The sequence below is a fragment of the Balaenoptera ricei genome, chromosome 15 (assembly GCF_028023285.1).
Source record: "Balaenoptera ricei isolate mBalRic1 chromosome 15, mBalRic1.hap2, whole genome shotgun sequence".
NCBI classification, from domain to species: Eukaryota; Metazoa; Chordata; class Mammalia; order Artiodactyla; family Balaenopteridae; genus Balaenoptera; species Balaenoptera ricei.
This window is the reverse complement of record NC_082653.1, coordinates 47,942,853-48,970,124: the sequence shown is the minus strand read 5'-3', so window position 1 is coordinate 48,970,124 and position 1,027,272 is coordinate 47,942,853. Positions and strand designations below refer to the sequence as shown.

Sequence of the window (1,027,272 nt, the reverse complement as noted above, 5' to 3'; positions counted from 1 at the left end):
CGCGAATCCCACTTCAGAGGGACTCAGACACATCGGAGTGTGAGCAGCGGCGTGTGGTCAACTTGCTGAAAGGTCCGAAAAAGATAAGGGAAGACAAGGAGAAAAAACCAGAACTCTGAAGATCTGAAGGACGTGGAGGAGACGCTGGGTTAGAAACAAAACTGGGAGCCATGGGTGTAAATGTCATTAACACGGACGCTGGCTTGATAAATGAAACAACGCAATTCAACAGGGGGTGATGATGTTGAGAGCATTGGAGCAGAAGTCCTGAGCCTACTTATGTGTGGCGGGAGCTTTTACTTATTTTCATCAGAGTTCCACGACCCCCCGCAGACACCGAAGTTCGCAGGTGCTCAAGTCCTTTATGTAAAATGATGTGGGACACTCGGCCCTCTGTATCGGCAGTCTGGTGTCCGCGGATATGGAGGGCTGACTGTATTTTAAAAATCTTCCCTCCCTCACAGTATGCAGGAAAGATGGTAGATGTCTACTTTTGTAGCATTGGATGGAAGGAGGCTTTTGCATCATCCTGAAGGTCACTTTCGACTCCTAGCCACAGAGAAGCAGCGTGTACGCACTAAAGACCGGCTGGCGAGGGTCAGATCTAACCACAAGGCAAGGTTATGAAGGAAAAAATGAAAGCTCAGGAAGAAACCCCATGACATCCACAGCTGCCTCAAAGAGGTCCTTAATGTCTCCCTTCCCCCAGCTCCCTTCACTCTCCTTCTGAAGATCATTTCCAACTCTTGCTGTGGGACAAATGGCTAAAATTAGATTTTGGGTGCAGTTCTGCTTGCAGAGTGTAGAACTCCCAGTCTTCATGTCCCTCCCAACATCTCCAACTCCTCCTTTCTGCTTATTTATAAAGCTTGCTGTTTATTGTCCATTAAAACATCGCTCGAATGAGGATGGGAGAGAATCGTACCATGTATGGCTTTCCTGAGAGGTCTTGGCAGACCACAGGCCTGGGACTTTAAACAGAGCACTGCCTGATGACCCTGGCTAGCGGGGGCTGTTTAATCTTGCCTTTCGTGGTTTACTTTAGAGGAGACCAAGCTCTTCTGGCGACCCGAAACGTAGACCAAATAAAGGCGCCTTCCAGGGCTGGACACTCCACAGTATCACTGCACCTCGGCGGTCCTCGCGAAGGCATCTTCTCTGCCGGGTGGCATCCTGAGTGGAGTTGGTTGCCGACTGGCAGAGAGAACGGAGAAGCCGTGCTGAGGTCACGTGGAGGGTCAGCAGTGCAGCCGGGACTCCATCCATCCCAGGTCTGTTGAGACCAGGACACCACTGCCCAGAGGCCTTGTCTCCCCAGTGGGCAGAGCTGCACTCACTCTCAAGGCCACACTGTGTGAGAAACTGCTGAAGATCCAGAACAAATCGTCCTGGAGAAGACGGAGAGTGATGAGGCCTGAACGCGTGGCAGTGGCCAGCTCACCTGCCCCCGAGGGGCCTATCCCTGCTCAGCCTCCTTCTGCCTGTGCCCCTCCTCATGCCCCCTCCCTGAGTCCAGGCTGCCCACCTGCTGACGGTTGTTTGGACCTCCCCGGCTCTCCCCCTCCCCCTGGCCAGCCCCACCTCGTCCTGAGCGTCTCAGCTCCTCTGGAAGGTGGGCCAAGCCCACCTCCCTGCTGCGGAGGGGCTGTTAGCTGCAGCCCCTCCAACAGACGCCCCAGTACACTGCCAGCTCCATGGCGGAGCCTCTAACCCACCGCCCCTCGGGCAAGAGTCAGAACCAGAAAAGTTATTTCAAGGCCCCCTACAAGAATGGAATATATTATCAAAAATGAGTTTAACAAATCTGAAATACCATCACTAGAAGATATTTTGCTAATGAGAATTTAAGGTTCTGTTTACCAGAACCTCTAAAAATTTAACACACTAAAAACTCTATATCCCAGGAGAGAACCAAAACATGAATGGCAGCGGCCGGAGACCTACTCCCTTCAAAACTGATTTTCCATCTTCGTCTCTGATACCATCAATGGGAGGCTCTACCTTTGATATTTAGTCCATGTCTTCTGAGATGAGGTGGTTTAACTCTATTTTTTAAAAGACCTAAATCAGCAATGACTTGCAAATTAAGAATTCCGGAAGTGCCTGGCTGAAAAAGGGCAGAAATCTGACAAATCAGAAAGCTCCCCTCTCTGGTTTTGGAGTTACACGTGATTTGTTCTCTGAGCTCCATCCCCCATGTGTTCACTTGGCGCATGGCTGTAGGGTTAAAGGAGAGAGTACGCCAGGCAGGTCCCTGAGATGACTCAGCCCCACGTGATGGAAGCTGCTTTCTTGCAGTGGTTGCATCCCTTCTTTGGCTCACACCAGGCCCGCAGACGACTAAAACCCCACGTGTATCCCATGTAATCACTGTCTGGCCAGTGAAAGATCCCCAGTGAAGAACTTAATTGTATTCCTGTTGGGTGCAGGCCTCTTGGGCCCCAGTGTCATCCCGGCTATTCCTCCAGCTTTGCGTCATCTTCAGATGAGTTCTCTGTCTTTATCCAGGTCTCAGCTAAATGCGCTGCATAGCGCGGAGTTGGCACCCTGTTCGAGATCTTCTTACAGATCAGTAGATGCATCAGTTATGTTCTCACTCACCCCACACTCCTCCTCATGTCGCCGCTCTTGCCGAAATCAAACTACACTATTTTCACAGTATTTTGGTGATTAATCCAATGATCCTGTCAAAAAATATTAGTACAGCACAGCCTGTTACTTGTGAACTCATGCTGGCTTCCGACGATCGCTGTGTTCTTTTCCACAGGCTCACAAATGATCTATTTCATCATCGGTTCTAGAATATTTTCAGGAGTATACATCTAGCTGGCCCGATGTGTCTGGAATCCATCTTTTTGAAACTGGGATTTTGGACATGTTTGGTTTTCTGTTCCCGCTCTTCTTTTCAGAATCTTTTTCAAAGTTATCAGTGGTAAGTCTGTTCCTTAATTGCATATTTAACTTGTTTCAGAATTTTGAAACTTCATTCAGAGAACCTAGTCTGTGTCTCACCTACCGCAGGGCCCCATATCCCCTTTTCCGATGTTTATTTTGCCTTTTTTGAGTTTGAAACAAATAACTAACTTAAAGTGAGCACTTAGCCATGACCAAAGCTATTCTAAGCCCTTCGTGCGTCACCCCTTGTAATCACCAGAGCCCTTTATTTTCCCATTTTACAGATGAGCAGACTGAGGCTTGGAGAGGCGAGGTAGCTGGCCAGAGCTGTGAAGGGTATAGATCTCACCCCATTTACAGTAAAAAGCGAGCAGTAGTGGAAGCTGGCATCAGCCTCTGCTGGCCCCCGAACCCCATCCCCAGGTGACCCGCCGGGCCTGGTGACGCCTCCCAGACAGACCCCCTCCCTGCCCTCTCCGCTCTGTCCACCCTGCTCTTCCCGGAGGCTGACTGCTGTTGGGTTTGGACAAAGGAGGTGTCTGTGGGTGGTCCAAGGACCCGGTGACGAGGGCAGGTGTGAGTCCCCCTCGTTGTGGCTCTGGGTGCTTCTCCCCCCACCCCGGCCCGCTCCTCCTAATCTCCGCAGCCTAATGGTGACCAGCAGTGGGAGGCATGAAGTCATGAGGACCGTGGCCCGCTCCCAGTTAATTTCCTTGGAAAATTTTGGGGCTTTTTCTCCTATGTTGTTCTTTCTGTGTCACATCCGTTGTGTCACAGCTTTCTCTGGCCCCCTGCCCCCCTTTACCTTAAAGTCCCGGGTGGAGGTCCCGTGGTCCTGGCCGTGCAGTCCTAATGTTGCAGGCGGGAGCCCAGGGCCGCCTTCCTCTCCCAAAGAGTACCTTCAGCTAAAGGAAGAGATGGCAATGCCAAGTCTCTTGGTGTCCCCAAGCCTCTTGGTTTCTACCCAGAGCGTCAGAACTTTAGAACTGCCCTGTCCTGTACAGTGACCACCTGGCCACAGGTCCCGAATTAATTCAAATACAAATCCAGGCCCTCGTTCAGCAGCCACATTTCAGTAGCCACGTGTGCCCGGTGGCAGCTGTATCGGCAGGGCCCTTAGAGAACATTTCCATCATTGCAGGAAGTTCTAAGGACAGCACTGATCTACAGATGCGTTCCAGGCTTCCTTCACAGGAAGGAACCCTGGGCCTCAGGAGCAGGCAGGGCAAGCGGAGGCTGGTCGGCCTGTGTCTCGGCGGGCTCGCTCCCCCAGCTCAGGGGTGCCAGCCTTAGGAGGACAGCAGCCACTAAGCAAGCTCGTCACCTCCACAGCCACATCGTCCCCTCTGCTCCTTTAGCAGATGACTGTCCTCCTGGGGCCATCACAGCCATTGTTCCCTCTGCTGCCTCCGTTCTATGTGTCTATGTGCGCACCGCTGTGTGTGCAATGACGTTGGGGCCCCGGGTTTGAGCTCACCGAGGCCTGGAGGAGACGCCTGCCTGTTGAGCATCACACAGTGGCACCTGCACCTTCTCTTTCTCTTACTTCTATTGCTTACAACTCTGGTTCCCTTCTCCTCCACCATCTCATGTAGGTACCATCTTTTTTTTTTTTTTTTTTTTTTTTTTGTGGTAAGAATGCTTACTTCTACTCTTAGAAAATTTCACATACATGATACAAAATTATTAACTATAGTCACCACCCTGTACGTTAGATCCCCAGAACTTACTCATCTCATAACTGAAGGCTTGTACACTTCTTAAAAAATTGTATGTTTCAGGTGTCCAGCATTACAATTCGACATCTGCATACACTGCGAAGTGGTCACCACTTCAAGTCTAGTGACCGCCCATCACCATCCAGTTGCCCCTTCACCCATTTCACCCACCTGCCAACCTTCTTCCCCTCTAGTAACCACTGATCTGATCTCTGTACCTGTGAGTTTGTTTTTGTTTTATTTTGATTGTTTTGTTTTTTTAGATTCCACATATTGTGAAATCATGTATCAATAGTATGTGCTTTCTCTGTCTCACTTACTTCACTTAGCATAATACCTTCAGGGTCCATCCACGTTGTTGCAAATGACAGGATTTCATTCTCTTTTATGGCCGAGTAGTGTTCCATTTTGTGTGTGTGTGTGTGTGTGTGTGTGTGTGTACCACATTATGTATATATATCACATCTTCTTTTATTTATTTATTTATTTTAACATCTTTATAAGAGTGTAATTGCTTTACAATGTTGTGTTAGTTTCTGCTCTATAACAAAGTGAATCAGCTATATGTATACATATATCCCCATATCCCCTCCCTCTCGCGTCTCCCTCCCACCCTCCCTATCCCACCCCTCTAGGTCATCACAGAGCACAGAGCTGATCTCCCTGTGCTATACAGCTGCTTCCCACTAGCTAGCTATTTGACATTTGGTAGTGTATATATGTCATTGCTACTCTCTCACTTCATCCCAGCTTACCCTTCCCCCTCCCTGTGTCCTCAAGTCCATTCTGTATGTCTGTGTCTTTATTATTCCTGTCCTGCCCCTAGGTTCATGAGAACCACTTTTTTTAGATTCCATATATATGTGTTAGCATACGGTATTTGTTTTCTCTTTCTGACTTACTTCACTCTGTATGACAGACTCTAGGTCCATCTATCTCACTACAAATAACTCAATTTCATTTCTTTATATATATATATCTCTCACATCTTCTTTATTCATTCATCCTTTGGTGGACACTTTGGTTGTTTCCGTATGTTGGCTATTATATATAATACTGCAGTGAACGTAGTGGGTGCATGCATCTTTTCTAATTAGAGTTTTTGTGTTCTTTGGGTAAATACTCAGAAATGGAATAGCTGGATCCTATGGTAGTTCTATTCTTAATTTTTTGAGGAATCTCCATACTGTTTTCCATAGTAGCTGCATCAGTTTACGGTCTCACCAACTATAGGGTTCCCTTTTCTCTACATCTTCTCCAACATTTGTTACTTCTTGTCTTTTCAATGATAACCATTCTGCCAGGTGTGAGTTGAAGGCTTGTAACCTTTGACCAAAGTCTTCCCATCTTCCATGCCCCCCAGCCTCTGGTAACCATCGTTCTACTTTGTGTTTCTAGGAGTTTGACTTTTTTTTTGATTCCACATCTAAGATCATACAGTGTTTGTCTTTCTCTGTCTGACTTATTTCACTCAGCATAATGCCCTCAGGTTCATTCCATGTTGTTGCAGATGACAGGATTTCCTTCTTTCTCTTGGCTGAATAATATTTCATTGTGTATATTGTCCACATCTTCTTTATCCATTCATCCATCTCTAGACACTAATGTTGTTTCCGTATCTTGGCTATTGTGAATAAGGCTGCAATGAATGTGGGAGTGCTAGTATCTCTCTGAGATACTGATTTTGTTTCCTTCAGATATATACCCAGAAGTGGGATTGCTGGATCATGTGGTAGCTCTATTTTTAATTTTTTGAGAAACCACCATACTGTTCTCCATAGTGGCTGCACCAATTTACATTCCCATCAACAGTGTACAAGGGTTCCCATTTCTCCATACCTTCCCAAACACTTGATATCTCTTTCTTTTTAAGAATAGTTATCCTAACAGGTATGAGGTGAAATCTCGTGGTTCTAATTTGCAGTTCCTTGAAGATTAGTGATGTTGGGCACTTTTTCATGTATCTGTTGGCCATTTGTATATCTTCCTTGGAAAAATGTCTATTCAGGTCGTTTGCCCATTATTTAATCAGGTTACTTATTTATTGTTTGCTATTGAGTTGTATAGGTTCCTTACATATTTTGACTATTAATTCCCTATCAGATATATGGTTTGCAAATATTTCCTTTCATTACATGGGTTTCCCTTTCATTTTGTTGGTTGTTTCCTTTGCTGTGCAGAAACTTCCTAGTTTTAGTCCCTCTTGTTTATTTGGGTTTTTTGCCTGTGCTTTTGGTGTCATATCCAAGAAATCACTGCAAAGAACAATACCATGGAGTTTCTTACCTATATTTTCATCTAGGAATTTTATGGTATCAGCTTTTATATTTAAGTCTTTAATCCATTTTGAGTTAATTTTTGTGAGTGGTGTAAAATAGGGGTCCAATTTCTTTTTTCTACATGTGGTTATCCAGTTTTCCCAGCACCATCTGTTGAAGAGACTATCTTTTCCCCATTAAGTATTCTTGGCTCCCATGTCAAATATTAGTTGAACATATTTTATAAGCATATACATAAATTAGGTTTATTTCGGGTTCTCAATTCTCTTCCATTGGTCTATGTGTCTGTTTTTATGCTAGTATCATACCATTCTGATTACTTTATAATATAGTTTGAAATCGGGAAGTAAGATGCTTCCAGCTTTGTTCTTTCTCAAGATTGCTATGACTGTTTGGGGTCTTTTGTGGTTCCATATGAATTTTAGGATTGTTTTTTTCTATTTCTGTGAGAAATGCCAATGGAATTTTGCACTGAATGTGTAGATGGCTTTGGGTAGTTGGACATTTTAAGAATATTAATTCTTCCAATCCATTAACATGGGATATTTATACGATTATTTGCATCCCTCTTAATTTCTTCCCTCAGTCTCATATAGTTTTCAATGTATAGTCCTTTTACCTACCTTGGTTAAATTTATTCCTAAGTATTTTATTGTTTTGATGCCATTATAAATGGGATTGTTTTCTTAATTTTTCTTTCCAATAGTTTGTTGTGTGTAGAAAGACAACTGATTTTTGTATATTGACTTTTTATTCTGCAACTTTACTGAATTTCTTTATTAGTTCTAACAGTTTTTTGGTGGAGTCTGTAGGGTTTTGCTGGTATATAATTGTTGATCATAGTCTCTTATGATCCTTTGTACTTCTGTGGTATACAAAAGTATTAAAGTCTCCTCTTTCATTTCTGGTTTTGTTTGAGTCTTCTTTCTTTTTTCTTTTGTCTAGCTAAAGGTTTGTCAGTTTTATCTTTTCAAAACACCAGCTCTGAGTTTTATTGATATTTTCTGTTGATTTTCTCATCTTTATTTCATTTATTTCTGCTCTGATCTTTGTTATTTCCTTCCTTCTGCTAACTTTGGACTTATTTTTCCCCCTATTTCCTTGAGGTATAAAGTTGCATTGTTTATTTGAGGTCCTTCTTTTTTCTTAAGTAGGTATTTATCTCTGTGAACTTCCCTCTTAGAACTGCTTTTGCTGCATCCCATAAGTTTTGGCATGCTGTGTTTCACTTTCTTTTGTTTTGAGATTTAAAACATTTTCCTTTTGGTTTCTTCTTTGAAAGAATCAGTTTTTTAGAAGTGTGTTGTTTCATTTCCACATATTTGTGAATTTTCTAGTTTTCCTCCTGTTATTTATTACTGGTTTCATATCATTATGGTTGGAAAATATCCTTGATATGATTTCAGTCTTCTTAAATTTGTTAAGACTTGTTTTATGACCTAACATATGATCTATCCTGGAGAGTGTTTTTGTGTGCTTGGGAAGAATGTGTAGCCTGCTGCTGTTGGATGGAACGTTCTGTGTATGTCTGTTAGGTTCATTACTATCTAAAGTGTAGTTTAAGTCCAGTGTTTCCATATTGATTTTCTGTCTGGATGATCTGTCATTGTTGAAGGTGGGAGTATCGAAGACCCCTATCTTACTGTGTTGTCTATTTCTCCCTTTGATCAATTAGTATTTTCTTAATATATTTAGGTCCTCCAGTGTTGGGTGCATATATATTTACAATTGTTATAGCCTCTGGATAATAAATTGACTGCAAGAAAGTGAGCATCACAAGAAAGCTAGTCACATGAATTTTTGGTTTCCCAGTGCATATGAAAGTTATGTTTATACTATACTGTAGTGTATTAAGTGTGTAATATCATTATGTCTAAAAAAGTACATTCCTTAACTAAAAAATACTTTATTGCTAAAAAAATGCTAACTGTCATCTGAGTCTTCAGCAAGTTGTAATCTTTTTGCTCATGGAGGGTCCTGCCTTGATGCTGATGGCTGCTGACTGATCAGGGTGGTGGTTGCTGAAGGCTGGGGTGCTGTAGCAATTTTCTTAAAATAAGACAACAATGAAGTTTGCTGCATCAATTGACCCTTTTGCGAACAATTTCTCTGTAGCATGCAATGCTATTTGATAGCACTTTAACCACAGTAGAACTTCTTTCAGAATTGGAGTCAATCCTCTCAAACCCTGCAGCTGCTTTATCAACTAAGTTCATGTCATATTTTAAATCCTTCATTGTCATTTCAAATATCTTCACCGCATCTTCACCAGGAGTAGACTTCATCTCAAGAAACTACTTTCTTTGCTCATCCATAAGAAGCAACTCCTCATTTGTGCAAGTTTTATCCTGAGATTGCAAAAATTCAGTCCCATCTTCAGGCTCCACTTTTAATTCTAGTTCTCCTGTTCTCAGATGTTCTATAACATCTGAAGTTATTTCCTCCACTGAAGTCTTGAACCCCTCAGTCATCCATGATGGTTGGAATCAGCTTCTTCCACACTCCTGTTAATGTTGATATTTTGACCTCTTCCCATGAATCATGACTTTCGTAATGGATCTTGAGTGGTGAATCCTTTCCAGAAGGTTTTCAATTTACTTTGGCCAGATCCATCAGAGGAATCACTATCTATGCCAGCGAAAGCCTTATGGAATGTCTTTCTTTCTTTTTCTTTTTTTTGTGGAATGTATTTCTTAAATAATAACACTTGAAAGTAGAAATGACTCCTTCATCCATGGGCTACAGATGGTGTTAGCATATATAGTGTTAGCAGGCATGAAAACAACATGCATCTCATTGTGCATCTCCATTAGAGCTCTTGGGTAACCAGGTGCATTGTCAATGAGCAGTAATATTTTGAAAGGAATCTTTTTTTCTGTGCAGAGGATCTCAACAATGAGCTTAAAATATTCAGTAAACTTCTCCTCTCTAGATACTAAAGTCCTGGAAGGCATCTTCTAATATAAGGCTGTTTCATCTCATTGAAAGTCTGTTTAGTGTAACCACCTTCATTAATGATCTCAGCTAGATCTTCTGGAGAACTTGCTGCAGCTTCTACCTCAGCACTTGATGCTTCAGCTTGCAGTTTTATGTCATGGAGACAGTGTCTTTCCTTAAATCTCATGAACCAACCTCTGCCAGCCTCAAACGTTTCTTTGTTTCTTCTGCAGCTTCCTCACCTCACCCAGCCATCATAGAATGAAGAGAGTTAGGGCTTTGCTCTGGATGAGGTTTTGGCTTAAGGGAATGTTGTGGCTGGTTTGATCTTCTATCCAGACCACAAAACTTTCTACTCATCAGCAACAAGGCTGTTTCTTCTTGTTTGTGGGCTCTCTGCTTCCTGGGGCCTTTAGCAGATGCCCAGTTGGCCCTGCAGCTTTGCCTCCGCCCTGTTCGCTGCCCCCTGTCCACCTTCACTGTCACACTGGTCCATGTTGCTCCCACCTGGACGACCATGACCACTTTTGACAGGCCTCCTGCTTTCCCTGCCCACCCTTCCAGTCTGTTGTCTATGCACTGAATGATGTGAAACAAGCCACTTCCCAACTTAAAACCTTCCTTGGCTTCAGCTCCAGCCTCCTTTTCGAGGTCTGTAAAGTTCCCAGTGCCTTGTGTCCACCTGGCTTTCTGCCCCCCGCCCCCCGCTCCCCCTCCATTCATCCCCTCTGATCTCACCTCCAGCATCACCAGTGTGTTCTAGTTAGTCCAGGTCTTTCCTGGTCTTAGCACTGAAAGTCTGACATCCCAGGAAATTGGGATGGTTGATTACCCTACATCAACTCCCTGTGCTCTCAGACCTCGCCTCCCACTCCTCCCCTTTGTTCTTTGTGCTATTAACGTCTTTGACCTTTGTTTTCCACATCTGAGCCAAGCTCCCTCCTACCTCAGGGCCTTTGCACATGCTGTTTCCCTGCTGGAATTCTACTCTGTCTCTGGCTGGGTTCTCTAAAGCTTCAGGCCCCTGCTCAGTTGTAATAGTTCCAAGAGGCCTTTGTGAGCACCCAGTGTTCAGGAGGATCCCTGTGCCTCCCACCGGTGCTCTAAGAGAACTCTGTTCTTTTCCTTGTGGCGCTTAGTGAAGCTGGACAGTCCACTCCCTGGTGTGTGGCCTGGTTGCTGTCAGGCTCTTCCACTGAACTGCAGGCTCCTCAAGGGCGGGTCCATCTGTCTTGTTCACCGGGAAGCCTCAGCCCTGGGCGAGGGCCATGACTCTGTGGAATAAATGAGTAAATGTACGTGGAGATGGTCACCTGCTCGGGAAGTCAGTTTCCATCTTAACTAGTATTTTTAGTCTTCTCACAGAGAAACAGGTGATTTTCTATTGCTTGAACTATTTTTAAAAAAAATGAAAGTTTCTTATCATGATCCTCATTCCGTTAGGATTTCCCCAGATCTGCGGATGATTCGTGTAGATGTTTCTATCAATATTTGCTCCATCGACCTTCCAGTTAACTCTTAGTTTCCTATTAGGAGGGGAGGAGGATAATAGTGTATCTTAGTGACAAAAGGATCCAACCAGATCTTTGCTCTGTCATGTGGGGAGCACGAAGATGACCAGTTTCCAAGGTTGCGTGCCAGGTGCCTGGGTCGAGTGCCGTGTTTACCCCCTGCCGTGGGCTCAGACAGCCTCCTGGCAGGTGCCGGCACCCCAGATGCAGGTGGCTCTGGAAGAACACCGGTTTGAACTGCATGGGTCCACTTCCACAGGGATGTCTTTCAATAGTAAATACTATATATATATGAAATAGTAAATACGATCTGTGGTTGCAGAATCTGTGAATGCAGAACCACGGATACGGAGGGCTGACTGTAGTTACACACGGATATTCGACTGCACAGAGGTCGACACCCCTAACCCCTGGTTGTTCAAGGGTCACCTGTACATCACTCAGAGTGAACGTACACTCAGTGGTTTTCCATGTGAGGCTTCAGGGCTGCCCTTTTTAAAAATTAAACAGACAAGTCTGTCTTCTCAGCCTCTGCTTCCTGTGGACCAGGGCAATGTTCCCTGCAGCCCCGGAGCAGCACAGACTAGAATCAGGCAGTGGAGAGGTTCTCACATCCACCTGCTGGTCACGGTCACTTGTTGACTTGGTTATAAAAACAGATTCCGGTGAGGGCAGTTCAGCACCTGAGCTGGCATGTGGTGTGTTTCTGACTTGGGAACTGCTTTTCTAACCAAGTGGTTCTCAAAGTGGGGTCGCCAGACTAGCAGAATCAGCACCCCCTGGGAACTTGCTGGAAGTGCAGATTCTCAGGCTCCACCCCTGACCTGCTGAATTGGACACCGAGGGTGTGGCCTGGCAGCCTGTGTTGTAACCAGCCTCCAGCTGGTGCTGTTACAGCTAAGCGTTGAGCACCACTGCCCTCACCTGTGCAGGTAGGAGGCCCGAGAGGCACGCACCACGGTAACAAGCATCACATCTCCGGGTCTACCGGAGGCTCTTGGCTTTAGCTTTCTAGAACAGTCACCTGGGGAGTTTTTAACAATCCCAGTGCCCAAGCTGTGTCCCAAGCCCATGACATTCCCCAGGCGACTCCAGTGAGCAGCGAGGCTGAGAACCAGTGGGGTGGTAGACCTTGCGGTGCACTTTCCTCTTACAAAGCTCCTTAACCACACCCTCCTTCCCTTAAACTATAAAGATAATGCACGGGGGATAGTATCTTACGTTTAAAAATGCTTTTGCAGACATGACCCCTGAGCTGGAACAACCTTGTGCTATAGCCAGAGACGGATCAAGAAGGAAACTGACTTGCTCGAGATCAAAGAAATAGAGACTGGGCCATGGCTTGAGCCCAAGGCTTTGTTTATTCATTCGTTCAGCTGTCTATGTCAGCTACTGTACTAGTTTCCAGGCACATGAAGATGATGCAACCGAGCCCTGATCCCAGGGTGCCCTGTCTGCTGAGAAGACGGGCAGACAGATAGACAGGTGTGCAGAGCAGAGTGGCGAGTGCTTCAGTCCAGGGTCTGGAGGAGGCTGAGCAAGCTTTCCAGAGCTTTCGGGAGAAGTGACCTCTGAGGGGCATCTGCCGGGCAGCTTGCTTGGTGGTCGGGGATGTGCAGGGGCTGCTCAGGCATCAGCGGACAGCTCATACAGAGGTGCATCTGGAGCACGAACCTGCAGAAACACGGAGCACCCTGGGAACCTCAGGGAGATTTACTCTCTGGACAGAAGGCGTCATCCAAGACCTTGCAAATCTTTCCCATCTGAGTCTTCCTGTGATCCATGAGCAGGTTATTCAACAAAATCGGGGCAGGATCTTGAAGGCAATACCAGTCCAGGTTCTGGACCATTTTTTGGTGGGTTTCAGAGGAAATGGGCTTTGGTCTCAGGGTCTTGCCTCTGTCATCTGGGCCAACCACAGAGGAGGCTTTGCCTTCCTTGTGGCATAATGAGGGGGTGCCCTCCTGGGGGGCTCAGGGCAGGAGGTGACAAAAGCCGATGGTGTCCCAGAGCTCAGCATTTGTAGAACGTGGGGCAGAGGAGCTGTAAGCATCTGGGCAGAAGCCCCAGGTCTGGCTTCCCACGTCGTGGAAGTTCTTAGCGGTCGTGCCTTGGTCGGTCAGGCCATTGGACCTCGGAGCCTCTTCTTGTCTGTGTGGTGGCCGTACCTCCCGCATGGCATTGCTGTGGGGCTCAGGGCGATGGTGCCCAGGACTCCGTGCAGCAGGACGGCAGCTGCTCGGCCAGGGCTGTGTCTGCAGCGAGGGGAGAAGGGGCTGGGAGTGGGGGACGGGAACTGGGCTCCGATCTGGAGCAGGAGGCCACGAGAGGCCTGCCGGGGGCTTCAGCTTCCGGGTCTCCTTCTGGCACACGTGGATGCAACTACTGCTGCTGGAGGAAAACATAAATACCACGTGGACAACTGACAGCAAAGAATGTTCTCCTGGCATTTCTCAGTACTTCCTGCAGATGGGGCGCTTCTAAGTAAGGGCAGGGAAAGAGGAGGCCCTCCCTGCCCGGGGATGGTGGGTGAGTCCCAGAGAAGGACAGACCAAGCTGTGCTTCGGTTGAGAGCAAGGTCTCAGGCATAATTACAATCCTCCCAACCCCAGAAGGCTTTGGCTCTGAACAGAGAAGGATCGTTTCCCCTCACACATGATATTCCGGACGCCCCTCCCCAAGATGATGATAACCCCTTTCAGTAAACTCACCTCTCAGAAAAGCAGTCTATATTAACAAAAAATAAACTGTTTTGGCATTTCGGGGCCAGTGATATGAAGACACTAGAAATATGGAGAAAGATCCCTGGGTTTCCAGGAATGTGGGATTATGACCTATCATAATAAAGGGTTTAAAGGATTACATTTTAAACCTTTTCTATGGAAATAATTTCAAACTTACAGAAATGTTGTAAGAATAGTGCAAAAAAAATACCCTTATATCCTTTATCCTGATTTGCCTATTGCTGACATTTTGGGCCATTTGCATTATCATTCCTCCCTGCCCCCTTTGTATATGTGCAAGTCCAGGTGTCACGTGTGCTTCTGATGGACGGGCTGTAGAGCAGAGGTCCCAATCACCACCCCCTTGGGTTCGATTCACTTGCTAGAGTGGCTCACAGAACTCAGAGAAATATTTAACTTACTGCATTACCAGTTTATTATGAAAGGATGTAACTCAGGAACAGCCAGGTGGAAGGGATGCACAGGGCAAGGGGTGGGGAAAGGCTCAGAGCTTCCGTGCTCTCTCCGAGCTCGCCACTCTCCCCAAGCCTCCATGAGGCTCTCCAGACCCTGTCCTTTTGGGGTTTATGGAGGCTTCATTACTTAGGCTCAGTTGATTAAGTCACTGGCCACTGGCGATTGGTTCAACCTCCAGCCCCTCTCCCCTCCCCAAGATCCTTAAGTGAGGTCCAAAAGTCACCTCACTAACATAATAAAGAGACCTTTGTTGCTCTTATCACTTAAGAAATTCCAACGGTTTTAGGAGCTCTGTGCTGAAGACCAAATATATACTTCTTATTATAAACCACAGTATGACACCCGGTAATGTCCTTTGTTGCTGCACTTTCACTTGGGATTCAGTCTAGGATCAGGCTGCCTTTCTGTAGCTTCTTTTTCCTCCAGACTAGCCCAGGAGCAGATCACTTCCCCGCTGTGGGCCGTAGTTTCCTCATCTGTAAGATGCTGGGGCCCGAGTAGCTGACATCCGAGTTCTGTGATATCTGATGGCCTTTAGATATCTAATTGAAGTCCTGCTTTCTAGAGGGTTGGGAGTAGCTTTGTATTTGAGGGAGCTTACGTCTCACTTCCCTCTCTAAAACTGAACTGCTGGCATTGGAAGCAAATCTAAAGACTCTGTCCTGGTCTCTAAGAGATCTCAAAGGTTAATGGTTTAAAGTAATAATAGTAACAATGCATTTGTTGATTATAGCATATGGATAAGTGACATGAATGACACAATGTCACCAGGCATGGGAGGGAGGATTTGGGAATCCTCTGTTATAAGGTACCCGCACTACATGTGAAGTGGTGTAGTGTTAATTGAAGGTGGACCTAGATTAGTTTCAAATGTATATTTTAAACTCTAGAGCAACTACTACATGTTTTCTATAAGAAGCCCATTTAAATATAAAGACTCTGATAGGTTAAAAGTAAAGGGATGGAATAAGATAAACCATGCTAACACTAACAGAAGAAAGCTGGAGTGGCTGTGTTAATTTCTTCAGAATGAGGAAAGTTATTATGGGTGAAGAAGGGTGCTACTTAGTGGTAAGTGGGTCATTTCCCCAAGAAGACATTACAATGTATGCGCCTGACAGCAGATGGTCAAAATATGTGAGGCAGAAATGATAGACCTAAAATCAGAAATAGACAGACCACCATTAGAGATGGAGGCTTCAGCATCCCCCTGTCAGAAACTGACAGGTCAGGCCAGCAGAAAATCAGTGAGGATGGAGTTGCCCTGAACAGCACTATCAATCAACTTCATCTAATTGACGTTCACAGAATACTCCATCCACCACCAGCAGAATCCACATTCTTCTCAAGCTCGCATAGGACATTCATCAAGACAGACCACATTCTGGGTCATGAAACACATCTTAAATCTAAAAGACCAGCAATTGTACAAAGTTCTCAGACCACAATGAATTAAACTAGGAATCAATAACAAAAAAAAAAAAAAAAAATGTAGAAACTCCCCAAATATTTGAAGATTAAACAACATACTTCTAAATAATTCGTGGGTCAAGGAAGAAGTCTTGACAGAAATTTAAAAATATTTTGAACTAAATGAAACTAAATGAAAATGAACATACAGCTTATTAAAATTTGTGGGAGGAAGCATAAATGCATATATATTAGAACAGAAGAAGGAGTTAAAATTAATAACCTAAGCTTTCATCTCAGGAAACTAAAGAAGGAAGAGTAACTTAAATTTAAGGCAAGTAGAACAAGAGAAATTAAAAATACACTCAGTCTGTCCCCCAACCCTGAAAAGAAAGATGTGAGAAAGAAGTAGCTCCACTGCTTGGAGAAATAATTGTGATAGTAATCGTAATAATGACATTAACGATGGTGGTGGTAACGATGATGGTGATGATGGGTGATACTTCCATAGTGCTGTTTAGGTACCAGCACTGCTCTAAGCAGATCTCATGTGCTCACACATTTAAAACTTACAGTAACCCTCTGGGGAAAATACTAGTAGAACCCCCGTTTTACGGGTAAGAAACTGAGGCACAGAGCCATTATGTCACTTGTCCAAGGACACACGGCTACTCAGGAGAGGAGCTAGTCTTTGAATGAGGCCATCTGGCTCCAGAAGAGGCAGAACCACTCGGTTCCTGTTCTGTGTCCTGTCCAGAAGAACAATGACTGGTCTTCTAGAACAATGTAGGTAGATTAGGAAGATGTAAAGGGTAGAAGGTGGGGCCAAAGATGCCATCACAGGCTGTGCAAGAAAGGCAGTTGCTCTTATGACCCTAGGGAAGTTGTTACTAATGTTTGAGAAATCAAACAGGATAGGAGAGCTGCCAGGAGGTTTGTGGCAGGTAAGTTCTCAGCAGAAATTTGCTGGGGGAGTGCTACATGCTGTATTCCAGAGAGGACATTTATCAACAAAGGAGATGAAGTCAAGCTCATCAAGAGGGCAAATTTGTACCTGAAAGGAGAGCCTTGAGTGATGCCAGAACCTGGAGCCCACTTTCAATACAATACAGTTAAACAAGTTTATTTGGGTGAAATAGAACTTGCAAAATACAGGCCAGGCAGGATCTAGGTGAAGAGGAGTTTCTGCGACAGTGAACTTGGGGTTTAGCAAACCACAAGCTACAGATGAGTTGCAAGTATGATGTAACTGCCAAACATCTGGTTCTGCCAAACACCCAGCCTCACTGAAAGGGATCTTGTGTTTGTGCTAGCAGCTCTCAAGCTGGACCCCGCATCAGAGTGAAAGGACTGAAACACCTGAGTCCTGCCCCCAGAGATGCTGACTCAGTGAGTCTGGGTTGAGATGAGGGACCGAGAATGCTTAGAAGCTCTCGCAGTGGGATTGAGAACTACCAGTCTCACAGGCAGCTGCCCTAGAAGTGAAGTCAAGGCGGTTCTGAACATCAAAGTGGAGAGAGTATGAGGAACTGGGCCATCCAGGGTCAGCCTCGTTCACAGTAGGGAGCTGAGGCCAATCTCTGTCCAAAGATGCCTCCCAAAGCTGTTACTTCACTTTAGTCTTGGTTCTTCAAAGGACCCTTAACCTTGGTCAACTCCATATGCCAGAGGAGCCTTCCTCAGTTCTGGGCTTTCCCAGCTTTCATTAGAGATGCCGTGGGGATGACAGTGATGGTTAGAAAAGTGTCTCGGAGGCAGCTGACACACAGCAGGTCCTCCTCCCCAGAGATGCTGGGTCTCTTCCTGCCTCTCCTTTGCTTGCTGCCCAGGTGTGAGGCGTGTACTGTAGCCATGCAGCCTTCCCGGGTGGTGTGGTACCTAGCCTCTATGATGGCCCCTGAAGACTGTCACCTCCTGGTATTCAGGCCCTTGTGTAGTCCTTCTTTCACTGACCTGTGTGATCAGTAGAACAAAGCAAAACTAATGATGTAGGACTTCAGGGGTAGGTCAGAAAAGCATTGCACTTCAACCTTGTTTTCTAGGGGAAGCCAAGCATCATGGTATGAGGACACTCAAACATGCAGTGCCCATGCTTGATCCCCGCAAGGAAAGGACCCAGCTATAGCACCAACCTGCCACTTGTGAATGAACCACCTTGGAAACGGATCCTCTTGCCCAGTGGAGCCTTCAGATGATGCAGAATCAGCGAACACCTTGCTGAACTGTCACCACACCGCACACCTCCGACCTTCTCATCACATGAGAAAAACAAACCACTGATCTAAACTCTAACCCGTGGCCTGGCTGCCTGTGTTTTGTAAATAAAGTTTTATTGGAACGCAGCCGCATTCATTTGTTTGTGTGTTGTCTGTGGCTGCTTCCACTCCACAGTGGCAGAGATGAGTATTTGTGACGGAGACTGTGTGGCCCGCAGCCTAAAATATTTACTATCTTATCTGGCCCTTGGAGAGAAAGTTTGCCAAGCCTTTATCTGAGCCATTGCTTTTTTGAAAAAAATTTACTGAAGTATAGTTGATTTATAATGTGGTATTAATTTCTACTGTGCAGCAAAGTGATTCAGTTTATGTATATATACTTTTTCATACTCTTTTCCATTATGGTTTATCACAGGATATTGAATATAGTTCCCTGTGCTGTACAGTAGGACCTTGTTGTTTATCCATCCATATATAATAGTTTGCATCTGCTAATCCCAAACTCCCACTCCATCCCTCCCCCACCCTCAGCAATCACAAGTCCGTTCTCTCTGTGAGTCTCTTTCTGTTTTGTAGATAAGTTCACTTGTATCATTTTTTTTTTTTTTTTTAGTTTCCACATATAAGTGACATCATATGGTATTTGTCTTTCTCTTTCTGACTTACTTTTCTTAGTATGATCATCTCTAGGTCCATCCATGTTGCTGCAAATGGCACTATTTCATTCATTTTTATTAAGCCATTGCTTTCTCCTCCTTACTTGCAGCTGAACACAATACCTAAGTGACGAGTGGTCCAATCCACAGGGCATTTGCTCTTGAAAAACCAGGTGACTCAGTGATGGGGAAGCTCGTGGAGAATCTTGTCAGAAAGACCACCTGGCTTTCTAAACTCTGCACTGACCGAAGATTTTGTTCATCTACAGCATTAGTGAGGAAACAGAGTGCATCTTAGCTGCTTCAAGAGACTTTAATGAAAGGACTTCTTACAGAGGTGAGGGAGGGTCAGGAGAGCAAACACAGGACATTGAGGCAGCCAGAGGCCCTTGCCTCCTGCAGGCCTGTGGGGAGAAGGGAGGAAGTGCTGCCGGAGCCCGCTGGTGCCCTGAACCCCACCGATGCATTAGGATCAATGAATAATTATGGTTCGAGCTACCTAAGAATGCAGATCCAGTTTGAACGAGCTGTGTCAGGGCAAAATTGGGTGCTGGAGCAACTACCCAGAGGAGGTAGCCTCTGGAATCTCTCTTGCTGCAAGTCTACCGTCCTAGGAATTGTGCAGAGTAGCTTGTGGCCTCATCTCTCTGCACCATTACTGCCTCTTTACTTGATTTCGCATAAATAAACTGACTTTTTTCCATCTAATCGCAAATGCCCAAACCATGTTTTAGTTGTCATTTTTAACAGACTTTAAAACCACGAGTACTATCTATAATGAAAAGAGAAAACGGACTTTTTGTAGCATTTTTCACCCCCAGGGAAGCCCAGAATGTTCAAACTCTCTCCAAAGTACAAAGGTGTCTCTTCTCTAGAGATTTCCCAATTTTATGTTTATTGGGTCAGAGCAAAAGAGCCCTTGAAAAACGGAACCAGACAGGGTCTTCTCCCACTGCCCTCCGCCCCCAAGAGTCTTTGGCTCAGAGCCCAGCACTCCAGGTGGTCTCACCTGGTGATTTGCACACACGGATGTGCTGACTGTTACTTTGGGTGTATTGATGGTCTTACGTGCCAGAGCAGGACTGCCACATTCCTTCTTTTGCTGAGACCCAGGTCCAGCCCCTGCCACGGTTCAGATGTTTCAAAAGAGGGGCCACAGATGCCTTCCCCCGGGCGGCTCCCGAGGACTCTGCCTGCGGTGCAAACAGCTTCAGCGTAACCGCCCTGCTGTACATGGGCTTGCTTGCTGTTCCAGTTACTATTGCTATTTACAAATTACCCAAGAACTTAGCTGCTTAAGACAACCATCTTATTATGCTTAACAGATTCAGTGGGTCAGGAAGTTGGGCAGGGCATGCCAGGGATAACTTGTCTCTGCTCCTTGATTTCTAACACCTTCCCTGGGAAGACTTCAGTACTGGGGCAGGGGTGACTCCACACTTGGGAACTGGAATCGTCCCAAGGCTCCTTCGCTCTCATGTGTAGTGCCTGAAGCGGGAAGACTTGAAGACTGAGAGAGCTGACACTCACCCTCTGCTTCCCCACGTGGTTGGGCTTCCTCAGAACATGGCAGCTTCCACATGTTGACCTTCCTATGGGCCAGCTCAGGCTCCAAGTTCTGGTGTCCAGTGCACAAGGTGAAGCTGCATGCCTTTTTTGAGCCAGCCTTGGAAGTCACACAGCATCATTTCTGACATTGTCTATTGCTCCAAGCAGTCATAAGCCCACCCAGATTCAAAGGAAGGGAAAACAGTCTCCACTCTCCCCGAAGGGAGCATCAAATAATTTTAGGGTCATGTTTTAAAACTGCCATACTTGCAAATGGGGGAGCAGTTTCCTGCGCCTGGTAGAAAGTGACAGAAACTTAAACATAGCATTTTCTCATCTGGAGGTTGGAGGAGCCCACCCAAATAGATGCACACGGGGCAGGCTGAGTGGATTCTGTTGTCTGCAACTAAGAACCCTGCCCCAGTAGCTGCCCCACTAGCTCCCCCAGTGCTGTAGTGTAAATGTTGAACAGCAGACTCTTTGTCCCCCACTGAAAGCAAAACAAAGCGAAAAGCCCTGTATCATTTCGTGCCTCCATCAGCCTCCATCAGCAGTGTATGAGAATTCCAACTGCTTTGTCTTCTTCCCGACACCTGGTTTTGTCAGCACTTTATTGACGTTGGTAAAAGAAGGAATATAATTTTAAAAAATGATCCAATATCATAATGTGACTTTGGATGGGGACAAGACATTAACACACAAACACACACACACATTTTTATAAAGCTTGAAATGCAGTTTTAAAAAAAAAAAGCATGTTTCTTAGGTCTTTTGTGTCCAGCTCATTTTTTTAAAAAAATTTTATTGGGGTATAGTTGACTTACAATGTTGTGTTAGTTTCAGGTGTACAGCAAAGTGAATCATTTATACATATACATACATCCACTCTTTTTTAGATTCTTTTCCCATATAGGCCATTACAGAGTATTGAATAGAGTTCCCTGTGCTATACAGTAGGTCCTTATTAGTTATCTATTTTATATATAGTAGTGTGTATATGTCACTCCCAACCTCCCAATTCATCCCTCCCCAGCGCCTCATGTTTTTGACCTATATGGTCACAGATGAAGAATTTAGGGAAGTCTTCAAGATATTGTTTGATTTAAACTAGAAAATCTCTCCAAATCTGTGGACATAGCTTCCGTAATTGTTCCTGTCTTCTCCTTGAAGAAGGGCTGTCTTATCCTGTCCAGGACAGTTTCCTTCACATCCCGGATTGTCCTACGAATGTGGGAGGAGACTATGAGTAAAGCAGCTCAGGTATGAAAGTTCAAGCCCACGACCAGTCTGGAATTCAGTCGTCATTTTCATGTTGAATCAGGAAGCACATTCAGAGAAGACAGGCATATGGTTAGCAGCTAATTAACGGCCTTGGTGGAATTCTTATCAGTTCAGGAGACGGTGCTAATTTGAAACCATTGCCAGCTCCGTCTGTTAATGAGCTGTGCTCCTTCCCTCCACGCTGCCCCCCAGTGTTCTCCCTGACTCCCAGAGTCTGTTGCAGAACTGGATGAGGATTCCCAGCTGCTGGGGCTGGCGTCTGACCTCAGCTGCCCGGCTTCAGCTTTTCATCCACAAGGAATTTTCTTGTTTCACCATCCAAGGCAACATTCTCAGCACATGATCCCTGATGCCCAGAGAAATCCTTGGTTATTGGTGTCAGAGTCTTTTACAAAGGGACTAGGACCCAGTGTTGTGTTGTGTTTGCTGGTGTGTGTGTGTGTGTGTGGCAGGGACGGGGGAAATAGAAGGCAAGGTGGGTGACGAAGGAGGCAGAGGGGTGGTGAGGTCACTCATTCCAAAGGATCAAATAAATTACTTCCGGGTAGTCCATCATGTCAACATTTCCTGTTGCCTTTTCTTCCCTCCTTGGTGCTGACAACCAGACCCTTTGGGATGTGGTGACTGGAGGACAGGCACGCGCTGAACCGCTCAGGGCCAAGCAGCCCATACTCTGCCTCTTTAAAAGTAGACATAGGAATTGCATTCATTATCTTGTGCTTCACCTTTGAGGCTTCCAGAAAAAGGAATTTTACTGTCAGGCCTCAGTGGAGGGAGTCCGTTCCCCTAACAGTAAGGAAAAGACTAAAACAGCACACAATGGGGCCTGTAAAGTGTGTCCTTCTTGTAAAATGTCAGATCCAGCCTGTCATCTGGTTTTAACTAACTTGCCCAACTACAGGCACAGCTATACTCACTCCTGAATTCCACGATGGCTGTTTATTCCTGTGTTTTCGCATCATTTGTGTTTGTGATTCTGAGGTGACAGATTTGATTCCCCTTGATTCTCCTCCCCACTCAGTGTTTGACCCAGAGTATCAGTTAGCTTTTGCTGTGTAACAAGCCACCTCAAAACTTAGTGGCTTAGAATAACACATGTTATTTTTAATTGACTTTATTTTTTAGAGCAGTTTTGGGTTCATAGCAATATTGAGTAGAAAGTGCAGAGAGTTCCCATATACTCCTGCTCCTACACCTGCATAGCACCCCCCACCATCAATACTCCCCACCAAGATGGTACATTTGTTAAAATCAGTGAACCTGCATTGAGACATCATTGTCACCCAAAGTCTAGAGTTTACATTAAGGTTCACTCTTGGTGTTGCACATCCAATGGGTTTTGACAAATTGATGACATGTATCCACTATTATAGTATCATACAGAACAGTTTCACTGCCCTAAAACCCTCTGTGCTCCAGCTGTTCAGTCCCCCCTACGCCCGAACCCTGACAACTACTGATCTTTTTCACTGTCTCCATTGTTTTGCCTTTTCTAGAATGTCATATAGCTGGAATTATAAAGTACGTGGCCTTTTCAGATTGGCTTCTTTCACTTAGTAATATGCATTTAAGATTCCTCCGTGTCTTTTCATGGCTTGACAGACCATTTCTTTTTAGAGCTGAGTAATATTCCATTGTCTGGATGTACCACAGTCTATTTTTTAACCTACTGAAGGACATCTTGGTTGCTACAAGTTTTGGCAATCATGAATAAAGCTGCTATAAATATCCAAGTGCAGGTTTTTGTGTGGACGTAGTTTTCAGCTCATTTGAGTAAATACCAACAATAGCTGGAGCATACGGTAAGAGTATGTTTGGTTTTGTGAGAAACTGCCAAACCGTCTTCCAAAGTAGCTGTATCGTTTCACGTTCTCACCAGCGATGAATGAGAGTGCCTACCTGTTGCTCCACATCCTTGCTAGCACTCGGTGTTGTCAGTGTTCTGGATTTTGGCTATTCCAATAGGTGTGGAGTGGTAACACATATTTTTCATTTCTCACGGTTCTGTGGGTTGTCTAGGCGGCTCTTCTCACATGGGCTGCTCAGCTGGGGCTGGGTGGTCTAGGCATCTCACGTGTATTTCTGGGGCCTTGGCCACAATGACTGGGGCCTCAATCCATGCAGTCTCCTATCCTCGGGCAGGCTAGCCCAGGCTTCCTCACATGGTGGTGGAACGGTTCTAGTAACAAGAGGGCATGCCCAATCGTGTGGCACTTTTCAAGCTCCTGTTTGTCTTACAGTGGCTACATCCCACTGTCTAAAGCAAGTCACTTGGCCAGACTCAGACTGCAGGGATGGAGAGATGGACTTCACTTCTTGATGGGAGGAGCTGAAAACTACTGTGACCCCATTTCCTCCATCTATGGCAATTGGTGCCTGGGACATCTAACTCAGCAATGGGATAACCTCTGACACTACATTCGAAACCTCTAAATCTCCATCTCAGGAGTCACCCAGAGAAGCAGTTTCTTGTTAATACAGGGAAATATTACAGGAAGGAGATTAGATAATCTCATTTTTCTTTTCTAATCACCCAGTTGGTTTTGTTCCAAAGGGGTGGGCATCATTTCCTCGGATCCATTAGGAACTCACAGCCTCTGGTCTTAATGCTCCGTAAAAGAAGAGCAATACATTAATTCTTGTCTTCATTTCTTAACTACTGAGAAAAATGTTGTTGAGTTTAGGGGGTGATAATAAATCATGCGTCTTCCCCTTCCATCTTTGGAATCAGTTGAGAAATTGATGCAAGCAACGGGAATTGGAGGTCAAAGTAGCACCTCTGTTGCTGGCAGCCCTGGACCAGAGAATGTGGTTTGGGTGACAGCCAGACAGGGCTTCCTGCTTCTTCCCCTCCGAACTTGGGTTGCCCATGAGCAGTGGTACCTGGGTCTGCAGAGCAGGTCCACTGGTTTGGCCAAGCAAAAGAATTGTTGCCTCTCACGTTTCAGGTCACGGCAGTCAAGACAGAGGGATCAGAGCAGCGCTTGGGATCCTGGGGAAAATGGGCCACCCAGGATCTGTGTGGCTCTGGCTCCTGCTCGCCAGTCAGCCTTGGCCCTGCTGTTCCCACAGGTAGGAGTGGGGAGGGAGAGGGTGGAAGATTAGGTGGACACGTTCGTCCAATACTTTCTGTTCTGATTTTCGGGCAATTTTTCTGTGTGCATAAATATTTAAAACCTCTCATTGAAGCATAATATACCTATAGAGAAGAGCACACATCATAAATGTATGGCTCAGTACATTTTCCCAAATTAAAGACACTCATGTAAACACCCAGATCAAGAATTAGAAAATTACCAGCCCTCTGGAAGCTGTATGAACTCCTTTTCGGTGGGGGATGGGGGGTGGGGTGGGGGGGGAGTCTGGCTTCTTTTGTTCAAAATTATGATTGTGAGTTTCACTATGTTGTGTATAGATGTAGATTGTTAATTCCCATTGCTGTTTAGTATCCTACTTTGTGGATACCCTGTAATTTATTTATCCATTCTTCTGTTGATGGGCATATGGGTGGTTGCCAGATTTGGCAACACATTGTAATATGTGTCTTTTTTGAAAACAAAATGCAGGTATTTCTGGTTGCTATATCCCTAGAAATATCGTCTGGGGCCCAGCAATTCCACCTGTACAGATATATCCAACAAAAATACCTAACCATTTTAGATACTGAAACCTCTTTTCCAGAGTGGAACCGTTTGGCGCTCCCGCTGGTGGCATTATGAGAGTTCCAGCTGCCACCTCCTTGCCTCCTAATACTTTGGAAAAGTCCAAAGTTCCTGTTCTATAAATGAGGGTGAAATACCAAGAGAGGGAGAAAATGAATTCCCCTATAATTGAAAAGGGAAAAAAATTTTTTTAAATAATTTTAAAAAAATTAAAAATGCACCAACCCTTCTTATTTTTTAGTTCCTTTCAGAATAAGTTGCAGACAATTAACAGATGGGGTCTTTTTAGGGGCAACACCACCCTGCAAGCAGAAGAGTGACTTATAATCTAACTTTAGAAATGCGAGATGCTCTCAAAGTCTCACCCAGCTCTTTGGAGGAAGGGTTTTGAGGACAAAAGTTCCCCGCACAGAAATTGTGATAAAGCACCAATTAGTGGCTGCAGCAACGAAGTGGGAGCGTTTAACCTTTCAGGCATGCCAACAACATGCTCCTTAATTTGAAAACAGGGCACAGAGTGTTAACAAGTGAAGAAGAGTGATTGTTCATCACTCAATTTGATGCATCTCCTTTGCAGCAGAGGCGAGAGAAGGAAGCCTCTCTGCTCCATTTATTGTGGCTTTCGTCTGACTTCTCAGAGGAAGGACCAGATGCTCTAATGAGGGGTACCAGACACTGAAAATATCTGGAGATCAGGAGAGAACATGCTGACAGCTTTCCCTTCGAGAAGCCTACCTCCCCTCCGAGCTCCTCGGGGCACTTTATATGCATTACCTGGCAGCAAGGTTTATTATCTCTTTTTGCAAACAGTAGAAAAGTGGTGCAGGGAGGCTAAAAAGGCTCATTGGAGGCTACAGGGTAGCCAAATGTTCAGCTCAAAATAGAAACCGAGAGCCCTGGGAAATTCAGACAGCCTGAGAGGGTCCTTTAATCTCTGGACCCTTCTGTGTCTTTTTAGACAATAAGCCTTTCCTTGAAAGAGTTCTTTCTCCCTAACGACAGGACTGCCAGCTCTCCTCCAGGATGTTGTAAAAGGGTGACATTTAACAGTGGAAACTGGAAACTCTAATTGACTTCTCCTATAGCAGGAAAACAAGTGCCCTGTATTCCTTCTCTTGGCCCAATGTTTGTAATTGTCCCCTTGGGGTTCTATGTTGAGGGAAGCTGAAGAGGCAAAATAGAACAGTTCACTTGAACTGGTGTAGTTAGACACTCGAGATTTGTTTTTCCTGCACAGTGGAAGACGTGGAGAGGCCATTGAAGCAGACAGAGACACTAGACCCTGGCACCGAAGCAGCCCCAGAATCCCTTGCAGTGATAAATAAAGAGCTGGAGGTGAATCCTCCATTTCCAGATCTGGGTGAATGGGGGGCGCTGGGATTATTTGGATTGGTTGTGTTACTTGCTTTGGCTAATGGAATTTTAGCAGAAATGTGAGCAAAGTCTTGGCATGTACTTGTGCAGGAGGTCTTGCCTTCTTGTGTTGTGGTCTTCCTCATGAGAAGAACCTGCCCCCAGGAGCCTGCTGGTCAAGAAGAGTGAGAGACACTCAGGGCCTGGAGCCTAGCCCAATGGAGCACCCGCCCCTACATTGGCCAATCCCTAGTCTCTCTGCAACCATGTAAGCAAGAAATAATTGCTTATTGCTGTGAGCCTCTGAGCTTTGTGGTGTTTGTTATGCAGCACATTATGTTATAGCTGACTGATACAGGGCTGATGAATGGAGAATAGGTAGAGAGAGATTCTTCGTGTGCTGTGGACAAAATTTGCCAGTGTTCAGCTTGGACTCATCACATAACAAGCACCTGCTAACTGTGAGAGGAACTGAAATCAACAGGGTGATTGTATTTCATATATTTAAAAAAGAATAGCATGAACCACACTATGTGTTCTGAATGTCTGGCCTGCCTGTGGATATCTTCTTTTTACAGAATTTCTTTTTTGAGCAGTTTTGAAAATTTTTATTTATTTATTTATTTTTGGTTTTGGCTGTGTTGGGTCTTCGTTTCTGTGCGAGGGCTTTCTCTAGTTGCGGCAAGCGGGGGCCACTCTTCATCGCGGTGCACGGGCCTCTCACTATCGCGGCGGAGCACAGGCTGCAGACGCGCAGGCTCAGTAGTTGTGGCTCATGGGCCTAGTTGCTCCGCGGCATGTGGGATCTTCCCAGACCAGGGCTCAAACCCGTGTCCCCTGCATTGGCTGGCAGATTCTCAACCACTGCGCCACCAGGGAAGCCCTGGATATCTTCTTTTTAATTGACAGTAACTTTTATGAATCCTTTTCTAACAATTTTTTTCCCATCTCTTCACTGGTCAGTATGTTAGCATCTATCTGCACTTCAATACTGGGCTGAATCATGAACACTCATATACCCACCACCTAGATTCTACAATTAACATTTTGCTGTATTTGTTTTGTTACATGTCTATCTATCCATCCATCAATCCATCTTATTTTTTAATGCATTTCAAAACAATTTGCAGGTATCAGTACACTTTACTCTGTAGAGAATTTTGACAGATGTATATACCTCTCATCCCTGAAAGGCTCTTCATGCCCCTTCCTAGTTAATCTCATCCTCACGCCTCAGAGGAAAGACTATTTTGATTTTTTTCCATTATAGATTAGTTTTGCCAGTTTTAGAACTTCATATAAATGGAATTATATACTATGTAGCCTTTTGGCATAACATTTTTTTTGAGGATTTTTGCATCTATATTCATCAGTGATATTGGCCCGTAATTTTCTTTTTTTGTAGTATCTTTGTCTGGTTTTGGTATCAGGGTGATGGTGGCCTTGTAGAATGAGTTTCGGAGTGTTCCTTCCTCTGCAATTTTTGGGAAGAGTTTGAGAAGGATGGGTGTTAGCTCTTCTCTAAATGTTTGATAGAATTCACCTGTGAAGCCATCTGGTCCTGGACTTTTGTTTGTTGGAAGATTTTTAATCACAGTTTCAATTTCATTACTTGTGATTGGTCTGTTCATATTTTCTATTTCTTCCTGGTTCAGTCTTGGAAGGTTATACCTTTCTAAGAATTTGTCCATTTCTTCCAGGTTGTCCATTTTATTGGCATACAGTTGCTTGTAGTAATCTCTTAGGATGCTTTGTATTTCTGTGGTGTCTGTTGTAACTTCTCCTTTTTCATTTCTAATTTTATTGATTTGAGCCCTCTCCCTCTTTTTCTTGATGAGTCTGGCTCGTGGTTTATCAATTTTGTTTATCTTCTCAAAGAACCAGCTTTAGGTCTATTGATCTTTACTACTGTTTTCTTTGTTTCTATTTCATTTATTTCTGCTCTGATCTTTATGATTTCTTTCCTTCTGCTAACTTTGGGTTTTGTTTGTTCTTCTTTCTCTAGTTCCTTTAGGTGTAAGGTTAGATTGTTTATTTGAGATGTTTGTTGTTTCTTGAGGTAGGATTGTATTGCTATAAACTTCCCTCTTAGAACTGCTTTTGCTGCAAGCCATAGATTTTGGGTCGTCGTGTTTTCATTGGCATTTGTTTCTAGGTAGTTTTTGATTTCCTCTTTGATTTCTTCAGTGATCTCTTGGTTATTTAGTAACATATTGTTTAGCCTCCATGTGTTTGTGTTTTTTGTGTTTTTTTCCCTGTAATTTATTTCTAATCTCATAGCGTTGTGGTCGGAAAAGAAGCTTGATATGATTTCAGTTTTCTTAAATTTACCGAGGCTTGATTTGTGACCCAAGATGTGATCTATCCTGGAGAACGTTCCATGTGCACTTGAGAAGAAAGTGTAATCTGCTGTTTTCGGATGGAATGTCCTATAAACATCAATTAAATCTACCTGGTCTATTGTGTCATTTAAAGCTTGTGTTTCCTTATTAATTTTCTGTCTGGATGATCTGTCCATTGGTGTAAGTGAGGTGTTAAAGTCCCCCACTATTATTGTGTTACTGTCAATTTCCTCTTTTATAGCTGTTAGCATTTGCCTTAGTATTGAGGTGCTCCTATGTTGGGTGCATATATACATATACATATTTTAATTAATTAATTAGTTAATTAATTTTGGGCTGTGTTGGGTCTTCATTGCTGTGTGCGGGCTTTCTCTAGTTGCGGCGAGCAGGGGCTACTCTTTTTTGCGGTGCACAGGCTTCTCATTGCGGTGGCTTCTCTTGTTGCAGAGCATGGGCTCTAGGCACGTGGTCTTCATTAGTTGTGGCTCACAGGTTCAGTAGTTGTGGCTCACAGGCTTCAGTAGTTGTGGCACATGGGCTTAGTTGCTCTGCGGCATGTGGGATGTTCCTGGACCAGGGCTTGAACCCATGTCCCCTGCATTGGCAGGCGGATTCTTAACCACTGCACCACCAGGGAAGCCCCATATATATTTATAACTGTTATATCTTCTGGGATTGATCCCTTGATCATTATATAGAGTCCTTCCTTGTCTCTTGTAACATTTTTTATTTTAAAGTCTATTTTATCTGATATGAGTATTGCTACTTTAGCTTTCTTTTGATTTCCATTTGCATGGAATATCTTTTTCCATCCCCTCACTTTCAGTCTGTATGTGTCCCTAGGTCTGAAGTGGGTCTCTTGTAGACAGCATATATATGGGTCTTGTTTTTGTATCCATTCAGCGAGCCTGTGTCTTTTGGTTGGAGCATATGACCCATTCACATTTAAGGCAATTATCAATACGTATGTTCCTATTACCATTTTCTTAATTGTTTTGGGTTTGTTTTTGTAGGTCCGTTTCTTCTCTTGTGTTTCCCACTTAGAGAAGTTCCTTTAGCATTTGTTGTAGAGCTGGTTTGGTGGTGCTGAATTCTCTTAGCTTTTGCTTGTCTGTAAAGCTTTTGATTTCTCCATCGAATCTGAATGAGATCCTTGCCAGGTAGAGGAATCTTGGTTGTAGGTTCTTCCCTTTCATCATTTTAAGTATATTGTGCCACTCCCTTCTGGCTTGTAGAGTTTCTGCTGAGAAATCAGTTGTTAATCTTATGGGAGTTCCCTTGTATGTTATTTGTCATTTTTCCCTTGATGCTTTTAATAATTTTTCTTTGTCTTTAATTTTTGTCAATTTGGTTACTATGTGTCTTGGCATGTTTCTTCTTGGGTTTATCCTGCCTGAGACTCCCTGCACTTCCTGGACTTGGGGGGCTATTTCCTTTCCCATGCTAGGGAAGTTTTCGACTATAATCTCTTCAAATATTTTCTCGGGTCCTTTCTCTCTCTCTTCTCCTTCTGGGACCCCTATAGTGCAAATGTTGGTGCATTTAACGTTGTCCCAGAGGTCTCTTAGGCTGTCTTCATCTCTTTTCATTCTTTTTTCTTTATTCTGTTCTGCGGCAGTGAATTCCACCATTCTGTCTTCCAGGTCACTAATCCGTTCTTCTGCCTCAGTTATTCTGCTATTGATTCCTTCTAGTGTATTTTTCATTTCAGTTATTGTATTGTTCATCTATGTTTGTTGGTTCTTTAATTCTCCTAGGTGTTTGTTCTTTAATTCTTCTAGGTCTTTGTTAGACATTTCTTGCATCTTCTCAATCTTTGCCTCAATTCTTTTTCCCAAGGTCCTAGATCATCTTCACTATCATTATTCTGAATTCTTTTTCTGGACGGTTGCCTATCTCCACTTCATTTAGTTGTTTTTCTGGGGGTTTATCTTGTTCCTTCATCTGGTACATAGTCCTCTGCCTTTTCATTTTGTCTATCTTTCTGTGAATGTGGTTTTTGTTCCACAGGCTGCAGGATTGTAGTTCTTCTTGCTTCTGCTGTCTGCCCTCTGGTGGATGAGGCTATGTAAGGGGTTTGTGCAAGCTTCCTGATGGGAGGGACTGGCATAACATCTTTGATATTCATTCCTGTTGTGTGTATCAGTAAAGGTCCTCATTTAAAAAAAAATATATACATATATTTATTTATTTATTTAGGCTGCTCTGGGTCTTAGTTGAGCATGCAAGATCTTCGTTGCCACATGTGGGATCTTTAGTTGTGGCCTGAGGGCTCTTAGTTGCAGCATATGGACTTCTTAGCTGCTGCATGTGGGCTTCTTAGTTGCGGCATGTGGACTCTTAGTTGCAGCACGTGAACTCTTAGTTGCGGCATGCATGCAGGATCTGGTTCCCTGACCAGGGATCGAACCTGGACCCTTGCATTGGGAGTGTGGAGTCTTACCCACTGGACCACCAGGGAAGTCCCAGGTCCTCATTTGTTTTTTAAAAATATTTACTTATTTTAGTTTTTGGCTGTGTCATGTCTTAGTTGTGGCACGTGGGATCTTCGTTGCGGTGCATGGGCTTCTCTCTAGTTGTGGTGTGGACTCCAGAGTGTATGTGCTCAGTAGTTGCAGCATGCAGGCTTAGTTGCCCCATGGCATGTGGGATCTTATTTCCCTGACAAGGGATCAAACCCACGTCCCTTGCATTGGAAGTCGGATTCCTAACCATTGGACCACCAGGGATGTCCCAATCAGGTCCTCATTTTTAAGTGAATAATTGCAAGATCTTTGCAGACTCTCTTTACATTTGGGCTTCTGTTACGTGTATACAGTTATGGTAACCACTGTTAAATACTTGTACGAAACATCCTTCCAAAACAGGCATCACTCTTGCTTGTCTGTCAGAGATCTTGTTCTTTGGTTTTCACCCCCACCCCCCTCCCAGCTTAGCGTTGATAAATCTTTCAAAACTGCCGAGAGAATTTACGAAGATTTGTCCCATAGGCACAGTGTTTTTGACTTACTGAGTTCAGGAAAACTTAGGGGCTGACCCAGCTCTTACAATTAATTGCATCTGACTTTTTTCCAGGGGGTCGTCAGCAGTTTATCCTTCACAGGTCTCACATCGAGTCCAAACAGCGCATTAGTGGGAGTTGTCTTTTTACTTTGCTCTGCTCTGGTGGGGTGACCACAATCCATAACAGTGAGTGGGAAGAAAGGAAAGAAAATAAGAATAAAGCGGCATTTCCTCCACAATAACTAAATGCCAGTGCTCAGCTTATTGGACCACTTTACCCCTTAGGCTTAGCTTGAGATTTTAACTAGGCTGTTTCTAAAAATCAAAGCACACTGCGTGGTTCCGGCTTTGCTCCTGGACAAATTAGCGCAGCTGGAACTACATTTCCCAGAATTCCCCTCCCCGCAGACTTCTGGGGTTAGCGTGGGTGCTGACCTCTTGGGAGCCTTGGGAGACAAAAGTGATGCACCATGCGTGTCTTTCTACTGGAAAAAGGTGGGCGCGGGCGCTCAGGTGCCGTTGAGCTCGAAGGAGAATCCCGGGTCCAGCTGGCTCGCGTGGTGAGCGAGGACTTCCTCTGCCGCTGACCACTTCCCCAGTGTCTGGGACGGGCTGCCGCCGTGAGGCCCTCATACTCGGCCCCGGTGTAGCCAGCTCCCTACCCAACGTGGGGAAGGTCACATCCCTCTAACAGGTCCATAATCTGTGCCATTCTTACCCCTGCCCCTCGGTGGTCTCCTGAGTGGAGACACCCTCCTCAGAGGATGCGCAGTGTTCACTCTTGGTTCTTCCTTTTCCTTCCCGACACGCCGATTGGGTTCCACGCTCCTCCACGCAACCAGGAGGTTAGGGAAAGCTGACTGAGTCCCGCCTCAAAGGTGACTTGGTGAACCTGTCCACTGGAAAAAAAATGCACAACCTAAAAGCTGAGGATTATGTTTTATCTGGTGGACAAAACTGAGGACTTAAGCCTGGAAGACAGCCTCTCAGATGGCTCTGGGGACTGTTCTGAAGAGGTGAGGGAGGAGCCAGGATATATAGGAGTTTTGCAACAATAAAAAAAAAAACCCAAAAAACCAGGTAGTGGAACATCAAAAGGTTACTGTTCATTAAAGAAAACCTGACACCTCAAGTTAAGGAATTTAGCTACTTTCCTTTGTATGGGAGGATCCTGAGATCATTCCTTTGATATGCACCTCAGCTCTCTAGGGTGGTTATCCTGCTTTTCTCCATCCTGAATCCCTTCAGGGTGCACTGTCAGGGGTGGCTGTAGTGGCTGAGGGCTTGATGGCCACGACATCCTTGGTTTACTGATCTGGCAGGTGACATTTTCCAGCCACAGACCTAAGCTGATCCTGGTAAGGGTAAGGAACACCGTCCTAGCCAGTGAGATGGGGGCAAAGTCGCCGAAGGACTTGGGGAGAATAGGCCCTTCCGGTAAAGAGAGAAGTGTCGGAGAAAATGGCTCTTTTTGTTGTTCTACTGAATGTTGCCCCAAAGTGTTGCCACCACAAAGGTCACTGGCCTTAGAAGAATGTGCAGCAGGATGATGGAAGGAAGGACCCTGGGTCCTTGAAGACTCATTGAGCTGCTCAAGGAACCAACCCTGGGGTAGCCAACGCCTCCCGCTTGCCTGGGACTTGCCGGATTTAGCACTAAAGGTCCTGTGTCCTGGGAAACCCCGGTCCTGAGCCTGCCTGGTGGTCTGTCCCTCTAGCCCCACCTTAGGACTTCTTTAATGGGAGATAATTCCCTTTACTGTTGAAGCCCGTTGAGTTGTGGCTGTTTTTGGTGCTTTTAGCTGAAAGCATTCTAGATGGTGTAGGACAGTAAAAGAACATGCCTTTTGTTTCTGACAGTGGTTATAAAAGAGGTATTCTGAAAAATGTTTTGAATAATGTCAACATCACTGGAAAAGTGCACTGCTTTTCGTAGAAACTTTGTGTTTTTGTTTGTTCAAAATCAGTTTTATTAATTTATAGGCAGGCATAACTTATACATTTTATCTAATTAAAAAAAAGTTACCACTTGGGCATACACATGGCATATGGAAAGATAAGTATAACTGTTTTATTTTAAGTATTTGCCTGACTTTGGGCCTTTAGCCGTTTCTTAAAATAAGAAGCCCTTACATTGGCCAGTGATGCCTTTTGGGAGTGTAAGAAAGGGGTGATCTCTGTTCTATATATTTAAAAGTCTAAGTTACTGGGACTTTAAAAATATATTTGTGTGTGAGTTTGGTGTAGTTCAGTGACTTTTTTTCCAGAAAGAAAGGCTTCCAGGGCTTGGCACTGTCTTCCTGTGGGTGTAGTTTATTAATATCATTATCGATCTTTGCCCTTTCCTCTGTCTACACCTGTCTTGGCTTGGGCTGCTATAATAAAAATACCATGGACTGGATAGCTTATAAACAACAGAAATTTACTTCTCACAGTTTTGGAGGCTGGAAGTCCCAGATCAGGGTGCCAGCCTCTTGGGAGAGCCCCATTACATGTTGCAGGCTGTGGATGTCTCATTGTATCCTCATGTTAGAGAGCAGAGAGGGGAAGCAAGGTCTCCTGTGACTTATTAGGGCACTAATCACACTCATGAGGGCCCCACCCTCATGACCTCATCCAATCCTAATTACCTCCCACTTCCTAGGACCATCACATGGTGGGGTTAGGGTTTCAGCATGTGAATTTGGGGATTGTACAAACATTCAACCCATAACATTCTGCCCCTGATCCCCCGAAATTCATGTTCTTTTTGCATGTAAAATACATTCATTCCGTTCCCCGACCCCTCCAAATCTTAACTTGTTCCAGCATCAACTCTAAAGTCTAAAGTCGAAATTTCATCTAAATATCATCTAAATCAGACATGAGTGATGCTCAAGATATGGTTCATTCTGAGGCAGAATCCCTCACCAGCTGTGAACCTGTCAAGCCAAACAAGTTATGTGTTTCCAAAATACAACAGTGAGACCGGCATAGGATAGACACTTTCATTGCAAAAGCGAGAAATAGGGGGAAGAAGGAAGGGGGTATGGGTCCCAAGCAAATCCAAAACCTGGCAAGGCAAGCTATGGGATCTTAAGGCTGGAGTACAATGCTCTCTTTGGCTCCACGCTCTGCCCTTCAGGTTGACTGGGTAATAGTCCCAGATCCGCTAGAGCAGAGGTGCTGTCTCCATAGCTCTCAGAGGCAGGGGTCTCACCCCCAGGGCTGTGCTAGATGATCCCACCCCCAATACTTCAGGCAGATGCCATCTGGCCTGTTGAAAACAAGGCATTCACCCCCTTTTTGAAACCAAGGAGGCAGCCTTGGTCTCTGAATTGCCTTTAGGATCATCCTTCCCTTGCTTTTCTTAGCCAAATCTTTAAGCTCTGCTTCCTTTTTGCTTAACAATTCTGTCTTGAAGTCGTTTCTGCCTTCTCACATTTTGCTACAGCCAGTCAGGAGGAACCAAGCCTCACCTTCCACACTGTGCTTAGAGATCACGTCAGCTAAATATCCAGTTTCATTACTGGCAAGTTCTACCTTCCATAGAACACTAGAACATGGCCACAGTTCAGCCAAGTTCTTTGCCATTTTATAACAAGGATAGTCCTTCCTCTGGTTTCCAATAATGTGTTCCTCATTTCTGTCTGAGACCTCATTAGAATGGCCTTTACCGCCCTAATTTCCACCAACATTCTGTTCACGATTATTTAGGTAGTCTCAAAGAAAGTTGAGGCTTTCTCCACAGCTCTGAACCCATCCTAAATTGCTGGTCCATTAACTCATGAGCTCAATAAATGCTTGTTGTTTTAAGCCGTTGAGTTTGGGGGTGGTTCTGCAGCGTTATCACAGCAATTGATAACTAAGACAACTCTTATCCATCAGGGACAGCTGAATGGGCTGTCGGAAGGAGTTACATATGTTGACTTTACAGGCAGTCATACCTTATACACTTTCACTCAGAAGTTACCCAATAATCACCCACTTAGGCATGCTTATGTCCTATTTAAAGATAAATATTACTGGACCATTTTAAGTACGTATGTGCGTCTTTAGGCCTTTAGGCTTGTCCAAAAATGGGGTGCCCACCTGAACCAGATCCCACCAATGGGAGCTGGTCTCTGTTCCATATGTGTAACAGTCTCAAGTGAGTTATTGGGGGTTTTGGGGAGGGATTTTCGTATGAGTTTGGTGTAATTCAGTGGTTAAAGATGGGGCAGCATCCCCTAGATGACCATGTAACTTCTTTACAATGGTTAGGATGATGCTGGGGTTGCTTCCCAGGATGCTGATGGGTAATCACATGTGAATACCTAAATTTAAATTAATTAGAGCTAAGTAAACTTAACTCAGCTCCTCAGTCGTACTAGCCATATGTGGGTCTCAACAGCTACCGCTTTGAACAACCCAGACCCTGAACATTTTCATTATCTCAGAAAATTCTGTTGGGCGGTGCTGGTCTCAATGCTTGTGTTCAACTTTCTTATTTACAGAATCTTTTTGGTCTAAACTTCTAGTTTCTACTGACTATTTGATTCTGACAGCCTCTCACTCCGTACCCTCTGGGAAAAATGAGTTATTATTGTCTAGGTTATCTTATAAAACTCAAGCTAGTCTGTTTTGACACCTGAAATGTTAAATATTCTCTTTGTTACAGGCCACAAAGCTAAGCATTAAAGTGGAGTCTTTATTTGTTTATGTATACTGACAGAGGGAGCACCCCTTCTGCCAGGCAGAGTGAGGCTTGCGAGGGAGAGAGGGCAGCGGAGAGAACCAGTTTGAGTTTTAAAAACCCTAACGGCACTTCCCTGGTGGCACAGTGGTTAAGAATCCGCCTGCCAATGCAGGGGACACGGGTTCGAGCCCTGGTCTGGGAAGATTCCACATGCCGCGGAGCAACTAAGCCCGTGCACCACAACTACTGAGCCTGCGAGCCACAGCTACTGAGCCCACGTGCCACAACTACTGAAGCCCGTGCGCTTAGAAGCCCATGCACCGCAACAAAGAGTAGAGGCCCGCGGGCAGCAACGAAGACCCAATGCAGCCAAAAATAAATAAATAAATAAACAAACAAACAAATACATAAATAAATTTATTAAATAAAAAAAATAAAGAGTTGAAAAGACAGAGCTCATGTCACCAAAGAAGCTTCTGGGGCCAGTTTCCCTTATTCCCAACATGGGGTCCAGACCTCTCTGGGCTGGGCTTGTGGGACCTTGTGGTTTGGGGGGTGGTGGTGCGGATCTGCCTCACAATGACCTGTGTGAGCCCTCACCCCATGTCACATTTTAGCATCTGTTTGGCCAATAAGACTGTGGCACACGAACCAGTCTCATTCCCCACTTAGCCTTGCCTTTGATGTCACAATATGAACTTGTGGATATTAATCTGGCTACAGCTGCTCACAAACCAGTTGGCAAGGTCAAGAGGACCAACACAGTAAGATGTGGAAGAGGATCGACCATCAACTCAAGATCAAAGCAGGGGATGGGCCTCAGGCAGGCCAGTTCAAGGAACTGGGTCCAGCTTGGGAAGTCACCGTGCCACACCCTCTAGCGCTGTCAGAATTCCAGAGCTTCCCCGTGTTTGAGGACATCAGTCATCACATCAAAGAAGTGGGGGCCCAGCTGGTAAAGAAAGTCAATGCCATCTTTCAGCTGGACATCACCAAGGATGGGAAGACCATTCTGCAGTGGACCATTGATCTGAAGAATGGCTCTGGGAACACGTATCCAGGACCCGCCAGGCTCCCAGCGGACACTGTCTTCACAATCCCGGAGCCTGTCTTTATGGAGCTGGTTTTGGGCAAAATGAACCCTCAGAAGGCTTTCCTCGCTGGCAAGTTCAAAGTGAGCGGCAAAGTTCTGCTTGGCCAGAAGCTGGAGAGGGTTTTCAGAGACTGGGCTAAGTACTGAGCCTGCAAAAATACCTAGGAAATGACCAGCACTTCCCTCCGATTATAATGTTGAGCGGAAATCACGCTTAAGCTGAAGATTAAAACAAAAAGTATCCAATATTTTTACTCAGATTCTTCCTATTCAAGTTTAATTAATTTTCCGGCTGATGTGTAAATTTGGAGCGAGGGTCCTAGAGCAGTAAAGAGTGTTGGAGTGTATCACCTAACATCTTTGTCTTTTTCTTTCCTTAGATTCATTCATGTCATAATATGCTAGGGTGAAAGCCCCAGGTAGAGAAATGGGTGGTTTTGAAGGTTGGATTTAAATGCTCCAGTGATTGAGTTCCTGGGACTTTTGTTTTGTTTTGAGTCTGGTGCTTTGGGAAAGAAGTGATAACCATCAGTGTGCAGGTCTGCATTCCAGTCGGTAGCTTGGTTCTTCGAGGAGACCTTAACACGGGTGGCAGCGTTCTAGGAGGGTGGGCTCCAGAGCTGTGTGGATGGAGTGAGGCCGTCGAGAGGATGCACTCTTGGCGTAGTGTGACTTCTGATGGATTTAATTCCTGGAGAGTCAAAGGGCTTGAACGATGTTCTAGGCTATTTTTTTTTTTAAATTCACGTTCTTTTTAATTAATTAATTTATTTATTTATGACTGTGTTGAGTCTTCGTTTCTGTGCGAGGGCTCTCTCTAGTTGCGGCAAGTGGGGACCACTCCTCATCGCGGTGCGCGGGCCTCTCACCATCACGGCCTCTCTTGTTGCGGAGCACAGGCTCCAGACGCGCAGGCTCAGTAATTGTGGCTCACGGGCCCAGTTGCTCCGTGGCATGTGGGATCTTCCCAGACCAGGGCTCGAACCCGTGTCCCCTGCATTGGCAGGCAGATTCTCAACCACTGCGCCACCAGGGAAGCCCGCTATTTGTGTTTAAACCAGAACATGCATCAGATTGCCTGGAAGCCCAGATTGCTGGGCCCCCCTCAGAGTTTCAACTCTGTAGGTCTGGACTGGGGAGATGTGCATCCCCAGGTGATGCTGGTGGGACCAGCCTTGCAGAATCCCTGCTGCCGTTCACGCATAGCTCTCGGTATTGATCGTAACTATTCTACTCTAGACCCACAAGATGCTGCCATCATATAAAGATCTCCTGCAGGCAGATTACACAGCCCGCTTGTGGGCCATCTCTGGAGTGTCAGGAGCTTGTGCTCAGAGCATTTTACAAAATCAGAGGTCATGCTGGGAGACTTTCCCAGCTGGGAACCCTCTCCATACACTGGGAGGATTGGAATGAAGTGGCTGCAGCCTGATGTGGCCTCCTTGTGAGTGTGTGGGTCATTTGTTCCCATGTGACCAGTGTGTACCTTATCTTGTAGGTTAAATACACACAGTGTGGACCCTCTGAAACCTGCATGGGAGCTCCATGAAAATGGCCATGCTCAAACACATGCCTACCAAACGATCCAGCTATTCCATTCCTAGGCATTTTCCCAAGTACAAAGATTTGTACGTGAATGTTCACAGCAGCTGTATTTGTGATTGTCCCAAACTGTAAATAAACCAAATGTCCATCAATGGATGGACAAATCATGGTCTGTCGTATCCTGGAATAGTACTCAGCAATGAAAAGGGATGAGTTTTTGAAGTGGGCACAAGTACACAATGGATGTCAGAACTGTGCCGAATGAACGAAGCCAGAGAAAACCACGTATGTACCATATGATTCTATTTATATAACATAGTAGAAAATGCCAGCTGTAGTGGCAGAAAGATCAGTGGTTGCCAGGAGACAGGGATGGATGGGGAGTGGGTAGGGTTGGGGGGGTATTATAAATGGCTATGAGGAAACCTGGGGGTGATGGATATATGTCCTGATTGTGGTGATGTTTTCACAGGTGTATATGTAGGTCAAACATCAAATTGTGCGCTTTATATACACACAGGCAGCTTATTATGTATCAGTATAACTCAATAACACTGTTTTAAAAGCCTCCTGCCTTCCATTCAAAATGAAGTTGTTATAAAGAGAATTCAAGACTTAATGCTTCTCTGGGTATGAGTCCTCTGGCCTCATCTTGTGTCTGTCTTCCGCTTTCACTGAGATGCCCCCGCACAGGCTCCCTAAGTTCTCCACGTCAGAACGAGGCAGAGCGAGTGCTCACTGCTGACAAAATCTCATTCTCTCAGAGGGACGCGAAGAGACCATGTGTTGAGTTGACGCTCAGCCCTGTGGTCAGGAGTCGCTGACGGTTTGGGAGTGGGACGCGGAGCGCCCCCTAGTTTCTTGGCTCACCTGGGTCACTCGGCAGGTGAGGAGGTGAGCAGTGTAATGCTGCCACCAGCGCCCCTGCCCAGGGCCATGGTGGGCACCTCAGAGGCTTCAGGTGACATCAGATACCGTTGATATCCACGCTTACCTTGCCTGGTCCAGGCCCCGCTGTTCAAGCGGTATTACGAGTGTCAGGCATGGCTGGGCAGGCGTTTGGGGGCTGCTTTTAGGGACATGGCTCGCCCGAGCCTGTTCCCTGAGTGGTCCTGCTCGTACCTCTGGGGATTGGCCCTAAGATGGGGTTGCTTGGAGATGGGGAGGGGGTGGGGAGGGGAGTTAGGATGGGAGGGGTTACAGAGGGTCGTCCCCGGACTGGCATCTGACCACAGGCTGGAAGGGAGCTGTGACCCATCATCACTTGGGACAGAAACATGACTCGAACCAGTTAGGTCCCTTCCTCAGGAATTCGGAGCTGGAGAGCTGAGAGATTGAGCTACAGGCGGGCCGTGGGGACGGAACCCGAAAGGCTGGGATGTAGGAGGGGCGGCTGCTGTGGTAGGAGCTGGACAGGAGGGCCGAGCCTTGAATGAGGAGGGGGCTGGTTTCCTAGTGAGGGGAGGAGAGTCCAGGCCTCGGGAAACACAGAGCAAACCCCTGTGCAGTCAAAAGAGCAAAATCACGTGATGCCAGGAAGCCACGTGGAGCAGCTAGACGGACTCAGATTTTGGAATCAGAAGCGTAGTTTGGAGCCAGTCACCACCTCACATCCACGTAATCACAGGGGATTAATGAACCACTCTGGCCTCAGTGGCCTCATCTGGAAATGGGCCCGTAGCCCTGAAAACGTCAGGTTGTTGGGGGGCTTGGAGTGGGTCCCCCGCACGGTCACTGGGAGAGGTGGGTCTTCCACGTGTGTGGATTCCTTTTCTTTTCTGGGTGAGGGGAGGGGGGTCCCTATCGCCTCCTGAAAAGGCCCACGCTCAGGGCCCTTCTGCCTTTTCTCTTACACAGAAGGTCACATCTGGTTCAAGACACACGTCTCTGTGTTTCTTGTTCTGCACAAGGTTGGCCAGCACAGTGTTTTTAAAGTTTGAATGAGAATATTTTATACAAAAATTGGATTTCTGGATTCTCTTGAGGAGCTGGGTTATTTGGTCACACTGGGCCCTATTCCTGCCAAGCTTGGTGGCCGGGGGCCGGGGTGGGCCCTCCAGCCGGGCCAGGCCCCGCCCTGCGCTCTGCCTCCTTGCCCCCCAGGCTGTATTGGCGGCCCCCCTGCCATCGAGACTACGCTGTTGTTTTCTCCAGCGGGGCCTGCCTTGCCGGGGTGCCGTGGGTACCTGCCTGCGTGACCCCAGCTCCCGTGGTATGGGCCTCACTCTCACCCTGACGGATCGACCCTGTGTTAGTGCCTAGTGCCCTCCTACAAATCACCACCAGCTCTGCAGCTGCGAACAGCACCGCTGAGGCTCTCGCAGTGTCCGCAGGGGGGCACTGGCTTCTCTGCTTCCGTCTCATCTCGCAGGCCTGAGATCAAGGTGTTGGTGAGGCTGGGCGCTCATCTGGGGCCTGGGGGAAGGATCTGATCCAGCTCCTCTGGGTTGTGGCCTCATTCAATTCCTCATGGTTGTCAGCCAGGGATGCTCTCTCAGCTCCTGAAAGCCACCCACGTTCCTGGTCACAGGGCCCCTCCATCTGCAAAGCCAGCAGTGGCACGAAGGGTCCGTCTCAGGCTTCAAATCTCTCTGAACTCTTCTGCCTCTGGGTTAAAGGATGTGGGTGATTTCACTGGGCCACCCAGGTAATCCAGGATAATCTTCTCTCTTAATGTCAACTGATCAGTAACCTTAATTACACCTGCGGAGTTCCTTTTGCCACGTAAGGTAATGCTATGTGGACCGAACAATGACGCCCCCCTTCCACCCAAATTCACACGAGCGCTCCCTTTCTCCACCATGTGAGGACACGGCGGGAAGGCGCCACCTGCAAACCGGGAGGAGAGCCCTCAGCAGAACCTGACCCTGTGGCACCTGACTTCAGACTTCCAGCCTCCAGAACTGGAGAAATAAATGCCTGTTGTTTAGGACACCCTGTCTACAGGGTTTTGTTGCAGCAGCGCCCGTGAGACAGGCGGTGTGTTCATGGGTATGAGGTATCATCATATCCACAGTTTGGGGGATTGGGGTGTAGCATCTTCCTGGGGGCAGAATTCTGCCTGTCTCCCCCTTGAACCTACTATCTAAGTTCTACCCACCCTTTGGATCCTCCTCCAGGAAGATGCCCTGATCCAGCTGTCATCTTCCCACCGTTCTTATGTCCCCCCTTTTTTCCAGCCCTGGGTTCTGGCTATGGGTGGGCATTATCCTGTCTGGGTCAACCAGACATCTTGGTGGCCCAGGGTAGTCTCATTTCACACCGCTGTCCTTATTTGATGTTCAGTTGGTGGCACCCCCTTGGTCACAGGGCTCGACTGCACACCCCCCAGTGCCGGTATGCCCCTGGGGGAGGGGATCAATCAGGGCCTCGCCTGCTTTCATTTTATCTCACTCTCTTAATGCCTGACACCCACTGTACATGCCAAAATTGCTTGTTGAATGAATAAACAAACTCACTAAAAATTTTTCAAAAAACACATGGAAAAAATTCCAAATGGTACAAAGGAGCACACAGAAAATTCAATTCTCATACTTCTCCTGACCCCCTTTTCCTGCTTTTGTACTCAAAGGCCCCTGCAGTTACCAGCTTCTTGTGTGTTCTTCCAGATGTGCACACACCCCACCTCTCACCTTTTTGTTTCTACGGGAATGGCAGCTGGTCTCAGATGTTCCTTTCCATCGTGCATTTTAACTTATTCCAAAAGGTAACACATAGATCTCTTCTTCAAAGAATGACCACCTGAAGGGTCAAAGTTTAGACCTGACTTACCCAACTGAAACTCTTTTCATAGTCGCCTGTGTCCTTTAGGGAGAATCTCACTATGGACTGCTTTACAAGTGAAGGATGCGAAATGGACTCCTCTACCTTGGAGGGGGATTTACTTCCCTTCACTGTGTGAGCAGTCCTGCAACCCTCAGGAGCCGTGGGCCAGGCTGGGGGATGCCTGTACCTGTGGCTTCTCCTGATCTTTCTGTCTTCTGGGCTCCGTCTGCCCGAGGCCTCACAGGAGTGCCTGGTGTGATGGGCTCCAGGGGGAGGATGTGAAGACCCTGCCAGGCACCGGGCCCTCCCTCTGGGTCCACAGTCCTGATCAGTTGACGTCAGTAACCAGTCCCTCTGGGACCACACACGGGTTGTCTGAGCTCTCAGAGGGAGCCCTGGCTCTAAAGCAGGAATCACCAGGTAGAGCTACAGAATCAGGTACTTCTGCAGCCGGCAGACGTGGGAGCAGGAGAGAGTGAGGGACTCTGGTGGGTCCCAGGTTCACTAACAGGCATCCCAGTTTCCCGCATAGCCAAGAGTATTGCATTTATTTGCCTGAGCACGAAAGGAGACAGAAAATCTATTCTGATGAAGTATTTTTTAAATCACTTTTTGGTTAGAGGCAAGGAATCTTTCTCCTGGGAGAATGCCCCCACCCCAATTTTATGTGGATGTTAAGGAAACCCACACTCGTGAGTTTTTCCGTTTTTCAGCGCCAGGTGATGACCGTGGACGGCTGGTGTGGAAGTGAGGGGCTCTTTCCAGGAACAGCCCTGAGGTGTGGGGTCGGCTCGGATGCTGAACATCTTCAGAAGCTGACTCTTCATCACCTATTTGTAGCCTGCTCTCCAGCTTTCCGGGGACTTGCCGCTCTCTGATTGGGCGGGTAGTGCACGGAAAGGCCTGCAGGCTGTCAGAACTCAGTACAACCTCTTATTGAAATCTTACCATTTCAGGGGTGGAATGACTCATTCATGGCACCAACATTTATGGTGCATCTTCCCCGAGTGGGCTCTGCGCTCAGCGTTGAGATGCAGTGGAAGATACACTCTCTCCCAACTCAAGGAGATGACACCACCTTGGAAGGGGATGAGCGAAAAACACGCCAAGGCCAGTCTGGTGGAAGGAGTTAGGGCAGGCCCTGGGCTAGAAGAGCTTCCCCGGGACGCCACCTCCTTCAGCACAGAGAAGGCTTGGCTGCGCCTGGGGCTGGGAGGGGACGGAGCAAATGGTTCGTGGCCTGTGGAGGTTTCTCTGGGGTGCCCAGGCCGGGATGGAGACCAGATGGAGATTCCGGAGTAGTGGGGGCCACACTGCCTCGCAGCTGATTTCTCCACCCGTCAAATGGGAACCGGGCAGCCTCAGCTCCCACGGGTGGAGCCGTCCACACGAGATCCAGGACAGCACCAGCAACGAGGCGAGCTTTCCGTTCTGGAGAGCCTGAGTTAGGGCAGGTTTGGGGTTTCAGCACTGAGCCGCCAGGTTGCATTTGTTCACTGACTGATCCGTTCATCTAATGACCTTACAGCTTCTCTGTCATGTGCTGGGCACTCACGGTATTAAGTGGGTGTGAACCATTATTCACGAGGCCGGGGTTGGCCCTGGGTGGTCAGGACCAGTGCGTTTCTCCTTCACCACGCGCGTCATCCAACCTTCTGGGAGTCGCCGCTGGTTCCAGGTGCTGGAGGACAGTGGCCAGCTAGCCCAGGGGACTCCTCTCCCGGAGATTTTATTCTCGGATGCGGGCGGTGGGGAGACAAACAATAAACAGTAAGTGACCAGACAAGACCTCAGAAAGTGAGTATGATGAAAAGAGAAGCACAGGGGGACTGTGCCGAGGGGACGGGGTGGCCCGGGGCGCCTCTCTGAGCAGGGCTGCCTGAGTCTGCCGCTTAGGGAGCAGACCCCGAACAAAGAGTCACGTGGGCGGTGGTCCCGGGAAACACCAGTCGGGGTGTGGGGATGTGAGACCAGGCAGGAGCTGCAGGGTTTGCATCTGAGCAGGTCACCACTGTGGGTGTCCAGGCCTCAGTCCCACGGGGCGTCCAGGGAGATGCTGGGGACGCAGCTCGAGCCTCTCACCCAGGACAGGGCGCTGTGGGCTTCTCAACCTGCCCCTTCGGTCTCTGGTGGGGGGCTGCTCCTGGGACGGGGGCACTGACTCCCAGGCAAAGCGGGCTCCAGGCACCCGAGGAAGCCCTCAGGCAGCTGCGGTCGGCTGGAGAAGACAGGGGACAGTGATAGCGGGACCCAGAGAGGGACCCCGGCAGGTGCTGACTCCCAGGTACCCCAGCACTGGGGGCTCTGATTCGTGCGGGCAGCAGGACATGTGGGTGCGAGCCTGGACTCTGGGGCCAGGGTGCCTGGGGCTGGGTCTCGTTCTGGCCACTTCCTAGTTGTGGGACCTCGGGTACATTGCTGTTATTTACTTATTTTAAAATATACCTGTTACAGGAGAAGTCTGCAAGCCCCAAGTGTGCAGCTCTCACAAACTTTCCCGAATGGAACAAACCCTTGCAACCAGCACCTGGCTTGAGAAACAGGACACGACAGCACCCCGGGACCCCCCGCATGCCCCTCCTGCTCCTCCCTCCTCGAGGGTGCCCACTGTTCTGACTTCTGACGTCATGGTGGTGCCTGCTTTTGTATTTTAGGTAAATGGCTTCTTCCCCCCAGCATCTTCCTCTTCCTTCTGTGTCTGAGCCCCAGGCACATTTGTGGGACGTTATGGTTCATGCACTTTACTGCTGAGCGGTGTCTGTGGTATTCGGATTGTTTCCGGTTGCGGGCAATTTCCACCAGGGCTGCTGTGAACCTCCTTGTGCGTCTGTGTGATCGGAGGTCCCTCTCCATCTCACACATTAGCCTGTGTTAGCGTCTCATCCAAGTTTGCAGTGACAACCACCACGTGGCGTCTTGCACCCAGCAGGCGCTTCATGAGTGTTGGCAGAGCCTGAGTCGGGAGGCAGGGCAAGTCCAGGGTGGAGAAGCAGCCCGTGTTGGGGTCAGGCGTCTGGCTCGCTTGGTGTTTGATCTGCTCCATATGCTGGGACCCCACCTGCTGGACCCCAGAAGGAAGCTCTGTCGGCAGGAAGGAGTCGAGCCGGTGCTCACCTGCCACACAGGGTCCCCACAGCAGATGCCGGAGACGCTCTTCTCCTTTACTTTGGGGAAAAAATTTCTTCCAGACCTGCGACTTGGATAATCACAAGAAACATCTGTGACCTCCTAAAAATATCTGCTTCGTGCCATTTTGTGGAGCACAATGTTTACATAGCCCCGCAGTGTAATTAAATGGGTGTTCAGTTAACTCTCAAGAACAGCTGGAGGCTCCCCAAGCCCACGATGGGATCTGCAGGCGCCTGTGAAGTGGGCTGCGCAGGGGACCCTGGCTTTCGGTGGGGCTGGGGCCTGGAGGGGCTATAGCGATGCGGGCCGGGGAGGAACCGGGCAAGAGACGGTGATGCAGGGATGCTGGCCCCCTGGGCCGTTGTATGGTGCTTAGTTCCATGTTTCCATCTGGCAACCCCTGGAACGTTTCCTACTGAGGAGAGGTTTTCCCTGAAAGAACGAATCAGAAAGTGCCTCATCCCTAAGTGGCTTTTTTGGCTGTTTTGTAGCCTGAGGAGACTAAGGGCGGTTAATGGTAGATTTTTTTCTGGAACCGTTCATGCTTGTTTGCAGGGAACTACATATATTAATCAAGGTTTTAGCCAGGAAGGACTGGAGCTGCATGCTCTCTCTTTCTTTTCACCAATAAAGAGCACGGCTGAAGAAATATTTTGATGAAGGATTCCCCTCGCTTTTCAGCTGAGCAAGTTTATTTGAGTCCCCAGAAGTTTGCAAAGCAGGATCAGAGCCTTAGGGTAGCGATCTCAGAACTCCTCTGGAGACCGTGAGTCCGAAACGCGAGCTGGTTGGGGGTGCGATTCTAGGGGACTTCGAAGGAGAAGTCCGGAGTTAGGAAGAAGTCCAGGGACAGGCCCTCTCCCTTGACTACCCCTTCCTTTGGAATGCTGCTCTTCACGTGAGGAAAAGGGACAGCCCGTTGTAAGCACGTATTCATTCACCAGCGATAATTGCTGAGCACCTACTACGTACTGTACCACTTGGCCCTTCACCCAGTATGAAGGATGCAATGGTGAGCAGAACGGACATCTCTGGTCCTCAGGGAACTCCTGGTGTGGTGACTGGCTGCATACTGTGGTGAGGGCTCCGAAGGAGAAGCTGGATGTGGTGAGGGCGGCTTCACGAGGAGCGAGATCAGGGGCCTGAATGGGAGGTAACTTGAGGTGGGGCAGAGAAGAGACCACTCCAGGCAGAAGGAACAGCACATGCAAATGTCCTGTGGCTGGCAGTGCAGGATAAGCTCCAGGAACAGAAGACCAGGCCAGTGGGGCTGGAGCACAGCAGTCAGTGATGGACCGTGGCAGGAAGCTGGATGGCAAAGAAGCAGCCTGGGCAGAAGGAGGCAACCGGAGCATGGCCCTCAGGCTGGGGCCAGGACTTTGCTGTCATCCTCATATGGTCTGAGGCTGGGACATGCCTGCTAAGATCTGGATGCCATGCTGGCTGGCCTTATCTTTTTCTGGAAGAGAAGATTGGGTTGGGGGATGACCCTTTCCAACTGGGTCCAAAGACTGGAAAGCTGGGATTTCCAGAAAGATTTAATCTTTTCCCCTATCTTAAGATCTGTGACTCCAGACTCCTCCAAGCTCTGATGGTGACCCTCACGATGGAGGTGGCTCTATGACATCACTGGAGGGACAGTGACCAAAGGACCTAAACCCAAGACTCTGCTCCAGGAAACGGACTTCGTGTAAGTGTCTGTCCAGGCCACGGCCTAATGGGTCCCTAATAGACTTAAGAAGAGAAACAGCCGAGGGAAGAAGGAAAGCCACCCCCTTGTGTTCCCAGTGGCACCATCTTCCGAGTCTGCAGGAATCTCAAGGCCATGAATATGTAGCAAGGTGGCGGTGGGCAGTGGGCAGGCTGGCCCCGTGGGGCAGTGGGAAGTGGGTGGCAGGGTCAGAGGATGCTGGTGGCATCTTGGTTGTACAGCCAACCAGCTCTGTGACACCATCTTTTCCTCTTCAATAGGCTTCTTTGTCTTCAACCCCACAATGGCAGGCATGACCCCAGCCAATCCCCACTTCCCTTGGATATTTATAATTCTAAAATAAACTCGGTATTTGGAAGGTAACTGGGAAAGGGGAAGTCAGGTCAGTGATTATAGTAAGAGGTGGCATTTAGGGCACATTGGTCTACGTGCCAGTTACTACATTGCGTGCCTCACACGTATCACCTCGTTCCTTGTCACCTCTGCTGGGAGAGGTCCTGGAACGATTCCCACTACTTCGGGAGGGTGAAGACCCGGCAAGGTCCAGGCCTCAGAAAGGTGATGGTGCTCCGCCGCCACTTCCAACGCATGTGACTAAAAACAAACAATGTGCACAACTGTAAATCAAGTGCAAGATACACCGACCAAGTTCTGGGTCTATCTCCATGATGACTAGTTGGATGTCTTTGAAATAGTATTATGTATACTTTTGGTGACTTTTACGTGAATTTGAATGATGTGATTCTGAAATAGTTTAATATAAAAATAATAACAAAGTCTCACTTTAGGACCCAAATGTAAAATGAATACCAAGAACTTAAAGGTGGGCAGGAATTGTGCAGTTTCAAAGCCCTCAAGATAGAACGGTTTGTAAGCTGTGTTTAAGCTACTGTCCATGCCAGGGGGCTGCTCTCAGCTGCTAAAAGGAAAACCCACCATCCTTTGTGAACACTGTGGAAAGCTTGGTCTTGACCTACATAAGCTGGGATTTACAGAAGATCTTCAGGAAAGCATATTTTGGAAAACAAAAAGCCCGAGTGCCTTTGCATTGCATTGAGTGCCTTTGAACTGCAAGTGGCCATGGGGGGGACCCGCTCTGCCTAGTGGGTCATAGGGGTGGGGGTGGAGTGAGAGACCAGGTGACTTGCACCAGGGCACAAGGTCGGGGTGGAGCTGGGATTTGAAAACAGGGCTGTGTGTCCTTGACCTCCTCCCACAGAATGGTGTAAAAAAAAAAAATCTAAGAGCTAAACAGGACTTTGGAATTCACCAGATCCAGGGTTTGCCTTTCAGAGTTGAGTAAAAGCAAATCCAGAGAAGAACTGAAGGACGCAGGGCCGTGGTTGCCGTGATTCCCTGGGCTTCACCAGCTTTCCAGGGGAACTCCTGAAGGTGGACCTGAGCTCTGTTTCAAGCTGGTTTCCAGCCTCACTGTGTGACCACCAGGAGGTCACTTGCCCTCTCTGGCTCCAGTCTCTCTTCTCCCAGGGAATCAGATGAGTTGGATTAAGTGTCCTTTCACATTCCTTCAAGATGGAAAGTTCTCTAACTCTGATTCCACCCTCGTCTCATTGAGCTAGTTCCCACGTGTCTTTGGAGGGAATTGGGGTGCTGGAAGGGGGCAGGCCCGGCGGGATGGGGTGGTGTAAGTGAACCAGGAATGCAGAAGCAGTCATTTTTCTAAGGAAAGTTTATTTCATAAAGAACAAATAAATTTTTCTTTCCTTTCTTTTCTCTTTTTAAAAAGAAATAGCCAGTATCAGAGCTCAAAGCAACTGACTAGGCATCCCATTAGTCATAAGGCTTTCTCACATCTCCAAATATTCTTTCTGAAGGTGGTCCAGTGTCTTTTTTTTTTTTTTTCAATTTTTTTTTGGCCATGCTGCGCAGCTTACAGGATCTTAGTTCTCTGACCAGGAATCAAACCCATGCCCCCCTGCAGTGGAAGCACAGAGTACTAACCACTGGACTGCCAGGGAAGTCCCTCCAGTGCCTTTTTTGCGTGGCAGCATACCATTTACTTACAGCCACAAAAACTGCATCACACGTGACCTCAGCGCTCTGTGGCTTGACGTGGTGCGGTTCGTTCTCACAGACCCGCAGGCTGGCCATGGGGCCGATAGTCCAGGCGGACTTGGTTCTGTTCCTTCTGTCTTTCCTCCCCTCTTCCTCCTCCTCAGACCAGCGGGCTGGTCCAGCCGGGCACGCTTTCCCCGTGGCAGTGGCACAGAGAGCAGACCTGACCAATCCTGTGTGCACATCCCTGGGCTAACATCCCACTGGCCACAGCGAGTCTCAGGGCCAAACCCAGGCCAGAAGTGGGGAAGTGTGTTTCCTGCAGTCAGAGGTGGGGGGAGAGAGTGGCATGTTGGGACAATAATTATCGTCACTGTCCGTGATTACGATGGACAGCCTGCGGTGGCTTTGAAACACGCCTACAAATTCTTCGATGCTCCTCCCACGAAGGGGTGGAATCTAGGTCCGCCTGCTTTGAACGCGGGCGGCCCCTGTGACCGCCTCAATGAATAGAATGTGGCAGAAGTGACCAGCGTGGCTTCCTAGGCTTCTGCCAGGGCCTTGTGCCTGCTCAGCCTCGTGGGAGAAGTCCTGCCACCCTGTGGGAGACCCCACATGGGGAGACCAGGGAGCAGTGCTCAGGGGTCCCCAGATTCCCAGGGAGGAGTCCTTGGAGAGGAGCACAAACACTGCATCTCTCTGAGCAAGAACTGCCCGGCCGAGCCCCGCTAGCCCCCAGACTCTGGGCACAACAAATGATTGTTTCAAGCCATTTTTTTGGGGGGGGGGGGCTGCTGATTATGCAGTATTAGATAAGTAGGAAATCAAGGTTGCACTTGCTAACAAGGAATGGAACTCAGGGGTGAACAGCAGCTCCATCACTGTGCCCAACTGTGACCTTGGATAAGCCCTGTGACCCCTCTGTGCCTCAGCTTCTCCATCTGTAAAATGGTCGTGTTCCTGGCCTCAGAAGGTTGCTGTCACATTATATCAAACAGGTAGCACAGACCTGGGTCATAGCAGGTGTTCTGTCAATGTTGATGGAATAAATAAACCCTTGCTGGTAAATCTGGCTCCTAGGGTGTGGAGGAAGGGGGCCAAGACTGGCTGGGAGACACAGGGGCCACGGCGTGGGCAAACGTAGTGACTGCAGCATGGCCGTGGGTTCCCTGAGGCTGTGAAGTGCGGCTGTCAGCGGTTGCTGAGTGCGCTGTGTGTGCCTCCGATCTTCCCCTAAAAAGGAGTTTCTTGTACACGTTTTGGCTCTTTCCTCCTCTTAGCTGCACCGTAATTCAGCTTACAAATATTTCGACATTTATTTATCCGTTCTACTGTTGGAGGGTAGTTTCCAGATTTGCTTCCCCTCCACCGATCTCCCCAGCATGCTAGAATTGAGGGCAATAAGGATGTTTCTTTTGTAAATTCAAATCCATCCCCCTCCAGCTGCCCACACTGCCCATGTGTCCTCACTGGCTACTCCAGCCTCTCCTGTACTGGGCCAGGTTTCAAGGGGTGGTGGGTAAGAACCCACTTCCCCTCCTCCCCCAGCCTTCCCTTCCAACTGAAGCACAGTCTTGGAGGCTCTTTCTTTTCCCACTGTTAACATACAAGTACCCGGGAGGCATGTCTCTTGAGCCTTCAAAGTCGTCTGTGCCCAGAGAGAAGAAAGCCAGAAGACTTTTCCTAAGAACCTGTCTGGACCAGGGATCCAGGAATACTTGGTATCTGAGGGAAGTGGTTTTCTGTTTAAGGAGGAAGGGAGAGGGAAGTGCCAAAAAACGAGGGTGGGGACTTTGACCACAGACTCTCTGCGGTTCAAGGTTCTGCCTGACTTTGGCCCCGTTTGGGGCACTGTGATGGAGTGAGAGCTTGGATCTGGATTTGTTAAAGCCCAGGAAACAGTGCTTTCTTCAACCCAACCTAATCCTAAAGGGCACCTTTTTATGATGTCTCACTAAGGAATGGAAAACATCACAATTAAAACCGTGGCATCCTGCTTTCTTACTATTTAGAATTTATTTATTTTATTTTATTTTATTTTATTTTATTTTTTTGGCTGCACCGCACGGCTTGTGGGATCTTAGTTACCAACCAGGGATTGAACCCGGGGCCAAGCAGTGAAAGCATCGAGTCCTAACCATTGGACCACCAGGGAATTCCCTTAGAATTTATCTTTAACTTATTGAAAGAACATTTTCAGACTCAATTACGTGAAGATTTGATCATATATTACTCTTGGGTGAACATAAACAAATACAAGCAAAACAAATTGGTTAATGTATTGTAAATTTCTTAACATTCAATGTCTGATTTTTCGGATTCACTTTTGACTCCAAATTGTTGATTCCTGTGGTCCCCTCTCCCCCCTGACAATAGCATCCCAGTGCCCTCAAGAGCCTTGTTGATGTAGCAATTCTTAGTACCATCCACACAAGAACTGAAAGCCATTGGTTTGGGGCTCTCCAGCTGGCTTTGCAATCAGGGAAAGCTGGCCTGCTTCCAGTCTCCGCTTTGGGAGGGCTGCAGACCACAAATTTCCCCTTCGTCTCGCGCCCACCCCAGCCGGGTGCTCTGCTATTGCCGTGCAAGTTTTGATGCTGGTGCTTTTGACGTTCAAACATGTACAGGCCACAGCGACTATATGACTGCTGGTTGTCAGGAAGTGGTCGTCAGGAACCTTTGATAATAAGCCGCATCTCACCCTCAGAGCTGTTAAGATGGGAAAACAAGTGTGTCTCAGATTCGAGGCAATGCCACAGCCCCCCAGCTGCTTTGCAGGTTGGCTTTGCCCTCCGCCAGAACCGTGACTTTCCAGAATGCTACTGCCTGGTCACGGATTGTGACCTGTGTCTGAACGCTCGGTTTTACTTCATCTTTCTGGAAATAACTGCATGTAAACTGGTGACATGACTCCACTCCCCACACCCCACCCAAGTCAACCTAGGAACACAGCTCAGTGATCTTTCTGGAGCAGAATGAAAAAGTCATATCAGACTGTAGACCCGGGAGATCTGTGGGTGTGTTCACCATCTAGCCAGCATCAGAGCAGCCCCGGGGGGGTCTGTGCGGCCTCCCCCTTCCAGTCCTAGCCCCCTCACGCGGGGTGACCCCCGGGGTCTGGACTGACAGGTGTCCAGCCCGTGAGAGAAGATGGAGCAAAGGCCTAATTTTCTGCTTGACTGTCCGGGTTTGCCCAGGGCTATGCTTTAGCATTGGTGGATGGATGCTCTGTTCTGCACTGCTCCTCCGTTAAAGCACAGCCTGGAGACCCCTATAAAAAAGTCTGTGTGTGTTTTGGACAGGGTTCATTCAGAAAAAGGCTAAGACGATTCCCCAGGCGAACTTTCCTGTTTATTTTTATTGACTTGGGAGCCTGGAAATTCAGTGCTCATCTCGCTGGCTTCAGAGTTTGCCCAGGGAAGGGTCTAGAGGCTTATTTTCCTTTATAGAGTTTTTGTTGTGGATGACTCAGCCACATCCCAGCCACAGACTGAGGGCTCTGCCTCTTCCCCATATAGGTTTTGGGCAAATTTACTTTCTTAGTAAATTTCCTGGAGACGTGTAGGGAGAGATCCACTTTCATTGAGGAGATGCTCTGAGTTTTGGAGACGAAAACAAATGCTTCAAGTCTGAATGAAAGAGAAATAGTTTACTAGAGATGAAGGGAAGGCTTTTCCCGAAGCTCTGGGGAGAGGGAAGAGGGGGGAGGTGGCAGAGGCCTGGGGGGGTTGGCAGGAGACCCCCCTGTGGGAGTCTGAATCATTGACCTCAATTCTTCCCCCAGCCATAGGATGATGAGCCCACACCCTTGCCATGGCCTCACAGATGGGGGGGCTAACCGCTCCCCCCCCCCCGACCCCTGACTTTAGGTCTGCCCACTTAACTTGATCTGGTCATTGTGGTGTTAGCAGATATGCCCTGGGTTGAGGCTGGAAATGCTCTAGGACAGCTCCTTGAGTGGCACAGATCACCCAGCTGACATCCAATCTCAATGAGAAAGGATACAAGCCGGGCACCAAAAATGTGGGTGTGTTAGTCAGGGTACTCCATGGATATATATATATATATATATATATCCAGTCCCCACTTTGGGAGGGCTGCTGACCACAAATTTCCCCTTCCTCTCTACATATATATATATATATATGTATTATCTATCTATCTATCTATCTATCTACCTACCTATCTCTCTATCTGTCATCTATTTATCTATCATCTATCAAGATTTATTTTAAGGAATTGGCTCACACGATTATGGAGGTTGGCAAGTCCTAAATCTGCAGGGTGGGCCATCAGGCTGGAGACTCAGGCACGAGCAGATGTTCCAGTTCAAGTCCAAGAGCAGCCTGCTGGCAAAATTCCCTCTTGCTCGGTGGGGAGTCAGTCTTTCCTTGCATTCGGGCCTTCACCTGACTGGATGAGGCCCACCCACATAATGGACAGCAATCTGCTTTACTCAAAGCCCACCAATTTATTTTTTTTTATTTTTTTATTTTTTTAAAGTATTTGTTTATTTATTTATTTATGGCTGTGTTGGGTCTTCATTCTGTGCGAGGGCTTTCTCTAGTTGTGGCAAGTGGGGGCCACTCTTCATCGCGGTGCGCGGGCCTTTCGCTATGGCGGCCTCTCTTGTTGCGAGGCACAGGCTCCAGATGCGCAGGCTCAGTAATTGTGGCTCACGGGCCCAGCCGCTCCGCGGCACGTGGGATCTTCCCAGACCAGGGCTCGAACCCGTGTCCCCTGCATTGGCAGGCAGATTCTCAACCACTGCACCACCAGGGAAGCCCCAAAGCCCACCAATTTAAATGTTAATCTCATCCAAAAAAACTCTCATAGAAACATCCAGAATAATATCTGACCGTATAGCTGGGCCCAGCCAAGTTGACATACAAAATTAACCGTCACAGTGGGCTTTAATCTTTCTCTGGCCCTGAGAATAAGAAACCCTTTTGCTCCCATCGGCAGGTTGTAAGTTACCAGTAAGAGGGCTAGCATCTAACCAGAGTGCTTTCCTTCACCTCTCATCTTACCCCAGTGGAAGTGATGGGGGCCATTGCGGAAGAAATTTCGGATTGGACCTACTGAATTCACCAAGCTTTGTCAAAATATAGTTGCTAACATTCTTTGAAAAATGTTTTACTGCATTATAGCATACATCCACAACGTGCACAAATCAGAACAGCTTGATGAATTTCACAAAGCGGACCAACACAAGATCAAAATCTAGACCGTGATGAGTACCCCAGAAACTGGAAGGTCACTATGCCCTTCCTAAGGGTCACCACAACCTCCCTTTCTAAGATCACAGATTAGTTTTGCCAATTTTGTACTCACAGCAGGTATATTTCCCAAAGATGGCATTACTAATCTACCCCTACTCTTCTGAAAACGTGGTGCTGATGTCCCTCCATTGAGAGGTGGGGTCTCTGTTCCTTCCCTGGGAAAGTGCATGGGCCTGTGACTGTGGCAGAAGTGACACCATGTGGCTTCTGGGGCTAAGTTACAAAAGGCTACACAAGCAGGCTTGGAACGAGTATCAGACCTTCTCAGTGTCTCTGTGTCTGAATCTGTCAAATTGTCAGGATGGTCATTTTCCCGAAAAGTAGCAGGAGGACGCATCCTTTACTCCTTGACACTGCAGGGTCCCAGAGCCTTTGAGGTGCTCCTAGCGGGAACTGCACCCTTGCCGACGAGGTCTTGGGTATTTGGGCTGGGACAACCCCCTCAGGGCTAACCATGTCCAGGGAAGCTGCTGAGAGGTCGGAGATGAGGACAAAGCAGGCAGCAGAACCAGGAAGGAAGAGGGAGAGAAAGATGGAGAAAACAGTAGACCAGGGAGGGAAGAAGACGCGAAGGAGGAGAGAGCCACGTGCGACAGAGATTGGCCGGGGCCTCAGTGGGCTGCTCCCATGTGCCCACATAGCACAGAACAATGAACTTGAAGGGGTCACGTGAGCCTCAGGTTCCTCATCTATAAAGTGGGATCATCTTCATCACCATCTACCTCCTCACGTTATCATGAGGGTCCATTGACATGACGGCTATCAGGTCCTTATCTTAGTGTCAGGGCTGGGCCGGGCAGTGGGTAGGAATCCATGTTTAATTAATGCAGTGAATGTCAAGCTCTACACAGATAGGAATCTGGATAGTAAATCACAAATCTTCCTCTGACAAACAAACAACAAATATTTTTCTCTGGAAAATATTCTGGCCAATGTTTTCATACGGTTACATATAAATGATCATTTTAAAAAATAGGCTATTACCAGGAAAATGTAATTGAAGCAGATGTGCTGACATAGAAGACACTTTGGAATCCTCCATCACCCCTGGGTACTGCTGGGGCCACCGTTTGCCACGGGCAGTAGAGTCTGTTGGTCAGAAGCTTATGCTCTGCCCTGAGTTCCAATCCAGGCTCTGCTGTTTATCAGCCGTGCAACCTTGGCCGAGTCCCTGGACCCCCCTGAGCCTCTGCTTCTCATCTGTAAAACGCACATAACGAGAGTGTCCATGACATAGAGTTAGGTTGTAAAAGCTAAATGTGGTTAGTAGGTAAACCCTTAAACAGGTGTGGGTACCAGCACTCAGTACTTACCAGCTGTCCTACTTGCAGTGGAGGGTAGGTCAGGGCAGATCCCAAAGGAAGCTTGGTCAGTAAATGCTGAAACCCATTTATTCCAGATCAGACCCAAGGGGATGGAATGCAGACTCTGACTCCTTCCTGCCCACGATGCCAGCCCTCACTGTTGATGCCTTGCGTCAGGATGGACGGGGGACATGCGCCCGCCTTGGGAGGTGGTCATGAGCACCTCGTGTGGGTGGCAGCCCCGGTGCCGGCCTTGGTGGACAGAAGCCAGCACCCCTCCCAGAAGGTCCGCATCAGGCAGGAGAGGAATGTGTGCTGGTTTCCCAAGGGCGGTGGCACCCCAGCCTTATCTCTCCTGCCAAGGGACCACACGTTTCCTCTGAAGGGTGGCCGCTCGCTCCTGGGGTCCCCCCAGCCCACTCCACCCAACACACCCTGAGTGACCTCCAGGTGGCAAGAAGGTGGGAAAGAGGCTCTTGCCGTGAAAGGACCTGGGTGTCTGCAGATGGTTGGGACTCAGGAGCCACCCTGAGTCAGGCTCCACGTCCCTGGGCATCTCCCGGCCAAGGTGGCGGGAGCTGGTGGGACTGGTCAGCTGCATACGCTGCCTGAGGGACATGTGCAGAGGCCGTGCCCCTCTGCTGTCCAGCATGAGCACCATCTCCTGTCTGGGAGGTGCTCCACCTTGTTTGTCTTGCTGGAGCACAGGACCTAACCCCCAAGTGCTGGGTGCTAGCGCTCCCACACTCCTTTGCAGCCTGGGTGCGGGCCGTGCCTTAGACCCTGCCCGTGCACATCATCCCCTCCATGTTCAGACCTCGGCCTGGGAGCTGGTGCTGGACGGAAGCAGAGCTGGACAGAGTCCACTCCGGAAGGGTGGTGGCAGCAGTGGTGGGACCCATTCCATTCCCTGAGGCCACAGGGCCATCATCAGATGGTCCACCATGGTGGTGTCACTGTCGGGTGGCAGTCAGCAGCAGTGACGCTGTGCTGTTCATGCCTGCCACCCTCGAACCATCCTCTCCGTCCTGACAGGTGTCCTGAGAGGTTGACCACTGTGGGCCGCACCACTGGACTCTCTTGCCTTCAGGTTTCCAGTTGGGTCTGGTCCCTGGGTGGTACCAGAAGGAACAACAGAAGTTGAGGTGTTTCTTACCTCCCCACTGCCTGCTGGGGCCCAAGTGTCTGGAAGGGACTGTGTCTTCCGTGGTGACAGCTCCAGACCAGGGTCCCTCCTCCGAGGCTCCTGCCCTCACTGGGCTCAGATGGTCAGGACTCCCTGCCATCTCAAGGCTCTGGGTGTTTCAACGTGCTTGCCTTTATTCCCTTAATCTTTCCCACTTTGATAAATTCCTATCTTGGACTTAAAAGACAGTCTCTGTTCCCCGTTTTTGCTGAACCCTTAAGACACTTCTCTGCCCAGACTTGGGTCTTGCAAAGTTCTTGTGTCTGCCGTTGATGGTGCTGAGATTGAAATGCTGTCCCATAGGCATCACGATGAAAGGGTGCCTTGAATTTAAGCCCACGTGGAGGGGACAGTCCTGGGGTGTTCTTTGACCAAAACTGTTCTATTAAAGCTATCTTGAGTCCATGTTCATAGGTCTGGACTGCGTGATGAGTAGGCAAAGGGTCCTGTGGCAACTGTGGGAGGCTGGCAAGACTGCAAAAGGGTCACAGCCCTCCCTCGTAGTGTGACTTCACAGATCCTCCCACCCAGAGGGGGCTAGTCCTGTAGCCTTGAATCTGGACTTGGACCTGCTTCAGCCAGTCTGATGACACGGAGGAGACGGGGGCCTGGGCCTGTGCGAGAGGCCGTGCCCACTCCTGCTTGCTTTCTGCAGGCCCCGGCCCCCGCCGTGTGCGTCGGCCAGAGCTCACTGCCTAGGGAGGAGAGGCCCACCGCAACCGAGCCGCTGCCCCAGTTGAGGCCTGTGCGTGCGAGGGCCCGGGGTAGACCAGCCAAGCCCTGTGCACCTGGCTGCAGACATGCGAGGGCACCCGGCCCAGATCAGAACCACCCCGCTGAGCCCAACCTAAATTTCTGACCCACAGAATTGGGAGCTAAGTAAGTTGTTACTGTTTCAGAGAAATTTGTTGCAGAGCTGTCGCTGATTGGTTGGTACACTGACCTTGGGTGGCCCGGCAATACCTTCCAAGGGCGTGGAGGATGGGTGTGGACATGGGTCACATCAGGCTGTTCACAAGCCCCCATCACGCACCTCGGTTCTCATTATGGGGGGTGGGAATCGAAGAGAGACTCCCTTGTTATGGAGCTCAGTGAGAGGAAGACAACGGTAGCAGAGCCGTTGCTTCTGCCCTCAGTGTCTGGCTCTGAGCTGAGAGCCAGAACTAGCAGCGTAGCTGGTCTCAGTGTCTCGCAACACCACTTCCTCTGTCCTAACTCCTCTGTTGCTTTTCCTGTGGAAGCAGCTGCCTCCACGCTTCTGGTGCGTCCGTGTTTCAAAGCTCGTGCTGTTCCCAGAAGGCAGCCGGCAGAAGCACGGACTCCCAGGTCTTGACTGTTCAGCCGGCTGCAGAGCCATCCAGGAAGCAGAGGGAACCTGCCTCTGTGTTGCTCTAAATGGGCAATTAGCAAACACAATATGATACAATTGCCCCAGATTGGAAGAATTAACGCAAGGATGTGAGATGGACGGGAACGAAAGCCGTCATCGGGAAGAAAGCCGGCCAAGAATGGAGGGAAATGAGGATCCTGGGCGGCACCGGAGCCCAGGGTCAGCTGTGCTCTCCACACACTGCCCTCCCCCAGGCCTCCCTGCTGCTGGGCGAGCTCACAGGGCCATCCGTCCCCCTGTGCTCCCGGGGGGACCCGGGCCCAGATGTTTCTGGAGGAAAGGACGGTGCAGACCCAGGCTGGCTTCCTGCTGGCCACCCCTCCTCTCCCAGACGACCCGGCTGCTCTTGGAATCCACATCCTGTGTCCACAGGGTGTCCTCAGTGTGAATTCAAGGGCACCGGCTTGACTGAGGCTGGTGTGCCCGTGTTGTGCTGAGGACTGGTGAACCGGCAAACTTTGTTTATTCCTCCGGATTTCATGACGATTATACATTTATTTCAATCTTTCCCGATTGCCTGTAAGTTCCCTGAACCTACAGGGGTCTCTTCTGTTTACAGAGGGATCCCCAGTAACTGGTACAGTGTGGGGCACTTACTGGGTCATATGTATATACAATATGCATTGTAAGTCAACTACATACGTCAATCTGAAAAAACAAGCAACCTTGTTTTTAACATCAACCCTGAGAGGGAGGGAGAGGGGAGACTGAGGCCACCAGCAACTGTGGTGACCACAGAGTGGGAGGGGCTGGAGGCAGGCAGCGAGCAGTTTTCTTTGCTTGGGGGGGTTTCTGTACTTGGGGGGGGTCCCGAACTCAATGACTTTTCAAAGTTAGAACCAGACTCCTCAAGAGACAGGCACTCATGTGCTAATAGTAATCTGAGGTGAGGCTGGCTCCCCCGGAGGTCTGTCTGATCTGCATTGCGGTGACCATGTGATTACGCTCAAGTGACCCAAATGCGGGATCACAAAGACACCGGGCTCTGCGATGGACTCGAACTGCTCTCCAGAAAGGCTGACTCAGTGTCTGGTCTTCTGAGTATGTGTGAGGGACGTTTACTCTGCTCTTCTCAGCACAAGGAATCCTTAGGAAGTGATGGGTGGAGAAGGATGTGTCATGTTGGGTCTCATTCATTGATGACCAGACCAAGACGATATGCTCATTTCAATATTTGTATTTCTTCTTTTGTAAAATTTTTTAATTTATTTGTCCTTTCTTTCTTTTGGGGTTTTAAAAATTGATTTTGGGGGGAAACCCTAGGTCAATTTTTATTTCAAAATGTCTGCAAAGCTTTAATCCTCCATTATACAAATTATTTTTTATAATTCAGACATTATTCAATATGTCCTGTAGAAAAATTTTGATTTTTGAAGGCTCAATATGTTAGCTATTGAATATTAATTTATTTTAAAATTAATTTTATTTATTTATTTATTTATTTTGGCCATGAGGCATGTGGGATCTTAGTTCCCCAACCAGGGATGGAACCCGTGCCACCTGCATTGGAAGTTCAGAGTCTTATCCACTGGACCACCAGGGAAGTCCCTTGAATATTATTTTTATACTGCAGGCTGAACCTAAATGACAGTTCCAGTTAACAGCAAACTCCTATTAGTTGGGTTATCTTTAAGTGTTAAAGCCATCAACCAACTGTCTCTCCTCTGTGTTGCACATCTCTTTTTTTCTGGATTGAATTTGACTTTTAGCTTTGTATATGGGTTGCTTTTGTCATTCAGAAAGCTTAAATTTGATGTAATCAGATTTGTCTTTTCTTTCATGGTTTCTTCTTTTAGTGCACAGAGAAAACTTCTCTACCCAAGATCATGTGGATCTCTATTAATTCTATCCTAGCTTTCTCTCTTACATCTAACTCTTGAAGGCAGCTGGAGTTTACTTGAGAGTCTGTTGTAAGGCAGGAACATACCTCTGTTTTTAGGAAATGGCATTTAGATACTTCAGTGGGGTCCTAGTTCCATACTTCCTGGGCAGGCATCAGGGAAAAGTTGCCTTCCAGCACTTTGGCATCTTGAGAGGTGAATCAAGTTAAACTCTGTGCTGCCTTGAGCCTGGGCGTCCTCTGGCGGGGTCGGGGCGGGGGGCGGGCAGGGAAATAGCCTGCTGTTAATTGACAGCATGTTGCTGTTCCAGACCACCCACCAGACCCAGAGCTCAGAGAACAGCTCTAGGCAGGATGACCACACATCTATCATCCACCCAGGACACTTTTGAGAATGAAAGGGAGCACGTTAATAACTATGCAAGGCCTACAGGCATAAGCTGGGATTTTCCCAGGCAAAACAAAGTGTTTTGTTCCCCTACCTACAGGGGACCGACTATCTCTCCTCTAAGGACTGAGGACAGGTGTCTCCTCCGTGTGGTGACAGGGGCATCTGGGCAGCTTACATTACTGACACCCAGCTTCTAGGTGAGCACAAGTTGACTGGCCAGACCCTTTGACAAATAAATATGTCTCTTTTCAGGGAGGAAGCAGGAGGAGGAGAGAATTGAAGAAAAATCGACGTATGTCCATTAGGATGCACGTTATTCCTGGGAGAAAGGAGGCTTGGGGTCACGTCCCCTTTGGAAGGGATGCTGGTCAGGGTTAGTCACATAGGAGATCAGTGGGCAATTGATGAACCAGTTTGCACACCCAGGGGTCCTTGCTAGCACTGAGTACAGTAATGAATTTCCCAGGATAAGAATGGCCTCGTTTTTCAGGCAAGAGGTGGTCTGATCGGTTTTCTGAAATAAGCGATAGGCGTGAAGATTTCCCTGCCTTCCGTTTCTCTCTTTTCAGCACCAGAGCACCTCGTGCAGAGGCAGGATTGGGCATTGCAGGAAATTCGACCCATACTCTACGCAGGCTCCTGCAGGCTCCAGCGGGCGATGCTGATGCTTGGGGTTTTTTCCTGCAGAATCGTTGTGTGTGTGTGTGTGTGTGTGTGTGTGTGTGTGTGTCATTGTGCCCCTGCTGCTTCATTTTATTGATAGAAGGAGGGGTTGGCAATGGCTTAGAACCATGATAGGGTGTAAATGAAAACAGAAGCTTGCCCTGGGAACAGGCTCCTGTTTGAAAGTCAATTGCTTCATCGAAGGTGGTTAAAAAGCACGCTCTGATGGAATCAGAAGAAGTAGGATGAGGTTTATTGTGTCAGTTGAGTAGGCGGGGGCAGTGGATATAGACGTTAGCTTTGCTTCCCCAAGACACACTATTCAGGGTTTACTTATTTCTCGACAGGGTGTGATTGAAAAGGGAGGCTCACATATATAGATGATGGCTCTGCAAACAGCAAAGGGTCGTATTGGTTTCCTATGGCTGCTAACAAACCACCAGAACATCAACGGCTTGAACAAGACGAATTTATTCTCCCGTAGTCCTGGAAGTCAGAGGTCTGAGATTGGCTTCCCTGGGCTAAAGCCAGTTCCCTCTGGAGCCTCTGAAGGAGAGTTGGTCTCCTTGCCCTTGTCCAGGGGCCGCCTGTATTCCTGGGCTTGCGGCCCCTCCTCTGTCTTCAGAGGGCATCTCTGCTTCCAATATGACAGCACCGTCTCCGACCCTCCTGCCTCCTTCTGATAAGGACGGTGACGATCACATCCAGATCCACCCACGTAGTCCAATCTCCTCATCTCAAGGTCTCTAGCTTAATCATACCTGCTAAGTCGATTTGCCGTGTAAGGTCACATTCCTGGGTTCCAGGGATTAGGATGTGACATATTGGGGGTCATTATTCATCCCAGCACAGGGTCTCTTGATCAGCCTTTTGGGCAATAAATTCTGCATTCAGTCAAGGCCAATGGCTCCAAGCAGACTGTTTCTCCCAGGACAATGGTGATGCCTTTGAATTTGACAGTGTTTTTCCTAATTTATGAGGGAAAACTGGAGGCAGCAAGGCTCCAAGACAAGGTTGCTTGGCAGCTCCTTAGAGGCTGAGAGCTTTAAATGCCAATGGACATATTGATGGAGGTGGACGCCGTGCACACAAGCCAGGCGGTACGATGTTCAGAAGAACGTTTACCCAAAACAGGCTCCCAGATGTCAGAGAAGTTACAGACCATGGAGAGAGCAGTAGAAAACAGGGCTCAGTGTCCTAGGCGGTATCCCAAGGGAAGCAGCTGATGGCGGCCCTCAGAGCTGCTGGGACTCGCTGGTGCTCCCGGAACACAGCCAGTGGGGTTTTCAGATCCCACTGGCTGGTTCCCTCTCCCAGCTTTAGAGCACCAGTTTCTTCTTGTATTCTGCCACTTGCTCCCCTGCCTGCAAATGTGTGGGAGGTTTTGTGTCCATCACGTCAGAGGGGACTTCACTGCTGTCTTTGCTTAGTCTCCAGCCAGTAGACTGGGTCCTCCTACCCCACGGATGCTTTTAGGTGCATAGAAACAGGCTTAGGGAACAGCCAAGGAAGACCTGGAGGACCTGCTGTTTCAGGGTGGGACAAAGAAAGCCCAGACAGTGCCCAGACAAATGAAAATAGGAAATGTGTAACCACTGTGGAAAATAGTACAGAGGTTCCTTAAAAAAATTAAAAATAGAACCACCATAGGATCCAGCAATGTCACTTCTAGGTGTACATCTGAAAGGAATGAAATCATTACCTTGAAAAGATATCTGCACCCCCCATGTTCATAGCAACTTTATTTACAATAGCCGAGACATGGAAACAACCTAAGTGTCCCTCAACAGATGAATGGATAAAGAAAATGTGGTATGTACATTCAATGGGATACTATTCAGCCATAAAAAGGAATGAAATTATGACACAACGCACGCTACAACATGGATGAACCTTGAAGACATTACGCTGAGTGAAATAAGTCAGATAGAGAAAGACACATACTGTATGATCTCACTTACGTGTGGAATCTAAAACAAAAACAAAGACAAAGTGAACTCACAAATACAGAGAACAGGTAATCAGTTGCCAGAGGCGGGGGGTGAGATGTATGGGAAATAGGTGAAAGTGGCCAAAAGGCACACACTTTCAGTTGTAAAATAAATAAGTCCTGAGGATGTAACGTACAGCATGGTGATGATCATTAATTATACTGTGTTGCATATTTGAAAGCTGCTAAGCCAGTAGATCTAAGAAGTTCTCAACACAAGAAAAAACATTCTGTAACTACTGTAATTATAAATAATAAAAACAGAGCTTATTTTCTTCTAGTGAAAAAAAATTCTGTAACTATGTAGGATGATGGATGTTAAATGTTCAGTAGACTTACTGTGGTGTTTATTTTGCAATATATACATAGATCAAATAATTATGTTGTACACCTGAAACTTATACAGTGTTATATGTCAGTTATACCTCAATTTTATTTTTTGGCTGCTCCATGGGGCTTGCAGGATCTTAGTTCTCCGACCAGGGACTGAACCCAGGCCCAAGGCAGTGAAAGCACCGAGTCCTAACCACTGGACCTCCAGGGAATTCCCATACCTCAATTTTTAAAAAAGGAAATGTGGTTTGGGCAGCAAGTAAAACCCCAAGACCTTGAAAATCAAGGCTCCCTTTGGGGCATAAAAGAAGAAAATCCTCAGAAAACTGACAAAGGATGGCTGAGATGTTGTTCTCCTGGTGTTCCATGCCCCCACCAGAATCTCACACCCCGCCCCGCCACGACCCTTTTGACCATGCAGGTGGCCATGATTCAACATACAGCATCAGGAAAACGTTACTTTCTAAGCAGGCTGTGTGAGAGAATGAAAGTCTAGGCGCTCCGGATTCTGGTCTGAGTCGCCCTTATTAAGACTCCAGACTTTCATGGACTATCTGTAAAATGAGGGCTTTATCTAAACCAGTGGTTTTCAATATTTTGGGGTGTCAGGACCTTCTTCAGGAATCCCACACCAGTAGTTGTACTTTTTAGTTGAAAGACAATATAAAACCGTGGCGTCCTACTTGTGTTCCACCAAAAGTAAACATTCCGAACAAGGACTTGAGTGCCAGGAGTTGGTCTGCAAGGTGATTCCGCAGAAGCCCAGATGAGGGGGTGGGGAAAATGAGACTGGAAAGAGAGAGAGAGAAGCCAGTAAAGCCTGTGAGAATGAGCAGGGTCACTCTGTGGGCAGTAGGGGCTCATCCTCTGGGGCCCCCTGAAGTGCTTCTCAAAGGGCAATCCCTGAACCAGTGCGTGGGCATCGGCTGGAAGCCCGTTAGAAATAAACATCCTCAAGTACCCGCCCCAGACCTACTGACCGGAAGCCCTGGTGGTGGGACTCAGCAATCCACGTTATTCAAGCCTCCTAGGTGATTCTGCTGCACCCTGATGTCTGAGAACCACTGGTAGAGGACATGCCACAGAACCGACCCATTGAGAGGTGGAGGGGTGGGGAAGCTGGGGTGATCACTCAGCAACTCTGTTCCTTACTAGCTGAGGTTGCTTGGTGACCTGGACCCCCTGGCATCTACACTGCCCTGAGCACAGTCTGAGCAAGGTCCCCTGGTGCTGGGGAAAGCTCTCAGGCAGGGAAGCTCAAGGACACGGGTGCTTCAGGTGGGATGTTGCCAGGGTACAGGAACTGCCCACCGCAGCTGCAGGAAGACTCAAGAGCTTAGCTGAGGGTCGCTGGGCGGGATCGCAAGAGAGTCTGCTACACATACTGAGAATTCCGTGGCGTCTATACATATTTACACATAAAGGTGCATATAGTGTGTGCATACATATATCACTAGATTTATGGTTAGGGTTTAGTTAGAGGTGGAGGGGATACTTACACTCCTTGCTTATTTAAATCAGTATAGAGCTTGCATGTCCGTGGATTTACTGGTTACATGGTGTGTAATAATGTAATTTTGCCCTGTCACCCCTGTTGTAACTTGCGTGGAGAGACATAAATTTTTTTCTTTTTTCTGTGTAAAATGGTTCAAGAAAAAGTCATCAGCTAGTGTTGGCCATGTAGGTGGAGAGAAGAAAGTTCTCAGCTGGATAAGAGACATAAGAAAAATGATAGGCAGTGGTGTCATCTGTGCAGTATTTGGGGTGTTGGGATCACAGAGATGTTGGACGGTACCTCTTCCACATGTCTCTGTCTGCAGGACTCTGCCCTTTGTGGTTTCCAGGTTCTCCCTACATGGCATAGGGAAGGAGGCTGGCATGAATTAGGCAGCGTCCCAGCTCAGAGAGCTGGCGTACAAGGCACGGCTCTCATCCAAATAGAACTGGGGTACCACACGGGAAACTGAGGCAAAGCCCAGTCGTCTGGTCCAAGCCACGTGGTAAGGATTAGGTGAAGGTTGATGGACATCGAGACATGGAGGGGGGCTCCCCGTTGGACGTTTCCCGGCTTATAATTCCACAACAAATTGCTCCACCCCCCCGGCTGCGGGGGTGGTGTGGTGTCTCACAAGGCTGACCCATTGTGTTCTCCAAGAAGCAGATGCTGACTCAGAGTCAGCAGTGCAGAAGGCTCCTGGGGCAGTAACGCCGAGGAAGGAAAAGGAGGAAACGGAATTGGGTCAGGGGCGTTGTCAGACCCAGATGCAGACCTGGCAACGTCTGGCCCAGCCCAGCTGACCGTTCGAGGCGTGTTGGATAGAAATGTCTAGGCCCTTCTTTGCATCCCTGCCTTGCTCCATCCTTGGCTGGACGTGAGCTCGGCTTAACCCCGAGGAGGTAAAGCTGGAGGCTGTCAGCAGGACCAGCGACATAATTTGCAGGGCCCAGGGCAAGATGAAAATGGGGGCCCCTGCTCCAAAAATACTAAGAAAGTCAAGATGGTGACAGCAGAGCATTTAGCTAAGGATGGGCCAGAGCCACTGTGTGGGTCAGCTGGCCGAGAAGCCAGCCCTGGCTGTAGCCGACCACGCTGCTCGCACCTGCACGCGTGTCCTGTCTTGAAGGGGATCTGAGCAGGGCAGCCCCACAATCTGCTGCAGGTCAAGACGTTCTGTGAAGTCATAGGAAGTAGCTCACTCTGTCCCCGGCTCTAAAATACATGCCCTTGTTCAGGACTAACTCGGGAATGGGTGCCTCTGACAGAACAAGGCTAGAGAAGAAGCTGATGTTGTTCGCAAAATAAGTGATGTTTTCTCAATTTATGGAGGAAGGAACTGAGAGAAGTAAGTTTCGATGACTTGCCAGGAGAAACGAGGCCATCATTTGCTTTGGCTGCAACACAGATCCCGCCCCCCACCCCAAGTCAGAGAATCCTCGTGACTGGTCCTCCGAGACCACAGAACAACGTTGAGTTAAGGCTTTATGGACCACGTGTTGGCTCTCCCTCTGTGTGAGGGGAGAATAACATCCTCTCCAGAGAATGGAAAATGACCTTTATTGGTCCTTTCCAGCAAAGGCCCTGAGTTGGTGGTATGACACTTACATCTAATTTTTGGAAAGAAGGAGGGAAATTTCCAGAAAGCTGTTAAGATTACGGCTGCCCTGGCTTCACTTTTTCCCTATTTTATTGAGATACAGTTGACATATAACGTGTTAGTTTAAGGTGTTTATGATGATTTGACATATGTATATATTGCAAAACGATTACCACATTAAGTTTGGTTAACATCCATCAACTCACAGAGTTATAATGTTTTTCTTATGATGAGAACTTTTGAGATTTACTTTCCTGGCAAATTTCAAATATGCAATACAGTATTGTTAACTATAGTCACCATGCTGTACATTACATTTCCAGGACTTATTTATCTTATAACTGGAAGTTTATGTCTTTTGACAGTCTTCACCCATTTCACCCACCCTCCCACCCCCACCTTGGGCAACCATCAACCTGTTGTCTGTTTCTATGAGCTTGGTTTTTTTAGATTCCTCATAAAAGTGAAATCATATAGGATTTGTCTTCCTCTTTCTGATTTGTTTCACTTAGTGTAATGCCTTCAGAGTCAATCCATGTTGCAAATGTCAGGATTTCCTTCTTTTTGTGGCTGAATAATATTCCTTTCTAAAAATATAAACTACATTTTCTTTATCCCTTCATCTGTCAGTGGACACTTAGGTTGCTTCCATGTCTCGGCTGTTGTAAATATGGCTGCAATGAACATGTGAGTGCCAATATCTCTTCAAGATGGTGACTTCATTTTCTTTGGATACACCCAGAAATGGGATAGCAGGATTATATGATACTTCTATTTTTAATTTTTAAAGGAACCTCCATACTGTTTTCCATAGTGGCTGCACCAATTTACATTCCCACCAACAGTGCACAAGGATTCCCTTTTCTCCATATCCTCACCAACACGTTATGTCTTGTCTTTTTTTATTTTTTAAAAAATATTTATTTATTTATTTGGTTACACCAGGTCTTAGTTGCAGCAGGCGGGCTCCTTAGTTGCAGCATGCGAACTCTCAGTTGCAGCATGCATGTGGGATCTAGTTCCCTGACTAGGGGTCACACCCAGGCCCCCTGCATTGGGAGCACAGAATCTTATCCACTGCGCCACCAAGGGAGTCCTGTCTTGTCTTTTCGATGATGGCCATTCTCACAGGTGCAAGGTGAGAGACTCACTGTGGTTTTGATCTGCATTTCCCTGAGGACTGCCCTGGCTCGATTTTTATTTTCACCTGTGTGTGTATGTTGATCATTCACACAGGTGCATGTCAGGGTGAATACTATTATTCTTGAAAAGGACATAAGTCAGGGAGAGTGGGGTTGGGTCCATGCTAAAGAAACTAGGAAATTTTCTTATAAATTGATGTTGGAGGCTGTAGTGGGTTCTGTGATGCTCTGTTCAGACCCGCCTTATGAAGCCTAACCTCCCAGCTCCTAGGAGCGCTGCTGGCAGACAGCCCTCAGCCGTCAGCCCACTGGGGGATTGGCTGGTTCAAGGTCAGACCTTCCAAGGTCAGCCGGCCTCCAGGGATTGGTCAATGTGGGGTGTGAAGGCCCGGCCCCCAGCCCCTCAGGAATTAGCTCTGATGGCCACTGGAGCCCCAGAGCCGCCCCACCCAGGGGGCCGGCTGAGGCCTTTGTTGAGACTGCATTGCAGCTCAGCTCTTCCCTCTTCCCAATCCTGCTTCTTCCCTCGCCTCCCCTCCCCTCCCACAAACACTGATCCCACGAGCCCTCCCTAAAGGCCTCCTGCAAGCTAATCTTCATTCCAGAGTCTGCTTTCTAGGAAACCCAACCTGGAATGGTGACATGACCCATGACCCCATGACCCCACGAGCTGGGCGGGTGCTCCGCTGTGTCCCGACACATGGGTTTGTCCTGGACTCAAAGTCTTCTGCTCAGCAGCCCTTTCTTAGTGGAAGTTCCAGGAAGCATCTGAGGTCTGAACGCTGATGTCTTTCTTAAGTCTTCACGGAGGTGCCAGTCACACTTCCCAGGGACGTCTCTGCTCTGCAGCTAGGGTAGGACTTCTGTTTTCTTTTAAATTGAGGTATGACTTGCATGCAATAAAACGCACAGATTTTAAATGCACAGTTCAATGAATTTTGACTACTGTTTATGCGTGTGTAACAACACCCCCGTCACGATAGAAAACGTCTCCTTCCCCCCCCCCCCCCATTTTCTTGTGCCACATGCCCTCTGCCCCTTCTCACCTCCCTCCTCTGGTGGGGCCCCAGCACGCACTCCCCCTTTTCCCATCCATGCCTTCACCTCCCCTCCAGAGGCAACCCCTCTCCTGCCTTCTCTCAGCATGCCTTTGCATGGCCCCTTATACAGGCTCACACGGATGGAATCATATGGCATGTACTGTCCTGTATCTGGTTTCTTTCACTTAGCGTAATGATTTTCAGATCCATTCAATGTCCCACCAGTTCAGCTGGAGCTGCTGTGTATGTAAAAACACCATAGACTGTGTGCTTAAACAGCAAAAATTTACTTCTCATAGTTCTGGAAGCTGAAAACCTGAGATCAGGGTACAACATGGTCAGGTTCTGGAAAGAGGCCTCTTCCTGACTTGTAGATGGATGTTGTCTTCCTGTGTCCTCACATGGCAGAGAGAGACAGAAAGACAGACAGGCAGACACACACACACACACACACACACACACACACACACACACACACACAGAGCAATCTCTTTTACTTCTCTTCTAACAAGGGCACTAATCCCATCATGAGGGCTCCATCCTCATGACTTAATTACCTGCCAAATGTCCTGTCTCCAAATACCATCACGTTGGGGATTAGGATTTCAACATGTCAATTTTCAGGGGACACAATTATTCAGCCCCCAGTGTCCAAGTTGTTGCATATGATACTGGTTCCATCTTTTTATTGCTGAGGAGAATTCCATTGTTGGGATGGACTGCAGTTTATTCACTTTCCTGTTGATAGACATTTGGGTTGTTTCTAGCTTTTACCTATTATAAATATTCATGTACAAGTGTTTTCATTTCTTTTGGTTAACGAGGGGTGGGATTGGTTATAGGTAAATATACATTTAACGTTATAAGACGCGGCCGAACAGTTTTCCAAAGTGGTTCCATTTATTTTCCCTTCCCAGGGTGAGAGATTGGTTCTTTGATTGTCTCTTGATTCACAGACTCAGTCAACATTAGAACAGGTGGTGATCTTGGAGTTTCTCATGCTTTCTACCAAGTACCTCTAATGCTAGAAGAGAAGAAAATTATACTTTGGGAATGGAGAGAATGTGGCTTGAAGCAGCCAACTGAGCACCAGTGGGTCTCGTGATTTACCCTAAAGGTTCCCTGTTCCCCCTACCCCACCTTCCCTATCCCCACGGCTAGATGCTCTGAGGTGAACCTCTGGGGAATTTGAGCCTGTTTCTCCAGAAGCATGCATCTAGTCACCACCTTCGTTTTACAGATTCAGGTGCAGGGAGTCCAGTAGCTTCTCTAAGGTGACACAGCTGCCTAATGAAACAGCCCATTGCTAGAACCCAATTTTCTTAACCAACAGCCAAGAAAGATGAAGTTGTACAGAACTGGGGCCCCTGGTCACTTTTCCTTATTTCTCAAGTAGGGGCAGGGAGAGGTCTGGCTAAACGCCTTCTCCTTTGCAGAGGGGGATTTTGCAATGTTTTAGGCTCCCAGCTTGCTCCCCGCTGGTGAGACCGTGGCCGCCAGTTCCTCTGAAAGGAGAAAGGGGCTTGAGTTTTCCAGACAAATAAAATCCCACCTTTTGCTTTAAGCAGCCTCAGGATGCACGCACACAGAATATTCACATGGATGAAACTGTTAATATACCAAAGGGGACGCCAGCAAGTGGCAATAGTGATTAGAAACGCAAATATCAAACTGCGGGAAACTGCCCAGAAATAGCAGCCTCCTCCAACCCCCTGATGGGGAGAGGGATGTGTAAGGAGGGAAGATAACAGTGATGCCGGAGAATCTGGCTCTGTGCTGCTTCTGCAGGCATAGGAGTGCCTCTTCTTCCTGTTTTATGCAAGAGGTGAGCAGGGAGCTAGCCAGACCCAATCTAGGGGCGAATTCACATCGTAGCAGGTGCACCCAGAGGACCCTGCCGTGGAGGAGCTCTGAGCTGGCCTTGGGTATCCACCCCAGACATCAGTCCTCTGCAGACCCACTGTGCAGAGGGGTGAGTACCATGCCAAGGTGGTTTTGTCTCCAGGCATCTCTCAAAGGTGGAAAGAGACAGAAGACGTGAGTTCTATTCGTGAATCTGCCACAAACTGTGTAATTTTGGGCAAGACTTTTTGCATCTCACTGGAAGTGTTTCCTCATCTGTAAGAGAGAGGGTTATTTATTGACTCATTCATTTGTTCTATCCTGAACTCAGAAAAGCTATTAAGCATTTACTATGTATTGATACCTGGTCCAGTGATAGGCTCTGGAGATACGAGATGCATAGGTCAGGGCTGCGAAGCCCAGGAGCTTGTGCAGACGGCATTATTGCCCTGGTTCTTTATCCTGCTCTGTATCTAATCCTCCCTTTTGGAGTTTGATTTGGTAGCCCCTCTCGCTAAAGAGGTGGGGAAAGATTCTATTTCCCCAGTCCTTGACTTGCTTGGGATCACAGAATGTGGTGGAAATCACACGGTACCACTTCTGAGCAAGCCTTGGCAGGTTTCCTTCCTGCCCTCTGTAATTGCCATGAAAAGTGCATGTCCCCTGGTTCCAGGAGGAGGATGGGAGACCCATGGAGCAGAACCAAGCTGGCTGCAGCTCACCCAGATCAGCTGACCCCCAGTTAGCTCAGACACAGAAGCAAGCCAAGCCAAGATCAGCAGAGCCTCCAGTCCAGACCAGCTTTTCCTAGCTGACCCATTTGGTACGCAGCATTATTGTGGCCATAGTTGGCAGCACAGAGCTCTCAGGCAAGCAGACATTTCAACACAATGGGACGAATACTCGGGAGACAGAGAATGGTGAGGAGGTGGGGTGGGCTATATAAGTACAGAGAAAGGCATTTAGCCCAGCGTGGGACTCAGAGAAGGGTCAGGGAGGAGATGAAGCCTTTGCTAAGCCATGGAGGATGAGTAGAACACGTATGGAGTGGAGGGAAGGGGGGCTGGACTAGACAGAGGATCGAACACTGGTTGCTTGAAGTTTGAATACAAGTCACAGTTAATTTTATTTGACCTGCATAACATTTTGGAATTTTTCAATTAGTTGCCAACATTTAAAAATGGGAAGATTTCTTATTACACTTCAGATTTCACTTTTTCTAAAAAAAATTGGAAAATCTGACATGGGTTTGCTTCCTCGCTTGGCAGAAACATCTTGGAGGTGAGTAGTGGATGCCTCTTTAGAAAGGATGTGTCCTCTCTGTTCACCGTGGTCCCTGGTCATCCCACTTCACTCACTCTGAGGCTTCCTATTTCTGCAGACGCCTGAGTCTTCACGTCCTGAACTAGGTAATCTTCCTGGTCACTGAGGGTTCAATTCACTTATTCCCTTAACTCTGTCCAGTGGAGGTTGTCTCATCTATTGTGCTTTTCCCCACAGCTATATTTTCTCTTTCCAAGATTTTGAATCAGTCTTTTTAATATGCATCTGTTCTTTTTCGTATCATTTTTTTAAATTAAAATTTTAATTTTGAGGTAATTGTAGATTCACATGCAGTCGTAAGAAAGTACACACAGAGATCCTGTGTGCCCTTTATCCAGCTTCCCTCAGTGAGAACACCTTGCAAAACTATGGTCCAATGTTACAATCAGGGTACTGACATCAGTGGAACACACCCACCCATCTGATTTAGAGTCCCTCAGTTTTCTTGTCCTCATTTGTATGTGTGTTTAGTTCTGTGCAATTTTATCACACACGTAGGCTTGTGAATCCACCAGCCCACTTATGATACAGAGCATTTCAAGCACCACAAAGATCCCTTGTGTTGCCCTTTTATAGCAATTCCCATTTCCCTCCCATTGCTCCCCGATGCCCCCCTCCCCCAATCACTAACTCCTGGCAAATATTAGTCTGTTTTCCATTTTTATAATGGAATTATACAATATGTAACCTTTGGGACTGACTTTTTTCACTCAGTATAATTTCCTGGAGATTCATCCAAGTTGGTTTATGAATAATTTATTCTTCTTTATTGTAAGCACAATCCATGGTGTGGATGTACCACAGTTTGTGCACCTGTGGAAGGACACCTGGGCTATTTCTAGCTTTTGGCTATTATGAATAAAGCTGCTATGAACATTCATGCATAGCATGAATGTCTCTGGGATAAATGCCTGAGAGTACACTTTCTGGATCTTATGGTAATTGTGTGTTTAGTTTTTGGTTTGTTTGCTTGTTTGTTTTTGTTTTTGACATCTTTATTGGAGTATAATTGCTTCACAATGGTGTGTTAGTTTCTGCTGTATAACAAAGTGAATCAGCTATACACATACATATATCCCCATATCTCCTCCCTCTTGCGTCTCTCTCCCACCCTCCCTATCCCACTCCTTTAGGTGGACACAAAGCACTGAGCTGATCTCCCTGTGCTATGCGGCTTTTTCCCACTAGCTATCTATTTTACGTTTGGTAGTGTATATATGTCCGTGCCGCTCTCTCACTTTGTCACAGCTTACCCTTCCCCCTCCCCATGTCCTCAAGTCCATTCTCTACATCTGCATCTTTATTCTTGTCCTGCCCATAAGTTCTTCAGAACCTTTTTTTTTTTTTTTGGATTCCATATATATGTGTTAGCATACGGTATTTGTTTTTCTCTTTCTGACTTACTTCACTCTGTATGACAGTCTCTAGGTCCATCCACGTCTCTACAAATGACACAATTTTGTTTCTTTTTATGGTTGAGAAATACTCCATGGTACATATGTGCCACATCTTCTTTATTCATTCATCTATCGATGGACACTTAGGTTGCTTCCATGTCCTAGCTATTGCAAATAGAGCTGCAATGAACATTGTGGTACATGACTCTTTTTGAATTATGGTTTTCTCAGGGTATATGCCCAGTAGTGGGATTCTTGGGTCATATGGTAGTTCTACTTTTAGTTTTTTAAGGAACCTCCATACTGTTCTCCATACTGGCTGTATCAAGTTACATTCCTTGATTTCTGTGCATTACCAACAGTGCAAGGGAGTTCCTTTTCTCCACACCCTCTCCAGCATTTATTGTTTGTAGATTTTTTGATGATGGCCATTCTGACCGGTGTGAGGTGGTACCTCATTGTAGCTTTGATTTGCATTTCTCTAATGATTAGTGATGTTGAGCATCCTTTCATGTGTTTGTTGGCAATCTGTATATCTTCTTTGGAGAAATGTCTATTTAGGTCTTCTGCCCATTTTTGGATTGGGTTGTTTGTTTTTTTGATATTGAGCTGCATGAGCTGCTTGTATATTTTGGAGATTAATCCTTTGTCAGTTGCTTCATTTGCAAATATTTTCTCCCATTCTGAGGGTTGTCTTTTCATCTTGTTTATGGTTTCCTTTGTTGTGCAAATGCTTGTAAGTTTCATTAGGTCCCATTTGTTTATTTTTGTTTTTATTTCCATTTCTCTAGGAGGTGGGTCAAAAAGGATCTTGCTGTGATTTATGTCATAGAATGTTCTGCCTATGTTTTCCTTTAAGAGTTTTATAGTGTCTGGCTTTACATTTAGGTCTTTAATCCATTTTGAGTTTATTTTTATGTATGGTGTTAGGGAGTGTTCTAATTTCATACTTTTACATGTAGTTGTCCAGTTTTCCCAGCACCACTTATTGAAGATGCTTTCTTTTCTCCATTGTATATTCTTGCCTCCTTTATCAAAGATTAGGTGACCATAGGTGCATGGGTTTATCTCTGGGCTTTCTATCCTGTTCCATTGATCTATATTTGTTTTTGTGCCAGTACCATACTGTCTTGATTAGTGTAGCTTTGCAGTATAGTCTGAAGTCAGGGAGCCTGATTCCTCCAGCTCCGTTTTTCGTTCTCAAGATTGCTTTGGCTATTCGGGGTCTTTTGTGTTTCCATACAAACTGGGAAATTTTTTGTTCTAGTTCTGTGAAAAATGCCATTTGTAGTTTGATAGGGATTGCATTGAATCTGTAGATTGCTTTGGGTAGCATAGTCATTTTCACAATGTTGATTCTTCCAATCCAAGAATATGGAATATCTCTCCATCTGTTTGTATCATCTTTAATTTTTTTCATCAGTGTCTTATAGTTTTCTGCATACAGGTCTTTTGTCTCCTTAGGTAGGTTTATTCCTAGGTATTTTATTCTTTTTGTTGCAATGGTAAATGGGAGTGTTTCTTTAATTTCTCTTTCAGATTTTTCATCATTAGTGTATAGGAATGCAAGAGATTTCTGTGCATTAATTTTGTATCCTGCTACTTTACCAAATTCATTGATTAGCTCTAGTAGTTTTCTGGTAGCATCTTAGGGCTTCTCTATGTATAGTATCATGTCATTTGCAAACAGGGACAGCTTTACTTCTTCTTTTCTGACTTGGATTCCTTTTATTTCTTTTTCTTCTCTAATTGCTGTGGCTAAAACTTCCAAAACTATGTTGAATAATAGTGGTGAGAGTGGGCAACCTTGTACTGTTCCTGAACTTAGTGGAAATGGTTTCAGTTTTTCACCATTGAGAACGATGTTGGCTGTGGGTTTGTCATATATGGCCTTTATTATGTTGAGGTAAGTTCCCTCTATGCCTACTTTCTGGAGGGTTTTTATCATAAATGGGTATTGAATTTTGTCAAAAGCTTTTTCTGCATCTATTGAAATGATCATACTGCCCCAATGTGCGTTTTTCTCCAAGCCAGAATGTTAAGGCTGTGGGGACTAAGAGGCAATCTGCCCCACATGGCCTTGGACCTCTTCCAATCTGGCCTTGGTCGGACTATCTGGGTAACCAGGGACCAGCCAGCATGGCGGACAAGTGAGAGAAGCCCTTTAAGGGTTTTGCAAGCAGTAACATTTCTCAGCCTTTAGCCAGTTATGACCCTTCATGATTTTGACCTAATGGCTCGACTTTGGAATCTTCTGTCTATAAGAGTGCAGCTCTGCTGCACAAAGTAATTTCACATTTCATCCAATCCCTCCCACGATCTTATGAGGCGGGGACTTAGAAAGTGGAAAACCAGACTCAGGGGATGGTGAATAGCTCAACACCATTCATTGCCGAGCGGGCATTGCGCCCAAATCAAGGTCCTATGACTACAATTTGTTCCTCAACTCCTTGTGTCTCCTTGTGTTTGCACTGTTTTGAGGAAGTTGCAGTGAGCATTCTGCGTTTACCTTTTGGGGGACCTGTGCTCTCTGGTCTAGCAGTGGAGTGGATTGTCAGGGCTGAGGACAGATGTACAGTCTGCCCTAATTATCTGTAGATTCTGTACTGAGAATTTGCCTATTTGCTAAAATGATTTGTAGCCCTGGAAGTCAATACTCACTCACATTTGCAGTCATTTGCCGACATGTGTGGAGCAGTGGAAAATTTGAGTTGCCCTCCCAGCTGAGGGCAAACGAGGCAATGCCCTGCCTTCTTGTTTCAGCTCTCAGACTGTAAACAACTGGCCTTTTCACTGTATATTTAGTGCCACACTTTGTGCATTTTGTGCTTTTTGTTGGTGATTTCAATATTTAAAACGGCCCCAAGCCTAAGGCTGAAGTGCTGTCTGTCTTCCTAAGCTCAAGAGGCTGTGCTGTGCCTCGTGGAGAAATCACATGTGTTAAATGAGCTTGGTTGGGGCATGAGTGATCGTGCCGTGGACTGTGAGTTCAATGCTAAGGAGTCAACTGCATGTATAAAACAGGTGTCTTGAGACAGAAACACACATAAAACAAGGTTATGTGTTGATCGGCTGGCAGCAATGTAGTGACCAGAGGCTTGTGGGAACCTAAGCCTGTATTTCCCCCAGGAGCAGGGATGCAGCAGTCACGACGTCAGTGACTTCAACTTCAGTAAATCCTGCCCGACATTTTGTTAAAGTGATTGTACCACCAGGGGAGCTTTGAAAACTCCCCTTGGTCAGGCTACACCCAGGCCAACTAAATTAGCACCTGTGGCAGAGGGACCCAGGGTCAATGGGGAGATCAGCTCGGTGCTTTGTGACCAGCTAGAAGGGTGGGATAGGGAGGGTGGGAGGGAGGGAGACGCAAGAGGGAAGAGAAATGGGTATATATGTATGTGTATAACTGATTCACCTTGTTATAAAGCAGAAACTAACACACCACTGTAAAGCAATTATACTCCAATAAAAATGTTAAGAAAAAAAAAAAAAAGGGCTTCCCTGGTGGCGCAGTGGTTGAGAATCTGCCTGCCAATGCAGGGGACACGGGTTCGAGCCCTGGTCTGGGAAGATCCCACATGCTGTGGAGCAACTGGGCCTGTGAGCCACAATTACTGAGCCTGCACGTCTGGAGCCTGTGCTCCGCAACAAGAGAGGCCGCAATAGTGAGAGGCCCACGCACCGCGATGAAGAGTGGGCCCCGCTTGCCACAAGTAGAGAAAGCCCTTGCACGGAAACGAAGACCCAACACAGCCAAAAATAAATAAATAAATAAAATTAAAAATGGTCCACATCAAAAAAATCTTTAAAAAAAAAAAAAAAAGCCAGTGTCTACCGTCACTGAGAAAAACACAGGAGAGGAGACAGGACAATCACAAGCTCCTGTAATCACAATAAATAGTTGTTGATTTCACCTGAATGTGTTCTTTTGTGTTCTTTTTATTCAGTATTTTACTCTCTTTGTCTTTATGTATGGTCTCCGCATATAAAGACGTACAGTCAATGGGAAACAACAGTTGCTCACCTGGAACGTAAATGACAAGAACTACCCCCATAGCAAGCTGCCACTCTCACTCGATCACGGCCCTGGGCGTGAGGATAAAGAGCAAACAACCGCTTGGTCAACAGAAATAACGAAGGACCTACGGGGCTCCCCTGCATCTCTCCGTACCTGTGGTCTTGAGCCAAGGCAGGGGGAAGCATGTAGCGCTCAGAACAGCACTGCTGCAGGAAACCAAGGTAAGGATTGATTTCCAAATACAGAGGAGCAGCGCCTTGTTACCAGGAAATCAGTATCTCCTTCCCTCAAAGCCAGCAGGGCCAGTTTCCAAAGAAGTCTGCACAAACTTAGCCAAGAAAAATCAAATTTGCTCTGTCCCTAGAGGATTAGCTGTTGTTGAAATTATTATAATCTTTTAGGTTAAATGGTGAGATCCACCTCTCAGTGACCAAGACAGTCAAGAGCTGCTAAAGGCACTTTAGCTGGCCCCCTGGTACCAGCTTCCCACCCTGGAGGCAAATACCCAGACACCTGAAGGTATCCATGATACCTCTGTATTTGCCTCCAGGGTGGGAAGCTCCAACCAGTAATGCTCAGAGCTGAACTGGAAATTGCTGAAGGGGGTGTCTGGGTTGTTCAGTGGTTCTCAAATTGTGGTTCCCAGATCACAGCAAGAGCATCACCTGGGAACTTGTAGACATGCAAAAGTACCCCCCCCCCGCCCCGCCTAACCCACCCCATAGGTTGCCAGACAAAATACAAGATGCCCACTTAAATGAGAACTTCAGATACACAACAGTGATTTTTTAAGTCTAAGTATGTCTCATGCAACATTTGGGACTGAGAACTAAAAACAAAAAAATTATTGTTTAGCTAAAATGCAAATCTAAAGTCATTTATTTTTATTAGCAAATCTGGTAACCATACACCCCAGACCTATGGAATCTGAAACTCCAGGGTTGGGGCCCAGAAAAGTGTGTTTCAAGGAGCCTTCCAGGTGGTTCTGATGCAGGTTGAAGCTTCAGAACTGCTGCTCTGGTTTCAGCTTCCTGTCTTATCTAGCTGACCTAGGAAAGGATTACGTCTACTCTCCTCATATCTCAGTGGTTGGATTTTACTAGCAAGAAATATCTGAGACGTAAGCCCAAAGTCTCTCAAAATGGAACTCACTGACTCATTATCTATTTCCCTGTGCTTCATGTTGGGCAGAGCCCTGATTTTAGAGTCTCAAAAATGGGCCTTCTCTCTAGGTACGGGTGGATGCTTCAAGGTGCACACACCTGGTTTTCGGCAACTGCGCCCTTTGCAGTTTGCTGCTGCATGGGACCTCTGACCAGACAGCTGGCAAGGCTGCCTGTGTCTGTGCCCCGTGGTGAGACTGGGGTAGAGACTTGTCTCCATTGTGGCCACAGCACGGTAGAGGCTGGGCTTTCTCACCTCCGGGAGTCCACCAGAGGCTTCTCTTACCTGGACAAGGGGCCAGTTAATAGGATGATGCCACCCCAGGACTCTTTCCTCGGTAGCAGCCACCCCTTCACTATAGGAACCCACGATTACAGAGGATGTGAGCAGCTTAGGTCCCGGGCAGAATAATTAGAGCCTGAGTAATGGTGATAACAGTGACAATAACCAGCATTTATTGGCACATACTCTATGCCGGGCATTGTGCTAAGTGCATAACCTATATAACATCTCATTGAACTTTCATAGTAACATTGTGAATTCAGGACTGTTTCCCTCATTTTAAGGTAAAGAAGCTGAGATTTAGCAAGGGCATATAACTTGCCCACAATCTTGCAATGAAAAAATAGAAGATTTTTATAATCTTAATAGAAAATTTTATAATCTTTTATAATCTTAATAGAAAATTAAGATTTGAACCCCCCACTTATACATCTCCAGAGCTGTTGCTCAAAACCATAACGTCCATTGATTTCCTTTTGGGAAACTGACATTAATTAAATGCCACCGTGCTAATGCCATCTGACATTAATTAAATGCCACCACATGCATTGGCCCATATTGAGCCCCTACTGTGTGCAGGCACTGTGCCAGGTGCTGTGGGAATCAGAGGTGACTTACAGTCCCTGTACAGGGGGTCATACACAGGTGGTGGAACAATATGTTTGAAATAACCAATATCTCTCCCAGGTGCATTTATCCTCCCTTCCTGAGCCAGCCCTCTGCACTCAGGGGAGGACTGGGGCAGCAAAAAATACAAAAGAAAAGAGTCTCTCTTATTGGCTCATGAATTTTGGAGGCTTAGATACTTTGGGGAGTGGATAAAAGACTTAGGAAAACACTTCATGGGAGGAGCAAGTATTTTCCCTTTTCCCTTAGACTAGAAAAGGATTTCTAGAACAGGAGAGAGGGACAGGGATGGATCACAAAGGGAGTGGGTTCTTGGTCCTGCCTCCTGGGTCATGTCCTAGGGAGGTAACAGAGCCTCCAGATGGTTGTGTGGGCTCTAAGAATAGGCTGGTCTTGGAGCCTGATGCCAGGGAAGGGCTCAGAAAGTCCCCAGGATAGAAATGGCCCCACTAGCGTTTGGGCAGACCAGGCTTTGGATGTCCAAATGGAGTTTCCTGCACTTCAGCATGGCACAGTCCCAGAGGATGAACTTATATGTGCCTAAAAAGGGCACTTAGAAATAGCATCAAGAACTTTTAGACCTAAAGGAGCCACTGATGGGAATAAGGGATGTCTCCATGGCAATGTGCACAGTCTGATGTTTACCTTAGTGCCCTTCAGGGTGGAGAGATGACACTGAAGACCAGATAACCCCTTCTCCAGTAATGGCACTAACTTTAACCCCCAAAACTTAGATACTATCCATGGGAAAGAGGAAGTGACCCCAAATGGACTGAGGTAATATTTTTGCTATCTAGGCTGAATGGGGACTTCAAATAGGAATTAAAGCAAGTTATAGAAAAATAGAAACAATTATCTGCTCAATTGTTCCATGAAAAATTGGGAAGACTTTGGAATTGGTGAGAAAGATCACTGAGTATCCTGTCTAGGGTACCCTTCCAGACTATCTTTACCTTTTATTGTCTTTGAGCTAGTTTACAGGTCTATAAGTTAAGCAAAACTATAGTAATTCAAATGATTCTTGTCCTCAGAAATATAAATAAATTGTTTCTGATGGAGATGCAATTAATTATTGCCCAATGGGTATTGGCCAGTTTTGTACCTCTTTGAAAATTCATTTCAGGATTTATATTGTCTATATATGTGCGTGTTTTCTTGAATTCTCTTTTGAGCCAATTATAGTATCTTACTGGTTCCCTCATAATTGATGAGTTAAGTAAATTTTTGATATGTATTCATTTTATAACTGTATGAGAATCATAGTTTTGACTTTGAAAAAAATTAACCTTAACTTTTGGTTTCTGGTCTGGTATGTAAGGAGCTTAGAAGTCATCCATTTTAACAACTAGTAAAAAGCTGAACAAACTGGAAAATCAGCAACTCTTCTTAGATTTGTCAGACAAGTGAGGTCACAGGGCAAACTGTTTCCTTCCAAATTGCAGAGATAGACAGGTGGATAGAGAATCACAACTTACTGGAGCAGAAACCTCCATGGGAACCAGTTCCAGGGTAGGAAATCCTGAACTGTAATTGATGAATTGCCAGAGGCTCGGTGTGGACAAGTCTGAGAAATAAAAACAACTCCAGGAGGGGGCAGTCATGGGGTGGGGAGGAGGAATCCCACACTTTTGTGAGTTTTACCTTCAGGAGCTCTACCAGGTTCTCACAGTGAAGAAGGGAAGAAAAAAATCCCTTCAGCAGGAGGAACCGTTTTGAGATATGCCAGAGCATACTATTCTTCTCAACAAGGCTTGCACTCAAATGACACTCTTTTTACCAGAACCCAATCTTTTGGGGTTTTATGAGAGCCTAAATGAACTGGGGGAAGGGAAATACCAAACCCCAGCCCTCTCTAGCCACCCTGTCCTAAAGGGTGGGCAAAAAAACTGAGGAGAACTTGTAAAGTTCATAGCCAATGATTGAGTTTATATAAGGTGAAATGAATAACAGCAATGAAACAAGGAATAAAAGGGCAGAATTAAGAATGTTTTGTTATTGTAAGGTACTTGCATTACCTATGAAGCAGCATAGTGTCATTTGGAAGTGGACATGGATTAGTTGTAAATGTACATTACAAACTCTATGGCAACAACTAAAAAATAGTAAAAAAGTAGTATAATTAGTATGCTAAGAAAGGAGAGAAAATGGAATCATACAAAATGCTCAGCTAAAACCACAAACAGCAGAAAAAGAGTGGAAGACAAAAATAGGAATAAAGAAGAAGGGCAATGAATAGAAAACAGTAACAAACATGGTAGATCCAACTATATCAATAATCACTTTAAATATCAATGGTCTAAATACATCAATTGAAAGATAGAGATTTTCAGTGGATCAAAAAACAAGACCCAACTATATGTTGTCTACAAGAAACCCACTTTAAATATAAAGGTCTATATATAGACTAAACGTAAAGGGGTGGAGAAAGGTATACCATGCTAATACTAATCAAAAGCAAATGAGAGTAGCTGTGTTAATTTCAGACAGAGTAGACTTCAGAACAAGGAAAATCATCAGGGATAAAGTAAGGCATTACATAATAATTCTACAAGAAGACACAACAGTATTTAATGTTCATGCACATAACCACAGAGCATCAAACTACATGAGGCAAAAACTGATAGAACTGCAAGGAACTAGATGAATCCACTATTATATTTGGAGAATTTAACACTCCTCTATCAGAAATGAACAGATCCGTAAGGCAGAAAATCAGTAAGGACATAGATGAACTCAGTAGCACCATCAGTTAACTGGATATAATTGACATCTGTGGACTACTTCATCCAACACCAGCAGAATACACACTCTTCTCAAGTTCATGTGGAACATTCACCAACATAGATCACGTTCTGGGCCAAAACACACCTTAACAAATTTAAAAGAATAGATATCATGCAACATATATTCTAAGACCAATAACAGAGAATTGGAAAATCTCAAAATACTTGGAGAGTAAACAATGCATAAATCAAAGAAGAAATCTCAAGATAAATTTAAAAAAATACTTTAAGTGAAATGAAAATACAATTTTGAAGATTTTGTGGGATGCAGTGAAAGCAGTGGTGAGGGGGAAATTTATAACATTAAATACATATGTTAGAAAAGAAGAAAGATCTAAAATGAATAATCTAAGCTTCCGCCTTAGGAAATTAGAAAAAGAAAAGCAAATTAAATCCAAATTAAGCAGAAGAAAAGAAATAATAAAAGAACAGAAATCAATGAAATTGAAAATAGAAAGCCAATGGGGGAAAATCAATGAAACCAAATGTTGATTATCTGAAAAGATCAATAAAGTCAGTAAGCCTCTAACCAGACTAAGAAAAAAAGAGAGAGAAGACACAATTTGCTAATATCATAAATGAAAGAGGGGGCATCTTTACAGATCATATGGACTTTATCAGGATAATATAAGAATACTATGAACAACTCTATGCCCACAAATTCAATGACCCAGACGAAATGGACCAACTCCTTGAAAGACGCAATCTGCCAAAACTCACACAGGAAGAAATAGACAGTCTGAGTAGGATTTTATCTAGTAAAGAAATGAAATCAACAATTAATGACCTTCCAGAACAACAAGTGCCAGGCCTATATCAGTTCACTGGTGGATTCTATCAAACATTTAAGGAAGAAATTTCACCAATTCTCTACTCTCTCTTTCAGAAGACAGAAACAGAGGGAATACTTCCCAACTCATTCTATGAGGCCAACATTATCCTGATACCAAAACCAGACAAAGATGTTACAAGAAAAGAAAACTATAAACTAATATGAACACACATTCAAAAATCCTCAAAAAGCATTAGCAAATCAAATTCAGCAATGTATGAAAAGAATTATACACCATGATCAAGTGGGATTTTTCCTAGGTTTGCAAAGCTGGTTCAACATTTAAAACTCAATTAATGTAATCCATCACATCAATAAGCTAAAGAAGAAAAATCACATAATCTTATCAATAGACGTAGAAAAATAATTTGACAAAATCCAACACCCATTCATGATTTTAAAAAGTCAGTGAATTAGGAGTAGAGCAGAATTTCCTCAACTTGGAGAAGAATATCTACAAAAACCTACAGCTAACATATTGAATGGTCAGAAACTAGAAGCTTTCCCACTAAGACTGGAATAAGGCAAGGAGGATGTTCCCTCTCACTAACTCATTTCAACAATGTACTAAAGGTCCTAACTAATGCAATAAGACAAGAAAAGGAAGTAAAAAGTGTACAAATCAGAAGGAAGAAATAAAATCGTCTTTGTTCTCAGATGACATAATTATCTATTTAGAAAATCCACAAAACTTGTCAAAAAAACAGACACAAAACCCCCAAAACTCCTGAAGAAAATAAACAATTATATAGCAAGGTTGCAGGATATAAGGTTAATATACAAAGTCAATTGCTGTCCTCTATATCAGCAATGAACAAGTGGAATTTATAATTAAAAAACACATTACCGTTTACATTAGCACCCCCCCCCCCGATGAAATACTGAGGTAGAAATCTAACAAAACATGTACAATATCTATATGAGGAAAATGACAAAGCTCTGATGAAATAAATCAAAGAAGAATTAAAGAAATGGAGAGATATTCCATATTCATGGGTAAGAAGACTCAATACTGTCAGGATGTCAGCTCTAACTTGGTCTATAGATTTAAGACAATATTAATCAAGTTATTTTGTAGATACTAACAAACACACTGATTCTAAAGTTTATATGGAGAGTGGAGAGGTAGAGAACTCAGAATAGCCAACACAATATTTAAAGAGAAGAACAAAGTTGGAGGACTGATACTGACTTCAAGGCTTACTATAAAGCAACAGCTATCAAACTGTGTGGTACTGGTGAAACAATGGACAGTTAGATCAGTGGAACAGACTAGAGATCCCAGAAATAGACTCCTATAAATATAGTCTCCTGATCTTTGACAAGGGAGTAAAAGCAGTACAAGGGACCAAATATAGTCTCTTCAACAAATGGTGCTGGAACAACTGGACATCCACATGCAAAAAAATGAATCTAGACACAGAATTTACACTCTTCACAAAAATTAACTCAAAATGGATTATAGACCTTAATGTAAAATGCAAAACTATAAAACTTCTTAAAGATAACATAGAAGAATATCTAAGCGGCTGAGGCTATGGTGATGACTTTTTAGATATAACACCAAAGGCAAGACCTGTTGAAGAAATAATTGATAAGCTGGAATTCATTAAGATAAAAAACTTCTGGTCTGTGAAAGATACAGTTAAGAAAATGAGAAGATAATCCACAGACTGGGAGAACATATTTGCAAGACATATTTGATAAAAGACTTGTCCAGAACTTAGACAGAACTCTTAAAACTCAAAGAGAAAATGAACAACTAGGTTAAAAATGGGACAAAAAGCAGAACAGATACCGCACTAAAGAAGATGTACAGACGGCAAATAAGCTTATGAACAGATGCTCCACATCTTATGTCATCAGGGAAATGCAAATTAAAACAACAATGAGATACCACTATGCACCTATTAGAATGGCCAGAATTCTGAACACCAACAACACCAAATGTTGACAAGCATGTACAGCAACAGCTTTCATTTCTAGTGGGAATGCAAAATGGTGCAGCCACTTTGGGAAATAGTTCGGTGGTTTCTTACAAAATTAACCACACTCTTACCGTAAAATCCAACAATTTCGTTTTTGGTATTTACCCAAAGGAGTTGAAAAGTCACGTCCACACAAAAACCTGCACATGGATGTTTATGGCAGATTTATTTATTAATGCCAAAACTTGTAAGCAACCAAGTTTTCCTTGAGGAGGTGAATGGATAAATAAACTGTGGTACATGCAGGCAAAGGAATATTATTTAGCAATAAAAGAAGTGAGCTATCAAACCATGAAAAGACGTGGAGGAAACTTAAATGCATATTACTAAGTGAAAGAAGCCAATCTGAAAAGGCTACATACTGTATGATTCTAATCACATAACATTATGGCAAAAGCAAAACTATGGAGACAATAAAAAAAATCAGTTGTTGCTAGGGGTTAGGGAAAAGGGAGGAATGGCGAGGCAGAGCACAGAAGATTTTCAGGAAAGTGTAACTATTCTGTATGATACTATGATGGTGGGTACATGTCATTACATATTTGTCCAAACCCATAGAATGTACCACCCCAGGAGTGAACCGCAATGTAAACTATGGACTTTGAGTAATTATGATGTGTTAATTTGGGTTCATCAATTGTAACAAATGGACCACTCTGGTGGGGGATGGTGATAGTGGGGGAGGCTGGGCATGTGGAGGGGGGAGGGGGTATTTGGGAACCCTCTGTACCTTCCACTCAATTTTGCTGTGAACCTAAATTCTAAAAATAAAGTATATTAAAAAAAAAGTCACCCAAGATGAACTCACACACTATGTTAATAGTTTTTTTTTTTTTTTAATCTCAGCCCTTGGAGTGTAGAAGGTGGGTACCTTGTTCTTGATATTTTCAAATTTGAAATGCAAAATCTGAAAGATTTTTACACCCACGAATATGAGGACAGTAGCGTGTACTTTCCTTTACGCCTCATTTGTTCCCAAAAGAGCTAGAATAGAAAAGGAAATGAGGAGTTCCCTGGTATTATACCATTAGATTAAAGCATTAGAGGGGAACTTGCCAGGTTGTATGGTCATCAGTTTATGTGGACAGAAGGAGGGGACTAACATCACTGAGACATGTTGTTGGCCTTAGTTTTGTTTCCTCCAGAGGATGAGCCTGAGATAAGGATTGAAGTGCAAGTACTTCATTTGGGCAATGAAGGGCACCCCAGGAGGGGAGTCAGGAGGTCGTGCAAGGGAGGGAAAGCAACCACCAGAGAGCCTGTCATCAACTCGGCCACCACTGTGGGCAGCTGGGGCATGAGTCCACCGAGGAAACGGTCAGCCGGTATAGAAAAGGCCAGAAGAGTTATTGTCCTCAAGGGGGAAGGGAGCTGGGATGTTAAAAAAAAATCCTCTAACACTTGTCTGAGTTGGGGGTTGAGACTCCTACCTGCTCCAGAGGAAGCCGAGGCATAATGCTCGTGCGGCGGAAGGGATGATTGGCTTTGTCTGGGGCATGGGCCGGTGGGTCAGGGAGACTAGGGTGGTGATGCTGAAGGGGGTCTTGGTGAAAGCTTTGTGGGCAAGAGTCTTCCAGAAAGAAGGAATAGCACGTCCCAAGGACTGGAGGTGGGAAACAGCCTGGTGAGTCTAGAGGATGGTGAGTCATCTATTCATCTGGCCATCTGGTCACCCGGTCATCTGGTCATCTCGTGCTGTGGAAGCCTGGACTCAAGGAAGGGCAGGTAGTGTAGGGATGGGCTGCAGCCCGGCTCAGAGGGTCTTATTTGTCTGGAATTTGCCCTATAACAAGGAGGAGGCATGCAAAGGTTTAAAATAAGGTCAGATTTGCATTTTAGAAGAGTCTTTCTGGCCATGGTGGGGATGGAGGGTGGGAGGGACCTAGAGGCAGAACGGCCAGCAGGAGTGGGTGGAGCAGGTCCTGGGAGTGCTGGGGGGAGGGGAGTGACAGGGGGAAAGGATGCAGGAGTCTCTGGGTTGGGGGGGTGCACTCTGTAGAGGGAGGAGTTGCAATGGCTTCACCTTTTAAAAAAACAGCAGCACTGCCATGAGGTGGTTACTGTTTTTCTTTTAATTTTAAACTTTTGATGCAATCTCACATCTACAGAAGAGGTGTAAGAATATTTTTCCCGACTGTTTGAGAATAAGTTACAGACACAATACCCCTCTGCCCCTTTATTCTTTACCCCTTTATTCTTTAGAGTATATTTCTCCAAAACAAAAATCCTCTTATAGAACCACTACCCCATTATAAAAATCAGGAAATTGAACATTTATAGAATACTATTATGTAGGTAGGCATCACTGAATTTCCATCCTTTGTAGCAGAAAAAAAAAAAAATCCTAGCTCAAACATTGTAATCAGTTGTCAGGTCCCTTAAATCTCCCACAGTCGGGAGCAGACTTCAGACGTTTTGTCTTTCATCACCTCGACGTTTTGGAAGAGTGTAGGCCAATTATGTTGTAGAATGTTCGTCATTCCGAGTTCCTCTGATGTCTTCCCATGATGAGACTCAAGTTGTGCATTTTTGGCAGGAATGTACAGAAGTGCTGGTGCATCTCCTCAGTGCGTGGTGCCAGGAAGCGTGGGACGATGATCTGTCTCATTACAGGGAGGGATAACTTTGATCACTCACTTACAGTGCTGTCTGCCAGGCTTCTCCATTGTAAAGTGGCTATTTTCCCCTCGTAATTCATACGTGTCTCGTGGGAGATGATTTGAGACCAGGCAAACATCCTGCTATCACTCAGACTTTCCCCCTGAGATGGTTATTTTTAACCCACATTTTTCAGATGCAGAAACTGATGCTTGGAGAAATGAAGTGACTTGTCCAGCTCAGGATGTTTAGCAAGAAAAACTCTAGTTCGAATTTCCTGACTGTAGATCCTACCTATGTCTTCTCATCTCCTGGCTTCACAATGTCAGTTCCTAAACCCATCCCTCAGGTACCAGATGCCGCCCGCGCCCCAGCTGTGTCCCCTCAGCCCATGTGCTGCAGCCCCTCTTCCAGATCCCAGTACTCGAGGGCTTTGCGTGGCCGTGGGCACCTGTCTGCCACCTGTGCCCACCGGCACAGCCCCTGGGAACAGCCCTCAACTCACTAGGGACTGCTCTCCGGGATGGGAGTTGCTGTAGAAATTCCTCAGTGACCCCGCCCACTGGGTGGAAAGCTTGGGGTGAATTCTCCCCTGTTCCTCAGATGTCCCAGGCTGGGGGGAGCTGCAGGCCGCCACAGCAGTGACCTGCTGCACAATTTACTCTTCCCAGCTTCCCTATATCACACACCCCACATTGTTTCCTGGGATCACCTCCTAAATAAAGTGCTTGCACAGGACTCCTCATCTCAGGGTGTGCTGCTGGGGGGAGCTAAGCTGAGGCTCCTTGTGAAGTCTTGGGTTCCCTCCCCAACCCCCTTTCAGGGTCCCTTAAAAAGCAGGGTCCCCAAGAATGGGCACAGCCCTTGAAGGGGGGTTTGAGCAGGCCAGGTTGTTTCTACTGACATCCGAGAGGGGACCAGGAGGGGAACCCGAGCAATTATACCCTTGCTAAGCTTCAAAGAACAGGTCGAAGGTGTTTGCTGGTACAGAGACACGGCTGAGAGTGTGAGCAGCCAGAAACCCGGAGTCTGAGCCGGCAGCCGGGCCGCCCTCTTGTCTCCCATCGGGGGGTGAGTAGGACCTGGAGTGCGGGTGTTGAGGTGGCTTGAATCTAGGACGTTGGGTGGACACGTCCTGTGAGCCAGTGTCTTGGGTGGGGCTCCTGGGAAGCAGCCTCTGAGATGACGAGCTGTGAGCCAGTGTTTTATTCGGGCAGGACTCTGGGGGAGACATTGGTGAGGGGTAAGGGTGCAATTTCAGGTGGAGCCCCAGTCTCAGGCTGAGCCCCTGGGTGGTTCTGGAGGGGGAACCGCACCAAGGGTTTGTCCCACCTCAAGGCCAGGGAGCAGGGCTTGAGCGTCCTGCACCAAGGTGGGCATCTAAACTCTCATGCGGGTCGTGGTTCCCGAAGTGTAAGGGCTCTGGATGACATAGGTTCCAGGTGTGACCAGTGAAGCGTAGGGCCCCGAAGGGGGGTGGGGTGGGTGCACAGAAATGGCATCTTAGTTTGCAAGGGCTGCCACAAGGAAATGCCACAGACTGGGTGGCTTATGCAACAGAAATCTGTTTGCTTACCGTTCTGGAGGCTGAAAGCCCAAGATGAGGAGGCCAGCGGGGTTGGCTTTGGTGAGACCTCTTTCCATGGCCTGCGGACACCCCTCCTCCTGGCAGGGCTGTCACTTGACTTTTCCTCTGCGCCCTGATGCCCCTGGGGTCTCCTTTCTGATAGCGATGCCCGTCATACTGGACTACAGCCCCACCTTAATGGCCTCATTTTAATCACCTCCTTAAAGGTCCCATCTCCAAATACAGTCACGTTGGGCATTGGGGCTTCAACCTCTGGACTTTGGGGGATACAGTTCAGCCCACAGCAAATGGTGAGAGGGCTCTGAGGCCATCTGGGTGGAGTCTGACAGAGTCTGTGCAGGCAGACACACACCTCCGACTTCAGGTTGACGCCTGGCTGTGCCTTCTTTAGCGACCACTTCACATTGTGGGTGCCTAGAAAGGGTCCTGTCACCAGAATCCCCAAGTCTTCCCAAGAGCTGCGCCCATCCCCCGGCTGCACACCACCAGGCTCTCAGTCTTCACTCATCTTTTTTTCTTGATTTTTCAAAAAAATTTTATTTTATATTGGAGTATAGTTGATTAACAATGAGGTGTTAGTTTCAGGTGTACAACAAAGTGATTCAGTTATACATATACATATATCCATTCTTTGTGTTTTTAGATTCTTTCCCCGTATAGGTCATTACAGAGTATTGAGTAGAGTTCCCTGTGCTGTACAGCAGGTTCTTATTAGTTATCTATTCTATATATAGTAGTGTGTACATGTCAATCCCAAACTCCCAATATAGCCCTTCCCCCCACCTTCCCCCTGGTAACCATAGTTTGTTTTCTACATCTGTGACTCTATTTCTGTTTTGTAAATAAGTTCATCTGTATCATTTTTTTTAGATTCTGCATATAAACGATATGATATCATATGATATTTGTCTTTCTCTGTCTGACTTACTTCACTTGGTATGATAATCTCCAGGTCCATCCATGTTGCTGCAAATGGCATGATTTCATTCTTTTTAATGGCTGAGCTTAGGGTTGGGTACTTCTTGCTCTGCGCCCTGCGATAAATGCTGTATTTTCCTTCACCACAGCCCTGGTGTCACTAAACTGACTTTTACCAGGTATGGTTCCGTAACAGAAGGAAGACTCATTTTGTCTCTGGGGGCTTCTTGATTACAACTCAGCTGGAGGTCAAGGCATTTGGCTTCCAGGCTGTGACTATCCCTCCGTCTCTGCAGCCATTTCCTCAGAGACTGCTTGTAGCCCAGAGGAAACTCCTCCTTTTCCACCATTGCCACCCCACCTCCACCAGATGTCAGCTGGGGCCGCAGACACCTGGGGGCTTATCTGGGCCAAGTCCAAGACGCCTTCTCACATCGCCGCCACCTGGGGGCTGAGCTGGGCTGGCGGCCTCTTCAGCTCAGGGGTCTCAGGGCGTTTGACTTCTTAGATGGCAGCTGTCCTCACCCCCCACCCCTGCCCCCTTCCCCCAGGGTGAGCATTCCAGGAGGACCCTGAGGAGCTGCAGGACTTTTCCCACCTGGCCTGGAAGTGACTCCGCATCTCTGCTGCCTCTGTTAACAAGTGAGTCCCGGGGGTGAGGCCAGGGTCCCAGGCAGGGGACGCAGAGCCCGCCGCCTCTGCGGGAAGAGGGCTGACAGTTGGCAGATGGTTCTCAAGCCGTGAGGGTGGTGGCGTGAATTTTCCACCTTCTCTGTGTCTTCATAGACATTTTGGTGGAAACTTGGGAGAAGCCAGAGGAGAGTCTGCTTTCATCATGTTTAGAGGAAGAATCACCCCCCTGCTGTTGTTTGTGGGGTCTGGTTTGTCCCCCTGGTAGTGGGAGGGAAGCCGGGCACAGGCCGAAGCAGAGGACTTCCCCTTAGCCAGGCTCACACGTGGGGAGCACAGGAGGGGGAAGCTGGGGGCCTGGTCTAAACAAGGACTTACCTCAGTCTGGAGTGGACCTGCCATTCTTCATTTTAACGAGCTGTGGGGTGATACTGCCGGGCCACTGGACCACACTGGGAAGAACAAGGGGCCAAGCCGGGCTTGCGCGCCGGATCCTGCTGGCGTCATGTTTCGCATGGGCCATAGGCTAGGAGTGGGCTTTATACTTTTAAAGGGTTTTAGAGGAAAAAAGAGGAGCAGCTGACAGAGACCATCGGTAGCCTGCAAACCTCACGCTGCTTACCATCTGGCCCTTTCCAGAAGATGTCTGCTCACCCCTGATCTGAGCCGTCCAGAGTTCATGCTGGGCTGGAGCTGTAGCTTCTCTGCTCTTTGGTCTGTCCCAGCTCCTGCGACCCATGTGGGGCCTTTGCCTGGGACCCTTGGGGACCCCACGTTGGGCTGCACACTCGGGGCTGCCTGAGAAAGCTCTTGCCCTTGAACTTTCACCCCTCTGATCCCTCCCCCGACGGCCCGCCCGCTAGTGCTCAGCCTTCAGTGGGCCTGTCCAGCCTTCAGCTCTCACTGAGTGTGGAAGGGGCTGGGCTGGGGGTGAGGGTGGGATGGGACTGCTGTGATCCCCAGGGTAGAGGAGGGGGATGGGCTGGGGGTGGGAGTGCGGGAGGAGGCCGATGTGACCTTGGGGAGTTGTGTCTAAGGGCAGAGCCAAGCTTTCACCCTGCCAGGATTAATCTCCCACACTTACCTCTCCTATACGTAGTAGCAGTGGTCATTTTAAAACAAGGCCCCCAATTCTTTGGTATTCCTCCCACTGAGAGATACGGTCTCTGTTCCCTTCCCTTGAATCCGGTTTCGTGACTGCTTGACCAGGAGAATACAGCTGCAGTGCTGCGGTGCCAGTGTTCAGACCCAGGCCCGTTCCTTCTCGCCGGCCTCTTGGGGTGTTGCTATGGGAACCCAGCTGCCATGCTGTGAGGAAGCCCAGTAGCCTGGGGGCGCCCGGGGGAGAGGAGGCAAGGCCGCTGGCCTCACCTGGCCACACCTGGCTGAACTCCCAGCGGACAGGAGCCCCGCCTGGGAATAATGGGAGTGAGTCATATTATAGCGGCCCGGTCCGGCCCCCACGTGGAGCAGAGATGAACTGTCCCAGCGCAGCCTGCCCAAACTGCAGATTTGTGAGCGAAACAGTTGACCGGTTGTTTTAAGTCACTGTTTTGCCGAGCAGCATTGGATAACTGGGAGATTCACACTGAATCTTTCTGGGCCTGGGCTCACGTGACAAGGCTCCCAATTGCTCTCCTGGGCCCGGGATGTGTCACAGCCCAGGAAGCATAGGGTGACAGAGAGAGAATACAAGCCTCTCCTGCAACAGCTGGATGGGGAGTGTTCACTGGGAGATGACTCACCCACCTTTTGTAACTTCCCGCCTGCTTTCCCCACTGGCAGCAGCACTCAAAGGTGATGGAAAATACATTTGTCACAAAAACCATATTCGACTCGACAGAGACACCATTAGAAGAAATCCCATCTCCTCCAGTATCCCCGCTAGAAGCAAATCATTTAGATGGGCTGTATTTCTCTTATAAATGGGCTTGGGTCATGAGGCTTTTCTGTTAGCACCTGGGGATTTGGGGCATGTTTTCCCATTATCCTAGTGTTCCTGCCCTAACGCTGCTCCTTAGGTATTCCTTTGCAGGAGGTCTGTTGTATTGACACATGCATGTTGGGGGTACGTTTGCAGCCCATGGTGAATTCTTTAAACCACCTCCCTCATCCACAGAGGTGACCTGTGTCAGCCATATTTGCCCAATATGACCCCACCTCTCAGGGTCCAGTGGATCAAACTGGGGTGTGTGTGAGTAGGGGGCATGAGACACTGAGCCCAAACTGTGCTTGTGTCTGTCTCTGAGGGTGGTGGGGAAGGGGGAGGGCCAATGGCTCAAAGAGAAGGATGCAGCCACACACAGAGGCAAGTGGAGGCTGGGGGTGAAGAGAAATCCAGGACTCCATTCCAGCCCTTCCGGGCCCGACCATTCTTGCTCAGGACTCCCTGGAACCTGACGCCGAGGCTCCTGTGTTACTGATGCTAGCTTGAGCCCATTTCTGTTATTTTTCACCACATTGTTGTGCACAGAACTGCTTTCCCAGAGTCACTCTCCTTGACTTGTAGATGTAAAATGGGCCACGAGCTGTGATCTGGGACCAACTTGCTCACGTTTTCTGAGCCCCCGGCTCAGTTCAGGGCAGACAGAGATGAGCAGCACAGGGTCCTGCTATGTGCTCCATCTGCCCAGTCTCTGTGAGTCTGTAGAGAATTGCATTGTGGGAAGATCCTCCACCCCCTCAAAGGACGAGGTACCATGGCAACCATGAATGCCAGATCCTGAGTGTACCAAATTTCCATGCTTTTAGTTCCAAAGAAGAAAATTAAAAAGCCACCTAAATTTGCTTTCTCCCTTCAAAGGTTATTTTCTATCGAGGGAAAAATAAAAACAAAGTCGCAGAATTCTTTTTTGCAAGGTACTTTTGGGGGCCTAGAGTGACCTTTTGTGCGGGTGGAGACGTCTAAACAAAAACACAAAATCTGAATAAAACTCTGAGACGATTGGATGAGGACCAAGTAATGCTTTTATTTAAGATTCCATCAATGCCAAGGGCAGAGGTTAACTGATAAACTAATTAATTCCCCAAGCAAGCAGGTATCGAGTGCTTGCTCCGTCCTGGCACTAACCAGACCAAGGGAGCCCAGGTGTGTGTCAGACACAAGGCTGGTGGGGTTTCATCTCCCATTAGCAGCGTCAATAAAAATGCACGTGTCTGCCGGCTCTCTGCTAGGAGCTTGGAGAAGCTGGAGGAAGTGTGAGACACTGCTCATTCCCTCCACAGCCTCATCATGCCCGCGGACTACGAAAGCTTATATAAAAGGACAAAAAGCTCCAGCACAAAACGTGTTCCAAGTTCACATGGGTGGTGCAGATGAGACTTGTCTCTGGGACTCAAGAGGGAGGGCCCGGTGGGCTGGAGTGATCTCGGAAGTCTTCCTGGAGGAGGCAAGTTTTGACTTGTCCCTTAAATGAGAGATTTTTGTTGGGCGGAGAGATGGAGGGAGGGTGTTCCAAGGGGAGGGTGTTGAAGGTGACACAGTCTGTCCGTGTCTCAGCGGCTAGATTGACCGGCTCCTGTACTGGGAAGCCAGGCTGGGTGTGGGCTCTGGAGGCTCAGGAGACTGGACCTTACTCTTCAGGGAATGGGAAGCCATGACAAGTTTTGGAATCAAGAGTGGCATATATGAAACGGGGCTCCAGAAATCTCATCCCACCAGGAGCTGACAGCCCAGATGGAGTGCTGGAGGCCAGAGCCGCATCTGGGGACGGATGCCGCAGCTGGGTGAGAAGTGCTGGTAATTTCATGAGTGATAGGACCATCTGTAAATGATGTAACAACGAAAGATGTGGTTGAACATCTGGAATCACCTCTCCCCCTGGGTCTGCAGGGCAGGGTTTTATTCTGGGGGACTGACTTTATTATTTGATGTGATGGGGTTCAGGACATGCTACCCAAAAGATGGCACCTTGGCATACGGAACCTCCCCAGCTGGAGGAGTTAGAGAAGTGGCAGAAGCAGGAAGGCCACTCTGACGCCCACCCCCACCTGCCCTCCCTTCTTCCCTGAAATAGGTCAGAAAACTCCCGTGTAAGAGATGCCCGCCCTGTGCCAGGAGGAAGGGAGACATTTTTAGCATCAGAGATAGGGAACTGGGGCCAAGAAATCTGCAAACAAACTTTGCTGAACTCACTCTCACCTTCCCACTTGTGTCTTCACCACGTGCTCCGCCAAACCCCTTTGTCTGGTCAATTCATCACAAATGTATCGATTCTTCATCTACAAGGTATGAAAGCTGCCTGCTCTGGTCACTTCATCAGGTCTTCATTTTCTCGTGAAGGCTCCCGTGCACATGTGAAAATTCAAAAAAATGTGTATGCTTTTCTCCTGTTAATCTGGCTTTGTCAGTTTAATTTTTGGAGGCAGCCAAGGACCCTAAGAGAGCCAAGGAAAACTTCTTCCTCCCTTACAGATGCCAATCCCATTTACAGAAACCCCAATGACTATGGGCTTGACCAGGGAGGCTGCCGAATAGCAGGTGAACTTGGCCTGAGAAAGGCCACTGCAGTGTCCAAGAAATGGTGCTGGGCTGTATCCCAGGAGGAGACCAGGGTAGATGTATCACTCAGAGGGCTCGGAAAACCCAGCTGTCGAAGCTCGCAAATCTCGCAGTGTCGCGGGGGGTGGTTAGTGCCCTGCCCATCTGCCCTCTCTGTCACTGTTCGGGCGTGCTGAGCGCAGCCTCCTGCAAGTACCTCCAGTTCTCCACTGGAGGGCGCTCTCTGGCACGCTTGGTTAAGGTGGGCAGGTGGAAGTTAGCGTCCCTGGGAATAGCCCTCAGCTAACGATGATAGTATTTGATGGGTACACACCCCACGTCCTCTCCCCTGTCCCAAAGTTGGGACAGCTCTGTGCCCTGTTGTAGGCCGTCTCCCCGACTGCTCGGCGTGATTGACCCTCAGCTGCCCACAGGATGTCCCAATTCATCCCACCTCCTTTATTGGGTGGCTTGACTTCCTTCTCCCTGTAGCGGTACTTCCTGGGACCACCTTCCGAATAAACTACTTACACTCAAATTTTCATTTCAGGGTCAGTTTCTAGGGGATCCCAACCCAAGAGGAATCAATCAAAACCAGATCCCCTGATATCCTGCATCTGGACATTCTCCTTTAGCATCAGGCAGATTGGAATCACTGCTCTTTGGAGCATGAGTCCACTCCGGGTCTACTTGTCCGGATGCAGGTAAGTTACCGGTGGCTTGCTGTGGGATGTCCCGCAAGTTCCGTGCCTGCTCCCTCCCGGCCCCGAGTGTTGTAGTGTCTTCAGGTTTCTGTCAATTGGGACTTTGCGCTGTTTGGTAGCTCTATGGATCGAAGAGGGCCCATGGTTGCTCTGTGGCATTTGGAGGCAAGGCCAGATCTAGGTACGGAGGGTAGGTGGCAGCAAAGTCTTGGTCATGTCTACTGGAACTTATCCTCGTTTCCTTAATGTGCTGGAGATGAATTTCAGGCTCACTGCTCCAGGGGTTTGAAAGTCTTTTTCTAGTCATGACTCAGTCTTCCAAAAAGCTAGCATCCCCATCCTCGAACCCAGCAGTCTCCATAGCCATGTCATTTCTGAACTGTTTCCACTGTCAAGTTTGAACACTTGAAGCCAACAGTGGGATGATTCCAATCAGAGCAAATTAAGGAGGACTCTTAAATCTTACAAATCCACTTGTTTACACATCTGAGACCAACACTTTTTGGTGCACGTGAGTAAAAGTAATTTGTTAGCTCCCTTGTCTTTTCTTAGTTTCTCTTTCTGAGCCTGACTCTTCCATGACTCCTTAGAGAGAAAAGTCAATGGGACTGAATTGTTTCTGGTAACTGATCTCCAAGTAAGCAAATCAGACCAAGCCAGGGGACCTATAAAACAGCAGATGTGCATCAAAAAAGTCAGGCAATATGTAATTATGATTTTTTAAGATCAGAAGTAATTCTAAATAACCAGAAGTAATAGGACTATTGTCCTTTGGGCAGCACAGTCGATTGCCAAAAGACTTATGAGGGCATTTTTCTTGGGCAATTTTAATCCCAATGACGTTTAAAACTTCTCTGTGAGGTCCTAGTTGAGCTCAAATCTCAGCTTGTGTGAGCTTCTAAAGTGGACTTTTATGATCTCAGCCATCAGCATGAAATCTTATTCATTTCTTTTTACATTCTCTTTGGACCTATGCTGATTGAGAAGGTAACTTTGAGGACAAAGTTAGAGCAGCACCGTAAGTAACCAGCCCAGCCTTTTTCATTCCAGAGACATCAGAAAATGTGTCTAGTACCAGAAGTTCTCTATAACATGCTGAGAAGTGGTGAGAGCCTTTGATGAAGGGGTGAAAGTGACTTTTGTGGGAGTGTTACCAACCAGGGTCCTTGGCTTCCTTAATCAAGGGAAATTGACAAGAGTCCAGAGAAGAAATACAGGCAAGGCTTTATTGGGGTCCCTGCTGCAGCAGGAGGGAGTGAGAACAAGTAACAGGTTCCCCTGCTCATTCTCCGAGGGGGGCGAGGGGGTTCCTTACATGGGGTGAGGGTAGGGGCGGGTCCAGGGGTTGGGCCAGCGTAGTGGCTTAGGTGGTCTGCCCACCCATTTGGTAGTGTTGTGTGCAGGGGGCATGCGCAGTTCCCTGCTTTTGCTCCCAACACCCTGTTTTTGCTCCCAGCTCATCAGAAGTGGCAGCTGGGTTTTTGGTCTTTTTGTATCTTGTTGTCCATAATTTGCCCTAACTGCATATGCACGCAGTTATTTTTGGTCACTCATAGTTTCTTTGTATTTTGTTGCTGGTGGAGATGTTTGTCCAGGTGCAAGCTCTGCAGCAAAGGGTCCCAGGTCCCAGCCTGTCTCAGGAGAAGAGGGGAGGAGGGAGATTGGATAAAGTTACTAGAATGAGTACACTTGTGAACCATGCCCCTTTTTGCACTAGATCTCTAGAAATTACAGAAAAGACATAAAACACATCTATTACACCTCTATAAAATTGCAAGTATAACCTGTATTACCTTTCATGGACCTGAAATTATGAGGAATGCATGAAAGCCAGAAGGGAGATGAAATCAGATTGAAAGTGAAGTTCACTAATCAAGCCACGTGCAGGTGAGATTCTTTAAATGGTGGGAGCAGTCCAGGGGTGCTGCATGAGGGCTCCAGCAGAGCTCCAAGCTTGAGGCTGGGGAGGCAGAGAGAGAGGGGTTCTTGGGGTCATCCGTCCAGGTGATTGATGGCATATTGCTAGAGCAGCCAAGTGTAGCAGGCAGGTGGGAGCAGAGAGCATGGGTACTCAGGAAAGAGGGTAGTGTACCAGGTAGCTGCTGATATTATGGGTTGACAAGCTACTGACACATCTGACATAGCATCTTGATATTTACCAAACACCTATAGCATTCCCATCGAAGTTGGGAACAAGACAAAAGTAGCACAATCGGCATTACTATTAAACGTTGTACTGGAGGCCAATGCAATAGGAGAGGTAAAAATGAGACATTTGGAGATGACACGATTACCTAGAAAATCAAAGAAAATCGAGTGACAAATTACTATAGATTTCTAGAAAGTGGTCTGGTATAAGATCAACATAAAAAAATCAAAAGATTTCTTCAACATTACCAATAATAAATTAGAAAATGTAATACTAAATAAGATTCCATAGCCATAAAAGTAAAAAATATCTAGTAATAAATGTAACAACATGCAAGTTCTACATTAAAAAATTATAAATTCTTATTAAATGTCACCAGTAGAGATTTGAGTAAGTGAAGAGCCATACTATTTCTATACTGTCTATTTTTCAATTCTCACTAAATTAATCCATACAATACAAACAGGATTTTAAGAAAGCATATGATGAAGTGTATTACAGGGTTCTTGCCTTATCAGCTATAAAATATTGATAAATCATGATATGCATCATATCTATTACATACAATAAATTAGAAGCCAAAAGTACAAGTAACTATAAACGTATTAGAAGAAAATATAGGGACATTTGTTAATAATCTTGAGATAGGAAAATTTTCTTAAGCAAGACACAAATTGCATAAGGCATAATTGGTAGATTTTGATGGATGACATGAAAATTAAAACCTCAGTAGAAGTGGTAGCACAAAACCATTGAATTACAATGTAATGACCAGAAAATATCTGTAACATAGGGCAGTTAAATCATTAATACTGTGAAAGGCACTCCAAAAAGCAATCATAAAAAAGGTAAAACAATGCTACGTAAAAATGAGTGAATCACAAAATTACCATATATTCAGAAGTGGAGATAATCTATCAATATATTCCACTTTATTTCTCCATGCCTGGTCTTCTCTCTCCAATTGGGCCCCTGTGATTTTGCCCACTCTAGGAAGCTTAATATGAACGAGTACATTACGTGGTTTCTTTAGGTTGATGCCAGTCTCATTTGGGTAAAATGCCTAGACTTTCTATCTTCCATCCCGACCTCCCTCCTCCCTAAGGTGCAGCTGGGTGTGTGAGTGAAAGGGTGGCTTGTGTGGCCTCATGGTGATGACAAGCAGAGGGTTTACCTCTTGACTTCTGGGTCCTCCCTCACGGTGCCTCAGTCCTTATATTGATGACTCTCCAGGTGCCATGCGTCCATCGGCCTCTGCAGCTCAGGTCTGTATCGCTGTCTCTCTCGGCCTAGTCAACATCTGGGGCCCCTTCTGGCTGACCAGGCCCCACTGCTGCCCTTGCTATGTCCCCCTTCCCCCGAGGTCTAGCTCTGTTCTCAAGCCACGTGGCCCATCCTGCCACTCTTACCTATGAGGAAGGGTTAGGGTTAGGGTTAGCGTTAGGTGAGTGAGCCATCTGGAGAGGCTGCAGGAAATTCTGGGTTCCAGCCCTGCCACATGTGGGGTTGCCAGATAAAATTCAAGATGCCCGGTTAAATTCAAATTCCAGATAAACAACAAATAATAATTTTTTAGTATAAGTATGTCCCAAATATTGCACATCTCAAAAATTGTAGAGTGCACAGTTATGTTACGGAGTCCAAGCTCGCTCTGCTTGCCGCATGACAGGCCAATGAATTGGAGACAAGGTGTTGAGGGAAGGAATGCGACCAAGAGGATGGCCAACTAGTGTCTCAAAATAACCGTCTTATCGGGGTCTGGATGCTGGTTTCCTTTATGGAAACAGAGAGGGAAGTAAAGTAAAAAGGCGGAATAGAGAGGGAGAGGCAGGGAGGAAGTAAAGTAAAAAGGGCCATCAGTCTTGCAAAACATCTCCTGGAATGGCCAGCTTCCTGGAGGGGATGTGTTAATTTCCTCTTTCTTGCAGCCTTCCGCAGGTGGGCAGGGTTCCCTGAGGCAGGCCATCATATATGATTATAATAACAAAAGCAACAAAAAGCAAAGGCTAAAGTCAAAGAAACAGATCCAACATGGAGTCAAAATTGGCTCTTCCTTGTTACAATTACACAAAAAACGTATTCATTGTTTATCTCCCAAGGAGCTGAGGGCTGCTTGGGAGAGTTTAACTCAAGCCCCGCCCCCTTCCTCTGCCTGGCACTCGGCCACCTTGCACCCTGGGTTGACTTGGGTGTGCCACCCCTGCTGGGGCCGCAGGTGAGCATGGGGCCTGGCTCCTTCCACAGTCTGCAAGGGAAGTGAGGTTGAAGGTTCTGCTGCCTTTGGCTTTTCCCCCCAGTTTATACACATGTCTCAGCTCCTACAACCCAGAGCAATTAAACTAAACACATTCCTTTCTCAGCTGGAACTATCCTCCCTTCTCTTCCCCATCTCCAAGGTCCTCTCTTAGGTCCTCCAGACTCCTGAGGGAGGGAGATGAAGGAATTTAGAAAATCCCCTTTTCTCTGCACAAAGCCTGGCTTTGGAGGCCATTATCTCGTCATAAGTCAAACCTCACAGACAGTTCTTCTCTAAAGAAAAAGGAAAAATCCGCTGTAAGATTAGAACGTTGCCCAGAGGGAACGCTGCATGCTTTATCAAAATGCAATGAGTAAGAATGATGATTTAAACCAAACCAAACCAAACCAAACCACACTTTCCCCACCCCCACCCCCAAACTCTGAAGTGGGAGCAGGAAAGACAGAGGAAATGTCTGAATCTAAACATTAATTCTTGGTATCACCGCTGTAGATAATTCTAAAACCCCTCCCTGGTCCCCAACCCCAAGGGTAGCTGAATTCCTCATGCTGACTAGGGAAAGTCAGCTAAGGTATAATTTTTCAGGAAGTTAGAAACGTGGCATACAAATATAAAATGAATACATGTCCGAGATTTTATTTAGCTCATTAATTATTGAAGGAGTCACTCAGTTGTTAAAACAGATTCAAATCAGAATTTGAGTTACAGAGAGTTATATTCTCTCTGGGACAAAATCCATTTGCATTGCTGCAGACAGGAACCATTTACATTGCTACTAGCTGTCTTTAATTTAACTGCTACCCCTACAGGCATGTAATATAGCCTAATCAATGGCAAGTCAATTAAAGGCATACACCTCTGTAGAATTTGATCGTGCCAAGGCAATGCCCAGATAGCCAGTGAAGGGACACCCAGGGATCTCTTTTGCTCATTCTCAAATCTTGGACAGTTTTTTCCTGAAAAATTATAATATTCTAAAAAAAATGTTTAACCTGTTACAAATACTGAAAGATAATAAGTTCAAAGAGGAAATATAAATGGCTAATAAATACAAGAGTAAATGTTCAATCTCACCAGCGTATGCATGGGAAACCCATATTAAAACAATGTAAGAATTTTTATGAGTTACTCTCCAGGGTGAGGAAGCAAAGATACCCATACTTCTTTGATGTTGGAAGTGTAAATTGGTTACATTTTCTTGAGTACAATTTGGTTGTGTCAATTGAAATTTTAAATGTGTCCATCTTTGGCCCAGCCATTTCACTTATCAGTCTATCTCCTAAAGAAATATTCACAAACATGCAAATGACAGATCATGAAGGCATCATTAATTCATGTATCCAATATTCATAAAGTGCCTACTGTATGCCAAGCTCAGAGATGCTTTTGAGAAATCAGTGAACAAACCAGGCAAAGATCCCTGCCCTCATGGAACTTGTGTTCTCATGGCAGTAGATAGACAGGAAGCAATTAATATAAGGAAGGTGATAATTTTCTAGTATTTTAAAGGTTTAATTATTTTTTTAAATTTTTGGTTGTGTTGGGTCTTCGTTGCTGTGTGTGGGCTTTCTCCAGTTGCAGCGAGCGTGGGCTACTCTTCTTTGTGGTGCATGGGCTACTCTTCTTTGTGGTGCGTGGGCTTCTCATTGCGGTGGCTTCTTTTGTTGCGGAGCACAGGCTCTAGGCACGCAGGCTTCAGTAGTTGTGGTGATGGGCTTAGTTGCTCCGCAGCATGTGGGATCTTCCCGGACCAGGGATCAAACCCGTGTCCCCTGCGTTGGCAGGAGGATTCTTAACCCCTGCGCCACCAGGGAAGTCCTTCTCTAGTATTTTAGACCGTGATAAGTATGAGGGAGTGTAGGGCAGGAAAAAGTTTTCCTTGACCCTCTTAGTGTCTCTGGCTGGGTCTGAAAATTCAACAAAGATTAACAGGTCAGAGGCATACAGATTTATTTGAAATATGTTTTCTGTGATGTGGGAACCTTCATAAGGAAATGAAGACTCGAGGAAAATGTTAGACCTGAGTATTTTGATGCTGGGTTTGGTGAAGAGACAGTCTTAGGATGAGGAGTAAGAAAGACCATTGCCCCTCCTCTCCGCTCTCTCCGCACCAGCACACTGCCCCACCCCGCTCGTCCCACCCTCCCCGCAGCAGAACTGAGAAGCAGAGACACCGAGAGCAAGGATAACGGAATCTGAATTCGAGTCAGCCTCGGTCTTGGGAAGGTGCAGGAAGCAGACAAACCTGGCTTGCCCTAAGGTGAGGGGGAGGGGGGGGGTCATCGGAAAGGCGTGGGAACCTGGACGGGGGTAGCATTTTCTCATAATACCTCTTGATGGAAAGTGAGGTTGTGAAGTCAGACATTGGTGTTAGCATTTAGGGTCCCCAGGGAAGCGCTAATTTTGACAGATCATGGAGGAAGCCGCTCCTGATTAGCACCCAAGGAAGCTAGTCCCGCAAAACACACAATCAACCCGGTGTCCTGAGGAAGGGGCTCGGTGTTTAATTCACGGTTCGGGTACCAGCCCCTCATGTCATCTTGAGCAAGTCACTCCGCTTTCCCAGGCTTCACTTTCCTTCTAGTGGTGAAAGGAGGGAACAGCACGGGTCCCTTGTCAGCATCCGTGGGTCTATGCTTCCTCCTGTCTCGGGCAGCCTCACCCATTTCACTTTGGCAAATGTGTGCACCCCCTTCCTTCACCATGGTGGCAGCTCTTTGGCAACTGTCTGTTCCTGTGGTCTCTCTTTCTTCCTGTTGACTCACGGCGCCAACCTCAGGGCGTGAGACGGAGGAGAGTGATGATCAGGATACTCCCCGGTGGTTGAGAGATGGGTTTGGACCAGGGTGAGCCTGAGGGAGAGAACATTATAATGAGTGTGTGGGAGCAGTGAGACCATCCGTGGGATGGGAGGCACAGCTTAACGGAGATGCTTCCTGCTCCCCGTGTTCTCCCTGCCTGCCCCTCCAGGCTGGCTGCCCCCCAGAACTGTGCAACTTAATTATCTTCGCCGATACAGATTCATGGTAGTCCTTCAGCTTCCCAATGAGTGAAAAGAGAAACTGTGTGTGAGTCACCCAGGGTCTTCTTCCAAACCTTGCTGGAAACTAAGCTGTGTTTTTTATGACTTCTGTGCTTTGCAGGGGCTCTAATTTCCCCTGTTGTCAACCATTGAGGCACTTTAAATAGAAGAGTAAAACCACATGCCACATTAACCTTTGCAAATGACACAGCCAGATGATGCCTTCGTAAGCAGCGCGTGCTGATGCAAACACGGGCAAATGAGACACAGTTTTAGCTCTCTTAAAACTCACGCCTTCTGCTTTGCATAGCTTCCCCCCGTGGCCCACGCGACACTTCGGAAGGGTCTCAGACAACGCTGGCTCTGTCCTTCGCCCCTGGAGGTGGGGAGAGGGGCTGTCACAAACGTCCCATGTAGAGCAGGAGGGGGCGTCCGACCAGTTCTCACAGCCCCCTTGCTCTGGGCCACACCGACTCCGTCCTGGATTATTGCAGTAGCTTTGTGCAGGGCGCCTGTGTCGACAGCTGCCCCACAGTATATTTTCCAGCAGCAACCAGAGGGATCCTTTGACAACATAAGTGAGATCATGTCACTGCTCCTCAAAGCCCACCCAGGCCCCCATCTCACTCCGAGCACAAGACAAAGTCTTCGCGATGCCCTCTCCTGGCTCACGCTCCCTGCACGGGCCTTTGCACTGGCTGTTGCCTCTGCCAGGAATCCTCTTCACCAGATTTCCACAGGACCCCTCCCCTCCCCTCCTTCAGGCTTTTATTCAAGTGCTAGCTTTCCAGTGAGCTCTTTCCTGCTCTAAAGATGCAAATGTATCCCTCACATTCCCTTTCCTTTTTTTTTTTTTTTTAAATTTTTATTTATTTATTTATTTATGGCTGTGTTGGGTCTTCGTTTCTGTGCGAGGGCTTTCTCTAGTTGCGGCAAGCGGGGGCCACTCTTCATCGCGGTGCGCGGGCCTCTCACTATCGCGGCCTCTCTTGTTGCGGAGCACAGGCTCCAGACGCGCAGGCTCAGTAGTTGTGGCTCACGGGCCCAGTTGCTCCGCGGCATGTGGGATCTTCCCAGACCAGGGCTCGAACCCGTGTCCCCTGCATTAGCAGGCAGATTCTCAACCACTGCGCCACCAGGGAAGCCCCTTAATACTTACCAACATCTAACATGCCATTTTAAAATTTAAGGCAAACGTCCACTGGTTATTTTCAAAATCACCAGTGTTGCATACAACATTTAAACAAATGAATTACATTTATATCACATATATCATATATATGTGATCATATACATACATATATAATATACTACATCATATATAATTTATATATAAATATATATTTTATCATATAATTTATATATAACTTATATAAATAAATTATATCTATATCATTAAATATATCATATATAATACTTATCACTATTATCATTTACTGTTTATCTCCCCCACGTGAAATAAGCTTCATGAAGATGGGACTTTTTGTCTGTTTTGTTCCCTATTCCTGGGACTATATACTTTGCATCAGTGTTTCTCACACTTTAACATGCCCAAGAATCACCAAGGGATCTCTCTAAGATGGAGATTCTAATTTGGTAGCTTTGGGGTGGGACCTGAGACCGCATCCCTAACAGCCTCAGGTGGCCCACACCTGGAATAGCAGGGCTGGAGTCTGTGTGGATCCCCGCCTAGAGCCAGGGCCAGTGGTTGTGTTCTTTCTAGCCAAGTTCAAAAGCCCAGGGCTGGGCTGACGGCATCAGAATCACGTGGGAGGGCTTTAAGGTACAGGTTCTGGGCTGTGATGTTGCAGGTCAGCAGTAGGGCCTGGGAATCTTGTTTCATGAAGCCCTCCAGGTGACTGCAATGCACATACAGATGGTTACCCGCTGCTGGAGACAAATTAAGAATTTCTCGCATGTGTGAATGTGATTCTGATTTTGCCAAATTGTCGTCTAGTGAGTACAAAATGAAAATTGATGTCTCGATTGAAAATCAGAAAATTTTCTTTTTCCTCCTTTGCATCATTTGGTTGGCCTCCAAAAGAATCTAATGATTTCAACAGAGAAAAAAGGAAAACGAGTATAATCAACTCAGAATATCCCCATTTGTCACTTTAAAATTCTATTTAGCGTTATGAAAATACCACAAGTGCATGAGAAACAATTCAAACCATAAAAAGGTATACAATGAAAATCTAGTTTTTCTTTCACCCTGGATTTCCAGTCTCATTCCTTGGAGGAAATGATTGTCAACTGTTTCTTGTGAACATTTACAGAAAATTTCTAGACACACACATTTTTTTTTTTTCTTGTTAAAAAAAAAAAAGGGAAATATGACAAAGCTCTTGTCCCAGGCTTTTTCTTGTTTCTGTGTGTCTTGTTAGCCACGCATGGCAGGCTGTATTTCCTGAGATGGCTGCAACCCTGAGATGCCCTGAGACTGAGGTGTGGGGCCTATGGTCCTTTCCTTTGAATCTGGGTGGGCTTGTGACTATGTTGGGAGTGACACCGTGTGATTTTTGACGCTAGAACATAAAAAGTGATACCATCTGGTCCTCTTGGGATGCCCGGTATGGAACTCAATCACCATGTTGTGGGGAAGTAGAGGGACCACACGGAGAGGCCGTATTTAGGCTTTTTTGGCCAACAGTCCTAGCTGAAGTCCCAGCCAACAGCTAGCATCAATCTCCAGAAATGTGTGGGCGTGAGAGTCAGATGATTCCAGCTCCCAGCCTCCAGACACTCCAGCATGAAGCGGAGATGGGCTGCCAAGATATTGGAGACAAAATTTCCTAATCTTACTTAAAGGCACCACAGCAGGGGTTACAGGAGGATGGTATTAAACTGAGTGTCACTCGTAGGTGACCTTGAGCCAATCAGTCTGTAGACGCTACACCAGGCCAGGCAATGCTGCAGTAAAAAACAAGTCTTCACGTCAGACAACTCGACATCGTCAATGTTCATTTGTCACTCCCATTACAGTCCAGTGAATGTCAAGTGGCCCTCCTCCACATCATGACTCAGGGATCCAGTTTCCTTCCATGTGGTGGCTTTTCTATCTTCTAGAGCCTCCTTGGAATCCTGTACTGTGTCCTCTTCATGTAACTAGAGAGCCTGGAGGATGGCCTAGGAGATCTTATGGCTCTATCATTCTGCCCACAATCCGCTAGCCAAGATCCAAGCATCTGGCCCTAACCCTAGCTGCGGAGGAGTCTGGGAGAGGTGGTCTGGACTACTCAGGGAGAGCATTCAGGGAGCTTTTGTCACACACTGCCTCTGTGTCCTCTCTGTGCATGAAGATAGTAACAATACTGGCCTCACCGGGTAGCTGTGAGGATCAAAACGTAAGAAGTTGCCTTGTCTCTGAAGGAGTCGACAGGACCGTACACATTTTAGGTATTATGGTGTTTCCCATCAGAGAAGGTTACCTGAGTGGATGGGCACTTTTTATCATCATTCCGGGGTCCCTGTGGACAATGGGCAGTGATAATCCCTTGTCCCTCCCCGAGGCTATCCTCTATCCTAACCACTGGCAACTGTGGCCCTAATACCAACAATCACTTCTCCCCAGTGGGGAGAAGAACATGTTACAAAGAGCAGCCCGCCCTCATGTTATTCAAGCTCAGAGAAAGGAGAGTCAGGAATGCAGCCAGTCCCTCACCAGGCAAAGTTCAAGTGGTGCATTAAGCAGAGATGCACTTGTTCTGTCTTCAGCTTCGTACTACGCTGGGGCCTACCCAGGCTCTGTTTCCATAGCAGCATGTAGACTTCATATAAACAAGAAAAAGATTAAGTTAAAGAAGCTGAAAACAAAGAATGTCAGTTCTTTCAGATCCTGGTTGTCCACCAGGCTTTCTCATCCATTTCCTCAGTAAGATGCTTACATGTGAGGGAGTCCAGTCTTTTCGTCTGGACGATGGTCATGATGATACCCGAGCTGCCTAGATTAAGCAGTAGTGGAGAGGATCCCTTAAGGAAATGCTCTGGAGGGGGCTTTACAAACCACATCAGGTGTACTAGGTCTGGGTGGGCAATGGTGCTTCTCCTACTATGTACTGCTTGAGAAGCAAGGGCAATGGCCTTGTCGTGCAGCTCTAAAAAAATCACAGCCGCTTTTCTGATTATAAATTTTCTGTAGAAAACTTGGAAAATACAGGAAAGTCTAATTATAGCTTCTGTTTATTGAATAATTTCTGTATTCAGTGGATTCACCCCCACAGGATGGGGAGTAGATCCTGCCCTTCTGCTTGCATAACAGACAGCGGAGCCGATCTGTTAGTGTCAAGGCAGTTGTGCCTCTTGCCCTGTCCATCTGTTTCCAAAGCAAGCAGCTCAGCAATTTCACAGCATGTGTCCAGAGTCTTTAAAATGTCCATTTCCTTTGACCCTATAAATTTCTTTCTAAGAATATTTCCTGAATATATAATCCTAAACACAGCCCAGATTTATGGCCAAAGATTCAAAGATGGCCGCTGCAGGTTTATTTATAAAAAGTGAGAAGCTGAAAACGTAAATACCTGTCATTAAAGCAGTGGTTAAGTAAATCATGGAACATTCAGGCAGTAGAATATTATGTGATTCCTAAGAATAATATTTATGTTATACTTTTAATGATATCGGAAATTGTTCATTACATAAATATTCACAGGATGGTGAATGCTATATATAGTTTTATCTCAACTGTGATCAAAATGCATAGAAAAATGCCAGCAAAGAAATAGGCCAAGAGGAACTGTATTGCGTCTGGATGGTAGAAATATGAGACAATTTTGTGCCTTCCCCACCTCACCCCAACCCCTACCCCTGCTTTTCTGTAATACTTTTAAAAGTTTCTACATGGAACAAGATTAGAAAAAATAAATTGCTAAACAAAAATTTCAAAACTCTGCAAATCCCCTCTCACACTGACGTTCCCTGTTTCAATTTTGTCTCACTTGTTTACAATTTCATTTGCTTTTTCTTATAAACGCTACGTTGCCGTTGGTGCCATAAGCACTAGGTGAAATTCAATCCAAAAATATGTAAAAACTGGAGCCACCCACGCACCAAGTCTTCACCTGCAGAGCAGAATCTTCAAAGGAACTGAGAGGTAAGTGGTTCTCATGTTCAATTCCCACCTTCAGGCACAGGTCAGAAAGCACAATCAAATGCTTTACATAACATGCGTCATATCTTTTGCAAGCAAGATTAAGAGGAAAAGGAACTAAAATCATGGGTCCAGTTTTAGCAGCAGCCTGAACCTCCATGAAGAATCAGCTCAACTTAGAGGACCAGTTTGCTGAGGATGAGAACAGATCGGGTTTCCTTTAGAATCTGACAACCCCTGAGAACATTCAGGGGAGTTTCATGTGAGTGGAGACTGAAGGTCCCTTCGAGGAATCTGCAGGGAGGAAAGTCAGTGCAACAACCTCCGGGAAGGATGTGCAAACCCCAGCATCAGAAGAGGACAAAACGTCCCAAACAGGACAGAGTGTTCCCAGCAGCCTCCTGTCTACCTCACCTGTTCTTCCTGGCTCCCCACAAAGCCCTCGAGAAGACTAAGTTCCATGTGGAATGACTTCTGAGCAGAAGCCAAAAAAGTCTGACATGTATTAAATATCATGCAATTATCCATTTGTGCCAGGTGCAAAGGCAAGGATAGTATTTGCTCTAAGGGTCAATGTTTCACGAGGCCTTGCCGAGCCTTGACAACCGGGACCCTACAGATGTTCACCCTGCATCTTTCCTGGTGGGGGAGATGAGTCAAGCATAGATTTCTGTTATTAGAAATTGCCTCAAGACTCAAAATAAAATTGAGGTTTTGCTCAGAGGGTAGACTCTGTGAATGCAGTGGTGTTTGCTAATCCTGGGACTCTCGAGACACCCACACTCAGAAGGGAGCTTTGTTTCTTCCTCATCTTTTCTGACTAGTGTCTGACTGCAGATCAAGGAAGGCTGGTGAGAAGTCTACCACGGGCCTTAAACCTTTCTGGGACCAGGAGTATTTGTTAAGGAGGATGTCATACATGGGATAGTCTAGTTTTGAGACTCAACCACACTTGACTTGCACTGAGAAGACTTTCATTCCCTTGTGTCTCTCATGATGTGGTTCCCGGTTCCCAGCTTTGGTCTCTCCTCCTCTGACCTCACGAGGGGCTCACCAGCTCCCCTTACCTTCCTGGGCGTGTTCTCAAATTTCCCTGGTGGTCTCTCTGACCAGTTCTGCTAAAGGCACTGCCTTTTTTTCTGTGCACATAAGTACTTGTGGCAGGCCCTGTCATGTCTCTTGTCTTGGAGTCCCTTCTGTGGTGACCTGACTTGTACCCCCTGCACCCTCCAAGTCCTGGGAAGCAGCTCTGCCCTTGCAGGATCCGTGGCAGATGTTAGTCCCTCCTTGGAACCCACGTCTAGGTCTCTCTGGTGTCAACCTTGCCTAAGTCTCACCCTCTCCCATTCCCTCCCCGTGGGAGGGTCGCCAGGACTGTTGTCACCTCTGCTATTTCACTTTGGGTCCCCAGCTTTCAGCTGCTTTCCTGAAATTCAACGTGTTATTGACCTACTCTGAGGACAGCTGCAGGGAGATACCTCCTCCTTAAAAAGAAGCTTTTTAGGTAACTCATTTCCACCCCTCAGACCCAGGAGGTGAGGGTGACTAATTCAGCTTGCTGCTGCCCAGGAGCTACTGCAGGTTCAAGAGTGGGGATCCTGGGGGGAGGGTTTTTCCCTTTTTCTTCTTTTATCCCCCCAGCTTGATCGAGGTATAATGGACAAATACAATGTTATATATTTAAAGTGTACAAGGTGGTGATTCGATTCACGTAGACATTATGAAGTGATTACCAAGGTCAAGTTAATTAACACCTCCATCACCTCACATAGTTACCTTTTTTTGTGGTGAGAGCACTTAAGATCCACTTTCTTAGCAAATTTCAAGTACACAGTGCAGTATTATTACTACAGTCACTGTGCTGTACATGGAATCCCCAGAGCTTACTCATCCTGTAACTGAGGTTTTGTACCCTCTCACCAACATCTCCCCACTTCCGCCACCCACCAGCTCCTGGCGACCACCGCTCCACTCTCTCTTTCAATGAGTTCAACTTTTCCTTGTTTTCGGATTCCACATGTGGTACCATCCAGTATTTGTCTTTGGTTTAACATTAGCTTCTATTCATTCTGTGTGAGAGAGACTGAAACAAGATGCAGAAGCAGAGACAGATCTCCCTGCACGAAAGGCAGGTCATTCAGGAAAGCAAGACCAAACTGCGAGGATGATCTTGCAGCCTCTGATGGCTGGGGTTGTACTGTCCAAGTATCCTCACCGACGTCATGAGATTTCGCAGTCAACTGTGAAACTCGTGCATCTTCCTAAATAGAAAAACAAACCCCAGGTTATCCAAGGAGCATATCCTCCAGGTGCGGGGTAGCTGGACCACACAGCCCAGATCTTGTCCTCCCAAAAGTAACCTTCTTCTTGGAGATTTCTCACCCACGTTCTGGCCTGAGTAGGGACGCAGCCCTTCCCCTAAATTGTATATTTGAAAAAGTCTGACACTCAACAAAATTTCCTAAAGTCTTCCGGATTGTAAAATGGAAATATACACTGAAAGGAACCTAGATAATCTGGCTATAAGGTATGAGTTTTTTGGTTTTGTTTTGTTTTAGTTTATTCTTGGAATGCTCTGCAGAGGATGCACTCCTCTTAGGCCCCAGATTGCTGCTATATCAGATCCTGGGTGGACACTGGGGAATCCACAGATGACTTTCAGCAAGGTCTATTGATGCCCTGTAATTGTAATAGAATGTTTGTGTGCCTGTGCATTTTTCTGGGAATGGGGTCCACAGCTTTCATGAGGTTCTCAGAGATGCCTTTGTATCCCCAAATGGTAGGTACCATCTTAGCCCCTATAACTGAGTCCCGCATACCTGGATGTCTCAACTCCTCAAAGCCAAGAGATTAAAAGCAAGAGACATATGGGTCCTCTCTCTAGTTTCCTTCCTGGGCAATTGACCCCAAGAACAACCATCTTTTTCAAGGGGGACCAAGCCACACCAGTAGACAATTCAAAACATAATTGCCCTAGAAAAGGTATACCCCAACGTTTGGGATCATGTTAGCCAGCCTCTGTCTGGCTCTTGACAAGGTCCCATACAAACCAAAGTTCCTTGTTTTATGGTGTAAAAACAGGAAACAATTTTGTTTAAAACCCTCACATCTTTTCTTCCTGGACTTCCAATGAATTGGGTTTTGAGAATGTTTAGCAAATTTTGTTTTTATAGAACCCAGTGGGGAGAACTTTCACTTTAACCTGTTTTATGTTCTCAGAAGGTTAGAACAATTAATACTGTGGAAACAATACCACGTATAGTCCCAGGGATAGCTGTGAGTATAAAATGATACATTAGTTTAATTCCCCCAGTGAATGGCTTATCATCTCTGTCAGCAGATGTGGCTTCATGTGTAATAGACAAAATCACACGGATACTTTTCCAAAGAATCCACGTTGGACTGGTAGGAGAATAGTGGCAAAATCAACTGTTCTGACTTGATCAAATGTTGTTAGTGACGGATGGGGTCCTTGCAAACTGAAATAACAGTTTTGAGGCCCCATGGAAAGAATGCTCCTCTTGGGATGGAGAGGCCAGACTTATGGTGCTGCATCGGGCACTAACCAGGTGTGTAAACTTTGGTAAGTTACCTGTTCTGTCTGGATGCTCACCTGGGTACTCGTCTGTACAATGAGGCTCTCTGAGGTCCAGTGCAGCTCCAATTTCTGTGGGTCTATTGACTGTACAAATTTGAGTGCTTCTGAAAAAGCCTGGGAGGGAACATATGGCCTTAAGTGTGGGCAAAAGGAGCGAGGGTTGGGGTTGAACTAAAACAGGTTCAGGCAATGGTTGGATTAAAAAATTATTGGGACGGTGATAATCTTATTTCACCATTTGGGATGTTCAAATGGACAGTCCAAAATGTATCCAATGATTGTATAATTCCCCACCTGTCTTTGGCTCCATCAAAGGAAGCAAACTTGAGCTGATCTCCAGAAACAAGAAGAGGTACAAGCACGTTTGCTAATTAGGGTCACATTTTCACATCTACCATCATCTATTTGCCCCAGTGCACATGCTTTTTTATCATGGCTGTGATCTGAAATGACAGTTATACATTGGACGACTATGGAATACATTTTAGGCTTATATTTCCCGGGAGGATTCAGATGCATGCAATGTCTACCCTCAGAGACACGGTGCAAGGTCCTAAGCCAGGGAAATATTATCTTTCTAAATAGCTCTATGTAGAGAATAATGGACATGCAGAGTGACCTCCACCTGCAGACTTTGGTCAGTGGTTTAAGCAATGTCCATGCAGTCCTGCCAATGATGTGTGTGCTTCTCCCACTTCTCAGTTGATAATTTATTGTTGGTTAAACCTGAAGCAACCTTGGCCCAGTGGTGATATGGTAAAAGTTGAGTGTCTCCACCTACAGTGTCTACCAGCAAACTCAGGTTTGAGTTTCAGAAATGTTTTTGATAGACGAAACTTAGAGCGACCCCATTAAAACTTCGATCCAACAGAAGGCACCATGTATAAGTATTTCCCAGTGAGCCCCAGGATAGCCGAGGATACAGTAATATCCAGGTGAAAATAGAACTCATATCATTTTATCCCTCATGCATTGAATGTTTTGCTTAGGCCCAGCCAGTGACCTAGAAATTCATGGCTAGAAAGGTGATATTTCAAAATGTTTCTGAGTAAAATAATTTCCAGTAAATGTTATCTTCAAACACAAGTATTATGCTACACTTGACACAAAAGCAAGTCAGATACAGAAAGCCTAACCTAAATGAGCTTAAAGGGGAGGTGAATTCATAAATAACCAGGACATGTAGTGACATGGGTAGCAGGGGCCTTGAGGCAGTGGTGGAAACTGCCAGAGTTTCCATAGGACATGGTGCAGGAAACTAAGCTCAGCTTGGGTAGAAACCAGGTTGAAAGGATAGATTGGAGTCAAAACCTGTTCATAATGTTTTTGGCATTACAGGCTGGGACAACCTTAACCTTTAAAAAAAAAAAAAAATATATATATATATATATATATATATTCCCTCAACATGAACATTTTTAAAGCTAACGTGTTGTCCCATAGACTCATGTAGACCTCTTAGGCAGTTGGAGGCCCCTGTTAGTTACAAGGTTCCCGGGAGGCCATATCCCAGCTGGACTGTCTTTTGAAACTTTTGAGATATTTAATGAACACCTCTTATGAAAAAAGCTCTACAAAGCATTGCAAGAAATTCTAGGAAAAATCACCTTTGAGGATCTTGAACTGTAGAAACAATTATCATTATCTTAAGAAAGATGCAAGGAAAGAGAAAATAGATGCTGAAGAGGCATTTGACGACTGTCAATCTCTGTTTCTGATAAAACTCTTTGAACTAGAAAGAGACGGATGGATCCTTAATTTGATAAAGATAGTAGTAGGGACACTTATGGTTTTGGGGTCACTCCATGACTATTTTCTAATTGACTTAAGCAATTAGCATAACCTGTCCACTTGGCCACAGTGGCTGTTTAGGAATGAGTAAGTGACTGCCCATTGGGCCAGTGTGACATAAGGATATTGCTTCTGGCACCTGGGAAAGCAGCTACCTGGAGAGATGTTCTCTTTCTGTTATACATGAACAAGAAAACATGCAGCCCTGAGAGGCCTCAGGCAGCCATCCTGGGACCAGGGGAGGAAGAGGCCTTGGACCTAAGACTGGAAAGAAGATGATGGACTAGATCAAGCCTTGTCTGAACTTCCGGGGGGGGCTTCTAATTTACTATATAGGCCAGTTTGAGTTTAGTTTACTGTTACTGAAAACAGCTGAAAAATTTGCTAACTGATTAAAACATTGATCTTAAATTAAGTGGAAACATCACATTAAATGGAGAAACATTGGAGACATTCTCATTAAAGTCAGAAACAAGAAAAGATTACCACAGTTCCTTCTGAAATTCAATATTGCTTTATGTGGCATTAGCTTTATGTGGAAGTAGGACACATAATGAGGAATGAGATTTGGAGGGGAAGACTTACAGAGGATATTATTATTATTTACCAATTGTGCTATTTTCTATTTGGAAAACTTAAAATAATCAACCAGAAAGCTATTGTAAGAGACTTCAGAAATATGGCTGGGAGTCAAATATAGGGGGAAAAAAATCTGTCATTCTCCTGTATACCAGCAATAGTCAGTTATAAAATATGAAAAATGAGTTCACTCACAATTGTAACAAATAATATGTAGAACCTGGCTTTAAAATAACAACATTTTACAGAGGGCGGGCATTTCAGAAACATACTTGAATAATCTGCCATGTCAGTGGGAATGCAGCCCCACTCAGACGAAAATGGTATACTCATTTTTGGAGCTCAGTGATGCAATGAATACCAAAAGCTTTAACAGCTTCAAAACACTATTTCCTAACCTTTATTTGTCCAGAAATTTATCCTAAGGAAGTTACTAAAGATCTGTTCAAAGATTTAGTTCCAAGGATCTTCACTGAAACGTCTTTTATAAATACAGGAAATAATTAAAATGTGGCACAAAATGGATCAGGTAAATTCATTCTGGTATTTTCATACACAATGGGATAGTTTGCAATTATTGAAAACATGTTATAAAAGAGGATTTGTTGGTTTGGAAAGATATATATGTATTTTTTCTTTTTCATATTCTTTTCCATTAGAGTTTATTAAAAGATATTGAATATAGTTCCCCGTGCTATACAGTAGGTCCTTGTTGTTTATCTATTTTATATATAGCAGTGTGTATCTGTTAATCCCAAACTCCTAATTTATCCCTCCCCCCTCCCACCTTGCCCCTTTGGTAACCATAAATTTGTCTACTGTGTCTGTGAGTCTGTTTCTGTTTTGTAAATAAGTTCATTTGTATCATATTTTAGATCACACATATAAGTGATATCATATGATATTTGTCTTTCTCTGTCTGACTTATTTCACTTAGTATGAGAATCGCTAGGTCCATCCATGTTGCTGCAAATGGCAAGATTTCACTTTTTTATGGCTGAGTAGTATTCCATTGTATAAACATACCACATCTTCTTTATCCATTCACCTGTCGATGGACATTTAGGTTGCTTCCATGTCTTGGCTATTGTAAACAGCACTGCAATGAACATTGGGGTGCAGGTATCCTTTCGAACCATAGTTTTCTCTCGATATATGCCCAAGAGTGGGATTGCTGGATCATATGGTAGCTCTGCTTTTAGTTTTTTAAGGAACCTCCATACTGTTCTCCATAGTGGCTGCACCCATTTACATTCCCACCAGCAGTGTAGGAGGGTATATATGATATAATAAGTGAGAAAGAAGCTTACTAAGCAGTGTGCCCAGTGCAACCTCATTTTAAAGCAGAGGTGACATGCCAGTCGGTGGGGATGGGGAGGGGAAGACTGCACTAGATGTCTTAGAGGATGTCACATAGCGTAGAGGCCACATGTGGATCTCGAGAAGGTGGGAGTTCTCAGGGGAAGGAAACAGAGAGCCAACAAGAAAGAAAGCTACTATGTGCTTTGTTTCTAATTCTCTGCCCCTGTGGTTCCACAGATATTCAGTAAAACACACTTGGTGTCATTGGATTTCCTGTGGAGGGCACATGGGGCTGAGTTTCCTGCTGTGTCACTGTGGGTGGAGGAGTGTATTAGTTATCTACTGCTGCAAACGGCTCTGAAACGTAGTAGCTTTTCTCTCGCACAGCCTTGATGATCTTGCACAGTTTGAGGGGCTTAGCTGGAAGGTGCTGGTTCAGAGTCGGGTGCTGTCCAGGCTTGACGGGGGCAGGAAGCCTCTGTCCCTCACCACGTGGGCTGTCCATCGGACTGCCCTCAACACTCCCGCCACAGCGAGGGGTCAGAGAGAGAGAGGGCGCACCCAAAGCTCTTCAGGCCAGTCTTGGAGGTCACAGGGCAGGAGCCACACAAAGATGCAAACACCAGGAGACCACTGGGCCATCTTGGAGGCTGTGGGAAGAGAAGAGAGAGTTGGAGAAGGCGGGATGGGGAGGGAACCACGGTGATGTGAGGTCAGACATTTAGGGGGGACCACAGATAGTAGGCTGGATTCACCAAGCTGTGAAATCTGGGTTTGGAGCTAAGCTTACCTACATCTCGGAGGGTCACGTAGGCTCAGCTTGCCAAATGGAATATACACTGGCTTGGCCGCAGTCTCTTGCTCCCTATTGGGGAAAAGTTGGGGGTCAGAGAGAACGTGTTTGAGATGGTGCCGGAGGGGATATGGATGGATGGTGTTAACTAGGGAACTGAGGGGCTGAGAGGCTCTCCCAGACTGGGGACTAGTCTTAGTAAAGGTAGGAAGATGGGGGTGTTGGGGGAAAGTTTTATTTGAGCATAAAATATAGAGAAGGGAGTGATGGGAGAGACCCAGAGAAACGAGCTGCCAGGGAAAGTCTTGTCGGTCGTGCTAAGCCTGCAGGGGGTTTTCGGCCAAAAGGGACATAGTGAGACTCATGCTGAGTTCCTACAGCCATTCGGGGCCGCGGCGGGTGGAGGCCCACCGGGCAAGGGGGGAGGGGAGAGAGGAGAGCGTGCGGCAGGAAAAGAGGGTATTTGGAGACAAGCTGTTGGGCTTGGACGTGGAAGGTGAAGGAGCGGGGAGGGTTGAGGGTGACTTTCAGGCTCCAGTCGGGGAACAGTTGGACAGGGCTGCCGGTGGAAGCAGGGACAGGTGGGTCAGGCCCAGCTTCGCAGGCAAGTGTGGGTTTGGTGTTGGCCACGTGGGCCAAGGAGATGCGGAGTCAGCAGGAGACCGGGTGCCCAGTCCCGGGGGTCAGGCCGGGGTGGGGGGTACGCGGGGGTTGCAGGCTACTGCTGAGAGTGGAACAAGGAGCGTGGGGGTGGGGCGACGGGGAGGGCTGGGGGCAGGAGAGGACCCTGGGGACCCCAGCAGTCTCGGCACCCACTGTGGGACCAATGAGGGGGGAGGGGCGGGGGGAGGGGGTGGGCTTAAGGCCAGAGGGGCCGTTGGCTCTGGCTGTGGAGAGGCTTCAGTGCCCGGGGCCAGAGCCTGGGCACATCTGGTCATGGCGGGAGGATGGCTGGGAGGGAGCGGGGCAGGGCAGGGGCAGCCAAGTGTCTGAACACAGGGACTGGAGAAGAGGGGCCTGAGCGGGACCACTGGAGCCCAGGATGCTAGCGTTGTGCTGCCTGAGTTCAAGCCCCAGCTCTGTGGCTTGCGGGCTGTGTGACCTTGGGCAAATCACTTAACATCTCTGTGCCTGTTTCCTCAGCTGTTGAATTGCAGGAAAAGTAGTATGTACCTCAAGGGTTGTAGTGAGGATAAAACGAGTCAATAAGTGTATGTTATGACATAATACATAGTAAGTGCTATGTCAAACCTGCTGTTATATTACACATGACGTGTAGAGTATATATGAATGTATATGCAGTATAAAGAATATAAGGTATGTATTATACAGTACATATAGTAAGTATGTATTTTATGTACTATATGGAACTATTATATATGCTATACATTTAATTATTATAATAAATACTACTATTATAACATACATATAACCTTCTATAGTATAATTGTGTTTAATATATTTAATAATATGCATTTTACTATTATATATAGAATACTATATAATTGTACACGCTGCTATCATAGATATACTGCATATACGATTACTGTAAAGGCTATTACTGTCATCATCATTACTTTATTTTCTTTTTTGTTTTTTAATTGAAGTATGGTTGATTTACAATGTTGTGTATCATCATCTAATCATTATTCTTAGGATCCTTTCAATGCCACAGATGCTGAGGGTAATGGAGAAGCAGAGAGAACAACACAGAACTTTTTTTTTTTTTTTTTTTTGATTTTTTTTTTTTTAACATCTTTATTGAAGTATAATTGCCTTACAATGGTGTGTTAGCTTCTGCTTTATAACAAAGTTAATCAGTTATACATATACAATATGTTCCCATATCTCTTCCCTCTTGCATCTCCCTCCCTCCCACCCTCCCCATCCCACCCCTCTAGGTGGTCACAAAGCACCGAGCTGATCTCCCTGTGCTATGCGGCTGCTTCCCACTAGCTATCTATTTTACATTTGGTAGTGTATATATGTCCATGACACTCTCTCACCCTGTCACATCTCACCCCTCCCCCTCCCCATATCCTCAAGTCCATTCTCTAGTAGGTCTGTGTCTTTATTCCCGTCTTGCCACTAGGTTCTTCATGGCTTTTTTTCCCCTTAGATTCCGTATATATGTGTTAGCATATTGTATTTGTTTTTCTCTTTCTGACTTACTTCACTCTGTATGACAGACTCTAACTCCATCCACCTCATTACAAATACCTCCATTTCATTTCTTTTTATGGCTGAGTAATATTCCATTGTATATATGTGCCACATCTTCTTTATCCATTCATCTGTCGATGGACATTTAGGTTGCTTCCATGTCCTGGCTATTGTAAATAGAGCTGCAATGAACATTTTGGTACATGACTCTTTTTGACCTATGGTTTTCTCAGGGTATATGCCCAGTAGTGGGATTGCTGGATCATATGGTAGTTCTATTTGTAGTTTTTTAAGGAACCTCCATACTGTTCTCCATAGTGGCTGTATCAATTTACATTCCCACCAACAGTGCAAGAGAGTTCCCTTTCCTCCACACCCTCTCCAGCATTTATTGTTTCTAGATTTTTTGATGATGGCCATTCTGACCGGTGTGAGATGATATCTCATTGTAGTTTTGATTTGCATTTCTCTAATGATTAATGATGTTGAGCATTCTTTCATGTGTCTGTTGGCCATCTGTATATCTTCTTTGGAGAAATGTCTATTTAGGTCTTCTGCCCATTTTTGGATTGGGTTGTTCGTTTTTTTGTTATTGAGCTGCATGAGCTGCTTGTAAATCTTGGAGATTAATCCTTTGTCAGTTGCTTCATTTGTAAATATTTTCTCCCATTCTGATGGTTGTCTTTTGGTCTTGTTTATGGTTTCCTTTGCTGTGCAAAAGCTTTTAAGTTTCATTAGGTCCCATTTGTTTATTTGTGTTCTTATTTCCATTTCTCTGGGAGCTGGGTCAAAAAGAATCTTGCTGTGATGTATGTCATAGAGTGTTCTGCCTATGTTTTCCTCTAAGAGTTTTATAGTGTCTGGTCTTACACTTAGGTCTTTAATCCATTTTGAGTTTATTTTTGTGCATGGTGTCAGGGAGTGTTCTAATTTCATACTTTTACATGTATCTGTCCAATTTTCCCAGCACCACTTATTGAAGAGGCTGTCTTTTCTCCACTGTATATGCTTGCCTCCTTTATCAAAGATAAGGTGACCATATGTGCGTGGGTTTATCTCTGGGCTTTCTATCCTGTTCCATTGATCTATATTTCTGTTTTTGTGCCAGTACCAAACTGTCTTGATTACTGTAGCTTTATAATATAGTCTGAAGTCAGGGAGCCTGATTCCCCCAGCTCCATTTTTCTTTCTCAAGATTGCTTTGGCTATTCGGGGTCTTTTGTGTTTCCATACAAATTGTGAAATTTTTTGTTCTAGTTCTGTGAAAAATGCCAGTGGTAGTTTGATAGGGATTGCATTGAATCTGTAGATTGCTTTGGGTAGTAGAGTCATTTTCACAATGTTGATTCTTCCAATCCAGGAACATGGTATATCTTTCCATCTATTTGTATCATCTTTAATTTCTTTCATCAGTGTCTTATAATTTTCTGCATACAGGTCTTTTGTCTCCTTAGGTAGGTTTATTCCTAGATATTTTATTATTTTTGTTGCAATGGTAAACGGGAGTGTTTTCTTAATTTCCCTTTCAGATTTTTCGTCATTAGTGTATAGAAATGCAAGAGATTTCTGTGCATTAATTTTGTATCCTGCTACTTTACCAAATTCATTGATTAGCTCTAGTAGTTTTCTGGTAGCATCTTTAGGATTCTCTATGTATAGTATCATGTCATCTGCAAACAGTGACAGCTTTACTTCTTCTTTTCCGATTTGGATTCCTTTTATTTCTTTGTCTTCTCTGATTGCTGTGGCTAACACTTCCAAAACTATGTTGAATAATAGTGGTGAGAGTGGGCAACCTTGTCTTGTTCCTGATCTTAGTGGAAATGGTTTCAGTTTTTCACCATTGAGGACAATGTTGGCTGTGGGTTTGTCATATATGGCCTTTATTATGTTGAGGAAAGTTCCCTCTATGCCTACTTTCTGCAGGGCTTTTATCATAAATGGGTGTTGAATTTTGTCGAAAGCTTTCTCTGCATCTATTGAGATGATCATATGGTTTTTCTCCTTCAATTTGTTAATATGGTGTATCACATTGATTGATTTACGTATATTGAAGAATCCTTGCATTCCTGGGATAAACCCCACTTGATCATGGTGTATAATCCTTTTAATGTGCTGTTGGATTCTGTTTGCGAGTATTTTGTTGAGGATTTTTGCATCTATGTTCATCAGTGATATTGGCCTGTAGTTTTCTTTCTTTGTGACATCTTTGTCTGGTTTTGGTATCAGGGTGATGGTGGCCTCGTAGAATGAGTTTGGGAGTGTTCCTCCCTCTGCAATATTTTGGAAGAGTTTGAGAAGGATAGGTGTTAGCTCTTCTCTAAATGTTTGATAGAATTCACCTGTGAAGCCATCTGGTCCTGGGCTTTTGTTTGTTGGAAGGTTTTTAATCACAGTTTCAATTTCAGTGCTTGTGATTGGTCTGTTCATATTTTCTATTTCTTCTTGGTTCAGTCTCGGCAGTTTGTGCATTTCTAAGAATCTGTCCATTTCTTCCAGGTTGTCCATTTTATTGGCGTAGAGTTGCTTGTAGTAATCTCTCATGATCTTTTGTATTTCTGCAGTGTCAGTGGTTACTTCTCCTTTTTCATTTCTAATTCTATTGATTTGAGTCTTCTCCCTTTTTCTCTTGATGAGTCTGGCTAATGGTTTATCAATTTTGTTTATCTTCTCAAAGAACCAGCTTTTAGTTTTATTGATTTTTGCTATTGTTTCCTTCATTTCTTTTTCATTTATTTCTGACCTGATCTTTATGATTTCTTTCCTTCTGCTAGCTTTGGGTTTTTTTTGTTCTTCTTTCTCTAATTGCTTTAGGTGCAAGGTTAGGTTGTTTATTCGAGATGTTTCCTGTTTCTTGAGGTAGGCTTGTATTGCTATAAACTTCCCTCTTAGCACTGCTTTTGCTGCGTCCCATAGGTTTTGGGTCGTCGTATCTCCATTGTCATTTGTTTCTAGGTATTTTTTGATTTCCCCTTTGATTTCTTCAGTGATCACTTCATTATTAAGTAGTGTATTGTGTAGCCTCCATGTGTTTGTATTTTTTACAGATCTTTTCCTGTAATTGATATCTAGTCTCATAGCGTTGTGGTCGGAAAAGATACTTGATACGATTTCAATTTTCTTAAATTTACCAAGGCTTGATTTGTGACCCAAGATATGATCTATCCTGGAGAATGTTCCATGCGCACTTGAGAAAAATGTGTATTCTGTTGTTTTTGGGTGGAATGTCCTATAAATATCAATTAAGTCCATCTTGTTTAATGTATCATTTAAAGCTTGTGTTTCCTTATTTATTTTCATTTTGGATGATCTGTCCATTGGTGAAAGTGGGGTGTTAAAGTCCCCTACTATGATTGTGTTGCTGTCGATTTCCCCTTTTATGGCTGTTAGTATTTGCCTTATGTATTGAGGTGCTCCTATGTTGGGTGCATAAATATTTACAATTGTTATACCTTCCTCTTGGATCGATCCCTTGATCATTATATAGTGTCCTTCTTTGTCTCTTATAATATTCTTTATTTTAAAGTCTATTTTGTCTGATATGAGAATTGCTACTCCAGCTTTCTTTTGATTTCCATTTGCATGGAATATCTTTTTCCATCCCCTCACTTTCAGTCTGTATGTGTCTCTAGGTCTGAAGTGGGTCTCTTGTAGACAGCATATATATGGGTCTTGTTTTTGTATCCATTCAGCCAGTCTGTGTCTTTTGGTGGGAGCATTTAATCCATTTACATTCAAGGTAATTATCGATATGTATGTTCCCATTCCCATTTTCTTAAATGTTTTGGGTTTGTTATTGTAGGTGTTTTCCTTCTCTTGTGTTTCTTGCCTAGAGAAGTTCCTTTAGCATTTGTTGTAAAGCTGGTTTGGTGGTGCTGAACTCTCTCAGCTTTTGCTTGTCTGTAAAGGTTTTAATTTCTCCATCAAATCTGAATGAGATCCTTGCTGGGTAGAGTAACCTTGGTTGTAGGTTTTTCTCCTTCATCACTTTAAGTATATCCTGCCACTCCCTTCTGGCTTGCAGAGTTTCTGCTGAAAGATCAGATGTTAACCTTATGGGGATTCCCTTGTGTGTTATTTGTTGTTTTTCCCTTGCTGCTTTTAATATGTTTTCTTTATATTTAATTTTTGACAGTTTGATTAATATGTGTCTTGGCGTGTTTCTCCTTGGGTTTATCCTGTATGGGACTCTCTGTGCTTCCTGGACTTGATTAACTATTTCCTTTCCCATATTAGGGAAGTTTTCAACTATAATCTCTTCAAATATTTTCTCAGTCCCTTTCTTTTTCTCTTCTTCTTCTGGGACCCCTATAATTCGAATGTTGGTGCGTTTAATGTTGTCCCAGAGGTCTCTGAGACTGTCCTCAGTTCTTTTCATTCTTTTTTCTTTATCCTGCTCTGCAGTAGTTATTTCCACCATTTTATCTTCCAGGTCACTTATCCTTTCTTCTGCCTCAGTTATTCTGCTATTGATCCCATCTAGAGTATTTTTAATTTCATTTATTGTGTTTTTCATCATTGCTTGGTTCCTCTTTAGTTCTTCTACGTCCTTGTTAAATGTTTCTTGCATTTTGTCTATTCTATTTCCAAGATTTTGGATCATCCTTACTATCATTATTCTGAATTCTTTTTCAGGTAGACTACCTATTTCCTCTTCATTTGTTAGGTCTGGTGTGTTTTGACCCTGCTCCTTCATCTGCTGTGTGTTTTTCTGTCGTCTCATTTTGCTTATCTTACTGTGTTTGGGGTCTCCTTTTCACAGGCTGCAGGTTCGTAGTTCCCGTTGTTTTTGGTATCTGTCCCCAGTGGGTAAGGTTGGTTCAGTGGGTTGTGTAGGCTTCCTGGTGGAGGGGACTATTGCCTGTGTTCTGGTGGATGAGGTTGAATCTTGTCTTTCTGGTGGGCACGTCCACGTCTGGTGGTGTGTTTTGGGGTGTCTGTGGCCTTATGATTTTAGGCAGCCTCCCTGCTAATGGATGGGGCTGTGTTCCCGTCTTGCTAGTTGTTTGGCATAGGGTGTCCAGCCCTGTAGCTTGCTGGTCGTTGAGTGAAGCTGGGTCTTGATGTGGAGATGGAGATCTCTGAGAGATTTTTGCCGTTTGGTATTACGTGGAGCTGGTAGGTCTCTTGTGGACCAGTGTCCTGAAGTTGGCTCTCCCACCTCAGAGGCACAGCCCTGATGCCTGGCTGGAGCACCAAGAGCCTTTCATCCACACAGCTCAGAATATAAGGGAGAAAAAAATAGAAAGATAAAAAGAGGATAAAATAAAATAAAGCTATTATAATAAAAAATAAGAAAAAAAATTATTAAAAGTAAATGTATTCAGAAAAATTTTTTTTTAATTTTTAGAAATAGATTTATTAATTTTTTATAGTAAAAAATAAGAAAAAGATTTTTAAGAAAAAAATTTATTAAGAAAAAAAAATTTTTAATTTTTTAAAATAAAAAATATGAAAAAACTTATTAAAAAAATTTTTTAATTTCTAAAAATAGAAAATACGGAAAAAATTATTAAGAAAGCATATATTAGGAAAAAAAATTTTTTTTAAGTAAAAAAAAAAAAAAAAAAATGGACGGACCTAACCCTAGGACTGATGGTGAAAGCAAAGCTATACAGACAAAATCTCACCCAAAAGCATACACATATACCCTCACAAAAAAAGGAAAAGGGGAAATTAATATATCCTGCTCCTAAAGTCCACCTTTTGAATTTGGGATGATTCGTTGTCTATTCAGGTATTCAACAGATGCAGGCACATCAAGTTGTTTGTGGAGCTTTAATCCGCTGCTTCTGAGGCTGCTGGGGGAGATTTCCCCTTCTCTTCTCTGTTCGCACAGCTCCCAGCGTTCAGCTTTGGATTTGGACCCGCCTCTGCATGTAGGTCGCCTGAGGGCGTCCGTTCCCCGCCAAGACAGAACAGGGTTAAAGGAGCAGCTGCTTCGGGGGCTCTGGCTCACTCAGGCCGGGGGAGGGAGCGGTATGGAGGAAGCGGGGCGAGCCTGTGGCATCAGAGGCGTCGTGACGTTGCAGCAGCCTGAGGCGCGCCGTGTGTTCTCCCGGGGAAGTTGTCCCTGGATCACGGGAGCCTGGCAGTGGCGAGCTGCACTGGTTCCCGGGAGGGGCGGTGTGGAGAGTGACCTGGGCTCACACACAGGCTTCTTGGTGGCGGCAGCAGCAGCCTTAGCGTTTCCTACCAGTCTCTGGGGTCCGCGCTGTTAGCCGCGGCTCGCGCCCGCCTCTGGAGTTCGTCTAGGCGGCGCTCTGAATCCCCTCTCCTTGCGCGCCGCGAAACAAAGAGGCAAGAAAAAGTCTCTTGCCTCTTCGGCGGCTGCAGACCTCCTCTCCGGCTCCCTCCCGGCTCGCCGCGGCACGCCAACCCCTTCAGGCTGTGTTCACGCCGCCAACCCCAGTCCTCTCCCTGCGATCCGACCGAAGCCCGCACCTCAGCTCCCAGCCCCGCCTGCCCCAGCGGGTGAGCAGACAAGCCTCTCGGGCTGGTGAGCGCTGCTCGGCGCTGAGCCTCTGTGCGGGAATCTCTCCGTTTTTCCCTCTGTGCCCCTGTTGCTGTGGGATCCGCGCTGATAGCCGCGCGGCTCGCACCCGTCTCTGGATTTCGTTTAGGCAGCGCTCTGAATCCCCTCTCCTTGCGCGCCGCGAAACAAAGAGGCAAGAAAAGTCTCTTGCCTCTTCGGCAGCTGCAGACTTTTTCCCGGACTCCCTCCCGGCTAGCACCAAAGCCCGAGCCTCAGCTCCCAGCCCCTGCCCGCCCCGGCGAGTGAGCAGACAAGCCTCTCAGGCTGGTGAGTGCTGGTTGGCGCCAAGCCTCTGTGCGGGAGTCTCTCCGCTTTGCCCTCCGCACCCCTGTGGCTGCGCTCTCCTCCGCGGCTCCGAAGCTTTCCCCCTCTGCCACCCGCAGTCTCTGCCCGCAAAGGGGCTTCCTAGTGTCTTGAAACCTTTCCTCCTTCACGGCTCCCTCCCACTGGTGCAGGTCCCGTCCCTATTCTTTTGTCTCTGTTATTTCTTTTTTCTTTTACCCTACCCAAGTACGTGGGGATTTTCTTGCCTTTTGGGAGGTCTGACGTCTTCTGCCAGCGTTCAGTGGGTGTTCTGTAGGAGCAGTTCCACGTGTAGATGTATTTCTACTGTATCTGTGGGAAGGAAGGTGATCTCCGCGTCTTACTCTTCCGCCATCTTTCTCTACAGTCTCCTAACACAGAACTTTTGATCCCAGATAGTTGGGTGAATGTTGACACTGACTAGAAATAAAGAATCTGCTGTGTGTGTGTGTGCGCGTGTGTGGTGAATGTGGCCTTAAACGCAGAACCGTAGAAAGGGTTGGTAGAGCTCTCACAAGATTCTGGTTCAACCTGCTCATTTCAGCGACGAGAATGCCGCCTGTGCTTCCCTGAGCGGCCTCGGGCCCCTAACCCCTCCCTTCTTGCACTCCTGGATTTGGTTGGAATCCGATGGATGTGGTCAGCACAGAGGTCAGGGCAGGGTCGCAGGGGAGGCCCCCCACTGGAAGCTCTGTTGTCCTTCCTTTACTTGGGGTTCAACCTGACCTTCTCCTTTGCCCCCCCGCCCCTCCCCACTTTCACTGACCATTTAGGGACTGCCCTCTGCCATCCAAGGCTGCTAATGTTTGCCTCTGGAGGGACTCCTGGTGGGAGGCTCAGAGAACACTCAGGAACATTAGCAGATCAATGCTTCAAAAACCCGATTTAATACAAGAAGGAGCTGGAGCTTGTCTTGTCCTATTCTATTACTAAAATAATATACATTATAATAATATAAATTAAAATGTACAGACCAATTATTGACCGGGTTAATGCCAATTCATATGCCAGATATTGTTCTAAGCACTTTATAAATGTCATCAACTCAATGAATTCTCGAAACAAACCTGTGTGGGAGGCATTATTATTATTTCCATTTCCTCGAGGAAACTGAGGCACAGAGAGCTCAAGTAAGTAACCCGACATCACAAAGATGAGCTGGAGTTCTAATCCAGGCTGTGCATCTCCAGACTCCTGCTCTCTCAAGACTAGTATTAGGATTGATTCACTTCTGTGAATTTGAGATCCATAAAGAAAGGGGAACAAGTTAACTGAAAGAACCAGCCTCTCGATGAGCAGGTGTAAATGTGCAGGAGGAGAGATGGCTGGCTTTTTGCAGGAGCAAAGCAGATGGTTTTGTAGAGGATAGCCTTGCAGTCAGTTCCTGTCTCTACCCTCCCAGGCAAAATAATTGCACATCAGCGAGGTCTTTTTGGATTGATTCCAATAGTGGGAATTTTGTGATGTGGCTAATGGGGGGGCAATCTGTTGCCTGAGCCTTTGATCTCCCTTCATGTCGAGGGGCTGAGCTGGCCTCCGGCTGGATGGACTTGGTGCCTCTCACTGTTCTGTCTCAAGATCTGTCATCTATTGAGCAAATATTTACTTCTTGAATTCACTTGTAATGTCTCCTGCAACAAAAGTCAATATTTGTTGATAACATATCTGAGGACTGAATAGTGAATAGTCTGCCCGTCAATAGGAGGACCCATGAGGGAAGCCTGCTTTCCTTTTCCTTTTTCTCTTAATGTTAATGATATATTTTCATTCATTATGTACAAAATATCATTTCAACAGGAAATCACTATAAAAATTATCGAGATATTTTACATTATTTTTCTTATTCTTTCAAATTCAATGTGTAATATCAATATATACTTATAATACATCACAATTTGTTTTTTTAACTTTATTGAAGAATAATTGACAAATATAATCGTATATATTTAAAGTGTACAACCTGCTGATTTGATATACACAGCCCACTGCAGAATGATGACCAAGATCAAGATGGTTAATACATCCATCCTCAGTGAACATGAGGTGCAGATATCTCTTCAAGATACTGATTTCATTTTCCTTTGTGTGTGTGTACATATATATATATGTATATATGTGTATATATATACATATATATATATATACACATATATACATATATATATATATGCAGGAGTGGGACTGCTGGATTGTATGGTAGTTCTATTTTTAATTTTTTGAGGCCCCTCCATACTGTTTTCCATAGTGTCTGCACCAATTTACAATCCCACCAACTGTGTGCAAGGGCTCCCTTTTCTCCACATCCCTGCCAACACTTGTGATTTGTTGTCTTTTTGATGATAGCCATTCTGATAGGTGTGAGGTGATGTCTCATTGTGGCTTTAAGCCTCCTTTACTTTTAAGCCAGATGTTCTCTGTTTTCCGAGAGTGGTCTCCAGAACAGCAGGACTAACATTACTCAGGAACTTTTTAGAAAGGCAAGTTCTTGGGCCTCACCTCAGTCCTGCTGAATCTGGGGCTCCAGTGTTGGGGCCCAGCCGATGGTGTGCTGGTAAAGTTTAACAACTTGCTCTCTGAAAAAAATGCAAATACTTATGTATATAAGTTTATTATAAATTTTACAGGTATATAGGATAGTTAGCACACAATCTACAAATGATAATAATATAATATTCAACACTCTCTATTATAAATTTCATGTAGCAAATTGATTTTCACAGAATACTTTCATTGATTTTTGTGAAACTTTTGTATCAGAGACAACCTATGGTTGCAATTGATGAATAAGTGTAGTTGCAATGTGAATGTTGGTTGGTATTTTTGTTTAGATTGAGGAGTAAGATGAAAGTGAAAGAAATGAAGATATATGTTACGTTAGAATGTCACTTGTTTGTCCATGACATGAGCAACGTCTTTGCCAAATCAATAATGGTTTTTAAACACAAATGCTGGAAGACTGTTTCCTCAATTTTTAAAATTTATTTTTGTTTTTTTTGCTATTCACAAGGTAATAGCTACAGGCTGACATGTTTAAGTTTAACCTGTATTATTAAAAATTCTCCATCATTTTCTTAAGTCTAGACAATCAACAAAATAACACGCCAAGTCCAGACCTGTGGCCTTTGTCCATCTCTGTGGTGTAAATACTTCTTTGATGGCCAAGTTCATGACACCACTGAACGAGAAATTAGGAAGAGAGGTGCAGCAATGCACCATTTTATGCTGTTTCCACCACATGATCCAATAGATAGATGCCCTCAAGAGCAGTGTAACAGAAACATGAAGTTAAATAATTAGGAAATGCTTTTAATATAGTTAAAAACCATAATTTCTTTATTAAACATTTTTAGGATTTATTTTTTAATGATAACTGTGTTTCACAACTGGCTTGCAAAATTCCTGCAAATGTAACAATTGGCTCTCAGGAGCTGTTCTGAATTGCTCCAGGACACCACTGGGTCCAGTAATGTGTGTTTCAACAAGCCCTCCAGGTGCTTCTGATGACACTCAATTTGGAGAACCACTGCTTGAGCAGATGCCGAAGACAAGAAATGGATTTACCTGTAATTAACCTGGTGCTGCCTGCTTGGATCTGGCCAACCTGATGCTCTGCTTAAATGTTTAAGCAAATCCAGATTTTGGGAGGAAGGGAGGAGTATTGTCTAAAGGGGTAGAGAGGAATGAGAAGATGTTTCAACTTTGAATCTTTGATACTTTTCTTCCAGATTTGGCCCAGATTGGTAAACGATTAATAGACAGCCAAAGAAACCCTAGACCAAATTTGTGGCCCACTTTTATCCTCTTGAAACAAAATTGCAGCCAGTGTAACTGCTCAAATGACATGTCTTCCGGAGTCTAAAAAAAACTGGTTGATTTATTCAATAAGTACTTCTTAAGCACCTACCATGTGCCAAGTGCTCTCTGGATACTGGAGATGCAGAACGAGACAGACCAGGACTGAAGGAGTTTGTATTTTAGGAAGAAGAGAGTAAAAAAAAAAAAAAAAAAAAACAAGTAAAAGCCAGATAAGCAAGATAATTGCTGGAACTATTATGGGCTACCAAGTAAACAGAATAAAATGATGTCATAGAAGGTGATGGATGGGAAGGGGCTAATTTTTGGCCAGGGTGGTCAGGGAGGGCTTCTTTGAGGAGTTGGTGGTTCAGTGAAGAACTGAGTGGTGAAAAAAATCCAGCCAGGGAAGTACCTGGGCCAAGAATGTCCAGGCAGAGGGGACGATAGTGGTAAAGGTCTTGAGGTGGGAGCAGCCTTGATGTGTCCACGGCCTGCCTGGCAAGGAGGCCAGGACTCCTGGGACAGTGTGACTAAGGTGAGTATGTTAGGAGATGTGTCAAAGGGCAGACCAACAGGGGCCAGAGCAGGTAAGGTCTTTGAGGCCACAGCAAAAGTTCTGGCTTTCATTCTAAGTGATGGGAAGCCTTTGGAAGGCTTGAAGCAGGGGAGTGATTGGTCTTGTTTGTGCTTTAACAAGATCACTGGCTGCTGAGTGGAGAATGGGCTGCAGAAAGCAAGAGAGGAAGCAGGGGATGCATCGGGAGACTGTTGGAAGAGTCCAGGGACCAGACAATGCGGCTCAGAAAAGGAGCAGCCAGGTTCAGGAGGCATCACAGTCAAGAGCGGATTGGACTGGCTGAGGAATCGTGACAAATTCTTTGTAAGAACACGATGAACCATTAACCCTACCATCTTTAAGCAAAATGAACTAGAATTCTCTGTATTTATGCCTGCTAATGTCTTACCCACATCTGTCGATCTATCACTTTCTACCTTCTTCACAGAATCATGTTTACAGTGTCTTGGGAAGGTGGTGGTCTCTTAATTGGGTGGGCGGCTAACGAAGCATCACTCAGAAGACCCTCCATGAAGACTCAGTTTAATCCTCTGAGTCCAACCCCGAGCTTAGGCTGATAAGGGCCAAGCAGGAGTTAAGAAGAAAGCTCACCGGCAGCCCCTTGTGCACCTGTGTGCAGGTGGGGACAACTATTGCCAGGGTGTGTCTGTTCCCTTCCCTCCCTGCTAGAATTGGGCGAGTGGGCCCCGTGCGTGGATCTGGGGACCTGTACCTTTCCCGTGTTACCTGGCCAGGTTGGGGTGGCCACTTGGCCAGGAGTGGGCTCGGTTCCTGAAGGACACTGGCCCGCAGGCTTCTTCCCCAGTGGTTGGTTGACAATGTCCTTTGATGTATATGGAACAGGAGCTGTCACCAGGAGATTCCCAGGGGTCCTCAGCCGGCTGCGGAGGTCAGTATGATGGTGCAGATTTTGTAAATTGTTCAAGGTATGGTTTGTAGTCACTGATTAAAAAAACAAACAGAAACACCTCCTTTATCCACTATTCTCTGAGAATATGGCATTTCATGTAAATCCATCTTTCATATATGCCTTTAAATGTCCAGGCAACTTTTACGCCATGACCATTTTTGAGCATTTTGGAGAGATGTCTTTCTAAAGCAGGTGACTCTTAAGCAGCGTGTCTACGTGGTTTAACTCCCCTGCTGACTCACATTCACCACTGTGACTGTCAGTTACTGCTTCGCACTGTAATGCAGCGACACAGCAACTCCATGCCCAAGGAAGCTGACCTCTGTGTGAACTTAATTGTTCTGTGTAGAACTGGACCCTCTGTCCAGTGTTTTACATGATTAGCACCCAGGCTGAGAGTACCAGCAAACAGGGGTCACCCTTTGCTGTTCCTTGTTAGAAAATTGGTGCTTTTAAGAAGATGGATTTTACGGGGAGGTTTCGCCTAAGTTAGCTAGCCTGCTGTTACTGAAAGCAGAAGTCTCCAGAAGTGATGGGTATGTGGTTTTTTTTAATCCATCTGAGTAGAAGGCACTATATGTGACCCGCCTACATTCGTGTATTGTTTATCAATACAAAACCTTTTTAGTATTGGTCCTGGTTCATAGAAACAGGAATACAGATAAGTCATCAGGATGATAAAGAAAAACACCTCCTGGGTCATCCAAGCAGAAGCCGAAGGAAGAAATTTGACTGGGGCAGACCAGGAGCCCCCGAGGATGTAAAATAACATCAGTGAGATCTCTGAGTCACCAGTCCCTGCTACTCAGGCCACGCTGCCCTCTCACAGCCACAAGACAGGCAGCCACGCGTGGACGCACTGATGGGGAGCTTAGGGCAGTCAGTCACAGCTGTAATGCATCGCAGTTTTCTTAGACCTGGTTTGTGCATGAAAAGAACCTGGCTCCTCAGGGAGGTGACATCATGGAATCTTCTAGAAGGCCCATCACCCTGCTAGGATGTGTAGAAGCTGCCTTGCTCCAGAGTTTGTGATGAGAAGAATTTGATGCAGTCACTGACCTGAAAACATAGATGGTGTCTTTCTTCCAGTCCCTGGGTTTTGGCAAACAGAAGGCTCTCCCCAGTGCTCTGGGTCAGACGTCCTTATCTTTAGTAGCAGTTAAGCCTCCAACAGTAAAATCACAGGCAGCACTGGGACGAGATTCTTCCAACAGGCCAGACACCAGAAGGCGGCCTTCTGAACTGAAACAGAAGAGAGATGGACCAGGAAAGTGTCCCTGTTTTGCCTGCTGTCTGTTCCCCTCCTTTGGGGACATAAATGCTTCCTTTGCAGCTATTTATACACAGATGCAGGTAATCTTTTCTTTTCTAAAGAAAAAGATCAAAGATTGTCATTGTCTGGGTCACATCAAACACACAGCTTTGGCCCCTTCCTCTGTTTTTTGTAGTAATTGGCTGCGTGAGCCACCAATGAAGCAGGTGAGGATTGAATAGGATGGGACCATCTGGGCTCTGGCAAAGGCGCTTTCCCCGATGCGGGGCGGGGGGCGCGTAAGGAACAGGGCTGCCCTGGGCTATTGGCTCTTGCTTGAAGAGAAATCCACGGTCTAAAGACTCTCTTTCATTCCTTGTTTTTCCCCTAGACCCGAGGGACGGACACTCCACCTGTCCTGTAGGGGGCGCTGTTGGCAAAGTCTTTGTGTCCTGTAAACAGTTGAATTGAGTCTTCTGGGCCATTACTGACCTTGGTTTACGGAGTGCTTTTGAGGAGTAAAACCCTGTGTTGGTTACAGAAACACGAGGAATGCCTAAACATTAAACAAGACAAAACCAAAACAGAACAACAAAACAACCAACCGAACAAAATACCCCCCAAAACAGCCTCCATACCACCCTTCCTCCCTACCCCCAGCAATGTCAGCACAATCATTTCATTCCTGGTCTCTTTTACTTGGATATGTGCTTGTTTGCTTGTTGTGGGGAGGGGCTTACGGATTTCCTGAGCTGGAGATTATCCGTACTTTATGCCCAAATAATAGGGCCAGAAGATCTCCCTGTTTTCTAGGTGCAGGGAACACTGTCTGTAACCCCCAGCCATCCGATGATGCTTTACAAAGAGCTTTCTGAACGCTGCATGTCATTTGTGGAGGGGAAAAAATGCCTGCATTTAACTTCTGTCTTCTAATCTTCAGCTGGCAGAAACCGGGAGACTGCTCAATTTCATATGTTTACTTCAAAATGCCCCATGTTAGCCAAGTGGCTGACTGCTCCGTTTTGCAAACGCAAGGCACCACCATCACACCTGCCCTTCTTTTCTCTCCCTGTGTTGGCTGATGCTTCTGTCCAAAAGGCAGGCTTTCAACAAATTGCATCCTGATTGACTGACCTGGATTTCTGCGGGGAGCTGAACACTAAAGCCAAATGGATTTAACCAAAACTTGCTTTGCTGGGGTTTTTAGTCTCTTTCAGAAACAAGCCTGGGACATGTTTTATGAGACAGCTGAAGGATATTATTCAAGAACAATGGTACAAGCCAGAGTCACAGTAAAGAAGGTTTTAGGGTTGGGTGAAACCTTGGGTTATCGTCCCAAGTGTTCAGCTATTCAAGAAGACTCACGGGCTTCTTATGTGAGCATCTGTTGAGACCAAGTTTCTAGGTTCATTACACCGTGGACTGCTGAACAACTACAGCTGGTCTTTTGATTGTCTGTTCACCTGTTCATATTTGTTTTGAGCTCAAAACACACAGCTATTTCAATCCATCTAACCAAGAAGCCTGGTACCCAAAGTGAGATGTGGTCCCATGGACTTACTTCATCATGATACTTGGTGGTGCTGGGGGTAAACCCAGGGATTCATAACCTCTTGACAGCTCTCATGGACCCTGGTCAAGGCCATCATCACCGACCACAGTGGCTTCCAGATGATTCTCTGGACTCCAGTCATTTCCTCTTCCAATCCAAATGCACTGTTTTTCCAGGCCCCGGGATTATCATGGTACTTTCACCCGTCGAAACACTTGAATAGCTCCCTATTATTTTTCTAAAACAACTTTTTAATTTTATAGAGGTTTTAAATTTACAGGGAAATTACAAAGGTAGTACAAAATTCCCAAGTACTCCAAACCCAGTTTCCCTTATTATTATTTACCATTAATGTGGTGCATTTGTCACAATAATGAACCAACACATTTACATTATTATTAACTAAAGCCCGTACTTTATTTAGATTTCCTTAGTTTTAACCTAATGTCTTCTTTCTATTCCAGGATCCCAACCAAGTACCACATTACGTTCATCATGTCCCCTTAGGCTTCTCGTGACTGTGGTCATTTCTCAGACTTTCCTTGTCTTTGATGATCTTGACAGTCTGGAGGAGGACTGACAAGGGATTTTGTAGGATGCCGCTCTATTGGGATTTGTCTGATTTTTTTCCCTCATAATTTTGCACTGTAAAGTTTCATGGGTTTTGGCAAATGCATAGTCATCATTACACTGTCGGTCAGCTAAATAATGGCCCACCAAGGATGTCCACATCCTCAGCCATGGAACCTGTGACTATATCCCTTTGTATGGTAAAAGAAACTTTGCACATATGATCAACTTGAGGCTCTTGGAGTGGGGAGATTATTCCGGGTTATCTGGAGGAGCCCAATATAATCACAGGATCACAAGGGTCCTTATGCTTGGGAGGCAGAGCTCACGGTTGGAGATATGATGGAAGCAAGAGGCTGGAATGATGTGAGGAAGGGGGCCATGGTCCCAGGAATGCAGGCAGCCTCTAGAAGCTGAGATAGGCAAGAAATGGATTCTACCCTAAAGCCTCCAGAAGGAATACCACTATGCTGCCCTGTTGATTGTAGACTTCTCACCACCAGCACTATAGGAGAGGAAATTTGTTGTTGTTGTTTTAAACCACTAAGTTTATGGTAATTTATTGCAGTAGCAATGGGAAATTAATATAGATTTTGGTACCTGGAGGTGGAGTGCTGCTGTAACAAATACCTAAAAACGTGGAAGTGGCTTTGGAATTGGGTGATGGGTAAAAGCTGAAAGGACCATGATAAAAGAGGTCAGGGTTGCCTTGAAAAGTCTGTTGGTAGGAATATGGATGTGAGGGCTCAGGAGGAAGCAAGAAACATGAAAGAGAAAGCCCGTGTTTTCTTGTAAAATACCTCTATTGTCATAAACCGAACACTGGTGGAAAAATGAACATTAAAGGTGTTTCTGGTGAGGGCTCAGAAGGAAACGCAGGAGCACGTTATTGGAAACAGGAGGAAAGGGGATCTTTGTTACATAGTGGCAGAAAACCTAGCTGAGTTTTGTCCTACGGTTGTAGAACTTGAAAGGAAACCACAACTTGTAAGGGATGAATTTAGATATTTAGCTGAAGAGATTTCCAAGTAAAGTATTAAAAGCACAACCTAGTTCCTTTTTGCTGAGAAGAAAGAAATCAGTTGAAGAAAAGAATTGTTAAATAAAAGGGAATAAGGACTTGAAATTTGGGAAATTTTTAACCTACCCAGATTGCAAAAGATTCCAAAATTAGAAGGTCCACTGCTGGGAAAGTGTGCTCTGGAAAGAAGGCAAGGTGTAGCTGGACAAACTTTTGCTAGTATTTCAGAGGAAGAAAAGAGCACAGTTTTCAGACACACAGGGCTCTCTAAAGAGATTAGGTTTTTGACTCATGAACCCCCTCAGTCCTCTCAACAGAAGCCAAAAATAGGGATGGAATTACCTGGGAAAGATCTGTGGGAGAATCTCTTGTCTAGTGGAGTGAATCCCCATGACCTACGTGGGATTCAACAAAAACCTGCTGGTTTTTGGATGTGATACCAGCAGAAACACCACCAGCCATTATGTCTGTGGTAATTTGTTTTATAGCAATAGAAAACTAATATACCTCCCAATATACACCTACCTAATATCCGTGCTTCCTGTCTTTGTCGAAGTACCAAGTTTTTTTGTTTTTGTTTATTTTTTGCTTTTTTAAAGACTTTATTTGTTTAGAGCAGTTTAATATTCACAGCACATTGAGGGGAGATTGAGGGAAATGTCTCTTATAACTCGTGCATCCACAAGTGCATAGCCTCCTCCATACATCCGTACCAGATGATACATCTGTTACAATTGATGAACCTACACTGACACCTCATAATCACCCAAAGTCCATAGTTTGCCTTATGCTTCACTCTTGGTGTTGTACATTCTATGGGTTTGGACAAATGTATAATGACATGTATCCATCATTGTGGTATCATACAGAGTATTTTCACTGCCCTAAAAATCCTCTGTGTTCTGCCTGTTCATCCTTTTCCCTACCCACCAACCCCTGGCAACCACTGATTTTTTTTTACTGTGTCCCTTGTTTTACTTTTTCCAGAATGTCACATAGATGGAATTAAATAGTATGTAGATTTTTTTTTAGATTGGCTTCTTTCACTTAGTAATATGATTTTAAGTTTCCTCCATGCCTTTTCATGGTTTGAGAGATCATTTCTTTTCAGTGCTGAATAATATACCATATGTATATTACCACAGTTTATTTATCTATTCACCCACTGAAGGGCATCTTGGTTGCGTCCAACTTTTGGCAATTATGAATAAATCTGCTATAAACATCCATGGCAGGTTTTTGTGTGGAGATCAGTTTTTAATTCCTTTTGGTAAATATCAAGGGTATAATTTCTGGATTATATGATAAGAGCAGCAGTTGTGCTCAGCTACTTTTCCCAACCTCCTTCCAACTGGAGAGAGTAAGTTCTGCAATTGAAAAATAAGTGGAAAATGGGACTTCTAGAATTGTTTCTTAAAGTAGAGGAAAAATGGCCAGGAAATGCCTCTTTGGTCTTTCTCTCCTTCCTTTTTCTTGTGCCTGGAATCTAAATAGGATGGCTGGAGATTAAGCCACCATCTTGGACCATGAGGATAAGCCATGGATGAAGCTGGAAGTCATGTGATAAGGAAGGTGGAACAGAAGGAGCTAAAGAACCCATGTCCTCAATGATGTTATACCATAACTGCTATACTCACTGTAGACTATCAGCCCCTTGGACTGGGGTCTGTAATAGTTTTTCTTTGCTGAGTAACAAACTACCGCAAACTTAACAGCTTAGAACAGCACGAATTTATTATATCACAGTTTCTGTGGGTCTGGAGTCCAGGCTTGAAACGTGCTTGTGCTGTTGGGCTTGCCTTTTACACTTCTGCCATCCCTGTGAGGAGAAAATGCTCAGGATAGCTTCTGGTTAAGATGGGTGAAAGGTACATGGAGCAGAATTGAACCCCACTCATTGTCTGGAACCAAGTCCAGACAATCCCAGCCAAGGTCAGCCGTTCTTAGCCAAAATGCTGCTGTATACAAGAGTGAGAAATAAACGCTTATTGTTGTATGCCACTACAATTTTGGGGTATTTGTTACTCAGCAAGAGCTGACTAATAGCATTCTCATCTATTCTCCTCACTGCCAAAGTCTCTGTTGTGAAATGCAGACCTGGCTTGTTACTGGTTGGTGTACAGTGTCTGATTTTTCCTGCAGGATGAAATTCCAAATGCTTTTCCTGACCTGTGAGCCCTGCCTTGCCCAGTCTCAGCTTCTCAGTCCCATCTTGTTCCACCATGACCCTGACTCATATGCCATACAAAATATTTGAAGGTCAGAGGCATACTTTGGATTTTGACTCCTTCATACTTTTGTCTTCTCCTTCCTTCTGCCTGGACTCTCATCCCATACCTGCTTTGTCAATTCCTACTTATTCTTCAAAGTGAGCTCTACCCTGTGAAGCCTTGCTTTGCTCTCCCAGAAGTGGCCCATTGGTGACCCCATGGCACGTCACAGACAATGCTTTCGGAGGACTCATCCCATGGAGTTGCAGCAGATTGTGTCTGTAACCTGTCCTAGGCTGATCGCTTTGGGGAAGTGGCTCTTTTATTTTTGCTCGTGTACCGTATGTCTCTGCCTAACTCTTTTCCTGGCACATGGTAGATGCTCAAAGCAGGTGTAATGAGCAAATTTTAAGGGGCATCATTTGGCAGACTGCCCTTCTAGGCAGTGAGATGAGCTTGTGGAGAGCAGATGAATTCTGAGGTCTCAGGCAAGCAGCATTCCTGTGGTTCTCAGAGTAACTTTGCCAGGGAAGGAGATGAGCATGGCAGAATCTGGGTTCAAGACTCTGCCGGCTCCATTCCAGGACAGATGAGGAAGCAGCAGGACCACAGGACAGAGAGTCAGGAGCGCCAGCTTGCAGCCCTGCCTTGTCACCAGCTTATCCCTTGTTTCTCTGAGCTTCAGGTTCTTAGCACAATGAGGCTCTTGGATTTGAGGGTCTCCCCAGGCCTCCCGACTCTGCTGTACACTTGCTGCATTCCATAGGAGTTTGGAAGCAAGGAGTCCCTCCAGAATTCCCCAGGTCCCCAGGAGGCATGCGGAGCTGTGAAGGATGGGGCAGCTGGATTATGGGAACCAGCCCCTTATCGTGGACAGGGAACTTGGTTCTTACCAACGTCCCCTGTACGTGGACTCTTGTTATCTGTTTGCTGGTTAAAAATGACACCAAAACTTAGTGGCTTAAAACAATAATTTATGATTATTTCTCATGCTTTTGCAGGTTGGCTGGGATTATCTGGGCAGGCATGTGCTTGTGCAGTTGCAGTCAGATGGAGCTGGGCTGCAGTTATATGAGGGCTTGACAGGGTTGGACATCCAAGATGCCTCATCCACGTGGCTGACAGTTGACGCTGGCTGTCAGCTGAGGCTGTCACTAGAGCACCAGTGTGTGGCCTCTCCACGTGGCTTGGGACTTTCACAATATGGTGGCCAGGCTCCAAGCGGGAGCAACCCAAGAATGAGAGTCCCAGGCAGAAGTTGCAGGACTTCTTATTCTGTTTTTTAACTTTTTATTTTATATTGGAGTAGAGTTGATTAACAGTGTTGTGATAGTTTCAGGTGTACAGCAAAGTGATTCAGTTATACATATACATGTATCTATCCTTTTTCAAATTCTTTTCCCATTTAGGTTGTTACAGAATATTGAGCAGAGTTCCCTGTATTATACAGTAGGTCCTTGTTGGTTATTCATTTTAAATAGAGCAGTGTGTACATGTCAATCCCAAACTCCCTAATTATCCCTCCCCACCACCCTTCCCCCCTGGTAACCATAAGTTCTTTCTCGAAGTCTGTAAGTCTGTTTCTGTTTTGTAAATAAGTTCATCTGTATTTTTTTTTTTTTACATTCCGCATATAAGAGATATCTGATATTTGTCTTTCTCTGGAAAGACTTCTTATGACCTCGGCTCCGAAGTCTTAGAAAATCATTTTTGCCCCATTCTTTTGGACAGGCCAGTAGCTAAGGCAGTCCCCCCACCTCTCCATGGAGGAAGGTTGAGGAACTTGCATCATCTTCAGTTCAGCCTGGGAATGTGCTGAGATATGGATCTTGGAGCTGGAAAATCTTTCGAGACTGGAAAAGCCCAGGTGATGTAGCTGAACATCTCAGGGTGCCTTGGTGGAGAGATCCCCAAGGCGGAGAGGGTTAGGAGAGTCTAGATCTCCTCCCATCTTTAATCATGGCACCTTTCTGAGGTTCAGCTTCAGATATATTTTTTTAAAGCAGTTCCATGGCTTTTAAAGGTAATGTCATGACTGAGGTTCCGTGTGGGTCCCTAATGTCTGCTGAGTGAGTTGTTCCCTGGGGGCTCGAGGCCAGCGCAGGTGCCTGCAGCAGACAGATTCTCCGTCTTGGCTCGACCTTATAAAAGGAGGTGCGTTCTTAGATTGGGGCTTCCCAGGAGCATGGGCAGAGCTCAGAGAGAACGCTTCTCTTCCCATAGGAAAAAACACACTTTGGACCTTCATTAAATTTCTCACTGGTCTTTAGGTCTCTTAGTGTCTGTTGTCAAAATTAAATACAAAATGGAGACCAGAGCTGAGAATTCCCATAAGCCACATAAGCAGAACTAAATCTAGCTTATACTTGGGCTATTTCTTATAAATGTCTCTGAGAATCATAAAAGAAACCCAGGTCACCTTCCTAAAAATGTATCAGATAATCACTTGAAACCAACCCCCTGCCACCTGGACACCTCCACTGTCATCACCCATCACTGTAAAGGTGAAACAATCTCCCCATTTTCGCTTTATAAACCATCCTGTAACGTCACACCCCTGAGCGTCATATCAGTTTTAAATTTGAAAGCTCCCAGTTTGCAAACTGTTCTTAATATGCACAAGAAACTCTTACTAAGTACTATTTATTAATCTAGTGATTTTACTTTTGCTACTTCTGGATTTGGGACACTGTTAACTCAGTTTTCCACTTGAAAATTGGGTCCACAGTTACACCCTGTCGCACCTGTCACACTTTTATCCTCTGGTGTATCATGAAATTTAAAGGGAGTTACTAACTGAAAACCCCTTTTTTTTTAAAAAAAAATAAATAATTAATTAATTATTGGCTGTGTTGGGTCTTTGCTGCTGTGCGCGGGCTTTCTGTAGTTGCAGCGAGCGGGGGCTACTCTTCGTTGCAGTGCACGGGCTTTTCATCGCGGTGGCTTCTCTTAGTTGCGGAGCGCGGGCTCTAGGTGCACAGGCCTCAGTAGCTGTGGCTCGCGGGCTCTAGAGCGCAGGCTCAGTAGTTGTGGCACACGGGCCTAGTTGCTCCGCGGCATGTGGGATCTTCCCAGACCAGGGCTCGAACCCGTGTCCCCTGCATTGGCAGGCGGATTCTTAACCACTGTGCCACCAGGGAAGTCCCTGAAAACCCTTTTTGAAAAAGCCCATGGGCATCATCTTCCTGTGCTGTTAGTTGTCATTTTTCCCATTAGACTGAAATCTCTCTGTATCTCACATGGTGCCTTATTTGCACACAAGCGGCTCTCCGTGGGGTTGAGACTGGAGTTGGAAGAATTGCAAAGCTCTAAACTGTCCTACTGTTTCCTTGGGAAGCCCTCCACGAGTCTCTGAATGGCCCCAAGTCCAGTGCTTTGAGGAAGATGTTTTGCTCCTAAAAGGGAGAGGGCTGTCTTTTCTCTCTTGATGGATTGGTGGCCAGGCTAGGTGACTCACCACAGGGGTCAGAGTGCACAAGGAGTGGGGAGGTCTTGGCTGGCCGAGCTGCCTGGGGAACTGCTCCCAGGCTGGGCTTGTCATGCTCCTCGCCTGTTTTTAGTCATGGGGGTCATTGGGTTCTGGGGCACATGGCCCTGACTCTCCACTCTGAGAAGCGTAGAAAGATGGGTTGAGGACAGTCCAGGTCCAAAACCTGCCATAAATCTGTCATGATTCGACATGACAAAAGATTCCCTTGTAGGGCACTGCACTGCGTCTGTGTATTTGTGTGTGTCTGATGGAGGCCTGGGAAGAAGATAACTCGAGGACAGTTGGCTCCTCGACCACATGTTCTCGGCTCCTCTGGGTGTTCATGTCAGCGGAAAGAATGCAGAGAAATAACTGGTCCCTGGGAGGGCGGCACTCACCCTGCCACCTCCCTCTCCCTAGCATTAGCGCTTGGCTTGTTCTTCAGAATGAGGAAGTTGAGTGGTTCTTTCTGGCACACGTGGCTGTTCCCTGGTGGGCCTGGCGGCAACAAGAAGGGCTCTTTCTGGGCTGATGCAACCAGGCAACGCTGAGGTCCTGAGTCACCAGTAACGGAATCTATCTTGGTTAGAGTCGAGTCTGAGACCACAGCTTGGGTGCAGGTAGTTTTCTGGGAGGTGATCCCAGGAGGCAGGAGGGTGAGACAGGGCAGGAGAAAGAATCAAGATGAGAGTGTGCTACTGTAAGAAGCAGAGCTCAGTTTTGCTAAGACGTCTGAGAGGCATAGGGCACGTCCCCCTGCAGGATGAGAGACCAGGGCACTTACCACCAGCCTCTCATGCCCTCATGGTTGTGGGTAGCCCCCAGGGTGTTGACTTCCCTGCCATCCTGGCTGCTCTTGTGCTGGGCTTTGGAGGGTCCTGTGGTGCTGTAGAACAGCAGTCCCCAACTTTTTTGGCCCCAGGGACTGGCTTTGTGGAAGATAATTTTTCCGCAGAAGGGAGAGTGGGCATGGTTCAGGCGGTAATGCAAGCAATGGGGAGCAATGGGGAGCCGTCGATGAAGCTTCGCTCACTCGCCCACCGCTCACCTCCTGCTGTGTGGCCCGGTTCCTAACAGGCCGCAGACCGGTACCTAACCAGTCCATGGCCCGGGGATTGGGGACCCCTGTTGCAGAAGGTTCTAGGTTGGAAAAGTGGATACACTGGTGGGATGGGCTTGAGGTGAGAAGCTGTCAGTGAGAGGTGAGTCTGTGCTCTCAAGGAACTGCCCGTGAAGCACGTTAGAATCAGAGGTGGGCTGAGTAGATGTGATGTACGGCATCCTCTACTTTCAACAGGACAACCTCTGATGATCTCTTGAACCATAAGGAGTGATGGGCCCTTGGGACTTAATGAGAAGGAACAGGAACAGTGGGTTAGGTGGTGGGCTTGACTATTTCTGCAATGTCTAGAATAGAATTGTTACTACTGATACTTAGACGACCCACCACTATTGTTTGCTCCTGGCTCTATTGTTACCAATTTAATATATTTTCTCATCTGAGGCCAAAACTATTCTATAAAAATATGTGCTTTGAATTTACCTTCAGTTTTACCATTTTTCACTCTTCATTTCTTTAAGCAAATCCCAATACTTGAAATACTTGAAGAGACAATGACCAAGAATTGTCTAAAGAGCACAGGCAAGAGGCTTGGTGTAACCAGATCAGGAAAAACATAAAACACACACACACACTCCATAGTCAAACTGCTGATAAATCCAAAGATAAAAACTGGAAGGTAGCCAGAGGAAAAAGAATATTACATAAAGGAGAAAAAAAAGACTATTTCTTCTGTTCGGCTCTCTCTCTCTCTTTTCTTCAATTACATGTATGTCCTCTTGATAGTGTCCTACAGTTTCTGCAAGTTTGTTCTATTTTTTCACTCTTTTTTTCTTTCTGGGTTTCAGTATGTATAATTTTTATTGAACTATCTTCAAGTTCATTGATTCCTTTCTCAGCTGTATCCAGCCTGCCAATAAGGCCAGAAAAAGAATTAATCTCTGGAATTGTATTTTACATTTCTAGCACTTCCAGTTGACTCTTTTTGCCGCTCTGCTGAAACTCCCTGTTGGTTCATGTCCCCATTTGGTTCATTAGATTCATGTTCAATTTTCCCATTAGATTTTTCAATGTAGTCATCATAGTTATTTTAAAGTCTGTGTCTGACAGTTCCCACGTCTGAGTCATCTGAGTCTGATTCTATTGGTTGTTTTATCTCTCTACAGTGGGTTGTTCTTCCTTGCTTTTTTTGTGTATCCAAAATTTTTGATTGCATGCCAGACACTGGCTGTAGAAAGATAGTCAAGACTGAAATAAATCGTATTTACGCTCAGAAAAGGGCCTGCCTCTCCTGTCAGGCAGTCAGCCCGGGTGGTTGAGTCAGTCTACATAGGTTTTGAGTTTGCTTCCTCCAGGACACCACAGGCTTCAGAATCCTCCACCAGTGGGCTGCTGTTATCTTGGGCTTAGTGTAGGGATTGGAGAGCTTGGGGGGCGGGGTTCCTGTTCCACACTCAGCTTTCAGTGACACCTGTGTGGTCAGTTCTCCACGATCTTGACACCCCCCAGTAATAGATTGGTGCTCATGATGGGGAGGGGGGTGAAGAGTGTCTCACTTTTCCTGGTCTAGCCTCGGGATTCTGCGGGGGCTGTGTGTCTCAGAGACAGTGATTTATCAGCACACCTCCCGCCCCCCCCCACCAACCCCCATGGAAATCAAACTCTGCAGCATTTATCTGTGTTGAATCTTGGTTGGGAGAGACATTCCTGCCCCTCCCCCAGCAGCAGCAGACCTCTGCTCTCTGTATTGGTGCAAAGGTTCTGGTCTCAGGAACATTTCCTCCCTACTCCAGCAGCTTAAGGTCATTGTTTCACCCGAAGGAGGGTGTGGGAAGTGGGCTGGGTGCAGGGTCTGGACTGGAGGGGCAGCGGATCACCACTGCACCCTTGCACCACCTTGGGATGCTTGTTGCACCCATCTTTCCCATGTGCTCCTGGTGAAGGCCCGTGGCAAAGAATTTGTGAGTGACTGTGAACTCTCATTGTGTCTGGGACTCCCAGTAATTCTAAACTGACATGCTGATCCACACTTGACTTCCAGAATTCATTAAAATTTTAGCTGATTTCTGCTCACCTGCTTCTGTCAGGCAGCTGGGCGCTGACGAAGGCGAGACAGGTGGTGTCCCATCTCTCCTCCATCCTTTGGAATTTCGTTCACTCGGCTACATTCAACTGTCTGATGGACTCAAAAAAATTACACTTTTGTAGGTTTCCTGGCCTTCCCTTGTTGTTAGGGTGGGAAGAAATATCCTCTTGAGACTTTGCACATACTCTGCGGAAGTGGGGCAGCTGTTATTTGAATGTCTATCATACACAGGACACTGGACTGGGTCCTGTTCTTTGACTTTGCACTGTGACTCGTACCGTTTGACCAGTGCACCTGAAAGGCAGACAACTCTTCAGCCACCTTTTTGATTTGTGGAAAAGTCACCTCCTGGATTTCTCCACAGTCTTTGGGATAGTGAAGCCCATCCCAGTTCTGCATCCAGCATTCTGGGGTACCACTTGCCTGGGAGGGGACAGTAGGCACATCTATTTTGACTTCTGGGGGCAGAGTGGTGCAGTCGGAGGGGATCAGGCATGTAGTCGGAATTGCTGACTCCGTGACGGGATTGACCAGATGTCCCTTCCCTCAGGCTGATTCACACCGTCCAGCTGTGTGAGTTCAGGCAAATGTCTCCTCAAACCTGAGTCTCAGTTTGCTCGTCTGTGAGATCAGAGGTTGGACTAAATTCTCTTAGAATAGATGCCCTCCAGACCGTGATGGGCCAGTGACTCTATCTGCACACAGACGTTTTCTCATTCAAGACGTAGTAAAAAGGCAGCTGCTCGCATGTGTGGTACGAGAGATGCTCTGCGTTGAAAGTGGTGTTCAGATTCAGGAAGTAGGAAACCACGGCTCAGCTCCTGTGGTTTCCAGACAGGGTTGGCACTCCTGTCCACACCCCACCCCGTTTCATCCAGCACAGCTCAGACCTCACAGAGTTCGCTTCCCGGGCTTCCCAACAAATGGCTGCTTGAAGGAAGCGTTTTATGAAAAAAAAAATTGAAATCCACTCAGAAATTAGATCCGTGGTTGCCGGGGGTGGGAGAAGGGATCAGTAGAAGGAGGTAAGAGGTTTGGGGGATAGAAATGTTCTGTGTCTTCATTGTGGTGGTTGTTTCACGGGTGTGTTGTGTGTATTTGGCAAAACTCATGGAAATGTACATTTATATATATATTTTTTGAGATGAAGAGTGTATTCAGTTTATGTTTCAAGGCAATTACATAATGGTTTATTTTGGTTAACATAATATTTGGTTGCACAATTAGTGCTATTAATCTATACCATCTCTTTACAAGTTGTTTTTTTACATTTTTAAAATTCTTATACAATTGTGAAAGGTGACTTTCCATTTACAGTTATTACAAAGTATTAGCTGTTTTCCCCGTGTTGTACAATACATCCTTTAGCCTGTCTTACACCCAATAGTTTGTATCGCCCACTCCTGCTCCCCTGTATTACCTGCCTGGCTCTGCCTTCCCATTCCTGTAACCACCAGTTTGTTCTCTATACCTGTGAGTCTGCTTCTTTTTTTGTTATATTCACTAGTTTGTTGTATTCCTTAGATTCCACATGTAAGTGATATCATACAGTATTTGTCTTTCTCTGACTTATTTCACTTAGCATAATGCCCTCCAAGTCCATCCATGTTGCTGCAAATGGCAAAATTTTGTTCTTTTTATGGCTGTATAGTATTCCATTGTATATATGTACCACCTCTTCTTTATCCATTCCTCTGTTGGTGGACACTTACGTTGCTTCCATGCCTTGGCTATTGTAAATAGTGCTGCTATGAACATAGGGGTGAGTGCATCTTTTTGAATTAGTGTTTTTGTTCTTGGAACTGTATGTTAAAATGGGTGAAATGTGTTGTATGTAAATTATACTTCAATGAAGTTGGTTTAAAAATTGAAAGCCACTGCTTCAGATTAGTTTTTCTCAAATTTTTAAATATCCACACTCCTTTCAATTAGACTAAAAGCCTCACACTGTTCTTTAGTTACTTAGAATTTCAAAATAAATTGTAGTGGGAAAGAGCAAATCAAAACAATGGTAATTTTAGCATATACTCTGTATTTGGAGATAAGAATAATAAGACAGGTACCTGGCTTCCAACTACTCGGAACTTGTATTTGCATTTTATCCTTTTTACTTCATTTTTTGTGTGTGGTCAAGTGTGGTGTGTGTAAGAATGTATATGATTGGTACACTTGACGCTCCCTTGGTAACCACGGTTTCATCCCACTTCTCACCTCCCTCCCTGCTTTCCCTCCCTTTTTTCCTGGAGACAAAAATGTGGAAGTTAGGTGTACATTCCTACAGTCCATTTTTGACATCTTTTCATATATATATATATATGTAGGTATACACACACATATGTATGTAAGAACAATACATAGTATTATTTTGAACTCTTATTTGTAAATTTATACAATCGGTTTCAAAATATACAGATCATTCTGCAATTACTTTTTTCAACTACCCTTATATTTTTGAAGTCTACTCATAGTGACATGTATCTAGGTCTAGGTTATTTTTCTTACTGTTGTGCAGATTTCCATTATACTAACATACCATAATTTAGTTTTCAATTTCCCTTTTTTCATTAACGTCAGGAGCAATGTGGCTATGATCTTCCTTTTACACGCAGAGTGTTTCTCCAGGTTATGCCTACAGCTGGAATTCCTTGATCATGGGGCTAGAATATGCTTTTCCGACTACGCAGTGCATCCCAACTCCCACGCAAAGATTTTTTTGGGGGGGTATATATTTATTTATTTGTTTTTAAAATTTATTTATTTATTTCTGGCTGCGTTGGGTCTTCATTGCTGCACGCTGTCTTTCTCTAGTTGCTGGGAGTGTAGGCTACTCTTCATTGTGGTGCGCGGACTTCTCATTGCGGTGGCTTCTCTTGTTGCGGGGCACGGGCTCCAGGCGCGAGGGCTTCAGTAGCTGTGGCTCGCGGGCTCAGTAGTTGTGGCTCACGGGCTCTAGAGCGCAGGCTCAGTAGTTGTGGTGCACAGGTTTAGTTGCTCTGTGGCATGTGAGATCTTCCCAGACCAAAGCTCAAACCTGTGTCCCCTGCGTTGGCAGGCGGATTCTTAACCACTGCACCACCAGGAAAGCCCCACCCAAAGATTCTGATGTTCACGTTCTCCCTGCCTATTACTTTGGCTCCGAGAGTCACTGTTCTAGAACAGGGGTTACCAAATGTTTTCGAGAGTAAATATTTCAGGCTTTGCCAGCCAATGGGTAAAATTGAGACTACGATGTAGGTATTCATAAAACCCTTTAAAATGTAACCATTAAAAGATGTAAAAACCATTCTTAGATGGTAGGTATAAAAAAGCAGCGACTGGCTGGATTTGGCTCCTGCACTGGTGTTCACTGTGCCCTGCTCTAGACTCTTTCAGTTCTAGACAGTCTTCTAGTTCTAGTGTGAATTTACTAATAAACAGATAAATTAATACATGTATCCACACATGCACATGCACACACACACACACACGCACAATGTGAGAAGTTAGGTGGTCGGCACATGCACACGGTTGATTGAGGGAAGCCCCGGGGGAAATGGTGTCCCATTTCCTACAAAGTTGCTGATGCCCTTGGTGTGTAAAAGCAGTGGACCTGGGAGTGGCTCCATTTTCCTCCCCAGTTGCCTCTTGCCCCTCCGCTGGCCTGTGCCCCCGTCCTCCGTGGGCACAAACACAGCAGTGATGCTCTGTCTTCCCCACACCCTAGGACTCGCTCACAAGGAATGTGACGTGTGCCTCGGGCGGGATCTTTCCTGTGATCTTGAGGATGAAATGCTGTGGGGTGTTTGGAGGGAGAACGTGGAAATGGGCGGCATTTGGAAAACACAGACATCAGGGAGTGTCGAATGCTTGACTTCATCTTTCTAAAGATGGGGTGGGGATGGGATATGGGGGCAACAACCCATCCCACATTGTTCCCCAAGACAACTAGGGGACCAGGGATTAGCCCTGGTCCTAGGCAGAACTTGGCATGGCCATTCCATCCCTCCAGTGGGAATGCATCCAGATTCACCCGGACAACTGACATCCAATCTGCTCTTTCCCATTTCTGGGCAAGGCATCTCCATAATCTCCTTCTTCAGTGACTTAGAAGGTGCCCTCGGGGAGGTGACTGGCTTGGGGGACTGTGTAAGTGTCCTCGCTGGTATGAGGACAACCATGTTGTGAGGGAGGGCTGTGGGGAGGGGCAAAGAGGGAATGTGTGTGCTGGTGGGTGCACGCGTGTGTGTGTCAGGGTGGGGTGGATAGGGACACTTTCCCTTTTCCAAGTGTCAACTCACACACAAAAGCACCCTCCCAGACCTCCGTGCCTCTCGGATTCTGTCAATCCCTCCCAACGTGAATCACTCCGATGCCAGCCTTCCTCTCCTGCCACCCTCCCGCCCCTTACTGTCCAGCTCTCCAGATTGCGAGACCCTCCTTTTATTCTCCTCAGCAAACACCCTCCCCACTCCCACCCCAGCCCCACTGGGTTGACAGGACCCAGAGAAGACATGACGATAAAGAAGGCCAATTCACGCAAGTTCTTCAAGACCCAGTATCTAGACAGGGGCAGATCCCCCGAGTCTCTTCCCGGCCCCATCCCTGAGGGGTGGGACTTGTGTCCTGGCTGGACAAAGCAACCCCACCAAGAGGTGAGCTGGAGCCCTTCGAGCTGGTGGACTAGGTGAGGCTAGTGAGGCTTCTCTTCTGGAACTTTCCATCTCTGCCTGGGGCGGGGAGCTGGCAGAGCTGGTCAGGTGCAGGTTTCCACCCGCTGGTTGTACCCTCTATTCACTAAGCCTCCTGCCTTTACCCAGAGCAGAAAGCTCAGCCGTGAACCCAGCTCCCCAGAGCTCAGAGTAGCTGCAGCCCGCACAGAGGGCTGAATTAGACTGTTTGCACCTTGGCTGATGTCTTCCAAATTGTCCTGTGGGTAATGGTGTTTATCCCCTGCAGAGATGGAGTGACGCAGAAGGAGGAACTCAGAGGTAGGAGTCCCGTGAGAAAACAAAGCTTGCTAGTGAACTGACCACCCACAAGTTTAAATATTTAAATTCTTGCTTTAGCTGAGGGAGGATGTATCATTACGTATTGTCAGGCTCTGCCGCTAAGTCCCAGCTCTGCAGCATGGAGTTCATCGGAGAGTCTTTTCTCCCCTCTAGCCTTTAGAGATGCTGCTCCTGGCCATTCACACGCGTCTCCCGCCCCCTCTTGCCCTGGTGAGCTCTTAGTCACGGCATTGACGTCACCCTCGGTGCCCTTCGGGGCTCCCGTGGCATTGGACTCCCCGCCTCGGAACTTGTCACAGTGGGTTGTAATTGCTCATGCACTTACCTGAATCCTCCACCAGATCAGAAATAGCTTCTTTGTTGCTGTCCTCACAGCCAGACACTGTGCCTGGGACCAGACTCAAAGAGAAGATGCCCGCAGAGCATCAGGTCAGAAAAACAAGAATAGCCGTCAAGCCGGGTGCACAGCGATGGCCAGTGGGGAGAGGCGGGAGGTCAGGAGCTGAGGACGTGAGGACCAGGCTTAGGGATGAGCTCCCTGGGCTGGAGTTCTAGATGCTGATCCGGAACCACACCGGACGGCCTGGACTTGTTCCCCAGCTGCCAGCTGAGGATGAGGAGGTCAGGCAGGGGTTTCGAGGTGCTGGGACAGCGTGAAGGCTCAGCGTTGGGCAGGCAGTGTCCTAAGCTGATTCTAGAGGCTCAGCTTGAGGGACGCCAGCCTCCAGCGTGGGTCCAGAGGATGGAGCAAACCCAGGGGTGGCTCTGACGTGGAGCTCTCACAGCTTAGGCAGGTGAGGCCGACTAGGAGATGCTGGTGACCTGGCGGGTTCACCTCCCACTGAGGTTGACGCAGGGCTGGGTGCGCTGCGGAGGAGCCAGGCCCGCAGGGGGAGGCAGGGAAGGACAGATTCATGGCCGCCAGGGTCTGCATGGTGCTGGAGAGAAACAACGGCAAGGCTTTGATGAGGCCGAATCCCCCCAGAAGCAGACCCCAGGCAAGAGTCCCAGAGAACGTGGCTTATTTGGAAGGTGGAGTGAGGCAGTGGCTGGAGGTGGCCGGCGGGGAGGCAGCCCAGCATCCCCAGTGGATGAAACGAGGTGGTGCCCGATGGGCTCGCAGAACTCCACCTCACCTCCGAGCCGCCCTGCACACGTGTCTGCCCGCCACTTCCTGCCCGGTGTTGGCTGAGAGCTGCTGTCTCAGGACAGTGATTTCTTCTCCCTCTCGGGTGGTGCAGTGATTTTAATGCCAAGCAAGGTGCCTGCAGAGTCCCGATGGGGCCCGAGGGCTGGGGGCGCCAGCAGCCTCAGCGTGAAGACTCCGCCCCGGAGCATCAGGCACCAGGGCGCGTTTTGGGCAGCTGCGCGCAGTGTGCCCATGGGTGCACTTCAGCATGGCTGTCGGCACGCCTCTTGCCCCGTTGAACTGGGTGTCGGAGCTTCCTGCTGGATTGAGGCACTTGTGCAGAGACCCTGTCTTGATTCTTCTGTGTCCCTTGTAGAAGACCCTTGAGAGATTTTGATTGAACAGGACTAAACTCCCGCTTGGATGGGTCAGAGAGGAGAGGGGACCCACGGCTCATCCAAGGGCCCTGAGGCCACTGTCAGGGACCAGTGCTACCAGGTGGGAGCCTGACTCCCTTGACCCCCATGAGCAGCCGCGGCAGCTGACGGCTGTCAGCCAGACCCTGAACTCCCATCCTTATAGCCTTGACCTCAGGGATTCACCACTACCCCCGGAGGCAGGTGCTAGAGGCAGCCCCTTTGTAGAGAGGAGGAAAACTTGAGAGTCTGATGATCCGATTTCTCTTGAGCCTCTGTTCTTTGATGTCAGTGCCACGGAGGACCCTTACCTGCACCTTACCTATTACTGTGAGTGGGCAGCTCGTCCCAAACCCGGGGCTGGTCGTGCCAGGCTGAGCTCGCGGCAGGACCCCTGCATAGTGGGAAGCAGAGATGGACCCGACTCCAGGTTTCCTGCAGTCCAGCCCTCATTTTACAGCGATGGGGGGGGAGCGCCCGCTCCAAAGTTTCATAGCTGAGTCAGGAGCGCCCACCCAGAGATGCATCCACTCCTCCTCCACACAGCCGCTCCTGCTGATGGAAGGACATTCTCTAAAATCATTTTGCTCATGTAGCCATTTTCTCGGTTGTATTTTCCCAGATGAATAGAGTGTGTGTGTGTGTGTGTGTGTGTGTGTGTGGACGTCTTATAGAATTATTGCAATGTTTAGTCTAGGAGAAAAGGCCAATTATTGACAAGAATTCTGTGGCTATTAGGAAGAGCTTCTCGATGGGACCAAGGGCTGGACCTCAGGCAAGAACATGAGGGAGACAGAGGCAGCCCTGCCCTTGGGCGTCTGCAGGTCCCGCGGGGAAGAAGGGGTTGGCCTGAAGGCAGGGCCAGGCAGAGCCCGACTCCCTGGGTTCACAAGTCCTACACTCTTATTCCAATATTTTGGGCACTGTCCAGGAGAATAACTTTGCTGCCGGAAAGCCATCTTTCTTCCCCAGATTTTTGGATGCATTTCATTTTCCAGTTGTGAAACGTGGGAGGGATATTTTCCCGGCTGGGCCTGTGGAGAGGAGGGGCCCAAGGGAGGGGCAGGTCACGGTCACTCTCTGGCCGCCCGTCCTCCTCCCACACACTGGTCTCTGCTGTTGGCCGGGGAGAGCCCAGTGATCCCCTGGCGCCCAGCCATCTCTTGCAGGGATGTTGTATCTCTGTCCTGGCGGATTCGGCCTCCTTTAGGCTCAGGTTTCCAAGAGACAGAAGTCCTGAGTGTCCCCTTCTATACTTTCTATGTGTCCACACCTGACACGGAACTATTCTGAGGCTATTCATCCTGATGGTTCCCCTATATCATCTGTGTCTGGAATTGACCTGAAAAATGCCAAGCCTTTCTGTCATAGGTGGGGCCAGACCAACATTCCCAGACCCCACTGTCTCTGGGAACTGAGAGCAAGAGGGTCTCAGTGCAGGGGCCCCAGTGGAGGCCCCTTCACCATGCCTGCTCCCTCAGCAGGGCCCCCGCTGTGCCCACACGATGACATCTGGAGGAAACGCAGGCAGGAGGTGCTGGTGATGAAGGCAAACACAACTGCACCGTCAGCCACGCCTGGAGGGCTTACAAAATTACAGATTCTGGGAGCTTGTATCAGTTAGCTCTTGCTGTGTAACAACCTACTTCAAAACTTAATGGCTTAAAACATCTGCCATGTATTTAGCTCATGATTCCATGGGGCGTCTTCTGCTCTGTGCCTTCTCATCTGATCTTGGTAGGTTCACTTAAGCATCGTGGTCAGCTTGCAGGTGGACTGAGTCCTGGTTTGTCTAGGAAGGCCTCCTGCACGTGGCTGGCGGTTGGCAGTCTATCGGCTGGGCAACCCATGCAGCTGGGCCGCATATCTTCAGCAGGTCAGCTGGGGCTTGTTCACACAGAGCCCCAGATCCAGGAGAAGCCAGAGGATGAGTCACAAAGACCAGGTGCCTTTCAAGTCTCTGCTAGTGTCACGTTTGCTGATGTCTTATTGGTAAACCAAGTCACAGGCACAAGCCCAGGGTCTTTGTAGGGTGGGACCTCCACAGGTCATGGATATGAGAGCTGTGAGCTCACGGCAGGGGGGCATTACTGCAAACATCCACCACAGATTCTCACTCCAGACCCACAGAACCAAACTCTAATGGTGGCTCCAGGAATCCCTAGTTTTAACCAGTCCCCTGGGTGGTTCCCATGTGGCTGCTGCCAGGAAAGTCAGCCGGGACAGCTGGAAGCAATGATGGGTTAGTTGTGAGCTCAGAAGCCTGCAAAGGCAGGCAGGTGACATAATGTGTGACATTGCAGCTGTAGGGTGACAGGGAATGTTCTGTCTGGGCAGACTGGACAGTCCTGGAAGGGAAGGAATTCTTAATGTACTGACCAGGCCAAACCACTCATGTCCAAGTGGCACACAGCTGTGAGCCAGTGTCCCTCAGTTTTATGATGATGATTTCCCAAATGTTAGGACAGGTGGCCCTGGGGATGCGGGGCTCCGCATCACCCCACAGAGACCATGACTTTTGTCCCAGCGCCCGGCTGTCGGTGTTTACCCTGGGCAGCTGGCCCTTAGGACCCTCCCGTCCTTCCCAGCTTGGACTCAAACTCACGTTCCTACTTCAATCTTCCCTGACCGACCTCTCTTTATTTTTCCTCCCCAGCAATTTAGCACCATATGACACATGTTTTCTGTTTACTGCTTTACTGCCTGCCTCTCTCCCACGAGAACACAATCTCCCGGACTCCTAAGCCTATTGTGTCTACTTCTGGACCCTCAGGGCCTGGCACTCAGTGGGCACTTAATGACTCTTTCTTCAATGAATGGAGCCCCCTTACTATTGGTTTTCATTTCGACCATTTCTCTTTGCCCCAGGAATGGCGCCAGCCTGGCCTCGAGCATAATCTCTCCACGTTTGCTCTGCGGACTGAAGCCATGTGGATGGAATAGTCTCCACCCATGTAGGCCCCTCTCGCCAAGGTCCATTTGCATCGCCAGAATTTTCTCTCTGGGATTCTCAGAGGTGGATGAAACCTCCTTGTTCCCTCCAAGCCAGGCCTCATGCGGAGGTAGATGGGGTGATGGGGGGGTGGATATAGGACCTGGGAGTAAGAAGGTGTTTGGAGACTTTTGCTTGGGTGAGCCTCTGCTCAGCAGTGATTACTAGTAATTACTAGTAATTAATGTGTGAGGACATTTAAGTTCTACTCTCTTGGCAAATTTCAATTATACAACACAACGTTTTCAACTCTATCACCATGTGTACATGAGAGCCTCACCCTTATGCATCTTGCAGCTGGACGTTTATATCCTTTTACCAATCTCTTCCTACTTCCCCCACCCCACCGCCCCTGGCAACCACTTTTTTACTCCCTGTTTCAATGAATTTGACTCTTTTTTTTAAGATTCCACATATAAGTGGTACCATGCAGTGTCTGTCTTTCTCTGTCTGGCTCGTCTCAGCACAATGCTCTCAAGCTCCAGCCCTGTTGTTGCCAGTGGCAGACTTTCCTTCTTTCTCATGGTTGAATAGTACTTTGTTGTGTATATGTACCACGTCTTCTTCATCCACTCATCCTCTGATGGACATTTAGCTGTCCCCAGGTCTTGGCTGTTGTGAACAGTGCCGTACCATCCAGCATTTGAGACTAGAAGGACTGCGGCTAGGAGAGAGCTGGGTGGAGGGGGGAGAGGTTTGTGCACAGCCGCTACAGGGTACTCAGCTCAGCACATCACAGGGGCCCTTACTTACCTGGGGGAGCACTTCAATTTGGTCCCCTGGATCTTACAGGTGAGGAAGCAGAGCTTCAGCAATGTTGGAACTCTGCCTGGGGTCCTAGAACCAGCTCGAGACTTCCTCCCACCTCTCAGCGTGTTGGGTTCCCACCACACCATCACGTCCCCTCTCATCCTAAAGGGCAGAGCAAGTCTGAATTTCCTCACCATGCCAAATTCTGACTCGATTGCCCTGAAGTAAACAATGCACATGGGCCCTAAAACACTTTTAGCAAAAGAGGAAAGGATTAAAGCTTTTTACAAAGATAAACAAAAACTCATGGGAAGCTGGGATTCAAACTGTTCAAGAGGGAACCAGAACCCCCGACATGAACTCTTGAGAAACGAGATAGACACAGGGGAGCAGGAGGGTCCCATGGGGGGACCGGTGTTCTCCATCAGGGGAGAACGGAGGCTGGGGGAGAGCTCACGTGGGGAGTCGGGGACGATGTTCCCAGCACTTCCCTGGCTCTCTGTTCTCGCTCAGACAGAATCGGCCAGCTGCTTGTTTTCCGTCTCGCTGGAGGTGGCGGGGAGCAGCCCAGGCAGTTTTAGATCAAGGTTTGCAGGCTGGACTTGGGGCGTGTTTCCAAAGGCCAAAGGTTTGAGGCAGACGCACCGTGTTCCCGCTTAGAAACCTGGGACTTTTTGGACGAGAAAATCTCCCATAAAACATGAGAATTCAGCAGCTCCTAGGACCAGAGAAGGTGCAGATCCAAGTCTTTTCCTGATATGCCCCAAAGCGCGTCCAGATGGCTCGTGGGAAAAGGCATGCTCCTTCCGGTGCCGGCAGGGTGGCGCGCAGGGCTTTCCCATCATCGGGTCCAGGTGCGCCTGGTGGTGTCACTGACCGGGGCTTGATCCAAATGACACTTGTTCAGAGGAGATGCTCTCTGCTTCATTTGTGGAACATTGAGTCCCATCCCCACCCCCACCCTGCCTGGGGCCTGGTAGGAGGAGAGGCTGGTCCAGGACAGTGCTTGCTCAACCTTCCCGCCGTCCCCAGGGTCCTTGGCCTCCATATGGAAAGGCTGGTGCCTGAGGCCAATGGGATGCTGATTCTGCAGGGGGATGGTGGGGAGGAAACGGCGTTTTGCCGGTGCCTCTCAGAGATGTCAGCCGTCCTGGGGGAGCTTCTAAGAGACTAGGCTGGGGACAAGCGACGGATCGGGGTAAACAAAGGAGAAACAGTGGTGAGGGTGAAAGCTCAGCCCTATGCTCGAGAATTTGGGAGCTGAGTAGACGTGGAAGTGTTTCCTACTACAGGAATTCTACAGGGTTGGCCCAAGACAGAGAAAGGAATCCTACGGGGCTGCCGATAAGATTCATTGTCAAGTAACTGAGCCCAGTGATGATTACCGAGGGAGGCAGAGGCACCTGCCAGCTTAACGGGGTTATTATGCACTTTTACCCACAAATTTATGTGTCCAGCCCAGACCTCAGTCCTCATCTCCAGGTCTGTCTATGCAGCTGCCTACGTGGCCTCTCCGCTCAGATGTCTAACAGGCGTCTGGCGTCCACACCCCCAAAACCCGTTCCTGACCTGCCAGCCACTCCTGGGCCCCCAGCCTTCCTGTCTCGACGGCAATGGCAAGTCCCCTCGGCCAGGGGCTTGGGCCGAACATTGTCCGGGCACCCTCTACTCAGCAACCGATCCACTCACCCCGTGGCTGGAAAATACATACCGTCGTACCAGGGTTAACGATTTACTTTCCATCATCCGGTGGAAGAGAAAGGGCTCCTCAGTTCTCAGGGATCGTGGAATTTCAGAGCCCAGGCTTTGCAGATTGGGCTGCGAACTATGGCTGCGGAACAAACAGCCTGAAACTCAGTGGTTTAAGACAATGACAACACTTATTTTGCTCACAGATCTGCAACTTGGAGGGCAGGACTTGGCGGGCAGCCCATCTCTGCTCCCACGGCGTCAGCCTGAGGACATCAGAGGCCAAGGCTGAAATCCTCACGACTCATGTCCGGAAGGTGATGGGAAGGCGTGAGGCACCCAGGTGTCTGTCTCTGCTCGCCATCCCCTCCACGGAGCGATTCAGCCTGGCGACTTCAGGAACCAGGCTTCTGCCATGGGGCTCAGAGCTCCGAAGACACACGTCCCAAGGGAAAGAGAGCTTCCGCCTTGCTGGCAGCTGAGTTACTTTTTGTGTCTTGACTCAAGACATCACACGGTGTCCCTTCAGCCCTGTCCTGTTGGAAGGCGTCATAAAGGTCCACCTCCATTTGGCCATCTTTGCCACACAGATCTTTGCTTTTAGGTCTGTGGTGTGATGTTCCTCACGGCCCCAAGCTTGCAGTGTGCGGTGAAGATACCTATGTAGACCCAGAGATGCACCGGCTAATGATGGTGTGATGGGTGTTCCTCTCGGGGCAGAGCTGGGAAGCACTCTCTTCCACCAGGGTGGTCGGGGGACGTCCCAACCCAAGTGTTTGCACGAGTCCCTGCGCACGCTGTGTGGGGTCGTTGTTGAAAGAAGAGGAGGGTGCTTGGCCGAAGAAGAGAAGGAGAGACAAGGGGAGGCAGTGGCAGGGAGTCGGTCCCCGCCCAGCCTCTGGGACTGTGCGGAATCCCCAGGGGGAAAGCCAGAGACGAAAGGCAAAAGACGGTTCCCAGGAGGCACTTTCGTGAGCTGCCGAGCACAGGCTGCAGAGTTGCAGAGTCCAGGCCATGAGGTGTCGCCCAACCACGGGAGCACGGCATCCTGTACTGCTCTGGCACCTTGGGCGCTGGGGTCTGCAGAGCTGTGGAAGGTGGGGCACCGACAGTGATGGGCAGGGACTCACAGGGGGCTGGAGCCGAAGAACGCAGGGGTGTTCATTCCTTTACATGAGGAAAACACCACTCTGGGCACATCCCACAGGAATGGAAGAGACGGAGGAGCACCTCCACCACCAGGTGCCAGCTTGGAGTGATGTGAGTGTGCCCTCATCATGTTCATGGTCAGGGCGTTTGGGGAGGGTCATAGCATGTTCAAGATACAGTCGTATCGTAGCCATACGTGGTGAACTGTGATGGCGTGTGTGCGTGTGTGTGCGAAAGACCAAAGTCGGGTGGGTAAGACTGACATTTTTACCGAGGACCCCAGCCCTTCTGCAGCACGCTTGGACACAGGAGACCACTCTTTCATGGTGTGTCTGCCATACTGAGAAGCCCGTCATTTCTGTGGCTGGTGGGTGAATCTCAGTCAAAGAAGAAGAGATGGGAATTTTTGGCTGAAAAGAGACTGTAGGGTTTCTGTGTTTCCCTAAGGAAGATGTGATGCTCTTGAGACATCTGGGACACCACAGCAGTCCTGGGCTTATCCAAAGGGTCTCTAACAGTAGTCACAGGGGACTTGGTAATTCCTTCAGGGGAAATGATCAGACTTCTAACAGCTACAGTGTCCAATATATTTTACCATTTAAGAAAAGCTTTTTTCCTCCTTGTTTAGCAAAACACGTTTACTTTTGAAAATCTAAGAGAAATTTGAATAGGTAAATCAAGAAAATAAAATCACCCTAAATCTTAATGCTCAGATATATCCAATATTAATTATATATATATGAAAGGCATTAAACTATTAAATCATAAGTACTTGCATTTCTCCCCTCCTTTTCTGAGACAGGAGGTCTTTATTATACTGGGTAGGGAGATGGGTGGGAAAGAAATTTGGACAAGCTGAGAGGCCCAAGCTGATCTCTCTGTATAAAGGCATGGAGATGCTTTAAGGAGAAGAAGATAAGAGATGGGGAGGAATTTGGAGGAGGTGGGGGGCGAGAAGAGAAGAAGAAGGAGGAGGAGGAGGGGGAGGGTATTAGAAGGAGAATATTAGTGAGTAGAAGAGAGAGAGGTGAGTAATGAGGCTTAAAGTGTGGGAGTTTGGCGGGGGCGGTGAGAAAGATCTAAAAGAGAAAGAGAAGGAATGCAAGTATCTGTCGTGTGGAGTAAAATTTTGAGGAAAGGAAAAGATGGCAAAAGGAATGTTTAAAAGAAATATTTGTTACAAACACCACCGCAAACCTTCAGTAAAGACATGCGTTACTCTTCGATTCTGGCTTGAAAATGCCAGCCATTTTAAAGCCTAAAGATGACCCAGTTTTATTCGGTATATTTATATCCATCTATATAATTCCATATTATTTTTAAAAATCAAAGTGAGGTTTGATTCTACACTTTCACTTAACAATATGTATAGAACATAATCTTTAATGATCACACAATACTCCAGTGTGGGAATGTACCATAATTTATTTAGCTCATCTCTCATTGGCAAGGTGGGTTATTTCCAATTTTTAAAACTATTCTAAGCAATGTTGCAATGAATAACTTTATTAGTAAATCTTCAAGCACATATATGACGATTTCCATATATGATGATTTCCTGAGGATGCACTTCTTGAAGTAGTTTTGCTGGATCAATGGGAAAATAAAATGTTATAGCCTTTGATACTCATTACTGGACTGCCTTACAGAAAGGTTGACTAATATTCTCCTATTGGGCGGATAACACCCAATCTATTGATCCTAAACTCTCTTCCCTTGTTCTGTAAGTACATTCTAAGGGTAATTCAACTAGAATGTAAGCTCCAGGAAGGCAGCAGCCCTTTCTGACTCTACATAGCATAGATCTAAACACATAATGGGAACGGAATAAATATGTTGGGATGAATGAGTGATTGGTTGGATGGATGGATGGACGGATCTGGACTCCCCAAGAGCAGGTTTCTACTTCTCTAAAGCCCTCTAATGTCTGGTACACTGCCAAGCACAGGGTAGGTGCCTAACACCGAATCCTCTGAGGAAGTTGGTCTCTGTCCAAACATATTGCCATTGGGAGTCAGACATTCTATCCATTCTAAGAAAGCAGATTGTTCACTTGACCCTGAATCCAGAAGGAGTCTATGGCCCCAAGAAGGAGTTAAACTCCTGGGAGGATTAGGTCCCAATCTTTACTGCATCATCCATCCCAATGACCTCTGTCAGGAAGTTCCTCTTGGGTGACCCAACATGAGTAAATCGTTATCTTCTTCCAATAACAGATCAAACCACCCTTTGGACATTTCTTTAAGATGCTGTGTTGTGGAGATAGAGGGAGGGAGGGATGGGAGGGATGGGAGGGAGGGATCCAGCACAATGCCCGGCACAGGGTTGGCTCCCAAATGGTGGCTGTTACTATGATCAAACCAACACCATCGCTCTTCAGTGTCACCCCCAGTCTCGTCTACTCAAGAAAAAAAGGTAAATAATTAACATTTTGTTAGTTTTGGAGTTGAACCCTCTCCATGCTGCTGTGACTCAGGTATATTTTTTTCCATTTTGCAGCTCAGGAAACTGGACTTTGGAGAGGCAAAGTGACATTCCTGTTTTCTCACGATTATTAGTGGTCCGTCTGACTGGGGGAGAGACGTGTGCAGCGTCAGTGTCAGTCACTGGCCAGGCTCCCCGAGCACAGCTGCCCCTTTGACCCATCACAGACGGAGGGCAGAGCTGCTGGGTCTCGGGTGCACGGCCGATCACCTGGGTGCTTGTAACGTTCCTCCAGAAGATGGGGGCTCTTTTCATCACAGCCTCTCTGACAATGAGGCAGGCAGAAGCCAACCCCGTTTAAGACATTCCTGTGAAGTCAGTCAGATGAGTTGTGATGGCTCAGGCCAGACACCGTCTAGGAGAATGAGGTCGTCTCCTAAAAACACTCTCCCCAACATCAGGGGCGGTTCCTGGGAGGAAAGGACAGGAGTCAAGCATTTGTCATGTCAGGTGGAAGTAAAATGATCACAGTCTCCCGTTGAAAATGAAACCAAACTGGAGAGGCCGGGTTTTTTCTGTTGGTTGATTCCAGGTGTAGATCTGGCACTTTATTTGGTCCAGATTTATGCGCTTCTTTTTTTTTTTTTTTGACTACATGAATTTATTTTTTATTAATTCTATACATTTCTTTGTCTATAATATAAATACAGGGATTAAAAATTTTTTTTCAACATCTTTATTGGAGTATAATTGCTTTACAATGGTGTGTTAGTTTCTGCTCTATAACAAAGTGAATCAGCTATACATATACATATATCCCCATATCTCCTCCCTCTTGCATCTCCCTCCCACCCTCCCTATCCCACCCCTCTAGGTGGTCACAAACCACGGAGCTAATCTCCCTGTGCTATGTGGCTGCTTCCCACTAGCTATCTATTCTACGTTTGGTAGTGTATATATGTCCATGCCACTCTCTCACTTTGTCCCAGCTTACCCTTCCCCCTCCCCATATCCTCAAGTCCATTCTCTAGTAGGTCTGTGTCTTTATTCGCATCTTACCACTAGGTTCTTCATGACTTTTTTTTTTTTTTTTTTTTTCCAACTCCTGAGCTGAAGGCAGACGGGGAGTTCTGGGCAACACAGACCATTGTTCTGTCCTCTCAAGCCCCATCACTTTGATCCTCTTTCGTGTTCTCCCAGCGATGCTGGTGGCAATGGAAAAGGGAATTAGCTCAAGTGGAATGGTTTTTCCCTTTGAATGTGTGAGTTTTTGCTTGTTGGGAACTTTGTTGTGAACCAGATCTCAGAGGCTAAACAGCAGCTGTAGCAACCCTGGCGTTTAGCGGTGAAGGGTGGTGTCTGGGGAGGGAGAGCCTTCTGTTTTCTTGTGTCAGCTCTCAGAATGCGGTTGCTCCGGGGGAGATTGTGTCTGGCACCGTAACTTGCCCAGAGGACGCTTCCAGGGACGGTGCAGAGCCGAGCTGGGCTGTGGGTGGAGGTGCCTGCAGCCATGCATACACAACAGACAGAGGTTTAGGCTCATACGTTGGGGCTTGCTCTCTTGCAATAACCGTGTTCACAACTCTTCCAACCTGATTTTTGTGTGCGTCTAATTAGATACTTGAAAGGTGGCGTCTGTGTGACAGCCAAGGCTGCAGTGCGAATCCGAGTGAGTCATGCACCTCATGGAGCTTCGTCTTCCTGACATAGAAAGTGGGAGCCGATGATGTCCTAGGTTAGGACAATAGAGGTAAAAGTGCCCAGCACTTAGTGGGCATGTACTAAATTCTCAATTCCATCTTTATTTCTTTGGCATTAGTCTCCTTTCCAACTCTCTGGACTACCTGACATGGACGACTTTTAGGTGGCGAATTGTAAGGACAGTCCTGGCAATCTGTGCTGCTTGATTTGCTGCCTTTCCTAAGGCATCCAAGGTCATCTCCTTAGGAAGTCTGAGAGACAAACCTCAGACTGTGTTCATTCTTTCCCAAATGGAAAATGGAAAAATGCGGTCAAGCATCCAAATGTTTGGTCTATAAAATGCTCAGAACATTCAGATGTTTGGTGTTGGGAGGGCAAGGTGCCATGCGAGCATGTGAGTGTCATAAAATCACAACTGGCCCAGCCATTGGGATCGTTGGTTTTAATCAGGTAACCCAGGAGAAATAACCCAAGCCTTGTGGTTTAACTCATTTCTTCTCTTCCTTAGAAAACTTTATATTTTATCCTTACTCCAGAAAGTTATAAAGAAGGTTGCTTTGAAGTTAATTCATTTGTAGTGGCTGGTTGGTCTTCTTAGAAACTGTATAAATATCTGACTTTATAAGGATTCACATTTGGATACTGGCTCCTTGTTTAGGCCCAGCTAGGTCCAAAGGAAATTCTGGATTTGCCTTAGAGAAAAACAAAAATACATTATTTGTTTTCAAGAATGTGTAATTTTTTAAAAGCTAGATCCTGTTCAGATCTTTCATCTATACCTTAACCAAGAAATTTTCATTTTTCATCTTCCTTAGAATATAAGCTTATTTTCAATGCTACTCACAGATGAAGGTCATAATGTTAAATATTGCTCTGAAAAAAAAAGAAACAGAATAAAAAAGTCCCATCATCAATGTTCCCTTCATCCATGGAGGTGGAAAGGGTCCTGAGGATGTGAGATCCACTCTGGTGGGTCACTTGCATTGATGATGCACTTTTTCACTCCTCTCACTGTGGGCAGAGTCTTCTGCCTCCGACCCCCATCCCCATGCCTGGCTCAGCCATGTGACTTGATTTGACCAATGGGTCGTTAGCACATGTGATGGGTGACACAGCAGAGGCTGGAAAAGTGCTTATGCATTGGGCTTGCTCTCTTGCAATAACCATAAGAACACACCTGAGCTGCTTGGTGGAGTATTACACCTGAAACATGGTCCCATCCTCCCTGATCCCAGCTGAAGCCATGATGACAACCATGAGAGTTCAGCTGAGAGCAGCCAGCCGACCCACAGCTGACCAGATGCGTGAGCAGGCCCGACTGAGATTGGCAGAAAGACCCAGATGACCCACAGACCCAGGAGCAATAATGCTTACATAAATAAATATTTACATAATTATTAACAACTGTTACTTCAGTCTACTGCATTTGGGGGTGTTTTGTTACAGAGCATTGTTGCAGACTCATACACTGTTGTCCACACTGCCCTGTGCTCTGAAATCTCACGGGCCTGCATCATCCACACTCTCTATGTGACAAGGTGTGTGTCACTCCCTCTCCTTGAGCATCACCTGAAATATGGAGGAAACAACTCCCGTCTGGCAGGATGGTGGAGCAGGTTGGTAAGGATCACCACCAAACAGCCCATAACAGACCCTTAATAAATAAGGACCACTGCTGCCTTCATCTCTGTCGAGAACAAATGGACCAGTCAGGCAGCTGATGTTTGCTTGAACCACCCTGGTTTTTACAGGGACTCTTGGTTAAAGTCTTTGGGAAAAACCCTGCCAGAGAGAAAACCCTGGGATGTCCTTCTTGGAAAACAGAAGAAATTTTACTGCCAGTAAATAACCTTTGAATCTGGACTATCATTTTAGCCTCGGTTTTCATTTGTGGTCTTTGAGAGAGGATAAGGTAGGGACAGAAACAAACAAACAAACACATACCCAGGGAAATTTCTAGACCAAATTAGTGTCTTTAATGCTGAGCTTTTGGATAACCACGCAGGACCCACTGATTGTGTCTTAAGCAAGGATATTTGAGTTGCAGAGGGAAACGTATATAGTTTAGGAAGATAAATTCCACCACCTCAATAGGTCTGTTAAAGTGGACACAAGGAATTGAGCATCTGGGGCCCAATACCTGGTTGATGGAGCTGTGGAACTGTCCTTTGGGGTCCATTCTGTGTTTGTTTCTGGCTAAGATATGAGAGCTGACCAGTGAGAAAAAGGCCATGTTTGCACTATGTTCTAATATGTTTCCATGCTTTGAGACCTCTGTATTCCCAAAATACCATTCAACAGAAGTCTTAACAGTTCAACTTTCTGCAGAATTCATCCAGCATTAGAGCCTGGCTGAACATGAATACTTAAGAAATGATTGTTGGATGGATAAATGAATGGATGAATGGATTTACCCTTGCCCCAAGATGCTAGTCTTCTACAGACACCAATAAGACCGTTGACTAAGCAAGGTTGGAATCTTTGGATGTGCACACAGAAAGGGGTGTCAGGACACTTTGTTCAGTTCTCTCAGTTGATGAGGAAATAGTCTCAGAGAGATGAAGTATTTTGGTCTCGGTCACTCAGGCAGTGATGTGCAGACTTAGGGATGTGCCCGGGGTGAGAATCCAGCTCTCCCATCTGCCATGCCAGCGTTCTTTCCATTCTGGCCTTCTGGTCCTTCACCCGATATTCTCTTTTTATTGCCAAGTTACAACGTATGGCCCAGGTAGTGTGCTGGGCTCTTCCACATTCCTAGCCTTTTACCTTCACTGTATGTACTCTTTCCTTTGGAAAGTTCCTTGAGTTGTCAGAATTTCCCTGAAGTCCTGGATTTCATAATTGTATATGTGTATATTTATAATTATTTTTATATAATATACAATATATGAATACATATATATAAAATGATCCAACCACTGCACAAAATGACTTTCTCCATCCGTTAATTAAGCTACGCCCATCCCACTGGGGCCTCATCGTTTCCATGGTAACTAATGCACTGCAAAGTGGGGAGCTCTGAGAGGAACTTGGTAGAGGATTAAAAACAACACCATATATGAACATAAATAAAATGTGCTTTTGGAGGGGGCGCGGGAGAGGTCCATAATGTTCTTAATGGAATGTCTGCTTAGGAAAATCCCCGTATCTGACTCACAGCTTCGCTACTCGTAGCAATCAAAACTCTAGCATCCGAGGCTTCACATCCTTTCTGCTAATGGTGTGGAGGCGCAGGGGAGATATTTGCAACTTGTTACGGACGGAGGAGTAGAACGGAAATGTTTGGATTTCCCATTTTTCCATTTGCCTGGAGATTCTAAAGCTTCCCACCCCCGCTGCACTTGCCCTGTAAATCAGCGGTGCGAATTACTGCCCCGTGCCTGGGGCTGCTGCTGAATCACTAAGGACCTTCCGGAGCTGGACATCCAGTTGCCTGGACTTCTTTCTTCCTTTTTTCTTTTTTCCTATTCTGTTTTGATTTTTCTTTCCTTCAGCCTCCCTTCTTTTTCTCTTTTGTCTCCCCCTTCCTTCGATTTTTCTTTTCTGTGAAGCTTCTAGCATCCGTCTTCCTGTGGCCCCTTACTTTGGTCTGAGTTGCCCATGTGGCCGCCCTCCCTGGTACTTAGTTGCTGCAATCACTTGCCTTACCCTCCCTCCCACCAGTCCCCGGGCAGCAGCTCTGTCTCCTCCCGGCTCCCAGCACAGTGAGTGATAGCTGACCCATTGACCCACTGGCCTAAGCCAGTGGTCTTCAAATGTGAGCCTGCATCAGAATCTCCTAGATCTCTGGGTTCCAGCCCCGTAATTTCTGACTCGGTAAGTGTAGGGTGGGAAGGCAACTGAGAATTTGCATTTCTACTAAGTCCCCAGGGGGTGCAGCTGCTGCTGGCCCAGGGAGCACACTTGGAGAACCATGGGCCCAAGTCAAGCATGGACCCTCGATCATTTGACGTCTTGTGATTCCCTCTCTCTCTCTCTCTCCATGTTTAGCAGAATTGCTGTCATGCTACACACAGTTCTGCATCCTGTGGAGTTTTGCACTCCACCGTTACCCAGGGATAGTGTTCTCCGAGCCCCTGTGCAGACCAGCTCTGAAAAGTTAAATCTTGCTTGAGGGCAGTGGTAATGAGAAAAATGGTTTTCCTTTCTCTGAACCAAGTCGAAGAATTTATGGCAAGTGAGTCTGAGAGTTTCAGCTGGAACAGCCGTGCTTGCCGCAGCTTGCTTACACTGACCTGAGCTCAGAAGTGAAGGCAAGACGCAGCCCAGCGTCCCACGGCCAGGATGTGCTCACGTTTCACCACCGATGAGCTGAGCTACACCCCGGAGGACAGGCAGGGTCTGCGACGCGTCCTGCCGATGGCCCAGGAAGGGGGCGCTTTGTGCACAAGGGGCGGCAGGGTCAGCCTGCCTGTTCCAGCCTGCGATGGGTCCTGGAGGCACTGGAGGAGGGGGTCCTCGGTGCTGATGTGTGAATTGGCGCACAGAGTGGCTGCAGTGGGCACGGGGCAGCCTGCGAGGACATCAAAGGCACACCCAGGGGGTAAGTGCTTCTGCATGAAGAAAGTGCCCAAAGGGTCTCACCTCCATTTCCCATAGGGTTTTTGATAACAAAATATGTGATTTTAAGGGGACACATCTTATCCTTGAAAGACAGCCCCATGGCATCCCCAAGAACACGAAGTGGTCCATGTCTGATTTCAGCCACCACTGGGGGGAACGTCTGTGCAAGCTTCAAGGGTGTGAGTGTGTCCCGGCTGTGTGTCTGTGTGTGTGTGTGTGTGTGTGCACCAAACTTTGGCCACTGTGGCCAATTCTGGCATCTTGGAGGCCGGGGGAGGAGCAACCACCTGTGGTGCCTCCTACATCCCCCTGTGCTCGGGAGACCAGCAGCCCTTGTTCTTGCCATTTAGGGAAGAGGCCAGAGTTCTGTGGTAGGAGCTTCCCGTGGTGGGGACAGAAGAGCTGGTTAAAGCCCAGACTGGACGGAAATAGCTGCCAGTGACCTTGCCTGCAGCTCTGTTACGTCAATTTGAAATGTCCCAAGTTCTAAGGTTTCTCAGGGGAGTAATCAAGGCAACCTGCTCTCCTTTCTTCTACAAAGCCGCGTATCATCCCTCCTCCCTGATGAGACGTTCAAGGACGTGTCTGCACTTGGTCCTATTTCATCCCAGAGAAAATAGAAGCACAGACTGGGGAAGGCTTTGCTCAGAGTGGGAGTGAGGCCCCAGGGCGTGAGGAGCTGGGAGGGGAGAAGGGAGGGAGGAGAAGAAAGAGGGACACAGACAGAATGAAATGGAGAGAGGGGTGGGAAAAGACATGACAGGAAGGGGCATAAGGGATGGAAGACTGGGAGGCAAGAGGCACTCATGGCTGCTCCCAGGTTTCATAGGCTCCAGAGCAGAGGGGGCACAGCTCTCCTGTGTCCAGGTGGGTGTGGTTATCTGTCATCTCCTCCAACGCGTGCAGTAGATGGAACTCCAGGGGGGCCACTGATTAGCTGGACCCTAGTGGAAAGTGCTTGGATCCTTGCCTGCCCCATGCAATAGCTCCATGCTGGGAGGCAAAATGGAAAGAGGTATGTGGGACCACCCTGAGTTTTAGGGAAAAGGCTGAAATAAAACCAGGGTCCAGTCATCCGTCATTGCTGGTGCCTTTGTGAACACAGAGGATGGCAACTCTCCGTGGACTAAGTGAATGGACAGCTGACTTCTCATCTTCTGGATTCGGCTATTTACGTTTCCTTTTGGGAATCTGCTCCTCTTGGCATTTGATTCACTTCAGGCTGAAAGAGGTTTTGCTTGGGCTAGCCTTGGTAACCATGTTCATCTCTTTAGCATGAATTGACTTCTGACTCCATAGTCTTCCTCTGCTATGCACCAATATCCGTCTGGTCTGTTGTCAGCTGGGGGATGGGCTGGTTTGGAGGGTCCAGGTGGCTTCTTCTCAAAGCTGATGTCTTGGCAGGAGTGGCTGGAAGGCAAGGCTCAGCTGGGCGGTTGACTGGAGCACCTGCATGTGACCTCTCCAAACTGCGGCTCGGGGATCCCAGGAAGGATGTTCTAGGGACCAGGAGGAAGCTGCAACTCTTCCGATCTTCCCCTGAATTCCCAGAATATCACACTGCCCTATTCTCTTTGTCAAGCAAGTCGCTAAGGGAAGTACTGATACAGGAGCTGAGGTTAGTGTAGGAAGGGAGATGTGGCCATCTCTCCTCCACCTCGCCCGCTTTACATTCTCCTTTCTGTAGCAGTCATCACCGTCCACCATGCTATATAGTGTACTTATTTAATAGGCTCACTGCTTATCGTTAATCTAGCCACATCTGAACACAAGCTCTGCAAGGGCAAGGATCTTTGTCTATTTTCTTCACTGATGTTTTTCTTCACTGAGCACCTAGAATGGTGTCCGAAACATAGTAGGTGCTCAATTAATACTTGTTGAATGGGGAATGAATTATACTTCGTTTATTCTTCTCACTACCCCTTGCAAAAGCTACTATTATTATCCTCATTTTACAGATGAGAAATCGAGGCACAGAGAGGTGTAGTCACTCATTCACAGTCACACAGCTAGTGAGTGGCAGAGCCAGGGCTTGAACCCAGGTCTCTCTGATGTACTTTTGTAGATCAGAAACTAATTCAATTCCAGCACGTAAGAGGGCAAGCAAAGAACAGTAATCATGGCCTTTCCTTGCTTCTCAGGCCAAATAAGTGACTGGCTGGGGCTCCAAGTTTTCCCTTGAAATGGCTCAACTTACGCATTAGCTCTGCCTTCTTTCTACCAGAAAGACCTACAGGAAGATGGCTGTGAGGGTGAGCTGCGGCCTCTCTCAGCGCCGCTGGCACTGACAGTCAATATAAGGGCCTTGGACATGAGAGACGTTCCTCGTTTGATTATGAAGTCAAGCCCGGCTGAGCTGTGATAAGCTGCAGCTTTCTGCAGTCCTGTTGAATAACTCCGTGTAACATCCTCTTGGCTGTCTGTAGACGTGACACATGGTCTTTGTGTTTGTTAAGACGACGGCACAACCTAGGGGACAATGTCGCTGAAACCACCCCAGTGGGCGGAGCCCGATGTTCACAATCTCACCTCCCTTCCTGTCCTGTCCCCTTCTCCTCCCAAATGTCAAGCTTTCCGGTGTCTCCAGGGAGAAGCCAGTCTCCCTGGACGCTCTTTGATCTCTGGGACGGCTTTGGTGAGATGACATTATATGACCTTGTCAAATCTGGTGAAACCCTCTCCTAAGTGTGAGTATTTTGGTGCGTGTGGTTTCCTCCAGGCTGGAGGGTAGGATTCTGGCACTTGGAGACTCTGTGTGGCTTGTGGAGCGTTGCTCTTTTGTCCCAGCTCTGAGAAACCCATCCTTCCCTGTCCCCTCTGCTGTGATGCAGCCTGTGTAGGGGGCTGGCCTGATTGCTAATTGGTGGCGCTGGGCCCCAGGGGGAAGAGATTTGCAGGACAGAGTGGTACCAGGTGGATGATGGAAGCCGTGGCCCAGTGGGGTTGTGATGTAGCTGGGGTAACAAATAGGGCCAGTAGAAGGTGGCAGAAAGCTACCACTAAGCGGGATGGGTTCCAGAAAATTAATGATCGGGGGCAAAATTAGATTAAGGACCAGTAAAAGCCAATAAGTGAATCGGAGATTAGAACAGATCTAAGGCCCAAGGCTGGGGCCATTCATTCATCCCTGGACTTATTCTTTCAGCACCGCTTACAGAGGGCAGACCGGGTACCCAGCACTGTGCTAGGGGCTGCGAATGCAAGGGTCAACCAAACAGTCCCGTTCTCACCCGCGTGGAGTTTGCGGTCTACCTGGGGAGGCTGCAGGTGAACAAGCTGATAGATACATGCTTACACGTGTGGTGTGTGTGTGAGACAGAAGGATGGGAGGGGCCGTATACGGGGTGGGGGGGGGGAGCGTGCTTTCTGAGGAGACCCAGGGGAAAATATGGCTAAGCTGGAAGAAGAGTGGCAGGAACAGCGTTCCAGGCAGAGGGAAGGGCGTTTGAGAAGGTGGTGAGAGTTTGCACGTTTCGGGAATTGAGCGAAGTCTTGTGGGGGAGGCAGATGTTATAGAGAAGCTGGGGTGGGAGCTCTGGCACAGCTGCACCTCAGGAGGATTTTATGGGTTCAGCAGCCACTGCTGCAACTTGTACCCCAATAACTTCTTAACTGTCCTGTGCAGTTCCTGATTCTCTGTAGAGAAAGGAGTGCAATGCCCACTCTTCTGTACTTCTGGATGCCTCCTCCAGGAAGCCCCTCTGTATTCTCTGCTAGAACCAGCTCCTCTAGGGCTCTAGGCAGGCACTGCACACACAGCACCGCTAACTGTCTTGTGTGCCACACGTCTGCTCCCTTGCAGGACTTTGTCCTTAAAGCCACCACCCTCTAATTCCAGAGCACTTCCCTCAGCCCACAAAGCCCCCTGTACCCGCTGTTCTCACTCTCCTCGCCCCAGTCCCCGGCAGCCACTAATCTGCTTCCCGACCTGCCTCTTCTGGGCATGTCCTGTAAGCAGAGTCACACAGTGTGTGTCTCACACCCTTCGCTCCCACCGCGAGCTCTGGTCGGGGGGCGGTCTGGCCACGCCTCCCCTCAGTGGTATCAGGTTCAGCCGCTCAGCTCTCCTGGTGCGAACACGCCTGGGTCCACCCTTGACCGCTGGGGGACAGGGTGGGGGGGGTGTGCCCCTCCCCCACGTCTCAGGTGGACGATTCAGAGGTGCGTTCCTCCCGGTCCTCAGGGCGTCCCACCGGGGAGGAGCCTGGGTGCTGCCGGCGGTGACCGGCTCAGGAAGGTTTAGTCGGATCAGCGCGTCTCTGACGACGTATCTTAGGTGGTGTGACGTATCTTAGGCGGTGGCCCCGTTTACCCTCAGCCACGTGCTGATCAACAGGAGCCGGGGCTGAGAATGCTTCTCATTCAAGTCCTGACACACGCCTGTTACAAGGAGCCCTGGTAGGGCCCGGTCAGAAGTCCAGAGACCAGCCCTGTGGGGTTACCTTTGGACGGGTCTCTCCCCGACTCTGGCCTCCAGTGTTCTCGCAAGTAGAGTAGGTGGTCAGGCTAGTGGCTCCTACGGCCCCCGGTGGCCCTGAGATGTGGTCCTGAATCCTCACTCTGTGCCTGGTGGAGGCCACTGTCGGCCCCGAGGGGATGCGCCCTGCTTCCTGATGGCCGTGTCCACCAACCTTTCCAACCTCTGACTCTCATTCTCCCTCCGCCAACAATGCTGATGTCCAGACTTCCAGAAAGAGGGCTTCAGGACCCACGGTGTCCAGAAGGTGTGGCTGTAGAGTGTGGACTGGGCCGTGCCCGAGTATCAGCCTGACCTGGAATCCTGCGACCCTTGCCGGGGGGCAGGGGGAGACCTCGATGGAGCATCGGTGCCATGTTGCAAACTCAGTCAAAGCCAATCCCAAGGGCATCTGCTGGGCAAAGGCAGGATTTCTCCAAAGGCACGGCTGTAGTAGCACAGAGGCCGGTACCCACGTCTGCTGCACACACAAGAGTGTCAGCACAGTGGTACTGAAGTTTCCACAGACAAACTCTGGGCTTTTCTGCCCCAGGGATCAAACTGACTCACATTTATCCAGAATGATTTGCTGCTGGTTTAGAAATTCAGGTTTGGAGACCAGGACGTTTCTCAAAAGGGCCCAGAAAGAGCTGGAAAAAATAATCTGTTTGGTCACTTGCCCTCGACCACAATAGAAACTGGGAGAATGAGTCAGGGCTCCTGGGGAGGCAGCTCCCTGCAGAACCCGTGGGGGGAGCGCTTCTCTGGAAGCATCGGCCAGGGTCAGGGTTTCTGGAACAGGCTGGGAACTCGATGGAAGGAGATTTGGAGGCTGCAGGTGCGCTGGTCAGACAGATGGGTGCCAGAGGGGGATGGATCCGGACGTAGACCCCCAAGGAGGAGGGAGGGAGGCGGGCCTGCCCTGATGGGGCGCCTACCAGAACTGGGGCTTTTGCAAGTGAGTCAAACTCTAGCCCACGACTCATGCCCTCCTCTCCCGTTTTACTCCACGCGTGGAGCACCTACTGTGTGTCACGCCCTGTGTGAGACTCTAGTACCTTAAGTGAATACGACCCCGAGACCACCAAGGTCATTGTAACTGTTAATTCTATATAACAACTAATGTTAATCTGATAGAGATCTTATAATACGCTGGATGCACGATTTCTCTTTCTCACTGTGACCTTAAAAGACAGGAATAATAATGCCTACATTTTATAGAGAAGGGACTTGAGTGTCTGAGAAGTTAAATAGTTAGCCTTAGGTTACGACTAGTAAAGAGGAGCTGGGGGAGGAAAATCCATTAGACCAGTGCATTCCAGTGGAAATAAAGTGAAGCGCAGGAGTAGTTTGAAGTTATCTGCTGTCCACATTAAAAGCAGTAAAAAGAAACAGGTGAGATTAATGTCAATAAAATATTTTATTTAACCCAATAGATCCAAAATATTATCTCCACATGTAACCAACATAAAGATTTTTGATAAGCTATTTTACATTCTTTCTTTGCACAAGTTGTGGTGTACATTTTACCCCTGACAGCACATCTCAGCCGGGACTAGTTGATTTCAAGTGTTCCTCAGTCGCACGTGGCCCGTGGCATCCACATGGGGCAGGGTCGTTCTAAGGCGGACACAGGGCTTTGATGGAAGCTGGCTGGGAGGGTGGGGGGCACTCCCGAGATGCCCCTGTGTCAGAGATGCTTCTAGGCAAAGTGCCACCTAAGCTGGACCTAGGGACACAAATGCCACACCACTGTCCCCTGTTGGAACTGAAGCATCTGCCGAGAGTGGCAGTGCCAGGGGCAGGCTGGGCGGCAGGGAGAGCAGGGTGTGGCCGCCCTCACGTGCCACCCCAAGGAGGCCAAGTGTCACTCTGCTCCAGCGTGGACTTGTGACACGGTGACATCACCAAGGGCTTGCTTCTCGGGAGACGACTCGGGCCGCTGTGTGTCAGCTGGATTGGGGTGGGGGAGACAGGGAGACCGGGAGGGAATCTCCGTGGGCAGGAGAGCAGTGTGGGAGAGCTGCCCTCGGGCAGGGGCTGGGCGTGCAGCAGAGACACTAGGGCTGGACTCTGGGGTGAGCTGGGTTTTGGGTGAGGGCGAGGGGAGACTCCAGCAGGCTCCCATCCGCAGGGGAGTGTGCTTTTTCTGCAGAAATCCTCAGAAGCAGGACTAGATGCTCAGGAATCTGGAGCCCGCCCGCTCTGCTTTACAAACAGAGACAGAGATGCAGGAGGCAGCTAGAATTCCCTTCAAATGACCTCGTCACCTGTGTCCCCTCCCCAGCGCAAATGGTCTCCCTCCTTCTGCCCACTCCTCTGCCTGTACTTCTAATGAACGTGGCTATTTCTGTTTGTTTCTGTATTGGGAACACCTTTCCGTGGGGTCACCTGGGGAACTGCTGTCGGAGCACAAGGTTAGAGAGACCGAGGCTCACACACAGAGCTCCAGCCACGGCTCCCACGTGGCTCCTCCCAGCTGGATCCCCCATCGTTTAATGACAGTTGTGGTTCCACTTACGTCAAAGTGCCCCCCTTGCTGTGAGGGGCCTGAGGCTCTGTGTTTCCGACAACCCCCAGGGGTACTTTCGCTGCTGGCCTGTGAACCACACTGGGGGTCCGAGGGGCCAGAGCCTGGCTCTCAGCCTTGGCCACTCGCCAGAGAATCTCCTGGAGAGGCTGAACTTCCCGACGCTGGGGCTGTGCCCCTGGCCAGTTAAAGTGGAACCTCGGAAATGGGCCCCAGGCCTCAGTCACTGTTGGAGCTGTGCTTTTGCTCTCCCTCCGGATCCAGCCTCCTGTGAGGAGGCTGCAGCCGAGAGCTTGGACACCAGCAGGACAATCTCCGTCCTCAGCCCAGGTCAGCGGCTCAGCCAGCGCCACCTGGAGCAGAGACGAGCTGCCCCATGCACCCTGTCTCAGTTCCTCACCCACAGCATCATGAGCTGGTGTTTTTTTTTTAAATTTTATTTGTTTATTTATTTATGGCTGTGTTGGGTCTTCGTTTCTGTGCGAGGGCTTTCTCTAGTTGCGGCGAGCGGGGGCCACTCTTCATCGCGGTGCGCGGGCCTCTCACTGTCGCGGCCTCTCTTGTTGCGGAGCACAGGGTCCAGATGTGCAGGCTCAGTAGTTGTGGCTCACGGGCTTAGTTGCTCCGCGGCATGTGGGATCTTCCCAGACCAGGGCTCGAACCCGTGTGCCCTGCATTGGCAGGCAGATTCTCAACCACTGCGCCACCAGGGAAGAGCTGGTGTTTTTAAGCCAGATGGCTGTGGTTTGTGAGCCTCTGAGCCTGGGGTGATTCCTTGTGCAGCAGTAGCTGACAGGTACAGCCCCAGGACCCTAAGTGCCCCCAGAGGGGGACCTGTGTTGGTTCACACTTAGGACCCTATGTGCCTAGCAATTAAGTAGGGATCTGGAGAACACTGGGGAAACACTGGACGCCAGGGGAGGCCAAAGTGAAGGGCACAGCGTTGTCCAGGCCAGTGAAAGGCAGGAGGTGGAGGCTGGTTGTTTGGACATATGCTCAGGGAAAATCAGAGGAAAATGGGCACGGCTGCCCTGCTCTCTGGAGGAGCGTTGCCTCCTGCTCCTCGGCCGCTTCTGCCTGCCGTCCTCCCTCTCCACGCTCTCTCCACCGTCCAGACACGGCCCAGTTGCTAGGAGCGACGGTCAGTGAGGGCCCCGTGGCTTCAGGGAGCTCCCTGCAAGGTACTCAGGGTCACAGCTGGCCTCCCGTGGCGTCTCCATGGTGACTCAGGCTCCTGTGGGTCTCCCGGGGCCATGGCTCACATGTCGTTGCCAAGGACGCCCGGATTGGGCCCTCGGTTCCCTGGACTGAGGGATTGGTCAGTGTCCGCGGTGGCCCAGGAAGAGGAGCGCTGGGGTCCCAGGCAGAGTTTGCGGTCACAGGGGCCCTTGGGGACAGCAGCTCCTGGCCAGTAAGGACTGACCCTTCTCTGGGACACGGGCCCAGCTCGAGGGTGCGGGGAGGGAGCTGGACAGAGAGGATGCAGCCACAGGGCTTTAGCTCCTCTTGGGGGGTCTCGTTAGGGCTCCTCCTCAGCAGCCTCCAGAACCCTCTACCTTAACTGCGGAGGACGAAGCCCCAAGGGCGGGCCTGGGGGATGCAGAGGTGCGGTCTGCCTGCCCTCCACTCCCGGCCTTGGTGTGAGTGGACACAATGATGCAGTCTCCCCTGGTCCTCCTCCAGTGGGTCCACACCTTCTTCTGAGGGTACTTCCTCCTTCCAGAGGAAACGTCCACTCAGCCGGTGCCGGGGTGGGCACGTGAAGACCTCTTTGGGTTGGCGAGGTTGTTAGGTGGCCCCTCCAAGTGGCCCACAGGCCAGTGTCAGGCCATGAACTCACTGGTCCCAGTTGGTGACAAGATGAGCAGTTAGAAATGTTGACGGCATTTCAACATTGCTGCAGCATCCACGCTTGTGATGTTGTATTTTACAAAAGTGTCAGTTCATGCTGGACTGGAAATCAGATAACATGGCCCCATCACCATGGAGAAGCAACACTGTGCGGGGAACCCTGGGCTGCACGTGGAAACACCACGAGAGTCACTCCCGGGAATCCCCCACCTGCCGCGTGGCCCTGAGTTTATGCCAATGAAGCAGTGAGGAAGGCGGCCAAGTTCCCCAGTGTTCTGGCTAAGTCCAGCTGTTTCCACTCTGAGCTCTGCTCTCCAGTGCTTCTCCAAGTGTGGTCTTCGGGCCGGTGGCATCAGCACCATGTGGGCGTGTGTTAGACTCTGTCTTCCCCAGACCCTCTGCATCAGGTACCCTGGGATCGGCCTAGCAACCTGCTTCCACAAGCCCTCCAGGGGACTCTGATGCTCACGTAAAAACATCATTACAAGATGAATGGATAAAGAAGATGTGGTATGTATATACAATAGAATACTACTCAGCCATAAAAAAGAATGAAATGATACCATTTGCAGCAATATGGATGGACCTAGAGATTATCATACTAAGTGAAGTCAGCCAGACAGAGAAAGACAAATATCATATGATATCAGTTATATGTGGAATCTAAAACATGACACAAATGAACTTATTAACAAAACAGAAACAGACTCAGACATAGAGAACAGACTTGGGGTTGCCAAAGGGGAGAGGAGTGAGGGAAGGATGGAGTGGGAGTTTGGGGTCAGCAAATGCAAACTATTATATATTGGATGGATAAACAACAAGGTCCTACTCTATAGCACAGGGAACTAACTATATTCAATATCCTGTGATAAACCATAATGGAAAAGAATATGAAAAAGTATGTATGTATGTATATATAGCTGAATCACTTTGCTGTACAGCAGAAATTAACACGACATTGTAAATCAACTGTACTTCAATAAAATAAGTTTAAAAGAACATCATTACAGATACTTTAAGTCTCTCCTTCTTTTGAACAGGTACTTCTTGGAACCATATTCCAAGCCTCAAGGGCAGAGACCCAGAATTCTACGTCTTCTGTACCTTCTGCCCAGAGCTGAGACGGGGCTGAAGAAACCAGCCACCGACAGACCCTACCTCCAGAAGTTTCCTCACAATGCCTGTACCCATTACATAGCTGGACAAACCGAGGAGTGGAAGAAGCACGATAATACTTATTTTAGGACCAGACAATGGAAGAATTGGGGTGAAAAGTCTCTCCCCCCCAAACCTGGCATCGCTTCCACCAGGAGTGGAGAATAACTCCCCTTCAGAATCTTGTCTTCACTAATTTTACCACCCCGATGGCTTCCCAGACCCTGAGGTTGCTGGTTGTGGCCTTTTGTAGCACCTGCCAGGTCTTTTAAATTTACAAACAAAAGGTTGAGAGGTGATTCACCGTGTTTGGCAATTTGGGCAGTGAACTCTGACCTCTGCGATGTCACTGCACTGCAAACAACACAGAGACAGCTTTGGGCATTTCTCACATGAAGAGACACTGTCACCATCTTTCTAGACCATCCCACTGGCCCTCGGTCGTTAAGTGGTGTGGTGGCACAGCCCTCAGAGGACTGAGGAGTGGGACCACCCATCCTGATGGTGCCGGGGATTCGGGTGGAAGGGCTGGGAGGTGGGCCCTCCTGCCCCTGGGCCTCCAGGTCTGGGGGAGTGACTGCCACGTGGCTCTGGGTCTCGGAGCTCCGTCCGGCCCATGGCCTGCTGAGCGAGGGAGAGAGAGGCTGGGGAGAACATATGCGAGCTGGCAGGTTTCCTGTTCTCACCACCGACTAATTGGCGTAACTCAAGTCAGGATATGGCGCAGAACAGCCACAGGGAAGCAGCTGGCTCCCACGCTGAGGACCCCAACACCCCCTGGGGTCTGACCCCCTGTCCTGGCCTCTCCTTCCTCTGAGGGGAAGAGAGGGTGTCAGGTCCTAAAGCAAGGCCACCCCTCACTCCCGAAACCCCCTTGTTCAGCCCGGGAGGGCGGGTGGCCTCCGAGCTGGCAGAACTCGGGGGAAGCTCAGGATAATCCAGAAAAAGCCACTCCTTTCAAGATCCTTCATTTAATCCCACCATTTGCCACGTAAGGTCGTATCTGCAGGTTCCAGGGATTAGGAATCGGACGTATCTTTGAAGCCACCATTCAGCTCACAACAGATGGGAATCATAAGATGTGCTTTGCTCACTGCACAAAATTGTTGGCAAGATCCAAGGACATTTGCAGTAAAATCTGTGTTGAAACCGAACAATTCCCTTCAAATCTTTCTCCTTAGTGACTTCTAGAAGAATGCAAGAGGCAACATAAAAGTGAGTTTTTGCACTGACAGCCAGGATGCTTGCAGGCATGCCACCACTGAAATAGGGGCTGGCACGAGGGAAATTTGTTCTGGCCTCAGTCCCCTGGATGTCACCGGCCTGGCCGCCTCTGTTGCTATCACAGCCATGCTCTGACAGCAGCTGCTTGAACTTATGAGTGTTTTGCTGAAAAATTAGACAAGGCTAAAACAATGTGAGGGTTGTAGCCCTCTTGCAGTTTTGCAAACTCAGCAAAGATAACTAGATTTGCTTTGTGTGCAGAATACCGTTGCCTCTGGCAGGAAGCCCACAGTATCTTTCCATTAGGAGAATCCAGCGTCCAAATTAATGGCAGAGATGAAGGAGGGTCGGGACGGGGGAGGGGGTCGGTCAGGAGAGAGAATGACGGAGGTGACCGTGGGGCTTCCTGGTTCCAACTGGAATCAGGTGGCAAATTTAAAGTCTCAACACCTGAGCCCCACCCCCAGAGCTTCTGATGTAATCCTGGGTGTGGCCTGGGCAGCAGAGAGATTGTAAAGCTACCTGGATGATTCTAGTGTGCACTAGCCCATGTTCCAGATCACTGCACGGGGCTCCGGTTAGGAGGCGGTTATAACTCCATCCAGGCATGGGGGACATGATGGTCTCAGGTTGGCGGGTTCAGCCAGGTCACTGGATGGGGAGAGGGCAAACTGGGGCTTTCCTTGGGAGTTCTAAATGTACACACACAGCTTCCCGGGTGATGTTTATACAAAACAGGAGCACCCGTGCTTACCAGGTTTCTCTGGATTTGGGGAGCTGGTGATGTGGTCCCTGGGGACAAACTCGTGATCAGTGCTTCTCAAACTTCAAAATGCGCGTGAATCACCTGGGGATTTTCAAGTACAGATTCGGATTTGATAGCTCTGGGGATGGGGGCAGGGCTGAGAGTCTGCATTTCTGAAAGCTCCCCTCGCAAGGGGCACAGATGTGATCTGCTTTAGCAGCCCATGCCATCGGGCTTTGTCCGGGAACGTTTTGGAATTCAACGGGGCTGCTTCTAGCAGCAGCAGCAGGATCTATTAGGAGCTTGTGAGAAATGTGAATTCTTAGGCCCCAGCCAGGCCCTCTGAGTCAGGATTCAGGGGTGACACCTGGCAGTCTGTGGTCTGACAGCATTCCAGGAGATCCCGATGAACCCTGAGTTTGAGAACTGACTTTTTAGGATGTTGAGGCGGCATAAAGCTTGCTTATAACCTGCGCACAGCTGAGGGCACGTGACAGGCTGGACACGGCTCTGAATTCTCTGGAAGCCCTGAGCAAAACCGGGGGCTCCTGAGGGGCCTCCTAGGACACTGTGATGCCGAGAGCCCGTGGGTGACTCAGCCCCGCTCCTGGGGGCCCGGCGCCTCTTTCGCAGGCCCTTGCAACCCCAGATGCAACAGCTATTTAAAGTCTCAGCTGAATAATATTTTCCACCGTGAGGCACAGACTTGACTTAGGGGTCCTTTGGAGCTTCCCAGGGTCCTGCTTCCAGCTTATCTCTGACTTGCCTGGACCCGAATCCCTGAGACACATCACCCGTCTCTGTTTTTCCCTCCTAACTGAGGCCTAACTGAGGGGGAGGGAGGGGAGGAGGGAGGAGAATGACCTAGAAGTCCCCTGTCCTTGCAGGAAGCTGCCCAGAGCACACGTGACCGTCACAAGCCTCATTCATGTGAAAGGGTGGCTGCATTTGCCCAAATTCACACAACTTGTCTGGGGCGTCCCGGGTTTCAGATGGAAACCTCTGGGCTCAGAGGGCTCTTTGTCGCGACCCCACTGTATTTTAGGGGAGCCTCTCGACCCCCCACTCCATACTCCTCCTGCCCAGGTTTTGAGTCCACCACCTTCAGGGATGGATGTCAGATTTGGGTTAGCGAATTAACTGCCGGGGCAACAGGCCTATTCCCTGACATGTGGGCAGTGGAGTTTGCAAAACGCCTCCTGAGAGACGGGGCGCCCGTCGGCATCCCTGGGCTGCACGGCAAGGCCCAGGCTGCCCCTTGTCGGGCTCCCAGCAGCGGCTGGCACATGGGCCCCCTCCCCAGAACTGGGACAAAAGCAGCCCCTGCTCTGGTGTCCCCAGGACCAGTCCAGACACCCAGGGCCAGCGGCCTGCTTCTGGGCCCTCCAAGAGGGCTCGTCTGCTTGTGTGGCCACTGTCCTCGGCGGCAACTGGGACACTGGCCCTGAGCTGGAGGTGCACCCCTGGGGGTGGCGGACGCAGGGGTGGGCAGAGGGCCAGTGGCCTGGGCTGGATGAAAGCCTGGGCGCTGGGCTTTGTCCTCCCCATCTGCCCGCCAACCGCCAACTCTCGGGCTCCTGGGAGAGCTGGGCCTTGGCCTGATGGAGGGGCCCATCGCAGTCACCCACCGGCCGAGAGGGGGCTTGGGCTGAGGGGCCGTGTCTCGTGAAGCAGCAGAGTTAACGGCACGGCCGTTAACAAGGCCTGAAAGCAGCCGGGCCCGAATCAGCCTCCAGACTCGGCAGCTGTAGGGTCTGTGGAGGCTCCGGCGGCTCCCTGTGACCTGGTCTCCTCAACCGTGACACGGACACCCTGTGAGCACACATTTTGTTGTGAGCGCTAAAGGAACCGTCACGTGGAGAGAACTTAGCTCAGGGGTTGGCAAAGGGCTGCAGAAACAGCGTTTTGTTCCTGACAAGGACTTCATGAGCTGAGGAGCCCCGCTGGAGATGGAGAAGGTGTGTCTGAGGACGGATATGGGCTTTGGGGGTCAAGAGGGTGTGCCCCTTCCTGGCACACGCGTGCACACACACACACACACACTCACCCCACAGGGAAGGACGGCAGTGGCTGGCGTGCAGAGGGCATTAGGCGTCAGTGCTCAGCTCTGAGCTGCTACATGTGCTCGTGAAGCCCCACGAGGAAGTTGGGCTCCAAGGGCAGGGGAGACCTGAACGGGCTGCCCAAGTGGGACAGCCCCTTTGTGCACCGGCCAGGCTCTGCAGGGCCAGGTGGAAACAGGGAAGAGTTGTCAGGTGTCCCTCCAAGTCCCCTGGGACCTTTCCGGGCCCCTGAGATGCAGGCAGATCTGACGGTGTCCTCAGTGGTGAGGACACGGGGCATGTGGACCACCAACCCAAGCCTGCTGGGAACGCAGCCGTGGCCGAGAACCAGGTGGGGCCGGGCAGCTCTGTAGACCCCAGGCTGGGCAGATGCTGCTTACGGTCTGGAGAGCTCCTGCCCCCTCCTTGATGCTGGTGTGCCCGCCTCCCCGGTTTTATCTGAGATTCCCCCGGGAAAAGAAAGGCAAGGGAAAATCCAGACGAAATCTGCAATGACTGAGTTGATTCTGTTATTTGGGGTAGATTAGGCTTCCTCGCCCCCACCAGGAGGAATGGGGTCCAAGCGCGTGACTAAGTGACATTGTCGTAGCACCAAGTCTGCATCGGTGCCCTGCATTCCGGACCCGGAAGTCCATAACTGCCACTTCTGAGCCTCTGTAGTTCTCTGGAGACTAATCCCCTGCTAGGCACGTCCACTTCCGAGGGTTTCTGCGAACTCCACCCAAAGGACAGCGGGCGGAGTGTTGCAAAGGTGAGAGGTCATCTAGGGAAGAGCATCCCATGGGTGTCACCGAGCCCCACAAATGTCAGAGGTGGGGGGCAACGCGGAGGCAAACCGAGGGCATCATCCTGAGAAGACGGCCCCCATGCTAGTTCTAACTCAGTTACTGTGCCACACAAAGTCCTAGACATCGTCTCCTGTCACTGTTAGAGATGCATTAATACAGGTGAGTTAAAAGCTCTTGAGCAAGTCATACTGGCTAATTCTTCTAATTGGAGGGCTTTTTTTTTTTTTTTGAAGCCCATAGACACTGCCTTGGGAAGTTACCCAGCACAAGCCTGTCAAAATCCCCTGTTACAATGTTAGAGTGTCACGTTTCCAAATGTAACTTTCCTTTCACAAAGGAGGGGGTCGACTGCGTTTCTGTGCCGGCTTTGGCCACTTGAGGAGCAGCGTTTCCACCTGCAGGTGGGTCCCCCCTCCCCTGACACCCACCCTCCTTCAGTGTGTCTCTCATCCCCGGTGACTGCTTCGCCCCTTGCTGGGCTCTGAGGCCCTTCTGGGGCTCTGGTCCTGCCTCATGATGTGGGGAGAGATTTAGAAAGTTCAGGCCAGTTTAAAAGCTTTGGTTTTTCTGTCCAAGAAGTCTGGATTCAAATCCTTGTCTACACACCATGCCCATGACTTGGTGATTCAAGTTAGTTGGGTTTTCTGCTGTGTGAGATGGGCGGGGGGTGGGGAATGCTATTGGTTCCTAACTCGAGACTCAGCAGCCCGGCTGCTGGGCTGTACACTACAGGTTCACTTCAGTTCCCCCCGACCCCGTCTTCTACACAGTTGTTTCTCCAGGTGGATGAGACTAAGCCCCCATCAGCAGGGGTTGCGGTTGAGTGAGACATGCACGTGTTAGTTGATTTGCTACCATGTGCGTTTTCAGGGCTTGGGTACAAGATATGATCAAGCACCCATCATGACCACTGAACTCTGATTGTATCCGTGGTGGACACAGGGGCATGTGCCCAGGTCCCCCTCTGGGGAGGACTTGCTTCCCATCCATGGGGAAGGCGGTCAGCAGGCTGCCCTCAGCTGTCAGCTCCCCTGGGTCACACCCTCAGGGATCACCTACGTCTGGTGTCCAGTGACAGAACGAGGTGGGGAGTGGAGGGCTGGCCATTTCAGCCAGACCTGGGGCAGCTCGGAAGACACCATTCATTCCAGAACTCCCCGCCAGACAGGCCTGCCTCACGGTTTGACTGCTCTTCTGCCCAATCCTACTTCCTCTGCTTTCCTTTACAGTATTGATCCCTCATAAGCACATTGACCCCTCCTAAGCAAATTCCAGCTCTGTGACTGTTTCCTCTGTAAAACTAAATGTGTGAAAATGTCTGCTGGGGAAGCAGGGTGGGGAAAGCTGGTCCCATATACCCATTTGTGACTAAACACCGTCAGGAAAACATGGGGGGCTGCAAGGCGAGTGAAAGATGCCAGAGTTAGGAGCCGGAGTCCCTTTTGTACCTCCTCCCTTCCCTCTCAGAAGAGAGCAGATGCGCTGGAAGGCGAGTCCACGCCCTCTCCTCTCGGGGGCCCCAACACTTCCCCACATGTATCTGTTAGCTGTCGCTGAGTAACAAACCAGCCCAAGACTCAGTCTTTGGGCCAGTTCTCAGGGGGCTGGCAGGGCCCTGGTGGAGGGGCTTCTTATGGGAGGGGGGTGTCTGGGGTCACAGAGGCTGAGTAGCTCTTGTTTTGGTTCACTTTCTGCTGCCTTTTCACTCTGTGTGTTACACACACGAGGGCTCCTTCTGTTCTCTCCCTGACATGCTGCAGGTGCCGGAGAGAGAAGCATGAACAGGGTCCAGACCCCCTCCTACCTGTCAGCTGCAGTGGAACGCTACTGAGAATGCAGCTGTAATCATGGCTCCACCTTTCCTTCCAACTTCCGGTCACGTGACCTTACTGGATGACGTCCAGCCTTTTATCCTGCATCCCGTCCATCACATAGGCTGCCATGTGGCTGCTGGGCAGCACTTTCACATCTCCTGTTAGGCACACCTGTGTGGTCTGTGTACATCCTACTTAGAAGCTTCCTTTGCTTTCCCAGTGCATTGCTGGCCTTGGAGCTGTTAGGCGAATTCTCATCCCTTCCCTTTCTCTCCTGGGTCCTTTTTTTTTTTGTAATTTTATTTTGCTTTTATGTATTGATTTTTAAATTTGTTTTGGTTTTAATTTTTAAATTAACATACGGTAATATGAACTTTTGGGGGCACGCAATTCTACGAATTTCAACATGTCTATAGATTCTTGTAACTACTGCCACGATCAGGATAAAAAATGGTTCCATCACCCCTTAAAACGCCCTCATGCTACCCTTTTATAGTCTCATTCTTCTTTTCGACCTAACCCCTGGCAACCACTGATTTGTTCTGCATCACTAATTTTGCATTTTTGAGAACGTCAAATAAATGGCATCTTACGTTAAATAACCCTTTAAGACGGGCTTCTTTCACTCAACATAATGGTCCTGAGGTCTATCCAAGTTAATGCAAGTATCAATAATTCATTATTTTTTTCTTTTTACTAATGAGTAGTGTTCCATTGTATAAATGTGCCCGTTTGTTTATCTAGTCCCCCACTGAATTGAATTGCTTCAAGTTTGGGGGGTTATGAATAGAACTGCTATAAACATTTGTGTACAGCTTTTTATGTGAACATAAAATGTTTATTTCTCTAAGGTAAATACCGAAAGATGGGTTATGTTTAACTGGGTACATGTTTAACTTTGTAAGAAACTGCCAAAGTGTTTTCCAGAGTGGCTGAACCATTCTGTTTCTCCTTGTAATGATGTTCCACATCCCTGCCAGCATTTGATATCATCGGCAATTTTAAAAAACAGCTTTATTGAGGTGTAATTCACACGCCATACAATTCACCCATTCAAAGCATACAAATAGGTTTTAGTATATTTGCAGATACTTGCAACCACAATTTTAGAACATTTTATCACTTCAAAAAAAATCTTATATCCATGATCTCTTAATCTATGGCCTCCCATCCCCTCCGTTTCCTCCCTTCTCACCCCCCAGCCTTAGCAACCAACAATCTACTTTGTATTCCATAGATTTGCCTATTCTGGACGTTTCATATATATGGAATCATAGAAAATGTGATATTTTCTTTCACTTAGAGGACAGTTTTCAAGGTTCATCCATGTTGCAGACTGTATCGCTACTTCATTCTATTTTATGACCAAATTATATTCCATGGTATAGATACACTACATTTTATTTATCTGTTCCTTGATTGATTGACATCTGGGTTGTATCCAGATTTCTGCAATTGTGAATAATGCTGCTGTGAACGTTTGTGTACAAGTGTTTGTGTGGATAAATGTTTTCAGTTCTCTTGGATATATACTTAGGAGTGAGATTGTTGGGTCATATGGTAACTCTATTTTTAATCCTTTGAGGAACTGCCAGAATGTTTTTCGAAGTGGCTGCACAATTTTACATTCCCATCAGCAGTGAATGAGGGTTACAAGTCTCCACCTTCTCATCAATACTTGTCATTATTTGACTCTTCCATTATAGCCACTGTAAGTGAGTGTGAAGTGGTAGCTCATTGTGGTTTTGGTGTGCATTTTCCTAATGACTAATGATGTTGAGTATATTTTCATGCGTTTACTGACCATTTCTATGTCTTCCTTGGAGAAATGTCTGTTCAAGTTCTTTGCTTATTTTTAAAATTAGGTTGTTTCTCCTTTTGTTGCTGAGTTGTAAGCATTCTTTATATATTCCGGATACAAGTCCCTCATCAGATATGTGAATTGAAAATATTTTCTCCCATTCTGTGGGTTACCTTTTCAGTCTCTTGAAAATGACCTTTGCTGTACAAAAGTTTTAAATTTTGATGAAGTCCAATTTATCTATCTTTTCTTTTGTTGCCTGTGTTTTTGGCATCATATTTAAGAAATCATTGCCAAATCTAAGGTCATGCAGATTTGCCCCCATGTTCTGTTCTAAGAATTTTATAGTTTTAACTCTTAAACTTAGGTCTTTAATCCATTTTGAATTAACTTTCATGTGTGATGTGCACATGAAAGAGTGCACACTTTATTGTGTACATCAAGTGCACATGAAGAGTCCAACTTTATTCTTTTGCATATGGATATCCAGTTGGCCCAGAACCATTTTTTTGGAGACTGTTTTTTTCCCCAATCAATGGTCATAGCATTCTTGTTGAACATCAATTGGCCATAGATATATGAGTGTATTTCTGGACTCTTAATTCTGTCCCATTGATTAATATGTCCACCCTTATGCCACTACCATACACTGCTTTGATTACAGTAAGTTTTTAAATCAGAAAGTGAGAGTGCTCAAAATTTATTTTTCTTTTTGGATTGTTTTGGCTCTTCTGGGTCCCTTGCAATTCCATATGACTTTTAGCATAAGATTTTTCATTTCTGCAAAAACACTCCTTGGAATTTTGTTAGGAATGGCATTGAACGTGTAGATTACTTTGGGAAATATTGCCATCTCAACAATATTAAATCTTTCCATCCATGAACACGGATTTCTTTCCATTTATTTAGGTCTTCTTTAATTTGTTCAGTTATATTATCTTTTACAATTACATATTAATCTGTACTGGTGCTTTTTGTTTGTTTGAATAAAATGTGCTGTGGTCCCTTGTGTTCACCCCGAAGAACCTTCGTTAGTGTTTTTTGTTATGCAGATCTGCTAACAACACATTTTCTCAGTTTTTGATCTGACAGTGTCTTTATTTTTGAAAGAGAGCTCTGTTATCTTAGGATGCTAGTGGACAGTTTTTCTTTGATAACACTTTGAAAATGTTATCCCACTGCCTTTTGACTTCCGTTGTTTCTAACGAGAAGTCAACTATTTTTCTTACTGGTGTTCCCTTGTAAGTGATGAGTGTTTTTTTTCTTGCTGCTTTCAAGATTTCCTCCTTGTCTTTATATTTCAACATTTTTACTGTGATTTGTCTATTTGTGGATCTCTTTGTATTTATCATACTTGGAGTTTGTTGAACATCCTCAATGTATAGATTGCTTTTCAATAAATTTGGGAAGTTTTTCAAAATTATTTCTTCGAATATCTTTTCTACTCCTTTCTCAACCTCCTTTTCTTCTGGTAATTCCATTAGGTGTATGCTGGTGTGCTTAATGATGTTCCACACATCTCTGAGATGTTCATTTCCCTTCATTCTTTTTTCTGTCTGTTCTTCGGATTGCATAATCTCTATCAACCTATCTTCAAGTTTACTAATTCTTCCTTCTGCCAGTTTAAATGTACCCTCAATCCTCTCTAGTGAGTTTTCAATTATTATACCTTTCAGTTCCAGAATTACCATTTGGTTCTTTTATATAATTTCTATCTCTATTGATATCTTCTACTTAATGCAACATTGTCGTCATATATTCCTTTACTTCTTTAATCATAGCTTCCTTTAGTTCTCGAACATATTTATAATGGCTAATTTGAAGTCGTTTTCTGTTAAATCTGACTTCTACTCTCTCTCAGGCAGTTTCTGTTGCCTGTTTTTGTTTTTGTTTTCTGGTGTATGAGTCATACTTTCTTGTTCTTTGCCTGACTTATAATTTTTTTGGGAAATTGGACATTTTAGATAACATATTGTAGCAATTCTGGATATTGGTCTCCTGTCTCTGGGACTCACTATTGTCATTTGCTTGTTTACTTGTTTAATGACTAGCTGGATTGTATAGTGAAGTCTATTTCCCACTTCCCCTCCCTCCTTGCTAGAATGTGAAGCTTCTGGTGGTGCTTCCTGGGAGCATATCCTTTGGGAAGCCCGCAGTCATCCTGGAATGACAGTAGTTTTATATGATTTCAGCTCTTCTTTACATTTGTTAGGTTTGCTTTATAACCGAGGATTTGATGTACATTTATGAATGTTCCTTGTGCACTGGAAAAAAATGGTGTGTGGGAATGTTTTATAAATATTTATTAGATCCAGTTGTTCAATGGTGTCTTTCATTTCTTCTACATCTTTGGTGATTTTCATTCTACTAGTTTTATCAGTGACTGTGGGAGAAGTCCTGGAGTTTCCAACTGTAATTGTGCATTTGTCTACTGTTCTTTCTGTTCTCAGTTTTTGCTAACAGCTATTTTGATGCTTATTTTTTTGGTGTGTGCACATTTAGGATTATTATGTCTTCCTCTTGAATCAACATTTTATCACTATATTATGCCCTTCTTTATCCTTAATAATTGCTTTCCTCTATAGTCTACTTTGTTTTTATGTTAATAGAGCCTCTGTACCTTTCTTTTGACTAATGTTTGCATGCAATATCTTATTCCATCTTTTTATTTATAAGGATATCATTATATTTGAAAAGAGTTTCTTTCAGGCAGCATATAGCTGTGCCATATGTTTGTTTGTTTGTTTTTCCTATTTATTCTGACAATATCTTTCACTTTTACCTTGTGTGTTTAGACCATTTACATTCAATATCATTATTGGAATTTTGGATTTAGGGCTTTCATTTTATTATCTTTTTCTCTTTGTTCCCTCTGTTTTTTTCATTTCTCTGTTCTTCATTTCTTGCCTTCTTTTGGGTTATTTGAACATTTTAAAATATTCCATTTTAATTTATCTATTTTGACTATATCTTTTCTTAGATAATTTAGAGGTGGCTCTAGGGATTACAATATACATACTTAATTTTTCATAGTTCACTAAGAATCAATATTTTACCACTTTGGGTAAAATGTAGAAATCCTTACTGCTATATAGATCTCTCTGACGACTCTTCTTTATCATGTAGTTGTCTTATATATTACATCTATGTACATTGACTACCCCATGAGAAAGATGTTATAATTTTTGCTTTTCACTTTCAATTGCCAAATGTATTTTTAAAACTCAAGAGAAGAGTTGTATATTGAGCTGAAGAAATTTCTTTCACAATTCTATAAGAGCAGTCCTACTGAAAATGAATTATCTTGGTTTTTCTTCATTTGAGAATGTCTTTATTTTACCTTCATTTCAGAAGGATATTTTCACTGCATATAGAATTCTGGGTTGACAGTTCTTCTCTTGCAACACTTAAAAAATATATCCCTTCCTTTAGGCGTTTATGGTTTTTGATGTAAAACCCATTGTTCCTGTATAAGGAATGTGTCACTTTTCTCTGGTTGCTTTTGTGATTGTTTTTTTGTTTTCAGCAGTTTGATTATGTTGTATCTGTGTATAGAACTCTTTGGGCTTATAATGTTTAAGGTTTGTCTATCTTCTTAAATCTGTATGTTTATGTCCTACATCAAATTTGGGAAATTTCCAGCCATTATTTCTTCAAACATCTTCTTCTGCATTGCCTTCTTTTTACTCTCCTTTTGAGACCTAGATGACATGAATGTTAGACTTCTTAATATTCTCTCACAGATCCCTGAGGATCTCTTCTTTTTTTTTTTTTTCTTCAATCTTTTTGTCTTTGTAGTTCAGTTTTTATAATTTCTATTGATCTACCTTTAAGGTCATTGATTCTTTCTTCTATCACTTCCATTTTGCTATTGAGCCCATCCAGTGACTTTTAAAAAATTGGTTATTGTATTTTTCAGTTATAAATTTTATATTTGGCTCTTCTTTATAGCTTCTGTTTCTTTGCTGAGATTTCTTATCTTTTGATTTATTTCAAATGTGTTCACAACTACTTGTTGGAGCATTTTTATATTAGCTGTTAAAAGTCTTTATCAGATAATTCCAACTTCTGTGTCATCTTGGCATTGTCATCTTGGCATTGTCATCTGTTGACTGTCTTTTCCACTAAGATTTGTGATTTTCTTGGTTCTTCCTATGTCAAGTAGTTTGGGGTTGTATCCTGGACATTTTGAATATTTATGTTATGAACTATGGATCCTTAAAAATCATATATAGAATGTTGATATTCTTATTTAACCAGGCAATCAACCTTTTCAAGCCACAAGTTCTCACCAGCCTCTTTAGTTATGTTTTCAATGTCAGTCACACTTTCAAATCCCTTCATTGCTGTCTGCATCTGTCCTGCATATGCTTACCCAGTCCCATCTGGTATCTGGGTGTGGTCTATCCAATGGTTCTGTTCTTGAAGTCTATGGTATGCTTTTCATTTTCAGATCCATGCATGTACAGCTTTATGGCTAAGCTCAAGAATCATAACCAACGTATGTGGTTGCTTTCCTGACATCTGCCCTGGCTGTGGCTTCCTTAGTACTTTCCTGGAGTACTAAGTTTTCCTGGAGCTTCCCCTTTGTGGTCCTTCAGCCAGAAACCTGGCTCTTTATTTATCCTGCTCTGCCACACCTTTCCCCCAAGTGCACCATTCTCTGGGGTCAAGCAGCAGGAGCACAGAGAGAAAAGAAGCAATGGAGGTTCACCCTCCCACTTGGGATCACAGCTTCTCCAATTGGTAAGGAAAGTTTTCTTCCTCAGAGCTCTGGGCTCCTATAGGCCCTGTGATTTTTCTATTGGCACCAGATCTTTTAGAAGCTGGACTGTGAGAGAATGGAAAAAAGAACAAAGAGGGGAGGGTTTCCATGGTTTCCATGCTCTCTTTGAGTGTTAGGAGACTCCTTTTTCCACTCTACAAGCCAGGACTTGAGGCTCCTTCTGGAGCTGTCTTGTCTATGCCTATGCCCACATCCAGGCTTTAGGTGGCATTGAATCCAGGCCAGAGAACCCTGGAAGAAAAGAAAATGGTAAATCATTGCCAGTCCAATCGCACTTGAAGTCTAGTCTTCCTTAATCTGCTTGCCACTGTTTCCTTTTCAGTCCTCAAACAGCTACTCTATGCCTTCTGGTGCACGTTGTAGCTGCATCCAGTGCTAAGAACAACCTGGAATGTACTTACTCCATTTACCCCAAACTGGAACCTCCCCTGGGGTCCTTTTTTTGTCTTTTGCGGGTCACTCTCATACTTCCCTCATTACTGAAAAGTACCCTTGTGACCCCTTCCCCTTGTACTACTCCTTTATTCATAAGGAACACTCCAACAACAAAATCTGTGGTTAAGCTCAACCAGAAGTATTGTCAGCCATAGAAGCCCCTCTACCTAGGATGGAACAAAAGATCCAGACCCCTTCCCCTATGACTATTTGTTAGCCAGGTCCTAACCCAAACATTTGCTGAGCAAGAATTACATAATTGGATCAACAAGGATCAATAATGAGCCATGCTGACCGTTGGGCATTTACCTTTTCTTTTTAAAGCAAATAGGAACTAGGTAAAGAGGATGATAAGATACAGCTGTAATAATCTGCCCAGAGTGGGAGGAGAGAAAGATTCAACCAATATTTGTTAAATTCATAGCAGTACAAATTGGTACAGCCTTCTTATAAAGGAGTTTGGAAAAAAAAAAGAAATGTTTAACTGTTCATATATACATACATACTTGGGAATTTATCCCAAGGAAATAGCTCTAAAAACGAAGCTATATACTAAAAAGATGATCTCTGATAGCCAAGCATTGGAAATAGCCCCAATGTACCCAAACTAGGGAACATTTCATTAAATTATAAATAATATATATATAAATATATAATATACAATTATTATAATTATAATATAAATATATATTATTTATATAATATATAATATATAAAATATAATATTATATATATAGTATAATATAAATATTATATTAATTATAATATAAATAATTAAATATAATAATTATAATATATAATATATATATAAAGGTATATAAATAGTATCATATGGAATATAGTCATGTAAAATGAATATTTTGAGTATTGTATAGGAGCATACGTAAATGGATCAGTTATCTATTGCTGTATAATTTTAACACTTAACTAGACCAGATTAATATTTTTGTTGCTGAAAGGGACCAAAAAGCTGTGGGTTCTACCCAAATGAAAGGCAGAGGAAAGGAAGTTTCAACAGAATATTGTTGAAGCCTATAATTAAATAAATATAATTAATTAATATAATACATTAATTAAATAAAAATCAAAACATTTCATGTTTGTACCCAGCATGTTAAAAAAAAAAAAGCTCCACCAGTTACTTTTATATCACCACATTATTTAATCCTCAGTAATTTTAGCAGTTTTGTTAGCAGAGTTCTTTTGGGGGGGAAGAGGTGTCTAAGTATGCAAGCATATAATCCTCAAGTGAAATTACTTTTATCTCTTTAATATTAGTCCTGAGTATTTTATCTTAAAGCATAAGGGAAAAACCTCCAAAACAATGTTGAATAACCGTAGTGATATAGGAAAATCATTTCTTATTCTAGAATCTTTAACATAATGTATTACATGAATAATATAAAGGAGAAAAAATATGATTATAGCAAATCATATTTAGCAAATGCTAAAAAGGCATTGTATAAAATTCCACATTCAATCCTTTTAAAAGTTCTAAGCATAGTTTGAATAGGAGGGTACAAAAATGATAAAAGAAAAAGTATTTCCCCAAAGCAACTAACAAGCATTTTATTTTGTATGCCACTATAATAAAATCAAAATAGTCATTTAAAATTACTCTAAGTATATTATGTATCATCATTTAGTGAATAGAGTTCAAGAATTATTATGTTAAATTGAATATCCTTGAGAGTTCTCATTACTTTTTTTTTAACGTTCATCTTTTGGGGCCATGTCAATGAACTCTTTGATTAACCCCAGGTCATGAAGATTTTCTTCCATAGTTCCTCTAAAAGTTTGATACTTTTACATTTTACACGTAGAATTATGATCCATTTTGAGTTAATTTTTGTATAACATGTGGGTTTAGGTTGGGGATTCCTCTTTTTTGCGTGTGGATGTTAGATTGCTGTTTTTTTTGAGAAGACTATCCTTCCTCCATTTAATTGCTTTTGCATTTCAATTTTGGTATTCTTAGTCTCTTAAAAATCAGTTCGCCTTTTTTGTGTGGGTCTATTTTTGGCCTCTGGTTTTGTTCTACTCTCTTAATTACTATAGCTTTATTAAAAGTAGGTCTTAAAGTCAGGCAGTGTGATTCCTCTAATTTATTCTTCTTTTTAAAAATGACTTGGCCATTCTAGTTCCTTTGCCTTTCTCTATATATTTTAGAATCACCTCATTTATAACCACAAAAAATTCTGTTGGGATTGTGACTTATATTGTCCAAATTCCATGTGACATTAACTTATTCACTAAAAAAAAAAAGTGTTCATCTGGGAATTAAATCATCTTTACATTCCTGGAATAAATCCTCTGTAGTCATGGTTTATCATCCTTTTAATATACCAATGGATTCAACTTTGAATGTTTCATTGATAATTTTTTTGCCTGTATATTTATAAATAAAGTTAACCTAGAGTAATGTTTTGTTTTGTTTCTGTACATCCTACATAAGTTTTTGCCAGTATGGCTAAGGTAGCTTCATTGAATGGATTTAGTACATTTTCCATCTTTTTCTATGGTCTGGAATAGTTTGATAGAGGAATTACACATTTTTTCCCATAGAAAAAATTTCTGCGTCTCTTCATATATTGGTTTTGTGTCTGGGTGTTGGATTCTTGGAATACTGCCCTCATTCAGTCACCCTTAAACATTTTCCCATAGTCTTACCTCCGGTATTGTAGGCAAGGTGGCTGATGCCAGCCCATTTTTTTCCATTGGAAGTAATCAGTCATTTCTTTTTATAAGCATGTGATATTTTCTTTTCCATAATTGGAATTCAGGAATTTCATCAGGAAATATATATGGGAGGTTTGGGCTTTTTAAAATATTATGATTAATTTTACTTGGGGCTCCTCTGTCACTCCTTTAACCTGAAGAGTCAAAACTCTTTTCTTCTTGGAGAAATTTTCTTTTATGATTTCCTTATTTATTACTTCCTCATTTGTTCCCCTTTTCCCTTCTAGTAAACTTTTACTATTCACATAACCTGGCCTGTCCTCCAAGTCTCTATTCTTAATTCCTTATGAATTCCACATTTATAAAATACTTCTTCCACTTGACCTTCCAAAAGAGTAATTTGGTTCTCTACAAAGACTACTTCTTCTCAGTTGGTCTACTGAACTTGTAATTTCAGAAATAAGTTTTAGAAAAATTTTTTGTTTTGTGTTAAATTGAATGTTCTTGGGAGTTCTCACTTGCTTTTTGTTTAAGATCATCTGTCTCTTCCATTAGCTCTATTTTGATAGTAGTCATCTGTTCTCCTTGATAAATTTAGTTTTCTCTCTCAGGTTGCTAAATTTCCTTAATTTGGTGGTTCTCACCCTTGGCCACGTATGAGAATTACTCCAGGAGGTTTTAAAAATCCCCAAGCCCGGGACACAGTAAAACCAATTAATGAAGAATTTCTGGGGGTGGAATTCAGACATCAGTAGCTTTTAAGGCTCCCCAGGTGGTTCCAGTATATCAGCCAAGGGTAAGCACCTCTCTCTTAAATGGTTCTCATTAATCTATTGATGGGTGGGTATTCCCTTAGAATTTGTAGAGGTTATAGCTTTGGTGTCTCAACTGGCTATTTTTGCTCTAGTGAGGTGGTGGTGAAAAACCTGGAAAACTGTTCACTCTGCTGGAAAATGGGAGAAACCTCTCTGTCTCTGGGTCTCTTTGGGGACAACTCACAGTCCCCCCATCCACCGGGACTGGTGTCATTGCATTTCCATGCGCATCACCCCTTCAGGTTCACATTAGTCTGTGGAGTAGTCAGGCTTTCTAAGGACCACATGCAGCAGGGTGAATGGGGGCAGGCAAAGACCTTCTTTTTGAAAGTGATCTTGGGTTGTACTTTGCTAGTTGTGTTATTCCAGATTGGAAGATGGGGAAGGGAAGAGAATATCCATGCATGTAAGCAGCCATCTTTGCAGAATCCCCTCTGAGATTCTCCTTAGTGATTAAAAGTTTATTACAATTTAGATTTTTAGGATCAGATGATCAGTGTAAATGTCAAATGTCTATAGTCTTAAACTGAGTTCATAAAAAATCCATGTACATATACACAACAACATGGATGAATCTCAAATGCATTATGCTAAGTGAAAGAAGACAGACGTTAACAAGGCTACACATGGTATGATTCCATTTCTATGACATTCTGGGAAAGACAAAACATTGGGGCAGAAAACCTATCAGTGGTCGCCAGGGGCTGAGAGTCAGGGAGGATGCTGGCTACAGAGGGGCACTGGGGGGGGGGAATTAGAAGTGACTGAGCTCTTCTATATCTTGATTGTGGTGGTTACATCAGCATATGCATCTGTCAAAACTCATAGAACTGTGCACTCAAAATGGTACATTTTTTTTTATTGAAGTATAGTTGATTTACAATGTTGTGTCCATCTGTGCTGCACAGCAAAGTGACTCAGTTATACACATATAGATATTCTTTTTTATATTTTTTTTCCATTATGGTTTATCACAGGATATTGAATATAGTTTCCCGTGCTATACAGTAGGACCTTGTTGTTTATCCACTCTAAATGTAATAGTTTTCATCTACCAACCCCAAATTCCCAGTCCATCCCTCTCCCTCCCCCTCCCCCTTGGCAATCACAAGTCTGTTTTCTCTGTCTGTGAGTCTGTTTCTGTTTCATAGATAAGTTCATTTGTGTCATATTTTAGATTCCACTTATAAATGATATCTTATGGTATTTGTCTTTCTCTTTCTGACTTACTACACTTAGTATGATAATCTCTAGTTGCATCCATGTTGCTGAAAATGTCATTCTTTTTTATGGCTGAGTAGTATTCCAAAATGGTACATTTTATTGCATGTAAATTACACCTCCATAAACCTTCGTGGAAAAAAATCCCATGTACCTCCTCCATTGTACTGAGATTTTTTGCAGATTTCCCGCAAACCTCACAGGCCTCTCAACCTTTGTCCATTCTACTTGCCTGCTAAGGAACTCCCATTTAGCCTCCTCTAGGAAGACATCTTCATGTCTGCAAGATTCCTCCTTGTGTTTCTCTAACACCCAGTTCTTCCTGCTCTCCCAGCTCTCCTTCTGTGGGGTTGCAGGAGATTATCTCTGTGTTTGTATTCCCTGATAGACTCTAAGTCAACAGAAGCTTGGATTTCATCTCATTTATCATTGTGTCCCCATCACCTCACTCACTTCCAGTTACTCAGTCACCTATCAACTTGGCAAAGGCAAGGTAGGTGCCACCCAGCACGTATACTGATTTGCCATGAACTTGTGTTTCCAGGTGTAACAGGGAAGAGCCAACTTTGACTCCATGTTGGATCTGTTTCTTTGACTTCAGCCTTTGCTTTTCGTTGCTTTTGTTATTATAATCATACATAATGGCCTGCCCCAGGGAACGCTACCCACCTGTGAATGGCTGCAAGAAAGAAGAAATTAACACATCCCCTCCTGGAGGCTGGCCATTCCAGGAGATGTTTTGCAAGACTGATGACCCTTTTTACTTTACTTCCTCCCTGCCTCCCCCTCTCTAGTCTGCCTTTTTACTATACTTCCCTCTCTGATTCTATAAAAGAAACTGGCATCCAGACCCCGATAAGACGGTTACTTTGAGACACTAGTCTGCCACCTTCTCCGTCTGCCGGCTTTCCGAACAAAGTCGTATTCTTTGCCTCAACACCTCATCTCCGATTTATTGGCCTGTCGTGTGGCAAGCAGAGCAAGCTTGGACTCAGTAACACAGGAAGCCCCTAAAAAAATCAGGAAATGTCCCAGAAATTACTTGCAAAATCCTTGCGCTGGAGCACATGTGCTTTGGCTGTGGAGCTCACAGAGCATCCACCTGAGTTTTCCAACCTGACCAGGGGTACCTCAAGGAAGATATTTTGAGAAGACAAAAGTGAGTTCCCTGAAAATCCATGGTCCGTAACACCGCATTCATTTTTATAGCTGTAATCCACAAGAAAGCTTGTCCTATTTGCTTTCCTTACTTGAAAAATATAATTTCAGAGACTGATGAAAAATGCTTTCAGCACTAGAATCAGTACTTCTGATTACGGCCGCCTTTGTGCTCGTCTCTCCCCAGTGGAAACATTGCCAGGAAAGATGGGAAGATCTATGGAAGCCCCACAGCCCTGATTTTTTATCTCCCCAAAAGCTGTCTGCTCTAATCAAACGCTGCATTTATTGTGAAGAATTTGAAGGCCGGGGTAAGGCTAACAGAAGAGACATGATAACTTTGAAGCATTCGCTATAAAGCTGTGGTACCTGAACAAATACGGACCCACCCACCCGTCTCTGCTTCAGAATCACATTTCTTTTCCTTCGGATTCCAAGCCAAAGGCATCTTGTAAAAGCTCTTAGTGAAGTTGGGAGATGCCCTATTGTCCTCTTAATCTCTGCTCCCAAGGAATTCTTGTTCAAGATGGAAGAGGGAACACTTCCATTGGGAGAAGGGACCTGTACCTCCCCCAAGGGCTGAAGTCCACGAAAGTGTTGCAATCTCAAGCACACCTCTGGTGAGCAAGAAGTGTGACCTCCTCTAACTTCTCTTTTTTAAAAAATAATTAATTAATTAATTTTATTTTTGGCTGTGTTGGGTCTTCGTTGCTGCGCACGGGCTTTCTCTAGTTGCGGTGAGTGGGGGCTACTCTTCGCTGCGGTACGCGGGCTTATCATTGTGGTGGCTTCTCTAGTTGTGGAGCACGGGCTCTAGGCGCATGGGCTTCAGTAGTTGTGGCATGCAGGCCCAGTAGTTGTGGCTCATGGGCTCTAGAGTGCAGGCTCAGTAGTTGTGGCACACGGGCTTAGTTGCTCCATGGCATGTGGGATCTTCCCTGACCAGGACTCGAACCCGTGTCCACCGCATCAGCAGGCGGATTCTTAACCCCTGTGCCACCAGGGCAATCCCTAACCTGTTTTTAACTGAATTAATTTCTCTTTTGCATTTGGCTGGGTGGTGGGAACTTGTGCTTGGTTGTTTCAGGGTTTCTCCTCCTTTTACTTCAGGATTGCGTCTCAGTTCTGGGAAGCTGCAGAGGTCCAAAGTGTCCGGAGGTTAGGTGTAAAGGGAGGCTGTGATCTTGTGATTTGTAATTATAAATATACATATATCAGTCTCGGGACCTGGTTCCTGACACAGTGCTCCTAAAACCCTTATTCATTCCTAAGGGACAAGAACACTTGGAGTATCTCTTGTTCCAGTGTTTGGTCTTTGACCCTGGCTCCTGACACAGGGCTCCTGAAACCCTTGTAATTTCCTGAGTCATAGGAGTGTCTTTTGTTTTAATGAGGTGACTGGGTGGCTCCTGGATGGGGGCTGGTCACTGGGAAGAACAAGCCACAATTAGAAGCTTGGAATTTTCAGCCCACCCTCCATTCTCTGGAGAAGGGAGAAGGGCTGAAAATGGAGTTAGTGACCCATCACAGCTACATGGTGAAGCCTCCATAAAATCCCCAAAGTATGGGGTTTGGAGAGCTTCGGGTTGCTGAACAATCCACGTGGTGGGGGGTGATACACCTCAACTCCATGGGGACAGAAGCTCCTGTGCTCAGGACCCTCCCAGACCTCACCCCATGTTTCTCTTCCCCTGGCTCTTCATCTGTATCTTTTATCATATCCTTTAACAAACTGGTAAACGTAAGGGTTTCCCTGAGTTCTGTGAGCTGCTCTAGCAAATTAATCGCACCTGCGGAGGAGGTCATTGGACCTTCTGATTTGTCACCAAATTGGATGGAAGTTGTGGGTCACCTGGGGACCTACTGCCTGTGATTGGTCTCTGAGGTGGGCTGGGAGCAGTCTCGTGGGGCTGAGCCTTTAACCTGTGGGATCTGACGCTATCTCCAGGCAGATAGTGTTAGAATTGAGTAAAATTGTAGGACACCCAGCTGATGTCACAGAGAATTGCTTGGGCTGGGGAAAAGCCTCAACACATCTAGTGATCAGAAGTGAAGTGCTTTGTGTATAAAATAGACCCACAGGAAAGAAAGACATTATAAGGCAGAACTGGGATTTTCCCTCCACAGGTGGGAAGCTGGGTTTCCCTTTTTAGAGACATATTCCATTCTCTGTTCTTATTCCCTCAACATGTACTTCATCCCACGTGGCCCTTGGTCATTGACTCATGTAGGTCATTGCCTCCCAGACCTCCAGCTCCATCACTGTGTCTTCCTTCAACCCAGCTGCTGGATGGATCTCTCTCTTCCTATCACTGTGTACGGGGTTTCTGAGGTTATCTTGACCCACTAGTTAGATGCTCAAGAGCTATCGTGTCTCTTCCTCTTCTTATGAGAGCACTAATCCCATCATAGGGCCCCACTCACACGACCTCATCTAAACCTAATAACCTCCCGAAGGCCCCACCTCCAAACACCATCACAGCCTCTTCTCTGTCTTAGGTCCTGGAGGCATTTAGCAAGTCCTGCAGTTCCCGGGTCCATCAGCAAGTGAGGCACAAGGTCCCTGGCTCTTCGGAGTCCCAGTTATGGTCCCCAACTCCTAACTTACCTGAGTGGAGATGGATGTGTGATGGGGTCCAAGTCCCTGTCTCAGGGCAGCCACAGGACTCTGGGCCACTAGATGCCACACAAATATATATATGAAATTGCCAATTTTATTGGTCCAAACTGGTTTAATAGTAGCAATTTCACACTGAGTTTAATTAAATAGACTAAATGCAGTGTGGGCCAAACCTACCAAATCACAACACACAACTTTCGGTCTGTCCACCAACTTTGCAAAGACTTTTGTTGAAATGTTTCTAGCAAATTGGATTCCTCCTTGATGACATTTAGTTTTTCTTGCAAACTCTTCAGAAGGTGTTGTGCTTGTCTATTTTGAACAAATTGTTTCTAAGCCAGTGACAGTCTTTGTTTGGCAGATTGTTGAAAAGGTTATAAAATGCTGTTCCAAGTTTTTAGAGTGTGGAAGGTGTAGAGTATTTACAGGTAACACACATGATGAAAGAAAAGTCACATAATGTTGGGAATATATCCCAACACCTTCGATAAAAATGCTGTCTTCATAGCACACCTCTCTTTAAAAAAGCAGTTTCTTTTCACTCTTTGTTTAAATATCATCTTTACCTTGACTGGACATGTGTGGAACTCCTTTTAAATAGAAATATTTGTCAGATAGCAGAATAGCGACAGCCACTTGTCATCTCAGGAAAGGTCAGCAAATCTGAAACACTTGTCTTTTTGTAAAAGTAAAGTATATAACTCATCTTTAAGTCTGTCACATCTTTTAAATACTTTGCTGTGAGATAACATACAAGAAGCTGCATATGACACAAACAAGTTTCAAAGTGCGTGCCTTAGTCTGCTCAGGCTGCTGTAACAAAATACCACAGACGGGGTGGCTTAAGCAACAAATTTATTTCTTACTGTGCTGGTGGTTGGGAAGTCCAAGATCAAGTTACGGGCAGACTCAGTGTCTGTTTAAAGCCTGCTTGCTGGCTTTCAGAAGGCCACCACCTGGCTGTGTGCTTCTGCACTTTCTGTGGTGGGTGCTCATGGGGACCACGAGCTCTCACATCTCTTGCTCTGTTTATAAGGGCACGAATCCCATCAAGGGAGCTTCACCTTCATGACCTCATCTAAACCTAATCACTTCCCAAGTCCTACCTTCAAATATCATCCCACTGGGGGTTAGCACTTCAACATACGAATTTTGGGGGACCAGAAACTTTCAGTTCATTATAGTCTCCTTCTATTATGAAGTATGGTAAACATTCTACTTCATCTTAAAGGTCTTAATCTTATAAGTCTGCCCATATTACTGACATCCTATAGCTCTGGCACACTTCTGGCTGCAACAAACTTGTAGGAGTTTGCCTATGAATGAGGCAGTGAATGAGTATGTCTTACATGTAGCATTATCTTGGCAGCCTTACCCCAGAATTCTTTTTTAACTTCATAAGACCTTGTATTTAATAAAAAACTCAGTTGTCAAGAGTATATCTTGCCTTGCACATCTTTACTGTAGTTACTCTCCAAAAGTACCTCTTGTAGATTTCATTACTGAAACCAATCTGTCAAACCCCAGACGCTAAAGCCTGTTAGAAACATCTGTGTTTGATCTGTTTACAACCTCCCGCACTGCCACGCTTGTTCCAATGCTTGTTTCTTCAGCGGTGTGTTCTCTGAGTGTCTGCTGACAAAGTTATGAATTTTAGTTTGTGACCATATTGTCCTCTGTGCATTATTTTAGTCATTTTTTATTGTTGTGGGAGGACAAGTATTATTCCAAAGTTAAGTGACTTTTTGTCCATCACTAATGAATAAAAAGATTCTTGAAATTTTGTAAAGTCTCTGGACAGAGGCTTTAAATATCAATGAAAAAATATCAATATTTGTCTTCTTATTTCTGATGCTTTAAAAAATGTCTTTCTAAACAGGGCGGCTTCATTCAGCCATTCTCAATTTAAGTAAGCTCCACAGATAATGATTTGAGTTATTTTTCTGAGTTTCTCCAAGGAAGATGCAGCACTAGCTAGTAGTTGATGTTTTAGGGCATTAGGACTTAATTTTCTGCAACTCCAGATGAGAAAGACTGAAAAAAGTCTTCAGACAAAATATAATTTAGGGTTACATCTATTATTAGTAATAGTAGGTATAAATGTTTATTTTATTTTATTTATTTTTTTAACAGCTAGTTTTTAAATTTATTTTTATTTTATTTATTTATTTATTTATGGCTGTGTTGGGTCTTCGTTTCTGTGCAAGGGCTTTCTCTAGTTGTGGCAAGCGAGGGCCACTCTTCATCGCGGTGCACGGGCCTCTCACTATCGCGGCCTCTCTTGTTGCGGAGCACAGGCCCCAGACGCGCAGGCTCAGTAATCGTGGCTCACGGGCCCAGCTGTTCCGCGGCATGTGGGATCTTCCCAGACCAGGGCTCGAATCCGTGTCCCCTGCATTGACAGGCAGATTCTCAACCACTGCGCCACCAGGGAAGCCCCTAAATGTTTATTTTAAATAGGCTCATTTGAGATAAGTAAAAATCACCACTAACCCCTTTGCATTATAAAATTCCCATCCTTCCTTCAGAATCTCCGGGGACATGCCTAGCGTATGGATCAAGTGAAGAACCTATGTCATTCCATGGAGTAACCATTAGAAGGCTGAAATCTTTTCTATGTCTTTGAAAAAAAAATATAAATATAGGTTTAAGTACTAAATTAGTTAAATATTTTCTTTCTATACCCCAGAGAAGTGTCTGCCCTATTTTCTGGGGTGTGGGTATCTCATCTTGGAAATCACTGGTTCTTTGTCCTTTTGAGTCACCATGCAAGTTTTCATGGAGAACTGAGAAATTGTGGAGGGGGGATGATTATGAAGTGTTGATTTATATAATAGCAAAAAGCCAGGTGGACATGGATTCCCAGGAAAGTGTGGGAGACGGCTCTCTTTGTTATGCAGCCTCATTGCAACAGCAACTGACTCATGCAGAATACGATGCCCCTGTAAAGGAGCTGCCTTGATCCTGGTTTACAGAACGAAAGTCAAGCGGCGGAACCAAACCCAACCTGCAACCTGGAACTAAGCCCTGTTGAACCCAGCAGAGCCACAGCTGCCCTGCAGGTCCGTAAGGAGTATCACAGCAAAATGACGGCAGATAAACTTCTGAACACGAGGTCTGGGCGCGCTCAGCATTGATATCAGCCTCGAGGACCCCTGTGTTCTTCTACCCTAAGTTCTGCAAAGATTTGTCAACACAGAAGCACCTGGATGCATGCCACCATTCTCCAAGCACTTCTGCTCAGGATTACTTGGCCGTGACTTGGTTCCAAAGTGTTTTGGTTTTGTATCACTGTAACTCATACATGTGGCTGTTGAATACTTGAAATGTGGCTGGTGATGTGTTGCTAGTAAAAGATATGAACTAGATTTAGAAGACCTAGTGCCAAAAAATGTAAAATAGCTCATTAATAATCTTTACATTTACTACATGTCAAAATTATAATCTGTTAGAGATATAGGATTAAATAAAATACATTATTAAAATTTTTAAAATGTATTGGTGTTTGGCAACTATGTCAGACTTTGAGCCACTCCCCAGATACACCTGATTATTTCTCATCATTCATGCCTTTGGGATGGAAAATGCATCAGTCTGGGTTTCGTCAGGGAAACAGACTCACTAGCTATGTTACAAGGAAAAGGGATTGGGGTTTACACAAATGCAGGGGCAGCTGAAGGAGTGACGGTCTGAAGGCTGCAGCGGAAGGTTGGGGGAAACTGTCAATTATAACTCAGAGCTAGAAAGACTGGATTCTCAGATGTCTGAGAAGGGCCGCATGGAGCTGCCAGAGCGTAAGCTTGAGATGAGGTCTGCTACACAGCCGTGCTCCGCAAACCTGCTGAGTTTGACAAGGTGACTTCCCAAGATCCATGGCCTCTGCTTTACTCTGCCTTCTTCCTATGCAAGTTCTTCTCAGTGGTCATGAGTCTTTATCATTCAAACCCGGACCCTCTCAGGGAAGATGGTGTGGCCCCCAGTCTTAGGTGGGACTTCTGGTGGTGCCAGCTGACAACAGACGATTTGGCCAGAGGACTGACATTTGTTGTGTGTTTACTTTGTCAGCTTCCAACCCAGGGCTTTGGGTACCTGACTCTACTTCTTCTAATAACACGGAGGAGTAGGAGTCCCCCACATCCTCAGATGCTTAGAGACCAAGCCAGGGTGGGCATTGGGACTTCCCTGGTGGTCCAGCAGTTAAGACTCCAGGCTTCCACTGCAGGGGGCACGGGTTCGATCCCTGGTTGGGGAATTAAGATCCTGCATGCCTCTCAGCACGGCCAAAATAAAAAAAAAAAGATAGGAAGACAGGATGGGTGCTCCGAAGCCCACGCTCTTGCCATCACATCTCACAACCGCCCATGTAGATCTCTCCTTACTACCTGGTGTTGTCAGGGGTCATACGCCTGTCTCTTCTACTGGACTCCAGTTTTCTTGGAGAGGGGCATCTCTCTTATTCACCTACGATTCTTCCATTAATTGGAAACTTTGTATACTTTAGTATAGCATCTGTATATAGAAGGAATTTAATAAGTATTTTTTAAAAATTCAATTGTTTAGATCTATAAACAAGAAGCCAAAAATGTAGATGAGAAGGTGGATAATCAAACTCACCAATAAATACCATTCTTCTTTCCTGTCATTTAGGGTCTGTGTATTTTGAAACAGGAATTCTTGCCGTACTCACCAAAGCCATTCTCTTGACACCAGACTGGACTCTGCTCCAACCAGATGGAAGACCAACTTTTATTTAATTAATTGATTTATTTTAAGATTCTCACTGTCTCTCCTGAATTTGCCCAGGAATACAAAGAAAAGGAATGGACGGGACCAAACATTCTGTTGCAGTCCACCCTCCAACAGCACATAACTTCCCGGTGATTTGATGGACTACTTGCATTTAAGAAAAGCATCTGTTCACTTGGTCTCTGGAATTTGCTTTCATTCTCAACCCCACCCAGTCTGTCTCTCCCAGCTTCTAAAAATACAATCTTATTTTTGCTCTCCTTTCAACTTGAAACAGACATCAGATATACACATCTCATACCATTTACACCCAGAAGGCTGTCAGCAGAGGCGCTTGAGGAGAGAGCGTGTTTAATCTTGAGAAGGAAATAGAATGTGTACACAACCAGCAAACTGAAAGGTTTCACCTTGGCTCTGGCGTCCACAGCCCCCATGCGTGGTAGCAGCTACCGAGGCTTAGCTGTGAATCTCCATCATTGTCAGAGTCTTGTCAACGAGAAGAATTGCTAAGGCTTTCCTGCTCCGTAGACTCTGAGCCCAGGCAAGCCACCAAGCCATCACTTGCCGGGGTTGCTGGTTCAATCCAGTTGGCTGACTACACTGGGGTAACCCTAAACCACACATCAGAAGGAGTCATCGGTACCCTGAGGGCAGAAGTGCCTGGACCCAGGGGTGGTGTCACTTGGTGGAGTCGAATGTCCCTGGGAGGGTCAGACAATTCAATAATTATCAGATAATTCAATATTTACCCCCCCCCCCCCCATCACCATCCCAGAAGCCGGCTCCTGTAGCAAGAAGCTGTGCTTTTTCCTCACAGCTTTTGAGAAAGGGCAAAGCTTGTGTTATATTCCCTGACATACTTAAGTGATCCGAAGAGGGAAGACAGGCCACTTTTACATTTTTTACAGGGTCACTGCGGCTAGTTCCTCTTCCTCCTCCCCCTCCCCCTCCTTCCCTTCCCCTCCTCTCCCCCCTCCTCCCCCTCCGTCTCCTCTTCTCTTTCTCTTCCTTCTACTTCAATGATTTTGGAGTTACGAACTAAAATGACCATAGACTCAGGCACCGCTGGTGAAAGTTACATCTTTATTAGATGTAGTTTTTATATATATAGTGCGACCCAGCAATTCCACTCCTAGGAACAAACCCACCAGGAATGCATACATTTGCGCATCAGAAGACTTGTACTAGAACATTCCCAGCAGTGTTTTTCATACAAGCCCCAAACTGGAAATAACACACGTGTTCATCAACAGTAGAATTAGGGACCAATTTGTGCCGTATGTAGCCAGTGCAGTCCCACAGCAATGAGAATGAACACAATGAAACCAGATGTCACAACATGAATGGATCTACAAACACAATGTTGAGCTGAAGAAGGCAGGCATGAAAGAATGCATAGTCCTGGGCCCGACTCCAAGTACATAAAGTCTGAAACCAAGAAACGCTCACTGATGGTGTTAGAAGGCAGGATGGGCCATGGTCTGAGACTGGAAGGGGCCTAAGGAGGCTTCGGGGCAGGGTGGTTGCTGGGATGTTCCAGTTCTTGATCTGATTACACTTGCGTGTTCACTTTGTATAAGTGCTTTGAGCAATACAACAGTCATTTGTGTGCTTTCCTGTCTATCTACATATCTTACTGCAATAATATGAAAAAATATGAAAAATAAAAACACGAAGACCATGAAGACAGAGCTTACTTACATGGGATTTTTTTTCCCACAAATTGGCCGTCCGCAGAGACAGGAGTTGCTGATGAGCCCCCCACTGCCCACGTACTTCGCAGGGTCCTCTAGCCTTCGGTCCCGCCTCTTCTCCCAGCCCTCAAGCCCAGACTCACCTTCCCCCTTCCCTCTAATCTCACACTACAGGCCCACAGCTACCTCTCTTTCACTTTCCCACCTGCTGGGGTCCCTAACACTTGGGCTCCGCTGCTGTAACTGCGGACCTGCAGTCCGGGCCTTGACAGGGCTGGCCTTGTGCATTGGTAGCGCCTGGTACATGTTGAGGGCCTCGAAGCAAAACCTCAGCTCTTTAGGTTTCTACATATCCCTGTGGTGTCTGAAATCCCCACGTTACCCAGCTCTTTCAGACGGTGGCATTGTACGCTCCTACTCAAGTGTTAAAGTGGACGAGGTGCACTAACGCAATTTTGTAATCCATCTATCAGCCAGGCTCTCCGTAAGGCTCCTGTGAGTCAGGGAACCTTCAGCCAATGCTTCTTCTGGAGTGGTCATCAGACAGTTGACCTTGAAGCTTTGGAGAATGGGCCGGACATTTGGGTGTCCTTTTGTGTTTAATAATTGTATTCCGTCTTTCTTGACATAAATTGTGGGTACCAGAGATCTATCTAGTGCAGTGGTTTTTCCAACTTCTTTTTTTTACCTGCCAGCTTCCTTCTTCAAATGCCGGGTAAATTAGAAGCACAAACACTTGAGACAGATGCGGGCAGAGTTGTTGGGCGGCGGGAACAGGGTCTCCCAGAGCCCTCCCAGCTCTTCCCTGTGGCCCCCAGGGCCAGTGTTCAGGTCCGTTTGGGGGCTCTGGGGAGCTGAGATCAGAACACCAAGGATCTTGTCCAAGCTTTTCATTTATGGTCTTGGAGAGTGAAATGACCAGCTCAAGGTCACTCTGGCCAAAATGGTAGAGCCACGTCGAGAACCTCCCTTGCCAAACAGGGATCTTACCTCTGTCACAGGAGGAAGGTTGGTTTTCCATCTTGCCTCGACATTTGCAAGTCATTTCTCCTTCTCTGTGTGCACTTTGAGTTCTTGAAGTCCAGCTTCTCCCCAGACACTTGTAATCCCTGTTTTAGGCGTGGAGGTTTGCACTAGAACAAGGTGCTGGAAAATTAGTCCACGTGCTTGAGATTAGTCCAGGAACTTGAGTCTTGGCGTCAAAGTTCAGGGAGCCTGGAGAAAAGGCTTCTGCACAGATAAAAGACAGAAGGACCAGCTGGGAGAATAATTCAGGCCTAGACACAGACCTTAAACCTTTCTTAAAAATTAACTCAAAATGGATCATAGACCTACATGTAGAATGCAAAACTATAAAAATTCTCTAAGAAAATGTAAGAGAAAATCTAAGTGACATTGGGTTTGGTGTTGAGTTTTCTGATAAAACATCAAAAGCATGATCCATGAAAAAAAACCAAAATAAGTTAGACTTTATTGAAATCAAAAGCTTCTGCTCTGCAAAAGATATTGTTAAAAACATGAAAAGACAAGTCACAGACTGGAAGAAAATATTTGCACAACAAATATCTGATAATTTGTATCCAAAATATAAAAAGAACTCTTAAAACTCAACAATAAGAAAATAAACAATCTGGTTTTAAAATGAGCAAAAAAAAATCTGAACAGACACCTCACCAAAGAAGATATATAGATGGTAAGTAAGTATATGAAAAGATGTTTCACCTCATACATAATTAGAGAATTGCAAATTAAAACAGCAAAGGTATCCCATTATACACCTATTAGAAGGGCTAAAATTCAAAAAACTGGCAACACAAACTGCTGGTGAAGATGTGCCGCAGCAGGAACCCCCATTCGTTGCTTGTAGGAACGCGAAATGGTACAGCCTCCTTGGAAGAGGGTTTAGCAGTTTGTTACAAAGCTAAACCTAGTCTTAACATATGATCTGACAATTGTGCTGCTAGGTATTTACCCAATGGAGTTGAAAACTGTCCACACACACATATACACTACCAAATGTAAAATAGATAGCTAGTGGAAGCAGCCGCATAGCACAGGGAGATCAGCTCAGTGCTTTGTGACCACCTAGAGGGGTGGGATAGGGAGGGTGGGAGGGAGACGCAAGAGGGAGGAGATATGGGGATATATGTATATGTATAGCTGATTCACTTTGTTATAGAGCAGAAACTAACACACCATTGTAAAGCAATTATACTCCAATAAAGATGTTAAAAAAAGAAAAAAACTGTCCACACAAAAACCTGCACACGAAGTTGTATAGCAGTTTTATTCACAATTGCCAAAAATTGGAAGCAACACAGATGTCCTTCAATAGGTGTATTGATAAACTGTGGTACATTCATACAGTGGGTTGTTATTCAAGACACAAAAAGACATGGAGGGAACTGAAATGCAAATTGTTAAGTGAGAGAAGCCAGTCTGAAAAGGCCACATACTGTATGATTCCAATTATATGATATTCTAAAAAAGGCAAAACTATGGGGACAGTTAAAATATCGGTGGTGGCCAGGGCCTCAGGGAGAGGCAGCACTGCGTATTGGGGGCTGGTTTAAAGCATATCGTACAGAACAGCACCCCAATCTCATACACCGTTGTCTCCTAGCTGTGCTGCACCTGGGCCCTCAGCACAGCTTTTCCAGTGCCTGTCACGCCAGCTGCTTCTGGGTGATGGGCACATGGAAAGACAAGTGAATTCCATGTGGGTGTGAGCCCTTTGCCACAATTCCTCTGTAGTAAATCATGTCTTCTGAGCGGAAGCAGTGTTGTCTGTGAAACCATGGCAATGGGTCAGACGTTTCCAAAGTTCAAGCACAGTGGGTCTGGCAGAAGTGCTGTTGGCAGGATGGCAGCCCTCCTGTGAGGACAAAGCACCGCTCCCACCAGGATGGGAAAGCCCAGTGTAGTCAACTTTCCACCAGCTAGCTGACTGCTGCAGTGTTTAGCATTGGCTGAAGCCACACGGAAGCCAGTGGGTTCTAGGGAGGCCATCCGTGCTGTCCACAGCCGCCACCTTTGGGGGAGATCCTGTCGGAGAAAGAGAGTCACACGCTGGACCATGGAATCCCCAAATCAAGGTCTCCTGCTCCGAGACTTTCTCACTGGTCTCTGATGTTTTCACTCTTCCAGGCTCTTGCGGCCGCCTCCCCTCCCGCTGTCACGTGGAGCCCTCCTCATGATCTTCTCCATCGTCGGGGCCATGCGAGGTACCCTGTGCCCTTTCCAGCAGCGTTTGCAGTGTTCGCATTTTAACATCACTGTTTAAAGCGCTACTGAATGGACGTGGCCCATTCCTCCGTGGCCACAAAGCGGGGACCCTGGGAGCAGTTATTTGATTTGACTTCTTGGCTCTTGAGAATCACACCTGGGCAGCTGGCTTGCTGGCCAGGTGGACGTGGAAACCCCCGGGGGGATTCACAGAGAAATTTGGGGAAAGCTTGATTTGCAGCAGTTCTTGGCAAATTTTGTAGAATGAGCCAAAGAGCAACATGGCTCTGGAGTCAGAAAATCCTGGGTTCGAAGGCAGAATCTGGCAAGTCCTGGAGGGTATGACTTTGGGCAAGTTACAAACCCTCAGGGAGATTCAACTTCCTCTTCTGAAAATTAGGAAAAAGAGTGACCCCCCACTCCCCCGGGGGGTGTTGTTAGGAAGTTGGATATGATAGTGCAGGTCAATCACAGTGAGGGTCCAATGAATGTCACCTGTGCTCCTTTGTCCCTGCACTGCCCAGGGGCACGTCGGACCCCGCCAGTCAACTGTGCGTCATCCCTGCACCTTGCCAAACTGCAGAATTGACAGTTATGGTTTTGTTAAGGGGTCTCAGCACAGTGGGGGTGAGGCTGGGGGCTGCAGGATGAGTGGTGGGAGAGGGGAAATAGCTCTTGTCCCCAGAGGCTGGGCTCAGCCATCTTTGCTGTAGAAGGGGAAAAGTGGGTTAGTTTCAGTGATTTGCTGGTGAAGGCTCTGCCTATCGCCCAGGTTCTCAGCCCTGGAAAGACCGCCAGACTGGCATGGTTTGGGAAAATTGTGGACGTCCTGTGTTTGTCCTCATGTCTCCAGCTAGTTTGTAAGTGCCTCGAAGGCAGGAATTGTTAGTTACATTTCTCTGATTACCCTGTATGGGGCATCATATGCATGATCATTTAATTTAATTCAGCAAATATTTGTTGAGCCCATACTCTGCCCCAGGCACGTTGCCAGGCACTGGGGATTCAGCAATGAACATTTGCTGCAAGGAGGCTTGAGTGAGTCCCTGCAAACTAAGGGAAACCCCTGGGGGTACACCCAGTGGGGTGTAGGCGCTGATGTCTCTCAGCCACTAGGGGGCGGGAGAAGAGGCCCTTTTGCAAAGCCTGTACTACCCCCGAGGCATTGCCTGGAGTCTCAGAGACCAGGCTCAGCAAACCACCTAAGACCCAAGAAGGCGGCAGGGGTGGGAACAGCACTCCTTGTGATTGTTTCTGAGCAATGAGCTTGGGGGTGGGTTTTGTTTTTTCCTTCTTCCCAAGGCATTCTGCAAATTGGAAAGCCACTCAGTCATGCTAATTGTGACAGTGTGAGACCTCCGTCAAATTACTGCAGAGCCTGTGCTCTGGGGAACACTGCTTTTTAAACTGAAAAAACGTCTTCTTATACAATAATGAACATCTTTTACCAGCATAAACATGCACCAGAGGGCTCCCAAGAAAATGGCTTTTTCCCGTGGGTAGTTTTCTTCTTCTCCCCCATTCCCACCGCCCCCCCCCCCACCCACTTTGGTCTAGAATAATTATGATACAACTGGATTATCCCTAGCTGATGGAGGTGGTGGGGAAATCTGCTCAGTGTATGAGCCTGAGTTTCAGACTGTACCAGTTTCTCAGTCCTTGGGTAATTGTGCTGGAAGAGTTCATCACTCTCTGGGTTTTGAGAAATAGTCACATTCCTTTATTTCATTCTCAATTTTCTCAACTTTTTACGTTTATTAACTTCTAGGCATGGTTGCGTAATGAATAGGAAACTCTTGAATCTCTGTTTTCCCTCTTTTGTTGCTTTAAGTTATTCTCATCAGTGGTGGACTGAACCCACGTCTGCCACTGGGGACCAGCTGGCAGGATACAGGGGACTAACTAGTGTTTGGGATGGGGAAGTAGAGCTCTGAGGCCTGTCTGTACGAGCTCCAGAGAGAAAGAGTTAATCCAGTAGCTTTTATTCATGGCAGGCCACACAGTTAGTGTGACTGTTTGAACTTTCGCTGGAATTGTCTGCTCTGAGTGACCTGCTGCATTATTTTGGAATTATATCCTCCATGTTTGAGGGAAATAGCAAAGGGAATACATTTAATTGAAAACCAGCAATCAAGAACTGTTCGGTCAACAAGACTTTATTGAGCATTTCCTAAAGTGCCGGTCAATGTCTGGATCCTGGGAAAATGCAGCCTGGCTAAGAGGATGTGGCCATGCGGTTGGGCCACATGGCTGTGAATCTTTGTTGTACTTCTTTCAGCTGGTGACCTTAGGGAGTTTGTGTCATCTCCTCGCCCCTCCCCTCCTCCTCGGTGACCACTGAGACTTAAGCTTTGTTTGTTATCACTGCAGAACCGTAGCTGAAACTAACACGTGGTGACCATCTCCTGTCCCCTGCCCTCCGCCTGTCTGCTGAGCCCTCCTCCTCCAGGTCTCCCTGCTGCCCGGACCCCTGCCCCCCTAGTACCTCCAGGCCACCTCTGAGCGCAGGAGGGACCCTTGATCCCCCCTGGCCTCCATCCTCACCTCTGTGCCTAGCCCGGGTCTCTCGCTGACCACAGGAGTCCCCGCAACCCCGGCAGAGACACCCGGATCACAGATGTCAAACTCAGAGGACAGAGGTCAGAGTTAGGTGATGTCACGGAGAACACAGATGGACACACCCACTTTATACCTCACAGCCTCTGAACTGGAAACCAGGCTGTCCCAGAAAAGACAGCCTTTCACTCTGTCCTATCATGTCAGGAAGCATGGTGACCGCCCACGGCAGAGCAAGCCCAAGGTGAGGGGCATTCGTTTTACAGCAACTGTCTCTCCGGACATTTTCAGACAGAAGAGGTCGCCTCAGGGTGTGTTCTGATAGACCGCTGGTCCCCAAGGTGCTCTGTGAAGGATGCTCTGTGGGCCGGGTTAGCTGGGACCACACCGCGCAAGGCGTTCCCGTCGTGAGATTCGGCGTGAACATCAATGCATCCAGGCTTTGAGATGTCCTGCCATAAAACAGCCCTCTAACTTGGTTTAACCAGACTTATTCAACCCTCGGCACATCTTCTTTTGTTCACTAACACCAGTAGGAACGAATTTAGGGAAATGACCAAATAGAGCGTTTATCCTTATTCGCACAGTCTCTGACTTTCATAGCATCAATTGGAGCTAGACTGTAACAGGAGGTCTACATTGGTTGTTGGGAACAGTAGAGAAAGTATAATTCTTTAAGGTGGGCACCTTAAGTGATTTTCGTAGTTTCACACTGTTGTCTTCTAATGATGATTAATAGGAAATAATGTAGCTAAATTTAGTAAATACTAATAAAGTGAAACTATTTTCCTTTTAATGTAAGAGTATCAAGGACTTTTCACTGGATGGCACAGGATGATTTTGACATTGCACATAGTTATGCCCCAATTTTCGCAAAAATGTGTTCTGAAAAAATGTATAAATCAACCTATTGAAAATAACATCTCGTTTTCTCATTGGCTTACATTATCAGTAATGCTTTCATCTCAGTTGATACCAGTCTGGTATTTATTTTTTCCATCTTTTATCCTCCTAATGTTTCACTCAGTTAGCTAATAATCAATAAGCTCCTAAATGCACAAAGAAACCTAGCAGTGAATCTTTAAATAAGTGTTCACTCTCTATAGATACCTTTTGTAGATTTGAATACAGAGCCTTCTACATTGTAAACATTTCCTGAATATTTTCTAAGTGAGTATGTAAATTTTTTCTTTGGATTTTCTTAGTGCAGCGTACACCCAAACATGGGGACTATTTGAGCAAAACCTAAGTTTGTGTCGGCTGTCGGAAATGTATTTATTGGTTGCAAGTCATTTCCTAATTTTAGAAGAAGTGGGAACACCTGTGGACAGTGTGGATCTAAAGGTTTACTAGGATTCTTCTAAAGAAGTTCTCCTGGAAAGCAGGTTCCAGTAGAAAGTGGTGTTACGTGGTCAGGTTGGGGCAAGAAAATGAAACATACCAAGATCCTGAAGAGAGCAAAACAGGAAAGAAGAGTGTGTTTCCCTCAAGAGACAGGCCGTGCGGTGATGTCCGCTTTGATTGTTCTGTCCTTTGCACTAGCTCTGCGTAACAATGCACCTCGTGTCCCCTTTTGCGCTCGCCCAGTTCAGAAGCATCTGGGTGGGTCCCGCTGTCCATCAGCAGCTCTGCCTTCAGTGTCACATGGCCCCTTGTAGACCTGCCCGCCCCTGAGGTGGCCTTCCTGTCAGCTGTGGAGAAACCCGCCCCTTCGTTTGGGCAGTGCTCGTCTTCACAGGCTGTGGGGACAGAAGCGATGTCACCACTGCCTGGCCACGGCCACTGGCCTGGGCAGTGCAGAGGCCATCTCCTGCCCTGCTCTGCCCCCCTCTCCCAGCCGGGCCGCCTCCTCCATCCTCCATCGCCTGAGGGAAAAGGAAGGCCTGGCTGACTCTGGGCAGTGGGACCCCCTCCTGCTCAGCTGTCCTCCTTAGCCCAGCATCCTTCTGGGAGATTGGAAAGAGGTCCAGGCCAGCCAGGTGCCATGTTCCATGGCAGTGGCTCATGTGGGGCACAATATCCAGATCCAGGAGAGGCACCAGAAACGTCAGCTGTTTACCTGGCTCAGGTATTTCTCCTTGGTGATGCCTGGAAGGATTCTTTTATTTTATTCTTTACATTTTCCATTGGGATATAACATACCTAACGTGCCTAAAGTGGATTTAGGAGTGTATCAGTCTATAAAACTCTGCATGTGGTATTCTGTGCTAGTCAGCTCAGGCTGCCATAACAAAATACCGGAGACTGAGCAGCTTAAACAACACACATACTTTCTGACAGTTCTGGGGACTGGAGGTCCAAGATCATGATGCCAGCAAGGTCCATGGCTGGTGAGAGCTCCCTCCTTGGGTTCAGACAGCCACCTTCTTGCTGTGTCCCCACACGGCAGAGACAAAGAATGAGCCTTAGGTGTCTCTTCTTACAGGAGCACTAATCCTATTATGTCAGAGCCCCACTCTTCTGACTTCATGTAACCCTAATTACCTCCATAAAGACCCCCTCTCCCATCCAGTCACGTGGGGGTCAGGGCTTCAGCGTGTGAATTTCAGGGGGGTGCGATTCACTCCATAGCACGTGGTGTACACACCTGCATAACCAGAACCCAGAACAAGATTCACGGCCCTCCTGGATCCCTAGTATCCCTGGTTCCCCCTCCCAGTCAATCATCCCCACAGGTAAACATTCTGACCTCCATCTCCATCAATTAGTTTTTCCCGTTTTGAATGTCCTGTAAATGGAGTCACACCACACATATACTTTTGTGTCTGGCGTCTTTTCCTCAACACTATGTCTGTGAGATTCGTCCATGTGGCTGTGTGTATTCATAGTGGGTCCGTTTTTATTGCTGTGTAGCATTTCATTATATGAAGATGCCCCAGTGTATCCATTCTCCTATTGATAAAGCTGCTGTGGATACCCTTGTATATGTCTTTGGTTGGGTACATACTAACAGTGGAATCACTGGGCCATATATATATATTTTTTGATTGGCACAGTAAGTGATTTACTATTCACAATAGCCCCATGAAGTTGGCATGGTTACCCCCATTTTACAGACAAGGAAACTGGGGTTGAGTGAGACAGAGCCAAAGTCTTAATCCAGAACGGTTTGATTTCAGAGCCCAGACTCTCAGCTCTTACTATCCTCTTAGAGGATTTCCTCCATCATGGTGTTTCAGTGCTGTGCCGTAACATAGTGCTATAGACAGGCTGGCGTAAACAACAGAAATTTATTTTCTCACACTTCTGGAGGTTGGATGGCCAAGAGCAAGGTGTGGGTAGGTTTGGTTTCTCCTGAGGCCTCTCTCCTGGCTGGCAGATGGCAGCCTTTTAGCTGTGTCCTCACATGGCTTTTTCTCTGAGGACACGCATCCCTGGGGACTCTACTGTGTTCTAATCTCCTCTTCTTATAAGGACACAGTCAGGCTGGATGAGGGCCCACTCTAAGGGTCTCATTTTAACTTAATCACCTCTTTAAAGGCCTTATCTCAAATACAGTCACAGTCTTAGGTTAGAGCTTCAGTATATGAATTCTGGGGGGGACAAAATTCAGTCCATAGCAGGTGGCTTCTCTTTTCTTTTTTTTTCTTTATAAATTCATTTATTTACGTTTTTGGCTGCATTGGGTCTTCGTTGCTGCACGCGGGTTTTTTCTAGTTGCGGCGAGTGGGGGCTACTCTTCGTTGCAGTGGGCAGGCTTCTCATTGCAGTGGTCTCTCTCGTTACAGCATGGGCTCTAGGCGCACAGGCTCAGTATTTGTGGCTCGCGGGCTCTAGAGCACAGGCTCAGTAGTTGTGGCACACGGGCTTAGTTGCTCCGCAGCATGTGGGATCTTCCAGGACCAGGGCTCAAACCCATGTCCCCTGCATTGGCAGGCGGATTCTTAACCACTGCGCCACCAAGGAAGTCCCCTTGTTCTCTTTTTTTTAAATATAGTTGATTTACAATATTACATTAGTTTCAGGTGTACAACAGTGATTCAATATTTTTACAGATTATACTCCATTTAAAGTTATTATAAAATATTGGCTATATTCCCTGTGCTGTACAATATATCCTTGTAGCTTATTTATTTTATACATAGTAGTTTGTACCTCTTAATCCCTTACCCCTATTTTGCCCCTCCCCACTTCCCTCTCCCCGCTGGTAACCACTAGTTTGTTATCTATATCTGTGAGTCTGTTTCTGTTTTACTATATACATTCGTTTTATTTTTTAGATTCCCCATATTAGTGACAACATACAGTATTTGTCTTTTTCTGCCTGACTTATTTCACTAAGCATAATACCCTCCAGATCCATCCATGTTGCTGCAAATGGCAAAGTTTCACTCTTTTTATGGCTGAGTAATATTGTCCATTTTGTATATAACCATATCTTTTTTATCCATTCATGTGTTGATGGACACAGGTTGCTATTGTAAACAATGCTTCTATGAACATTGGGGTGCATGTATCTTTTTGAATTAGTGTTTTCGTTTTCTTCAGGTATATACCCAGGAGTGGAATTGCTGGGTCATATGGTAGTTCTAATTTTAGTTTTTTGAGGAACTTCCATACTGTTTTCCACAGTGGCTGCAACAAATTACATTCTCATCAACAGTGTAGTAGGGTTCCCTTTTCTCCACACCCTCACCAACATTTGTTATTTGTGTCTTTTTGATGATAAACATTCTGACGGGTGTGAGGTGATATCTCATTGTGGTTCTGATTTGCATTTCCCTGATGATTAGTGATGTTGAGCATCTTTTCATGTGCCTGTTGGCCATCTGTATTTCTTCTCTGGAAAAATGTCTATTCAGGTCTTCTGCCCATTTTTTAATTAGGTTATTTTATTGAGTTGTGTGAGCTGTTTATGTATTTTGGATATTAACCTCTTATCAGTCATATTTCCAAATTATTTTCTCCCATTCAGTAGGTTGTCTTTTCATTTTAGCAATGGTTTCCTTTGCTGTGCAAAAGCCTTTAAGTTTAATTAGGGCACATTTGTTTATTTTTGCTTTTGTTTCCTTTGCCTGAGGTGACAGATCTGAAAAAATATTACTTAACTTATGTCAAAGAGTGTTCTGCCTATGTTTTCTTCTAGGAGTTTGATGGTTTCCAGTCTTACACTTAGGTCATTAATCCATTTTAAGTTTACTTTTGTATATAGTATGAGAAAATATTCTAATTTAATTCTTTTACCTGTAGCTGTCCAGTTTTCCCAACACTACTTATTGAAGAGATTATCTTTTCTCCATTGTATATTCCTTTCTCCTTTGCTGTAGATTAATTGATCATAAGTGTGTGAGTTTATTTCTGGGCTCTCTTTTCTGTTCCATTGATCTATGTGTCTGTTTTTGTGCCAGTACCACGCTTTTTTTTTCGTTTCCTATTGAAGTATAGTTGATGTAAAATATTATATAAGTACCATGCTGTTTTGATTACTGTAGCTTTGTAGTATCGTCTGAAGTCAGGAAGTGTGATACCTCCAGCTTTGTTCTTTTTTCTCAAGATTTCTTTGGCTATTCAGGGTCTTTTGTTGTTCCATGTAAATTGTAGGATTATTTGTTCTCATTCTGTGAAAATTATCATGGGTATTTTGATAGGGATTGCATTAAATCTATAGATTGCTTTGAGTAGTATAGACATTTTAATGATATTAATTCTTCCAATCCATGAACACAGGATATCTTTCCATTTCTTTGTATCATCTTCAATTTCCTTCATCAGTGTTTTATAGTTTTCAGAATATAGTTTTTCACCTCCTTGCTAATTTATTCCTAGGCATTTTATTCTTTTTGATATGATTTTAAACAGGATTGTTTTCTTGTTTTCTCTTTCTGATAGTTCATTGTTAGTGTATAGAAAAGCAACAGATTTCTGTATATTAGTATCCTACAACTTTAGTGACTATATTTATTAGTTCTAATAGTTTTTTTATGTAAACTTGTGCCATAGATTTAAGAATTTATTTTCATTCAGTTAACTTAAGCATGTGTGAGTTGGCACAACAAGTAAGTTTTAGCTGTAAATAAAACCTGAATGTCCCAGGTTTCAATAAATTGCAGGTACAAATGAAAGTTTATTAACATCAAGTCTGATCACTATAGACTACCTGGTTTGAACCTATGCTCTGCCACTGAAGTAGGGGTACTTGAGCCCTTGGTGCCTCAGTTTCCTCCTCTGTAATATGTTGATACTGATCATCATAGCTACTTCCCAGCAGTGGTGTGCTATTTGACATCCAGAGAAGATTGTTTCAACACCCTCTCTTCTATATGACAAAATAATTTTTAGTATTAACCATGTAGTAATCATAATAACAATTTATTCCTTAATTTGTTCTTTAGTTTTTAAAACAATTAACATTAAAAAAGAAGGATTAAAATTCAACTGTAAAGATATTCAAATTTGATGAAATATTTCACATCTGAACTAAAATTGTCATTTATCAAACAAAACTTTGCACTCAGTTTCCCTGTTTTAAATTTTAGTCACAAATAAAAACTCCATGTGGTGACATAGAATTGAAGTGACTTAAGTTCTGTGTCTTGGTTTTCACAATCGCTGTGTTTTTCTCATTTCTCTGGAAGCTTTGCGCCACACACAGGCATATGCAGGACCACAGGCATTGGAGACACAAAGAGAAGACCAAGCCCCAAGCGAGAAGGGTTCCCAGTGGTTGTGAACTTACGCTTGAAGTGAACGTATGTTACTGAGTCTGTGTGTCAGAGGCCAAATCTAATATTGGGAATTCTCTTCTTTACCCTCCATGTGGAATACAATGTTTATTAAAGGGAAGTAATGAAAATGCGGTCATTGAAGCTTGCACCCTATTATTAAAACTTAGTGGTAACTACAGCAATTATTTCTAACCTAGACCAGCGTTTGGGGAGGAATATTTTATCACTAAAGCTGTTCAGAATGACTGGCTCAGGGAAATAAGAAAAAAAAGAGATGGACTCTGGTTGGTATTATTTCTGCCCTGACTTTCTCTCCCGACAATGCATCTGCTTATTTTCTGCACCCGGGACAGAGCCCTCCCCATGCCCTGCTCCTGGGACTCTGCTTCCTCCTGGGAGTCCTTTCTGCTTCCACTTTCTTCATCCAAATAGTATGTACTGAGCACAGCGACATGTGAATCACCCACCCCTGACACTGAGGCCGGAGAAGGAACAAATCAGGGCCCTGGGCCCTGTCTTGGGGAGGGAGCAAGGATAGATAATAAAAAGGAAACAAAGACTTATATCCTATGTCAGGAGTGAGAAATGCTGTGAACACTAATAACACAATTTAAGGAGGACAGAGAGATGGGGGATCCAATAGTTGATGGATGATCAGGAAGGCCTCTCTGAAGAAGGGACACGTGAGCCACACGTACATCCAGGTAAACAGAGGCCCAGGCCGGGGCCCAGGCAGTACGAAGCCACTGGGAGGACGGGGGGGAGGGGAGCATCTCAAGACACATCTCAATCACTTCTCAAGACCTCTGCTTACCGACGGGTCTGAACTACCTTTATGTCTCACCTGGAATCTTCAGTGGCTTCATGACCCATCTCCCAGCTTCCACCCCTGCCCCTCCCCCTCCCTGCCCACTGTCTAGTCTCACCCAGCAGCCAAAGCGGTCTGTTTTAAATATGGCTGATCACATCCACTCCCTGCTCAGAACCCTCGGACTGCTCCCATCTCACCCAGAGAACACCCAGAGTCCTCGCCACAGCCTCAAGGCCCTGCACCATCTGGCTCCTTTACTCCCCACCTCCGTCTTCTACTCCCCTCCCCTCACCAGCTCCACCCTGGCAGCCCTGGCCTCCCGTTTGTTCCGGGAGCATGGCAGGCACAGCGGGCCACAGGACCTTTGCTCCTGCTGTTCCTCCTTTCTGGAGCCGTCGTCCCCAGTATTCACATGGCTCACACCCTCTTGCAATGCCGCCTTCTCAGTAGGGACTTTCCTCACTACCCAGTGTCAAATTACTACCCATATACATTCCTCCCACCTCCTCAGCTTTATTTTTCTCTATCACATACTCACCTGACAAACCCCAGCACAGAGCAAAAGGCTTAACAGCATGGACCCCAGGGACAGACCAGGGGGTCGCACGGCTTGATTTCATCATGTGGTAGCTCAGCGACCTTGGGAAAATTGCTTAACCTTCTGTGCCCCGATTTCCTCATCTGTAAAATGAAGATACTAGTACTGCCCCCCTGATAGTGAGTTATTATTATTATTACTAATTTGTATTGTCTATCTCTACTCATTAAATGTAAAATACCATGAGGGTGGGGGATTTTGTCTATTTTGTTCACAGCTGTATTCTTAGTGCCTAAAATAATGCCTGGCACATAGTAGGTGCCTAGTTAATATGTGTGGAATAAATGAATGAATGATGAAAATATAAAGGAAGCAGTTCATTATCTGTTACTTTGCAAAGAAAAGCCTATTTTTATGATTTTTTTATATTTTAAAAAACTCCAAGTAATAGAGAAGTTTTTTTCAATGGAAATTCAAAACAATTCAGACGAATACACAATAAAAATAGTGAAAATTCTTTTCACATCCTCCTCCTCCTTCCTCCAGAGGTACACTCAGTTAAGTTTGCTTAGTATCCTTTTCAAGACTTTTTATTTAGTTACATATATGCGTCTCAAATAAATATATAGTTTTGCTTTATTTTAGATTTCAATAAATAGCAAAAGGCAGGAATTTGTAGTCTTTATGTAGTCAAATATATCAATCATTTTCTTCATGGCATTAGAGATTGTGTCTGGCATAAGATCTTTATGACCCTTATATTCTTGTTTTTTAATAGCTATTTTTGCCTTGGGGGCTTTTAGAATTTTCCTCTTCATCCTTATAGGCCAGAAATTTACCAGTATAGGTCTAGATGTGATTTTAAAGTTATCATGCTTATAAAGTTACCATGCTTAGCATTTTTTTCAGTCTCAAGATGCATGCTTTTTTTCAGTGCAGATAAATATTCTATTAACGTTTCTTTGATTATTTATTCCTTTCCATCTTCTCTGATCCTTCCTTCTGGAATTCCTATCAGAATTCCTCCTACATTTTTCCTACAGGTCTCTCGATCCAAGTTCTTATATTTTCAATCTCTTTGTCATTCACCCATCTGTTTTGGCTACAGAGAATTTGATAAAGAGGAAAGATAGTAAATAAAAACACTTACTGGTCTGCTGCACGGCTTATCTGCTCACATAGAATATCTTTTGCAGGGTGCATGTTATTCAAGAGAGCAGTCATCTCTTTATCTGATAAAGACTTCGTGTCAGCTGGGGCCTCCTGGACCTTGAAACGTTTAAAATTGCCTTGGACCTCAAAGCCATGGTTCGTTGATGTCCCAAGACCACCCCAAGATGCCTGTGGGTTCCCTGTATGCTCAAATTCTGGTGGCCTCATTGGACTGGGGTCACCGCTTTGTTGCATCAAATATTTTCCTCCATGTGCTTGTCCAGGGGAGAAACTCAATCCCTGCTTCAGTCTAAAAGTTACCTTCACACACAGCACTGGAGGATGTTATGAAAGAGCCGGGAAGATGTGCCTAATGGGTCACACCACAAACAATCTAATCGTGTCTTCATTCCTTTTCTTCAAAGTCCTTCCCAAACTCTCAGCTGCCTGGGGCTCCTCCGTGACTTGCCCGTCCTACAGCTTCACTGGATCCTCTCCCCATCCTCCCTTCTCTCCACAGTCTTCCCCCCTGTTAAGCAGGTCACTCAGCTGCCTGCAGCTTCTGCTCCTACAAGAGCATCACAAAGCATTTCTACATCCAGGGCAGACAAAGAGCTTCGCCTGACAGCATCCATTCTCTTTAAAAGGCAGTTTGGGTCATAAGTAACAATATTTTGTTTTGTTTTCCATGGCTAGAGATGCTGCCTGGTGATTTTAATTGAATGATTTTAGCATTTCAAAGATGGAAAGGACCTTAACATTTTCTAGCAACACTAATGTAACAAATTACCCTTCTACGACTTGAGTCTGTTGTTTTAGAACCTCCCACTAAGTCCGTGTTTGATCTATCATAGAGCACCACCATGCAAAGCTGACACACCTGGACAGTTTCATTGTTTGTATTCCACCTAAAATCTGGTTTCTTGTGGCTTCTAGTTTTTTCCCCAGAGAGGTAAAGTCAACAGTGATGAGGAGTAACTCTGGGAAGTGATGAAGAAACTCTGAGGTTCTCTAGTTGACTAGGAAGAGGGTGTATCTCTTACGAACTACATTTGGCTGCAAGTAATAGTGACTTTAAAAAGTAGAGGCCTATTTGTCTCATGTGAGAGGAAGCCTAGAGGTTGGGCAGCCCAGATAAGTTCAGCATATTGAGACATCATCTGTGACCCAGGGCCCTTCTTCTTTATGCTTTTCCTTCCTTAGTGTATGGTGCTGGTCCTTATAATGACAAGATGGCTGCCGCAGCTCCGGCCACCACTTGCTTATATCTTATTAGCCAGTAGTGTTTGCACGACCACACGAAGCAGTGAGAGTTGCTAGGAGATTAAGTTTTTAGCTTTCTCAGATTCTAATGTAGAGGCAAGCAAAGGAGAGGGGGATAAATGGAATCCAGGTGAGCTAAGGCACAGGGTCTCCCACACATGGTAATGGCTTCCAGGAACAAGGGGACACAGGAGAAAGCACATGCTTTGGCAGGGAAGGCAGATTTGTTTGGGGGCAGATTGAATTTGAACTGCTGGTAGGGTTATCCCAAAAGACTGGTGGTTAGGTCTGCTCCAGCCTGGCCCATTTTACTGTTCCTTAACATAAAAGTGGCATAGCTAGAAACTCTTGGGTCAGGCCTACCTATTTGTAGAAGGTACACAGGACACGGCCAGGAAGTCAAGAAAGAAATCAAGGCACAGGTCTTGCCAGCCAGAATTTTCATCTCCTTGACCTTCATGATTGTCAAACAATACACACTTGACACATGACTGAAAATGGACCAACACGACTCATTTCTAGAGGTTTGGGGGACTACTGGCAAAAGGAAATGCATTTTTCACTTGGATTGTTGATATTTGGGATATAAGTGGAGCTACTGGTGGCCACTTGGCTACTATATGGCAAGATGGTGTTAGGAGGATGGCCCTGCATCTACCTCGTGGCCAATGGACCCGACAAATGGCATGTGGGGTGAGAAGGCAGATTCTTCTGGGCGCAGGTGGTGGCTGTGAGACTGGGTTGCCCATCCATGGACTAGGACACTTGGTTTTCCTGAAGCAGCAGGTGCCAAAACAACAAGAACCAATAAGGTTTCATTAGAAATTTTGTAATTTCTTACAACTGTTTCACCATTTTTACAGAAGGCAGATTCCATGCAAGATCTGAGGGGAAAAAAAAAAGCATGTAACAATAGATATTGCAGCATTGTTTTTAATAGCAAAACCCAGCAAAATGTAGATAGCCAACAACAGTGAAACAGAGAGGTGAATTATGGCATGTCCATGCATGAGCATGTTATGTAGCCTTTAAAAATTATGTGTTGGGCTTGCCTGATGGCGCAGTGGTTAAGAATCTGCCTGCCAATGCAGGGGACATGGGTTCGAGCCCTGGTCCAGGAAGATCCCACATGCCGCGGAGCAACTAAGCCTGTGCGCCACAACTACTGAAGCCTGCATGCCTAGTGCCCGTGCTCCGCAACAAGAGAAGCCACCGCAATGAGAAGCCCGTGCACCGCAACGAAGAGTAGCCCCCGCCCGCCGCAACTAGAGAAAGCCTGCGCACAGCAACGAAGACCCAACGCACCCAAAAATAAATAAAATTAAAAAAATAAAAATTATGTGTCAAACAATTTTTAGTGACAATGGAAAGTGCTCATGATATAATGTTGATACAAAATTACATAAACAGTATAATTCTATTGCTATTTTTTTCTAAAAAGACAATTTGTAGATGTGAGAGATTAGCATGAAATACATGAACGTATAATGTTTTGCTCTGGGTGGTGAGATTATGAATAATTTTAATTTTCTTCTTTATCCTCCCTATATTTTCCAGTGAGTTCCTACTATCATGATTATGGGAAAAAAACATTATTATTTGTTTAAAAATAGGGAAAAAGAAGCACCATCTCTGGTCATCATTTCAAATCCATCCTTACCATTAAACTGTCTTTCCCTTTTCCCAGCACAGGGGGAGTTCCACTGTGAATTCGATTTGAGCCTATATCCAAGTTCATCTTCATTGCTGGACCATAGACTCCTTGAAGGTGGGGCCCCTGCCTTGGTCTTTTCTGACCCTGTGCTGTCCTGTCTTGTACACCCTTAAAATCTGACACATATTTGTTGAGGTGAATTGCTGTGTGGAGCCCAGGCTGATATAATTAAGTGCCGTAGCAGGAAGAAAAATAAAGAGACAGAAAGATCCAAGAAGTCATCCTAGAGAAGGTTAACCCCGGCAGGACAGGAGGGTGTTCTGCTTTACCTCTGCACCTCGCTTTGTTCATCTGTGAAGTGGGCATAATGGTGGCACCCTCTTCATGGCGTGGACGTGAAGATTTCACGAGTTAGCAGAGGTAAGGTCCTCGTGGAGGTGCTGGGCACACAGGAAGTGTGCAGAGCATTTGTTCTTACTGTCAGAAGTGCTTGGTCAGCGGCTGCCCGTCAGCCCTGCGTGGGGACTGCCTCTCCTGTTCCGTGATGGTGAACCTGAGGCTGTGTTCGGGCGCCGTCCCCCTCCCCATGTTCTGCCTTTCACTGGCTCACTCACAAACTACTTTACCCTCCGGGATCATAAACCCCCTGAAATCGGAGATTTATTAAACTTTATATTCCCTTTGATACGTTGCACCTGGCAGGTACTAAATAAAGCCTATTTAATTAACTTTAAAATAATGTATTTACTTCTCCTCCCGGGTGCCTTAATTTTTCTTTTTAAATCACAGCATCCCTTAAACCTTAGTGTAAACATTCTCTGCTCTCTGCAAGCCAGTGCCTAGAGAAAGGCACACTCGGCTTCATGGCGAAGGGCAGGACTTGGGCAACTGAACGGGAGGTCATTTGTCCAGGCACACAGCCGGGCAACAGGAAAGACACACTTGAACCCAGGTCCCCAGCTGGGATCCCCTCACTGCTTCCTGCCAGGAGCTAACCTTCAATGTAGAGAGGAAGGGACACACTTCTTGTTTCCTGTTTCCAGCCACCTGTGCGTGCACAGATCCCGGACACCCCATACATGCTCTCTCAAGTGAATATTTATCATAAAATCCATTCATGGCCCCGGGCTGCTCAGTCACCCTTGCCCCATTTCTCTGGCAGGTTTGCAGGGAACGGAAGCCCATTTTTGAATTATTCACAGTTCTGGGTTCTGTTAGAGGTGACCTTCAGAGCATCAGTTGGGGAGAAGCCCTTGCTGCCTTCCAGAGCCAGAACCAGGAGCTTTTTTGGTACCCAACTCCACCCTACTAAATATAGATCTCAGTATAAATCACCACCACAAGGTATTCATGAAGTACAGGGTCAGCCCCGAACTGGAATTCTGTCTGTCCCACTCGGTGGCCTTTTTACATGAGGCAACCTCATTCATTTGCTCCGTTGGAATATTTTCCTCCAGCAGGTGGCGGGGTGGGGGGGTTGGGGGGGGTGGGGGGGGAGAAGTCAGCCTGCTGTGACTTGCTTTCTCCCCTCCAGGAGCAAGGTGAGAATTCACATGTAGATGATCCCTAGCATTTTTCGAGCATAAAGGTGAATGGGCAATAACCATTGGCTCTGTTGATTTAGAAGCCTCTGGAGAATGCTTCCTGTTTAATCTGCTAATAAAAGTTCCACGTTTGATTGTTTGATTGTGGGTTGCTCGTCATTTCATGACGGTATTGGAGCATATGCCTTGCTGGGGCATGACTAACAGGCTGAATTGCCTGCCACTGGATGTCACAAATAACGCTGCTATTCAGAAGACGAGGGATGCTATCAGCAGGACTCAGAAGTGATTTTTTTAAAATTAAAAACCTTATTTATGTTTCCTCCAGAATATTACAAACCCCTCCAGGAGGAGATACAATGCTCTCTGTTTAGCTGGTGAGGCAGAGGAAACAAAAACCACATTATGTGTAACATCCCTGGAGCCAAATTACAATATTTACCCCCGCATCGTAACTTGACGTGCGTAATTATCTGTGCTTAGAAAAGAAAATGGAAGAAAAGGTTCAATGAACACCCACCTGGCTGTGGTGAATAATGCTCCAACAGAAGCAAAAGTTGAGGAGGAGGATTTAGGGGGCAGGAAGGAAGCGTGGTCTTGAACACCCTCAGGCGAGGAATGAGGAGAGTTGCGTGGAGCTGAAGAATCTCTCTTTCCGTCCCACCAGGGATGGGACATCCTCGAGCAGTCGCGTCATTGTTTCGCCCCCGTGAACCACCATCAGTATCCTGAGTGTTGCTCTACCAAAGATGGGGATGTGACAGCTCCAAGGCAGCAAGACAAGCTCTGGGAGCACCTAGAGTCCCCCAGTAAAGGAAGAAGGAAGACCCCATTGTGGCCTTTATGAGCGGCTCCAGTTCAGTGGGACCCACTGCACACATGATGTGGTGGTCTGCTCACATCCCTTGGCATCTGGCCCCGATGCCTCTCTCGTGGTAGACCGACTGCCCTACCCTCACGTCAAGGGCACACGGAGACCCAGAAGTCGTTGACCAATGACTGATGGGTGTGGAAGTCTAGACACGCTAGCTCTCCTGTCTTGCCCTCTCCGCCTCCACCCCCATGATTCGGGCAACTCTGAAGCCTCCCGAGCCCCCCATGGGGTGAGTCAGAGCCCTTTCATGGGACTCGGCTGATGCTGCACACGGGTCCCACCTTTCCATTCCCCTACTGTGTTTTCCCGGGACGTTTCCTAGGAAATGGTTCACGTGAACCCCTGGGCCACGGATGATGGGCTTGGGGAGCATTCCCATGCGCCTCCGAACAGGAGCCTCGGCTGATTGGAGCAGGGGTGAGGGTCTGACCCAGAGCAGCCTGTCAGTAGAATGGCTGACCCAGGGAGCCTGCCTAACAGGGCTGGTCCTGGATGCCAGCTGGTCGCCCCCCGCGTTGTTACCTGCGCTTGCTCAGTTCACACTGGAGAAAACACAACTGGCTGTTAACCCCAGGAAGAGCGGAAGCGGCAACGGAGAGCAGTTGTCTCACCAAAATGGTGAAACCTTAGACTAGGGGCTACGGGTCAGTGGGGCCACGGGACCACCTCCCAGTGTTTGAGCTCGTTTTACCCTGAATGGCCTCGTTCCTGCATGTCCTCCAGTCTGTAGAGGCCTGGCTGTGGGGAGTCGGAAATTACTGTGTGCTTTTTTTCTTCCTTGTATGTAATCCTCCTCTCCAGCCCCTCCCCCTGACTAACACGACCATGTCCCTTGCAAACTGAAAAAGCGTAACAAGTACAAAGAAGAATAGGGAAAAATAACCCCACTCATCATTCTAGGAATCAGAAATAGTACTACAGTCCCTATTAGACTTTTTTAAAACTTATATACCTAAGTGTATATAGTTTACAAAGTTAGGGTTGTATATTACATATCATGAGCATTTTCTCATGACCTAAAATAGTCTTTATGTACATCCCTGACATACTACATAATATTTCATCACAGGATGAACCATAATTTATTAAACCAATCCTCTGATGGACACTTACGTAGCTTCCAAATGTTTACTAATATAAGTATTGCGGTGATGTCCATCCTTATACATAAATCTTAATGTCCAACTCTGAATGGTAAAATTACCTGCTCAGGAGGCACGCACGTCCTGCAAGACTCCATATGGCTGAGTCCATGGTTCCCACATTGGGCTGCTTGCTGGGGTCCCCTGGGGACCTTCGGAAAGTGCCAAGACCGGTCCTCCTTCAGAGATGGTGATTTGAGTGGTCTGGGGGGTGGTCAGGGCTTGGCATTTTATGATTTTTAAGGAGATTCTCAGCTGGTACTATTATAGGTGGGACTCACTGTGCTGCATAGTTTTGAAGGCTGTTTAGCTTTGGTGAGGAGAGACTTTGCTCATAGGAGACCTGCCGTGTCGGGGGAAGGAGGCACCAAGTCTTGGAGCATCTCCTTTGTTTCAGACCCAGCGCTCTTGCCCGAGGCTCGTGGCTGACTCTTTGGCACCAGAGGCCAGGGGGCATCAGATGTTGCCTTCCTCTGCCCCTCACAGCATCCCCTTGCCTGATCTCATCCCTCTGTTATGCCAGCCTCCCTGCAAGTCAGGGGCTACCAGTGGTCCTGCCGTGCCAATGGCCGTGCCGCAGAAGTTGACCTTGCCTCACAGAGACTGTATGAGAGACAGCAAGAGGCTGCTTGAGCGCTTGCCTCTTGGCACTGGCTGTGGCCCCCTTGGCTGATACCCAGTCCCCCCAGCTGCCCAGGAGGAAAGAGAATGACATTATGGCCCAGATGTTCTGTTACACTCTCCCCATGTCCCAAGCTTTCCCTTGTGTCCGACTCTGATGCTGAGGTAGCTAAGGGGGAGTTTCTGAACACCTGCAGTCAATCTGCCTCTTCACTCTCAGGTCTGGTGCCTCAGGTGGATGCCTGGAGCAGTTGGGGACAGGCTGGCCATCTGTCTCTGTCTCTCTCTCTCTCTCCACAGCTAGCTTGGGCTTCCTCACAGCATGGTGGTCTCAGGGTACTTAGAATTTACCATCTTGGCTGGCTTCCCCCCAGAGCATGTGTTCTAAGAAACCTGGGTAGCAGCTGTGAGGCTTTTTATGACCAAGCTGTGGAATTCACAGAGTCTCACTCCCACCACATTCTATTGGTCAGAAAGTGAGTCGCAAGGCCATCCCAGATTTAAGGGTGGGGATACACAAGCGTATGAATGCCACAGAATGGGGGTCACTGGGGAGACATCTTTGGAGAGGGCTCACCACAGCAACTCCGTGGGGTTGGGTGGGGCTGTTAGAGGTGTCAGGAGAAGTGATAGCATTCATGTCTTTCTCGTTTCTTCTCTCTTTTCCTACTCATCTAGCCTTCATTTCTCCAGCAAATTCTATCACATACACATTCACTCAGAGAGTGGTTGTAGGAAAGCAGAAAGCAAGAGTGACCTTACCCAAAAATCAAGTGAGGGACCTCCTCTGGGCTGAAATCCAGTGCTTTTCTGTACCGTTTTCCCCCAAACTTGATCCACTAGCTCCCTGATGTCTTATGTCAGGAGTTAAGGCTGAAGTTTCTGAGACCTGACATAACTAAGAGCACAGAATTACTGCACCTTCTACCAGGCTCCTCTATGAGCCCACAAGGCTACTGAGAAAAACTACAGCTGTCCCTTGGGACCCAAGGGAGATTGTCTCTAGGACCGTTGTGGACACCAAAATCCACAGGTGCTCAAGTCCCTTATATAAAATGGCATGGTATTTGCATATAACCAATGCACACCCTCCTGTACACTTTAAATCATCTCTAGATTACTTGTAATACCTAATACAGTGGAAATACTATGTAAATAGTTGCTGGAATCTGACAAATTCAAGTTTTGCTTTTTGGAAATTTCTGTATTTTTTTTTCCAAATATTTTTCATCTGCAGTATGTTGAATCACAGATGCAGAGCCCATGGATAGGGAGGGTGGACTGTATATCCAAGGGAAGTAGACATGGTGGAATCCAGTGACCACTTTATTAATGATAGTTTGAGGCAAAACTACGATTTCTGAATTACCCCAGTGGGCAGATGGGAGGTGCATTGTTCACTAGGAGCACATTTTTTTCAGGAGCACAGAAATCACTTAGAGCTCCACCACCCCTCCCAACTCTATCCATTCCCAATAAGAGGCACTTCAGTCTCTTCAATGAAACCAGAAGAAAGACCTGGATATATTTCAAACCTCTATGAGTAAAATTCTGTGTGTGATGTTTCCTGTCGCAGAGGTCACTGTTGACCTTGGGTGTGGGGACTGGTCGGGACCACGCCACTGGACAGCTCTAGGGGACACCTTGGATCTTGAGGAGCTCAAACCTCAGGTCACCATCTGCAAACTTGGCCTCTAAATCTGAGGCTTGGTGAACTTGCCAGGCAACTCTAATTCAAATTTGAATCACAAATCCAGATTTTAAAAATCACAGTGCCGGGACCTCCCTGGTGGTCCAGTGGTAAAGAATCCGCCTTATAGTGCAGGGGACACAGTTTGATCCCTGGTCAGGGAACTAAGATCTCACATGCCGTGGGGCAGCTAAGCCCGCATGCCACAACTACTGAGCATGCGCGCCTCAACTAGAGAGCCTGAGTGCTGCAAGCTACAGAGCCCACGCACCCTGGAACCCGCAGGCCACAACTAGAGAGAAGACTGTGCACCACAACAAAAGATCTGTCATGCCGCAACTAAGACCCAACGCAGCCAAAAATAAATAAGTAAAATAAATAAATAAATAAATAATAAAGGAAATCTTTAAAACAAATATCACAGTGCTAAGCACATAGCATGGGTGACAGACAGCAGGCGCTCAAGAAATACTTGTTGAATGAACGAATGATCAAAGAGATACAAAGCAATTTGCCCAGGGTCACACAGTGAATTAGCCAAGCCGTCCCCTTCCTCCTCTCTCTGTCCCCTGGAGGTATTTATTTTGAGGATATCATTCTCGTGGTACTGACCTCTCTCTTCCCTGCATAGTAAGTGTCTGTGCAGGCGCCTTGTCTTTCTGGTTGGACAAAAGCTCCTCCAGGGCAGGCATTTGCCGTATCCCCCTCTGCCCCACTTGGGGAGCCCAACTGAGGGACCTGCACATGGTAAGAAATCCACAGTGTGTGTTCCCTCCCACGCTGTAGGCTCTGGGTCCTTGAGTTGGTGTATAGGGCTTTGGGTGGCTTCCCCTATTGTGTGGCTGTAAGTTTTTGGGTCACTTTTTGCTCTTGGTGTTTTCTAATTTGTGGCTTCAAAATTGCCAAAGGCAAGAAATCAAACACCAAAACTGAGTGAGTGCGCACTCAGACGCACACACACACACAGAGTCAATTCTTGTTATCTGTTGTTGTGTTCTACAAAGTTGCCGTGAACACTGAAGTAGTCAATGCTAAGCCATTGCCCCTGGAGGTAGTATAGGGCTGGGTTCCCACAGAACAATCCAGAACCCGGGGCAGGCAGTCTGGGTCCTGACAAGGTGGTCCAAACTTGGTCTATCACTAAAACTTTGTGAGCCAGCTGATAAGTTGGTTTGACTCAATGTTTAGTCGCTTCCATGTGAACAAGTCCTGATTAATTTATCCTCTTAATAAAAAGTGCTTCTTACTGTACTCTAAAAATGAAATACAAGCAATATTGCTTTTCTGTAATGACAGGAAACGCTCTGCCTGATGAGGCATCTTACAAAGATCGCTTTTATGCAAACAGGCGTACAGAAACACATACTGAGCTCCAGCTGTGTATCAGGCAGTGGAGTAGGCTTTGGAGATGACAAAATGAATACGTCAGCTTCAGCCTTCAAAGATTTCATGATTTCAACTTCTTTCAACTTCTAAGACATTGTTTCTGATAATTTACAAGGGAAAAATAATTTTCTTCTCGCTGCTTGTTTTACTTAGGTATTATTATAATAGCTCTAAATATCTCCCTTATTTGTTCCATTGTTTTATACTCAGAGCAACTGCTTTGGTTCAGGCTTCTTAAACTCTTCTGTCAGACCACAAATTCTTAACCTTTAATCTCAGTTTTTTCTAATCCACTGTTCACATGGGATTTGGAATTTATTTTATGGGAAATGAAGAAATATAAGTCAAATATTTTGTTTTATTTTTGCCTTCTTTTATAAAGTCTTATGTTAGTTTTTCATTCTGTTATATAATGAATGCCATTAAGAAGTTTACTGAAAATGAAAGTATGAAAGTATGAATGAAATATCTTTAGTATATATTTACCTGTATTTCATGTTGAAAACAACTATAGAGAGGTTACCAAAGGGGAAAGAGGGGGATAAATTAGGAGTTTGGGATTAACATATATACACTACTATATATAAAATAGATAACCAACAAGGACCTACTGTATAGCACAGGAAACTATACTCAATATTTTGTGATAACCTAGAAGGGAAAAGAATCTGAAAAAAATAGATACATATGTATGTATAACTGAATCACTTTGCTGTACACCTGAAACTAACCCAACCTTGAAGACCAACTATACCTCAATAAAAAAATAAAACAAACAAAGAAACAACCACAGAGTCTTGGAGACATATAACAGCGATGTGCACATGAGCTGGGGTGGCTCTGGGGATCCCAGCTGGGCTCACTTTCAAGTCTGGTGTTGACTGGGGTTTGGCTGATCTAGACTGGACTTGGCTGGGCAGCTCTGCTTCTTACCAGTGGGCTGGGATGGCTCAGCATCAAGCTACAATGGCTGGGGTCTCTGTTCTACATCTTTTTCACACTCCTTAGACCAGTGGTCTAGCCAGGCATGTTCTTCTCATGGTGATAGCTGAAGCCTCCTAAGTCACAGGCTCACTTCTGCCTTGTTCTGGTGGTCATAGCAAGTCACACGGACAAGCCCAAAGTCAAGGTGGCAGGGAAATAATCTTCCTCTTTAGTGGGAGAGATTGCCAAGGCATACAGCAAAGGACATGAACAGAGGGGGGTAGAATTGGAGCCAATAATGCAATCTGCTACACCCATTCACTGGTCTTAGATCTGCCTTCTAGAAATCCACTGGAACTTATGAGAGAGAATTGTTTAAAGGTGGCTTCTTCTTCTGCTTTGGGGTTGTTCCTCAGATGAACTTGGAGATCTTGTATGGCCCTCTCCTTTCTGGGTCTCACTTTCTTCAAATGGGGAGCCTGGCAGGAGCTATCTGGGTGTGAAAGGGCCGAGAAAACTGTCACTGGTACCTTCATGATGTGCTTTCATCATGACCTCTCTTGAGGCAGTGCTCTCCAAGTTGCACTCTGCAAATCACTAATTCCAGAGAAGCCAACATTAATGGCAATGCGTTAGGTAGGAGGTTATCTTGAATTTGTGTACTTGCTTCCAAAACCACCCTGAGAAATGTTTGCATCAGGCTAATTTTGCCCATTCCTTTGGTAGGACTGTGTTCTGGTAATAGGATTGGACAGGCTACATTATTTCCTTTTCTGCTTTGCTAGACAGAGATTGATTTTCTCAAAGTGAAGTATGAGGCAGTCCTTCCATTAAACAAATGAAACTGCTTAGGTTAGGTAGGCTACAAGAAGGAGCAGTGGTGTGTCGATCAATGTTTAACAGCCAGCTCTCTGGAAGAAAATGCCCCGACTTGTAGTGTTTGCAATTTCCGGGGTATAAACATTTCCACCATGACTGATTTCAAGCTGCCAACGTGGTGATGTCTCTGAACACAGCCTTGGGAGGAGCTACGCCTGAATGGGTCTGCTCTGCCACCCGCTGTGCTGTTGAGGTGGAAAAATGGGTTCATTTCCTGGGTGTTCTTAGGGAAAGAGGAGGTGGCTTTGTGTTCCCTCTAGATGGTCTTCGAAGTGAAAGTCAGGACTAAGTGGATCAGGGTGAATCTAGAATGCTGACAAAAAGGGCTTTCTCTGGGATGGGGCTGTATAAAAGTGATAATAACATTGGCTACTTCTTTCCTGGTGCCTACATGTCAGGCACTTGTTTCAAGACTTAACGTGCATTGACACAATAACTCCTAACCACAACTCTGTGAGACAGGTTCTACTGGAGAATCTGAGACATGAAGAGTGAAATGGTGTGCCTCAGGCCACACTCATTAAGTTGAGACTGAGATTAGAGCCCAAAGTGCCTGTCTGAGTCATGAAGTTTTCTCGGAAGCTGGGGAGGTGAGCGCTGGGACCAATAGCTCTGCTTGCATGGCTCTCCCCAGCCAGCTGCCCTGGTCCACCTTCTTCATTAGGCAAATGAACACTTCCCCTGCAAGATACAGGAATAAGAACTGCCTTCTCCAAGGATGCCTGTGTGCCTGCCTGCCTGGGCTATGACTCATGTCTGTGACCCAATCATAGGCTACATCCAGTGATGGGCAAACAGCTCACATGGGCTCACATGGGCCGTTTGGTGGCTCTTCAGGAATTTTGCAAGCCACTATTAAAAATTAAATTGTGTGAACTTACAATTAAATATACTATGTTTCTACTCATTACTTCCCAATTATTTTGCTATTATCAATACTCTTGGGGTTATTTACGTCTGTTGACCCATACGGTGGAAATACCCATTTCGTGTGGCTACTGTCACCTTTTCTCAACACCACATTCGGTGACGTGACACTGGTATCTTGAAGTCATTCATGGTGGGAATATTTACACCATGGAAATAAGCAAAACAGGGTTTGCTGTTTTGTTGATTGGCTAGACTTAAGAAAGTGATGGAGAAAATATTAATAAGGCAGATTGCACTTAAAAGTGTGCCATGTCTGTAATTGCTACACTGTGAATAACACAAAACTTCAAAAGCCATTTTTTCCAATATTTGAAAACTATTATTCATTCCAGCAAAGAAGTTGCTCACATCACTGATGAGCAAGTGGCATTCCAACATGTAGTTCTGTCTTATTATTAATGTGAACAAAAATATCCACCAGCATTCGTAATAGAACCATACTCACTTGTCAAATGCAACCACAAGTTGGCCACAGGTACGAGAATTAGACAAAAATCAATGAAAGAAACTTTCATTTTTTGCCAAGATGGAGGAACAGGGAGCACATTTACCCTTCCGCCTGAAACATTTTTTTAAAATGGCCATAATATATGAAAAGTGGTGTCAAGACATCTGTCACCAAGAAATGAAGGATAGTGAGAGATAGGAAACCAGGTGAGATCCATGGTTACCCCAGCTTACAGTCTGGAGAGAATATCACAGCAGCTAAACAGAGGAGGGGTCCATTGGAGGGGTAGGGGGCAGACAGAACCTGGTGGGCTCCCTGAGTTGGGGAGATGGAGCCGGAAGTCTGGAGATGCCATGATGGCCAAGAGAAGAGACAGCGGCTCAGCGGGAACACTTCAGGGATCTTCAGAGCGTGTCCTTCCAGCATTCAGAGGACTCGTGATCAGCACGATAGCTGTGCATTACCTGGTTTTACCTGGCTCAGGTTAAAGCCTGCAGGGTTATGCATAAATAATTGTTCCAGACTCTCTCTACAATGGAATAATGGGCAAAAATAGACACGTATAGTTTGAGATTGGATGCCTTCTTACACACTGCAAAAAAAATGGTGGATTAGATTTGTGTATCAGTAGACATCCTTTAGAGTAATTCAGCTGGACAGTGAAAAAGCCAGACTTGATTTATTTACAGCACACCTGGGATGCAGCATTATTAAAGGAGAGAGGTAGAAGGGCATGCAGTACTTCACAATGTGTCATCAGCTAACAGAAATCTTTCACCTAAACATGCAAGATGCAGATGTGGGTGTCACAAACAGACGTGGATGTCAGCCTGGGTCAGGGAGCTGGAGCCGAGGTTGTTATGCCTCTGGATTCAGAGTCGTGGACAAGCTGTCAGCATCATTATGTCTCCATGGTACTTACTTAAAAGCATTTGTTGAGACTTTCAGTGTTGAAGTTAGTGCTCTAACCATCATGCTAGACGGCAGGGTGGTATGACAGGTGCGGACATGTCCACTCAGGTTGGGAGCTCAGAGCCCCAGTCCTGAAGCCTCTGAGCGTGGGAGAGGGAAAGCTGGCTTTTGTTGTTTCCCTGGAGTGTCACCCTGAGTTCCTGGCTGCTAGAAATTATGGTTATATCATGCCTTTAAATTCCAGTCATCAAGTTTGTGTGTAAAGCCACAGAGACACACAGAGACTGTAAATCCTACTGCTACTGAAACCATCTTTTTTCTGGGCTGTTGGTCAACCTGCCTTTCCAGACATATCTCCCTTAATAGGGGCTGGGGGCTACTTCAGATGAAAATGCAGGCTCAGAGGTAAAGGTATTTCCCAAGATCTCCCCAAATCTCTCAGTGATGCCTTACTCCAAAACTTGCATTTTAAACTTTCATGTTACATGACGGTTCTTAAGGAACAATAGTATAAACCATTATTATTTGTATAGTGTTTTACTGTTTTAACATTTACATCATTTGATCTAATCATGTGCACACTCAAAACCATCCCGTCGCATGGGTATTTTTAACCGGATTGTAGAGGTGAGGAAGCTGAGCTTCAGGCAGTTTGAGTGTTTTGTCCATTTGGGGGCTTGCAGGATGTGGCAGAGCGGGAATCAAAACTCTGGTGTTTCTGCACCAAATCCTAGTCTCTTCCCACTCTGCCACAAGAAGACGAGAGTGTTCTTATATGAAAGAGCAGACTGAGTTTGGTGTGGTTTATTCAGAATATTAGAATACAAAGTTGTTCTTGGAAGCAAATGGGAAGAGGTTATTTCAAACTTTTTGCAACATGTGCAGTGCTGTTGCCACGTCAATAAGTCATTTAAAAAGGACCCTGATCTTACACCTTACACAAAAATCAACTCAAAATGGATTTAAAGACTTAAGTGTAAGACCTAAAACTGTAATACTCCTAGAAGAAACCGTAGGGGAAAAACTTCATGACACTGGTCTTGGCAATGATTTCATGAATACGACACCAAAAGCACTGACAACAAAAACAAAAATAAACAAGTGGGACTACGTCAAACTAAAAAGCTTCTGTACAGCAAAGGAAATAATCAAGGGTGAAAAGGCAGCCTACAAAATGGGAGAAAATATTTGCAAACTCTATATCTCATAATGGGTTATATCCAAAATATATTTAAAAACTTATACAACTCAATAACAAAAAAACCTAATAACCTGATTAAAATCTGGGTGAGGACTTTAATAGACGTTTCTCCGAAGAGGACATACAAATGGCCAATAAGTATAGGCAAAGATGCTCAACACCACAAATCCTCAGAGAAATGAAAATGAAAACCACCAATGAGAGATCATCTCACACCTGTCAGGATGGCTACTATCAAAAAACCAGAAGACAACAAATGCTGGTGAAGACGTGGAGAAACTGGAACTCTTGAACACCATTGGTAAGGGTGCAAAATGGTGCAATTACTATGGAAACAGTACGGATGTTCCTCAGACAATCAAAAATAGAACTCCGTATGATTCAGTAATCGCAGTTCAGAGTACTTACCCATAAGAATTGAAATGAGGATCTTAAAGAGATTCAGGCATTCCTTATTTTATTGAGCTTTGGAGATACTGCACTTTTTTACAAATTGATGGTTTGTGGCAACCTTGCTTCAAGCAAGTCTATCTGCATAATTTTCCCAATAGCATTATTTTTTAATTAAGGTATGTACATTGTGTCTTTGCACATAATGCTATTGCACTTGATAGACTACAGTGTAGTGTAAGCATAATTTTTATATGCACTATGAAACCAAAAAATTCATGTGACTGCCTGTATTGTGATATCCCCTTTACTGTGATATCCCCTGTACTGTGATATCGCTTTACTGTGATATCTCCTTTATTGCGGTGGTCTGAAACTGAACCTGCAGTATCTCTGAGGTCTGCCCATACTAGCACTGTCATGTTCATTGCAGCACTTTTCACAGTAGGAGAGATGTGGAAACAACCTAAATGTCCGTAGAAAGATAAATGGATAAAGAAAATGTGTCCTATAAATACAATGGAGTATTATTCAACCTTAAAAAAGAAGGAAATCCTTCCATATGCAACAGGTCATTGTACTCAGTGAAAAAAGCCAGTCACAGAAGGACAAATATATGATTCTATGTATATGAGATAGAGAAAATAGTAAAATTCATAAAACTGAAGACAGGAGTGGTGGTTCGCAGGAGCTGGGGGAGGGGGAAGTGGAGAGTTATTGATATTAATCAGCAGGTCTGAAGTTTCAGGTAAGGAAGATGAATAAACTCTAGAGACCTGCTCTACAACCTTGTACTACAGTCAACAATAATGTACTGTGCACAAAACATAAGAGGACAGATCTCATGCTAAGTGTTCTTACTACAATAAAATTTTTTAATAAAAAAGAAACATAAATTAGGAGTTTGGCATTAAAATATACACACTGCAATATATGAAATAGATAACTATCAATACCAAGGACCTACTGTATAACACAGAGAACTATACTCAATATCTTATAATAACCTATAATGGAAGATAATGTAAAAAAAGAATATCTATATTTATATATATGTATATAACTGAATCACTTTGCTGTACACCTGAAACTAACACAACATTGTAAATCAACTACATTTCAACAAAAAATTTTTTTAAATCATGTAAGTGGAAAAAAAAAAGAAACACAAAACCACTTGACTTTTTAGAACAATATCAGAATGAAAAAAACAAACCAAACAAAAACAAAAAGAGAGGGAAAAAAAAGGACACACATACTCAGGTCTGGAAGGTTTTCTTTGGCCTCCTGGGTTACATTTCCGGCACACTGCTGTGGGCTGGCTGACTTGAAGCAATTTACTTAACCTCTCTGAGCCTCAGTTTTCCTGTCTGCCAATTGGGAATAACCTTGCCTCCCGGGGTTATTGTGAGGTTTAAGTGAGCTGATCCCTGAGATAAAGCATTCAGGCTGAGCAGGCTCAGGGGGCCAGGGAGCACCTGCAGGCAGAGTCACCTGCTGTCTGGTGCATGGCAGAGGCAGAGGGGTGTGGCCGGGCATCAGCAGTGAGCAGTATCCTCTACAGCCTCATGTACCCTTCCTGGCTGATGTGGATGGTGGGGGCCTGTGCTCAGAGGTGTGGAGTCCTGGGAAAAGACTAGACTTCTGCAAAGCTGGCAGGTGTGGGCGTGGGGGCATCTGGGAGGGGTGGTGGTCAGAATCAACGTGTTCCTCCTGGAGGGCTGAGCCTGCAGGACCACACCCCAGTGGCGTTGTTATGCTGTGGTTGGAGCTTGCTCCTTTCTCAGTCAATGTAATGCGACGAACTTTCCCACAAAACACCGTTAAACATCTAGACTCCATTTTACCCTCTGCTTTCTCAATGTCACACAAGGCCTTTCATTATTTTAAGGAGTGAAATAACTCAGTTAAAATGTATTTGGAGAATTTTGCATCTCTGAGATGTTGAAAAATCTGAATAGGGAATCCCAACTATTTTGACTCAAAAGTAATAAAGCTTTAGGTTTAAAGAATACAGTTGAAACACTTCCCACTTTAATTGGTTCATGCCCCTATGCGAACACATCACAGACACTTAAGACCTGTCAGGGAGGCTGAGGCGTCACCACGTCATTAGGGTACCTGGGAATTAGGGTACCTGGGAATTAGGGTACCTGGGTTCTGGTTGCAGTGATGATTCACACACTGGTGTCCTTGGGAAAGAGAAGTTAACCCTCTGAATTTAGTTAAAAGTGGGTTTAGGATCATCTGTTCAATCTCCATTTCTTTCTTCACTTTTAAATTTTAAAATTAAGTACATGCAAAATAAGTTTTGTAATAAGAAGAGTCACAAATGTGTGGATCCTATACTCACCACCCAGCTTAAGTGTTGAAATATTAACAATTTCTTTGAAGCTCTTATACGGCCCTCCCATACCCTCCCGGCCTCCGGCCCCTCCTAGGGGTCATCACCATCTTGGATTTTCTGTTTATCCCAACCTTGCTTTTATTTATAGTTTTATTACACATGTGAGTATCCGTAATCAACATGTTTAATCCTGCATGCTTTTTCACTTTAAAATTTGATGCGTACCTACCTATTCTTCTGGGACTTGCTTTTTCCCTTAACATTATGTTTTTGAGATTCTTGCATTTTGTTTATGAGTTCATTCGTTTGCATTATTCTGTGGTTGTCTATTAAAAGACTAGACCGTATACCATCTAATTTCATGGTTTCTATTTGTCCAGTTTTTCTTTTTTCTCTATGCCTCCATTTTTCTGGATTGTTGTCTTTTCCTTTTTTTTTTTTATTTTAAGCTCCTTCAATTGGTTTGGAAGTTTTGCACTCCATGTTTAATCTCGCTGACTTCCTCTTTTTCCATCAGCCAAAGCAGTCTCTGCTTTTAAGGGCCCCTGTGATTGGATTGGGCCCATCTGCATGATTCCCTATCTCAAGGTCACCTGTTCTGTCTAATATGACCTAACCATGGGAGTGATACCTGTCATCCTCATAGGTTCCATGGATCAGGGCCGAACATCTTTGTGGCATCACATTAGAAATTGTTCCACAGCTGTGACTGTGTCTGACTAACAGGGTTGGCAGAAATGCCTCGACGTGACTCGTGGAGCTGGGTCGTGAGAGGTGACCCAGGCTTCCTCTTTGTGCACTGGCACACCAGGAAGTCAACTTCCCAGAGGCCACCATGCTGTGAGGAAGCCACACCACACACAGGGGTCACGGGGGGCCCTCCAGCAGGCAGCCCCCAGTCCTGAGGCATCCCAGGTGCGGCCCCAGAACCGTGAGGGGCCACCCCAGCTGTGGAGTCGCTCCCAGTCTTCAAGTCTCCCCAGGCGAGGTCCAGATGTAGCAGAGCAGAAACGAGCCAGCCCCCTGGGCTCTGTTCAAATTCCTGACTCGCGAATTCAAGAGCCTAACGAAATGATTGTCTTAGTCTCTCCTTTGGGTGTAATCTCTTATGCAGCGATGGTAACTGGGACAAATCTGAAGGTAGAAAAAAAAAATCAGATTTTCTCACTGACTTTTATTGAAGGGCTGGGGTGGGAGGGGGGTGGCACTGCTGAGCATATACCCTTTCCCCGAGGGCTTCTCATATGTGATGAAAAACACAAATTTAAGTATTATTTAAATATTTGTTGAGAATCCCCTGGTGGTCCAGTGGTTACGACTCTGCACTTCCACTGCAGGGGGGCATGGGTTCGATCCCTGGCTGGGGAACTAAGATCCTGCAAGCCGAGAGGTGTGGCCAAATAAATAAATAATAAATAAGTAAATATTTGTTATTTACATTTACCCTGTGCAGGGACACAGGGGCTGGATGGGGTTGGGGGAACATCCCTCCTCCCGTGGAGCTTAAGAGGCTAGTGAGGAAGAACCAAAAACGAAAATCCAAGCAGGTAAATATTCAAGATGCTTTCAGAATGTGACTGCGTCCAGTGGGATTGCTATATTAGGAAACACGTTTTGCATTTGCTGATGTGTGATTTCATTTGCAAAAACACTGGGGAAACACAGAAAACGGCACCCAGCTGAACTGAGCTGCGAAGGGATACAGGCAAGGCACACGCGTGGGCCTCCAACACAGGCCGGCTCCCTGGGCTCAGGGCGTTGGTGACCAGCCATGCCCGTGCATGGCTCCTGATCAGCTTCTGTCCGATTCCAGAAAACCTCCCTCCACCCCATTCACAGTAATCACAAACTACCACCCTGCCGACGTCCACTTCCACAAGCAAACTTCAGGCCTTTTTCTGGGTTAAGGGACACAGTTATGGTCATATTTATGTATTTCTCAACCACTCACATGTGTAAACCTGGGCCACCATTCTTATTAGGTTCCAATCTTTTTTAATGCGTCACTGACATTTTTGAATGCTGTGCCCCAGGCCCATGGCCCTGTAAACCCTGTGGTTTGGATGGCATGATTCTGCACAGCTCGGCGATTTTCAGGAAGACGTAGGCCATGTTGTAGGAAGACTGGCTGTACAAGAAGGATGCTGGAGATCCTGGGAGTCTTGGAGCGACAAGGCCACTGTCCCAGAGGCAGGAGTGGGCTTCGTGTGCCTGAGGAGCAGGGTGACTGCCTGACAGGGCAGAGGGCGACAAGAAAAGATAAGGAGGGGACAACCGGCGTGGGGGGGTGCTGGGTCATTTGGGGCCTTCTAGCCCATAGTGAGGAGTTTGTATGGGGCACAGTGGAGGGATCAAATATACCATCAGCCTCATCACTGGTGGAGCTGGACCAAGGGGCACAGGGGAGGGGGAGGGGAGGAGAGGGGTCAGCTGTGTGCTGCCCCCTGTGGGCAGCTGAGTGCAAGATCTCTCAAGGGAGCACCAGTGGGGGGGGGGGGAATGGGTTTCCCCCAACAACTTCAATTCACTTTTTTTTTTGCTTTGCACCAGCACACAGCCCAGTGCTCAGGGGTGACCAGGAGAAGTGGGGCATTCGCCCTGGGTGGCATCATCACCATTGTCTGGTCCCACCTCCACTCCAAGAGGGGAATGATTTACTTACGTTCATGATGGCAAACCTGGGGCTGGAAACCAAGCCTAAGTCTTGCCTGAGTCACTGATGACTGATTGATTGATTGGCAGTGGATGAAGGCACATATTTTCACTTTCCCGGGGGAGCAGTGCCTTACATTCCTAAGTTGTTAATAATACCCACATTGAAGGGATTTAAAGAAATTGTGTTTCTTGCCACCAATAACTGCCCATAAGCGTTATGAACGTCCTTGGCTACCTTAGAAATTTTCCATTATGACATTATTCCCATTCAGAAATGTTGGCGTCCTTGACTTTCTAATGTTCTCAAGGACAAAGCTGTGCTACTCTCTTTGATCTCCCTGTGATTGGGGTGCCTTAATTCTGGGAAGTCTTTTTCCGACACCAGGATGGGATTTTAGCAGGGTTGATATGTAATTAGTGGAGGAATTCCAGGTGAGCTGTGAGTGGCAGAAGAGAAGTACAGTGGCTCTATCCTATGGGTGGGGAAACGGAGGCAGTGGGGGAGGGTAACCTACAGCACAGTAGGTCTCAGGTGTCCAGGATGCATGACTCTACTCCTCTCTCCCACCACCTCACTTCCTAAGCTACTCCTCACCCAGACAGAGGGACCAGCGCCCTCCAGGTTTTAGCCATCAGGTGATGCTGGTGGGCTCTTCCCTGGGCATTTAGTTTCTTCACACTGTTTAGGGATTCTGCCGTGAACCGGAGGTCTCTCTTGGTCTTCACTGAAGCTCTTCCTCCCCAACTGCCCATACCCCTCCTTCTTCCAAAAGAACCTGGTGTGGGAACTCGCAAGGACCTTCCCTCAGGCCTGCCGAGCTTGTCCCATCATCCCTGCCCGTCTTCTGGCTCATTGCCACCATCCAAACCCCTCACCTTTCCTAAGGCGTGGGTACATCTTGCTTCCGCCATTAATATCCCCGGTGATTCCAACACTTGCTGACTCCCCCATCTACATAGGTCTGTAGTCTTTACATCCAAGTCAGAAATCTTTCATTGATGAAGAATAGATTCACACTCAGATGAGCTCAAGTTAAGAAATAAAAAAATAAAGGTAGTCTATGGGAAATTTATTCAAGAACACAGCAAGGAATAGGCATGGCTGAATGATTAGGCTTCAGGATGGGTGTGAATGGGTCAATTCCGAGAAGGGAGCTGGTCTTTCCTGCATCTCCAGCTCCACCCCACTGCTCCCTCCTTATTTGTTTCTCTCTGTTATTTTTACCCAATCTTTACTTCCCCATGGTTCCCCTGTCCTCAACTCGTGTTGCTCACTGGCACACACAACTGACCAGAAACCTTCCTCTCAATCTCTTGGTTCCAATTCTTGGGACAAGAAGACTTTGGTTGACCCAGTTTACCCTTTTGAACCAGGGCACACAAGCCGTAAGTCTGGCCAGCCAATGGATCACCCCACTTTGGGTCAGGTGTCCATCCTCACTCAATCAATGGTGACCCAAAAGATTAGGGTGACATGGCATGATGCCCATTGATCTGGGGGTGCATGAATGGAGGCCTCATTAAAGGGGTGTGTGCAGGGTAAGGGGTAAATTGGCATCTTCAGTTCCACAGAGTTTAGTACTTAATGGTCCTTGTAATGCTTCATATGTCTTACTCTTGCCTCCTTTATGAGATGGGCCCCAGCTGGCTCATCTGTCAAACAGTCCCTGTTCTGCTTGACCCGAATTTTCCACAGTGTTGTGGAGAGGATCAACAGAACTGATGTCTGTTTTAAACATGAAATGTCAGACTGAGTGTCCAATGAAGGGCAATTGATTAAATGAATTAAGGCAGTCCTGTACAATGGAAAACTATTCTACTATTAAAATGAAGTAGCTGCAGAATATTTATGTGAAAGATGCTTAAGACATTGTTAAATGGAAGAAAATGAATTCTAAACAGTGTAAACATGATGATTTTGTTTGTGAGCATGTGTATACACACACACACACACACACACACACACACACACACACACATTCATCCTTGTATGTAGAAAGATGCTCACCAAAATATCAACAGTGATCCAACCTGGGTGATAAGATTATTGATGACCTAAATTTTATCCTATTTGCTTAGCTATATTTTAATTTTTTCTGCGATAAGCATTTATCACTTTTGTAATAAGAAAAAGAAATGAAAGGAACTACAGTGTAATGCAAGGATGTAATTTCCTTAAGGATAAGCTATTTTTTTTTTTTTTTTTTAGATCTCACTGCAATCAATAATTTGGGGCTCCCTTAAATCTTATCTGGAAAAGTTGTATATATATACATGTCTATGCCTGAATGTGTATGCATGTAAGAATGTAATTACCTTTCAAACTACACTGAATGGCTTTCTTAGGTTGAGCTTCCAAGGAGTCAGTAGTTTACTTGAGAGGTGATCCCGGGAAGTACTGATAGGAGAGCAGGGAAGTGAGACAGAGAATGGAAAAAAACCACAGCCTGTGTGTTATTGAGCACCTGGGGGGCCATCCCACTGGAGAACTCCGAGACGGTGAGAAACTTGCCTCAGAGTTGACTTCCCCAAGGCGCGGGGGAGCTGGGGCATTTGTCCACTACTCCTATCTGCTAATGGTTTAAGACTGCTTCCAGAGAGTGTTTCCTCTGGCATTTCCAGCCTCCAGTGCCCAGGCAGACAGGGCTCCAGGGACCAGAAAAGGCTCTTGGTCTGGCAAAGCCTCTTACAGTTGTAAGGTGTTGAGTTGACATACACGAGAATGGTAAGTCTCGAGGGAATGTGAGCTGGGTACTAACAGCATCCTCTGTAATGGTGTTCTGCTTTTCTTACCAGCACTACCCCGCCAGGTTTTTCTTGAATTTCTGGCCTGGTGGGCCTGGCACTGTGGCAGGAGGAAGCAAGAAGGTCGAGATGTAGAAGGCCTACAAGGGAAATGCTATGACTGTGCTTGTTGCTACCCTGTCACCCACCAAACGCCTGAGTGTTCATTTTGAAAGCCAACCCTCCCTGGTGATGCCGGGAGTATTTGAAACAAAAGTTGTGAAATCCAGGTTTCAACACGAACCCACTTTGGCCAGTGAAATTGAAGAATGCACCAGGAAAACAAGATGCACTTAGAGATGTTTATTTATGAGTTTGGCAGGGTCTTTTTTATTTTTTATGATGTGTTTGGACTCTTCTGCATATAAGGCAGATTCCATCAACCCGAGTCTATAAAATCCCTCGCCATTCATTTTATGATGTGTTTGAAATACCGAAGGCTGAATTATTAGTTGATGATTTGTCCTTTTTTTTTGACACCCCAGCTGGGGATTATCCTTCCAAAAATAGGGTTGCTAACTTCTTGGAGACCCGTGACCATGTTTGCTGGCTACATCTGTGCACCAGAACAAATAAATATTTATTTATTGGGCCAAGTGGGTAGCAACAGAGTTCTGGAACTTAGAAGCTCTAGGAAGAACATAGACTTGTAGAACTAGGCTAGAATCACACATTTTTCATTTTATGGTCAAGGAAACTGAGGCCCAAAGTAACCCCAGCAGGTGTGAGGGGGCATTGGAGTGAAACTCCACTGTCTCTTCCTGGGAAGTAGCCCATGCATGAGGGTTTGATTGGTTGGCTGGTAAACGATGCTGATTCTGTAATTCCGTGATTCATGTAAATTGTCCATCAGGCCCCGGTGTGGACTTTGATGGAGTCTCCCTCTCCTTGGCCACTGAGTGCCCTGGCAGTGATGTCACCCTCTGCAGCTTTCCTGAGTCTTTTCCTTTCTTAGATTCTCCTTCTTTCTCTCCTTCAGGAAAAACAGGCTGATTACTTAAGGGCATTGCTAATCACCTAGAACAAGTCATCCTGTGTTCCTTCTATAATATTTTGGAGTGTTAGGGATGATTTAAAGAGAAGAGATGGCTGGGAGCCTGTACACTTGCATTCAGACTGGTCTACTTCCCATCCCTGTAGAGGCAATTTTGAGGATAAATTAATTAATGTGTGCAAGGAAACCACTCTATTGTGAGGTTGAGTTCATCAGAGGTTAAATGTTCAGAGGGAGAAAAGGAAGTGGGCCTCCTCCAGGATTCAAGCAGAACATCAGCTAAGGTCGAGGTACCATGTGTCAGAGCTACATGCCCACTGGTGTAGGAAGGCAGGGGCTTAGCACCAGGCAAGGATAAGGTGGGCGGATTCTGGAGCCCAAGCTTTGGCAGTGCATGTACAAATGGGGCTGAGAACTTTAGGTTACTAAGCTAAGAAAATAACCTTTTCAGCCTCCAGGCATTCATGGGTAAAACTGGGATAATTTTCTTTTATTTCTTGGATAGATTAATTAGGATAAAATAGACTAAGCACATAGAACAGTGCAAAGAATGTAGTAGCATTCAATAGATGTTATCTATTATCTATCTATCTATCTATCTATCTATCTATCTATCATCAGCATCATTAACACCATCAACAATAATGACAAAGTCATGACCAACAGACACATCTTCCTCTTTCATCTCCTCCCAGAGGCTTTGTGTTTTCATGCTCATGCCTAGCTCTGTGCTCTTGCTTCCAAGGGAATTTTGAGCGGAGCTGTAGCTCACTTCCCTTGGCTGCTCCCTTCACCTGCTCTGCACCTGTACAGACAAGGGGCTCAATCCCTCTGTCCTCACCACCCAACCACCCATGCAAGGTCTCTGCAGGCACTTACCGCAGGCCCTCGGGGGCTTAGGGGGCCCATGGGGCAGCAGCACTGTGGCAGACCTGCTTTGTTCCTAACTAATAGCCATTACTCCTTCTTTGTTAATTACAGAACCCCAGTTTTGTTTGTGGTGGTGACATGCTCAACTGAAAATAGTCACTTCCTCAGACTCCCTTGTAGCTAGGAGTGTAACACACTCTGTCTAACAGGGTGAGCCTTTGCTTTCCTAATAAAGACACCATATCCTGATTCCTTTGTTCTTTTATCTTCTTTCTGCCTGGGAGGTGATTGGGATGGCTGGAGGTACAGCAGCCTCTTTGTGACCAAAATGGGGAAAAAAGCACATGCTAAGGAAGACAGAAAGAATTTTTGCTCTTGAGGACATTACAGAGCAGCTAGACCATCCCTGAATGTCAAATTTGGACTTACTGTCATGTAAAAAAAAAAAAAACCAAAAAAACTTCCATTTGTTTAGACCCGAGTCAAACGCTACCTTAACATGAAGACAAACGCCAGCTTAAATTGAAGACTGCATTTCCTGTTTTATTACACAGGTCTCCAGCTTTTTCTCCCAGTGTTGGGGTCCAGCTTCCAGCTATGGTCCCACCTTCTATTCCCAGCCCCATCCTGATCAGCAACTCCAAAATTTCCTCACACTTTGTTATCCAGAGAAATCAGTGCTTTTTACATCTTTATTTCCCAGTTCCTTCACTTCCTTAAAGATTCATAAGACTTTCAAGGAAAGGAGCCCTATTGACATGAATTAGGATGCCTATTTACCTTGGGAGAGAGAATTGATTAAAGCTAGTATTATTCTATATTATATACATTTATAAGCATTTTGTAGAGTAAGATCATTCACTGCATGCTCATTTTAAATTTTTAAATAAACTTGCTTCATGATTGGATAGTCAGTGTGCATAGCGGGAAAGAGGATTCAGATTCAGAGAAAAGGACTAAGGAAGCTTTTTAATTCTGGCTCTGATAAACAGCCCAGGGAATTAAAGGGGTTTTCTTAAAAGGAAAAGAAAAGCCACTCTTTCCTTCAACAGAGCCGGACAATAGCTGTGTTGGAAAACAGAGACACATATTAAGGGTCTGGCCTTCTCTAGATAGTGCTGGGCTTGGCTTCACTTTGCATATAGTTAGGGAGTATAGTTATTCATATATGGAATTCTTTTAGAGCAAAGATTTGCAGTTTCCCAAACTCATGGTAGATTATATGTCTGCTTCTCTTGGTTTCACACATCACACACACACACAAAATCATCTGATTTCTGGGCACAGGTGCGGATCCTAGAGGCCTCACCCCCCGACCCCCATTAGAGGGGTTCACGGGTGGGGTCCCAGCTCTCTCCAAGGGACCGGCTTCAGCCACATCTTCGGATGAGTCCTCATCATGGGGCTGGCAGAGCAGGCTCTGTGCAACCCCCAAGCCGGCGGCCTCATAGCGCCTGTTCATTACTATTTGGAAAGGTAACAGCGGGCTTTTCTTGAGCACCTCCTCTGGGCCAGGCACTGCCATCTCAGTAACTCTGCCCTAAGCCCCCTGCAGAGAGCACTGCTAGCTCTGGGCGGACTGGATCCCAGAGGGGCCAGCTGACCTGTCCAGGTCACGCACCAAGAGACCCAAACCCGCCTGTACCAGACTCCAGAGCCTCTTAATCGCCATGGTGTGATGATCTGTTTCTCCTGTAGTTTATTTTTGGGCAACCTTCTCACTTGAGAATAATTTTATTTTTTAATATTTTAATTAATTAATTAATTAATTTATTTAAAAATTTTATTGGAGTATAGTTGATTTACAATGTTGTGTTAGCCTAGCTTCATTCTAAAAAAAAAGGTTTCACCATTAAGGAAAAACTGGGTTTTTTTTTTGTCAGTACCACGTGGCTTGTGGGATCTTAGTTCCCTGACCAGGGATCGAACCCAGGCCCTCGGCAGTGAAAGCGCAGAGTCTTAACCACTGGACCACCAGGGAAGTCCCTGAGAATTATTTGAAACGTGCAGGAAAGTGTGGGAGACAAGTTCCCATGTACCTCTCCGTTGTGAGCAACTGACATTGCCTTTGTTTCTGTTTTATTTTCTTTCTTTCCCTCTTGAATTCTAAGATTCACCTTTGGACTATGAAAAATTGTTTCTTTCCCTGCTTTTTTTTTTCTTTTTCTTTAACCTTGGCCTGCCTGATGCCTTCTTTTGAAGGGGAAGCTGACCTAGAACTGTGGAGAACTGACCTCTCAGAGAGGTGAACGCTCCAGCCTGGGAGAGAGAAGGGCAATGAGATGCCCAGGAAACCAGACAACCAACCTCCCTTGGGCTGTGCTAGCAGCAGCCAAGCCCACGGAGGCCTGGCCATTGGGAGGACCCGTGGGGAGTTTTCCAGTGAGAAAGCCAACAAGAGCTGCTTTTCTTGAACAATCCTGTTTGCTTTAGACTATTTGTACCAGCTTTTCAGCAGAAGACAAAGACGTGTTCATGAGAGCTCCAGCACACCCCTCTGTTCTTGTATTGCTTATTTAAGATAGCAAAGCTCCTTAAGGGCAGGGGGACCCCTGGTCTCCTGCATGTTGACAGCCCGGCAGGCAGCCCAACGCTTTGTTCAACGAACCCAGGAAGAAGGTAGAAAACCAGACCTGCGACATCATCCCGGGAGCAGCTGGAGTGAGAGAGGCCAGTGCCTTATTGCATTGTGTATGTCATTTTCTCCACCCCCAACCCGGTGCCTCGTGTCAGGTAGTCCCCAGTGAGAGCCCTGCTGTTTCCCAGGCTGTGATCTCACGCACTCACAGATGGGATGGTGGGCCCCAGCAGGAGGAGTGGGTCGGGGCCAGGTGCACATTGAATGCATCCCATTGCCAGACATGCAATCTGTATCCTCACGCCTTAGCCTGGTACCCAGGCTTTTCCCATCACATGGACCGTGCCCACACCCTTGTGTGTGTGTCCCAACTCAGTTGGGGTGGGGACAGGGGTCTGCTGCCCTATACCAGGGGCTGGAAGCAGAGATCCCCATGGAAGCGGGTGAGGGTAGGGCATGCAAAATAGGAGATTCTTAAAAATGTGTGAATTTAAGGCATGAAAACACCTTCACACACACACACACACACACACACACAAAACCTAGGCTTATCTGTAAGGCTTTATGGGACTGGACCTACTTAGGGTTTTCATTTAGGAACAGTAAGAAGACTCGAGAGATTGTCCAACACATTCTCCTGTCCCTGATCACGTTGAAACTCTTTCATCTCTGCCAGAGGCAGTAAGAAGGCTTATTTTCTTAAAGTTCAGCCAACAAGGGAATTCTCCCCTCCCACCCGACTTGGCGGTCGTTAGTAGTAGTTCACTAACAGTCGGCCAGAGCAAGAATGACTAAAAGCTTACATCGGGCGAACGCCAGAGCTCAGCCCCCGTGGGTGCACAGGGAAACCCTCGTGATTTGCAATATGTAAAAGCCTTCAACTGGCTCCTTCCGCCTCCTTCCGAAAATAGAACTTGTCCACTTAAAATGTGATGCTACCCACCCCAGGGGGTCCTCCTTCCGCCCGATCCCACTGTGCTGTGTGTGCACAAAGAGCCAGCCAGGTGTCACCTGGAGATGAGCTTACGAGACGGTCACCGGGGAAGACTCAACCAGGCTGCTGGATGAATGAGAGAGTGTGCGTGTGTGCATGCACACATGTGCACATGCATGTGGCGCTTGTCTCCAAAGGGTGTTTGTGTTTCAGTGGAGGCTTGTGCAGAGGCAACGAGAATCCCAGCCCGGGACTGTCTACACTCGGCATTGGTGTCTGGTTGTTGTTGCTTTGTCTTTCAGGTTTGGGGACCTCTTGTTTGGTTTCTGTCCCCCTTTCCCCTCCTCTCTCCACCTTCTCCCTCTCTGTTACTCCCTAAAGGTTTCAGGCGGGCTTCTGACAACCTGACTCTGAAAAGCAACTGCGCTCATAGGGAGTGTTCTAATTTCATTCTTTTACATGTAGCTGTCCAGTTTTCCCAGCACCACTTATTGAAGAGACTGTCTTTTCTCCATTGTATATCCTTGCCTCATTTGTCATAGATTAGTTGACCATAGGTGCGTGGATTTATCTCTGGGCTTTCTATCCTGTTCCATTGATCTATATTTCTGTTTTTGTGCCAGTACCATATTGTCTTGATTACTGTAGCTTTGTAGTATAGTCTGAAGTCAGGGCATCTGATTCCCCCAGCTCCGTTTTTCTTTCTCAAGATTGCTTTTGCTATTCGGGGTCTTTTGTGTTTCCATACAAATTTTAAGATTTTTTGTTCTAGTTCTGTAAAAAATGCCATTGGTAATTTGATAGGGATTGCATTGAATTTGTAGATTGCTTTGGGTAGTATAGTCATTTTCACAATATTGTGAATATTGTGAATCCAAGAATATGGTATATGTCTCCATCTGTTTGTGTCATCTTTGATTTCTTTCATCAGTGTCTTAAAGTTTTCTGAGTACAGGTCTTTTACCTCCTTAGATAGATTTATTCCTAGGCATTTAATTCTTTTTGTTGCAATGGTGAATGGGATTGTTTCCTTAATTTCTCTTTCTGATTTTTCATCATTAGTGTATAGGAATGCAAGAGATTTCTGTGCATTAATTTTGTATCCTGAAGCTTTATCAAATTCATTGATTATCTCTAGTAGTTTTCTGGTGGCATCTTTAGGATTCTCTATGTATAGTATCATGTCATCTGCAAACAGTGACAATTTTACTTCTTCTTTTCCAGTTTGTATTCCTTTTATTTCTTTTTCTTCTCTGATTGCCATGGCTGGGACTTCCAAAACTATGTTGAATAATAATGGTGAGAGTGGACATCCTTATCTTGTTCCAGATCTTAGAGGAAATGCTTTCAGTTTTCACCGTTGAGAGTGATGTTTGCTGTAGGTTTGTCATATATGGCCTTTATTATGTTGAGGTAGGTTCCCTCTGTGTGCACTTTCTGGAGAGTTATTATCATAACTGGGTGTTGAATTTTGTCACAAGCTTTTTCTGCATCTATTGAGATGATCATATGGTTTTTATTCTTCTATTTGTTAATATGGTGTATCACATTGATTGATATGCGTATACTGAAGAATCCTTGCATCCCCGGGATAAATCCCACTTGATCATGGTGTATGATCCTTTTAATGTGCTGTTGGATTCTGTTTGCTAGTATTTTGTTGAGGAGTTTTGCAGCTATGTTCATCAGTGACATTGGTCTGTAATTTTCTTTTTTTGTAGTATCTTTGTCTGGTTTTGGTATCAGGGTGATGGTGGCCTCATAGAATGAGTTTGGGAGTGTTCCTTCCTTTGCAATTTTTGGGAAGAGTTTGAGAAGGATGGGTGTTAGCTCTTCTCTAAATGTTTGATAAAATTCACCTGTGAAGCCATCTGGTCCTGGACTTTTGTTTGTTGGAAGATTTTTAATCACAGTTTCAATTTCATTACTTGTGATTGGTCTGTTCATATTTTCTATTTCTTCCTGGTTCAGTCTTGGAAGGTTATACCTTTCTAAGAATTTGTCCATTTCTTCCAGGTTGTCCATTTTATTGGCATACAGTTGCTTGTAGTAATCTCTTAGGATGCTTTGTATTTCTGTGGTGTCTGTTGTAACTTCTCCTTTTTCATTTCTAATTTTATTGATTTGAGCCCTCTCCCTCTTTTTCTTGATGAGTCTGGCTCGTGGTTTATCAATTTTGTTTATCTTCTCAAAGAACCAGCTTTAGGTCTATTGATCTTTGCTATTGTTTTCTTTATTTCTATTTCATTTATTTCTGCTCTGATCTTTATGATTTCTTTCCTTCTGCTAACTTTGGGTTTTGTTTGTTCTTCTTTCTCTAGTTCCTTTAGGTGTAAGGTTAGATTGTTTATTTGAGATTTTTCTTGTTTCTTGAGGTAGGCTTGTATTGCTATAAACTTCCCTCTTAGAACTGCTTTTGCTGAATCCCATAGGTTTTGGTTCGTCGTGTTTTTGTTATCATTTGTCTCTAAGTATTTTTTGATTTCCTCTTTGATATTTTCAGTGATCTCTTGGTTATTTAGTAACATATCGTTTAGCCTCCATGTGTTTGTGTTTTTTACATTGTTTTCCCTGTAATCGATTTGTAATCTCATAGCGTTGTGGTCAGAAAAGATGCTTGATATGATTTCAATTTTCTTAAATTTACCAAGGCTTGATTTGTGACCCAAGATGTGATCTATCCTGGAGAATGTTCTATGTTCACTTGGGAAGAAAGTGTAATCTGCTGTTTTGGGATGGAATGTCTTATAAATATCAATTAAATCTACCTGGTCTATTGTGTCATTTAAAGCTTGTGTTTCCTTATTAATTTTCTGTCTGGATGATCTGTCCATTGGTGTAAGTGAGGTGTTAAAATCCCTCACTATTACTGTGTTACTGTCGATTTCCTTTTTTATAGCTGTTAGCAGTTGCCTTATGTATTGAGATGCTCCTATGTTGGGTGCATATATATTTATGATTGTTATATCTTCTTCTTGGATTGATCCCTTGATTATTATGTAGTGTCCTTCTTTGTCTCTTGTTGTCTTTATTTTAAAGTCTATTTTATCTGACATGAGTATTGCTACTCCTGCTTTCTTTTGATTTCCATTTGCATGGAATATCTTTTTCCACCCCCTCACTTTCAGTCTGTATGTGTCTCTAGGTCAGAAGTGGGTCTCTTGTAGACAGCATATATATGGGTCTTGTTTTTGTATCCATTCAGTGAGCCTGTGTCTTTTGGTTGGAGCATTTAATCCATTCACCTTTAAGGTAATTATCGATATGTATGTTCCTATTACCATTTTCTTAATTGTTATGAGTTTGTTTTTGTAGGTCCTTTTCTTCTCTTGTGTTTCCCACTTAGAGAAGTTCCTTTAGCATTTGTTGTAGAGCTGGTTTGGTGGTGCTGAATTCTCTTAGCTTTCGCTTGTCTGTAAAGCTTTTGATTTCTCTGTCGAATCTGAATGAGATCCTTGCCAGGTAGAGTAATCTTGGTTGTAGGTTCTTCCCTTTCATCATTTTAAGTATATTGTGCCACTCCCTTCCGGATTGTAGAGTTTCTGCTGAGAAATCAGCTGTTAACCTTATGGGAGTTCCCTTGTATGTTGTCATTTTTCCCTTGTTGCTTTAAAAAAAATTTTCTTTGCCTTTAATTTTTGTTAATTTGATTACTATGTATCTCGGCCTGTTTCTTCTTGGGTTTATCCTTTCTGAGACTCCCTGTACTTCCTCGTCTTGGGTGGCTATTTCCTTTCCCACGTTAGGGAAGTTTTCAACTATAATCTCTTCAAATATTTTCTTTCTCTCTCTCTCTTCTCCTTCTGGGACCCCTATAATGCGAATGTTGGTGTGTTTAATGTTGTTCCAGAGGTCACTTAGGCTGTCTTCATTTCTTTTCCTTCTTTTTTCTTTCTTCTGTTCCACAGCAGTGAATTCCACCATTCTGTCTTCCAGGTCACTTATCCATTTTTCTGCCACAGTTATTCTGCTGTTAATTCCTTCTAGTGTATTTTTCATTTCAGTTATTGTATTGTTCACCTCTATTTGTTTGTTCTTTAATTCTTCTAGGTGTTTGTTCTTTAATTCTTCTAGGTCTTTTTAAAACATTTCTTGCATCTTCTTGATCTTTGCCTCCATTCTTTTTCCAAGGTCCTGGATCATCTTCACTATCATTATTCTGAATTCTTTTTCGGAAGGTTGCCTATTTCCACTTCATTTAGCTGTTTTTCTGGGGTTTTGTCTTTTTCCTTCATCTGGTACATTGTCCTCTGCCTTTTCATTTTGTATATCTTTCTGTGAATGTGGTTTTCCTTCCACAGGCTGCAGAATTGTAGTTCTTCTTGCTTCTGCTGCCTGCCCTCATGTGGATGAGGCTATCTAAGAGGCTTGTGCAAGCTTCCTGATGGGAGGGACTGGTGGTGGGTAGAGCTGGCTGTTGCTCTGGTGGGCAGGGCTCTGTAAAACTTTAATCTGCTTGTCTGCTGATGTGTGGGGCTGGGTTCCCTCCCTGTTGGCTGTTTGGCCTGAGGCGACCCAGTACTGGAGCCTACCCAGCTCTTTGGTGGGGCTAATGGCAGACTCTGGGAGGGTTCACGCCAAGGAGTACTTCCCAGAACTTCTGCTGCCAGTGTCCTTGTCCCCATGGTGAGCCACAGCCACCCCCTGCCTCTACAGGAGACCCTCCAACACTAGCAGGTAGGTCTGGTTCTGTCTCCTATGGGGGTCACTGCTCCTTCCCCTGGATCCCGATGCACACACTACTTTGTATGTGCCCTCCAAGAGTGGAGTCTCTGTTTCCCCCAGTCCTGTTGAAGTTCTGCAATCAAATCCTGCTAGCCTTCAAACTCTGATTCTCTAGGAATTCCTCCTCCCGTTGCCGGACCTCCAGGTTGGGAAGCCTGACATGGGGCTCAGAACCTTCACTCCTGTGGGTGGACTTCTGTGGTATAAGTGTTCTCCAGTTTGTGAGTCACCCACCCAGCAGTTATGGGATTTGATTTTATTGTGATTGCGCCCCTCCTACCATCTAATTGCGGCTTCTCCTGGGTGTCTTTTTTGGTGAGTTCCAGTGTCTTCCTGTTGATGATTGTTCAGCAGTTAGTTGTCATTATGTACTCTTTTGTCTGTCTTCTTTCCTTCAACATTATGTTTATAAGATCCATCCATCTCATTGTGTGTAGCAATAATTCTATCATTCTAGTTGCTGTGTGGTATTCCATAGTATGAATAGACTACAGTTTGTTTATCTATTCTTCTGTTAATGGAAATTTGAGTTGTTTCCAGTATTGGGCTATTGGGCTAAAGCTACTATGAACATTCACACACAGGTCTTTCTATAGACCAATTATTTTCTTCCAGGTAGTTTTTCCTCTGCCCTGCTTCCCCTCATTGAAGCGTCTACTCCATTATGTGCTTGGGGGTGTATTTCAATAATTCTAAAGCAGAGAAAGGGAGTTTTCTTGCCTTAATTTTAAAAGTGTGTGCCCTTACAAAGTAGCATGGTGAAACATCTGAGGTCTGGAGGAGACAGGACTTCGTCTGCACAGACCCTGGAAGATTTGCTTGGATAGGAGTGGTCAGGAGAGATGCAGGGAGAAGGAGACACGCAGGGGTCAGTGGACCCCAGAGGAGGCAGACAGGATTCGATGGTGCCATGGGGCCAGAAATGAGAAAAATGTGAGCAAAGGGCTATGGAACTGGTCCAGAGTCTTGGTTACAAACAGAAAGTTCAGTTAAATTAAGGAGTAGAGGAATTTATTGACTGATCAAATCAAGAGAAAAGCATGGAACCATGATCAGAAAATGGGAAGAAGCTAAAGGAATTTAGGAGGCTGGACTGTTAGCCAAGGTCATGTCAAAGGAGTGGCCTGGTTGGGATGAGATGTGGATCCCGAATGCATGAGCTGACACGCTAGAGCTTGAGTGCATGTGCTGACTCCATCACTGCTGCCACCCTGGAGACTGGAAGGCACAAGCTGACGCCTTTGTCATCTGTGTGGCCCCTGGATGCAGATGCTGAGGCCACGGCCATCTCCAGGCCCGAATACTGAGGCTGGACCACCACTGCCAGGTTGCGTCTTACAGCCACCCAGGGACCTGGGTGCTGGGCCTGGCCCCCACCACTGCCATCCTGGAGGCTAGAGCTTTCTCATCTGGAATTGCCACTGGCACTGCAATAACACTGAACACCCCCACCCTGGCTGCCGGAATGGCATCTAAATAATTCCTGCCTCCTTGAGTCACTGGCTCCAGACTCAAGGACTGGTTTTTCTGAGGTCATGCCCACACACCCCTCACTGGGGAGGGGGAGAGTATCTGGTCTTTTATCATCTCTCTAGTGGGAGACAAGTGCTGTCACAATGGGGATTTCCAGACAGAACAAGGGGCGCAGATACTGGTCAGAGCAAAGCACCCCAACATTCAGCACAGTCTCCCCAAGGGCCTCCTTCAAGCACCGGGAGCCACTTGTTGTGACCACACACAACCTACTCCATCCAACAGGCACCGTCTGTGACCTGCAGCAGGGCTTTTGTCAGCTGTCCTTGGACGTCCAGTGAGGACTTTTCCTCAACAGCAGCCAGCTGGTCACCAAGTCCTGGCTAATTGGGACCAATGGCTGCTTGTGCTGGAGCCTTAGCTTGGTGCCCACCCACTGAGGCCACCCCCATGGACCCCTTTCCACCTGGGAATCAAGAGAAGGCAGTGGGGCCTGGAGTCCTAATGGGGCGCTGGTTATGGGAGGAAAGAGCCCTATCACATGAACTGCGGAGGTTTCCCCGAACAGACCAGCTAACTGTTTATTGTAGGAACTACAGAACATACAATGGCCCGCAATCCATGGATAGTTCTGCTCCTTCTGCACTCTGCTCCGTATACCTCAGCCGTCATATTATTACTCTTCACTTCAAGATAGTGCAGTCTGTATCTGCATCACTTGAGGGCAGGCAATATACACGGGACCACTCTGACCTCCCCTGCAAAACTAGAGAGGGATGTTCCCCAAATGATCCTCGGGTGTGATCATTCACTAGAAGGACTCACAGAACTCACAGAAAGCTGTTATACTCATGCTTATGGTCTATTTCAGGCAAAGGGTTAAATCCAGCCAAGGGAAGAAGAAGGTCCAGGGTCCAGGAAAGTTCTGAACATGGAGCTGCCGGTTGCCCCCTCCCTATGGAGTCATGGACAGCCTCCCTTTCCTGGTACTGACACGTGACAGCGTGCACGGAGTGCTACCACCCTGGGAAGCTTGCCTGGGCCTTGGAGTCCAGGGTCTTTACTGGGCTCCACTGTCTGCTGCCCACGTGGCTGAGCTCACTCTCAGGCCCCTCGCCTCAGGAGGCTGAATTGCTACCACATGACCCAAAGTCCCTCACAATCACATTATTAGACTTTCTGGTGTGGCCAGTCCCACCCTAAATGAAGACCCTCCTTTCAGGCATGACATTCCAAGTGTTGAGAGGTTACCTCCTAGAAGCAGAGGACAAAAGCCAGATCTCTCTTAGGACAGGGTTAAATTCTTTACTACACAGTATCTCTAAATAAATGCAACTTAAAAAAAATAACCACTATACGATCATCACACCTCAAAAATGTACAATAATTCCTTAATGTCATCCCGTAGCTAGTCATTGATCAAATTTCCACTTATTTTACGTATCATAATTTTTTAACAGTTTTTTGTTTGTTTGTTTGAATTAGGATCCAAGTAAGAGCTACATGCTGGTTGACAAGTGTTTAAAGTCTCTTATTTTATAGGTACCCCCTCCATACTTTTTCCTAGCAATTTATTTGTTGAAGAAACTGATCGTTTATTCTGTAGAACCAACCACAGTCTGGATTTCACTAACTGTCTCCCTGTGGTGTGTGTTAACATGTTCCTCTGTCCCCTGTATTTCTTGTAAATTGGCTTCTGGGTCCAGAGGCTCAACAGATTCCTGTACTTCATACATGGTGGTGTGCTCTCCCTTGGGGGCCCCTGTTATCTGGCACCTCTGTTTTTGTGATGCTGGTAGCCATCCATGGTCATTGCTTACATCCAAGCAAGCACACTCACCAAGATGGGCACTCTTTCACACCCAGAGAAAACAAGATCTAGTCTCATACAAAGAAAGGACCACCTCCCTCCTTACCAATATCCCCAGAGTCACTGGGCTAAGGATCGTTTGGGCCCCTGGCTTACATTGTACACAAGTCCGATGGACAGCCACAGTGGTCCTCTCTTATCCACGTGGGATCTGCAGTCCCAGCCTCGGTGAGCTTCTTTCCACCTGGCAGAAAGAGAAGCGTTCTGCCTATAGCATCATACTGCTGTTTTACACCTGCAAGATCTAAGACCGAGAGAGGTTTAATGACATGTCCAAGGTCACACAGCTGATAAATAGCAAAGCCAGAATTTAAACTCAGGTCCGTCTCTTCCCAAAGTCCACACTCTTCCCCTGTCCCCTTGCATCTTAGGTAATAAGCTATGGGCACCTGTAATTAAGAAGGAAAAAGGGATGCAAGTCCAGTCTTTGACTTAGTTGTTTTTTTTTTATTATAATTAAAATAAAAGGTAGGCTCAACGCACAAGTGGCCTTTGTGAAATAAAATACAGACGAATGAACCTGGAGCTGCAGGGAGATGCTTCTCAAGGTGAATGAGCAACGTGAGGGCACCCATGCAGAGCAGTGACTCATGAATGCCTACAGGCACAGGAAGTGGTTAGGAGAAAAAGGCAGGGAAATTATTCAGCTCTACTCTTGTGAAAAATATCTTCCTAAAATGTGTAGCCTGGGAAAATGGAACATGGATCAAACAGAGAAAGCTGGAAGTTCAGAATCACTGCGGGGTGGCAATCCTTTTCTGTGCCACCAAGTACAAAACAGAACAAAACAAAAAGGTGCAGGTGATCATCGACTGATTTAATTGCATTCACAGAATGCTAATTTTTCAAAACTTTGGAAGCTCTGGGCTTTAGAAACACCTGGAAATTGTACTTAAACTTTGAAATATACTTTTCTGCAGGCTCTTGGTTACTGGTCCCCCAATGTGGGGATTAGCCATCATGCTGGGAACACTGACTCCCTGCCTACCACCAGGCTTTGTGCCAATGTGCTGAGGGTGGGCAAAACAGGAGGTCCCTGAGGAGGTGTGAGCAGGTGAAGACAGCCCAGCAGGTGGATGACAGACCACCTGGATCAGCTGCACACTCACAGCTCCCTGCACGGGTGAGGGGTCGCTGAATATGTTGGAGGTAAGTGTGAGTTTGTGGGGCATGCTAAGAAATGTTATATTTATCAGAACAGAAACATTAAGGGAAATAAATCATTCTTTCCATGGTAAAATAATCAGGATCTTTGGTTCAAGCTTCAGTGTCATTGATACGCTTGTGGGAGAGTAATGTTCTGAAAGTAAGAAAAACCAGTAAGATTTTTATTTCTATTCCTTGTATATTACACTGCAACAATTTTGCAAAAATAGCCAAGTGAGGGGGAGGTGGAGACCCCCCTTGGGAAGGAGGCTTTGACATCCCGGCTGATGGGAAGTAGAAATGAGAGCCCCCAGGGAACTGTGGGAAGGAGAAGGGATGGTGATGGGGAAGATGGTGAGATGCATGTCCTGACTCTTCCCCCTTTAGATTGGGGGAGACTTAGAAGCAGAGAACATTGGCCATGTTTCCCACGTGGAGTGAGAGCTCCTCTGATCAGTCCAAGAGGGAGAAGAGAATTCGAGTTAGCGCTTCCCTGAGCCCTTGATACCCCGGCACCACATAAGGATCCAGGTAGACCCCTGGGCTCCGAGGGTGGGGAATAGTGGTAAAGCCTTGGGAAACTGACAGAGGGGTTGCTGTGTTGGGGCAAAGTGACTCGTAGCCAAGAGCTGCAGGGAAAGTCACCCAGGCTGGGGACTGAATGTGAGTCCCAAACAGATTTTAGCACCAGAGAGGGCTGGGTTGGGACGCTAAGTCAAGAGGGGAGATCCCAGGCTCTGACGGGGCCCAGAGCTGGACCACGCACCCACCAGCCACAATTCCAGCCTCCACTGCAAACAGTGGACGAGGGGCCTCTCCAAGGAGGCAGAGGACCTGGACCTGTGCATGTGGACCTGAGCTCCCTCCCCCCGTCAGCAAGAAGCCCCCTCCTCAAACACCACATAACACCTGAGAAGGAACAGAGATTTAGAAGGCTAGCCATTAATTCAAAACATGCCGAGTTAAGGGGATTCTTCAGTATTTTGGTTCAAGTTAGAATTGACCAGCTTAGACCTGATAGGATGAGTGTTGGGATCCTGTGGACGAGCTGCCTTCTTTGAATGTGAATTTGTAGTCTTGTTACATGGGAAAGCAGGGGTGAGATACAAATGTCCTGACCTCGGCTCTCTAGGTTGAATTCTTGGATAGGTTGAGGGCAAAACTGAAAGCTGAGGGCATTTGACTCATGTGCCTTTAGAAACGTGGAAGGAGGCTGCTTCACAGGGCCCTCTGGACCCACACAGCGAAAATTCAGAGGCTTTGATTAGACAGCGAGCTTGAGTTTAGCTTCCAGGCTCTCCTTGTCTTCTCTGAAGCAAGGAAGTGATGCGTTAAGTTCTACACTGCATGGAGGGATGTGGAAAGGAGTCGATGGTGCTGCAGCCAGCTTACCATGGGGGACATGGTGACTGGAGTAAAATAACTGATTGGCCCCCTTAGCTGAGGACCAGTCTCACGAGGGGCATCTGTCACTCCGTCCACATCCCATTGGCCAGAACTAGTCATATGACCAGACCCAGATGCAAGGGAGGCTGGGACATGCAGTCTTCTGTGTGCCCTGGAGGTAAAAGAAATGTTTAGTGAACACAGCACTGTTTTGGCTGCAGAACAGACCACAGGTGCACACGCCGTGCCAGCAAGAGCTGAGACGGCCAAGGTTAGGTATGGAAGCTTGCTGAACCCTGACAGATTCACAACTGGAGACCTCAGAAGGGATACTACCAGGGACACTGTCACCCCCCACCCCAGCATGGGGACTCCATGAACAACTGCACAAGGACTCCCCCCACCGCAGTGTTCCCAAGAGAAGATACGCACTTCCTTATTCCCAGGTGCCATCTCAGGGAATAGAAGGAGGAGAGGCAGAATTTGAAAGACCCGAGCATTTACCTGAAAGAGACTATTATAAACTGAAGGAGACGGCTAAAGGCCAAAGAGAGAATTATTGTTCATTGTCAAGGTTGGTTCCCGGTTACCCTGAGGGGTGCGGGCAGGGAGGCTCCCTAGGGAGATTCATTCTCTTATTGTTAATAAGGAAGCCACACTTTCTTTCCCCACCTGAGTATGGAGCGTGTTCATGTGTGGCCTTGCACAATGTTTTATTTAGCTGAGCTCAAAATCCACACCAAGAAATGAGTTTCGCGTGTCCTCTTTTTTTTTTTTTTAAGATTTTTTTGATGTGGACCATTTTTAAAGTCTTTATTGAATTTGTTACAATATTGCTTCTGTTTTATGTTTTGGCTCTTTGGCCGCGAGGCATGGGGGATCTTAGCTCCGCGACCAGGGATCGAACCCCACCGCCCTCATTGAAAGGCGAAGTCCCAACCACTGGACCGCCAGGGAAGTCCCCTTGCCTGTCCTCTTGACTGGCCTAAGGTATGTGCCCACTGGGTTGCTCTCCTTTAAGACTCTTCCTGGAACTCTGATGTGGGACTTCTGGGGACAGGATCCCTCTTGACCTGAGCTTTACCAAGAATCACAGCTTGAGGTCTGTCTGGAAGCAGGAGGGTGGGCAAGATGTCTTCTAGTTTAATCAGTCTATGGTGGGTAGCACAGGGTGCCTTTTAAAAAATGTGACCGTCAATATTAGTTTAGCTACTGCAAGCTGAAAAGTCAGCTTGCCAGTAACAAAGAGGTAGTGAGTGTTTATGGCCAGAGTGAGGCATTAGGGACTTGTGGTGACTGTGGCAAAAAGACCCCATGTCCTGTCCAACAATATTCAGATTCATTAAAAAAAAAAAGCGCAAACCACTAAGGGGTAAGTAATGGATGTTCCCCCCGCCTTACTCTCATCAGCTGCCAGCCCTAAGGGGCCCGTTCACCTTCCCCTGATGGGGACGCCCTCTCACCTGCTCAGCACATGGGCACCAGCAACCACATGGCCCAGAGGGGGATGACGTTTGTCTTCTCATCCCAGCATAAGTCCTGTCTTCCCAGGTGATGTGCTCCATCCAGTATAGACCTCTTTCCAGTGGTTTAGAGTGTGAACAACCTGCAGAGAAACACTTGCAGGAGTGTGAGTTTGCTGCGTGCCTCTCATGACATCATTGTTACAGAACACGGCAGGCCAGCATCCAGACACACTGTTATCCAGGCTTTGGGATACCAGGGGATGGATGGACCCCCCCGAAACATGTTGGGTTCTCCTAGCCCAGTTCAGTTAGTCGTCAGTGTTCATCTAGTATGAAGTAAAAACAGTTTTCCCTGCTCACATTAATTCCTCCTGGGCTGTTCATAGAAAACAACACCTACCTTCAGAAGCACAGCAATGATATGGGCAGTTGACATCCGTACTGGGAACATGTTCGTTTCTCCCAATTAAGTAACAAATCCTACAGGCACAGCTCTGCTAGAACACAACAACTTCACGTTCCCCCAAAGAATACTTAACCTCTCACTCCCAACATCAGCATTAGGTTAACAGTGAACCCCCCCCACCCCCCAGAACACTGCGTGGGCACTTGATTTATTCAAGCCCAAGTTAAAGGGCCACAGTGTTGAGTTCCTCCTGAGAGTTCCTCCTGAGTATCACATTCTAATACTTCTAGGTCAGAGAGTGATAGAGACTTGTAAATCAGTTTTTTTTAGGATTATGGGGAGAATAAAAGTGTTTTTTTCAAGGCTGGCTACAGTTTGAGCCACTTAGCTTAGGATAAAGGCAGAATTTCTTGTAAGGGAGAGTCATTCTGTAATTTAGTTAAATAATTATAATGGATGTATATATGAGGTTAAATAGGGCCCCCCCAATTCATGTCTACCTGGAACCTCAGAATGTGACCTTAATTGGAAATAGGGTTTTGCAGATGTAACTAGCTAAGATGAGGTCCTACTGGATTAGGGTGCATCCTAATCCAATGACTGGAGTCTTTATAAGAAAAGAAAACAGAGATACACAGGGAAAATGCCATGTGACAATGGGGCAGGGATGTGTCTACAAACTAAAGAATGCCAAGAATTGCTGGTAACCCAGAAGCTGGAACGGGCAAGGAGGGGTCCTCCCCTAGAGCTGGGAGGGAGTATAGCCCTGCCCACACCTGAGTTCAGACTTCTACCCTCCAGAGCTGTGAGAGAACATATTTTTGTTGTTTTAAGCCATCCAGTTCATGATAATTATTTTCAGCAACCCTAGGAAACTAATACTGTGTATTTGATTTTGAAAGGTGATGTCCCTTTGAGAATAGTTGAAAGTTTAAAAGAAGTTTGAAAGGTTTTTTTTTTTTAAGTTTAAAGTTAAAAAATAATTAGAGCTCTGTATAATAAAGAATAGAAATTTTGAAGCTTTCGTTGGCAGGTGCTTCGATGAGGAAGGTGGGACAGAATTCAGGCATAGAATGTGGCAGGAAAGGTGATCACAGGAAGATCAATACCAGGAGAAAATCTTAGGGTTCACTTTGTCCTGGAACACCCCACGACATTAGGACACTGTTACAAGAGTTTTGAAAATTATGGTATCTTTTACCAATGATCAGAAACAAGTATACTCTATATAAAGACACCAGCAAACCGGAGCTGGTAACTCTCAGTATTTGGGGAACATGCACTATAATCATGTCTGTGGGGAAAACGTCTGGCCAGACCACTTCCTGTTTGGCTGAGTATGTTCTCTGTGGGAGAGAAGCAGCTATACAGGTGCCCTGGAAATACAAGGCATGACTTTCTCATCTCTTTTTCCGTGCACTTCTCAGATATTCTTCCAGAATCTGTGCCCCAACTCCAAACAAACCCCCTTGGACCCTGTGGTAGGCAGAGCAATGGCTCCCCAAAGACATCCTAGTGCCTGGAAACTGTGGATATTGCCTTCAAAGGCAGAAGGAATTTTGTAGATGTGATTAGGGTTGAGGACCTTGACATGGGGGGGTAGTTTCCTGGATCACCCAGGTGGGTCCTATCTAGTCACATGAGCCCTTCAAAGCAGGGCACCTTTCCAGCTGTGGTCAGAGAGACCACATTGCCGGCTTTGAGGCTGGGGGAGAGGAGCCATGAGCCAGGGAATGGAAGCGCCTCCAGAATCCAGAAAAAGAAAAAAAAAGCATTCTCCTTATATTAGTCTGCTCAGGCTGCCCTAACAAAATAGCTTAGTGGCTTAAACAACAGAAATTTATTTCTCACAGTTGTGGAAGCTGGAAGTCAAGACCAAGTCCTCTTCCCTGCTTGTAGGGGGTGCCTTTTTTTGGTACGTGCACACAGTGTGAGAGATCTCTCTCTCTTCCTCTTCTTATAAGGCCACTAATCCTATTGGATTAGGACCCCACCCGTATGACCTCATTTAACCTTAATTACCTCCTAGAAGCTCTAGCTCCAAGTATAGTCACATCGGAGGTTAGGGCTTCAACATATAAATTTGAGGTGAACATAATTCAGCTCTCCCCTTACCCTCCCCTTAGAGTCTCCAGAAAGGAATGCAGTGCTACTGATGCCTAGATTTTAGTCCAGTGAGATCCATGCTAGGTTTCTGACCCACAGAACTGTAAGATAGTAAAACTGTGTTGTTTAGCCACTAAGTTTGTGGTCATTTGTTATAGCAACAGAAAACCAGTACAGACCCCCTATCCCTCTCTTTGGCATCCTTCATGGACTAGGTTTGTGATGCAGACTAAATGGTTATGTGCCCAGCAGTATGCTACACACAGCATCTCTTGTCCTTCAGCACCTATGGGGCCCTATGAGTGTACCTACAGACAAGTACTGTTGGCCCCTAGAGGGTAGGGATTGTGTTGGTCATGCCTCTGCTGGCCTAGTCCAGTGCCTAAAACATAGTAGATGTTCAACAGGGATTTGTCAAATTAAGAAAAAAAAAAAATAAGGAAGGACATTGATGTTTAGAAAGGTTACATAACTTTCTCAGGATCGTGGGATCTGATCTGTCCATCCAAATGAAAGTCATACATTTCCCATCACAAGGTGTAAACCCCCAAATTATAGTCCTTGAATACAAAAGCCAGAGAACATATATTTATTCAATTCTCTCTGTCACAGGTTCTTTTTATGAATTTTTTTCATTTGGGTCTTAGGAGGCAGACATTAATTGTATTCATTGGATGGGTGAGAAAATCAAAACTCAGAGAGGTTAAGAAACGTTCTCCAAGTTTTAAGAGTCGTAGTTGTGGCAGAAACGATTTCAAAACCCATCTGTTAGGTTTTTGCCAAGTCAGTGTTTTTCCCACTGCCTTGCACTGTGCATGTAGTATTTATTTTCATTTGCACATGTTCGTGAGTTGCCCTATGAAAGCAGAATCTTTGAATGTTCTCTTTGAGTGTTCTAACTGTTCACTGTGACCGTGATCTTTCGAAAGCAGGAAGCATGTCTACTCCTTTCCTTTTATTCCGAGTGGCAGCTCATTTCAAGTGGCACATCACATACACACCCGGCAGCAGACTTCCTGAGTTTAACACAGATCTCAGAGGTATGCTTATACTAATTAGAGCTGCTTCAAAACTTTAGAACAGCTGGAAGTATTTTGTTCTAAAGAGCCACTCAGTCAAGACATTTTTTGGATGCTTGTCGTACAAGACACACCATATGGAGGATAGAACCAAATCCACCTGGAGGCAGTACGCCCTGGTTGTTGATGCCTGGGTTCTAAAGTCGGACACGTCTGGCTTTGGATCCCTGGACCACATCACTCGCTAGTTGTGGGACTTTGGCAAGTTATCCCACCCCTCTGAACCTCGGTTCCCCATCTCTAACACTAGTTCTTATTTCCCAGGTTTTGTTTGGTTTCACTTTATTTTGATTTGTTTTTGTTTTTGGGGGGGGGGTAAGGATTAAGAGAAATAAATGAGATGCTATTAGCATGGATCCTGGGACATAGAAAACACATTAAATGTTAGCTATTAGTAGTAGTAGTACAAAATGTAATATATGTAAAGTACTTATTAATATGATGTCTGGCATATACTGAGCACTGAAAACTATTATATGGTATTATTAATAAGATGTGGTCACTGCCATTATGAAACATCAATCCAGATAAGATACAGGACTGACACGCAGAGATTTTAAAAGCCTCAGAGTGAGACTTCCACTTTCTGGTCTAGCATGTAAGGAGCTTGGCAGTCATCACTCCTGTCTTCACAGCAAGGAAAGAGCTGAACTAGCTGAAAATCAACAACTCTTCTTAGATCCAGGTCACAGGGCAAACCACTCTCCCCAAACTGAAGGGACTGCCAGACACAGAGAATCACAACTTACTGGGCAGAATCCCAGGAGCAGAAAACTCCACAGGAACCAGTACTGAAGTAGGAAAACTGGAACTGTAATTGACAAATTTCTGTGGGGCTCAGTGTGGGCAGGTCTGAGAGTTAAAAACTCTGGGTCTTTGGCAGGGGTCCTCAGACTTGAGTGAGTTTTGCTTCCAGGAGCCCTACCAGATTCTCACTATGAAGATCAGAGAAAAATACCCTCATGCTTTTGGTGTGGGCGAAGAACAAAATACACATTCTTCTCAAGCTCACATGGAACATTCACCAAAGTAGACCACATTCTGGGACATAAACACACCTCAACAAATCTAAAAGAATAAAAATCATACAAAGTATGCTTTCAGACCATAATGAAATTAAACTGGAATTCAGTAACAGACATAGCTGGAACAGAATACTTGGAAAACCCAAAGAACTTGGAGGTTAAACACCATACTTCTAAATAACTCATTAGTCAAAGAAGAAATCTCAAGAGAAATTTTAAAATATTTTGAAATAAATGAAAAAGAGATTGTAACTTATCAAAACTTATGGGGTGTAGTGAAAGCAGTGCTTACAGGGAAATTTAAAGCATTGAATGCTTGTATTAGAAAAGAAGAATCCAAAATCTCTAATTTAATCTTTTACCTTAGGAAACTAGAAAAGAAGACCAAATTAAATCCAAAATCAACAAAAGAAAAGAAATAATAAAAATTAGAAGAGAAATCAATGAAGTTGAAAATAGGAATTCAACAGAGGAAGTCAACAAAACCCAACATTGGTTCTTTGCAAAGATCTATGAAATTGATAAACCTTTAGCTGGGTTTACTAAGAAAAAAAAAATTAAAATTACTAATATCAGAAATGAAAGAGGAGCTATCACTAACCCTATGGAAATTAAAAAGATAATAAAGGAATATTATGAATAACTCTATACTGACACATTTGATAACCTAGATGAAATAGACCAATTTCTTGAGTTTATTTCATGAGTCTAAAAATAAATCAACCACATCTATCATATCTACCAATCTACCACAACTCACACAAAGAACAAGAGATAATCTGAAAAGGCCTGCTAAAGAAATTGAATCAATGGTTAATAATATTCCAAAACAGAAAATACCAGGCCCATACGGCTTTGCTGGTGAAATCTACCAAATAATTAAGGAAAAAATTGCACCAATTTCCTACAGTTTCTTAAAGTAAATAGAAGCAGAGTGCATACTTTCTAACTGACTCTATGAGGCTAGCATTACCCTAATACCAAAATCACACAGGACGTTACAAGAATGAAAAACTGTAGACCAATATCTCTTGTGAACATAGATGCAAAAATCCTCAATAAAATATTAGCAAATTGAATCCAATACATAAAAAAGAATTGTACACCATGACCAGTGAGATTTATTCCAAATATGCAAGGCTGGTTCAGCATCTGAAAACTGATTAAATTAATTCACCACATTGACAAGCTAAAGAAAAAAATCTGATCGTATTAAATGTAGAAAAAGCATTTGACATGGGTATATCCAGTACCCATGATAAAAATGCCTAGATAACTAGGAATAGAGGAAAATTTCCTCAATTTGAAAAAGAATATCTATTTAAAAAAACAGCTAGGGAATTTCCTGGTGGTCCAGTGGTTAGGACTCCAAGCTTTCACTACTGAGCGCCCAGGTTCTATCCGTGGTTGGGGAACTAAGATCCCACAAGCCCCACAGTGTGCCCCCCACCAAAAAAAAACAAAAAACAAAAACCAACCAACCAATCAACCAACAAACAAAAACAGCTAAAATCATACTTAATAGTGAAAAACTGGATATTTTCCTGCTAAGATCAGGAGCAAGTCAAGAATATCTACTCTTACCACTCCTATTCAAGATTGGACTGGAATCCAATTCAAGAAGACTAGAAAAGAAAATAAAAGTTATACAGATTGGGAAAGAAGAAATAAAACCATCTTTTTTTGCAGACAACAAGATTGTCTATGTAGAAAATTCCAATAATTCACTCCTGGACCTATAAGTAATTACAGCAAGGTAGGAGGATACAAGGTTAATATACAAAATTTAATTGCCTTTCTATATACCAGCAATAAACAATAGGAATTTGAAATTAAAAGCACAGTACCACTTATATTAGCACCAAAAGAGGAAATATATAGTTGTAAATCTAACAAAGTATGCATAAGATCTATGTGAGGAAACTCTGATGAAAGAAATTAAAGAACTAAAAAAAATGGAGATATATTCCATGACAGATAAACATATGAAAAGATGTGTAACATCACCTATCACCAGGGAATTGCAAATTAAAACAACAGTGAGATAGCACTGCACACCTATTAGAACAGCTAATTCATTCTGGTTCCTCCTGATCATTATTTTACTACATATCCTTTTGATTTGATGCTACAAATCTATATTGGTGTTAATTATAAGAAATAGAGTCTACATGGTTAATAAGTACCTTGCATATTTTTATAGGATCAATCGTAACCCCCCCACCCCAATTCATATGTTGAAGTCCTAAGTCTCAGTACCTTAGGATGTGACCTTATTTGGAAGTAAGGTAGTTGCAGATGTAATTAGTTAAAGTAATATGAGGTCATTAGGTGTGCCCTAATCCAATATGACTAGTGTCCTTATAAGAAAGGGAAATCTGGACACAGAGACACACACAGAATGCCACTTAAAGATGGAGGCTGAGATTGGGGTTATCCATCCACAAGGCCAGGAACACCAAAGATTGCCAGCAAACTACCAGAAGCCAGGCAAGAGGCACAGGACAGAGTCTTCCTCACAGTCATAAGAAGGAAGCAACCCTGCCAATACCTCGATTTCGAACTTCTAGCCTCCAGAACTGTGACACAATGCATCTCCGTTGTTTAAGCCACCCAGCATGTGGTGCTTAGGTACTGCAGCCCCAGCAAACTAATCCTGTGAGTCCATCAACACTGGCTCTTCCACAGGGATGGCTAATGACGGTCCCCAGGATAGACTAGCACATGAATGCAGCTGGCCCTCAGTAGCCGCAGATGTGGAACCTGCAGAAACAGAGCGCTGACAGTACGATGTCATTTTATGGAAGGGACTTGAGCATCTGTGGATTTTGGTATCCATGGGGCTGGGTGGGTCCTTTGGGTTACTTTTCAGGGAGTGGGCCTTTATCCAATATGACTGGAGTCCTTTTAAGAAGAGGAAATTAGGACAAGGACATGCACAGAGGGAAGACCACATAAAGACACAGGAAGGAGAAGATGGCCATCTGTAGGCCAAGGTAAAAAGATTAACTTCTGTTGTTTAAGTCACCCAGTCTGCGGTACTTTGTTCCGGTAGCCCTAGCAAACAAATGCAGTGCAAATCAATCAGCAGCTCCGAGGCCTGGGTTTTGACTGGTCCTTGTCACTCGAGGCATTGGAATTCCTGTGAAAACAGTGGCTGGTTTACTTGTGAGAGCAATAGATTGAGTATTTAACCTTAATCTTCACCTATATTTACACCCTCATCATGGCTTCATCCTGAGCAGTGTGTGCTTTCCTGCCCCTTGATTTTGGCCTTGGCCATGGGACTTGCTTTGACCGGCAGCATGTGGGCAGAATGGACACGGTGCCAGTTTCACACATAGACCATAAGAAGCTTTCTATGTTTCCATTTCTCCTCTTGCACCCCTGCCATTTCTATGACAATAACATGACTCAGCCTCAGGGCCTACGAGAGTGAGGGAGGTGGAGCAGAGCCTTCCTGGCTTAAAGGAGAGCCATCTGGTCAACCCAGCCTACATCAGCACACCCCCACCAACCTGCAGACGCAGGAGTGAGCCCAGATGACATTAGCAGATCTTCTTTCAGACAACTGCCAGCCACGTGAGTAACACTCGTTGTTAAATGGCACCAAGACGGTGTGGTTATTACACAGCATTTCATGGCAATAGCTAACGTATACAATGAACACGTGACCTGGGATTGTTCAATCAAGATAGAAACCGAAGATATTTTTTTCAGCATTGGGAAGAGTTGTTCTTTCTCAGAGGGAGCACATAGCGTGGAAATTTTTGACAGCCACCTCGTACCCAGCTTGCAGATGATACTGAGGAGCTAGAACAGAAAAATGAAAGGAATCTGTGTTCTTATCAGTGTTGTTGAGCCACGAGATCAAATCAAACATAGGTCTTGAACTACCTCTAAAATACCCAGTTACACGAGCAAAGAAATTCCCTTGTTGTTTAAGCTCAGGTGGTTTAGATTTTCCATTACTTCAAAAATATAGACTCAGAACTTCTGGTTTCAGCTCCAACATGTAAAGAGCTTGGAAGTGATCACTCCTGTTCTTACAACAGAAACATTCTGAGTAAACTGGAAATAAACAGATTTTCTCAGACCCATCTAGGATTTGAAATCAGAGGGTAAACTACCGCCCCCAAATTTGGAGAGATGGTGAGTGAACACAGAGACTCTGCTTACCTGGAGCAGAAGGTGCTGGAGACATAAATGGGTAGAAACACTTACAGGATGGTTTTGATGAATTGCTGGAGGTGAGCATGGACTAGCTTGAGAGTGAGAAACTTCTGGAGTCTGAAGTCTTGGTGGGGGGCCCATGCTTTTGAGGACCTACTTTCAGAAACCCTACCAGGTTCTTATCATGAAGCCAAGAAAGATCCCCTCATGGCTATGACAGGAGGAAGGCAAAGCATTGTGAAATATGCCCAGAGAGTTCTCCAAAGCAAATGCTTACTCTTGAGGGGGAAAGATTTTACCAGAACCTAAGGGAAGGGGAAAAAATGCTAAGGAACCCTTGTGAAGGTCACAGCCCAGGGACATAGGCCTCTGAAAAGACTGAGATTTAATCAAATGATTACAGAATGCTTCCTCTCCCCAGCACCTTAGCACCACATCAGTAGGGCTCCAGTATAGCATTGGATTACAGCTGAAAGAGCTGCAAGGCACAGACTCTATTCAAGGAGCCCAAAGGCAACAGGAGAGATAAAAACCAAGATGCCAGACAAATTTGAAGCCTCTGACATCTACAGTTACAGCAAACATTAAACACAGCCCAACTCTTAGACAGATTAACACAGAACCTTACACTAAAGGCTTTTACCTCAGTTCTTATTACCCAATACATCATGTTCAACATTTAATAAAATATTACAAGGTATGCTAAAAGGCAAGAAAAAACACAGCCTGTAGAGAAAAAGGAAGCATTAGAACCAGATGCTTTTTAATTCCCTGGAATTAAAAATAACTATGATTAATATGTTACAGGCTGTAATGGAAAAACTAGACAACACTCAAGAACAGATGGATAATGTAAGCAGAGAGATGGAAACTATAACAAATAATCAAAAGGAAATCCTACAAATCAAAAGCACTGTAATAGAAATGAAGAAAGCATTTAATGGGCTCATCGGTATACTCAACACAGCCAAGGAAAGAATCAGAGAGGTTAAAAATGTGCCAGTAGAAAGTTCCCAAACTAAAATGAGAAAAAAGAACAATAACAACAACAAAAAAAAGGCAGAATAAAATATTCCAGAACTGTGGGGAAGTTCCAAAAGTTATAACATATGCACACTTGGAGTACCAAAAGGAGAAGAAAGACAAAGAATAAGATGAAGATGAAATATTTGAAGTAATAATGACAGACAATTTTCCAAAATTAATGAGAGACACAAAACCACAGACCTAGGAAGCTCAGAGAACACCAAGATAAATACCAAAAAAATCTACACTTAGATACACCATATTTTTTTTTTTTTTTTTTAGATAGACCATATTTAAATTACAGAAAACCACTGATAAAGTCTTGAAAGAAGACAGGGTGGGGGTGGAGGGGTCTTATCTATAGAGAAACAAGGATAGGAATTACAGAGGACTTCTCATCAGAAACCATGCAAGCAAGCAGACAGTGGCGTGAAATATTTAAAGTGTTGAAAGAAAAAAAAAAATAGAATTCTATATCAAGCAAAATTATCCTTCAAAAGTGAAGGAGAAATAAAGATTTTCTCAGTAAAGCAAAAACTGAGGGAATTCATTGCCAGTGAACCTGTCCAGACAGAAATGTTTAGAAAGTTCTTCATGAAGAAGAAAATTATATAAGTCAGAAACTTGGATCTACATTAAAAAAGGAAAAGCATCCGAGAAGGAATTTTTAAGAAGGTAAAGTAAAAACTTTCATTTTTCTTCCTCTTTTTTTCCACCTTCATCCATCCTGCAGACCCCCAACCCCCAGCCTCTGGCGATCACCAACCTGTTTTCTGTGTCTGTAAGTTGGATTTGTTTTAGAGTCCACATATAAGTGAAATAAAACAGTATTTGTCTTTCTTTATCTGACTTATTTCACTTCACATAATGTCCTCAAGGCCCATCTATGTTTTCTCAAATGGCATGCTTTCTTTCTCTTTTTATGGCTGCCTTTTCCTTCTTTTTTATCCACTCGTCACTTAGTTTATTTCCATGTCTTGACTATTGTAAATAATACTGCATGAACATGGGAGTCCAAATATCTTTTCAAGAGACTGATTTTGTTTCCTTCAGATAAATACCCAGGAGTGCCAATACTAGATTATATGGTAGTTCTATTTTTATTTTTTTGAGGAACAGTCAGACTGTTTTCCATAGTGGCTGCATCAATTTACATTCACACCAACAGTGCACAAGGGTACCCTTTCCTCCACACCCTTGCCAACACTTGTTGTTTCTTGTGGTTCCCCACCCCTCCACCTGCAACCCGTGGCTTGTAGGATCTTAGTTCCCGGACCAGGGATTGAACCTGGGCCCCAGCAGTGGAAGTTCCAAGTCCTAACCACTGGACCGCCAGGGAATTCCCACGTTTCTTGTGTTTTTGATGATAGCCATTCCATTGTGATTTTGATTTGCATTTCCCTGATGATTAGCAATGTTGAGCACCTTTTCAAATACTTGTTGGCCTTTTGTATGACTTCTTTGGGAAAATGTTTATTCAGTTCCTCAGCCCATTTTTAAATCAGATTATTAGGAGTTTTTTTCCTATTGAGTTGTATGAGTTCTTTATATATTTTGGATATTAATGCCTTATCAGATATATGATTTGCAAACATTTTCTCCCACTCTGTAAGTTGCTTTTTCATTTGGTTGATGTTTCTTTTGCCATGCAGAGGCTTTTTAGTTTTATGTAGTACCTATTTGTCTTATTCTTAATTGATCTTAAAGTATAACTGTTTAAATAATAGTAACAATGTATTGGGTGATTATAGTATATGGATACATGAAATGAAGGACAGCAATGTTATAAGGATGAGAGGGAGGAATTGGGAATATTCTGTTATAAAGTAGCAGCACGACATGTGAAGTGATGGTAGTATTATATGAAAGTGAACTTAGATTAATTGCAAATGTTTATTGCAAACTCTAGGGCAACCACTAAAATTTATCAAATAACATAATCTGTATGCTAAGAGAGGAGAGAAAATGGAATAGTATAAAATGCTTAATTAAAACCAGAGAAGGCAGGAAAGAGGGGCAGAAAGAAAAGAAACAAAAACAAATGTGATGAATAGAAAACAGTTATAAGCATGGTAGATATTAATCTAACTATATCAGTAATCAGTAAATGTGAATGTTCTAAATACCAAACTAAAAGACAAAGATTGTCAGAGTGGATGAATAAACAAGATTCAAATATACCTTGTCCACCAGAAATTCTCTCTAAATACAGAGGCTTATAAAAGTCGAAAATAAAGGGATAGAGAAAGATATATCACGTTAACATGAATCAAAAGAAAACTGGAGTTAACTACATTAATTTCAGATAAAACTGACTTCAGTTCAAGAAAAAAATGTCAGCTATAAATAAGGGCATTACAAAACAATAAAGGGGTAAATTTCCCAAGAAAGCATAACAATCCTGAGTGTGTATGCATCTAACATCAAAATATGTGAGGCAAAAATTAATAGAATTTCAAGGAGAAATAGAAAAATCCACTATTACAGTTGGTGACTTCAACACCGCTCTTTCTGTAATTGATAGACAAAGCAAGTAGAAAATCAGTAAGGATGTAGTTGATCTGAACACCACCATCAGTCACCTTGACATTTATAGAATACTCTTTCCAATAACAGCAGAATACACAACCTTCTCAAGCCTACGTGACCCTTACACTAAGATTGACCATGTCCTATGTCATAAATCACACCTTAACACGTTTAAAAGAATATAAATCATACAAAGTATGTTCAGACCACAATGGTATTAAACTGGAAGTCAATAACAGAAAGAGAGCCCCCAAATCCTGTAACAGTTGGAAATTAAAAAAAAAAAAACAGCACTTCTGAATAACACACAGATCAAAGAAGAAATCTCAAGAGAAATTTACAACTATTTTGAACTAAATGAAAAAGAAAATACAACTTGTCAAAAATACACATTCCTCACTGTCACAGCCATCATGCTAGACTCCCAGAGAGTAGCCTGTGCTCTTCCAAGAATAAGGGTACTTCTTCACTAAAGCTGTCATCTAACCCCCATATAAGGATCTGACTCAGTCACAGAAATGATACGTTCCCTTCTGAGGTGGCTAGGGCACACAGACGGTCTTTGGTAGATCTGAGGGTCAGGCACATGTGGTTGAAAACTTCAGAGAATAAGCTTTTGGAGAGCTTGTTCCATACAGAATGTTCAAATGCTGTCCTTTTTTTTTTTTTTTTTTTTTTAATAGACACCCTAACAAAGCTATAAAACTTTTCAGATCGTAAATTTAAAATATTCTAAAAGTGACTTTGCATCCCCCAAAGATCTGAGCCTCTAGTCTGCTAATGCTTACTTAGGCATTTTGAGTTCATTTGGGTTTCCCAGGAAATGCGGGCACAAAGTGTAAGGATGCATCAACGTAAGCTTTGACCTCAATACTAGGCTCTGATTTGCTTTTTGGCTTTTCCAGGTCTTAATCTTTGGAAGTCTAAATAGCCTAATTCATCTCTTTCACCACTCTGTTTTGTAACCCTATCTTGTGTTTGATTGATGATCATGTGATTGTATTGAGACCACATATCTAATCAGAAATGACGCCACTTTTCCAATGCTGATTGGAATAAGACACATCTTTTAGATTTATCTTTCATATTTGAATATTTATTTCCAGATATAGACAAGCATTTCAGATGTAGCTGTAGCTTAGAGCGAAAAGTCTCCAAATTTTGAAATTCTGTTGAAGTATAAATACTTTACTTATAAGAAGGAATAAATAAGAGAAATAAAATACTGCCTGCCTTATCAGTAAACTAAAGATGTCATCATTAGCCATTGCAGTCACCCTCCCACCACACCCCAGGGTGAGCCCTGAAGGAACTCAGGAAGGAAACAAAGACTACCTGCCATCTAGCAGCCATCAGACTGCAGCCACTCTCCAAGGGTGCAGCTTGAGGAAACTCAGGATGTAAAAACATAGATAGCTGAGATGCATATTAAAGGAAAGATTTCGGTGAACCCAGACTCTTGCATCTTCCCATATACAGAAAAGCGCTAAATTCCTTAACTTGAGATGTCTTGTTTTCTTTAATTAACAATCATCTTTTGATGTTCAGACTACCTGCCCTTTGTTGCAAATTTTTTTAGTCCACAAATGTATATTTATTGTTATAAGAGTAAAGTGTTGTCGTGATTAATGATCACTGAGAGTCATTAAACTTATGTATAAAAGTAATTAGTATTTTCAGACATTTTAACAAGAAAAGAGATTGGTAATTATTTGAATTTTTAAAAGAGAGGGTTTTAGCTAAATAACTGTAATATGGCCAACCTTTTTATCCTGTCTGAGCAAATGTTTATAAAAATTTGAATAATAATTGTATTAGTATGTTTGAGCTGCCATAACAGGATACTAAAGACTGGGTGACTTAAACAACAGGAATTTATTTTCTCATAGTTCTGGAGGCTGAAAGTCCAAGATCAAGGCGCCAGAGGGTTGGTTTCTGGTGAAAGCTCTCTTCCTGGCTTGTAGGTGGCCGCTTCCTTGCTGTGTCCTCACATGGCCTTTCCTCTATACATGTGCTCCTGGTGTCTCTTCCTCTTTTTTTTTTTTTTTTTTTGGCTGCACCATGTGGCATGTGGGATCTTAGTTCCCCGACCCCGTGCCCCCTGCAGTGGAAACTCAGAGTTTTAACCACTGGACCACCAGGAAAGTACCTCTTCCTCTTCTTATAAGGACCCTATTGGATTAGGGTCCCACTCTTATGACCTCATTTAACCTCAATTATTCCTTACAGATCCTATCTCCATATACAGCCATATTGGGGTTTAGAGCTTCAACATGTGTATTTGGAGGGACACAGTTCAGCCAATAATAATAATATAATGTAAGGGAAATAATAATAATAAAATGTTTGTCGTACCAGCATCCATAACATTAAATGAAATTAACTTTATGAACTGTATTCATTTTAAATTACTTAATGCCATACAAGCTACAAGAAAAAGTCTTATATGGGACTTCTTTATTTCTTATGATGACAGATTAAAAGCAGAACTTCAACTTTGCCACCTCAAGAGTCACAGGGAAGAAAAAGATTCAAAAACTGTGATAAAACATCTTCAATCCAAATGTAATAAAAAAGAAAAGAAGAAATACTTTGAAGATCGTGAGACACATTGTTGTTACTTATAAAAATTTAAATCAACAGAATTCCAAGTGCCTTAAGAAGAAAATTCTTTAAATTTTTGAGTTAATAGGAACTTAAGTTGTAAACAAAATATGTTAAGATAATTGTTTTAGATTGCAATCATTCTCAGTAGCTGTAGATGAAGCCACGGATCCTATGTGCAAAGTTCCTTCAAGAATATTATAGAAACGTTTTACTGAATTAAAAAATGCTATAGTCAAAAAGATCAATAATTATTTAATGTGCCACTTCTATATCTTGCATCAGGCATTTGAAGTTGGGTGGGATCAGTCCTCTGAGTTTGTTCTTCTCTTTTAATATTGTATTGGTTATTCTGGGTCTTTTGCTTCTCCATATAAATTTTTTTTTTTTTTAAGAGATTGGAGTTTATTTATTTTATTTATTTATTTATTTTTGGCTGTGTTGGGTCTTCGTTTCTGTGCAAGGGCTTTCTCTGGTTGCAGCAAGTGGGGGCCACTCTTCATCGTGGTGCGCGGGCCTCTCACTATCACAGCCTCTCTTGTTGTAGAGCACAGGTTCCAGACACGCAGGCTCAGTAGTTGTGGCCCACGGGCCCAGTTGCTCCGCAGCATGTGGGATCCTCCCAGACCAGGGCTCGAACCCATGTCCCCTGCATTGGCAGGCAGATTCTCAACCACTGCGCCACCAGGGAAGCCCCTCTCCATATAAATTTTGAAATCAGTTTTTCAATATCCAAAAAATAACATGCTGAGATTTTTGATTGGAATTGTATTGAATCTATAGATGAAGTTGGGAAGAACTGACATTTTGACAATATTGAGCTTCCTATCCAAGAATATTGGAATATCTCTTTATTTATTTAGTTCTTTGTTTTCACCAGAGTTGTGTGGTTTTCTCACATAGTTCTTACACATTTCTGTTAGATTCATGCGTAAGTATTTAATTTTTTGAGTGCAATAAATGCTATTGTATTTTGAATTTCATATTCCACTTGTTCATTGCCGGTATATAGGAAAGTGATTGACTTTTGTATATTAACCTTGTATCCTGAAACCTTACTATAATCATTTTTTCCAGGAGATTTTTGTTGTCTATCCCTTCAGATTTTCTACAGAGACCATCATAACATCCGCCGAAAAGGACAGTTTTATTTCTTCTTTCCCAATATGTTTACCTTTTATTTCCTTTTCTCTTTTTTATTGCATCTGCTAGGATTTCTACTATGCTGAAAAGTGGTGAGAGTGGTGAAATTGGACATCCTTGCCCTTTTCGTGATCATTGTGGGAAAGCTTATAGTTTCTCACCATGAAGTATGATGTCAGCTTCGGGGTTTTTTGTAGATATTCTTTATCAAGTTGAGGAAGTTCCATCTATTCCTAGATGGCTGATTTTTTTTATCATGATTCGGTGTTAGATTTTGTTCAGTGTTTTTCTGCACCTATTGATATGATCATGTGATTTTTCTTCTTTAGCTTGTTGATGTGAAAGATTATATTTATTTATTTTTGAATGTTGAACCAGCCTTGGATACCTGGAATAAATCCCACTTGGTGATGGTGTATAATTCTTTTCATACATTCTTGGATTTGATTTGCTAATATTTTTTGAGGATTTTTGTATCTGTTTTCATGAGCGATATCAGCTTGTAGCTTTCCTTTCTTGTAAAGTTGTTGTCTGGTTTTGGTATCATGGTAATGCTGGCCTTGTGGAATGAGTTAGAAAGTCGTCCCTCTGTTTCTATCTTCTAGAAGAGATTGTAGAGAATTGGTATAATTTCTTCCTTAAATGTTTTATAGAATTCACCAGTGAATCCATCCAGGTCTGGTATTTTCTGTTTTGGAAGGTTATTATTATTATTTAAACATTTAAAAAATAAATTTGTTTTATTTATTTATTTTATTTTTGGCTGTGTTGGGTCTTCGTTGCTGCGTGCAGGCCTTCTCTAGTTGCGGCAAGTGGGGGCTACTCTTCATTGCACTGCGCGGGCTTCTCACTGCGGTGGCTTCTCTTGTTGTGGAGCACGGGCTCTAGGCATGCAGGCTCAGTAGCTGCAGCACGCAGGCTCAGTAGTTGTGGCTTGTGGGCTCTAGAGCGCAGGCTTGGTAGTTGTGGCTCATGGGCTTAGTTGCTCCACGGCATGTGGGATCTTCCTGGACCAGGGATCAAACCCATATCCCCTTCATTGGCAGGCGGATTCTTGACAACTGCGCCACCAGGGAAATCCCAGGTTATTAATTATTGATTCAATTTCTTTAATAGATATAATCATATTCAGATGGTCTATTTCTTCTTGTGTGAACTTTGGCACATTTCAAGGAATTGGTCCATTTCATCTAGGTTACCAGATTTGTGGGAACAGAGCTGTTCATGATGTTCCTTTATTATCCTTTAATATCCTGGGATCAGTAGTGATGACCCCTCTTTCATTTCTGATATTAATCATTTTTCTTCTTCCATTTTTTCCTAATCAACCTGGCTAGAGGCTTATTGATTTTATTGATCTTTTTGAAGAACTCATTAGATTTTGTTGATTTTCTCTATTGATTTCATGCTTTCTATTTCATTGATTTCTGCTGTCATTTTTTTTTCTTTCTTTCCTTCTGCTTACTTTGGATTAAGTTCATTTTCTTTTCCTAATTTCCTAACGTGGAAGGCTTTTAGATTATTGATTTTAGATTTTTCTTATTTTTAAAATATAAGCATTCAATGCTATAAATTTCCCTGTAAACACTGCTTTCACTATATCCCACAGATTTTAATAAGTTGCATTTTAATATTCATTTTGTTCAAAGCATTAAAAAAATTTTTTTTCTTGAGATTTCTTCCTGACTCATGTATTATTTGGAAATGTGTTGTTTAATCTCCAGATATTTGGGGTCTTTCCAGCTATCTTTCTGTTACTGATTTCTATTTTAATCCATCTGTGGTCTGAGAGCTTACTTTGTGTGATTTCTGTTCTTTTAAATTCATTAAGGTGTTTTTTATGGCCCACAATGTGATCTATCTTGGTGAACGTCCATGTGAGCTTGAGAAGAATGTGTATTCTGCTCTTGTTGGATGAAGTAATCAATAGATGTCAATTATACCCAGTTGACTGATGGTGCTGTTGAGCTCAACTACCTCCTTACTGATTTTCTGTCTGCTGATCTGTCCATTTCTGCGAGAAGGGTGTTGATGTCTACAACCATCATAATGGATTCATCTCTTTCTCCTTACAACTCCAACAGTTTTTGACTTGTCTATTTTGACACTCTGTTGTCAGGCAAAAACACATTAAGGCTTGTTATATGTTCTTGGAGAACTGACCCCTTAATCATTATGTAATATCCCTCCTTATCCCTGATAACTTTCCTTGATCTGAAGTGTGACCTGTCTGAAATTAATACAGCTACTCCGCTTTCTCCTTATTAGTGTAATCGTGGTATATCTTTCTCCATCTCTTTATTGTTAATCTATGCGTATCTTCATATTTTAAGTGTGTTTCTTAGAGACAACATATAGTTGAGTCTTGTTCTTTGATCCACACTGACAACCTCTTTTATTTGTTATGTTTAAACCATTGGCTTTTAAAGTGATTATTGATACAGTTGGGTTAAGATCTACCATATTCGTTATAGTTTTCTATTCGTTGCTCTGTTTTTTGTTCCTATTTTTGTTCTCCTCTCTGTTTCTGATTGTGGGTTTTAGTTAGCATTTTATATGACAATTTTTTTTCCTTTCTTGGCATATCAGTTATACTTCTTTTGGTGGTTGCTCTAGAGTTTGTAATATACATGTACAACTAATCCAAATTCACTTTCAAATAATGCTACCCTCCTTCACAGTTAGTGAAAATATCTTATGGTAACAAGATAGTCCTAATCTTCCTGTTCATCCCTGTATCATTGCTCATTACGACAGTAATTCACATATATATTAATATATCTCACAATCAAGTACATTGTCGCTGTTATTATTTTAATGAACTGTTGTCTGTTAGCTCAATGAAGAATAAGAAAAATAAAAGTTTTTATTTTACCTTCACTTATCCCTTCTCTGGTGCTCTTCCTTTCTTTACGTAAACCCAAGTTTCTGAACTATATCATTTTCCTTCTCCCTGAATAACTTCTTTTAACATTTCTTGCAGGGCTCATCTACTGGGAACAAATCCCCTCAATTTCTATTTGTCTGAAAAAGTCTTTCTCCTACACTGCTGAAGGATAATTCTCTAGTGTTCAAAATGCCAGGTTGGAGTATTTCTCTTTCAACAATTTAAATATATCACACTACTCTTGTCTTGCTTGCATGGTTTCTGAAAAGAAATCAAATGTAATTCTTATCTGTGCTCTTCTATAGGTAAGGTGTCTTTTTGTCTGACTTCTTTCAAATTTTTTCTTTCTTTTGATTTTCTAACGTTTAAATATGATATGTCCTAGATGGTTTTTTGGCATTTATCCTGCATGGTATTCTCTGAGCCTCCTGGATCTGTGATTTGGTGTCCAACATTAATTTGGAGGAAATTATCAGTCACCATTGTTTCAAATATTTCTTTTCCTTTCTCTCTCTCTTCTCTTTCTGGTATTCCCATTATGTGTATGTTACACCTTTTGTAGTAATCCCACAATTCTTGGATATTTGGTTCTGTGACTTTTTCCAGTCTTTTTTCTATTTGCTTTTCCATTTTGGAAGCTTCTACTGACACATCCTCAAATTCAGAGATTCTTTCCTCAGCTGTGTCCGGTGTACTAGTGAGCTCATCAAAAGCATTCTTCATTTCTTTTATCATGTTTTCAATCCCTTGCATTTCTTTTAGATCCTTCCTTAGAATTTCCATCTCTCTGCTCCATTGCCCATCGGTTCTTACATGGTTTCTACTTTATACATTAGAGCTCTTTCTGTATTAATCATGATTATTTTATCTTGGTCTGAAAATTCCAACATCTCTTGTCATACCTCAGTTTGATTTTGATGCTCATTCTGTCTCTTCAAACTGCATTTTTTGTGTTTTATTATGTCTTGTAATTTTTTCTTGATAGGCAAGATATCCTGGGTAAATAGAACTGCCATAAATAGGTCTTTAGTAAAGTGGTGGTGAGGTGTAAGGGGAGGGGAAGCATTCTACAGTCCTGTGATTAGGCTTTGGCCTTTCAGTATCCTGTGTCTCTGACCTGTGACCTTTGTAAGTGCGCCTCAGTTCCCTCCCCCCACTCTCTTAGGTGGGACAGATGGCTAGAGTGGGGTGGAGTTGGGTATTCCCTGAGTTGTCTAGGCTCTGATAAATCCCCAATAGTTTAGGCTCTGATAAAATCGTTTCTCTTGAGGACAAGCCTGATTAAGAAGAACAGAATGTTCTGTCATATTTCAAAGTGTTCCTTTTCCCCTCCCCATGCTAGAAGCATGAGGAGATTTTCCTTCAATATCACTGTGAAGATCTGGTCAAGCCTCAGGAGGTAAAAATCACAAAAGTGTAAGATCCCTGCTGTGACTACCCCACCCCCTGGACTTTTTAACTCTCAGACCTGTCCACCCTGAGCCTCCAGTGGTTCATCAATTACAGTTTGTATTTTCTACCTTGGTACTGGGTCCCTTCGAGGTTTGTGCTCAGGGGTTTCTGCTCTGGTAAGTTGTGATTTTCTGTATTTGCCTGTCTGTTTCTTTAATTTTGAGGGCAACAGTTTGCCCTGTGACCTCACTTCTCTTAATGGTTCTTAAAAGAGTTGTTGATTTTCCAGTTATGTTATGTTAAAAGACATAAGTCAAATTGTTAGGAAAGAGTGACACCTTCCAATCTCCTTATATGCTGAACTGGAAACTGGAAACCCATATCCATGTAGATTTCAGGATCAACTTGTTTTTTCTTTTTTTTTAAAAATAGATTTATTATTTTTTTTCCATCTTTGTCTGTGTTGGGTCTTCGTTGCTGCACGTGGGCTTTCTCTACTTACGGCGAGAGGGGGCTACTCTTCATTGCAGTGTGCGGCCTTCTCATTATGGTGGGTGGCTTCTCATTGTGGTGGCTCCTCTTGTTGTGGAGCACGGGCTCTAGGTGCGCGAGCTTCAGTAGTTGTGGCTCGCGGGCTCTAGAGCACAGGCTCAGTAGTTGTGGTGCATGGGCTTAGTTGCTCCACGGCATGTGGGATCTTCCCAGACCAGGGATTGAACACGTGTCCCCTGCATTGGCAGGTGGATTCTTAACCACTGCACCACCAGGGAAGTCCAGAATCAACTTAATTTCTGCAAAATGGCAGCTGAAATTTTAACAAGTATGGCATTAAATCTGTAGATCAATTTAAAGAATACTGCTATTTTAACAATACTAAGTTTTCCAATCCATGAACACAGGCTGTCTTTCCATTTCTTTAGGTCTCTCTAGTTTCTTTCAGTGATGATTTGTGGGTTTCCAAGGACTTGTTTTGCTAAATTTATTCCTAGTGTTTTATTCTTTTTGCAACTATTAGAAATGGAATTGTTTTAAAATTTTATTCTCAAATTGTTTATTATGATGATGGAAATTCAACTGATTTTTGTATGTTGATTTTGTATCCTGCATCCTTGCTAAACCCATTCATTAGCTTTAATACATTTTGTGCAGATTCCTGCCAATAGAAATACTTTGCCCTTTTCAATCTGGTGCCTTTCATTACTTTTTCTTGCCTGAATGCCCTGGCTAGGACCTCCAGTACCATGCTGAATAGAAGTTTTGAGAGCAGACATCCTTTTCTTTTCTCCCAGTCTTAAAGGGAAAGCTTCTATATTTTACTATTATGATGTTTCATAGGGTTCTTCATAGATGCCCTTTGTTGTTTTGAGGAAGTTCTATTTGTAGTCTGTTGAGTATTTTTATCATGAAGGGATGGTGGATTTTGTCAAATGGATTTTTGAATGTCAAACCAATCTTGTATTCCTGGGATAATTTACACTTGCTCATGGTGTATAATCCTTTTTGTATGTCAATAGATTCAGGTAGTTAGTATTTTGTTGAGGATTTTTTCATCTATATTCATAGGTTTTTTTTTTTTTCCCTGTGATGTCATTGTCTGGTTTTGGTATCAGAAAAATACTGGTCTCACAGAATGAGTTGTAAAATTTTCCCTCCTCTTCTATTTCTGTAAGAGTTTGTAAAGCATTCATTAAAATTCTTCCTTAAACATTTGGTAAAACTCATCTGTGAAGCCATCTGGTCTGAGCTTTTCTTTGTGAGAGTTTCTTGATTACTAATTTTATCTCTTGTTATAGGTCTATTCAGATATTTTATTGATTCTTGAGTCAGTTTTGGTAGTCTGTGACTTTCTAAGAATTTGTGTATTTCATATGGATTATCTGATTTCTTGGTATACAATTATTCACAGTATTTCCTTATGATTTGTATTTCTGTGGTGCTTGTAGCAGTATCACCTCTTTCGCTCTTTATATTAGTAATTTGAGTCCTCCCTTTTTGTGTTTTCTGGTCAGTTTAGCTAAAGGTTCGTCAATTTTGTTGATCTTCTCAAAGAACCATCTTCTAGTTTTATTGATTTTTCTCTATTTTCATAAATTTACTTATTCCCACTCCGATCTTTATTATTTCCTTCCTTCTTCTGGCTTTGAGTTTAGTTTGCTCTTCTTGTTTTTTGTAGTTTCTTAAGGTAAGATATTAGATTATTTATCTGATTTATTTGTTTTTTAAAAATATAGGCATTTACAGCTGTAAATTTCCTTCTAAGACTGCTTTAGTAGCATCTCATAAGTTTAGGTATGATTTTGTGTGTGTGTGTGTGTGTGTGTGTGTGTGTTTTCTATTTTGTGTGTGTGTGTGTGTGTGATTTCTTCTTTAACCAGTTGGTTATTTAGCAGTGCCTTGTTTAATTTTCATCTATTTGTGAATTGCCCAATTTTCTTTCTGTTATTGATTTCTAATTTCATTCTATTCTGGTTAGAGAACATACTTCTCATGATTTTAATTCTTTTTAATTTGTTTAAACTTGGTTTTTATCCTAACATATGGTCTATTCTGGAGACTGTTCCACGCATAATTGTGAAAAATATATTTCCTGCTGTTGTTGGGTGGAGTGTTCTATAGATGTCTGTTAGGTGTAGTTAGCTTATAGTGTTGTTCAAATCTTTTATTTCCTTGTTTATCTCCACTATAGTTGTTCTATCCATTATTGAAAGTGGGCTACAAAAGTATTCAACTATTATTTTTGATTTGTCTATTTCTCTATTCTCTTATGCCATATTTTGCTTCACGTATTTTGGGTACTGTTGTTAAGTGTGTATACATTTACAATCATTATATCTTCTTGAAGGATTGACACTTTGTATTATTATAATATGTCCTTTGTCTCTAGTAATAATTTTTTTACCTTAAAGTCTATTTTATTTGATATTAATACAGCCACTGAGCTCTCTTTTTGTTACTTTTGCATGGTAATCTTTTTCCCACCCTTTCAGTCTCAACCTATTTGTGCCTCTGAATCTAAGGTGTGTCCTTTATAGAGAACATATAATTGAAGGATACTTTTTATTTCATCCATTCTGCCCATCTCTGCCTTTGAACTGGAGAGTTTAATCCATTTCCATTTAAGGTAATTAGGCAGGATTTATATCTGCCATTTTGCAATTTTTTCTCCCATTTTTTATACTTTTTGTTTTCTATATGTCTGATGTTTTTGTTTCTCTATTTTTCCATTATTGGCGCATTTTGTGTTAAATAGATATTTTCTAGGGTATTATTTTCATTTTCTTGTCATTTATTCTTTTAGATAAAGTTATTTTCTCAGTGATTGTTTTGGGGACTATAATTAACATCTTAACAATATCTCAGATTCATACCATCTTAAATTCAGTTGTATATAAAAATTTTGCTCTTATATAACTCTATTCCTTCCCCCAGTGCTGTTATTGTCATCCAAATTACATCTTTATACATTGTGTTACCTTCAACACAGATAATTATAGCTTTATACAGCTGTCTCTTAAAACATTTAGTATAAATAGGTTACAAACATACACTTATAGTGTCTTATATATATACCTATGTAGTTATCCTTATCATGCTTGTTATTTTTTCACGTGGATTTGAGTTACTCTCTTGTGTCCTTTTATTTTAGCCTAAAGGAATCCCATCAGTATTTCCTGTAGAGCAATTCTGCTAATGAAGAGTTTCCTGTTTTGTAAAAATCTGGCAATGCCTTAATTTCTTCTTTATATTTGAAGGATAGTTTTGCTGGATATAGAATTCTTGGTGGACAATGCTTTTCTTTTAGCACTTTGAGTTTGTCATCCCACTGCCTGCTGACTTCCATGATTTATGATGAGAAATCAGTTGTTAATCTTATTGAGCTGCCCTTGCATGTAATGAGTCACTGCTCTCTTACTGCTTTCAGTATTCTCTTTGTCTTTCAACACTAGGAAGTTTACAGCTCTGACTTATCCTTCTCTTCCTACTTGCTCAGAGCCTCAAGTCAGCCAGAAGTGAGAACTCAGGGCCTTCTTGGGTCATTCCACAGCATGGGTACAGCCCTGGGCATGCACACTGTCCTACACATGTGTGTGGCTTTCCATAGTCCCAGGAATACTGGGAGTTTTCAGAGCCCTCTATGAACATCTCATTCTGTATTTTTTGTTTCTAAGCTTTTGGTTAACCTAATGTTTGTCCCTTCTGTTATTCACTGCCATAGGCAGCTATGATGTTAAACAATTGTCACTGATTGTTTTCAACAAATTTCCACAGGTAGGAAGCTGTTTGTCTTTAATGAACTCTAAGTAAGGTCAAATAAAGAGAGGTCTTCTAGAGAACCACCAGGCAAATAATGTTGTCAAATAATGACAACTGCCCCTTCCACTGGCTGCTAGGCTGCTTGTTCTCACTGTGACTGTGGGCTATTTGTTTTAAGGCTACAGTGGAGCTGAGACATGGGGGTGGGAACAGGGCAAGTTAGAATGCTATGAAACTTGCTCTTCTTATTTAGCTTCAGTCATTTTTTTCTCAACTAAATGCCCTTCCCCCAAGATTGCTGGTTAATTTTCAGAGCCCTTAAAAAGTTGATTTTAATTACTTTCCCAGTGTTGGCATTGCTGTTATGGAGGGAAAGATTTTTGGACATATTCCCTTTACAATTCTTCTGCTCATGGAACTTTAAAGAGCCAGTGAAACACTGCCCAGGTGAGATTTTGCAGCACAGTAGAACATCTCAGTAATCGTATTACATGTGATGATTACTATAATGAGGAACTCACAAAGATCAAAAGCCTTTATGCTTGTGACCACCATGGGAGGGGTTAGCAGTTCCTCCTACCAGAAAGTTGAATTTCCTGATAACTGTATACCACTATGAGTGATGATATAATAGCTCTCTATCTTAGAGAGAAGAAAGAAACTGAAATTTTTATGATTGAGAAATAACGCACCTGCGGTTTTGACATTCTACTAATCCTACATATCATTGGAAAACCCAGAAATATCTCCTGGTTCCTTTCAGCCCTGTTTCTGGCAAAATATTCACTCATAGTTTTGGAACCAGAGATTGTTGCTTAGGAAGGAATAAGCGTGATTGACATGTGGAGCAAGGAGCCCTTGTTGTAACTTCAGTGCCTCTGAGGTTTCTCTTAAATACAAAGAGAGAAGAATGTATGTTTTAAGAACAAAACCAAACACCTTTGAAGCATGAGGTTTTTAAATTGGTCACCAATAGCATAATACCCAGTAAGTCTGACCAAAGACTTCTCCAGGAAAACTATTTCAAGTGATCAAAGAAAAAAAGGTGTCTATCAAAAGAATTTGTTAATACTAAACAAAAATGGATGACTTAAAAATAAAAAATGCCATCTATTTCATTGTAAATAATTACCTCAGCTTGACTTATACACTTAACTAACACTAGGTTTGGGATCATGTAGGCAGTTAGTTATTAGATTTTCCAACTCTGAACAGCATTCTTGTCCTTTAAAGGCACAATTCTAAGTCTTATAATCCTTGATTCCTTAACTGGTAGATTCATATCTATGGAGAGGTTGTGAAATCTTATCTAGGAGATCTTGAAGTTGAGTGTTGCACTTGCAGCTCCCTGGGATTCCAAGATAGGATAGAACTACAACATGTAGAGGGGCCCTTTAGTTTTTCTGTCCCCGCCCCTCATTTATTATTTGAACATAGCTCCCCTCCCTTCTCAAATTCCCAGCCTGCTCACACACACTTAAGTCTCCTTCAGTATTTATTATGTACCTCAGGGAAATGGTAAGTAACTTTTTGTAAAATGGTTGAATACCACAATAATCATTGTTGGGGACAAGATCCACCAATGGATGCTAAAATTAATGTGTGAAATTTTGAGGAGAAACAAGTTCACATAGTTTCAAAGTCTTACCTTGCTTGATATGATGCAGTGAGAATTCAGCATCATTTCATTGCCAAAAACGTTCGACCTCATGCAAATCATGAGAAGACATTAGACAAACCTAAATTGGGGAACATTCTACAAAATAAACCATCAGTACTCCTCAGAAGTGTCAAGATCATGAAAGATAAGGAAAAACTGAAGAACTGTCAGAGATTGGAGGAGACTAAGGAGAAAAAAAATAACTGAATGCAATTTGGGAGACTGGATAGTTCTATCTGGAACAGAAAAAGGATATTAGAAGAAAAAGTGATAACCTTTGAATAAGGTCTGTATTTTAGTTAGTAGTGTTGTACCTGTGTTAATTTTATAGATTTGATTATCGTACTATAGATACCCAATGTAATAACCTTAGGGGAAGTTCAGAGGGGTCTACAAAAACACCGTACTATTTTTGCAACTTTCTGTAAGTTTAAAATTTGTTCAAAATAAAAAGTTTAAAAAAAATTGCACACAATTTTTAGCATGTCAAAGGACTATTTTTTTCATTCCTTTGATCATTTTTTGTCATTCTACTCAAAAACTTGATATTTTTGGATATAATATTCTAATGAGAATATAGCTAATGCAGACTATAGGTGGAAACATTTTGAAAGAAAATAAAAAGTATTATACCAACATAAAGTTGTATTCTCAAATTCTCATGCTGCTTTTTCAAAGTTTAATTTACACCCTGTTTTGTGTTTAAAATGCATTGTACACTGGTGGTGTTGTGAACTCACACAGTTTACGACAGGTGTGGGATTTAACTTAGAAATTCTTCTTTTGAATACTTTCCAGATTGGAGGGACTCGCTATTCACAGCTGAACGTTTAATGGTGTAGCTGGAATTTTTATTCCTTAGGGAATTCAGAATCTATTGCTTGTAGACTAATCTAAATGCTCAAACATTAGGAATTTGGTTTTGTTGGTTTTCTATATTTAAGAAGTGTTTAAAAGCAAATGAGACACGGAAAGTTGAACAAAATAAAATGGTACATGCAATCTTGAGAGTTATAATTTGTAGTTAGCCATAACTAGGGGAAGTTATGAAGTCCCAGTCATCTCATCTAAGAGGAAGTACCAACCGAGTCCATGCTTCTCCATCTTAACATGTACAGAAATCTTTTGTGGATTTTGTTAAAATGCAGATTCTGACGCAGCAGGCACGCAGTGGGCTCTGGGATTCTGCATTTCCAACCAATTCCCAGGAGATGATCCTGGTCCATGGACGACATTGTGAGTGGCAAGAACCTAAATGGCTGGAAAGGACACGCTATGTATGAGTCCTGTCTACTGCAGGTGTAGATTTTCAAAGTGGATTTAGTTTTAAACAAGAGAAATGTTTAAGTACCTTCAGGCAGTGCAACCGATAGCAAAATTTTGAGGAACTCTCTCCAATGAAACAAAGTCTGGAGGAAGGGAGTGCTGCGTGTGACGCCCCAGTCACCCCAATGTCAGGCGTTGCCTGAGCAGAAACTCGGAAGGAAAGAGACTGGATTCAGTCTGAGATGAAGCTGAACCAGCCCACGCCCTCCCTGCCCGTAGGGTGGAAGCAAACACATCCCCAGGAGCATGTCTACCACCGCCACCAGGGGGCGCGACGCCACAGCTTTTCCAGGCCGGCGGTGTGGACCGTCAACCTCACCTTGGGCGGCGCGGGAATGAACCGAGATAAGGAAACGGATACAGCACCTGACGGTGGTGGTGGGGCCATCCCACTGTTTCAGAACCTGACTCCGGATTTCTCCGGTGACAGGGACTTGGTGATGGGTGATGTGTAAACAACTCTTTGGATGTTACACTGGCGTTTGAGCTGGGCATGAATTGAATCCAATTCCAATCTGCGGTTAGATTCCAGGTGTAGGGGAGGCGGGGTTTGCGGTGGGGACCCTCACGCGGATAACACAGGGCTGTTAAAGTGAGAAGAGCGACTGACTTCGGCATCTCTTTCTTTTGAACGTTGTGTGTCTTCAGAAGGCCTCCTGGCTGCAAACATCCTGCCGAGGAAGGGCTGCCATCATCTTTCTAGTTATCAACGAGGGAAGAAACGGCCTGCACATAGATCTGTGGCCCAATTCGATGCACAAGTCCGGCTTCCTGCAAAGGCCGACCCTCCAGGGTGGGCTGCCCTCCTCGGCCATCTTCCGGCCCCTCAGAAACCAGCAGGGGCGTAAGGCAGCCAGAGAAGTGCTGGGTGCATGGCTCACGCAGGCAGGCGGGGCCAGCATCAGACCGTGTCAGTTCCCTTAATTTAAGTCAACTTGTCTTAACTACTTACACATGAACAGATTCTTTTAATTGTTCCTTATTTTTTAAATTAGAAAAATAGGACCTGCTGATGCCAGAAAAATAATTCTAAAAATAAAAAACAGTATAAAAGTGAAAGTCCCTCCTCATTCACTAACCTCCACCCCAAATCCTGAAAGCCCACCTCCAGAAGTAACCATTGCTGACCACATGTATATATAAATATATTTATATGAAAGTATATATAGAGACATACATTCAAGTGATTTTGCTTAACTTTGCAAAAATGACATTATACAATTCATAATGCAGCTTGCTTTTGCCACGTAAGATGCATATTGTAGTCTATCAGGATGAGTTTTGAAACTTAAAAATGGTCATTTTACAGATCTGTCTTCTTGATTGAAAACAGGATTCCTAAGCCTAATATTTATATGTTAACAAAAATACGCCCCCAGGGCGCTTCTTAGCTCCCCCTGCCACACTCAGCATCCTGTCTGCCCTAGTCTACAGTGACAAAATAAAATGAGTGGGGTTTACATGTTTTCTTTCCGAATGATTCTGATAGAATGAGCAAATTGCTCAAATTGTGAATGCTTAATTTTTGTCCTCTGAGGATTTAAAATTTTAACCTCTTTATTATTTTCCCTGGCTCTGGATTATTATTTTTTTTATAGGACTTTTTTTTTTTTAATAGCAGTTGTGTGAAACAGGAGACAGATGTAGCCATAGCTATAGGATATGCTTGTGTACTCTCTATTTCTTCCAAATAACCAAAATAAGTCAATTAAAAATATTGACAAAAAGGGGGTAGGTAATATATTTTTCCTTTTTAGATTTTCTCTCCAGGATCCACCAAAAAAAGATGCCAAGCTGTCCCTTTCTTTAGAACAACAGAGCTCAAACTTTAACACAGAAGAATCCCTGGAAGCTTCTGAATGATGGAGATTTCCAGGCCTCCTGAATCCCATTTCCTCAGGATGGGCTGGGAATGGATGTTATTAACAAGTTCCCTTGTACTTTTTATGTCCACTGACATTGGACTGAAAGGATCCTCCATTGCTCTGCCCCAGCTGGGGGGGTGGGGTGGGGGAAGGAATCTTTCCTGACAGTACCTTAACTCTACTTTCCTCTCATTTAGAAGAAACAGGGGATGGAAAGAATGTACATGAACTGGGTTGTGCTTTTTCCATTAAAAGCTGCCTCCAAATTTTATGCTCATCTTAGGAATTCTTCTAGGCTTGTCTTGAAAATCCTAACCCCCTAAGTGTGCCAGGTGACCGGCTGTCCTGCTGTTACCCCTGGGTGGTGTAACCGGTTTGAGAAGCAGCCCATGACTGTTTCAGTTTCAGCTGAGGTTCCTTCTAAAACGAGCCAATCTGGGAGGTCACTTGTCTCTGATCCAGAGGCAATGGTTTGGTTATTCTTGGCTTACACTAAACTTGGAAAGGAGCTGAAGCATCAGGTAAAAAACAACCTACACCTACGCAGCACGAGAAAGAAACAATCACAGCTCTACACACCCGTGTGGAAAGATCCCACAGAAACAAGTTTGAGCAAAAGCAGCCTCCGTTCACCTGAAGTTCAAGGACAGGCACCCATGACCCAGGGTGAGAGAGAGGTGGGAAGAGGGGTTACCTTCAGAGGGTTATCGCCTAGTGGGGGGTTGGCACGAGGGGGACTTTAGGGGGGCAGAGAACGTTCTAAGTCATGATCTGGAACCTAAGTACATTGTCCATGCATAGATAAAGTCATTGAGCTAAATGTTAAAGCTGTGTGCAGGTTACTATACATAAATATACTTCAATAAATTAAAAAAAAAGATGATGGGCAGCTCTATGACAGTGGTCCACTAGCAAAAAATATCTACAGTCACATCCATGTAGTGAGTCAAGATCACTCGACAAATGCCAACCATTGGGCAAAAAGAAAATAAAAATTGGAAACAATTATAAAGTAACTGAATCACTTTACACCTGAAACTAACACAACATTGTAAATCAATTATACGCCAATAAAAATTGAAAAAAATAAAAAAAATAAAACAAGCAGTTTCTTTTAAGTCCGTGTCTAACTGAACTATTAAAATCCCGTGAGCCCCACCCTGCTGAGAGGGTGCTCTCACACGCCTCCCGACCTGGAGTGTGGACACGTGCACCCACATCTAGGAGTGAACGTTTTGTGCTCTTTGAAATGCCGACAGCTCAGGAAGCATCTAAAGGACCAGTTTTACCAGCTTTTTGATGAGGGCATCAAACAAGGATGGGGAAGGGATAAGTGGTCAGGCGCCCCTCGGTGAAGCTGGGGTTTTGTCGGCATCTGAGTGACTGATGTGCAGGTGACACGTCTGGAGGTGAAGAGCAGCCAGACGGTTCTGCCAGGGCCGCAGCAGTTGACCAGACCTGGCCTGAGATGGGAGGCCTGGGAGTTTGTGTCTAGGCAGACGTGAAGGGGGTGCCACATCCGAGGGCTGTCCCAGGGTCACCCATGCAAGAGTCTCTCCCTGTTCTCCCATCCACCGACACTCGGCCTTATTGTGTTTGGAGGTGTTCTATGAACATTTAGCGTCTGTCCTTTCTTTGCTTGGGTTTTGTCTCCCTGTGTGAGAGGTGGCCACAGCCAGGAGGCTGACTTGTCGCCTCACCAAGCAAGTGGCTCCCCTGATTTTCTCCTCTCCTCCGTCCCTTCCTCCCTCTCCATTGGTGGCTTGTCTAACAACTGGCATTGTCTGGCATTATAGAGGCACAACCCTGCCTTGTTGTGGAAACTGCTCTGTCAGGTCTGGGCGCTTTTGGCTGGGAATGAGGCTGGAGGGCACAGAAGACCCTGGTGGTCTTGGCCTCACTCACTGGGCTGACATCAGCACATGCATGTGGTCCTTGGTGATGGAGGCAGAGCGATGAGAAAGACGAACCACTTCTGTGCCCTCATAACCAGTCCAAAGTCTCTGCATGGAACTAAAATTGGAATGATTTTAGGAGGTAAAAACAGGGGTCATGGATGGTGACCCCAGCATCCAGCCCAGGGTGCCAGGCTGAGGAGGTGCCGTGTCTGGCTCTTGGAAGGGTGCAGGCCCTGGCACATCTTGGGGTGTTGCTTCTCTTTCCAAGCAAGCGAATTCTCAGACTAATGTATCAGGGCCTGGAATTTTCTCCCCGAGGCTCTTTGCACAAAATGTGAGATCAAATGCAAACAGATTAAGAAATAAAAGGCAAAAGCTGCCTCGGGATTGATGAGGCTCCTGATGGTGAAAGATAAATAGCACATGAGTTATTTCAGCTCCCGCTCCTTCCAAAATTCAGTTTCCTGGGGGAGCTTCCAGAGACTGGGAGAGGGCAGGTAGGACAAAAATAACTGTTTTCCTGGGAAGAGGAGCTCACGGTGGGGGGGGGGGGGCTCTGTCTCCCTCCTCCAGTGCTGCCAGAGGACTTGAGAGCCTGCTCCCCCCAACCCTACCTCGCCCCCCAAGCGTGCCTGCTGGAGGGAGGGGGCGCTTCCCTCCTGCGGGGGGAGCCATCCCTGTGCCGGGTGAGGGACCCACCGGCCGAAGGTTCTGTCAGGCTGGGGACCGGAAGTGCCTATTTTTCTTCTCTGGGTGGTTGGCTTCTCAGGGGTCTTTGTCTCTGCTACACCCCACTTTGCTCTGAAACCTGTCAAAATGAATATGAACTAAAAATCATTTCTAGGCACCCCGGGAGTGATCTCTCATCTCTCTGTCTCCCTCCCCTCCCCCAACCTTCCTCCCTTTCTTCCCGTAGGTGCAGGTGCGGAGAGCTTTTCCAGGGAATTGCCAACTCCTGGTTTCTCCCCTCCTCCCTCCTGCTCCCTCCCCCGACACCTCTCCCACCCCCAGATTACACAATTCCTTGTGCCTGTGGCTCATTCCCTAACCCAATTAGTTCCAGATTCCCTCTCTCACTTTTAGTTTTCCTATTTACACGAGAAAAAGCGATTTGGGTGTCTTTCCCGGTTAGTTGAATAAAGGACAGTATTCCAAGCTCCTAAACTTTCCTGTCTATGTCTCTGAATGTTGATGAAGAACCACCCTCCCCCGCCTTCAGCCTGGACAAACTTCCACGGTTTAAATCCTCCTCGGTACCTGGCAACCAACCGGAGTGGGAGTGAAGGGTCAACCACAAGGGCATCGTAGGAGAGGTGCATCCCGGAAGACACCAGGCTGAGAAAGGAGTAAAGGAATGATACGCCCAGGAAGCAAGATCTTCCAGGCTTGTTGGGTGAAATGACCCCTCTGTGGTAAGGAAGCCACCCAGGAAGGACTGTTTTGTCCTTTGCCATCACCTGCTGTCCCCAGATGCTGTTGGGTGTCATCTGGGAGGCGTGGGCTAGGAGGTCACCCACAGGTGGGAACACACTTGGACTCTGTGGGTCCTCCCAGACCTAGGAGTGGAGAAACCTGTACAGACCTTCCCTCCTTCCTCCTCACCTCCCTGGCCATCTGCAGCTAGATTCCCTGATACGACCGGACTCCACGGAGAAAGTCACCTGGATTTCAGTGATCCTCTTTTGAACAAGCCCTTCTGTTTTCAGCCCTACCTCCTCCTTGGGGCTAGATCCACCATCCCGGCCAGCAGCCCAAGCCAGGTACCAGGGAGGAAGCGGGAAACCCCAGGAGGGAGGGTGGGTGTGCCTGAAACCACTAGGTGTCCTCTCTGCACGGGCACCTTCTGCAGGGCTGCAGGTGAGGGCTGGAGCAGACCTGGGGGCAGAGGAGTAGGAGGATTAGGGCTCTGACCTCAGGGGTGGGGGCAGGCAGGGGCCTCCTCCCGAGGTTGGCTGGGGACCCTCGGGACGCCTTGACCCGGGACAGGGCCAGCTGCCCCCCTTCCCTCAGCCACAGCCCTGGGCTTGGTCCAAGACGATCGCGAGTGAAGTGTGAGCCCGGGCCAGAGGGGGGAGCCAGGACATCCTCAGTGAGCCAAGAGCCTCCGGGGAGTCCTGTTCCAGATCCCGAGCCGGGCGCGCAGGGGGATCCCCGCAAGGGGGCGGAGGGAAATCCAGGAGGCCCGCGGGAGGAAGCGAGCCCGGCGGCCGGGCGCGCGCACCCAAGCGCACTCGCGGCGCCCCTCTCCGAGCACAGGGTGGGGAGGGGGCGGGAGAGACCCTCGGCTCCTCCGAAAGTTTCGGGCGAACCCTTTTTCCCAGAGAGCTGCCTCTCGGCTGCGCGTGTGTCCCGAGAGGGGGCCTCCCGCGCCGGCACGAGCGCAGGACCGCGCGCGGGGCTCCCTCCCCGGCTCAGTCTCCTCCCCACGCGCCCCCTCTTCGCCGGGCTGGCCAGCGCCGCCGCGTCCCCGCCGCTGCCCCCCGCCCGCGCCCGCGCCCGAGCCGCCGCGTCGCCGCAGGCTGCCGCCTTGCCCCGAGCTCCCGGCGCGCTCGGCCCCGCTCGGCCCCGCTCGGCCCCGGCCCCGCGCGCGGACCATGGAGTAGGCGGACGGCCCCGCGACGCGCTCCCGCAGCCCGCGAGGCCGGAGAAGCCCCGGTGGCCTCGCCCGCCGGCCGCGTTGGCCCGCGGCGGGTCCTCCTCCCGGCGGTCCTCCCCGCTCCTCCTCCTCGGCTGCCGCCGCCCCCGCCTCTCGGCCGCCCCCGCCGCCCCCGCCGCGCCGCCGCCCGAGGCCGAGCGCGGACGCCGAGCGTGGGAGCCATGGAGCGCGAGGAGGACGGGGACGCCGAGCGCCGGGAGGCTGCGGCGCGGGCCGGCGGCGACGAGGAGGAGGAGGAGGAAGAGGAGGGACTGAGCGACAGCGACGACGAGGACGAAGACCGGGAGACCCGCAGCGGCTGTGAGGAGGAAGAAGAGGAGGCGGCGGCCGCCGGGCGGGAGCGCAGCGAGGACGCGCCGCCGCCGCCGAGCGCGGAGCTGCCTCCAGCCGCCGTGCCCGCCGCGGCCGCCCGCGACCGGAGCGGCCGCCGCCCGCCGGGGCCCCAGCCGGGGCCGCTGCCCTGCCGCCCGAAGAGGATGCCGTCGCCCGACGAGGAGGAGCGCGAGCGTCGCCGGAGCCGCCGGAGGGACCTTCTGCTGAGCCAGATAGGCTTCCTGGCCCTGGTGGCGCTGCTGCTCTGGTCGCTGTCGAGCATGCAGGACCACGACGGTGAGTGCTCGCCGCCCGCCCCGAGTGGGCGCTGCGGCTCCGGCGGTGCCGGGCTCCCCGGCCGGGCCGGCGGGCGGGGGTGCCGGGCCGAGGACGCCCCCTGCCCCTCGGAGGGGGCCCCGGAGGCGAGGACCACGCGGTGAGGCCGCGGCAGGCACTCTGGGCGCGTGGCTGCCCTGGGAACCCTCACCTGTGCCTCCCGGCTCTGCCCTTCCTGCCACGAGCTGGAGGGACTGGTGGCGGCGGCGGGGACGGTTCGCCTAAACGAGTGCCCCGTGGCCAGTAATAAAGTTGTCCTGGTGAGCTTCGGGCTCCTGTGCGCGTGACCACCTGTGCACTCCTTGGCTTGTGGAGGGAGGGCTGGTTGACTGGTGAGCATACAGTTCTCGAAAACCTCTCAGGCGGGATGGACTGGGTAGGAAGCTCCATCCCCGCCTTTCCGGAACAGGTGCCGGGAACTCCTGACAGGAAAAAAGTGCTGGCCCCCGGCTAGGGTTTGGGACTGGTTCTCTTCCATTGACCACTCGCTGGGAAGACGGATCCCTTTTGTGGACTTGCAGCTGGGGAAGAAGCCATTAGGCTGGACTGTCCTTCATTCTGTTCACTACTCTCAGGGTGCCCTGCGGTGGGAGCCCCCTTTACCCACAACTTTTGTCTTATTTTTGTCCTTGGCCTTTCTTGAGCTGAGATAGACCTGGTGGAGGAATGTGCTCAGAACAGTTGTCCACGGTAAAGAGTTTGGACCCTGGGTGTGCAGCTGTCAAAGAAACGGAGGAAAGTCTTGGAAGAATAACTGTTGTAAAACGGTTTTATGTCCCGGCCATTCAAGTGGCACGGTTCCTGGGAAAACAGCCATGGAAATGGTCGTGAGGAAAAGCAGTTCCAGATACAGGCTTTGGTGTTAAGATAGTCGGAGCTCCAATACAAGGTGTTATGAAGTGCAGAATGAAGGCATTTGGATAGTGATGGTCAAATATTTTTAAGGGTGCTATCAATTAAAAAAGGGACCTCCCCCAATTGACTGTCTCGTGCTTGGCGGGGAAAGCAGATGGTCGGTCTTGGTCCAGGTCGTAGCAGACTTCAGCATATATGGTAAAAGGAGAGAGCCCGTCCTGGTCTTCAGTGGAGCCCTTGAGACTCCCGGGTTCTCTCCACTTCTCCTGGATCCCAGATTCTCTGGCCATGAGGACTGACATCAGGAAGGGGACCGTGCTGGGTGAGGGAGGCTCGACCTCTCCAAGGGCAGAGTCTGACCTGCCAAAAGCAGTTCCTGGCCGATTCTCACAAAGAGGGTTTTCATTAACCCCCTTTTCATCTTCTCAGTTTTGATGAGTGCAAAGCCAATCCGTACTTCATGCCACCTTTGGAAAGGGGAGTTCCAAGTCACTTACATGCCGGCCATTTTCCGGCAGGTTGGGGTTCTCCGAGCCATCGAGTTCCACCACTTTCAAGGCTACAAAAGATGTTTTTCTGGATAGAGGATGTGACCCAGATGGTTAAGTCCGTCAGTGGCAGGGGGCTGCCTGGGCCCTGGGAAAGCTGAGATGTTTGGAGGGAGGGGGTGTCAGACACTCTGCAAGCTTGAAACTTGGTGACTAGATGTCATTTGGAGATGGACAGAAATGTTCCTGTGAGGGACTCATGCACAGCCCTTTCCTCCATACCTTCCCTTGATCTATCTTCTCCTTCCTTCCATCCACATTCTTCTTTTTTTTTTTTTTAATTTAATTTAATTTTTTTTGGCTGCACCATGTGCTCAGCATGCGGGATCTTAGTTCCCCGACCAGGGATTGAACCCGTGCCCCCTGCAGTAGAAGCACGGAGTCCTAACCACTGGACTGCCAGGAAGTCCCCATCCACATTCTCCTTCTGCCTCTCCACCCCTCTCCACCCCCTCCCATAAATGTGGCGCTTGAGAAGACTCCCAGCCCAGTAACTGAAGATAACAGTGAACGTCAGTGGGGGGAGTGTGTGCCATCGAGCCGGCGGATGGCATGCTAGTTGTAATTCTGTCTCAGATCACCTTTTCCTCCACTAGATATTGATAATTTCATTACACGATGCACAGCAAGATTTCGCAAGGCCCAGGTTTTTCGAGATAATTTTTTAAGATACTAATTAATGTGTGTGGATCTGCAAGTGATTATTTTGCTTGAGGGGTTGCCATTCAGCATACTTAACCATCTGAATAATGACTTTTACCCCGGAAACTTGGGGATGCTGTACTTGAGGGTCCTTCAGTACGGTTAAAATATTTGGAATTTAGCCTTGTTTTAAAGACACCGTGACTTGGAGAGGCCAAGTGATTCGCTTAAGGTCACACAGCAGTTGGGGAGCAGAGGAAGAAACCAACCCGAGGTGACCTGGCTCTTTGATCCCACCTGTGTCCCCTGGTATTCATGCCACCATCTGGGTGCAGCTTTGTAATATTTATATAACCACATAGGGGGGTACCTTCATAATGATCAAAGGTGGTATTTTTATGTATTCACCTTGAAAACCATGAATGATTAAGTGTAACTTCTCAGAAGCCTCTTTGCTAACACATACTGATTTTTCTTTTTTTTAAATAAAAAGGACAGTTCTTCTACCAAACCAGAATAGAGATGTGTGGAAGTTATGTTATATAATCTTGTATAACATTTCTAATTGTATGGAATCGGAGATCCCTTTCAGGACATCTAACCAAACTCAGTATAGATTCTTTCCTGCTCAGATGGGACAGGAGCATTGTTAAGCTTAAGTCAGGAAGAATTAGCGCTGGAATCAAGAAAATGTTAATTATCATAACAACAAAAGCAATAATAATATTAACCGGAATTTGGCAGGCTCTTAAGTGCCAGGCCCTGGGCTAAGTCCCCTTTCTATGCGTTGCCTCCTTGAAACTGCAGACACTTGAGCCTCCAGTGGTGGAGAAGGAAAGAAGAGCCCTTGGTGCCCTATTTAGTTGTTGTTGATGAAGATCTTGGTTTTGATCTGTTTTCAGAGCCAGTTGAAATAAGGTGTCAGATTTGCTAACGCGATTTTCTTTTATATTTTTGCAGTGTGAATGGATCACTTTGTATGTTTTGAGTGGTTTAAAAGTGTTTAATTTTTCTTTGCAGTAAGAAACCTGGTCCTCTTTTTCCATAAGTGGTGAGGACAAAGCCCAGAGGTCCTAACTTGGGAGTAATAAGAGACATCCCCTCCCAAAGGTCCCTAGGGTGGTGAATAGTGAAGAAGGACAGTCATACACAGGTATATACGTATAAACTTTGAGATACTCTTTGGCCCAGTTGCTGTTGCTACATAACAGATCACCCCCAAATAGTGGTGTAAAACGACTCTTTCATGTTTTTACTCAAGGATACTTTGTGTCAGGGACTTGGTCAGGGCCTAGTGGGCATGCCTCTGTTCCGTGATGTCTGGGGCCTCAGCTGGAGACACTGAAGGCCTGGGGGACTTGACAGCTGGGTCTGCAGTCGTTTGGAGGCAACATCACTCCCGTGTCTGGGGTTGATGAGGGTTGTTGGCTGGACCCTCAGCTGGGCTGTCAACCAGAACACCTACGCGTGGCCTCTCCATATGGCCTCTCCACGTGCCTTGGTTTGAACTTCCCCAGAGCGTGGCAGCTGGGGTCCAGGAGAACAAGGTGGACGTGCCTGGCATTTTTATGTGTCAGCCTCAGGTGTTGCGTAGTACCACTGCCACTATTTTCTGTTGGTTAGGGCAGTGACAGATGTCAACCTGAGTTCAAGGAGAGGGGGGCATTGATGCCACCACTTACTCCATGGAGGATTGTCAGGTGACATGGTAAGGTGAGCACATGTGATGGGAGATACTGTTGTGGCCATCTTTGGAAAACCAGGATCTAAAGGGCTGATAACTTAGGAGTGATTGTAGACATTCCCCAAGATGGTAAGAGGCAAATAATACATACATATGTACACACACACATATATACGTGTGTGTATGTATATGCGTGTATGTGGTGTGCATGTATGTGTAGGTATATGTGTACGTATGCTTATATGTGCCTATGTATATGCACGTGTGTATGTATATGCACGTGTATATGTATATATGTGTATTTACGCGTGTGTATGCATATATGCATGTATGTATACATGTGTGTATGTACACGTGTGTATGTATGTGTGTATGTATATATGTGTATGTATATGTGTGTGTGTGTGTGTGTGTGTGTGTGTGTGTGTGTGTGTGTATGTGTGTATACAATTTCTATTGAAATACCGTCCAATCATGCTGCTCGCCTTACCTGGTTGGGTCCAGAGATGATATTTGAAGAGCGGCTGCAGTGGGGATTTGAACTGCACATTTCAGTTGCAGAGCTGAGGGCTCACGTTTAGCTTTGTGGCTTCCCGCCCCTCAGAGCACCCTGACCATGACCTTTCGGTCCCTCCTGTGGCTTCCTGGGAGGCCTGGCTGGACTCTCCAGCTGTTTCTTCCCTCCCTGCCCTCCCCTGTCCGTGCATCACCGCTCAGGCCTTTCTTCTGCTCCTCAGAAAGGGGACACTTCTGGCCCTAGACCTCTAGCGCCTGCTGGTCCCTCTGTTACCACCCTAGCTAGTTCAGCCTGCATCCTTCACTTCCAGGCCCAAGAGCTTCCTGACTAGACCAGGTCCCCCACTGGTCTGTTTGCTCTCTGAACACACTCTGTTTTACCTTTATAGCATTTTGTTGGCAATTATGTGTTTCTTTGGTTATGATTTGAGTACCATCTCCTCTTCACCAGAGTCTAAGCTCCAGGAGGTCAGAGATCCTGTGACCTTTCCTCACCTTTGTCACCCCATCACCCCACCCAGAGCTGGTGCTCAAAAGGCATTTGTTAAGTACGGAAGCTGTTTTGATGTCTGAGCGACAGTGCCTGTGATAAAACCTAGCGACTGTGTGTCAGAGGCCCACTTACAGGCACACTGTATTTTCATGATTTCTAATTCTGCCTCCAATCCAGCAAATTCAGTGTTGTTACCCATTTTTCATGGACTGACCCTGAGCTGAGAAAGGTGAGAACCTCCATCAGAGACACTTCATTAAGAGGCAGGGTTTGAATTCAAGCCTGCCTGCATCAGAGCTGCGTGCCTCTGCATCCCTAGCCCCAGCCTAGGAGGACTCGAATAGAAAATGGGAATCACACTGCCTTTTTCAGTCGACTCGGGAGTAAAGGAGTAACAGAAGGTTGCTTTCATAGAAGCAGTATTTTAGAAAAACATTCCTTTTCAACCTTTTCTGTTTTCTGCCTAAACATATATAGATGTGTCTCCTTCCTCCTGGCTTTTCTTAGCTGCTCATCAACCCAGATTTTTCTCAAAGATTTCCTCCCCTTGTGAGTCTTAAATCCTTGTGGGAAGATTTTTTTTTACCCTGGAGGGTTGGCAAAGCCAAAAGAATTGCAAAACCAGCCATTTGCTAAGGATTCCAAGGCCTGGTGGAAGTTGGCTGATAGGATAGGATTTTGGCAACGCTCTTTTTCCTTAAGGAGATTTCTCTTCCTTGAGCAAAATAATTTCACAGGGAGAAATAACAGTATGCAGACTTTTATAATGAGGGCACTAAGGTCCGGGGAGTTCAGAACATGTCCCTGAAGTCGCAGAGCAAATGAGTAGTCCTGCCAAGAAGGGAATTCGAGTTTTTCTCGCCTTTTCCTGCCTTCAGTTTCTGTAGAGCTTATTTGGCAGTGGTTTTTGTTTCTCGTTTGCAGTGGTCTCAAACATGGTGTCATCGTGTGGGATTTGAGAATTTCAAGTATTGAGGATTCAGTGGAAGAAGGTTTTCTATGAGTGAAGCGGTGATGGGTACCTTTGGGCAGTTTAAATCATGGAGTCATGATTTCCCAGACTTGGATGCCATCTTCCAGACTTCTTCCTCCTGTTGGGTCTCAGTCTACCTGCTGTTCTCTCTTCATCCTCATCCCTGGGCTGGTGACGCTCTTCATTGTTGTGAGTCCTGGGGGCTTCACCCTCCCTCACTGGTCTTCCCAACCCTGCCCCCACCTTTGTAAACGGTCCCTTATGAAACTCCCTTAACAGCAGCAGTTTCTTCCCAGACCCAACCGGTGTAAGATACAGGGACCTTCTCTCCTTCATTCAGTAAACATGCGGCTGGGGTGACAGCTGTGTCTGAGACGGTTACCCAGAGTATCCTCGTGATGCTCAGACTTTAGTGGGAAGAGGGGCATTGAACAACTAATTTTCAAGAATTATGAGAAATACAAATGAGAAATACGACATGGCATGGAGGAGATGTTGGTGATCAGGAGAAGCTGGAACCTGGAAAATAAAGGAATTAGGTTGGTGAAGAATGGAAGACAAAAACAAACTTATAGAAAAATAGGTAAAAGAAATGGGAAGGGAATTCGCAAAACCAACCAACCAAACAAATTGCAAATGTCCAATAGACACAAGTAAAAATCCTCAGCCTTGATAGAAACCAGGGATATCTAAATTTTAAAATTATGGGTTATCCTTTTTCAATATCGGACCTGCAAAAGTGAAAATGAAGTGTTGGCAAAGGTGCAACGGAGACCACTTCTCTCATTTACTGCCGGTGAAGATGTAAATACATTGGTACCCAGCGTGGTGGGAGGCTGCAGCAGGTTGATCAGGAATGTTAGGCACAGACACTCCATGAAGCCTCAGCCTTTTAACGAGATCCATGTGTAGAAAGGGGAGAGGTGGGATGAGAATGCCAGTGCAGGGGTATTTGGCACTTGGATAGAAAGGCAGCTTGCCTGGACCCGTCTGTGACCGTGGAGCAGGTTGGTCCTGACCCTGTGAATCTAGAGCGTAGAGATTAGCTGAGTGTTCCAGGGAATAGGGGAAGGGCCCTTGTCATTTCTGGAGCTGTCCAGACCCGTACAAGTTCCTTATTCAAATGGTGAGATCCAGCCATTATTCTTGCTTGTCAGTCACTCTTCACTGTTGGGAGAGGGGGAACAAATAAAGTCAGCTCATCAGTGACCTAGTTCAGGGGAATTTCACATTGCAACTTTGTATTTTTCTTTCCATTTTTCTCTTTGTGCTTTCTGCATTGTTTGGCCTGAGCAGAAGTCATTTTCACTTTGGTGACCTGAAACTGAACTTGTGAAGGACAGGAAGTAACCAACGGGTTTCTTGAGCAGAATTTTGACCTAAGAACAAAGGGCGTGGGCGACCAAGAGAAAGAGGGTGTCACAGTGGACATCAAGAAGTCACAGCGCCATTTTTTTATATATTCTTTTTCAGATTCTTTTCCATTATAGTTTATTCCAAGATATTGAATATAGTTCCATGTGCATTACAGTAGGACCTTGTTGTTTATTTTATAAATAGTAGTCTGTATCTGTTAATCCCATACTCCTAATTTATCCCTCCCCCAGCCCATTGCCCCTTTGATAACCATAAGTTTGTTTTCTGTGTTTGTGAGCCTGTTTCTGTTTTGTAAATAAGTTCATTTGTATCATTTTTTTAGATTCCACACATAAGTGATATTAAATGATATTTGTCTTTCTCTGTTTGGCTTACTTCACTTATTATGATAATCTCTAGGTCCATCCATGGTGCTGCAAATGGCATTATTTCATTCTTTCTTATGGCTGAGTAATATTCCACAGTAGATATATACCACCTTCTTTATCTATTCATCTGTTGACGGACATCTAGGTTGCTTCCATGTCTTGGCTATTGTGAGTAGTGGTGCAGTGGACATTGGGGTGCATGTATCTTTTCGAATTAGTGTTTTCTCCAGATATATGCCCAGGAGTGGGATTGCTGGATCATAGGGTTACTCTGTTTTTAGTTTTTTTTATTAGTGCCATTTTTAAGAAAGAACATGAAATACGCATTTTTGGACATTTTGACTTCGATTACTGGTAGGACATCTAGGTGGAATATAGCTGATGATTGAAAGTCAAGATTATAAGTAGTTGCTACAGATAAAGGTCTGTGAGGTTATGCATGAGGGTGAAAATTGTACCTTTGGTTAGTTCTGTGGGTCTCAATCTTCTGTGCCTGTTGTAATCACCGGGGAACTGTAAACCTCACGCCTGGGTCCTACCCCCCCCCCCCACCCCCCAGGGATTGTGATGTTATGCTCCAGGGTGTAGCCTGGGCATTGGAATTTTCCTGGAACTCACATATGTGTCTTTCTTGGTTTATTCCTTCATTTTTGGTATGCAGTTTTGGGATCACACACTCATGGTGCCTCCTAAGACAGGGGGTGTGGAAATAACAAAACAAAGGTTTGAGACATTGTGGGCTTGAAAATATATTAATTCTACCCCCACACTTAGAAGATCTTTAGGCTGTATCAAGGGTTTGGGTTGGAGCACATTTTCTTTAGAATTTTGAAGGCATGGCTCTTCCAGCCTCTGGTGTTGCTTCTGAGAAGTCTGACGCTGTCCCAGTTTTTAATTGTTTTGTATGAAACCTGTTTTTTCCTCTCTAAAAGCATGGGTGCTCTTTGCTTTGTTCCTCATGTTCAGTCATATCACAATTGGATGACTGTTGAGGTTCTGTTTTCATGCATTTTCCTGGGTACACTTGCCTGGTTCTTTTAATCTGGAAACTTATGTCCTGCAGGTCTGGGAACTTGTATTTTGTTATTTCCTCCATCCTAAATTCTCTCTTTACTCTTTCTGGATTACTTATTATTTGGGTGTTTGACTTCCTGTATTGATCTTCTGATTTTCTTATCTCTTCTCTCCTGTTTTTTTCTCATCCTTTTACTCAAATTTCTTTAGGCTTTCTTAGCCATATCTTCTAATTCTTATGCTGAGCTTTTGATTTCTGCTGTCATATTTTTAACTTCCAAGAGCTCCTTTTTCCTCTGAAAATTATTTTTAATACCATCCTGTTCTGCCTCATCAATACAGTATAATTTCTTATATCCCAAAGTATATTAATAGTAGTCTTCGAGGTTTTCTTTTCTTTGTATGGACTCTCTTTCTCCAAGTTGCTGTTGTCTGTTTGTTGTTATTTTTCATATTATGTGCTTTCTTCTTATGTCAAGGGATCTTTAGCCTCTACTCATATTTAAGTGAGGCCATTAACAAGAGGATTGGAAACTATGCAAATAGGAGGGTCTGCTGATGGTGCCTCTGTAAGGTGATCTGACCGGGCCATGTCACTGGGCAATGCTCCTTTCTCTAGTTTTAGATCTTTATCATGGGGTGGTGAGATTTCCCAGAGGAGGGTCACCCAGTGCCCTGTCCTGTGGGCAAAGACCTGGTTACTTCCGGGAATCCAGTGGAGATGAAGTGGGGGTTGTGTGTATGTAGGGGACTGTTCAGCAGAAACACTCTTATACTCAAGGGCAATTGTATGAAAGAGCTGACAATTTATTTTGATACATTGCAGGACCATCCCAAGCTGCTTGAAGTCTCCCTCCCTCCCTCCCCTTCCTCCCTTCCTGCCCTCCTCCTTTTCTTTCTTTTAACTCCTATGCACATGAAACTGGTAAGAATTGTTGCCTCCTGGCATGGCTAATGGTCAGGGTAGGGGGAAGGCATAGTTTTTTACCATATCCTTTTTTATTAATTGAATTTTTTGTATTGGGATAATTGTAGACTCACTGCAGTTGTAAGAGAGAATACAGAGAGACCCCTTGTATGTTTCCTCCGATAGTAACATTCTTGCAAAACTTGAGTATAATGTCATAACCAGAGTAGCAACAGTGATGCAACCCACGAACCTTATTCAGATTTCCCGTTTCTTTTTCCAGCGCATGTGTGCGTGCACGCGCGCACGTGTGTGTGTGTGTGTGTATTACATTCTATCCAGTTTTATCACCTGTGTAGGTTCCTGTAACCAACCCAGTCAAAATATTGGACTGATTCAACATCACAAGGATAACTTGTGTTGCCCTTTTATAACCACACACACTCCATGTACCTTTTTGTACAAAAGGAACAGTCATGTTAAGTAACTCCTATCACCTACTCCAAAAATAAAGCTAATTAGAAAATTATAACTTTAAGAATTAAGGGAGAGCTTGAAGATGGCAGAGGAGTAAGATGTGAAGATCACCTTTCTCCCCACAAATACATCAGAAATACATCTACATGTGGAATAGTTCCTACAGAACACCTACTGAACGCTGGCAGAAGACCTCAGACTTCCCCAAAGGCAAGAAACTCCCCACGTACCTGGCCGTGTGGCTGACAGAGTCTTGGAGCTCCAGCCTGGTGTCAGGCCTGAGCCGCTGAGGTGGGAGAGCCGAATTCAGGACATTGGTTCACCAGAGACCTCCTGGCCCCACGTAATATCAAAGGCTGAAAGCTCTCTCAGAGATCTCCATCTCAACACTAAGACCCAGCTCCACTCAACGACCAGCAAGCTACAGTGCTGGACATCCTATGCCAAACAACTAGCAAGACAGGAACACAACCCCACCCATTAGCAGAGAGGCTGCCTAAAATAATAATAAGTTCACAGACACCCCAAAACGCACCACTGGACGTGGTCCTGCCCACCAGAAAGACAAGATCCAGCCTCATCCACCAGAACACAGGCACCAGTCTCCTCCACCAGGAAGCCTACACAACCCACTGAACCAACCTCACCCACTGGGGTCAGACACCAAAAATAACGGGAACTATGAACCTGCAGCCTGCAGAAAGGAAACCCCAAACACAGTAAGTTAAGCAAAATGAGAAGCCAGAAAAATACACAGCAAAATAAAGGAGCAAGGTAAAAACCCAGCAGACCAAACAAATGAAGAGGAAATAGGCAGTCTACCTGAAAAAGAATTCAGAGTAATGATAGTAAAGATGATCCAAAATCTTGGAAATAGAATGGAGAAAATACAAGAAAAGTTTAACAAGGACCTAGAAGAACTAAAGAGCAAACAATGATGAACAACACAATAAATGAAATTTAAAATTCTCTAGAAGGAATCAATAGCAGAATAACTGAGGCAGAAGAACGGATAAGTGACCTGGAAGATAAAATAGCGGAAATAACTACCGCAGAGCAGAATAAAGAAAATAGAATGAAAAGAATTGAGGACAGTCTCAGAGACCTCTGGGACAACATTAAATGCACCAACATTCGCATTCTAGGGGTCCCAGAAGAAGAAGAGAAAAAGAAAGGGACTGAGAAAATATTTGAAGAGATTATAGTTGAAAACTTCCCTAATATGGGAAAGGAAATAGTCAATCAAGTCCAGGAGGCACAGAGTCCCATACAGGATAAATATAAGGAGAAACACACCAAGACACATATTAATCAAACTATCAAAAATTAAATACAAAGAAAAAATATTAAAAGCAGCAAGGGAAAAGCAACAAATAACATACAAGGGAATCCCCATAAGGTTAACAGCTGACCTTTCAGCAGAAACTCTGCCAGCCAGAAGGGTGTGGCAGGACATATTTAAAGTGATGAAAGGGAAAAACCTACAACCAAGATTACTCTACCCAGCAAGGATCTCACTCAGATTCGACGGAGGAATTAAAACCTTTATAGACAAGCAAAAGCTAAGAGAATTCAGCACCACCAAACCAGCTTTACAACAAATGCTAAAGGAACTACTCTAGGCAGGAAACACAAGACAAGGAAGAGACCTACAATAATAAACCCAAAACAATAAAGAAAATGGTAATAGGAACATACATATCGATAATTACCTTAAATGTAAATGGATTAAATGCTCCAACCAAAAGACATAGACTGGCTGAATGGATACAAAAACAAGACCCATATATATGCTGTCTACAAGAGACCCACTTCAGACCTAGGGACACATACACACTGAAAGTGAGGGGAAGGAAAAACATATTCCATGCAAATAGAAATCAAAAGAAAGCTGGAGTAGTAATTCTCATATCAGACAAATTAGACTTTAAAATAAAGACTATAACAAGAGACAAAGAAGGACACTACATAATGATCAAGGGATCAATCCAAGAAGAAGATATAACAATTGTAAATATTTATGCACCCAACATAGGAGCACCTCAATACATAAGGCAAATGCTAAGAGCCATAAAGGGGGAAATCGACAGTAACACAATCATAGTAGGGGACTTTAGCACCCCACTTTCACCAATGGACAGATCATCCAAAATGAAAATAAATAAGGAAACAGAAGCTTTAAATCATACATTAAACAAGATGGACTTAACTGATATTTATAGGACATTCCATCCAGAAACAGCAGATTACACTTTCTTCTCAAGTGCACATAGAACATTATCCAGGATAGGTCACATCTTGGGTCACAAATCAAGCCTTGGTAAATTTAAGAAAATTGAAATCGTATCAAGTATCTTTTCCGACCACAATGCTATGAGACTGGATATCAATTACAGGAAAAAATCTGGAAAAAATACAAACACATGGAGGCTAAATAATACACTACTAAATAACCAAGAGATCACTGAAGAAATCAAAGAGGAAATCAGAAAATACCTAGAAACAAATTACAATGAAAACACGACAACCCAAAATCTATGGGTTGCAGCAAAAGCAGTTCTAAGAGGGAAGTTTATAGCAATACAATCCTACCTCAAGAAACAAGAAAAATCTCAAATAAACAACCTAACTTACACCTAAAGCAATTAGAGAAAGAAGAACAAAAAACCACCAAAGTTAGCAGAAGGAAAGAAATCATAAATATCAGATCAGAAATAAATGAAAAAGAAATGACAGAAACAATAGCTAAGATCAATAAAACTAAAAGCTGGTTCTTTGAGAAGATAAACAAAATTGATAAACCATTAGCCAGACTCATCAAGAAAAAAAGGGAGAAAAATCAATAGAATTAGAAATGAAAAAGTAACAACTGACAGTGCAGAAATACAAAGGATCAGAGAGATTACTACAATCAACTCTATGCCAATGAAATGGACAACCTGGAAGAAGTGGACAAATTCTTAGAAAAGCACAAACTCCTGAGGCTCAACCAGGAAGAAATAGAAAATATAAACAGACCAATCACAAGCACTGAAATTGAAACTGGGATTAAAAATCTTCCAACAAACAAAAGTCCAGGACCAGATGGATTCACAGGCGAATTCTGTCAAACATTTAGAGAAGAGCTAACACCTATCCTTCTCAAAGTCTTCCAAAATATAGCAGAGGGAGGAACACTCCCAAACTCATTCTACGAGGCCACCGTAACCCTGAGACCAAAACCAGACAAAGATGTCACAAAAAAAGAAAAATACAGACCAATATCACTGATGAACACAGATGCAAAAATCCTCAACAAAATACTAGCAGACAGAATCCAACAGCACATTAAAAGGATCATACACCGTGATCAAGTGGGCTTTATCCCAGGAATGCAAGGATTCTTCAATATATGCAAATCAATCAATGTGATAAACCATCTTAACAAAATGAAGGATAAAAACTATATGATCATCTCAATAGATGCAGAAAAAGCTTTTGGCAAAATTCAACACCCATTTATGATAAAAACTCTCCAGAAAGTAGGTATAGAGGGAACTTACCTCAACATAATAAAGGCCATATATGACAAACCCACAGCCAACATCGTTCTCAGTGGTGAAAAACTGAAACCATTTCCACTAATATCAGGAAGAAGACAAGGTTGCCCACTATCACCACTATTATTCGACATAGTTTTGGAAGTTTTAGCCACAGCAATCAGAGAAGAAAAAGCAATAAAAGGAATTCAAATCGGAAAAGAAGAAGTAAAACTGTCACTGTTTGCAGATGACATGATCCTATACATAGAGAATCCCAAATATGCTACCAGAAAACTACTAGAGCAAATCAATGAATTTGGTAAAGTAGCAAGATATAAAATTAATGTACAGAAATCTCTTGCATTCCTATACACTAATGATGAAAATTCTGAAAGAGAAATTAAGGAAACACTCCCATTTATCATTGCAACAAAAAGAATAAAATACCTAGGAATAAACCTACCTATGGAGACAAAAGACCTGTATGCAGAAAACTGTAAGACACTGATGAAATAAAATAAAGATGATACAAACAGACGGAGAGATATACTATGTTCTTGGATTGGAAGAATGAACATTGTGGAAATGACTATACTACTCAAAGCAATCTACAGATTCAATGCAATCCCTATGAAACTACTAATGGCATTTTTCACAGAACTAGAACAAAAAATTTCCCAGTTTGTATGGAAACACAAAAGACCCCGAATAGCCAAAGCAATCTTGAGAAAGAAAAACGGAGCTGGAGGAATCAGACTCCCTGACTTCAGACTATAGTACAAAGCTACAGTAATCAAGACAATATGGTACTGGCACAAAAACAGAAATATAGATCAATGGAACAGGATAGAAAGCCCAGAGATAAACCCACACGCATATGGTCACCTTATGTTTGATAGTGGAGGCAAGAATATACAATGGAGAAAAGAAAGCCTCTTCAATAAGTGGTCCTGGGATAACTGGACAGCTACATGTAAAAGAATGAAATTAGAACACTCCCTAACACCATATACAAAAATAAGCTCAAAATGGATTAAAGACCTAAATGTAAGGCCAGACACTATAAAACTCTTAGAGGAAAACATAGGCAGAACAGTCTATGGCATACATCACAGCAAGATCCTTTTTGACCCACCTCCTAGAGAAATGGAAATAAAAACAAAAATAAAAAATGGGGCCTAATGAAACTTAAAAGCTTTTGCACAGCAAAGGAAACCATAAACATGCCAAAAAGACAGCCCTCAGAATGGGAGAAAATATTTGCAAATGAAGCAACTGACAAAGGATTAATCTCCAAAATATACAGGCAGCTCATACAGCTCAATATCGAAAAACCAAACAACCGAATCCAAAACTGGGCAGAAGATCTAAATAGACATTTCTCCAAAGAAGATATACAGATTGCCAACAAACACATGAAAGGATGCTCAACATCACTAATCATTAGAGAAATGCAAATCAAAACTACAGTGAGGTATCATCTCACACCAGTCAGAATGGCCATCATTTAAAAATTTACAAACAAGAAGTGCTGGAGAGGGTGTGGAGAAAAGGGAACCCTCTTGCACTGTTGGTGGGAATGTAAATTGATACAGCCACTATGGAGAACAGTATGGAGGTTCCTTAAAAAACTAAAAATAGAACTACCATACGACCCAGCAATCCCACTACTGGGCATATACCCTGAGAAAACCATAATTCAAAAAGAGTCGTGTACCACGATGTTCACTGCATCTCTATTTACAATAGCCAGGACATGGAAGCAACCTAAGTGTCCATCAACAGATGAATGGATTAAGAAGATGTGGCACATATATACAATGGAATATTACTCAGCCATAAAAAGAAATGAAATTGAGTTATTTGTAGTGAGGTGGATGGACCTAGAGTCTGTCATACAGAGTGAAGTAAGTCAGAAAGAGAAAAACAAATACCGTATGCTAACACATGTATATGGAATCTAAAAAAAAAAATGGTTCTGAAGAACCTAGGGGCAGGACAGGAATAAAGACGCAGACGTAGAGAATGGGCTTGAGGACACAGGGAGGGGGAGGGGTAAGCTGGGACGAAGTGAGAGAGTGTCATGGACATATATACACTACCAAATGTAAAAATAGGTAGCTAGTGGGAAGCAGCCGCACAGCACAGGGAGATCAGCTCTGTGTTTTGTGACCACCTAGAGAGGTGGCATAGGGAGGGTGGGAGGGAGATGCAAGAGGGAGGAGATATGGGGCTATATATTTATGTATAGCTGATTCACTTTGTTATACAGCAGAACCTAACACACCATTGTAAAGCAATTATACTCCAATAAAGATGTTAAAAAAAGAAAGAATTAAGGGAAATTCCACCACCAGTAATGTTATTCTACTCCAAAGACTGCTTGTAAGTTTTGGGAGGGGAGACAAGTGTAAGGAAGGTCAGTTTGCATTAGTGAAGTTAGGACGGACGTTGGGGGGTGGTTCTCAATCCCTGCAGTTGGAGGCTAGCTAACAGTTTCATTGATGAATAATTTTTTTCTGTCATTTGCACAATATTTCCGAATGAATGCTCTGTGAAAATAGTTCACTCAAGTACTTTGTTCCTCCAAGTACTTTAGATGCTCTTTGAAACACTGCTTTCACCATTATTTGTTGGCTGTTATAGAATATTGGAGATGGAGATCCTGGGGACCTTGTATTTTAACATCTGATTTTATGTTTGAGGAAACTCATGTGAAAGAGAATTTTAATTGGTGCCAGAACCCTGGTTTTCTGACTCGTTGCTTAGTAAATACTTAAGAAAAAAATAGCAGAAAGGTCAGCTCAGAAGTATATTTAATGCAGATAGCCTGGGTGAAATTATTTCAAATTCAGAAATGTTTTTGAAGTGCTGGCATTTTGCTGGGAATTATGTGGCATGCAGTGTGGTCACTAAATGGGGAAAATTAGGGAATTTTTGAGTGAGCTACTTCCTGTAGCAAATAAGAGACTTGTTTTTTCAGAAATATTGGTTCTCGGGACACTCTTAGCTTGCTTTAGGAGGAAGTTAACATTTTGGCTTACCTTCTACCTGGGTAGTCACCTCATATAGCCGTGAGAATGATTGGTCGTTTTGGAAATTAGTGTCCATTGATTTTTCTTGTTAGGGGTCTTTGAGTTTACAAGATTTCAACTATTTTCATCCCTGATGTTATAATTCTAGTCTGTGATCTGAACATGAGTTCCAAAGAAAACAAAGTTTCCTAGGACCTTAACAACCCTGGCTTTGAAAATCTGATAGTAATGACCTGCTGTGTGGGATTTTATGGTTTGGTCACTTGAAATCACAAATGTTTGTTGGGGTATGTGCAGAAAGAAAACTCATTGAACCTACTTTTGATAAATCTGGGCATGAGGACAGGTCAGTTTCAGTGTTTTCCAACATTGTGGTATACTTCCTCCCTTACATATTTTAAAATTGATGTAATACTGTATATAGTGTCTTGAATCCTGCTTTTAAAATTAAAAGCAACTAACATATAGTGGAACTGACTGACAGTCAGGATGCAGAACAGAAATATCACCCCTCAAAACTCCCTCAAACTATCCCTTTGTAATCACACCCTCCCCCATCCCTAAACCCCTAGTTTTCTGTTCACTATAGTTTTTAGAATGTCATACAAATGGAATTCTACAGTATGTAATGTTTTGACACTGGAGTCCTAGTTTGTTGAGAATTTTTATCAGAGGTGGATATCGAAGTTCATCACATGCTTTTTCTGCATTAAATGGTTGGATCCATGGTTTTTCTTCTTTAGACGGTTAATATGGTGATAAGGGTGTGTTTTTCATGGTATATCTTCCTGGATTTGAATTGATCATATTTTCTTGAGGACTTTTGCATCTATGATCACCCAGGATATTAGTCCTAATTTTCTTTTCTTGTACTATCTTTATCTGGTTTTGCTGGGCCCATACAATGGAATAGGAGGTATTTCCTTCTCTTTTATTTTCTGGAAGAGGTTGTGTAGTGTTGATGGAGTCTGCGTTTTAACTTATCATAAACATTTGTCTATGGCATCAAACTTTAAACTTAATTTTTAATGTCTGCATAATATTATTAAAAATCACAATATTTCTTAGTATTATGTGACATTTATTATACATTATATATTTATTACATATAAATATATGTATGTATATATAATACTTATTACATATTAAGTGACATTTATTGAACACTGTTCAATGTTTGGGGCACTGTTCTAAGTGCTTTACCTGTACCAGTGGAGTAGGTACAATTATTATCTCCATTTTACATGCAAAGAAAAGTAAGGCACAAAGAGTTTAAGTCAGTTGCTCAAGCTCACAAAGTTTCTATGTGGCCAAGTAGGATTTGAACTCAGGCTGTTTGATTCCCCATCTCATGGTTTTAACTATGACATTGTACCCTCTGATTATATCAGAATTTGTTTTTTAGGCCTCGCTTTGAGATATTTAAGTATTTTCCATGTCCTCACTGTGATGCATATTCTTATCCTGAAGTCTTTGATCATCTCTGACAGATTCTTTAGGTGGGATTCCTAGAAGTGCTGTTTCAGTGTCAAAGTGCGTGCCCGTTGTAAAGGCTAACACACACCGCTGTATAACTTTCCAGGAATTTGAACGAATTAGAAATTCCAACAGCACTATTTGAGAGTGCTCAATTTAGTGTTCTCTGCCAGAATTATTATGGTTATTTTATGTATTTTAAATTCAGTTTGATTGCAGAGAGACAGTATCTCATTGCTTTAGTTTGCCTTCCTTCTTTACGAGTAAAACTGAATATTTTTAAAGATCATTATTGGTCATTTATATGTTTTTCCTTGTGAGAAAAATTTGTTCCTGTCAGTTCTCCATTTTTTTTCCTAGTGGGATAACTGTGTTTTTCTTAGTGATTTGTTTGAGTTCTTTATATATTCTGTATATAAATCTTTTATCCTATCTCATAAGTTTTGCCTGGATTTTTGGTATACAGAAGAAATTATTTTTATCTAGTCAAAATACTCTCTCTTTTCCCTTGTGTTTTTTTCATTGTTTTGTTCTCAGATCCAGGATCTCAATTATATATATATGTATTTTTAAAATAAATTTATTTATTTAATTTATTTTTATTTTTGGCTGTGTTGGGTCTTCGTTGCTGTGCGCGGGCTTTCTCTAGTTGCAGCGAGAGGGGGCTACTCTTCGTTGTGGTGCGTGGGCTTCTCACTGCGATGGCTTCTCTTGTTGCGGAGCATGGGCTCTAGGCATGCAGGCTTCAGTAGTTGTGGCACGTGGGCTTCAGTAGTTGTGGCACGCGGGCTCAGTAGTTGTGGCTCACAGGTTGTAGAGCGCAGGCTCAGTAGTTGTGGTGCACGGGCTTAGTTGCTCTGTGACATGTGGGATCTTCCTGGACCAGGGCTCGAACCCGTGTCCCCTGCATTGGCAGGCGGATTCTTAACCACTGCACCACCAGGGAATTCCCTCAATTATATATTTATATCACATAATCCTTTATGTCTTCCCCCCTATTTTTATGGTTTAATTAAAAAAAAAATTAACCCTTTATTTGAAATTTATATTAGCAGGAGATGGAGATTTAAACATATTAACAGGTTTAACAGTCAAATTGTTTATTGAATAATACTTCCTTTACCCACACATCTGTGGTGCCCCCTTTATTCCATGCTTATTCTCTTATGTACCAGAAGCAGTTTTTGTGATGTCTGTTTGGTTCTATTTTCCCATTAATTGTTGTAGTTTATTCACATGTTAATTATCTGATAGGGCAAGACTCCTTGCCTCTTGTTTGGGGGAAAAAAATCATTTGCCATTATCACTCGTTTATCCTTCTGGGTGAACTTTAGACTCTCTGTTAAATTTTGTCCAAATTTCTCTAGGTTTTGACAAATGTATAAAAAAAATTGTGGAAATATGGCATTTTATGGCATTGATTCATCTCATTCATAGTGTGCTTCTTTATTCAATCAAGGCTTTAAAAAAAAACCTCTCAAGATTCATGAATATTTCCCTGTCTCTTTCTTACATTTATTTCTGAAAGTTATTCTGGTATTAATTACTTATCGTTGCTATTGTTTTATTTTTATATGTTTTTTGGCAATATTTTTTCTTTATAATTTCTTCTTAATTTTATTCTTTATATTTTATTCTTAAATGTTAAGCTATGTAAGTAATAATAAAAATAATTATTTGCTATTATAGGGAATTTTTAAGATTCATGCTGTAGTTGAATAGTTTTTTAGTGTTGGCTGTTGGTTAATCTAGTTATTTTTCATTATGCTATGGAAGTTTCCTTTTATTTCTAGTTTTCTAAGGATTTTCAATAAAAAATCAGCCATGAATGTTGCAGGTAGTCAAATGCCTTGTTAACATTTATTGAAGTGTTTAACGTACCATGATGTAAGTAAATATCCATATTAAGCTGCTCCTGAAATAAATCCTAGATAGCCATAATATATTTTTTCTTTTAAAATGATGTTAGATTTGATTTGTTCATATTTTCTATAGAATTTTTGCTCTTATATTCATGACATAGTGACATATAGCTTCTTTGTCAGGATTTGGTGTTACCATTACACTTGCTTTACAGAACAAATTGATGATTTCCATGTTTTCCTACATTCTAGAATATTTTATGAAGCAGGGAATGATCTGTAACTTTAAAATTTGAAAGAACACTTTGTGGTACCGCCTGGCCTTTAGTTTCTTGAAGATAATTTTGGACAAACTTTTCAGTTTCTTCCATTGCTACTCTTCTGTGTAGGTAATTTGTTTTCCCAGAGAAATGTCAGTTTCATAAAGATTTTTTAAATGAACAGAATTATGCATTGCATTTAAAATTTTAACTTGCTCTGTTGGTGATTATGTAACATTTTCTCATTGCTAACTTATATGTTTCTCTTTCTTTTTTCCTTGATCAAATCTGACTGTACTTGGTTTATATTATTTTTGGAAGATCCATCTCTTGTGTATCTTTATGAGTATTGCTTTTTCTCCTATTTTATGAGTCATCAATTACAGCTTTAATAGTTCTTTAAAATCTTCTGTTCATTCCTTTGGTTTATTTTCTTATATCTCGACTTGTTTTATCTATATGTTTTTATTTTTTGCTGCTAATGATGTATTTGCCTCTGAGAGCAGCTTTAGACTCACCTTAAAAGTTTTAAAATGTTATGCAGTCATTCCTGTACTTTTCAGATAGCCTTGTAATTTTATTTTTTCCATAATTAATTATTTAGGGGAGTGCTTTTTAATTTCTAAGTTGTCAGGGTGCTTTTATGTATCTATTTTTATTTTATTTATTTATTTTAAAAATTATTTATTTATTTATTTACTTATGGCTGTGTTGGGTCTTCGTTTCTGTGTGAGGGCTTTCTTCTAGTTGTGGCAAGCAGGGGCCACTCTTCATCGCGGTGCGCGGGCATCTCACTATCGCAGCCTCTCTTGTTGCGGAGCACAGGCTCCAGACGCGCAGGCTCAGTAGTTGTGGCTCACGGGCCCAGTTGCTCCACGGCATGTGGGATCTTCCCAGACCAGGGCTCAAACCCGTGTCCCCTGCATTGGCAGGCAGATTCTCAACCACTGTGCCACCAGGAAAGCCCTATGTATCTATTTTTAAATACCGATTTCTAATTTTCCTTCATTTTGTCGAGAGAATAGGACCTTTGATTGGAATATGACCTTCTGCTACCTGGTAGTTTGAATGTTTAGATGGATCTTTTTTTTTTTTTTTTTTTAATATTTTCTCCCCACTCAGGTCCACAGCATTTTTTTTTTAATTTTTAAATTTTTAAAATTTATTTATTTATTTTTGGCTGTGTAGGGTCTTTGTTTCTGTGCGAGGGCTTTCTCTAGTTGCGGCAAGCGGGGGCCACTCTTCATCGCGGTGCGCGGGCCTCTCACTATCGCGGCCTCTCTTGTTGCGGAGCACAGGCTCCAGACACGCAGGCTCAGTAGTTGTGGCTCACGGGCCCAGTTGCTCCGCGGCATGTGGGATCTTCCCAGACCAGGGCCCGAACCCACTTCCCCTGCATTAGCAGGCAGACTCTCAACCACTGCGCCACCAGGGAAGCCCCCTAGATGGATCTTTATTTCATATAATTTTGATCAGTTGATAGTTCTTCCCAGGGGCAGTAAAACCTACAACCCCAATTTGTATCCTTCCCATGATTCTTCCTGTCTCTCTTCTTTTCTCTTGTTCTCCAGGAGGCAGTATACCCTCATCCCTCCCCTCTTCCCTGGTTGAGTTGCATTTCCAGGAATTGGGGCTCTGTGAGTAGATATAGAAACATGTATTCTTGGGGTGGGGGTGCCCTTGAAAGCAGTTTCTTTCAGCAGCTTGTTTCTGAGAGAGAGGCTCACACCTGGTGGTCCCTGTGTGCTTTTCCAGGTCCACCTGTCACGTCCCATTCTTGTGTTTCAGGGGCTCATCCACACTCAGCGTGTTTTATGTATCACTGTATTTTTTTCCAGTGGGAACTCAGGAAAGGGTGAATCACATGACATTGACTAATTACCATAATATCCCAGAATGCCTTTCAGATTTTAGCTTAAAATTTCTAGTTTATTACAAAGAAGAAGTTTAATTCATGGATAGAGGGATGCAGCAACAGGTAGGCTGATATATTAACCAACTGGTCATTGTGTTTTCCAGGTTCACACCTCTTTCACATATTTTACCTCACTTAGTTATTTCCACAGAACACTGGATTAGGTACTAGTACCCTCGTTTGAGTCAAAGTGACACACCCAAAGTCTAACACATAGGCAGAGGTAGTTTCCACTGTGCTAAACATCTCTGAAGAAAGAGGTTATTGAAGATTTCCTGTTGGGGAGTTCAACCAGAAGCTGTCCCAGTGTGGTGGTCAGAATAATTCCCCCTCCCTCTCAGAGATGTCCATGACCCAATCCCCAGAGCCTGCGAATGTGTTCTGTCCTGTGGCAAGGGGGAATTAAGGTTGCAGGTGGGGTTAGGGTTGCTAATCAGCTGACTTTGAGCTGGGAGATGATCCTGGGTTATCCAGGTGGGCCCACTGTCATCACAGGGGTCCTAATCCATGAAAAGAGGAGGCAGGAGGAGTCAGGGAACGTGCTAGGGTGGCGATACCATTACCGACTTGGAGGTGGAAGGGTGCCAGGAGCCAAGGAATATGGGCAGCCTAGGATCTGGAAAAGGCAAGGAAAGGGCTTCTCCCCTGGAGCCTCCAGAAAGAGCACGGCTCTGCCGACACTTTGAATTTAGCCCAGTGAGACTCCTGTTGGACTTCTTACCTCCAGAAATGCAAGATTTGGGTCTGTTTCAAGCCACTAAGTTTGTGGGAATTTATTACTGCAGCGACAGGAAACTAATATACTCAGCATATCAAGTAATGGCCATGATCTGACTTTCTGAAAAGCGAACAGGAAATCCCAGAGTGGTTGACTCTGTATGCACCTCACATAGGCATTTACCTGAGCAGGTGCTGTGTCCTCATTTGCTGTTCCGTGTAGGTGTTTTCTCATTATGTTGCTGCCACCTCTCCCCCTACAATGGGAACATCAGCTTTCTGGGAGCAGGAAGAGCCTGGTATGGAGGAGAAGCTCAATAAATATTTGTTGGATTATTTCTTTTTGCCCAAATGATATTGTACCAACTAAATGAGACCTGATTTGCATCCCGGATGGAATATGGCCAACTATATAAGTAACAAATAAGAAGAAAAAAGAAGTTGAGTTAAAATTATCCAGGATCAAATATTAATTTCCAGTGCTCTTTCTAGTATTCAGTCATATGCATAAATATTTTTATATATTCCTCACACTCTGAATGATCCTCCCATAAAATAAGATAGGTGGTCATCATAAAATAAATAACAATGCTGTACTTTACATTTTTGACTTATAAATATGATGTTTCATGTTGCATTTTTGGGACTTAACATACTTTAAATAAAGAGAACTGTCAATTTTTTGTAATTACCGTTTCACAGACTGGTTGACATTCCATTGAGTGTGTAGGATAGTCCACTGAATATATTGAATATATACATATATAATTAATTTATTGTTGGTTATTGAAAATATTATAGTTTATTGAAAATATTTGATAACTATTAATTAAACACTGTTGTGCATGAGTCTGCGTCACGTCACTGTGACTCTCTAGTTATGACTGTGGTTGTAGTCAGCCGGTAGGCCTGGGCTAACTGGTAGACCTGCGGACAATGCCTGTGGAGTTATAGGCCTTCCACATGTTTCTGTATAGAGCTCTGTCCACAAGGGTCCCTGTCTTAGGATGCTTTGAATGGCTCTTAAATTTTTGTTTAATTTATTCATAAGGCATTCTCTGCCTGGCATCAAGCATCCCCACCTGTCTCAACCTCAGATTGACCTTCTACCGAAAATTTTTCCTCATCAGAAATCCCCAGAACCTCTACAGGAACTGGAGGCAAAAGCAGAGTGTTAATGGGACAGTGATGACAAAGAAGAAATACCCACTTGGAAAGCACATCGAGAGGGTTATGAGTATCAGACGAAGGCATCGCCTTAAAATATGTCACATGATGACCTTCACTTTTTTAAACAGACGTTTTGTTTTCCTTATCTTCTCTTCTTGACAGTTGCTTCGGTTTTCCTACATGCTGACTGCTCCTCTGATAGCAAAATAAGAAGGAAAAACAAAATTTTAACTGTTGACTCAATTTCGCAAGAGCAGTGACCAGTCCGGGAGTGGGGGAGGGGATCTCCCCAGGCTCCCTCTGGTTGTACAAGCCAGCAGTGTGCACTGAATTACAAACAACAGCTCTAAGCCTGTGAGGAGAAGGATGTCCCCTCCGAGGCAGATCTGGACAGTTGTTTCGCCTAAGATGGCAAGAACATCATTTTTCAATCTTGAGCCAAGAAAGCCGTAAATGGACACATCTTGTCCTGCCTGGGAAGGGATGCTCCTAAAGGCTTCTGGGGTCCCACAGTGTCTCTTGATGGCTCTTTCACTTTGGTGTTTGGTTTATAAATGTTTTTGAGTCCATCGGGAGGTAAGGTGGGAAGGAAAGGAGGAAAGGGAGGTGAGAGGTGTGCTTGCCTGGGAGCACTCTTCTGATGAACATTCTGAGTGTCAGCACAGAATGAAGGTTTATTTTAGGAGACAGCAGGAATGAAATCTTTTATGTTAATATTGTGCAGGACTGATCCATCCTGTTCCAGCGTGAAAGACAGTAAAAGTTCACGATCCTCCTGCATCTTTATAGTTTCTTCTGTGAAAACACCCATGGATAGGAAACTTGGCTCTTACTATTCATAACAGGAGTGCTGGACAGCGAGTCTGGAGACACGGGTTCTGGTCCCACTCCTGTAACTAACCAGCAGGTTCACCTTTGTTCTCAGTTTCCTCATCTGTAAAATGTGAGCATTTATGCTGAGTTGTGAATTTGTCCATGTAAATTGTCTTTACATTGGTAACACTAAAACTCTAAAATTCTATCGTTAATTTTAAATCACTAGCCTCCTGGAAAATGTTGGAAATATGCTTCCTTTGAAGGCTAATTTACAGCTGGACCTACCTAGTTTTGCTGCTGAGCTGGCCCTGAATCATTATTCTTTTTTATTTCATGAGAATTACTCTTACAAATGTTGGTTTCACAGAGCCATTGAGATTGCATGGCTCGATGGATTTCTTCTGCATGTCATAAATTTTTGCTCCTAGAAGCCGGTAAGGTTCAGAGCCAGATCCTTGGATCAGTAACATCAGTATTGCCTGCACCCCCTGTGAGCTTGCTGGACGTGCAGAATCAGGGGCTCAATGCCAACCTGCTGAATCAGAATCTTTGGGGACGGGAGCCAGGACACTGGGTTCTAACAAAGTCTCCTACTGCATGTGACGGAAGTTTGAGAAGCGCTGCTACAAGTCACGGAGCAGACAGGCGCTGGGATCTTCCCTCCGCACGTGAACAAACCCCAAGCGTACGGTTTGCTCCTTAGTGACTGTGCTTCAAACAGGCCTTGAGATGCCAGGATAGAGACCTTTCTCATTCTTGAAGCTCCTGCTGCTCCATTGAAGGCCTGAATGTGTTGAGAGGGAAATGCAGACCTCCTTGGGGTGGAAGGGAAGACGGGCTTCTTTTCCTTATGGGATGGCCTCCAGTCCTCCTTGCCACCCCAGGGAAACATTTATTTTCACTAAGATGCCTACCTTCATCTTCAAGTGTGAATGTTACTAAAAGAAAACTCATGGACTTACCTCCTAAACCAGGGTCCCTTCACATTTGGGTACCCAGGCGTGATACCTGAGCATCCTGGGTTCCTGTGTCTTCACTACACCAGCATCCGGGAGGCTGGAGTTCTACATCTTCTTCCTTCAGTTTCTCCCTCATCTTTAAGCTTGTCTCCCCTCAGGTCCAGGTTCTTGTCATCTCGTACCTGCACCTTCTGGCCCCTTGTTTCTCTGGCCTGCAGCCCTCAGTCCCCTCGCTGCTGACCCTTCCAGCACGGGGCACTGAACTGAGCTTCCAGAAGTGGCGCTGGGATGGTGGCAGGTGCATCCCCACTGAACACCTGTTCGTATTTCCTGATTCTTCACTCCTTCTGGAGTGTCTTAGCTTGGGCTGCTACAACACACATGCTCTAGATGGGTGGCTAAAACAACAGACATTTATTTCTCATGGTTCTGGAGGCTGGTAAGTCCAAGATCAAGGTGGTGGCAGATTCCCTGTCTGGTGTGGGCCCTGTTCCTGGTACATGGACAGCCGTCTTCTTGCTGTGTCCCCATACGGTGGAAGGGGTGAGGGAGTTCTGTGAGGTCCCTTTTATAAGGGCACTAATCCCACTCATGAGGGCTCAACCCTCATGCCCTAATCACTTGCCAAAGGCCCACCTCCTATTACTGTCACGTTGGGGATTAGGATTTCAACATGTGAATTTGGGGGGGGGGACACAAATATCCAGTCCATAACATAAAGTAAGGTGGATCCCTGAAGTCTGCAGTAGAAGCTTCCGGAATGTGACTCCAGCTTCCCTTGGAGATGGAGCGCCAATTCCATAGCCTGTAGGGTCAAGGCGGCCTATGGCTTGTGAGTGAATTTGATAGGATGGAACCCTGGGTGACAAACCAAAGGAAGCGACAGCTTTGCTCCTTCTTCCCGCATGGGTTGAGTGCTTATACTATGGCAGACTCTCCAGTATTTAATCCGACCCCTCTTTCAAGGCCTAACTCAACTCCTGTGTCCTCGATGCTTTATCTAATGATGAACTTTTCTTTTTTTGAACTTGTTCATAATTAATTTGATGTAATTAAACCAACTTTTATTGGGGCACCACTCTCTGTTGGTACCATAGGGAGCTAAGTAAGACACAGCCCCCCCAGTCCATTAGGGAAGTAGGATGTGTAAACAACAGATCCTAATGCCACATGTGAAGTGCCCTTAAGGAGAGTCATAAGAGTTTCAGGAAGGGGCACCAGCTCTGGCTGGCAGGATTGGGATGCAACACAGCCTAGAGGTGGCTTATGCATTCACCTTTTTAAATGAATTGTTATTACCGAAGAAATTCATGGGTTACTTCCTGCTTGTGAAAATTTAAGACATCACGAGTAATGCTGGTGTTGTCTTGAGCCCCCTGGGTCTGTCCCCAATATCTGCAGCCGTGTCCAGAAGCCACACCGTAATTGGTTGGGCATGTCTCCATTTATGTACCTCTTTCTTTCTCTGTAGTAAATGGGTGGTATTTCGTTGTAGTTCAGTGGTCTCAGTCTGTGTATTTCATTCTGTGTCTGGCTTATTCTCATTCAACAATGTTAGAGATTGGTCTGCCTCCTTTTCCATGTCAGAATAGCATGGCAGGGTATCCTGTGCAAGCTGGGACGCCTTCCTCACCCCTCCCTGCTCTGCTCTCATCTCAGGGAGCTGCACTCCCTAGCTCCCTGGCCCTCTGACTTCCAGGCAGGTTCGGCAGGAGAAAGTGCAGGAGCGGGCGAAAAAAAAGAGCATCTCCTTCCCATCCCCCCTCGCCTCCCCTTCCCCTCCCCAGCTCAGGCAGCCTCCCTGGCTGTGACTTTCTTCCTGCTGGAAGCCCCTCCCTTCCTGGCTTGGCTCCTGAGCTCTGATAACACCTGCTTCTCCCTCTGCCCCTCCCACCCTAGGGATGCTATCAGCTCCCTGCTGTTGCTAATCTCTGGGTGCCCCACCAGCCCCTTTAGCCTCTAAGCTACTCTGTCACCTGTACCAATTCTCTGTATTAAATTCCCTCCCCTTGAAATATCTGGTGTGGCTTGTTTTCCTGTCTGTTCTGACTCATTCATCTGGATATCGCGGAGATGATTTTGCTTTTTAGCTCTTCCCGTCGTGTTGGACATTTGAGTTGTTTTCATTGTTTTTTCCCCATCACAGTGCTGGAGGTGAACTAGGTGACACCAAGCAGTGGGGTCGCCAGCTCAGTTATTCACCTTTTCACAGGGAAATCTATTCAGGTGGGTCCTGGATCTCAAATGCCTCCACGTCCCTGCAGTACATAGTGAGTTACTCTGCAGAGAGAAGCGTTGACGAAGTAGCTGTTGAACGAATGAACGAATGAATGAATTTCCATTTGCAGATGGAACAAGCATTGCCTAATTGACCTCAGGTGAAACACCCCCAGGCCTTTGGCTCTGTTCCATGGCCTGGTCACCTTGAACGGAGTCCAAGGGCCCCTTGCCCTAGAGAAGCTGATCCAGGAACCAGGGTCTTTTGCTTTGTTCAGGATCCAACACTGTCTAGGGGCAATGGTGTGGCTGGTGTGAAAGGAGAGCTACAGAGAAAACGCCTCCATTTCTCTACGACAGGGCTTAGGAAACCAGGTGTCTACCGTGATTTGGGAGAATGTTGTGACTTTGAGGGTGGGTGTGGGTGTTAATAGTGAGCGAGCGATGTGGGTTAAGACCAAAAAATAACTCAGGGGGGCGGCAAGCAGCTCATGCCTCTAGAAGCTTTGGGTCTCCATCCCTCCCTAGAGAGGCAGTAGGCTGGCCCATATTTCATGGTAAGCTTCTCTACTCCACCCCCATGATATTTTTATTGATAGATAAGAAACAAACTTACAATGAGCGTCTAGGGCATATTGAAAGGCCGACCGATGTAACAGAAGACCCATCGCCAGGAAAGCAGGTGAGGAGGAGGGAGGGAGAGTCCCTTGGGGATGGTAGATGTTGTAGCTCAGTGTCTGCAGGTTAGTAAATCTTACTTTTTAAACATAGTTGAGCCGGTGGAGTTTCCCCTGTTCTTCCTTAGGCTGTTATTCCCCAGGGAGCTGCCCAGACAGTTCCAAATCCTGCGATTAACTTTAAAAAGGAATATTATGTGATGCTTGGCCTGAAACGATGATAGTAAGAAATTATGGCAACACAACAAACACTGGATGAGCTCAGCCCTCATACCCACCCAGGGCAGTGATCACACGGGGTCCCCTTTTGGGGAGGATTCTTTAAACTTTGAGTTTAGAGCCCTCCAGGTTTCCAGAGCTGCAGACATTCATCCCTTTTTCTTGTAAAGCAGAGTTCTTTCTGTGGTGGAAGGGGAGGGTGTGGGGTTAGGAATCGTGGTGTCCAGCGTTGCCGGCCAGGCAGCGGTGAGTTCTGGCTTGGTGGCGGATGGGGTATCGGTTTGGTCAGCCAGTGGTACCGTCTGCTCCTCTCCCAGCTCGGCCACTTGCCTTCGCCCGCCTGGCCATCTGTAAGTCATCCTGCAAAGGGATTTCATGAGAATTACCTTAGGACGAGGCCTGGCGTGGGAGCCTGTGTTCTCCGGGTCCAGCATCTGCTCAGGTCACATGCGAGCTCAGCTTTTCCAGTCTCTCTGAGGCATCCGGAAATTGGCGGGGCCAGGCTGGAATTTGGGGTGCACCTTTGACCCCTCACACATTCTCCTCGTGTGGTACCTCCACCTCTGGTTCTGTGTCACCTCAATACACACGCAGGGTAATTTGCATGAGAAATTGATAGCGGAGCCTCAGTGTGTGGCCGAATTCGGTTGGGTTGAGGTCTGTCCCCCTGAGAGGAAGACTGGGCAGGGTGGAGAGATGTGAGTCACCCAGTTCTCACATGGGGCTCTGATTTCGACTCCTTCTCACAGGTTTCCCACCCCCACCCCTGCTTTCCCTCCCAGCCTCACTGTGCCTGAATTAAGCCCAGACCTGAGTCTTGCTTTCCTTGATTTCACTTCCAGGGTCTAAGCCCCTTCCACATTTTCTTCGCTGCCTTCTATGTTCAACAAGGCATGGTTTCAGTGCAGAGAGAGTGTGATTCATTTTGTTACTATTAAAAACTTTAAAAAGTATATATATATTAAACTTCAAAATACATACACACAGAGAAAAGTGTATCTACATAAGTGTATAGCTTGATGAATTTTCACAAACTAAACAGCAGCTGGCAGATAAACAGAGCAGGACCTGCACCCCTGAGGCCCTCCTTGTGGACCTTTCTGGTTACCCCAAGAGTCACGGCTGAGCCAACTTCTAACAGCATAGTTTTGCGTGTTTCTGTGTTATTTCACTGTAGCCTGTGTATATATTCTTTTGCTGAACATTATGCTTGTGAGATCCATCTACATCACTGTGACTGGTTGTAGATTATCCATTATCATGGCCACTTAGTATTCGATGGTGAGAATTGATGGGCATTTGAGTCATTTCCAGCGTTTGTCTCTCGTAAGTCGTGCCGTTCAGAACATTCTCGTACGTGCCTTTCTGTGGTCACCGTGTGCGTTTCGCTGAGGTCTGTGCCCCCCCAGCATGGAATCATGGGGTCTTGGGACGTGCCTGTGTTTGGCTTTTGTAGATCCTAATAAGCAGTTTTCCACAGTGGATGTGCCTTTGTCACGTGTACCTTGGATTTTAAAGCGAAGTGGACATTTGAGCTTGAACTCTGTGGTCCTGTCTGTTGGATTGAAAGGCTTTGTGGGCAAAGCAGAGCCAGGAGGGGTTGGAACTTTGGGATGGAGGAGTCGCTGGCACCATGGTGTCCCCACTGTAGTTTGGTGTGGAGGCAGGGGGTGGCCTTCTCTAGGCTGAAACAATAACCGCGCAGTTATTATTACTGTTACCCATCCTTCTCTGCTTCTCCCTCCCTCCTCCTCCTCCTTCCTCTCCCTCCTCCTCCTCTTCTCCATAGACTTTGCTTTCTCTCTTCTCAGAACTTCTCCAGAAAGGAGTTGTGTTCCTGTCCCTCACACACACACACACACACACACACACACACACACACACAAGCACTCCACACACACTTGTGTGGGAGGACAGCCCCTGAGGTCGGGATGCAGCCTGGCAGTCGCAGTGGGGAGCAGTGTTAATTACGCGGGAGCCGGTGTGATTGAAATCACTGGAGCTCTTCAGGGAAAAGCTTATTTAAGGAGAGAAATGGTAGAGTCCTCCCAAGGTCATGGCGTCTGGGACGGGAACTGCCTGGGCACCCTCAGGGGAGTTGACGGGGGCGCCTCCTCCCCTGTCCCCTCCACCCCATGTCCCTGCTCAGGGTCCCAGGGTGCCCCCCCAGGACACCTGTTTGGGGGCGTTTCTCTGGAACTGGAGGCTGCGCCTCAGGCGGGTGACTGTCCCCACGCATGGGCTGCTTCCCCGGGGACGTCTGCAGAGGCCAGCTCAGACCCTAGGGGTCTCGGTCACGGTGCCGTGTGTCCTGGGGGCCCGCAGGCCACGTGGCCCTGGCCCAGGGCTGGACACGGGGCTGTTTTGGGGGGTGGCCCGGCTGGGTAAGCAGGCCCGCAGCCCTCTGCCCTTGACCTCTGCAGAACCCAGGACTGGGAGCTGCCCCTTGGACGCTGAGAGGCACCTCGGTCCCTGGGGTGGGGGGTCCTCGTCCACCTCCTCCGTCTCCTTTCTGCCCCTCCCAAGACCTGAGAGACAGTTTAATGAGGCGTGAAGATGGTGGTTTTAAGTGCCCGTTTTATGTTCTTCCACCCATCCGATGTCTGAGAAGATTCTGTTGACTCATAAGTCCATGCTAATAAAGCATGAATCTGTTCATTTTCCCTGGAAAATAGTCAAAGACCCACACGGCTGCTTTTCGGGGCTTTGGGTCGCCCTATGATGACTGGTGCTGCCACTTGAGTTTTTTTTTTTTTTTTTTTAAAGGAATTCCTTTATTTTTATTTTATTTATTTATTTATTTATTTATTTATTTATTTATTTATTTATTTATTTATTTTTGGCTGTGTTGGGCCTTCGTTTCTGTGCTAGGGCTTTCTCTAGTTGCGGCGAGCAGGGGCCACTCCTCATCGCGGTGCGCGGGCCTCTCACTATCGTGGCCTCTCTTGTTGCGGAGCACAGGCTCCAGACGCGCAGGCTCAGTAGTTGTGGCTCACGGGCCTAGTTGCTCCGCGGCATGTGGGATCTTCCCAGACCAGGGCTCGAACCCGTGTCCCCTGCATTGGCAGGCAGATTCTCAACCACTGCGCCACCAGGGAAGCCCCACTTGAGTTTTATATAACTGCAGCTGAACGCAGAGGCTGGTGGCATTTCCATCGGTCACTGCGGCCCTAACTGGAGTGGATCTGAGGTTTCTGAAACTTGGAAGCAGTGTGCAGATCCTCAGTACTGTGTTGACCAACCCCTCGGTGAGCAGACGTTTCCAGGGCTCTCCTGGTTCTTGGATGCTGGGAGCTCCAGGGACGAAGGTGGCCTGAACACATGTGTGAAGACCTGCATCCAGGCTCCAGGAGACCAGGGAAGCCTGCCCGGGTGCCGCCTGCAGTAACTCATCGTCCTCGGCAAGAAGTGGAGGAGTTACAGGGTGTCCGCCCGCTCTGGTCGGCAGGGCCTGATTCCCGGGCAAATGAGTTATGAGGGAGGGAAGCAGGTAAAGTGGAGTGAGGGGGGAGGCAGGCTGAGCTGGGGTCAGCTGATCCCACAGGGAGCTCCAGAGCAGCTACATCCAGAGTCGATCCTGTCTGGGGGCACAGGGGCTGCCTTTACCCCCCCCCCCCCCCCATCAGCCACTCACTGGCCCCTGGTGGCCCCTGGCATGGGGCGCGGGCTTACCTGCCAGGTGAGGCGGCTGCTCTGGAGAAGGGGCAGGTGAGAGCCATTCACAGCCAATGCTCACCGCAGCTGGGGTGGTGTCCTCGAGGTGCAGAGGGGCTGGGCAGGTAACAGCAGTGAGCCTGCACCCCCCCCATGACCTGGCCGGCGATGGGCCACCACCTCTCCCAGCCCCGTCCCTGGGAACCGGGCCTTCTGGACCCGCCAGCTTGGGTCATGCCACTTGAACATGTCTCTGTGAGCCTGCTAGGACCTCGCAGTAGGTTTCCAGAAAGCAAACCACGTGGATCCAAGAAGCCCATGCACGGGGGCAAAGCTGGGCTTCAGACATAGGGTTGTGAGGAGCGGACAAGGTACGCGGGCCTGTCACAGCTGACAGCCCTGCATTCTGCTTAGTCCGTGGGCTCTGAGGGACCGGGATCTGTGCAGACACCCAGCGGGCCTTGGAGACTCCATCAGGTACCACCAGGACCACAGCTCTGCTGCCGGCCCCCACCGCCCCCGTGTCGCCCCCTCTCAGGCTGGGGACCCTCTCTCAGGAGCGCTTGGCTCCCCTTCAGGCCGTTCCTCCGTTGTTGCGATCTTGAGGGTGGGGCTGGTGGTGAGGAAAATCTCTCCCAGGTCTCACTCAGGTCCGGGCAGGTCCGAATTCCGAAAGCTGAGAAAGTGTTCGCAGGTGGGTTTGCTGAGCCTGCCTGGGGTTCCCAGGGCCGCACTGATGAGCGGGTAACAGCTGCATCCCTTCTCGGTGAAGATGCTCCTTCCAGACTCACCCGGTGGCTCTGAATTCAGGGCTTTGGCGCACTTAGCGCTCATTGAGCGCCATCGGGAAGAATAGTGAATCAGCATCCTGGACAGTGGGGGTCATCTTACTGCAGAATGGCTGCCCTTTGTCTCTCTGGCAAAAGGGTGCTGAGAAATGAATGTTAAGGGCTGTAGAAATGCTGAATAATAAGTGAACTTGATCCCCCCAGGCAGCAAGGTCTGAAAGGCTCCCTTGGATTGACCCAGTTATACCGTCAAGGTCCCGAGACTGGTGCTTTGGGAAAAGTGATTGGCTCCAGCGCCTCCCTGTGTGCCGTGATGCTATCAGATCTCCACTGCAGACTTTCATCTCACCTGGGAGTTTTAGGTTTTGAGAATTAAAACTCAAAGGATTTCCTGGAAAAGGAGGAGGAAGGGAGGTGACCTGTGGGATTGGGAGTGGGTGTCCTGGAGTCCCAGATCTGAGAGGAAGGTCAGTTTACATCTCAGAGGGAGGGGGGATAGCTTAGTCTAGGAGCAAGTCTGCATGGGCCCTGATGGAGTAAATAAAAACCCCAGTTTTTATAGGTGTTCAGCTTCATTCATCCATGTACTTACCTGTTGAGTCAACAGACAGGTGTGGGATGAGGTCAGTTTTGCTAGCGTTGTGTTCAGGGTGTCCCAGTAGATGGGGGTTTGGACAACAGAGGCCTGGGCTGTGGGGAGGAGCCATTCTTTCCCCAGACTTTGTTGCCAGCTGCTGGGATTGCAGCTGACGTTTTCTGCACAGTCCAGTGTTCAGAAAGGACGGGTCGGTTTTTAATTTTCTTTCTAAACTCATGGGGTAAGTTCCATCACTCCTTGTTAAATAATAATTTTCAGAGATGGTGGACCTCTCATACAGGTATGAAATGAACACATGTTAAAGATTTTATTCCACTCCTTACGGATGAGGAATCTGGTAAGATGTTACAGACATTTCAAAGGAGAGAATCCACAAAGCAGACGCAGGGATAGATCAGGAAGATTGGAATGAATGTGCATAACTGGACTCTTCCTCAGTCGGGGAGAGAAGTCAGGTGAACCTACTGAACAAATTTGCATGTGTAGACAGTAATTATTTCGCATCAATTTACAGAGCTGTAAAATAGCTCAAGGGCAAAGAAAAGGTAGGATCAAACATCCAGGAAAGGTGTGTACGAGACAATGCTTAGTTTTCTGTTGAAGTGCAAATTTCCCCCATATTCTTCTTAGTAAAGTCCAATTTTTAAGCATTAAACTTATTCAAAAAGTGCCTTTATTGTTCCTTTTTAATGAATAAGTAGCAATAATAAAAATTTTTTGTTTTTCATTTGGGGATGCTTAATATCTGTTTTTATGATACCAAAGCAAGGTTATTACTCTCCAAATAACTTGAAGAGCTATTTTGGAAGAGAATTACTGAACTTACCCTGTGGTTTCCTAGGACCTAAATTAATGAGTAGAAAGTATGATTTATAATTTTACATATATGATCTATAAGGTATTGGGTATATTAATAACATTGGAATGGTGAATCTGTGAACCAGAAATGAATTGGCTCAAATAACATAGAAGGTTCCGAATCATAGCTGTTGGGGGGGGTCGGAGGTGGGAAGTGGGAAACATCTATATCATTCCAGAACACAGTTCTCCCCAAAGTAATTGCGAATTTCTTCATCCATTAATTTTTAGTCTCTGAAAACTGTAAACGTAATTTAATTGAAGCCAACATTTTTCACAGTTCAAAAGGACCCGGGATCCTACATGCTTCTATCTTGTCTGCCTTTTTGGAGTTTATCCTGAAAAGCTGTGTATTGTTACGAAAAATGGGAGTACTGGGGCATTTCAGGCAGGATTTAGCTTGCACGGCCTCTTTTGGCTTATTGTGAAAGCATTTGTTCTTGACCCTCTACTGCAGCCCTTGACATCGCTGATCCTGCTCTCCTGTCAGAAACCCAGCCCTTCTTTTCTTGACCCTTCATGGTCCCTGTTTTTCATCTTGGGGGCTATTCTCTGTGTCTTTCATTGGCCCCCCTTCCACCCTCTTTCCATTTGCTCCTAGGATGCCACCCCAGGTGCTGTGCTCATCTCTCCCAGCCACCTCCCCCTGACGCTGCATCCTCCTCCAGAGAACACCTCCCCACCCCAGTTCACATGATCACAGTCTTCAATCTGCTCAGGAACCCCACGCCAACATTTCCAGCTGCCGCTGGACATTTGCACCTGAATATCCTTACACTTCATACTCAGTACGTCTAAAATGCAGATAATCCAATTGGTTCTAATGAAATGTTGCTCTTCTTTGAAAGTATTCTTCCACCCACTTACCAAACACTGTCAATTCTTTCTTCCCAGTGTCTCTCCTACCTGACTTTTCCTTTCATTGCATTGTTGAGCCATAATCCAGGCCCTCCCTTCCCCAGTGAGTCATTGCCATGACTTCTGCATTGATCGTCATTCAGTCAGTCTTCCTTTTAGTGCCGTGAGTGGACACCATGAGCCAGACCCTGACCCAGCTGTGAGGGCTCCAGTGCTCAGGGTCCACTGAGGAGACAGACACCAGAGAGATACACTGTTAAGTGTGTCATCATAAGCCGAGATAAGAGCTAGGAGGTGTCGACGAAAAATGAATCCGTCTATCTAAGAAAGAAATGGAAAAATTGTTTTGAGCCAAATTTGAGGATTATAGCCTGGGAACAGCATCTTAGAAAGCTCTGAGAACTGTTCTGCCTGTTAGAAGTCAAGGCACAGTTATGTAAGTTTTTTTGAGACAGAGGGCTGTACATCAATGACGTATTATTGACAGGTTACATAATCCAGGTCTAAGCATCATCGTGGTGGGTCATGTGACCCTGTACAAGATCAAGGAGGAACGTAATCTTTTAAGGAGGGAGCTGTCTTGTGCATGCTGGGAGAATGTTGCTGTTTGTGGTTGAGCAGGTATGTCTGCTGATTGTGGAAGTCCAGTCGATGCATAAGGCAGATCCACAATGCACAGTGGGGGAGAGAAGAGGCCAAAGGGCAGAGAAGAATTTTTTATGTTTAGGTTTTTCTTGTCTTACCATAAAATATGAACTTTATTTCACAAAGGAAATTGCTGCAAGAGCATGTAGTGGGAAACACTGCATTAGCCTGGAGGGCCAGATAAGGCTTCTCTGAGGAAGTGATCACCGAGAGCATCTAAGAAACGAGTTGGCACTGAGTTCATGAAGGCAAGGAGCCCAGTGTTTCCCACGTCCTTGAGGTGGTTGGAGACTGAGCATGAAAGACCCACGTGCTGTGGTGAAGCGAGTGGGGCAGAGCGATGTGGGGGAGGGCAGGGCGGGCTGGTGCTACGATGCAGTAAGAATTCAGGTGTCTACAGGGATGGACCTTGAGGGCATTATGCTAAGTGAAATGAGACAGAGAAAGACGAATACTCTATGATCTCACTTACATGTGGAATCTATAGAAGCCAAACTCATAGAAATAGAGAATAGAATGGTGGTCACCAGGGGCCAGGGGGAGGAGGATATGGGGGGATGTTGATCAGAGGGTACAAACTTCCAGTTGTACGATGGATAAGTTCCAGAGATCTAATGTACAGCATGGTGACTATAGTTAACAATACCATATTACGTGCTTGAAAGTTGCTGTGAGAGTTCTCACCATACACATACCATACACACACACCTATGTTAGGTAATGAAGGTGTTAACTAGCCTTATTGTGATAATCATTTTGCAGCATATATGTGTATCAAACCATCCTCTTGTGCACCTTAAATGTACAGTGTTATATGTCAATTACATCTCAGTAGAGCCGGAAAACAAAAAACGAATTCAGGTGTCTCTTGTCAGAGCAAAAGGGAGTCTTCGAAGGGTTTAAAGCAGGAGGGAAATGACATGCCCAGAGAAGCCCTTCATTGTGACTGCTGTGTGGTGTCCAGAAGACACAATAACCTGAAAATCCTCCTGATCCAAAACAATAGGAAATGCTGGATAATATTATAGCCGAGCTGAACTTACTAGGAAGTAAGAGATGTCATTGGAACTGTCCATAGAGAGACGGCGGAATACTCAGGTAGCATCCTGGCCCTGACAGCTTCATCTTCTCTGCTGGCATTGACCTATCTCAGTAAACAAGGGAGAAGGCAAGGCTGGGGGTGTAAGTGGATTGGGGAAGTTTTCTGAGACCCTGACATGAAAGAGGAACCCTGTGATCAGTACAAGGGGGACCATGATATGTCTCCCCATGAAAGAAAATGCTAGGAAGTTTGTCTCTTCTGACCTGGGCTTTGGATGGGGCTGGGACAAGTTTTCTCCAAGAACATCTTACCACGGAAATGCCCCAAACTGGTTTGGGACTCTTTACATGACCTGGAACCCCATGCCAAGAAATTAACAAAATAATGAGTCTCACACTGGTAATCACCCTGGGATTTCTAGAAGAAGCATCACAGTTTTCTCTGAAATTCGAAGTAGAATTAAACCCTAAAGAATGTCATATGACAGAATGTGTGTGTGTGTGTGTGTGTGTGTGTGTGTGTGTGTATAAAGAATTTGAAAATGTTTTAGATTGTATAAAGCAATATTGACCCTGTAAGTAGATCAATTTGGGCAGGTAATCAGAAAAACATTTTAAGTCTTTGTACTTTTGCCAGAAAGAGTGACTATATTGATTGGTTACAATGTTATTAGTTTTTTAAGTTAAATGTGCATGTTAAAAGTTATGGGGATTACTAAAATGATAAGAGTAGGATATATAATTTCCAAACCAATAGATGTAGGCACACACTACCCAAAAGACACCATTGGGTTGGATAAGATTGGGTATTATTATTCATTAAAATAGATTTTAAGGCAAAAATTATTCTTTGGGATAAAGAGTCAGTGTTTAGTGGTGATATGGTTAACTGAGAAGATGTAATAATTCTAAACTTCTAAGCACTTAATAATAGTCTCAAAGTAACAAAGCAAAAACTGATGGTTTTCAAGAAGAAACTGAAGAATCTGATGAATTTAGAATCACATTGAGAGATATTAATACAATTTTCTAAGTACAGTAAGTCCCCTGCATACAAACGAGTTCCATTCCGAGAGCGCGTTCTTAAGTCGTTTGTTCCTAAGTCCAGCAAAGTTAGCCTAGATACCCAACTAACACGATGGGCTATATAGTACTGTACTGTGATATGTTTATAATACTTTTCACACAAATAATACATTAAAAAACCACAGAAAATAAAACATTTTTAATCTTACAGTACAGTACCTTGAAAAGTACAAGAGTACGGAGCTTCGTAGCAGGACCAACTACATCACCACTGCTTTTACGCTTGCGTCTGGACATCCTGGGCTTGAAATAAAGATACTGTACTACTGTACTCGCTACAGTACTGCACAGTAAAGTACACAAAAGCACAACCACTTGTAGAGGATGCATGCGTGTGACAGTGTACGCCAGACACGTGAACTAACTTATGTGATGGGACATGTGAACGCACGTTCGCATCTTTGAAAGTTCGCGACTTGAAGGTTCGTATGTAGGGGACTTAATGTGACTCACTGATCAAATAATAAAAAAGTCATTAAGGATAGGGAGAATTTGAACAAAGATTTTATCTGATGGACATATATAGAGCACTATTCTCAAAATATATAATACACATTATTTTCAACGTATATAAAATAGAACATATATAAGAATTTACCTTGTATCAGGCCATAATAAAGGTCTCAAAAAGTGTCACAGAATTGACATCATGTAGATTAAATTCTTTGATCAGAGAGACATGTATAACCATGTTACATATAGTATGTTACACTATATTGTATTACATTGTATTTTATTATATCAGAAAAAAGGGAGAGTAAAAATAAATGAGTTAATTTTCATTTTAGGAGGTTAGAGGAAAGAACAATAAATAAACCCAAAGCAATTAGAAGGAAGGAAATAATAAAAATAAGAGTAGAATTAATGAAATAGAAAACCGAGCTATAATCAATAGAATTACCAAAGCCAAAATTTGGTTCTTCATAAAGAACAATAAAATACACAGACTTATTGACAAGCCTGGCCAGCACAAATTAATAATATTAAGCATGAAAAGGGGTGCATAGATACAGCTATAGCAGAGATTAAAAAGGGTGACTCTAAAGATATTAGGAAACTCAGTTGAAATTAGCATTTTTCAAGAAAGATGTAGCTTAACAACTTGACTGAAGAAGAAACTGAAAACCTCAAGAGCTGTGTAATATTAAAAATGTAATCAGTAGTTTAAAATATATTTATTCATCTGTTTAAATGCATTAATGTGATTTTCCTCACGAACAGATAAAAGAAGCGAAACGCGATCATCTCCACAGATGCAGGAAAATATTAAAAACTTCAAACCTATTACCTCTTTCTATCTTGATTTCTGTTTCTAGCTCTGCACACCAGGATTAACAGGCAGGTAAAGAGTATCAAAACCTTAAAATAAGTATGTAATCATTAAGAAACATTAAAAGCTCTTCCTTTAAAATTAGGAATAAGCAAGGGTTTTCTTTATCTCTTGTGATCAACTTTTTATCTGAGGTTATAGCCAATGTGATAAGTCAGGAAAACAGTCAAAGGTGAAGGCATTCCAACGCAACAAATAAACTTAGTTACAAAACTTATGGTTACCAAAGGGGAAAGGGTTGGGGAGATAAATTGGGAATTTGGTATTAACAGATACACACTAGTATATATAAAATAGAAAACCAACAAGGAACTACTATATAGCACAGGGAACTATATTCAATATCTTATAATAACCTATAAGGGAAAAGAATCTGAAAAAGACTATATATGTGTATGTGTTTATATACACACACATACATATATATATATGTATCTATGTACGTATAACTGAATCACTATGCTGTACACCTGAAACATTGTAAATCAACTCAACTTCAATAAAAAAAGAAGATTGAGATCAACTTGGAAATCACTTCAAAAAAAGAAAGAAACTTAGTTACAAATATTGTGATTTTCTAATTTAAAAAATACAGATTATTAGAATTAATGAGAAAGTTTCTTCCAGATTGTTGGATAGAAGCTCAATATACAAAAATCAGTTTCCTGTCTATTCATCATCCACATATAAATAGAGCAACATGTACCACTTAGAAAGCAAAGCCAATGCCCACACTCAGGTACTGTCTGCCTCTGTGAGGTTTCCCTGACCAGGCCACCTTCCTGCTTAGGTGCAGAAACTGTTCCTTGTACATCTCGATGCCCATCCTCACCAGAGTTCCTTCCTCAGTTACTTGGCTTCATAGTTTTCTGACTAAAAGAAAATTAAAAAGAAAAAAATTTAAATCCGATTTCTGCAATGTCTTCAGCTCTTTCTAGAGATCTGTGACTTTCCCAGTATACTCTTTAGGAGGCAAGGGTATAATTGCCAAGGCAGTAATTTTGTGGATGAAAATATGAGGCCCATAGCCACAGAAATGTTCGTTCTTGGAGACAGAAGATGATTCCCTGTCCTGTCCAGCACGGTAGCCAAGGGCCACAGGCAGCCAGTCAAGCACCTGAATGTGGATTGAGGGATCTGTAAGTGGAAAATGGCCACCAGATTTTTAAGACTTGGTTCAAAAGAATGAGAATATCTCCTTAATAATTTTGTATTGATTAATGTGTTGTAATGATAATACTTTTGATATACTGGGTTAGTTAAAATGAATTAGTAAAACTCCGTTTTCTTTTTTACTTTCGTAATGTGAATACTAGAAAATTTGTTAATGTGTGGCTTGCATTTGTTTTTTGTTGTTGTTCTAGGTTTCTGATTCCTGCTTGTGTGGTTTGGGGTTAGTGCTTCATTTTCTCTCAGGCATTTTTTCTCTTTTATAAATAGGGGTGATGAGTGTCTCATGTACCGTAGATAGTTGAGAATATTCAGTGGGAGAAACCCATTCCCCAAATGAGTACTTGATAAATGGTAGAGGTTTATACCTGCACCAAATGGTTTTGTTTCTTGTTTGTTCGTTTTTGTTCCACAGCACAGCATAGTCCCAGAATGAGGGGGCCAAAAAGGTCCTGGAGAAAATTGACCATATTGCTGGCATCTTGCTTATTTATCAGAGGCAGAGATCAGGACCAACCTCTAGGCAAAGTTTTGCTATTTGTCTTCTTTATGAGCTACTTTTAGAGATAATTCTGTGTGCCTGACATCCTTTTAATCCTGCCAGGGTTGTACAGAATGGTAAAAATGACCATGCAAGCTGGAACTATCCAAAGCAATCTTAAAACTCAGTGAGAAAAATGATGGCGGTTTTGTGAACTTGGAAGTTTTTTGTCTCATCATGAAAAACTGTCTCACTGTTGGTTATAGATGTATAGTGAAATGAATAGTAAAACTAGTATTTAGTACACTGAACCAAAAATATTAGAAATATCAAGAATTAAAGTGTTTCATTTCTTTGTAAAGAAACTTAGAAGAGTAGTTGAAATAGCGCTGACAGTATGGGCTGAGCATCTTTTCTATGCCTTGGTGAGCTCTTCCACCACTTTTCTGAGTTTGGATCGGCCCCTAGTATTTTATCTTCTGCATGTTCTGTGTCATGAAGCATCTCCAAGAGTTCCTTTAACGTGAAGCTCTTCACTGGCCTCACTGCCTCCAGGACACCTTCATCCTTTTTGTCCCAGCCACTCTCTTCATTTGTGCTGCTGAGTTTGTCTTCCCTACGTTCCTCTGGCTGCACCTCTCAAGTTTCTCCAGCCTCATGAATGTCAGCATCCCCTCGCTCAGCGTGTCTCCTTGGGGTCCTTCTTTTGATTACGCATCTTGTAAAACATCACATGGGTTTATCACTGTGAGACAGGGGGCAACACCACCGCACAATTTGCGGTCTGTTGGTGGCCCGAGTCACTGATGCAGTGACTGATCGTGGTGGGCTCTGAAAACAGTGATGTGCTGGCCGCTAATCATGGCATGCCTGTCATTTACATACTGACTGTGGACCCAAGAGCTAGCAGTGAGTTTGCGCTTTTAGCAGTTCCTCATGGCTAATACATCGTGGTAACGGAAACTTGAACTGTGTCATTGGGTCATAGGTGTTATTCAGCTAAACTGTGGCGCCTGAAATTAGTGCCTCTGAGAACCATGCAGAATGAGGACTACCTGTTCCTGGAATGCTCAGAAGGTTATTCCTGGGGGGAGAGACACACCGTGCCCTTGATCTTTGCCTCTTGTCTCGTCTCATCTGGAAGGCCATCTTTCCTACTTATAGTTCTCAGACCTTCTCTTGTGGACATGCCATGTGTGCCGGGGGGATGTGTAGGGGTTGGTGATCATTAAGTCTTTTGACAACTGTGTGCTCCGTGTCCATCTGTGCTGGGTGCTGTTAGGTGCTGGCGTGTTTTCTGGCAACTGAAAGTACCTTAAATTGTTCTCATTTTTGGTTTTTGGCCACTATCCAGCATATTTTCCAAACCACCACTTACACCATTTGCACTAGGTTTTAAAGTGACTTCTCACTGGCACAGGTTCCCACCGTCTTGATGCCGGGATGCACACGCTGTGGGAGCATCGCGTTCCTGAGATGGGGGTATGGTCTCGGCATGCCAGATGGGACGGTCCCCTTTCTAAATCCAACAGTCAACTACTGGACACAGTCTCAACTTGCATAGTTGATGGTTAATTATTCAAAGTATGTGTCATCCAAGCCAATCACATTTCTCAGCATCTTCTTTCTTGTGTTTTTAATTGAGCTGGGAATTATGGCTACCACACTCTAAAGGGTGTGTTATGGTTTATTCAGAATCAAATGTCTTTGTCTGGAGGGTTAAATTCCATGGAAAAACTACTTCAGCCAGAGGAAAGGTGTGGCCAGAGGGAGAGGTTTATGATCTTAGAGCTTTAAAAAAAATGTTTTAATCCTTTTGAGAGTCTTTGCCATTAAATACATTAAGTAGTTTTGACAAATAATGTATTTGCTTAAGAAATCGAAAACACGTTTTATTAAACATAAAATAATTTGGTTCCCTGCACCACTGGCTCCCAGTGGTGCAGGGAACCAAATGCTTATTGAGTTAGAAGTGTGCCAGGAGCTTTTATGTATCATCACGTGCAATCCCCGTAAGAGTTTTGTAAAATAGGAACCACAATCTGCATTTATACAGTTGGAGAATCTGAGACCTAGACAGGTGGATTAAGATGCCCAAGATCTTCAGTGTTAGAGCTGAATTTTCAGTTTTGAGTTTGTCTGATTCCAGACAAAAGTATTTATACTTTTCCGTATAGAAAGGATTGTAAATGCCTAGCATACTGGCCACCATTCTCTCATCCTGGTCACATTACAGACATCACTAATTGAGAACCGATTTATTTTCCCTGCCTTATGCCATGCTGCTGCCCATGAAGATGCTGAATGGTTCTTAGAATGGAAAATCCATTTCAGCCCCTAACTGAAGGGTCATGTGAGCAGAGAGATTTTAGGGATGTCCAGACTAGGGAGGCACTAGCATAGCTGCTGGTGGGCAGCTTTCAGGCCAATTTGGTCTCTCACTACTGTTGAGACAAAGGTGTCCCTCCCTCCTTCTAGTATTTTCCCTTTGCCCACTATTTCTATATTTGGGAAGCTAAGGGAGAGCTAAAGTGCTCCCGGTGGAATAAGCCACAGACAGGAAGAAAAATAATTATGAATTTAAATCCTGTCTGTTGAGCCTGTGTCTTGGTTTGGGTTTGCCTAAAAGCAGACCCTCAGACAAGGACTTGGGCACAGGAGGCGAGCCAGGACTTCCTCCAAGAGAGGGAAAGAGGAAAGTGAGACAGAGTAGGAGGACACACTGGTAAGAGGTGCTGTCTTAAGCAGAATGCTGCCGTGGACAACTGGTCAACCCTGGACTTCTGGTAGGTTGTGTGAAATATGCCTCAGGGGCAGGAATCAGGGGTGTTTAGCCACCATATCCAGTCTCCTACTGGGGGAGGGTTGCTCACATTCCTCCCCTCCCCCAGAATTAAATCTTCTAACACTTGTCCCTCAGCATCTGCGTGGGAGTCATTCCAGGACACCCCTGATACCAAAATCCACGGACGCTCAAGTTCCTTATATAAAACGGTGGAGCACAGTCAGTCCTCTGTATCCACGGATGCAGAACCCGCAAATTCAGCCAACTTTGGAATCCACAGTTGGTGAATCCGCGGATGTGGGGAGCTGTGGGTAGGGAGGGCTGACTGTACTTCTCAGCTGCTTCTGTGTTGATTAACCTCCCCTGGTGCTGGAGAGGGCCCTCAGGCAGAGAAGCGGCAGCTGCAGGCAGTGGGTGGGGAAGCCGGGGGCCACTGCATCAGGGATACTCACCCGGGGGCCTGGAGGGGTGGGCTTTCCCAGTCTGCCCTAGCTGGCTTCTGTTGGACGATTTTCCCAGAGAGTGGGCAGAAAGTTAAGCTGATCCCATTTCCCTCGCTTTAGAAAGTCACCCAGATTCTTTATATTTTGAACCCCTAATGCCATGGGATGTACAGACCCCAAATGGCCTTTCTGTGTGACCAGGCTACATTCTTAATGGTTGCAGCCCAGCAGAGTGGATTTGAAATTTATGGTGGTGGTTGATTCCATCAAAGACAACACAGAGCGCTCCTAATAAATTCCTTGTTATCTTTTACAACCATCTCGGGCAAGCATTGTTCCTCTCAACACCATGTCAGCCAGAGTGAATGTTACGCCAGACAACCATGAATTGAAGGCTAAGTTTTGGGGCCAACATAACTAGCTTTGAAATGGAGCCAAAGGGTCTTTCACCAGTGGAAGGGGCAGATCTGAGGCAGGGTGAACTCAGATGACCTTTGCCTTGAAGAGACCCTTAGCTTCGGGAAGTCCCTGAAATTGTGGGTAACACAATCTTTGCCACCAAAGCTTGGAGGAAGAAGAAAAAGCAGTGGTGGTGACAGGGTAACGATGTATTTGTGGTAATAGGTGCTAATTAACCCAGACGGCTGATTTTAATCATTGCTGTCATCTGTTGAAATCAGCTAGGTGACAGAGTGGTACAGATTGATCTTTTCCAACAGGCAGATACTCAAAAACTCTATTTTTCCTTTCTACCTCTCCTCTTAGCTTAAAAAAAGCCTAAAATTAGAATAGGGACGCATTTTTTCCCAGAATCCCCTTAGTTTCCCTTGAGTTGTCTTGGTACATTCTTCCGTATGTGGCTTTGCTCACTGCATTGGGTGAACTAGACAGAGAGCAAGTCCAAATTTCTTAGTTGACAGTTTTTTTCATGGCTGCCATGATAAGCTTCTCCGGATCTTCTAGTAGAGCTTCAAGTATGGGGGCAGGGTCAACATACACTCAGCATTGCTGTGTTGATAGCTCTGTGTTACATGCTAAAGAGATGCATGAAGAGGTGGTACTTGATTTCACAACCTCATGGGAGCTGTGTGTGCATTTAGATTTATAGAATTATACAATGGTTCCTTTGCCTCTTGGAGTGAAGCAAGGTCATGTGGAGACATCTGGGGCAATGCCTGGATGCTTGGTCTCCCCACGGGATTAGGCAATGGTGCTGGTCCAGTAGGCACCCCGGAAGTGGACAGAATGGTATCATTTATGGACGGCATCCCAGCATTTGCCCCTGCGGTCCATGGGCTCATCCGCCCTTTCCTATAGGAGTGGGTGGAGGAGGGGGACAGACCTGAAGCTTCCCCTCCCCTGGGTGTCCATCCAGGTGTCCCAGGGTCCAGGTCATGTCCTGGGAAGTTCAATCGGCGACCCCACATGTTGAGCGTAAGTGATCTGCCTCCGTTGGTTTGAGGAGTTGGTCGTTTTTAAGGCATTCTCACTGCAGGAGAGGCATGAAATTGTTTCAGACTGCAGGGTCTGATGAAGGCGTGCACGGCACATACTGGCGAATCCCGCGTCAAGCGTCTGCCTGGCACAGCCCCAGCGCTACCCCCGGGGCCTGAGCTCTCTGAGCAGCGGGGTCGGAATCCTCTGCACTTCTCAGACCCTTGAGCCGCACCACCTGGCATTCACTTCCTCCATTGTCTCATGGTTGTTAATTTTGAGTCATCGGCATCTTTGCTGATAGGAACCGTGTCTGTTCATGCTCCGTGGCCTTCCAAGGCCTTGGTAGAGGTTCCACCAGCAAGGAGCTGCATGACGTGCTGCGTCTCTGCCCCGGTCCTCCTCAGATTCCCCATCAGACTCTTCTCCTCGTGCACATCACCTTGTCAAGTGCGTACCGTGGGCCCAACCCAGTTTGGCGGGAAAAGGAGCCGAGAGAAGTGTATGAAATGTTCTTTTCCTCAGAGAGCTTCTAGAATGGATGGAGAAATGAGGTATTCACATGTGAGAGAAACACAAGCTCTGACTTTCCAGAATTAAATAGGAGCAAGAGCAGCCTGGAAGTGGGAGGGCCAAGAAGGAAAGGCCTCGAGTGCAGAGAGGGCAGGTGTCATCACAAAGCAGGAGGGATGCAGGCTGCCCCCCGGCTCCAGGTGCGCTGTGGGCTTGGCTTAAGGGGAAAGATAAGCCGGGGCTGCTGGTAAGCCGAGCTTCGCCGTCATCCTCCTGGCAGGTCCAGTGCACGTGTTCTGCGTCTGTGCCCAAGGGCCTGGTGAGGGACAGTATGGAGCGGTGGGGACTGGGGTGAGGGCAAGAGGGCTTTCCTCTTCCAGAGGGGCGGAGGTGCCCCACTAAGTGCCTATGTGGCAGGAACTCAGGCCTGCCTTGCCACGTCTTCTGGTTTTTCCAAAGAAGCTGGAAATCTGGCTTTTTTTTTTTTTTAATTAATTAATTAATTTATTTATTTATTTATTTTTGGCTGTGTTGGGTCTTCGTTTCTGTGCGAGGGCTTTCTCTAGTTGCGGCAAGCGGGGGCCACTCTTCATCGCGGTGTGCGGGCCTCTCACTATCGCGGCCTCTTTTGTTGCGGAGCACAGGCTCCAGACGCGCAGGCTCAGTAGCTGTGGCACACGGGCCTAGTTGCTCCGCGGCATGTGGGATCTTCCCAGACCAGGGCTCGAACCCATGTCCCCTGCATCGGCAGGCAGACTCCCAACCACTGCGCCACGAGGGAAGCCCCAATCTGGCTTTTTGTATGAAATCGGGGAACTCTTGCAACGCTGTATGAACCAAACTAAACATATCAGCTAATCTTCAGCAGGATTGTGACCTTTGGCCTTTGCCATCCCAGTGTGTCCTCCTACAGGGTGACATCCCCGGGGCAGCCTGATATCCATCTCTTTTTTTTAACATCTTTATTGGAGTATAATTGCTTTACAATGGTGTGTTAGTTTCTGCTGTACAACAAAGTGAATCAGCTATATGCATACATATATCCCCATATCCCCTTCCTCTTGCGTCTCCCTCCCACCCTCCCTATCCCACCCCTCTAGGAGGTCACAAAGCACCGAGCTGATCTCCCTGTGCTATGCAGCTGCTTCTCCCTAGCTATGGATTTTACATTTGGTAGTGTATATATGTCCATGCCACTCTCTCACTTCGTCCCGGCTTACCCTTCCCTCTCCCCGTGTCCTCAAGCCCATTCTCTACGTCTGCGTCTTTAACTGGACACCAACCAGCCTGACTGCCTTTGTATGGTCACCCCAGATGCCCCGGGGGTTCCCAGAGGGCGGTTAGGTCATGGGGACCCCACTCCATCCTCAGTGAGTAAAGGCTGGGGAGAGATGGTTCACCTGTGGGGAAACTGCCTTTCCCGCCCACACTGGGCTGCTTGCTGTCTTGGGCTAGGATTTCAGGCAGTTGGGTGGGGGGTGGGGAGCATGGTTTTGGGGACAAAAGCAGTGAATCCAAGGGTTGTGGAGTCTGTCATTCCTCAGCAACAAACTCAGCAGCTCTCCTTCCAATTTAATAAATCCAGACCCTTGTGGCTCATACAACAAGCATGATGACAAGTAATAATAACTCATAAGGAACATTTTTTTTTGTCTTCCTGACTCATGCCTTTAGTATGGGAAATCTAGGCAGGAGTGGTCACAAGCAAATGTTCCCTGGAGCTGGAAGGCGTGATTCCAGAGACCGTGCTGCGTGGGCGGGGAGGTCCTCAGGGGTCCAACAAAGAGGAGGAGAAGTTGTGGGGAGAGACCTGGGCTCCCTGGATGTGCCAGGTTTCTCCAAGGAAGTGTGGTGTCAGGAGGCTGGATTCTGGAGCCCACTACCTGCGTTCAGATGCCTGCCATGCTGTTTACTAGCTCTGTGACCTTGAGCAACTTACTTAACCTCTCTGTGCCATACTCTTTTCATCTGCAAATGCAGATAATAATAATTAAAAAAATCTCTCTCTTTTCTTTTTTTAAGTTTTTTGAGGAACCTCCATATTGTTTTCCATAGTGTCTGCATCAATTTACATTACCACCAACAGTGTACGATGGTTCCCTGTTCTCCACACCCTCGCCAACAATTTTTATTTGTGGTCTTTTTGATGATGGCCATCCTGACAGGTGTGAGGTGATATCTCATTGTGGTTTTGATTCGCATTTCTCTGATTATTAGCGATGTTACGCATCTTTTCATGTGCCTGTTGGCCATCTGTGTGTCTTCTGTGGAAACAAATTATTCAGGTCTTCTGCCCATTTTTAAAATCAGATTTTTTTTTGATACTGAGTTATATGGGCTGTTTATATATTTTGGATATTAACCCTTTATCAGTCATATCATTTGCAAATATTTTCTCTCATTCAGTAGGTTGTCTTTTTGATTTGTGGGTGGTTTCCTTTGCTGTGCAAAAGCTTTAAAGTTTAATTAGGTCCCATTTGTTTATTTTTGCTTTTGTTCCTTTTGCCTTAGAAGACAGATCCAAAAAATATTGCTACAGTTTATGTCAAAGAGTGTTCTGCCTATGTTTTCTTTTAGGAGTTTTATAGTTTCTGGTCTTACATTTAGGTCTTTAATCCATTTTGAGTTTGTTTTTGTGTATGGTGTTAGAGGATGTTCTAATTTCATTCTTTTACATGTAAATGTCCAGTTTTCCCAGCACCACTGAATGAAGAGACTATCTTTTCTCCATTGTATATTCTTGCTTCCTTTACTGTAGCTTAATTGACCATAGGTGCATGGGTTTATTTCTGGGTTCTCTGTTCTGTTCCATTGATCTATGTGTCTCTTTTTGTGCCAGGGCCATATTGTTTTGATGACTGTAGCTTTGTGGTATAGTCTGAAGTCAAGGAGTGTGATACCAACAATTCCACTCCTGGGTATTTATCCAAAGAAAATGAAAACACTAATTCAAAAAGCTACACACACCCCAATGTTCATAGCAGCACTATTTACAGTAGCCAGAATATGGAAACGACCTAAGTGTCCATCAACAGATGAATGGACAAAATGATGTGGTGTATATATACAATGGAATATTATTCAGCCATAGAAAAGAATGAAATTCTGCCATTTGTAGCAACGTGGATGGACTTGGAGGGTATTATGCTCAGTGAAATGAGTCATACAGAGAAAGACAAATACTATATGTTATCACTTATATGTGGAATCTAAAAAATAACACAAATGCATGACTATAACAAAACAGAAATAGATTCACAGATATAGAGAACAAACTAGTGGTTACCAGTGAGGAGAGGGAAGTGGGGAGGGGCAATATAGGGGTAGGGGATTAAGAGGTACAGGCTACTATGTCTAAAATAAATAAGCTACAAGGTTATATTGTACAGCACAGGGAACACAGCCAATATCTTGTAGTAACTTTAAATGGAGTATAATCTATCAAAATATTGAATCACTGTGTTGTACACCTGACACTAATGTAATATTGTAAATCAACTATACTTAAAAAAAAAAATACCTCCCACAAAGAGTTGTGAGAATGAAAGCTGCTGTATATAAAGTGCTTAGAAGACTATCTCATGCATAATAACTGCCATAGAAGTATTTGCTATTAATTATTATTACTGTGCATCTACAGAAGAAAGAATGCATCTGCTCTTTCCCATCAGTAGTGAATGCCTTTGATTCACTGGGTGGGGATCCACGGGCAACATTATTTCTAAGGGGTGGAAGTTCACCCACTCTCCTTAACCCAACAGACTCTCCTCCTGGTGTGTATGTACCTCCTCTCATGAGCACCCCATAAAGTAGGGGATGTATGTATCATCCCTCTGTCATAGGGTCTCAGGGAAGGTGAGTGGTTTATTCATGGTGACCCATCACTTTAACCTTTGTTGCCTTTCAGCAGCTACTTCTGCTGGGAGTCAGCTGGTCCAGATGGTGGAGAGGTGCTTTCTTTAGGGTGACTGTGGGTGGTACCCCCACCCTTGCCCCACTGGGCCTGGGCCCTGGTTGAAACAGAATGATGGCCAACCAGGTTGGGAGTGTTGTTGAGGAGGGAGAGTGGACCTCCGTGGATGTCTGTCTAGCCTGTTCCTTTTCATCTTTACCCTCTCTACGTGGCCCAGTGTGTAGGTGAGGAGAAAAAGCATGGTGCCGTCGGATGGGCCCAGCACTGGGGTTCGCACTGAGGTGTAGCCACTGACCAGCATGTGGCCTTGGACAAGTAATTGTCCTTCCAGGGTTTTATTTAATTTTCTAAAGAAAGATGACAGGATCTGCAATAATATTGGAGCCGTGAGCCACATGTGGCCACTGAGCAGTTCAGCTGTGTGCCACGTGTACAAGACACAATGGCTTTTGAAGGTTTGGTACAAAAAGAGAGTGTAAAACGATTCATTGATAATTTTTATCCACACAATGGGACGTTATTCAGGCATTAAAAGGAATGAAGCACTGATACTGCTTCAACATGGATGAACCTTGAAAACATTAAATCAAAAAAGCCAGTCCCTGGACTTCCCTGGTGGCGCACTGGTTAGGAATCTGCCTGCCAATGCAGGGGTCACGGGTTCGAGCCCTGGTCTGCAAGGATCCCACATGCCACTGAGCAACTAAGCCTGTGCGCCTCAACTACTGAGGCTGCACTCTAGAGCCCGTGAGCCACAGCTACCGAGCCCACGTGCCTAGAGCCCGTGCTCCACAACAAGAGAAGCTACTTCAACGAGAAGCCCGCGCACTGCAACGAAGAGTAGCCTCCACTCGCCGCAGCTAGAGAAAGCCCACGCGCAGCAGCGAAGACCAACGCAGCCAAAGATAAATTAAAAAAAAAAAAAGCCAGTCCCCAAAGACCGCATAGTGTGTTATCCCAATGATATGAAATGTCCAGAAGAGGCAAATCCATAGAGACAGAATGTAGATTAGTGGTTGCCTAGTGGGCAAGGGGGCAATGGAGAGTGACTGCTAATGTGTGTTTTTGGGGTGATGAAAATACTCAAAAATTAGATTATGTTGATGGTTGCACAACTCTGTAAACATATGGAAAACCATTTCACTGTACACTTTAAGTGGGTGAATTTTATGGTATGTAAGTTATATCTCAATAAAGGTGATGAAATAGTTTTTATACTTATTGCATGGCGAAATGATAATATTTTGGATATATCAGGTTAAGTGAAACATATGATCAAAATTAATTTCACCTGTTGCGCTTTACTTTTTTAATGTGTCCGTGAGAAAATGTTAAATTGCATACGTGGCCTGCAGTGTATTTCTGTTGGACTGCACTGCACTCACATTCTCAAAGGACCTTCCTGGTTCCAAAATTATATTCTTCCACGAAACCCTCCCAGGTTTGGACTTCTGATGACTCATCTAGTACCATGGCTAAAACCCAACTTGAAAAAAAAGTTCATTTGGGTCTTTTTTTTAAAACCATTTGCAAAAATAGGTTTTCAGAGAGAAATCCTGGAAGGAGACGCAGAGTCACATAAGGTGAGCCAGAGAGCCGGGCTGTCACTTTCTCCTGCCCCCATCAGCTTTCCAGAGCCATCTGTGACTGTGGACAGGGCTGTTTAAAAAAATTTACAGTCTGAGCCTCAACAATGGTTTCCTCAATCGATCCTCCTCTTGGAAAATTGACTCTGGGACCGCCACTGCCCAGAGGAACAGGCAGTAAATCTCGGGTTGGCGAAAGGGCTTAACAGTTGCCTGGCTGAGCCCGTGTGCCTGGCTTCCTCACGTCCTTGTGGCCCAGCCGGAGACCACTAGAGTGTTCTCTATCCCCTAAAAGGCTCATTGTCAAAGCCCGAAACTTGACCTCCAATCTCACCTCCAAGGAGGGCTGAAGATGATCTTGGGAAGTGTCTTTTTCCTCTAGGAATGATTTACTGAAGGCCCATTCTCCCTCCTGCCTTTTGCTGGGTGCTGGGAATTTCAGAAGTCAGAGTTACAGTGCTTCGTGGAAAGACCTGGCTCCTGCGAGAACTGAGAAGTATCAGTGCAAAAAAAGCCCCTGTACCCGGCCTGTATTTCCCCTGTGAGCTGGGCCTTGCCCCTTTGCTCATTCAATGACCTCTTTAAGACTGGAAGGGTCTCTGAGCCCTGCGGCCACAGGCCCTGTCAGCTCTGCATTCTGCAGCCTCTGCACCAGGGTAGGTCCCTGTTGGGAGTGCTGAAACTCCTTTACCTCTTTTTGTACCTGTTTTCGTTTAAACAAGGGATGCCAGTATTCACAGTTTTGAGCTCCTGGAGACTGGCACCCCTGTGCCACCTGCTCCCACCAGCCGTCACCCCGTGTCCTTTGATGGGCTGCTTCCTGCACCATGATCTCTTCTCGCCCCTTTCAAAGTTTGGGCAAGGGCGTGGGGAAGTGAAGTTCTTCTGTAAAAACCACTCTCAACATTTCTTTAGGGAACAAGGCAAGACGAAACTTCTTTAGTTCCTGGGCTTCTTTTGAATTAATTGAATTCACAGAGAAAGAGTAATTGAAACAGTCATGATGAGGAAGATAGGAGGGTGAACGGTTTCCTGTAGCTTTTCCACTAGGTCTGAGCTTTCCAGAGACCTCCAGAAAAGAATAAGCAGGCCTGGAGCTTGCACAGGGGGATAAAGCACAGGAGCAGAAAATTCTGCAAAGGCTAGGGTGGTCTGTGGGATGCTGAGTGACTAACGTTGAGGTCCTGTCTCGTCCTGGCAGTAATTCACCAAAGGAACATGCCGTTCCTCTAGATTTCCATTTTAACATCCTCACAGGGATAGGACCTGTTTCACAATTGAATTAGAGTCAGGTACGTTCTCCTGCCAGGGTGATATCCAGAGGAGGGCTTGGAAATAGAGCTGTTCAAAGACAGTTGGCCTCTGAGCCGAGTCATTTCCTGGCTCACCTAAGAGAGGACACTTTGCTGATACAGCTTTGCTACTGAGGGGAAGCCCTCCAGACCCCTCTGATGAGAAGATAAGTCCGGCTGAGGTTCTGGAGGAGGAAGTGAAACAAGTGTGGAGCTTGGGAGATGACGAGGAGCTGGGATGTCTTGCCTCATGTGGCAGGGGCGGAGGCTCTGGCATCCACGTGTGCTGGTTCCGGAAGGGACGCTGCCTTGAGACTCTCTTCTCAACGATGGGTGTTTGTGATGCACTCGGCCACGGTGTGGGTACCACGCCACCCGGGGCCTTTTAGGCGTAGTGGATACGGTCTTGGAAGCAGAGCATGGCTGAGCCGCAGGACCCCAGCCAAGGTGTTGGACCACACAGTGGCCCCCGGCCGGCCCCCTCTGGAGGGGTTCCCTGTACACATGGATCTTGGCCACGTTGCAATAATCTTTCTTTTTATCACTCTCAGATACTATATAGGGGATGCCATGAATATTCATTTACCTCTGGGACCTTCTGCAACATTACTTTCCCCTCAGCGTTTTATATGAAAATATCCGTCCATACAGAAACATGGAAGGAACTGTGCAGTGAACACTCGCATACCCACCACCTAGATTTCCCCATTAACATTCTGCTATACAGTGTTTGCTACTTTTTTTTTTGCCACAGTAAAATCATGATTCTCCTATCATATTTTACTTTTATAAAACCAGCCCTGTCCCTCCCATGTCTCAGATGGAAACATCAAGGGGAAGATTATACAAAACAGCATCTTAGTGAAGCTGAGGCAGGAATCCAGGCATCCTGAGCTTAGGGAGGTAAAGGGACAGGAAGGATTCCCAGCGTGGGAGCTACCAGGCGAGGTGCCAGGCCAGGCTTTGCTGCTAAAAAACCAGAGGGCATCTAAGATCTGTGTCCTGCCTGGAATGTCCCCAGGCCGACCTTGGACTGGGTGCTGCCTGCGATCTACTTCAGGACTGGGACCTTGGGCAAGTCGCTGGCTTATAGGGTCCAAGAGATTGGTTTCTCACAGGGGAAGTGGGAATAAGAACACCCACCTCCCAAGACTGTTGTAAGATGAGTGAGGCATTGAGAAGCAAGACAAGGGTCCCAGTGGCACCTGGCAGGAGGTGGGCCCACGCAGGAAGTCAGACATCCTGAGTCCGGGTTCATGCGCACCTCTGTATGGCACCCCGCGTGCCTTGCTCACCGGGGGTCCATTCGTTATGCTGTGGAAGTTACAGCTGTATTGTGTTTAGAGATAGTGATAGTAGCAAGAGCAGTAGTGATTGTAAGGTTAAGGAAACCTGAAGCAAAGACAAAAACAACCAGAGATTTTAAATGTCCCAGTTTACAGCTCGGGCATTCTCTGTAGACATTTGTGGAAAAAGCTGTTACATCTGACTCCGCAGAAGAGAATTTTCTGGTTTATTGCTTCCCATAAAAGATGGAAGCGTGGAAGCTACGAGAGCGCTGCCCTCTGCAGCCCTTTGGAGACTCTGTGGGCCCCGAGGCCCCGGGCTTCCTGACTGTGGAGGCCACGGGGCCAGGAGCTCTGCCCTCCTGAGTTAGGTGACCTCCCCGGCCCGACGACACCTCTTACTCGGTGACTTCCTGCTGAGCATCTGGCAGTGGTGACAGCTCACGCCTGTCATCAGAAAGGATCGGATGAACTCAAGTCACAGATGCAGTGTTTCTAATTGAAAACCCCAGCAGGGTGGCCCCGCAAGAATAGGCTTCCCAAGCACCTGGGAGGCTCCATCCCCTCCCGGGGCTCATCTCAGGCTTCAGGCTCCTTGTAAATCAAGTGACACCGTTCAAGGTGCCTTTTGTGGCTTTGCGGAACTCTTCTGAGGAGGAGAATCCTCTCGGAGAGATGGGGATTTATTTTGGGATCCTCATCCTTTTCCATCCTTCTCTATTGCAGTTTTGAGCTGAGGGCTACTCGGGCGGGCTGTCAGCCTGCTGTGACGGTGGGTGGGGGGGGACAAGGGGATGTGTGAGAACATGCCAGGTGCTGTCACTCACGCCGCAGGGTGATGCTGATGTGACCTGACAAGTAGTGGATCCCTGAAGGGGGGGACAGTGAAGAGCTTTCACTGCCTTTATTATTTTTAAAAATGTTGGTTTTTTACGATTATTAAAGGTTACTCTCCATTTATGGTTATTATAAAATATTGGCTCTCTTCCCCATGTTGTACAATACATCATTGAGCCTGTCTTATACCCAGTGGTTTGTACTTTTGGAGGTACAAACTATTGGGTGTAAGATAGGCTCACCACCTTTACTAAAAAGCTTTGGTCCAGGTAGGCTGGTATTTGGGACAGGTCACATGTGTGTAAGGCCAGCTTCTAGGAAGAGCTTCATGCAGTATAAGGTTAGAAAGCTGCAGAGCCAGAATTTGAACCGAAGTCTGATGTTTCTCAGGACAATACTTAGATCTTAACACAAGGTTTCATCTGATACATCAGTCATGACACTTCTTGCTGTCAAAAGCAGAAGACAATTCAAAATGCCTAAGGCATTGGGGGATTTATTAGAGGCTGTTTCTGCAGATAGGTTGGTGTCATCAGTGGACCAGCGATGTCACCAGGGGTCCAGTTTCCTTCCCTCCCCTTTCTCCCTTCGTGTGAGTACACGATTCCGGAAGAGATGGATATGGCCCTTGGTTCCAAGAATCCCTTGTTGCATCACCCCTTCTCAGCCGGTGTGTGTGTGTGTGTGTGTGTGTGTGTCTTTTTATTGACCGCCTCTCCCTTGTTCCCTGCTTCCTTCACTTTTAGAAACAATGGAAGAGGCCTTTCACTTTCCCATTTTCTCTGTGGCTCCCGGACAGAGGACTTACTGGCCTTGGCTGGTGGTGGCTGAGATGGATGGGATCTCTCAGGCTTTGGGAGAGAGCGTGGGCCGGAGGGGGAGACAGGCGTGTGCAGTGCAAACCGCACAGAGTGGGATGAGGAGCCCTCGGTTGGAGGCACGTAGCGGGTGGGCCCCAAATACTGAATTTTGATGATCATTTTCTGCCCTTCCTAGGGCTCTAGAAAATAAACAAAGCCTGATTCCTTAGGCAAATCCTGAATCAATAGAAATTCACTGGGAGGGATTCACGGGTTGAGAGCAGGGGAGGTGCTGCCATCGGGCTGAAATGACAGAAGCAAACCTGCCCTTGCTTAGGTGGCAGGTGGTGGCCTGGAAGGTGGTCTGCGTCAGCCCATCCCCGTCTGGCCATTCGTGGAATCGTTCCCTGTCTTCCCCTTCCTGTTGGTGGATCTCTGACTCGTGATGGAAACCCGGGGCAGGGGGACACGGATGCTCCTTTCTCTCTGCTCAGCCTTGTTGCTCTCCTGTGGTGGGCGTCAGTTTCCAACTTGGAAAGCTGCAAGCAGCGTGCTGAAGAGTAGGAAAATGTGAGAACCAAGTGACTCTCCACCTAAAAAAGAAACCCACACTGCCCGTCCCCTCTTTAGTCCTGTCCTCTCACTGGGAAGCGTCCAGAGGATATTTTAGTTCTGGCGTCAAGTTCCGTGGTGAGAGAAGAGGGAGAAAAGGAAAACATCATTAGAAAATTTACGCGTGGCCCCGGACCAACCACATCTTCCCACTTGCTTCAAGAGAGACTGTTTCCAAGATGAGGCCAAGGTTACCTTCAGTAGCTGGCATCACTGGGTGTCCCTCGAGACACCCCTTCCACCCTCCTTCGGGTTCAAGCCGCAGCTGCAGCAGGCAGGGCAGTGTGGGTTCAGACTCTGCTGCAGTGACGGTGCCACCTCAAGCATGGGCCACGTCCATGGTCTCTCTGGCTCGGGGTGTTCCCGGTAGGTGGGAGCTGACGTGGCCCACCCAAAAGTGCAGCCTGGAATTTGGGGGAGTTCATGCTCCTGGGGCTACCTTCAGTCAGGGGGTGATGAGAGCCACAGCCCTTATCCTGCTGGAGGACAATTTTGGGAGGAATCTTGGGTGCATCTCCGAGCTTCCAGTGGGATGGTGTCCTAGTTGCCATGGCAGCAGCCATCATATACATTCTCCATTTATAACTTCCCTTATAGCTCCTGTTTCCCTTTCCCCATCTTGCTTTCCACGTGCCCTCACTCCTTCATCCTGGGATCCCCTTCAGAATAAACTACTTGCGCTCAAGTCTTTGTTTTGGACTTGGCTTTCAGGAAACGCAAACCAGGACGCCTCCCAACGTGGCAAATGCTGCATTGCAATCTAAATCATTACTACAATTTCACAGTGACATTTGAGGGTTTCCCTTGTTTGCCTGGGCCGGCCTCTGGGTATTTGGGGGGGGGGGGTTGCACAGACTCTGTATCTCCACCATCAGGGGCCAGCCTTCACTCCTGGCAGCCTGTACTTGAACCCCTTGCAGAGAAAAGAAAGCTCTGGGTTTGGCTCTGTTCACCTTTGCGTGCTGGCTGCATTCCTGGACTCCCAGCATCCATGCCCTCCTTCCAGTTTCAAGCTCACTGGGAGAGAGTGGGCTAGGCTCTCTCCTGGGAGCTCTGCCTTGATTGGCTTGTCTCAGTTACAGGCACACCTGGGAACCAATCATCATGACCTGCAGGATGTGGGGCTTTGATTGGCCAGGCCCTTAGTGAATGAGTGAGTGATGCGCCACTCAGACCAGGTAGACAGGGTATGGGGGAGGGGTCGTTCCCCAAGGAAATTCCAAGGTTGATTCAAATTAGGGGAGAATGGGTGTCCGCAGGGAGGGGTGCAGGCACCACACTCCAGATTAGTTAAAAAAATTAATTTCCTGGTGGAGATTTATTGAATCCTTCCTCTATGCAAGTACTGGGGGCCAATAAGAAAAAATTGGTGTCATCAGGCAGCTTACAGTCTAATGGAAGAAATAAGAAACATATACAGGTGTTGGAAGAGCATGTGTCATCTGAAGCTGCTATCTCCAAACTATTGGAGAATGGATATTTATTTAGAAATTGTGCGTAATTAATGTTGTAATATATATTATGTATACACATATTTAAGCCTTGTATCTAACTTTGTATTTGTAAATTTTTCTGTTTAAAAGAGGGAATTCCCTGGTGGTCCAGTGGTTAGGGCTCCGTGCTCTCACTGCCGAGGGCCCAGGTTCAATTCCTGGTCGGGGAACTAAGATCCCACAAGGTGTGTGGCCAGACAAAAAATTTAAAAAAAACTAAAAAAATAATAAAAGAAAAGAGGAACCTCAACATTACATGAGCTTCAGGCCCTACAAAACTTGGATCTACCCCTGACTTTTATATATCAAGAAACATAAAGTTAAGAGGAAGAAAATAAAGATTTTATTAATAGAGCAAAACATTTCAATTTTACTAGAGTATTATAATTATTAATACTGTTATGGTCTGTGAGTACTGTTTTATTGAGGACAACATGATTGAATATATTTAAATCATTTTTGAAAATATTAGTTCCATACTTTGAGGAACAGCCAGTTGGAAGTCTGTTTATTTTCATTTAAGGTTCAGTTTAATATTGACATTTAATGGCTGTCCTAACTGAAATAGATAATTCACCAAGATACACAGATCCAAATGGAAGAAAAGCATCATAGACCATACCTACTAAATCAAGACATTAATTTTTCAATTTCACCCACCAGTTATGCAAAAACTTTTGTTCACATCTTCCCATTTTTCCTGGTTTCAGTCAATTAATCATGCTACTTTTTGGAAGGTGTTGAATTTACGTATTTTTAACAAATGGATTCAAAACTCATTGAAACTCTTTGTGTGTGGAATGTTTTTAATCAGGTGACATAATTCTGCTTCCACGTTTTAAGGTGGAAAATATGATTGTTTTAGGTGCTGATTTCTGTCAATTTTGGAGGGTAACACAATTTCTTGATATTTGTTTTCAAAATGTTCTCTCCATAAAACAAATTTCTTTAGGAAAGTAGGTGCCTTTTCACCTGGTTGTTAAAATGTCACCTTGAAGGGTGTGTGTATGTGTTCTGAAAATACCTGCTAGGTGCATCCTTAGCTGGTGGCCACAATGACTTCTCAGAAAAGGTGGGCATATTTGTAGCAGTTGTCTTTTTGTAAGAGAGAAATGTGTAATTCATCTTTAAGTTCAACAGTTTAAAAGAATTCTTTGCCAAAAGATAGTCGGTGAACATCCGTATGGTAGAAGATGGCATGATCATGCCCCCATCTCATTTCAAAATAGTGTTGTAAAGATTTTACTGTCTCAAATAATATCTGCAAATCTGCTCCACTGAGTACACGTAAAGGGCCCTATGCCGGACACTCTGAGAGCAAGTGAGCCCGGAGGGCCCCACATCCACCCTGCGCTCTGCCTTCAGGCCCCTCGCCTACCTTGGGTGACAGTGCCCTTCTATTACATTAATTATGGGGCATGCTGGCACGTGGGCTCAGTGGTGGTGCTACTGTCAGCCTGCATTATAAATATTAAATATGTAATAAGATTGGCACGTGATACAGACGTGGGGGTTCTCATATTTTCTTCCCACTCTTCAGTAGGTCATATAGCCCAGCCTCCTGGGGTATACAACTCTACCCGAGATTTTTTTAAAAATCCAAGCTCAAGGACTTTAGTAGTCAGATTATTCAGGCCTTTCAGTTTTCAGATGCAGCAACTGAGTTAAAGTGATTCAACTTCCCAGCAGCCCACAGCTAGGGACGGATCTGGCCCTAGAATCCCAAGTCACCAGATGCCCAAGATGGCGAAGTCCGGAGACCAGAAGCCCAGTCCCCAGGGTCCTTGGAACACACCCGTTTGCTTTCGTTAGTAGGGCAGTGAAGAAAGATGGAGCTGTTTGGAAGAGAGGAAGCTCTGAAACCTGGCTGCTGGGACCTGGTCTTCTCAAGCCTTTCGAGGCAGATGCAGGAGGAAGCGTCTCAGGGCGGCCAGCCAGCTCAGTGGATGCCGGAGCACGCCTCCTGCAGGGGCTTGTGCTCAGCAAGGGGCCTTCCCCTTCCCTGCGGACGGGACCCAGAGGTGGAGAGATCAAGCAGAGCGCTGTCCTGGGAACTTGAAGGTGCTCAGCGACCGATGTCTGTGAACAAATGGGAAAAGAAACACCCAGCCCAGCACTGGGCTGCAGAGCTGCCCGGACCCTACTGTGCACACAAGTCATCTGTTTAAATGCAGAGTCTCACGCGGGGGGTCTGATGCCACATTTCTAACAAGCTCCCAGGGGAGGCTGATGTGGCTGGTCCAGGGACCACACTTTGAGTAGCAAGACTATATAACGCAAACAGTTTTGGCCGGGAACCCCGAGCACTTGGATTCTGTTTTAGGTTTGCCACTAAAATTCCCAGGCCTGTCATTTAAACTTAGCCTCAAATCAAGGGGCATGACCCCTGAGGGAAGATGTAGGGGTCTTTCCTGGGAATTGGGCAGTGACTCCCCAGCCCCACCTTGAGGCAAGCACTGTGACATTGTGGCTGTTGGACACCCACCGGGTTTCAGGCAGGGGTGGGGGGGGGAGGGGCGCAGGGAGGAGAAAAGCCCAGACAGCCTGGGTCTCCTGGAGCCTGGGACAGGTGGGGGTCGCAGGGCAGGGGGAGCAGCGGAGACAGTCAGTGATGAGTCCGTCTGTGATGCGAGCTCTGAAGGAGAAGTAGCTCCGGGGCCTTGTGCTGAGGGGACGTCCTGGAAGGTCAGGAAGGCTGAGTGGAGGAAGGGGTTCTCCCTGGGAGCGGCTGGGGTCTCTCTGGGCTCTCCCACCTTGGCCTCCAAGTCTCACAACCAGACCTGCCTTGTTTTGCCCGACAGCCATGGCAGAACCTGCATCCGGGGCCAGTTCGGACTCTCGCCTTTGGGCTGGGTGCTTTGGGCTGCCCTTGTTCCCAAGGCTACTCTGTCATGGGCTCTGCCGGCCTCTGTGTCCTGGGGAGGGTGTGTGGCCTGGGCTGTGAGGGTTGGTGTCAGGAGGGAAGCGGAGACACAGCAGCAGTCAGGACTTCTTGGGCTGCCCATTCCCTCCCGTGGGAGGGTTTGCACGGGGACAGGTCATGGGACCGGCCTCCTCGGATGCAGGACACGACTGGACAGCACTTGGTCCACAGCATGACCCAGAGCCCCGGCAGCTTGCTCCCGTTCTCCATCGGGACCCCAGCAGTGCTGGGCAGGGACCCTCTGCCCACGCCCTGCAGCTTCTCTCTGCCTCTTGAGCTTAGAAACATAGTCTTTTGGCAAATAACACTTGAAGCTGTTTCCTGGGGCCTGGGAGCAGCAGCTCAGACTCCACTGTGCTCCGTGCAGAGCCCTGCTCCGCGGCTGGGCGCTGCATTTCTCTCCAGCCCCCGGGAGATGCTCTTGCTGCGGCTGACCTTGCGCTCTGTGCAGGAGCCCTGCAGAGGGCGGGCATCGGCGGAAGGGCCCATATCTGTGTGCAGGTGGCCAGGGGTTACTGTTCCCTCTTCCCATTAGAGGGACCGAGAAACCTCAACCTTCCGTAGGGTTTTCCTCTCAAGTGGAGGTACGGCGCCTCGATACTGGGATGCGGTTTAAGTGCAGCCTGAGAGCTGCGTCTTGTGATCGCCATGGCGCAGCCGGAGGGCAGGAGATGGGGGACCCGCTGGGCAGGGCACGTAGATGCAGAGAGAGGAGAGGTTTACATGGAGTCTGTGGCCTCCCCGCAGCTCTGAGTTCTCTGGATCTGCCCTTCTCTGTCTTTCTGGAAGCTTTGAGGCCGTGGAGGGACCCAGTGCCCAGGCCGTTCAGCCTCCGGCTTCTTCCTCTCCTGGCGGGTTTGGAGAGCTCGCAGCCTCTCCACAGTCTGTGCTCCTTTCCAAGGACCCAGAACCACTCAGAGCCACACTTTTCCTCCAGCTGGAGAATCCGTGTGAAGATCCACAAGCAAGGGCCAGCCCTGCCCTCCTCCCCCGTTCACCCACAGAGGGTGAGAACCTCGGCGGGTGGGGGGGTCAGGATGGTGGCCGTAGGGAGAGGGCGCTGGAGGGGCAGCTGCGCCCCACTCGTTTGCTGGAGAGTCCGCAGAAGGCAGTCTCAGGGCTGCAGGCTGATGCAAGCCCGCCCTCTGACCCCGGGGTGAAGACCCGGGGCGCCCAGAGTGGGGACAGCTGTGTAAACTGCAGGGTGGGGTATTTATAGCCCTGCTGAGCGCTCCGAGCCTGAACCGGCCTGAGGGCCGCAGCCAGTCCTGCCGCCGTGGGCTCTGTCACTTGTTCTGTTCACTGAGTTTTCTGGACCTTCTGTCCTCAGGGTTGCATTAGGCTCTGCAAGACTCAGTCTCCTCACCTGCTGCCCTGATCCTCTGGGTGGTTCTCTCCATCCCAGTTTTCAAGAAGAAATGCTGTGTTCCAGATCTGGGGGAGGGGAGAGTTAACACGACCCTTCAAGGGGGCCTGCTGACCCCAGGAGGCCACTTCCCCTGGACTCCTGAGCTCTGGGACGAGGTGGGACACCCACAGCTGGGCTTTGGAGTCAGATCTGGGCTTGAGTCCCAGCTCGCTGCTTTACCCCATCAGTGAAATGGGCGAAACTCCGGGGGTAGCGCGGCGTGAGAAGGTGCAGGACGGCTGCGGGCACGTGGGCAGGGGCACAGTTCTGGTGCTGCTGCAGCAAACCTGCCTGTCTGCAGACCCTCATCTGAAGGGGGTCCTCCCCTCCTCAGAGGGCGGCAGCTCCACCTCTCCGCTGGGCCTGGGACCCCATGTGGGATGAGGGTGCACATGGGAGAAAGCATGTTAGTCTTAGGGTGAAGCTGGAACGTGGGGCACCGAAGGAAATCCATTCTTGGGGTCAGAAAGCCTTGGGCTTTCCAAGCCCTGGTCATGGGGAGGCGGAGGGGGACAGGGAGACAGAGAGAGAGAGAGAGAGAGGGAGGGAGAGAGCGTGCACTAGCGAGCAGGACAGGACGAGGGCACAGCTCTGTAATGGAAACTTGGCTCCCAGCCTCACACTCTCTCCTTCCTTAGTGTGTGTGCTTGAGTCTCAAGTTGAGGACCTCTTCCCCTCCAGCAGGCACCCCGCGCTATCTCCACGGCCCACCCCTGCCGCCCTGCTCGGAGCTGGTGACATGTGACATGTGAGCCCGCTGCCTCCCTCTTCACCGCCCCCACCCACTCCCTGACTAATTAGGCCAGCTCGCCACTCCCAGGGCCTGGCAGGCAGAGCCAGGCACGCGGTGGATGGGGGCCAAGGGCTTTTGTTGACGTTGCTCAAGTGTAGCTTCGAGGAGCAGCCCCTGCCGAGCCAAGAAGTCCAGGGAAGTGGGGGGGGGGGGTTGGTGGTGATGAGCGGAGAGCAGCGGGCGCCTCCCCCAATCCCCTCTGCCTTCCCCACTGCCCACCCACTCCTCCTCCCTAAATCCAAGACTGTAACCCTCCATGTTGTGACCAAGGGGCCAGCTGAGTCCCTGAGAAATCCACGCTCAGCCGAGCGGCCTGCATCCAGTGGGGTTTCAGGACCGTTTTCTTTTGTGTGTGTGACGCTGTCACGGGGTGATGCTCCTGACTTGCCACTGTTCCTAATAGTTTCTGGGGGAAGTAGGTCCAGTGAGACTGTCTCCTCCCCTCACCTATTGTAAGGTGCAGGCTGCATTGTGGATCTGTCTTGCTATAGCTGAGAAATATGGCCAGATGGATTTCACCCTCTGCAGGGATCTACCAAGAATGTGGCTTTTGGGGTCACCAGACCTGGGTTCAGGTCCCCATTCTGCTCCTCTTTGCTTGCTGTGTGACCTTGGGCAAGTCTTTTAACCTCTTTGCGCTTCGGTTTCCTTATTTGCAAGTGGAGTTAATAGTTCAAAATAAGATGTTAAGATGAAACATGGCGAAGAGTGGCAAGTTCTTTGCACATAATAGACACTCAATAAATGGCTGTCATGTTGATTATTAACTGGCAGTGGATGTGGCCACGGGTGGGTTCTGAGTTTAGGCAGATCACTTCTATTCTGACTTATTTACTCCAAAGGTAAGTTGACCCGAGAACCAACTGCCCTTTCCTACCTTACCAGCAGTTTTGGGGTTTTTTTTGACTTTTTTTTTTTGGCTGCGTTGGGTCTTCATTGCTTTGCGCAGGCTTTCTCTAGTTGCGGCGAGCGGGGGCTACTCTTCGTTGCAGTGCTCGGGCTTCTCATTGCGGTGGCTTCTGTTGTGGAGCACCGGCTTTAGGCGCATGGGCCTCAGTAGTTGTGGCATGCAGGCTCAGTAGTTGTGGCTCATGGTCTTTAGAGCACAGGCTCAGTAGTTGTGGCGCACGGGCTTAGTTGCTCCGCAGCATGTGGGATCTTCCTGGACCAGGGCTCGAACCTGTGTCCCCTGCATTGGCAGGTGGATTCTTAACCACTGCGCCACCAGGGAAGTCCCTCACCAGCAGTTTTGTGAGGACAAAGAGAATGGGGTGTAATATCGTCACACGTGGTCCTCAGTGAGAAATGAGTAAACGCAATGCTTTGCTTTCATCATTCTCATTTTCTCAGACTCTGGTCTCCACATCTGTATATCAGTGGTCAGTGGTCATGTATGTTTTTTGGAGATAAAAGTTTGTAGGTTTTGGAATCCAGAGGCGCTGCCTTAATGGTCTCTAATTCCTGGAGCTATTGAATCATCATGTAAAAAAGTCCTCTAATTTTCTGCTACAATAGCTGGCTTTATTTTTATATCTCTTAATTGGTATCAGCTTTTCTCTCAGAATTACAGAACCATGGAAATTTGGCCTAAGCAGGAACTTTGCAAGTCACTGGAAGGGATGCTTTTGCTTCTTTGCAGATTTTTAGAATCTTCCTGGAAGGCAGCTGTGCTCACCACTATACAAACAACGCACATTGGGATCTTCCTGAATGTTAGGATTGCAGCACCACAGAGCACTTTTCTTTAACCCAGATTACAAGAAGAGCAGAACGGCCAATCTGTTGGTCTCGTGTAGGCTGGAAGATGCCATCGGCATCCTGCCCGCATCACTTTGTCCTCATGTCTTCAGTGCACATGGGCACCGTCCAACTTTCAGCACCTGCGTCTCATTATCTAAGGCCTTTTACTGGGTCCCAGAGCCCACTTTGGTTGGAAGTGCCAGGGAATTAATGTCCCCTGGGAACAGCCTACATTCAACCCATGGCAGACCAAGAACAGGTAGATAAATACCCCAGCTCCCTCACCCCTTAGGTGTCTGAGTTGCATGTCTACACTGGCCCCCAGAGATTTCCAGAGGGGTCAAGTGCTAGTTCACCCATTTTAGCAATGGACTTGAAACACACCTCCAATGGCTGGCTCCCCGGCCCTGTCCCACCACGGCTGCTTCCTGAGATCACCCCCCATGTAAACCACCTGTGCTCAAATCCTTGTCCTCAGGGGCTGCTTCTGCGGAATCCCAACCTGAGACAAACGGGGTGTCCTTCTCCACACTCTTAGATCCTTTATGATAATATGGTGTAATATTCACATTTTAGGTCTGCCTGTTGAATTTTAAGGCAACTGACCTTATTCCTTCTTTATGAGTTTTTTGCAGTTTTTTTTCTCTGCTTGTCACTGTTCTTAATCCTAAGAATTAACCATTCAGGTGAACAAGACTACACAAATGCCTTGCTTTGACCTTGAAATATCTTTGGGATTGTCCTCACAATTATGGCTATATATATATCTGGCCATCATGTAGGTTTCTGTATTTCAGAGTCTTAAGTTATTGTTTATTCTAGTTGGGCCCCAAGTTCTACATTTTTTGGAGAATAAACCTAGGGGCTGTCCTAGCTAATGTGTAAAAGTTGTAATTAGCTACTTGATAATTTTACATGTGGAGCAGGTTCCATTTGACTGAGGAAGACCTCAGTTTGTGAGCTGCGGATGTTACTGTGTGTCCTGTTGGCTTTAGGTGAGACGCCTACAAGCACTGTGATTTCCAGAAACTTCCATGAGTTTTACTTTACCCATCCACAAAGTGGGAATGGTTAACTCTGACACACACTTACTGAGTACCTACTCTGAGCCAGCTGTGATTAGGTGTCAGGCAGACAGCAGTGGACAAAGAGACGGTGCCCAGGCTCCCTCTTTCTTTCCTGAGCATTGTCATTGAGGTTCCAATTATATAATGAAAGTGACATCATTTAGGAAACTCTTCACTGACCATTTCAGAACACTGTGCTGGTGTGGCTCGGTGGGTCGCACCCTCTGGCCTTTTGTGAAGGCCGCTGGGCCCATGAATTAGAACCTTGTCTCGTTCTTAGATCCATTTTCTGACCACAGCAACTCTGGACACTCGAGAGGTAGCCAAAGCCTCATGTCACATCTTTCTTGAGTTCCAAGCCACTAGAAAGAGCCATCTGTGCTTGCTGTTTCCACATCCCAGTGACCCTCTGAGGTCCCGCTGTGTTGTGTCATTGCATTTGTCTTACATGATTTGTCCATGGCGGTCAAGGCCATCGGCCACGCTTTCCTTTTTGAAATTCTCTTTCTGCTTACCTTCTGTGACACCACTTCCCTTGCTCTTTTCCTTCCTTTCATGATCTTTTGCTGAATGCTTTGACTCTACCTGCTCTCTGAAGGAATGTTGAGTTTCCCATGGTTTCTTCTTCCATTCCCTTCTCTTGAGGAAACTGCATCCATACACATGCCATACTCTTCCCTATTTGCTTATGATTCTCCTGATGTTCTGCGTAGCTTAGCTGTCTGCCCTGTGGTGTCTGCACCCCCATTACCCAGGCAGCACACTGCCCTGTGGATGGTCCACAGACACTTCAGATCCAACATGTCCTAAGCAGAAGCCACCATATTCTCCCCCAACGGGCCCTTCCGTCTCTGTTCTTTCTCCTGGCACTTCCATCCCCATGGTCATCTCAGCCGGAGACCTCAGCCCTAGTCACGCATTCAGTGATCGACTTTCGCCTTGTTCATGCTCTCATCTTGTGTTTACTGAAATCTTGTTATTTGGGATTCACTGGCCCAGGCTCTGGGCGTGTTGTTGTGGTGTCTTAGCCTGGATGACCCCGAGAAGCAGATCCTGAGCAGGTGTTCAGTGGCAGGTGGTGTATTTGGGAGGCTGTTCAGGGAAGTACTGGTCACAGTAAAGGAGTAGATGCTGGTGGGTAGGTGCCAGTCACCCTGACTTAGTGCACCCAGCCGTGCCCTTTTTTCCCAAGTCCACGTTCAGTGAGGTCACGTTGGTAGCTCGAAATTGGACATGATGGGAATATTTACACCATGGAAATTGTCCAGTGGATACAAAACAAGGACTTTTTCACCTGGAGAGTTGGTTGTTCAACATTTCTCAGCATGTTATTGGGTGCAGGGAATTAAGACAGGGAAGGACAGCGGCCAATAAAGTGTGTTTTATCAGGAAAGTCACCTTTTAGACACCTGGACAGTCATCCCAGTGGAGAAAACTGGATTCCAGTGTAGAACACACATTTCAGAGTCATCCCACTGGAGCGTGAGGTGTTTATACACCACCCCCTCCCAGCCGTTGGCTGAGGGCTGCCGCTGTGGGACCCAGTAGGATCCAGGAGCCGAGAAAGCCCTTGGGAGCTAGGGGCAGGATGGTGAGCGACGGGGGTGAGAGGTCTAAGGAGTGTCTGCGGGACTGAGTGCTGGTGGCTGAAGGCGCTGGGCACCCAGCCTGGGGAAAGGTGACACCCAGCTGTTAGTGATGTGTGACTATGATCTCTTTCTCCCCAGACCTTGACTTCATGGACCTCATCGGGCAAGACAGACAGTGGACTGTTGGGAGGAAGTTAATGCAGGTGAATGACTCACTGACTTCAGAAGATGCAGGGCCGCGGAGCAGCAAGAACTGCACTGAACCAGGTAAGACGGCGGCTGCACTGGGGGCTTTGCGCTGTGGGCTGGGCTGCCGTTCTCTCTGGTGGAAGCCCAGGAAGGGCCGGATGCTGTGTTTTTCCTTTGAGTTCTAATCCAGAGAGACTCTGAGGATATTTAGGGGCAGGTGTCTAAGAAACTCAAAGGCAAGATCCCAGGGGACAATTCAAGTGTGTTTCTGCCTCTGTTTTCTTTCCCTCGGACAGTGGGGGAGAAGGTGAGTCAAAATACCGTTGTCAAATGTGGATGCTGGTGCTACCCAGAGAGACACTGAGTCAGGAGCAGGATGGCTGAGGACGTGCTGTGGCGTCTTCGCTTTGATGCCTGGAATCCTCTCTGGCTGGTTGTTAATCGGGAGCCTTGTTTCTGTCACAGTTAAAGGCACAGGTGTTGCACCAGATGCTCGCCTGTGATGTTGAGCTCCTTGGAAGAAGTGAATGTTTGTTTATCAGCTATTATGTTTGATAGCTATTGTGCCTTTCCTCAGAACATTTTATGTCTGATGTTTCTGAACTTTAAGGGAAAACTAACATCGGGGGATGAAGAGGACTTGGAATGATAAGGACTCAGCTCAGCTACATCTCAGGAAATGGCAGGTACCCTCTGGATGGCTGAGGTCCTGCTCCTTTAGACCAGGGGTCAGCAACCTTGTCCCGGGAAGGGCCAGACAGCAGTATTTTAGGCTTTGTAGACTCGTTACTGTGTCTATTGTATATTTTAAAAGATTTTTATAATCCTTTAAAAATTTAAAAAACCATTCTTAGCTTGCGAGCTGTGGGATGTACCAGGCCTGTGGCCACTTTGTCAACCCTGACATGGAGTTCTCAGATCTTGGGGGGGGTCTTCCTTCCCTGCCTGGCGGGGTCTTGCGTCTCAAGTGTGTGGTGAGCTCGACCACACAGTGATCCCACATGCAAAGGCCGGCCTCGTTTTGAGTGTCACCTTAGAAGGACATACACCATCTTCATTGCAGCCCAAAGAACCTTAGTCCTCGGAGTACAGAAGGTGAAATTGTGTGTCTGTGCTTTTTTGGGAAGGTAGATAGAGGTTCCCTTTCCCACAGCTGGAAGAACTAAAAATAGATTACCCCCTCCCGGCCAAAAAACAACCTACAACCCTACATGATCTGAATCCCTTAAGCTAGAGACTTTAAGGGTTCCTGTGGCTGTTATTAATGCTTGGAAGGAATACTCTTGGAAGTGAGTGAAGCATGTGGCAGCTGCGTGAGCTAGAAATGAAAACTGGGGATGGAGGTTTCAAGTGCCCCACCGTGCAGACAGAGAGAGCCACGTGTCTTCTGAGAGCTGGGCATGCAGGGGCCTGGCCTGAAGGGCAGGTCATTGCTGTGCCGGGAACCCTGTTTGCTGATCTGGTCTTACAGCCGAAGATTTGTCAACATCTCTGCAACTAGTAGGCAGGCGGTGACTGGGATGTCAGAGACAGGAGATTCAGTACTAGGGGGCCCAGCCGTTGCCTTGAGTGTACCTTCGTATGGGAAAGAATGGAGTCAGACAGATACAGTGCCCCGCTCTCGGGATTGGGATCCAGCACTGCTCAGGGCCAGTGGTGATGGAGGGCTTCTGTTTCCTGTAGTTGGGATTGTGTGTTGGGGAGGTGGAGCTGTCTCTCTGTGAGTGGTGCTGCTTACTGTTTCAAGACATGCCATTCTCAGAGTGACAGGTGTAAAAGAATAAAGCACGTGAAAGCCATCACAAGAGAGGAGTGACTCAGCTCACAAGTAGAACAGAAGATGTCCAGGTTTCTAAAGAGAGCTCGAGCCCAGCACCTGCTGGTGTTGGCAGGGAGGGCACAGGGCAGGGAGGAGAGGAGAGCCTCCAGGAGGACAATGGCGGGGGGCGAACGAGAGCTCGTCGTGCTGCCGCGTGAGGCAGGTCCAAGAAGAACAAGGACACAGGAGGAACATCCTTGCTTTCCTCACCTGTGGACCACGACCATGGGCACTGGGCTTGATTTCTGGGGTCCTTGACTCCAAACCAGATTCTACAGGGAAGATGATCATGCCTGAAACAAGGGCCCTGTTCAAATCCTAGCACATCAGGGGCCTGCCTGGAGCCTCTGTCCTGCGTGAAGCCTGCTATGACCGTTCTGTTTTCTGAATGTTTTTGGTATAAAATATCTCTAACGACGCTGTCCGATATGGACATTCAGTGGCCCCTTAAGTTCAAATTAATTTAAATGAAATACAATTAAAAATTCAGATTCTCCGTTGCCCTAGCCACACATCAAATAGCCAGTGGCTGTGTGTGGTTCCTGGACAGCACAGAACATAGAACATTTCCGCCATCGCAGAAAGGTCCATTGGACAGGCTGGTCTTCAATGTCCATTTGTCTTTGGACGTATCTCCTGTCTTTCCAGCTCAGTTGCAAACATCTTGAGGACAGAGAGTGGATATGTAAATCCGAGAGCCCGTCTCCTACCTGGATCTTGGGGTCACACTCACCTGGGTTTGAATCTTGGCTGAGAAGCTGAGGGCAAGATAGTCAGACTCTCTGAGCCTCTGTGTGCTTCTCTGTGAGATGGAGGTGATCATTCCGACCTTCCGCGGCTGCTGTGAGGGTTGGGAGTGACGTCATCAGGCGTGTGTACCCAGCTTGGTGCCGCAGATGGAGGGTCCACAGTGGGACCTCACTCCCGAATTTCCCACTGTCTGCTGGGGGCACCCGTCCCTCCATCACACGAGCATCAAGGAACTAAATACATCCTCCAGCCCCTCGTCTCGGGGATGGGCAGATGTGGCCTGTCTGGGTCAGTCCTCAGGTGGCCCAGGCCCGAGCAGTGGCCTGCTGGGTGGAGAGGCTCAAGCACCATCTTGTAACAGAAGATCTCCCCGTGTTGTTGAGCTCAGTGCCTCTGAGGAGCCCTCTGTTTCTATAAGAACGTCATCAGGTCATCGGGACTTCCCCGGTGGTCCAGTGGTTAAGACGCCGCCTTCCGGTGCAGGGGGTGCGGGTTCGATCCCTGGTGGGGGAGCTAAGATCCCACATGCCGCGCGATGAGGCCAAAAAAAAAAGAAAAAAAAAAAAAAAAGAGCGTCATCAAAACATTGTCACCCAGTTGCCTCGGTGCTCTTTCCAGAAAGCTGTCGGAAGTCTGCTTCTTACCCTTGGCTGAACAGATCTTTTATGAAGAAAGTTGAGAGCACTCAGAAGATCCTGATTTTGAGTTGAAACGCAACGGTATTCATCTTCTCTACCCCCAACCCGCTGGAGGATGAGGGGACCAAGCTGGTGTGAGCCAAGGCCCGGCCACAAGACGTTGCCCCGCTGCCCTGAAGGGGCCGGAGCGCCCTGTCCGTGGTGGGTGTCACCTGTACTGGGACGGCGTGGGGTTCTGCTCCCAGAGTCTCCTGTGTGGGGCTGGGAGGCGAACCATCTGGACCAGCCTCCTTCCTGTCTGTGACGGTGTCGCCGAGCGGGGCGCGCCCACAGGGGTGGTGTCAGGGCTCTGTCTGTGCCGAGGGCTGGGCGTTTACACGGGGGACCTGAGCATTTGGGGGCCAGGCTGGCCGTGGGAGCAACCGTGTCAGGGTCACAGATGGGAGTTAATTTGGCTCTTGTTGTAAAGTGTGACTAGTGCTGCTCTGACGTCACAGGGCTTCTTGGGCTGTGTTCTCGGAACCCCTGGCTGGAGATGCCGTGGGTGTGAGTGAGGTTGATTCGGAGGCTGGTGATGGGGTGACCTGTGTTCTGGTCCTGAGAACGGTTGGCGGATGGGGCTGGCTTGCTTCGCAGACGTTCATTTCCTCACCTGGGAAACAGACCTGGGACTACTTTATCCCATCTGTCCCTTCCGTTGCACAACTGCAGTCGTTTCAAGCGATTTCAAGAATAGGAATTCACAAAATCTTCCACCCCCAAGACGCCCAGCTCCACTTCCCTTAGTAAATTACTTCTTTGCGTTCCCAGAATCCCATGTCCTACTGTCACCCTCCTTTTATCCTTCTCCCCCATCCATTTTCCTCTCCCTCCCCCTCCCCCTTCCCCTCCATCTCCTTCTCCCTGCTCTTCTCCCTCTCCCTCCCCATCTCCATCTCCATCTCCATCTCCATCTCCATCTCCATCGCCATCTCCATCTCCCTCTCCCTCTCTCTGATAACCAGGAGCCCTGTGGGGCAGGGGCATTATTCAGTGGCAGTTCTGTCTTTGGTGGGTGTGGCAACCTTGAGATGGCTCACTCTTCATATGACAGCTGCCACTTTAAAGACATGTTGGCTGAGAAATATTCCATGGTATATATGTGCCACATCTTCTTTATCCATTCATCTGTCGATGGACACTTAGGTTGCTTCCATGTCCTGGCTATTGTAAATAGAGCTGCAGTGAACATTGTGGTACATGACTCTTTTTGAATTATGGTTTTCTCAGGGTATATGCCCAGTAGTGGGATTGCTGGGTCATAGGGTAGTTCTATTTTTAGTTTTTGAAGGAACCTCCACACTGTTCTCCATAGTGGCTGTATCAGTTTACATTCCCTCCAACAGTGCAAGAGGGTTCCATTACTCAGCCATAAAAAAAAACGAAACTGAATTATTTGTAGTGAGGTGGATGGACCTAGAGTCTGTCATACAGAGTGAAGTAAGTCAGAAAGAGAAAAACAAATACCGTATGCTAACACATATATATGGAATCTAAAAAAATAAATAAATGGTTCTGAAGAACCTAGGGGCAGTACAGGAATAAAGACACAGACGTAGAGGATGGACTTGAGGATATGGGGAGGGGGAAGGGTAAGCTGGGACAAAGTGAGAGAGTGTCATGGACATATATACACTACCAAATGTAAAATAGATAGCTAGTGGGAAGCAGCCGCATAGCACAGGGAGATCAGCTCAGTGCTTTGTGACCACCTAGAGGGGTGGCATAGGGACGGTGGGAGGGAAATGCAAGAGGGAAGGAGATATGGGGACATATGTATATGTATAACTGATTCACTTTCTTTATAAAGCAGAAGCTAACACACCATTGTAAAGCAATTATACTCCAATAAAGATGTTTAAAAAAAAAAAAAAAAAGACATGTTGTGTTTTTTTGGATTTTTTTTTTTTTAATGGCATTCTTCCCTTGCTCCTCCAAGACATGGTTTTGGTGAAAATTTGTAAGTTTTTCCTCTAGATCCGTATGAAAGAGACTGAGTTCCAGGCTCTAATTTTTCTGCCATCGTTCCAGCCCTCTGTGAATTTTTAAGGTTGTTTTCTTAGCCTGACACTGCGATTTCATCTCAAGCCTGGAAACATTGTCTTTTGGCAAATAACACTTGAAACTGTTTACTCAGATGACCTATTATGAGAAATTCAACTTTGAATAAATTCGATCCATGGAAAATTAAGTTAGCTAAATGTAATATTGAGGGTGGTACACAACTGTAGCAGAGATGGATTCTTGGGAATATTTATTGGTACACTTTGCAGAATTTTCTTTCTACGCTTTGCAGTCTGTTTCCAGAGAAAAAATCTATCATCTTTTGGTTTTTAGTTCTTTGATATTTTAAGGAAATGAGCTTTTCCTCAGAGTGCCTTTTTCAAAGAAACTTGGGAAGAAGGAAGCTATTTAAAATGATAGCCTTTGGCGTGGCCTTCGCTCTGAGATCACTGTATTTTCTTTCTTTCTTTTTAAAAAAATTTTATTGGAGTATAGTTGATTTATAACATTGTGTTAGTTTCAGGTGTACAGCAAAGTGATTCACTTATACATATACATATATCCATTCTTTTTCAGATTCTTTTCTCATATAGGTTATCACAGAATATTGAGTATAGTTCCCTGTGCTATAGAGTAGATCCTTTTTGGTTATCTATTTTATATTTAGTAGTGTGTGTATGTTAACCCCAAACTCCTGATTTATCCCTCCCCCCATGTTTCCCCTTCGGTAACCATAAGTTTGTTTTCGAGATCTGTAAGTCTGTTTCTGTTTTCATTTTCTTCTGATAAAGTGCTCGGCTCCTTCCCTCTGCCTGGCTTGTAGGGTTTGAGGTCTCTGGGGATGGGGAAGCCACCCTGAGCCTTTGCTGCAGGACAGAGAGGCTGGTGGGCACTCGCCCCACGGGGCTGTGCAGGAATGTTTACTGGCAGGTGGTTGTTTACTGGAGTGGCCAGAAACCACACAATCTAAGAGTCACATGTGAGCTGTCCTAGAGGAGGAAAGTCAGAGGTGGGGATGAGAGAAGCAACACGGGGTGAGTCCAAGGGTGGGTGTGGGCCATGAACAGAACCTGGAGGCCAGGCTCGGAGTGGCAAGCACGTGCAGGCTGGTCCAGGTACAGGCTGTGACCAAAGGGAGGGTTGGGATCCTGCTGTTCTTGAGTTTAAACCATAACATCAGGGTCAGCTGGTTTAATACCACGGGGCTGGGCATGACCAATCTACAGAGCACTAAAGGTCCAAACCTCTCCCCTTTTGCATGAAAAAAATGAGACCCAGAGGGCATAAATGACCCCCATCTGTCCCCCATGGATAATCAATGCATGTCAAAATAATTATCTAGAATATCTGACCTTTGCATGATCTAGAGGAACACGGTCCTATAGAAATATAATGCAAGCTACAGATGTAATTTTAAAATTCCTGGTAGCTACATTAAATACTTGAAAAGAAACAGGTGAAGTTAATTTTAATACTATATTTGATTTAACCAGATACTTCCAGAATATTAGGAATGACAATTTTCAGTCACCTCCGTGTTTTATCCCTGGGTTCGAATCCAGGAGACAACTAAGATTTTTTTTTTTTTAAGTTTTAAAATGTTTACTTTATTGTACTAGCTCACATAACTTTCACTAACTTCTCTCTGCAGTTGTAAGTTTCATAATGATTCAAATAATTGCTGTTGACATTCTTAAGTGGAACACCTTAGAAACTCATGGAGATCTGCTTTTTAATGTGTCAGATTCTTTACTGGATTAGGGTTATTGTAGCTGCTGTAACAAATAAGTCCTTTAGACCTTGGGGTAGTATAAAAGAAGTTTCTTTCTTTCTCATGTGAAGATCTGGTCTGTGGGTGGCCCTGTTGCTAGAGGTGGTCCATGGACTCTGGAACCTTCCGTTTTGAGGCTCCCTGTCCTCATACTTGGTTTCCAAGATCACTGTGCTTCTCTGCTTTAAGGGGAAAGAACCAGGAGGGCTGTGCATAGCTGAGTTTTATGGACCAGACCCTCCCTCCCGCTCACATTCCATTGGTCAGGACTCAGTCCATGACCACTTCTAACTGTAAGGGAGCCTGGGACATGGATTTTAGCCCAGTGCCCTGGAAGAAGAGAAAGCAGTTTTTCCCCCAGACTTGTTTCTTATTGAAAAAACAAACGTCTCAGTTTTCCTTTATGCCTATCTTATTTCAAAAGCAGTATACCCCCTGTATAGAGAAATCGTAACCCAAACTTACATCTTCTGAGGCTGGCCTAGCTCTTGGTTTAAGCTTCATGATTCTCACCTGGTCAGGTGACACAATTCGATTCTCTTTTCACCTTGAGAGGATCACAAGTCAGGTAGAAATTGTCCCAGTTGTGTCTGTTTGCAAACTGCATCTTTACTTTGTAAATGCAAGGAGCCTAGGAAAAGCAGTGAGTGTTTGAGAATGTGTGAAGTCATTGGCGGTAATGTGGAAAGAGCTTGGGTTCCAGAGTAAATCCTAAATATCAGTTTTGTCACTCTCGACCTATGTGATGCCAGGTGAGTTTCCTAAATTCTTTGAACCTCATTTCCGCCATCTGTAAAATGCAGATTAAGATGCCCGCGCATGAAGTGACGTAAGCTTTGTAAAACAGCAAAACCTCAATCATAGTAGGTGCTTAATAAATCGTGGCTACGTTATCTTTGTTACCAGAAGGATCCTTGGGGGTCTTGTTTAAGAGAAGAATAAATGTTCATCCTCCAAAAATGCTTGAAAACCCCTGGTCTGGACTAACCGCTTGTTCCAGAGTGTCTGGGTGTCCAGACCACCTGTCCAATCTTCCTTGCACCTTGGAATTGCTTCCCTTTGGGTCAGAGGGTGACGCATTCATGCGGGGTCGGCCGCAGGTGAGCGCGTGGTGACAGCACACCTGTGTGTGGAGTCCACAGGCAATGGAATGGGGGGGTCTGGGGACACCCACCATGGGGTCAGCTCAAGCATCAGCCAGCTCCTGGCCCCACTGCTCTCCTTGGCTGCACCCTTGTGGTCTGTGACAGCAATGGCCACTTCTTCCTTGTGGCCAAGGAGCAAATGCGGCCCTGGGTGCGTCTCCAGCCCTCTGGGGTTCATTCTTGCCTGGTCCCCACTCCTGAACTGCTTCTGCAGCAGCACCATGCCTGGGGTGACTGGGGGCTCTTTCCTTGAATTATGCATTTGGAACTTATCTTGTTCCACAGGTAATCTCGTTTCACTGATGATGCCAGGACCGAGGTCTAGAGGCGTGAAGGGGCGTCTCTAGGGTCCCCCTCTGGCTGGCAGCAGAGCGCGGACCAGCACTTGCATTTCCTGCCTTTTCTGGCCTCTGGCCCCAAGGCTGGGCTGTGTCCCCTCGCCTTTTTGTGAGCGGAGTCAGCCTGAAGTCACATCTGCGTATGGGGTTCCCCAGGAGGTCACCACTCTGTCCTCATCCGAGTGCTCTCAACTGCCTGAGGGCAGCGGTTCTCAAAGTGGGGCAGACCAGTGCCAGCAGCAGCCCTGGGAGCTTGTCAGAAATGCCCCTTCCTGGGCGCCACCTGAGCCCTGCAGGTCAGAACCTCTGGGGAGGGGGCCCAGCCATCCGGATTTCCTAGGCTCCTGTGGCGTGGCGTGTGCACTGCGTTGTGAGGAGCCCCGGGGAGACTTCGAGTCCAGGCCCCACGCCAGGCCAAGGAAACCCGAGTCTCTGGGACTGGGAGCCAGGCACCAGTGGTTGGAAAGCTGCCAGTGATGCCAGGGTGCAGCCGAGGCCGAGAGCACGGCCTGAGACTCCCTGCACGCCCTGAACAGCTCTGGTCAGCCGGCCCTGGGAGTCTGGCCGAGGGGAGGGTAGCTGGGCCTCATCTCCTCCTGCCCCTCAACAAACAAACTAACAAACAAACAAACAGAGGGAGGGTGTCTGCCACATTTAAGGCACCCGGCCTGTCTTGCTGGGGGCTCCTCATCCATTCAGCATTTCTCGTGAGTCACATGGATAGTCACTCATTTGGAGACTCCATCTCAGGGGTCCCTGGGTTTTCTAAGATTTCTTCCCCTGAGAAACACCAGGGTGGAGTTTTACTTGGCAGTGTTTTAAAATGTGTGTTCTAAGAGGGAAGTTTGTAGCAATACAATCCTACCTCAAGAAACAAGAAAAATCTCAAATAAACAATCTAACCTTAACACCTAAAGGAACTTGAGAAAGAAGAACACACACAACCCAAAGTTAGTAGAAGGAAAGTAATCGTAAAGATCAGAGCAGAAATAAATGAAATAGAAACAAAGAAAACAATAGCAAAGATCAATAAAACAAAAAGCTGGTTCTTTGAGAAGATAAACAAAATTGATAAACCTTTAGCCAGGCTCATCAAGAAAAAGAGGGAGAGGACTCAAATCAATAAAATTAGAAATGAAAAAGGAGAAGTTACAACAGACACTGCAGAAATACAAAGCATCCTAAGAGACCACTACAAGCAACTCTATGCCAATAAAATGGACAACCTGGAAGAAATGGACAAATTCTTAGAAAGGTATATAACCTTCCAAGACTGAACCAGGAAGAAACAGAAAATATGAACAGACCAATCACAAGTAATGAAATTGAAACTGTGATTAAAAATCTTCCAACAAACAGAAGTCCAGGACCAGATGGCTTCACAGGTGAATTCTATCAAACATATAGAGAAGAGCTAACACCCATCCTTCTCAAACTCTTCCAAAAAATTTCAGAGGAAGGAACACTCCCAAACTCATTCCACGAGGCCACCATCACCCTGATACCAAAACCAGACAAAGATACTATAAAAAAAGAAAATTACAGACCTATATCACTGATGAATATAGATGCAAAAATCCTCAACAAAATACTAGCAAACAGAATCCAACAACACATTAAAAGGATCATACATCCAGGGATGCAAGGATTCTTCAGTATGCGCAAATTAATCAGTGTGATACACCATATTAACAAATTGAAGAATAAAAACCATATGATCATTTCAATAGATGCAGAAAAAGCTTTTGACAAAATTCAACACCCATTTATGATAAAGACTCTCCAGAAAGTGCACACAGAGAGAACCTACCTCAACATAATAAAGACCATATACGACAAACCCACAGCAAACATCATTCTCAACGGTGAAAACTGAAAGCATTTCCTCTAAGATCCGGAGCAAGACAAGGATGTCCACTCTCACCATTATTATTCAACATAATTTTGGAAGTCCCAGCCACGGCAATCAGAGAAGAAAAAGAAATAAAAGGAATACAAATTGGAAAAGAAGAAGTAAAACTGTCACTGTTTGCAGATGACATGATACTATACATTGAGAATCCTAAAGATGCCACCAGAAAACTACTAGAGCTAATCAGTGAATTTGGTAAAGTTGCAGGATACAAAATTAATGCACAGAAATCTCTTGCATTCCTATACACTAATGATGAAAGATCAGAAACAGAAATTAAGGAAACAATCCCACTCACCATTGCAATAAAAAGAATAAAATACCTAGGAATAAACCTACCTAAGGAGGTAAAAGATCTGTACCCAGAAAACTTTAAGACACTGTTGAAAGAAATCAAAGATGATACAAACAGATGGAGAGATATACCATGTTCTTGGATTGGAAGAATCAATATTGTGAAAATGACTATACTACCCAAAGCAATCTACAGATTCAATGCAATCCCTTTCAAATTACCAATGACATTTTTTACAGAACTAGAAGAAAAAAATCTTAAAATTTGTATGGAGACACAAAAGAATAGCCAAAGCAATCTTGAGGGAAAAAAATGGAGCTGGAGGAATCACACCCTGACTTCAGACTGTACTATAAAGCTACAGTAATCAAGATGATATGGTACTGGCACAAAAACAGAAATATAGATCAATGGAACAGGATAGAAAGCCCAGAGATAAACCCACGCACCTATGGTCAACTAATCTATGACAAAGGAGGCAAGGATATACAATGGAGAAAAGACAGTCTCTTCAATAAGTGGTGCTGGGAAAACTGGACAGCTACATGTAAAAGAATGAAATTAGAGAACTCCCTAACACCATACATAAAGATAAACTCCAAATGGATTGAAGACCTAAATGTAAGACCAGACACTATAAAACTCTTAGAGGAAAACATAGGAAGAACGCTCTTTGACATAAATCACTCTTTGACCCACCTCCTAGAGTAATGGAAATAAAAACAAAAATAAATAAATGGGACCTAATGAAACTTAAAAGCGTTGGAAAGCAAAGGAACTATAAACAAGATGAAAGACAACCCTCAGAATGGGAGAAAATATTTGCAAATGAATCAACGGACAAAGGATTAATCTCCAAAATATAAACAGCGTATGCAGCTCAATATTAAAAAAGCAAACAACCCAATCCAAAAATGGGCAGAAGACCTAAATAAGCATTTCTCCAAAGAAGACATACAGATGGCCAAGAGGCACACGAAAAGTTGCTCAACATCACTAACTACTAGAGAAATGCAAATCAAAACTACAACGAGGTATCACCTCACACCAGTTAGAATGGGCATCATCAGAAAATCTACAAACAACAAATGCTGGAGAGAGTGTGGAGAAAAGGGAACCCTCTTGCCCTGTTGGTGGGAATGTAAATTGATACAACTACTATGGAAAACGGTATGGAGGTTCCTTAAAAAACTAAAAATAGAACTACCATACGACCCAGCAATCCCACCACTGGGCATATACCCAGAGAAAACCATAATTCAAAAAGACACATGCACCCCAGTGTTCATTGCAGCACTATTTACTATAGCCATGTCATGGAAGCAACCTAAATGCCCATCAACAGACGAATGGATAAAGAAGATGTGGTACATATATACAATGAAATATTACTCTGCCATAAAAAGGAATGAAATTGGGTCCTTTGTAGAGATGTGGATGGACCTAGAGACTGTCATACAGAGTGAAGTAAGTCAGAAAGAGAAAAACAAATATCGTATATTAACGCATATATGTGGAATCTAGAAAAATGGTACAGATGAACCGGTTTGCAAGGCAGAAATAGAGACACAGATGTAGAGAACAAACGTATGGACACCAAGGCGGGAAAGTGGGGGGGCGGTGGTGGTGGGATGAATTGGGAGATTGGGACTGACATATATACACTAATACGTATAAAATAGATAACTAATAAGAACCTGCTGTATAAAAAAAATAAATAAAATAAAATACCAAAGAAATAAAATAAAATGTTTGTCTATGAGGGTCAGGAGGGAATGTCTCTGCCTGGACCTTAAGTGGCTCTGACCTTGCCTTCCTCACCTGGAGCCTCACCATCTCCCTCCCTCCTTAGTGGGGGCTGACCCAGGGGTAGGGCTAACCCACAGGCAACCATGGGCCTGAGAGCAGGGCCTCAGGGCACAGACTGCCTCTCCCTGCGGCCCTCCCATCCTGATCTGGACACCCTCAGGCCTGGGATGGCCTCTGGGAGCTTTGGGGTAGGAGGTCGCCCGGGGAGGGCCCAGCCTCTGTCCCCAGAGGCTCCCAGCAGCCTCCCAGGCCTCAGACTTTTTAAACAGGCTCCCAGGAACAAACGGCAGTGTGGCCAATGAATGGGGGAGGGTGTGTCTGATTTAACCCTCTGAGTGTGGTTCCCACTCACTGCACACTTGGGCATCAGGCAGTAGCCTGTTTCTTCCTCCACCTGGGGGTTCCCCATGGCCACCCACCAGTTTGCATCCCCCGGGACTGGCCTGGGATGACAAGGTTCCCTTCCCACCTTGGAGAGGAAGGTTAAATGAGTCCACGTCTGGGTTATCATACTGGCGCTTCTGAGGTTCCTGATATAGTGTGAAACCATTAGTGTGGCTGAAATTTCTATCATAGAACAATAAAATCCCTGAATTAAAGATTAGCAGCCTTTTTTAGAAGCTTACTCAGAACGAAGTGGATGTGAGCCCAGCCCAGGGGCTTATCCATCCCGGCCAAGACCTTGCACCCCAGTCCTGAGCCTGCAGCGGGATCTCAGGGCTCATGCCACTGGGGTCGGGGACGCTGGGCTGAGGAAGGGAGAAGAACAGGCTGCAGACCAGCGGGTCAGGCCACGCTGGCAGGAGCATGGGAAGGGGGTCTAAAGTCACTAAATAGGCACTCAGAGTACCCACCCTGCCTCAGCATCACTGCGAGAACCAGAAGATAAGGGATATCCACGTTCTGTAATCATAAAGTACCTCTGGGTGGAGTTAGGGATGTGGTCCAGGGACCTACAGACCCGGAGAGGAGTCCTGCTTTGGCATCCACGGTCTGTGGGGCCCTGGACCAGTCGCTTAACTTCTCCAAACCTGGGTTTCCTCGCCTGCGAAGTGGGGATAATTCATGGCACAAACAGAAAGGGCTGCCGTGGAGAGTCAATGGAATAAAGTGTGTGAAGAACTTAGCACAAAGCAAATACCCAGCTGTGAACGGATGCCCATTTCTGGAGCACCCGCCATGTGCTCAGGGGTCCCACACACACAGACTCAGTTAGTCATGCATAAGAGGATGTGGTTATTACTCAAGCTCTGATTAGGGCTTGGAGACTTCTCCTCTAGGAGGAGAGTAAAGTCAATCTGGCCTGTCCTAATATTGTAATACCTAGGTGGAAAGTAAAAATATTCTTAATTTTTAAAGCATACATGTTGGGCACATGAACAGCCTGTTAGCATCAGCCTCTGCCTCCCAGGGGACCTTTCTTGGGGAATGGGAATTCCACTTATGCTGTAATCTTGTTGACTGCCCTGGGAAAATCCATAGAAAAGTCACCAATGATGGGAATTTGGGTCTTAAGACTGAGTATGCAAGGTTGGGTGGGCAGAGTGGGTATCAGCGGATGGAGGAAGAAGAAGTAAAGGGTGGTGAGAAGGTGGGGAAGCAGCTGGGCTTGTTCTGTGCTCAGTTCTCTCCCCTTTCACCATGGTGGGTTTGCCCTTTGAAGGACAAGCCTTAAGTCAACTCATCCAAAACAAGGTGATCTGTGTCCCATGGGCAACTGTCCTTCCATAGTCCAGAAACATAAAGTTTCCCTACTGCCTGCACCATTTAACCACAAATACTAGACCAGTTCATTAAGTTAAATTATAATTTAATACTGAATTTAAAGGAAGGAAAGATGTAACACAGCTGTACCCATCCTTCTGCCAGGTGTTTTTTATCATTGACACTAGTTTCATGCAGAACCTTGGCCTCTTTGCAGGAATCATTGTGTGTTTGTGGCTCACAGAAGGATGTTTCCTTTTATGGGGCCCAGGACAAATAATGTGGTGCCTGGTGGATCTGCTTAGCGGTTCCCAGGTGTACACAGTCTCTCAGTAGTAGCTGTTATGAATCTAGAATTATTGTCTTTTCAACGCCACAATGTCATCTGTTGTTAAAATTTTGCATCCTATCTCTCCCCCCATCCAGTCTCAAGAATCTTGCCTTTAGGTAGTTTTTTCCCTCACTCCAGCATTTTATTATGAAAATTTGCAAACATACAGAGAAATTGAAAGAATTTTACAGCGAACACCCACAGACTCAGCACCTAAGTTCTATAATTTGCATTTCACTCTACTGGCTTTATCATGTTTATTCATCTCTCCACCCCTGTATCCATCCATGAAGCCATCCTATTTTCTTTTAGTGAATTTCGAAGTAATTTGCAGAAATAGATACACGCCGTCTCACATAGATTTAGCATGTGTGTCATTAACTAGAGTTTATGATTTATTTACCCCTCTTTTTGGGTAACATTTATACACAGTGAAGTTTACAAGTCTTAAGTGTACCACCAATGAGTGATGACATATGCAAACTCTCGTGCCCAGCTTCCACCAAGATATAAGACATACCATCATTCCAGGAAGTTTCCTCATGTTCCTTTTCAGGAAATCCCCAGCCCAGCCCACCCCAACACAACCGCTCTTCTGATTTCTATTACCGTAGATTAGTTTGTGCCTGTTCTACAACTTTCTATACACGAATCATACACTATGTGCTCTTTGATGTAAGCCTTCTTAAGCAGCACGCTGTTTTTGAGATTCATCCGTGTTTCTGTGTATAGCCACGTCCTTGACTATACACGCACACACACGTACACACCATGCAGATAGACATGTATGCATATAGATTACACATACACATGTGACACACTTTCCACACAAATGTTAATATGTTGGGTACATTTCTCTCCAGGAAGTGCCTTGTAGGATTTTGGTCACTTTTCTTAGCTACTTATTTTAGGTCCACTTTCAAAGAGACTTTTGTGATGTCTGGCAAATTAGTAAGGGCTTCGGTTGGCCAGGGGAGGTTAGTTATCGACAGGGCCAGTTGTCCCTAATGTCCCCTCTCACTTCCCTCTGGAGCAGAACCATGAACTGGATTCTGCAACCTTGTGGTTGTAAGAAGGGAAGTGGAGGCGGGGGAGGGGAGGGGCCATCTCCCTCATCCTTAAGGCCTTATAACCTCTCCACATGCAACACTGCACATTCAGTTATTCAGTGATAACAGGAGGTGGGCGAAGAAGGGCCGTGAAGGTCCACAAAACGGTCTGATTCATTGAGTCAACAGCCATGCGTGTTCTGCTGTGGAAGCTGCTTCCCGGGGGCCGGCGTGGCATCCTTCCCCGCTGGAGCTGGGCGTGCTCCTCATCACAAACAGCATCAGAGAGAGAAAGGGTTCCCTCTCTTAAGCGCCTGCACAGGGAACTAGATGCCTGGTTAGGGAAGGGGACCAGCCCCGCACTCAAGTGGGAACTGTGTGGGTGTTAGGGTCTTTGGAAAGGCCGAGAGCCTTGTTTTCCCAGACAAGCTCTGTCCCAGCAGAACCCTTTGTTGGCCCAGATCTTCATTTATCTCTTGGTGTTCCTTGTTTACTTGTCATTTCCTGACACACAAGTTGACTTGGAGTAGGTCCTCTGAGATGCACACACGACTATCCAGTGATGGCATACTCTGGGCAATCATTCATTTCTTGCTGTAACCATCAAGTACCTTGACTCAGTTCTGGTTCTCTTAGAAGCAGATGCTGAGGCAAGGGTTTTGGGTGCATGTAGTTTATTTGGGAGACGAGCCCAGGAAACACCTGGGAGCAGGGAGTGGGGAAGTGAGACAGGGGAGGGAGGGCAGGGTGGCCAGTGCCTGGCATGTCATCAGCCAGTTACCACTGTGGCCAACGGGGTTAATGACCTGGGATAGAGTGTAGAAGACACCTCGATGTTCTCCCTCCCAGGGGTGAGGGAGCTGGGGTATTGATACACCGGCTCCTTTCAGTCACTGGTTGAGGGCTGTTCCCAGGTGCAGTGATGCCCTGGTACACCCAACCTGCCCCTTGCACAGGTGGAGCAGCGCCCAGGAGCAGAGACAGCCCCAGGGGAAGGAGGGCAGGTGCTGGCAGTTAGAAGTTGGGCCAGTGAGCACCCAAGAGCTAAGGAGATGGAAGGTGAGCAGGGCAGCAACAGCGATTGCTAAACACCTACTTCCCTGTTTCCAAGGGCATGGTTTCATGTTGTTGAACAGGTTGGAAAGCTCATCCTAACCCAGCAAGGGCAAGTAGCGGCACTTTGCACTTCCTCTGTGTGTGCATGGGTTTGTCTTGCTAGGAGAAGCCCTTGGATTCATCCCATTCATTTTTACTGTATCATAATGTGTACAAGTGCTGACTGCTTGCCAGGCCCTACTGCCACAAGCAGCAGCTTAGGTGGACCCAACAGGGAGCCTTTCAGGCCCGGCCGAGAGCAGAGGGCTTTCGAGAAAACCAGGAGACATCCTTCCCTTCATCATTCATCTGACTGCCTCCGTGCCTGCGCGGGCCTTCGGGGGACCTCAGGGAAGCTCAGGACATGTCAAAATTGAGAAAAGGGGAAACCAAGAAATCCTACTTAAGCTCCTTCTGCAAGAAAACAGAGCCTTTGCCCACCAGGCAGATCTTTTCCTTTTGCAATCAACTAAAATAAAAGAATTCTTTCTAGAAATGTTGCTGGGGCCTGAGTGCTGGAACTTATGTAAACTTAGGGTCGAGACTGAATGTGAACCCTGAATGGAAATTGGGAAATGTGGTGTCACTGTGCACATGTGGCCCGTCCTTCGATCTCTGGCATATGTGTTATTTTAGGGGCATTCACTGGCTTTTCTGGCTTCAGAGTCAGAAGCCAATGTATCCATATCCCCAGGTAACCGTTTAATCCCTCACTGGGCTCTACCTTGTGTGAAATGAAATCCATACTTTGCACAAAATCATCTTTCAACGTGACTCGATATGTTTAAAGTGGGGAACCCTGTAGCCCTGGTATTTGGGTCCTACGTGCTTTCATATTCCTAGAGCCCCCCAAAGGTGGGACTTCCAAAGGCTTCCCAAAAAATATATCCAACTGAGTGATGTTCTTCAGCCCAAAGTCTGGCACAATGAGAGGTAATTCCCACCTGGAATTTGAGGTGTCTAGGTTCCTTGAAGGCTGAGAAATGTTGCTTGTAGCCCCCGAGGAGGACACCCCCGTATGGTGTTTCAAAACGTGCCCACAGGTGCTCTGATGTGTCTTTTGACATGAAATGGGCCTTGTTCTCCTCCTCTTGAATACGATTGGCCTCTGTGATTCACTTCTAACAGATGGACTGTGGCAGAAGCTCTGTGATCTCCAAAGCTGGGTCATCAAAGGCAATAGAGTTTCCACCCAGCTCTTTGTCTTGGGATGGTGGCTCTTGGAACCTGGCCGCCATGCTGGGAGGAGCGCAGGCCTCACCGAGGCCACGGGCAGGTGCTCCAGATGACGGCCCCGTCGAGGGCCTTGCCGATATTGGACAGCCAGCATCGACACCAGGATGTGAATGGAGACACCCTCTAGATGACCCCAGCCTCCATCAGATGCAGACACACGAGACCCCCCTGAGGGAGAACTGCCTAACTGAGCCCAGTCACCCCAGAACCAGGAAACATAATAATAAATGGTTGTTGCTGTTTCGAACTGCCAATTTGGGCTGGTTTATTATGTAGTCATAGTGACTGGTACCCGTGTCACTCTTGGTCATTATGCTAAAGAACTCCTGCTAAAGAACTTCTCCGCTGTTGATCACCTACTTCTTTTGTCTGGGGCAGTGACTCACTTCTTGCTCCCCAGGATCGTGTCTTGGTGTCTGGGGGGAAAGAGACAAGGACGGGCGTGTTTCTCGGATTCCCTGAGTCACCAGCTGGCCACCAGCTTGGCGACCTCGAGGCGGCATGAGGTTTCCAGCTGTTCCGACCTCAGCAGGTTGGGGGTCAAGGGCCTGGTTTGAGTCTGGCTGCGGTGGGGCGCAGCAGCTGCTGTCTCTCTCCATCACTCGAGATCACAGCAGCGGCGGCTGCCTTGGGGAAGCACTCTTCCGTGTCGTCCCGGAGCTCTGGGCTCCTGGGCTGGCTCTGCACACCTAACTGGCTTTTGTGTGCTGACCTCCATGATCTGGCCTCTGCCTGCTGGAGGGTGTGTGCAGCAGTGTGGCTCCACGGCCCCACCCAGTGCTTCAGGCCCGTGGAGCGCGGGTCCCCATGCACCCAGCCAGGGGGCTTCTCTCTCATGGCCCCCCCGTGCACCTCTCCTGGTTCAGCCCAGGAATGGCTCCCCCATTTCTTCACTGTCTTGGGGAGAAATGTGAAAATGCACGGGAGAGAACGTTGACAGTCTTGCAAAGGTGTTGCCACAATTGCCACAAACAGAAGGTACTACTGAGGGATTCATAAGCAGATCCTGGGTCGGGCAGGAGCGGCACACCTACGCGGCTGCTTTATCTGCTCTGAAAACCGTAAGTTAGAGTCACAAACTCTCAACGCTCAGAGACTCTGAAAAATCATGTGGCCCAGCAGCCCACATAAGGCCTGAGTTCCCTTTGCAGCATCACTGGAAAGTGGTCCTCTGTCGTATCCTCGGATGTCCCCAGTGACGGGGAGCTCACTCCCCTCCTCCTGTGAGACGCCTTTTATTCCCTGGGCAACGGTGATTATTACAGTTGTCTTCCTTGTGCTGAACCAGAGCCATCTTCCTTTTAGTCATTCTGAGTTCTAAAAAATAAATCGTATTCCTGTTCCACATGGCATACCTGTAAGGTCAGCTTCAGGTCTTCCTTGTTTGGGTTTCCCTCCCTTCAGTTTTTCAGCTGCCCCCATCCTGCCCCCAGCCCCTGTGTGACAGGAGACCGCCCCCCCCCTTCACTATCCTGGTTACCTTCCGGGCCAAACATTAATCTTCTCTTCAACTCTTAAAAGTTATGTTTGAACAACACGTGAAGAAGTTGAACCTGATTCAGTCACACTCAGGTGTTGGATATAATTATTTCAGATGCAAACCCAGCATTCCTGAGCTAGGGTTTAAAGCCATAGGTTCTTTCCAGGGACAAGGGAAAGGGACCGGGCATTTGTCAGGCGCCTCCTTGGAGTCAGGGCTGGGCTAAGTGTTCTACCTGCAGTGTCTCTGTAATGTTCCTACCATGCCCGTGAGTCAGGTATCCCTTGGGCAGCAGGGGGAGGGTGGCAGAGCTGGAGTGAAACCCACCACGCCCAGGTGCCCCTTCCAAGCACCTCGGTTCTTCCCTGTGCTGAACTCCAGGTGGGAATGTCGTGTTGATACATCATTTCCGCACGTGCTGGTCCTCGTCTGAGAGAGGTAAACACTGTGTGGGCAGCCAGCCGGGCTGTCTTGTTCACTGTTATATCCGCAGCGTCTAGAGTATTCCCTGAATGTTAATTCTTAGTTGAACAAATGATTGAATGAACGGATCCTTGGAACTTCTTTTTTTTTTTTTTTTTTTAAATTCACGTTCTTTTATTTATTTATTTATGACTGTGTTGAGTCTTCGTTTCTGTGTGAGGGCTTTCTCTAGTTGCGGCAAGTGGGGACCACTCTTCGTCGCGGTGCACGGGCCTCTCACCATCGCGGCCTCTCTTGTTGCGGAGCACAGGCTCCAAACGCGCAGGCTCAGTAATTGTGGCTCACGGGCCCAGTTGCTCCGTGGCATGTGGGATCCTCCCAGACCAGGGCTCGAACCCGTGTCCCCTGCATTGGCAGGCAGATTCTCAACCACTGCGCCACCAGGGAAGCCCCTTGGAACTTCTTTGTGATGGTTGTTGTTGTTTTTTTTTTTTTTTTTTACATTTTATTTTAAAAGAACAAAAAATTTAAAACTATAAGGGAAAATATAACAAATTCCAACGTATCTGCTCTGGGAATGAATAAATGTTAACATTATTTGCTTTTAGTCTTTTTCCATTTATAAGAAATACAACATTGCAGACCAGGTGGACATTCTCTTTATTCACTTCCTCCAGACTTCCACCTTCAGAAACAACCATCAACCTTCTTTTGGTTGACCCATGTTTAATTTTTTGCCTCATGTATTAGTACATATGAGCAATAAATAATATTGTTTGGTGTGCTTTCAAATTTACATAAATGTTATTTTACTAGACTAATAGTCTGCAATGTTTTTTCCATAAATATTTTTTTGGGACCTATGTGTACGCACTAGTTCATTCATTTGAACTGCTGTCTTGTTTTCCATCATATGACTCTGTTGCCATTTATTTGTCCATTCCCCGGTATTACAGATGTGCGTTGTTTTCAGGTCCCTGCTGGCGGTAATTCATATTCTCCTCACCCTTAGTTTCAGAAAAGGGACCTTAGAGCCAGCAGTTAAGTGACCCGTCTAAGGCGTCACGGTTTTAACAGGCACTAGAGGCAGAGAATGAACGAGACCTGTCTTCCTTCTCAGGCAGTGGTCTCTCTCACGGTTCCACAGCTGTGTCCCTTCAGGAAAGGAGATGATAAAGTTGAAGGAAGTGAAAGAAAAGCTCCAGAGAGGAAATGACCATTTTTAGAGAATAGTGTAAATGTTTGATGCCAAATGAGGTCGCCCCACGTATTACAAGGCAGAGAACTGACCTTTGTGTGGTAGGAGGGTTGCCCCGGACTCGGGATCTTGTCTGTACCCTCCAGGGTGGCTTCCTGGGCAAACAAGACAGGATGAGTGTTACCACCACCTTGAAGCCGGCCCGCATTTCACAAAAACAGCAAGAGGCCCCGGTGACTTTTAATCTCCCAGCTCAGAGGGTTCCTGAGGGACCCCTTCTGTCTTGGGGGGCCCCATCCTTTTTTCCATTTCAACTGACTATAGTGTCACCATAGAGCAGGTTTTGAAACCAGTTAACTTAAAAAGAGACTACTCATGTCTCTCTTCATTGCCCGTTAAAAATGAGGGCTTTGAAAACACTCCTCAAGCTTTACAGATTTACCAAAAGACGGTCAAGTTTCTGAGACAGTAATGACCTTCTTTTCCCTCCTCGAGGTTGGCATCACGGCCTTGAAGCCACCTGGCTCGGTTACTGGCTTTGGAGAGGTCCCGGGGCCATTTTCGTAACTTCCTGGAATTTCAGTCTCCTTGTCTTTCAGCGCAGATGCTGTTGATAACCACCTCCCTGCCAGACCAAATGGACCAGGAATGTGAGCCTCAGGGTTCCTCACTCGCTGGGGCCCTGCCAAGATCTTCTATCTTAATTTTTATTCATGATTTGATACGCTTTTTTATAAAGAGGGTCCCCCAAATTGTGTAAGCTTCGGCCTCAGAAGCCCTGGACCCGCCTCCTTGCCTACAGGTTGCTGTCAAGACGCCTGTTGCATAATTAGTGCACAGTAATTGTGAGCCGTTGTTGGGATAATTATTTAATGAATAGTGTGGGCCGTTGAGTGTAACCCCATTCCTGGAACTGGGTCGGGGCTCAGTGAGTGGCAGCTTTGGTTCGTCTGTTCTCAAGTTTTGCAGAGTTCAGCTTTCCTAGGGTCTGCATCTTTGAGGACTCTGTGAGAAGGACCAGAGTTACTTTCTCAGGACTCTGCCACAGATTCTCTGCGATAGAATAGATGAAAATCCTTTCATTCCTCAAGAGTTTCCCGCCTGTTTTCTCTCTTCTTTTCTCCATCCTCTGGCTCACCTGCGGGGTCCAGTTGACCCCGCGCCCCACGGGGAGGCAAGCAGACAGCTAGGCAGGAACACCAAGAGGCTGAGTGTCATCTTCTTCTGTGCTTTTTTCTCTTCTTAAAAGAACATGAGTATGGCAATGCCTCATCTAAAAGCTAATGGCAAAACATTTTACAGGAAACAAAAAATTTATGAGAGAATGCCAATTACCCAACAAAAGAGTGTTTTTGGAGAGGATGGGATTGTCAAGGAGGGTGCAGTAGTGATGAAAAGTTTATTCTTGGGCATCCTTGGCGCCTTGGCTTCTTAACTAATCTACACCCTGCAAACTTGGACCAGGATCTCTGGGCCCCGACTGAATTTTTTTTTTTTTTTTTTTTTTTAAGGAAAGAAAGGGAAGTCTTTTTTTTAAAAAAAATTAATTAATTTATTTATTTTATGGCTGTGTTAGGTCTTCGTTTCTGTGCGAGGGCTTTCTCTAGTTGTGGCAAGCAGGGGCCACTCTTCATCGCGGTGCGCGGGCTTCTCACTATCGCGGCCTCTCTTGTTGCGGAGCACAGCCTCCAGACGCGTAGGCTCAGTAGTTGTGGCTCACGGGCTTAGTTGCTACGCGGCATGTGGGATCTTCCCGGACCAGGGCTCGAACCCGTGTCCCCTGCATTGGCAGGCAGATTCTCAACCACTGCGCCACCAGGGAAGCCCCCGACTGAATTTGAAGACCTGATGAGTTATTTTTCTCTTTCCTTCTTGAATGCAATGTGACAGTTGTGTTTCTAAATTTAACTCTTCCTGTTTTGGTTGCTTGCAATATTTGTTCACGGAAGGCCTGTGTGGGATGAGAGCAGCTCTCCATGCAGGATCAACGCCGCCAGCGGCTGTCACATCCCTGGGGAAGGAAGCCTGGGGAGGGATAATCCCAAGGGCCTGGGGATTAGTACCTCTTGGATGTCACCTTTCTTTCTTTACAATGATATATATATTCTCCCCCGCCCGGGGTTAGTTCCTCAGGCTCCTCAGTGCACCCCTTTTTCTTAGGGTGTCCTGGACACTGCCTCTTTCATGAGGAAATGTGAAGGATGGTTGTTCTTTCTGTGTAATTCGGCAATGATGAGAAAAGATAGAACCTCAGTGAACAAGGTGTCTTGTTTGCAGAGGAATATTCACCCCAGGAAACCTCCTGAGGGCAGGTCTTGGTCTGACAGTTCCTGCTCTTTTCCCAGAGCCCGCGCCAGGCCTTGGACAGAGTGGGCTCGTCTTGGATGTGTGGGAGATGAATTAATGGACAGCATGCCTGTCTTTGGAGGCCATGAGAGCCCAGCGTCAGCTGTGGTCCCCAGATGGGATGGGTCAGAGGAGAGGGCAGCTCCGTGGATGAGGAATTGGCTTCAGCTGTCCGTCTTCCTGCTCGAAGACTCATAGAGCTAATTTAAATAAAACAAATAGTAACACTTGCCTGAGAAGTAGGTGCAGCCTGGTACATACTGAAAACGTGTTCCATTTTCCAGCAATCTGGCCTGACTTGGAAAACAAACCTAGGGGGAGGGGCTTCCACGAGCTGCCAGGCTGAGGAAATGGGCCGCCTGTTCTCAGAGACTTTCATGTCGAAGCTTCTGAGAACTTCAGGAAGAAACCTGTCTGAGTTGAAGCCCACATTTTCCAAAACAATTGGGTAACAGAACCCCTTTCTGGTAATTCTTGTTAGCTTCCCTGGAGTCCAGGATTCCATAAAAAACACTCGGGGAAATACCCATCCAGGTGAATGTGAATTATGTTGCCAACTGTGCTTTTCTATCCAAGACATACAGTTCCAACTGTTTTCAAAATCAGGTTGTGTTCCTCTGGGATGTCTCATTCTGGGCAACTGATTAAAATTATAGAGGTGCATGTCTTTGGTGCCCGGGAACCCTCTGAACTAATCATATATCTGTGGTGACCAAGCAGATGCTGGTTTACTTACCCTAACTCAGCACAGGAATATTTGCATTTTTCTTGTGCCTGATTTTAATGGAAACCAAGAAATTTTGACAGTGAAATGTCGTCATCTTTGTTTGTCATTATAGCTGTGTGACACAGAGTTCCCTCCAGAGCGGTATGAAGAGGGACCTTGGGAAGCGGACGGGGGTTTCCCAGGTGGATGAGGGCCTGGTTAGTTCTCTTCCCTTCAGACGGGCGGGCCATGGTTTAAATTGCGGATGGATCGTGTTAAGCAGATTTTACTTCCACGCTATGAGGTTTTCTGATGGACGAATAAACACTCTGAAAGGGGAAGGTCTTTTCGAGGCGTGTTGGCCAACCCGATGTTACCAACTCCTTGACTTTTTGTTTCTTCAGCTCCACGGCTGTAAGCATTGCCACAATCGCCCTTGCAAAAAGAAAGCTCCTGTTTAGACCGGGCATGGTTTCATTTTGAAATTGCAGAAGACTAAAGACACTTTTATTTCCATATGCATTTTGAGAGTCCAGAAATCAAACTTGGAGTTCAGCTTTGCATTCTCCAGACCACTAGCTGGGAGGGGTGGCGTCTGGTTTCTTCCAAAAGCAGATGTTGGAGCCCCCATTGGCTGAGGGCTTGTTGGGATAGATTTTTTTACTTGATGCACCCTGCAGACCTTTGTTGAGCTCTTTTTCATTAAAATGTCTGAAATCAGCTGTGTCATTTGGAACGTGGGGTGGAAAAATATGAAACTGGGCTGCAGTAGGGGCTTGATTTCATTGTCAAAGAGCCTGTATCGTGACCTAACTACCTCGTTTATCTGGTATCATCAGGACATCTTTTCGAGCCTTGCACATCTAGAACTCAGCAGGTGTTTGTCGAATACGGTTGAATGAACTAAATGAAACATCCCATCAAATGTCAGACCATTTAAAAACGTGATAAGCATTTGATTGGTCTCTTTCTAAAGTAGATTCCATACATTCTTGCCTTCTGAGACCCAAGGCACTGAATGTAGATTGGACTTTCTCGTGATAAACTGGGGCCCTCATTTTGTTGAGAAAAGAACATAAGCATTGGTGACTAGACTTGAAATCCAGACACCCCCATTTTCTAGCTGCAAAACTCAATCAGATTTCCTAATCTCAATGACTGTTGACTTCTTCATCTGTCAGGGGAGTGTCGGTGCCTGACCCCATGGTGTTGCTAGTAGATTAAATTAACTAATGTAAATGACGGGCCTCACCAGGTGGCTGGCACACTTTCTAGTCTTTTGCTTCTCAAAGTGAAGCCCAGGGACCAATGCAACAGCTTCGTCTTTTGGGAGCTGGTTAGAAATGTGGAATCTCACACCCACCCAGACCCGCTGACTCAGGGTCCGATATTAACATTTCCCCAGGTGATTCTGTGCACATCAAAGTTGGAGAAGCACAGGCCTAGAGCTGCCCTTTCCTCTCCTATTTGGGAGAGAAATCACTGAGCCAGCTTCAGGGAGTCAAGGGGCTTTCTGGAAGGGGGCAGGGTCCTGAGCCTCCTGAGAAGTGGCCTACGAAAGGAGAGTGGAAACTGGGTTCTGGATTCTTCTCCGTGTAGGTGGGCTAATTTGAGATGGCCCCTTCTTGTTCATTTCTCAGCTGTCCACAAGCAGATGTAGGGTCATCGTTTGGGGGGGTGTAGGGACAGGGACGCCCCTCCCCCCCAGGAGAGCTGGGCTTCTCGCCTGTGCCCCGCGCACCCTGTGCTCCGGGAAGATCCCGGGTCATCTGCCAGGTCAGGGGGGTGGGGCAGAGCATCACCCTCTCTCCGCTACAGCATCCGACCTGCCCAAGTCCTGACCCTGCACGGCGGGAGAGCCCGGCAGGTCCTGAGGGCCTGAAGCAGAGCCAGGTTCAATGCCAGAGGCAGCCCCGGGGGATGGGTCTGGCCTGCTTGGTCCTGGGGGAGCTGGTTCCACCTCCCGGCCACCTTACCCAGGAGCCTTGGCATCTAATCGCCGATTTTCTGTTTCCTGAGCAGATGGGCCCTCGCTTTCACGCTGCCCCTTCTAACATCGTTCTACCTTGTTCTAAACTCACACTACTCAGTGTGGTCTGCGGATGGAGGCGTCGGCATGGTTGGGGGCTTGTCGGCCACCAGAAGCTCAGGTCCACCTGGACCCACTGAATCTGAACGTGAATCTCACTCGTTCCTGACGATTCACGTGCACAGAAGAGTTTAAGCACCGGGCTAGTGTGTGCTCAGCAGTTATTCATTCTCTCTCCCTTTGTTAAACATTGTGTTTCAACAGGAATAAAGACGCAGACGTAGAGAATGGACTTGAGGACACGGGGAGGGGGAAGGGTAAGCTGGGACGAAGTGAGAGAGTGGCATGGACATATATACACTACCAAATGTAAAATAGATAGCTAGTGGGAAGCAGCCGCATAGCACAGGGAGATCAGCTCGGTGCTTTGTGACCACCTAGAGGGGTGGGATAGGGAGGGTGGGAGGGAGACGCAAGAGGGAGTAGATACGGGGATATATGTATATGTATAGCTGATTCATTTTGTTATAAAGCAGAAACTAACACACCACTGTAAAGCAATTATACTCCAATAAAGATGTTAAAAATATATATATTAAAAAACAAGCAACCCAAAACATTGTGTTTCAAATAAAAATGAACGAGGAGGCTCTGCTTAAGAGCTTGAGGAACGAAGTGCAAGATTTCGGGGGAGGGATTTCGTGGGTGCCGTCTCCTCTGTGTCTGGTCCAGGCCAGGCTGCTCCAGGACCGACCCGTGGTTACCTGGGAAGGAACCATGCTGCTCTGGCCACTTGTTCCTCATGCATGGCTGCCGCCCTCGGAACCCTGGCTGGAGACAGCCATCGCCTGTGTCACAATCTTGGGGCCGCAGGAGTGTAAACAGAGCGTGATGCCGCCGTCCACTCTTACACAACCGCCCTGCAGTCCTGCTCTCCAGATGTTGTAGATGGACCCACTCTCTGCCACTTACACTTACCTATTTCTTTAGCCGTGTTCAGCTTCTCCGGGGAGAGGTCAAAGGCAAGCTCCAAGGACAGCCGGGGGCTTTAAATCTTCTGGGAAAATGCCTTTTTTGAGTTCATTCTAAGCTGTGTTTATTTGCTTTCCTGGAGTCTCTCTGAATTTTTTTTTTTTTCTCTCTCTGTAATCTTTCTTCCCTTCCTCCCTCCCTCCCTGCCTTCCTTCCTCAAGACCACAGTTTGGGGCCATTGGAGCCTCGGTTTTGGTTGCTCACATGCTCCTGTGAACTTGAGTTCAGATCTCGGAGGACTTTGGACGTGAACCTGACCCATGTTCGAGGGCTCAGGGCCGGAGGAGAACCGGCTTCACAGTGGGCAGCTTTGGGCTACCGGGTCCACCAGTGGTTTCTCCCCATGCAAGGAATCACTCCAGGGCCACACACAGGTAGTCAGGACGAGGTGCTGACTTACAGACAGACCCACCCCCTCCTGACTTTGGGGCTGGCGGGCCGTCTCCTGAGGGTGGGGGGCTTGGTCTGAAGGATGGGGCACATCTGGCTGCTTCCCTGCAGGGTGACGATCACTCTGCTGAAGGTGTGTGTGTGCACCTAGCAGGCCCAGAAGAGGGTGAGCACGATGGCAGGGGCAGGGGAAGAAAGGCTTCCAGGAGGAGGCGTCTTTGAGTTGACAGGCATCTCCAGAGGAGAACAACGGTTACATTCTGTCACCCCTGGGAAGACGATGGCGCGTGCAAGGAAGTGGGCGGTGGGATGAGCGCAGCCTGTTTCACATTAGCCACAGCACGCAGTTCCCTTCTCGCTGCCCTGGTCAGCACAGAGCTCATTCTGCAGCATCGGCTTTCAAAAGGATGACGCTGAAGAAAGGCAGTTATAGTCGCCTGGGGTAACCTTGGCCCATCTGAGAACGTGGCTGCCCGGGCTCCGTTTGTGGCATGAGGACTTTTTTCTCTGATTCTCTCTCTTTCCTCTGTCTTGAGTAATGAGTAATTTTGCACCCATTTCCTGCTCGTGTTCTAATTCACATTCCAAACACTGGAATAGCAAATGGACGTGAGCCTATAATCTAAGAACAGTAAATTCAAGGTAGCCTACTGTCAGGATGGAAAATTACCCTGCCAACCAGGGCACTCGATTACTTTATGAAGGTGATGAGGTTATTTTTAAGTGGCAATGGATGTCCTTCAATTAAGTCACAGTATTGGAAGAGTGCTCTGGAGGCTAAGACCCAGGGCTCCGTTTTCCCTTTAGCAAAGGGCTCCTTTCCTACTCTGGATGTGCCTGCGGGACGCCGGCCAGCTGCCCGGCATGTGGGCAGGTGGAGGGGAAGGCATTCCAGGAATCCATCCAAAGGTCCAGTAATATGGAAGCTTAGAACAGCTTAAGTATATATAGCTTTTATATCTTTGGCTTTTTTAAATTGTAAGAGTCATTTACGAACACACACTTAGCCTAGAAAATCCACACAGTATTGAACCCTGTAGAGTAAAAGTTAAATTCCTCTTCAGGTACGTGTCACCTCCTCCACCTGAGCTCTAAGGAGACAGTCGTTGCAAACGGGGCGGCCGGGAGGGCAGGATCCAGTCAGGACCTCTTTTTGTTAATTCACAAGTGCAGAGAGAGAGATTATTAAAACATAGGCGGGACACGTTTTACACTTTATTTTGCTGTTTGCTGAACTGCTACCCCTGATGGGTTTGTTTTCTTTTGTCTCCTGCTCGCCTTTTTGTCTAGACCGCGTGTGACACATGTGATGGGGAAGGGCCTGGGGTGCTGGTGAGCTTTATTTCAGCCCTTGCGTGAACTAGGAGATGCCATGTGCTTATACCATCGCTCAGCATCTCAGAGCCCCGCGGGCCACCCTCCGAGGTGGAAGGCAGTCAGAGCCTCCCCAGGAAGATCTGGGGGGAGGCTGGTTTCCCCCATCTCGGGCACTGCACCTGCCTGGCACTGAATAGGCCCCAGGAGCCTGGGTGAGTCTGGAACCCAGCCCCGTTCTGGACCAGGGCCCATCTCAACTCTGAGGTGAGGCCTGGACTTGCCTCTTGGAGGCCTTTCTTTTCTTAGTTGACTTGACAAGTCCGATTTTGAGATTGAACTGAGAATCTGGGGCGTGAAGTCTCCTGTGGCTGCGGTGTTCCGGCTGCTGGGTCCCAGTGGACACGTGGCAGCTTCTAGAGTCGGTCCTGAGGTTACCAGACGTGGGGCGAGTTGCTTTTGTGCTCGAACCTTTTCTTCTGCCCTTTTCCAGCCGGCGACAGGGAGGTGCCTCGCTGACAACTTTAATCCCTCTGGGGCTTTAGAAACTTGCTGGGCCACCTCCCTGCCCCTCACTGGGAGATTCTGTGTTGCAGAGGGTGGGTGGAGGGTGGGCGATGTTGCACAGGTGGGCCGAGCGATACGAGTTCAGGTATCGGGGCACAGGGAGGAAACCTCTTTCTGTGAACATTTCCTGATGGTGTGCATGGACCAATCACCTGTGCAGGTACCCAGCTCCCCTTTCTAAAACCAGGCGCTGGTGAAGGACGACAGAAGCTCTTGACCTGAAAACTCTTCGCCCCGAGTTTTTCTCTGGTTTTGTTGCAGGGTCAAGGGTCACAGGGCTGCAGACAGGCAGGTGTCCTTCCAGGGCCAGTATTTTCCGAGGAAGGCTGGAGTAAGGGAGCAGCTGTTGCCTGATCCTGTTCTAAACATCTTCACTGGTGTTCTGGACACTTGAGTTTCCTCGCTTGAGTGAGGGTTTTCCCTGTCTGCTGGTTGAAGGGTGTTGCTGTGGAAGGTTCTTGGCTGAGCAGGCAGCCTCGTCCTCCCACCGCCAGGCACGCTGCCCATCCCACGGTCTCCCAGGAGGAGTGCCAGCGAAGGCTTGTCCTGACACAGTTTGGCGTTTGCCAGGCTGTGGCCTGTCAGTGCGTCTGGACACGGGCAGGAGGCTGCGTCAGATGTGTGATTTACACGTGGTGTCTGCCCTGTGTAGAAGTGCAGAATCACGCGTCATCTGAAAACACTAACTACATGTTTTGGCCTTTTGGTCAAAGGCCACGCAGGAAAAAATGCTGAAGGAGAAATTTGCTTTGATGTTATGGGTTATGGGGCCAAGCAGGCTGGCAGTCAAGACACCTGCTTTTGGGGCACCTACATTGTGTCCCAGCTGGCGGAGATCATCTGTTTTGTTTTTGCCTTTTTGCAAAGAAAAGGGCCTTTGTGTCACTGTACTCAGACCCGCTCACCTCACACCTGTATCTGTTTCCTGCACTTTTACACGTGATAGGTCGGTTCCCTCTGTGCCCAGTAGACCTGTTTTTCCCTCTTTTCCACCAGACTAGGAACGTTTTAAATGAGAAATGGAAAGTAGGCCCTGGGCAGCAGCCTGGCAGTGGCCCCAGGGCTGGTTTTCCAGAGCGTGTTGCTCTTAGGACCAGTTTTCAGGGTGGAGGGTGTGGTAAGCCTCAGAGACTCCCACTCAGGTACAAAGTAGGAGGCATGCGTGGGAGGGTTTTTCCATGTAGCACCAAATAGGAATAAGTGGAATGCTCTGGAGAGAGGTGGGGTCACGGTTCCACCCCAAGTAGGTTCAACGGCTGGGGGCAGCTCCTTGACCTTGCAGGGCTGAGGCCTCCCCTCTCTCTTGCTGTCGTCATGGTGATCTCACGGGAGGGGCTCTGTGCTCATAGTTTTACCATGATCACGCATGCTGGTGATTTTTTTTGTCTGTGTGGATCCGGTGGCTCTGCTGGTAGGAGGGTTGCTACTCTGCTGGGTAGCACCGCAGCCAGAATCCCCAGTCCTCTTGTTCACATGTGCACACAGCTACTTGGAAGTGTGGGTGTAAGGGGTCCTACCCCTGCACGCTACCTAGGTAGCTGGGGAGAGAGGTGAGATGGCAGCTCAGAAGCAGCCAGAGGAGGTAAGCAGGTCCCCAGGGTTTATGTGAATCAAGAAAGGGAGCCTGCCTGCAGCCGCCTTGGGGGCGGGGGCGTGGGGCGCAGAGGATGTCAGAGCCTGGCCTCCCGCGAGCGAGGATGTGGTCCGTTTGCAGGACAGGGCTTCCCTGTGTAATCTGAGCTACGGTTCATATATCAGTCAAATAAAAAAAAAATCCAATCTTGAAAATGTCCAGTAGTTCAGAAACTCTGGGATTAAGTCACCCCGACGGGAGCCGTAAATCAGCGGGAAGCTGAGTCACGCCGACTGCTGGGAGGCGGGTATGACCCCACCTGAGGTCAGAGGAGGTTGCAGAGGAGAAGGTGAGGAGGACTGAAGCCTTTTAGGGCACCCAGCTCTCTTAGCGACATTCTGAAATGCGGACTTCCCTGGATCTTCTGGGGAGCGAGTGAGGCTGGGCGGACGCCTCCTTCATGGGATCAGAGTCACCTTGTTTGTCTCAGCGATGCTTGCATTTCTCCTCTGCTCCCACGGTGACTCCTCCCTGACCTGCTGTGTTTATAGAAAAGAAGCGAAAGGGAAAAGGGCTCTTCGGGGCCAATGAGCCCGGCAAGTCCACCACCCTCACTGCTGTGATCTGAGTGGTAGGAGAGACCTGGGTCCCCAGTCTCACCTGCCACCTGCCCGGAGCACCTGTCCATAGAAGGCAGACAAGGAAGAGCCACCGGGGCTGCCACTCCTCCCTGAGTCGCTGTGATGGGCTCACACCCCTTTCGGGGTCCTTCTTGCCCTTCCCTTCTCGTCAGGGAAATAGGATTGCTTTTCTGGGTGTGTGGTCCCGGCCGGTGTTTCCAGGACACCTTTCTTCCTTTACGTTCCCGTGACCTCAGGCAGCCTGGCAGGGTGGTCAGAGCTGTGCTGGGTCTCAGGGAGCAGAGGCTGCCCGGCCCCGCTCCTGGTTCCTTCCCCCACCCCCCCCCCACCCCCCCCCCACCCCCGCCTCCACTCCATCTACTCCAAGCGCTGGGCCCCGCCCCTCCCGCTCACTCCTGCCCGCTTTCCCTGGAGTCAGAGCCCACTTCGCTCCCCTGGTGACAGGCCAGAAGGTCAGGGGCCTTAGTGGGACAGGACGGCAGTGAGGACCAGGGGTGAGGGGGGGCCATGCCACGGCCACCCGACAGAGTTACAAGCCACCTCGAGGGGAGAGAGATACCCCATCTCCAAGGTGGTTTTTTTTCTCCTTTTGGGGCAGCCCCTGTGCTTACATATTGACCTTCCCTTTGTTTCCAGCCTTGTCTGGACCTCAGGGTGCAGCTGTAAAGGGTCCTGGTCTAGGGACATGAGTGTCCTCTCAGCTGTTCCAGGCGCCCCCCTAGTTTGCTGTCGAGGAGTTCACCCCAGGGCTCTTCTTGGCCTCTTCCTGCCCTAGACTTCCCAGGCGGTTTCAGCTTCCTTTCGGGGAGTGGGACTAGACCACAGTGAAGCTAAAGGAACCCTGGGTTCCACTGTCGTGCAAGCGGGAGGTGGGAGATACTGGGAGGGACCGAAGAGGCTTAGTTCCTCATTCTGTGTGTGTGTGTGTGTGCGCGTGTGTGTGGTATTGTTAACATTTCTCTCAAGTCAGCACTTTCCAGCAGAACCGCCTTGGAGAACAATCAGGGCTTCAGGCTCAGCGCCTCCTGGGACCCGCTCCTGAAATGCGGGTGTGGCCCTAAGGCAGGTTCGGCCTCAGCAGGTGCGCTCCCCCCAGCCCCCCCCCCGGCCCCCCCCGCAAACCTGCCCCGTCGCAGGCGCTCCTCTGTACCTGAGAATGCGCTGCACTCACTGTTGGAAGTGCTGGGATGCTTTGCGGAAACGAACAAAGTAGACCCCTCAGCCTGGAAGCACTGGCATCTGCAAGGCGAGAGTGGGGTTTCAAATACTCAGCAGTGACGAAGCGCGGCCCTGACAGATCAGAACCAGCTGCCCTGTCGGATGGAGCGAGAACCCTGTTCTTGTCATTTGGATAATGGGATCGCGGTGCTGGGGGTGCTGGCGGGGTTTGGGGGAGCCGTTATGCACCACGTGGTACAGAGTGTTTTGATATTTTCACAACAGGTACATCGATCCATGCCGTGTGCACAGCCACCTGTGCCCGTTTGACAGTGGGGCACGGGTCCCTGACACCTAAGGAATTGGTGCATGGGGCTCGCCAAGGGCAGCAGCAGCCGGTGGGTGGGGGGTTGCATCGGTGGGGACTCCCGGAGCTTCAGCCCCCAAACTCCAGGGGGTGCTGGTTCTCCTGGGCCCGCACGGCTCCAGGGCGGCAGCAGGGACGGACTGGAAAAGCAGGGTCCACCCAGCTTGCTCACCTGTAATTACGTTCGCTTGAATCTGCCGGCGTGTCAAGGCTGCACCTGGAACCCAACGTGTCTAAAGGAAAGCTGGCCCGGGAAGTGCCGACACGCTGTCCTGTGCTGCAGCCGGTTCGTGGCTTTGTTGAGTCTTGTCGGGCGCAGAGAAGTCGGGCTGTCGTTTGGAGAGGTGGTGCACGCGTGTGTTTTGTGTTCCAGTCAAAATATGGTGATTTACTAACATCATAGAGGCCGAGTTACGAAATTAACATGAGGGGGTGCCCACGTGGCGCTTCAGAGATTATTTCCACCTCATTTGGGAGATGGTTGCAGAATCGCTATTGTGGAGCTCCTGGGTTTGGACATCTGCTTGTCTTTCTGGGAGGCATATTGCCCCTCATTTGGTTCATGCTGTGGTCCTTCCACCTCGAGTGTGCTGCTCTTACGGACGCTGAGCATTTCTGGCTCTGTGTCCACATCCTGTGTCGAGGGTGTCACATGTGCTTGATCTCTATGTCTATACGTAAGTGTGTGTATTTCCTCTGTGTGTTTTCCAGCACCATGAAGCAGTTCTCTAATTCCAAGTGGACACTGGGTGTCCTGCAGATTTGATCCAAATCCTGACACTATCCACCTGGAGAGCGTCAGATCCCACAGGTTAAGGGCTCAGTCCACAAGACTGCCCCGCTTCAGACACAGGTCACAAGTCTGGGGTGTCACCTGTGCTTCTGACCCACTGGCTATAAATTGGAGGTTCCTACCACCCCCTTCTTGGAGAAACATTTACTTACGTTTACCAGTCTATTTTAAAGGATATTGTATGCATCAATTATATCTCAACAAAAAAGTGGGAAAAGGCTATTATAAAAGGATACAGATACAGCCAGATGAAGAGGTACACGGGTGAGGTCCTGCACAGAAGCTCCGTCCCCATGGGACTGGGGTGGTACCACCTTGCCGTACATGAATGTTTTCACCAACCTGGAAGCTCATCAACTCTTGTTGTTGGAGTTTTGATAGAGCTTAATCTGCAGACCCCTCCTTCCCCTTCCCAGAGGTTGGTGGGTAGGGTTAAAAGTTCCAACCCTCTAATCACTTGGTCTTTCTTGTGAGCAGCTCCATCCTGAGGTTCTCCAGGGGCCCCTCCTGACTCACCTCATTAGCCCCAAAGGGGCTCCTTAAGAGTAAGAAAACCACCCCCAATCACTCAGGAAATTCCAAGAGTTCAGGAACTTTTTGCCAGGACAGGGACCAAGACCAAATATGTTACATTGAACATGTATTATTATTATTATCTACACATATATATGTGTGTGTGTGTGTCTATATATATATATATGTGTATATACATGTAAAACTTATTTATTTGGCAAAATCATTTGAAAGTAAATTGCAGACAAACAACACGACTCTTTGTCTCTAAATACTGGGGGCTGATCTTCTAAGAATGTACATCCCCATCCACGAACACAACGCCACTCAAGAAATGGAAGAGCCACCTCAGAACCTTTTAAAACAATACAAATGAAGTTTTGATCAAATTAAGACCTGAGTCTCAGAAGCATGCAACATTATTAGTAATTTATTGAGCAGACATTTACCAAGTCATTGGTATGCGCAGGTCCCTACACTAGGCTTCGAACTAATGAAGCAGAGGGCAGAGGAAAGACTGGATTGATAGATACTGAAAATATGTGAGGGGGAAAAAAATTTTGAGGCTCATGCTAAATGACTTCAGTCTTGGAAAATTGAAAGCCACGTCTATTTCCAGGCTGTCAGATCATCCAGGAATCAATACATATCATCTTAAGCAGTAAGATTATCTTATTCCTTGGGTCTCTAAGACATTTGTTACATTTAAATGTGTTTAAAATAACTAAAATAACTAAAAGTGTGTCAGAGGAAGGCTGAGAAAAGATACTGTAGAGTTTCGTATAGCTCCCTTCCAATATGTTAAATAAACACAGCTCCATTTTCTGGTCAAAGAAATCATGTCAATAATATCTAATATGTACCCATATTGATATTTCTCACAGTTGTCCCCAAAAGCCTTTTATTGTTTTATTTTTTAAATCAGGGATCTAGTCAAGCTTCACATATTGTGTGTGGTTGAGTCTCTTTAATCTACCTTATTTTGGAACAGTTTCTTGCCTTTTTCTTTTTCTTTCCTGCTGTTGACATTTTGACGAGTCCAGGCCTGTTACCTCATAGGGTGCCCCACGCTCTGGATTTGCCTGATGGGCCCTGATATGACACAGGGTGGACATTTTTGACAAGAATTCTGCATAAGTGCCCTTCCCAGTGCATCTCATTGGAGGCATGATGCCAAGGTGTCCCGTAATTAATTCTGATCGGTTGGTGATGGTGCATGCCCTGGACTGACATGTGGCATTTGTGTCACTGCCCTGCTTCCCAGTAGCCTTTATCCCTGTGGCTTTAGCATCCGCGGATCGTCCTCACCTGGATCAGTTATTATATCAGGGTCTGCAAAACGGTAATTTTCCTATTCACTCACTTCTTCTACACGAGCTGGCCTTCTGCCCAAAAAATGAGCCCTTCCCCCTTTAGCATCACCATGGAGTCTTTTTTATCCCCTTTTTTAAAACATTCATTATCATAATTATTTTTAAAATATTTTTATTGGAGTATAGTTGATTTACAATGTTGTGTTAGTTTCTGCTGAATAGCAAAGTGAATGAGTTATACATATACCTATATCTATTCTTTTTAAGATTCTTTTCCCATATAGGTCATTACAGAGTATTGAGTATTGACCTGTGCTATACAGTAGGTCCTTATTAGTTACCTGTTTTATATAGAGTAGTGTGTATATGTCAATCCCAATCTACCAATTTATCCCTCCCCCTCTTTCCCCCCTGGTAACCATAAGATTGTTTTCTACATCTGTGACTCTTTTTCTGTTTGGTAAATAAGTTCATTTGTACCATTTTTTTTTTTAGATTCCACATATCACATAGGCAGAACACTCTCTGACATAAACCACAGCAAGATCTTTTTTGACCCATCTCCTAGAGTAATGAAAATAAAAACAAAAATAAACAAATGGGACCTAATTAAACAGAAAAGCTTTTGCACAGGAAAGGAAACCATAAACAAAATGAAAAGACAACCCACAGAATGGGAGAAAATATTTGCAAACAAAACGTTTGACAAGGGATTAATCTCCAAAATATACAAACAGCTCATGCAGCTCAATAACAACAAAACAAAACAACCCAATCAAAAAATGAGTGGAAGACCTAAATAGACATTTCTCCAAAGAAGACATACAGATGGCCAAAAAGCACATGAGAAGATGCTCAACATCACTGATTATTAGAGAAATGCAAATCAAAACTACAATGAAGTATCACCTCACACCGGTGAGAATGGCCATCATCAAAAAATCTACAAACAATAAATGCTGGAGAGGGTGTGGAGAAAAGGGAACCCCTCCTACACTGCTGGGAATGTAAATTTGTGCAGCCACTATGGAGAACAGTATGGAGGTTCCTTAAAAAACTAAACATAGAGCTACCATATGATCCATCTTTTTTTTTTTTTTTTTTTTTTTTTGATGAGCAAACTGCCCCAGTTTTGGCCACAGAGCCCATTCAAGCTGACACGTCTGCTGATAACTTTCCAGAGTCCCCTCACCCTCCTCTTTCCTGCAGAGGTTTTTAGACTTTCAAACACCTGGGATTTCTCTCCACCTGCACCTACCTGTTCTATGAAATCCACCTAGACTATAACAATTTTTCTTGTGATAACTGAACATTGGTCTTAAAAATCTGACACCATCCCCAGGCCAGACCTGAGCTAGCAGCCATGAGCTCGTGGAAGTCACAAAGGCAAGCAAAGCCCTTCTCTGAGCTTGTCGGGATGAATCCTCCTTGTCAGCTAGATCTGATGAAATGACAGTGAGACACAAAACACGGGGGCACAAAGACACCACTTGGATGAGTGGCATGTTCCTTGGAGGAGAAGGATCATCTTTATTCTCCCAGTTTATGAAGCATTGAGAAGAGTGTTGTAAGAAGAATGACCTGGAGCGAAGTTTGACTGTAAATTGCTAACTGGTGGGTAGAGGGTGAGCAGGTCGACGACACAGAAGCCTTTGGATGGCCCAGCCTGGAGATGTTTTAGGATCTGGAGGTTTCACCCAGGTTGGGGGTTTTTGCCAGGGTTGTTCATTTCTTTTATATCGAAGACTTTCTGTGGTCAGGGCACCTCAAGAAGCAACGGGATCAGGTCCTGTAAAGCCGACAGGACTAGACGTGCATATTCACGTGACAACATGCCACGATGCCAGCAGCATCTTTAGGCCTCTGTCGGTGCTCTCACTCTGCATCCCACACCCCGCGGCTTCACCAGGAGGGTAACATGAAGGTTGAGGCCCAAGGGGGGACTTTTGCAACCACTTACACGTGTTATGGAACCTTCCGTCAGAGGGGTCCTGGAAACCACACTTACCCCGGGAGAAGCTAAAACCAGGACCTCATTTGCCAAGAGGGCCGAAGAGTTGGCTTTAGCTGGAAAATTATTCCTTTCTCCTGCTCTGTTCTAAGAATTATTTTTTACAGCTCGGCCAACCATTTAATTGATGTTATTATCATCAACACCATCATTAGCATTTAAACAGGTCTACTAAATGAGGACCATTTGCTTTCTAGTATGTCGGAGGCAAGACTACCTTGCTCCCAAGATCTCTCAGCGCCAGATGAGACCAGGCACGGCGCGTTCCCCACATGATGCCTGGTGCAGGATCGGAGCTCAGAAAACACCGGTTATGTTTATTGAACATATTTGGTTGCTGTGACAGTCTGGCTTTGGAACACTTCAGAATAATAAAAAATGCTCTTCCCAGGTCACTCAGTGGTTCCTCTTTTTTCAGTCATTTGAAATCTGGCTGTCTGCCCTGGTGGCTGATAACTTACAAATTGATGTCAAAGGGCTAATTTGACTGCCCCTCCTCCTCGTTAGAGGAGGGAAATCAGCCGGAATGCTGCTTTTCTTGGTGTTAAAACTCCACTCAGATCCATTTGAAACCATTTTTAGTTTTAATGTTTTCCTTGAGGACTGATAAGATCCACAGTGAGACTGGGCAGCAAACATATCATCAAATCCAAGTTATAAACCTTTTGACGTTTACCATGTGGCACTTTTAAAATATTTTTTAATTAATTAATTTTTTTATAAATTTATTTTATTTATTTATTTTTGACTGCACTGTGTCTTCGTTACTGTGCATGGGCTTCTTCCAGTTGCAGCGAGCGGGGACTACTCTTCCTTGCGGTGCACGGGCTTCTCATTGCATGGCTTCTCTCGTTGCGGAGCATGGGCTTCAGGTGCGCTGGCTTCAGTAGTTGTGGCTCACGGGCTTCAGTATTTGTGGCATGTGGGCTCAGTAGTTGTGGTGCCTGGGCTCTAGAGCGCAGGCTGAGTGATTGTGGCGCACGGGCTTAGTTGCTCTGGGGCATGTGGGATCTTCCCGGACCAGGGCTCGAACCCATGTCCCCTGCATTGGCAGGCAGACTCTTAACCACTGCGCCACCAGGGAAGCTGCGATGGGGCACTTTTTTAAAAAAAATTATTTTATTCAAGTATAGTTGATTTACAATGTTGTGTTAGTTTCTGCTGTACAGCAGAGTGATTCAGTTATACACATATATACATTCTTTTTCATACTCTTTTCCATTATGGTTTATCACAGGATATTGAATACAGTTCCCTGCGCTCTACAGTAGGACCTTGTTGTTTATCCATCCTATATACACTAGTTTGCATCTGCTGACCCCAAACTCCCAATCCATCCCTCTCCCTCCCCCTCCCCCTTGGCAGCCACAAGTCTCTTCTCTATGTCTGTGAGTCTGTTTCTGTTTTGTAGATAAGTTCATTTGTGTCAATATTTTAGATTCCACATATAAGTGATATCATATGGTATTTGTCTTTCTCTTTCTGACTTACTTCACTTAGAGTATTAGAGTATGATAATCTCTAGGTCCATCCATGTTGCTACAAAACCATGGGGCACGTTCATTGCTCCAGTTGGTGGATGGGAAATTCTGCTTTTGAGAAAAGTTCTTTCTCTGATTCACACCAAGAGGTGTTACAGTCCCACAAACCGAGTTCACGGTCGCAGAGCTCTGTGGTCCCGGCTGCCCTGGTCATCTTCCTTTCCAGACTCCACACCGTGCTGATCTGACATCTCCACTCATCCATTTAATCAGAGAAAACCAAGTTGTGGATTCATTAAAGAGATGCCCTTAGGCTATGTCTATAGAAGGCCAGTTATGCAGCTGGACATGGGGGAAAGTCAATGATCTTATTCTCCCAAGGATTTGAACACAGTCAGATATTTACATTAATATTGTGGCACATGCTGTCCCGGGGAACATCTCAGACTTTGGTTCGGTGAGCTCGTCCTCCCTGTATGTTCACGTTTCAGTCTTCGCCCTGGCAGTTGACAGCCCAGGAGCACACTTTTTGGTTTTGACAGCCCGTGGAGGTGAATGGAAGGTGGGACTTTTTTTTTGAGGTGACACTGTCTCATTCTTAGCCCTGGGCGTCATCCTCTTGCATTCCTAAAATAACTTAGGTGGCCTTGAGGTCAAAGCGGGGTCCACCCCATCAAGAGAGGCGCCCAGACAGCAGCCTCAGCCCGTTTTCAGAGTCCACGGCCAGTCTCTAAGGCCTGCTCCCCCCGACCGCCTCCGTGGCCGAGGATGCGTGGCTGCCAGGACTGCGGGGGGGGCTGTCTTTCCCTCTGAATGTGGTGCCCCCGCCTTGGAACATGAGCTCTTCCTTCAGCCAGGGTCTGGGAAGCCACAGATGGGATGCTCCAAAGAGGCGACGGGGATAGTTTCAGGAAAGATCCACTTACCAAGAAATGGGCAGGACGAGAGGACCAAGAGATGGTGCAGCCCCTAGAGTTGCCATAGTGAGGGGCCATCACTGCCTGGGCCTGAGGAGCAGAGGAGGGCAGGGCCCCCCAGCACCGGGAGCTGTGGAGGGGCTTCCTGACAGGAGCTCTGGGCTGGGAGGGCAGCAGGGAGTAAGTGCCCTGGATGCTCTCCTCCCACTCTTTAAGATCCTGCCTGTGGCCAAATCCGCCTAGGAGCCAGAGGCCCTGGGAGCGGGGTCTGACCTCCTGGGGCTCAGAGCAGGGACGGGGGCCTAGGGACAGTGGGTCGGGAGGGGCAGAGGGAGAATCTCCAGCTCATTCAGTTTTCCTTTTTTTTTAAGAAAAAAAAAAAAGAAACACAGAACAAAGCTTGTTTCCTTTGTTTTATAGAAATGGATTCTGTGGAAAGCCAGGAAAAATAAATCAGGCCAATAATTAGGTTTCTGTTTAGAGATTCACTAGAACTGGACTTTGCACCAGGAGAGAGCGGTGGCCTGACCGTTTCGTGAAAGTTTACTGTTCCCTCCATTTGTTTTGATTAACATTTCTTTATTTCTTTAATTTTATTTTTAAAATATCCTATTAATATTTCAGTATAGTATTAGATCATTTTGTTCTGTTCTGATTCATACGATGGGAAGAGAACTTCTGAAGCCCTGCCTGCTCGTGATGGCTGGAGTCCGGGATCCTGGGAGATACCTTGAGCGGATACCGTGAGCTTCTCCAGCTTCTGAGAGGGTCCTGGTTGCCTCCCTGCGTCCTCCCGCTCTGTGGCTGGGCTGGAGAGGGCTGCAGAGGCAGGCGGCTACAATGGCTTTGTCCCCAAAGTCAGGGCACATGGGTCACCAAGAGAAAGACCTGCTGTCATTTCCCTGTGCAAGAGTCCCCCCAGGTAGAGATGCCAGGGGTGGAATGCACGGGATGGCGTGGATGTCACAAGATTTGTTACCTGCACAGAACGTGTTGCTCTGTCTCCATGACTGTTTATTCCATTTATATGTGGGTGTTTTAAAAACTGAAGTATAGTTGATTTACAATGTTGTGTTAGTTTCAGGAGTACAGCAAAGTGATTCAGTTATACATATACATAAATATGTACTCTTTTTCAGATTCTTTTCCAGGTTATTATAAGATATTGACTGTAGTTCCCTGTGCTATACAGTAGGTCCTTGTTGTTATGTGGGCTTCGTCATTATCCTGTCATGAGGGTGGTACTGATTTGCACCTGTCTGCATCCAGCCTCGGGACCCTCTGCGCATTCTTGGCTCACCATACTTTAATGGTCTGCTTGTGTATCCTTATTCTGTCCGCTTTTCTACAAGGTTGTGTAGAGACACGTTCATTCATTCCATCTGTATCTATTGGGCGTCCACCATGTATCGCCGTTATGTGTTCTGGGACCTACGGACAAGGAAGAAAAAGCCGAAGTTCCTACTTTCCTGGAGTGTCCATCCGGGGTGGGGGAGGAGCCGTGAGGACAAACAAAACACAGATACAAGTAAATGTAAAGGATGCTAGAAAATGGTAGGTGCTGTGAAAAACACCGAACCAGGTAAGAGGTTTCTGTGCGTCTTCGAGAAGGTGACTTTCGATCAGTCTCTGAAGAAGGGGCAGGAGGGAGCCTTGGAGACATGATGTGTCTGAGGATGAGCATTCCAGGCAGAGGGGAGAGCCCAGCGTGCTTGATGCGTCCCGGAGACGGGCGGGGACGGGGCAGAGTCAGTGTGGCAGGAGCGGGATGAGGTGGGAGGGAGGCGGGAGGTCAGAGGGCCTGGCAGAACTTCATCACTTAGTGCCTTGGAGGCCAGTGAGGTCTTTGGCTTTTCCTGTGGATGGAAAGCCGCCTCTTACTCCAAGAAGTGACGGGACCAGGCTTATGTTTTGAAAGGATCCACCAGAATGTGGGTTGATCATATAGTGTAGGGGCAAGGGTGGAGAGGGGCAGACCTGGGAGATGATTAAAATGGTTTTGACTCTGAGCAGGGTGGTGACCAGGGAGGGTGTCAGGAGACATTGGGCTTTGGCTCCAGCTTGAAGGCAACAGGATGTCCTGAAGGGAGAGATGTGTGTGTGGGAGAAACAGAGAATCTGGGGATTCTTGACCTAAGCTGCTGCAGGAGTCGGGGAGCAGGCTCTGTGGGGAGATGCTAATTTTGAGGCGTGCACTAGGTGTTCAGGTGACAGTAATGAGTAGGAGGCTGAAGTGTGCACCTGGACAGGGCCAGGCTGGAGGTAAGAACTAGGAACCCTGCAGCGTATCCAAGGCATGGGATGGAGGCGGTTCCCCCCGCGGAGCGACCGTGGACAGAGGGGGCCCCTCGGGGAGCCTGAAAAGGAGACTGGGAGCCAGCAACAGGGCAGGAGGCCCAGAGAATGTGGTCAGACCTGGCAGCCCAGCACCTGGGAGGTGCGCGTGAGCAGGGGAGTTGAACATGGCTGATCCATCGGGTGACACCAAGGCCATCGGTGACATGCACGAGAGCAGTCTCGCTACTGGTGGGTCCGAGTTCCTGACTGAATGTGTTCAGAAGTGGACGGGAGGGGGCAGAATTGGAGGCAGATCACATAGGTCACTCTTTTGAGAAGTTTTACTACAAAAGGGTGAAGAGAAATAGTCTAGTATCTCATAGGAAAAACGGGAATGAGAAGAATTCTTACTTGTTAGAAAAAACCCAAAATCCTTGTCTGCTGATAGAATAGTCTCTGCTCACCTGGATGTAAATGTGTTGACTTTACAGAATCTTTTTCTTTTTCACTTAATATATTTATTCCTCTCTACGTCCTTCCACAAGTGTGCCTTCCCTCTCCTCAGCAGGTCCAAACCGTCATCATTCCTCCAGGAAATGCACAGTAAGACATCCTTGAGTTCCAGTTTTAGTTCATCTGTTCATTGGGTGCACATAAACCATCTGACAGTGCTCAGCAGATAAGCCTGTTCTGTTACTTTGATCATTGTAATATTTGATGGTTGTATTCTATTATATAGCCACGAAGCTATTTTTTAAAAATATTTATTTATTTATTTATTTTTGGCTGCGTTGGGTCTTCGTTGCTGCGCGCAGGCTTTCTCTAGTTGCGGCGAGCAGGGGCTACTCTTTGTTGCGGTGCGCGGGCTTCTCATTGCGGTGGCTTCTCTTGTTGCAGAGCTCGGGCTCTAGGCGCGCAGGCTTCAGTAGTTGTGGCACATGGGCTTAGTTGCTCCGCGGCATGTGGGATCTTCCTGGACCAGGGCTCGAACCCGTGTCCCCTGCGTTGGCAGGCGTATTCTTAACTACTGCACCACCAGGGAAGTCCCTCATGAAGCTCTTTTGTATGTACTGTTATTAAATTTGTTATTTAGTATACAAGGCAATGGGAGCTATAGAGTCATTGTTTGAGGAACAGATACGATCCCTTTTTCTAGACTTTCTACTCCAGAAATGGTTCTTCTCCTTCACAGCTGCTTTACCCAGGTCTGTTAGTTTGTGGTTGAAACCATGTTCATGAGTCCTGAGTCTGTTGTTTGGCCCATCCTGTCCACTCCATACACAGTGCGTGCTGTCTTTTCACCTGTGCCATTTCAAGGTCAAGATTTTGACCTTGGCAGCTTGCAGGGACTTCTGTGATCTGACACATGTGAAATCTTGCTTGCTCTAGCTTGGAGGCCTGTTACGTGGCTGGACATCCCTTGAGCTGGTTGAGATCTGTGCTTTAATAATCTGGAGCCTCTCAACATGATTTTAATTGAAAAGGGCTCCTTAACACACATCAGAAACCATTTTATCGTGCGTTTGTTGTAGCATGATTCTTGGGCTAACCAGATCACACGCTCGTATTTTGAAACATAATTATGCCTTCATGCGGAACTGTCTTAGCTATTTGCAGGGACAAAGTGCTGGTGTCTCTCAGCCAAAGATTCCCGTGGGCAGGGCTGGCTGAGGAGGGTCTGTTGGGCCCTGGGTTTGGACATGCTAAGCCTTTGCAGGGCTGGTTTCTCTTCACCCCAGAGGAGTGAAGGAACTTCGCAGAGCTGTGGCTTGGCCAGTTAGATGGCCCCCTATGGTCCAGAGCCTCAGAGTGGGGTGCTGTAGACTGCAGTGCTGTGTCCCCAACATTTATATGTTGAAACCCTAATTAGGTTTAGATGAGGTCATGAGGTTGAAGCCCCCATGATAGGATTAGTGCCCTTATAATAAGAGGAAGAGATCAGAGCCCTCCCTCACACTGAGAGGGTGACTGTCTACAAACCAGGAAGAGGTTCAGAGGTTGCAGATTCTGAAGCGCATGGCACCTTGACCTTGGACCTCCAGCCTCCAGAACTGTGAGAAATAAATATCTGTTGTTTAAGTCACCCAGGCTATGGTATTTTGTTACAGCAGTTTGTTATACCAAACCGACTATGACATGGGGGAATGCTCATTTTCCCCAAAGTCATACTTTAGGGAAAAAGGGCAACCAGGATCTTATGAATGTACTTAAAAGTTAGCTCTCTTTAAAAACAAACAACCCAACCGAAAAATGGGCAGAAGAACTAAATAGACATTTCTCCAAAGAAGACATACAGATGGCCAACAGGCACATGAAAATATGCTCAACATTGCTAATTATTAGAGAAATGCGAACCAAAACTCACACAGGTAACATCTCACACTGGTCAGAATGGCCATCATTAAAAAATCTACGAACAGTAAATACTGGAGAGGGTGTGGAGGAAAGGGAACTCTCCTACAGTGTTGGTGAGAATGTAAATTGGTAAAGCCACTATGGAGAACAGTATGGAGGTTCCTCAAAAAACTAAAAATAAAGTTGCCATATGATCCAGCAATCCCACTCCTGGGCATATATCCAGATAAAACTATAATTCAATGAGATACATGCACCTCTGTGTTCATAGCAGCATTAATCACAGCATTAATTAGTCAAAACATGGAAACAACCTAAATGTCCATCGACAGATGAATGGATAAAGAAGATGTGGTACATATATACAATGGAATATCACTCAGCCATAAAAAAGCATGAAATAATGCCATTTGCAGCAACATGGATGGACACCTAGAGATTATCATAAGTGAAATAAGTCAGACAGAGAAAGACAAATACCATATGATATCACTTATATGTGGAATCTAAAATACGGCACGAATTAATTTATCTATGAAACAGAAACAGACTCACAGACATAGAGAACAGACTTGTGGTTGCCAAGGGGTGGGGGGTGGAGGGATGGAGTGGGAGTTTGGGGTTAGTAGATGCAAACTGTTACATATAGAATGGATAAACAGCAAGGTCCTACCGTATAGCACAGGGAGCTATATTCAATATCCTGTGATAAACCTGAATGGAAAAGAATATGAAATAGAATGTGTATATGTATGTATAACTGAATCACTTTGCTGTACACCAGAAATGAACACAACATTATAAATCAACTATACTTAAATTAAAAAAAAAAAATTTAGCTCCCTTTACATAGGACTCAGCTTGAAGGGGCTCCAGTGGGACAAATCTGGGACAGTTTGAACACCAAAATATATAAGGACAGGAATGAAGTATAAACAATAAGAATCCATGATTCCATACTTACAATAAATAGATAAGCAAACAGAGAAATAAATGGGGAGGTAGATGCTAAACACTGACTGGTAAATGTAGAGAAGGTGCTGGGCTGGGAAAATCATAATTTTGCAATCATCACAGTAAGGATTGGATCAGGTAAAATCCTCAAATCTGGGGTGCAAAAGCTGGGGGAAAGTTTTGATGAGGAAGAGGCTATTTACATGGTCTTAAAATGTACCCCCCCTCCGCCAGATTGCTTATAAATAGCAAGAGAAAATATAGTAACTCTGCAGTGAATAAATCCAATAGAATGTTGACTGGATTACTAGAATTGACTGGATCAAAGTCAATGTCACCAGTGAGACCAGGTGGTCCAGAGGTGATGCTCCAGAAGGAAGGGTGACTTTTGCCTCCATTGTATTCTGCCCAAGAGTATACAACCTGAATCTAAGTATGAGGAAGCGCCAGAAAACCCTGAACAAGAAACATCCCCTTTAAATGAGGAATTGTGTCCTTCACAAATGCCAGTGTCGTGGAAGACAGAAAGGCTGTCCCCCATGAGGGGAGACAGGGCAGATGGGGCAGCTACATACAGATCTTGACCAGATCGTGTACTGGAGGAAAAATTGACAAAGTTTGAATATGGACAGTAGATTGAATAAAAGAATCATATCAGTGGTAAACTTAACCGAAATTAAGTGTGCCTTGGTCATGTAAAAGAATGTCCTTATTGTTGGGAAAGAAGCATTGAAGTATTTAAGGGTACAGGCCATGCTGTGTGCAACTTGCTCTGGAACAGTTCAGAAATACTGATGGATGGATGGATGGATGGATGGACGGATGGAAATAGATGGATATAGATAGAAATTATATAGAAAGCTAAAGTGATAAAGCAAATAGGGAGCATATTAATAGGTGAATCTGGATAAAGGGTTTATGGGAGTTCAAGGTACTATTCTTGCAATTTTTCTATAAGTTTGAAATTGCTTCTGGAAAAAAAAAAGTTTAAAAAAGTGCCCCTTAGTTGATGGGTTGATTGATTCACCCATTCACACAGGATTTATGGTGCATCAGTCAGGTCCCATTTCCCGTGCAGTGAGCCACACACGCAGACAAGCCCCTGGTTCTCATGAAGCTTCTGTTCTAGGGGAAGGTGACAGAGTAAAGGAATAGACAAAGAACACCAGAAAGTGTCAGGTGGTAATTGGTGCTACGGGGAAGGGAAACAGGGTCATGAGGTGGCGATGGGGTTGATGGGAGGGGTCTCCTTTAGGTCGGGTCCTCAAAGGGAATGTAAACCTGGTATGGGAAGGAGTTGATGCTGTATCCACCCAGGGAAGAACTTTCCAGGTGGAGGGACCGGGCACTGCAAAGACCCACCTGTAGGACAGAGATGCTTGTGGGACAGAGAAGGACATTGGGACTGGGGATTAGGGACAGGGACGAGTCAAAGCCTTGGGGGGCCGACCGTCTGAGGCCTCACCAGCCACAGTAAGGAGTTGGGACTTTATTCTAAATAGGAATGGAAGCTGATGGAAGGTCGGAAGAATGGAGGTGATGTTAATGAATTCATGTTTGCAAACATCGCTCTGGTTACCTCCTGGAGTATGAATTGTAGGGAAACATTGAGCAGGAGAGGAAGCCAGGGGGCCACGTCTGCGGCCCCCACCAGGACCAGGAGAGGCAGGCCAGGCGTCCCTCCCCTTGTCCGTCCTCCCCACCCCGACTGGTGTGACTGTCTCTTGGAATACAGGGTGACTGTGTACGCACACTGTGTCTTTTATACCAAAATACGTCTTTAGTGCAGTCACTCAGTGCCTCTCATCAACTCTAAAAATTGACCAGACTTCTTTTTCCAGCATGACTTTGGCAATGCCAAGAATGACAAGAATGCATCTCTCTCCAATTTTTTTTTTCTCTTGAGCTACTTTCAGGCTGGAGTGTTGGGGAAGAATAAATAGAAACCCAGAACATGACTAAAGAGGCCCCGTTCCACAGGGAGAAAACCACCCGAGATTCCAGAAAGTACTTGAGGGATCATGGGAGCCCCTAAAATAGGAGGGGTGACAAGGTGACATAAGTCCCGTGGGCACTCGGAGGCCTCTTGGAATATTTTAAAAGAAATAAAGGCTTTTAACCTGCTTCTGCTTTGTGCCATCAGCAACACTTTTCTAGAATCTGGAATCCCGAAGTCTGGGAGCTGGGACAGTTTAGGGAGGACACTCTAAATAGCCCTTGTTTTTGCTCCCGGAGTCAGATATAGCGGGTTTTTTCTTTAGCAGCTGCAGGTGCCCGGCGACTGAGTTCTTTTGGCTGCTGGATGGCTGTTCTGTTGAGACGCAATCCTGTCAGCAGGTAGAAATGGGAGGCCTGGAGAAGGGGTCCTCCAGGGCAAGGGTGATTCTTCAGTGCGTGCAGCTCTTGACCTTTAAATGTCAGGCCGTGTGTGTGTGGTGAGCGTGTGTGTGTGCGTGTGCATGTCTGGGGGGCAGGCAGATACACACCGGGACGGTGGATGTCTCTGGGAAGACATTTTCCTGGGACGTCAACTGTCCTAGTCAGATACTTTGATGGTCATGAAGAGTGGTACCCTTTTATCTTCCCTCTGCATTGGTTTTCTTGTTCTACAGCACTCACTCGCCCACTACAACCAGCGTGCCCAAATCAGGGTGTGTGAAGCAGGTTCTGGTGGGGGCTTAAAGGGCCCCAAACGGATGCTGTATGTGTGTCTGGGGGGAGGTGGGAGACTTGGCCTACTGTAGAGCAGTGTGGGAAGAGGAGAGAATCATACATTTCACCAAAGCGGTTTGTGGCATCAGTAAGAATCAGAGAACTCGGAAGGAATGGAATTTTTTAAAAAAGAATAAATTTGTGTGTGTGTGAATTTGCATTTTGTTGAGCAAGCAAAATGTAACTGAGTCCGGTCTTGCTAATTTTTATTTTTGGCAGTATGACTAGGTGAATCAATAACTGAATGTGGTAATTTCAGAAGGATGGGGGGGAAGAAGGCAACGTTAGCATGACTACTGCTTACTCTTTTGTAACCCTTCAGTGGTAGTAAATGATCCTCCAGTGAACATGACTTTGAGTTTTGAATGTAGTCACAAGGCCGTAGAGAAGTAATAATGTGAGATCTCACTGCCTGTTACCATCTATGGTGAAAGAAGACAACAAAAGAGATGGTTGCACAACCCTGTGAATGTACTGGTGGCCGAAGGGGATCGGTTCCAGGACCTGCCTTGGGTACCAAAATCTGCAGATGCTCAAGTCCCTCGTATAAAACAGTGTAGTGTTTGCATGTAACCTATGCTCATCCTCCCTATACTTTATTTTTTTATTTTTAAATTTTTATTTATTTTAGTTTTTTTGGCTGCACCGCACAGCTTGTGAGATCTTAGTTCCCCGACCAGGGATTGAACCCGGGTCCTCGGCGGTGAGAGTGCCGAGTTCTAACCACTGGACCACCAGGGAATTCCCCATCCTCCCTATACTTTAAATCATCTCTAGATTACTTATAATACCTAATGCAATGTAAATGCTATGTAAATAGTTGCCAGAACGAGGCAAATTCAAGTTTTGCTTTTTGGAACTTTCTGGAGTTTTAAAAAAATATTTTTGATCTATGGTTGGTTGAATCTTCAGGTGCAGAACTATATTAAGAAGGTTGACTTGCACATTTTATTTTATTTATTTATTTATGGCTGTGTTGAGTCTTCGTTTCTGTGCGAGGGCTTTCTCTAGTTGTGGCAAACGGGGGCCACTCTTCATCGCGGTGCGCGGGCCTCTCACTATCGTGGCCTCTCTTGTTGCGGAGCACAAGCTCCAGACGCGCAGGCTCAGTAATTGTGGCTCACGGGCCTAGTTGCTCCGCGGCATGTGGGATCTTCCCAGACCAGGGCTCGAACCCGTGTCCCCTGCATTGGCAGGCAGATTCTCAACCACTGCGCCACCAGGGACGACCCGACTTGCACATTTTAAAGGGGTGGATTTTGTGATATGTGAACTGTGTTTGAATAAAGCTGTTAGGAAAAAAAGGCAGCAAAAGAGAAATAGGTTTGACATGAAGAAATCAAATTTTTAAAAGTCACTCTGGGGACAACACACACACACATGGGTGCTCGTAGTCTTCCATGTGATAGTCTGCTTCTTGTAAAGATTTGATATTGGCTGAAAGGTCCTTAAGCTGGACTCTGGGAATAGCTTTCAGAATCAGGGACTTAACTGTCATCGGTTTTCTCAATGGGGTCAAATGTCTTTTGAGGGTGGTTTGATTTTTGGAAACAGCTAAAATGATTCAAAGGTAGGTTTGGCAATTAAGCAAATAATCAAGCTGAGAAATTTCAACACAGTAAAATTTAAAAATTTAAAAATGCTATAGGGTAGAAGCAGGTGTTTTCTTTTGGGAGATCGCATATACTGACTCCATAAATGAGCATCTTTTTCTCCAGTGAAATTAGCTGGTTTCCGAACACCGAGATCGGATGTCAAGATAAATAGGACCATCTTATGATTTGTGAACGACGCAGGCAGTTGTCTTAGTTGGGTTCCTCTGGAAGCCCACCCAGTCGAGCCAGTGCAGGGGGTGTTCCCAGCAAGGGAGCAACAGCAGGTGGGCAGCTGGGGCTCACTGTCACCGGGCATGTCTGGAAGCCCCTGGGGAACGTCCCCAAGTCACCTGAGCCGGGGAGCGAGGGAGGAATCCACTGATTTCCATGTGTCGTTTGTTGAGCGCTGCCAGAGTGCCCTGCACGTGAGCCGAGGTGCTTTCCCAGCCGGAAACAGAGCCTTCAGGCAGAGTGAGAAGTGCTAGTAGCAGTTACTACTTTACTTTAGTCTGAATCAACGCTGTCCAATAGAACTTCCTTTGACGAGCGACATGGTCTATAACCTGCATTGTATGGTAAGATAGCCACTAAACACTTTGAAATAAGACTAACGTGACTAAAGAACTGAACTTTTAATTTTATTTAATTTTAATTAAAAACACATTTAAATTGCTGCATGTGGCTAGCGGCTACCATCGTGGACAGGGCAGGTCTAAATAGAATTGTAGGAAACAAATCCATCATGGCCTCAAAGTCTCAAAATCAGGCATTAAGATGACTAGAATATAATGAGTGGTACCTAAAGATGTATTTTCAATGCGTCTTAAATCTTCGGTCTTTTGCACTTTAGCTGGATAGGTTTTCAGCATCTGTTAGCTGACACAGGTGGTACTTTGTGTGCTCAGCTGAAGAGAATTGCTAATTAATGCAACTCAGGTCTTTCAATGACTGCTGTAGGAAGGTTCTGTATCTCTGCATCCCAGCTCCGAACACAGAGAAGGGTCACATGTGAGAGCCTCCACTGATGCCTGTAGGACTGCCTGGTGCTTGACTCCGCCCAGGTCAAGGCTGCCCAGGTAAATATTGTTGCGAGGGGGTTACTGGAATTATTCATTTGGTTTGATGCCTATAATTGAAAACAGTAGCGGTTAGGCAATTTTGTTCAGTCCTTTTTAGCTTCATTATATTGAGCAGCTCTTGACTTTGCGGATGGTGTGATTGAATATGTTAATCAGATCCCTGGGTTAAGGGCATTCAGAAGACTATTCACACCTGTCTGAAAAGCAGACTGAATGGTCAACAATTAATTTTTATTGGAAACAGGCAGCAACAATATAGACCACAAATGACAAAGGTGAGGGAAACCTAACTTCATGCCATCTTTCTCCCCTCCCTTGCCCAAGGCAGAGATTGCTCATCAGTGCTCTTTCTTGTGGATCCAAGATAGAACCTCTGGGTCTTTCTTAACACAACACTCCTGGCAGACACTGCAAGTCAATCAAGGTTAGTATCTTCAGTAAGAATCAATGAGTCTCATACCTGAAGGAAAAGAGTGGGTGATTCAGAGGTCACTTATATGTAAGAGACTTTTAATACACTTTTACTCGTTTTTTTTCTTGACTCGGGGGATGGAGGGCAGTAGATAGCCTATTTCCCCTGCCCTGTCCCTACCCCCTAGGCTAGAGCTCAGCAAACTACCCCTGTTTCTCTAAGTAAAATTTTACTGGACATAGCCACGCCCAATTGTGTATGTGCTGTCCATGGCTGCTCTTTTGGTACAAGGACACATTCAAGACCACATGGCCTGCAAAGCTTAAAATATTTACTGCCCATCCCTTTATAGAAAAGTTTTCTGGACCCTGACTTAGATTCTTCTTCTGACTTTTTTACGGGGAGAAAAAAATCTCTGCTTCCTGTCGGCACGGGGAGCAATTCGAGGAGCCTGTGCTTATTCCCTCCTGGACTGGGTGAAGCTGGTGAAACTTCCAATCTGCAGAATATATATGAACTTGATACATGGCCCCAGTGCAAACTTTTTAACCCCAACACATTGCTGTTAATGAATTACAGAGACAGAACTTCTGAGGCACACTCTGGAAGCTTGTGAGCTTGGGAGAAGTTGGCCTTGGGGTCACATGTTGGATCTGCCACTCAGTGTGTGGCCTTGGGCCAGTTGGCCCCTCTGAGTCTCTGTTTTTCATGAATAGGAGAATGTTACATCACAATCCTTATGAGTGGCTGTCGAGAGAACTTTGCAGGGAGGATTAAATAAGAAAATGGACTACAAGTGCTATCCAAGGGCCTCACACATAGTAAAAGTCCATAAATGGGAGTTCTTCTCAAAGCAGCATATTTTAGTAAATAAGATGATGGCCTAGGAGAAATGGCTTGCTCAGAGCAAGCTCATATCTGCCATGTGAGTGTCTTGGGGAAATAGTCTCCCTTCATACTTTGGGAACCCTATTGTATCTGTTAGCTATAGCTGTGTAACAAGCCACCCTAAAGCTCAAGTGTTTAAAATAATAAGCATTTACTGTGGCTCCTGAGTCTGTGGATCAGCTGGGTGGTGACACTGATCTGGGTCAGGCTCGACTGATGTCAGCTGAGTTGGTTCCTGGGCCTGTGGTCAGCTGGTGGTTAGCTAGGGGCTGGATGGATAAGGTGGTCTCATGTGTCTTGAAACATCATTCCCCCCACAGTCTCTTGGCCAAATCAAGTCCCAAGGACAGCCCAAAGTCAAAGAATAGCTCCCCCCAAAGATGGAATGAGCTGAAGAATCCGATTGGAAGGGGCATGGACAGGGATGAATGAGGAACTGGGAACATTTTTTGTAATGGATCACATTGGCTCCTTCACCAAGATGATAAAAAGTCAAGAAATTGCAGACATCATGCCTCTCATCCAAATGAATCGTTTTGTCAAGCATCCAGATATTTCAGCTACTACTGTTTGGCTTTATCTTAATGAGTATACAATCTCTACCTTTAATAGAAAGAAGCTATGAAGTGAAACTTTTGATGAGGAAATTCTGCATGGCAAACCCCAGTTCTCCCTTGCCCTCTCCTCCCTCAGACTTGGGCCAGCAGAGCCTTTGATGGGACCTTAATTTGGGGTCTGCCTCCTGCGGTCTGTCATGTCATAGGGCCGGCAAACCTCAGGGCCCATTGGCTGGTTGCATAGGGGGTTTCCTTGACATTTTTACAAGCACCCCAGCCCTTGGATTCGTCTGCAGAGGCGCCCTCAAGCCCCCACGTCTAAGCCTTGTGCAGCTCCCTGAGGCTGTGTCTGCTCACTGCCGCCGAGGCCACTTGAGAAGTGAAAATCGTGGCTGGATGGGGCACTGTCTTGGCCTCTGGGATCAGGCAGTCCTGGATGACGTGCTGGTTTGATCTTATTGACTCTTCAGTTTCAGCCAGTTGTTCGGAGTTGGACTAACTCTTGAAAGCATGAGGGGCTCAAGAGCTTGGACTCTGGAGTCAACAGAACAAGGAAACCTGGCTCCACCACCTGCAGGTGTGACCTTGGGGAAGATGTTGACCTTGAGAGGCTGGGGGTCGAGACCTTGGGCTCTGGAGCCAGTAGAACAAGGTAACCCGGCTCCACCACCTGCAGGTGTGACCTTGGGGAAGATGCTGACCTCGAGGGCTTCGGGTTTTACATTAGTAAGCTGGGAGCAAGAACAGGGTTTATGATCTGGGGCTGCAGAGATGCCACGAGTTAGCGCTTGGGATGCATCTGACTTCAGTGTGTGGGGTAAACACTCACTTGATGACAGCTCTTATTATCGAGATTATTTTTATGGGTCTGACTCCAGTGTAGTGAGCCCCTAGGCGATTTTTAAGTCTGTGTTATATGCCCAGTTTTGCCTCTTTGAAGGGGTCTCCACCTCCTTTCTTAAGCCGGGTCTGGGAGGCCCCGTTTGAGTGGAAACATCCGTGGATTGCCATGAAAATGTCATTTTTGATTCGCACAGGGACTTTTGGGAAGGGGGTGGCTTCTCTTCAGCAAAGGGACGGCTGCCAAGCTTGCTGAATCGTGGAAAGGCATCCTTGGACCTGACGCTCCCAACAAACCAGACCCTGTTTGTCATTAATTTGAATGCTTCCAGAGCGTCGTATCAAATCCGCCCTGGTGTATTCCCGTGGGGCGCTCATCGGGCAGTGGCTACGGTTTGGAAAACCCTCAGCAGTCCTCATTCTTATCGTGTGGGCCACGTTGCGGGGAGGGCAGTTATTTTTTGTCTCCAGGTAGCTGTTTCATTAATTTTTCTCCCTGCTCAGCATCTGTGTGGGTGTTTGCATTGTAGAAGGGAGCTCGTAACTCAATATACTTGGTGAAAATCCACGGGGATATTTATTCCTACGCTGTCTCTGAAACCGTGTAACAATTCATAGGAGAACACAATGTCAGTTCACTTATTTAGCTGTTCAGAAATTCTGATATTTCCTGTTTTCTAAGGAAAAGTAAAAGGAGCAGGCTAGGAACACGGAAGCTAAGGGAAAGGGTGGCCATGTTAGAAGAAAGAGAAATGGCTTAATAAACATTGGCGTTCGCATTGCACTTGGCTTCCACGTGGTGTTTCAGAGAGACCCCGCCCTGACCTACCTGCTGGGTAGAGCTGTGTTCTTAACCCAGGGCTGTGAGGTTTGCCAAGCCCTGCGGGCTGAGGACCAGAAACCGTCGTGGGTGGGGACAGGGCTGGGCTGGAGACAGACTTTGTCGGATCCTGACCTCGAGCTGAGTCGCTCGGACGAAGCTCTGAGTTAGTAACACCTTAAGTGTTCCATCCATCATGTGTAACCCATGGTAGGTTGGATAGAGGGAGACAGAGGGATTCCAGACAGAAATAAAGTGAGTTGTGAATAATCCCCAAATGATGTATTTGTGATGGTGCATGAAGCAACGGATGTTGGATGAAGCGACCTTCTAACCAGGACCCTTACCCCTGCACATACTCTGCAGCATCTCTTGTCACTGGGACATGGGGTACGGGCAGGACCCAGGGGGTGGTCTCAGATCTTTAGGGTTAGGATGGTGTCTGTTATGGATTGAATTGTGTCCCTCAAAAAGCTATGTTGGTGTCCTAACCCCCAGCGCCTCAGAATGTGACCTTATTAGGAGATGGGGTCTTTGCAGAGGTCATCAGGTTAAGATGAGGTCATGGGGGTGCACCCTAATCCAGTATAGCATGTGCCCTTGAAGAAGGGACCATTTGGAGACGATTTGCTTTGCCACACAGCAGAAACTAACACAACATTGTAAATCAATTAGACTCCAATACAAATTAAAGAAAAAATTCTGTACAACCAACAAGGACCTACAGTGTAGCACTGGGAACTATAGGCAATATTTTGTCATAACCTGTAAGGGAAAAGAATCTGAAAAAGAATATATGTATATATGTATATGTAACCGAATCACTGCTATACACCTGAAACTAACAAAATATTGGAAATCAACTATACTTCAATAAAAATAAACAGGTAAATTAAAAAAATAAATAAAAATTAAAAAATTTAAAAAAAGAAGGAGGCATTTGGACACAGACCCAAGGAGACGCCATGTGAAGGTGAAGGCAGGGATGGGGTGATGCTTCTACAAGCCAAGGATGCTGAAGATGGGCAGCAAACGACCAGAAGCCGGCAGAGAGATCTGGGACAGCGTCTCCCCGCAGCTCAGATGGAGTCAATCCCCCTGATGCCTTGATCTTTGACTTCTAGCCTCTAGAACTGTGACACCTGTGTTTCTGTTGTCTTAGTCACACGATTTGTGGTACGTTGTTGATGCAGCCCTAGCAAACATATACAGCTCGCATCGAGATAAAGGGCATGGATGTCGCACCCGTCACCCCACTGTGCCGTGCAGAGGAAAGAGCAGGGGCTTGGGGACCAGGGATTTCCAGGTTCCCCCAAATGAGGCTGGGAACCATTTGGCAACTCAGATTCATATATTTCTAATCAACACCCAGAAATAACATGACGAGGTGTGGACTTCTGCCTCTTGTCATCTGGATTTTCTGTGTATAACAATAATGATAATATTAAAAGTACAGTTGTACGGCGTGCTTCGTTGAGGGAGTGACGTACCTGCACGGGAGAATTTACATGCAGGCCATGCTTTGTCTCCGCCACCAGTGGACGAAAGTCTTGTTGGGCCCATTTGTGAGGAAACTGAGGCTCCAGAGAGGAAGTGACTTGTGCGAGGTGAGTGAGAACCAGAGTTCAAGTCCAGGACTCTTGCTTTGCAGGATCTGTGGTCTCCCCACTGTTCTGGGGGACAGGTGCCCAGCTGGGGCCACCTGGAGAATTCTGAAGGTACTGATGCCTAGGTTGTCCCCAGAGGGGCTGATTTAATTGGTCTGGGAAGTGACCTGGGCATGGAGAGTCTTCCAGTCTCCCAGGTTGAGACCCAGCACAATAGGAAGACCAACAAAGTATTTTAGGTTGAAATTTTTAAGTTAGTTCTGACAGAGATTGGTGAGAATCACCTGGGGAATTTTTCCTTGAGTACAGATTTTTGCTCCTGCCCCACCCCCCTGCCAGGCATACTGGATCAGAATTTCTAGGAGTGGAGTCCAGGTGTCTGTATTTGACAAAAGGTCTGATGGTCATTTGAGGATCATACAGGTTTGGGTTCTGGGGTGTGTTCTAGAGGGATTCCAGACCATGAAGTACTTTATGTCTTCCTGTAAAGCCTGGGCTGTAACACCCTACCTACTGACCTAGGGAGTATGGCCGTCTGTTCACTTCAAAAATTCTAAAGGTAAATATTATAGTGTCACACAGAAAGGACCCGGGACTTAAAGATGGAGTAAGTACTTTTGCATTGTAACTGGGTATAACTCCCAGCCACCCAGGAAGCCTGTTTTGGAATTTTACAGAGTTTTGAGGAAGTCCACCAAATGGAAAAAGTTTCCCATTCCATAAACCCATAGAATGCAGCCTTTTGGACATCACTGGGCTGATTTCTTTGTTCTACACATGAAGAAACTGAAGCTCATAGAGAGCGTGGCCACCCGTCTAATCCCTACAAAGAGTGGGTCTAGGATTGGAGGCTCCAGATACCAACTTTGATGTTCTTCTCATTGTCTCTGTTTCTGACCCTGCACCCATCCGGCTGCAGCTCACTGACACAGCTCACTGACCACTGTGAGATCTGTACTCTGGATGGGGCCCTTCCTGCAAGAATCACTATGATGTGGTGACCAGCAAGGCTCTTCTTGGCTAGGACCTCGGCTAGAACCCAGGGAGTCTGCCCAACGAGAGCAAGGGCACGCTCCATGCTGCATGGCTCAGAGCAAAGGGGGGTCAGGGCTTCTGCTCAGGATGTTCTGTGGAATGAATGACACGGCCTTCTCTGGAAGGTTGTCCACACCACCCTAATTCCGCACCCTGTAGACCTGTGCATGTCATCTTGCACACATCAGGGACCCTCTGTTCTGGGGGCTGTTCATCATGCTGTGTGGACAAGAGACCTCGGAGAAGGAGTGTGATGTAGTGGAAATGAGCACAACATCTGGACTTGGACTCCTGAGGTCTAAGACTCAGCTCCACCCTTAATTGCATTAGATAAATTCATCTAATTTATGGGCTCTCTGGACTCTCATTTTCTCATCTCTAATAATATCTACCTTTGGGGTGTTTGTGAAGAGTACACAAGATAGTAAGTGTCGAAAAGCACTTTAAGGCTTTATAAGATATTAGTTATTACTGTTGTTATTATTATTGGATTGTTGGTCTGCATCAGGTCGATATGGAAACTCAAGATGGGGCACCAACTTTACTTTGTACCTTCAAGAAGAGTTAAGTACCAATTTCTATTTGTGGGTTTGGTTTTCTTTTGCTGGCTTTCAGATAATTTAGAAATATAATGCCCTATACAGTAAGTTAAGCTGATTAGCTCTCTGTTCTCCTGAAGCTTAAAATCTAAGGCAGAAAATATTGGCAGTGACAAAGGTGATTGGGCCGTTGGCCAGAGCTCGTTCATTAATTAATCTGCCTTTATATCTTACTCAAGCACTGTGGGAAGCTGGGACGGAGCCGTGGCACCTATACCCTGCTCTAGGTGTACCCATCAAGATAAATTTCTGCTGAGTTGGCAGTGTTAATCTTTGGACATATCAGATAAGATCATATTCAACTGTAGAACAAACATACATTGGAATATCGGTCAATTATTAAAAATTAGGTTGTTGAATGTTGAGTGACATGGGAACATATTTACGATAAATGGTTTAGGTGCAAAAAAGCAAGTTACAATATGGAACTATAGGTACCAAATATTAAGAATGGGTTTCTGGTGGTAGAAAGAAGGTATTTCTGTTTTCATCTTTGTATCTGTTGACATTTTTCAGGGAAATACTAATTCTGCCTGATGGTGGTGGCTTCTCTTGAATTGGGTCTTTTTTTTTCTTTGGTTTTGTTTGGTTATTTTTGTTGTTGTTATTGAATTGCATCTTGATGGATGCGAAGGAGTTGAAAAGTTAGGAGGGCCATCCTGAGGAATGGGAGTAGCATTTGTGGAGGCATAGAGGAATGAAAGCCTATGGCCTGTTCTGGAAATGGCTGGGCCACATTCAGATGGTCAACCAGTTAGGGTTTGCAACAAGGTCTCGCTGGAACAGAGAAGGACTCAGGTGCATTGGGAAGCAGTGTTGGATAAGTTCAGTGAAGCCGGATGATGGAGGGCCTTCCAGGCCTGGATTTATTGCCTGTAAAGGGACAGGGGATTAGTATGTGTTGTATGCTTGTTACAAATGTTGGAGCATAAGAGGCCTTGCCCCTGCCATGTTTCCTAAATCACTGGGTCATGGACCTCACCTGGAGCCAGTACTGATCTTGAAGTATTTTGGACCTCAGTCCACAGTCATGGAAATAAGCCCTGGTTTCTGAGCCTGGAAGGAATCATGGTGGACTTTTCTTTTGAGCATTGGTTTCTGGGTTGGGGAAATCAGCTGAGTATCTGTGGGCACTGCCTCCTCCAGTGAATAAACAGGACATTGGTCGATGGTAGGGAGAGCAGTAAACATGTTCAGGCCACACAATAAAGGGTATTGCTACATTATTGAAAAAGTTTTTGTGTGCCGTTTTATTGTTTTAAATTTAATTTTTTGCTCCCTCATTATTTTTGAAATTTAGTAATAAGGTTGAGTTATATATCTGGCTGAGTTTCTAGCAGAACTGCCATTCCATCTCTGAACAGTATGTGCAAGCATTCTGAATCCTAATTTCTACACCTGTGGATAGAGTGAAACCAGTGTTACCAGTTATAGCTTTGCGTATGCACAAGGTTTGGGCTTTGGTTGGGTTTTCCAAGAATCAGACGCTAATAGTAGGATTTGAATTTAACTAGTTTATTTGGGAGGTGATCCCAAGAAACATTGGTAGGGGAGTGGGAAGTGAAACAGACAAGGCAAGGAAGCCAACAAGCAATGTAATAATGTGTAGGTCACTTTTTTGGGCAACAGGGTTCAACCCCCCTGGGGACCACTGGGAGCCTGCAGAGGTACATGCAAGGTTGTCCCCCTCAAGGGGTGAGGACACTGGGGAACATTTATCAGCTAACCCATGTCCACCATTGGTTGAGGGTTACTTCTGGGGAATTAACTCCCCAGCACTCCTGGCCTCCTGCATGTAATGGGCTGAGCCTGCTCTGTGGCCAGAGAAAGCCCTCAGACAAGGAGAAGTGGGTGCCAAGGGTATACGTGTGGAGTATCTACTACTCCATGTCACATGGAAGGCTTAACAATAAAAGTTATGGCCAGAAACTAGGTGCTTTTCCCCTAAGATCGGGTACAAGGTAAGGATGTCTGCTCTCACCACTCTTATTCAATATCATACTGGAATTCTTAGCCAATGCAATAAGACAAGAAAAAGAAATAAAATGCATACACATGGAGAAGGAAGAAATAAAACTGCCTTTGTTCACAGAAGTCATGATTGCCTTTGAGAAAATCCCAAAGAATCAACAGGAAACCTCATAGAACTAATAAGTGATTATGGTTACGTTTCAGGATACAGGGATTCAAAAACCAATTGCTTTTCTATATACAAATAACAAATAATTGGAATTTGAAATTAAAAGCACACTATTTACATTAACAGCAAAATAATGAAATAGTTAGGTATAAATCTAACAAAACATGTACAAGATCTATATGAGGAAATCTAGAAGACTGTGATGAAAGAAATCAAAGAACTAACGAAATGGAGAGATATTCCATGTTTATGGATAGGATGATGCAATAGCGTTAAGATGTCAGTTCTTCCAAACTTGATCTTTACTAGATTCAAAGCAACTCCAATCAAAATCCCAGCAAGTTATTTTGTGGATATCAACAAAGTGATTCTAAAGTTTATTCAGAGAGGCAGAAGACCCAGAATAGCCAACTCAATATTGAAGGAGAACAACAGAGTCAGACTGACACTGACTTCAGCCCTTACTATACAGCTACAGTAATCAAGGCAGTGTGATGTGATATTCACCTGAAACTAATTTAATGTTGTACATAAATTATACCTCAATAAAGAAGATTTAAGTAAATTTGTGTTGTTTATGAAAAAATACACTGTGATATTGGTGAAAGAGTAGGCAAATAGATTAATGGAACAGAATAGAGAGCCCCCAAATTGGAAGCAACCAAGATGTCCTTCAATACGTGTATTGGTAAGCAAACTGTGGTCCATTCACATGATGGAATATTATTCATCAATAAGAAGAAATGAGCTGTCAAGCCACAAAAGAACATGGAGGAATTTAAAAGCCTATTGCTAAGTGAAAGAAGCCAATCTGAAAGGGTTACGTACTGTATGACTCCAAGTATATGATATTCTGAAAAAGGCAAAATTATAGAGAGAGTAAAAGATCAGTGATTGCCTGGGGTTCCAGGGGATGGAGGAAGGGAGGAATAAATAGGTGGACCATTTAACCACATATATAAGATATTTAGAGTGGTGAAACTCTTTTGTATGATACTATAATGGTGGATACATGACATCATTTGTTAAAACCCATAGAACTATACAATACAAAGAGTGACCCCTGGTGTAGATTCTGGGCTTTAGATAATAATAATATATCAATATTGGTTCATCAGTTGTTATAAACGCATCATACTAATGCAGGATATTCATAATAGGGGAAACTGGGCTGAGGAGGGAATGGGGGGGCACATAGGAACTCTCAATTGTACATTCCACTCATCTTTTCTGTAAACCTAAAATTTCTTTTAAAACAAAGTCTATTAATAAATGAAAAAATAAAGCAAACATTTTATAGTCTGGAGTTTTAAAAGTATTAATATTTGTGAGTGATTAACTTATAAAATAAGTTAGAACAGTCCTGATCTTGCCCATAAAAAGTGATTCCAGGGTGAAGATGAAAGGGTGATGTTATCAAAATAAAAAATATGGTGGGCACGTATATGGTGCAGGAGAAGACCCTGCACTCAGGAGTGACTTATGCTGAGCCCCATCCCAGCCTGTGCCTTAGAAGCAGACTTTATATGAGTTAGAAATTGGCTTCATATGGTAGTGCTATTTTTAGTTTTTTAAGGAACCTCCATACTGTTTTCCATAGTGGTTGTATCAATTTACATTCCCACCAACAGTGTAGGCGGGTTCCCTTTTCACCACACCCTTTCCAGCATTTATTGTTTCTAGCTTTTTTGATAATGGCCGTTCTGACTGGTGTGAGGTGATACCTCATTGTAGTTTTTGCATTTCTCTAATAATTAGTGATGTTGAGCATCTTTTCATGTGTCTCTTGGCCATCTGTATGTCTTCCTTGGTGAAATGTCTATTTAGGTCTTCTGCCCATTTTTTAACTGGATTGTTTATTTTTTTGATATTGAGCTCCATGAACTGTTTGTATATTTTGGAGGTTAATCCTTTGTCTGTTGTTTCATTTGCAAATATTTTCTCCTGTTCTGAGGGTTGTCTTTTTGTCTTGTTTATGGTTTCCTTTGCTGTGAAAAAGCTTTTAAGTTTAATTAAGTCCCATTTGTTTATTTTTGTTTTTATTTCTGTTACTCTAGGAGGTGGGTCAAAAAAGATCTTACTGTGGTTTATGTCAAAGAGTGTTTTTCCTATATTTTCCTCAGAATGTTTTATAGTGTCTGGTCTTACATTTAAGTCTTTAATCCATTTGGAGTTTAGTTTTGTGTCTGGTGTTAGGTAGTGTTCTAATTTCATTCTTTTACATGTAGCTGTCCAGTTTTCCCAGCACCACTTATTGAAGAGGCTGTCTTTTCTCCATTGTATGTTCTTGCCTCCTTTGTCATAAATTAGGTGCCCATATGTGCGTGGGTTTATCTCTGGGCATTCTATCCTGTACCATTGATCTATATTTCTGTTTTTGTACCAGTACCATACTGTCTTGATTACTGTAGCTTTGTAGTATAGTCTGAAGTTCCAGGTGCCTGATTCCTCCAGCTCCGTTTTTCTTTCTCAAGAGGGAGGGGATATGGGGACATGTGTATGCATCTTTGTTGTGCAACAGAAACTAACATGGTATTATGAAGCAATTATACTCCAATAAAGATCTATTAAGAAAAAAGTCAGCTTCAGACTTCTCATATGCCAAGTGAGGGTGGGGCTGTGAAGGGGAAGGGAGATGCTGTCTGTAAAGAGGTTAGACGACAGCCATTGGAACTCAGCTCCCTCACCCCTCACCTTGCCTCTAGACCTCTCAGGGTGCTGTACACATGCTTCTCTTTGATCCAGTCAAGGGCTGTCCATCTTTGGCAGCTGGGCTGCCAACTGATGACAGACAGTAACTCTGACAGGTCACGACAAAGTGGAAATGGACCTGGCTCCTCAAGGACATCTGTTCAGGCTCTGCTAGAAGCCAAGGTCTCCCCATGTGGGGTTTCAGTTTCACACTAGCACTCCAGACTTTCTTTATGGGTGGCAAAGGCGTTTCACACTTCAGATAGACCTCTTGAGGAAGATTTGCTTTCTACAAGGAGAATTGGGAGTTCCCAGTTGATTGGAAAGTTCTGTTCACTCTCATTTTAGCACTTGAGGTAGAGTCTCCCATATGTGCAAACGCAGCCATATGTGGATGAGCAATCAGTCTGGGGTAGGAGCTGAGCTGTCACTGGGTTGGATGGTGCAGATATGGATGATTTCCATCATCTCAGAAAGTTCTGTCGGACAGTACAGATAAGGAATATTCCGTCTCACTCACTAACTGCCTTTTTATCTCCTGCTTGCATCTGCTCCTTGCTGTGTGTGTGGTCACCACCCCAGTTCTGGCCCTCAGTGCCCATTAACATGCTGATTGATTGATTGATTGATAGAGCTGTCCCTTAACAAGGCTGGCAAAATGCTATACATCTGGCTTCTCAGATGGCACAGCTGTGCCTCTGCTGGGCACTTGAGCTCTTACCAGGACCCCAGATCATTTGTACCACCCTGTCTCCTCCCATTCCCCAGCACGTGCCTGAGTGCATGGCACATGCACGCCAGGCTTCCTGCTGTCCTGTGAGCTCATCATTCCCCTCCAGGCCCCTGTGCAAGGTCGCATGTCACCCTCCACTCTTGGAGTGGTCTCCCTTCTCTCCACCTGTCCTGTGAAAGTCTCCTCCGTTCTGTGGCACACTTCTTAAATATCACCTCCTCAAAGAAGGCCTTCATGGCCACCCAACAAGATAGTTTCTTTCTCCGGGAAATTCTCTGACAATTTATTTTCCCTCCCTTGAGATACTGAGCACATTCTTGCTTCAGGAAATTTATCTGTTTCATTACCCATCCTCACTTCCTCCTGGAATATACATCCCTTTGAGGACAAGTGCTCTGTCTCCTTCATCTGTGGAGACTAGCCCTATGCTTTGCCGAGCAATACGTATTTTGTGAATTAAAAGACCCTCTGGCCAAGAAACAATCTCCAGAGTTACTTCTCCAAGAAGCTCTTTCCTAAACCACCTTAGGAACAAGCCAGCACACTTCCCCGGACCCCACGTAGGGAGACCCTGCAGGACTCCTGTCTCACCCTGTCTCTCTGCCCCTAGACCAACATTTAGCCACACTGGTCATGTGTCCCCTTCTGCACACTAAGAGGATTGGCTTGTGTACCAGACACTGTTGATGCCCAGATTATGTCTCTCAGGCCTTATTCCTTACATGTGTACTGCCCATGCTTCTCATTGCCTGAACCTGCATCTCTTTGCCTGAGGGTTTTTGGATGTTCTCCAAAGCCCGAGAAGACCACTCTACCTGCCCCACAAAGCAGACCAGAAGCTCCAGGGAATGATCATCCTTGGGAACAGTGCTCAACCAAGAACTGATGAGAGGTAGTGTATAGATACCCCAGCTCCATCTTCTGTTGTGTGGACGGCTCTGAGCTAGTGCTGTATGTGGTTTCCAGGAGGATTGAGCTTCCATCCCCACAGCCCAGCTGGCTTGATAACTTGACCCTTTGTTGGCTGCCTTGCTCCCCCATCCTGCTTCCCCACTATCAGGGTTCCCTTTCCCTCCCAGTAAACTAGCTGCCTTGAATCTTTGTCTCAGATTCTGCTTCTGGGGAACCCAATATCAGATTAAATGACTGCAAAGTCACCTTCATTTCTGACATTCTGGCTTCTTTGGTTTTGTCATCCTTCAACGGGCTCTGGTTGGTATTTTGTCTACACTGTTTGCTCCCTGTGAGGCATACATCCCTAAGCTCTTAGCTGGAATGATTGCTTCATTCATGCCATAGGGCTAATCCTTGGGAGTGACATGTTCAACTGGGGACCCAGCCGGATGAGGAACATGCCTTGAGGCAGTGAGCACAATTGGAGGTCTCCAGGAATTCCAGAGAAAAGGGTGCCGTGACGTTCTTGGTGGCCCTAGCTCTACCTTAAGCCAGGGATTATTGAGAGTTACCAGCTTTGCTGTTTCTAGGGAATGAATTTATAGCTGGGGAATTTATATATGAAAAATGTGAAATACTCTTTTAATGTTAAATATCTTTTTTTCTGTAGTTCACAAAAAGAACATTTAATTAAAATAGAACTTGGTGGAAGAGATCAAAGTTACTTTGCAGAATTTCTTTGACAGACTTATTTTTATCTGAATTTACTCTTTCCTGAATTCATGCCCTTCTGTCCTCTCTTTTAATTCTTTTCCTTCCTTTCTCTCTGCCTCTCCTTTTACCACTATTATTTGTGCTACTGTATTTAGATGATGTTAAAATGTTTTCTTTTTTAAAATACATATACAAGTAACTTGATCTAACTGTTGAGCACTTGAACTCATTAGAACTTTCTAAACAAGACAAGGCCCTATCTGTGGCACACGTGCTGCTCTCTGACCTCCACGGCTATTGCCAGACATCAATAATCAATCACCATACCCTTCTCAACCCAGAGCGTAAAGAAGCCATTGCCGATTGATTGGCATTTGCATAGGAGATGAAATTTTCATGCTTTACTATAAATGATTAGAATAGGGAGACCAATTCAGACAGATACTTGATATGCCTGTTCCTTTCATGTATCCTTTGTTAGGAAATTGTTAGAAAAAAGGAGGGTTCCAGGACAGCTTCTCCCTGAGTTCTGTGGGTTGTGAGTCAGTCTTGGGTGCCGCACTGCACTAACCTGTTCATCACCTTGAGAGAAATCCAAGAAAGAGGAGAACCATGAGCTGAGTTTTCCACTCTCCTCTGTCCCAGCCCCAGTGGCAGCTTACTGAAGATGTTTAACAATAAGTACAGATGGGATTCTTGCCCTTTCCCTCCTCCCATGGGTTTTCTACATACTAATGCCGCCGGCTTTCCCCGTAAACTAGCTCCCAGGTGCCTTGATCACTGCCATCACCTCCCTCGGATGCTTTCACGCTGGGCTCTCTGCGATGGTCCCCAAGGGCTCAGGCCGGGGCTGGCCTCTATAGCGTGTTTCGAGACATTTTCCCTTCATCCGTGCCTCATCGGTCTCCCCCAGAAACCGGGCCTTGGCGTCAGGGGCACCTCCCACTGCTGCTCTGCCAACCCCGCTGCAGGTGCGGGCTGACGCCTGTAGATTTGGGGGGATCGTGGCCTGCTTTTCAGAAGTCGCAGCTCACGCCTGCTCTTCCCTGTCTATCTCATCCCTGCATCGCGGGTTAAGCAGCATCTGGGCTGACCCACGGGGCTCAGCTGCTTGTTCTCTATCTGAGTCCAGACGTGACTCAACGGGATCCTGGGCCTCTGACTTTCTGGCCACCCCCATCGCTTCTGGCTTCTTCTCCCAACTTGTCCTTGTGTCTCAGCCTGGGAATCGGCTTGGAGAACTTCTCCAGTGTTTGCTGCATCCCCGAGTTAACTCATTAAGCTTCTCACCAGCCCTTGTCTGGGCATCAGCGCTGGTCACTCGCAGCCTCCCCCAGATTCCTCTCATGGGGTATTTGTCAGGGTCTTTTATGCCGCTGACACTGACCAGAGGTTTGTCTTTGTGCAGCCATCTTCTGTACCTCTCCCGAGGCTCCAGGAAGTGCCTCTTGTTCAATTGCTCTGTGGCCTTGATTTCCCCCAGGTGATTGGTTTGGGTGATCGGTTGAACACTGTAATACCCAGAGATTCTGTGGGTTTTAACAGGCACAGAGTGTATGGAAGACTTCTTCAGACCCTTCACACTCCGCTGGCCGGAGAGTGTGGCTTCAGAAAGTTGCACCCTTGGCATCAGTGCATCAGGAGGAAATGGTGCCCCGCAAGTTCCTGGATGTCTCGGGTTCCTGGAGGGCAGGAAGATGGGGATTGATGAGCGCACGTTTTATCGAGGGAGAGCTCTCAACAGGACAAGGCAGGGGAAGAGGCCAAGAGGGATGCTTTCTCAGGCCAGGCTCAGCCTTGACATGATGCGGGCACAGGGGGCGAATCCTGTAGCTCAAATCACACCCAGGATGGTCCCTGCTTGAGTTAGGGGTCTGAGGGTACTTGTATCAGTCAGTCCTTGGGCATCCCCGGGGCTGGGGAACCCAGCCTTCCAGGGGGCAGTTCTGAGGACAGAGTCCCAGCTTTAGCCCTGGGAGCTGGGGGTTGTGGTACTAGCTGCCACGGCCACGGCAGCTCAGGAGGAAGGAAGCTAGCAGTTACTGCAAGGCTGCTGTGAGCGGGTGTGTGGGGAAATTCCACATCCATCCTCTCATTTAATTCTTAAAACGCCCCACAAACACAGCATTGTTTTCCCCTCGGTGGGATTCAGGAGCTATCTAAGGTCTGAGAAATCAGGAGTGGAGGAGTCAGGATTTGAACCCAGATCCCTCTTTCTTGGTTTCTTTCCCCAAAGCCCCCAGTTGTCTACGCTGGACCTCACTGCTGAATTAATGCTGCACCAGGGACCCCAGTTTCAACATGTGGATTCTCAGCCCTTGATGAGGAAAATCATTACATAGGAATCTCCCGGACTCTTTTCCCAAAAGTCATCTTTTAAAAGTCTTTTAGGCTCTCCTTCAGACCTATTTGCTTTTATTTATATGGTCACCCATGTAGAAGTCAAAACAAACTACTTTGTCTGCTTCCCAAACAAGCCCAGGGTATATTCAAATCACCAGTTTGGGAGGTGGGTTAGCTGCAGGTGGGGAGAGACGGTTTAATTACAACAATCAAAAAAAAAAATTAAGTCTTGGGCCATTCAGTGTAGAAAAACCTACAGTTTAACACTCTATTAGGCCCTGAGAATGTCATTATATTACATCCCAGAATTAACTGGAATTCATTTGCTCAGTTTTTCAACAGACTTAATTTATTGACTACCTACCAGGTGTCAGGTACTGTGCTAGAGAGGCACAAGGATTACTGAGACATGGTCCTTGTCCATAAAGAAGTTACATTGTAAAAACTGCTTAAAGAGGAAGCAAGTGTCTCCCCTGAGCAGGGTCCTTTATTACATTAACCTGACTAATAAACATATATAAGCTGATAAGCTCATGAAAGGATGCACAGCATCATTAGTCATCAGGGAAATGAAAATTAAATCTACAATGAGATACCACTGCACACTCACTAGAATGGCTCAAATTTAAAAGCTGATAATGCCAAGTGTTGGCAAGGATGTGGAGTAACTGGAACTCTAAACTATGGTTGATGGAAATGTAAAATGGTGCAGCCACACTGGAAAACAGTTTGGAGTTTCTTATAAGTTAAACATACACTTACCATATGACCCAGCCATTGTACTCTTAGGTAGTTTCCCCAAAGAAATGAAAACATATGGTCATGAAAATATACGCACATGAATGTTCATAGCAGTTTTATTCATAATAGCCCCAAACTGGAAAAACCCAGATATACATCAACTGGTAAATGGATGGATAAACAAATAGGGGTACATACATGTAATAGACTACTACTCAGCTCTTAAAGGAATGAACCACCAAAACATACAACAACGTGAATGGATCTCAAAAACATCATGCTAAATGAAAGAAGCCAGACACCAAGGGGTACATAACCATGTGATTCCATTTGTATAAAATTCTAGAAAATGCAAACTCAGAGGCAGGAAGGAGATCAGTGATTACATAGGTGCCAAGTGGGCCCATGATGGATGCACCAAAAGGGACACAAGGGAACTTTGGGGCTGATGGAATCGTCCACTTTAAATGGCTGCAGTTTATTGCACGTAAATTATACTTCAGTAAAGTTGATTTTTCAAAAGCACCTAGCAACATGCTTAGCTCATAGCAAATGCTCAATAAATGGTAGATTTAAGGGAAAATATATATATGTGGCCCACCACCTGCCAGGTTCTCGCCAGCCTCACTCCCAAGATATGTCACTTCTCCTTCTGTGGGCAGCAGTGGGATACAGAAACCCCCCACCATCTTCCCTGTGGGGCAGAAACACTGACCCAACTCCCCTTTTTGGCGGCTCTGAGTGGCGGACAAGGCTGCTTCCTCCCAGAAGCAAGAGTGTTCTCTTCCATTTTGGCATCCTGTGACTTGGAGTCAGACTTCCCAAGGCCTGGCCACACCCCCAGCCAGGCTGAGTAGTGAAACCAGCCAGCCCCCCGAGCCTCTGCCCCACCCGGGCATCCTTCCGGCCTGAAGGGAGGAAGCTGCAGATGGTTCTAATCACCAGATTACAGACTCAGCCTTCACTTGGGTTGCAGTTCATTTTGGAGGCTCCCTCAGAGACTTGATCCACTAGTTGCATTTCAGTCTGAGCTCAGAACAATTCACAAGCTAGGCCCTGGGTAAAAATCCAATAAGAGGAGACTGAGAGGAGACGGAATAAGGGTGATGGCACATTTGAAAATAGCTCATCTGGGCTCTGCTTTCTTTACCTGCTGAGATAAACAAGTGCTACTTTCCTTTCGTCCTTATAATGGGATCTGATTTTTATATCTGACCTCTCTGTCCTGAAGCTGTGGGGACCCCCAGGGACCGTCTGTAGCCACTGACCCAACTCCTCGGGGACCCCCAGCCCCTCTCCTCCTCCAGGGGTGCTTAACCCCATTGGCAGTCTGGTGAAGGATCTTGTTTTGAATACACAGGATAAAATACATAGGGCAACAGAAAGTGTCAATATTTTACCTATGTTGAAATACAGTTATGGGCATAGTGCATAAACAACCTGGTGATGGAGTAATAATCTATGTGCTTCTTTATTCCCACGTTCAATAGCAAGATCTGGTGGAGGATCTGATAACTACTGTCATTTTGAATTGCTGATGAGCATAAATGCTATCTTGAGATATCTGCACACTGTCATGGACTGTAAAATACCTGACAGCTATTGGTGATAAAGGCAAAGAAATTGCTAATATACCATGTGGTTTGCTGCCCACATTCATAAGTAGAAGGAAATGCTGCATTTCAGGTAGAAGTTAGTTAAAAAGATGTATTTCCTCATTCCTGTTCAGGGTCCCCTACATTTCCTCCATAGACCCCTTGGTTAAGAACCCCTGGGATTAGGACCAAACTCTCCTACCTGCCAGGCCTTCCCACTGGTCTGCCACCACTCCTGCCAGCCATACATCACCTCCTAAGTTAAAAAAAACATTTTGACAAAATATTTCAGATATAAAGATGTATAGGGAATAATATAATGAATATCCACGTAGCCATCACTCACCTAAGAAGTAAACTATTGCAAATACGTTTTGAAATCCCCTTTGGATTTCTCACTGCTCACATTTGCATTTTGTTCCCTGCCTCCCAGGGGCCACATTGTGTCTAGAACTGGGTGTTTGTGAACCTCCATATGTACCTCCAGGCCTTTACCACAAGCGTACATGTCCAGAAACAGCATCAAGTATCAGCTGCGTGTGTTTGAACTTGGTATATAAATCATTTCACACCCTGTGTGGCCTTCTGCAACATGCATTTCTCCCTCGATGTTATGTGCATGAGATTTGTCCATGTCAGTGTCTGAGGCTCTAAGTCACCGACTTTCAAAGCTGCATGGTACCCATGGGGACGACTACATCATGGTTTAGTTAGCTGTTCTCCTGTGGATGGACATTTGGATTGTGTCCACCTTTTTGACATGACAGGGCCACACCGAACACTCTTGTGGGTGTCTCCTGGTAAGATCAATTTCTCGAGCAGTGGAATGGCTGGATGGTGGGGTATGTGCCTCCTTAGTTTTTATAGATTCCACCAAACTGCTCTCTGGCATGGTTGTATTGATAGATTTACACTGTCACCAGCAGGAGATGTGGGTTCCCATTGTTCTCCACTGTCATAAATGCTTGGTATTGTCAGACTTTTTAATATCTGCCAGTCTGATGAAGTGTCTAAGTGTGGCTTTAATTTGCATTGCCCTGGTTACTGGCTGGAGTGACATGAATGGTGTCCCCCAAAGACATGAGGTTCCAACTCCTGGAACCTGTGACTATTACCTTATAGGGTAAAGTTTTTACAGATGTGATTAAATTAAAGATCTCAAGATGAGGATATTACCTTGGATTATCCACGTGGACCCTAAATGCAATCACAAGTGTCCTTATCAGAGAGAGGCAGAGGGAGATTAGACATCCACAGGGTAGAAGGTGATGCAAAGTTGGAGAGAGTTTGGAGTAATGTGGCCATAAGCCAAGGAGCACGAGCAGCCTCCAGAAGCTGGAAAAGCAAGAAACAGATTCTCTAGAGAGCCTCCAGAGGGAGTGAGGCCCAGCTGACTCCTTGACTTTGGACTTCTGATCCCCAGAACTGTGAGAGGACAAATTTCTGCTGCTTTAAGGCACCTGATTTGTGGTAATTTGTTACGGCAGCTGATCAAGTTCAGCTTCTGCTTACAAGTTTATTCCACATTTGCGTGGTCTCTTCTGTGAATTGCTTACTCATAAATTTTGCCTGTTTGTTTCTTATGAACTGTAAGAGAACTTTACATAGTCTGGATATAAATTCTTTGTTAGTGTTATATTTTGTCCACGGCTTGTCTTTTCTCTGTTTGATGGTGGTTTTGATACACAGAAGTTTTAAACCTTAATGTAGTCAAATGCATCATTTTTTTTCCTTTGTGGTTTGTGTTGTCTTTCTAAAAATGTTTTTCGTTTCAAATGTTTTTCTTCCAGTTTTATTGAGCTATAATTGACATGCAGCACAATGTAAGTTTAAAGTATACAACATAATGATTTGACTTATATACATCATGAAATGATTATCACAATAAGTGTAGTGAATATTCATCATCTCATATAGATACAAAATTAAACAAATAGAAAAAAATGTTTTTCCTTATGATGAGAGCTCTTAGGATTTCCTCTCTTAACAGCTTTCATATATAACATACAGCAGTGTTCATTATATTTATCATGTTGTACATTACATCCCTAGTACTTACTTATCTTATAAATGACTCTGTTTCTGTTTGGTTATATTTGTTCATTTGTTTTGTTTTTTAGATTACACATATAAGTGAAATCATACAGTATTTGTCTTTCTCTGATTTATTTCACTTAGCATAATACACTCTAGGTCCAACCATGTTGTTGCAAATGGCAAGATTTCATTCTTTTTTTTTTTTTTTTTTTATTTATATTTATGACTGTGTTGGGTCTTCGTTTCTGTGCGAGAGCTTTTTCCAGTCGTGGCAAGCGGGGGCCACTCTTCATCGCGGTGCGCGGGCCTCTCACTATCGCGGCCTCCCCTGTTGCAGAGTACAGGCTCTAGGCGCGCAGGCTTCAGTAGCTGTGGCTCACTGGCTTAGTTGCTCCGCGGCATGTGGGATCTTCCCGGACCAGGGATCGAACCCGTGTCCCCTGCATTGGCAGGCAGATTCTCAACCACTGCGCCACCAGGGAAGCCCAAGATTTCATTCTTTTTTATGGCTGAGTAGTATTCGTGTGTGTGTGTGTGTGTGTGTGTGTGTGTGTGTGTGTGTGTGTGTATGTATCACATCCTCTTTATGCACTTATCTATTTGTGGGCACTTAGGTTGCTTCCATATCTTGGCTGTTGTAGATAATGCTGCAGTGAGTATAGGGGTATATATATCTTTTCAAATTAGTATTTTCATTTTCTTTGGATAAATACCCAGGAGTGAAATTGCTGAATCACATGGTAGTTCTATTTTTCAATGTTTTGAGGAATCTCCATACTATTTTCTGTAGTGTCTGCATCAATTTACATTCCCACCAACAGTGCACAAGGGTTCCCTTTTCTCCACATCCCTACCAGTACTTGTTATTTGCTGTCTTTTTGATAATAGCCATTCTGGCAGGTGTGAGGTGATAGCTCACTGTGGTTTTGATTTGCATTTCTCTGATTATTAGTGATGTTGAGCATCTTTTCATGTGCCTGTTGGCCATCTGTATGTCTTCTTTGGAAAAATGTCTATTTAGGTCCTCTGCCCACTTTTTAATCCAGTTGTTTGTTTGTTTTTTTATGTTGAGCTGTATGAGTTCTTTGCATATTTTGGATAATAACCCCTTATTGGATGTATCATTTGCAAATAGCTTCTCCCATTCAGTATGTGACCTTTTCATTTTGTTGATAGTTTCCTTTACTGTGCAAAAGCTTTTTAGTTTGATGTAGTCTCATTTGTTTATTTTTGCTTTTGTTTCCCTTGCCTGAGGAGACATATCCAGAAAAATATTGCTAAGAGAAATGTCAAAGAATGTATTGCCTATGTTTTCTTCTAGAATTTTTATAGTTTCAGGCATTATATTTAAGTCTTTAATCCATTTCGAGTTTTTCTTATATCTGGTGTGAGAAAGTAGTCCACTTTGATTCTCTTGCATGTAACTGTCCAGTTAGCCCAACACCATTTATTGAAGAGGCTGTCTTTTCCCTACTGTATGTTATTGCCTCCTTTATCTTAGATTAATTGCCCATATAAAGGTGGGTTTATTTCTGGGCTCTGTATTCTCTTCCATTGACTTATGGTCTGTTTTGTTGCCAGTACCATACTGTTTTGATGACTGTAGCTTTGTAGTATAGTTTGAAATCAGGGACTGTGTTACCTCCAGCTTTGTTCTTCTCTCTCAAGACTGTTTTGGTTATTCAGGGTCTTTTGTGTTTCCATACAAATTTTAGAATTATTTGCTTTTAGTCCTGTGAAAAATGCCATTGGTATTTTGATAGGTATTGCGTTGAATCTGTAGATGGCCTTGGGTAATATGGTCATTTTAACAATATTTATTCTTCCAATCCATGACCATAGTATGTATTTCTATTTGTTTGTGTCATCTTCAGTTTCCTTAAAAAATTTTTTCTTATCGTTTTCTGATACAGGTCTTTTACCTCTTTAGTTAGATTTATTCCTAAGTATTTTATTGTTTTTGAATTGATTGTAAGTGGGATTATTTTCTTAATTTCTCTTTCTAATAGTTCATGGTTAGTATATAGACATCCAACAGATTTCTCCATATTAATTTTGTATCCTGAAACTTCACTGAATTCATTGATGAGTTCTAGTAGTTTTTTTGGTGGCGTGTTTAGGATTTTCTATGGATAGTATCATGTCATCTGCAAACAGTAACAGTTTTACTTCTTCCTTTCCAATTTGGATTCTTTTTATTTCTTTTTCTTGTTTGACATGTTGCATCTTGTTTAGGAAGTCCTTTACTACCCTGAGATCAGATATACAAATATCCTGCTATTATCTTCTCAATGGCTCCTGCTATTTAGGAACCTGGCCGGCCCCTGCCTTTTGGGTGAGAGACCGCAGCAGGGGAAGCAAAGCCGCCCGACATTCCATCAGCCCATGGAGCACTGGCCTGGAAACTGGTGTAGCTTGCCTTTTTCACACCTTGATTTTGCCAAATGCCCATGCAAATTAGTTTGATGTTTAGCTTTCAAAGCTATATCTACTTTTGTACTTTTTAACCGTCACTTGTCATTTGCCACTTTTCAGTTACCACCACTGGTAGGTCCAACTAAGGCAGATTTGCCCCTTCTTCTCAGCTGTGAGTCGCCAGTATTGTTCTCCCCCTCGCTCCAACTGTATCATCATTTTTGTTTATTATATGTGATTTCTAAAATTCCAGTAATGACAGTTTTATTTAGTTTTTTCCTGTTGATAATCCAGACCAAGTGCCATGACCTCAAATGCCTTCAGGGTGAGGCATGTGGTGTAAGAGGAAGGAGGTGGGTGTGTGAGCTCAGGGGTGGCTGCCTGGGGGTGAGTCCCATCTGAAATCTGATATTGGCCATACACATTCCACCTACCCACCTCACCTGGGCACATCCCACCCACCCACCACACCTGGGCACATGCCACCTGCCCATCACACCTGAGCTCTGGCTCCGTGCTTGATGACCTGTTATAGATCGCCACCATGTACACTGTGACCTCATTTTGGAAAAAAAGAGAAGTAGAACCTCTAGCAAATAAGGTGACTCCTCTTGATTCCCTTTGTAGCCTTAACCAAGTCATTAACTACTCTGCATCCTTTGTGAGCTTTAAATGGGATTAGAGACTAGCTTACTTCTGAGGCCCCTTTCGGCTCATAAAAGTGTCTGATGACCCTTAAGAAATCCAAAGGTGTTCACTTTCACAGACTTCTATCTTACTTTTTTGAAAAGTGTGGTAAAATACGTATAACATAAAATTTACCACTTTAACCATTTAATGTATACAATTTAGTGGCATTTATTCCATTGACAATGTTGTGCAACCATCACCTCTTTCCAGTTGTGAAACATTTTCATCAACCTAAAGGATGACCTGTACCCATTAGCAATCACTCCCTACCCTCCTCTGCCTCCAGTCTCTGGAAAACACCAATCTGTCTCTATGGATGTGCCGATTCTGGATATTTTATTTAAATGGGATCATTTATATAAATATGTGGCCTTTTGTGTCTGTCTTATTTCACTTAGCATAATGTTTACAAGATATAATCTATCTATAATCATGTATCAATATATGTATATATAATCATGTATCAATATAGGTATACATATTATCATGTATCAATATATTATCACATATAAATATCAGTATTGGCATGTACCAATACTTCATCTGTTTTTATGGCTGAACTGGGCAATATTCTGCTGTGAGGCTCTACCACATTTTGTGTATCTGCTCATCTGTTGATAGACATTTGGGTGTTTCCACCTTAAGCCTACTGTCCGTGGTGCTGCACTGAACATAAGTGTACAAGTTTTTGTTTGAACGTCCCTATGGTCCACTTATTGAAGAGCCGCCAAACTATTTTCCACAGAAGTTTCGCCATTTGTATCTTTTTTTGATCCTTTCTCCCCCAATAAGAGATTCTTATTCAGTCAAGTTGCCCCTGTTCTAAGATTCCTCTGTCTCTGTAAGCATCCTTCATGCCTGCTCACCCAGAGACTCTAGGAGACATTTGCTGCGAACAGTCTACATGGAGCTCCAGCACCTCCTCTCCCCATGGAGGGACCCATCGTGAGAGCCCCCCTCCCCACCCCCTACCCCAAAGAAAGCTGTCAACTCCTGTTGCCACTGCCTCACATGGGCATCTGGAGGGCGGGGGAGAGAACCTGCCCTTCCCTGTGATGTGGTGGGAGGTGAGCTTGTCCTCCACCCGGGAGGGATGTCATGGATGTGAGGCACCTCCACGGATTTCCGTCATTGGTGCCCCTCCTCGTCCTCAAGGAGCAGGTCCCATGCACAGGCTTCAGCAAACGTGCAGTGAGGAGATGGTGACCTGGTCACCTGCGGATGAGGATGTGTCCCCTCCGATGAGGTCCTGATTCTGCTCTCTGACTGTCTGCTTGGAGACAGGACTGGTGCTTTGGAGATGGCTTAGTTAGGGTTCCCACCAAAATCAAGGATTTGGGTACAAATAGATTGTTTAGGAGGTGATCTCAAGAAACACCAGTCGGGGATGTTACCATTGAGGAAGCTGGGCTTAGTTCCAGTGAGGACCCTCTGGGAGACGGTGTCGAGCCACTGACAGGTGAGGAAACTGGGGTGTTTATCCCTCAAATCTTGTCCACATAGGTTGAGGGTCACCCCAGCATTTCTTGTCTGCCCGTGTAGAGGATGTGCACCCACCTGGGCCCAGATAACATCCTCCGCCAGGGAGACGCGGGACGCCATGGGCATGGATGGAAACTGTCCGCGGAGACCTCCCGGGTGGTGCTGGCACTGCTGCAGGGAAGGGATGTTGAAGATGGTTCCGAGAGGGAGTCCATACCTGCGTGTTGGGACTGGCTTAGGTCATCATGTTTGAAGTCAGATGAATGAGAAAGTCTTTACATCTCAACCTGTGGCTGTTTCAACATCTCAACATGGGACTGTCTCGCCAGGTCCTGTAAATGTCTGTACACATCAACATGTGAGAATCTCAACATCTGGATCTGGGAATGTGCCAGTGTGTCAACCTGAGAATGTCTCAACATTGAATATCTTGACATGTCAGTGTGCGAATGTCTCAACATTTCAACATGTGAACGTCTCAACGTCTTGACGTGTGGATGGCAACCTGTGAACGTTTCGACAGTCTTAATGCACCCATGTCTCAACATCTTAACATGCAAATGTCACAACAGATCAATGTGTGATGTTGACATGTGAACCTGTGTATGTCTCAACATCTCAACATGCAAATGTCTTGCCATCTCAACGTATGATTGTCAACATAACAATACATGAATGTCACAGCACCTCGGCTCCAAAGAGTTGAGTGAGCCATTGTCTTCCTTCAAAACCCAGTCCCTCAGAACCCTGGTGAATACTTGCACACGGAAATCTTAACCCTATGGAAGTTCTCTTCTTGTACAAACCAGCACTAGATTTTACAGGTGGAAAGATACTGGGTCAAGCTTTGTAACAGTCCGGTAGCTCTCCATTTATACAGAAATCAGGCTGCTGGTAAAATCAGGTACTCCCAAATCCTTATTGGGGGAAATGCCTTTCAGCCTTGTGGAAGAGACAACCCAAAGGCCCACGCACTTTCCTGAAAGTGGCTGTGAATTACTCTCACGATCCCACCCAGATAAGTGCAGATAAAATGAGGTCACAGATTAGAAGCAGAACCTCTGACACTTGTAAAGCTGACCTCAGGGGGAGGAGAAGGATGTCCTGTAGAAAGTAGACTCCCTCGGGAGGGAGAGTGGAATTGACTAGGATGGGGGCCAGGGAACCTTCTGGGGCAGTCATAGTGGTCGTCATCTTGATAGAGCTTTGGGCTACAAAGGTGTATTCATTTGTCAGAACTCAGCGAATGTTCACTTAAGATTTGTGCATTTCATTGTATGTGAATTGCATCTTGATAGAGAAGTACCATAAACAAATATTGATTTCATATGCATGCTGAAGAATTCAGGGAGAAGTGTGCTAATCTCTGCAATATAATTTTAAATGCATTTTTTAAAAGACAGATTGGTAGATGGATAGAGGAATGGATAGATGGGTACCTGTGTGATAAAACAAGCCTTTTACAATGTTATGTTACAGGCTAGGTGGTGGGTAACGTTTTTTTCAAGTTTTTGGAATATTTGAAAATTTTCATAGTAAAATATTCTGGCAGAAAGTAGGCTTGTTAAATGAACAAGTCCAGCCATTTGGGGCTGCTTTACTCACATCATAGACTTTGAGAACATTGCTCGATTGTATCTCATTTTTATGCCTCATACTCATTAATGTCCTGAATTATTTTTAGAAATCTTAAAATTCGAATCCCTGTGTATTTAAGATAGCAAAAGAGAATGTAATTACTATTGGAAATTTTCCATTAAAAATCTCTGCAAGGTCGATTCTTCATTAGGGGTAACCTTTAGATACCTGGAACGTCCCACTTAAGTGAAATTGCTCATTCCCTGACAGTACAGGACGCGTGAGATGCCATTTTAATTAGCATTTCTGGTTCATGGATGATCACATCATCTTACCTTTGACTTGGCTTCAGCGTTTTCAGGGCATTTTTACACGTACAGTTTCAGGGTTTTAGGGAAAGGGCTTTGGGGCTAGAGTCACCCGAGTTTGGATTCTATCTAAGTTGTCCACTTGCTGTGTGTGTGGCCATGGAGGCATTTCTTGATCTGTTTGATCGTGATGCTTTTATGTGACAAGCACACGATGAGACCTAACATACAGGTTTCTCCTAAGACATAAGTCACATAATGCAGGCAAAGCCCATTAAGGAGCCTGACACGTAGTAGGCTCTTCATCGGGTGGAGCTGTCTGCCTCAGTTCCGTTCCCGAAGTCCCCGTGACATTTCTGTGAAGCAGAACGAACACTGTCTTACGCGTTTCCCAGAGACGACGGCTAGCATTTGGAGACATTCAGTTACCTGAAGACCCCCAGCCATATGGGATCCCAGAGTAGAGGGAGGACTCGAACCTGTGTCTCTTAGTGCACTGCTGTTTCTACTTCAGCCAGTCTTCCCCCAAATCTAGTGAGATGATAAAGGAAGCAGAAGGAGGGTGTGAGGATGAACTGAACTGGAATCTCTTGTGGTCTCAGGACAAAAAGGATGTTGCTCATACTGCTGAAGGTCGAAAAGAATTTTATTGAAAGTTATTAACATCCATGGGGGAACGGTAAAAAGGCAGGCTGAAATCACACAGCAGACTTGCGCAGACCTTGCCAAAATCTTTAAGCATTTGAGCTTCACACGTGTCACCCAGGTATCTTGGTCTGGGACGACTACCAATCATTTGAAGTCACACTGTTCACACCAGCCACTGTCTTCCCATCATCGGGAGTGTCCTGGGTGTGAGGACAGCTCCCTCATTGTCACATCCGGCTGCTCTTCACTCCATCCCCTGGGACCTTCACTGTCCTCCACGCCCTGCACTTCCCACCTGGGACCAGGCAGTGGTGAGGAAGCCGGGGGCACAGCTGAGGGCACTGGTGTTTGGAGACGTTCAGTGACCTGCAGACCCCGACCCTGTGGACGTAGACCCTTCCAAAGTAGACGGAGGATTTGAACTCTCACCTCTGAGTCCACCGCTGTTTCTGCTTTAGCCAGTGGCAGTGGGTCAATGGCGCCATGATGGCCTTCCAAAGGGCCCTGGGTCCTTTCCAGACGCCCTCTTCTTTTCTTCCTTTCCCTTGGCCAAAGCTGTTGAGTTTCCGCACACAGCGACTGAAGAACAATTGTGTTACATACCAGACCATTCCCCTGGGACATCGCATCTGCCTTAGACCTGGTCGTCTTAGACAGCTTTATGCCAGACATTTCAGTTTTTTTTTTTTTTAGAATGTAAATTTCTTTTATTGAAGTATAGTTGATTTATGATGTTGTGTTAATTTCTGCTGTACAGCAAAGTGACTTTGTTATACGTATATATATATATATATTCCTTTTCATATTCTTTTCCATTATGGTTTATCACAGGATATTGAATACAGTTCCCTGTGCTCTACAGTAGGACCTTGTTGTTTATCCATCCTATACATAATAGTTTGCATCTGCTAACCCCAAACTCCCAGTCCATCCCAGACGTCTCAGTTTCAATGGAGGTTTGCCTATCTTCTTAAGTTCATCACCCAGAATTGGCTACTGGCTTTGTTTGCCGCATAAAGGAAGATAAAAGTGTCTACTTGAGAACGACGTCAACTGTTTGAGTGCCCCACCAGTGCTGAAAGGAGAGCCTGGAGCCCAGCGTGTGTGTCTGGTGGGGATGCCCATTCAGGGTGCTCTGTGGCATCACAGAGACCATGGAAGGAACAAAGTGAAACCAACCCCGGGAGAGGAGCGATGGCCAAAGAACACACACCCTCAAGGGGCTTATTGTTCTTAGAGCGTGCTGGGGAGTTATGACAGACTGTTTGGAGCCTTAACAATCGCTTATTTTGTATTGGATGTTTTAAAAAAGCAAAGGGTTTTTTGTCCTTGTATGGTACACGTATGCCAGGAAAAATAGTTCCTGGAGAATGAAAACACCTCGAGGGTCAGTTTGCAACTTGAGAGGGGCCATTGGGCCCTGTGGCCAAGATGCCATTTTCTCCTTAGTGATGCATATCCGGGGTGGGGGGGGGGAACACACATGCGGCCAGGAGGATGGGCTGATGTGGGAAGGTCTCCCCTCTTCAGAGTGGGTACTGCGGGTGCGGTAATAACCTCACCCCTGGCCCAGAGGGACGTGGGCTGCAGAGTAGCCGGTGTCCAAAACCTAATGGGGAACAGGACTTAGGCAGAGCCACGTTGGGCTGACGTTGCCCAGGCGGGCCTGATGTCCGCGTGTCAGGAGCAGTTAACGTGTAAAGCACACGTTGCCTCAGCGACCCACCCAGACTCCGGGCCCCAGGTGTTCTCTGGGCAGTGCTGTCGTCTGTGGGGCTGAGAACGGGCCACGTTGAGGGCTGTTGGGGGGATGGCACGGGGAACAGCAACAGCAATGGCAGGAGAACGGAGGAGCAGCCTAGCTTGCCGTCTGCCCCGGGGCTCCCCAGAGACCATGGAGGGGCCCTCGGGCGGCCGCTCGTGGTCTCCTGAGAATGACACGCCCACACGGCGTGCGCCAGGGCTGCCGCTGACACATGCTCTCCTGGGAGGCCTTGCACTTGACAGCAAACGAGAAAGATGCTCCCCCACTGGCCTCTTCAGCCTGACTCTCCTTGCAGCAGACTTGTGGGAACCACAGGAATCACTCAAGCAGCGAGTGTTTCTCAAAATGCAGTTCTAGGACCAACAGTTCCCTGGGAGTGTGGGAGAAATGCGTGTTCTCAGGCCCCGCCCCACCCCTCCTGAGTCAGGAGCTCTGGGGTGGGCTGGGCCCAGGAATCTGAGTTTTCCCACGCTCTCTGGGTGAGCCGGGTTGCACTCCTAGTTCGGGATCCAGGGATGGAGAGGAACAGAATGGCTCCTGCAGAGAATGGGGATTCCACTTCGGGTGTCTTCAAGTCTCTTTCACATTGTAGGTTCTCTCCGTGGGCTTTAGTGGGGTTTCTGTACGGGAGGGCCTTTAGGAAGAGTTGGGGCAGAATCTGGCTGGAATTGGGGGCACTGGGGGATTTCTTTTGAGCTGATATACAGAAAAGCAGAAGGTTACTTCCTAAATGATAGGTTATATAGGTCAATACAAGCAGTAATGTCTTTCTAATGATGTTTTTGTTCACACTTTACATAAGAATGAGAAGAGCTCAGTGGTTCGTTTCCAAGGCTAGTCTTAGTAACCCTGGTCTGTGTGGGGTGGTGCTAGGGCCCCCGCCCCCAGCCCCTCCTTGAGGCTCCGTCACCGACACGTCCAATAGCAAAGGTTGCACGTACCTTGTGAAAATGAAGATCCTTTTTTTTTCTTTATGATTTTTCCCTGACACATGGGTCCAGGTATTATTTATTATCTGGTTTTGCTCCCTGCCTCCAGGCAAGGACTACATTTAAGCCAATTCAAACTTTGCAAGTCTTAAAAATCACTCTCTCTTTGCCTACCCTTTCCAGGTTTGGCAGGGGCTTCTTTCAAACAGGAAATCCATCTCTTTCTACCTGCCCATCTCTTTCTACCTGCTCTTGCATAACTCACCCCATGATCTGTTCTTACTTTTTCAAACTACAAATTGACAGGGTCATTGTGTGTGTGTGTGTGTGTGTGTGTGTGTGTGTGTGTGTGTGTGTGTGTATAGCGGGGCAGGGCTGGGGAGCAAGGGTGGGGAAGGGTGTCCACTTTTCCCCTTCCATTGCCAAGGGTCCTGATGTTCAGTGTGGAAGGTTAACTTCTTTAAAGGCAAAGCAGTCATGGCGGCCCCTTGTGAATAGTTGTGCCTTCTGTTCATGTTCATCTAATTGTTCCTAAAAGTTATCCCAACCTTCCAGAAGTGAAAGTTACTGTGACTATTTTAAAGAACAACTTTTAAATACTGCAGGCCCATAGCATACATTTAAGCCAATAATTATCTCCAACATGAATTACTTTCATACAGAAAGAAGACCTCTGGAGATTTTTCTTTTCCTGTAGTTCCTTCATTTTAATGGGCTGTTGAGTGTGATTGTGGATCGTGGATTCAGATTCTCTTCCCCTACTGCCTCCCCACCCATCCCTAATGACTAGACTTTTTCTGTCCTCCAAAAACCATGGTATTCATCAACTCTCCAGTCCTGGAGGGGACCCCAAATTACGTATGCCCCTCTCTTCCTGAAACCCTGAGTAATAATGACGGAATCATTGGTCACAGAGAGACCTTTGGTAACATCAGACTTACTTTATCTAAAGTTAAGGAAAACAACAGGAACCAGCGATCGGGTTCCATATTGAGGCAAATGTTTCAACTTGGTGAGAAATGAAGTGGGAAGAATTTGGAAGGTGAAAGGTCAGTAGAAGAAAGATAAAGGTCAAATGCCTCCCCTTCTTACCTGCCCACCCCCAGGTGTGCACCCTGCACCCACCACCGTCCATGGGTGTGAATGGAGAGCATGCTCTGTGAGGTCCCAGCGTCGCTCTGACCCAGCTCCCTCTCCTTTGACATGGGGCGTGGGCATCGGCCAGCCCCCATCCAGGAGAACTCCCTGCGGAACAGAATGTTCTCTGCACTGTTCATCGCACAGAAGGCACTTGCCGTACGCGTCCCATGAGCACTTGACCTGTGGCTAGTGCAACTGACGAGCTAAATTTTGACTTTTATTTAATTCTATTTAATTTACATTGGAGTGGCCCCAGGTGGCTAGTGGCTGCCACTCTGAGTGGCGCAGAGCCTGAGGGAAGGAAGCAGAGTGGCCGGAGCGGGGCCAGCTCTTCCTCAGCCCCTGGATAACTCCTCGGGACGGTGGTACCAAAGCAGCCGCCCCACAGAGGAGGCTCTCCTCCATGTATGAAACCTGGAAGCTGAGAAAGGAAAATACCACGCTTTTGCAAAGAAATTGAGATAATTAAGGCTTGAAATTTTCACTGAGGTGAAACAGAGCTTTCCTTCATTATTAACAAATAGGCTTGGAATGAAAGCAGAGGACTCAACAGAAAGGCCTGCCTTTTTTTTTCTTTTTTTCTTTTTTTAACCCTTCTTCATCCACTAGGGACAAATTGGAGAAAACTCTGGGAGTGTCCGGGGGCTTTTTCTTTTTTCTTTTTTTGGACTAAGAAAAGGGTGGGGGCAAACAGTCATCTGATTAGACACCCAGGTTCTTGGAGTGTCTGTGGTCTTCCTACCTTCCGTTTTCCCATCTGCTGAGCTGCACCTTACCTGGGAAGGGAGGGAATGAGCACCAGTTGGTTTTGCCCTTGTCGGCCATGTTCGGGAGAGGGTCTGGTGGGGAGAGGTGTGAAACATCCCCAAATCTGGAAGATCCTAGGTAGCCCTGTGCCCATACCACTTGGCATTGGTGAGTTCAGCATGTTTGTCTAAGAAAACTGCTCTGTTTTGGAATGTTCTTTATAATGATTAACCAGCATCCATCACTGGACATCTGCTGAGTAACAGGCTCTGTGTTTCATGCTATGAGATTCAGAAGAAACATTAGTTATTACCACGGCACATGGCACCATAGAGTAGGAAAGGTAAAATATGCACTCTTGGAATAAATGGCGGAAGAGGTAGCTATCCAAGTGTTAATTTTTCAGTAAAGAATAGGAATGTGAGTGTGTGTGTGTGTGTGTGTGTGTGTGTGTGTGTGTACACACACATTTAGCTAACACGTTGGTGGCAGTCAGTGGGACAAAAATGTTATTGGAGGGCAGTTGGATTCCTTTTAAACTGGGAACCATCTTGGCTGGTATCTCTACTGAGAACAGTCGTCTAAGTGGTGATCATGCATGCTGATAGGCAAGGTCCAGCCAGAGAGAAAACGGGGTAGACAGAGTTAAAAGTAGCCAGCTGGGGTCCAGAGACTGTGCTGGGAACCTGGCACCCTGCTTGCCTGTCCCTCCCTCTGACGTTGGCTCGCGTCACCAGCCTTCCTGGCACACCCCTGTGGCCAGTGTCTGCACTGGTAGCCTCTCCAGCTTGGCTCTGGCTGCGGGGCTGGTGTGTGCCCTGCGTACACACCGCGGGCCACTGCATTCAGCCGAAGCCGGGCCTCGGCCCTCCTCCTGGGTGCTAAATGGGTCCCACCCCACCCCCTCCGCAGTCCCAGGCCCCCCGCTATACCTCTCTCCCCGGACAAGCAGCCTTGACAACCGTTGGCCCCAGGACCCAACAGTGTAGCCAAAGGATGCTTTATTGAAAGAAGAGCACTTAGTAAAAGTTAAATCTCTTCCGAAACAAAAATGGGGCCTGTGGTCTCTCAGTGTCCAGAAATTTCTCAGTCCTGACATGGCAAAAGGACACAGCAGCCAGCTTTGGAAGGAGCTCTCCCTGGCCAAAGCTGGGACAATTTGAAATCAAAATAAATAATGACAGTAACAGGTTACAATCCATAGAATAAGATAGGAATCTGTGAGTTCACAGTTGAATCAGTGAATGGATGAATGAATGAATGAGATGGAAATAACTCTTCCTTTGTGTAGGAGAGATGGTGGAATTAGAAAAATCACCATATGGCAAGCATCATGATTGTTTCAAGCAAGAACCATAAATAGTACTACAACTAGTGACTAAATGCTTGATAAACAGGATATTTACATAGTCTTAAAGTATATTCCCACGGGATACTTACTAATTACAGAGGAGAAAATGGAAACTTGATAGTGAGGAAGCTGGCTGACCCTATCCTAACCGAGTGTAGAGACAGGTTGGCATTGTGCCTCCTGTTGGGATGCCCTGGAAAGGGTACACATCACTTCCGGGGTTGTCTTGTCACAAGAAATCATCAGGCAAACCCAAACTGAGGGGTAGTCTACAAAATCTGGCCTGCAAGGGCATGAAAGCCCAGCAAGACAGAGCAGCCGTCGCAGTTTGGAAGAGGCTAAGGAGACAGTCCAGGTAAGTGCTGTGTGTGATTCTTGATTGAATCCCGTGCAGAAATTTTTCCTTTTCCTATAAGACATGAGTGAGATAATGAGCAAGTTGAATCAGGTCTGTAGCTTCGATCATAGCATTGGTATCATTGTTTATGTCCATATTTTGACAGTTTTGCAGTGCTTGTGTAAGAGAATGTCTGTGTTCTTGGGAAGTACACTGAGAGGTGTAGATGTAAAGGGCATGAGACCTGCATTTGACTGGAAGGGGCACAGGGGACCTGCTGGGGGTGATGGGATGCTCTGTCCCTTCGTTGGGTTGTGGGTCATCAGGGAGTCTGCATTTGTCGAAACGTACTAACTCCACACTGATCTTCTGTGCATTTTCCCGTGTGCAAGTTATGCTTCGCTGAAAAATTAAATCAGAAAAAATTGAACACTTTTTGAAAAAGACAATTCCAAAATTTTTTAGTGTGTAAAGCCATTGAGGTGGGTGAAAATCCTTCCGAAATGGCTACGTTAAAATTCTAGAGTTGTCCCTGATCCAAGCATGTTGATTTTTAAAAATAATTCACTACTTCATGGTCGTATATGATTTCGCCTCCTAGCATTTAGCACAGTGAATATTAGCCAATTCTGATGATTGCCATCTTGACATTTCATCCTATTTGAGACCTGGCAGACAGGAAAGACATCTGTGATACTAGGGGAGGGACAGAAAGCCATCCCAGGTCAGAACTTTCCAGGTGCTCACAACCTTGATGGAAACACTTTCCACCCTAGGAAACGCTCCTCCATCTACCAGGCCGACTGCGGGGCTTGTGGTTTGGAGCCTGACAGTCTGCTTATTGGACTTTCCTTTTAAGGGACCCCAGCCAGCTCCCCGCTTTGATTGCAAAGGTTGGAGAATGTATTTGTTGCTTTTCAAATCACCCTCCTGTGCCAGGAAGCTTCAGGATGGTGTCATCTCTCCACCTCCGAGTCAGATGGAATAAAAATTGCATGCCAACCTCGCCCAACGAGAGGACGGGGAGGGCGGACGTGAAGTCAGGACTCTGGATCAGGAGCAGAGGAAGCAGAGTCAGGGTCTCACCTGGACAGCACCTCACCTCCCTGTGCTCTGGCTGCTCAGAAAAGGAACCCGACTCCCACGTCCAGCCAGCACGCGGCTATCGGGAGCCCGGCAGGTCACTGTGGTGGTCCCTGTCCTTTATTACACGCTTGGGTTCCCGGCAGCATTTTGACCCTCGTTGCAGATGGTGACACTTGTTTCAGAGGCTCAGAGAGACCTAATCACTAGAGTCTGGGCTTTCTTCCCTCTTTTCTGAGGTTCTTCCCGGTACGTCACGCAGCTTGTCTTAGCTTGGGTTCCCAGGAGCAGCCCTGAGCAAGGACTTAAGTGTGGCCCTCAATTTGGGAGGTGAGCCAGGGAAGGCAGGGAGGCCCTGGAGGGGGAGGGAGCAGAGGTATATATACACCCACTCCCTTAGTCGTTGGTTGAGGGCTGTGGGGAGGGGAGTGTCCATCATTCCATCCATCACACAGTTGGGCAAAGAGCTGTTGATGTTGATAGTGAAGTCGAGGGGGCAGGGACTGAGGAGGTGGGGGGTGCACCCCAGGCTGTCTGTCAAGGGCCAGACCACATGGAATAGAGGCTCTGAGGGCTTTGAGGGGGAAAGAGCATCATGGCCTGGAGTCTGAGCCAGATCTTGGCATCGGATCCCTCTGCCCGGCAGCTGGTGACTGAGCCGTGGCTCAGAAAGGCAGTGGGAGGGGAGAGGGACGGAATTCTCTGATTAATTCCTTAAAAGGGGCCTAGGCTTCCCAGGTGCCTGCGGTGGGTAATAACCACCCCCCACCCCCCAATGTGGGGCAGGCTCCCTGACAACACTCCCTCCCCTGGGGGGAAAGCCTCAGGCTGCCCCTGCTTTTGAGGGTCCTGGATTTCCTTACCCTTGAGGGTGGGACCCAGGACCCAGTTCTAAGCCCATGTCTGGAAGCCTAGGCGCGTGACACTGAGTGAAGTCTGTGACTCTGCATCTAAAATCCCTCCTGTGCTGCGGTTGTATTTGCTCGGCACCTTCTACTTCCGTGAAGAGGCAGAGACTGAGGGCAGGCAGGAGAGAGAACAGAAGAGGCCCCGGAGGAGGTGGGCACATGACCTCCTGGCATTCTTAGTCGTTGCCACATTGCACCCAGCCAAGGCGGCCCTCTGAGGGTGAGGGATGCTTTTGGAGGAAGAAGAGCAGATTGAAAACAAAAAACAAAAAAAGGCTCATGTGGGACTAAAGGTCGTGACCTTGGCCTCATTGCAGTCCTCACCCAATTATGTCATTCGTATGTTTATTAAGAAAACGGTGAAACAAAACAAGGAACAAAACAACAGGCAGACATACCCAACCTCCCACCTCGGAGAAGCTTCCTGTCTGTTTCCCAGCAGTGGAATCTCCTGGAGAAAATGGGCATTCCCTCCTCTGAGTCCCACTGGCCCCCTGCGACACTTAGACCAGGAAGGACGGGTCCCCAGGGAGAATCAGCGAATGTGAGGCTTTCACTCCATGCGCTCACCACCACCGAGCAGGGGACTTGGGAACAACCAGCAAATTTCCACCTTTCTCCTTGGCAGCCAGAATCACAGATTTAATCAGGTGGCATCAGAAGGCAAATATTTGGACCTGTCTATGGAAAGTTCTTGTGCTGCACCATTTCCTGTGGTGGCCCGGGGCTGGTTGGGACCACAAGGGAAATGAATTACATAGAGAGGGCACATGCCTGACTTAGTTCCCAAGAAAAATAGAGAGAGAGAGAGAGAGAGGGAATGAGAATGAGAGAGAAAAATCCTTTAGCTTTGTGACTTTTTGTCCCTTTTCATTAAAGGGAGATCCTGGCACTCGGCTCTGGTCGGAGGCCTACAGATTGGCTCCCTGCCCTTGTCCCACTTTGTCTTTTCAAATGGATGCTGTTCGGTCTGGTTTTTGTTTGCTGCTGGTGTTTAGTTCCTGAGAGAGGATCCGACTTATACAAGCTAATTTTTCCCTCTGCGAAGGCCAAAGGGAAGCCAGCCAGAAGCAGAGGCCTCTTGCGGGGGCCCCTCTGGGTCTTGCTGGCATCAGCCCCACCGTCACCTTCCCTGCAAAGTCAGGGCCTGAGCCGGGCGGTTGGATGGGGAGCCGGGGTTCTGGATGGAGCAGTGCACCATATTGGTTTATGGCCTCAGAAGTTCTGGAAACCAGAAAGGACTGGGACTCAGAGAGAGAGACAGAGAGGATGGACTTTGGCTTCTCAGAGAAGGGGGCCGGCCCTGGAGGGGACTCATGACTCTCTGACCCTCATCTCCAGCTCACCACATGCCTTTGGAAAATCTGGACCTTGTTTCCTCATTGGAAGAAGAAGAGCATGGTGCATTGTGACCTCTAAACCCCAAAAGGAGAACCAGGGGGAAGAGAGACAAAGCCAAGGGCCCCGGGCAGAGGGCCTGGGCTGGATGTGCTGCCAGCCTAGGGCAAGTCACTTAACTGCACAGAACCCTGTTGGTCCCCCTTGCATCTTCCCTGAGTGGCGGACGCATCTTGGGGGACCCTCGGAAAACCACCACTGAGGCCACGAGGATGTCTCAACCCCCTTGCCTCCAGGGTTCTCTGCCTGTCCCTTGTTGGGTACGTGCAGCCAGTAAACTCAGACAGCCTTCTGAGCGATCTGATTTATTGGAAGGTTTGAGGGAGGAGAATCACTTCTGAGGCTAAAACAAACAGGAGTAGATTATGCTCTTCATCTAAAATGTGCTTGAATTTTAAAGATGATACTTTGAGAATAATGCCTGTAAATGGATTCCATGCCTGCCTTAAACCACTTGTGACAGGAGCCTGGCCACTGGTGTACCTGTTCTTCATCCCTCTGGTTGGGGCACCTGGGTGAACATTAGCTGGTGTATAAATACCCCAGCTCCCTCACCCCTGGGGTGAGAATAACACTGAGGTGTGTGGTCTATGCATTTTCCGGAGAATTCCCTGGGAACTGGGGTTAGGCCCCACTTACCCACAGTGATAACTGGCTTCCCGGCACATGCTTTACTGGCCACCTTCCCTTCCTGGAGTCACGTCCCCAACTCCTGCTGGCCCTCCTCCACAAGTTAGTCACTTGCATCGGCATCCTTGTCTCAGAGTCTGCCTCTGTGAGAACCTGAACTAAGACCCAGATTCTTGGGCACCAAATCCTGGCTTCTCCCATCTGGGCAGCAATGTTTCCCCCACTACCTTCTGGGTGCAAAGTCTCACCGAGCTCCTTAGAGAGAAGCCAAGCTGTCTTCCAAGGCTAAAGCCAAACAGTCTTAATAATACTGTGGTGCAGAGCATGTAGCTAAGGTCGGGGGATTTTCTTTCTTTCTTTTATTCTGAACAGAAAAGAAAGTGACTCTACTTCCTGGCACACGCCCCATCCACCTCCCAGATCAGCACTGCTTCTTATCCACAAAGGGAAGCTGGGGAGGGCAGAGACCTAGGAGGAAACCCCACTGTCAGAGCTTCTGACCTCGGAAGACTGGGCCCAGAGAGGTGACAGAGTTCACCAGGTTACTGCAGTTACTCTGCATGTGGCGTCACATTCTGTCAGGAGAGGAAGGGCTGTATCAAACTCAGCTGCAGATGTCGCAAAGCACGGAAAGTGTGCTGAGGCCACCTCTGTGCTGTGGCTTGGAAATGAAGCCATCTGTCAAGCCAGGAGGCCAGGCTGCAAGCCTTACTCCCCTGGGCTGGGCCTTGGCTAGGAGAGGGGGCACTACTGAGACGGGAGGTGGTGGCGGGTTCTGCACCGCCTTGAAACACTCCTGAGAATCAGAGGAGTTGAGAAAAACACGTCAAAGTCTCCTGAGAAATGTTTTCCACGTTTGGCAAAGATGAACTAGGGGGCTTCCCTGGTGGCGCAGTGGTTAAGAATCTGCCTGCCAATGCAGGGGACACGGGTTCGAGCCCTGGCCTGGGAAGATCCCACATGCCGCGGAGCAACTAGGCCCGTGAGCCACAATTACTGAGCCTGCGCGTCTGGAGCCTGTGCTCCGCAACAAGAGAGGCCACGATAGTGAGAGGCCCGCGCACCGCGATGAAGAGTGGCCCCCACTTGCCACAACTAGAGAAAGCCCTTGCACAGAAACAAAGACCCAACACAGCCATAAATAAATAAATAAAATAAATAAATAAATATTTTTAAAAAAAAAGATGAACTAGGATTTGCCATGCAAGTGGGGAGGACCTTTTTAAGTAAAGCAAGGTCCCCAAAATTCTTAGGCCTGTTTAGAAGCTTCTCTTGTGTGTCTTGAAAGAAGTTGAAACAAAGAGAAGGTGTTGAGGACAACCTGGCTTTCTTAGTTAAAACTGATTATTAAAGTTGGATCATTCTAACCCAATACAAGAAGCGTGTATGTGTGCACATGTGTGAAGGCAAACATTGGAAGAAAATATATGAGGGTGAGGGAAAGTGGGCAGATAAGGAGATCTCATGGAATACATTGTGGAACCCAATTTATATTTCCTGTAATGTTGTTTGTAATCTTATTTGTTGTTCATGAACTACCAGCGTAGGAACAATGTTTTGGGTGCTAAGCGCAGTTTCCAACAAGAAACCAAAAAGGGAAAGGAAAAATGGAGGCCTCTCTGCGTTCGAGATTGCTGCTTGCTGGTTTTCTGGTGAATGATAGTCACAGAAAAATGAGGAAGGAGAATAAATTGGAACCATCATACACAACAAGGGGCCAGCATCCTCCCCGGCTTGCTCGTGACCCTGTTCTATCTGTGGGTCCTTAGCGTGGATAATTGTGCGCAGGCTGTCATTCTGGCCTTGCTGGGAGCCTGTTCCCAATTCATTATTTCACTCTCCTCCCGGAACAAGCCAAGGGAAAGACTGTGCCCAGAACCAGAGTGTTCCAGGTTTTCTGAAAGGTCACGGCTGCTTTTTTTCCCGGTCGCACCCAGTTCAGCAGAAATGCTTGGACTCCCACCCCGTCTCTGTCACTGGGGCTTCTAGCTGACTCCGTTTCTTTGAGATAAAACTTCCCTCCTGGTCCAGTAGCATTCACGGCTGACTTGGCCACGAGACAGAGGACCCTGTGTTCCTCATTATTTCTGGATGAGAAGTCCCGCAGGCGAGTGGAGATTCAGGGCCAGGCTGGCTAGGTGGGGCAGCCCTCAGTGTGCAGTGGATTGTAGAAGCAGAGAGATAATTAAATTAAGAGCGCCAGGTGCAGGCATTGAAAGATAACCATGGGTGTTAATTATGCAGCCCGGCTTCATAGGCCAGTGTCTAGCGGAGGAAATGCCATGGGCCTGTCTGTCACGTGGCAGCTTGAAAGGCTTGGGGGAGAAACATTCATGGTTTCTAGAGAATTTGCCAGCGCTGCCTACTTGGGATTCTGGTGAAGCAGGGATTATGTATGAATGGGAATGTGTGTGTTTTTTTCTATTTCACACTGAGCCAAGGTGGTCCTTTGGTGTGGGACGTGGGAAGGGGGGCTTTGATCCACATAGAAATTTGAGTGTAGCAGGGAGAATGGTGGAGTAGGTTGTTTCTGATTTAGGCACTTCTGGAAGTATTTATTCTCTCTGATTTGAAATGAGTTTGATCCTAGGGATCTGGGGCAGTGTGTCCCCATCATAGACGAAGCGATACATCTCATGGTGGCCTGCAACACACCCGTCAAGGGGTGTGGACACTGAAGCAGCAGCAGAAGCACGGCCACATCAGACACCGAATTTTTTTCTTTTTTTAAACAAACACAACTTTACATGTTCTTTTTATTTATTTATTTTTGGCTGTGTGGGTCTTCATTTCTGTGGGAGAGCTTTCTCCAGTTGCGGCGAGTGGGGGCCACTCTTCATCGCGGTGCGCGGGCCTCTCACTGTCGCGGCCTCTCCCGTTGCGGAGCACAGGCTTCAGACGCGCAGGCTCAGTAGTTGTGGCTCACAGGCTTAGCTGCTCCGCGGCATGTGGGATCCTCCCAGACCAGGGCTCGAACCCGTGTCCCCTGCATTGGCAGGCAGATTCTTTACCACTGCGCCACCAAGGAAGCCCCAGACACCGAATATTGAGCAAAAGAAGCCAGACCTTACGGTCCATTCTGCCTGATTCCATTATGGTGCAGTTCTAGATCGGTTAAACTGAGCTCTGGTGATGGACGTCAGGTCTGTGGCTGCACCAGGGAACTTTACAGGGTGACCGTATTGCTCTGTTTCTTTCTTGGACTGAGGGTTAGTTACGTGGATGTAAACATGTGTCAGAATACATTGGATTTGCACTTAAAAGCTGTGCATTTCATTGCATGTAAGCTATTCGTCACTGACAGAAATGTGAAAAGACCTTCCAGTGATGTGCCCTGACGTGGGTTTTGAACCCTGATGGGTCTCTCTCAGATTTCATGTTTGTGCTCCATCCTCACCACGCAGCCTTTCCCTGTTCACTGAGTTGTTCAGAAAAGCCTTTCATTAGATGGAAGCAGAGTCTAATGCCTGATGCCAAACTGCAGACTTCGGGCCAAATCCATTCACCTCCCATTTGTGTAAATACAGTTGTATGGGAACACGCCCATTCGTGCATGCTGCAGAGATCCCTGGTCCACAAGCCTGAAATATTGACTGTCTGTCCCTTTCCAGAAAAGGTTTGCAGCAGCTTGGTCTAAAAGGATGGTTTCTTTTTGGAACTTCTCACTTCAGCCCTGTGTGGGCAGAGGTTCGGGACCGAGAACACTGGGGAAGAGTCAGGTAGAGATGTCACAGTTTAGATCAGTGGCTTCTCACCCCCTGGAGTTTGCTGGACATGCTTGGGGCCGGGGACCGGTAGTGGAGTACAGCTTGGCCTATATAAAGTTTAAAAAAAAAGTTGTCTGTGTTGCTTTTGTTGAGGAGGGAGAGATAAATAAGGCCTGGAAGCTGTCCATGGCCAGAGCAAGACTCCCGTTTTAAACCCTCAGCCTTTGCCTGTAAATTATCCCTGCAGGGAAAATAGAACTCAGCCAATTGCTTTTGAGAAAAGTACCTGTGGTCTGGGTGAGACCTGATCAATGTGGTTGGCAAGGTTTATTCAGTAAATGAAGCAACACGTTGCACAGATGACCTGATGTCAAGGTTTAGGTTTGAATTCGGGGCTCCATGAGCCATTTTGTCGAACATGCTCTTTATTGTTGATTGTTTACAAAGGTTTAAACTTCCTTTTCTGCTTTACCTTCTCCCCAAGATGAGTGCTCGTGACCAGGCGGGAACTCTCTGGAGGGCTTGGTCACGTGGCACACGGGCCCCCAAGCTGAGTCTTTCTTCATTTTGCAGTTATTCTGTATTCCCTTCATCTGCCTGTTTCCTTATTCTGTAGTTACCAGAAATAAAGTGTTAGGTCTTGGGGAAGAGGCATCAGTAGTTTTTTTCATGAAAAGAACTAAATGTGATCAGTATCACCTAAGCTTGAGATTCAGATCTCTGTTCTCCTTAAGAAAGGAAGAAATAAAGAAAAAAAAATATGTGTGTGTATATATATATATATATATATATGTATGTATGCCGGGAGCTAATTATAGACCCCAAGAGTCCACCTAATTGGGGACTTAAAAAATCAAGGCAGTGCTTTAGTGGTACATTAGCCTGTTCCTTAATGGCTCCGGGTTACAATGGCTACGAGCAGGTGAGGCATAATTGTTGGAACTGGAAAATTACTGTCTAACCGAGAGACTTTCAGAAACAAGCAGATGAGTCATGCATGGTGGAGATGTGCTCCACAGAGTGGAGTGGTACTGATTTGATCATGTGTCCTGTGCCTCTTAAGTGGGACCCATTCTTTCCGTCAATCGCGTATACATAGTGCCTCCTATGTGTCGGGCGCTGTGCGGTGCCATTTTTTACTTCTTTAGAAATGAGGGGTCCCAGGGCATGTGCTCATACTCACACACCTCTCACTTACATTTATTAACTGGAGCATAATCAAGGATTATCAGGTGCTCAACAGAACTCAGCCAGCACTGCTTCTACTGCATGGTAGTGTCTAAAATAATTTTTAAGTTTCTACTAAAGCCTCCCTTCTCCCTCGGGGCCACTGCACCTGACAACAACAATAGCATCAACGGCCACTACACACACACACACACACACACACACACACACACACACACACACACATCATAATCTGATGGTTTTTTCCTTATGGCTTCAGGTATGGATTTGGGATTGGGGGAGAATACGATATTTCAGATTTTTATAAAGTATTTCTTTTGTTAGTATTTGTTAGTGTTATTATAGAATTGCTAACAGTAACCCTGTGATCCAAATGCTGGCTGGGTAGTATTGAATATGCATTCATTCACCCATCCATTCATTAACTCATCTTGGTGGGACAGGTTGCCCTTTGCCAGGTGCCATCCTTGGGGCCAGGGAGTAGTTAATGAGCAAAACCAAACCCGGTTCTTGCCCACAGGGAGCTCACAGCATTGTCATAGGAGAGATAGGTGGTCATCAAATAATATTCAAATGTCTCTTTACCTGTTTAGTATTGTATAGTATTGTGACACAGTACCGTGAGATCACACAATGGTTTGGGGTCAGGAGGGGTTCATAGAAAAGAAAGTGACCCTGGGGCTGGAACCTACAGGAAGAAAACTGACCAGGTGAAGGTTGAGGGAGGTTGTGCAAAGGCCCTGTGGTCAGGAGTGCAGCACATTGGAGGAACTGAAAGAGGGCTGCAGGGTGGGGAGGAAGGGGACGGGTTCCAGGTGAAGCTGGAGGCTTGGTGGTGATGCGACAGTGCGGGTCTCTGTGGGTCGTGTTCGGGAAGCAAACTGGATTCTGAGAACAGCGGGAGCCGCAGCAGTGCTTTCACAGGGTGAATTCACGTCTGGAGAAGGTGCATCTGGAGCCACATTTGGAAGGATTGCTCTAGCCACCATCTGGTGTGGACTAGAAAGGAAGGCTTAGCCCGCAGTGACAGTGATGACTTTCTGCCCGTCTGTTTTTCTTCTCTCGCTTTTCCTCTGGATGGTGGGCTTTGGGCTGACTTAGTCTCTGGTGGTCTCTGAGGAGAAGGACAGGTCACGGGTATTTATTAAAGGAAGGGTGGATAGAATATTCTGGAATAGTATTCCTTGGGATCTGGAATGAGTAGGAATATCATATACAGCATTAATGGGTGAAGCAGAGTAATTATGGTGCTGACAGGTAAACTGATGTCTGAAATGATTCCATTCACCAAACCTTGGCTGTGAAGGTTAAGTTCCTATTTTAAACTGGTTTTTCCTTTGACGTCCAGAATAAAGTGTAAGAGGTTTTACTTGGCAGCAAATCTTAAATGACAGAGCGCTGGGGAAGGATTTCCAACTCTTTGTAATTATGAGCCAGGCTAAGATCAAAATAGGTTAAGACACCCAGGTGATGAAGAGATGAAGGCGGAGGGGGGGGATTGGGGGAGGGGAGGATAGAAGTACTTAACTCATCAGTGTCCTGCATAGATGTTGGCTGTTATTAACATTGGTACCACTATTACCAACAGGAATGTGCTACATCGCTCTCTCACCTATTGTATTTACTTATTCATTCATTCTAATTCATCCTTTCAGCAAATGTTTATTGAGCACCTACCATACCAGGTGTTAGAGAAGTAACACGGAGCAAAACTACCTTCTAGGTGCCATAAAGCTTATGTTCTGGTTGGGGGAGGTGAATAAGTAAATAAACACCAAATAAATAAATGCATTATCTGGCCAATGGGAATAAGAGCTGATTAGAAAAATAAAGCAAGAAAAGGGAATGGAGAGTGATGGATAAGATGGTCCAGGAAGGCCTCTCTGAGGAGACACTGTTGAGCAAAGATGGGAGTAGAGGGCATGGACTATGCAGATAACCAGGAAGCTGGAGCAGCAGGTGCAAAGGCCCTGTGGCAGGAGGTGCTTTCAGGACTTGAGAAGGAGGGAGGAAGCTAGCACGGCTTGGGGAGTGCTCTGTCCTGTGAGTGCCGAGCTTCTGTTATTGTATAAGCACAAATCCTTAATAACAGGCGTGGGCCCCTCTTCTGGGTGGAGGAGGTGGACAGCTCTGCTAGGAGTGATTGGCATCCACTTTCAGTTTTCTTTCTTTGTTCCTTGGGGCTCTGATTCCACCTCCCTCCCACTGTTTTCACGCGGCTTAGGTCAGCAGCCATTCCTATACGAGGTGAAGGTTCCTGGAAGAAATGTCTTGAGAGTTCTAGCAAGTCAAAGCATTATTGTGTCTCCTTTTTGACAATTTTCAAGATTGATGAAAGTCCCCATTTGTCTAGTGACATGGTGACAGGAGGGGCAGGCGTCCTGTTGAACACGGAACACGGAAAGAAGCAATGGGATTTGACGTGCTGAAGTAGAAATGCAAGGAAAGACATCTTTGGAGGAAATGGAACCACCCCAGTGACATTTGAGTTGTCTGCTCTGCCTTCAGTAGATGATGTTCCTTCCACGAGCTGGGTCTCTCCTGGGGGCCGGGAAGCATTCTTCAGTGTGTCAGCATCTCTGTAAACATGTCAACGATTTGTGTGATTCACTCCACGTGCATAAAGGCTGTGATTTTGGCTGATCGATCGGGATGCCAGGGCCCGCAAATGTGGGAGAAAATGCCACTTCTTATCTGTGGGCGGAAATGTGAAAACCAGAAGCTCTCCCCAGGATGGTTGTTACACAGTGAACGATCGGAGTCCGTGAAAAGTTCCAGAAACTCGATTACTGTTGATGATGATAATATGATTAATTAAAGCCACGTAGAGATTAGTCTAATTTACTGCAGTGGGAGGAAGAAAAAAAATTGGTTTAAAAGGAAAAGAAAGTGAGTTTTTTTGTTTTGTTTTGTTTTGTTTTGTTTTTGTTTTTTACCCCTGAGAGTCATAGTGATTAAAATTAAGCAGCTTCCTCATCTTTTTAGCGGAGAACCTGGAGAGGCTGTTACCTGTGCCCTCGGGGCCTGGGGGCTGGTGGACACGTGACGTGGACTCACGTGTCTTTCCTGATGGGGGCTGCCCAGGGCCTTGGTGTGACCAGAGTCTCTCTGTGCAGTGCCTTTCCCTCTGACCTTTCCAGGCAACGTAGAAATCTCTGGAACATACTAAGACAAGATAACTAAAGTGCACAAATGCGGAGGGGAAAAGAGGGTTTAATTACAGCCCCCTTCCATCGCCTGTTCTGTCTTTTCCCACCCAGAAATCAAGTGGTGAACAAACACAGCATATCGGGCGGAAGAGGACCAAGCCAGAGCCTCTTTGGCTGCAGCCGGTCCAGGCGATGGAGCTGCCGTTTGCTCGGGGCTCCGATGCAGTCAGTCGAGCAGCTGCCCCACGTCTCTATGGCAAAGCCTGCAAAATTGTGAGCATTCAGCTCTTACAATTACCACTGACTCGGCTGCCAAAACATATTTTCCATCCATTTCTGACAGAGGCTTCTGTTTAAATAGAGAGGGGAAGAGAGATGATGTCTTTTCAAAGTGATTCCAGCCCGATTCTCTGAGTGCAAGTGGTAAAGTCACCAAGTCCAGTTGGAATGAATTGATTTATCTTCTTTGGCAGCCCTGATCAGCACCCTCCCAAGAGGCTGGGCTATAAATGGGAGGTAATCATAATGATATACATATTTCTCTGGATGCTGCTTGGCTAATCCAGTTCATTTTCCATAGATATTATCACTTCAGGCAGCTGCTATTCCATCGCTGGTCTTGAGTTCTTTGTTTAACCCTGTCCTTCAGGAAGAGAAATCTAGTGGTATTTTGGAGGCAGTTGAATTCAGAAAAGATACAGGAGGAGCCCACTCTCCTGTAACATTTTTCTATGGAAGTTGAGCGTTTTTGTTCTTTTTTTTACTTCCACCTGGACAAAAATAGAATGATCGTTTATCCTGTGAAATGACATAAGCATGTACATAGCATACACATAATAATCAATTCACATGCGGGCCTAACATGCCCATAATAATCAGTTCCCATGCATGTACCGACGTTCTGTGTTTATATGTTGGATCTACGGGGCTTCCAGTTGCATTTTATCTGTTTTGTTTGATCCGCTGGGTTAGGGGCTTCATTCGGGTGAAACTTGGTGTATTTGCATGACCTCCTCATTACCCCTGCTGACTCCTGCATAGAAACCTTGAGAACCACTTCCCTCTTGACCTGTTTTACCCACCAACTGCTTCCACCCCGAAGCTGACAGCTTTCTGCAGGTGTTGCTTATTAATTTCTTATGACCTCAGCACTTTCAACTGTTCAGTGCTTTGTCTACTCTTTCCTTCGCGATTGGTCAGACCTCAAGGTTTCACTTGGTTTGGGATGGTGTCCTCATCCGTCTCTGTACTTTGCCCCCTCCCCACAGCATGCTTATTAATACACAGTCATTGAGTCAAACCTTTGTCCTTCCCCCAAATGGCCCGGTGGTTCTGTTGACCTTATCGGGGGGCTGTCCTGATCCAAGATTGCAGCCCTCCCCATCGCAGGTACCTTCTGCTTTGTATTGCCTCATGAGATGTGTTGCAACCTCTGATATCAGGTATTTATTTGTTAATTTTCCCCCGTCCCCAGTATAAGCTTGATGAGAGGAGGGATTTGATTTGTTTATCGCTGAATTTCCAGCTTAGGACAGTGACTAACATAGCAGATACCCAATACATTTTTATTCAATGAAAATATAATAGCTTAACTACTCACAGACATAGATAACACACTTATGGTTTCCAAAGGGGACAGCGGGGTGGGGGGATAAATTAGGAATTTGGGATTAACAGATATACACTACTATATATAAAATAGATAAACAACAAGGATCTACTGTATAGCATAGAGAACTATACTCAATATCTTGTAATAACCTACAATGGAAAAGAATCTGAAAAAGAGTGTGTATATATACATATATATATATTCAGTTATATATAACTGAATCACTCTGCTGTACACTTGAAACTAACACAACATTGTAAAGTAACTATACTCCAATAAAAAAAAAGTGAAGGACAGTACCAGACACTACTAGAATAAAAAAATATGTATATAATAGCTTAACTAATAGAAAAGAAAACATAAAACTTACCCGTACTCACAGCTAACATCATACTCAGTGGTGAAAGATTGAAAGCTTTTCCTCTAAGATCAGGAAAAAGACAAGGATGCCGTCTTTCACTACTTCTATTGAACATGACACTGGAAGTCCTAGCCAGAGCAGTTAAGCAAGAAAAAGAAATAAAAGCCATCCAAAGTGGAAAGGAGGAAGTAAAAATTTCTCTTTGCAAGTGATGTAATCTTTATCTAGAAAACCCTAGAGATTTTACCCAAAAAAACGAATTCAGCAAAATTGCAGGATGTCAATACTACTCAAAGTAATCTACAGACTTAATGCAACCTCTTTCAAAGTCCCCACAGTGTTTTTTGCAGAAGTAGGAAAATACATCCTAAAATTCATAGGGAATCTCAAGGGACCCTGAATAGCCAAAATATCTTGAAAAATAAGAACAAAGTTGGAGATCTCACACTTCCTGATTTCAGAACTTATTACAAAGCTACATTAATTGAAACAGTGTGGTACTGGCATAAAGACAGGCATATAGAGCACTGGAATAGAATAGAGAGCCCAGAAATCAACCTTTGTACATATAGTTAAATGATTTTGACAAGGGTGCCAAGATCATACAATGGGGAAAGGAAAATCTTTTCAAAAATGGTGATGGGAAAAGTGAATATCCACATGCAAAGGAATGAAGTTGGGCCTGTACCTTATACCATATACAAAAATGAACTCAAAATGGATCAAAAACCTAAATATAAGACCTAAAACTATAAAACCCTTAGAAGAAAACAGGGAGGGCAAAAGCTTCACAGCATTGGATTTGGCAATGGTTTCTTGGATATGACACCAAAAGCAGAGGCAACAAGAGTAAAAGTAGATACACTGGACCTGTGCAGCTAAGGACACAATCAATTAAGTGAAAAGGCAACCTACAGAATGGAATAAAATATTTGCGAATCATGTATCTGATAGAGGGTTACTATCCAGAATATATGAAGAACCCCTGCAAGTCAACAACAACAAAAACCCCAAACAACCCAATTAAAAAATGAGCAAAGGACTTGAATAGACCTTCCTCCAGAGATGATATACAAATGGCCAATAAGCATGTGAAAAGATGCTCAATATCACAAATCATTAGGGAAATACAAGTCAAAACCACAATGAGATACCACCTCATACCCATTAGGATGACCGCAGTTAAAAAAAAGCAGAACATAACAAGCGTTGGTGAGGATGTGGAAAAATTAGAGCCCTTGTGCACTGTTGGTGGGAATGTAAATTGGTGCAGCCAGTATGGAAAGCAGTATGGAGGTTCCTCACAGATTAAAAATAGAACTACCATATGATCCAGCAATCCCACTTCTGGGCACATATTCGAAAGAATTGAAAGTAGCCTCTCAGAGAGATATTTGTGCACTCATGTTCATAGCAACGTCATTCACAGTAGCCAAAAGGTAGAAGCAAACGAAATGGCCAACCGTGAATGAATGGATAAACAAAATGTGTGTATGCATACAGTGGAATATTTTTCAGCCTTAAAAAGGAAGGAAGTTCTGGCACCTGCTACAGCATGGATGAACTTTGAGGACATAATGCTAAGAGAAGTAAGCCAGTCATAAGGAGACAAAGACTGTATGAAGGTATTCTAGAATAGTCACACTCATAGAAACGAAGTAGAATGGTGGTTGCCAGGGGCTGGGGAAGGGGGTGTTTAGTAGAGACAGGGTTTCAGTTTTGCAAGTTAAAAAACTCCTGGAGATCTGTTGTGTAACAATGGGAATAAACTTCATGCTTCTGAACTGTACACTTAAAAATGGTTAAGATGATACATTTTATGTTATGTGCATTTTACCGCAATTAAAAAAAAAATCACCCATAATTCCACCACCAGAGCTGACCACTCAACATTTTGGTGAGTAACTACATTAGGTTTATAGATTTTTCTTTCCTATGCAAGTGTGTTTGAAAATATGTATGTACATGCACGCGTGCACACACACACACACCATTCACTGTGTTGGCCCGACAATGTTGTAGGCACTTGGAAAGGGACAGATGGAAGGAGAGCAGACAGAGAAGTAATTGAATCATTACAGGGAAACCCGGCTGTGCTCTAGTAACTAAATGCTGAGAATGTTCTGCGGAGGCAGAGCAGGAAGGGTTTGCAAAGGAGGAGGCATCTGAGTTGGGTTTTAAAGTATGAGTAGGAGTTTTACAGGCAGAGAAGGAGGATCAGAGCATTCCAGAAAGAGGGAAAGGCTGCGAGGAGTTTGGGAAACAGTGAAAAGGTCTGCGGATGTGCTGAAGTATTGGGATAAGATGGGCAGCAGTGGGGCTGGGCCCGGTTTGGGGGCTCCCGTCTTCTAGCTGTTAGCCAGGGAGGTATCCCCCGTCCCTGCCCCAGAGGTGGTTTTTTGGTTTTGGTTTTTTTTTTTAATAATGAGAATGACGTTTTGGCTGCAACATGACATTAAAAGGATCCCCAGGAACCAGTTGTCACTGCATAAGCTGCACAATAGCCTGTGATGGTGACCATTTACTGCTCTGAAAGAGGAAATTACCCATCACCTGGTGCTCCCAGAGGATTAAACTTTAATGTGTGTGGTATTCGCCGAAAGGATAGTCTCCCCTTTTTTGGTTGCTTTTCAAATCTACATACTTTAAAGTAGACCAAGCAGTGAGTCTATAGGATATATTAACCTTTATTGTCTAGAATGGTGCTACCTAATAGAGACACAACGCAAGACACAGGTGTAATTTTAAATTTCTAATAGTTACATTAAATAAAGTAAAAGAAACAGGTGAAATCAACTTTAATATTTAACCCATTTTATTACTTGTTGAAATAGTATTATTTCAACATGTAATCAATGTAAAGTCACTAATGAGGGATTTACAATCTCTTTTTTATTCAAAATCTCCTACACTTAGCAGCACTTACCAGCCACAGTGCCGGCACTCAGGAGCCACATGCCATTGGACAGAGTAGGTCTAGAACACGCAATGGTTTAAGAGAAAGAAGTAAGTGCCATGCATTCTCTAACCCTTTGATTGGAATAAAACATGATCAGTAGCAGCATGCATTCTAGAGACTTTGCTCACAGCGCAGATCAAATTACTTCCCTGGCATTTAGGAAGGTTTAAGCTGATGGAGTATAATTTTCACTGACACTTCCGTTTGCCAGGATCATATGGTGTCTAAAAAATATGCAGTCATGTCAAATCATGGTAATTAGTGCCAGAAAAAACTTGCCAGGGGTAGGCATGCAGACTCCATCACTTCCCCTTGGCAACCCTGCATACGGATGTTCTTTTGCATTTTCATCCCAGTCAACAGAACTGAATTCTGCTTCAGGATACATCCACGCGGCCTGTGTTAGTAAGGGTGGGATTGAATTTAGCAGGGAACTTGGCCTGAAGGGTAAATGAGAAAGTGATCATTAATGTCACTGTTGGAGGTAACAAACACGAGACACTTTGATATGTACTGTATGTCATGTGTGCATTTCAACCCAACTCAGTAGAATCAGTGCTTTCAGTCGCAATGTAAGCACATTCTCCCCGCTCTTCAAAACTTCCCTTGTTCCCTTTCTTGCATATTTTTAACATACAGATTTGGAACTCTTAAATCATACATTATCTTTTTCTCATTAACAAAGTTTCTTCTGTATGTTCCGTATGTTTTTCTCCCCTCAAAATACAAATGATTTGTTTTTCATCATAACCAGTTAGGTTCTTGCCAAAGGAATGAAATAATCATTTGAGATGCAAATCTTGACACTCAGCCTTCAATCAAGATAACAAACTAGTTGGAAACCACAGCATTTGGAAAGAAAATGAGACCTAAGCCCAGGAGTTTAGCAGTGTTTTCAAACTTTGAACAAAAACAAAATCCTAAAAACAGCTTATTAGACAACAAACATTTATTGTCTTCCAAAGAAGGACTGGCTTTGTCTTTATCTCATTTCATTTTACCTTGAAAATATGTGCCTTTTTCAAAATGTTGGTGGTTATAAAGAGAAAGATTGTGCTTTTTAAAAAAGGGATAGTTAAATAGATAAGGGAAACAAGGTGAAGACTGTCAAGTTTGAGGCTGGAGAAAACAGTGAGTCTGTTGCATCTATTATGTAAGTTGGAAGCTTCCGGTAAAGAGCATAATTTGGAACTATCTTTGTGATGCTGAAAGGGCTGTTAGTTCTTGATGCAATCTTATGAGAGCTTGAAGAAGGAGTATTGCAGCAAAAGCTTTGCTGTCTGAGGACCTCGGTCCACAGGAGGTGAGATTCCAGTAGGAAGTGAGACGCTAGTAGGAAATGAGAAATGTGGCTCATTTTCCCTCACCTACAGAGGAAATCAACACCATTTTCTTAAAATATTGCTTTGGAAGAATGTAACCTACCTTACAGGCATTTTATACTTCTTTATTCTTTCTCTTAAATCTTTCCTTTCTGCTTATTTCAAGAATTGGAGCCTTTTCTCTTCTCCCATTGGTAATCATTTCCTTGGGGCTTATGATTTAACTTCTAAGACTCCTAACTGACATGGCTTCATTACTTAATTTAACTTTAAAGTGCCATAATTTTTTTCTTCTTCTTCAAAGAACCTGTTGGGATTTTGTTGAATCTGTAGGTCAAGTTGTAGAGAATTGACATCTTAACAATAATGAGTCCTGCAATACATGAACGTGGTATATCTCTCCATTTATTTAGTAGTTTAATTTCTTTCAGCAATATTTTGTAATTTTCAGTGTACAGATATTTGCATTGATCTTGTATTCTGTAGCCTGCTAAATTAAATATTAATTTTAGTAGCTGTTTATGTATTACAGCTGTTTGTGTTAGTTCTTCTATATAGCGGATTGTGGTGTCTGCAAGTAAATACAGATTTACTTCTATCTTTACAATCTGACTGCCTTTTATTTCTTTTTCTTGCCTTATTGAACTGGCTAGAGCTTCTGTAACATTGAACAGAAGTGGGGAGAGTGGACATCCTTGTCTTGTTCTGTATTAGGGGGAAAGCATTCCAGTCTTTCACCATTTACTAAATGTGAGCTCTAGGATTTTTCTAGATACTGCTTATCAATTGAAGAATTTCCCCTGTATTCCTAGTTTGCTGACAGGTTTTTTTTGTTTTTTTTTTTAATTTTTTTTTTTTTTATAGCTACTTTATTTATTTATTTATTTATTTTTATTTTTGGCTGTGTTGGGTCTTCGGTTCATGCGAGGGCTTTCTCTAGTTACGGCAAGTGGGGGCCACTCTTCATCGCGGTGCGGGGACCGCTCTTCATTGCGGTGCGCGGGCCTTTTCACTATCGCGGCCCCTCCCATTGCGGGGCACAGGCTCCAGACGCGCAGGCTCAGTAGTTGTGGCTCACGGGCCCAGCTGCTCCGTGGCATGTGGGATCCTCCCAGACCAGGGCTCGAACCCGTGTCCCCTGCATTAGCAGGCAGATTCTCAACCACTGCGCCACCAGGGAAGCCCCGACAGTTTTTTTTTAAATCAAGAAGGATATTGGATTTTGTCAAGTGCTTTTTATGCATCTATTGAGATGGTCATAAGATTTCTTGTTTTAATTTGTTAATATGGTGAATTGCATCAATTGATTTTTGAATGTCAAACCAATCTTGATTCCTAAGATACATCTCACTTGGTCATGGTATTTTATCCTTTTTAAATATTGTTTGGTTCAATGTGCTAAAATTTTATTTATAATTTTGCATTTATGTTTATGAGGGATATTAATCTATAGTTATCTTTTCTTATAATGTCTGTGTCTGGTTTTGGTAGGTAGCAGATTAATACTGGCCTCATAAATTAAGTTGTGTGGGAGCTGGAGGAGTTTATGTAGAATTGGTATTATTTCTTTCCTAAGTGTTTGGTAGAACTTACCAGTGAAACCATCTGGGTTGAGTTTTATTTATATTAAGGTTTTTAACTGTAAATTCAATTCATTTATTAGAGAGCTATTCAAATTATCTTTTTCTTCTTGAATGAGCTTTAGTACCTTGTTTGTCAAAGAATTTTCCATTTCATCTAAGTTGTCAAATATATTGGCATAAAGTAGTTCAGAATATTTACTTAGTATCCTATTAATATGTATATAGAATCTGTACTGATGACACTTATCTCATTCCTGATTTGAAAATTTTATTGATAATCTCTAGAACCAACTTTGGGTTTCACCGATTTTCTCTATTGCTCTTTTGTGTGTTTCTTTTATATTTCGTTAATTACCACTCTGATATTTATTATTGTCTAACTTCTACTTACTTTGAATTTAATTGTTCTTTTTTAACCACTTTGTTGAGGAATGATTGACATACAGAAATATCAAATGTACACAACTTGGTGAGTTTGGAGATAGTTAACATCTGTGAAACCATCACTACAGTCTATGTCATCAGCACATCCATCACCTCCAAAAGTTTCCTCCTGCCCTCTTTATTTATTTGTTATTATTTTTTGTGTGATAAGAATACTTAACATAAGATCTATCCTCTTAGAAAAATTTTTAGTGTACAGTACAGTATTGTTAACTATAAACTCTATGCTGTACAGTAGATGTCTAAGACATACTCGTCTTACGTAGCTGAAACTTTGTACCCTTTGACTCATACCTCCCTGTTTCCTTCTCCCCCCAGCCGCAGGCAACCACTGTTCTACTCTCTGCTTTTGTGAGTTTGATATAAGTGGTATTACATAGTACTTGTCCTGTAGTTGGCTTATTCCACTTAGCATTTTCTCCTCCACGTTCATTCAATTTCCACAAATGGTGGGACTTCCTTATTTTTTAAGGCTGAATAATATTCCATTGTAGGCACATACCACATTCTGTTTATGCATTCATCTTTCAGTGGATGTTTAGGTTGCTTCCTTGTCCTAACTATTGTGAATAATGTTGCTGTAGACATGGAAGTGCAGCTATCTCTTCAAGATACTGATTTGAATTCCTTCGAATATATACTTAGAAGTGGAATTGCTGGATCATATGGTCATTCTTTTGGGGGACCACAACAAACTAAAAAGCTGCTGCAAAGCAAAGGAAACAATCAACAAAATGGAAAGGCAGTCTATGGAATGGGAGACAATAGTTGCTAACCATATATCTGAGAAAAGATTAATATCCAAATTTTATCCCAATATAAAGGGAACTCCTACAAATCAACAGCAAAGAACAAAACAAAAAAACAAACTACACAAAAAACATGATTATGAAAATAGGTGAGGGAACTGAATACACATTTCTCCAAAGAAGACATGCAGATGTCCAACAGGCACATGAAAAGCATCACTAATCATCAGGGAAATACAAATCAAAACCACAGTGAGATATCAGCTCACACTTGTTAGGGTGGCTATGATAAAAACAAACAAACAAACAAACAAAGTGTTGGCGAGGATGTCAAGAAAAGGGTACCTTTGTGCACTGTTGGTGGGAATGCTTCATGATGTAACCACTGTGGAAAATAGTATGTAGGTTGTTCTTTGCCTAATTTTTTAAAGGGGGACGCCAAGGTGGTTGATTTGAAACTTTTCTTTTTCAGTATAGATATATAGTGCTATGATCTCCTCTTTGTGACATTCCACAAAGTTTGATATGTTTTTATTTTCATGAAGTTGAAAATGCCTCCTATTTCTCTGTATTCTTCTTTAACATGTGGCTTATTTAGAAATGCATTATTTTGCTTCCAAATATTTGGGACATTTTTCAGATATCTTTCTGTGATTGATTTCTAATTTAATTCCATTGTGGATGGGCAACAAACTTTGTATAACTTGATTCCTTTTACATTAATTGAGACTAGTTTTATGGCCCAGAATATGGTTTATTTTGATAAACGTTCCGTGTGCTCTTGCAAAGAACATGCTTTCTGCTGTTGTTGTGTGGCATGTTCTGTAAATGTCAATTAGGCCAAGTTGGTGGGTAAGATTAAGTCTCCTATCTCCTGACTTACTTTCTGCCTGCTTATTATATTAATTATTGAGAGAGGGGTGTTGAAATATCTTTGTTCTCTGTTTTATTTTAGATTGTTTCTATTACTGTATCTTTAAGGTCACTATTCTTTACTTCTGAAATGTCCAGTCTGCCATTAATCCTGCCCAGTACCTTTCCATTTCAGACATTGTAGTTTTCATCTAGAGAAGCTCAGTTTGACTCTTGTTAATATCTTCCATGTCTCTGCATAACTTTCTGAACTATGGAATGCGCTTTTAATGTCCTTGCCTTCCAGTTCTGACATCTGTGTCAGTTTGGGGTTGGTTTTGACTGATCGCTTGATCTCTTCAATACGGGTCCTATCTTCCTGCTCTTTTGCATGACTGGTAATCTTTTCACTGGTTATTCAGACATTGTGTATTTTACCTTGCTTGGTGCTGGGTATTTTCGTATTCCTATAAATATTCTTGAGTTTTGTTCTGGGATCCAGTGGTGTTACTTGGAAACTTGAATCTTTGTCTCAGTATTGGCTTCTGGAGGAACCCAGATGAAGGCCAGCAGCTGCATGAGATCATTTATAAGCATCAGGAAGGGCAGACTCAACTAAGACAGAAATTCCCCCCTTTTTTAAAAATTTATTTATTTTATTTTTATTTAATTTTGGCTGCATTGGGTCTTCGTAGCTGTGTGCGGGGTTTCTCTAGTTGCTGCGAGCAGGGGCTACTCTTTGTTGTGGTGCATGGGCTTCTCCTTGCGGTGGCTTCTCTTGTTGCAGAGCACAGCCTCTAGAGCGCAGGCTCAGTAGTTGTGGCTCGCGGGCTCTAGAGCGCAGGCTCAGTAGTTGTGGCGCACGGGCCTAGTTGCTCTGCAGCATGTGGGATTTTCCCGGACCAGGGCTCAGACCCGTGTCCCCTGCATTGGCAGGTGGATTCTTAACTACTGCGCCACCAGGGAAGCCCCTAGAAATCCATTTTTAATGTGATGTTATGAAAGAGGAAAGAAAGAATTACTGCTCTAAATCTCTAATCTGAAGATTAGACAGAAGCCTTGAAGGAGATGATCACGAAATAATCAAATCCATGATGAACTCAGTAGGAATAAAGCCCAAAATGAAGAGTCCATTTCAGGAAAGCAGATTTGCTTAGGTTTTCTCTCCAGCTACTTTTTCCCGAGCATTATATGAAAAGTGAGAGATAAATGCAGATATTGGAGCTGTTATTCAACAACCTAAACTTTTCTTTAGAAACAAATGAGCCAGAGTACCAGAAGGACAGAAATGATGAGAGACCAGACTCCAGAGTTAGGACTCATAGGGAATGAGGCCAGATCCTCCAGGAGTGGCCCAGCGACACCAGGGGCAGCACTGAGAGGGCCAACATCCAAAGGAAGTTGTTAGCAAAGGGTGTGAAAATAAGGGGGAAAAAAAAAAAAACAAAAGAAAAAACCTAGAACATTTAAAATCTATGGGGTAGAAGGAAAGGATCAGAGAAGCTAGTTTCTTTGACAGATGAAAGCTTTTAAAATCTCACTGTGTCCTTTCAGAGAAGACCAGCAGTGAACTAGTTCCAGTTCCAGTGTTAAGAAGGAAGGTAAAGCCCAAATAGGGGACCATGTGGTCCAGGATGACCCAGAAATATGGCGTGTGTCAGGCTAAGCAGAAGCTAGAACAGTGCTGGCCAAAAAATGTTCCACATCTTCTTTATCTATTCATCTGTCAGTGGACATTTAGGGTGCTTCCATGTCCTGGCTATTGTAAACAGTGCTGCAGTGAACATTGGGGTGCATGTGTCTTCTCGAATTATGGTTTTCTCTGGATATATGCCCAGGAGCGGGATTGCAGGATCATATGGTAATTCTATTTTTAGTTTTTTAAGGAACCTCCATACTGTTCTCTATAGTGGCTGTACCAATGGGATTGACATGTACACACTACTATATATAAAATAGATAACTAATAAGGACCTACTGTGTAGCACAGGGAACTCTACTCAATACTCTGTAATGACCTATATGGGAAAAGAATGTAAAAAAGAATGGATGTGTGTATGTATGTGTGTGTGTGTGTATATATATATATATAAAACTGATTCACTTTGCTGTACAGCAGAAGCTAACAAACACAACATTCTAAATCAACTATACCCCAATAAAAATTAATTAAAAAAAAAACCCCAGAAAAGTTCTGCAGTGGTGTTAAACGGTCTGTATCTGCACTCTCCAGGACAGTAGCCATTGGCCACATATGGCTATTGAGCCCTTGAAAGGTGACCAGTGTGACTGAGGAACTGAATTTCTCATTTCATTTTGTCACTGTGCTCTTAAGAACATGTGGCTAGTGGCTTCTGTATTAGACAGCCCAGATGTGGAAGGTGCACCCCAGGGTAATTTGAGCTTTGAGACATCACACAAGACAGAGGATGAACCAGAGGACTGGGGAAGGCCTGGTGTGGTTTCTCTACTTCTACATGAGAAGTATGACCTTGGCCCTGGCTTGTCCAGCGTTTTTCAAGTACTTGCGATGGAACCCCCACGGTAATGAACTTACTCAGCATCTTATGCAACATCTTATTGCCTGTTAAATTTGTCATTCATTGCTTCAAGAAGCAGTTATTGGGTAAGACATGAATTCAGCTCTGTATGAGGACAAAGTTGTGAACAAAATAGACACAGTATCTGTCCTCATGGAAATGATAATTTAGCAAGAGGAACAGACATCAGACCAAGGATGGCACCGATTTAGTTCATTTTAACTGGTAGACGTACTCTTAGTAAACAGGACAGATGCTGTGAGAACAAAGAATAGGGTCTCAGACTCATCTGAGAACAGCAGGGGGCTTTGTTGAGGAAGTGACCTTTAAGTAGGAATTAGTCCAGCAAAGATGGCGCCGTGGGAGGCTAGGGAAGGGCATTCCAGGTGGAGGGAACAGCATGCAGATGGGTCCTGGGGAGGGAAGAACTTTGGGGTGTTCTAGGAACCATGAGATGCCAGTGTAGCCAGATTTAAGGAATTATAAATATTGTCAGGTGGTAGTGTCTCACCGACAAAAAGGTCAAGTGGTTTTTACTGCCTTCTGTCATTAGCAGTGGAATTCTTTAGTCAAACGAAAAATTGTGGGAAGTCTCCTAATCAAACAGATTAAGATGAAGGCAGGGTTCCTGTGCATCTCCTATACAGAAGCATCTCTGCAGAGCTTTGGGGCTCGACATAACAGAGTTGGAAACACTGCAGAGTCAGCTCCTGTCTTTTCACAGGTGAGGAGACCGAGGCTCAAGGCAAGTGTGTAACTTGATTAAGGCCCGGCAGCTTGAGGAGGGCAGAGGAAACCAGCACTGTGGTCGTCTGCCTCCCGCGCCAGCTCTCCCCTGTTCCGCCCCCCCCCCCGCCCCCCCCGCCGCCACTGTGTGTTCTTTTTGCTTTACTGCAAAGGAAAACATTCTGAGCCTGTCACCGGGGATTCCTTGGAACCCCTTTCAGAATTCAGTTCTATTCAGCAACTAGTTTTGAGGACCTGTTAGATGTGCCTGTATCAGTTAGCAAAACAGGCCACGGTCCTTTGTGGAGCTAAATTTCCTGAGCTTGTGTTCAGACAGTGAAATCCTGGGCTAAGCCCACGGCCATTCTAGAGGTAGAAATCCTTAGGTTCTTGTGACAAAGCACTGTGGGCAGAGAAAGATGCCCTTATCCACTTGCCCTGGTGAGAGTAAAAGTGGAGAAGTCAGTGGTCACCGAGTGGTACCGAGTCCAGGGATTGAGTAAGTAGACTTTGGATGGGCGTTACCAGGAAACAGGAGCCTATGGGGTCCCAGGCTTTCCCTGCCCTTCCACTGGCCCCTCCCCATGCATTTGTTCATTTGCGTCAGCCCGGGGTGAAGACGCGGGCATGAGTTTTAATCCAGTTCCAGGCAGACTTTGATGCGTTGCCGCATGGTATGATGGGGCCCAGGGGTCGGCTTAGACAACCCATGGACAGTCAGGGGTGACCTGTTCCAGGTATGAGGCAGTCATCATGCAGTGTCTGCCACTCCTCACGGGAGTGATGACCGATGACCAGTTGAAGACGGGAAGGGCTGTCCCCCTTCGTGGAGCTGTGGTTCTTTCCCCTGGTATCCAAGCCAGGTATCCTCCCACTCCTGGTTTCTTCAAAGCCTATCAGGGTTGACATAGTCTTATTTATTTATTTTTTTTAACATCTTTATTGGAGTATAATTGCTTTACAATGGTGTGTTAGTTTCTGCTGTATAACAAAGTGAATCAGCTATACATATACATATATCCCCATATCTCCTCCCTCTTGCATCTCCCTCCCACCCTCCCTATCCCACCCCTCTAGGTGGTCACAAAGCACTGAGCTGATCTCCCTGTGCTGTGCGGCTGCTTCCCACTAGCTATCTATTTTACATTTGGTAGTGTATATATGTCCATGCCACTCTCTCACTTTGTCCCAGCTGACATTGTCTTATTTTTAAAAGCCCACTTATTTTCATCCACTTTCTCTCTCAGGGTCCTTAAGACAGAGATAACAGAGGGTACAACACACCCCAAAGTGGTACCCCCACCCCAGTGATTACTAGCCAGTGTCCCAGGCCATCCTCTGCCTGTGGGGTGCACTCTTGCTGTACGTGACTCCCTCTGGGAGTCAGGAATCGCCTCTGCCCCCAGCGTGTCTGGAGTCTTAATTCCAAGGTCTGGTGTTTTTCTCCATCACCTTGGTCACTGTGTCGCCCAGAGGCCCACTCCTGGCATCTGCTCCAGCATGGGGGCAGGAGTAGGGAGCTAGTGTGGATATAACTTAAACCAGGCTCCCAGTTCGGTGCTTCTTCCATCAGGCTCTTCAGGAAACCAGGACCCACCAGTACTACCAAAACATCAATCTCTAATCCATCTTTCCATTTCTTCTGTAAAGTTTACAGCTAGGAAAATCAGTTCATGTTTGAGAACACAAAATTTTGGTGAGCCTTCTATCAACCTTCTGTCCTGGCTACCTCAAATTCCTTTTCAATTTGAGGTAGGACGGACACATGTAACCAAAATGCCATTGGTACCCTGGCCACATCGATGGAAAACATAATTGAAACATAAAAGGCAGAGTGGCACCTTGGGTTTGATCATAATGGTGGAAGCAGAATTTCAGCGGCATATCACTTCACAATTGTTGTTTTCTCTACATTTTCATCAAAAAATCATCCTGACGTCAGTAACCTAATTTCTAGTAGTACATTTGGTATCAGCACTGTTTCCAACTGGTTTAAAACAAAATCCCAAACCTTGAAGTATTTGAAGAATTTAAATTTTATTTCTACCAAGGAAAATTAGGAGTGTACACACCAGACAGTACATAAAATGTAGGTGTTTTTTCTTTATGTAGAGAGAACTTCGGGTGAAATAATGAAATCGTTTTAACACGTGGATTTGCAAATATATTCATGTTTGTTCAACGAATGATTTCCTGTGCTGAAGGTGTGTATTAATAAATACTCCGACAGCAAATGCAATTTCAAAAAAGAACCTCTGAAAACCTGATTTTGAATTGCCTCATGGAACTTGCTGAAATCTTGTACCTGCCTTTCCTTCTTTGTTTGATTGCTTTGGAAAACTTAACAGTTCAGACTGAGAGGCTTACTGGCCTTCCACGATATTGGGGTGACATCACACAAAGCACTCAGTATTTTAGCAGAATGTCAGTGTTCTTAAATATATATGATTCGCGTGTGTGTGTGTGTGTGTATGAGAGAGAGAGTATTTGAATGTTGGTACCAAATCAAACCCCATCCGGAAGATTCCATTCTCTTTGAAATTCCACCTGAGTATTCTTGTATTTGCTTACATGTGAGAACAATGGTGAAATGATAGAGGACTGGCAAAGCTGATTTAGAAACTGAAGGACTTGGAGTTCAATTTTAGAGCTTTTCTGCCTCTTCCTTTCATGTCCATATAGAGACTAAGAGAATTGACTTTTTTTATTAATTTTTATTGGAGTATAGTTGATTTACAATGTGTTAGTTTCAGGTGTACAGCAAAGTGAATCAGTTGTACATATACATGTATCCATTCTTTTTCAGATTCTTTTCCCATATAGGTCATTACAGAGTACTGAGTAGAGTTCCCTGTGCTATACAGTAGGTCCTTATTAGTTATCTGTTTTATATATAGTAGTGTGTATATGTCGCTCCACTTGTAGATCTTCATCCGGAGACCCAGTTGAATTCCATTCAAAAATGTTTACTGAGAAGCCATTCTCTGCCTGTCCACTCTGCAAAAGCAGGATGTGATGTGATTCCTACCTTAAAGGAATCTTCCGTCTCGCAGGGGAGAAAGACATGTGACAGATTTACTAGAACGGAGTGACGGCTGCAGTGAGCAGGGGAGGGTCGAGGTCCAGGAGTGTGGCAGAAAGAGCGAAAGGCAGCACGAAAGGGACATGATTAAATTTGAGGGCCTAGGGCTACAGCAGGGTCCGTGGCATTCCCCATGTTCTCCGCGGCCAGTGCAGTCCCCCTGGCTGGAGTGAGGCAGTGCCATGGCCTCCCAGTGCATGGGTGAGGTTATTTAGTTGCTTTATCTATTGTATATGAGAGGAACCTCCCACCCCACTTCTAAGGTAGGAAGTTGCAAAGATACAAGCACAAGCCTTGGGGAAGGCGGGGGATGGATCTAGTAAGAGATGGCAGCTGGCGGATGTGAAATAGTCCCAGATCCCCTCCACGGCTGTCACAGACAGACACCACTAATCAATCATGGCATTCTTTTCTGCTGATCTCTGGCAAGATGGTGGACCAGGCAGTTTCTACCAACCAGTGAGGTTGGTACCGGGAAGATACCTGTTGACTCTTACAGAGGGTCTGTTTCTGAAAACTGAGTAGAAAAGTGGGCGTTTTTTTGGTTTGTTGATCCAGGGATAGTGGAGACTCCCAGGGACCAGAGCTGGTTCCTGTCAGTGAGTCCCTGGGCAGAGCAGCTTGGCCATCCTGGGAGAGCCTTGGGCAATGGTGCCGAGAAGCTGCTAAAGAAGGTCCAAGGCCAAGAAGTAGTGACGGGTCCCTGTGGTCATCCCGTGAAATGATGGAGGTGGGAGATTTGGGGAGAGTGGGACGTGCCCTTCAGACGGCAAGCATCTGTCATTCTTTAGTTTCTCCGTGTCCCACTTTCCATCTTCCTCCTGGGAGTGAAGAAGGGGCGGGCTGTGCTCTGATGGTACTCACTCCAGCTGCTTCAGGCATCCAGAGAGGCCACTTGGCAAAGGGGGGCTGCCTTTCATGTCAGAAACAAAGAAGGGAAAACACAGCAAAGTTGTCCTGGCTTCAGAAGAGAACTGCAGGAAAGATGCAGCAGAAAAAGGTCTTCAAGGAGAATAAATGAATCGCAAAAGTGTCTATTTTAGGAGTCTAGTTACTGGTAATTATCTCAGGCATGGGAAGAAAAAAAAAAGGAGAAATCTAACCTACAACAGCACCAGTAATAATGAGAGTCATCATTTAGATATGTCACTTCCCCCTGTGGTTCCCTTTCTCCACCATGTTGAACCATATATATATGTACATATACTGAACCTTCTATAGTTTAGCAAGGAAATGTTGACAATGCTGTGTTTCTATTGTGGTGTCTACACCCTAACTAACTCGGCAGAGAGTATCAGTGAGACAGAGTAAGTCCTGGTGCCTCTTTCCACTTTCGTGGGGTTAGGGTACAGCAAGGCTAAGGACTGCTGACGCTTCCAAGGGAACCTTGCAGGTTTTATAGGATTAAACCTGTGAAACCAGGTGCCAGGCCCGGCCCAGGCCTTCCATGTGTGCAGAATGAGGAGATCGGGGCAGGCCTGCAGGGGCAACCGGGCCAGGCTCAGTGGGCTGAAGGGAGCAAAAACGTGGGCGTACATGTTGACATTGAGGGATCTGGGGGCAGGGTGGACCCATCAGGTCCAGACTGGGCTGTGCAGCTCTTGGACAGGACAGGTGCCCTAAGGAAGAGAACGTCCTGTACCTGTTCTGACCAGTAAACTGGAGAAAGTTCAGGGCATGTTTGTGGCTGAGCCACTGAGTCAGGAGGATGCAGCCCAATTAAATCCAAATGTGTGCTTGGAGAAGAGGTTGAGGGAGAGAAATTCCTTACACAACTACAGCCCCAGAGGGAAAACAACCCAAGTGTCAAGTTAGGAAATGATGCAATAAATTAGATCCGTAGTATAAAATATTAGGCCACTAAATCATGGCTATGAAGAATTTTAATAACATAGGAAAATGTTAATGATACTATATTAAGTTTTTTTAAAAAGAGCTAAAACTTTTTTTTAATAGTAGTACAATTATGTAAAAATATATATACATGCACAAAATATATACAGAGTAGAGTGGTCTCGAATGTTGATGGGGGATGTCTCTGGAAAGTAAGATTATGGTTATCTTTCATTTTTATACTTTTCTGCATCTTCCAATTTTTGCATGTACATGCATTACATCTCCAATCTGAAAAATAAAATATATGGACCCTTTTTTGAACGCTGGAAGTAAGATGAAATTCATTGCACAGATACTCAATTATAGAACAAGACAGAGTGGTGAGAAGAGGGACGTTCCTTAGAAGAATGTTGAAAGGGGCCAGAGAACAAAGCAAGTGCCTTACAAGGAGCCGGGAGACTTTGTCAGAAAGCTTCTTAAGGCCTAGAAAAAATACTTACAAAGAAGCAAAGCGATGTGGTCCCCAGAGGGGGAAAAATTAAACCACCCATTTGCCAAAAGGCATTAGACGATGTCCTTGAGGAAACTGATCTGCTGTGCAGTTGTGACCCCAAAAGATAAAAAAGGATGGAAGGAAAAAAGGAAGGCATTGCTTTGCTGTGCGTCTCAGAACAGAAACTGCTGTGCTCTGTCCTGAGATGCTGCGTGAGACCCAGGCCATTTCACTGCAAGGATGGTCCGCGGAGGAGAAAACGCAGGCAGGGGAGTGGGAAGGAGGCAGCTGGGGGGCGGGTACTTTAATATTTAGCCCCCCCTCCCTGCCAGGTTCACGCGCTCTCCATCTTTAACAGGTGAGTGGTCTGATTTCAAGCCTGAGTCAGTCCCCCTCCCGCGTGGCACGCCCCGTGGATCAGGGATGCAGAGGTTGTGTTGTAGGAAGAGTGATGGTCATTTGAAGACAGACTTAAAAGAGGAACAACGTTGGATCTGGAAAGACTAGAAGAATGTATCAGATCGTGAAATGATGAAAAGGTGGGACAGCGGGAATATGCCACTTCCTCCCCTACGAGGCAGAAGATTATACGTCAGCGTTGCCATCAGGTCTGTGGCTTCCACGAAGGCAGAACCACTTCCCGCCTTGCTCTCCATTGGAGCCCCAGCACCAAGGATCTTGTCTGTCACATAATAGGTGCTCAGGAAACACTGAAAATCAAGGGATAAAAGCATCCAGTGAACCATGAGTTGAAGGTACCTTAAGAGGTGACGCTATGAACAAATTCACTTATTCTTTCTACAAATATGTATTGAGCGTTTTCCTGTGCAAGACACCATCTTCAAAACCGATACGAGTTCATAACAAATTTGACTTCGGAATGTGAAAGGGAGCGGAGGTGGGTGGTGTTTCTGGAAACACCTCTGCCCTTTTGAGGTGGAGTCTGGGAGAAGCCACGTGGTTCCTTCCTGGTTCCTTGGTCCCTCACGGTGGCCACGCATTGACTGACTTGCTTCTGAATCCCTTCCAGTCGGGTCGACTCTCGGGGGGGCGTGTCCTGGACCAAGCAAAGGTGGCTTCTCTGCTGGCTGGTGTGGGGAAGCCTGTTTGGCCCCGGGGTCATCACGATGTGAGTGACGTGATCCCCAAGCACATTCTTGCCTCGGGGTACTCCCAATTCCCTCTTCTCCCAGACGTCGTGAACCACCCCTGTGTCCCCAACCAGGGCCCACCCCCTGTGCGCCTGGAAATGGTCCTTCTTCAAATTCCTCTTCAGCAGAGAGTGTGGTGTTTTTAGGGGAACAGACACCACGTGGTAACACGAGTCATCAGCATCCTCTGGTGCCATGTTCGTTGGCAAGAAAATGAAGTCGGTGTTAGGGAAACGTCAAGATATCATTGGACCTAGCGGTCTTGGCCATCACCAAGCAGCTTGATGATGGCTTCGGCCCTATTTTCGGGTCTGGATCTTTCAAGGGCGTCAGTGGCGAGACGTGAGTTGGATTTCTCAGGGAGGGGAAGGCTCTGGCCATTGGAACGTCCTCATTTCAGGGCAGGAGTGAGTCAGGCGAGCTGGAAGTAGAAGGGACTTAAGGAAAATAAATAGGGAGCAATGGAGGAGTCACTGGGGAACATCGCATTTGCTTCACCCTCAAAGCTTTGGCCATCTTTCCATCAGCTTGGATAATTGTGGGTTATGGCTTTGAGAAGTGAAAACCCAAATGTTCTGCTTTAGTGGCCTCCGATACAGTCTCTCTCTGGCAGCTGCGCACCGTGGCTTTGGGCCTGGGGGCGTTGACTTTCCCTTGACACTTCCAAAATACTCACATTTTGTTTCTAATGTATTTGGTGAACTTCCTTTGTGTTCATCTCAGGCTCTCACAGGGTGTAAGAAATGCACAGTGTGAGCTACAGCAGGGTTGCCTTATGGCCCCTCACTCCCCATCCCTGTTCTTATTGGGTTTTTAGCTGTGGGTGTGCATAGGGTCATAACCTCTCCTTCTTCTGCAACAATGGGGGACACTTTTGAAGGTATTAAATGATGGTATTGTTGAGTATAGCACTAGGCAGACTTCATACCTCAGAAAGTAGGAATTTAAAGTATTTGGCCTGTGAATTTATCTCATGCTATTTTTGTTCAGACTCACCCAAGGCATCTTTGTTTCATGCCTAATGAAATTATTCAGGCAGAGGGAGTACCCAGACAAAGAAAAATGCGCTGGTTGGGATGGCAAGACAGAGCCGGAAGCTCACAGAGAAGACCTTCCTATAGGACAGAGATGGGAAAATAATGGAGAAGATTGTGACCATTGCATTTCCCTCGTGGGTGAAATGCCAAGTTGGAAAATAAAAGGGGGTGGGGGGGGGGAGAAAGAGGCAGAGAGAACCACCATTTTAAAATTTCTCTTCGTAACGCTATTAACAAAATTAACCAGCAGATATCAAGCTGGGAAATGTTTGAAACAAATAGGACAGAACAAGAAGATTAATATTCCTGATATATAAGGAATTCATACAAATTAATAAGAAAAACATCAAGACCCAAAACAGATACCCGAGTAAAGGACAAACAAATATCCAAAGAGGAAATGCAAATGGAAAATCAACATACAACAAAATGTCCAGGCTCACTGGTTTTCAACAAAATGCAAATTGAAATAGCCAGGGCACATCATCTCCCCCACCAAATTAACAAAGATGCTAAGATGATGGTCCAGAAAAAGGTGCAGTCAGATAGAATGTTTTGTGCCATTCAGGCAAAGAACAGGCTTTCTGGAAAACAGCTGGCCCGTACACACTGGCCCGTACACATCAAGAGCCTTAAAATATGTGGATGCCATTTGACCCTAAAAGTCAGCTTCTAGAAATGTATCTTGAAGAGGTCCTCGGAAATGTGAGCCCTCGTTGGTGTGCAAAGACATTTGTAACAGACATTTGGTTTATTAAAACACTAATTACAAAAGAGCTGAAATGCACCAAATTATGAGAACGGCTCAATAAGTATGGCTTTTCTGTTCCATGAAATATAGAGCCTTAAAAACAATGTGTGTGAAAAGTTTTTCATGGCGTGGAAAAACTCAGGATAGAACGTGAATAGAAAAAAATAGGAAACTATCACCACGTATGATTTCACCTATATTTTTTAAATGTTCCACGTAGAACAGAAACCTCAGGCCGCATCCTTTCCTGCCGTGATGTGCTTCTTCAGAACCGTCGAGACTCTGAGCCTGGGTCATGCAGCCAGTTCCTGGACGCTGTGAATGACACCCCCAGGACCCCCCAGGGAGACTGCTGTCGGCCCTTTTCTTTCTTCTCAGAGGAATTCCAGCTCTGTTCACATAGTGTGGGCAAAATCTTATGACAGACCCCAGGGCCCAGTCCCGTGGATCTCTACATCAAAGTGGAGGTGGAAACAAATATTTCAGCCATATCATCCATTTTCCCTTATAAAAAAAAAAACGTAAATAGGTATTTGAAATTCCACTTAAAAAAAACAAAAACAAAAACACTTAGGATCGAAACAACCTTTCAAAACTAACTCCGGGGGCCCCATCCGGGGTCTTCTGCTGTCTCCTGGCATGAGGTGTTGTAACCCTGCACACGTTTCAGAGAATGTGCTCTGATTTGTCATCAGATTCTGTTTCCAGGAGGGGAAACCTAGGATATATCATTTCAGCCTCCAGTTAATGTATTAAATTAAAAGAAATGGCATCTTTCCTTCTGGATGTGAAAGGTGGTATACCAGGGTTTGTGGGGTCAGACAGACCTGGCTTGTTTTGTTTTTTTTTTTTTAATAAAAAGTTGTATGTATTTAGGGTCTACAGCATGACGTTTTGACACATATACACAGTGAAATGGTTACTGCAGTCGAGTGAATTAACACATTCATTCTTCACCCAGAGTGACCTTTTGCGGGGGGTCAGAGCACCTGAGATCTACTCTCCTAACAGATTTCTGGGGTGCACTACGGCGTTCTTAACCACAGTCACCGCGCTGGACTTGACATCTCCAGAGCTTATTCATCCTGTCTGACTGAACTCTGGACCCTTGGAATTACAGCTCTCTCTCTCATGGCTCTGTGAGCTTGGAGGTGATGCTTAATTCTTCTGAGCCTCAGTTTTCCCATTCGTAAAGACAGACAAAAACAATAGCTAACGTTCTGTGTATTAGCCCTGGGCTGAATGTCTCACATGTATTCACTCACCTCACCTCTCACCACCACCCCGAGGTGGGCTGTGCGTGAAGACTGGTGGCAAATGAGGAAACAGGCACAGATAAGCAGAATAGTCTGCTGTGATTCACACAGCTTGTTAAGTGGCAGAGCCTGGATTCTTGTTTAGGAAATGAGGCCCCAGAGCCTGTGTTCTTTTTTTTTTTTTTTAAGATTTTTTGATGTGGACCATTTTTAAAGTCTTTATTGAGTTTGTTACAATATTGCTTCTGTTTTATGTTTTGGGTTTTGGGCCCCAAGGCATGCGGGATCTTAGCTCCCATACCAGGGATCGAACCCTCACCCCCTGCATTGGAAGGCGACGTCTTAACCACTGGACTGCCAGGGAAGTCCCAGAGAGCCTGTGTTCTTAACAGCCGTGCCCTGGCTGGTAGCATCTACCTCAAAGGATCCCCTGAGGATTAGGTGGAAGGTCATGTGACCCATTCCCCACTCACCCCCAATTCCAGACAATGATATCAGGTGAAGTCACACCTTGGGAGGGAAATTAACACTCCCTCCCTTTGACTGAAAAGACTTTTGCTGATAAAAGCCCCCCCTCCCCGTTTCACAGGTGAGGAAACGGAGGTCAGGAGAGTGGACTTGGCCATGGACACCTGCAAGTTGGCATCCTGTCCCAATGATTCCTAATCATGGCTCTTTGCTTGGTGCCATGATGCCTCCTTGATTAGAGTAAATTGATAGTGCAAGAGAGACTTAAGGAAAAGATGGGATTTGAACAGTTCACTGATGAGAGCCTAGACTTAAATAGGAGGAGAGGAGAATAGGAATTTTAGGTTTGGAAATAAGAACATTCACTCATTCCCCTGCTTGGTGATTCTATTAATATTGAGCATTTACTGGTTCCTGGGCTCTGCGCTAAGTTTTTGAGAAACAGACACAAGGAGTCTTGGAAGGAGCTTCCAGACTAATGGGAGGGACATACAGATACCACACAATGCAACGAGTGATGTAACAAAGCTTTGCATAGGTGCCAACAACCCAGAATCCACAGGAGTAATCTTGGAGGACTTCTTGGAGTAGGTGACATTGAAGCTTAATTTTTTAGGATGAATAGGAATTAGACAAGTGAGGGGAGATGGGAAAGACAGCACAGTCTGGAGGGCAGCATGCACAAAGGCCTAAGGCCAGAGAGAATGTTAGGTGTCCAGGGAACTACGAGGAAATTCATGTGTATTAGACTGGAGAGGTAGATGGGGAAAAAAACGTGAAGGACCTTAAATATTAACAAATCAGATTTTATCCTGAAGACAGTAAGGAATGTCCAAAAGGAAGTAAGATGGTCAGATTTGCATTCTATAAAGAATTCCTCTGGCAGAAGTATAGAAAGTAGATCAGAGATGACATTTGACTAAATATGGCGCATTATATATTCCTTCACAAAACCCGTGGACGTGATAATAACATAAATTAAAAAGGCATCAATGGAAACTAATATAATGTTATATGTCAAACATACCTCAATAAAAAAAGAAAGGCATCAATCCACAAGTTCTAAGAGAGCGGAAGCAGATAAGACGGGTCAACATGGTTCTACCACCTGTCAAGTGGAGGGACGAGCAATACCTGACTTAGCAGACAAAGCTGGACCCCCACCCCTGCAGGATGGGAACCAGGGGGAGCCAACCAGAAAGAAGCTGGTTCACTTTGAAGAACCTTTGAAAGGCTCAGGCGTCAAGGTGCCGGGTACCTATGAAGGCGCAGACTTGAGGAAGGGGCTCAAACAGAAGACTCGGCTGGTTCTTTGTCAGAACAATGATGTAAGCTTGTAAATATCCTCACCTCCCACACCACACAGTCAGGAAACCAGCCCCACCCCAGCCCCAGCAGAGAACCGAGGGCACCTTCTCTGAGATGACCCTGAGACGTTCTGACTCAGGTATCAGCTGAGCTGAGGGTGCTGGATGTGGCCCCGTATTGCAGCAATGGGGGGGTAAGTGAAAATCTGCATACTGAATGGCCAGATCCCTGCTTGCACTCAGCAATGGGAGCCAGACCTATACGCTCCAGACAGGAAGTTGGAATGGGGGAGCCTTTGGGGAAACTCATCAGCTAAAAGACCTACAGTATAATGTGGACATTGGAGGTCCCCTGAGAATTTGCTAGATCCCTGTCTGGTCAGTCTGCACTGAAGCCCAGAAGGAGACAGCCTCTTCCTCCCCAGAAACACGGCTTTCCATCAGCACTTCAGTGCCTTACTCAGATATGAATGAACAACAGGGGGTCATCAGACATTCAAAGGGGAAAGTCAGCAACCAAAGTGAGAAAGTAGGACAGAAAGGAATTTGATGGACAGAGAGAGTGTGGAACACATACGAAATAACCAGAAAATGGTGAGTGATAGCCTTGAATGTAAGAGAATTTATTGCACCCATGGAACAAGAACAGGCTATAAAAAGGGACATTCAGAGAACATAAAAGAAATCCTGGAAATAAAACATCTAATAGCAAAAGCAAAAAGTTCAACAAAAGAGTAGTAACATACAGTTGAGGAAATCTCCCAGAAAGTAGAATAAAACAAAAGTGGAATGGAATAAAGTAGAGGGAGAATTTTTTTTAAATCAGGGAATGGGTCTATGAAATCTAAAACCCAGATCAACATGAGTTATAGAAACAAACAAAAAACAGAGAATATGGGGCTTCCCTGGTGGCGCAGTGGTTGAGAATCTGCCTGCCAATGCAGGGGACACGGGTTCGAGCCCTGGTCTGGGAAGATCCCACATGCCGTGGAGCACCTAGGCCCGTGAGCCACAACTACTGAGCCTGCGCGTCTGGAGCCTGTGCTCCGCAACAAGAGAGGCTGCCACAGTGAGAGGCCCACGCACCACGATGAAGAGTGGCCCCCACTCGCTGCAACTAGAGAAAGCCCTCGCACAGAAACGAAGACCCAACACAGCCAAAAATAATAAATAAATAAATTTAAACAAAACAAACAAAAAAAAACAGAGAATATGGAAAAGGAGAAGAAATTATCAAATAAAAAATACAAGAAACTCACAGGTTTCCAACTCACAGGTGGGAGTTGCCCACTTTGAAAGGACCCATTGAGTGCCCATTGCAGTGGATTTAAAAAGACCCTCATCTCTAAATACCATTCCCCTTTAAGAGAACCAGAGATCCTTGAGGAAGTGGTTGATTGTAGATCTGGGGTAGGAAATACACAAGATGGAACTTGGGTCAAACCAGACAGCAAAGCAGTCATCGAAATCTGGGTCACGTCGGTAAGACTCAGGAGCCACTTTGGAGAGGTTTCCACTGGCCAAGGGTGTGATGACTTGAGCCTCACTTAGAATAAGGACTGCACACATCAAACCACAAGTCCATCATGACACTTAAAAGGAGAACTCATTGGGTCACTTTTCGAAGTTGCTAGGGAATAACTAGTTATTTCAAAATAACTCCTTATTTTGAAAGCTGGTAAATAACAAGAAAGAATCAAGCATTTATTTTGTCTTCCTTGTAAAACTGTACCTCGGGTAACCAAACAATTGATGAGAGACGGGTTCTCTATCAAACTATTTCAGCTAATAAACAAGAAAAGGAAGGGAAAGAATGAGAACTTCACCGTTGCATTTCCTAGTGAAATTCAGGATCCAGGTAAGGTCAGTGGTTGTCACTGACAACACGAAAAGAGTGACACAAAGAGTGACGTGTGCCTCCCAATAGAAGTACACACCACCGCCTGTTGGCACCAACCAGACAGTAAAAGGCCAGTCTCTCCTTTTCCCGGCTCCCTAAGACAGAAGAGAAAACTTTAGGCTGAGGCTGAGTTTATTACCCAGTTTGCACAGGGACTGGGGATCTGGCATAAAGGCTTTTGCAGGTGATTGATTTAATCATTTAAATGAGTACTCTGGTGCCTCCAAGCAAAAGTCCCTGAACCTCTGCCTAGAAGGGATATTGGAGGTTTAGCCCAGCTGTCCATCCATCAGGTGGGATGGCGCTGCAGCCCCTCAGGACCCCGTGGGGAGGGGTGTGAAGGAGCCTTGCTGGGGGTGGCACAGTCAAAGCTGCTCACCTTTCCTACCTGTCTACGCTCCCCACCCCCCAGGAAGCAGTGAGCCAAGCTCCTTATGCAGTGCCTCTGTCCACTTCTTCGGTTTTTAGAGAAGCCTGGGCTCAGAGAAGTGACCTCAAGTCCTCCTGTTGTCTTAGCTTGGGTTCCTCCAACGGCTGAGTGTAAACCAGGGCTTGGGTGTAGGAGCTGAGCCCAGGACGCAGGGTGACGGAGGGAGGAAGGGAAACAGGAGAATCAGTGCAGGATGCATCAGGGGTCCAGTCACTGTGGGCAGTGGGGGCTTAGCCCCACTGGGGACCTCTGGGATGACCCTCCAAGGGAGGAGGGTTATCCACCCATCACTTCCTCCATCGGCTGAGAGTCTTTGGGATGCTCGCTCTCTGACCCTCTGGTTGGTCCCACTGAGCCCACTCTCTGGCCAGAGACCTCTTGCAGATGGGGGGACATGGGACACTGCCTATCTGGAGGGAACTGTCTGCAGGTGACCTCCACGGTGAGTCAAGGTCAGCGGAGCCAGACTTCCTGGCTCCCGTGCTGTGCTTGTAAGCACTACACTGAATTGGTCTTGGGGTCTTTTATAAGGTGCAGACCTGGAGCTCGGGGAGAGAGGACGGGCTGACACGGCTGAACTTGCTTAAGTCCAGTAGGTGATGACTTGCAGGTGTCACATGTCAGGGGAGCAGGCGCTTAGGTAGCTAGGGCTGTGCGTGGGTGCCTCTGGCATGATGCACCCCAGAAAGAATCAGGGATACTCTTCTGCTCCATGTGCTGGCTCCTGGACCTGGCTTCTGACCTGGGTAGTCCTCCCGAGTTTGGCATCTTTGGCAGCCACCTCTTAGATGAGGAAATTCTGCCCCTTGCCTGGCAGCTTTGGTGAACTGCTTCTGGCAGTTCTCAGCCTTGGCAACACATTACGGTCACCTGGGGCCTTTCAAAAGACGGATGCCGCTGTCCCATCCCCAGAGTGACAGAAGGAAGTGATTGATCTGTGGTGAGTGCTGGCGTGGGGAGCTTTTAATGCCCCCCCCACCCCAGGTGTTTCTAATGAACAGCCACAGCTTTTGAGAAAGTTCTAAAAGCTTAAGCAGGAAGTCCCTTTTGCAAGCAAGTATTATTTTAGCAATCAGGAAGGAATTTCTCACTTCTTTATGAAACCCCACCCATTAAGTGGGGTGGCGGGTGGGGGGGAGAAGGAGACTCGGCAGAGGCGTGTGTGAGCAAGTCCCTTTTTCCTGCAGGCCACTGGTAGAATCCGAGAGTTCCTACATGAGATTGATTAGTGATTGATAAGTGATTTGGAGAGGTTCACCGTTCAGAAGCCCCTGTCTCTGTCACCTCCTGGCCGTAAAAGCCTGTTTACTTTCTGCTGCGCCTCTTCAACTCCCAAGCTTGGTTTACACATCTCTAAAATGAGGACGTGCAGGCTGCCCGAGAAAACGCACATAAACTGTGTGCCGAGCACGTGCAGGGCAGACGCGGGCAGCCCCCGCCCCACGTGCAGCTGGACGGACCGAGGGTGGTGCTGTGTTCTGGGCCACAGTGAAGTGGCGTGAGTGGCGCAGGGGATGTTCGTTCCTCTGTGCGGGGCCGGGCAGCCGGATGCCATGCCAAGGAGACATTTGAGGAACCAAACTCGGGAGGGAAGATCGCCCTTCCTCCAGCTTTTCCTGCTCCACCCACTCAGCCCCAACTGCAGAAGCTGGAAGCCAACAGCAGTTCGAGTGAGACGTGATAAAAGACCTCCAGTCAGCCTGAAGGAGGTGGCTGGCTGTGGTCGGTAGGACAGAGGCATTTACACACTTTTAGGGTGCTTTCCCTCCCCAAGAGCAGGGCAGCAGGAGCCCCCAGAGGTGGGAGGGATTTCCTGGGCGTCAGCAGCAGGAGGGTTTGCAGAATTGCTACCTCTGCTCCCAGGGTTCGCTTTCTGACTTGTTGTGGGCACTGAACGGTCTTGGCCTTCCAGAACCCCGTGTGCTGTTATTCACAACCCAGGATCATCCAGAGCTTGAGCAGAGTCGGGCAGTCAGGGAAGCAGGCATCCTGCTATGTACAGAGGACAGTGTATTCAGAGACATCCCTGTTGGCTCCCACGGTCGGTCAGTTCTGTAGATGTTGGGGGTGCCAGGTCCTGATGGTGCCATCAGGATTTGAAGCCACTTCTCTCTGGGGAGACTACTATTTAGTGCAGGACACATGTCCAAGGGTTCATTTCTATGCACCGTGATGCAGGATGTGTTAGAGGTAACACCGGAGCCTGGAGCGGGGTGGGGGGATGTGCAGAAAAGGCGTTTGTCCAACAAGGAGTCTTGTCTGAGATGAATTTAAAGGAGCAGAAGTTATAGTATGAAAAGGCAGGAAGAAATCCTTAATGGTGGAGGGGACCACATCAACCCTGGCAGAGTGGGGAGGAAAAGTGTGATGTGACAGAGGAAGTGCACACAGACGGCCGTGGATGGGGCGACAGGTGCAAGGGTTTGGGAGGTGGTGGGGTGACAAGAGATAAAGCGGGGAGAGCGGGCGGAGACCAGACACCGAAGACCTGTTACTGGGTCAGAGTCTAGACTTCATTCTGTGAGCGATGGAGGCGAGGAAAGACTTTCTTGCTCTCCAACTTTTTATTGTGAAACTTCCAAACCTGCAGAAGCGTTGAAAGACTAGTACAATAAATAACTGGACACCCTACACAGGGATTCCCAAATTGTTAACATCTGCCCATTGGCCTTCTCTCCTTCGCTCTGTATTATTTTTCTCAGATTCTTTGAAAGCAGATTACAGACGTCCTGACTAAATACTTGAGCGTGGGTCTCTAGGGGGAATGCACGTTCGTTTTCCTACACGACCTCGATGCCATTACACACCCAAGGACTGAACTTTGATGGTACGTTGGATGTGTTATCTGACATCCGGTCCATAGTTAACTTTCCTCCATTTCCCCCAAAATGAACCTGACAGCTCTTCTGTTCTTTAAGTAGAGTCTGATCGGGGAGCCATGGTGCATCTGGGGATGTGGCTCTCAGGTCTCCTTCATCGTGGAACGGCCCCCAACTTCTTCTTGTGTTTGGTTTTTCCTGGTTAACGTTTGTTGAGAGGAGAGTGCAGGCCACTTGTGTATAGACTGTACCCCAGTCTGGACCTGTGTGATCGTTCACTCATAATTAGACAAGGGTTAGACATTTTTGGCCAAAGCACCACGTGGAGAGGCATGGCCTTCCCGTTGCCTCACCGCAGGAGGCTCGTGGTGCCAGCGTGCCCCCACATTGCCCGGCTGAGTCCTTCCCTTGGTGTCACCAGGCCCCTCCATTGTGCAGACACGTCGTACCCTTCACATCTAAGGGTGGGTCTGCAGCTCTGTCCTTCCTTCTCCATTTGCAGATTGGCATCCTCTCAGGAAAACCACACACACCCCACTTTTTAAAAATCATCACTTTAGACAAGGGATTCATTTTATATTCAATGTGTCAGTGCCACTGTTAATTCATTAACACTCTTATGCTTGTGGATGCCCAGATTGTCGCAAACTGGGCCCCTGGGAGACCCTTCAAGCCAGCTCCTGGGTCCTCTTGGGTCCCCGTTTGATGGAGCACTTCCGGGATTTCTGCCTAAGTTGGTACTTTCGTGGCCCAGACTTGGAATTAACCTCTTCTCTGAGGAGCCCTGGTTCCTTTTCGTGAGGAATCATCATTAGAAACCATGGTTTGGGCACCGACTGTGCTCCGTGACTACAGAAATGTCATTGCTTCCAGGTCTTCGGGTAGAGAGTGTGAGGAAATGTGTATGTTCTAAAACTTACAAGTTTATGCCAGTAATACCAATTCATCACAAGTTTCCTCCCCCCACTTCCGTTTCCCCACTTTGGTTCCCAAATATATTAACACATACATTTATTTGCTGCATCCTACAGTATCCACAAAGTCGTTCACAGATTACTGTACCAATAACACCACCACCACCAGATTTACTCAGTGAGAGGTAAGATTTCTTTGCAGTTATTTTCCTCTTTAGAATATATTCCACCAAGGGTGTACAGTCCGAGTACCTGAATTTATTATTTGTGTGTGCAATTTATAAACGTGTACAAATAGATTCATCTGTATATAATTAGAGTTCACTTTTTCATCTTCAGTTTTACTTTTTGGAAATGTAAGAAACTTACATTTCAAAAGTCAGTACTTAGGAGATTGTTTATGTAGCCAGTCTCCGAGGGATGGGCATTTGGTTGGTTCCAATATTTCGCTCTTGCAAATAATGCCACGGAGAATTACTTCAATTCATGAACATGCGTCGTCCAGGTAAACTCCTAAAAATGGGGTTGTGTACTGATGGACAGAGGCACGTGTGATTTTGTGAGATGTTGCCACGTTCCCTTCCGGTCAGGCTGCACCATTTGAGTTTTCAGGAGGTTCTGTTGGACAATGGGTTTGAGAGGAAATGAGGTCAGACATAGGAGGTCCCCATGGCCGTCCAGGCAAGTGATGGTTCAGGGTCTGAACTGTGACAGTGGGACTGGGGTGGGGATGGGGGCCGACTGAGGGCTTTAGCTCTTGATTGGTTGCGGGTGGCAAGGGAATAAAAAGAACAGGAGGACAAGGGAATGAAGACCCCCAGGTGTTTGGGCTGAGGTCCACACTGAGACAGGAAACAGGAGGAGAAAGAAGATGTGTGCGTCTGTGTGGACCTGTATGTGTGTCTGTACGTGTATGCGTGTGTGTGTGCATCTGTGCATGTGTGTGTGTGTGAGCCTGTCTGTGTGTGTGCATGCACACATGTGCACGTGAGTCTGGGGTAGAGACGTGCAGAGCCTGGAGCATGCGTGGTACAGCCGGCAGCCGTAAGCCCCTGGCACGAAGAGGGCCCTGAAAACCACAATTATGGTTGAGACCAGTCCATGCACCACCTAGTGTCCCCAACCTCTGGACGCACAGGGAAAATGGTACATTTATTTTACTTTCCTCAGATGCACACATGGGCCCACTGCTTGAAATTTACAGGTCCTTCACCCAAAAGGGCGTCTGGAGGTTGAGGAAAAATATAGTGAGCACATTATGTAAAAATGTAACTAACTGCTGTTAAAAAATAAAGGGACTTGATGTTTCCCAGACCACACGTGGTTTCATAGCCCCCTTGAGGTCAGGAGGATGCCCACTGGTCCCATTATGAGGCATGATGACTCTGGTTATGAAACAAGCTGCTGGCAGAGGGCCTCGTGGACAGTTCCTGTGGTGCTCCTGTCCGGCAGAGACCTGTCCTTGTCCTCGTCCCCTGACTGGCCTGTCCTGGGCTGACCCAAGGGTGGTAAAGTGTTCGCCGGAGGCTGGGAGCACTCAGAGGCGGTGGGGGTCATTTCAGGGATGTGCTCCTCGGGGACCTACACAGCCTCCCTGGAAAGGAGCCCTTACCTTCCACCAGGAAGTGTGTCTTCACGTCCAGGGTAGTTTATGTTTGGCTAAAGGTGGGGCCCCCTGTGTTCATGCACAACTTCACAGTGGACGAATCCCACTTTTAGAAGCTTGTCAACAATTCTGCTTTCCGCACACACGTCAGCCAGCGTATTTGCAGGGACACATCAGGGATCCGCACCACCGTCCTCCTCATATTTGAATTACTCAAATAATTGAGAAATTCCTTCAAGCACCAATTCAACAACGATAACTTGGTTTATCGTTTACTTTGGTTTTCATTGATTTGAGTGCAATCTTTCCTCTCACCTCCTCACCCTGCCTAGCGCACGTGACGTAGTCATTTCTTAATAACTCAGTAGAATTAAGAGAGAATTCGCCTGGCCTGCTTGTAATGATTGCAGGTTCTGTCTGCTGTCTTCAGGGTTGGCTGCCAGCTGCTACCTCTGCTGCTGACAGCTCTTTTCACACCCGTATAAGCTAGTCACCCTCCTCTCCGTTTGCTGACTTGAACATGCAGTGGACTTGGACACAGTGACCCGTTCTCTGTAGTGTTAATACTCTGCGTTGAAGAGGAGTCCTGAGGCCCTGAGAGACTTCTCCTAAATGAGTGCCTGACCAGGCTTCCTGGCACCACTCCAAGGGCTGAGGACTTCTCCCTGAGAGCGAGGAGGGGCAGGAAGTTCTACGTCTGGATGGTGGAGTCCTACCTCTGCACTGGCCTACAGCTGTTCCTTTTCCTCGAAGTGATAAAACCTCCAATACAACTGACCCAAAAGAAGCTTCCAGTTTAATCAAGGCTGTGAATTCTCTCCTTTGAGGGGATGGGGGCAGTACGGGCGGTCCTCAATCTGTCTCTGGGAGGCAGAAGAGAAGAGAATGGCTTCTGAGTTCGCACCTACGAATGGAGCTGTTACCTGCCTCGCCCAGATGGTGAGCGTGGAAGGGTTTTACCTGAGCCGCACGGCTACTAACACAAAATACCCTTATCTGCACTTTGGGGCTATTTTAAACGTATGATAGATGAGGTATGGTTTTCCAATTGTGATTTTTCTCAGCTACAGCAAGTGTGGGACGTTTTCTTTCCATCTTCAAGTTCCCCCTCCCCTCTCCAGGGCTTCTTTTACCCACTTCTACCCACAAAGAATTTTAGAAGGAAATATAATGCTGTTTGAAAAAATCTGAAATAGGGTCCCCCCTGGAGGGCTATAATTACCAACAGCCAGAGTCTCACTTCTCTGAATGTCACCCGATGTAGGAAGAGGTGTGAACCATGTGGACAAAAGCAAACAAGTCTGCCGTCCCCCGCTAATCTCACCTTTACCTCTATAATCACCGAGAAAAGGAATCCAGGGGCTGGGGTGTGAGCCTGACCCATAGGGAGCTGCCGACATTTGACCACTTTTAACACACACAAAAAATGCCAGTTTCCAGTGGTTTCACCTAGTGATTTCCAGGAGAAGAGAATCATCCTTGTTGTTCAGGGTTATTCAAGCAGTATCGCAAGATAATGCTGCACCTCTCATTTTTATGGTGACAGAATCTAGGAAATAAACGTAGGGAGTGCCGTGTAAATGAATGCGAAGGTAATAAATACACACAGCATCTCCACTACTCCGTTTCCCCCCGTATCCAGGAGATACCGTCCTTTCTTGAGTCTGGTTCAGTCCGGGATGGAGACACACGTCCACGTGGAAGTTGGGAATTGAACTTGGATTTATTTTGTCATTTTAATATGCTGTCCCCTTCACTTGACAGTGAGTTTCGATGAGCACCGTCTTCGATGTACCGCTGATCTGCTAAATAAATACTGCCCTGGGCTGGCGGAACCTATAGACAGTGCCTCGCGGAGGCTCATAAACGTGCCCTCCCAGGAGCACTGCCCAGCAGTCACCCCGTCTTTATTTCCCACTGACCCATAAAAGGCATCGCCTGTGTGGCTGGTGACCACCTTGTCATCTGATTTGAAGTTAGGTCCCCCTAAAGCAGGGAGAATCTCCTCACAGCCCATCTCTCATGTTTAATCCAGAGCTGCAGTGGGAAAGCCTGTCTGCACAGCTTAGAGAAAGAAACCTGGTCCTGTGATTAAACAGATGCGGGATGAAGGCATTGCCGCGCCGCTGGCTGTGGGAAGGCATTCCCTGGGGGCCCTGGGGGCCGAGGCCCAGGGAGAGGGGCTGTGCTTGGTCTCTTCCTCCCCACCCCACCCACCCTGCCGTGTCCTTTGCTCTAAGCTTCAGTTAGGCTCTTGCTGGGGTAAAGCCTGTCCTTGGTCGGGGTCCTGGGGCTCTCAGCTCTGGGGCATGGGTTTTCTCCAGACGTGGCAAAGACATCGTGGGCTTTCCGGGCTCATCGAAGAAGAGAGGACAGAGGCTGAAAGCAGAGGGGACAGAATGTCTAAAGACAGTCCTTCCTCGGCTCCCCGCTCAGGAGGTCCTGTCTCCAACCAGACAAGGGGGCCCGATGCCCAAAGAAAGAAACCAGAGGAAGGAGGGGAATGGGGAGAGAAGGAGGAAAAGGAGAGGGGGCAGGAAGGAGGGGGAGTGAGGGGAGAGGGACGTGGAGGCTGGAGAGGAAGGAGAGGGGAAGGCCGCTCTCCCAGGTGATTTGTGTGGAAATTAAAAACAGACCCTGGCCTGTAGGGTTTCCGCAGCCTTCATGGAGAGCGTTAATGGGGAAAATAGGGCAGAAAAATGCAGCTGATCCATGGTAGGCAGACCTGCTCCCTTGAGAGCCCCCTACCCCAGCCTGTGACCGTACACACATATGCCTGCACACGTGCACAGGCGTGGATGCCCACTCACACAGGGACACGCGTGCACAGGCACACACATGCACACACGCGTGCACAGGCGCACACATGCACACACGCAGGCGGGATCACGCCCTGCCCCATCCCTCCTGTTTTGAGTCTTGGCCTCTGCCCTTGACTCTGACCCTGGTCCAGAGGTGGGGTCTCCACAAGGTCCTGTCCCTTACCAGCTGCCTGCCCTCAGGACCCCGCCGGTCAGCTACGTCTGCCAGGATACGGGGCACACCACAGGCTTTAAGGTCAGGGCAGAGCAGCCTTTATACACCCGTGAAGGTTTTAACTGGCTGGTCAGCCGACAAAAAGGGAGTGTTGACACTTGTCTGGTGAGGCCTTGGGTTTTGCCCTTGGCTCAGCTCCCATGGGGCATCCCAAGGTCATCGTGGGAACCTCCGAGGAGGGACAGAACGTGCAGGGACTTTGTTAGGGCAAAACCTGTAAGGAGGGGATCTGGGGAGGCAGGGGGGGCAGCATGGAGGAGGTGGGGGAGGAAGGCTTGCGGGAACCTGCTCCAGGAGGGCTGCGGCCTAGGAAAGGTTCCTCGGGGCCATCAGGGAATTACCGAGCCAAAGCCAGCCCTCAGGGGCACCCCACGTCTCCCAGGGACAGGCCTGCCTTAGTGACCCCGCTGACGTGGCCGTGCATCCCGCCTCCCGCCCCGTAGTCAGCAGGCGAGGTAGGTCGGGAGCTACCGGCCAGGTGCGCGGCCCCAAAGCAAACAGAAGTCGACTGAAACTGAGCCCCAAGGAAGAAGCAGTTACCTGCTCTCTTTCATACTGACTTGAAACAGAAAATCAACAATTCAAGAAAGATGTTCACGTAAAAAAATAATTTTAGTCAAATAATCATTTGCTAACAAGGTGTTTTCTCCATCTGAATTCGGGGCGGGGGGCGGTCTCTGCACGGCCAGCTGGGCAACATGCAGGCCCCCTGTTCCCAGAGCTGAGAAACGCCAGGATGGCAAGCTGAGTCAGGGGGCAGTTGGCCTGGAGGTACGGAGGACCTGCTGGGTGGTGAGGGGGGCTTTAAACATTGCACAGCGTTGTAGAATCATTTTGTTTTAGGGTCTTTAAAAATCAGGTTCGAATCCTGTCGGTTTCAGATCAGTTGAATGACCCTGTCTGAGGGGAGAGGCTTTGTCATCCTAACTTCCCTGACGACCTAAATGCCCCTGTCCCCCGGCATTGGGCTGGGGTCAGCAAAAGGCATTGATGGGATGATGGGAGGTCAAGGTCTTCCCATTGAAGCCAAGGAAACATCCATAGAAACACAGCACTTAGCAAACGCCAACCCCCAAAGCAGGTAGTGTGAGAAGAGTCGTGGTCACCTGACATCATTCTCACGAAATCAAACAGGTGCATATGTAATCTTAAGGATCATCCTGATAAACAATGGAAAATTTCAGAGTTAAAAAAAGCGCCCTGTCAATCACAGAAGGCAAGATGGTGCCTGACTATTTTTAGTCTGTGGTTGCTCTTTTCCCAAGACCATCTTTAAGTTTGCCCATCTAGCTTTCTCTGCTGCCCACAATAATTCAGGTAGAGGCAGACGACCCCATGGAGAATTCCAGGCTGAAATCTGATTCCACCACTGCATGCATATCTCAGGCCCCAAGACATTCATAAGTGAAGGAAAAATGTCAGCAGCAAAAGTGAAAGGAAGTCTTCGGTCAGGAACGGGGTTTCTCGTCTGACTGGGTAAATGTTACTGCAAAGACCCGTTCAGCTCTGCTGACCCCCCTAATAGGGGGAATGATTTGCCAGTTCTTAGTAGCCAGATGCATTATTGAGCCTGTGTTCACCAAAGCATCGTAAAACACTGATTTCGTGCTGTAAATTGCAAGAAGTATAAATCCCTGTGAATGTTTCAAGCTTTCAGTGAATTTTCTTTAAACGGTGGTGGTTGTAATTCTCTGTATCTTAACTAACCTTAAGACTATAGTTCCATTCTTCAGGTAGCTCCAGTTAAGATGTAGATATTTTATCCAGTGCAAGAATCTCAGGATTCTAATTGGAAGTCCTCCCACTCACGATTTAATGGCATATGGGCTTTCTCCATGGTGTATCATCTGGAGGTATTTTAAGTTATGTGTGGGGCAGTATGGCCCCCAAATTTTATTAGTAGATTAATGACACATGACCAAATCCTTATACAGAAAACATTTATATTTATTTTTAGACTTTGGGAGTTGAAAGTGGGGCAAATCCCAGAGAGCTCTTACACAAACTAATGAGGTTACAAAATCCAGATCCTCAGAAATCATGCTTTTGCAGTGATTTTAATGAATTTTCCAGAGGGAATGCACCAAGAGTTTTCCTTTGAATCAGGCAGTGACAAAGTTAGGTCACTTTAGGTAACTTTTCTCCAATATGCAGAGTATTAAACTTGCATCTGCATATCTTTCTTTTTTCAATCACAACTGTTGGTTTTCTTCTTTGAAAAGCACAATAAAGATGAAGCACTCACATTTTTCTGCCGTCTTGTAGGAGGTGGATGTGGAGTTTGGTGAGAGTGACTTAGTGGAGACTTCTGTCTTGCTTTAAACTAAAAGGTATATTTACAGAAAATTTGAGGTATGATAAAACCAACAGGTCAGGAGATGACTGCTATTGAAAACACAGTTTGGTCCTCACAGCTCCCCAGAGAAGGGGGTGTGCCAGGCTCGCAGGGTCACATGGGGAAGCACCAGGTTGGGTCAGGAGTCAGAGGGTGAGGGGGGGTCTGTGGAAAAAGCCTCTACTGTGGTCTCCACGGGAAGGAACAGAAGAGGCAGAGTGGGCAGCCTCAGGCTTGGCCTGTTTGGTTAGTCTCAGCAGGCTCTGGGGTATAGTGACTGTCCTGGCTGTCTGGTACCTGGCCCTGGGTTCCAGATTAGGGCAGGTGGATAGTGGTCTGCAGGGTAAGAGCTCCACAAAGGAGGTGGTTGGCCTGTGGGCTCTGGATCGATTGGCTCGCATTTGAATAGTGTGCTCATTTTTACTATTTATTACCCACACATTTGCTCTAGGAGTTGGCTGACCCTGCGAGAGACCCTACCTCCTGGGCCAGCAAGGCCCTAGATGGCAGCCCATTAGCATTCAGAAAGTAAGAGACAGGATTCATGCATATCTCCAAGCTGAAATTCCAGTGGTTTATCAAACAAGAAGGAGTGAGGATTTAGAGCTACATTTGTGTTCACAGAAACCCCCATATAAGGGAAATTTTCATGGGCATTAAAACAAAGAAATCACAGAACTTTATTCTCCCATGGAAGCCGGCAAACCTGGTGTTCATCAGCCTCTGCTGGTCACTCAGTCGAGAGGCCTGGGTGGCTCCGCCGGCTTTGAGAGAAGGGGGTACGGGGTTGAGCTCCAGTGCGCAGGCTGGGGGGGGGGGGGGCGAAACAAATGAGTAAACATTTTCCAGGTGGCCTCAGCCCAAGAAGGTTCACACTGCAGGAATAACATTTCAATTGCTGGATGAGATGGAGAGTATTGTAGAGCTGCAGCCTGTACTGTTGGCTTTGGGGATGAATGACCTTTTTTGGGAGAACTTGCCATTTACTTAGGAAGAGGGAAGGTGGCTGTCCATGGTTCCTACCACGTGGCTCCCTGCCCACCCTTCTCCCTCTCCCTGTGCACACCTTGCGCGAGCTGCACAGCTGCCTCTTGGTGGTTATTTGTTCTCGGCTAATTACAGAATGAAGGGATTTTACAGTCTTTACAGCTAAGAACCCACCTTTTCCCTCTTTTCTTAGAAAAAATGGAGCTCATGCCTAATTAGAGAGTCCTGTAGGCAGGGAATCGAAAACACTGATGCCCACGTGGAGGGAAGGAACCCCTTCCCTTTGGGCTTACAGCATGCAGTGATTTCATTTTTTGTTTTAGAAGCTACATAACAACCCAGAGTTCCCTTGGCCACAGACAAGAGTCCCCTTTCCCTTGCGTTGCCACTCACTCTGGGGTACTCAGCGCATCTTTCAACAGGTACTTTTTGATCAAGTGATCCAATTACTCTGGCATTGGATTCTGCCAAAATGACTACAAAATGACCTCCCCTCTGTATTTGGGGACAGTCTGTAATGGAGAGAGAAGAGAATTCCACACCATGCAAGTCCAGGTGCAGATCCTGGCTGAGCCACATACCAGCTGGACACATTTGGGCCACTTCCTCACCTTCCCAGAACCAGAATTTCCTCCTCTGTAACATGGGCCCGCCAACACCACCTGCCTGCACCAGGAGGGTCGGATGGTACTGTTTGTGAAAGCCCTCGAGGGGGCAGACTTGTTTTTCTTTCTTTCTTTTCTTTTACCATTCACTTTATTTATTTTATTTTTTAATTAGTTTTTATTGGAGTATAGTTGATTTACAATGTTGTGTTAGTTTCAGGTGTACAGCAAAGTGAATCAGTTATACATATACAAATATCCCCTCTTTTTTAGATTCTTTTCCCATATAGGTCATTACAGAGTATTGAGTAGAGTTCCCTGTGCTATACAGTACGTCCTTATTAGTTATATCTATTTTATATATAGTAGTGTGTATATGTCAATCCCAATCTCCCAATTTATCCCTCCCCCCACTTTCCCCCTTGGTAACCATAAGTTTGTTTTCTCCATCTGTGACTCTATTTCTGTTTTGTAAGTAAGTTCATTTTGTTTTTCATGTCTTTTTAATATTTCTACATCAAACAACACAAAAGTATTTTGATTAAGAAAGGCACTTACTGTCACCATTTATTTTCTATGCTCTAACAGTGAGTACAGTTTCAAGGAGAAATATTTTAGAAGGAGCTCCACCTGCCCACTAAAAATGTTAGGAATCCAGAAGGATCTATTTGCCTAGAGGTTGTGTTCACAGCTGGGTGCTGGGCCTTTCGGGGGGTGTTTCAGGGCAGTTGTTATGTGAGGAAAGGGCTCATGGTCAGCTTTAGAGAGCTGTTTCCCCAGGCACAGGGTTACCCAGTAGGATCCCCCTCCTGCCAGGCGCCAACGTGCGGACTCAGAATCCGAAGGTGATTGTAGTTTTCTCGTGTGTCCAATGAGAGTCGGTGACACCTTTCTTCATCGTAGGGTCCCCTCCAGCTGGGACAGTCAGTGGTTATAGGAGAAGCAGAACAAAGAGAGGTTTATCCTCGTACATCGTGGTGGTCACCCATACTGGTTCCAAGAACGAGGGCAGTGGTCACCCAGACGCTCGTTGCCCTGTGTCTCCGGTCTGCGGCTTGACCACCTGAAGCTCCTTGTCCAAAGTGACCTGCTGCCATCTCCTTGCTACCAGTGCTGACCCGGGCTCGGTGAGGAGACTGGCTTGAGGTCTTCCTCCCAATACTAATAAAGTGATAACAAGAGCTGACATTTATGGAGTATTTACCGTGTGCCAGATATTGTCCTGAGAACATGACACAGTCAGCCGAGTCCTATCCTCTGTGTGAGGTGAGGACCAGTATTGTGGGGGCGTGTACGGACACACCACATTTGTATTCGCCCGGGGGAGGAAGCTGAGGCCCGAGCGGTCCGGTGCCTTTGCACGTGGTGACTCCTCTTTCGTGATGCTCACGCTTTCACACTGAGTGGAGCTGCCTCTTCTTCATCCTTCAGATCCCAGGGGAAAAACACCTCTTCAGAGAAGCCGTTCCCAAGCTCCTGATCTAAGTCAGGTCCCGCTTTATTTTTCTCCTTTAGAGACCCCTTTTTCCTTCAGAGCACTCACCATAAATCTTTGTCATTCATTGAAGTGTCTGTTTATTTGTTCCTTGCCTCTGGGCTCTGGCTGTTGGCTCCCCTGTATATTGTCAGTGCCTCTGCAATGCTTGTCAATCAGTAGGCGCTCAATAAATACTGGAGGAATAATGTCCCTGTATGAGTGATGGTTTTATGGGGAGATCAAAAGCAGATGGGCTGTGCCAGTGCGGGGAGGAGAGGGCAGAGGGAAGACAGGGAAGAGGAAGGACCCCGGAGTCAGAGGAAAGAGCGAAAAGTGATCAGGGCAACAGGGTGCCCCCGAGACTCCCGGGAGGTGGTGGGAAGGGCCCCGGGCCCCCCTTTCGTGTGGGGTGAGAGTTTACGTCGGCAAGGTGAACATCCAAGGCGGTGATGGGCGGTGGGAATCTGGGTTGTCATGACTCGACCTACTCTGTGTGCTCTGTAGCAGATGCATGTGTCCAAGGGGAGGCGGGTTTCAAACACAGGCGCTGGGGGAGCCCTCGTGCTCTGTGTGCTGTGGGTTCTGTTCCCCATCTCCATCCTCCTGCCCCTGCCCGCCGCCCTCCCCGCACCCCCGCTGCTGTTGGGGCCCAGCTGCAGACCATGCCTGCCTCTCACACCACCACGGTTCCAGGAAATTCCCCACTGCCGCTTCCCCCCACGACGGTGAAGCCACCTTATGGAGGTCAGTGCTGTATTTTCAGAACAATATTCTGTGCGCAAGCCTCACTCCCCGGCGAACCCGAACCCGTGGAGAGCACAGTGGTATCCCTGACCAGCTCTGGCGTCCGTGCCCCGAGCCCTCTCCTCGCTTCCAGGTTGAACCCAGTGGCCCTGTGTTTTCAAAACGTGAACTGATCATTGAGAAAAGGAAGTTGATTGAGCTTGGCGGGTCCCCAGCGTCTGGGCACCGTGCTCTCAGCTGTGAAAGGACAGCGCTGGCCTTTGAGCGTACGAAAAGCGTCTGACAGAATGAAGTGGCTTTTCATCACTTTCAGGAGGATAAATTAAACCTTTAAAAGGAGGCCTTTATTTCAGGGAGGCCTGGTTTATACAGTGACTGTTTCTGAGTGATATAGCAAGATGATCTTGGAGACCCTTAAAGTTGGTTCCCCCGACCCATTGCCTGTTTGGGGGGCAGTAGGCAGTGTAGACAGCAAGCCCTTCCTTGGCCTCTGTGCCCCATGGAGTGATTTTCAGACCTCACCCGTGGCTGACCAGAGTCCTTTGATCACGCCCAGAGCACAGCCAGGGCGAAGACACCCTCTGGTCCTGGCTTTCTGGAATTCGAAGTAGCTTCCTTGAAAATAAGGCTTCTTGCCCCCTCGTTGGCCCTCTCTCCCCTGTACAGACGGTCCCTCTGCTGCTGTTTCCATCTCCTCCCTGGTGTCCACGGTCGCCGGCGGACCTGAGGCCCCCGAGCGTACGGAGGCTCCTGTCTGGACCGTGACCCCGTCGTTGCATTGATGTCACAGGGCAGCCATCCCTGCCTTGAGGGCCAAGCCTCCCTCATCCCCAGCAATGTTCTTGTAAGTTTAAGGCCTTGTAAGGACATGGCAGCACATTTTTATCTTTGTATTTTTCCTTGTTTTTTTTTTTTTTTTAAATTAATTTTATTTATTTATTTATTTATTTATTGGCTATGTTGGGCCTTCGTTTCTGTGCGAGGGCTTTCTCTAGTTGTGGCGAGCGGGGGCCACTCTTCATCGCGGTGCGCGGGCCTCTCACTATCACGGCCTCTCTTGTTGCGGAGCACAGGCTCCAGACGCGCAGGCTCAGTAGTTGTGGCTCATGGGCCTAGTTGCTCCGCGGCACGTGGGATCTTCCCAGACCAGGACTCGAACCCGTGTCCCCTGTATTAGCAGGCAGATTCTCAACCACTGCGCCACCAGGGAAGCCCCTCCTTGGTTTTATATCATCTTTTTCTCCCGTAGAAAACAAACGCACAAGCAAAATCATATACTGGGAGAATAGGGTGGCCTCTCCATGTCGATTCGACTGGATTTCTCTAACTCAGAGATGTACTTGGGGAACATTTGTGAATGACTTATATCTCATGTCATTTATGTAATTTTGTACAGATTTTGTGGGCACGTGTAAGTGACTCCTCAGGACTTCACAAAAGTAGAGTTATTAGTAATAGCCTGAATTCACCAAAAGCAAACCAAACTGATTTCCTTCCAAATCTCTTGCATTTTCCTTTTCTTTTGTTCATAAATTGTGTCTACGTAGAGTCAGAACATCTGGTGGATTTGATCTTTGTGGTGGGCAGTTCAGAGGTCTCTGAATGAATACGAACTTCCTGAACGGAATGCCTCATAGATCAGAGTGTTTGACTGGGCAAAGGACTCAGTCTTTCCATCCTCCTGGGCATCAGAAAGGGAGAGAAAGGTTGAACCATCATTGGTTCCACATTTAGCCAGCTTTGGGTGGGTGGTGGAGGGGTGATGTTAGCGGCTGGATTTCCGATTGGATACTGGCATTTTACTCCTACACAAGAGGAAGTACATGTTCCTTTAGCTTTATTATATTTCACTGTTTCAAATATGGGGAAAAGAATCAGACCTAACCTTGACAGTTTTCTTTGCTGAAATACAGTGTTCTGAGAATCCTTGGGCATTGAAATGAGACATGACTCTAGCATTCATATTTTCTTCCCATGTGGGTAAATTTAACTTATTTCAGAGCTCAGAGATACCAAATGTGAATTGAAGAGCAAAACCGTACTCCATGCTGTACTTTTATCATCTTAGAGCCATCTGACCATCCACCGTACCCGCCAAACACCTATTCGTCAATTTGGTGCCGTGTGGCCTTCAGAGGTGAAGGCTTTTGTCTGTAGTCTAGGGAGGAGCTGGTAAGGAAGGGGGCAGGGACAGAGAAAAGGGGATACCCACGTGTCCACAGAGCTGTTACGTCTGATTGTGGCAAGTTCCTTCAAAGTCATGTGCTGCAGAGCCGTGAGGAAAATAATGACCCAGCCCCTGTGGTCCCCCCAACGAAGGGCAAGCTGTGTTCGGCACCACTCACTCGGCTCCCAAACCGTGAAGTCGGAGAGAGATGCTGACCACACCGCCATCCCCATACTGCTTTAACCAGGAGAGGTTGATTTACTTGGAAACATCCAGAAAGAGTTCCCGGAGGAGAGGCTGGCTGACTTACTCTTTACAGAATGAGTACAATTCAGTAAGGGGGCAAGTCCAGGTTCGAGAAACTGGGTCAGAAGGGAGGAAGGAGGCAATGGTGATGGTGACCAGGGCTTTGGCGGGTGTCGGAGGAGGCTGCGTGGAAGGTGAGGCCAGGCGGGGGGCTGCCGGGGCAGGCAGGACTTAGACAGGACTTTCCTCAGACGTGGCCCACGGGCCGCGTGACTTGCATGCGTCAGAAGCCAAGCTCTCGGAGTTCGGCTGGATTCCGAGACTGTCATCTTAGGAATTTCATACTGCACCCCTGCAGTGTTCCAGACGGGACTGGGGAATGAGGCCTGGTCAGGCCACTTTTGAAATCGCCTCTGGAAACTTTAGCCTTTCTGCAGCCCCAGCGGGCCGGGGACTGGCTGACCTCCTCCTGGGCTGTCCCTTTCTAATCCCACTTCTGATGCTGACAAAATCTGTGACTTTGGTGAAGTTATCTATCTTCCTGGGCCCCTGGTATCCCCACCTGGGTGCCGGGAGTAATGACAGCCGGCATCTCAGTGCCAAGTGCAGGACCCGTGCGGCCTGCTCTGGACACACCGCTCTTGTCTCCAGGAGAGGGACCCTGCGCATCGAGAGTGAAGGAGCAAAGGTCGAGGGGCAGAGGGTCGAGGGAGTGTTGACTCACTGTTCACAGCCCCTCCCCTGCCAACCGGATCATTCTGCTTAGAGCCCCAGGAAAGAGAAATGCATTTACAAACTAAAAATAATATGTATGGATATGTACATATGTATGTTTGGTGTTTGTTTAAGATATCTTACATTTTAGAGCAGCTTTAGGTTTACAGGAAATGAGTGGAAAGTGCCCATATACCCCATCACCTCCACCTCCCAGTTTCCCCCATTATTAACATCTTGCATTGGTATGGGGCATTTGTTACCGCTGATGACCGAATAATGATACATTATAATTAACTAAACTCCATAGTTTACATTAGGGATCACTCTTTGTGTTGTACATACAGTTCTATGGGTTTCACCAAATGTGCAGCGCCATGTATCCACCACTACGGAGACTACAGAAAATCCTCTGTTTTCTCCCTGTGCATTCCTCCCTCCTCCACAGCACCTGGAAACCACTGATCTTTTTACTGTCTCTATAGTTTTACCTCTTCCAGAATGTCATACAGTTGGAATCATACAGTCTTTTTAGACTGGCTTCTTTCACTTAGTAATATGCATTTAAGGTTCCTCTGTGTCTTTTCATAGCTTGAAAGCTTATTTCTTTTTATCACTAAATAATATTTCACTGTCCGGATATTTGTTTATCCACTCACCTACTGAAAGGCATCTTAGTTGCCTCCAAGTTTTGGCAATTAGGAATAAAACTGCTGTAAACATTCATGTACAGGTATTTGTGTGGAGGTAAGTTTTCAACTCATTTAGGTAAATAGCAAGGAGTGCAACTGCTGGATCATATGGTAAAAATATGCTCAGTTTTGTAAGAAACTGCCAAACTGTCTTCCAAACTGGCTGTACCATTTTGCCTTTCCACCAGCAGTGAATGAGAGTTCCTGTTGCTCCACATCCTCACCAGCATTTGGTGTTGTCAGTGTTTTGGATTTTGGCCATTCTAATAGGTGTGGAGTGATATCTCACTGTTGTTTTAATTTTCAATTCCCTAATGACATATGATGTTGTGCATCTTTTCATATGCTTATATGTCATTTGTATATCTTCTTTCGGGAGTTCTGCCCATTTGTAAATTGGGTTGTTCATTTTCTTATTGTTATGTTTTAAGAGTTCTTTATATATTTTGCATTAACGGTCCTTTATCAGTGGGCAGAAGTTCTTAATTTTAATGAAATCTAGCTTATCAATTAATTATTTCTTTCATGGATCATGCCTTTGGTGTTATATCTAAAAAGTTATCACCAAACCCAAGGTCACCTAGGCTTTCTCATATGTGATGTTATCTTCTAGAAGTTTTATAGTTTTGCATTTTACATTTAGGTCTTTTATCCATTTGGAGTTAATTTTTGTGAAAGTTGTAATGTCAGTGCCTACTTTTACTTTTTGTGTGTGGATGTCTAGTCCCAGCAGCATTTGTGGAAAAGACTCTCTTCATGAATTGCCTTTGTTTATCTTGTCAAATATCAGTCAGCTATATTTGTGTGCATCTATTTATGCATTCTCTATTCTGTTCCATTAACCCATGTGTCTATTCTTCCACCAAAATCACACTTTCTTAATAACTGTAGCTTTATAGTAAGTGTTAAAGTCAGGTGGTATATCAATCCTCTCTCTTTGTTCTTCTTCTCCAATATTATGTTGGCTATTCTGAATCTTTTGCTTCTCCATATGAACTTTGGAATCAGTTTGTTGATATGCACAAAATTATCTTCTGGGACTTTGATTGGGGTTGTACTGAATCTATAGATCAAGTTGGAATGAACTGATATCTTAACAATATTGAGTCTGTCTGCCTATCCATGAACATGGAATATCTTTCTACTTATTTAGCTCTTTGATTACTTTAATCAGAGTTTTCTAGTTTTCCTCGTGTAGACCTTGCACATATTTTATTAGATTTATACTTATGTATTTCTTCTTTTTGATGCTAATATAAATGTATTGTGTTTTTCATTTGAAATTCCAATTGTTCATTGCTGGTATGTGGGAGAACAATTGACTTTTGTATATTAATCTTGTATCCTGCAACCTTGCTGTACAGGCATCCCTCAGAGATATTGTGGGTTCAGTTCCAGACCACCACAGTAAAGTGAATTTTGCAAAAAAAGCAAGTCACATGAACTTTTTGGTTTCTCAGTATATAAAAAAGTTATGTTTATACTATACTGTAGTCTTTTAAGTGTACAATAGCATCATGTCTAAAAAAACAATGTATATACCTTAATTAAGAAATAATGCCATTGGAAAAATGGTGTTGATAGACTTGCTTGATGCAGGGTTGCCACAGATCTTCAATTTGTAAAAAATGCAAGATCTGCAAAGCACAGTGAAGCAAAGTACAATTAAATGAGGTATGCCTGTAATCACTTACTAGTCCCTGGAGTTTTTTGTTGATTCTTTGGGATATTCTACATTGACAATCATCTAATCTGTGGAGGGGAAAGGACAGTTTTATTTCTTCCTTCCCAATTTGTATGCCTTTTATTTATTTTTCTTGTCTTACTGCATTGGCTCGGACTTCCAGCAGGATGTTGAACAGGAATGGTGAGAGGGGATACCTTGCCTTGTTCCTGATCTTAGGGGAAAAGTATCTAGCTTCTCATCATTACTTTTACTAAGTCCTTCATATGACATGGTGTTGTGGGTGCTCTATTCATATTCCCTTGGCACTCACTGCTCCTTGTCTGAGGGCTTTCTCTGGCTACAGATCCCAGGGTCAAGGACTCAAGGGCAAGTTGTTTGTTTGGCAGTGCAGTTCAGGGAATGGGAAAGTGAGACAAGGAAGGGAAGAGCACCGAGATAGGTGCATCACCAGGGAAGTTATGACCCACAGTTGTAACGACAGTTATAACTTCCAGACGATGCAGCCTCTCTTGGTGCTCTTCCCTTCCTTGTCTCACTTTCCCACTTCCTGGACTTCACTGCCAAACAAGTGACTTGCCCTTGAATCCTGTGGATGACTGCAGCTTGGTCCCTGTGGGGACATGGGAGGTGGGGTGTAGAGCACACACAAGAAATGAGGAAGTGGATGTTTATCCACAACTCCCGTCAGCTATTGGCTGAGAGGGGCCCTGGGGGACATTGAGCCCCTGGAGTTTCTGGCCGAGGACAAAGTTGGCTTTGACAGTCAGAAGGAGCCCTCGGGCAGAGAGGTGCAGGTGTCAGCAGGTGGAAGTCAGGCAGGTGTATGCTGCATTGGTCAAGGTGAGGGGATGTGAGCAGCCCACCAACAGCATCTGCTAAAACCTCTTATAAAAATGCCTTTTCTGAGGCTTAACTTATTTAGTAAGTATGTAAAAAGGAAAAAAGAAAGAGCACCTGCTGTGTGCCAGGTCCTGGGATCTCGTTCTGTCCATGTAAGAACACTGTGAGGAGCTGTTGTGACCTTTATCCCCACTTTCCAGATGTGGAAAGTGAGGCTGGTGGGGCTTCAGCACTAGAACTGACTCATCAGTCCAGGACCCCAAGCTGCCTCTCAGAGAGTGTGGCTCAGTGACCCTGGAGAACATTCTGGAAGGAAAAGGCCATGGGGGCAAAGAAAGCTTATTCTGCGCCAACTTTTGGAGGCAGCTACAGAGAGTGCTGGGAGCCTTTTAATTAAACATTGGAAAGCACAGGAGATTGAAAGTAAGCTGCTTCAATGGGAAAGCTAATATTTACAGATAAAAAAAGTATAAAAGTCTGGAGATCCAGGTCTTTCATTAGGTGCAGTATAATTACCAAGTTTCTGTTTCCTAGCAATAAGGACAAAGATGTTAATTCTGGGTCCACAGTTTACCCTGGATTTGGTCACTGGCTGAAGACTGTTGCCAAGGGACGTGTCTTCCGGTGTTTGACTGGAGGCTTGTGTCCCAGGGAATTGCTGTGGGAAGGACGGAGTTACTTTTATCCTCTGCCTTCAGGTGACTTGGGCGAGCCCTTTGAGCAGTGAACGTCAGAAAGGGAGAGTGCCCTTCATGTGACCTTGACACATTCTATCAGCATGTCTGCCTCCGGTGGGGATCTTTGGGCAACAAACAAAGAGACTTCAGCTTTGCCACCAACAGGCTGTTGGGCTTTGGACAAATCCATAGAACTCTCTGGATTTAGTGATTTTCTGTCAGGTCCTGTTGAACTCTCTTAAGTGCACATGGCAGACAGGCAAACACATGGACAACGGAGCCTGTGTCCAGAGGTCCACACTGCACCCACAGGGCTCAGGGTCTGCTGCCAGCATCTGCCACCAGCTCATGCCACCTTTGTCGTTAAGTGGCATCCCCCAGGCCAAGCCTGGCAGTTCACTGCAGGGCCCCATTGTTCAACATCTCCCCTGTGACTTGGATGAGCGCCCTGAAAGCATCCACACCCACCTTATGGATCCCATAATGCCGGAAAGATGAGCAGAAAGCACATTGTTGAATTACTTAAGGTGGCTCTAGCTGCTGACATAGATAAGACCCCAAATTCCAGCGGCTTAACACCATAGAAGGTTACTTCTCACTCTTGCAAGGTCTGATGCAGTACTCAGCAGGCACCTTCCATGCAGTGACTCAGGACCCAGGAGCCCTTGCGTCCAGCTCCTCCCGACCTAGCTCGTTCTGAGTCCTAGGGGAGGCCCACGGTAGCAGCCACTCCCTCCTTCCAAAATGCAGGATCCAGGGTCACCGCCAGTCCTGCCCAGACCAGGAGGGCCAGACCTGGTCTCCAAACGCCCAGCCCCAGCTCAGCTGCAGGCACGACACCAGATGCAGTACTCTGAGCTTATCTTAGCATCACTAATCACCACATTGGTCCTGATGGCTGCCATAAATGGGTGCTTGTTATGCACAAGTCACTGATGCTTACTTTGCATAATCTTTTAATCTCGGGAATAAGTGTAAAGTTGTCTTTATAATCCACATTTTCCAAAGTGAAAACAAAATCTTGGGTTTCAGAGAAGGTACGTGGCTGTTGCTCGACGCAAGCCTACTCCGGCCTTACAGCAGTGTCATGTGGATGGCGCACGACTTCTCTGAACCCTGAAATCACGGCACCAGACAGGTGGTTATTCGTCCTTTCTCCCCAGAAGAAGCCTTGAATTGTGCCCCACGTCCCTGTTGTATCCCCGTGTTTGTGCCAGTGGTTAATTGGATGAGGCCCCCACGGTCACGGTCAGGGATGTGAGGTTGGACTTCACACCACCTTCAGGTCAAATCTGGGCCCCACCATTTGGTAGCACATCATCCTGAAGCCTTAGTACAGTGTAGGTGACACTTGAGCCAATCTCACAGGATGTTGTCCGCCATTCAGTGAGATAAACCTGCAAAGCAAATTAGCACGATCCTGGCACCTAGTAAATGCTCCGTGAAGTATTAGTATTACAGGGAGAGCAGAGGCCTGCAGGGCATTTCTCCTCTTCCTTTTCAGTGGGGGTCGGGGGGAACCTCACATCCTGGGCAAGGAGAGAGAAGCTGGAGGCAGTCCCTGTGTGCACAGCCCTGGGGTGGGTACCTTCAGGGACCCTGCCTGTGTGGTTCAGGACCCCCTGAAGCAGCAGAGTCGAGACAAGGGCTGGAGTAGTTCACTGGGGGCGCGATGGCAGGAAATAGGATTGGGAGCCGGGAGTGGGAGGTGGGCAGGAGGGAGCAGAGGAGGCTCCGTGGCATTAGAGCTGCATACGCCGCTCCTGGAAGCTGTCTTGCAGGGATGACGGCAGGGAGAGTCCTCCACCAGCCCTGCCCTCTGTGTGGTATCGCCGGCCATGGCCTGCGCCCCACGGTTGTCATCTTGGTACCTGCCTGTCCCCTTCAGCATGTGGTATGATCTTGAGGGTAGTGGCCACTTTTCTCGGGACACCACTGGCCTATAGAAGACTTCTGTGCGCACTTGGGAAAGGTGTCCCTTGCCTGGTCACAGCCTTGGGAGCACTGGCTTAGTGAACAGGGGGCACCTTGGTTCACATTTTTCAAAGGTGCCCTTTGGTGGACTACTTCTGGGGTCCTTCTAGTGTTCTATTTCTGGACCTGGATGCTGATGACCTGGGTGAAAATTTGTGAAAATCAATCAAACCTGGAACATTCAATTTATGCACTATTCTTATATATATGTAATACTTCAATGTCATTTACCAAAAAATATTAAAGGAATTAGAAAATATATTTTAAAAAATACCACTTCCTCCAGCTTAGCTTGGCCAGGGCACCCAGTGGCCTCTTCAGCCAGGGGCCCTTGTGCACTGCACATCCTACACAACTGTGCATGACCACCCTGACCTTACTCAAGGTCGTGTCTCTGGGGGGGCTTCCTGTAACTGTGCCTGGCCCCTGGCAGGTCATCTTGTCAATGGGCGTCCCCTTGGTCTATTCAGCCATCGTGTTGGGTCTCTGCAGCCCTATGAGCGGAGCCTGCTCTTTGTCCCCTGCTTTGCTGATGACAGCTCAGCTGTGTGGCAGGCTCAGTGGAGAGGTCTCTTGTGCAAACTTGAGCGTTTTGTCACTCGAGCTAATCCCCTGCCTTTGTAAGAGCAGATGAAAGGCTGGCCAGCAGCCCCTTTGGGAAAGACGTTGTGAGTGATGGCTGCAAGTGCACGTGGGACCGGGAGGTTCTCAAGGTCATCAGGAGCTTACATGTTCAGCTGTCGCTAAATAACTTTCCACTGCTTTCTTAATGACTCCATCCCTTTCTGGTGCTGCTTCCCTCTTCCCTGCCTCTGGAGGGGACCACAAGCCACTGGATCCTCAGATCTCAGGCTCTCAGAGGAAAATCAGACTTTGCCTCTGTTTCTTTTTTCTTCCTAGCATTGCTAGAATGGGCTTTCAGCCCCAATAAAGGGAGACAAGGAAAAATTTACCAAGAGCCTACTTCCCCAGCCTTTTCTGCTTTTCCTGACACGCCTCTGTCTGTCCCCACGTTATAAGACAGGATTGTCTCGGTGGCTATTTTCAGGAGCCCACGCCACATCTCTTCCCAACACAAGGACATAATTCAGAGGAGCCCAGCTCCACTCCAGGGAAGCATTGTGGGTGAGAGATAAGGCACTTGGGGTTTATCCCACATGCGCAGTAGTTCTATTTCAGCCACAGACCAACGTTTGAGATGCCAAGGGGAAGAGATGGAGTACTTTTTAAAGAACAGGGTTAGAATTCTCCAAGGGTGGGGTTACAATTTATCAAAGACCTACTATCGGGCCATCAGGCTCCCAGCAGAATTTCTGTTCTAATTGTCAGAACTCATCAGTGGCAAAGCTTAAAAAAATGGAAAGCAGGTGGCTAATGGGGCCTGAGGGGTGTGCGGGTGGGGGAGGGGAGGCGGTGGGGAGAAGGATTATTAGGGAGGAAGGGAGGGTGTGGAGAGTGATGGCACCGTCTGGGATGCTCACTGGGGATGACTGAGGTGCTTGGCTGGGAAACGCCCAGCGGACAGCAGCCAACCCTCCTGCTGGGAGTGTTAGGCTCCGCCCTTCCGCAGGGCATCCTTGAGGGGCTGTGGGGCATCTGTTTGATCCCAACCCTGATCCCAACCTTTGGAGAGGAGAGTGTATTGATGGACGCAGGAGCACACTGTCAACCACCGGCGTCCTTAAGGAGCCTGAACAAGTTCTGGAGGGCCTTGGCTTCTAGTCTCAAACGAAAAGCTGCCAAGATTCCAAGGAGATGTGAGGAGTGGTTGGGGGTGGTTAACACTGGAGGGGAGGGGCCTGGGGACGGAGGTGGTGGGTGTTGAGGTTCTTTTCTTAACTGAAATATAGCTGATTTACAATGTTGGGTTAATTACTGCTGTACAGCAAAGTGATTCAGTTATACACATATATACATCTGTTTTAATATTCTTTTCCATTATGGTTTATCCCAGGATATTAAATATAATTCCCTGTGCTATACAGTATGAGCTTCTTGTTTATCCATTCTATATAAAATCGTTTACATCTACTAATCCCAAATTCCAATCCTTCCCTCCCCCACCCCCCTCCCCCTTGGCAACCACAAGTCTGTTCTCTATGTCTGTGAGTCTGTTTCTGTTTTGCTGATAAGTTAATTTGTACCGTATTTTAGATTCCACATATAAGTGATATCATATGGTATTTGTCTTTGTCTGACTTACTTCACTTAGTGTGATAATCTCTAGGTCCATCCATGTTGCTGCAAATGGCATTATTTCATTCTTTTTTATGGCTGAGTAGTATTCCATTGTATGTATGTACCACGTCTTCTTCATCCACTCATCTGTCGATGGACATTTACAGGTTGTTTCCATGTCTTAGCTAATCTGAATAGTGCTGCAATGAACATTGGAGTGCATGTGTCTTTCTGAATTATAGATTTGAATGGATATATGCCCAGGAGTGGAATTTCTGGATCCTATGGTAATTCTATTTTTAGTTTTCTGAGTAACCTCCATACTGTTTTCCATAATGGCTGTACCAACTTACATTCCCACCAACAGTATAAAAGGGTTCCCTTTTCTCCACACCCTCTCCAGCATATGTTATTTGTAGATTTTTTTTTAATATCTTTATTGGGGTATAATTGCTTTACAATGGTGTGTTAGTTTCTGCTTTATACAAAGTGAAATCAGCTAACATATACATATATCCCCATATCTCCTCCCTCTTGCGTCTCCCTCCCATCCTCCCCATCCCACCCCTCTAGGTGGTCACAAAGCACTGAGCTGATCTCCCTGTGCTATGCGGCTGCTTCCCACTAGCTATCAATTTTACATTTGGTAGTTTATATGTGTCCATGCCACTCTCTCACTTGGTCCCAGCTTACCCTTCCCCCTCCCCATGTCCTCAAGTCCATTCTGTACATCTGTGTCTTTATTTCTGTCCTGCCCTTAGGTTCTTCAGGACCATTTTTTTTTTCTAGATTCCATATATATGTGTTAGCATACTGTATTTGTTTTTCTCTTTCTGACTTACTTCACTCTCTATGACAGACTCTAGGTCCATCCACCTCACTACAAATAACTCAATTTCATTTCTTTTTATGGCTGAGTAATATTCCATTGTATATATGTGCCACATCTTCTTTATCCATTCATCTGTCGATGGACACTTAGGTTGCTTCCATGTCCTGGCTATTGTAAATAGAGCTGCAATGAACATTGTGGTGCATGACTCTTTTTGAATTATGGTTTTTGCAGGGTATATGCCCAGTAGTGGGATTGCTGGGTCTTATGGTAGTTCTATTTTTAGTTTTTTAAGGAACCTCCATACTGTTCTCCATAGTGGCTGTATCAATTTACATTCCCACCAACAGTGCAAGAGTGTTCCCTTATTTGTAGATTTTTTAGTGATGGCCATTCTGACAGGTGTGAGGTGATACTTCATTGTAGTTTTGATTTGCCTTTCTCTAATAATTAGTGATGTTGAGCATCTTTTCATGTGCCTGTTGGCCATCTGTATTTCTTCGCTGGAGAAATATCTCTTTAGGTCTTCTGCTCATTTTTCAATTGGGTTGTTTGTTTTTTTGCTGTCGAGCTCTATGAGCTGTTCGTATATTTTGGAAACTAAGCCCTTGTCAGTTGCATCGTTGGCAAAATTTTCTCCCATTCTGTAGGTTGTCTTTTCGTTTTGTTTACTGTTTCCTTTGCTGTGCAAAAGCTTGTAAGTTTGATTAGGTCCCATTTGTTTGTTTTTGTTTTTATTTCTCTTACCTTGGGAGAGTATCCAGGTTCTGACTGAAGCGTCTTCATGATGTCTGCCTCACATGCTCCCCGTCTCCTTGTGCTGTCTTTGCCATGTGCTTGGCCCCCCCGCGCCGTACCCAGTGCCTCCTTTCCTTTATGCAGGACCCTGGCCCGCACTCACCCCCACCTGAGCCTGCTTCCTCTCCCTCGATGACTTGCAGGCCCTGCCCACTGATAGAACAATGAGGGCATCCAAAAACAAATGCCCAGGAGAGGGCTTTTGGGGATGGAGAGTATTCTCAGGCTGCCCTTAAAAAAAGACTAAAAATATACCCAAAGACTTCATTTATTGTGATCATTTGGGCAAAAGATCGCGAACACCACGGACAGAGCCATTTTCCATGTTACAAACCGCTGTCTCCAAATTTTATGTGAATTACTCCTTGCAGAAATCTGGCTAGCTTGGTGAAATGACCATTTCATAGTTCAGGAGGTGGAGATGCTTGGGGTTAAGAAGTGTGCTCAAAGCTAGGGATTTAGAGACAGGTCTGATGTCATTGAATATTTACAGACCCAAGGTTGGGGGAGAGGCTGGCAGCTGGTCCTGCTCACTTCCCAACCATCTAAGGAGTCAACCGTTATCAGGCCAGCGAGGGGAGGACATATAGATGTTGTGTGGTCCCCAACCTGTGACCCCCTGACCCATGATGGATTTTAGGTTCGTGGAGGGCATCTTTTGCCCTGGTCCTTCATTTCCTGGTTTGTGATAGGATTTCCAGGGCAGTGATTAAGGACTATGAGGTAGACAGAAGGGGTCTTGGATAGAGTACAGCTGGTGTGTTAGCAGCTGGTTGACAGATTGCTTCAAAACTGTGATTAATGGCCTTGGGCAGGGGAGGAGTCCTCTCTCATGGCCCTCTTGACTCCAGCAAGTTCATCATTTTTACAAATGATAGTGAATGAGAAAAGTCAAGCCATAAAGAATTTCGCTGAAGACATAAAAGGCATAATTATCACATTTGCAAGAGACCCAAGGGTTGTAGTCGTAACCACAAAGCGTAAGGGAGAACCAAGGTTTGAGACTGTCTCCCCAGCCTGCAGATGGAGAAGATGAAATTTAATCAGGATAAGTGCAAAGTCCCACACCAACTATGTTCCCAAAACCAACTACACAAGTGCAGGGTGGGGAACTCTGGCTGAAAAGCAGTCTCTGTAGAGGGCTTGTACCTTCCGGTTTTCATCGTGTTCCTGTGATCAGATGGGGCTGAGGCTGTGCATTATTAGGAATGGCGCTCTCAGAACTCCTGTTCTTCTTCCTTCCCTCCCCGCCTCCTGCTCTGTCTCTTCTTCTCAGCGAGGCGGACTCTCAATGCCTCCTTGAAGACTTCCCCCTCACATCTCATGCCCATCCAAGTGCAGTGGAACCACCGTTATTGGTTCCTGAATCCCTGCTCGTGAGGAGAACTCATCATGCAAGCAGAATCGGGATCTGGAGAGGAGGAGGGAGGGGAGAGCTGGGTGTTGGGGAAGCAGCCAGAAATGTCAGCTACTCTTTGATTCTCTGGTTCTCTTTTATCTTCCATAGAGCCTGGTCCAGAGTTGGGTCATCGGTGGGTTGGTTAACTATCAGATTTTTCCCCGGCCGTGGCCATGTGCTCAGCCAGAACATAGAGCAAGCCGAAAATGCCTGTAAGTTAATACCCTGGCAGCAATCTTCAACCGTGATGTATAGGAGTTAGGAGGTAAACACCGGCTCCCCTGTCCCTTTGTGGAACTGTTCCAAGGTGATTCAGCCTTGTCTCTCAGAGCCTCCTCGGTGGGATTGAGCTCCAGCTGCCCATTGAGGTCACAAGCTCATGACCACACCTTGGACTGGCTTCCTTCCCTCCCAGGTCTCATGCCCCCACTCCCTTACTGCTTCCTGGGACCACTCCCCAGATAAACTGCTTATCTTGGGGTCAGCTTCTGGAGGAATCCAAATGAAGATAGAGGCTGAATAATTCAAACTCCTTGGTTGGGAGACTGAAATGACGAGTGTCACCATAATATATAATCAGTTCCTTAAGTGACATTTATTAGGCCCCTATTATACATACTCCATATTAGACATTCTTACACAAACGAGTGAGCTGTCAGTTTCTAGTGTCCTGGGGAAGGTCAAGTAGGTGTATCCCACCTCACAAGTTCTCTCTGCGTTAGGCAGTGCAGCGTCCCCCATGAATCCTGTGCTCTGGTCTTCTTCCCCATCTGTATCCACAGAACTTTTTCTTAACCTTGAAAGACCCTTTAGAAAATGAGATTTGATGGAATGCTGCTGTTTGGGGCCCCATGATTGGGTAGCCTTGGGAGGAGGGCTATGGCCAGAGAAAGGCCTGTGTTCATTTCTTCTTGGAGCAAACATCCATCCCCTTTTTCAAATCCTGCCATCTTGTCTTGAGATGGCCAGCATTTCAGTGACAGACTCTCTCCCAAACTGCCGCTCTGTAGCGCGCAGTGGCTTAGAAATCCTGTCACCCCACAAATCCCAAACCCCAGTCATTGGGCCAGGCAGGCTGGCAGGACCAAGAGAGGTGCTGTGGGTGGCACCTTCAGCCTTGGGATGGCCTTTGACCTGGGCATAAAGCGCTCCCCAGTGTTCACTCTGGCAGGCCCGCTGTGTTTGCAGTGACAAAAGATGATAATGCGAATTTGGGCAGAGCCCCCGTTAATGTCTTGGAAGCTTAAATATTAGATCCTGAGCTTTCTCTGGGGATTAATATAAGGGGAGGCGTGTGCCAGATATGGCTTCTCCGTGAGCTCTCTGATGCTATAAAAAGAAACACTGCAAAGGGCATCCAGAAAAACGTCTGAACTCAAGAAAAAAATGAATAATGTAGTACTTACCGACATGTGGTTTGGGATGTAAAGGGAAACCGTAGTGGCAGGATCCCAGATCTTCCTGGAGCCTCACGTTTTACGAGCAGAGTCTCCAGTCGTGGTGGTGGAATGTCCAGAGGAGGACAGGCCTCTGGGGCTTAATTTGCTGGGTGACCTGGGGCAGATCAGTTTACCACCTTGGGCTTGAACTTTCAGATGAAGGAATTGGACTGGGTCATTTTCAAGCAGCATATTTTTTTTTTCATGATACAAATTCAGACTAAACTAAAAATTATTTATGGCCTACCTTTTTTTAAACTCAAATGAAAATGCTTGATTCGATTCTATTTGAGAAAATGTGTATTTAATTAGATGATTTCCTCGACTGAATCGAAGAACTCCAGGGAAAAAGTCAGCGCTGCTTTTTACCCTCTGAAATGTTCATGGCTGGGCGCTTTGAGAAGTGGTGTAAAGGGGGAAGCTTTCCAGTGTTCTGCCCTGACCTGGCTCTCTGGGCTGTCTGGGGAGGCCAGGCAGATGCATGCGTCCTGACAGCTGCACATCACTCATCACAGGACCAAGGCTTCAACGCAGGCTCCCTCTGAGGACAGACACTCTCTGGGCCTGTGACTCGGGCCCGCCGTGTGTCCCATCTGGAGGAAGGCGAGGGAGTCAGCTGGGTGAGCATGCAGAATGGTCCCCAGAGAGGCCCACGTGGCTTCTCCAGGAATTAATTACCTCCAGCCCATGGTAATTGAAAGTGGCAGCTCCAACTATAAGGCTTGGAGGTGGCAGAGTCTTGGGATTAGGTGCCCCAAGGCGAGTCACAGAGCATCTGGGGGGCGGCGATGGATCTGTTCCCCAGATTTGTCCTTCAGAAAGTCCAGATTGTACACACTCTGCAGTTACATAAGTATCTTTTTCTACGTGACTTCTGCACACCTGGGTTGGCAGGACTGGGTGGGAGCTGCAATAGGTCGTAGGTCTGGACGAGTTCTGGATTCATGCGTCCTACATCTTGCACAGAGGGTGGCTTCCAACCCATCTCACGCATGTGCACACACACGTACACACATCACGTGTACACACATACACATGCATACAAACACGTATATACGCATATGCATGTCTCTCTGTGTGTCTGTCTGTATCTCAGCGATAGTGGAAACAATTGCTGAGTTTTTAGCTGTATGAATTTTGTCAAGTCACTTGATGGACTTAAGAATTGTTATCTGTAGGTGCTTGAGAACTTAGGACTAGTTAACACACTTGCCTTGGCTCATTAGAGTGGTTAAAATATTAGTGTTATCATTGGACTCACTCAGAACTCACTTCTCCCCTCCAGCATGGGCCTGGGGGTCCTTGGACTGTCCTGAGATTTTGGAGGACTGGTCCCAGCACTGGCCTGTGGGAGGCTGTGAGCATGGTGGGTGATGGATCAGTCTTCCTTGACTTGAATTGGGTGATTGACGTGGCTTATTGAGTTGGGTTGCTTTTAATGGAAAGTATATACATTCAGATGTATTTTAAGAGATACTGAGGGTAACCCTGAGCATCCCAACCAGTCTTGTCATAGTCGCCAGCATCTTCTTCCCAGTCACCAGCATCCCCTAAAATCACCGCATCCAAGGCTCATCGGATAAAACGGTTGAGTCACCGTGGATTTCTTGCAAGACCTCCTCGTATTAGTAACCTACTCATTGCCGTTCTTCACATCTTTCAGTTGTGCCAGGAGTGGGAACTTGGGCATGTGCCTGACACGTTATTCTTTAAGTTCTGGGTACCTTTGAGACACCATGTAAATATGGATTGATTTTTATTGCACAGACTGTATTGACATTATGCAAAATTAAACAAACTCTTAGTACTGGGTAGAACCTTATAGGGCAGTGGTTCTTCCATCCAAATGCAACGTGTGAGCTTTGTTACATATTTAATAAACGGTCAGTAACTATTTTAATCTAATCAGTGTGCTGTCTCTCTGGGAGACGGCAAATACCAGGCAAGCCGCAATCTCTGCCGTTCCTCAGCCCTGCCAGCTCTCAAACTTTACTTTTGCCCATGTGAATCCCCCGGCATCGTGTTAATATGCAGGTGATGACTCGGTAGGTCTGGAGTGGGACTGAGGTTCTGCATTTCTAACACGTTCCTAGGTGGTGCGGATGCTCTGGTCTGTGCGTCACTCTGCAGAGCAAGGCTCCCGGGAACAGGGGTGTGGAAGGAGCGGGGCCAGGGCTGGGGTCAGTGAGTGACTGCTCTTCATTAGAGTCCCTCCTACCTGTCACATCCCACGCCCTTGAAGCCAGGGGTCGGCACGTGACAAGTCTTCCGCCAACGAAACGTGGCAGAAGCGACGTGTGCTGTCCCCTGCGGGAGCTGTAAGAGCTGAAGGGGATTCCTCACGTCCTCCTCCCCCCGAGGGGGTGACCGTGGGGGCGGAGTTGAGATGGAGCCTCCCTGAGTGATTCCCAGGGAGCTCAGCCTCCTGCCACCCCACGCCAGGCACGTGTGAATGAGAACCACCCGAGGTGTGTATTACCGCAGCGTGGCCTCGCCCACCCCAGTGATGCTGCCCGCTTAGGTGCAGGGTAACCTGTCCTCACGTAGGCCCATCACGCTCCGTTATGCAGGTTCAAGTTGCTGATTGCTCCTCCCAAGGTTTTCGCAGAGGAACCCGCCTCCTGACTGCTTTGAGCTTGGGTTTCCTCCCGCGGTGTCCGGACTCCTCCTGGGCACTCTACACATTCCCTAAGATGTGTTTGGAAAAGTTTTTCAGGCTAAGTCTGTTCTCAACATCCATCTTCCTGAAAAGGTCCCCTCGTGTTGATTTTCAAGCAACTGCCTCTTGCCATTGTCTTGAAATAAAGAAAATATCAGTGAATGGAGTTGGGATTCTGGTTAAAGAATTCCGTTGTTAATCAGAGGGAACCACTGACAAATCCCCTACACCCTCATTGATGAGTTCCAAGTAAGTGGTGAGACCCGTGGGACCATCCTCCTCAGTGGACCACCCTCAAGCTCTCCAAGGGTGGCCACTAAGGGTCTTTGTTCAATTAGCCCACGTGTTATGGACGCCTTTCCTTGTCAACATAAAGAGAAGTATTCCATGGCAGTTAATAACTGCATGCCGTTGCCCTACCTGGATGCGCCATGTGTATTCCCCTGCGCTTCTCTGGTGAGGCACTTAGTTGACTCCCAGTTTCTCTGCATCGTAAACAGCACTGCATCCTTGTGCATCCACCTTTCCTGACACCAGATTCCTGGAGTGTATTTGCTGGGTCCGGTCATGACGGTGTTTCCTGAGTGAGCTCACGTGCACGGGGCTGGCTCCCCTCTTTGCCGGGGCGAGGGTGTCCTGCACAATCCCTCCACCAATTAACACTTCAGCCGCGATGAAATAATGTCGCAGGTGTCTGTTCACATATTTGTGTGGAGAAACACCCCAGAACCCCTCCACTGAAGCATTTATCCCTCATCATCCTCTTTTTCTATCAACAAATATCAAGATACAGGAGAGCTTTTTACCATCTTTTCCGTGACCTGTTCTGAGACAGCTCCCCGGGCACATGTAGAGCATGAATTAGAGGTGGTGACAGGAGAGGGATAGACAAGGGGTCATGGACCATCACAGATGGTGGGCACCGCGGTGGGCTCAGCCAAGACAACGAGGGCGGGAGTGCCCTGCTGAGAAGCTGGACCGAGCAGACAGGCGGCCTCTCATCTGCTACGTGTGCAGACTGAGAAATTCGGGAGAAGGTCCGTCTGGCAGGGGTGGCCTGGAGATGGAATTAGGGCTGAGAAGGGCATGGGGAAGGGAGGTAAGGGGCTCCTCCTGGCTGGGTGGGGGGTTCTGTGGGGAGGGGTCGCAGCCCAGGCCGCACTTGTCACCCACCAGGCTCTCCCAGGATTGCTGGGGGCAGCCCAGGTGGAGGTGGGCCGTCCTATCTGCGCAGAGCTGCTCTGTGGCATGCCTATGACCTACCCACCCTCCTCTGTGACCGCTGGCTCCTGAGGCCCTGAGTTCACATACATGTGCATGCATGTGTACATACACATGCATACACACGGACACACATGCATGCACATACACGCACTGACAGTCGGGGTGTATGGGGGTGTGGCCCATCCGAGCGTGTGCTCACAAAGAGAGGGGCAAAGAGAGGGATGAAGTCAGCTGGGAAAGGACAGACCCTGCAGATTCCTGTCTGGTCTCAAAGCAGATGAAGACCTCTCCTCGCTCTTTTGCTCCCTGTCATTTTTCCTCCTGGGCCTGGTTTCTGGGGGCTGTTTGTTAGTGCTTAAAGTTGTTAAAATGAACAACAATAATAGCATATTCTATGTTCAGAGTACATTTCTCAGGAATTTGTCTCCCTTTTGGACAAGGCTTCATGTACATTGAAGCTTAGAGAAAAAAAGGAGAGAGTGTGCCCATTATACGGGTTAAGAAACTAAGGCCCCTAAACGCACCATGAGTTCTTCTTTTCCCAGGAGATCGTGGATGCTACTTAGACATTTGATCTTCTTTCACGTCTTCATTCCCTACTCAGTGTTTCTGCAGGGACTTTGGCCGGGATGCTGTAGATCCAGAGCAGTGCTGCCCCAAGAGAACCTTCTGCAGTGACGGACACACTGTGCACCAGTCCTGCCCAATACAGCGGCACCCACCACACCGGCTGCTGAGTGCTTGAAACATGGCTAGTGCAACGGAGGACCTGAAGTTTTAATTTTACTGAAATTTAACTAGTTTAAATTTAGCTAGCCGCATGTGGCCTGTGGCTGCCGTATTGGACAGGCCTGGAGCATGTACAGGAAAGCGCACTTAGGAAGGCAGAGTTCATGGAGTAGATGGTAGGTGTTCCTGGGCGACCTTCCATCTGGGATTCCTTCCTGGGAGCAGGTCAGGAGGGCGGAGCGGTGGAGAGCTGTGAGCACCCAGGGCTCATTAACAGCGTGGAAGCATCGGCAGTGTCCAGTCCTCCAAGGGAAACTTCCCACTTGGAACAGGTTCTCCCATAAGGGACTTGGCCATATTTCTTTTTCCAGAAATATAAGATGTTTACTCACATTGTTTGCTAGAATGCATATTTGTTTGCTGTGACCTGACAAATGAGCAATGACATTTAGTTAAGACACGTCCCGCCAAAGCCAGAGTGGATGGTGTGCCTGTGATTTTACTGATTCTATCCATATGGTCAATTCATGCTCGATTCTGGGGTCTTCCAGGAAAACAGGAAATCTTATCTCTGCAGAACAACTTGCAGTCTCCCCCAGCAGAAAATGAAATTGGTGTGGCGCAGCGTGTTTCCGTTTTGTTGTCTTAAAACAGCCAAGCAAAGTCACTGCCCTGTCGTGCTCAGTGGTTTATCTCTGAGATGTCGTAGAATCTAACCATGTTTCTTCTGGACAGGCCCTTCTACCACTGGAAGCATATTAGAATCACCAGAGAACTTTAAAAATAACCCACTGAGGCCCAGACTCCACCCTGGGCCAATTAAACCAGACTCTCTAGATGCAGCCTAGGAACTCACATCTTTTGAAGCTACGGGGGAGTGTATATTGTGCCCCCGGGTGGTGCACCTGGCTTTCTGTGGTCTTTTCTGTGTTCCCCTAGCTGTCTAATATTGTATTTCATTTCCTTGTAAACTGCCCCAGGTCCATTAAGAAGTAGACTGGTAAACCTTAAATAAAATTCTCCATCCTACCGGTTAGAGAAAGCATACCATATTTTCACCACATATAGAAGTTTAGCTTTTCTTGAATATAGGATCCCAAATGATAAATCAGAGCAGAATTGCTGTAAATGTCAAGTGATTGCATTATTTCAGACCGATTGTCTGCTACTACTCCCTACAATAGTTCTTTTGACCAGAAAATCTCATTGCCTCAGGAAAGATGCTTCAGACTTTCCCTATGCGGGGATTAAGTTAAATGCACCTAAGAAAAGAGGGCAGTGAGCAGCTACGATGCCTGTGGCGACATGGGGAAGGGAGTCCAGCTAGAGCCACCTCTTTTATCGGCCGATATGCGGTGGAAGTGGCCCGTGGGTGTGGTGTGTTTGCATCAGAGGGCAAAGCATAATCTCTGCTCCAGAGGGAAACCTCTTGTGCTTCTGGAATATCGCCCTGGTCCTCCTTCCCTCAAAAGGTAATAAAGTATGTGCCTTTGCTGATTAGGAACAAATGTCAAGTGTCCACCATGATGGAAATCTCCGATTTCCATGGCTCTGATCCATTGCAGCAAGAACTCATGAATCTTTAATGGCTGGCCTATATTTAGGGGCTTTCAGTGTCTGAGGGCGATAAAACGTCCCGCAGAGATAGACTTCTCCAAGTGCCCTGTCTTCTGCCAGGACTGGGACCTATTTAAAGCACATCTTGTCTTTCTAATGCACAGAGATTCTGCTGACCACAAGAAGCTGTTCTGGACTTGAGATTAGACGATAAGACCTCCCCCCACAAGTGTTTATTAATTTTTCCAAAAAATATGATAGTGACTGTACACTATGTGTCTGGCCTCGTGCTGGGCACAGTGGTGAATAAGACAGGGCCCCTGACCCCTGAGCTTATATTCTAGTTGGAGGAGGTAGACAACAGACAAGAAAACAAATAATTGAGGTAATTACAGGCTGGGATAATTGCCGTGAAAGCAATAAGCAGGGTGGTGTGACACGTTTTAAGCACAGAAGTGACATGAACTGATTTGCATTTTGAAAGACCACTCTGGTCGCCAGGGGCGGGGGCAAGGGAGAGATGGATTGCAAGGGGGACAAAAGTGAAAGCCAAGACACCAATAAAGATGCCATTTCAGTGGTCCAGGAAAGAGATGGTAATGGCGGTAGGGGTGGAGAGAAAGGGCAGACTTGTAACCTATGTGAGAGGACAGTGAAGAGGGCTTGCCAGTGATTTGGATGGGAAAGCAGAAGGAAAAGAAGCAAGAAAAACTCCTGAACATGTGGATCAACAACTGGGTGGATTTTTGTAACTTTTCCTAAGACAGGGAAGGTGGAGGTGTGGGTAGAAGGGACAGGTCTGGGGGGAAATATCAAATGTACTGTCATCTAAATGATCTAAGTATGGATGTCATCTAAGTGTAGATGTGCCTAGGCTTCTGGCATATCTAGAGGTGCATTTTGGAAATGTAGCTTATAGGTGGCATTTAGAGCTATGAACTGACCTGGACAGACGTTGGAGATTGATCCCTCTGGTCCTTCACCATGTGGATCCAGTAGAAGAAACACCAGTGAAAGAAGCCAAGATGGAGTGGCCAGTGGGGAAGAAGGAAAAAAGAGCACGGCATCCTCAAAACCAAGAGAGGTCAGGAGGTCACCAGGGAAACAAGGTCAGAGAAGCATTCATTGAGATGCCTGACACCGTTCAATCTATAGCAACCTGGCAAGAGCCATTTCTGAGGGAGGTTGGAGGGTGGGGAGTGGATTAAATGATCAAAGAGTAGCCGAGTCCAAAAGTAAGATGAGGAAGTTGAGTTTACCCTTCTGCAAGTTTTCTTTGAAAATGGAGCACAGAAATGGGGCAGCGGCTTGTAGGATGTTGAACTGGGGAAGGCTTTGTTTTTAAGATGAGACACTTTTGGATGGAGATTCTGGAACCTGTTTGTTTGCTGATTGAAATGATGGAGGAGAAAGGGAGATTCAGTGTTTCAGGAGCAGAGGGGAGACTAGGAAGGTAAAGCTGTCGACAGTCTGGGAGGGGATGAGACCCAGAACACGCGTTCCCCGACCTCCTTCTAAAGCAGCGGGGACGCTCCACTTTAACAGCAGGAGAGAGAGGATATGGGTGCCTCTGGGATCCGGTGGAGGAAGATGAGAGCCTGATTGCTTCTAATTTTTCTGAACATACGGCAGAGTGATGAGCTGATGGAGAGGATGCATTTGAGGAGAGAGAAGAAAGTATGAAACCATCACCCCCAAAAGAGTAGGGAGCAAATTACATAGAAAACGTAGTCAGATTGTCTGCTCCCTGGGTGCCCCTTTGGGTTTTGGTGACCCCGTTTGAAGGGAGCCCTTCTAGCCCAGGTGTGTCGTTTTTCTCTGGCCGTGTCAGTTGCTCAGGGGTGGCCCATAGGAGGTAGAGGGTTGGCTTTAACCACAGTCTGAAGTTTTGTCACTTGAGTACCACACAGGACGAGAGGGGCCAGGAGGCTGGGAGATTTGAAAAAGAGTGATTAGAAGGACAGACAGTGGGACCTGGTGGGCCACAAGGGCAGTGAAGAAAGGAAGATGATGGATAGTGAAAAAGGGGTTTTGGCCCTGGGGGAGTGGTTCTAGAGTAGGTGGCCTGGACTGCTGGGATGTGGTGGTCAGAAAGGATGCTTGTAACAAGGATGTTGGATGTTAGTGATGTCATTCACGATTACAAGAGTCGAGTCTTAGGAGGGACAGAGAACCTGGACATTGGAAGTGATAGGATCAGGGAAGTGAGAGGTCACGGCCCTGAACCGCTGTCCCAGGGATGCTGACGTCACCATGATGATGCCAGGAGCAGAGATGGAGAAGCAGGGACCGAGCTGGGAGCCGAGGAGAAGGGAAGAGCAGCAGAGGGGAGCTTTGCTGGAAATTAAGACTCTCTGGGACGCTTGAGTTTCCTCACTGTCTGGGCTGGGAGCTGGGGTTGTACTTAGTGCTGTAGAAGCTTTTTGGAGAACGCGTCCCCAACCTTGAGGACTCCCGGCTGCTCCTGACCGACCTGCTGTGTGGACGAAAGTACAGCTCAGGGCCGAGCAGGGGGCACGCCCCGTGGCTGCCTTCCCTCCTGAGTGGTCAAGTCCACATAGTAGATGCGTTCACCTGGGGACGTCAGGGAACCTGAGGACCAGCTGGCTCTGCCAGGCCATCCCTGTGTGACTTTGTACATGTGATGCCACCTCAGTTTACTCATGTGTAACCTGAGAGGGTAAATGTACTTCTTGATCTAGATTTATTCTTGCTCTGGCCTTCTACGTCTCTTCATGTCCACACCTGGCCTGAGGTCTCTCTCCATTAAGTCTTGAGAAAAAACAGCAAGCCTCAGTTTGTTGAGTTTGATAAAGAATGCCATTAGTTTATGAGTATTGATGAACCAAAGGGCTGTTGTCACAAGCCCATGCATGCATGTCACCTTGCCAGCTTCAACTCTTTGTGCCTAAAAAGATTCCCATGCAGATGGGACACCCATCTCAGTGCCAAGGGCGTATCTGTCCACATAGACCTCCTCTCTGCCACCTTACAGGTGCTCTCAGCCCACCAGGGACCTTCGGGTTGCCTGTGTGTGCACGGAGGGGCCCCACCCCGACCCTGCCCCTTCAGCACCTTGGAGAGTCCAGCACGGCCTGCCTTGTCTGGTAGTTGGGGATTCAAACTGGGGCTCTAAGCCCTGCCCTCAGAGGTTCACCCAAACATCCTTCCTTTCCTTTCTGCTGTAGGACTAGTGATATATCTGGCTTCCCAAAGCGGAGTGGCTTGGCATGTGGCTCCGAGTTTGAGACAGGAGGCCTGGCGGGTCCCTGAGCAGGGCTCTTATCTCAGCGACTCTAGTGTGGGATTTTAGGGCTGGCCTTCCTTCTCTGAGAAGGGAGTGGATTGAAACAGGAGACCAGGCTGCACCATCCAAGTGCGAAGAGAGGGCTCTTCTCTCTCCAAAGCAGCTTTTGCTCAGACGCTAAAATACGGATGATATCATGGGCTGGGAGATGACTGCATGAAGTTTGCACACAAAACTCTTCCCCCTCCTTTGTACATACATGCACGTGTACGCGCACACACGAACACACGCAGACATGGCCACTCTTGGCTGATACTGACACTGACAGCGCCAAATCCCAGAAATTAGACACAAGGGAAGACTGACCCACTCCCGTGTGTCCCCTGTGCCTACAGGTAGATCGCAAATGCAAGCGTCAGTTCATTCGTTTGTTTATCCCTCATCCACGTTAGTGATGGGAAACCCACATCATCCCCCCACACTTTGGAAGGCGCAGTCTGGTAGAGGTGAACACACACACACACACACACACAGGCTGTATTGCCAGTGTAGTAAGTGACATAAGATACCTATCAGCCAAACACCATGGAAGTTCAAAGTAGGGTACATTTCTCCTAGAAGGGGGATTCAGGAAGGCATCAGTGGGAGGTGGCATGGGGATACCTGCGAAGGAGCAAGCCCCCAGCAGAGCAGGTGTCAGGGGCTCGGAGGGCACGTTAGGGATTCTGCGCCTGTTGTGAAATTTTGGGGTCAAGATGTCTTTGAAGAAGCAGAGGGAGAAGCAGAGTTGGGGGGGGCCTCCGTGCCGACACTGCGCGTGGCAATCTGGCGGACAGCACTGGGTGTGGCCGTGACTGTTGACCCCCGCTGATGGCAGATCCCCAATTTTGCCCGATCTTCACTCTAAACTCTAAAAGAACGAATGAACTATTTCAGTCACTCCATGAATGTGGTCCCAAAACATTCACAGAAATTGCTTCAGACTTCATCCTTAATTAATATGCCATTAAAATCAAGTTTGGCACCAGTTTCTTCCCTAGGGTTCATTGCTAATGCATTTCTGGTTTTGGTCTGGAAGCCAGAAAGCCAGGCACTATCTCTGTGAACATTCCAGGTTGACTGAACGTATCTAACTACGTATCTACTATCTAACTGAGATGGGGATGCCTGGTAAACTGGCTCTGGGAAGAAAAAAAGCCCCCATTTGTGATTGGTAGCCTTTGCCGATTCCTTGGCGTAGATACTCCCACAATGGTCAATGTCATGGTCATAACAATTTAACAAATGGCTTGTAGAATTTCTGAATGTTTAACATGTGGCTTCAGAGCTGGTCCAGGATGGACCAAGCCCATCACTGGGTGGAAGAAAGGGTGGGGATGCAGAAGTAAAAGCAGGAAAGTTCGAAAAGTATCCTTGCCTTGTGGCCTGCTATCTCTGATAGCACTTCCCATCACCAGCTGCTATGTTTCAAATTAAAAAAAAAACATTTAACTGAATGGATGCAACCAGTTTATGTACCTATACCCCAAATTTCAAACTGTTCCTTTAAAATAGAGCAACATTTGAAAATTTGAAATATATAGATAGGGACTTCCCTGGCGGTGCAGTGGTTAAGACAACGCGCTTCCAGTGCAGGGGGAAGTTTGGTCCCTGGTTGGGGAACTAAGATCCTGCATGCCTCGCAGTGCGGCCAAAAAAGAAAAAAAAAAAAAACTATATATACATATTAGTATATAAAATACACTATAAAATACCTATATAATAGTCTGCAAATCTCTGCATAACAGAGAGATTGTTGCTTTACAAAGGAATTTGCCATGTAGTTCTTTAAATACCAAGTAATCTCGCGGTTTACATACAATTCAATTTTGCAAATATTTAGCTTACTGTTTCTTAAAATATTTATCCTATATAAAGCAATGGTTCTTCATTTGGGGTCCATGAATCCTTGGAGGGATGCACTGGGGTGAGAGTTCAGGGAGTTTGTGGATGCTTTGCGTTCATGCACGTATGCTTTTTCTGTGGAGATGGTGGCGCTTTCAGCAAATTCTTCAATATGTTTATTACTTAAAAGGTAATGGACTCTGTCACCTGCCACGGGGCCCCATGTCATGAACATCATAAATGCATGGGCGGTCATGTCTGTGGATCCAACAAGGCATTTCAGAGTTGAAGGCGCAGTTAACGTTGGTGCAGACTTAGTCTGTGTCACGGTCACCTTCACCTGCTGGAGAAATTGTCTTGCTCTGAAGTGAGAGGCGGGACATGGACTTTTCAAGGAAGGGTCAGTCTGATGGTGACAGTGACAATAATGATGCCACCTCAGCTTTACAAATGTGGGAAAGAAACCAAGCCAGGAGTCAAAGCTCATGACCTCTCTTCTCCGTGGATGAGGCCACTCTGCCTGTTTTTGAGTCTCTAGGGTTAAAACACATGTGCTTTTCACCAGGGCTGTGAGAGGCAATCTTCCAGGACCATAGTAATCACCAGGGGGTCTTACAAAAAGTTGATCTCAGGCTCCTGGCTCATTAGGGGAACCAAGGCCTTCCATCTGGCCTTCCCAAGGACTGGGGGATTTTCTGCTAGAGGAAGGGGATTGTGGCTGGCTGCCACCCCGCAACTCCGCACTTCCCAAGATGGCAGAGCCAGTTAAGCTGGGGCACTGCACCCCTCTCAGTCATGAGCGTTTCTGCCTGGGAGACCCCAGACTCCCAGACCCTGGCGGGGTCTCCCTGTCAGCTTCACGCTCACACATCTGTATAGGCCCCAGGTGTCAGCAGTGGTGGGAGATGCCCCTAAGGACCCCAGGAAGGCTGAGGAGGGAACATGGAGCCTTCAGGCCATGGTCTGGAACACTCAGCCTGTGTAGACGCTCTGTAGGTGTTGGGAGCCATGGGTTAAAACGGCTTGACCGCCATGTGGCGCCCCTACAGCATCTGGTCCCAGACTTAGCAACGGGCCTCTCCCCACCTCTCTGACCCCCAGAAGCCTAGCTTTGCCACATATATTTTCTGAACCACAGATACTGCTCCTGAGACGTGGTGGGTCAGGGTTTTCCTTACCCGGGGGCTCTAGTTACACATTCAGCAGCACGGAAAGCCTCACAACCACCAGACTCTTCAGGATATTATTTAATATTTTTATGTGCAGGTGGTCATCATTTAGTGAGCAGGATTAAATTCAGTTTGTAAATCACTGCTCGTCACCAGGAAACTCACTGAGAGAATGCAACACTTCGCTCTGTGATGACCACGTTGGCTGCACCTGGTGGGGGTGGAATTCTCTCAGGCTCCCCCATAGTGGGGTCAGTACGAGTTCTCGTCTCAAACTCGGTAAACACCCCGTGTGGTCAGACAGCCCATCTCCACTTGCCCAGCTCCAGGTGTGTCCCTGAACCACCTGCAGGTGATACTTTTGCACATCTCTGGGCAGGCATCTCATTGTCTGCAGAAGTAGTGCTTTGTTTAAAAAATCATGAGCAAATGGTACATCTTCACAGGGTTGGTATATAAATGAACACTATTCTGAGGCATATGAGTATTTCAGTCTCAATATAGTTGCTGTATAGGGAATGTTTTTTCTCCATGAAATTTGTTTGAGAATCCATGGGATAATTTCTTTCTTTTCTTTTCTTAGCCTTCAGGATTTTAAAACATGTGTTCCTTAGAACTCTGTAGAGCAAACTAGACAAATACTACTTATTTACATTATAAAAGTAAGAGAACTGAGGCTGGAAGTTTATGGAATTGGCTAAGGTCAGAGGTCTAGATTCCTAGGGCACAGTCCACTGCCTGTCTGCCAGGGAGAAATAATAATAATAATTAAGCAGTGGTGGCACTGGTTGTCACACCAATGACAGCTGACCTCCCGTGGGCATTTCCTGGAACTGTGCTCAGTCCTTCAGTTGGCTTTTCTTCTTTCATCCCACACCAACCCGTGACATCCGTAGGCACTAGCATTATTCCCATCTCCAGGGTCACCTGGCAAGTCACTCACCTGCGTCCAGGTAGCTGGGACGCTGGGGTGCCGGGGTGCCGGGATCTGAACCAGCTCTCCCTGACCTCACTAACCCCTTCTAGTAGAATCTGTGCAGCCCACACAAGACCCTCCCTCCAGGAGCCGTCCTCGCTTCCACCCGAGGGCCTGGGAGCTCCTTTGCACATGCAGATGCACTGAAGAGCTCCGGGCAGGGCCCCCGGGTGGTACAGGAGGGATGGGCACTTGGGCTGGCGCAGGCCTTGGCACCAAGAACCTCTCCCTGTTCTTTCCAGGCAGATCAGTCCTTAATTTGGCAGTTGGGTCTGCAGAGACTTCTAATTAAAAGATGGATTTTTTAAATGAACTTTTATTAATTCAGCAATCTGCCTGGTTGCTGAATTGTCATTTTTGCTAATAGAGAAAAAGGTTGGGTTTATTTTGCAGAACAGTGAAAGTCACTCAACTTAATTAAACTGTCTGAGGAGATTTTCTCCTTGTCTCACTGAGCTCGGGCCTGTTGGCCACAGTCGAAACTCGAGTCCAGCTTTTCTCCCGAAGTTGGGGTGATTTTGGTGGCAGCTGCTTCTGAAGTTCCCAGCGTGTTCTCCACGTCACCGACCTGAAGCAAAGCACATAGGGTGATGCGTTTGCTATGCGGGGTTTCCGAGAAGGCCCCCAAGTCCTCAGGGGACTCTCCCACTGCCCCTGGGTAGGGTAGCCTGGCAGCGGTGGAGGGAAGTGTTTTATTTCCAGCGGCTTAGAACTTTATCATAACCCAGAGCTTAGACTCTAACTGAGAGCACCCTGGAGGAAAATTAAGAATCCAGAACTGCTAAAGGAAACACTGATTAGATTTGGCAGGACATTAAAAGAAGTTTCTCTTATGAGCAGGTAGGGGTTGATCTCAGTGATGCAAAGATTGATTAATAGTGGAATATCTATCAGTGTCCTATTTTGTAGAGATGGGTCCCCATGGGGGGGGGAGAAAACATTATATGAAAAAAATGTGACATTAAAGGGAAGGGTATCCCCCCATGTCAAAAAGACTCTTCCTGATCCAACAATCATCAGTGGAGGTGACCAGAAAACACACATGGCCCAAAAAAATCACAGCCGTGATAAAGAATGGCCACCATGATCATGTTTATTTAACATGCTCGCTTCAAAGGTGCTGGTGAGTAGCTTTTGTCAGTAGAAGAATGAATGTTATTTGAGGATAATGTAATTATATACCTAGAAAATCATAAGAATCTATTGGTTATCTTTTTTTTTTTTTTTTGGCCATGCCGCGAGGCATGTGGGACCTTAATTCCCTGACCAGGGATCAAACCCACGCCCCCTGCAATGGAAGCATGGAGTCTTAACCACTGGACCACCAGGGAAGTCCCTACTGGTAATCTCTTAAAATTAGTAAGAAAGCTTTAAATGGTCAGATACAAGATAAATATGCAGACATCAATAGCTTCCCCAAATATTGATAGTGACCAGTTAGAAGATACACCAAATCTTTTATTCAGATAATATCAACATAAAAAGTAGTAATATAATAACTAAGATTGACTTTAACAGTGCATAACCTCTATAAAGAAAATGTCAACATGTATCTAAATATATATTAAGATATTTTAGTATATAGATTTCTTGGGGAGAAGATGGAAACTTATTTTTAAATCATCTTTCCAATTCAATTTAAAAATCTGTAAGATTTATTTTCGGTTTTACCCGAAGCCCTGAAAATATTTTGAAGAAGAGCAATGAAGGAACATTTTTTTCCCTACTCTATATGGAAATGTGTTTAACATTTTATTAAAGCCGCAGCACTGAACCAGACAGGTAAATGGTACCCAGGAGATAGCCCGAAACTGACATTAGGACGTGAGCCTAATCTCTAACAAAGGAAACAGCCTTGACCAAGGCAGAGGGGAAGGCTTTTTAACAGTGTGTGGGAAGGTCGGCAAATTACTTGGGAAGACTCCAGTTAGCTTTATGCCTGAGCACACGTGTAAGGTCCTCCTACCTCTCCTGCTCCTCTGTCAGACCCCACACTCTACTCGCAGACGGCGGAGTGCGAGCTGGCAGCCCTCGCAGCCTCTTTCTCGCGGGCCTTGCCACTGGTTGCGTGAATGGCTCTTGGAGGTCCATTTTGATGAGCAATTACTATAACCCCAAGATGTTGGTGGTTAAGTCATGGTAAGTCTGAGCTCGCCTCGGGTGCAAATCCTGGACCTGATAGAAGACAGAGCTGAAGGCAATCCTGGTGTTCAAACTACTTAGCAAATGACTTTAGTCATAAAATAGAGGCCTGGACGTAAAATGAGGAACTCTTAGAATGTAACATGGGAGAAGATCTACATGGCCTTGGGTTTAGCAATAACTTTTTAGATGCAACTCCAAAGACATAAGCCATGGGGGGAAAAAATGGTAAGTTGGGCTTTATGGGAAAAGGGTCTAAGACAAGAATGGATATATGTATATGTATAACTGATTCACTGTGCTGTACACCTGAAACTAACACAACATCGTAAATCAACTATAATTTTTTAAAAAATGGAAAACTTTGGCTTGGCGAAAGCCACTGTTAAGAGAATAAAAAGATAAGACACAGACTGGGAGAAAATCTTTGCAAAACACAGATATGATAAAGGCCTAGTATCCAGAATATGTAAAATTGTACAACGTGTTGTTGGAGAGAACTAGGTGAGTGCTTGGCGGTGGTTGCTTCAAAGAAGGAGGGAATTGTGGTTGTGAACTTGTGGCTTTTGTTGGGGAGGGTTTGGGATGTCATCATCCATAATTACGGGAGCCTCGAGGGGTCTCTCCCAAAACACAAAGAATTCCATAAGCGGTCCCTGGAGGAGAGATGCCAGCAGTGCGTGCTTGTTAATCCTCCTTTTCTCTATTTGTATCACCGTCCTGACTCTTCTGGGCACCATATGGGATTTCTAGGAGCTGTGAGTTAGGCGCAAATAACACTGCAAGGTAAGGACTCATCTCCCTTGTAGTGGATGAGCGCACAGGGCATCTGCTGAGGTGTGGACTGCAGCATGTAGAACATCACAGTAAGGACTGTGGTCCCCACTCGGTTGGCGGTTGAGCGGGGACAGGGTCACCACGTGAGCAGAAGTGAGCAGGAGAGATTGGAAAAGGAAGGATTAGAGCTGGAGAAACATGCTTGTCACCAACGCCCAATCAAATGGACCACGAAGGGCCTGCCCCTGATGGTCATGCGGTGGAGAAGAGCTGATGGGTGGAGGCCTCCTGATTTGGAAGCCCCTGGACATGAGCTGGGTCCAGCATAGGGAGGCCAAATGATTCCAGATCTTCTGTTCGGAGCCTGTGTAGGGGCTGCTGCTATTTATAGAAATAATGAAAGCAGGAGAAAGAGGCAGGTGTTTGCAGCTGGAGAGACCTGCAGGGAATAAATAGATTGCCAATTTTAACTGAAGGCAAGCTAGGTCCACCAAAAGGAGGGATTTTAATTGCAGATTAATTTGATACCTGGAGGTATCTTTGAGTTACAGAGTTTCTCTTCTACGGTATACGTGTGTGTTGAACTCTTCAGAGAAAGAACAGTGCTTAACCCAGAGTTAAGAATCACAAGTACCCTAGTTCTTGGATGAGGGAGAGTTCTCAGCCAAGGAGTCACCAGCTCTCCCTGGCCTCACCTTTCAGGGGGGACCCGGTGTCAGTGACACCACAGTAAAGGCAAGTGGCTTGATTAGTGTCTCTGATGATTTCTCCCATTTGCCAGCCTGGCACGTGAATACAGTAGAAACTCTGTATATACGCTATATCAAACCATTTAGACTTGAGGCCAAAAGGAATTAAATGACTAATATTAGGCTTGGAAGGTATTGGAAGTGAATGAAGTAATGTGGTTGTCATTTTCACAAAGGAAATAGCCTCTAGAGGGAGATAGAAAACCCTACAGAGAAATAGAAGGCCCAGGTCCCTGGACATTCACTCCTTCCCTCGGACGGCCTTCAGAAATCCCATCCATGGTGTCAGCAAGAAGGCCTCAGTCATGCTCATTTATTGCCATTTGTCATCTTGATTATTTGTAGGTATTTCGTTTAGTGGTCTGAATCCAGAAATTATCTGTCCGGAGTCAGGAGCCAGAGGGTGATCTTGTATGGCAGCTCTGGTCTGTCCCAGCCTTCCTGCAAATGATAAATGACACAGCCCTCCCCCGACCCCCCAGGGAGAAATGAAGTGCAGGCTCAGGGCCTTATTGACTTTCCGTAACAACAGATGCATCTTTAGGATTCTATTTTGATTTCAGAATTGACCTTCTGACCTGATTCAGGTCTGTAAATCAACTGCTGCTGCTCTTCTTGGCATGATCCTTTGTGCCATGGTTTTTTCTTTTTCTTTTTTTTAATTTTCTTTTTTTTAAGTTTATTTATTTATTTATTTATTTATTATATTTATTTTTGGCTGTGTTGGGTCTTCGTTTCTGTGCGAGGGCTTTCTCCAGTTGCGGCGAGCGGGGGCCACTCTTCATCGCGGTGCGCGGGCCTCTCACTATCGCGGCCTCTCTTGTTGCGGAGCACAGGCTCCAGACGCGCAGGCTCAGTAGTTGTGGCTCACGGGCCCAGTTGCTCCGCGGCATGTGGGATCTTCCCAGACCAGGGCTCGAACCCGTGTCCCCTGCATTGGCAGGCAGATTCTCAACCACTGTGCCACCAGGGAAGCCCCATGGTTTTTTCTTGTATTTGACATGGAGAATATCCATGGGGTTCAGGTACACCCCCTTCTCCACCTGGGGGGCTTTCCTGATTTGTTTTTAAAAGGGGAGTGTTAGGGCCACAACCCTTAATCTGTTTGGTTTGACAAGTCAAGCTCAGAAAGCTATTGTGCGCCCCAAATGTAACTGCGCTCCCGGGGACCAGCAGTGTTTTTCAGCACCCCCCCCCAGGGGGAGGGGGACCATTTCCACCAGCAGGAGTCTGGGCCCGCAGCTACTGTGGCCGTGTGTCACTGCAGAGCTTTTATGCTCAATGTAAGATAAAGGTCAGGCCCGTCGGGCCACTCATATTACATGACAAGGAACCATAAACAGTAAGCACTTTGAGGGCAAGAACTGTCTCAAGTTCATCTCTGTCCCAAAACACAGCCCAGGGCCTGGCACAGTCAGCTCCCGTGGCTGAATAGGGACTGGCGGCCTTGGTTACCAGTGTCAAGTCTCCTTAGAAGGTAGGCATTGCCCAGGCGCTGTCTGAAGAACTTTTTGTTTCCTCCTCTGGAAAATCACACTGTTGTCTCCACGTGCAGGTTCCTGGGATGCTGCAGAATTCTCCTAGGCCTCTGACAAGCCCAAGCCAGTTTCGCTCACCAGCTACCCCTGAGTGGAAAGATCAGGGTCCAGCAGTCACCACCCCAGTCCTCTGGGTCTTCTGGAGCTGACATAGGCACCTGTGGCTTCCTTTCCGCCAACCCCTGATTGGTTTCAGCCCCCTTGTCAGGAACGGCTGACCACGGGCAGGTCCACAGGTTAATTACTTGTTGCCAAAGTCTTTCACTTTATCCGTGTCGCACGTGGCTCTTCTTGGCTTTGTAATTGCTCCTCGTCTGCGTTTGTGGGGGAAGCCACCACCTCCCGACTGGCTTTCCTGGCATTTCTCTTATGCTCCCCGTTCTCACAGACATGGAGGGAGGACGGCCCTGCCCTTCTCTCCTGCTGTCTTAGCCTGGGCTCCCCAAGGACAAAGATGCAAGTAAGAGGTTTACCTGGGAGGTGATGCCAAGAGGCATGGGCGGGCCAGTGGGGAAGGGAGGTGGGCGAAGGAAATCAGTACAAGGTGCGTTAAGCAGGTAGCTTTTGTGGGCAGGTGGGGCTCAGCCCCACTGGGGAGCTCTGGGACACGTGGCGGAGGAGGAGGCTGGAGTTTGTTACCTCCCGCTCCCATCCCTCAGTGGCCGGGGCTGCTCCAGGGGGCATCCACCCCCGGCTCTTCTGGTCTGCTCCACGGTCCCACCTGCAGGATGAGGGAAAGCCCTTGGGTGGAGGGTTTCTGCCCCTCGCATGAGGACCACGAGTGTGCAGGGGACACCGCTGGGACACTAAGAGCATCTCAGGTTTTGAAGGAAAATTCAGCCTGGGGCTTTGGCTCCATACGTGCTGGCTAAGCGGACTGGGGCAGATGCCCAAACTCTATGAGATGGAGTTCTTCCCTCGGTAAAACAGGGATGGTGGTGGTACATACCTGATACAGTGGTTGCAAAAACTGGGAAATGCATATAAAGCACTTCTCATGGGGCCTGGCTGAGAAGGTACAAAGACATCTTAGCCACTGATGGTGGTGTTATCATACTTGTCTTTTGCCGCTTGTTTTAGACTGAAATTTGTTGAACAGTGTGATCTGCAAAATTTGGAATTACTAGGAGATGCGAGGGTTTGGGTGTCCGGCCTTAAGATGAGTGAACTAAGAAGTCGTTTCACGTCTCTGGGCCCGTTTTCTCATTTGGAAAGTTTGGACTAGAGTGGAGACGGGGGGCTCTAATCCTTAATGATTATCATGGGAAGCCGTACTTTACTCCCCACTGTTCATTTTGCCTCTCAAACCCATTTTTGCACACCTTAGCGACCTTGGACTTAGGAACCACACTTACACCATTGGACACACAGCTGCCTGAGTTTGGGGTTTTCAGAAAAATGGTACCAAATTTGAGGTACACTTGCAGTAACTAATTAGGGACTTGCCCCACTGGTGGTCCAGCTGATAGGAGGTGGGGTCCTCCACTCTAGACTTGGTTCTGTGCCTTTGTCAAAAAGCTAGCCCATTTAGCTCCTGAGACCCCACTCACAGAAGAATCCAGAATGTTCTGTAGGCCCCGTATCCTTATCCTCACACTCAGCTGGGGGAAGACTCTGTGTGATGATTTTGGAGAACAGAAAAAAGTCCCAAGGGGACAGTTGACTTTGCTGAGTTCCCTGGGGTAAAGGGCTCAGTCTGAGAGCTGAGTTTACTGCTCAGGAACATTTGGGTCCTGGGAGACCTGTCTTTCCTGGCACCAGGGCCTTGGTGTCCTCCTGGAAGGCTTCGAAACAGCAAAACTGAGTTATGTAAGAAAAATCCAGTAGGATTCAAAAAATGCATATTGACTCCATTTAATAACAAGGCTCTGAGAGTCCTCCACGTTCTTGGCGAGAACGTTATAAATGCTTGTCCTTCCCGCTGCCGACAAGCTGCCTGGACTTGTCAGATGCCTTATGACTGCACTTGCGCAGGAGGAACGGCCACTTATGGAGCATGTTCAGGGCGTTGAGCACGTTCAGGGGGAGCTTGGGAGGCAAATATGAATGAGAGACAGTCCCTGCCTATGAGGGGTTGGAGTCCAGAGGAAAAAATGGGTATTTGAGGCGCCGCTCTCAAGAGAAGGCGCTGCATTGCTATGTCTTGGCTGTCAGTGTGCGCAAAGTGGGTTGAAAGAAAAAGTAAAATAATGATGACGAACATGTATTGAGCAATTACTGTGTGTCCGACAGTAGATTTAGGACTTTACATGCCTCCATGCTTAGCTAGGAGGCGGTGGCCACGATTTCAGGTGAGGACTTTGAGGCCCAGAAATGCCCAGCCAGAGGCAGAGTGAGAATCTGGGAGGCCTGGCTTCAGACCTTATTAGAAATCCACTCACCAGGCTGAGAAGAGTCTGATGGGATGGAGGGAGTGGGGGCCTCGGAGATCTGGGTCTAGGGCCATCAAGCGTCTGGAGAATTCAGGCAGACTCGGATGTTTCAGCTGGGTGCCTGGGGAAGGAGCGGTCCTACCCGTCCATAAAGAGAATGCGGGATGAGAGCCCAGCGTGGCTCAGAGACAGGAGGACAGAGTGAGCCTGGTTGGGGATGGGTGGAGTTAGGTGTTGGTGGGATGGCAGGGATGGCGGCGTGCAGAGGGCTCCCTGGGGAGTCAGAAAAGTAAGGCCAGTTCACTGGGTGACCTTCCCACATGACCTCTTCTCTGCAGTGGCTTCGAGGGCCTCCTCTATTTGACCTCTGCCCCGGGGTTCTCCTTTGAGCTCTAGACCCCGCTGACACCTCCTCCTGGAGAGCCATGGGGTCCTCACACTCCACGTGTCCAAACTGACCCCTTGACCACCCCCGGACCGGGCGCCCCTCCTACCTTCTGGTTCTCTGTGCCCCACTCAACCAGCCGCGCACTGCTGAAGCCAGAGACCCGGACGTCCTCCTAGACCCGCCTCTCCCTCACACCTCACGCCAGCTCCCTGCCCAGCGCTGCTGGCCATCCCTCCTTGCAAGCTCTCGAATCTTCTGGCCACACCTCCTCGCGGGATGCCTGCCCTTCTTCCTCTCTCCTGGGCTGTGCTGTGGTCCACGTGGCTTCCGCCCTCCCACGCTTGCCCCACGTGACGGCCAGCGTGATCCTCCCACAGATGGAAGCTGATCAAGCGCCCCCTTTTAAAACATGCACCAAAGGCGGCACTTCCCACCTGGCCCACCTGGGTGTGTGGTCTAGCATCGTCCCCTCCGCCTCACATGCCCTCACGCTCCCCTACTTCTCTCCTTCAGTCGCGTAAACACCAGGTCGGTCTCCCTGCCTCCCGGCTGCACTAGGCTCTTTATCTTCCTGGACAGGTTTCCGTCTGCTTACCTGCCTCACCCCTGCTCTTCTTCCTCCCTACGTAGTAAGGGGGGGTCACAGCCCCCCTCGTACGAGCTCCTAGTGCCCCAGGGAGCGTTCTCCTTGTGCTCATCCTAGTTGAAACCTTACCCTCATTAGTGAAATTAAATGATCGATCACTAGGCAAGAATCTCTCCGGATTTAGCAAACAGCAGACAGGTAACAGGTGCTCAACTGATGTTACCTGAGTGAACGAATGAATGAATGAATGAAGCAAGCCCGGGATAGTCTCCCTTCTTTCCCATTTGGAGAGTATTCTTGCCTCTGTGAGGACAGAACCCATCCCTTGCTGAAATGTTCCAGACAATGAGAAGCCTTTGCTGAGATATTTCCTCCAGCCGCTGACTTGGAGGGACCTCAGAGATTTCAGGAAGGAGTCCTGGGCAGAGTTTGAGGACACCCCGAGCATGGGCTCATTCGGTACCAGCCTCTGCCGCCGTGTGCACTGAATTGAATCGCAGGGCTCCTGATCCAGCGCGAAGACCAGCCCAGCAGGGGGGAAGTGTGCCGGCTTATGGGAATGGGCCATGGGGTGGGCCCGGCCTTTCCCTCTCTGAGGCGTGGCCTTCTGGCTGAGCTCACATGTCAGCACACCTCCTGTGTCCACTGCCGCCATCGAGGCCCTGCAGCAATAAATTACCTACTTATGATTAGCTTGTTTGCTTGTGATCAATGAGTGCTGAGCCAGGCAGATCAGAGCCAGTGAGCAGATCAGATCTGACTCATTGATCCAGCTTCCCCACTGACCAAGGCCTGCAGAAACACCTGCCCTCAGTCACCGATAATCCTCCTCCTACCCGGGCGGTGGAGGTTGACGTTTCACAAGCAATAGCTCCTTGGCAGACTTCTGGCTGAGCTTGGCTTCCCAAAGCAGTGGGAAGGGGAACCAAAAAAGAAAAAGAGTTCTTTGCCGTTGAAACAAATGGAAAAGAAGTTCTAGAGGCAGCCAGCCTGGGATGCTGGACACAGGATTTGGCTATCACATTTCAGTGGCTTGTGGGGTTGTGGAGTAGTTGTGTGTGTGTTTGAACCAAACCTAAATTTAGGGTTTGGGATATTTGGATCTGAAGGATAGATGGCATTTGTATCAGCTGTACCAGCTGTTTCTCTTGCCTCTGAGGTTAAACGATGTTCCAAATGCCCAAAGGCCCCGCCTCCTTGGCGCAGGCACTGGAGTCACTGCAGCTGTGAGCAGGAGAGGAGCCGGCAGGTCTACGCAGCCCAGGAGGCTGGGGTCTACGCAGCCTAGTGCCCCGAGGCCTGAGCAGATGCGGCCGCTGTGTCACTGTGTCGGGGGCTTCGGGAAGGGCCGCTCTGCTCATGGCCAAGCTTTTTGCAACTGCAGGGCCAGCTGCTAGGAGTTCACCCTACAAATATACCCGTCCAAGTACACAAAGAAGTGTGTGTAAGAATACAGCAGCCCGACTTGTACAGCTAACAACTGGGAGCAGTGTAGGTGCCATCACCAGGGCCCTGGGCAGATGGGTCATGCCTGCGCCCCAGGCAGTGATGAGGCAGCTGACTTGATATGCCCACATGCAGAGCTTTCCAAGATACGTTAAAGGAAAATAACAGCACACAGGCCATGCTGCCATTTGTGTAAAATTAGCTACCATTTATGGAAAAGGAAAGGAGGCCCTACGTGTTTGTAGATGTCTAAGAATATCCCTGCCAGGGCCCCAGTTGGGCACCTGATTGTCGCTGGGCCTGGCGTTGGGTGATTGGAGGACATCATTCCTTCTAGCAAGATTACTTTTCACGAGCTTATATTACCTATTCCAAACAAGTGCATGCACGCCTAATGTAGGCATCCAAACAAACGTACACTTTTTCAGAGTTGGCTGTGATAAGGAAGGCCCAAGGCCAAGCAGCTTCTCTGAAGCCTCTTTGGTCCACGGCTCTGCAAACCAAACCACTGAGACTCACCCACTTGTAGAGACCCCCGCCCGCTCCAAAGGTCTTCCTCACATGGCCAGAAACACTCAGCCGGGGATGGTAACAATTTGAGACGCCTGTGGTCGCTGAGGGTTAGGATTTTTATGATTTTTAAAGAATATCCTTATCTTGGGCTTCCCTGGTGGCACAGTGGCTAAGAATCTGCCTGCCAATGCAGGGGACACGGGTTCAAGCCCTGGTCCGGAAAGATCCTAAAAAAATATAAAATAAATAATGTCCTTATCTGTCATTTATAACTTCATCTGTGTTTATCGAATCAGCTTGCTTTCCTCTTAAGACTTTTTTGAGGGTTTTCCTACTGCAGGAAGATGAGTTTCAATTGTGAGAGAAAAAGAAAAAAAAAGAGGAGAAGCAATTTTGGGGCACAGGTGCTTGGGGGCACAGAGCAGGGCTCATGCTGAGGGAATCTGGGGGCTTCAGAGGAAGCTGCACCCCAGCTCCCACCCAGAGGGGAGAGAGGAGGCCCAGAAAGTGGGAAACAGTTCAGGCTGTGGAGGGGGCCCCATGGCCACAGATCTGCTTTTTCCCCCAAAACCCCGCCTCCCTAAACCCACTTCGAGAGAGAGAACCCCCCTTCCAGGACGGACAGCGCCCCCTCCCTCATTCTGTTCATTTGGGGCCAACAGTGCTATTTCTTTTCAATTCTCCTGTGCTTTGTCAATCCAGTGGCTTAATCATGGGGACGTAAATATCTAAGAAAAGAGAGACTTGGGTGTGGCTTATGTGTGGTTGAATTGGAAGAGAAAACCTGGGTTCCAGTGTCCCCCTTCCAGACCCCCTAGGCCTTGTAGCATCAATAAAGAATGTGATTCTGGGGACTTCCCTCGTGGCACAGTAGTTGAGAATCGCCTGCCAATGCAGAGGACATGGGTTCGAGCCCTGGTCCGGGAAGATCCCACATGCCGTGGAGCAACAAAGCTCGTGCGCCACAACTACTGAGCCTGTTCTCTAGAGCCCGCGAGCCATAACTACTGAAGCCCATGCGCCTAGAGCCCATGCTCTGCAACAAGAGAAGCCACCGCAATGAGAAGCCGGTGCACCCCCACGAAGAGTAGCCCCCGCTCATCACAACTAGAGAAAACCCGCATGCAGCAGTGAAGACCCAATGCAGCCAAAAATAAATAAATTTAAAAAAAAAAAAAAGAATGTGATTCTGCACTGGGAGCTGGGAATTGAAGAGACTCCTGCCTCTTTGGGTGGTGGTTAGAGTTATAGACGCTGGGATCAGTCAAACAGGGGATTGAGTTCTGGCTCCAAATCCTTGAACGCAGTTGTTTAAATGCCTAAACCTCAGTTTTATTCATCTATAAAATGGGGACAATAATAAGAATACCTTCAAAGAAGAATTTGGAAGATCCATTCAGTAAATGCAGAGCATTTACTATTTTTAAAGCTTTTCTTTGGCATCAGAACCAAGGGCTCCGATGCTAAATAGATTCCCTCTTGGACTGAATTACATGCCCTGTGATGTGCTAAGCGGTTCTCAGAGTCTGGAGGCCTCCGGGCCACTGGGCATCCTCCTGCCTTTCTCCCAGGAGTACAGGAGGGCTCTCTATTTTCTCACCACCTTCACTCTCCCTCTCTTCTTTTCATAGTCCATTGTGTTCATTTCCATCATTCCTTTTTTTTTAACTGCACTCTGACTAAATCCGATTGGTTTTTTTTGCAGCAGAATCAATGCTTCTGAGTAATGATAACAGCACCTTATAATTTCCAAAGCAAAAATATCTTTTGCGTGATTTGGTAGATGAGGAGACTGAAGCTCAGAGGAGATACACAACTCGTGTGGTGGACACAGAGCTCTCTAGAGAACTGTGCTTGTGCACAGCTTAGCATCAATATTACAAGACTTCAAGAAATTCCATCTTGAGTCAATCACACCCCCTAAACCTAGTCAGTCCCTGGGTAGAGAAGATGAAGGCAAAGGTCTGTACACCACACCAGCTGCCCAGCGACTTTACCCGGCAAGCCGTTAGCTACTGACCTTTAGAAATGCTCTCTGACCACCAAGATGTCGGTGCCTCTCGGAGGTCAGGAAGCTCTGTTCCAAGCCTTCTTAGAATGATGTCTCTTTGTGGTTAGCTGCTGCTTCAGTTTTATCATCAAATTCCCCACTGAGTTTTGTTTAGCTTGCTTTTTTCCGATAAGGCTATATAGGTGGGATGTTTCCTTCTTTAAATTCGGGCTAAATTGGGAAAGGTATCGCTAATCCTCTCTGCATGTTTATGTCACTGCATCCCAAACAAACCCTTCCGTCATCGTACCCCCTTCTCCAGAGACTGATGGGGAGGGGACAGCGTCACCAAGGAGACTTTCTTACACTAAGGAAGAGGAGGTAATGTGACTGTGCGTGTTGACTCTGGCTTTCCTCCCATGGTCACAGCTGCAATCACAGGACCTTGGGCAGTGCTCCGTTCCCTCATCCGGGCCAGGCGGAGGCCGGAGGGCAGGGGCTTTGGAGCAGAGCTGGACCCCTAACCTCAGCTCTGCTCCCTGCCCACCTTTGAGGGTTGATCACACCTCCTTCTTCCTGCCTTGAGCGCTTCATGGATTGGGCTGAGAAGTTAGGGAGTGACCCTTTACTTGGAAGATAAATCAAAAACAGGGCGACGCTTTGTTAGAGAACTTAACAGGTTGGGTTCTGTTCTCCTTCAGATCGAGAGAAAGATCTAAGAAAGTACCTCCTGTAAATGAGTGAGAAGGGCAGCCCAGCCCCACCCACCTCATCCTCCCAGAGGAGAAAACACCTGGGACTCTTGGCGCTCCATTCCAGGTGCCACCAGGTGATGCTTGTTTTCCTAGACTTGTCATTTCCGAAGTCTCTGTGGGCGAGCTCATTGGGAAATTGGCCAAACTACATTTCAGCCTAGTTACCAATGGGCAGAGTAGTTTAACTAAACTGCAGTCACCGAGATCGGTCACAGAGCAGAAACCTGGATACTTCCTAGCTGTTTTCCCTTTTTCTGCACTCAGAAAAATGGAATATTTCAGCTGCTCTTAGAATTTCTGGGGCAGATGCATGGCCTTACACAACCCATACATCCAAAACTCCTGCTTCCGAAATCTGAAAAAGAATGGATATATGTATACATGTGGCTGATTCACTTTGCTGTACAGCAGAAACTAACACAACATTGTAGAGCAGCTATACTTCAATGAAAATTAATTTTAAAAAACCTCCTGCTTCCTATAACTTCTTGAGACAAAAGGGCATTGTGCCATGTTGTGATGGAGAATTACTAGACTCTCAGCCCCATTCACAGGGACTAATCAGTAAAGACACGGGCCCCCTTCTCCATATGATTGACCCACTGGCTCCATGAGGTTTTTATTTTTTTTTCCTCAGTGTATATAGGCTTTCACATTTCAGAATCCTGACTTAAGATCATAGCTTTTAATGGCAAGTATTTCATTTTATTTTATATTATTTCATTTTAATTATGACGGCAGGATAAGGCAGCCCATGACTCCAGAAAATTAATCAAACACCAGAGTAATATTTTCAACAAGGGTCATATCCTTTGTTCTCAATTCATAATTTACATTTACTAAATGCCTGAAGTTCAGTAGATACTGTTATAAACATTTACATATTTTGCTCTTTTATGGATTTTTTCCCAATTAATTTTTTCAGATGAGCTCAAGGGCCTTTGGAAGAAAAGTTAAAAGTAGGGTGTTCCAGGATTCTGTCAGCCAAAAATCACTATTCAGAGACATCAGCATGCTTATCAGTGACATTTTTAAATGCTGTTGAGTTTAATAGTGGCCCTGAGGGTCTGTGGGTCCTGAACTGTCTTTTCGTTTCTTTTTTTTACTTTAATTAATTAATTTATTTTTGGCTGTGTTGGGTCTTCGTTTCTGTGCGAGGGCTTTCTCTAGTTGCAGCAAGCGGGGGTCACTCTTCATCGCGGTGCGCGGGCCTCTCACTATCGCGGCCTCTCTTGTTGCGGAGCACAGGCTCCAGACGCGCAGGCTCAGTAGTTGTGGCTCACGGGCCTAATTGCTCTGCGGCATGTGGGATCTTCCCAGACCAGGGCTCGAACCCGTGTCCCCTGCATTGGCAGACAGATTCTCAACCACTGCGCCACCAGGGAAGCCCCCTGAACTGTCTTTTGAACTTGGAAGAAAAATCAAATTATGTTCAAAAATGTTGGTGCTGGGTGTATTTTATGGCGTGTGGTCTTTTTAATCAACAGGCGGTGTGTCGGCATCCTGACGGTGGCTCCGTCTGCAATGCTCCATTCCCTTGACCCTACTGAATAACAGAGTCAGGTGTTGCCCCATTCTCTTTCTGAATCCAGCGCGAAATCTTGGAGGCTTTGGGTAGAAGGAAGTAGAAACTATCTTTGGGAATAGAGAGAGTTCGTATCATTTGTGTGCGTGTGACCTTGAATTGCTTACCTATCTCTAAATCTGTAAACTTCCAAAGATGCCTCCCAAAGAGATGCCAGAAACCATGCTTCCTGCTCACTGTTGGCCGTGTGAACTGTCCTCTTGAGCACAAGGGGCGCGTTTCTCCCATCTGTCCCTGTGGACAGTAATGAGGTGACCATCAGTCTTGAGCCCAGGGTAACACCTTTTTAACGCGCAGCCCGTGGCCCTTCGGGAATTGAGAGAGTGGCACCTAGTCGAGTCCCCACGGAAGAAACTCTTCTCAGACTCACAAGAAAGCTGGCAGTGGAAGCTGTCTTCTGACCCTCACTGCAACCTCCTCAAGCCACTAAGCCCAGGCGAGAGGCAGGTCAGAGTCCAGGGGTCCCCCTGGCTTTCTTTGTTGCTAAACCACCTAGTTTTCCGGGGAAAGAGATGATCTGGGTGCCCCCATGTTATCCTTTACAGAATTAACTACCTTAAAAAAGCTCCAGAGACAGCTATTTGAACCACTGAAAAAGCCTGACCGGGACATTTGCCAAAAGACAATAGTGACTCAGTGATTGATGCAATTAGAGCTGTTATTAAGATTGGCAGGTTAGGTACCCGTGAGCAAAGGGCTTGGGGCAGGTCCCCACCGTTGTCCACTGTGCACCACATCTGAAAGTGTCAACTGAGATGAGAGGAAACTCTGAAACCTTCTGACCTTGACAGAGTCATATGTGTCTTCCTTAACCTCTGGGCCAAATGCTTGCTTCCTGGTGATCAGGACAATATCATGGTTAAAGCGTGGGCTCTGGAGTCAAAGGAAACTACGTTTTATGTCTGACTCTTAACTCTGAGGCCTTGGGCAAGTTGTTTGCCTTCCTGAGTCCAATCTTTTCATCTGTGCGATGGTGACAATTCCATTCATCTGCTAGGCTGTGTGCATGGCCTGGCACCAGGGTCCAGCCCACCATACCCGATCGATACGTGGGAGGGCTTATGGTCATTCATCTTTCTCATCTGGGAGCCTGGCAATCCGAGAGGTCAGTGCTGCCGTAGGACCCCACTCACTGTGGACCTTTGACCCTTTAATCCCCAGGCCAAGGTGCCTGTACTTAGTTGCCTGCATTCCGTAGTTATATGTTTGCCACGTCCACATACTTCATGGATAATTATTTCCTTTACACTTTTCTTAAATTAAACTCACTTTCAAAGAAATCTATTTCTTTTTAAAGGTGATTTTTAAATCCCTCTCTTCCGTAAATGAACGTGGATATTTTATAATAACATGAAAATAACTATTAACATGAAAAAAAGTTTGTCCTTGAATGGCCCAGCATCACCTCACACGTCCCTGGAAACACACCGGCGTTCCCGCCGTGCACACTCTCTGCTCTTTAAGTGTCATCCAACCCCAGCGATGGACTTCAACAGCCCTGTAGCTTGGGGGGCATTTACGAGTAATGTATTCCTGATCTTTCCAATAATGTTTATATATATATATATATTTTTTTTTATAAATTTATTTATTTATTTATTTATTTCTGGCTATGTTCGGTCTTAGTTTCTGTGCAAGGGCCTTCTCTAGCTGCGGCGAGCGGGGGCCACTCTTCATCGTGATGCGTGGGCCTCTCGCTGTCGCGGCCTCTCTTGTTGCGGAGCACAGGCTCCAGACGCGCAGGCTCAGTAGTTGTGGCTCACGGGCTCAGTTGCTCCGCGGCATGTGGGATCTTCCCAGACCAGGGCTCGAATCCGTGTCCCCTGCGTTGGCAGGCAGACTCTCAACCACTGCGCCACCAGGGAAGCCCCAATGTTTATATTTTTGATGGCCAATGTCTGACTCTAGGCAGAGAATTCTTTCTAGACCCTGTGGTTGCTGGTGGAGCTGGCAGGTAGGTCTCTGAATTAAATGGTGGGCTCCGACCTCATCGCCATGGTGACAGGAATCCGTACCAGCTGACCAGGTGACCTAGTGTGTGGGGCTGAGTTACAGGTGTGAGCCATTTCTTTGTCTTTGGTCTCAGTGACTCTCATTCCCATCCCCTTGGGCGGGTCACACCAGCAGTACCATCCCAAATTACATCTCTGGCATCTCGGTTGGGAGGACCTGAAAACCAGGGAACGCCACCTACTGCGCATACCTTGGAAGAGGCACATGATGCAGTGAGGTGTATATATGTTAAAAAAGAAAAAAAAGTGAGAAAGCTAAGCAAACAGGGTAAGCATTGCCTATTTACTTACAGATACAGTGCCTGGTGCAGAGTATTTACTCCAGAATTTGTATCGAATAAATAAACCAGGTACTAAAACCATACTGTATAATAGCCATGCATCTACTGCAACCACCATTTACTGACTATTTTCTGCACTTTAGGACCAGGTTCAGGATAAAAGAGCAGAATAGTTGAAACGCAAAGCACTTGTGGAATGTGAGGGGGTGGGTGGAGGGGTGGGGAATGTGGGAGTTTCTTAGGGAAAGAGGACCAAGCAGAAAACGGGAACACTGAAGGGGTCAGCAGTCGGTGTCAGGGGTCCAGCGTCAGGATCGCACCTGTACCGCCCACCGCCTGCTCATCCACTGCCTTGACAGATGGTCCAGCCCGCCCCACCCCCCTCCCACGCAGAAATGCGGCTGATTCTCCTGGGGCGAGCTGCGGGCAGACCACGGTGCTTCCTGCCTCTTTGGGTCCTCGGAAGAGACCTGATTTGTTGGGAAAATGCTCTCTTGGGCATGCTTGCTGTACACTGTATCTCTTGGCTGTGGCTCCGTTGGCCTCGCTTGCCACATTCCAAGTTAAAATAGCTCACGCTCCTTCCGGGCGGGACCTAGCGGAGTCCCCAGGGCCTGGGGTGTAGATCTGTGTGGAGGGATGGAGGGAGGGTCTGCGGTTGCCACTCTTCCTTTGGATGGGCATCTGTCCACGCCTTTCAGCCTCAGCCGCCAGGCCTTCGTGGGACCGGCAGAGATGCCACCTGTGTTATCTGAACATTTAGAGCCTGGGGTTATCCATCTGCAGTCCCTCCTGCCCAAATCAGTCATGTGATTGGAACTTTCTAGACATTTTTAATCCTTGCCGTGGAGGAGAGCAGTGTCTCCCTCCAACAGCGAAGTACTCATGCAGTGACGAGGCTCAGACTCCAAGAGGACAAGAGGTTCAAAATTAACCAAGGAAAGTGATGCGAGCACTAACCTTTGGGGCATCTCAGCAGGGTTGCCGGGTTCGTCCACATTCATTCCCTTCCAAGTGATGGAATCATCTGGGAAATAAATTTCTTGTTAAAATATAAAATCTCCCCAGAATCCCTCTTCAAACTTCAAAGGGAGATTTGGGGGAAGGAAATCCTACCCAATTTTAATTATTCCAGGGATGTTTGTGGTAGGGGGGTGGCAGGAAGCAGAATTGTTTCTTGGTGCCAAATCCAAATCTGCTTCTGTGCTATCAGTCGGTTTCCAGGGCACACAGCTTGGACTGCAGCTTTGCTCAAGCCTGGGGCTTCGCTCGGAAGAGAAGGAGTTAGAACCACTGGTCCAGCTCTGGGCTGCAGTGATTCGGAGGGAGAGAAAGAGGCGAAGCTTGCTCTGGTCATCCCTGAGGGCACGGGCACTCACGTCTCCCCTGGGTGTGCATTTTATGTTTCAGTGAGAGACCTCATTCCCTTGGAGACTTGAGAGCAAAAGCCAATTCAAGAGGCTGTCTTGGGTTGGGTCCCTGAAATAGTGATTTATTGATGGACAGTTCTTAGGCAAAGGGGAGTGAGACAGGCTCAGGAGGAAGAGTCAGCCAAGGTGTATTCTCAGCTGCATGCTGGCCTCAGCCTGATCCTGCTGGGACCAGAGGGCATGGATGGCACCATGGAGATATCCCACCTTGAGGCAGGGGTTGGCTGCACACTGCTCTTGAAGCAAGGACTTAACCTTCCAGGCGTTTAGGGTGAGGTGTCTCGCATCAGCAGAGGGCAGTTCTCAGGAGAAGGATGCACTCAACCTTCATGGCAGCGGGTGGTGGGTGCCCCAGCCCAGTGGAGGGGATCTAGGTAGCCACCGAAAGCGTCCCCCACAGGGATACTCCCTGCTGTCCTGCTTGACTTCACCTGGACTGGTTATAGTAAAACTACAAGTTCTTGTCACTAGGAAGCACCACTCATCTGTCTGTGAGAGGTTCACTTTCCTTTCCAGACCATCATACCTTAGCAGGTTTCAGATGTGTTTTATAGAGGGATGGGGAGGAAGGTGGATACGTAAGCTAATGTAGCTGGTCAAACATTATAGCTTTTCCCTCGGACCCAGCACCGCCAGCCACGGACGTAAGCAGTCAGCTATTCATCCAGGCTTGTTAAAAATCAGGGCATAAAAAGAGCTGATTTCATTCACTTTATAACAATGCAGTTTCCCCCAGGAAAGGCAAGATTGGCCAAGATGTGTGTGGTCCATACCTTTGGTGTGAAAGATGTTTTCAAGACTTTTCTCCCATGTATATGCCTGGCCCTCCCCCTGACTGTTACCATGGTTCTCGCGTAATACTCACTTACTTATACTCGCAGCGTAAGAATACTTAGGCTGTTTCCAGCACTTGCCTTTCTGTTATTTGGAAATGGTCACCAAAATTTACAACTTTTTCCGTTCCCAAGCCCAAGTTGCCATTTCCTTTCACACCATGAGGTTCTGATCTCCAGGTCCTCCACACAGCCCAGATTTGGGGCTGGGTGTTCTGTTGTCACCTGAGTCTGTTCCTGCTTCTAACAGACCAAGACAGAACCAGAAATCCTATTCTGTTTGGCTATTTGGATCTGAGCTTCCGGGTAAGAAGACTTTTTTTTTTAAATGATATGACAGGAGAACGCAGAAGTGTCTGGAAAGTGTTCAAGACCAGGGAAAACACTGTGAGAAGACGATCCCACTGCGTCCTCATGGCTCAGACAAGTCAGATGTGCCCCTGGCTCCGTCAGTGGCACCAGCCGTGGAAACTTTGGCCACGGGTAGCTATTTCCGAGGCTTCTCCACTCGCCGCCTCACCCCATCTCGCTCTGCTTCTCCCTGCCCATGTCTCAGAGCAGGTCCAGTCCAGCGTTGTCCCGTCCTAAACCCCAGCCAGGGCATCTTCAGGCGGCAAGGACCCACAGGCAGGCTGGAGTCTCAAGGAAGAAACGCCTGTCACTGAACACGAACAGGCCACTTCGGAGCTGATGGGCAGACAGGCGAGGTGTGTGGCTCATTTGGGATCCCGTCATTTGTAAGGAAGGGACGACGGACTGCCATGCGCACACCCAGGGACGTGGGAACAAGTTGCCCCCCCCTCCCTGCAGCTTGCACTCATGTGGCCTGGATCCCATTCCTGCGGTGACTGAGTGCAGGATTCCTTCGGGATGATCAAGGGGATGTTTGTGGGAGAAGCAGCGTTCGTGTGGTTCCTGGGTTAGCCTGGCTTCCCAGAAACGGAGCCTGGCATGAGCGCTCATGTGAGAGTGATTTGGAAAGGGCTCCCTGGAAAACTGGTGGGAGAGCGAATAGTGGGACCAGGGAGGGTGGGGACGCCGTGCCAAGCAGAGACTTTGGCTCAGAGGAGCCCTGGATGCTGGCTCTTGGGGGTGGAAACACCCTGGCGGGCCGGCGTGAGGAAATGGCGACGGGTCCGTGGGGAGGCGGGTGCAGCACAGGCAGGGCTGGTTCGAGTCCCTCCCAGCGACTTTCCGTGGAGTTCACGGGAGCGGTCACTGCGCCAGGACAGTGCTTCCTCCATGTCAAACCTCGCTCTGTTGTAAGCTGGCATCTTCCGGGAGCCCTGATACCAACTCTTTACATCTTACACTGTGGGTCCCAACACACCAAAGCAGATATGGGGGTACCAGCATCCCATGGCCAGAAATGTGCAAAGCATAAGATGGCGCCCTGGGATGGAGCTCCTGCAAAAGGTGCCAACATGCCTTCCATCAGGATGTAGCTCAGGTCCCAGGAGAATCTAGGTCGACTCCTAGCTCATTCTCAGCCGATGACAAATGTCAAGATGCAGGTAGACTTTCCCAGCACTTACATGAGGCAAGAACGCTGGGCCAGTCCCTTTTGGGGTGGAAGGGGCCAGAAAATTGTTCTGTCTGAATAGGAAGCCCTGGATGCAGAAAACTATTCACTGCAAGGCGCGCGGTGGAGCAGAATCCCAGACTCGACACAGTCCAGGGTTCTGTTTCTCTAGCCCGAGGCTTAGTAAACAGCTAATCAGGAAAGCTGACCAATTTTCGTCTTGGGTCCCATTCTGGGTTCTAATGTACCATGAAATTCAGTGCAATTCCACAGGCTTTTTCAGATTCTGGGTGAAGTCTTTTCTTTTGGAAAAAACAAAGCTAGGGTTTGCATAAGCATGTGCTTGATCTCTGTGAGCCTGGGGAAATGTGAGCTGAGCCCTGACTCGTGGATTCTGAAGAGGCTACTGTGGTGGAGAAGAAAGGGCGCCTGCCCTAGAGGGCCTGCCCCAGGGGCACGCTTGCTTTATGAACCTGGCCTCGGTTTCCCTCTCTGTAAAGCACAGAGCTGTGCGGGTAACCATGAGAATTAGGAAAGGTCACATTAGGGAAGCAATGACCTCGTCATGCATGAATAGCTCCTACTGTTTCCACTGGAGAACTTGGCTTTCATTCAGGGAGAAACACATGGAAGAGTCCCCACCTCATTAAAACCCAGACGACTGTGCTCCTTCCACCTCCACACCTTGGTCTCTGAGTCCTCCCCACCTGGAGGGCCATCCTCAACGGCCTCCCCTTCTTCAAGGCTCCACTCAGGACTAATTCACCCCGTGCAGCCCTTACGTACTGCTCTGGTTCACGCGGGCGCTTTAGTTCCTGACCCCAAATACCGCCTACTCTCTAATCCATGTTCATGTAGATACAGATCAATTATTAATGTAGTTATAGATAAAGTTATCATTTCAGACAGAGGGAAATAGTGGCAGAGTTCATCTTCCCAAATGGCTGCAACAGTAACTCCAGGACCACTTGTCCTTCCAGAATCCTGTCCGTCCCCCAACCCCCCACCAAAAATCTAGACAAAGAGCCTACTGCCCCATCCCCATCAGGGCAGTCAGACCTTTGTAAGCATCTTACCTACAGAAGGTGGTAGAAATGCTCTGTGTGACTTCCCAGGATCCGTCATAAAGGGCTGTACAACTTCCTCCTGGGTCTCTGTCTTGAAACACGTGCCTTGTAGCTCTGAGCCCGTGTAAGAAGCCCTCACGCTGAAGAGACCCTGAGGAAGAGAGAGGGGTGCCCAGGAGCCCTAACAGTTCCAGCCCCTGGTGTCTGAGTCTCCCCAGCACAGGTGCCAGAAGGGCAGTGAGGGAGGGAGCTTCATGTTTCCAGTCCCAGCCACTAGGTCATTGCAGTTGTGTGAGTGGGGAGGTAAGGACCACTTACCTGGGGCCAATCAACCCCCAGAGTCCTGAGCCATAATGATAAAAGGTTCTGGTTGTCTTAGACGGCCACCTTTTGGATAGTTATTATTCAGCAATTGATCTGTATCATATACACATACACATATGTGTGTGCACATATATACCTACATATATGTTTGGGGATATAGCCTGCTTTCTATTGTCCTCCATTTTGTGTGTTTGCACACTTAAATCTGGCCTCCTCAACCGGGCTGCAAACTCCAGGAGGGCAAGGCTGTGTGGTCTGCGCCCTGGTTATCCTCTGCCGGAGTTAGACCAGCACGGTGGGTGTAACAACTACGCCGTGCATTGTTGAGTTAAACGGATGGAGAAACGTCTGTGTGTACATCTGTGTCCCTGAAAAGCCTCCTAGCATTACAGGATGCATCTGTGATCATAAAGAAATCAGAGTCTTTTTGGTCTTGGAATCATTCTCAAAGGAACCTTGTACCCTTGGAGAGAACCATTTGCTTGAAATCACTGAGAATAAGCCACTTGATTTGCTCTGCTTCTGGGTCATAGATAACACAGCTCTCGCCAGCCCTCCCACCTGTAGGCACCTGGCCACCAGCCTCTTAGATTAGCCGGTGATTATGACGGACCTTGTTTCCTTGGTCCAGGACTGCCAAGGAGTTTGCCATTTCCATCTTCAGATGAAAAAGCAGCCCCTTTGCCCATCTCCTCATCTTTATGTTACCTAGGACATCAGAGATCTTTACGCAGTTAAGTTTGACAGTCTGGTCATATTTATTTGAGCGATGCAAGAAAACATAAACGTCGGAGTCGATCCTAGAATAATAATATTATTTGTTCCCTCCCACCCCCCAAAAATACATATCTCAAACATCAAAAGGGTCTTTCCTTTAAAAAATTATTTTAGTAGATTTTCTCCATCGATCTATATGAAATGCTCCCAAATTCGGTGTTTACATGAGAAAACGTCAAAGAAGTAATGATATGAACTTCTTTTTCATCCTTTGAAAGTCTGCTAAGTCATCCCACCCTACCCACCCGTCCAGTGTGCCAGGTGAGCTGCAGGCCCACATCCTTAAGTACGTGTTAAAACAGTCCTGGGATGGTGGGGGTGGAGAGAGGATGCTCATTGCCTTTGATTAGCCTTTGCCTCAAATGGGCCCAAGATTTTTCCTGGTTTATGACAGTAAATGCGTACGTTTGCCTCTGGCCTCTGTGACATCATGATGAAGTTTATTACATCACGAAGTTTATTACATCACAAAATTTATGCCACCGCCTCTGCATCTTCCTATCCCAAAATAATCATGTGGATTTCTTTAAAGAGTTCTTTGACTGTTTTCAACTCCAGCCAACCCTGTAATGAAATATAAGCACATAGAAAGACACAAGCTAGCCAGAAATGACAAAAAATCCTAGACTCTGAAGGGGGCAAGCAGTCATTGACTTGTCACGGGGAATGTGAGGGAGTTCTGACACCAGAACAAAGTGAAACCTTTCCTTCTGCCTTGTTTTTAACACACGTTCTGCTATTTATGAGTTTGGTCTCAACCAACTCAGGAACTGAGCAGAATTTTCCTTTTCTTCCTTTAAAAAAAAAATTAAACATTACTACTTTTATGTGCTTTATGTAATGGCCTGATTTAGTCAAAAGTTTGTTTGCTGCCTACCTTTCTTTTCTGTTTCTGAAGCTTCATAAGTTAGTCTGGACTTGGAAAGCCTTTATTAAACACCTGCCTTCTATTGCTGTGAATTCCAGTTTGCCAGCTTCATGTGCGACATCAAAATCTGACACTTTGGGGAACACGTATTCCTCCAGACTCCAAAAGGAAAGTGGGATGTGATTTCCCTGCTTTGGCTGTAACTGGTTTCTGATATCACTTTGCCTCCTAACACACTTTCTTGCTTCTGAGCCTTTGGGCATCACCTTCAGAGACATCAGAACTGCCACAGATGCGCCTTGACCTTGAAATATTTATAGCTGAGGGCTTTGGAAGCCTGCAGGATCTCTTCCTGAATCTTTCACCTTACTGAGTGCACTATGTCCAATCCTTGGTTTAACCATATGAGTTGGTATGAAATTAGGTCACCTCCCAGCCCTTTCATCATAACTTGCCAGCCCATCCAGTGACCTTCACTTTCCCCAGCATGCTATTTACCAGTGGGTCACACAGTTATTTCGGGCTGCATTAGTTCCATGGAGGACTTAATGCGGCTAGTAGCAAGTTTAGGGAACATGTCACGTGCATTTAGTTTACTGGAAATTTTCTGCAGCAGGTTATGATCTAGGATATATTCTGGACTTGACTTCCCATCATTGGATGCATTGGATTAATGCTCCTGTAGGAACAGTTATCAACTCTGAACAGAATAAAGAAAAACAATTGTTTAAAAGCTCTGGAAAGTGAATAGATAAAGCAAGCCAGAGACTGGAGGGTTTATGATGTTTCAGAGAAGGGAACCACACTGTGCGAGGGCCACACCCATTGGCTTTTCCCAGTGCAAGTTCCCAGGATGTGCACTGCATGAGGATAGAGCTCTAGCAGAGCTACACCCGTGATCTTATTGGGCTGAGACATCAGAGATTAGAGTGAGGAGCTCCCGAGCAGCTGGAATTTGGGGGACATCCCAGAAAGGAAGAATTCAAAGATGGAGAGCCCAAAACATGCATATAAATTCCCCTCAAATTCTTGACTGACCCCAAAATTGTGCATGCCTTCGGGGCAACTCCAGGCAGTTCCTGGGGAACAGCAGCTGAAAGGCTGGAACTGCCGCGTAGAAATTTCAGTAGCTACCAGCGCTGGGGAGACAGAGTTTGCAGTTCAAGTCGCCAAAGTTAAAGAGGGTTGCTTAAACAGCTCAGACTTTCCATTGAAAACCTAAGGACCGTATATCAGGACTAAGAGTATAATAAAAATAGCCTTTATTAGAAAAAAGCCTAAGACCAGCACCAGAGATGACCCACCACTAATTTAACTTTCTGCTCCAACAAAACTCAACACTCTTCAGAGGAAAACAGCAGAATCCAGAGTCTCCTCAGTGCATCATCTGTACAGTCGAATATACAGTCAAAAATTACTAGACACACCTCAAGTAGATTCTAGATCCTCTTGCTTTGATCTGCCTGCTCCAAACTGTGGCTAGTTTTGCTCTGCTAAATACAAGACAGGACAAGGCTTTCTTAAGATATCTTTTTTGTCATCAGTTCATATATACCCTTGGTCTATACCCTGAGAGCCTAGTTGGAGAACAAAGTCCATTGTGGAATCAAAAGGCATTTAGTCTCTTTCACTCGAAGCTGTAATGTGCCATTACTTGAGCCCAGTGATGGGCTAAGAAAATGGAGAGAAATGGCTATAAGAATTACTTTTTGTTTAGGATTAATTATAGTCCTCTTAATTTTCATTCATATTCAGTGACAGATATTTTCCAAAAGATGGATCCATGATAGTTGGAATCTAGACTTTGGATGCACAAACTTAATGATCCAACAAAAAAAGCCTTGAGTTCTAGTCTACCCTTCAAAGAGTTTCTGGTGTAACTAGAAGATCCTTGAGTGTTTTGACCCCAAACCATAGGTAAATTGTCAAAAGTATCTAATGTATGGTAACATAAAGGGAAAATGGTTTCCTCCAGGTAACATCTTCATTTTTCCCTCAAGGAGAGTCCAGGGGTTGCCAAATACTAAATTAAGAGTAAATACAGCTTGTATTTTGCCAACTGAATTAGCCAATAGTTTGTCTATTTATTTACATCTCTTCCTACAACTAGCTGTGAGTTTTCTTAGATATTTATTTCATTATTATAGACTAGATTTCAAGATAATATTTTATAAGTGGGTAACCACCTAATACATCTGCTTGAATATATTTGGCATATTTGGGCGATCATATTGAAACATTTTTTTTTCAGTATGAGTTCTGAATATGTTGTTTTTAATTGAGATATAGTTGATTATTGAAGCACTTTTAATCTCCCTCCAGCTTTTCAATGGATTATACTGGAAATCAGGTGCAGATCAAAGGAAATGACTGTTATCACTATTACCAGGAGTAACAAGGGCCAGTTATTCTTTCTTTTTAGGATTTTGTCAGCAAAGCTTCAGTGCAGGGAAATAAGAAGCACACATGCCCCCGTTTCCTTTCCCATAACCATGGCAGACATTGTTAGCAGATCACGATGCTCTACCACAATGAACCCCATCCAAGATGCAGCCTAACAGTCAGTCATTACCAATCAACTGATGAACATATGAGATGAGATCTACTTTCTATCCCTGAAATTGATGATCATGGAATAACATCATGGAGAAAAAGAAAGCAGGTTTTAAAAGGGGAAGCAGAGGAGAACTTTTAACAGTGCTTCTCACCAAATCCTTCTGCTAACTACCTTTCCATCTATAGACCAATAGAACACTAAAGGTTGCTTCTAGCTCTGAAATGTGATGAGTTAACATTTTAAAAAATCACTGATTTTGAAACTCCCAGTCATTTGGCATGCACACTTCATCTTCAGTAGAATAAATGCTTAAAGAGTGAACGTTTTCAACATAGATTCCTGTAGGGAATTGTTACATTCAAAAATAACTATTTTAATGACATTTCTCCTAAGAAAGTTTTTCACATAGCCTCATCCTCTCCAAGGGTGCTGAGAAGGAATGGACGTTCTTTCCAACCCTCGTGTGTTGGAGCCATGTAGTGGGTTTCTGCATGCATCAGAAACCCACTTGTTGGTCTGTATTTCTCTGGATCGAGAAGCAGACATGGGAACACGAGAGATGCAACACCTGGGTCAGACCCCAGTTCATCCATCCAAATGTTCTGTCTCTGCCATTGGCACCAAGGGGCATTTTGAGGAACAGAGCAGCCCAAGGAGAGCATAAAGTTCTGAACACCACAGTGCTATTTACCATAAATATTTCATTTCCTTTAATAAGAATTCATTACTGACACAGCTGTGATGATCCCACAGGAGCAACAACTGTGAGTGGTAGGCTCTTGCCTCTGCAAAGAGGCCTCCTTCCCTCTGTGGCCATGCCTGTGGCCTGAGAACACAGCATTATTCATGGGATCACTGTATTTTCTACAGTAGCTGCTGGCTCAGGCACTTGAGCAGCATGGATGCCTTGGTGTTTTATTATTGATAAAGAAATATGTTTCTAGTTCATCAAATTACATTTCAGGGCCCTGCCAGGCCAAAAGTCTATGTAACTAATGACTGGGGTTCTTCAGTTGCAAAGAATGTCTGTTCCCTTCCAGGAGAAAAGCTTGTGGGATGATTGTTTAAAATCTTTTGCCAATATGGACATGAGAAAAAGAGCTCTGGAGTGGAAATCAAGGAGCTTGTCATGGGTGTTGGATCAACTTCTGCACCATGAAAAAGGGGCAAAGACTGTCTCCCAACCTGCGTTCAGGAGGGAGGGGGTTCTGTGCTGCTGTTGATAATGCAGGATGCATCACTTCTCTATAAATGCATGGAAATGAGGCCATTATTGGAGGGAAAATTCACCTGAATATGGATGAATTCTCTGCTGGAAAGACTAACCTTTGTTGAAATGGAAGGGTGCACGAGTGCAAAAGTCCTAGCTCCCTCTGTCTAAATATGGATTTGCCAGAAGTAGGCCCTCAGGCAAACTCAAGTACAGGTTTATTTTGGAGATGGTTTAGATAGGGGAGTCCGGAAAGGAGACAGGGAAGGGAAGGCAGCCAGTCAAAGGAGTGTTACAAAGCCAGTTGTCACTCTGGGCAGCTGGAGCTTAATCCCACTGAGAACTGTAGCAAACAGCACAGAATATGCCTCAGTTCTCTCAGCCAAGCAGTGAGGGAGCTGGGGTACTTATATACCCACCTCCCATCAGACTTTGGTGGAGGGCTTCTCCTGGGGCAAAGAGACATAGAGATTCTCCAGCTCATCCAGCCTGCAGGATCTGGGCAGAGCTCCCATCCTCAGCTTTGGAGAAAGCCCTCAGGCAAAGAGATGCAAGTGCTGGCGGTTACCCAGACTGAAAATGGTAGGACCCCAGGAAGGTGGGCAGGGCGTTGATGCCTTGGGAAACACCCCCTGTCCCTATTTCTCCTTCTCCATTATTTAATAGAGTAAAAGGACCTACCATTTAATCATTACTTACCTGATTCTAGGTACTACATATTTCATAAGTATCATCACAATTAATCCTCATAATAACTGTATAAACTGCTATTGTTTTCATTCTCTCATTTGCACATTAAGAAATTAAGACTGGAAAAGTTTCAGGAATTCTTTCCAAGGCGACAGAGCCTATGAGTGGTGAAGGAGGGCTTCAAATCCAGGTGTTCAGGCTCTTATAAAACCCTGGCTTCCTGTGGTAAGCAAATGTCACCACATAAGCATTTGGCTGAGATGACCTTTGTCAGCGAATTTGGCTCTGCTACCTTTTTGAGTAATAGTTTGAGGGGCCCTGGATTGAGGCTTCTGGTTACCATGACCCGTGTTACATCCTCCTTCACAGAGACGTTATCCACCATCTTGCTTCCACACACACATCAACCCATTTGAGTCCAGGACTTCGTTTCTGGCTTTTGAAAGGGAGGACTTGCACCCTTAAAAGTCAAGGGAAAAAAATGGTCCATTTGCCTTTTCTAATACAGAGGAACCAACATGCTAGAAAGTCAGACCTCAACTATGACGTCTCTTCCATGAACATGGTGTGAACATGGGCTGGTTACTTGCCTTCTTTGGGCCTTGGTTTGCTCATCTATAAGTTGAGGATAATGATTCCTATCCCATAGAAGCAATGAAAAAGTGGTAAATACATATTTACAGTACTCCATAAAGATTAGTTCTGTGCTTCAATTCAGGACGCTTACATTATTGGTGTGATTTCAGAGTTGAGGCTTCCCTTGCTTCCACCTTAACCTTTTGTTCACTCATCTGTTAAATCCTCAGTGATCAGGACTGTGCATCCTTTATCTTTCTGGGACTGGGGTTAAGTACAGTACCCAGAGTAGGCATGGTAAGGGCTAAATAAGTACTTTTTTTTTTTTGCACAATTTTGATTGGTTAATAAATTTTCCATTGTTATTGACAGTTCTTAGAATGAGACGCAAATTCCATTGATGACCTCACAGCAGTCTGCACCCTCCTGTTGCCGTCAGGCTCCCCCTTGTACCCCTGTGTTCTGCTCAGCCTCACTGAGCCTGAAATGCCTGAAACTGTTCTTCTTTTTTTTTGTTTTTTAATTTTTATTGGAATATAGTTGATTTACAATGTTGTGTTAGTTTCAGGTGTACAGCAAAGTGAATCAGTTATACATATACATGTATCCACTCTTTTTTTTGTTTTTAGATTCTTTTCCCATATAGGCCATTACAGAGTATTGAGTAATTCCCTGTGCTATACAGTAGGTTCTCATTAGTTATCTATTTTATATATGGTAGTGTGTAAATGTCAATCCCAATCTCCCAATTTATCCCTCCCCCTCTTTTCCCCTGGGAACCATAAGTTTGTTTTCTACACCTGTGACTCTATTTCTGTTTTGTAAATAAGTTCATTTGTACCCCTTTTTTTAGATTCCACATATAAGCAATATCATGATATTTGTCTTTCTGTGTCTGACGTACTTTACTCAGTATGACAGTCTCTAAGTCTATCCATGTTGCTGCAAATGGCATTATTTTGTTATTTTTTTATTGCTGAGTAATATTCCATTGTATATATGTACCACATCTTCTTTATCTGTTCCTCGGTTGATGGACATTTAGGTTGCTTCCATGTCCTGGTTATTGTAAATAGTGCTGCAATGAACATTGGTGTGCACGCGTCTTTTCGAATTATGGTTTTCTCTGGGTATATGCTCAGGAGTGGGATTGCTGCGTCATATGGTAGTTCTGTTTTTAATTTTTTAAGGAACCTCCATACTGTTCTCCATAGTGGCTGTACCAATTTACATTCCCACCAACAGTGTAGGAGGGTTCCCTTTTCTCCACACCCCTCCAGCATTTGCTGTTTGTAAATTTTTTGATGATGGCCATTCTGACTGGTGTGAGGTGAGCCTGAAACTTTTCAAGGTGTGGATACATCCACTTTCACAGATTCTTTTGCAGGTAATTTTGTTCAGGGGCCTTCAATCACGACAAATGTGTTCATTTGATCAACAAACACTCATTAAGCAACTGTTCTATTACAGGTGCTTAGGTAGGCACAGGAGATACAAAGAAGAATAAATTTCCTCCAACCTTACCCACCCTTCCCCAGTCTAGTGGAGAAGACAGGAGAAACCAAAGGTTGCCTCGAGGCCTCACGTGCAAAATGCTCTAGGGATGCTGAGGACATGTTTGCTATTGCATTGCTTGGATATGCTGAGTAACAAACAGCCCCAAATCTCAGTGGCTAAGAAGCATACAAATGCTGTTTATTACTCATGCTACCAAATGTGCACATCAGGGGGATGGGATTCTGATATCAGTTACTCAGGGACCAGGCTGATGGAAGATTCATCCTGACAGATGTTTCCATGAAGGCTTAGCCAAGAACGCGCAAGGTAGTGAGTCAGACACTGGCTGTGAAAGTCTGCCTAGAAAGGGCAGACAGCCTGTCGTTTTGTTCACATTTCATTAACCAAAGCATACGGCATGGCCCCATCTAACCATGCAGCGGGCCTACACGTGTGCTCCTTCCAGATCTTGGAACAGGAAGAAATGGGATATTTGTCCACAGGCTGAAAGGCCACCCAAGTTGGAATCCGGTTGTTGGGTGTTTTATTGAATTGTCCCTCCCAGTGTCCTTTCTCAGCTAATAATTCTGTCCTGGGTGTACACAAAAGCTGTGTCCTGGGAGAAGGGCTCTCTGAGTCCATTCACTTGGTATTTGTCATTCTCTTTCGTGGACCCGGACCTGGTGGGTGCTACCCAGAGAGAGGTCCTGCCCTCCGGGAGCTCACAGGGTGGTTGAGCCCAAGGTATGACTGCAGTTTGTTGGAAAGTCACGTATTGGGTACCCACACAGTATGACAGGGCCACCTAAAGAGGGTCGGGAAGGCTCTGTGGGAGGCTAAGTGTTACCACACCTGGCAGACTGGGTTCCCCAGTGTTCGTGCCAGGGGACCAGGGAGCTGCAGGCGTCATGGGGGCGAGGGGTGGGGGAGCACCAGGACAGATCAAAGCGTCTAAAGGAGAAGCATGAGGTCACCCATTGCTGCCAGGGAGGAGTTGGGCAGTGTCAAGACCCCAGTTCTTGGTGCGATCCCCAAGGGGCCAATCAAGATGCTCTAGGTATTTTGTGATTAAAAAGATAAACAAACCCTGGATGAGAGAAGGGCGTTGTGTTGGTTGCAGCCGCACAGATTCCTTTCACTCCGGTGTTTTAAGGGAGCCTGGCCTTTTCAGGTGTGTTGATCTTCACTTTGGGCCGCTCCATTGGATCAATACGTAATTAGTACGTCTAAAGATGCCCTGAAAGCCCCTGCTGCATTAAAAAAAAAAACCCAAAAAACTCTCCATCCCCTTCAAACCTCCATTTAGACTCATCAAACTCAGGCCTCAGGAAAGCGGCCAGGAGAGAGAAGCAGGCCGCTGATTGCCGTTGCCTTGGTAAGGGGAATCCGCTCCCTCCAGGCTCTGTGGTTTCCATGGGAACGGCACTGCTTGCCTCTGCTGGCCCCCGGGGCTGGCAAGATGTACTGGAAAGAAAATTGGGGGAGAGAGAGAGAGGAGCAGAAAGAGACTTTGAGGATTTTGAAGGTGTTTGGGGGAACCCTCAGCTGGATGTGTTGCTGTTCCTAGCGTGACATGGGAACCTCTCGGGCTCCCAACAGCCCGAACAGGGAAGCACTTACCGGAGGCTCATGCACTCACGCAGCTCCTTCGGGCTGAACGCCGCCCTGGAGAAACAGACGAAGAGGCCAGGCAGGCAGGAGTTGGTGACTGGTGGATTTTAACACCAACACTGGGAGGAATGTGTCCTCGGCCCCCTGCCGGGCAGCATGCCACCATCATTATAATTAGGAAGAGATGCAATAGGTACCCGGGAAGCATGGCGGGAGGTGTTTCACACACGCTGTCTGTGCTCTCCCCAGCAACACTGCACGGATGGCATCCACACGTCATCTCACAGATGAAGGAGGTGGGCTCAGAGAGGAGAAAAGATAACCTGTGAGTGGTATAGGTGGGATCTGAACCCAGCCCTGATTCCCCATGGTGGGTTCTTACATGAAATCTAACCAACAGTCCCCGGATAACGTTAAGTTCCCAACGATGGTGAGCATCCTAGCTCGGGCCTTAAGAAATGCCCTTGGTTCTTTTGAATTTGGACGCAAGAAGCACCGCCAAGTGGAGGGCGGCTGGGACGGCATCAGTACCGCCATCAGCTCTGCGGGAGGCACTGCAGGCCCCGCCTGGTTTTACAGATGAGGAAACTGAGGCCAAGAAGTGCTGGGCAGAGTCTTCCAGTCTAGCGGGCCACCCTGTCTCCGTTCACTCTTCTTGGGCAACTGCAGCTCTTCTGAAAGCGCCGTTTCTGGGGCGTGTCTGAGTGTGTGCCAGCCTCAGGTGGGGCTTGCTCGGCCTCAGAGAAGCAAGCTCAGCCACTGCCGGCAGTTATTTTCTTGAACCGTAGGGCCAGCCGGGGAAGGCTGACTCACTCCATCCCCGGTCAGTGTCCCAGTCCCCTCTCTTCATCCTGCGGACACTTATTAGGCACCTGCTGTATGCACTGACCGTACTGTGCGCGTGGACCGGAGGGAGCGGAGACGAGGAACCGCAGCCATTTTTCAGATGGGCCAACAGGTGGATTGAGGCCCGCAGAGGGGAAGTGACACGTCGACAAAGGCCACACCGTGGGAGGCCTGGGTGTGAACCTCACAGCTCCAGATACCCAACTGAGGACGCTTTCCTGGGCCCAGGCTGACCCCTTCTTAGGGAGATTAAACACCATCATACCAAACTGCTTTAGAACCTGGACAAAGCAACGCTGCGTGAAATAGCAGTATGTGTACTGGTAGACGCTGTGTGGGGTGCATAGGAGGGGCTGATGAGATAAGTCATGAGCACTGGGGGCCTCCCCCCAACAAAGCTGCTGCCCCACTGGGTCTCTGGTGACAGGGCTGCTCCTGAGTCACATCCTCTGTGCCCAGGGTCGTCTGCTACTGCCCTTTGCAGATGAGCCAGATAAGATTCTAACGTGGTGGATTCGATGCTTAACATAAGAACACGTTACAATGCAGCTCAGTGCGGTGCACTCTGAACACTCAGGCACTGCCATGCTGGACTCGGAAGGCACAGCACAACAGCAGTTTACCCAGACTCTTAGGCCCGGGCCCAGGGTCTTCCTTCTGCCACCTCCACCCCACGCCCCGCCGCTCCGTGCTGACGCCAGTTATGCACGAGCAAGTTAGGGGCTCTTGCTCCTATTCATAAAGACACCCTGTCCCTCTTCCCTTCCATTCCCTCACAAGGGCGCTTGGAGGATCATGGGTGTCCCCTGCAGACCCCATGCAGGCCATGCAGGCATCACCACGCCACGCGCGAGGATGGTTTCTTGATGCGCCTGTGACTCTGTCTAGGGCCTTCTCTGCTCCCAGGAACACACCTGACTTGGCCAGTGCAGAGCTGAGCAGAAGTGTTAAGGGCCTGCCCTAAAGTGTTGAAGACAGCCTTAAACATGACGGATGGGTGTCCATGTATAGCCCCGGGGCATGTTCTGTAGTGTCTCCCAGAGGGGCCCTGGCAAGTCTGAGCCTATGTATCAGCTCCTTCCCTTTCTTATCTTACCTCTCCACTCCTCTCCTGGGATCACCTGCTGGCCTTCAAACTGTTGTCTGGGGGCCTGCTCTGGAGGGACCCGCCTATGAAGGAAGCTCATCTCTTGGAGGGCAAGAGGAGACAGCCCCAGCTCAGTTGTTAAATCTCTTTTCGTGACTTTTTTCCAAAAGATGATGTATCTCTAAGAGGGAGCATAAAATATCTGCAGTATTCTCTGCAAGGTGTGCATCATTGTAATAATTTCATCGGCAGCCCGATGCATGTTTTCAGAGGGGCTGCCATGAAGGGGCGGTCGGAGTGGGAACCGTGTCAGGTGAGGCTTCCCTGGCATACTTCTCCTGGCCGGTCTTCCCACACGCCTGGGAGCCACCAAAGAAGAATTCTGTTGCTGTTCGGAAGCAAACCAATTTGAAAGCATTTAACTAACTCTCCACTGCCTTGCATTCCCCCCAGCTGACCCCCGACACACCCACGCTTTGTCTCAGCCACTGCCCAGCCACCTTCAGCTCAGTGAGGAGGTCCGGCAGGGCCAGCTGCTCTGCTCACAGCCCCCAGCCCCCCTGCTGCTACACTGGGATCATCTCACGGAGAATTTCACCGATTTTCTCGTGGCCAGTCATGGGTTCCGACAGGAGGAGACACCCTTGACAGAGGACTAGGAGTTTCCGGCTGGTGATGAATCAGGCACCAGGCCAGGAAGAGCAGATCAAGATGGGGACACTGCCAAGCCTCCCACTCCCCAGAGAGAGAGAGAGGAGGGTCCCTGAGCCGTAAGGAAGGAGGAGCCTGAAGGAGAGTGCTGTGGTCCCCACGCCCACTCCCCCCTCCCGTCCCCACCCCACACCCCCCCCAACACGTGCTTGGCCAGGGCTTTGGACAGCATTCAGCCCCTCCGGCGTCAGCACTGGGCTCCGTGGGTCCTTCCCCATCCAAGGGAACAGCCCTCAGCCTGGTCCTGTCCGAGAGCCCCAGCCAGGTCCCAGGGTTGGCTGGGCATCCAGACCTCTGCCGAGACCCTCCCCTACCAAAACTCAAAGCCCAGAGGACCCACCTGGTCATGGTCATTCCACTCACTGCTGAGTGCCAAGGGGATTTAAAACCAAAATGCCTGGATTCAAAACATAAATGTATCACATACTGACATAGTACCCTTGATCGAACCATTCCTGCAGGTCCTGGTAGAGAGGCAGGGATGACGGAGCTGGCATGGTGTGGGCGCCTTGCATACACAAGGCTGCCTGCACCGTGGCCTTCACTCCCTTCACCTGCTGCCCTCAGCCAGGGTAGGGTAGGAGGGATGAAAGTAGCTGGCTTCCGTGTATTAGCACCAGAGGTACCTCGATGCCCCCTCACTTTTCCCACCTCCTCCTCGCTGATGGTAAGCGGTCCCTACACGTGAATGTTTTGCGTGGCGCCCATCACAGGGCAGACCCTGGTTTCAGTTTCCCCAGGATGATGGCTGTCCTGATCAATACAGTAACCAGGCCCACCAACCAGTCTCCACTTCTGGGGGTAGGTGGGCAATGGGATGGTCACATTTACCCGGGAGCTGCCCGGCGCTGAAAAGCCCCATGGCAGCTGCACAGAGAAATGCAAAGGAACAAACAGCCCACCGGCTTCCCTCTGGGGTGTGGAGGCAGAATTTAGATCAGATCAGGTCCCCTGCTTGGAGGGGGCCCCCAGAAGGAAGAGGTCACCGGGTGGAGTAAGATGGCAAATAGATGCCGGGAGCCGGGATCACAGCAGTGAGGGCGGCCCCGGCCCGTCTGCTGGGTGCGTGGTCCTCGCTGTGGACCCTCTAGGATGGTGTCCAGTCCGGCTGCCCCTCGGGTTCCTCATCTACAGCGCGGGAGCGGCAGCTTTCCGTCCCGGGTCAGAGGCACAGTGGGTGCGAAGTGCAGGGCCCATGCCTGCCAGGAGCAGAGCTCACTGCGTGCGCCGTTGTCAACTCTGCACAAGTCTGTGTGGCCGTCCTGCCCTCAGAGCCTCCGTCTCTGCCCAGCCCGGCCTGTCAGCAGCCAGCCCATCCCACGGGCGCTGAGGGTTCATACAGACGAAGGGCACATCAGGAAGGAGCAGCGCGGCTGTGGGCGGGGCTTGTCATCTTCAGAACCACGGAGTGGGGTGCAGGTTCGGCCAGGTCCAGGTGCACGGTGGGCCGGACGGAGACAGGAAATCTGGGCTCTGGGTGCCCGAGGGTGAGAGACAGGCCTGCCCTGCAGGGTTCCCTCTCCTTCGCTTTGCCCCACAGCGGCCATCAGCGTCCTGGGTTTGGAAAGTGGGCAGAAAGGAAGATTTCTCGTGGTTTCTGCCCTGTACTGGACTCCCTGGGGAGGGGAGGGCAATGTGTTATAGAAGTGAGAGCCGGGAGGGAGTCATAAGAGGCCCAGGCCCCAGGCCAGGGCAGGAGTGGGACAAGGAAAGGAGGGACAGAGGGACGGTTTAGAGCAGGGACTTAATCCTGTGTGTGCCACGGACCCCTGGGAAATCCCTGAAGCCTGCAGACCTCTGCTTGGGAAAACATTTCAGTGTTTGCAAGATGTGTGAGGCGACAGAGGGAGACTGATCTGCTGAAATGAAGTTGTCACTGTGTTAGACCTGCGTGATCGTGGTTCCCGTGTTTTCTCATGAACCCTTGGTCACAGGTGGCGGTCTGCAAGCCACCCTCACGCTAAAATGATGAGTGAGCCATGCGGATGGCAGGACAGAGGATCATGAACGTGTCTCCTGGGGGCAGAGCCTGGGTGCTTCTAGCACAGCTGCAGTTTGTTGCCTCCGTTCTTATCTGGAGGGAACACCAAATTCCAGTTAGAGATTTGTGAACATGAAGATGTAATCTTTCCTCATCCAGGTTTGTGGACCCCATACCAGAACAAGGATGGCAGCGCTGTCCCAGACCTCCCGCCCTGAAAGTGTTGTCACCTGTACTGAGTTGGTTTTCTCTCTCCCTTCTGTAGCCCTGCACGAGTTCCCCAATGACATCTTCACCAACGAGGACAGAAGACAGGGGGCGGTGGTCCTCCACGTGCTCTGTGTAAGTACCCCTCTGGTGGCCCTGCCTTCAGGGCCGGAGGGAAGGCCTGGAGGGGGTCGGGGGGGCAGAAAGGTGCCCTCAGAGGAGTCTCCCGTCTTGTTCACATAGCTGGTGGGGGGCCTGTGAGCCCCAAGGAGGGCGATCTCCAAATGTACTTTTTAAAAAATGTTTTTATTGAAGTATAGTTGATTTACAATGTTTCAGGTGTGCAGCAAGGTGATTCACGTAATATACGTAATATACGTATATATATATATATATGTGTGTATATATATACATGTACCTATTCTTTTTCAGATTCTTTTCCATTATAAGTTATTACAAGATATTGAGTATAATTCTCTGTGCTTTACAGTTAGTCCTTGTTTATCTATTTTATATATGGAAGTGTGTATCCAGATGTACTGTTTCTAAGAGGCCACAGGTGTGTACGCTGGAAGATACCTGGCTTTTTCTTTCCTTGATACCCATGCCCAGGGCATGGGTTCTGAGGTCAGACAGAGTATGGGCTCTCTCTGCTGAAACGCCACCTTCTTGGGGAGGCCTTCCTTTCCCAACCAGCCTTTGTAAACTGCCTGTCTTTCCCCTTTCCCGGCTTTGTTTTCTCCACAGCACCGAGCACTCTGTGACATAATATTATAGAGTTATTTGCTTATTGCCCGTCACCCTCACTCACACATCAGCCCCATGAGAACAGGGATGTAGTTTTGTGCGAGGCTTCCTTCCCAGGCCTGTTCCTGGCATGTGGTGCGGTCAAAGCATTTGTTAAATTCGTGGATTAAATGTAATGGCACGTAGTAGGTGGTCCATAAAAGTGTGTTCTGGCTCTTAATATCCACCACTGCCCTAGCACTTCGTCCACAGGCCCAGTGGCTTGAAGGCCTTTGATTTTCCTTGTCCCCATTCGGAGAGTTTGGGGCGGGTGCAGGGGTGAGGCTGTCTCGCAGGAGTGGCTGCAGAACCAGAAAGACCCAGGGCAGATGCTCCACTAGGTTTGTCACTGTGCTTTCCCATCTCAGTGGCCTTCACTCTCCCCCAGAATGCTCTTAATTCCATTCTGGTTACTTATTGCTGGGAAACGGTCTCCAAATTTAGTGGCACACCCAATAACCACTTTCTGTTTCTCATGGGTTCCAGGGGTCAGTAGTTCAGAAAGGGCACAGAGGGGATGCTGCACCCCAGGATCCGGGGCCCGGGGTGGGACGATTCGGATGGCTGGTGGTGACGCCGATGGCTGGGGCCGGAGCCATTGCTGCTGGAGGAGCCCTCGGAGAAGGCTCGTCCACTCCCTTGTCTGCTGTCCGTGTCTGCAGTGCCCAGAGGACTAGCCCGGCTGCGACTGCTGACCAGAGCACCTCGCTGTGGCCCCTCCATCGTGGCTCCACGTGGCAGCTGAGGGTTTGCAGAGGGAGGGTCACGGTGACAAGGAAGAAGCCCGTGGCCTGAATGGCCCGGCTTCGGAAGTCACACACGTCATTTCTAGCGGCCTCTATTACCGTCACACATACACCATGACTCAGGGGAGGGGACAGAGACCTTACTTTTCCATCCACGCCTGACCTGAGTAGGTCAGTGGGCACACCTTGGGCTCTGGAGTCAGACCAGACATGAGTTGGGGCCCAGTTCTGTGCTCCTTGCTTTGTGCGTGGCTTCTGGTAAGATATTTACCCTCTGGACCCATAAGCTGCCCTCAGCGTGACTCCCTTCCTGGTGAACGTCTTTCCCCACTCACCCCAACCGGCCAATACCCTGCCTGAAAAAAAGGCACGAGGGATCTTCTGTCAGCAAAGACATTCTCTAAAAATACCAAACGATAAAGCAGACTCTGCAGCCTCCTGCCCTTCAGGACAGTTACAGGCACAGAGCAGTTACTGTGGATGCCAGCTGCCACCCCTGGCACCAGGGCGCCTTCCCGGTCACCAGGCTGAGAAGGCCCAGGCACTGCGTCGGGTCCAGAACGCCCCAGCAGCCTTAGCGCCCTGATGCCTCGGCATCTGAGAGATGGGGCTTCCACTCGCGGCCCGGGCCCGAACGGCGCGAGCTTCCGTCTCCCAAGGCAGTGTTGTTGTCTGCCGATGGCGGGGCTCCACCTCCCACCGGGGTCCTGTGAATCCAGCTGAAGGCAGAGGAGGGTGCGTGTGCCTTGTCCTTTGTGAGCCGAGGGTCCCCATAAGGCCTCTGCCATCTGTGGCAGTGCCTCCCAGGCAGGCCTGAAGGCCAAGTAGACAAACAAGGGTAATTTCCCACTTTGCTTAAAGGTGCTTTTTTTCCCCACGTGCCTAAAAGAGTAGCACGTGGGGAAAAAAGACATAAGCCTGCAGCTACACACTTTTTCATCACTGATTCTGAACCCTGTGAGTTTGCTTTTCGCGGGAGGCTTTTCACGTAGCTGCTGGCCTCAGCCGGGTGCTGGCCTGTGGTCACAGGTGGTTCCGGCCCTGGAACCCTGCATCATAGAAACCACAGGTTTCCTCGGCCCTGGGCCCTGCATCATAGAAACCATAGGTCAGGGAGTCCAGGGGCCAAGGTCAGTGTCCACCCCTTCAAGACCACGCTCCAGGCACCCGGAATTTCAGAATTCTCCACCCAGGCAGCCTGTACCTGTGGCCAAGGCCTGCGCAGGCCTCCTCCCCGGACCCACCTCTCAGAGGGAGGAGACCCCGGTGGAGAAGCCTGACCTGCTGCCTCGGGGGGGGGGTCCACGTGCAGGCAGGTGCAGGACGGGGCTGGGCTCAGGCCAGGAGAGGCCCCTCTTCTCCACCTGTCAGGGTGGGCCTGCTGGTGGCCTCCCCAGGGTCAAGGAGCAAGTCTATGTTATCCTACCTTTGAGAGTATAAGCCCCCTGGGGGGACCTGAGCATCACGAGAAACCCTTGTGCAGCGTCTGACGAGTCGCAAAACAAAAGCTGCTCAGTCCCTGATTGTTCAGCACTGAGACAAACCATTCTTTTTACCCCTCCACCCACTATGGCACCCAACACATTTAAGGCGCTCAGAAATTGTCAGGTGAACGTTGTTGGATGTAAGAAAGGCTGCCAGGGTTAACCTGAGCCGTTTCGGTGGCCAGTGGACAGATAAATGCATGAGTCAGAGCTGCAGGAGCTACATACAGATTCCTGCACTCAGCCTTCTGGAAAGCGTCTCCAAGCCCCTGCAACATGGTGGCATCGGGCTGGACCCTTCTGAAAGCCCGAACACAGCTCACCCTGCAGGAGCCCGCTATCTTGTAGGCAGGCCCACCTCTGGACCGCTCCCACGGTGTGTGAGCGTGGCCGTGGCCCCCCCAGTGCCGTGGGAACTCAGTGAAGTCTCCATCCAGTGCTGGGGGGCAGCTGAGTGGGCTTGAAAAGTGGGCAGGCATTTTCTAAAGGAGAAGGGGGAAAGGATTCCAGGCAGGAACCAGAAACCCGTGATCGAAGATGTAGACCCTCGAGTCCAGGGGGTCTGGAGTGAGCAGAAACTAAGGTGGGAGGGTGGGAGGTACCAAGAGGTGACTCGGCTGCTGGCTTGGAAGTGCGGGGAAGCAGCCCCCAGTCGCCATCCCTCCTCGCCTGGGGAATTGTGACCCAGAGAAGTCTGCTCCCCAGCCAGGCGACAAAGGTCCAGGAAGTCCAGCGAGGAAGGCTCAGGGCCACTTGGGTAGGGGTCCCAGAATCCAGGTACCTGAGGAACACCTCTCAGGGCATCATAAATGGGATGTGGGGATTCATCATCTGGCCTCCTCCAGTGAGGGAGGGAAGCCCTCTGCGGGAGGGTCCCAGAGCTGTGTCCTGTCACCCCAGGCCACCCCAGGGAGAGGGCCCCGGGAACCGACTGGCAGTGATTTGGGGTCTCCACCAGAGCTCCTGAGCCTTTCAGAGTATATCCCAAAACCTGCTTAAACTTCACACTTTGTACCTAAACTCACATACCCCTTTCCACACAGACCCCGTGAGTTTGCTTTTCACAGGAGGCTTTTCACGTAGCTGCTGACCTCAGCCGGGTGCTGGCCTGTGGTCACAGGTGGTTCCGAGGACTCCCCGAAACAATCCTTCAATCTTACTTGTCAAAAAAGCTCACCTCTCTTTTTCTTTTCTTTCACGCAAATACTTCCCTCTTTTGTGTGAGCTTTGTGGAAATCACGTAGCCATTTCTGGTTAAAATTTCCCCACACTGTGACTTTAACTTTCCCTTGGCTCTTTCTGGTTTTGTGGCTGTCAGAAATGCTCAGACCTGAGATTGCACTAGAAAAAGAGCCCTTCCGACTTTCTTTCCATATGGGTTCCTTCCTAGAGTGGAAATCCGTTGTCTGTGTAACTTTATCAACAATGATTATCCCCAAGGAAACACACTTGTCTGAGAACTTGCTTTACAGTCAGCCTGTTCTAATGTTGAGTTGCTGAAAGCAGTGTTCCTGGTCTGTGAGGAAGTGTGCACCCTAGAAACTCATGGGCCCTCCCCCAAATGGATGAACAAGCCTGGAAATAACTTTCTAGAATCATGCTTTGTTGGTGATTTATAAATACCTTGTGAAATTTTGCTGCTTATCCAGCATGTAGACAGCTGAATCTTTGCGATTGTGAGCCGGGCTCCACGTTTTCTCTTCCAGTGAAGAAGCTTTAAGTAATCAATATTTGAGATTCTTTCTCAAGACTGGTCTGTCTTTAATAAATCAGCCTCCACAGCAGAAGTAAATGCCCCCTGTGTACCTTGTCAGCTTCCGAAGGGATTCTGCCTAAGTTTTGAGCCTTCTTTTTGCATTTTTTTAAAAAAATATTTATTTATTTATCTTATTTTTGGCTGTGTTGGGTCTTCGTTTCTGTGTGAGGGCTTTCTCTAGTTGTGGCAAGCGGGGGCCACTCTTCATCGCGTTGCGCGGGCCTCTCACTGCTGCGGCCTCTCTTGTGGAGCACAGGCTCCAGACGCGCAGGCTCAGTAACTGTGGCTCACGGGCCCAGTTGCTCCGCGGCATGTGGGATCCTCCCAGACCAGGGCTCGAACCCGTGTCCCCTGCACCGGCAGGCAGACTCCCAACCACTGCGCCACCAGGGAAGCCCTCTTTTTGCATTTTTAGTGTGATTCCTCTCTTTCGGCGGGCAGAGATTTCTACGTGCTTGGGTGTGAGGTGGTAAAGTATCGCACTCCTGGAAATGAACATGGAGGCCTTACAAATGCAAATTCTGCTAAGTGAGTCTGGAAGATAGGCTGCTAGCTGGTCCAGTGACTCAGACCCACCCATGGACCAGCCCAGGAAAGAAACATCAACGAGAATGTTTCTGACATCCATCCTTATATTCTAAAACCTAGACACTCTGTGCCCACGGGAGAGACTTCTTCCTCCGAGGAGCTTTTAGGGTCACATCAGGCTTCCCAGGGTGGCCAAAGGGATGCTCAGGCCACCAGGAGGTCCCTGACCATCTGCCTTCAGCCAGCTCTGTCCAGGGGGGGGACTCCCTTGTCCATATCTCCATCCTCACTGCATCCCAGTGTCCAGTGCCCATTTTAGTGGCTCCCACGTGAGGCGAGGAGGTGGGCTCCCAACAGCGTGGGTGTTTGAGAAGCACAGGTAGGAGCCGTGTGCTGGGCCATCATGCGAGTGTGCTGGGCCATCAGCCGTGTGCTGGGCCATCACGCGAGTGTGCTGGGCCATCAGCCGTGTGCTGGGCCATCTCCGCCCAGGGAGGTGCTCCAGGAGCAGCAACGGGGAACGTTCATGTCAGTCCCTGCAGCATCCCCATAGGATGGTGTCCAGGGCTGGATCCGCAAGGTTGGTGGTCTCCAGAAGCCCCCAGCGCCTGTCCACATTTCTCTCCTCCTTCTCTGCCCCGGAAGTTTTTAATCTGGTCTAGGAATTGGGGAAACTCACTCTGTGAGCCTGCATCCAGATTTTCCCTTACTCCCAGATCAGCTTTTTGATCTCAGGAACTTGCTCATTTCTGTCTCGTGATTCCATGAAGACCTCCTGTCTCCCCAGAGCTGCAGAGGAAACCAGTTGGCACTGGAGGAAGGCCCCTGGGACAGAGGTGGTGAAATGTGATTGGGATTTGAGGGTAAGGCTGTTCAGATACCGTCCTCCCTCTGCAATTGTGGTTCCTCTAGGTCCGGTCTGTACTTCCTTGATGTCGCGGCATTGCCCGCCTAGCCCAAGCAGAGTGCCTGCGTGCCCTGGCTCTCTCTGTCCCGCCCCCTCCAGGCCGTCTCTGCCCCCGAGCTGGCCCCGGCTCCCCCTGGTGTCCTCTGCCCCTGCTCTGCTTGCTCACTCCCCGCCCCACCCGCACTCTTCACTGTCCCTTAATTCACAACCCCCAGAAGCCTTGTGTTTTTCCTGCCAGACCATGGGTCACCAGCCGACCTGACGCTTGGTCAGGTCTTCATCAGTCAGGGTGTCTGAAGCACAGGAGTGTGGGCGGATCCTGAAGGGGGACTCTTGGCTTTGCAGCCTTCACCCTAACGGCAACCTAACCCCCCACCCAGAGCGAGGTGAAGGCTACTTTGGATGTGCTCCTTGGGAACCTGGGGGAGAGCCCTATCTCAGATGGGAGGGACTCCCTTCCTCTCCCTGACTCCTCCGAGCTCCAATCCCCTTTCAGTCCTGGGGGAGGGGCCTCTCTGGAAGGGGCCTCACTTGGTGGATGTCATTTCCTTGTGGGCTGGGCTGCTTCCAGTTATCTGTTTAATTATAATATCTAGAAAATGATTTCCCTGGATCCACTCCCTTCCCTGGGGCCTAGATTGCTTTTGTTAAGAGCCAAAGAATAAACTAATTGATGCCCTAGCAGGTTCTCAGGGGATGGAGGGGCTGGGGTACCAGCAGGAGGTGGAAGGGGCCCTTCCTGCCCCCCCCCCCCACTTGGAGAGGCAGCTTTGCATGTCAAAGCTCCACCTCAGCCCCAGGGGTTATTTTTAGCTCTCCAAGGCCATCCTTTTGCTTTTTTGGCCCTGAGACTCAACTTTACTTGTATAGACCAGCGCTACCTAGTGGAACTTTTTGTGCTGATGGAGGTGTTCTCTCTCTGCTCCTTCCAATAAGGCGGCTGCTGGCCACCTGTGGCTACTGAGCATTTGAAGTGTGCGGTTAGTCTGACTGAGAGGTTAGTCTGATTTTAAATTTTATTATAATTAATATAAATTTAAATAGCCACAAGTGGAAGGGGTTCCCCTAGAAAACCTAGAGATGAATTCTAATTCAGCATCATCCCTCCCTTTGCTTGTGTTGTCAACTCAAAATCACAAAGCTGAGGTGGCCGGGAATAAAAGGTCACCAGGAAAGAGGCGCTGCTCCTTTACCCCAGCCTCTGATGGATTTAGCAGCTCCAACAAACGGGATGGAGAGAAGGCACTGCCAGGCCACCAGGATGGGATGTTTGATGAGAGAATAGGACACCGAGATAAGGAGTGAGAAAGTTTGTATATCACCAACATGCTGGGGGCTTTGGAACAAGTTACAGAACTTCTCCTGGCCTCAATTTCCACATCTGTAAAGTGGGAGCACATAGTAGATACTCAGGAAATGTTAGGTTCTTTAGTCTTCACCTTCTCCCCACCCCACATCCCTCTAAGGGCAGCTCACCTGTGCTTAATCCATCACAAAGGACCAGAGACAGACCCACTGGGAGACAGCCCCGTCCTTGAGAGCACCAGGACAGGGCGTGTCCCAGAGACCTCTGTGCAACTGGCATTTCCGCCAAGCCCAGCGCTCTGGGAGAGGGGCTGCCGCAGGGGTTTTAACATTTAAGGGGACCCACAGGATCTGGTCAGCAAGGCCCTGGCAAAAACTCACTGGCGAGGCAGACGTGTTTATTTAAGGGATTTCACCCTGGAAGAGAAAAATGATTAGAGGAGCTTGTGGAATTTCCTGTTTACTCTTGTAAAAGTGCTGAGCATGTCCTTAATTTGTCAGTGTCAACTCAAAGCTAAAACTGGTGTCCAGAGAGGATTAGTACAAAGAGGGTAAATTATGTTCCGATAGATCTTAAGTTACTCACTCATCTCCTTGCATGAGACCTAGTTCAGACGACCCAGGGCTGACCATTAGGCCCCATGGGCTACACACAGGTTGGCTGGTGGTTGATTCTCCAGGACCCCGAGCTGGATATAAAGCCTGGCGGTTTAGAGCATGCACTTTGAGTGAAACCCACCTGAGTGTCAGTCCTGGCTTTTCTACCGATAAGCCGCGTAGCCATGACAAGCTGCTTTACCTTGCCAAGCCTCAGTTTCCCCATCGGTCACTGGAGGTAAATGCAGCACCCACCTCATCTGGCTGCTTACAGGAATGCATGAAGATAGGCGTGCAAAGCTCTTGGCAGAGCATCTGGCACTGCCTGGGTAATGCCCCACCTGTACCCACTTAGTATTTACAGCTTGTGCGTGCCTGCCTGACCCCCATCATCCAGCCCCCATGACTCTGGGCTTTTTCTGGTCCCCAGAGCCCATTCTACCAGAATGCAGGGCAGCACAGATGTGCCAGGAAATCACCAGCCTCCAGAAGTAGCCCTCAGACAGAGAGGGGTTGGTGAATAAATACCTCGGTTCCCTTGTGCCTCGGTTGTGCTCACGGAAACGCCACCCTGACTCCCGCGGTTGTCCAAGCAGGGATAAGCTCTAGGTGCCCATCCAGCATCTTGCTGGATAACACGCCTTGATGAGCTGCCCGTTCTTCCCCAACTCATTTTCTTGCTCTTCTCTGGGGGGCGCTTCCTGAGATTCCCCCCTCCCAGTTAAAAGACTTGCACTGGAATCCTGGAATCCAGTTCTGCTTCTGAGGCAAAGGCTGAATAGATATCACCTACCATTATTATTATGCACATCCGTTCCCTCTCTAATATTGAGCTGCATGAGGCTACAGGAGATGCAGAATTCTGAGACTCCAACCCGTTCTGGACAGGCACACACTAAGGTGCAACATGGGTTGATCTACTGTCTCTTTGGTTCACGTCCTGAACCCAGCGCAAGAGAGAAAGAAGCTTGGGGGGGAATGAGCTTTGGAGCAGACAGTGTCACATTGGATCTTATGAGGAGCCCCAAATGGTGATGGGAGAGAGCATGCACATTGCTTAGACACCAAATGTTTACCCATGGGGACTGGACACCCACAGCCTGCTGTATGCTCCTCTTCATCTTATATATCTAACTTATCACTTGGTCCACCCTTCCCCACTCTAATTATTTTATTTTCCTTTATTTTCTTACATACAAAACAAACTTAATTTTTGTGTTCCTCTGAGATGACATTGCCAACAGTCCCAATTTGTGAATAATAGTTCTATACTGACTACAATTTTGTAGTATTTTTTCCTCTGTAAAGTGTAAGTTCAAAAGCTAAACACACAATGAGATACTGATACTTAGCCTAAAGAACTAGTCTTTCGCAAACATTGATTGAACAAATCAATCTGGATAAAATAGCCCATTACATGCTCTAATTTATCAGAAAACACTCCATGTATTTTTTTTTTGAATTTTATTTATTTTTTTATACAGCAGGTTCTTATTAGTCATCCATTTTATACATATTAGTGTATATATATCAATCCCAATCTCCCAGTTCATCACACGACCACCCCCTGCCGCCACTTTCCCCCCTTGGTGTCCATACGTTTGTCCTGTACATCTGTGTCTCTATTTCTGCCCTGCGAACTGGTTCATCTGTACCATTTTTCTAAGTTCCACATATATGCTTTAATATACGATATTTGTTTTTCTCTTTCTGACTTACTTCACTCTGTATGACAGTCTCTAGGTCCATCCACATCTCTACAAAGGACCCAATTTCTTTCCTTTTTATGGCTGAGTAATATTCCATTGTATATATGTACCACAATTTCTTTATCCATTCGTCTGTCGATGGACATTTAGGTTGCTTCCATGACCTGGCTATTGTAAATAGTGCTACAATGAACATTGGGGTGCATGTGTCTTTTTGAATTATGGTTTTCTCTGGGTATATGCCCAGTAGTGGGATTGCTGGGTCATATGGTAATTCTATTTTTAGTTTTTTAAGGAACCTCCATACTGTTCTCCATAGTGGCTGTATCAATTTACATTCCCACCAACAGGGCAAGAGGTTTCCCTTTTCTCCACACCCTCTCCAGCATTTGTTGTTTGTAGATTTTCTGATGATGCCCATTCTAACTGGTGTGACGTGATACCTTGTTGTAGTTTTGATTTGCATTTCTCTAATAATTAGTGATGTTGAGCATCTTTTCATGTGCTTCTTGGCCATCTGTATGTCTTCTTTGGAGAAATGTCTATTTAGGTCTTCTGCCCATTTTTGGATTGGGTTGTTTGTTTTTTTAATATTGAGCTGCATGAGCTATTTATATATTTTGGAGGTTAATCCTTTGTCTGTTGATTCATTTGCAAATATTTTCTCCCATTCTGAAGGTTGTCTTTTCGTCTGGTTTGTAGTTTCCTTTGCTGTGCAAAAGCTTTGAAGTTTCATTAGGTCCCATTTGTTTATTTTTGTTTTTATTTCCATTACTCTAGGAGGTGGATCAAAAAAGATCTTGCTGTGATTTATGTCAAAGAGTGTTCTTCCTATGTTTTCCTCTAAGAATTTTAGGTCTTATATTTAGGTCTCTAATCCATTTTGAGTTTATTTTTATGTAAATAAAATGGTGTTAGGGAGTGTTCTAATTTCATTTAATTTTTTTTTTCACACACACACACTGTATTTTATTTTTACAAGAGATAAATAGACTGACACCAAGCATTGTACATGGATGACCACAACAAAAGCAACAATGATTGCAATTACCAAACATGAAACACACTCATACTATGTCATAATATTGACATTCAGTCCAGCAATCCTCCACTGTAACAGCTCCTTTACTTTGCAGTGAAAATTGATTTGTATATTCTTTGCCTCTGAGTCCTTGTGGGATTTTTTTTTTTTTAATTCAGACAGAAAGTCACAAAAATTATACTCATCCTCATCAGTTCACTCAGTCCCATGTAATTAATTTTTTTTTTTCATCTTGATCTTTTGTTAGCACTTTTATGAGTTCATCAGTTTTTCATTAGAGTTCTGAAAATGCTTATTCATTCAGTTCAGCAGTACAGTCAGTTACCAGAAACCTGTACTTGTCAGAGTCTTTTCCATGAATTTCTTGAAGATGAAACCCTTTTATAGGAACATATTTGCAAAATCATCAGAGTACACCCAGAACTGTCTGTAAATGACAAAAGACTTAAAAATGACCACGTTTAAAGATTTGATGAAAGTTCATAATAATGCAGTTGACAAGAAAATTAGTTATTTCTGAGATATACATTTTAAAGTAATAACTAGGATTATTACTTATAACATTATACCAGAACATATAAGATTTTTAGAAATTTCATGTAATGTCTGAAACATTTATATTAACATATTTCCATACAAATAACCCAATGAAAGTTTAGTATTAGTTGTTTTGTTTGTTTGTTTATACTGCAGGTTCTTATTAGGCATCAGTTTTATACACATCAGTGTATACATGTCAATCCCAATCGCCCAATTCAGCACACCACCATCCCCACCCCACTGCAGTTTTCCCCCCTTGGTGTCCATATGTCCATTCTCTACATCTGTGTCTCAACTTCTGCCCTGCAAACTGGCTCATCTGTACCATTTTTCTAGGTTCCGCATACATGCATTAATATACGATATTTGTTTTTCTCTTTCTGACTTACTTCACTCTGTATGACAGTCTCTAGATCCATCCACGTCTCAACAAATGACTCAGTTTCGTTCCTTTTTATCGCTGAGTAATATTCCATTGTATATATGTACCACATCTTCTTTATCCATTCGTCTGTTGATGGGCATTTAGGTTGCTTCCATGACCTGGCTATTGTAAATAGTGCTGCAATGAACATTCGGGTGCATGTGTCTTTTTGAATTACGGTTTTCTCTGGGTATATGCCCAGTAGTGGGATTGCTGGGTCATATGGTAATTCTATTTTTAGTTTTTTAAGGAACCTCCATACTGTTCTCCATAGTGGCTGTATCAATTTACATTCCTACCAACAGTGCAAGAGGTTTCCCTTTTCTCCACACCCTCTCCAGCATTTGTTGTTTGTAGATTTTCTGATGATGCCCATTCTAACTGGTGTGACGTGATACCTCGTTGTAGTTTTGATTTGCATTTCTCTAATAATTAGTGATGTTGAGCATCTTTTCATGTGCTTCTTGGCCATCTGTATGTCTTCTTTGGAGAAATGTCTATTTAGGTCTTCTGCCCATTTTTGGATTGGGGTGTTTGTTTCTTTGATATTGAGCTGAATGAGCTGTTTATATATTTTGGAGATTAATCCTTTGTCTGTTGATTCATTTGCAAATATTTTCTCCCATTCTGAGGGTTGTCTTTTCGTCTTGTTTATGGTTTCCTTTGCTGTGCAAAAGCTTTGAAGTTTCATTAGGTCCCACTTGTTTATTTTTGTTTTTATTTCCATTACTCTAGGAGGTGGATCAAAAAAGATCTTGCTGTGATTTATGTCAAAGAGTGTTCTTCCTATGTTTTCCTCTAAGAGTTTTATAGTGTCCAGTCTTATATTTAGGTCTCTGATCCATTTTGAGTTTATTTTTGTGTATGGTGTTAGGGAGTATTCTAATTTCATTCTTTTACACGTAGCTGTCCAGTTTTCCCATCACCACTTATTGAAGAGACTGTCTTTTCTCCATTGTATATCTTTGCCTCCTTTGTCATAGAATAGTTGACCATAGGTGCGTGGGTTAATCTCTGGGCTTTCTATCTTGTTCCATTGATCTATGTTTCTGTTTTTGTGCCAGTACCATATTGTCTTGATTACTGTAGCTTTGTAGTATAGTCTGAAGTCAGGGAGTCTGATTCCTCCAGCTCCATTTTTTTGCCTCAAGACTGCTTTGGCTATTCGGGGTCTTTTGTGTCTCCATACAAATTTTAAGATGATTTGTTCTAGCTCCGTAAAAAATGCCATTGGTAATTTGATAGGGATTGCATTGAATCTGTAGATTGCTTTGGGTAGTATACTCATTTTCACAATGTTGATTCTTCCAATCCAAGAACATGGTATATCTCTCCATCTGTTGGTATCATCTTTAATTTCTTTCATCAGTGTCTTATAGTTTTCTGCATACAGGTCTTTTGTCTCCCTAGGTAGGTTTATTCCTAGGTATTTTATTCTTTTTGTTGCAGTGGTAAATGGGAGTGTTTCCATAATTTCTCTTTCAGATTTTTCATCATTAGTGTATAGGAATGCAAGAGATTTCTGTGCATTAATTTTGTATCCTGCAACTTTACCATATTCATTAATTAGCTCTAACAGTTTTCTGGTGGCAGTTTTAGGATTCTCTATGTATAGTATCATGTCATCTGCAAACAGTGACAGTTTTACTTCTTCTTTTCCAATTTGTATTCCTTTTATTTCTTTTTCTTCTCTGATTGCCGTCGCTAGGACTTCCAGAACTATGTTGAATAATAGTGGTGAGAGTGGACATCCTTGTCTCGTTCCTGATCTTAGAGGAAATGCTTTCAATTTTTCACCATTGAGAATGATGTTTGCTGTGGGTTTATCATATATGGCCTTTATTATGTTGAGGTAGGTTCCCTCTATGCCCACTTTCTGGAGAGTTTTTATCAGAAATGGGTGTTGAATTTTGTCAAAAGCTTTTTCTGCATCTATTGAGATGATCATATGGTTTTTATTCTTCAATTTGTTAATATGGTGTATCACATTGATTGATTTGCGTATATTGAAGAATCCTTGCATCCCTGGGATAAATCCCACTTGATCGTGGTGTATGATCCTTTTAATGTGTTGTTGGATTCTGTTTGCTAGTATTTTGTTGAGGATTTTTGCATCTATATTCATCAGTGATATTGGTCTGTAATTTTCTTTTTTTGTAGTGTCTTTGTCTGGTTTTGGTATCAGGGTGATGGTGGCCTCATAGAATGAGTTTGGGAGTGTTCCTTCCTCTGCAATTTTTGGGAAGAGTTTGAGAAGGATGGGTGTTAGCTCTTCTCTAAATGTTTGATAGAATTCACCTGTGAAGCCATCTGGTCCTGGACTTTTGTTTGTTGGAAGATTTTTAATCACAGTTTCAATTTCATTACTTGTGATTGGTCTGTTCATATTTTCTGTTTCTTCCTGATTCAGTCTTGGAAGGTTATACCTTTCTAAGAATTTGTCCATTTCTTCCAGGTTGTCCATTTTATTGGCATAAAGTTGCTTGTAGTAGTCTCTTAGGATGCTTTGTATTTCTGCGGTGTCTGTTGTAACTTCTCCTTTTTCATTTCTGATTTTATTGATTTGAGTCCTCTCCCTCTTTTTCTTGATGAGTCTGGCTAATGGCTTATCAATTTTGTTTATCTTCTCAAAGAACCAGCTTTTAGTTTTATTGATCTTTGCTATTGTTTTCTTTGTTTCTATTTCATTTATTTCTGCTCTGATCTTTATGATTTCTTTCCTTCTGCTAACTTTGGGTTTTGTTTGTTCTTCTTTCTCTAGTTTCTTTAGGTGTAAGGTTAGATTGTTTACTTGAGATTTTTCTTGTTTCTTTAGGTAGGCTTGTATAGCTATAAACTTCCCTCTTAGAACCGCTTTTGCTGCATCCCATAGGTTTTGGGTCGTCGTGTTTTCATTGTCATTTGTCTCTAGGTATTTTTTGATTTCCTCTTTGATTTCTTCAGTGATCTCTTGGTTATTTAGTAACGTATTGTTTAGCCTCCATGTGTTTGTCCTTTTTACGTTTTTTTCCCTGTAATTCATTTCTAATCTCATAGCGTTGTGGTCAGAAAAGATGCTTGATATGATTTCAATTTTCTTAAATTTACTGAGGCTTGATTTGTGACCCAAGATGTGATCTATCCTGGAGAATGTTCCGTGCGCACTTGAGAAGAACGTGTAATCTGCTGTTTTTGGATGGAATGTCCTATATATATCAATTAAATCTATCTGGTCTATTGTGTCATTTAAAGCTTCTGTTTCCTTATTTATTTTCATTTTGGATGATCTGTCCATTGGTGTAAGTGAGGTGTTAAAGTCCCCCACTATTATTGTGTTACTGTCGATTTCCTCTTTTATAGCTGTTAGCAGTTGCCTTATGTATTGAGGTGCTCCTATGTTGGGTGCATATATATTTATAATTGTTATATCTTCTTCTTGGATTGATCCCTGGATCATTATGTAGTGTCCTTTCTTGTCTCTTGTAACATTCTTTATTTTAAAGTCTATTTTATCTGATATGAGTATTGCTACTCCAGCTTTCTTTTGATTTCCATTTGCATGGAATATCTTTTTCCATCCCCTCACTTTCAGTCTATATGTGTCCCTAGGTCTGAAGTGGGTCTCCTGTAGACAGCATATATATGGGTCTTGTTTTTGTAGCCATTCAGCAAGCCTGTGACTTTTAGTTGGAGCATTTAATCCATTCACGTTTAAGGTAATTATCAATATGTATGTTCCTATGACCATTTTCTTAATTGTTATGGGTTTGTTTTTATAGGTCCTATTCTTCTCTTGTGTTTCCCACTTAGAGACGTTCCTTTAGTATTTGTTGTAGAGCTGGTTTGGTGGTGCTGAATTCTCTTAGCTTTTGCTTGTCTGTAAAGCTTTTGATTTCTCCGTCGAATCTGAATGAGATCCTTGCTGGGTAGAGTAATCTTGGTCGTAGTTTCTTCCCTTTCATCACTTTAAATATATCATGCCACTCCCTTCTGGCTTGTAGAGTTTCTGCTGAGAAATCAGCTGTCAACCTTATGGGAGTTCCCTTGTATGTTATTTGGCGTTTTTCCGTTGTTGCTTTCAATACTTTTTCTTTGTCTTTAATTTTTGTCAGTTTGATTACTGTGTGTCTCGGTGTGTTTCTCCTTGGGTTTATCCTGCCTGGGACTGTCTGTGCTTCCAGGACTTCGGTGGCTATTTCCTTTCCCATGTTAGGGAAGTTTTCAACTATAATCTCTTCAAATATTTTCTCAGGTCCTTTCTCTCTCTCTTCTCCTTCTGGGACCCCTATAGTGGAAATGTTGGTGCATTTAATGTTGTCCCAGAGGTCTCTTAGACTGTGTTCATTTCTTTTCATTCTTTTTTCTTTATTCTGTTCTGCAGCAGTGCATTCCACCATTGTGTCTTCCAGGTCACTTATTCGTTCTTCTGCCTCAGTTATTCTGCTATTGATTCCTTATAGTTTATTTTTCATTTCAGTTACTGTATTGTTCATGTCTGTTTGTTCTTTAATTCTTCTAGGTGTTTGTTCTTTAATTCTTCCATGTCTTTGTTAAACATTTCTTGCATCTTCTTGATCTTTGCCTCCATTCTTTTTCCAAGATCCTGGATCATCTTCACTATCATTATTCTGAATTCTTTTTCTTGAAGGTTTCCTATCTCCACTTCATTTAGTTGTTTTTCTGGGGTTTTATCTTGTTCCTTCATCTGGTACATAGCCCTCTGCCTTTTCATCTTGTCTATCTTTCTGTGATTGTGGTTTTTTTTCCACAGGCTGCAGGATTGTATTTCTTCTTGCTTCAGAAAACACTCCCTGTGTTTTAAATATTGGTTCTCGGTGATTTGGCTCTATGTCAAGTTTCATGACGATTTCCCTCTATCATCCTGCCCCTGGTGTAACAGGAGATTCCAGGTAGGGGGTTCAAGTTTAATCAAAAACCTGACCTTAAAGTCCAGAAGCCTCCACACCCCAGGGACCCAGATCTGCAGCCGGTTCTGAGGACCGTTCCCTCCTTGCAGATCTGCACCAGAAGAGCTCCCATGGCCCAGACATGTGTCTCAGGCGGGGGCCCCCCAGCAGCCAACCCTGAGACAAGGTCCAGGGAGGCACTTCACTGGGGGATGACCCCACCCTGGGACATGAAGCAGAGAAGGAAAGCGGCCAGTGGAGGGTATGTGCTGCAGCCAGTTACCCTGCGGCAGGTGCTGGAGCTTATCCCTCAGGGACTGGCAGCTAGTGGAGAGCACGGGCCTCTGATGATGACCCAAACCGAGGAGAGAGGGAGCTGCGGTATTTATCCCCCGCCTCCTGTCGGGCATGGGCTGAGGGCTGCACTTCAGGGGGAGACGACTGCTCTGAAGCCCTCAGCCAGTAGATGGATGTTGTCGGGATGGAGTTCCAGGAGCGTGGGTGCCAACGATGAGGGAGGACACTCCCTGTCTGCCAAGACCAGTGCCAGCCACGCCACCCCAGATGGGAGCCAACTGGCACCTGTGCCCACACCTTGAGCTCACCCTCAAGATCTTCTCCCCAGCCCCACCTGGCTGGGAACTCCTGAGGCTGGAGACTGTCCTGCAGCTTTGCACAGTCTGTCTGAACCAACGGAGGTGGGCGGGTGGAGTGGAAAAATGATGTTATCACTCATCCAGTGAACGGGGAGGAATCCGCATGCAGCTCCCCAGTCCCAGCAACCCCCGTGTCCCCTCAGGTGTGCTGTGTCATCCCTCCTCCCCCATCCCAACCACTTTTCTTTCTGTTCAGCCCACACATTTCCTTTCCTGCCAGCATAGCAAGGCTCTTGTCTTGTCTTGTCTGGGCTTTTGTTTCCTTTGGTGCGTCTCCTCCAGCGCTGCATCTGACTTTGGACTTGACAAATTCTATTAGTCCTACCATTTCTCAGGATTAGTGAGAAGGGCGAGAGTGTAAACCACATGCTGCCCGTGTGGTCTTTAACACTCTGGGCCTCAGTGTCCCCATCTGCGTATGGGGATAAGGCTAGCCGCGCCCTCATAGGAGTTCCGCTGTGGGTTAAGATAAGGCGTGTGATGTGCTTGGTCCAGGGCCAAGCACGGAACATTAACCATCATTTTCATTGCTCTTCCCTGGATCCATCTATGGTCATTTCTTGCCTGGATAGTGACCATCACAGTGATCTTCCAGCTTCCTTCTGGCCCCTTCCAGTTAGAATTAAGCACCACAAGCATCAGATTAACATCTGGAGTGCGATGTCCAGGTCCTGCTTTGCTCAGGACTCTCCCCCCAGCAACGTCCCCACGGCCAGAGGGCCAGCTTGGCTGGGGCAGGGTTGGGTTACAGTCCGAGGGCCTGAGTTCAATGCCAGCTTCATGGCTCTTTAGGTACGTTGCCTCAGGCAAGTTACTTCGCTCCCCTTAGTTTTCAGTAACACGAGGATAATGACAGTGTCTGCATCAGAGGGCTCTCTGTGTTGGGGGGGTGAAAGAAATCCATCCTCCCAAGCACTTACATCACAGCCTGGTGCTAGAAAGGGCTGGGTAATTGTTGGTCATTGTTCTTATTCTTATTTCAAAGTGTCCCCACCATCCATGTGCCAGCCATTTGTCTTTCTTTCCCTTCTTCTCTGCACTCATATATCATAGTCTCACAAAATCAGATTCTTCCTCACCCCCCAAGGAATGCCAGGGCCTTCCTGCCCCCAGTTCCTGGCCAGGCCGCTATCACCTTTGGTCTCCTTGGAATCCTCCTCTGAGCTCCAGCTGGATGCTGTCTCCTCCTTGAAGCTTTCTCTTACTTCCCATAAGGAAAAGTGGGACTTTTCACTGGCTCAGATCTGCCCCTGCTCTGAATCCCCACTTTCTTTGTTTGTCTCCCAAGGACTGTCATGCAGGCCGCCCTCTGTTACAGTGTGTCTTACCTCTCCCCCTCCCCAGATTAGTGTGAGCGAGCGGGGGCCACGCTGCCTTGACGGCACCTTGCACGTAGGGACAGCTTATCCAAGGTGTGGGGTGTGCACGAGTGAATGAGTGACGTGTGCTTAATATCTTGGCTGCTGAGTGTAGGGTCTGCCCACTAGGCTGGTGGGTAAGAGTAAAGCAATGAAACTAATATGATGCTTCTTAAGGCTGGGTGATCCATCAATCCTGAGTATAATGAGATGGCCTTTTGGGAATGGACGTTATTGAGAGATGTGTCCTGAGTTAAATGCTCAAGATACCCCAGAGTACAAGGCAGGAGAGAGTAGATTAAAGCAAAAACACCGATGCCACCTACTCCAGTTACATGCCTTGCCTCTCTCCACGATGTCAGTGGCGCCAGGTAGCTTGGGCTTTGCAGAGATCCAGGGACAGCAGAGACCCTCCCCTGCAGAGCTGTGTCTGTTTCCCAACTTCACAATGACTCAGCGTCCTTTCTGAACATTTGTACCAAGATGTAGCATCCAAACAAACATGTCATTGATGACAGTCACAGTGTTCTCTTACGCTATTAAGTTAAATTCTTTCCCTGAAGTGTTGGCCTCTATTTACTGAGCTATTTAAATAACTATCCTCTATTTACAGCAGCCAAAGCCAGTGCCTGCGTATGAAAACCACCCAAATGTGTTATCAGTTAAAGAATGGGCAGAGGTGGGGTTTGGGATGTCGTGGAAGGAGCCAGGCCTGTGTGTCTCAGACAGCAGGACTCCACTCGCCTCCCTTTCCCTGAGATCCAGAGAGTGTCTCACCCTCTTCAGACGCTCCTGAAGATTTTCCAGAACTGTTCCCATTGCTAGTGCTCTCTTGTCCTTACACTTTAAGGAACCTCAAGGGCCCCCAGAGATAACTTGCCCTTTCAATAGGCACCCCCTCTTTCATTGGGGAATTTGGGACCCATTCCCAAGGAGCTGGCTTAGAGGATATTTGGAATAAACTGTAAGTCGTCGACCTTCCCACTCACTGTCAGCCAGGGACCAAGATGGTGCCCACCTACCCAACTCCTAAACCAGCGTGTGTGTCCTCGGCTCCTAGGACACCTATGATGCTTTCTCTGAGAGTCTTGTTTCCTAAGGCGCGCTTCACCTTTCTCCCAAGGATACTAGGAGCTGTTTAAAGATAGATTTCTTCATGAAATGCTCTTTCACCTGGAAATCACAAAGCAAGAATGCAAGTTAGGTCCAACTGTGGCCTCATCCTTGGGCCTGTGGCCGGGATGCTCTTTGTGGATCCTTGTGATGTACCCTCAGAATACTGAGGACTTCCTGCTCCTTGCCCGGAAGTGGACTCCAAAGGTAATCATGGAATCTGTCTTGTCAGCTATTTCATTAGCACTCCGTACAAGGGTAGAAGCCTAAGGATCTATTTTTTTCCCCTATTGAACTTGTGAAAACTGTCTTTTCCTCAGCGCTGTGGACTACAGGGCTGAAGGCAGACATGTGTGTTGGGCAGTTAGCAGAATGCTTTTCAGCATCTGAAGCTGTGAAGGGCCCAGCAGTCTTGGCTTGTGCTGGGTCCTCTCATCCTCTCCTGGACACAGGCCCAGCTTCATTTGACTTCATTGCTTTCCTGTTTTACAGAGTTGGCTTGAGGCAAAACCCATTACTCTCCTCTGCAGAGGGCGGGTCCAGGAGGGTAATTTTATCCCCAGGCTCATGTGCACATACAGCACATCTGAATGCACACGTGACACACACAGATGCTTATCTATGGATACCATAACCCTCTTTTAAAAGACAATAGGAAAGAAATTTTAACATCTTAGGCATGATTACTTAAAATGGGATTCTGGATAAATGAAGGTGTGTGTGTGTGTGTGTGTGTGTGTGTCTGTTTTTAATCTCTCCCTTGGCAACTCAGAACTCCACTGAAGAGGGAGCGTAGGTTGACATGGAGTCGGAATACAGTTTGAAATGGAGCTGTGAGTTTTTAAAAGACAGCAACCTTTCATTCTCCCCTGCAAACCCACTTGCCCCTTGGCTTGGCCATCTCAGAAATCGTTGCCGACGTCCATTGAGTGGCTCAGGTTGGAATCTTAGGAATCAGCTTTGGTTTCTTTCCTTCCCACCCTGCCCATCAGCAAGTCCCGGCCATTCCATCTCTAACCTGTGGCTCTATCCCAGTCTCCTGTCTATCTTTGCTGGCACGGCCATCATCCAGGCCACCATCATCCCTCCCCTGGACCAGCATGCCCCGCTCATGTCCACGTTCCACGTTATGGTCCAGGCAGTCCTTTAAAGACATACGTGGGGGTCGGACTGCATGTTCTGGGTCTGCCCACCTCTCCAAATTCATGTCCCCCCAACCTGCCCACCACACTTCCGCCCCACACACCTTCCTCGTGTTCCTTAAACATTTCAAGCTCGTTCCACCTTGGGTACCTGGGTGCACCCCTTCCTTCGATTCCACATTGACCACCTCTCCTGCCATCTTGTGCGTTTTTTACACACGCCTCGTTTCTCACGTGCGAACACTCCCTAACCACCCGCCGCCTGAAAGTTTTGCTCCACTCTTTGCTGGCAAAGGAACCAGATTTTTCTATACCAAAAATGGCAAAAAGTGGATCCTCTTGTCTCCCTTCCTATAGTAAATAGACAAGTCAGTTCAGAGAGGAATCTGTCCAAACTAGAAAGAACTCAGTATGACTAACAAGATGATTTACTGTGTCATCCCTTATAAAATTAGCTGGCCTTCGTTTAAAAAAAAAAAAAAAAACTGTTAGGAAGGAGAAAGCTCTTCTGTGAGTGTGTCTGTCTCTACGTGATTTAGTGATGGTGTTGGCATGGAGACGCAGCATGGGAAGGGAAGGAGATGTCCTGCATTGTAAGATGCGGCAGAAGCTGGAGTGTTTCCCATTGTGATATTTCTCATAACAAGGTGCAAAGAAGTAGCAGTTGCTGGGCATCAACAGGAGAGCGATGCTGCTTTGAATGCCTTCAAACCAGTTGAGTACCGAGGGGTCTCTCTCTGTTTGTCTTTGGGGTAAATGGGCGATGGCACCGTTCACCAAAGGAGAGAGAGTGTGGTTGGGTGAGGATGTCAGTATCTTAAGCTTGCTGATTTCCATGACGGCTCAGTGGTAGTGGGTCATTCTGCCCCAGAGCTACCGCTGTCCATCTCTATGACCTTGAGTAGGTCACTTGCCCTTCTCAGATCTTGGCCTCTTCACCTTGAAATGAGAAAAATGTTCTCAAGGCTCAGTCCAACTCCAAGATCCACAATTGGTGCAGAAAAAGGTGAAAGGGCTCCCGAGTGACTTCAAGCGTCCTTCCCTGGTCAGCCGCAACACTGTCTGATTCCCTGGGACTCAGCCCCTTCTGAGGAGCCTGGGCTGCCTGGAAACACACAGAGGCGTTGATATTATTGCCCAAGTGAAACTCACCAGGCGGTGGCTGGGAGCTGGAGCACTGGGGGACAGCCAGGCACTCTTGGAGGCTCTGTACACAGGCTCACCTCCATGGCCCCGGCGTTATATCAAGTCACGTGACCGGTGTGGCCAGAACAAAGGCCCGCAGCTGCTTCATATAAGGAGCAGGACTTCTGTAGAGAAACGAGAGCCACTGCCCCCAAAATAACATTCATGGCTAGAGGCAAGATGCTAGACAACTCCAGAATCAGTTTGCCGGTGGTTGGTATACTGCAGTCCGTTACCTGTGCACGAGCCCAAGGCATCAGGGTGGGAGCTGGACAGAAAGGTCCCCCGATAATGCTCAGCTGAAGCTCAGCCACCAGGGTACCAGGCCACTAATGCCCCCGCGCCATTTTTCAGCCATCAGTGGACCTGGCAGTGATCCAGGTGCGTCAGAGAATTTCCCAGAAGCTCAGAAAAACAATCAACCAAGTAGTTAACGAACTTCTTCTCTCCCATTAAGATGCTGACAAGGGAGAGCTGGAGAGAGCACCGTGGTACTTGTGAATATACAATGCACAAACACGGCGTCCAGCTGGTCCGCTCCAGGCTGTGAAGGGAAAGGGGAGGGGGAATGGCATTGGCTGGTGTCCTACCCCATGGAGAGGAGCATGCGGAGTCTTCCTCACACCTCCTCCCTTAATCCTCCCATTTTATAAATGAGTCAACTGAGGTTTGGCAGAGTAAACGGTCCAAGGGAGCAAATTGCTGACATCGTGTTTACACCAGTGTTGCGTAAATATCTCGGGTGGAATCAAAGAAATAGTTATGGAGACGTTTGTAAGTGAGCGATGCGGGACGGGGATGTGGTCCTCACCTCCCAGGGGTCGGACATCTCGTAAGACGTGAACTGAGAAACATCACACAGTAACGGAAGGTGAGATGCTCTGAGAGCACTGTGTGTGCATCAGCTTCTCCTGCCGTGAGCTGTTCTCGTTTCCGTTTTGCAGATGGATCGAGGCTCTGAGAGGGTCAGTGACATAATACCTAGGATGCAGGGATTATTTGCCCATTTCACAGGTGAGGAAACTGAGGCACTGAGAAGTTAGGCAACTTGCCCAGGGCATAGAGCTCAGGAGTGACAGCTGGGGTTGGACCCAGGTGCACGGCTCCGGAGTGGGGGCGGTGGGGAGAGAGGCCCCCTTCCATGGCAGTGACCTAAATGATGATTTTGGAAGGGCCTCCAGGCATGGTCAGTGAGCACGTTGTTTGCTCAGTTTTCAAAGCCTTTATTCTGGTCACAGCTCTAGGAACCTCCCAGTTCCTATAAGCTGCCAGCCGACCCGGGGGTTCTGGGGTAGCCCCGGGGACTGTGGCCGTGCTGCCAGGGCAGTGTTGCCAGCCTCAAGTCCAGCGCCAGGGCAGGCTGGGCATTCTTGGATGGGCTTCACATCCCTCTGTGTCCAGACCCCTGAGTGCCTGCAGTCTGCCCACGTTACTCCCCCATCCACACCCCAAGGAAAGGGGTCACCAGGCCAGACCCTGGTTACGGCTCCAGCCGGGGCCCTGCCCTGCCCTTTGCTCTTACCCGAGCAGCCAGGCCGTGTGAAAGAGCAGGAGCCCAGGGCACGGGGTTTGCAGGGCTCAGCCGACTCTATCTGTGACCCTCGTTTGTCTGAGATTCCGGAAGCCTTTGAAGAGCACTCAGGATAATTACAGAATTCCCACATGTATTGATGAGAAACAGCTACATAAATAGCACAGCTTGGTATTTACAAAGTGCCAGTTTTCTGTAAATAGAGGATTTTGGCAACCTCTGCCAGGCAGCTCGTCCACCTCCTGGAGGCAGCACTTGTCTTGTTTCAGCTCTTTCCAGAGGCTGCTTCACATCACCTCCTGGTGACCAGTCCCGTGATCTCAGCAGGTACATGGAAGCCTCTACGTGGGTGGGAGCCAAGAGCTGAGGCCCGCCCCCCATCTATTCTGTAGTGTGGGGATGCCTGGTTGCCATCCGAGGGGTGTTGCGACCACCCTGCCACCATCTCTGCATAGACGCCTGACCCCCTTACAAGCACTCGGGCTTCTCAGTGGATCTGTGGTCTACAGGCTGGAAATCAAGACTCCTTTATGGATCTGGAACAGCATTTTCCAAACTGTTTTCTCAGGACACTGCAGAAAGGAAGATTGCCATAGGTGTTGTACGGACAATAGGATTCTTTAATCAAGTGTTCAAGAAATGCTAAGTTATTGTCTGATTATTTCTAAATGCAGGGTTTCTCACAAACTTTTAATGTGCTAATTTGGACCATGAATCTCCATATGGAAAGTATAATAACAGGGTTTACAGAACTGACCACAGAACTCTCCTTTTCACAGAGTATTTTACAGGAGTTTGCTAACATCCTACTTTGAGTAACAATGACTAACCACCCTCAGGGCTCATTAGTGATCTCAGCACTAAAGGAATGACGTTGTATCAGTCAGCTTCAGCTGTGTAACAAAGGACCCTCCATTTTAGTAGCTTAAACCAAGAACACCTTATTTAGCTATGGTTCTGTGGGTCAACAGTTTGGGCAGGGCTCAACCAGGTGGTTCTTCTGGTCTGGGCTGGACTTCCTCGTGTGTCTGTCATCAGTTGTCAGCAGCCAGGCAGCTTGGCTTTGGGCAGATGATGGGCTGTCAGCTGGGGCCACCTGTTGTGTCATCCTCCATCGAGCTAGCCTGGGTTTAGTCACATGGCAGCTGGACAGGGTCCCAAGAGATCAGTCAGAAGCCGCCCTAGGCTCCCTACTGGCATGGTGTCACCTCTCTTGCATCCTGTTGGTAAAGGCAATTCACAAAGCAGCTCCCATGGATCCAAAGCCAAGGAGAAATGAGCACGAGAAAATGAAGGCTTCCAAATTTCTAGGCCAGAGGGTCTTTGGGGGAGGTGATTTGGTTGGGAGAACAGGGCTGGGGTTCCTGTTGAAGCTGTGTGTGCGGAACAAAGAAACAGAGTTTTGGAACTAGATGGCATGTTTGTTTGGGGTGTCGAGAGCGGGAGGGCCTGCTGATGGAGATTACACAAGACTAAAACCACCCTAGAATCCACTTTTCCGTGCCCCCACCGGAGGTGAGTCTACACTTCTCCCTCCCAATAAAATGGGATTCTCAGGCATCAAAGCCCAGCAATCAGAGACGACCAGGAATGCTCCTTCAGTCACTCTAGCACAAGGTTCAGCTCTTTTCATTGTTGCAGCAAGAGGATTGGGGGGGACAGGCCCAGAGGAGCTTCCAGAGCATCTCTGGAAGGGGGAGGTTAACCTGGGCCGCACGACTCTGAGGAGAGATAGTGGAAGGAGGCGGAGGATGCCTGGGTTGGATGCGTCAGAAAATGTGTACTGCTGGCGATTGGATTTCTCCGTGGTGTCTGTCCAGGAAGCAGGAGAATGTGAGCAGGGATACTGGTGTCACAGGATGGAGGCACCAGCAGTTGCCCCACAGGCAGGATGGGGGTCATTTGGGGCTTGGGATTTGGCTTTGTCTGCATCCTGTTAGACACGTTGTTCAGGATCTGTAGGCCGGTGTGGAAATGATAGAAGTCTGTTGGGAACACTGGGCTTTGGTGACCTGTGGGCAGATCTTTACATCGTCATAGGCCAGGATGGAAATCGGTCTCTTAGAGACTTGACCATGTGCCAGCCTCAGCCAGCTGCCATCCGCGGCCCTGGGCTTCTTCAGTCATGTTGGAGGCATGGTAGCATCAAGAGTGAATCCCCAAATGGGGAAAATAGTTGAGCCGGCAGGTGACAGCCTTGGCCCTCTGCTGGTCCATCCCATTGCCTACAGGAAACACTACACAGATGGAAACTGCCCAGAGGACCCCTTGGTTTGTCAGGCTTGAAAGGAGCACATGCACTGGAAGGGTGACTCTTGGAATATCCCAGGACAAACCACTTGACTGCCAACAGGAATACCAGCATGCGGCTACCTGGCCCTGCTCACCTCATAGGCCTCCAGGGGAGTTTGTAGAAAATCATTCAGGGAACACTTCGAGAGGCCACCACTAGCATGCGTAGTGCCTCTGGATGCATGACAAAATGGTGCCCCTTCCTGGGCAGAGCAGCCCAAACAGGGTGTAGAACGAAGCCACCGGGTAGAGGCTGGGAGCTCCCTCCCCTCAACTGAAAGGCTTGTGCAGTGCACACACTGCACGGCCGTTCCCAGCGGTCTCTGCAGTCTTTGGAAGAAAGTTTTCTCTTCGTGATCTGTAGCAGCGTGAAAGCATGGTCATTGCTCTGCATAGTTCAATATTTTACTTGAGATCACTGTTTGCTCAAGCACATAGCACTTAATAAAGAAGATTCTTTACCTTGGATCAATCAACCAACAAATACACAGTTGATCTCATTATTCACAGATTCTGCATTTGCAGATTGGCTTACTTGCTAAAATTTATCTGTAGCCCCCAAATCAATATTTGTGCGCACACATTCTCAGCTTAGGTCGAGCGAGGCAACACTCGGCCTCCTGCCTGGGCTCTGATACTGTCAACGAGCATCCTACTCACAGCCCACTTGGTGCTACACTTTCCTCATCTCTGTGCTTTTGGGGGGTGATTTTGCTGTTCCCAGTTGCCTCCGAGCACAGTGCTGAAGAGCGGTCTAGACTTCCTGCGTGTGAAGGCTGGGATGTGCCTGACGGAGAAAATACACGTTAGAGGAGCTCCATTCTGGCATGAGTGACAGTGCTGTCGGCCATGAGTTCAGTGCTAATGACTCAACAGTGTATGTTAAATAAGGTGTTTTTAAAGAGAAACGCGGATAAAACAAGGTTCTGGGTTGATCCTTTGATGAAAACGTTGTGACTCAAGGCCCACAGGGACCTGGCCCTGTATTTGCTCTTGGAGGAAGGGGTTGGTCCTCGCTCTTCGGTGTTTGTGGCAACTTGATGGACCATGGCTACTGTGCACAGGAGGCTGGGTGGTGTCAGCATGGTCCCCTTGTACCCGCAGCGGGGCAGCGTGGTGGACCGCCCATCTCACCGCAGCGGGATCCCTGATTTCAGGACGCGCCTCATGTCAGCGGCGGGGTGGGGGCAGGACCGCACGGTAGTAGGTGGGTGGGCAGCAGGAGGCCTGTGTTGGGATTCCACCTCCCCCGAGGGCCGGGGCGAGACCGTGTACCTGTTACGTGGCCTTCCTGAGCTGAGTCTTCCCTCCTTGAAGACAAGAAGATAATATAACCTACAGCGAGAGGTTGCTGTGCGGATTAGATGGAAGATGTATATATTTATTATTTATTTATTATTTTTATTTTTGGCTGTGTTGGGTCTTCGTTTCTGTGTGAGGGCTTTCTCCAGTTGCGGCAAGCGGGGGCCACTCCTCATCGCGGTGCGCGGGCCTCTCACTGTCGCGGCCTCTTGTTGCGGAGCAGAGGCTCCAGACGCTCAGGCTCAGTAGTTGTGGCTCACGGGCCCAGTTGCTCCGCGGCATGTGGGATCCTCCCAGACCAGAGCTCGAACCCGTGTCCCCTGTATTGGCAGGCAGACCCTCAACCACTGCGCCACCAGGGAAGCCCTGGAAGATGTATATAAAACACTGCCCGGTGCTGGACTTCACCAGGTCCTCAATGAGTGTTGGCTTATTAAGAGAGAGATGACCCTGGCTTTTCTCAGGAAGAGCCAGAGAGCAGGGGCCGATCAGAAGAGGACCAGCTGAGACCCTCCTTTTCTTTCCAGCACTTTGGATTTCCTGAAAGGCAGAGATGCCTGTGTTCATGTGCTAATGCCAGGACCCCTTCAAGAGCCAAATACTAATGCATTTGGGACTATTTGTGTTCATGTCCCTCTACGTCAATGCAACGTTGTGAGTTAACGGTCTTTTCATTTGCATTGCTGTTACTGAGTCCAAGCTCGTATGCACGACAGGCCAATAAGTTTGAGATAAGAGTTTTTGGGGCAAGGAATAGCGACTTTATTCGGAAAGCCAGCAGGCCGAGAAGGTGGCTCCCCAAGAAACTTCTTGCCTGCGTTAGAATTCAGGCTTCTTTTATGCTAAAAGGGAAGGGAGTAAAGTCAAACATTTCCTGGTTCCTGTAAGCCTCCGGAGGGGATTGTGAATTTCTTCCTCCCCCCACCCCGCACCCCGCAACAGTCATTCACAGGTGGGCCTGGTCAGGATGTTTCCTGTGAGCTAAACAAAGGTATTTTAGCGTAGTGCTCATAACCTGGGAGGCAGGGTTCCCAGAGATGGACCATTACGTGTAATTTAAGCTTATAGGCAACATCCTTTTAGTGATTAACTTGTAATAGAATGCAAAAGGTTCTTCCCTATTACATTGTAAGTTTTGTAACTGGGTCTCTCTTTCGTTAGTACAGCCTCAACCCCTGCAGAAGCCCCATAATGATGAGGGATTCTTATAAAAATCAGACCTTCTATACAAGGAGGACATTTCTCCTTTGTTCCTCATCCTGAATCGTATTTCCAGGCACCTGAGAGACAGGGCCCCTCGGGAAATGTGACACGTGCTCTGCACAGTTGTTTGCTCTCCTTTGGCTAAGTTTGGGGCACCTGTATTTTACAGATTATATGAAATTTTCTGGGGTTCTAATTTCTCATGACTCTGAGTCTCTTCACTCTCCTTTCTAGTTCCTTTTATATCCTTTCTCTTCTTGACTGGCATTTTCAAGGAAGATTTTTTTTTCCCTTGTTTTTTTGCCTACTTTAGTAGCAAGAATTCCATTAGCCACAGACGAAGACCGAATTCCCCAACTGTGTCTGTCCCAGAGACTTCTAGAACTGTCACTTCTCCTCTTACTCTTCTCCATGCTCTTGTCCTCCTCCAGGCTAAGGGCTTTATGCTAAGCAGAGAATCGAGTTCTAGCCTCATTCCCCATCCCTTCCAGGCTTATCCCTTTATTTCCTTTTTACACTTCATTACCCAGTGGCACATTACCAAGGCTAATGGTATTTTCAAAATACACACACACACACACACAGCAAAGGATGCTTATTCAGAACCTATTAAAAATCTGTTACAAATTAATAAGAAAAAAGACAGACAACCCCATAGAAGAAAAAGAGCAAAAGAAGTGAACAAACACTTCATTGAAGAGGAAATTCAGATGGCCAGTAAATGTATGAAGAGTTGCTCAACTCCATTAGTCATCAGGGAAATGCAAATTCAAAACGTAGTGCAGTACCAACTCCACATCCACGGGCACGGCTGAACTGAACGACTGGCCATCGCAAGCATTGACAAGGATGTGGAGCAACTAGAACTCCCATCTGCTGCTGGTGGAATTATGCATTAATGCAATCACTTAGTAAAACTATTAATATTTGGCAGTAAGGACTGAAGCTGAACAGCAATGTGGGGTTGCTCTGTGACCCAGCAATCCCATTCCTGTGCATCAACAGAAATGCATATTGTGTGTGCACCAAATGTACTAGAACGCCCATGGAAGCACCGTTTGTAATAGCCGAACACTGGAAACTATGCAAATGCCCATCAGTATTGGAAGGGATAAATAAATGGTGCTAATGTCACACAATGGAAGACTACACAGCCATGGTAATGATCTACAACTACTTGCAACAGTGTGGCTGAATCTCACACCAGGGAACTGAGCCTGACACAAAAGAATGTGAACTGTATGATGCCACTTATATTAAGGTACAAAAACAGATATAAGTCAGGAAAATGGTTAGTCTTAGGCGTTAGTGACTATGAGGGGCTTGTGGGGTACTGGCCATGTTCTGTTGTTTCTTCATCTGGTTATTGATGCCATAGGTGGATTCAAGTGTCACAATTTATCAGACTGTTCGATTATAATATTTCCATTATAATAACAAAGGAAACATAAATCAGAATCCTTGAGTCACTGGTGAAATGCAGCCTAAGCACAGAGACCCCTCCTGCCTTCTGCAGCCCTGGGCGGCAGCCTGGAGTGCACACCCACACTGGATCTCAGCTGGCTGAGGGTGCTGTTCACACCAATGGCCCAAGAGCTCGCTGGGTCTGCTACTCACACTTTTCCTCCAGGAGTTCAAGTTGCCAGGGGCACAGCTGTTAGCCTCACAGTGTGGGTAGGCGGTTAGCGCAGACCCTGGGGGTGGGGACCAATCTTCTTTCGATACCGGTGGTTGATGGACATCAGTACTCATAGCACAGGCACAGTAAAAAAAGCGTATACATATTTGCTATAATCTGCTCCAGTTTACAAATGAAGAAACTAAGGCTCAGAGAGGACAGGTAGTCCATCCAAGGTCACTCAGGAAACATGTTCAGAATCAGAACTGGGGTCTCCCACACTCCAGAATCTGCCTTCTAAATGGTGGTCCCTTCTGCCAGGAGGAGGAGTGTGGGAGACTCAGTTGGTCCTGCTCTGGCACAACCTGCACAACCCAGAATGCTCATTTAAAATGCAAACTAGTTCTCTAATCTGCCTTGAAAATGCAAAAGCTGTTCCTTTACAGAAATGTGAAACCAGAAGGTTCTCAGAGGCCGGTAACACCAACTCCTCCGCATTGTACATTCCAAACAGTATGGAAGGGATGAAGCCAGTGCCAAAATGAGGAATAAACATCCCACGTGTTACGTGTGGGTGGTTAATAGTGCATGAAGACTGGCGAAACGGATTTCCTGACATTCTGTGCTGCAGGAATGGGGAAGAGTTTGCATTTGATTTGCTTTATTTCCAAAATTATTTTCAGAAATGGTAAAGGAAGCTGAAAGGAAAAAGCAAAACATCTCCGACCTCCCTTTCCTTTATAGTGTAGTCCTAACTCATCTGTTACCATCACCAAAGATCAATGACAAGTGTTAATAAAAAGAAAATCTCTTTAAATAACAATGCCACTTTAAATGTATTTGAAATGTATAAACATTGAAGTAATTTAAAAATTACAAATAAGTTAGTACTCTCCCATGCCCCTCCCCTGCTTCTTGTGGGATAACCCTGAAAACCATGCTTGGTAAGAACGTGAAATGGTGAAGACCTGAAAGCTGGCTGGTATAAGAAACCCCATACATTTAGCTCACGCATTCTGATTTAAAAGCAGTTTTTTACTCTCTTCTCCCTTTTGAGTGAACATATTTTGCTTAAACCTTCCTTTTAGACCAAACTCATGATGACTTGTGTGAAAGAGTTAATAATAGTAATAACGCTGACAATGGCAGTGCACTGGGAGACGTCTCTAGATGTTCAGGCTGCCCTAATCCTTCTCCATCCCAACACATGTTTTATGCTCTGGGGGATAGGTCTCCTGCTCCACCCAACCATCTCCTTTCTTTCTTTCCCGCTTCCTTCCCTGCTTCCTTCCCAAGTCAAGGTAAAGCTTTCATTCACAAGTATCACTGTTTACTTTGTGCTGTCCCTGGTTATGACACATCCTGAAGCAAGACAGTTTGGAGGTGTAATCCAAGGATGTGGAGACCTCCCCCTCCCCCTTCCTCATTTGCCTGGAATCCCAGCATCCTCGCATCTCAGAACCGTTAGTCTTAGGATGCGTGGTCTCATTCCTCATCAAAGTCATTTCTTGGGAACTTGGTCATTATTTCCAGAATGTCCCCGTTAAAATATAAAATGCTCACCTGAAATATAAGAAACGTTAGCATCATTAAAATGAAAGGGATGGGGGGGGGAATGTGCTTACCAGTTGGGACTTTAGCAAGCAGGCCTGTGGGATGGGAGCTGTGTCCAGCTGGTCTATCCAAGTTCCTCTTCTCCCACATCCTCCTGGTTTGCAAGTCATCAGCTGTAAGAGATGAGTCAACATGTATTGTGACACTCTTACTAAGTGCAGGCAACCAGGCCTGCCAGGGGGTGGGGGCGGGGGCAGGAGAGTAGGGAGAGGATGAGGATAAAGCCTCCACTCCTGCCTCCAAGCGTTTACAGTCTGGCAGGGATCCAAACCAATGGCAACTCCAAATGAGACTCCAAGGAATCCCACCTGGCAAAACATTATCAAATCAACCAATCGGTTTGGGGGACCTGTAGCTGGGCTGGAAGGTGGAGTCAGAAGGGGAGAGATGGGGGCAGCGTTGAGAGGCAACGCCCAGAGCAGGCACACCTGAGCTGGCTATTGAATGCTGAGGCCCAGGTGAAATTGCGCTCCTATCTATACAGAAACCCTGGAGCATGTGAAGTTGGCAGATGGTGCATGTGTCACTACCCCTGGAGGGGGCCCTGACAAGGAGAGGGAAAACTGGATGCTGGTGGATTTTTGCAGAGAAAGGGAGTTTTTTTTGAAGTGCTGGGTCATAGAAAATGTTGAGACAGCTAGTGATGCCGGGCTGTCATTGGGAGCCTCTGAAGGACCTGGCCCACAAAGTATTCATTCAGCAAGTCTTTACTGAGGTCCTATTATGTGCCAAGCAGGTACTGGAGCTGGGGATGCAAAGGCGAGTAACAGAGAGGTGACCCGGAGGCTCCTGCAGGAGCCCTGGGGAGGGAGCCCTGGGTGGGATGGGAAGTCTTCAGAGGCCACAGAGGAAGCACTGAATCGTGTGTTCTGGGAAGAACCAGGCACCACGCTTTGTAGGTAGCTGACAACCAGTAAGTGTTGGTTAATTTGAAAAATAAACTAGGTTTCCAGGGACAGCTGGTTACCTAAGGGTAGTATCTGTGCAAAGAGGACGGCAAAGCTCTGAGCTTTAGAATCCAGTGTTGCCTCAGGTGCAATTCCTGGTGTAAACAGCAAGGTTTGCCTTTACATAGATTCCAGAATGTACTCACTGAAGTGAGCCATGCCCTCTGCAAAACAGTGTCCTGGAGACCACACATTCATTCCAGTGACCTGCCCTTATCCCAAACGTTTTTAGAGCCCTTCCTTATCGGGGAAGAGTTTGGGGTGTATGAGCCCCTCTAGAAAGTCAGGGTCCTTGCATTACCTTCATTCTTTGTTTCCATCGCAAATATGATTATGATGGCGAATATGATGGCCAGGAGCCTGGCCATCCACTGGGTTCACATATTTTACCTCCAGAGAGTTTGGACCACTTTCCAAAATCAAAACTACCTACTAAGGACCTCGTCTACCACATCTGAAGTTGTCAGAAAGGACCAGCCACAGGCTGGGAAAGCGATTCCAAATGACAGTGGTGACATCTCAGGCTCCTCCCCCAAGGGGCGCTGAGAGCTGCCCGGTGTGCACCTGGCCCCGTAGAAACCCAGCCAGGTGAGACCACGCCCTGTCTTCCTGCGGAGCAGGGAAACTAGAACAGCCTGGAAGGTGGACGGTTCTCATTCCTTCTCTTTGTTCTGAGATTCTAGCCATCCAGGCAGGGCGCACAAATAGCATCACCAGAGACCTCGAAAGAAAAAAAAAAAAAAGCATAAAAAGAGCACCTGAAATTCTAGCGCTTGTGCATAGATGTGCAACCGAAAGTCTGCCCGAGCGGTGTCATTCTTGCCCCCAGAATGAAATTCTCCAAGGAGGACGTGATGGGGGGTGGTTGGTAATCACCACGCCTCCTCCGCCTGTCTGGGGGCATCTCCTAGCAAAGGACAATAGCAAAATGAAGAACCAGGTGAGCATCTGACAACCACAGCGCCAAACTCTGATAGTTTGGTGGAAATATATGCACAAGGCCGAGGTGGCACAGTCGCCACTATGGACCTGATACGCATGTGGGACAGAAAGAAAGGCAACAGGCACGCACGCAGGTCATTTTGAGTGAAGCAACCTGAGCACTAGTAACCTGAACTCTGACCTCAGATCAGCTTCCCTGCAGGACACCAAGGGGAACAGGCAGGCGGATAGGAGCGGCAAGGAGGGATGCCGCTTCCTCCTGGCACCGGGTCTGAGGATAAAGGAGGAATAAGGCTGTGTATGTTCATCATGAACACAAGACCTAGCGGGAGCGAGCTCACATGGTGTTCAAGAACCACACAGCTCCCTTGTTAGGCTCAGAGCGGTGACGGAGGTGTGGGGAATACGTATGGGGAACAGGAGAAGGGGCTCGTTCACTCGAGATGCTTACAAGTGCAGGTGGGAAGACCACACACTGCTGCACACAGTTAGTCAACCCTCGGGAGCAGGTCTGAGCTGGTGAGTAGCTCAGACAGGAAGGGGGACAAATGCAACCCTGGAGGGAAGGACTCCCAGCTTCCATACAGGTACAGCTTCCAGGTACGCCTGAGCTCCACATCAGAGCTGCTACCCTGGGGTCAGCTGGCCTCGCTCCCACCCTTGTTCAGAGCAGCTCCCTCTATGCAGACTGTGTTTAATTAAGACCAGATAAAAGGGCTTCTGTTTTCTGACTCTTGCTCCCATGTGGAGTTGAAAGGAAGCAAACATCTAGGTCAGCCGTACTCCCTGGCCCTTCCTGGGAAAGGAGGGATGTTATTACCGAGTCCCTCAGAGACAGGATTGGAGATGCAGAGTCTGGGCCCTGCTGCTTTGCCACCTCCCTCCCCCATCCCCCCGTGTATCCCAAGGCCACCTGCGCCCACTGAGGGACAACCTACAGCATGTCCACGGAGCAGGGATGAAGTGCAGTTTGGAGGCATGTACTTTTTCAGGTTCCTGGAAGAGACAGAGAACTGTTTAAGTTCCATTTTCCCTTTTACTGATACAAACTGATTGATTTGTAGAATGCTTCCATTTCCTTGGAAGTAAACACCATTCCTTAAAATCCTCCAAGCAGGTAGCTGGCCTGAGCCTTTCTGCCCTGGGCCTTCCCCAGGATGTAGCTGGTGAGGAGCATTTTGTGGCTGGTGCGGAATCAGCCACACCCTCCCCACACCCCTGAGCCTGTGGAGGAACCTGGGGCCAAGATGATCAGAGCTAAGACGACTTTTCTGTGAAGGCCAAAAATCAGGCCACAGTCTCTTGATGCCACATGATAACCAAATCCTTTCATTCCTCCCCCTATTTTGGTTTTTTTAGAAATAGATTGTAAACCAAATCTCATCAATATATAAAACAGAGCTGCTTTCCAGAAGTTGCTGGAAGAACCAAAGCCCTGCTCCCCTACCCCATCACTCTTTATCCTCCAGCCCATTCCCGCCCCTGCCCCCCACAAGGCAGGAAACACCAAGAACTGGGAAGCATGGTCTCCCTTCATTTTCAGGAATGGCAGATGAATCACTTTGAAGGTCTCTTCCAGTCGGAGAGTCTCTTCTCTGTGGCATAGTCACAAGCACTCACTCTCAAGCTGTCTGCGCAGAGGAGTAAATCCAGGCCTTGCCTTCCAAACCTGGCCCCCTTATGGACTCTCCTTGCTCTGACATTGGAGCTGCCCTTCATGTAGTTGCAGAGCCTGGAAACCTGGTACCATCTGCCTTGCTGAATCCACTACCTGGCCTTCTCGGTCCTGGCTACTCAAAGTGCGGTCCATGGACCACCAGTATGGGTGTCACCTGGGTGGTGGATAGGATGCAGAATCTCTGCCCCCCCACCCCACCCAGATCTACTGAATCGGAATCTACATTTTAGCAAGATCTTCTGGAAACTCGTATGCACATTACAGGGTGAGAAGCAAGTGACCCAGCTCTATTTACTTTCCATTTCTATTGCCCATTAACCCATGGGCTCTTGCCTCTGGATGGGACAGCTCTCTGGGGCCATTCACACTCCAGAGTCCTCCTCCGGATCAGGCTGAGGCTAGCATCCCCCCAGGTCCTTCCTTAACCACCCACCCTTTGCACCCCCACCGTGTGCTCCCACAACTGTGACCTCCTTCCATTCCTTCAGTTGTCTATCCTCCCTCTTTGTAAGGTTAATTACTGTGCATCCCTAAGATCTCAGCTAAGACATCACCTCCTCTCTGTAGCCTCCTCTGACCCAGATCGTATCACATCTCCTGTCTGTGTGAGCTAAGAGCACTCTGGACCTTTCCTCTGATAGCTGTTATCAGAATGTGTAATTATACATCTATTTATGGGATGGTTTGATTAACATCTGTCTCCCTGCTGGTCTCAATTCTCCATGAAGGTAGGGACTGTGTCAGTTTCACTCATCACTCTATCCCAGAGCCTGACTTCAGGCCTGACACATCATGGATGCCCCCCAGGCATTAAGCTGAGCCAAAGAAGCCTGGTACAAAGGACTAGATGCTGTGTGATCTGTTATGTGAAGTTTGTAGAAAAGTCAAACTAAAGATATAGAAAGCAGAGCATTGGTTGCCCACATATGGGGGTAGAAGTAAGGAGTGGCTACAAATGGACTTGGAGGAACTTTGGTGGGGGGGTGGAAGTGTTCTAAAACTGGACTGTGGTGATGGTTGCACAGTTGTATAAAATTTGACAAAAATCATCAAACTGTACAGTGACATGGGTGAATTTTATGGTATGTAAATTACACCTCAGTAAAGCTGTTCGAAAATGAGTGAAATGAAATGAACCAGAATCCCACAGGTGACTACATCGACATGGCTGCTGTCATGTTCCCTCCCCGCCCCCCTTCCAGTGCAGAGATGTGCTTGTTCGGCACGGCTGGGTGAATGACCAGGCCCAAATCAACTCCCTCTCACACCCTCCCTTCACCCTGAGCCGAGCTCAGATGCAGGTGCTGAAACTGCAGTTCCTTTGATGGTGCCCCAGAGCCAGGGCAAGAGGAGATTCATGACTTCTAATAAACCTCAGCCCTCGTGGTAGCTCCATCCTCTCTCTAATTGGACAAATCTGCTTTGGGCACAGCCCAGAAATCAGGACATCATTGTAGCAATCGCTGCAGAGTTTAGCAAAATAACCAAGTATTGGAAGCTGCGGTACAGTCAAGGATTCCCCCTTCCCTCCCAGATCATCAAAAATGCCCAGCCACTTTTAGTCATACTAGAATTCTTCTGACTGCATTCTTTTTTTTTTTTTTTTTCCATTTTTGAAGTATGGTTGTGTTTTTTTTTTTTTTTAACATCTTTATTGGAGTATAATTGCTTTACAATGGTGTGTTAGTTTCTGCTTTATAACAAAGTGAATCAGTTATACATATACATATGTTCCCATCTCTCTTCCCTCATGCGTCTCCCTCCCTCCCACCCTCCCTATCCCACCCCTCTAGGTGGTCACAAACCACCGAGCTGATCTCCCTGTGCTACGCGGCTGCTTCCCACTAGCTATCTATTTTACGTTTGGTAGTGTATATATGTCCATGCCACTCTCTCACTTGGTCACAGCTTACCCTTCCCCCTCCCCATATCCTCAAGTCCATTCTCTAGTAGGTCTGTGTCTTTATTCCCATCTTACCCCTAGGTTCTTCATGACCTTTTTTTTTTCTTTCTTAGATTCCATATATATGTGTTAGCATACGGTATTTGTTTTTCTCTTTCTGACTTACTTCACTCTGTATGACAGACTCTAGGTCCATCCACCTCACTACAAATATCTCAATTTTGTTTCTTTTTATGGCTGAGTAATATTCCATTGTATATATGTGCCACATCTTCTTTATCCATTCATCCGATGATGGACACTTAGGTTGCTTCCATGTCCTGGCTATTGTAAATAGAGCTGCAATGAACATTTTGGTACATGACTCTTTTTGAATTATGGTTTTCTCAGGGTATATGCCCAGTAGTGGGATTGCTGGGTCGTATGGTAGTTCTATTTTTAGTTTTTTAAGGAACCTCCATACTGTTCTGCATAGTGGCTGTATCAATTTACATTCCCACCAACAGTGCAAGATGGTTCCCTTTTCTCCACGCCCTCTCCAGCATTTATTGTTTCTAAATTTTTTGATGATGGCCATTCTGACCGGTGTGAGATGATATCTCATTGTAGTTTTGATTTGCATTTCTCTAATGATTAATGATGTTGAGCATTCTTTCATGTGTTTGTTGGCAATCTGTATATCTTCTTTGGAGAAATGTCTATTTAGGTCTTCTGCCCATTTTTAGATTGGGTTGTTTGTTTTTTTGTTATTGAGCTGCATGAGCTGCTTGTAAATCTTGGAGATTACTGCATTCTTTTCTCCTCTGATTTTGCATGGCTTTCTCAGTCATCCTGCAGGTTAGTTCAAGCCCCGTACGTGGAAGAATGTGGCTCTAGCATGAAAGGTGTTGGCTTACAAGCCAGGCTGACATTCGGCCCTTCTCAGCAGCGCTGATCGGGCCATATCTATTCTGACATGCTGGTGTTTGTTCTTCCCTGGTGCTGCATAGTTAGAATGGCCCCTCTGCTTTCAAGGAACACGCTTGTCACAAATTAGAAGGCTTGGCCTGCAATGTAAGATATTTGTTTTCACATACACTGACACTATAAATAACGGCCTTGGAAAATCTGTGTCATTAATTAGAAGCTTTCTTTATCACTAATTTTCTAAAAATTTGACGATGAGATGTTACATTGAGTCCACCTCTAAAGTAAATAGGCCAATGTGCCAGTTCGGGGAGGTTAATTACAGTGACAAATAGATCCTGTGTTAGTTTCCCATTGCTGTGTAATAAGTGGCCACAAACTTAGAAGCTTAAAACAGCACCTATTTACTTTCTCACCGTTTGTTGGTCAGATGTCCAGACACACTGTGACTGGGTTCTCTCCTCAGTGTCTCACAAGGCTAAAATCAAGCATCAGCCATCAACGGGGAATATCCTTAAGGCAGGTACCTGTCACTCTTTGAATCTCTTTCACCAGGAAGAGCTCACCTGTGTAGGTTAGCCCCACCAAGAATTATCTCCCTGTCTGAAAGTCACCTGCTTAGAGATCTTAATTATACTGGCAAATTCTGTCTTTAGCAGCAACTATATTAGTGTTTGAATAACTGCGAGAAAGTGTATGTGTATCACCAGGGCCGTCAGAATTCTGCCTACCACAGACCCCTAAATGCACCGTGGCACAAACTGAACAAAAGACACCTCCTCCTCACACAACATTTCGAGGAGTGGGGTTAGCCCATTTCCAGGTCAGCCAAGGGCATGGACCCTTGGGGCCTCTGCCATCTTCTACGTGTGGCTTCCAAGATCTTCCTGACCATGACAGCAGCCAGCGGAAGGGGTCGGACGTAGAGGAGCATGATATGAAAGGTCTTTATGGACCAGGCCTGAGAGTGGCGGCCCATCACTTCTGCCTGCTTAAATTTGATTGGCTGGAACTCAGTCACATGATGGCACCTCACTGCAAGGGATGCTCAGATGTGCTGTCTTTAGCTGGGTACCACTTCCCAGTGGCATCTATACAGCCTGGTTAGGAGAGCGCCCGTTTTTGGTGGATAGCTAGACATTTGGGGAAACAGTACGGAATGAATCCATCCACATGAAGGATATTGTCCTCCAAGGTTTAAAGTTGACATGAAAGAACCAATATCTCACTTTTGACCAAAAGACAGACGCCATTTTTAAAGACATCAACATACATATTACTCCTAACTTAATTTCATTGTATTTACTAGATTTCATCTCAAAAGCCTTTTTTTTGTTTTTTTTTTTGTTTTTTTTTGTTTTTTTTTTCACACACACACACTGTATTTTATTTTTACAAGAGATAAATAGACTGACACCAAGCATTGTACATGGATGACCACAACAAAAGCAACAATGATTGCAATTACCAAACATGAAACACACTCATACTATGTCATAATATTGACATTCAGTCCAGTAATCCTCCACTGTAACAGCTCCTTTACTTTGCAGTGAAAATTGATTTGTATATTCTTTGCCTCTGAGTCCTTGTGGGATTTTTTTTTTTTTTTAATTCAGACAGAAAGTCACAAAAATTATACTCATCCTCATCAGTTCACTCAGTCCCATGTAATTAATTTTTTTTTCATCTTGATCTTTTGTTAGCACTTTTATGAGTTCATCAGTTTTTCATTAGAGTTCTGAAAATGCTTATTCCTTCATTTCAGCAGTACAGTCAGTTACCAGAAACCTGTACTTGTCAGAGTCTTTTCCATGAAGTTCTTGAAGATGAAACCCTTTTATAGGAACATATTTGCAAAATCATCAGAGTACACCCAGAACTGTCTGTAAATGACAAAAGACTTAAAAATGACCACGGTTAAAGATCTGATGAAAGTTCATAATAATGCAGTTGACAAGAAAATTAGTTATTTCTGAGATATACATTTTAAAGTAATAACTAGGATTATTACTTATAACATTATACCAGAACATATAAGATTTTTAGAAATTTCATGTAATGTCTGAAACATTTATATTAACATATTTCCATACATATTTCCATACAAATACAAATATAAGATTTTTAGAAATTTCATGTAATGTCTGAAACATTTATATTAACATATTTCCATACATATTTCCTCAAAAGCCTTTGATAGTTTGAAAAATCATATCCACTCCCAAATGATGAAGAGTTGAATGACTGGACTTTTTCTGAAGGATATGATACTCAAAATCTGAATTCCAAATACGTTTTGAAAGATAGAAAACTTGAGAAAAACGGTATCACCTCCCAAGGTGACTACTTTTAATTACGACATTAATTAGAAAATAAAAGTTCTCGATATTTTCTTTAAAAAATCTTGTGTTTGACTCATACCTAATCATTGTCAGTCCTTCATATTAGGAAAAATTTTGTTTGGGTGAAATAAATATAAAGGTTCTGAATTGCCAAGACAGCATTTACTAAATTTGGTCTACTCAAATTTCTGAAAGTTACTCTCCCCATGCTATTCTAGATACAACTCAAGAATTACAGCAATTTCCTTTTTTTTCCCACTCTGCTTTTTTACTTTACATACTTCCTTTTGGTTCTTCAAAAGGCAACAGATAAAATAAATTTTAGAGGAAAAACATTTTTTCTAAGAATGTGCCATTTGAGAACCCCCAAACAATGCCCGTGGTATCACTGACCTAATTTCTGTTGTGTCCTGTAAGATTCAACACTTCTCACAAAGGAGTGAGGAAAAGGGAGACCCAGTGAGAAGATGGGGCTGGCAGTCGTTTTCAAAGACTTACCTTAGTTCACGCAATGAGGCAAATGAACAACTGGAAATTAAAGAAGAATTCTACCTTCTTGACTTATGTGTAGCCACAGAATCACAATTAGAGAAGCTTGAGGTTTGGTGTGTTGTGTGTGTGTGTGCCCATGTGCACATGTCCGTGTGGACAAGAAAAGTGGAAATTCATTTCTACCTTTTATTTTGAACTTGAAGCCTAGCGGCATGATGTCAAAATGAAATTAGGTCTTTGCACAAGGAGATGTCACTCCGAGCCTTCTCTCTGTGTCTGCTAGACCCGTACATTATACCTGTGTAGAATGGTAATCGCTAAGTCTGGCTGAGAGAGGAAGTGCCTTGAAAGTCATGAGCAGTTAAGGAACTGGACTGAAAAACTTAAAAAGAGGCAGTAATTCAGAGCAAATGAGGGTAAAGGTGAGCGTGGTAGGTACATTTGAACCAAGTTGTCAGTGAGGTCTGAGAGCAAATGAGAGTGGGGAGGGGACAGGAGAAGTGGAGCCACGGCTCCGATGGGCTGTGCACCACTGGAGTTGTGTTCAGTTACAGTGGATAGAAAACTCAATGAAGAGGGGCTTAAACTCATAGGTGCCTATTTATCTCCAGGGAGGGATTTCCCAGGAGTCAGTTCAAGGGCTAGCACCGTGCCTTTGCAGTGTCATTGATGTGCCATCTTTCGGGCTGGCAAAGCTTCTCTTTGGTCCTCATGGTTTCAAGATGGAGGCTCTATTTAGGGAAAGGACTGTTGGAGTCGTGATGTTAGAGGAATACACTGGGAAGGCGGAGGAAGTGATCAGGGTGGAAGGGATGGATTTGAGGTATTAATAATGACAAAGTCTACCATGGTGTGATTCCACAGGTGAGTATCTGAGGTAGGGTGGAAGATAAGACCCTTGGACGGGAAGAATTCAAGAAACGGAGAGTCAGGATGTTGAGAAGATCATCCACATCTATCGTATAATGAAATCTCCAAAAATTAAGACAGAAATGGTATTTTTTTTTAATTAACGATCACTCCCCCTTCCCCATCACACATCCATATGACCTTCCACTGCCCTCAGGATGGGCGTAGGAGAACAAATTCCTTGGTGCAGTTGCTATAACGCACCATGAGTCTCTTGTTTTTCTTCGTACTTTGCGTCCTCCTGGTCTCCTCCAGAGACCTCTAGAGACACACCACCCTGTGTTGGTGGGACAGGCGACCTTTAGCTTGGGAACACTCTGTTCCTATGGCTCCTGGGGACTAAAGGACCCCAACGGAAGGCCATTCTCCTGCTGATCACCCACCCTGTGGGGCACACTCTCAACTTTCCTCCTAATGAATCCTAGGATCGCTTTCAAGAGACTACTTTATTACCTTCTTTCCTCCTTCCCTTCACTCCCTAGAGGACCAAACAGCCTGACCTCATCTGCCTGATCCGCTCTTGGGGCTCAAAATATATCAAAATCTCAAAAGCCAAAACATAAAAAATAAAACAAAAACTAGAAAGATGATTTTGCTGACTGTGTAAGAAGCTACTCACTTCCTTGCTGCTGGCTCTTTTATTGGCTTGGAAACAATTTTCAATTTAGTTACCTCTCACCTAAAAGATTTCCATTGCCTTAGAGATTTATCTTGAGAAAAACTTCTTTCTTTCTTTGAATGTCTCATTGTTAGTACATTCTGGAAATAATCCTCTCCCCATAGGATACAAAATTGGGGCTCAGGCTTCAGCCAGGAATAGAAAAATTCCGCTAAGCCTCTCCCTTTAGCAGAGGAAAAAGCAGATAGGAGCAGCTCTCCTCCCACATCCCCAGATCTCCGCAGACAGCTTTGGTGTCTGCAAAGTAAAACTCAGCCCTGTCATGTTGCTGTCTCCACAGCTGCCTCCCAGCTGAGGGAAAGACCACCCAATACATCCTGCTGATGTGGACATTATTCCAACACCAAATTGTTGAGGTCTTTAGAGCATAGCTGCTCCTCCCGTGGCCATCTCCTTAGAAGTTTAGGAAAATAGAACAGGTCTCCCTACTTTCCCCCAGTTATGGCGTTTCTTTCCATTATTTTGTGCCCCAGTAGGATTCATTCCTTCACTGTTGACCAGCTGGATCTCTGGGCTCCAGCAAAGGGGCCTGATATAATTTCATTACGAAACAGCATCTGATTTCAGCTGATTCCATTCACTTCTGACCTGGAGGTTAAGCATTTCAAAAGATCTGGTTTTCTTCCTTCTGCCCCCTCTTGAAATTCCCTGTTTGGATTTGCTCGGCCACCTCCACCCTCCTGGGCTCATAACTCTCACTGTTGGGGAGGTTCCCTCCCGACTACCTTGGGTGTCAGTTTCTATGAACAAGAAGGGACAAGATTGGGTGACAGCCTACACCTGTGTCATCTTGCATCATCAGAGGAAAGAAGGGGGACATACTTACCAGAGTCCATAAATGCATACTCAGTAGGACTTTGTCATGTCCATGTGGTGGGCAAGAGCCAAAGGGTACAGTTCTCAGAGCTTGCAGAGACCCCAGACCGGCTTGCCTCTCCCTCTCTCCCTTCTTTTTCTTTTAATGTCTAGAGAGTTGTTCTGCCACATCATATGCAACTTACAGCAGACGGGCAGCCTGTCCACCTGTGTGTGCGTAATTGTGCGTACCTGTGTGTGTACACCTGTGTGTGATGGATGGCAGTGGTAGTGGGTATTGACAGAATGCCTTAAAAGCTGTGGGGAGAGGGTATGCAGATTACAAATACTATAAGGTGACTGCATCGCCGGAAACTGGGGTGACTTTCACAGTGAGAGGGATACCCTCAGCTCAGAAGCTGTGAGCGCTCACTTATCAAAGGCTAGAACGGCCTCTCTGAAACACAGCTGTGTAAACTTCAACAGGCTGGAGTCCAGATGGGAATAATCCTTACCTCTTCCTCAGCCCCTCAGGATGTGTCTCTGACATTGTGGGCACCCGGTAAATATTTAATAACAGAATGCCTGACGAGGTGTGTAAAAGGACCACGGATGAAACCATGTACGTGCAGTGATGCCATACATGGGCTGACTGTGGGATGGCCACCCCAAGCCTCTTAAATGATCTTATGCAAGTGAAGACGACACCCAGGACCAGGGGGGTGCGGCAGAGAGAGGGTGTGTGTTGCATGGGCAGGTCTGCCTTGGGATGTTTCCAAGAACGTACACCATGGAAATATAAAATGTTGGGGTATAAAAGAGAGGGCGGATTCAGAGAGCCAGGCACGCCGGTGCCCCTTTGGGTGATGTCGTAGGGAACTTATGCAGGTGGGCGGACCACCTGAGAACAGCCGGCAGTGTGGGAAAGCAAGGAAGATGATTCAGAAAAGGCAGACAGTGAATCCGAGGCGTTGATCACAAAGGCAGAGGAATGGGTCCAACGGCAACAATGCGATTTGAGAAGAAATAACCCAAAGCTGGAAAACGGGGCATTCTTTGTGCATACCCAGCATGGCTGCCACCAGCCACAGGTGTCTCTGGAGCCCTTGAAGGGTGGCGCGTCCCAACTGAGGTGTGTGGTAAGTGTGGAACACACCAGATCACAAACCCCTAGTGTGGAAAAGGAGAATGTAAGATAGCACATTAATATGTTGATATCAATTGCATGTGATATAATTATGTGATTATCATGTGGATATATTCAGGTTTTAAAAACATTAAATTAATTGCACTTGCTTATTTTTACTTGTTTTTTTTTATTGGAGTATAGATGACTTACAATGTTGTGTTAGTTTCTGCTGTACAGCAAAGTGAATCAGTTATACATATATCCACTCTTTTTTAGATTCTTTTCCCATAAAGGTCATTACAGAGTATTGAGTAAAGTTTCCTGTGCTACACAGTAGTCCTTGTTAGTTATCTATTTTATATATAGTAGTGTGTTTATGTCAATCCCAGCCTCCTCATTTATCCCACCCCTCCTTTCCCCCTTGGTAACCATAAGTTTGCTTTCTACATCTGTGACTCTGCTTCTGTTTTGTAAATAAGTTCATTTGTACCATTTTTTTTAGATTCCACATATAAGCAATATCATATTTTACTTTTTTTGAACTAAAAATATTACTTCAAAAGTAGAAATTTGTAAATTGTATGTGTAGCTCACGTTATACTTCTCTTTGCTAGCCCTACTCTAGATGCACTTGCAGCAAAGTTTAGGGCAAGGGGAAGAGGAAGGGTGGGGAGAGAGTGTCATGGGAGTAGCAGTCGTGCTGGGCTTGGGGTGAGCTTCCTGCTGTGGGCCGTTGGGCAAGCTACCTCCTCTCGGTGAGCCTCAGTTTCTGCACCTGTAACACGGTGCTTGCTGATGATGTCAGTTTCATGGCGTTGCTGTTACACCTGAGTAGGAAACCGTGCAGAGCCTCTCACAGGACACCGTGCATAAAGCACGGGGTCCTCAAATAGCAGTTCCTATCCTCCGAGAGTAACGCATCAGAGCATCCAGAGGCAGCGAGGCGGAGCTGAGATAAAGGTTAGCAAACTCTGAACGTGTCTCGACTTTCTCCATGTCCTGGTTTTGCAGTGGACTGGGCAAGTGAAGAGAGGAAAGTCCGTTGGAGAAACCAAACGGAGGCGAGGAAGGACTTCCGCCAGCCCACGATGACAAAGCCAGTCTACCTGGTTTGGAAGGAGCAAGGGATGGCAACACAGAAAGGGTCCTGAGAGTGAGCAGGAGAGCTCAGAAGGGCCCTGTCCAGTATTGCTAAAGGCTGCTCTCTCATGTACTTGGGTTAAGCAGTTACTTTTGCTTCTGTTAGGTAAAGCAGTGTGGTTTTCTAGTTCTGTGCAATTTTGGAAAACTTCTTTGAGTTAGACACAGCCTTGGCAGACTCCGGCATTAATAAACACCCCAAACAGCTGTTAGCATCCCCGAAAAAGACAGCAAAACCTGTGCTTATTGTTCAGCTCAAAGACTCACAAGGAGGAGAGGAACCCATGTACTTGCTGCTAATAAATAAGAGACATCACCTCTCAGAGAATGTCCCGCGATCCTGGTGGGGCTCAGCGGCAGCAAAGGTGAATTCTTTCGGAGGCCCCTGGTGGTGATTGGACACTTCCTAACTAAAGGAAACTGAAGCCAAAGAACACTGATGGATGAGAAATCCATCATCCAATTCCGACCTGTCAGATTCACAGTTCAAGAATGGTCAATATGTCTTCTTTCATTAGTCTCAACGAGGGGAAAGGAAAATAGATGCCTGGCTAGCTTAGGACAGCAGATAATCACCAAATTACTCCAGGCGGTGTCCCGAAAACCACCGGTCTGGAAAGAGTTCACGAGACCTGCTTCTCTTTGTAAATTGTATGTGTAGCTCACGTTATATTTCTCTTTGCTAGCCCTACTGTAGATGCACTTGCAGCAAAGTTTAGGGAGAGGGGACGAGGAAGGGTGGGGAGAGAGTGTCATGGGAGTAGCGGTCGTGCTGGGCTTGGGGTGAGCTTCCTGCTGTGGGCCGTTGGGCAAGCTACCTCCTCTCAGTGAGCCTCGGTTTCTCATGCAGTGGCGCCCATGACTTGGTCCAACCCCCCAGGAGCATCCAGGCCCTGTTCAGTGGAACTCAGTTTCTTATTTATAAAATGAAGATCATCAGCACATCAAAGGACCTCCTCAAACCAGTTCTCTTATCTTATGGGGAAAAGAAGGCCCCAAACGTCATTCTGGAAATGACTGGAGGGCATTGTGAATTGCCCTGAGCTTTCAGGGACCCCTCTCCTCTGGGTGGCAAATACACCACACCGATGGTTTCATCCAGCCAAGCCGAGGAGATGCCGACCACCTGAAAGATGCACAAAAAGACATACCACGAGCATTGAAAATGGCCCACTACTCACATTCTTCACTGTGCGCCTTAGGCATAAAGGAAATTCCAAAATACAACTCCTTTCTCACTGGCAGTATGTTCTCGTGGGGAAATTGGTCTTGGTGTTAATAATCAGTTTGTCTTATTAAATTGTCCTCTTCCCTGCCCCATCACCCAAATGGGCAGAGAATTCCAAGTCAGCTGAATAATTTCACCATTGAGTGAAGCCACTTAATAAGTGTGGGCTTTCTTCTGGCAAACCCTAAATAATCTTGTCACATTGAGAAGGAGGCAGTGTTTTTAGCCAGAGTATAAAAATGTTGCTTTAGTAGGCAATGTGTTGAAAGGAAGGAAGAAAGGGAGGCAGGGAGGAAAGAAGGGAGGGAGGAAAGACAGTTTCGGCTTGGCAGCTCAGACAACTCAGATGTAACTCACTTCCCCCACAGGTCCGTGACACCTGGTTGGGACACTTTTCCCCAAGACTCCCAAGTGGTTAGGTTCATGCCATTCTTCCTCTGTGTTGCATTTTCTCTCTTAAGGCACAGACAGGCCTGTGCTACATCCTTACTGACCTCAAAACCCAGAATTATAGAAAAGGAGTCTAATTAGAAAACACTACATGTGAATATTCCCCACACTTCTCCAAACCCAGTTTTTAAAAGTCTTCCCTTCACTCCCAGTGGCCTGAGATGTAGGGCCTTCTCCACCGTCTGATTGGTTTTTCGGCCTCTGCCACGTGCTGCCAACGAGATGCTCAGGCCTCTGGGCTTGTCCAGAGCCCTGGCCCTTTGGGGTCTGCAGGCAGCACGTTCTTCTTTGGCACAGCGTCCTCGTGGGGCTCGGGTCCCTGGGTGATTCCTAACTATGCAGCTCACACACTCGTGAGGGCAAACTGTGGTTCTTTTCTCCCTACGTCTTCTTTGCTCCCCTGGGATGGTGACAACGTGACTTTTCTATGGCTTTTATCAGCCAGATAAAGAGGACTCTTCCACCTCCAAACACTCGTGAGATCCTCTTTCCCAGTCACCAATATACTGAGTCCTGCCCCCTTCGCCAGCCACATCTGTCCCATGGTGTGCTGGCAATGGCTCCACCTGGCTCACAAGAGCCAACCATGCACGTCTCTTTTTTTTTTTTTTTTTTTGGCCACGTGGGATCTTAGTTCCCTGACCAGGGATCGAACCTGTGCCCCCTGCAGTAGAAGCACAGAGTCCTAACCACTGGACCGCCAGGGAATTCCCCCATGCACATCTTTTCCCGACTTCACCATCACGGAGGTGGCCTAACATTGGCCATGGGGGTGGTATTTATACCATGGAAATCGGCAAATGCTGCGTATCAGGACTTCCCCTGCACCCAGAGTGTCGCTTACTAAACATCTACCAGATCATCACTGTGTCCATGTACTGGCATCACCACCTCAAACTCAACAGCCATCCCCAAAACCACCTGCCCACTTCCATTTTTCTTAAAGATGGGTTTCTTCTCCAAAAAAGTTAGACCTAAATTGAATGTTTCAAAACATAATCCTATTGTTGAAAAAGTTTAACAGTTCTTAGCAGTAACATCCCCGCTTTTTGAACGAAGACATAAGCAGAATAAATGTGTCTGTATATGTATGTATGCATGTACATATGTATTTAGATGTGTATATAAAACAGGGAAAAACAGGTCGTGCTTGACTGAAGCATAACATAAGGTAGCAGATGGGTCGGGGGAGACATGAGGAGGGAGCTTCCCCTGCTTACCATGTCCTCATTTCAGTTTCCTCGAAGAAACAACAGACTCTCTGGGTCACATTTTGAGAAATGTGGAACTGCTTATTTTTTTGGTCACCTTTATTGAGGTATAATTTGCATACTAAAAATCACCATTTTTAAAACTTTTTATTTAAAAATAACTTTAGACTTACAGAAAAAGCTGCAAACATAGCACAGAGAATTCCGACATACGTTTCACCTAGCTTTCCCTAATGGTAACATCTCCTATAACCAGAATACAGTTATCAAAACCAGGAAACTAACACTGGTATGGTACTATTAACTAACTACAGAACTTATTCAAATTTTACCAGCTTTTCGTTTTCTAGTGCAACCCAAGACCCCACATTGCATTTAGTTGTATGTCTCTTTAGTTGCTTTCAATCCATGACACATCCTTAGTCTTTCTTCATGACCTAATTTTGAAGAGTCCTAATTTTGAAGAGTCCAGGCCAGTTTGAGTTTGTGTCCTGTTTTCTCATGATTTGGTTGAGGTTATACCTGTTCAGATGAAATACCCCTGTGACCTGGTGCTCTTTTCAGCATGTCCCGCGGTGGGGGAGTGGGGGTGACGTTGGTATGTTTTATTACTGGTGATGTAACCTTCATCACTTAATGCTTTTGAGATCCATGCATGTAGTCGTGTGTATGGGTTGTATACAGAGGGAGTTTATCCCATGTTATTGCCAGGTAGAATCCCATTGTACAGATGTACCACCATTTTTATCCAACCACATCTGGGTTGTTTCCAGATTAGGGTTCTTATGAAGAAAGCTGCTATGAACATCCATGTACAAGAGTTAGTGTCTACAGATGGTCTCATTTCTCTTGGGTAAATACCTGGGTGTGGTATGTAAGTGTATGTTCATCTTTTTACCTTTTACCGACATGCGTGTACATTTTTGTATTCGCACCAGCGATGTATGAGAGTTCCTGTAGCTCCACCTTCCCACCAACACTCGATACTGTTGGTCTTTTTAATTTCAACCATTCTAGTGAGTGTGTAGAGGTATCTCACTGTGGTATTTACTTGCATTTCCCTAATGACTATTAATGTTGAGCATCTTTTTTAACTTTATGAAATTAAAGAGTTGTTATTATTTTTTTATAAATTTATTTTATTTATTTTTTGGCTGCATTGGGTCTTTGTTGCTGTGCACGGGCTTTCTCTAGTTGCGGCGAGCAGGGGCTACTCTTCATTGCAGTGCACAGGCTTCTTATTGCGGTGGCCTCTCTTGTCATGGAGCACGAGCTTTAGGCGCATGGGCTTCAGTAGTTGTGGCATGGGGGATCAGTAGTTGTAGCTCGCGGACTCTAGAGCACAGGCTCAGTAGTCGTGGCACACAGGCTTAGTTGCTCTGTGGCATGTGGGATCTTCCTGGACCAGGGCTCGAACTCATGTACCCTGCATTGGCAGGCAAATTCTTAACCACTGCGCCACCAGGGAAGTCCTGTTGAGCATCTTTTAATGAGCTTATTTCTCATTCATTTATGTTCTTTAAGTGTCTGCTCGAATATTTTACATGTTTTTAATTGTGTTGTTTGTCTCCTTATTTTTGAGTTCTAAGTGTTCTTTATATATGTTGAATACAAGTACTTTATAAATATATATTTTGCAACTTTTTTTCCCAGTCTGTGGCCTTCCTTTTCATTTTCTTAACAGTGTCTTTGAAGAGCAAAGTTTTGTTGTTTTTTTTAAATTTTATTTTGATGTAGTCCATTTTATCGATATTTTTCTTTCCTGATTTTCCTTAAAAGTTTAGTGTTCTATCTAATAAATTTTTGTGTAACCCAGGGTCCCAAAGTTTTCTTCTATATTTTCATCTTGAATGAGTTTCAAGTGGCAATATAGCTTCTGGCGTTTTTTTTTTTTTTCTTTCAGTTTCTCTGCCTACTTCCTTAACTCTTAATTTAGAAGCCAATCCTCTTCCAATAGTTGAGTGCATGAAGAATCATGAATTTGGCCAGTGAAGGAGTGCTTGTAATAATCGTGGCATATTTGATTCTTTTGTTCCATAAATGCTCATGGGTTGGTTCAGTGGGGCACCTGCTACTCACACTCTTAGTCTGGATGCTCCCAAAACAAACCCGGAGGCAAGGACTAGGCTGAAGACTGTGGTGTACTGGTAGACATTTAACAATTGGCTCTCCTGGGGGAAAAAAGCTGTGACTTGTAGCATTTGCTCATTTCCATGGTGTAAATACCTACACCATGACCAATTTTAAGCTACCAATACATCAATGAACTTACAACACTGCTGAAAGTTTAATAACTGGCCCTTGTGAGCTGACACGAGCCTGCTCCAGCACACCGCCGGCTGCAGGAAGTTTATTTGAGGTGAAGCCCTGGAAGCAGAAGCGAGGGAGTGGAGGGGGGAGACAAGACAGGGAAAACAGGTGGCCTCAGGCAGAAACGCACGGAGCCGCTGGCCCCAGGTGAGGTAGGAAGCCATCCTGGGTAGGAAGCTGCCAGGGTGTCTTAAGTTTTCCAAGGGGCATCAACAGCATCTGCTCCATGTACCACACGCTTCTTTACACACTGGATTATCACTAGTAAGCAACCCCCTGGGTCCCTCTAGGTCCACGGTCAAAGGCGCCTTGTTTGGTGCAAACTGGCTGATAAAGTACAACGGAGAAGAGCTGCTTTCCGCGTCCGTTAGGTAATGCTTTCTCTATCAGCTCCTATCAGTGGATTCAAAGTCCCCACCTGACCAGACCCAGGGACACTGGCATTCCCTACAGGAGCCATGACGTTTATTTTTTCTTCCTTTCAATTAGTAGATTTTGTTTTCTTCAAAGAAAGGGCAAGGGAAAATTACTTCTTTGTCAGTTCTTAAAAAGACAGGGAATGGAAGTATGAAGAATAGAATCCAATCAAATAATTCCCTCATCCAGGGCACTTAATAACTGGAATTATATATGGGGTGGGTGTGGGGATGTTTTACCAACCAGAACACAAGTCATATTCAAATATTTTCTTATGTCCAAAATGCTTCACTTGTGGTAAGATCTTGAGCTTGGGAAAGCCGTCTGCATTCCTGAGGCTGTCCCACTGACCTTGCCTTGTTGGCTGTCTGACCTAACGTTTCTGTGGTTTTCTCTGTAGATCAGAGACAATCTTATCATGACAAATAATAAGATATTTTCTTAAATGCAGAAGTCCCGTCTTTCTTGGGGCAAGAGGAAGTTGTTTGTGGCTCTGTCTTCTCTGCCGGGGAAGCTTCCCACAGACGGGGAACAGATGGGCCTAGATTTCGACACCATCTGCTTTTCAGTTGTAATTAACATCGGATCCAGGGGTGGGTTGGATTTTACCATTGCGTTGGCCATCCCCGTTGACCGCTGGGGAATCCTAAATCACGTGTTTGTTGGAATATGAAACTTGGGTTGGGTTTCCGTGGATAGGCAGCAGCTCTTATGAGAGGAGGAAGGAAAAGGAAACCCTTCCTGAGTGCCTGCTTGCATTTAAGTGGCCCCCAGATACAGTTGAAGAGAGGAAGATGCCTGCTCATCTTGCCTTGTGTCTGTGTAAAGAACAAAGTGTGAATGATTTTCTGAGTCCCTTTCAGTTCAGTTGGTTCCACTTTTCTTACAAGTTAATTGAAATAATCATGACCCTGGCAACAGTAATATTATCCAGCATTTACTGAAGGCTTGCAACATTCCAGCTACGATGCTATGAATTTTGCATGCATTATCTAGTTTCAAAACAACCAGATGAGGGTAGGTACTGTTATCTTTCCCATTAAAGACAAGGAAAACTGAAACCTTAATGAAATTGAGATACTCACCTTGGGTCACACAGCTGAGATATGGACCAGGCTATCTGATTCCTGCTTCATAACCACGGTTCATCACAGCCTCCACCAACTTCTTTACACCGAGGGAGAGTAGGAGCAACCGGCCGGCAGCTTTCTTCCATTCCTGCTTTGTAGGTTCCAGGAGAGAATGCAAAAACTCAAAGCTGCCACTGTTCTCCAGTCCCTTTATAACCTCAGGGGAATTTCTCTCTCTTGTACTTCAGCGTGCTTTACCCCCATGCCTTGGGTTTTTAGTTGCAACTCTGCATCTTGCTTTTGCTGAGCCCTGGGGGAGGTGAGTGAAAACATGATTAAATTTTACCTCTCTGCCTTGAAGCCCCAGCTCCTAATGTTGGTGTCAGCATCTACAAACTGCAGCAAAAGTCGGTCCCCTTCACATTATCAGTGGTATTGTTCCTCCAGCAATGGGGAGGATTTTTAGTAGAACATCTGAGAGCATCTCTGTTTTGAGCCCTGATGCTTTCTAAGGGCACACCACATGAATAGAACACAAGAAGCACACCCAAGACCAGCAGTCACTTGTGCTGTGGTCCAGGTACAAAGGATTCCTTGGAATACCCTGAACATCAGCCCAGGGGAAGGACCCTCTGTGCCCAGCTAAGCTAATTGTCTGGCAAGAGAGGTTTTGAACCTCCTAGATAAAAGTCCATAGTAATCACCTGGGAGTGATTTTAGTGGATTGTCATTGAAGTGTGAAACTGAAGTACTGTAATATGAAGCTTTGGTCCGGCTTCGTTAACTGCACTAGATCTTAAGCAATAAAATGAAGGTCAGAGTTTAAGCCCCACTTAGACACACGGCCCCAGACTGGACCGCTACCCACAGCCATCCAGCCAGTTGGCGCTTTATACCAATCACAAGCGGGACGACCCAGGGTCACCCTCCACCACTAATGGGAAATCTCCTTCCACTCCCGGAGCACATGATCCTGGGTCAGTTCTGATAAGAGGACACAGTAAAGACATGCAGTTAAGGAAGTGGTTCCAACCTGGCACATCACCATGGCTTTCAACTGGGTGCCCAAAGCTAGATTGTGGGGTGGCCATCTGAGCACCTTCTCAAGTCACTGACCTACCAAGAGCACTAAAACAAGAAAGATGGTGCTGCTTAACTCAGGTTCCCGCATAACGCAATTGAAGACGAATAAGTTGATTCCCTCCACCTGAAGCAGACAACCACCTATAATAGAAATAAAACAGATCTTCCTGCTTTTTGCTACTGCCAGCCTATTTCTATCACATGTACTTTAAGCACTCACATCATCCCACCAACTGAAATTTTATTTTTTTTTTAATTTTAGTGAAGCATAGTTGATTTACAATGTTGTGTTAATTTGCTGTACGGCAAAGTGATTCAGTTATACATATATATTGATATATTCTTTTTTTAATATTCTTTTCTATTATGGTTTATCCCAGGATATTGAATATAGTTCCCTGTGCTATGCAGTAGGACCTTGTTGTTTATCCATCCTGTATATAATACTTTGTATCTGCTAATCCCAAACTCCCAATCCATCCCTGCCCCACCACAGTTCTTCCTTGGCAACCACAAGTCTTTTCTCTACATCTGTGAGTCTGTTTCATAGATAAGTTCATTTGTATCATATTTTAGATTCCACATATAAATGGTATCATACGGTATTTGTCTTCCTCTGTCTGACTTACCTTCTCTTAGTATGATCATCTCTAGGTCCAACCATGTTTGCTGCAAATGGCATTATTTCGTTCTCTTTTATGGCTGAGTAGTATTCCATTGTATATATGTACCATATCTTCTTTATCCATTCATCTGTCAATGGACATTTAGGTTGTTTCCATGTCTTGGCTATTATAAATAGTGTCACCAGCTGAAATTTTAAAGTTGAACAATGCATAATGTGTTTTACTACCTAAATATTAGATATCAGAACTTTGAATTTACCAACAAGAAGTTGCCTACTTAATAGTAATCCTTTTGCAAAAGAAACTTGAAAGAGGATAGCAATTACAGAAAAAATGGGGGGAAGATTTTGCAGAATATTTTTCAGAATATTGACTATGCCTGAACCAGTGGAAATGCATTAGTAAGAGGCTTGATTTCTAGACACATTTTTTTTATTAATGGAAGATGAGTTTCTCCTCCCCTCTCCACTAAATAAATGTTGAGTAAATATTTAAAGAGCATGGGTTTGAAGAGGCGCCAGATGATGAGCCCGCCTGAAGCACCCGTGTCTCGGGCCAACTCTGTTTTTGGAAGTCCTGGTTCCCTGCCCAGGATTCGCCTGCCATCCACTGTTTGATGTTATCTGGCAGCTGTGGTGCCCACAAGTTCCCAAGACTGTGTTTGGACAGAGAATAACAAAAAAATGACAGAAAGGCAAGAATGCAAATATCTTGATAACTTTAACCAGCCTGGTATCTTTCAAAGGGTCCGCATTGCACAATAAGCTTAGCTCTGACTCTGGCATGGAAATTCCTGCTGTATTGTGGTTTGCCTCGGAAAGGCTCGGCTCGGGTTACAAATAAAAGCTTTAAGGCAAGAAACAGGTTTCTCACCAACCTTGAAGTGAAGAGTTCCAGCATCTTGCAGTTAGTTGAGTAAATGTTGGAATTTCAAAGTCCTCCAGAAAAGTTAAATTCTCTATTTTTTACAATATATCCTCAAGGTAGAGGCCATTATCATTTTCTCAACGAGCCTGAAGAAGAAGAGGCCAGTGCTGGCAAACAAACCTACTGTTAGCCCATGTCACATGGGGTTTTCAGAACTCCCAGAGTATGTCACAAGGGTTTAGTGGCGACGGAAGAGGGGGGGAGTTGCATGGAGAAGTAGGAGAGGCAGAAAGGGAAGAAATAACTCAAGGAAGCATGAGAGGTCTTGAGAAATCTTCAATCCAGTGAGCATCCTGAGCATTCAGACCACATCTCTTCTCTTGCTGCTGAAAGCAATTTGGGTTCAAACCATGACTAGCTTGGGTTGGAGTCATACAAATGGGGTTGAAGTCCAATTTCTGTTTTGTATTGGTGCTGTGACCTTGGGCATATATTCTCTCTGCCTCAATTTCCTGTCTGAAAGGTGGGGATAACAACAGTACCTACCTCATGGGCTAGTTGAGAGGATTAAGTTTTAAAGCAGTTCTGTGCTTAGTCATATGGTCAGTATGCTCAGCGGTCATGTGCTCAATGGTCAATATTCAAAAACTGTTAGCCGTCATCATCATCAGCATCATTATCTTTCTCATCATCACCACCATCATTATCATGGCCCTCATCATCATTACATCACCATCACCATCATCATCATCATCATCCTCCCCATCACCATCACCGTCATCATCACCATCCCCACCACCACCACCATCACCACCATCATCATCGCCATCCTCCCCATCACCATCGTCATCATCATCACCATCACCATCCTCACCATCACCGTCATCATCACCATCCTCACCACCACCACCACACCACCATCATCATCATCACTGTCATCATCATCATCACCATCCACCCCGTCACCATCACCATCATCAACATCATCGCCATCCTCACCACCAGCACCACCACCACCACCACCACCACCATCATCACCCTCCTCCCCATCCCCATCACCATCATCATCATCATCCACCCCATCACCACCACCACCATCATCACCATCACCATATCATCATCCTCACCATCACCATCATCATCATCACCATCCTCACCACCACCATCATCATCACCATCCTCCCCATCACCCTCACTGTCACCATCATCATCATCCACCCCATCACCACCACCATCATCATCACCATCACCATCTTCTTCATTGTCCCCATCGTCATCCCATCACCATCGCTGTCATCACCATCAACGTCATCACCATAACAACCACCATCACACCATCAAAAGCACTTTCATCATCACCATCATCATAAGGTTTTTCCAGTAGAGTCAACAGTGATTCCTGATCATCACAGATAGTCTGCGCCTGTGCATCCAAATATCTCAGCCTAGAGTACAGGAACCTCTCCAAACTGACCTTTGCCTATTTCTGCAGCCTCATCTGTCTCTGCTTCCTCACTCACAATCTGCACTCCAGCCATAGTAAATAATCTGTAGTTTTCAGCACAAACCATGATAATTTATGACACCATGTTTTATTCATCCTGTTCCCTTGCCTAGTCAATTCTGTCCTGGTTTCTTTGCTTGTCTAACTCATGTTCATCTTCTCAGACATGATAGAAGCACCATCTCCTCCAGATAGTCTTACCACACCCTTTCGCTCACTCTCTGAAACCTAGGTTCTGTATCCTTCCTTTAAGCTCACAGAGAATCCAGTGAAGAGCTCTGTGTTTAGCTTTAATACCAAATACTGTGCTTAGGGACTTCCCTGGTGGCTCAGTGGTTAAGAATTTGCTTGCCAATGCAGGGGACACAGGTTCAATGCCTGGTCCCGGAAGATCCCACATGCCGCAGAGCAACTAAGCCCGTGCGCCACAGCTACTGATCTTGTGCTCTAGAGCCCGAGAGCCACATCTACTGAGCCTACGTGCCACAACTACTGAAGCCCACGCGCCTAGAGCCCATGCTCCACAACAAGAGAAGCCATCGCAATGAAAAGCCCACACACTGCAACGAAGGGTACCCCCCGCTCACTGCAACTAGAGAAAGCCCGTGCGCAGCAACAAAGACCAAACGCAGCCCAAAAAAAAAAAATTAAAAAAATAAAATAAAATAAATTTATTAAAAAAATGCTGTGCTTACATATTTAGCAGGCATGTTGGTGTTCCATTTTCCTGATCAAAGAATTGGGCAGTTGGACCCGACCTGACGTCACAGTGCTGACAGTTGACAGGTTTCGTGTGGTTGGCTGAGTGCTTTACAATTGTTGAATTCAACCATTCATTCAGGAAGTATTTATTGAGCACATACTATGTGCTAGCCCTGTTCTGGGCACTAGGGATACATCAGAGGGCAAGACAGACAAAGACCCCTGTCCTTGTGGAGCTCACATTCCAAGGAAGGAGACATACAATAAAATAAGCATCATAATAAGAATTGTCTGGTGTGCTGGAAGATAATCTGGGTAATGGAATAAAAGAGGAGGTGGAGCAGAGTCAGAAGCAGGAGTGGGGGAGGGGGGGTGCAGGAGAGGCACACTGAAGGGTCAGTGGGCTCCACAAGGGTGAGGTTTGAACAAAGGCTGAAGGAAACGAGGGACGGAGCCATGTGGACGGCTGCGGAGAGAGTGGGGCAGGCAGAGAGAACAGCCAGTGCGAGGGCCTGGAGGCAGAGCCAGCCGAGGTCATTCAGGGAACAGCCAGGAGACCTGTGTGCCTGGAGCAGAATCCGCAAAGGGAGAGTAGGGACAGCAGAGCGTCTGTACTCATTACTCAACATCAAGAGATGTTACCTGAGTCCAGATGTACAGCTTCTCTCTTGGAAGATCAGAAGCTCTGGCCATACTAAGCACATATTCTCATGCAACGTTGGTCAGGGCAGAGCACAGCCTGCCCACCTGAGATGGGCGTCCACTGTCCAGTGAGCCACAGACCCTGCCCCATCCACGTGTCTCATCTCCACACCCTGCGGGCCCCTGTGGGCAGCTGAGGCCGTGGTGCTGGACAGCAGCCTCTGGCAAGGATGCCCAAACCTGCCACCAACTCCCTGCCCTCAGCCCTGCCTTGACTGTCCTCCTTTCCCTCTGCCCTGATCTGTGCCTGTTCCGTGTAAGCCCAGTGAAGACTTCTGCTAGGCAATACTCTGAAAAGGAAGGAAGCCCACATAGATGAAAGGGAGTTTTCATTCCTGATTCTGCAAAGGAGACTCTTCCTTTGGAAAGAATGAATGGACTTCTTGAAATGTGTGCACATGCTTGTGGGGAGGGTTGCCGGGGGACCCGGGAAGCATTACTCTTGCTCGGTCATACTTGTCTCCTGTCCTGACAGCAGGGCTTCAGGGGGATTTTATTTACTTTTTCAAAAATGAACTTATTAACCAAACCCAAAACTGTGTCTTGATCACACCACCTCACACCCAGTAGGATGGCTACTATGAAAAAAAAAAACCCAAAAAACAGAAACTAACAAGTGTTGGTGAAGACGTGGAGAAATTGGAACCCTGTACACAGTTGGTGGGGATGTAAAATGGTGCAGCCACTATGGAACATAGTATGGCAGTTCCTCAAAAAATAGAACATAGAATCACCACATGATCCAGCAATTCCACTCCTGGGTATCTACCCTCAAAGCATTGCAAGCAGGGACTCAAACAGATATGTTCAACATATGTTCAACAGATATGTTCAGATATGTTCAACATATGTTCATCAGATATGTTCAACATATGTTGAACATATGTTCAACATGTACACCATGTTCTTAGCATCATTATTCACAACAGCCACGAAGGCGGAAGCCACCCAAATGTCCAGTGACAGATGAATAGATAAACAGAACGTGTGTATCCGTACAAGGGGCTATTACTCAGCCTTGAAAAGGTAGGACATGCGGACGCCTGCTACAACATGTATGAATCTTGAAGACATTATGCTGAGTGAAATAAGCCAGTCACAAAGGGACAAATACTGTAAGATTCCCCTTATATGAGGTCCCTAGAGTATTCACATTCATGGAAACACTAGGGATACTTTCTACGAAAGTAGAAAGGTGGTGGCCGGGGCTGGGTTGAGGGGGAATGGGGAGTTAGTGTTTAATGGAGACAGTTTCAGTTTGGGAGGATGAAAAAGATCTGGAGAGGGTGGTGGTGATGGTGGGACAGCAAAGTGCACGCAATTAATGCCATTGAACTATACACTTAAAAATTGTTAAAATGGTAAAGATTGTGTTGTGCATGCTTACCACAATAAAAAAATTAAAATGAAATTTTTAAAAGTCAAAAAACAACATTGAGAGATATATGTATCTTTTTATAATATATATCTATACATATCTATATCTTTGTATCTGTATCTATATCTATCTATCTATATGTATATAGACAGAGAGAGAGAGAAGCATGTACTCGAGAGGTAGGTAGCTGGGTTCACATCTTGCCTCTGCCACCTAGTAGCTATGTGACCTGAGCCAAGTTAATGAACTTGGTCCCCTCTGCGAGCAGGCGGGATTAACCCAGTGCCCTGTCCTGCAGCCATTGTTGTGAGGGTCATTGGAGCATGTGTGTGCCTGGCCCCCAGGGAGTCCCTGTAAGGCCCACGTGGACATCAGCCCAGCTACAGAAACCTGTCCCCAGACCCTGCCTTTAGTGGATATTGAGGGGAAATGGCAGTTATCACCCCCACTCCCTTGAGAAACTGACAACCAAGCGAAATAAATGAGGTCCTCAGGGACTCTGGAGCCACTCTCAGAGTGGACCCTGTGCGAGAGGCATCTGGAGTGGGAGGAAGAGAGGAGAGTGGAAAAAAGGAAAAGGACATTTCTCCAGAGTAGGCAGATCTCATTCCCAAGGCTCCAAAACAGTGACCCCAGTTGTGCTGACCTCCGAGAACACCGTCAGCCATGGGCTTCATCTGGGCATCGTGAGAGGCTTCAAGTAACATAGTTACAGGGTTTATGCCAATGAGCAGGTATATTAACATATACTCACTTCCTTTAGCGTTTGAGTCCCTGCGAGAGAATCCTCTTCAGGTGGAAACGGTTCCAAAGACCTTCGGATGCCAACTACAGAAGGACTAGGGGTGGGACTAAGGGGGAGCGTTCCCGTGTTCTGTTGGTCTCAGCTTTGAGAGCGATGCCCTGGCTGGGTACACGCTCACCTGGGCCGGACTGCTAGTGCCGGCTCCCGTGGATGTTTCCCCAGCAGGAGCCAGTGTTGAGGCTGGGCTTGCCCTCCTGGTTCTATCACAATTGCAGGACACCTCAGCAACAATCCGCAGGGAAATCTGAAAAGACAAGGTTTATTACTCACAGATCCTGGGGGGTACACGGCATGTCCGGGGCCACACAGTGAGGTCACGGGGAGGGGTTGGGGGGAAGAGAGAGAGAACAGTCTTGAGGTTCTGCCTTTATTGAGGTCAAGGATGGGGTGTCTAGGGTTGCTCTGGGTCGCTCTTTATTGGCAAATTTAAAACATAAGAGCAGGAATTATGGTGCAGGTAGGGAAAATCAAGGTCACTCAAGTGGTCGCTTATCTGGGTCACCCAGGATTTCTGAAAAGGGAACTTCCAGGGTGGGGTCACCTGTCTCCTCACCTAGTTGTGTAGCTGGCCATGTGTTTACTGAGGTGGATGCCTTTGGAATGGATGCCGAATGGGGGCATCCATTAGGGGATCAAAGCCTAATGTCGGGCACTTATATTACAACCAGAAAAGCTCATGGCCAGGCACTTACACTACTGTCCCCACTAGACTTTGGGAAGACAGTTGTGTCTGAGAGTGGTCCAGCTTGATTTCATACTGCGTTTCGTTCCTTCCACAGTCTTCCTTAATCCACTTCCCTCTTGTTTTACTTTGGGCTGTCCTAGAAGCAGACCCTGAGACAAGCATTAGAATTCAGTGGTCAGGGTCTTCCCTGGTGGTCCAGTGGCTAAGACTCCGTGCTCCCAATGCAGGGCACCCAGGTTCAATCTCTGGTCAGGGAACTAGATCCCACATGCTGCAACTAAGAGTTTGCATGCTGCAGCTAACATCTGGTGCAGCCAAATAAATATTAAAAAAAAAAAAAGAAAGAATTCAGCGGTCACTTGGAGTGCAGGAAGTAAGACAGAGAAGGGACAATTGCTAATAAAAGGTGAGCGATGGAGCTTACAACACTATGGGTACCTGAAGCTTAATTCACCTGTGGGAACCCAGGCAGACAGCGTGGAGGAACCCCACCCAGGGGGCGAGGGAGCTGGGACTGATGCACCAACTCCCATCGGTCAAGTCTTCAAGGAAATTGAGGCAGATTCTGACCATTGAAAGGCAGTAGAGTTCTCTAAATTAGTAACACCTGAATAATATGGCAGGCCCAGGGGGCACCCCTAGCCATCTGCTACCTTCCTCTTCCCTGCGGCCCTCACCCCCAGATCCTCCTGGTCAGAACCCAAGTCTGGCTTGAGGCTGTATTTCTCTCTCTAGTCACCAGGGCAGTGAGCACTTTCGGAACGATGGCCGTGGTGGTAGCAGAGACAAAGAAGGGGCATGTGAGTCAGTCCTGCCGTAACATCATGGGGCCACTGGACACCAAGCTTGTCAGGGGGGAGAATGATTTTTAAAGAAATAACTTTTTTACCAAGTTTAATCATATATGATCACTTGAAGCTATGCAAAAGACAGAGAAGGAAAAAAGGTAGATTTTTTTGGTTATTATTCTAACCGTATTCCCTGGGAGATTTAGAACAATTTCCACCAAGGTCAGAGTTCTATAGATCTTCCCTGGAAATTGCTTTTCCAGCACCACCTTCACTGAAATTAAAGACAGAGCAACACGAGTACAGATGATGTAGTACAAGGAAATTGTCTGTGAAAAATCTCTGACTGTAGATGCCACATAAAACGGCGAGGTTAATGTCATGCTGTTGGGATACATTTACCCTCACAGTATGGAAGTCCTTATGTGTATCGACATTTCAGCTAGAGCCTGTTCACCTCCATTAAACCACAGGCCATGACGATTTCCTGTTACCTTAGGTATTTTTCGGTTTAACCATTGTCACCAAAGTTCTCTAGTTTTATTAGTCCCAAGCAACCTTTAAAATTGCCTGATGAGATAGAATTTATCTTTCAAAATCCCAGTTCAGTAACCACTTTCTCTGTGAAGCCTTCTCTGACCTCCTTCTCCTGTGCCAAGCAGAATGAATCTTCTCTGCCCTGTATTGGTTAGGGAGGCACATGGCTGCAAGTACAGAAACCGCAACTAATGGTGACTGAGGCAAATAGGGGATTCATTTTCTCACAGAGTAAGAAGTACGGAGGGAAGTGGTTTCTGGCGTTAGATCAGCTGGTGAATGGTGTTCTCAGGGCTCTCTTCCCCTTAACATGTTGGTATGTATTGTCATGCTTATTGTCTCATGGTCACATAATGGCTGCTGGCATTCCAGACATCACATCCGAGTTCAAGGCAGGAAGAAAGGGTGACTTTAGTTGAATCTGTCCCTTATTCTCATTGCCCAAAATTGTGTCACATGACCATGGCTAGTACCAGGGAGGCTAGAATAGCTGAGCATATTGTCATTCAAAGCAACAAGAAAGTTTGATTTCTTGGAGGTTACTTCTCGTTATTATCGTTTTCACTCTGGCTCTTTTTATCACCCTGGCTGTAGCTGTTACCTGTTGCCACAATAATGCTGTGTAACAAATGGCCTCAAAACCTCAGTGACATACAACAATAAACATTTATTTAGCTCATGGGTGTCTGGGGTTCAGCAGAACTGGGTTGAGCTTGGCCGGGCTCAGCGGGGCTCGCCCGTGTCTGAGGCCGAGCTGCTCGCCAGCTGACCTCTAACAGCCTCAGCTGGGAGAGTGCAGATGACTGGCAGCAGCTGCTGTGCCAGTCATGCTCTTCGGCCACTTCCCTTGACAGCTTCCGAAGGTGACACCAGCTACTCTGTGAGCACCCCCCGCCTTGGAACCCATTCACTCCAGGTGAGTGGGGCCCTCATTCTGTGCAAGCTTGGAACGGGGTAGAGAGGAACATGTGAAGGACACAGATGCTGCCCTTCAAGAGAAGGGAGGCAGATACATAAACCTGAAACATGGCCCGTGGTCGTGGTAGCACATCGTCGATGTCAAAGTACAGATGCCCTGTTAGGTTCCTGGGGAAGAGAAGCCCCTGTGGTCTGAGACTTGAGCTGAAGCTCACACAGGTGCCCCTCTCCTCTCCAGACACCGTCACTCATCTTTAGAACATGGCCTACGTTGGCCTGCCCTGGTTGCTGTAGCCGGGCTGCAGTTTCCACGTGGACCAATTTCCATGTGGGGAGTCCCAGGGAATTGGGCCAGCTCAACCATTTTTGAGACGTCCAATCTGTCTTGTGTTTTGTAGCACACCTTGTAAAAATAATAACATTAAAGAACATCATCTAACAACTCCCCATCTGGAAGTTTATCCTACAAATGCAAAAGGATATATGTTTAAAGATTTTTATTGCAACACTGGTTGTGGTCCATTCATTTATAAAGGAAAATAAGGATTCACTCAAAATACAGAGGTAGCGAGGGTTTACCCGTGTTCATGCTGATCACATTTATACTTGTATGTAAATGGTATATTTATGGATGTAGAGAAGGGACTTGAGGACACGGGGAGGGGGAAGGGTAAGCTGGGACGAAGTGAGAGAGTGGCATGGACGTATATACACAACCAAATGTAAAATAGATAGCTAGTGGGAAGCAGCCGCATAGCACAGGGAGATCAGCTCAGTGCTTTGTGACCACCTAGAGGGGTGGGATAGGGAGGGTGGGAGGGAGACGCAAGAGGGAGGAGATATGGGGATATATGTATACGTATAGCTGATTCACTTTGTTATACAACAGAAACTAACACACCGTTGTAAAGCAATTCTACTCCAATAAAGATGTTAAAAATAAATAAATAAATAAATAAATAAATAAATAAATAAATAAATAAATAAGGACATCGGTGACTCCGAAACGGCAGCCCCCGAAAGTGGATGGCTAGGATTCTGAAACCGTCCCTCCCTCTGTGTGGTTGGAGAAGACAGCTCGTTAGTAGGAGAGCTGAAAATAGAAAGTGGGGATGGGGTAGTAGATCAGAAACGACCTCTGCACGGGGCGGCAGCCGGGCCCCATGGGAAGGCCTGGAGAGGGTGCTTGGCTGAGTTACAATGCTCTCTGAGGTGCCTGGGAGACGGGTCCGTAGCGCCCTGCCTCCCATGGTAATTAGAAGGACTGAGTGAGAGAGTCCTTGTGAAGGACCGGAGCAGGCCTAAGTTTCTGGCCCCATGAAGAGTGGCAAATATTATTAATAGTGATGGTATTATTATCCTTGTCAATGATGCTATTATTGTATCCTTTGGAAATATAGGAATGGTCAAATTAATCCCCAAATGCCTCATTCTCTAAAATACGTGGACCAAGTGGTATTGATAGGACCATCAATATCACACTTCCAGTAGGCCCTCTGCCTCTTCAGGTTTGACTTTGTACATTTGTTTTGTTCCTTGATGCTGTTTTGCTTTTGTGTTTTTATTAGCAGTAGACCTTTTTTAGAGCAGTTTTAGGTTCACAGCATAACTGAACAGAGGATGCAGAATTCCCACATCCCTCTGCCCCCGTCACACACACAGCACCCCCATCAATATCTTGTTCTGTTTTGTTTGTTTTTCCAGTGGGAACCCGATTTCCAGTGGGTAACATGGTTAGAAGAGAGTTTCTTGTAAGCAAAGTGGCGCGCCGCCCTCAGATGCCAGGAGGTGCTCTGCAGCTGGAAAGGAGCCCCGTGGCCTGGCAGGCCCCTGGGTGTCAGAGGAGCTTTGTCACAGGGTATCTGAGGGTTGGCGTCCCCACCTCACGCTGCCTTGTGCATGGCACTAACTTGGCTCTCAACAGCCATCACCCTTGAAAGCACAGAGAGCCTGGCAGATCTATTCATTTCTGGTCCTAATCCAAGGGTTGAAATTGCCATGCGTTAGATGGAGCTTCTTGCCTCGAAACAGGATCAATACATAATATTGGAACATGGTCTTGGAGAGAGAGTTTATGGACTTGTAAGCGGCATTGGGGGTTTTAGCCTGTTGAGTATGTCAGCTACGGACAGCTTATTTAGTTCTTGGTTAATCCACAGATGTGTAACTCTGTATTCCAATTACTGCATTTGGCTGTCCCTTCAAAGATAATGATAAAGCCTGCATAATATGGGATGAGCAAAATCATACGGCAAAAGAGAGTTTGAGTCCATTGCAACCTGGGAATGTATATTCTGACTCACCCACAAAGGTATAAAATACAGCACTAATTTTTTTTTAATTGACATTTCCACTCTCCCCCCCGAAAAAACACCCCACAGGCAAAAAACTCTGTACAGCTTATGAATAGACCAATCAGTAGAAAGTTATTTTTAAGGCTTCTCGGCATGGCTGGCTTCCCAGGCTCACCAGAGATTAGAAAAGTGTAAGAAAGAGTCCTGACCTCTCAAATCTCCCACCACCTACAAAAATCACATAAGAAACACAAATTCAAGGTGGACAAATCAGAAAATATGGATAGGAATTATAAAGTGCAGATAGAGTTATACCAACCAAGGGAAAAACTATTTTGATTTATGGTCTTACAAACTCTTATATGCAAATATCAATATATAAGTGTGTGTATATGTATGCACTCATATACATAGCTAATTTAACAAAAAAGAGATTGTACACAATGTTTTATAGCATTTTTTATTTAACAAGGGATCGTAAATGCCTTTCCTTGTCACTAAATATGAATTTACATAATCCCTGTTAACAGTATTTCCTGGAATGATGAATCATTACTTATATAACCCATCCCCTATTGTATATTTTGTTAGGCTTTGGTAATTTATTATAATCATCATTTTGGAGTGAATATCCCTGTTGCATATGTTCCTGTGCCCTTGTCTGATACTTCCACAGAATCAAGTGTTAAGATGCACTTTAGAATCTTACAATCTGGTTGAAAAGACCAAACACGTAGATGTGAAAAAGAGAACCAGTTCATAAAGGGGGAGGAGTGTCTAAATGAGTGCAACAGCCAGGAGTCAAAGGCCAGAGCGATCGTCTCATGCTTGAGTTGCTCCAGAAGGCTTCTAGAAGGACAGCTGCAAGTGACAGAAACACAAATCAGCTTAAGTATCAAAGGCACATTATCAGCTCATGAAATTGGAGAGTCCACGTTGGTTTCAGGCTGAGCTGGGCCCAGAGTTCACGTGGTGTCACTGGGCACGTGTGTGTGTGCGTGTACACACGTGTGTATCCACCTGTCCCACCTCTTGGTTCGGCTCCTTGCTGGGTGAGCTCACTCTCAGGCAGGCTCTCTAAGACAGCTGCAGACTCAGGTGGTGCTTTTATCTCCAAGGAGAGAGGCCCCCTTTCCCAGCTTCTGTTGACCCCTGCCCGGCCCCTCGCAGACCTCTTGCCCACCCACCACTGCCTGATGGAGAATGGCGTGTTCCGGTGCCCAGCCTGGGCCCTGTGCCCATGCCCTGTGGTGAGGCGGGTGGGGTATGTGATAGAGGCCCTTCCTGCAGAGCAATTAGCCAAAGGAAAATATGCTGGGAGGTCAAAATACGAGAGAGAAGTGGCTCCTGAGGATGCTGGAACTTGAAGGATGAGCAGCCACGCCCGTTAGATGTTTGGGGCTGCAAGTAACAGGGAAACTCCAAATCAAATGGGCCTGTTTGCCAGTATGTTATGCTATGAAGTCCAGAGGCAGGGGGTGGCTCAGGGACCATGTGATCAATGGCTCAGTGACGTCATTACATTGACTCAGGGTCAACTTCATCTCAAGTCAGAGTTCTCTCAATTTGTTGGCCAATGGCAGTCAGGACTCCCAGCTTCCTGGTCCACAGCTGGAGGGTGAGGACCCACTCTCTGTGGCAAGGACTGTAAAGCCTTTCCTGCCATCTGATTGGGCCAACCAAGGTCACGTGCCCACCCCTGAACCAATAGCCATCCCTGAGGAATACTGCACCCTGATTGGCCCATCAGGGTGATCTACTCCTGGAGGAAAGGGTGGAGCCACCTTCCACATGGGAACAAAACTGGGGTCCTGTTAGAAAGGAGTGGAGGATGGATGCTGAGTGGTCAACCAACAACGGACTGCGAATAAGATCTCATGAATTAGAGAGGTGATTTGTGGCCCAAAGGTAGAATTCCAAGGAATGCCTTGGTTATGGTTGACCAAGGATATGGAAGCAAGATTGCAGGGGCTGTCCTGCAGGGAACAGGAGCGTGAACAAACTCAGTAGGAAGTATTCATCTATTTGTTCCTTCATTGCACATAAATTTATTGAGCACCTACTATGCACCAGGCCCTGTGCTGAGTGCTGGGGATCAATGAGATAAAGTTCATACCCTCATGGACTTTTAGAGGGGGAAAGAGACAACAAACAAATTAATCGAACATAAAATAGGTCAAGAAAAACAAAGCAGAATAAGGGGGGGTGAAGAGAAAGGGAAGGGAGGGGAGTCCAAGGCCCCTTGCTTTGATTGACATTAACCCAGGGACCTGAAGGACATGGAGGACGGAGCCAAGTTGATCTGTGGGGAACGTGTTCTGGGCAGAGGGAACAGCACGTGTAAAGGCCCTGGGGCAGGCATCCGTGTTGTGTTTGGGGACCTAGGAGGTGGACAAGATGGGAGGGTGGGAGGTGGCAGGCATTGCAACGACTTTGTACATGGTGTAATGACTCTGACTTTAACCCCTTCTCTCCTCTCTTCCAGGCCATGTACATGTTCTATGCGCTGGCGATTGTGTGTGATGACTTCTTCGTCCCCTCCTTGGAAAAGATCTGTGAGGTATGTGTCTGAGCCCCGGTACTGCTCCAGCCTCCCCCACTGAGTTCCTGGGGAGCCCTCCACGCAGCTGGGGTGGGAAGGCCAGGCACCAGCATGCTTCAGAGCCGTGGGCAGCATTAGTGCAAAAAAACATCTCCAATCTGCTTAGAATTTCAGCGTGCAGATCTGTAGTTGGGCTTTAACCCTCACGGCCAGTGGTCCCTGCCCCATTGGGCATAACTCAGGGTACCGCCTGTGCTCTGCTCCTGCTTTCTTTCTCTTTAAGCCTGGTTCTTCCTTTCTCCCCTCACTTCCTCCATCTTCCTCGCTGCCCTTTCCTTCTGCCGCTGCCGTAACCCTCCCTCGTGATTCGATCCGTGGGGTCCGCACAGAGTGAGAAGTCTTCAGCCATACCTCCACTGCCCTTCCTGTCCGCGTATGTGCAGAGACGCTCCAGGCAGAGGCCTGAAAGGCAAGACGATGAAAGAACTGGCCACAGAGACCAGGAAATCAGCCCGGTGAACGCCAGGCTGAACACCAAGTTACACCCCTTTCATCTGAAAACACTTAGCATACCTAGAACTCTTTGATTCTCTTGCTTCTTTCATCCCTTTTTCTGGTTTGAAATGTAGTTTGCTTTATCTGGACGCTTTCTGTTTTATTTTATTTTTAATTCAGAATCCCATTTGCAGAAGGGGTCTCTTCCCCAGATGCACTTCTGGTGCATCCAGAACGCCTGCTTCTTCACATAGCCTTCAGCCTGGGCTGACCCTCCCTTTCTTCCCTCCCTTCCCCCCAGTGTCTGATTCGCTGGGTCTTGGGGGGCACAGCGGGGAACAGAAGTAGCATTTCTAATAAGTTCCCAGGTGATGTGGAGACTGCTGGTCTGGAAGACACACTTCGAGAACTGCTAACTGAAGCAATTTCTTCCACATTCTGAAGTCTGTTAGTTTTGTGTACTTAAAGAAATAAAAGAGAATCATGCCGCAGCAACCGTGGAGAGGCCTGGGGAGTGGAGGTGGGAAGTGGGAAAGGAAAATCAGTGAGCTGGTCTCTGAGATGGACGCCGGCCAGCGTGGAAGCCTTTTGTCCAAAGTGATTTAACGTGAGAACAGGGTCGCCTGATGGAGAAGAGGAGAAAGTACGGAAGCACCTGTAATCGGGGTCATCTGTGATGTCTGAAATCCACCTTTTGGCAGTTTATTCCTCATGGGAAGCGAACTACTATCTGTCCCACACGTTTTTTTAATAGCAACGTTAAGACCTCGTGCTGGAAATGTACATACAATTGTCAGAACGTGTTCTCCTCCATTGAGGAGACGCATAGCACCTGTGAGCACAGCCCCTGGGGAGGAATCAAGGTGAAACACAGAGTGGGCCTTGCCATCGCGGGGCCGTGGGACGCGGGGCAGCTCCAGAGTGAGACACAGGGGCAGGTGAAGCGCTGGAGCTGGAGATGCAGAGGGAAGAGGGGGTGAGAGAGTGACTCGGCCTTGGGATCGGGGAAGGGCTTGTGCAGGGGCAGGATGGGAGCAGCGGTCTCAGTGGCAACGTCTTACAAGGACAGATATTTAAGCCGAGAAGAGTCTGAGCAGGAGAACCAAGCTGGGAGAACCCGGGGCGGGACTCAGCATGCGTACGTGCGGGGAGCCCTGAGGACGCCAGGCGGGGGCATCCGGAGGGAGCTGGGAAAGCTTCTGAGGACAGTTCCGATAGATGGAAAGGGTCCTGAGGCAGGAAGACCCCGCCACCAGCTGGTGACTCTAAGCACCCAGTGCCAGGTGGCCAGGGCCAAAGTGAATGAGGGGTGAAAGGGGAGGGGAGGTGAAGGAGGAAGAAGCAAAGTGAGTGAACGACGGAGCCAGAGGAACAGGAGACCAGCCCGGCTGTGGAGTCCACAGCTAATGCCCGAGGTGGAGCGGACACAGCAGGGAGAGGACAAACCAGCCACGGAGCATGAGCGCTGTTAGGGTACCTGCCCGGTGAGACGGGTTGCCCGGCACCGCTCACAGCCACACCTGTCACCTTGAGGTATCAGCACCTCCATCTTAGGGTCTCCTCAGAACCACATGCAACGTTTAGCTTTTCAGTCAAGATCGAGGGAACCCAGGTTTCCAGGTTAAAATGCTCAGTAGGGCTCTGACGGCAGCCTCTTGATGGTCATTCGAGCTGGTGGCCTTCGCCGAGGCCGTGCTGCCCCTCCGTGGCTGAGCAAGGAAGTGCAGCTGCGGTGCCGCTGGGAAGAGGGACCAGGGACTCTTAGCTGGGATGCCCGCAGGGAGCTGGCTGTTTCCTGACAGCCAGCAGCTTCCTTTCTGCATCAGGACTGGATGCAGAAAAGCTCCCCGCACTACCCAGCCTCAGTGTCACGTGTCTTCTTGCAAATCACCTTTCGGATCAACAAAGGGGGTAACCTGGACAGTTCATTGTGTAGCTTATCTTGGCGGGGCTCATCATCTCTTTCTACTCATTCTCACCACCCCGTACCCCGGGATTCAGGACTGCATTGAGAATGGGGGCGGGTTTCAGGAGGGTGACCCTCCCCACTCCCAAAAGCCTCCGTAGCCTCCTAGACTCAAGGCTCTAAAACTGGTTACCAGGAGCCTGATGTAGTCCGAGATCATCAGCATAGTAATGAAAAAAATCAGAATGTTTTACGTAAAAATGTGTATTTGGGGGTCTCTTTAAATAGGGATACTTGGCAACACAGAGGGCACTGAGCTTTTAAAAAGGAGGTGAAGTCCCACTTGCTTCACATGGCCCATGCCCGTCCCCCCATTATCTGTGCAGCCCCGGGGGCATTTGGTTTGGGACCCCTGGATCTTGTCAGAGCCTTTAATTGGAGGGAACATGTAGCCCCCTCCCTGATATTGCCCCAGAGAGGAGGTGTGGCCCAGCGGTGGGGGGTGGGCCGGAGAGGCCGAGCTGGGGAAGAAGGGGAGGCTGAGGATGGACTGAGCTTGGGACCTGGGGAGTCCCAGTCACCTCCGTTCCAGGAGAATCCCGACTCACCTGTGCTTTTGCTCCTCTGCAGCGCCTGCACCTCAGTGAGGATGTGGCTGGGGCCACGTTCATGGCAGCAGGCAGTTCAGCTCCAGAGCTGTTCACATCGGTCATAGGTAGGTGCCCACCTGGGGAACGTCTCAGCCCTGCCCTCCCTGAAGGACAGGGCCTCTGGAAACGAGAACCCTGAGACCCCAAGGGGCAGAACACCAGCCTCCCACCCGCTGGGGTTGCTGTTATTATTTTATTAAAGTGATGCTTTTGCTTGGCATCAATGGGTCCCAGACCCAGTACCAATGGTCCTGTGGGACAGAGGGCCCAACAGACATTAGCAAGCTCTCTCCAACCCCCTGCTGTCTCCTGTAGATCCTGAGAACAGTCTAATGTTTACAAAAGCTCCCCTGCACCCACCTTGGGTGCAGCCCACTCCAGCAGCCAGCTGATGTTGGTCTGTGTTTCAGGCGTCTTCATCACCAAGGGTGACGTGGGAGTGGGGACCATCGTGGGCTCCGCGGTGTTCAACATCCTGTGCATCATCGGCGTCTGCGGGCTCTTCGCCGGGCAGGTAAGACTGGCGGCAGAACGTGGCATGGGGAGGGGGAGGGGCGGCGTGGAGGTGAGGCTGGGACCTGTCTCCCTGGAGCGCACCCACGTGGGGGCCAGAGGCCTCAGACGGGGTGACGTGGGGTCTCACGCCCCAGGAGGCTGGCCCAGCCGGGACTGGAAACCCAGGCACCATGATTTGGTCTCCGTGACGATGGATCGTGGAGTGCGCGGATCCACGTGAATAAGTAACCAGCCCGCGAATCTGAACGTGTCACGCTCATTTTGATATGTTACTGAACTGAACTAGAATGATGTAAAAACAGTCTTAGGAATGGAAATAGAGTAAATGAGAGAGAGAGAGAGAGGAAATGACAGATTTTTTTTTTTCTGCTAAAAACAATTTGCACTTGTCACAGTTTGGGGCGAGTTCTCTCTTTTTCGACAACGATCAAGCATTTGACTTCAGTGTCTACTTTAGCTTACTTTGGGGGTCATGAGGGGCTTTGCATGCCTGCCTTTTATCTACAGAGACTATTCCACTGCCAGGAGGTGTCGTGGGGCCCATGTCCATCTGGTGTCTGTCTTGGAAAGTCTTGGGAAGACACCCGAAGTCACCAAAGTAATGAGGCTGCTGGGCGTCTGCAGCGTTGCAGTGGGTGGCTGGGGGTTTCCAGTCACCCTGGCCAGCTCTGATGCCCTAGTTTCTTCGTAGGGAGATTATTCAGAAACACAGTCCTGAGCTCTCTGCCCAAACAGCCAGGACCCTGTATCTTCTAGGAAATGCGACTTCTAGTGACTAGCCCATGAGGGTCCCCAACGTGCAGTATTGAGGAACCAGGTGACCCCACCAGCCTCCTGGCTGTGGAGGGAGGATGCAGGGTCCTGCTAGAAGCGGCTGGTTGGTTTGCAGGGCTAAGGAAGCTCCTGCAAACCTTCTCCCACATCCTTTTCCAGACCCCTCGTCGTGTGGTCAGCTGGCCAGGGGCGCCCAGCTCGACCCGACTCTCAGGCAGACTCCAGAGTCTATAATGCCGGCTGCGCCCTGGCACCACTGCCCTCCGCATCGCCTGCTTTTCACTCCTGTCTGTCTTCTTTATGCCGACTGATTTGTCTGGGTTGCCTGGTGGGTTCGATGCTTCTGGGCAACAGGCAGAGGGACACCTTGAACTCGTCAGGGGTCGGCTCCAGAGCCCACAGGTGGATGCTTACTTCTGAGAGGAAGCCACCGGGCAGCCGGGTCCATACGCGGTGATTGAGTTCCACCCAACTTGCAAGACTGAACATTTTCTTTCTTCATCCTTTCAGTCAGTTATCTCTTGTCTTAGATTTTGTGGACCCACGATGTGGCATTTTTTTAGATCTCCTATAAATGTGGTTAGTATCGCAAAAAATGAGTGTCCGTCTTTGCCGTCGGGGCCGTCTGTACTTTCTGGTTCTCACCTGTGCCGGCCGCCCTCTCATTGCCTCCCAGAGATGAAGTCACATTCTGCAGAGCCTGTGGCTGTCAGCACTGTCTTAATTAGCATCGTCACCATTAGCGGTATGAGTATTAGTGCTGTCGCTAGTTCATTAGTCATTTGTACCTGAAGCCTGATGCAAAGTCAGGCCCAAAGGGGGAGAAATAACGTAAAGAAATGAAACAACTGGCTGGAAAGTGCTGAGTAAATACCACGCAGCTAATTACATAGGAGGTGGGTGGAATGCATTTGTGTTTCGTAAGTTATTAGCAATGAGGGTGATCACTGGCTTGGTTAGAACAGAAAAGACACATTGCTTCTTGAACTTTAGCAAGTGCTGGTATCAGTCAGTTCACCCCCCACCCCGGGAAGGTCTTTGCCAAGCTCATCTCACATGATTGTGGAGAGAAACACCAACTACCACAATGGTGTTAGGCTCAGCCCATGGGATGATTCTGGGGGCCGACCCTCCCTTCTGACTCTCCTTGTCCTGTGTCCACTCAGAGAGCTCCAAGGCCACCCAGCTCTCTTTTTCAGACCTTTGTAGAATCCCAGAAGTCTTCGCAGAGGGAGAAAAATGATGTTTTGGAAAGAACATGAGCCTGGGGATCAGACTGGCCTGGGTTTGAATCCTGACTCTGCCATTTGCTGACTGTGGAGCCTTGGAGAAGTTACTTTACCTCTCTAAGCCTCAGTTTTCTTGTCTATAGGATGGGTACAAGGGCATCTACCTCCTAGCATCGCTGTAAGGGTGAAACATAACATGTTCAGCATCAAGCAACACCTGGCCCACATGGTAAATGCTCAATAAAAGTTAGACACCACGATCAGCTCTCAGAAGAATAAGGTTCCCTGGGGTCCCTGCCACTAGATTCCACCCTAGGTCACTTCAGTAATTTGACCTACCCGTTGACAGAACTTTTTAATGAAATAGTGGAACAGCCACAGGATGCCTGGTGAGGAGGGACAAGAAAGTCAGGGAGAAGGTCTTCTAAATGAGAATCAAGAGGAGGAGGAGTTGGTAGAAGAATGATCTCAGAGGACTGGTCCTTGCCTCTGTGTTTTCTGATCAGTGGGAGGAAAACAAAAATCTGTGAGACACAGGCACTGCCTTACCTATTGAGAAGCCTTCCCCGGCAGTGGCGTTGGTACAGAGGAATGTTACAGCGAATGATGGATATGGGGAATTGAGCTGATTAATAAATCTAGTCGTGGGTCTCACTTAGCAGTGTTGTTTACATTGCTCCACACTTTCATTTGCTGGGAGAATTACCAGTGAGTGCCCGTGGGCCTCTCTCTAATGTATCCCAGCGTGAAGGGCTGCTTGTGACCAAGTCTGCTACCCATCTGAAATTAAAGTAATAAAGCCATAAGGTTTGAGTTCCTGTCTCAATTAGGGTTTTGATGAATTCGATGTAATTAAATGTCTGCTGTATTTGCAGTTTGCAAACATAGCCAGTGCTTTGGTGTTCGCCTAAGGTACTTTGGGGAGTTTTATGGGGCAAGAAGGAAATTGCTTCTTAGAAAGTGGCTTCTAGAGAAATTCTTGGCATCCCGCCAAGACGTTTACAGGGCTGTGGTCCTGCAAAGTTTCTTTATTTAAGAGCAAAAAATAATAACAAAGGGAGAACCCCAAGCTCTGGAGGCAACCTGCTAATGTATCTCAGGGATTGTATTGAAAGAACTTCATGCCAGTTTTGCAAAACAACATACTTATGAATTTAAATCTACCATTCAGAGTATATTAAGCTTTAAAAGCATAACCACAGACAGACAGTAAACAGTTTAACTGAATCCCAGATACCGGACTTTCATATTCCGGTTATTACAGGCTGTCGTGAGCCCCCTTGTCAGCTCTCCTGGATCCTAGAAACGGGCCTGATGTTCTTTGGTGAGGTCCACCTAATTTTGGCTGGGTTTGCCTTTCTTCAACTAACACCGTGTCCATGCCGGCCCCTTTACACAAACCCAGGCAGCACCCAGAGATGGTGCCTCTGAATGGAAACCTGCCTTGGATTGGGTTTCCCCAGAAGAGAATCTAAGCCACAAGTTCAAGTTCAAGTAGTTTAGCTAAAAGGTGATCCCAGGACAGGCCAGCCAGGAAGTTGGGGAGTGAGATAAGGAAGAAAAAGCAGCTGAGGAAAGTGTGTTCCCAGCAAGTCCCCAGTGTGGGCAACTGGTTTGACTGCTTCTGGGGGGACTGGGAGACAGTGTAGAATGGGACCTCCAAGTTATCTCACCCAAGGGGGAGGGAGCAGGGGTGTTTATCCACCAGCCTCCCCCATCGTTGCCTAAGGACTGCCTTTGAGGGATGTGAATTCCCCAACGTTCCAATTTTCTGGGCATAGGCAGGATGGACTTTGGGGTCCAGAGAAAACCCCTAAGCAAAGAGACATGTGAGGCTGGCTGTTGGAAGGACCTGAAATGGTAAAGGTGGGGAGATATGAGTGAGGTCCATAAAGCATGGCTACAAACTCAAAACTCAGCCTTCAAACATAAGCCGTCCGGTGGGTCTCATCTCCAGCTCCCTGGGAGCAGACAAGCCTCAGTGCCAGGCTGCCTCCCAAGAGCTCAGGGCCAGGATAGCTTGCACATAGGGAAAGCCCTTCCTGTTCAAAATAACAGCTGCCATTCTAGGTACTTTGGCTTCCACTTGGGATGCAGTAGACCTGAGCTCCCATGGGAGCACAAAGAGAAATCTGGATAATGTAAAAATCATCCTTCTATATGGATATCAAGGAACAGTGGAGACAAGAAAGGCTTGATGAACTGATTTCCAGAGAGAGGAGCCCATCGTACGTGAGCTGTGAGCCCTGGTGGGTCTGGATGCAGGGGAACGGCAGGACCCAGAACTTCACGGGGTGGAGACAGGTCAGCTGAGCGTCAGCAAGGGTGGAGAGAGGTGGGATGCACCGGAGTCTGAAAGACGATCCAGGACAATAATGCTTTGATCCACCCACCCCAGATCTGTTGAGAAAAAAAAAACGGAAGTGAAGGCAGGGCCGACGAACAGAAAGAAATCGTTCCATCTGCCCCATCTCCCACCTTCTCCTGAGACCTGAAATGGAGGCACCCAAAGGGAATTGGGAATTTGCAATGCCAGACCAAACCCTGATAAGAACTGTGAGACTGGCCCTTCCTTAGGAAGCTGGATGCGGTTGGGCTGAGCCGAGGTGAGCTGACATGTGAACCCAGGCTGACATCTGAATAATCACCTCCTCCCTTTAGTCAACAGAGGAGAGAAGAGCTGGAAATTTCCAGAGGGAAAAGAACCAGTATTATTCTTCAGTTCTCACTCTTCCATATATAATTTCCAGGATGCAACAATAAATTACAGGACCTGTGAAGAGGCAGGAACAAACTTATAACCAAGGGAAAACAGCGGCAGAAGTAAACCACAGATGATCCAGATACAAGAATTGGCAGAAAAGAATTTAAACTGTCTACCATCTGTCTTAAGTAGGGAAAGGTGGGAAGAATAAGTGAGGATGGGTAATTTCCGCAGAGAAATGGAAAAAATAAGAAAAACCAGATAGATGCTATATATGTTAAAAAATAATAAGTTACTATTTATTGAGTTTCACCAAACTGCAAGCACCACACTAGATGCTTTATAAATGTTTGTAGAAATACACCCCCTGACTTTTAAGATAGTATTGTCCTCATTTACAGACAGGGAATTGAGTATCTGGGGACAGAGGGCTACCATGAAGTAGTTCAGCCTGGATTTGAGCCCACATCTGCTGACTATAAAATCCATTCTCTTTCCACGTGGGAAACTTATGACTTAAAAACCTCCAGATGTTATTATTGGGTTCTTATAATTATCCCTTAGCTCGTGTGTGTTCCTTAGAAATGTTGAGTGTAGGAGCTCGGGACAAAGCGAAGAATAGACATGTCAGCACGATGGTGGTGACCCAAGCTGGGTGATGGAAGCTCTCAGCCCAACAAGTGCTCAGGTAGAAGCTCCTCTTGTAATCAGATGGCATCGTCCTCTGCTGGGCTTACCCTTGCACCAAACAGATGAGGGATTCAGGCTAAGAAACACAGTGAGAGGTCCACAGACCACCCCAGTTACCTGTACAGCTTGGTTCCTGGCTTATTGTTCCCCAGACAAAACCCAACAACAAACACATCACCTATCAAGTTCCAGTTCTGAGAAGCATCCAGTTTCCCCAAGAGACCAGGGACTGAGGACAGGCGAGGCTGAAGACCTCACCCCACTAGTTGCCAAACCTAAAAATAGGAGCTGGAGGCCTGCCACCGCCACTAGAGTGGGGGGAAAAAGGCACAAGGAAGAGAATGAGTGATCTGCGGAGAAAGGAAGGGGGCAGGTGCAGGTGGAGGCCTCACCTGGGAGGCAGGATGCTATAATATTTGATCCGGTGAGGATCCGGAGAGGAGAATTTGTGGTGCAGGAGTAGACCAAGGCCAAGGTCAGGTCCAGCTGGTGCAGTCACTGGATTCTCCCACATTCCAGGAAATGAGAGTTTCTCCCAGTGTCATCTGCAGGCCACCTGCCTCAGGAGGACCTTGTTGAAAGCAGATCCCCTGCCCTAGTCCAGACCAACTGAATCAGAAGAGCAGCTGTACCTGCTTGAACCCCATCTGCAGGCTTAGCTCTGCTCAATTCTCAGACCAAGCTTGACCTTGGACAAGAGGCAGCCCTCCTTGGGCAGCTGGCCCAGGCAGCATAAATGGTCCCCTCTTGATGCCCCCATCCTGTGACTGGCTGTCTGCCTGAGGCCGTCTCCCTCACTGTTCCCTGGTGTCTTTTCCCTGGCCGTTCCCCCACAAGGCCAGGTCCTGACAGAGCCCCACACCTGACCTTTCCCTGATATATGCTGCTGTTCCTGGCCCAGGGTTCCTTTAGGGTCACTCACAGCTCTGTGCTGCTCCATCTCGATGGCCTCTGCATCCTCATCCCAGATCTCTGTGCTCGCTTTGACTTTGGCTCACAGTACTTGTTCCTGGTTTGTTCTACTTCCCTGAAATGATCTCTGGAGATAAGATCCCACATCTAGATTAGGTAAGAGGTTTTTGGTTTCAGGTAACAAAAAAATCCCCAACTCTAACTTGGCCTCTTAAATGATGGGAATTTATTAGTGTCTGAAAAATACAGAAGAAAATGGACATCAGGCATGGTTTGATCAAGACTCCAGCACCATTTTCTGTGATTCTCTTGTCACTAACCTCCTCTGTTCCCTTCCTCATACATGTTTTCCTTCATGGCACAAAAAGAGGGGGGGCTGTAGCAGTTTCAGGGCTCATATTTCACACTGACCAGGAAGGAGGAGAATATCTCCCCACCCTTCATCCCTCACCTGGCATCATCAAACAAAAATCTGATTGGGCCGAGTCAGGCCACCTGACCATCTCTGAACCAGTCACTGTGGCACGGGAACTAGAGTTACCCAGTTGGCTTAGATCACTCAAGAACCACCCACCCATTTCCTCCTTCTCCCCAGAGGTAAGGATATGATTGGTTCCACCTCAGATATATAGCTTTTGGTCCCTGGTTATCATAGAAAGCAAATAAATGACTACAGAACAAAGCCTGTGTAGTATCATGTGCTGCCTCACTGGCTGTGTTCCCTGGGCTGGTGTAACATAAATGATCAAATGCATACAGATCTGTCACAGGTCTTTGTGTGGACATATGCTTTAATTTCTTTGGGGTAAATAACGCAGGAGTGGGATTGCTGGGTCATATGGTGAGTATGTTTATAAGAAACCACCAACAGTTTTTCAAAGTGTCTGAAGCCCTTTTGTATTCCCACCAACAATATGTGTATTCCAGCCGCTCTGCATCATGACCAGCACTTGGTATTATCAAGTTGTTTTGTTTTAATTTTAGCCATTCTAGTGAGCATGCGTGGCACCTCGTTGCGGTTTTAACTTGCATTTCCCTGATGAGTCATGATGTTGAACATCTTTTCATGCGCTTACTTGCCATGCATATATCTTGTTTGGCAGGAGTCTGTTCAAATCTTTGCCCATTTTTAAGGGGGGTTTTCACCCTCTCATTCTGTGGTCCAGCAGTGTCTGTACCATGACACTCAACTACCCTTCTGAGACATTCTGTCCAATTCATTTGCACCTCCAAATCAGCAAAGACTAGGGCTGTTACAAATGCTTTAAAGTGATCGTGGCAATGTTTTGTTAGTTTTGTTGGATGCATTTGGGTTTGCAAGAGAGGTCCTCTGAAATGGCGCTCTTCAATCGCGTGGGAGAAAATGGAGAGGTCACTTCCCTTTCGTCCCGCAAAGGGTGTAGCAGTAACGAGACCTGAGATGCATCCTTCCAGAACGTGAGGAGGACAGCAGGAGTCTCTGTGGCTGGGGATGAACCTTCCTTCCGTGTAATTAAGTCTCACGTTGCTCCTTAAAATGGGTGAAGGGGATAGAGTTTCAGGTCACCGTCTAGGTCCTTGGAAATGCTGCCCTCGGTGCTGGTGAGGGCTTTCAATGTACAAGGAGCCCAGAACCTCACAGCCGGCCCAGCTGAGCGCCACCCCAAGAGGAAGGTCCGTCTTTAGGGCACAAATGTCATTTTCTTGTCATGATCATGCCCAGACAGACGCCACACCCTCCATGCTGCCTCTGGTTACAGCCAGACCCCCGCCCCACGAGCAGCTGAACCGGGGGCTGAAGGGTGAGTGGAAAGGGGACAGAAGCCTGTCTGGCTGGCGGATGCTTGTTTAATTGTTTCTCTTTAACAAGCATCCCTAGTCGTCAGTCTGGCACTATTCTCACGGCTTTATACGTATCAACACCTTTGGTCCTCACAAGAACCCTCTGAGAAGGACAGTGTTTTTACAAAAGAGGAAACTGAGGCTCTGAAAGGCCAAGTAAACTGCCAGTCATAGAACCGTTAAGTTGGGAGGCTTTTAGGGCTGTAGGGGTCCTAAAAGCACAGCAATGGGAAGATCCCCCTCCAGACCAGCTCCGCCAGTAGATCTGGACCAGAGGCCTCATACATTAAGCTCCCTCCATACCGCAGCCATCCTCCCCATTCACAGCTCAGCACCTTCCCATCCCAGTAAAACCCGCCTCGCCAAGGAAGCAGAAGGGCGTGACCCGGTGAAAAGGGGAAGGTGGGCCATCAAATGCCTCCTTCACCCCAAGGTAGCATGTGTGGCATCTGCTGAACTTCCGTTCTGGTGGGTCTGGCATCTTGGGCCCCGCAATCCACTCCTGAGCTCCCTGAAACTGCTAGGTGACCCCAGGCACCCCCAGCCTGGGCACAGAGACCAACCGCCCCAGCACACATGCCCTTAATTCACAGGCAGAGCCTGCAGAACTAGGGAAGGTGAAGAATTCCAATCAGGGCGTTCTAACTCCATCCCAGGTGGAAAGTCACCGGGAAGCTGCCAAGATAGAAGGCACCAGAATGTTAGCAAGTGGCGACTGTGCGTGTGCAGAGGATGAGGAAGGCTGCTGCGTCTCTTCCCGTAGCCCGGTGTCCCCCAGAGTCCCCATCTCCCCTCCTGTCACCCCGCCCTCACAGGGCACTGCAGGGGCCATGACAGAACAGACCACATTTCACGCTTTGGGTACTACCGGCCCCCGAGGCCTGTGGCTATCCAGTACCTAGAATCACAAGCCTGTTTTTGCATAATAATATTAACTCAAGGTGGTTTGTTTCTTATATCGTCATCTGTGAATTTAAACCCATGGTAATCATCCATGGATTGTGTTCTGGGGGAAATGTTTATTATATTTCTTCTTTGGGCAGTAAGTCCATTCATTGATTCAACAAATGTTTTCTGAGAGCCTGCTGTGTACCAGACACTGTTCTAGGCCCTGGTGAGACACCAGTGAAGAAAGGACAGAGTTAGAGCAGGCTGTGGGGTGTTGAATATCCAACAGGAATGATGGATGGGTGGATGGATGGATGGGTGGATGGGTGGATGGGTGGATGGGTGGGTGGGTGGGTGGGTGGATGGGTGGATGGATGGAGAGAGGGATAGAGTCTGAGATAGTGGGATAGTGAATAGGGAGAGGGTATATGTGTCCAGGGGTGGTCAGTGCTGTGAAGAAAAATAAAGCAAAGTAAGGATTACAGAGAGTGGGTGGGAAAAGAGATATTGATTTATAAAGGATTTCCAGGGAAGGTCCCTCTGCGAGCATTGATAGTGTAATGGAGTGAGAAAATACTACTAAATTCCACTCCATAAAGAAAATGGCACCAAATAAAATTAAATTATTTTTGAAAGACTCTGGTTCCAGCCACTGTTTCAAACATTTGAGTTCCTCTTTGAGCAGAGGGAATGTGCCGGCCAAGCAGATAGACCGCCATTGCCCCTGGGATGCTGTAAAAGGCTGGTGGGCTAACCTCACAGGCTAGAGTGAGGAAAGAGCAATGCCAAGGGCAGCAGGAAGAGGTGTGTGCACTGACCACCCCCAGCCTGGCGATGATGGGATGCATGAGGAGGCTGCAGAAGTGAGGGAGATGATCGCGGTGCCAGGCTGTGAACTCCCTGAGAGCTCAGCCTCCCTCCGCTGGTTCCCACTCTGTCCGCAGTGCCAAGAGTATTGCCCGCCTATGGGGAGCACACGGTCAATCTTTGATGCATTTACTAAGTGATGCGATACCCTCGATACCAGAGAAGGGGAGGGCTGTTGTATGGATCAGAGAGAGAGTTCACGGTGCCCCACAGCTGGACACAAACACACCCAGGAGCTATTTGACCAGTGCCTGGGGCATTAGAAGATGTGTGGATACATGTCACAACTTGCCATCAGGTGCCCCAAAGACCAGGTGGACTGAAACAGAACTTGAGACACAGTCTTGAAACAAATTGATTGGTGTTCTGAGGATCTCCACTCACTGCCTATTATGTGCAGAAACAGGGCATACAGAGTTGAGCAGGATGGGAAAGGTCCCGGCCCTCCTAGAGCTCCTAGACCAGTAGGGGAACACAGACAAAGAGTGTGGAAACCAATAAATGATCACATAATAGGATGAAGAAGAGACCTTGAAGGAAATGCATTGGGCAATGGGATGGGGGAACTGCAGGGGAAGGGGAGGGGCAGCTTTAGGGAGGTGGTCAGGGAAAGTGTCGCAAAGGAACCCCAAATCACGAAGGCAGCACCGTATGGAGACCTGGGAAAGAGAGTTCCAGGTGGAAGGACTAGTTGGGTGTTCAGACAGGAACAAGCATGGTGTGTTTGAGGGTCAGAGAAAAGGCCAGCTTGGAGCCTAGTGAAGAAGGGGGAAGGGGTATGGCTGGGAGAGAGCTCTGGCAGGGACAGATCATGGTGGGGATTCGGGTGCTGTCGGAAGCTGTCAGAGGGCTCTAAGCTGTAGAGTAACATTATCTGATTTATCCTCTGGGAAAGTTCGTTCCAACAACTACGTGGAGAAGGGAACCCGATGGTGACAAGATGGTAGCGGGGAAACCAGTGGTGAGGCGTGAGTTGAAATCTGGGCAGTAAATATAAGAAGTGGTTGCTGGATTTAGAATATTTTTGGAGGTGACACCAAGAGGATTTGCTGATGGATTGGAAATGGAGGTGGTCGAATGAAATAAATCAGGGAAGATTCTGGGATTTTTGTCCTGAGCGATATACATGGTCCTGACTCTACAAATGAGAACAAACTGGTCATGAGAAATTTGGAGAGTTTGTTTACAGAGAATAGACAGCCCTTTATCTAACATATTCTGAAGTCTCCCATGGTGTGTCTGATCCAGAAACATGGTAGGGTCACTGAAACACACTGTGAGATTATTTTTAATTGAAAGTTTGGTTGGCCATAGGTTACTCACTGGCCACTTGGCTGGGTGGCTTCTGTCACCAAGAGCCTGGCTCAGCCTTACCGAGCAGCCCCCCAGCTCTCTCCTGTTGGTGTCACTTGTGGGGAAGGACCTCATTAGCTCCTTCCAGGATCCCAGACACAGGGATACCTGAGTTCTGGACAGCACTGCCCGTCTCGTGCCAGCCAGCCTTTGTGAATTTACAGTTGGCACCTAGGAGCTCATAGTCGTGATTTTGCATATGGTGAAGCCGCATCAGAACAGTTGAAATCCACGGCATCTAACCTGGTGTGTCTTGACCCATCATAATCTCCATTGTCCCCTTCCCCCGCCCCTCCCCCTGCCCAACCTCGGTCCAGATAAAGCAGGGATATTTCATCAGATCGTACGAGGCTGCAGTACCATGGGGTTGTCCAGGCTCTCTGAGTTCCTCACGAGCCATATCACTACCCGCGAATTTATCAGGCAACAGGGACTCGGAGAAGCAGGAGAGGTGACGAAGGAAAATTTTGTTCTTTTGGTTTTGGGGGCCTTTTTTTTAATACACAAAATACTTTTCTGGTCCTTTCTTTTTTATTCTGGCCAATCTCAATTTATTTATGTGAAGTAAGAATTTATTCCCTCCTCAACCTGAATCTCCAAGAGAAAGAAACAGTAGTCATTAACCTTTCCAGATAGTGTACGGACCATCTGGGGCAACAGGTGAGCTCATGTACCAAACGTCTGGCTTTTACAGGCAAAGGGAGATGGAGCAGCGGTGGGCCTGGGGCTCTCGCTCCCCTGACTCAACCACAGGGGATGCTCTTTCCATGGCAACGACGGGAACTCTTCCTTTCTTGTAGTGGGCATACATGAGTGCCACTCCCCGGGAGACGGGAAAGAAAACAGCCTCGTGGGCTTTATTTATTTGTGATTATTTTTCCAAGATCAAGCTATGGCTACAGTTGTTAGAATTAGGGTACTCAATATGGTAGCCAGCAGCTGGGAGATTCAAGGGCTAGGTCAGCTGTCAGATAACATTAGACCCTCGGCTTTAATCATTTTAAGATCTTGGTCATCCTACTGTAAACCGTATATCTTACCCCTCTTGCTCTACCTTTGGTCACTGCAACATGCAGCTTCTAAAAACAGGTGTCCCAGCATCCCCATGGCATCTTTGCTTCCTCCCCCCCCCCTTTTTTTTAACAGTATACAACTTTCTTCTGCCTCCTATCTATTTTTCTATTTACTTTTATTTTAAAGTAAAGACAGTTTTCAGATTAATAGCTAATCTTTATTGGGATCTCAGCTGAGTTGATACAAGATTATATGTATTAACTTGTTTTAATCCTTATATCTACCATGGTGTAGATATTGGTTTTCTTCCTTTTATAGATGAGAAAACAGAGCCCAGAGAGGGAGGTGGAGAAACTTGCCCCAGACCACACATCCAGGAATAGCAGAGTTGGAACTCAGAACCAGGCAGGCTTGTTCTAGAATTTGTGTCCTTAATCTCTATGGGACTCTGTAAACCAGCAGAGCAAAACAATGCAGAGCACCGCCCCCCAGCCCCCGTGGAAGGTCATAGAACTTGTCTCATGATTGGAGGAAGAGGCTGTCCTAGATTGTCAGACAGCTCTTCTGTCTGGTCTAGATGTACAGGGCATCTCCAGGGCATCCTTGAAACTTTTGTTTTAGAACCTGTTATAGAAAGTGCTGAGACGGATGACCTGGGGGAGGGTGGGTATTTCCAAGTGAGAAACAAGAGGATGTCTCCCTTTGGAAACTGAGACTCTTTTCTGAACGACGTTTATACGTGCCCTGATTATGGAGGGTCCTGGATGTGGTGGAGGACTAGATGGATTTTAAGGCTCTTTGTATCATCAGCTTCTAAAACCAACCCAGCCCCGTGAGCTTCCCTAGCATGAAGCAGCGGAGGGCGAGCCCTTCATTGTCCCACGTTGGCTGGCATTGCCCTGAGTGATGTGTCCAGCCCACTCTGCCCTTGTTCTCCATTCTCTCTTTTGTAAGGGAATCAACTCTGTTTCAGGGACGAGGAGGAAAGATTGAGGGGACAGCTAGATGGGTTTTCACTCATGTAAGGGAGGCAAAGTTCAGGCGTGTCCCCGGTGAAGTGTTTGCTTTCCTTTCTGGCATCTCTCGCACTGCCTCTAAGGCCCCCGTGAGCCTTCCTGAGAGAAAGCCTCAGTGCCTTCCCCACAAAGCTGTGAACAGAGCGGAGACAGGACCTCTGTCGCTCTTACCCCAGCGGTGGGTCACCTTCCGCCCTCTCTGCCTCTCCTTGCCCCCGGCTCCAGCCCCCAGCCCCCGCCAGCTCCACCTTGACAGACGCCAAGTGTGATTTGGAAGGAAAAGAGGCCTTACGAACCATCAGGTCTCTGGCCCCGGTTTGGCCAGGGCTGGGGCTAAGTTCACCTCGTCCCAGTCCTGGGCTGAAATTCTGTGGGGTTTGGGTCTGTGTGTTCCTGGCCACTCCACAGCATCTGCCCACGGACTGGCCAGGCTGCTCAGCGGGGGATGATGGTGTGTGCAGACTTTTTACTTCCTCAGCTTCAGGGTCCCTGATGTCTCTCTGCTTCCAAAGAAAAGAACAGTGTGGAAGCGGGGTCCATAGTGGATATTTCTGCGGTCGTTTGCAGGCTTTTGGTGCTCGTGTATCAAGCAAGCTCCATCAGAGATGGAATCAATAGACTCCATAAATAGTTCAAAATGACTTCGTATCTGGGACCAAATCCTTTGGGGGTCTGAACACCTGTTTGCCCAGTAGGCTGGCTGTTGTCAAACCACTTAGCCGTTGTTTGTGAGCAGGAATTCCTTGAGCCATCAGAAGAAAGAAGTTTCCTGGAGCTTGCAGAGTTTGGGTCCACGTTTTCCCTTCCGTTCTTTTTTTAGTTTTTTATTCATTAAATTGCTTGTTTGTTTTGGAACCAAGGGTTCTGGCACGGCCTTGGAGCCATGCGTGCATACGATCCGAAAAAACTGCTGTGACTTCCTGGGGTGCCGGCTCCAGCTTCCTCGGTGCCCCGTCCACAGAGCCTGGTGCAGAGAGAAAAGTCCAGCCTTCGCCTCTGTCATTTCTGGGTCTGCACTGAGCCCCACTGCTCCAGATCTATGTAAGGATTTCCAAGGAAGGCTTGGGACTCCAGTGGCTGTTATTCTTTGAAAGGCAGCAGAGGTCTTTACAAGCCCCGACAGCACCAACGTGGTCTAGTGATTTACTCCATCAGTGCGTATTTCCTGAGTGGTAGTTCCAGCGTTTGGGGAGGTGATGGTGGCAGCACAGGCCCCTGAGTTCTCCTGGTGACTATGGTCTAGCGGAGGGAAGACCGATGGTAAACAAGGACCCAATACATCAGCAAGGTAATTTCAGACAGAAGTAGTCTAACAATAGTAAAACAGGGTAACGTTAGTGACCAGCAGGGGGCGAGGGGGCTGCAGTGGGGCCATGCTGGGGCTGAGACCTGACTGGTATGAGGGGGGAGCCTCGTGACGATCGATCTAGAACGTTCCAGGCAGGTGAGGGGAGCAGAGAGAAAGCCAGTGCTGCTGGAGAGCAGGGGCCCGGGGGAAGGAAGACCTGGGGGCCAGGCGGGCCTGGCCTGGGCTCCTGAGACCTGGTGAAGGGTTTGCTTGCGATCAGGACCACGTTCTAGGGAAATAATTAGGGGCACTTTCCCTGGGGAGGCGTCACAGACGGTGGAAAGGAATCGGAAATTCGGGTGTTACCCGAGATCTCTCCAGGTGTTAGATGCCATGTGCGGACCTTGCTAACGTCTCCCAGGTGTGAGTCTCCACCACAGCCGTGGGTGCCGGGGGCAGTGGAGGAGGGTTGGCTCAAAATCCCCGGTTGCTGGCTCTGAGGAATTGCTGCCCCCCGACGTTCCTCTCCCCGCCATCCCTCGCGAGCTCCGTGACCTCCATTCAGTGCCCCTCCCACCCCCTCAGCCTCTGTTCCATTCCTGAAAGATGATGAATACATTAACCTTGGCCGTCTTCTCCTCACTCTCTTATTCCCAGTCTTATCCGTTTTTCCTTCAAATTCTCAGCATTACCATCTTTCTGGTGCGCACCTTGATCAGCTGGTCCCCGGCTCTAGTGTTTGCCTCCCCCCACTCAGGGCCCCGTTCTCCTCCACTCCCTCGCCCGCATCAGAACACTTGGTCTGAACAAGGTTTATGGTATTTCCGGGTCCAAGAGTTAAATCGGGAAGTCCAGTTTGGGTGCGGAAATATTGGAATTTGGTTGGGCCATCAGGAGGTGTATTACGAACAGCAGGTTGGAATATTTGTCCATGGGGGGGCCACTTTGTTGGTCCACCTTCCACGGTTAAGTAGCCGTCTCTTCTGAGTTGTAATTTGTCAAATTTCTGTTAAAGCTGTGCTTCCTCTACTTCCCAGACTCTGTCCATGGTGCCTAAGCTGAGTGTCCCCCAGACTAGAGTTGCCCCAAATCCTAGCGCAAGGGGGCAGGCTTTATTGAGAGCAAGGCGCTGCTCATGCATTTCCTTATTTATTCCTTGTAATAACCTCAGGGTAAATTTAGTCCAGTTTGGAAAATGAAGACATTTGACAAAGGTGGTAGGCAGTCCCCAAGATGGTGTTCCATTGACCCCAGGCTCCTGGTGTTCAGGCCTTTCGGTTCCCTTCCCACACTGATCAGGGATCATCCATGTAGCCAGTAGTATATTGTGGAAAAGGCAGTGTGTGTCATCTGAGCTTGGCCATAAAACTATAGCACTAGAGCTTCTGCATCCCTTTCTCTCTTGGGCCACTTGCCATGTTGTGAGGACACTCAGGCAGGCCTGTGGAGAGGTCTACCTGGAGAGAAACTGAGCCTCCTGCCAACAGCACAAACTTACCTGCCGTGAGACTGAGCCACCGTAGAAGCAGCTCTTCCAGCTCCTGTACGTCATCGGATGACTGTGGCCCCAACCTAGTGAGACCGTGAGCCAGAACAATCCCACTTCCAAATTCCAAACCCTCAGAAACTCTGTGAGATAATGTTTATTGTGTTACGTTGCTAAATTGGGGGGTGATTTGTTACACAGCAGTGGGTAACTAATACAGTAAAAGTTACCCCCATTTGACAAATGACAAAGCAGACATCAGGGATTTCCAGCCAATGACAGAGCAGGGAATGATGACCACAGCCGTTTCACAGACAAATCCATGCTCTTACCTCCCTGCATAGCTGCCTGTGGCATCAGACTTTTGACAGGCAAGCAGTATCAGGAAAAAGCAACAGACCACATGGACTTCATCTCAGTCCTGAAGTGGTCCTAGATTTTGGGAACCCTGAAATAGCACGGAATGAGCAAGGGGATGATGTCACAATTTGTATGAAGTGTTTGATTGATCAGATTTAATTAAAGCTCCGTACTCACCCAGTTCAGCCACAGCTGGCTGATGTTTAAAGACTTTTTCACCGTGTTTATTTCTATTTCTTTCTCTTATAATTTTTTTAAATCACTTTAGTCCACAGCTTAAATAGTCTGTTTCCAATTAGGACTTCTACTAAGCTTTCTCCACAAAAGAGGTCTTTTCTTTGCTTTCTTTTCTTTTCTCTTCCCCTTCCTTCCTTCCTTCTTTCCTACCTTCCCTCCCCCCACCCATTCTCCCTTCCTTTCTTCCTTCCTTCCTCCCTCCCTCCCTTCCTTCCTTCCTTTCTCTCTTTCTCCCTCCCTCCCTCCCTCCCTCCCTTCCTTCCTTCCTCCCTCCCTCCCTCCCTTCCTTCCTTCCTTCCTTCCTTCTGTTCTTTCTTTCTATAAAATGTAGCCTTGCTGCTAGAATTTCATAGCAATGTATGAGTTTCGGAAGCTGTCGTCATCTGATTCTTAGGATTTGCAGCAATTTATATTCACTGCCATTTAAGAGATGAAGGTTCAACCCCACAGCCTGCCGTTCGCATTATTGTCAGATTTGCTCATCCAGAGCCATCATACGTGCCGTCTTCTTTGGGGGAGACATTCTTTACAGCGTGGGCTTTCTGATACCTACCTGCAGAGTCTCTGTTTAGTGACCTGATTTTTCCACATCTTCCCGGCAAGTTACAACCACCAAATTGTTAAAGCTTCAGTTTTCCCCACAAATCAGTCTGTTGAACTTGCCAAACCAAAATAAAACAGTACAACTTAAGAGCTTTGAAAGGAAAACAGAAATTCTACCTATTGGGCTGCTTTTGTTCCAGCTCCTCCATCCGATGACGGCTGGAAGCAGCAGCTAGAGAGTCCATAGAACTCAGAGGAAGAGACCGCCCCTCCCTGGTCCTCCGGGTTCTGACCAGCTGTGCCCACTTTCTGAAGCCAGTTCTGACACCCAGCTCGTACCCCCTAGGCTGGGAGTAGTCATTTCCAAAGCCTGGAATCACCTTTGGGTGAGGCCTCGTGACGCCCCTCACCCAGACTTGCTATTTGGCCCTGGTCAGCAACTCAGCAGAGGAAAGTCGTCTGAACTAGGCAGCCTCACACTTCGATGTCCTGAGATAAAGCAGGCCTGTGGCATCATGCCCGGAGCCCCGTGCTAACAGACTCCTTAACTGAACGTGGTCCTGGGGTGCAAGGGAGAGTGACTGCCCGCTTGGGTTCCCCTTGAATGCGCTGCTCGCCGGTGTGTGTGTGTGTGGACTTGTCTTGTTTTAGGTACTGCTTGCTGAGGCCTTAGAGCTCCCAACGTGGGGTAGGGCGACTTATATCATTTAACTGAACTTCTTACAGCAGGGATGATTCTGGCAGAGATTGGTTCAGTGTCCATAGAATTAATGGCAATTGGTATTGATTTTATTTTTTATTCCATAGCTCAGAGTATTTAAAAAGTATTTGGTGCTGAAATGCAGAAACACCCATTTAACTGTAGGGGATTTCAAGCTCCAATAAAGCTCCAAGACCTCTCACTAAATTTGAATGTGAACGACCGCTTGGCAAATGGTATTCATCAGACTCTGATGAGTGAATTTTTAGAGCCCAAGGAAGGGTGCTAACTGCCCTCCTCTCTGTCCATAAACATAAATAGAAGGCGTGTGTGCACCCCTCACGGGTGGGAGGGAGATCAAAGGGGCACCGAGCATGTAGGACTGAGGGTGTAGAGAGAAGAAAGCCGGGGAGGGTCATGAACCACAGAAGAACGACCCGGGGGACGGGTGGACCGATGGTCAGTGGGGCAGGCGGTGGTTGTGTGGCTTGCCCACTCACATGGCTAGTTACTGCCCCAATATGCATGGAACCGCGCGGCCGTGCTTCGAGCCCAGCCCCCTTGGGCCATTCCGTTGTGTGTGGCCAAGCTGGGCTTTATACATGGTCCACCTGTTGGTCCTGCCCCTCTGCTGCCCCTCCGGGCCCTTCCTGAATTAACAAAGAGATGCATATGCACGAAGGAGAGGGGGACCTGCTGCCTGGGTCCAGACAGTTATCTTCAAGGAAGCCACCAGAAAGATGAGTCAACTTGGAGATATTCTTGCAGAACCTATGACCTGTGACATGCCTGTTCTCCTGCCCCCACTCCCTTCAAGTTCCTCAAACGTCTCCTCCTGGACACAAATCCAGTGAGCTCTTCCCACCGGGCACCCTCTTCACCTGCTCTGCTCTGCAAAATGCTTTCTTCCCCCTGAATCCTCACTTCTCTCACCCCAGTGGGCACATCCCTCCCCCACAGAGCTGCCCTTAGTCCCATCCCCCTCATATGGGACAGACTCATGTGGTCTCGGGACCTCAGCTTCCTCTGCTGGGCACCGCACTCTCCGTCCCTGGCCTTGACTTTTCTCGCATCCTCAGGACTTAGTTTGCAAATGGGCTGCCAGACCTTTCCAACCTGGGTCCTCTGGGACAGCCTCCAAATCAAGGTCTAAACCTTGAACTAGACTCTACCCATTGACTATTAGTATTAGTCTGGGTTCTCCAGAGAACAGATGTATATATATATATATATAAACAGATAAATCATATACACTATATATGCAAAAATATATATGTATATGACTTACCATAAGGAATCAGCTCACACTATTACGGAGGCTGAGAAGTCCAAGAGCTGCAGGGTGAGTCAGCAAGCTGGAGGCCCCAGGAGAGCTGATGGTGTAGGACACTCAGGTCCAAAGGCCTGAGAACCCCGAGAGCTATTGATGTAAGTTCCAATCCGAGTCCAAGTCTGAAGGCAGGAGACCAACGTCCTAGCCCGAAGACAGGCAGAGAGAAAGAGTTCTTTCTTCCTCAGCCTTTTATTCTCTTCAGGCCCAGGCACTCACCCACACTGGGGAGTCTCATCCGGAAACACCCTCACGTTCATGCCCCGAAACAATGTTTAACCAACTATCTGGGTACTCGTGACCCAGTCAAGCTACATATAAAGTCAACCATCACACCCTCCCCCCCAAGTTCTTCAGGTGCATTGAGTGCATCCCTTGGTCTCTGTTGCTCACAATTTAAGCCTCAACCTCATGGCAGACTCTCCATGTCCAGCCCATTGTCAAATCTGATCGATTCTTCCATCACAGCATTTCTTGTATCTGTCCTTTCCTTTCCAAGTCCACTGACACCATCCGACGCAGACCTTCACTCTTGGGCACCTGAACTACCAGAGGCCCCTCACCCCGTCTTTCTGCTCTTTTTCCTGTCTTCCTCAAATCCATTTTCACATTGATTAAACTTCGTGAACCTCCCCTTGACCTCGTCTCTTGCCTGCAAGGCCCACCTTGCATGGTCATTTCCCGTTTCTGGCTGGCTTTAACCCATCCACACTTAGAACAGAACTGAACCACTGCTTATTGTGCCTCAGAGTCTTACCTCATTCAAGTGCTTCCTCGTGTGCTGTTCCTCCTGGCTGGAATGCCCTTCCTCATCTCTGTTCATGCCACACCATCCCCCAGTTTTGAAACTGCATGTCATTTTTATTCTACAAGTATATATTCGATGTCACCTCCTGCAAGAAGCCTTCCCTGATTTCACCAGGTGGACATAATCTTCTCTTCTTCAAACTCCCATAGCAGTCTTTTCAGTTTTATTTTGTTATTCATGTCTGTCAATGATCATCTCTAACAGACTCCTAAACCTGTCTGTCCAAACTGATTCTTCTGGTATATGCTTCTTTGGTGATGGTGATACAGGGGTGAGGGTATCGAGAAAATACATCAACATGTGAATATTAATTAGCACTATGAGATGTAAATATGTGTCAAGACAACAAACAATATGAAGTTATAGGTTGGTAAATGATTACCAAATGAATGGTGCAGTTTTCAAGATCCCAGCACATTTTTCTACAGCAGGAGTTAAAGACGGTCCTTCGGTGTCTGTGTCCCATCAGCACACGCCGTTCTATGAAGAAGCATAACTCAGTAACTTTTTTTTCAAATTAGCAACACTTGCTGCATGTTTCAGGTGTGCTTTTGTTGTCTCTGTAAAATCACCATGTCACAATAAGGCTTCAAGAAAGAAGAATGATGATGTGCTTCTTTTAAGTGCCAGAAAGAGGGTATCATGTATGATGGAGCCAGGGGTCCTCGTTGATCTGCATCCAGTATTCATTATCCAAGCCCCTGCTGTTAGCAGTTTGCACAGGGAGGCAAAGTTCCCAAAGCACCAATATTCACTAATGAGCAGAGCGCTTGAAAAAACTGGCCTCCCCCCCATACAACTTTCCCTACTTAACAATAGCATCTTTTCCCACCCATTACCTCATCCCCTGTGTCCAGTTTATGGGTATTTGTTGGACGTTCTAACGTCCCATAAAAATGCAGCTTTCATGAAGCTCATGTGTTGGAGAATTGTTCACACCCCAGTCACAAAGACGTTAATACATGAGGATCTCACAGTTGAGGAAGAAAATGAGACAAGGACGATGACACAGGCCCCATGATCCTTCCAAAAAGAATCGTTCAAATGTTAAAGGATTAGGACAGAGACTTGGAAAACTTGATGAAACTCTTGAATATTTTCCCCCAGACTCTCTCTGTGGCTAAGGGAAAATAAAGCATGGGAGGGTGGCGTTGTAATCCCATGTCCTTCTGCCATTTTATGGGGAAATTACACCAAGGGACAGCAATGCTTGATTCCAATCCCATTCATTATAGCAAGCAGGGCGTGATGGCTCTTAGAACATACATTTTTAGGGAAACATTAGGTCCATAGGTTTTATTTCTCAAGATAAAAAAAAAGAACTTTTTTTACTTATGCAACTTCCTCTCATTTCAAGTAGTTTACGTGTAGGCGTCTTTTTCCTCTGCTAGCTTTCCGCATGTTTATTATCTTTAAATAATGAGAGAGGTTTCTTGCTCTGAAAAAGAACTTTGAGATCCAGAAGTGTTCAGTGTGGGTGTCTCTGTGTTCTCGGGAGTTGGTGGAAGTGATAAAAGTAATGAACTTCGCAGTGTTTGCCATCAATTGAGGGAGCATTTGTTCGTCTTGGTCATAACCACGAATCCTCGCTTTGTACTCACCACATCAATATGCCAGTGTTGGACTGCATACCGGGAACCCGGGTAGAAAACTGCTTATTTGCTCTCCTTGTGAGCTCGCCATCGTCCGTCGCTCCCATTCCAATGAAATAAAGCTCTTCCCGAAAGTTGGTGCTTTTTTCTTATTCTTTCTTTGCTTTTTCTTCTCTCCTCCTCCTCTTCTCACCCTTGTCCTCCTCCACTTCCTTCTTCTCCCTTTGTTTTTCTTCTTTTTGGTTTTTGTTTTGTTTTTTTACCAAATATTATTTCACTTACACAGGGGTACATTGGGACCTTTCAGCTACACTTTCGTTCTTCAAGATGTAGAACATTAATGCAGATAGACCTTACCTCTAGCCCACTTCACTCAGTTGACAGATGAGGAAACTTGGGCTGGAGTCAGGAGGGTAGAGCTGGATGGGGCCCCGCCCACTTGTTCACACATGCACCTTCCCACCCCACTCATCCACAGCTCAAAGCCACGTACATCCCCCAGGCAGCTGCCTATCCTCCTCCTGGTAAGGATGGCCAAGAAGAGGAATCACACAGACCTAAGGGACACCGGCTATTGAAGACTTCCCCCCAAATCCACTTTTATATTCCCCAGAAGTAGATCCTCAGACAAAGATTCTAGAGCAAGTAATTTGTTTGGGACCAGATCCCAGGACACTCTGGTAGGACGGTGGGAAAGAGAGACCACGGAGAGAAAGAAGGTACCCAGGGACTTCCCAAGTGGCACAGTGGTTAAGGATCCGCCTGCCAATGCAGGGGACACTGGTTCGAGCCCTGGTCCAAGAAGATCCCACATGCCGCGGAGCAATGAAGCACGTGCGCCACAACTACTGAGCCTGCGCTCTAAAGCCTGTGAGCCACAACTACTGAAGCCCGCGCACCTAGAGCCCATGCTCCACAACAAGAGAAGCCACCACAATGAGAAGCCCGCGCACTGCAACGAAGAGTAGCCCCTGCTCGCCGCAACTAGAGAAAGCCTGCACGCAGCAACGAAGACCCAACACAGCCAAAAATAAATAAATTAACTAATTGATTTTTTTTAATAACATTAAAAAAAAAAGAAGGCACCCAAGGGTGTGCTATCAAGCAGGTGACTGCTCTGGACACTGGAGACTCAGTCCCACAGGGGACCCCTGGGAGGGCATGGGGGTATGTGCACATCAATTCCCGTTAATCCTGGTGGAGGGCTGCCCCCCGGGGGCGGGGGACTCCCCAGCACTTCAGCCTGCTCTAGGTGAGGGCAGAGCAGGCTCTGGCAGCTGGCGAACCTTCAGGCAAAGTCACAGGTGCTGGAAGTTGGGAGACCAGCCTGTGTGCGTGGAAGTGATTGGCGCAGGAAACCAGCTGTGATCTCCATGCACCGCATTCCAGAAACTCACCGCAGAGGGGCAGAGTCCACTCCTACTGTCATGGAAAGATACTGATTTTACAGGTGCTCAGTTCCTTTTTCAAGGATGGGAAGAAGGGGAACCAGAATGCATGATAGACCTAATCTAAGTGACTCCCGCCCGGAAGGAATCCTTTGGGGAAAATCTCATCAACACACAAAATGCTGCTAATTCAATAAGTTTGTGGACTAAGTTTAGGATAAAAGATGCATCTCATCCAGCCTGTCTCCACTGCAAGATTCTACACTTCTCTGCCTGTTTGTCAGTCTTGAAAGTGAAGGTTAAGTCCATCACTGATGTGGTTCCTGGGACAGAGAGAGGAGAGGCAGTGGCTGTAACTGTTCGAGAGATTCTTTGCAAACAGTCATCCGTCTGATACCTTAACTAGGATTCCTGATTCCTCAATCAGGACTCTCTGAGCAGAAGAGCCTCCATAAGTGATTGATGCCCTTTTCATTCATAAAGCCACTGGAGGAATGGATAGACTTGGGGAAATACATCTGACTGCTGCTGAGCCTTTGGTCAAGGCCAGACCCTCTTCGAAGTCTTCTTGATCTTTAGGAATTGGGGTCGTTTTCTTCCTCTTCAACAGCCCTGCACAAATCAGAACTTCTTCCAAAATGAAAACATAAGAGTCTAGAATCTCCAGGTTCAAAGGGGACATTAGGGAGTTTTCAGGCCACATTTTCTCCCAGTAGAGTAGCCCTCGAGTGGGCTCCTGATTGCACCCGAATCAGGCCTGTGCCCCTCGCGTCCCCGTACCTGCTCTCACCAGAGTCACAGTGACATCCAAGTACCTGAATCTAAGCTGGCTCTCGGCCCTCTTCTTACCTGATGTAACCGCGGTACTTAGCACAGTGCTTCGCTCCTGGAAGCACTTTCTTCCCCTGGCTTCTGGGCTGCACACGTCCTGGCTCTCCCCCATCTCCCCGCTGCCCCTTCTCGGCCTCCTTGCTTGGTTTGTCCTCACCCTTACCCCCCCAACCCTCACTGGACTGAAAACCAGAGTGTCTGCCCTCTGACCATTTCTCTTTTCTCTCCACAGTCATGTCTAGGCTGTGGCTTTAAATACCACCCCATGCTGATGACTCCAGACCCCTGTCCTTAGTCAGCTATGGGACATCTCAGACATGTCCAAGCCTGGGCTCTGGACTCTTTCTGCAAATCTGCTCCCCTGACAGGCTCGTCAGTAAAGGGTGTCTACATCTTTTTAGGGGCTGAGTCATCCTTAGTTGACTCCATACCCCATATCCTATGTCCAGGTGATCAAGAAACCCTATTGGATCTACCTTTAAAATACAGCCAGGATCCAACCACTTCTCACCACCTCCACAGCGGCCGCCCTGGCCGAGTCACCATCGTCCCTCCTCGGGATGGCTCTGGCGGGCCCCACAGTGGTCCCCCTGCAGCCAGAATGACGTTTGCAGGTCTAAGGTGGAGCTGTCACTGCTCTGCTTCAGCCCCACCTTCGGGCCCATCACACTCAGAGGAAAAGCTGGACACTGGCCTCCGGGGCCTCTGCCCTCGTCTCCTACATCCCTCCCTTCACTCCGTTCTGTCCAGCCTCACTGGGCTCCTCGCTGATTCACAGACACACCCCAGGTCCTGCCTTTGCACCTGCTCTTCCTTCTTTCAGGACCACTCCTGGCCCAGACAGCCATGCTCACGCTCCCACATCCCTCATTTGTTATTCAAATGTCACCTCTCATGAGATCTTTCTGTCATCCCGCTGAAAAGGTCACACACATCCCCACCCAGAGCTCTCAATCCCCTTTCTCTTGTTTTTCTCCACAGTAGGTATCATCACAGGACAGGCTATATCATCTACTCTATATTCATATGTTAGAGACCTTCCTCCCATGGGATGTAAGTGTGAAGGGGCCGGTGAGTTCATCAGTGTTGCTTCCTGCTGTGTCCCCAGCGCCTTAACAGTGTTTGGTATCCATTTGGCAACTGACTGATGGAAGGACAAATCTCACAATCAAGTGTCCATCCATCCTCCGTGGCTTGTCATTCAGTGATACCAAGCTCACCGTTTTGCAAGGTGCTTCTGTGAATTTTTGGAAGACTTCTTCTTTATACTGCTGGGCTCAAATCTCCCTCCTTCCTTGGTGCCATTTCTGCCTTCACTACCAAAGTGAAATACATCTCTTCCCTGCTTAATCAATAATGAAACCCCGATCTCAGATCAACCTCAGATCCCTCCACCCGGGATGGGAACTGCACCCCAGCTCTCTCAATTCTCCCTATGACTCTTCCAGAACTTGGCCTCAAGACACCTGTTCCTCCTTGGGATGTTCATGCATGGTCAACGTCTCCATCCCAGCGCGCGGTCCATACCTGGAGGATATTGTGCACTAGGTGTGTCATGACCGATGCTGGGCACGGGGAGATGTTGACCTCTTACCCATCCCATGAAATGCCCTTTCATGCACCTGGAGGCTGCATCGGTCTGTGTAGCAGTTGGGTCTCATTCTTGGCTCATGGGAATTTTGGAGCAGCTCCAATCTGGTGCATGGGTAATTTTCCCATGCACCACCCTGTTCTATATTTAGGTGCAAGAATTTTTTGCATTCATCCCTCTCACACTGCCCTTGTTTGTCTTAGTACAGGCTGTTGACATCTTTTTAAATCTTGATTCTCTCACACGGTGCTCTCTGTCTCCCAGTGGTACGTGTCCACGGATCTGACAAGCAGTTTCAATAGTGTGATGAGGGTGGAGGCAGTTTACATCTGGTGTGTTTCCAGTGAAGACTGGTCTTTCTCCAAATGGTAGATGTGAGTGCTGATGAGAATAGGGCCAGAGCAGGTGGCCACCCCTCCCCCACGAGTGTCGATCATCTTTGGATAAGTGGCAACCTTGAGAACGTGCGTCTCAGATTTCCGACTGCAGTAGGAGTACAGGCGTACCCCATTTTATTTCTCTTTGCTTTAATGCACTTTCTTGCATCCTTTGCAAATTGAAGGTTTGTGGCAACCCTGCAGCAAGCAGGTCTGTCACGGCCATATCAGACATGCTCACTTCATGTCTCTGTGTCACATTTTGCTAATTCTTGAGATATTTCAAACTCTCCACTAGCAAAAAGATTACAACTCTCTGAAGGCTTAGATTATGCTTAGCATTTTTAGCAATAAAGTGTTTTTAATTAAGAAGTTTTAGACATAACGCCATTGCACACTTAATAGACTACAGTATAGTGTAAATATAACTTTTACGTTTGCGATATCTCCAAGGTGGACCTGTAATTGACTGACCGCCCTGGCAATTGTGTTCTGAGATCCATCACAACATCTGGGCCAGGACAGTGCTTGCCCCAGGCTGCTTCCAGGTACGCTAAGTAGTCCTGGAAGACCTGGGATTCCTCTAACCAGTGACTTTGATTTGAGGTCTCCCTGACAGCCAAACTCTTAGAACTTAGACTTACACTTAGAACATAGACTGCCACCTAAGACACTTTTACATCCCGAGCTGTCTACAATATTCCCCTGAGTCTGGTAACCCCCATCTAGCTCTGCAGTCAAGCAGAAAATCGCCCTTTGTAGTCTTTGCTGATTCTGCAGAACTGTAGGGGTTGGTCAGAGTGGCATCTTGAAAAGCTTGCGATTACGAGTGTGATTAAGAGTTTGGAATTTGGAGTCATACTGTTGGGACTGAATCCCATCTCTGCCACTTGCTACCTGTATGACATTGAACACATTACTGAAATTTTGTGTGCCTCGGTTTCCTTGTCTGTCAAGTGGGTTAATAGTTTTTGCCTTGTGGGATCATTGTGACAGTTACATGAATGAATACATGTAAAGCACTTAGAACGGCACCAGGTGTATCATAAATATTCAGTAAAGATGACCTCTGACTATGCTCTTGCCCAGGCAATATCTTTCTCCTAAATGCACTTCCTGCAGGGCCCGGCCCAAGCCCTTCCTCTCCAGGCTGTTGTCCCTTCGTGCCGCCGGCCCATCAACTCCCCTTCACCCAGACATTGGTCTTCATCTCAGAACCTTGCTCTGGATCCCATTCTGCTTTTCTTCCCCACTTTGCACATGTTCTTCTGGGTCGCGCAGCTCGCCTGTGGGCACGGGGCACACACGTGCACTCCTATATTTCTGTCTTCCACGCAGCGCCTGATGCACGGCAGGCTCATATTAACCAAGGACCAGCTCACACTGTCAGATCAGGAAAGCGCGGTCTGTGGCTCTGAGGCCCCTTGGGATGCCTTGTGGATTCTGATTAAACTTCCTCCAACTCTGCAGCTGTCTGTGACCTGGCTTCTGTTGACCCCCGTGGATCCTTGACTTGGATCTCTCTGCTAAGAACACCGAGACCGATAATGAAGGCTGAGGCTGAATCCCTAGGAGTGTTCAAGGAAGATCAAATGATCCCCTAGGTTAGCATCCAACAACCCAAACTGAAATTTGCTGGGGGCATGTGCGTGTGCACGAGTGTGTGTGTGTGCGTGTGTGTGTGTGTGTGTGTGTGTGTGTTTTGATTAGTGAATCCTCTCATTTGCTCATCATCCAAGCCATAATCCCTTTTTTAAGCCATAATCTTTTAAGCTTTAATCTCACAGATTATGTGGTCTTTAGCTTCATCTTTGAACAGACCTCTGTGGGATAGAGGATCTTTCCCACCAGGGGGTTTAATTCCTTTTCCAGTTGGTTTTATTATTGTTTGGTGTAGTTTGGTTTATGTTTGGGTTTTGTCTCATTGTTTTAAAAAAATCTATCAGGGAGAGATGAAATCAAGGAGAGTCTAGACATTTTAAATGAATTAATGGCATGCTATCACCAGTCGTATTTTCTCAAGCAGACACCCACCAAGACGGAGTTCTGGGAACAAGATGTTTTTAGGGATCAGTAGCTATGAAGGGAAGGGGGAGGGAGATGAAGTCTGCCTGCAGTGCAGGTTCTCCGAAGCCTCGGCCGACCTGGCAAAGAGCTCTGGAACAAACACAGCCCACTTTGTACACCGCGTGTCTCTCAGTCAGTGGACGAGTGCCACCCAGGAAGGCCGTGACCTCGGGCAAGGCTGCTGTCTGCAGCTGAGGCAGATCCATCCCAGGGGAGCTGCCAGCTGGAGGCCACCGGATGACCTCACCCTGGAGCTGGGCAGCAGGTCCTTCCGACCCTCTGGACAGAGTCACGCAGGACCTCTGAGAATCCACACGCACCTGGTCAGGGGACAGCATGGTAGGGAAGGTGGGGTGAGTTCTCGGCAACATTTTAGCAAGTGCCGTGACCCCCCAGTTCTCAGGCCCACTGTCCATTCTGCAACGGCTGGCCTAGATCTGCCCACTGTGCCACCCAAACAGCAGGCACTTGAGCTAGGAATGGAGTTGCTCTGTTCAAATCACCCTAAGAAAACGGGTTCCAGGAAGTGTGTGATTATTCAGAGGGTACTGGAAGGCCTAGGAGCTGTGGAGGAGTTTTGATCAATCTGTGCTGAGCCCCATCCATAAGGAGGCCAGCACCCCTCCAGCATGGCAGTCCCCCTGAAGACTGCTTCAGCCAAGTTGCCCAAACCTGGTTCTGTCCCAGGTGCTGCTTATGTAGCTTAGAACTCCCTCCCGGGCCTCTTCAAGGAATGAGAGGAAGGAGAAAGCAAACCACCTCTGCAGGTGCCTCAAGCACCCCATTGGGTGGGAGATCTATGGATCTGTCACCTGCTGTTTCATTCATCCGACATTTACTGAGTGCCTGCTTGTGGTGGACCGCGCAGGGGAAGCCGATGTCCTCGTGGGCCTAGCAGCGGGGGAAACGTCTGGGCCGCCCATCACCACTCTGGATTGCATGCGGGTCAGGTGGACGTGGCCCCAGCCCACAGAGCTTAGAGTCTTAATGGGACAAAGCTCCAAATGAAGCTGATGTCAGGGGCTCCTCTAGAGCAGATCCTTTGTGCCACTTCATCCGGACTCCATCCTCTGATGCGGTGTGGGCATCTAGACCGTGCCAGTGCATCTGGGCCTGCACACCCATGGGCACTTCTGAGTTTCCAGAGATGCTGGGACAGAAGCCCCCGGGACTGTGGCAACCAAACGTCCAGGTCCTTCTTCCCGCTGCGCTCACCACCAGCCAGCAAGGAACATAAGCGGCCCCCGGTCTCAAAGCTGCGGGACTCTTGAGATGTCCAGTGGGGCCCGCTTCGTGCCTGAGGTCTTTTCTTCTCTCCATGGACGCCATCCACAACGTTTGTTTCTGGCAGATCCGGGAGGACAAATGGGGGTGGAAACCTACTGTTCTAACCAAGCCTTACTGTGGGGGGCGGTTCGGGGTCCCCTCCGAGGTCAGAGCCAGGGGTTGTCCAGGGCGGGGGGTAGGGTGCGGGGGTCTGCCAGCCAAGGTCTAAATCACAAACCACCCGCATGCCCACATACTCTCAGCACCACCGCCGGGCCGGGACACTTTCTGCCTGTGTCACAGCAACAGCTGTATAAAGAGAGATTTAATCAAAAGAGCGGTGGTGCCCCAGGGGACTGTTCGGTCCCCGGTTCAGCTGAGGCTTCAGGTTACATAACTGCCAGGGTAATGAAGGCTGGGAAGCTCCGAGGGGCCATGGGATTTTTCTTTTTGATCTCGGACTTCCAAGCCAGATCCCAGGGAGCTTTAAGTCTCCCGTCGTCCTATTTTAAATAATCTCCTTTCAAGTGTTCTTTTTTCCTGCCTCACTTGGATTGGCTTCTTCTTCTAGCATTTGCACTGAGCATTCTCCTTGAAATGTGCAAGGGAGGAGGGCCAACCTGTCTTAAAATGCATTAGTTGCTGCAGGGGGCAGGCGGAGGCAACTGGGAAGAGGGTCACTGATGGAGACCCCCAAGGAATGCTCTCCCCGTTTCCAGCCCCGCGAGTGGGCTGGGTAAGAATGCCCACCAGAGGCAGGCTGCCTGGGTCCAGATTCCAGTGTCACCACTGCATTCGTTTGCTGGGGCCACCATAACAAAGCACTGCAGGCTGGGGGCCTTAAACAGCTGAAATTGATTTTCTCACAGTTCTGCAGACTGAAAGTCCAAGATCAAGGTGTCTCAGAGCTGGTTTCTTCAAGGCCTCTTTGGCTTGGAGATGGCCGTCTGTCTTCTGCATCTTCACATGGTCTTCCCTCTGTGCGTGTCTGTGTCCTAATTTCTTCTTAGACGGACACCAGTCATATTGGATTAGCGCCCATTCACATGACCTCATTTTACTTTCATCACCTCTTTAAAGGCCCTAACTCCAAATTCAGTCACATTCTGAGGTCCTGGGGGTTAGAGCTAAAACACGTGAATTTGGGGGACACAATTCAGCTCTCATAACAACCATGTACGAACTAGGTGATCTTAAGCAAGTAATTTTTATGCTTCTGTGCCTCTGTTTCTTCATCTGAAAAATGGGCACAGTGATCACGCCAGCCTCATGGGGTTTTTGTGAGGATTAACTGAGTTAATAACTCATGAATTATGTATGAATTAGAACAGTGTCAGGAATTGTTATTTCGGGGGGAAGCAGAGCGAATTCTAAAGGCACAGCCTTTTCACTCTAGAGATCCATTGGGAAGAGACATGACCAGCTCCATCCTCAGATAATGGAAAGGGTCTGTGGTCAGTTATTTTTACTGTTTGAGAGTACCGAGTGGTTCCAGTTCCTCCAAACCAAAGTGTAAAGCCATGGCAGATGGACCCCCAGGACAGCACTCCTGCCCACCTGCAGTGGCTCAACATGTGGCAGCAAATCCCTTTACTTTTCTCCCATCAAAAAATAGAGTCTGCAAATAGCATTATTTCATTCTTTTTCATGACTGGGTAATATTCCACTGTATATATGTACCACATCTTCTTTAATGCCATTTGCAGCAGCATGGATGGACCTAGAGATTGTCATACTGAGTGAAGTAAGTCAGATAAAGACAAATATCGTATGATATCGCTTATATGCAGAATCTAAAAAAAAAAATGATACAAATGAAATTATTTACAAAACAGAAATAGACTCACAGACTTAGAGAACTGAACTTATGTTTACCAGGGGGAAGTGTGGGGGGAAAGGATAGTTAGGGAGTTTGGGATTGACATGTACACACTGCTATATTTAAAATAGATAACCAACAAGGACCTACTGTATAGCACAGGGAACTCTGCTCAATATTCTGTAACAACCTAAAAGGGAAAAGAACTTGGAAAAGAATAGATACATGTATATGTATAACTGAATCGCTTTGCTGTACACCTGAAACTATCACAACGTTGTTAATCAGCTCTATTCCAATGTAAAATTAAAAGCTAAAAAAAAAAAAAATAGTCTGGTTACCTTCTCCTTGACTGTGGGCTTGCTGGTGCTTCCCTTCCAGCAAACACAGCGAGGCAGAGGTGACGTTGCATGGCTTCCCAGATGGGTCCAGAAAGGCAGTAGGGCTTTCACCCGGCTCTCTCTCGGTTTCTCGGGACATGGACCTTTGGAGTCCTGAGCCACCGTGAAAGAAACCAGCTACCCTGAAGCTGCCATGCTGGAGAGATGATCCAAGGTTAGAGAGAGCTGCCCAAGGAGCCCCAGATTTCCTGCCCCAGCTGTTTGAATGTGTCCAGCCCAGAAGCCAGACATGAGAATAAGCAATCCTATTTCATATGACTCCAGCCCCCGCCCCGATCCTCAAGCCACCGCAACCGATGCCCACTAGAGCAGAGACAAGTGGTCACCGTGGACCCACGGGGTCTGTGAACATGGGTGTGGTTGGCTTATGGCACCACATTATGGAGTAACCTGTTACACAACTGACTAAGCTGGAGCCCCAACTTAGCTGAAATCCAGCCACTTCTGGCAGGCTTTGTGGGGTGCTTCTCCCGGCTGCAGCCCCTCCCTTGGAGCACTGGGGTGTAGATCTATGATAAAGAGCTCTACAACCTGTTAATGTTTGTGTTGTGTTGAGTTTATTGAGAACTGGCAGAAGGAACTTTTGTTTACCAGCCATGACTGTTGGTCTTAAAAAACCAGTTCTCATTATAGCTTGTCTTGGGAGTAATAAATTATGGGTGCAAATTAAATGATAGCAAGGGAAAATCTTAACTGATTGGAAGGTTGATCAAGAAGGAAAACACAGAGGGTGGGGAATATCTATGGTTTTAGGACACTTTACTCTGAAGGAAAAAAATCACTTAGGACCCACCAAAAGGTCACAAAGGCCCGCCCCCTCTCCCCCCAAAAGGCCCTCCTTTGCATTTTCAGAGGAACTAGACCACTTTTTCCCCCTGGTTGACTCACTCCGTAATCCCCAACCTTAACTCAGTAACTGGGAGTTTCACCAAAATCTGCCTCACCTGAGGGTCTCCCAGCCCATCCAAGCTATAATCCTGCAAAGCCTCCCCACGTCACCTCAACTCCTTAGCAGATCATTTTATCATCAGGGCAGCTTCCAGCATGTTAGAAATAAGAATAAATGGTGATTCCTTTCCCTTTGGGATAAAAGAAGGGATGAATTGAGGATGCTTAAGAGTCTGTGTGCTGGCAGTCCTCTTTGGGGGAGAAGCTTGATGAGATAATGATCGCACTTCAGCATCTCAAGTTCAAAGCTCTTTCAAACCAGTACGTTCTGCAGCGCTCTATAATGGGAAACCTTATAGATGGTGAGAGATTAGGCATTCTTGAGGGAAAGAGATGGGAAGAATAAGAACTGATATCACCAGAACATTAGCTGTTTGACGTTACAGCTTGACCACGGGCTGAGGTTCACCGGGGTGGGGGTGGGGGGGAAGGCAGCTGCAGGTCCACCCCAGCTGTCATCGGATGTCACTGGGATGCCCAGCACATTGATGGGGGAAAGCAGATGAGACCCCCCCCCCCCCCCCGCTGGCACATTACTGGGTCTTCTGTCTTGTTTTGGCAGAGCAGCTGGATGGGTAGTTCATTCACTCCTTACCTGAGAAATGAGGCTTGAGCTTCTGTCCTGGGTGAGAGATGAGAAAGGAGAGTGAGGAGGGAAGGTGAAGGAAGCTGCAGCTCTGGCCTCATTCTGAGCCCGCTTTGCAAAGACAGACAGAGAGAGGTAGAGAAGGCTGGGCTTCCAGCTCTCATCGCACCTGCCAGAGTAAATGCTGCCAAAGCCCAAAGACATTTTTCAAGGGCCCTACCTTAGTTTCCTGCAGAATAAAATATCACTGGCCTTGAAAAGGTCTCTTACTTGAAAAATAAAACTTTCTGTGCTGCCAGTCTCTTTCTGGTTTGGGTTTGATTTGAAATGTGTCTTTCAGATTTTCTGTTCTCTTTCTTCAGTGGCCATTTGAGAGTTCGTTTTCCAGAGTCTTCACCCTCAGGAATTCCCTGAAGTTCCAGTGGTTAGGACTTGGTGCTTTCACTGCCGGGACCGGGCTTTGATCCCTGATTGAGGAACTAATATCACTCAGTGCAGCCAAATTAAAAAAAAAAAAAAAAGTCTTCACCCTCACAGTCTGGAGGTAACAAAAGAAGACAAATAACATATTTTCGAACAACCCCCCAAAATTCCACCAAACTTCCTGTCCTTAAGAGTGCCTCCTGATTGACATCTGTCCAGTTGTGGCTTTCTCTGTTCTGACAGCAGTCCTGCAAGGATGCTTAACTGGATTTCCAAAGGTTGACATTATCAACCCAATAGATTCAAAATAGGTGCATTTCCCCTATATCTCTTAGCTTCTTAAATAGTTAGCCCCACTCACCCCCTCAACAGTACCCCTTAGCTCTTAAACCTCACTTCCTCAGGCTGTGTTTATGGACAGAGGGCTTTGTATTGTTTTGTTTAACTAAGGCTACTTCATATTGTTCACCCCATAAGGAACTGGATCTTGACATTCTTTTTCAGAAAGTTGTTGTCCTGGACCAGTTGCCCAGTGTTGGTCCTGGTCCCTCCAGGAGTAATACCTAATTCCCAAACGTGGAGTGAAGTGTTCCTTTTTGTAGGACTTCTATCCCTTAGGTATGTCCCAAGTGTCTATTTACTTCTAAACCAGTGTTTCTCAAATTTTAATGTGCACGTGGATGCCTGGGGGTGTAGTTAACATGCAGCTTCTGACTCAGGAGGTCTGGGGTGGGGCCTGAGGTTCAGCATTTCTAGTCGGCTCTTGGTTGGTGCTGCTGCTGGTACTGTTTCCCAAACCACACTCAAGAACAAGGCTGTAACTTCATTCTTTTACATGTAGCTATCCAGTTTTCCCAGCACCACTTATTGAAGAGGCTGTCTTTTCTCCATTGTGTATGCTTGCCTCCTTTATCAAAGATAAGGTGACCATATGTGTGTGGGTTTATCTCTGGGCTTTCTATCCTGTTCCATTGATCTGTATTTCTGTTTTTGTGCCAGTACCATACTGTCTTGATTACTGTAGCTTTGTAATATAGTCTGAAGTCAGGGAGACTGATTCCTCCAGCTCCGTTTTTCTTTCTCAAGATTGCTTTGGGTATTTGGGGTCTTTTGTGTTTCCATACAGATTGTGAAATTTTTTGTTCTAGTTCTGTGAAAAATGCCATTGGTAGTTTGATAGGATTGTATTGAATCTGTAGATTGCTTTGGGTAGTATAGTCATTTTCACAATGTTGATTCTTCCAATCCAAGAACAGGGTATATCTCTCCATCTCTTTGCATCGTCTTTAATTTCTTGCATCAGTGTCTTATAGTTTCCTAACAGCATACACAAAAATAAACTCAAAATGTATGAAAGACCTAAATGTAAGGCCAGACACTATAAAACTCTTAGAGGAAAACATAGGCAGAACACTTTATGACATGAATCACAGCAAGATCGTTTTGAACCCACCTCCTAAAGAAATGGAAATAAAAACAAAAATAAACAGATGGGACCTAATGAAACTTAAAAGCTTTTTCACAGCAAAGGAAACCATAAATAAGACAAAAAGACAACCCTTAGAATGGGAGAAAATATTGCAAATGAAGCAACTGACAGAGGATTAATCTCCAAAATATACAAGCAGCTCATGCAGCTCAATATCAAAAAAACAAACAACCCAATCCAAAGATGGGCAGAAAACCTAAATAGACATTTCTCCAAAGAAGATATACAGATTGCCAAAAAACACCTGAAAGGATGCTCAACATCACTAATCATTAGAGAAATGCAAATCAAAACTACAGTGAGGTATCACCTCACACCGGTCAGAATGGCCATTATCAAAAAAATCTACAAACAATAAATGCTGGAGTGGGTGTGGAGAAAAGGGAACCCTCTTGCCCTGTTGGTGGGAATGTAAATTGATACAGCCACTATGGAGAACAGTATGGAGGTTCCTTAAAAAACTAAAAATAGAACTACCATATGACCCAGCAATCCCACTACTGGGCATATACCCTGAGAAAACCATAATTCAAAAAGAGTTATGTACCAAAATGTTCATTGCAGCACTATTTACAATAGCCAGGTAATGGAAGCAACCTAAGTGTCCATCGACAGATGAATGGATAAAGAAGGTGTGGCACATACATACAATTGAATGTTACTCAGCCATAAAAAGAAACGAAATTGAGCTATTTGTAATGAGGTGGATGGACCTAGAGTCTGTCATAGAGAGTGAAGTAAGTCAGAAAGAGAAAAACAAATACCACAGACTAACACATATATATGGAATCTAAAAAAAAAAAAAAAAAAAGGTTCTGATGAACCTCGGGGCAGGACAGGAATAAAGACACAGACGTAGAGAATGGACTTGAGGACATGGGGAGGGTAAAGGGTAAGCTGGGACTAAGTGAGAGAGTGGCATGGACGTATATACACTACCAAATGTAAAACAGATAGCTAGTGGAAAGCAGCCGCATAGCACAGGGAGATCAGCTCGGTGCTTTGTGACCACCCAGAGGGGTGGGATAGGGAAGGTGGGAGGGAGACACCAAAGGGAGGGGATATGGGGATAGATGTATACGTATAGCTGATTCACTTTGTTATACGGCAGAAACTAACACAATTGTAAAGCAATTATACTCCAATAAAGATGTTAAAAAAAAGAAGAGCAAGGTTGTAGGGCATTTCCCATCTTCTGCTCTGTCTGTCTTGCCCAGCACCACCCGCTCCACCCCCTTTCCTTCAGAAACCCTCCTCTCTGCTAGTCTTCTCCTGCCGGATCATTACCATGAGGCACTGAAGCCCAGAAATGCCACATCTCCTTGTTGCAAATGCAGACCTCTCACTTTCATCAGGCATCAAGCATCCGTGCAGCCCCTTTCTTGCGTCAACATCAGGGAAGATGCACTAAGGTGCTGGGTCCCAGGCACCTCTCCTTAGGGAGCTCCTGCGGAGTTCCTGCTGTGCACTTGCAAGGTCAAGGGCACAGAGAGAGAACCAGATGAGAAAGCAGGAAGGGTTCGGGACTGCACTGGGCCAGTGCCACCAGCCTTCAGGAACTTGAGAAGAGCAGTTGGACTGGATGCGGGCTGGGGCGCTGGGGCTGGATGCTGAGAAGATGCCTCAAGCGGCAGGTGAGATGGAAAGTGAACACAGACCCACTGGAGGGATGAGATGGGCCGAGAGGAGGCTGGCCTGCTGACGGCTGAACGTCGACCAGGCTTCAGAGGATGCCAAACGGGGAACCTGAGACAGTGTGTCTGGGTAACGTCCAGGGTCTGTGAGTGAGCTGGTACCAGTGCCTGGAGAGAGCTCTCTGCTTGTCCTGAAACACAGCCACAATGCACACCCTTGAGGAAGCGTTTCCGATCTGAAAGAGCTGAGAAATGAAAACCCGTTTGAGGGAGCGGGGTCCAGAACATTCTCACTCTCATTCTTGACGTCTGTGTAGACACCACACTTTTGGCGCAACTGGGGAATAGAGTCTCTGAAAGCCGACATCACATTCCAAACATGCTGTGCTATTTTCCAACCCAGGAGCATAAAGATGAGCTCACTGTAAGTTTTCTGGGGGGCTTGGGGGTTAGGTTTGCTTTCTTTTTTAAACAAGAGAATCTACCAGAGGCACTGAGTTGAGTTCCGAGTCTTCGTCCACCAAGAGAAAGGGGTTCCCATCAGCAGCATGGGCTGTGCGCTCTGTGCTCTGGGGAAGTTGCCCTGGAGGCTTGAAAACCACAGGCCCATTTCGCTCTCGTCTATTTGATTTTGATGGCGGCAACTCTCATGCCCTAAAACCTTTCTCAAAAAGCGTGGTTCTTGGCACTAGAAATTTAACTTTTAACTTTCTGTGCTGACTGCCAGGCTCGGTGTGCTCAGCTCTGAAGCAGGAGCTGCAGGAGAGGCAGCAAGCCCATGGCCCCCTTTGCCGAGGCTGAGCCTATCAGTAGGCTCCCTTTTTCTCATTAATTAATTAATTAATTAATTAATTAATTTTTGGCTGCGTTGGGTCTTTGTTGCTGCACGCGGGCTTTCTCTAGTTGCGGCGCGGGGGCTACTCCTCTTTGCGATGTGCAGGCTTCTCATTGCGGTGGCTTCTCTTGTTGTGGAGCACAGGCTCTAGGCGCACGGGCTTCAGTAGTTGTGGCACGTGGGCTCAGTAGCTGTGGCTCACGGGCTCTAGAGTGCAGGCTCAGTAGTTGCGGCGCACGGGCTTAGTTGCTGTGCGGCATGTGGGATCTTCCTGGACCAGGGCTCGACCCCATGTACCCTGCATTGGCAGGTGGATTCTTAACCACTGCACCACCAGGGAAGTCCTAGGTTCCCATTTTTAACGAGTAATATTCATTAAAGGTTCACGATGTCCTGGGGTTGGTCAGCACACTGCCCTCTAGAATTGTGCTGTCCAGGATAACAGCCACTAGCCACATTTAAAATTTAACTTAATTTAAATTTAAAATTCAGTTCCTCAGCCATACCAGTTCCATTTCCGGTGCTCACGAACCGCTCGTGGATAGCAGTGACCATATTGGACAGTGAAGATTCTAGACTGTTTCCGTCATCACAGAATGTTCTGTGGGACAGCTGCTCTAGGACTTCTGCACACACATTGCCTCGATACCCCGTGCTAGATGGAAAATGGGCCTATCCAAACGTGAGCCGAATATCTGGGGAAGAAGAGCGAGTATGTGCCTAAGAAGAGAGGCCACACCTGGATCAACCCAGGTGGGCTGAGCTACCTACCAGGTGCAGACCCTGCTGGCCAGTCACATTCCTGTGTTTTGGGAGAAAGACAGCGCTGAAGAGTTTACTTAATTCTCCACAAAAGCACCCCCCCTTTTAAATTTTTATTTATTTTATTGAAGTATTGTTGATTTACAGTGTTATGTTAATTTCTACTGTACAGCAAAGTGATTCAGTTATACATATAGATACATTCTTTTTAAAATATTCTTTTCCATTATGGTTTATCACAGGATACTGAATATAGTTCCCTGTGCTATAAAGTAGGACCTTGTTGTTTATCCATTCTATAGATTACAGTTTGCATCTGCTAACCCCAAACTCCCCAAAACCCCTTTTTCTGAACTAACTTAACAGCTCTTTCTCTTGTCAGGAGGCAGGACATAGACCTCCCTAAAAAGAGCCAATGCCTCAGGAAGTCTTTTCGGGCTTCACCTGCTATTATTTTTCTTCAAGAACTTACTTGCTTTGACTAGGTGCCTCCAGCTCTTGTTTTGAGGCCTCTTTACCTGGCATCTGCCTTTCCACCCGTCCCTACTCTCTGATGCATTGATAGGACTCTGCTCGGTTGATCTTGCCTTAACCTCTGAAGAGCTTTTTCTAAACTTGCTCAGTGACTGCTATGCAGTCCGTGGGTCCAGAATCCTGGAACCCAGGCCTAGAATGGTGCCTCACTTATCTGGGAAGGAGGTTGACACAGACATATTGGCTGTGTCAAAGTAAAGCTGTGTGTTTGAGTCAGCTATTGCTGTGTAACAAGCAGCCCCTAAATCTCAGTTGTATGCAACAGTAAGCATTTATTCTCACATATCTGTTCATTCTGGGGCCACGATTGAGACAGCAGCAGCTACTCAAAGGAAGGTCTTCTCATGGTGATGGCAGAAGTATAATAGGGCAAGAAAAATATGCCAGACCTCTGAATTCTAGGCTCAGAACTGGTGAACCGTCACTTCTGATCTCATTCCAATGTCCAAAGGACTTGGAAAGTACATTCCACCTTTTATAGGAAGAATTGCAAAGTTATGTGAAATGGGGTGTTGCTCCAGAGTGAAGAATCGGGGTCAATAATTCAGTCTGAGAGACTATGCTAGACCATTTATCCAGATCTTAGAAAGAGAAAGTGAGCTCATACTCACTCTATCCTGATTCAGTGTATGAGTTCTGGATAATGTCCATTCTCTATTGCTGTGTAACAAACTATACAAAAAGTTACAACCATTGTATATAGTTCATAATTCTGTGGGTCAGCCATTAGAGTTCAGGTCAGTGAGATGCTCCTTCTGGTCTGGGCTGCTCTCAGCTGCGTTTGTTTAATGTCTCAGGCTGGGAAGGCTGCACCTCACATTCTCCAGCAGGCTAGCCCCGGCTTGCTGGTGGAAGCGTTCCCACTGAGAGCCAAGCTCAAGGCCTCTAAGGACCTAGGCTTGGAACTGGCACCCCAGCACGTCTGCTGCATCCAGTGGCACAACAAATCAGACCAGATTCTGGGGATGGAGGAGGGAATAGAGTCCACCTCTTGATGGGAAGAGCTTCAAATAATCTAGGGTCATATTTGCAGTTTACTAGATAGATCCAGGATATATATTCCACAATTGGAAATAAAAATATAAGGCTTGGTCCCCATCCAAAGTTTACCATATAAAGTCAACCTGAGGAGCGAAAAGTACAAGTGCAGGTAGAATTCAGAGAAAGATGTGTCTCTTTCCTCAATTTCTCCCTATGCAGTAGGGGCGTCACTGCATGCCCTGTCTTACTTGGTGAGTTAACATTTAAAAGCATTTGACATTATATAATATACTGTGATGGCAGCCAGTCATTATTAATCCAACATCACTCCAGGAACAATTCACTGGGTCTCATCCAAGACGATTTCCCTGAAAGTCCAGCCTCAGCCAGTACCACCTGTCAGGTCTTTTCTAAGGGTTGGCGTTGCAGCTGCTCATAACAGCTGTCAACAACAGCTGCAACAGTAACACTAAACTACAAGTTACTACACTTTCATTTTTTCTAGGAGGCCAAGTGACTACAAACATATATTGTGTCCTTTATCCCAACAGGAGTATATTTATTCAGGAACAGTTGGCATGCAAGTAGTAACTCCTTAAATTATATATCTTTACCATGGAATCCCAGTTTTCCTTTTCATCCCACCAAGAGTTTTAATGCAACACTCTCTTACTTCAGATATTTTTAATCTCTTCATCTGGTTCATATTTCTTTTGGATTGACCTTCCTCCATATTTGCTGGATTCTATTTTTCTTCCTATTTATCTGTGGGACTAGTTTCTTCACTTTCCATACTTTAGCCCACCATAGCTTTGTAGGGTGTTGATGAATTTGTTTTAGTAACAGTTATTATTTTTGATACTACTTGGATTTATAAAATAGTTCAACTTAGTAATAGTCACTTAGTCCAATAAAAATCCATCGGAATTCAGAATGAAAGGTAAATTAATGTTTCTTGAGTGCCAACTATATCCAAACTCCACAGTAAGCCTTGACATTATCCTGTTCATCCTCATGTCAGTCCTAAAAGAGGAGGGTTGTTATTTTCACGTTTCAGCTGAGAGAACTAAGGCTCAGAACAGTGAGCCTTTCCTAAATTCTCGGAAAAGAGTAAAGAAGAGCAAGAATATTATTTATGTCACTTTTCCTGATGACAAAGTTGTGACATAAGTGAGACATAGAGTAAGTCAGAAGTTCCAATTTTTTCTCAAAACCATCCACTTTTGTACTTTGTTCATCATAGGTGATGAAAGATGGGTGTTTAATTGAACAGAACCAAATCCATCTTTAGGGTACCAGTGTAATTTATGTCAAGAGGAAGTGATTAGTTTTTGGTCTTACCCTCCTGGGTTCTGATTATGTCTTCCCAGGGAAATGTAAGAGACATGAAGCTGAAGTAATTAGTGCATCCTTGTGAACTGTCAATGCCAGCACTTTATATACTCTACATAAAACCTGAAAACTTTACATAAAATTACTCTGGGAGTCTTGCTCCACCCACAAGTATTCTAATCACCAGGCATCAGGAGGAAGAATAAACAATATTGATGTAGAGGGAAAAAATTAGCTTCCAAGGCCTGTCTTCCAATTCTGACAAGGCTTTGCTTATTTCACTTACTAACAACATGCCTATTTGATCCTTCTCCCTCCCACCCGCCTTTCAAAATGAATACGGGCTGTCACGAAGAGCCAGTTGAATACAGAGAAAAGATCATATAGAAGGTCTTAGGGGAGATCGTAGAGAAGAACTTGGATCCCAAACTCCTAACTGGGGACTCTTCCTACAAGGTTATACAACCAGGAAATGCCTGACCCACTGGAGACCTTCAGGTCGACCAGGAGTGAAGCCCATTAGAGCCATTCAAACTCCCTTGTTACCTGCAAGGCAAGGGTAAGCTGGGACAGTGTCAGTGTTGGAGTCTGAGTGCAACAGGCATTTAGGGAAGGCCCAAGGAAATGAAGGCACTCACATGGGGTCCCTTCTACTGAAGGATGAAGATACCTGTTCCTGTTCTTTCTAAGAAGCAGTACAGTTGCACACAATCCACTCTTCCCAGTCACCATCTCCTCATTTTTCCATGTAAAAATATTGTTATTCTGTTACATCTGGATTTTCTGCTTTGTGAGACTACCTCTCCCACTGTCACCATAGCATCTCTACCTTGCAAGATTTGGGCTTTTTGGAAGAGGAGAGATTCCTTTACAGGCAGACCTCAGAGATTTTCAGGGTTCAGTTCCAGACCACTGCAACAAGGGGAATATCACAATAAAGTAAGTCAGGAAATTTTTGGTTTCCCAGTGCATATATAAAAGTTATGTTTACTATACTGTAGTCGATAGGTGTGCAATAGCATTATGTCTTAAAAACGGTGTACATACGTTAATTTGAAAATAATGCTGTTGGGGAAATGGCACCAATAGCCTTGCTCAACGCAGGGTTGCCACAAACCTTCAATTTGTAAAAATCACAATATCTGCAAAGCACAATAGAAAAGTTCAATAAAATGAGGTATGCCTGTACTTAGTTTCAGCACTTCTAGGCTTAACATGATTTTTGACCTTTCTGCTTTTAGAAACCTCAAGGTCACTTATACCTTTTACGGACATAAAGGAATCCTGACTCTTGTGTTTACAAGGCAGATGGGCTGAGGATGGATGAAAAGGCACAGAATGAAAACTATTCAATATTCTTGGGGGAGGAGGATTATGATAAAATAGATAAAGGAACCACACACTGTAAGATACAAGGAAGAGAAGACTGAGTCATTCCTGACCAATATTATTTTAATCGTTCCACTACGTTAGTCAGCAGTGGAAGGAACCCCACAGTGCCTTCCCTTGAGAAGAATGTTCAGTTGAGTGATTTGCGAGATATTTATCTGCCACAGTCATTGAACAAGTGTAAACACTGGGTAATGATAAGAGAGACAGGATTTCGTAAGCAGACATGGATTAGAACAGGTAGCAGCAAATTTGAAGTAACTTTAAAGGAAATTTTAATTAGCTGCCAAGTTGAACAGATACCTTAAGGAAATACCTGCAAAAGTGGAAATGCTCGTGTCATTGATGAGTAGAGAAAGCATCAGAGTGACAGTAGCAAGACGGAATGGGAAGCCCAAGGCACTCCTTCTCCCATGGAGACACCAACTTAAAAACAGTAATATGGACCAGGCACCCCTTCCCCTGTGGAGACACCAACTTAACAACAATAATATGGACCGGAAACCCCTTCCCCCATGGAGACACCAACTTAACAACAGTAATATGGACCAGGCACCCCTTCCCCTGTGGAGACACCAACTTAACAACAATAATATGGACCGGAAACCCCTTCCCCCATGGAGACACCAACTTAACAACAATAATATGGACCGGAAACCCCTTCCCCCATGGAGACACCAACTTAACAACAATAATATGGACCGGAAACCCCTGCCCCCATGGAGACACCAACTTAACAACAATAATATGGACCGGAAACCCCTTCCCCCATGGAGACACCAACTTAACAACAATAATATGGACCGGAAACCCCTTCCCCCATGGAGACACCAACTTAACAACAATAATGTGGACCAGGCACCCCTTCCTCTATGGAGACACCAACTTAACAACTATATATGGTGTATGAACCATATATTGCCTTTGTGAGAACTTCAAAAGCCAGTTGAAAGGTCACAGCACCCCAGGTGAGTGCAATGCCAAAAAGAGGTGCATTGGGGCAGGTAGGACAGTCCATTGCACTTACCTGCCATACTCCATCCCCCTCCAGTGCGGTGCATCATGATCAGGAGAAAACTCCCAACTCACCGCCCCTCCCTCTGGAGGGAAGAGAAAGGTGGAACCTGTGTCCAGTGTTCTGGCTTTTTAGGGTGCTGCCCGAGGGACCAATTTCTGTCTTACCTGAATCAGATCACCGACAGGGAAAGCAGTAGCGACCTTGGATGCCTGGGGGGCCACTGAGAAGGAAGGTGAACCCCCTGACTTACCACAGCACCAGAGAGATTGCAGCATCACACACAGACACCAAGCGGAGTTCCTGAGTAGAAACAGGCACATTTCTTCAGCTGGGAACGTACACATGCAAGCCTAGAGAAGATGCAACCCCAGAAAAGTTTTGAGAAACCTATAGAATCTCTCGCTGGGCTGCTTGGTGACGATTTTTCCCTGTGTCGAAACAATCTGTAAAGACTGGGAGAAGTGGCTATTTTTTTCAGATGCCCAAATCTCAACAGAAGATCAAAAGGCACACAAAGAAACAGGGAAACATGGTCAAATCAAAGGACTGAAAAATAAACTCCAGAGCCTGACCCTAAAGAAATGGAGACCTATGAATTGTCTGACAAAAAATTCAAGGTAACTATCACAAAGATACTCAATGAGCTAAAAGAGAAAACAGATAACTAAATGAAATCAGGTAAATAATAGATGAACAAAAGGAGAATATCAACAAAGAGAGAGAAACTATTAAAAAAGAACCAAACAGAAATTCTGTAGCTGAAGAATAAAGTAACCCAATGGAAGAGTTCATTCAATTCACAGGAATGTTTAGAATAAGCCAAAATACAGCAACTCTCCTCTTTTTTAAAATTACATTTTAAATTTTATAGCATCCTAAGGCCTCTTGCCTCTCCTTCTGTCCCATTTTGACAGTCAGGAAGAGCAGAAGAAATAAATGTGGTAGAAACATCATTCTGTGTACTTTCGCATCCGTGGGATTTGTGGAGAGGGAGGGTAGGTTGAAATTATGGGCTTAAAGAAGGATTTTGCAATTATCTTTCATTCCGTTATAATTAGTAAGCCTCTCTGTGGGCAACGCAGGGACTGTTTGACCACACTTTAGTCTCAGAATTCAGTGTTACAGCATTCTTGAGGACCAAGAATGGGTCCCGAGTTTCTGTAAATTTGGACTCTACGTACTGCCCAGTCCACACAGCCCAACCCTCAGCCGTGCTAAGGCTTCTCTGTGCGTCAGCAGGAAATCATGCAGGAGTTAAAAGCGTGAGCACGGGTGAGCCTGGAGAACATTATGCTGAGTGACATAAGCCAGACACAAAAGGACAGATGTCGTATGATCCCACTTACATGAAGTACCCGGAGGAGTCAAATTCACAGGGAACAAGTAGAAGGGCAGTTGCCAAGAGCTGGGGGAGGGAATGAGGAGTGAATATTTAATGGGTACCGAGTGTTGGTTTGCGAAGATGAAAAAGTTCTGAAGGTGGATGGTGGTGATGGTCTCACAACATTGTTTTTTTTACTCTTTCAGTGACTTTAAATTGATAGTCTATTCATTTACAAAATTCACTTGTCCCGTTCATTTGCTTAATAGCTAGGATTCAACGTGTTAAAGATTTGATTTACCCAAGTGGAAAAAAAGACTAAGTAAGCATTTTTAAGCGCCGTTTCCAAAGAATATGCCCCATGTTTCAAAATTATTGTTTGTGCCTTTAAATGACAATACTAACATCCTACTAATGACCACATTATTCACTAATGCCACTGAACTATACACTGAAAAGTGGTGAAGATGATAATTCTTATGTCACGTATATTTAACTGCAAAAAAAAGAGTTTAAAAAAATACAAGCAACATGGGCTTCAGACTCTGGCAAATGTGGACCTAAGTCTGCCACTTTCAGCCACGGACCTCGGGCGGGTCCCTCTGCTGTTCTAACCTCTGTTTTCCTCTCTGTAAAATGGGAGTGACCACAGGCAACCACACAGGATTGTTGGGAGAGATGGAGGGTGAGACAGGTTCATTAAAGACACCCACTCCCCAGGCACTGCCTCGGGTACAGGGCTTTGGGACCCCAGCTGGCCTAAGGAAAGCAGGACATTTTTATGTCAGGAAAAGAATTTGAAGCACACTCTGATTTGAACCCTTGCTGGGCGTGGAATCGGTCGAGGTCAGGGCCGCCTGGCACCTGGCACATCGAGGTTCATGCTAGGACGAGTGTATTAGTTTCCTACCACCACTATCACAAAGTACCACAAACTTAGGGACTTCAAACAACACAGATTGATCTTCTGACAGGTCTGGAAGTCAGAAGTCTAAAGTTAGAGCGTCAGTAGGTCTGTGTTTCTTCTGGAAGCTACAGGGGAGAATCCAATGCCTTGTCTTTTTCAGCTTCTAGAGGCACCTGCATTCCTTGGCTCTGCCCCTTCCTTGTATCACTCCAGCCTCTTGCTCTGTCATCATGTCTCTCACTACTCTCTCTGACCCTCCTCCTTCCCTTTTCTTGGGGCCCTCATAATTACTTTGGACCCAACCAGGTAATCCAGGAAAATCTCCCTGTCTCAAGATCCATGATTTGACACCTGCAAAGTCCCTGTTAGCGTGGAAGCTAATACATCCTCAGGTTCTGGGCTGCTGACGTGGACGTCTCTGTGGGCCATTGTTCAGCTGCCACCCCAGGCAGTCTGTTTTTTCAAGAGACCATCAAACAGCCCCTTACGTTGCCCCTGAGCCCAGCCCAAAGGGTGAAGAGCAGGACGGCTCTGGGCACGCTGTCCTAGACAGTCTTTTAAAAATGCTCAGCCTGGTCCTGGAACTTCTTGCGTTGTTTGGATTTGACAGCCGGGCCGGGTAGACTCTACCTGCCACGTGGGAGTTTGTCTTCCCTGGGCGTTGTAAGCTCCTGCAAGATAGGGGCCCACCTTCCATTTTATTTTTATTACTTGAGGCAAAAACAGTATTTTATATAATGCTTACAAGCCTGGGCTTTGGAGTCTGTCCGCTGGCTCCACGACTGGTTGCACAAGCTTAGCAGGTGACCGTGATCCTCGGTTTTCCACATCTGTAAAATGCAGACAACATCATGTAGCATTGCATGTGTCAGCCGGGGCTGCCTTAGCAAAGTACCACAGACCGGGGGGCTTAGACAACAGAAATGTATTTTCTTACACGTCTGGAAGCTAAAAGTCTGAGATGCAGGTGTTGGCAGGGTTGATTTATTCTGAGGTCTTTCCTGCTGTGTCTTCACGTGGTCCCCCCTCTGGATTTCCTTTTTCTTTTCTTCTTCTTTTTTTGGCCACGCTGCGAGGCATGCAGGATCTTAGTTTCCCAACCAGGGATGGAACCCGTGACCCCTGCGGATTCTTAACCCCTGGACCGCCAGGGAAATCCCCAGATTCCCTCTTCTTATAAGACACCAATCACATGGCATTAGAGCCCGCCCTAGGAACCTCATTTTAACTGAATTACCTCTTTAAAGGCCCTATCCCCAAATACAGTCCCATGCTGAGGTCCTGGGAATTAGGGCTACAAAATGTGAATTTGTGGGGCGAGACACGACTCAGCCCATGACAACCACCCGCCTTCAAGAGCTGCGTGGGAACGAAATGCACTAAAGCCTGTAGAGAAGAGTCATTAGGATGGTGCCTGGCACTTGTAAATATTCAGTGAACGGCTACTGCTGCTGCTATTCTTTCTCAAGGAAGTTAGCCAGCACTCCCTCCCACCCCTTTCTATATCTGCTATAAAATAGTTCACATGTTTATAAGAGGAAAAAAAGCCTCCCGTGCCTTCCGTTTCCTTTGGAGTTCCCTACTCAGCGTTTATTTTTATGCTCATGGCCGGGCCTAAGTACTGAGTTGCTGCCAGTCAAAAGGGATGTGTGTTGTTTGCTCCACGGTAATGGAATTTATATGCTGTAAAAGGAAGCTGCTTATCTCTTTGAAATGTTCATTATCAAGGCATGCCTGAGTCACCTTCTTCAGTGCAGCAATGCTGGCTTTGATTTTCACAGACCACTTTTGGTTGGCTCATGCCCTTTCACTGCTGGGATCTAGAGTTTTGTCCTTCATAGAAGAATTGAGAAAATGAGTCTCGCATTGACAGATCCCTGTCGCCCAGCTGGCACCAGGAATTCTGCTGGAGAGACTCTTGGCCCTCTAAGGAGGAAATGAAGGGCTTTGCACTAGGTGGATACAGATACTCACCTGTATCAAAAGACTTGTGCCAGAATAGTCAGAGCAGCTTTAATCATCACACGTCAAAACATCCCAAATATCCATCGACAAGTCAGTCGATAAACAAATGGAATAATGATCAACGATAAAAAGGAACAAATTATTGATACACACAACATAGACAAAGCTCAGAAATATGCTGAGTGAAAAGAAGCAGATGCAAAAATGCACACAGTGTGTGATTTCACTTATACAAAGTTCTAGAACTGTGAAAACTAAACTATGGTGATCGAAACCAGATCAACGATCGACTAGGTGGTGATTGGCTGGAAGGGGGATAGGAGATGCTTCTGTGGGTGACAGAAATGTTCTGTGTCCTGACCGGGGCGGCGGGGGGGGGTGGTGGTTACATGGACATACATATTTGTTTATAACTCGTTCAGCTGTACATTTTAAATGGATGCATTTTATTGCTTGTAAATGAAACTTCAATTTTGTTCTTTAAAAAGCAATCAACAAATAAAACAACATCCAACCAAATAGAAGAAAAGTAATCTCATCAATTTCACAGCCCATGAAATTAGAAAAAGAGACATTTGACTACATTTTTTGTATTTGCGCATATGTTTATCTCACAGGCACAGGCTATTTCTAATTCACTGATGGCTGTGGAATGTGCCCATTTTTGAGCAGAGGATCTGTCTCTTTATCTGGTTGGTTCTCAGGAGGGATGCTTACCTCCCCTGTCTACATGCTTGTGGAAGTAAAGGTGTGATGCACAGAGGGAGTGAATCCATCATTTCCCCGACACCAAGAATAGTCTAGAAACTTTCATGAGTTTCTACAGGACAGAAATCAGATGCGATTGTTTTGATCCAGAGCAGGGAAAACTTCCATCCAGAGCACCTGTAGGAAGGGATGAAGGTGGAGATGGGTGCACTTGAGGGATGTCCTGGGTCCTGGAGGAGATCTCAGAGCTTCCAGCACAGAATCAGAGGGTGTGGCGTGTGAGTCGGGTGGTGGGGAAGGAGTTATCAGGGTCATTCATCAAAGGACCCTGTTTGCGCCTCGGACATCTATTGCTCTGTAACCAGCCACCCAAATTAGTAGTGTGAAATAACAACCATTTAATTCTCAGTAAGTCTGTGCTCCGGGAACTTGGAGAGATCCCAGGAGGGATGGCTTCTCTCCGTTCCACAGTGTCTAGGGGAACACTGGAAATACTAGGGATATGCAGTATCACTGGAAATGCTGTACTGGCTGGAGGTGACCTGAATGGCTGGGATCATCTGGAAGATTCCTGGACGGGGGTGACTTGAGGCTGGGCTCAGCTCGAACCGTCACCTGGAGCACCTGCCTGTGGCCCACCCCCCCCCCCCCACGTGGCTGGGGCCTCCTCACACCATGGCAGCTCCAGGGCCTCAGATGACTTTCCCGGCAGCTCAGGGCTCTGAAAATAAAGCAGACACTCTATGGCCTCTTGTGACCTATCCACTTCCGTTGTACTCTGTTGGTCAGAAAGCCACAAGCCCACCTGGATTCACAAGGAGGGGTCGTAGAGCTCCAACTCCTGATGAGAGACGTGTCCAAGAACTTGTGACCATGTTTGAAAACCACCCTAACTCTAAAACAAGTGAATCAGTTGGCCCTTTCCCATCTCCATCAACTGACTACTGGCTTTCCCAAGGCAGAACCAGAAAAATGGTCTTTAAAGCAGGGGAAGATCTGTCTAGGGAGACTTGTGACTTCTGCTACAGGAGTTTGTGACTGAGAATGCCGTCTGAGCTAACACTGCACCTGTACCATGTCCAGAATTACAGACGACTCATCAAGTAAGTAGTCAGGTACACACACTCAGGTATTACATCCCCTCTTTGGGGCCCTACAACACTGACCACACACCCTAAAGGGAAGCTTGCCTACCTGCACACGCTATGTACCTTCACAGAGCTAGCAATCAGCTCTCCCATTTAGAGGACCTGGGGGAAGTAGACCCATTCACCTGCAAAGAAGACTCAGGCTAGTTGTTATATGACTCAGCTGTTAGTTCATATGTATGATCAAGCCTCCAAAGACCATCAGGCATTTGAGTATCTTTCCCAAAGGAAGGATCAAACTGGACAAACAGAACAGCTGTCCACCAAGAAACTAAAGATAATTCAGGTGACAGAAATGAACTTTAACAAATGTAATTCGTATCCTCATGAGTTTCACAAGGATATTGAAGCCATAATACCAGAACAGGCTGGTATTTAAAAGGTGTGGGGTTAGGTAATCAATAAAAAGGTAAAAAGAAATTGTTTTTAAAAACTTTTTTTAAGATTTTGCACTTTTTTTTTCTTTTATATTATGGTTTATTACAAGACATTGAATATAATTCCCTGTGCTATACAGAAGGACCTTGTTGTTTATCTATTTTATATATAGTAGTTTGTATCTACTAATCCCAAACTCCTAATTTATCCCTCCCCCCTTGTTTTTAAAAATTTCAATGTGATTTCCAAATGTTAAGAATATGAAAAGGACTAAAATAATAAAATTGACATACTGCTGACCAGAACAGACTTGAGAGGAATCATTCAGAGTAGGAAGAAAAAGTGACGGGAAATATGATAGAAAAATTAAGAAACATGGAAGATCAATCTGGAGGCTCCAGTATGAAATCTAACTGGAGTTCCAGAAGAAGAGAGAGCAGAAATTGGAGGAGAGGAAGTCAACAAATATACAATAGTAGGAAATTTCCTCTCAACAGAAGGAAAACATACATCCACATATTGAACGAGCTGACACAGTGGCAGACACAAAGAGTGAAAGTAAACTTGTACTTAGCAACATCTGCATGAAATGTTGAAACATCGGCCAAAGATCCTAAAATTTTCAGAAAGGAAATAGGTCATGTACAAAGGAATGGAATTGGACTAACTTCAGACTTCAACTGGCAACACTGAATGCCAGAAGACAACAGAACTATGCTTTGAGTGTTAGGAAAGATAATGAGTTTGGACTGAAAATTCTATAGTTAGCTAAACAAACAATCAAATGGGAGATAAAATAAAAATATTTTCTAGCAAAAGCTTCAGAATTTTACCTCTCACTTAACCTTTTTTAGGAAGCTGCTTAAGAATGTGCTCCAGCAAAATAAGGGTAAAATCTAAAAAAGAAGTTGGCAAAATTAACACAGGAGTCCAATGAAAAGAAATCCTAAAAAGCCAGCTGAGCAAGCAAGTCTAAAAAGGAAATGCTCCAAATTTTCAAAGAAAGAGGGTTCTAAGGTCTCCAAGAAGATGAATGGAATTAATTGCAAGTCATATAAAAAAAAATGTAAGTGTCTTCACATGCTAGTAATATGGGGAAGAAGGCACATGTTGAGTCTCCCAGCAAGGAAAGAAATATAGTTTCCAACTCCAAGACAAAAAAATCTATGCAAGAAATGTACTGTGAATATATAGTGCAAACTAAAATATGGAATAGTTGTTTTTTAAGAATGATGTTTAAGGTAATAGATTCTCCTTTATCTTGACTAAAGAACATTATCTTTGGAATGGCAAGTGGGTCGTGGCATTGACCCACAAGAAAAGATTACGTTCTGAGCACACTATTTGAGTGGGAATATTCACTTACTAGTAGTAATAATGTGACTGCTATTTATTGTTTTTCTACATTTAGACTCAACCTTTAGATAAAACATAGACAACTAAAAGATGGTGATAGACTAGAATGTAAATGTTTTTAATGTTGACAACGTCAAAATCGAGTTATACCTGAGAGAAGTTTAGAACATAGAAGGTGGGATGAGGAGGTGGCTGAAGGGGGGGATGTGAACGCTCTTGCTCTACCTAATATGGAATGAAGAAGTACTTCCAAAAGCTAATGGAATGTGAAATAGAGGAAAAAACCTTCAGAGATATATTAGCGCAAATAATAATAATATGCCTTTCAAATATTAAGAGAATAAGGGGGTGTAAGGAAAGATATAAATAAGTTAATCTTTACTTTTCATAGTGGGATTCAATAGATGATATCTAAAATGGATAAATCTAGAAAGAGCTATTATGATCCTTTTATTTGTCATTAGGAAATAAGAACAAAACAACTAAAAATGAAAATAATTAATAGTGTACACTGCTGGCAAGAAGGAGGGGTGAGGAAGCTGTTTTTCCTTGTAGACCCTTAAGTACTTATCTAATTTTTTTGTGCAATTTAATTTTCTTAATATGGAGATAAAGTCATTAAGATAACCCCGAGAAGAACTAACTCAAGTATACAGGAGAGGAGGAGGAGGAACAAGGGAGAAGAGAAACACCAAGAGTAGCTGTCTCTTATTATATAGGCTTTAATCAGAGTTCTAAACCTGTTACATAGATCAATGCATTTGATCCTCATAATAACCGTGGAGGGGGTTGCTGTTATTAGCCCCATTTTGAAGATGGTAAAGCTGAGGCACAGACGTAATAGCTTGCCCACAGTCGTATGCCTGGAAGTGTAGGAGCTGGGATTTGAGCTCAGAGACTCTGGCCAGGGGTCCTGGTCTTCACCATCTGCCCTACTGCTTTTCTCGTGTTTCATAGTGAGAGGTCAATAGAAACCAATATATAGAGGTAGAAGCAAATTAGTTGGTATTAGTTTTGTGACACCTAAAATAACCCAAAGCAGAAATGTTTAGAATGGTTACCTCTGGGGAGTGAGACGGGGGTGAAGGGCAAGGGCAGGCAGAAGATTTTTATTTTCACGCACAGTCTGTTGTACTGCTTGATTTTTTTAAACCATAATCATCACTTTTATATTTGAAAGTTTATCTTACACAAGACCTACAAATTTCAGTGGATTATTAATTGCAAATCAGATAGAAATAGGAAGAAGTTTATGAAGACAGTGTATGACCCTTCTGTCTCCCAAGATTGGAAGTAATTTGTATAAATGTGCATGACTTAGGCAACCAAATGCACCCTTAGGAAATTTGATTTAAACATTTTGGGACTTCCCTGGCGGTCCAGTGGTTAAGACTTTGCCTTCCACTGCAGGGGGTGTGGGTTTGATCCCTGCTGAGGGAGCTAAGATCCCACATGCCTCGGGACCAAAAAACCAAAATGAAACGTGAAACAGAAGCAATATAGTAACAAATTCAATAAAGACTTTAAAAATGGTCCACATCAAAAAAAATTTGTTTAAATAAACATTTTATTAAGTATTTGTTTCACTTGAAGGGAACTATATTAAAACTTTCTTGCTAATACTTCTATCCAACTTTAAGGCTCCAGACAATGATTAGACTTTATCAGTCTTGTGACTTAGTAAAAGTGAAAGCTGTATGACCTTTGAGACCAGCTCATAAAAGGCTATGCAGCTTCTGCCTGTTCTCTTGGGACACTTACATTTGGAGCCCAGAGCCCTCATTTAAGCGGTCTAACTGCCCCGAGGCTGCCACACTGTGAGGAAGCCCCAGCCACAGGGAGAGACCACTGGCAGGTTAGGCCAGTAGCCCTAGCTGGGAACCCAGTTGACAGCCAACATCAGCCACGAGCCCCGCCAGTGACAAAACTTCCGATGATTCCAGCCCGCCGCCTTTGAGTCTTTCCAGCTGAAAGTGACACCCAGCAATTCCACACTTCTTGTTTTATCCTGATGTGACTCTCAAAGTAAATTTTTATTCTAAATCTAACAGAGATATTAAAACAGATCTACTTTATAAGCAGACTGATGGATGGCAACACTGCTAGGGTGTGGGCTCTGAAATATTCATAAGGAATAGGTAAAATCTATTGTTATCTCTCAAAATCGCATACACATAGGTGGGGTTTCCTTCTGCGTTGTGTGGGACAGGGGATGCCTGGTAGTTTCTCATTTCTGATTATCTGGACATCCTGCAGCCTGACAGGTGGTAGCAGGATGGGGCAGTGGTCTCAGCCCCTGCTGGATGTTAGGAATCACCTGGGAAGCTTTGAAAAATCCCAGTGGCCCAGCCAGAGCCTGGCTCAGCTAACAGCATCTCCGGGGGTGGGACCCGGGCATGAGTGTTTCCTAAAGCTTCCAGGTGATTCCACTGTGCAGCCACAGTTGAGAGTCTGATTCAGAAGGCCTGGGGTGGGCCCAGGAATCTATTATCAAACAGACCCAGGTCATTCTTATTATCAGCTAAGTTGAATAATCCCTGGCAAAGGGGTAACTGTGTGGACTCCACAGGTATTCAGACCTGGTTCAAGGTGTGGCTCAGTCACTTTCAAACTCTGACCCTTGGGCAGATTATGTAACCTTGCTTAGCCTTGGTTGACTCATCTGTAAAATGTCAAGAGTAAAAGATTGGAAGGAAAAAGGCAGGTAACGTGCTTGGTGCAGCATTTGGCACATAAGAACCAACTTTTAAACGTTGGCTGTTAAGGAAGGGGCTCCATCGCGGGCCATGACCTCCTGGGAAACAGCCCAATACCGGGTCCCTGAAGGCCCCAAACCGTCCAGAGAGCCTTTTTCTTTCCTGGGAACGAGACAGGGCGCTCCAGGTAAAGCCACTCTTTGTCCCTAATGCCTCCATGGACGACCTTCCTCTCACCCCGGAATCTTACGGTCTTCTCAGACATTTTTGCGTGGATCCTTGCACACTGCTGAGGGGCTGGTGTGGGTAACAAGGGTCATTCCAGGTGGAGAGTGAAGTGAGGATGTGAGCACAGGCCGTGTGCTGGGAAGAGTCGGGGCACGGAGAGGAGGCACAGATGGAAGGGTGAGGTCCCACGCCCACCCCAGCCCACCCCACGTCTCCGCTTCCTCCAAACAGGACAAGCACCGTATCCTTACTGGTTTACTTTCCACACCGCATTTGATTACAGTTCTGATCCTGGGAACAGCTAAGGCACTCACTGCTCTCCATTTACACTGGTCATTTGCAAAGTGAAATTAACATAAATACTTAGATAACCCCTCTCCCCGTGATATTGGGTAAAAACTAGTCCGCTCTTTGGGAAAGGGGCTTTTGTCAGCTGGCAGGTTTTACTGGCTGCCTGAGCCTCTGCTTCACTGCTTAAGGCAGATCAAGTCTAGATGTGTTTTGATGTTACCGTATTTTAATCCTCAAGATCTTTAATGCAGGGGTAAGTTATCTTCCAAGCATCCATTAAAGAAACCTCCTTGTGTTCAGTTTGCCGTGGCTGCGGAATTGATTCATGGGCGTCCTGTTCTCCCTACCCTGAGTCACAGAAAGTACCTAAAATAAATTGCCTGACGGATCGACTGGGGCCGGATGAGCCACACAGACGCAGCAACCAGTATTTCTTGGTGTGAAAATTTCACTGCACACCCCCGAGATCAGAGTGTGACCCTGCGTCCACACCTGAGAGGGGACAAGTGCTTCCTTTCCAACCTGGCGCTCCCACGTTTCGTTTGGACACAGAATAGGTCAGATGAGCTCCCGATATGACGCAAGCTCCAACCCTTGTCAAACAGTAGGTAGAAAGCTTCGTTTTAAAGTACACGATCCACATTTCCTCTCCTCTGTAACTTGATGAAGCCAGAGAAATGTGGATCCTTCCAGGTATGAAACGGACCCTTCCAGATCCATATCCAAGCCTGTGGACTGGAAAGTAGCTGTCTCTCCTGTCTTTCCATCCCCTTTGCCTCCAGCATTTTAATTTCCAGAGAGAGTAGAAGGAAATGGAGCATCTTCCCCTTATGCTTACATTACCGGTTTTCTGACAGCATGGAAAACATCATGTGGTAATGTAAACACCAAATGCTAATGTAATAATGTACTTTTAGCCAGGTTCTTCCTTCCAGAAGCTTCAAGTCAAATACACGGTCTTAGCTGTCTGATTTCTGAACTCACATGATATGTACTAACTTCCTTTTCTATCAGCACTTCAAAGGCAGAGAAGCCCCACCCCATTTTGGAGACCCTAGTCCCACAAGACTGTGTTACAGATCGGGACAGTGAAATGATCCCTCAAGCTTGACATTGTCCTTTTAGGCTTCATAATTGATAAAATGAGGAAATATTTGCCTCCTATGTGTATCTGGCTACTAACCCAAATGGTATAAATTTAAAAATAAATTCAGCACCACTGATTTGGACTTGTTTATATCGTCTTTCAATTGGTCGAGTACGAGAGCTTGGGAGGGAGCAGGAATGTTCTGGCCTGGTTTGTACCAAGGGGTGGTTTCCCCCAGCATCTTAAGCAGGGTTGGTGCTAGAAATTGATGAAGTAGGAAACCCCATACAAGCGGTGTTTCTAGTTTGCACCTGCAACTCAGACACACCCAGTGGCTCTCTGGCGCAAAGACCCTAAGTGGCGACCCATGCCCACTGCACCCTGTCCAGACCCCCCACCCCAGGGTGAGGGCCGCGGGCCCCAGTCTCTTGCTGTTTATACTTCAAGGTCACAGGTGTGACTCAGACTCCAAAATTCTCCATCCCCTAAGCCAGCGCTTCTCACACCATAACGCACATGTGGGCCCCCCGGCGGTCTTGTTAAGAGGCAGATTCGGGTGCAGCGGGTCTAGAGTGGGGCCTGAGAGCTGCAGTCCTAACAGGCTGTCTCGACCACGCATGGGTAACTAACGGAGACGGCGCTAAGCCGTGGAGGGAGCATCTTCTCAGTCCTCAGCGGAACGACTTCCACTCGGCACTCACTGGGCTGAGATAAGAGATTGCATGTTGTAGGAGCCACGTTAATTCTTCCAGGAAAACTGTAAATGTAGCCAAGTTCCTCTCTGTGATAACGGATGAAACAGAAAGCACACATAATGGAAATCCACAGACAGCCCCAAACAGTGTTTTTGCTGTTAGCTTCAACCCCCTCCCCCTAAGTTCACATCGGCGCAGCCAGGATGGACAGAGGGCCACCTTACCTCCCGTCCCCCTTCTAGTGGAGGGACAACTAATTAAATGTCGAAAAGCCAGGGACTGAGAAAGAGCAGAACCTCAGGGCTTCTGTCGCCAAAAACTAGATTAAGGGGCCTGTGAACTTGGATGAGAAAAAATACATCTTTCTTTTTGCTAACCACTTCTATTTAACATTTCACTTCGTTATTCATGAGGAACAGACCATGGTAACATGAGCTAGGATTGTGTCTCCAATAGACACATAAGCTGTTTTCATGCTATGTTACAGTTACTGCAGGTACTCCAGACCCTTCCCACTGATCACTACACTTAAACAACTGATTTCTTACAATAAGGAAGTTTACTGGCTCTTGTTAATAGAGAGGCATGTATTACGATATCTTCAGTTCTCAATGTTTTGAGAACTGGATTTCAGTGAATCGGTTTCTTTATAGTTCTTTGTTATTTATTTTTTGCCCTTTAATACACAGTTCTGAAAAGGGGTCCAGTGAGTGCAAAGGAACACGTAGCACAGAATGTTTAGAACCCTGAGCACAGCGTTGGTTGTAAAGAAATGGCCGCTGGTGTGTTCAGCATTGTCAAGGCTAATTAAAATAATTCTTCTAGATTAGGGATCACAAATGCCTGTCCTGGCAGGGCCCAGGTATACAGAATAAATGAGTGAAGGGGTCAGGTCTGAGGACATTAGTAGCAGAAAGGAAGGAGTACATGGCGGCTGACTCCTGCCTTTGCAGCTGAGGGACATAGAGGGAAGGGGAGGGGACAGTGAGGGCTGAAGGATGCACATCCACCTAAAAAGGGCTCCGCTGACAGCTCCACGGTGGCACGAGAATAACCCCCCGTTGCCAGGTCTTCAGGCTTTTTTCAAGAGAAGACAAAAGTCTTGGTGTGGTAGAAATCTCCCCCAAAATTGTAATGTACATGTGGGCAATTATTGCAATTAACAAGAAACAAAGGCCGGGGGAGGGGGGGGACTCTGAGCAAGCCAAACTGCCAGAATAAAACAGCAGTCAATAGCCAGCATAAGTAGACAATGTAGAAAAGGTTCAGCTTTCCCTTCATCTTAAGAATATTTATTCCAAAATCACTAAACTTCCAATTTTGTGCTTATCCAAAGAAAGTCAAAATAGTTATCTTAACCAATGGCCAAAATCTAATACATAGGGTTACCAGATTTCACATAATACAGGGCATCCAGTTAAATTTCAATTTTCAGATAAGCAACAAATATATTTTCAGTATATTCTTCCAGGTGATATTTGAGATCATACTTTTAAGTTAGTTATCGTTTACTTGAAATTCAAATTCAACTGGGTGTCCTGTATTTTTTCTGGCAACTTTACTAATAAGCCAACTCCAAGTGTGATGGAGTAGTTACTGTTAAAATAAATACGTAAAATTCACGTTAACAACTAACCTTGTAATTGCATTTTTGTTTTGTTTGAATAAGATTTTTATTGAAGTACCACGTAGATTCAGAAAAGTGCACAGAAGTACACAGAAGTACATCATAAGTAAAGCTCAATGACTTTTCACAACTGAGCACACCCCAGTCACCAGGACCTGATCAAGAAAGAGAACAGTCCTGGCCTCCAGGAGCCCCTCGTGCCCTTTCAGACTCTACCCACGGCCACAGGGGAACACTATTCCAGACTTAAAACAGCATAGTTAATATGCTCTGCTTTAGAACCTTATGTAAATGGGATTGGGTTTCTTTTTTTCACTGAAGTGTAGTTGATTTACAATGTTGTGTTAGTTTCAGGTGTACAGCAAAGTGATTCAGTTGTACATATGTATATATTTATTCTTTTTCAGATTCTTTTCCTTTGTAGGTTATTACAAAATATTGAGTATAGTTCCCTGTGCTATACAGTAGGTTGGTTGGTTATCTATTTTATATATAGTAGTGTGTGTATGTTAATCCCAAACTCCTAATTTATCCCTCCCCCCCTTTCCCCTTTGGTAACCATAAGTTTGTTTTCTATGCCTGTGGGTCTGTTTCTGTTTTATAAGTAAGTTCATTTGTATCATCTTTTTAGATTCCACATATGAGCAATATCATATGATGTTTGTCTTTCTCTGTCTAACTTACTTCACTTTGTATGATAATCTCTAGGTCCATCCATGTTGCTGCAAATGGCATTATTTCATTCTTTTTTTATGGCTGAGTAATACCACTCCTGGGCATATATCTGGAGAAAACTATAATTTGAAAAGATACATGCACCCCAGTGTTCACTGCAGCACTATTTACAATAGCCAAGACATGGAAGCAACCTAAGTGTCCACTGGCAGATGAATGGATAAAGATGTGGTATATATACGAGTTGTATTTTTAGGCTTACAAAACTCTGTGTGTGTGTGTGTGTGTGTATGTGTGTGTGTGTGTGTGTATGTATGTGTGTGTGTGTGTAGGAATGCTTACTCTGATTATTGGATTATTATGTAAATCCACGTTTAGGGTTAAAGCAGACACTGCTGGTGCCCCACCCATGACCCTCGCCCTTACCCTTTCAGTTCCCACTGGCCTGACTTCCCCCTGCCAGAACCTGCGTTTCTCTGTCTGAGGGCCCTCCTTGGCCAGGGAATCAACACTCCAGGTGCAGCCCTGAAGCAATGACTGGTGGGAGTAGGTGGGTAAATACCCCAACTCCCTCTCCCCTTGGATGAGACAGGAGAGAGGCATGTTCTCCAGGGTCCCCCAGAGCGCCCCACCAAGATCGTGCCCCAGTCTCCTGCTGCCGTGACTTGCTTATTACCTTCTTTTCATTACCTGCCTCACTTCCCCCAACAGCGTTTCCTAGAATCACCTCCCAAATAAACTGTATGCACTCAAATCCTTGCCTCAGGCTCTGCTTCTGGGTAAATCCAAGCTAGCACGTCCACTCACATGAAATTACCCTAAATGCCCTACTTTTATTCAGCAAACTTGTACCTAGTGCTGGTCCCTAGGGTTGGCACAGCAATACCTGGCAGTGAGTGCAGACCCCACACCTGGTCCTAGGTGACTAGGCAAAGGGCTCCAGGAGCACAGCCGGTGCAGTCCTCCCCTAAGATGGAACCGACCCACGTTAATTCTGATGTGTGCGAGAACAGTCCGAGCTACCAAGTTTTGAAGGCCTAGCAGGCAACACTTACATCCAATGTGAAAACTCCTGCACCTAATGTTTTGAATGATTGAGAAGGCACTTTTGCATCCCAGGCACTTCAGGTCATTAGAGCATCTGTGGTTATTGTTCAGCTTGATCAATGAAGAGCATTCGGGAGACTACTATATGCCTGCACGGTCCTGATGTGGCCTTGTTTTTATTTAAATGTATCTCCAGTAGCAGCTTGTTTACTTGTCATTTGTATTCTTTAAGTAAAACTAGAGCTCAGAATAGGTTTTCTTAGAAAAAATAAAATTTAAAATATGAATTCATTTTCTGTTCCTGTTTGCAAAGATTAATAAGAGGACATTCACTGTATTTTGCAAAAGCTTATTATTGTCTTTTTACACAACCTATTTTTTTAAATTTTATTTTATATTTTTTTATACAGCAGTTTCTTATTAGTTATCAGTTTTATACATATTAGTGTATATATGTCAATCCCAATTATCACGACCTATTACTGTTCATTCTCAGCAGTAAATTTCCAGAAAGCAGGAGCCATTTGTATTTCGGTGACTTTTCCCAGGATCGAAGTGTTTTGAAAGTGTACTTGAATAAGGAACAGACGGTGGCGCCAAGACCTCTCCCTCACCTGCTCTGACCCCTAGCACCACTGGTCACCCTCATACCATGTGGGGGACACCCCAGAGCCCCCATCCCTGTTCCACATCGCATGGCTGTCTTTCCTGAGATAAGAATTGGCTGTAGGAACTGTGTCAGCTCAAAAGCTTGGAACAAAACTCATGTTATGATTTTCAAATCCCTTTTCCATGAAATTTGTGTGAAATAACATTTCTCTGAAATGATAGCAGTTTTATGTTTTATGTCATGTAACTATTATGGTGTTCTGACTGCTTCAATGGCTTTTAAAAAAGGCAAAGTGCTCACAAGTTGAGGGTATTTGTTCCTTTTAAAATGTGTCCACAATGTCAAATTCCATTCTTCATCAAGGAAAATCATAAATATTAAATCATATTATATATGCTATCTATCCATATGTATGTGTGTATATTACCATATATATCAATAGCTGTATATAGATTTGCAATACAAATCCATATACAGAAAATATATAGTTTTATCATGAATAATTAATTTTAACCTCCTGGAAGGCGTCAGAATTCCAGATTATCACTCAACATTTGAATAAAGGAGAAGGTATTTTCCTCTGTTTTGGAAGTGTGGATTGTTGGGTTTTTTTTTCTTTTTGCCTCATGCCACTCTGAAGCTAAATGAAATTATAAGAAGGAAACTGAAGCTGCATATTCAATAGAAAAAGAGTGAAATGCACTCCAGAAATAGAAAAGAAATATCAAGATGAAATTCCAGCTGGGAGGGATTCCTAGAGCTATAGGGGAAAACAGAGCCTCTGGCTTTAATTTATGGAGGAGTCTGCCGGCGGATGGCCTCTTATAATCTGTGCCATCTGTATTATTGATTAATGAGGTCAAGGGCAGCATTACTCACCGTTGGTTCTCTCCCAGGACCACTGTTCACTTTGCAAAGTGCTCAGGAAGCACTGTCTTCTCATCACCATCTCCCCGGCTCTGGGTTGGGTGACGCCTGCCAACAGATGCCAAAGAGCCTCCCTCCCATGTTGATGCAGGGGTGCTGACAGATCCCTCCCTGCCAACGAGTGAGTCAGATGGCTGCTGGCCTCTTGCTCGAGATAAAAGCCCCTTCACCAAGAAGCAAAGAGAGTGGCTTAGACCCAAGCATCAGTGTATCCACATCTGTGGAAAAGTAAAATATTCCATCAGCAAACAATGAACTGTATTGGTGGTTTTTTTAAAAAAAAAAAAAAGACTAGCTAAATGGAGTAGTTTCCCAGTTTTCTAACTGACTCTCTTCCTCCTGGAATATGTCCATACCCAATCTGTATCCCTGTCTATAGTCACTGTGGTCACTCCTTCTGCCTTGATTACTTGCCCTGAGTCTCTTTAGAGCAGTATATTTTTATATTGAGCTGTGGTCGCTGCTTTTTGGTCTCTCACCTCCAACTCTTCCCTCCTTTGGCTGCCATCTTTAACGCACCTGCCTAATGGCTTAATGTCATGGAGAAAAAACTATCTGCATGGGAGGTGTCACAAATGGGTATCTGCTTTTACCCCGCCTCTGTTTACGCACTGTAGCATAGAGTGTCGGGTCAGGGCCGTGAGACCCAGGCTTCTGGGTTCAGATCCAAGCCCCCACCCCACTGGTAGTTGTACGACCACGGTCAAGGCTTCACCTTGGTCAGGTCCAGATTGCTGGCCAATGAGGGTGACACTGCCCACCTTTTTGGGTTGCTGCAGGATTGAATGAAATAACCCTTCCAGTCCTCTTGTTTGCAGGAAGTGTCAGGTAAATCTTCACTACTGTGGTGAGTAGTGGTCACAGAAAAGGAAGGTAGAGGTGGACATGAGGTCATGGTCACAGCTTTCACTATAGATACTGCAGAATCAACGATGCTTTAATTCCTTCTAGAGTGTGGAGAAAAATTATTCCCTAATTTGCCTCCTTATTTGTCCTCCACTTCATTGCTTCTGTAGAAAAAATTGGTTTTGCATAAATAGACTCACAGACATAGAAAACAAACTTATGGTTACCAAAGGGGAAAGTGAGGGGAGGGATGAGTTAGGAATTTGGGATTAACAGATACACACTACTATATATAAAATAAACAACAAGGACCTGCTTATAACACAGGGAACTATATTCAATCCCTTGCAATAACCTGTAATGAAAAAGAATCTGAAAAAGAATATATATGTGTGTGTGTGTGTGTGTGTGTGTGTGTATATATTTATATATATATGTATGTGTGTGTGTGTGTGTATATATATATATATATATATATATAAAACTGAATCACTTTGCTGTACACCTGAAACACTGTAAAGCAACTATACTTCAATTTAAAATTTTTTTAATAAATAAATAAATTTTTAAAAAATTGCTTTTGGTAAATGTAGGCTCTGAATCTGGAGCTGAAATTTGGAGATAGTCTATACATTGAAAACTATTCTATTTATAAAGAGATAAAATAGATCACTATCCATGCAGATCTGACATCTAGGCTCAGCGTGAGGTGCATTTCTTGCAGGAGTAAATCTAAGTGGATAACTTGTATTATACTTTCTTATTTTAGTTTTTATTTTCATTAAAGTTATACGCACAGAGCTTAAAGAGGCAACCACTTCCAGAAGGCTTATTATGAAAGACAGCCACCTTCCCGTCCCACCCTTCAGAAGCAGCTACTTTCCACTAGTTTGGTTGTTCCTGACACTTGCTCAGTGTCTCCAAATAACGTGCTTCTATGGCAGTTACTTGACTTTTCAGTTTCCAGAATGCTCCATGGCTTCACAGTAGTGTGGAAGAGGAAGGTTAAGGTCTCTTTCAGCCCTGCCCACCCCGACTGCCCAGCCCTCTGTCCTCCCCAAACAATTACACCATAAATTTGCTTAGACAGTAGTTTATGCTGTGCTTATTATGACTATGTGACCACTGTTTATAGCTGAGCCAGTAATGGGTAATGATTCATCTTCCTTTCCTGCACAACTCTGTGTTTTCCCCATGGTTTAGAACTGTCTTTGTTGTTGTTCGTTTGCTGAGGCATCTATGCTCTGTTCCCAGAGATCTCCAGTCTCCTTTCCGTGGGTTCAAAATCATAAGATTTTCCATCAGTTTTGTCCTTCTGGCATCATTTCGTCTCAGTCTTCTGACCTGCTGCAAAAGTTTCATCTTGGAATCTCCTTTTACCATCATTTTGGAATCTTCCTTCACCACCATTCTGGAAATCTTCTTCACTTATTACGATAGATTTTTATTGTTTGGTTGAATGGTTTATTGTAACATAATTCTCTGTAACAATTGTTTTACTCCCTGATTTTAGTGAAGCACATCCTCCAGTAGCTTTCTGGGAAAAGATACGTAGGAATTACATTTTTTCCGAGATAATTAAACTTTTATTTTTAGTCTTCTCTCACTCTTAATGAACAATTTGGTTGAGTGTAGAATTCCAGGTTGAAATCATTTTCCTTTCTAATCTTGAAGGCGTTCCTCCATTGTCTTCTTCTAGCTTCCAGTGCTTTGGTTGAGAAATAAAATGTCATTCTAGTTTTGATCCTTTGTATATATTCCTGTTTTTCTCTCTTTGGTAGTTTCTAGGACCATTTTTTGGTCCTGGTATTTTGAAAATTCACAGTGACGTGCATTGGTGTGCGTCGTTTTGTCCTTTGTGCTGGAAAATGTACATCCTTAACTTCTGGGAATTTTTAATTATTTATTTGATTATTTCCTCTCCTCCTTTTTCTGGAACTTCTCTTCTTTAAATGCCAGGTCTCCTGTTTCTGATAAGGTGAGGGCTGTGCAGTCACTGGTCTGCTTGAAGAGAGGGAGGAGGTTTGGGATTGAATTCTTAAACAGTCTCACGGTCATCCCGTTTTCAGGCCACCTTTACCGTCACTTCTAGAGCTTGGCCCACTGCCAGCTGAATGACCAATTGTTCTTCTGCTTTCAGCCTCCAACATTTCGTGGCTCTGATCAGCTCTTCTAGTCTCCTTTCCTCCCAGGTTTATGTCTTGTTAAAAAAAAAAACAGTCCTTTTGCTGTTACCCTGTTATAGTGCAACAAGAAGGAGCAAAGGTACTGTGGTATGTGTTCAATCTGCCATCTTTAATTAAAAGCCCAAGTGATTTTTTAAGAAAATTCAGAATTGATATTTGCCACATGTTTTAAGTCCATTAGCCTAACTCTAATAAATTTTAAAATATTCGCCACGTTTTATGACCTGATGGAAAATGAACAGTCTAGTCCAATTCGTTCTGTTCCGTAGACAGTCAGCGATGGTCACAGGTTCTAAGAGTATACGGTCCAAGGAGAGATGATAAAAGGGTAAAGTTTGTTCTAAAGTGATTCTCGTGGCACAAGTTCTTTTCTTGACAACCCTGTCATCTGTAACTTAGATCTGCAAATACCCATCCAAATAAGGCAAAATTAGCAACAGAAAATACCTCAGTGTCCCTACAGCAGTGGAAGAATGCGTTAATGAAAAGAAGCTGGCCTCATTATTCATTTATGGTTCTATTTAAGTCATATCTTTCATGTTATTTGAATCCAGAAAGGCGTCTCTGGTTTGACTTTGCCTGATCTTTTCTTCATAGCCCCACACAGCAGTAGGGGAGGGAAGAGGCGCCAAAGGCGGCCTTGTCCCTGGAATCCCTTTTCCTGTTGTCTTTGGTGCACTGTGTGCCTGTCATCGTCCCAGCTGAGAGGTGGCATTTGCTGTGTCCTTTTCTGCTTATGAGGCCAAGGGCAAAGGCAGCTAGAAGTGTCCTGTGGTCCTGGAGTGGCTGACACTTTTCTAGGGAGGTGGGAGGGCCTGTGAGTGACAGCCCAGGAAGCAACTCCGACAGGGCACTGGGACTCTCCCAGGCTCCTTTGGGAGAGTCTGCAAAAATGGACCTACTCTGCAGAGCAGAGGAAAAATACCAGCTTTCGCTCCAAAAGAGACTTTGAAGGACTTGCAGAGGAGAAATGACTCTTCCTCCAGAGCAGGGATCTTAACCTGGGCCCCTCCCCCTCTCTCCTCCCCCCACCCCTCCCCGCAGCCCCTCCTCCCACAATGCCCAGCGGGACCCCACCCCTCCTTCTGCACCAGGGGCCTCCTTCTCCTGCAGGAAGTCTGCACACAGGAGGCCAAGCCTGCTTATCCTCCAGCGAGGTGTCCACTGGTCCCAGCAGAGTCACCGCATCTTTAAAGGGACAGCTCCCCACTGCTAAGATAATGTTTTCTCAATCTTTTAAAAATTCTGATTAAGCCAGGGGTCCAGTGCCCACAAGGCCAGGCATGTAATAGAGATGAGAGAAGAGGGCGCGGGGAGTGGGGGGGGAGACTGCAAATCAGCTGTCCGCGCCTCTTCTGAAAGGTGGCAGCTGCCCAGCCCTGGGTAGAGTGTTGACAAGGACACAGGGTCAGGTAGCTCCTCCGGTCCACGTGGCGTTAGGGATGCTGAGACTGGCGGGCTCCTGGGAAACATGGGACTTTGGCTCGGCTGTGCAGAACCTTCCTCAGATGGTCCGTCTACCCAGCTTTCCCTCTCCTCTGGGGGTCAGACCCCAGTCATGGCTGGGCGGCCCTCCCAGTTCCCCGGCCTACTCCTGGTCTTCTCTCCTGGGCGTCTCCCCCTAATGAAGTCCTTGCAGGTTCAACCCCATCTTGGCATCCGATTTTCAGGAGACCCAGACTATTATGCCTAAAGACTTCAGTAAATTCCTGTCAACTGGCAGACGGCCTGGGTCTCCAGGACAGAGACAGAAATGCTAGGTTGTGTGTCTGGGTCATCACTGGCCACAGCGCCGGGAGCCAGGCTGTCTCCCTCGCACAGCCGACGTCCTGTTGCTCACCTCCTTTCCCCTTTTCCTCCAGGTTGTGGCTCTGTCCTCCTGGTGCCTGCTGAGGGACTCCATTTACTACACGCTGTCCGTGGTCGCGCTCATCGTGGTAAGTGTGTGATGGGCACCTCGCCTGGATTCCTGGCCTCTTATCTCCCAATCCTCCTTCTCAGCTCGGGGTGACGCGTGGCTCCTCCAAGTGGAGCAGGTGCGTGGAGGCAGCTCCTTTGATCACTCAGAACCCCAGCCTGATGGTCCGGTGCTCAGAACGGGAGCTGGCCCTGGTCCCCCAGCTCCATGAGAATCCCCTGCTGTTTTCCTACGATTCCCCCGACGCTTTGCACTCACTTTCCTCATGGGCTCCTGTGTAACTCCCTTCAGCATCCCTGGGTGTGGACCTTCCTTCTCCCCCTTACTCTGTGCACTCTCCCAGGACACGCCCTGCCCGTCCCACAGTACCCGTTGCCATTACCGCCTTCATGCGGACACGCCCACACTGTGTCCCTAGCAGTGGGTAGGCAACTCTCTACTAGACACCTTCATGCCCCAGACCCAACGTGTCTCTACACTTAGGATGCTTTCCCCAAGACTGGACCCTCCTCCTTTATTTCAGCCCCCGTTCCTACCCTAGCTACCCAGCCTGGGAATGATATTAAACTGACCTTCCCGCCAACATTGTCCTGTGGATTTTCACTTTGTAAAAGTCTCCCCAGTGTGTCCCCCGTAGCCCGTTTTCCTTGAGGCTTTTTGCATCTCTGGCCTGAACTGATGAAGCTCATTGCAGATTAATGTAACGAGTAGCATCACAGCTGCCCACCCCCTCCCCCTCTACTCCCCCCTCCCTGCTCAGTCCTCAGAGCTGTGCAAACGGTGTCTCGACCAAGAACACCTGCAAATGCCAGTCCTGTGTTTATATGATCAGTGGCTCCATGTCCTGTGGGGACAAACCCAAATCCCTTAGCTTGGCAAGCCGAGCCGTCCAGGAGAAGGGCAGCAAATCAGAACAACACATGGGAATCGGGAGACCTGGCTCCTAATTCGGGTCCCCTTCTCACTAGCTCTAATGACCTTGGAGAAATCGGTGTCTCCAGGTCTTAGTTTTCTTAAGCACAGAACGGAAATAGATCCTCTGAAGGATTTACTTACCTGTTTACAAAGCACTTACCTGTATATTATTTAATTATAAATAATTAATTTAATTATAAATTAGATTTAAGGGCTTCCCTGGTGGCGCAGTGGTTAAGAATCCGCCTGCCAATGCAGGGGACACGGGTTCGTGCCCCGGTCCGGGAAGATCCCACATACCACGGAGCAGCTGGGCCCGTGAGCCACAACTACTGAGCCTGCGCGTCTGGAGCCTGTGCTCCGCAATGGGAGAGGCCGCGACAGTGAGAGGCCCGCGCACCGCGATGAAGAGTGGCCCCCGCTCGCCACAACTGGAGAAAGCCCTCGCACAGAAACGAAGACCCAACACAGTCAAAAGTAAATAAATAAATAAATAAATAAATAAATAAATTAGATTTAATTATAAAGCTCTATACAAATAAGTCAAAAGTGATGTTTAATACAAGACTTTCCCCAAGGAATCAGGTGGGTTAGTTAAGTCAACAGCAGCTCCAAGTGAAGAGCTTGGGTTTACAACCACAGTGCCCTCATTCAGGGGCGACTGACGATCAGGAGGGTTGAGACCAGCCCCAAGGGGCAGAAGTGCTCTGACGCCCACGTTGGACTGAAAACACAGTGTGTCTGTTGAATTCCTGGTCAGCAGACTTAAGGACACCCATGAGCTCTGTGTTCTTGTACCTGTGGAAGAGGTACGATCACCCCCAGATCTAGAAGCCTCTGTTCACCCAGCCCAGGCTGCTCAGACACGCTCTGCAGGATCTTTGTCCTGTGACGCCCGATCCCATACAGCTCACATGCACTCGGCTCTTCTGCTGTCAGGGTATTTTAGGATGGTTTCTGAAAATTACATTTTTCAAGAGACGTGTTAGTGGATGGTGTCAATGAACGCAGTTCTCTATTTTACTGAATTCCAGAAGGAGATGTCCGCCCTCCTAGAGACAAGGCGATGAGCCAGAACAGCACAGTCCAAGACCCCCTGGGAGGGACTTCCCTGGTGGCGCAGTGGTTAAGAATCCGCCTGCCAGTGCAGGGGACACGGGTTTGAGCCCTGGTCCAGGAAGATCCCACATGCCGTGGAGCAACTGAGCCCAAGAGCCACAACTACTGAAGTCCATGCACCTAGAGCCTGTGCTCTGCAACAAGAGAAACCACTGCAATGAGAAGCCCACACACCGCAACTAGAGAGAAAGCCCGCACGCAGCAACGAAGACCTGACACAGGCAAAAATAAATAAATAAATAAATAAATAAATAAATTTATACCAAAGGAAAAAAAAAACAAGACCCCCTGGGAGCGCAGACTCAGCAACGTCCACGCCTATTGGCAGATTTGCCGGCATTGGCTTCACTCTGTTCTCACATAGACACCTCCTGGACCGTGTGTGAAATAACCTGTCTTCTGTCACATGTATCTGGACGTGTTCAAGATAGAACAAATGTAATTGTCGCTAATGACGTGAGAAGAAACAAAATGGTTTTGCATCCTCAGGCTGTGGGCGACACTCACCCGAGCGGGGTCTTTGGGCAAAGCAATCACCTGCTGAGGATGAATCAGAGCTGACTCAGCTGCTCACAGGATGCCAGCAGCTCTGTGTTCCCTCCGATGGCAACAGAGTCAAAAGCAAGTGATTCTTTGCTGTGACCTAGAGATTGGACTGTGTATTTACCGACCTGACGTCAAGGCTAGATTTTTATGATCTTGAGAAAAATTACCTTTCTCCACTGTTAGGAAGTAATGGAAAAGAGAACGTCTGGGTCCTCAGGGTTTGGTCTTGGTCCTTTTTACTTTAAGTGGTGTTCCTCCAAATTCAGCAGCGCAGGAAACGCTCCGCATGCCTCCTGGAAACATGCAAACCAGAGGTTTTAATTCGGTAGGTCCTGGGGTTGGACCCAGGAAGCTTCACTTCAACCAGGATCTTCCCCCATGATTCTGATGCCAGTGGCACCCACTGCGCTTGGAGAAACTCAACCTCAAATACGGCTGGACACCATTTCCTCAGATGTTCATCTGCTGCAGGCAAGGATCGTCTCGAAAGGGGAAGCACCGTGGCAGCTTGGTTGTCTGGATTTCTGAGGGCCGTTCGTTCTTGGGGCCATTTTCACATGAGACTTAAAACCAGCCTGAGGAGCAAAACAGCCTAATACCCGAAGAGCAGAACTTAGCAAAGGAGGTTCCTCCGTGTCCACAGATCTCTTCCGTGCGCCAGCCCCAGGCTGCTGCTTCACACGCCATATCTTTTTGTCAAGGTTTCCCAGTCTCCTCTTTCTGTGTTTTCCCTAATGTCATGGTAACAGCATCACTTTTCTTTGGGTTTTCCTTGTATAACACAAAGCTTCTCCATCGGACTCTGCAATGGGCACTGAAAAGTCCTGTATTTAGAACCCTCCTCCTACCCACAAATAATTACCAATAATTATCTGAATAATTTATTTTAACTATTAGGGTTTTTTTTAACCCTCTCCCCCTTTTTATGGCTGTGAAATGTTCAGAAGGCAGTCCCCTGAGGTGCCACAATGAAGAGCTCATTCACCTGGAAGGCAAGTCCCGACTAAATGGGACCAGAGGCCACTTCTAAATATATCTGCCCACAGGGAGGAGCCCCAAGGACAGTTCCTCAGGGCTGGGGATCCAAAGAGCGGGAAAGACCACGTCTCCAGGGAGGCTTAGGGCCGCTGGTCCAGGGAGTGCTGATGGGGTCGTTACTACCTGGATTCTGAAACAGCTGACATGGAAGCTGATGCAGAGGGCCAGGCCAAAAAGCAGAAACACAGCACAGGTGTTCTGAAACCAACAGAGCTTCAAACGGTTAACTTAGAGACGAGGGACTCAGTTCACGTTGATATCTGGGATTTACCTGACCTTTGCTCTCTGCTATTTTCTAGTTTGTTTGTTGTTGCTGTTTTTTAAAGAGAGAGCGAAAAAGTAAATAGATAAATAAAGAGAGCGCGGAAAAAATTAAGAACATGCTCTCGTCTAAAGCAGTTCTAATTGCAAAAGCGTACAGCGCCTGTCTCTCAGCGCCCTTCCCCCGCCCCGTCAGGCATCCCCCTTTAGCCCAGGTGACATTCTCTACAGTGAAGCATCAGGCCCTGGAGAAGCTTGACATGGCCCAGGAAGCTCGCCCCATGACTTGGGTCTCTCTCTGCAAGAGAAGTGTCGCTGTTCAGGTTCTGAGAGCATCCTGGGTCCTTCGGAGCATGTCCTGCGTGCATCTACACGATCGATGGTCTGCAGACCCTCATGGACGTCTTGCTGCTCTCTCTCTCACACCAAGGACCCACCCCCATCTGACTATGGCAGCTCCGGCCTCCCCATCTTCTTTCTCCAAATTCCAGCAGACCCGACAGACAGTCTCTTTTATTGAAATGTTACTGTAATTTACATAATCATGTAATTTACATAAATGCAAATGATTCATTACATCGTCAATCTAACAGCTGCCCTAAAAGGAATACTTTATTTTTACCCTTCATCTCTGCTTCAGGATGGGGGCTTATGAGCACCAAGAGAAGGGAAACTTCCAGGGGGTGTGGAGAGGCCTCTGAGACAGGTTGCAGATAACAGGCTCACAAATGCAGCTTGGGGGAGGAGGCGCTGCCCACCTGGAGAAGGGCCAGGTGGGCCATTGGCAGTTGGGGGGCCCCTCGGGGCAACCTGAGCACCGGCACAGCAGCAAGGCTCATCCGAGGTGACACTGCCCTCTCACTCAGTGCGGCCCCCCGACTCTGATAAAGAGAGACAACTCAGCTGACCCATCTGCCAGAGATAACCTAGGCAGCACTGTCCAATATGATAGCCACCAAGCACATGAGCCTTTGAGCTCTTTGTTTTTAATTTTTATTTTATATTGGAGTAGAGTTGATTTACGATGTTGTGTTAGTTTCAGGTGTACGGCAAAATGATTGAGTTATACATATACATGTATCTATTCTTTGTCAAATTCTTTTCCCATTTAGCCATTGTACTCTTGAAATGCAACCATTGCAACCAAGGAACGGAACTGAACCTTATTTCATTAATTTCAATGTATGAGGCCACATGTGGCTAGTGCCTATCATCTTGGATAGCACGGTTGTAGAGAGCAAATCCTTCCATAGAAGGTATACCTACGTTCTCACGGGCACTTTTAACAGGCATAGACTCCATACTTCCTACAGGACTGAGTACAGTGTTGGGTCTGTCGATGGAGACTTCCTAGTTCAGTACTCACCACTGTGCAAGCAGCTGTGACAGGAGTCCCATTTTACAGATGGCAACACCAAGGCTCCAGAAATCCAGGGATTTGCTCAAGGTGAGTGAGCTGCAACCCCTCAGGCCAACCAGAGCAGGAGGATAAGATGTACAGCTGCATCAGCCCAGCAAAGAATTAGGTTTTCCCTCCAACAAAACCTGCCTCGTACAGTCTGGCTTTACCCCATCTACCAAGAAGTCCACCTTCACAGGGGCGCCCGAAGGAAGTGCTTACTTTACATTTGGAGACTGAACGTCTGCCTCCCTCTCCTGGAAGTCTTTCATTAAGACTCATCTTAAATCTCCTTATCTCACCCTTTCTGTAAGAGGAAAGTGCCTGACATGTACACTGCTGACTGTCCTCTGCTGCCCGCTGGCCTCCACGACCCGTCCCCCTCGGGCCCTTCCTCCCTCTCCAGTTTGGAGACCCTGAGGCCCTTCTGCTCACGATTACATCTCAGGGCCCCAGCAAAGCGGGAATGACTCTGGCAGCCAGAAGATTCTCACAGAGAAGGATGTGAGAGAACATTCAAGTTCCTCAAACAAACCAGGGGGTCCCCTGTTCCCTAATCCCTGCCACAGTGAGGAGGCAGGGCTGCTGTAAGTGGTGCTGGGGTCAGGGAGGGAGCCGGGTCACCCGAGCATTTGCTCCTGGAGCCGGGAATTGGGTTGGCTGGACGGGATTCCAGGAGACTTGCTCTTTCCCTAGGACAACAATTTGGACGTTTTAGTTCCTCGCCTGTGTTTTTGCGCTGCTGAGCGAACGTAGCCTTTTGCTTTAACAACCATCATCTCCTGTATCCTAAATTGGTCCTCTCATCGCTGTTTCTTCTGCTGTGGCCTGCCCTGCAGGTTGATATGGGATGTCCGGCTCTGCTCAAGCCCTGCCTTTAGTTCCTACCCTCCTGCATCCCCAGCACCATCAGGTCGGCCAGCTGGATATGCTCACGTCAGAATTACTATTTACCCTTCCATTGGAAACCATATCTGTGCCTCACAGCTGTTTTCCAATGTATTCCATCTGATTCCTCTCCTCAGAGGGAATCGCCATGGGCTCGGCTAAGCCACCCGCACCCCTGTCCCTGAAGCCGGAGGAAGGCAGGACTCCGAGTAGGCACATCTCCTGAGGGCATCTACGCCGTGGGGGGGGAGCAGTTTCCCTCCCCAGCAACGCGGGGAAGATGTTCAAGGTTTCAGTCTCTTGAAAGAGAATGATGGTGTTGATTTTCTCCTTTTACCTTCACTGCTTAAAATTCTGATGGTGCCAGAGATTACTGTACAAGCTACGAGATCTCAGCTCCAGCACAGCAGCCGGCCAGCGCCATGGTTACCGCTTACAACCAGCCAGCCCAGGGCCACTGTGCGCTGCGGGGCCAGCCGGGCCTCTCCTCTCCTGCCCACTCGCCTGCGACTACCGGCTTGTCTGTTCCTTGCTGTTCCGCCTTGAGTTCCCTGGGTTGCTCGGTCATCCAGGGATTCACCTGCCTGACGGAAGCCTGTCTCTCTCGGAAGAATTCTAGAGCAGACACCAGCACTGAAAAGCTGGTTTCCATGGTACCCAAACGTTTCTCGGAGGCTGGAGGAAAAGAGGGTTTTTTCAGATTCACTCCTGTGAGTTCCCATTTAGCTCGTCTGCGGAACACGTGGAAAACTTAGCGTGAAGCCGGGGGTTGCTCTGGATGAACCAGATATGGGTCAGAGAGCAGGTCCCTGACCAGCCATGCAGCAAATCTGGGGCCCAGAGATCAGCTCACCCACGCGGGCCCTGGTGGGGGGGGGGGGCAATAGCGGCCTCGCCCCAAACACAACCAGCAGAGCACGGAGAGCTGCTTTCCCAAGGCTCCTCTGCAAAATCCTACCTGGGAAAAGGGTGGGGCAGCTCCGACCGCTGCGCTCAGGTCTGGGGACTGCGTGTGGGTGTAAATGAGGGACCCACCCGGCCCCATCTCAGAGCACCGGGCAGGAGCTGCCTCCAGAACGTCACCCCACCCCCTGATGGTAGTGGGCTGGCCGCAGGCCGCTGCGGGAGTCTGTCTGTCCAGGGGCCCTTGCCCACCTCCCAGGAGATTTCATGGAGCCGCCGAGGGGACTTGGTCCAACTTGATCTCAACATCTCTGCCGGGGCCGGGCCGCTGGGATGCGGGGGGCCGGGACGTGAGCGCCACCTAGTGGGGACCGGCTGGAACTGGGGGCGCAGTTTCTTGTTTCAGGTGGGGCAAGGCGTGTGATTTCAGGTTCTCTTCTACCCTAGTCACCCCGCCAGGAGGTGTGGGGAAGTTGTTTTGTCTTCTTTTACTCACCGAGTGAGCATGAAAATACAGAGGGATGTGCAACACTTGTCTTAGGAGAATTCAATGAAATAAAATCTGTAAGGAATAAGAAATCTGCTCTAACCATCAGCAACACCAAGCGAGAGTCACCATTTCTGTCGTCTTACGTTCTCAGACAGGCCGGTTCCATGCTCTGTCGGCGTGGTCCAGAGACGTGCTCTCCCAGGGGAACAGTCTGTGAACAGTGCGGATTTCCTTCTGGGTGGGTGACAGTCAGCCGGCAGGCCCCCTCCAGGCACCACCAGACTCTGCAGGCAGGTCTCTTTCCTCACCACACACAAGCCTCTTTCCATTCAGGTTTTCTCAAAGGCCTGATTTATAGTCCCTTTTATCAATGTTACTGTTCTTTTTTGGAGGCTCTCGTGTTTCCATCCAATCCTCTTGAAGCAGCGGGGTCAAACTCAGACCGTGTTCACTCGTGGGCCACAGGGTAGCTGAGGCCTCAGGGCTCCAGGTGGTCAGAGACCAGCATCGCTGCCTCTGTCGTTTGGAAGTTTCTGGTTCCCTCCCCCCACCACGTTTGCATCCAGGCGTGCCTCACTATTTCTCTGATATTGTGTTCCCTGTAAATTCTGCTCTCACTTTGTACAATTAAGGCCATTCTGATTTTTTTTCACCTGTCAGTTAGGTGGCACAAAATACGGCTTCCTTAGAGCTGCTTTCATAGTACGGAGTGTTGGCTGCCCTCCCCAGAGAGGAACATTAAATTGGTGATCTAATCAACTCTTTACTAGTATCTTGTGCTCTCTTAAGTGGCTCTGAATTGATTGTTCCAGCCTGCTGCCCAAGACTGATATTGAATTAACTTCAATTAATAGAAAACATTTTCCAACTTAAATCACTGCTTCTGTTCCATGATTTCTTGGATTTTTTGAAAGCTAGCAATTATATAACAGCGGCTCTGAATGCCTTCCTGGGAATGAATTCCATACCATCCAGCCTGGATCGTGGGGTGGTTTCCTTTACTTCTTTATTTCTCTTCCCATTCTGGTTTGACATTTTCATCCAAATGCCAACCTGTTGGATCCGATAATGACAGATGACAAAACGGCAAAAACTGATGAAGCCAATATCTTTTTCAGTGTCTTGTTGGGAAGAGTGAGTTACAAAGAAAAGGGTGGCCCCTTTCTCCTCATCCTTCTCTATGCTCCTTTGGGGTGATTGGAGAGAGGTCCTCTTGTGTGCCTTTTGAGTTGCACCTGCTGGTCTTTGAGGTTTTCTCTGTGTCTCTCACAACTGGTGGTAGTTGTCATCGCCGGGGACTGAAGCGATGTCCCGTTGTTAGCCGAGTTTACCACCTGGGTGCAGTAATCACCCTCTACACCCAGATGCTTCTGCCTGAGAGTCTCCAAAGGGCCCCTGAACGAAAGTTGCTCAGAGATGATCGCGCTCAAATCAGTCATGTCCTGTGAGTGTGGGAAGAAACAGCTTCCTACTTGAATGAAATAGAATGGCATTCATTTGGTTTCAACACCATACCATCTGGGCAAATAAGGGTGTCATGGAAAGAACATGAAGTTAAGAGCCAGGGCTGGGTTCTAGGACCAACTCTGCAGCTAATTGGGCAACCTCAGGGAAATTACTCATGTTCTCTGCAGCTCCATTTCCCGTATAAATCAAAGGGCCAGGATTATACCACTTTTTCCCCCAAAATGAGAAGTGATCTTAGATGCTATGTGGAATAGGACTTAAATAAACTCAGTCCTGTCGTGTGTTTTCTTCGGCTCCTAACTGATCAGGGAAGGTCTCTGTTTGGCCCTTTGCACTGCTTCTGACCCTCGCTAATCTCCCTTCACACAAGTGCAGGCCTGTGGCCCAGGACATGGGCAACCGACAGTGTCCAGCCAGGATTTTCACTGTTGTCACTGCGTTTATTTTTCCTCTCTCTACACATGGTGCCCAAGTGGTGCCGATTCTCCACTTCCGGTTGTGATGCAGAATTTTCTTTGAAAATAAATTCTTTTAAGGAAACGAAAGAATAGGTTGACTGAAAGAAAAATAATCGAGTCCATAGAAGCTCATGTGCTTTCATAAAAGCTCGAAGGTGCTGTACGATGCGCAGAGGCGTACAGATAGCTTCCAGGGGACCCGTAAGTGACTAATGTTTGCAAGTACCCACCAAGCTCCGCATCCCCTTCCAGATCTGAAATTCTACAAATAACAAGGTTGGGCATGCTTCCCTCTCACTCCATCCTCTGACAGAACTTGCAGGAAGGCTGGGATGGCCTGATGCCCACCCCAGTCTGCCAACAAGACCTCCTTCCACTAACACTGACCAGAGACTAAACCAGCACAGAGGGGAGTTTGCCACAGACGCTTCACACCCCAAACCGGCCCCAGCCGCTATTCCCACCAGCCAGCCACAAGGGTGGATAACGTGCATTTATAAAGCATGTGTGTGCGTGTGTATGTGTGTGTGTGTCTGTCTAATCTTCTCTCCTTTTTATTTTTTTTCACAGTTCATTTATGATGAACAAGTTTCGTGGTAAGTACCTCTTTTCCCCTTCCAATTTCTCCTTGCTATGTGGCAGAGACAGTATAGTAAAGACCAAAGTCAGGGTCTAGGAAAGAAAGGGAAATGTCGGGGCAGCTTGGAACAACTGGCGTTTCTCAGGAACCCTCTGTCCATCTCAACAAAGAAATTAAATCAGCTCTCATGGAGCAGAGACCATTTCCCTTGGGCTGGCCTGGTGGGCTTCCTTTGGGGACCCTGTTGTCTTGCTATCTTTATCATCCAGATTAGACAGTGTAAGGCAACTGTGCCTTTCCGCAGTCAGTCATGGGCAAGGCCATGGTTAAGATTTGATGAACCTTTTCCAGTTGTCCAGACCGCGTCGGCATATTCCGAATGCCATGTATTCAATATATCCAGAGGTGAAGGAACCAGAGGTGAAGGAATGTCAGTGACCTTTAACCCATTAAAGTTCTGCCTAACATTCAAGAAGATCTTAGAGCTCTGAAAAATCAGTGATTTTTTTTGATAGATTAAAAAAATTGCCCAAATTAAGTATACGGGAACATTTGCATTTGGGTCAATGTCCAAATCGCCTTTTTTGAGATGGGTTCTGAGCATGTCAGCTGTGTTCGAAATGGAAATAGAAATTGGGTGTGTCATGCATTCTTGTTACATTTTTCAAATATTTGATCTGCGGAAGTAGAGTGATGTGAAAATACACCTACTTCTTCTGAAAGAACATCTCAGAAACAGGTAGTTGTGATGCTGTGGGTAGACGACTTTTGTGGTATTATTTAGAGCTAAGAATGAGCTAGAAAAAGAAGCACAAACAACAAGGTCCTACTGTAGAGCACAGGGAACTATATTCGATATCCTTTAGTAAACCATAATGGAAAAGAATGTGAAAATAATAATAATAATAAATTATACCTTTAATTTAAAAAAGAATTACAGAGCCCAGCAGCCTTCGTTTTCAGCAGAATGAGTGCTAGCCCTTTGCTGGAGCGACATTTCTGTGTCCTAGGATATCTCTGTGATGTTCAGAATTTGGGGTGGTGGGGAGCATATCACATGGACCATAAACGTTACACACTATCCAGGGTATTAAGATACTTTTGTCAGCTCTCTCTCCTCTATCCAAGAGGGCAAGGGGGAGACAGCTGGGAGAACTTGCTCTAAGACGCATAGTCCCTATGCTGACCCAGAAAAATAAGAAGGAAGTCTTCTTTGAATAACAGTGATCAACAGGCTGAAAGGGATCAAGATGTCTGGGAGCACCGCAGGTCAGAGGTCAGAGGCCAGAGTTCAGGAAGAACCTCCTCGTGGGATCCACCTGGACCTGGTCGCCACGTGGAGTGGTGACATTTTCCCCTCATGTCCTTGGGGATTAAGGGCAGCACAAAAAAACTTGCAGAAGCGTTCCCATTCAAACTCATGGCATGGTTAGCACAACCAGCGCTCTGCCTCAGCAAACAGTGGGTGCCTAAATGTTGCTCAGTGTTGCTGCTCTTTGCTAACAATGCTGCCATAAGGAAAAGCAAGTTATGATCACAGTTGATCTCAGAAATTTTTCTGCTGCTTTTGTGCAGAAAACCTGAAAAGAGGAGACCCGCGGGTGGTTTACCATCTGTCAGTCTTAGAAGGAGCCCTCTCTCCACATCTCCTTGGCTTTGCTCGTGAAAACCACGGCAGGAGGAAATGAAAGCAGGTTCATGACAAGCCTGTGTCAGTCCTTACCCTCAAGGTGTCCTTTAGGATATTTCAGATGGGAAGGAGCAAGAACACGAGAGTCTGTTTCCTCTCCTTTCCAAAGGCTGACCTTCCTACGATGTCAGAGGAGAGAACCTGGGTTCCTAGGCTACTCCCCGAGCCTGTGCTGAAGGCCGGATTCTGAGGTCATCAGCCCCTCAGCCTGGGCACCCAGGCTCCCACAGGAGGGAGGAGGTGGGAGGGCCACGGATACACGAATCGCATATTCCCAAGCGGGTTTTGGTCCAGCCTAGGGTGGGTTGGAATCATAACTCATGCACAGGCGAAACTGCAGGAAGAACTAGGGGAAGCTTTCACGGCACCGAATATCATTCTCAGACGGCCGACCTGTTATGTAATCATGGTTATTACGTGGATGGGGTGACGGAGACCGTTTTTCACGAGTGAGGCTGAGAAATTAGTCTGCACCACTGACCCATCACTGCTTTGGGATTTCCAGGGATTTTAGCTCCTCATTTGCCTGCAAAATATACTGAACTTTAAGATATCTTTTACTCTCCACATCTCTTACTCTCTTACCCAGCCACCCATGAGTATTTATTTTGCTGAAAGAATGAGTCTAGGAGCTGATTCCTCTGATTTCTGTCCTAAGAGACAGACTCTTCAATCTGTGCAATTAAAGCACAGTAGTATTTCAATAATTCCTTAAACAGTGAATTCCTTTCCTTGTTGTAGGACATTCCAGCATGTTCTAGCAATGTCAAGGCAGGTAACCAATTCACCCCAAATCCTTGAAAGGAAACTAATGTCAGTTGTGCTTATTTTGAAACTAAAGTACTCTTTAGGAGGAAGGGAGCCTTGTCAAATACAGGTACACAAGGGGAAGGTATACCCACCATGCATGGTTTAGATTCCTTTACCGTTCCTCAAACAGCATTCCACAGGAAGTCACATTCAGCCAAGAAGTGGCCATCAGAAGGCTTTTAGTAGCAGGTAGTAGAAAAACCAGCCACAGTGGATTACAGAAATAGTGGTTTATTTTTCTTACATATCAAGTACCCCAGATATAGGTAGTACAATGGCTCTGCATTTCTCTTGACCTTTCCCTAATGACCCCAAGATGGCTGCTGTGGTTCCAGCCATCCAGTTTGGATTGAAGGCAAGAAGGAAGAAGAAGGGGCTATGTCGTTTCATTGAACACCTTTCCACCTTATATCTCTTTGGTCACAACTGGGTCTGCTTTGACCAATAAGTGTCCAGGGGGGAATAGAATTACAGCTTTAGACCAATCATTTATCCCACCCTCCTGATATCAAGGGTCCCCATTTACTACTTCAACATAGTGGGGTTCCATTAGCAGGAAGAGGCAGGGGAATATCCGTCGGGTGCTTTTCCATCAGATACCTGCCCCAAAAGACATCTGACATAGATAGCATCAGAGATCCACCTAGTAGGGTATGTGTTCACCCTGCCCAGCAAGACCCACACTGTTGCCAGAAGGAATTCCGAATGTGTCTTCAGTGAGTCTGAAGGCCTGACAAGAAAACAAAAGGATGCAGGGTGCTGTTTTTGTTTCTTCTTTGAGCGAGTTGTGACTCTGGGGGAGAAAGGAGAGCCTGGGACGCGACCTGGACAGTGTCCATCTGCATGGTGTTGGAGACCGGCTTTCGTGGTTCTGGACCCTGGTTAGGAAGTGGAGATGTGCCCTCTGGGCAAGGGGTTGCGGGGGCCGGGGGGTGGGGGGTGACAGGGCGTAGCCCTCCAACACGGAAAAGAACAATCTCTGGCAGGAGAATCCAGGGCCAGTTGTAGGTGGTTCAGAGTGGAAGTTTGTGGGAAGGGGAGAGCACACCCAGATCACACCAGCCCAGGTCCTTGGCGGACAGCGGCGGGCTGTGGCCGGGAGGGGCAGATGGGAAGAGCGTGTGACATCAGGGTCTGCAGTTGGAGTCACTTCAAGTCCCAAACTGTTCATTCCTGAGCACCTCCTGGCTGCCAGCCTCCGTTCCAGAACTGGACACAGAATGCAAAACCCAGTTCGGCCGTGGCCTTGGGGATGTCTGAGACTAGGGGGGAGCAGACACGTCATCACGGTGTCATTTGGAGATACTCACGGCCCCGGGGGCAGGAGGTTGAGGGGCAACACCAAAGACCAGGAAGCCAAGACTTGATGCTCAAACACGGAATCAGGCCAAAAAGCAGAGGGGCCTCAGAGAGCCTCACTTGATAAGGAGGAGGCGCTGGGTGGGCCCTGAGTCTGGGTGCCAACAAGGCAAACCTGAAAGGCCAGCAGGAGAGGGAACCCCGCCGCCACAGGCATCCCTGAAATGTGACGGCAGAGACACTTACTCAGATATTGCAATGGAAAGGCTTGCTTTGAGTAAAAAATCTAAAAGATCCAAAGGAGTGAGAGAGTTTAAATATACCTGTTCACCAAGTGCTGGACGTAATTCAGTCTCATGGGGATGTCTCTTTGACGCTGCTTGTTTTCCAATGACCCCTCACCAAGTCTGTAAAAATGCATCTAAGCAATCACATGACTTCCCTCCAGTTCTTGGGTATCTCTTCCTTCAGAATAAAGCTGAAATAAAAATTCGCTTTTCCCAGTTATGTTTATGCCACGTGTACATTGGTTTCAATGAGGTAAGAACCACGCTCAGGCCCCTTGGAGGTGTCTTGCAACTGAAGATTGACATTTCGAGAAGTCTCACCTGTGCAGATGAGCTGAGCCCTGCTCTGTGCTGGGGAGGGAGGGGTGCCTGCTTGGGGGGCACTCCATCAGGGAGGCCGATCTAAGCAGAAACCAGATCGCTGAGGCGGGAATCAGATGTGAGGAGTGGTGCCGGGTGACTGCTAGAAACAGGCATTTAGATGTGAATAAGTAAATAAAGAAGATAATCCCAGACTGGTCAGAGGTTTAAAGAACACAAACAGAAAGCGAAGGAGGAGTAGGCAGGGAAGACTCCGTGGAAGAGGTGACATTTAAGCTGATATTTGCAGGATGAAAGGGACTAGCGAAGGAGTGAAGGGAAAAGCATTCCTGGCAGTGGGGATGTTAAGTGCAAAGGCTCTGGGGAGAAGGAAGGAGCTTGCCGTGTGCAGATGAAAGGAGGCCAGGGTGGGGCACAAGAGGATTGGGGGAAGAAGGAAAAAGAACCGGATTTTGCAGGGAGGGGCACCTTTGATTTTTTTCTCAAGTCTCTTGGGAAGCAATTGAAGAGTCTTAAGCAGAAGAATGACAGGATCCAGAAGCACTGAGGAAGGCAGTTCAGAGGCTGAAATTAAGGTGGGGGAGGGAGGTAGCAGTGGAGCGGGCAGACACCCACAGTTCCGGAGATATTTTGGACACAGAGTCCCGATGGGCATGGGGGAAGGTAGAGAAGGGCTCCACTTTTATTTCCAGATGTGGGGCTTGACTGCGCAGTTCACTGACAAGACAAAGCCCTGGAGAACACGAAGCTGGGGCGTAGGAATTAGGAATTCTGTTCCGACCTGCATCTAGACGCCACGTGGAGAGGCTGTATTGACAAGTGGATCCTGAACCTGGAGCTGGGAGAAGTGTGGGGTGGACGTGTCTGTTGGTTTTCCAGAAATAGGACAAGAGGACATCACCTAGAGAGAACGTTAGAGGTCACACTGAAGAAGTGGAGGGGACACAAAGGGAGGGAGAAGAAGTTAGGGGACAGAAGGAAAACCAGGAATGTGGCCCTCAGAAGTCAGGAGAAGAGAGTGTCTTGTGAAGAGGGTGGGCAATCAACTTCAGATGCTGCAGAAACACTGAACAGGATGACAGAGAACCACCTCTGTGGTTGTGCGTATCTGCAGAATCATTCTCAGCCAATGCATGGTAGCTCGTTGTCCTGTGGACATACCATAACTCACGTACCCAGTCCTTCATCTGATAACCGCCTTGCTTCTTTCTAACACTTCATTTTTATAAAACAGCACTGCAACAAAAACCCTGTGTGTGCCTCCTTTTTACGTTTGATCACATATTTCCCCAGGATCAGTTTCCAGGCATGGAACTTGAAAAAGCAAAGGAAAGCTATAACCTAGAATTTCTGCATAGACCATCCTCCAGGAACCTTTTCTTGAAGCCAAAATTACTCCCTCAATTAACTAATTAAATTCTACAGCTAAAGAGGAACCTAGAAATCAAGTTCCCTTGCTTTTTAACTGAAAGTTACTAAAATAAAGAAAACAGAGGAAGTATTCAAAGTATCAGAAGTTCAAGGTACATTCCAGAAGGTTTCATTATTTTTCTTTCTTCCTTTCTCTTGACCATTTTCCCACTCATTCATGCTAATCCTTCCTGCTAGCACCTCCCTGCCCAAGGTGTCTGTCTCTCTCCCCCTCTGTCCCTCCCTCCTCCTCTCCCCTCCCCGCCAACTCTTCTTCCTTTCCCTCTCCTTCTCCCTCTCTCTACACATGCCTTGTTCTGATGTACCTAACAATCCCTTGGTTGCCCTTATCAGTTCCTCTAGTTTGCCCTTTGTAACTGTATCTGAATAGTTTTAGTGAATGATTAAGCTGTGGTCAGATTTATACACATACCCCTATATTCAGCAACATTATAGAAGGCTTGCTGGGTTCAAAATATTCTTTGGGGTGAGCGAATAACAGAGAAGAGGGAGCATTTTCCTTTGAAGTAGGGGAGGAAGAGAAAGATCCTGAAAACCTGGATACAGCCTAGGAAATGTCTGCAGACCAGGAAATATGTGGAACTTGTTTGCACGTCTGCCTCATGCTTGCCGTGCTTGGCCGGTTGAGCTGCCGTTCACATCACACATGTGTCTGAGGGGACCTGGAGTATGGCACATCTGTCTAGGGCGGCTTCTGTTAACTGACCATTCTTGGTTTGTCCACAGGTGGGAGTCTTTAGTCCTCGTGCTGATGTATCTCATCTACATTGTCATAATGAAGTAAGTAAAATACTTCCTTAGTTTCTCTCCCAAAACTCTTTCCTACACTCAGCGTTATGTGATAATGTGGGCAGAGGAACAGGGAACAGGGCGGGTACCTGTCATCAGAGGCTCACTTGGCTCCCTGGGCAGCCTGCTAGGAATCATTTGCAATCTCGACTTATAGCAGAAGCATAGACCCTTCCATCCCAAATGTATGATAGAATCAAAGCTTCGTGGTTTCATTTGAGAAATCTCTCAAACCCTTGCCCCGCTTCAGGACCTGGCAGCCTACCTTTTGGCTGTTTTTTCGCTCACTTTCAGAACAAGAAAGGAGGTAAAGCTCAATGTGTTATGTTTCCATATAGGTGGAGGGAAGATGGGACCAGAGCTAGATAAGAGATAACTAAAACCAGGGATCAAATATCTACAGACTTCCATTATTCGTATTGTATTAGTCAGCTATTGCCGCTTAACAAATGACCACAAAACTTAATGGCTTAAAACCATAAATGTGTATTATCTTGTACAGTTTCTGAGAGTTAAGCATCCAGGAGCAGTTGAACTGCAGGGTGCTAGCTCAGGGACTCTCATGGGATTATAAGTAAGAGGTTGTCCAGGGTGTCTGTCATCCGTTTGGGGCTCCAAGACGGCCCACTCACGCTGCTGGTGAGTAGGTGCTGGTCGTTGGCTGGAGGCCCCAGTTCCTCACCACGTGGGCTTCTCTTCAGGGCCACTCTACTGTCCCCACACCTGGGAGTTGGCTTCCAACAGAGCAGGTGATTCAAGAGAGAGCAGGAAGGACCCAGCAACACCTCTTATGATCTGGTCTCACAAGTCACACACCATCACTACTGCCGTGTTCTGTTTATTAGAAACGAGTCACTCAGTCCAGTCCTCACTCAACGGGTCTACTTTGCCTTTTGAAGAGAGGAGTGTCACAGAATGTGTGGATGTAATTTAAAACCACCACATCATGCATTCTTGTCCCCCTTGGAGTCTGGATGGCTTACCACCTGTATCAGGAGTTATGTTGCTGATGTTTCCCATACTCTGGTGTAAAATGTAAGCACCGTGGTTGGAAGCTGCCAGTTCATCTTTTTGCTGAGTGCCATGGAGATGAGGAGCTTGTCAGTGGTGCAGAGATATTCTGTGCTGCAGATTCCTGCCCCACAGGAGCTGCTCCTTTTGCTCTAAGTTAGTCCATACTCTCCCCAGCCTATGTGACTGCAGGAGTGACCACCTTCTCTAGGACGCAGGGCAGTAGACCGCTCTCAGAAACTGCCCATTTGGACCCATCGGGTAGCAGTCTGCAATTGACATGTCAAGTTTTCCTTGCTGTTGAGGCCTGACAGAGATTAATTCTGGTGGCCGAGAGCCCATTGGGAGAAATCAGTGTGGCCATTGACAAACGTCACAGGAACAGTGAAGGTAGGAGCTGGCTTGACCGACAGCCAGGGTGGGCTGTAAGCCATCTGCTGCCATTCCGCTCAATATAGCACCCAGTTTCCACCTCAGGAGCTGTCCCACAGTCAGTGTGGACCCTGTCACTGGGTCGTGTGACTGGAAGAGGACATTTCTACTGATAGAATAGAACCTTACCCAAACTTATCCTGGTGTGGAGTTACCATGAGGTAGCAAACAAAGAAACCAGATACTTTCACTGCAAATCACCTTCCATTTAAGCATCCCAATACATCAGCTCCCATGAAAACCAGAGTTGGCCCAAAAGTTTTCCACAGTTTCTAGATTCCAAGGAAAAGCCTTTAAAGATGGAAGGAGCCAACTTGCTGCTCTTTCTCTCAAAGAGCAAAACTACTGGGGAATTGGTGCCACAGTCAGGAAGCCTCAACAATAGACGTCTTCTTTCAGCATTTTTTATTTCACCTTTTTTTTTTTTTTTTTTTTACATTTTGATGGTTTGAGACCCCAAAGAGTCAAGAGCTCTCATATTCCCTTTTGAAAAGGTGGATCCTTCAATTATTCCAGAGAATTGGCTGAGTGTCTGCTATAAGACCAATGTGGATCTAGGGTTTTAAATCTGAATTTAGATGAAAGCATGTGTCATACTGAATTCACCAGGGGCTACACGGAATAAGGAGGTCTTTAAAAAGTGGTTTTCATCTAAAAAGAAGGAAGATTGAGGAATTTTGCTAGCGTGCATTCTGTGACCACAGTACCCCTCTACTGAGCCATCGTAATGCCCGTGAGTTGCCGGCGGGGCACGTGGACATAAAGATAACACAGTGAACAGTCTCCCTACCCCAAACCATGCCCAGTGTGAAAGCTAATGAGGTGTGTTTCTGCTGATGCCTCAGCTTTACCAACCTCCCAGCTGTTCAGACCAGCAGGATACAAATAGACCGGGGAAAGGCAGCTACTGTGCTCGTGGAATTTTCTGCATAAATTCTAGTCCTAAGTTCTAAATTGAAATCTCTGCTCTTTAGCCATCCTGCTCCATAATCAGAGGCTTTAATCACTGGGTTTTATAAAATCTGATTTATAAAATTGCATGCTTCATAATAAAATAGCTTCAGGGTGCAAGCACAAAATTTAAAACATTCAATTAAAAATATAAAACAGAGCAGCAGCCGTTAAAAACAGCATGTATTAGAATCATCAGCTGCCTCCTGGATAGATGGCTTTAAAATGACGTTAAACATTCTGTCTGAAGGTCAAAAAGCAATTCCAGTTTGGCCCAACAGGTAGAAAACTTAAGGGAGCCTGAGGCATACCCGGCATCAGCGAGGGTTGATTTCTGTACTGCTGGGTCACTTCTCTGGGGTTTGGTCCCCAGATGAGGCAGTGTGGTCTGGTGGTTAAGATCAAGTGCTTCCTGTGCAGCCCCGGCCATGGGACCTGGGCCAGGTGATTCAGTCATTTTGAATCTCAGTTTCTGCTTCTAAAAACAGAATGAACAATGCTTCCTACCTGAAAGGGTGTTTGTAGGATGGAACATGATGGAAGAGTTAAGTAATTAACCAATATCTGCTTCCAAGAAAGCGCTTATAATAATACGATACCTAGTATTATTATCCTATTATCCAAATCCAAATAAATGTATAACACACAGTTGCTAACTTTTAAAGCAAACACCCAGGCGAGTCAGTATTTCTGTGGGGAAAGTGGATTCTGAGTCAAGATGCCAGAAACACCACGTCTCCCCTAGAGCCCCATCAGGAGGGGAGAGAAAGAAAGTGGGGAGGCCTTTCCATTAAGAAGAATGTTGACCGTGCAAAGCAGTCAGCAGAATAGCATGACACACCCCGCGTGCTTGCCAGGAGCCCTACAACTATCAACTAGCTTCCTCCACTCACACCCCCAGCCGTTTCCCTCTCCCCACGTGACCTGAAGCCCCAGACGTCATGTCAGTTCACCTACCCAAACGTCAGTGCATGTCTCTTAAAGGACTCATTTTTCACCTAACCACCATGATCACAACTAAAAGAACGCTAATGCTTTGATATGAGTAAGTATCCAGTCAGTGTTCAGATTGTCAATGGTCTCAGAAATATCATTTTTATAGTTTTATTTTCATCTCATAAATGTCATAAATATTTTAAAAACCAGTGAGTTTCCTAGGATTCCTCTATGGGAGTCTTCTAATACCAGCGATAAAGGGACCAGGACATTTACCTGCCAAAACATCCCAGGAACTTGACTAAGCTTCCTCCCTTCCAACACACATGGAAGAAGCACTGCACAATGTTTTGATTCTTTTTCACTCAATCGTTCTGGAGAATCATAGCCCAGAATTTTTTCATAAAGCCAAGGGCGCAGCAGACCTGGAATTATGGCACAACAGTGACAGACATTTCCAGGCTCCCAGCCTATGACCTCAGGAAACCAAAGGCAGACAGAGACCTCGACAGCCAGCCCGCCTGTACACGTGGACCGTGATACACAGCCCGGGGTAGCAGCAGAGACGGACGTGATGCTTTGACCTTCCTCCACCAAGCATGCCCCTGACAGCAAAGGCCCTGGGGACCTGGCCCAGAGGAGGGAGACCTTGCCCATCCCTCTGAGTCTCACAACAGCCCTTCCACGCACAGACCCCGAGTAAGGGAACTCAATCCCAGAGGTCCCCCCGCTGACCTGGAAGACTCTGCAGAGAAAGCAGCGTGTGCCTATGTATCGATGTGATGTTGGCTTTATTTTCACTTACCGTATATTCTCAAGTTGGGAAATGGGCAGGTTGTATATTCTGGGGGAAACGGGATGACAACCTAATCTAATAACTTAAGGCACAGGGTCCCCCACAGGCGTCCAGGCTCGGGGGGCTGCGGGGAGCTGGGAGCCGGGGAGGCAGGTACGGCCGTGCTGATGGGCTCTTTCCGCACATGGCCGTGTCCAGATACAACGCCTGCATTCACCAGTGCTTCGAGAGGAGGACCAAGGGTGCGGGAAACATGGTCAACGGCTTGGCCAACAACGCTGAAATCGACGACAGCAGCAACTGCGACGCCACCGTGGTGCTACTCAAGAGAGGTAACCCCGGGGGGCTGCGTCCCCCCGCCAGGCCCCAGAGGGTGTGCCTGCCCCCGGGGAGGCCTCCCTCCCTCCCTCGCTGCATCGGGCGGGGAGCAGGTTCATCCTGGTGATGGGCAACCTCCGAAAGCCAGTGGAAGTTCTTGGACCAAACATGCTGGGGGTGATACAGGGCAAGTGGGGCGATGGTAAAGGAGAGGAGGCCGTGGGTGTCAGGGTGCTGACTCTGTCACATTCCGACTGAGTGACCATGAAGCAAGTTACTTAACCCCTCTGAGCCTCAGTTTTCTCTTCTGCAAAATGAGGGTAACTTTTGTAACAAGTTAAGGAGATAAAGTCTGCAGAATACTCCATTAATTAGAGTTGTTATTAGCGTATTATTATATCCAAATTCACTTTCAGGCTACATTACCTCAGTTTCCAAGCTGCAAAATGACAGAGAAAATTACCCTTTTTTTCCCCAAAGTAATGCTTACACTCAATAGATGCTTATTAAGCAGCTGATCTACAAAGAGATAATACAGTGCTCTCTAATAATTTTCTTTCTTCAAGGAACATGGAAAATTATCATTTATGTTTGCCTAGAATGCGTTTCATTTTTCATTTAATTTCTTTTTAACTTTCCCCTTGAAATGTGTGGGTTTATTTCTTCTCAGTCCCATTTTGGTTGCTTTTCAGGCAAAACAAAAGAAATAAGAAAATCTATAGATTATTCTCAAATACATATCTAAGTGTGAAATCTGTGGGTAATTATTAGAAATTGAAAATCAATTATTTGATATACTTTTCTCACTAATTATATGCATGATGAACAAAAGACTTATGAGTATTCAGTGCCATGCCACATAAGGATTTCATTTAGTTTCTTCTCTTCAGGGTAGTTCATAACCATGAAAGGAATACTCTTAGGGAACCAAAGAGAGCTACCTATTATTAGTCAGTGTTTCCAGAGATCATTTCATGGTTTAGTGGCCTGGAGAACAGGAGTGAGGCCTTGGCCAGGTACCCGTGAGCTGTGTGCTCATATTGCAGCATCCACTGAGAGGGGCTTGGGCCATGGCGGAAGTTATTTTCAGGCCTGCCAGCAGATCCTGACGCAAGATTTGCCCTAAGCCCCCTCTGGACTCGAGCCCAGCTCCCCACCCCTAGCCCCCGGTCAGCCCTGCTCACAGGCTGGGCTGCAGCAACGTGGGCATCCCCCCACCACGTCCTCCACCTGGACTAATGTCAATTCTGCAGCTTTTAACAGCTCAGAATGAGCACTGGTGACATTTGAAGGGCATAAAGTGCTACTAAAGACTATTGGGGTCTTTCCTATGCCCCAGATATGAGCGGCAGGAAAAGAATCCTTTGAGGACAAAGGGGGATTCTCTTATGTTATCACTCATTCTCACCATATAAGTGAAGGACTCTTAAATTGTTTCAGGTCATTTCAAAGAGGTATCGATGAGCCCCGTAGAAAGCAGATTTTAACTCTTCTTCAAATTTTGATCATGACAACCTTTCCAGGATGGATGAATAGTTGGATGGATGGTTGGATGGGTGGTTGGAAGGAAGGAGGAGGGAAGGGAGGAAGGAAGTGGGGGAGGGAGGGAGGGAGGCAGGGAGGGAAGGAGTAAGGATAGATGGGTAGGCGGGAGGATAGATGAATGGATGGATGGGTGGATGGATGGATGGACGGATGGATGGATGGTTGATTGGATGGTGGATGGATGATTGGATGGATGGATGGATAGATGAATGGTCGGATGGATGGATGGATGGATGGATGATTGGATGGATGGATGGATGGATGATTGGATGGATGGATGGATAGATGAATGGTCAGATGGGTGGACGAATGGATGGATGGATGATTGGATGGATGGATGGATGGATGGATGGATGATTGGATGGATGGATGGATGGATGGATGATTGGATGGATGGATGGATAGATGAATGGTCAGATGGGTGGATGAATGGATGGGTGGATGATTGGATGGATGGATGGATGGATGGATGGATGATTGGATGGATGGATGGGTGATTGGATGGATGAAAAGGAAGAAGAAGGAAAGGAGGGAGGGAAGGAAGATAGAAGAGAGAGAGCAGGAAAGAAAGGAATGGAAGGAAGGTGAATGAATACCTCTTTCCTGTTCCTAGCCTCAATGTTATTTTTATTTTATGTTTTTAATTTTCCCAGCCAATTTCCACCGCAAAGCGTCAGTGATCATGGTAGATGAGCTGCTGTCGGCCTACCCACACCAGCTTTCTTTCTCTGAGGCTGGTCTTCGAATCATGATCACCAGCCACTTTCCCCCGAAGACTCGACTCTCCATGGCCAGTCGCATGTTGATCAATGAGGTATCTGGGAAAGCACAGTCCATCTGCCGTGGACAGGGTGGGAAACTGGGAAGGGGAGAAAGTTTCCTGGTCTGAATGTAGAAGCACCTACCTCAGTGTTTCGCACAATAATATCCCGCAGCCATTTCCCAACATCTTTGCTCTCTGGACCAGCTGTGCATCTTGGTCCTTGCTCTTCCCTCCACATGTCCAGAGACATGGTCCAGCTCCCAGTTATACAGAAAAACTCATCTATCCCTTCTACCTACCTTCTTCTTTTTATCTTCTATCTGAATAAAGCTCTCCAATGTGAATGCACAGAAGTAGTTGCTAAATCAAGGTTACCCTAGTTTAAAGTAATGCAGAGTCTCTGACCTGAATTTTCCTGGGTGTTCCTTTCTCCGGAATGGCAGCCTTATTGATACAGTAATCCAAACACATGTGTATGGCTTTCTCACATATGGACCGAGGAAATCCTACAATCTGGAGGAGAACGTTAATACCCCAGCACACAGGGAATCAAGAACCCTGATAGGAAAGCAGTGCCCATCTGAGACATGGGGATTCTCCTCTAAAGGGATTTGCAAGTTCCAGTGGGTCATAAAGATTAATCCTTCCTCCCAGAGTTGGTTATTACTTTGAGGAGTCCCTTAGAACTTCTCTGCAGAGTCTTCTGGAAGCACCTCCTTGCCAGCTGACTGGGAAACATCCCAATAGCTGGTGTTCTGGGTGTGAGGATTTGCAGCCCCTCTGGCCATATTAGAACGTGCCTTTCTTTTTCCAGAGGCAAAGACTGATAAACAGCAGGGCTTATGCCAATGGGGAATCCGAGGTGGCCATCAAAATCCCGATCAAGCACACGGTGGAGAATGGGATGGGGCCCAGCAGCGCCCTGGACAGAGGCGTGAACGGGACTCGAGGGGACGACGTTGTTGCTGAGGCCGGCAACGAGACGGAGAATGAGAACGAAGACAACGAGAACGACGAGAACGAGGAGGAGGAGGACGAGGAGGACGAGGAAGGGCCGTACACGCCGTTCGACCCCCCCTGTAAGAGGTCCCGCGTCTGGGCTGGGCTGGGGTCTGGAGCTATTTTGAGGCCACTGAGTTGATGCCCTTGACTTGGGTGACCTTTCTCATATTAAATTCAAGGAAATATCTCTGTATGACGTAGAAATATTTACATTAATTTTTACAGCAGATAAGACTCTACTGTAGGGGGTCCAAAGATGACCAAGATGGTGACACTCGGTCATGGGTTGAAATGTGGGCATTTCAAGGAGGCTCTCTCTCAGCTGTTCCTCGAGGCCCCCTGGAGCTAAGGAGGAAAGCCCGTGACCCTGTTGGCCAGGCACGTGGTGCTGGGGGGAGAAGGGCTTCACCCACCCCGTTGTGGTTGGTGGGAGGCTGTCCTGGCAAAGCCAGCCCTGGGGGGCCAGCAGCCCTCCCAGGCGGCCTTTGCTCTTCCCTCATCCCCGTTCAGGCCCCACCTGTCCCAGGACCTGCTATTTCCAGGGTGGGCACCCCAGGGGATGCACACCTGGGTAGAAAGTGCCTAAATCACACCGCGGGGCTGGCCCACGGAATCTCCCGGCTCCTTGACGGGTGGAGGCACAGGCGGAGGCTGGTAAAGCTTTCAGGACCCCGGCCACCAGGGCAGTGTCCTTCTCCCCCAACTGCTGCCTCCAACAAAGACCTGGCTGTTCCCGCAGCCTTGTCCCCCAGCCCTACCCATTAGGGGAACAGGCGGACCAAACCCAAAGAATTCTGCTAGACCTTCCAGAAGTTTCTGGTTGTTTCAAGAAAGAGTGCGATGGTCCAATTCGCACTCATTGCCAAGTGTGTGAAGCTTAATTAGCCTGTGTGTCTTCTCTGAGGTACTGGGATGGATGGGGGCTGTAGGTTTTCAGGTGGGAGTGCTGGTTCCATGTGAAAGACCATTTAATGGTGAGACGTGGGCACAGGGTAGCAGAGTCGCGTGTTACTTTTGGATGCAGGGTCCTTCTGTGCCCCTCTTTGTGTCCAGGGACAGCAGGCAAAGCTCAGGGGGGCGCCGGGACCCCCTCAGGGCTCCTGAGATCTCGACCTGGTCAAGGGCTGACCAAAACTAACTAGAAAATACCCACCCAGATTCCTAGACCCCAAACTCCAGAATCGCCCACCCAGAGTTAAATCATTACTTGTTAATAGGTTATCTTGCTAGAAAAAACTATCCTGTCTCTTTATCGTTTTTTCCACCTTTGGCAACATTTCTTGGCAACCTTCCTATCGCCCAGGACAAACACATGTTAAGGATGAAATAACCAGACCCCCTGCTCCTCCTTCGTAAGGCCTTGTGTTCATTTTCTATTGCTTTGTAACAAATGAGAACAAGCCTCGCGGCTTAAACCGGTTGGTTTGCTCGGGTTCTGGGAGTCAGAAGTCCGGCGTGGCCTGGCTGGGTGTTCCGAGGCTCACAGGGCCGTGATGGAGGCGGGTGGGCAGGGCTGTGGTCCCTCCTAGAGGCCCCGGCAACACTCGGGTTCCTGGCAGGAGTGGGTTCCTGGTGGTTGCAGGGCTGAGTCTGTCTCCTCCTCGTGGCTGTCACCGGGGCTGCTCCCTGCCCCAAGGCCACCACCCTCTGCTCCCGTGGCCCCTCGTCTAGCAAACCAACACCGTGTGTTGTGTCTGGTCCTCCCCACACTCCCCTCTAGCCTCCCCTTCTGCTTCCGAGGGCTCCCGTGATGGATCATGACCTGCCCGTCTGGAGGTCAGCTCTGCCCTAGAGCCTAGCACAGTTAGGGCTGGTGGTTCATCCTTCCCGCAGGCTGTGAAAATTGGGGCACAGACCTTGGGGGCCACACCTGGAATTCCGCCTCCCCCAGCCCTTGTTTTTAGAGTTCACCATCAGCAGCCCACAACCAAGCTCCAGGAGTGCTGACTTGGCTAAAGTCTTACCCTGACGAAGGAAGCCGTGAGGCCAGTTGACGAGTTTGTAAGTGGCTGGTGCTGTGTTGGCCCCGGAGCCCAGGAGCCCACGTGCACCCCTCCAGGAAAACATCAGAGCCACGTGTGTGAGAGCAGACAGCCCTCATCACTCAGTGGGACAGAAGGGCCCCCTTTGGGTCACGTGTTCCCTATTTCTCACCTGGACGAGGTACATCCCAGACCTAACTGTGAGGTTTCGGGGTATCTTGAACCCCTGCTCCCCACCCTTGCCCCTGGGATTAGGATGCAGATGTGGAGACCCCAGGGCCTTCTCACGTGTTGGGAGACATGGCTGCAGGTGTGGGCTCAGGCACCCACGTCAGGCACCCTCTGTCCTTTGGAAGCACAGGCCTTCAAGGAGACGGGATGCTCTGCGTGGTCCTGCCACCCCAGGGGTCTCGGCTTCACCCCAGGGCCCCGAGGGGCTGAGACTGGAAGTGGGGTCCTGAGTCCCCCTACACCAGCCCTTCTCACCTGGGCATCCTTGACAAAGGGTGGGGACTGATTCGTGAGGTCTGGGTGGGGCCCGAGATTCTGCGTGTCTAACAGGCCCTCAGGTGATACTGGTGGTCCATGGGCCACCGTGGGTGGCGGGGGCTAGAGGCCCGGGGTCCCACCAGCCATCTTCACGGTTCCTCTGTGTCGCCGGGGAGCCTAGGTCAGGGCCTGGTTCTGCCTCTGAAGTGGAGGATGGGCTTGTCCGAGTGTGGCCCCCTGTCCTCCACCAGCTGCTGAGAAACCCCGTTCCCAGGCCCGGAGCCTCCATTCGAGGCTGGGGGCTGAGTGTCCGGCCAGGCCTTCCCCTGGGCAGGGCCGCTTCGTCGCAGTGGTGAGTGGGTGGAGGCCCCCAGGCCAGCAGAGGGCCCTTGAGGGTCCTCTCAGGCCAAGTTCCTTCAGCCTGAAAAAGGCCCCTCCACTGGGTGAGGATGTGTTTCCCTCCCACGGGAATCCTGCAGGGGCCTGGGTTCCCTGTGTTTCTGCCACCAGGGCTTGACTAGAGTGTGTATAATTAACAAGTAAGTAACTGTGTGGGAGTATGTAAACAGACGAATATATAGGACATGTGTGTATGTGTGTGTATGTGCATAAATGTACTCTGTGCACATGTGTGATTGATTTAATGTGTGCATGTAACATGGTTTCTATATACTGTGTACATTTAATATAGTGTATATTAATACACGAATATTTACACATATTTAACATAGTGTATATTATATAATATATACACCTATATTAACACATGTTTTTGTGCATATAACATACATACAGGTTGCATACATGTATTTATTATATATACCTATGCATAGTATATGTATCTATATGTCTACACACATATAAATTGTACTTATATTCTTACCTCTTATGAGAAGAAAGCCTTCTTACTACTGACTGACAGAAAGAGAAACAGTTACATGTGTATGGAGGTAAATGCACTTCCCTGGAGCACAAACTGAAACAAAATACACCAAAATATTAGTATGCTTATCCTAGGTGAAATTATTTTTTGTTTTCTCTATATATTTTCCATTTTAACACAATGTGCATTTTTATTGCCTATATAATTAGAACAAATGTATATACTTAGTTCTAGGTCTGCAGTACTGAGCGATGACTTTTCCTCCATCTAACCATATTAAGCTTCCTAAAAAGCTTGATGAGGCCTGTAACTCAGTATGGTCTCAACTGGTCTCAAAGCAGTGACCATTTCATAATACATAAAAATACTGAATCACTATGTTGTGCACCTGCAACTAATGTCATACTGTATGTTAATTATAACTCAATAAAAATAAAAATTAATAAAAGTTTTAAAATACATTTTTAAAGGACTGTAACTTGGGAACAAGGTCTCTGCTTTTTAGGAAGCGTGATGCTCAAAGGGGTGCCGTGTGCTGAGTCCTAAGCTCACGCCCTTGCTTTGTCCCCTGACTCTCTGGCTGATTTTGAAAACATCACATAATCGCTGTGACATCAGGTTCAGGTGGAGGGAGTGTTGTTTTTTTAATTCACTGCTGTGTCCTCAGCACCTAGAGCAGTGCCAGCACAGAGTGGTGTAGTGGGCGTTCAATAAATATTTGTTAAATGAATGAATAGACCTACCCACCACGAGCCGGGGGAGGCTGTATTTAGACCATATGACAGTGGAACAAAAGATGGAAAAATGACCAGAAATACTGGCTGAAAGAAGAAGGGATACAATTTTGACCCCTTTGTTCAGAAGTGGAAATTTAGACTGGCTAAAATATGGACGATCCTTATCTGAACGCTCCTGCTGCTTAAAATCACTTAAAAAGCACATTTCTGCATCACTTGGTTTGTTTGAGGAGTTACATTTGTTATATTACATTTAAAGGTTCGTTGCAGATGGTATTCTGAATTTCTGCTTTGTTGTTGTCAGAGTGGAGCTGTAAGGTAAAGAAAGCATATCATTTTTAATGATAGTGAAAACCGTTTTCTAGATATAATGCCCTTCCAGTGTCCAGTCAGAAATTTTAAAGCAGCTGAGAGAAAAAAACTCCGAACTCACTAGTGTGAACTTAACACTGCTTGCAACTTTCCCTCACCAATATCATTTGCTAAGCTCTCGCCGTCATAGTTCTGACCTCATTTTCTTCTCTTTTTTATTTCCTGAAGAATGACAGAGCCAGATTGAAGTCATTTCTCTCCCCATTCTTGTGTTTCTTTGTTACTTTGATTGGGTGTGTATTTTAAATGAACCAAGTCTCTCTCTCTCTCTCTCTGTCTCTGTCTGTCTGTCTGTCTCTCCCTCCCCCTGGGAGGGCATCAGGAGGACCGGGAGGTCAGTGAGGGGATGCTGAGGGCCCCAGGTGGATCCATCCCTTATCACCACAGTGCAGGGTTTAGGAATGTGCGGAATTCCAGGAGGCATTTGGGATCCAAGGATCTGGCCGTGTTCTGGATGGTGCAGTGTTTGAAAGCCCCTCACAGAAAACTCCCAGACAGCCTCGTTGCTTTGTAATCCAGCCAGACACAGCCAGTGTTCTCATTGTTCACTCGCCACCTCCAAACCTTAAATCTAACCAGATGCATAGCAGCTAATGGAGAGAGACTCCTCCTTTCTTACAAATGTGTTCTCTTTGCTTTATTGTGCACCTGTAAGTGGGATGCCCTTAGATTCTCAAAAACAAATAGTTTCCTTTGGTCCGTGTGATTAGATTGTTCATAGTTATGTCATTACTGTTGATACTAATATGTATGGAGCATGTGATGTGTGCCCTGCACTGTTCGTGGCATCAAAACAGAGCGGTGAGCAAGCTAGAGAAAATACTCGTTCTTGAAGAGTTTATATTCTAGTTCGGGGGCAACTGAAAATAGTGAGGAAACAAATAAACCTGTTAGTTTCAAATAGAAAACATTTGCTATGAAGCAAATAAATGCAGGTGATGGGAAAGCAAGGAGTGGCGTGGGAGGGGATCTCAGACTGGGTGATCTGAGGGGTCTGGTGACATTTGTGCTGGGAGGTCACCTGCTCAACAGGACAGACACAGCCACAAGCTCTATCCAGAGGGAACCACAAATGCAAAGTCCCTGAGGCAGAAGGAGGCTTGGAGCCAGGGGAGTGTGTAAGTAGGGAGAGTGGCAGACAGGAGCCAAACCAGTCAATGATTTGCCTTGTGGGAAGATGTGGTTTTACTCTGAGGGCACTGGAAGCCAGTGGAAGGTTCTAGAACAGTTTGCTTCCTGAGACTCTGGCTGTCAGTGGCACGCAGATGGAGGTGGGGCAGGTGAGGGAGCTGGGAGTCCCCTTAGGAAGCCAGGTCTTCAGCCAGGTCATAGATGGAGGACCTGGTCCAGGGAGAGGCCATGGGGATAGGGAGATGCAGACAGATCGAGTTCCCTGGGCAGGTGGCCAGGGTTGAGGTGGGGAACGAAAGAATGGGGAGTCAGGAAAGATTCTGAGGGTTTTGAGTCCAGTAACGTGCAAACTTATGTTGCCCCAACCCCTATCCTAATAGTTCATTTAATTCTGCCGGCAACCCTCAAGCTCAGTGTTTCTGCGTCCACATTTTACAGATGAGGAAACTGAGGCTTAGGGAATTTAAGTAACTGAGACACTCGACTCTGGTAGAACGGACACTGGACCCAGCGCTGTCTGATGAGAAAGCCCCCATCTCCCCCTAGAGACCACCCTACCGTCTAGGGAGACCAGGGGCCAAAAGTGGCGTTGTGTAACTTTACTCTGCAGTTTTCCTCTTAAATAGTTTTAGGAAACTGTTTGGAGACTGGTAAGAGATGTATGAATAAGTGCTGGATGCTAGCATAAAATTATAAAATAAATTGTAAAATTATAAAATAAATTTTATTCATACTATTCAAAATGTAATTTTAAAAATACCTCCTTAACTCTGGAGGGAATATAAAATGGAATAATCATTTTAGAAAACAGTTTAGCATTTTCTTACAAAGTTTATAAACACCCACCCTATGACTCAGCAATTCTACTCCTGGCTCGTTGCCCAAGAGAAATGGAAACACACCCACAAAAATACTCCTACAACTCCCGGCCTCTTTCCTTGTAATACCTGAAAACTGGCAACAACCCAAATCCCATCCACAGAAGAATGGATAAACAAATTGTGGTGCACAGGATGGGACACTACAGAACAATTAGGAATGAATTACTGACACATGAATGAAACTCAGAAAACATTATGTTGAATAAAAGAAGGTAGACACACAAAAAAAATACTATATGATTTCATTTATTTGAAGCTGGAGAACAGGAAAAACTAATCTATGGTGGTAGGGGGGTGGGATGTTGACCAGAAGGATGCACACAGAGAACTTTCTGGAAGATGGAGATCTTGATATTTCTTTTTAGAGGGGAGTTAGCACTTAAGCAGGATGGTAATAATGACCAAAGGAGAACTACTGTGTTTTTCAAATCTGAGGCTACAAGAACTCGTGGTAATGTCACCAAAATAAGCATTTATGGGTGTCTGATACTCAGCACTCAGGCAGCACTCAGAGATGGTAGGATCAGGTCATCACTGACAGATCCATCATCTTGTCCATGGCAGTAAGTAGTTAGAGCCAGGAAGCAATTATGGATTTGCAAATCCATAGCAGCTTGGGATGCAGACACTCAAGCGGTGTTTTGACAACCTTGAGAGCTTTCAGATGGTCTTTCAAGATTTCGGCAAGTTGACAGAGGATGTTGATCAATTCCACTAGGTGGCGCTGTGCCCGCTGACGCCTTAGAATCTGGGAAGATGTAGCTGCCTATCCACCGGGAGAAGGACCCAGAGGCAGCTGGCGGTCTCTACCTCCCCTCCCCCACCTCCACCCCAACCCCTCACTCTCCCCCCACCCCGTTTGTATCCTGAGAATCCTCCTCATCCTTTCCCACCTGGCTCCAGTTGCCTGACTAGCAGGTGGCAGTGGATAACTTTTTATTCCGTTTGGTTTTGTTGCTGGTGGAAAGCCATCTGAGTCTACCGGGAAAAGAGCAACATGGTCAGGCTTATTTCACAGGCCTTCCGTTAGGATGTAAATGTCCAGGGACAGCCGTGCAGAGGGTGGAGCAGAGAAATGTAGCTCACTGACTTTTTTTTTTTTTTTCTTTTGGCCTTTGTTGTTTTCCCAGCTGGCAAACTGGAAACAGTGAAATGGGCGTTCACCTGGCCCCTGAGCTTTGTCTTGTACTTCACTGTCCCCAACTGCAACAAGCCCCGCTGGGAGAAGTGGTTTATGGTGACCTTCGCTTCCTCCACACTGTGGATCGCAGCCTTCTCCTACATGATGGTGTGGATGGTGAGTCCAGGACCCCGTGCAGTGCCGGATCTCTTCAGAGAGAAATACTCTTAACCAGAGGGGAGTAGGGGCAGGGATTTCAGCCCAGTAACTGTATCAGTCAGCTGTCGCTGCAACACACTGTGTAACAACCAGCCCTAAATTCCGTGGTTTAGAATCACAAGACTTTATGCTCCTGCTCACATGTCGACAGGTAGACCAGAGAGTAACTGATCTTAGCGGGCACTGGCTAAGCAGTCGGCTTCCAGCTCCAGCATGGTTACCTTTGATTCAGGCAGCAGGTGGGGTTCATGTCTACTCCGTGTGTGTGCTCATTTTCTTTGGACCAGTGGCTACCTGGGGAATGTCTTCTCACGGTGGATCATTGGAATGCAGGAGGGCAAGGGCATACACAGGTGCCTCCCAGGCCCTTGGCTTGAGACTTCCACCCACCCTCCATCAGCCAAGCCCGACATCCATGGAGTGGGGGAAATATACTCCACCCGCTCTAGTGGGAAGACCAGCAGGGTCACAGGCATCCAGCGTGGAGGAAGGGTGGGAGGCATGGGGGGGCTGACAATCCCATCCATCATAGTCACTCCTCATCTCAGCTCAGTTTCTTCAACCAGAAAATGAAGTCATTGGACCAGGTGAATGCTCAAGGGTCCCTTCTGAAGCTGAAACAGTGATTCAAGGATTGGCATGGATTGAGGGACCATTGCTCAAAAGAGCCTCTGCCCCAAAGCTCTTCCAGGAAACCCAGCCACCCAGAGTGCACTTCCCATCTATGACTCTGGTTTCTAACTGAGGAGTGAACCTAATTCATTAGAATTGGAGTTGGGCAGAAATTAAAAGCCATGACAAAATTATGTGCATATAATCATGCTTGAGCATCAGGTAGAGATGCAGTATAAATTCTGGAGAATTAAACTCAAGAGCTAAAAAAAGGTTCTGAAAAGATTATTTTGGAGGTAATAACAAATGTGTAAACCTGACACAATTAACTCGTAATTATCCCGTGCCTTCAACATCACAGACAAACAGATAATTTTTTTTCAACCCAAGTCTTATAGCCAGGGGTTTCTCCTTCATCCTGTGTTCATTGACATTTTTATTTGACACATTCATTGGGTGCCAGGTTTGGGGAATAGCATTGGTGTCCCTGAACTCCAGGTGGCCCAGTGGTTTTCTCTGAAGTCCACTAACACGCAAAGTAGCCGACGGATCCTAGGTTCACCCTCCTTCTGTTTGCCTCCTTCCTCTTTGGGGGAGGTTCTGAGAAGCCCTGAGAAATGGCCAGGAGTAAGCGGGAAACCAGGAGAAACCCCTGAGACCTGGTCCAGCCACCTGGAGAACCACCTCCCCCAAACGCCAGCCTCAGCCGTAACCATGGTAACCACAGTAACACCGGGGGCGGGGGCAGCGGCCCCTTCCCAGGCCAAGCCCCATGGAGCCAAACCAATTCCTGCAGAGACCCCGCTGAGGGTGAGAAAGGAAAAACAAGGGTTAGCCAGGACGCTTGCAGCTCCATTTCACAAAAGGCTCCAGAACAGCCAGAAGAAACACTGTGTTTCTGCTCTCACTTTCCTCCCTGGAGAGGGGAAAGCAGAGAACCTGAGGCCACTCCAAATTCAGTTCAGCACTGTTTGAAAGGGACCAAGCCAGGCATCCCTACGGATTTAACTAACATCCCCCAAACCTTTGGACGGGGAGGGAGTGAGGCCAGGCTCCAGCGCAGGGGTCCCAGAGGAGCTGGGAGGAGTGGGCTACTTACCACAGCCCATTGACATTTCTTGTAATTTTACAGAAAGTGAGGGAGGGCGCGTGGCATCCCACAGTGACCTCGTCGGTTCAGCTCCTGCACGTTATCCTCTCCTGAAGCCAGCGGACCCTGGATGGGTCTCTTTCCACTTTCTCATTTTTGCCACTTGCCCCTCCTCACGCCTTCTCACCCACTGCTTTCCTCCCAGTTTGCCCATCTGGAAACTGGGGGCCAGAGTGGGCTCATTTAATGGGATGGAAGCACTGCCTCCCCGTCAGCTGTTCTTCCTCCAGCTAAACCCCTCCTGTGTAAGTAGAGGTGCTGCCAGTGCCCACGGGCGCAGCCTGAATGCCTGGGTGGGAATGTCCCCCCACCCCCGGGCCACTCCCCAGTGCGTGGGCCTTGGGCGATGCCTCCGTGTCCTCGTGTGAAGAATGGAGATAAGCACCTACTCCCTGGGGTTGTGGTGAGAATTAAATAAGTTAAAGCCCACGAACATCACTCAGCACTAACAAAAGTGCCTGAGTACTAGATAAACGTAAGCCACTGTGGAGCAGAGGATGACGTGGGCAGAGATGATGTCCCCAGGCTTCCAGCAAGAGAGGAAAGGAATCAGCCGCTTAGGGCTTTTCCTACAAGGCTGGATGGTGTAAGTCAGCCCCTTCCCAGATCCTGTAAAGTCTCATTGTGCAGCCAGCGTGGGACGTGGACGCTTGCGTTCCCAGCACAGCATGGCAGCCATCCGTTCTGGGTTTCCCAGGAACATCCTGAGTTCAGATACTGTCCCTATATTGCCTTTTCCCAGAAACCCTGTTTCTCCGCTCTCAGGCCGCCTGCCTCACCCAAAGGAACAAGTAAGAGAGGCCAGTCTTTGGTTGGAGAGCATGGGCTCCGTAACTGCACCCCGGTCCCCTGCCAGCAGCCCCGTCTGCGCCCTGAGATGTTCCTCGCCCTCTGTCTTGATACAGAGAGCAGACGTGACCCCCAGAGAGACCGCCCAGATTGCAGACTTCTCAGCTTTTTGCTGGGAGGGTCTGCGGGCAGGTGGGGCTGGTGCCAGCCCTCAGCTCTCCTCTTCCCGCCTCTCCCAGGTCACGATCATCGGGTACACACTGGGGATTCCTGACGTCATCATGGGGATCACCTTCCTGGCAGCCGGAACCAGCGTGCCCGACTGCATGGCCAGCCTCATTGTGGCCAGACAAGGTGGGACCCCGAATGGGGCGGGGCTGGGAAAGGAAGGCAGGACTTCCTACTTGGGGGGCGGGGGGAGGTCACAGGGCAATTACCGGGGCACCAAATCCCAGCAGGGAAGGAGCACTGGGTCACTTCAGTGCCATGCTGGTCAAAAGGCTTCCTGGCGTCAGAAAAACAAGGAAACAAGCCAGCAGATCCGCCCTCGAGGAAGGCAGAGACGCTTCCTAGGTCGCACCCACATCCTCTCTGGAGGTTGTATTACTTCTATTATTAAAAATAGTAATAAAGACAATGGTGGCTAACCTTTGCTGAGTGCCACAACTGAGCAGAGCAATTTAAGCACATGATCTTACTTAACAACTCTATGAGTTAGAGACAATCATATATGCATTTTATGGATGAGGAAACTGAGGCTTCAAGAGGACAGACCCCATAGCCTAAGGTCTACCCACTGCAGAACCCCTCAAAGTGCCAGCTGCCAGAGGTCACTCTTCAGTGTATGACAGACCCTTCCTCCCTCAAAACCAAGATCACAGTTTACCTGCCCCGCCCTAGGTGGATGCCGCCCAGGTGGCCGTGCACCTCCCAGCCCCCACTCTAATCTATGTGCCTGATTTGTGCGGGAGGAGATTGGTTTTCAGCAAACACAACCTGTGGCTCCCAGCCTTAGCACAGTGCCCTCCACTGGTCCTTGTGAAATTCTACTGGTTACATTATTTTCCTTAATGTTGCTCAGTTATTTAGAAGAAGAATTGGATACAGCGTAGAGCAGATGGGTGATGACACTGAACCATGGGTTCAGTGAACCGTGGGTCGGTGAACTCAGGAGCCCTTTATAGACTGCTGAGTTTATTCCTTTCTATAGGATGCTTCAGAATTTTTGGAACCATAGTTGGTTTTCAAATTACATTTAACTGATGATCATATCTGAAGTAAAGCTCAGCAGTTCAATAGAATGTATATTTCATTCTGTTCTATTGAAAAAATGCACACAAAAAAAGAAAATGCGTATTCAATAGACTATTTTACAATCCGTATCATCCTACAGTGATGGATGGCCTGGGAGAGACCCGGGCACATGGGTCTCTGGCTGTCAGACCAGGGGCTCGAGAGAGTCCTTGGGGGCCGGGGCACCCCCCAGGGACCACCTCCCTCACTCAGGTAATCTCTTGTCCTCGCAGGCATGGGGGACATGGCCGTGTCCAACTCCATCGGGAGCAATGTTTTTGACATCCTCATTGGCCTCGGGCTCCCCTGGGCCCTGCAGACCCTGGCTGTGGATTACGGATCCTATGTAAGTGGTTTTTCCGCTTTTCGTGGCCTCGGCCACTGTGACTGTGTCTCAGGGCAAAGGAGGTGTGGAAACACTCACATGGAGGGGAAAACAAATTCTCCTGGCCAGGTCCTCACGAGGTCAGGCTTATGTGGGAACTTCCAGGACTTGAGAGCAGAGCCGGTAGGCGGTTTCTGGGGAGGGCCAGATAGTAGATATTTTAGGCTTTGCCACCCGGACGGTCTCTGTCACAGTTGTCATCAGCTCTGTTGTGGTGGCCTGAGGCAGCCACGGATGATGGCAAGTGGATGAGCGTGGCTGTTTCAGTCCAACTTTATGTATAGAAACTGAAATGTGAATTTCATATAATTTTCACACGTCATGATACATTATGATTCTTTTGAATCTTTTCAACCAATGAAAAACGTAAAAACCCTTCTTAACTCATGGGCTGTGCAAAAACAGCTGGGGGGGCCAGGTTTGGCCCATGGGATTTGTTTGGCATGCAAAATATTTTTATTCATGAAGGAAGGGCACAAAATACCCAATGCTGTCTCTGCCAGGGACCTGGCAACAGTCAGACCCCACAGTGATGGCCCCCGCGCTCCTTCTCAAGGCTAAGCCGACTGTGACTCCAGGTGGATTTGCAGGTGGGGGACACGGGCGGTCCAGGTAGATTTCAGGGCTCTTTCCCAGCTTCCCAAAGTGTCCCTCCTCTGCTCATGGGCACTTCTCTCCCAGACACTGTCCAAAGGTGGAGGGAGAAACTGCAATTAGAGATTTCTCTCTGTATCTGGAAGAAAACAGTATTATTTATGCCTCTGAAGTTTTCACACCCAACCCAGTGTCGGGTGCTTCTCTAAATGTGTTACTGAGCATTGCTTCAGTCTATCTGTGTAATGTGTTGTCAGTAAGTGTATTTTCTGAAGAAAATATGGTGGCTCATTTTATCAGATGATGGTTGTCTCCGAGTTGCTTCACTCATGGTTATTTCAGGTAGGGAAGGTGTGTCCAGTGATGAAATTGAAATCCATGCAGAAAGGCCACACGTTTTTTGTTCATTTGAAGCTACCTGTTGGCAGAGAGGTTTCACCAGAGGGTAAAGATAAGCACAAGAAGTTGGAAGGAAGTAGAACGTGTCCTAAGGAGCCGAGATCTCTTCTCTGCTGTCTATGAAATTGCGGGATGACGTGGTGAGAGAGGACGCATTACATTACCTGGGGGGTCTGGGAAGGCTCCTTACAAGAGGTGATTGTGAGTTGAAGTCTGAATAACTAGAGAGAGACAGCCATGGGAGAATTGGGGCAGGGCAGAGCAAAAAGCATTGCAGGCAGAAGGAACAACCCGTGCAAAGGCCCTGAGGCAACAGTGCACTTGGCCTGTTGGAGAGAAGGAAGGGGTTCAGGGTAAGTGGAGCAGAGTGAGCCTGGGGGCTCGTGGCCTGAGATGCACTTGTGGGACAGGCAGGCCCAGATCACGTGGGTGCTCGTTTGACAGTTAATAAAAAATGACAACATTCAAACTGACGAAGTATATGGATTTACAAAATGATGTTTTTGATGACTTTTATGAGAGATTCTGCAGCATGAGTTTTTTTTTTTAACTGTGTGGGTTTTTTAAAAATTATTTATTTATTTACTTATTTTTGGCTGTGTTGGGTCTTTGTTTCTGTGCGAGGGCTTTCTCCAGTTGCGGCGAGCGGGGGCCCCTCCTCATCGCAGTGCGTGGGCCTCTCACTGTCGCGGCCTCTCTTGTTGCGGAGCACAAGCTCCAGATGCGCAGGCTCAGTAGTTGTGGCTCACGGGCCCAGCTGCTCCGCGGCATGTGGGATCTTCCCAGACCAGGGCTCGAACCCGTGTCCCCTGAATTGGCAGGCAGATTCTCAACCACTGCGCCACCAGGGAAGCCCTTAACTGTTTTTTTTTGGTTTTTTTTTTAAACTTTGGGTTTATTTATTTATTTATTTATTTATGGCTGTGATGGGTCTTCGTTTCTGTGCGAGGGCTTTCTCTAGTTGCGGCAAGCGGGGGCCACTCTTCATCGCGGTGCGCGGGCCTCTCATCATCGCGGCCTCTCTTGTTGTGGAGCACAGGCTCCAGATGCACAGGCTCAGTAACTGTGGCTCACGGGCCTAGCCGCTTCGCGGCATGTGGGATCCTCCCAGACCAGGGCTCAAACCCATGTCCCCTGCATTGGCAGGCAGACTCTCAACCACTGCGCCACCAGGGAAGCCCCTTAACTGTGTTTTAATTGATCTTTCTTTAATTACCAGAGAGACTGAGTATTCTTTTTTAAATGTATTGGCCTTTCGGGTTCTTCTTTAGGATAATTATCTCTTTATGCCTTTTACCCAATTTTCCATTAGCGGTTAATGGTTTTTTTGTGGGTGAGTTGATTTTTTTTTCATCTTTTTCCCTTAATAATTTTTTAAAAATTTATTTTATTGAAGTATAGTTGATTTACAATGTTCTATTAGTTTCTAGTGTACAGCAAAGTGATTTGGTTGTACATATATATACGTTCTTTTTCATGTTCTTTTCCATCATGGTTTATCACAGGATATTGAATATAGTTACCTGTGCTATACATTAGGACCTTGTTGTTTATCGTCCTATATATAATAGTTTGTATCTGCTAATCCCAAACTCCCACTCAATCCCAACCCCATTCTCCCTCCCCCTTGGCAACCACAAGTCTGTCCTCTATGTCTGTGAGTCTGTTTCTGTTTCATAGATATCTTCATTTGTGTCATATTTTAGATTCCACGTATAAATGATATCATATGGTATTTGTCTTTCTCTGTCTGACTTACTTCGCTTAGTATGATGGTCTCTAGGTCCATCCATGTTGCTGCAAATGGCATCATTTCATTCTTTTTAATGGCTGAGTAATATTTCATTGTATGTATGTACCACATCTTCTCATCCATTCATCTGTCGATGGACAGATGTCCATTGGGTTACTTTCATGTCTTGTCTATTGTAAATAGTGCTGCATGAACATAGGGGTGCATGTATCTTTTTGAATTAGAGTTTTGTCTGGGTATATGCCCAGGAGTGAGTTTTAATCCTGGGCCCTAAGCCCAGGAAGAAGGACCACTTAGCCTAGGCTGACTGTAAGGTAAACAGATGCCCACCAGAGGCCAGCCCTTCAATGATCCCCCATCAGTGCTCCCGAAACACCATGCCCCCCTGACCACCTGCTGTCTCGGATATTGCACAGAGCTGAGCTAGCACCCTGCAGACGCACAGCCCCTGAAGATGCCCTGCGCTTCCCCTGCTGGAGTCTTTCCTCCTGCAGACCCTGACTCAGATGCACACATTCCCCGTCACTCTTCCCATTTGAAATGATGTTCCTCCCTCCAGGTCTGTCGCAAAGCCCACTTCATTCAGGACTCCTGCCTGGACCCCACCACCCCCCACCGCCGCCAAATGGGATCTCTCTCCACAGCCTTTATTTCTACCTCAGTCACGGCTCATCCTAAATCTGTGAACTTGCTTCATCTTATCACATGTTAAGTGGCATGTAAGAGAGACACTGAAGAAATGTCATCCAGGTTGGCCCCTGAAGGAGCATCATCCATTGGGTGGTCACAGGATTCCAGATAATCTTCCCAAGATTCCTAAGAGTGCCATTGTTGTCAGTCAGAATCTGATGAATGGACTCACATCAACCAAATTCACAAGAGTTTGATGTATATGCTAGAATGCCAGCAGACGGTACTAACACACCCAAGTGCCAGATAGAAAGCATACTTATTCCCTATGACTTGCACTCTGTTTTCCTGGAGAAAGATCTTATGGGGGAGGTATCTGGGGAGCCCCATGACCACCTTCAAGTTCACTGACTCACCAGGAGTACTCATGGGACTCAACAGCAGGTCATAGTCGCAGCTAAGGTTTATTAGAGCAAAGGGTTTAGAGTAAAAGCCACAGGCAAATAAGATGCATCAGGAGATGTCCAGAGAGGTCAGGTGCAGGCTTCCAAGTCCTGCCTCACTACAGGGCCCCGTGCAGGAGATGGAGTCTGAGGCTCTCTGGAGGTCTGGTCAGGTAGACACACTCCTGCAACATGCACAGCCGTGATCACAGAACTCAGAATCCCAGCACAGACACCAGGTACACATCATAAAGCTTGCCGAACACCCTGCCAAGCTGGTCCAGTATGCCCCATCGCTTCCAGTGTACACACCAACATCGTCAGTCAGTGACATAAAGAACGTTCCAAGGGCCACATTCTCATCGGCCTGAGAGTTCTAGGCTCCGCTGGAGGCAAGCAGGATTGAATAACCAGACCTGCTGCACTGATACCTTCCCCACGGAAGGTCAAGTTAGAATTTTATTTCTCAGAATAAGCATTGCTACTACTCTATTACAAATAACCACAAAATCTCTCTGGGGTAGCCCAACAAAGGTTTATTTCTTGCTCAAAATCCGCTGCAGATGTTTCTATCCTGGTAGCTCCCGTGGACGCTTCAAGCAGAAGCTCAGGGATTGAGGCTTATTCCATCAGGTGGTTCTACCATCTTGGAGTCCTTCTCCAGCGGCTACTCAGAAAGCCAAGAGGGCAAGGGCACGGAGGATGGCGCAGATCGGTTCTGGATGAGGCCTGGAAGTGGTCCATGTCCTGGCTGCCCCGACTCACTGTCCAGATAAGTCATAGGTTCCCGTCGAGCTATAAGGGAGCTCCAGGTCATTAGTTGAGCTGTGTACCCAGGAAGGAGTGGAGACACGGATGAGTCCTGCGGTCCGGGGTGTCCGGTTGAGAGTGGAGTCCAAACAGGAGGGATTTGCTGGATAACCTTCTACTGGGGCTGCTGAGCTGCTGCCATCCGAGCGTCCACCCATATCGTAGGGCCTGTCTCTCTGCCGCCCCGAGCTGCCCCCTCCACTCCAGCTATGCCGAGCGCACTGACTAACCCTGCTTCTGAGCTCCCTTCCCTGGGTCCCGTGTGGACCACCTCCCTTCTGGTTAACACATCTTTTCTGTACTTAATCTGAGAACAGTATTTTCCACTGTGTTTACACTCTCATTAAAGCCTCGCTGCTTCCTTTCAATACACGTCACCTTGATTCTGTTTCGCCATTCCTAAAATAACCTCTCGGGTTTTTCCTACAGTCCACGAATTTGAACTTTACTTTTTTCTTCGTTTTCTCTGATTATAAAAATAGCTCATGGTCTTCATAGAAAATTAGAGGAACTTTAATTAGAGAAATTCTAATCAGAGAAAACTCTAGAGCAGTACCTGCCCAACAGGACTTTCTGCAGTGATGAAAATGTTCTAGCCGTACTGTGGGATATAGTAGCCACTAGCCCCGGGAGACATTTAAGCACTTGAAGTGTGGCTGGAACAAGTGAAGGTCTGAATTTTTTAATTTTTATTTTATTTTAATGAATTTAAATTTGTATAGCTACATGACTTGTGGCTGCCCCATGAGACGCTGCAGCTTTAGAGGATGAAATAAAAACCATATAGTGCAACCCAGAGATATCAACTGTTAACATTTCTGCATAGTCTTCTCTTCCTAGGCTGGTTGACATAGCTGATGTCACGCTACACAATTTTGCACATTGCTTTTTAAAATACTTCTTCTTACACAGAGCAAACATATTTTCCTTAAAAATCTCATTAAAGACATCATTATTAGGCAGTTTGATATCCTCGTTATGCCAAAATTTACTTAATCAGCCTGCTGCGGTTGGACACGGATGCTGCTTCAAGGTTTTCACTGTTATAACTAATGATGCCACAGACATCTCAGCACATCAATCTTATAGAGTTTAAAGAGCTACAGAAATTAACCACAAAACTGTATTTACATTTGAGACTATCTCTTTTGATTATTTTCCCAGAGTTGGAATTGCTATAGAGAAGACGAACGTTTTGGAGCTCTTTACACATGCCTCGTTATTTTTCAAAACGACAATATTCATTTCATTTTATTTTATCCTAATCTCATTCCTGCAATTTAGGGGCAGCTTCATGGCACCCGCATATTCTTTTCTTTTTTTTTTAACACAGCCTTCCCCTTCACGTTGTCACCACGGGAAGCTCGGTGAGGATGAGTATCCTCAGAGCACACAGGATGGGGCTCGTACATACTTAAGCCACGAAAAAGGTGTTGAATGTCATGGAAGCCTTGAGTGAATCGTCCGCTGCACTTGCACTAGCCTCACCAACAGCTGCCTTTCATGACTTAGAGAGAAGCTTCAGGTCCAAGCTGAGACCTGGGGACAGGGGAAGGTGCCCCTCCAAACCAATATTTTTTTTAAAAAATTGGTTCAGGGACTTCCCTGGTGGTGCAGTGGTTAAGAATCTGCCTGCCAATGCAGGGAACACAGGTTGGAACCCTGGTCCGGGAAGATCCCACATGCCACGGAGCAACTAAGCCCGTGCGCGACAACTACAGAGCCTGTGCTCTGGAGCCTGCGAGACACAACTACTGAGCCCTTGCGCCACAACTACTGAAGCCCGTGTGCCTAGAGCCCGTGCTCTGGAACAAGAGAAGCCACCGCAATGAGAAGCCCGCGCACCGCAACGAAGGGTAGCCCCCAATCTCCACAGCTAGAGAAAGCCTGCGCACAGCAATGAAGACCCAATGCAGCCAAAAATAAATAAATAAATAAAATAAAAATTTTAAAAATAAATAAATAAATGCCATTTAAAAAAAGGAAGTTGGTTCAACATTTATTTTTGAGGCGAGACGATGCTGCCTGAGCAAAGGATAGAGAAAGGTTCTGTCGTTCAGCCTTCCCCGTTATCACCCAGCTCAGCGCAGGCCTCAAGCCTGTGTATCCCGCTCCAAGCAAGAGCCCTGCTGTGAGCACACCCTGACTTCCCTAGGACGTACTACAGGTGACCCTGTGTCGTTACATGGTCATGCTCGGTCTTGGATGTCTCCTTCCTCTCTCCAAGGCCTCTGCCTCTTCTAAATGCAGTGTACTGTCTGTCATTTCATTTCCTGATCCATCTTTATCGGCACCCCAGACTCCGCCTGGCTTCTGTGTCCCTGAACCCAGCTCGGAGTGCTGGGTATGGATCCATTGAGTTCAGCAACAATCCACCTGGTTGATTCCTGTTTGTTTCACCTTCCCACTTTCCTCTTGTCAAAGCTGTGAAGAAGTAAACTTCAGCCCTACATGAATTTCAACTACTTTTTGTTTTCTCTAGTGGCTAAAAAGCATGCAGCAAAACGATGAGAAGAAACTGTGCTCTAAATAACCTGGAAAATCGGTCCATGAATAATAGACTTTTACCACCTTGAGTCTCTCCAGGGAGGGATGAACAGGCAGGAGCAGGGGACGCAAATCCTTCCAAGGTCCCTAAGATCCACTATGTTTATTTTTTCTTTACTGGGATTACAGGGTACAGTCACGGAAGGTGAAATCAAAAACATTGAAAAACAAAACTCAGAGCTCATCCTGGAGGTAAACCAACCCCTCTTACCAGCTGTGAAATCTTCCTGATTGAACATGAACTCCCAACTCCACGAGGCACTTTGTCTGCTGTAAATCATGCCCTCTTTTCGTCTCCTGACATTCTCCCAACACTCTTTAGAGAACAGAAAATTAAACATAATTCTCATATCAGTAACACCCACAGCCATGAAAACACACCCTTTTCAGGTTCCAAACTCTAGTGATAGGGTGATATCATGAACACAAAAATTCAGGCCCTATTAGATGTCTGGCCCAAATTCATGTTTTCCATCTGTGGATGACATAACTGGGTCATCAGTCAGTCTGGTCATTCTTCTGGAATTGTACAAGGAGCACATCAAATTCTGTGGTTGAAGATTGCCTTTGTTTTTGAAGTTGAGTGGGAAATGCAGGAGAAGAAGCAGGCCGCTTCTGGTTTATGAGCGGCCGTGGCACACAGGAGAGTGCTCTTGGGGGAAAACGTTTGGTTGAAAAGACCAGAGAAAGAAGCATTTATCCAAATGCTTCTGTTTCTGTAACCAGTGCCAGAGAGATCTTCATTTTATTCCAGGGATACCAGCGTCCAATGTAGGCCTCTCTTTTGAAAGTAGAAATTCAATAATCTATAAACAGTTCATGAGCCCCAGGGAAACCAAGGGAGATTTCATTTTGCATATGGTGTGAGGTAGGGATCCAACTTCACTCTTTTGCATGTGGATATATAGTTGTTTCAGCATCATTTGTTGAAACGGAGATTACATTTTGAACTTTTAAAATTCTCTGGGGGAAAAAAACTAGTTAATTTATTTTTTAGTACTATTCAAAACTTAGTAACTGTTAGGAAGCCCACGATTATACTGCAGTTAAAGCAGTGTATTCTAGAATCCATGTTTAATAAATAGTGATAATCTTCACTGCCAGGAAAAGTTTTCATCCTGAAGCAGAACTAAAATGTAAATGGGCAAGAAGCAGGTAGAGGCAGCCAGGTGAGCTGAATCAGGGGAGGGGCAGAGTAATCAAACCACCCTCAGATCCAAATGGCATTCTTTAAAATGCTACTTTTTACTTATTTTTCTGAGATTGTTTCATCTCTTTGATTGAGAGGGCATTCAAGGAGGGAGGAAATCTCTATGAGCAGACCCCCCGAGTCCTGCCCACATGTCTGACTCCTCTCATCCCCCCAGGCACTGCCCCCAAGTACAGCCCATGCTGAGCATCACATAAGCTCTTCCCCGCGTCCCTGTTGGCCCCCTCTCTTCCCTACTTTGTCTGACAGTTACTTACCCAGATCGGTTCCCTGTGGCTGGAGCCTGAGTGTAACACCTTGTCCACTTCGCGTTTGCCATCCACACGGCAGGACTTTTTACTTGTTTAAATAGAGAATACATTTTATTTCCTCAATTGCAGAGGCGAGCAATCCTCGTACATCAGTAGCTCCTGAGAGTGTTGCAATATTTCAGTCCAGTTAAATAATGTATATTCATGGTGGTCATTCTCAGTCATCCAGACAAAATTAAGGATGAAATATTTTCATCAAAAGCATTCAGGGTGCTGGCGTGTAGAAAGGTAGGCTTTAATTTTCTGGGAAACTTTACTTGTGAAGGCTACCTCTTTGTCTAATAATGGTAGACCAAAACAGTGGCCCAATTTGGCCCAACCAAGCTATGTCTTTTGGTTTTCCTGGAAGTTAGGGATCGAAGAAAATTGTCGCCTGGAACCAGACCACCTCACAGAGCGGGGAAGGGCCACCTGCAAGGACTCCCCTTGTCTCTCTCTCCAGTTCATCCTTCGGGTATCAGCTTGGATGTCCACTGTGATCTCCCAAACCTGAGTCAGATGTCGCTGGTGTGTTTTTCATCAGCAGGTACCATCAAGGCTGACTTTGCCCCTTTGTCTGAGCCTCCTGCAGAGGAGTGATCTCCCCGAGGGCAGAAACTGTGCCCGTCTTACTCATTTATTGTTTCCTCTCTGCCTGGCACAGTGCCTGGTACTTAGAATGTGCTCAAGAAATAGCTGTTGGATGGATGGATGGATGGATCCTAACTTTCCCATCCGCACCACCTCACTTGGGGAGGAAGACACTTGAGCAGAGCAGAAGGGAGGGACAGGCTGACCTGAGAACAGTGCAGGGGACAAACAGAGCAGCACTGAGAATAGCTTAACATTCATCGAGTCCCTACTATGTGCCAGCAACTCCAGGGAGGCCATGCACACATGGGCTCATCTAATTCTGACAACACCTAAGTAAGACAAGCATCATTTCCGCAACCGGTGCGTATCGTGCATGTACCATGTGCCGGGAACTTGGTGAGGAGCTGGGAATACCGAGTGAACAAGGCAGGCCAGCCCCTCCCCCTTAGACCGTGTGTCGGGTCGAGGGAGACGGACTCATGAGGGACAAACACGGGGGCACTGACTTCAGAGGAGAAGCCCGTGAAGATGGTGAGGTGGGCGTGTGACAGTGCGGGGCGCCCGTCACTCTGGACCCGCTGCCCAGGGCGGTGGGCTCTGTGCTGAGCAGTGAGTGGCCAAAAAGAGTGGGGGGATTTGAGGGGCAGGGGGCGCCTTGTAGAAAGAGGGTACCCCGGGCAGCTGTGTCTGAAAACAGAAGGAAGGCCAGGGCGCGGGGCAAGGCGGGCCGGGGTCAGGGATTCACTGTAAGTGCGGTGCTGTTCTAGGCCCGCTTCTGCAGGTCAGGCACCCAGGGCCTCAGAGCTTAAATCCCACAGCCAGAAAGAGGCAGAGAGAGGGCAGTGAGGTTTCTTCTCTTCGCACTGGGCCAGGGAGAACTGTGGCCAGAGCAAATCGTGGCACAGAGGCCGCCGTTCCCGGCTGGCGCCCAGGTGCGTGAGGGGTCGTCGCTGGGGCCCCTGAGTTTGAGTCTTTGCTGGGAGAGAGGACAGGGTCTGCTTATTAAGGCTTCGGTGAGCGCTTCAACTTCATGTAAAGAGAGAAGGAGCCGGGAGGGAAGAGAACTCCTGACGCCCAGATTTCACAGGTGTTGGTGCAGCTCAAATCGCCACTGCCTAAGGCTGCAGTAAGTGGTGAGTCTACAGCAGTTTCTCTCTGAGTGTTGGAGGAACTGCTCTGGATCCTTCCATGAAGATGATCCATTTGTCCAGGCCCCGGGTCCCTTCGCCGCTTTCATCAGGCCCTCGGGGGCCAGCCCCCGTGCCCAGGCACGCTGTAGGGGCACCAATGTGTAACTTCATGCCGAGATGCAGAAGTTGCTTGGAAAGATAGTTCCAGGTTCATGGAAAAGCGCATTTAGAGGCTTATTGGCCATGAGCAATTTGGTCTCCCCTCAGGTCCGCCTCCAGCTTTTCCCGGGAGAGGGTGTCATTTCCGAAAGGACACTTAAGGGCCTCCATCTATTAGCATTTCAGTAACCACATGACATCTTTCTGTAGCTCTGACATCGGCACCCAGCAGCCTGTGTGGGTTTAATGGCCTCCTCGCCCTAGCAAGCGACCTGCTACAATTCTGAAGCAATTTTCCCATCTTGCCTAGATGGATTTCCAGGTCACAATTTTTGGATAATTACCACGGAGACAGCTGTTTTGTGCAAGGATTAGGTTCAGGCATCTGACAGCGAGGAACCAAGGCAGTTTTACAGATTTTGGCATTTCTTAGTACTTGTGTCTTGCTCAGAAGCCAGCTAGCTGCCTAAGTGCCCCCAATAAAAACTATTTCTAAAAGTCAGTTTGGAAAATGAGTACTTCTTGTCCCATTTTGGTGACAAATGTCTGTTCCGCCTGCTCCAACCGAACGAAGAAAGTCACCAGGCAGGCTCCGCGTAGCCAGGGCAAATCTGATTTCTGAGCTGGGGCTTAGAAATGTAAATTAAATCTAAGAAGCAGTGAACGGAGGCAGCAGAGGGTGTCTGTCTTTTTCTGCTTCCAAGCAAGAGCCCACCTGATCCCAGAATCCACAGAGGTAAAAAGAAGTGATCAGAAATGTTCTCCTCCTCCTTCTGCTCAGACATGAACTGACTGCTTTCTGTGTGCTAAGCTGGTCGCCATCGCTGGGGACACCTCAGTGAGCTGGACAGACACCGTCCCGTGCTCCTGGAGCCCCAGCCTCTGGGAGGAGATGACCACACAGGCAATTCCGAACCCAAGTGTGATACGTGCTCTCCTGAGAGCTGGTCATGCGGGAGTCGTGGCAGCATGTGGTTGTGTGTGGCAGAGATCAGGGCACCTGGAATGCATGTGAGGAAGTGACACTTATTCTGAGAATCTGAGATTATCAGATAAAGGTAGAGAGGTAAAGGTGAGAGGCTTTTTCTAAACAGAAGGAACAGCTAGTAAAAGACCAAGATACTAGAAAGTTCTGTGCACGGAAGGACCCGAGGACAGCTCCTCTGCCTGGGGGCAGAGGGTGGGGGTGGGAGGCGGGGAGGTAGAGGGATGAGTGGCAGGAATGAACTAGAGCCCAGAGAGGCCACGTGGGCAAGAACGCTGAGAGCCGTGGTCATGCAGACAAGGAAGGGGGTGGTGTGATTGTCCTACTAGGAAGAAGATTCCAGCTACTGCTTGGGGAAAGGGTTGGAGCCAGACAAGACAGAGGCCCAAGACCAGTTATGAAGCATTTGTAGGAAAGAGAAAATATGTGACCTGGGGAAGACAAGCCTGGGTAGGGGTGGAGGGGAGCATATCTAAGAGGCAGTGCCCAGGGTTCCATTTAGGACAGATTAGGTTTGATGTGTCTGAGGGTCGTCCTGGTGGAGATGTCAGGTAGGCAGTGGGATAAAGGCGTCTGAAGTTCAGAGGCAAGGTCTCCGTTTGGCAGTCGAGAGCATTAATGTGGGTTTTCAAGCATAAAGCTCATACAGGAAATAAGTGTAAATAGAGAAGAGAGCCCGGAACCATATCCTGATGTCAGGTAGGAAAAAACCCTCCAGTGAAGGAGGCTGAGGAGTGGTCAGCCAGAAAGGGGGAGGACTGGGAGAAAGTGGGGCCCGAGAATGTTTCCAGAAGGAGGGAGTGGCCACATGGAGGAAGGCTTTTCCCAAGGTCCTTCTTCCAAGGCCGGCTGTCTGCCAGCCATCACCTCCTCCAGGAAGCTGCCCCAGCCACGTCCACTGCCTCTGCAGTCACGTGGGCGGTCCCCTCCCCTCTGCCTCTGAGAGCAGAACTGTGTCCGACTCAGCCAGCGCGCCCATAACCCACCAGTCGGTTCTCGATGCTTCTGCATCTTCCTTCTCGCCATTTTAGCGAGCGTTCCTAAATCAGGCTCCTGGTACCTGGATGCTGCTCCAGTTGCCGGACCAGTGTTTCCTTTTACTGAACACGCTGCCCCAGCCCCCAGGGGAAGAAGAGACCTACAGAGCTCTTCCCCACCCCACCCTTGGTTGGCACCTTGCACTTGACCTTGGCAGGAGTATTGACACCATGGACACCAGCAAAATGCAGAAAGCGCTGCCAGGGCCCGTCTAAATACAAGCTGTTCCCACAGACCTGGAGGGGTAACTGGGGATTGTTGGGCGACATGGCAATGAACGGTTCTTCTTGAGGCTGTTCTAACAAGACCCTGGGGGCTACCATGACACCACCCAATCCCCTGAAGGTGAATCTTGCCCTTTAGATTTCAGGTGCTGGTTCAGGAAAATGAGATGATACCTGGGGGAAGACAGGGTCTTTACCGGCCCCCCAGGAAAGGGCTGACCTGAAGCAGATTCAGTCCCACTGTCTATCAAAGTTTAGATCCCCCAGAGACCACTGCATCGTGAGACAAGGATGGGGTGAGGCATTTATTTGGGAGGGAGGGAGGAGGAAAGCCCGGTAGGGAGAGGAGAGGTGTGACGGGAGGGCAGGCAGCAGCAGCAGCCGGAGGGACACTGGTGGGGCGGGTGGGCAGTCCTGGGAGGAGCCCTCAGGCACAGATGCCGGTACTGGCTCTGGGGAGTCAGCTGGCTCCACCAAAGTGGCAAGAGGATGGGGGCAGCACAGGACCTGGATGGGGCCCCAGGCCTCTGCTGCACGGGCATCTGTGGTTCTTGCTGTGCCTTCAGGACTCTTCCAGAAAGGATGGGCGGCAAAGGCCTAGATGCCACCTTGGAGAGTTCTTAGCAGGTGAAGAGAACTCTGGCTTTTTCCCTGTGCCCTGCGAGGTGCAGGGAAGAGTCTAGAATTTACAGGCTGAAGCCCGACTCTGAGTGCAGGCTTGACCCCTTACCAGCTTCGTGGCCGTGTGTGATATTGTGATTTATGATAAGAAATATACATTTTACTCTTCGTTTCTAGCACAGGGCTCCTAAAACCCTCAGAATTTCCTGAGGAGAGCTACAAAAGTGTCTTTTTTTCTGTTAATGAGGTGACTTTAGGTCAGCACCTAAGGATGGGGACTGCTTGGCAGGAGAACCAACCCTGTGATTTGAGGGTTGGAACTTTTAGTCACAACCCCCTGAACTCTGGGGCGAAGAGAGGGGCTGGAGGTGCAATCAGTCACCAGTAGCCGTTGATTTAATCAGTTGTGCCTCTATAATGAGGCCTCCGTAAATGCCCAAAAAGGACGGGGTTCAGGGAGCTTCTGGGTTGGTGAACACATGAAGATTCAGGGAGAGTCCCCCCACCCCGAGAGGGCATGGAAGCCCCCAGCCCTTTCCCCACACCTTGCCCTGTGCCTCTCTTCCATCTGAGTTATATCCTTTTATAATAAACCGGTGATCTGGTAAGGTAAAGGTTTTCTCCCAGTTCTGTGAGCCCTCTAGCAAACTAGTAGAACCCAAGAAGAAGGTTCTGTGAGCCCTCTAGCAAACTAGTAGAACCCAAGAAGAAGGTTCCTTCTTGGAACCTCCATGGGAACCTCTAATCTATAACCCAGTCGTCAAAAGGACAGGTGACAACCTGGACTTACAGCTGGCATCTCAAGTAGGGGGAGGCGGGTACAGCCTTGCAGGGCTGAGCCCTAACCTGTGGGAGCTGCTGCAACTTCCAGGTAGGTAGTGGCAGGTTAAAGTGCAGGCCATTCAGCTGGTGTCGCAGAATTGCTTGGATGTGTCGGGGAAACCCACACCCGCACGCTGGTGAGCAGAATCTTACCTTGGTTAAGAGCTTCACTGCCCTGAGCCTCAGCTGTCTCACCTTTACAGGGAGAACAAGCCACCTCGAGGAGTAGCCACTAGAATTCAGTGCAATCCTGTGTTTGTGTGCGTGCTCTGGAACGGAAGGGACTTGGGCACCAGCTGCCTTTAATGTGCTGCTTTTCTGTCGGCTTGTTCACTTTCTGACGTCATTTAATTGTTCAAGGAGAGAGATCCCCGCCCTGTGATGTTATACAACGTAAAGTCACGGCTGGACACATCCATTTGGAACCAAAACCCAAGCAAGTGTTCAAACTACCCAAGTCAGAAAATGCAAAGGACACACCACATGTGTTCCAAGTTATAAACCAAATTAGAGAAAATCCAGGGGCTTCTTGTTTTTCTGAAAAGAATTTGCTGGTTGGGTGGAGCTGACCTCAAAACATACAGAGATTTTAAACTGTAATGTGGGGAGAGTTGGAGTCTTTGAGGCTGGGGGTTTAGGTCCTCAAACAAACGGTGTAGGATTCAGGGAGCTGTTTTATGAGCCACGTGCACACAGGAAACTAGGGGTGTCATGGTCTCTGGGTGCGTCCCTACTAAAAACCACACATCCACGGAGCCTAAATTCCTGTTGACTTGGGAACAAGCCAGCCTCCTGTTTCCTCTCCAACAACTGCCAAGAGGGAATTGGGGAATGAAAATTCGTAGTTTTGAAGGCAAGAAATAAAAACAACGTTAAATGTCAGAGCTGAGCAATCCGAGTGTGTTGCCTGCTCTCAGAAGGGCATTGCCATGGGGACTCCCTGCCTTTGCACTTCCTGGGCCTCTCATCTCTGAGGCAGGAGCAGGGAGACGACAGTTTAGGTCCACTCTGTGCAGCTGGAGCTCCAAGTCTTTTCCAGAGGTTAGCATCTTAGCTAACCCTAAGATTGTCTGGCTTAGCAAGCCCCCAAGAAACTAGTTGTTCGGAAGGGTTAAGATTTGCTGCCCGCAGGGAAACTTACTGGGGTAACGAAAATGTTTTATATTCTCGTTGAGGTGTGGGTTACCTGGGTACATGCATTTGTCAAAACTCATCCAGCAGCCCACTTGAGATCTGTGCATTTTATCATATGCAAGTTTGCCTCCACTGGGGGGAAAAGGGTAATTTTGGTGCCCTCTGACTTTCTTGCTTAAAAAGATCAGGCTTAAAGCCAACCTTCACTGTGGTCAATCTCCCCACCCAGCTCTCCAGTCATGCCCCTTGCCATCCAGCCTCACTGCCTTACACATAACACACACACACACACACACACACACACACACACTCTCCCTCTCTCTCTCTCTCTCTCGCGCGGCATCACCAGCAGATGCTCACTTAAACATACAGTGTGTGGAGTTAGGGGGGCAGTTAGGTGCTGTGTGGAATGACAAAAAGCTCAAGACCCAGGCATCTGCCCTTAGAGCACTGGCACTAGCTGGGGAGGTAAGAAGCCAGCCCCCCCGGGGAAAGTTAGGATGAGATCAGCGTCAGCTGGGGGATAAAGCCAGCAGGGGCCCAGTGAACTTGGAAGAGGCAAAGGACCTAGGGAGGGATGGGCAGAGTAGAAGTGGGAAGGAGGTGAGGGCCCCATCTGACTCAACTGCATGTTCCCAAAGAGGATGGGCGTGGGGGGAGGCGGTGAATTGCTCCAGTTTGGTAAGGGCCACCAGTGCCTGATGGCAGAGAGGGGCTGCCAGCATGTGAGCTGGTGCCTTTGAGGTCCCGGAGGAGTCCCGAGCTGTCTTCATTCTCTTCATTCTCCTGTCTCCACTGTCGGCCTCTTTTCATTTTGCTTGTGTTATAAAATCAATACACACTAATAGCCCCAAACTAGAAGCAGCCCACCAAGAGGAGAATAATTAAACAATCCATCATATATGTACGCTGTTATAAAAGAACTGAGCATATTTGAAAGTTGCTGAGAGAGTAGATCTTAAAAGTCCTCATCACAGGAAAGAAAAATGTTTGTAATTATGTATGGGGACTGACTGTGGGGATCATTTCCCAGTATATACAAATATCAAGTCATGATCTTGTAAACCTGAAACTAATGTAATGTTAGATGTCCATGATACCTCAATAAAAAAATGAAATGAGCTATCAATGCAATGAAAAACATCAAGGAATACATTTAAAAAAATCATATGCTGAGTAAAAGGATCCTGACAGAAAAGAGTGCACACTGTGAGATGCCATTTATACGACAGGCTAAACCAACGTATGATGGAGAAGCTTAGAGCAGTGACTACCCCTGGGTGAGACTGGCTGGGAGGGCAAAGGAGAGCTTTCTGGGGTGATGGAAGTGCTCTACGTCACGGCTGGAGTTTGGGGGACATGGGTGTATGCATTTCTCAAAACACATTGAATGGTGCAATGCTGATTTGTGAATTTCACCATATGGAAATAGCATCTAAAAGTGAAAGAGCTGTGAACTACTAGTGAACCCTGTGTAGTGAGATGCAGGCTGAAGTGATGGGGGTGACATGTCCTAGGTTACTTTGAAGTTCATTAAAAAAATAAGATGCTCTGATTCTTTCAACTTTTCTGAGTGCTTAAAAGCATTCATAATAAAGTGTTGGGTGAAAAAAAAAAGCTATACACACTTAAAAAAAGTGGGGAAGGGAGACGGGGAATTTGGGGCAGGGATTGCATTGCTTCTGGAACATCATCCAGGGTCTCTCTGGCCAGTCCCCCCTGCCCCACAGAAGCACTGCCCTTTTTGTAAACCACACACAAAACGCCACATCAAGGGCATTCCTGATCGTTCACCGATTATATATCAAGCACGTGGTCTGTGCCCAACCCCGTGCCAGGGGGAGGATGAAATGCCATGGTCCCTGCTCTCATGGGGTTTGTCACCTACTGAGGCATTGACCAGGGAGCTGCCAGGTGACGACTGTATCAAAGTAGCAGCTGGGGGACCAGGGAAGTGGGCCCAGACAGATCACGAGTGGATGGAGAATAATGGCCCAGATTTATTGAGGACTTTATACACCAGCTCCTATTCAAGCTTAACATGGATTAATTCAGTTAGTACTCATAACCACTCCCTAAGGTGGGAACTGTGTCGTCCCCATTTTATACATCAGAAAACTGAGGTTTGGGGAAGTTAAGTCACTTGTCCATGATTATATAGCTAGTGGGTGACTGAGCGGGAAGCTGGGTCTGGAGCCCATGCCCTAAACCAGGGGTCGGCACACTTTTTCCAGAAAGGGCCAGAGAGGAAATACATTAAGCGCTGTGGGCCATACCGTCTCTGTCAGAACTACTCGGCTCTGCCACTGTAGCATGAAAGCAGCCACAGACAATGTGTCAATGAATAAGCTGAGTTACAATAAAGTTTTATTTATAAATGCAGGCCATGGGCCAGTTGTGGCCCATGGGGTCACATGGGCCACAACTGGCCCATCGCCTGCATTTGCCAACCCCTGACTCCAACCACCGATAGTCTCCAGTGGCTGGAGGTGTTCATGTTGGAGCAGAGACAAGTGAAGGAACCCTAATTCCTGACGGTCACGTCCATGGGGAAGTGGAGGTTCAGTAAGGTAGCAAGGAACCGATGGAGGCGTCGAGATCCCAGGTCTCTAATTAACAATGAAAAAACAAAAATACACCCCTGGGTGCGTGTGGCAGTCCATTAGCCAAGGAAGCTGCAGAGAAAAAGGTGAACAAGTGAAAAATACTCAGAAACCCCACAAAAGTTGGTTGTCTTTAGAGATGACTTACAATTTCAGCAGCACTGTCCTTTGAGACTTTATGTGAATGTAGACAAGGTGAAGTTCCAAAGCTTTGGTTGAACATGATTACTTTTGAAAAGCCTTGGCCAAAGAGAACTGTCCTGCTTTGCCTTGCTCTCACTGGCTCTTGGTTTCTTAAGGGCAGGAAGTCACTTTACTCAATCCTTGTTGCTGACAGGGATTGGAGCCTGGAGCTCACAGGGCGAGCTGGGCTGAGAACGCAATGGCCCCCTTCTTGGAAGAATCCACTCAGTGTTGAAAATTAAGAGCTCAGAAGAGACTCTCTTTCAGTACAAGTCATTTGTGATGTACTCCTGGGTGTTGGCCTCTTTATACTAACACAGCTGATGAGAGGGGGAAACTCTATCCACAGCCTGGCTGAGGGTCTGCAGGGAGTTAAGCTACCAGCTGGACTGAGATGGGGCTGATCTCCCATTTGTCTGCAATGGATTCACCGGGTCAACCCATTGCTTTAGTGTCACGGAGATGATTTGTGTCCCTTAGTCTTCGGGAGGCATATGGTATGGGCATAATTTCCCAGCTGGGGTTCAGCAGATGGTTGGCTCACAGGGATTTTGTGGGCAGGGGAGAGTCCGGCCCATTCCCTCCAACAGAACATCGCTTAGTGAGATGTGTTAGGCTTCTGGGTCCCCACAGAAAGGGTTGGCTATTTAGGGCATGCACTGTCCTGTCACCAAAAGATGAACTAACACACCTACCTACAGAGACACCCACAGGTTACCATACCCACACCTGGGGGTGAACTGGGGCAAGGGTGGCAAGAGGCACCTTGAACCTTGTCCAAACCACTCCTACTAATAATCACCACTTAGTTCTCTAATGAAATCAATCAACCTGCCTCATTTTCCTTTCTGTGAGCACAGGTGAGCCTTTGACTCCCAGCAGGACAGCGTACATTGCTGGGGGTCGGCAGTAGTCCCCCAACCTGCTTGCACATAAGAGTTTCCACGAGAACCGGGGAAAAATGAATGTCAAAGTCCTATCCTCAGGACGCTTGGAGGTCAGAAGTGGATTGACCCTTAGGACTTTCTCTTAAACTTTCTCGTGCATCCGAACTGTCTGGAGGGTCTATTAAAATACAGGTTGATAAGCTCTGTTCCCAGAGTTTGCTGATTTGGGAGGTCTGGGTGGGGCCTGAGATTCTGCGTTTCTAACAAGCCTCCAGGTGACACTGTTGCTTCTGGTCAGGGGGGCGCCCTGTGAGCACGGCTGCCCCGAGGCGCCCCTCCTATTTCCAGGCGGCCGGCCTCAGGACCCAGGACAAAGCAGAAGGGGCATCTTCTCGACACCATGGAAGAAACTTTACCATCTTTGTCGGCCCGGTTGGCCCCTTAATACTCTCTATCTGCTCTGTCCAGTACTGCAGCCACTACTCATATGTGGTTCTTCTAATGTAAATTTGAATGAATTAAAGGTAAGATTAAAATCTTTGTTCCTCTATTGCTTGAGCCACCTTTCAAGTGCTCAAGAGCCCCATGTCCCTAACGGCTACCGTACTGGACAGCACAGATGTAGGACATTTCCACCATTGCGGGAAGTTGTACTGGACAACGCTGTTCCCTAAGAATTCCGGAAATTGGTTTTTTTTTTCTTCAAAGTTTGCCAGTTAACCCCACTGTATTACTGTGAAAAACAAACAAAACAAAATCTCAGAAATGGAATGTTAACTCTTTCCTCTTCTTTGCTTGCTCAAGATAGCAACCCTCACTCACCACTTCCCATCAAGTTTGGGTGAAGGTCACAGACATTTGAATGCAGCAGAGATAAAAAGTTTCGTAATATTTTTCAAAATATTGCTCCCGTGACCCATGTTATTAAATTTACCCTAAAAGTTGTGTGTTGAGCAAGCTGAAGCTCCCTGGAGGTCAGGTCCCCAGGAAATAAGAATTAGGCCACAGAGGATGGAGAATTCAAGTGGCCGAGGGGCAGTCAGTGGACACCTGCTGGAGGCTGAGAGGGCTCAGGCTGAGGCTGGACCAGACAAGGGTGCACCCTGGGTGTCCAGGAAATCGCCCGTCCCTACTGCGGAGCTGCCGTTTGCTCTCCATCCCTGGACTCGCTGGTACTCACTGCCCCGCACTCCGCAGACATGCTTTCAGGAGCCTGACCCCATGTCATCCTTTCTTACAGATTCGGCTAAACAGCAGGGGACTGATCTACTCCGTGGGCTTGCTTCTGGCCTCCGTCTTTGTCACGGTGGGTCTGCAGCTCTCTCCACTCTCCAGTTCCCATGTTCTCCCCCCACCCCCGTAGGTTCTGTGGCTACAGTTTGTTTGGACACCAGACGGGCGTGGCCTTCTGGTGGATGGAGACAATCAGCCACCAGATGCCCCATCTCATGGCTGTTTCTTCCAGAAGTGGATCCTGGCAACCCATGAGAAAGCCTTCTCCCTCTCTGAAAGGAGCCAGCCTCCTCTCAGAAGCTGGGTCCATCTCATGTCAAACACAAAGTTTTATCAAAAGCCAAAGGGAGATCCCACTTTTTCTGCAAGATTAGTCGACGGAAGGTTATATCCCAATTAACTGACTATTCCAGGTTACTAAACATCTTCATAAATCCATGGATTTGACCAATACTCAGAGACCGAGAACAGACTTGATTGACGGTGCACTTTTATGCCACTGCACTACCTTGGCCATCACATCCATTTGTACGATTTAATATTCCAACTCAACTGACACATTTGGTGGGAACAAGTTCACACCACCACACGGACTGATCCACTTGACTGTTAACGTACACATATGTTACTGAATTTAACATACACATATGTTAACATACACATGTGTTACTGAATTTTCACAGTAAGAGACGCAGTGTGTTTTCTCCTGAATTTTTCAAGGAAATACTCATTGAATCACACCTGGTAGGTGAACATACATACACTAGAGAACGGGAATTCAGAAGGGCAGGAGAAGTAATTTACAGGATCAGGATGCAAGTCCAATGTCAAGGTTTTACCAAAGTAAATACTGCCTTACACAAAAGTGAAAACCCATATAAATCGATTCTTTTGCCGTTTAGGAGATTCTTCAGGTGGGTATGACTTAGGGATATACTTGTAATGGCCACTTGTAATGGCCTCGCACTGTGCTTAATGCGCATATTCCCGCATCTGGAGCTCACCAACCCCCCACCCCACCCCGTGAGGTAGCCACTGATACCAGCCCCATTACCCAGGCCTGTGGGGAAGTTGTGTGTGACACCGGAGTGCTCGCTTCTAGCTTCGGGGCATCCCTGTGCTCCTCTGAAGCGCTACAATGCTGGGAGACGGGGTTCACCACTGACCAGCTGTCCAAGCTGGGCTGTTGAAGGGCTGAGAAGAAGTAGGTTTGGGGAGGAAGAGTTCAGACATCTTAAGTCTGCAGCGCCTATCTGACATCCAAGGGGACAGTTCTGGACAGCCTTTGGAAAGACGAGTCCCAGTTCAGGAGCAATCCCACGCTGGACACGCCAGAACATAGGAGGGGTTTAGAGCCGAGGAGTTGGAGGAGACCCGCAACGGAGTGAGCATAGACAGGAAAGTGAGGCCTAAGTGTGAGTCCCGGCGCCCTCGGACAGTGAGAGGTCAGGATGAGGGGACAGGGTCGCAAAAGGAACAAAGAGGGAGCCATTGGGGAGGCAGGAGGGAAGCCTGGCGCGCGGCTTCAGGGAGCCGGGGGCGGGGGGCCGGGGCGGTGGGCGGGGAGTCCAAGGAGAAGGACTGGGCGGGCCCCGCCCCGCGCCCTCTGACCCCGCTCTGTGCCTTGCAGGTGTTTGGCGTCCATCTGAACAAGTGGCAGCTGGACAGGAAGCTCGGGTGCGGGTGCCTTTTCCTATACGGCGTGTTCCTGTGCTTCTCCATCATGACTGAGTTCAACGTGTTCACCTTCGTGAACCTGCCCATGTGCGGGGACCACTGACCCGCGGCCGCCGCCAGCCGCGGCCCCTCCTTCTGTGCAATACGAGCCCGGCGCCCGAGTCCGGCCCCGCGGCGTGGTCTCTGCGCTGCCCACCGGCCTCCGCTCCCGCCCCCGGGTCCCCCCGCCCCGCCCCCGGCCCCCTCCCCGCTCCCCGCCCCCCACCCGGCTCCGCCTTCCCGCCTCCTCCGCGTGAAGACTTACGACACCCGCGTGAATTTTCAAGCTACATTTTTGAACAGTGACTGAGATTCTAGAAAAACTGGCTGCTAACTGGCCCAAGCCAGGTAAAACTTAGTACATCCCTCGTCCTTTTTTAAGTTATTGGATGGAAGACTAGCCTAATTTATGACCCTAGACTGTGGAAGGAGAGAGAGGAGAGGGTCCATTGATGGTAGGGAGTGTTTGGGATTTCCTTATATTTGGCGCTGATTCCTAGGTTACTGGGTCTGGGGGGCTGTTTGGCTTTGGGGGATCCCCCTTTTTCTTCCTTTGCTTCCAGAGATTGAGAGTTTTTCTTGCATCTTCTTTCACTGGGCTCTGGGTCCGCCGATGACCCAACGGGTGTCCCAGCTGCGTCCTCTGGGGTGGAGTCCCAGGTGCTTTGGAGCTTGTATGGATTTAGTGCTGATCCGAGGAGCGGCTGGCGAGGCCCTGGGACAAAGGCGTGACACGTCACACCCGGGGGTCTCCGCCAAGCCCTGCAGGCCTTCCCTGGGGCGCAGGGTTTTACGGGGAAGAAGATGGCTGCCCACCTGTCCGTTTTGACCATCACTCTCTCCCCAGGTTCCTTCTAGCCTCTCAAGCAATAGTGGTTGCCCGCCTGCCAGAGGCCTTTGACTCAGGGCCCCGGTTAACCTCTCCATCCGAGAGCGCTAGGCAGCGAGCTGCAGGAGCTTCCCCGCCTGTGAGTCCCCGAGATGTGCTCTCTTTGCTTGGTGTTTGGGGTGACAGGGAGTGACCCAGAGGCCAACACCGCTTTACGCGCAGAAGGTACTGACACTGGTTTCTTGGGAAATGGAGAGACGCGCACTTTGCACAGACGTGGCCCCTCGGTACTGAGTACACTGGACCCTGACCGTTGGCTCGAGGGCCAGCGTTCTAACTTCCGGACGCCGCCGCCCAGCTGTCCCAGCTCCACCGCTCCCTTCGGGGAGGTGGGAGGGCGGGGGGGGGGGGCGGGCGGGAGGTACAGGAAGGAGAAAAGAGAACTGACACCTTGGAAACCGCAGAATGTGTTCAGTGCAGACTCGCTCAAGGGCATAAGTTATTGTGGACGTTGTTGCCCATCACTGCTCAGCAGCCCTGCTAGGTTTTGTCTGATGCTGGATTATTACGCAGATAATTCCACCGAGTTGAGACCCACCCATGCTTGTTATACTTGTATTTATTGAAACTGTGGATTCTTGCCCGTGCCGCCCCATGTATTTACTTTAAGCACTGATCACTTATTCATTCGGTATGGTTTTCCCCGTCCCTTGTACACATTCTGGTATGAATTGTAAAAATAACCTGCTACAGATGGGTTGAATGTTTGTCCATGGTGCAGACTGAGGCCGGCGTTCGCCGAGGGGCACCTGCCGGCCGGAGGAGCAGGAGAGGAAATCACCACTTCGGGCTCTCAGAGCCAAGACACACATGGATTCTGTTACACATTTTGCACTGGTTTACAGCGATTGTTTTCTCGGACGGTTAGTGTAAAATAAACTTCTCTGTTCTGTATCTTTCCTTGAGCTGCGCTCTTTGCTTTCTCCCCTGGAGTGAGGAGAATGCAGGGAAGGTAAAAAGATGGTGTCACCACGTGTTTACTGTTTCTGGGTTGACGCACGTGGAAAGCTGGTCCGTGTCTGGCAGATTGCAGGTACGACGAGGTGACAAATCATGGGTCCCCTCTGAATCTTGAAGGGACTCTGGGCCTGTTGTCCTGTAGAATACCTGCGACGTTATATTAGGAATTCTTTCAACTGGATGTGAGAGGAAGAGCATTCCAGATCTGACAGTGATGTCCAGCAGGGCTCACTCAAGTCACCATCCTGTCTGATTTTACGAGTTTTCAGCTGTGAAAGTTAAGACTTCCCCAAAGTGGATACCTTAAGAAAGACAGTAACGCATAATCGTAATAAGCCATATTCTAGATGACTCTCAAGAAATCATTACAGGGGACTTCCCTGGTGGTCCAGTGGTTAGGACTCCATGCTTCTACTGCAGGGGGCACGTGTTGGATCTCTGGTTGGGGAACTAAGATCCCGCATGCTGTGAGGTGCAGCCAAAAAACAAACAAACAAAGAAATCATTACCGGGATCTAAAAGTAGACCAAGATTAGTAAACAAGCCAAGTTTCCACCTGAAACTCAATATAACTGATTTATAGGAATCAGAAGAAACAGCTGGTAATTCACAGCACCACCTTTTATTTAATTATTTTAAAAAATCTCTTCCCAGGTGGTGGAAAAATACTAGACACTTAGCTTTGTTTTGAGTGTTTACATCTAAAGATGTTTTACTCCTATATTTATGCTTTTTATAAATGCACTCTAGACATGGAGCAGGTATTATCATTATGCAGATTGGTGCTTACAAAGCATAAGATGCTTTTACGTTAAATATTCTGTCATACTGGTCTTAATTAGTTTTAGTCTTAGTCTTTAGCAAAGACATTTGATCCAAAGCCTGAGGTTTTTTTGTATTTTTTTTTAACTTGTTTGCTGTGAAATCTTGAGAAACCATAGTTCCATGCTAAGTTTCTCAGAGAGAAAATTCTGGGGCGAGGTTGTTTCCATGTTTCATGCATCACGATTGCTGACGTAGGAACTGGGGAGGTTTCCTTTCTGAAACGAGCCTCGGGCGTCTTTCTGCCCACATCTCAGCCATGCACTTTGGGTCTTGAGCTGTCGATGGAGAGCGTGCTTCTAACTGGGCCAGCTGTCCAGCAATGCAGAACTGCTGATGTTGCTATTTTCACTGTGCTGGGATTTACTGGGGAGACGTTGGGATGGTTTTGAGGGAAGAACATTTTTTCAGTGTCTCAAACCTGATGATATCCCCAGAGGAACCCTTTCAGCGGTTTTCTGGGATTTGCTCGTTTTGGTAAACTCCCAGGCTGTGATCTCATGCACGAGGGGACATCTCTGTGGCCCTGAATGGGGCGGGGGGCGTGCACCCCGAAGCTTGCACTTCCTCCTAAATAGCTTGGTTGACCGGACAGGGAGTACTGCCAGAATGCCCTCTTTCTGGAAAGTGTGTTCCCAACGTGGCCCGGGCCTGCCAAAGGTCACTGTCCCCACACATGCCCTTAGGTGGCCTGGGATACACTGAGAGGCCATGATGGGGGAAGTTTCCAGATGGCTTTGCCCCTTTCCAAAGGAAAGTTGTGGCCCCATCTTTCTAGAGAGAGTGCACTTTTATATGTACATGGTTTGTACAATATTTACCTCCAGAAAGACCTGGAGGGCTGCTTATTATGTTTTCCTAAATCTGTTGCTTCTGACATTTGTAGCTTAGTCCTAAATTTACAAGCTAGGGTTTGAGACTCTATATAGCTCAAACAGCAAATTTGAACTCATTTTAAGCACCCAGGCTTCAAAGAAAAGCCTAAATATTTTTTTTATAAGAGAGGTTAGGGGTGATGATATTACAAAGTCCAGACAGTTTTCAGTTGTGGTATATAAAATAGGAATAACAGTCAACCTGCAATAAATATAATTAAGTGTAGCCTTAGAACTTTACCTAATTGTTCATGAAGATAGTCAGATTTGAGGGAAAAATAGAAGTAGGAAATTAGAGATGGTGACGTTTGCGCTTTCCAAGATTTATTTTAATCTTTTCAAAATAGGATGATTATCCTATTAATAGGTAATTATCCAATTATTCTGACCCATTTTGATCAACTATTTTGAAGTATTTAGATGGGACATCTCCATGTTGGATTTTGTGTAATCTCGTACTAATTAATAAGTCTCAATTTATTTTGATATTTTCTGCAGTGGTTGCTCAGTACACACACACACACACACACACACACACCATCTCTCTGACACCAAAACTTTGTATGAAAACAATTCAGTGAATCTTTGAAAGTTTTCCAGTTATCCAGCTGTCTATTGCAATCCAACTGCAGGAATGGGGTGGATTCAGCCAACTTTCCTCTGATAAATAAAAAGCCATGTGTCCATTGCATCATCATCTAGAGATTCAGGGCACTACAGAGATGCTGGAAAAGTCAGGGACTGAGGCCATGGACGAGCAGAGAAGATAGCAATGTACACAAGATAAATTATGCCTCAGGATTGATTTCACATTGAATTTTGTGGTTCATTTCAAAACACAGGGCAGGGTAATAAAGCTCCACCAAAATCTTTCAGATGGCTTACTGCTGCACTCAGGACATTTATTTCCTTAATAAAATATACCCAGGAGTCCCATTAACTTTTTTACTGAACCTCAGTTAACACTCTTGCCAAGTTGTAGAGATTTTAAATATAGTGAATAATCATACTCATTCTGGTTTTGGTCTTTCTTTTTGCAACAGGTGGGAGAAGGGGGAAGATGTAAGATGACAGTTTCAGCATATATGCTGTTCAAGGCATAAACTGAAGTCATTTCATAAGCGAACCAAAATATATATGAATCGCATTTCTTCTTTACGTAACGTCCATCTTATCCTGTTTATCAAAAGCTGAATTTGGCGATATATCTTCCCATTTGTTGGGACAATTAGTCCAGTAGCTGATTCCAGAGAACTGCATACAAAACTGGCAATGAAATTTGACAAGGAATTTCTGGATGCCTACAGTTGTTTTTTGGATACTTCTGAGCCATGCCTATAGGTTATTGCTAAAAAGAGATGCACATATGTGTAACATGCTTTCAGCATAAAACTAATCTTTTAAAATTTTTGCAGAAAGAAAAATGTACCCACTCAGTTTCGTATCTTTCTTTCTCATACATAAGTCAGACGTTTCCCCCCTGTCCCATGACTGGTGAAGATGATTCATTCTTCAAATGCTGGATACAGTACTAACCCTATGCTCTGGTCAGACACTTTTACCCTAACGACCAACGGGTTTGAACCCAGATTCCTGCTGCTTTATCGTTAGGAGAATTTATTTTGTCCACTGGTTACAGGTTTGTGAAATACTAGTTCTATAATATCTAAAAATTCATTGTCATATCAGGTTGAATTGTTCCCTCCAGTTGCTTAAAAGTTAAATATTATTCAACTTCATATATGAAAAAATGCATTTACCCGCATTTACTCACCTTATTGTCTAAATCAGTGTTTCCCAAATTCAAGCATGCATCAGAATTACCTGGAGACTTATTAAAATACAGATTTTGGGGCCCCGCCCCTGAGTTTTTGGTTCAATAGGTCTAAGGACAGGCCCAAGAATGTGCATTTATCACCAACTCCCAGATGCTACCACTGCTGGTTCTGGGTCCCACTTCCAGAACCACTGGTATAAATAATGTCTTTTGCCCATTAAGCCACATTTTTCCTACACCAGCATCTACCAGTATCATTGGTTTACAGCTTATGGAAAACACACACATACAGATGTGTACTATTTCTTTCATTCTTTCAAAATTCTTTCTTCTTTCTACTTCCACGAAGATTTATGAATGGCTGAAGGTAGGAATAGAAATATGGTCAGTTCTTCAAAACCCACATTCTCTATCATCTGGCAGGGTGCATCTGCTCCCAGCCAAAGACAACCTTTAAATTAAAACTAAAGCAGATCAAAGCAAATGGTTTAAGATGAAGACGCAGGAGAGCCAAGATTATGGGGAAGTATTAGATTGAGAGAGATGTGAGCAGGCAACCACCAATTTCATTCCAGGTGAAAAAGATTTTGTTCTAAACTCCAACAAGACAAAGTATTGGTGACTATAGGAGAAATTTTCTACACAAAAACTTCTGCTTGCACATTACAACCATGTCTAAATAAGTTCCTAACCTAAAAATGTTGTTTTGATGCAAATCCACCCAACAAAGATGTCATGACTCAAAAAAGAAATAAGAGGCTTGCACCAGCGTCGGCCGTCATGGCCCAAGTGCTTCAGACTGTCACACGTGTCTGCATCGTGGTCTTGCCTATAAAACAGGAGCAGAACACCCCCAGCTCGAGATCCTGCCTGGGGCTCAGAAACCTGCATCCACAGTCGGCCTGGATCAGCTCTCACCCGGAAATGATTACCTCTCCCAGGTGAGACCATCACGGGCATGGCTGTGCCTGCGGCCAGACCTTCACTTGGACTTCCTGGCTTATCCACAGGAACCTCAGGGGGCACACTGGGCTCTGGAATGACATGGTAAAAGCCACATTTTTTATATCCACTAAAAGCTTTGCTCAGAGTCAGGAAGTGGGTTTAGATATTGCTATGCCCAATCGGGGAGGGGTAGGACAAGGAGGAAAGGCAAAGTCTTCCCTTCCAGAAATAAAACATTTTATACCTGGCTATGCCGGAACAGGCGTGGTCCCTGGAAGGCAAGGAAATCTCTCCCTGCGCTAAGAAGCGGTAGCATTAACCCATCAAGTAAACTGCTAGCTTCCCAGGCAGCTTTGCTACTGGAAGGCTCACGTGTGTCACGTTACAGTTAATTGAATGTGAAGTACTTCTTCTTTTTCCAAGCCCCGTTGGTAATGGAGGCAGCTCTTTCACTCCCAGGCAGAGTTTAACCTGCCGACTGGATGGTAACCAAGCATACTCCTTAGGAGGAAGAACAAGGAGTCTGAAGATATAAAAGAGATCTTCACGTGCCTTGGATGACCAGGTAACAGCGTTGTTGTTCGTATGACTCTCAAAAGGAATCTAATCCAATTCCAAATTGTAAACTCCATTTTGGTATCTGTTTCAGGAAGGAATTCTGGCCCGGTGGTATCTTAACCCTGGGTGGGCTGGCTACGCAGAAAGTTTCAGAGTTTCTACGTGTGAATGCTGCGACAAGACAGCCTTTCGGGGTGAGTGGCGAGTCTCCCTGCACGCCCCGCAGGGAGGTGACGTCATGTGTCACTGTTTCCCGGTTGTGGGTCAGTGGTCTGGAAAGCAGACCGGGTCCCTCTGTTTCCTCCCCCCACTTCTCATCCGTCACTGGTCCTGATCATTCTCACTTGGCACTTTGTCACGTGTCACAGCCGGACCTGACTTCTCCCTTCCGCTTGCCTGGAGGTGGGCAGAGCTGGGTTCCTCAAGGGCTCTCATTACCAGCTGAGTAGTGATGCTGACACACACCAAGTCCCCAGACAGGGAGGGCTGGGGTACCGGGAGACCCAGGTTCTGTGATACATGAACTAAAGACAGGGAACATTTCTAACCCGACTTTCAAGCTCTTGGATAATGACATGGTGGCCATAATAGCATCCTTCTTCTTGTGAAAGGCATAATTCAGAGGAGCCAGCAAGGTCTGGACACAAGGGCAATTGGAGACACAAATCCCATAGAGATGAACTAGCTCAATTGTAACCGTTTACGTGGTTTTCATGGGCCTGCTTGGCCCAGGCAGTGTCTGTTTCCCAGCGAGAGGGGCGTTCCGGGGGCAACGGATACACTGAGAGCAGTTTCAGAGGGATACTGATGGGTGTCAGAAATGTGTTACCATAAAAATGTTTTACTTTCTCCACTATACTTCTGTAAACGAGGCAGGTTTCAGTTTTACCCTCAATGTGTGCAAAACACCTCTTCTTGTGTGAGAACTTCGCAGTTCAGGGGCCTCAAGTTTCTTAGTCCCAATTAGAATTTTAAAGTAATAATAGTTGTTGAAGCTGCAATCTTGTGTCTCAGACTTCACCTGAAAGTGCAGGCACTAAAAATCTGCAAGTAGACCAAACCGAGAAGTCTTGTGCTCACTATTCAGAGACCCACCCCCCTCCCCGGAGAGTGGTTTATTTTGACTACAAGCCCAGAAGACAAATCCTAGGCCTCCCCACTGTGTGTCGGTGCTGGTCACGGGACTGAGTTCAGTCCTAAAGCAGTGGTCGTTGGTCCCACATTAGAATCACCTGGAGTGTATTTACGATTACCCATCCCCACCCCTGCCATAATTCGGAGCTGGGTGATGTGGTCACCTGTTTCGGGCTACCTGGTGCTTCTACCTGTGTTCCTGGTTCAGAATCACAGCTCGTGGAAGTATAATCAGACCATTTGGGATATTTTATTGTGCAGATCCAAAAAGGAATGCTGTGTGTCCTGTAGGTCTTTGCTACTCAAAGTGTGGTTAGGCCTGCACCTGGCGGCTTTGACTAGAACGAGAGATTTGGGGAATTCCTGTAGAATGGCACCGTCAGCTGGAACTTTCGGAGATGATATAAATGTCCTACATCTGTGCTGTCTGATATGGTAGCCGTGAGGCGCGAGTGGCTGTTGAGCACTTGAAAGGTGGCTCCGGGCACCTAAGAATAACGTTTTAAATCTTGTTTAATTAATTTAAATTTGCTTTAAAAGAGCCACATGTGATTAGTGGCTGCAGTACTGAGCAGAGCAGATAGAGAGTATTAAGGGGCCGACTGGGCGGACAAAGATGGTACATTTTCTTCCGTGGTGTCCAGAAGACGCCCCTTCTGCCCCAGCATCTCCTGGGTCCTGAGGCCGGCCGCCCGGAAATAGGAGGGGTGCCTCAGGGCAGCTGTGCTCACAGGTGCTCCCCAGACCAGCAGCAGAAGCGTCTCCTGAGGGCTCTCGAATCAGGCCTCCCGAATCAGAATCTGCATTTTAACAAGGTCCCCAGGTCATGTGTACGAACATCTGAGTTTGAGAAGCTCTGCCGGTAAATGCCGCTCTGCTCTCCAGGGGACACATGGCCATTTACACACACTCTTTTCTAGGAGGTCACTGTGCATTGTTGCTGGCATCTGCGGATGCTACAGGAAGTACCAAATGGGGACAGGCACAGATGATGGGGAACAACACACTTGAAATTGGGGGTGGATTGGTGAATTTGGAAGGCAAGAGAGTCATCTTTTTGTTCTAATAAGCCCTCATTTTCATTGGATAAAGGAATAATTGCGGAGAACTTAATTGAAGGGCCAAGATCTAACTCAGGGTGACTCTCACCCAATCTTCAGATTCACCCCACTCTTTAGACGCGGACCCCTTGGATATGCTGCCAGGTGTATTGCTAATATTGGAAATTCCTGTGTGGTACTGATGAACTAAACAGGCCTGTCTCCTTTCTATAATGAAGCCGGGACTGATTCTACATTTTTCCTTTTAAGCCCCATAAGATTTTGCTTCACTTGCAAGATGAGAGATTTCCTATGGAGGAAAAAAATAGCTCAGCAAAGAAAGTCATTGCATGTAGCAAAAGGGGGCATAAAATAGAACAAGGAGGGGAGTGGCTTATATAACAGCAATTTTTTGTAGTGAATGTGGGGACAGGTCCCACCGGGAGGACATTTAGGCTGTCATTTTTGAAATGATAATGGGGACCCAGGTTTGAAGCCAGAAGCAAACACAGCCAGGAAGTGGAGAAACAGATGACTCAGCCCCCAGAGCATGGGAGGCCTGGGATAATTTCTTCACCCAGGGGAGCACCAACAGTCATCCATGGTGTTGGTGGTATCCTGCAGTCATCTTGGTGTGAGTGAGAAGGAAAACATTCCTCAGGCAGCTCATGAGAGTAATTTAATCACAGCTCTCTGCATGCCAAATTCTGGCTATTTAGCCCAGACAGCCTCTGAATTTTCCTTCTCTAGGGACCTCCTGTCCCCCCTACTCCTTTCCCTAGGTGGCACCCCCAACCCAAATATAAAACAAAACAACTGGGAATGGGTTTTAATGCCTCTTTCACAGCTGTCCAGGCCATTCGAAATCCTGCCCCCCTAGAAAGCAGATTCAACGATTTCTTATCAATATTCATCTCCCCTCTTCCCCTTACACAATAGCTATTTTTTAAAGCAATCATAGACTTTCATTTGCAAAAAAGCACAAGATGAAAACAAAGGAGGTATTTAATTCTGGCATTTTGTGTGATTCTAGCCACACATAAGTGCAAAGCAGTGAGGGGATTTGGTCAGTCACCTCCTCCGGGGGACCTACAAGGGCCTGGCACAAGAAAGCACACCATCGGAGCTTTGACACATAACTTCTTATATCCCACCACCAAAACAAGGATACAGAGAAAAAGTCATAAGTATGTCAAAGCACAGACTCAAAAAGTTTTTTGAGATAACTCTCATGCAAAAATAAAAGAAGGGGACAAGTATGGGTCTAAGAATTGTTAACTCATTATCGCAGGAACCAGTGAGTTGGTAGAGCTGGTTCCAGGAGCATTTTGAGGATCTGGGGGTTTGTAAGTACATACAAGGGCTGGGAAAAGAAAAGTGCTGGATATGGAATTAAAAGTTCTATGATGCTTCTCACTCTTAAGTGTAATACATGCACAAAACAGTGAAAAATTGAAACGTAATATAGTGTTAATTTCTATTTGGAGGGATTCTACAGAAAGAAAGAAATTAAAGCATTATGAAAGAAGCTCATTCTTAAATATTATTGTCACCTTAAAAATAAGATGAAGCAAGAGACAAACTTTGGTTACCTTTTTAAAAGAGATACACTGACTTTATCATAAGTAGATGCTGAATTTTGTCGAAAGGTTTTTCTGCATCTATTGAGATGATCACACGGTTTTATTCTTTGATTTGTTGATGTGGTGTATCACACTGATTGATTTGCAGATATTGAAAAATCCTCGCATCCCTGGGATAAAGCCCACTTGATCATGGTGCATGATCCTTTGAATGTATTGTTGGATTTGGTTTGCTAATATTTTGTTGAGGAATCTATGTTCATCAGTGATATCGGTCTGGTTTTGGTATCAGGGTGATGCTGGCCTCGTAGAACGAGTTTGGAAGCATTCCTTCCTCTGTGATACACTGATTGTTTTCATGCTTGTATGAACACACTTTCTCTATATTTGTTTTGCCATTCATGGTAGAGGACTACTTGTGTTTATCATTCTTTTTTCCGATTGCATGCATTAATTAGGAGCTTAACAGAGGTGAGAGCATGTAGTTTTCAATTTTTCAGTAATCTAGGTATTTATAAACCAGTCTTTCTGTATTTGAAAAAGTTGGGGCTATTGGTAAAGCTAGGAATACTATTGTTCAAAGAATAACAAGATTTGTCACATTTTACTATTTTGATTATCTTTTAATTTACTTTGACTAATTGTTACAGATTGAATTGTATCTCCCCTGTACACACACACACACACACACACACACACACAAAACATGTTCAAGTCCTATGCCCTGCAACCTGTAAATGTGGCACTATTTGGAAATAGCCTTTGCAGATATAATCAAGTAAAGATGAGACCATACTGGAGTCAGGTGGGCCCTAACCCAATGACTAGTGTCCTTATAAAAGGGAAATTTGGACACAGACACACAGGGAGAATGCCACATGGCCACGGAGGCAGAGGCTGGAGTTATTCTGCCACAGGCCAAGGACTGCCAACAACCACCAAGCAACTCAGGGAGAGGCATGGGACAGACTCTCCAAGTCATTTCTCCGAGATGAAAGTCAAGGATCTCCACGTCTTTCTGTCTTCGGGCGTCCCCCTTTCCTTTAATATCCAAATACTACGTTTCTAGAAAGTGTTCCAAATGGCAGACTAATCATACACATTTCTCTCCCTCCCCTCCCCAAGTCCTCTTAAACTGAAAGTAAAGGTGGACAAGAGGAATTAAATCCATAAAAACAATGAAATCTACATGAAATTCATCAGGAAATTTGAACCTATGATAAATTTATTGAAGATAAAAGCAGATAAGAGGATACTGATGGATACAGCAAAGCAATGTAGGAATGCTCCAGTCCCAGACATATCCCTGTGAATTTTACAACTTGGAAGATTAAGAAAACTTTCCAGAGGAAAAGAAAATCAGATCAATTATAAGGAGAAGGAGATTCAGACCAGCATGGATTGGATCTCTTTTCAACAACACCATATAGTGAAGCACAATGGAGAAATGTCTTCAAATTAAGAGGGAATGTATTTTGAACCTAAAATGTCACTGTTAGTCAAAATATCAATCAAGCATTAGGGCAAAATAAATATGTTTTCAGACATATACAGACTCTGAAAGTTAGCCTTTTGGCACCCTTCTTGAGATAAAATGAGGAAAAAAAAAAGATTTGAGATCTATTGATAGAAAACAATGGATCTACCCTGGAAATACAGGAAAAAAAAAAAAACCAAAACAGCCTTGGGACTATAATTCCCTGCAGATCTAGAAAATAAGCAATTCAGATTGGAGCAGAAATGCAGAAGTCTCTGGAAGCACGTTTTCAGAGAGAAAGCGGATTTTCTGCAGCAGTTTGTAGAATTGAAAGTCTGGATATTTCTGAAGGTCTGTGGTAGTAAATGTCCTCTGTTGACAGCAGAAACAATAAAAAATTGTAAAAGGAAGGACAGATGGAAGAGAGGGAGGGAGGGAGAAGGAAGAAAAAGAAAGGCAATTAGAAACCTCCTGAGGAAGGGACCATTTAAGAAAATAAGGATTCAAACATGAAGTGAGCTGAAATACAGCACAATCATAATTTTGAGGAATTGAAGGGGGACGAGAAGAGAATTCATTTGACCTTGATGCTAGAAACATTTCCCTTTAAATGTCATGGGAATAGTGACGCTGGATTCACAGAGAAGGAAAATTCATCTTAGCTCATGATGAGGCTGCAGTTAGCACCGGTTATAACAGTGTTAATGTGGTTTATTGGTGCTCAGTCTGTAGAATCAACCTCTAAACAAAGTCTAGAAAACTGACTTATGATTACAGAGCAGGACGCACCTGTAAAAGTAAACCTGTAGCTGACAATGACGGTGTCACCGAGGCCGTCAGATGACGTTTGTCCTCTACAGGACATCTCCTCTCCCAGATCTGTTGGGTTTGTTGTTCAACACGCCTTGCAGGGCCCAGCTCTGCACCTCGGGCCTGGCTGCTCTGTCTCTCTCCTTCCAGCCGAGCGGATCTACCCTTCAGGCTCCGGCTGGGTCCCTCGGCAACCCCAGTGGACGGTGACCTCACTGCACGTTTGGGGATGGCTTCTCAAGCTCAAGGTGACTACCCGATGTAGGAGATGGGGGCTTAACACTACTTATAAAATCAAAACGCGTGCTGAATGCGATAGCAAAGGGGAATTCCAATGGCTCCTTTAGAAAACTAGCCTACAGCAGGGAACCTGATCTATCCTTGAGCTAATATTCTTGATCGTTTCAACTTTCAGGACAAAAGCAACACACCCTTGTGTTCTCGCCACGCTCATTATCAATCACACTTAAACTGGGCACGTGCCCCTTTTCTTACTGAGAAGAGCAGAGGACCAAGCCTGTTCCCTGAGAGCACCTTGCTATCTGGTTCTCGCCGCTTGCCAGCGGTTCTTGCCATTGGCTGCATGCTGCCATCACCTGTGGAGCTTTGGGAAATCCTGACCACACTCCAGACCAGTTCCCTCAGAACCTCTGGTGCTGGGGCCCGGGCAACACTGTTTTTTAAAAGCTTTCCAGGTGATCCCCAAGTATAGCAAGGCTAAGAACTGATTTACAGGCTGCAGCTTCTAGACTTCTCTAGGACTTTGGCTACGTATTAGAATCACCTGATAGCTATAAAGCTGCTGTTGCCGGCACCTCACCCTAGAGACTAATAGGTCAGGGCTGTGACCTGGGCCTCAGGGGTTTATCAGACTCTCCAGGTGCATGTAATGTACGGCCAAGGTTGAGCCCCGCTGCCCTGTGTATAACAGAGCACTGATGGTGGAGAGGAATGGGCGAGGAACCCCGTAGCAGGAGCCAGAGGATCCTGCATGTGAAGGAAGCCACGGAAGAGACAAGTAAAGCTATGGACGCATGCGATGGTATTTGAGGGAATAGAGTTTTTCACTTACATCATTAGAGAGACAGAGAACTGGGTAGCGGATTAGGTGATCAATCCCCACTTTTAATTAGAAGAAAGCTTCTAATTTCTGCTCTTGCCTCTCCCCCCGGCCCCCACTACCCTGCAACAGCGGCCACGGGCCCTTTCCCCACAGGAATCAGCCAGCATCCTGGATGCAGCACCAAAGCCCGCTGTGGTGACTGTCCCTGGAAGGAGGCTCCCAGGACCAGCAGCCCCTGGGCATTCCTTCCTCGAGACCCCAGGGTGGGGCTGGCAGAGTCTGGGGGAAATGGTTTTCTCCCAGTGTTGAGTTTAAAGATGAAACCTGGACCAGGGATGTTTTCGGTGGAAGCCAGTAATGGGCGTGACCAACAAATGTTCTCCAGGGCCTGAGGCGCTGCTCAAGGGCCCCTCCCCTCCCCCACTGCAGTAGGCAGAGTGTGACATGGGGTCAGAGGCCCTCATGCTCCCCACCCCTGGAGTTCCATCCTGTAATCCTCTCCTCCCATTTGTGCAGGTCTGTGACTCGCTTCTAGCCTATAGAACATGGCAAAGGTATGGCTGTTGCTCCTGTGAATACATAACGACATATATAAAAAACCCCGTCTTACTAGTGATGAAATAGAATTTATATTTTAAGGCAGGACAAGAAAAAGTAAACATAAAATTCTCTCTCTGCATTTGTTTGGGCCTCCTCCCTCCTTCCCCGCTGTGCAGCGTGCATCTGAATTACACGTGAACCAGAGCTCCTCAAAGATGGGAATGCCTGCCCAACGTAAAGATCAATTTTTTTCTTTCTTCTGATGCTAGCAATGCAACTTCTTAAAAGAACAGTGTTCTTTCTCAGCTCCGTAGGGAGTCATGGTGACTTGCTGCTCGCTTTGTAGGTGCTTACCGGGACTATGTGTCCTTAGTGAGCTTTATGTAAAATATCCGGATGTCACTTTGATGTATAATCCTTTGTCTCGAAAATGCGTATGACTATGCCTTCCACTTCTAACAGGCGGAACAGTTCTCAGAGCTTTCTGAGAATCTGCTTCCCAGGTTATAACCTTCCGTTTGGATTGAATAAAATTCCTTTTTATTTCTTCTTAACTTGATAGTGAGTTGAATTTTCGGTGACATTAGGATGCATTAGAGTGACAGATGCTCTCTGCTGGTCCCGAAGAAGCAACTGCTATGTTGTGAACGTCCTAAGGAGAGGGCCATGTGCCAGGGGCTGCCTCTAGGAGCTGAGGACAGTGTACCAACAGACAGTGGCCAGGCCATAGGTAGAAAGAGAACTCTGACCCACAACCTGCAGCAACCAGCCCAGAAACCAAGCCGTTATCTACAGTAACCAGGATTGTAGGACATCGGACCACTGTCTCTAGCCACTGGTCCAGGAAGCCAACCAATACCCTCTGTAGCCATTGCATTGTTCCAAAGTGCCCAGAACTTGTGTTGTACAAAAGGAGAGAAGGTTAACGCTCCCCTTGACAAAACAACCAGAACTTGATTAATAACTGACAGCCTCCTGATTTTGTCCCGATTTCCAACGTGGGACCAAGCAGAGAAGCCAAACATGCTCCTGAACCAGTCACACAGGACGCTCACAGCAAGTCAGCCCGCCTCCTGCTTCCCCAGCCCAGCAGCCCTGGTCCGGGCACACCTGAACTGAAGCTGCCTCTTTTCTCCGCTGTAAAGCTTTCCCAACCCCCTACCTGCCTTCGAGTCTCTGCCAAACTCAAATAATGGTGGCCGACTCCCTTGCTATTGAAAGCTCTGAAAAAATGGCCTTTCCTTGTTCTCATTTGGCTGGTCTTAACTTACTGCCGCCGAGCCAAGAGCCTCAGTCACACAGCTGCAAGGGAGTGAATTCTGCCAACAAACACATGAGCTTAGAGAATCCAGAGGAGGGTGCAGGGGTCTCAGCTGAGGTCGCAGCTCCTGCCAACACCTGGACTGAAGCCTCGTGAGGACGGGAAACCCAGCTAAGCTGCACCCAGACTCTTGACCCGCGGAAACGGTGAGATGATACAGGTGTGCTATACCGGGCTGCTACGTGTGTGGCGATGTGACACGCAGCCACAGAAAACGAGTACACAGATCCTTACGCTCACGAGGAGTGACACAGCCTGGAGCCAAGCGTGGACCCTCCCCCAGTACATATACCAGTTAGAATAGCCAGTACCTTCAGAACGTCAGGCCTGAGGGGTACCACTGCCAGAAAGGGGCAGCAAATGTAACAACATACACCACCTGAAGCAGAATTACTGGAATGGCCACACCAAAAGTTTCAAATAAGCCTGATAAAAATGTTAAGAAGGAGAAATCAGCCATATGAAACAAGAATCAGACATCACACAAAAGGGAAACAAGTGGAAATATTATATGAAAAATGATAATTCAGAAAATGATAGGTGGAATAAAGAATAGATGGATACCGGGAATTCCCTGGCAGTCCGGTGGTTATTACTCCATGCTTTCACTGCTGAGGGCCCGGGTTCGATCCCTGGTCGGGGAGCTAAGATCCCACAAGCCGTGAGGCATCAAGAAAAAAAAAAAAATAAATGGATGCAGGGCTTCCCTGGTGACTCAGTGGTTGAGAATCCGCCTGCCAATGCAGGGGACACGGGTTCGAGCCCTGGTCTGGGAAGATCCCAAATGCCGCGGAGCAACTGGGCCTGTGAGCCACAACTACTGAGCTTGCGCGTCTGGAGCCTTTGCTCCGCAACAAGAGAGGCCGCGATAGTGAGAGGCCCGCGCACCGCGATGAAGAGTGACCCCCGCTTGCCGCAACTAGAGAAAGCCCTCGCGCAGCAACGAAGACCCAACACAGCCAAAAATAAAATAAATAAATTAATTAATTAATTAAAAAATAAATAAGTAAAATAAATGGATGCAAAGAACCGATGAGCGGGAAGCCGTGATCCAGGACCTCTCCAAGGAGGCCTCAGGGGAGACTGGAGATGGGAGGTGGAGAAGTTAAAAGGCTCGGAGGACAGAAGTCAACGCGCAGATCCAGAAGGAGAGGAGGAGAAATTTGAAGGCGTGTCTTTAACTTCCCCCGAATTAAAAAAGATGAAAGTCTACGGATGGAAGGGTACATAGGGCACCTCACTGTGGATGGGGAAAACACTCAGACCCCATCATAGTGGAATTCAAACACATTGAAGACAAAGCTATTATTCTTCAGCTTCCAGATGACAGAAGCAGACCACCTACAATGGAGCAAGAATGAAACTGACCTCAGGCTTCTCAACAGCCGTGTTCTGATCAAGAAGACCAGGGAGTTAGATTTTTGAATAAATATGACTCTGGACCTAGAACTTTATAACTAGCCAAACTGCCATTGAACTGTGAGGATGTAATAAAAACATCCTCAGGTCTATAAAGTCTTCAACAGTGCACTCTGTGCCAGCGGTGCAAATATGCAAAGGACCACAGAGAAAACAGCTCGTGCAAAGGCTCTGAGGCCGGAATAAGCCCCGTGTGTTCAAAGAACAAAGGAAACACCAGAGTTGGGTGGTTGGGGGGTGATGGGGTTAAAGGCAGGGCACAGGCCAGAATGTGAGGACTCTGTGAGCCTTGAGAAAGACTCTGGATTTCCTGAAGAATGATGAGAAGCCAGACGGGTGAGCAGGAAAGGAATGGGATCCAATTTCCCCTCTAACTGCAGTACATCATTCTGCCGGCTGTGTGTAGAAAAACCCCGTAGCGGGCAGGAGTAGATGCAGTTTTCCAGGGAGAAGGCTCCTGGGCTTGTGACGTGGTGGTGGCTCAGCCTAGCCTGGTGGCAATGGAGGTGGAGAGAAGGGGACAGGTTCAGGTTAGTTTTGTGGGGAGAGCAGGAAGGTGTCATCGATGTGTCTGTAGTTGGAACTAAAGAAAAAGCAAAAGTTAAGTCTTTGTAGGTTAACAGATTTGTAAACAGACTTATCTTGGGGATCATTTTGAAATGTATGGAAATACCGAATCACTTTGTTGTGCAACAGGAACTAACATAGTGCTGTAGGTCAATTATACTTCAAACAAACTCATAAAAAAGGAGATCAGATTTCTGGTTATCAGAGGCAGGGGTGGGGGCAGGGGGGAATTGGCTAAAAGTAGTCAAAAGGTACAACCTCCAGTTACAAGATAAATAAACACTAGGGATGTAATGTACAACATGATAAATATAATTAACACTGCTGCATGTTATATATGAAAGTTGTTAAGAGAGTTCCCATCACAAGGAAAACATTTTTTATTTCTCCAACTTTGCATCTATAAGAGATGATGGATATTCACTAAACTGATTGTTTTATCAGTTGTATCAGATTGATGTATGTAAGTCAAATCAGTATACTGTACAATATACAGTGCTGTATATCAATTATATCTCAATAAAACTGGAAGAAAAAAGGTAAGAAAAAAAGAAAAAGCAAGAAATTAAGGAAAATGCAGAGATAGGGAAGTTTGGGGAGAGTTTTAGGGGAGCAAATTAGGAGTTCTAACTTTGGTATGAAAACACTGAGTAGCTGTTACCTCCCAAGCGTAGAAGATGTAAGAGGACTGTCGAGTATAGAAGTTTGTCGAACACGTGAGAGGTCAGGGCTGGGTTACAGATTCATGATCATTGGTATAGATAAAGTGTTTAATTAATTCCCCAGAGAGAGTGAATGTGTACAGAGATGGGGCACGGGAAGGGGAGGGGGGGACTCACTGGAGGCTGGTGTCACAGGAAGAGGCAGCAAAGGAGAAGAAAGAGGAGCAGATCCAGAGAACATGCTGTTGGCATAGAAGCCAAGAGAAAATGGGGTTTAATTATATGAGGGAAATCAATTTGTGTGGGGTAAAATGAAGAGAGGGAAGTGCCCACGGAATTGGCAACATCCTGGCAACGGCAACTGACAAAAGCCATTGCAGCCTAACATCAGAGCAAATGGTGGGTGAGGAAGACGCGTCCTTGGGACAAGAGTGACGTGATTTCAGAGTTACAGGCGGCCCAGTCCAGGGGACAGCAGACTTTTCAATAAAGGGCCAGGTGGTGAATATTTCAGGCTTCGTGAGAAAGATGATGTTTTAAAATGTAGGTTTTATTATTATTCAGGTTTGGCGAGGCAACAGCTCAGGAGAGGACTGCCCCTGAAAAGACAGTTTGTCACTCACAGTTTCCAAGAGGAGGGGGCACAGCACACCACAGGAGGCCTCGTGGGGAAGCACCAGGGTGGGTCAGGAGGCAGAGGGTCCACGGGAAAACATGGGCGGGAGACTTTATCGTGGTTTCTGCAGGAAGGAATGGGTGAGGAAGGGTAAGCAGATTTAGGATTGGCGAGTTGAATTAACTTCAGCGGGCTCTGGGGTAGAGTGACTGTCCCTACTTCTTGCCTGGTACCTGGCCTTGGGTGCCAGATTAGGGCAGGTGGACAGGGGCCCAAGTGGGAGAGCCTGATGAGGGAAGTGGCTGGGGTGTGGGTTTTGATTGGCGGGTTTTCATATGAAAGGCAGGCTCAGAGGGTGAGATGTTTGCTTTCTCTAGGGATTTGCTAACCCAGGGAAGGGAAGCCCCCCGTTCATTGTCAGCAAGGCCCCAAGATGTCAAAGCATCAGAATAAAAAGACAAGCTTAATACGTAAGGTCTCTGTTGCAGCTTTTTAACTTTGCTGTTGAAGCATAAAAGCAGCCACAGACAATATGCAAATAAATGTGGCTGGGTTTCAATAAAACTTTATTTACAAAGCAGGTGGTGGGCCAGACTTGGGGCACAAGCTGTGGTTTGCTGACTCGTGTTTAGTCAAAGAAATCAGAACAATTAGAACAGAAGCAATAGGCAGAGATATCACTAAAGAAAAGTTTTTAAAAGCTGCAGAAGAAATAATTACAGACAAAAATCAAAATGTTTAACTGTGTTGCATACCAAATCAGTGAGATGGTACTCATACTCTAACACATCCTGGAAAAATGCTTAAATTAGAAAGATGAAGAAAAAGTCTAAAAGCAGGCAAAAGCAGTGCTTATGATAATGAAGAAAAACAAATCAGGCTGAACTTAAGACTTCTCACTAAGATTAAATGTTAGAAAGTAATGAAGCAAAGTTATAGAGTTTTGAAGAGACAAGAGATCAGTTATTTATTTGCTGTTCCAACACTTAGAGACTTGAAACAAAAACAGTTACTTATGTCATTGTGTGGGTTGGCTAGGCTCCCCGCTGGTGGTCCTTTTGCTCTGAGTGGTGTCAGCTGAGGTCGCTCCCATGGCTGATTTAGTGGGAGCTCAGGGCTGGACAGTCCAGGATGGCTCAACTCACATGTCTGCAGGAGCAGCTGCCAGTCTCAGACTCTCTCCACGTGGTGTCCCATCATTCAGTGGCCTATCGCGAGGTTACATGGCGTTGGATCTCATGAAGGCAAAATGGGGGCTGCCAGGGCTTTGAAGTCCTAAGGCAAAGCCACCCAGCATCACTTTTTCCATGGTTAAAGCAAGTCAGAGGGTGAGGCTAGATTTAAGGAGGGGGACATGGACCGACCTCTTGATGGAAGAGTGGTATGCACACGGTGGAATGAGAGAGATGGCCAGCGCCAGCTCTGCAGACAATCGATCACAGAAAGCAAGAATTCCACACACATTCGTGTGTAAAGAGATAAGGTTTCTCAGACACAAGTGTGCTCAGCAAACTCATGTCCCTTATGTCCCTGAAAAAAAGTTTTCATGTTATAGTCTAGCTGGGCTATAATCTATTAAGCAATATTTCTAGTGGATGAAAAGGGAAATCGTTAACATTCGCAAAGACACGATACAAAAGACAGGTGATCCATATTGAAACGAGTTTAAACATTGAATGAAATCTAAATAATTATTATACATAGAATTGAAATCTCAATTCAGATACAATTAATTCTCAGCAGATGAGTCAGGTAGAATAAAAATAATTATTCAATGAGGTAAGTTTCTATCCTAAAGCCCAGTATATATAAGCAAAGACTAGAAAGAACGGGGGGCCTGCGCCTGGGACGTAAGCAGGGAACTGGACAGCAGGGTAAATCCCACGGTGTACCTGGGCGGTGTACCTGGGCAGAGTCAGGGCAGGCAGTTTTCAAATAAACCAGAGATAGCCAGGAGTCTTTATTTCTCATTCCCTCAAAACTGCTCCTGTCTCAGAAAAGGGCACCACTATTCATCCAAGTGCTCCCCCTGAAAACCTAAGCAGATGGGGCAGGGGGTTCCTCTTCCCCCTCCTCCACAGGACTTCTTCAGCATGCCCTGAGGACTCGTCCTCCCACGAGAAGGGGAAGGTTTGGGGTATAAACACACACAACAAACACAGGCAAGCACGTGCACACACAATTTCGAAAATGCCATCCTAGGTGTTTCATTGTAACTCAACTTTCTCAAAGGAGACAATATTTTTTCAGTTAATGGCAACAAATATTTACTCTTTTTAAGTCACCCGCCAAATTTAGTCAATGTACTGACGGCTAAACTCAACTAAAGTGTAATCTAAATTGCATCCAAACGTAACACAGGAGAGACGTAAAGGAGCGTGCCCTGGTGGTTCTATCTGCATAGTGTAGGGGAGGCAAACTTTCCCTCTGTCTTGGAGTCTCTGGCTGGGCCCAAGGCTTAAGTTACCGTAAAACAGATCAACAGAAGTAAAGCACACAAATTCTATTTTTACATGTGCATAGGAGCCTTCACAGGAAAACCCCCAAAGTGATTAAACCTAAGTGCTTATAAACTAGGTTGAACAAAGAGTGATTGTGAAAAAGTAACTGAAATATACGAGGAAGCAAAGAGGAGATAAGGGTTCTTTTCATGTGTTTGTTCAGATTCTTCTTAGGCTCATATATTTATCATATAGCCACAGTGCCTGGAACTATGCCTGCCACCCAGAACAGAATCATAATTGAATACAGGACTGAATGAACCACTCTGGGTAAAACAAGAACTACACTTTTCAAATGACCGGAGAAGCTACGAAGAGATAAAGTACAGTCAGTTTAACCCAAAAGCATAGAACTCAGGAAATGGCAGGGGTTTAGAAAACCCCCAAACCATAAAACAAGATGGCAAAAATGGAAACATTTTCACCAGTTGGGTTTAAAAAGAAAATTCAGTTATATAACTGAAAATTCAGTTGCTTCAAAAAGACTCATCTAAATAAAAAGATGCAGAAAGATTTAAAATAGAGGATAGACAAAAGAATTTATTAAATGAATACAAACACAAAGAAAGCAGGGGTCATGATATGAATTTCAGAATAAATCAGGACAAACACACTTAATGGGGCAAAGGAGGTTTATTATACTGATAACTATGCCATCCACGGTAAAATCATAGTACACGTAAATATGTATGTACTGTGTAACAGCATGAAAATGCTAGAATATGAATGGTAGAAAATTCAAAGAAAAATGTCAAAACTCCAAGTGAAAGGGAAGATGTTAACACATCTGCCCTAAGTCCATTTTATTCAAGAAGGTGGGTAGGGGAGAAGGCAGGATATCCATTAGGAGACTGGCAAAGAGAATAGCAAAAATAAACGACATGGACAATTAGAATAAATATAAAAGATGAATTCACATTTAATTAATTGGTGTTCAAGTTCAGTAATAAACAGTTTTGAACAACTACTATATGCTAAGTATGAACTAGATTATGGGGGGTGTTTAATAAACCTTTTCTGATAAATATGGAATTTTTTTTTTCAAAATAGATCATATACTAGGTCACGAAGAAAGCCCCAATTAATTTCAGGGTGGCTATGGGGATTGAGCAAGGTAATGTTACCCATTACCACTGCAGATGAAAAAATAAAGAAGGGCCATCATTATTATTGTGATTACGGTACAGCTCAGACCCTGGAGTACAAAACCACTCTTCTGAGGTCATTCTGTGTGCACAGGACACTCACCTCTACTTGCCCTGCTCGACAGAGGAGAGAAACAAATTGCTGAGTTGCCAGCTCTGGGCAATGCTTCCAGACCAGTGCTGCTTGGTTTACTCTGGAAGGGAAATAACTTCATTAGAAATGACATTTTCTTGGCTGGCTGGTCCTCAGCTGACAGAAGTGCCCCTGGAGCACTTGTGATCTCTGCGGCTGATTGGAGTGCATGTTGCCATCTCCAGGGACCCAGAGCAGGAGGCCAAACCTGCCGAGTGTAAGTCCCTGAGAGGGTCCAAAGCTTGTTATTTTAGAGTTGTTTGTTTTTTTTCCTGGCGTTTTCTCTGACCACCTATTTTAAATTGCAGCCTCCCCAGCACTCTCTCTTCCCCACCCCTCCAGGTTAATTTTTTTCCATGGTACGTTTCATCAACCATGTCACATATTTTCCTTGCTTGTCTGGTTTCTGGCCTCCCTCCCCATGAGACCGTGGGTTCCAGGAGAACACAATGTTTTATCTTTTGGTTCCCTGCTATAGCCCCAGAGCCTACAACAGTGCTTGCACATACAAAGTTGCTACTCAATAAATAGTTCTGATGAATAACCCCAAATCCATCTCTACAGTGAGATGTTTTCCGGTGGGGGGGGTGGGGTAGGGGACAGGGCCAAATGGGCCCCGAGTTCTGGAACAGATTGAGCCTGTGTCCACAAGACGGAGGAAGTTTTCAGGAGGATGCCTGGAAAGGGAGACAGGGAAAAGAACAGGAAGAAAGGAGCAGAGGCCATACCTGTTCAGCATTTACCTGGGGCACTTTGTCTACAAAACACAATCAATCCCGTGGAAGAAGGGAGAGAAGGAGGAGAGGTGTGGGACCAGGTCTGTTTCTGTCTACTTCTCCCTTCTGCCAACGTATCCAACCTTCAGGAATTCCTGAAGGTTCTACCTGCAAAATAAATAAGAATCCATACTTCCCTCCAGCTCCAGTGCCACCACCCTGCTCTGTGCCACCTTCATCTCCAGCCGGGATTATCTCAACAGTCTCCTAACTTGTTTCCATCTTTGCCCCTTACAGTCAACGCTCCTATGCAGCATCAGGCCCATCTTTCAGCAATATAGCCAGACCACATCACTCTCCACTCAGACCCTCACGATTTCCAGCCAGCGGCTCAGAGCCTTTGCCCCTAGTTCTCTCCCCAGGTATTCCCTTCCTCACCTGCCCAAATCCCACCTTCTCAAGCAAGCCTCCTCTGACCACCCCACCTGTTGGATCCCACACACTGCACCACACACTAGCACTCCCCAACCTCCTTATTCTACTTTTTCTTTGGTTCCCTATCACCTCTTCTACCATCCCAGATAATTAACTTATTGATGTTCATGGTTTACCCTCTGCCCCTGCCCCCCGCCAGAAGGCCAGCTCCACCAAGGCAGGGAGATCTTTGTTTCTAATCAATAACAAAGATCTTTTCATCTTTTGTTCCCCAGCTCATCCCAAACATTAGAGCAGTGCCAGGCACATAGCAGGTGCTCAATTCTTTATTGAATGGTTGACTTGGAACAGAAGAGAAGCACAGTGGGCTATGTTTTCCTGGGAGCTGAGCTGATTACAAATGAAAAATAAATTTGGGGATTTTAGAAGGCAGGATTCACAAGAGCCGACACCAGTGAAATCCAAGTCGCCTCTCTGGCTACTGGTCTGAAGCAGAACAGGAGCAAAAATAAGGTCTTTGTCCGTTTGTTTCCTTTTTCTGCTCTGTCCGAAACAGGTGTCTTTGCGGGTTTTTTTGCGACACCAGCTACTTCGGTAACTCTAACGCTGTTGGGTATTTCTCTGCAAAGGTGCTCTCCCCAGCGGGGAAGTGGGAAAACTCAGCAGCTCACCAGGGACCCGCCCGACTCGGAAGAAAGACGACTGCTGGTTCCTGGCCGGCAACCGGCCAGCAGCTCCCCGCCTGTCCGCGTCGCCTTCCCAGGGGTGATAAAGGTCTCCCAGCGCGGAGCCAAACCACATCCCTCCTCCCCGCCGCTCTCGCTCCCGCGGGGCCGGGGCTGGGTGGCCCTGAACACACAGAAACCAACCCAGGCGGCCCCCTACCCAGCTAGGACGAGCAAAACACCTCGCGGCGGGGACACGGCGCGGCCAAACCGGGGACAAAGGGCCGCGCCCACGCGGGCCTCCCCAGCTGGGGCTCCCAGCCCGCGCGGCGGATCTGGGTCCGCTGGGGGGCGGCGGGGCTCGTCACGGGAAGGGGGTGCAAGCGTGTGTGCTGCTCTGTGATGGGCGGACAGAAAGGAGACTGGGCCGAGTCTCGAGAACAAAAGTCCGGTCCTCCCCGGGGAGTGAGAAGAGCCGGGCGGCGGCGCCGAGGCGGGGCGGGAGCCGGGCCAGCCAAGTTCGCTCCGGGTTAGATCAACTTTCTGGTCCAGCTCTCTCCTCCCTGCAGCCTGGGTCCCTGGTCCCCGGGTGAGCGCAGAGGCTGCGCGTCCCCGCAGCGGAGGGTGGGCGGTACCGGGGGCGCTGGGGGCCCCGGTCGCGCAGGCGCCTTCCTCGCCCCCTCGGATTCCCCCGCCCCATCCCTCCCGAGCGGTTGGGGGAGGGGGATGGCTAGAGCTGGATCCGAGGGAGGGCGGGAGGCAGACACAAAGCCCTTCCCTCGCCTCCCCCTCCACCTCCCCTCCTTCTCTTCCTCCTCCTCCTCCTCCTGCTCCTCCCGGGCGGGGAAAGTCAGCCCCGCGCTAGTCCGCGGGGCCACCGGTCGCCCCCGCCTCCGGGACCTGCGGGGAGGGCCTGCGCGAGGTAAGGGGCGGCGGCAGCGGAGACCCCACCCCCTGTGCCCGCACCCGGCGCGCCGGGAGACTCCTAGACTGGGGCGGGGGCGTTGCGGGGTTCGAGGCACGGGTGCTGCTCCTCGCACGCTCCTCCCCTGAGGCCTGGGGGCAGAGCGAGCGAGCGGCCTCGGGGGTCTTGAGGACGGGCGGGGGAGGGGGGAACAGGGAATGGGGGCGCCGGGACGGGGGCTCGGTGGGCTTCCGGGCAAGGATCTTAAGCAGACCTCTCCCAGGGGGAGGGGGGGTGAGGGGCCGCCGAGGCTGCGGGCACGGGGTGCGGGTGCGGGCGCGCGCGGCGTAGGAGGTAGGGACTTTGGTTGAGTTCTACCTGCGGGGACGCCTACGGGGTGTCAAGTGCGCCCCGCGCAGGCGCGCGCGGCCCGGAGCGGGGTCGCACGCCCGGGTGCCCGGCGCAGACCGGGTACGTGCGCTCAGCCCGTGAGCAGGGCGGACGCTCGGGCTAGGGATTTCCTCCCCCGGGGGGAGAAGCCGGACGGGGGGCAATGGGGTTGTTGCGGTGATTGATGGCAGGCGGAGGAGGAGCCCGGGTTCCTGCCGGGAAGCAAGGGGGCCACTTTCCCACTTTGAGGCCTCCTCGCCCCCCACCCCCCGAGCTCGGCCTCCACCCTTGGCCTCGGCTCCCACCAGCGCAGCGTCCACCCACCCGCGCCCCTCGACGGCCGCGGGACGGCGGGGAGTTTGCAGAATTCAGCTTTAAAGCCTGTGATGTCTTGCCAAGAAATACAGGGCGCGACCGACCCCCTGGGCCCTAACCGGCGCCTCGCTTCTCCTCAGAGCTCTCAGATCCTGGAGGGGGGGGGGGGGCTTTCCTAAGTCAGCAGAGGAAGCCGCGCACGAACCCGAGCGCTGTGGAGCGGTAGTTTCTTGCAGGCCTGAGGGTTTCAGGCACAGTGGGATTTCTTAGGAACATGCTGTCATCAACAAGGAAACCCCAGAGCACTCTTCGGACCAACAGGACTTTGTAAATATTGCAGCAAAAGCAAACATCTGGCGGAACTCGGTCATTAAGAAAAATAGTGTTTTAATGCAATATTGAAAAACATCAAATTTCATGTAAAAAATCCACAGTGAACAAAATATCAACATTTTACATCAAGTCCGGGTTGTGGTTATGACCTTGCATCATTGTTCAATGGAAGCAGTGTTTCCAGTTGCCCTGTTTATCTGGACCCCACCTGGGGGTTTATGAGGCTTGACAGTGGCATGCAGCAGATTATGCAATGCCGACTTTGTATATAGTCATGGTTTTTTTCGGTTTTACCATGAAATTTTTTTAAATTGAAGTATAGTTGATTTACAGTGTTGTGTTATTTTCAGGTTACAGCAAAGTGATCAATTATACACACACACGCACATATATGTATATTCTTTTTCAGATTCTTATACTTTATAGGTTATGTTTTTGACTGTGGAACTCTTACTTTTTACCCAGTTCAAATATGCGAGAGTATTTTGACGAGTGGACATAAAGGTGGGCATTTTCTCTTTTCCAACGTGTCTCTAGAACAATCGTGCAGTCCCTGCTCTGGCACCTCCACAGAGGGCATCGGGGGCCGTGGGTTGGGAGGGGCCTGGGGGGAGACTTACATTTGGGACTCTAGAAAGAAGGCTGGTGGTTGACAGGAGCTTTGGGGTTTGGGGACTCTGCTTTCAGCATCTGGAGTCTGGGGACGTGAGAAGACCAACCTGCTACCGTGACCTCTGTCTGGAGACACTGTCCCACAGACAGGTTATCTGAGTAGAGAAGGAGCCCTAAAATCGTCCACCCTTGACTCCCGACTCCCATGCAGGGGCAGATGGGAGCAGCTTGACTCCCAGGTCTGTGGTATGCGCTTGTTTAGAGATAACTTCCCAGCAGCCCGCTTTTCCCGGCCTGAGGTCCTTCTCCCCTTCGCCAAATTCAAGGGCCACTACCCACAACAAAGAGGAGTTCCTTCTCCAGAAATACCTCTTTTCAGAGGTAAATCCTCCCCCTCTGCTTGGAGGAGACAGATAACTCATTTCTCCTCTGTCCAAGGGCAGTCAACGCTGGGAGGTCAACCTCAACTGGGCCCAGTCAGCACACACTGCCTGCATTCCATCATTTTGCTCTTCGTCCCATTCCCCTTGTATATCCAAGCCTCCTGATGATCCTTCCAGATTCCTCGTGGTTTCAGCTGGGAAGGATTCCCTGAACTCCCTCCTCCTCTCCCTGGTACGGCACCAGAATTCCTTGGGTGTGTATTACTTATGAGCAATATGCAATGGCCGCCATTTGCCCACGGTGAACTTCCTAAGGGTGAAAGCCCACTCCTAGTTTTTTTAAAAATTTATTTATTTATTTTTTGGCTGTGTTGAGTCTTCGTTTCTGTGCGAGGGCTTTCTCTAGTTGCGGCAAGCGGGGGCCACTCTTCATCGCGGTGCGCGGGCCTCTCACTATCGCGGCCTCTCTTGTTGCGGAGCACAGGCTCCAGACGCGCAGGCTCAGTAGTTGTGGCTCACGGGCCCAGTTGCTCCGCGGAATGTGGGATCCTCCCAGACCAGGGCTCGAACCCGTGTCCTCTGCATTGGCAGGCGGACTCTCAACCACTGCACCACCAGGGAAGCCCCAGCTCCTAGTTCTAACACTTAAGGAATGGGTGTTGAACAAGTGAACAGAAGTATCCCCCTGTAAAAAGCGTTTTGAGGAGTTACAGGGCAATAAGTATATCCTTAGCAGATAATATTTTTTTTAATGTCACTATTATTGCTCTTGACATTTTATTTTTTTGATATTTATTTATTTATTTGTCTGCACCAGGTCTTAGTTGTGGCATGCGGGATCTTCGTTGCCACGTGAGGGATCTTTAGTTGCAGCATGGGGAATCTTTTAGTTGTGGCATGCAGGATCTAGTTCCCCAACCAGGGATCGGACCCAGGCCCCCTGCATTGGGAGCGCGGAGTCTTAACCGCTGGACCACCAGGGAAGTCCCAGCAGATAATACTTTTATAGTGCTTTATAAAATGCTTGTCCAGATAATATCTCAGTTGTTTCTCACAGCAATACTAACAATTCCATTTGTTAGGTGGGAAAACAGAGGCCTGGAGAGGTCAAAGCACCAAAATTGGAACCAGGGCTCCAGGCCCAGTAATCATTTTGCTGAACCACTGCTGACTTGCTAGAGGTGGCCCTGCTCAGATGCACATCCCACGCAGTGTATGTCCAGAGCAGAATTTACACAGTGGTGTTTTAGGAGGCAGTTTTACTAAGGAATCACTGGAGTTACTCGGGTAAAATGCTTTAGAGAAATGCTAGTGTTAAGCAGGTTTTCCACTGCAGGACTTTTCAGTGCCTTTATTATCATTATGTGCATTGGGACTCTTTAGGATGACTCCATAACATGTAATGTTTGCCAGCTTCTTTTGGCCACAGAACCATGGAACATCTTCCGGATCCAGTGTTCTAAGGGGTCCACTTGGGGAAATGTTGCTTAGTTCACTCAAAACCTTCTGACATCTAGGCAGTGTTCAAGGACCACTAGTGTGCAGAATAGTAAACAAATGTATGTTCTGGACATTTAAAAGGCACAGTAATGCCCCCTTGTAAATTTAGAGTAAATTGTTGGTTCCCCAGCTTCTGTGCATCTGATTAACACGAGTCAGTTCTCCCGGGTTTGGTCAGATCTGAGGGAATTGGAGGAATTGGGTAGACAATGCAGACAGGCCCTAGAGAGCATGGGCCCTTCATGCTGCTGGAAGCAGGCAGAGCTCACCCAGCCTCCCCGGAGAACCCCTCAGATGCAGCTGTTTCTATGGAGTGGCCGCTTAGGGGCTCTTGTCCTGATGGTGGCTCGTCTTGGTTGACCGCACCCATTGAGTGGGAAATACAGTTGCCTACCTTCTTCTCTCCCTGGGAGCTGTGGATCCTGTAGGGCATCTATGTCTACATTTACTCGTGAAGCGGAAGCGACAGTCACTGTCTGAGTGCCTGGGATCAGAAACAAAGGGCTGCTGATGGTCATCCCTCATCCAGGTCCCCCACTGCAGGAGGTACAGCCCCCAGTTCAGACACACCCATTGTTTGAAATTGTTTTGAATTAGAGCGTGCCTGCAATCTACTGTTAGGTACTTTTCACAGCTCAGTGACCCTGGCTGTTCAGGCTTTATTGCATTTAAGAGAGGAGATGAACAGTGGATTCCAGAGTTCGTATTTCAGGGATTCAGAGGAGAGTGGTGGGTTAGGAGGAGCCTTGGGAAAGGTGAGGCCATGATCAGAGAGAGGCTGGGTGAATTTAACATCCGTCTGCTTTTGGATGGAGGCATTTCTAGGTTTCCAGCGCTGAGCAAATTATCTTACAATTTGTTTCATAGATTTTTCCAAAGCACAGAATCTAAGTAGCTCATTTAGAGATCTGTAATTGAATAGGGTGGTGTCACAGAGGTCAAGGAAAGGAATGTTTTGAGAAAAATGGGCCTATCAGATGGGGTGGGTGTTCGTGAGAGGATGTGTGCGTGTGCGTGTGCGTGTGTGTGTGTGTGTGTGTCCTTCTGCATGTGTGGCCAAGGAAGAGGGTGGGGAGGAAATACTGAGTGTGATTTCCAACCCGCTGAGTTTTAAAGTCCTGTATGTTACCTGATAGAAATTGTCAATAGGCAGCCAGAGTCAGGGAGTCACTGGGGTGCTGTGGGGACTGGAGCGGGGGAGTTGGTGAACTCACCCAGAGAGAGGCCACGGGCCAAGCGAATGGGGTCAAGGTAGAACCTAGAAGCCCACATCCAGGTCCAGGGAAGGAAAGAGAAAGAGCCTGCATTGATGATGAGCTGGACAATCCAGAACTTTCAACCCGCTAGTTCCTGGCCAGCATGTGTTGTGATTGACCAGGGCCCAGGCTTACCCCAGGTTGTGAATTTTTTTTTAACAGACATCATATTAGTTTCAGGTATATAACTTAATGATTCAATATTTCTATATATTGTGAAGTGATCACCATAAGTCTAGTTAACATCCGTCACTGTTGAGCTACAGAATATTTTTTCTTGTGATGAGAACTTTTAAGACCTATTTGCTTTTAGCAACTTTCAAATATGCAATACAGTATTATTAACTATAGTCACCATGCTGTTCATTACATTCCATGACTTATTTATTTTATACCTGGAAGTTTGTACCTTTTGACCATCTTCACCCATTTCTTCCCCGTCCCTACCCGCTGCACTTGCAACTCTGGCAACCAGCAATCTGTCCTCTGTATCTATGAGCTTGGTTGTGTGTGTGTGTTTTTAAGATTCCATATGTAAGTGAGACCGTAAGGTGTTTGCCTTTCTCTGTCTGACTTATTTCACTTAGAATGACGCCCTCAACGTCCATTCACGTTGCTGCAAATGGCAAGATTTCATTCTTTTTGATGGCTAGATAATGTTCCATTATATATATGTACCGCATCTTTATCTGTTCATCCATCAGTGGACACTTAGGTTGTTTCCATATCTTGGCTATTGTAAATAATGCTGCAGTGAACATGGGGTGCAGATATCTTTTCAAGTCAGTGTTTTCATTTTCTTTGGATAAATACCCAGAAGTGGAATTGATGGATCATATGGCAGTTCTAGCTTAAAATTTTTGAGGAACCTCTGTACTGTTTTCTATAGTGGTTGCAGCAATTTACATTCCCACAAATAGCACACAAGCGTTCTCTTTTCTCCGCATTCTCACCAGTATTTGTTATCTCTTGTCTTTTTGATAATAGCCATTCTAATGGGTGTGAGGCGATATCGAATTTCCCTCATGGTTAGTGATGTTGAGCATCCTTTCATATGCCTGTTGGCCATATGTACATCTTTGGAAAAATGTCTGTTCAGATCCTCTGCCCATTTTTTAATCAGATTGTATGATTTTTTTTGCTATTGAGTTGTATGAGTTCTTTACGTATTTTGGATATTAACCCCTTATCAGATATATGATTTGCAAATATTTCCTCCCATTCTGTAGGTTGCCTTTTCATTTTGTTGATGGTTTCCTTTGCTGTGCAGAAGCTTTCTAGTTTGATGTAGTGCCACCTTGTTTGTTTGTTTATTGTTTTTGTTGCCCTTGCTTTTGGTGTCAGATCCAAAAAATCATTGCCAAGACTGATGTCAAGGAGCTTGCCACCTATATTTTCTTCTAGGATTGTTATGGTTTCAGGTCTTATGTTCAAGGCTTTAATCCATTTTGAGTTAATCTTTGTGTATGGTGTAAGATAGTGGTCTAGGTTCATTGTTTTGTATGTGGCTGTCCAGTTTTCCCGACGTCATTTATTGAGGAGACTGGCCTTACCCGTTTTTAAAATTCTTGGCTCCTTTGTTGTAAATTAATTGACCATATATGTGTGGGTTTATTTTAGGGCTCTCTTTTCTGTTCCATTGATCTAATGTGTCTGTTTTTATGGCAATACCGTACTGTTTGATCATGATAGCTTTGTAATATAGTTTGAAATCAGTGAACTTGATGCCTCCAGCTTTGTTCTTCTTTCTCAAGATTGCTTTGGCTATTTGGGGTCTTCTGTGGCTCCATACAAATTTTAGGAGTGTTCTAAATATTTCTGTGAAAAATGCCATTGGAATTTTGGTAGGGATTACATTGAACCTATAGATTGCTTTGGGTAGTATGGGCATTTTTAACAATGTTAGTTCTTCCAATCCATGAGCACAGAATATCTTTCTGTTTAATCCCTGAGAAATGTGGAGTGTCAGCTGAGAGTGTGAATAGAACCATATCAGTTAATACTAGCAAACTGACTCAACAGAATTATCACATATTGAATGAATGAGTGATTGAATGACACTGTTTTTGGTAGTAGAAACTTTTAAAACTTGCTAATGCTATGGTGAAAGTCTAAACAGAGCCATTTTGCAGAAGTTTCTTAAAAGATAAAGTTGGATTTGAGGAGGAGCAGGGGATTAAGTTATGGGCATTCCATGTGAGATGTCTTATTTTGGTCAAGAATCTTTGGTGGCAAGGAACCCCATTAGTAACTTTGAATAAGCCCAAAAGTTGTAGGAAAGTTTATGAAGGTATGCCGATTTGTTTAAGCCATCATTTTTTTTTTTTTTTTTTTGCAAAAATCTTTATTTTAACACCTAAAGGAAAGAATCACATGTCCACTCCAACAGCTTTACCGGCTTTTTAGCAGTGATTTAAATGATGTTGCTGCGCTTCATAGTGTACAAATGAGAAACTAATTTAGGAAGTGCATTACCAAACTCGGGTCTACTCTCCCGCCGCACAGCAAAACCAGTCTACTGACACCAATTTTTGGTGAAGGAAAGTGTGGTGTTTATTTGCAGGGCACCAAGCAAGGAGAATGCCCATGCTCAAAATACCTGAACTCCCTGATGGCCTTCAGACCAGGGTTTTTCAAGGCAACATTAGGGGTAGGGGTCATAGGCTACATGGTCAGCTCATGGACGTTCTTCTGATTGGTTGGTGGTGAGGTGACAAGGTGATGTTTCTGGAATCTCAATCTTCTGGTTCCAGCGAACATGTAGACATCATGTAGTTGCCATCCTCCACCTGGGTGGGGGTCTTAGTTTTCGCAAAACAATTCAAAGATACGGATCAGATGTTAGCTATATCCCTTGAGGAGGAACTAGGAGTCCTGCGGCTGTTTTATGGCTGAATTGTTGTTTAAGCTATTATTACTTTTCTTGTTGGACTGCTTTTCCTTTGTTTCTGCATTTTCTCACTTCTCTAATTATTCACTACCTGACTATGCTCTTTGGAACTCGTGGAAGGCCTAGAAGACTAAAATTTTTTTACAGACAAGAAGTGCAGGACTCTGAGGTCTCATACCTCTGAAAGCCCTGCAGGGCCCTGCTTGGTTTCAGGTGTTCTAATTACTGTGAGCTTCTGTCTCATTTGTATTTGATCATGACTTGTGGTCAAGTGACAGTCAATGGAGTTATTATGTAATTCCCCCACTTGCTTGAAATTCTCAAAAGTTGAGCATTTTAAAGATAAGGCTTGGTGGAAACATTTGTATTTTACCATTTTTAATGAGTTAAGTCTATTTTAATTGAGTAGGTTAAGTCTATTTTAATTGAGTAGGTTAAAATTGAGTCAAGTCTATTTTAATTGAGTAGTAAATGAGATAAACAACAGATATTTTAGATTTCATGTATATGATTTCATGTGTTAGGTCAGACATGCAAAATACAGAAATCCAAACATTCAGCTAGTTGAAATATTAGCTCAATGAACTCTATTTGCTTTAAAAAGCTTTTTTTTTTCCTTTATTGAAGATATCACCACAGGTTTTATTACAAATATCTAACTCCCCATTGCATTTAAACTCAGGTTTGAGTACAAGAACATTTTTGAAAAATGAATTGAGGCAGATGTCTCTCCTGGATGGTTAGGGAGGGGCGCCTTCACAGGTCAAATTGCTCCTGGACCCTGTGTCCCCAGAAATCAGCCAAGACCCCCCATGACCCCGCAGGGCCAAAACCAGAGACCGTATCTCTGTAACCAGCCTGGGGTTTGTCTGCCTTCAACATGTGGTGACAGAAGGTGAGATGTCATCTAAACAACCATCCTCGTCTCACGATCCAGACTTTGTTCAACTAAGTGCTGTGCGTTCGTGACTTTTTATCACACAAATACTTTAACTTTCCATGTAGTCAAATGCCTGTACTTTTCCTATGGATTTCTTTAATTGGCTCCTGTGCGTAGAAATCCTTTCTGCATCCTCAGTCAGTGAGCCAGTTACAGTTTCTTCTTATTTTGATGCTTTCAGTTTTACAGATGACTGTTGAAATTCATTTGGAATCACTTGGCAGATGGTTTGTGAAGTAAGAATGCAACTTAATTCTTTTTGTTCCCCACTAGTTTACCCAAAGGCCCAGCATCATTTGGTGAATAAACCCAGCTCTCCCCAACTCTAAAACATGCTGTATTTGGCTGAGCAAGTCCCACTCCACTTTTTGCCTCTTTATCTTTCTTTCCTTTCTTCCCCCAGATTTTCTTGGCAATGTTCGCCTTAATTCTTCCCATTAGTTTTATTCCATGGCATTAGTTTGGAATTGTACTAGGCCTAGCCACTGATTTGGGAAGACCTGAGACATCGTTTTTGATCCTCTTCCCCCAGTAGTTGAATTAGAGCCCGTAGGCATTTCTTGTGCAGATTCAGGCCTCCCTGATTTCCTAGGCAGCAGGGTGCCTGGGGAAGAAGATACAAACCTGGGCTGGTCCTGCAGGGATGTGTTTGCTTTTGGTTTCAGTGATGCTGGGAGGCGTGGGTCCTGGCTGACTTCTGGGATGGGGGCCAAGGTTCCTTTGGGATCTGACCTCTGCAGGTATCCCTCTGTAACTCCCGGCCTGAAGGGCCCCTGGCCTTGAAGGGGATACTTACAGACACTGGTGAGGACGGGGCAGGGTGGTCAGTGCTCCACTCACGTTACTGAGTCCAAGCTCATGCTGCTCGCCACATGACAGGCCAGTAAATCGAGAGACGAGTTGTTGGGGGAAGGAATGGTGACTTTATTTGGAAAGCCAGCAGACTGAGAAGATGGTGGAGTTGCGTCCCAAAGGGCCATCCCCCTCTCTTAAACTCTGTTTCCCTGGGACTGTGGTACCTCCTGGGGGTGGAGTCATGTCAAAGAGCAGGGACTGGCAGAGGGCAGCGACCTCTTTCTTCCATGCTAGGGTGGCGTGGCTGCACGTAGAAGGGGCACTTCCTCCTGTCCCGGGTGTCACAGGGGAGCACAGTGGAAGGGATTAGCTGGACGGACGGGGTGGTGTCTGTGAGCTGGTATCCACTGGGTTTGGGGTAGAGGAGGGTCCGGTGCAACGAACGAGAACGAGGAGGAGTGTGGACGTTTGGGGGAAGACCGCGTCGTTCACTGTGGCTCCACTCAGGACCCGAGCTTCCCCGCCTCGGTTCTGTGAAGTGTGGAGAGGGGGAGGCCGTGGTCCAGGCCCTCTGAGGGCTCCTAGACCAGGGAGGCAGGTGCTGCACATGCGGGACCAGCAGAGGCCGGCTTAGGGCAGCGTCAGGTCCTGAAGACCCAGACCGTGTGGACAGATGGAGAGGGTCTAGGAGGGGAAGCTGTTATCAGCTGCCTGAGCTGGAACAGATCAGGCCCTGCGGGGAATTGTGCTCTGTTTTTGATCTAAGTAGAATCTCAGCTTCCTTTGTCTATAAAAGGAGATAAGGGGACATCTTCACAGGAGAGTTCTGGAGACAGTGTGGGACCCAGGAGAGTGGCCGGATCCGAGGCCAGCTTAGTGGACGCAGGCATCGTTGTGCCCCCTGGCGGGTCAGTCTTTGGCTGAGGGCTGCCCCAAGCGCTTCTGGCTCCTGAACGCAGTCCGAGCAGGGCCCGTCAGCCTGAAGGCTGTCCTCCCGCAGAGACAGGGACGCCGGCGGTGGGAGGGAAGATGTGTTTGAAAGTGGTACAGGGACCCGCACAGACCTTGGCCTGGGACGCTTGTTCTCAGCCCCACAGAAGCAGGCAGGGTGGGTGGTTGGAAGATGGTCCCTCCTCCATTTCTTGGGACGGTGCGAGGCACAGGAGTTTCTTACTAACCCTCTGCTGTGAGGGATAACGTGTGCGGCTTACTGGCCCATGGTGGTCACACTGGCCCACCAGAAACCATCTCTGAAGCTTCCCCACCATGTTGATTTCCCTCAGTTCTGCTGCAGGTATTTATGCCCTCAGATCTTATTGGAAATAGTCAACATAATCACAGGATGCCTGTAACTATGCAAAGAGCCTTCGTGGAAATTGTTAGCCCTTGGTTTCTACCACTGTTGGCTCCCAGTTCCTTGAAGACTGATGAGGTATAGGACAGGGGACATTGAGAACCTCAGGGAACTTTAAGATCTGAAGAGCTTCTTAATCATGTCAGGAGATGACAACATAAATCTTCACTGTCCCGGCCAGTCATTAAATACATGTAAGCATCTGAGCGCATTCGTACCTGCACCTTCCATCCTTTCTGTGCTGTACTAATCCTCCCCCTCCCACCCCCCCACCCCCCCAGTTCTGGTAGTTTGCACCAGCCCCGCAGTGGAAGCGTAAGACCATGGACTTGTGGATTGCTTCAAACTAGCCAATCACAGGAGGCTTCAGAGATGAATGAAACCCATTGCTACCAGGGGCTGCAGTTCAACCTGCAGATCCTCCTGTGATAAGGAGTCCACTCATCTGCTCTTCTGAGAACCCAGCAGCTGGAATAAGGGTTGAGACAGAGAAGCCAGAATTACATGACAGTACCACGTGGTCTGAGATGAGATTTATTTTTTTTAATTGAGTACAGTTGATTTACAATGTTGTGTTAATTACTACTGTACAGCAAAGTGATTCAGTTATACATACATATGCACTTTGTAAACTATTCTTTTCCATTATGGTTTATCATAGGGTACTGAATATAGTTCCCTATGCTATACAGTAGGACCTTGTTGTTTATCCATCCTATATATGCTAGCTTACATCTGCTGACCCCAACCTCCCACTCCATCCCTCCCCTAACCCCCTCCCCCTTGGCAACCACAAGTCTATTCTCTATGTCCGTGATTCTGTTTCTGTTTCATAGACATTTGTGTCATATCTTAGATTCCACATATAAATGATATCATATGGTACTTGTCTTTCTCTTTCTGACTTACTTCACGTAGTATGATAATCTCTAGGTCCATCTATGTTGCTGCAAATGGCATTATTTCGTTGTTTTTTATGGCTGAGTAGTATTCCATTGTGTGTGTGTATATGTATATATACATATATATATACCACATTTTCTTTATCCATTCATCTGTCAATGGACATTTGGGTTTGTTTACATGTCTTGGCTATTGTGAATAGTGCTGCTATGAATGTAGGGGTGCGTGTATCTTTTTGGATTATAGTTTTGTCTGGATATATGCCCAGGAGTGGGATTGCTGGATCATATGGTAACTCTATTTTTAGTTTTCTGAGGAACATCCATACTGTTTTCCACAGTGGGTGCACCAACTTACATTCCCACCAACAGTGTTGGAGGGTTCCCTTTTCTCCACACCCTCTCCAGCATTTGTTATTTGTACACTTTTTAATGATGGCCATTCTGACCGGTGTGAGGTGATACCTCATTGTAGTTTTGATTTGCATTTCCCTAATAATTAGTGATGTTGAGCATCTTTTCATGTGCCTATTGGCCATCTGTATTCTTTGGAGAAATGTCTATTTAGATCGTCTGCCCATTTTTGGATTGGGTTGTTTGCTTTTTTGTTGTTGAGTTGTATGAGCTATTTGTATTTTGGAAATTAAGCCCTTGTAGGTCACATCATTTTCAAGTATTTCTGAGATGAGATTTTAAACATTATGATTCAAGCTGTCAAGAGATCTATCATCAGATTTTATTTTAGCTATCAATATAAGGTAGAAATATCTCTTTCTTAGTTTTTCGTAAGGTATTTTTCATTTAGTGTAAGTATCAAGAAACCATTAAAATAAGAATTGCAAGAGAAAAAAAAAAGATCAACTGTAAGGGTAAAAGAAAATGAATAGTGTGAAAATGTAGCATTTTCACTTCTGTTTTTCCATAAGTCCATTTAAAGTTCTGGGTCTTAGTTGTTGTTTACCGTTCTGTGGGATTCTCTATACATCCCGTGAAAGATGATACAGGAAAGTATGGAAGGCTTCAGGGTAAGCTGTACTCAGTTCTTCCAGAGAGAGAAAAAGAGCCTGGCATAAGAACCAAGACTTCGTAGTTCTCAAAGATTTTGATGCTTTTATAAATTAAACATCATTCTAGAAACAGAGATAAAAATCAATAAATTATGGCAAAGTAGTTGTTGAAGGTTGACTGAACTGAAGGTACTTATACAGCTGCATGATTAAGTATTACTTAATTTAGCAATACTGCCTTTGAGGAAACATTTTTTGGTGAGTGCTGGGAAAATGGACCAAGCTATTAAGCCATTTGACTTCAAGCACATTTACACGCCATATGAAAACCCAGCACAGAAGCAAGGAGAAAACCCTCTGCCTGACAAAGCATTTTCCAATAAACTTAACATTTAACAGAAAAGGTCTTCGAATGGACGGTGAGGGGACGCAATCCGCCTTGCCCTCTATCTCGAGGAGGGGATGTGGAATCTTGTTTTTTCTGTAGCGTTGCTTTGGCTCGGCCATAACCGTGCTCTACAATCCATTGACCCTGCCACCTGGTCACTGCCCCTCGTCCACGTCATATCCTCACCTGCGTCCTTCTCAGCTCGGTTCTCAGGGTCTGGGGTCATAGCTCTTCCTTTGCATAAACCTTAATTTTCTTGTCTCTCTCAGGGGACTCCCCTGACTGAATCCAAACCCTGGTCTGTGTCTGCACCAGGCAGGCGGGCAGGCTGGAAAACCACAGGTGCGTTGAGGGTTCGTGGCCGTTGATCTCAAGGGCTCCTGTTCCATTTATCAGTCCATCCACTCTCCTCTTCAGATCAGATTTGACAGACTTAAAAAAAAAATCACATTCACATATATATGGAAGGGAGATAAAGTTTCAGAAACTAACACTACTCTGATGTTTCCTTTTCCCTTCTCTCTGATCCTATCCTATTTCATTTACTTAAAGTGCGCTGATGGCGACCTTCTAAATCAATTTCACAGCCCACTAATGGGCTTGGAAAAAAAGAAGCCCTGGGCTATTTCATGCTGATTCCTCCCTTCTAGAACCTCCCACGCACTCCTCGCCCTCCTCACTCTCAGTTGATGACCTTACTTCCTATTTCACTGAGATGCTAGAATTAGAAGAACTTCCATGACTCCTGCCCTGAAACTACCAACAGACCTGCATCTGGATGCACCTGCTGTGTCCCCCTCCTGCCACGATGGATAGAACGTCTGTCCTCCTCTCTGGGGTCCACCCCTGCGCTGGTGCAGTGGACCCCAACTTTTCCCCATACTCGAGGACATCCCTCCCACAGTGGCTCCCTCTCTGTCCTGGATCACCGGTTTCCTGGCGTCTCTACCGACTCACTTCCGTCCAGGTACAGTCATACCATAATATCACCCATCTTTAGAGAAGCTTCCCCTGACCCCGCACCTGCCTCCCACTCCTCCCTCTTCACAGGGGTGTGCTCTCTGTCTCCACTCCCCCGTCCATTCTTTCCTAGACCCACTCCCATCAAGGTCTTGTAACCCCATCTGACCTTGTCAGGGGCACCCGTGACCTCCATGTTGCCAAATCCCGTGGCCAGTTTTTGGTCCCCATCTCCCTCCATCTTCCAGTAGCATCAGACACAGGTACCCACCCTTCCTTCTTACAAATACTTGGCTTTCAACACCACACTTTCTCTTGCTTTTCCTGCTTCGCTGGGGGCTCCTTCTCAGCCTCCTTTGCAAGCCCCGCCCCCCGCCATTTCCTTAATCCCTGACCATCGAGTGCCTTGGGGCTTAGTCCTTGGTCTCTTCTAGTTGATTCTTCTGCTAGGCGATCTCATCCAGCCTTGCTGCTCTCAATCCCACCTGCGTCCGATGGTTTCCAAGTCAAGCCTCCGCGAAACTGCAGCCGCTGTTGGGTGCCCAGTGGCCTCTTGTGTATCTCCGCTCGGTGGGCTCGTAGGAATCTCAGACTGGATGTGTCCCAAGCGGACTCCTTGTCCTGCCCGTCTGGTCCTGCCCCCTCCTCTCATTTCCCCGGTTCATCCAGTAGCTCTGTTCTCCCAGGTTTTCAGGCTCAACACCATGGACTGCCCCCCTACCCCAGTATCTTGCATCCAGTCCATCAGCAGGTTTGATCAGCTCTGCCTTCAAGCAGTATCCCTGAGCTGTCCACATGTCACCCGTCCACTGCCACCACCTCTGAGCCCCCATCGTCTCTTACCTGGAGTCCTGCAGTGTCCGCCTGACGCATGGCCTTTCTGTGTTCTTGCCTCCCTGCTGTGTTTCTCTCCATGGGGTACTCACGGCCGACTTTTAAAAACATGTCAGTGCCTTTCCTTCCAGTTTTCATCTCACTCAGAGTAAAACCCACAGCCTTCTCCACAACCCGCAAGTCCCTGTATGGCCAGAGCTCAGCACCCATCTCCCCTCCCCTCCCGCCCTCCCATGAGGTGGTAAGCCTGCCCCCGTCCCAGCCCTGTCCGGCTCCTCCTTAGCCAAGGATGTGCTCCCTCCAGACCCCCACGTGACCCGCCCTCACTGCCTCTGGTCTCTCCCGAACATCACTGCAGAGACGGTGTCCCTGACCCCCCCGTGAAAAACAGGAAATCTACCCACGCCCTCCTCAGTGTTCTCCCGGCATCTGTTTGCACCTGACACGCACTGGGCAAGTCGGGGGTTTGTCTGGTTTGTCCCCAGAGTAGTGCTGGCATATCTATAGCAGGTACTTCATAAAAACTTGTTGAATTAAATAGTTAAGGCACAAAGAATCTTGAAGCTTGGGCGGGGTGACTAAAGAGCCAAAATATCCCTTTGGGCTAAAAATAAAAGTACGCCTGTTGTGAGGCAGCTTTCCAGTTTCCTGCAGGAGAAGCTGCCCGCTTGGCTGCAGCAGCCCAGGGCACCGGGGCCGTGCTGTGGAACCAGGAAGAACACGGGCCTTGGAAGCTCTTTCTCCTGATTCTTTTCCCCAAACCCTGGAAAAAGTTTCTGCAAGAGAGATTTTTTTTAAGTGTAAGTACATGCAGTGCTCAACTTTAAGACAGAGATAAAGACATCTGGAAATTTGAATGCAGCCTCCAGAAGGATTGGAGGAATGGGCCGAAGGCCTGTGATGCTTACAGCTAATAAAGGCTCCAGACCCGGGAGAGTTGCTTCCGTCCTCCTGAAGAGGATGCCGCCCTGCAAACCCCGGTGACAGACAAGTTTCAACCCACGTGCATGACCGGAGGGGCCAGGCGGGACCGCTACATAATTTGCGGGGCTCAATGCAAAATGCAAATGGGGGCGCCCTGGTCAAAAATTATTAATAATTTCAAGGAGGTGTCAGAGCGTTAAACCAAGAGTGGGGCCTTCCTGAATGCAGGGCCTGTGCGACCACATGGGTCACACGCCACGGAGCTCGCCACGGGCCACGTGAGACGTGAGCTTCTGCTGACCAGGACTTCAGGGTCCAGCTGACGAGCACACCAGCCAGGGGCACTGAGCGCCTTTGAGGTGGTTACCCCCGTGTTGTCCCCTGGGACACAGGAAGTGGTTTTATCGTCCCTCTTTTTTCAGATCGTAGACCCGAGGCACAGAGAGGTTAAGTAACTTGTCTGTGGTCACAAAGCGTGAAAATGGAAGAGCCGAAATTCAAACCTGCTCTGTCAAATGCCTGGACCTACACTCTTAGCCACGCCCATCACATCTCCAGAGCATCTCTTTGTGGAAATACGAAGGTGTATTAGAGCTGCCGTAACTCCCTCTGGAGGTGCCGAGGACAGAACCGGTCTGGGCCCCTCTCCTACCTTCTGGTGGCCCTGGGCAATCCTCAGCCTGCAGACGCAGGGCTCCAGTCGCCACCTGCGTCCTCCGGTGACGTCCTCCCTCTGTGTCCGCACATGGCCTTCCCTCTGCACGTGTCTGTGCCCAAATTTCCCCTTTCCGGGTCACACTGGATTAGGGACTTAAAGACCTCATCTTGACGAAATCAGCATAGACCCTGTTTCCAAATAAGGGCGCATTCTGTGTGGTGCTGGGGATCAGAACCCCACTGATCTTTTGCAGGACACATAATTCAACCCATAACAGGATGTAAAGTTGGAAACTGATCAAATATGCAGGAAGTGTGACCAGTGCACGTGGTCAGAAGTAGAGTCAGGCATTCTTGGTGGTGTGTAGTTACTCTGTGGTCAAAGCACCCGATACGAATCACCTCACTCCTGCCCTCCTGCCTTGTTCTCAGGGCAGGGAGTCCTCGGCACCCTCCCAGAAGTGGAGGAAGCCGAGAATGGGAGCCGAAGGCTTAAAGAAATGACAGGTGAAGTGGGTGGATCTTGACTGCTGGTTTGGAGGTGTGCTGTCCGTTAAACCACCGCTCTGGTTTCAGTGATGTCCAACAGCGCTGGGTGCCAGGGTCCCTGGAGAGTCAGCCCTTAACAAACCACAGCTTCTCCTTCTGCTGCCTCAGGGCGTGCTAGAGACCAAATGACTGGATTTGGGAGATGAGTAATAGAACTTCCGAATTCCTAATAATGCAGATTCTGATCACAGCCTATTAAAAATAACATCAGGGAGTGTGACACTAAAAATAAAATAATAAAAAAGATTCTATGATATTACATAAATACCATAAAATAATATATACATGTAATAAAAAGAATAGATTTAGCTTTGTAGAAAACTCATGGTCCTGCCCTTGCTTTCCCCCTGACCAACACCATGACCTTGGAGTTTCCTCCGTTCAAACCCTGAGGTTCTGTCCCGTGGAACCACTGCTGTCACGCAGGGGCAGGATTCAGAGGTCTCTGCAGGCTCCCCTCTTTTTTCTCACAGAAAACTGGTGAGGGCAGAGCTCAGGTTCCTGAACTCAGCTTACGTAATGCATCTGAACTGGCTCCAGCCTCGCCTGCGCCTTCCCACCCCCCGAAGCCCGGCACTGAAGCAGGAGAGAACCTTGGGATTGTTCAAGAGGCCGGGCGACTACACCTGCGCTCAGTGGAACCAGCCCTGACTTATGTTTCCAGCGGAAGTCACACAGGAATGTGGAGTGGACACGTTGTATTTTGCTTGGAGCAGCATGTGATAAAAGGGATATTTTTTCAAGTAGAGAAAAAAGTGGGGAAAGAGCCAGAGATCGCAGGAAATGGAGAGGAATATTTAGTCGGGAAAAGCCACTGTTCCCCCCTGTCTGCTGCCACTGTGACGCGTGAAGGAATTGAAAGTGCCAGTAGAAAAGTATTCCTGTTATAGAGAAAGGGTCGAAGGGAATGAAACCCTAGCATTCATTCAAAGTGCTATTGAGGACCATACGTCAGGTGCTGAAGTGAACGGGTGGGGTACCCACCGTTGTGCTTCCCTGAGTCTTCCAGGCCGTCGCCACAGTCCAAGCCATCCTCTTGTCTTGTGAGGAGGAGGATGAATGTCGCCCCATATCTGCTGGTTCCGCATCTGTGGATTCAACCAACTGCAGATCAAAAATATTTTTTAAAAATTCCAGAGAGTCCCAAAAAGCAAAACTTGAATTTGCTGTGTGCCAGCAACTATTTACATAGCATTTACATTGTATTTACAACTGTTTCCATTGTATTAGGTATTATAAGTAATCTGGAGATGACAAAGTATATGGGAGGATGTGCCTAGGTTATATGCAAACACTACACCATTTTATATAAGGGACTTAAGCACCCGTGGATTTTGGTATCTGAGTGATTGTAATAGGATTTTATCTTAAAAAGATCACCCTGACTGCTGGTTACAGAAAGGGTTTCAGTGGAGCAAAAGTGGCCTCGAGGGGACCAGATGGGAGAGTCTTGTAATCCTTCAGAGGGCGGCTCTGGGTTCTCGGGAAGAATCCGAGGCACTGTTTAGAGAAGACCCAGCAGAGCTCAATGATGGATTTGCTGTGAGGCGTGCAAAGAGGAAATCATCCGGGATGGCCCCGGGCTTTCTGCATTGACCACTCGGGTTAGCGGAGGTGCCATTGAAGGAGATGGTAAAACTGGGAGGAAAAGGCGTGACACTGAAGAATCCCCTGTTGTATGTGTGAAGTTTGCAGTGACAGTGGGAACTCAGGCGGAGGCGTCAAGGAGACTGACTCCAGGGCCTGGAGCTTAAGGGAGCTTTGGGCTGCAAACCCACAGTTAGCCGTTTCAGTATATCTAAATCCAGGGGAGGGTGACATTGTCTATAGAAGAGGTATGGAGGTGTTGTCCTAGGGTTAGCTCATGGAGCAGGATGGTCATAAGTGCAGAATTTTATGTTTCTTGATCTGGTGACCGGAGTCGGAAAATGTTGCAGCTCAAGGGTTGCTGCTGGTTCATTTCTCTTAACTGCTTATCTTCCCCGCAGACAGAGCCCCTCTGATAGTTGGGACTCATCTGGCGCCCTCTAACACACGGTTTCTGAGTCTGATGGAGAAGGGCGTTGGGGCTGAAGAGACCACTTGATTTTGTCGATAGGGTCCTGAGGGCTGACTGAACTAGGCATCATGGTGAGAGCTGACCTTTACTGAGTCTGTGCACATCTCGTACCCCGCACAGTCCGTGCACTGTCTTTTCGAGTGCTTGCACCAATCCTGAAGATGGGTACTCTTCTTATGCCCATTTGACACTGGGAAGACGGAGGCTTGGACAGCATGAGTGACCTGCTCAAGGTCAAGCTAATCAGGGCTGGAACAGTTTGGCCCCAGGTGTATCCACGGACAGAGCCCGATTCTCCGAGTCATCAGAGTGAGGAACTTTCCATCACGTGACCCACCGTCGTGCAGGTGGCTGTGGGACTCGGTGCATCCGGGAACCTCTGTTCCCCCCACCCTCCCTTGTCCGAGCCTCCAGCTCGGCTCCCGCCACAGCTGTAGAGAAATGCTCAGGAAATCTGGTTTCACAATTTCCCTCTGAAATAGAAATACTTAACACAAATATTTCTGTGACGTTTATAGTTCGTTAAACACTTTCCTAGGCATTCTCAAACCTCCATCCTTTCTGTGCCCTCAAGTCTACCAATAATTTCTTTGCAGTGAGTTGATGAAATAGGAAAAGGGGTGAAGGGCGGCAGTGGAGGTGTGAAGGCGCACGTGTACCACCCCACCCCGCCTTTAACTATCTTCTCTCTTATTTGTAAGGCTGTATTGCTGGTGGACCATCAAATTCTTTAACAAAGAAAGAATTTCAACTAATAGATTGGTTATAGGTTTTTTTCCCTTCTTTTTTAATTGTAAAATATAACAAAGTTTCCCATCTTCACCATTTTAAGGGTAAGTTCAGCGACACGAAGTATATTCAGATTGCTATACATTCATCCCCACCTTCCATCCACAGAACTCTTTTCATCTTTCCGAATGGAAATACCCACTAAACAATAACTCTCCATCCCTCTCTCTCCAGATCCTGGCAACCACCACTCCACTCTCTGTCTCTGATTTCCACAACTCTAGATGCTTCATTATAAGTAGAATCATACAGTATTTGTCTTGTTTATTGGCTTATTTCATACAGCATAAACGCTATGTATTTACCACATGAAATACTGGCTTATTTCACTTAGCATAATGTCCTCAAGGTTCAACCATATTGTAGCACGTGGCAGAATTTCCTTCCTTTTTAAGGCCGAATAATATTCCATTGCATGTAATACCACATTTTGTTTATCTGTTAATCTGTCAGTGGGCACTTGGGTTGCTTCCGCCTTTTGACTGTTGTAAATAATGCTTCTCTGAACATGCAAGTTCAAATATCTCTTTGAAAGAGATATTTGTTTTCAGTTTTTAGGGGTGTATACCCAGAAGTGGAATTGCTAGATCATATGGTAATTCTATTTTTAATTTCTTGAGGAACTGCCATACTGTTTTCCGTAGCAGCTGCACCATTTTGCATTCCCACCAAGAGTTCACAAGGGTTCCGATTTCTCCACATCTTTGCTAACACTTGTTATTTTGTTTGTGTGTGTGTGTGTGTGGCTTTTTTGGGTAATAGTCATCCTAATGGGTACGACATAGTATCTCATTGTGGTTTTGATTTGCCTTTCTCTAATGGTTACTTACATGGAGCATCTTTTTATTTGCTTGTTGGTCACTTGTATATCTTCTTTGGAGAAATTTTTACTCAAGTCTTTTGACCATTTTTAAATCTAGCTGTTTGTTTTTGTTGTCAAGTTGTAGAAGTTCAGTCTATATTCTGGATATTAATCCTTTATCAGATACATGCTTTGTAAATATTTTCTCCTGTTCTGTGGGCTGCCTTTTCACTCAGTTGCTTGTGTCCTTTCAGGCACACATGTTTTTTAATTGTGATGTAGTCCAATTTATCTTTTTTTTTCTGTTGTCTGCTTCTGGAGTCGTACCAAGAAATCATTGTCAGATACAATGTCTTAAAGTTTTTCTCCTATATTTTCTTGCAAGAGTTTTATAGTTTTAGCTTTTACACTTCGGTCTTTGATCTGTTTTAATTTTTGTATATGGTATGAGTTAAGGGACCAGCTGCGTTCTTTTGCATGTGGATATCCATTTTTCCTAGCACCATTTGTTGGAAAGACTGTCATTTCCTCATTGAATGGTCTTGGCACTCTTATTGAAAATTATTTCACCATATATGCATGGGTTTATTTTTGGGCTTTCTGTTCTAATCTGTGGGTCTTTTTGTCTGTCTTTATGCCAATACCACATTGTTTTGATTACTGTAGCTTTACAGTAAGTTTTGAATTTAGGAAGTGTGAGTCTTCCAACTTTGTTCTTCTTTTTCAAGATTGTTTTGGCTATTCAGGGTTTCTGGAGATTCTATATGAATTTTAGGATGAATTTTTCAATTTTTGCAAAAGAAAATATGGTGTTGGTATTTTGCTAGGGATTGCATTACATCTGGTTAGTATTGACATCTTAACAATATAAATCTTCCAATCCATAAATGCTGAATGTCTTCCCATTTATTTGTGTCTTCTTTAATTTCTGTCAACAACATTTTGTAGTGTTCAGTGTACATCTTTTGCCTCCTTGGCAAAATTTAAACTTATTCCTAAATATTCTTTTTAATGTGATTGTAAATGGAATTGTTTTCTTAATTTCCTTTTTGTACTGTTCATTTTAAATGTATAGAAATGCAACTGATTTTGTGTGTTGATTTTGTATCCTGCAACTTTGCTGAATTCTTTTATTAGTTCTAATTGTTTGCAGAATCTTTAGGATTTTCTAACATACAAGATCATGTCATCTGCAAACAGAGGTAACTCTTCTTTTCTTTCCAATTTGGATACCTTTTATTTCTCTTTCTTGCCTAATGCTACGGCTAGGGCTTCCAGTACTATGTTGAAGAGAAGTGGTGAAAGTGGGCGTCCTTGTCTTATTTCTGCTCTTAAAAACAGGAAGGAGTGTTTTTTAATCCTCCTCCATCCTTTAATCCTTCTCCATCATTAACAGCAAAGTGTTTTGGATTTTTGTTTGTTTTTTCATTCTGTTTGAATGTGAAGCCTTTAAAGGGGCTGAGGATGCAGGCAGAGGCTGTGGAAATCCTGGTGAGGCGGGGAAAGGAAGGATGCTGATGGGCATTGCTAGGGGAAACACAAGGAAATGGGGAATAAGTGTGTGACTGAGCCGTGCCCCCAGGAGTGGGGTTACACCAACTACTGGTGGCCTGGTCCATACAAGCTCCTTCCCCTCTAAGCCCAGGGGACCCCTTCCCCATCCCCACTCCACCGGGGCCCCTTCAGCCTATGGCTCCCTGCTCACCTGTCTGCTGGGGTCTTTGCCCCAGTGGAGAGCCAGGGTGGGGTAGCCCCAGTCTCACTGAGGAAAAGGTCGTTTGGAACCTGAGCTCTTCTTTCTTCACATTTTTTCCTCCACACAGGAAGTTTTAAATCCCACACTCCATTTACCATAAAATGACACCACAGGGATTAAACAGGCTTTTATAAATTGTTGATTAGATTTGACACCACCCCCCAACATAGCCCGGAGTTTCCAGAAAATGACGATTTTAAACTAAACCCTCAAGTAAACTGGAACCATCTTGACTCATGGCAGAAACATTCACCAATATTTTTCTCTAACTTTTTATTTGTTTCCAGCTGAGAATCAACCTTCTTTGTGATGAGGGGAATTTCCTGTTCACATGAACTCTTTCATGGCTCTGGTGCAGTTTTGTTTTTTTTTTTAATTTTATTTTTTATTTTTATTTTTGGCCGCGTTAGGTCTTCGTTGCTGCGCATGGGCTTCTCATTATGGTGGCTTCTCTTGTTGTGGAGCACGGGCTCTAGGTATGCGGGCTTCAGTAGTTGTGGCTTGCGGGCTCCAGAGCGCAGGCTCAGTAGTTGTGGCGCATGGGCTTAGTTGCTCCGCGGCATGGGGGATCTTCCCAGACCAGGGCCTGAACCCATGTCCCCTGCATTGGCAGGCGGACTCCCAACCACTGCGCCACCAGGGAAGCCCTCTGGTGCAGTTTTCATTCCACAAGAATTCAAAAATACTGTGAAAAAACAAACAAAATGGTCAGGGGGAGCAAAGCCTTGCTTTGTGGCATCCTTGGGCTTTTACTTTGCTGGTTTTTTAAAGTCAGATTTCACTCTTAGAAACAAAAACATAATTGAATATTGGGAGACTTGGGGCCTCTGATTAGAATTGACACATGCTACAGTCCAGTCTTAAGGGGCATGATTTTCCTCCAAATCTAATGAAATTCCCAGAAAGGCAAATAATGCTATAGAAGCTATATTTTCAATGGAAAAGAAAAAACTCATGTCTCTGTTTGAGGTCTAGCTGAATAGATTTTTATTTGTTTGGAAAGGAAAAATAAAGTCTCCTGATACAGAAGTGATAACTTTAGAAATGCAAGGGGTATTATTGCCCCTGGGCATTTACAAATTTATAAATTATCTACATGAACATGCTTCCTTGACAGGTGTTATAAAACAGGTGCAGTATAGGAGTTCAGACAAGATGGTGAATTAAATTTGCATAAGCATTTACGTAGACAAAGAACTTTAGATAACAAAAGACCCTAAAAATCCCCTTTACAGAAGGAGAAACCAAGTCCTAGAAAAGTTAAATTATGTGTCCAGGTTCTTGCAGCTCCCACACTTCACGTTTGAGGCCCTGTGGGCCATTTATTTAGATGTTGCTGGGGTGAATAACAGTTATGTTTGATTTTAATCCCACATCACTAGTTGCTTTTTGTCCCCTTTCTGGAGAGAAAGCAGTCTAATCTAGCAGGAAAGACATTTCGTGTTTTTGTTTGCTTTTACGAGATATGAGAGATTGTAAATTGTACTTTTATGACTGAGTTGTTTTTACCTATTTGGATTTTTCTTCTTAGTTTGTTGCTTCCTGTGTGTTACCTGCTCTAATTTCAAACTTACCTTTTTCTAATTTTTTCAAATTAAATAAGTAAAAAAAAAAAAAACAAGAAAAAACCAGAAACCAGAAAACAAAACAGCATCAACTTTGCTCTTTTTGTTCTTGACATCACAGAGGACCATGTCACCTGAAAAAAGCCTGAGTAAAACAGTGACCCAGAGGAGCTGGACTCTGAGACCTTAAAGAACTGATTTTGCTCCTACTTATCTTTTTATGGGTTTGTCCAAGAGTGGTTATGATTTATAAAAAACATGTCTTAAGTTGAATAGAGCTCTTTTGATGAGAATTTTTTAAAAGTCTGTGATTAAAAGAAAAATAGTTCCCACTGTGCTGGGAACCTTCTCTACTTCATACCCTTCAGGGTCCCCACATAGTTTGTGAAGTCAGCTCCTTGATCCCATTTTACAGATGGGTAAACACAGGCTCTGAGAAGTTAAGTAAGCTTGTCCCAAGTCACAGAGTTCGTAAGTGGGGCCAGAGCCAAGATTTGAAACCAGGAACGGACTTCCCATGCCACATCCCAAACACAGAGCAGTTGCTGGGAGAGCCCCGAGCCCCTTGGAGTGCAAGGAAGGAAACTGAGGCCCAGAGAAGCCACAGAGCTGCCTCGTTAGTGTCTGGGATGGTGGCCCAAGCTTCCCGACTTTCCCACAACTCCAGGGTTCCTCGAAGACCAGCAGTGGAGAGGCTGGATCTTGAATTGGGGAACACTACAAAGAGGAGAATTTGGATTGGGGAACATATTAAGTCGAAAGGTACGAATACCCAAGAGAAAATTAAAAGTAACTTAAAAGAGAAGACAGGGGACTTCCGTGGTGGCGCAGTGGTTAAGAATCTGCCTGCCGGTGCAGGGGACACGGGTTCGAGCCCTGGTCCGGGAAGATCCCACATGCCATGGAGCAACTAAGCCCGTGTGCCACAACTACTGAGCCCACGAGCCACAACTACTGAAGCCTGCACACCTAGAGCCCGTGCTCCGCAGCAAGATAAGCCACTGCAATGAGAAGCCCGCGCACTGCAACGAAGAGTAGCCCCCGCTCGTCGCAACTAGAGAAAGCCCGTGCGCAGCAACGAAGACCCAACTCAGCCAAAAATTTTTTTTTAACTTCAAAAAAAAAAAAAAAGGCCGTGCAGCTGACCGTGTGAGAATGCTAATGGCAGTGTTTTGGAGGATCTGTCCACTTGGGTCACTGCAAAGCGATACGAGGAGACCTGACTGGTGATGTTCTTTGAATTCTGTGTCCAAAGAAGCGGTGTCGGGCCTGGGAGGGGATTACGGTGCGGACGGGGAGGGTGTCTGATTTCTGGCTCAATTCTCAACTACATCAGCCAGTTCTACAAGACAAATGCTGCATCTTGTGTGTCAAAGCAAGACCAGGCATTCAAAGCCCAGATAAAAATGATCTTCACAGTAATAATAACAACAGTAGTTACTCTCCATCATGTGCTGCTCCGCAGCTAAGGGCACTTCCGGTTATGTTATTGAGTCTTCCAGTCATTAAGCTGAAGGATTGTGATAGATATCAAAAAAGCACATAGTCAGCAAAACCAGATGCTGAGGAACAGCGTTGAAGGGAACTTCTGGCTTGTTTCTTCAGAGGCTGACTTCTGAGCACGGCTGGCCCCCAGCCAGTGTGGAAGGGGGGAGGGACGGAGTGAGCAGCTCATGGGGCAGCGTCTCTGGGCCAGGCCCTGGGCTGGACGTGCCACCGATGTCAGCTCCTCCCACTCTTGCTGCATCCTGGGGTTAGCTGCTACTTCCCACTGTTCGTGGGTCAGCAGAGCTGACCTTCAGGCGGGTGTAATTCACTGGCTTGGGATCCCAAGGTGAGAAGATATGGCAGCCGGGATTTGAGTGAGGAACGTGATTCCAAATCCCAGGACCCGTGATGCCTCCCAGGAAGAAAAACAGATTCATTTTGGCCGCGCTTGTCAAACTGTAGCCAAGCCGAGAGCCTCAGATAAGTAAGCGTCCCCAGATCCAAAAGTTAGAAATTGGAGTCTGTTTACAAACCTGAACACTTAGAGATTTTCTAAAATAAAACCTTTGCTTGCTGAGACTACGCAGCCGCACCACACTTCTAAAAGCATCACAGCTATTGCTTACAGTAATAAGCTATTGCTTATTATTAGTAAGCTATTGCTTACATCGCAGTGCGATGGATTTGGTTTCGATCGGTGCCAGCATATTTTGTGCCTCGAGGGAAAGAAGACACCAAATCTCAAGTCAGCCCAAGCCTAGCGAAACCCACGCCACGCGGGGAGTCCGAATGTCTGCCCTAAAGAAACGCTGTTACGGCTGGTGTAATAGTTGAGTCTTCTCCTCCCTGTGAGCGCCTCTTTAATAGATAATAGCTTTCATTTCTGATTATAAAGGTACTATCTACGTATACACAATTAGAACAATTCCGAAAGATTCAGAGACGAAAATATAAAACACCAAAGCTCATTGATGGAATTCTTGGGCCAGAGTGGAATGTGATTCAGAGCGTGAGTTGGTAACGGAGAAGATATTTCTTGAGAAGCTTCATCCATCGTGGAGGCAGCTATATAATTGGGGCTCTGTTCAAAAGAAGGCATTAAAATAATCTGGAAGCAGTCGTGACCCAGGGCTGTTTGCAGAGATAGCTTCCCATCACGGTCATGAATTTCTGGATTTTGAAGAAGCACTGTCTCCCAAAAAGTCCAATCACAAGGGGCGATGGTGTTTCATTCTTTGCTGAGACATCCCGTGCCCTGCCTTCCTCTGAACCTAGGGTGTCATAAATCTCAGGTCAAACCCAGTGTGGACAGGGGTATCACCGTGGGACCCCCGTGGAGGAATGCAGTTAGGTGAAGCACGCAGCCTCCAGGAGATGGCTGGGGCTGAAGCAAGAGGCTGGCGGAGAGGCAGCGCTGTGTGGTGAACAAGAGCGTGTGCTGTAAAGCCACGGGGCCTCACTCGCTAGCTGTGTGTATCAAGGCAAACGAATAAACGTCTCTGAGCCCCAGTTTCTTCATATGTGAAATGGGGCTAAGAACAGCCCCTGTCACAAAAGAGAGAATTAGAAAGAGTTATGCGTGCATAACAGTTCAGTCCGATGGGCAGTGAGGACGATAATGGAGGTCCTGAATGGGGGGCAGGGCCTCCGTGCATTTTACGCCAGGTTTCCCGGTAACAGAGAGACGCAGGGCAGGCACAGCCTGACCGGATGGTTGCGTTTGCTTGGAGAGGTTAGGAAATAAACCCCAAACTTTCAGGGCTTAACGCAGAAAGGTGTATGTCTGGCAGTGTGTGTTGGACGGCTCTTCTGCAGGTCGGGGCTCAGTGCCCCGGGCTGTCCTTTACTGCAGCAAGTCATCAGGAACACACAGTTACAAGGTCACTGCAGGAGGGGCGAAGGGGCTGCAGACTGGGATGGTGAAATCCCACGTCTAAGAGGGACACACGTAACTGCCACCCCTATTTAGCTGGACAGAACCCAATCCCGTAGACTCCCCAGATGCAAGAAGTTCTGAGAAATAGACGGGGCACGTGGGTGCTTGGGGAGCAGCCGTGGCCTCTGCCACAGGGGCTACCGTGCTGGACGCAGTGCTGTTGGATCACCTACTTATTACACTGCTAGATATAATCATGGGGCGCAAGAGAGAGAGCCACTGACTGTGACTTTGAACAGGTGAGGTTGGGGAAACTCATGTCCTGGCTTCGGGGATCTGTTTAGAAAAGCAGCAGTGTTGCATCACCTGGAAATCCTGCATCCACATCCCCTTCACCGTGCTTTGACAAGAGGCAGATGCCAGCAGCGGAGGATGGTGTGCTACTTGGTTTGGTTTTTTTCCAGGAAAGGTGTATCCAGGTGGAAATCTGTGGCCAGTCTCCCTAACCTGTGCTTGCACTTACAATGCTCCTTACGGTGAAGGGTGCAAAGCCTTCATGCAGACATATGCACTGAAGGTTGTTGACCATCAAAGGTCCCATGATCAAGGTCCCAGATCATCACAGAAATGTTAATGTTTCTCCTGACAGGCTGCTTACTTAAGGGAGAGTGATTTAGAACACATTTTAAATAAAGTCCTGTTTAATTCTTTGAGGTTTTAATGCCTAAATGGTTAGGCGTTCCTTCTCTGGGCTCTGTGACCAGATCCCACAGACCCACATTAGACAAAGTAGATATTTACAGGAGAATTAGTCATAAAATATTCAGTGGATTGATTGCACTGGATTGGCCTTTCTCACAAAGCTCCTTGAGGGAAGGGTCCAGCTGGAGCCTGCCTGTTGCTGGCCGTGTGCCCAGCATCTAACCCCATGCCAGGCATGAAATGTGTATTAAAAAGTGTTGATTATTGTAAAATAATGAAATTTAAAAATAACTGTTGATTTGATGAACTGATCTCTCCAAGAATTCAAAACAGCGGTGATCTTGTGTGTAAATGTTCATCTTTCTCTCCTGCGTTCAAAATGCTTCCCTTGCTGCTGGGTAGGACATGAGCTTTGCGTGGCCTCTTCTGAAACAGGACCCAGGTGGATTGTCCTTGTCTGAATCACTAAGGTGGGCCCTACCTGGCGAACAGGTGCATTGATCTCAGCCACTCAATGAGTATTTCGTGGGCTCCACTGCACACCTGGGTGCTGGGACGCCAGCTCCTGCCTGTAATGGGTGGGGTGGGGACGTGGAGCGCCCGCCAGCCTTGTGGCAGAGTGAGGGGCTGGGGAGGCGACCGTGAGTCGCGTCCACGTCTCCGCAAATGACAGCTCCTTCCACACGCGACCTCAGCCAAGAATTCGCCGCAGAGAGGATGCTGGGGGTCGGTGTCGGGTTTTCAGAGCCCCACAGGATGGGGTCTGCGGGAGGGATTCTGTCGAATTCAACTCCAGCTCAGCCTGCTGCCCTGATTTCTCTGTTGCGTCAGGAAACAACAAATGTTCCCCTGTTGTTCGAGTACTGACTGGAAGAGGCTTCCGTGGTGAGCAGGGTTTACGTTAGTGTGGTTCCCTCACGCTGAACTCCTCCCTCCCACAAATATTTACAGAGACGTTGCTGTGTCCGCAGGCCCGGGTCAGAGAAAGCCGAGGGTCCTCCTCACCACCCGCCCTTTAAATACTCAGCCGCAGCCCCACCAGTGGTCCAGACTCTGCTCGGCACTCCCGTCGGGACCTGCTTGGGAGCTTCCCAGACCCGGGGGGGCATTGCATCCACAACCCCTGTCCTTCTCGCCCTGTTTGGGGCCGCCTTCCTTCCTCTGACCTGGGTGATGACTGTCCCACTGGAGGCTCTGGGAGGCTGGAGGAGAGGCCCCCCCAGGAGGCTGCCTCACTCCGGGTGCCTCTAGAAGCAGGCCCCGAGCAGAGATCCGACTGTAAGTGATTCATCGGGGGGAGGGGGATGTTGGGGCCGGGGAACCCTAGGAAACACCAGGAGGGGAGCGGGGGAGCTGGGAGGCAGCTGATCCAGGGTGTGTGATCTGTCAAATGAGCCTGCGGACAAGGTCGGTGTCAACCTGACTCAGTCACCCTGCTGAGGGTGAGTGCTGGGGGGGCCCAGGATTCCGACGCCTGCTCCCAGCAGGCCTGAATGGGGGCTGTTTGGCGGGAGGGGGGGGCAATTCCCAGCCCTCAGGCCTGCCGTGCCCCCGGGAAGGGCCTGTCCTCCTCTCCCCCAGCCACAGACATCCTCCGGTGTTGGGGGGACAGCGTCTCCTGCAGGGTGTGTCTGAGCCGGGCTGGCACCGAGGCCGGGAGCGCCCCCCCTCCAACCCCGAGGATTATCTGAATTTAGGCGGAAACTTGACTATCCCAGGGCAGCTTGAAACCCAGATGTGGCTTTCCCAATGACTTCTGCTACCTGAGGTTTCATTCAGGGTGGCAGATGGCGTCAGGGGCTCTGCCCTCTGCTGATGTGGTCGGGGCAAGTTGGGATGTTTTGGTGACAGCTGATGATATTTAAGAATTTTTGCTCCGGTCTGCTTTAGTTGTCAGAAAGTCTTTTAAACAGTTGGTTTTGTGGGTGCGTGTGTGAAGGCATGCTAGTGATGACAAAGCGTTCCTCGTTTAAAAAGTTACCTATACTGCTGCGCTGAGACATTCTTGTATTGTGAAGAGTATGTAGGTTTGGCTAGAACGGACATATTTAATGCAGTAAATGGCATTTCGACATACAGAGCTCTGAGTTACAATGGAATGCTGGTTGCTTAGGTCCAAATATCTTTGCGTAACTTCCCAAAAAATAACCCAAATCAACAAATAGAGCAAAGAAAACCATTGTTTACAGATGCCGTCCATATTTCAAGGAGACAGAATTCTACAAACTTCCAAGTTACCTGTGATTAATGAGATAAACACCCAAGTCCAGCCAGGCAGCTCTGGAGCCCAGCCCTGTCCGGAGCAGTGGGCAGAGATAGCAGAGAAAATGTGGAGAAAAGGACAGGAGTCTGGGGAGCCTGTGGTGACCTAGCCCAGAAAACATCACCCCTAGAAAGACAAGCCCCATCCTGGGTGGAAATACTGGAATGCGTGTGGGACCCGAGGCTTCGAGACAGAAGGGGAACCTTGGAAGGTTGCCCCTTGGAGACGATGTGGAGAAAGAACAGTGAAGGAGACTTGCAGAGATGAAAGAGATCAGAATCCCCCTCGCCAAGAAATGCGCGACGCAATAAAGAAACTGCACTTCACCAAACCAACAGCAGGGGGCGCCCTTGAATCAAGAAACCTCGTTAGCCACCCCAGGCCCCGTCCCTTGTCTGTGTCAGCTCACTGCCGATCCAGGAAAGAAAATCTATTATAAAGGGAGCAGAATGCCGCAGGCAACATGCACGCAGAGCTGCAATCAGAAGAAAACAAGAGTTTGAGAATCAAAACGTTTCAGGGGATAAATGTTCACCCCTCTCTAAACACACATATATACCCCAAAGCAGAAGAAAATGGCAGTGTTCCAACATTAGTTAATTAAATATCCTGAGATAAGCATTTTATTTTGTAAGTTTTTGATTCAAGGTTGTCGTACATATATTTGTCATATATATATTTGTGTATGTGTATATATATGTTTATATATGGCAACCTTGAATCAAAGATTTAAAAAATCAGAACTAAAAGGGACAAAACCCAGGAAGATGTGAAATGAGAGTTGGCTGAACCCAGGAGAAGAAGTGAGCTTCAGTTTGCAGATGGTAATGTTGTCCTTGGGACCGTCTCTTCCGAGGACAGCAGACTGACCAATCACCTGGCACCTGCTGTGTTGCACTTTCCTTCCTAAACTGCAGCCCAAGGCAAGCATTCCTTGCCCACAACTGTACTTACTGTCTCTTCCAATGAGAAACAGTTTATAAGGCCAGTCTTGGTGATGGTTTTTACTTTCCAAGTTCTCTATTAAATGAGACTCTAGGAAATACCCAAATACTTTCTAAGGGCAAGTCAAGTGCTATTTGTTAAGAAGATAAAGCTTGCCAAGGAGAGCGTCATCTCCCTTGATAATATGTCAGAATTTCAGAGATAACAAACTTTTCAGAGATGTTTCCAAATTGCATTGAATGACCACGACAACTTCAAGTTCACAAAGTACTTTCCACATGTTGTATTATCTTTAAAGTTGCATAGGGGCTAAAATACAAGGATACGATGGTTTCTTCCCCTCCTCTGTGTGACAAGCAGCTTAGAAATGCTTTGCCTGGTTTACATACCTCGGAAATGAGAATGGCGATGGCTTCCTTGTATGTGACATCTGCCATACACAGCTAACCTTAGACTGGGGGAGGCTCATTTCTCTAAAGATGGACACACCATCGTCACATGTTCTCTTTGCCCACCCGCCATCAAGAGATAAAGTCTCGTCTCTTCCCTTTGAATCTGGCTAGGTTTGAGTCTCACTTGTAACCAGTAGAATGTGGCAAAAATAACACTGCCTTACTTCTGAGGATGAGTTGGAAAAGGTGATGCATTCTCCACCTTGCTCTCTGGACCATGCTGAGGCCGCCACGCTGTGAGGAAGCCCAGACTAGTCCATGGGAAGAGACTGCATGGTCTGAACCTACAAGAAGTAAGAGAAAGATGCCCTGCCACGCTCCACCTGTGCCGGCTGTCTCTCCGCCCCCCACCCCCGCTCCCGCCCTTTATTCCAGCTCCAGCTCCTTTCTCTGTGGCTGCAGTCACATTCAGGACTCTCATCCGGAACCACCCAGCCAAGCCCTGCCTGAATTCCAGACCCTCAGAAACCAGAGAGAGAATGAAATGGTGGCTGTTTCAAGCCACTGACTCTTGTGGTGATTTGTTATGCAGTGTTGGGTATCTAGAATGAATGGAGCCTCGGTGACTAAACAAATAAGGACTGTTTTGAAGAAGGAGTAACTATGCCTAATACCTTTTGTAGTGGTTTTGTTTTGGATAATTTTTAACCGGAACGTCTCTAGATGTAGCTTACAAACTGACCTTTCCACTGGAAAAGAATTGAGTTCTTTTCAGGAGGTTTTCTCTTTTGTAGTTTTAGAGCTTTAAATATCTACTGCTTTTGGCAGAAGTAAGTGCTAGGAGAGAATGCTGGAGAGACCCATTTACCTTGTCCTCGAATGGGGTAACCCTCCAAAAACGCAGCAACTGAGAACATAGGTGCCATCCTCGAGCTTTCCGATGAAGCGTGGTGAGCAACTTGCCTAATGTCCTAGGTCACAATGGAGAGAAGTGACCTCAGACAGAAGGCTGGAGCGAGATTTCATTCCTAATGGTGCAGTGGCCATGCTCTGGATTCCCCCCCCCCCCCCCCGCCTGCCCCTGGAACCTCAGACTCAACTCATCCAGAAGTGAAATAATCACACACCCACTCAATTCCTCTAGTTTTAATAAGGCCAGCGGTCAGGATGCCTGCTTCCCACACAGGAAACTTGACCCCTGGCCTTGTCGATCACAAGGGCAGCTGTTAACCACTTGTCCTTCATTCTCTATCTGTGTATGTGGGTTTGCGGGGAGGGGACGTCTATCCTGAAACAGAAATACACATTTATTCCTGTTAATTTTTCAACTAGTGTTGGACTTTTCCACTTAGACTCAACTTATCTAACAATATAATAATCGTCACCTGCCTGCACCAGCTCCTTCTCACGGCATCCCTGTCCTCTCGGGGGCCCTTTTGGAGCTTCCTCATGTACAGCAGTCGCCCTCTGTAACAGCTCTCGTGTCCGGTACCGTCTTTCCTAGTTCAAAGTCATGGTTCGTGGTTCAGGTCTTCATTATCTGCCCTAAGTGGCCCTTCCACCTCCAGCACCCCACCCCGACACAGACTTCGGTGGCTCCCCTAGGTTTACATTGTACAGTGGAAGCCCCACCCTTGGTCTCGGCCCTTTCCTGGACTGCCTGCCCACTCCCATCCCCAGTCCTCCCAAGGCCAACTGGTGTTCTAATGCTTTGACCTTGGCACATCTGCTTTTGGCCAAGTGGTTTTCTCTAAAATGCCTTTCCTCTTGCTCCCCCGTTGAAACTCCACTCATCTTCTGCATCTCTTTCAGATGCTCACATTTAAAAACAGGGCCCTGTTTGTGTCCCTGCAGTGTCCAGCTGAGACCTTGAGCAAAATCCAGCAAATATTTATTAAAGTGAATAAACAAATGAACTACTGGCCCTTTCCTTAACTGGCAGAATAGAAACAGAAAAGGTTGCAGAGTTACCACGGATGTATCTGCATTCCTGGAAATGGTGGTCATTTCTGAAGTTAAGAAGACGTTTCCATAATAGTGAACCTATTTATTCGAGAAAATTATTTAAAACAATCTTGTAGATCTTATTTAATTTAATCTTACATGTTTAAGCAAAGGTCAAAGAATCTAGTTTAGTGAGTTAGTACAGTGCTAAGGTTTGGATTGCCAAAGGGCAACAAAATTCTTGATTTGTCCTTTGAAAGAAAACATATCAGAGTAAAAGATGATCCACCAAGAGAGGAGGTGTGCCCCTCCCCTGGAAGTGAGAAAAATTTCATAAAGTCATGGCAACCTGGCTTCTGAGGAAAAAACCGAGATCATTGCATAAGGAAAGTTAACTAATAGGTCTATTTTAAAGTAATCGGAAGTAATCTAAAATTTCTCAATTACACAAAACACTTTGGAAAGGGAATAGAAAATATATAGCAAATTTTCATAGGTATATATAGCTTATTTTTCATAGGTATTGTAACTTCTATTAATATTACCAAAAAGTAAATTATTCCTTGGGATAAATGTTCCTGGAACTGTTAACAGGAGACGTTTTTTGGGAAATGTTACTATTCTCATGCAAAGCCAGCATTTGGAATGATTTATGACTATGGGTCTTCATTCTGACTTTTTTTTGTGCCCACTCAGACAATAAAATAGCTAAAGGATAGAGTCTTCTAGACTTACCAGAAATGTTCGTGTGTTGGAAATACCCGTAATTGCTCTCCTAATTCCTTACATATTTCCTTCCTTCCCTCCCCCGTCAGTTTCTTCTCAGGCAGTTTTCTGTGGTTGGGTGGGGGGGGGGGGTCAGGATGCCCTCTAGGGACAAGGTCAAGGACAGGGTCAACCTGACAGCATGAGCTGAACGAGAGAAGCTAAGAAGGTCCTCACAGGTGGCCCCGCCGGAGGGGACCTTAGACGCCCAGCCGCTCTCCTTTGCCGCCCCTTTTAGGTTCCGCCTGTCAGCAGCGGGCGTCCACACCAATTTCCCCAATTCCCTTTTCAACAGCAAAAGTTTATTATTTGTAAAAGGTGGTGATATGAGGACATTCAAATATATAATATGCTGTATATTAGTCAAACACTGACTGAGGTCCCAAAGTGCCGCGTTCCATGAAGACTTAAGCAAGAGCAGAGTTCATCCTGGTCTTCAGAGGAAATTGTGTGGATCAGACAAAATCAAGATCATGATAGTACAACATAGTAACCCATGCTGTGGAAAGGCATGTAAACGAAGATGTATTAACCAAGTGCAGTGAGGCTTCAAAGGAGTGAGGGACACATGACACACGGGACCCAGAGCAGACTTGGGGAGGGGGCAAGGGCCACCAAGGGGGTTAAAGGTGGGGACAGTGGTGACAGATCTGGGTTTTGCCATGACCAGCTTATGGTGCTAAGCAGCTCACTTCACTTTGTCCTGCTTTAAATTGAGACTATAATGCTGCTTGCCTCACGAGGCTGCTGTGATGGTGTAAGGGAGTCGGGGGAAAGCAATTGGCGTAGTGCCTGGCGTGCCATCAGTTCTTCATACGCGCCTGCGGTGACCTGCTGTATTTTGAGATGGATCTTAAAGGAAAGCCTGGATTGGATCAGGAGGTGGCAGCAGAGGGTGAGGGGTTTTAGGCTGAGCATCCTCCGTGTGTGTGTGTGTGTGTGTGTGTGTGTGTGTGTGTCTGTGTCTTTGTGTGTGTGTATGTTTTTGTGTGTGTTTGTGTGTTTTTGTGTGCGTGTGTTTAGAATACAGCAAGTACACCAACCAAGGCGTAGGAGACAGTAGTACTAGGAGCCCATAAGACTTTGAGGGCTGTTCCACAGAGAAATGCTGTCCAGTAGAAATACAATGTGAGCCACATGTCATTCTAAATTTTCTAGGAGTTACATTAAAAAATGTTAAAAGAGATAGGTAAAATGAATTTTAATATATTTTATTCAATGTATTAAAATATTTCAACATGCAGCGACATTAGTGAAAAATGGGTGCTGGAAGCAACATTGAATTCTAATTTGCTTGTGCGGCAAGAGCACCAGATACCTACAACTATAACCTGATGTTAGGAGCACGGTAACTATTGAGATATGGCTGGGGATAGCAAACCCCCTTTTCTGTAAGGCCAGATAGGTTTATCAGCCTCCCTAGTATACTATTTTGTTAAATCCAAGTTGGAAATCTATGCCAGAATGCTAAAACTCAGTCAACAGGTATTAATGCAAGTGCCTACTTCATGCTCCATACTGTGCGATGCACCAGGGTATATGGACAAAGGAAAAATTAAGACCAGCACCTCTGCACACATTGAAACAGTGTAATTAAGCTCTAAAAGCTCTAAGTTCGGGGGTCCACAATGTAATAATTTCAGGATATTTCAAGTAGACAAAATGCTGCCTGATAATATAGATGTGAAATCATGGTTAGTGGGCAAAGCAGAACATACACAGACATATGTGCACACTGAGTGGACGGACATACGAGTTTGGCCTTTCCTGTTTTGTCAAATGAGAGATTGGAGTATAATAAAGATTTTCAAAATGGGCATCTGTAAGTATGGACTTACGCTCACGGGTTCTTGTATCCTCTTTGGGAATGTTTGAAGTGTGTTTTTATTTTAAGGATAATGGTTCATAATTCATCTAACTATATTCTGGGTCATCTAAGGCAATGTTTATCAAACTGTGGGTCATGACTTCTACTGGACTAGTGGCTTATGACTCATTAATGGGCACGTCCAGCATTGCTGTCAATGAAAGTGAATGCACTGGAAAACGTCAGGTTGTAAGTGTTAGGTACTGTTTTATAAAATGTTTGTTTCTGTGCTGTATGTGTGCGTGTAGGTCTGGGTCATGATGTGAACTGTATTCCAGTGGGCAGACGTCCAAAGAGATTGAAAGCCATTAATCGCTAGATCACTGGTTCTCAACCTTCACTCAACATTGGAGTCACCCAATGGGCTTTGAAAATTAAGACTGTGTGGGTCCACCCCCAGAAATTCTGCTGTAATTGATTTCCAGGTGTGACCTGGCCATGGGGCTTGCTTTGTTGCTTAAACCTTCTTAGCCGTGCAGCCAGGGGTGCGACCCTGGCAGGGGTTGAGCCTTGTAGCCAAGTCTTGCCAGGTAATTTCAGTCCTGCCTCTGGTTTGTGTTTCTTTAATTTGCCTTGGGGCCAAGTCTTCCCACAGATTGGAATTGTTGGAGGGGAGGAGGAGGGAACAGGGGGTGCTGAGGGCATAGATGCTTTGCCCCAGGTGAAGGCGAGCGCAGTCTAGTGGGGCAAGTGGATGAAGTTCACAGAGGTTCAGGCAGAGACACGTGGGTTGGGGTGGGGAGAACGCAGAGAGTGGAAGAGAGGTCGGTATCATTTGAATCGTGCGAGCAGTTTCACCTGCTCTTCCCCTCGGAGTCTGCGATTTCCCCAGGTGGTCTGTGTGTGGGTGCCTCGCCATACAGCAGCTTACCTTGAAGGGTGACCCTTGACTGATTCTCTTCCGTTAGCCCTTCCCTCACAGAAGATGCGACTCCACTATCCTCACGTCACAAGGGACGAGTTTCAGCAAAACAACATCATCCCTTACATTAAATTAATCTTGTTACTTCTAATCGTATTGGTTTACATTCTTGTTCTTATCTAATTTGTCATTGTGCTTGGTTTTATAATTGTACAAGCTCATGAGAATAAGGTATTGATACCTAGTTATTTTATTTGTCCATACTTAATTAATATTATAATAGAAACAATATAATGGAGGAAGCACTGGATTTTTTATGCCTTGAAAGGGTAAGCTTCCTTTCCTCACTGGGCCCCTTTGCTCTGTGTGACTGTGCAGCCCACCTGGATACAGTGGCCAGTAAATTAACCCGACCTCTTATTGATCTATTAGCAAAGATCAGAAGACATTGTGTAGTGTAATGGAAATAAAAACAAAAATAAACAAATGGGACCTAATTAAACTCAAAAGCTTCTGCACAGCAAAGGAAACCATAAACAAAATGAAAAGACAACCCACAGAATGGGAGAAAATATCAATATTTGCAAACGATGCAACTGACAAGGGATTAGTCTCCAAAATTTACAAACAGCTCATGCAGCTCACTATCAAAAAAAACCAAACAACCCAATCAGAAAATGGGCAGAAGACCTACAGAGACATTTCTCCAGAGAAGACATACAGATAGCCAAGAGGTACTTGAAAAGATGCTCAGCATCGCTAATTATTAGAGAAATGCAAATCAAAACTACAGTGAGGTATCCCCTCACACCAGTCAGAATGGCCATCATCAAAAAATCTACAAACAATAAATGCTGGAGAGGGTGTGGAGGAAAGGGAACCCTCCTATGTGGTTGACGGGAATGTAAATTGGTGCAGCCACTATGGAGAACAATATGGAGGTTCCTCAGAAAACTAAAAATAGAACTACTATATAATCCAGCAATCCCACTCCTGGGCATTTATCTGGACAAGATGAAAACTCTAATTCAAAAAGATACCTGCACCCCAGTGTGCACTGCAACACTATTTACAATAGCCAAGACGTGGAAGCAACCTAAATGCCCATCAGCAGATGAATGGATAAAGATGTGGTACATATATACAATGGAATATGACTCAGCATAAAAAAGAATGAAATAATGTCATTTTCAGGAACGTGGATGGACCTGGAGGTTATAATACTAAGTGAAATAAGTCAGACAGAGAAAGACAAATATCATATGATATCACTTATATGTGAAATCTAAAAAAAAAATAATAATAATACAAATGATGTTATTTACAAAACAGAAACAGACTCACAGACATAGAGAACAAATTTATGGTTGCCGGGGGAAGGGGTGGGGGAAGGATGGATTGGGAGTTTGGGATTGACATGTACACACTGCTATATTTAAAATAAAATGCCTTTCCATGAAAAAAGAAAAAAAAATTAAAAAAAGAGAAGATTTTATAAGTGATGTAAATGGAGCTTGAAGCTTATTGGGATTATTTTTCAGTAGCCCTATCTACACGTGAAATAGGGGTTCAGAGGAAAATCTGAATTAAGAAGGAAAGTGGGATTTAAATTATTATCAAAAAAAAAAAAAAGGTGAGGATGATGTTGACATTGACTGATGTTGGTGACGGCGGGTGGCGGTGAACGTTTATTGAGCATTTGCTAAGTAACCTGAAACGGGCCTGTGCTTTCCGTGGTTATTTTACTTGATCCTTAGAACAACCCTTTGAGGCAGGTGCTATTACAATCACCCCACTTGACACAGAAGGAACCCAAGTAAGTAACAATTAAGTAACTTGTCTGAGAGATTCAACTGGGATTCAAGACCAAATATGTTGCCTCCAGGCCTTAGAGCTGAGCCTTCTCAAGTACATGGAGAGGGCGGGGAGGCTATTCCAGGCCAGAAAAATGTGAACCCAGGGAATGAAGGAGGGGGTGTGTGTACCATGTGCTGGGGAGGGTACCAGGGGAGGTGCTGGCAAGGAGGTCAGCGACCAGTTACACAGCCTGGCGGAGCAGTGAGACTATGAAATACTGATCAAAGAGTTTAAAAAAAAAAGGATGAGTTCATCCTTTTATACTGATGTAGGAACCCTGATAAGACATCCTGAGAATGGAATAAGCAATGTGCAGGACGACACATAAACATTTATTTAGAAAAGAAACACGTGTGTGTGTGTGTGTGTGTGTGTGTGTGTGTGTGTGTATGTGAGAGAGAGAGAGAGAGAGAGAGAGAGAGATTGAATGTTTGCACAGAATTGATCTGGAAAGATATCCTTCCAAGTTCTGACAGTGTCCACGTGTGCCAAGGATGCAGGCTGCAGGTATTAGTGGTGACGGTCAAAGGAAACTTGAGCTTTTTTTAATTTAGTTTTTATTTTATATTGGAGTATAGTTGATTTACAATGTTGTGTTAGTTTTAAGTGCACAGCAAAGTGAATCAGTTATACATATACATGTATCTATTCTTTTTCAGATTCTTTTCCCTTATAGGTTATTACAGAATATTGAGTAGAGTTCCCTGTGCTATACAGTAGGTCCTTGTTGATTATCTGTTTTGTATGTGGTAGTGTGTGTATGTTAATCCCAAACTCCTAATTTATCCCTCCCCCACTTTGGTAACAACAAGTTTGTTTTCAAAGTCTGTGAGTCTGTTTTGTAAATAAGTTCATTTGTATCATATTTTAGATTCCACAAATAAGTGAAGTCATATCATATTTGTCTTCTCTATCTGACTAACTTAGTATGATAATCTCTAGGTCCTTCCATGTTGCTGCAAATGGCATTATTTCATTCTTTTTTATGACTGAGTGATGTTCCATTGTAGTTATGTACCACATCTTCTTTATCCATTCCGCTGTCAGTGGATATTTAGGTTGCTAAAGGAAACTTGAGCATTGATCTAGCATTTATGTTTTGTTTTCTCTTTGTTTGTAAGCAAGGTGACTGCATTCATGCACTTAGGTAATTCTGAAAAGGTGAGGGTGTTGTTAGGAAAAAAGAAAAATAAATGGAATCATTTGGGAATTTCACATTCTGTCCCATCTCCAAATCCTAGACTTGAAGATTTCAGGACTGTTTACATTGTTGGAGCTGAGGTAATGCAAGGGCTAAAGGAACAAATTGTCACTGAATTCATGGGGAAGACAGCATCCTTGCTGATTAGTTCCTTTTTTAACGTGGAAGACTATTTGGAGTGTTAGATATCTGAGTGTTGGCATAGGGGTGTAGAGAACATTCTGGTAAAGCAAGTCCCCTCTTGCGTTACCTGGCCCAGAGGTGGGAATAGGGATCAAAATAGGAAGAAAAGACCCTTCGAGGTACAGTCTGCCCTCCACATATGTGGGTTCAATTTCTCGAAATTTCGATCCAAGGGGGTTGAATCTGCAGATGCGGAACTTTCAATACGGAGGCCGATTGTATTCACGTACTACGTACACCTCCGTTTTTATTTTTTTATTTGTTTTATTTTTATTGGAGTATAGTTGCTTTACGATGTTGTGTTAGTTTCCTCTGTACAGCAAAGTGAATCAGCTATACGTATACATATATCCACTCTTTTTTAGATTTCCTTCCCATTTAGGTCACCACAGAGCATTGAGTAGCAGCATTCTGTGTGCTATACAGCAGGTTCTCATTAGTTATCCACTTTACATACAGCAGTGTATATATGTCAGTCCCAGTCTCCCAATTCATCATCCCCCCCCAAGCATGCTATTCTTGATGAATGAAAGGCTGGCTTCTAACTTTCCCAGATACTGAGAACCAGGAGAAAAGACATGGAACCTTGGAAAGTGAAGATAAAAAATCCTTTGAGTTAAAAAAATTTTTTTAATTGGGAGAAGAAACGTCACAGCCACTGATGTGTTACCAAAGGGGAGAACGATTGTTAGCATTTGACTAAAGGCCTCCAAGTACCGTCAAATATAAATATTTATTGAGTAACCCAGGCCAAGGCATGGAGCTTAATGATAAGGAACTTGGACGTCGTGGGTTTTGGTATCCACAGGTCCTGGAACCGACCCCACGCAGACACCCAGGATAACTGTGCCCTCACCTCTCAGCACCCCCTCCCAGCACCCCCACCCCTCTCAGCACCCATGCGTACAGATGCTAAGTGGCCAATTCTGTGTGTTGTAGATGGATAAAGGACATGTGGACTTCTGAGCTTCCGCCGGAGAAGATAACAGTTCAAGCCCTCCAGGATGCTGGGCAGGTGGGGGCTGGAGTGAGAGATGCTGGCGTGAAGGGTAAGTGACGACTAAAGCCCCGTGCGCCGCGGCCCGGACTCTTTGGTTTCCAAGTTCCTCAGTGTGCGGGGATACGGTGTGCTCCGGCTTGGTGCGCTGCTGTGGATGTGACCTCTCTCTGACAGAGGGGATCAGGGAGGGTGCTTACCTGTTTCCTGGTACCTAAGGGATTCTGTTGCCATGCAGTGGTTGCAGGGCCCAACCAACATGAGGACAGCTCAGGAGCCCCAGAGAGTAAACTGTAACCGCGCACCTTTATGGAGCGCCAACTGCGTGGCAGGCCCCAGCGCTTTAAGGCATTCATTCATTTCGTTCTCATCTTAGAGCTGGGCCACCAGGGAGCGCAAAGAACCTGGTTGATTACTGAGAGCAGATGGTCCTGATGGTGGCCCCATCCCAAGGGAAAAGCCTCTTCCTCTTTCTCATACATCCCCCGCTTGCCTTTCTCCCCGTGCCCGCGTTTCATCTATTTTTTTTTTTTTCGTGGAATCATAGATCTCTGTATGAAAGGGACTTAGCATCAGAGGGACGTCAGCATAGGTCACCGTGGCAGATCATAGTTTCCCGAAATGGCCACCGTGGTATCGCTGCTCTTCCAGAACCTTGCCGGGTCCCCTCAAGCTGGGAGGTCTGCTTTCCCTCCTCTTGAGTCTGGGCGGGACTCAGTGACCACCTTCACAGGGAAGGTGGCAGAGGTGACACTGAGTGACCTCAAAGCCAAGATCAGCAAAGCGTACGTGGCTCCCAGCCGGCGCTCACACTCTGGGCAGGCCTGCCTGTGAGACCAGCTGGGCCCCGTGGAAAGGCCCCGAGTAGGGGTTCCAGCCGACAGCCCCTCCAGGGCCCCACTGACACGTGAGGGAGACTTCCAATGGCGCCAGCCCCCAGCCTCGGAGCTGCCCCACCGCTGCCGAGTGGAGTGCGGACAAAGTGAACTGTCCCCTCGGAGCCCTGTCCCCGCAGCAGGTTCAGGAGAGGATAAACATCGTCACTGCTTGGTGTTCTCTCATGTAAACCCACCGCGACACCGTTGAAGGTAGATGTCATTCATTACACAGATTTACAAGAAAGAGGAAGGAGGCCGAGTCAGATGAAGTGACTCACCCAAGGCCACATGAAGAGCTGGGATTGGAACCCAGGGCTCCCTGATGCCCAGCTTGTGAGATCCCCCCCTGCCCCAGGGCCCATTCCTTCTGCACTGGGAGCTGGAGCCTTTGCTGTCCCTCAAATACAGCCGTCTCAGAGAAGGCAAACCATTTGGAATAGGAGGACCAGAGAATACAACTTTGGAGAACTAGCTTTACATAGTTTGCTCTGACTCTCTTTCCTTAATTTGAATCCTAGTTAAACCCTGGGATCCTGCCTTAAACATACAGTCCTCTCGGGAAGCTGCCTGCTTTCCCTCCGAGAGCTTAGATTCACGGTATCTGCTCGTGTTACACGAGATTCATATCATGTGAAGTAATAGTCATGTTTCTGTGTCATCCCTGTTTGACTTCAGGCTCCGTGAGGCCAGCGCCTGGTCTGTCTCTCCTATTTTTCATTTTTTAGCACAGACTCTAACCTGTAGTAGACAGTGAATAAATGCAAGTTAAATAAATACCAAAGAGCTGTTAAGTGTGAATTTTCTTGAGAAGACTGATGGTAGCATATAAGGAAGTGCAAAATTCCAGGTATAAATACTGAAGTCTTATCTTGGTGCTAAAGGGTTGTCTTTTGAGGTCAAGGTTTCTTTGTCACTTCCTTTGTTTCCCCTGTTAGATAAAACATCTTTGGGTTTCACGTTTATAAACAAAGAACTTCCACAAAATGCAACAGTAAACTAAACAATAACAGGAACTGGCAGAGCTCTGAGACAGTATTTCTCAGTGGGTTGTTATTCAAGTGGAAGATATTTTCAGAGGTGCAGCATTGGAGAATTGACTTTGGTATGAATGTTGAAGCGTGACATGTAACGTCCACGCTCTTCGCGGTCGGCCTTTGCGCATAGTATCGGTGGCCTTGTGTCTTTCAACTTGAATTTAGTTCCATGTCTGCGTGGCATGGCAGCTGCTCCAGAACTGGGGACAACTCTTCTCTCTGCGTTGTCCAGAGTGTCCAGCACTGGACCCTACGTTCAGTAGGTAGAGTATCAGCAGGACCAGAATATGAGGATATTCGTTTCTTTTATTTTGGCCTCTGGGATCCTAGTTCCCCAGCCAGGGATCAAACCCTGGCCATGACAGTGAAAGCGCCGAATCCCAACCACTGGACCGCCAGGGAAGTCCCGAGGATTTTGTTTTTTAAGAAGGATAAATGAATGCATGCAAAATGTTAGGCAAGTTTAAATGCTTAATCATCTTTTTTTAGTGCCTAATCTATCAGTCAGCTTTTGCTGTCTAACAAACCCCCCAAAACTTAGTAGCTTCAAATAATAGCCATGGATTTAGTTCACGATTCTGCAGGTTGGAAGTTCAGGCCACCTGGGTCAGCTGGTCTAGCTGGGTTTTCTGGGCTGACTGGTTGGCTGGGAGCTGACAGGTGGAGGGAACCTCGGCCCAGGTGACCCACCTCTGCTCTGCTCCCCTCCCCCCAGCAGGTTAGGCAGGACTCCAAGAGGACGCACGTGCACGGCTTCTTGAGGCTGGGGCTTGAGAAGGACACAGGGCCACTTCTGCTGCTTTCTGTTGGCCAGAGCAAGTCACAGGACAGTTCAGATCCGAGAGATGAGGAGTAGACTCCACCCCTGGTGGCAGGGTTTGCAAAGCCTGCAAAGGGGCAAGCTCGCAGGGAGCGTGGAGAACCGTGGCCACTGCGGAAGTGCGCACACCCAGTAAGATGCGGTATTGTGTGGGGGACATTGGCAGCGCTACCTAGCAGGTGGTGGAAATGAAACTCCTTATGCGCTTTATAACTTATGAGAAAATGGAACTGGATTGAGAGGAGAGGCTAGCAGGAGAGGCTGAGATGGACACAGAAGAGAAGAGCCCTGGGTGCCACACCTCCCCCCAGTTCTCCAGCTCCCAAGTCTGGAAAAGGGGGTGTTGAGACAGGTCGGGGGGAGGGGGGATAGAGGCAGAGCGCAGGGTGGATAGTTGGTAGCAAAGAGGGTTTCTTTTCCTCTGCTGCAGTTTTCTCTCCCTCCGTCTGCTGGGAGTGGCAGGCAGATCAGAGGTGGTGAGGAGCCGCCTTCACGTCTGGGTCAGCAGAAGGTGCCCTGCGCGGAATCCGACAATCTGGGGACAGACTCAGTGCCGTCTGCTACAGACTCAGTGCCGTCTGCTTCCTGCCCCGAGGCTTCAAGTGCCTGTGGTTTGTCTGCTTCCTGCCCCTGAGGCTTCAAGTGCATGTGGTTTGTCTGATGGGTTTGTTTGCTGGAGGGGAGGGGAAGGGTCGAATGTTCTGTTTGCTGCCTCCCTTTTACCATGGCATTTCAGGGAGGCTTCACCTTGCACCCCCGGGTCCCAGCCTCCTGACATTTGTTTTGCATCTCCTTGTCACAGTGGCCCTAGAAGGCTGAGACTGAGTTATCCTCGCTTTACAGATGGGGAAACCGAGTGCTGAGAGGTTCAGGAACTTGCCTGGATCACACAGGTGGGCGGTGGCCAGAGCAGGGTTCGAAGCTGGGCAATGCTTTGGGTACCACGGTGCGTGGCCCTGAACACCACCATGCTGTGTGGCCTGCAGGTCAGACAGAAACGGCTGCCCAGCCAGGTGTAATCAGGACAGCGGGGTGTCATCCCTCCCCCTCCCCGGCCGCTGCTTGGAAGGAGGTCTGAGGTCTGAGGACTGTGCTTAGGAAGGTGTCACCCTAGAGAATTCAGCAGCAGCAAGAAGCAGCTACCTGGGGGAAACCCCGCCCTCCCCCAGGTAATCAGGAGCCCTGGGTAATCAGGGTGGGGAATTTCCAGCAGAGTCCTGAGCCCCCCACCCCACCCCTGAGGCCGGGTCTGAGCACCCTGCTTCACAGCGGCCCCGGGAATGCTCTGGTGGGGGCTGGGCAAGCCTGGTCCTCTGCCCAAGTCCTCGGGCCCCTGCTGAGTCCCTTTGAAATATTCCTCACTCACTTCCTCCCAGTTCCTCTGGGAAGGGCTCGTGTGCCCCAGCCACGTGCTCCGAGGAGCGGGACCCCACCGGCATCTCCCCCCGGACGCCCCTCTTGTACCATCTCTGGTTCTCCGGCTTCCCATGCTCTCCATGCACAAGAACGTCCTGAACCAAATATAGTCGATGGAGATTCTCGTTTATGGCCCTGCTCATGGTTTAGTTAAAGGCAGTGCTGCCATCAGCTGGCCGAGACTTTTAAAGGGGTTTCATGAAGATGGAATGTGTTCCTTTTTCTTCATTCTCTTTTTTTCCTTTTTCTTTTCCTCAGTCCTACCCATTCTTTCCAATAGGCGGGTGCAGCTTGGAAGCCTGATGGTAATAAGGAGAAACAAGAATAGCTTGAAAACAGTAGCATTTATTAAAGGCTTTGCCACAAGCCAGGTCCTGTTCTAGGCACGTTACACTTTCTTTTCTCACAACGGTCCTGAGGGGCAGTGGTTTTGTCCCCATTTTACAGATGAGGAAACTGAGGTACAGAGAGGTGAAGTCACCTGTGTGTCATGATGCCTGGCACATTCAAGTGCTTGATGTTATTTGTAAAATGAACCATGTCTTAGTATGAGTCGAAAATTCAGGTGCAGGGGTTTCTATGGGTACTACAGAAGGGCATGAGGGGGGTGCAGCTGGGTCAGGGAAGGGGGAGAGGCCATTCAGGGTGGGGCCTGAGCAGGTGACTGCTGTGGGTAACCGGGGCTCAGTCCCACTGGGGACCTGTGACAGACCATGTACGGGGTATCCGGGAATTGTCCCACCAAGGGACATGGAAGCTGGGGTGTTCCTAGTGAAATCGTGGGGACCTTTTGAAGCAATTGTGAATTTCATAATTATATCCTATAAATTGCCCCCGTTTGTCCAGGGAAGGAAGGAAGGAGAGCCTATTGTGCAGGATTCCCCTGGCTTGCTGTACTTTCCCTTCGTTCTCTGCATCTCAACTCTTCCTGTGCAACACACTGCCCCCAGATGCAGTGGAAAAATTAATAATAAGCGTCTATGTAGCTCCTGCAGTAAAGGTTGGCTGGGGCTTGGCTGATCTGGGTTGGGCTCAGCTGGGCAGCTCTGCTGACCTTGGTTGGACCAACACACATTGGAGGGCAAGAGGAGTGGCTGATCCAGGCTGGGCTCAGCTGGGTGACTGTTTCCGGCCTCTCGCCGAGGTCTGGCCTCAAGCCTGCTCCACCCGAGTGCATTCTAAGTCCAGCCTTACAGTCAGCGGCAGCCCAGGGCAGCTCTTCTCATGACCAGGGGAGAGGCAGGGGGCGCAGGTGGAGACCCAGAGGCCTCTGCACTGCTGCTTCTATGTTATCGTATTGATAATGCAAGTCACACGGTCAAGCCCAAGTCAAGAGGCCGAGCGGTGAACTCTGCCTGTCCTGGGGGTTGTCTACTGTTGGCCTTGGTCGGGACCCAGAAGGCCCACTGCTTCTGCCTAACTGGGCAAATACAAGGGGAAATTTAAAGGCCTTTACCAATGGCAGTTTTGGTTATAACTCTGGGCAAAGCCTCAAATCTTTAATGATAGTCTAAGTTGTTATTAATGGGAGATGACCTGGTTATTAAAAGCTACACGGCCTCAGGTTGCAGGAACTTCTGGTAGCTCGGACCTTCGCCGGGGATTGCTGCCCCACCTGGTCCCACGGCTTTGCTCCTCGTGGACTTGGGAGGTGTCTGGGGTTGTCCGGCTCCCTCAGTGACAACCCACTGCCTCCCCACAGCTGCCTAAAATGGTTTGACTTGGCATCAGCGCGTCCTGGTTGCTCAAGTGTGTCGGACTGAAATAAGAGCAGCCAGTGGGATGAATAAATTGTCAATTACATAGATGTGTATGTTTTCCTCCATTTTGGGAGAACGCTCTGAGTTCTGTGAAAATGTCATTTCTTTGCCTCGATCAGTACCTTGGCTCTCCCGCCTGGCACAAATGCAGTTGAGCTGGAGAGGCGGGAATGCTTTTATGTTGGTTGGAATTAGCAGCAATAGATTTACAGGACTTCTTCCCAGTGAGCATGGAAAAAACTTGCCACTTTATGCTTTTTGTGAGTTCTAAGTCATAAAGCATTCTGCTGAGGGTGGCTTGACTGTCGTGTTCTTGGCCCTGTACGTCTTTCCAAACACTTGTAAATTATTTATACTGTGTTCGCATGTTGGCCAAGCAAGTAAGACCTTGCTGAATGATGGCACCGTGTCTGGCCCAACAGAGCTTTCTAATTAACCCATCAATGCAAAGCATGCGCCTTATGAATGCTGCTAAAATGCCTGTGGACTCAGTGGCTTGTTTCTATCTTCGTGAATGCATAGGGATAAGGCAGAAAGTACCAGCTGTGTGAGCCAATTCGTGTGTCACTTCTGGGTGGGAAGGATGATGGGGGAGTGGAGAGGTGAGATGAGAAACGGAAGCAGGTGTGTTCACAAGCACATGACCACTGTGGGCAGCTGGGGTCAGGCCCTCTGGGGAGCTCTGGGAGATGGCACTGACCTCACCTCAGAGTTACTTCACCCAGGGAGTGAGGACCCTGGGGCATTATCCACCAACCCCCATCCATCATTGGTGAGGACCATTCCAAGGGGCAATAGCTCTTTGGTCTTCCGGCCCACCTAGGCATACCCCTGCCATCAGTCTTCAGATCAAAGAGAGCTGTGGGTACCAGAGGATGGATATTTTGGAGGAGCTAGGTAATTCGTGATTTTTTTAAAGAAAAGTAACATTGACCTTTCTTAAAGTCGAAAAAATGGCACGTATGGGAGGGCGGGTGCTGAGGGGACGTGGGTGAGGCCCCCTTAGCATCTGCTATGGGGTGTGCCAGAGAGTTTGAGGAATGGAAGGAGGGAATTCGTAGCTTTTAAATCTGAGCACAGCGGAAACTAAATCCCTCTGAGGCCTTTGGACGGAATGGGGAAAGGAGAACATTTTTTTTTGCGTGGCTATTTAACTTATTTACATTTTGTCACAGCCATACAATGAAACATTATACAACCACTAAAAAAGGTAGAAGAACTACTGTGATGATATGAAACTGTCTTCAAGTTACAGTTTTGAGTAGAGAAAAAGCGCAATACAGAATGATCTTTAGAATATGTTCCTATTTATAGAAATAGCTTTATTGGGATCTAAATTACATATCATAAAATTCACCCCTTTTAAGTGTACAGGTATGAGTGCTTTAGTAAACTTTTACGGTTTTCTAGAAATTTCATGCAAATGGAATCATACACTGTGTGGTCTTTTGTGTCTGGCTGCTTTCACTCGGTCATCCGAGTTTGTAGCATGTCAATAGTTTGTTTCCTTTTTACTGTGGAAAAGTATTTCATTGATTGGATATATCGCTTTTTGTTTATCCATTCCACAGTTGATAGACGTTTGGATTGATTTTAGTTTTATTATTATGAATAATGCTACTATGAACATCCACATACAAGTCTTTATATGGACGTGGATTTTTATTTCTCTTGGGTAGGTACTTAGGAGTGAAATTTCTGGGTCATATGGTGAGTACTTGTTTAGTTCTTTAAGAAACTGCCAAACTGTTTTCCAAAGAGGCTGCTGCATTTTACTGCATTCCCACCAACAATGGGAGCCTGATTTCTTCCTGTCCTCACAAACAGCTGGTGTGGTCAGTTTTTTTTGATGCTCTGATAGAAGTATAGTCTCATCTTATCGTGAGTTTAGCATTTCCCCGTGATTAAGGATGTTGAGTATCTTTTCATGTGCTTATTTGCTAGTGGGTTATCTTCCTTGGTGAAGTGTCTGTTCAAATCTTTTCTTATGTTTGTGTTGGGTTCTTTATCTTCTTATTCACTAGTAAGGGTTCTGGACTATTGCCCTTTTTTCTATAAGTCTGAAATTATTTCCAAATAAAAAGTTTAAAAAAAAGTGTAACCCCCATCACCCTCCCCATGCCCCTTCAGGATGGTACACCCAGGAATTGTTTCAGTGTGGACATGCTCGTTAAAATAATTCAAGGGAAGGGAGAGATCAGACTTTGAATCTTTGGCCAGAAGGAGTCATTGTCTGGTAACGACACAATGGCTCTTTACTAAATCAAGACATACTTCCTTGACCACTTTTTCACTATGAATGGGAAATTAGTGATTAAAGCATGTCCAGATGTTGGATAAAGGAACGCATGATAGAGCTTATTAATATCTCCCTTCCTCTCCTTACTGTGGAAGTTACTCAGCCTCCTCAGCCTTCCCCTTCAGGTGTGGTCAGGAGGCGCCTGGTGGGCAGGTCACACGGTGGGTCTGGAGGGGTGGGCAGGGCTGGGCGGTCCCCATTCTGGCAACAAGAGCACAGACACACCTGTGTCCAGTGGGCCCCCCACCAAATCCCCTCCTTCTTCTGTAACTTCTCACATCATGAACTTGAACCAAATCCACGCCTGTAGCTAAATGTACTGAATTCAAACAGGACTTAATGGGCTGATTTAGTCAACAGCAGAGGAAATAAGGATGATGAGGTGGAGAAGGAAGACCTTCCAACCCACTTGCCACCTCCCTGACGCCGGCCACGTTGGCCTGTACTTACCGGCTTTCAATTTTCCAAATATTTAGCGAATATCTACTGTTCATTGTTTCATTCATTCACTAAGTCTTTATGAACTCCTAACATGCCACTCCAAACTCAGCCACTGTTTGAGGCTGGGGGTAGGGATGGGAGGGGGGATTAGTAGTGAAGAAAAGGGGCAAAGTGCTTTTCCCCAAGAGGCTTCCATTCTCTTGGAAGGAAGAAATAGATGGATGGAAGTGGGAGAAACAGACAATAAATAATTAAGCAAATAAATACACAATAGATATCAGGTTATAATAAGCATTACAAAATGAAATACAACACAATAAGGAGGTTGAGACAGATGTGTTCATAAAAATTCTGGAAGGATGTACTCTAGAGGATTATTAACAAATAGACCTGTAGTTTTAAAAAATTTACGTTAGTAATTTGTTTTCTAATTTTTCTATAACAAACTTGTATTGCTCTTTTTGGTAAAAAAAAGTTATTCCAAATTTGCCGAAAACATTAGATTTTAAGTCCATATGATTCATTGTGTCACTGGTATCGTAATTTTATAACCAAAAATATTGAAAAAAAATCAACTGGAAAATAATACATAGTCTTTATTGTCTGCAATGTGGTTTCTGCATGTTTTAGGAATTTTGATATGTGGAAATATAAGATCAATAAATTATGGAAAACCAGGCATGTTTATGAAATGCCTTTCTGATGGGTAACTTGGAATGATGAACGGTCTCTTCAAGTCTTGGTCAATTACAAATGTTGCTAAGTTGGCCAGAATAGAAAATAGTAGCATTAAATGCAAGATGCAGAGACCAACCATTTGAGCCCCAAATGCTGCTTCTAATATTGTTTTGTTTTCACTGGCAAAGGGAACTGCAAATGTGTGTCCAGGAGTTCACACAGCAGAACATACAGTCATTGGGTTAGCCTGGCCCAGGAAGACTCCCAGACTTGGAAAGTCAGACAAAAATAAAACATTTTAAGGCCCCACCCAGACTCTTTGCCTGGGGCTCAGCTCCCAGGAACACGAATACATATGTATGATTACGTTGCCCCTCCCTCCTTCCCTCCTTCTCTTTCCCCTCCTCCGTGCTTCCGTATGACTGAGTCTGCCTTTTCATTGATTGGTGCCGCTTTCCAAAAAAGGTGACACTTTGTCTCCTAACGTCACCACTGCTTATAACAACCGCTCACGACAACTCGTGTGGTCACACAACACTCCCACCCAAGACATCCGCCCAAAACCTTCCCACCCTACACGGTCAAGTCATTCCGTTTCTGGTATAGGCTGACGTTAAAATCCACTTGGGAATACATCAGATCCCATCCAAATAGTAACTTCATTGGATGGTTTGCAAGCTTGGTCATGTTTTCTTGTAACTGATTCAAATTCATAGTTATCCATGTACGCACTGATAAAGAAACTCAAAATCTGCGTCCATGCAAATTCTTCTGTTTTTTTTTTTTTTTTGGTTGTGTTGGGTCTTCGTTACTGTGCACGGGCTTTCTCTAGTTGCGGCGAGCAGGGGCTACTCTTCGTTGCGGTGCGTGGGCTTCTCATTGCCGTGGCTTCTCTTGTTGTGGAGCATGGGCTCTAGGCGCGCAGGCTTCAGTAGTTGTGGCACGTGGGCTCAGTAGTTGTGGCTCGCGGGCTCTAGAGCGCAGGTTCAGTAGTTTTGGCGCATGGGCTTAGTTACTCCGCGGCCTGTGGGATCTTCCCAGACCAGGGCTCGAACCCGTGTCCCCTGAACTGGCAGGCGGATTCTTAACCACTGCGCCACCAGGGAAGTCCCCATATGGATTCTTAATTGGCTCTTACTTTAAGTCAGAGTTCCGTGGCTCTACTCACTGTTTCCAGTGGTTTCTGCTGTTCCAGAGTGATTGATCCCAGTAGCTTTGAGGTTTCTTTTTTGTTTATTTTTTACTTCCTTGTTGATTGGATTCTAAGGAGCCCAACTATCACTCCTTTGTTTTATGTTCCTGGATCAGTCATTATTGAGAAATTAAATGATGCTAATTGAGAGAAGGCTTATAATGAGGCAGGAATTCTAGCTACAAAGATAAAGTACACTTTGAGCAAAAGTTAACATTTTAAAGTTTGATAGTATTCAACAAAAGTTAACGAAGGTATATAAAGTACTATTTGACATTGAGTGAAAAATAAGGTATTGGTTCCTTTTTTCTTATAACAAATTCTAGCTTCACTAAAAAGAATTCATTTGTTTTTATATAACTGCATTTTGCACTATACTAGTTCAGTGTTGCCATAACTAAGTTTTATTAGGCTTTGTTTTGAAAATTTGCCTTCTTTTTTCTTCCTTGGACTTTAAAAAGCATAAGTCACAGTGACATGCTCAGTGTGGCATTTGCTGATGCGTAAGAGTGCGTGTGGTTTTAATTTTTGGTTGTTTTTTCTCCCTCGACCTTTTCTTTTAGTTAATGTGAATCACATTGCGTTTTCCACTCCTGAGCACTGATTATTGCCATCCACTTCCTCTGGAGCTCACCACACCACGAGGTCCTCTGGGAAATATGGATTAGTCACAGCTGAGCCAGGCACCTTGCGTGCCACGGTCGGTATCAGCTCCCACAACCGTGCCTTTAGGAGGAAGATGAAAACTGCTGTAGCGTCTTCCTTCGGGGAAGGAATAAGGCCTCAGTTTGGGGGTGTGTACGGCTTGTCACACTCCCTGGATTCATCTTTATAATATAACACACAGGCAGATTGGATATTAAGAAAGACAGAGATCTCATGTGGTTATGAAGCTTCTCAGGCACACTTTCTGCCCTCAGGAAACAGACATCAGAGTTGATCAGAGCCTCTTGCCTGTGGCACGTGTATAATGTCTGGGGATGGGCTGAATCTTAATATACTGATGTGATTTTGAAAAACTTGGAAGAGGTTTATTTATCTCCAACATGTTTTTATCTAATCCACTTGAGTCTAATTTCAGAAATTTTCAAGCCAAAGGATTTTTCTTTATAGGCCAGACTTATAAAGACATTCCCAAGGTCACGCCTTAATCATATCAATAATTGTTGCTAGGTTTCAACTTCCATTTAGCATCATTGATTGACAGCTTGTGACCCCCTGTCCCCAGGTGTAATTGCCATCTTCCCTCCATTTGGTATCACCTGACCTAAGGGTGCTGTGGCTGTGGTCTCTACGATCGGGAGAACTCTTTAATTTTCCTATTCAGAGTGAAGCCCATTCAGGTTTGAGGAACTAGAGCAGCTGAAGAGCAGGGACCAGTGGTTAACCAGTTAGATAAACTGAGCAAGGTGTCAGGAGATCACGTTCTGGTCTGAGCCGGGGGTGGCTTTGGGGAACTGTGTGTGCCGCCCTCGGCCTCAGTTTCTTCGAGTCTGTTAGCTTGTAGGGGGCAGAAAGGCCAACCCCAAACAGCGTAGCCAGGTGAGGACTGGGCATGGTGGCCCTGCAGACAGAATGTGGTCACACAAACAAAAAGCCTGACCAAGTATTAGATGAACATACAAGGAGTATAAGCCCTTAACCTTCACGGTAAAAAGGATCGCCAGCTCTGTTTCCCTGAGACAGCGGAACATTCGTCTGGAGATTCTGCTCTTGCCTGTCCTGTTGATCATCTGGAGCTCAGGGGCATACAGAGCACAGCAACCCTCCTGGTCAGTTAGAAGTTAAGGGCTGGCGCGCGGGTGAGGCGACCCCGAGAGCCACGCTCTACCCCGGCGCCGACGCTGGCCAGCTGTGAGGGCTCGGGTAGGTAACTCAGCCTTCGGGCCTCGCCTTCTTCACTGATGGAATCAGAGTAGGGCCTCTCTACCTGAAGGCCAGGAGTGCTGATGGAAGAGGATGCTGGGGACCCCACTGGGAAGTAGCACCACAGCTGTTACCAGTGTCTGCAGCGTCCAGGAGAGAGGCAGCACCCCATACCCGCCATCCACACGCTCAGTGAGCTGTCAGCTCCCTGGGGCTGGCAGCTCTCTCAGCTGTGACTTGCGGCAGGTCCAGAAGCCCCGCTTGTTGCTCACATCATGGATCTCTAGCTAGCCTGAGCACTGGCCAGAAAGCGATGCAGGCGTAGACACTAAGTCTTTCTCTGTCCGTCTTACTTCCCTCAGGATGATAATCTGTAGGTCCATGCGTGTCGCTGCAATGGCATTATTTCATTCTTTTTAATGGCTGAGTAATATTCCACTGTATATTTGTAGCGCATTTTCTTTATCCACTCATCTGTCGATGGGCGTTTAGGTTGCTTCCATGTCCTGGCTGTTGTAAATAGTACTGCTATGAACATTGAGGTGCAGGTATCTTTTCGAATTAGAGTTTTCTCCAGATATATGCCCAGGAGTGGGATTGCTGGGTCCTATGGTAGCTCTATTTTTACTTTTTTAAGGAACCTCCATACCGTTCTCCGTAGTGGCTGCACCAGCTTATTGTACCTTCCCACCAACAGTGTCGGCGGGAGTGTTCACCTGTAATTATCTTGTCACTCCTGGCTGGTACAGTGAGGAAGAGCAGTTGGTGTCAATGTGATTCCAATAATGTTTGTTCTCTTTAGCCTTTTATTTATTTCATATTTTAGTCGTTTCATAGGACTTAATTTAGGGAACTTAACTGGATGTGGTGCAAGCTGGTCCCAGAACATCGCAGCAGGTGATGCTGCCCTCTGATCTAGAGGAGCCCTCTGGCTTTACCTCAGATTTCATCCGTGGCATCCATTAGCCATCCCACCTATGCTAACGCTGTCTCTCCAACCCCTGGCCACGTGCCCAAGCTCCAAACTCATATCCAGCTCTGTCGGTCATCTCCACTTTGGTGACCCATGGTCTCTTCACATTCCACTGGTCTAAAATTCATCTGTTTTGTTTCTCCCACTACACCTGCCATTTTTCTGGATGCCGTAACTTGGTGAATTCTACCACCTTCTACCCAAGATTCCTACAGCTGAAACCTGAAACTTCTCTGGGACTCCCTTTCCTCTACCCACCTCCCACATGTATCGAGTCCTGACCCCCTTAAATATTTCTCACCTATATGCCCCACGCTAATATGCATGGGTCATCCTCTCACCCCCCAACTTGGTTGGCCCCCCCAAAACGTCCATCTGCTGCTCAGAGGTATCCATTGGTGTCTTGTCATCACCCACAGGGTCAAATCTACATTTGTTTGCTTGGCCTACAAGGTGATCTGTTCCGTGCAACCACAGTTCCCCTTCCACAGAACCCTTGGAGCTCTAGCAATACTGAGAAAGATTGGATTTATGGTCTCCCCAAAGCATTTGCTCACCCCTCTCTTCTGAATGGCATTTCTCACCCTCTTCCCTCTGCCTGGAATCCCTTCCACTGCCTACTCATCCTTCCAGGCTCAACTCCAATACTGCCTTCTTTGTAAAGCAATCCTGGTCTTTCTCAGAAGAACTTACACTTTCTATCTTCTGTTGCCATTGTGCTGGTCACAAATCTCAGTTGTTGTTTTTTTTAAACATCTTTATTGGAGTATAATTGCTTTACAATGGTGTGTTAGTTTCTGCTGTATAACAAAGTGAATCAGCTATACATATACATACATCCCCATATCTCCTCCCTCTTGTGTCTCCCTCCCACCCTCCTTATCCCACCCCTCTAGGTGGTCACAAAGCACCAAGCTGATCTCCCTGTGCTATGCGGCTGCTTCCCACTAGCTATCTATTTTACATTTGGTAGTGTATATATGTCCATGCCACTCTCTCACTTCGTCCCAGACAAATCTCAGTTTTAACAGTGATCTTGTTGTACATATCTGGGTGCAGAGGGTAGCATTTTTTTTTTTTTTTTTTTTTTTTTGGCCGCTCTTTGTGTGGCTTGCAGGATCTTAGTTCCCTGACCAGGGATTGAACCCGGACCCATGGCAGTAAAAGCGTCAAGTCCTAACCACTGGACCGCCAGGGAATTTCCAAGGGTAGCTTTTTAATATGTCTGTTATCTCACACTGACAGCCTGGTGCATTGTAGATGCTCCACCATGTTTGTTAAATAGAAGAATGGTTGAATGAATCATCAGCCAAGATACACCCATCCTCGGTGCATAGGTTGGGAAAGAGAGAACTGGCAAGGTGGATGCAGGGTTAGAGCAGGCTCATTCCTCTTCTGCAAGTTTATGGAGGATGTTTTCAGACTACTCATGACTATGGTCTCCAGAGCCTTTAGGCCCATGGAGTTTATTCTAGTCTGTGTTCCATCCTTTAAGATGGACCCACGTGTATTTTATTTCAAGGTGGCTCAGAGGTCTGAGCTTCCTGGGAGATTTGCAGACCAGAAATAGTGCAGCACAGGTCCGGAGCTGGTCGACCAGTTCTCCAAGACTGAGGTGGTGGTGTGGGAACTGCCTAGATTTGACTAGTGGCAGCTCTGGTGGAGTCGCAGCTCTATTTTTTTTTCTGTTGGGCTTCCTGTGTTTTCTCAGAGCTTACAGATGAGTTTCTTATCATGAATCCAAAGAATGGCAAGAATTTTCAGGGGCTGGATCAATGGAATAGATGGAAGAGCCCATATTAGTATGAAGAGACACGGGGAATAAGGAACTTTAAAAGCCAAGAATAGATTCTAAACTAATGTTCTGATTTGATCTATGAAGCTCTCTTGCTCAGGGCCATCCTTCCATGACCCTCTCTAAGTACCTTTATTGTAGCAGAAACTGTGCCCACTGATCAACACTAATGAGAGAGACACATACACACAATTATAAATCCTGGATGCTAAAATACCACGTACATCTATTTGCATGAGAAGAATGAAGTTTTAATTATTGATGGTCACTATTGCTCATGCTAATATATGCATTCTTATGGCTACATAATTTTGACATAATTTAACTCAAAAGTACTTTGTGTGCATTTAGTGTATTCTTTCTTCACAATGTACTTTGTAAAAGGAAGTGGCTGTTTGCCCAAATACTTCTTAGCTTGGCCTAGGAACTTAGTAAACTGTGCTTTAAAATTTTTAAAAAAATTCTAGTGATTGATAATAATCATTAGAATAGCTAACATATATTAACGATGTACTATATTCCAGGCATTGTACTAAGAAGTGCTTTTCCATAGGTTATTTCATTGAATACCCACTTTACTGATGAAGAAACTAAGGCATAAGGAGGCTAAGTCACTGCTCAAAGCCTCCCACTTAAGTGACTCCCTGGGAGGGGGGAACCCTTCCCTGTTTTAATAGTCACAGACCCATAGCAAGGAGATGTTGCTGATTGTTGGGGTTTCTTATCTTAAAATCAAAGCTGACTGATAGTGAACATGGTGAGGAAGCAAAAAGTAGTGAAAATGTTCACGCTCTGAAATCTGGACACTGAGTTAAGTTGGATTTCCCCCCTGCCTAGCTGTTTGACCTCTGAGCAAAAGTGAGTGGATGGTAAGCGGATGGACCTGCTTTGTTCCCTTCCCTCCCAGCAGCTGGGTGAGCACTGACTGAGTTAGTAATTGTATAAACATGCTTTGAAAGCTGGACCTGAGCAGGGTCCTGCTTTAGGGCCCTGAACTAGGCTCCTTCCAGGTGACTCTTTACTTTTGGGAAGAAGACTAGGGTAGAGAACGAAGCTTCTACGACTGTTTCCTATCACCACTTATCCAAAGGGATTATGTCTCCCTTTGGTTGAACGTGAGATGATTTTAGATGGACCAAAGATAAATCTTATTTAAACTTAGGGATTTGTTTTAAGATTATTTAAAATACATGTAACTAGTGCATCAAATTGTGGTACCACCATGATTATTATTTAGGATGAGTTTAGATATATTTGGTTTTAAGTGAATTAATTTTAAAAGGTAAATAAATAATAGTACAATATTCCATGGACATGGCAAAAATTACTGCAGGCAGACGTAGATTTTGGGGGTATCGAGTAACACTCAAGTGTCCTCAGGGCCCTTGCCTTACCCCCAGCCCTTCCAGTGGCCTGTGGGCATCTTGCATTAGTAATTTTGTATTCTTTCCCATCAAGGGGGCTTCCAAAATAGAATAAGCCTTGGGCCCCCTAAAACCTGGGTCTGCCCCTGCCTGACTTGGACTTGGTAACAATTACAGGAGCCTCTTCGAGAAGAGAGATTTTTGCAAGTTCTGGCTGTCAGGGACACAGTAGGAGCCAAGAAGAAGAAAAATGGTCTCTAACAGTTTTTTAAAACTGAACTCAGACATTAGTTACAAAAACTCAGGGGCCACCAATCATTTCCAGGTGGAGAGGACCACGCAAAAGCCACCCTCCTAAAGCACCGAGGTCTCCTCACAGGCTGGGGTGGGTGTTGGGTTCTGATGGCATCTCAGGGGCCCCCTTCTCCGGAGACCTGCTCTCAGTGACACTTAGGAGGACACACCTCACAGGGCAGGTCAAGCCACCTGCCGGACAGTAAAAGGCAGGCCCCTGCCTCCTGTGGGATAAGCGCGGTTCCGTTCACGCTACAGAGCTGCCCATGGGGTCAGACCAAGGCTAGACTTAGCTGTGAACACAGGCTTGCTGGGCTCTTTATCCTTCCCCTCTGCTTCTCTTGCTCCCAAAGACACTCCCAATAAGCCGTGTGCATCTGAATCCCCATCTCGACCTCTGCTTCTGGGGAACCTGGTCCAGGACTAAGCCTTTCTCAGCTCCAAATGCTTGAGCAGCTTATGCTTGACCTTCCCAGCAATCAGGGGCTCCCTGCCTTCCAAGGCAGCCAATCCCGTTTGTAGGCAGCTCGGATCATCCGATGGGTCCTTCCTAGGCTGAACCCAGCAAGCTGAACCTATTTGTAAGAAGACAGCCCGCCTGCCCCATCCTACCCTGCTTCCCAGTCTTCCCTGGGAAAACCTTCCCAGGCTGTCAGCTCATCTTTTTGTGGCCAGGATTCTGTTCACCTCACCTCAGTCCAGTGTGGCAGAATCCCACCGTTGGTGCCCACCAAAGCTGAGCCCCACATTCTCAGTGAGAGCTGGGGACTCACGGAGCAGGACTTGCCCCAGTGTAGAAACTGCCTCCCATGAGCCCAAATGCACGTCAGGGACTCGGGCATCTCCATCGTTTTGCAGGAAGAGTCAATTCAATCCAGAGTCCCTTTCACGAGTGCTCCTGGTCCAGGGCACCTTCCCCAGCATGTGCTCCATTAATGCTTTCTGTACCCCTGCTCACAGGAGTTCACATTTATTTCTACCAAATTTCATTTTGTGAGCCTGTTGTCTCAGCCAGTTGAGTGGTATTTTGTATCCCAGTGATGTCACCTGGTCCCATTTTTCCAAAGCATGTTACAGACACCGCTAGAGAAAGCCCAGAAGATTTTTAGGTGGTACTCAGATGAGCATTTTTTACACTTTTATTTCATTGTTCATTGTAATTCTTATGAACTTAATTTATAGTATAAAAATGTAATTAACACATCAAATACGTAGCTTCTGTTTTTTTTAAATTTAGGTTTAAAATGAGTCAACTAAAAGAAAATCCTTAAGCCCATGTGGTGAGAATTATGAAGGCAGTTCACACAGGACTGATGTTTAGAAAACACTGGCTTAGAAGATTTACCATTTCTCTCTACTTTAAGCCATTTGTCAGCTTAACCTTGATGTACTCCTTATCCTAGTTTAAATTTTTTTTTGAAGCCTTTTATTTTATTTTTATTTTATTTATTTATTTATTTTAACATCTTTATTGGAGTATAGTTGCTTTACAATGGTGTGTTAGTTTCTGCTTTATAACAAAGTGAATCAGTTATACATATACATATGTTCCCATATCTCTTCCCTCTTGCATCTCCCTCCCTCCCACCCTCCCTATCCCACCCCTCTAGGTGGTCACAAAGCACCGAGCTGATCTCCCTGTGCTATGCAGCTGCTTCCCACTAGCTGGTTTAACTTTTTAAAAAACATCCTGAACAGAATGGTCATGGAAAGAAACGTGGGGCCTGCTCCCGTGTGATAGTGATTTATCAACTAGGGGCTCTGGGTGTGCGGACGTTTAACTGCTGTTTTGTCATCCTGTTACACACAATTTTCCATCTTGCTAAAAAGGTATCGTTACTTGTCAGCTCCTTTTTTGAAATTCAGATCCATGTCTAACAGGTTTTGACTATTGCTAGTCTAACAACCCTGCCAAAAACGTAGCAAGTGTGAGCAGCTATGAGCTTCTCTGAGCACCCCTGAGCTGACATAGCTTGCCTTTGGAAACCCAAGCTGACCCCCCGCTGGGGATGAGCACTTTTGGCCAAAGATAGACCGTTTTACCAGTAATCCCAGTTAGAGTCATGCGTTAGATGGCCCTCAAGCCCACCTCTTCATAAGGAAGAGTCCACTGCCTTCTCTGATTTTGAAACCAGGGGTCAACATTATGTACCAACCTTGTCTCAGCACCTCTTCAATTCCCTGTGAACGCTGGATGGTGACCACAAATTATGTCACGTGCGTTTTAGTTTTAATCAGAGCCTGACATGTGATCCCTCCAGGCTGGGAAATGGAGATGCCCATGGAACACCCAGATGCCCTCTTACAGTGGCGCCGTGGCCTTGAGGATCCAGTCCTGCTTGTTAATGCTGGCCGCCTCTTCCCAGCCCAGAAGTCTTACTTCTTTGTTTATTTGCTCCTGTCACGGGTATTAAACACTCCAATGGACAGGAGTTGAGTAAGTTTGTTTTCTTTTATTCTGCTGCCAGTCAACCTTATTTTGTTCCAAAAACACCTTTAAAAAGTTCTTCGATGGTTTTCTTTAGCTTTATTTGCAAGACTCCCTTCCCTGGGTCTTAGGCTTGTGGACATTATTCATTTAGACCCGTCTCTGCCTCTGGAACCGTTCCTCGTAGTTGGTCCTTTCTAGCCGTGAGTTCACTGCAAAGTTGTTGGTGCAGACACATCAGTTTGTTGTGCTTCTTCTACCTCTTCACTAATTATTTGTGTTTGTGGTGTCAGAACCCCATTTTCAAGAACGTCTCACCTTAATTGAGAAGGAGGACATTTTTTTAGATTCCAACTCACCTTTCAACTTTTTGGAATCTCTGCTCAGAAATTACAGGATTCAGATGGCACAGGGGTTAAGAATCCGCCTGCCAATGCAGGGGACACGCGTTCGAGCCCTGGTCCGGGAAGATCCCACATGCCTCAGAGCAACTAAGCCCGTGCACCACAACTGCTGAAGCCCGCGCGCTCTAGGGCCCACGTGCTGCAACTGCTGAAGCCAGCACACCTAGAACCTGTGCTCCGCAACAAGAGAAGTCACAGCAATGAGAAGCCCATGCACCACAACGAAGAGTGACCCCTGCTCGCTGCAGCTAGAGAAAGCCCATGCTCAACAAAGAAGACCCAATGCAGCCAAAAACTAACTAAATTAATTAATTAATTTTTAAAAAAAAGAAAGAAAAAGAAATTACAGAATTCTCAGCCAGACTAGGTTCTCATTCCTGGCCGTCGTGAACGTAAATGTGACGTGAGTGTCTTCCCTCGTGATGCCGGTCACTTCCATTTCTCTCATCGCTTCCACTTCTCCCATCACTTCCTCCTTGTTAATTGGAAGTAAGTCAAGACCGGTGGCCCCTCCCACTACTTTCTCAACCTTCCGAGGCCTGGATGTGTCAGTGAGTTGGGTCAAGGATGTGTCATGCGCAGTTTTGATCACAATGAGACTATGAGAATATGTGTGCATAATTGAATCCCCACCAGTTCTGTCTTTGATGTTTCCTCCTGATTTCTGTAGCAGGAACAATCACTCATTTCCTGCGTTTGGCAGTGGCTATAATATCCTGCTGTTACGGTAGAACTTTTCTCGATTCATCCCCATTTTTATCCAGCGTGAGAACTGGTGCATAGATGCATAGATTTATTTGTTCTTTTTTTTTCTTATTAGTTACGTATTTTATACGTATTAGTGTATATATGTCAATCCCAATCTATCAATTCATCCCACCCCCTCCTTTCCCCCCTTGGTGTCCATACGTTTGTTCTCTACGTCTGTGTGTCTATTTCTGCCTTGCAGACCGGTTCATCTGTACCATTTTTGTAGGTTCCACATATATGCGTTAATATATGATATTTGTTTTTCCCTTTCTGACTTACTTCACTTTGTATGACAGTCTCTAGGTCCATCCACATCTCTACAAATGACCCAGTTTTGTTCCTTTTTACGGCTGAGTAATATTCCATTGTATATATGTACCACATGATTTATTTGTTCTTGACTTCCAGAGACAGCTTACTGACTCTCCAAACCAAACAAACAAAAATGTATTCCTTATCAACAGAACATGACGGAGCACGCCCTCCTTTTGTTGTATTCTAATTAGAGTCTTGTTCCTTGTGGTCCTCCTGCCTCCTGTGAGCTTTTGCTGAGCTGTCGTTTCCTCCACTGCCCCAGATCCAAATTTGCTTTTCCCTGACTCTGCTCTGTGTGGCAACTGGACTGCCCCAACCAGCTACACTTCCTCGGGCTCCCTTTGCTAACTGGCTCCCCGCCGGGTTTGGCCGATGTGAGCACTGATGGGTATTGGGGTGGAAGGAAGAGAAAAACCAAGGCAATTCACCAACCTTGGTGTATTAGTGATTCAGATTTGTGCCTCCGCAAACTTACAGATTACCTGCAGTTATCACTGCAGAATAGTCATGTCTGCAAATGGCAGGCCCACGAACACTAAGGGCTGTTGAAATGACCCGTCAGAGGATGAGAAGCAGCCAGTGGAAAGAGCTTTGGGAAGAGCACACAGGCAGATAACATCATGCCAGACACGCTAGGAAGAGGGAAGAGTAGATGAACAAGTCTGGAGACCCAGAGTTGTAGGGCAGGCAGTGCGGATTATCTGGGAAGGACTTAGAACAGGAGGCATGATGGATAAAGTAGAACAAAACAGGTTGTAATTCCCTTTGCACTGTTGTAGGTGACAGGAAATATATCGGTCAGAGTTTTTAGATGGATGCAACTGAATCGCCCCTAGCTGGTTGATACAGGAAGCAATGTTGAGGAACAGTTCTCAGGCTCCTGCGATCCATCAGGAAGTGGGCTGGGCTTCCCAGGTGACTCCCAGAAAGATACAACAGAATCAGCCTGCCAAGGGTCAGGACGCTGGTGAGTCAGGGGACCCCTTCCCAGCTGCCACTCAGGCCACACCAGCTCTGCCTAGCCCCTGGCCCTGCCTCTACTCCTGCCCCCTTCCGTTCCCAGCAAAGCCTCCCTGGAGCCCTTCTGCTCCGCAGAACCTAAGTCACACGAGTGCATCCCAGCAGCACGGAGGCCAGGAAACGAGGGTTTGGTTGTTTGATTTTTCTGCATTCTCCATTGGAAAGACAGGAATTATCTTGTAAGGTATTATCGATGTGGGGAGTATGGTCAGAGGGGTATCCACAAAGGACAGGTGTCCACTTCAGGAAGGGACTTATGTTTTAAAGGAAGGAGTAGAGCGTAATGTCCAGCTGCTGCGGCAAAACACCAGGGGCTGGGTGGCTTATAAACGACAGAAATTTACTGCCCACAGTTCTGGAGGCTGGAAGTCTGAGGTCAGCGGCGGCGTGGTCAGGTGAGGGTCTTCCTGGTTGCAGATTTCTTTCGTGTCCTCACGTGGCGGGAGGGACTAGGGAGCTCTCTGAGGCCTCTTTGAAAAGGGCACTAATCCCACTCATGTGGGCTCTGCTCTCATGACCTGAGCACCTCCCAAGGGTCCCACCTTCTAATTCCACCACCTTGGGTGTTAGGTTTTCAGCATGAATTGGCGGGGGGGGGCGGGGCGGGCACAGACATTCAGATATTGGAGATAGGTTTTTCATTGTAAAATATCATTTTGATGAGACCATTTAGTTTTTCAGCCAAGGCTAATCCTAACGATTGTGTACAAAGTCTGTGACTGCTGGCTTCTTTAGCTAGCTTCAGTTTTATTTTGACTAGTTCTCTGAATCTAGGTTAGCAGTCCATTAGCTTTGACACCAGGTCTCAAATCATTTTTTACTTACGTGGCACAAGCCTGAAATCCTTTCCCGGCCCCTGTCTGCTACATCATTGGCGCACAGTTTGGTGCACAGCGCCCTCCCATGGCACATGGGGAACACCCTAGTGATGGAAGAGTCAGCCATAAACTCCAGCCCTTTGCAGAGTCATTTCCCACCCGCTGTTAAATACAAGCAAATGTTTATCACAACTTACTCCAAGCCGCTAATTCAGACTCCAGGACCCTAAACATGGTTTGGCTGGAATTTCCTGTTGCTGTGGAATAAAGCTTGTGCAATTGCCCCATGATGGGTCTCTAAAATGAGTGAGGCGTCGGGACTTCCCTGGTGGTCCAGTGGTTAAGAATCTGCCTTCCAGCAGACGTAGAGAATGGACTTGAGGACACGGGGAGGGGGAAGGGTAAGCTGGGACAAAGTGAGAGAGTACCATCGGCATATATACACTACCAAACGTAAAATAGATAGCTAGTGGGAAGCAGCCGCATAGCACAGGGAGATCAGCTCAGTGCTCTGTGACCACCGAGAGGGGTGGGATAGGGAGGGTGGGGGGGAGACGCAAGAGGGAGGAGATATGGGGATATATGTATATGTATGGCTGATTCACTTTGTTATAAAGCAGAAACTAACACACCATTGTAAAGCAATTATACTCCAATAAAGATGTTAAAAAAAAAAAAAAAGAATCTGCCTTCCAATGCAGGAGGGGACGCGGGTTCGATTCCTGGTCGGGGAACTAAGATCCCACATGCTGCGGGGCAACTAAGCCCTCGTGCTCTAAGCCTGCGCTCCGCAACAAAGATCTCGCGTGCAGCAACTAAGACCTGATGCAGACAAATAAATAAAGTAAAATGAGTGAGGCGTCAACAGTGTGGTGGACTCTGTGGTGTGCCACCAGACCCCCTTCCAGGAGGGACTTGTCCCCCAGCTGTTGGGCGTGCCCACCACCGGCAGCCCTCAATGTCAGCCCCTGCAGGGGTCCTTCAGCTGCAGAGAGCACCATGGTCAGGGGAATGACCATGACCAGGGACTGATGGCCTCAGAGACACAAAAGCCCAGCCATCTCAGCCCAACTCAGAACAGCTCTGCACACCATTCTCGCTCCCCATGGGGCTGGCCGGACCTGCACCCCAGCTCCACTTCTCCCTCTGTGACTCCTGCTTTCTTCCCCTGGAGGCCACAGGCATTCGTCCCATGGATGCTCCTTCATAAACTTCTTGCTTCTCAGAGACCCCATCCTTCTTGCAATGATTAGCATCTGTAAGAAGCAGGTAAACAGAGGCCTGAGCGCCACATACCAAGCAAATGCTCTGCCCACCCAGGGCATTAAATGCTCCTTAGAAATGAAGAGCTGCCAGCTACTCTCAACCAGGTAACGTCCTGGTGCTTGGAAGTGGTTTTCATTCATTTAAAATCTCATTGTAAACTTTACGTTGAAAGAATAAAAACTGAAAAAGGACTGGACTCTAGTTAATTGTGTGCATGGTGAAGTATATATTTAGGGGAGAGTACAGATGTCTGCAATTTCCTTTGAAATACACCAAAAATAAGATGGATTGATGGATGAGAAAGGGATGGATAGGTGGATAAATACGTGATAAAATAAGTATTGTAAAATGTTAATGGTAGAATCTAGGCGGTGTGTATATGGGTGTTCACTGAAAAATTCTTTCGACTTTGTTTGATATTTTTATTATAAAATATTGGAAAAATAACTATGTATAACCTTCCTAGGAAGGGCAGACTGGGAAACTTTTATGAATTTATTTCAAAGATAAGGTTAAGCCCATCTAGTACTCAAGATCATATCAGTATACATTCCCTGGTATTTTGAATTCGTTATTTATTCAACAAACATTTATTGAACGTGTACTATGAACTTGTATATACAGGAGATGTTCCGGGGAGGTTAAAGAAATATAAGAGCTTTTTTCTGCAACTGTTATTACAGTAGATAAAACAAATACGTAAGGAAAGTTAAATAATAATATTTCATGTCATGTCATCCTTGATACAGATTTTTTAATGTGTTTATTAGTTCTACTGTCAGATACCATGTCTGGCAATTGGTAATAATTAATCATGACAATAACGGCCACTTACACAGAGCTCACCATGTGCCCGGCCCCATTCCAAGGGCTTCACGTGTGCAGATTTCCAACTAAAGGGGACATGACTGACTGAGGGCCCAGCCTCTGTGCTCTGTAATCTGTCACCGAATTTCCCAGCCAGTGACTGACCCCAGCAGGGATACTGAGTCAGGCCCATTGCTGAGAGACGGTGGTGGGGGGGTGCTCCTTTGACGGCCATCACTGCCTCCATGACCCCTGGGGCCTCCCCAGCCTTCCTCAGGCTGCACAGTGTTCTAGGGTGTTCTTCTCCCCTCCCCCTTCCTACCCTCCCTCCTTCACAGGGAGGAGACTTGCATCTCAGCCGGATGACTCTCGCAGCCTCCCACTCCCTCCCCCTCCCCCCACAGGCATCCCTCTAAGACAGTCTTTGCACAGTTGATCCTGTCTAGGAATCTTCATCTCAGAGGACCTGGACTAACACTTCTGTCCTATGAGCAGTACTATTTTTATCTTCATTTTACAGATGAGGGACCTGAGGGAAGTAACTTGCGAAGGTCATACAGCTGAGCTGGCATTCCGACCTGTGTCTCTGGCAACATCTTCTTTCTAAGAAGATGATGCCCTAGGATGGGTCTTGAATGCTATACGTTGGGAAGGCAGCGTCTAGGGGTTATAATTGAGGATGATGATGGTGATGGTGATGGTGATGGTGATGGTGGCAACTCGTGTATGAATGGTGCAGGCGCTCTTCATCCAGTTTAATCCACAGCAACCTTGCGCGTAGTATTGTTATCTCCACCCACATCATGCACCTGCTAAAAGGCACAGCTGGCTCCTCCCCTGTGACTCTCCTTTAGGGTCTTACTCTTTTTTTTTTTTTTTTAACATCTTTATTGGAGTATAATTGCTTTACAATGGTGTGTTAGTTTCTGCTGTATAACAAAGTGAATCAGTTATACATATACACATGTCCCCATATCTCTTCCCTCTTGCATCTCCCTCCCTCCCACCCTCTCTATCCCACCCCCCTAGGTGGTCACAAAGCACCGAGCTGATCTCCCTGTGCTATGTGGTTGCTTCCCACTAGCTACCTATTTTACGTTTGGTAGTGTATATATGTCCATGCCACTCTCTCACTTCGTCCCAGCTTACCCTTCCCCCTCCCCGTGTCCTCAAGTCCATCCTCTACGTCTGGGGTCTTATTCTTGACTTGACGTGCTGCCACACTGCTATAGAGAGATCTGGTATTTAGGACCTGCCCCTTTAAGACAGAAGGCGTGGAGGAGAGCAGTGCTGGAGGGGATGTGCAGCTCTCACCCTGTGCGCTTGGTTTGGGGGCGGGGTGGGGGGGGTGGGGGGGGCCTGATCTTACGGAAAGATACAGGTACAGTGTATAATGTTTGAGGGCAAGGCCGGGCATTCATGGGGAGCTCTGCTTCACCGAGGTAAGAAACCTGGTGCCTGGGGCCCCGGGGTTGCGGAAAAAGGCAGGTGGGCAGCAGAGGCAGGACTGGGGTTTGACCAGGCCCCTCCTGATAATGAGCTGCCTGGGCCGCTCAGGTGCCCTGGACCGTTAGGCTTGGTTGTACAGCAGCTCTCTTCAGGTTTGGGGCCAGTGCATCAACCATGTCCTGTATTTTCTGCGTTCTGACGTATTAACATCTGGGGCCTTGCTGACCCTCGATTTAGTAACATCCTAGAAATAGTCAACCGCTCACCCCAGTGAGAGCACCTTTCAAATGCAAACCCACCCATCCAGAACTCACACTGCCACCACCTCCTTTATGGGCCTCTCCCGCCCTGGACCACTATCCCCCTGCCCTGATCACCCCAGGACCAGGCAGCAGCCCACCTGGGACAGGCCTGTATCCCGGAGCCCACTGAAATTATTCAAGCTAGCCAAACCTAAGCCTGCCTGCCCTCCTCACCCGTGTCATCCCCGTGGAAACCACAGTGAAGGCACTTGTCACAATACCCAGGGGGAAAGCGGGGGTGTGGGATGAACTGGGAGCTTGGGATTAATATATACACACTACTATATATAAAATAGATAACTAATGAGAACCAACTTTACAGCACAGAGAACTCTACTCAATGCTCTGTGGTGACCTAAATGGGAAGGAAATCCCAAAAAGAGGAGATACATGTTTACGTGTAGCTGATTCACTTTGCTGTACAGTGAAACTAACACAGCATTGTAAAGCAACTATACTCCAGTAAAATTAATTTTTATAAAAAGGCTCCTGCCACAGTATCCCCCTTCCCTCTGCCGCCTCACCAACCATGGTGCTTCCCCGTGTGGCCCCCACGGTGACGGAAGCCAAGGGCGGCCCTTGCCAGTCACTGATCTGTGTGTGAGCACCGTGCTGGGAACAGGCAGGTGGGGTCGGGCTGTCTGGCTGTCCAGGGCGACAGACAGGTGCCCTCATCCTGCACACCCAGAGGGAGATCTGAGCTCTGCCCCAAGCATGTTCAGGACAAACCATGGGTTGAAACGTGTCCACTTCCTGTTCCTGTGATGTCATTCTGTGATGTCATCCCATGATGTCATCATCCTGTACAATCTGTCCTGTGCTCTGCTGGGCAAAGTGGATTAAAGAATGAATGCATTCCCAACCACATGGATGGAACTTGAGGGCGTTATGCTTAGTGAAATAAGTCAGGCAGAGAAAGACAAGTGCAGTCTGATCTCATATGTGGAATCTAAAACAGAAAAAAATACCAAGGTCATAGAGAACAGATCGAGGCTGGAGGTGGGGTGTGGGGTGTGGGGAGTGGGTGAAGGGAGCCAAAAGGCACACACCTCCAGTTATAAGTCATGGGATATAATATACTGCATGGCGACTGTAGTTAACAGTACTGTACTGCACATTTGAAAGATGATAAGAGGGTAGATCTTAAAAGTTCTCATCACAAGAAAAACATTCTGTAACTATGTATGGTGAGGCATGTGAACTAGACTTACTGTGATCATTCTGCAATATAAGCAAATACTGAATCCTTATGTTGTACAACTGAAACTATTGTCATATGTCAATTAGACCTTAATTTTAAAAAACCACAATAAATTCGACCATAAGCTCCAAAAAAGGAAATGGTGAATGCATTTAAATGCCTCACCATGATAACGCTGAGCATAATAGATTTCCTACCCTCCCTCCCCATTTCTTCCAGGTAAATTCTAGTTTCAGTTAAATAAAACAGAGTGAATTCTTAAGTGACTATTTTCTCAGAGCATCACACCAAAGCTAACAGGATTTATCCTCAACACTCAAATCAGCAAGTTAAAAATTACGCTATGAAGAGATTTATAATTCTCGTTGTGTATTACCAGCTTGTCCTTCGGAAAAACTGAGCTGATTGAATTCAACTTCATTCCTCACGGTTACGTCAGTGTTTTACTTGGAATTACGTTAAATCTCTATTAAATTAAGGAGTACTGTCATCTGTAGTATTTCTAGACTGCCAACAAGGGGACCATGATATCTCTCCCCGTTATTTAAATCTTTCTTCATTTTTCCCATTAGGGTTACATAATTTTAAATGGTTCTTATTTATTGAATTATATAATTCTTTTCTATTTAATTTCTGTAGCTATTATGATGGGGGAAGATAGTGAGTTTCTACTCTTACTAAGATTAAATAATGCAATTGATTTTTCATTTATAGGTAACATCCTATAATTTTCCTGAACCTATTTCCTGAAAGAAATTTTTTGTTGATTTTTGTGGAACTCTAAGGTATGTCAATCATATCATTATGAAAACAACAGCAACATATTAGACTCATAACTGTGCAAGTAATAGATATTCATTTTAGAGGAATTGGAAGATATCAAAAGAGGATCATTATGGCCATCCCACCATTGTTATTACTGTCACTTATCACTTGTCATTTGTAGGTACTTCCCTTAAAGCTCTACTTGTCCCCATTTTATGGATGTGGAAACTGAGCCTCAGAGAGGTGGAGTAACACAGAACATAGAACACACACACACACACACACACACACACACACACACGTTCACACTGTAACTTACAGTGCTGGGTTTTAACCCAGCTCTGACTGAGTCAAAAGCCTTTACATTTAATAGCAGCAAAAAAGGAAACACTTGGGAATGAATTTAACTCAGTAAACATGGGGAAATGTTCAAAGAAAATTAAAATACCTCAGGGGAAAATAAAGGCTCTGAGAAATCAACAAACTTGAGCCTTGTCTCTTTCCTAATTTTGGCTAATTTCATAAGTGAGAAACAGCCTTACATTGTCAGTTTTATTTACATTTTTATTACTAGGAAGTTTCAACATTTTCCAATTAACCACATATCTTTTCTAAACTGTGTTTTTTCATGCCTTTTTTTTTTCTGTTCATAACTTCTGCTAATTTCACCATTGGGAAATTTGACTTTTTTACTGGCTTATTTGAATTAATTATATATTATTTTTTGTCAAATTCCTAGCAAATGTTAAATCATCCTTTTACTTTGCCATTTAATTGTGTTTATGTGTGTTAATGTACAGATACTTTAATTATTTTTCAATATAATTAAGTTTATCAGTCTTTTCCTTAATTATTTTTCAATATAATTAAGTTTATCAGTCTTTTCCTTTTTGATTCCTTTGTTTGTTTGTATGTTTTTCTTGGATTGGGGTGTATGCTGAGAATGGCCTTCCCCATCCAGAGATGAGATGGATGAATGCCTGTAATTTCATCTAGTTTTATTACTCGTTTATTTAATTCTATAATACATCTGAAATGCATTTTGAGTTGGGGGAGGCAAGAAAAAGAAAGCACTTTATTTAGCTGCTAACGCAGTTACTTCATAAAAATCAGGTCTTATTTTTTTTTCCTTTTTACTCAAAAAATTTTCAGAGATTTTAGCTTGAAAATAAAATCACATCTTCTCTCATTTGGGAGGCTGTTCTGTTCTTCCTTTAGCGTGAAGATACTTTTGTTAGTTACCTTCTAACTTATTTTTAAACAGATTCTGCATTGTCAGTCTAAGACTGGTCTTATCATACGACACAGGGTAAGAGGTTGTGAGATGAGCTGGCATTTGCTCCACGTCTTGAGGAGCAGAGGTCTGCCCTGGACAAATAGACTAGATGCTATGGTTAATTAACTAGCTTATTCAACCAAGTTTAACAGTGGCCCTAACTTTAATAAGACCATTACTTTTTTTTTTTTTACTCTTAAAAAATTGAGATATGATTCATGTGTCATAAAATTCACCCTTTCAGAGCCTACGATTCCATGGTCTTCAGTATATTCAGAGTTTTGCAACCATGACCACTATCTAATTCCACAATATTTCCATCACCCTAAAAAGAAACCCCATAATCATTAGCAGTCACCCCCACTCCTTCTTCCTCCCAGCCACTAGCAACCATTAATTTACTGTCTTTCTCTACGGATTTGCCTATTCTGGACATTTTGTATAAATGGAATCATACAATATGTGACCTTTGTGTCTGTCTTCTTTTACTTAGCATAATATTTTCAAGGTTCATCAATGTTGTAGCATATATCAATACTTCATTCTTTTTTAGAGCTAAATAGTATTGCAGTGTATGGATATACCACAGTTTATCCATTCATCAACTGATGATCATTTGGGTTATTTCCACTATTTAGCTACTATGAATAATACTGGTATATAGATTCATGTACAAGGTTTTGTGTGGATATGCACACAGGGTTTTCGGTTCTCTGGGGTATACCCAGGAGTGATATTGATGGGTCAGAGGATAACTCTGTTTACCTTTCTGAGGAATTGCTAAACTGTTTAGTATCGGCATCATTTTACAACCCCACCAGCAATGTGAGGGTTCCAATTTCTCCATATCCTCACCAACAATTGTTATTACCCCTCTTTTTGATTATAGCCATCCCAGTGTGTGTGAAGTGGTATCTTATTGTGATATTGATTTGCATTTCCCTAATGACTAACGATACTGAACATCTTTTCATGTGCTTATTGGCTATTTATATATCTTCTTTGGAGAGATGTCTATTCAGATCCTTTCCCCATTTTTTCATTGGGTTAGTTCTCTCTTTATTGTTGTAAGAATAAAACAAGTTCTTTATAAATTCTGGGTACAAGTCCATTATCAGATATATAATTTATATTGTAGCTTTGTAGTAAGTTTTGAAACCAGGAAGTTTCAAATTCAAAGTTGAATCCTCCAACTGTGTTCTCTTCGAGATTATTTTGGCCGTTCTGCAGTCTCTTTCACTTTAGGATCAGCTTGTCAATTTCTGGAAAAAAAAGGTTTTGAAAGCGATCGTGTTGAATACGTAGATCAATTTGGGGAGCACAGCCATCCTAATATCTTCCAATCCATGAATATGGAATGTCTTTCCATTTATTTATATCTTCCTTATGTCTCTCAATGATATTTTGTGGTTTTCACTGTTCAAGTCTTATACTTCTTTTGTTCAGTTTATTCCTAAGTATTTTATTCTTTCTGATGCTATTGCAACTTGAGTTGTTTTCTTAATTTCATTTTAATTGCTAGTGTATAGAAATACAATTAATTTCTGTTCACTGATCATCTGTTCTGCTAAACTTGTTCATTGGTTCTGATTTTTTTTGGTGTGGATTCCTTAGGATTTCCTGTATACAAGGTCATGTCATCTGTGAATAAAGATAATTTTACTTCTTCCTTCCTGATATGTATGCTTTTTATTTCTTTTTCTTGCCTAATTGCCCTGGCTACAACCTCCAGTACAGTGTTGAATAAAAGTGGCAAAAGCAGACATCCTTGTCTTGTTCCTGGTCTTAAGGGGAAAGCTTTCGGTCTTTCACCATTAAGTATGATAGCTGTGGATTTTTCATAGCTGCTCTTTATCAGGTTGAGGAAGTTCCCTTATAGTCCTAGTTTTTTAAGTGTTTTTTATCATGGATTAGATTTTATCAATTGCTTTTTTCTGCATCTATTGAGATGATCATGTGGTTTTGTCCTTTATTTTATTTATATGGTATATAACTGATTTTTTTCAACTTCATTGAGGTATAATTGACAAATAAAGTTGTAAGATATTTAAAGTGTACATCATGATGATTTGATGTATGTATACATTGTGAAAAGATTCCTTCCATGTAGTTAATTAACACATACATCACCTCACGTTTCTTTTTTCCCCTTCCTTTGCGTGAGAACATTTAAGTTCTTCTCTCTTAGCAGATTTCAATCCTAGAATACAGTGATATTAACTATAGTCACCATGTTATACGTTAGTTCCTCAGACCTGATTCATCTTTTTTTAAAAATAAATTTATTTATTTATTTTTATTTTTGGCTGTGTTGGGTCTTCATTGCTGTGCACGGGCTTTCTCTAGTTGCGGCGAGTGGGAGCTACTCTTTGTTGTGGTGCGTGGGCTTCTCATTGCTGTGGCTTCTCTTGTTGCGGGCTCTAGGCGCGTGGGCTTCAGTAGTTATGGCACGTGGGCTCAGTAATTGTGGCTCGCGGGCTCTAGAGTGCAAGCTCAGTAGTTGTGGCGCATGGGCTTAGTTGTTCCGCGGCATATGGGATCTTCCCGGACCAGGGCTCGAACCCGTGTCCCCTGCATTGGCAGGTGTATTCTTAACCACTGCGCCACCAGGGAAGTCCCCCTGATTCATCTTGTAGCTGAAAATTTGTACCCTTTTACCAACTGCTCCCTATTTCCTCCACCCCCCAGCCTCTGGAAACTAATTTTCTACTCTCTGTTTCTATGAGTTTGATTTTTTTAAGATTCCACATATAAGTGATACCATACGGTATTTGTCATTCTCTGTCTGGCTTATTTCACATACCATAGTGCCCTTAAGGTGTTGTTGTAAACAGCAGGATTCCTTTCCTTCTTGTGACTGAATAATATCTCCTTTATTGATTCATCCATCAGTGGACACCTAGGTTGTGGTCATGTCCTGGCAATTGTGAATAATGCTGCAATGAACATGGGAGTGCAGATATTTCTTCAATATCCTGTTTTCATTTCCTTCAGATACATGCCCAAAAATGGGATTGCTGGATCATACAGTAGTTCTATTTTTTTTTTTAAGGAAACTTTATACTGTTTTCCATAGTGGCTACACCAATTACATTCCCATCAGCAATGTATAAGGGTTACCATTTCTCCACATCCTTGCCAATACTTGTACACTGATTGATTTTATATGTTGAATTAACCTTGCATTCTGGAGATAAATCCCAGTTGGTCTTGATGTTTAAACCTTTGTATGTGTTGCTGGATTTGGTTTGCTTGTATTTTGCTGAGAATTTTGCACCTATATTCACAATGCATATTGGATTGTAGTTTTCTTTTCTTGTGATGACTTTGTCTGGTTTGGGTATCATGTAATATGACCTTATGGAATGAGTTAGGTAGTGTTTCCTCCTCTTCTGTATTTTGGAAGAGTTTGTGAAGTATTGGTATTAATTTTTTAACAATTGGTGGGATTCATGAGTGAAGTCATCTAGTCCTGGGCTTTTCATTGTGGGAATTTTTTTTTGTCTTTTTAAAACTAATTCTACCTCTTCATTTTAGGTCTATTCAGATTTTCTATCTCTTTTGAGTCAGTTTCAGTAGTTTGTGTCTTTCTAGGAATTTGTCCTTTCATCTAGGTTATTTAATTTGTTGGCATATAGTTGTTCATAGTATTCTCTTATAATCCTTTTTATTCTTTTTAATAATGTAAAGTAGATAGTAATTTCTTCTCTTTCATTCCTGATGTTAGTAATTTGAGGCTTCTTTCCTTTTTCTAATTCAGTCTACCTAAAGGTTTATCAATTTCGTTTATGTTTTAAAGAAACAACTTTCTCAACTTTTCTATTCTTTAATTTATTTATTTCCACTCTGATCTTTATTATTTCCTCCCTTCTGTCTGCTGTGGGTTTAATTTGCTATTTTAAAAAATGTCCTAAGGTGAAAGGTTATGTTATTGATTTTAAGTCTTAATGTCTTTTAAATATAACCATTTTACAACTGTAAATTTCCCTCTAAGCACTACCTTAGCTGCATCCCATAAATTTTGGTATGTTGTGTTCTTGTTTTCATTCATCTCAAAGTATTTTCTAATTTCCTTTTTAATTTCTTCTTTGATGCATTGGTTATTTGAGTGCATAGTTTAATTTCCACATACATGGAAATTTCCTAATTCTCCTTCAGTTGATTTCTAATTTCATCTATTGTTGTCAGAGAACATGCTGTGTGTAATTTTAATCCTTTTGAATTTGTTGAGACTTGTTTTATGACCTAAGATATGATCTGTCTCAGAAAATATTCACGTGTACTTAAGAAGCATGTGTATTCTGCTGCTGTTGGGTGGGACGTTCTATGGATATCTGTTAGGTCTTGTTGGTTCCTAGTGCCATTCAGTCTTCTATTTCCTTGTTCATCTTCTAATTCTTGTGTTCATTATTAAAAGTGGGCACTGAAATCTGTAGCTATTTTTGTTGAATTTCTATTTCTCCCTTCAATTCTGTAAGTTTTTGCTACATGTATTCGGAGGCTCTGTTGTTAGATGGAGTGATCCTGTTATCCTTATAAAAGTTCTTTGTCTAGTAACAATTTGTGTCTTAAAGTCCATTTTGTCTGATACTAGGATAGCCCCTCCAGCTCTCTTATAGGTACTGTTTGCATGGTATAACTTTTTCCATTCTTTTACTTTCAAGCTGTTTGTGTCTTTGAAGAGAAAGTGAATCTCTTACAGATAGGGTATCAGTCAGGGTTCTCCAGAGAAACAGAACCAATAAGATACAGAGACAGAGATATAAATATATGAAAAGATTTATTATAGGAAATTGACTCACATTATTTTGGAGACCAAGAAGTCTCACAATCTGCAGTCTGTAAGCTGGGGAACCAGGAAGGCAAGTGGTTCAGTTCAGTCCAAGCTCAAAAGTCTGAGAATCAGGGGAGCCAGTGACGTAAGCCCAAGTCCAAAGGCCCTATAATCAATCAGGAGATTGGGGGGTGGGGGTGTAAGTACCAGTGTGAATCTAAAGTTCCAAGAACTAGAAGCAACAATCTCTGAGGGCAGGAGAAGATGAATGTCTTGACTCAAACAGAGAGAGCAAATTTGCCTTTCCTCCACCTTTTTGTTCTGTTCAAGCCTTTAGCAGATTGGACGGTGTTTACCCCCACTGGTGAAGGTGATCTTCTTTACTCAGTCTGCATATTCAAATGCTAATCTCTTCTGGAGACATCTGTACAGACAGACCCAGAAATGATATTTTACCAGCTCTCTGGGCATGCCTTAACCCAGTCAAGTTACATACAAAATTAACCATCACAGAGAGCATATAGTTGGTTCATTGAAAGTTTTTTTCTTCTGCCCATCTCTGCTTTATTGGCGTGTTTAGTCCATTTACATTTAATATAATTACTGGTAAGGTAGGGTTTACAGCTGCCATTTTGCTATGTGTTTTCTATATGTCTTATGCCTTTTTGTTTCTCTGTTCCTGCACTGTTGACTTCTTTTATATTAAATAGAGACTTTTTAGTGTACCATTTTAATTCCCTTGTTATGTTTCTTTTTTAGTTATTTTCTTAGTGTTTGCCCTGGGGATTACAATTAACATATTAATTTGTAACAATTAAGTTTGGACTCATACCAACTTAATTTAAATAATGTATAACAACTTTGGGACTTCCCTGGCGGTCCAGTGATTAGGATGCTGTGCTTCCACTGCAGAGGGTGTGGGTTTGATCCCTGACTGGGGAACTAAGATTCCCACATGCCATGTGGCACAGCCAAAAATAAATTATTTATATATATATACATATATGTATATATATGTATATATGTGTATATATATATATATGTGTATATATATATAACAGATTTGCTTCTGTATAGTTGTTTCCTCTCCTTTGTGCTAATATTGTCATACAAATTACATCTTTATATACTGTAAGCCCACCAACGCACTTTTATATTTACAGTTTTATGCAATTGCCTTTTAAATCAGCTAGGAGAAAAAAGATGTTTTGAGCAAAAATTGAGTAAATAAGCAGTGCGGGGGGGAATGCATCTATGGGCAATTTAGCACTGGAAGGAGATGAAGATGGAGTGGGGGCCTTTGGGACAGTGGGTGGTTGCAGAGGGCAGGGAGTTTCACAGCACTTGGGTCAGATTGTCATTGAGGCCACTCCCTTCCCCGTGGGCATCCCCCTGAGGTCTGCTGCTGGCTGTTCCCTTCACGGCTCTTTCTTGTCTGGGGAAATCGCAGTCCCAAATGTGGTAAGATCTAAACCAAAGGCCTGGGTAAGTCTCTTGAGGAAGTCTGGCACTGTTTGTGGCCACAGTGGACTGAATGACCTGGCAGATCTGGGCACACCCACCTGCCAGCGCCTGTTTCTCCAGTGTGGGCTGTGGCTCTGGGTGTAGCGCGGACGCCAGGGATGCCACCTAACCCCATACACTGGATCCCTGGAGACCTCCCCCAATCCTCCGCTAGCCCCTGTAACTCCTCCTCCCAGTGGCCTGACAGCACAAGCTGCTCAGCTTGGCATGCCTCTGCGATCCTTTTTCACCTGTACATAGGTGGATCAACACGTTTAGCAAGAGCAGGAGTCCAGCAGGAACTGTGGGCTGAGGTGGTTTTCTCAGTGGGAAGGGCCCAAGTCCCATCCTGCGCTGGCCTGTGCTTGCCACCTCGTTGATGTGCCCTGCTGCTCGTTCTCACCCCAGGTCTGCTTTCACCCTCTGCTTCATCACCACGCAGTCTCCCCGGGAGGAACACAGTAACCAGTGAGAAAAGCTCTGTGCACACAGGCGCTTTTGTGGGTCTGTAGCTGCCCAAATACTTAGGAAGGAGATAAAACAAAGGCCAAAGTGGGGGAAGGCCTCCTTTCCATCGTGGTGAGAATGACTTGCCATGTAGACGCTCAGAGCTTGCCTGCAGCTTTCATGAGCTAATCCATTTTACCCTCCCAGCCCCACTTTGCAGTAGGAACCATTGCCTACATTTTACAGATGAGGAAATGGAAACTCAGGGCAGGTTCAGTCACCCACCCAAAGTCACAAAACCAGTTCCACAATGGAGCCAGACGTGTCCCCTGGCTCCTGGCCTAATGCTTTTCCTCTACCAGCGGCTGCTCAGCTACTCAGAGTCTGCTGTGTCATGAGCAGTGTTTGAGGAGAGAAAGCCCTGGTCCCTTTTCTCCTTCCAGCCTTCTCCTGGAGGCTCTAGTTCAGTCCTCGGCCCTGGCTGCTCCCCTAGGCTTTCTTCTCTTATCTCTGTTTCCCCATCCTCCTGCCCCTCCCCACCTCTGGTGTGATGCAGGGTTTTCCCCTTTCCACCCATCCTCTGAATGAATCATGGATTATTACAGTGAGCATGTATTCTTTCTATAATCAAGGGAATAAAAACACTATAAGCTAGTTTTTCGGTACTAGCAGTTTCAACCTCAAATTTCTTGAACAAAGGGACCAAAACTCATAGAGAACATGCCTGGTCCAAGGTCGCAACAGTGGAACCGGCCAAATCCAGGTCTCATGGCTCCCATCTCCGTGGCTTTCCCCTGGCGTCACCCCTCGGAAGAGAGTGGTCAGGCTTCTCAGTACTTACTTGGGCAGGAGTTTGGGGTTTGGTGTTTGTCTGTTCCTCAGCAGGTGCCTGAGTTTCCCTTATGTGACTCGGAGCAGGCAATGTCTAGAGAGACACAAACTGAAATGAAGAGACACCCCTGTTTTGTTTTTTAACATACAAACAGACATCATCATTCCCTTTCCACAGAGAGCCCTCCCCACAGTTTACAGGAATGTTTTATTTATTTATTTATTTCATTTTTGACCACGTTGCGAGGCATGTGAGATCTTAGTTCCCCAACCAGGGATGTGACGCACGCCCCCTGCAATGGAAGCGCGGAGTCTTAACCACTGGACCGCCAGGGAAGTCCCCAGGAATGTTTTGTAATTGTTGACACAGCGTATTCATAGGCCTCTCTCAAGGCTAAGTCTCCATGCCCCTGAGTCCAACCCAAAAATCCTTCTGATAATCTAAGGAGGTGTCTTTACACGTCCAGTCACGCCCTGAATTGCTGGGAGGGCATCTCTGTCCACGATGGGTAGCGAGTGACCAGCCTCGAATCCACACAGTCCTGGGGCCTGACCGAGCCTTTTCCGTGCACATTTTCCAAGGTCCTGTCCCGGGCGTCTTCTCGTGCCTGGACTTGTCCAAAGCAATCGAGCAACAGATGGCTTTTCTTTCTAGGAACTCACAGGTTAAAAAATCTTAAAATTTGGTCAAGGTATTTTGTTGAAAGGTAAGTCAGATTCAGGAGTGTTCCCATCATCTCCGATGTGGAGACTGTGCACTACTTTCTCCTTTCTTCTGTGGCTCCTCTCATTCCCTAAAAGATGTCTGTTCTTTTGGGGGCATTTGATCGAATGGGGTATATCCAGTCCCTCATACGTAACACGTAAGGACTTTTTCAAAAGGACTTTATTATGATTGTTTGGCCTCACTGCCTTGAACATGAGTTGGCCTTTGTTCTTTCAGCTCCACTGAAGCGAAGTGAATCTATAACTTAACCTAGAGGTGGGAGTAGCCAGTGCAGCCTCATAGGGTGTGGCAGCTTACGGAACAAAAAGGCCACTGTTGAAATGATGATTTGACCCGTAGAGGCAGAGCTTCCTCTTTCTCTTCTCCGAGTGTTCATATTCATTTTGGAAGATGATCCGATGGTACAATGATGTTTCCTCATTGTAAAGGGGCTTATTGTGTGATGAAAGTGACCTTTTCAAAGGTCAAAACCTTTGAGAGCCTCCCACAGTCGAAAATCAAGGGGAGGCTCTGGGCCCACCGTGGAGGTGCTCGGCTGGTCCCCTGTCCCTCCTCCGTGTAGGGTTCTGTCAGGGGCGTTTGTCGATTCTGCGCTAAGGTCCCTGTAACGTCAGTGCTCTGTGATGGAGAAGGGACCTGGAGAGAAGTAAGATGGGGGTAGGATAGCCCCAGGTGTTTGAGGAAGCTTTCTGGAGGGAGGTGGGGTTTGAGAAGCTCTTGACGGGTGAAGTTGAGACAGCAGAAAGGCGTGGGGGAGAGTGGATCACCAGACGGTCCAGGGCGGTTCAGGCACCTGACAGAGGTGATGGGGAATCTTCGTGAGGCTGCTGTGCTGCCCTAGGCCATTTTGATGATTGGTTCAGAAACTCTGCTGCCTGGAAGAGGAATGAGCGAGTCACTCGGCCACTTGTGTTCAGACCAGCCACGGCTGCCTGTGAGGAGGGCGGGGGGGTGGGGGTGGGCGTCCCAGCCAACGACCTCACACCCACCCCCATCAGCAAGGCGGCTCTGCCCTTTTCTGGTGAATTGAAGAAAGGAATTCTGGTAAATAAGTAATGTAGGAATTGGCCACTCCAGGCCTTACCCCATGCTAAATACAGGGAAACTGAGGCTCAGAGGGGTGAGGCTGTTCCTTTGTAGACTGTCCAGCTAGTCAAAGACAGATCCAGTCAGCCTTATGCTACCACACCCCACCAGCAGGTCCCAAGCAAAATGGCAAGTCATGTTGAAGAATAGTCACGTTCTTTGAGTTTCTTTTGAGAGGAACTTCTGGTTAGAAGTAGAAAATTATTTTGACAAAGTAAATTTCAGCCCTCAAAATGTTTTCACATACAAGATGTTGACTTCATAAAGAACACATTTCATAGTTCTGTAAAACCTGCAATGCCATGGCTCATAAACTATAACTTAATACAACATGACAAAGGTAAATGAACAAGATTCAGGGAACAAATAGCTGAAATGGGGATGCCAAAAGACAAAACTGTTCGTTTCCTGATTGTCAATCATATTTAAATCCTCAAGTGTGTCCAACTCCAAGGCCATAATAATTTAAGAGAGAAGAACTCTAAAAATGATGTCAGTGGAGTGTTTTTCCAGTTTGGCCAGTGAGATTGGAAAGAGTTTGTGATCGCAATCGTGTGCCCTTGGGAGCTGCCTGTAGACACTATATCATCTCGGATAATTAAAGGATTAAAAAAAAAAAATGACTTGCCTCTGAATCTGGGACCAACTATTCTACCAATATATAAGCTAAAGGAGCAAAGCCCCTCAAGACTGAAGCCACTAGAATATAAACCTGATAAATAATAGTTTTTACTCCTGCTAAAATTTTCCCCATTGCCAATAGGATGTAACTGCATTGCTTTCAATGTTAGCCTGTCATACTTCCAAAAAGTTATCTTGGCGTCTCAAAGTTATGTCTACTGCAGAGGTACAAACTCAAAAACAGGGAGTCATGTAAACAGGTCCATGGCTGGTGTGTGACGACCCGGAAGGATGGGGACTGTGGCCCGCCGGAGAGCACACACGCCGTCTGTGGGCGAGAGGCACCTGCCGTTGCGTCCACCCAACCTGTGTTCTCAGCCCTTGTCATATTTCAAAAGATGCCAGAAATTCATCGGGAAGTGGTATGTCTTAATTTTTAAATAGCGGCAGCTATTCAGTTTAGTTTGTTTGTTTCTGTAACACTAGGCAAACCAAAATGAAATTCGTGCTTTGCCCTGCAGTCAACATTCTTTTATTGCTAAATAGAATAATCACATGGCTGAATTGCCAGATACTCTGAAGGGATGCTCATCGAGTCCTCTTTTCCTTTTCCTTCTGTCCTTCTTCTGACGCCTTTAGCGTTTGTTTATTTTAGCTTGTTTATTAGCATCGTTTCCCCCTGACAAAGTTTAAAGGGTTCTGATGCTGCCCATCAACTCATTCTGCCTTTTCTTGTAAAGCTGTGAGTATAAGCAGTTCTTTCACTTTTTTTGTCCCAGGGATGTGTTACAAATAAAAGTTGTAAGATTTCTGAATGTGATTCTTCTATTCACATTTTTAAAGAATCAGGGAAGCTTATGCCGAATGGCACATGCAGTTGAAGGGGAGGAGCCCAGGCCGGCAGGGGGTGGTGAGCCAGGGGGTGGAGGTGCTGGAGCTCTGGGTTCCGAGAGCCAGAGGGTGTTCCAGAACTGTGCTGTCCAACATAGTGGGCCCTGGCCACATAGGACTGTCCAGCACTTGAGTGTGGCTACAGTGAATTGAGATGTGAAACACACAGGCTTTTGGAAACAGTATAGAAGAGAGAGAGAAAATATCTCATTTTTTATATTGATTACATGCTGAAATGATAATATTTTAGATGTGTTGGGTAAATAGAGATTGATTTTACCTATTGATTTTTCACTTTTTTTCTTTTTTTGTTTATTAAAGTATAGTTGATTTACAATATTGTGTTAGTTTCAAGTGTACAGCAAAGTACACTTATTCAGTATGTATATTCTGTATGTATATTCAGTTATACATATATTTTTTCCAGATTCTTTTCCATTATAGGTTATTACAAGATACTGAATATAGTTCCTTGTGCTATATAGTAAATCCTGTTTTTTATCTATTTTATATGTAGTCGTGTATATCTGTTAATCCCAAACTCCTAATTTATCCCTCCCTCACCCCTTCTCCTTTGGTAACCGTAAGTTTGTTTTCTATGTCTGTGAGTCTATTTCTATTTTGTAAAATAAGTTAGTGTGCTAATTTTTGAAAATACATCAGGCTCTTTATGTATAATTGGCATATTTGTGCACATGTACACTAAAGAGCTGTCTTAAAAAGAGCCAAAGATGTGCGTCTGCTCCTGTCAATCAGTGACAATCCTCTTCCCACTTTAAGGGTATTAAAAACAAGGCAATAGGCCCCCAGATGAAGCCCAGCATCACCAAACCGAGTTAATGACAGTTTCAGCTCTCCCAGAAATGGAATCTTAAACCAGTCAAGGAATCGCGTGATCAGCGCTAGTGAGGTCACCTACCTGATAGACAGACCCCTGCCATCCCCTAAAGGGAAGTGACCTTACAATAAACAACCACTTTTTCACCTGGTTTAACTTCCTTGTTCCTGCTCCCTCTGCCTGGGGAAGTCTTTCATTTTGTACAGCTCCTCGGAGCCCCCTTGTACCTGCTAGATCGGGTGCTGCCCGACTTGAATCGATTTTTGCTCCAATAAACTCGTAAACGATTTGATATGCTTCAGTTTATCTTTTAACAAGAGTGAAACCAGTTTTTTAGTTCTCCACCAGTGGTCAACCATTTAAATCATCCAAATCATTTGGCTTTTGCCCCCAAGCATCTGTAACTCCTATCTTACTGTCCATTCGTTCTGTACAATGGTCACTACCTTTGGGAGTATCGTGCAGGGAGAAAAGTCAAGCTCCTGGCCATGTGGGGGAGTTTTAAGGGGACAGAATTCAGTGGATGTTAAAATCTTAAGCTGTATTAAAGCTGCATGTCCTTAAAGCACCAAATTTTGCCAATTAAAAAAAAAAAATTCTGATTCCCTATGAGCTCATCTTGTCTGTAGAATGAATAAATGGTTTTAAGATTTTGTCATTGAAATATAAGCGGTCAGAAAGGTATGACTTTTCCTTCTGGACCTCGATGCTCACCGACTCTCAGGGCACTTGTGGGTGCCTGCCCGCTGGGATCTACGGAGAGAGCCTGGAAAACGGGCGAGGTCTGGGCAAAGGAACTCCATCCACAGGCGTCCCGGGACACAGGGAGTATCCTTCTACCCCAGATCTTTGCATCTGCTCGGCATCGAAGTTGCAGGGAGAGGGGCCGCCAGAAGTGGAAACATTTTTAAATCAGTCTTTTAACTTTTCGCCTGTGGATCCAGCTGCGTTGACACAAAGCCACGTTTGAGCCTGATGTCTCAGAAGCCTGGCACCACGGAGTGTTTTTCTACTGGGACCCATAATGGCTGCTTTTAAGAGTTCAGTTCTATCAATGTGGTGCTTGAACCAGCCTTTCAGCTGACCTCCAAAAGGAAATCGTTTTAAAAGGAAGAATTTTAAGTCTGCCAAGAGTCAAATAATGGCACAGCACAGAAAAAGCAAGGGTTGTGTGGTTTTTATATTAAAATACAAGTCTCTTAATGCCTCAAAACAGCAGCCTCCAGAAAATGTGAAGTTTCATCGATGAGACTAGAAAAAACAGTTTTTTAAAGCTCCAAATTTTCCCTCTTTGTTCCTTGTGATTTATCAGAAGGGAACAAGTTCCTTCTTCCTGAATCTCCTCCTGCCTCTATTTTGAGTTTTATACAAGCGACTGTTGTCATTAAAGTAAATTTCAAAGTTCTCTGAAAGTGGCCATGCTCCCCTGGGGAGCTTTGAGCCTGGCCCTGCGGAAAAATGTGCCCAGGGACAAAGGCGACTGACATTTGCTTAATCCCACATCATCGATTACTTTCCCCATAAACTAACATTAAGAGAACCCTCACCCGGTTTCGTTTTCTGAGCAGGTCTTGTGTAGCTAACCCCACCCCCCCCCCCCAGCTCTCCTTTTGCCGGATGCAGAATCGAGTGAGGCCCCCGAGGACGAGGGGACTGTCCCCGCACATCCGTCTGGCTCGGGGAGGCTGTCATTTCTCCTAAGAGAGATGGTTTGTAAGGAGAAATGCTGTGCAGCCCGTCATTGGTGTGGACTCTGGCTGGATTCCAGATGGGACATAGCACATGGATCAGTCAGTTCACGAGTGATGTAGTCTGTGGTTCTCACAGACCTTTTGGCCACCGTGGTCATCTTACCTTCTGTTTGCAGCCATCACGGTCATAGGTGCGGCTGAAAGCACAGCACAGGCTACTAGGAGGCTGAGTGTGGGGTACCCTGAATTCAGCAAAAATTCCACCTGCACTTTTCTCACCCGATGCTCGCTCCTGGTGCTGTATATCCAGTTATGAGACCAAGTTCTAAGGGAGTGTGTGTAGGGGTTAGAAATGGCCCCCAGAAGGGAGGCTGCCTAATGACCCTGCACTCTGACAGTGACCTCCAAGCCTGCTGGGAACTGGGGCAAGGAGAGAGGAGAGTGCAGCAAGGCAGCAGAGAGAAAGCCTTGAGGAGGACGAGATGGAGGTGGAGGAAGGAGTCCAGGCAGTGCAGAGGTGACACTGGAGGATCCAGTCCAAGGGGGAAGAAGGATTTGCAGTTTCTGGAGTCCCAGACAAGGTGAAGCTTGGAGACAGGGACAGTCAAAGGGGATTGGGAAAAGTTTCCAGCTCCGGGGAGGCCTACCCAGCTGCCCGAGACCCAGAGGGACAGAGAGCCCTGGGCTCCCGAGAGCTCCAGGTGGGGTGACTATGTGTTGGTGGTGGCACTGTGGCAGCCAAAGTGAGACTGGCTGGGAAGGTGTATCAGTCAGCTGTCGTCTCAGTGGTGCTGCTTAACAAAGCGCCCCCAAACTCAGAGGCGTACAATCACAGGTGTTTCCTTCTCGCAGTCACATCTGCAAGTTGGCTGGAGTTCCTCTGGGCGTGGCTCCCAGGCCTGGGCTGGTTCAGGTGTGCACGTGCCTCTCAGCCTTCTGGGCTCTCTGGGATGTGTCCTTCTCATGCGGTGACAGAGGTGCGTTAGGACACAAATCCCACTGCACAAGCACTTTTAAGGCCGGTGCCCGCATCACTGATTCTGTTGGCCAAAGCAGGTCATACAACCAAGCCCAGTGTTGAGGGTGCAGGGAGATATGCTCTGCCTCTCTTGAGAGGAACTGCAAGGTCACGTGGCAAAGGGCATGGACCAAGGGAGGTGTGAAGACTTGGAGGTGGGTAGCATGATCAAGTTGATTTCTGCCAGCATGTCCAGGTGGTGATCACGGCTCAGATGGACTCCCACTAGGTAAACTCATGCAGCTGTCCCGTAAGCCAGCATGCCAGTGGATTGATTTGCAATGAGAAACCGGAATATGCTGTGGATAGGTAATTCTTACCATCCACTCTGTGTATTCTTTTCTCCTAGGAAACCTACGGAGAGCACCTAATCATAATTCAAATTTTGCTTATGAACATGGAGACAGAGCAAGGGCCATGGTTGGATGATCTGAATGGCTTGAAGGATCCAGGTCTGGTTGCTGAAGGCTCCCACCTCCTCTACAGGAAAATATCCACCACAGGGGGACTGGGCAGGCCATCCCCATTTAGGTGGGGACCATGTCAACTTGTTGAACTACTTTTCTAACCTCTTCTCAGATTATTCTGAATCTCCATTCTTTCTTTAGGTACAACTCAAGTATAGCTTTAGAGATACAAATGAAATTATTCTTCTCTGACCTCAGGCTGATCATCCTGTTGAGAATTAAGGCGTTTGCAAAATTCCCCAACCACTCAAGTTATTGACTGTGACTTAGGACAAGGTGCTTTGTATTCATGTCTCTGAAATTGTGGGTATCACATCTGGTGGCCTGGTGCAGTCCCTGCTAGCCACATGGTCATGTGGTGGTTGTTCTTTCCTGTGTGTGTGCAGACTTGCTTGTTATTCTTGGGGGCCTGACTGGACATCTGTAGCCTCAGCGTTTCAGTCCACAAAGCATTTCAGGACCATTTGAGGAAGGAATAAGAATCTAGGTTGTCATCTGAAAACCTTCCATTGACCCCTTCTGCGAGATCAAGAAAATACTAGCATCATGGGACTTTTCTGGTGGCGCAGTGGTTAAGAATCTGCCTGCCAATGCAGGGGACACGGGTTCGAGCCCTAGTCTGGGAAGATCCCACGTGCCGCGGAGCAACTATGCCCGTGTGCCACAACTACTGAGCCTGTGCTCTGGAGCCCACGAGCCACAACTACTGAGCCCACGTGCCACAACTACTGAAGCCCATGTGCCTGGAGCCCGTGCTCCACAACAAGAGAAGCCACCACAATGAGAAGCCTGCACACGCAACGAAGAGTAGCCCCCACTCGTCGCAACTAGAGAAAGCCCACGTGCAGCAACAAAGACCCAATGCAGCCAAAAATAAATTAATAAAAATAAATTAATTAACAAAAATTAAAAAAAGAAAGAAAATACCAGCATCAGATTGCACCATTGTCAGAGGCTGGGGAGACATTCCCAGAGACAAGAGTGGGGAGCACTCTTTTAAAAGGTCCTGCACAATGATGCTCTTGAAAGACCAGACTCTTGTCTATGAAGGAGTTTCAAGACTATATTAATCAATTTATTTTGCTTATATTTTCCTTTCAATGTGTGCAGAAAAATTATATATGATAGCACTGTATGTCTAGATAAACCTTCTGGCTTTTGAGACCTCTTTCAGTAAGATTGAAGTAAATTCTAAGGGATTAGAAAGCATCATGTCATGGTTTAATTGGCAATGTTTAGCCTACTGGGTGGTGTGTAGAATATGGGCCTTTTGCTGTCACTGGTGACTTAGCAGCTTTCAAATTTAGTATGTCTCCACTGAAGCATTCCAGTGACTGGTCACCAGAAATAGGGAACTCTACTCAATATTCTGTAATAACCTATATGGGAAAAGAATCTGAAAAAGAGTGAATATATGTATATGTATAACTGAACCACTTTGCTGTACACCTGAAACTAACACAACATTGTAAGTCAATTATACTCTGATATAAAGTAAAAAATTAAATAAATAAAAAAAGAGATAGGCAATCTCAGTAAGAAAAAAAAGGTGGACACATGGTATTTTCACGTTTTGTATAGTGATAAGAAATTTGATAGAGCTAGAATAAAAGATTCATAGTTGGGAGTGATATTAAAAAAAAGAAATGGATCTAGAACCTTGAGTGGAGTGATTCTAGACTCTGCAGCGTGGCTAGTAAGGAAGAAACAGGAAGGGAGACCGCTTTTTGTATTGATTTTTAAGGCCTTGACTGGAGTATCTTAGCCTCTATCTGCCCTCATTATTTTAAAAATTATTTTTATTGAGACATGATTTTCGTACAGTAAAAGTAAAATCTTACATGTACAGGTCAGTGAACTTTTTGCATCACACCCCTGTAGCCACCACTCAGATCAAGGTATAGAACCTCTCCATCACCCCAGCTGGTTTTTGTCAACATTATTTCTGAATAAGAGTGGCCACTATTCTGATAGCTGTCACATAAAGTGACATAAAGTATATATACTTCTGTGATTGCCTCCTTTTGCTCAATGTAATGTTTTTAAATTAATTCGTGTTGTGATATATATCAATAATTTGTTCCTTTTAAGTCCTGGGTACTTATTCTTAGTATGAATATAGCATCATTTTTGTATCCATTTTCCTGTTCATGGATATTTAAGTTGTTTTTAGTTTGACCTATTATGAATTAGGTTGCTATGGATATTCTTGTCTTTTTGTAGACACATACACTCACTTATCCTAGATGTATACCTAGATGTGGAACTCCTTGTTACAGAGTGAGCATAGCTATTAGTAGATATTCTAGTTTTCCAGCGTGGTTGGATCAAATTTTACTCCCACCAGCAGTGAAAGAGAGTTCCAGTTGCTCTACGTCGTTGCCGACACTTGATGTGATCGGTATTTTAAATTTTATCAGCTGCTTACATGGATATATCTCATTGTGGTTTTAATTCTGATTTTCCTGATGAGTAATAGCATTGAACACCTTTTCACGTGCTTTAGATTTGCATATTCTCTTTAGTGTAGGGTGCATTCAAGTCTTTTGCTCCTTTAAAAAATTTGTTTTGTCTTTTTTCTTACTGGTTTTCAGGGTTTTTAAATATATATATTCTGGGTATAAGTTCTTTGTATATTCACTTTTTAATGATGTGTTTTGTTGAACAAAGTTTTTAATTTTAATGAAATCTATCTCTTTTTAATGGTTTGCCCCTTTTAAATGTTTTACTGATATGGTTCTCGCTTTTTACGTCCTATTAAAAAAATCTTCGCCCACCTGTCATTGAGGTGGTCAATTAGAGATAATTTCTCTTGACAATTCAGTTGCATGCCAAAGTCAACATATTTTCTTGATTAGAGAGGACAGAAGTCAGGTCAGGCTACAACTGGGTGAGGCGGGAAGTATGCCAGAGGTTGTTAGGAAGATGAATTCAGCTGATTTGTAGAATTGAAGCAGAAAGAGGCCCAGCGCTGTTAGGTTTTGGTCCAAGGACTGAAAGGAAAAATGTATTCTAGAGGCTTTGTGGTTGGGTTACCAGACAATTGTCTGTATTGCTGTCTGGCCCATGTTGTATCTCTTAGAGTATTTTGAAAGGCTTGTCACACTCCTTCATAAAGTCAAACACTCAGATGTTCACAGCCCCTGACCTATTGCTCAGAAACATTAAAAAGTCAAGAAATTCATGATTTCGAGACATCATGCTCATGTCTACCAGCCATCATTTTTTTCCTAAGTGCTCAGAACCCACCCTCTTAACTTCTTTCATAACCATATTCAGGAAATAAAATCTCCCCTTGAAATAACATCTACCCAACCCTCGCTCACTCCTCTCCTGTTCTCCATAAGTTTTCCTAAAAAAAAATCAATGATGTCAGTAGTTCCGTGATCTCATCTGTTTTCCTGCAGTCCAGGGTAAATGTTTGAGTCTGCTTTTCGTAATGAGACCCTGGCAGGGCTGGGATGGAACTGCCCAGGCTTGGGGACAGAGCCAAGTGGAAGTTGGTGGGAGGCACAGGACATGTGGGGTGAAGGCAGGACCACTGTCAACTCCATGTCCCAAAGTGGATTGAGCTCAGGTCCAAGCAGTTGAGCTGAGACCCCAGAGCTGGGAGGGGGACTCCGGAGGCCATGCGGATGGCAAGGCTTTCCTGGGAAGATAGTGGGAGGTCCCTCCATGCCAGGTGTTGGGAGGTGGAGCTATTGAATAATATCCTCCGAACTGAGAAGGAACTTTGAGAATGAAAAGTGGAGCAGACAACTCCATTAGGTGCAATTGTGAAGTTTGTTGTGGGGAACTTACATAGAGGCAGGCAGGATCGGGCAGACAGATGACCCAGAGGCCTTCGAAGATGCCCTCTGTGCGGCCGCAAGGGGGACAGCGGGATTAAAGGGGCCAAAGGTAAAAACAGAATCTGACTACCAAGTGAGAAGCACGTCCACACTGACTGCAACCGGGGGTTTTCCTCCACCCGGGGGTCTCATGACCCTTAACCATCTGTGTCAGCAAAAGACGCGCTTCCAGTTTTCACATCAGATGAAGGCAGGGGTGCACGTTGATAGGGAGCTCATCTGGCTTGGGTGCGTTCCTCGTGAGGAGGCTGAAGCTCAGCCACGAGGAGAGGGGAGTGGGGGGACTGTGGGCCTAGGGGGGAGCTGGTGAACGGAGTCAGTGTGGTTCAGCTGCCCACCAGGCCATCCCAGGAGTTTCATCCTTAGAATGTTGGGACAACAGGAATGGAGCTGAGTGTCCTAGGGGACAGTAAGTTGGCAGGAACAAGATGGGGAGTAACCACTCACCTTCCAGAAGGGTGAGCTGGCTGAGGCTACAGAGATGCCCTTGGGCCTTCACCCTCAGGAACAGGATGGATGGATATGGTGCCATAGAAGGGGAGGGCTCTTGGTCCCAGCTCTACCACTCATTAATTGTAGGACACTGGGCAAGATGGTACCTCTATCCCAAGACTGACAAGGAGATCAAATAGAATAGTAAGTGTAAAACGCTGACTTTCCTATTTTCCTCCCATTTTTTTAGCCCTTCCTTCCTGTTGCTACACCCAACAGGAAGCTTCCAGGCCTTGTCTTTTCTGCCTACTTTCCACACTGGCTCCGTTGAACAGTCACAATGTCTTGAAATAAAACCTGCCCTTGGCTCCCACGTAGAGAACAGGCTCCCGCTGTGCCATGACAATGGCTACCATGTTGTATTAGTCGGCGAGGGCTGCCATAGTTGGAGTGGGTGATTTAAACAACATGAATTAATTTCCTCACAGTTCTGGGGGCTGGATGTTCAAGATCAAGGTGCTGGTGGATCAGATTCCTCTGAGGCCTCTCTCCTTGGTGTGCAGACGGCCACCCTCTTGCTGCCTCTTCACATGGTCTTTCCTCTGTGTGTGTGCATCCCTGGTGTCTCTCCCTGTGTATCCTAATCTCCTCTTCTTACAAGGACACCAGTCATATTGCCATGGGGCAACCACCCTAACAGCCTCATTTTAACCCAGCTACCTCTGTAAAGGTCCTGTCCATAAATACAGTCACGTTCTGAGGTACTTGGGGTTAGGGCTTCAACATTTGAATTTGGGGGGTGAACATCAGTCCATCACACAAGTACATGCTGACAACTCCCATGCTTCTATCTCCAGCACGTGTCCCCCCATCAAGAGCCAGATCCGTGGATGGACCTACCTCCTGAACTTCCCTACTGACAGCTCAAACTCAGCAGTTCTCAAATTTATGAAGCCAAGACTGGTATTTGAGGTGGGGGGGTTCAAAAAATCCTACTGTTTTTGTGTATAAATCACAGAGATAGGGCTTCCCTGGTGGCGCAGTGGTTAAGAATCTGCCTGCCCATGCAGGGGACACTGGTTCGAGCCCTGGTCCGGGAAGATCCCACATGCCTTGGAGCAACTAAGCCCGTGAGCCACAACTACTGAGCCTGCGCTCTAGAGCCTGTGAGCCACAACTACTGAAGCCTGCGTGCCTAGATCCCATGCTCCACAACGAGAAGCCACCGCAATGAGAAGCCCACACACCGCAACGAAGAGTAGCCCTCGCCCGCTGCAACTAGAGAAAGCCCACGCGAGCAACGAAGACCCAGTGCAGCCAAAAATAAATAAATTTAAAAATTAATTAAAAGTAATTTTAAAAATCACAGAGATACATCTGACAACGTATAAACAAATATACAGTATGCCTGTGGTATTCAGATTTAATGAGGGGGACTTTCCTGGTGGTCCAGTGGTTGGGACTTCGCCTTCCAGTGCAGTGGGTACGGGTTTGATCCCTGGTCGGGGAACTAGATCCCACATGCCTGGGGGCCAAAAAACCAAAACATAAAACAGAAGCAATATTATAACAAATTCAATAAAGACTTTAGAAAAATGGTCCACATCAAAAAAAAAAAAAAAATCTTTGGAAAAAATATTTAATGAGGGTCCCTGACAGTCCAGTTGTTAGAACTCCGTGCTTCCACTGCAGGGAGCATGGGGTCGATCCCTGGTTGGGAACTAAGATCCCACATGCTGTGTGGCACGGCCAAAAAAAAAAAAAGAAAAAAGAAAAAAAAATTTAATGAAAGTAATCAATTGGAAAACATTGTCTAAAAGGCTCCTGGAAGAGGGGGTCAGGCAATAACAATAATTACAAAACCCCAACGGCTTATAACAGGCAGGAAAAGTTGCTATTGACATTACCCTGGCTTTGGACCATCTTGGTGGCACTGTTTAGTTTGCCGGGTTCGTGTCCTCTTTTCTGGAGTTGGGAATTAACAGCTGAACTTTCATAAAGTTGTTTGGTTAAGTTTGCTCTGAGAAGCACCAGGCTTTTTGGCAAAACATCTGTCTGTTTGTGGTTAAGATTTTCCTGGTTCTTATTACAACAAGACTTGGTACATTTCAAGAACCATGAAGCTTGGCTCTGATAAACAAGGGGCCGGTTCATCCAAGGCGGTGTCTTTTGAATCTTTCCTTCCTCACTTCTCTAAAGCTTCTCCTCCGCTTGGCTGACAGAAGTGAATTTGACAAGAAGAAAAAAAGACCAGATTCTTTAGTTTTAGCCCGTATTTCCTTTGTCAAAGTATGATTGTTAAAGAGTTTTTAAAATATAGCTGTCCTGCAAACATCGAAGGTACATGACCTAAAGATTTACTTCACCCCTTAAGAAAGCATCAGCAGAATGACAAGCTAATTCCAAATAGTCTACAGGAGACTGATGCATATATCATCAACTCAAAGCAAGGCTGCTGAAATAGGCTCGCAACTTAGAGACCCAACCAGTTAACTGTCTTACAGGGCAGTCAAACCGTAATCTTTGGAGTTCTTCTCTATTGGACAAATTTAATTTGTAAATTATATTTGGATGATTCTGTCTGGATATTTTGGACAATTTTTCTTAAACTGTCATTTGGATTCACCTTAACATTTTCTATACCAGTCTGTCTGGGCTATGAAATCTTAACAAGCTTTAGTTCTTCATTTTCCCTTTTGAGTATCTGAAAGGCTATCTGAAAAACTTTTACGTCGAAGGCACCTAGGAGCTAGGTGCCTCCACTGGTTTGCTGTAAATGTTTATAGCACCCCAGTATGTAGTACTTGCCTATTTTCGTGGTGTAAATACTCCAGTCAGGGTGAATTTCAGATGACTAAGGCATTGAAGACAGAGTGGGGAAGAGATTTATACAGTCACTACTACGTGCCAGTATTTTCTGGTCCCAGCACATCATTGGGTGTGTGCTGTGACGTCCATTTTATGGATTATTGTCATGGTGTTCAGGTTACTTTCCAGGGGTGTGGAATCAAGGTCACTGGGTAACTGTCTTTGAAGAGTCTTAGAGATTAGCTCATCCAGTTGTTCCAAGATTATAATCCTTGGAACTATAATATTCCTTGAGGGTACCTCAGGAGTTACACAGACTTAATTCAAATTTCTTTTTAAAAGTTTGGGCTTCCCTGCCGGCTCAGTGGATAAGAATCCGCCTGCGAATGCAGGGGACACGGGTTTGATCCCTGGTCCAGGAAGATCCCACATGCCGCGGAGCAACTAAGCCCACGAGCCACAACTACTGAAGCCTGCCTGCCTAGAGCCCATGCTCTGCAGCAAGAGAAGCCACTGCAGTGAGAAGCCCGCACACCGCAACAAAGAGTAGACCCTGCTCACCACAACGAGAGAAAGCCTGCGTGCAGCAACAAAGACTCAACACAGCCAAAAAAACAACAACAAAAAACCATGTAGCACTGTGACATGTACATAATGTGATAGGAAAGTGGTACAGCTACACTGGGATGTTCTAGTGGTTTCCAAAAAAAAAAAAAAGTTTTATTTTTAAAAATATGACGGAAATATACACATATACATATATGTAACAAACATAAAAAGAAATATAGGGGACTGATGAACACTAAGTTTAGAATTCTTGTAACTTCTTTTTTATTTAATTTGTTTTTGTTTTTCAACTGAAGTAAAGTTGAGGTACAATATTATATAGGTCACAGGTGTACAATATGATGATTCACAATTTTTAAAGATTATACTCCATTTATAGTTATTATAAAATATTGGCTATATTCCCTGTGTTGTACAATATATCTTTGTAGCTTATTTTATACCTAATAGTTTGTACCTCTTAATCCCCTCCCCTATGTTACCCCTCCCCCCTCCCCTCTCCCCATTGGTAACCGCTAGTTTGTTCTCTGTATATGTGAGTCTGCTTCTTTTTTGTTATATTCACTAGTTTGTTGTATTTTTTAGATTCCATGTATAAGTAATATCATACAGTATATGTCTTTCTCTGTCTGAATTATTTCATTTAGCATAATACCCTCCTAGTCCATCCATGTTGCTGCAGATGGCAAAATTTCATTCTTTTTTTTTTTAACATCTTTGTTGGAGTATAATTTCTTTACAATGTTGTGTTAGTTTCTGCTGTATAACAAAGTGAATCAGCTATATGTATACAGATATCCCCATATCCCCTCCCTTTTGTGTCTCCCTCCCACCCTCCCGATCCCACCCCTCTAGGTGATCACAAAGCACCAAGCTGATCTCCCCATGTGATGCAGCTGCTTCCCACTAGCTATCTATTTTAAGTATGGTAGTGTGTATATGTCAGTGCTACTCTCTCACTTTGTCCCAGCTTACCCTTCCCCCTCCCCATGTCCTCAAGTCCATTCTCTACATCTGCGTCTTTATTCCTGTCCTGCCCCTAGGTTCATGAGAACCTTTTTTTTTTTTTAAGATTCCATATATACGTGTTAGCGTAAGGTATTTGTTTTTCTCTTTCTGACTTACTTCACTCTGTATGACAGACTCTAGGTCCATCCACCTCACTACAAATAACTCAATTTCGTTTCTTTTTATGGCTGAGTAATATTCCATTGTGTATATGTGCCACATCCTCTTTGTCCATTCATCTGTCGATGGACACTTAGGTTGCTTTCATGTCCTGGCTATTATAAATAGTGCTGCAATGAACATTGTGGTACATGACTCTTTTTGAATTATGGTTTTCTCAGAGTATATACCCAGTAGTGGGATTGCTGGGTCATTGAGTAGTTCTATTATTAGTTTTTCAAGGAACCTCCATACTGTTCTCCATAGTGGTTGTATCAATTTACATTCCCACCAACAGTGCAAGCGGGTTCCCTTTTCTCCACACCCTCTCCAGCATTTATTGTTTGTAGATTTTTTATGATGGCCATTCTGACCAGTGTGAGGTGATACCTCATTGTAGTTTTGATTTGCATTTCTCCAATGATTAGTAATGTTGAGCATCCTTTCATGTGTTTGTTGGCAATCTGTATATCTTCTTTGGAGAAATGTCTATTTAGGTCTTCTGCCCATTTTTGGATTGGGTTGTTTTTTTTTTTTGTTATTGAGCTGCATGAGCTGCTTGTATATTTTGGAGATTAATCCTTTGTCCGTTGCTTCGTTTGCAAATATTTTCTCCCATTCTGAGGGTTGTCTTTTCATCTTGTTTATGGTTTCCTTTGCTGTGCAAAAGCTTTTAAGTTTCATTAGGTCCCATTCGTTTATTTTTGTTTTTATTTCCATTTCTCTAGGAGGTGGGTCAAAAAGGATCTTGCTGTGATTTACGTCAAAGAGTGTTCTTCCTATGTTTTCCTCTAAGAGTTTTATAGTGTCTGGCCTTACATTTAGGTCTTTAATCCATTTTGAGTTTATTTTTGTGTATGGTGTTAGGAAGTGTTCTAATTTCATCCTTTTACCTGTAGCTGTCCAGTTTTCCCAGCACCACTTATTGAAGAAGCTGTCTTTTCTCCATTGTATGTTCTTGCCTCCTTTATCAAAGATAAGGTGACCATATGTGTATGGGTTTATCTCTGGGCTTTCTATCCTGTTCCACTGATCTATATTTTTGGTTTTGTGCCAGTACCATACTGTCTTGATTACTGTAGCTTTGTAGTATAGTCTGAAGTCAGGGAGCCTGATTTCTCCAGCTCCACTTTTCTTTCTCAAGATTGCTTTGACTATTCAGGGTCTTTGTGTTTCCATACAAATTGTAACATTTTTTGTTCTAGTTCTGTGAAAAATGCCCTTGGTAGTTTGATAGGGATTGCATTGAATCTGTAGATTGCTTTGGGTAGTATAGTCATTTTCACAATGTTGATTCTTCCAATCCAAGAACATGGTATATCTCTCCATCTGTTTGTATCATCTTTAATTTCTTTCATCAGTGTCTTATGGTTTTCTGCGTACAGGTCTTTTGTCTCCTTAGGTAGGTTTATCCCTAGGTATTTTATTCTTTTTGTTGCAATGGTAAATGGAAGTGTTTCCTTAATTTCTCTTTCTGATTTTTCATCATTAGTGTATAGGAATGCAAGAGATTTCTGTGCATTAATTTTGTATCCTGCTACTTAACAAATTCATTGATTAGCTCTAGTAATATTCTGGTAGCATCTTTAGGATTCTCTATGTATACTATCATGTCATCTGCAAACAATGACAGCTTTACTTCTTCTTTTCCAATTTGGATTCCTTTTATTTCTTTTTCTTCTCTGATTGCTGTGGCTAAAACTTCCAAAACTATGTTGAATAATAGTGGTGAGAGTGGGCAACCTTGTCTTGTTCCTGATCTTGGTGGAAATGATTTCAGTTTTTCACCATTGAGAATGATGTTGGCTGTGGGTTTGTCATATATGGCCTTTATTATGCTGAGGTAAGTTCCCTCTATGCCTACTTTCTGGAGAGTTTTTAATCATAAATGGGTGTTGAATTTTGTCAAAAGCTTTTTCTGCATCTATTGAGATGATCATATGGTTTTTCTCCTTCAATTTGTTAATATGGTGTATCACTTTGATTGATTTGCATATATTGAAGAATCCTTGCATTCCTGGGATAAACCCCACTTGATCATGGTGTATAATCTTTTTAATGTGCTGTTGGATTCTGTTTGCTAGTATTTTGTTGAGGATTTTTGCATCTGTGTTCATCAGTGATATTGGTCTGTAGTTTTTTTGTGACAACTTTTTTCTGGTTTTGGTATCAGTGTGATGGTGGCCTTGTAGAATGAGTTTGGGAGTGTTCCTCCCTCTGCTATATTTTGGAAGAGTTTGAGAAGGGTAGGTGTTAGCTCTTCTCTAAATGTTTGATAGAATTCGCCTGTGAAGCCATCTGGTCCTGGGCTTTTGTTTGTTGGAAGATTTTTAATCACAGTTTCTATTTCAGTGCTTGTCATTGGTCTGTTTATATTTCTATTATTTCCTGGTTGAGTCTTGGAAGGTTGTACTTTTCTAAGAATTTGTCCATTTCTTCCAGGTTGTCCATTTTATTGGCATATAGTTGCTTGTAGTAATCTCTCATGGTTCTTTGTATTTCTGCAGTGTCAGTTGTTACTTCTTTTTCATTTCAAATTCTGTTGATTTGAGTCTTCTCCCTTTTTTTCTTGATGAGTCTGGCTAGTGGTTTATCAATTTTGTTTGTCTTCTCAAAGAACCAGCTTTTAGTCTTATTGATATTTGCTATTGTTTCCTTCATTTCTTTTTCATTTATTTCTGATCTGATCGTTATGATTTCTTTCCTTCTGCTAACTCTGGGGTTTTTTTGTTCTTCTTTCTCTAATTGCTTTAGGTGTAAGATCAGGTTGTTTTTTTGAAATTTTTCTTGTTTCTTGAGGTAGGATTGTATTGCTATAAACTTCTCTCTTAGAACTGCTTTTGCTGCATCCCATAGGTTTTGGGTCTTCGTGTTTTCATTGTCATTTGTTTTTAGGTATTTTTTGATTTCCTCTTTGATTTCTTCAGTGATCTCTTGGTCATTTAGTAGCGTATTGTTTAGCCCCCATGTGTTTGTATTTTTTACAGTTTTTTTCTGGTAATTGATATCTAGTCTTATAGCATTTTGGTCAGAAAAGATACTTGATATGATTTCAGTTTTCTTAAATTTACCAAGGCTTGATTTGTGACCCAAGATATGATCAGTCCTGGAGAATGTTCCATGAGCACTTGAGAAGAAAGTGTATTCTGTTGTTTTTGGATGGAATGTCATATAAATATCAATTAAGTCCATCTTGTTTAATGTGTCATTTAAAGCTTGTGTTTCCTTATTTATTTTCATTTTGGATGATCTGTCCATTGATGAAAGTGGAGTGTTAAAGTCCCCCACTATTATAGAGTTACTGTCAATTTCCCCTTTTTTGGCTGTTAGCATTTGCCTTATGTATTGAGGTGCTCCTAAGTTGCATGCATAAATATTTACAATTGTTAGATCTTCTTCTTGTTTTGATCCCTTGATCATTATGTAGTGTCCTTCTTTGTCTCTTGTAATAGTCTTTATTTTAGAGTCTATTTTGTCTGATATGAGAATTGCTACTCCAGCTCGCTTTTGATTTCCATTTGCATGGAATATCTTTTTCCATCCCCTCACTTTCAGTCTGTATGTGTCCCTAGGTCTGAAGTGGGTCTCTTGTAGACAGCATATATATGGGTCTTGTTTTTGTATCCATTCAGCCAGTCTATGTCTTTTGGTTGGAGCATTTAATCCATTTACATTTAAGGTAATTATCGATATGTATGTTCCTATGACCATTTTCTTAATTGTTTTGGGTTTGTTTTTGTAGGTCTTTTCTTTCTCTTTTGTTTCCTGCCTAGAGAAGTTCCTTTAGCATTTGTTGTAAAGCTGGTTTGGTGGTGCTGAATTCTCTTAACTTTTGCTTGTCTATAAAGGTTTTAATTTCTCTGTCGAATCTGAATGAGATCCTTGCTGGGTAGAGTAATCTTGTTTGTAGGTTTTTCTCTTTCATCACTTTAAATATGTCTTGCCACTCCCTTCTGGCTTGCAGAGTTTCTGCTGAAAGATCAGCTGTTAACATTATGGGGATTACCTTGTATGTTATTTGTTGCTTTTCCCTTGCTGCTTTTGATATTTTTTTCTTTGTATTTAATTTTTGATAGTTTGATTAATATGTCTTGGCATGTTTCTCCTTGGATTTATCCTGAGTGTGACTCTCTGTGCTTCTTGGAGTTGATTGACTATTTCCTTTCCCATGTTAGGGAAGTTTTCAACTATAATCTCTTCAAATATTTTCTCAGACCCTTTCTTTTTCTCTTCTTCTTCTGAGACCCCTATAATTTGAATGTTGGTGCATTTACTGTTGTCCCAGAGGTCTCTGAGACTGTCCTCAATTCTTTTCATTCTGTTTTCTTTATTCTGCTCTGTGCTAGTAATTTCCACTGTTTTATCTTCCAGGTCACTTATCCGTTCTTCTGCCTCAGTTATTCTGCTCTTGATTCCTTCTAGAGAATTTTTAATTTCATTTATTGTGTTGTTCATCATTATTTGTTTGCTCTTTAGTTGTTCTAGGTCCTTGTTAAACGTTTCTTGTATTTTCTCCATTCTATTTCCAAGATTTTGGATCATCTTTACTATCATTACTCTGAATTCTTTTTCAGGTAGACTGCCTATTTCCTCTTCACTTGTTTGGTCTGCTGGGTTTTTACCTTGCTCCTTCATCTGCTGCATATTTCTCTGTCTTCTCATTTTGCTTAACTTACTGTGTTTGGGGTCTCCTTTTCTCAGGCTGCAGGTTCATAGTTCCCATTGTTTTTGGTGTCTGCCCCCAGTGGGTGAGGTTAGTTCAGTGAGTTGTGTAGGCTTCCTGGTGGAGGGGACTGGTGCCTGTGTTCTGGTGGATGAGGCTGGATCTTTTCTTTCTGGTGGGCAGGGCCACATCCGGTGGTGTGTTTTGGGTGTCTGTGAACTTATTATGATTTTAGGCAGCCTCTCTGCTAATGGGTGGGGTTGTGTTCCTGTTTTGCTAGTTGTTTGGCATGGGGCTTCCAGCACTGGAGCTTGCTGGCCGTTGGGTGGAGCTGGGTCTTAGCATTGAGACGGAGATCTCTGGGAGAGCTCTCGCCAACTGATATTACGTGGGGCCAGGAGGTCTCTGGTGGTCCAATGTCGTAAACTTGGCTCTCCCACCTCAGAGGTTCAGGCCTGACACCAGGCTGGAGCACCAAGACCCTGTCAGCCACATGGCTCAGAAGAAAAGGGAAGAAAAAGAAAGAAAAAATAAAATAATTAAAATAAAATAATTATTAAAATAAAAAAGTAATAAAAAGAAGAAGAGAGCAACCAAATCAATAAACAAATCCACCAATGATAACAAGCGTTAAAAACTATACTAAGATAAACATAAAATTGAGAAACAAGTCAGTCGCAGACAGCAAACCCCAAGTCTACAGGTGCTCCCAAAGTCCACCACCTCAGTTTTGGGTTGATTCATTGTGTATTCAGGTATTCCACAGATGCAGCGTACCTCAAGTTGATTGTGGGGATTTAATCCGCTGCTCCTGAGGCTGCACGGAGAAATTTCCCTTTTTCTTCTTTGTTTGCACAGCTCCTGGGGTTCAGCTTTGGGTTTGGCGCCACCTCTGCATGTAGCTTGCCCTCAGGCTTCTGTTCCCACCCAGAGAGGATGGGGTTAAAGCAGCAGCTGATTAGGGGGCTCTTGCTCATTCAGGCCAGGCAGAGGGAGGGGTACAGTAGTTATAACTGGAGTGCGGGGTGAGCCTGCGGTGGCAGAGGACTGCCTGACGTTGCAACAGCCTGAGGTGCGCGTGTGTTCTCCCAGGGAAGTTGTCCCTGGATCACGGGACCCTGGCAGTGGCGGGCTGCACGGGCTCCCAGGAGGGGCGGTGTGGAGAGTGACCTGTGCTTGCACACAGGCTTCTTGGTGGCTGCAGCAGCAGCGTTAGCGTTTCATGCCCGTCTCTGGTGTCTGCACTGATAGCCGCGGCTCACGCCCGTCTATGGAGCTCGTTTAGGCGGTGCTCTGAATCCCCTCTCCTTGCGCACCCCTAAACGATGGTCTCTTGCCTCTTAGGCAGTTCCAGACTTTTTCCCGGACTCCCTCCCGGTTAGTTCTGGCGCACTAGCCCCCTTCAGGCTGTGTTCACGCAGCCAACCCCAGTCCTCTCCCTGGGATCTGACCTCCGAAGCCCTAGCCTCAGCTCCCAGCCCCCACCCGCCCCAGCGGGTGAGCAGACAAGCCTCTCAGGCTGGTGAGTGCTGGTTGGCACCGATCCTCTGTGCGGGAATCCACTGTGCCCTCTGCACCCCTGTTGCTGCGCTCTCCTCCGTGGCTCCGAAGCTTCCCCCTCGCCACCCCATGTCTCCGCCAATAAAGGGGCTTCCTAGTGTGTGGAAACCTTTCCTCCTTCACAGCTCCCTCCCAGAGGTGCAGTTCCCATCCCTGTTCTTTTGTCTCTGTTTTTTCTTTTTTCTTTTGCCCTAATCAGGTATGTGGTGATTCTCTTGCCTTTTGGGAAGTCTGAGGTCTTCTGCCAGTGTTCAGTAGGTGTTCTGTAGGAGTTGTTCCACATGTAGATGTATTTTTGATGTATTTGTCCAGAGGAAGGTAATCTCCACGTCCTACTCCCTCGCCATCTTGAAGGTCTCCCCCCTCTTTTTTTTTTTAATTGAGGTGCAATATACATAAGTTAAAGTGCACCTCAGAGATGTAAATACCATTTACGTATGTACATACCCATTTTATCATCACCCAGGTTAAGATGTATTTTGTTTCTTTTTAAAGTAAATTAAATATATTTATTTATTTTTGGCTGTGTTGTGTCTCCGTTGCTGTGTGCGGGCTTTCTCTAGTTGCAGAGCGTGTGGGCTGTTCTTCTCTGTGGTGCACGGGCTTCTCATTGGGGTGGCTTCTTTTGTTGCGGAACACGGGCTCAGTAGTTATGGCACACGGGCCTCAGTAGTTGTGGCACACGGGCTTCAGTAATTGTGGCTCGCAGGCTGTAAAGCACGGGCTCAGTAGTTGTGGTGCACGGGCTTAGTTGCTCTGAGGCATGTGGGATCTTCCCAGGCTAGGGCTCAAACCCATGTCCCCTGCATTGGCAGGCAGATTCTTAACCACTGCACCACCAGGGAAGTCCCTCATTCTTTTCTTTTTTTTTTTTTTTTTTTTAATGGCTGAGTAGGATTCCATTGTGTGTGTGTGTGTGTGTATGTATCTGTATATCACATCTTCTTTATCCATTCATCTGTTGATGGACACTCAGGTTACTTCCATATCTTGGCAATTGTAAATAATGCACTGTGAACATTGGGACGCATGTATCTTTTTGAATTAGTGGGGTTTTTTTTCTGGATATACATCCAGGAGTGGAATTGCTGGGTCATATGGTAGTTCTATTTTTAGCTTTTTGAGAAACCTCCATCCTTGTACACTGTTGGTGGGAATGTAAATTGGTGCAGCCACAGGAGAATTCTGGTAGCTTCTGATAGGGAGAAGAGGATATAATGAAGGGAGTGCTCAGGGATGGTGAGGTGTGTGATACTATCTTAAAGTTTTTTTTGCATCTCTGAAATACTGCATAAGAAATAATAAAACACACACTCACAAATGCATTTTATATCAAATTTCAAACCTTTAAAAACCACTCACCCATCAAATTGTGCTGCCAGACTAACTTATTTTGTATAAGTGACGGAATAAAGCTTTCCCCCGCCCTCTCTGTTTAATTGAATGTTTTCCAGTGTTGTATGGTGAGCTGTTCAAAAATATTAAACTGTCACTAAAAATCTTGTTTTATATTATTTTATAAAACGAGGCAGTGGAATGTACTTTCAGATTTTAAAGCAATTTCAAACTTAATACATGTTGCAAGTGTAGTACAAAGAATACTAGTATGCCATTTATTTACCCAGATTAATAAATTTTTTTCAAATTTAGTTTATTTATTTTGGCTGTGTTGGGTCTTTGTTGCTGCGCACGGGCTTTTTCTACTTGCGGTGAGTGGGGGCTATTTTCGTTGCAGTGCGTGGGCTTCTCATTGCGGTGGCCTCTCTCGTTGCGGAGCTCGGGCTCTAGGCGCACGGTCTTCAGTAGTTGTGGCACGCGGGCTCAGTAGTTGTGGCTTGCGGGCTCTAGAGCACAGGCTCAGTAGCTGTGGCGCATGGGCTTAGTTGCTCCACGGCATGTGGGATCTTCCCGGGCCAGGGCTCGAACCCATGTCCCCTGCACTGGCAGGTGGATTCCCAGCCACTGCACCACCAGGGAAGCCCTGGATTAATAAATTTTTAACGTATTCCCACATCTGTTTTATCATTCTGTCTCCTACACACACACACACACACACACACACACACACACACACCCCTTTTCCTAGAGGTTTTGAGAGTCAATTGCATGCATCACGTCTCTGTACTAAACACCAGTGTTTATTTCTTGAGAACAAGGACGTTCTTATGTCACCACAATACAGTTATCAAATTCAGGAAATTTAACGTTGATGCAACACAGTCCATATTCCAGTTTCAGCAGTTATCCCAGTAATGCCACTTAGAGCAATTTTCTTTCTTATTCTTTAGATTCAGATCCAGTCCAGGATCATGTGTTGCATTTATTTGTCATTTCTCTTTAGATCTGTCCTTTCTCCCTCAATCTGAAATGGGTCTTCAGCCTTTCTCTTTCAAGACCCTGACATTTCTGAAGACCTCAGGCCAGTTGTTTTTGCAGAGTGACCCTCAGTTTGGTTTGTCCATTGCTTCTGACAAGTGGATTCGGGTCACTTGCTCTTGGGCCCAGAAGAGATGCTGCATCCTCCTCCGTGCCCAGTTTCGAGAGGCACAGGGGGCTGCAGCTGTGTCCTCCAGTGGGAGGTTTTTGAGAGCCATGATCTGACTAAAAATGAGGGATGAATCAAACGGAGATTGTTTAGATCTTTCAGGGTGATGGCTCCCAAGTTGCTCTGAAAAAGTCATCTAGCTGGGTGAGCGGGCCTGCTCTTTCAGCTGTGAGGCACTTTTGTGCCCCAGAAAGGGACTCTGCTTGGTGGCAGGAGCTGCAAAAGCCATCATGTCCACGTGTCTGGCGTGGGGCCCCCTGGGGCATGAAGAGCCGACACCCACCAGGCCACCGGGATGATTGCTGAGTGCGGCTGCCCGCCCCCGGTGCTCGTTTGATGATGTGATATTTGTGATTTGTGGCTTTTCTGAGATTTCCCTTTTTCCCGTATGAAATGAAGACAGTCTTTCTCCCGAGCCAGGGCTGGGCGGCCCATCATGCATTGCCCGACCCAGACTAGGACAGTGGCCTCTCGGAGGAAAAACAGGAAGTTAGAACATATGCAGTGGCCACGTCTCGGCTAAATCTTGCGTTTCTCAGTGGTTCCATGTGGCTTGAATAACAGTAATTTTCCTTCCCAGAGTGAAATACCCAACCTAATTAAGATGTATTTTATTGGGTAATGGTTTATTTTAGTGAGTTATTTAGTGTCCAGCACTATTATAAGCACTTTCACAGATTCACTTATGCAAATCATTCCACAGATTTTTACTGGGCAGGGAGCACGTGGTGTCGGCAGGGCAGACGTGATGCTCGGGTCCGTGGTTTGTGGATATGTGGGCATTTTCTGAACCTTAGACCATAGCCGGGCTTTGCCCTCCAGAAGCATAAGGCCTTTGGGCAACAAATAGAAACATGGACTCATACATTATGGGAGGCTGTCGGAGGCACCGAGGTCACCAGGAAAGGGAAGGCCCTTTTGGGGGGCGGGGGAAGGTCACGTAGAGGAGGTGCTCCCTGAGCCGTGTCTGGAGGGACGGAAAGTGTTTACCAAGTGGTGGGGGGCGGGGACCTTTGAAACAGAGGGACTGTTGCAGAGAGTCGGGGGTGGCAGATGAGGGTGGGCTCATGGGGGTGTCGGAAAGGGGAATGAAGGTTCGAGTGAAATTGCAGAACACCTGGGGTATCTGCTGCATCAAAGGGTTTAGGGAATTTATGCCCAAAGTGCCAGGGGCGTCCTGATTAGATTCTGTGTGTTGGAGGAGGGTTTCTCAAATGTGAGGGAAGAACAAAGCCCTCACTTACCCTTCTGAGGGGGTGGGAAGCCTGGCCCCCCCCTCACCCCAGCCAGTTCACCCCCTGGCCACTCTGAGAACAGGCAGCACTGACCCCAAGAGGGCAGAACCAGGAGACAGAAGAAAGCCAGGGAAGTAGGGCCTCGCTGAAGTTACGGAGCCACTGGCTTGGCCCCCTGGGTCCCCTAATCACTTTCACTGCTCAGTGATTGTTAAGTTTTGATTTTGAAATACTTTCAAACTTCAAGAAATTTGCAAGAATGGTTCAGAGAACCCCCATTTACCACTTATGCCGATTCACCAATTTGTACCATTTTATCCCCAGGCTGAATCCTCTCTGAACCCGTTGAGAGCAGATAGCGGACATCACGCCCCTTGAGCACGTGCTACTTCCGTATGCTGTTCTTCAGAACAGGGACCTTCTCTCACATCCCTGCAGTCCTATCATCCAGGACTGGAGCTTAATCATTGATACGATAGTTTAATCTAAACCACAGATACCAATTTTAATCAGTTTTCCCAACTGCGTCCTCTATAGCAGGGGTCCGCAACCCCCGGGCCGTGGACCAGTAGCGTTCCACAGCCTGTTAGGAACTGGGCCACACAGCAGGAGGTGAGCGATGGGTGGGCGAGCTTCATGAAGTGAAGCTTCATCTGTATTTACAGCCGCTCCCCATCGCTCGCATTACCGCCTGAGCTCCGCCTCTTGTCAGCATTATGGTGAGTTGTATAATTATTTCATTATATATTACAATGTAATATTATTACATATTACAATGTAATAATAATAGAACTAAAGTGCACAATAAATGTAATGTGCTTGAATCATCCCGAAACCATCCCCCAGCCCCCCGGTCTGTGGAAAAATTGTTGTCCACAAAACCAGTCCCTGGTGCAAAAAAGGTGTGGGACCACTGCTCTATATATAGCATGTTTTTTTCTCTAAGTCCAGCATCATGTGTTTTTGGAGGTTCAGGTCTCTTTAATCTCTTTTTTTTTTTTTTTTTTTTTAATTTTTATTTATTTATTTATTTATTTATAGCTGTATTGGGTCTTCGTTTCTGTGCGAGGGCTTTCTCTAGTTGTGGCAAGCGGGGCCACTCTTCATCGCGGTGCGCGGGCCTCTCACTATCGCGGCCTCTTTTGTTGCGGAGCACAGGCTCCAGATGCGCAAGCTCAGTAATTGTGGCTCACGGGCCCAGCTGCTCTGTGGAATGTGGGATCTTCCGAGACCAGGGCTTGAACCCGTGTCCCCTGCATTGGCAGGCAGATTCTCAACCACTGCGCCACCAGGGAAGCCCTCTTTAATCTCTTTTAATCTGGGAATGATTCCGCAGCCTTTCCTTGTCCTTCATGACATTGATATTTTTGCAAACTCCAGGCCAGTCCTTTATCGAGTGCATGTGATGTTTCCTTATGACTCGTTTCAGGTTCCCTGCCTCCTGTTGGGATACCCTATAATTGATGTTGTATTCATCTCTAGTCTGGAGGAACACAGCATCTCTCTGCCCTCAGTGGGGTATTCATCTTGCTCACCTGGTCCTGGTGTGGTCTAGTTTCTCCACTGTTTGATTACTATCATTCCTCTTGCAATTAATGTGCCATCTATAAGGAGACGTGACTGTTTATTCTTAAGCCAATTTGAATTGGGTTTTCTGTTACTTACGACATAAAAGCTCCTCACTGATTCAAGGGCCTATTTATATTGTGGGATTAATTGCTCATTACCATGGGGAAACAAGCAAGGGATTATGATGAGAAAAATCAGAGGAGTTTCTTAAAAGCTCTAATTGTGGTCAGATGGGAGCAGAACTGGACCAAAGTGCGTGGGTATCCTGAGAGGACTTGTCCTCCGGTGACACTTCTTAATCTTTGAATTTATTTTGCAAGGGCTAGCCAAAAAAAAAAAAAAAAAGATTCTCTAGTAATACAAACTACATCCTCAGTTCAAAATAGATTTATCATTAGCTGCACTGAGTAATATAACATTTTAACTTATTTGCAAATAAGTCTTTCAAATTTTTTGCAAATTTGCAACAGTTTGCAAAGTAAGTCTTTTGTTTCCATTTTTGCCTGGAAATTGTGAGTTATGCTCACAAAGAATAGTGGTTATTTACAGGGACATAGAAATTTTATTCAAAATATGTTTGTATATTTTTTCTGGATTTTATATTGGCAAATATGTTTCCTTTATTTGTGAATTCCGTACCAAATGAGCAGGATTCCTAAGAGAAGTAGTGAACCAGGCTCTGAGACAAGGATTTGTGTAGAAGTCATTAACTGGGAGGTGATCTCAGGAAAGTGGGGACAGGACACAGGGAAGGGAGCAGCCGTTAAAGTGTGTTGTGCATGTGTGTGTGTGTGAGTCTGTGATGGTGATTGTCTTGGTTTGGGTGCCCCCAGAAGCAGACTCTAAGGTAAGGATTCAAGTGCAGAGAGTTTGGGGGGAGGGTTTTTTTTAAGGACCAAACTCTAATATTTCAAGGACGTTCCAAATGCATTAGTGGTGGGCGTCACAGAAGCTTCCATTCACACCAGCACGACGAGAATCAAGAACTCTGAAAGTTAGAGCAGTTACCTCTTTGGGTACATAAAAACAGCATATTAAAGCGTGTCACAGAGTACAAATAAGGAGGCATTCAGCAGAGCAGAAACAAGCAGCGGACTAATTGTCCTAACAAGAGGGCAGGGAAGGTCCTGGAGCTCACAGGCCCAGAAAGAGTCAAAAAGAAGTGCAGGCACGGCTTTGGGCTGATTCTTATTACAACTAGTCAGAGAAAACCGAGGTTCAGATCTCCTGTGGCTGCAGTTGGATCTCACAGCAAAGAGAACATTTGGTTACCTGTCACAAGGAGGCCGAGCAAGGAGAGAGGGGTGAGGTTTAGGCAGCAATGCTCACCCCGGCCGACATCTCTGCGTGAGCTCTGAGCCCGTCCTCTGGCCAGAGGACGTGAAGTGAGAAAGGAAAGAGGAAGGGGTGTGTCGTCAAGCCAGCTCCCACCCTAGGGCGACTGGAGCCTGATCTCACGGGGACCCTGGGAGACAGCGCAGGACAGCGCCTGGGAGCTGCCCCACCTGGGCGGTCCGGGAGCCGGGTCCGGGGAGGCATCTCTGTTGCACCAGGCGTCACGTGCCTTCAGAATCTCACCTGCCCGCGGCTGCCCGCTTAGGCCGCGTCAACTCGCTGGTCCAGGTTTGCGGTGTGGCCGGAAGTGACAGCGTGCAAATGTCAGGTGTGAAACACCACGAGGATGGGGGCGCCAGTCAGGAATGTCCTCCTTCTCCACTCTTGTGGGAGCTCCATTCTGGAGGGGGCAGGGCCGGCCTGCACACGCATCACTGCTGAGGTTGGAACATCAGGCTGGAAACAGATTGAAAAGGGGCGGTGAATACTCACCCAGGGAACATGGACATTAGGTTCCTAAAAACGGGCTGCAGCGCGGCAACGGGAAGTGGGATGCTGGAAAGGGCCGTTCCCTTGAGGTGGACCCGCGGGATGAAGGGTGGCAGACACACAGTGGGGACCACAGATGGCAACAAGGTGCCCAAAACATTGAGGATGCCTCGGTCCAGGGCCTGAGTGGATGTGGCGAGTGGGGAGGAAGATGACCGAGGTTTGGACAAGAGACCCCGCAGGACTGGGGGTGATCGATGCGAACAGTGAAGCGGGAATTCAAGCCTGGTGTTGTCGTTAAGAGAGGGGAGCGCGGACTTCAGGGGAAAGGAATGCCGAGTGGAAAGTCAGCGTTTCAGAGACAGAAACCAAAAAGGAGTGCTTCTTTTTGTAATTTTTTGTAGGCAGATCTTTCTGAGTTCAGAAAAGGAGGTGGGGGAGGAGTAAGAGGACCCGACAAACACTTTTTGGTTTGGTTTTGCTTTGTTTTTTTTTTTTTTTTTTTCCTAAATTGGAAGCAGACAAAACAAAGAGCTGTGATCCAGAAATCACGCGTGAGCCTGCCAGCTGAATGATTGACTTCTGTCCACTCTCTTTGTACACCTCAGTGAAATCATAGAGGGATAGAAAATAATCAAAAATAGGGAGCAGGAAGGAAAAGGAAGCTCTCGAGCGCTGAGAACAGGGTCCCTGGAGAAGCCTCGGTTAAAATAGAAGCTTCCGGCTGTAGGGGAGCCTCGTGTTTGTAGATGAAGGAGCCTGTGATGCCATAGCAGGTAGGTGAGATGAGGCTGTATGGGTAAAATCCCTCTGTAGATCAAAATACCACACACCACCTGGGTCGCTGTCCTGACAGCATTGGGACGATAGCTCTGTTATAGCCAGACACCTCCCCCTACCGATTTGGGTTAAGCCAAAGGCGACTGTGAGAAGGATGGTTTGGTCCTGCATTGAAGCAGACATAAACTATCTTCCTGGCTTTGACGAAAACACTTTTGGCCTTTTGGAGAAAAGCAAGAGGATAAGGCCTTCAGGAGGATAAAAGCATTCACCTCTAATCTTCCCCTGTGTTGGGGACCTGTTACAGCCACCCAAAGAGAGGGAGGCCTTGTTTTACCAAGATAAGCAGCTCGGGGTGGATTCTCAGGCATGTTATCCAGTGTTCTGTTATCTACAGTAACTCGAGGTCAATGGAAGATGATTATAGAGGGTCATAGAATATCCCCAACCCCCTAAGCAAGTGTGCGTATAGGGCCTTGATCTCAGACACAGGGCAGAGGTATTTGTCAGTGCGTACTGGGAGTGTTTGGACCTCGACAGTGAGGATGCTGGGAGGCGAAGGGCAGCTGGTTTAGGATGAAGACAGGATTGGGGGAGGAGCCCAGGGTGGTAGACCCATAGTGAGGGGGCTACAGTGTTTCAGAATAGCTGGGGAAGGAGAGAAGGCAGAGGAGAAGCACGATGGCTGGACTGCTTTGAAGGAGAGAACATGACCTTGTAAACTGGAATTAGAAGCTAGAGAGAGATTAGGAGGCCTTAGGGCTGTTGAATCCAAGCTTGTCTGTTTTCTCCAAGTGCCACAAGGGTGTAACTCAGGTCACTTGGGACTGAGCCTTACACACCTGGAAATGAGGGTCAGGTGAGGGTGGGAGAAGCCCCGAAGCAGTGGTGGAACCCATGTCCGTCCTTTCGTGGGCCGTAGGATGACCCAGTCTGCCCTCTGGTAGTGTCCTTAGCCCCACTCTAGCCTCATCCCTCCCCATGGAAGGAGAAGTCTACAGGGTCAAAGGCTGTGCTGACCCAGAGCCCGCATCCCCCGATGCCTCTTGCTTCAGACACACGTTCCTTGGAATCCCTGTCCTCACGCCCCACACCTGCTTGCACTGCCTGTGCAGACTTCCCCCACATCCCTCCGCCCGAGGGCTGGCTCTGCTTCTGGAGACGTAGTTAGTACATTTCCATAGGCTGCAGGTTTGGGAGGGAATGCGAGATGGACAGGGCTTGGACAGGAAGGCCGGGGTGTCCACCAAGCTGTTCCAGGGAAAAGAAGGGTGACAAGCCAGGGAGTACGTTCAGGATGGCCCGTGTCCCCACAATCAGCACAGAATACTGAAGAGTCTGCACATTTTCAATTGCAACCAGGCTTTCCAAGTCCTTATAATTTCAATTTGTCTTGGTAGAAGGATAGAACACGTTTTAGTTAACATCTTGTCGTCTTGATGTATAACTTTAAAAAATTCAGACATAAAGTATCTGAGTCTCCATTTGTCCTCTTGCCCTGAAAATACTGGTGTCTGCCCAGCATGCCCTTGAAGGCATGAGAGCCCGGACAAGGTCAATGGCACGTTGACTGCCCTGTCCACTCAGACCATCCGTCCGTGAGTCCATTTGACCCCATTGCCTTTGATTTCTTTTTCCAGAACTCTGACCCCAACGCTGTCATTATGACCCAAAGCTCTCTCCTCAGATGTGAGTGTGTCCTCACCCGCCAGTACTCCCGATGGAAAAGGGTGATCCAGCTGCCTCCCTGCCCCCTTGGCCTCCACGCTAACTGTACCTGCCTGTCTGGCCTCCGTGCCCTAAGCATGGGTCAGACACCTGACCGAGAGGATAGGAGGGGTAGACCATTGAGAGGAAAGCCCTGAGCTTTAAAGACAGCCCGCAGAGCCTGCAGAAACTGTTTGGTACTTGTAGCTTGTGCCAAACCGAGTAACATGAAACTGGATTTGTGAAACGCCCCAGTCGTCTGTGCTTGTCTCTCCCAGCAAAAGCTGCAAGTGCCCTTGGCCAGCTGAGAGACAGACTTTTTAAACACGCCTGAACTTCGGAGGCACAATTTCAGACAAAAACCACCTTTTTGGTGATGGCAGCAGATGTCACTGAGAACCTTACTGACCTCTGTGGGTTTCCATGACTCTTTTGCAGACACATAAAATAATAAATCATTTTGGAGAGCAACTGTTTATACCTATATGCACCTCCCTTGGTAACACGGATTCTGGCTGTGAGATAGTACTAATACATGTGAATAGGGCACTTACTCTGTACAGAAGGTATCGTGGTATTTCGTTACTTTGGTGCTGGACAGTGCGCTTCTGCTCAGCAGGCCACGTGGAATCTGCGGGCTTAGAAGGAGGGTATCTCCAGAGGAGGCTCAGCTGTCCTCCAGCCCACTTCCTAAGAGCAAGGACGGGAATTTTAAGGGTCTAATCCCCGTAACACATGATGCAAGTGCATGCACAAACACACGGAGAAGCCCACTTGCTCGGCTAGTTATGTTTCATTGGGAGTTTGGCGTCTTTTCTGTGGATTTCTTTTGTTTTGTGGTCTCAAGTGAAGCTGTGCTAGCTTGGACACACACCTGGAGACCTCTTGAGGATTCTGTGGGTGCAGAAATGAAAGAGCTGAGGATGAGGAGAGAACAGTGGGTCTGTATGTTACAGGGCGAGGAGAGGCTTCCAGATCACAGACTCCCCAGGAAAAATCCAGTCACAGGGAGAACACATGGGCTCCGTAAGCCAATGTTCTTGTGTTTCAAGGTGGTATAAAGAACGTGTCTTCCAGCATGGTGTGTGGGTCGACAGCATGGAATGCATGTTCCTGGCATTTGAGCTTGCCTTGACGTTCCTGAAGCTGTGTTCTTCCTATCGTCTTCTGCTTGGATGAAACCATTCCTTTCAAACCCTCCCTTTCAGCCTCAATGACGTGTGTGTAAAATCTCATGCACTTACTTTTCCAACATTTATTGAGCACCTACGTGCCAGGCACTGTGTAAGGTGCTGGAGAGACTACTCTGAATAAGACATGTGAATCCCCAGTGTCTGTGGGCTAAACGAAGCTCTTCTCTTCTTCAACCTTTAAAACATGGTACCTTCTAAATCTAAAATAACAGACTGAGCATACGGCTTCCTTCGGTGTTCCTGATGGTACCATTTAACGTGGTGAAGGTGATAGCCAGAAATATTTCATGTCTTACTAGGGACAAATAATGTGGTTTCATGGAGAGAGCACTGGTTTCAGTCTGGAGATCCCGTTTCTTACTTTTGCTCTCTTGTATGACTTCCGTGTATGAAGAATCAAATAAAAGCAACCTCTTCAGAGACCTTGCGGTGGAGAATGGGTGAAGTGGGTGCAGTGGGAGCTGGAGCCAGTTCTCTCTGCTCACTAGAGCTGATTGTTAAATTTTCGTGAATTCTACAAGCCCACTGCTGTCACGTTGGTAGCTTGAAATTGGCCCCAATGGGAGGATTTACCCGACAAAGTAGGCAAATGCTAAAACTTGGAGCTTTTATTCTCCAGGAAGCCAGTTGTTAAACATTTTCCAGCATATCACTGATTAAAGGGGAGGATAAATATTCTAATGATGAAGTGGGAAGTTTGGAAAGATGTCAGCGTGTGCAGGATCAAAATGAAGGAGAAAGACGCAAATTAGTCCATGAAATTCCAGGCACTCTCCACCCTAGTTTATTACATAGTGATGACGTCATTTTTTTTTCCTTCATAGAGGTGGTTGTCATGACATTTTAACCTGGGACTGTTTTATTTCATTTTATTTCATTTCAGTAAGAACGCTGAACATGAGATATGCTCTGTTAAAGAGGACATTTTTCTGTAGCCGTTTGGACTTGGTGTATGGTCTTTACTCTTTTGTCAGCTAATGACATAGGTTGTTACTAAACAAACCAAAAAATAGTAAAAGAATAAAGGGTATGGAGTTTGGAATTATAATAACCCATTGCTGGGGTATTCCTTTTTTATATTAATTTTTATTGGAGTCTGGTTGCTTTACAATGTTGTATTAGCCTCCACTGCACAACAAAATGAATCAGCCATACACATACAGATCTCCTCCCTTTTGGCCTTCCCTCCCATTTAGGTTACCACAGTGCATTAGGTAGAGTTCCCTGTGCTATACAGTATGTTCCCATCAGTTGTCTATTTTATACATAGTATCAATAATGTATATGTGTCCATCCCAGTCCCCCAATTCCTCCCACCCCTTACCCCCTTGGTATCCATACATTTGTTCTCTAAGTCTGTGTCTCTGTTTCTGCTTTGCAAATAAGATCATCTATACCATTTTTCTAGATTCCATATATATGCATTATTATATATTTGCTTTCTCTTTCAGACTTACTTCACTCTGTATGACACTCTCTGAGTCCATCCACGTCTCTGCAAATGACCCAATTTCCTTCACTGGGGTATTGCTTGAGTACTCTCAGAGGCCCTGAGGAGAATCACTTTCACTTTTCTCACTGATTTTCTAAGAAATACAAAATATCCAGTAATGTAGCCAATTCATAATGAAATAGATAAAGCTGCACTGAACATAGTTTGTGATAGATCCAAACCTGATGTTACATTTGTTTGTGATTTTTGAAAGTGAAAAATACTTGGTCTGAGAAATATTTTATGCTGGTAGTAGAAGAAAACCTGACAACAGCTAAAACTGCACAGTCATGTTTGTTATTGACTAAGATTTTACAGAAGCATCAAATAATCTTGCAAAATATATATTCAAAATTTAACACAGGAAAATTGGGACAACTTCATAGAAATAATGAGAATAACCACAGCCACCTTACAGGGCAGGAACTTTATTCAGTAGCATTTCATGAAGACAAAATTCTGTTCGATCAATCACAGCTCTGATATAAAGTTTACAAGGAACAGAATTCCCTAAAAACTAGTTTCCACAAATTTAAAACTAAATGGGTATCCATATGGAAAAATAAGGACTTTAAAACCCCTGCTTTACACCATACACAAAAATTAATTTGAGATGGATCATAGATCTATGCATTAAAGCTAAAACTATAGGGGCTTCCCTGGTGGCACAGTGGTTAAGAATCCGCCTGCCAATGCAGGGGACACGGGTTCAAGCCCTGGTCCAGGAAGATCCCACATGCCGCGGAGCAACTAAGCCCATGCGCCACAACTACTGAGTCTGCACTCTAGAGCCCAAGAGCCACAACTACTGAGCCCGTATGCCACAACTACTGAAGCCCACGCACCTAGAGCCCGTGCTCCCAGCAAGAGAAGCCAGCGCAATGAGAAGCCAGCGCACCACAACGAAGAGTAGCCCCCGCTCACTGCAACTAGAGACAGCCTGCATACAGCAGCAAAGACCCAACACGGCCGAAAATAAAATAAAATAATTAAAAAAAAAAAAAAGCTAAAACTATAAAGCTTTCGGAATAAAACACAGAATATTCAATAGCTTTAATTTCTTATGTTAGAAAAGAAGGTACAAAATTAAAGTAGGACAGAAGAAAGTTTTAAACAGTTGTCTGCGCTGTATAAGAAACTGACTAAGCAATTAAGATGGCTTAATGGAGTTTACTCCAGAAAATATTTTCTCCATGAAAATGATCGATATTTGTATAATTCCAATGAAAATATTTGTGCTTATTAAGCACTGAGTTAAAACTTCCTTGAAGACACAGAGACCAGATTAAAATAAGGTAAAAACATCTTTACAACCGTCCACAACTCTTATCAGAAAAGCCGACTCAATTCCATTTCTTTTAAGTCAGAAACTTACATTTTATTTTCTTTGACCTCACCACGCAGCTTGCCGGATCTTAGTTCCCCAACCAGAGATGGAGCCCGTGCCCCCTGCGGTGGAAGCGTGGAGTCCTAACCACTGAACTGCCGGGGAAGTCCCAGAAACTTAATTTTTTTTAAAAGAGAAGAGGTACACCCAGGCAGCAAAGCCCACACACACCTTTGGGATCGTGATAGAAGAGGGGGAAATGTGCCTTTTGCTCGTCCTCCTCACCCCTCAACTGAAGCATCTTCCCTCGGATGGTCCAAAGGCCTCCCTCTCTCCTATTCACCAAGGAAACCCCCACCAACGGCGACATCTGCAAGTTCTGTTCTGGTTTAATGGAGCTTTTTCTTTATCAGTGTGTGCTTTATTCCAAGATCTTTGCTTTTTTACTTGAAGTATAGTTGATTTACAATGTTGTGTTAGTTTTAGGTGTACAGCAAGGTGATTCAGTTATGTTCTTCTTCAGATTCTTTTCCATTTTAGGTTATTACAAGATGTTGAATATAGTTCCCTGTGCTGTACAGCCGGTCCTTGTTGGTTATCTGTTTTATATATAGTAGCGTGTATCTGTTAATCCACAGATCATTTGTGGATTAATTTATCCCTCCCCCCCTCCTTTGGTAACCATAAGTTTGTTTTCTATGTCTGTGAGTCTATTTGTTTTGTAAATAAGTTCATTGTGTCATATTTTAGATTCCACATATAAGTGATATCATATGATATCTTGTCTTTATCTGGCTTACTTCACTTAGTATGATAATCTCTAGGTCCATCCATGTTGCTGCCAATGGCATCAATTTATTCTTTTTTCTGGCCGAGTAGTATTCCATTGTGTGTGTGTACACACACACACACACACACACACACACACACACACACCACATCTTCTTTATCCATTCATCTGTCAATGGAAATTTAGGTTGCTTCCATGTCTTGGCTGTTGTAAATAGTGCTTATGAACATAGGGGTGCATGTGTCTTTTCGAATTGGAATTTTCATCTTTTCTGGATATGTGCCCAGGCCTGGGATTGCTGAATCATATGGTAACTGTATTTTTAGTTTTTTAAGGAACTTCCCTACTGTTCTCTACAGTGGCTGCACCAATTTACATTCCTACCAACAGTGTAGGAGGGTTCCCCCAAGATCTTTGAATTAAACATTTGATAAGATGATGATAAACAGCTTGAAGTTCTACTTGCTTTGGAGAACTCATGGTCATCTTTCTGAAGCTCTTCTGGTCAAAGCATATTTGACGGAAGGGAATATACATCTATCCACCTGCTCAAGAAGAGGGGACCCTTATTGTCAGGATACAAGATGCCCTGGACCCTGGCACTGCCAGGCCTGGTGGGAAGTACAAAGCCATCAGCCTGAGGCTGAGATTCAAGACTCTCCCCTCCCCCATCCCCCCCACCCCCGTGGTCCAAAGGCTTCTCATATCTGCTCACTCAGGGTATCTGCTCCTCATCAATTAAGCTGGCATGTGGCTCACAATCCAGCTTTCACGGGTAAGCACGTACCCTGTGACTCTCAGCTCAGAAGGTTCTCCCTCATCTGAGAACAGCCAGTGAATTACTAGCCTGGGTCATATGACATCGCTGGGTCATCCAGTCAGCTGAGAGAACCGAATGGGCAGAATCACCGCCCTCTGCACATCAGGCAGGAGCTGGGCACGGCAGGTGCTTTACGAGGGGTGTGGTAGGTCAGGCAGGGTGTCTGGGTACAGAGAGCAAACCTGTGGGCACTGCTGAACTGGAGGAGCTCACATCCCAGCCAGAGAGAACCCTCCAAGCCAGCCAGCCATGGCCATGCTGGGATGACAGCTCACTGTGACAGAGAAGCTAGACACCCACATTTTAGGCAAAATGTCCAATTTTTTTGAGCCACCAGGTGTAGCAGACACTGTCAAGACCTTCCCGTATCCCTTGGGCGTTTGGCATTTCCACGCATGGTGGCCTGATTTCCAACTGCCAGCTTTGCCCAAGGGCTCTCTTAGGCCCCAAGAGCCCACTTTGCCGGCACCAGGGGTATGTTGGAGGTGCTGGTGACCCAAGGCCCCCTGGGGGGAGTCAGAAAAATACCCCTCAGTTGGGACTACCTGAGCCATGGTCTACACTGGCTCTCAGAGTTCCCAACCCAGTCACCCACACTGATTGCTTGCTTGGTGATGCCCTTTGTACTGCTGCCCTTCCTCCCCTGTGTCACATCCCCTCTGCCCGACCAGTGTGTCCTGAAGTCACCTCTCATAAACGACTGCGACATGAATTTTTGACTCGGGGTCTCTGGAGACTGTTTATTCAAATTGTGAAAAACTGTGTTACTTCGTCTATTGTATCTGCAGTGTAGACTCCATCCAAGAGCCGCCAGGTTATAAACCTCCAGTTAAAATTAACCACCAGTGTCGACCCTTTTACCATCGTGGCCAGAGAGCTTTGGGAAGGAAAGCTCTAAACTCTGGTGCTCACACGTTGACAGTAAACCTGGGGGAGCCCTAGAGGGTGTGGCTTCCCTCCGTGGTGTCCTTCGGGTTCAGGGCCGATGCAGCTTGTGGGGCTTCTTCATTGTACGTGTGGTCTCTGCGCAGGAGTGCTGGGTGTGACAACTGACTATATGGTGCTTTTCAAGTGAGGAAGTTAAAAGACACGTACTTCTGAGAATGACCTTGGGGGTCACCCCCCTCCCTTCTCAGCCCTGTTCCAGGCGGGCAGAGTGCAGCAGCCCTGAGGCCTGAGAAGCTGTCATCCTGCAGGGACAAGGAGAAGGAGGCGGGAGGCTAGCTCTTGGATGGCCGGAGGGGTAAAATGAGGGCATCGGGTGGGAGGTAAGAGAGGCAGTTTCCCATCCGAGGGAAGGGGGAACTTCCAACAGCAGAGCTGCCCACCTGTGTCCAGGGCACGTTCATTGCCTTTGGTGGAGACATCCACACCCGGGCTTCGTGGGCAGCGGCAGAGCTTCTGCAGCGTCTCTGTGAGACATCTGTTTTCCAAGGACGAAAGGGATGGACCTCCCCTGGAGTTTGTTCCAGGCCAATCCTGTGAGTGGCAGAAATGCACAGTCTCACCTGTGAGCACCTTCCTAAAAAAAGAAGAAAAATTATTTTATTATCCTTGGTTACTCTTGTGAAAGTCAAGACGAAGAGCATTGTTCCTAATTCTATTTAAAAGCAGTTATCGAGGAAGGGGCCTGGGAATACAGTTCTTTGCTTCTGATTTCTTACTTCCCACAAATTAGTTCTCTTTTCAATGAAAAATGTTTATGATCTTAAAAATACTTTAAAAAGTTTAACGATTGAGAGATAATCGGTGCTGGGCAGTGATACAAGACGCTCAAAGAACGAATTTTAAATTTACATAACTTGAATTGTCAAGGCAGAGGCTGGAATAGAGAATTTTCTATTCAACTTGTAAAATCCGTGGTCATACAAAGATAATTATGAAAATATTCAGAGACCTTGCCTGGATCCAGACACAGAACCGCCCCACTGGCTTTTACCTCTTAGTAAAGACGAAAAGCATTCAAAAGAGGTAGGACCTGCCATCCTCGGAGCCAATCAGGGACCCAGGCAAAAAGGTGACATGCCTGTCTCAGGATTGGCCTCGACCTAACAGGTCCCCAGGGGTGAGTCACTTCCTTTTACTTCAGTCAGTTTGGCTGTAAAATGATTATGAGCTCTTGTTTACCAAGAAGTGAAGTCCACTTTGCCTCGCTTTATTCAACTGCTAGAAAGAAGAAGGAAGAACAGAGTGATTAGAAAGCTTCTGTGGCCGACTTTCACAGCAGCAGGTGATGAGAACCCCTGTGACTTGAACAAGGCGAGTCTCTTTTAAATCAGACTTGGGAGTCGTGGTTGCCCATGTCAGTGTTACTGCTGCTGCTTTGTGGGTTTGCTCTTGTGACCTGAGGCAAATGGAATAGGAAGGGTATAGGCTGACTAAATAAATCCGGGTGGACGGGGGAGGAGGAGGAGATCCATCTCAGATGTAGCCTATCTTGCCCAGATTTGGCAAGCTGGAATTTCGAGCAACAGCTGGGATTTTGCCAGTGACTTAGCTCCGTGGCTCAGTGAACTGAAAACCAGGCTCTGGGTGTTCCAGCCCCGTCGGCCAGCCCACAGCCCAGGGCCAGGTGGCGGTGCCCCAGCGCTCCCAGCGGAATGGGCTGGAAGGCCGGCCGGGAGCCATCCTGCTCAGCGGCAGTCCGTGCAGCCTGGCGCCCAGCCGGACGACTCAGTGAGTCCTGGATGCTGAAATCTCAGGACAGACTTCACCTCAGCACTCGCTCTTGGGGCCACATGGAAGCCACTGCGAGCCTCCCTCCAAAGTGGCCGAGCCGGGTGTTGGGGGAAGAGTCAGGAATATTCGCTTCCTGCCTTTGTCCTTTAGCTGGACCGCAGCGACCAGCTTCGTTTACATTCCTTCAGTGCTGTTATTGAAAAGGCTTGGCAGCTCCAAAGTGCTTGCAGTGTCCTTTAGTCCCATTAGGGCTTTTTTTTCTCTCTCTCTTTTTTTTTTTTTTTTTGCTAGCTTTCAGCTAGCATCTGGAAAGATCCACTGGATGTGCTAGGCTCCTTTTTCGAGAATCCGCTCCACCGTTCGGGGAAACCAAGCAAGAAGCAAGCTTCCACCGTATAAGTCTGGAGGAATTTTACAGCCTCTCCAACTACGGTACCTTTTCTGTTTCTTGGTCCAGGCTGTTACTGGGGTGGTTTTAGGATGAAACTACCGGTGTAACCTAACCCTTTGGGGGGAAGGGTAGGAACCACAAGTGGAAAGAAAGTGTCCTTATAAATTGTGTTAAATGTCTGTCTGTGTTGAGCTGGAGTGTCAGAGGCTATGCTTTGGGAAGGACTATTGCTACGACAGGAAAGACCTGAAACCCAAACTTCTTTGGGGCCCTTAAGAACTTTATTTTTAAGAATTAGAACAATGTGTGATGTTCTGTCCACTTGGATTTCATTCTGTGGGAAGGGCCTGCCGTGGCCCTTGGCCGCCTGTCTTTGTCACCTGCTCTCATCTCTATCCTGGAGCAGCCTTCTGAAGAAGCGGGGATGCAACCTGCATCCTCTGGAAGAAATGTGATGGATCTGCCGGTCTCGCACAGAATCCAAACTGGATGTTTCCTTGAGGACCACTTGAGGTGGAAGTGTTCGTGTGCAGTTTTCAGGCAGCTAATTAACGTAGTAAACGCACGGATTTCCAGACTGCTCCATTGTTATAGGCAAAATTCCCTCCCTGTCCTGGCTCATCAGAAAGGGTTTGTACTCGGAAAATTTCTGAACAAAACAAAGGGACTTAGGTCTGGATGAGGAATGAACGGCTTGGCTCTCCCCAAGCCGTCCCTTCACTGCTATGCCATGTCAAATTCCTTGCCGAGACAGCGTCTGGAAGAAAAAGAATTACAGGCATTAGGCTTGGTTTCAAGAAGTGTACTTTTTTATTTGTGTGCTTCTGGGTTGAAACAGTTAATCATTTGTTCCCAAGGTTACAGTGTGGTTGTGGTTCTGCTGCTTGTTCTGAAGACAGCACCGTATTTTCCTTCTGGAGTCACTCCAATCCGTGGACTTCGCTGATAAATGATGAACTTCAAAGGGCTTGGAGCTGGGGCTGCATTCAGCAGCTGAGCCCGAGAATGTGAATCTCAGAGTCAGCAGAATCGCAATAGAAAGCTCACCAGTCATCTCAGGAGGTTTTGGAAGGGTGACCTTCATCCCAATGGGATGCCAAGTGAGAAGAATCACAGGGAAGATACCTCTGAACCTTTAAAGGGACCGAGCCACGGAGAAATGACTCACATAGGTGACGGCCCCAGAGGAAGGGGTGGGTGCGCGCTGCGTTCTCATTTTCCGAGATGGAATTCCACTGGTCATCACAGCCCACTGCGGATGTGAAGGGAGGGGCCGATCTTGGGGCAGAAATGTGCCTGTCTCCAAAGATCCTTGCTTCCTAACGTATGCAGTTCTCTGCAAAGTCATTATGCTTTTCCACTTGTTGAAATGCCCTTGAGTGCTGCTGCCTCTCTGTTCCGCAGCTAATAATGAAAGAGCCTCAGCAAACTGGCAGCGGCTACTGTGGCTTTGGTGCCTTCCCGCTCTACCCCTGCAGCTGAACCCCTTTTAAGATCCCCAGACATGTTTTCATTTAATGTTTCCTTTATCGTCCTTCCATCAGGCTGGTTGTGGTTAGGACCAGCCACATCTTGTGCAAGTTATGTGAGCGGGAGGGTGGTTTCATAATTGCTCCTGGTCCAGGAGGATGGTTCGGGGATGCTCCCCCAGGTATCCTCTCCATGCATGCTGGCCGGGGAGGGGCCAGCTGCGTGGGTGTGTGTGTGTTTTATTTACAAGTGGACATGGAAGGCGTTGCAGCCAGGAGGGAAGATTATTGGGTTTTGATGCTCCAGTGAGGGAAATTCCAAGCTCAAATAGCCACAGTTATGATTCAGAATCATATCATGCCCTTAAATTCCTCTCCATGTTCCAAAGTCCACTCCCCTCTTCCCCGGTTATCCTGGAGCTGTTTCTTAACACAAACGGATCTCTGAAAACAGGGACACAGGATTTCATCCCAGTTTTTGATTTCTTTGGAGAAAATAGAGGGATTTATTCCCAGTGCCCTTGTGTTGACCTTGCCGGAGGGAGAGGGCCAGCCAAGCTCATAATGACCTCATCCCATTTCTGCAGGATTTCCTGGGACATGCAGGCCCTCACTCTTCCGCTGGCCTTCTGTGATCAACCACATTAAGTCCATGAGCTTTGGAGCAGATTACAGTGACATCTAACATTGTCCCTTTAGGACTTGAGCGTGAGGTCAAGCAAACACACAGAGCAATCATTATGCTTTCCGCAGTCCCAGGGGGCTTCGGCGTCAGCTGGAGGAGCGGGAGGGGGGTAGCGGGCAGCGAGGTGGGGCTGAGTCTAGGAACTGTGCTGTCTGTAGCAGGAAATCAGCCTGAAAGGAGATGGAAGGGCTTTGGTGGGAAATAAAATGGCACTCTGTTGTTGATGGAAAAAGATCTTGGCAGGACTGTTGTTGTGAGTGTTCTGTGGCTTAGAAAGGAATTTCCTACAGGCTGGACTAACCATTACAAATGTCTCTACCTTCAGGAGTCCCAGGCGTGCAGTAGAGTCTCGCTGCGGGAAATGTCAGCTTGGACCATGGGCGCCTGCGGTCTGGAGAAGCGAGGAAGTTTCTTTAAGGTAAAAGGAGGCCTTGATTGGGGTTGCTAACGGGCATCTCACTTCCCATGCTGGCTGCACGGAGAGCTGTAGGGCTGCAGAGGACGGTGGGGGAAGCCTGCTCTCTGAGCCAGCTCTGGCTGGGGACCCTGCCTGAGCCCAGCTGTGAGCTATTCCCAGATTTTACAGGAGGTCGGGGCTTTTGTGAGTCAGTGTGCTTCCAGACAGGCCCAGGACCCAGGCATGGGGAGATGCCACCTGAGTGAGACAGTTGAGGCATCCTTTCTTTGTCAACTGCCAACCTGGTCCTTTTTCATCTGGACCGTTTTTGATGGAAGCTGGACTTGGCATTCTAGTGAGTCGGCTGTAGGCTCCTGTGCTTTTACACTTGGCTTGATTCTGTGAATCACTTAAGTGCTCATTAAAAAAAGAGAACTACACACAGATCCCTGGGCCTTACCCTAAACTGACTGAACGTTTTTGCTGGTGTATTTTATCAAACACCCCAGAGGCCTGAGAGAACCAAGGCAGCCTGATTAAGACTGGACCACTTTTCTGCATGCCTTTTGATGTCAGTGGGAGACCTTGCTAGCTTAATGAGATGAACTGCTCAATGGGTATTTTATATACTGTGTGTGTGTGTGTGTGTGTGTGTGTGTGTGTGTGTGTGTGTGTGTGTGTGTTTTAAATTAAGACCTGACAATCGTTTCTAATGTACCCTTGGGAATTGATTTTCTTCTTATGGTGTTTGCTTTGCATCCTCTCACTCACCCTCAGAATAATGCAAACTCATTGTAGACATTTGGAAAATACAGAATCATGTAAAAGAGGAGGGAAGTGGAGGTGAAATGTGCATTTGAAATCTGTCATAGGCTAATCATAGCATTTATATGCTTCCTGTTTCCAAGAGGCCAAACCTGATTTATTCTGTCAGTTGTGGGCTCCAAAAAATCCATCAGAAGAGCCTGTTGGTAAAGCAAAGCCAAGTTGATTCAAGCAACTGCTGTCAAGGAGGGCATCGCCAGGGCACAGGCCTATTGGTGTCTAAGGTCAGGAGGCATCTTTATAGGGTTTAGAGGTCCAGGCCCAAACCCTTTAAGCTGTGCTTCTCAAGGCAGAGAATCGACTGGGTTTCAGCAAAGTTTGTGATGTAATATAGTTCAGGATGGGTGGATACAGCAAGACGAGGGCCTTAAAGGGAATCTTGGTGAGTAAGCCATTGATCAGCAAGCTGTTTTCCCAGGTGAGCAAACTGTGCCAGGACAGATTGTTTTGTAGGAATTTCCTGCCGTGAACAGCAGAGTTATTTATTGGTTTACAATAACTTCCTGGAAGAAATACTTAAGTTGTGTTGACACAGATGGTCTCGATTCTCAGTCCTAAGAGTTAAGCTTTGTGGACGCAGCCATCTTAGTTCGCAGCCCGTTTACTTGATTTGAATCAAACCTGTGTAAAATCCACCACTGGAGGCACAAGAGGGGCCCCTCAAGCCTCCCGTGGACCAGGCTCCTGACTCCTCTTTGGTTCCTGGATTCTGTCTTTCGCTGAGATATTCATTTCATCCTGGTGGACCCAAACCCCCCTTCTCCCAAGGCACCGCCTACATCAGCCTAAATATTGGATCGTCCGTAATCACCACCTTATGCTCAGGAAGTGCAGTGGAGCTGAATCTCACCTAGTAGTTAGATTTTAAAGTCCCAGCAAAAGGAGAAAATGGAATAGAGTCCAAACTGCCTTTGAAAATTCCTGAGGAATTTGTTGGACCCAATACTACCTACTGTTAAGTCCAATGTAGCCAGTTTTTCCTGCAGTCCTGGGAAAAATCTTTTTTTTTTTTTTTTTCAGTTGAATAACAGGTAAAGTAGTTAACTTGTATTTCTGGGCCATGTCCTATGAAAGAATCCATCAGACAAGAGGTGAGAGGCTGCCTGAACCCACGGAGGGCAGGTCTGCTTCTTCTCTCCTGAGTCAAATGCCCTTGAGGAAAATGTGTGAAAGTGGCTGGAACTATATAACTTGGTGTTGTCTTTTTTTTTTTTTCTGCAGAGCTTAAATTGTTTCATTTATTCATTAGGTGCTCCAAGTGGATGATATAGTTACCTTATACTTCTTTCTCTCTTCTTCTTTATAGACGTTGTTACTCTTTACTATGGCTATCTTGTAATTAGTTATTATGGAATAATAATATCATTCATTATTATAATATTAGATAAATAATATTGTTCGTTATTATTAATTATTCCACAATTTAGGCATGCAGTTATCCATAAGGATGAAGGCAACTGCCCCTTGGACATTTAATACTGACTCCTTGGAGGCTCGTTGTAAAAATGGTTGCCAGGGTAGCACTCAGGGTTGCCAGGGTAGCACTCGGTTGCTGAGATGGGCTGTCCCTCCGCACAGCCCTGGACCCACTGGCTCTTCGTTTACTCATCATGCTTTTTTTTTGACTCACATTGATTGAGCACCTGTGATCAGCCAGGCTCTGTCCTAGGCACCAGGGAGAGAAAAGCCAGAAGCCATCCCACTTCATGGGGCTTTCAGTCTGGTACCAAAGAAGGATATTGGTCAAATATAATATTAAACCCATAATAACGAATTATAAGAGAAAACAATGCTTCGTGAAAGAAGTAAAAGGGACTCTGAGGACAGATGACCTGAGTGGGGCCCCAGCGCAGTCTTTCCTAGGAAGTGGCCTCTGCTGTAGAGCCAGGGTTGAATCTAGGGACTCAATGAACCTCTTGTGTCCCTGCAGAGCTGCCCTCCACACACACCAGCGATGCCCTACTTCCAGGTAGGACCACTTCATAAGGTGTGGGAATTCGTGGTTACATTCTTGGCTCACAGCTGAATTCCACATGTTGATTATCCCTTTCTTGGTTATTAGGGCTCACATGATTTTGTGCAAAGCGTGGGTCATTGAAAGACAATCAGCAGACCTCTTTTTCAGCGTCATCTTCCCCTATCCAGTGTGTGCTTTTAAGCCAGAGTTGCTAACCATGAGCAGCGAGCCTTGATTTGTGGTTTCGCATCTGTCCTGGCTCCTGGAAATGACCCAGATGAGTTGCAGGACGCAAGGGTCCTGGGTAAGGTGGATGGTCTGAGCATTCTAGGGTAATTGAGAAAGCCCCGGGGTTATGGTGCTCGTGGAGTCTCTTCCTGGAAGCCTGGCCACAGAAATCCTGTGCTGGACAAACACATGGTCCACAGCCCTTCCCAGCATCATTGCTAATGTTCCTCAACCACCCGTGAGAAAAGTATCTTCCTGCCCTGCAAGGTCTCTGTGAAAACATGTGGGGGCCGACAGGTGATGCCCTAGACAAGGCAGCAAAGTTATCTGCACCTAATCATAGAAGTGGACACGGAGAGCTGTCAGATTGCAAGGCTGTGTTGTGTGAAAGAGACAGTAAGAAAGGCGTCATCTGGGCTGGAAGAGTTCTAGGTGGTCCTGGCTGAGGGCCGAGAAGCTCAGCATCATCTTGGAACCCTCCTTTTCCTGGATTCCCTAGCTTCCACAAGCCACCCTTCCCCAACCCCATCCAGGCGCCCAGCGCTGGCAGATTCCCCTCAAGTCTTCAGGATCCACCCCTCCTTCCCTTCCCTACATCCAGCTCCCTACTTAGGGTCTCGCTCTTCCCTTTGTGGGCACTGCAGATGATGCCCAGAATCTGTCTGCACCACCTCTGAATGTGGTTGGTTGGTCGGTTGGTTGGTTGTTTCTTGTCAGTCATTCCATCCATCTGAGTTGCCTGCTTGCAGACCCCGGCTCCGTGCTGCACCCCGGACCAGGTCTGTACTCTTCACCTTGACATTCGAGGACTTTCAGACGGTGCTTCCGCCTTCTCCCAGCTCTTTCTCCACCAGTCTTGTCCCTGTGCCCTCACGGGTCTGCCCCTGTAGCCCAAACCTGCTGTGTCCCTCCTCCTCCCCACCTTCCACCCCTCCCCATCAGGCTCCCAGCTGCCCTTCCAAGCTGGTGTCGACCCCCTTTATCCATTGACAACGGAGCTCCTGTGGGCTGAGCGGGTGTCTGCCTGGTGGTAGAAATGTCACGTAGGCCTAGCCGTGGCCCCGGCACAGTGCCCGGAAGTCATCCTCAATTCACAGCTCGAGCACTGCCACGAGGGATTCGTTCTGTCTTTCGTTGCCATGTCCGTGACCCCGAGGGGGATCCTCTTGGAGCAGAGAATGGTGCGGGAAGAGGACTGGTGTGATCGCCCCCCTGAGCAGTTCTACGTATACCTATACCATTCTTTTTTAGATTCTTTTCCCATATAGTTCATTACAGAGTATTGAGTAGATTTCCCTGTGCTATACAGTAGGTTCTTATTAGTTATCTATTCTATATATAGTAGTGTGTATATGTCAATTCCAATTTCCCAATTTATCCCTTCTCCCCCCTTTCCCCCCGGTAACCACAAGTTTGTTTTCTACATCTGTGACTCAACTTCTGTTTTGTAAATAGGTTTGTTTGTACCATTTCTTTAGATTCCACATATAAGCAATATCATATGATATTTGTCTTTCTTTGTCTGACTTACTTCACTCAGTATGTCAATCTCTAGGTCCATCCACCTTGCTGCAAATGGCATTATTTTGTTCTTTTTTTATGGCTGAGTAATATTCCATTGTATATATATATACCACATCTTCTTTATCCGTTCCTCTGTCGATAGACATTTAGGTTGCTTCCATGTCCTGGCTATTGTAAGTAGTACTGCAATGAACATTGGGGTGCATGTGTCTTTTTGAATTATGGTTTTCTCTGGGTATACTATGCCCAGTAATAGGATTGCTGGGTCATATGGTAGTTCTATTTTTATTTTTTTAAGGAATCTCCATACTGTTCTCCATAGTGGCTGCACCAGTTTACATTCCCACCAATAGTGTAGGAGGGTTCCCTTTTCTCCACACCCTCTCTAGCATTTATTGTTTCTAGATTTTTCGATGATCACCATTCTAACTGGTGTGAGGTGATACCTCATTGTAGTTTTGATTTGCATTTCACTAATAATTAGTGATGCTGAGCATCTTTTCATGTGCCTCTTGGCCACCTGTAGGTCTTCTTTGGAGAAATGTCTATTTAGATCTGCCCATTTTTTGATTGGGTTGTTTGTTTTTTTGTTATAGAGCTTCATGAGATGTTTCTATATTTTGGAGATTAATCCCTTGTTGGTCGCTTCGTTTGCAAATATTTTCTCCCATTCTGTGGTTTGTCTTTTCATTTTGTTGATGGTTTCCTTTGCTGTGCAAAAACTTTTAATTAGGTCCCATTTTATTTTTGTTTTTATTTTCGTTACTCTAGGAGGTGGATCAAAAAGATCTTGCTGCGATCTACGTCAGAGAGTGTTTTGCTAATTCTTCATAAGAATATTGCAAAGCATACCTGACATCAGTATTCGGTGTGTCTTTTCTTTCTTCCTAGATGCTTACGCCTGGAGAGGACTTAGAGCAGTGCTGCCGCATAGAAATACAAAGTGAACTGCAGATGTCATTTTAAATGTTCTAGTAGCCACATTTAAGAAAACAAATGAGCGAAATTGATTTTTAATAATATATTTTATTTAACTTAGTATATCTAAAATATTGTCAGGTCAACATGTAATCAATATAAAAATATTAATTGGATATTTTACTTTTTTTTTTTTTTTTTTAGTACCACGCCTTTGAAATCCAGTGTGTATTTTACACCGAGTGCGTCTTGATTCAGGCTAGCGGCATTTCAAAGGCTCCACAGCCACATGTGGCAGGTGGCTCCTGTATTGGGAGAGTGAAGGCTTATGCTTTGTCTAGTCTATACCTCCTCCTTTCACAGATGGTGAAACTGAGGCCCAGGGAGGTTGAAGTGCCAGGGGCTGGTTATTAGTCCCCGGCAGGGGTGGGAATTGCACCTGGCCTGACTTTCTTATGTGGCGCCCCACCCCCATCCCATGTAGCCTTCCTGAGGGTTCCACTCTGATCGCTTCACCCTTCTCCAGAGAGGTCCCCCAGGAAACCACATCTGAAGAGGTCATGGGGACAGTGGCCTCTTTCTGGAGCATTGGTTGGCTTTTTCTTTGGATACACATGCATACCTTTCACCATCTGCTCCAGATGCTTCCAGGACACAGATTGCACACCCTGCACCCCTACCCCTGCCCTGGGCCTGACTTTCTAGGAATGCCCTGAACGTTTTGGACAGCAATTCCTGTTCGTGTTTCCAAAAAGCAATGGATTTCATGGTTTTATAAGGTAGTTTCCCAGCACATTTTGGCCATCCATTTCTGATATTAAATGTTGCGTTTTAGGCCACAGCACAGTCTCACTTGCTTCAAGGAACTTTGCCTTTTAAACATCAGGAGTGAAATAGATTCCCCCAGGTCCCCTCAACCACGTTATTTCTACAGGCTTACTTGTAACTCTGAGTTTTTATAATTAGGAGGATACCAAGAAGGAAGATGTAGGTTTGAAGGACTCTTGTTTCAATGTATGATTTTCAAAAAATTAAATCATGCAATATAAAATGAACATCTCATACAATATAAAAGGAACATCTGTCAAAGCTTTATTCAAACCATGCATGAATCCAGGAGGCCAGTGTAAAGCTGTTTCAAAGAACACTTGGACAGATGATGTATTTGTAGTTGACTTAAAAAGTTATTCTGTAATAAGTTTGCTAAGTTCAAGTCAAAACTGGTGGTAGTACTACAGGGCAATAAAACTGTGTCCTTTGGGGTTATCCTTTTTTTTTCTGAACAGAAATCTCCAGGCTGTCTTGTAACTTCACAGTGCCTGAGTCCTTCATTAACAGCACAGAGCAAAGTCAAACACAGGTACCCCCCTTAGATAATTAAATAATCTTTAGGTGACCTAGTTAAACAGTGCCAGAGCATAACAATGAAAGGATGTACTCAAAGCAAAAGAGTCTTCCACCTGGAAATTTCAACACTTTCTAATAAACAACCCTTGGGTGAAAGGGGAAATACATACTAGAATTGTAGAATTTCTATTAAAAAAAAGAAGATAATCAAAACACTACCTGTTATAATCAATGGCATAGATTTAAGACAGCAATCAGAGGAAAATTCATAGCACTAAACACTTTATCAGAAAAGACATGCCCCACCCAACTGTTTGCCTTATCTGTAAATTTTAAACAGCACTGTTAACAATTAACACTGAAATGACTTATTCCCTACTGCTCCTACAACCCTCTCCTTCCCTTGTCCCCAGATTTCTCCAACCAGGGATTGTGTCTTAAAAGAGTGAATTTTATCAATGAGGTTGTAGAACTGAGGGATAGCTTGTTCTAAGTTGATTGATTTAAATACCATCAGAAGGCAAACTTCCTGTTCACAACGAATCATGGATGTATTAATAGCATTGACTTCTGGCCTCTTTTCAATAATGTGGAGTCCTCATGTTGCTGTTTTGGCTATTGCTCTGATACCTAAAGTCAGCTGACGGAAACCTTTTTTGTGTGCTGTCACCATCAGGATCGCCAGACTAAGGTGAAAGGATGGAGGCCCGTTTCCCAGGATAATATTCTTTCAAATGTCTGTAGGTGGTAAACAGAAAACCACCTTCACAGCAAAATCTAAAGCTATATTATCTATTGCTGTGTAACTCATTGCCCCAAACCTTAGTGACTTAAAGCAACAAGCATTTATAAGAGTCTCTGCAGGTCAAAATCTGGGTGTAGTTTAACTGAGTGCCTCCAACTCAGGGTTCCTACGAGATTGCAGTCAAGTTGTGGGCCAGGCTGCAGTCTCATCAGAAGGCTTTATTGGTGGGGAACCTACTTCAAAAGTCACTCGGTGGGTCTCAGTCCCTCGCCACGTGGGCCTGTCCACAGGGCTGGCCTCAGGAAGTGGTGGCTGGCTTCCTCCAGGGTGAGTGATCCAGGAGAGACCAAGAGAGATGAAAGCCACAGTCTGTTAAGAACCTAATCTTGAAGGTGATACCCCATCACTTCTGCCACATTCCATTCACTAGAAGCCAGTCAAGTCATCCAGCCCTCACTTAAGGGGATGTCATTCGAGCGTGTGAATGACCAGGACTTGGGGCACCGGGGGCCTTCATAGTGACCAAAACATAGGAAAACAATCTAGTCACAAATTCAGAAACCTACAGGGCCAGACCGAATGATGGGCAGTGCGTGAGTGGGCCTGGAGTTGGCAGGTACTTTGGGTGGGGTCCCCTCCAGGAGGGGAAGGCTACTAACGCAGTCCCAAGCAGATGCCATCACAAAAGAGTGAATGTGGGTCCTCTGATTCCTCTGATATTCCAAGAGAGACCGGAAATCCAGATTTTTATGTAAGAGGATCCCAACTTTAAAAGTACTGGAGGATGGGACTTCCCTGGTGGTCCAGTGGTTAAGACTCCAAGCTTCCCCTGCAGGGGGCATGGGTTCGACCCCTGGTTGGGGAACTAAGATCCCGCATGCCACGACGTGGCAAAAAAAAAAAGAGAGAGAGAGAAATTAAATTAGAAAGTATTAAAATAATAATAATAAAAGTACTGGAGGATGAAAGAAAATGCATCAAAGGGCTGGTTCTGGCCTCTGGGCTCTCAGTGTGAATTCTTAATCAGTTCTCTTAATTACCTGTGTTAGTAGGCAGGGAGATGAGACCATCGGTGTGGAAAGCTCAGCCTCCTAACACCACCGGCCCCCCAGGAGCTCCGGGGCTGTGCAAGGGAGCCAGATGCCCAGCTTCTGTTTCTCGTGGGCATCTCGTGCTCAGCAGTGACGGAGTCTGTGAGTGCCAGCCGAGCCCTGGGAGGCAGGCTCATCCACAGATGCGCTGAGGGAAAGCAAGGAAACGGGCAGCAAGTTCCTTCAGGGCTTAAGACGGTGCCTGGGGTTGGCCCACGGTCGCCACAGTGCTCAGGGACCTTAAGTTGTAGAGATTCCTCCTCCCACTTTTAGGAACAGCTTTGGCTAATGGGGTACTGAGAGCCCACTGTCCCAGGTAGAAAGGTGTCAAGGGAGGAACTAATGTGGGATAGCATCTTCTCTCTCCTTTGCCTTACCTTCTAAAAAGTAGAATGGCCTGTCCAAAAATACCTCTCCCACCTTCCTGTAACGCCAACTGGAGATTCCTTTGAATCAGCATGTCCTGGCAGAGTGTCAAATGATGTCATCAGTCATTCACAACTTAGTATAAACTAGGGCTTTCTGAACCACTAGCTGAGATCAGCCCAGAGACGAAATTTGAATTCATGTGCATTGAGGAGGAGGGGATGGAAAAAGGTAAACTGGGATCTCTGAGGGAAGGACAGGACTCAGGGACCCACTGTAGGTGGGCCAAGCAGGGCAGGCACCAGTCACCCAGAGTGGGGAGAGTGTCAGGAAGTAGTCAGTGAAGATACAGACAAGCACGCCTCCTGGACTGTCTCCAAACACCATTGCCCTGAACCTGGAGGCTGGGTGGTTCCAAGGGGCCCTTGATTAGGACACATCTCCCTTCACCACTCAAAGAAAACTGGTTCTCTCCTCACAACACTTCTCACACTTAAGGTGTGGACTTTGTCCACACCAACCACTTCTCCAACTCTCTCTGGACACCAGTGGGGTGTCCTACAGTTTAATTCCATTCTAACACTACCTGGAGTCAGCACAGACCCCCAGGTTAAGGGCTCAGTCCCTCAGGACTGCCCCCCACTTCAGGTGCCAATCGCAAATAGTGGGTTCGCAGGTCACCCACACTTCTGTCTGGCTTGTCCTTAAGTTCAATACAGGCAGACCACGGAGATATTGCAGGTTTGGTTCCAGACCACTGCAATAAAGCAAATATCACAGTAAAGCGAGTCACACCAATTTTTTGGTTTCCCAGTGCATATAAAAGTTATGTTTACGCTATCCCATAGTCTGTTAAGTATGCAATAGCATTATGACTAAGAAAAAAACAATGTACACGCCTTAATTTAAAAATACTTTATTGCTAAATTTTGCTAACCATCATCTGAGCCTTGAGCGAGCTGTAATCCTTTTGCAATAGTAACATCAAAGATTGATCATAGATCACTGTAACCAATATAATTATGACGAAAATGTTTGAAGTATTGTGAGAATTACCGAAATGTGACACAGAGACACGAAGTGAGCAAATGCTGTTAGAAAAATGGCGCCCATAGCCTCGCTTGATGCAGCGTTGCCACAAACTTTCAATTTGTAAAAAAATGCAATATCTGGGAAGCACAATGAAGCAAAGTGCAATAAAATGAGGATAATTGCTACAGTGGCCACAGAACTCAGGGAAACACTTTATTTACTGTTACCAGTGTATCATAGAGGACATTATAAGGGATACAGATGAACAGGCAGGGCAAGATCTAGAAGGGTCCCGAGCAAAGGAGCGTCTCTCCCTGTGGAGTTTGAGTGTGTTACCCTCTCAGCTTCACCAACCGGAAGCTCTCCAAACCCCTCCATTTAGAGTTGTTATGGAGGTCATTGTGTTGGCATGTTGAGTAAATCATTGGCCGTTGGTGACTAGGTCAATCCCCAGTCCCTCTCCCTTCCTGGTGGCAGGGTGGAGGTGGGGCTGAAAGTGCCAACCCGCTAATCACGTGGTTGGTTCCCCTGGCAACCAGCCTGCATCCTGAAGCCTTCTAGGGGCTTCCAGCCACCAGTCATCACTGACTTAAACTCAGACATGATGGAAACTGGTTTGCATTGAATAACGAAAGGTGCTCCCATCACTTCTACCACTCAGGAGATTCTGAGAGTTTTAGGAGCCTGGACAAAGACCGAAAATATATATATTCCTTATGATGTCACAACAGCACAGGTAGGACAGGCGTGGTCGAGAGTCTGTCTCTGCAGGGAGACAAACCTGGTCTCATCTCAGTTCCGGTACCTACTTCCCATGTGACTTTGAGCGACTTAACTCTCTGGGCCTATTTCCTCATCTGGAAATTGAGGATAAAGCCACCTGCCTCCCTCATAAGGCTGCTGTTACACGAATTCAATGATATCACCCCTAAACGCCTGGTACACAGTAGAGGTTCAGAGGTCGCAGGGCCCCCGAGCGCCAGGCTCTACACTTGGCCGGGCTGCATCCCGCTGTGAACTTGCACTGGTTCGTTTGGGGTGTGGGTTTCTTTGCAGGGACTGGACTCTCCTTCAGACAGGTGAAGTCGAGCGGGTCTGGGGAAGGCGTTGCCCTCACGTTTCCGTTTGCTCAGCTGTTAAGTAAGGGTATTCCACGGGAAGGACTTCCTTCCCCGAAATTTCATGGATGAGAATCCCTGTGGGTTCCTGTTAACATAGAAATTCCCAGGCCCGTCTCATATCCATAAACCAGAACCTCCAAGGGAGGGAACGGAAACCTCTGGCATTAACAAGGGCCCTGGTGATTCCTGTTTTTGGAGCCGCCAGAAGACACCGATTCACCAGGTAAACCTGTCAAGGTGAGATGCCCGAGTCTGTGTCTCTGCATTTGCCTGCATTTTAGGAAGTAATTGACACGTGAAATGTGGTCCCCAGACAGACGGGCAGTGTCGGCATGCCCGGAGTTTGTTACCGAGGCAGCCTCGACTAGTGGTTCTCAAAGCGTGGTGCCAGCTCCCAGCGTCAGCTTACCTGGAGACGTCTTAGAAATGCAGGTTCTTGGATTGTGGAATGTGGGAATCAGATGATGGGGATGGGGCCCGTGGTCTGCGTTTTAACAGGCTCGCCAGGGGGAGTCAGGTTGGAGAATCACCGCTCTAGGTCTTAGATTTGAATGACTAAACAGACTGATACAAAACAACATAGAAATGGCTGAATTCTGGGCTTGTCTCCATGTCCCCGTCTGGAAAATGCAGTGACATCACCTTCCCAGTGGAGTTGTGGGTTCAGACATGGTACTTTGATGATTGTGCCCACTCACTCTCTGCAAGCCTTGGAATGACTGCCACCGTCTGATAAAATGTTCTGGATTTTTCTGTCTGCGCCCTCACCCCACGCCCACGTTTCATTCGCTCTCTCAAGAGCAGCTGCGCACAGACACTGAGGCACCTGCCCCAGCCCATGTAAACCAGAAGCCAGATCGCCCACCAAGCCTCCGACACCTGCCCACCGGTGCTCAGATATTCTCTGAGCTGAGGTTCAGAGATGTGGGCTCCTCCCCTCTCCCGGGAAGGCTTGGGGGAGGTGAATTTTTTAACTCTGTTGTTGGTCTACACGGCCGTTTGCCAAAGGAACCGAAGAACAAACAGAAGCAGCATGTCCTTTGCTGAATGCCTGGCATTTTGGCAAAAACTACCATCTTGTTGCCACTTCACATGCACAGCCCGCCTTCCTCCTCATTCAACTACTTTTAAAAATGTATGTTTAGTTTCACAAACACTCTTCCAGGCCTGTTCCAAGCACTTTCAACCCATTGAGTTATTTAATCCTCACACTATCGTTATGCCCATTTTACAGGTGGGGAAACTGAGACCGGGAGAGGTTACAAAACTTGCCCAGGGTCACACCACTTGTCAATTCTGCGGTGGTTCCCTGATGACTGGACTTCAACTTGGAAGGAATTTTGTAGAGATGGGACCTAGCACCCTCGGGGCCTTAAATTGTCGACCTTGTGCCTCGTCCAGTGCTGAAATGAGATACTCCCCCCACACCTCTTCCCAGGTTGCGGTCCCTGTATTGGACGCTGGTTAACTAAGATGTGAGCCTGACTCCACTTTCCCTGCTTGTCACCCCTAGCCTGTCCTCCGCTGACCACTCACAGATATCCCTTTCGGACGACCGCCTCTCAGAGTTTCCTGCCTCAGAAAGTGGGGGTTGTTCTTTCTAAAGACCCCCAGGAACACAATCTGCATCAGAGTCAGGGTTTACTAGCCGCTGCAGCTGCTGAGAACATACTAGAAGAACCCTCAGGCAGAGGACTCTCAGCAAGGGGGCATCCGGAGGCGCCTAGTATAGGATTTGGGCTTATTCTAAGGAATTAGGTTGCAGATTGGCAAATAAAAATACCGGACACCAGCTGGATTTGAATTTCAGATATAGCATAAGTACATCCTATGCAATATTAGGGACATACTTATATTAAAAAAATTATTCATTGTTTATCTAAAATTCAGATTTAGCTGGGCACCCTGTCTTTTATCTGGCAACCCTGAAGGAGGATTGCAGTGTCATCAGGAAGTGAGGGCAATCCTGTAATTGGGCAGCACAGTGAGTTTTATCCAGAAGGCAGGAGGGATGGAGGGAGCCAAGGCGCCAATGCTACAGAAGCAACCGACGCCGTGTGTCAGAAGAGGGGGCCGTTTAGTCATATTTGTGGTCTGAGTGTCTGTGCTCTGTCTTGTTTCAGACCTGGCCCCTGGCAGCCTTGTCGAATTGGTGTGTTGACATTCTGTGTGTGTTACTTAAGTTCGGGTGGAAACATGCCACTTCTCGTTGAACTTCCCAGTTCGGGGCTTGTTTCAGTCTCCCGAAAAGCTGATGGCTGAAGATGCAGATCTTCTGGGTTCTGGTCCGGGACAGCCAGTCCAGTCTAGGCCGCTGGTTCTCTGGACATACTTTTGGTTGTTACACCTTGGGTGGAGGTGCAGCTGGCGGGCTTCCTATCACACACAGGCAGCCCCCAGAACAAAGAATGATCTGACCCTAAATTTCCATTGCGCTGAAGTTGAAACCTCCTGGTCTGCAATGTCAATTAGGAAATAACCCATTCCTGGGGTTTCTCTGTCTCTGGGGCAGGTCTTCCAGAAGTAAAGAAAGCAAGAAAAGTGTGAGTGTAGTTAGCACCCACTGTCCTGAAGTAGTACCACCTGGGTCTAGGTCAGCACCTGGCCATTAATAGTAGGTGTTCAATAAATATGCTGAATGAATGAAAAAGCGTGTAATGCATGTATGTGTGTCTTACCCATATATCGTTCATTTCTTCAACCTGTATTGATTCAGCACCTATGGTGGCAGGGCCAGTCCTGGGCACTGAGTGTGCGGTGATGGGGAAGCAGATAACGATCAGAGAAACTTGAGCTTGAAGGACAGACAGGTAGGAAGGGCTGAGGGGGGAGGGCTTCTTGAGGAGGTGGTGTTTAACCTGAACCCTGCAGGAGAGAAAGAGGCAGGGAGAAAATTATTCCCAGACAAGGGGGAAGCACACAAGCCGGGGATCAGGGCCTGAGTCTCTGAAAGAAGAACAGGGTGGCCAGTGTCTGGGCGGTGGGAGACGGGGGTGGGCATGAGGTAAGGGCCCAGGGTGGGGCGGGGAGTAGCCAGGGCCATCGTGCTGACTGGGTGAGGACCTGGGAATCATTCTTAGTGCAGTGAAGCCATGAGCATTTGGGGGAGAGGGAGTGACATGATCTAACACGTGTGCAGCCCTTGGAAAGCTTGGCGACAGCACCCTGTCTTTAATCCGTCAACCAAGAAAACCAGAGCGCAATTCACATCTTCCCTGGCGCCCGCCCCTCATAGGGTGCAGAGCGGGCTTCCCACCCAGCACAGCTCAGCTTACTGGTCAACCCACCTGTGTCCCCATGCCCGGCCGCTCCCTCCAGAAACATCCCTTCTCCCCTCTCCCAAAACGCCTCCCGAGTCTCCCCATCACCTCCGGTTCACTCTGCCTCACCCTCCACCTTCTCATCTTTATTGTGCACGTCGTCTTGGCCCGTCTGGAGCCGTGGACTTTGTGTTTTCCTTCCCTGAACCTTCTCAGAATCGGCCCTGCAAACGCTGGACCAGAGCCAGCTGCCCCTTGAAGGCAAGGAGTTTAGGAATGTTGTGAGGTCTCGGTGTGTATTTGTTGCTCAGGCCCGCCCCAGAGTTTTTGAAATAACTCCTGTACCTGAAATGTGCGGAGTAGACTGGAGGGCAGACACCCAGGCAACCGGATAGTCACTTAGGGCAGAGTCAGCAAACTGCCATCCTCAGGCCAGACCCGGCCAGCACCTGTCTTCATGGTGGGGACACAGACACACCTGGTCATTGAGGTACTGTGCACGGCTGCTTCCATCCCACGGTGGTGGAGCCCAGTTGCTCCAGAGATCGTACGGCCTGTGGAGCCTAATATATTGACCCTCTGGCCCTCTGTAGGAAGAGTTAGCTGAGCCCTGACTTGGGAGATAATTGCATTTTGCAACTGAATTCTCAAAGGCAATCTTGAGTGTGGGTAGCAGCGTCTCCAGTTTACAGATGAACACATGGCAGGGCCACTAAGGGCCTGGTCTCCAAGGGCATGGCCCATGCACTTTCCTGAACCACATTCCCTGCCTCCTATAGGTCATCAGAAGTAGCCAGAGTGAATATACCAGAGCTCTCAAACTCTGGTGCCTGCAGGGGCCAGGTGCATAACCTAACCCAGTCGAGCCCTCCCAGGTGCAAGTTGGTAATTGAGCACTGACCTTTGGCCTCAGTATTGGCAAACAGTAGGGAGTGGTGGGGACTGAGGCAAACCGGAAGCAGATATCCTGTATAAAGAGGTCAGCATCACCATGGCCCAGAGTTTTTCAGTTTCAAGAAGCTAGAAACCTAGATTTTTATGGAAACCTCCTGATTTTTTTGTATGAAACATCATTATGTTTAAATGCTGAACCATTTTAGTGATAAAAGACAGGACAAGCCCACGTGAAGCGAGTCAGACAAAACATAGCCGAGTGTGTCCAGAGGCCTCCAAGGACTTCTGATATATGACATCCACGTTGGAGGGACTGCCAAAGCCATCCTCGGGAAGGGCAGGTCCCTAACGAGATGCCAGGCAGCTGGGAGTTGCCCTGCGCTCTAACCAGGGGAGCCTCCGTACCAGCCTTTAGCCCTGGCTTCTGGGCAAGCCTTCAGCTGGGCATGAAAGCAGCTTCAGACTCCACTTATCTGCAGAGGGAAGGAAATGTCCAGGAACCAAAAAGGAGACAGACGCAGGAAGGCTGAGCTTGGAATGTCCTGGGGAGCCCCAGGGTCTGAGATGAAGCTGGCAAGTTCATCCTGGGGACAGCCAACAGGAGCTTCCCAGGGGTGCACACGTCAGCCTTCTCACATGTAGCAAAGCCCAGTATTACCTCCAGTGCCTCAAAGATGTGCACCCTTACCTGGGAAAAGACTCGTGGGAAGGTCATGGCTCTGCAGGTCTAAGAACCCTGTCTGCCAAGCCCTGTTGCTCCGTTACCACCTGCTTGATGTGGGACAAACTCTCCAAACCTCAGTTTCCTCACCTGTGAAATAGGGTTACGAAAAGCCCCAGACCTATCACACTGGGATGATGTGAGGATTAAATAAATGACATGATGGGTGGTAGCTGCTGTTGGCTGAAGCTGGCTGACAAAGCATATTTCCTTACCTGTCCTGTGACATGTGACGTGGATGTCCTGAGACTTCCCCAGTTAGGACGGCTTCTGTCTGTCCTTCACCCGTCACATCCATAGAGCTACCGCCTCAAGGCCTGACAAGACTCATCTAAGAAGCATCACGCTATGTTCTGTGCATAAGAACTTCAGAAAGACTTTGGACATCAGAGAGAGGGGGAGACTAACCCACTGGTAACTAGAATCATGGCCCGGGAGGAATCGCTCATTGCGGGGCATGCAAGTGAATGAGAGTTGGGGATAATTCAAGGAGCCCAAAGACGTCATCATTTATAACTAAGGCTTCAAGTTCAAAAGTTCAGAGTTTTTCAGAATCAAACTGGAGAGAGAGAAATGACTGCCAGGCCGAAGAAGGTAACGCTTCCTTTCCATTCGGAGAGATTCGTGGTCATTTGATGAGCATCTCCTATTTGAAGGAGCTGGATTTCGGGCTCGAGTGGCGGAAAAAAAATCCCCACAGGGAACACTACGCCTGCTCTCAAGTTTTTGCTAGTAATCTACTAAAGGACATGAAACACCTGTCCCCAGTGCGGCCCATTCCAGAATCTCCCCCCTGAGCCCCCCTCCCTGTCTCCTTCACCCCTGCCACTCACCCTACGGTGCTTTCCTGCCCTACCCCAAGACCACACTAAATGCCTTTAGAGTTTCCCAAAGCCTGAAATATTCTGACCCACCACCACCATTTGTATATAATTTAAAATATTTTTTTATTTTTCCCACGTGACACGCAAGTTAACTGTATGATGAAATTAAAATGCTTCCTTCCTGGAAGCCTTTGACAGCCGAGTGCTGGGCTCAGCAGCCTCCACCCACCACCAGCTGGGGCTCTTATGGCCACAGATGTGCGGGCACCTTCCCTATGCTGGTTCCCATTCATCCCCCCACCAAGTGGTCATCACCCCTTTTACAGAGGAGAAGACTGAGGCTCAGGGAGGTTACGGTCTCCCCCATGGGTCCCCCAGGCGGCAGGAGCCCAAGCTGGCCTTCCAACCAGGGCTGTGTGGTTCTGGGGCTCATCAGGAAGCTCGGCGGGTCTGCCTGGGGACCCCTGAACCTTGGCTCGCCTGGGGGCTAAGCAGGAGCCCCGGTGAAGGGGCCCAGCTCGGTGTGGTCAGGGTGCCCAGGGGCCGCGGCACAACCAGGCCTTGGAGCCCAGTGGCCTGTGCAGGAAGAGGTGTGTCGGCCACACTTCCTCTGACTAGGGGTCCAAGCGTACTTGGACGCAGATTTTGAGGATGAGGAACAGAGCTGCCTGAGCTTTCCAAAGCAGAGATTTCCCAGCAAGAAGAGTGTGCAAAGTGAGCTTTGGAGATGAGCTGGGAAAAATTAGAGAAGTGATTCCTGGCAGCCTGCTTTGTTTTTTGGGTTTTTTTCATCTTTATTGGCATATGATTGCTTTACAATGTTGTGTTAGTTTCTGCTTTATAACAAAGTGAATCAGCTATACATATACATATATCCCCATATCTCCTCCCTCTTGACCCTCCTTCCCACCCTCCCTATCCCACCTCTCTAGGTGGTCACAAAGCATCGAGCTGACCTCCCTGTGCTATGCGGCTGCTTCCCACTAGCCATCCATCTTACATTTGGTAGTGTGTATATGTCAATGCTACTTTCTCACTTCGTCCCAGCTTCCCCTTACCCCCTGTGTCCTCAAGTCCATTCTCTACGTCTGGCAGCCTGGTTTTCATTCTTAAGTACGTTGTTTTAATTCCCCCCCAACCCCGCCCTGGGGGTAGGGGGTGAGGGTTTTGAGTGATATGATTTCAAATTTACAGCAGAGTTGTGACAATGGCACAAAGGATTCTTTGTATTATATACTGTCATGTATGTTATATAATATCACATATACATGCTATACAATTTCAAATTTCCATAAAAAGTTGCAAGAAGAGTTCAAGGGCCTTCTATATGCTCACAGAAGTCATCTGGCCATAGACAAGTTTCTTGTCTGAACCAAAATGCTCAGATCCAAAACCAGGCGAGAGCTTTCGGGCATTGCTTGTAGGCACCAAAGGAAGGCATGAGGGGTTGGACCCAGCTCTCTAGCTCCGGCCCCGACCTCAGGCCTGCAGGTCGATGCTCCTGTTTTAAGACCAGCTCTTCCCTCCTGGAGGGTCTCAGCCCAGCCGCCTGGTTCCAGGAGGCTTGTCCAGCATTGGGAAGATTCCCGGTATCCTGGGCTGGAATGGTCACTCCTAACCATCTTGGTGGGTGAACATCAGGCTGTTCTCCATCCTGAGTGTTTGGTGTCATCAGGAGACAGAAGACGCCAAGGTGTAGGGACACATGACTGCGGGGGCTGCATTTTATCCCGGCATCAAGAGGCCCTGGGTCCGTAGGTGTGGAATCGGTGGACATGCTCTCCAGAGGTCACACCTCTTCACATCTCGGACCCTCTGGGGCTTTGCTTCAGACGACCGTTACCTTCTTAGGGGACCCCAGGGTTTAGAAGCTGGAGCTGAGCTATTGTAGCTTATTTCCTCCAGAGACGGTCCCTGTAGCATAGATCTGTAAAAAAGACAAAACAAAAAAACTCTGAAACCCTGTTTTCTGACTTTTATGGATTCTGGTTTTTAACTGTGGTGAAACATACATAAAATTTACCATTTTAACCATATTTAAGTGTGCATTTCTGTTGCATTAAGTATATTCACATTATTGTGCCACCATCCCAACCATCCACCTTCAGAACCTTTACATCTTCCCAAACTGAAACTCCGTACCCATTAAACACTCACTTCCCCTTCCTTCCTCCCCCTCCCCAGCCCCTGGCAACCACCATTCTACTGTCTGTCTCTATGAGCTTGATTATACCCTAGGAACCTCATATCCGTGGAATCGTACAATGTTTGTCCTTTTGTGACTGGCTTATTTCACTCAGCATAATGTCCTCCAGGTTCACCCATGATGGAGCATGTCTCAGAATTTCCTTCCTTTTTAAGACAGAACAGTATTTGATTATGTGTATAAACCGCATCTTGTTTATCCATTCATCCGTTGATGACCATGCGGGCTGCTTCCCCCTTTCACCTATTGGGAGTAATGCCGCTATGAACGTGGGATGGATTCTGCTTCTAAAAGTCTTTAGTTCTCTTGCCCTGAGAACGAACATTAAAACGTCTCTGATAGAGGAACGTCACCCACAAGGTACATGAGCATGTTGTGTTGTGGGGAGCGTGTGCTGGGACTGAAGTTAAGCCTGAGTCTCTTGCAAAATGCAGCTCCTGGTGTCTGCCAGCTGGGGTGGGGGCCGTGCAGTCTGCTTGGTGAGCAGAGGGGCAGCAATGTGACTTAGGGCCAATTAAGGTTGTCCAAGTCACTCCCGGCTGTGGCCACTCACCAGGCATGTGTTTCCTGTGACTTTTCTCTGTCTTACCTTCCCGGTCACATTGTAAGCCTTTTTAGGGGCAGGGACAATGTCTTACACGTCTTTCAGTGTCTTTTTAGCCCTGTTCCCCAAAGGTGGCCGATCTTCAATAAATGTGTGTTGACAGCGCCTCTCATTCCAAATCTGCTATCTACCCGCGCTGTGCGTGGACATCTTTGGTGTCCAGATATGCCAAATATGTACTTTCCCACCATCAGAAGGACTTTTCAACAGCTGTTCTCTTGTTTGCAGCTGAGCAGCTGAATTAAGTTAGTGAATGGAAGTCTTAAAACAATTCGAGTTGATTCACCTATATATATACGTATATATTGGTTTTGTCCTCAGGGCTCTTGGACCCCTAGAACCTTGCTCCGCGTCAGCCGAGGAGTTTGTTGAAATGCAGAATCTCAGGCCCTACCCCAAACCTGGGAAACCAAGACCTGCGTTTTTGACAGGATCCCCAAGTGATGCACGTGTGCTTCCCGGTTTGGGAAATACTAGTCTGGGGAATATTATTCTGCTAGTTTCATTCTGAATGATAAAGAGGGTTGCAAACCTCTTTATCAAACTTGTCCTGTTTGTGTAGAGGAGAGACGAGGCCAAGCTAGCGCTGGAACGCTGTGCCCCATTCTGGTCACTTAACCTAAGCAGAGTTGCAAGAATAGTCCCGCGTATACCTGTTACCTGGGAACATTAGGGAGGGACCAAGGCACCCAGCTGCCTCAGATGGAGGAGGTAACCTGAGAGGCCTTGCTCTGAATTTAGAGCGAAAAGAACCACACTGGTTGGGGTCCCCAGAGGCAGGTTCAGAGACAGGTTATGAACGCCAGCAGTCTGTTTGGGAGGTGCTCACCAGAAGCTCAGGTCGGGGCGTAGGGAGGTGAGACAGAGAAGGGAGAACAGCCACTGGGGCTCAGTCCTGCTGAGGGCCTTGGGGAGACTGTATAGTGATCATCAGAGCTGTCCCTCCGGGGTGAGGGGAAGCTGGGGTATCTGTGCACGGAGCCCCTCCTGCTCTGACCTCATCCGCCCACAGCATCCTCAGCCTTGGGCAGAGGCGTCCACGTGCTTGCAGTGGAGCCTCAGGGAGCAGCGACCCTGGGAGGTACGGGCGGGGCACTACCTGTACCTGCTGCCTGTATCCCATCTGAAGTTCTGGGGTGCCTCGGCCGACAGCTACATCAGAGCGCCAGGTCCCGATGAGGAACAAAGCCTTTGCATTTCAGTAAGTTTCAAAGCCTCAATGATTCATCGCCTCCGAGTTACTAATCATCTTCACGAGACTGAAAATGACCAGACTTTACATTGTCTTACAATCCAAAGTCCCTTTTCATAATCCCTCTGCCTTCTTCCTTCCCTAAATTAAATATATGTGCTCAGAGGATGTTGTCATACTCAATTTACAGTAAAAACATTTTTAATGATCGATTTCAAATTTTTCATCTTCGTGTCGCAAGTTGGAGATTCATGTCTCCTCTCCTGTTACTTTCCCTTTGAATCCTTCCTCCATTTCTCTTTTTTAAAAAAAATTAAAATTGAAATTCCAAATACGGCAGTTGCTATTCCTAGGGGCCATGTCAGCATCTCCTGAAGTCAGCATTTCCTTAAGAGTTTCTGTAGAACACGGCTCCTCAGAAAGTGTCCTCAACAGAGTCTTAAAGATCAGAAGGGCTTATAAGCGGAATCTAAAAAACTAATAAGACACGTGAACTTATTTATAAAACAGAAACAGACTCACAGACTTAGAGAATGAACTTATGGTTACCAGTGGGGGAAGAGTGGGGGGAGGGATAGATTGGGAGTTTGAGATTGACATATACACACCACTATATATAAAATAGATAACTAATAAGGACCTACTGTATAGCACAGAGAACTCTACTCAATACTCTGTAATGGCCTATATGGGAAAAATATCTAAAAAAAAAGAGGGGATATATGTATATGTATAACTGACTCACTTTGCTGTATACCTGAAACTAACAAAACATTGTTAATCAACTCTACTCCAATATAAAATAAAAATTAAAAAAAAAAAGATCAAGAGGGCTGTGGAATCCTACACACTCTGTTCTCTTCCTGGAGACCCTCACTTACACCGGCTTCTTAAAAGGTTCTGAGGAGTCCACGTGAACTTGTTTAATCGAATGTTTAACCCAGTTTCATTGGCTATTTCCAATGTTACTGGAGCAGTAACTCTTTTTTTGAAATCATGCCTGTTCACATCCCACACTGCTAGTGTTGGGTGAAAACCATTTGAAGAAATGCCACTTGAAACGTTCTCAGTGCATTTGAAATTAGTAGCACTGGGGTGGGCTGAGCAGAGGCAGTGGGCACAGGAAAATTACAGCTCAGATTTTGCACTGGTTTTTGTAGGTAGGAAAAAAAAAAAGAGAGGAAACTTCCTTACGTGTAACTGATGTTTTGGAATGAGGAGTGACTCTGATTCCATACTGAAGTTACCCCCTGGCCTGTAATTGAGTAGACTTGTCAAAAAAAAGGTGGGCTGTGTGGGTGAGTTACAGCTCTGAGTGTCAACCTGGCCTCGAGGGGAGAGGAACATAAGGCATTAGCTCAGGCCATGACAACTGGCAGAGTATCCCATTTCCTTAGTTTTATCAAGGCCTGCACCAACCAAGTGGTATATTGTTGGCACTTCCGTTTGGCAACTTTTAGCACCTACTGGCAGACTATCATATTGCCAAACCCAGGAGCTCTGAAGACTTGTCTAACTGCTAGGCTGTTAACTCCAGGCTCTGTATGAATTCTACCCGTCGAACTATTCTTTTACTTCTGTTTTTCCCAAAGAAGATAGCTATTTTTCCTATGGAAAAAAAAAAAAAAAGCTATTGCAGAAAAAATTCTTAATGTAAAGAAGAACGAGAATATCACCTATATTGTACCCTCTTTAATTGCTCCACGTGGAAATGAGCCGTGAGAGAATCTTGATGCTGATGAGTCCAGAATTTTGCTTTCTCTGTTTGTAATTCTATTGTATTACATTAATCCGTAGATAAATATATTACATAAATGGGCTCAGAGAATACATACCACTTTTTTTCCCACTGAATAACAGGTCTCTGTATTTATATACTGACATATCAATAAACATATATATGTGTGTGTATAAATATGACAGAATCACCATTTTAAGGGCTGTATAATATTCCAGTATCTTGCTGTACCACACTTTTAAGGAGGCCACTGTTATTAGACACTTAGTCCTTTTTCCATTGTTCATGATTATAAATGATGCTCCCAAGAACCTTCTTGAACATATACCTGATTGCTTCTTTGGATCAATTCCTAGAATTGGAAATGCTGAATTCGATAGTTTGCATACTGAGTTGCAGATATATACATTCAGATTGACTTCCAGAAAGGGTGAGTCATTATTTCTCCTCCAGGGCTTATAGAAAGCCCTGTGCAGGCAGCTGCTCAGTAGGAAGCTGGAGATGGTAAAAGGGAAGTGAATGTGACTTAGATATTTATGCCACCGCATTACGGAAAGGCTAAGGGGGACAGCTGGCCGTCACCAGGAGTTTGAGCCAGAAGAGGCGTTAGAAATCCATTGATGTATTGAATGCTTGAGGAAACTGAAGTCCAGAGAGGTTAAGCGACCTACACCCCTCACCCTATACACACACAGGGCCAAGGACCCACAGTCGTCAAGTCTCTTAGAATGGATAGACGTGAAAAACATAATTCTCATACAAATACGTAGCGAGCGTGTGTCAGAGATTGATTTAACTCATTAAGGAGAAAATCAACAAGTTATTAAAGCCAATCACAGATGGCAGAGACTAGTAAATAAAGAGTGGGCCAGTTGGTCCCAGTGTCCAGACCTGAGGTATCCTCCGGATCCCTCCCCCTGCCGGTACCTCAAATGGCAAACCATTCACCAAGAATTTTGTATCCAAGGCCCAAAAGTTTGTTACTGAAGGTGATGAATGCTGACATGGAGGCATTTGGTGCTGAAAATCAGGTGGAACTGGAGGAAAAAACATGACTTATTAATCAAGTGTTGGAACTCCAACACACTCTTGAAGATCTCTCTGCAAGAGTAGATGCAGTTAAGGAAGAAAATCTGAAGCTAAAATCAGAAAACCAAGTTCTTGGACAATAGATAGAAAACCTCATGTCAGCTTCTAGTGTTTTTCAAACAACTGACACAAAAAGCAAAAGAAAATAAGGGATTGATATCCTTTATGTCTTATGGAATTGCTGCTGATCTTTTTTTCTTTAAAACTTGGATAGATTCCAAGAGTTATAGTACTTTTGTTTGTGGCTTCACTGAGTATTTACGAAGATAATGTCGGATCTAAGCAAAATTAAGTGCGTAACAGAAGACTTCCATGAGTTTGTGTATTAATGTTAGTCTACGAAAATGTGCAAACGTATTGTAGAGACTTTATAATTAGAAATGCATATATTTATGAAACTTGAAAATGAATGTTATATCAAATTTGCTTTGATTTATAGGTTTAGCATTGTCTTTTATTATAGGCATAGTTAGAGATACAAGAAAATAACCACCGTGTTGTGAAAAAGTGACCAAGATCATGGACTGAATGCACAACTTTATATACCCTGTCCACCATCGTGTGCCTCTTCTCCATTTGCTTTCTTCCCATTTTCCTTCCCCTAAGGAAAAAATTGGTTTCACATTTGTAAAAAGTAATCTTAGTTAATCATCTAAGAGAGTAGCCTGAACTCTGTTGAAACTTAACCAAAATAAGATACTTTCTCAGTTTAGGGCTTATTTGTTATATGTAGTAATAAGATAGGATAGTTGGTTTCTGTTTAATCAATTGAAAACGGGGGCTATAAAGATGAAGATTTTTCTTTGAAACTGAATTATCGTACTGGGAAGATTTGTCGTTAAAAACTTCCTTTGCACAAAATAATCCACTTGATATCTGAAAAGATGAGCTCTGGTTGTGTGTGTGTTTGAAACAGAAAATTTTGAGGAAAAATAGAAATAGGGTAGGAAAAGTATTCAGTACTTGGTAAGTACTTGTAACCATCTCCAAATGTTTTTAGTCCGGATTTGTGTTATCTCTGGCACAGATTAGATTTGGGGGGGGGGGGGGGGGAATATATAAGAAAATGGATTAAGTTTGGCTAACCTTATATGTAAACCACACCTAGAAGGGAATAAAGTTTGGTCTCAGGTTTATTTGCAGTGCCCAGATGATCAACTTTGCAAAGTTCCTTAAAAGTGTATTAGTATCAGAATCATGAATAAAATGGGAGAGTTTTACATGTATACTAATTGATGCTTTCTCAGTATTTTATCTACTTCTCCCAGAATTTTCTGTAAACCCAACTACTGGTTTGCAGAGTTTTAGTCATTTAACAGTTTTTTAAAATTTAGTTTGTAGATTCCATTTGGTAAAGAAATCAGTATCAGAAGTAATGTTAAAATATTAAATAGGAAGAGAGATCCACTAATATAATTTATGGTTATTAAATTTAGGCTAATCATGGAATAATCTTAATGGTTGTATTGGTGTAAGATTTGATGACTTTAGCTGTATGAATATATAATAGTCATACTGAAAACATTTTGCATCCCTTTGTGACCTAATTTTCAAATATTTAAAGTTGTGTTGCCATTATGCTTTGCTGTTTAATAAAAAGCTGTTTCAAAAAAAGAAAGAAAGAAAGAAAGAGTGGACAAAAGTATTTTATCTTGAACCAGCTTTAACATCTACCACTAGCCAGCTTTGTGTATCTAACTTTGCAAGGTTAGATATGGGCTTGATATTGGCGATATGCAACCATTTTTTGACCTTCCAACACTGCAATTTTATATAATTCAGCCTAACACAAAACTGGCTCAACGTGGACAGGGCAATAAAACCAAAAACTTTAGGGTTATCTTTTCTGCCAAACAAATATCATTTGCACCATATCAATCTTCCACAAGTTCTGCATCTGACTTTACAGAGTCTGAGCCTTCATCAAAAGAAAAGAGTTGAGGGAATTCCCTGGCTCTTCAGTGGTTAGGACTCGGCGTTTTAACTGCCGGGGTCCCGGGTTCAATCCCTGGTTGGGGAACTAAGATCCCGCAAGCCGTGCGATTCAGACAAAAAAATTAAAAAAAGAAGAGTTGAACAAAATGAGATCCCAGGCGACCCTTAGGCAGGCTTGTTAGATGGTGCCCAACTAGGACTTTGAAGGGAACTTTTTTTGCTTCAAGTTTTGCATAGTTTTCTTAACTGTAGGAACAACTTTTGTGGCTGAACCAATGAGTGGGTGTACAAGGCAGATTGCAGTGGTGAACCTACCCACACTGGGATTCCTCTGAACGCTCGAAGGCTGAAAGAGCAGCACATTCGGGCTTTAGCTCTAGTTTCCCATGCGATCGGCCTCCCAGTTTCCTTTTTCCCAGGACCTGAGCAGAGATGCCTGCTCGCTGTGTGGGAATCTGCTCTGGCCAGTCTTCCAGCCTCTGACTTTGTAGAGCACCTCTCGGGAGACTGTCACACCTGGAGGGGGCGCCAGGTGGAGCCCAGGAAGCTGGAAGGCTGGCTGGTCATCTGACCGCACCTGTTTTGTAAGTTCCAGGATTGTAGTCCCACGCAGCATGTTTGTTACTAAGAAGACAGCAAAACAAGGCACTAACAATCGACCAGCACAACCTCAGGCCCTTCCACTTGAGCTCCATGAAGACAATTGACAGCGCATTTCAATTCTAAGATGTACTGATTTTCAAAACTTACCATCTCTGAAGTTATTTGTATCCTATAGTCAAGGGTGTGTTATAATTGGTGGATCTTTTTGTTTTTCTTGATGGTGTCTTATAATGATAGTATCTTAAATTTGATGGAGCACATTGTATGTCTTTCTTCTCTGTTGTTGACCTAGAGTACTCTATATATGTTTCTTTTTTTTTCTTATTTTCCCCCAGCTTTATTGAGATATAATTGACATCCAGCACTGTTCAGCATAATGATCTGACTTACGTACATCATGAAATGATGACCACACTAAGTTTAACAAACATCCATCATTTCATATAGGTACAAAATAAAAGAAAAAGAAAAAAGATTTTTTTTCCTTGTGATGATAACTCTTAGGATTTACTCTCTTACATTACATCCCAGTGCTTATTTATCTTATAACTGAAAGTTTGTACCTTTTGACCACCTTCATCCAATTTCCCCTCCCCGACCCTCAACTCCCACCTCTGGTAACCACAAATCTGATCTCTTTTTCTATCAGTTTGTTTGTTTTTGAAGTATAATTGAGCTACAAGACTAAGTTAATTTCTGGTGCACAACATAGTGATTCAGTATTTCTGTACATTACAAAATGATCACCACTGTAAACATTTCTTTAAAATCTTTTTAAAATATGCAAAATCAAGACTTCAGACGCAAATGCTGAAGCCAGGGCTGTAGAAACATTAGTGCCAACTCTTAGAAAGAGCTTTGTGCTTCTGTCGGTTAGCTTGTTATTTCACCTTAAAACACAAAGCCACGGGCAGTGATATGGCAATATCTGTGACATCTGAGGTCATTGAAGAATCTAACGCAACAATGGCCTCGGACAACTGACAAAGTAAATCAGGACCTCAGCCAAATGACTGTTTCAAAATACACCACACTGGCTGCTTCCATGTTTCATATGTGGAACTACACTCTGTGTATCTTTATTTTCTAATGAATTTATTTATTTTATTTTTTTATTTTTGGCTGCGTTGGGTCTTCGTTGCTGCGTGCGGGCTTTCTCTAGTTGTGGCGAGTCGGGGCTACTCTTCGTTGTGGTGCGCGGGCTTCTTATTGCGGTGGCTTCTCTTGTTGCAGAGCACGGGCTCTAGAGCGCAGGCTCAGTAGTTGTGGCGCACGGGCTTAGCTGCTCCGTGGCATGTGGGATCTTCCCAGACCAGGGCTCGAACCCGTGTCCCCTGCATTGGCAGGCAGATTCTTAACCACTGCGCCACCAGGGAAGCCCCACTCTGTGTATCTTAAAAAAAATTTTTTTTTCCAATGTAACTAAATTTAAAGTTATATCAGTGTTTGCTGTGGAGGATCATTTCAAATATAGTTAAACTAACAGACAGCTCTGGGCTGGGCTTCTAGAAGTGGCACCGATTTACTTCGCATATTTGGGCCTCCCCATGTTTGGTGGCAAGTGTCTGGCAGGGTAGAGCCAGTGTGGGTCTCTCTTACGAGTCGACAGGAGCAGTTTACTGTTGAGTCGTTAGAGAGGCCGTGTTTTAAAGCCAACGGCTCCCGCTCGGTGAGAACTTAATCACGGCTCAGAAGAGGACTCTGCGCTCTGCATGTGGAACCACGTCGGTGCGTTTGCTGGTGAATAATTGAAAACTCTTAGGCGGCACCTTTGCAGTGGCTGCCACAATGTCAGCTACTTCCCCATGGTGTCCAGCTGAGGCTCTAATGGTCGGGCTGGAGCCCCACCCACTCTGTGTCCTGATTTACCCCTGGTCTAGAAGGAAATGAACAGGGAAGTTACCAAGAGGAAGGCGGAAGAGGGACGAGCACCCATTCATTCAACAAGTCCTGGGCCCTGGACTGTCCTGAGTTCAGAGGTCTCCACAGGGCAGAAGGGCACCGTTCCTGCTCTGCAGAACTTACATCCAGGTGGGAGCCATTCGAGAGAGCCTCTGGCTCCAGGAGGGTCCCAGATGCAGGGCCATCAACCTCAAGTGGTGAAAGAGGGCGGCCAAGTGGGAAGGTTGGGGGCATCTTGGGTCAGTGTCTCCAGGAACAAACCCAGAGCTGAAGATTTTCGTGAAAGTGGCTTATCAAGAAGTGCTCCCAAGAGAAACTCATAGCGGAGTCGGGCAGAGAAGGTCAGCAAGGGTCCAAGTTCAAGCACAGTCCCCTGAGGGTAACTTTGGCTCCATCTTAAAGGAATAGAGGTGAGGGATCTGGAGTACTTACACCCCAGCGCCCATCAGTCAGTGGTCCAGAACTGACTCTGAGGGCCCTTCTGGGTCTCTGTGCACCAGACAAAGCAGGTTCCGTCCTCCGACGAGGGACTTGGGGCTGGCCGTGGAGGGCCAGTTCCCTTCCCCTGAAGGCGCTGGGGAAGCACCTAATGTGTCTGGCGGAAGCACTGGTCTCGGGGGAGGCCACTGTGCAGCCTGATGTTTGCAGGGCTTTTCAGATGTGGGGAAGGCCCAAGAAGCTAAACGCTACCGAAGCCTGGTCCCTCGATGAGGTCCTGCAAGGAGTACCAATGCACGTAAGGGGCACCGGTACTGATTGGGTCTCCCCGAATTTCAAATATTTCTACCCATTCAAAGTACATCCATGCTGGACTTCCCTGGTGGCTCAGTGGTTAAGAATCTGCCTGCTAATGCAGGGGACATGGGTTCGAGACCTGGTCCGGGGAAGATCCCACGTGCTGCGGAGCAACTAAGCCCGTGCGCCACAACTACTGAGCCCGTGTGCCACAACTACTGAAGCCCCCGCACTTAGAGCCCATGCTCTGCAACAAGAGAAGCCACCATGATGAGAAGCCCGTGCACCACAACGAAGAGTAGACCCTGCTTGCTTCAACTAGAGAAAGCCCACGTGCAACAACAAAGACCCAACACAGCCAAAAATAAATAAATTTATTTTAAAAAAACAAAAACAAAGTACATCCATGCTTATCAGACCCCTAACAAGCACCGTGGAATGTAGGTGCCCAGGAGGACATAGCACGTGGAGGTCTCCCTCATGGGCATTGCCGCAGGACCTGCGTCCCCAGCAGATACAATCAGCCAGCACATCCTGCATCCTTAACCACAGCCCGTACTTCTGGCACGCCTTAAACCAGACCTCTCACTTTTCCGTCCTCCGAGGGTGGTGGGGTACATCGCTAAGCCCTCTCCCCACGGGCAAACACTAAAGGTGCCCATCTGCTGCGGACTTGGCCTGCAGCCCCTCCTTGGACTCTTAAACAGCCCTGAGAAGCAGGCCTCAGAGTGTCCTCAGTTCATGCATGAGAAAATTTAAGGGGTCAAATTATTTCCTCAAGGATGCCTTGCTTGAATTAGCAGAGCCAAAGGAATTTGAAGCCGGGCCTTTAGCCAAAATTCTGCTTTTAAATATTCAATTATTCACTTGTGTTTGTTTCTTCTAAATACTGCTATTTACTACTTTGTGCTAAAAACAGAAAGTTACTCGTGTCAAACCATTCACTTAACTCAGAGGATGGGGAGGGGGTGGATTGCTTATTAGCTTTTCCTCTACGTGAGTGTGTTGGAGATGGGCTGTATTTTTTTTTTAACTCCGAAGGAGAAAGTGGAATAAAAAGGTAGTGTGTGTTGTTTTTTGGTAAACGGGAAGGTTCTGATTGTGGTTAAGGGGCCGTTTGGATCAGCAGGGCTAGTAGGGACTGTGGCATAAATACTGTGGCACCCTTTGGCTCTCCATTTGGAATGAAAAACCCAGGGCAGAGCTCACGCCTTCTGGTCCACCCCCAGCCTTTGGGCAAATTGAGGAAAAGCAGCCTTCTGGGCACATTCTTTGGTCTGCAGAAGGCACCTTGGGGCAGATGTAGGCATCCCAGGGCCAGGGTTTAGGGACGGGGGACGGGGGGCATGGGTAACCAGCCCTGGCCTTACTATAGTCATCTCCTCACCTCCTCGTCCTGACTTCACATCACACTCAGAATTAAATCCAGATGGATGAAAGGCCTGCAAATAAACAAATGCATCATATGTAAATAGGAAAACTATGTGTGTCTTAGCATAAAACAGAGGAGACTTTATTACTTCAAGGTAAGGTATGTCTTCCTAGCAAAGTTTAGTCAGCAAGAACCATAAGGAACTTTTGATTCTATCAACATTGAAAGTTTAACGAAACGTAAAGGACAGAGACGCAGGATGAGAGAAAATCTTTTAAATATTTGAGACAATGGATTCATATCCACAACTTACACAACTTAAGAAAAATCAAGAAACCCCAAAACGGCAACAAATAAATGAACAGGCAATCCTTCCGAGGAAGAAATACAAATAGACAACAAAAATAGGTAGGGGAGAAAAAGTTGCCACCCCAAAATATCTCTTTGGCATGCAGATTATTTGGAGCTGGAAACAATCACCCAAAAGACTCAGGAAGGGGACTTCCCTGTGGTCCAGTGGGTAAGATTCCACACTTCCAATGCAGGGGGCCCGGGTTTGATCCCTGGTTGGGGAACTAGATACCGCATGCATGCTGCAGCTAAGGATTCTCCATGCCGCAACTAAGGAGTCTCCATTGCCGCAACTTAAGACCCGGCACAGCCAAAGTAAATGAATAAAATAAATATTAAAAAAAAAGACTCAGGAAGAACCTTTGACCTTCCACCTAAACTGCCTAAAAGAATGCAGATAGAGGACCTGTTCCAGGAAGGGAGCCGTCACCATAAATACCTCTAATATGAACGAGGTGGTGGAAGGAAGTCTGTTCATACTCCTCTCTGGGTCCCATTGTCTCTGCAGGGCCCAGCAAACCTTTGTTTCCCAAACATCTGCCGTTCCATCTCATGTGAACTGCCTTCCTCCCCTTTGAAGCCCCAAACCACTATCCCAACATCCTCTTTTGTCTTGAGCTGAAGGTGGTATATAAAGGTTTTGGCCATTTTGGCGAGTTACTCAGTTCTCCTGGGTCTCTGCCATGTGTACATGTTATTAAACTTTTGTTTGATTTTCTGCTGTTACTCTGTCTCATTTTAATTTATTTAATTTATTTTAGTTTTTAACTCTTAGACCAGCCAGAAGAACCTAGAAGGGTAGAGGAAAGTTTATTCCTCCCTGACGCATATAATCTGGGCAAAGCACATTAAGACAATAAAAAGCCACTTGGACTCATCAGATTAGCCAAAGCTTAGAAGTCTGATACCAGCAAACACTAAGTGAGGTGGATGTTTTCAAAGAAGGTGGAGGCGTTTAGCTGGACACTGACCCCTGGAGAGCCACGTGGTACCACCTCAACCTATTACGTGCCTAGAACCTGGCATTTTCTCTGAGGTTGCACACAATACACAGGGCTGTTCATTACGGTAAGGATTGTGACAGCAACATATTGGAAACGACCTAAACGTCTATCAAGATAGAATGGATGGGACTTCCCTGGTGGCGCAATGGTTAAGAATCCACCTGCCAATGCAGGGGACACGGGTTCAATCCCTGGTCCGGGAAGATCCCACATGCCACGGAGCAACTAAGCCCGTACACCACAACTACTTAGCCTGCACTCTAGAGCCCATGAGCCACAACTACTGAGCCCACATGCCACAACTACTGAAGCCCGTGTGCCTAGAGCCCGTGCTCCACAACAAGAGAAGCCACCATGACGAGAAGGCCGTGCGGAGCAACGAAGACCAATGCAGCAAAAAAAAAAAAAAGATAGAATGGATACATGGTATATTCCTCCTGCATGGTTTATCCCTCTGGTGGAAAACCATTCCCACTTAAAATGAATGAACCAAGGTTTCGTGTATCAACATGGATAAATCCTACAATATTTCCTTGGGTGAAATGAGTGTAAACAAGCTATAGGACAATACATCAGTACGATTCCATCTGGTAGAAAAAGCACACAGTGATAACATTCAAGAGTGATACACACAAAACTGATCGTTGTGGTTCCCTCTGAGTAGGTGGGATTATAGGTGTTAGTCAAGGGTGATTATAGGTGTTAGTCAAGGGTAATCTCAAGGGAGATTAGTTTTGTTTGTTTTTGGCCTCGCCATACAACATGCAGGATCTTAGTTCCCCGGCCAGGGATCGAACCCATGCCCCCTGCATTGGGAGCATGGAGTCTTAACCACTGGACTGCCAGGGAGGTCCTGAGGGAGATTAGTTTTAACTATGTGGACTAAAAGAAATGCACAACCTAAAAGTTGAGAATTATGTTTTATTCGGTGGACATACTGAGGTGATAACTCTGAGGGACTGTTCCAGAGAGGTCAGGGAGGAGCCAGATATATAGGAGTTTTTGCAAAAAAGAACAAGTAGTCTGAACATCGAAAGATTACTGTTCATTAAAGAAAAAACAGACATCTCAAATTTATGAATTTAGCACTTTCCGTTGGGAAAGATGCAAGAGTCTGGGCTCATCGACATCATTCCTTGGTATGCACCGTAGCTATCTAGGGACACTATCCTGTTTTGAGTCCCCTCAGGGTGCACAGTCAGGGAACTGCAGTGGCTGCTGGCTTGATGGCCCTGACATCCTTTGTTTACTGATATGACAGGCAACACTCTTCATCCACAACTACAATAATCCGTGTTTTTCATGGGAATGTATTATGTTTGTAATTTTAATTAAATTTCAAAAATGTAAATGCAAACACGCTTTGGAGACGTGACACACACAGAGTAAAAGCAAAACAAAGAAAAGGGCAAGGTTCTGAGAGATGCTCCAACATTATTCCCCAGACACTCCTCTGCAGGTGAAGGGAAGCAGCTTTCATTACTTCTTTGTTTCCATGGTGACGGTTCCTGGGGGCAAAGATCATTTGAAAGTTTGTAGGAAGTCCATTATTTTCCAGACTGCTTCAGAAAAACTCCAGCATGGGGTGTGCCCGCAAGACCAGGGGGCCCCTCCAGCTCAGCAGAAGCAGACAGGAAAGGCAGTTGTCAGGGTCAATGGTTGTTCATGACCTGGAGCTGGGTCTAATCCCACTAAGCTGATAGGATTGTAAAGGCCAATCACACCCCAAGGCCAAGTTGATGCACTTGGGGAATAGAAATTCCGTGGCTAAGGGCCAAGCACTTGACTTTTCCCACACCCTAGGTTTCAAGTCTTCATCTATCAGCGACACATCCTTTTCAGAAACGCGGATAACATTCCTGAGTTGGTCCTGGAATTCCAAGAGCGCTGTATCAGAACTTGCTCTATAAGTACTTTCTCGTTTTATTTTTTACTTAACCTACAAGAGAATTTTTCTCCTTTTATCTAACCCTAAAAGAAAGAAAACAAGATTTGGAGTCCCTCCCTTTTCCCTCCCTCCAGCCTGCCCTGCAAGCAGGGGTGACAGACAACAGCTTCTCTCCAGGTTGGTGGGGGAAATTGACATCTAGCGGGCAGATCTCGAGATTAGAGACTTCTGGGCAAACAGGCAGAAGGCGGGTTGGAGTCTGCGAACACTGGTCTTTTGTAGATCCAGTCGGCTGCTGGGGATGAAATGGCCTCTTTGAAGGCTGGGAGGTGTGTGAGTCCGTTTTAAGTGTCACCTTTATCAGCTCTCTGCTTCCTAGCAGGTCACCATTGATATAAAGAGAGAATTTAACTAGGAAGAGAATGCGAGAGCATTTAGGGGCATGCTGCAGAATGTTTTAATCTCATCATCCTATTTAATCATCCAACTCTCTCCGCCAAAGCATCCAGGGTCCAGGGATGAGGGGGCCCAGGTGGGTTCAGGACTCAGCTGGCAGGAGGCCAAGGAGGGATTTGAAGGCAGGTCTTTCCGAGCCCCAGCTGGGACGCTCACCACCCCTCCTTGCTGCCAGACCCCCCGGGAGTGGCCGCAAGCTGGCTGCCTCCACACTGTGCCCGCCTGCTGCTGGAAGTGTGGCCCCGAAGGTGAGGTTCCCGCCGACTGGGACGTTACCCAGAATGATTACAGAGTGGTCCACATCAGTGTAGACTCCTGTGCCAGGCTAGAGCCCGGCAGGTCCCGCCTTGTCCAGGCCGAGTCCTGGGTGTGATGTCGGGAAAGAACCTGGGACTTCCCGAGTTCTTCTCCTGCCCTTGGCCTGGCTGCCGGAGAGTGTGAAAATCGCCTAGGTGAGCACTTCCTGTGCTTTGTTTTGGAGCCCCGGGGTGCTGGCTTTCTGAGCAGAATGAGGGAGGGACCCAGAGACCCAACCCCTGGCTTGGTCCCCCTGTGGCGGCTGCAGAAGGGCCCGTCCTGCTGGTAAACCCCTCTCCTTGCTTTGGGAGGCAACACACCAGCCCCGTCTCCCCAAGGGGCACGGCGGACACTGGCAGTGCCCTGGCTCTATCAGGGCGGGCTCTGCCGTGCCCCGACCGTGTCACTGCCTGTGGAGCTTTCTGGAGAGATCGATCACACCTGATGTGTTTTGGTACAAGAACTACTGTCTCACCAGCTCAGTGCCCTGAAACCTGATGGCCCATCTCTGGAGATGATTCACTGAAGAACAGCCGTTTGGCTCTGTTGCCTCCTTCCCAGGTGTCCACGGCATGTCCTGGGCGGCCTATCAGGGTTGTGGACAGAAGCGCTGGCTTCCCAGCTTGGCACATGCTTGGGCAGCCCCCTTCCCCCTTGTAGGAATTCTCGACAGGGACCAGGATGTTGGGGTTTTGGGTTGTGTAAGTGGATTTGGAGAAATTTCGATGAGGCAGCACTGACTTGGATAAAGCGCTTACGCTGAAACCACTGTTGACTTTAACGTGGGAAAAGGCTAAAACTTAGGTTCAAACTGGTCCCCTTTGGTGGGTAGTAAGTTATCTCTGTTTGCCCTCAAGGCATGAAATCTGGAAGAACATGAGAGCATGGGGATGAGGTCAAACATCTGCAGGAATTAAAACCAATCACACACACACACACACACACACACACACACACACACACACACACACACGTGTATCTGGGGACAATGTGGGGAACAGCTCAAATCCCATCAGTGACACCTGGGCCGACCTCAGGGCGCGGCAGAGGTTTCAGGATGACTCTTGCTGTTGGAGGGGCCTGGTGGGCGTATAAACAGGTCACTCAGAGGCAGGCCTGGCTCTGGACCCCTACCCTCTGGTCCATTTGTCGGGTAAATCTGTGCCGTCAGGTGGATGAGTTGGGGTCGAAAGGGATGGAGGGGCTGAAAAAGCCCTCATCCGGCCTGAAGAGCCCCATAGCCATCCAGCCATGGGCAACCTCTGTCATCATCCACCTTTGTGTCTTGGGATCACCACGCCTCCCTTCTGCTTTACAGATAAGCAGTGTTACCTGTGATTTGCCATCCGAGTGCTGCTGAGTGACAACCACAGTTTGTAGTGTGTGTTTGGGACAAAACAGCCTGGCCGGAGCGGGTCAGCTGCTCTTCCTGGGGAAAGCCATTGGGATTTTGACATTCAGATCACAGTTGTGGCTGTGAAGGGGACTGAGGGGGGAGAGGCTGAATGTGCTGCAGTGGGAATCTTTCCTCCGAGGTTTGCCCGAGGCCGAGGCTGGGCCTCCCCAGGGCAGGCCTGTCTGTCCTGTGTGTCCCTCATGGGCTGTGTGTGGCGCTCCTGTCCAGGGCCCCAGCCACGGCCTAGAATGGGAGGGGGGACCCACCAAGCTCACCCCACTCCTCCCACCGTTTTAGTTCCTCCTTTTTCCATTTTCATACGCATCCACCCTTTTTCTTATTTTCCTAATAATTTTGATGATGAAGTCGTTTAAACATACAGAAGATCACACAGGATACTAAAACACACATCACTAGCTCCGTCAGATCTCATCATTTTGTCATTTTGCTTTAAGAAATGAAAAGTTGCCAGAGGTTGAGCCCCCCTACCTGTGCTCACCTGCATCCACTTCTCTTCCTGAGGTTTAGGATGGTGACCCTGTACTTCATCTTGGAGTTGTCTTTATTTATGTGTATATCTACAAACCCTCAATAGTACAATTTTGCCTGGTTTTAAACCTCGTATACTGAATGTAATCCTTTTCAACCTTTTTTGTTTTTGCTTTTATGAAAACTTGTTTGAGCTTTTATGTCTATATATGTGTTGATGCATATAATCTGGTTCATTAATTTTAACTGCCACGTAGTATTCTATCCCTCCATTTATCCATTCTCCAATTGATGGACATTTAGGTGCTTATAATTTGGTTTTCTTACAAATGGCAGTACAGCCAGTATTCTTCTCAAGGTCTCCCTGCACGCACGTGCACGAGTTTCTCTCGTATGTAGTACGTATGCAGGAGGTGTGTGTATCTCCAGCTCTACAAGATACTGCACATCACTCTCCAAAGTGCTCTCCAAACGCTCCTCCAGCAACACGTGAGGGTTTCTGCTTTCCCACGTCCTCCAGTATTTGGCATTGTCAGACTTTTTAATTTGTGCCACTGGACTGTGTGTAAAAGATCTCCTGGTCTTCTCTCCCAAGGCCCCAGTGCTTCCAGAAGCTCCACCTACAGCCTGCGCCCCAGTCACACATGAAGGGGATGGACTTGGCTGGTCTCCTGTCTCCTGACCTCTAAGTATTGGGAGTGCACAGAGCCGTTTGCTGGGGCCCCTTCTCTAACTTCCCCGCCCCCTTAGGTAATCTCTCCTTGTCACAGGACTTTGAAACACTAACACCTATTCCAGTGACTTCCAAAGGTACAAGTTGTTCCACCCGTAATATCAAAAGCCACTTAATACATTTAATTGATGGCCAGTAAGCAACTCAGTTAAAACTTAACCTACGCAGTGTCCAGCTTGATTTCTTCCTCAAATCTAATCCTTCCCCATTTTTTCCCATCTCAGTCAAGGGCACTGTCATCTCTCTAATTGCTCAAGCCAACAACTTAGGAGTTGTCCTTGATTCTTCTCTTTCCCCACCGCCACGTTCAGCCCATCAACTTCTATTAATTTCCGTGTCCAGTTGTTCCTGGATTTCCCCCCTTCTTTCCCCCTCTTCTAGAAATTCCCCCAAATTTCTAATTCCACTGCTACCACTTTGACCAAAGCCACCATCACCTCTTGGCGGGACCATTGCAGTTGCCTCCTAACTAGTTTTGCTGCTTCTCCTTACAAACCATCTCTAATCCACAGCCAAGGGGATCTTTTTAGAACGTAAAACAGGTAAAATGCCATTCCCCCACTAAAGCCCTCCAATGGTTCTCAGTTGAAAACTCAAATCCAAGGATACCGTGGTCTAGAAGGCGGACAAGGTCTGGTCGCAGGCAGACTGCACCCTTCCACATGCCTCCCTAACCTCTGGGACTCTGTGTGGATGGCTCTTCCCTTGATCTTTTCATGGCGCCCTTGTCATTCAGGGCTCCATCACTTCCTGGAAGACCTGTCCTGACCACCCCGCCATAGCTAGGGTGGCCCTTTAGCTGTTTCCTACAGCATCACTTGATTCTCTTTTCATTCTGGGACGTCTCAGTGCTCAGTGCTCTGATCTGTGTCCCACCAGAATATCATCTCCATGAGGATTGTCAACCCTACTCTACACTTGCAGTGTATGGCAAGAAGTGGGTAGCCATAAAGTTATGAATGAATGAATGAATGAATAGATGGACGTCAACATTTTGGAACAGTCTCTAGGCTCAAAATGAAATTTCTCCCTGAGTCTGGGTGGTATGAAAGCTGCTTGAGGCAAGACGACACCTGTCTTTAGCCAAAACAGTGATTCTCAAGTGTTTTATAAATCCTAGGACCCCTTCACACTGTTAAAAATTATGAAGGGCCCTACAAACAGCTTGTGTTCATGTGTATTATATCTACAGATACCTGCTGTACCGTAAGTCCCCTACATACGAACCTTCAAGTTGCGAACTTTCAAAGATGCAAACGTGCGTTCGCACGTCCAATCACATAAGTTAGTTCGTGTGTCTGGTGTACATCGTCATGTGCGTGCATCCTCTACAAGTGGTTGTGCTTTTGTGTACTTTACAGTACTGTATAGAGTACAGTAGTACAGTATCTTTATTTCAAGCCCAGGATGTCCGGAAGCAAGCGTAAAAGCAGCGGTATATAGCCAATTGTGTTAGTTGGGTACCTAGGCTAACTTTGTTGGACTTAGCGAACAAATTGGACTTACGAACACGCTCTCGGAACGGAACTCGTTCGTTATGTAGAGGACTTGCTGTATTACAAAATAAATGAAGAAAAAATTTTAAATATTTATTTTAAAACAATAATCGATTACATGTTGACATAAGTAACATTTATATGAAACAATTAACTACATTTTTAAAAAATGGACGAGCAGTGACACTTTGAGAGCCTCTGTTCCACACGCGCAGAGCCTGGTTAACACCAGTGAAGATGCTTTTTTTTTTTTTTTTTAATTTATTTATTTGTTTATATTTATTTTTGACTGTGTTGGGTCTTCACTTCTGTGTGAGGGCTTTCTCTAGTTGTGGCAAGTGGGGGCCACTCTTCATCGCGGTGCGCGGGCCTCTCACTATCGCGGCCTCTCTTGTTGCGGAGCACAGGCTCCAGACGCGCAGGCTCAGTAGTTGTGGCTCACGGGCCTAGTTGCTCCACGGCATGTGGGATCTTCCCAGACCAGGGCTCGAACCCGTGTCCCCTGCATTGGCAGGCGGATTCTCAACCACTGCGCCACCAGGGAAGACCAGTGAAGATGCTTTTGAATGAGCAGATGGGGGTGCTCAAGAATTCACACCAAACTTCAGGGTCAGATGTAGCCTCTTCCAGGCATGTGGGCGGGGAATGCGAGCCCACACAAGTCTTTTCCAAGAAGAGGACACATTTGCCCATCTCTTCCCCCTGTGGCCCCCTGACTGCCCACTCACCTGCTCCCAGCCTCACACAACCCTCTCTCTTCCCTTTCCCCTAACAATCTGCTCATCAAAAAAAAAAAAAGAAAAAAGAAAAAAAAGAAAGAAAGCAAGCAAAGAATAAGACGAGAAATAAATTGAAAGCCATTGGAAATTGATTTGCCAAGTGTATATATCTTTGAAACAGGCTTCTTTCTGTAACCAGTATAAGGATGGTATACATTTTAACCCAGGGCATCCTTTAGGAGTTTTCACTTTGGCAATATGAATTTTGAGGCCTGGTTTTGCCAAGATTTATTTATTCCTCTTTGTAGTCATGTTGAGAAGCCAAACTGGGTGTCAATATTTTTTTCTTAGGGCAATACCGAAACCTAAGTTCTTCCTCTTTCTAAGAAGCTGCTCCCTCCCTCTCTATTTTTTGCCCCCCAACCCCGGGCTGGGTAAAGGAAATTCACAAAGCCAGGATTTAAAAAAAAAAAAAAAAAAAAAGGTGGTCATCTCTGTGCTCCTATTGCAGCGGCTGAAGCTGCCCAGCTCTGCACACGCCTCTTCCACTTCCTGACGTCACACTATTTTTGTCTTTGAATAGCTTATTGACACAATCGCCTCGGAGATTGGAGAACTGAAACAGGAGATGGTGCAGACAGATGTCAGCCTGGAAAATGGCCTGGGACCCACAGAAGCCCACAGGTGACCGAGGCGATTAGGCGTCGGGCGCGTGATGGGGGCGACGTGAGCCTGTTTAGCCATGAGGACTGCCGTTCCGGTCACCCCTCAGGTTTGGGAGCTGGGGGTGTGGTAGCCGCTCCAGAAGAAGCTCTCTGTAGGAGATGGGAGTGGCCTAGGAACCAGTTGTCTGGGTTCCCGTTAATCCCTGTGAAGGCACTTGAATTTTACACCTTCTCCATTCCGCCTGGCATCAGAACCTGGAAAGCTAAAGTTCTGTCTGTCACATCCACCTACTCACAATGATGGAAACCGTAACGCAGTGGGATCCTCCGTGTGCAAAATAGAATTCAGTGTAGCCCGTGTCAGTCTCCAGAAGGTTTAAAGGGAGCACAAAAGAGGATGGACTCGTTTTGCATTCTCAGGTCAGAAAAAACCCCAGCCCCTTCCGTGGCCCTTAGCCTGACATGCGATCCAGCCCAGCGTATTGGAAATCGGATGTGGTTGTGAGTGATTAAGGAAGGCACTGGTTAGATGTGTTATAATGTGTGCACATTGCACGTGGTCTAGGTAGGTAGCTAGGGACTGGCTTTTTCTGCAGAATGGGGGTGCAGAGGTCGGAGTGGGGGGGCAGGCTGGAGGAGATCCCCCAAACCTCTTCCAGCTCTTGGAGGCTCTAGCTCATTTCTAGCAAGAACAACAGAGCATAAGCAATACAAAAACGGCACGGACACTTGGTGCCCCGGAGGCCAGATTCATTATCAGCTTCCCCCTTTTCTCGGGAAATGAAGTCGAGGTTGCCTGGTGCAGGGCAAGGGTGAGATCTGCGGAGTTGGTTTTGCTTGCAAGTCATGAGACGGGCAGGAGGAGTCCTGCAGAGGCAGGCGAACCAGGTTCTGGTTATCCAGGCAAGTTTCAAACCAGCCGGACTTGTTCCTGCCGTGGAGGAGGGGAGAGCTGGCAGTCCCCGCGAGGCACCCTGCAGCTGGGAGGTGGTACTTCCACACCCTGCGTCTCTGGAGAATTTCCCCCTTAGCTGTGGAAAATTCTCGTGCCTGCCATTTCCTCTCCTTCCTACAAAAACGACGGAGGTAGACCAGGTGGTCCTCCCCGTGGCATTCTGTGATTCCCCTTGATCTCGGTGTGAACAGCTTTGGTGGTTTCATTTTTCTCCCCATAAACTAGACAAATGCACAATGATCTTTGATTAGAGATTTTCTGCTCCATGTTCAGAGTAGTTCCAAACTCCCTGGAACTTTTAGCCAGAGGATCTCTCTTTACCCTTAACATCTCCTTTAAGCTTTTCAAATTTAAGAATGACTGTAAGCATTCCACCATACCTTTTTTTTTCCAGGTTAATGTCAGTTATTCTTGAATGCTATGTTGGTTAACACTGAATTTATGAATTTTAAAAGGCGTTTTACTTGGTTTTTTTAAAATGGGAATCAGAAAAGTCAAGATTGTCTTTATTTAACGACGTACATGGTGTTTACCACGTGCCAGCCACTGTTCTAAGTGCATTGCAGCTGCCAACTCATTGAGTCTCCTAATTACCCTATAAAGGAAAGCTCCATCATGACCCTCGTTCTGCTGATGTGGGACCCCTGTGACATGGAAAAAAAGCCAGCCTGAAGAGGCAGTGGCTTCTGTGCTGGGGTCTCTCATTGATTGTTTGGAAGTGTGGAACAGTGACTTTGTTTTAATCCCTCCGTTTTGCCCAGCAGAGAAGTCAGGAGAGCCAGATGACAGGGGCGGGGTATGATGAGGAGCGCTCTGAGTTGTTTCCAAAGTGAAGGCAGAGCAGAGCAGAGCTGCGGTCACAGGCAAACAGCAGCTCAGCCTGGCACAGAGCAGCCCAAAGGGCAGACTAGAGGGAAGGAGCAGGAGTGGGGGTAGCAGAGTCGTCTCAAGTGAGACCCCTGTAGAGAGAAGAAGCAATTGCCCACCATCCCCCCATACCTGGGCTGGGCACGTTCTGGTGGCTGCAGGGATGCATCACAGTCGTCTTCCTTTGTGGCATCGTCCTCGGTGAGGTTGCGTGTGAGCTGCGATCTAACCTCACCTGCCCCAGACACAGTCATCAGGAAGTGTCCGGGCTTCCTTAGCTTGTGGAATGCGAGGTTAAGGGCCAAGCTGGCGCCCTAGGTTAGGATGCTGTTCCCCACCTGTGGTGGCTTTTGGTTGTTCGTCTGTGGTCAATATTGAGATGAGCTGGAGATCTTTAAACCTTTCCTGGTGTCATGAACCCCTTCGCAGGATATTTTAAATGCATGATATAAAATATGTAGGCTGACAGGGGAAACAGTTGTATTGGGATACAAGGATCAGATTTTTAACATGTGTGATTTCATAGCATAGGTACTTCTTTACTGACACGTTAAAAAGCCAAGTGAGGCTGTGGGTCTAGGAACTGCTGTCGTCTGGAAACAGAGATGAGCACACATGGTACTTCTGCACCGACAGTGAAGACACTTAGGGCTGCTGCTGGTGACAGAGTCTCAGGGGCTGAGAGAACTACTGGGATTTGTTGCCTATGTTCGAAATGGGAGGAAAGTAATTTCAGAACCAGGTTAGTGAAAGTAAAGATATCCCTTTTTTCCATCCAGTGGTCAGCTCCCACCTCCTGTCCCCTGCAGGGACACTTGTGGGCTTCGGGGACACCACGCTCCCTGGTTTCCTCTCACCTCACCTGCCACCGCTTCTAGTGTCCTGGCTGGTTCCTCCTGGTCTCCCTGCCCTCCTGACCCTGGAGTACCCAGAGGCCTCTACACTGTCCCCTTGTCTCTCTGAGTAAGTGCCGTAGTGTCCACATCAGAAAAATGGGGATAATGGCGGAACTTTACCTCCGAGTTGTTAGGACCATTGAGTCAATAGCTGTAAAGGACTTATTATTAGCACAGTGTTGGCATGTGGTAAGCGCAATATGTTGTCTACAGAGAGATCTCTAGGGTAACATCGTGTGCGATCTCATCCAGGCTTGTGGCTTTGATCCTATCCGTATGTTGGTGATTCCCAACTTGTATCCATCCCTACGCTGGTCCTCTCTTGGAATCCAGATGTTTGCATCCAGCTGCCCACTCAGCCTGACCTTTGGCATCTCAAACTTACAAAGACCGAGACTGAGCCCTCGGTTTCCCTTCACAAACCTGCTTCTTCCCTGGTCTTCCCCATCCCGGTAACCTGCCTCCAGGTGTTAGGGCCTTGCATCAACCCTGATGCCTCTTCTCTCATAACCGCCTTCCCCTCCCCCTCCGGATCCTTGCAGCTCTACCCGTAAGATAGACCCAGGGTCAGACCACCCCTCACCACCACTGCGGTAGACCCCTGCCTGGTGCCTCTGCTTCATCATCACCGACCCACCTTCTCTGGGCTGTTATCTAAGCGGCAGAGAGGATGCTCTGACTTTATTTCCTCTGAATCCAAGTCACGGCACTCCCGTTCAAAGCCCTTTAGTAGTTTTCCATTTAAAACCAAAATCCTTCAGCCCTGTGGGATCTGACCCCTCCCCACCCTCACCGGCTCTTCTTACAGTGTCTTCCCCTCCATCTGTCTGCTCCAGTACCCCGGCTCCTGGCCAAGCAGGCTTCTGCCCTCCGACCTTTGTACCTGCTGTTCCCTCTGCCTGGAATGCCTTTCCTCCAGGAAGCGATCACCCATGGACCTTCCCTTCTTCTGTCCCCTTAGCTGGCTTTATCTTTTTTTTTTTTAAATAAATTTATTTATTTTATTTATTTATCTTTGGCTGTGTTGGGTCTTCGTTGCTGCACGTGGGCTTTCTCTAGTTGTGGCGAGCGGGGGCTACTCTTCATTGCAGTGCACGGGCTTTTCATTGCAGTGGCTTCTCTCGTTGCAGAGCACGGGCTCTAGGCGCGTGGGCTTCCGCAGTTGCGGCACGCGGGCTCAGTAGTTGTGACTCACGGGCTCTAGAGCACAGGCTCAGTAGTTGTGGCGCATGGGCTTAGTTGCTCCGCGGCATGTGGGATCTTCCCGGACCAGGGCTCGAACTCGTGTCCCCTGCAGTGGCAGGCGGATTCTCAACCACTGCGCCACCAGGGAAGCCCCTGGCTTTATCTTAATTTGTAGAACGTGTACAGACCTGACATAGATTCACTTGCCTAATCATGTGTCTTCTGACTCCCAGCACTAGAAAGTAAGCTCTGTGAGAGGAGGGATTTGGTCTGTGTTCAGTGCTGTGTTTTCAGTGCCCAGAATGGTGTCTGGCATATGGCATACACTCAGTAAATGTTTGGTGAATGGACAAATGACAGATGCCAGCCCCTTGGAGATTCTAAAAGTATTCAAGCCTCAGAAGCCTCTTGCAGAAACAAGATGTCACGCTCGTAAAGCAATTAGGGGATCCCAGCTAGTGCGTAAAAAAATAAAAAGTTGAAGATGTGTGATAGGCCTTAAGCTTCCTCCCTAGCAAAGCAGAGGGAGGGCCCAGAACCCCTTCTCCCTATGTTCCAGCCATGCTTCCTCCATCAGTTCTGAGTTACGGGCTGTTGTAATGTTTACCAATAAGGGAGCAGCTGATTAGCTCTGCCCCAGGCCCTCTGCTGGTGTTTTACTGAAGAGAATCCGGGAAGCCGGGAGGAGGATGACGGGTTTCTTGTTGATGCTCTCTCCAAATGCTGCAGCTTATTTCCTCTTTCTCCCCACCTCTTTCCCCCAAAGACTAGAGTATGGGAAAAATAAAGGCTTTTACTTTCCCCTCCTTCCCCCGTGATTTCCCAGTCCCTTTTCAGTTGGGGGAAGAGTGTCTCTGGGCAGGCACGTCACCAGAGCTCCACCCGCATCCCCACCTGGACTCATCACCTCTGGACTGAGGCCCATCTCTAAAGATCCCTTTGTCCTCAGGTAGAAAGAGGGATCCAGCAAAACAGCTTCACAAAAAGAGTCTCCGGCTGGGTGTGCAGGCCCCCTGGGGATCCCGGCTGGACCAGGTCACGATGGCTGTCGCTGCCCCTGTGTACCGTCTTATCCTCCTTTACCCCCCCCCCCCCATTCCTGCTGTCGCCTCACTGGGACACTCCAGCCCAAGTGGATGGCTGGGGGCGCCCAGGCTCCTGAAACTCCACCCCCATCACTCTACACCCCCAGTTCAGACACACAGAATTCAAAACTCCCTTGGCAGCCCTGCCCAATGCCACGGGGTAGCAGTCGTTCCCCACCACTGGCCACTTCTGGAAGGTTCTGTGTCCCTGGGGAAGTTGCAAGCTTCTTAGCAGCTGTGCAACAGCATTGATAGCAAAACCACAAGACACTCAGACTGCCCGCCCCTGGTACCGCCCTTCACTTCTTCACTTGGCTAGAGGTTGGAACACAAGCTTGGAAGAGGAGAGTGGTGGCTTACAGTCTGGGGAAGAGGCACAACCAGGGCCTGTTAGCTGCCCTCTGGCTTCTGAATGAAACCCTCTCGCATTTAGTGCTGCATTTCAGAAAGTCCCACCAGAGTAAAACAAGATGAAGAAAAAGCACACACATCAGTTCGCAGTTAGATGAGTTGTCACAAAGTAAACACAGCACAGCACCCAGATCAAGACACAGAACGTTCTCAGTGCCCCCCAGGGGCTCCCTTCTAAACACTGCACGGCAAGGTAACCACTTTCTATTGCCATCGATTAGTTTTGTCTGTTTTTGAACTTTATATGACTGGAATCATACAGCATGTATTCCATTCTGTGACTACAACACAAGTTGTGTATCCATTCTACTGTTGATGGGTATTTGTGTTGTTTCCAGCTTGGGACTATTTTGAATAATGCTGCGATGAACATTCTTGTGCATGTCTTTTGGGGAACACATGTGACATGCTTCAGTTAGGGATATGGGAGTGAATTGTTGGGCTGTAGGATGCTTATATATTCAACGTTAATAAACGGTGCCCAAGAGTTATCCAAAGTCATTTTGTCAATTTGCACTTCCACCAACAGTGTGTGGGAGTTCTGAATGCTCTGTTCTCATCTATACGTGCTATTGGCTACTTTTTCAATCTAGCCATTTGGATGGATGTGTGGGTGTAGAGCTTCTGAAACCATGACGGATGAAGGCAGGTGTGATTACCTGTATGTTGTGACTCAGTGCTTATCTCAATGCTCTGGGAGTCAAGAAGTGGGGACTCTCCAGTTTTTCTGTTTTGTTTTGTTTTTTATTTTATTTCTGGCTGCATTGGGTCTTCGTTGCTGCGCGTGGGCTTTCTCTAGTTGCGGCGAGCAGGGGCTACTCTTCGTTGTGGTGCGTGGGCTTCTCATTACGTTGGCCTCTCTTGTTGAGGAGCATGGGCTCTAGACACACGGGCTCAGTAGTTATGACACACGGGCTCAGTAGTTGTGGCACACGGGCTTAGTTGCTCCGCGGCATGTGGGATCTTCCCGGACCAGGGCTGGAACCCATGTCCCCTGCATTGGCAGGTGGATTCTTAACCACTGCGCCACCAGGGAAGCCCTGACTCTCCAGTTTTAAAAGAGCATCCTTTTACCATTTTCATATGTCTAGATTCAAGGCTAAAGTCCTGGGGAATTCTGAGCTGACAGCCAATTCATTGGGTGATATTTATGAAACCTGTGAAGTTATGGAAAGGATTATTTGGGGGAGGGGATGAAAAGAGAAAATAATCCAGAAATAATGAGAAAAAATATGTACCTTTTATTATTTCTATTTCTGCTTATGAATCTTAGATCATAAACTTGCAGCAGAAAAAAACTGCCAACAAAATTCTCTCCATCTCTTAGCTTCTTTTCCTTTACTTTGCTCAGTACTTACATGCAGAAATATTTAGCATCTCATGAATTGATTTGACCAAGGCCATTGGTTGCATCACAACTAAGAACTGAATGTGCCCAAATCTGATACAGCTACCTTGGGCATTTAAATTCTTCTTTTAAACTCAGAACACATCTGCCTCTAATACAGTTTCCCATATTTAATAAATACATGTCCTCAACATCGGTAACTTCAAACACAGAATTTAATGTGACTTCATATTATTCCTTTCCATTTTTTTTCTCTTGAAACATCACATACAGACTGACTATTCTTCTCTGATTTATAGCTACTTCTGCTCTTCTGAAGATCTTGGAGAATGTATTCATGAGGTCATTTGGAAGCAAGTTCAAGTCATTGGATGCAAAACTCGCTTTGCATTTTGTCTCCTTGCATAGTGTCTGTGTCGTGTGCAGTGTTAGCCAGCAGAACAAATATTTTCCTCTTTTGCCATATCTGGAAACCTGCCTGTACCTCAGGCCATTCGTTCAGATGCTGTGGCATCTGAGGGCAGGCCACGCCTAGAACCAGCCACACCTGTCGAAAAGGTTGGTTTGCTTCCTGCAGCAGACACAGGAAGCTCACAATAATCATTTGCTACAGAATATTAGGTATGTCTTTCAGTATCTTAGGTCCCTTCTAAAAAATGTTTGCTGTCATCAAAGTTTATGGCTCTGTCTTACACATGATCTATTTCTAAGAATTGTTAATGCACATTTCCACTAATTCTAATTTGTCAGTGCTTGCCTGTTCACATTCTTTCTCAAAGAATATCTGATGGCAAACAGGATAGAGAAGCTCTTTGACTCGGGTTGAAAACAGTTGAAACTCCATTTGTCTGAAACACCCCAAGGGACACCATAGACACAGCCCCTCTTTCCTTCAGTGGAAGCAGGACAGGTGGGGTGCTTTGGAGGGACATAGCTCTGTTCATAATTAGCAGTAACCGTTTTGCCATAAGACATTTACCTATCATGCTCATCGAGGATATTCTTTTTCTTTAAAAATATTTTATTTATTTATTTGGCTGTGTCAGGTCTTAGTTGCGGCACGCAGGTTTTTCGATGACGCACGTGGGATCTTTTGTTGCGGTGCGTGGGCTTTTCTCTAGTTGTGGCGCATGGGTTCCAGAGCACGTGGGCTCTGTAGTTGTGGCACGTGGGCTCTCTAGTTGAGGCAGCGAGCTCAGTAGTTGTGGTGCGCGGGCTTAATTGCCCTGCGGCATGTGGAATCTTAGTTCCCTGACCGGGGATCGAACCTGCATACCCTGCATTGGAAGGAGGATTCTTTACCACTGGGCCACCAGGGAAGTCCCAAGGATATTCTGCTATGACTAGCTTGATCAATTTGCCCCCAGTTCCTTAAGGTGTTTCCTGATTTCAAGGCACCACTACTGTTTGGAACAGTGTGTCAAGGAATTCTATGAGGATTGACCAACTCTTTGCTCACACTGTTACCAATGTAGCAACAATTAAGTTCAATTTACAGAAAATATTTCTTGAGTGGGTGCTATTTGCTAAAATACCTATAAGTCTTCAGGGGAGCCTGAAGAGTTACCCAACTTAAGGGAGAAAGAATTGTAAACAAGTATCATATAATGGAATGAGGACGTAATAGGGGACTATGCCAGATGTCCTGGGGACCTTGGGGATGATGCAGATAATTCCAGGTAGGAGGTGGTTTTAGGAAAGATGAAACTCAGCCTTAAAGAATGAGGTGAGCAAGTGTAAGTACAAGTTCCCCAAACAGCTGTTTTGCCCATCTTGATTGGAGATATTGGGGAAGGTTTTTAAAAAGAACATGTAAGATTTCTTTTTTTTTTTTTTAATTTTTATTGGAGTATAGTTGATTTTAAATGTTATGTTAGTTTCTGCTGTATAGCAAAGTGAATCAGTTATACATATATCCACTCTTTTTAAAATTCTTTTCCCATATAGGTCATTACAGAGTGTTGAGAAGAGTTCCCTGTGATATACAGTAGGTCCTTATTAGTTATCTATTTTACATATAGTAGTGTGTATAAGAATTTCTTTTTTGATTAGCAAAGTAGAACATGTACATTGTGGAGAAAGCACAGTGCAAAAAATAAAAATAAGTATTACCATGAACCACCTCCTGAGATAGAGCCACTTCTTTTTTTTTAAAATTAATTAATTTATTTATTTATTTTTGTCTGCATTGGGTCTTCGTTGCTGCATGTGGGCTTTTTCTAGTTGCGGCAAGCGGGGGCTGCTCTTCGTTGCGGTGCACGGGCTTCTCATTGCAGTGGCTTCTCTCATTGTGGAGCACGGGCTCTAGGCGCGCGGGCTTCAGTAGTTGCGGTACGCGGGCTCAGTAGTTGTGGCTCACGGGCTCTAGAGCACAGGCTCAGTAGTTGTGGCACACGAGCTTCGTTGCTCTGCGGCCTGTGGGATCTTCCCGGACCAGGGATCGAACCCGTGTCCCCTGCATTGGCAGGTGGATTCTCAACCACTGCGCCACCGGGGAAGCCCTAGAGCCACTTCTGATTGCTTGTTGGCTATTTTATTTCTTTGCCTGGGTGCGTATCCCGCCAGTGTTTTCTGTGCATCCAAGTGGTAGATCGTGCATGATTTTCGCTGACTTACGAGGGCGTTTTGGATCATCCTGGAAATGCACAGTGTGTCCTAGAAGTTGATTCCATCTTTGTCGGGGGCTGGCGTCCCTGCCCACACTGCACTTGGGCACACAATTTTGACAGTGGCATCCTTTGGAGTTGGATCTATCTCGGCCTTTACAGACCCTGGCTGGCTGCTACGTTGGTAGTTGACTCTGCCGCAAAACATCTGCTCGGTTAGATGCAGTGGTGATTTAGTCCAGCTCGGAGACAACAGCGGTGTGACCCAAAGGAGAGCTGCCTTTCCGTGAAACCCTGCACTGGCCGCAGCCCGGGCTCCAGGGTCAGCGGGCGAGACCCAGCCGGCCTGGCTTCTGCTCCTGTTTTCAGCTCCAAGGGTGCCCAGGACAACAGGTTCTTTGTTCCTTTCTTAGTTTTACAGGAACGAGTGGAGGCCCCTGCCAGCTCTGGCCCATATCTGCCCTTTTCATCTCTCACTGGAGAGATGACGGCAGGAAGTTCATAAGCAAAAAAAGTCACCAAATCCTTCTCCTCTTGTGAAAATGGCAGGGCCTCCTCCCCGAAGGGGAAATGTTCCCTTTTCTGTGCTGTTCTCTCCAACTGGTCCTCAGTAGATGGAGACTTTTCACAAAAATCCTCCTACCACGTGCTTTTAGAAATCTTTTTGAGGAAGTTGAGGCCTCCTCCCCCAGAAAGCAGCAGCCCTTGAGGAATAAAGCCCGTGACCCAAAATCTGTTCATCTTTTTCCTTGCAGAGTTTAAGGGGACAAAAAGGCCTTGAGGAATGAAAATATCGATTTTCGTGGTATAGGGAAACTGCACAAGTCAGGACTGGGCCCAGTGCTATCAATTTCTAGCGTTTTGACCTCAAAGAAGGAAATAAACTATTCAATAGATGGCCTCTAATTTCCCTTAAACTATTCAATAGATGGCCTCTAATTTCCCTGGCAACACTGGCAGTGGTCCTTACAAGAATATCCCATCCCCCAGGCCTCTGCCCATCACTTTTCCCATCTCGGGTCGGGGGAAGTCCGAGTTTCCTCCACTCACCTGGCTGTTTCTCTGCTATAAACCAAGAAAGGAGCCATGTGTAGCCAGGATGAAGTAGGGCCCCCTTCTCCTCCAGACTGCAACACTACAGAGGAGGGGTTTTATTCAGCTTTGCAAATTCTAAAGAAATGTTTACACAATTGAAAGTGTTAGGAAGTCATTGGACAACAATGGTGTTTCTGAAATTACATTGGACTACACCTAGTAGTCATTGGACTACTAGGTGTTTCTGAAGTTAAAGATTTTCTGGGAAATTTTTGTTTGCTGTATATACGCATATGTGTGTGTGTTTAGCAAAATTTGGAATTGGTCCTTTTGCCAGAAATTTTTATTAGATGGCTCTCTTTGGGATGAGTTGTTGTTTTCTCTGTCTCTCTACAGAGGAGTCTTTTTCTGCTAACATTTTTCTAGAACCTATTGATGTCCTGATTCATCTCCCACCAAGCCCGGCATCTTGGCCACTTCTTGGTATTTGGGGTGTGTTTGGATTCCTTCTGATACATCGGCAAGGATCTACTGCTCCAAGAGCAAGGCCAGGGTGGACGCAGGGCTCCGACTTCTGTCTGGTCCTTAATTCTGAAGACAACCCTGCCCTGGCCTCTTGTAGCTGGAAGGCTGAGCCCTCTGGAGGGCCGTGTCCGGGTGCATCTTTCTTGCCTTTGCAGCTGGTTGAGGTGACATCATGTGAAGAGGTTCTGTTAGGCTGGAGTGAAGCTAAAGGCTCAACACGGGCAGAATGAGGAAGGGAGGCTCCCCGAGAGGGAGGATATGCCTGGAAATTTCAACACAAGAACATCAGGAGAAGTAGCTTTTCATCCTTACTTTTTTCCATCTGGAGGTTGAGGATGGCAAGCACCAGAGTCCAGGCTGAGACTCGACCCTGATGATAGACGGAGAACACCCCAGCTAGAGGCACCTGCCGGGAGCCATCCTCAAGAAGGCTCACATTTTTTTTTTTTTTTTTTGACCGTGCCACGTGGCTTGCGGGATCTTAGTTCCCCGACCAGGGATGGAACCCGGGCCCCCTGCAGTAGAAGCGCAGAGTCCCAACCACTGGGCCGCCACAGAATTCCCTGTAGAATAGTCTTTGAATAGTCTACAGTGAAAAGACATTGCCTTGTTTCTTTTTCTGAATTTCTAAAAATTAGGAGAGAATAAGAGACATCCTGGAAACTACTGAACAGAATCTACTCGTAGTTCTCAAGATGTTCCAGGCTCTTCTACTCAGCTCTTTTCAGATTTCGTTTGTTTTAGTAACAGATTCCTTTTTTCAACAAGAATCTGTCTTTAGAGATGGGGAAACTGAGGCTGGAGGACATGCAGTAATGGGCCCAAGCCTCACGGTTAAAAAGAGTCAACTGAGGCTTTGATCCAGGTCTGACTACAAATGCTCTTCCCCCGAAACCACTGAAGATCATGAGGCTCGGCGGACCCTAGGTTCGGGGTCCACATGCCTTCCAAAACATTGCATCTTGATATTGCCTCATTCACATGTGCGGGAAGTGGTTGGGTTTGATTCTGGGTAAATGAGAATCCATTGATAAATGAATGGTACATCCCCAGGAGGTGTGTGCATGAGGTTCCCACTTTGGGTTTTTCCTTTCCTTTACCAAAGGTAGCTTTCCTGCCAGGAGGATCTCCCGATGCCTCCTGTGCTCAACCAGCTGGGGCACATCCGGCCACTTTGGTTGGAATTCTAAGTCTCATCCCCAGTGGTGGGGAAGGCATTCTGTATTTGGGGGCCTTGATTGGAGAGCTCAGCACCAATGCCCTTTGTCTGGCAGGTGTGGAAGTACAATTCTAGACCAAAACTCAGCAACGACTTTTACACCCAAAGCCTACCCCTTGCTGCTCAATGAGAGGCTGGAGGGGGTGTCCATGAGGGAAACACACGAGCAGTGAGGACAGAGCTGCTAAAAGTTTGGATTTGTCGCCCTGGAAGGATTTGGGCTGCTTCTTTTCTCGCCCCAGGCCCTGAGATGGCCAGAGGCCAGGGGGCTCTTGCTGGCTGTGGTGATTTTTGCAGCTGTAGGGGAGGAAAACTTTCCTTTCTACCCTCTTGCTTCTATAGCTGATCTAGTAATTAAATCGACATAAGACCTTAACAGGAGAAAAACAAATTTTGTACGTAAAGGGGCCCCAAAGGCGTGAAACCCAAAGCCGGTCAGGAAAACAAGGCTTCTGTGCCATCCTGAGCTAAGAAAGGGCTCGGGATCTGGGGCTTCAAAGAGGAGAAGACAGTTCACAGGAAGGTGAGAGGAGCACGTGTTGGCAAACAGGTGTCTGCGATGCAGAGAAGTCTTTCTGTTATGGAAGGTCGCCTTTGCCAGTAGCTCTCTTCCTGGCCAGGCCTCTATCCAAGTTCTTTCAAGCAGTTAAGGGGAAGGCAGCTCTCTCTGAGTCAGTTGGGCTGAGTCTTCAACTTGAAACAATCCACTTGCTAAAGTGGCGTATTTTGGGGTGGCATATTCTGCTTCCCCTCCCCACCCATTTCCTGGTAAACACAGAGACAAGAACCCTTTGTCTCCTGAGACAGGAACCAGTGGCCAGATTCTATTGTCGGGGCCTGGCTGAGGACAGGCCTGAGTCAGAGGATGTGCAGTGGGGACCCAGGCGGAAGCTATGGAGACCCAGGGTCCCCCACTTCTCTTTGCCCACTGAGCTTCTCCCCTTTCTCCCTCCCAAGGAGTCAACCTCCTACCCCATCCCCGTCATGCCCAGAGCAAGCATTTATTCCACGCCTGCCCAGGGCTAGGCCTGAGTATGGCCAAGGGATGAAGTCAGTCTAGAAAGACATACGTGTGATACAGAGTAAAATGGGGTGAGCACCCCAGAGGCATATAAACAGTGGGTGAAGGAATTCAGCACAGCCGCAGGAGTCCGGGTCGGGGGGTGGGGCACTGGGGACAGGATTTGAGCCTGGTTTTGATAGGCGGGTCGGAGTCAGTTATGGACACTCAAGGACAGCTTGAACGTGGGCAAGGAGGGGGCTGAGCAGGGGCAAATAGATGCTTTTATCAGGATGACCTTCCCCCTTGAAACTAAGAGAAGGGTTTGTGAAGATTAATACGGAAAAAATATTCTTGTCTCATTTGAACTGTCTCAGCCCAAGCTTCATTGATTGTGCCACGATTTTTCACTTATTCATGTACCATCTTTACTCTTCATCTACCTCATATTTTTCCTTAAATTGACTCACTTGTTACATTTATTTTAAAATAAATTTAATAAGCCAGTCATGAAAAGACAAGTGCCACGTGATTCTACTTTTATGAGGTATTATTTATTTATTTATCTATTTATTTATTTATTTTATTTTTTGGGCTGCGTTGGGTCTTCATCGCTCTCCGCAGGCCTTCTCTAGTTGCGGTGAGCGGGGGCTACTCTTCATTGCTGTGTGTGGGCTTCTCATTGCGGTGGCTTCTCTTATTGTGGAGCACGGCCTCTAGGCACATGGGCTTCAGTAGCTGCGGCACGTGGGCTCAGTAGTTGTGGTTCGTGGTCTCTAGAGCGCAGGCTCAGTAGTTGTGGTGCATGGAGCTCAGCTGCTCCATGGCACGTGGGATCCTCCCGGACTAGGGCTTGAACCCGTGTCCCCTGCATTGGCAGGCGGATTCTTAACCACTGCGCCACCAGGGAAGTCCCTATATGAGGTATTTAGAGTCGTGAAATTCATAGGGACAGAAAGTAGAGGGTGGTTTCCAGGGACTAGGGGGAAGGGAGGAATGTGAGTTACTGTTTAACAGGTATAGAGCTTCAGATTTGCAAGAGGAAAACAGTTCTGAGCATGAATGGCTTTATTGGACGATTCTCAAATCAGGAAGCCTCCCATCTAGCCAGGAGAAAGGCGCTCCCTCGAGCTGCAGAAAAGGAAAGGTTTTTTAAGGTAGAGAGGAAATGGAAACATGAAATTATTAGCAAAGAATTCGTTGTTTTTGGCAAGGTCACCCTCCTAAGGGAAAGGAAGGGGTCTCTCAGACTGAATATATTATTAGTGCTTACAAGGAAATTTCAAGCTGACTGGTTAAAGGTCACATTCCTGGGGAAGGTTGAAACCGTACTTAGGTTAGGTAGTAAGTTTTGATGAGCTCAGCACAAGTGACTCCATTTGGGACCTGTTGTTTCTTTTTTAACAGTACTGATGGTTGTACAACAATACGAATGTATTTAATACCACTTAAAAATGGTTAGGATAGTAAGTTTTATGTCATGTGTATTTTTCCACAATAAAAAATGGGGAAAAAAGTAAATATCCCCACCATAATTGGGAATTACACTAAATACATGTAACTATTATATTAAATACTGGACATTAAAATAAAAACTGTGCTTCCATGTACTACCTTAGTGTATCCAGCACTCTTTTGGAATTACTGTCAACTTTTAATAAACCATTGAAAAGTTATAAAATATCAAAATTATTCTATCCTAACAGGTAGGGTTTTGTTTTGTTTTTGAGTTCTTTGCTTTGTAGCAGGACTTCAGCTCTTTATGTGAGGCAAATAGGCAATGAGATGAATCTTAAGCCATAATTAAGTCCTAGGCAAAAGCAACTTGGAACCTTGGGCTCTGCCCTTGTTTTTTGTTTGTTTTTGTTTTGTTTTATTGACGACGTTAGCATCTTATTGATAATAGTCAGCCCCATCTGTTTCTCTTGATTCATCCTCTGACTGTTTATTAGGCCTTTACAGTGTAAGCAAGGAAAAACTATTAGTTTTCTTAAAGGTCTGGAAGGTCCACTGGTGACTTTCAGGGAACCAGCCCTCGGGCTGCAGGAAGAGCTCTGAGTCTTCCCTGAGAGTTATCTTTGCTGGAAATCCAGGTAGGGCCTGGGAGGTAAGACCCAGGTAGAGCCTGTCTCTCACCCCTTCAGATCCCACAAGGCGGCCCTTGTGAATTACTCAGCCCCACATCCAACGCCAGAATTGGCCTGAAAAGACCAGGCACAGCGGGCAGGGTACTGCTTCCATGAAGAGAACTGCCTTTTGTAAAGCCTGATAGAGGAGATCGAGGGTGGTGCGTGGGGCAAGGAATTGAGGAGTAGGGAAGAAGGGGACAAAGGCCGAAAGCCAAGGTGTACTTTAGGGGGTTGTGATAATCCTTCCTCCAAATAATCCTGCAGACTTAGTCATCCACATGTCTCCACATGACTCAACTTACAGAGCCCACTAGTTCTGTTAGTAGAGGCAAAGCAGAAAACCTAGTTAAAATATAAGGACGGCTTTTCCATGAAGGAGATTGCAAAGGTAGTGAATTCCAAGGTAGATGGGATAGGGTTTGTGCAAAGGTGCATTGTTCTCTTCCATGCAAACACACAGAGCGAGCCAGGGAGCCATGGAATCTGGTTTGGGAGCCCACCTTATATATATATCATATAATTATATAGATATAATTCCTCAGGGCACTTGCCATTCATTCTACGAGAGGTTTTCTGAAGTTGTTAATCGACTAAACCTGTCTCTTTTCTCATTGAACTGTGATATGACACTCTGCTCTAGAAAGGAAAAGTCTTAGCACATTTAAAATATTTAATTGAAATAGCTTTTGTCCTTAAAAAATAATCAAGTACATCTTATCGTAGGTGTTGATATAAATTATCCATTTAAAAAATGTAGTTGTTCAGCTTCATGATGTGTTTCTAATGCACACAGGAAAGGTTTGGAGGGCTTTCTGTTTTTTCTGTATACTTGTTTTGTCCCCATGTCCTGACTGAGGACAGAGCCCTCCAGAGCACTGCACTCGTGCTGAGACCCATTCGCCAGATGGACGTGTGCCACCCTTGTTGAGAGGAACAGTTGGGCATTTTGCCTTGTATCTAGTTCCCTTAAAGTTCATTTCTGCTATTCGACAGCTGAGCTAGGATTCTTGTATACAGAAGGTTGTCGAGTGTATCGACTGCACTAAAACAACTTCACATCAAAGTTTCCTGTATTTTATGTATTGCTTTCTTAATTGCCTGTCTTTATTTGAAAAAAAAAGACTTAACTGTAAAGTAATGTGTTGTTTGGGCTGGAGCTGGGGAGAGGGAGTGGTGTACTGGGAGGGACAAGGGAGCCTTTCTGAATATACTTTGGTTTAGACCCTGGACCTTAGAAGCTGCCTCAATGAACTGGGCCGTCCTCTGGGGTTCTGGATTAGGAGGACAAGAAAGCATCCCTTGGGGACACTGCTGCAAGTTTGTGGTTTCTCTGAGCTGAATCTGATTCTGTGATCAGGTCTTTCTGCCCGTCCTGCATTAGGATGCACGGGCTGCCATCACTTTTTCTTGCACCTGCCTAGGCTACCAACGCCTGGTCCCGGGAATGACGGGAATACAGCCAAGTGGAAAGGCCACTCACATCCCACACTCTGAAGAGTCTTAAATTGAGTGTGACCAGAATGTTAGAGAGCCCTGCCCCCGCCAGAGCGCGTGTAGTTGCCACCCATCTGCTGTAGAGCCCTGAGGCCCGGGTTGGTTGGAATGGGAGCACATACTGTCTGAGTTTTCCAGTGTTTGTTCTCTGCCCCTGGAGGCACCTTAGGTTTGTGGGGCATTCTGTGCTTTGCCCAGTATTTTCACATGTGGGTGCAGGTCTCACTGAATCCATAATTGAGCTTCATCTCCTCATGAAAGTGGGCCTAGACACTTGGAAATAGTAGTAATAGTTGAATAAATAAATGAATCCTATGCTCATAAAAGCCCAGTGAGATGCTATATATTTTCCCATCCCATTTTCCCCAACCTATTATTTTGAGAAATTTCAAATTGCAGAAAAGCTGCAAGAAGAGTACTATTCACCCATACTCACCAGTTGCTGAAATTTTACCACATTTTCCTTACCTCTATATTTTTCCCTTTTTTTGAGGGGGTGGAAGGGCATGAGGGGCTGATCATTTGGCACTTAATTTCCAACATTTTCACACTTTGCCTCTAAATTTTTCAGTATGCATCTCATGCATCTCTTAAGAACAAGAACATTTTCCTACAAACCATAATAAAGCTATCACAGTCAGGAGATTAAATATCAATACAGTGTTATCTAATATATACCCTTTTCAGATATTCCCAATTGTTCTTTTTTTTTTTTTTTAAGATGAAATGAGCCTAGCTCATTTTTTTTTTTTTTAAGAAGAATTTTTTTTTTTTAATTTTATTTATGGCTGTGTTGGGTCTTCGTTTCTTCTGCGAGGGCTTTCTCTAGTTGTGGCAAGCGGGGGCCACTCTTCATCGCGGTGCGCGGGCCTCTCACTATCGCGGCCTCTCTTGTTGCGGAGCACAGGCTCCAGATGCGCAGGCTCAGTAATTGTGGCTCACGGGCCTAGTTGCTCCGTGGCATGTGGGATCTTCCCAGACCAGGGCTCAAACCCGTGTCCCCTACATTGGCAGGCAGATTCTCAACCACTGCGCCACCAGGGAAGCCCCCAATTGTTCTTTATAGCTGCTTTTTATTCTGAGGCCATATGTGATCAATTCCGTGCACTCAACATGGTTGTCACATCTGTTTAGTCTCCTTTTATCTACAATAACCCACAGTTTCTTTTTTTAAATAATCTTTCACCACACTGACATTTTGAAGAGCTCAGGCCAGTGGTTTTGCAGAAGTCCCTGAATTTGGATTTGTCTGTTTCCTCCCATGTGGATTCACGTTAAATACATTTGGGGGCCGGAGGACTAGGTGGTGTTATAACCTTCTCAGAGCATCAGAGGTCAGAGGTACCATGTCAGGTGCTGGAGATGTTGACCCTGATCGCTTGGTCAGGGAGATGTCTCCTAGGTTCCTCCACTGTCAGGTCATCTTCTCCTCTTCAGGATAAGGAATCCATGGGATGATATTTTAAGGCTGTGAACGTTCTGTTTCCTAAGTCTTTCATTAGCATCCATTCATGAGATGTTATTTGCCACTTTCAGACAAAGCTTAAAAAGGGATCTGGCCAGGTCTCAGGTGCCAGCCTTCCCACTGTGACCATCTCCTGAGTCTCCTACTCCGTGGTTTATCTTTTATAAGCCACTCATCCTTTGCCCACCTTCACAATTTGCATGCAGACATCTGTCTTAGAAATCATGGTTCTATTCATCTCATCAGGTTCTTTCTTGGGTTGGATTCTCTAGAAACAGAGCCAGAGACAGGGCTTATAGGATGGGATGGGGAGGAAGCCAGGCAAAGATGTGGGGTCAGCAGGGGTGTCGCCTCTGCCTGACCCCTCAGGGAGCTCTGAAGTGGGACTAGCACCCCAGACGCGTCCCACCTTGAGGCAAGAAGCCCTGTCCTACACTCTGTATCAGTGTGTCCATGAGCAGTGCGTCTGCTCCCAGGGGAGGGCATAGCTTCCTGGGTTGTCCAGAGAAGGGGGCAGATGTGAGCTTTTGGCAGCCAGCACTCGTAGCAGCAGGGGCATGGATGCCCGATTGGTAAAGGGGGTCTAGGCGGGCAGGGCGCCAACAGCATCCACTACAGTTTCGGTATTTCCCTCATTAGTTCTTTCCCAAGGCTTGTCCCCGATAAGCGGGACAAGCATGAGCTTAGTCATTTGCAAAGACAAGGTCTAATTTATGGTTGCTCCTTATGAGGCCCCATGAATCTTATTCACCGCCTTCCTGTCTGGGCTGTGGTTTTTAAAGGTGAGGTCGGTTGTCAGAACAGAGACTTTATAGCTTCTTTTTTTGGGGGGGAGTAGGGATCTCTCTCACTCTTATATTTCTTTTCTTTTTTTGTTTAAACATCTTTATTGGAGTATAATTGCTTTACAGTGTTGTGTTCGTTTCTGCTGTATAGCTTCTTAACAACTTGAGCAGGATGGGCCCTTCTAAGGAAGGAAGAAGTGTCAACTCTCAGCACATGAGTGTCAGGATTGCCGTGTTACAGGTGGTAGAATTTGGTCTTGGTAAAATATCACCAACTTGAGACGGCAGGGCTGAAATATGTCTTTATTAGAGTTCCCAGAACTCTTTCAATGGCTTGTTACTCGTCTCCCCTCCCCTCCAAAAAAAAAAAAAAAAAAAAAAACCTAATTGGGTCTGAGTTCAAGTGCATATTTTGCTCTTGGGTCTCAAGCACGTGCTACTCAAGTTCTGGGATTGGCAGCATCAGAGTTACCCCAGAACCTGCTACAAATGCAGAATCCTAGGCCTACCCCGGACCTGCAGAATCAGAATATCTGGGGCTGAAACCAGGAAGTGTGGCTTCACACCCCCCAGGAGATTTCTCACCCAGGCTCAAGCGCTGATGCAAAGCAATGGTCGTAAACTTGGCTGTGCCCTGGGGTCTCCTGGGGAACCTAAACCATTCTGATGTCTGCAGTTCTGCCCCAAAGTGTCTGATTTGTTTGATCTGGGGGTGCAGTCTAGCCATCAAAAAGATTGAAACTCCCCAGGCGATTTTCATGGGCAGCCAGGGGTGAAAAATCACCGCTGTAAAGTTGCCTGCATTACCTCATGGGAAAGGAATTTTAACACCAGCTTCATTTTGAAGAGTTTGTTCCTAGAGCTGCAAAGATTCACTTCAAAATACCTGAAGGCCCTGGAATGGCATTTCCAGAATGAGGAACTGCCCTTTCTGGGCACAGATGGTCCCATCTGGAAAACTGCAGCAGCGGTAAAGAAAAACACTCACATATTTGAGAGCAGAGGAGATGTAAATCTTAAATGGGAACACGAGATTCTTTAGATCTGGAGCAAGTCAAGAGGTGATGGAGAGGGTGGGGGGGTGGTCTCTGGCGGCCCTCGTGCTGTCATCGTGGGCGGCTGTTTCTGAGCCTGCACGCCCCAAAATGTTCACTTAGGTGGGCTTCCTCTTAGGGGTGGAGTGGTCCACGTGGGGGTGACACACCTCCTTTCCCCCCCTCCCCTTCATTCAGACCCACCACCTGTCTTCGTCACTGTTAAAGCCTTCCTCCAGGCCACACATTTGGGTCTCTTTGAGTGTAGACATTTGAAGATGTTGTGTACCCCACCTGAACTTGGCCGTGCAGACGTGGATGGTCAGGCCTGGTGGTCCCACTGGCTGTTCCAGGACCATGTTGATGACCAGCTCATGGAGACCACTGAGCGTGGTAGAGGGGAAGACACCCCAGAGCTTAAGCAGCCTTGGGCAGGGGTCTCCACCCTCTCTCGACAGAGGCCCGCCCTTGGGCAGGTTCCTCAAGCAACCTGAGCCTCCTGGTTGTCTTTTTGAAAACTGGGATCCTGGCACCTCCTTTCAGGGCTACCGTGAGGAATAGATGAGAAAATATTTATAAAGGTTTGGCCAACAGTAGACACCACGTGGATACAAGCCATCCCGTGTTCACGATCTCACCTGTTACTTGCAAAGTTGGAGGAACACCAGAACTCTTGAATTTCTACCTCTGCCATTTCATGGCTGTTTATTACTCTGGACAGCTCAGGAGCTTCTTGGGGCTCAGTTTCCTCATTTGTAGAATGGGGATTAAATACTCAATAACAGGGTTAGGGTTGGGTGCCAAGGGAGATGATGGACATCAATATGGTATCTTTTTTTATAAATTTATTTATTTTTGGCTGCGTTGGGTCTTTGTTGCTGCACGCGGGCTTTCTCTAGTTGTGGTGAGCGAGGGCTACTCTTCACTGCGGTGCGCGGGCTTCTCATTGCGGTGGCTTCTCTTGTTGTGGAGCACGGGCTCTAGGCACGCGGGCTTCAGTAGTTGTGGCACGTAGGCTCAGTAGTTGTGGCTCCTGGGTTCTAGAGCGCAGGCTCAGTAGTTGTGGCGCACGGGCTTAGTTGCTCCGTGGCATGAGGGATCTTCCCGGACCAGGGCTCGAACCCGTGTCCCCTGCATTGGCAGGCAGATTCTTAACCACTGCGCCACCAGGGAAGTCCAATTTTTTTTTTTTTTTGAGATCTTATCACATGCCATGCAATTCTGTGGTTTTCAGTATTTCACAGAGTTGTACAGCCATGAGCTCACCTCATTCCAGAACATTTTTGTTACCTCGAAAGAACCTCCATTCCCACTAGCAGTCATGATATACCCCACGCCGCTCCCCATCCCCGGCAACCACTAATCTTTCTGTCCCTATGTTTTTACCTAATCTAGATATTTCATATAAGTAGAATCAGTACACTATTGTGTCCGGCTTCTTTCACTTAGCATGGGGTCTTCAAGGTTTATTCATTTCATAGCATGGATCAGTGCCTGATTCATAAAAAGAATGAATGACTATAATGGCTGAATAAAATTCCATTGTATGGATATATCACATTTTATTTACCCATTCTTTAGTTGATGGAGATTTGGGATGTTTCCACTTTATGTATGGCAATTATGAATAATGTTCATATGATTTTATGAATAGCACAACACACCATTCAACTGTGGGTTTCTATTGGAAATAATATAGTAATGAAAATGAAAGTGCCTGGAAAGAAACGAAATCCAGTTCTTTGGGTACAAAATGAGTGTGTGTGTGTGTGTTTGCTTTTAGCGCTTGCCTGGTCGTGCTTTTGACTTCACGGTTACCATATGGAATTTAGCATTTAGGGTGTTTGGCTCAAAGTAAGAAATGTTCTATGGCAGAAGACAGAGTAGACAGCATTTAGGATGTTTAGAACCTTGTGAAAACTGGGTTAGAAGTAGAAGGTTGGGTGTGTTGAGTGTTGTTGAGTACTGTCTGTAACGTTAGAGATGAAGAGTGAAATAGAGCTTGGTGTCTGCCCCCGGAAAGCTTTCAGCCTGGAGGGGAAGGCAAAGGAGGTGGTGATGACAGGACGGCCCCGCCTAGGGGACCGAGGGATGCTGTCCTTGTGCGGGAGATCGTGCCGCAGTCGTTTGACCGCTGCCAATTCTCTCTCCTAGCATGGTGAGGCACAAGGACGATGGCTACTCCGAGGAAAAGGATGTGAAGACCTGTCCCCGGGACTCTGGCTACGACAGCCTGTCCAACAGGCTCAGCGTCTTGGACCGCCTCCTGCACACCCACCCCATATGGCTGCAGCTGGGTCTGAGCGAAGACGAGGCGGCAGGAGTCCTACGGGCACAGCCTCCGGGGGTAAGACTCAGAAGCGGGAAAGCATGTGGAGGCGGGCAGGGCTGCCGCTTCCTTAAAGAGAAAGACGTGGAGTTCCAGAGAGCTCTTCCCAGCCTGCAGGGAGCACAGTTCCCGGTGTGTACCTCGTTCCAGTGCAGAGAAATTCTGGAAATTATGGAGGCAGCTCCCAGGAGCAGAGCCCTTCATGATTTGTCTTTCTGCCTTCCTCTGCCCGGTGACCATGTGTACGCAGGTCTGCAGGATAACCGGGCACCTGGGTCCTGAGGAGGGGCCGCTGGCTGGAGGCCCTGGGCCTGCCTTCTGGAGATCTGACGTTGGGGTTGAGTCTGGTTGTGGGATCCTCAGTTGCCCCTGTGGTTTTCCTTTCAGTATGAGCCTGGGAACCCTGCCAGGGCCCAACCATCCAACGTGGGACCCAATCTTCAAAAGTTCCATGTCCATAGTCTTGTCTGCTCTGGCTGTCAATGTGATCCTCCTTTCCTTGGATTGTCTCAGGGACAAATCAAAGTCCAGTTGGGTTTTTTCAGCTCCCCCCTGCCCAAGACCAGTCTAATCTTACTCAAGCCCATTCCATGACGCTATAGAAGTTTCTCAGAAAATGTTATTCAGTGATGGGTAGGTATTTCCTGTGCTGTCTGACATGGTAGCCACTTGCCTCATGTAGCTATTTAAATTACATTAATAAAATAAAATAGAATAAAAAATTCGGTTCCTCAGTGGCATTAGCCACATTTTAAGGGCTCACTAGTCCCAGGGGTTGGTGGCTACCATATTGGATGGATAGCACAAAGTAGTGACCATTTCCACCATCATAGAAAGTTCTACTGGACAGCGCTTGTGTACAATGTCTACTTCCAAAACAAGGATAAATACAGTAAATCACAGATAAAATAATACTGGAAACAACACACAACAAGAGATAGAAACTAAGAAATAGATGGAGAGGCAAGGAGAAAATTCCTTCAGTAGCTGGCTGAAGAATGTTGTAACAGTTGGGCATAAATTTTTAAGTTTCCTATCAGCCAGAGCTTGTCAGTTATCACTTTTTGACTTGTGAGTCTTTGTTTCTCATCTGACAGAAGCAGACAGGACTAAGTCCTCTGTTGGAACACACTCAGGGTGACAAGCACAGTATTCGATCATCTCGGCAGAGAATTCCTTGGCCAGCATGCCGGGTTGTTGCCCTTGGTTTTGGTCGATATGATCAGGACCCCCTTCTGTGAGGCCCCCACTTTTTTCAGGTTGAGTTGTCTGCTCCTGTATTTCTGCAAAAATTCTAAAGAGGGAGGTTGCCATGTTGCTAGGCAACAATTCCCCTCCCTGCCCGTCCCCGCTCCTGGAGTCAGGCACGTCCATTCCTGCTGAGACCTGATGGGGAGCAAGTCAGGCAGAAGGTTCTCCACCTACCTGAGCCCTGGGCAGGACCTGCCTGATGGGGTGGAGCAGAGCGAGGGCAGGGTGAGGACGGGAGAGGCCACGGTTCACCAGGAGAAGTGAGGATGCTGAAGAGAAGGAAGGGCAGGTGTGTGAAGGAGAGAGATTTGAAAGACCAGCTCTGGTGGCATCTGGTCCTTGGGAGGCCACCATCCCTGATTCATCTACAACCTAAGACAGTGGCCGACAAACTGTTTCTATAAAGAGTCGGAGTGTCACTATTTGGGGCTTTGTAGCCCATACAGTCTCTGTCACAGCCACTCAACTCTGCCATCGTAGGGCAGCCATAGCCATAGACAGTACGTAAACCAAGAAGCAAGGCTGTATGTCAATAACACTGTGTTTGTGAAAGCAAGCAGCAGGTTGGATTTGGTCTGTAGGCCATGCTTTGCCAACTGTTGACCTAAGGTTTCAGATGTTCAGGAGATACAGCTTAGAGGTTGTGCCCTCCCTGACCCCAAGGCTCAAGGAGATCCCACCTCCCTAAGGGAGCGATACTTCTTTCCACCAACCAGCAGCTACCTCCCACCAGTACTTTGGGGCTTTTACTCAACACGATAGCATTGAGGAAACACCTGCTTAAGCTTCAGGGTGACCCAGAGCCATTGACTCCCAGAGCTGGCAAATTTTTTGGCTGCCTCCCTATGGGTGCTGGGAAAAAAGAGGGAACTTAAGATCTTCCTGTCTCCTTACCAGATACCCAATTCCCGTTACCCCTCCTCCCCAAAAAATATCTTAGGAGCTATTGACTGGACATCGAGAAAGAAATGAAGATTAGGTGGACAAAATAAAAGGCTATAGAAAAGCAGGAGAGAGTAGGTATCCAAAAGCAGAGGAAAGAGAAGTAAGTAAAGAAACAGGACAGGATGGGATCCTTGGAGAAGGCTCATGTACCCCAGGAGGGAACAGGGACGCAGCGGATCACCACCCTGCAGACTCCAGGGAGTGCCATTTGATTTGTTGTCTAAGTAGATGGCGCCCCCTGGAGTTGTGCAGTGCATGGCCTGTACAGCAGTATGCGGCGTACTCACCTCTGCAGTGACAGAGGATAGGATGGTCTCCTGAGATCAGCACCGGGAGTTAGGTGGGTTTAAACATACATCTAAATACACTATTTGGAACTGGAGGGAGCTGTCACAAAGTGAAGCGAGTCAGGAGTAAAGTTAGGACCACCAGGCTCAGTGTTGGCTGTGGCGAACCTCAGAGCCCAAGCTACCTGTCTCCCAAGGGAAGTTGCTATTTTCAGCTCCAACGGATGTGGCCATGCCTGGTCTTGCCTTATCATCTCATTTTCCAAGAGAAGCTAGACATTCGGATTTTAATGTGAAAAACAAAAAACCTTGTGCTTTTTCCCTGTTGGCAACAAATTCAGATTTCTGTCTTAAATACACCCATAAGCCAAATTAGCCAAAGAACTTCTAATTCACCACCTATGGCTTAGCCATGTTACCTGTGTCTAGAAATTTAGGGTTCGTCAACCAGCATGCCTTTATCAGACACAGGCTAGAGAATATGTACCGTGAGCTGTAAAGCAGTCACCAGACTGAAAATGCTTTTGCACACTTAGCCTCATGGAGAAGGTTCTGTCAAAGGGAACGTGGGATTCTCCTGAGGCCGGTTACCAAAGAAGGGCATCTGTGGCCTGCTTGCTCACCACCCCTTCCCATGGCAGCAGTGTTCTGCCCTAAGCCGTGTAGTTCGGCTACGAGAGGGGTTCCTCTCATGGGTGCTGGGTGTGCAGGAGATCACATGCCCAGGTGCCAGCCTTTGAGATGTTTCCTAAGCTTGAATTCTTTTTTTCCCTCCCCTAGATCTTCCTGGTTCGTAAATCCACCAAAATGCAGAAGAAAGTCCTCTCCCTTCGCCTGCCCTGTGAATCTGGAGCCCCACTCAAGGAATTTGCCATAAAGGAAAGCACATACAGTAAGTGGTCAACGGATGGTTAGGTGCCGGTGACACGAGGGCCTGGGGTCTTTGAGCAAGTAGAAGAGGAGAGAGGCTGCACTTTGAGACGGACAGACGTGGGTCTGTGTCCCAGCGCTATCGCTTGTCCCCAGGATGACTGGGCAGGTAACCTACCCTAGGAGCCTCGGTTTTCTTATCTGTATAGTGTTAACAGTTCAGTTAAACAACTTGTGTGCAAGGTTCGCATTCTACTGCCTGGCATATGGCAGGGGCCTAACAGAGGCTGGTTTCCTCGCCCTCTTCCCAGTTATGCAGGGCGTGGTCCCCAGGTTTGCTGATGACTAAGCTGCAGGGTGGGCTGCACCACTGAGCCTTTCTATGGGCTCTCACGCCAAAGAGTGTGTCTGCACAGCTCTGTGAATAGTCCCTGAAGGGGACATGTTCCCTCTAGGCCATCACTGTCCAGTGTGCTATGAAAGGCAGCTGATCGTAGGCAGAATCTAGCCCTTTGGAAAAATGGACTGGCTGAAGTTTTGGAGGGATAGTGGTCAGGGGTGTTGGTTTCTTTCTGCCGAACCACGGTCATTGGAAATCTGAAATCTTGGAAGGCCAAGTTTTCAATGGAAAAGGGAACAAACAGTCCTGATGTCCTGCCAGGCCCCCAGTAGTAATCAGAAGATGGACCTACACCCCCAAGGGGAAGGCTTCACTGAGCCACAGGTGAGCAAGCTGAGGTGTGAAGGCGAGTTTGGATGCTGGTCAACTGTCCAATAAGATGATGGAGACCAGGTTCTCGTTATAACCTGAGCAAGCCTCAGTCCCTGCCTTTGAAGGAGCCGAAGGTCCTGAGACCAATTTCAGGGCAGATACTGGCTTCCACTCAGCCCAGAGTTCATAGTCTTGCTGAGCCCAGGAGTCATTAACTGGGTCTGGAGGAGGTGTTTCTGGAGCAGCCTCTCTGTGATGTATGACTGGCCTCAGGTCCCGTGATGTTTTCCCTCCAGGCCTCTCCCAAGGTCCCTGGCTTCAGGGAAAAGCTTCCACGTGCAAAGTCATCTGAGCAGTCACTGAACCTGGCTCATGATCCGCCGGTTTATTTACATTAGGAGGGAATCAGAAGGTAGATTTCAAACCCACCATCTGAAAGGCAATGAATTAAATATTAAATGAAGAATGGTGATTCTGAGTTGGCTTTTGAAGCTCAGCTAGCCAAGAAGTAACATATCTAAGTGGTTTTTTGTTTTTTGTTTTAATTATATATTTACTTTTGGCTGCATTGGGTCTTCGTTGCTGCACACGGGCTTTTCTCTAGTTGTGGCGAGCGGGGGCTGCTCTTCGTTGCGGTGCGTGGGCTTCTCATTGCGGTGGCTTCTCTTGTTGTGGAGCACGGGCTCTAGGCGCGCAGGCTTCAGTTAGTTGTGGCTCACGGGCTCAGTAGTTGTGGCTCACGGGCTGTAGGGCGCAGGTTCAGTAGTTGTAGCACATGGGCTTAGTTGCTCCGCGGCATGTGGGATCTTCCCGGACCAGGGCTCGAACCCGTGTTCCCTGCATTGGCAGGAGGATTCTTAACCACTGCGCCACCAGGGAAGTCCCCGAAGTGGTTTTTAAATCCTTTCTAACAGCCAAAGTTAACCATGATAAGTTAGCCTGCAAATCCCTCCTTCCCCTCCCGCAATAAGTACAGTTAGTGTTTGTACTTTAAACTTTTCTTGTTCACCTGAGGTCCCTCCCTGGCTGAACAATTTTCCTCCCTATTTTGTAAAGACTTTTATCACTTCCCTAGTCCTCTCCAGGTGACTTAAAGTGGCTGAAAGAGCTAGTCTGAGCAAAGCATTAACCTGCCTATGACTGATTACCACCAGGCCTCAGTCCCACCGGTTCCCCTTCCCGGCCAGGGTCTACCTTCTCTGCAAATTGAGGTGCACTGAGAGAGGAAGAACTGGCTTTAAAAACATAAGATATTTTGTCATAACATCTGGACAGTGTGTTTCATAGTAAGTACCACCTCATATCTGTGTAGACTTCTTTCACGTTACTCCCTTTTTTAAAATGTTTATTTATTTACTTATTTGGTTGCGCCGGCTCCTTAGTTGCAGCATGCGGACTCTTAGTTGCGGCATGTGTGTGGGATCTAATTCCCTGACCAGGGATTGAACCTGGGCCCCCTGCATTGGGAACGTGGAGTCTTACCCACTGGACCACCAGGGAAGACCCTAAGTTACTATATTTTTTTAAAAAATTGCACTTCCCACTACTATCCTTCTGGGAGACGAGGGAAGTACAGTTATGGTCCATTTTACAGATGAGAAAACCGAGGCTCAGAGAGGTTAACCTACCCCAAGTCCATTCCCTTTTACTTAGCTCACGAAATTGTGGTGCACATGTGTGAGTGTTTCTGTTTCTGTGTCTGTCTGTCTGTCGCTCACGGTATATGTGTGGAGGTATAGATGTGTTTGGGGTGCTACAGAAATAGTAAGCGAAATCATACAACGTAAGCAAGTAATAAGCAAAATAAATGAGGCTATGGAAGGGAGAGAAACTCGTCTGATTGAGGAAATGAGGAAATCTTCACACAGCTGAGGCTCTTTGGAATGTTGCTGGAAGAATGGCTGCAGGGGTGGCATTTCGGCAAAGAGGGAGTGAGGAGTGGTTGGCAAATACGTGAGTTTTTGAAGTCAAGCCGCTCTCTGTTCCATCATCTAGAAGATGTATGAAATGGCACACCATCTTGCCAGAATATTTCCTGCACGCTTGCACGCTTGGTGGTGGCGGTGGGAGTGGGTAGGGGCTAAGTAAATGAATTTTAGAATCTTTCCTACAGAGTTGAAGTCAAAGCTGATTTATGAGAACCCCGTGTTATCCTCCAAGCCTCGAGCTCCTTCTCTGCCTTGTGTCTGTACCAGAAGTGGCCCGTTTTGGCAAAGAGGGTTGTGACCCAGGAGGTCCGGCCCGGGAGGGTCAAGGGCCGGTGGGGCCTTGGTGTCCCCCGAGCCCTGTCTCCTGATGGCCTCTCACTTCAGCCAGTCTGGCCCCTTGACCCTGCCCAGCTTTGCGTCCCAAACTTTAAAAAAAGATAGCTGTGTCATTTGAGTCTGCGCTGGTCTGTTTACCAGGCACTGGAGCACGTGCTCCAATGAGTCAGGGGCCAGACTTCTAGGCCCCCAACCCCTCCCCTGGCCTGTGTCTGGCGACCGCACAGCTGGTTCCCATCAGCCGTGCGGGAGTCGGTCAGGGAGCACAGAGATGCTTCTGCCCTCGCAGCAGGCAACATCCAACATTGAGGGCCTTTCCTTTCCCAGGATGCGCTCAGGGACACTCAGCTGGTTTCCAAACTCTCTCTTTTCCAGCCTTTTCCCTGGAAGGCTCAGGAATCAGTTTTGCGGATTTATTCCGGCTCATTGCTTTCTACTGCATCAGCAGGTAAGGCCTCTTCGTCTCCCGATTTCAAGCCCCTGCTAGGCGTGTGCACTATCACCGGCCCCCAGGTTTCTTGATTCGTCCCGGGCGCAGGGCTCTGGAAGGCTTGTCACCTATTGAATGTCCCTGGAAGGATTGGCCCCTGAGGTGAAAGGGTCACCAGGCCCCCTGTGCCAGGCTTAAGATCAGAATAACTAGCCCAGCCCCTCTAAGTGTAAAATAACACGCACACGCAGAAAGGGACCCGTGATGCAAACGTGTAACGTTTAAAGGTCCCTGATAATGTTTCTGAAAAACCCCCAGTGGATGCAGTTAATCTAGAAATGTGGTTCCTTCAACCAGCCCATAAATCTTGCATCGCTCTCCTTCAGGCCCGCTGGGTACCCCTGTCTTTTTTGTAACTAAAGGGACTGTTTCAATCTACATGAAGCCAAGCCCCAAATCCCGATGTTAACAAGTGTCAGGAGAGTGCAAGTTGGGGAAGGCTTTCTTCTTTCTTTCTTTTCTGTGAGCCATCCCAGTTTCTCAAGTCAGGGTTCTTTCCATGAATGAGGCTCAAAACTCATTGTCTGCAGGGGTCGATGTTGCCTCCCCTCAGGTAGCCTGGCTCAGTTGGCCTCCTTGGCTTTTCTTGTGCATCTGTCGCAGCCTATAGAGCAGAGACGGGCTAGATCCTTGGGGGTTGGGGGGAGGGTAGGCACCAAGCTGTCCACTCCTGGAGGTCCCCAGGCCAGGCCAGCCGAAGCTGCAGTCAGTGGCCTGACGGGGGAGGGCACTTCCAGAGGGGGAGCCCAGCGGGAAGAAGGGGGGGCTTCCTCCAGAATGGGACCAGAGCCCTGTGAGTGCCCTGCAGGGGCCGCCACCTGCCAGGGTGTGGGCAGGAGCCCTCACCTGTGCGAGGAAGTCTGCTCAAATCTAGGAGGCCAGTGCAGAAGCCCTCACATCCCCAGGGATGCACACCTGCCCTGGCGTGAGCCCGGCAGCCCCTGGGAGTGACTGTCAACCCTGGCATGACGGTCAGAGGTGAGGCTGGCCGACATTTACACATTACAGTTTGCTTCTTGACGAGCCTGCCGTTGTTGTGAAAGATCATTCCACCTATAAAACAGGATTTGGCAGCCATGCACGAAAGATACCATCTCTCCCCTCGGTGGTCACTGTAAACTAAGTGCCGCTGTCTGGAGTCGCTTGGTGACTGAAGGGGACAGAGTACCTACAAGCCTTGGTGACCCACAAAGCATGATGCCAACACAAGATGCTCACAGGCAAATCCCTACGTTGACATTTTGTGATTAATATTCAGTCTCCTCCTCTTTAGAGATATGACATATAGAGTAAAAAAAATTAAAGAAATAAATCTAGCTTATGCATGCATTAAAACTCTTGAGTGAAACGTTTATACAGAAGATGGCTTTATTTTGTCTGTTATGCAAGTTTTAGAACCAGGGTTAGGTGAGAAGGAGGCGCCCCCTCTTTGTGTGTGTGTGTGTGTGTGTGTGTGTGTGTGTGTGTGTGTGTGTGAGAGAGAGAGAGGAGAGGCTGTGTCATGCCCTTGGCTGGCACGGGGGGGAGAGTACTCACGCACAACATCTAATTTTCTAGTAGATCAAAGCCTAAAACCACCCATTAGTGAATGACAGGTGTGGTTTCCTGTCATCTCTCATTAAGGAAAACCCAAACCAATTATGCAATATTTAGGCTCTAGGTACTGCATTGGGCAAAGTAAAACCTTAAAATAAACGTAGGTTGGTTTTGTTATGTGTGGCTTTCCTCCCAATTGCCTAAAGAAAGTTAGGTTTTCATTCAGTGGGTACAGCCATGGAAATACAGATTTGCATGATGCTTTGGTGTTACAAAATTCTGGTCTCAATAGTCTTCATTTAACATTATAATCAGGGCCATGGCCTCTCCTGGGTCCGGCAGCAGCTCTTACACAAACGCCGCATCCCCTGACGCTCCACCTGCTTCATTCAGAACAGATGCAAGTGGACGAGGTGCTCACAATGTTTGGGGACAGATGAAAGGGTCTCCTGGAAGCAGGAGGTGACCCGGGCTTAATACCCCAGGAAAGAGGAGCCTCCCAACTGCCAACTCCTAGCATTTATGTGAGCCCTCGTGTAACAAACCTTAGTAACAAACCTTACTAATTTGTTATTCATTGTCAACAGCCTCAAGGGTTCCAAAAGTCTCCAGTCATCCAGATTTAATCTGATTCAGCCTACAGTGTTGCCCAATCTTACTGTAAACGACTAGTTGTTTTGTATAGTTATTTTCTTCAGTGGAAATCTTCAGGTCATCTTGTGTTGACAAAACACAGGCAGGAGCTCTGAGCTTTGTCCTCACGTTCTCCACCCCAGCCACGGGGGTTGGGGTGGGGGTGGGGGTTGGGGATGGGGGTCTCCTTGCTGTTCTTCATACATGCCAGACCCTCTCCCACCCCAGGGCCTTTGCACCTGCTGCTCCTTCTGCCTGGAATGTTCTTTCCCTCATAGTTTACTTCCTGGCCACCTTTAGATCTTCAGTCAAATGCTACCTGCTCACGGGGCCTTCCCTGGCCAACTCTCACACTTGAACCCTCTTTATTTTTCCCCTTTTGTACTTTACTTTTATCCATGGGGCACATCCCCTTCTCGTGTATTCTATGAATTGCTTGATTGTTCTCTGTCTGCTGGCGTCCGCTGGAGTGAAGCTCTGTGCAGGTGGGGACTTTGTCTGTTTTGTTCCCAGCACCTGGCACATCACAGATGACCATAGACTTTGCTGGATGGATGAATGAATTCTTTCTTTGTAACACCAGTACCACCACTGAAAAAAATAAGTCCTTTTCTGATAAGTCACCCTTGTCATTGCATATTCATTCATCCATTTATTCAAAACACATTCTCTCCCTGTCTGTGTCAGGCAAGGCCCTGTGCTGAGCCCCGTGAAGATTTCATCAGTGCTTAGAGCATGATCCTAACCCTTGTGCATGAAGATGAACAAGTGCTTTTTAAGTCTGCCTCTGCCCTTTTGGAGAAAGCAGGAGGTCATGATGGCGACGCTATGCCCTGGCCGCAGCAGGACCCTGGTGCCAGCCCAGCTCCTTCCTCTTGGGCCTGCTGGTCCGTGATGCTGCAGTGCATGTGTTTCCTGGTCTACACATGGCACGATGCTGCTTGGGGGCAGGATTGTCACATGAGGTCCTTTAGATTTGCCTTTCTGCTCAAAGCATGGCCCAGGGTCAGGGAGCTTGACAGAAATGCCCAACCTCCGGCCTCCCCCAGACCTGCTGAGTCAGAGTGCAGCCTCACAAGACCCCCCCAGGGATTCAGGTGCACTTTACAGTTAGAGAAGCACTACCTTAAGACTCAAGAGGGAGTTTTGTCCCCAGCACACAAAGGACAATGCATGGGCTGTAGCTGGAACACGTCACAAATAAAACCAACAGACATTCATTGAGAATCTGCCGTGCGTAAGGCAGTGGGGGTAATACATTTTGGTTTAGGATCACACATTCCTGCCCAGGGAGTCGGGGCCCAACATTCAAAGCATCTAGCAAATCAATACCTAATGTGTTATTTGTATGATGGATCCACCAACATAGTTAGCGATTCTGATATTAACTCTAGATACGGCTTAGCTACCCAGGAAGGCAATTTGGTCCTCGCTGCAAATACTGAAACCATGCGGGCTTGTCTCTCAGCCTGTCCTGCGTGTGTTAACACAGGCAGGAGTAGTGATCCCACAGTCCTATCAGTAAAGACGAGTCTGGTTGGGTATGCTGTGATGTCTGTGTAGGACATCTGAAATAGTTTAAGCTATAGACAAACAACGGGGACCTACTGTATAGCACAAGGAACTATATTCAGTATCTTGTAATAACCTATAATGGAAAAGAATCTGGAAAAGAATATATACGTATAAAACTGAATCACTTTGCTGTATACCTGAAACACGTAAGTCAACTCTACTTCAATTAAAAAATAAAACAAAAATAAATAGTTTAAGCTAAAATATCTCTAGGATGGAAATGAAAGCAAGAGACAGAACAAGACATGTAATTACATGTATTCTCTCTTTTGAAAAATCAGGGACGTCCTGCCGTTTACCTTGAAGTTGCCTTATGCCATTTCAACAGCCAAGACTGAGGCTCAGCTTGAAGAACTAGCCCAACTGGGACTAAGTAAGTGGGTGCCCCTGCCCAGTTTCTCTTGACGTGAATGCATGGAGCAGAGCCAATGGCAGATGATACATCGTTGCATCAAAAAGCAACCCTCATCTCCACGGTAGAACTCCATGAGGCCCTGAGTCACACCTTCTGAGAGTCTTTTTCTAAGTAAAACGTCCGACCAGCTCTCAGAGGCAGGTGCTGAGTTTGCCCAAGTAGCCCACGAATTCTCCCCACATCTCCCGTCGATGAGTTTGAGCTCCCCAAAATTCCAAGTCTTAAGGTAAGGTGAACCTCTGTCATGGGTCCTGCCCTTCTGTGGCATCTTGCTGGGGAAAGGCCGTGCCTGATGGACAGGGAAAGCCAGTGCAGGCACCTCCCGTGCATGAGTTTTATTCTAGAGGAACACACGGTGTTGATGGCACTTCTGTGCTTTGAGGAATTTGACGTGCAGGCTTCCAGAGTAACATCTGTCTCAGTTCCTCTCTTGCTCAGTTCCGGCCCTGGTGTTCTGGGCCACGTCCTTTACACCGCTCTGCATCCTCACTCCAGCCAGCTGGGCACTCGCTTCCCCTCCTGCCCTTTGCCAATGCCCCTCAACCCAGCCCCGTGGCGGACGGTGGATGGCAGGGGCTCAGGACACACCACTCCCCCAGTGTCACTTCTTGGTTCTGTTGCCCTGGGGAACCCGTGTGGGTTTAACTTTCACAAAAAGTGTTTTCCTCCTCGATGAGAAGGGGAAATTCTCTTAAGATTTTGGGGCTTCAGTCTTCAGATAGACGAACAACGAGGCCATAGTATTTGAGTTTATATACCAGTATATAGTATTTGAGTTTGGGATTCTGAAGTGCAAGTACCAGGATTTCTAGGACCTAAGAAACTGTGATACTTGACCCAGCAAATAAGAAATATATGTGTCCCTCCTTTGGCCAGTTTGCCCCTAAATCTAAAGAACTTGTTCTGAAGTGGGTACCATTGCCAAGAGAGCCTACAAAATGCATAGAGAAGCCTGGAGGTAGATTCACATTCCCCTCTGAAACTTGAATTGTTTCAGAAGAATTGCCACATGCATCTGAGGCCTGTCTGACGGGCAGCTGGGTTTCACGAGTGGGAAATAGAATCCAGGTAAAAATATCAGGGCCGCATAAATGGCCCTGCTGAAAAGTCACGCCATCTCTGCCACCGAGTTTTACACACCTTTGGAGAGAGTTTAAAACATTTCCTGAATTTAAGGTCAGATCATCAACTAGATTACAGGCCTCTCGAGGACATGCACCAGGTCTCCGTTTCCTCGGGTGACCTCCATCCCCAGGACTCCTGGCTCGGTGGTCAGCCTGCTGTGTGTGCTTCGTGCCAGGGCTCCAGGACCGAAGTATCAGGGACAGCACTTGTGCCCTTCAAAGATCAAAGCAGAAACAGGTTGCTCTGGTGGTCACTCACCGGAAGCAAATAAGGTCTCATTAATAGATATTCAATGTGTAATTGTCAATGTGCACCCTATCCATTTCGTGAAGAGACAGCGCTTTAAAAAATTCTTTACCTCATTTATTTGTTTGTCCAACTAGTCTTTCTGGAGGGTCCGCTATGTGGCAGGCCCTGTGTCCCACAGCAAGGGTTCAAAGATGCATAGGGTCCTTCCCTGTCCCCCACTCCCCAGGTTTAGTCTGTATGGGAGGAACACATAACACGGGAACTAAGTGTTCCACGTTTGTAAAGTCTTACAACGGTGGCAGCGGGACTCTAAGGAGGACACAAAGGAGGCGAGAGCTGCTGTACACTGGCCGGTAGAAATAGATGCAAGGCAAGCCAGTGTGTACCTTTAAATTTTCTAGTAGCCACATGAAAGAAAATTAAAGGTGCAATTAATTTTTACAATTTATTTAATGTGATATCTGCAATGTTATTTCAATATATCATCCCTATTTTTTAAAGTATTGATCAAATATTTTTACCTTCTTCTTTTCATGCTAAGTGTTTGAAATCCAGTATGTATTTTATCCTTATAGCACATCTCTATTCAGGCACTAAATTTTTGTCAGAAATACATGGATCTGTATTTAGATTTCGTTACATTTACAATTGAAAAAGTAGTTTCACATAAAGTTTCACATACTTGAGAGTTTCCCAGTAACCGAATTGAGTGTCAGTTTTTACATTCAAATTGATTTACCTGAAATAAATGGAAAATGGAGCCCCTCCGTTCATGAGCTGGATTTCAAGCGCTCACTGGCCACAGGTGGCTGCTGGCTCCCCTATTGGACAGCACAGACCTAGAGGGAAGGAAGGATGAGAGAAAGCGGGCGACACAAGTCAAGGTCAGGCACGTTCACAGCACAGACAGGGCAGGACCAGGGCTCCCAGCCTCAGCCTCTCCCCAGGCCCCTGTGACCAGCCATTCTGGGCCCTCGGGAAAGAAACACAGTTTCAGCAAACACAACAAGGCAGAAGTGTAGATACAATAACCTATTCCAGATGGAAATTACAACAGGTGTTCATCACCACCACCGCCTCCCTCGATTTGTGTGGAAAACAGACCCGTCTGTCAAAGGGCGCCCAGGCAGTAGGGCTGCGGTCAGCGATGTGCACCACTCCAAAGAGTGCTGGATATCAATAGCCAAGGCCAGGAGGTTGTAGGATTTGGGAAGGATGGGCAGCAGACAACAAAGATGGACGGGCGAACTTGCACTTAACCTTTGCATGAGCTGGCTGTCCCGTTTTTTGCTGATGGGACCCATAAGTGTATTTTTCCTCCCTTTGGGTTTTAATGCTGAATGTGTCAAACCCCAGGCAGATTGTGTAACGTCCGCCAGGCCCAGCTGCTGGTCCTGCCCGTTAAAGGGGAACTGCGGGCCCCCTGCGGAGGGCACCCCGGGAGAAGGAATCAGAAAGGAGGAGGACTTGGTCTTTGTGGAGCAAGTAGGGAGTCCCATGGCCTTTTCCGGGCTCGCACTGTAACCACCCCAGTTCCTTTTTCCTCACCTGGGGAAAGGCCTGGCCGGCTCAGTGACACGGCCAAGCCATCTCTCAAGGGCTTTGAAGGTGAAAAGCCTCCGGAGCCTTCCCACGAGCCGGCAGCTGGGCCTGGCAGCATTTCCACCCTTTCCAGTAAAGGAATGCAGTTAAAAAAAAAAAAAAAGAGAGAGACAGAGAAAGAAAGAAAGAGAGAAAGAAAAACACCACACTCCAGTGTAGCAGCGCCTCCCCTTCCAAAGCTGTGCATTGCCAGGCAAGCGTGATTTTTTGTGAAGGACTGGCCGAGTGCACTGTATTTACATTCTTGTGTTCACTGATAATGACTTTCAGATTTTTGGAGCTCTCCAGCTGACAACAAACCCCCAAACCCTCCACCTCCCCATAGGCCTCTCTCCTCCGACGGTGTGGGTCCTGCCTCGCGTCAGCTCTGCCTTATAAATGGAGTGCATTCTATAAAAACCAGGACGCCCTCGGAGCTGGAGTGCAGCCAGACCAACGGAGCCCTGTGCTTTATTAATCCTCTGTTCTTCAAAGTGCACAGCCAGGAGATCGGCGGAGGCCCGAAGCGGCCCTGCACCCGGACTCCCCCCGACGCGAATGGCACGGAGAGGCCTCGGTCCCCCCCACCCCGGCCCCCGCCCCCCGCTATTAATAGTGTGCACGGCAGCCCCCAGCTGTCCGGGCCCGCGGCCCCCGCGAGCATGCCGGAAACCGTGGCCCATCACCAACACGGCGACGGAGCTCGGCTTGGAGCGAAACCAACCCCCGTCCCTCCGCCCCGGCTCAAGAAGCAGGCGTCTTTTCTCGAGGCGGAGGGCGGCGCCAAGACCTTGATCGGCGGCCGGCCTCGCCCGGAGCCCGCGGCGGGCCCGGCCGGCGGCGCAGGTGGAGCCCCGGCGGCGGCGGTGGAGGAGGAGGAGGCCCCGCGGGATTGCACAAGGGCCCGGCCCGCCGCCGCCCCTGCATCCCCATCCCGGGCCCCGTGGCGCGGAGGCCGACAGAGGCTGAGTGACATGAGCATTTCCACTTCCTCCTCCGACTCGCTGGACCTGGACCGCAGCATGCCCCTGTTTGGTTACGAGGCGGACACCAACAGCAGCCTGGAGGACTACGACGTGGAGAGCGACCAGGAGACCATGGCCCCCCCCATCAAGTCCAAGAAGAAGAGGAACAGCTCCTTCGTGCTGCCCAAGCTCGTCAAGTCCCAGCTCCGCAAGATGAGCGGGGTGTTCAGCTCCTTCCTGACCCCCGAGAAGCGCATGGTGCGCAGGATCGCCGAGCTGGCCCGCGACAAGCGCACCTACTTCGGCTGCCTGGTGCAGGACTATGTGAGCTTCCTGCAGGAGAACAAGGAGTGCCACGTGTCCAGCACGGACCTGCTGCAGACCGTCCGGCAGTTCATGACCCAGGTGAAGAACTACTTGTCCCAGAGCTCGGAGCTGGACCCCCCCATCGAGTCGCTGATCCCCGAAGACCAAATAGGTGAGTACCCACCTTGCCTTTAAATATATATATATATAATCGCTTATATGTGGAATCAAAAAAAAAAAAAAGGCCCAGATGAACTTATTTACAAAACAGAAAGAGGCTCACAGACAGAAAACACACTTATGGTTACCAAAGGGAAAAGGGAGTAGGGATAGATTAGGAGGTTGGGATTAACAGATGCACAGTGCTCTATATGAAATAGATAAACAACAAGAACTTACTGTATAGCACAGGAAACTATACTTAATATTTTGTAATAACCTATATGGGAAAAGAGGCTGAAAAAGAAAAAAAATATATATATCTATATATCTGAATCACTTTGCTAGACACCTGAAACTAACATGACATTGTAAATCAACTATACTTCAATAAAACTACAACAAATATATATATATATATATATATATATATATATAAATATATATATATATATCTGTAGCCTGGCAGGACAGCGCATCCCGTGTTAGTTCTCTTGGAGGGAGTTTTCTCTGGAGTTCAAAACAGCAACACACTGCAGCCCCTGGGCTGATTTGAACTGGAAACACAGCTTCTTGAAGGAGACTTCACATTATACCTGACTTGGCTGCTATGCGCCAGGCTTGGACATGTTTGGGGTGGGGGGTGACCGATGGGAGCGGCAGATGGGTCTGTTCAGGGATGGAGCTTGCCTTCTGAGGGTCCGGTTGCCCACCTGATTTTGTGCTGTGTGTGTGACACGACTGTTGAGGGTCTCCCGAAGGTGCGTCTCTGCAGGTTGTGTGCAAGGAAAAGGCGTTTTTGCTGTCTTCTGAGAGGCGGGGGGGGGTTTGCGCTGCTTTGGTTGGGAAGTGCCCTTTTTACCCTCAGAAGAGGGCAGAGCCCATGGTGTGCTGCTGGGTGAGTTTCCACAGGGAACAAGCCCCAGCTCAGCAGAACATGACAGCATCCAGAGCCCCCTGGGACCCCCACCTTGTCCCCCTTCTCCCCAGAGGGTAACCACCTTGCTGGCTTCTCATCACAGAATTCAGTAAGTAGCACTGTTAGGGAGTAGGCAAAAAAAAAAAAAAAAAAATCAAACGGACAAGTTGGTTTGTGTACCTTTAAACGAAGTAACATATTTGGAGGTCACATGAAAGGTGTTTTCTCCAAAGTCAAGGGGAAATACTTTCTTTATAACCTCGTTGGAGGGCTGAATTGCTAGTGGTTACTTTGGCCAAGGGAAAATTGAATTTGGCAAGCCATCCTTTTTTTCCAGGGCGAGAGTGTTAAGGGATTTTTTTTTTTTTTTTAACTTCAGAAGATTGACTCTGAAAGGCTAATTTCAGAGACCTCATTCACTGGGCAGCAGCAGCCAAAAGAGCTACCAAACATTTCCAGGCAGTTCATAAAGCAAAACCCCAATTTCTCTTTCTGATTGGGTCCGTTTGACGAAAGTAGTAAACAGTGTGTGGTAGCAAGTGGTGTCTCTCTGTCTCTCTCTCCTTCCTTCTCCCTGTCCCTCCCTCTCTCTCCTTTGGGTTTCAGCAGCTTTTTGATTTTCTCACAAAGGAATCAAAGCCTTGTTTGTTTTCCTATGGCTTGTGCCTGGGTTGATGGGGCGTGGTTAGAGCTGGGCTGCTGGAGAGAGCGCTGGAAGGAATGTGCCCCAGGATGTGCCTTAGAGATGGAAACGCCTTCGGGACAACAGAATAGCCACCCAGGCCCCCTCTGTCCCCGCCCCCCAGAGCCTGCCTCTCCGAGGAGACCAGCTCAGACCCCGAACCGGCGGGAGCAGCTTCCTCTGCGGGCGCTGATGTCAGCCCTGGGCTATGTGGCCGGCAGCGCCAACCAGCCCACGGAGAGGAGGTTCCTCCCTGGGGAACCAGGCCTTCCCTTCCTTCCCCGCCGGTGCTGTGAGCACCAACCAAAGCGCCCGTCCCGGGACGCTCTCCTGCCAGCTTCTTTGTGGGTGAAGTTCAGAGAGGGTACTTGCTCTTGGAGCACCAAATCTCCTTTTCTCCAAAAACAAATTTGAATTTGGCCAGCAGTCTTTGCTGCAAACACTTTGCTGCTCCGGAAAGATGCAGCTTTCCATTTAAAATCTAAGGTCATAAGGAGAAGGGAAGCTGACTTCTAGGGCGCCCCTGATTTGAGCCAGGCCGCCTGTCCAAGCGATGGCAGTGGGTCCTGGCCTCAGCCCAGTGAAGCAGGCATCCGTGTGCCATGTAGCAAGGCAGGGCTCTGCCAGGTGGAGCGGGGTGTCCCAGGGCCACGCCGGCCAGGAATTAGCCCGTGCAGCTTCTGAACTTCCTTCTGTCGGATTCCAAGGCTTACCCGCGGTGGAGGCAGCTCAGACCGAAGCTGTCTATGGAGGTGGAGGTGTGCCCAGCCCGAGCACTGCCTCACTTTTTTATTGGTTCGTTTTGGTTGCTTAGGCTTTTGCATTAAAGCAGACACTTCATCATATCTGTTGCTTCCCCAATGAAACCATTATTCTGTTTTGAAAAGTGCAGTGAATGTGCTGGGCTTTTGAAATTAAGAGGAAGGCGAGCCAGAGCAGAAGGTGACCTGAGGAACTCATCATGCGCCCAGCTGGAGGGAAAGATGTGACCCTAATTATTAGAAAACCAATCCCCTTAAATGTGCACATTTAGATTAGGACCCTGGCAAGAAAATGGACTTAGTCTAATTGTCTGCTTTACATATTCCTAAATGAAGGGCTCACTAGTTTACTAAAAACTTGTTAATACAATGATTCCTTTAAGCCTCATAACCAACTCAAGGTTGGTACATTTGTGTAGATTCTGTTCACGTTTTGCAAATTCAGGAATGGAGGCTGAGCTGTATATAGTGACTTGCAGAAGGTTATGCTGCTGGTAGGTAGGGGAGCTTGGATTCAACCCCCATCTCCTCTCGGTTGTCTGCTCATTCCCACCAATCTCACTTCCTCGGAGGTTGTAATTCACTTTGAATGGATTCACTTGAATGCCACCCCCAGAATTCTAAGCCTCAAATTTGTTCAGAACAGGTGTCTACTGATGCTCAGAAGTCTTTTCAAGAATGCCAGTTGGGTTTCTCTGCTTCAGAAAAAATCTAGTCCTGCCCTCCTTTCCCACAGCTTCTGAGGGAGAGAGCTCTGAACTAGGAGGTGGGAATGTAAAGCCTAGATTTACAGAATTCCATCCTGAAAACAAGGAAGTTGGAGGAGGTATTTCACTGGTTTAACCCACGTATTATTAGTGCCATCATTCATATGCGAAAAATAACCATGTGAATGCATGGATATATGCGTTTAGTGTTTGGATACAGTGCTAATCTTCTTCAGAGAGCGGTTCTTCAGTTGCATAGAGAAAAGCCAATGAAAAACCCGAATCGCTCTCCCCCACTGCCACTTTGTCCATGTGCTCCTGTCCCAGCCCTGTAGGTCAGCACTTTCTAGGTGAGAATAAAATGATAAACAATCTCAAAGATGAAAAACTACCAGTCTAAATGGTTGTGCCCTATCGTGGAGAATTTGAATTCTGTTTAGACCTCTCTTTAAAGCACTGCCACGCAAAGCCCTGACATTTGGAGGTTCTTCAATAAGAACCTCTTGGTTGATTGACATCAGCTTTGCTCTTCTGATTGGAGGATGAGATGAGTTCCCATGAGAGCCAGCTCTTTCTTGATTCCAGGGCCACATATTGTGTTTCCCTTGTGGGGACCTCTCCACCCCTGACTCTGCAAAAGTGGTACGTGGAGTGACAAACAACTGCTTTAACAAAGTGTGTAAAAGACCACTTGGCATTTTCCTCAAAAGCCCAGGATCGCTGACTTCATGGACAGAGTGAGGTGTACTCACCACCAGTGTGTCCAGCCCTGTAAGGTACTGACAAGTGCGACATCACTTGTTATCCCAACACGTGCTCCTCATTGGTGAGTTGTCACATCACACCACTCTTGCTTCAGTCTCTTTCAACCAATGCGAGAACTTAGTCCAAACTTGCTGGTCGTGAAATCTACACTTTGCAGAACTTGTTGCATTTTTGTGGTTGTGTTTTGATTTTTTTCAAGCAAAAGAAGTTTTACTTCTGATTTGATGTTAATCTTGGGAAATCCCTCTGTTTTCAAGTCTTGTTTCAAGAAAAACAAAATTTTTCCAACTCCAAAGATGTTAGTAATCCCAAATTTTCTATTTCATTCAAATTGCCCACAGACGATCAACAAAGATACAAAAAAGCCAACTGTATTCCTAAAAGTCAATAATGAAAAACAAGACAATATATTGTTTTGCTTTCTTTAATGGCTGTCAAAATGTGTATTTTCTCTGAAGAGCATTTCAATTATTTGAAGAAAAAGTATCCTTAAACTCGATTCCCACATATTTCAAAAAGAACATCAATTTACTTGTGTGTGTGTGTGTGTGTGTGTGTGTGTGTGTGTTTAATAGAGAAATGATACTGAAATGTGGTTAATCACCAGAGAGCATAGCATGAATAAGAAAGGAGATCTGAAATCATTCCTTGGGTGTTAAACAATTAAAACTACTTTGCTTCAGATTTTTTTTTTTTTTTTTTTTAATGAAAGTTGTGGCCAGAGAGGCATATTGGCGCCAAGTTGAGATTAAAACCTTGACTCTGACTTCTGATCTAGTCCTTGTGTCCATATCACCTGCAAGGAGTCAGTCTCTTTGTACGTTAACAAAGGGTAGAGAGAAGGAGACAGACAGACCTCTGGCAGCATAGAAAAAGAATGCCTATAGTATTTTTGAAAATTAGTTTAAATAGATAGAAGACCGCAGCAAGAAGCCCCTCTTATTCTCCATGGGGCATCATTTGTCGTCTAATTTTTACTTCAGGGCGTCAGCATTGGGTTCATTATGTCATATCAAGTAAAAGAAGGTTCACAGCCCTGGAGTTAAGAATCTCTGCCCAGGGGTCTCTGCCTCTGTGATGCTCTGAGCAAGGGCACCGTCAGAGAGCTCTGCTCTCGAGGTGGGGAAGGGGGACGGCATCACAGAGAGTGAGGCACATGGAGGTGTCTGTGCTGGCGTGTTTCCCGACTCTGTCCCTGGAATCCACCGTCTCGAGAGAGAGAAGCACCTCCCTGGCAGGGAACGACCCCCAGGCAAGAGAGGACTCCACATGGGAACTGAGAGCAGGAGGCAAGGCACACTTGAAGGGCCAGGCGGACTGAAAGGGAAGCAGCAGAATCTTTGACACGGTTTCCATTACTCTGCTCCACGAAAAGGATGGCTCTGATTGGCTGTCTTGGTGAGACCAGCCCCCACAGAGGAGCCCTCATCCTCCTGGCCTCATCCCAGCCTTGCCTGATTGGCCCAGCCTCCCGCCACGGGCACGCCGTCCATGCGGGAGGTTCTCACTTATCATCCAGGCCCAGGGGGCTTCTTTGAGAAACCGGAAGTCACAGCCCACCGCCTCTGTTGAGTAGAGAGTATGTATCAAATGCATCCTGTGTTTTTAGTAGAACCAAGTGACAGCCTCCACAGTAGTTTAAGAACACTTTTATGCAGAGGATCCCTTAAACCCCCTTACTGCCTCGGGAGACCCCGTTTAGTATCCTCGGGTTTATAGATAAGGAAACAGAGCCTAGTGCACTCAAGCCAGGATGCACGTAGGGCCGAAGCCAACTCCTGTGGAGGCCTTCCTGCCCCTCCTGTGGCGGCCACCACACCAAAGGGTCCTCCCGTCCACGTGACTCCTCAGTGATGGTGTCAGCCTGGATCACCAGCCCAAGGCCGAGCTTGCCAGATCTCTGCCGTATAAAAACGTCCCCCCACCCCGGGACTTCCCTGGTGGCACAGTGGTTAAGAATCTGCCTGCCAATACAGGGGACACGGGTTCGAGCCCTGTTCCGGGAGGATCCCACATGCTGCGGAGCAACTAAGCCCACCAACCACAGCTACTGAGCCCACGTGCCACAACTACTGAAGCCCGCGTACCTAGAGCCAGTGCTCCACAACAAGAGGAGCCACCACAAGAAGCCCGTGCACCGCAACGAAGAGTAGCCCCTGCTCGCCGCAGCTAGAGAAAGCCCGCGCGCAGCAACGAAGACCCAACACAGCCAAAATAAATTAAAAAAAAAAAAAGTACTCCCCTTTCCATACTCTGTTCTTCGGAAGGAGGCCCCTAGCACTGTCCACACTCAAGGGACGAGGGTAGAATTAAGTCCCACCTCCCTGAGGCCGGAGGGGCTGCATAAATTATTTAGAATTGTTCTGTAAGGAAGGTGGGTCTCTTCTCCACTGCCTTCATTTTTAACAAACTTTTACTAGAAGGCACTGAAATAACTCTGGTGAATTTCGTCCATAAAACATTGCATGAATGTAGCCTCTACGTTTACAGAATGCCCTCCCTAGAAGCCCACCAAAACGAACAAGAGTATACGTGAATGATCGACCCCCACCCCAGTGCTTGTCATTTTTATTTTGGTCCTCTCTGCTGGGCTGGTGGGATCTTCCTTTAAGTGATAAAGCATCCTTTATCATTTATTATTTAAGGGCCGAAGGATGCCTTGCTGACAGTCCTTAAAGCAAACCCAGGTTACAGGACATCCCTGCGGGGGCCTCTGATGGCTGCCCCACGCCCGAGCAAGGGGCTCATCACTGGAGTCACACTTTCTGGATTCTGCAGGGCTACGGAGAAGAAACATAGTTTTCATGTAGCCACCCCAAGGAAGGATTTTCAGTTCCATTCAGAGGTCACTTGTGGAACACAACGCTACGTGTGGGCCTTGGGCTCAGGGCTGCAGATGGCTCACCCCACCCAGGTCTGGTGTGCAGAGAGCTTCTCCAGGAGGGAGGTCCAAGTTTGCTCTGCGCCGTGCGTTGCAGACGCAGCAAAGAGCCCCGAGGATGCAGCAAGGGGGACCCGTGTGGGGGGGCAGGCAGGCAGGCGAGGCTTCCTGGGGATCCCTGTCATCGGGGAATGTGAGGAGCCTGCCGGGCACAGGGAACAGTGTGAGGAAAGGCGCAGCGGGCCGTTGGCTGCAGCGAGAGCGTGGGCTGCTCATTCGTGGGGATGTGGCGGGAAGCAGGGATGGAGGGCAAGTCAGGGCCCATCCCTAGAGCTGCCTGAGCCTTGAAGGTGCTGGAGAGCATTTCAGAGAGACATCGCCCCAGGCAGGGTAAGAGTCACACTCTTCAACCGTCGCTCCAGCCCAGGTACCCGCCAGTCAAATCAGACACTGGCCAAAAACACCTGAGGATCCGTGTGACAGGCCGGGTGCCAGGGGCCTGGAGTGGGCAGACACAGGGCAGGGGCAGCAGCGTGACCCAGGCCCTCTGCAGCTGGTTGACCAAAAAGTGTTGGTGATGAGTTAAACCCACCCTTCATCCCACACGCTTGCTCATCTGCAGTGGGGCTGGGGGCTGTCTGTTCCCATCGCTCTGAGACACACAGCTGCCCAAGACAGCCGGCTCATCTGTGGTTTTGAGCTGTGAGATGGGGTCAGAATGAGGTAGTGACAAAGCACTGGGAGTTTCGGGGCAGGAAAACCCCGAGGGCCAGACTTCAGATCTTCTGTCCTTGTACCTGTAGATGGGAGGGGCTGCGGAAGAGTCGGAAGACAGGAGAGAGAAAGGTGTACACTTGTCCTTTGGTATCTGAGGGGGGTTGGTTCTAGGACCCCCGTGAATACCAAAGTTCGAGGATGCCCAAGTCCCTTATATGAAATGGTGTAGTATTTGCATAGAACCCACGTACGTGCTCCCTGTACTTTAAATCATCTCCAGATTGCTTATAATACCAAAAACAGTGTAAATGCTATGTAAATAGTTGACCACGTACAGCAAATTCAAGCTTTGTCTTTTGGAACTTTCCGAATTATTTTTTCCAGAATATTTCCATCCACGGTTGGTTGAATCCACTGATGTGGAACCTACAAATACCAGGGGACTGACTGTACAGGAAACCAGGCGACTTTTCTATTCATCAAACCAAGTAAACCACAGTTAATACAGAAAAAAACCAAACCAAACCAAACAGGCCTGAATCAGTAATCCTGGTGTCCTTTATCAAAGGCGTACACTTCACCGTGGAAAGGAACAGAGGGAACTGGTGATTTTTGCCCACTTACTAAGTGTCAGGTGCGTACGAGGTGCTCATTATGTAGGTCTCCCCCAGTCCTCCCGACAGTCCTATCAGGAAGCTGTGAGTGGTCCCATTTTACAGATGAGGAAGCTGAGGCCTGGAAAGCTCATCTTCTTCCCTCCAGGCCGCAAAGTAGAAAACCGCTCGTTTGGAGTTCACATCTGACCCGAGGGCCACTGGGACACAAGGTGGTCTGTCTGCTTTTCATAAGTAGTTTGTGCAGAGGGTTAGACAGGTGCTCCTGTGGCTGCCTGAGTGTCCCATCTCAGCTCATTGAGAAGGGTGAATACATTTCCCAGCTGAAAGGTAGGGGGTGGAGGGGGTAGGGGGTGGTTTAGAGTAAGTGCTCAGGCTGGACTGTGGTTTTAAGTCCCAGCTCGGCTGCTGCTGAGCTGTGTGTGCTTGGTCACGTGTCTTAACCTCTCTGTGCCTCCGCTTCTTCACCTGCAGTCGGGTTACCAGACACCATTGTGCCCACCCCACTGACACTCACTCCCCTGCTGGATTTCCAGCTGCCAGCACCTGCAGCATTTTCCCGACACTTCCTGGTGCCACCAGGGCGGATGGAAAGGCTGGGGGATTAAAGCCCACCCCACCCTGGGGAAGCCACCCTCAGGCAGGGACTGAAGGAAGCAGGTGTGTGAGTCCCCCAGCCGCCTCCCCTGGGGGGCCAGCTCTGAGGCAACCCTGCGCTGCATCTCCTCCCAGTGGTAACTCGGCATTGGCCGCCTCCCCCTTGCCTGCCTGCCTCCCCACCAAATCTGGTACCAATGCTTCCTGGACTCCCAGGGGAACCACTCAAATCCTTTTGTGTCTGGGTGGGCTTCTGGGAGACCTCAAATGAAGACAAATAGGGGTTATGTACTCATGTCAGTGGAAGGGTAGTTTAAAAACGTGTAAAGTACATAAAAGTGCTTGGAATGCACTGAGTCGACATCAGCCCTGATCTTTAATCCAGTTGTGTGGCCAAAGGAAACTACGTTAGCACAGAAAGAAAGAACCAGCTCGTTTTGCCCTTCCTGTACAGAGCAAGGCCCATTGTGCCACTTCCTGGCTTCTTTGCAGTAGGAATGACCAGGTTCTCCACCGTCCAGGGAAAGTCATTTGACTGCTAAGCCTCGTGTCCATCTGCAAAATGAGGATGGCACTTATTCCTCATCATAGGGCTGGAGCAAGGGCTAAGATATAGCTCGGGCATCCGTACAGCCCCTTGTAACAGGAACTGTGCAAACAGACACCCATCAATATTAGGGATGGTAAACGTTTGCATTTCACAGTTTGAGTTCCCTACAAAAAAGGCCCACCTCTTGCCAAAAAACATTAGCTTCTATTTCTTCTACTTTACTTTCTCAAAAGGATAATCAGAATGCTAGAACTTGAATACACCAAGAGGCGGTATGACCTAACTTCATCTTTGATCTTTGTCAAGCAGGTTGCGACCTGCTTCCTTTTGGACATCATGTCGTTTAGACTCTGGGTCCTGTTAGAGTCCCCGGAGAATGTTGAATATTATTTTGTTTTATTTTGACAATCGGTCAGGTTCAGAGTGCTACTTCCGTCTTGCCTGCCATGGGCGAGGAGTCGATGGCGGTTCAGAAGTTCCAGGCGGTGATGGTGAGAGAGGTGAGGTGAGGTCACATGGCCAGAGTCACTGAGAAAGATGGAGACAGGCGGGCTGCCAGGCCGCCTCCTCGCACCCTTTCTAAGACTCGTGCCTTCTCTGGACTTCATCTTCTGGGCTCTCACTTCCCCTACGGCAGCAGTGGGTGAGCAGGAAGTGTTCAGACGAGCAGCTGAGTGATCCTGTCCTGTGATGGTTCCCTGTCTCAAGTCTGACTTTCTCTGGAATCTGTGCCGCTGATCAGAGTGAAGTAACAGACGTTAGGCTTCTGTCCTCATTCCTAAGAGGGGGGCGATCACTTCACAGCACCAGAGGCCGACACATTTAACTCTTCCTATAAATCACTGTGTTGGGTCACACTAGGGCAGGGAGCTCCAAGCCAATGCCCCTTAGTATTCCCCTCTATGGGTGAGCTTTGGGGCCAGTTGATAGGATCTCTATAAATATTTTCAGCAAATGTATTTCCAGTTGGTGATTCAGTTAGCAATTGGTTTCTCATATTCAAACTGTTGTAGCTCAAACAGTTCTCCAGTATCTTCTTGTTTCTATGTTTGTAAATAAACACAGTTGACATAACCAGAGTTCTTGGGTTTGAATCCTGGCTACCCCTCTTGCTACCTGTGTGGCATCAATCTCCCTGGGTATCAGTTTCCTCACCTATAAAATAAATCATGGTCCTCCCGCCATGGGTTTTGTTGGAGGATCTGAAAAGTCAGTGCATGTAAAGTGCCTACAACAGCATTATTCTTGGGTTTAAAGCAACCGGAGATGGTAGAAAGAAACAGACAGTAGTAATTTATAAGCCACGTTGACCGATGTGTTCTTACCTTTTGTTCTGAGCTAGCCCACATTCTGAAAGATTTTCTGTTCCTTTTGTTTCCTAAAATCATTCTTCCCTCTTGCTTCATGAGCAGAACCTTTTTTTCCTATTGGAGAGAACCAGTTGGATACTGGGACCCTGTCATTTGGCCTTTTTTTTCTATTCATCACGTTTATTAAGGATTTGTGGGGGTAAAGAGAGGTAGTTAGGAATAAAGTCCTGAAAAAGAATGCAAAGAGACCAGTAATTTCTAAATTATGGCCTTTAAAAAATGTACTAAGTTTGTTTTTGTTTTTTTCATTTGGGGTTTTAAGGGAATGGGCACATGGCAATGGGTTGTAGGTTTCAACCCTCCTAGCAGATTTCCACAGCCCCATTTGCTCCTAAGAGTGGAGTTTATGGCACAAAGGCCAACGTCCCTTCCCTGGGGACAAGGATGAGTTGCTCAGGGGACCCACTCAGCCTGCTGATGACGAGCTTTCTGCTGTCGTCCCCGGAACAGCACACAACCTTTCGGAGATGATTTGTGCGCATGCTCTGGCCCAGAGGTGACCAGCCTTGCTCGGAAGTTAAAAGTTGCCCTTGGGGTTCAAGGTCTCCAGGCGTTTTCTGTTGGTTTGATTTATCCACCTGGTTCTTGAGGTTTAACTTATATCCACAAAGTGTGCGAATCTCGAGTGCTCAGCTTGACAATTTTCACACCTGTAGCCACCACCCAGATCCAGACATCAACTGTCTCCATCCCTCCAGAAGTGCCCCCCCCCTCAGCCCTGGTTATTCCTAAGGTTGACTGCCATCCTGACCTGTCATCATAGATTGGTTCTGCCTGCTCTTGAACTTATGTATAAATGACGTGCTAAAGGAGACACTCTGCTGTGTCTGGCTTCTTTCACACAGATTGTATCTTGCAGACTCAGCCAGTTGTATCTGGAGCAGCAGTGTGCTCTTCCTCACGGAATGAATCTTCTGTTGTCTGAATTCCATTTTCTGAATTCCACTGTGTGAATATATCCTTGCATCCATGCCACTGGGATGGGCCTCGGGTGGTTTCCAGTTTTGGACTGTTATGAGTAACACTGCTGCCAACATTCATGTGCATCCTGGTTAATGATTGACATGACTTTCAACCCCCTTGGTGACCTCGTTCCTGCAGAGAGGTCACCAGGAATGTAGCTTCAGAACCTTTCGATAGAGGAATAAACTGGTGAACGTTTATGAAACACCATGAACTTTAGAACTAAGAAATGATTGACTTTGAAAAGCAGGATGATTGGTTGTATGGCCTTGAGAAAGCCATTAGGCATCTCCAAGCCTCAGTTTCCTCATCTGTAAAAAGGGCATAATAGTCGTATTCTGCAAAACTAATAGAGGTATTGTAAAAATTAGATGAGATAATGATATAAAGTACTTAGATAGAGCCTAGCCCAACTGAGCCTAGCCTAACATTAAGCCTAGCACTCAATGTTAATTGCTGTGATTGACTTTTCATCATAGTGACCATTTGGGGTGAAGTCAAAGATGCTGTATGACTTTATATAAGTTTATTAACACAACATAACCAATGCAAACCAAGTAATTTTTTTTAATTAATTAATTAATTAATTAATTATGGCTGTGTTGGGTCTTCGTTTCTGTGCGAGGGCTTTCTCTAGTTGCGGCAAGCGGGGGCCACTCTTCATCGCGGTGCGCGGGCCTCTCACCATCGCGGCCTCTCTCGTTGCGGAGCACGGGCTCCAGACGCGCAGGCTCAGTAGTTGTGTCTCACGGGCCCAGTTGCTCCGCGGCATGGGGGATCTTCCCAGACCAGGGCTCGAACCCGCGTCCCCTGCTTTGGCAGGCAGATTCTCAACCACTGCGCCACCAGGGAAGCCCAGTAATTTGTTTTAATGCCAGATGTGAAATGAAAATGCTGTTCTGTTTTTCTTCTTACTTCATAACCTCTTTTGCTTCAACCTTGATTTCTGTGGGTATGTCTGGTTTAGATTTCTCTCTGTCCCTGATCTTCTAATAATAGGTGATAATTTGGATTCAGTGTGATCTGAACTATGTCAGGAATTCCAAAGGCCAGAGAGGTAACTCGGCTATTTCCATGGATCTGTGGGCTTCCAAGATGAAATCACATCCAAGTGTCATATATTAGGTGTGGTTGCGACCCGTGGAGCTTTGATGAGAATGTGAAACATTTGAGATGGAAAAGCGGGTGTGGGAGAAGCAGAGAGCTTCTCACGGTACAGACCATCTTCAGACCAGACCTCCAGATTCATGGTCCTGGTCATTGTACTGTCAGCCAAGAAAGCTACTCCACTGGGCAAAACCATTCCAAGAAAGAGGAAAAACTAATGCCTCCCACACCTAAAGGTGTTTCCTAACTCTGAACAGAAGCACACTTCAAGACTTTAAAATTTTTTATTTTGAAGTCATTTCAGACGTACAGAAAAGTTGCAAAAAGGGTATGAAGAAATCACGTCTGCCCTTCACCCGAATTCCCCAGTGTTAATGCTTTGCCACACTTGCTTCATTCCCTGCCTTTCTCTCTGTTTACACACACGCGCGCATACACACACACGAACATGCACACACATGCACACATTCCCTTTTATCTAAACCACGAGAGCGGGCTGTAGGCATTGTGTCCCTTTATCCCAAAATACTCAGTGGGTATTTTCTAAAAACAAGGACATCGTGTTACAAACCTGCAGTGAAATTAACTTTCAGGGAAGATGCATTCTGTGAAAAAGAGCACAGAGCTGCTCCAGACACAGCTGGCTGAGTCTCCAAGATTCAGTCTGTGTGAAAGAAGCCAGATTCACTGTTAACAATATTATCTAATCTGCAGACTTTATTCAAATCTCATCTAATGCCCCACTCATGTCCTTTATATATAACAAATGACATAAAGACTTTTTATGGTCCAGAATCCAATCCGAGATACCATGTGTATTTAACTGAATTTGTTTTCGTCAGGAAATATTTTAAGGGAGCTGGAAGGCTTGCTATTAGCAAATCCTTCCTTTAACATAACACATTTGCTTAACTGTCCACTGGACCCTCAGTGGAAGGACTGGGTCGAAAGAATGTCTTCTAGAATATTCACCTGTGCTTATGGGTGAGGAGGTGTAAAAGCAGTTAAAGCCAAGTGTACTTAATTGTATGGACTGCATGCAAGAGAGACTGTAAGACTGTTAGGGAAGATTCATTCTTCCTGGCTCTACTGAAGAGAAAAGGTTGGCGCGTGAGTGACGTGGCGCTAAATTTTGGCTGGTTGGGTGTGTAGTTCGGACGCATCTGCCCGATAACCAATGCACTGAGTTGCAGGTGTCCATTCCCAGAAAGCAGACCTTGCATTTCTTCATTTTTCAGACGATGGTCACAGTAGCTGTGCTTTCTTTGGCAGATGTGGTATTGGAAAAAGCCATGCACAAGTGCATCCTGAAGCCCCTGAAGGGCCACGTCGAGGCCATGCTGAAGCACTTCCATGTGGCCGACGGCTCATGGAAACAACTCAAGGAGAACTTGCAGCTCGTGCGGCAGAGGAATCCACAGGAGCTGGGCGTCTTCGCCCCCACCCCTGACTTTGTGGACGTGGAGAAAATCAAAGTCAAGTTCATGACCATGCAGAAGATGTATTCACCAGAAAAGAAAGTCATGCTGCTGCTGAGGGTCTGCAAGCTCATCTACACCGTCATGGAGAACAACTCAGGTGAGGCCACACCGTCCGGGCTCTTGGCCTCACGATGGGGCTGGGACATGTCAGGCTTTCTGATTCCCAACCGCTCTTCCTTTCAGTTTCTTGACTTCACCAAGTGGCTCACAAAAATACAAGTGTTACTCTGGTGTCTGGCAAATTAGTCCACGTGCAACAAACAGCACCAAAAAAGTAAGCGGAGGAGGGCAACAAGATTTTTGTACGATGTCAGATTATAAAAGATTTAGTTCAGGGTAGTGGATACAGAGTCAGTCTTGGGAGTCTGAGTTCAGATCCTAGCTCTGCGAATGGGTTCATTAACTGTGGGGCTTTGGCCACGGTAATCAACCTTCCAAGCTGCGGTTCTGCACCTGTCGTGGGTATGACCCCATCCTTCCTCCTAAGGTGCAGATTAGATGGGACAACGCATGCATAGCCCCAAGCATGGTGGAAATATTTCTGATTATTCCTGTTGTTACTACATTTTGGCCAGTGAGGGTTTGTGTCGGTGATTTACAGCATCTGTCAGAAACTTGGAGCATTCAGCTATAATGTGGCTTCATCATAGCCATTTCATTGGCTCTCCCTTCTTTGCTCCAAACTGATGCAGTGTAGTAGGAATTCACATAAGTCAGCCCTCGGGTTTCCCCTGCGCTGCTCCTTGTCGGTGCAGGAGTGACCCTGATTCATGGGTAGCCATGAGCCCTGCAGTGCTCCAGGTCTTGGGTGAGCCTTTTTCATTCCGTGGATGGTCACAACTTTTCCTCTGAGTGTAATCGCTTGATGCAGAAGCAGCGGAGAGAAAACACAGGCTCTGTTACCCATGGCTGGAGGAGGTTGCCGTGTGCAAGCACTTCGCAGATTGTTAGGCAGAGACGTTAACACACGCACTCCAGAGCTGGGGATGCTGATGAACGGCACCTCTGCAGTTTGAAGCACGCTTCACACGCAAGAAGTGTACTTTCTGGAGTCCGTGAAATCGTTTATAAAACGTCCCCCAAATTGTATCTGCACAGGATTCTGTTCTTCTCAGGCACAGTTTCTCAGTCCCAGCACTAATGACATTACACCTGGAGAATTCTTCATTGTGAGGCTATCTCGCTTCCTGTAGGAAGTTTATCGGCATCCAGATGCCATGAAAAATGTCTCCAGACAAAGCCAGACTCCCCTGGTGGGGGTGGGGGTGGGGGGGCAAAATCACCCCTAATTGAGAATCTGCATTGTCATAAAAAGTAGCAGTAAAGACTAAACATTTTTCGCCAGATATTAATCGTATATATCTATTCAATGTACACTGAATGAGTACATTTAGCTCACATTGAAGACAGAGAAGGAACAAGTTATTCCTTGATCGAGTTTGGTTCTGTCACTAAGTTTTGATTACTTTGCACAGAAAGCAACAGGAAACAAGACACAAAGGAGTAACAGCATTAAGTAGACACTTCCGCAAATGGTTTATCGTGTCACTTGCTAAAAAGTTTAAACTCTTTCAAAGTACTCTTTAAACTCTTTCAAAGTTCTATTGCGTAGGTTGATGCAAATCATGGAAATGGGGAGATTTCCATGATCCTGTGTTCATTGACTCAAACATCCATTCTGAAATTGTGAGTTAAGGTTGGTCTCTGACGTGGGCAGTGGGGAGAGGCCCAGGCCCTGTAGGATTCCAGAAACACCCCTCTCTCTTTATGAATAGCTCACTTCCCCAGCATGACTCCTCGCTGTCTAATAAAAGCAGCAAGTAGGATATGAAAGGAAGAAATGTTGATAAAAATATCCCCGTCTGTCTCCCCCTTTCTTCCTACTCCAGGGAGGATGTATGGAGCCGATGACTTTTTACCGGTCCTGACCTATGTCATAGCCCAGTGTGACATGTTGGAACTGGACACAGAGATTGAGTACATGATGGAACTCCTGGACCCATCCCTGTTACACGGAGAAGGTAACAGGCTTTTGAAGAAGTGGGAGGATCTGGGGTGCTTTTCTTCGGTTTCATTTTCTTTTTTTTTTTTAAATTGAAGTTCACGTGACATAAAATTACCATTTTAAAGTGAACAATTCAGTAGCATTTAATACATTCACAACTGGGGGCAATCCTCCACCTCTTTCCAGCTCCAAAACATTTTCATCCCCCAAAATAAAATCCCAGGCCCATTTGGCACTTCTGTGGGTGCTTTTCTGACATCTTCAGGGTTAACGGCCATTTTAATTTTGTTCATTTATAAGAATGTGCTGACTTTTTTTTCGGATTACAAAAGTAATACATGTTCATCGCAGAAAATTTGGAAAAGTCAGAAAAACACCCAAAAAATGCAACCCTGCCATAGTTATACTTCACCCAGGTTGGTTAAGTGCAATAAAAAATACCGTTCAGTAGAATAAATGCAGTTTTTTAGAAGAAATGGTTTCTTTGATTCCAAGGGAAAGCTATAAACTTTCTTTGGAGAATAATTCCACTGCCGGCACAACCGCCCGCTGTCAGCGAATCAGACAAAGCCCTGTCTTTTGTTTTCATCTTTATTTTTTAAATTTGGTTTTCAAGACGAAAACAGCATTAATTTCCTTTTCTATTTAAAAAAAAGAATCTGCTCATCATTAACATAAAACTACAGAGGAGTAAAATCTGGGCGGTTTGCTTTCGATTTACTTTGTCCGTTCAGTCTCCTTCTTGTATCCACATGTCTTCGCGGGAATTCCTCTCCTTACACATTTATCACAGAAATAATTGGGGTGTTTGTCACTGTGACGCACAGGCTTGGAATAACTAGGACTCTTGTGTGACCTTGTCTTCTTAAAGGGGAGCAGATCGGAGCCTATTCATCCTGGTGCATTCTGACGGTCCATTTCCATGTGTCCCTGTTGGAGCCCAGATAGACCCTGAGTGATGAATTATTGCATAATATTTTTTCTCTCCAGTGAGTTTTAGTCTGGGCTTGAGTAAAAAGGTCCATCCACGTGCTGATGGGATTCCCCAGGGAATGCATCATCCCAGGATTTTCCCTGGAGGAAACTGCAGTGCAGTGTCACCCCCGAGTGTGTACATTCGTTCACTAAGTCCCCAGTGCCTGGCTTTCGTTCAGAGTGTCTGACCTCCAGGGAGCCCTGAGGGTCCCCCTTCCGTCCCTGTAGGGACAACGCTGACTCCGGACCAGTGATGAATATCTTCATCCTGTGAACGAGCCTCTCCATCCCCTTTACCTCTCCCCCATTTATCTCCCCTCATTAATATTCACGACGCTGAGGCCAGACCCTCTGGCCAGACCCTCCCTGCCTGGAGCATTCCTCCCCTGCTCTGCCCTGGGATTTCCAGGAGGGGAGAAGCACGTGGCTCTGTCCAGGGACCAAGAGGAAACATGCATCTGTCTCTGTCCCATGCTTTCCTTTCTTCCACTGCATTATTATTATAATTTTATATGCATCTGGGATTTTTTTGAGCTTCAATCATGTTTAATTCTAGTAAAAAGTGTGCTGAACTCTTGGGGCTTTGGGGGAAGGGCATGCCAGTTTCCCTCAGAAAACTACCATTCTGCTGCTGACAGAGTGTGCTTAGGACAAACATACGCTTACATCATGTGGCCTGAGGGTCGAGACAGCCACTTCCTGCCACCTTTCCCATCGTTTCCCCGGAGCGAGGCACTGCCCTGGCCACTATGTCGGTGACAGATGGGCGGGTGGCAGTCCTCAACTCCAGGAATCACAGAGAGAGACAAGGACCCAGCTAGCAAAACTACAGCGCATCCAGCAAGCTCGGGTTTTCAGTAGAGCCTGCATCCACTCAGCCGTGTCCTGGTTTCTCTGCCGTCTTCCTGGGAAAGCAGGGCGGCCCCGTCGGGCGGCCGTGGTTGCAGACCAGGCCCGCCCCTCAGACCGGAGCTCTGCAGTCTGGGGGGAAGAGGCAGTCAAGCAGAGATGCACTGCCGGTCCAGCCCTGCATCCTGCCCTACTGCCCAAAGCCCTCTTTGGTTTGTGGGACGGCAGCCCACATCTGTTTTCTGCTGTTTAAGCAGGTAGTTTCATTTGCGGAAAAGGCGTCATAGAATCCCTTTTACGTGCACAGCCCTGCTGGCAGGGTTAGAGTTTTGCAGAAATTTAAACCTTCCTCTAATTGCATCCACATGTTTCAAAGTGTGGTCAGTTTTGTGCTTCCAGCATTTGGAGTTTTCTCCATAGCGGCCTGAACTTGGAGCCATGGAGTCTAAAATTTGACGTTCAGAGGAAACAGTCCCCTCCCAGGCTCAACTGTCATGGTCCCTCCAAGTCTGAGCTCCAATCCTGACACCTCCGCAAGCCTCTCTTAAGTATTAAGTCCATATTGGTTTCTCCTGAAATCCTCTGTGTGGCATTGAAATTCCACACTACTGAGTTTCCCACTCAATCATGTGATTTGTTAATAGGGAAAATATTTAGTAAAAATCAGCCACTCAAAGCGCTGTACTCCAAATCTCTGCCAGTGACCTGAAAGCCACAAAAGTGTGTTTCTTTCTCAGTATGAGTCACAGGGGGGCGTTCAGTTCGTTTCTTAGATGGTGGACCAGTTGCCATCTTGAATGTTGTCACCTGTTGACCAGAGAGAAAGTTCTCCAGGGTCTTGTGTTAGCAGCTAAATACTTTGGCCAGGAAAGAGATACTTGCAGACAAAACTCATTAAACCACAACTAACTTCTGGTCCCTGCATGAATAAACCGCCAGTGTCCGTTTTCTTTAATACATTTATAGAGCAGGGACTCTGATTCTAATTTTTACAAACCCACCCCTGCTCTGTACCTGGCTCATGGTGGAGATTCCATAGGTATTTGGACAAAGAATGTCTCTCAATTGATGATGTGCTGTGCCCAATTAGGGAATTTGTAATAAATGTTTGGGGCGCCCCCTAGTGTTTCTCTAGCATACAGCTTACAAGTTTCAGGAAGGCACCTAATTATAGTTCAGGACCAAACTGTGAACACATTTATGTTTCTCAGAGTGTTGTAAATCTTTTTAACACTCCCCCAAACATGGACATCGTTCCCAAATGCACCAGCAAAGGGGCATCACTTGCTTTTCCTTGTAAATTACTCTTTCCTGCATGTCGTGTTATGAGAGTCCCCAGGTAAGGGTAAGAAAGGGAATCAGAAGGGAGAAGTTATTTTGAAGAATCCATATTATCGTGAGTACACATGTATATTGTGTATTCCTTTCAAAGTGTATAGTTTACTCAAAATTTAGAAAAGAGTAATTCCTAAAGGAAAAGCCCCAAAGCAGGTGTTGCCAGAAGTAGGTGGATTCCTATTCCTGTAGTAAAGGGTTCTGGCCTCAGAAAGGTGGACCCTGCCGTCCTCACACGCCTCCCCTGCATCAGACCCCAGCACCCTGACCTTTTCTGGCAAAGCATTTTCCAGATTTTCCACAATTGCGCTTAGATAATAGAGATTCTGTGTGTCTCACCCGTTGGAATGGAAATTCCATCAGGGAAAGCAGGGCGTGGTCCGCAGTGCCATGGGCGGTGGCCCAGGCCTGGGTCAGCCGTACACCCATGGAGACGGATGCAGGAATGGATGGGTTAGGATGTGCTCTCATGTGATCCCTCAAGGAAATGTATGTGGAAGAGAAGGAAAAAATGCCGAACCGGACCTCCAACTCTGTGGTCCCCCAACTGTTGTCCAACTGGTAAATCCCTGGAGAACTCATTCTTTCCACCCTTTCCAGGAGGCTACTACCTGACCAGCGCCTACGGAGCACTTTCCCTGATAAAGAATTTCCAGGAAGAGCAGGCAGCGAGACTTCTCAGCTCTGAGGCCAGGGACACCCTGAGGCAGTGGCACAAGCGGAGGACCACCAACCGGACCATCCCCTCAGTGGACGACTTTCAGGTACGTGGCCGGCAGTGGGGACAGACTCCTGCTGCTTCCTTTGTCCTTGGGAAGCAGAGCTGGCTCACGGCGCACACAGCTCAGGGCACCCGAGGGCCTCCCTTCGTCGGACCATCTGGTGGAAGAGGGGTATTTTAAACCACCCTCTGACCTTGTTGTTTCACTTCTCTGTTTTCCTTAAATTAAAAGAATATGTATATATGTGTGTGTGTGGATTTGGCCCAAGTTTTGCTGCCCTTAAGAAAACAGAGTCAAATTAGGGCAGGATTTCCTCCAGAACGTTCAGCGTGGATACTGACCACCTGAGCTCACAGGAAGCCAGAAGGAAGGATGCTCTCAGCACAGGTGGCAGATGGGAGACTGGGAGGTGGAAGCAGCCGTGTGAGGCCCTGCACTTGACCTGGTCTCTCTGAGAAGAGGGACGCCTCTCCTTTTTCATCTCTCCACCCCCCCAAAACAGAAGACCCCAGCATCCCATCAGCAGCGTCAGCTCTGGCAGCCGGTCAGGGCCAGAGTTGAAGAGTGAGCAAGCATCTGGGCCAAGTCCTGCCTGGATCCCCTTCCAGAATTTTCTGTGCCCCTGGGCTGGTCCCTGGGAAGGGGAGTTCCCACAGAGCTTGCTTCCTAGAGAGGAGAGAGGCAGGTTGAGGCTATAGAAATCTTGACCCAACACAGGAACTCTTGATTTGCTCACAGTCTATGAAATGATGAGTAAGTCTGCAGATGTCTTCAGATAATATTTCAAAAGTTTCAAATAGGATTGTAAACCCCGACCGTGCTTTGTGTCCACGTGCCACGTGGTGTATTTCCAAGCAGGACAGATTTGCTCCATGTCCAGATTCACCTTCCTTGCCCTTCTTGCCTTTTTAATGCTCTGAAAACACTCAAAAGGTACATTTGGTTTAAAGCCGCCCATCGTGGAAAGGCAAGGTCAGCAAGGTTTTCTCCAAGATAGGAGTGTTCCCAGAAATTCCTTCCCAGGTGCATAAATCTAAGGAGCAAGAAGGCATCCTGTGCGCCCCCCACCCCTTGGATTGTTGAAGAACCATCCACGTGTTGAGCGATTTAGCATCCGCAGGCCCTTGGAATGTGGCGACTGTTGGCCATCTGGGGAGGGGTTTCCTAAGGCCACACAGCCTCTGGGGAGAAGAACGGAGGAAGAGAAAGAAGAAGGGATAAAAACGCATCCTTCCACCTCCCCACCTGCCATTAGCCCCTTCCGCCGGTCCCCTCTCTCCATCTGGAGCTTCTAACCTAGAACCCCCAGAGTCCCCGCCTTGTGCACACCCCTCCCCACTGGCCTCACTCACCTCAGAGATGCACATCTTCTAAGAACAGACCCAAGATTGGAATTGTCAGCACTCAGCTTGGCTGTAGAAGCCAAAGCCAGGAAGCAAAGCTGCACTTGGAACTCCTAAGTCAGGGTCACAGACACACACATCTGCTCACGCTGGAGAGGCAGCACACCTCACCTCCGTGGTCGAGACACCAGAACGCTGGCCCTGCCGCTCACTCGCTGTGTGGCCTTGGGCAAGTTCCTTAACCTCTCTGTGCCTCAGTTTCGTCACTGGTCAAACAGGGATAGTGTAGGCCTCCTTCACAAGGTTTTTTTTAGGAGTCAGTGAGTAAATGCATACCATGTGCAGGCCATGTGCTGAGGGGGTGGTATGGGAGAGGAGGGGTTGGTGAAACCGGGCATGCGTGTACCCAAAGGTGCCCTGAAATGTTCCAGTTCAAGAGCGTCGGTGTTATCATCCGTGTGCAGGGTGCACTGGCCTTCCCAAGAGCTCTCTTTTCTATCATCTGAGGAAACCCTCAGGGTAACCGTGTAGGACCCCCGGCAGAGAGCCCCACTCCCCGTTACTCCTGAGTAGGGCGGCCAGATTTCGAAGAGGAAGATGTATTTGTTTTCTGTCTGAAAATCAGATTTAACTGGGCGTTCCCTATTTTATCTGGTAACCCCACTCCTGAGGAAGTAGAACTGCAGAATGACCCAGGGCCACAGACTGTCAGAGGGCCGGGCAGGAGCCTGGGATGCCCCGCACCTCGTCCGGGCCCCGGGTCGGTTCTGTTCCGTGAAGCCACTCGCCTGGTGCTGCTTGCTATCCGGGGCCTGCAAACACCCCCCAGCCTGCAGCCCCCATCTTCACGGCGCCACCCTGCACCCCGGTGCGCCCTGCATCTCCCAGGCCTTTCCACGGAATCCACAAGCCCTGCCGACTTTCCCACACAGCACTCAGAGCCACCTTGTGTTGGGTTGAACCATGTGAAATTGCCAGTGGGGGAGGGGAAGGATGGTCAACCGTCCGCGGTATCTCGTGGTCCAGCCTAACGCCATCAGCCCTGCTTAGGCTTCGTAAAAAGGACTCCAAAGCGAATAGAGCGTGTGCTCTTGTGTCTACATATGTTAACGTGTCTCCTGCTCCTGACTCCTGGCTCTTCTGACGTTTGGTTTGTTTTTCAAGCTGGGAATAAAGCCGGCGTCAGATCTGGTTGACACTCTTAACCAGGGATTTCTCAGCCCAGCTTTATGAGAGGGACTGAAAGGTGAGAGCAGGGCTGAACGGACTTCCTCCTGCATCTTGTATTGGGGACGAATTAAAGTCCATGCAGTTGTCCCACCATCCCGTTTCACATCAGCCTCTTCCCCTGTACTTGGGGGCCTCGTGTCCTGACCCTGGACGTCCCGGCGAGGCTCACCCGTGAGGCCTCTCCCTGGCGTCCCCCGGCTCACCTGCGCCATCTCGCTTCCTCTTCTGACGCCACCCCTGCACCTCTCTTTCCACCTGCAGAATTACCTCCGGGTCGCATTCCAGGACGTCAACAGTGGCTGCACGGGAAAGACCCTCCTCGTGAGGCCTTACGTCACCACGGAGGACGTGTGTCAGCTCTGTGCCGAGAAGTTCAAGGTGGCCGACCCCGAGGAGTACAGCCTCTTCCTCTTCGTGGACGAAACGTGGCAGCAGCTGGCAGAGGACACGTACCCTCAGAAAATCAAGGCCGAGCTGCACAGCCGGCCACAGTCCCACGTCTTCCACTTTGTCTACAAGCGCATCAAGAAGGATCCTTACGGCGTCATCTTCCAGAACGGGGAAGAAGAGCTCACCGCCTCCTAGGAGACACGCGAGGCTTCCCAGTGGTGCATCCAAAGAGGGGAGTTAGGAACCTGGCCCCTGGCTTCCACGTGCTTGTGCTTGAAAAGCAGTCACCTCCTTGGGGACCGCTCGGTTCAGTGACGGAGCCATCCACGGGCCGACTTGGCCGAGGGCACCTTTAGCCACGACGCCCAAGCACAGTAGCTGAGGTTCATGAAACAAACAGTAGGATCCGTCCTTCAGAGATGGAGAACTGCATCTGATGGTTCAGGTGTCCCGGGATCGTTTGCTGCCTACCCCCAGCCAGGTACTGGGTTGGCTCACGTGTATGTATGCGTACTGAATAAACATTTAAGGTACAAGCTCTTCTCTTGAGTTCAACAGCAGGCGTTTGACAAGACTGTCCGATGCGGTGCATCAAGGACCTCTCAGTTCAGTGGGTGCCTCCATCCTTTCCTTCCTTCCTTTCTTCTTTCTTCTTTTTTTTTTTTTTTATGAAGAGCCTTTGCGTTTTTATATATTTCATAGAAATTTTTATAGCAGTTGCAGGTAAACTGTCAGGATTGGTTTTTAAAATATTTTTGTAACTTTAAGATATTCTATAATTATGCATGTGATTTTTAACATTTAATATGCAAAAAGAAATCTCTTGCTGGATTTGAGAGTATTGCATTTTAAAAGTCTCTCTTCTGTAACTGGATGTTTGGGCAACTTTGTGGGGAGAGACTGCTGGGTTTCTTACAGCGATGTATTACTGACACTGGCCACAGAATGCCTTTGGAAATCCGACGTACTGTTATTACCTTGTTCACGCTCAGTGGTATCGCGTTGTTTTGTGTTTTCACCAAGTAATGCTGGGGATCAGGAAAGAAATGAATGTAGAGAGAGGTCGAGAGGGAAATACAGACTCTAACAGAGGACTAAGGGGTGGAGTCTGCTGGTTCAGGCTCCTTGAAGGAAGTGGGAAAAGGAGATAAAAGGAACCACCTATGCTGAAAATACTGTAAATATGCAGTGAGATTTGCAAAATCTGTCCCATGTTATTTGCTTTCGGAAGCAATTTTGAAAACCCCACGAGGGAAAAAAAAAATAAGAACACCACTTTTTTATTTTCCTTTTCCACATAAATCAAAACTAACAGCATCAGATTATTTTGGGCAGAAACCACGTAATGTGAGTTTCACTGAGTTAAATAAATGCCATTTGGAAAGGAGTTTGCAAATGCACCAAAAAGCCAATCTGTGTTGTAGAATGTGTGGCGAAGTTAAATTTCTGTTTTACGAAACCTGTTTGGGCGGGGGCTGGGGGGGGCGGTTTGCACAGAGGATGAGGGTCTCGTATCAACGTAACGAAGGTAGTTACAAAAACATGTTATTGTACTGTGTAAGGATGCGTAGTCATCTAATTTTGTTGGCTTTGTACCTTGTACCTTTTTAAGCTTTTGCTGTACATGTGGAACCCTCAACACATACTGTGTTGTACTTCCTTTTGTAAATGATTTTTTTAATGGAATTTTGCACATAATACATTGTAATACTGTACGATAATCATGTGTGAAAATAATTCTTGAAATATTCTTCAGTTGTCTTTTTCCTTTGAGAAGCAGAATGTGATTATGCACCAGAGAATGTTATGTAAATCTGGAACCCACACCAGTGTTTGTGGTTAGATAATCCATAGAGAGGAAACAGAAAAGTTGAAATTTTTTCAGCAAGCTCATGTTCTGACAGAAGCAGAAGGAGAAGATCGTGTTCTAACCTGAAAGGATTTGGTGTTATCTGGGACAGTCCTTGGCTGAGCTGGACCAAGAGAACATCACAGCTTATCAGAAGAGCCCTGCAGACACCCCGCCCTGGTCTTTTTTTTTTTTTTTTTTTTTTTTTTTAATGTAACCTCCGAAGTGCCCCGGCTGAGAGTTCAGGGCTGTGTCAAAATCAACAGGGCAGAGGCTGGCCTCTTCCTGGTGCTTGGCAATGGCTTGATAGGTCCTTGTTGACTGAACGAACTTTCTAACCCGTCAGTAGGATGGATGCTTAAAGATCAGAACTGTGGCTGAGCCGACTGCCTGCTTTGCATATTTACCATGAATTCAGAGTGACAGTTCAGTCCCTGTAGTTTAAGATCATCACACTCTCCTTGTCCTCCAAAGTCAGTACACTGCTGACTTAAAGCGGGTCACTGTGCCTGAATGGGAGACAGCCGGAGTAAACTTCAGTGAGATCAAAAAAGGATGCTAGTGTGAGCAGAAGAAAACATCACAAGACAGCCCCTGATTTTGTCGTTGGGCAATGTTTCCATGCTAAAATTACAGCTTCACATGCGTCTTCACTTTTTTCCCCACGCCGACATTTCTCACTTCTCAAATTGCCAGGAAACAGATTTTGGGGCAGTTTGGAAGGAATAAGAGGAGAGTAAAAATATACATGCTGGGTGGAGGGAGAGGAAAATGTATTTCCAAATCTAAAAATATAAAAGTTGAATGCCAGCCAGAGGAAAGGATTTCTTTTTTTTTTTTAATGTTATATGCAGTGCCAAATATTCTCTCCTCGGGGACGCAGAATAGAAATAGAAACTGTTCGAGTAGATCAGTATCGTGTGGAAGTTACAACTTTAGATCTGTAAGGAAACACAGAAGGCAGGAAACCCAACCATGAATGCTTTCATTCATAAATGCGGCTTCACGTCTGCCAGGCATCTCTTACCTCCATCTTTAAGAGACTGGAAATGAGACAGCACTCTGATTATCAACAACAGCACTGCCTGCTTACTCCCTAAAGTCTGAGAGGAAGGGCTACGTACATGGGACACGGGTATTCTAATCGCCTGGCAGTATCTGATGATAAAATCCTAAAAATCATCATTTTTCAAACCATGTTTGTGATGGTGAATTTGGGACCAAAAGTGTTGTTGGTCATTTAGTGAACCCTGATCAAGTTGGAAATAGGAGAAAATTCACATAACATGGCAGAATCCTAAAGGGATCGTAAAAAAAATAGAAGAGATGGAGGGAGGAAGATCTGGTGCTTGTCTCAGAGAACACGCTCTTATTTGAAAAAGATGTTTCCCTCCAACGTGGAAGGATGGGTGGCATTTGGCACAAACATTTCCCCCATGGACTGACTTTGTCAAGAAGGTATGCAGGGGAAGTTTATAAAAAATTATTCAGAAAGGTCTGGGCCAATACATTTAATAAAGTAGTAACAAGGGTCTGCCCTCAGACCCCCACAGAGCAGGCACGTGTGCAGGGGGGCAGCTTCGATTGAACTGGAGGGTGGGGGGACGGGAACCGGACAGCTTCTTGTCTCTCGATGCTAATAAGCTAACCTTCCAGAGTGGAAGTTGCCTGAATTCTGAAGTTCTGTACGTAATAGACATTTAGAATATCATCCTAAGAATGAATCTGAGTATTTCCTTCCACCAAACGCAGATCTGCTGTGGCGGATCCTGGACTCTGTCAGCCTGGAGGGGGAGGCGCTCAGGGCCCGTGGCGGGGAGAGGGACAGTGGCTGGGGTAGGCGGGTAGCGGGGACGAGGCCGGGCTCAGCTCGGGGCTACGGTTTCCTCCCTGGCCCGCATCTCTCAGCCCCCATGGCCCCAGAGGTGACAGCACCTCTGCAACCAGCCTGCCCTCGGGCCCCTGGGGAATACATCACCTCACACAGCTGAAGGCAGTTCCCCCCCCCCCCCATTTAGCTCCATTCCTTCCCTTCCCTCCCCCAGGACCCTGGGGGGCAGGTTTTAGGTTTTAATGAGGTGGGCGGGCTCTGGCCTTTCCCTGAGGTCTGTCCACGATGTGCTTCTCCAGTTCTACCAGAGATGCAGGGTGAACCAGGCGCCCCCACCTACACCCCGCCCATCCGCTCTGTCCCCAGGGCTCAGTGTCCGCTGGTCCTATTCCCATCAGGTTCTCAGCTTCGGCCGCTTCTTCAGCTCACCTGCAGGCCTTTAAAACCCCGAAGGCCAGGCTGCCCAGACCATCAGAATCTCTGCACGTGGGACCCAGGCAGCGACTTTTACTGAAACTTCCAAGGTGATTCTACTGTGAAATCGGGGCTGAGAAATACCAGGATAGATCAAGACACAGGTCTTAGGAGAGAAACACACCTGGGAGAGGTAAGACTTTGTCTACAGCCCCTAACGCCTAATCGATTACAGGTTCTTGGTCTTAGTCGGCTGATTTCAGCAAAAGACCATGGAAAATGTACTTGTAGCAAGGCACTGTTCCATGGAAATAGGAAGCAAGCCACATAGATGATTTTAAATTTTCTAGTAGCCACGTTAAAAAAAAGAAGAAAAACAAATGGGTGAAATCAAAAGCACTATATTACAGTATTACTAGTAATTTATTTTAGTAATCTATTAGTAATCTATTTTATTATTTAACCCATGCTATCCAAAATATAATATTTCAACAATTAATCAATCTAAAACATTAGAGGTATTTTACATTAATTTTTTTCCATCGTCTCCAAAATCTTGTGTGTGTTGGGCACTTATGTCACGTCTCAGTAGCCAGATGTCAAATGCTCAGCAGCCACGGGTGACCGGTGGCTGCTATATGGGAGAGTGCAGTTCTAGCAAATTAACTAGCAATGATTTAAGAAGCTGAAAAATACAGTTATCGGTGCATATAAAATAAAACCACGTCACACATAAAACCACTCCTCTACCCACAAAATGCACACATGCACACTGTCAAACAGGCACCCCTTACCGGCCAAGGTGCTCATGGCACCTCCCTCTTGGCGCCTCTGAGAGCCACAAGGCACTGAATTAATCCATGTGACGTCTTGGAACCCAGTACTCCACAAGCACATTGAATATTTGTCACTATTATCATGAGACAATCAACTTCTTCGAAAGAAAATTTTCCACCGCTGTTGTTTGTTTCTACTGACCCGTTCACGTTTTTATCTGCTGGCAAGTTTCTTGTGAAAAAAAGAAAGACAAAAACAGGTACTAAGGTTTAATATATATAAACTATATATATCAATATACATATTATATATATTAACTATATATATCAATATATATTATATATATTAACTATATAAATCAATATATATTATATATATTAACTATATATCAATATACATATATATATTAACTATATCAATATACATATATATTAACTATATATATCAATATACATATATATTAACTATATATATCAATATACATATTATATATATTAACTATATATATCAATGTATATATTATATATTAACTATATATATTATGTGTATATTGTATATATTAACTATATATGTTAATATATATTATATATTAAATATATATCAATATACATATATATTAACTATATATATCAATATACATATTATATATATCAATGTATATATTATATATTAACTATATATATTATGTGTATATTGTATATATTAACTATATATGTTAATATATATTATATATTAAATATATATCAATGTATATATTATATATAAACTATATAATGTATATATTATATATATTAACTATATGTGTTAATGTATATATTATATATATTAACTATATGTGTTAATGTATATATTATATATATTAACTATATGTGTTTATATATGTGTGCATATATGTGTGTGTATATATATATATATATATATATATATTGGGGTGGGATGCCCAGTGTGGGAGGATTAAAAATAAAGTGAATGCCATCCGTTAACTTTGTTGTTGATGATGGTGGTGATGGAGGAGTACAGGTGTGAACTGGGAGGATATTCCCAGTGTTCCCTACTGGCCAAGAGCCTCAGCAGGGCCGTGGCCAGTGGTGACTATTGCCAAGAGGGGGAAAAGGGAGGAGGGAGGGAGATTGCAGCGATGGCCAGAGTGACATCCTGGGAGGAACCGGCTCTGCCCCGAGGGTGGCTCCAGTAGCACTTCCCAGAAAGGAATGATTACTTAAGTAAAAGTGTAATTACTGTCAGTGATTATTGCCACAGCTTTTCCTCTTTCAATTTTATTTTTTACATTCACTTATTCATTTAGATATTTATATATACGTCTATTATTTAACTGGATTACTCTTAAATACAATAGGCTTTACCAAAAAGAATAAGGTGTGAATTGATGTGATTTTCCTTATCTCTGATGTCTGTGCTTCCTCTTTCCTGCCGGTTCTACAAATTTTGAGAGAATGGACTCAGATTGCAGTTTTAGTCAGTTTTATCTTTTTCACTCTGTTTCTTCAGTCTACTGATACACAGTCACGCACAGAACAGAAATGCATCGACAATGAACTGAAAGAATGAAAAATTGCAAAGAAAAATAAACTGCCCAAGACTCTTTAACCAATCAAAATTAAATACACGTGAACTAGCTAGGACACTGGAAAACTTCTGCTTTTCACAAGCACGTGGAAGTATAATACTTGGCAAATGGCAAAATCTCATTTCACAGATAGTTGAAGATTTTGCTGCTGAAAATACAATCCATGGACCAAGCATAGCATCTCCCGGGAGCTCATCAGAGTCTCAGGACCCTCCCAGACTTACTGAATCAGAATCTACATTTTAACAAAATTCCCAGATGATCCACGTGCACGTTACAGTTTGAGCAGTATTAGTTCAAGGCATATCTGGGTTGAGGGCATTTGTGCAGCTGATACAATTAAACTTAAGCTGCTGCTGTTAAATCTCTGGAGGAATGGAGCTTGTGACGCTAACTAAAAAAAAGGCATAACCTCACTTCAAACCACCTACATGATCACAAAAGGCTTAAAATGCAGATGTCAGGAAACAAGTGTTTATCTGATGATGATTTATTCTTCTTGCTTTTATAGGGAAAAGAGACCTGAAAGGTAGGGGGAAAGACTTTGAAAATGAGGTGGGGTTGAAGACAAATACAGTGATTTTGCCAGGCATCTTCTTCTACCTCCAGCTATGTGAGGCAAACAGAAGCTGAGTCAGAAGGTTCTTTCTGTCTGGGCCAGCTGCTCTCACATGTGTACACGTGTGTGTGTGTGTGTGCATGTGTGTGCAGGGACATCATCATGTAGTCTGGATAATTAACTAGTCACACTGTCTGCACGTGATATTGGAAGTTTATGGGCTTTTTTATTTTCTGAAAGGACAGCCAACTTTCTTTTAAAGGCATTTCATTCCCTGAGAATCTATTATCTACAGGGCCATTTTGCTCATCGACTTTGAAAAGTAGGGAAGAGAGATGTAATTAAAATATATTTGGTGACTAAGGAGTGAATTGTTTAAAACATCTTTGGACTTGCAGGCGGCGGCTGCAAAGGGAAAGTGCTGTGGACCCTGCAGAACCCTTGCATTCCTCCGGACAGTGATTCCAAACAATCCTGAACCCTCCTATGCTTGCAGTGTTGTTTCATGCACGTGGTTTTGCTCTATCTTTTTCGGGGGGGAAGGGAGGATTTGTTTTTACAAAATAAACACCACATCAAATATTCCCAAGTGTATAATGAAGCAGCAGTTCCTGTCCCCTCCCCCAATCCCATTTCTATTTTTAAAAATATTTTTCACTTAATGTACAATCCTTTTTTAAAAATATTTATTTATTTATTCATTTGGCTGTGTCAGGTCTTAGTTGCGGCACGCGGGATCTTGCTGTTGCAGTGTGCGGGCTCTCTAGTTGTGGCGCATGGGCTCTAGAGCGCACAGGCTCAGTAGTTGCGGTGCGGGGGCTTAGTTGCCCCATGGCATGTGGGATCTTAGTTCCCCGACCAGGTATTGAACTCCCATCTCCTATACTGGAAGGTGGATTCTTAACCACTGGACCACCAGGGAAGTCCCCCAATCCCATTTGTGATGCCTCCCCCTCTAAACAACTCCTCCAGCTCCATCTGCCATTATTTATCTGCATATTTCTTTAAAAAATGCTTATACTGTTGCTTATTGATTTCTTTTCCAATATTAGACATTATTTACTGAGTCCATACTATGGAAGGTGAGAATTTAATCTTCTTATACCATATACATAGACATGCAATTTTTCTCCACCAATCTCCCCAAATAATTATATACCATTTTGGGTAAATTCATGTTTTTTATTATGATGGCAACGTAAATATTGTTCAGAGCTAAACTATAATGCACTTGTATTTCCTTTTTGTACAACTTTTTGTTTTTCTTGGAGTTAAGGATTGCTTCCATTTTTATGGTTTGTTTACTTTTAATGTACCTATTACTAATTCATTCTCAACCTCTACTCCACAGCTGAGAAATTCCTTTCAACATGATCTAATAATTCAGAATAATCTATCATTTCCTTTTATTTTTTTCATTGACGTATCCTTCCTAGAGCTGTCCTCCTGTTGTAATGTGGGTGGGCCAGTTGGTTTCTAGGACTGTGATAGAACTGTCTTCCTGGGAATTCTCCTTACCATTATACAGAGTCAAATGGCCTATATCCTATTTCCTGGATCCTTTTTTTCTCTTTCTTCACTCACTTCTTTGTTTTACTGGAGCACATTATTTAGAAGAATTGAAGGTGAAACGTTTGAGGCTTTTACGTATTCTTCTGATTCTTCTATCATTCCTAGTGCTTGATAGTTTGACTAGGTCGAGAACTCTGTTAGAAATTTCCTCTCAGAATCTTTTTTTTTTAATTAATTTATTTATTTATTTATTTATTTTTGGCTGTGTTGGGTCTTCATTGCTGTGTGCAGGCTTTCTCTAGTTGCAGTGAGCGGGGGCTACTCTTCGTTGTGGTTCGCGGGCTTCTCATTGTGGTGGCTTCACGCAGGCTTCAGTAGTTGTGGCACGTGGGCTCGGTATTTGTGGCTTGCGGGCTCTAGAGCTCAGGCACAGTAGTTATGGCGCACGGGCTTAGCTGCTCCGCGGCATGTGGGATCTTCCCGGGCCAGGGCTCGAACCCGTGCCCCCTGCATTGGCAGGCAGATTCTTAACCACTGCGCCACCAGGGAAGCCCTCCTCTCAGAATCTTGAAGATTAGAAATAATTTTTTTTTCTCTTGTCATCTAGCTTTCAGAGATGCTGGTGTCTGACATCACTTGATTTCTAATCCATGCATATATGAATCTCATCTCACTTTATACCATTGGATCGTCTCCTTCCACCTTGACTGTGGGCCCAGCTAGAGGACTCACCTTGGTCAAAAGGACTCTAGTAAACAGGGTGCAAGTGGAGGTTTGAAAAGTGCTTGTGCATTGGGCTGGCCCCTTCTTGCTGCTGAGAACCCTTCCATCACCCTAGTGAACAGAACAAACTAGTTTCCTGGAAGATAAGAGATTGTGTGGAGAGAAGTTCCAGCCATCCCAGGACATCCCAGACACGTGAGCGAGGCCGTCTGGGATGATACAACTAACAAGCATCCAGCTCGGACCAGAATAACCACCCAACCAACCCACGACTTAAGTTGCTAGGTTTGGATGATTCATTACACAGCAAAAGCTAACTGATACACTTCCCTTCCATTTTCCAGAAGCTGTTAGAAGAGTCTCCTTATCCCTGCTGTTCTCAAATTTCAAAGATGTGCCTCGATGTGGATTTTTTTTTTTCATCAGTTGTGTTGGAGACTCAGATCTCTTCCACTCTCTGGAAACTCATATTCTTTAATTCTGAGAACATTTCTCATATTTTCAAAATTATTATTTCTTCCCATCTATTTTCTCTTTCTGGAGTTCCTATTATTTAAATATTGGACCTGAAAACATGCCCCATTGGGTTAACAGAAACTGGTGACTAACAGAAATTCTTGAGCTTGTCTTACAGAACAACAGATAAGGGAACAGCTTGTTAAAAACCCCTCCGCTTGTGACCTGCCTTCACTGACCAAGCTCACCTTAATTATTTTTTGGCTCCCTAACTGCCCCCTATAGATAACACCTTTGAAGTAGGGGTTGCTATAGTAATGGGGGCTTAAGTTGTTTTCCAGGAACTTGGAGTCGGCTCCAGTGCAGTTGAAGCTGGGTAAGACTGGTTAGGAATGCCCACCCTAAAATTTGGCCTGCGCAGGTGTCCAGTGAAATATATCTTGACATCAGAGGACTGAAAAACTCCACCCTCAGATCGTGCTAAATGCCTCCATTTTTTTTTAACAGGCATCCCGTGGAAAAGCATGTAACCCAGATACACCTGCACACAACACCGGTTACCTCACTTTTTCCCTACCTCCAGTCACCTTTTCCCACACCTAAGACCACCCTGCTCCTTTATCCCATAAATATCTCAAGCCCTTGCCTTCGGGGAGGCAGATTTGAAATTTGTTCTCCATTCTCCTTCCTTGGCTGCCTTGCAAAGAAACCTTTTCTGTGTGACAAACCTCCATGTCTTAACGTTTGGCTTGCTTCAGGTCAGGCAAATAAACCTGGCTTGGTAACAGACCTACTAGATTGCACTCCTATTTTTTTTTTCAAGCTTTAATTCCTGCTTCCTGTCTCTATGTCTTTTTCTTATACTTTCTGGGGTATTGCTTCAATTATTGAATTTTTAATTTATAATAATAACATACTTTGTTTCTGAATGTAATTTTTATAATATTTAGTTCTTTTTTCCCTGCATGAAATACCTTATCTGTCTGTGAATCTTAGTTATAGCATTATCTTTTTAAAAAAATCTCTGTTCATCCCACTTTTTTTTTTTCTGTTTGTTTTATTCTGTCTTTTGGGTTAGAGGCTGTACTCAGATGTTCAGTGGCTTTTGATTACTCATAGTTTTGGGGGGATTTTTGTGGGGTTTTTTGGTTAATATTTATTTTTCTATTTTTTTACTTTTTTATTTATTTTGGTTGCACCGGGTCTTAGTTGTGGCAGGCAGGCTCCTTTGTTGTGGCTTGCCGGCCCCTTAGCTGCAGCAGGCAGGTTCTGTAGTTGCGGCAGGCAGGCTCCTTAGTTGCGGTACGCATGTGGGATCTAGTTCCCTGACCAGGGATCAAACCTGGGCCCCCTGCATTGGGAGCACGGGGTCTTATCCACTGTACCACCAGGGAAGTCCCGATTATTCATAATTAAATGTAAAGCACCACAAAGCTTCTTGGAAGCTGTGTATATTGGCAGAGTTTGTGAACTGGCGGCCCTCCCTTTAGGGTGACCATGTTGCAACCTGGTCATTTTATTGGAAGGATGAAAAATGTGAATATCTATGAGGCTTTTCTCTTGGGTCAGGCGATTTCCCCAGGAAAAGTTCTCCAGTACCCTACTGGGGGGTTGCAGGGTAGGGTTAAATCTCGCTGCCAGCATTCTGGGACCTACATAGGGCAGGGTCAGTGAGCCAGCTCTTACTTAACCCCGATTTCCAATGCAGTGGTCTGGAATGTAGGGGACACGAGTTCGATCCCTGGTCCGGGAAGACCCCATATGCCATGGAGCAACTAAGCCCGTGCGCCACAACTACTGAGCCCGTGTGCCACAACTACTGAAGCCCACCCACCTAGAGCCCTTGCTCTGCAGCAAGAGAGGCCACTGCAATGAGAAGCCCGCGCACTACAACGAAGAGTAGCCCCCGCTCGCCACAACTAGAGAAAGCCCGTGTGCAGCAATGAAGACCCAACACAGCCAAAAATAAATAAATTCATGAAAAAAATCATAATAAAAAACATTAATTTATCCAAAATGTTATATAATTATTTGGGGAGATTGGCAAAGAAAAATTGCATGTCTATGTATATGGTATAAGAAGATTAAATCTTCCCCTTCTGTAGTATGAACTGTGCTCTGAGAACTTGCTTCCTATGCCTCTCCAGGGAGTAAGGCTGTCCTCTTCTCCCTGCCGTTGTCCCTGCCTTGTCTGAATCCTGAGCCTCAGCAGATTCTGCACTGGGAATCCATTGCCTTGCCCCTTGGCTTTTCGTCCTGTAGTTGCTGAACTCTCAGCTTGCTTCTGTCTGCTAAATGAGTTTACTAGTGTCTGTAACTGTGCGGCTAGTTCTCATCGGCTCTTGTCTTCTCCATTCTCTTTGTTCTTATGAATTTATGCCTTTAACAAGTTTTTTAATTCTCTTTTCTTCTCATCTTAAGTGAGGTGTTGATAGGAAGCTCATGTGTGCAGCTCAGCTTGTTTCACTGAAACCTGTAGTCAGCTTTTCCTATGAATGGTGAGTGCTGTTGTACAAGCTAGTTACCCAAACTAAAAATAATTGATTACATGGGTGGTTGGAGTCAATGCATCTATCTGACCCACTTATTTTATAAAGAAATAAATTTTTTATCTGAAGACGACTACCCATCCCAGCTGTTTCATTGCCAAGCACATTGCCAAGGATTTATCAAAATGTATACTTACTGGGCACTTTGTCTTTTCCACTTGATCTGAAGGAAAAGAAACAGAGTAGCAAGGGATGAAACGCCAAGCTCTTTGCTTGTTTAAGTGTCAGAATGTTGCCACGATGAATGATGGATGAGAGCCTGGGTCAGCACTATTTACAGAAAAGCACATGATGTTTTGTCTCAATGAGCAGGAAGATGTTTCCTGATAAAATGTGGTAAAAGCTTGTCGTTTTTTCCAACTAAGCAGTAAAAGGAAGTACACAATGTAAAATGATCAATGAGACGCTCTGAGTCATCAGTAACATAGGAAAATGTGCAGCTAGGACACGAATGGTGTTTTTTCTGCAGGTTAAAAATAAGATTGAATGCGCTGAAACAGAAAGCAATAACAGCATGGCCTAGGAGCCCAAGTAACTATGGGACTCCAAGGCATTTAAATGTAGTTCGTGCTTTTTAAATAAAGTTACTGAGTGGTGGGGGACAATGAGGTAAACCATGGTGATTCTATTTGCTTTAGAGTCAGGTTTATTAAGGTATAACTTACATACAGTAAAATTCACTCTTTTCAGTGTACGTTCTATGAATTTTGACAGATCCATTCAGTGATGGAGTCACCACTGTGATCAGTCCCATAAAACTCTCCCCTAATTTCCTTCTGTTCCCCAACCCCAGCCCCTGCAACCAATGATCTGTTTTCTGTTCCTGAAATTCTCTCCTTTCCAGTTTATCATATAAATGGAATCATACAGTAGACAGAATTTTGACTCTGGCTTAAATATTTCTGTACAGGTTTTTGTGGGAACATAAGTTTTCATTTCTCTGGGATAAATGCCCAGGAGTGCAAGCTGGGCTTAAATGGTAGTTGCATATTTAGTTTTTAAAGAAACCACCAAACTGTTTTCCAGAGAGGCTGTGCCACTTTACATTCCCACTGGTTATGTGGAAGTGATTCAGCTTTGATTTTTTTTGTAAATTTGTGTTAAACTGCTGAAACTGTCAAAGATTTACTCGGGTTAAAACGTATGCACTTTTAAGAATGTTTTCTTTCTGGAAGTGTCATGACTAATCTCACTGCAATAAACAAAACTAAGTCACTCCCAAAAGGGAAAACAAAAATCATGCTGGCCTTACTCTTTTCCCCCAGAAACTTTAAACACCAGGGAAAAAATGGAATAATGATGTTTACAAAGTTCTTGGCGGGGAGAGAACATGGGATCCATGAATATCCAGCCAATATTCTAATCAGGCATCTCACAGACTAAGGAGCTCTGGGAACAGAGCAGCAGCCCCGCGGGGCCCCTGGAAAACAAAGCAAAGCAAAACAAAAAGAAAATACTGTAATGAAATCCAGCCAAACCATAAACGAATCGAAATGAAGAATGGAACGAGAAAATTGTAATAAAAAAATGGCAGTGCGCATTACATCCACTCAATTATAGACGGAAATCAAACAACTGGAGGATGTGTAGTTGTAACACAGATGTATATATAAGTTCTGAAAAGTAACAATAATACAAGCAACATAATCAGGAGACTAGGGCAGAGCAGACAAAGATCATTACAAAGATCAGTATAGCTTTCATTACAAAGAGACAATAGTGCCCTAAATGGAAACTTACGATAAAAAATACTTTGATCTCAACGATTTTCATTAAGATGTTGAAAACACATATACTATATATGACGTAATATAATATATATCTTAGGCATTAAAGGAAACTTTTAGGTACCCTTATTTCTTTGGTAGTCAGTAATCTATTTAGTTTTAACTCAGTTCATTTGGAAATGACCAAAAAAAAAAAAAAAAAAAAAGACTGGGTGTCCTGCCAGGTATACTGCGCAGTGAATACTAACCAGCTGTACATCTATTTATAAATACATTTCAGCATTCCTGATTGCTTTGTGTGGTTTAAATTCTCCTTTGAACCGATTGCGACATCTTACTGGTTCTTTCATAATGAATGAGTTGAAACCTTTGTCATGTGTTCATTTCATATTTGTATGAGAATCACAATTTTACCTTTTCTAAAAATTATCTTTTAGCATTCATTTAATGTAGCACATTGAGGGCAGTTGGTAGTGGTGGGATGAATTGGGAGGTTGGGATTGACATGTATACACTAATATGTATAAAATGGATAGCTAATAAGAACCTGCTGTATAAAAAACTAAATAAAATAAAATTCAGAAAAAAATAATGTAGCACTTTGGGTTTTGCTGATAGGAAATTGTCTCTGAAATTTCTCCCTGTTGAAACACCTGGCAGGCAGGTGAGTTTACGTTGTCAGTCTGCCCTCCTGGAGCATTTGTAGAAACCTTGGACATGAGTTTGTGCCCCAGGGACTGTCACATGCCTCTGTTTGGGGGCTTTTGGAAACAGTGCCTGGAGCTGAGCTTGGACCTTGGTGGGGGGGGGCGTCTTTCTTGGGGGGCCTGCCTACTTCCTCTGTCATCGCTCTCTCTACCTGCCCTGCCTGGGCCACACATCTGGGCAGGAGCTGCTGAGATTCCTGTGGGGCAAGTAGGGCCCCAGGGCAGTTAAGAGCTGTGAGGGCTTTGAATTTAGACTTCAGTTATGTGGGTTGGCTTGACCTCTGCAACCTGTCTCCCAGGACTTTACCTTTATTGAAATAACTCAAATTTTCATTTGAAAACTGCTATTCCATTCAGTTATTTGAAAACATAGCATGAATGGAACCATTTGGGTATGCCAAGCCACTTTTTAACCATACATTTTATGAAATCTAAATACAGAACAAGAATTTCCTATGACAGTTTAGCTCCTGGATTGAAATATGCTGCAAATGTAAAATACACACAAGATTTCAAAGACTTAGCACCAAAAAAAAACAAAAAAGCAAAACATTACATTAGTTTTTTTTTTTCTACTGATTACATGTGAAATGATATTTTTGATATACTGGGTAAAATAATATATATATAATTGCAATTAATTTCACCTTTCTCTTATGCTGTGAAACATGATACTAGAAAATTTG

The 1,027,272-nt window shown here is 46.3% G+C and overlaps 3 protein-coding genes, 2 long non-coding RNA genes, 1 other non-coding gene and 2 pseudogenes across 14 annotated transcripts; 5 read left to right on the top strand and 3 right to left on the bottom strand.

Annotated features, from left to right (window-relative positions):
* Positions 1-37,436: 37,436 nt before the first annotated feature.
* SCP2D1 (SCP2 sterol binding domain containing 1) lies at positions 37,437-37,907 on the top strand. The gene has a single exon (XM_059898888.1). It carries the CDS (start codon positions 37,437-37,439, stop codon positions 37,905-37,907), a length of 471 nt encoding a protein of 156 aa, XP_059754871.1.
* Positions 37,908-295,442: 257,535 nt separating this feature from the next.
* SLC24A3 (solute carrier family 24 member 3) lies at positions 295,443-765,951 on the top strand. Of its 3 annotated transcripts, XM_059896029.1 has the most exons (17): positions 295,443-295,892; positions 363,791-363,919; positions 568,556-568,632; positions 636,147-636,221; positions 639,235-639,319; positions 639,665-639,768; positions 705,614-705,688; positions 715,724-715,749; positions 722,298-722,351; positions 726,685-726,818; positions 729,003-729,163; positions 729,927-730,191; positions 737,720-737,886; positions 740,719-740,833; positions 742,006-742,118; positions 762,454-762,519; positions 764,077-765,951. In XM_059896029.1, the coding sequence occupies exons 1-17, from the start codon at positions 295,445-295,447 to the stop codon at positions 764,224-764,226; spliced, it is 2,244 nt and encodes a 747-aa protein (XP_059752012.1). In that variant the 5' UTR covers positions 295,443-295,444; the 3' UTR covers positions 764,227-765,951. The 3 variants fall into 3 exon arrangements, with proteins under 3 accessions (XP_059752012.1, XP_059752013.1, XP_059752014.1); XM_059896030.1 differs by lacking the exons at positions 762,454-762,519; positions 764,077-765,951 and adding an exon at positions 748,120-748,768; XM_059896031.1 differs by lacking the exons at positions 762,454-762,519; positions 764,077-765,951 and adding an exon at positions 747,951-748,098.
* Positions 616,399-616,471, bottom strand: TRNAR-UCU (transfer RNA arginine (anticodon UCU)). The gene has a single exon. It is a non-coding gene; the product is annotated as a tRNA-Arg (tRNA).
* A 13,583-nt stretch (positions 765,952-779,534) lies between the features above and the next one.
* On the top strand, positions 779,535-779,577 carry LOC132350063 (U6atac minor spliceosomal RNA; annotated as a pseudogene).
* A 6,915-nt stretch (positions 779,578-786,492) lies between these two features.
* Positions 786,493-789,610, bottom strand: LOC132349705 (uncharacterized). The gene is made up of 4 exons (XR_009497725.1): positions 788,822-789,610; positions 787,728-787,883; positions 786,970-787,060; positions 786,493-786,572 (listed from the first exon to the last, which is right to left on the bottom strand). It is a non-coding gene; the product is annotated as an uncharacterized LOC132349705 (long non-coding RNA).
* RIN2 (Ras and Rab interactor 2) lies at positions 789,521-1,021,524 on the top strand. 7 transcript variants are annotated; one of them, XR_009497723.1, is made up of 16 exons: positions 789,521-789,737; positions 830,964-831,073; positions 875,409-875,511; positions 880,667-880,772; positions 911,406-911,498; positions 951,119-951,219; positions 973,394-973,586; positions 976,832-976,943; positions 980,273-980,345; positions 984,413-984,504; positions 987,793-988,944; positions 1,002,837-1,003,142; positions 1,004,935-1,005,066; positions 1,008,810-1,008,973; positions 1,015,973-1,016,181; positions 1,021,032-1,021,524. XR_009497723.1 is itself a non-coding variant. In XM_059898337.1 (15 exons), the coding sequence occupies exons 4-15, from the start codon at positions 880,758-880,760 to the stop codon at positions 1,012,087-1,012,089; spliced, it is 2,757 nt and encodes a 918-aa protein (XP_059754320.1). In that variant the 5' UTR covers positions 789,523-789,737; positions 830,964-831,073; positions 875,409-875,511; positions 880,667-880,757; the 3' UTR covers positions 1,012,090-1,013,615. The 7 variants fall into 7 exon arrangements, 6 of the variants coding, with proteins under 6 accessions (XP_059754320.1, XP_059754321.1, XP_059754322.1 ...); XM_059898337.1 differs by lacking the exons at positions 1,015,973-1,016,181; positions 1,021,032-1,021,524 and adding an exon at positions 1,011,766-1,013,615 and having other exon boundaries at positions 789,523-789,737; XM_059898338.1 differs by lacking the exons at positions 875,409-875,511; positions 1,015,973-1,016,181; positions 1,021,032-1,021,524 and adding an exon at positions 1,011,766-1,013,615 and having other exon boundaries at positions 789,523-789,737.
* Positions 934,931-935,340, top strand: LOC132349378 (short coiled-coil protein-like; annotated as a pseudogene).
* Positions 984,374-988,803, bottom strand: LOC132349704 (uncharacterized). Its single transcript, XR_009497724.1, has 2 exons — positions 986,660-988,803; positions 984,374-985,884 (listed from the first exon to the last, which is right to left on the bottom strand). It is a non-coding gene; the product is annotated as an uncharacterized LOC132349704 (long non-coding RNA).
* Positions 1,021,525-1,027,272: the final 5,748 nt, after the last annotated feature.

Bases quoted from the DNA above. Each gene is read 5' to 3' on its own strand.
- RIN2 (XM_059898338.1), top strand. The intron at 1,005,067-1,008,809 runs GTAACAGGCTTT...CACCCTTTCCAG, and splicing joins ATCCCTGTTACACGGAGAAG to GAGGCTACTACCTGACCAGC. The intron at 1,008,974-1,011,765 runs GTACGTGGCCGG...TTCCACCTGCAG, and splicing joins CCTCAGTGGACGACTTTCAG to AATTACCTCCGGGTCGCATT.
- SLC24A3 (XM_059896029.1), top strand. From the start codon at position 295,445: ATGGAGCGCGAGGAGGACGGGGACGCCGAGCGCCGGGAGGCTGCGGCG. The intron at 295,893-363,790 runs GTGAGTGCTCGC...CTTTCTCCCCAG, and splicing joins GAGCATGCAGGACCACGACG to ACCTTGACTTCATGGACCTC. The intron at 722,352-726,684 runs GTAAGTAAAATA...GGCCGTGTCCAG, and splicing joins ATCTACATTGTCATAATGAA to ATACAACGCCTGCATTCACC.
- SCP2D1 (XM_059898888.1), top strand. From the start codon at position 37,437: ATGTGGAAGAGGATCGACCATCAACTCAAGATCAAAGCAGGGGATGGG.